The sequence below is a fragment of the Emys orbicularis genome, chromosome 2, assembly GCF_028017835.1.
Source record: "Emys orbicularis isolate rEmyOrb1 chromosome 2, rEmyOrb1.hap1, whole genome shotgun sequence".
In the NCBI taxonomy this organism is placed as follows: Eukaryota; Metazoa; Chordata; order Testudines; family Emydidae; genus Emys; species Emys orbicularis.
The window spans coordinates 35829252-36982684 of record NC_088684.1 but is presented as its reverse complement, the minus strand read 5'-3'; the positions used below and the strand labels follow the sequence as shown (position 1 = coordinate 36982684).

Sequence of the window (1153433 nt, the reverse complement as noted above, 5' to 3'; positions counted from 1 at the left end):
ATAGAATTCATCAGGTTCTCAATATCAAGACGGCGACTGCCTACCTACCACTTGATAGGTTTCGTATGAAACGAGACCTATGTTCCTGCCTACTGTCCCCCCCCCCCCACCCGTGAGTGAGAATTTAGAATCATAGAAGATTAGGATTGGAAGAGACCTGAGGAGGTCCTCTAGTCCAACCCCCTGCTCAAAGCAGGACCAACCCCAACTAAATCATCCCAGCCAGGGCTTGGTCAAGCCGAGCCTTAAAATCCTTTAAGGATGGAGATTCTACCACCTCCCTAGGTAACCCATTCCAGTGCTTCACCACCCCTCCTAGTGAAATAGTTTTTCCTAATATCCAACCTAGACTCCCCCACTGCAACTTGAGACCATTGTTCCTTGTTCTGTCATCTGCCACCACTGAGAACAGCCTAGCTCCATCCTCTTTGGAACCCCCCTTCAGGTAGTTGAAGGCTGCTATCAAATCCCCCTCTCACTCTTATCTTCTGCAGACTAAATAAACCCAGTTCCCTAAGCCTCTCCTCATAAGTCATGTGCCCCAGCCCTCTAATAATTTTCGTTGCCCTCTGCTGGACTCTCTCCAATTTGTCCACATTCTTTTTGTAGTGGGGGCCCCAAAACTGGACACAATATTCCAGATGTGGCCTCACCAGTGCCTAATAGAGAGAAATAATCACTTCCCTCAATCTGCTGGCAATGCTCCTACTAATGCAGCCCAATAGGTTGTTAGCCTTCTTGGCAACAAGGGCACACTGTTGACTCATATCCAGCTTCTCATCCACTGTAATCCCCAGGTCCTTTTCTGCAGAACTGCTGCTTAGCCAGTTGGTCCCCAGCCTGTAGCAGTGCATGGGATTCTTCTCTCCTAAGTGCAGGATTCTGCACTTGTCCTTGTTGAACCTCATCAGATTTCTTTTGGCCCAATCCTCTAATTTGTCTAGGTCACTCTGGACCCTATCCCTACCCTCCAGCATATCTACCTCTCCCCCCAGCTTAGTGTCATCCGCGAATTTGCCCCACACCATAGGCGCCGACTTCCCCTTTGCCCAGTGGGTGCTTGACACCCGCCCCGCCCCGGCCCTGCCCTGCCCTCGCCCCACTCCTTCCCCAAAGTCCCCACCCCCATTCCACTCCAAGTCCCCGCCCCACCTCTTCTCCGCCTCCTCCCCTGAGTGTGCCGCGTCCCCACTCCTCCTCCTCCCTCCCGGAAAGTCCAAAGCGCCGCCAAACAGCTGTTAGGCAGCGGGAAGCGCTGGGAGGGAGGGGGAGGAATCTGGGATGCGGCGCACTCAGTGGAGGAGGAGGTGAGGAGGGGGTAGGGGGAGCTTGGCTGCTGGTGGCTAAGCACCCGCTAATTTTTCCCCATGGGTGCTCCAGTCCCGGAGCACCCACGGAGTCAGCACTTATGCCCCATACTGCTTGGTCTTATGGCAGCATGTACATTCGTTACCCCATTTGTGGGGTTGTTGGTCTAATTGCTACCAAAGATGAGGGGTTGGGCCATGAAATTTGCTTGCTGCCATATGTCCTAATAATTTCCTAGTTTATTCCAATAGAAAATGCAGGTTACTTAAACATTGCTTCCAAATAGTGTCCAAAAATACCTAGAAATTCTCTAGATCCTTGTATTGGCCTTATGTAAAAGGTGTCAGAGAAAGAGGGAATACACTTAGGGCAGAATTGTGCTCTGTCAGATCCACCTCTCATAGGGCTTCTGCTACTGAAAAATATTGGGAGCTTCAGCCCTTCCTCCTAAGCTCTGCAGTGAAAAAGAGGCACCAGGTGAGTAAAATAGAGAGAGAAATTTCAAAGCTATCAGGGATTCTTTCATGCATCTTGTACACTGTTTTTTTTTTTTTTTTAAGATGAGTATTAATAGTAGCTATCTCACCTTCCTATGGAAATCTAATTTTTGAATTGTTCCTTTAATGTCCATAGTTATATTGTCACTGGAATTGTTTACCTGTGATTATGCAGTCCTTACTCAGACAAAACCCTCGGAGGTCAGTGGAAATTTTGTTTGTCAGGACTGGAGGGTTCATAGATTAAGACCAGAAAGGTCTTTGAAATGTTCATATACATTTTCACTCACCTGGTGAAGAGTAAGAGTCCATAACTTCTAGTTAAGTTAATGCAGACTTTTAAAAATAGATATCCAGTCTTAGATTTCAAGTAAAACAGATCATACACCTCAGTAATTTTTCCATTGATTAATTACCCTCACTTTTAAAAATTTGCCCCTTATTTCTAGTCTGCATTTTTATAGTGTAAGCTTCCAGCCTCTGGCTAATGGATAGATCTCAAAATGCTACTATAAACAGGGAATCATCATCAAGCGAGTGTTTTCAATGGCATCCTGCAGGGATCAGATCTTGGCCCTATACTGTTTAACATTTTTATCAATGACCTGGAAGGAAATATCAAGTCATGACTGAAAAAGTTTGTAGGTGACACAAAAATTGGGGGAGTTGTAAATAATGAAGAGGACAGGTCACCCATTCAGAGCAATTTGGATTGCTTGGTAAACTAGGCACAAGCATAGGTGCTGGGGGTGCTGCCGCACCTCCTGGCTTGAAGTAGTAATAACAACCCGGTAGAGGGGTTTGGCTGGGGCTCATCCCTCTCCGGGGTGGCGGGGGACCACACCGCCTCAGTACTTCCTTCCAGTTGTTGACAGGGAATTAGCCTAGCCCCAGGAGTCTCTCGCCATGGCAGCAGTAGAGGCAAACACAGATAGTTATTCACACCCAGCCCACGGTCGGGGAGCAATAGTGAGTTCAGAGCTCAGGCCCTCAGGCAGGGCTGAGCAAACACAGGTAAACAACCAGCCCAAGCGCTCGGCTCAGAGGGGCCTGGGAGAGGGGGAGACTGCCACCTGCAAGTTGGGTGGCAGGGGGGATGCAGGCCCACCCACTCCACTGCATCACAGCCAGGGGCCCTAGCAGCGGCAGAAGGCCTGCTGCTGAGTCAGTGACCACAACACACTGACATAGGCTCTGGCAGTGCTACAGCCAGATTAGGGTTGGCTGCCCCCGGGCTACTTCCTAACTCCCCCTCTAGAGGTACCTGGGTCCGGACGGTGTCCTCTGGGGGAGTCAAGCCCGACGGGCTCCTCTGGGTAACTGGCAAAGGATAGGCTTGGCAGCTCCTCTGCATAACTGGCAAGGGGTAGGCTTGGCAGCTCCTCTGGGCTCTGGTCAGGGTCAGGCGGTGGGCGGGCCAATCTTTGGGTCCATTGCCAGGGTCTCCCAACCAGGAGCTAGGCCACAGGCATCTGTCCTCTCCGGCAGCTGCACCTCCAGTGAGCTCTGGGGTTGAGCTTTTATACTTCCTTTCCTGCGCCTTGACCTCTGTGGGGCGGGCACAGGACTCACTGGCTCCGCCCACTTTGGTGTTTGGAGGGGCTCGTCCCTCTCCAGGGTGGTGGGGGACCACACTGCCTCGATACAAACCCAAATACATGGTTTCCGCTTTCAGCACCCCCACTTTAGAAATTGTTCCAGCACCACTGGGCACAAGCAAACAAAATGTGTTTTAATATAGCTAAATGTAAACATCAGGGGGTAGCCGTGTTAGTCTGTATCTACAAAAACAACAAGGAGTCTGGTGGCACCTTAAAGACTAACAGATTTATTTGGGCATAAGCTTTCGTGGGTAAAAACCTCACTTCTTCAGATGTAAACATATACATCTAGGAACTAAGAATATAGGCCATTACTTACATAGTGGGGGACTATCCTGGGAAGCAGTGACTCTGAAAAAGATTTGGGGGTTGTGGCGAATAATCAGCTGAACATGACGCTGCAGCTAAAAAAAGCTGACGGATGCAATCCTGGAGAGCAGTGGAATTTTGAGTAGGAGTAGAAAGGGTATATTTACCTCTGTATTTGGCACCGGTGCGACTGCTGTTGGAATACTGCATCCAATTCTGGTGCCCACAATTCAAGAAGGATGTTAATAAATTGGAGAGGGTTCAGAGAAGAGCCATGGGAATGATTAAAGGATTAGAAAACATACCCTATAGTGATAGACTCAAGGAGCTCAATCTATTTAGTTTAATAAAGAGAAGGTTAAGGGTTGACTTGATTATAATCTATAAGTAACTGTATGGGGAACAAATACTTAATAATGGGCTCTTCAATCAAACAGCAAAAGATATAACACAATCCAATGGCTGCAAGTTCAGACTGGAAATATGGTGTACATTTTTAACAGTGAAGGTAATTAACCATTGGAACAATTTACCAAGGTTTGTGGTGAACTCTCCATGGCAGACAATTTTTATATCAAGATTGTGTTTTTCTGAAAGATCTGTTCTAGGAATTATTTTGGGGAAGTTCTATGGCCTGTGCTATACAGTAGGTCAGACTAGATGATCATAATGGTCCTTTCTGGCCTTGGAATTTATGAATCTATGAAACCTCCCATTGCATAGGCGCCGACTCTGTGGGTGCTCTGGGGAAAAATTGGTGGGTGCTCTGCTCTCGGACCCTCCCCCCCGCCCCAGCTCACCTCTGCCTCCGCTCCGCCTCCGCTTCCTCCCCTGAGTGTGCCACCGCGTCCTGCTTCTCCCCCCTCCCTCCCAGCGCTTGCGCCACGAAACAGCTGTTTCGCACAGCAAGCACTGGGAGGGAGGAGGGAGGACGAGGAGGAACATGACGCACTCGGGGAAGAGGCGGGGCCGGGATGGGATTTGGGGAGGGATCCAATAGGGGCGGGGGGGTGGAGTCGGGGCGGGGCGGGAGGCGGGGGGGGCGCAAGCACCCACCGGCGCCACGGAAAGTTGGCGCCTGTGTCCATTGAGGTTTGCTTGACTAAGGCTCTCACATTTGGGCTCTCAGTCAGTACAGACAAAAATGGCAGCATAAGGGCAAAAACTCCCTTCATAGGAAAAGGATTTAGTCAGACAATGAAGAGAAAGGAAATTATCTTTGCTGATACTGATGGGCCAGAAATACAATGATGTAACTGACACATACTTGGTTCTACTGAATGAAACCACATTCAGAAAGTTCAGAGCTCTCAGACTTACAGTACATCTGATATTAAAACATACACCCAGCATCATCAGACAGAGAAGAATTAGGAGGGAGGAATAAATAATTTGCTGGGACAGGAATGGATAACGGAGGTATATTTTGATACTGATGTAAATAAATCCTAGTCAGTGATACTCTGATGAGTCAGCACAGTGGGTGGAAGTGATTTTTATATAATAACAGTATCATCCTTTCTCTTCTACTGCAGTGTCACACAGCAGCAAACACAGGCACTGCGCAGCAACCCATGAGTCAGATCCTGTGTACCAAGCTGAAATGGATGAAACCAAAATATTTACAGTTACATTCCTTATATTTTGTGCAGTAAAGAATTAGTAGTTGGTCCCAAGGGACCACCACCTCCTGCTTCCCTAACAGCTGACCACATAGCAGCCAGAACTTTTGTGGAAATCTCACAGAAAAGATGCTGTGGATTCAGCCAGTGTTCAGATAGAGAAAGAGGGAGAAATTATTGAGGCTTTAGGGAAACAAAGGCTTTTCCTAAGTCAGGTTTTGTTTGTTTGTTTTTTAACAGCAGCCAGAATCACTACAGTATGGTAAATCCCCAATTCCATTTCTCCCTCCCTTCCCCCCCCCCCCCCACCCACATATATATTAAAAGAAACATTAGGTTGCAAAGTGAAGCACTAACACAGCAGGAAATGCCAAAGTGAAGGTTGTATCTGCAGCTTGTGCCTTATTACTTATGCACCTTCAACCAGGGGCCCTGAGGGTTAGCTCCCAATGGAGCTATGCTGACTACACTTGCAGAGGATCTGATGCATAGTATGGAATTAGGGCAGAGCTCCCTTGCCTCAAACCAAACCTTCTCTTCAGAAATAAAATTTTCACTCAGGCATGCACACTCATGCTGACTGTCAGTAGAACACTCATTGAAACCACAAATCCAAAATAATTTTTTGTTTAAAAAAAATGTACATCAGGAAAGTCCATTTTTAAAACTCATTTATAGATTTTAAGGTCTGACGGGATCCGTAGGCTAATCTAGTTTGTTTTCCTGCATATCCTTGGGCCATAGAATTTCACCAGGAGATTCCTGCATCAAGCCCGTAACTATTGGTGGAGCTAGAGCATGTCTTTTATAAAGACACCCTCTCTTGCTGCAGACCCCTAGGTAAACAAATCTGTCAAACCAGAACCGATCTTCACTAATCACAAAGACCCTAGGTCAGACGTGTGCCTATTTCAAATTTCTAGACCAAACCACTGAGGCACTAGAGCTGCTCAAAAAAAAGTTGCATATTTCTTTTTATAAGAGCTCTGTTTTGTTTTCCTTCTCTTGCACTCATAACTGGCTGAACAGTGTTTACTCAAACTTTCCAAAAAAGTTCACCTCCGAGTAGAGACTGGTCCTGGAAAATTTCAGTCAGAAAAGTGAAAGTTTGAGAAAAGACTTCAGAATGAAAATCCAAGAGCATCCTTAATTATAGCTGGTCAAGATTTTCAAAAGTAACTAGTGATTTTGGGTGACTCTGTTTTTTTGGTGCCCATTCTGAAATACCTTAAGGGGGGGGGGCTGATTTTCAGAAAGCATTGAGTATCTGAAAAATTAAGCCTCTTTAAGGAACTCAACATGGGAGCCCAAAGAATTGAATTGTCCAGTACCAGTACATGCTCAACCTATAATTAAGCCAGCATAGTTACGGGGAGTTGCATTGATACAGGCGATTGGTAGCTGTCTTGTGGTGTTTGTGTCACATACTGGACTGAAACCAGACACAAACCAGCATCCTTGTGTTTCACAAAGCTACCAAGCCAGAGATTCTCTGTTAGGCAGTTGCCTGAGGAACCTTCATTTAGGGGGCGTTATGATGTTTGTGAATTATTTTTAATTGCAAAAAAACCACTATGTTAATGCAAAAGTTAAGTTTGACAAATTAAAGCTGCCACAGACAGGAAATTCATTGAAGGGTCCAAAATCTGCCTTAACCCACTTGAACATATGCAGCATATTAGAATGTTTTCAATACATTATCACCTATGTGACATACTACTGATTAAATACCACTTGCAATGGATATAGAAATAGCTGAAGTGGCGGAGTCTGGATTCAAAGATATTTTAGGCTAGTATTTCTTTTCCAGATTAAACGAAAGCTGAGTTATTAGTTGTATTACTATAACCCCTAAGAGCCTTAGTCATGGATGAGGGCCCCATTGTCCTAGGTGCTTAGAAACAGAATGGAAAGTGCCTGACCCAAAGGGCTTACAATCTAATTATAAGACAAGAGACAACTGATGAATCCAGACAAACGGAGTACTACAAGGAAACAATGAGACAATATTCGTCAGCATGATAGGAGTGGTCTCAGCACCCTAGCAACCTAACAGTTGTAGTTTGTGGAGGTTGACAGGGACCTCCTTGCAAGGGTTACCAAGCTCTCATTGTATCATGGCTCGATTACTTCAACATTGTTTGAGTTGTATAGTGCAGAAACCCTTGGGGCTGTCCCTGTGAGATTTCAGTCCAAGGCGGTGTTGTCTTGTTAGAAGGAACTACTTCCATGAGGTGAGCATTCAAGCTGACAGTATTTGGTCATGTTGAATTATAGAAATCTTGTCAGATCAGCTATTTTAACAAGACATCTGCCATTTTGGGCTGTGTCTAAACCATTTTTGGAAAAGAAGCCTCAACCAGTCTGGGATCTGATCCTGGACCAAAACTCAAGGAACAGGGCAGGATCTAGGAAATCAAAGTCAAACCTCCTTATTAAAATTTGGGGAAGATGGCTCTGAAGTTCTGGTGTGAGCTCATTTCTAGACAGAAGACTAGCACATGGAAAGATGCAAGTCTGAAAAGGGTTATGACTGAAGTAGGATGTTGGTCAGTACTCATCAAATACAGAATGTCTAAGCTTTCCAGTGGCACTATAAGGGCCCGATCATGCAACCCCTAGCTCAGATGAAAAGTCCACAGTTCTTCTGACACATTTCTTCCATTCTCTTAAGCAGGAAGTATGGCAAAAAAATCAATGGACTTCTAGGGAGTAAAGAGAGCAATTAAGAAAAATAAGGACATTGCTGAGAAGCTAAATGATTTCTTTGCATCGTTCTTCATCACAGAGGATGTTGGGAAGAAACCTGCTCTTTTCTGGGAAAGAATCAAAAAGTTCACCATAAGGGTAATGTTTAGTGGACATTTTGAAATTCATGTTTGAACATTGTTGTTGTCAATGAAATTAATGAATTGACCATGCTCAGAATTGTCATTGTTTGATCTTTGTTGCGTTAAAAGTCTATTTTTATTCAAACTGGGCAAAGTGATTATTGATCAGGGCAGGGCCATATTTGTGGGCTAAATCACATATTTTAGTTACAGTATTTCACTACAAAATATGACAAACTGCGACATAAGCATTTTTATTCGCATTCTTCTATTTCAGAAATTGCTCAACCAAATTTAATCAAACCTTTCCCATTTCTCTGTTCATCTCTCCATCCTCTTCACTCCCACCCCCCCAGAAAAAAAAAGAAGACGAAGAAGCAGCTCTGAGACTGAAACAAAAGAATGGCAGGGTTATTTTTGCCAAGTTTATGTGTGGTTGACTAAATGGTGCTTGTATGAAATTAGGATACCCCCCTCTAGCCTCACTAATGTAGTGCTGTTATTACTGAGTGTACCTATGTGTGCATTACCCTCTTGCTAACTGGATTTATTTCACTGACTTATTGCTTTATGAAAGAAGCAAATAGATTACCAATAAATAATCAAGTGAAAACATGCCTGTTTATTTTTAAATATTAGTAAATCAGTGGATGTGTGTGAAGGTAAAAATCAAGGATATTTAATTAAATTTTACAAATTAGGACCATAACATTTCTGAGATACTTAGTCAAGAACATCCTAAATGATCAATGGATTTAACATAGTTGCTTATTTACTTCAAATGCTAATTTCATAATGATGTTTTATAATAATAATAATTAATAATTAATAATTAATAATATATGAAATTAATAATAAAACCCTAGTCCCTGTGAAGAGCTTGAGGTAAGCAGGCTCTTTGCAAGGGAGTTCTGCAGATGCAAGGGAAAATAAGAGAAAATGAATCCTCTTTCAGGCAGTGAAGCTATTCCACAGTTGATACTACAGCCTCAGCTCTCCAGTAAGCCTAAGGTTAGTTCCTTTACCCAGCCTCTACAGGCAGACTGGTGAGTACGTAACACCGACAGACCCCGGCCATCGGTGGCCGGGATCAAACCTGGGGCCTCTGGAGCTTTGTGTATAAGCTAAAAGCCATATGGCCCTTAGCTAAGGCTGTAGAGCAGACTCATTGATCTCTCTCTCTAAGTGGTCTCGGTCCCACTAGATGGGACAGAGCACCACACCCAGGAGTTGTGTGGGTTACATACTTCCCCTAGCTGAGGAAGTGCGTCCCGAGCTTCAGAGACTTCTCAGTTGAAATCCCAGATGAACCTCTACTTGTAACACTGACAGACCCTGGTCGTCAGCAGGCAGGATCGAACCTGGGGTGCCTGGAGATTAGTGCATGAGCCTCTACTGCATGAGCTAAAATCCATATGGCCCTTAACTAAGGGCAGACTCATTAATTACTCTCTAAGTGTCTCAGTGCCACTACGTGGGACAGAGCACCACACCCAGGAGGTGTGTGGGTTACAAGTAGGTCTGCATAGGGAAGGATTCACCATCCTTAGCCCCTGAGGTCTGCCTCCCCAAAGCTCTGTGCTTGAGCAGGAAGCCTGCAGCGAGCACATACCTGAGGTTTGAAGGAAGTACAGCTCCTATGTGTGAGATCCTGGCTCTGCTGGTAGGAATTGCATTGGCTGGGCAGCACTCAGGGCCCCCTTTGCACTCAGAGGCCACTTTCAACCAGTATATAAACTCTATCAGATACTTACAGCAAAGTATATGTCTTTGTTTGCAGAAAGGACTGCTTTCATCATCCATCAGTTTAAGTCTTTACTCCTGAGGGCATTCTCTGTCAAAAAATTAAAAATTCTGTGCACAATATTTCAAAATTCTACAAGCTTTATTCGTCAATAAATAAATAAATGGAGAGGCTCCAGCATGGCAGTGGGGAGCACAGGCCGCTGGTTGTACAAAGGTGGGAGATCACCCTGCAGCCCCCAACCCCTATCCCCAGGACACGGACTCAGTGGTGAGGCTGCACCCAACCCTGACTTAGCACAAGGCCTGGGCCTACCCCAGAAACACCCTGGATCCCTGCCACTCTGCACCAGGTGTGGGGCAGGCAGGCTCAACCAGGCAGGATCCAAGTGTGGAGGGGCTTGGTGTGGGGGCATCCAGGTATGGGGTGAGAGGATTCTGTGTGGGACAATCTGGGTGCAGGCAGATCACTGGGGGGTCTGGTGTGGGGGGATCTGGATGCACAGAGGCTCGTTGGGGGGTTCCAGGTGCAGGGGCAATGGGACTCTGTGGGGGTTTCCAGGTAAAAGTAGTTGGGTCTCAAGCAAAGGGGTGTGGGTGTATCAGCAGGTGGGTCTGGGTGCTGGGGGAGTGGGGCTTGGTGGAGTGGGGGTGTGGTGCAGCTAGTTGGGGGTCAGTGGCATGGAGGTCTGGATGTGGGGGTTTAAGGTGGTACAGGGGTTGGGGCTCAGGGTGGTACAGGGAGGTGGGGCTCAGGGTGGGAGTTTGAGTGCAGGGAGCTCAGTGGGGGATGGTCTGGGTGCAGGGGTGGGGGTCCAGAGACAGGGGACTGGGTGCAGGGGGGCTTCAGATAAGATGCAGGGGTTGAGGTTCAGTGGGATGGGGTTTGAATATGGAGGGCTGGAGGGTTCTGGGTGTATGGGGTGAGGCTTGGCAGCAGTGTCTGGGTATGGGAGGTCTGGATGCATGGGGTTGGGAGGATGGGGGAGCAGCTCCCCATACAGTGACCCCTGCCCCCACAGCTGAAGAGCAAACTGGGCAAGAAGCAGGAGAGGATGCTGAGCTTCCTGCAGCTGTGGGAGGTCTGACACAGCCCCAGCCACTCTTTTCAGGGGAAAAGCAAATTCCATCCTCCCCTACCTCCAGCCCAGCCGGGACTAGCAGCGATCCCAGCTCAGGGTAGGAGCCACTGGCTGGAGTGTCCCCAGCCCTGCGGTGATTTAACCTCTCTGCCAGCTGCTCTGGGTGCCTAAAGCGATGTACCTGAGCAGCTAGGGAGTGGTGCATAACTGCTCTTGCAGCTTCCCTTTGCTTCTCTGTCAGAAAGTCATTTTTCTGCAGGAAAGCAAAGAAAGCTGTGGGGGACATGAATTCTGCACACACGCAGTGGCGCAGAATTCCCCCGGGAGTGTTAAGTATAGCCCTAGACTCTGACAGTCTCTGTGCCATGGGTACACCAGAGGGAAGCGAAAGAGGGCTTGGAGTGCTTTGCTCCCCAGATTATTTGAGTAGGATGCAGCTAGAATGCCAGTCCTTGTGTACCTGCAATGTAATGGAAAAAGGGAATGGCTAGCTGGAACAACCAATGGCTCTTAATACTACAAATCTGTGCGGCCAAAGCTTTATCCTCGTTCTCTCCTTACCTCCCTTCTGGACCTGCTTGCACTCAGTGGCAGGTGCTGTGGGAATACATGCTGCACCTTTAAAAAGGAGGAGTAATTATCCCATCAGAGCACATTCCTTGGGCCTGCATCTGTCCTCCACTGGCAGAATGCCTCTGTCTACTGCCACTCCCTCCTCCTCACTACTGGGAAAGAGAGAGAGAGAGAGAGTGAGTGAGTGTTCTGGCTGTGAAGCCAAAATGCAGCCCATCATTTGCGAATCTCTTTTAGTGGTTGAAAGCAAATTGAATTACAGCTCTGAGTAAATATATTGTATTTGTAATGCAGAAAAAGTACATTGAATTTTGTTTCTACATAAAGCATTTCTTCTTGTTCTCTTTAAACCATTTAAACTCCCAACTTTATGCATAGAAGTTAGAGATGGAAAAACACCTTTTAGGTCTTATCCTTCCACCTGTCGATACTGGATATTTCCCTACAGATAGCACTGAAAAAAGTGATATGCAACTCCATGCAAAATATGTATTTCAAACCCAAGGGCAGACAAACATATTGATAAAAATCTTTGGCAAAATATCCCATAGTGAGGGAACTTTTAAGGCTCCTGCACATCAGTTTTATATTATTTGCACAGAAAGTTGTGGTGTTTATTTCCATATAATTCAACTGGGTATGCATTGTCTCTAGCAACTTCCATCACCTAAGGTCCTGATTCTGCACTCCTTGTGTATCCAAAACTTCCACTGCCATCAATATAATAATTATTTGTAATACTTAAGCAGAGATGGGCCAGAAAGGTGATATTCAGATCTAGGGATCAGAATTTAAATTCAAATCTGGTCCAGAGCTAAGTTTCAGAAATCTCCTGAGCTGTCCTTGTGAGAGATCAGCCCAAATTGGTGGGATTTCCATGTGATCAGCCATTCTCATGAGATTTCCACTATACTGGGCTAAACTTTAACTGGATGTGAAAAATAGTCCCTTTTTGGTTTTGGATTCAACTTGGAATCAAAAGCAGTGTGGCAGGCCCAGATCTGGAAATTCAGATTCCTTCTCCCTAAATATCTGGGTGTTGGGATCTGAAATTCTGTTTCAGGCTGATCTCTAAATAGGAAACTATGAATGAAAAGGGTGAATGAATTATTTGGTAACTTTAACTTTCTCTTCTGTTTATAAACTGTCTGCTGACAGATTACAAAATTCTCAGACTTATTCATTAGTCAAAATTTGCTAATTTCTTCTGCAACTAATTTTTGGCAATTTGCAAAGAGTTGGTTGCCAATATTCACAATTTGAAATTCACCGTCTGTTGATTAGCCCCATAAGTCACATGGTATTGGTGCTGTTTCCTGGTTTAAAAACATGCACATCTAACATAGCACAAATTGTAAATTGTAAATTACACAAATTTAAATTCATTTTAGGGAAATATTTGAGCAATCAAATTAAAAAAACACAAAACGCTTCCCAAGCATCCATGGCATGCTATAGTGCTTGAATTTCCAGCCAACGCAATTACATTTCTTGGTTCTTTTCATTCCCATCTTTCTTTTTTCCATGTTGCTTTCCACATGGAAAAAAGATTATTCACAACTATGAACAATAAAGCAAAATGCAGTAATGGCAACCTTCTCTGTGCTAACAGGTATTTGAGCCAAGAAACGATGCTCAGGTTAAGCTCATTTGCCTGTTAGATCAAGAAGAAGAAAGAAAATAAAGCAAACAATTGGTTGCCTATATAAATGCCACAAAATGCAAAGGCAACAGGATTTGAATTCAAGTCATTCAGCTCCAAAATCACAGTCCTGGTGTATGACACACTTCTAACCCATAGACTAGCTTAGAATTACAAAAGTAAGAGATGGAAAGATGCAGTCCATCACCCTGCAAATGCCATTCCATATACCTGTCTAAGTTCTTATGTGCCTCATCCCACATCACTGTACAGTAGTGAAGGGAAAGAAATATACTTTTAACAGTGTAGTGAAGAGAAGTAGGGTACTCAAATGACATCTGCTAAGAATGTACAGAAAAAAGTTGTAGGAAAAAAACACCTGGTTCTCAAGTGATCTAATATTGGGAATATGTTGGCACAGCTGTTACTGAGAAGTACAGAGTAATTGCAATAGTGGCTTTAAGATACCCCAATCCTGGGCTGTGTCTGGGGTCTGCTTTTAGTTATACCTAGCTGTTTATAGCTCCAACAGACCACTTCAGCAGCTGGGAACAGTTGGAAGTGTAGTGGTGCTTTGACCACACCCTCTATACCAGTGGACTAGAAGAAGGAAAGCTTCTATATTCCCCAAAGGAATCTTCAAGTAGCTGATTAACTGGCTTTCTGGCTGCTTTCTAGTACAAAGCAGACTGATCATAGGGGAGATCTTGGGCCTACATATAAAAAAAGATGTGCATGTTAAACACTATGTAACTGAATGAGGAAACATATAATCTAGAAATTCTAAAGAGAACATGCAGCATCTTGTACCTTATTTCAGTAACTACTGTTTCTTCAGAACGTAATTATCAAGGGAAATATAGAAGGTCAAATTCATCCATAGTGTAACTCATTTGACTTCAGTGGCGTTACAAAGTGATGAATCTGACCCAATAATTTGGGAGAAAATTATTATTAATGAAACCCATTGTTGTTGTGCATAGTGCTTTACAAAAATACCCACCATAAAATCCAATTAAGTCCATTTTGAAAAATTCCATATATGAAATGATTGAGGCTTTTTTTTTTGGTTGGTTGTTTCCCTCCCTCTACCCCGAGCCTTGTGGACTGTGTGGAGGCAAATGTCCCTTCCCCAAGGGACAATGATAATAAACAACATCTACAGAACAGCCTTTACTGACCATTTTTACTCAGGTGAAACATTTGCCCCATGTAACAGGGTGGCTTGCCCATGGACTGGACAGCCTGGGGCTAAGCCAGCACTGATTACACAATGTGACTCAACTGGTAGGAATCAAAGGATGCCAATATAAAAAGCAGCAGGAAGCTGCAGGGGTGGGTATGGACAGAGGAGGGGAGACTGAGTGCTAGGCATCTGCTGAATGGAATAAGGTCTCTGTGGATGACAGGGGTGTTGGAGATGAGTATGAACTATGGGGCTATTATGGTGAACTTTGTGTTTGGGGCATTGAGACTATTTTAAATTAGGGCTATTGACCCAGTGTCAGTGGAGTCCTGGTGATAGTCCTTAGAGAGACTATATATAACAAGGAGCAATGGTCTCAAGTTGCAGTGGGGGAGGTCTAGGTTGGATATTAGGAAACACTATTTCACTAGGAGGGTGGTGAAGCACTGGAATGCTTTACCTAGGGAGGTGGTGGAGTCTCCTTCCTTGGAGGTTTTTAAGGCCCGGCTTGACAAAGCCCTGGCTGGGATGATTTAGTTGGGAATTGGTCCTGCTTTGAGCAGGGGGTTGGACTAGATGACCTCCTGAGGTCCCTTCCAACCCTGATATTCTATGATTCTATGATTCTATATGCTGTTCCCAAGGGCCCCTGAAGAGAGGAAGGGCCCTGCCACGACACCTCTGGCCATAAGGTGGTGCCTGGGAAATTGCACCCATGCTACACCAGAGAACTGAACAGGATCATAAACACAAAATGGCTAAAAAGCTATGCAGATCATATTAGTGTGCAGTATATGAGATTGTACTTGTGTTAATGGCTCATAGAGAGAAATTGTAATTTACTTCCACAGTAGCTTCCTAGCATTGTGGTAACAGCATGACAAATGAAAGGTGACAATGAGAAAATTTTACATTCTCAATCTCACTTTCTGGTATGCTAAAACACCTGGGGCATTGAAGCAAGGAGAGAAAACAAGCTGTGAGCTTTCTCTACCACAATCTCTTCAGTTTGCTCTTCTATAGTCACATATAGCCCCCATTCTTTTCTTGCTTCCCACTGAATGCTGCCCACCTCTCTTCACAGTGGGTCAGTGGCTCGCTCCAGGGATGCTCTATATGAAAGCATAGACTTTCTTTTTATGATGACATTACATCTCCTTTCTCCATTAGTACAATTGTGATCAGTGCTCTTATTTCAGAAATGCTAGTTAAATGTACAATGTAATTCTAGAAGACTAACTCACTTGTCCCATTGATCACACTATAACCTTTCTCTTTCTTTCTGTAATACATAAGTTCTTTCCCTACACTTCTCAAGATACAGTTAGGTTTATTTTACTATTTTTTTCAGGTTGGAATAAAATAAATGCTATTGTGTTGTCTTATTAAGTATCGTTAAACTTTGCCTTTATGCTTGTCTCAACCAACTAAAAGACTGCATTTGCTTTTGACATGTTGTGCTTTCCAGCCATGGTTATGGACCACTCAGAAAGCTGTATTTGTCCCAGAAGTCCCTTTTTAGCTCAGGGACTAAATCAGAAGTGCACACATTGGAAGTTCTGTTTTAGTCCTACCCCACAGGCCAGAAGTCTGATTTTTGCCAGAAGACTTTTTCCTTACCAATAAGAAATGGGTTTTGATGTGGAGGTATCTTTGATTCCAATAGGCCAGTTTTATTAAAAGAAGGGTACTGCTGAAGGTACAAAACTTAACATGTTGTTTATATTATTTAGTAGAGTTAGTGAATGTAGGTTGTTAGCTAAGGTTGTCTAAGCTTTTCCATTCCAATTTTTTTAACTGTTTATGATCTTAGTCAAACTTTGAGTCTGAAAGTTAGCAGGTCTTGTCTGTCTTGTTTTCTTTCTCTTTTATTAAGTTGAGGTAAAACTACTTAGCCATTTGAGTCTGAAGGCAGTGAGGGGAAAATACACTTTTACATTATACAAGAAAAATTCAGAGGTTTTTAAAAATAGCTTCGGAGACTCAGTAACAGTTGGTAGAAATCTGGCACAGAGTAAGATATCACCTTTAAGTGGTCTGATCTGGTGAAAATTCATTTTGATATGAGCAAGTCATAATGGTTAAAAACCTATTTCACCTGTGCACACTAATTCTACCCTAACACAATTTTTTTGTTTTTAAATAACCTTCCCACTGTTCTGTCACTGCTTCTTTTGTGCTAGCAAACTGAATGGAAGCTCCAGTCTTTGAAAGAACATATGGAACAGCATTCTATATGATGACTGAAGACACCTATGGAATGAGCCAGGGCCACATAGGAAGCCTTTTATGTTTGAAGGTGACTATGGAATGAGGCAGGGCTTATAAAAGGTTTTACCTGAGTGTGCACCTTCTTCAGGACCCAGCACTCTACTGCTGTCTAGAAAGTATTTCCACTTGAGCACAATGTACTTAGATTTGAAACATGATTAAAATCCACAGTATTGCACAATTTTTCATCCAAAATCTTAAACATTTCCCTGAGGAGCCTTTCTCTAGAACCTCCTGGTTAGAGGCATATGGGGTGTCACCAGACTCCACTGTTCTGGATAGCTAATCTGGCCCACTGGGTAAGGCAAAGAGTTCTCTTTAATTGTACCCACTGGGAACAGAAATGTCTGCAATGACACCATGTGTCAGATCTCATGAGTTATGCAGGACTGTAGTGAGTCAGTACTTGGATGAGAGCTTGCTAAGTGGTTGGCTGCTCCTGGAACTGTTATGTGTGATTCAGCAATATGGGTGGCACTCTTCATTCTGAGTCACTTCTGAAGCAGAAGGCACTATTGGATGAGATGTAAAACTGATCCCTTTTGTTTATTAAAGATCTCATACCACAGTTTGAGGGCTGCTGACATAGGTGGCTTAGTGTGTCTAATTCCAACTGTTAATTATATTCTGGTGACCTAAATTTCCCCACGGTTCTTATTGGATATATTCCCTTGCCTACAATTCTGTAGCTTTGCTGTGTGCTGCCTCTGCATTTCAGTAGTGGATGAAGTGATCCCAGGGAATAATTTGTATTCCCTTTTATAAAGGGCTTTAGGAGGAAAGGTGATCTTTAAATATGAGTATCCTATACCTGGCTTGCAACCCTGTACTGATGAATGATTATACAAGAGATAAATTATCTGGGGAAAAGCCTTTCTCTCCTACAGCTCCCCACACAAGGGGGCCTCTGAGAGCTGTGGTAATATAAATACCAAATAATAATAATGAGTCAGAACCATATTAATTTCAGCGGTTCCCTCCTCTATCACTATTCACTATGGCAGATATGATTGCTGACTGCTGTCAGTGAAAGTCTTAGTGACCCTTACTCATGAATGTAGTGACTTGTTCTCTTTTGCTCTGAGAGAAAGGGGTTGAAGTGTTCATTCCAGCGCATGAAGGAGCTGTGGAGAGATGGCTGGCATTAAAGGGCTGATTACTGTGGACTGAATTACAAATGTTGCCTATTTAACAGCAGCAACAGAGTTAATGCAGCAATCGGGAGCCAGTCGCTGTTGCTCTCGCATGCTAGGAAAAGGAATGGTGGATTTATGAAATGGGCCGCCCGGGCGCCCAAGGTTTGTTATGGCTAGTGCCTGCCAGGTTTGCCCACCCCAAATACTAACACTGCATCACCCGTTAATGTAGGGAATCAGCATCTTTGGGCTGCTGCTTTCTCCCATCCCCGCCTCTTCATGGGCTGGAGGCTGAGGAGTTGCGGAGATCAGACAACTCGCTGAGGAGCCTCTTCCAGAGGCGTCCCCGCAGGCACTGCCGCGTGTGCCAGGGCTGCGCGGAGCCAGTCTACCGCCAGGAAATCCCGGGGAGAGAGGAGGCGCAGACGGCGGGGAGGGAGCAGCGGGGCTGGCGGGCGGAGGAAGCAGGGAGTGGGAGGCGGGAGACCGTAAGGCCGAGCAGCAAGAGGGGGAGAAGAGGAAGGGAGAGGGCAGGAGGAGGGAGTGGTAGCTGCCTGGCAGAGGGCACAGAGGGGAGGACGGGAGCGGCGCCCCGCGGGGTCTCGCCCGCCTGGCTGGCTGGCGGAGGCGGCGGGATGCGGTGCTGGCCGCGCCCGGGGCGCTGGCACTGAGCGGCGGGTGCTGGGCTGCAACCGGGCAGTCCCGGTGCCGGCAGGATGGGATGCGGGGGGAGCCGAGCCGATGCTATCGAGCCGCGCTACTACGAGAGCTGGACCCGCGAGACCGAGTCCACCTGGCTGACGAACACCGACACCGAGCCCCCGCCGCCGGCCTGCGGCCACGAGAGCGCCCGCGCCGAGGCCGGACTGCGAGACCAGGGCGCGCCGCACCCGGGTGAGTGCTGGGCTGGGCGGTCCCCGGGGCCGCAGCCAAAGCCCCTCAGCTCCTGCCCCGCTCCCCTCCCTCCGGCTTGGTCCCCGGGGCGAGCTGGGGTCCCCCGCCGGCTCTGAGCTGGGGCGGGTTGGCTGGCCAGCCATCGTCCCTCCTTCCCTCCGGAGCCTAGGAGCGGGCACAGCTCCGTAGCATCTGCCCCGGGGGAGCTTCGTGTCAGTGAGCCGCAGACCCCGGGCCGGCAGGACAAGCGTCTTTGAACCAGCGGCTCCGGCTGATCTGCTGCGAACCTGGCCGGCAAACAGCATCTGTACATCGCGATGAGACAAATGCGAGGGGTCGGGGAGATCTCTTGTTAAGGCTTCCTCCTAGCGATCTATGAAGTATTGGCCATTTCTGTCTCTCATGAGTATACCACGGTATTCCCCCAGTTAACCTAGCCCCAGTTATTGGAAATTCCCGCTGAAGCTTAACATCTGGCACATAGAAAATGTCCTCACGTATGTGAAACACCAGTTATTTGAATCCACCATCCCCAGGATGGACGGACAAACGGTCTGTCTGAATCTCTTTATTGTTCTGGTAAGAGTTTAATCAAATGCGTGGACACGGGTTTGCAACTAGCACCAAAGCGGTATTATATATAGTCTATTTCTCTTTTTTCCTCTTGGGAAAAGATGCTTTTTTACGCCTATTAGGAAATGCAGGTATCTACGTCTGCACTTTTAAAACTTCGGGTTTGTACAGCAGCACCGCACCGTGTATCAAAAAAACCCTTCACTGGTCTCATAACCAGTATAGTTTCTTGTAGTTTCCAGTGGACATGGAAAAGGAGGAACTTTCACATTCCTGCGCTTTTATTAGAAAAAGCTTGTTCCCTACCTACCACACGTTGATAATGATGCTTAATTTTTTGAGGGAGAACATATAAATGGCATTAGTTTTGTGATAATCCCACTGGAAGAGAATGTGGCTATATGGTCTCTTGGTGCAGAATAAATGACCATGCAAAACAAGGCACTGAGGAGTATATTTTAAAAGTGGCACAAATCAGCCAACCCTCCCTTCCTTAAAACCCCTCTGAAAATAAAACTCAATGGACCATGACATTGCAGAAAATGAAATTGACCTAACAGTGTGAAATAAGGCAATGGGCCTGCAATTTTGACTTTTTATTTTTAACATTTGTCACATTGTTAACCAGCAGTGGATCTATGAATTTGCAATGGGGAAAGAAAGGGGAGGTGAGATTCAATATGCAAGTCTTTGATAAATTAGATTCTCAGGGCATTTCAATCTGCCTATGGAATCAAAGACGAGAGAGAGAAAACACTCAAGTTATTCTTCTGTTTTTCTGGCAGTCTGGGATTGTTCTTACAATACATTTTTCTATATTGTTGGAGCTGTGTTGATCCTAGGATATTAAAGAGACAAGATAGGGGAGGTAATACCTCTTATTGGACCAACTTCTGTTGGTGGGAGAGACAGGCTTTCGAGCTACATGGAGCTCTTCTTCAGGTCAGCTATTACTTCACCCACCTTGTCTCTCTAATATATATATATATTCTAGCGTTTTGTCCACTCAAGTTTTAAATGCTCCAACTGATGGAACTACCACCACCTCCTTCGAGATGGTAAATTCTTGGGATGATGTGCTGCTCCTACTACATTTTAGGTATTATCACAGTACAAATACTGCAATAATAATAATAATAAGAGTTAACTTAATTCTATTGGGAGACTATTTCTTAGCTATATCTCACTGTCAGGAATTTGTCCTAATATTCAAACCTTGGTTTTCCCTTTCTTGGTTACCTTGTCATTCCTAGTAATACTCCCATGTACCACAATAAATAATCTATCTCCTTCCTTGGTTTTAATTAATATCTGTCAAAAATATTTTCAGAATGCTAGTACATCCTTCTTTCTCTCTGCCAGTATAATTTAGCTCTATTTATGTACTTGCACTATAGATAAATGTGTGTGTAGCCAAACCTATGATATTTCATAACATTTTGGCATAACTTTTTATTAAAATCGCAATTCATTATTGTATGTCTTTTTTTTAATCTTCTGTCCCCCTCCATATTTCACCTTTCCTTTCTTCCTGTTTTAGTTTATTTTCTTTAGATTATTTATCAGTCTTTTTACATCTTAACATGAATGTTTAAATAAACTAATAAATTTCAACATCTCTGTATTTTTCACAAGAGTAAATACAGAACAATATTAATTATTATAAACCAGTAAGTTAAATATTGAAAACTGTAAAAGAACAGATCCTTTGTGCTCTGACCAGGATCATAACAGAAGTAAAATATACTCAGTAGCAATTCATGAAAGTCCAAAGCTGAGCCTTTGATAGCACCAAACAGCCTCGCATATTGAAGAGGGAGAGAGATAAAAATACAGGTAACATTATGAAGCATTGCAGGTGATGAAATTGAAAGAAACCTTTTAAAGGACAAACTTGTCTAAACTTAGGGTGAGTGGTTTCCAGGAGTGAGAAATGAGATTTTCTAGCAGAACACTGATAAGAGCTTCCATTTCATTGTGTAAGCTAAGAACTTGTCCCAGAATCTTTGTTTCCCAAGCCTCCGCTCAGGCTATAGTTGGTCATAATAATAGTACTATTTTTCCATAGAAGCACAAGGGCTTCATCATGCAACTCCTTACACTTGGTTCTCCTCACTTTAGTTTCCTGATTGACTTCAGTGGAACTGCACGAGTAAGGGTTTACAGGATCAGACTCAGTCACCAATAGGCTAATCCCCCACAAGAAAACCACAGGATAATAATTTTCAAATAACCACCAAAACTGTAATGTCTCAGTTCATATTTATGAATAACTTGCTGCAAAAACTGTGATAAATATCTAGTGTAAATGTAAACAGTCTATTAACTGCAAAGCACAAACCCCCATCAAAAACCATTAAGAGGTCCATTAACTAAATTACAGCTGAAACCAAACTCAGTATTATTGCTCAGAGGTAGCTTCTTTTAAGTCATTCTATTCCCACTCTCTCCTAAACCAGCAGCCATGTTAAACTCAGTGTTTGCTTATTCCAGAAAATGACTTTGACTAATAAAACAAAATGTTGCCTCTTGCGCAAAAGGTCATATAGTCATGATCTGTCTCTTTTGATTGACAGCTCCTCAGGGCAGGTACTGGCTCTTACTATGTGTTTTTACAGCATCTAGCACCATAGGGCCCAAATCTTGTCCGAGGGTGCTGCTGCATTATAAATAATAATTCATCTTTAAATGATCAAGAAACTAAGTTAAGAGCACATCTATTGTAGCAGAGCTGAAAAGCTGCATATTGATTGACTCAGAACTCTTATTCTGTACCCCAAACACTAGTTCATTGATACAAGACAGACTTATTTTTAATTTCTTGAGTAATTTTGTTGTTTGACTTGAAAAAACAAAATAAACCTTTCTGTATTAGGTTTTGTATACTTTACAGTTGTAACATATCAAAGAACATTATCCACAGTATATTTTATGCAAATCAGCCTGACATACTGTAGAGCAGTGGTTCTCAAACTTTTTTTTCCATGGACCACTTGAAAATTGCTGAGGGTCTCAGTGGACCACATAATGATCTTTCCAAATGTTGTTTGTACTGTTAGCTAATTATTGTAAAGCGCTTTGGATAAAAGCACTATATAAATAAAATAAAAAAATAAATAAAAAATTTAAAAAATATATAAATATATAAAAGAAATCTTAATTAACGTTTTTTGTTCTACAAATAAAAATACACAACTCACATTAATATCAGTAGTCTTACCTTTCTAATGCGATGGATGTGCCCTCTCTCCTCCACCGCAGCAGCTCCTAAGCTGGGGCTGGGAAGGAGCGGGGGTCTCTCCCCCACCACAGCAGCCACAGAGCTAGGGCTGGGAAGGAGGGCCATCTTGCCCTGGCAGCTGCAGTCCTGGAGCTGGGGAAAGTCGCCTTTTTCTCTGGCCACCGCAGCCCTGCACATCCCAAATTCCCTCCAGCCCCTCTTCTGACCCCACTGCCCCCTCCCACCTACCTCTTATTCCCCCCAAGACCACCACCTCACCTTACATGTGCGTCTTCTCCAGGGTCCAGGCACCTAATTAGTGGAGCCATGCCTGCGCAGCTCCACTAATTAGGTGGGTGGCCCTTCATTCTCTTGTGTGCGGCTGCCCAGGCACGCACCTTAGAAGGAACTATCCACGGACCACCTGAATGGAGCTCATGGACCACTGGTGGTCCACGGACCACAGTTTGAGAACCTCTTCTGTAGAGGAAAACATTTTCATGACATTAGCAAAGGTGCCTACTGTCAGTTAATTAAGTGGGCAGTCACAAAAAATAGACTTATTAGCAGAAAAATGTATATACCATGGGCCGAATCCTTCTTCTGAAATCATTGGCAAAATGTCCATTAATTAAACAGGATCAGGATGGGGCCCTTCATGAACATGTTAGGGAAATTCCACCAGAATAATAGGAAGGAAAACTCAACAGTGACACAAAAAAATTAATAAATTAAGATCAGCTAACCAACAATATCAGGCTGATATTTGGCATAATTGTCTCTATTTAGATGCATTTCTGTGTGTTTATGAAAAAAATAGTTTTGTTCTGTTGCATTTACTTAAGTAAAATACTAACTGGAGAATGATGTAGTTGTTCTACAAATGTGTGATCACTCACAGCGCCAGGAAAGGCTGATAGATATCACCTTGGCAATTAGGCTGAGGATTCCTGTTCAAGAATCAGCATACTTGAAATAAAAAGGGGTTCAAAGCACTGGCCAAATTTTTTATGGAAGTTTCTGAAAGTTGCCCTTCCCTTGTGTGTTGCTTTACAGTAGGAGAAACTGAAAGGAGTTGTAGAAAACCAGGGCTGTTTGAACACTAGTTGCCATAACAACAGAGCACTATTGGTATAATCACAGCTGCAATCATCTGCTGTTCCGTTCACCAGGTAAACATGAAATTAAAAGTTTAATGTAAGTGAGGAAACAACCATGAGGTTGCAGATTAAATTCTCATTTTGTGAAAAAGAAAGATGCTTTATTAAATCATTATATCTTTAAATATACTTTACAATAAACAATTTCTGCTGGAGAGCCCATTAATGCAATGTCCAGGTTCGGTAATGCATAATAAGGACATATCAATACCCCACTCTACGTTCTTATACCTGTCTTTTCCTCCCCCCAGCCCTTATGTTCATTTAAATTCTGGAATATATAAGGAATATGTCATAATAATTACTCTGATGTTTAATCGCTTAATAAGAAGGGGTGACTTTATTACAGTCAAGTGTTGTAGTGACCAGTGGATAATTAGGATATCCTTACTGAGTGTAGATGTGTTCCAGAACTTTAGTATAAACATTACTGTTCTATTAAATTACTAGATAATGTGGCCTATTTTTTATTGTCAATGGATTTTATTCTACACACTCTTTCAACTTCCATTACCCATAACTTCTGCTGGGAATATATTGTATTGAACAGGCCCAGTTCTCAGCAATGAAGAAGAGAGTAAAAGGGAGGAGGAAGAAAGGAAGAAGAAATGGCAGGAAAATTGTGTCTAGTTTTCAGAAAGTGGCCACTTTATGTGTATGCAAAGTTGAGCAGACACTTTTCAAGCATTAATATCTATGCATGCAGGTGATATGCAAAACCTACGTACATTTTATTTGTACAGTGGGTTAGTACAGATGTTTGTGCATGCATAAAAGGATGGGTTGGGATAGTGCATGGGTTGAGACCCCTTTGCAAATCAGTTCCTTAAAATCATGATTTGATGGGGATGTTCTCCAGATAGGCTTTGAATGGCACCAGGGCTTACAGAATACTCAGCACCCAGGGAAGAACATATAAATAAACCTCTGTGCTGCCAGTACTGTAAGTACAAACACAGTATTAAATGTAAAAGCAAGCCAAAAGCAATCTGAAAGAGTGTAAGACCCTGCTGCTTCAGAGGAATTAATCTGAACATGTCATTCACATATATACCTCTTAGTTCAGTGACAGCTAATTCAATTTTTCACAGACTGTCCACCAAAGATTGATGGGAAGTACTGCAGGGACCAAAAAGAAATAACACTGATGCACAGCATAACCACCTTTCTCCCTCAGTTTTCCTGCCAAAAACAAACCACATCTTTAATTCAGCCCATGAATCAGGGAATAATAAGTAACCTTAAATGGCAGTAGATGAAAAGAATAGGTAACTGGATATAGTGTGTAATAAACGATGGGAGCAAACCCACTGGAATTGACACTGCATTGAATATTTGCATTCTTCATTCATATTATATATATATATATATATATATATATATATATATATATATATATATATATATATAGCATTCAATTTGGAATCTAGTTAAGGTTTGCACTTTGTAGCCTAAACTTATATTTACAACACATCAGTTTTAAATTAGACGTTGTCCTAGTAGATAAAGAGGAACTGATCACAGAAGTAAAAATTAATGGTAGCTTAGATACAAATTATCATGACTTGATTACATTTATAATGTGCAAACAGAATACAGTTCAGACCAATAATGTAATGTAACCCCCCCCCCACTCCACACACACACACACACACACACACACACACACACACACACACACACACACACTGCTTTAATAGGGCCAATTTCACAAAGCTGAAAACAATTATGAGCCAAATCATAATATTGGAAGAATTTAAGTAGAAAAAAATATGAAAGATAATTTGGGAATCACTTAAAAACACCTTACTAGATGCCCAAAGAGCCACAATTGAGGAAGAAGGCCATGCTAGTTAGAAAAACAACAACGACCTAGTTTAGAGGGAAATGAAGGTAGCTATATAACAAATGGAAGAAAGGGAAAGTTGATAGTAAGGAATATAAATCAGAAGTTAGGCATTGTAGAAAATGATAAGGGAAACAATGGGACAAAAGGAGAAATTTATGGCCAGCAGAGGTAAGGACAATTTTTAAAAGTTTTTAAAATATATTAGGAACAAACAGAATTCTGACAATGGTATTGGTCCATTAGCAGATGGAAATGGTAGAATTATCAATAATAATGCAGAAAAGGCAGAAATAGTCAATAAATATTTATATTCTCTATTTGGGGGGAAAAAACAGATGATGTAGTCTCATCATATGATAACACTCTTACCATTCCACCAGTATCTCTAGAGAATGTTAAACAGAAGCTACTAAAGTTAGATATTTTAAAATATGCAGGTCTAGATAACTTGCATCTCAAGAGTTTTAAAAATGAGGAGCTCATTTGATTGATAAGGTTAATTTTCAATAAGTCATGGTGCACTGGGGAAGTAAATGGGATAACCCAGGTAATTATAGGCCTGTCATTCTGATATCAATCCTGGGCATGATAATAGAGTGGCTGATATGGGAATAGATTAATAAAGAATTAAAGGGGATTAATGTAATTAAAACAAATCAACATGGGTTTATGGTAATCAATCCTGTCAAACTAACATGATATCTTTTTTTGACAAGACTACAAGATTGGTTGATAAAGATAATAGTGTTGCTGTAATGTACTTAGACTTCTGTAACGTGTTTGACTAGGTTCCGCATGACATTCTGATTAAAAAATTAGAATGATATAAAAGTAACATGGCACACATTAAATGGTTTAAAAACTGGCTAACTGATAGATCTCAAAATGTAACTGTGAATGGGGAATAGTCATTGAGAAGGTGTGTTTCCACTGGGGTTCTGCAGGGATCAGTTTTTGGCCCTATGCTATGTAACATTTTTATCAATGCCCTACAAGAAAACATAAAATGATCATTGATAAAGTTTGCAGATGACACAAAAATTTGGGAGGAGAAGGTCACTTATTCAGAATAATCAGGATCACTTGGAAACTGAGCACAAGCAAACAATATGTATTTTAGTACAACTAACTGAAATGTATACATCTAGGCACAATATTGTAGGCCATACTTATAGGATGGGGGACTCTATCCTGGGAAGCAGTGACTGAAGAAGATTTGGGGGCCGTGATGGATAATCATCTGAACATGAGCTCCCACTGTGATGCTCTGACCAAAAGAGCGAATGCAATCCTGGAACACATAATCGGGAATCTTGAGTAGGATTAAAGAAGTTATTTTATCTCTATATTTGGCACTGGTGCAACCAGAGCTTGAATACTGTATCCAGTTCTGGTGCCTGCAATTCAAGAATAATGTTGATAAATTGGAGATGGTTCATTGAATAGCCATGAGAATGATTAAAGGGTAGACTAAGAAAATAAGAATGGCCATACAGGGTCAGACTAATTCTCCATCTAGCAGAGTATCCTGTCTTCTGACAGTTGCCAGTGCCAGATGCTTCAGAGGCAATGAACAGAACAGGGCAATTTTGAGTGATCCATAGTCTGTCGTCCAGTCCCAGCTTTTGGCAGTTGGAGGTTAAGGACTCAAAGAACTCAGTCTATTTAACTTAACAAAAAGACAGTTAAGGGGTGACTTGATTCCAGTTATAACTATCTAAATGGGAAACCAATATTTAATAATGGGCTCTTCAGTCTAGCATAGAAAGGTATAACACAATCCAATGGTTGGAAATAAGCATGCCTTTTTAACAGTGAGGGTAATTAACCTTTGGAACAATTTACAAGGGTCATGGTGGATTCTCGATCACTGACAATTTTTCAATCAAGATAGAAAAATATCCAAAGAGATATGTTCCAGGAATTATTTTGGAGAAGTTCTATGGTCTGTGCTGTACAAGAGGTCAGACTAGACAATCACAATGGTTTCTTCTGGTCTTACAATATATTAAGCATGTGGCTAGTTCATAGATTCAGCGTTTTGCTGGATCAGGGCCATAAATGGAAAACATCCATCCCATTCTCCAGATATTGTATAGCAATTTTTCATGCCACTCTCAGTTGTATCCCTCCAGCGATCAGACTGACACCAGCACTTCTGTGAAATTAAGATGGCATTATGTTAATGACCTATATTAGAAGCTGGAAATTTGTAGATCAGGAGAAGTAACAGTAATGTCTGGGTTGGGGAGTAGGGACAGTATTTAAGCAATATTTACTTGGTAAATCCGATTTTTCTGAAAAGCTTTTCTATTGGTTTGATTTATTCATCGCTTCATAGATTCCAAGGCTAGAAGTGACCACTGTGATCATCTAATCCGACCTCCGGTATAATACAGGCCACAGAGCTTCCCCAAAATAATTCCTAGAGCAGATCTTTCAGAAAAACATCCAATCTTGATTTAAGAGTGAACAGTGATAGAGAATCCACCACAACCCTTGTAAATTGTTCCAATGGTTAATTACCCTTACTGTTAAAAAGTTATACTTTGTTTCCTGTTTGAATTTGTCTATCTTCAACTTCCAGCCTTTAACCTTCTCTTTGTTAAATAGATTGAGCTCCTTAAGTCTACCATTGTAAGGCATGTTTCTAATCCATTAATCATTCTCGTGGCTCTTCTCTGAACCCTCTCCAATTTACCAGTATGCAGTATTCCAGATCTGGTTGCACCAGTGCCAAGTTTAGAGGTAAAATAACTTCTCTAATCCTACTCAAGATTCCACTGTTTATGCATCCCAGGATTGCATTAGCTCTTTTGTTCAGAACATCACATTGGGAGCTCATGTTCAGCTGATTATTCATCAAGACCACCAAGTCTTTTTCAGAGTCACTGCTTCCCAGGATAGAGTCCTCTACCCTGTAAGTATGGCCTACATTTTTTATTCCTAGATGTATATGTTACATTTAGCTGCATTAAAATACATATTGTTTGCTTGCTCCCAGTTTACCAAGCCATCCAGATGACTCTTTATTAGTGAGCTGTCCTCTTCATTATTTATCACTTCTCCAATTTGTGTCATCTGCAAACTTTGTGATGATTTTGTTTTCTTGTAGGTCATTGATAAAAATGTTAACACACCCACTCAATGATGATTCCCCATTTACAGTTACATTGAGACCTATCAGTCTCTAGCCAGTTTCTAATCCATTTAATGTGTACCATGTGAATTTTATATCATTCTAATTTTTTTATTAAAATGTCATGTGATAAAGTCAAACGCTTTACAGAAGTCTATTACATTAGCACTATTATCTTTATCAACCAAAATTGTAATCTCATAAAAAAAATCAAGTTAGTTTGACAGGATCTATTTTCCATAAACCAGTGTTGGTTTTCATTAATTATATTACACTCCTTTAATTCTTTATCAGTCAAGTCCTATATCAACCTCTCCATTAACTTGCTTGTGATGGATGTCAGTCTACCAGACTATAATTACCCAGGTCATCCATTGAAGTCAATGAGACTACACACATGCTTAAAATTAAGCACACGTTTAAGTGCTTTGCTAGTCTGTGGCCTATATTGGAAAGGATGCTACAGAAGCAAATGTGGCTAAGGGTGATGAATAGGGAAAGTGGATAATTTTTTTTTGGGGGGGGGGGCGCGTGGGGGAAGGTTGTGCTGGATGGCCATTTAGTATTTTTACATGTTATGGGGTTGTTTCTTTTGACATATTGGTTCATTTAAATATATATTTGTCAGAAACACCTAGTGTATTCTGATGGGCTCCTCTAAATAAATAATATTCCTCTATCTTCTCCAAAATATTTTTATTTATTTTTGGTAAATAAGTACCAGAAACCCTGAATGAATAAATTTTAATTTAAATATTTGACACAATTGATGGAAGGGAAATTGTTTTTGCAGCTACACAACCTCGAGTTGTAATCTTATCAGGTCTTGCTCTGAGCAAGGCTGGATCTTTTCAGCACTCAGATGGGAGATTCTCAAGGAAACCCCATGTGCCGCACTACGTGAGGTTTACAGTTCAGTAGGTGGTACTCTTCCCTAAATCAGTGGTCTTGTATTGAGCTACTGTGCTGATAGAGGTGGGGACTTTAAAATGGGTTGTATAATCAGGATCCTCAATTTGTGGTTTATCAACAGACCATAACATTTTTCACAAAATCCCAGATGAATTCCAATTTGTATAATTACAATCTGTCTCCCTAAATTCCCCATGCATTTCACAGTAGATGGAGTGGGACTGATTCCACATGGCCTTCTACCTTGTGTAGTCATTTGCACATGGGTAAAACAAATTCACTGAATGTGCCTTGTGCTTAGGCCCTCAGTAGAGGGCCTCCCTAGCTATCTTGGTATCTCCAAGAGAGGCTAGTGGGTCCTGAGCCACTTGGGATATACAGATTAAAAAAAAACAAAACAAAACAAAAAACACACACCTAAAATTGAACTTGGAAATGTAATGGAAGTTAGTCCCAATCATAGAGTACAGGTGTAATGTGTTTCGTATGTAAACACTGCTAACGCAGGCTGCTGCATTCTGCATTACTGAAACTTCCTAATGGTGTTTAGGGATAGCCTCATGTTGAGCACATAATTGTAATCCAATCTCAAGTTGACAGAGGTTTGGATACCTGTAACAAGAACAGCATTATAGACACAAATAATAACAAAGTCATAATAACCATTCCAGTCCCACTTTCAGTGTAGTGCCCACCTTAAAGGCAAAGGAACTCAATTGCAGTGTAAGAAATTCTGAGGTTCAAAGTTGTTTTTTATTTTAAGCTCAGATTCAGTTAATGTCAGGACTGATAAGCTGTGCGGCAATGCTGCTAATTTTTTCTTTTACATCAGGCCTCCTGTTGGGTGGAGATGGAGCAGTGCTATTTTGTTGGATTATGCCAGTTCTTCTTATCAGATGCAGAGCTTGCCAAGCCACTTTGCAGCACCCTCATCAGCAAAGTGCAGAGCCCTCAGACCACCCTCAAATCTGGTCAGAGGGCAGTTTTTAGTGCTGTGTGACGTTGTCTGTCTTTGGCCACAGCCGTATGTGGGATCCTCTCATTGGTCTCAGGTGCGGGGTGCTGGAACAATTTGTATAGTGGGGATGCTGAGGGCCATTGAACCAAACTGTAAACCTGTATATGATGGAAACCACTTCAAGCCAGGGGGTGCAGCAGCACCCCAAGCACCCCTAGTTCCAGCACCTGTGCTCAGGTGTGAAGACTGGCTGCACATTGACCCTGGTCCATTCGATATCTGTTCAGAAGGACCCATGAGCAGCATGGCAAATTAAAGCTGGGTACATGCTCAGTCAGGTCAGTTATAGGAGACTGGTTTCTGACATCAGCTGCAAACTATTCTTCATGCCACATCAATGTTACAGAGAAATCTGGGCACGGCCAGTGGGCCCACAATGGGTGCTTTGAAGACAGGTGTGCTTTTGGGTAGTCAAAGATGACTGTATGGTGGTAGGTTTGGGTTTGCCCTGATCTTCTCAACCATTGAGGCTGTAGCATCCTCACAATGGATGTGTGGATGAGTGGCTACCTCAGGGAGCCACAGTGCTGGTGTGGATGGAATCCTCCCAGTTATGATGTGCACGGTTGAATGTATTTGTGTGTCAACCAACTTCTTGTGAGACGAATGGAGCCAGACCAGAGTACAGCTGCAGAGTAACAGAGAGCTAACTCAGATGATCAGAGAATTTGAGTGTTTGCCCCCCTTGAAGTCCTGGTCAATTTGCTTAGAAGATATGTTCTGAGTCCTCACGTTAGGTGCAGTTTTCCTCAGATGGTTAAGATATGTAAGAAATCTATCGAGGATTATGCTGAGGTAGTTTGGGTGGGATTCATATTTCAAGTGATGAGAAAGATGTTCAGCATTTTTTCGTGCAACCCATGAGTACCCGGTTCATACCAGGGAAACTGATGATCCAACCAGCAGACAGCATTTGAAGTCCTTTCCAGGACTGAATCTTGGTCACTTGCCAGCCAACATTCCTGATGTAATTCTGCCCACCCACCAACGTTTAAGCCTTTGAACTAGCCCTGAGAATACTACAGCTCAGCATTGAGGGATTGTAGACAGCTAAACACAGTATTCTCAGCGATTATGCCAGTGATGCTACATGCTGTGTGAGTATGTACATTTCCCACCAATGGACTTGCATGGAAACGATGGTTTGTCCCTTTTTTGTACAGTAATCAGTAATTTGCTCTTCAACAATTTTCTTGGCTGTTGGCCTAAGTACTTATAATTATTTCTTTAGCATCTAAAACCTATTTTGCCTTTTTTCTATTATGATCAGTAACAGTGTATGCTTTTGAAAAAGGAAATGGGTAAATGAAGGTGCAGTTTTGTACTGAGGGAGTTTGTAACTGTGAACTTCACTGCAGGAGGTAAAGTTGATTTTTTTGTTTTTGTTTTTTAAGTTGTTGAATTTATTTTTAAATCCCTCTAGTCAGTTGATTGAAGAGTCAAGTTTTCTGCTTTGCCCTCTGCTGGTTGAGTCTTAAAGTCTTATGTACCTCATCAAGCAAAAGTTATCTTGAGCCTTTCTGTCTTCCTGGAAGATCATGGATTCGGACTGTGTTGCAGGGCAACCCATCCAGGGGAAAGGCCATCTGCAGAAGAGCAAAATAATTTCCCCATCCCTCTAGTTTTGATTTTTGACCCTCCATTTTTTCCAGCAATACATTTTGTTGTGTTTCAGTTCCTGCAGCTTCCAACCTTCACACCCCATTCATGTCCTCCCATTCCCAACTTTGTGCCTCCCACCCTGCTGATCCTACGGAATGGACTTCTCACACCCAGCACCCCAAAGCCTACAATCTCTTCTCATTCAAATCCTTCCTAAAGTCTCACTTCTGAAATTCCCACAAACCTTAACCCACATCAGTTGCCTTCCTTTTACCAGTCCTTTCACACTGCCTCTATTGCACCAGTGGACTTCATATCAGGAAGATCTGACTTTCAGCATCAAAGTAAAATTAAAGCACTCTATATCTCGCAAACTTCCAGTACAATAAGGTGGTTGGGACTAGCCTAATGGTACAGGGGTAGCATAGTGTACTACTGTGCAATGAATCAGGATTCAAACAAGTTCTCTGGTACCTGAACAACACATTCAGCTGCTGGGAAGATGGACTACTATAGCCAATTACTTCATTTTATCATTCATTTATTGTGTGATGTTATGATTAACTAACATATCATGTAATATATAATAATTGTATGCAAAATAGATTTAAATTGTAGGATTATAGAAGTATAAAATTGATCAGTAGTCAGAAGGGATAAGAATGCATTAGGTATCTAAGTAAGTAGGGCTGAAACGCAAGGCCTACAGGCTGAGGCATGTAAAATGTCAGCTTGGCCATACTAGGCCTTAGGCCTAAGAAATGCTTGACATAAATAAGTGACCAAAGAATGACCCTATGCTACAAGATTACAGGAAAAGATGTGCCAATGGCTTAAAAATTAACCGCAAGAGTAATTTTGACTATAAGATACCTGGTAGTCACGTTATTCTAACACGAGCCCTAGCCGCAGGATATATGTTATGCATAAATGCTAAAGAGAATAAAAGGAACTACCCCGCTACCTCGATATAACGTGACCCGATATAATACAAATTCGGATATAATGCGGTAAAGCAGTGCTCCAGGGAGGTGGGGCGGGGGGGAAGAGAGCTGCGCACTCCGGTGGATCAAAGCAAGTGCAATGTAACGCGGTTTCACCTATAACACGGTAAGATTTTTTGGCTCCTGAGGACAGCATTATATCGAGGTAGAGGTGTATAACCAACCTATGAAAAATGGGGTACACCATTATTCTTGAGGAACAAATACAAATAACGAAAAAGAGGGTGGACACCTTCACACACTTGTGCAGAGTGTAGGTGTAGTCAGAATCACAAGATAAAAGAGGGCTCCCAGACTGGGTAAAATGAGTTCCCTACAGGAAAACTCCAACAGGAACTATCCTTCTACTGATGATCAATTGGCAAGGCATCCATCAGACCCTATGGTTAAGGATGCGAATAGGACTATATTTGTAACTTGTCCATAGGTCTTTATATAATTTCCATAAGCATGGGTAATCATGACCTTAATTGCAACTTTAATAAAACTTGTAAAACATACTAGACCTTGTACTTGTGAATGTATGCATGGTCACTATGTGTTCCTAGAGACTCTAAATCTGAAGCAAGTAGCAGAAGTGACTTTCACTCTGTTGAGCTTGAAACTAGCCACCAGAGCCAAACCTACAGTGGCATAATACCACATTACTAAATTCACTTTAAATAAAATAAAAGGCTACCAACACCCTGCAGAGATTTCTAGTGACTCCAGCACATTCATAAACCGTGTTTATGGGCTCCAGAAGAAGTGAGATCCAATCCTCGTCAGTCAGAAAAGAGTCCAACACATGGTTGAAGGTGAGGAGGAGAGTCAGAAAGGGGAAATGTTGTGAGGGGATGCTATGGTGACTCTTACAGGTCAGAGTAGGTCTTGTATAACCTCTCAGATAAAAAAAAAATCTCATTGTTTTGTAATTTAAGACATTAGAACTGAAAATAATTGTTTACCTCCCTCTCTAAAGAGGAATTAATTGCCTATTTGCTGTTCTTTATCAGAGTAAAATAATTGATTTGACATATGGATGTGCAGAACATAAATGCAACATTAACCCAGGATTATATGTATGTTACTGTTGGAAAACTTTGCTGTGGTAGCAAGTGGAGATCTGATATCTCTGATAATGTAAATACATTTTACAGTGGCTGAATAATGAAAATGGACCCTGTTTTGTTTGCCTATGGATTATTTCCAAGGTGCACAATAGGAAATCCTTGGTAAGAGTTGTTGATTGAAATGTTACAGCTAAAAGGATTTCAGCAAAATAACAAATGAAAATTACTGTTATATTCTAGTACTTTCATAACCAGAAACAAGAAAAACAATCATCCCCAAAGTTGCATTAATATTATTGTTTTAACCCTTGGATAATACAGAAGGAATACTGAATCCCTAGTATTTCTTTAACTGGTTTAAACAAATACATTTTCACCATAGCAACCAAGGAACATGTCAGCTGAGTGATTCAGAAGCACTTTCTCCCATTCAAAACAGTGTAATTTTTCATCACTAATTGACTTATTATTGCAGAACCATTTGTGGTGCTATATTTAAGGCTATGAGAACAACATTGCCCAAACCCTGTGGGAGTACTCAGAAAAGTTAATAAAACCTAACACTGTTTAATGTTTCTGCTCCCTCTCCCTGCACTGTGGAATCCATTTTCACTCTTAAGGTGCTTCCAGAGGACACTCTCCAGAGGAGAAAGCCACAGAGGACTGGGAGACAGCAAACGGCTGCCATGCAGGAGACCCTGGCTTTCTGAGTGTGGCTCTCAGAGGCTCCACAGAGGGTGGGAGATTGAACCCCTGCTCCTCCAGGAGGAAAAAGGGAAGGCAAATGCCACCCAAAAATAGGAGAATCAGGAGGGAACTGTTTGTTTCCTTCTTCCTTGCCCTCCTCCTGTGGGCACATCAGCAGAAGGAAGAGGTCTAGTGGTTAGATGACTACTGTATCCAGTAAATAAGAGCCAGAGTGCAGGACAAGGAGCCAGAAGGTCATGCTGGGATCTAGCCCTGTCTGGCACTGGATTCCTCTGTGGCTTTGGGAAAAATCAATGAAGGTAGTAATGTTTACCAACCTTCCAGAGGTATTATAAGTGTTTGCAGAGTTCTTTAATGACATAAACCTCTCTATGTACTAAGCATTTATTATTTAAGGCCTAATAAAAGAGCTATTGTCAAGGCTGACTGGCCCCAATTTAACTTTGATTTTTTTTTATTTTTTTTTTTAATTTTTACTGCTCTCCTGGACCTGGAAAGTCGTTCCACTCTTTAAAATGAAGACCACAACTTAAATTCAAATTTCTGTGCTAGATGATTAGACAAGTTTTAAGCCTGTTATTTTGTGTGTGGGGTTGTGATCACAGGCATGTTAAGTTTGGTACCATCTGTATTTTCCTTCCAGAACAAATATAGCCATGATATTTGTCTCTTTATTTTATGATGGTGTATCAGTGCATGGGGTGTGTAACAGGTTAGCACCCACCTCTCGTGAGTGTCCCCAGCCCAGGTGTGCATCTGCTCCACTCTCAGTCTGTGGTGACCCCTGTTAGTGTTTTTTCAGGCAGTTCTTTGGAGACTCAGCCCTCCGACTGAGTCATGCATAGTCGGCGTGCAAACAAAACAAATCCCTTCTGCAGCATACAGTCCAACTGGGCCTATTTCAGGGCCCTCCATAATGTCCTGCAGCCCTCCCTGGGCTCAGTCCTTTAATAGTATGACAGTCTTTACCTGGCCTGGGTATTGAGCCATACCCCAAGGCTTCCTCCATGGAGGCAATGGCTTTGCCCTCTCTGGATCCTTCTGGCCCCAGATCTCCAGCTGAGCCACTAAGCAGTTCAGTTCCCCTTCTGAGAGTGTGTCACATTTCAATATTCAGGCCACTTCCCCGTGGCTAATGTGGGGAGGGAACCCAGGCCCACCCACTACTCCCAGTCTCAGCCCAGGAACCCTCTGAATAGCAGTTATGTGCTACTGTATCCTCTTTAACTCTTCACTATGTGGCTACAATTCCCTGGGCCACTTCTCCACAGCCCCAGCACCTTCACAAATGCTTCACTCTTACTGTAGGGTGGAAGTCTTGTACTGAGTCCCAGCAGCCAGCCAAGAGCTACTTCTTGATCCCCTGGTCCCTGCCAGCAACTGTTCTGTCTGCAGTCCTGGAGCTCCCTCAGCCATCCAAGAATGCCATCCACACTCCTCCAGCTCCAGGCAGCAACTACGTGTCTTGAGCACTGCAGCTCTTTTTATACGGCCCTCCTGGGCCCTGATTGGCTGCTCCTTGCAGCCACTCTAGGCAGCCTGGAGGACTTCTCTACTGCTTCTTTCTGGGATGGTGTGTGGTAGTATCCTAAAGGCCTTCAGCAGGGGCCTCTGGGCCTGGTACACCTCATCACAGGGTGCAACATCAAGTCTATTTGCAACACAGTTACAACACCCAAACATATCAGTATCAAGGCATTATTCTGTATCCTGACATATCAATGGGGGAAAACCCCCCCGTCTCAAAAATCTGCAAAGAGCTCCATGTTAGGAGATGCCTGTACCTGCACAAGCACAGGGGTGAGTCCACATGGAGCTCACTGCAAGATCAGAGTCTATATGTGCTTGATCCTGCCCTCTGTCATTCATTAGGTATCACCTGTTGAATTATATTGAAAAATCACCGATTGCACTGTATGGAATGCATACCCTTCATATTACTCGTGCTGAAAATGCATGAGCTACTTTCCAAACAGAAAAGGTGGCCCTGTCCATGATCTGGAGACAAATTAATGTAAGTCTTGTACTGAGACTTTTCCTGCCTCTATGCCCCCTTCCCTTAGGTTTGTCTATGGTAAGAAGTGACCTGATGCTTTTAAATTTACCTCTCCCTGCATCTCACCTACACCCATTAAATTAAGGGTGGGAGTAGGATCCACAGTTAGTTTTACTTTGAACAGGAGAAGCATATAATATGTATGTACCAGTGCTCATTGCAGCAGCTCTGTAAAGTTTTCCCAAACACGAATAGCTTCTTAGAGAAGCAGAGAGGGGAAAATAGGAATTCCAACTTTGTAATACATAAACTCCGCTTATTGTCACTAAAAAGATATTTTAAGACTGGAAGCAAGAAATTTAGCTAAAGTCACAGATAAAGTGACTTAAGAAACTTAGCTAAAGTCCTCTCGTGGATGGCCCCCTTTCTCTCGGTTAAGTGTGAGCCTGCTTTTCTTTTCTGGTATTACATCAGGATGGCGCCTGCCTCTCGCAAGCACACCCCCCCACCCCCAGCCACTGGTTCTCTCAGCTGGTCTTCAGCAGCTCAGCCCTCAGGCCAAGCAGCACATGCTGTCCCCCTTTTGGAGTATACAGTCCTGAGTTCTTATCACGGCCCTGGTATAGGGCCATAGCTCTAAGGCTTCTTCCCTGAGGCACTGCCTTCTTCAACCACCTAGCTGGGGCCCATCTCAGTACCCTTGAGTCAGCTGGTGTCCTTTTCAGCAGCCCTTCCTGGGCTCAGTCTGCAACCAGACCAGCAGGGCCCATCTTGGGTCCCACGCCTGGTCTGGCCAGGTCCTTGGCTCAGTCCCCTGGGCTCAGCCTGCCCGCACTGACCTTTTCATTGTCCTGCTGCTATTCTATCCATCCAGCCAGGCACTTGGTCTTGGTAGCCTCCCCTGGGCTCAGTTCTGCCTGGTGAGCTCTCTGCAGTGAGCTGACCAAGGCCTGCTGCTTGTCTAGCCAGCCAGGCACCCAGTCCTCCCTCATCAAGCTCCCCACAGCAACTGAAGGCTCTGCTTTACTGCTGCTTGTCTTTTATCTGGCCCTTCTGGCCCCTTATTGGTCACTCCAGCAGCCCCTCTGATTGGCTGCTCTTCTGCAGCCACTCTAGGCTGCCTGGAGGACTTCTCGCTGCTCTATTCTGGGACAGGGCGATGCATGGCTGTGAGGCCTCCATAACACATTCAGATGGCATTGGATGAATGAGATACTCCTCATAGTTCTATGAGTGGGATTATTTGCTGCTTATAATTTTGTAAAAGAGAAGTCTTTTGTGCGCTTAGAAAATGGGATGTTCTACTTGTCTCTGACACATTTCTTTTTAGTCTGAAACACAAAGGATCTTGATGACAATGACTGTGGTTAATCAATAAAGACTTTTAAAGTAGAGGTACAACTAAGAATGCACTATGGTCTATGTATTAGGATTCCTCCCCTTAAAAGCTCTTTTTCTTCTTCTTTTTTTTGGATACCTTTCTAGGCAGGGCACAGAACAAACTCAATACAGCAGCTGGCTGATCAGGGCATTATACTGTGTACTCTAAATTTTGTGGACTGGGGTTGTATTTAGTGGTTCCTGCTAGGAAATGATAACAAAATGACCACATGCCTATAATAAGCCAAAGATACTAGGCATAATTTTGAGATTTATTTTTTTCATTCAACTTATAGCGCGGTTATGTGACTATCCCAGAAAACAGAAAAGTTTGAAGTCCTACTGGAAGTTTTCATAGATTCCAAGGCCAGAAGGGACCATTGTGATCATCTAGTCTGACCTCCTTTATAACACAGGCCAGAGAATTTCCCCAAAATAATTCCTAGACACATCTTTTAGAAAAATGTCCAATCTTGATTGACAAATGGACAGTGATGGAAAATCCGCCACGACCCTTTGTAAGTAGGTCCAATGGTTAATTACTCTCACTGTTAAAAATTTACACTTTATTTCCAACCTGAATTTGTCTAGCTGCAGCTTCCAGCCACGGGATTGTGAAACATCCAACATTATGATCAAGTATTGGTTATGAATGGCAGATGTTTTTGGAGAGACGATTACATTAAAAAACTTCCCCTTTCTATGCTATTCACACTATTTACATAAACTATTTGAATATGCTCTTGACACCTTTACAAATATATTGATAACTTGAGTTTCACATTTGTGTTTGCTTTAGGTTTTTGTTCTTATTAGTTTATACTATTTTAATGTATATATCATATGGAAAAAACAATAGACATGTTAGAAGGGCCAAAAACCTATTAGTTTCATTGGGTGACCCCTAGTTCTTGTGTTATGTGAAGGGGTAAATAACACTTCCTTATTCACTTTCTCCACACCGTTCATGGTTTTATAGACCTCTGTCATATCTCCCATAGTCATCTCTTTTCCAAGCTGACCAGTTTCAGTCTTTTTAATCTCTCCCTATACGGAAGCTGTTCCATACCCCTAATCATTTTTGTTGCCCTTCTCTGTACTTTTCTAATTCTAATATCTGTTTTGAGATGGGGTGCCCAGAACTGCACACAGTATCCAAGCCGTGGGTATACCATGGCTTTATATATTGCCATTATGTTATTTTTGTCTTGTTATCTCTCTCTTTCCTAACATTCTGTTCGCTTTTCTTGACTGCTGCTGCACATTGAGTAGATGTTTTCAGAGACACAATGACTCCAAGATCTCTTTCTAGAGTGGTAGCAGCTAATTTAGACACCATCATTTTGTATATACAGTTTGGATTATGTTTTCCAATGTGTATTACTTCGCATTTATCAACATTATGATCATGACATAAATGCCTAGGCAGTTTGGTTTAAATTATACTTAGGCAAGACTCAGATACAGGATGTTTCCTCCTTAACAGCTTGCAACTTCCAGATGGTGAGAGAGGGAAAAAATCTAACCAGTCATTCCTTTATTTTTGACATGGCAGTATTCTACTTCTCTTATAACACTGCCAAACGCTTGCCATCTGGAGAGCAAGAAGTTCTGTGCCTGGTCCTTTCTTTAAGACTTTGTCTGTTCTCTAATTAGGATTCAGATATGAATTAATGAAATAGCTAGCATCTAAATTATGTTTCATTTTCTGATTTGTCAACAGAATCTTGTGCTCTAGCTTCCATTGCTAATGGATTGTTGTTCTGATTCCTTCACACCAGTGCTATATGAAGAGGAAAGTGAATACAATAAGTTCCTAAACTTGCAGCCGATTGTGCTAGAATTTCCAAGAGTCAGTTTTTCTCTAGTCTTGTGAGTGTTTTATGCTTTGTTGTGTCTGGATTTTCTGCCAAATAAGGTCTCACTCAGGGTTTGTTGTGGCTGCTTACAACATGGCTTCTTCAGCCTCCTGAGTTCTCAGACAGTTCTCCATCAGCTGTTGCTTCCAAACAGTTCCTCCCAGGAAACAGCATGCTGCCTGAAAGTGTCTTTCATATTGTTACAGCCAGCTCAGTAAATCATTCCCTTGTTGATGAACAAGGGTTCTAAAACAGTTTCTTACTTTTAGAAAAGCAAACATAATAGCGTCAGACTAAAACAAAGATAACGCCTGCAGTACATCAATAGACCCTGATAATGGCAATGTAACTGATAACTGGGCTCAATGGAAAGAGAGAATGGAACTGATATTTGCAGTCCCAAATGCTGATAATTGGTTAGTTTCAGATAAGTATTGGACAAAATGTCTAATCTCAGCAGAGTGTGGCACTTAAGCAGCAAATTAGCAGAAGACACAAATGAACAAATCTACCATTTCCACTGTTTATGGTTTTCCACAATCCCAAGAAAGATACATCTATGCAAATAAATCTGTTCCATGAAAGACAGAAAGTGGCAGCATAATCAGCTGATGAATGGATAAAACAACTGTACCTAATAGTGCTACAGTAATACAAATCAATAAAACTGCTTTTCATAACAGTACTGACACAATAAAACAGTATTGTTATGGGCTCAAACTCCAAAGAGCTGCATGGTGAAAGTAGTGTAGGAGGATGAACCCACAGAAGAAGAAACTGATAACCTGTGGGTCATGGGACACTTCACTCATCACTGAAGCGCCTCCTTCTGGCTGTGTCTGGGAATTAGTTCTGCCAGTCTGATACCCCTCCTGCACTATAACTCCACTTCCATGGAGTGGAAAATACATGCATCTGATGAAGTGGGTTATAGCCCACGAAAGCTTATGCCCAAATAAATGTGTTAGTCTCTAAGGTGCCACAAGGACTCCTCGTTGTTTTTGCTGATACAGACTAACACAGCTACCCCTCTGAAACCCATCTTTTTACTCCCTGGCTCCTCCTCCAGGTGCAGGCTGGGCAGTTAACTGTGCCACCTAGCTACCTTAACTCCTTCAGGTCTCGTGTGGGGTGAACACCCCATCACACCATATGTTTGAAATGTCCAAATGTAGGTATTAATACTTAGCACTTATAGCACTGTGCATTTTCAAAGAACTGTAGTAAGTCATGCTTACAACACCTCTGTGAGATAAATAAGTGAGTATCCTTATCTCTGTTTTCAGATGGGGAAACTGAAGCAGGGAGTAGAACCAATTTACACAAGGCCACACTAAGTCAGTACCAGAGGGGGCATAGAACTTAGGAGTTCCTTGCTACCAAGCCTGCATTTGTTTCCATAGGCTATGCCATAAATACATAAACAGTTCTTGAGCCCTTGTTTCTAAATAACTGACTGGCTCCTCAGGTCTCTTCCTGCAAATCATCTGAGTGTGCAACAATAGTCTAGAATCCTTTGTAACCCTGACCCATGCCAGGTGACTGGGACCAAGAAAAAAGTATCATATGACTTTTAAAATCTAACTTTATATTTGTGGATAATCTAATATTAGATGTACAGACACTTTTTTCCCAACCTATGTATTATATAATTTTTTTAACATTAGCTTTAATAAAAAATTTTAAATCTGTTATTACTACTCTGCTGCACACCTTAGTCTGGAGAGTGGCAGGGAGGTGTGAGATTTAAAATGCAAGCTGCTTGAGTAGACTTCATGGAGGTGCAGGAGAGGAGATGTTTATTGCTGAATGTGGGGAGGTGTCAGTGCTGTGGAATAAGAATATAAGAGCTACCACACTGGGCCAGAACATGATTCATCTTGCCCAGTATCTTTACTCCGGCAGTGGCTCATACCAAAGGTTCACAGGGAGTGTACAGAACAGGGCAACTATGGAGCGATCCACCCCCATCTTCCGCTTCTAGGGGTCAGAAATTTAGGGTTGTTCTGAACATGGGGTTGTATCCTTGACCATCTTGGCTAATAGCCATTGATGGACTTATCCAGTTCTTTTATGAACCCAGTTATACTTCTGGCCATCACGGCATCCCATGACAATGAGTTCCCCAGGTTAGTTGTGTGTTGTATTACAAGTATTTCCTCTTGTTTAATAAACCTGCTGCTTGTTAATTTCATCAGTTTTTGTATTGTGTGAAAGGGTAAATAACACTTTTCTATTCACTTTTTCCACACCATTCATGATTTTATAGACTTCTATCACATCCCCCTTAGTCATCTCTTTTCTAAAACAAACCTCCCTAATCTTTTAAATCTCTCCTTGTACGGAAGCCCTTTATCATCTTTGTTGCCCTTCTCTGAACTTTTTCCAATTCCACTATATCCTTTTTGAGAGGAGGCAACCAGAACTGGTTCAAGGCATGGGTGTACCAGGGATTTATTAGTGGCATTGTGATATTTTCTGTCTTATTTTCTATCCCTTTCCTAATAGTTCCTAGCACACTGTTAGCCTTTTTGACCACTGCTGCACATTGAGTGGAAGTTTTCAGAGAACTATCCTAGTGATGACTCCAAGATCTCTTTGTTGGGTGGTAACAGCTAATTTAGAACCTATCATTGTAAATGTATATCAGATTATTTTTTCAAATGTGTATTACTTTGCCCTTATCTATGTTGAATTTCGTCTGCCATTTTGTTGCCCAGTCACCCCGTTTTGTGAGATCCCTCTGTAATTCCTCGCAATCTGCTTTGGTCTTAACTATCTTGAATAATTTTATGTCGCCTGCAAACTTTGCCACTTCATTGTTCATTTCCCCTTTTCAGAACAGCACAGGTCCCAATACAGATCCCTGGGGGGGCAGTCCACTGTTCACCTCTCTGAATGCTCAGTCTTAAAACTGACCATTTATTACTCCTGCCCTTTGTTTCCTGTCTTTCAACTAGTTCTGTTCCATGACAGGGCCTTCCCTCTCATCTCAATTGCTAGGTAGTTTCCTTAAGGGCCTTTGATGAGGACCTTGTCAAAGGCTTTCTCAAAATCTAAGTACACTATATCAAGTGGATCCCTCTTATCCACATGCTGGTTGACTCCCTCAAAGAATTCTAAGAGGCATGATTTCCCTTTACAAAATCTGTGTGTCCCCCGACAAATCATGTTTATCTATGTGTCTGATAATTCTGTTCTTTACTATAGTGTCTACCATTTTGCCCAGTCTGATGTCAGGCTCACCTGCCTGTAATTGCCAGGATCTCCTCTGAAGCTCTTTGTTAGAGGCAGATAAAGAGATGAGAGAAACACCAGTTTTTTCCTCTCACAGAAAATGACAACTTCCAAGCATTAAGGACTTTTAAACATATTTTTACATAAAATGCAACATTAATGTTAAAAAAAAAAGCCAATTCCATTTTTTTATTTGTACAAACCAAGATTATTTGGATTTCTTTTTTTTTTTTTTAATTTCTTTTCAGCTGACAGTCCTAGAGAGAAACTGGCACATGGAAGCTCTGTCACCATCTGCTGACAGTTTAGGAAAATGCAATAATATATTTTAATTCACATTTCTCACACATTAAGTCACCTTCATCACTTTCAGCATCAAGACTAGAAATTTGGGTGGACCTTGTCTTGCAGTTTGGACAGCTGTTTTGGTATGTCCCCTGTTACTATTTCAGTCAACTTTACTTCTCTCAGTCATTTTCTTTGGAAACCTGCTACTGAAAATTCTTTGTATTGATAAGGCAGCTTTTCCTGCCAGGTGTATTCCCTGCAGATTTCTGGGCGAGAATACAGAACTACATCCCTTTCATTTATAGTGTCCTTAATGCTATACTTGAATTCATATCTGATTTATGAGAACGGGTTTGGTGATGCAATGCACAGTTCAAACAGCAATAAATGTTTTCTGTATAGTTCCTCTTCACATTTATTTCCCCTTTATATCTATGTACACACCCTTACTTCTCCATCCAGTGATCACAACACTTGTACAGCCATAAAATAAGATTATACATTTTTTTCTGTTGGCATGTAAGCAAGCCTCTTTATAAACAGAATTTGTTAAGCATTTTTGAACAATGAAAGCTACAGTAGCCAAAGTGACACATCCAGCCTTGTTCTTTTTTTTCCCCATTGTTGTTATAACTTTGGCCAGATCCACAACTCAGATTTGAGACCCAGCATTACAACTAGAAGTTTAATGAAGTAGGCTTATTATAAATTATAGCTTAGTTCTGCTCATGCAATAAGATGAGGAAACTTTTTTAGGCTAACCCATATCATATTGCTCTATGTTTGCCTTGCAGTACATTCAACCAGAGCTGAAAAAAATATTAATAATTTGACTATTGATGGACACAATGTTTTGATAAAATATGTTTGTTTGTGACTATTATGCAATAAGTCCTCATAAAAATTAAGGGTACCCTTCTAAATAAAAATCATATTTTTATCTGAATATTTCTTACCTACCATTTTTATGAGTAACCCCTAAGATTACTAAGGTTAGCAGGGATTCAAGGGGAGAGGTGTCTCTAGTTTTTTTCCAATGTCTTCCTTTTTATGAATTCGATAGTACTTTCTATACAGTCAGTGTTATTGTTTCCTTGTATAGTGAGTTAGGCCCTGATCCTGCAAGCCGCTCTGCATGGGCAAACTCTTGTACCCATGAAGTCAACAGGGCTCTGAGGTAGAGAAAAGGTCTGCTCATGTTCAGTGGCTTGCAGGATATGGGCCCACGTTAACTCATATCCCATTTTGTTTGTGTGGGTCTTTCACGCAGTGACAATGACGGGAGAGGCATTTTTAAGACAGGGAAATGCGAAGGTAAAAAATCACAAAAATAGGGAGGAGACACAGAGGCAGCTTTACTATCTGAAACTTACTTTTAACTCTTTGTTTTATAGAAACTAGGTTTCAAGTTGACCGTGTTCTTTAGTTAAAAGTTACAAAATAGTGATACAATGCAAGGGAACAATGGCCGTTAGTGTCAACTAACAGTAAACAGTGAGGTGGCAAAGTTTGCAGATGATACTAAACTACTCAAGATAGTTAAGACCAAAGCAGATTGTGAAGAACTTCAAAAAGGTCTCACAAAACTAAGTGATTGGGCAGCAAAATGGCAAATGAAATTTAATGTGGATAAATGTAAAGTAATGCACATTGGAAAAAATAACCCCAACTATACATACAACATGATGGGGGCTAATTTAGCTACAACGAGTCAGGAAAAAGATCTTGGCGTCATCGTGGATAGTTCTCTAAAGATGTCCACGCAGTGTGCAGAGGCGGTCAAAAAAGCAAACAGGATGTTAGGAATCATTAAAAAGGGGATAGAGAATAAGACTGAGAATATATTATTGTCCTTATATAAATCCATGGTACGCCCACATCTCGAATACTGTGTACAGATGTGGTCTCCTCACCTCAAAAAAGATATACTGGCACTAGAAAAGGTTCAGAAAAGAGCAACTAAAATGATTAAGGGTTTAGAGAGGGTCCCATATGAGGAAAGATTAAAGAGGCTAGGACTCTTCAGTTTGGAAAAGAGAAGACTAAGGGGGGACATGATAGAGGTATATAAAATCATGAGTGATGTTGAGAAAGTGGATAAGGAAAAGTTATTTACTTATTCCCATAATACAAGAACTAGGGGTCAACAAATGAAATTAATAGGCAGCAGGTTTAAAACAAATAAAAGGAAGTTCTTCTTCACGCAGCGCACAGTCAACTTGTGGAACTCCTTACCTGAGGAGGTTGTGAAGGCTAGGACTATAACAATGTTTAAAAGGGGACTGGATAAATTCATGGTGGCTAAGTCCATAAATGGCTATTAGCCAGGATGGGTAAGAATGGTGTCCCTAGCCTCTGTTCGTCAGAGGATGGAGATGGATGGCAGGAGAGAGATCACTTGATCATTGCCTGTTAGGTTCACTCCCTCTGGGGCACCTGGCATTGGCCACTGTCGGTAGACAGATACTGGGCTAGATGGACCTTTGGTCTGACCCAGTACGGCCTTTCTTATGTTCTTATGTTCTTATGTTCTTAACTGTTGTTGGAATGTGATTTCATGTGTTCTTATTAGGTATGCTGGAGGATGAAAAATCAACTCAGACCTGTGTTACCATGTCCTCGACTGCAAGTGGAATAATTAACACTGAGAAGAAAACTAGCTGTGGTACTCAATGCACAAAACCCACGGTCCATGCCTCTGGAACTATGACACAGAAACACAATGGCTTCAGAACAGCAGAGGTAGGTTTATAATTATGTTCCGTGTCTCTCAGGGCTAGTTTCAATGGGACTACAATTATTTTTGTGATAATTACAATTCTCCATTTTACAGTCAAAACCCATTTAACATCTTGAAATACAATAAAATACTTACACTGAAGCCACAGCATATTGCATGAGAAGCTGCAGATCTGGGCAGAGGCAGACTCTGAATCTACGTCTTCTTACTGGTGATTAAGTGCTGACGGGACAGACCCAAAGGCCCCTACCCAACTGCACAGTAGGATCATCAGACAGGTTCTATCAAACATTTACCTTTGAGATGGGAGAACAAGCATGGGAAATTTGAGCCCAAAAGGAATTTGTCTGAGAAAATAGAGAGCAACTGGAAAAGGGAGTTTAGAATGGAAGCCACATCTCAACTTTACCTCTAATGTTCATTAATAGCAAATACAATAGTATGTGTGTGTTTATTTTAAACCTCCTTGTACTGTATTATTCATCCTTCATTGCTTCTGCAGCATGGAAATATTCCCCTGTGACCTACCGCTGTGTCTTTCCATTTAGGTATTGCAGTAGCAGGAGTACAGGGGCACATTCCACGTCAACATGACTTCAAGAGCCATAAGGGGATTGCTGAAAATGAAAAAGTGCAAATGCTTGTCATAATCATGAGTCCATGGAGAAATTTAATCAGTCAAATTGAATATGGTGTAACAGAATCAGTGTAATTATAAAATCCAATTTGTAAGAGATTTGGCACAATTTCAGAATTTGATTCTACAAATGATAGATCTAATCTATTATTCTTATTTTTTTAGCAACAAGAATACAAACATTTTAAGAGGAACTCTGTGTAAGTTCGAAAGCTTGTCTCTCTCGCCAACAGAAGTTGGTCCAGTAAAAGATATTATCCCACTCATCTTGTCTTTCATTTTATTTGGTGTTACTAGAGATGATGGACCAATTCCTGCAATCCTTAAATCATGTTACCATTGACTGCAATGGGGCTACTCACATGAGTATGGATTACTTAATTGGGCCCTCTATCATTGGCTTGAAATTCATTCTTCCAACTTTTTCTGGCATTCAAAGATGCATGCAATCAAATCTTGTTATTGTTATATCCATGTGCATAGAGAAGTTGGTTCACACTAAGTCAAATCTTGGTCATCTGTATTGATGTATCAGTGAGTATTCTCACTGACTTCACTTTGCCTTCTATCTCTATTGGGAGGCAGTGTTGCCTAGTGCACAGCACACAGGACTGGGGCTCAGGAGACCTGGGTTATATTGCTGGGTCTGCCATTGGCCTGGTAGGTGACCCTGGGCAAGTCACTTGGTCATGCTGTGCCTCAGTTTCCCCATCTGTAAATTGGGAATAAAGCTCTTTGAGATCTACTGATGACAAGTGCTATCTATCTATATAAGCTAGATATTATTATTTATTACAATATCTATTCCTCTGTTGTCTTGCTGAATCAAACTGTAGTGCCAGCAAAGGTGTATGTCAGTAAGGTGAAAAGGATATGGGCCTAAAAGAAATTGATAATAAAAACAATTAATAAAATAATGAAGGAAATACAACAGTAGGACACTCAAGGGGTTAATGTTGGGTCCAGGATTATTGACTATATTGTATGAAAGATCCGACAGAGGAGGTGCACTGGGAGTTGAAGTTTGCTGACTGACATTAGGTTATTTTGATTAACAAAATCTATGGAGAATTGTGAGAAACACCAGATGGATGTGAACACTTTGGATGATTAGGCAGCACAATAGCAGATGCAATTCAACTTGCATAAATATAATGTACGTTGGCAAATGTAGGGGCCCAATTTTGCCCTCAGTTGCATGGGTGTAACTCCCACTGACTTCAGCGGGAGTTACACTTGTGGAAGTGAAGGCAGCATTGGCTCTATAATCTAGATAATCTGCAGGAAAAAAAATATCAGATTCATTGTGAGTGGCTAATGAAATATTTGCCAGGTACATAGCAACATTTGAAAAGGCAAATAGGTGAATTAAAATAGAGAAATAATATTATAAGACCGTTTCAAACACTAGTGTGCACTCATTTATCTTGTCCAGATATGGTTAGCACACCTTAAGAAAGGTAGAGTGAGGACTGGAAAGGTCCAGAGAAGGCATGCATATATATATATATAAACTGTGCAATAATTATTTAGTCTGGAAAGGCAGAAAAAGACTTGAATGAATTATTCAAATTATGAAGGGCAGATTGAAGATTTCATAAAATACAAGGAGGCAATCATTGAAAATAAAGGGCAGTAAATTTTAGATAATTACAATAAATATTACTTTAGATAGTGTACGGTCAGCCTGTGGAATTGACTACTGAGGTAGGTCACTGAGGCAATTGCTATCACTAGATTTCTAAAAGGTAAATCTTTATTTTGCATGGGGACTATATATACTGTACATGTCCCCAATATGCACTGCATTTAAAGCTCAGCTTGAGGAAAAACACAGCTCCTCCTGTTAAAATAATCAGATTAATATGTATGAACAGAGGTTAATGGCAAAGGACAGTTCACATCTGTAATGGGACATATGCCTCACCTTTCCTTGTTCACCACAGAATCTGCTCAGACTCTCTTCTTTTAGTGTCCACTCCATATAATTTATTCAAGTCCCTTTAACCAACACCTGTCAGTACAACAATTCTACTTCCTGTAGCCCTATTACCATCAGACCCCCTGTTCATCAGGACCCTGGAAGGAAAAGAGATCTCCCTTCCTTGGGATCTTCTTCAGTTTGGGCACAGCTGCCCTGCCCCAATAACACTTCCTTTCTGCCTTTTATCAAGCTAGTCATCTGATGAGCCAATTAGTTCCTTAACTCACCCAGTGTTCCCATCTGATTAGCTAATTCCTCCCTATTTCCTCAATCAACTACTGCTGGGGAAACTAACTGAGACTACAGTGATCAGAGAGCTGACTCATCAATTAGGCCTCATCACTCTGTCACAACCTCATTTAAAAATGGACCATCTGAGCTATTATCTATATGATGGCACATACATTCTGGGACAAATCCTCCTGGCTCTACTTGCCCAGGCTGGCCCACAGGGTAACAAGGATTTGGCCCTCTGTTTCCTGTATTTCACAGTAGCCACAGGACAATATATTGCATCATGAATTTTGCTTCAGGGAGTAAATAGCCAGGGCTACATCACTACATCTGGTTTTAAACAGAAATGCCCATGGACTTCTTGATGATTACTAAGAATAGAGTAATTCAGAAGAAAGCGACACATCTCCTACATCACAGTGATGGAACACCCCAGATTCTCATGACATTTTTTATATATTTGCTTAAGTGGAGGTCAAGCAAAGTGTCAGAGAAATTGTGCTGGTTTTGAGTAACAAGTGTATGGGTTTTCTTCTTGTACAAAACTTTTGGAAGGGTCAAAGGAGTCCAAATTTATAGCATGGAAAGAAAAGCACCTCTTTGGTAAAGAAGCATTAAAAGGGGGCTACACCATGGCCTTGTCCTGCACATAATCCCATGTTGTACAGGATCCCCCACTGCATGCCTGCATCAGACCTACCTAGATCATGGCTCTAAGGGCAGGGCAGAGAGGACATTGTGCTAGGTGCTATAAAATCACAGAACAAAAAGACAGCATCTGTCCCAACGAGTTTACAAACTGTCTGTCTGTATCCATCTGTTGTCTCTTGTTTTAAACTGAGATTATAAACTCCTTGGGGCATGGATTGTCTTTTTGTTCTAGATTTGTATAGCACAATGGGTTCCATGACAAAGGCCCCTGGGTGCTTTGGAAATAGATATAATTACTAATCATCATCCATCATCAACAGCATCATCATCCAAGCATAAGACAAGAGACAGATAGACAGATGGGGGAGCATAAGGAAATAATGCAACAATATTGGTCATAAGAACATAAGAATGGCCATACGGGGTCAGATCAAAGGTTCATCTAGCCCAGTATTCTGTCTTCCGACAGTGGCCAATACCACGTGCTTCAGAGGGAATAAACATTCCCAGCTTCTAGCAAACAGAGGCTAAGGTATGCATGACAGGCAATGGTATCAGCGTACCAGCAAGGACTCTGCACCTCTTCAGGCTGGCCAGCAGAGCTGATTGGATGCAAGAGGGGAATGCTGCTGCATCTTGCAAAGGGCTGATGCAGCATTCTCCTGGAAAAGGGAGCTTTGGATGATGTGTGTTCATAGTGATGTCTTTAAGACACAACTGCTTCCTGGTACTGCCCCACATTCTGGGCTGATCCAAAAGGGTTAGGACACCAAGAGAAGTACCTATGTAAAACTTATTTGTAAGTGACTAGAACCTGAGGATTAGTGCCAGTCCAGCTCCCGTTGACATCAAAGAGATTTTGCCCATCAACTTTAAGGGGATCAAACTGTTTGTAATCGATTCTATTTTTAAGGAACAATTGGTATTACCAGGATTGGGTTTGCTGCTAGTGAATAAAATAAACTATTAATTTTTTATGTATTTTAACCTTTTTTTAAAAAAAATAGAGTGACTTTTCTTCCATGAGAGCTGTATTGTAAAGTTCTTTATTCTTTGGAAGTGATTTGATACAGAACTGTACCATGTATATAAGACTTAATTCTCTTTTATACAAACCTAAACTATAATTTTGAAAAACCTATTCTGGTTTAAGAGCAGGAGAAACCTAAAGAAAACTCAAGCCAAACTTTGTCCTGAACAATGTATGCTCAACTCCCATTGGCTTCAATGGGAGTCCCCCAATGCCATCCATGGACTAAAACTAGCCCCATTGTTGAAAGGGGCATTTTTCAGTCTGTGCACAGAGGTGCATGCGCAGCAGTGTTAATATCAGTCAATAGGATTTATTGGCCTGGTCCAATACCCACTGACATCTATGGGAGTCTTTCCCTTGATATCAACGGGCTTTGGATGAGGCCAGATAGATATCTATTGTGCTTAACTAAAAAATATACCCCAAATCACAAAAATGGGTGGAGAACACTTGGTCTTTCTGTGTATTTAACATATTTATTTTGACAAACCTCAGATAGCTGTTGTAAATGTCTCACAATTTGCTGCCAATGTTGAACTCATTATATTGTTTTAAACTTTTTAACAGGCTAAATGGGACACCAAGAAAATGCCCACAAAAGAAGTCACCATTAATGTTACAAAAAGCATCAGACAAATTGACAGCGACAGAAGAATCACAAAGAATTGTGTCAATTAAAGGAGTAAAGCAAAAGCGAAGATGGACCTAACAATACTTTGCTGCACTTTAACTGTGACTGATCACTTAAGATTTGAAGATCTCAAGATGTTCTGTGTTGAATGCAATGGGCAGCGGCTGCTGAGTGCCTTGAGAAACGTTGTTTTAACTAGCAGTAAATAGCTGCAAACACTGTTGGATGTTCAGATATGTATTTATCTATTGCAATGGCACTGTACAAAAATATAACAAAATATGTGCCATTTTTCTCTCCAAGTCCTGTGCTATCTAATTGTAGATTTTCTATGCTGCATTGCTGATAACGATTGGACAATTAGAGCTGCAGTTCATCTCACTTTAAAACAGAGAAAGAATAATTAATCTGTGTTATTAGTAAGTAGCCTGAAATGTGTTATCTTCTGTTTTATAAAGTTAAAGATCTGACTTTCATAAAAACTCAAACCCAGATATCTCAGAAGTAAAGAAACACAAATGGCTTCCAATTTTAAACTATATATGTGATCCATGAGTCATATTGTCTTCTGGTTAAATTACCTTGTTTCAAGTTAGTTTCTATATCAGAAGAGTTTAGGTTTTGAAAGCAATAATACTCATGTTGTTACCAGTCTAATGAATCCGAAGTACCCAGTTTTAGCTCACGGGTAGTGTTCAGTTTACATTCTGTCTTGGCTCTTTCTCAATTCTCCCTTCAGAAACACCAAACTGAGAACTGTTTTACAAGATTTTGTAAGACACCCTTCACTTTCCAACTTTATATATAAATAAGCAGATTTCCCCAAATAATTTCATAATGATGACAACTGCAAGAAGATGATCTTTATTTGATAATTAAATTTAATTGATTTGGCTATATATTCTTGTTCTTTCAATATATAGAAAATGGGCAGAACATACATTTTAATTGCATTATATCTTGTGTCACTGTACTGTACATTTAGCATAAGTATATTCGCAAGAAATCAATGTAAACTTTTGTACAGACCACTAATTAATACAAGACCCTCTTAACAACAAAGTAATGAGTTTGATATAAACCCACTGTGGTTTTGACTTTGGACTTTTATGGAGGTAAGAGCAGTAAAATCATGTTACTCACTCATTATACACCTATGAGCATCCTTGAGGTGTCATTTACAATAACTATTCAGCAACCATTAATGCTGATGACTTATAATAGGTGGAGGTGGGTAGTAACTGATCAATGTCTGAGCTGCATGAGGTACTTTTTTTTATAGCTAGGCAAACACAACCATAAATAGATTCCTGGAATGGCATCCTAATTTATTCCACATGAGAAGTCTTTTAAGAAGTCAACATCAGGTTTATGAGTATTTATTACTTTACTTGGAATACAGCAAGTATATGCAGTAAAGAATTGTTTAAATAAGTAATTGTTTTTATAATTCTTATAGAAAGTGAAGTCCAGACTTTGCCAGAAATATGTTGCATGCAGTACAGTTTGTATAGTTTTAAAACCATTTATAATATGTAGATTTTCAAAGGAGGGGGCCAAAGATCCCATTCTTAGCAACTCTTTTCAACTCATTTTTTTACCTGAGCTGTGCATTTATGTACAATGACTAAGCAGCATTGAAAGTTGAGTGGTGTAGGTGAAAACAGCTGCTACTCACATTTATCTCACCTACTTAATGAAACCTGCCATCTTGCTGCACCTCTTAGACTCACTCCTTAAAATAAGCAGTGGCTGTTGCAGCTCAATATTCTTTCTTAGCAATGGGTGGCCATTGTTGTCTTTGGCAGTATACAAATCTAACTGAAAGTACAAATGAATGATTCTGTGTTATTTATGTAGAGCATAACATATAGATGGTATTGCCCATGGGACAGCTGTGCCAAACCAATAACGTTCTTGACCCACAGGGCTTACAGTCAGAGACAGTATAGTACAATCCAATCCAGCAAAGGAGCAGTGAGTGACCCGTGTAGCCAGGATGCGTCAGGGAACAAATAGATTTTAAAGTGTCTTTTGAAGAAAAGAGAGGTTGCTTTACACACGTTTGCTGTTCCACTGGTAGCGTGGTATGGGAGAAGGTAAGGAGTGGGGCGTGAGCAAAGGAGACAATGGAAACACTGTTTTTATTATTTTGGGGTTTTTTTTTAAATTCTGTATAGCTTGTGTTAACCATACTCAGAAATTGAAGCTCTATTGTCCAATAATAGTAAACTGAGTTCAGAGGAACTTTTTGTATTAAATAACTGGAGATACTCATAGTACTACAATTTAAATGTGGAACTCACTAAACCCAGCATAACAGGAAATCAAGACATGGAAAAGAAAGGTTGCAATCTAGGTGTTGTGTGAAGATCCTATCACAAGCATTACTTGACTTTTGTGACCCTTGTATATATATTGGGAAAGTGCTATGTGTAAACTGTTCCACACATCTTTTTCTCTAGAGATGGGCCCAAACTAAAACATTTGATCCAAACACCCGTGAATTTTATGGCTTTTGAAATCCAGATTCAAATTCTGTGTCTTGTGCCAGTCGCTAAGTTATGACTGTTTGATAAAGGCCTATGGAAAAAAACCTATTTCTTTAAAGGCTGGATACCCTTTGGATCATACACTCTGATGGTTATTACTTAGAAAGACAACTACTATAAACGCTCAAACGGGGGGGTCTCAGAAATCTTCATTCAGTCCATGTGTGACTTTCAAAGGATATAAGGTAGTAGATTACAGCCCCTAACTGTCCATTCACTTTCTGACAACGTGAGATGAGCTGAACTCTGTGAGATACTTTGTTTTTAACTGCTTTATTTTACACCATCAACATAATATGATAGAATTTTTGTTGACAGGAGGAGAAGAAAAAGCATTCTACTAGATACACTGTTCCTGGTAGGGAAGTTTAAAGTTTCAGATGGAGGAGTTTTGCCTCTGTTCTGAATGCCCAGGATTGGATCCATCTGCCTATATTCTATCATGCAAAAGCAGGATGCATATTTTCTATAGATGAAAGAGTGTGAAAGTCAAACCATCTTACCAACGGTTCATTCAGCAGATTATTCAGCCTATCAAGAAACTGTGAAAGAAAATAATTTATATCTAGTCTATTAGTCCAGAAGCAGTTTATTTTTGTTTTGGGCATGTATGTAGAAAGCTTTGATAAATGTAAACTTTCTGCCAGGGAACCAGCACTGGGATGTGCTATTATTAATGTAGTTCTAGGTACTGGTAAACTCATGAAAATATTACACATTAGATATAAAATTATTCAGGGTGGGGAGTGCTAGGTTCTGGCCAAAGCTCATTGAAAATTATATCTAGCTTTTTTGTCTTTTTTTGTCAGAAGCACATTGGGTTAGTCTGTGTCTAAGGAATTGTGTCTATGTGGTTGTCCCCTTGAATTTTTCATTGCTGTTCTTTAGAAGAGGTACAAAAGCATATTCAGTCAAACGTGTGACAGCAACAGTGGCCAAACTCAGCATGATTCTGTCACAAGAGAATTGCAGTCCCAGAGCTCATAAAATATGTTTACATACATTACTGCTTAGAAACTGTATCGGGAAGAGAATCCAAATTTGCCCAATCTGTAATTAAAACAACCTTAATGGTTAAAGTGCAACTAGATGCAATGCAAAATTAGGTGTCATTCATAAAGTGCATGGTTCTATATCATTTGAAGGAATTTCAGCAGGTGCATATTGAGAAACCCACTTGAGATGAAGTTGATGAAAGGCATCAGAATCCTAGTCATTGGAAATAATTGGTTACTGATGACTTCTCAGGAAATGATGGATGCAATGAAGTTGTTGATCTTTGCAAACCTTTAACATTATGGTAAAATTACAGCCAGTCGTGTCAGTTTTGACCTCTGAGTGAGCAATTCTCTACATTGGGATAAAAGCTTCTCTTGATTTTGAAGAACTGGTGGTTATGAGTCTGCTCCAGAAGCTATTCATTTATGAATGGGTCTATTTCTCTGGACCGGGGAGTGACTGGCATATTGTCTATGCATGGGTATAGACCGGGGTAGTGAATAGGAGGACCATGGGCCAAATCCAGACCACCAGATGCTTTTGAATGGACCCTGAAATCTTTGTATTCAGTTATCATTATTTGTTTTTTTAAATTATTTTCTCTGGAGTCTGGATCTTGACTATACCTTGACCAAGAAATTTGGACCTTGACAAAAAATAATTGACTCTCTCTGGTATAGACAATGTAACATGTGACCTGAGTCTTGCTGTGACTAACACAAGCCATATTAGACTCTGGGTGCAGAGGGTGGATCCAAAGGAAGAGTTGCTATGCTGGCTTCAACAGTGAGGGTTGCAATCCCAGTAATTTCTCCAATGTTTCCCCCAGTGGCTCCTCATCAGCAAATTTTCACACAGACAAGATAATCATTTAGGGTTAGCAATGGCTATCCATGGGTGTAACATGGCTTCCTTCTAGTCACCAAGTTGGAATCCATTGCTCACAAATCACATCAAGGTTTTCACCAGCACAGAACCCAAGACACCTCTCTCCAAACAAGGATCATACCTCTAGACAATGAGCCACTTGTTTGCCACAAAGTAGGCTTTCCTTATTTAATATATGAAGAACCTTTGGTCTGAAAGGCTATAGCTGAGGCTTTGGAATTGCTGTGCAGTGTGTCATCGTGTCTATGGGGTATTTTGGAAGGAATTTCCCTTCTGAAGGTGAGACGATGTCTTTGACTGGTGGAGCTACCGTGGCACCAACCTTAGGCTCCCCCAATTCATGAAAGTTCTTTATTTTATATAAACATTTTAGATTAACTGATGTCTTTATTGTGATCTTACGATGCCCTCAAAGGAGGCACCTTTGTATCTAATCATGCTGGAAGGGAAAGATATTTTATTAATATTAATGAGTTCCTTGCAAGCCATTGACTGACATCCTGTCCTGAAAAAGTCCTGTAGGTTGCTTTTGTTTCTTGTGATGTATGTGTGGTACTTCTTCTCCTAGCTGTTTACAAGGGGGAGGTAGTACACTACTCACCTGGCCTGGGTACCACACAATAGAGGAAGGGTCCTGCTACACATAACTTGATTGTGGGAGTAGCTTGTTAAAAGCCCCTGAAAGGCTGACTGTCTGCTCCCCAAGGCTGGCTAGCACCCAAGTAAATAGGTAAATAGTAAACTAGTACCATCCAGGGTTTTACTCAATAAATCAGGATAATTTTGAATTTTGAACCTAGGAAGGGATTTCTCACTTACCTCTCTGTAATCCCATGACGGCGCACCTTCATGGGGAATGAAATCCTCATGTGCCTCTGTTCTTGTCACAGACTTCCTGAAGCGCTCCTAAGACTTTAACGTGGAGCCAGCCTGTGGAGTGGGGGGGGGGGGGGGTGGAGAGAGACCCATTTCCTGCCTTTCAGAGCCTGAGCCCCTTTCCCTGGCAGAGCAGTGGTTTATGGCTGATGATCAGAAAGCACATATCCTATGCTGCTGCTGCCTCAGATCTGGCTAAGCAAGGGTCCTTGGGCTGAAAGGTAGACAGGCTCAATTTCTAGTAGGCTGTAGCCTACGGTGACCCAATTTTATAGGGACAGTCTCGATATTTGGGTCTTTTTCTTATATAGGCTTCTATTACCCCCCACCCCGTCCTGATTTTTCACATTTGCTGTCTGGTCACCCTACTGTAGCCTGAGGCAGGGCTGCACAGGAGGAACAGGTGTCTAAGCAGGCCCAGACATGCTGCAGGGTCGGGGTGGGGCAGTAATCATGATACAGAGCAGAGAGAGAGAGAGACTGTGTAAGAGAAAAGCCTTGATTTTCACCCATGAGTAATGAATGAGGAGAAAATCTGTGCAACAGAAAAGCATATTCAGTCAAACCTGTGACAGCAACGGTGGTTAAACTCAGCTTAGTTCTGTCACATGAGAATTGCAGTCAAAATAACTTTACAAACATTACTGCTTAGAAACTGCTTCAGGAAGAGAATCCAGATTTGACCAGTCTGTAATTGGGACAACCTCAATGGCTAAATTGCAATTACAATTTGAAAAATGATCATGTGACGATGTCATTGGATTTCTGCATTGTGTTTCAATGATTCCACATCAAATTTAAACAGTTTACAGGTAAAAATCTGTTTTCCCTTATTTGTCAATCTGTCACACTCAGACCTGGGATTTGAAAGTCAGGCTGAATTTTTCCTAGCACATATATCACTATCAATTATAAAATTCTGCAACCAGAGCTTAGTTAACAATTTTGTTGATAATGTACGAGCTAGAATGTAACTCAGCTCACTCTTCTTGAACGATGTTGGTTCTGCAGTGTTAATATGAGTGTAAAATAATAAAAGCACATTTTTTTCAAAAAATAAGCAGATATGCCACTGAATTGGCATAGGAAACAGATATGTTGAGTGGAGAAGACAATGTAGCCATGTTGGTTGCTTCCCTCAAATGTAGGAGGGCTTCTACTCCAAACTTAAATCTAATAGTCTTCATCCCTTTAGTATGCAAGTCCTGGGACAGAGCTAAGATGGGACTTTTGTTAGTTTATTGCTATTCCTACAGCATCCTGGAGTCCCTGTTAAGCTGACCAAGTTCTTCACTGTGGTGGTGGTAGTGGAGGAGTCATCAAGGCTGATTGTTTTGAGTGACTTCAGCATCCCTACTGATGATGACTTGTTTGGGTTAGTTCAAGATCTCATGAACCAAATCCAACCCCGAATCTCAACTTTAGCAGGTTAGAAGATTGGATCCAGATTGTGTGGTCTGAATCCATGTCTAATTACAAGCAACTTGTAAAATCTCTTATGTAGCATATTACAATTCTCATGAATGTAATGGGCAACTTGAAAAGAACCTACAGTATGTGTTTGCTTTCCTAAGCTAGCCGCATTAATTTTAGTGAAATTTGATGCAAAAGTTTTGTTCTTTAATGACTTAGTCATACTCCTATTGACTTTAAAAGGAATAAGACTGGGCTCTTGAGGAGTATTACATGAGTTACTGCATTTGTGCTCACATAGGGCAAGATTCTGTTGGCTTTACTAATATGGAGTAATACCTTACTCTACGAGTGGCCCCACTGAGGACAATGGGGCTACTTGTGGAGTAAGGTACTACTCAAAGTGTGTAAAGATGGTAGCGTCCAGCCCATATTGATAGATACAATTGAAGTCCTAAAAGTAACATTTCCCTTATATTATTTCACTGGTATTTCAGAAAGGGCAGAGACAATTTCTCTTGTGTCTCTTATTATAGGTAACTTTAAACAGAAAGAGCATATTTAAATGAAACACGTAATATATTTTGATAGCCCGCTTAAATATTTATCAAATAACAATTCTGACTTTCAGAAATAGTTCATATAAATGAACATAAATGAAAGGTGCTTTATGTTTGTTGGTGATTTATTTTATTATTTGTTAGCTTACAGTGGCTATGCAAATGGTATAATTAAAGTATTTTAAAACATGCACTAAATAAAATCGAAATGAATTACCATAGCACTGACTACAGTAGCCAATAGTCAAATTAATTATTTGATATTGACTAGAAGAAAAATATACGCAATTTAATCAGAGCACATAGAAACTCCAGAAAGCTTAATAAATAAAGCTTAATTAATAAAAACCCATCCCAGAGACGGGAAAGTAATTTCTTCAGAAGGGATGTTTTTCGAGTGTGATTTGATTCTCCTGTATAGCTGCAGATTGGGGAACAAACTAAGTGGCATGATTCCTTGCACTTAGAGTGAAAGAGAGGTGTTGGGAGAATTAAATTTGAAGCTTCCTATCACAGGGTGGCAAGATAGGGGAAGTTCTTTTATCTTAGAGGATAATGCCCTGTACCGCAATCATTTTGTTTTATAAATTTGACCCAGTTAACATTTAAAAGACCCCCTTTGATTAACAGATTTGGTGAGAATGTTCATTCATCGAAATGATACCTCTGAGTAAGGATGTCAGGATGTTTTTCTGAGCATGCTCACTGCAATCACCTCTCATCATTGGCAGTTGATCTCAATGGCTGTAGAAATAGGAACTCCATAAGGACCCAGGTTTTATGGGCAGGTGGGGAGAAAATGGCACAGAAGACTGAAGCCATTATGGTGTGGCCACTAATAACTTGTTTATGCTAATGTCCCATTATTAGCCACTGTGGCATATCTGAAAGTAGTGAAGCAAAACCAACATGCAAAGGCATTCTCAGAGTCAGAGCAATTGGCAATGGTGGATAAAGTTTATTCTGTATCTGAATTACAATAAGATAAGCAATGCCTACCCTGAGGAACCTCCAGTGCATGGCTATGAAGTCACACACTGTTCAGCTCTCAGTTGCAGGGATATGAATCCCGAGGAACCCTTTTGAAGTTATTGGACCCAATAACTTCTCCCACTGGAGTCAGTAGGAGTTTTGTCATTGGATCCAGTGGGACCAGGATCAGACCCATGGAGTTTCACTGATTTATAGAGGTGCAATTGAGAGCAGAGTTTATCCCTAAAATTGAGATATAAGCCAAAAATCCATTGTGCTAAACCTTTCATGATTTACACCCCACGTAACCCTATTGACTTCATTGACAATGCCACCGAAGTCAATAAGGCTGCATAGAGTGTGTATCAGTGAAGCATATGGACTTCCACCCATTATTTCATGCTGATTGCACAGTAGGCTGAGTTAATGATGCAGTGTTGCCAGGAACTCTGAATTTCTTGTCACAGAATTTATATACAGTACAGCCTTTTTGTATTAAAAATTTAGAAGATAAATGGTGAAACTATGGTGTAGTGATATCCTAAAGTGTCTGTTGGGCAAAAGAGTGGGTGGGGGAAAGGATGAGAAAGTCAAAAGCGAGTTTATGGAGTAAAGGATGATATGTAGTTCTCAATAAAAAAGTGATAATTTGGAATTGCATGGAGAGCATTTAAATAGAAAGAGAATAACAATGCAGTTATAACAGGAACTGAATGGAGTGGGGAGAAGCAGATCATAAAGGTCTTGATTACGGTCTGTGAATGCTAACCATAATATTAATACTTACTCCCAATAATAATAATAATTGAAACACAATGTTCATTTTTTTTAGTTTAAAAAAGTACAGATCTGTTTTCTCATCTTTTAAAAAATGTACATGCTGCCTCTGATCATGTTGTTGACCATTGTGTACTATTGGTGGTTGCACTCTAAGTGCAAGGAATCATGCCACTTAGTTTGTTCCCCAATCTGCAGCTGTACAGGAGAATCAAATCACACTGGAAAAACATCCCTTCTGAAGAAATTACTTTCCCGTCTCTGGGATGGGTTTTTATTAATTAAGCTTTATTTATTAAGCTTTCTGGAGTTTCTATGTGCTCTGATTAAATTGCATATATTTTTCTTCTTGTCAATATCAAATGTGTGTTTATAGGGCAGCGGGAAGACAATAATTAATCTGACTATTGGCTACTGTAGTCAGTGCTATGGTAATTCATTTAAATAGGAGTTCCTATTTCTACAGCCATTGAGATCAACTGCCAATGATGAGAGGTGATTGCAGTGAGCATGCTCAGAAAGACATCCTGACATCCTTACTCAGAGGTATCATTTCGATGAATGAACATTCTCACCAAATCTGTTAATCAAAGGAGGTCTTTTAAATGTTAACTGGGTCAAATTTATAAAACAAAATGATTGCGGTACAGGGCATTATCCTCTAAGATAAAAGAACTTCCCCTATCTTGCCACAAATACTTCTGGTTTCTCCTGTGATAGGAAGCTTCAAATTTAATTCTCCCAACACCTCTCTTTCACTCTAAGTGCAAGGAATCATGCCACTTAGTTTATTCCCCAATCTGCAGCTATACAGGAGAATCAAATCACATTGGAAAAACATCCCTTCTGAAGAAATTACTTTCCCGTCTTTGGGGTGGGTTTTTATTATTTGCATTAATTCAGGTTTAATTTCCCCTGGAAATTAGCTCAAGTTGGTCTGTGAGTTATAGAACTGCATGATCCAGAGAAAACACGCAGATAGGATTTTCTTCTGCGATTTTACCCAAGATGCAGATTTACATTTTTCTGAACAGTGAAATAGAGTTGCTCAGAGAAAATTTCAAAACTATAATTTGCAGTAGAATTTGCATCCAGATAATGCAGAAAGAGAGATTTCACAGGTACCAGTATCAAAATTCAGCCCTGCTGTCAGTGGGGTTATGCTCAGTTACATCATTGCTCCATTTAGGCATATGCTTTCTCAACATACTTAGTAATTTCATCACCATTAACACTGCTGATTGGAAGGCACACACCCTTACAGTACTACAAAGCTGAACATTCATAGAAAAGGGAGGAAAGTATGATTGTTTTGTAAGCAATATACAGGTACTAGGGTTAACTTGCATTTTTTAAATTGTTTGACTAAGGTCTCAAAATAAGATATGTTGCTATTCCTAGTAACTTTATTTATATATATATGTTGTGTATGTAGATGTAATGACTTTAATGTGCAGCTATGTTCTGCAGAACATACATGTTTTTGTGAACCTTTTAGTTGTGAGTTCTTAAATCTGAGACACCAGTCTAATATATTTTAACTGAAATCTGTTTAACATGCCATATGAAAAGAATGAGATGTATAATTTGTGCACATAAATATTGTTTGAAGAAGAAGGCTTTGTTTTATTTGGAAATAATGAAAAATCTAGTTAAACAGCAATGTAAACTAGAATAAAAGGAGCATTTTTGTACTTGCATTTTATTTGCAAATGACTGAGGTTTGAAATTGAATTGGAAAACAAAAATAGATGTATCTTTATATATATATAAAGATTAGTCTATTTTTGTTTTCAAATTCAATATAAATATTTAATACACATTTGTATACAAATTATATATATAAATATATATATAATGTGTACAGTAATATTGTTTCTGGCAGATAGATACTCCAGAAGTAGAAGTAATGACTGGGGAGGTACAAATAGTCCCTCCCCTCTTATAAAATTGGAATACTCAGAGGTATTTCAGAGGTTCTCAAACTGTGATCCATGGACCACTCACATTAAAATCAGCTAAAATAAATTAAATGTTTTCCTAATAATACTTTTCCACATAGGCAGTTGCTGTAGTTGCCACAGAGATGCTATGCAGTTGCCAGTGAGAGGGGAAGTGGCTCACAGGATTGGTAGATGGAGGGTGGGGGTCCTTGCGATGGCAAGGAGACCCTTGAGAAAACTGTTATCCATGATATGGCAAAGCTTGAGAAACCCTGTGTGATGGGTTCCCCCCGGGGTGCCACCTGGAACTGAGGTACCACTGAGCCCCCTGACGCACCAGCCTGGGCTCTCTTTAACTTGTACTGCTGTGACAAGCTACAGAGCCTTCCAGCCTGCACTTTCACCAGCATACATACAGGTAGGGACACACCCAGCTGCAGTTACATGCAGGGGCTCTGACCAGCCCCTGCATGGGAAGGCTCCAGCTGGGGTACCTCCCAGCTCCTCAGGCATGCACCCCCTCTGGAGTATAAACCCAAAATTATACCATCTTGCACTGCACAGGGAACTGTACAACGTAAGCTCATAACATTCACCCCCTCCCTCAATGTGGAGAGGGATGGGCAACAGCCTTCTGACCCTGAGTTTTGATTCCCACACACTGGTTTAGATGAAGCAAAAACAAGTTTATTAACTATAAAAAATAGAATGTAAATGATTATAAATAACAGCAAATAGATCAAAGCAAATTACCTAGCATATAAACAAAAAATGCAAACTAAACTTAATACACTGAATATATTGGATATGAATTGCAGATTCTCACCCTAAGGGATAATACAAGCAGGCTGCAGATTCTTAAGGGGCAAGCTGCACTTGCTTACAGCTTAGAATCCCCAGATGTTCTATTCACAGGCTAAAATTCCTTTAGCCTGGCTCCAGCACTTCCCCCCATTCAGTCTTTGTTCCTCAGGTGTTTTCAGGAGTCTTTCTGTGTGGAGAGCGAAGAACACCAGATTATGTCCCTCCCCGCCTTATATAGCTTTAGCATATGGTGGGAAGACTTTGTTTCAGAGCTTGGTTTCTAGTTCCCAGACCATCTGTGGAAAATTACTGACATCCCAAGATGGAGTCTAGAGACATGTGGTCTCATCACGTCTTTGCAGAGTCCTAGTAGCCATTACTTAGAAGCTTTCTGTAGGCTCCCCAGGCGGGAGATAAGCTTCTTCTAAGGCCTATTGTATTCCTAATGGCCCATTCCCCACCCACTGTCTAGAATGAAAACTTCTCTAGTGGGCATTACCCAGATGTAACTACATTTGAAATACAGATACATAGTCAATATTCATAACTTGAGATAAAAAAGTGATACCTGCATACAAATAGGATAATCATATTCAGCAAATCATAACCTTTCCAATGACATCTCACATGACTTATCTTGCATAAAATACATCATAACTATGTCATAATCATATCATAATAATATCACTATGAAGAACATGGGGTGCAGTGTCACACCCTGTTCTATTTAATTTTCTAGGGAGTTGAAGAATTTTCTAATTACAGAAAAGGTTATTTTATTGCCATATTCTGAATGGCTCTTCCCTGAAATAACAAGTGAATGACTTCATTCCTTTGTGAATGAAAGACTATATTTGACAGATTTCCATAACTTTAGTTCTGTGCTATTGATATCTCTTTTGCAGTAGCCTCAATCAGGATCAGGGATCCATTATGCTAGGTGCTGAATAAACACACAGGAAGACACAGTCCTTGTCCCAAAGAGTATACAATTTACTTTGAAACAAGATACAACAAGTGAGTGTAGCAAACAGTAGCAGGAAAGTGAGGAAGGAAGAGGATGAGGATAAGATAACGTGGTTGCATAAATTAGCCATCTGTACAATATGATGGTTTCTTGTGCAAGTACCATCACTGAAATCTCAGAGAAAGCCTGTGCAAAAGTTGCTGTGAACAAAGGAACTATAGGCCTCATTAGAAAATGGAAAGAATGTGAGTTCCACTACAGAAAGACAAAATTTACCTTTGAGTATCAGGGGGTAGCCGTGTTAGTCTGTATCTACAAAAACAACAAGGAGTCTGGTGGCACCTTAAAGACTAACAGATTTATTTGGGCATAAGCTTTCGTGGGTAAAAACCTCACTTCTTCAGATGCATAGAGTGAAAGTTACAGATGCAGGCATTATATACTGACACATGGAGAGCAGGGAGTTACTTTGCAAGTGGAGAACCAGTGTTGACAGGGCCAATTCAATCAGGGTGGATGTAGTCCACTCCCAATAATAGATGAGGAGGTGTCAATTCCAGGAGAGGAAAAGCTGCTTCTGTAATGAGCCAGCCACCCCCAGTCCCTATTCAAGCCCAGATTTGTTTTTTGCCCAGATTACCTTTGTTTGCCGTGTTGGTGCCAAGATATTAGACAGACAAAATAAGGTAATATCTGTTATTGGACCAACTTCTGTTCATGGAAGGGACAAGATCTGAGCTACACAGAGCTCTTCCTCAAGTCTGGGGAAGGTAACCAGAGTGTGTGAGCTAAATACAAGGTGAAATAGATTGTTAAGCATAAGGGGTTACACATGCGATAGTCGATAGAAGACCACTTAAAATAAAGTGTGTTGTGGGCAATTAAGGTTTAGTAGGCAGCAGGGTGTGTCACAAATTGTTGTAATGAGCCATAAAACCAGCGTCTCTGTTAACTCCATGATTTTTAGTATCCAGCAAAGTTATGAATTTAAGTTCCTAGATTTGTCTTTTGAAGATGTTATGCAGGTTTCCTTTGAGGATGAGGACTGAAAGCTCAGATATGGAGTTATCACGTTGTGAAACGTATTTACCTATAGGTGATATGATATTTTTGTCTTTTACAATTTTTTGTGCACATTTCATCTGAAGGCATAGTGATTGTTTGGTTTCACCCACATAGTTATTATTGGGGCATTTGATGCACAAGGCAAGGTACACCACATGTTGTAATACGCATGGATCTTGAAAGGTGTGTTGTGGAGGGGTATTGATCATCACAGCAGCGGAGATAGGTTTTTCATCTGTTGTTCTGGCAGGGTCTGGGGCTGCCTTGAGTTGGTGTGTCCAGGTCTGTGGGGAACTTGCTTTTGATAATGAGCTTGGTGAGGTTGGGGGAAGGGGGGGGGAGGTTTGAAGGTCCAAAATAGGGAGTTCGGGAAAGATTTATTTCAGGATGTGGTCCTCATCAAGCATGGGTTGTAATTGTTTTATGATACCCAAAATGAGTTCCAGTGTGGGATGGTTGGTGACAATTAGGGGTATGCAGTCAGGGTTGGGGGGGGGGTGTTCTGTATTGAAGCAGGTTCTCCCAGTGGTTAGCCTGATCCATGATGTGATCTATTTCTCTGGTGAACTGTCCTTATTTAGTGATGGAGGTTTTAAGTATGTTTAGGTGTGTATCCTGGACTTTCTTTTTGGAGCAAATTCTGTGGTATCTAAGTGCCTGGGGTGTAGTTAACCAATTTCTTGTTGTGTCTGGGATGGTTGTTGGATCTGTGGATGTAAGTGTGGTGATCCAGGGGTTTCTTTTATATAGTGGTTTTAGAAGTTTGGGGTTGGGGTTGAAGCTGGTCATGGTATCCAGGAAGTTGATGCTGGTGTGAGAGTGTTTTAGAGAGAGTTTGATTGATGGTTGGTTGTTGAATCTGTGGTGAAAATCTCTGAGGGAGCTTTGGTCATCTCTCCAGAGGATGAAAATGTCATTAATGTATCTCAGGTATATCATTGGTTTTGTGGTGTATTTTTCCAAAAAAATTTCCTCAAGGTGGCCCATGAGGAGGTTGGCATACTGAGAAGCCATCCTAATACCCATGGCTGTTCTGATGGTTTGGACAACATGTTTGTTTTCTGATGTGACACTATTGTGAGTGAGAATGAAATGGATGAGTTTGGCAATGTGTTTGGGATGGATTTCTTAGCATTGCATATTATCTTATAGGTATTTGAGACAGGCAGCTATGCAGTCATTGTGAGGGATGTTGATGCATAGGGTGGTAACATCCATGGTGGCAAAGATGGTGTTCTAGGGGAGTGTTGCAGGGTGACGACTCACCGGCATGGCACCTCCTGCTGGTTGTCCAGGGAATTAGCTCTTTTCCAGCTCTGGAGCGCCCTCTGCCGGCTGATGTCTCGCCTGCTGCTGGCCCCATGTCCCTCCCGAACCCCGGTGCCCTTTTCCCAGGGGTTCTGCCCACCGCAGTACCCCCTCTGTCTGGGTCTCCCTTCCCAGGGGAACCCCCAGCCCCCTATCCCCACCTTGCCTCAGTGGCTACTGCCAGTCACCCTCTAGCCCCCGCTCCCTGGGGAAGACTGCAGTCTGTAACCCACTCATCATCAGCAAGGGGGGTTGCCAATGAAATACAGAATCAATTCTGCCAGAGGAAATAGTACTGCTGCCGTAGATTTGATGAGAACGTGGTATTGAATTGTTTAACCCTTGCTATAGAAATTACCCCAGAACTCTTGGTGGTGACTCCTACTTTTGTCTCCTTTTAATTAAACTGTGAGTTGTTGAGATTTTTTCCCCTACTGCCTGAAAGAGTTTCTGTGGCTAAAATATCATCCCCACCTAATTGTCTATGCCTAATGTGTACTTCGACAAGTAGCTTTTTCCTTTTTGATTCATAGCCAAGATGCTGACACAGCAACTGGTTTGTTTCCTGTTGAAAAGAAATAACAGTAGAAATAAATGGCTTTCAGATGTGCCAAAAAATAAAGAATTTGGGGGGCACAGTGAAACCAGCGTTCAGCAGTCGGACACATAGCAGCCCATGGGATTCTGAGAACAGAATGTTCTGAATATCTGGGGTTACACTGTGCCCTAAGAGCAGAGGCCTGTGGTGTGGTGGGGAGCGACAGAGGGGAGTCCCAGAGGAAGTCTGGTTGAACAGATTCTGTTTGGAATTCCTCCGATGTCTCCCGGGGAGAGCATGGAGCATTGGCAGCTCTGCGCACACTTTAAATGAGCGCAACGTAGAATCATAGAAATTTAGGGCCAGAAGGGAACCTGGTGCCCCTCCACCCCTCTTTGCCCCCTTTAGGGGAGGAAAGCACAGAACATAGGGTTGTCAATTTTGGTTGGACGTATTCCTGGAGATTTAATCACATGACATAATCTTTAATTAAAGATTAATCTTTAATTCCTGGAAACTCCAGGCCAATCCTGGAGAGTTGGCAACCCTAACGGAACAGTGTGTCCGCTCGTCAGATACATTGTAGCTAGCCGCTGCACAAAGGCATAAGAGGGAACATGCAGTGACGGGTTGGATCACAGAAACCCCCTGAGAGCTGCCACCCGATGTGCCAAGACTACCTCTGCTCCTGCTTTCCCTGCCAGCTCAGGACTCCAGCACTCTGTCTTGCTGAGCCAGACACACCCATCTGCTCCAGCAAAGACCCAGGGTCTGAATTACTTGCCCCAAAGCTGCAGGTTTACCTGAAGGCAGCTAACAGAAGTATTCCTGTCTTTAACACTCAGATGCCCAACTGCCAATGGGGTCTAAACCCAAATAAATCTGTTTTACCCTGTATAAAGCTTATGCAGGGTAAACTCATAAATTGTTTGCCCTCTATAAGACTGATAGAGAGATATGCACAGTTGTTTGCTCCCCCAGGTATTAATACATACTCTGAGTTAATTAATAAGTAAAAAGTGATTTTATTAAATACAGAAAGTAGAATTTAAGTGGTTCCAAGTAGTAACAGACAGAACAAAGTAAGTCACCAAGCAAAATAAAATAAAATGCGCAAATCTATGTCTAATCAAACTGAATACAGATAAGATCCTCACCAGTTCCAGAATGCTCCCTTTTACAGACTAATCTCCTTTTAGCCTGGGTCCAGCAATCACTCACACCCCTTGCACACTGTCCTTTGTTCCAGTTTCTTTCAAGTATCCTGGGGTGTGGAGAGGCTCTCTCTTTAGCCAGCTGGAGACAAAATGGAGGGGTCTCCCAGGGGTTTAAATAGACTTTCTCTTGTGGGTGGAGACCCCCCTCCTCACTCCTATGCAAAGTCCAGCTCCAAGATGGAGTTTAGGAGTCACCTGGGCAAGTCACATGTCCATGCATGACTCACAGTTTTTACAGGTAGCATCCATTGTTTACATGCTACCTTGAACGTCCTCAAGTAGACTTCTTATGTGGATTGGAGCATTCCAAGATCCATTGTCCTTTAAGTGTTTCTTGATTAAGATCAACATTCCTTTCTCCAGGAACTGACCAAATGCTCTACTAAGGTTATTTAGAAATCAAGCCAGTACACAGCCAACATTCATAACATTCATAACTTCGAATACAAAAATGATACATGCATACAAATAGGATTAATACATTCAGTAGATCATAACCTTTACAGAGATATGTTACATGGCATATGTAGCATAAAACACATTCTAAGCATATTTCCATAAAGCCTTATGGGAGGTACCGTCACACATGCCTTCTCCCACACCTTGTGCCCCCATGCAGGCCTATGTGCAGTCTGGCCCTTCCAAAACACTGGAACATAAAAGAACACACTGTCTTTGGAGACAGTGAATTTAATAATTCACATAATTCAAAATTCCAGTGAGAGGGACTGGCCACTGCAGAAAGGCATCTCTGAGGACCTCAGGAACTAGGGTTCACTGAATGTTACCTGCAAGACAAGGTTAAGACTGGCAGAGTCTCAAGGAATTTGCTGGTGAGGTGGATAGACTGGTGTGGCAGGGAGCTGACACATGGTTCAAACCCCAGCAAAACTCACTCTTGCTGAGGCAGAGGGGTAACACAGTGGCTTATGATTCTGGGTGCCCTAGGACTATGTCACAGAAGTCTGGCCACAGCTTTCTATTTGGTACCAATTTCACAGCTTTGTTCACCTCTAAACCTTTTTGTTCAGTGTCATTCTTCACTGTGTCTGTCCAACGCATCCTCAGTCTTCCTCTATTTCTAGTTTCGCGCACTCTGGTATATATTCCCACGTATGGTATTTCTGTTCAGCTGTTTGCTAGCAGTGTAAACAGTTTCTCTTAAGAGTGTTACTGACACTTTCTCCGGTTCAATAAAACCCCATACTACTGAATTCTTGGAAGCTCTTTCATAAATCTAGTGTTGTGTTCTTATCCACTGTGCTTCAAATAATATCATCAGTATGCTTGCATGCCTTCAAGAACATGCTCTGGAGTTCTATGAAATATTTAATCTGCAGAACTGATACCAAATGGTAATCTTTATAATCAAACCCTAAATCTCTGACTGCTAGAATCTGGGACTGGATGACAGGGGATGGATCACTCAATAAATTGCCCTGTTCTGTTCACTCTCTCTGAAGCACCTGAACTGCTGACCACTGTTGGAAGACAGGATAACTGGGCCAAGTGGGCCATTAGTCTGACCCAGTATAGCCATTCTTACATTCTTAAACCATGTAATAGGTATACATATCTTTGCATTTTCATATCAGACTTTAACTGCCAGAGCTTATAAAAGTAACAAGCACCTGCCACTATTTCTTCTATCTGATTATCCCTTTTAAATATGTTAAAGGTATTAATAATAATACTAATAATTAATAATAAATTAATTAATACCTAACTATTATATAGCGCTTTTCCTCCATAGATATCAAAGTGCTTTACAAAGGTCAGTATCAATTTGAACCTCATCTATAAAGTGATGAAGCAAATTAATCATTTACTTCATCACATCATAAATGACATTCAGGCTGGGTTAAGATACACTAGCAGAAATCAGTGTAAATTGAGAGCTGACACTAGGACTTTTCCTCAGGCAGCTAAAACAATAATAAAAATCCAGTGTGAATTAGATCTCAGAGCCATTTTTCTCCCTTCCCCCACCCTTTAGCAGCACCAAGCGAGAGCTGAGAATTCATCTCTGTGACCCTGATTCTCATTTACACTACACCACACTGGCAGTGTAAAATGACCTTGAAGTTTTCATAAATTACATTTACTCTAAGGGTCTATGTATTTATTCCTGGTTTTTAGGGCAGATTGGTTTATATAATTTTAGACCATTTAAAAATAAATTACTTTTCTGAGTATTGACAAGTGCAAATAGTCATTTTCTTTACAGGGGCAACATGAATAATTCTCCTGCTGTCTTTATGCAAGTCAATAATCCACAGTCAATCACGCTATTCTAGAATGAATGACGTTATGGTGATTGTCATCCCCACTAAAGCAGATTATTTTCTTCTGTCTTTTTGCTTTCAAGTTCAGTAACAAATTAAAAATGGCCCTTGGAGTGACACAGCCAGAATGAGGGTAGACGTAGATTCTTCTAAATTGGTTTAGATTTGAGAACTCTTTTATGGCACTTGACAATTTCACTCACATAATTCACGTGGAGCAGGAACAAAAGCTTAGCTGAATTATTTTCTGAGCTCCCAGGAGTGTAGAGACCTACTGGATCTGCAAGTGGCCAAAAAAAACAACGACAAAAAAACCAGAAAAAATGCAATTGGCAGAGATGCTCAAAGAGGTACTTCTTGCCAAAAGAGGCACAAAGGAGGAGAATGGAAACAGAAAAACAGATATGAATTATGGAAACATCAGTCCTTTGGGCCAAACTCTGTTGTCAGTTATACACAAGTAAATCAATGAAGTCAGTGACGTTACTCCAGATGTACATTATGCTGGTATAAATGAGAGAAGAACTTGGTCTTATTTTTTAATAAAAGCATTGACTGTCTTTTGAAGAATCAGTACAGTAGCATTGTATCAATACAAGCTGTTCAGTGGCTGCTGCACTATGGATAAATTAGTCTAGAACAAAGTAACTATAAAGACATGTAGTACATGTAACACGCCGAAGACAAATTGGTACCACTCTAGTTAAAACCATTCCCTGGTAATCCAGTGTATTATGCACCCGAACTGTTTTGTCTATCAGAATTTAAGCTTTGTGAGACAGGTAATGTTTCTTCCTCCTATGTTTATACAAGTCTGAGTAATCTGTCAGTGATCTTTATATACTAACAATCTATTTTCTAACAGTCTGATAAGATATGGCCTCTACCTTTCACAAAACAGCTCTGTATGGTCTATTCTTGCTATTGTGATCACTTCATTGGCTTGTTATTGTGGTGTTGGTTGTGGGTTTTTTTCTTAGGGGAATCCTTGTTGTAACCATTGTAACACTGAAAAAAAATCCTCCCTGAGGAGCCCATGCTTCCCCAACTAAACAAGGCAAACACTTTTTCAAAACCAGGCTCTGTGTAGCAAGAAAAGGGTTGCTGGGAGTGGCTTGCGCGTCTCAAAATCCAGCTGTCCTTCCATACAGTTGGCAGCAGTTCTGCAGCTTATTGAGATTTCCCCTAAAACTGTCTGAATAATAATTACAGTTCTGGAGTCAAGACTAGAGAACTTTTGCAAGAGGTCCTACCAGTGGTGTATTATCGCGTAGGCTGACAAGGCCTAGGCCTAGGGCGGCAAATTTGCAGGGGCGGCAAATTTATAATAGCAGCATTTTTGTAATCGCAGCATCAGTGACGCTGCGATTCTACCAATCATAGCGCGTACCGAAACCACCAATGACAGCGCGATGCCATTTAGCAAACATACTTGCAAGAATCCTAAACGTTAATAATATGACTGGAAGGAAGAAATTAAGTGGTTCTCAGTTAAAAAATACTATACAAAAGCAAGAAAGGGAAAATGAAATGATAGCAAAAATGCACAAAATAGATTCCTTTGTTGTATCAGTTAGTGCCGACAGTGAGACAGAAAAAATAGTTGAAAGTAGTAGTGAAGTAAAAAGTGAAAATATTGGTGTTGATATTGAAAATATTGATGTTTAATAAGTTCACATGGGGTCGGGGGTGGCAATTATTTCAGGGACTAGGGGGCGGCAAAATCATTAATCCGCCACTGGGGCCTACAAACTCTAAGTACTCAACAAACTTTTCAAGCTGTTAGCTGAATGAACTAGTGTGGTTATTCCCTTACTGGTTAAAGAAAAGGTTATTTGTTCAGAAAATTGGAGACTTTGGAAAATAATCCGGTGCTTGTGATAGTGTATACAAACCCCACACTGGGCCTGAAGGCGTTAAAAGGCAATACTAGGACCAGGTAGCCCCACCCCTCCAGACCTGCTGATTATGCTCCAACTGGAGGAGCAGGTTAAAAACAGCTCAGAAGCCCAGGCAAAGAGTATGGACTGGCTGCAGCAGAGTGGAATTCTTCTTCAGGAAGCCAGACAGAAGAGCGAGCCTGAGGGTGTGTTTACACTTAAACTGCTACAGTGATGGGGCTGCAGAACTTCAGTATAGACACTCACTACAGCGATGGGAGGGGTTCTCCTGCCACTGTAGTCAATCCAACTCCCCGAGAAGTGGTATCTAGGTTGACAGAAGAATTCTTCTGTCAAACTAGCACTGTCTACTTTGAGGGCTAGGTCGGCATAGCTCCATCTCATAGAGGTGTGGATTTTTCACACCCTTGAGAGACAGCTATGTCTATGTAAATTTTCTGTGTAGACCAGCTCTGAGAAGGGGCCCCAGAGTGGGTAAGGCCCTCAGGCAGAGCTTTCTCTAAACACCACCCCTTTGAGAACTTGCAAGTCCGGCAGAGCCCTGCTGTGATGGACACATTTGTTGTAAGGTGATTGACTGTTTGGACTATAGGGCCCATGCCCCAAACTGAAGGGATCTATAGGTAGAAAGTAGCCCAGGGAAGCAACTTAGACTCACTGCGGGGAGGAACCTGCTGGGGTCAATTCCCACAGGGTGCTGGGCTGGGACCTGGTGGAGAGGGAGGGCCCAGGTCTCCCTACCACACCATCTTAAAGATCTAAAGCCAGATATGGAAAGCCAAAGATCCCCATCTTAAGCTCAGGAACAGGTACTTCTACTGCTCTGAGAGGCACAGGGCTGGAAGTTGGATGTACTAACCACTAGACCACTGGGCTCTCCAAGCTCCCTATCACAGCAAACTAGATATGTTCACTTTTGGGTATGCAAGTCACAGAAGGTCCTGTATAGCTCTTTGTGGCATTAGTTGACCTACTCAAGCTCCCACTCCGATCAGGAAGCAGCCTCCAGGCCTTTATAGCTCAGGAGACAATGTACAGAATTTTCTTCTGCTTTGCACCTTGTGTAGTCATTTACTCTAGTGCAAAGTAGGTGTCAAACACTAATATTCTTATTTGGTATTTACACCTATTTTGCACTCACTTAGCACAGACATAAATAATTGCACAAGGTGCAAAGCAGTGGAGAATTAGACCTTAATCTATTTATTTTCGGCTCTTAGGCCTGGGCTACACTCAAAAGTTAGGTTAATATAAGCCCTCCCCTGCTCCCCCCTCCCTCTGTCTCCAGCCCTGTGTAACACACAAACCGACCCACCGGGCAGCGTGTTTTGCAAACACGTGGAGCCAGAATGGTAAGGGGAGTCCGGGGGGGGGGCAGTCAGGGAGCGGGGGAGTGTTGGAAGGGTCCCCGGCCTCCACCTGCCACCCCCCCTCCGCGCATCCCCCCCCGTGGGCCCTCCCTCCCTGCCTGCCTCTCCCTTGTCTGCTTGTACTGCCAGAGCCAGCAGCAACTGCTGTCTGCTGCCCCCGGGTCCTAGTGCCCCCATCCACTAATGGGAAGACAGGCTGCCCTTACCCTGCCCTTCCACCCTAGCCCTGAGCCTCTCCGATGCCCCAAACCCCTCAGCCCCAGCCCTCAGCCCCCCACACCCTAATCCTCTGCTACATCCCTGAGCCCCCTCCTGCATCATGAACCCCTCATCCTCAGACCCACAACCCTCACCCCTGCATCCCCTCCTTTCCCCAAACTCCCTCCCCCCTTCCCACACACCCCCTCCTGCCCTCAAACTCCCTCCCAAAGCCTGCACCCCCTCCCTTTGCACCGCCTCCCACCCCCAAACTCCATCCCAGAGCCTGCACCCCTCACCCCCTCCTGCACACCCACCTCCTGCCCCAGCCCGGAGCCTGCACCCAGCACCCAAACTCTATCCCAGAACCTGCACTCTACACCCCTCCTGCACCCTAATCCCCAGCCCAGGACCTGCATCCCAGACCTCCTCCCCCCACCCAACCCCCCTCCCAGAGCCTTAGGCAGGTGGGGGGGGGGGTTCTGGGCACCACAAAAATTTCTACAACCCTGCCACCCATGCGAGTGGATAAGGGTCGGGGTAGTCAGGGGACAGGTAGGGTCCTAGGGGGGGCAGTTAGGGTGGGGGGTTCTCAGCAGGGGGCAGTCAGGGGACAAGAAGCAGGGCGGGTTGGGGTTCTGAGGGGGGCAGTCAGGGGGTGGGAAGTGGGAGGGAGTGGATGGGGGTGGGGCGGGGCTAGGGCGGGGCTAGGGCGGGGCTCCCCCCCCCCAGTGTCCTCTTTTTTGATTGTGGAAATATGGTAACCCTACTCAACTACGACTTTTTATTTATCTCACTTGGTCAATAGAAGCACCCTGAGCCCATTACTTGATAACTTGTTGGGGATTCTGTGTAGGGTTGAATTATTTGATTAGATCAGTGATATGCTTCAGCTGGTTCAGGAAACATGAACCTTGAATGTACATGCTTTTAAGACCTTATCTAAAATATTTAAAATATTTGGCACTTCTTGCTTTGATGCAATTCCTTGCTAGTGAAATACCCTTTTTCTGTTCAAAAGCTTCAGAAAACACTCCTGACATAACCTACAGCCTTTTCTTTCACACTTCTTATTCATTCTCTTTCATTGGCTTCTGTCTAATAATGCTTCACTTTTTTTTCCTCTGACCCGATTTCTATTCTGAAACTGTTTTTCACCGCACAGATGATTTGGGCTCAACATTATGAACAACTTTTTCTAGAAATTCTTAATTGCAAGTGTTTCTTCTCTGGATATTGCTTTTTTCCCCATAGATTATAAAATAGGAAAACAGTGGAGCAATGGTTGATTCTAACCACCAAGGATGAAGAGAGAGAGGCTTAGAACTGTTAACAGTGATCTGCACTCTCTCCTAGGCAACAGCATACATGGTCAGTAAACACATTTTCCAGATTCTAGCCTAAAGCAGTAAAGTTGATATAAATCTTGGTAGTGCAGCAAAATGTCATCAGCCCAGCAGGTCAGCTGTTATGTGATTGCAGTTACCCTAGGGGTGTCTACTGTGTCTCATTTTTGTATTCTATAATGATCTCCAGAAGAACTGCACCGAAATCCCTACCCGAAAACATGGTTAGTATTCTGTATGCTGTTTCACGCTTGTCAAGGTCAGGGGTACCCTTCAAATGGTTCAGAAAAAGCAAATGCATTTTTTCAGTTTGTTGCTTGTTGGATATTAAAATTGTAAGAATCAGAGAACTTACATTGTCATCACCATAAACAGGAAACATAGCTGGAAAAACCACAATGGTAGAAAGTGACTTGCTGCTTGTACCCCCTAGGGTACATTTACACCCTGTTTTGGAGCCTGTAGGAGTGACCCTTCCAGCCCAGATTGACAGACTTGGCCTAGCATGCTCTAAAAGTAGCTGTGTAGACAGCGCTTTGAACTTGCGGCTTGGGCTGGGCCTCAAGCTCTGAAGCCTGGATAGGGGGTGGGCTTCAGCCAGGGATCAGGATCCAGCCCAAGCCGCAACTTCAAAGCACTGTCTATGCAGCTATTTTAGAGTGCTACTGTGAGCCATGCTAGTCCAAGTCTGTCTGCCCCCCATTTGGGAGACTCACTGCTGCAGGCTCCAAAACACTGTGTAGACATATCTTTAAGGGCTAAAGGCCCGGGGCCAGACAACCCTAGTTCCTAAGGATGCATATCGGAACAGGGATCACCTGATTCCCCTATAAAAGGCAGCAAGATGCTGTGGAGGGTGGGAAAGGTTGCATTGCTCAGGTCAACAAAGCAAGCTGTAGAGAGACTGCCGGGAGTAAGAAAGGCTCCTGCTTGAAGCCCTGAGACCAGGGGAGTTTGGGCCTGTGCCCAGCTTAAGGCTGGTGGGAAGCCTTTTGTGTTTATTATTGAACTTCAGGTTCATACACCAGACCCTAAGGAGGGCTGCTGGCACTGGACTCATGAAAGCCTGCGTGGAGTTTATTTTATAAGCATCTTGACGTGGGAGACTGAGGCAGGCCACTTGCAGAGTGACCTCAGGCCACAAGGGGGCATGCAAGTGATGGCCTGCTTGCTTATATTGATCTATAGGTCCAACCAGATGGATATCATGATCTTTTTTTGCTGAGTTCTGAGAGTCATTGTTAGCACAGCAAATATCTTAACTATGCATAACTTACGATTTCCCCCCCAACAAGATGAGACTATTATGCAATGCAAACCAAAAATCCTGTACTTCGATGTTGTATCCTTCCTTTTACTTCCCTGCTTGCAGTATAGTGAATTAATGTTATTCTATTGGGACAGAGAGAGTGGAGAGATACAAGATACTGAGAGAGCTGCCTTTTGTATGTCAGGTACTCTGCTTTGTTCTTTGTTAAGTTCCCTGAACTTGAGAGATCACTGCTGTATTGTTATATCTGATGTAACTTGAGAGATCACTGCAGGGCTGTATTGTTATATCTGATGTAAAAACAAATTATTATTATTTGTATTATCGTCGCACCTAGGAGCCCTGGTCATTGACCAAGACCCCATTGTGCACAGATGTTGTACAAACACAGAACAAAGAGATAGTCCCTATCCATTAACTCTGTCTGTGTTCAATGTTATCAATATCCTGGAGCTTTGCTGTGGATACTGATTTAGTCTGATTAGTTTAAAATGCTGATTAGTTACTTTAGAAATTCCTTAAGGTCTGCCAAGCTGCAAAACAGAACCAAGAAGCTCTGTCAGTTCCTGAGCTTTGAAATGTTGTATCCCTGGTATTTTGATGTTTTGACAAACATACTATTTAAGAAAAGTGTCAGCTTAAAAAAATGGTGAGTGAAATCTGCACAAAGACAGTCTTGCTCAGCAATAAGGGACTAAAAAATAAATATGGGAAAGTGGAATCACCTGTTCACACATAATGCTGGGAGATACAATTTATCCCAAAGTTAATGGATCAACATGGCGAAGAGAACTGTGTACAGATGTACTCCATTAACTCCAGATGTGTTCTCTCTTTTCTTGCCCTTCATCTGTATCCTGTACTGCTCATAATATAATGTTAATGATTGTTTGGTTTGTGTACCTTAGGCACTGTCCATTGGGAATGCACTCATCATACTATATGGGGTAGGTTGGGCTTTAGACTCCATGTTGCAGCCTGGGCTGCAACGTACACTCTGTTATTTGTAGCACACTAACTCAGGTCCCTCTAGTGCAGGGGTTGGCAACCTCTGGCACACGGCTCGCCAGGGTAAGCACCCTGGCGGGCCGGGCCAGTTTGTTTACCTGCCGCGTCTGCAGGTTCGGCCGATCGCGGCTCCCACTGGCCGCAGCTCGCCGCTCCAGGCCAATGGGGGCGGCGGGAAGCCGCGGCCAGCAAATCCCTCGGCCCGCGCCGCTTCCCGCAGTTAAGTGCTCTCCTCTCATCTGACTCTCATGCTCTTTCTTTCTTCATCCTACCTGATCTCTGTGCTGCTTTTGATACTGTCAACCATTACATTGTTCCCAATCATCTGGGACCATGTGCTGGAGTCTGAGAACTGGCCTTCTTGGTTTTGCTCCCATCCATTAGAGGCCTCTTTTTTGCAGCATGCAGCAGAGAGAAAGGCTAGCCCTCTGGATAGGGAGCTAGCCCTGAGAGACCTGGGTTCTACTCTTCCCCCACCCCCCATGGACTTCCTGTATGTCCCTGAGGTCAGAGTTTCAAAGGTTTTTAGGCACCCAAAGATGTAGCTAGGCATCTAGTGGGGTTTACAAAGCACTTAACCTTCTAGGCGCTTTTGAAAATCCCACTAGGTGCCTAAATGCCTTTGAAAGCCTTAGGCCTGGTCTACACTGGGGTGGGGGTGTCAATGTAAGATACGCAACTTCAGCTACGGGAATACCGTAGCTGAAGTCGACGTATCTTATTCCGACTTACCTCCCGTCCTCATGGCGCGGGATCGACGGCCACGGCTCCCCCGTCGACTCCGCTACCGCCGCTCACTCTGGTGGAGTTCCGGAGTCGACGGGGAGCGCGTTCGGGGATCGATATATCGCATCTCAATGAGACGCGATATATCGATCCCCGATAAATAGATCGCTACCCGCCGATACGGCGGGTAGTCTGGACGTACCCTTAGTTTCTCTGTGCCTCGGTGCCCCATCTGTACAGTGTGGATAACAGCACTGCTCTACCTCACCAAGGGGCTGTGATGTGAAGCACTCAAATACTACAGTGATGAGGCCACATAAGTACCAGAGGTAGAGTGGGAACTTCTCTATACCATGAAAACAACAAGGAGTCTGGTGGCACCTTAAAGACTAACAGATTTATTTGGGCATAAGCTTTCGTGGGTAAAAAACCTCACTTCTTCAGATGCATGGAGTGAAAATTACAGATGCAGGCTACCCCCTGATACTCTCTATATCATGCTATCCCTTCCCTGGGTTTTGGCCCCTTCTTTTCACTTATGCCCCTCACATCTTCCTCTTTTCTGAACGTTTCGTTGGCTCAGAAGGCTTAGCTGTATTTCTTCTGAGTCCCCTGTGTTCTCTCTTCAACCGCACCCCGGCAGAGGGATTCCTGTTTTAAAGGTTCATCTAAGGACTTCCAGATCCTTAATTTAATTACCAGCCTTTTCTTATCTTAATCACCCTGCCTCTGTTTGTAAACGAAACACTGACTCCCTGCCCCAGGGACATAAGCTGGGAGAAGCACTTCTCTGCAGAACTCACATTCCACATTAACGGTGAGCAGTTAAGAGCTCCGCTTGGGAGAACACCTCCTGTATGAAACTCAGGTGGGGGGTGGGTGGGGGTGTGTGCACCTTGCCTAATTCCCCTTATGATGGTTGGACTTGGCAAAGGTGCGGAGTGCCTCCCACCCGCGGCGGCACCCCCCTCATCAACTCCTCCTCCCTCCCAGTGCCTCCCGCCTGCTGCACATCAGCTGTTCAGCAGCGTGCAGGAGATGCTTGGAGGGGGAGGAGTGTGGGCGGGAAGAGGTGAGGCTATGGCGGGAAGAGGCAGGAGGTGGGGCCTTGGGAGAAGGGGTGGAATGGGGTGGGGCCTGGGGCAAAGCAGGGGTTGAGCACTCCTGGGGAAAGGAGGAAGCCGGTGCCTGTGCAGTAGGTAAATTGAGGTGCAGGGAAATGGGGGGCATAATAGAGATTATGTAATATTGCCTTAGCATCGCCCTAGTCAATTTCAGAAGCACAGGGATAAAAATCAGTCAAACCCTATATCCAATGATCAGTAACATATGTATGTATGTTAGATTTTCTCTCTTGCTAAATGCTGTGGCAGACATTACAGCTCTACTACTGCCCAGGAGAATCACACAATCCTGCAGCTATTAATCAACATATGAAATATTTGTTAATAGAACACAAAATACTAAGGCATTCTTTTAGGACTACATAACTGTCCTGGGTTTTGCTTTGCTTGTTTCAAATATGTTTCAAGATTTCTCTATGCAATTGACACAAATTCCCAGCAGCTGGATTAAAGTAGTAGAGCTTCTACTCACTATCAGGTCGTGGGAGAAAAATGTTTTATTTATAAACTGAAATGTTTTTGTGGACTATTTTTGTATCTTAGTTAAAGTAAATGGTCTTAACACTGTACTTTCTTCTTGTATTTTCAAAAATGTATTTGAAAAAAAAAAGACAAGCATGATTATATTTTTTTTTAGTTTGAAGTCTCACATCAGGATTTACTGGTGACACCTACTGGTTATTTTATAATGCTTGCTGTTTTTAAATGAATAAAATTATGAACAGTGTCTCAACAGTATAACAAAAACATTATGACACATAAATGAATTAGCCAACAATAAAATGTATTTAACTGGTAAATCTGTAATAGCCAAAGTAAATTATTCCAGGTTTTAGTACAGTACATCAGTGGAAAAATACAGTTATGCAATTTTTACTACTGCCCAGGATGAAATTTGATATTATGTAGAAGGCAAACACAAGGTCTATACACCCACTTAAAGCTCACTTAAGTCCTATCTTGAGAACTTTGTGCTGGTCCTTGGAACTAGTGTGACTATTACAGCTCCTCCCCAGTGCATAATAATATATGGAGCTATACCTATCTCAAAGAACTGGAATGGACCTCGAAAGGTTTTTGAGTCCAGTCCCCTGCCTTCACTAGCAGGACCAAGTACCAATTTTGCCCCAGATCCCTAAATGGCCCCCTCAATAATTGAACTCACAACCCTCGGTTTAGCAAGCCAATGCTCAAACCACTGAACTCTCTCTCCCTCCATGTAATGCACTCTGTTTCACTTAAACTCTCTGTAGCATAAATTGTTTTAGTATAAGTGTGTGAGGCAATGTACAGCAATATTACACTTGCTGAAACATTACACTAATTTAAAACAACAACGAGGAGTCCTTGTGGCACCTTAGAGACTAACAAATTTATTTGGACATAAGCTTTTGTGGGCTAGAATCCACTTCATCAGATGCACGAAGTAAAAAATACAGGAGCAGGTATGAATACATGAAAGGATGGGGGTTGCTTTACCAAGTATGAGGTCAGTCTAATGAGATAAATCAATTAACAGCAGGATACCAAAGGAGGAAAAATAACTTTTGAAATGGTAAGAGGGTGGCCCATTACAGACAGTTGACAAGAAGGTGTGAGTAACAGTAGGGAGAAATTAGTATTGGGGAAATTAAGTTTAGGTTTTGTAATGACCCAACCACTCCCAGTCTTTATTCAGGCCTAATCTGATGGTATCCAGTTTGCAAATTAATTCCAGTTCTGCAGTTTCACGTTGGAGTCTGTTTTTGAAGTTTTTTTGTTGAAGAATTGCCACTTTGAGGTCTGTTATTGAGTGACCAGAGAGATTGAAATGTTCTCCTACTGGTTTTTGAATGTTATGATTCCTGATGTCAGATTTGTGTCCATATATTCTTTTGCGTAGAGACTGTCTGGTTTGGCCAATGTACATGGCAGAGGGGCATTGCTGGCACATGATGGCATATATCACATTGGTAGATGTGCAGGTGAATGAGCCCCAGATGGTGTGGCTGATGTAGTTAGGTCCTATTCAGCAAAGCACTTAAGCACATTACATTTCAGTACATACTTAAGGTCATTACAGAAAGAAGATGAGATTACTCACATGCTTAGCTTAGCCTAAAATAGCTAGAACCCAAACCTCTTAGATCATGATTCTGAGAATCTTGACTCCTTTGTTAATAGTTTTCTAAATTATTAGGTTTTGGTGAAATTAAATATAATTACCTGACAGAACAATAGTTTATGGTCTGATCTTTCTGGTAGACGATTATGCTATATGAAACACAAGAATCCTGGTTAAAAAAAACTACATGTTCTTGCCTTAGACTATAAAAAGGGTTAATTATATATAAAAATTCACCTGAGAAGGAAATGAGGGAAGCCATTACAAGTATGTACAAGTACAGTATGTGTATAAGCAAAAACAACGAGGAGTACCTGTGGCACCTTAGAGACAAGTACTCCTCGTTGTTTTTGCTGATACAGACTAACACGGCTACCATTCTGATATGTATACAAGTACACTAAAAGAGGGGATTTTAAATTACTCCGACAATTGCCATTGAAAACATTACTAAGGACTAGATCCTGCAAATGGATCTTCACAAGTGAACCACTGTGTCCACCTGGAGCCCCATTGATTTCAGTGGGGCTCTGCATGGGTTTAATGAATTTCAGGATCAGGACCTAAACTGGCAGTCACTTACTGCCCATCCTCCTATTCCTGCTGCCTACTTTCCCTGGGCCACTTCCACTGTAGCTCTAGCACCTTCCCTGCCCTTGCTTCAGGGCCTCACTCTGGCCATGGTCAGCCAAGAGCTCCCCGATTGCTCCACTACCCTTCCTTCCCTCTTTCCTTCCAGGGAAAGGCTGCCTTTTGCTCTGCCGAGCAGTCCTTTATATATGGGCTGCTCCAGCAAGCCTTCTCCTGATTGACTCTCCCAGTGAGCCCTTTCCTGACTGGCAGGGTTCTGTGCAGCCTCTCCAAGGCTGCCTTACCCTTCTGCTTGTGTGGGGCAGCCGCCCCACCACACTAACTCATTCACACATTCCCAAGAAGCAACACTAGGACATCAGTCAGAATATAAAAAAGTACTATAAATATTAGTCTGAAATAATTTATTAAAAATTATATAGACATTTCAAGATAATATACTTGTGATATAGTGACGTGAAGAATACGCTTCCTTATTCATACTGACAATAGCAACTAAGTTATGTATCACTACTGTGACAAAGTTCCTCCTCTATCTTGGTGGGTCCTGCGCTTATTGGTGGATTTTCTTGCCTCAGAGATTCACCATGTGGGTTGGGGAACAGCTCAGAGACCTTCCCCTCTGGAAGAACCCACAGTCCAGGTCAATTGGGAGGTTTGGGGGGAACCCAGGCCCGCCCTCTACTCCGGGTTCCAGCCCAGGGCCCTGTGAACTGCAGCTGTCTATAGTGCCTCCTGTAACAGCTGCATGACAGCTACAACTCCCTGGGCTACTTCCCCATGGCCTCCTCCAAACACCTTCCTTATTCTCACCACAGGACCTTCCTTCTGGTGTCTGATAACGCTTGTGCTCCTCAGTCCTCCAGCAGCACACCCTCTCACTCTCAGCTCCTTGCAACTCTTGCACCCAGCTCCTCACACTCCCATGCTCCCCACACAAACTGGGGCTCCTTTTTAAAACCCAGGTGCCCTGATTAGCCTGCCTTAATTGATTCTAGAAGCTTCTTCTTAATTGGCTCCAAGTGTCCTAATTAGCCTGCCTGCCTTAACTGGTTCTAGCAGGTTTCTGATTACTCTAGTGCAGCCCCCGCTCGGGTCACTCAGGGAACAGAAAACTACTCATCCAGTGACCAGTATATTTGCCCTCTACCAGACTCCTGTACCCCACTGGTCTGGGTCTGTCACATATCCCTCCCCCCTGCTCAACGCCAAGGGGTTGGGCAGCTTGGGATGCCAGATAGTGCACACGTGACAAGCCATCGGTATTGCCATGACGGCTCCCTGCTCTGTGTTGCACACGGAACTGGAAAGGTTGGAGGGATAAGAACCATCTGGTCACCCTTGTGTTCTTCTCCTTGTTCCGCTGCATCCATTGAAGAGGATCACGAGGACAAATCTGCGCCCGAGCAGGTAGTAGCGCAATGTTTCCATGGCCCATTTTACAGCGAGGTATTCTATCTTCACCACTGCATATTTTTGTCCCCTTGGAAGGAGTTTCCGACTGAGGTATAGAATTGGATGTTCCTCCTCCCCGACCATCTGTGATGGAACGGCCCCCCAAGCCTACTTCCGATGCATCCGTCTGCAGGATAAACTCCTTGGTGAAATCAGGGGCTATCAGTATGGGGTTATTGCAGAGGGCAGTCCGTAGGTCTGTGAATGCTTCCTCTGCTGCGTCAGACCATCTCACCAGATCAGGTCCATGGGCTTTCACTAGGTCTGTCAGGGGGCTTGCCCTTGTGGCAAAGCGGGGGATAAATCGTCGGTAACGACACCTAGGAACGCCCGGACTTGTTTCTTGCAACTTGGTTGGGGCCAATTTTGGATGGCCTCTAACTTGTTCACTTGGGGTTTTACCAAACCATTTTCCACAACGTAGCCAAGATATTTGGCCTCTGTAAACCCTACAGCGCACTTGGCAGGGTTTGCTGTAAGGCCAGCTCGCCTGAAGGTATCGAGGACTGCCTCCACCTTCTCCAGGTGGGTTTCCCAGTCTGGGGTATGAATGACCACATCGTCCAAGTAGGCAGCAGCATAACTGTTATGCGGGCATAATAGCTTGTCCATGAGGCGCTGGAAGGTAGCTGGGGCCCCATGTAGTCCAAAAGGGAGGACAGTATATTGAAAAAGACCCTCTGGTGTAGAGAACGCAGTCTTTTCCTTTGCGTCTTCTGCAAGGGGAATCTGCTAGTACCCCTTTGTCAAGTCTAGGGTAGTCAAGTACCGGGCATTACCCAGACAGTCCACTAGCTCATCTATGCGAGGTATGGGGTACGCGTTGAACTGGGATACTTCGTTTAGTCGCCGGAAGTCATTGCAAAATCTTGTGGTGCCATCAGGTTTGGGCACCAGCACGATTGGGCTGGACCACTGACTGTGGGATTCTTCGATGATCCCCAACTCCAGCATTTTTTTTTACTTCTGCTTTTATTTCCTCCCTTTTTGCCGCTGGCACCCGATAGGGCCTCATTGTTACTCTGGCCCCAGGGTTCGTGACGATGTGGTGATATGTCTCGGTTGTTCGACCTGGTTTTGTCGAGAACACATCTTGGTTCCGGAAGATCATCTCAGACACGTCATTCTTCTGGTCTGGTGTTAAATCGGGAGACACTCTCACCTGTTTGGAAGGCTTGTTTTCCTGGGTTAGGTCTTTTTGGACTGTTGTGCATGCCTCTTGTGCATGCCAGGGTTTCAGAAGGTTAGCGTGATAAATCTGTTCTTGTTTTCTGCGTCCTGGCTGCCGCACCTTGTAGGTTACTTCCCCCCCAGGTTCCACCACCTCATAGTGCCCCTGCCATTGGGCCAGAAGCTTGCTTTCTGCCGTGGGTACCAACACCATAACCCGATCCCCTGGTTGGAACTGTCGCACTTTTGCCTGGCGATTGTAATGGGTTCGCTGGGCCTCCTGTGCCTTCTCCAAATGTTCCCGTACAATAGGGGTAACCCGGGCTATCCGGTCTCGCATCTGCATTACATGCTCTATTATATTTCTCCCCTCATTGGGTTCCTCTTCCCAGATCTCTTTGGTGATATCTAGTATGCCACGGGGGTGACGCCCATATAATAACTCGAAGGGGGAAAACCCAGTTGAGGCCTGTGGTACCTCCCGGATAGCGAACATAAGGTAGGGTAGTAGGGTGTCCCAATCCTTCCCATCCCGACTTACCACCTTCCTTATCATAGCCTTGAGGGTTCGGTTAAACCTTTCTACCAACCCATCAGTCTGTGGATGGTAGACCGAAGTTCTCAGGGTATGTATATGGAGCAGCATACAGAGGTCCTTCATTAGCTTCGACATAAATGGGGTTCCTCGGTCGGTTAATATCTCCTTCGGTAGCCCCATTCGGGCAAAGATCCCCACCAGCTCTTTGGCTATAATTTTAGAGGCCGTGTTCCGCAGGGGGACGGCTTCTGGGTAGCAAGTAGCATAGTCCAAAACAACAAGTATATATTGGTGGCCCCGAGCCGTCTTCTCCAGGGGTCCCACTAGGTCCATGGCTATTCGCTCGAAGGGGACCTCTATGATGGGAAGGGGTACTAAAGGTGCCCTCAAGTGGGGACGGGGACTGTGCAGCTGACACTCCGGGCAGGAGGCACAGTACCTCCGCACTTCTTCATGTACTCCGGGCCAGAAGAACCGTCGTAGGACTCGTGCCAGGGTCTTCTCTACCCCCAAATGCCCCCCAAAAAGATGACTATGAGCAAGACTTAATACAGCGTTCTGGTGTTTTTGAGGTACTAGGATCTGCTGTACCTTCTGCCCCTGTACTGGTGCAACCCGGTATAAGACATCCTTCTTCATTATGAAGTAGGGTTCTAGTCCCTGGGTTTTTCCTTCCACGGGGACCCCATCTATTTCAGTCACCTCCTTCCTAATGTTGTCATACCTTGGGTCTTCTGCCTGGTCCCGTCCAAAATTTCCTCTCCCGGGGCTAATCTGCCCAAGATCTAGGGGCCCAGTCTCTGTTGCCTCTACTGGTTCAGAAGCATTAGGGTGGGGGTCAGACTCTGGTGCTTCTCCCTCCTGCGTGGCCTCCTTTTCAGCTGCGCGGGTCCGCCTACCTACAAGAGCGACCCTCTGGTTTTGGATCAGTATTCGGGTTCCCAAGGCCTTAGCTGCCCTTCTTTCCCTTTTTGTCTTTCTACCCTGTCTGGGAGTGGAGAACAAATCTGGGGATATTTCAGAGAAGATTGGGGGTTGACAGTCTGCTGTGGATGCCTCATCAATTTTAGGGTCCCCATCTTTCTCCAATCCCCCTACTGGGACTAAGTTTCCAAACCCTGGGAAGTCCCTCCCTATGAGCACCGGGTATGGGAGTTTAGGGACTACACCTGCTGCTACCTCAGTAGTGTTCCCTTGGATCTCGATTTTTACTGGGATGGTGGGGTAGTAACTAACTGTCCCATGGACACACGTTATCCCTGTACGTTTAGCCTGCAGCAGCTGACTACGCTTCACGAGCTTCCCTGAGATAAGCGTGATAGCACTCCCCGAATCAACCAGTGCCGTGGTCCCTACCCCATTTAGTTTCACTGGTCTGGTATACATATGTGGGGTTAGCGAGACCCCCACAAGGTGGATTAGGGAGCATGGATCTGCCCAGTTCCCCAGGTTACACTGCATAGGCTCCTCAGCATTGGGACACTGTGCAGCTATGTGTCCCCACTCCCCGCAGGCATAACATCTGTATGGAGCCCTAGGCGTTCCCCGGTCTCTTGGTTTGGGCAGTCTAACATCACAATCCTCTTCTCCCTCAGTGCTCCAACTCTTTGTGGCCTCCGATGGGCCTTCAGCCTCTCTCTTTTTCCACCTGGGCCCTCCTGGTGGCCCAGTCACCGAACTTTAGGGCTTGGTGCTGCTAGTTTAACCCGGGGTGCCTCTTCCTTAACTGGTCGGGTCAGCTCCCTCGCTGTCCTTCGCCTCTCTACCCGGGCAACAACCTTGTCATAGGTGGCGGGTTCGTTCTGGCTTACCCAGGTACGAAGGTCTGGCGGTAGTCCCCTCATGTATTGGTCGATGACCAGAACCTCTAGTATCTCTTCCGGACTCCGGGACTCTGTTTGCAACCACTTTCGTGTGAGATGGATGAGGTTATACAATTGGGACCGCGGGGTTTTGTCTTCCTGGTACCTCCAACCGTGATACCGCTGGGCCCGCACTGCGGTCGTTACCCCAGATCTGGCCAGGATCTCTGCTTTCAGCTGGGGGTAGTCTGCTGCAGCCTCTTCAGGCAGATGATAGTAGGTCTTTTGGGCCTCCCCACACAGGAATGGGGCAAGGATGCCAGACCACGGATCTCGAGGCCAGGCCTCCCGTAGGGCTGTCCTCTCAAAGGCCAGAAGGTATGCCTCTACATCATCCTCCCGCGTCATTTTCTGCAGCCAATGGCTGGCCCGTATGAGCCGCGTCCCATCATGGCCACGGTTCAGCTCTGTAAGGGTCTTTACCTGGTTTACCAGCTCCCGCAACATAGCTCGGTCTTGGGCAGCCTGGTCCATCAGCAGGCGATTAGTCTCTTGCTGGAGACTCACTGTTTCCTGTTGGGCGGCTGCCTGGACACAGGTAGCCTCCTGCTGGGCCACTGTGGCTTGTATCAGTGCCCGCACTATGTCATCCATTGTGATGAAAAATAAAATAAAAAAAAAATTAAAAAAAAAGGAGAGGGTTTTTTTTTTTTTTTAAATCACCCTCCTTCTTCCGCCGCGCTGTGCGCCCCAAAATCCCACTTCTAACACCAGTGTGACGAAGTTCCTCCTCTATCTGGGTGGGTCCTGCACTTATTGGCGGATTTTCTTGCCTCAGAGATTCACCATGTGGGTTGGGGAACAGCCCAGAGACCTTCCCCTCTGGGAGAACCCACAGTCCAGGTCAATTGGGAGGTTTGGGGGAACCCGGGCCTGCCCTCTACTCCGGGTTCCAGCCCAGGGCCCTGTGGACTGCAGCTGTCTATAGTGCCTCCTGTAACAGCTGCATGACAGCTACAACTCCCTGGGCTACTTCCCCATGGCCTCCTCCAAACACCTTCCTTATTCTCACCACAGGACCTTCCTTCTGGTGTCTAATAACGCTTGTGCTCCTCCATCCTCCAGCAGCACACCCTCTCACTCTCAGCTCCTTGCAACTCTTGCACCCAGCTCCTCACACTCCCACCACAAACTGGGGTGAGCTCCTTTTTAAAACCCAGGTGCCCTGATTAGCCTGCCTTAATTGATTCTAGAAGCTTCTTCTTAATTGGCTCCAGGTGTCCTAATTAGCCTGCCTGCCTTAACTGGTTCTAGCAGGTTCCTGATTACTCTAGTGCAGCCCCTGCTCTGGTCACTCAGGGAACAGAAAACTACTCATCCAGTGACCAGTATATTTGCCCTCTACCAGACTCCTGTACCCCACTGGTCTGGGTCTGTCACACTACATATAAATACTATAGTATAGCCAGTGATGGCAGAGATGCTTAATGATGATGAACAACTTGCCTAACATTTTCCAATATAAGACCCTGTTTTCAGTTGTTTAGAACTTTACCAAACATTTTGGCTGAATTTTTCCATGCCTCAGGCTGATATTTTTTTTTTTTTTTAATTTTTAGCCAAAAAAAAAAGATCAGGTGTTTTAGAGAATGAAAGTATGGGAAAATGTCATTTTATCCATGTTAAAAAAATATGTACATCTGTTTCATTGGGAAGCTCTAGCACCTCCATTCTTTGGAGAAGATACTTGACATTTGGCAAGGGGACGCTGTAATGTCAGGGATGTGCCTGCATTGGTTCCCATGAAAATCTACCCACATTCAGTCAAGGTATAAGCATCTGAAAACTGGAGTTTACATATTCTCAGAAGAGGCCAGTTAGAGTTTTGCAACTAAATTCTCCTAAGATTCCAATGACACTGAGGGTATGTCTACACTACGGGAGTACTTCGATTTTAGTTAATTCGACTATGTGGAATCGATATTACAAAGTCGAACGTGTGTGTCCACACTAAGGACAGTAATTCGACTTTGTGAGACTTTGTGAGTCCACACTAACGGGGCAAGCATCGACATTGGAAGCGGTGCACTGTGGGCAGCTATCCCACAGTTCCCGCAGTCCCCGCTGCCCATTGGAATTCTGGGTCGAGCCCCAAATGCCTTCTGGGTAAAAAAATGTGTCGAGGGTGCTTTTGGGCGCCTGCCGTCATCCGTCCGTCACTCCCGCCCTCCCTCCCTCCCTCCCTGAAAGCGCCGGCGGGAAATCAGTTCGCGCGCTTTTCTGATTACTGACAGCGCGGACGCCACAGCAGTGCGAGCATGGATCCCGCTGCAGTTGTGGCAGTTCTCAACGCCTCGCAGCTTCTCATCCACCTGTACCAGAGGCAGCTGCACATAAATCAGGAGAGGAGGCTACGGCACCACCGTGACGGCATGAAGTCGGACACTAGCTCCGACCTCTCAGAGAACATGAGACCCAGCGCCCAGGACATCTCGCTGTCACTGGGTCTTGTGGATACTGTTGAACGGCGATTCTGGGCCCGTGAAACAAGCACGGACTGGTGGGACCGCATAGTGCTGCAGGTCTGGGATGAATCCCAGTGGCTGCGCAACTTTCGCATGCGGAAGGGGACTTTCCTCGAACTGTGTGAGTTGCTGTCCCCTGCCCTGAAGCAAAAGGACACCCGGATGCGAGCAGCCCTGACTGTCCAGAAGCGAGTGGCCATAGCCCTCTGGAAGCTTGCAACGCCAGACAGCTACTGGTCCGTCGCTAACCACTTTGGTGTGGGCAAGTCTACCGTGGGGGTTGCTGTCATGCAAGTAGCCAAGGCAATCGTCAAGCTACTGCTATCTAAGGTAGTGACCCTGGGAAACGTGGAGCTCATCATAGATGGCTTTGCCGAGATGGGATTCCCAAACTGCGGTGGGGCTATAGATGGGACTCACATCCCTATCCTGGGACCGGACCACCAGGCCAGCCAGTACATCAACAGAAAGGGATACTTTTCCATGGTGCTGCAAGCACTGGTGGACCATCGGGGACGTTTTACTAATATCAACGTTGGATGGCCTGGCAAGGTTCATGACGCTCGGGTTTTCAGGAACTCTGGTCTGTTTAGACGGCTGCAGGAAGGTCTTTACTTCCCAGACCACAAAGTAACTGTTGGGGATGTGGAGATGCCTACAGTCATCCTCGGGGACCCTGCATACCCGCTAATGCCCTGGCTCATGAAGCCCTACACTGGCGCACTGGACTCAGGGAAAGAACTATTCAACTACCGGCTCAGCAAGTGCAGAATGGTGGTGGAGTGTGCTTTTGGCCGTCTCAAGGGGAGATGGAGAAGCCTACTCACTCGCTGTGATCTCAGCGAGACCAATATCCCCATTGTGATAGCTGCTTGCTGTGTGCTCCACAATCTGTGTGAGAGCAAGGGGGAGACCTTTATGGCGGGGTGGGAGGTTGAGGCAAATAGCCTGGCTTCTGATTACGCCCAGCCAGACAGCCGGGCGATTAGAAGATCCCAGCGGGACGCGCTGTGCATCAGGGAGGCTTTGAAAGCCAGGTTCCTGACTGAGCAGGGTCTCCAGTGACTGTTTACTTTGTGGACACAGATGCTGAACCTGCCCCCGTTTCTTTACCCAGTTACTGTGGACTATCCTTCCAAGTTACATACCCCCTTCACCACCTTCCCAACAAATAAAATCTGTTCCGTTTTGTTAATGAACAAGGTTCTCTTTCTTACTGTTTTCGCGGGAATGTTTTAAACCGGGGACGCAGACTGTGGCGGGGGGCGGGTTTAGTGTTCTGATGCAAATGATGCTTCTAAACTCCGGGAATGACAGGCTCCGCAGTGCTGGATTGGTTGTTTCAACGCAGCCTGCCAGCAGTCCTGGGCGGGACTGCGTGTATGTGTCGGCCAAGTGACTTTCTGGCAGGGGGCGGAGGGTAACAGACCCCCTGCTGCGTGGCTCTGTGATCCAGGATAAGGACTGCGGCATAAGATCTCTAACTGCCCTCCCCCGCCACAAAGTCACAGATCAACCCCCTCGCACCCCAGAACATGAAAACCGCCTCCCAGACTGACCAGGGTAACTGGTGACTGCACTGTGTATGTGTCCTGATGCTGGACCTGCCCCCGCCTCTGTAGCCTGCTAAAGGTGACTGTCCTGTCCCAGTAACAAACCCCTTCCCCCCCTTCAGACAGAATCCCCTCTAAAAGACACTCTCGGAAACAGTACTTAACAGAAACAGATGTTTTATTATGAACCGCACATGAAAAGGGGGGGGAGGAAACTTGGACGTGGGCTAGTGTGAGATGGGTAGGAAAGGACTTTTCAAACTTTGTGGAACGAGAGCCTTCCATTGCTGCAGCAGTGTGCAGGGGCTGACTGAAAGTTTTAACGGCCCTTGCCGCCCCTCCTTCTTTGGACTTTTGGTGAGGGGGGTGTGGGACTTGGTGGCGGGGGAGGGCGGTTAGAGATAGACAGCAGCAGGGCTCTGTCCTCCTGCCTCCGGTCTTGCAGAACATCCACTAGGCGCCGGAGCGTCTCCGTTTGCTCCCTCATTAGTCCAAGCAGGGTTTGAGTAGCCTGCTGGTCCTCCTGGCGCCACCTCTCCTCCCGTTCCATGACTGCTCTGTGCATTTGTGACAAGTTCTCCCTCCACTGTGTCGTCTGGGCTGCCTGCTCTCGTGAGCAGTCCATAAGTTCATAAAACATGTCTTCACGCGTCTTCCTCTTCCTTCTCCTAATCTGCGCTAGCCTCTGGGAGTGTGATGCCAGGCTGGGTTGGGAGACAGTCGCAGATGTGTCTGTGGGAATGGGAAAAAGGGAGTGAATTTCTGAGACAGATAAATGAAGTTGCTAACAAAGACCATAGTCTTTCTCTGTGAACAACACCATGCACTGGACCTTTCACATGCGCACTCAGGACAAGGTCGAATTTTCGGCCCTCGCCTTCAGTGCCTGGGGTCTTGCATTTGCGATCAGAGAAGCGTGGCAGGACACCTCTACTTTTGTTGCAGGAAAACATGGTAAGCCGTAGACTTGTGGCAGCTTAAAAATGTAATAGTAGCACTGGGCTCCTTTCGCACTGAATGCAAGGCCACTCTCTGCTGGCAGCAATCAGGGAAGCATGAGCTCTGCCCCTGTCCCACCACCTCGCGGCTGTCCCCGGGAAAGCTCCCTGTATGCTGCCCCTCTGCCGCCTCCACCGCGTGGCTGCAAAGCAGTCCCAATACTAACATTCCCCTCCCTAATTTAAAGCAGGGTGTCATGTGCGATATAACTCTGATGAGGATCTCGGAGACCGAGAGGGGAAGGATGCTTCGGGAGACCATGCAGAGGCCAGGGCCGTATGCCGCCATGCTGTGCCGTGCCATGATCCCGGACTACTTAATGGACTCATGGCGTGGGAACATGTGTTACCACGGTGGACCGAACAAGATCGCCCTGCCACGGAACCTGATGCGCATGCTTGAGCGGTACCTCCAGGAGAGCTATGCCGAGCTATCCCAGGAGGACTCTCTGTCCATTCCCGGGCACATTGACCGTCTTTTCCTTTAAGTGCAGTATAAGGGACTACAGAGTGGAGCGTCCTGTAGTGGCCTAATCATGAATATCCGGACATTTTTTGATTTTTTATACATAGTTAGGACTCAATAGTTGACTAAGCCAAATAAATCATGAACACCAAATTGCTAATATAGTTAGTATTCCTGTTTTGTTATAAATAAAAGTTTCTATGTTTAAATGAGTGAATGAAAAGCCCATTCTTAACAATATAAATATTCCAGTTATGTTAAAATGAAATGTTTAGATGTTTAAAGCACTCACTGCTTGATCCTTCCCCTGATTCGGTGTCCGGGGTAACGGCTGTGGACGGTTGGTAGGGGATCTCGGTAAGGGTGATGAAGAGCTCCTGGCTGTCGGGGAAATCAGCGGTGCAAGCACTGTCGACTGCCTCGTCTTCCTCCTCTCCTTCCTCATCTTCCCCGTCCGCTAACATTTCCGACGAGGAACCGGCCGTGGACAATATCCCATCCTCAGAGTCCACGGTCAGTGGTGGGGTAGTGGTGGCGGCCGCACCTAGGATGGAATGCAGTGCCTCGTAGAAACGTGATGTGTGGGGCTGGGATCCGGAGCGTCGGTTTGCCTCTTTGGTTTTTTGGTAGCCTTGTCTCAGCTCCTTGATTTTCACGCGGCACTGCGTTGCATCCCGGCTGTATCCTCTCTCTGCCATGGCTTTAGAGATCTTCTCGTAGATCTTTGCATTCCTTCTTTTGGAGCGCAGCTCTGAAAGCACGGACTCATCGCCCCACACAGCGATGAGATCCAAGACTTCCCGATCAGTCCATGCTGGGGCCCTCTTTCTATTAGATTGCACGGCCATCTCTGCTGGAGAGCTCTGCATCGTTGCCAGTGCTGCTGAGCTCTCCACGCTGTCCAAACAGAAAATGAGATTCAAACTGGCCAGACAGGAAATGGAATTCAAATTTTCCCAGGGCTTTTCCTGTGTGGCTGGTCAGAGCATCCGAGCTCGAAGTGCTGTCCAGAGCGTCAACAGAGTGGTGCACTGTGGGATAGCTCCCGGAGCTATTACCGTCGATTTCCATCCACACCTAGCCTAATTCGATATTGCCATTTCGAATTTAGCGCTACTCCTCTCGTTTTCGAGGAGTACAGAAGTCGAATTTAAGAGAGCTCTATGTCGAACTAAATAGCTTCGTGGTGTGGACGGGTGCGGGGTTAATTCGATGTAACGGCGCTAAATTCGATATAAACTCCTAGTGTAGACCAGGCCTGAGTATGCTTCATCCCCACACAGCTCCTGTGTGCTGGCCAGACAGAGCATGTGCTATGCCCATAAAATGATTGAGCATGGGGTGACAGGGGCTGAGCAAGACCTGCAATTGTTTCTCCTGGCAGCCAGGCATCAGAAAAGAGAGCAGGGAGACTCTCTCTCACTGACCCCACTGCTGGAGCCCAGGCAGCAGGAGGCTGTTGGAATCCAGGAGGAGAAGGATGCACCCTTCCTGGAATGCAAAGGGGTAAGGATCTTGGGGGGGCAGGGAAGAGAAGATTGGGATAAGAGCTGGTAGGGGAGAAGAATTGGGACAGAGACAAGGCAAAGAGGACAGGAGTAGAAGAGCACAGAGGTGGATGGGTCCGCAAACATTAGGCACACTCCTTGCTAGAACCTGGAATTGAACGCAGGATTGTTCAGTCTTTACATTTGTGACCGGAGGCCCAGGGGGAGCCAGCTGACATCACTCAATTAGGGTGAACTGCAAAGAATAGGGCAGACAATCCCCAAAGCTGGTGGATATTTCAATACTTAGATTTACCAAGCCAGCACTAAACAGCTTCTGTTATACCTTACTGGTTATTCAGAAGTCCAAAACACAGTTCCCTTAAAGTAACCCAGCCTCAGCCTTCACCCAGATACCCAAGTCAAGAATGATGCAGATTACTGAAAATCTTTTTCATCATATAAAAGAAAAGGTTCTCCCAGGTTAATGAATATTTCAGATCTTACCCAAATATATGCTTACAGTCAGTCATTAACTAAACCAAAATGTATTAAAAAAAAAAGAGAGAGAGAGTATGGTTAAAAGATCAATATACATACAGACATGAGTCAGTCTTGGGATTCAGATTCATAGCAGAGATAGTAAGCTTTGTAGTTGCAAAGAGTTCTTTTAGAATTTAGTCCATAGGTTATAGTCCAGTGTTTATCTTCAGGGCGGTCTGGTCAGAACTGGGATCTCAGTCCTGATGCCTTAGGTTTCCCCTGCATGAAACCTCAAGCAGATCTGAGATGACAGGATCAGGACCCAAGGATCTTTTATACACTTTCAAGCCTTCTTTGACAAGTTGGAGTCCCTTGGCTTACAATAGGTTATCAAGTCGACTTTGAAGTAGGTCCATCACCGGTACTTAGCTACACGAATTAACATAAGGCAATTGTCTGTTTTTCCACCATTCATAGATATACATTTTGAAGAGAGATGAATACAGCCACATCCTTGTTTATAGTTCATTTAAATGTTATGATGTTCTTTTGATCTCTGAATTAACAGAATACAGCATAGACAGGGACTGTTGATTACATTGTAAACCACTACAAATATATATGTAAATATATAAAACCACAAACATTATCTCCCCATATGTCTTTAAGGGTTGAATTTGAGTCATTTATCCTGCAGGATGTTTAATCCTTTCTGGCCAGGCGTCACAACATTCCTCTGTTGTCATCTATAGAATCCACTATCAAACTTGAATCTCGGATGTCTCTAGTGGCTGGTCCACTGAGGATAACAAACTATTACTGCTGTCAGTTATTCTGTTAGCTCAAATGGCAAAGGTGTGTGCTGTTAAACCTAAATATTCCAACCCTGCTAATGGATATCAATATGGCTGCACATGATGGAATTTGTTCTAGTTTGATTTAAAAAAACAAACACCTTAGGATATGACACACAGAAAAGTTACATTAAAAGAATGTTACAGTTACAAAGCCAAGCACTAAAAGTTAGGCCAGGTCTACACTATCAACGTATATCGGTATAAATACGTCACTTAGGAGTGTGAAAAATCCAGATTCCTGAGTGACACAGTTATACCAACCTAACCCCACTGTAGACAGTGCTGTCTTCTCTCGTCGACATAGGTACTGCCTCTCATGGAGGTGGATTATCTATGTCAATGGGAGAAATGTCTTCCCTGAAGCGCTCCAGCAGTGCAGCTGCATCGCTCCAGCATTTTAAGTGTAGACCTGCCTTCAGGAAATGCCAAAATTAAGGTTGCCTGTACAACCTTAATTTGGTCCCTTTGTGCATATGCATTATGATAATCATTAATTTCATGATTACATACTCTTTTTTCTACAGGAGCCCTGCCTCTTTCAGTGTACAGAATGGACAGTGCTCAGGAAATGAGTGAGGGTTGTATAGGGAATGAGGCTGTTGTTTGTAGGGCCCTAGCCTCATTTGTTTCAGAACCTGAAAGGTGTGTAGTGGTGAAGCAGGAGACTGCAGGAAGGTAAGAAATGGTCTCATGCTTTAGACACTTGAAAGTAAATCTTGAGAACTGCACTCTGTCCCTGCCTTTGCCAGAGTTCCTCTGTGATACTGGGAAAATCACTTAACTCACTGAACTTTTCATGGGTGGCCACTAACTGTGTTACACATTTCTGTGTTCAACTTGGCACACCTGGGCTTGATTTGCAGAAGTGTTGTATGCTCACAGCTGCAACTTAATTCAACGGGATAAGAACATAAGAACAGCCATACTGGATCAGACCAAAGGTCTATCTAGCCCAGTATCCTGTCTTCTGAGAGTGGCCAATGCCAGGTGCCCCAGAGGGAATGAACAGAACAGGTAATCATCAGATTACAGAACAGAGGCTAGGGACAGCATCTCACAGGAAACCCACCTGGGACCTGCTGTGGCCAGGGGAGGGGCACCCGGCCCCAACCTAGCCCGGCCTCCAACCTGTAACGGCCAGGGCAGTCCACTGGCCCAAACTATGCTGCGGTATATGGGCAAATTATTCTTTTTTCCATTTTCATATAGGCATGAAAAACCTTCTGAGGGAGAGAACACTTTGCAGGTAGGAAATTTCCTGTACTCATGTGACACTTACAAATTATTTTACATGTGTTCAGTGCAGTATCCTGAACTGACTCACAAAAGACTGACATGACATGAGCACCTAGGGTGACCAGACAGCAAGTGTGAAAAATCAGGACGGGGATGGGGGGTAATAGGCACCTATATAAAACAAAACCCCAAATATCGGAACTGTCCCTATAAAATCGGGACATTTGGTCACCCTATGAGCACCTTTTTTTTTCTCTCAGTTATCAGCATCACACTTCACTTGGTAATGATCTTCTTTCAGGCCCCTCTATTTGATGTCTCACTGCACTTTCGGTATGCAAACGAAGCAAGCTTCACAAGTCACTTGTAAGGTATTTTTATCCCCATTTTACAAATGCAACAAGTGGTTATGTGATTTGCCCAAAGCCATGCAACAGATCAGTGCCACAAGAGGAAATGGAACCCAGGAGTCCTGATTTCCAATATTAGGGTTTATTGCCCCGAGAAAGTTGCACTGGTATAATTTAGTGGGCAATTAAACCAGTACAAAAGATTGTTGCCATTCTTAGTTCAGTTAAAGTGTGGCTCATTTCTGGGTAGCCTAGGGGCAGGTTTAACTGAACTACAGAGCAGTAAGCCATCCTCACACCCAATTGCAGTGTTCACATGGGAGCTTGCACCGGTTCAACTATTATAGGTTTAAACTCCGATTTAAACCATCCCTGTGCATCGCTGGTTCCCAGGTATCCAGGCCCAGTACGGGCCCCTCCTTCCCAATGCCCGGCCATGGGGATGAGGCTGGGCCTGCCTGGCGCTGACGGGCAGCGGCTCGCGACAGGCGGGCAGGCCGCCTCGCGGCTGGCTGTGCGTGCCGCGTGCAGGTGCGGGCACCGCCCCCTCACTCGCCTGCCCGCCGGCTTTCAAATATCGCGCGATTCGGCAGCTAGGTGTTGAGATGCCACGTCCTGTTGGTGCTTCGCAGGAATCGCAGCCGGAGCGGAGCGGCCATTGGAGGGGGGAGGAGGAGCCGCCGCCGCCGCCTTTCTCCCGCCCCGCGTGGCTGAGGTGAAGAACGGGCGTCTGCACCCTTAAGGGCTGAGCCGCCCAGCCGCGCCGGTTCTTTCCCGGGGCGGGGGCAGCAGGGAGGGTGTGAGGACGGGCATGTATCGGGGAGGGTGGCCCCGCCCCCGCAACGCTGCGTCACGCCTCCCGAGCGCGAGCGGTGGTGACGGCGTGGGGCCTGGGGGAGGCCGCCTGAGGGGCCTGGGATCCCCGAACCGCTTGGGGGGTTGTGCCGTGTCCCCGGGCGGAGCTGTGTCCATGCCGGCCGGGGCAGCCTGAAGCGGGGACATGGAGCAAGTTCCTTGGTCCCGCCCCAGGCGCCGCTTCCCAGGGAGGGGCTGGAAACCAAGCCCCGGCGCCGAGCGGAGGCCGCAGCTGTAGCTCCGGGGCAAGGCGGTAGCTGAGCTGTGCCGCAGCGAACCGACCTGGGGGAGGGTGGTGGGGGGTTACAGTCGGCTAGTCCCGGCGGCCAGGCACGGGAGAAGCGCGGAGCGGTGAGAGTGGAGAGCCCGCGCCGGGACGCCTGTCTGCTGAACGTATTCCCCGCTGTAACCTAAGCGGCTGCGTGGAGGTGGGGGAAGTTCATTCCTCGCCTGGGAAGCCCCCTTGCCTGCTTAGAGCCATTGGACAGGTACCGGGGGTGAGTGAAGCTTCATCTGCCGCCTGACCGCCCCACTCAGCTAACGTTGATGGCTGTCGACCTCAGATTTAGCAAACCTGACCCATCGTGAAAGATTAAAAAAAACTCAGTGTTGACAAAAGAAAGGGAGACAAACACTTTTTGTCAGGGATGATCTAGCAGCTTGATTTAGTCCTGCCACAGCGTAGGGGCTGGACTTGATGACTTCTTGAGGTCCCCCTTCCAGCCAGGGGTGGCAGGTTTGTAGAATTTTTGGTGGTGCCCAGAACCTGCCCCCCCCCCCCAAACTCTGCCCTCCACCTGCCTAAGGCTCTGGGAAGGAGTTTGGGTGGGAGGAGGAGGTCTCGGGTACAGGCCCTAGGCTGGGGAGGGGTGCAGGCTCTGGGAGGGAGTTTGGGGGCAGGAGAGGTGTGTGGGAAGGGGTGGGGGTGCAGGCTCTGAGACTGAGTTTGGGTGCAGACTCTGGGTGGGGGGTGGGAGTATAGGAGGGGGTGATGGGTGCAGGCTCTGGGAAGGAGTTTGGGGATGGGAGAGGATGCAGGGGTGAGGGCTGTGGGTGGGGCTGGGGATGAGGGGTTTGGGGTGTGGGAGGGGCTAGGGCAGAGGGTAAGGGTGCGGGGGGTTGAAGGCTCTGTCTGGGGCTGGGGATGAGGGGTTTGGGTCATTGGTGAGGCTCAGGGCTAGGGCAGAGGGTTGGGGTGCAGGGAGGTAAGGGCTCTGGCTGGGGGTGCAGGCTCTGGGGTGGGGCAGGGCTTGGGATGAGTTTGGGGTGCAGGCAGGCTGCCCCAGGGCTGGGGCAGGAGAGGACTCCCCCCCCCCCCCCCCCAGCCCTCTCCCTGCCGGCAGCAGCAAGCTCTGGGGGAGGGCTCCCTCTCTCCCCTGCGGGCAGCACACTCACCCTGCACCACTGTCCCTGCACGTGCTCCTAGGGCCCCTCTCAGGTCCAGGAAGCCCCCTCACCTCCCCTGTGGTGGGTGCGGGCGGGGGGGAGAGAGGGGCTTCCATCACATGTGCGCCTCCTCCCCTGCTGCTGCCCCTCACTGTAGCCTCACTGGGGATGGGGCTGCCCCTTGCCCAGCGTGGGGCAGGAGCGGTGACTGTGGGTGGGGGGACTCCCTGTGCTGGTGTAGGTACCCACCGGAAAAGGGAAGGGTCCAAGGCAGAAGGGCAGGGTAAGGGCAGTCTGCCCTGCCAGTAGTGGATGGGGGGCACTAGGACCCTGTGGGAACAGTTGATGCCTGGAGCCATCTGAGGCAGACCAGAGTCAGCTGGAGCTGCGGGGCCCCAGGGGAGGTGAGCGGGGGTAGCAAGTGGGGGCTGGGGGACACTCGGGGGAGGTTTGGGAAGGTGGCAGGCAGAGGAGACACCCGGCCCCAATATTGGTGGAGCTGGGCCCCCGGGCCCTGAATACTGCTGGATCCTGGGCACCACAGGCCCATACAACTCCGTCCCTGCTTCTAGCCCTACATTTCTGTGATTTGGTGGCGTTACTCTTCATTTACACCAGTATCAAATGAGAGGAGAGTGAGGCCTGGGAAAAGTTGTCTTTTCATTTTACAGATTTATAGAAACCTGTTTTCTCTGCTGGAAAGTCTACTGTTTAATGTCACTTACTGGTCTTTGTACAGATAATTACAGCTGAGGTGCTATGTCTTTTTATTTTTACAGTTCACAAATAAGGAGAGAGAGATTTTTTCAAGGAATCAAGATTGTACAGAATGGGAAAGTCCCATGAGAAGCAAGGAGCTTGATCAGTTTTTCAGTGCTCTTTGTCCATGTTCTTCTAGAAGAAGAAAAGATGAAGATTGATTTCCTTATGAAAAAATAATCTCTGTAACCACTGACCAAAACTATGTGCTAAAATCAGAAATCTTGACAAAAATGGGAATATTTGTGTTTTTTGTGATTTACAGTTTAATCTTAACCCTGATACAAGGGCACAGTCTGTTCACCTGTGAACCAATTACTGTTTCCAGGTGTACAGGAATGACATACAATATGACATTTTTTCCAAATATGATGGGACATTATGATCAGAACACTGCTGCTGGCCAAATGAAGGTAAGTTGCCCCTCCCTGTTTTGTAATATTTGTTGCATTCGAGTAATATAACTGGGAGCAATTGGAAAGGAATGTTTTGTAAACAGATAAATCTTTCTGCCATCCTGTAATACTTGGAAGGGAAGGTAATGTAAAACAACTAACTGCCCATTTGAACACCTAGGAAGTGCTTCTCCACCCTGTTGCAGCCTCCTGGATGTGCAGATAGGGTGTATGACAGCTGTAGGCTGTCTTATGCAGACCCTTGCAAGCCTCTGTGTAGAAGGTGTGCAAAGAGGGGCCTGAGGAAGGCATGGGCATGCCAATAGGAGACAATAGCACATACTACTGTGGCTATTCTGGGCCTCTCTGGGTTGCACAGCCAGGGTTGTCAGAACTTAGAGCAACTCCCTGAAATGCCTAAATCATGTCCAGTGGCAAGTAGAACCTTGATCAGTCCAGAATCCAAAGGGTATAAAAGTAGCTTAAAGTTGCCTTTCCCACCCCTCCCAAGAAGCTTTGTTGTGTGCTCTGCATCAAGGAAACTGAGCACATAGTCTCATCCTACTTCCCATTGTTTGTTTCCTGATGTATCCTGACTGAACTTGAAAAAACAAACAAACTTGCATCTGTTTTGAGAGTTGATGAAAAGAAGCACTTTGTACACCCAAATAAATTTTCTGAAAACTTATAACACACTTAGTTTTTCTGGGAGCTTGCCATCTGCAGAAAAGCAGTTGTGATAGTAGCAGGAAAGTTCTTGTTGAGAGACTTGTAAAACAAGTTTCAAACCTGTTTTAATAATGGCTTAACGGGAGGGAAAAACCCTCCTAATACAGGGCTTGAAATACTTACCAGACATGTACTTGCCAGAGGCTAATGCAAAAGATGGAGGTGGCAGAGGGGCACAAGGAAAAACTCAAGCACTTTTATCAGGGGCTGAGGACCCAATAATGGATGCTACCAGCAGGCAGGCTGAGGGATTGAGTAACTGAAGCAATAAGGTGGGAAGAAAAAGCTCCTTTGTTTTTTCCAGTAAATTTGAGACCATGACCATCCTCCAGCTTCTGGTCAGTTTCACTGCTATGCTGAACCCTTTGGGCAGCAGTGGACCTGACAATCATGTCAATTCCTTACTGGTGCTAGGCTCTGGAGCTTTTCTCCGATGAAGAGACAATAATGGATGCTGGAAGAAGGATAGAGCAGCAGAGTCCCAGTCCCTCAACAGCTGCCAGTAGTTCTGCATGGCAACAGTGAAACTGACCAGAGTTGTTTAAGGTTGATTCTGCTGCTGCTTGGGGACAGTTCTGTATAGTGGCAGAGGCCTTGGAGTTGTGCATAAGTTAATGCTTGAATGGTTATCTTTGCAACCATAAGAGGTAGAAACCAATTATTTTTAAATTAAAGCTTAAATTCTGCAGGAACTTGTCTTTGTCCCCACCACCACCACTTCCATGAAAACGATCCTTATGCATAGCTATTTGGATTTTTCAAGACCCAGAAAGCAGGAATGTTTAAGGCACTGGGCCTAAATTAAGGTGATTCAGGGTCTAATCCTGACTTTGCCATAGACTTGTGTGACCTTGGATAAGTTTGTGCATGGAGGGGACACTCTATATGCAGCTGTCCCCAGCTTTGTGTGCAGAAGGGGGGGGGGGGGGGTCTGGTCTCCCTTGTTGGCACCATTTTGTTTTCTCTCATTGCTTTTGGCCTTGTGGAGGCCTCCACACAGGGCCCCGCTTCGGAATAATGAATGGGGACTTGGCAGGCCAGTGGGGAGAAAATCTTTCTCTCTCTGGCTTTGTGAAAAATCTGTGGTACGGATGATAGAGCCACAGGCTATATTACCTTATCTATATAGCCCACCTTCACTTTTCCATGGCCATCTAGAGGGGGAGAGGAAGTTGCTTGTATAGCTTCACTGGAGCTGGGGAGGCAAAGCTAGTGCTGAGGCACAGGGCCTCTGCACAGGTGGCTCTACCTTTCCCCTTTGTCTTATCCACTCCTTTGACAGGGTGATGTGGGGTATATTCCACGGTGGTTTTCTTTCTTCAGACCTTTCTCCCAAAAGAGAAGATGTGAGGGTGCTCTGCCTTAGTTCACCATCTGTGAATGGGCATGCCACTTCCCTACTTTGCAACAGAGTTGTATGGCTAAGTTCATTAATATATGTGAGGAGTTTGTATACTGTGACGGGTGACATAGCAAAGCCTAGTAATAAACTGATATAGAATTGGGCCCTAAAGATTCCCCCCCCTTTCTTAAATCACTATGAAAAGAGACTAAACTGTTCTTTCAAAAGTTTACAACTGAACGTTGACTTAATACAGCTTTGAAACTTCACTATGCAGAAGAAAATGCTGCTTTCCCTTTATTTTTTTTAGTAGTTTGTTTAACACAGTACTGCACTGTATTTGTGGGTTTTTTGTTTTTTTTTTTGTGACTGTGCTGCTGCTTGATTGTGTACTTGGTTCCAAATGAGGTGTGTGATTGACTGGTCAGTTCATAACACTGGTGTTCGTAACTCTGAGGGGCTCCTGTAAAGCTCATAATCCAAAAACAAATGCACAGTATTCTGTGATTAGCGTCACAAGTGATACCACTGTTCCTATTGCTGGTGGCCACCTGAAAAATCTAGGAAAAAAGAATGAAGGCCGCACTTAGAGGATAGGGTACTCTATCCTGAGAAGCAGTGACTCTGAAAATAATGTAGTGGTCATGGTGGATAATCAGCTGAACGTGAGCTCCCAATGCAACTCTGTGGCAAAAATGCTAATGGAATTTTTGGGATGTATAAACAGGGTAAGATCAGGGCGGTTATTATCTCTGTCTGGTGCTTGTGCAACTGCTATTGGAATACTGTGATTACATCTGGTGCCCACTATTCAAGAGGGATGTTGAAAAATTGTAGAGGGTTTAGAGGAGAGCCTCAAGAATGGTTACAGGATTGGAAAACATGCCAGATAGAGTTCCTTGAATTTTTCACTGTGTGTTTATATTAACAAAGGGAAGGTTAAGGGGTGACTTGATCACAAGTTATAAATGCCTTTGTGAGGATCAGAAATTTTGATAATGGGTCTTCTATCTAGCAGACAAAGGTATAACAAGATCCAGTGGTTGAAGGCTGAAAGTTGAAGCTAGACAAATTCAGACTAGAAATAAGGTAAATTTTAAACAGTGCGAATAACCAGTGGAACAGCTTACCTAGGATTGTGGTGGATTCTCAATCACTGGTAATTTTAAAATCAAGATTGGGTGCTTTTCTGAAAGATATGCTCTAGTTCAAACACGAATTAATTCAGGGAAGTCCTCTGGCCTGTGTTATGCAGGAGGTCAGGCTAGCTCATAATAGCCTTACAGTCTAAGAATAGGAAGCCCAGAAATATCAATTGTAATTATTTTTCAAAAAACATTGATTTTATTTTTCATTTTTCCTTATGAATTTTCAGATTGTTGGACTTCTCTCAGGCTATTTTGGTCTTATTTCTTAATTTAGGTCTGTTGAAACAAATGAAGTTGTTTCAGCTCAGACTCAGTAGAGAAAACAAAAGTCACCATCTTACAAAAATAATGTTCTATGCTGTGTGGTATTATAGCTATGTTGTTCCCAGGATATTAGAGAAGCAAGGCAGGTGAGGTAATGGAGCAACTTCTGTTGGTGAAAGAGACAAGCTTTCTAGCTTACACAGAGCTCCTTTTCACGTCTGGGAATTGTATTTAGCTGTGACTCTGAGTACAACAAAAAAGGCTCCAGAGGCGATCCCAGCAATTATAGGCTAGTAAGGCTAATGTCAGTACTGAACAAACTAGTTGAAACTATAATAGAGAACAAAATTGTCAGACATAGATGAACGTGATTTTTGGGGAAGAGTCAATGTGGCTTTTGTAAAGGGAAATCATGCCCCACCCATCTAATAGAATTCTTTGAGGGGGGTCAACAAGAATGTCCACATGGATGATCCAGATTTTCAGAAAGCCTTTGACAAGGTCCCTCACCAAAGGCTCTTAAGTAAAGTAAGCAGTCATGGAATAAGAGGGAAGGGAAGGTCCTCTCCTGGATCAGTAACTGGTAAGACACAGGAAACAAAGGAGTAAATGGCCTCTTTCAGAATGGAGAGAGGTAAATAGTTGTGGCCTGCAGGGGTCTGTGCTGGGACCAGTACTGTTCAACGTACTCATAAATGATCTGGAGAAAGGGGTAAACAGGCGGCAAAATCTGCAGATGACACAAAACTACTCACGATAGTTACGTCCACTGCAGACCATGAAGAGTTAAAAAAAGGATCTCACAAAACCGGGTGAGTGGGCAACAAAGTGGCAGATGAAATTCAATGTTGATGAATGCAAAGTAATGCATATATAAAATTATGGGGTCTGAATTAGCTGTTACCACTCAAGAAAGATCTTGGAGTCAATGTGGATAGTTCTCTGAAAACATCCACTCAATGTGCAGTGGCAGTCAAAGAAGCTAACAGTGTTGGGAATCCTTAAGAAAAGGGGTAGATAATAAGTAAGGCTAGGATTTAGTCACTGGTATTTTTAGTAAGTCATGGACAGGTCATGGGCAATAAACAAAAATTCACATCCCATGGCCTGTCCATGACTTTTACTAAAAATATCTGTGATTAAATATTGGGGGGGGGGGTGCTGGAAGGCATGGGGGGCCTGCTGCTGGGGGGTTGGGAGGGGCAAAAGGGCATTGCTGTTGGGGGAGGAGGTGTGTGGAGGGGGAGGAGTTGTGCTGGGGGCCAGCAGCCGCCCAGGCTGGCCAGGGACTGGTGCCGGGGGCCAGCAGTACCAGCGGCTGGAGCAGCAGCTGGTGTGGCTGTCCTGGAGGCCATCGAGCAGCTGGCTCTGGGGCCATCTGCTAGGGCAGTCCTGGGGTCAGCCACACTGGCCCCTGCAGAAGTCACGGAGGTCGTGGAAAGTCACAGAATCCATGACTTCTGTGACCTCCGTGACAGAGTCTTAATATTAAGACAGAAATTATCATATTGCCTCTATAAATTCATGGTACACCCACATCTTGAATACTGCATGCAGATCTGGTCACCCCCTCTCAAAAAAGATATATTGGAATTATAAAAGGGCAACAAAAATGATTAGGGGTATGGAACAGCTTCCATATGAGGAAAGATGAATAAGACTGGGACTTTTCAGCTTGGAAAAGAGATGACTAAAGGGGGATATGATAGAGGTCTATAAAATCATGACTGGTGTGGAGAAAGTAAATAAGGAAGTGTTAGTTACTCCTCATAACACAAGAACCAGGGGTCACCCAATGAAATTAATAAGCAGCAGGTTTAAAACAAAAGGAAGGACTTCTTCACACAATACACAATCAACCTGTGGAACTCTTTGCCATAGGATGTTGTGAAGGCCAAGCCACTTACAGGGTTCAAAAAAGAACTAGATAAATGCTTGGAGGATAGGTTCATCAGTAGCTATTAGCCAGGATGGGCAGTGATGATGGCCCTAGTTTCTGTTTGTGAGAAGCCAGGAATGGGTGACAGGGGTTGGATCACTTGATTACTTGTTCTGTTCATTCCCTCTGATGTATCTGGCATTGGCTACTGTTGGAAGACAGGATACTGGGCTAGATGGATCTTTGGTCTGACTCAGTATGGCTGTTCTGATGACTTGTCAACAACAGGGAAAGTGTCCATAATAGCTATAGCAGAATACATTATACAGCCAGAATAAACTATTATGAAGATGGAATAAACTACTCTACTACAGCTATGATGGTCAATTTCCCTGGGTAGACAAGCCCTAAATCTTTAGTTTTCCCAGGTCACCTGATTACTGGCAATAGCCTGCACAATTTTTCAGCCTTCATAGTATGTGCATCCTTAAGATATCTATAAATTTTATTTCTAGTCTTTACTTGTTGGTAAGTTGAGATATATGTAAATCAATCCTTCCTGCTAATCCATCACTTTTGTGTTTCTTCTTTGAACTCCCTTCAGTTTGTCAGTGTCTATGTGCTGATGGTCTGAAATTGTGAGCATTACTTTTAGAGAGACAAGGTAGGTGAGATAATATCTTTTGTTGGACTAACTTCTGTTGGTGGGAGAGACAAGCTTTCCATCTTACACAGAGCTGTTGTTCAGGTGTGGGAAATGTACTCAGTGCCATAGCTAAATAAAAGATGGAACAGATTGTTTAGAACAAGTAAACACATTTCAAAGGACCATTCAGGGTGAAGTGGCCTGCTTCCCCCCTATGATTTGAAAGGATTAAGGGGGGGGGGAGCTGGGAAGGAGGGTTAAGTGGGTCATAGATTGTTGTAATAAGCAATAAATCCAGTGTCTCTATTCAGTCCATGATTTTTAGTATATATTGCAAAGTTATAAATTTAAGCTTATAGGCTCATCTTTCAAAAGTGTTGTGCAGGTTTTCTTTGAGGAGGAGAACAGAGGTCAGATATAGAGTGGTGGCTTTGTGAAAAATGTTCACCCACAGGTGATTTGGTGTGTTAACAAAAGACAAGCTTAAATTAATAACTGCTAGATACTGAAAATCATGGACAATAGATTCACTGGATTTATTGCTTACTATAGCAATCTGTATAACCCACTTACTTCTTCCCCCACCCCCCCAGCTTCCCCCGCCCCTTTCCCCTTCTCCTTGAATGGTCCATTGAAATGTGTTAACTACTTATGCTAAAACAGCAACTTAAGAACGGCCATACTGGGTCAGACAAGTCCATCCAGCCCAGTATCCTATCTTCCGACAGTGGCCAATGTCAGGTGCATCAGAGGGAATGAACAGAATAGGTAATCGTGATCCATCCCCTGTTGCCCATTCCCAGCTTCTGGAAAACAGAGGCTAGGAACACCATCATGTGTGTTGGCTAGTAGCCATTGATAGGTCTATCCTCCATGAATTCATCTAATTCTTTTTTTAACCCTGTTATAGTCTTCTCTGGCAAAGAGTTCCACAAGTTGACTGTGTGTTGTGTGAAGAAGTCCTTCCTTTTGTTGGTTTTAAACCTGCTGCTTATTAATTTCATTGGGTGACCCCTGGTTCTTGTGTTATGAGGAGTAACTAACACTTACTTACTTTCTCCACACCAGTCATGATTTTATAGACCTCTATCATATCCCCCCTTTAGTCATCTCTTTTCTAAGCTGAAAAGTCCCAATCTTATTAATCTCCTCATATGGAAGCTGTTCCATACCCTTAATCATTTTTGTTGCCCTTTTCTGTACCTTTTATCAATTCCAATATAGTCCTTAGGCTCAATATCAGGAAAACTTCCTGGCTGTAAGATTCATTAGATTTTAATAGTTTTATAGAAGGAAATGATGTAAGGCCATTTCCAAAGTATTTTAAAATTAGACTATAGGCTATTTTGTGCTGTTTTTGTATAGAGAACAATCCTGCCCTGCTCAGGAATGGAAAAAATGATCTAATCTTGTATTTTCCATTTCTAAATTCTGAGGCAGGTGTTCATGTGTCTGTTATCTATGCTTACAGTAGAGAACTAAATGAATCTAGCTACAGCAGCAGGAAAAAATAAATTGACAGGCACTTTAATTCTTCTAGGATGTACCAAAAATATCACTTAAATTATTGAAGCACGGGTAGAAAATAAAATAAGGACAACACTTCTGTACCAAAAAACACTTCTGTATTTTTCCCCTTCTGTAAACTGAATCAATTTAATTTCTCTATTGACATAATAGATTGTAAAATGAAGAAAACAGTGGAGTTGGGAGAAATAAATCTTTCATGATTAGTTCAACATTAAACAACAAACCCATGCAACTGGTAAACATTGACATCTGTTTTTAAGTTACCGTATATCTTCAGCACATGGAGAGGGTTGGTAGGAGAAAGGAAATGCAGTGGCTACAAATAGGGAGTGTCAGGAAATCTGTAAGATGACTGTTTCAGAATATTAACACACTGAAATGTGGATAAATATTCTTTAAAAGTTGAAGTGAAAATTATCTGGAAGAAGACAAAGGAGATCATGGACTAAAATAGAAAGATTTTGCAGATTGTCTTAAAGAACAATATAGCATAGTGCTCACAAATAATAGTGGCACACCACCGATGTAAGATGCTTATATAAATTATTTAATGTACTTGTAATTTAAGACATTAATGTAATAAGGTGAAGCTTCACCAGAAGGTGAGAAAAAAAATTGAATTATAAATATAAAACTGACAAATACTATCCAAATTACCCTACAGGTGTCTAATAAAGCTAGCTTCAAGACTGGACTGCTTGCTATTAGTATGGCAAAGTGGTTTACTTTCTCCAGGGAAAAGTTGTTGGCTGTATCTCCTTAGAATCACTCCTGAAAGTTCAGGAGATGAGCAAATATCTAAACAAGCACCAGCATGAAAGGTAGTTAATTTATTTTTCTCTTTAGTGTAGAGTTTTATAATGTTGTTGTATTTTTCATTTAACAGCAATGCAGGTAGAAGATGGGAAATTGTTGGGAAGCATTTATTTGCATGATGTGATGGGTATGCTGACTTTTGCTGGCCCTTTAGATGGTGGTTTCAGGTGTATTTGTTTTAACCATTATGCAGAAGTGCATAAGGGATAACTTCATCTGTGTACAGTACATAGTGAAGATTAATCCACCAGTTTTGGTGTTAGTAGTGGTAAGCATGTCAGTAGGAAAAGTACTATGTCTTTATTTAACCTCAGGTCAGTATGGCTATTCATGTACTTGAAGTTAAGCATGTATGGAGCAGAAGGAAACGATCCCAGAGTTGAGACCTTCCTTCCAGAAGATGTCATGGTATCCTTTTGCACTGAGGATACCTCTGTGAGGGAGGGATCTCCAGTTATTAGGAAGAGACAGGTAATAGTAGTGGGGGATTCAATTATTAGGAACTTAAATAGCTAGGTTTGCAATGAACGGGAGAACCGTGTGGTGTCTTGCCTGATGGGTGCAAAGGTTGCAGATCTCTTGAGATATCTAGACAGACTTATGTGTAGTACTGAGGAGGAGCTGGTGGTCGTGGTACATGAAGGTACCAATGGCATAGGGAAGGATAGGAGAGAGGTCCTGAAGGCCAAATTTAGGCTGCTAGGTAAGAGATTGAAGTCCAGGACCTCCATGGTAGCATTCTCTGAAATGCTTCCAGTTCCACGTACAGGGCCAGTTAGACAGGCAAAACTGCAGAGTCTGAATGCGTGGATGAGATATCATGGGGCTGCAGTACTACACAGGTTTGGCCTGGCCACCCCTCCATCACGATAAGCATGGGGCAGCTAGGCCAAATTTGAGTGAGTTGTGCTACAACCCTTTGCATCAGGTCGCAATGCCAGTCACTGAGATTTGGCCTGGTCAAACGTAAGTGGCGCTCTGACCTGGCGTGCCAGTGATTTTGTTTTATGTTATTTTATACATTGTTGTTTTATGTTGTTTTGTATTTGCAAAAAGCATAGAGCTCTACCAGCTATATCCATTTATTATAGTATGGATATAAATATATGAAGAAGAACATAGTACCTGAACCCTGAGTTAGTTTTATCATCAGCTAGTTGAGGTTTGCCCTCCCACTGGAACAATTTATAAGGTTGTGATGGGTCACTGGAAATTTTTGAATGGCGATTGGATGTTTTTCTAAAAGATGATGTGCTCTAATTCAACCATAGCCATTGGACTTTAAGCAGGAATTAATTCAGGGAAGTCCTATGGGCTGTGTTATGCAGGAGGTCAGATTAGATGATCATAGTGGTCCCTTCGAGCCTTAAAACGTGTGTATCTGGGGTATATAATAAAGTTATTTGAAGGTCTACAGTGTATTTTTATTTTTGTCTCACATTTATGCTCTGTATAATCTACATGGAGAGAGCTATATATAACTGAAAGTTTTGCACAAAGATTTCAGATCTGTAGTGCTTAGAATAGAAGCATTCTGTTATGATTTGTTTTGAATTGTAAATTACAGATAGTGACATCTATAATTTAGGTTCAGACCTCAAAATGCAGTGTGGTGTTTTTTTGTTGTTTGTAATCCATTTGGGAAAGCTGGGATTTTAAATCACTGTACTTCAGTTTTTCACAGCAGCTACTTTTATTAAGATTTAAATGATTTCATATTTATACTGTTTCTAAACTTCGTGACCGTTTATAAAAAAAATTATTTTTAACTTGGAAGAAGTATAATAGGGAGGGCATCTTTACAACAATTAAATTATTTTAAAGTTCCTACTCTTACTACTACGTGTAAAATAACTGCAACAGGCCAAAGCCTAGAGAAATATAAAGAAAAACTGTGTGTGTGTGTGTGTGTGTGTGTGTGTTCAGAGGCACAAGGCAGTTAAATGGCCAACTCCTGTTGGCCTTCAATAGGAGTTAAGCAGCTAACTGCCCTTTGTGGCTTTGAAAATCTTTTCCCAGGTGCTTTGCTCCCTTCTGGTTGGAATTCTGACTAATGAAAGATGGGGATTCGAATGGAATTGTTAACACTCATAGCTACAGTAATGATAGTCATAGGTAGGGTTGCCAGACTTCCGGTTTTCGACTGGAACGCCCGGTCGAAAAGGGACCGAGGCGGCAGCATGCAGCGTCTCCCTGGCCACCCATGTGCCATGGGGCTGCAGGAACCTAGGAGCCGCAGAAAGTACGGCTGGGACCTTGAACCCCATCCCGCACCCCAATCCCCTGCCCCAGCCGGAGTCCTCTCCCACACTCAAACTTCGTCCCAGAACCCATACCCCCTCAACACCCTGACCTAGCCCTGAGCCCCATCCTGCACCCCAATCCCTCATTCCTAGCCCTACCCCAGAGCCTGCACCCCCAGCCAGAGTCCTCACCCCCTGCACTCCAACCCCCAGCCCAGAACCCCTCATTTCTTGCCCCACCTGGAGCCCATACCTGCACCCCAAACCACTCATCCATGGCCCCACCCCAGAGCCTGCACCTCCAGCCGGAGCCCTCACCCCCCTCCTGCACCCCAACCCCCTGCCACAGCCCGGTGAAAGTGAGTGAGGGTGGGGGAGAGCGAGCAACGGAGGGAGGGGGGATGGAGTGAAAAGGGGCAGGACCTTGGGGAAGGGGCGGGAAAGGAGTGTTCGGTTTTGTGCAATTAGAAAGTTGGCAACCCTAGTCATAGGTTACAGGACCAAAAGGGACCGCTATAATAATGCTGTCTGACCTCCTATTTAACACAAGCCAGAGCACTTCCCTGAATTAACTCTTGTTTGAACTAGAGCATATATTTTACATTTTGAGACCTGTCAGACAGTTTTTAATCCATTTAATTTCATGATAATTTGTATCATTCTAATTTTTAATCAAAAATTTGTGCTGTACCAATTCAAATGCCTTAGCCCCATTGTGCTAGGCGCTGTACAGACAGCGAACAAAAAGATAGTCCCTGCCCCTAAAGAACTTACAATCTAAGTATAAGACCAGAGACAACAGAGGGATACAGCCAACTCAACAGGAAAATACAAGGAAACAATGGGTATGTCTACACTTTGATCTGGGGGTGTGATTCCCAGCTCAGCTGCTACCCAGGGTTTTTCAGAACCCACAGCACTGGTAACTTAACTGTTTTACTCCAGGCAGTGTCAGGAATAAATCAATGGGAACACAGCAATTCCGTCTGATAAAAGATTAATGCAAGTAAGCGTGCTCTATCTAATACTGCAGTTTATTAGATTTAAACACACACAGACATAAAAAAATTAGGTTTAGAACATCCCAAATATTTACCTAAAATCCGGAACAGTATTGAGTAATTAATAGCAGGTTCACAGGGACCAGTTGCTCACCTGCTAGGGAGAAAAGTCGTCAGGAAAAAATCTCTTAAGATGGCTTCAGAGGACTGCTCCAAAGTACACTGCATTAGCTAGTCTTGTATAACTAACTTCTACAAAATTCATAGGTCATAGTGACCCCTACTCAATCAGCACTTTTCCTAACTTTCAGTAAACTACTTATCAACAAACATTCCTAACATCATAAACTTCTATATCAAAGGTGCCCAAATCCAAGATTTTCGTCCACCGAGGTTTTCAGTCTCAGTTGTTGACTTTTCTTTCCCCTCCTCCCATTCTAATTAGCAGAAACTGCCAGTTAGTTTTGACCTTGCTTCTAAAAGCCTGCTTTCCATTTAACCCTTAACTATGTGGTGTTCTATTTATTAATTCATGGTGGCTGAATGCACATATTATGATTGCAGTTAGCTTGATCAAATCTTGGGGTACAAATACCCCTCAAATCCAGGGCAACACAAGTAAACAAACTCATGCTAGCTCTCATTGAGCGAGTGCATTAAAAATAGAATGTAGCCACAGCTGCATGAGCTGCAGGATGAGCTAGTCAACTCGAGTACATGCCCATTTGAGACCCTAGGCATGTACTCAGGATGGCTAGCCTGTACCACTGCTGATACTGCCACAGCTACACTCTATTTTTAGCATGCTAGCTTCTCCAGGCATGAGAGACATCATGGGAGGTGCTTGTTTGAAAATTTATGAAGCGGGCAAAGGAGGCTGACATGATGGACTGATCGAAGACAAGAGTCAACCTTTCTGTACTGAATGAGAGATGAAGGTAGGGTAGGAATAGGCTGTGAAGGGCTTTGAAGATTAACAAAAATAGTTTGATACGATAGAGAAGGGGGAGCCAGTGGACTGATGCAAAGAGAGGGTTCAAGACATGGTCAAAGCTATGCATAGGAAAATGATTTTTGCAACAGTATTCTGAATGGATCTCAGCGGGGCCAGATTGCATTTGTCAGGACCAGAGAAAATATTGTGGTAATCAAGATGTGAGATGATGGCTGGGCAAGAGCTTTAGCTGTGTGGGTGGATAGGGGAAATTTTATGTTAGAGATATTACATCAACACTGTTACCTTTATCAACCAAACTTGTAATCTCATGGAAAAAAAGATACTGGGTTAGTTTGACAGGATCTGTTTTCCATAAACCCATTTTCCATGACTTTCTGGGACCTCCATGACTTCTGCAGTTGCAACAGCGGTCCTGGGGGTGGCCCTGGAGCAGCTGCCCTGGAGCAGCTGTCCCAAAGCAGTGGTCCCCTAAGGCTCCCCCTCCCCCCCCCCACCCCCCACCCAAGCAGCTAAGACTTAGTCAAGGGTATTTATAGTAAAAGTCATGGACGGGTCACGGGCCATGAATTTTTGTTTATTGCCTGTGACCTGTCCATGACTTTTACTAAAAATATCCATGACTAAATCTTAGCCTTAGTAATTCTCAATAGATCAAAGAACTGGTTGAAATAAGAATACAAGGAGGGAATGAGGACTCATACAGAACCCCTGGCATGGCAGGGAAGAAATAATGGACCCTGAAATGGGGGCCCACACAGAACCCCTACTATGGGGGTGGGGGAATGAGGGGCCCAGGCATGGGTGGGAAGGGGGAGATACAGAGCCCTGGCATGGGAGGGGGCTATAGTGACAGATGAGCCCCCTGGCCTGCCTCCTCAGCAGAAAGTGCTCAAGTCTTAGGGTTCCAACAGAAGACAATTGCAAAGACAGGTGGTCAAGTGCACATACTTTCATAAAGCATTACTTTCTGTAATGGAATCTGCAGATGAAGCGCACAGCCAGACTGTTCCATGGCGTAGTGCCAACTTAACATTTTTTATTTTTAATGAGGGGCTTTTCTGTTATTCTTACTGTTTTATCTTCCCCATCCCAAGCACACCTCTAAATTTTATTACTTATGTATCATGAAGATTGTTGGACATGTAGTTTTGTGAGGAAAAAAATGTATGTATTTGTCAATTTATTTTCTCTTAAATAGCATGTCCACCAATCCCATTCTCCCTCAGGGGATCTTTACTGTTGAACGTTAAAGCATCTTGGTTTGAAAAACAGCTTGTTAATGTTAAAGTTTCCATTGCAGAGTCAAAAATTGACTTCTCCCTATCCCAATCACTGACTGACAGCTTTAGAATTGTTTCTAGCTGCCAGAAGGTATAATAAGGATTGGGAGGCATATCCATTAATTGGAAAGAAATAGATGGGTAACAATTTTTCCTTTCTGTCCCCATTTGCTTATACCATACATTCTGCTCCATTGTGAGAACTCCTCATATTCATCCGATTTATCTACAGATTTTCATATGGGTCATATATTATTTCAACTTTCCTGCTATACATATTTGACTACTAGTTGGAGACATAACTTAGTACAAATATTACCTGCATCTTGGAGGGTGGTTTTTGTTTTGTTTTGTTTTTTTTACAGTAACACAAAAAGAGACCTATTTAATCAAGTAGCTGTCCTAGTTTAGGTATATTACTTGGTATATATTGTCAATATAATGGCAAATAAACCCTCAAAATTAGCAGTAACTAGTGGATGGGACTGCAGTCTAAATTAAACCATGGTTTTACCTAGTAATCAATTTGGTATAACATAAATAACAAGTTATTTTTTCCTCTAGTAGGCCCGCCTGCCTGAAAACAGTGCATTAAGCTATTACTAAAGTTGTATTTAATTTTATGCTAGTAGTTGCTAGGTAAAAGTGGTTACCAGTAATTCAATGTCTTACTTTATGTAGTGAAGATATAAACTCGGAACACTTTGACAGAGGAATGCTGGCCTGTTTTTGAGTTTTGGAATATATTATATAGAAAATCAATAATGTTACTTAATTACATTAATCATAACAATTCTCAGACATTCAGATCCCATGGTGATGAATGTGATATATCTTGGCCAAGATTTTTAAGTAAATGGGAGCAGCTAGGTTGTCAGCAGTTCTTAAAACCAGGCCACTTATTTAGGTGCCTCACTATGAAATTAGGATCCTAACTTTAGGCACCCATTTTTGAAAATCTTAGTCTTAGAAAACACTTGTAGGTGTATAGTACTATCCTCATTTCACAGATAGGGAAATTGAATTAGAGAGGTTGCCACTGGGCTAAGATATCAGAGTAGAGTTACGGTTAGCGATGTTAACAGAACTCAGAAGTCCTTTATTCCAGTCATTCAGATCACTAGTTAAATCCTTTTTTATAACTGTCAAACAAGTAGTCTTTTTTCATAATATCTTTTCAAATCCACATGAAAGTAAAATGAGAACCATAGTGATTAAAATTATTTGAAGTATTGTTGTAGCCATGTTAGTTCCAGGATATGAGAGAGACCAAGTAGGTGAGGTAATATATTTTATTAGGCCAACTTCTGTTGGTGAAGGGATAAGCTTTCAAGCTACACACAGCTCTTCTTCAGGTCTGGAAAAGGTAACGAGAGTGTCTGAGCTAAAATACAAGGTGGGACAGATTGTTAAACACAAGGGGTTCACACATTCTGTAGGAGACCACTTAAAACGAAGTGGACAATTAAGGGTTAGCAGGCTGTAGGGCAGGAGTGGACTGTGGGCCAAATCCAGACTGCCAAAGGCTTTTAACTGGACTGTGCAACTCTGGGGGGGCCATGGACAGTTAGTGCAGGGGAGAGGGGTTAGTGTGGGTAGAGAAGTGACTGGCAGTGTTCTTGAGCTTGGGAGAGCTGGGGCTGCAGGGTAAGGTGGAGGAGCTTGCACCAACACTCACCCTGCTGCTGCCACCTCCACCACCCTTTGGCCACCACCGCCTGCGACTGAGGAGCTGGAGTGAAGGCGCTCGACTGCCTGTCCCACAGGGGCCACAGCGTGCTCAAGTGGCCAGAAGGCACAACTGCAGCTCAGTCCTGCCTGCAGTTTAGCTCAACTGTGGCAACCATGCTTTGTGTGCCCCTGGTCAAAGAGGGTGCCATTTAGGGAGGGCAGGGGGTGCACCTGCCCCCCCTGGTTTCGTGTCACCCCCTGGGTGGCCAGGGCTCCCACTGCCCCAGAAGGTACCCGGGACAGACATGTAACTCCCTAAATGGAGCCCCGGCCAGTGCCCAGGGCTGACAGTGGGAGCCCCGGCAGGCAGCCAGGGCTGACACATAACTCGGGGTGGGAGTGTGTGGGCCCCCCCCCCATCCACCTTCCCTAAATGGAGCACTGCCAGGCTGGAGCCCTTCCCACTGGAGTCCGGACCTTGACTATACCTTGACCAAGAAATTTCGACCTTCACAAAAAATATTTGACTACCCCTGCTGTAAGGTGTGTTACAAATCCATAAAATCAGTGTCTCTGTTAAGTCCATGGTTTTTAAATTTGCTGATCTGTTTCTTTTAAAAATTACTAATCAAAATCATTCTTTTTTTTTTTGTAAAGCCTTTTCTTCCTCTTGTGAATCTCCACTGTTCTCCAGATGTCCACACATTTCTGTGTAAAGCATTTGTGCCTGCCTGCGTGAAGCAAATTCATGTGATTCACCCTTGTCGAAGACTTTGTGAGAGAGTATACTCCGACTGTAAACAGTTGATAGACACTTTTGGGATCACCTGGCCGGAGGAACTGGAATGTAACAGGTGTAGTACCTTTTAATCTGACAGGCAATGAAGGTGACATTTTCAAACACTCCAGATTTGACCCACAGCTGAACTGAAAGTCTGAGACAGAGAATATGTTAATATCTGCTTCAGAGTAGTCCCCACATCAGTGGGGACCCTGAGAGGTTACCTGAGCAAGAGAGAAATTTCTCTTCAAGAAACTTTATTAAACTGATTTCCTGTTAGTGATTTTGTCTCGGTACAAAATGCTTAAAACATATATTTGTCTGCTTCCTTATCTGTAAAATGGGATAATAGTACTTACCTACTTCACAGAGGTTTTATGAAGAATTATAGAGTTTAAGGTCAGAAGGGACCACCATATCATCCAATGTGACCTCCTTACTCCTGAGGGAATTCTGCACCAAAAAAAAATTAAAAATTCTGCACAGAATATTCTAAAATCGATAAAATTCTGCAAATTGTATTTGTCAATAAATAAATGTGGAGGCTGCAACATGGCAGTGGGGAGCACAGGCCACTGGCTACATGGAGGTGGAAGATCACCCTGCAGCCCCTCCCCCAGGATACGGACTCAGCAGTGAGGCAGCACCTGACCCTGACACAACGCAAGGGCCAGTTCTGCTCCAGAAACACCACAGGGCCCTGCCTCTACACCCAGACTCACCAGGTGTGGGGCAGGCAGGTTCAGCCTGGCCGATCGAAATGTGGAGGGGCTTAGTGTGGGGGAATCCAGGTGTGGGTTGAGAGAGTTCTGTGTGGGGCAGTTTGTGTGCGGGCAGCTCTGGGGGAGTCCAGGTTTGGGGGGATTGGATGCACAGGGGCTTGTTGGGGGGGTTCCATGTTCAGAAGTGATGGAACTCTGCAGAGGGGTCCAGGTGAAGGTGGTTGAAGTTCAGCATGGGGGGGGTCTGGGTGTGGGGGGATGGGGCTCAGAAGGGGGGGTCAGGTGTAGAGGGCTCAGTGAGGGGGTCTGGGTGCTGGGGGAGTGGGGCTGTGTGGGGGGCTCTGTGAGGGGTGGTCCAGGTGCAGGAGGATGGTGGTGTTTGAGTGCAGAAGGCTCAGCGAGGGGTGGTCTGGGAGCAGGGGTGGGGATCTGTATGCAGGGGGTGAGGCTTGGAAGGGTGGGGATTCGGATGTGTGTGGGGGGGTGAGGCTCAACAGGGGTCTGTGTATGGGGGGGTCCAGATGCACAGGTTGTGGGCAGTGGGAGTAGCTCCCCATACAGTGACCTCTACTCACACAGCTGAGGAGCAATGTGGCAGGAAACAGGGTGTGTGTAAGGAGTTTCCTGCAGCCGGGGGAGGTTTTTGGAGGTGAGTTTGACCCAGCTGTGGCTGCTCCTTGCAGGGGAAGAAGTCCCATCCTCCCCCAGCCTAGCTGGGACTAGCAACTGGGCCCAGCACAGGGTAGGAGTCACCGGCTGGGGCATACCCAGCCCCACCCCCTGCAGTGATTTACCTTTTCGCCAGCTGCTGTGGGTGCCTGAAATGACGCACCCGCTCTGCTGGAGAGGGGCATGTGACCACTCTTGCAGCTTCCCTTTGCTTCCCTGTTATAAAGTAATTTTTCTGCAGGGAAGCAAAGAAATCTACGGGGGACATGAATTCTGCGCACACGCAGTGGTGCAGAATTCCCCAGGCTTAACCTCCTGTATATCCCAGGTCATCAACACCACCCAGCACACACACACACTAAACCCAACAACCGAAATTAGACCGAAGTATTACAGCCCCCAAAGAGTAACTGTACAGTACTATGAAATATAAATCACTCTGTCTATACATCACTAAGTACCAGAAGGCTTTTATTTTAATCTTAACCACTTAGCTGAACAAATTAAACTTCCCATTACTTTATCTATGCTGCATGCCAATATTCAGTATTTCACAAAAATCTTATCTTTGTCTGTTTCTTTTAACCCCCAGAGAGAGAATCATAGATTTTAGGCCCTGAAGGGATCATTATTATCATTTAGTCTGAACTCCTGCATGATAAAGGAAATTGAACCTCACCCAGTAATTTCTGTTGGCAACTATAGCATTTGTTTTTGAAAGGTATCCAGTTTTGATTTAAGACTTCAAGTGATTGAGAATGCACTACGTCCTTAGGGAAGATGTTCCAATGGTTAATTACTCTTACTTAAAATCAAATACTCAGTTTTTTCCAGGAACCATTGCATCTCTAAATTATTCTACTACTGACAATAGTAACTTAAAGTTAATACTTTCTACTGCTCATATGCAAAGTGAGGTGGTTCTTAACACAGAGTCCATAGCACAAAAAATACCTTTGGACTCAGCAGTAACTGCCACTGTTGTTGGCAGCCTCAGAAAGGCCAAAGACTGAATGAGCCTACAGAGTGTTAAGAGAGACAGGCACTAATGAGAACCCTAAGATAGACACTCCTTAGAGATGACTCCACCAGAACAAGGATAAAGCAAATTGGTATGTTGGTGAGATAAGCTTGTACTGGTGCAGTGCATGATGTTCCTGCTGTATGGTTAAAAAGGACTTCAGTCTCTAGAATTCTCAGGCCAATCTAATTTGTCCAAAAGAACCTTTATTAACGGTGGTGATGAAACAAAGAGCCCAAGCTGAGTTTGTCCATCTGGCATTTAGGGGGGAAAAACCTTTCTACTTTTAAACTGAGCACATTTCTTATGGAAATCACTGAGAAATCATGATCATGGAACTCCACCATGCCATTTTTACAGAGGCACTCTTAATCTAATCTCACTCTCATGGATTAATTGTGGAACTCAGACTCATTGGTGAATAGTTGCACACATGAGTAGACCCATTCTGAATAAGTGTGTTCCTACTCGAGTAAAGATTGCAAAATCTAGCCATAAGATAAGTCCATCACCTGCTAATGCAGAAATGGTCATTATAAAACAGATTGTTATTTTGTCCAATCAAATTCTAAATGTCACAAGCTATATTTAAATTAACTTTTTTTAAAGTTAGAGGAAAAAATAATTACAATTGTGTTCAACTTTTATACTAGCTCTCCTTTTATTTTTCCTGTTTCTTTCAGTTAGGTAATTTCCAGTAATGTATTATGAATATCAAAGTCCTTATCAGTTCTATGATAGACAGTCCTCACCATTTGACTGCCTCTGTAAATATTTTCCCCCTGAGGTAAAGTGTTATCGGCTGATATAAAACCAAGCAGATCCATTAGTGAAGGCAGAGTTAAGGTTAAAAAGGTCATCTCTCCATTTCTAATAATGAGTCTTTCCCTTTTTGAATGGATTTACACGGCTATTATTGTGAGACTTCTACAGAATGTTCTAAATTCCCACTAGCCTGAATTGTTTATCCCTTCTTTGATCTCATAGTCTTGATCTCTCGATTTCAAATTAATTAGCACAGGAAGGGGCCTTACAGAGCTGAGAACAAGAGCAGGAAGAAGTGTGGAGCCACTGGGTACCATGGGAAAAAAGCTTTCTGAGAGTAGGTGATTTGAAACACAATCAAACCACTATTGTCAGCCGTTAAACATTGGGCTGGTCCAATAAAAGCAATGATATTTCCATCGGTATATCCCAGATGTTCAACATTCCACTCCTATATTCGGATTGGAGCTTGTGAATCTCAAACAACAATTTGTCAACCAGATATAAAAATCTATGATGGGTGTTTTTCACGAGTTTACATATATATATTTTGATGTGGAATAAGACCAGTAAAGAAACAACTGCAAAATGTCTTTTTTTTTTTTAATTTAAGAATCTGAAGTGTTTCATAACCAGGACCGGCTCTAGGCACCAGCAAACCAAGCACGTGCTTGGGGCGGCACAATTCCAGGGGCAGCCCTGTTCATAACCAACTGAATACAAAACCAAGGTTTTGTAAAGAATAGTTAGCTTGTGTTCAACTGTTCTTCTAAACTTAACATTAAAGATTTTATTTAACTCTGCTAAAAGTTTTTTCTAAATGCCACCTGATTTTGTTCTCATAAGCTAAGTTTTGGATCATGTATAAAAATATATTACTCAGAAACAGTTTTTTTCACACTTAGGAAGAATAGCAGTAAAATAAGGGAATACTTGATAGTGGAAGAGTATTAATGTACATGCACTTTTCTTAATCTGTGTAGACTGGAGGATTGTGATGAAACTGCTCCTGTCACTGCTGCTGTAACCACAGAGGTCCATGGAACACAGAAGACCCCAGGGCAGGCTCGAAGGGACTATGGATTTTGGTGTCCACGGCATCTGCAGACTTCCAATGGACAAGGCTACAAGTTTTTGGGAATTGATCAGTGTGCACCCCCATGTCCCAATATGTACTTCAAAAATTATGAGCTGGATGTTGCCAAAAGCTTCATTGGAATAGTTTCAATTTTTTGCCTTTGTGCTACTCTGTTCACATTCTTGACTTTTCTGATTGATGTTAAAAGGTTCAGATACCCAGAGAGACCAATCATATATTATTCAGTCTGTTACAGTATAGTGTCTCTGATGTACTTCATTGGCTTTTTGCTGGGAAATAGAACTGCTTGTAACAAGGCAGATGAAAAGTTAGAAATTGGTGAAACAGTTGTTCTTGGCTCTCAAAACAAAGCCTGCACTGTCCTTTTTATGGTTTTGTATTTTTTCACTATGGCAGGAACGATATGGTGGGTGATTCTTACGATCACTTGGTTCCTAGCAGCAGGAAGAAAATGGAGCTGTGAAGCTATTGAACAAAAGGCAATGTGGTTCCATGCAGTTGCATGGGGCATACCTGGTTTTCTCACCATTATGCTTCTTGCAATGAACAAAGTTGAAGGGGACAATATCAGTGGAGTTTGCTTTGTTGGTCTCTATGACCTGGATGCATCTCGATACTTTGTCCTTTTGCCTTTGTGCTTTTGTGTTTTTGTTGGTCTCTCTCTCCTTTTAGCTGGAATTATTTCTTTAAATCATGTGCGGCAAGTCATACAGCATGATGGCAGAAACCAAGAGAAGCTAAAGAAATTTATGATTCGAATTGGAGTCTTTAGTGGCTTATACCTGGTACCACTGGTGGCACTTCTTGGATGTTATGTTTATGAGCAGATATATAGGAGAATCTGGGAGACCACTTGGGTCTTTGACCATTGTGATCAGTACCATATTCCCTGTCCTTACCAGGTAAGGAGTAATGTTTTGTTTCATTCATATTGTAATGTTAACATAAAAAAGGCACTGAAATGCATTATGATATTTGTAACAACATTTAGTGGGTAGACTGTAAGTTAAGAAAGCCAGTGAAATGCACACAATATAAAATTCATAGACCAGTTAAATATTTAAATAAATTGACTGAACCAATATTTATGTTGAAATCTCTAGCTAATCAGGTTGATGGCACTTAGCACTTAAAATCTTTTTAGAGTAATGAGTTTAAATTTTTAAGTTATTTGAACTTAATCATAAAAAATTGTTCATGGTGGAAACTTTCTACATAATAGGCAGCTATTCCTAAAACTACTGCCCCAAATTTTCTAATTTAGGTGCCTAAAGTTACTCAGCATTTCTGAAAATGAGGCTGCCTTGAAATATGTACCTAAATATGGATTTAAGCAACTAAGTTTAGCCATTCGAATTAGAACATTTTGGTCAGAGCCACATTTGATTAAAATCAGTTTTGTCTTTTCTTAAGTTGTACAAGTACAAAATACTGAGCTTTTCACTCTTTATTTCTCACAACTATGACTACATATGTCCAAGCTGATTTTTGGTAATGTGGACTTAAGTTTTAGAAATGTTAAAAATATATATCTTAAATTGCTGATATGTTCAAGTTTAAAATTTGACTTTTGATTTAAAAATTGTCTTCAGAAAGACTTTAATATGCATACCAACTGCACATGTGCAGTACTCTCTATGGATTACATTTTGTTTCTAATGCATAAAATTCTGTCATGTCAAGTAATTTTGGGTTTATGCCTCTCTATTTATGAGCTGGTGTTTAAGAAGGAAATATCAGTAAGAGAATTGTTAGTTTTTCATGTCAAGTTACAAACTTCAGTTGCCTTGCATCTCAACATTAATGTTTATACTTCAATGAGCTACAATAAAAACAAGGAAAATAAACACAAAATTCTTAGAACGTTAGGGCTTGGTCCTGCAAGTCTCTGAGTACCCTCTACTCATATTTAAGTCAATGAGAGTTGAGTACAGCCCCTCATAGGACTGGGTCCTTAATACTTATTCTTGCTCCCATTTAAAGTCAGTGACAAAATATCCACTGTCTTCAGTGGATAAAGCATTGAGCCCCTTGTCAACTTAAACCCTCCAAAGTAAGGAAGTTCAGAGCTGAGGTATCTATTCCTTCTTTAACAAATTTGCCTTGCAATGCTTAAATATAGCAGCACAGTAATAAGAAATTAATGACATAATTATCAAGGATTATTTAGCTTATTGGAGAGAGTAAATAGCAACAGAACAAACATATGCAATCAAATATTATACCAAGAAATATTACAATTGGATCTGTTCCTTTGTGTTGTACTTGTTGTTTTCCAGTGACAAAAACCTATTAACTACAGAATGGCTTCTCTTTTTACCCTGATTAGTTCAAAATAAAACCAAAAGCTTCAGCTTCAACAATTACGGGTACCTAACTAACAAAAAGAGTGACTAGTGCTTTGAAGGCCAGGATACAGAGACAAGTGGATTAATCAAGAAAACAAATTACATTTGGGGCATGGGAGAGGAAGTTAAATAACCACTTAATGAGTTAAATGTCTCAGCAACTGTGACCCTGTTCTGCACATAGGTGGATTAATGCTGCAATAAATAGCAGAAACCCTGGTATACTGTCAGGGGTAAAAGTAACTTAAGGGACTTACCAGTACGCACGGCCAGGGTCCTGAGCAAGGGTGGGGGGCCTCAACCGGGAAGGGCGGGGCCTCTGGCGGAAAGGGCGGGGCCTTTAAATCACTGGCCCCTTTAAATCGCCACCACTACCCCGGTGCTCTGGCAGCAATTTAAAGGGCCAGCAATTTTAAGGCTCCGGCTGTGGTAGCAGCGACCGGGAGTCCCGGGCCCTTTAAATCACCGCTGGAGCCCCATTGTAGTGGTAGCTGCGGCGGCAGCTGGGAGCCCCAGAGCTCCGGCGGTGATTTAAAGGGCCAGGGGTTCCAGCCGCTGCCAGGAGCCCCGGGCCCTTTTAGATTGCTGGCCTGGGGAAGCTGCCCCCTGCTGGTACAGTTGGCTGTGTACCGTCTCTTGCCGGTATGCCGTACTGAACTGGACTGGCTTACTTTCACCTCTGTATACGGTCCTGAGGCTCTCTGAAGATCCTGATTCATGTAATTAACTCTAACTCATCCACTCCATCATCTCTTCTGTATCCAGAGGAAGCTCCCAAATATGCAGTGTGTCGCTGGAGAAACTGCTTAATAATACTGTTCCCCCCTCCAAATAATCTTTTCTTCCAGTTTTTAAAAAATTCTCCCCTTATGCCTCACCTCCTGTCCACATCTTCAGCTACATCTCCATACGCAAAGATTAACCAGATCTGACTCGACTGTGCATGTTTTAGTTCAGTCCATAGTGTGTCTGAATGCAGTATAGCATAGCTGGTGTAAAATAGAAAGTACTTCAGTATGCTCTTGTACATGGTTTCTGTTCATTTTCTGCACTTTGTCAAGAGTCAAAGTGTGTGTGTGTCTGTGTGTGCATTTGTTTATTAAATTTTGTTATCTTCCAGGCAAAGGCATTAGCTAGACCAGAAATATTTTTGTTTCTGATGAAGTACCTGATGACGTTAATTGTTGGCATCTCTCCAGTATTCTGGGTGGGAAGTAAAAAGACCTGTTCTGAATGGGCCAGTTTCTTCAACAGAAATCGCAAGAGAGAGTAAGAGCAACTCTTTATATGTGGTACTGATCAGCTTTAACAAAATGTATTTGTAACATGTGTCCCTTTAAATATATGTCCGGTAATATAGAAAAAAATATTGTTGTTTACTCTCTCAGGGCCCAATCCTGCAGTTGGGCATAGGTAAAATTCCCACTGGAATCAATTCAAGTTTTATCTGTGCAATGACTACATGATTGGGCCCTAATAAGGTAGAAAATATACTTCCCTACTGATTTGGTCCTTTAAATTGAGCAAAAGGGATTTTGCTGCTTTTAACACTGACTAACATGGCTGTAACTTTCAGTTAAATCAGGGAAGACCGCATGGCCCATCAACTCTGACTCCTTTCATTTTCCAGGTCTGCTGCTTACATCATTTGCACTAATGCTTTAACTGTATCTTGCAGTCATAGTCCCTCCACCATTTTTCTTAGTAGCTTACTCTGTTGCCCTAATTCTCTTACTATTTCTAATGTCCTACCTTAATTTTTTCTTCTATTGTTTCAGACCACTGTGTCGTCTTCTACCCCCTTTTGCACAAGAGTAATTCCATTCCTTTATTTAAACTTACCTAGAGTTCTCTTTTGTAGGAGATGCATGGGCCATATCCTTTTCAATATAAGCAGACTATAAGTTTAGGTCTCATCCCTTGTAATTATTGTATCCTTTTCTTTTCCCCTGATTTATTTTTCTTTAGATTTCCTATATTCTTCCTAAACTGTGGATGTATTTTTATAACTCTTTATTTCCTTGGACTTGCCCAGCCCACATTACTTTGGTTTTCTTTAGCTCCTTTTATTTGAAGTCTGCATTCCTGGATGGTGAGCTTATAGCTTCCTTTCCATCTCCCTACTTTTCCATTTCCTGTATAAGTCTTTCTTATGTTTCAGCTGTAAACTACTTTCAGCTAAGTGATTAAAAAAATGTTGCCCATTTTATACTATTTACCTTTTTTTTTTTTTTTCACTTTTAACAAAGTTTGCTTAAGGAAAACTTAATTTGGTGACATAGCTACCTATGAGCTAATCCTGCTCTCCTTTTTCACATGGTTAATCTCATTCAAGTTATTGGAACTATTTGCAAGAGTGAGGCATGTAGGATTTTGCTCTATTTCTGTAAATTTAATTGCTCCACATATATAATTACTTAGTAGCCACAACCCCCAGATTTCCTCCCAATCATCAGAGGTTATCATTTCCTCGGTATTGGTTAACATTAGAGCCAGGTTTGTTACATTAGAGACACCCCCTTTGTTACTTCCTTCACATTTTGGAATAAGAAGCAATCTTCCGCTGAGTCTAAATGATCTTTGATGAACTAGTCATATGCTTTTGTTTTTCAGTCCAATCAGTGAGAGCCGAAGAGTGTTGCAAGAATCATGTGAATTTTTCTTGAAGCACAATTCTAAAGTTAAACATAAAAAGAAGCACTACAAATCCAGGTCACACAAACTGAAGGTTATTTCTAAGTCTATGGGGACTAGTACAGGTGCTACAACAAATCATGGAACTTCTGCAGTGGCTATTACTAACCCTGATTACTTAAGCCAAGAGAACTTCACAGAAATTAAAACCCCTCGAGAAACAGCTGAGAAAGAGATGGAGGCAGATGGAACATCAACCCAGAAAGTGGAGGAGGGGGAGAATGCTGGTGGTGAACATGTCCTACAAATATTATCTACTTCTAAACTGGCTATGGAACAGGTGGAAAAGAGCAGCAAGGCAGACAACACCGTTGATATGATTAGCTTATCTGAGAGTATGAAAAGAATGTGTGAAGGAAGGTAAGATTCTTATTTTTTATCTAATTTTGGACTTCAGTTTTCTGGTGTATGTTCATACTACCAATACTGTGGTATATTTTTGTGTCCTTTTCCTTTGAAGACAGATTGTCCAATAACTAACAATAGCTGCAAGGAAAAAGTAATTCTTATAAACTACTTTCCACATGACCATGCAGATGATGTGTTTCTATATGAGGATATATGATTTGGGGATTTTTTCTAGCAGAGGTTTGAAATACTAGAGCTATTATCTTGGGATAGGATGTGCCTTATATTTAGGGCCCCACCAATTTCACGGCCATGAAAAACATGTCACGGACCATGAACTAAGCCCTTCTCCTTGAAATTTGATCTCCCCCGTGCTGCTGGAAGAACCCCAGCCAGGGGCTCCGAGCTGCGAGTTCCAGCAGGGCTGGGGAGGAACAAGACTTGTCCTTCCCCTGCACAGTCGCTCTCGGGGGGTGATCAGACCCACCTCCGAGTGCCTCCCCCGCTGCAGGAAGCTCTGGGACTGGGTAGTAGCCCCGGAGGTTCCTGCAGCCAGAGGAGACTTGTGGAGGTTGGACTGATCCCCCATCGACAGCGACTGTGCAGGGGAAGGACAAGTCCTGTCCCTTTTCAGCCCGGCCGGGACACTCCCAGCAGCAAGGGGGAGATCGGAACCACCTTCACCTTTGGAAGACTCCTGTGGCTGCAGGAAGCTCTGTGGCTGCTGAAGGCAGCGCAGAAGTGAGGGTGGCAATCCTATGACCCCCCTACAACAGCTTTGTGACCTCCCACAACCCCCTTTTGGGTCGGGACCCCCATGGTTTCAACACTGCGAAATTTAAACATCTGAAAATGTGAAATTTACCAAATTTCAAATCCTATGGCCATGAAATTGACCAGAATGGACCATGAATTTGGTAGAGCCCTACTTATATTGCTGAATAGTGACCTCTAAGACAAATAAAGGAACAGCACTGAAAGGCTTTGAAAAGCATTCCCTATCCAGTGCTTGCCAAGATGTCTGTGGCTGCCATACAGCTTCTTTGGATGGGTGGCTGGTATAAAAAACATTAGTGATGACCATCTGGACTCAGGAACACAAAGGCCTATTAAATGGCTAAGGAAAGAGTATTCAGAACTATATTAATGTCTTTTAAAAGGAGTGTTGTAAGTTCAATGTATATTACCATTTTGTTGCTAAATGTGTTTGTGTTTCAGTCTAAAACATTATAAGCTTAAAATTGTTTCAGTGTGTTTTGTTTTTGTTTTTAATTACATACAGGGTATCTCCTAAAAGTGATTTTACTGAAACTCATCCACTACAAGTCAGTAATTCACAGCTACCCAGTGTTTCACAACCAGGCAGTACCAGCGGCTCCATATCAATGCTTGTCCACTCGGCTTCAGACACTAGAAAAGATCAGGATTCTGGAAACAGTTCAAATCCTTGAAAGATTAGAATTTCCATATGAATGATTTCAGTTTATGAAACTGTTATGGGTTTGTATTACACTGGAGATTACTGATGCTCTGTGCCTTGTAAAAATACCACATACATATCCCTTGTTTTGCACTTAAAAGTTACACTACATAGTGGGGAGGTCTAGCAATAACCACTGTATTTAACCTCATAAGAGAGTACTGGAAACTGAAGTTCTAATAGCACTCAACTGGGCAGGTCAGCAGTAATTTAAGAGAAAAAGAAATGAGAGAAATAAATCTTTTTCTCTTCCAATACATGAACATGCTGTTAAATGACAGTAAAAATAATTGATGGAAGACAGTTGCGTTATTTTGAAGCATAAACATTTAATTTGCTTCACTGGTGTCTTTCAGTCTTCCTATTAACATTTCTTTTTCTTTTTCAAGTAACTGCATCTTAAACAGCTGTGTCATTTAGAATAATTAGAAGTTACACAAATCTATGGATATCTTTAATGTGTAAATGTCTCATGATGTACTAATCTTAGCACTGTATTATGGTTGTTTCTACACTGAATCTGAAAAGGATTTTGGAATTATAGTGATTTATTTTGTAGTTAAAAATGAATCTTGTAAATAACTTATTTTTATAAACTTAACATTAAGAACTACTGTTTTGTTTATGTTGCACAACTCTGATAACTAAGGTGCTTCCTTCTAGTACCAATACGATCAACAACATTGTGCTGATAAGATGACCTCATTTCCTTCTGAGCAATAGTCACTACAGGATAATATAAGCATTATTATAACCTCCACATCTAGAGCAAGATTGTGTCTGATCCTTCCACAAATGAGAGAGGAGAGACACCTTTACTTTTGCACACCTACTGTTACCCCAAAAACAGACCCAGGGTACCCACAGAATAGCTCATCTATTCTCCCATTCCTGGGTTTACCAGAGGTTCCTTTCAAGGTAACCTACTAACCTATTAATCTATTTCTGCAAGGTAAAAAGTGGGCCTGCCCTAGAGGAACTACTTGGGTTCACCAGGTTCTCTTCAAGAGACTCCCCAGAATAGCTTAGACCTGTTATCTCTGGGAGGATATGGATACGGCCTTCCATTATAACTGATTGACACAGGCAATACTTTTTCTAAAACAAAGTATTTTTTATTTATCCTAAATTATATTCCCTGATACAATCATTACTCTTGGGGGAATTCTGCGCCACTCTGCATGTGCAGAATTTATGTCCTCCGCAGATTTCTTTGTTTCCCCACAGAAAAATGACTTTCTGACTGGTAAGCAAAGGGAAGCCACAAAAGCAGTCATGCAGCCCTCCCAGCAGTATGTTTCAGGTGCCCTGGGCAGCTGGCAGAGAGGTAAATCACTGTGGGGTGGGGGCAGGACTGGGGAAGACATGGTCATGGCTCCTACCCTGCTAGGCCTGGCTAGGCTGGGGAGGACAGGACTTCCTCTTCCCCTGCAAGGCATCCGGTGCTGGGTCAGACCCACCCCCAGATTTCAGTTTGCATGAGCACATTCCAATTGTCAGTTTATTAACCTCAATATTATGGTCTGCTGTTGCCACTCTATTTCCCTGCCAATTTAGTTAATCCTACCTAATCTCCCCCCGCCGCCGCCCTATTTTCAGCTAATCGTGGCAAAATGATGCCCACCCAGGGCTGTGCTGAGAAAACAGAATAGAGTAGTTCAAAAATCTCTGATATCACTACACAAGGGCTGAGCTAAGGGATAGTAGGAGTGGGAGAGATTTGTGTCAGTATCAGTGCAAAGATATGGGGCAGAGAAGCGGCAGAGATATAACCCTGCCTAACATTTTCACTGACTGTTCTCCTCAAAAAGATGCAGCCTTTGTGCATTCCATACAGGAATGGTGCATGAGGTGCAGCTCCACTTCAGAAAGGATGCTTCCCAGATCTTCTGCTGGAGTGGTGTTCCACTCACCCCCAGTGAGGAGGCACAACAAAGCTCTAAGTATACAAGGACAGCATGTTCTGAAGCTCATTTTTCTAAAAATCCAATGTTAAAGATTCTCTGTAGAGAAGTATGATCTTGCAGAAAAAGCAACTTTTGAATATTAACATGCAAATTCGTCAGATGAGGTTTTCACTTAAAACAGGACAATAATGCATTTTCCACGTGCCATAATTTCCCCCCCCCCCCCCATGCTTTAATGGTCTGTTTGTATACATAGAAATGCCACATTTTCTTTAGATTTTTTGGTATTAGGGCCCAATTCCCCCACTCAGAGTAGTCCTTACTACCGGAGGTAGTCCCGTTGTTTTCAATGGGACAATGCACATGAGTAAGATGACTGATGTGGATAAGGGTTGCAGGACAGGGCCCTTTGGGTGAAATTCTGTCTCCAGTGAAGTCAATGGGAGTTTTGCTGTTTCAGTGGAGCCAGGATTCCACTTTCTGTCTGTAACACTAATGTTGATACATTCTATAGGGCTCTGCTGCATTTTGCCTTATTGGTAACAGGAGGGCTCTTAGTGTGACATATCCACTTTGATAATGTACAGTGAGGCTGTTACATTCCACTTTGAACAGCTTTTTTGGGGGGTGGTTTGAACACTCAAGCAAAATCGCATAAGAGAAAGGTCATGTAAATACTCATTGAATAAGAAATTGTAGTTCTGATAAACCAAAGTTACTTGTTTTATCCAATGTATATTGAAATTTGAACGTGTTTATGTTGTCTTCTGCATTTTATAATTTGTAATTTATTGCCTTAAATAAGGGACGTTCTTTTTTAGTGTTCCCTTTTTATTTTTAGCACACAATATTCTTGCTGCTGAGATAGAGAATGAGAAAAATATGAAATATCCTCTGTGAAGAAACACACTAAATATTCTTTATTCTCTTGTTCTCCTGTTTGTAAACTGAAAACTTTATATATATTTTTAATAGTTTTGTTTTTACTATCTTTGTTAGTAATAAAATATTATATTGTTCAATAGGAGCTCCGGGGTTGATTTTATTGTTAATACTTAGTTCTCATTAATTGGCTTTATTTCCCCTATTGTCATAGTATCTGAGCACCTCACAGTCCCTAATGTGTTTGTCCTTACAACACTTCTGTGAGATAGAGAAGTACTATTATCCCCATTTTGTAGGTGGGGAAATGAGGCATAGAGAAACAAAGTGACTTACCCAAGTTAACTGTAAATGTGTGGCGGAGCAGAGTTTATCCTAACCACTGGTCCATTCTTCCTCTCTCTGGTCCTAATCAAAGGCCTCCTTTAGAGTACAGTAAATATGTCCTTACATAGGGTCATCTCGGTGTAGTGTTCTGTCACTGCACAAGTACATGTCAGTAGTTTGACTTGAGATGATTTTGTTTTCTTTTAATACTCATTTAAAAAATTAGAAAAAGGAGTACAAGAGCACTAAAAAGTTGAGTACAATAAATACTTTCGATTTATATTACACTGCATTTTCAAAGCACTGTACAAATGTTAACGAATTAATAGTCACACCCTTTTGAGGTATTGTATGTATTCTTACTTTCTGTGTCTGATTCTCCATCTGTAAAATAAGTGACTTGCTCAAGATAGAATCTCAGCAAGTCAATAGTAGAGCCATATTTTAGATTTCCCCCCCATGACACAACCAGTTGAACATGAGCTCCTAGTGCAATGCTGTAGTTAAGGTGACGAATATGATCCTTGGATATATAATCAGGAGAATATCAAACAGCGGTAGGGAGGTAGTATTACGGCATTAGTGAGACTATTACTGGAATACTGTGTCCATGTCTGGTGTCCACGCTTCAAAAAGGATGTTGAAAAATTGGAAAGGCTTCAGAAAAAAGCTACAAGAATGATTCAAGGTCTGGAAAACCTACCTCACTGTGAAAGGTTCCCTCCCAGCACACAGCCCCTAGCTATTCCCCTGACTGCACCCTGAGCTATCCCCTGTCTGCCCACAGCCCCTAGCTAAGCTAACTCACTGCACCCTGAGCTACCCACTGCCTGCACACAGCCCCAGCTACCCACTGCCTGTACCCTGAGCTCCTCCCCTGCCTGCACACAGCCCCAGCTACCCACTGCCTGCACCCTGAGCTACCCCCTGCCTGCACACAGCCCCAGCTACCCACTGCCTGCACCCTGAGCTACCCCCTGCCTGCACACAGCTCCTAGCTACCCCCTCCCTGCACCCTGAGCTACACCCCTCACTGTGCGCAGCCCCAGCTCCCCCTCCCTGCACCCTGAGCTACACCCCTCACTGTACATAGCCCCTAGCTACCTCCTCCCTGCACCCTGAGCTACACCCCTCACTGTGCATGCCCCTAGCTACCCCTTCCCTGCAGCCTGAGCTACATCCTTTACTGTGCACAGCCCCTAGCTACCCCCTCCCTGCACCCTGAGCTACATCCCTCACTGTGCATAGCCCCTAGCTACCCCTTCCCTGCACCCTGAGCAGTTTTCAAACTTGGAGCTGAGCACCCCCTACTTTGAGTTATAATTTTTGCTTGTGCCCCCCCCCCCCCCGCAACCCAGACAAGCTGGGTGGACTGCTGAGGTTAGTCGGGGTGGAGGTGGTGGTCCCTCGCCGGGGCCCACCATGCAGATTTGACCCCGCAAAATAGAAGTCAAACTACACCTATGGAGCCACGCTTCCCCATCCGGCACCCTCCAGGGCTAAAACCCCAAGCACCCCTGCCCCCCACACACACTGGGCCCTGGAGTTTTTCTAGCACATTGTGGGTGGGGTGGTGGGGCTCAGAAAGAAAAAGGTTGAGAACCCTTTGCCTATATTAGGTAGGTCACACTAGATTAGGGGTGGGCAAACTATGGCCCCTGGGACACATCTGGCCTGCCAGCCGATTTAATCTGGCCCTCGAGCTCCCACTGGGAGCGGGTCTGGGGCTTGCCCTGTTCCCGCACTCCAGCCGGGGAGCAGGGTTGGGGGTCGCTCCGCGTGAGCTGCAGCTACCAGAAGGAGGGACATGCCGCTGCTTGAGGTAAGCGCTGCCCGGAGCCTGCACCCCTGACCCCTCCCATGCCCCAACCCCCTACCCCAGCCCTGATTTCCCCTCTCATCCTCTGAACCCCTCAGTCCCTGCCCGAAGCACCCTCCTGCACCCGAAATCCCTCATCCCCAGCCCCACCCCAGAGACCACACCTCCAGCCAGAGCCCTCACCCCCTCTTGCACCCCAACCCCAATTTCAGGAGCATTCATGGCCCGCCATACAATTTCCAGACCCACATGTGGCCCTCGGGCCAAAAAGTTTGCCCACCCCTGGACTAGATGATGATAATAATCCCATCTGGTTTTATAATCTGCAAGCCCCCTGCAATACATCATGATGCCGCTCTCTATTTTTTTAAATTTACGCAAAGTGAATCTCCATGATAGAGCACTTTAAAAGTGCATTACAATTAGCTCCCAGGTCACATGTGAAATAAATTTCAAAGGCCAAGACTTAAAAAACAGAATAGTGTAATAAATCTTGTGTGATATAACCTGTCTGCTAAATTAGCAGTCCTTCAATTAGTTTTGCAACAATGTATTTTCCGTATAATCTATTTTACTTTCCTTTTTTATTTATCTTTTTAGAGAGTTTTGGGATGCAGTTTACCAAAAAGTTGCAATACAAAATAATGCTGTAGGACAGGCGTCGGCAACCTTTCAGAAGTGCTGTGCCGAGTCTTCATTTATTTATTTTATAAATTTAAGGTTTTGCGTGCCAGTAATACATTTTAACATTTTTAGAAGGTTTCTTTCTATAAGCCTATAATATATAACTAAACTATTGTTGTATGTAAAGTAAATAAGGTTTTTAAAATGTTTAAGAAGCTTCGTTTAAAGTTAAATTAAAATGCAGAGCCCCCCGGACCGGTGGCCAGGACCCGGGCAGTGTGAGTGCCACTGAAAATCAGCTCGCGTGCCGCCTTTGGCACACATGCCATAGGTTGCCTACCCCTGCTGTAGGATATATAAACTAACTGAAAATCATCTAGTTTTGGAGCTAACTTAGTGGTGAAATGTAAAAAGTAAACCAACAAATGGCAAAAAATAAATTAAATAGTTTTTTAATTCTCCGACTTGTAATACTTTTAAGGTGATGTTAGTAAATTTGGTAAGAAAAACAATTGCATATGATTTGTAGTTTTATACTATCCTTTTAAATTTACAAGGAGCCTGACCATTTGGAAAGCACTCCTGGGCTGAGTGGGAAGAGACAGTTGAGACATCATTGCGTGTTTTTAGTTTGAAATTTGGTCAGTTGCTTCACAAGGAAATGCAGGTCCTTCCTCTTTCATAGCCACCGAACTCACCAGTGCTTCATAGGCAGCCAGGCCACCTTTTAGTTGAGTAAGAAACTAAATCAGGAATTGTTTAAATGTTCCCAATTCAACTTCTTAAGTAAAACTAAAAAAGCAAACCTAGCTTTCTACAAAGCACTGAAGACTTCAGGAGCTGAATGGAATGAGGAATCATATTTCTCTTTGAAGTTTGACCACCCACTCTCACCAGACCATTTCATAAAGCCACACATCTGTTGACCGGCACTAGTTGCTGTGCTCAATAGTGCTTTGAAGGTGTCAAGCTGCTTTTTGTTTGGCTGTGTTTATTAGTAAAAATCTTTGCCAATATTAGCCTCCGGTATTAGCAAAAACTTAGAGGACTGGCACCAAAGGTGATTCATGGTTTAGAATCTCACAGGATAAAATGTTCCTTTCTGCTGTAGCTGTTTTTGCATTTATGCTTGCTTTCTTGTTTCCCCTTCATCACGTTCACCCTCTTTCTTATTTTTTCAGATAGAATAAAAGACTCATTATACAAGCCTTGAACTTTTTTAGTCTAAACATAACTGTATTTAAAAATCAAAGAAGTCCTGCTACCTACACCTCCCCTTAATGTGCTGCCTGCTTTGTACGTCTGGAAGCTGTATTAGGAGTTACTTTTTGATTCAAAACTATAGAAAAATGAAACCTAAATCACATTAGTAAATGTAGGAGCAATTTTCTGCACACCACAAATGCTTCAGTGTATTGACCGAGTTTATTCTCTATCACTAACTGGAGCATTAATCATATTTAAAATATTATAAATTGGAATATTGAATTTTTTGGCAATGACAATTAAATCAGAATACTTCACTACGTTTGCTCTCTGCAGTTCAACTTTGTTCAAGAAACAAACCTAAAAACCAGCATGCCTATAAAAAAGGAATGCATATAATAAGAGGGCAACAGTTTTTGTTTTACTTTACTCTTTTTTAGATCCTACATCTAACAAAGATTTGAATATGTTCTGAGCACTATTAATAGTAGTAATTGTTTATATTGCCTTAGTGCCCAGAAGCTCCAGTCAAGATTGGAGCCTTATGTTTGGTGCTGTACAAATCATAGGTACAGTCCCTGCTTTGTTTAATTTGAGACCAAATTTAACAAGTGACTGTGATAAATAAAAGGAAGGCATTGGAGGGGGGGAGATCAGAATAACAAAAATACGATCAATTGGTTACACATTGATCAGCTATTGTGTAATTTAATGGAACCTGATATATCCAAATCATCTTAATTAAAATAAATAAATGAATAACATGAACTATCCTCAACTGCCACACAACTAACCATCAATGACCAGCTGACACTTTATAGTTACATGCAGTGTTGTAGCCATGTTGATCCCTGGCATATTAAAGAGACAAGATGGGTAAGGTAATATCTTTTATTGAACAAACTTCTGTTGGTGAGAGAGGCAAGCTTTCGAGCTCACACAGAGCTCTTCTGCAGGTCTGGGAAATGTACTCAGGGTGTTACAGCTAAATAAACACAACAGGGAACAGATTGTTTAACAAGAATAATTAACAGATTTCAAGGGATCGTTCAAGGTGATGTGGCCCATTAACACCTCTCCAGTCAAAGAAAAAAAATTAAGCTGGGGTGGGAGGTTTAGTGTCTAATAGAGTGTTGTAATAAGCCATAAAGCAAGTGTATCTATCCAGTCCATGATTTTTAGTGTCTAGCAAAGTTATGAATTTAAGCTCCCAGGCTCATCTTTTGAAAGTGTTGTGCGGGTTTCCTTTGAGGATGAGGATTGAGAGGTCAGATGCAGCGTGATCGCTTTGTGAAAAGTGTTCACCCAGAGGTGCTATGGTATTTTTGTCTTTTATCATTTTCCTGTGTACATTCATTTGCGAGCATAGTGATTGTCTGGTATCACCCACGTAGTTGTTATCGGGCATTTACTGCATTGGATGAGGTACACCACATGTTGTGATAGGCATGTGTAGGCCCCAGGGATCTTGAAAGGTGTATTATGGGGGGTGTCAATCATTGTAGCAGTGGGGATATGTCTACAGGTTCTGCATCTGTTGCTCTAGCACGGTCTGGTGCCACTTTGAGTTGATGGGGGCCTGGACTGTGGAGAGCTTGCTTCTGATGATGAGTTTGGAGAGATTGGAGGGCGGTTTGAAGGCCAGAAAGGTGGGGGTCAAGAAAGATTTCTTTCAGGATGTGGTCCCCTTTGAGTATGGGTTGTAATTGTTTGATGATACCCCAGATGGGTTCCAGCATGGGGTGGTAGGTTACAACTAGGGGTGTGTCGTTGGAGGTGGGGTTTATTTCTGTATTGAAGCAGGTACTCTTGGGATATTTGGATGGCCTATTCCATGACGTGATCTACTTTTCCAGGGGAGTGTCTTTGTTTGGTGAAGGTGGTTTTAAGTGTATTAAAATGTATATCCCAGATTTTCTCCTTGGTGGATATTCTGTGGTATCTGAGTGCTTGGCTATAGATCAGTGGTTCTCAACTTTTCCAGACTACTGTACCCCTTTCAGGAGTCTGATTTGCCCTGTGTACCCCAAGTTTCACCTTACTTAAAAACTACTTGCTTACAAAATCAGACATAAAAATACGAAAGTGTCACAGCACACTATTGCTGAAAAAATGCTTACTTTCTCATTTTTACCATATAATTATAAAAAAATAAATTGGAATATAACTATTGTACTTACACTTCAGTGTGATACTTGAGCCGGTTGTTTACTTGTGAGCCTTGTCTGAAGCAAGAGTCCCAGGCGGCAGGGCTGAAGCCCCACTGCCCAGGGCTGAAGCATGTAACTTAGCTTCTCAGGGCTCCCTGTGGCATGGGGCCCCTGGCAGTTTCCCTGCTTGCCATCCCCTAATGCGGCCTTGCACTTGTGACCCCCTAAACCCGTCCTGTGACTCCCCTGGGGTCACAACACCCAGGTTGAGAAACACTGATCTAGATGAGTTGAGTACCCCCTGGAGGCCCTGTGTGTACTCCCAGGGGTACACGTGTCCCTGGTCGAGAACTATTGCTGTAGATAACCAATTTCTTGGTGTGTTTGGGGTGATTACTGGCTCTGAAGATAGGTGTGGAGTAAATCACCTTGCAAGGGCTATTTGTACTTGCAAAGCATTTGCGGAATATTCCTGGGAACCACTGAAGGGGAACCTGAGGTGAGCATGCCTGTTGCTGGGGAGCCACCCTGTCACAGCATCCTCTACTGGACCTCAGGTGACTAAACAAGTTCATTCATTGGTTCTGGTTCACAATGGGTACACTTGCTTCTATAATCCCCTCCCTGGGTCCCATGGATTGGTTTGCAACTCTTGATTTTCAGGGTGTGTACTTCCATATTTCCATCCTTCTGTCCAAGGAAGAACCTAAGATTCATAGTGAAAAGCACTCGTTAGCCATTCAGACTGTTACCCTTTGGCCTTTCTACAGTTCCAAGAGAATTCACCAAGTCATAGACAACTTGTGCCTCCCCGTACTGGGGGGCACAATCTAAAGGGGAGGACACGTGACTGCCCCATGTGTCTCCTCCCCCGTCCTGTGCTCAGCCCAGGGCCTCTGCACTCTCCCCGCTCCACATTACTTGCAAGGGGGGGGGCCCCTCTGTCCTCCTCCCACTGCGCTCCCCCCCCCCAGCTTGTTTGGCCGCTGCCCCTGGCAGCTGGGCCTGGGCGGGAAGCAGGATGGAGCTGAAGCTGGCCGCTCTCAGTCCTTACTTCCACTCAATCACTAGAGTTCTCTGGAGCACTTTGAGATGCGAGGTCAGCAAGTGCACACCTTCTTTGCAACAGATTTGACACCATGAGTTATATTGGCGCTATAGACTCATCCAATTACATCAGTGAAGGTCTGTCTCAGTGTGTTGGGTCATATGGGCTCTTGCACTTATGTGATGCCACGTGCCAGATTGCATCTTCTTCCTTCCCAAGGCTGGCTGAAGTCAGTCAATGAGCCAAACAAAGCATGGATTTGCCAGTAATTGTTCCCAGGAATGTCCTTTCATCACTACTCTGGGGGAATGATCCTCAGAATGTCTGTCGGGGGTGATGTTTGCCTCTCCAACTCCCACAAACATCCTGGTGACAGATGCCTACAGAGGGCTGGGGAGCACATCTGGCTCACCTGCAGACCCAGGTCCCTGATGGAATCCCAACTACATATAGACATACCAGAAGTCAGAAACATCCATCTAGCTTGCAGGGCATTTTAACCTCTGATTCAGGGCACCACTGTCCAAGTTTTGACAGACAAAACTTAGATATTTTTTTCACAGCTTCGCTCATAGAGCTGAGAAGCGATGCACTACATAAACAGACAAGGAGGAACAAGATCATCCCCTTTCAGAAGTGGGCCCCACCCCATCATAGACCTCTTTGCAACCAATGTAAACAACAAAAATAACAGGAGTACTTGTGGCACCTTAGAGACTAACAAATTTATTAGAGCATAAGCTTTCGTGGGCTACAACCCACTTCTTCGGATGCATATAGAGTGAAACATATATTGAGGAGATATATATACACACATACAGAGAGCATGAAAAGGTGGGAGTTGTCTTACCAAGTCTGAGAGGCCAATTAAGTAAGAGAGGAGAAAAAAAATAAAAATAAAAAAAAGCTTTTGAAGTGATAATCAAGATAGCCCAGTACAGACAGTTTGATAAGAAGCAAGTGTGAGAATACTTACAAGGGGAGATAGATTCAATGTTTGTAATGGCTCAGCCATTCCCAATCCCTATTTAGCCCTGAGTTGATTGTGTCTAGTTTGCATATCAATTCCAGCTCAGCAGTCTCTCGTTGGAGTCTGTTTTTGAAGTTTTTCTGTTTTAAGAAAACATCCGAAGAAGTGGGTTGTAGCCCACGAAAGCTTATGCTCTAATAAATTTGTTAGTCTCTAAGGTGCCACAAGTACTCCTGTTATTTTTGAGGATACAGACTAACACGGCTGCTACTCTGAAACCAATGTAAACAACAAATGTCACATTTTTTGCTCCATGGAAGGAATGAGTCTGAGTTTTTTTCAGATGCATTTCTGATTTGTTGAGACAGGAATCTGCTCTTCTTGTTTCTCCTAATCCCTAGAGTACTCAGGAAAATAAGACTGGCATGGTGTGACGGGGTGCGACTCACTACTCTGGCACCTCCTTCTGGTCATCCCGGGCATCAGCACTTCTAGCCAATGCACCCTCTTCAGTTGGTGCCTCACCCGCTGTCACTTCTGCTCCTGGACCGGTGTCACTCCAAGAGCCACGGCGTCCTCTTCAGGACACAGCTCTCCGGCTGTGCCACACACTGTGCTCCCGGCTTCCGGGGGACAGTACTGCAGTCCAACTGTCCAGTCACTTCCTCAGTGGTGACTGGGGGGGGACGATGACCCAGTCCTGCCCACTACTCCAAGTCCCGGCCCAGGGACCCTGTAGATGGCAGCCATGCACTGTGTCCCCTCCAACCTCTCAATCTACTTCTTTGGGCCACTTCCCCGCAACTCCAGCATCATCTCTGCCCTTATCTCAGGGCCTCAGCATGCCAGCAGTCAGCCAGCAGCTCGCTGTCACTCCCCTGATCCTGCCCAGCACTGCTCTGTCCAAGGTGCTAGCTTTCTTCCTCCTGCAAGGCAGCTAGTTCTTCCTCCTCAAGCTCCAGGGAGCAACCTGCTCTGCCCTGCAGCTCTTCTTATATGAGCTTGCCTGGCCCTGATTGGCTACTTCTCACAGCCCTTCTCCTATTGGCTGCTTTCCGTGCAGCCTCCCTAGGGCTCCAGTGTGGGGCGGACGCCCCATCACACATGGACACAACAACCTTGGTATTCAGACATGGTACAGCTATCAGGTCAATCACAATTCAAGCTACTGGTTACTTCGGACATCACATCACAGGACCAAGGTCTGATTCTACACCCTGGGCCCAGTGTTTCTACATCTCACAGCTTGGACACTAGCTGGTTGAGCCTGGAAGATAGCTGTTGCTCTGAAGAGGTGCAGAACATTCTCATTGAGAGCTGAAACAATCAACAAGGTTTATTTACAAAGGCACGTGGAAACAATTTTCAATACGGACTTCTGTGATCTTAACAATATTCCAGTGCTAGAGGGCAAGGGGCTCCCTGTTATCTAGCAGTGAAATTCAGCTGACCAAACCAGTCCGGTGTACCCCAACTCACGAATGTCATAATCTATATCCAATAGGTGTTATGTAAGGTATCACTGGAAAACTAATAACACATGGATCATTAATATTCTTGCACGATGTATGCACAGTAAACCACATAGGACTGTACAGTTGTGCTGGAAATATGGGACTAATGTCTACACTGCGCACTTTACAATGGCACAGTGTAGAGTCAGACAGTCTGTGCCGCCGCAGCTGCACCATTGTAAGGTGCACTGTGTAGCCGCTCTTTATCACTGGGAGAGAGCTCTCCTAGTGACAAACTAAAACCACCTCCAATGAGGGGTGGTAGCTTCATCACTAGAAGTGTTGTCCACACTGGCGTTTTTCATTGTTAAAACTTGTGTTGTTCAGGGTTGTTTTTTCACACCCCTGAGCAACAAAAGTTTTAATGAGGAAAGTGCCAGTGTAGACACGGCCTGAAATGTGTTAAACCAGACAAGTCTGGTAAACAGGTTTTTCCCAGACAAAGGAAAGACTGACACCTCCATCCAGGTGAAATCCAAGTCAATTTGTTATTCATTTGCATATCAGAGGTTGCAGGAACAGATCAAGTTGCACTGTAGCAGTCATCAGGGTGGAGGAAGCAGCACAGAGCCTTATTCTCCAGACCTCATGGCTCCTTCAGCATTTCAAAGGCTCACTGACTTATGAAAGAGGGGGGCAAAGAACCTCTGGATTATCCTTCATTTTAGGAGACAAAAGAGTCAGGCAATTTGATCACTGTGATGGATCCTGGCCAGTAAGAGCTGGAAAGGCAACTGTGGGTGAAAGAAATCCTCTTGAACAAAGACTCTTTTAGATGTGTGTTTTCACGTCTTGTAGCCATTTTTACTTTTTTCCCTTTTACTTGGTATCACTAGTTCCAAGTTCTTTTGTAATAAACTCATTTTGCTTTCATTATAAATCATCAGTGCTGTGTAAGCTTGGGCAGCTGGTGACCCAGCCATTGGGGGAGGCTAGCTCCTGGCCCCTCCTCTTGTGCCAGAGGCCCCACCCATCTGCCTCTGCGCCCCCCCCCCCCCCCCGCAGGAGCCCAGAGCACCCCTAGTGCAGCACCTGGCCCCAGCACAGCACTCCCAGCCCCAGTGTGCTGGGTGACCAGCCCCATAGCGCCGGGCGGCGCCGTCCCCAACCCCGGAGCACTGGGTGGCATGGCTGCAGTGCCTGCAGCCCCAGCACCAGCTGCCTTGAGTCCCTGTTGGAGGCAGGACAGCCAGCCTGGGCCAGGGCAGACTCAGCACAGGGAACTGCTGGGACGCTGTTGGGGTCAGAGCTCTGGCCTAAAACAGCACAGCCACAAGACACCCAGGGTTACAAAGCACATGGTGACCTAACCCCTTACTGGCCTAGGTGAACCCCAAAACATCACAGCTTCTCACCCTGTGGACACATCTATTTCTATCATCCCATCCTACAGTAACCAAAATGCCTTATTTTCTGCCAGATAAGAATTTTTACCCTTCTTGGGACTTAAGCATAGTCCTATCTCTGATGGAACCTCTGTTTGAATCCATGCCCTCATGTTCTGTGTATCATTTGTCTATTAAGACAGCATTTTTGATCTATTCAGCTACTACCTCTACTCTCAGAATGAGAAAAATCCAAGCACTGATGGCAGGACTATTTATGCAACCTTCCATAAGTAGTTACTTTTCACCCTCATCTTAAACTTCTGCCTGAAGTGGTCTCAGACTTTCACTTAAATCAATGTATTCACTTACTTGTGTTCTTTCCAAGACCTCACTCGTCCTCTGCAGAGGCTAAACTCCACACTTTGGATGATTGAATAGCAATCTTGTAGTGCCTCAATAGGACAAAAACATTTTATAAATCACCAAAACTACTTGTATCTTTTGCTAATAAATCCAACACAAAAACTCTCAAAATGGGTGTCAGACTGCCTTAGCATATCATCAGCCAGCATCTGGCCAACCTCTCCCCAGACATCTATTGATGAATTGGGGGGAAAGACCTCAGGACCAGACTGTATTTGTGTAACCCATGCCTGCTTGGTATGGCACTCTGTCCCTCTCTAGTGGCACCTAGCCCAGATAGGGATTGTTGAGTCTGCTACAGCATTGGCTAAATGCCATGTGACTTTTAGCTCATGCAGTAGAGGCTTATCCACTAAGCTTCAGAAGTCCCAGGTTCAATCCCGCCTGCTGACAACTGGGGTCTATTGGTATTAGATTTGCATGAACACACCTACTCTGCTTAGATGATCAGCAGACAGGCCTGCTTTTTGAAAGTGATCAATTTCAGCTGTTTTGGGTTAAAATCTACTTTAGGTTGAATGCAGGGGTAATGAAATGTTGTTATCCTTATTGTATAACTAACGGGTAGCAGAACTATACTTAATATGCCCTATTGTGGAGGGAGTCACTTGCTTGGGGGGAGTAGTGATGTCAACTCCAAAAGTGGGGACTGATTGAGATGTCTTGTTTCTGCTCAGTGAGCTGAAATCACTGATGAGCAGGTCTAAGGGGCTGAACCTTAGCCGTTGGTGTGGGGACAGTGCTGCAGTGAAGGAGAATGGAACAGCAGTGATGTTCCCCATTCCTTGGTAAAATCACTAAGAACTGAAATCATTGAAAACTAGGCTAAGTGGGGGAACCTCAGCATACAGCATTGCATCTAGAGGAAGAGACAACAGGGAGTAGCAGCAGTAAAAGCCACAGTGTCAGCAGCAAGCAGTGGCAGAGATAACAGCTAGGGCAGTAAACAGCAAAGATGGTAGCAAGAAACAGCAGCAGTGGTGAGCAGCAGCAACTGGCAGTAGAGACGGCTGTGGCAGTGGTGAGCAGCAGCAGCTGCATTGCACAAGTCCTTGTGCTGATTCTTAGGGTACCCAGGCCTGTGAGTCATCTTGTTACCTCCTGCCTCCAGCAAGTGGTAGCCAGGTATCAGCTCCCTCACACCACCAGCCTTTCGGCCATTCAAGCACTCTCCTCTGGGCTCTGCCAGCCCTAAATGTACCTTGCAGGTCCCTGAGTCCCTTAGAACCATTGCCCTGTGATATCCAGCCCCTGACACTGGTTATTCCCAGCAATTTTCTGCTCACAAAGGTACAGTGTACCCCAGTTTACCAGTTTTATCTTAAATCACTGCTCCTTTAAACCACACAGCACTTGTGAGCATTTATAATAAAACAAAAATAGGTTTATTTAAGAAAGAATAAAGATTTAATAAAAAATGAGAGAGGGGTGAAACAAATGGTTCCAATACAAAACAAAGTCATAAAATGTGAACATGGGTCTAGACGTATTAATACGTTTCCTTTCCTATCTAATAAAGTAGACACTCCCCCCCGCCCCCAGTCAGTGGCGGATTAATAATTTTGCCGCCCCTAGGCCGGGAAATAATTGCCGCCCTGGCCCCGCCCCGACTCCGCCCTTTCCCGGCCCCCATTCCAACCCCCTCCCAAAGTCCCCGCCCCAACTCTGCCCCCTCCCTTTCCCTATTGGATCCCTTCCCCAAATCCCCGCCTCTTCCCCCAGCGCGCGGCGTTCCCCCTCCCTCCCAGCTGTTTCGCGGGCAAGCGCTGGGAGGGAAGAGAAACCGGACGCGGCGGGGCGCTTGCAGGGGGGGCGGAGGTGAGCTGGAGCGGGGGGGGCGGGGCGCGGAGGGGAGCTTCCTTGTCGGCCTAGGCAATAATACGGCGCTGCCCCCAGTCCCAAATTCAGTCTATTGCAGAGCTTGCTGGTTTCACAAAAATCAGGATCCAAATGTTCATGAAAATATGTCACTCCACCAGGGGTTTCCTTATTAAAAGGGTGCAAAGTGCTTCTCCTTCCTCTTTGTTGTACTGAAAACAGCCTTTTGTGTCTACTCACACACAAGACAAACTTATGCCTTGTTGTAAAGTTCCTTTTTTACCTTTACAGAGGTTTCAATCATTTAACTGGGAAACCATCAGAGGCAACTGCAAAGTCTTACTACTTCGCAAGGCTAAACAATTGAGCCTTGCATTGCATCACTGGCCAAACAGGGCAGGCTGACAACGGGTCATCACCCAGACACATTGTCACCTGGCAACTAATTTCTACTCCCCATCCCTAAAGTGTATTTCAGTATAAATACATTATTTCATAAATATTACCTATACATACATCTTGCAATGATTATGAATCTTGACAAGCTATGAGCTTTCTGTAGATACCTTACATGTTACTCCTTATGGATAAATACCCTGCAAGACATGTGCTTGGATCAGTGAGTTTGTCAAGTCTGAAGCAAGAGATGTTCTCAAAAGCCAGGTGCCCCTTTGCCAGGAGCCCGCTGTGTCAGATCCTCCCTTCAGGGATTTGAGGTGAACCCACATAAACGCACCCTGAATTCTGTGACTTTGCTGTCTTTGAACAACCGAGTACAGTGCAGTGGAGGGCAACATGAACTGACACATTTTGTAAAACCATTACATCTGCCTTCAGAACTAGTTTTAGAGTCAAGTCTTAAAAGATTACATGTCTTACAAAGAACTACTATACCTACTACACCCCTAAATGGCGAGCTGTGCCAGGAATCAACCTCTTTCAGTCAACAAAGATCTAACACAGTTTATCCCTGCCAGTAGAAGTAACCAACAGAGAAACAGTTTTCTAGTGTCCTTTAAAATACTATTACATGTGTTTTATTCAAATCAAGTGCACACATGAAGTGTATTTAATTAAAATTTCAAATATAGCTATTGAAAAGAAAGTTTTCATCAATGAAGAGCACAGTCATTTTCTTATATTGTTCTGAGGCTCTTTGTAAGAAAATTAAATATATTTCCTAGCCTGTGGTAAGTTTTAGTTCCTAGAAAACTCATATTTTGGCTTTCTACTACTGAAGTACAGACTGTTCTTTCTTTCTTGAATCAGACACACAGGCTGCACAGTACTATTTGAAATACCCAACTGTCTTCTCTGATCGCAACCTTTAAAAAAAAACTAACTTTTAGGGTCGGAAGAGACCTCAGGGAGATCTAGTCCAACCCCCTGCTCAAAGCAGGACCACCCCCAACTAAACCATCCCAGCCAGGGCTTTGTCAAGCCAGGCCTTAAAAACCTCTAAGGATGGAGATTCCACCACCCGCCTAAGTAACTCATTCCAGTGCTTCACCACCCTCCTAGTGAAATAGATTTCCCTAATATTCAACCTAGACCTCCCTCACTGCAACTTGAGACCATTGCTCCTTGCTCTGTCATCTGCCACCACTGAGAACAGTCTAGCTCCATCCTCTTTGGAACCCCCCTTCAGGTAGTTGAAGGCTGCTATCAAATCCCCCCCACTCTTCTCTTCTGCATACTAAATAAGCCCAATTCCCTCAGCCTCTCCTCATAAGTCACGTGCACCAGCCTCCTAATCATTTTCGTTGCCCTCCACTGGACTGTCTCCAATTTGTGCACATCCTTTCTGTAGTGGGGGGCCCAAAACTGGACGCAATACTCCAGATATGGCCTCACCAATGCCGAATAGAGGGGAATAATCACTTCCTTCGATCTGCTGGCAATGCTCCTACTAATGCAGCCCAATATGTCATTAGCCTTCTTGGCAACCCAGGCACATTGTGACTCATATCCAGCTTCTCGTCCACTGTAATTGCCAGGTCCTTTTCTGCAGAACTGCCACTTAGCCAGTCAGTCCCCAGCCTGTAACAGTGAATGGGATTCTTCTGTCCTAAGTGCAGGACTCTGCACTTGTCCTTGTTGAACCTCATCAGATTTCTTTTGGCCCAATCCTCCAATTTGTCTAGGTCACTCTGGAGCCTATCCCTACCCTCCAGTGTATTTACTGCTCCCCCCAGCTTAGTGTCATCCGCAAACTTGCTGAGGGTGCAATCCATCCCATCATCCAGATCATTAATGAAGATGTTGAACAAAACCAGCCCCTATCTTCTGCCTCAACCAGAAATTATGGGCTTGATGCAGAAATCACTTGGTGAAATTCTGTGGGTTGTGATATGAAAGCGGTCATCCTAGAATGATGATAGAATCGTTCTCTTTGGCCTTAAAATCTATCTATATTACTTGATTGAATTTCATGCCATCTGACTATTACAGCTAAACCTGCATAATGATGACTGTCCTCAGATATGCAAATAGAGAGTATTTAAATAAGTCAAAAATCACATTCCATGCAGACTGTCAGAGAATAGGGTTCAGACTGGATTAGGTTTGGGACTATGTCTACCTTAATTTCTTCCAGCTGGCAACCCAGAATGGCAGACAAATGAGTACTGGGGATTTTACAACAGGCATACTTATTGGAACTTGCAGCATCTCCTACTCTATTCCTCGCTGACTCACTTTTCTCGCTCAATGCTCAAAAACATCCAATGTTCATTAAATAAATAGAGTGCATGCTACAACTAGTGGAAACAGCCAATTCTTTCACTATAAAAAAGTTCTCGGGGGTGTCCTCGTAGTAAGGAAAATTTTCTGTAAGAGTTAGTGGTTTTAGATCTCAAGGGTCTCAAAAATAGATGAGGATAACACAGTTCACAATGGAAACATTTACTTCAACCATGGATGCAAATATTATTAAGCATTATTTAATGCCATAAATGTACATAGCTGGTCCAAGTAAGTAGTAGTCCCAAGTCATTACTATCTGTTAGCTGTTGTTTGGCCATTGTGAAGTGAGTTGGAAGTTTCAGTCCACTTCCCAGTGGACCATACATCACAAAATCACCACCCCATTTGGCACTGATTGTACGTGGACTGCCATATGAGGTCTAGCTTTGTTTCTCCACCGGAGCCTCTGACAAGTTGATGCTTCCTGGAGACATTTCAGCCAGCAAGGAGCCTGGGAGAATGTCTGAGTGAGACACACACACACACACACTCTCTCTCTCATTCCCTCTCTCTCTCTCTCTCTCTCTTTGTGATGGTTGTTCTTGCATGAAAATAAAACACAGAGACTCCCAGGAGCAATGTCCAAACACAGCCGGCACTGAGTATCTAAATGAATTTCAACTGGTAGGATAAACCAGGTAGAGGGGAAATGCCATGAGGGGAAATGCCTACCCCCAACATACTAAATCCGTTTTGGCAGACTGGGTGGAGGAGACTTATTGATCCAATGGTTGGAAAGGCACTGCAACTACATATTGTTGAGTATGTAAGGCTTGACAAGGCACAAAACATGTCAATGGCTATCTACTGCAGCTAATGAAATTCCCAGTCTTTGCGACCTTTTGTGCCACTAGTCTTTGACTTCAGCAGCTGAGAGAGCGAGATGCAATGGTCTTCTCACTTAAAAAGCCTTGCACACAGGCATTCACACATATGAATACAAAATAGTAATGTGAAATATTCAAGAATATTTCATCCTTGTGGAAACCTTACCTCTATAATCCTACTCAGGCTGATGTCTGCATGGGTTATCTCTCAAGTAACTGTCTGACTCTTCCAGTCCTAATCAATGGCAACAAATAACATAATTTATTTTGGATTGATTTTATTTCTAATATGACTTCATAATAAACTATTATTTTAATTAATGCAGTGTGAGATGAATTATATTGGTTGTAGTTCTTAGTATTGTGGCATTTCCTTGAGTACAAGATCAAAAGTACTCAGTGAGAGGCAATATAATGTTATTTTATAAAGGTCTAATTTTCTTCTGCTGGGAAAAAAGATTTTGTCCTCTATGCTCCACACCTGTTAAAATGAAATAGATCCTGTCATCTAAACATTTATATTTAGATAGTATTTTCAAAAGTAGTGATACTCATGCCACATTATGCCTCTGCTGGGAATCTTTGCTGTAGCTAAAATAGCATCATTCTGCCTTCTGTAGAATTGTTCTGAGAGTTCCTGGATAAACAGCTCCTTAACCAGAAAGATACTAACTGTAAAACAGGGCCACAAAGGTTTAAAAGGAGGGTTATAATAGTGGGATCTCTAGGGTTGTCAGACAAATGATAGAACAATGAATGAGATATGAAACGTATAAAGCATCTTCCAAATATAGGCCTATGTGGCAATTTTCTGGATTAATCTATTTTCTGCATGGCAGCCATATTGATTCACAGGACAGTAACAACTCCATAAATCTATTTTTAAAATGGTGTCTAAATATGAATTTGCATAAGATTGTTGACAGTAGCTTTGGTAGATCATTCCTATTTTCAGAATTAGTTCATGAATACCATTGTATGTTTTAATTGAGTGGCACAGACAAGGGTGGCAGAGCCTGACCAAATATGGGAGGGCCAGGGGCCTCCACCCCCACCCCTCCTCTTCTGCCCCTGGGTTTTCAGAACCCCTAACAGTGGTAACTTAACTATTTCACTCCAGACGGTATCAGGAATAAATCAATAGGAACACAGCACTTCTGTCTGATTAAGGATTAAATGCAAGTAAGCGTGCTTTGTCTAAGGGTATGTCTACACTACGAAATTAGGTCGAATTTATAGAAGCCGGTTTTATAGAAATCGGTTGTATACAGCCGATTGTGTGTGTCCCCACATAAAATGCTCTAAGTCCATTAAGTCGGCGGACCGCGTCCACAGTACCGAGGCTAGCGTCGACTTCCGGAGCGTTGCACTGTGGGTAGCTATCCCACAGTTCCCGCAGTCTCCGCCGCCCATTGGAATTCTGGGTTGAGATCCCAATGCCTGATGCAAAACAGTGTCGCGGGGGGTTCTGGGTACATGTCGTCAGGCACCTCCCCCTCCGTCAGAGCAACGGCAGACAATCGATTCGCGCCTTTTTACCTGGGCACAAACAGTACAGTTATTTGACTCCGTGTGGGGTGTGTGTGTATGCCTGTGCATGGCACAGATGGTACAGTTGTGTGACTCCATGGAAGGGGCTGTAGGCTGCATGGTGCTGACGGTTCAGTTTTTTGACTCCAGGTGATGGTTCAATTGTTTGACTCCACATGAGGGGCAGTAGGCTGCGTGGTGTAGACAGTTCAGTTGTCCAACTCCATGGGAAGGGCTGTAGGCTACATGGCGCAGACAGTTCAGTTGTCCGACCCCACAGGAAGGGGCTGTAGTTTGCGTGGCACAGGCAGTTCAGTTGTCTGACCACAGGGATGGGGGTGGCGTGGCACAGGTGGTACAGATGTCTTACTCCAGGGACAGGGGCTCTGTGGCACAAGCAGAACAGTAGTCTGACCGCAGGGAAGGGGGCTGCATGGCACAGGTGGTACAGTTGTATGTTGTCAGTGCTAAGGGTCAGTGGCACAGGGGGTACAGTTGACTCCAGGGAAGGGGGCTGTGTAGCACAGGCAGTACAGTTGTCTGACTCCAGGGAAGGGGGCTGCATGGTATCGGCGGTATAGTTGTCTGATCCCAGGGAAGAGAGCTGCGTGGCACAGGCAGTACAGTTGACTCACCCCAGGGAAGGGGGCTGCATGGTACAGGCGGTACAGTTGACTGACCCCAGGGAAGGGGCTGTGTGGCACAGGCTGTACAGTGGTATGTTGTCAGTGCTAACCATCAGTGGCACAGGCAGTACAGTTGACACCAGGGAAGGGGGCTGCGTGGCACTGGTGGTACAGTTGTATGTTGTCAGTACTAAGGTCAGTGGCACAGGCGGTACAATTGAAGCCAGGGAGGAGGGCTGTGTGGCACAAGCGGTACAGTTGTATGTTGCCAGTGCTACGGGTCAATGGCACAGGCAGTACAGTTGTATGTTGCCAGTGCTACAGGTCAGTGGCACAGGCAGTACAGTTGACTCCAGGAAGTGGGGCTGCACGGCACAGTTGTATGTTGCCAGTGCTAAGGGTCAGGGGCACAGTCGGTACAGTTGTATGTTGCCAGTGCTAAGGGTCGGGGCAGAGGCGGTACAGTTGACTCCAGCGAGGGGGGGCTGCATGGCACAGGCGGCACAGTTGTATGTTGCCAGTGCTACGGGTCAGGGGCACACAGCCCCAGCACACTTACCCTGTGAGTGCCGGCTGCGGGGTGCCTGAGGCTGGCGTGGGAGTGGCGGGCAATGCGGGGGCGGGAAGCCCCGGCGGGCCTGTGGCTGTGGCCGGACGGCTCAGGCTGGGAGTTGCTGCCGTGTTACAGGATGGAAATTCCTGGCGTCCCCAGGGAGGGAGCTCAGGCTCGGGGCTGTGAAAGGCTCATTTATCCAGCGCGCTGCTGCGGGGCGCTGCAGACACTGACTCATCCCCCGCTCTCGCTAGCTCCGCTCCCAGCCAGCCCAGCCCCGCGCCCCCGGCTGCCCCGCACCATGCGCTCTCCGCCCGCTGCTGCCGCCTCGCTGCTCCTGGCCGCGCTGCTGCTGGTTGCCCCGCCGCTCGGGGAGTCCGAGAGCCCGAAGGGGAAGCACAAGGCGCTGCGCCAGAGGGAGGTGGTGGACGTGGTGAGTCTGCCCGCGCCGCACGCGGCTCGGAAATAGGGGATGGGAATGGAGGGGTCTGGAGCAGCGGGAGACTCTGGAGAGAGGGAGAGAGCAGAGGGGTCTGGGGAGGGGCTGTAGTGGGGCTAGGAGTAGATGATGGGGCAGAGGGGGCCTGGAGAGGGGTTAGGGGGGCTGGAGTGAGGGCCTGGGGGCAGAGGGGGCCTGGAGAGGGGTTAGGAGGGCTGGAGTGGGGGCCTGGGGTCAGAGGGGTCTGATGTGGGGGGAGCTGGTGGACAAGGTTGGGAGTAATGTTGTGGATTTGAGGTGACAGTAACAAGTGAGGAGCTGCTGGAGTATCTTCCCTGCTGCTTTTTCGTTCAAAGGGTTGGAACCACCCAATCCTCTCCTTTGCTTTATCCCAGGAAGAGGCTAGTGCAGCTCTAGGGGCCAGTCTCTGCAACGTGTCTATTGTTGGGAGAACAGCTCCTTTCTGCCAGCCAGGACAGTTCCCCTTTCCCAAACCCAGTTGTAACTTGAAGATCTGACCATAGTCTCAGTTATGCTGGGTCATTTTTGCAGGAAGGATGAGTAATTTGATTTAGCTTCTTTTCTACATTTTATTGCTCACTAATTGTGATGATTCAGGGAAATGTTTAGAATGGATTTGTCTTCATGGAAGCTATTTCTTTCCAGATGCAGATTGTGTTCCTCAGATTTTTACATAGCAGAGTCGGGAGTCTGTGGTTAAAGTAATACATACCCTTCTCTCCAGTCATGTCCGCATGAGGAAGCAAGGCCAAGTTAATGTGGCTGGATTGTTTCAATAAAAAAGAGTGGACTGTGAACTGCTATCCTTCCTTACTAAGACATCACCTATGCAAAACTGAAATTTTTAAGCCCTGATTAACTAAACTAGAATAGTAAATAAAGGACAAGATAAAGAAAAAAGGTTACTTTTAAACTAAAGAGCCACAAGCACTGAAAAGCTCTCATTTTATTAAATCCCACTTTCCCATGTGTAAACAAATTCACACTGGTGCTTATACATGGCACATTTCTGGATGCTGTTTCATTGCAACTACAGATGCACTGAAGGCTATATAGAGCCATAGAAAACAAATGGCATGGATTTGTCTTCCCTCCAGACAAAGGTAAGTCTTTGCAGGGATCCCACACTTGTATTCACTAACAACTATATTTTTTTAGGATGGAGAGGATGCTGCTGTTTTCGGTATGTAGATGGCATTGTCAGCAGATGTACCTAGATCATACCCTTCAAATGTACTTCAGTTTGAGGGCTATCACTAGTTTCTGTCCTAAACCCACCTGTGTTACACACAGCTTTGGTGCCATCTCACTTTCATTGTTGGACATTTTTTATATAAAAAATAAGGAATAATGAATCTGAGATTATGGGAAATTAAAGGAGTGAATCCCACATCTTAAGTTTTCTGGATGAACAAATATTTTTGTGTTCCTCATCTTGAGTATTTGCCTGGCACTGCATCCTGCTTTTCAGCCTTGGCTGGCTGAGATCTATAACTCAGATAAATTGGTGGAAGCTAAGGAAACATACTTAAGTAGATGTATACTAACTGTGTCAGCTAAAATAACTTTGACACAGACTCCTTCAAAAATAGAACCAAAAACATGACAAGGGGCCGCCTTGCTTCAACAGACACAACATTGTCATTTTACAACAATATACTCATTCCACTTCAAAAGCAGCATACAATATGTGAAAATAATTGATCTGGTGAGTACAGATCGGTTTGGCTGAAGAGGAGACCAAAGACCATGTAATTATTTTGCATATGTGAGTTTCTAGGTCTGCAAAAGTTTAAACCACCCTCTCTGGAAATATTCAAAATTTCTTTAATGTTAGATCAGTTTGGAGCACCCTCTTTTTGGCTAACTCTGCCCCCTGGTGGAATCTAAAACTAAAATGTCCAGGTCAGGCATGTGTCTGACAAAGTGGGGTATTCATCCACGAAAGCTTATGCTCCAATACATCTGTTAGTCTTAAAGGTGCCACAGGACTCTCTGTTGCTTTTTACAGGTCAGTTAAAGTGGTGGTTCTCAACCAGGGGTAGATATACCCCTGTGGATAAGCAGAGGTCTTCCAGGGGGTACATCAACTCATTTAGATATTTGCCTAGATTTACAACAGGCTACATAAAAAGCACTAGTGAAGTCAGCATAAACTAAAATTTCATACAGACAATGACTTTATACTGCTCTATATCATTGGTTTTCAAACTTTTTTTCTGGCGACCCAGGAGCGGGGGATGAGGGGTTTGAGGTGTGGGAGGGGCTCAGGGCTGGGGCAGAGAGTTGGGGTGCGGGGGTGAGGGCTGTGGGGTGAGGCCAGGAATGAGGGGTTCAGCGTGTAGGAGGGGGCTCAGGGCTGGGGCAGGGGGTTGGAGTGCGGGAGGGGGTCAGGGCTCTGGGCTGGGGATGCAGGCTCTGGGGTGGGGCCGGGGATGAGGGGTTTGAGGTTTGGGAGGGGGCTCTGGGTTGGGGCAGGGGATTGGGGCATGGGGTTGGGGCATGGGCTTACCTCCAGTGCCTCCCAGTTAGTGGCGCAGCCAGGGTGCAAAGGCAGGCTTCCCGCCTGTCCTGGCACCATGGACCGCGCTGCGCCCCGGAAGCGGCCAGCAGCACGTCTGGTTCCTAGGCAGAGGCAAAATGTATCAAATGAATTGGTACAAGCAGTACTGTAAGAAATTAAGATGTCTTCACATAACTGTGTCTTGCTTATTAGTTTTGTAGGGGCCTCTGAGACCAGACTAATATTCACTGGGCCTTTTAAAAGATCTGCTCCTTGATCAAATGTTTCACTGGCATGTTCTTATTACTGCATTTGCCAACAGTGCATCTTTCTTTTTGAATATTGTAGGAAATGTCAAAAGTTCATTATTCTGGATCTCAATTTACTTCCTTAGCAGGACTTTCCATTTTATGTATTTATTATTTGTATCACAGTGGGGCGGCCCTGTTATGCTAAGCACTATCTAAATATAGGTTAAGAGACAGTCCCTGCCCTGAAGAGTTTATAATCTAAATAGACAAGTCAGACAAAGGGAAGGGAAGAAGGAATATAACATACAAGCAGGAGCAATGTTATGATTTGAAGGTATCATGGTAGTTGCATAGTTCTCGTTCAATTTGGTTTTGATTAGGGTTTGGTGGGTGGGGATTAATTGAATAAAAGGACACAAGGGAGGGAGATAAGCATGAGACAGAAGGTGAGAAAAGAGCAGGGCAAGGGCAAAAGGAGGTGAAGAGACTCAGGGTATGTCTACACTATGAAATTAGGTCGATTTTATAGAAGTTGATTTTTAGAAACTGATTTTATACAGTCATTGCGTATGTCCCCACTAAGTGCATTAAGTCGGTGGAGTGCATCCTCACTACCGTGGCTAGCATCGACTTACGGAGAGGTGCACTGTGGGTAGCTATCCCACAGTTCCCACAGTCTCCACTGCCCATTGGAATTCTGGTTTAAGCTCCCAATGCCTGATGGGGCAAAAACATTGTCGCGGGTGGTTTTGGGTACATGTCGTCTGTTGCCCCTCCCTCTGTGAAAGCAACGGCAGACAATTGTTTCGCGCCTTTTTTCCTGGGTTACCCATGCAGATGCCATACCACGGCAAGCATGGAGCCCACTCAGCTCACCGCTGCTGTTAATTATTAATAAAAAAAAAAAAAAATGAGATAATGGACAAGGTAGCCTGGGTGGGGTGGGGGAGGAGGGAAGGACAAGGCCATATTGCTTATTGTAGCCACACTAAAAATCAAACTGTTTGAATGACAGCCTTCTGTTGCTTGGGCATCCTCTGGAGTGGAGTGGCTGGGTGCCCAGAGCCTTCCTGCCCCCCCCCCCCCGCATTCTTGGGCATCTGGGTGAGGAGGATATGGAACATGGGGAGGAGGGTATGCGGTTATACAGTGGATGCAGCAGGGGTTTGTGCTCTTGTTGGCTTTCCTGCAGCTCCAACAGATGCTTCATCATGTCTGTTTGCTCCCCCAGCAAACGCTTCATCATGTCTGTTTGCTCCCCCATTAGCCTCAGCATCGCGTCCTGCCTCCACTCTTCGCGCTCACTTAATTCTTTCCTGGCCTCTGCCACTGAATGCCTCCATGCATTAAGCTGTGCCCTATCAATGCAGGAGGACTGCATGAACTCTGAAAACATGTAATCGCAAATGCGTTTGTTTTGCCTTCTAATCTGTGATAACCTCAGGGACGGAGATGATAGGGAGAGCGTAGAAACGTTCTACGCTCTACGATTCTGGGGGAACTGCATGGTCACCTGTGCTGCTGAGTTCGCCACGCTGACCAAACAGGAAATGAAATTCAAAAGTTCCCGGGGCTTTTCCTGTGTACCTGGCTAGTGCATTCGAGTTCAAAGTGCTGTCCAGAGCAGTCACAATGGAGCACTCTGGGATAGCTCCTGGAGGCCAATACCGTCAATTTGCGTCCGCACTACCCCAAATTCGACCCAGCAAGGTCGATTTTAGCATTACTCCCCTCGTCGGGGAGGAGTAGAGAAGTCAATTTTAAGAGCCCTTTAGGTCGACGGAATGGGGCTGGTTGTGTGGACGCAGTCATTTTTAAATCAACCTAACGCGGCTAAATTCGACCCAACCCTGTAGCATAGACCAGGGCTCAGTGGAGGGATGAAGATTGGAATAAGCACCCAGTCAGCAGATGGGAAAGAATGTTCAAGATAAAAAATGTAGTGGACATCAGCAGTGTCTGAAGGTTCCTGTTGCAGCTTCTTCTATGTCTGCTTCTCCTGGCTTTGTCTGCACCCCCAAATTGTCTCCTCCCTGGAGTTATTCCCTGGAGCTTGCGTGGGTCGGGGACAGGTGGAACTGCATGGGGTCCACCCTGCACCGCTCTGGGTCCAAAGAATAGTTTGGGGATTGAAGGCAGAGAAGAGATAGCCCCATCTGAGTTTCATCTTCCTCTCTCCCAAATGTTATGTTTACACTATTAAATATCATAGTCTAGTTGTTTAAAATGTAGGGAGACCAGATGTCCCAATTTTATAGAGACAGTCCCGATTTTTGTGTCCTTTTTTTATATAGGCTCCTGTTACCCCCCCCCCCCCACCCCCGTCCCGATTTTTCACACTTGCTGTCTAGTCACCCTATTCAAATGTGAAAGCAAAATTTACCATCATAGTCTGAGGCCAACAATTGACCATATTAATATTGGAATCTGGGGAAACTTTTTTGGAAGGTAGGGGATATTGTACACTTTTCCATACAGTTTTGTAGTTAACATAAATGAATATTTTCTATTAATGAAACTACCACCCTGCATCTATCTTTGATACCCCAATAAAAGCAAACTCAGCTGCCAGTTTTAACATATTCATTTAATTTTCAGTATTTGAGAGGCAATGTGATTTCTTGCCATTCTTTCCTCACTAATAGAGGAATTTTCATGGCCTTCTATAACAGACTCCTATCTTGTACGAAGTAAGCAACACTATTTTTAAGCCTTAGAATCAATAAGCAAAGTGTGAAAAAAGTTTGTGTTTTTCAGTACAATGGAATGTGTTTACAAGGACCTGGTGGTGTTCCTGGACGAGATGGAAACCCTGGCATCAATGGAATTCCTGGGACACCTGGAATCCCTGGTCGGGACGGGTTGAAAGGAGAAAAAGGAGAATGTATGCGAGAAAGCATTGAGGAGTCTTGGACACCCAACTTTAAACAGTGTTCATGGAGTGCACTGAATTATGGCATAGATCTTGGGAAAATTGCAGTAAGTAAGCACCTGTGATGTTGCAGTCTGATGTTAAAGCAACACCACAGCAGACATTGATGGAAACTTTCTTCAACATTCAAGGTTGATCCCATCTAGAGTTTTAGTTCAGGCCCATTTCTAGTATGTGTAATAACTGATTGGACATTCCAGGTGGCTTATTTCAGTAATAAAGCTGCAGCTGAGAGAGCTGGGTTGTTCTGGGTACATACAGCAGACCTGTATTCAGTTTTCCCTTTTGAAGCAGTAGAACTGGAAGCCAAGGTAATTGCTGAATGGATTACAGAGGTAACTAGCTAACCTACTGGCGAGACTTGTGCAGCATTGACAAGTCCTAACCAGTTCAACAAAAATATTGTGATCCTTAGTGCAGGCCTCTGAGTATGAGATTTTAAAATAAGAAAAAAACAAGACATTAATAGGTATGGAAGATGACCAGAAAGAAGAAAAAAAATTCCCAACTCCCTAGTAACTATACATCAAGCCTGAGATTCGTAGGCCTACTTTGTTTTAGTAGTACAGTTGCAGTCACAGTGTGAGAACTAATTCAATAGATACAATAAATATCTAATTTCTATTTACTTTGGAACTGCCCCTCAGTGGGCCCAATCAGCAAGTTATTCAGCATTGGGTAGGTGAAGGGGCACACTTAAAAATTCAACTGAAAATGTTTTCTACTAAATTGTATAGACTGTCACTATTGAGTCTTTCAGTTTTCACAAAAACAGTGTCTTGTGACTGCTAAATCCAGGGAGCCTAAGTGATGAAGAGAGAAATCATAAAATTATATTATGTAGGGATTCAGGTTTCAAACACATCCCTTGTTTCCTTGCATCAGAGTATTGCAATAGGACGGACTGATTTTAAGTCACCAGTTTTAATCATGATTTTAACCAGCATGCAGAAAACCTTGATTTCAATAATTGAGTCTTGAGTTGCATTTATACTTTTGAGTTATTTTTCTAAAGAAAAGTTGTTTCTCATTAGTGGGTAACCGTTAAAACATGTTGATTGACAACTAAAGGTAGCATTTACATGAAATTTGACACTTCTTTATGCTAACCACATCTATATTTATTTAAGAAATTATACTGCACAATTTACATTTATTAAAATTTTTAAATTTTTTATGTCCAAAAATAATGAAGAGTGTATTTATTTACTAGGTGATTGTGGGGTTTTTTTACTTATGATTTATTTTAAGCTTGACTTGAGTGGAAATGGGACTTCAAGTAAAAATACATACACACAGCTTTTTAATTTTATTAGTTAAATAAAACTAAAATGTGGAGGATACATAAGGAAAAAAAATTATCAAAACATGATTTGCATTTAAAACTGAGTTATTAAACAAAAGAAATAGCTGTAGTTGTTGAAAGGAAAAGAAGCAGTGAGAGGCAAAAAGGCATCCTTTAAAAACTTTAAAAAGAGAAATCCTAATGAGGAAAATAGCATAAACTCTGGCAAATGAAGTATAAAAATATAATTAGAAAGACCAAAAAAGAATTTGAAGAACAGCTAGCCAAGGACTTCAAAAGTAATAGCAATTTTTTTTTTAAATAATCAGAAGCAGAAAGTCTGCTAAACCACCAGTGGGGCCACTGGACCATCAAGATGCTAAAGGAGCACTCAAAGACAATAAGGCCATTGCGGAGAAACTAAATGAATTCTTTGCATTGGTCTTCACTGTTGAGGATGTGAGGGAAATTCCCAAACCTGAGCCATTCTTTTTGGGTGACAGATCTGAGGAACTGTCCCAAATTGAGGTGTCATTAGAGAAGGTTTTGGAACAAATTGGTAAATTAAACAGCAATAAGTCTCCAGGACCTGATGGTATTCAACCAAGAGTTCTAAAGGAATTCAAATGTGAAATTGCAGGACTACTAACTATTATCTGTAACCTATCATTTAAATCAGCTTCTGTACCAAATGAGTGGAGAATAATTAACGTGACACCAATTTTTAAAAAGGGCTCCAGAGGTGACCCTGGCAACTATAGACCAGTAAGCCTCACTTCAGTACCGGGCAAATTGGTTGAAACTATTGTAAAGAACAAAATTGTCAGACACATAGATGAACATAATTTGTTGGGAAAATAGTCAACATGGTTTTTGTACAGGGAAACCATGCCTACCAATCTACTAGAATTCTTTGGGGGGGGGGGGGTCAACAAGCATGCGGACAAAGGAGAGCCAGTGGATATAGTGTATTTAGATTTTCAAAAAGATTTTGACAAGGTCCCTCACCAAAGGCTCTTAAGCAAAATAAGCAGTCATGGGATAAGACGGAAGGTTCTCTCATGGATTGGTAACTGGTTAAAAGATAGAAAACAAAGGGTAGGAATAAATGGTCAGTTTTCAGAATGGAGAGAGGTAAATAGTGGTGTCTCCCAGGGATCTGTACTGGGCCCAGTCCTATTTAACATACAGATGCTCCCCAACTTACGCAAGCGTTCCGTTCCGGAATGCCTTGCGTAATTCGAATTTTGCGTAAGTCGGGAACATATACCCAACCATTACGCAAAAAACCAACCCCCCCCCCCCCAAACTTTCTAGCGTATGGAACTTTTTCTGCAAGTGCAGATTTGCGTAAATCGGGTTTGCGTAACCCGCGGAGCATCTGTTTTCATAAACGATCTGGAAAAAGAGGTAAACAGTGAGGTGGCAAAATTTGCAGATGATACAAAACTACTCAAGATAGTTAAGTTCCAGGCAGACTGCAAAGAGCTACAAAAGGATCTCACAAAACTGGGTGACTGGGCAACAAAATGGCAGATGAAATTTAATGTTGATAAATGCAAAGTAATGCACATTGGAAAACATAATCCTAACTAAACATATACAGTGATGGGGTCTAAATTGGCTGTTACCACTCAAGAAAGATCTTGGGAGTAATTGTGGATAGTTCTCTGAAATCATCCACTCAATGTGCAGCGGCAGTCAAAAAAGTGAACAAAATGTTGGAATCATCAAGAAAGGGATAGATAATAAGACAGAAAATATCATATTGCCTCTATATAAATCCATGGTACGCCCACACCTAGAATACTGTGTACAGATGTGGTCGCCCCATCTCAAAAAAGATATATTGGAATTGGAAAAGGTTCAGAAAAGGGCAACAAAAATTATTAGGGGTATAGAACGGCTTCAGTATGAGGAGAGATTAATAAGACTGGGACTTTTCAGCTTGGAAAAGAGGCAACTAAGGGGGGATATGATAGAGGTCTATACAATCATGAGTGGTATAGAGAAAGTAAATAAGGAAGTGTTATTTACTCCTCATTATACAAGAACAAGGGGCCACCAAATGAAATTAATAGGTAGCAGGTTTAAAACAAGCACAAGAAAGTATTTTTTCACGCACCGCACTGTCAACCTCTGGAACTCCTTGCCAGAGGATGTTGTGAAGGCCAATACTATAACAGGGTTCAAAAGGGAGCTAGATAGATTCATGGAAGATAGGTCCATCAATAGCTATTAGCCAGGATGGGCAGCAATAGTGTCCCTAGCCTCTGTTTGCCACAAGCTGGGATTGGGTGACAGGGCATGGATCACTTGATGATAACCTGTTCATTCACTTTAGGGCACCTGGCATTGGCCACTGTCAGAGGACAGGATCCTGGGCTTGATGGACCTTTGGTCTGACCCAGTATGGCTGTTCTTATGTAAATGAAGTGATTGTTTCTGGTCACGTCCTTCAAGATTTTAGAACTAGGAGATCTCATCCTCTCACACCTAGTTTTTATTCATAGATCGGAAAAGGAAAACAGGTTCCTGCTTTTTCAACTTCCAATCAGTTTTTTAACTTTGAATGAACAAGTCATTGAACTAGTTGAATAAACTGTAATGAAGAAAAAATTCTCTCTGCACCTGCAGAAGAGGCTACTGTTGTCACAGGCTGGTTTAACACCTCAGCAAACTCTAATGTCCATGTGCTGAGCCAGTGGTTTGATGTTCTTTAAAACTTAGGTAACAAATATGTAAAACTTAATATTAAAATCACTTTAAAATGTTTAATAAATAGTTAATGAAGGCTTTAACATAACTTGTCATAATTTTAAATAATTATTTTAAAAAGCAAATATTTAAATTTTAGAAAATCTAGTTTAAATAAATAATCCCTATTAAAACTTTTTTTAAAAACTAATTTATCCGCCTTGTACAGCATCAAGATAATACTGTATGTTTTCATCAACCTCTTCTGGCTAACATTTTGTGTTGAGTATAGACTGGTTTGAGAGAGCTGGTAACACTATCCTTACCTGCAAGGAAGGAGAGTGTGGGGAAAGAAAGAAGAAAGAAAGGAAAACTCCAAAGATATTTAGATACCTAACTTGACTGCATACATGGTCTCATATTAAAATATAGGAGCTCAACATTCCCCTATCCTCTGGGGTGTTTGAAACACAGATCAGTGTTTTGGGGCATTGACGTACTTGTCAGGTGCTGTTTTTTAATAAAAGGAGCAGGGAAATGAAGGGGGAGAACAGAGAAGGTGATTAATGTATTCTCAAAAGAATTAGTGAAGTGCGTTCAAAAGCCACAGCCAACAATTCATTCTTATTTTCCTTAGGAATGTACATTCACAAAGATGCGCTCTAACAGTGCTCTAAGAGTTCTCTTCAGTGGATCACTTCGACTCAAATGCAAAAATGCATGCTGCCAGCGGTGGTATTTTACATTTAATGGAGCCGAATGCTCTGGGCCACTTCCTATTGAAGCCATAATTTATTTAGACCAAGGAAGCCCAGAGCTGAATTCAACTATTAATATACATCGCACTTCTTCAGGTATGTATGTCAAAGCCATGTGCTTAGGAATGGAGTTCAAGATAAGGATGCAGTTAACAAGTGACACGGGGAACCTCATAAGGACCTCCATTTAGAAGTCTAGGGTCCATAAAGGGGAGGCAAAGGAGGACAGTTGCTAGTTGATGATTTTTCCCACCTTTGTCAGAATTCAGTATCAGTATTAAAAATACAGTAACTGCAGTTTTTCTTGTGGATTTGGGTTTACTGCCACTCCATTTTTACGGTTTTACTAGCTTTAGTCATACTTTACGTAAATTCAAGAAGTTAGAGATGAAGAGACTTACCTTATCCAGTCCAATCCACTGAGCGTCAATAGGATTCTATTAAACAACTACTGCTGCTTCAAATTAGGATAAAAATGGCATGTGTGACACTATGCCCAACTGCAGTATAACTAAATAGCACTAGTGCTTTGGTGAAACTGGAATACCACCTTTTAAGTTGGCAGTGTATGTATTGGACCTGTATTGTCTTTTGTGCAGTTATGTGCATCAGGTATGGAATTGCATGCAATATTCTTGGGAAGACAGACTAATTTCTGCTGGAGTTTCCAACACAAACCCATCTTTACCAGTGAAGCCTATCACGTTAAAAGCTAAAACCAAATCATATTTAGGAATAGTTAGTTATCCACATCTTATATGATGTCCTCTTCTAAGAAAGGGGCAAATCACAACAGTTCTTGTTCAATATCAAAGATGATGATATGGGGAAAATGGGAGTAACAACTAAAATATACCTACGCCATATGTCCCCTTAATACCTTGAATTATAAACATATACTGAGAGAAATAGTATATAAAACCAAAGGCTTGCAACATCTAACTTACCAGATGTTGTAGCATAGAGAATATTCATCACAGCGCAGCAGAATAGGCTAGAAGGTTTCACAGGAGAACAACTGCTGCTTGTAAGAGGCCCAAGGTTATGGGAAGTTAGCAGCTCAGCTTTTTGTCTATGACAGAAGGTCTCTGACTCTCTCTCTCTCCTCCCCGAGGTAATATTTCGCTACAGTAACAAGAAAATCCATGTAAACTCACTGTGTGGCCATAGTAGGCCTTTCCATGAAGTATCAGAATGGGTTTGTTACCACTGTATTCATGTCTCCCATTAGCATTGCCACTACAATGGAGACTGTTGAAAAAGTGAACAGAAATAAGGAACTGTGTATGGTTAAAAACTAGCTCTATAGATCATAACATTACTTTAAAAACTTTGTATAATGGTTTAAAAAACATTTGGCTGCAGATTGTCTTCCAGAGTACCATGGCCTCGGTAGAAACTATGTCCCCCCAAGATTTAAACAGTAGCAACATAGTAACCCTAACTAATGGCGTTTCTATACAGAGTTGCACTGAACTGCTGTTCTTTGGCATGTTAACTATACAAGTCAGGATATGGGGGGGGGGGGGGGAAATCAGTGAAATAAGTGATACTGATTATTTGAAATAAGATACGTTTGTCTTTAAACAGTGGAAGGACTGTGTGAAGGAATCAGCGCTGGGTTGGTGGATGTTGCTATCTGGGTTGGTACTTGTGCAGATTACCCAAGAGGTGATGCTTCTACAGGATGGAATTCAGTCTCTCGGATCATCATTGAAGAGCTGCCGAAATAGAAGTTTTTTCTAAACCTCCTTATAACCCATCGTTCCCAAGCCCCCCTATCAATTTTTTATACACATTTTGTACAATTAACTTTGAAATTGAATATTTCTGTAGAGCTTTGTAAGCATTTGGCCAGAATACACAAACTTGCTTACAAGCACCCTAGTTGAATTTTTCCAGCTGAACTGTTTAACATGTAGGCACATCACTGTTGAGCACACCTGGCAAGTTCTTCTACAATATAATTTTAGAACAAATATTAGAAACAAGTTTGTCCAGTTGTTTTATTATAATTTGGACCGAATATTTATCACCTTTGTAAAAACTATACATTAAATCTTTTTATATTGGTTAAATAAATAAGACCTTTTACAAAAAGAGGCAAAAATCCAGGCTATTTTATTGTCAGCAAAATGCAAAGGGTTTTACTTTTTACATGACTATTATGAAACAGGTGTATTAGAGTAGCTTGACAGACATGAAAGTAATATCTGTGGAGAAAATACTATACTTTATTCTTCATTTTAGATTTCAAGAGCATTACTTAAAAGTATCAAATCATATTATACGAACCTGATTGTACTACTGTAGCACCGGATTATTCAATTTTACTATAGTTCTGATTCAATTCCCATTGATGTTCGTGAGAGTTGGATCCATGCCAATAAGAAACAGAAAATATCTCATTTTAAAAGATTAAGTTTTCAGCATACGATTTTGGCTTTTTCCCCACTAAGTTAAATAACTCATTAAGAGGTTCTCCACACCCAATTTATTTTTAGTATGAAAGTCAGTTAATACTGAAGACGACTAATAAGCGTGAATATATTGGACAATTTTACTACAACAAATGTTGATTTACTTTAATAATTAAGGTATTTCATTTCCCCAACAAACTAGTTTATTTCATAGTCTTCTTAGCCAGTCACCACTTATCACTTTGGTGCTAAGATAATTATAAATCAGCAACACAAAAGCATCAAGTATGTTACATTAATAGGAATGGAAAAAATAAATATTTAAGGGTAGGCTCAAATGCCTCACGATGTATGGCCTTCAGAATAGTTTGCAAGTGTTAGAAGCAATCACAGTATGAAGGTAATGTGTTCAGTCTCATAAGACTAGATAAAGAAAATGATCATGTTGATCATTCAGCATTTCTCATAGCTAACTGTAGCATTCTTAGGGTACGTCTATACTTACTTCCTGGTCCGGATGTAAGCGATCGATCTTCTGGGATCGATTTATCGCGTCTTGTCTAGACGCGATAAATCGATCCTGGATCGATCCCGGAAGTGCTTGCCGTCGATGCCGGTACTCCAGCTCAGCGAGAGGAGTACGCGGCATCGACGGGGGAGCCTGCCTGCAGCGTCTGGACCCACGGTAAGTTCGGACTAAGGTACTTCGAATTCAGCTACGTTATTAACGTAGCTGAATTTGCGTACCTTAGTCCGAAGTGGGGGGTTAGTGTGGACCAGGCCTAAGTATTCACTCCAAAATGCAGCTGTCAAGTGACAGTACCCACAAAAGTGGGGCCCTTTTAAATTTTTACACCTTAAAAAAAATGCTAAGTGGTTAGGAAGAATTCAAATTTTGCACTGAAGACACAATCCAAAGGAAAAGTCACAAAAGCATGTATAACATGTGAAAGTGTAATGACTAGTTTTCCCTAGAATTAAAAAGAAAAAAACCTGTACAGCTTAGATTCAGGTTTTAACTTTTTTTTTTATATTATTATTATTATTAAAGAAATACTTTGGCTCAGCCAGGTTCTGAAGAGAATATGCAATACATATTCTTTAAGATTGTCACTGCATTTCCCTCTCAAATTTCTACCTCCATTTTGCAGTGAGTTGGTACACCTCTACCTCGATAGAACGCTGTCCTTGGGAGCCAAAAAATCTTACCGCGTTATAGGTGAAACCGCGTTATATCAAACTTGCTTTGATCCACCGGAGTGTGCAGCCCCGCTCCCCCGGAGCACTGCTTTACCGCATTATATCCAAATTCGTGTTATATAGGGTAGAGGTGTACCATATAAACTAACCTGAAACTAGGAGGCTGTCAGGCTCTTCTACCTGGAAATAATATCAGATCAGTGTTGCGGCTGAGGTCCAGCAAACTATACAGCGGATATATCTCCCTAGAACTTTGTTCATTGCCACTGTTTTCATGGGGTTTCAGAGTATATTCTCCTCTTGGAGTGGTTAATAATGCAATGCCCTATTGAATTAGTCCTACATATTATGTACTTGATTTTTTTTTTGTTAAATAAAAACCTCATAAGGCACATGAAGTTAACTGCATTATACAGAGATGTTAAGCTTCGTAATTCACATGATGGCCTTTGAGTAAGTTCAGTTATCATTCAAGTACAAATGAAATGTAAATATAAAAAATGCCTATATAATAAAGAAGGCCAGCTAATGGAACCCTAACAGTATCCCATCTCTGCTGAATGCCAGCAATTTCATAATTTAGACATTTATGTTCTCAGGTCTGTGTGAGTGGGAGTAGGAATGGGTTATTTATTATTTGTATTACTGTAGCACATGGGAGCTCTAGTCACAGACCTGGACCGCACAATGCTGTAAAAACATAGAACAAAGATAGTCCCTGCCCCAAGAAGCTTAGTTAGTAAAGACTTAAACATGCAGGAAAGATTACCCAAGAAGGCAGTAAGATTAGTCAATTGAAACAAACATTCCTCTCAATATCAAGCTACTCTTCAGATGGTTGAATTAAGAATGCTCAACATTTTAACTTTTGCAATGTCCTAAATTCCAGAATCATAAAATTACTCACTCCAGGCTCACTCCAAATTACTTCTTATGTATAAAGAACTTGCCATAGGTTAGGTTAGCATGCTATGAAAGGATGAGCTTTTGGAATAATCAATTTCCTAAGCGATAAAGAAGGTAAACCAGTTGCCGGGCTCCAAGTTATTTAACTTACAGGCTGAATAATTCTTGTATTTACATTTATTAACTCCTGCCTCTCATTCGATACTTTATACAAAACAATTGAATGCTGTTACAAACATGGATATTTGCAAAGAACGCATTTTCCTGATGCAGAATTAAGAATAACTAAAGTCTGCTAACTCTGAAAAACATGTACCCTGGATCCTGACCCCTGGGATGCCACTGCTGTTTCAAATGTTCTTCTCCCATGCACAGTGCTTATGGTGGAAGACTACATATGGACTCATGCATTTCTGCTGTGGTGTCAAGTAGTACTCTGAATAAAAAGAACAAGGAGAACTTGTGGCACCTTAGAGACTAACAAATTTATTTAGGCATAAGTTTTGTAAGCAAAAACTCACTTCATCAGATGCATGGAGTGAAAAATACAATAGGTACACACACATACACACACACACACTAACCCAGGAACCTATCCTTGCAACAAAGCCCTTTGCCAACTCTGTCCATATATCTATTCAAGGGACACCATCATAGGACCTAATCACATCAGCCACACCATCAGGGGCTTGTTCACCTGCACATCTACCAATGTGATATATGCCATCATGTGCCAGCAATGCCCCTCTGCCATGAACATTGGCCAAACCGGACAGTCTCTACACAAAAGAATAAATGGACACAAATCAGATGTCAAGAATTATAACATTCAAAAACCAGTTGGAGAACACTTCAGCCTCCCTGGACACTCAATTACAGACCTAAAAGTCGCAATTCTTCAACAAAAAAAACTTAAAAACCAGACTCCAATGAGAAACTGCAGAACTGGAATTAATTTGCAAACTGGACATCATTAAATTAGGCTTGAATAAAGACTGGGAGTGGATGGGTCATTACACAAACTAAAAACTATTTCCCCATACTAATTTTTCTCCCCTACTGTTACTCACGCCTTTTTGTAAACTGTTTGAAATGGGCCATCCTGATTATCACTACAAAAGCTTTTTTTCCTCCTGCTGATAATAGCCCACCTTCATTGATTTGTCTCGTTAGAGTTGGTATGGCAACTCCCATCTTTTCATGTCCTCTATGTATGTATGTGTGTGTGTGTGTGTGTGTGTGTGTGTACACACACACACACACACTGTATTTTCCACTCCATGCATCTGATGAAGTGGGTTTTTACCCACGAAAGCTTATGCCCAAATAAATTTGTTAGTCTCTACGGTGCCACAAGTATTCCTCGTTCTTTTTGCTGATACAGACTAACACGGCTATCACTCTGAAACTCTGAATAAATAAGACCAACATTTTGAAATAGCCATCTTTAAAATAAGACTTTGAAAACTGCTGTTATTTACAAAAACTAGTGCAAAAGCACCAAGCTATTTGTTAAACATGTCTATGTGTCTGAACATGTCCTTTTACTTCAATGTAAACTCAACCTGGAGTTTACATGTAATCTCTGTAACTAAGTGAGAGAATTTGTCTTTCCCTCTAAGAGGAAAAAAGTGGAGAAGTGGCCAGTGACACATTAACTGCTGATTTAGGTCTGATGCTGCAAAAATTTTGCAAGATGCCTTGGACATTATACTAAAACTGGAGATTTATCAGATTTTAATATAATGGGCTGGGTGAAAGCCCTTCTCCTCACTGTCTCCAGCTACACTGTACCTTAAAGGTACTCTAAATGTTTGTGCTGTCCCCGCCCCCGCAGTCTCCTCCAGTGAGTCAGGGATTGCACTGCGCACACACTGCAATCAGGGCATTTGTAATTCTGAAACCTGACAAATTACACATGGATGGGATTTAGAAAACTCCAGACCACCATGAGGACAAACGTGTACACAGTTCTGTGGGGAGACCGCCAAACAGAGGCCCTGTGTTTGATAGATCTGGAACCTATCACAACTTTTGATGTCCTCACAACCCCACTCAATTAACCCTGGACATCATCAGGTTCTTGCTCTTGTATAGGAAAAGATGATTTAGAGAGATCAGTTAATCGAAGGACATAGCTGTTGCAAGTCTGCCTTTATCCAGTCACTGTGCTGTTTTAAGGTTGGGATGGGAACAGCTGTTTCAGGCAGAGGCTGCTGATTCACGGAAAAGAGGGGTCAGGAGAGCCCCAATAGAAGAGAAGGCAGTTTGGATTTTCTGATCCCCAAATTCTTGCATTGATTACTGGAGCAGTTCACAATCTCAAGCTAGACAGTTGTACAATATTTCTCTCGGATTACAAGTTTCAAAAAATAAAGGACAGTAAACTCCTTTGGATGCAAATTCCTAGCTTTAATTTAATGGTTCTCTTTTCTAAAATTAAGCAAAAAATTAGATACATTTTCATACACTACAAAGGTGATACAGCAGGCAGGAGTCACTCTGATCACATTGGGGATGATTCCTTTGTAAAATCCATGAACTCCTTCTTTCCTTTGGGGGGGAGAAAAAGGGCATTTTTAAGCACATTTGAATGAAAAAAAATCACTGAGACAAACAAACGTGGAAGCCCCCAATGTCTCTCCCCGCCCCCAATATACAGTCTTACACCTCTCCCGTGTCTTCAAATTCTAGCACCTGTGCAACCGCACAGAGACTACAAAGAGTTTGTACAGATTTAAGTAAGTTCAGGTCTACACTACAGATCTATAGCAGTATAACTACGTCACTCAGGGGTTCGCAAGTGCCACACCCCTGAGCAACGTAGTTATACTGATCTAACCCTCTGTGTAGAAACCGCTATGTCAATGGGAGACCGTCTCCCATCAACATAGGTACCGCCTCTCGGGGAGGTGGATTAACTACACTGAGAGGAGAAGCTCTCCCAATAGCGTGTTAGCGTCTTCACTCAAGTGCTGCAATGGCACACCAGTGCAGCTGTGCCAATGTAGTGCTGTACGTGAAGACAAGCCCTAAGTAAATAACTGTTGAGCAGGTGATGCACTAGGAGGAACAGAATCCAATTCACACTTGGCCCTGCAGAACCAACACAGCCAACAGAAAAAAACAGTAATAAAAATGTGTCACTGAAGTCAGCAGCCACAACACTGACTACACACCGGGAGCAGATCTGTTGATTAAGGTGATGTCATTTTCAGAATTGCATTTTTACTTCTCTATGCCTACCTCCACGTCCTGCGAATAACATCAACCATTCCAGAGTACCTATTGTGTTGATCCTGAAGACGAGCTCGCACTACTTGATATGGGTATGTTGCTGACACAGCAAATATTTTGGATAGTGCTGCCATGGTAATGTATTCTAAAGCAGTCTAAAATTATAAGAAAGTTACCAATGTTAGTTTAAGTCAAATTACAAATAACTAAATAAAATGCTGGGAACTATCAAACTGCTTTTTAAAGCATGAACAGAGCAGTACTCTAGATTTTTTTTCCTATAAGAAGGGCATACAAGTTCCAATAAGTGCTGATGTTTATTACACATTAATACTGGCATTAGAGGTACTTATTTTGGTGTAAAAACTGATTATACTGATGTTCTCATTTATACCACAAGTTCAATAGCATACTTAAGTAATATCCTAAAAAGTATATTATAAATTATTTTTTTGGTACAGTTACTTTTTTATTTGTTTATATTTGTGGAACTACAAACATTCTCCCAAAATATCAGAGGGGTAGCCGTGTTAGTCTGGATCTGTAAAAAGCGAGAAAGAGTCCTGTGGCACCTTATAGACTAACAGATGTATTGGAGCATAAGTTTTCGTGGGTGAATACCCACTTTGTCAGACGCAACAAAAGTTAATTTAAAAACAAAACAAACAAGATTTCCCAAGTTCTCAAATGAAAAGTGGATTTCCCCAACATGTAAAAACAGTGCTAATTGGCTGGTGATGAGGTAATTTGTACTAAAAGCTGAAAGTGAAAAAACTGAGTATTTTCCTTATTTTTCCTGTGTGATCTGTCAAAAGTTAATAGAACATTAATAGCTAATACAATTGGTAGTTTGTGGCAATTGCACAACAGTACAGTCTCATCTGATCTGTGTTCTAGACATTTCTGGTTTCCAAATACTCTCATACTATAAAAGATAAATGTTTCCATTTAAGGCAACTTACCAATTTTGTATCCAATAGTCTGTTTCTATGTTTATTGTATCTCAATTTCAGATCTTCATATGCCATGAACTGAAGTGCTCCATGTGAAGTTCCAAACAGACCAGGCACAAACCCCTAGAACATTTTTATTTAAAAAAAAAAAAAAAAAAAAAAAAAGGTTAATCTGTAATCCTTGAAAGCTAGACAACCTGCTTGCATCATTGTATTCCAACATACGCTCTGCGCTCCCCTCCTAATACACACAACTCAGACATTTATACTGTTGTAAAACCTAAAGGCTACAACCAGGTTCGACCCTGTTGTGCTACACACCATACAAACACATCTATCTAAACATCAGCCCCTGCCACAAAGAGTTTACAGCAGTAACACCCCCCCCCCCCCTCCTTGCCATAAGGGGATGAAACTTATCTGGGCCAGCCAGGGCCAAAGATTGCTTCCCAGAAGTGTTGCTGCCCTGTTGTCAGGCAACCCTCTCTTAAGCAGAGAGGAGGCTGGAGGGAGGGAACTAAACCAGCAGCCCCAGATGTCCTGACAGAGAGGACCTTTGATTGGTTCTCTACCCCAGGGATCTGGGAGAGAGAAAATGGTTCTGTATCCCTCTGGGGTGACAGTTTAGATAGACAAGGTGGGTGAGGCAATATCTTGTATTGCACCAACCTGTGTTGGTGGGGGAGAGACAAGCTTTCCAGCTATACAGAGTTCTTCTAAATAAAATTAAATTAAAAATATTACCTCACCCACCTTGTGTCTCTAATATCCTGGGACCAGCACGGCTAAAACCACTGCAAATAGCTGAGAAAGATACAAGGAGGAGGTAGCCCCTCCTTTGAGGTGACAGAGGAAAGGGTCGAGAGAGATGGTGGCAAAGAGCACCAGAGAGGAAGGGCGCATCCAGCTCCCCTCACAGATTGACTTTTTTTTCCAATTTTCCCAATCCTCAGTTGGGAAACTCCATCAAACTGGGTTCCCACAGGGCCTGCTATGCCACTGTGAGGGCAGTGACTGCCTGACGGACAGTTCAGCTGGCTGCCACAGCCAACAGCCTGATCACTAACACTTACCTCACCTGAGAGGAAAAGCAGAAAGCTCATATCTAAGATTGTTACCCCAGGAGAGAAGGATTCAGATCATCCCTTGGAGCTGAAAAGCTATTTCCGAGATTCAAATTGCTGTGTGGATCATTGGACCCCTCAGACAAGACACCAGGCCACAGTGCCTGCAATGTCTACAAGTGCACCACTGACAGGTACCTGGACATGGGACTTACACTTTAGAGCAGTGGTTCTCAAACTTCTGTACTGGTGATCCCTTTTACATAGCAAGCCTCTGAGTGCGACCCCCGCCCTTATAAATTAAAAACACTTTTTAATATATTTAACACCATTATAAATGCTGGAGGCAAAGTGAGGTTTGGGGTGGAGGCTGACAGCTCGCGACCCTCCATGTAATAACTTCGTGACCCCCTGAGGGGTCCTGACCCCCAGTTTGAGAACCCCTGTGTTAGAGGGCTGACATAACTAGAGTCAGGGAGACTTTGTGGGTGGTTGTGTTAAGTGACCAAAAGAGAAATAAAAAGAGGTTTATGGCATCCTCTACAGATGGCTGCGTATATATTTTAAAAATCTATCCATGTTCATATATATTTATTTAGTATATCTTGTTCTTGACATTTTTTTGTTATAATTTCTATTGTTTATATAAAGCTTATTGGAGCTGTTTGGTAATTTGAGAATTATGTATTTATTTATGAATGGAGTATGGTATCGAGTTAGGGTGGCTTACCCATTATTTCCCCAGGAGGCACCGCCGATGGAGTAGCAGTTTGAATAATCCAGATCTCCAGTGCAGGAGTCATGAGTTCAACACGGAGACCCACAATGGGAGAATGATCCTGGACCTCAGGAGGTCAAGCACACCCCACCCCTCCTGAGTGTGTAACCTCTGAGGTGCTTGGGGGGTGCAGAGCAGGGAGAAGTCAGGTCTTTTAAACTATGCTACAAGTGGACAAGACAAATAATTGGCCAGGGGAGACAAGGTAACAAATCCAACAGAATGGGTTCAGGTTCTTAGCCAGTTAGTAGCAGTGATCACTACTTGCCAGTCACCTACCTGCTATCAGGTTGCGTTCTTGTGAATACATCACAGAATGGCTGGCCCTTTAAGGGAAACTGGGTCCAGCAATTCTGCAAGTTTTATCAGTAGTAATTTTATATTATTTATTTGTTGCTGATGAAAATGCTGAATAGCGTCGGGCCTACCACCAATCCCTGTGGAACCCCACTAGAAATACCCCTATATTCAACAATTCCTCACGGACTACTTTTTGAGATCCATCAGTTATTCACTTCTTAATCCATTTAATGTGAATTCTATAGAGACTATATAATGCTAATTTTTTTTATGAGAATGTTGTGTGATACTACGTATATTATATCTATGCAGTTACCTTTATCAACCAAACTTGTAATCTCAAAGATGAAGAATATCAGGCTTGACAAGACCTATTTTCCCTAAAAACATGTTGACTAGCATTAATTATATTCCCATCTTTTACTACTTTGTCAGCTGAATCCAATATCAGCTTTTCCATTATTCTGCCAGATATTGATGTCAGGCTAACCAGTCTATCATTACCCAGGTTATCCTATTCGCCCTTTTTTGAATATTGGCACAATATTAGCACTCTTCCAGTCCTCTGGAATTTCCCTGATATTCAAGGTTTACTGAAAAAAGAACATCAGTGGGCCAGATTTCCTTAGCCAACTCTCTTAGGACTCTTAGAACAGGCCTGGATAACTTGCACTCAAACATATTTATCACTAGCAGATGTTGTTTAACATCCTTCTTCGTTACTAATGGACTGGAAAGTATTATCATTGTCATGTGATATGAGATCATCATCCTGCTTCTTTCTAAATACAGAACAGAAATATTTATTGAACACTTCTTCCTTTTCTCCATCATCATTAACAATTATACCATTTCAAGGGTCTACACCATTGCTAAGATTTTGTTCCTAATATAATTAAAAATGTCTTCTTATTGTCCTTAGCCCTGCCAACCATGGATTTTTTCTTTGTATTCTTTGGAATCAATGAATTATAAATTATGAAGTGCAGAAAATTGATAAGGGAAGCTATCTATTCCCTCCTTTTCCATTTATTACATTTTGCTTTTTTATTTCTAATTGCTGCTGTCACTTCATCACTGAACGGGGATGAACTTGAAGGATGCAGGTTTGGAGGCACTAAGGCCACAGGAGGAGACTGCAGTAGCCAAGGCATGAGACTTAATAAAAACCTCTGCTATAGTCACTTTCAAGATATCCTCTTGACAAAGGATTTATTGTTAATCAGCAGCTTTAATCTAAGGAAAAAAACAAAATGGGCTATACAGCTGACATGCTAACTCAAGTGATTTTATCGTGAGTTTCACAATATTTGGTGTTTTTCTTAAAACCCCAGCGCCTGGAGTCTTGTGATTATATGAGAATCTGTTTTTATTTTTTAAGTTAAGTTTTTAGCCCTAATGGTTATGGAGAAAAGCTAGAGAACATAAACCTTGAAGTCTCAAAGTCAAATAAAGAGAACCAAAAAATTAGTATATTTTAAATCTCATTATTTTTAAGCCAATCTCATGATAGTTTTTGGGCCTAAATTTGGCATGCTAAGACCTGGCAAGACCAGCCTACTGGTCAACCCTTTCAAACAAGGAAATTCTGGCAGATGAAGTCTCCAGGAGGCAATGATGGGCAGGGCATATTATGTGACAGCTAGGCTATAAACAGAGAGCTGTTCTTGCCTCAGTTTGGCAGAGCCTCTCTCTCTCTGGTCTCTTCACCAAAGAAACAACCTAGTGGATGGACTAGAGAAACAGGCAGGTGAACGGAACAGAACTCTAGAGTCAAGTATCTGAAGGAAAAGGCCTGAGGTAATACAGTAAGGGTGCAGGCTTGAGACCTGGCACTGGGCACTTGTGTTTATTTTGGGACAGCAAGCTGGGTTGAATTAAGCCTCCTTTACCCCGTATCAACAGAATGACGATGGATTGGGCCTGGGGAGGATCAAGAAAAAAACTGCTTAGTTCAGGGAAGGCAAGTTATTGAGGAACCCTGTATCAACAGGGCAAATGAATGACCAATCCCAGGCAGGTCTGAAAATTGTGGCTGCAAGGTCATCCGCACAACAGGCTAAAGAGAAAGCTGTTTCAGGGAGTGCAAAAGAAACTGTTCAGTTCAGGGAGGGCAATCCTGCGTCAGTGGGCTGTGAAAGAGATGCATTTTGCTTTTGGGATAACTAGAGTCCAGACAGGAGAACTCTTTACTGTGGTTTGGCTGGAGGGCTAGATTCCAAGTCACTCATCCACCATTCCCAAAGCTTCAAACATGGCACATAGAGGGGGAAGCAGCAGGGAAAGTCATTCTGTGCTTTTTTTTTTTTTTAAGAAATTAAAGCCTGAAGTACTCTATACTAGAATATAACAGGCTGAGACAGCCCTAATCTCAAGCAAAAGTTGCTTGATGTGGATAGTTATGTGGGTAACCTTCTTTAGATAACAGCTATTATAGGCTCTTTCAAAGGAAGAGCCTAGCTTGGATCCCTACTCTTGCAGGTAAGGTTAGCACTAGAGAGAAGCATCGAGGGCCAAAACACATACCAAACACATGGAAAATCTGAAAAGCACCCCAATGGAACAGAATTTAAGAAGTCTTAACAGATGCAAGAAATTAGAAATGATCTACATGGAACAGAACAAACATTTATCCAGGCACACCAAAAAATCCCAGAAACTTCAGGTTAAGGAGTAAGAGAAATATTTTGTTTCAGAGTTATCAGAACCTGGCATTCATTGGTACCTGCTGTAACAATCTCAGAGTACTGGGATCAGGTTTCCCTCAGCAAATAAGGGAGATGAACATTCAGTAACCTACCCATAATTGCTAAGAGACAGCAAGCCTGTTCCTCCACATTAGTTGGATCAGAAGAACCAGAGTTCTTCAGGTCTCCAAGGTATTGATGACTGTCCTAATGTCATGGCCTGAAGGAAGGGAGGCAGAATGAAGTTCAAATCAAGCTGTTATTTTGTTTCCCTAAATAAATTCTCACATAGAAAGAATAAAAGAGCCACATTTGCAGTTGTGTAGCTAGTTGTTGTAGCCAAATTTAAAATCCTACAAAATGTGTGGCTCCAGAGCTGAAGATGACACATTATAGGCCTAAATGCCTGGGAATGGGATGTGGGAGGTGACTGCAGTATTGTCCATAGTAATGGAGGGAAGATTAATAACTCTGTTTCAGTCATACTGCATTTAAGACGATGGTTGGACATCATGAGATGTCAGAAAGACAGGCAGAGAGATGGGACTGGATGAAGGAACAGTTTGATCAATATCAGCATCAATCTGCCCTAGAAATTATGCCCTGTTGCTGCCACCTCTCTCCTCCAACGACTAGAAGAGAATATTACCGAGGACAAATTCATGATTATTAAACAAAAGCAGTTCTTGATTCAACTTTTCTATTTTAGCCATAGTATTCCTCTCATCTGAGTTTCAGCCCACAACGCTTTTGTCCATGTACCTCATAGTCTCCCCTCTTCCAGTTTCACTACTGCTTATCCTTCTGCAACCTTTACTTACCATTATAAGCCTTTTTTGCTGCAATCCTCTAGTGTGGTAGAAATAGGCTTATGAGACGATGAAAGGTAGCTTTTATAGTAACATGTAACAACTTTCCAATTCCACAAGAGCCACAGTGCTATTACACCCACGATAAATTCCAGAATTCTTATTCATTATGTCAAATTATATTACCTTGTATAAGCCACGTATACCCTCCAGCTTGTATATCTTTATAAGAGCATCAAACATTCCTTTGTACTGGCGCTTTGATGAATCAATGCCAGCATCATACTGTAACACAAGCCGCGTCTTCGTTACCCATATTGGGTTTGTGATACAGAGGGTCATGACTCCTAAGAACAGATGGAAGTTAGGGTAATATTATGAATGCCACGCTGAAAGTTTGTACCATTTTGTTCAATTCAGTACAACAAACACACACCCATCCTACAAGAATACTAAACAAGAAAAATGTAGGCATTCCATTCTTTTCCTCTTAACTTTGAGACCCAATCCTACTGCAACAGTTCTGCTGAACAGAGGGTGGGAGGGGAAACTGGTATAATTTGGGGAGTCTGTGCAGAACTGCATGCTGCAGACCACAGGACTCCCTGTGTATCCTTATCCACTGGCCCCAATGTAATCTCCTCCTTTACTCCACCATGGTCCAAATGGTGGAATCGGGACATAAGAAGCTAGTTTTATTTTATATGTGCTTTAATAATCTCAATTTAGCCTTATGGTATACAAAATTTCAAAATTAAACAAGGGTGCACAGAAATAAAGTGTCCATGTAATGAACCACCTAACTCTGTCAGAATGATTAACCTGATGTAGCTTTACAGATTACTTTAAGTCATAGGATTGTGAAGTAATGACAAACTAATGATACAATTTAATGTGTAGTATTGCAACAAGAAATCCTCCAAAACTCCAAGATTACCATCTATATCAGAGAAATGTATACAAGAACATTAGAAATGATTTAGATTAAAAATTGCAGAGATCAGATATTTGTATTTTGTAGGTAAGATATTTTGAGCATTGGATTGGACCTGTAGTGTCAATCAGATCTGGAATTCAGATCCATTTAATTCTTTAAGTATTAAATATATCTGAATTCCAGATCTGATTGACACTACAGGTCCAATCCAATTCTCATTAAAGCCAATCAAGTTATTGCACTGACTTCAATGGGTGCTTGATTGGGTCCTATATCTGCTTTTGTGTGTCTTGTAAGTATTCAAAATTAACATTAATACATTATATTACAAGGATGTGTTTAATAAATTTTGGCCTTTTATTGCCCAGCTGCATATAGGTAGGTTATGCACTAGAATTTGTATAAAATATTAAGAAAAGAGGGCTATGCAGCCATAAAACATTTTAGTGGCTGCTATTTGTGAATAAAAATGTAAAACACACAGCTGTCCAACCAAACAATATTAATTATTACTTTGTAAGTGAATGCAGCTGGACTGAAACACTTGCACTTGCCATCTGGAAGAAAACGAAACATTGACAGACAAAGGCAAAAACAGCATATGGACAGGCTGAAGGTAAACATTAATCTCGTTAGCATTTTCCTCACCGGCCTCAGCAGCTGACACTAGGTGCTCCGTTGCACCAAGACTTTCTAGCTTTCTTTCCTCCTTATAGGCTTTGATGGCATTATAGCTGGAAGAGGTAAAACATATTTAGATAGAAGAAATACAGATCATTTAGGAAAAGGTTTTTAAAGATTATATATTACTTTATGCACCATTGCCCTTAGAGAGCACACAGAGTCAGAGATTAACCTGTCTCAGTCAGATGCAATACAAGTTGCTGAATTGTAGCTTTAGGCTATTTAAATATATTTTACAACAGAACCCTTTAAAATGCCAGAATATTCCTAGATGACAACAATGGGACTGCACCCTGTAACTTTTATCTGAACTGAAAAATTAGTTTGTGTGAGATGTTTGTAAGACAAAAGACTGCCTCTTCATAAAACCTAGGCAGTAGGTATTTATTTTCTAGCACTACATTATATCAATCTTTATCTACTGGATTGAGCTCATGCACTCTGGTCTGCATTCTGGATTTTGAATGAACTTTCACTGGGAGGTGAACAAGTGGAAGTCAGAAGAGAATAAGTTCTAGATAATCAGTAGAATAGTTTTGCACAAATAACTGTCCTCTACTTTGTTTGAATCAACAGGAAATCAGTTTGCCATTTTATAGTTAATGAACAAATTTAAGATACTTTACATTGAAGAAAAGGCCCCAAAGAGCAAAAAACCATCAGCTCACAAAAAATTCTGAGAAGCTGACTTGCACACATTGATTTCTTTATGCATGTCTTAAATGCTTTCAGCTTCAGCAGACTAAATAATTTAAAATGCCTATTTAATTCCTAATATCTGTCCAAGTTTAGGTTCTTATTTTCTATTTAGCATAAATTATTTCAGGTTCTAGAAAAAAAGATTCATGATACTTGACAATAAGAACTGCCATTCTGGGTCAGACCATGGTCCATCTTTCCTAGTATCCTGTCCCCAGTGGTGGCCTGTACCAGAGCTTCAGGGGGAAAAGTACAGAATAGGGCAATTACAGAGTGATCCACTCCATCCTCAAAAAGAACAGGAGTACTTGTGGCACCTTAGAGACTAACAAATTTATTTGAGCATAAGCTTTCGTGGGCTACAACCCACTTCTTCGGATGCATAGAATGGAACATATATTGAGGAGATATATATACACATACAGAGAGCATGAAAAGGTGGGAGTTGTCTTACCAACTCTGAGAGGCCAATTAAGAGGAAAAAAATCTTTTGAAGTGATAATCAAGATAGCCCAGTACAGACAGTTTGATAAGAAGTGTGAGAATACTTACGTGGGGAGATAGATTCAATGTTTGTAATGGCTCAGCCATTCCCAGTCTCTATTCAAGCCTAAGTTGATTGTATCTAGTTTGCATATCAATTCAAGCTCAGCAGATTCCTGATGTCAGATACATTGGCCAAACCGGACAGTCTCTACGCAAAAGAATTAATGGACACAAATCTGACATCAGGAATCATAACATTCAAAAACCAGTAGGAGAACACTTTAACCTGTCTGGTCATTCAATGACAGACCTGCGGGTGGCAATTTTGCAACAGAAAAGCTTCAAAAACAGTCTCCAACGAGAAACTGCTGAGCTTGAATTGATATGCAAACTAGATACAATCAACTTAGGCTTGAATAGAGACTGGGAATGGCTGAGCCATTACAAACATTGAACCTATCTCCCCACGTAAGTATTCTCACACTTCTTATCAGACTGTACTGGGCTATCTTGATTATTACTTCAAAAGTTTTTTTTCCCTCTTACTTAATTGGCCTCTCAGAGTTGGTAAGACAACTCCCACCTTTTCATGCTCTCTGTATGTGTATATATATCTCCTCAATATATGTTCCATTCTATGCATCCGAAGAAGTGAGTTGTAGCCCACGAAAGCTTATACTCAAATAAATTTGTTAGTCTCTAAGGTGCCACAAGTACTCCTGTTCTTTTTGTGGATACAGACTAACACGGCTGCTACTCTGAAACCACTCCATCCTGTTCTCCACTCTTGGTTTCTGATGGTCACAGGTTAAGGGTTACCCCGAGCATGGGGTTTCATCCCTGACCATCTTGGTTAACAGTCATTGATGGACCAATTCTCCATGAACCAATCCAGTTCTTTTTTGAACCCAGTTATACTTTTGGCCATCACAACATCCCATGGCAATAAATTCCACAGATTAATTGCACGTTGTGTGAAAAGTACTTCCTCATTTGTATTAAACCTGTTGTTTATCAATTTCATAGGTGACCCCTGGTTTTTGGATAGTGTGAAAGGGTTTCATTTTTCTATTCACTTTCTCCACACTATTCATGATTTTATAGACCTCTCTCATATCCCTCCTTAGAAGTCTCCTTTCCAAGCTGAACAGCCCCAATCTGTTTAGTCTCTCCTCATATGGAAGCCATTCCATACCCTTGATTATCTTTGTTGTTCTTCTCTGAACCTTTTCCAGTTCCACTATATCCTTTTTGAGAGGAGGCAAACAGAACTGGACACAGTATCCCAGGTGTGGACACATCATGGATTTATAAAGTGGTATTATATCTTCTGCCTTATTTTCTATCCCCTTCCTAATAGTTCCTAACATACGGAGAGACTTTTAGATTGCTACTGCGCATGGAGTGGAAGTTTTCAGAGAACTATCCATGGTTACTCCAAGATCTTACTTAATTTGCCATTTTGTTACCCAGTTTTGTGAGATTCCTCTGTAACTCCTCAAAGTCTGCTTTAGACTGAACTATCTTGAATAATTTTGTATCATCAGCAAACTTTGCCGCTTCACAGTTCACTCCTGTAGCGGGGTGGTCACCCGGCTCCCGCCTTAAAGGGCATGATACAGTAACAGTTTTCAAATAATGTTAAGCGCCATTATAAAGAGAACAGTGATCAATTGTTCTCCACATTCACTGATGGTAGGACAAGTAGTAATCAGCTTAACCTATAGCAAGGGAGATTTAGGTTAGATGTTAGGAATTAAGAAAAACTTTCTAACTATAAGGAAATTAAATATTAGAATAGGTTACTACGGGAATTTATGGAATCCCTGTCATGGAAAGATTTTAAGAACAGGTTAGACAAACAACTATTAGGCATAGTCTAGATATACTTGCTCCTGCCTCAGTGTGGAGGGATGGACTACATGATCTTGAGGACCTTTCTAGACCTACACTGCTATGTTTTCTATGTTTGCTGACAAAATTTTAAAGAAAGTCGAACCAATGATCTGGTCAAAGTCACTGGCTAAGCACCTGGAACCAGAGTTTGCTGAAGTGATAAACCAGCTATTGACAGCAGTACCCTCTTCTGCAGGTGCAGAGACAATATTTTTCATTTTAGTCTATTCAAATAGTTCAATGACTAGTTCAGTCAAAGTTAAGAATCTGATTGGAAGTTGGAAAAACAAAACAAAACAAAACAAAAAAAAAAACCAGGAAAACTTGTTTCCCCTCTTCCAATCCATGAATAAAAATGGGGTGTGAGGATAAGATCTACTAGTTCTAAAATCTTGAAGGACATGGTGACCAGAAATAATCGTGTCAATTCACTAATTACAGACAGTATTTCCTTAATAAAGCAATACGTTTTAAATATAAAACATGTTTTGATAATCTTTTTCTTGTGTATCCAGTACATTTAAGGTAGTTTTATTTAACTAATAAAAACTATTTTAAAATGCTGTTTTTGTGTACTTTTACTTGAATTTCAATTTCCATTCAAATACTTAGAAAATATGCATATAAAAATTAATAATCTAATAAAGAAAATGCATAATTCACAATTTTCTAATAAAAAATCTAAGAAACCCAAGACTCTGAATGTGTTTTACACTAAATAATTGCTTAAGTAAGTGTATAGACATAGTGCATTCTCCTGGTTAGCAAAAACTACCCCATTTCATGTCAAGGTTTATCTAGTCGTAAATCAACATTTTTGAATGGTTATACCAACCAATGAGAATGAACCTTTCTTTAGGAAAATAACTAAAGTACAAACGCAAGACAACATTAAAAATGCTTACATTAAATCCGAGTCTCCTGCTTGTAAAATAAATCATGAATACAGTTGGTTAAAGGATGATTAAAACTGATTTAAATCAATCCACCCTGGTTCCAATCCAGTACTCTATTTACTAGGCCACGCTACCCTCCTAGGTATGCACTATATTTTACAAAAGTTACAGGTCCCTGTCCTAAACTGCTTACAGTCTAAATAAGACTTAAAATAGCAAGTGATGACAAAGGGAAACATTTATATTTATGCACCCTCACCATCTCCCCAAAATCAAAGTGCAACCTACATTCAAGGATCACTTTGCATAGAACATTAATATTCTACAGATCCACTTACAAGAAAAAGTAGAGTCCCCAGGAGGCACCTGCACCCCAAATGTTTGGAGTTACCCCTTTGTACAGGCCACGTAGTCCTTCATGCTTCCAGACAGTGGTCAAACAGTGTAGAATCCCATTGTATTTTGGTCTCAATTCCAACCCGTCACTCACTATTTAAAAAAGAGATTACATTGAAAAAAAAAAAATCATTCCATAAAGAGTGAAAGCGAGCTGTATAAAAACTACAAAGCAAATAACTTTTTCTCTAGGCTGAACAGGGAAATGTGCAGTATTAAAGAAAGTTGTAGTGAACCCGCTGGCATAGCTATTTACACTAGAACGTCAGAGTTACAAAAAGTTTATGAATGGAGGTTTTGTTCGTAACTCTGAAATGTTCATAACTGTGAACAAAACATTATGGTGGTTCTTTCAAAGGTTTACAACTGAACATTGACTTAATACAGCTTTGCAACTTAGTATGCAGGAGAAAAATGCTGCTTTTAACTATCTGAATTTAAATGAAACAAGCACAGAAACAGTTTCCTTACCTTGTCAAATCTTTTTTTAAACTTTCCCTTTATATTTTTTAGCATGTAATAAACTACTGCACTTGTATTTACTTTCTCTCTTCCCCGCCCCGCCCGCTGCTGCCTGATTGCATACCTCTGGTTCCAAATGAGGTGTGTGGTTGACTGATCAGTTCGTAACTCTGGTGTTTGTAACTCTGAGGTTCTACTGTAGCTGTATTCCAAAGGTGAATGTGAGTTAGGGTTAGGGGAACTTTACAACGGATTGATGCAGTTGTCCTGCAGACCTCCTATGGTCAACAGGATGGAAGCGCCTCTCACTTAGAAGGTAACTCTGCTGCTGCGTACCTTAGATGAGTAGCATCCTTGACTTAAAGCATTTTGTCAGTTTTGCAGAGGATGGCGTTTGTCTTCTTTTCTTAATGGCCCTAAGAGTTTTATGCTACATCTAACCTATAATCTGAGATTTTTGTGGTCCTCTACGAATACTACTTTTTCCCCCCAGAAGATTTTGGTCCCTTGGAATTTTTATTATGACTTTAGCAAGAAATCCCCCATTTAAAATGTATCATCCATGTTGGAAGTATGATTTTCAAAGGTCATGATCTGGTGAATTCAAAATCAGTTTTTACCAGAACAATCAAAGGCTATTTCCATGCTAAATTCTAATTTTTTCTCTACCACTCCTCACTAGCTGGGCTGCATTGCATTTTTTTTTTTTAATTGGAAAGTGTATCCTTGGCCCTTTTCTATTCATCAGCTGAACTGTTTTTGCCCAAACTTTCAAAGACATTCACCTTAAGAAAAGATGGAAGTATGGAGAGTTTTAGCCTGATAGATTTCAGATGGAACAGAAATGTTTGTGTAGCCTTGACTATAGCCACTATAGCAGTTGCTACTGCTCTAACTATAATGTAAGACTATAAAATTGATGGCTACAGTATTTGCGACACCAGGAATTTACCTCGAAAGTAGGAACCAGAGGTGGGGTTTAGAGTGACCTAAACTTCAAACTAAAGCAAACTTTCCCAAGACTGTGTCACAACTAGAAAATCATCTCAAAGTTTTGCAACCAGAGTGGCTTCCTGGCCTGCTTATGCAGAGGAATTATGCCCCCATCAGAAATGGTAGTTTGGCAACTAAAACACAGACAGCATTTTCTGTTTCCATCCTCTGACTCGCCTCATGTACATAATACGTTCTGACAAAGACCAAGTTTGAAAAAAGAAATGGCTCAGCAGGACCTCAAAACAACAGGGAAGTCATAGCCTGGAACATACGTCAGGATGGTCAGTGAAGTTGTTGTTTACCCATATAATCTTAATCTCAGGTTATCAGTTTAATTTCACTTTAATGTCTTCTTAACCACCCTAATTAAACCTAATTAGATCTTTGGGGTGTAGGAGCTCCTACCCTAAACCTGTTTTTAAACTTTCACTTTAATAGTTTAGGTTTTTTTAATCACTATCCTAATTTCTCAGTCCCTAATTCCACTTCCTGGTTGAAGGCAGAGGCTGGAGACTCTTCTGGGTTCAACCCTGGCTCAGGGAGAGGGAAGGGATAGCTCAGTGGTTTGAGCATTGGCCTGCTAAACCCAGGGTTGTGAGTTCAATCCTTGAGGGGGCGGGGGGGGGGGGGATCTGTCAGGGACAGTACTTGGTCCTGCTAGTGAAGGCAGGGGACTGGACTCAATGATCTTTCAAGGTCCCTTTTATTAGGTAAATGAAAATTTACTTCCATTCCATCTACACTGTTTCAGTGAGAATCCAGCTTGGTGGGGAGGACACATATTTGGCATCAGAGTTCCAACCAATAATTCAGGGGGACAGCTCAAACCCACTGGTTGACTGGTGATGTTGTGGGGCTTACACCCACCACCTGTGGCCACAAGCAGCAGGAATCACATGGAGCACTGGAGTTTTTATCATTGGATGAGGCCTTGGTGCAGAAAAAAACCCTGAGACATCAGCATGCTCCCTCCACCTATTATTTCTGGGAATCAGAAAAGAGCATGTGAAGGGCCCATTCCGGTGAGGGAAGGAGTCCAAGTCTCAGTGGTTTGGGATACAGACTTTTGTCCAGTCACACCATAAAGCTCTTGAGAAACAGACAGCATCCAAAACTTGGGAAATCACAAATACAATCTAAAATGGAACGATCAAAGCCCAAGAACAAAGATGGAATGCAAAACTTACAGGCAGTTAGGAATAACAGCTGGGCTGAGGTATAGAGAAGTTTTAGCTAACTATCACTGCCAAACTAAGGCAAAAATGTGATAGTAGATGTCAGGGAAAGTAAGACTTAGAAGGGTGGAAGGAGACAAGATTTAGAGGAAGGGACACTGTCCTGTTAAAAAAAATATCTTGTGTTACCAGCCCTTTAAGGCTACCGAAACTAGTTTATTTTTCACCACCTATGCTATCTAGTTCTAATGTATCAATGAGATATTCATAATAAAAAGAAATCTAGTCAATTTTGCTTCTACTTAGTCAGCTGCATTTTCCAGTGTCCATATGCTAGGCACAATGCTCCTTCTGTAACTGTAAGAAAAAGTGTTTAAATCCACACCAAAAAAGTACAATTCCACTTGAATCTTTAAATGTTACAGAAAACATATTTTGTAAAACTCTTCAAAAATTCACATTTACTTTTGGAGGCTAAATTATCCACAAATCCATTTAAAATAAATGTAAAGAAATGAGTCAGTTATTTAACCTATATATAAACTGATGTGATAAAATAGAGGCTTCAAAGGAACAACTCATCAGCAACATCAACAGTAGCTCATCTGGAAGAGGATGACACCCTTCTCTGCAGAAAATCTGCAATTCCAACTTCATTCTTTGCTGACCAGCACCACAGCCTATAACAATGGGGCTAAATTAAATACTCTTTTGCCTCGACTATTTAATTGATTGGATATAAAGACAGTAAAACTGCCCAGTTATGTACCATGGGAAAGTCAATGTAACGCATATGGAATTTAATATTGGATATAAAATCCAAACAAGATAACCGAATACTTGTTATAATGGTGTATTAAGGTTAAGTGTATTTTGATGGGTGCTTAGATCCAGTCAGTGTAACAAGATAGCAGTGGTTCTTAAACTTTTGTACTGGTGAACCATTTCACATAGCAAGCCTCTGACTGCAACCCCTTTTATAAATTAAAAACACTTTTTAATATATTTAACACCATTATAAATACTAGAAGCAAAGCAAGGTTTGGGGTGGGGGCTGACAGCTCGCGATCCTCCATGTAATAACGCAGTGACCCCCAGACAATCCCTGAGTTAAAGTTTAGTGTCATTTAGTATTGTGCTGAATCGTGCTTATAGTAGATTCTCAATCCCAGGCTTTGCTGTCATTGCAGCCCTCTCCCCCGTCCCCTCAATATTGTCTTGAGATGTGGCTGGTTTCCGACACCCGCAGGCGCCGGTGAAGGAGAGCGGGCACGCACTATGCCCCTTCGCAGCTAGCTAAAACACTCCAGCAGTATGGCCAATCTATGCTCTGAAGCGAAGGTGGGAAGAAGCAGATCGGAAGCCAGGCTGCGCTACAAATTGTGCCTCAGTTTCCCCAGTGGGAGTGGCTCCCGCAGCGTGGGGGCCACCCAGGGAGGGTGCCCCCTCTACAGGGAACGGGGGGAGCAGGGGGTCCGCCTCACCTGCGAAGCGGATCTTCACCAGGTCCAGCGGATGCAGCACCAGGGTGGAGACGACGCCGCCACTCAGACCCGCCACGAGGTTCTCGTACCGCACGTGTCTGAACAGGGGCCGCAAGGGCGGGGCCGGCGGGGACTCCACCGCGCACACCGGCCCCCGCGTGCCCGGAGCCGCACTCATCAGCACTCGGCCACCAGGCCGGCAGCCCCGCGACAGAAACACAGGACGTGGGCGGGCGAGCCCGCGGCGCCGGCCAAGCTCCCTTGCTGGTGGGTGGAGCCGGGCCACACACGTGAGCAGGGGCGAGACACGAAGACCTTTGCCCCAGGTCCTACGTAGGGATTAGGGAGGGTGTCACATGAGCCCCACGTTAGCTCTTCCGGTCGTTGGTGTGGCTAATGACCGCTGACTTGACCCGGAAGTGTGCTGGGCTGGTTCCGGTCTGTGCAGCCGTGAGGAGCGGAGCGCGGCGGCAGCAGCGGCAGGATGAGGGTGAAGGTGCTGAGCCGGAACCCGGATGATTACATCCGCGAGACCAAGCAGGATCTCCAGCGCGGTGAGCGCGCGGGCAGGCGGTTGGTTGGTTGGGGGGAAATCTTCGGTCCGCGCGATGGACCGGTGCTTGAGGTGATCCTGGCGCAATGGCTGCTTGTGCCAGTCGGGTGCTGAGCCCCGTTCCCTGGGGCCTGCCTTGTGCTGGGCCACCCGCCAGAGAAGGGGGAGCATGGGTCTGGCAGGCTGGGCTAGGAGAGGGTCTGACCTGCGAGCCCCTTGGACTGGGCCGCGTGTGTGTACAGCGCCTAGCATAGCAGCGTCCGGGTCCCGGACGTGGCGCCGTCCCAGGCTGCAAGTAAGTAACGATAACACTGTCGGGGGGGGGGGTGCAGCGCCAAACCGATCTCCCTTCCCCCCTCATGCGCCACGACCCCCTGCTGGTTTCGGCAGCATCCCGGCCTCCATTCAGTGCCAGGCTGGACTGTGCTTTGGCATCGGGGGTCATGTTCTAGTGCAGGGGTCGGCAACCTTTCAGAAGTGGTGTGCCGAGTCCTTATTTATTCACTCTAATTTAAGGTTTCGCGTGCCAGTAATACATTTTAACGTTTTTAGAAGGTTTCTGTCTATAAGTCTATAATATATAACTAAACTATTGTTGTATGTAAAGTAAATAAGGTTTTAAAAATGTTTAAGTAGCCTCATTTAAAATTAAATTAAAATGCAGAGCTCCCCGGACCGGTGGCCAGGACCTGGGCAGTGTGAGTGCCACTGCAAATCAGCTCGCGTGCCGCCTTTGGCATGCGTGCCATAGGTTGCCTACCCCTGGTCTAGTGCAAGTGATGGTGCCATGTTCATTGCGCACTTCCAAGCGCCGCAATGCCTGAGCATGTTTGTGCTCTTCTGTGGTTCTCCTTGTTGTCCTGTGTGAGCATTTCACACACTAATGAATTTACCATCTCAACACCTGAGTGAGACAGGGAGATATTATTATGCAGGCTTTACAGATTAGTAAATGACACTCAGGCTTTGGCTACACTGGCGCTGTACAGCACTGCAACTTGCTGTGCTCAGGGGTGTGAAAAAACACCCCTCTGAGCGCAGCGAGTACAGCGCTGTAAAGCGCCAGTGTAATCAGTGCCTGCAGCACTGCACACTCGCTCGCAGCGCTGCAAGCTACTTCCCTCGGAGAGGTGGAGTACATACAGCGCTGCGAGAGCTCTCTTGCAGCGCTGGCAGCGCGACTACACTCGCGCTTCACAGCGCTGATGCGGCAGCGCTGTGAAGTCCCGAGTGTAGCCAAGCCCCCAGGGAGATTAAAGCCAACACCTACAGAAGTGTCTGCTGATTTTGGATATCTCAGTAACTTGATGCCTGAGGCACCTATGGCCTGATATACAGAAATGCTTAGCACCTGCAGTTCCTATTGACTTCAGTCGGAGTTGAGAATGAAAATCAGATTCTTGATGTTTCAGATTGGATACTTAGAAATTGAGGAACATAAAATTAGTGTTCTCCTCTGCAAAGTGTGGTTTAAGTAATTTCCTTACCATGGCATAGAAAGTCTGTGTCAAAGCCTGGATTAGAAACTAGTTCTACTGGGTCCTGCCCAAGTGCTTTCACCAGAACTTTCTGCAGTCTGTGCCACTATCCATCATTCAACTTACTCCCAACAAGAACTCATTCACCACTGAAACAGTGTTCTGAATGAGTCAGGGGTCTTATGGAAAAAATAGTTGTGATCATGGTATCATAATGCTAGTGAATAAGGTATCAGAATTAAGAATATGTATGCTAGCTTAATTTTGACATTTCTGAACAGTTGAATGCTTCACTTTGCAACCTCAGTATTCTTTTAGTGTAGGGATATATTTTTCTATGAAATTTCCCAGGCTGAGTTTCCATCTTGTGCATTTATTTTTTTAGACAGGTGTATAATGGTCTGCATTACACAGTAAGAAAAGGACTGCCTCTTTCTACATAAGGACATGCCCCAATAATGTATTGGGAATGCAGGGTTCTGTTTCTGACTCTGGATATGGATCATGATCTAGATGAGGTATTCAATAGGCGGACCACAGGCCGAATCTGGACCACCAGATGTTTTGAATGGACCCTGAAATCTTTTCATTTACTTATTATTATTTATTATTATTTTTCTCTGGAGTCTGGACCTTGACTATACCTTGACCAAGAAATTTGGACCTTGACAAAAAATAATTGGCTACCCTGAGGTTAGAGGAAGGGTCTGGGAGTTATGACTCCAGCATGCTACTTATTTTTCAGTGATGTTTTGCCCTTATGTAGCGCTTGTTCATCTGTGGATCCAATGGCATCTAGTAAAGATGGGTGTGTCAGAATATTACCATATTACAGACAGTCTTGTCCTGGTCAGATTTGACACATTCTTTTTGAGAGACGCTGTGAACGTGGTCTAATGTAGGGGTTCTAAACCTTTTTATTTCTGAGGCCCTGCCAACATGCTATAAAAACTCCATGGCCCACCTGTGCCCCCACAACTGGTTTTCTGCATGTAATACTCCTGGGGGAATTCTTCACCACTGTGCATGCGCAGAATTTGTCCCCCACTGGTTTCTTTGCTTCCCTGCAGAAAAATGACTTTCTGATGGGGAAGCAAAGGCAAGCTACAAGAGCGGTCATGCAACCCTCCCCAGCAGTATTATTTCGGGTGCCCAGGGCAGCCGACAGAGAGGTAAATCACTGTGGGGGCAGGAGGCAGGACTGGGGAAGAACCAGCTGGTGGCTCCTACCCAGCACCAGGCTCAGTTGCTAGTCCCGGCTGGGCTGAGGAGGATCGGACTTCCTTTTCCCCTGCATGGCACACGGGGCTGTGTCAGACCTACCCCTGATTTCTCCCCCGGCTGTAGGAAGCTCTGCAAACTCCCCCCCGCGCTTCCTGCACCCATCGCTCCTCAGCTGCAGGGGGAGGGATCACTGTACAAGGAGCTGCTCCCCTATCCGCCCAACCCCCATGCATCCAGACCCTCCTGCCAAGCCTAACCCCCCACACACACCCAGAGCCCCCCTGATGAGCCCCACTTCCACTGCACCTGGACCACCCTGACAAGCCACCTGTACCTGGATCCACACCCTACCGAGCCCTGACCAGCTGCACCTGGACCCCCCTGCAGAGTCCCATTATTGTTGCACCCAGAAGCCCCCAACAAGCCCCTGTGCATTCAGATCCCCCCCCGGACCTGGCTCCCCCACTGAGCTGCCCACACACAGATTGCCCCACACAGAACCCTCTCAACCCATACCTAGATTTCCCCCCACACTAAGCCCTTTCACACTTGGATCCTGCCTTGCTGAGCCTGCCTGCCTGCCCACACCTGGCACAGAGGGGCAGGACCCTGAGGTGTTTCTGGGGCAGGTCCGGTTCTTACGCTGTGTCAGGGTTAGGTGTAGCCTCATTGCTGATTCAGTGTCCCAGGGGGAGCTGCACAGTGATCTCCCACCTCTGTGCAGCCAGTGGCCTGTGCTTCCTAATTCCATGCTGGAGCCTCTGCATTTATTTGACAAAATTTGCAGAATTTTGCAGAATTTTAAAATATTGTGTGCAGAATTTTTAATTTTTTGGCACAGAATGCCCTCAGGAGTAATATAAAAGCCAGGGCTCACATTAAGGGCTAGCAAGGAGGGCAGTTGCCCAGAACCCCACACCACAGGATGCCATGTGAAGCTAAGTTGTTCAGGCTTCTGCTTCAGCCCCGGGTGGCGGGGCTCAGGGCCCCAGGGCTTTCTGCCTTGGGCCCCAGCGAGTCTAACACTGGTCCTGCTTGGCAGCCCCCCGAAACCTGCTCGTGGACCCCCCAAGGGTCCCTGGACCCCTGGTTGAAAACCACTGGTCTAGTGGATGAGATTTGGGTCTTCCACTTTATATTCTATTTGTATGCTTTTCCCAGCTTTGTCAGATATGAATGTATGCAAATTCTTTGCCCTCAGTTATCTCATTTGTATAATAGGGTAAAGAAGAAACGGTAAGTCTCATAATGTAGGGATATGGTACCTTGCTTAGTAATAAGTGTTACGAAATGCAGGGAAATATTGTTGTTCATTGGAAGAGGTGGGGGTAGAACTCATGATCTCCTACCTCCACTAGACCAGAGGCTATTTTGGTTGTGCTGAAGAAGAGGTCTCATAGGCTATGTCTACACTACCGCGGTAAGTCGACCTATGCTACGCACCTCCAGCTATGTGAATAACATAGCTGGAGTTGACATACGTTAGGTCAAGTTACCACGGGGTCTACACTGCGGGGAGTCGATGGGAGAAACTCTCCCATCGACTTACCTTACTCTTCTTTTTGGGGGTAGAGTACAGGGGTCGACTGGAAAGCGATCTGCTGTTGATCTGGCGGGTCTTCACTAGACCCACTAAATTGACCGCCCATGGATCGATCTCAAAGCGTCGATCCCGGCTGTAGTGTAGCCATAGCCATAGATATTTAGAACCACAACTAGCCTTTAGATGGCTAGAGTTATGGTTATATGGTGGTGTGTGTGTGTGTATATAGATATATCTACACATTATATGTGTGTATATTAACAACACATAACATTTAGTTCTTGCTGCAGATAGCATGAAAATTATTAATCCCTTATTCTTGTGGTTTTCAGTCCTTCCCTTCCCACCCACAACAGCGTGGAAGAAACAAAATAATTACAAAATATCCTTGTCCATTGACACTCTCAATACTGGCTTTGTTTTTGGTTCTTTGAGCAGGTAATGGCTCTTGACAGGCAAGAGCCTTTTAACTTTCAGTTCCTAGCCTGCTCACATGACTAGCATAAATCCAATGTTTAGTTAAATTATGGGCATTTTAATTTCAGCTCTTTTTGAAATATAAGACAAATGTTGATAGCTAGAAGTCTAATCTAAAAGTAAAATCTTTTAAAAATTACTTGACACTGTCCTTTTAACTTCTTAATTTAAAAAAAGCTAGAAGGACTAACTCTAAACTTAAACATTTCAGTAGCAGGTGATCCCACAGATCACTTCGCAGTTATCAACGTGACAGAAATTCCAGTGTTGCAGGAAAATGTATTGTTTCCAGAATGGTAGGGAAAATCAAAGGAGAATTTATCTTAGGTTGAATTAACTTGCACCACAGAGGATGTCATGGGTTCTTACGATTATTCATCTTATTCCAGTTCCAAGAAACTATGATCCTGCATTGCATCCGTTTGAGGTTCCACGAGAGTATATGCGAGCCCTGAATGCAACAAAATTAGAACGCGTGTTTGCAAAACCGTTTCTTGCTTCGCTGGATGGTCACAGGGATGGAGTTAATTGTATGGCTAAGCATCCACAGAGTTTATCTACAGTACTTTCTGGGGCCTGTGATGGAGAGGTAAGTGAATTTGCAAAAAAAAAAAAAAGAATAAAAACTTTTTTTTTATATTTTGTACGTAACATACTGGGTCAGACCAGTGGTCCATCTAGCCCAGTATCCTGTCTTCCAACCGTGGCCAGTGCCAGATGCTTCAGAGGAATGTACAGAACAGGGCATTAAAGAACGATCCATCCCCTGTTGTTTAGTCCCAGCTTCGGTCAGTCAGAAGTTTAGGGATACCCAGAGCATGGGGTTTCCTCCCTGACCATTCTGGCTAATACCCATTGATGGACCTGGCATGAACTTATCTAATTCTTTTTTGAACCTAGTTATATCTTTGGCCCTCACAACATCCTCTGGCAACAAGTCCCACAGGTTGACTGTGTGTTGTTTGAAGAAGTACTTTTGTTTGTTTTAAACCTGTTTAATTGAGTGACCCCTGGTTCTTGTGTTATGTGAAAGAGTGAATAACACTTCCTTCCTTACTTACTCCACACCAGACATGCTTTTGTAGACTTCTACCATATCCTGCCTAAGTCGTCTCTTTTCTAAACTGAACAGTCCCAGTCTTTTTAATCTCTCCTCATTTGGAAGCTGTTCCATACCCCTAATCGTTTTTGTGCCCCTTTCTGTACCTTTTCTATTTCTAATATATCTCTTTTGAGATGGGGCAACCAGAACTGCACATCGTGTTCCAGGTGTGGGCGTACCATGAATTTATATAATGGCATTATGATATTTACTCTCTTATCTGTCCCTTTCCTACTGGTTCCTAACATTCTGTTAGCTTTTTTCACTGTCTCTGCACATTGAGTGGATGTTTAGAGAACAGTCAACAATGACTGCAAGATCTCTTTTTGAGCGGTAACTGCTAATTTAGACCCCATCATTTTGTATGAATAGCTGGAATTATATTTTCCAATGTGTATTACTTTGCATTTATCAACACTGAATTTCATCTGCCATTTTGTTGCCCAGTCACCCAGTTTTGTGAGATCCTTTTATAGCTCTTCGCAGTCTACTTGGTACTTAACTATCTTGAGTAGTTTTGTATCATCTGCAAATTTTGCCACCTCACAGTTTACCCCTTTTTCCAGATCATTTATGAATATATTGAACAATACTGGTCCCAGTCCAGATCCTTGGGGGACCCTGATATTTACCTCTCTCCACTGTGAAAACTGACCATTTATTCCCACCCTTTGTTCCCTATCTTTTAAACAATTATTGATCCATGAGAGGATCTTCCCGCATATCTCATGACTGCTTTCTTTGCTTAAGAGCCTTTGGTGAGGGACCTTGTCAAAATCTTTTTGAAAGTCCAAGTACACTGTATCGATTGGATCATCCTTGTCCACATGTTAGTTGACATGTGGACAATTGGAACTCCTTGGAAAATTCTAATTGATTGAGACATGATTTCCCTTTACAAAAGCTGTTGACTCTTCCCCAACATATTGTGTTTATCTGTGAGTCTGATTATTCTGTTCTTTACTATAGATTCAATCACTTTGCCTGGTAATGAAGTTAGGTCTACTGGCCTGTAATTGCCAGGGTCACCTCTGGAGCCTTGTTTAAAAAATTGACATTACATTAGCTATCCTCCCGTCATCTGGTACAGAGGCTGATTTAAGTGATAGGTTATATGCCACAGTTAGCTCTGCAATTTCATATTTGAGTTCCTTCGGAACTCTTGGGTGAATTCAAAAAGGCCTCTATTTTCAAATCTGTGGAATTGTCCCACACCTGAGCCATTCTTTTTAGGGGAGTCCTCTGCAGTGAGGAACAATACAAATAATTCATTTTGCTTCTCCATAATGCCCTTGTCTTCCTTGAGTGCTCCTTTAGCACCTTGTTTGTCCAGCTGCCCCCACTGATTGTGCGGCAGACTTCCTGCTGCTGATCTACTTAACGTTTTTTTGCTGTTAGTGTTTGTGTCATTTGCTAGTTGCTCTTCAAATTCTTTTTTTGGTCTGCCTAATTATACTTTTACACTTGACTTGCCAGAGTTTCTTTCAGTTTTCCCTGGTAGAATTTGACTTCTGTATTTTTGTCCTTTTGCCTTTGTTCACAGCTGTCATTTTTAAGCTTCTGCATAGAGCAGGCAATCTATCCATTACTGTTAGTGTAGCACAAATCTTAAATATGACTGTCTATTTTTGTATTGTTATAGGTAGCAAATAAGAGTATTGTGATAATTAGAAACAATTATAGAATAAACACCTCATTTTCTCCCCCACTCTGTGCACAGTGTTGTAATTGTTTCCTTTGACCGGTCATTCATTTCCCACTATTTGTGGGTATTACATACACAATTATCAGGGGACAAATTTTAGAAAAAGGGGAGGGAAATGAATTGGAACCATGGGAATAAATGTATAGGAAACATTTCGGGACTCAACATTGTAGAATGGAAGTGGTCTTGGGCATTAACACAAAATAAAATATATAAAACCTAAGTACATTTTTATTATTCATTTCAGTTGGATTCTGAAAAAGCCTGAAACAGAAATATTTATTAGAGATAAACAGATATTGGAGATGTAATCAGAAAATGCTGACTTAATATGTTCACTATGAAACTGTACAAGTGCAAAAGTATTGTTTCCCAATAAGTCGTGAAAGAACATTGAAATGAAATGAAATTTTTGCATTGGATCCAAAGATTATTCTCTTGGATTTCTCCTTTTATAAGATGTCTCTACTTTTTCTCAGAAACAGAAATTTTCTGCATATTCTCTTCTTTTGTATAATTTTATGTATCTGAAGGCAGTGGAAAAGTCCCAACAGTACCTGAATTCCAGAAGTTACAATTACTATGCTGAAGTGTGGCTATATAAGGAGCTAGGTCATGGGTGGCTCACAGTGAAACTTCTAAAAACTTGTTTGTGGACTGTGAGATATAATTACAACTTTTTAAAAATATCATGAACTCTTGGATAGGAACAATGGTATACAATAATTCCTTTCACTGCACTTTCTATGGTCCCTATCTTGCAAGCAGGTCTACTCATGTGGAGCAGCTTCCAGTATTGGGTTTGTAAAATCGAATTCGTGCTAGTGGTAGTGGTGACACTCACTTCAATAAATAATTTTTTAAAAAATATTAAGGAAATGTGATTGTAAGCCCACAAAAAATAGACACGGATATTCAGGGGAAGGTTTGTTTCAAACTCATTGGAACGCATTTTCTAAAACTAGCTAGATTTCAGACTGCTGGTGTCCATTTGACATGACTTTTCATGACATCTTACAGCTAGAAAACTACTAAATGGAAAAATGTTTTGGTATGCTTTTAACAGGTTAAAATTTGGAACTTGACCAAGCGAGAATGCATCCGTACATTACAAGCGCATGAGGGCTTTGTACGAGGGATATGTACCCGCTTTTGTGGTACCTCTTTCTTCACCGTAAGTAAAAGTGTTGGTATGAAGTATAGAGTGTACTTCCACCATTGGTTTTCCAATTGGAAACTTATTGTAATCATTTGGTGAGCTTCTCTATGGTAGAACGTTTAAAATGTCAGTAGTATTTAGGAATAATGTCCAGTAAACTCCATTTATATTGCAAACCTAGCCTTTTCTGTTTCTGAACAAAAATGTTTGGCGCTACAATGCATTTGTTAACCAAGACTAGCAATTTTCTGGTGTTCTCCATTTAATAAGGGCAACTCAGTTAATATGAGTGTGTTATTTTACCTACTGGTTTTGATGGTAAACTGTAACTGAAAGACGCCAATAGTTACTATGATTCAAGATGGTTTCAATTGAGTAACTAAAGTCAGAGTTCTGTCAGTAAAACATCCTTTTGTTGTCCCTTTATATCAAGTATAATGGGTTCAAGTGCACATAAACTGTGATAAAATATCAGTGTTTGGTGTTCAAATGAAACAGGACTAACATCTAACAGTGAAAAGAATGAAGTATGGAGAACAGAATGAGTTGATGGGTCCTCTTGTTAACAAAAATCTTGCACGTCCATCTACCGAAAATGGAACGTGTATCCACTGCTTTGAAGTAGACACTAGATAAGTGTCATGAGGAGGGGAAAAAATGGTTCGGGTAGTTGCATAACATAGGAGCTTGAATCGTGTAAATAGAATAAATGTGTGTTTAAATACTGAAAGAGCTAGCTGTATACATTTTCTCCAATACTTCTAGGTTGGTGATGATAAAACTGTGAAGCACTGGAAAATGGATGGCCCGGGATACGGGGGAGAAGAAGAACCACTGCATACAATTCTTGGAAAGGTATAAAAACTTAGTGTTGGTTTCACACTTCTATTTTCTTGTTACTACTTAGGTTACTTAAGCATCGACTAGTAGGGTGGAAGCTGATTGATTGTGGGTCTGGGATTTACATTTCTGCATTTTCTCCTGGGAATGTTTTGTGTTTTTCAAAGACTCAAAAAGGAATAGCACAAAGACTCAAAAAGGAATAGCAAATTTTTTTTAAAGTACATCAGAAGCAGGAAGCCTGCTAAACAACCAGTGGGGCAACTGGATAATCGAGGTGCTAAAGTAGCACTCAAGGACGATAAGGCCATTGTGGAGAAACTAAGGGTATGTCTACACTACGGGATTAATCCGAATTTATATAATTCGAATTTAGGAAACCGATTTTATAAATTCGAATGTATTCGGCCACACTAGGCACATTAATTCGGTGGTGTGCGTCCAAGCTACCGTACTAGCATCGATTTCCAGAGCGTTGCATTGTGGGTAGCTTTCCCATAGCTATCCCATAGTTCCCGCAGTCTCCACCCCCCTTGGAATTCTGGGTTGAAACCCCAGTGCATGATGGGGCAAAAAACATTGTCGCAGGTGGTTCTGGGTACAGCCTCCCCCTCCCTCCCTGAAAGCAACGGCAGACAACCATTTTGCGCCTTTTTTTCCTGAGTGAACTCTGCAGACTCCATACCGCAGCAAGCATGGATCCCGCTCAGCTCCAGAACGCAGTCATGAACATTGTAAACACCTCGCGCGTTCTCGTGGAGTTTATGCTTACCCAGGACCAGAAAAAAGAGGCGAGGAGGAGGAGGCGGCGACTGCAGCGCAGCGACAAGCGTGATGAGGACATGGACATGGACCGTGAATTCTCTCAGACCGCGGGCCCCGGTGCTTTGGAGATTATGATGTTAATGGGCCAGGTTATAGGCTTGGAACGCCGATTCTGGGCCCGGGAAACAAGCACAGACTGGTGGGACCGCATAGTGTTGCAGGTGTGGGACGATTCCCAGTGGCTGAGAAACTTTCGCATGCGTAAGGGCACTTTCATGGAACTTTGACTTGCTTTCCCCTGCCCTGAAGCGCCAGAATACCAAGATGAGAGCAGCCCTCACAGTTGAGAAGCGAGTGGCGATAGCCCTGTGGAAGCTTGCAATGCCAGACAGCTACCGGTCAGTCGGTAATCAATTTGGAGTGGGCAAATCTACTGTGGGGGCTGCTGTGATGCAAGTAGCCAAAGCAATCACGGAGGTGCTGCTACGAAAGGTAGTGACTCTGGGAAATGTGCAGGTCATAGTGGATGGCTTTGCTGCAATGGGATTCCCTAACTGTGGTGGGGCGATAGATGGAACCCATATTCCTATCTTGGCACCGGAGCACCAGGGTACCCACTACATAAACCGCAAGGGGTACTTTTCAATGGTGCTGCAAGCACTTGTGGATCACAAGGGACGTTTCACCAACATCCATGTGGGCTGGCAGGGAAGGGTTCATGACGCTCGCGTCTTCAGGAACACCAATCTGTTTAAACGGCTGCAGCAAGGGACTTACTTTCCGGACCAGAAAATAACTGTTGGGGATGTTGAAATGCCAATTGTTATTCTTGGGGACCCAGCCTACCCCTTAATGCCATGGCTCATGAAGCCATACACAGGCAGCCTGGACAGGAGTCAGGAGTTGTTCAACTACAGGCTGAGCAAGTGCAGAATGGTGGTAGAATGTGCATTTGGCCGTTTAAAAGGTCGCTGGGGATCCTTACTGACTTGCTCAGACCTCAGCCAAACCAATATCCCCATTGTTATTACTGCTTGCTGTGTGCTCCACAATCTCTGTGAGAGCAAGGGGGAGACCTTTATGGCAGGGTGGGAGGCTGAGGCAAATCTCCTGGCTGCTGATTCCGCGCAGCCAGACACCAGGGCGATTAGAAGAGCACACCAGGAAGCGCTGCTCATTAGGGAAGCTTTGAAAACCAGTTTCATGACTGGCCAGGCTACAGTGTGAAATTTCTCTTTGTTTATCCTTCATGAAAACCCACCCCCTTTATTGACTCATTCTCTGTAAGGAACCCACCCTCCCCCTTCCCCCAGCTTGCTTTCAAAGGAAATAAAGTCACTATTGTTTAAAAATCATTTATTCTTTATTAATTGATTATAAAAAGAGGGAGAGAACCTGAGTGGGGTTTGGGAGGAGGATCAGCGGGAAGGAAAAGCCCACTAAAAAAAGGTTAAAAAAATGGCAGCTTTTTGCTTGGGCTGTCCACTGGGGTGGAATGGGAGGGTGTACGGAGCCTTCCCCCCCCGTGTTCTTACACGTCTGGGTGAGGAGGCTATGGAACATGGTGAGGAGGTAGGGGGGTTATACAGGGGCTGTAGCGGCACTCTGTTCTCCAGCAGCCATTCCTGAAGCTCCACCAGACGCCGGAGCATGTCTGTTTGCTCACACAGCAGCCCCAGCGTTGCATCCTGCCTCCTCTGATCTTCCTGACGCCACCTCTCATCTCGAGCGTCTCTCCTCTCCTCACGTTGGTCCCTCCTGTCCTCACGTTCACTGGCTTCTTTCCTATACTTGCAAACCGTGTCCTTCCACTCATTCAGATGAGCTCTTTCACTCCTGGTGGATTGCATGATTTCTGCAAACATCTCGTCTCGCGTCTTCTTTTTCCGACGCCTTATCTGGGATAGCCTTCGGGAAGGAGGAGGGAGGCTTGAAACATTTGCAGCTGCTGGAGGGAGTGAAAAAAGGAGAGAATTTTTTTAAAAGATACATTTTTCAGAACAATGCTTATACTCTTTCACGGTGACAAATACTATTCACATTACATAGCACATGTGATTTCTGTGCAAGGTCGCATTTTGCCTCTTAATATTGAGTGCCTGTGGCTTTGCTGCTAGAGATCACAGACGCAGGTCCGGGCAACAGAATTCAGCTTGCATGCTGCCATGGTAAGCCACTGTCTTTAGGCTTCTGCGCCCTGCTTTCCCACATACCAAGCAAAGCCCGTTGTGCTGCAGTTTTCCTGTTAACCTTCAGCAGCAGAAAACAAGCTAACACCCCCCCACCATCCAATTCTCTGGGATGAGTGCTTTATCCCTCCCCCCACCGCGTGGCTGGTATCAGGGAAGATCCCTGCAGGAACCAAACTAACACCCCCCCCCAACCCGCCATGAATTCTCTGGGATGAGTGCTTTATCCCTCCCCCCACCGCGTGGCTGGTATCAGGGAAGATCCCTGCTAGCAAAACGCGAAAAGCTCTGGGCCAATCCTCTCGCCCCCCCCCCCCCCCTTTGCACTTGGCTAAATGCAGGGAAGGATTTCTTTTCAGCCACAGGCAAACAGCCCAGTAGGAACGGCCACCTCTGTCCCCTTAATTAAATTCCCGTATTTCAACCAGGTTACCCTAAGCGATATCACTCTCCTGAGGATTACACAGCAAGATAAAGAACGGATGTTGCTTGAATGCCAGCAAACACTGGGACCATACGCTGCCAGGCTTTGTCATGCAATGATACCAGATTACTTGCTACTAGCATGGCGTGGTCAAGTGTCCTACCATGGAGGACGGAATAAGGCTGCACTGCCCAGAAACCTTGTGGCAAGGCTTTTGGAGTACCTCCAGGAGAGCTTCATGGAGATGTCCCTGGAGGATTTCCGCTCCATCCCCAGACATGTTAACAGACTTTTCCAGTAGCTGTACTGGCTGCGAATGCATCCCAAGTGCTCAGGGCAAATTAATCATTAAAAATGCTTGCTTTTAAACCATGTTTTATATTTTAAAAGGTAAACTCACCTGAGGTCCCTTCCATGGGGTCATGGTCTTGGGTACTGGCTTGGGAGGCTTGGGAGGGTACTTCAGTCAGGGTGAGAAACAGATCCTGGCTGTTGGGGAGAACGGAGAGCTGGGTGCTCTCTGCCAGCTCCTCCTCCTCCTCCTCCTCTTCCCCTTCCGCGGAATCATCAGGTGTACCTGATGAGATTATCCCCATCTCGGAATCCACAGTCAGAGGTGGGGTAGTGGTGGCGGCCCCCCCTAGAAATGCATTTAGCTCGGCGTAGAAGCGGCATGTCCGCGGCTCTGACCCGGAGCGACCGTTTGCCTCCTTTGCTTTTTGATAGGCTTGTCTGAGCTCCTTGACTTTCACGCGGCACTGATCTGAGTCCCTATTGTGGCCTCTCTCCATCATGCCCTTGGAAATTTTTTCAAAAGTTTTGGCATTTCGTCTTTTCGAACGAAGTTCTGCTAGCACTGAATCCTCTCCCCATATAGCGATCAAATCCAGTACCTCCTGTACGGTCCATGCTGGTGCTCTTTTTCGATTATCAGCCTGCATGGTTACCTGTGCTGATGAGCTCTCTGTGGTCACCTGTGCTCTCCACGCTGTGCAAACAGGAAATGAAATTCAAATGTTCCCGGGGCTTTTCCTGTCCACCTGGCCAGCGCATCTGAGTTCAGATTGCTGTCCAGAGCGGTCACAATGGTGCACTGTGGGATAGCTCCTGGAGGCCAATAACATCGAATTGCGGCCACACTAACCTTAATTCGGATTGACAATACCGATTTTGACGCTACTCCGCTCGTCGAGGAGGAGTACAGAAATCGAATTAAAGGGCTCTTTAATTCGAATTAAATGGCTTCGTTGTGTGGACGGATCCAGCGTTAATTCGATTTAAAGCAGCTAAATCCGAATTAAAGTCGTAGTGTAGACCAGGCCTAAATGAATTCTTTGTATCGGTCTTCATGGCTGAAGATGTGAGGGAGATTCCCAAACCTGAGCCATTCTTTTTAGGTGACAGATCTGAGGAACTGTCCCAGATTGAGGTATCATTTGAGGAGGTTTTGGAACAAATTAATAAATTAAACAGCAATTAGGGGTATGGAACGGCTTCCGTATGAGGAGAGATTAATAAAACTGGGACTTTTCAGCTTGGAAAAGAGACGGCTAAGGGGAGACATGATTGAGGTCTATAAAGTCATGACTGGTGTAGAGAAAGTAGGTAAGGAAGTGTTATTTACTACTTCTCATAACACAAGAACTAGGGGTCACCAAATGAAATTAATAGGCAACAGGTTTAAAACAAATAAAAGGAGTATTTCTTCACCCAACGCACAGTCAACCTGTGGAACTCCTTGCCAGAGGATGTTATGAAGGCCAAGACCATAACAGAGTTCAAAAAAGAACTAGATAAACTCATGGAGGATAGGTCCATTCTGTTTGCCAGAAGCTGGGAATGAGCGATGGGATGGATCACTTGATGATTACACTGGTCTACAATTTTTGAGAAGTCGTCTGCTTCAGAGATAAAATGTGCTATTTATTATGTATTTTGATGTGCTGAATTCAAATAGGACAATTAGAAACAGTAGCCAATCAGTTGTTTTAAGATATTTAAGTTTTTACATTTTATGTCTATGTATATTGTGTAGATAGTAGAGTTTTAATCATAAATTGTAAACCTAGGTCTTTTCATGTGTTTATGGTTGCTTTACATGATAATATTTCACCTGTCCTGTTCATGTAACACTTTAAAAATCAGCAAAAGGGTTATATAAATAAAATGTATTATGAAACAAAAGGCAAAAAACTATTATGTACATAGTTTAGTCCTATTCAGTGTCTACATGGCGCTTCTTGGCTTGTCTCTTGTATTCATTAAATGGAGCATCTCTTGTCACTGTCCAGCAATAGTCTGCAAGCATTGATGGGCTCCATTTGCCCTGATAGCGTTTCTCCATTGTTACAATGTCCTGGTGAAATCGCTCGCCGTGCTCGTCGCTCACTGCTCCGCAGTTCGGTGGAAAAAAATCTAGATGAGAGTGCAAAAAATGTATCTTTAGTGACATGTTGCAACCAAGGCTTTTGTATGCCTTGAGGAGGTTTTCCACCAACAACCTGTAGTTGTCTGCCTTGTTGTTTCTGAGAAAATTTATTGCCACTAACTGGAAGGCTTTCCATGCCGTCTTTTCCTTGCCACGCAGCGCATGGTCAAATGCATCATCTCGAAGAAGTTCACGAATCTGAGGACCAACAAAGACACCTTCCTTTATCTTAGCTTCACTTAACCTTGGAAATTTTCCACGGAGGTACTTGAAAGCTGCTTGTGTTTTGTCAATGGCCTTGACAAAGTTCTTCATCAGACTCAGCTTGATGTGTAAGGGTGGTAACAAAATCTTCCTTCATTCAACAAGTGGTGGATGCTGAACACTTTTCCTCCCAGGCTCCAATGACTGTCGGAGTGGCCAATCTTTCTTGATGGAGTGGGAATCTCTTGCACGACTATCCCATTCGCAGAGAAAACAGCAGTACTTTATGTATCCAGTCTGCAGACCAAGCAAGAGAGCAACAACCTTCAAATCGCCACAAAGCTGCCACTGATGTTGGTCATAGTTTATGCACCTCAAAAGTTGTTTCATGTTGTCATAGGTTTCCTTCATATGGACTGCATGACCAACTGGAATTGATGGCAAAACATTGCCATTATGCAGTAAAACAGCTTTAAGACTCGTCTTTGATGAATCAATGAACAGTCTCCACTCATCTGGATCGTGAACGATGTTGAGGGCTGCCATCACACCATGGATGTTGTTGCAGGCTACAAGATCACCTTCCATGAAGAAGAATGGGACGAGATCCTTTTGACGGTCACGGAACATGGAAACCCTAACATCACCTGCCAGGAGATTCCACTGCTGTAGTCTGGAGCCCAACAGCTCTGCCTTACTCTTGGGTAGTTCCAAATCCCTGACAAGGTCATTCAGTTCACCTTGTGTTATGAGGTGTGGTTCAGAGGAGGAGGATGGGAGAAAATGTGGGTCCTGTGACATTGATGGTTCAGGACCAGAAGTTTCATCCTCTTCCTCTTCCTCGTCTGACTCAAGTGAGACTGATTCTGGTGCATCAGGAACCGGCAGTCCTCCTCCGTGGGGTACTGGGCGTATAGCTGATGGAATGTTTGGATAATGCACAGTCCACTTTTTCTTCTTTGACACACCTTTCCCAACTGGAGGCACCATGCAGAAGTAACAATTGCTGGTATGATCTGTTGTCTCTCTCCAAATCATTGGCACTGCAAAAGGCATAGATTTCCTTTTCCTGTTCAACCACTGGCGAAGATTTGTTGCACAAGTGTTGCAGCATATGTGTGGGGCCCACCTCTTGTCCTGATCTCCAATTTTGCAGCCAAAATAAAGGTGATAGGCTTTCTTAACCATAGTGGTTATACTGCGCTTTTGTGATGCAAAAGTCACTTCACCACAAACCTAGCAGAAGTTATCTGCACTGTTCACACAAGTACGAGGCATCTCTGCTCACTTTGGCGAAACAGAAATGTGTCCCTTTGCAAAATCAAACACTGACAAATAAGAGAGCACGACACTGTATGATTTCTAGAGCTGATATAGGGCAATTTGTTCAGCAGAGTGATGTAAGCTTCGTTATGATTGCATCATCCATGACTTCCAGGAATAACATGATGCAATTCATATCATGTATGACGCAATACCAGCTTCAGATTGCATCATTCATTGTTTTGCCTAAAAAGCAAGTATTGTCCAAACCCAGTCATAGATTTATTCATAGATCCAGTCAAAGATGTATTTTAGTCATTTCTGGTTTAAATTGAGATCCCTTCCCTTTATAACTCACTTATCCTCCGCCATTCCCAAGTCAAGGGTCGTATATACTGACCCAATAGCATATCTTGAAAACTAGAGCCAATCAACAATTTTAAGCATCATTTTCGTTCTCAGTGACCCAGAATTAGTAAAGTTTGACTACATTTATTTCAGAAGCATTTTGGCTGTAGAGCAGTGTTACATGTTCTCTTCATTCCCTATGGGGCACCTGGCATTGGCCACTGTCGGAAGACAGGATACTGGGCTAGATGGACCTTTGGTCTGACCAAGTAGGGCCGTTCTTATGTATGTGTGAACGGGAGTTAGGTTGGAGGCGACTCTTGAGTTATACCTTTAGTTAATATTGCTGTGAAGACAAGCCCTTAAAGTGCTCCATCTGTTTGGCTTATCAAAAAGATTGAGAGATTACTTGAATACAGTATACCTTCATGGGAAGAAAATACCGGTACTAAAGGGCTCTTTATTCTAACAGAGAAAGGCATAGCAAGAACCAGTGGGTGTAAACTGAAGCCAGAGAAATTCGAATTAGGACAGATTTTTAACTGTGAAGGTGGTTAACCATTAGAACAAACTACCTATGCAAGTGGTGGATTCTCCATCTCTTGATGTCATCTTATTGACTGGATGCCTTTCTGGAAGATAGTCTTAGTCAAATACAAGTTATTCTTTAGTTAGATGGAAGTTAGTGGGCTCAATATTGGGTTAACTGGGTGAAATACAAGAGATCAGACTACATGATGACGGTTCCTTCTGGCCTGCATCTATGAGATGTGATAGTGGTTTTGTTTTAAGCAACTTTGCCATAAAAACCAGCTTTTTTTTTTTTCTCCACCACAGTGCACATGTTTTGGTGGGTTTTCTTTGTATGTGAGCTAGAGAGAGATTTTAAAATGAATTATGGGTACAGCCATAAGGAAAATTGCTAACAAGATTCAGCTATACACTTTTGTGTAACGTATGGGACCTATTTGACTGCCTCTGGAAATACATTAAACATTTTTAAATTGTTTTGTGTGTGTGTGTGTGTGGGGGGGGGTTTATATTACCACACTTTTTAATATGTTGTTCTTCAAATTAAAATGTTCAGTCAGACTGGTTTCAAACTGTCTGAGTGACCACTTAATACAGGTTTCACTATAAATATAATCAATGAAAGTTTACAAAGAAGAACTTGCAAATAGAAAATGAAAGGCTACAATATTCTTAAAATAGCTAAATGTGAAAGACTACAACATGTTAACTGTTCAGCAGGGGGTGACGATTTGGTCATCAGTAATTTAAATAATAAATGTAACAACTTGAAAAACTTGTTATACAAAGTTGAGTTGATCATTCCTGTAACTAATTTTTTTGCCTTTAAAGACAGTGTACACAGGAATTGATCACCACTGGAAGGAAGCTGTATTTGCAACTTGTGGGCATCAAGTAGACATCTGGGATGAACAAAGGACCAGTCCCATATGCTCTTTGACATGGGGTGTTGATAGCATCAGCAGTGTTAAATTTAATCCAATTGAGGTAATGTTTTCTTTATACATACTACATATCAATATTTTATTTGGTCAGTACGAGGACTAAATCATATTAACATTCAGAGATTCATATTCAACTGTTTGTTGCAACTATAAATTTCCAAAACAGTACTTTTAACACCTGTTATATAGCCGCTTTTTAATTTTTTTTATTTTAAGTGGTGATGTTGCTTCAGTAGGTAATACTAAAGATAGTCTTTTGTATACATACTAAATCAATGACCAACATCGTGTTGAGGGGAATTTTGGATGTACTGTCCTTTAGATTAGCTGGTGAATATGTGAGAGAATTACCACTTCACAAGTGGGGAAAAATGGATTAGTTCTGATTTCTGTTGGGCGAAAACAAAGCTATTTCTGAGAAAAGCCCTCGGATTGACTGTTCAGCTGTACATAAAGAACAGTGAACCCATTTACTAATGGTTAAAGCAAACGGAACACATTTAACACCAAAATTTTGTTTTGTCAAAGGAGATTCAAGATCCTGTTCCTGTTCTGTGATTGCTTTTCTTCAAACGGTTTTCTTAAAATTTTAAGAGTCATATATTAGAAAAAAGTGGCTCTGTCTGTACTTAAATTAGCAAAATAGCAGTTGCTTAAATATTTAGTGTAAAATATATACTCAGTGTCCTATTTTTTTTGTTTTCATAACTTTAGAAGGTGGTACCTGATATAATGGCATGATTATTTTTTAGACGTATCTTTTAGGAAGCTGTGCTTCAGACAGAAATATTGTGCTGTATGACATGAGGCAATCAACTCCATTAAAGAAGGTAACTTTTTGTTTTCTTGCTGTTTTAATGATTTGTTCATAAAATGTTGATCGCAGTTTTGGTAATACAGCAACACTTAAGTAGCATGTTAGCATGGAGAGGCCCCAGACAGTTTAAAGTTAGTCCCTGACATAGTAAGCGTTGGGGATTTTGGACCAAGTGGGAGTTCTGTGAGTGTCACCTCTTTAATTTAACCTAATCTGGGGTGTAAATTTTTGTGATTTAAGCCATGCAAAGGGATTAAAAAGGGCCCTCTTTTCATTTCAAATTGGCTGTCATACTCTCTCTGTCAGACTGGACATCAGAGTCTTAAAGCTTGTCTACAATACCCGCCGGATTGGCAGGCAGCGATCAATCCAGCGGGGGTCAATTTATTGCGTCTAGTATAGACGCAATAAATCGACCACTGAACGCTCTCCCGTCAACTCCAGTACTCCACTAGAATGAGAAGAGCAAGCGGAGTCAACGGGAGAGCGTCAGCTGCCGACTTACTGCAGTGAAGACACCGCAGTAAGTAGATCTAAGTACGTCGACTTCAGCTATGCTATTGCATAGCTGAAGTTCTGTATCTTAGATTGACCCCGCCCGGTATGGTAAACAAGCCCTTAGTTGTGTTCATTTAATGTAGTGCTCCTACACATGTGATGTTTTTTTCTTGCCAGAGGGGGAGACAAAGTGATTTTTTTTAACTCTTAAAAGATTTTCACTCAAAGATCTGTGCTGAAAAATTGAGCTTACACACATTTACAAATGGAAATGACAAGTTTTTTTCTTGAGCTTGCTTGAGTTAAATGGTGTGATCGATACATTTCTAGTTAAAACTGAATAAATACTTTGTCAAATAACATTTATATTTATATAAATTATTTTATACACAACATGTGAGTTGTCACTTGCCTTTACAAAAACATTTTAGGCCAGGGGTCGGCAACCTTTCAGAAGTGGTGTGCCGAGTCTTCATTTATTCACTCTAATTTAAGGTTTTGCGTGCCAGTAATACATTTTAACGTTTTTTAGAGGGTCTCTTTCTATAAGTCTGTAATATATAACTAAACTCTTGTTGTATGTAAAATAAATAAGGTTTTTAAAATGTTTAAGAAGTTTCATTTAAAATTAAATTAAAATGCAGAGCCCCCCGGATTGGTGGCCAGGACCCCGGCAGTGTCAGTGCCACTGAAAATCAGCTCGCGTGCCATAGGTTGCCTACCCCTGTTTTAGGCAAACCATTAAATGTAAGATAATTCACAGTTGAGTATTTATGAACAGATAATGTTGTTATTGGGTTCAAGGACTGACTCAGCTTGATGACATTTTTGCTTCTATGGGAGCACAGTGTTCTGGCTCTTTGTTATGCACTGAGAGTCCCTATGGTATATTATGCAGTCTGTCCTCACAAAAAAAAAAAAATTGTCGTTGATGTGAGTGGGAGCCTTGTGTGGGGAAACAAGCACAGAATGGTCAGTAGATCCTCAGTGATGATCCAAAATAATGTGCCTAGAAAGTCCTAACAGAACAGTATATCTGCTCTTTGATTTAAAATAAATTAATCAATTTTAAAAAATCCTGACAGCAACATAGGTCTCTTGTAAGAGAATGGAACTACTTCAAGATTTTTAGTATGTAAGAAAGTGCTTTCAGTGGGAGGCAATTATAGCTCTACATTCACTCTATTCCAAGCCATCATTATTGTTTATTTTTCATACTTAAAATAAGTTCTTAGTCCTGGTAGTATTACTAATGTAACTGAGTGAGTGAGCTGGATTCTCCTCTGTTTCGTGTATCAACAGAACTGTTGTTAAAGCTCCAGTTCCAGAACCAAATTCTGGCCTCCTCTTTTTCTGAAGACAATGGAGTTGCACTTCTATCTAGTTGAGGGCAGACTTTGGCCCACAAAATCTCTCATTGGTGATGATGTGCTAGCCATAACACACAGATAAACATGATAATTGACAGGCTCCCTTTAAACTGCATGGAAGGCTAAGTTAGGAATGTAGGCTGTGTGGAGATGTAGAAATCCCCATTCGATAACTTTCTTGCTGTTCTATGCACTTCTCCTATACTGGTGATCTGTTGTTCGTTGGGTTACTGCCGTGCAGTCTTGTGAAGAGGCCCAAGGGGACCTATGTTTAATTAAACATTAATAGATAGATAGTCTAACCTCCAGTGGAAACAGAGAGCTATGCTATGAATTGCCACAGTCCATCTTGGGGGGGGAGAGGAGAGACAGATAGCTCAGTGGTTTGAGCTTTGGCCTGCTAAACCCAGGGTTGTGAGTTCAATCCTTGAGGGGGCCATTTAGGGATCTGGGGCAAAAATCTGTCTGGGGATTGGTCCTGCTTTGAGCAGGGGGTTGGACTAGATGACCTCCTGAGGTCCCTTCCAACCCTGATATTCTATGATTCTATGATAAGAGCTCTGTGTGGCTTAACTATTTTAGCAATAGTAAGTGTAAAACTATGATCGGAGGTAAAATTAAAAAAAACTCCACCACAAAACCCTGACTTGCAGATGAGAAGCTTTTAAAGCAATTATGATGAGGTGCTGTTTTCTTATAGAAAAGCAGTTTTTAAAAAAAAAGGAATTCAAAACTAGAAGCACTGCTGCTGAAGAAAGATAAATGGTACACTGATGATGCAATGCAAGAATATCTGGAAGTCTTTGAAAATGATTTATTTTTAAGAGAAATAATCAGTAGAAAAATCTGTGCTATGTTTAAAACAAAGTGGCTGTGAATGGGTGAACTCCTGGCCTGATTATCAGACAAAGATGCCAGATTTATCACTTAATTAGAACTGATAACTGTCAATCACACCGTTATTAAATAACGTTTCTGCGATATTTATAAAAGCCTATGTGCAATCACCCTAATCTCAGACCTTCACGTAGCTAATGACTTCCTAAAAAAGAGCAGAGATCTCTTTCCTTACAGATGTACTAGCTTTAATTTAGGGGATGAGATACCATGGCAGTGTTCAGGAGGGAACGGCAGCTGTACAAAATAAAGCCCTTTGTTTTTCTTCTATCTAGTGCAAAATGTCCTATTTAAGTGTGTACATTAATTTTGACAATTCTTGATATATACATTACCATTACTTTCTCCACTTGCATTCCATTCCACAACTGTTATCTGTGGTACATATTTTAATGCAAACCCTATAAATATAAAAAAATAATTCTATAATCTCTATAGATTCTGTACCAAAGATAAACATAACAATATTAGCCAACAGAATTGAAAAGATATTTATTATGGGCAAACCGTTAGATGGCAAAACTTGCAGATGACCCCATTATTTAGGATAGTCAAGGCCCTTAAAGACTGAAAAACTTCATAGGGATTTAACAAATTTGGATAAATGGGCAGCATTATGGCAGATGCAATTCCAAGTTGACTAATGCAAGGTAATGTATACTGGACGGTATTACTTGAACTACACATGAATATTGCTGGGCTCTAAATGAACTGTGACCACTTGCGGGGGAATAGCCCTAAGGGTCATTACAGACAGCTTGAGGAAAACATTTGCTCAATATGTGATCGTTAATTTAATGAAAAAAAATGCAAACAGTGTTATGGGATAGAAAACAACACTGAAAGTATTAATGCTATTATATAAATCAGTGGAACACCTAATTGGAATACTCTGATCAGTTCTGGTCCCCCGCGTCTGAAAACATATATGGCACAAGCAGAACGTATTCAAAGATGGTGATGAAAAGGACTACAGGCATGGAAACTTCCATGTGAAAAGATTGGAACCATTTTAAATGTGTAAAAAATGAGTGGGGTAGAAAGGGTAAATGGGAGCACCCATAATTCAAGAACAGGAAGACATTCAGTGAAATTAAAAAGTAACCAACTTAAAACTGTAAAAAGGCAATCATTCTTCTAGAATCTGTGGGATTCACTGCCATAAGAAATCATTGACGTAAAGAGTTTAGGATTAAAAATTCCCCTATATTTGAACTGCCCAGAGGAGCAAAATGGTGTTGCCCACTGTTTGCTATACTAATAAAAGCCTTAGCTGATCATATAGGCCAAAATCTCCATACATACTAAAGTGGGAGAGATTAGTAAAATCTCACTATATATGGACAATGTGTGTTTGTGTTGCATTTAATCTACAGGTCTCCTTATTGACTCTTCACACAGGAAACCTCTAGCAAGTGTTCATGGCTTAAAAATAAACAAACAAAACCAGTGTTAAACTTGTCCCAGTAAAGAGTTTTCCTCATTAAATGTCTGGACATTTCTATAATTAAAAATAGAGATCATGAGATGGTCTCTGTTAAAAAATTAAAAGTTGCTGTAGTGGCTGTGTAAAAAATCACATCCACAGTAACTCAAATCTCTTCAAGCCCCAGACTGATTTTTACAACTGCTGTCAGGCATAATATTAGATATGGTAACATTATTTGTTCAGTTGGTGTTTTTACTGAAAAATGTAGAATGATGCCATGTATGAAACAGTGGACTCAAGATATACTACACATTCAGTTGGAAAAGAAGTATTATGAAACAAGAGGCAAAGGCATAGACTTTGAGCAAATCTGGCTTCTTTTGAGAGGGAGTTATCCATATTAAGACCCAAATCAAAACCAACAAATGCTTAGCCACTTCTGATTCACCAGTAATACCAAATAGTTACTTTTTTACCAACATTTAAATTTAGAATATTGATCATATATGTAATAAAACGTTGGCTATAAATTTATTTTTGTGGCTTTGGTGTAAGCCATGCAGTATTCACTTACTGTTAACTAGTTTAAAAAGACCCTGAAATTTTCATACACCTATAATAAGCTGAGAGAGAGAGAGTTGAGTAGAATAAAGATTAAATACAAAACTTTGGCTAGGATTAGAGTTGACCCACTGAGTTGTGGACATTCTGTTTGAATTGCTCACTTATTAATAACTTCTGTGTAGTTATCCATCTAATGTGGCAGGAAGAATCACTGTGTGCAAATAACTCTCTTGATATGGTGGTTGGAAGCTCCTCCAAGCCTCAGCAGAGACCAGAGCTAACTCTGTTACTAGATGACTTTTTTTCTCCTCCCCCAACAATTACCCAGCTGTCTTTACACTTGCAGGACTCCACTTCAGGGTGGGAGAATAGAACATATGGCTTCCTAATACTTTTCATCTAATTGGCTATCAGCAAAATGTGTGGGTTGTCTTACGAGGGTAGTTGTCAGCTCCATCTCTACTACTTTAAGATGAAGCTGGTCTCTTCTGTGGTCATCTGGTTTTCACAAGCTCAGGATGCAAAATTTCTGACTCATGAATCAACTTACTGCCAGTGGTACAGGTCCCATTTCTACTTAGTATATCTATGGTATTATACTAACTGCACCCACCCAAAAACTGCTAGGCACTTCTCAAAGCAGACAAGATATCATCTTGGCCTGAGGAATTAGTGAACAATAATTTCTGACATAGTAAGAAGATAACAGCTCGGGTGGGGAGTAGTTGCAGAAAGGACAGGCAGTATTAATTTTATGTGATTACTTAGCAAAGACTAATCCATTTCATCATCCATCAAAGATGTCTTTTAAAGAAATAAATATATTGAATAGATAATAGATTTGAAAGGTTCCTGTTGGTATTATGGAAGAAGTGGGCCTACAGGGGAGATTTAAAAGTAGCTTGGTGGACCAGCTCAGGAATGGTATTGACATAAAGCCCCTGTTACATGACATGTCTCTACAGAGAACTTAATTGCAGCATAATCTGAAGGAAAGACCTCATAATTTGGGACAGGAAGTCCTGAGTCCTAATCCTTACACTGCTACTGAAATGCTCTGTGGCCTTGGGTATGTCACTTCACCCTTCTGCCTCAGTTTCTGCATCTGTAGAATGGAGTTGTTTACCTGCTTCCCAGAGGTGTTGGGAGATTTAGTGTGTGTGGAGAATGGCCACTATTTATTACTTATAACAGTGTAGTAACATGTAACTTTCTTCAGGTTATCTTGGACATGAGGACAAATACACTCTGTTGGAACCCCATGGAAGCTTTTATTTTCACTTCAGCAAATGAGGACCACAAGTAAGCATGATCTCACTTTTTGGTGATCCCTGTTGGTTTATTTACCTAAATCTTATTTTTATAAAATCTCTTCGCATTTTATGTTTGAGTCACTTAAGTAAATGACTAATTAGAGAATCATAGGTTTGTTGGATATAAAACTTGTATTAAGTAGCATACCACTCTTTCCACATGAATCAATAGCTGGAATTAATACATTGTCTTTTATTAAAAATTAGCCACCATTTTATTCTCTAAGGGCCTAGTGAAGCAATCCTTATTTGGCTTTAAAGTCAATGAGAGTGTTGAAAGACTGCATGATTTGTCCCCTACCTTTGCAAGACCAAAAGATAGTGCTACTAAGGAGGGCTGTAGTACTATGTACCCACCAGCTACTGTTGTACTCCCAACTTGCTTTCTCAAACTAAATCCGCTGTTCATATATTTACAAGGTCTGTCTGTCCTTGATATGCCTGTGTAACTTATCTGCACTGAAAGTTATGCATGATCATCAAAATCAGAGTAACTATTTCTGTAGGAGGAGGAAATGGGAATATAAGATGACAGCTCTTTGGTCACCATTTTAGCTCACAATAAGAAAAAGTGAATTGATATAAGTGTAACCTACAGTGGCACTTGGAAATTAAACACCATTGATCCAGCCACCAGCGCAATGAAAGTGCTTATTTACTTGCCAGCTATCATGAGTCCTGGCATAGTGTGCTAATCAGCTATTTTGGCATGAACATTTCTAAAAAAAAAAAAAAGCCTCTTGATTTTTTTTTTCCCCCCACAAAAGGTTTTAGTACTTATCCTTTGCTAGCTCTTCCTGTCTCCTAAAGCACCTTTTTTTTTTTTTTTTTTTTTTTGGATGGCATTGGCCACTTGAACAATCAACCTAATGTTGGAAAAAAGCCTTCTCTCTCTCTAATGGTGTTTAAACCCAGAAGCACTCAAGATGCACTTCATACCTTTCTTTCCAAGGAGCCAGTGGTCCAAACACAGAGATCACCGCTTTCTTCTAGAATACATTAATATAGTGACTCTTCTTGAGGATACTCTTCCAAAGAACTGGTAACTGGCTATGTTCTTGAAAAGGGGCATACATTGGATGCTCTGTTTAATCCTTATTGGCGTGATGGGAAAAGTAAGGCCTCCTAAGCAGTTTAGTACAACTCATAGCTTGTAGCACCACTGAAGTGATCAAAACTTTATGAAGTTGGCAACCACTATTAATTCCTCTAATTTGTGTTTAAAAAAATACAGTGGGTAACAGTACTTGCGTACTGTTGTATATCTTCAACACATTGTACAAGCATTAGTTAATTAAATGGTGGAGTAGCAGGTGCAAGTGGGAGAATTCAGAAGGAAAAAGTATGTAGGAAAAAAGACTATGCATCAAATTAATTCCAGCTATCTATCCATCTATGGTGAAGAGGGGGAAGATCATAGCTTAATATTAGCCACAATAAAGGTTCTGTCTCAGTGTGTATAAAGCACCCTTGAATGCTGGCACTATGCACATTAATAATCCAGTTAGTTGTTACAGATTGATATGTGTCAGTGTCAGATTCTCTCTCAGTGAAGAGTTCGGTCTTTTTTATATTTGAAAGAGCATTTTTAGGGCGTGGGTACAAAGTTAATTTAGATTAAGGTAGGGTGTGAACTTAAAGTACAGTAGCTATTCCAGAATAACTGTATGTGTAGACAAGCCCTTACTAATTTCTCAAAACCCATTTAGACAGGACTTGAAAAAAATCTACTTGCCCACTCTTTTGGGGAGCTTTCCCTGGTGACTGGGGAGGCATAAGCCAACTTCTGTATAAGTGAAGATGCCTTTTTTTAAAGTTCCACTCCTGCTATCTTTTTCAAGCAGCAACAGGATGAAATTAACAAAACTTCATTTTTAGTGATACTATTCAGAACCTTGCAGTGCAGCAATTTACTGCTGTTTCTGTTTGTATTAAAGTAGTATTCGGAGTGAGCAAAATGGTGGACATAAATTTAGGAAGACAGTCCCTGCTGCACACTACTTACAATCAAGAAAAGCTCTGTATAAACGTTATGTGTGGGGAGGAGAGGCCAGGTGGTGTGGTGTTCCAGGATCCATCTTTTTTTATTTTTTAAACCACATACTAATTATCCTTTCCTCAGCTCTAGCAAGTCATTACTGTCTGATGTCTTGTAGATGACATGGTTGAAAGTGGTCTTGAGTAGGTATTTGAATTGGGAGTCTGGGCCTTGTGAGCCCACTCAAGGGCATTCCATATGTAAAGGGTGAAGTGGAAGAAACCAGAAGACAGTTGTGGTGAGGCACATAAATGAGGGATGATTATGGAGGCATCATTGGCAGAGCAAAAGATGTGTGTAGCAGGAGGAAGTGATGAAAGAAGGGGAAGGCTTTAAAGATGGATTTGAACTTGATGCAGTTACAAAGGGGGAGCCAGTGAATGGATTAAAAGGGAAGAGTGGCAACATTGACAGAGTAATGGGTAAGGCGGGTGACCTCAGTAGCAGCTGCATTTTGTGTGGACTGGAGGAGGTGTCATGTGGGTATTGAGTCGGCTAGAATAGTCAAGATGGGAAGTGTTGCAGGCTTAGATGAGAAGTTTAGCTATGTGGACAGAAAGGAAAAACTGGATCTAAAAAAGGTTAGGTAGGAAGAAACATCAAGATGTGGCCACAACCTGTATACATGAGGCAAGGACAAGGGAAGGGCCTGGTGGCCCTAGAGTCTTTCCCCTCTAGTATGTCACTGCGTGATTGGGAATGGAAGTAAAGATAACCTAACATGGACGCAAGTGAATTTAACATCTAGACATCCAGGAGGGATGCTGGAGAGGCAGACTGAGGTGAGGCACTGGCTGGAGGAAGATTAGTGAATCCTTGGCAAAAAGAAGATATTTGAAACTGTGAGTTTGATGAGGAACTTGAAGAAAGAGTGTAGAGAGAAAAGGAGCTAAGGACAGAGCCCCAAGATCCCTTCACAGAGCTGGGGAGCAGGATGCACCAAAGGAGATGCTGAAGGAAATGTATAGAGGTAGGAGAAGACTCTGGAGAAGATACTACTGTGGAAGCCAGTGCAGGACTAGATTTTTGAGGAGGAGAACATATGATTGACTGTATCAAAAGTAGAGGTGAGGGGGAGAACAGGCACAGAGGTTTGTGGTGAAAAGGTCATTTGAGTCTTTGTTTGCAGTGATGATGTAGCTGTGTTGGTCCCAAGATACAAGAGAGACAAAGTGGATGAGATAATCTGTTATTGAACCAACTTCTGTTGGTGAAAGAGCCAAGCTTTCAAGCTACACAGAGCTCTTCAGATCTGGGAAAGGTACTTACAATGTCACAGCCAATACAAGGTGGAACAGATTGTTTAGTATAAGTATCAGAGGGGTAGCCATGTTAGTCTGGATCTGTAAAAAGCAACAGAGTCCTGTGGCACCTTATAGACTAACAGACGTATTGGAGCGTATTCACCCTCGAAAGCTTATGCGCCAATTGTCTGTTAGTCTATAAGGTGCCACAGGACTCTCTGTCGCTTTTTAGTATAAGTAGTTAACAGGTATTCTAAGGGACCATTCAAGGTGAAGTGGCCCATTAACACTCCTGCAGTAATAGGACAAAGAAGGGTGGTTATTGGGTTACAGATTTTAGTAATAAGCCATAATTCCAGTGTCTTTATTAATGGGCCACTTCACTTTGAATTGTCCCTTAGAATATGTGGTAACTACTTCAGCTAAACAGTCTGTTCCACCTTGTATTTATCTGTGACACTCTGAGGCCTCGTTTACACTACAGAGTTAGACTGACACAAGGCAACATATGCTGACCTAACTATGAAAGTGTCTACACTAACATTTTTCTCCTGCCGATGTAACTCAACGCCGACTTAATAACTTCACCTCCACAAGAGCAGCAGAGTCAATACCGATGCAGTTAAGTTGATGCAGTGTCAGTGCAGACACTGCATTGCTTACGTCGACTGTTACTGGCTTTCAGAAAACATCCCATAGTGCTACACGCTGACAGTACAATTGGTACAAGTGCTCCTGGGGAGGACTGTCACCACTGATGCAAGGAACGTAGTGTGGATACGCAAAAGCAACTTAATTACTGTGGTGGTTGTATGCCTACGTAACTTACGTCAACGTAATTTTGTAGTGTAGACATAGCCTGAGTATCTTTCCCAGACCTGAAGAAGAGCTCTATGGAAGCTGGAAAGCTTGTCTCTCTCACCAGTGGAAGTTGGTCCAATAAAAGATATTGCCTCGGCCGCTTTGTCTGACTAATTAGAGACCTTGTCATACCTGCCAGCGTTGCAAAAACAAAAATAATACGAGGCAGATTTATGTAAATCTGCATGTTCATACGTTTGCATAGATATACTTTAGATCAGGGGTCTCAAACTCAAATGACCACAATGGCCACATGAGGACTAGTGCATCGGCCCGAGGGCCGCATCACTGACACCCCCCCTCGCTGGCCCCGGCCCCGCCCCCACTCCACCCCTTCCATGAGGTCCCGCCCCTGCCCCATCTCTTCTCCCCCTCCCCCAAGCGTGCTCCTCCCCCCTCCCTCCTGGAAAGTGCTAAGCATTATACAGAGCATACAGATCACTGCTGCTCCTACAACAAGTCATTTCCAAGCGGTTTTAATAAAATATATACACTCAGTAATGCACCTCACTCAAAGGACAAAACATGCACTTAGTTAGATTTACTTCTGTTAAAGCCCCCCCACTGCACTGGGCTGCACCACCACTCCACCACGGCTCTGCCTCTTCCAGGGGTGGCAGGTTTGTAGAAATTTTGGTGGTGCCCAGAACCTGCCCCCCCAAACTCCACCCCCACCTGCCTAAGGCTCTGGGAGGGAGTTTGGGTGGGGGTGGGTGGGGGTCTGGGGTGCAGGCTCTGGGATGGAGTTTGGGTGCTGGGTGCAGGCTCCGGGCTGGGGCAGGGGGTGGGGGTGCAGACTCTGGGATGGAGTTTGGGTGCTGGGTGAAGGCTCCGGGCTGGGGCAGGGGGTGGGGGTGCAGGCTCTGGGATGGAGTTTGGGGTTAGGAGGGGGTGCAGAGGTGAGGCCGGGGGACACTCGGGGGAGGTGCGTGGGGGCGGCAGGCGGGGCCGGGGGAGAGACCCAGCCCCAAACATTGGGGAGCAGGGAGCTTAGCTGCCACATAAAATAACTCGGGGGGGGGGGGGTGAGGGGAGTTTGGCTGTGACCGGAAGTAACTGGCGGGGGGGCCCACGGGGAGCTTGGCGGGCCGCAGGGAAGATCTCCGCGGGCCGCGTGTTTGAGATCCCTGCTTTAGATACAGGGAAGGAAAGAGACAGGTCACCCCAGGGAGAAACCCCAATGCTTTTTCTTTTTCTCTTTGCCAAAGCACATCATTCTTCTTTTCCCTCAAAGACCATTTCATTCTTCAAATACACTCCTCACTGTCACTAATAATCAACTTATGTTTGAAAAATTCTTCTCCCATAATCAATTTTATTCATTACGAAAAGATAATCTCAATCCAATTTTATTTTTAACTAGCAGGCCCAAAAGCCAGGGATTTTATTTTAAAAAACAAACCACACTCCCCCTCCGTTAAATTTTTATTATATATATATATATATATTTTTTAAAGACACTTTACGACATACACATCCCCAATCAAGTTCAATACTAAATGGCTTTCCCTCATATTTTTATAAGCCTAGGGTGGCTGCACAGAAATTTTTTCCCCACCACCCTGCTTTGAGGGCAGGGGGACCAGCACTAGGAACCAGAATAGAAGCTGCAAAGTCAGTATCTGCTCCACATGCTGGGGTCCCAGGCTGTCCCTTAGCATCTGCAGCCATTCTAATCGTCCTGCATTCTGCAGGAGATTGGTTCCTTTCCCCATTCTCCAAGCAGGCAAGGATTTCCCTGTAGGCTCCTACTGGGAAAACCTGTGGAGTTGGCTGCCCTGCCTTCAGTGAAGATGCTACTACGCTGATGGGAGAACTTCTCCTGTTGGCGTAGTTAATCCACCTCTGCTAGAGGCGGTAACTATGTTGATGGGAGAAGCCCTCCTATTGACACAGCGCTGTCTACACCAGGAGTTAGGTTCAGGGGTTTGGATTTTTCACACCCCTGAGTGACTTAGTTATACTGATGTAAGTTTATAGTGTAGACCTGACTTTAATGAGGGCAGTGTAGCAGAGAAGAAAGGGTGGCAGGCAGGGCACAGGGTGTGCCAAATGGAGTCTGAGAAACACTCAACAGTTGTAGATGGTATGTTTGAGTCTGGAGGTGGGCGGAGTGAAGGAGGATGATGTGGTAGCTTATGAAGCAGGTTGAGCCAGAGATCCAAAAACAGGCTGAGGGAGAAGTAGAGTAATGGAGACCCACTTTTCCTGTAGGAACAGGAAGGAGTCCTAACTCCAGCAATACAGCTAAACCTACCAGCTAGTATGTGTTCTGTGCCTTTTTTCAAGTCCTACGTTTCTTTTCATGCTTTATTAGCAGTTGTCTGACTTGAAATAAACAGTTTTAGGGCCTAGGATCTAAAAGCTGAGCTTTGTGGGTGCATATAATCACGTACTTCAAAGAAATGTATGGCGATATGACATGCGTTTGATAATTCAGTTCATTTGGAAATTGGTATCTGAAAAGCTCTAATCTTTTTCACATAAGTGTTTATATGAGATGGTATTTAAAGCATGGTGCCTTCTTTTAAATAGCACATTTCTTTTACAGCTTGTATACGTTTGACATGCGCTTTCTTGAGTCGCCTGTAATGATTCACATAGATCATGTGTCTGCGGTTCTTGATGTGGATTACTCCCCCACTGGGAAAGAATTTGTATCTGCCAGCTTTGATAAATCTATTCGCATTTTTCCTGTAGACAAAGGTCGCAGCAGGTCAGTGATTTTTTTCATTAACCTATATAATCAATAGATTCCTATTGCATGCCTATAGGGTCTCATCATATGAATGAATGTAAATACTAAATCACTGTCTACATTTTTATTAAATATATTAGAGTGAAACTCCTATTTAATTAGCAATGAATTTTGTGTTTTAGTTTTGAGTGAAAATTATAAGTGGAATCCATGGATGAATTTCTCTAGCCTGTTAAATCATTTGTTTTTCTCCTCTTACTGATATTTCTGGTACTCAGATGCCAAGGACAGAAGTAGTCTAAGTGAAACGTTGACCGTTTCATATAGAACAGGGGATAGATACACTTTGTTTCATGATGTGATGTCCTTTGGGAAGGCAGGCGAATGTTACTTCCCTGTCAAGCAATATATCCTGTTGCAAACACACCTTTGATTTCTGCTGTCACCTCAGACCTCTCTTGACACTTTCCAAATATGTCTTACATTGAATATCAGTTCTGAATGATTATTCCTAGATGTATTAGTTTGCATTTGTCCAGGCAGAATCTCATTTTATTTTCTGCCTTTATTTCTGATCTGTGTAGGTCCCTTTGTATATCTTGTTACCACTGATGTGTGCAACACCTACAGTTTTGTAGCATTTGCCTTTTTATGGGCTGCTTTTTTCTCCTCCTTTGAATGATTACATACAACAGAATGGAAAAGGTTCCTGTGGAAGCATTCTGGACACTCCCATCTAATTAATTTCCACTGATTATCTTTTTGTTCATGCTTCTCTAACCGGGTTTTTATCCATGTGACAGTGTTTATATCCAACATAGTTTGAATTATTTTTTTTCATGCAAGATTTCATAAGCATATTAACTACTACACTAAAGTTTAGATTTCATTGCCTGTGCACTCCCTTAATTATTTTTTCAATTTGATCAAAATCAAAAAAAGTTATCAGGTTTGTCTGACATTATTTGTTCTCCATAAACCTGTACTGTTTGTGTCTGGTTCCATTATTCTCTACTGTTTTATGTTCTTCCAGTTTTTTATTCTTGCTGCTTTATTTTACTAGAGAAGACTTGCCAAATAGCATTTGCAAGACTTGCTCTTTCCTTTTCTCAAAAATAGTTGCCAGCGGTTTAAGTTTATTAATAATTTCCTCTAGGATGTTGGAATGCATATTAACCAGACCGGCTGATTCTGTGGGGTCAATTTTACTCTCCAGACTGTTCATGTGCTCCTTTGTCTTATTAAAGGCCAACTTTTTTTTCCTCAGAGTCCTTGATAATTGATCTATAAAACTTTAGTTTTCCTTCTGTCCTGGAATTGTGTTGCAGATACCCACTATAGTTCCTTGACTATTTATTTTTTATTTTTGTATTGCTAAGCAAAGTGGTAGCTGTTTCTCTTATGTCGATCAGATAACTATTTTAATTGTTTTTTTGTAAATATTTTTGATCCATAGAAGGGGAAAAGAGGTAGAACTGTGTAGCACTGAAGGGGGGAGAGAGAAAGTATAAGTGCAAACTACCAAGAAGCTTGCCAAAAGAAGTCTGAGCTGATGGTATCCACTTGTGTATCCAAATGTATTTGTGTTGTGTGTCTCCCTGGTGCACTAGTAGCTCTGAGAACTGAACAACTTGACTTAAGTACATCTTTAAACCAGGACCACAAGCTTGTCACAGTTAATTCAGAAGACTTTATTCACAGAGTTAGGAACTTTTTCTTTGTTTTTAAGGAAAGCTTAAATTTGAAAGTTGAAACTGTAGGGAAGACCTAGACCTGATTATTCCTACTTGGGGTATGAAGGGAACTTGCCTTTTTGGGTATGTCTATAGTGCAAGTGAAGGTGTGGTTGTAGCATGAGCAGGCATACCTGTGCTGGCTTTAATTTAGCGAGCACAGGTAACAGTGACAGGGTAGATGTGGTGGTACGGGCTTCAGCACAGCTAGATGCCTCAGTACAAGCCCGCCAGGGCGCCTGTGTACATACTCTCGTTGCTAGCCCATGCTGAAGCCTGTGCCGCCACATCTACGCTATAGTTACCTGTGCTAGCTAAATTAAAACTAGCAATAGATTGTCTACCCATCACACTTTCACTTGTAGTGTAGACATATCTTAAGTGGGGAGGGGAGCCTTTGTGGAAGACCTTACATGTTATGAGGAAGCAGTAAACACTCTTGTTGGTATTCCAAAGTTCAGCCTTGAAAACATATGCCTTCAAAGGTACATACAACTCCCATTGTACACAGATATGAAAAGGCAGAATTTATGGCCAGATTCTAAGGACATGGTTAGACTTGCAGATGTAGAGCGCTGTGAGTTAAACTAGCCCTCGGGGACCGCAGCAGGGAAAGCGCTGCCGTGTGTTCACACTGTCAGCTGCAAGCGCAGTGGTGTGGCCACATTTGCGGCACTTGCAGTGGCATTGGGAGCGGTGCATTATGGGCAGCTATACCACAGAGCACCTTTTCCCATTCTGGCGCTATGACTTGTGGGAAGGGGGTGGGGGGTGCAGGGCATTCTGTGTCCTGTCCCAATGTCCCATGATGCATCACTTCGCATCCCAGCAATCCCTGTGCTTCCGTCCACATTTGGTGCCATCTTTCAACGTTTTTTGTACTGCGCGCGCTGTTAAGGGTTTTAGTGACTTGGATTATAGTGCCCAGCACACCCTGAAAGATCATGCCCTAAATAATGATCCCCCAATCATCAAGCTCAGAATTTTCAAATGAGCTGATCATATTGGATGTTCAGCTCTTATGAAATTCTGGCCAGTTGTAGGTTCTGTGTAGTTGAAAATCTGGCCTTACTCTAGACCTCGGTGGGAAATGGTCTTCCTGTCCCATGAGAATTTTTTTCCATACATGGTTGGAACAAAAAGTCAAAATCTTCAATATTTTCACGAATTGGCAAATAGCAAAAATGGTTTGACAAAACATTTTGTGTGATCATTTCAAAACACCGTTTCAGTTTCAACTTCTTCGTTAACCTTTTAAATCTAAAATTTCTAATTAGAGTTGTTTCAGTGCAAAAAACTATAATTTTCCTGTTCCAAAATGGCAAAAAGGGATGCTGAAACAACTTTGAAAATTTTTCCTCTAAAAATGGTTGAGTTGGGAGATGTATATTGACACCAATTCTGTTTTGCAAATAGTTTAGGTTTTGACATATTGGCATTTTTAGCAACCTCCCCCGCCCCCAAATGGTTCATTGAAAAATTCCCAAACTGCTCTACTGTGACTCTTTAAAAATTTGTCCCAGAGAGGCCAAAATTCAGGGAGATAAAAATAAAGCTCACATGAAAATTGTCATCTTTGATAGCAGGTTTCCTAGTTAAAGCTTGTATTTTTACTCTCTACTTAAGACACAAAAACAAACGAATGGTACAACAATTATGCCTTTTTTGTACAATCTTCTTGTTTTATTTTGTACAGTAAACCGAAATCATGGCGATACAAAGCATTGTTCTGTAAGGAAATCATCTTCTCACTCATTCACAGTATTGGTGCCAGACAGACTAAGTTTAGCTCTACAATTCCCATATCTGTAATGCTTACTCAGGACATTATACTAATAAATATTGTGAGTGAAATTTATAAAGAAATAGCTGTCTAGGATTTGTAGTTAGTGTATGTCTGTATGACTGACTTTGGTAATCTGAGAGCAATTCTTCTGCTAGTTAGATGCTATGGAAAAGATGAGAGTTTTTTTGTTTGTTTGTTTTTGTTTTAAGTCTTATCTAGACAACGTTTTGTAAGTATTTTCTAGGCAGAATTTAATTGGAGAACGTGCCATGTATCAGTTTGGAGACTATTCCCCTGTAAACAAAACCATTTTAATCAGTTATGGTTATTGTAGAACAAATATTCAGACCTTGAAGTGAGAACGTCATGATATTTGAAAGGCAGCAATGATCAGGAAGGTAACTATAACACATTTTCTAATTTTTCTTTTGGCTTCTTTTAGAGAGGTATATCATACAAAGCGAATGCAGCATGTCATCACTGTCAAGTGGACCTATGACAACAAGTATATTCTGTGTGGCTCAGATGAGATGAACATTCGTCTGTGGAAAGCTAATGCTTCTGAAAAACTGGGCGTGGTAAGATTTTGTGCTAGCTTCACCAGTTATCTCAAGACAGATTAAGAAATGAAACCGTATTTTTTCAAAATTAAAAATAAACTTCTAAAAATTCAGAACTTTCTAAAAGGAAAGCTTAATTGAAAATTTCTTTTGAAAAATGAGATAATATGCAAATCAGCATACTCAGTTTGGGCACATATTTCACTCATTGCAATCTTTACTGCTACCTCCATTGTTTATAATATTAGAATCATGCATTTTTGCCCTGTAAAGTATTTTTGTCATATTTTATTAAAGTATACTATTCAGCTTGTACCTGTCTGAATAGGATTTGAGCCTTTCACATCTATGATGCAGGTATGAATTCAGCCCTGAGCAGTAGTGACAAAAGACCAAATTCTGTGTGTCTCTCTCCAACAGAAGTTGGTCCAATAAAAGATATTACCTGACCTACCTTGTCTCGCTAATATCATGGGGCCAGCATGGCTACAACAACACTGCATACACATTCTAACATGATCTATGTCCATTAGAGTGCAGTGTCATTATTTGCCAAAAACTGTTCTGTGATCTGTGTGAAATAAGTTGGTGCTCTTTGTATAGTTCCTAGTGGGATAGATGCTTATATACTGAACAACTTGCTCTGGTGTAACTGACTATCTGTCTAGTTAGTCTATGCGAAACCCTAATATAGATGTGTGTAATTCTGTTCAGTGTAATAAACTAATCTGTTTTAAGTGTGACTTAAAACTGATTTAAGCATGTCTGTTAGGGGTTTATACCAGCATAACTAGACAGACTTTTTATTTACCTCAGTGCAAGTTGTATAATACAGTAAAGGGCAAAATCTGATATCACGGTCGATGCTAATTTGTACACTCCTGAGCAGACTTAGTAAGAAGATCAAGGTTTGAATGGGCATGGAGAGTGAAATTGCCCTCTCCCTCTCTTGGGACTGGTCTACACTGGGGGGGGATCGATCTAAGATACGCAACTTCAGCTACATGAATAGCGTAGCTGAAGTCGAAGTATCTTAGATCGATTTACCTCGGGTCCTCACGGCGTGGGATTGACGGCCGCGGCTCCCCCGTTGACTCCGCTACCGCCTCTCGCTCTGGTGGAGTTCCGGAGTCAATGGGGAGCGCGTTCGGGGAATTGATTTATCGCGTCTAGACGAGACGCGATAAATCGATCCCCGATAGATCGATTACTATCCGCCGATCCGGCGGGTAGTGAAGACGTACCCTTGGAATAGTCCCTTCAGGTCCTGGTGGAGGCATATTAGTAGGGTAGTTGGGAGATTCTTGCACTGCTACTGCTTATTCTATATCAGTCTGCAGAGCTGTCAGTCTGATATTTTTCACAGTAATGCATTTTTCATTTGTAAAAGCCAGGAAGGGAGGAATCTTAAACTATAATCTGACTGGCAAAATATATGTAGCCTATAAACATTTATATAGTAACAAATTATCGTTGAAATTAAATTTCTATAAAATGTTGATTGGCCACTTTCTTTATTCAGGCTGCTGCAGTAGTCACTTTGGTCTACGTTTTGGCTGTATTTATAGGGAGTTTTATATGTAGAGGTCCACATAAGCGTCTTTTGTAAGTATCAGACAAAAACACCTCTAGTTGTAGAGACTATGTGACATCCACCGTGTACTTCTCTGTTGCTGCTGATTTAGTGTGGAAGGGGCTCAGCTACTGCAGTGATGGGCAGCAGTATAACACGCTAAAAATAATTTGTTTATCCCACTGGTTGCTCATCATATACAATACAGATGCACCCTCTCACATCTGGCATCACAGTATGAGCCAGAACTCCATCTGCTTCATTCATCGTCTGTATACTGACTGAGAAAAGCACTATATCTACCTTCTCCATTCCCCCATATGGCTCTAAAACAGGTGCTGTCCAGAAACAGGTTTGATGTGCACCTTTACTCTGCACACTCTCACACAGTGGACACAGATGAGTAGCTAACGCAGTGATTCTCAACCCTTCCAGACTACTGTACCTCTTTCAGGAGTCTGCTTTGTCTTGCATACCCCAAGTTTCACCTAACTTAAAAATTTGGGCTTTGGCTTCAGCCCCGTGTCACTGGGCTTGGGCTTTCTGCCCTGGGCCCCAGGGGGTCTAACGCTGGTCCTAGCGACCCCATTAAAACGAACTTGCCCACAGTTTGAGAACAGTTTCTAGAACAGTATAGACAAATCATAGTCTGTATGAAATATTAGTTTGTACTGAATTCACTAATGCTTTTTATGTAGCCTGTAGTAAAACCAGGCAAATATCTAGATGGGTTGCTGTACCCCCGGAACACCTCTGCGTAGCCCTGGGGGTACACGTACCCCTGGTTGAGAACCACTGATCTAGAACATACTGATACACATATAGAATGACTAACATTTGATAGGAATGATGATGTAGTATTTTTGTTGCAGAATGTAGAATATTCCATTATCCCTGTTAGGTGGACAGAGGCAGAATACATGATCTGGAGTTAGGTTGTTTTGCAGAATCTTTAGGTTCAGCTTCCTGGAGTTTCATTTTATTAACTACTGGTGGGAATGGATTACAGTCTAAGAACTGCTGCTTTGAGTTTAATAGGATGGGTACTTGGTTTTTGGAAATTATGGACAAAGGCAGCATACCTTTTGCATGTAATGAACACTGCTACTTAACACTAAGTACAGTAAAAGCTGTGTTATCCAGCACTTTACCAACTGGAAAGCTCTATAAACCGGCATTTCTAATTTTCATTGGAAGTCCGGTTGGTGCGGGGCCAGCAGGCTCCCTACTTGGCTCCATGTGGCTCCCCGGAAGCAGAGACATGTCCCTGCTGCTTCTAGGGGGAAGAACGGCCACGAGGGGTTCGGAGTGTGGGAGGGGGTGCAGGGCATGGGCTCTGAGGGAGTTTGGGTGTGGGAGGGGGCAGGGGGTTGGGGCATGGGGGGGGGCTCGGTGTGCCAGATCCGGGCAGTGCTCACCTCGGGCGGCTCCCCGCAAGTGGCGACGTGTCTCTGCTGTCTCCTAGGCGGAGGTGCTGCCCCTGCCCCAAGCGCTGGCTCCACAGCTCTTATTGGCCGGGAACCGGAACGCCGCACTCCCTCCCATGCCCCAGCCCCCTCCCAGAGCCCGTGCCCCACACCCTCTCCCACATCCCAGCCCTGGGCCCCCTCCCGCACCCAAACTCCCTCCCTCTTAGTTAACCGAAAAATTTGACTTACCGGCACCCTCCATTCCCCCAACATGCCGGTTAGCAAAGCTTTTACTGTATTCTGAACTATTTGAAAATAGTTAAGTTGTAAGCTTGGTATACAGTCTGCCATTTGCTATACCATTTGTATTATTTAATTTGAGGATGCTACATTGATTATTATTTTATAATTTGTATCACTCTAGTGTTCAACAGATCTAATTATGGTCTAGCTACTTTGTGCTGGGTGCTGTACAAACATGTAGTACGAATGCCTTGTTGAATTAATATATCCCAATAACAGGATATGTGGGGTTTGAAACCCCTGCTAGAAGCTGATATGTCTGAATAATTCAAAAGTGAATGACAGAATATAAAGGTATGTATATCTTTATATAATAACTAGGGCCCTACCAAATTCACGGCCATGAAAAACACATCGCGGACTGTGAAATCTGGTGTTTTGTGTGCTTTTACCCTATACTATACAGATTTCACAGGGGAGACCAGTGTTTCTCAAATTGGGGTCCTGACCCAAAAGGGAGTTGCAGGGGGTCACAAGGTTATTTTAGAGGTCTTGTAGTATTGCCACCCTTACTTCTGCACTGCCTTCAGAGCTCAGTAGCCAGAGAGCAGCTGCTGTTGGCCGAGCGCCCAGCTCTGAAGGCAGTGCTCTGCCAGCAGCAGCACAGAAGTAAGGGTGGCAATACCATACCATGTCATCCCTACTTCTGTCCTGCTGCCTTCAGAGCTGGGCGGCCGGAGAGTGTCAGCTGCTGATGGGGTGCCCAGTCCTGCAGGCAGCAGTGCAGAAGGGTGGCAATACCATACCATACCATCCTTACTTTTGCAGTGCTGCTGGCAGCGGCACTGCCTTCAGAGCTGAATTAAGGTTAGCTGTACCACAACCTCCCCTACAATAACCTTGTGACCCCCAACTCCTTTTTGGGTCAGGACCCCTACAATTACAACACTGTGAAATTTCAGATTTAAATAGCTGAAATCATGAAATTTATTATTTTAAAAATCCTATGACCCTGAAATTGACCAAAATGGAGCATGAATTTGGTAGGGCCCTAATAATACCATAAAGTGGACACATAACTAATTGGAAACACCGTACTCAAAGAGCAGTTATCAATGGTTCACTGTCAAACTGGGAGGATGTATCTCGTGCCGCGCCCCACCCCCAAGGGTCTGTCCTGGGTGTAGTATGCTTCAACATTTGCATTCATGACTTCTATAATGGAATGGAGAGTATGCTTATAAAATTTGTAAATGACACCAAGTTGGGAAGGTTTGCAAGCACTTTGGAAGATGGGATTAGAATTTCAAAACAACCTTGAAAAATTGGAGAATTAGCCTGAAATCAACAAGATGACATTAATTAAAGACAAGCTAAAGTACTACACTTAGGAGGGGAAATCAAATGCCCGTGTACAAAATGAGGAATAACTGGCTAAGCAGTAGTATTGCAGAAAAGGATCTAGCAGTTATAGTGGATCACAAATTGAATGAATCATCAGTGTTATGCAGTAGCAAAAAGGGCTAGTATTCTGTGGTATATTAACATTCATATGTAAGACACAGGAGATAATTGTTCCGCCCTACTTGGCAGTGGTGAGACCTCAGCTGGAGTAGTGTGTCCAGTTCTGGGCACCATACTTTAAGAAAGATGTGGACAAACTGGAGTCCAGAGGAAAGCAACAAAAATGATAAAAGGTTTTAAAAACCCTCACCTGTGAGGAAAAATTTAAAAAGGGGCATATTTAATCTTGAGGTAAAAAGATTGAGGGGGGACCTGCTAACCCTTTTCAGATATGTTAAGGGCTTTTATAAAGAGGTCACTGATTGTTCTCCATTGTCCACTGAAAATAGGACAAGAAGTAATGGGCTTAATCTGGAGTCAGAGAGAGAGAGGTTAGATATTAGGGAAAAACTTTCTAACTATAAAGATAATTAAGTACTGGAATAGGCTTCCAAGGAGCCTGTGGAATCCCCATCATTGGAGGTTAGACACCTGCCAGGGATGGTCTAGGTTTACTTGGTCCTGCCTCAGTGCAGGGGGCTGGACTGGATGACCTGTCAAAGTCTCTTCCAGCTCTATGTTTCTCTGATTGTATAAGAGCATACTTCTGGGGGAAATTTTCAAAAGTGCCTAAATGTCTTAAAAAGTATAAATCCCATTGACTTTCAGTGGGACTTTAGGAATCTGAGTCACTTAGACACTTTTGAAAATGTTTCCCTCTTTATCTTAGTGTATTATGTGTATACAAGTCAGAGAGATGAAGTTAAATTCTGAAATGGAATACAATGCTAAATTCTAGCCAGTGTGATGCATAGATACATGTCAAAGAACACAAGGCTAGTTAGCAGAAGTATACGTGGAAGCTGGCTTCCCCAATTTTGGCTTCCCAAACACTGTAGAGAAGCTGCTTTTACAAAAGGGTCATCTCCAAGCCTGGCTAAGGGGTTTTGGGCTGTGGTCTGCATACTTAGTGCAGTTACGCTCCTGACCCAGCAACAACTTGTGTGGAAAACACCCTGCACAGATTTTTTTCCTATTTAGATTAGATGTTTAGTACCTAATGTGCCTCTCTGCATGATATCTAAGCGTTGTAGTACGTTGAAATTGGAGGCTGTTTGAGAGTCTCCAATCCACCATGTGTTCTTATTCATACAGCTTTTGTAGCATGTATGCATGACTGTTTGTGGGGATGTATGCTAACCAGAATTTGGCCCATCAGCTGTTATATAACTGAGTTTAAGGTTCTTTGTCACTTCAGTGCATAGATGTATCTGTTAAAATGCATGAGGAACAGAACCAAGAACAATAAGGAAAATATAATGCTGTTGTATATCAATCAGAAAATCAGTGGTGTGCCCGCATCTGGACTATTGCGTGCAGCACTGGTCTCCCTATCTCAAAAAAGGATATTGCAAAATGTAGAGGGGGTTCAGAGAAGGACAATGAGAATGACTAGAGGCATGAAAAAACTCTCATCTAAAGAAAAATTGGAAAGGTTGGGATGGTTTACCTTAGAAAGGAGAAAAATAAGAGGGGATATAAGGAATGGTACAGAGAAGTTAGATTGGGAGCTCCTCTTCTTGTCTCGTAACACAAGCACAATGGGATCCTCAGTGAAACTGAAAGGAGGTCAGTTCATAACCAGTAAAAGGAAATAGTCTTTCACACAACATGCAGTTAGGCTGTGGAACTCAATTCTGTAAAAAATGTCAGAGTATTTGTAATAAATACTGGGGGTGTTTGGGCTGCACTATTTTCTTAGGTGGGAGGGTTTGATTGAATGATGCATACAAATAGCATTGCATTTCTAATATATCAGCACCTTGTAAAATGAGGTAATTTGTTGAATTAAGATTTACTTATGCTGGGGAGGCCTGGGTCATCGTGATGTTTTGTTATTGTTAATAGCAATTTAATTTTTTTTTTCTAATTAGAGAATTCTTCTTTGGCTTGTGCATAGTCTTTTACTTCCCATTCAGGCGCAGTAGAAATCAGACTAAAAGTGCGCTGCTTATTTTGTGTCTTGTGGCTGATGAATGTTTGTCTGACTGGAAAGTTGTACTTGCAGCACTGTGGCTGCCAAGTATTCATCAGTTCTGACATGCATGTTTCCTTTGTTTTGTTAGTGCATTTGGCATTGCTCTCATTTACGCAAAATCAGTGAAACGTTCAAGAATCAAAGTCTCTGCAGGAGCCAGAGGCATACCATGTCTACACTCCACTGACAATTAAATCTACATGATTCTGTGTAAAGATTGGAGTTAAACAAAAACTAGTTGTTGAGCCACAGGAGAGATTGGCCTTTTAAATACAATTTTAGCACTTTGACACATCAAAATAGAAGTTAAACTCTTTTCAGTAGCTACATAAAAATACATTTTAAAATAGGACTTTGTAGCGTAAAAAACATTCACCATGGGCATCATAAAAACTACAACTTACACTTCAGGTACTTTAGAGCCCTATTAACGTATAATCTGGAGTACCTCAAGTGACTTTTAATGCACACATACCTTAGTCTTGTAGAGGTCTAGGAATTTAAAAGGGGACTGCCTTTAGTTTGATTTGGAGGAAACGAGCATTTAAAGTGAAAAGTGGGAAAGGCAGCATTGATGGAATAAAACAAGTAAGTCTCCTCTAAATATATCTTGGAAAAGGTCTGTTTTTTTGAATTGTAGAAAACAGGATACACTGAGGCTTTGAAGAACTTTACTAAACTTGGAATTGTTAAGACATTTGGTAACTTCTGATTCAGCAACCCATACATGATGAATCCTTAATAGGATTACTCACCGAAGTAAAAGCTGCAGAACTCTCCGATAGCTGGTTCTGTTCCCTTTCCTATAAAAGTAAGGAATAGACTGAAAACGGAGCAGGAGACTGACCAATTAAAATGTTTTTTTAGTAAGGAGTGGTTTGTATTCCTGTAAGTGTAAAAGTAAAACATTAGTGTGAGGAGAAACTCGAAGCCTGATGGCACTTAGGGTTGCTGTTTACCGTTGCTATCCTGTAGGAGATATGGAAAGAGCAAAAGCTTTTGATTTAAGGATTGAGTGAGAGTTAAAGGAAAGTGCATTTACAGCCCCTTGTATCTTGATATAGCAAACCATATTAGCAAGAGAAGATGAGATTGTCTAAATAGATGTGTGCTCTCAATCTACAGTATCATAAATTTCCATTCTGTGACATAAGGCGAACACATAGGCAGTTCTGGGTAGTATGTGTGACATGGCATTGGTTTAGGAGTGATTTCTAGAGCTTGTGATGAAATGCGAATGTGACTTATCCTCTTAGGAGCTAAAACTTTGTACTGCTGTTTAACAACTCTGTGTGAATTTACTCTGTTACTGAATTGTCCTCTGACAGAAGGAAAACATGTTGCTAAATTGTAAATAAGCTTTACATAGAAGCATTATCCATACATATGCATGTTTACTCCCTTAGACCCCCCTCCCTGCAGGGCAGAAATCCCTAGTCCCACCACCCCACCGCAGGGCAAAAGTCCCGAGCTTCAGTCTTGTAGGCGAAGAATGGGGTGGTGTATGGGGGGGCTCCAGGAGCGGCACTTAACCATAAAAGAGCCACATGCGGCCTAGGAGCCACAGTTTGGCCACGCCTGCTCTATAGTAACTAAAGAACTAGTGAAATGAGTCAAATTGAAAGCTGAGCAACAGAAGCTATCTTACACTATCCTTATTTTTCTAAAATTTCCCACTGGTGTAGCAGCAGTTGAAATATTTAGGGAGGAAAAGGCTAATGTAGGTACTTCCTAAAAACGAGAAGGGTTTTTAGTCAAACTGTTTTTTGGAGGGAGGGCAGAGAACACGGAAGGCACAACATGTGGGAGAACAGAGGACATATAACTTTTATTTACTTCCAGCAAAACCAGAGAAGACCAAATGTTTGAGTTCTAAATGAGCTGTATGTTTAAAAGCACACACACAGAACAACCACTTACCAACCTTCCTTATACAACATAGGCAATAAAAGGGCACAAACCCCATTTAACAAGCACCCTTTTTGCAGGTCATCTGTAAGGTGATGGGATAGTCCATTTCTAATAATAAGTGCCAAAAAAAAAAAAAAGCTGTTAACAGCATTTTGGTTATACTTTTAAAATAGACATAATGCAAAAAATTAAAGTGCTTATAATAATTTTAATGCACTTGTATTGCCTGTACTCTCTATGCTAAGGTATCAATTCAACTGCTTAATGAGAAATAAAAATTACTCCATATGTGCAATATGGGCAAGTTAAAACTTACAGTTCTCATGTGCACATTGCAGTTCCCAATGGACTAATTCCATTAAAGTGGATGAAGATGCTGGGTAAGGTTGGAGCATGCCCCCAACCCAGTGAAGATAACATTCCTGCTGTAAGGAGAGGCTATAGCTAGACACTTAGCAGCATCTCTAGTTACAGTAGATAAGTACTGAAAAGGCTCTGAATTTTTTGTTTCATAGGAAAAGCTCATCACTAGCTGGGAGTTAGGAATATTTTTTCCCTGTTTGCTGTTATATGCTCCACATTCTCCCCTACATTGAGGGCAAATCCTTTGCAAGATACTGGCAGGTCACCAGTTTCCATTCCCTCTCCCTCCTCTGTGGCATAATAAAGTCTGCACTTAGAAAAATGAACTTATGTTGTAACTTTTGTGAAACGTAAAATTATGGTACTATATTCTGCATTTGAGCAGTGGGGTGACAAAATGTAATACTTTAAAAAATATTTACTAGTCTTAAAGTCTCTGCTTTTAGGTTTATAACGCATAGAGAGAAATGGCCAGAAGAAACCACTGAAGCTATCTAAACTTGTTTGCTTTTAGAGAAGTTCATGACGTTGCAACCGATGCTGTTTATAACATGCTTGTGTCTTCTGTAGCTTGTACCACGAGAGAGAGCAGCTATGAATTACAACCAAAAGTTGAAGGAGAAGTTCCAACACCACCCTCAGATCAAACGCATAGCTCGTCACCGTCACCTGCCCAAAGCCATCTACAGCCAGGCCAAGGAACTGCGCATCATGCGAGAAACTCGTCGGCGGAAGTACGACTCTTTATTTGTTTTCATTTTGTCCTAGTAAAACATATTCTGTCCCATTGCTGTGGCACCAATGCATGAGGCCTCTAACAAGGGAACAGCTCTTATCAATGACTGGTATCAGTTTGGTCAAGTGAATAAATCAATTATTAGACTGGTTGTTTTGGACTCTGTGGAGTGGTAAGTGCAGACCAAGCTGCCAGGAGTAGCAAGAACTAGTTTCCTTCCCAGGCTCTCTGAAAGGGTGGGAAAGGACATAAGGTTATAAGGAGAGGCAACACCTCCTCTCAGCCTTATGTGTAGTCATATCAGAGGGATAAGTCTTGGTGTGGGAGGATTAAAGTCTTCTGGCTCCTTGTTGGTGCTAGGCCTCAAGATCAGTGTGAGAGTTTTTCAGTTCCCTGGGACATCTCTACAGGTCCCTGGGAGCAGAAAGGGATGGGGAGCAGAAAGGGATGGGGAGTTGGTGCCATGGTATTGAAAGAGGAGAAGTTGGCTGGCACATGCATGGAGAGGAAATGGGAAGTGGTGGGGCTGAATGTGTTTGTTACACTCTGGCTTGGCCACGCTTCTCAGCTGACAGACCTCTATAAATATCTGCTCCCTGCAGATAATCCTATTTACAATTAAAAATAAATAAATAAAGCTGTGCATGCTCTAGAAAGAAGATTCTTAAAAATGTGAACTCTTCTAAATTTGCAGTTTAAAGGATTTTCAGATGGCCAGTATTCCTTTTTAAAGGGAAAAATTTAATAAATTTCAGCCACCTAAATTGATTTGGACTCTGAAGACATTAATTTTTAGGAGCAGTGGAACACTTGCTGTAGTACCCTAAGCAAGAATCTAGTATTTCTGAACTTTAACACACCTACTGCTGACATTCTCAATCTCACTTTTCTCTTTCTCCTGTCTGTTTCCAGGGAACTGAATCGCCGTAAACACAGCAAGCCAGGATCCTCACCATTTGTGTCAGAAAAGAAGAAGCACATTGTGGCTGTAGTGAAATAATTTTTTGCTGGCTTATAGCATTGTTTGTAATTTTTTATTTAAATAATTAGCTACACTGTACAAAAGTTAGAGGATCTGCTGCAGACCCTGCCACAAGTGGTGCGGCTCACTTTTCTTCTTTGTATATCCCCCTTCATTTCTCAGGTCATCATCCAGTTTGGGAGGTCAGAAGAATTGGCCCCTTTAAAGTCCTATAATCAAACTTGCAGCTGGTGTAAACTGATCCACCCCTATATATCCCAGTGGAACTTCATTTGTAATACAAGCAGAACATTTGACTGTGGGGGTGGTACATCAGTGTATCAGCCCTTTCCCCTGCCACCTTCCCTACCAGAAAAAGGGTGAACTTGCTTCAGCATTGCCTGTGGCAAATAGACTTCCCCTGGTGTTAGAAATTACAAACTACATTGTTTTTTACAGTGGTAATTATGAAAGGAAAAACATTTTTGGTAGAAGTGAAGAAAATGAATATCGCATACAATTAGGTAAATCAGGATTGTGCTCAATAACTATACATTGCACTATACTTGTTACCGTGCAACACACTCTTGTTTCTCTTTGATTAGAAGGGATTCAACAGTACTCTTTGACCAACGTAAATAACAGGACTTTATTGGTTTTTCCTGTGTACCCAGTCAAAACCTTCCAGGCCTGTTGTATCCTGATAATATTAATAGAGTTGTTGAATAAATGTCTTTACTTCTCAACTTAATTAAAACCTCTTAAAATTATTCAGTGTATCTCTCTCATTTAGGTCTTAGAAAACCTTGAAATTTCCCTTCATGTGAGATATGTTGTAAACCTTTTGTTTAAGATTGCATAAAATCCCCCCACTCTGATAACATACCTTTCATCCCAAAGTTATTTAATTTGTATGCGGGTATCACTTCACCCCCAGCAGTGAAATGGAAGTGGCTTCCTATTGAAATGACAGAGTAATTTAGTTGGGCAGATTGTAATTATCCACGCTGGAATTCAACAAGGCTACTTGGTCTAATACCTCTGTCCTTGCAGAAATTTTGAGATATTTAATGACCATAAATATTCAGAGCTTTAGTCTGGTGTCTTCGTTAAAAACATGGTGTTAAGGAGCACTGTGCTGCTGGAGATACTTCCTTTTGGGTGAGTATTAACTGAGGCCCTAATCACTTTTGATTATTAAAAATCCTGGGTAAAACTTTCAAAAGCACACAAGTCCCATTTTCAGCCGTGACTTAAACTCTTAAAAATCATTGACTTTCAATGAGGCTTAGGCGCCTGAATGCCTCATGGTCAGATTTTTACAGATAGTGAGGTGTCTAAAGATACAGAAAGGTGTCTAGAGCAGTGGTGCCCAAACTTCTCCTCTTGCATCCCCCCCTTACCAGTAATTGAATCTGTCTGCGGCCCCCTCCCCCCCATTACTGCCTCCTTGGCTCAGCAGAGGAACTTGGGCTGAAGGCAGAAATGGGGGCTGAACTGGGGTGGGGGCGGAGCTAGGGATAGAGGAGGGGCTGGCCTGGGGACGGAGAGGGAATGGGGGCAGAGTGGGGGCTGGGAGCGGAACGTGGAGTGGGGCTGGGGGCGGAACAGGGGGTGGAGTGTGGCTGGGGCCAGAGCTGGGTTGGGGGAAGAGTAGGGGGGAAAGTGAAGCTGTGGCTGGGGCCGAAGCTAGACTGGGGGCTGGGTGGCATTCCCTCCCCACCCCACATGGGGGCTGGGTGGCATTCCCTCCCCATCTCCTCATGGGGACTGGCCTGGGTTCTGCCATGCACCCCCCTGTGTGTTCCTCTATGCCCCCCAGTTTGGGGACCACTGGTCCAGAGGGATTTTCAAAAGCAGATAGCTACCAAATGCCCATTAATTTCAATAGGACTTAGGCGCTAAGCGCTTTTGAAAATTCCACAAAATGCCTGTCGCTTTTTAAAATGGGACTGTAGGCACTTTTGAAAACTCTATGCCTTCATGACACTTTTTACTGAAAGTCAGAGGAGTTAGCCTTCAGATCCTGCTCAAACCCTAATTTGCATGGTAATATTTTGTTCTCCTTATACTTCCTCTTTACTTACTTTACTACTGCTTTGCCCATATAGTTATTTGTCATATGAAGATAAAAAGCAGTTGCTGATAAGAAATGTCTGACTGGATGATACAGAGATTACTGTTTTTATTCTCAGGACAAAGTAAAGAGAGTCTTTAAAAGCAAGGCTGCAATCTCTATAGAGTAACTTCGACATCATGACTTCTACAAACATCAAATTAAGGGGGAGCTGGTAGCAACCCCCATATTGGGCTGCCGAACACTTTCCATTATAAAAGTTTTTGCAGTCTTTTCTGAGAAGGTCTAACCTGCCTGTTCATTATGACAGTCTTTAATTACACGATCACATACTGTTTTTCCCCTTGCAGAACTCCTACCTTATTTGTTGCACAGGTTGGATACTGAAGGTAACAGAATCAAGGTTGTATGGGCAACTTAAAAGCTAGGAAATGCCAGATTTGGAGGGCTGTACTTTGAAACTTAAATAGCATTGTTAAAATTTTTAAATGTACTATATGTACAGTCACTGCACTACCAGTATCTCAGTCATTAGTTTGTAAAGTGATTTTGGTGGCTACTTCTGGGGATAAAAATGCTATGTGAATGTGTTGTTACATGAACATTGTATATGGGACTTCTAGTCTTGAGTCCATTCAGAAGAATGTCACAGAATTAGTCTATTAATCGATTTGAGTTAAATTGCAGACGTTAGCCTTTTGGAAACAACCAGGACAAATTCTTTTTGTTTCTGTAAGATTTGGGGAAATATCAATCAGGGCATTTATATTACTGTAGTTCATGCTAGCTGTCTAATACATCTGATAAAACTAATATCCACGTACATATCTAGTAGCCTTGTCAATTTGCACTTTGTAATAGTCTCAAGCTGCAGTTGTTGGTTGTGTACGCCAGACCATGAGTCCACTGGCTTGCTCTTTTTCCCTTTGGGGAAAGTATGCGTTACCTTATCCTGGGCAGGGGTCCCTAATTCTCACTAAGGGCCAAATTGCGGATCAGCAAACATGGCAGTGTGGGGGGTATAAGAGGTCACATGCTCTGCTGGCTACCCACATCACAGGGCTCAGGGCAGCAAGGAAGCAGGCTCTGCAGAGTGATGCACAGGTGGGTGGGAGTGACAGGATAGGGTTTGGGCTATTCTGGCCTGTGCGCCTGGGAGTATACTCTGGTGTAAACCCAATGCAATTTACTCCTTCTCCAGAGCCATGGGGGAACTGTAAGGGAGGTTGTGACTCAGTAACAATAGGCTGGCATTGCATAAGGCAAAGCCATGGTTGATCCAAGAGCAACTTGTCTACACAGCCAGTATATATAAACCTGTTTTTGCAAAAGGTATCAACCGTCTTGATTTCTGTTTCACTTGTAACTTCAAAGCATCCCATGGCCCTTTGATGCAAGGGCAATTTAGGGTATTTCTGAATCTACACAGCCCATGAGCCTGTGTAGAGGCAGTGAGCCTCCCAATCCAGGTCATCAGACTTGGGATTGTTCAGCTTGCACTAGTGCTCTAAAAATAGCTGTATAGACGGCGCTTTGAAGTTGCAGCTCAGGTTGGAGCTCGGCCTCTGAAGCCTAGGCAGGAGGGGCGGTTTCAGAGCCCGAGCTCTAACCTGAGTCAAAGCACCATCTATCAAGCTATTTTTAGAGTGCTAGTGCAAGCCCCGCAACCCCAAATCTGACGACTGGGGCTGGGAGGCTCGCTGCAACAGGTTGTAAAGACATATCCATAGACTTATGGTATGATGGGGGAGTTGTATTTTGGCTGGTTGTAACTTAGGCTATTTAGAGGTCCTCTTACAGCTACTAACTATAACAGGTTTTTATTCAGCTCAGTGGTGGAGGCTTGTGTGTTTAGCTCTCTGTCCAGGCTTCTAGACCAACCGTTCAGTTGTGTGGCTCATTATGGAGCTATCACTAACCATTTTTATATCAGGTGTGGTAATACAGGTCCTCTTCTAGATTAAAAGTTAAAATAACTCCTCTGAAATTCCTGCAAAGTTAATATAGACCCCATTGTGCTAGGCACTGTACAAACAGAACAAAAAGGCAGTTCCTGCCCAAAGAGTTTATAACAGAAGTGTCGAATAGTTTCTCTCCACCAAAACCACAACTTACAACAGAGGTAGATTTTGTCATTGGCTCATGCATGATGTCGTTTTTAAAAGACGAGAAAAAAAATATTTATGAAACTGTTTGAAAACAACATGCGATTCTCTATCATGGAAGCTGATAGAAGAAAAAAGCCAGTATATTCTATTGCTGCCTGTCAACTAATTATTTCAGAGTTTGATCCTATGCTCATTGAAGTCAGTGGCAAAGCTTTCATTGATTTTAATGGGGCAGGATCAGGGTCTCAATGACTAAAGCAGAGGGACTGGGATGGTGTGTTGTTCAGTGCATTTTTACTTAGTTGGATTCTTCCTACACAATTTTCAAACTAGAGGAATAAGGATGTTGGGTTTTGGCCATTATAAACTTGGCCAGTTCCCCTCACTCCTTTAACAATCTGGTGACCCTTTCTTCCTACATATCAAAACTTTAAAAACTATATCTACCCCCAAGAGCAAAGGCTTAAAAAAATTGTACTTCTAAGAAGTGTTCTTAAAATCCAGTTTGTCACCAGACACCTGAAATGTGGTCTGTTCTTACAGGTGGAAAAATTGTGGCAAAGATTGTGTTTTGGGGTCTTGAACTCAAGTTTCATTCAATTAAATCCAGGATGCATATCTAGTATTTTATCTTGAGCACCACTGACATCATCCTTTTTAGAAAGCTCCAGGGCTGCAACTTTTTATATCATCACAGCTATTCTGATAGAATGTTATCTGGCAGCTTATTTTCAGTACCTTGCTCAGTGGTACAAAGGTCATCTTACGCTAATGTTCCGATAGAAATGGAGAATATTAAACTAGTGGCTGTTTATTCTGAGAAGGACTTGGCTTTGTTCACCAATTATTCTTTTATGCATAATTCCTTTAAAAGATATTCCAGAAATTAAAAAATGACTTTTTTCCAGTCATGGCCACTTATATGAAAATCTACACTAGCTAAAGGAGATATGTAAGAATTTATAGAATTTACAACTTAAGAAAATAGAAACTGTGTGCATGCATATAAACTCTATAGTATGTATACATATGAGCTTAAATATTTTTGTATTTTATTTGAACTAAAAGAAAATGCTGATATCCTGTTTCCAGGATTTTGCTTACATGATATTATAATGCTTATAAATAGGCAGAATGGCAGAAGATGTGGTGAAGGGGAAGTAGACAAATATTGGCTACGCCAAACATAGGTCTTGGCTGAATCCTACTTAGAAAGGGCAATCTTCCCTACACTGTTTCAACAGGGAAATGAATGTAAAAAGTTCTTTATTAAAGGAACTGTGATGGGGGCTTTGCAAGCAAGTTAGATCCACATCATCATGCACACACTTCCAGCTGTCTTCAAATTTTATACCTATCTTATCCTAGTCAGATTAAATAAACCTTACACATTTAAAATATGCTGATTTTTAAAATATTTTTTTAAATTTAAACCAAATAAGAGATTTTTTTCACTGGATGCATGTGTTATGATGATCTGCATTTCCGGAACCAAATAAATTGCTACAGAAGACTCTGAAAATATCATAAATCAGTGGAAGTCAAGATAAAGTAAACTACTTTCCTAGAGTTTTTGCCAGTGTCCCTATGTGAATGGTTATTTATTTATTGTATGTGAAGATATTTCTTTTGCACACTTAAAACAATATTAAATCAGAGAGGCAAATCCACTGGATCAGAGCTCAGGAACTAATATTCAAATACTCAATTTTAAAATTATTTTTGTAGAGCTATTATTGCTTAATATGATGATGGTTTGGATGTGAGTTTCTGTGTCGAGTTGGCTTATGATGAAAGTCTGTTTAATTTAGATTGCTGAATAATTAGTATCAGCTATGCTGCTTAGAAGTGGGTCGAGCTTGAATTGGATGATGTTACAGTAATTACGTAAGAAAGATAGGTGGAGTTGTTATCTAAACTAGATGTATTTTGTTTTGTGTGGTGAAATGATCTCTAGATTTTGTACAATACACATACATCATGCATGTATATGCATCCCTTTTGATAGTGTGTGTAGTATGTGTAATAAAAGGGAAGGGATGAAAGAACTGATTGATGGAAGTGGTTTCCATCCAATTCAATTGTTCTTTAGCAAATGCCCACACTGGGATTACAGAGCTTCTTCACAACCTGATTACTTTGTCATTTCACATATTTGATTAATTTACAAAACATTAATATGTATGAACACAATGTAAAATTAATGATCGTGTATTTATATTTTTAATTGAAAGCATTAGCCAGAAAGACTAAGCATATTCTACCCATATAATGCATCCTATTTAGGTTGTATAGGAACTTAATAACACAAGAATATTGATTGACTTCATACAGACCAACGTAGCCTGGATCCAGTGGTAGAATTAATCCTTGACATGGAGGAAGTAATTCACAGGGTAAATTTAAAATATTTTATCCTAAACATAGATCTGGGTTTGGAAATAACATATCTGTTTAGAGAAGCCTTTAAATATATTTGTAGCCTCATGTGGGGACACAATTTTAAAGGCTTTTTCATTACATAACTATCTAGAGATATCTATTATTTAATTTGGCTGTACAGCCAAACACAGTTGTTTTGGGAAGTAGTAATAATAATAATATCAAGGGAATAAAAGTCGAGTGAGAAGGAATGTAAAGATTTGATGAGTGGCTAATACTGTGATAGGGAGTCTCAAAAGACAGTAAATGCCATTCTATATCTAATAAGATTAATGAAACCCCACCTGAAGTTTGACATATTTTAAAAGGCTGTTTCCAGGCACATTGTGTAGACTGAGATTTAGAAACTCCTCTCTACTCCCCTTCTGTATTCCTGGAGGAAGCTTCTAGAGGAAAAAGGACTCAGCGTCTTTTGTGAGAAGGGCATGAGTGAGACCGGGCATATAGAATAATAGGGCAAAAAGCAGAGGCCATGATGGTGATGGGGAAAGGAAAAGAAAGGCATAGATGAAGTGACCCAGGTTAGAATGGCCCAATGGAGCGGGTAAATTGCCTGAGACAATTCAAAGCCTGTACTAGCTACAAAGTCAGAGTGTGTGTTTGACATCTTTGTAAATAATTATTGGGGTCACCACAACCAACAACTTATATTAGAGGTTCTGAAATTGTGCTCCGTGGACTAATTGCTGAGAAGGTGCAGAAAGCTGGTTACATGATGTTGGCATCTCCACTTGTTTCCAGCTGCTAAATTGTATTAAAAGTACATTTTCCTAGAATTATTTTTCCATGTAAGCAGTTGTTAGCTGTGTTTGCCCCAGTTATCTTATGTAATTGTGAATGGAAAGAGGATGGTCAGTGTAATTGTGAGTGGGAGAGGAATTGATTCTATAAAGATGTGATCTACACTTTTTTTATTATTTATTATTTAAAGTGTAGGAAACCCTGAGCATAGTGGATTCTGATAAATTTCACTCTGCCCTGACAGTGTCAAGCCAGCAACTTTTATAATTCCATTTGGAAGCTATTGCTTTTGTCCATCATTACAAACTCCCCAAAAATCTTCCAAAAGGAAATAAATTAGTTTCTGTAAGGAGGGAGTGGAAGTTTTCAGTGATGACAGTTTGTGGGAAGTTTGAAGACAAGCACAATATAAGGTTAAAACAAGTTGTGAAGACAATTGAGGCTGCTGGACTGAAATTAAATAGACATGTATGCAAGAACAAACTCAGCTATGGATCTTGGCCATAAGGCTGTACAGAGGAAATACACAGAAATCTAGAAAAAGTCAAAGCCATAGTTCAAGTGCTACGCACTAAAAATATATCTGAACTGATCAGCAGTATGATAAAAATTTTGGTGGAAATTCATACTTACCCTGTCTTCACCATGCCAGCTCTTTATGAACAATTTAAAACAGACCCTGGGTTTTACGTTCAAAGATGTTGAGCACTCACACAAGCTCTCGTTGACTTAACAAAAGCTACAGGTTCTCAGCACCTTAGAAATTCAGGCTGCCTGTGTGGATCTGGGATAGGGCACAGAAATAGGTTTTATAGCTATAAACAATCTGTTGTTATAGATCCACATCAGACTCTGGTTTAAATGCCAGAGATTGTTCACAGCGCATAGGGGCAGTACAGAACTTGCGGCCCAAGGGGAAGGAGGGTTAAAGTGGCTTCATGATAACTTATGTTCCCCCAACCCTGGGTTGCTCTGAGGGCTGGAGAAACCCCCCTCCAGCATAACTATACATCAAAATAGCTTTACCTATATAGAGATACTAACAAACCCTCCTAGTGTAGACAAAGTTTATACCAACAAAAGCACTTTTTTGGTGGTATCCCTCAATCTACACTAGGGCTTTTCCCAATATAAAAATGTTGGTTAAAAACAAAAATCATACCCCTAACTGACACCAGCAAACGTTTTAAGTGTTGACCTGGCCAGGACAGCCTTGGGCAGCCCTATAGGCTGTACAGAGTCCCCTCAGCACTGTATACTGTGCTCTGCCCATGGCACACCCTTCAAACCCCCAGCTCTGTCCCTGGCATGCACCCTACTCCAGGGCTTGTGAGGGGGTCTTTGGCATGTAATCATACAGCTGTCTTCCACATTGCCTGCTCCTTTTAAGGAACCTAAAGAGACCAGTGAAGATCTCATCTTAGATCTAGGAATCCTGTTGGTTACCCAGATTCTCCAGAAGTTTGAGATGATATCAAAACACAGATGGGTGCCATTTGAAACGGCCTCCCAGCCTCATTAAGAAAACTGATTTTGAAAAGTCATTATTGCTGATGGACAACTACGGACTCTGTCAGGGTTTATATGACATGGTTGACCCATATATTTATTAGGGGTGTCTCATCCTTCCGACCTGTGATTTCTTTTGAAGGAGCAGGGGACTCTGAAGGTGAAAGTCTCATTACATATGGCAATCATACTGTAGTTAATACTACAGTTCTTGTACGGTGACATATTGAAAGGACACGTAAGATGTCAGGAACTTACAAAATCCTGGTGGTGAGCATAAATGTTGATGTGGTGTCACGGTGTGAGGCAGAATGACAAGAAGAACATAACTGAAAGAAAAAAGTATGTACTAGCTCTGCTGAGGGTAACCACCTCAGTAGTCACTAGAGTAAGACCAGTTCACCTTCTTATGGGTTGACAGAGCAAAATGTCAATGTTAGTGGTAAATATTCATCCTAAGTAGTTCTGCTTAAAGAATGTGAAGTTTAAAGATGCCAGATCTAAGAGCTTTCTTATTCAATTGTCGTAATGCTGCCTAAAGCTTACACCAGGAGATCCAATCTGGTAAAAACTGGTATATTTTGACATGTGATGTTGATAGTTTGTGTTTTAATGGTTATAAAGCTTTAACTTTTTGAATTTCAACATCTACTGTTATTAAATAATTATTGGCTGTCCCCATAATTTCCTGCAGCTCTGAAAATTTAGATTAAAATATATAAAAAATAAAATCCATTTTATTTCGCAACTCTGAAAATTTATATAGATAAAAATAAAAAATGCTTAAAAATAACCAGGGATATTATCGATGGAAATTATAACAAAAATAAAACCCAGATTCTGCCAAGCCCTATTTATACAGATGGAAGGGTGGGAGAAAATGTATGGTTTGGGGTACTTTTTAGTTAAATCTTTAGCAAGAAGTCAGGCAACAGGAGGGATTTGGGTAGGTTCTAGACAGCTCTGTAGTAAAACACACAGAGACAGAGGGAGAGAATAGTTTAAGGGATAATATAGTTTGTTTTTTTTATTCTGGCAAAGTTCCTTGTTTAGTATTAGAAGAAAGTTGACTCTGGTTCTTTACCATTATTACATGGTAAGTGAAAAGTTGTGGTTTTTTTGTTTTTTTTTGTTTGTTTTTTAAGGTGCCAAGAATGGGGCCTGAATCTTCTACCGGCATCATATGTATTTCTGAATTCCTCAGTGGAGTCCTTATAAGTGCACTGAAGAGCCATGTCTTGGCTTTGGGGGCATTAGACTTTATGGGGGAGACAGTTCTATGGCTGTCCATCCACATGTTTCCCATTCCCAAAAACATTTCCAATATCAAAGCTCTTCTCTCTACCTGAAACCTCCATTTGGTTCTGCAGACCTAAAGAAATTCCCTTTCAAGCGTCTCTGCCTTTCTAGTGGTAATTAGTGCTGCTTATTCTCTACAACCTGTGTGACTGAAAAGTTCTACTTGTATTCTTTTGTACTCTTTCTGGACAAAATTGGGCCTAGGCCTCTGCTCCCCAATTCATCTTCAAGTTTAATTCTCATTTCACTGTTATGAAGACCTATCCCTACTCTCCCTATATCCCAAGACTAAAAATCCAAGAGAAAACCTCCCTCATTCTCTGCCCGTCAGATCCCATCTGTAAATCTAATAATCTTTTGGTCTTGTTCTCTATTTTCCACTGGGTTAACATGGCTAAGGCCTACACAAAGATTTATAGGCCCACTCTTATTTGAGTCCACTCTTTCCGTTATGTTGTATTCACCAAGCAGTTCAAAACACAGAATCATACTCAGAACTTGGCACATGGCTTCAGCCTGATCATCAGTTCACCCCTTTACAACACACTATAAATAGCCCTTGACGAAATAGCTAGCAGGTTTCTCCTCATTGATTTCACTTTCTTTTTCCCAGCCTTCCTTTCTTGAGGAGCTATGATTTTGTTGCCTTCCAGCAGTGTGGGATCAGGACTGAAGGATGCAATCCATCTGAAGCCAGGGCAGTTTTGTCCTACCTGTAAATTGGTCTGCTCAAAGAAGTGCAGATCCCTCATCTGTTGGGTTTTTCCTCCATTTGTCTTTTGGTTACTTTAGATCTCTCCTTCTTCAAGCTCTTCCTAAGATCATGTGCTGAGCCTATAATCAGTCCTCCAAACACAGGTGCACAAAATCTCTTAAACTGTCTTTAAACTATTAGCAGTGGACAGGCCTGCAGAGGAGACTGGAATCCAAAGTGGCAGATACACTTCTTTGAAATGCATAAGAAGAAGTGGGGTTTTTTTACCCACAAAAGCTTATGCCCAAATAAATCTGTTAGTCTTTAAGGTGCCACCGGACTCCTTGTTGTTTTTGTGGATACAGACTAACACGGCTACTCCTCTGATTCTTTGAAATGATGTATTGTCAGGTAGGCCAAAATTGTTACCAAGCGATCCAATGACCTGCCCTCTTCGTTATTTACCGCTCCCACAATTTTTATCATCTGCAAACTTTAACAGTGATGACTTTGTTTTCTTCCAAGTCATTGATAAAAATGTAAAATAGCATAGGACTAAGAACTGACCTCTGCAGGACCACACTTGAAACACACCTGTTTAATGATGATTTACAATTACATTTTGAGACATCTTAGCCAGTTTTTAATCCATGTAATGTGTGGAATATTGATTTTGTATCTTTCCAGTTTCTTAATCAAAATGTCATGTGGTACCAAGTCAAAGGCTTTACAGAAATCTAAATATATTACATCAGTGCTATTAACTTTATCAACCAAACAGCTCATCTCATTTTTTAAAAAAAGTTGAGTTATGTTGATGAGGCCTGTTTTCCATTAAATCCATGTTGACTGGCATTAATTATGTTTCTTTCTTTTAATTCATTATTTAACTGAGTCCTGTATCAGCCATTCCATTTGGCCAGGATTAATGTTAGGTTGATTAATGTTAGGGGGAGGGATAGCTCAGTGGTTTGAGCATTGGCCTGCTAAACCCAGGGTTGTGAATTCTATCCTTAAGGGGGCCATTTAGGGATCTGGGGCAAAAATCTGTCTAGGGATTGGTCTTGCTTTGAGCAGGGGGTTGGACTAGATGACCTCCTGAGGTTCCTTCCAACCCTGCCATTCTATGATAGGCCTATGATTACCTGGGTAATCCTATTTACCTTTTAATTTAAATATTGGCAAAACATTAGCTTTCTTCCAGTCTTCTGTGTTCCAAGACTTATTGAAAATCAACATTATTGCTCCTCGGCCAGCTCTTAAAACTCCTGGATGAAAGTTATCTGGACCTGCTGATTTAAAAATGTCTAACTTTAGCAACTGCTGTTTAACGTCCTCTTGACTGTTGGAAAGGAAGGTGTTTTGTCATCATCATCATATGATATGACTACATTATCTGGCTTTTTCCCAATATAGGACAGAAATATTTATAGAACATTTCTGCTTTTTCAGCATTATTACTGACAAGTCTGCCATAAAATATTCTCTGGTGGAACATTCCCCTAAGAAATGATGATCTTTGAGCTCTGAAATAAATGATTCCTGCATATTCCACCATGTGTTTGGTTTGTCTATACACTTTCAGCTCCTTCTGGGTAATTATTTCTAATTGAGAGTGGGGTTACTGGTCTGCAAGTCTACACCAAAGGGAGTCTGGTATCTGTAGTGCCTGGGGAAGACATCATGGGAGATGATATCTGGCATCTAAAATGCTGGAGGATCAGAGGAGAGGAGAGCCTTATAGGTGGAGGGGTGATTACCAGAGTGCAGCAGGGGTTTTGTAGGCGGGCACTGAGGTGGCCAAAAGGCAGAGGTTTGGTATTGTAGGGAGATGGGAGTATCCAGTCACAGAGGAGGAGGGAAGGAGCATACCAGCAGTTTTCCTCCCTAAGTTTGAGCAGTGATGACAGGAAAAATCAGTACAAATTTTCCTATTACCATCTAAGGTAAAATAATTGGGGGGGGGGGAATCTGTTTGTTTATTTCAAAAGGGGTATGATCCAGCATTTAAGGCTGATGGTGAAAAGATTCAGTGGTTCAGCTGGATAACTAAAGGTGTCGTATTTATAGACCAGCTATTTCAGGAATAGAGCCTGTGTTCTTTTGCATCACTTAAGGCAAAATGTAACCTTGGCAAAGAAAACCACTGACAATATTTGCAGTTGCGTCATTCTCAATAGAGAATTTAAAATTGGGAAATATGAGAACATTCCTGATAAGCCAGTGCTTTTAAATAATCCTAGTTGTTATGGCTGTCCATAAGAATCCAGCTGCTTCAATACAAATATCCTGAGCAGTAAATGTTCACTATCCAAAATTAAAGAAGCATGGAGTAGGTAATTGGATTAGGATATTTATGTCAAATTGTGGAATAAATTTAATACAATTGTTGGGAAAGTCTAAGTGTGACTTCAAACTAAGGTTTAGTCAAGATTGTTTTTCTTTCAGGAATGAAAAGAGTAAAAAGCAGAACTCTGGCCCAATGACAATTTTTAGAATTATGAAGCAGCATATGCTAATTTGCTGCATCAAGCATATGACTTTTTTGTTTTTGCAGCTTTATTTTATCCCCTTTATGCAAACTGTATGTTAGACATGTAATTTTACTGAGCTCCATGTGCAGCAGACATATCCTCATAATGAAGATGGGGCTGGGTCAAAATGTAATGGGATAGAGATACCAAGAAGCTCAGATATCCTGGTAATAGGCATGGCATAAAACCCAGACCCAGAATAGATTAGAAATAGTCTTCACTAAATGCAGTATAAGAAAGTTTTTGAAAAAAGGTTTCTGCTAAAATTTTGCTTAATAACCAAGAAATTGATACCCAGTTTGGAAAGCGTTAACGTCCTACTAGAATGCTAAAATAACTAGTTAAATCTTTTATTGAGAGAGCACTACTAGAAAGAAATTGCAAATCATTCAAGCTCTCATTTTTTACTATATACAAAACCCCAGAACTAAGTTGGTTATTTTAGCTCCTCCTATTATTTGCTCAGATATCTAATATAAAAAGGGGTTCTAAACTCCTAGTCTGTCTTCATTTGGTTTAATTCATATAGGAAGCAACTTTTGTGGCTTGCCGTGTAGACTTTTTAAATGTTGTTTTACTTTGCAAACTTTTTTCTTTTCTTTTTTTATACATTCTCTGTACTCTACTGAAGTAAAAGAAAATTCTGACTATGAAATAAATCTCTACAATTCTTACAGCTGCAGGATGTGTGATTACTAATTTTGTAAATTGGAACGTTTTGGTATCCCAACTGGTCCTTCAAGAGGTTCCTAAAGATTTTCAGTTACAATAAAGTCAACCACAAACACATGAAACAGAATAAATATCAGGCTATTATGCATAATGTGGCTATAACAAGAAGTTGCAGTGATGTCAAAAACCACAGGAGTAAAATTCAAATGGTTTATTTGTACAGTTACTAGAAACTCTCAATGGAAGTCTAGGCCCATAAACCAAATTTGCCTGTTTGCTTATTTTCTATATATGGATTTAAGTCACGGATTTATGCCCTGTACAGTTTTCCATTCCTTCTCCAGTCATGTTGCTTTCTCCAGCCTCTCCATGTTCTTCTTCACTGTCTAACACCCTTCCCTCCTGTACACCATACCCTTTCCCTTCTATTGTTACTCTTGTCCTCCACTGCCTTCCTTTTGTATTGCTGCCCTGGCCAGGCCATTGCCTTCCCCTTTCTGCTTTTTGCTGGTGTTGTAACTGTCTACTTACTACTGGTCCAAAAGCAAACTCAATGTCTTGGGTGCAGCCCTTTCAATCAGGAGATTTATTCCAACATGGGAGAGGGCCAGATAGGGAATGGCAATTGTGGGACGGGCTAAGTTAGGAGAGAGTAGCTAGGGAGAGAGGTTGATGTGAATATTATTTATTATTATTCATTATTACTGAAGAAAGCGTAGTAACAACTGCTGAACCCCCTTGAGGAGGCAACAAACACAGAAAATTAAGGCAGAAATGTAATAGGAAGCCTAAATAAATGCTTGAAAGAGCAGTATGAGTGCAGTGGAAAAAAAGAAAGGGGTAGGGAGAACAAAAGAGGAAACCAACCCAAAGAGGGAGAAACTGAAAGCAAACAAAGAAGCCATGTGAAAATGTGAGTCCTTGGTTATTCTCTCTCACTGCATAGGAGTTTGACTCTCTCATTGATCTGCGTTTAATTTAAACACAAAAATATAAACGATTTCTTTTTCTCCAGTGGATGGTTTATCTTTAAGTAATCTGTTCTCATGAAGAGTAAACTGATTCTGGGGATGACAATACATTTACTAAGGAATTTAAGATTATGGTTTGGGACTTTGGGGTCACAGCCATGATTAACATATGGCACTCCAGGGCATCCAGTCTTAGTTTTAAGTGGCTTAACATTTTGTTTGAGACATTACAGATTCTGCAGGAAAAAGCTAATGGAATGTAGATTCTTCTTTGAGTGATTGTCCACCCTTGGGGGCTCAGCACATGAGATTGGATTATTTTTGAATAGCAGTATCCATTGTGGTTGCAGCTGCACCCCTCAAGTCCTCCAAGCCACCGAAGCTGAGGGCATAAAGGGCAAAATGGCCTCAGCTGCCACTTAATTTCTTCTTACCACCCATGGGAAAAGATGGAACACCAGCAGTATTCGTGTTCTTGTGTGACACAGCTGCTACTTCTAGTTCATTTTGTTTTGGGATCTTTGGTCCTAGTTTATTTTTATTTTTAGTATTAGTTATTGTTTTTCTGCCCGTTGGCTTAAAATAAATTGTAATGTTGCTGCCTCGGGTGGGACACAACTGAGAGTATCAATTCAGGACAAATTGCTTAGAGCAGGGCAGTTACAGCCCAAGACTGGTTTTCCTTTACCATTAAGGCACACCAAACCAGCCAAACAGAGAGGACTTTGGTTTCACCCCACTGGCTAACCATAAGTCATACAAGCAATTCCCGTAGACACTCCAGTTTCCCAGTATCACCACCAGTGCTACTCATTATGGGGACGAATGGTTATGAAAACCAATACCCCAGTAAAAGAAAAAAGGATCTCTCGATTCCAAAGGACCAAGCCCCAGACTCAGGTCAATATACAACTCAGATCTTACCCACAAATCATGCTGTTGCCAATCCTTTAGAATCTAAAATTTAAAGGTTTATTCATAAAAGAAAGAAATATAGATGTGAGCTAAAATTGGTTAAATGGAATCAATTACATACAGTAATGGCAAAGTTCTTGGTTCAGGCTTGTAGCAGTGATGGAATAAACTACAGGTTCAAATGTACTCCAGAGACTTGGAGTACATCCACAGCTGGGATGGGTCATTCAGTCCTTTATTCAGAGCTTCAGTTTGTAGTAAAGTTCCTCCAGAGGTCAGAAGCAAGATTGAAGACAAGATGGAGGAGATGCAGCAGTCTTTTATAGTCTCTTGCCATGTGGCCTCTGCTTTCTTTGTTCCAAAGACAAGCTATCTAGCACATGGCATGGAAAAACCTTAGTTTTGTCCATAGGCATGTCCCTGCATGCTTTGTTGAGTCACAAGATATATCTGCCTTCTCTCAATGGGTCAGTTGTATAGCTAATGGTCCTTAATGGGCCATCAAGCAAGCTAGGCAGTGCTGATGCCAAATTGTCTGGGGTGTCACCCAGAAACATAGCACAAGTTTGAAATACAGATAGTATAGAGCCAATACTTATAACTTTAAATACAAAAATGATACATGCATACAGATAGTATAATCATAATCAGCAAACCATAACCTTGTCATAGACACCTCACTTGACCTCCCCTGTACAAGATTTGGTGCCACTATATGACCTTGGTTGCAACAATGGTCTATACGGTCACAGTTCGTGTCAATAATGTCACATAAACACAAACCTTTTAAGGGGTATGTGTAGTGAGACACTCCTTCACCCCCCTCCAGGGGGTACTCCTCCATCATGGTGCACTCTATCCGGCTTTAAGAACTGCTCATTTGATTGTGCCATGCCCGTTAATGCTGGCCCCTCCCAATGTCTCATCTGCCTAGGAGTAGGACACATAGCAGAGTGTTGCTTTCCATGTTGCTCATTCTGCAGGAGAACCATCAAGAACAGACAGCTAAAATTATTCCTGCTGGAAAGAACCATAAAGCTCCAGTTCCCACCCCCTAGAAACCTGGAAAGGATCAGCCTCATCTCACCTCAAAACCAGCCAGCTGCGTTTCCTCCTCTACCTCTCAATCGATCTCTTCCTATAGACCACATTCCTCAACGGTTTCTGTGCCTTCAGAAAGGGGGAGAAAAGAGTGGTGTTCCAGTCAAGAATCCAGGTGCAGAGCACTTACTGTTACCCAAACCCTGAGTAAAAAACTCAAGACTTCTCCTCACGCTACAACAACTAAGACCTCTGGCTCTGAATCACTTCCCGGTACCTTGGCACTGAAGAGCAAATTGACTGACTCTTTCTTTGTCCCACAGGGGTCATTCTGCCCTTGGGTACTACACTGTTGCAAAGCACTCCAGCACCATCTGTGGCTCCAAGGCCCTTGGTTCCCAATGTTATGCTCACAGCATACTCACAGAGAAGTTAAATTAAAAACCTTAATACTCTTTCTGGAAGGTGACACTGGGCTAAATAGCAGTGGCCATCAATGAGGGTCTCCTCCAGCCTGCTAAGGTGTTCTGCCACACTCCTGTTTCTATTTCAACCACTACAAAGAGAGGGGATAGAAAGTACCAGGTCCCAAGGAGGGGCTTGAATATTTCTATCAGCACCTGACTTTGTGAGAAGATTCCAAAGAGGCTAGTTCTTTTCAGCCATAACCATAAGGTCTATGCCAACTACCAAGCCTTGCCCCTGGAGTATGATTTTTTTTATTTTGGCATAGAATATCCAGCATGATGGATAAATGACTGAAAAAAACACTGAGGAATAAAAGAAATTTATGGCAGAGAGCCCTTGACAGCTCTGATGTGGCGGCACAGACTATGGCATGTACTATTGCCATAAGGTGTTTTTCCTGGTACCAGGCATCTGGGAGCCCACATGAGGTCAAAACAATCATAGAAAACCAGTTTGGAGAAAACCAAGCTATTCAACACCACCGCTATTTCACGGTCTCCAGGACATTAAAGCCACTCTTCTATCCCTGGATCTGTACATCCCCACAATGCAGAGAAACTAACAGTCATACTATAAGCACAAGCTTCAGCCTCAGTACTACCCCCAAACAGTGCTCTTCTAAGCCTCCAAGGAAAAAAAAAGCTGAGGTACCACAGACATTGACCATCTGCTCCCTCCTTGCCTGCCCCATAGTATGGACCGTCTTCCAAGAACCAGTTTTGACATGCGTTTCAAGAGCCTGGGAGAACCTCCTATGGATCCTCTTTCTTTTACACCCCCTCCTTTGGAATCACCTTTGGGAATCACCTTTGGATAATCTCAGACTAGTGGATCTTTGAGATAGTAAGCAAGGGGTGTATCCCCTGTGGTTTCAGTCTTCACCTACTGCCTCCCTCCTTTTCCTGTCCCTTTCCATGGAACCCTTTCATGAGAGACCTTTTTGGAACAAATGAACTCCCTAATACAACATGGAGCTGTGGTAAAAGTACCCTTGAAGTTTAGAGGAAGGGGCTTCTCTTTTCCTGCTACTTTCTAGTTCCAATGAATAAAGGGGCTGGAGACCCATCCTTGATCTCTGACATCTCGATGTGTCCCTCTGTCTTTTCAAATTTGGTTTGCTCAGCCTAGCCTCCTTCTGCTTCCCAGGATCTTTTATACTGGTTCACAGCTCCCAACCTTCAAGATGTGTACTTGCATATTTCCATTCACAGGGTATGTCTACACAGTGACTAGACACCTGCGGCTGGCCAGTGCTAGTCAACTTGGGCTTGTGCAGCTCAGGCTGTGGGGATGTTTCATTGCTGTGTAGACTTACGGGCTCAGCCTAGAGCCTGGGCTCTAGGACCCTGCGGGGTATCAAGGTCCCAGAACTTGGGATTCAGCCTGAGCCCAGAAGTCTACACAGCAACGAAACAGCCCCACAGCCTGAGTAGGCTGGCATGGCCAGCTGCAGATTTTACTTTGCTGTGTATATGAACCCACAAAGAGTCCTCAGAGTCATACCTTTCAGCCTTTTGACGGTTCCTTGAGTCTTCCAAAGATTCTAGCCTTAGTGGATGCCCATCCATGCAGGATGGGAATACAAGTATACCCTGTCCAGATGATTGACTCGTTTGGAGGAAACCCCACAGAAAGCCACTGACTCAATTCACACAGTTCTTAATCTCTTCACTTTCCTGGGACTCAGGGTCAACAGCGACATTATTGCTTTAGATCATTAATGTTTCCTTAGCAAGAGGTTGCCAGTTTCACTGAAACAAGGTGGTGTTAGGAGAAACCATTTTTTGTTGGTGTGATCTTGCTAATTTTCAACCTGTCCCAACCTTTCATTGTTGGGCACAGTGATTGTAAAACTTGTAGCAAAGCAGCACTGTTATCTATAATCTTCAAATTTCCTTTATCTTTTTAGTCAATTTTTAGTCCTGGCTGTTGTGCAGAGACGATGTTGGTCTGTGTGGACGAATATCTAAAGATAGACAAAAATCAGATGTTCTTTTATATCTGTCATGGGCCTGTAATACCATTGACAATAGAAGTCTGTGAAGGATGGGTCCTGGTGAAATCCACAACAGTCACTGTTAAAATGCCAACAATTATAATTGCTAGTTTATTAGTTGTTAACCAACAACAACATGCTGATCACTGTATGAAACAGTAAAAAAGACAGTCCCTCCTTAAAAGAGCGTACAGTCTAAAAGACAAAGAGAAGATAATGCACACTGGCAGAACCAGAGAAAGGAGGTAGAGAGAAATTTCTTTCTTTCTTCCTCTCTAATGTAATATTAGGTCAGAAAGAGTGATTGATGTGGGTGAGTATTAAGGCATCTGAGATACTACAGTAATTTTGCAGACACTGAGGGTCAGGGGAATCTTATCCCCAATGTACCTGTGAGCATCTGAATCACATCACTACAGCAGCCTATGGGGGCCTAGAGTTTACAAATGGATGGAACCAACTACACACACAACATGTTTTGTGGGCCAGTAGGTTTTGGCCCACAACAGGTTTTGTGGGCCAGAATAGATCTGCTGGCCATGCCCCAGGCTTCAAAGCCTATCTACATTCCACTTTTTTCTTGTGGTAAACCATGAAACTTGCAATGAATATCTTCTCTGTCGTACACAGGGAGCTGTAGATTCTGACTGCAGTGGGTCCTATTTAGGCCCCCTACCACATCAGACTTTTAACCTCCTTTGTAAGATTCTGCTTAAAGAATTGTGGGCCTTATAGCTATTCCAATATACTTATGTAGGCTTTATAAGTATTAGTACAGTTACTCATTTTCTTTCCATCTCAAGGAAAACTGATTTTGAAAGCATGACCCCTATTTTATGTAAGATGCAAAAAGTACAAGGCAGGCTTTGAAAGTACAAGGCAGGCTGGCATTCTGTCTAATGTAATCTCTCAATGATAGATACTTCAGTCTCATTAAGAATGAAGGAACTCTCTTCACCTCTAATGAAACAAAGTTCACTTAAACTTTTTTTTAAGGTGCAAGTTGCAATCACAAAGATGGAAACTGATATTTTATCATCCCTTTTCCCAACTTCCGAAAACATCCATGTATACAGGACTTCACCTCTTGCACAGATATAAATAATGTATTCAAGTTACTTTTTATTCAACCCCTGTACAATCAGGAAAAGCTGGAAGAAAAGGCAAACTCTTAAACCTTTCAACTATCAAAATGAATAATTAGATATTAATTTTTTAACAATCCACAAATCCTAAAGTATATTTCTCCCATTATCTTTTATGAGATTCTAATGAACAGCATACAGTAAAAATGTTTTGACATCTCATCTGTACTTATTAACTTTCTTATAATGAATGCAAATGTTTCAATGGAAATAGTATTAAAATATAACCATACAGTGAGATCTTGTGTGAGTCTTTCCATTACTATCTGGCAGGACACTCTTCTGGAGAGAAGTGACTGTAGTATTACCATGCATTTGCTGACTCTAATTTTATCTAATGCAATTTTCCCCTTAGCATAGTAAAATGCCAGATTTGATTAATGCTGGTCTTTATAAACTTTCACGCTGCACTTGTATATTTGATTTTAATCTGAGGTATGTCAGTGAGCACCACAGGGACCATCTTCAGTAAAAGGTACCAGAAAGTGTCAGATGAGTGCTAATGATCTCAGTGCACAAGGAAAAAAATGTTGTCCAATTAGATATTAGCCTTTATAATTCTAGTGGCTCTGCATTTGGAATATAAAATGAACTTGTATAAGTTACTGGCTCCTTTCCTCATGGTACACCATGGTAAAATTGTAATGCAGGATTTTATTTGTTTAAATACAATGGAGTTGATTGTTCTCTTCACAGATCTGCTTCTGGTAGCAGTTTAGCAGTGTTTCCATCTCTCACTCTACCTATCGTCTGAATTAAATGAGGTTCATGAAAGATTTTTGTGGCTCCTTGGCAGATGTGGAGCCCAGGCAGAAATGAAATTTTCTATCTAGAAATTTACTTACAAAAAGCTTTTATGACTATCTCTCTCAGGCATATTCTCATTCCAAAGGAAACCATATGCCAGTTCCAAGAGAGCAAACCTTACTTGAAAACCTTAGATGCTTTAATCAGAATTGGTTGTGGGGTTTGAAAAATGTCTACTCTCACTCACCCACAGGCCAATACTTTAACACTTGGATACATAAATTAGCCACCAACACAACCCCCATATTAGGTGCCTAAATAACTGATTTTCACAGTGACTGATTTTCACAGATGCTGAGGTTCCATAGTTCCCACTGACTTCATTGGTAGCTGTGAATACTTAACACCTTACCAACTCTGCCCTGGAGTGATACCAGGATAAAGGAAAACATCTAATATTTCTTTCAAAATCAGTTAAATCTAATCTGGGACTACAAACATTAAAATGCCTTAATCATAATCCACAAATATAATATGGCTATTACATGCTGCCACTACAGGGCAGAGATAAGGTTGTTTGGGTGCCCTAACTGTGCATTGATTGATTTGGGTACAATTATAACATGCATTTGATGTATATTATCCTAGTTTACTGATGTGTATTCTCATCCTTAATGTCATTTTTGTCTAGAAATTCACTAATGATCTGGAAATGGGGTTGAGCAGTTAAATAGCAAAAATTTTTGATGATGCAAAATTACTTAGGTTAGTAAAGTCTAGGGATGACTGCAGGAAACTTTAGAAAGACCTACCAAAGCTTGATAAGTGGGCAATGCAATGGAAGATGAAATATAGGGCTTGTCCACATGGTGAATTAGTGTGTGGCAAGCCAGCGTGTGAATCTACAGCACACCAGCTTGCTGCATGCTATCTCACTATGTGTACCCTGCTAAAGCACAGTGAAAGTCCCAGATTGCAGCTTAGCCCACTGCACTTTTCAAGCAGGTGCACTGTAGACTTATACCCTTGTTGCCAAGCACTAATTTGCCATGTAAAATACAAAAGATTTTGTGGTTTATGTAAAAGAGAAATTTAGTTTCCATACCTGTAATTTTTGTCTTGTAATGGATGGCACTCGATACCAACTTTTGCCCACTAAACTTGATATTGGTAAGACTTTCTCATTCTATTACAACAAAGGCTGTTTTAAATTATTATTTTTTAATTCTCCATTGAGTTCAGACTGACTCTGCTGACGTACTGCAGCAACACACTCTGACTCAAGGAAATGAGTTCCATAAGCTAAAGGTAGAAAATATGAGTAAGTCCCTGATTCTGCAAAAACTTACACACTTTCTTAACTTTAAGCATATGAGCAGTCACATTGAGTTCAAGGGGACTACTTGTACTTAAAATTAAGCATGTGCATAAATCTTGCAGGATTGGGGCATGATACTGTTGATAGAGTTAACAACCTTTAAAGTACAACATACATACATTTAATTATTCCAGACCTCTATTAAAGGAGGTTTGTGAGCGTTTTCAAAATTAAGTGCTGCTATTTCACTGGGAGCTCCTCTTGTGCAGCAATCTTGAAGAAACTGGAGAAAGCAGCATGACATTGTAGGAGAAAGATGAGACCAGAAAACTTGGATTAATAACCCCAAGAGTATATAAGAGTATACCTTTAGGCAACTGGGATTTATGGAGGCCACCCAAAAGAAACTGGAGGATGTATCTGACAACAGTCAATTGGAGTGAAATTAGGCTGAGGGCTGTGCAGCAGGAGAACAAGTCGAACAGAACATTGGAAGAGAAGGATTAAAAACTGGGAATCTGATTTTCAGAAGTGCTGAGCACCCACAAATCCATCTGAAGTAAATAGGAGCTGCAGGTGCTCCGGACCTCTGGAAATCATGCTCAGCATTTTTAGAAATGTCACTAGTGAGAGAATTGCTCATTAATGTTTCTTGAAAATGAGTTCCATAGCTGATAATACCCAGTATTGATATTTTGTTTGTTTGTTTAATTATGGATTGCTATTGCTGGAGTTATTCTGGACTATGTGGTAAGAAGTTTGCTTCAAGTACATTTTCAACAGTAAGTCATCCATCTAATGTAGATATCAATAACAGCATTAGAGAAAATTATATGCAAGATGACATGGACATAAATAGGTAATGTTTCCCTTTAATTGCAGGAAAATTAGCATAACGATGGCTAGATCTGTTGAGAGAAAGAGAAGGTAGATTTTTTGAGATCTATGGAGCATAGAAAAGTCAAGTGGGACCATTTCTTCAATGAGTCATAGAATATTTTCTACTCTGGATCTTGCTTCACTTACAAATTAAATACCTGGATAAGGCTCTGAAGGTGTGTGTGATTTTGGCTCCTATTCTCAGATTTATTTATTTATAATTATAATTTTATTGACAGAGGATATGGAAGGAAGAGGGGAAATCTGATATTTTAAACTAAGGTTGAGAATACATATTAGTAATTTAAGAGTAAAAAAACCCATAGGCATATTGACATTTTCAAAACCAATCATTATAAATTTAGAAAATTCAGAGTTAAGATTACACTTAAAATAAATTTAAACATGTTAATGTATGTAATGCACACAAAGAACCTTAACTCTGCCCTATAGTGATGTCATCCTTTAACAACAGCTATGATTAAGGCAATTTTAGTGTTTGTGGTCCCAGATTAGATTAAATTGATTTTTATAAACTTTTTTTTTCATATCCCTTCCACCTTGTGACATTAGCAGTTACTGACACAGCTTCATGACCTGGCAGAGTGGAGAGAGTTGTCATAGAGGTTCTGCTAATTTTTCTGATTGTTCTTAGAGAATGATGATGAGTGATTACTTCTCCTTCCCGAATGCTAACTTGGGGAATCCCACAGGGACCAGTCCTGTTGACCCTTCTGTTCAACATCTGTTATCCCATAAGTAGAGATCAAGACATGATATGGGCTATAACATATTCCCTATGCTCATGACACCTAGCTCTACATTTTCTCTCTTCTGACCCAGAAACTTACCCAGTGTCTGGCAAAAACTGGACACTGCATGAAAGCCATTTGGTTGGAGTCCAATCTGGCAAGACAAAGGTAATGTTCATTGGCAGATGAAAGTGCTTTGAGGACCTGGTGAAAGCTATAGTTGTTCTATCATTTGACTGCATCTGCTCAACTGGTGTCAAAATGGTTCACAGTCAAGCGGGTTCTTACCAGACTCCTCACTATTCCTATATGTACAAGTCACATCAGGTAACAGAATATCCTTCTTTCACCTACGGCTGACAAATAGACTTACTAGGTGAAATTCAAGGCACTGGTTATCTTTTATACAGTTATACTTGAATGGTTTAGGCATAGGGTACTAAAAGGACTGCTTGACCATATCTAACCTACCATTGGTCTGTGTTCCTCCAGCACACTAGAACTTATTGTCCCAAAGACTTAACACTTGCGAGTGCTAGTGGCAGAGTGGTTTTGATATTGAGGCTGTTCCTTAGAATTCATGTCTCGTGGAAACACAATTAAGGATAAATCTGGCCACTTTTAGAAAGAGGCATCACTTTGCTCAGGCTTTTCAATATGGTTAAATCTTTGTTTCCTAGCCCAGTTGAAAGGCAGCAGCAGAGTATGCTATTTGGTCTCTTACTGGGAATTTGAATCTCTCAGTTTAAGTTTCGTAATATGTTGATGGACACCAAATAAAGTGTGTAGTAATAATAAAGCTGACTAGAAATATCTTCTATTACACATCATGTAAAAGAATGTCAGGTGACTATGTTAATGTATTTTTAATAAATATATTGAAAACCAATAGATTTGGTCTAAATGTGGTTCTCTAAATCTGCATCCAGATATGTTGTTTGTCGTTTATTTTTGCTAAATGGCATTTTTTTGGCACCCATTGGTTCTTTTCCCAGGTGTGATTGCTTCCTATAGAAATTGGGGGCGGAGGGGGGGGGGATGAGTATGTGAGCTTTGAGAGGCTTTCTCAAGTGCAACCTGGTCCCTATTGTAGAAGAAAGATTCAGTTGTGCATGAAAACTTCCTCCTCCTTTCCCTTTCTTTTCCATTGTAATGCGCCATTGAGTTTCTGCTTTGGAGGCTCAAAAGAACCCCAATCCCAACACATACACTTCCGGGCAAATCTTACCCTTTGCAGCTGGGGAATGATGCTCCAGTTAAGAGTCTGTGACAGGTAATAGAAGTTTAGGTAAACGGATAAAGAGCCGCTGATGGAGAAAGCAAAGTAATTAAAAGGAACAAGGGAAAGAAATAAACTGAAAAGTAGTAAGAATAAAAGTACTATATTAAAGAAAGTGAAGCAAGAAAGACAGGAAATTCATTAGAGTAAATTAGGTAAGAGACAGAAAATAGACGTTAGATATATTAATTGAAGGAGAGTATTAAGATAGTAGTTAGAGCAGAAAAGAAAACTCAGAGGAATTACATTATTCAAAGAGTATATGTTTATTGTTTCGTTTCTTTAGGACTCACCATTGCTGTTATCTTTTCAGTAGGTTAATCCGCTTCCAGACAAACATCGGTAAGGTACGTGGCTATGTACAAATTTGACTTTTCTTTCTCTGTAACCCGAGTTTGCATTGTGGTTGGGTGCTATTTTATTCGCTGTCTCCTACACTTTGTGTTGGATCTAAGTGGTGGGGCACTGTACTGTCATCAGCTTCCAAAGGAGAAAAGTTAAGTCAAGAAGAACCTGAGCCCTCTCCCCAAGGACTGAGCTCTCCAGCCGTTAGCAGCCGGGATGCTGCCGGCCGTTCCAGAACCCCTCTCTCAGGTCAGGGCAGAGCTCAGCTCAGATGCTTTTAATAATTGTACTGCTGTGACTCTTCTCCGGTTATTGGTTATGTGCCTGGGTGTGAATAAAGATATGGGTGTGCACCGCTTTCCCCTCTTACATCCAGCGGTGCACTGTACCCGCTTAGCTCCCACCCCCTTTGTACCTTTTCTCCATCGCGCTTTCTGCTCCAGTTCGCCTCCACGCACATCCCCATCTCCTCCTTCCCCAGGGGCTGCTGTATCTCACGCCACCTCCTTTCCCAGCCACTTCGCCCTCTCGTAACCCCCTTCTCCCTAATCCGATTTCTCTGGCCGCCTTTTCCACTCTCACTCTCTGCTCTCCTCTCCCCCTGCCCCTAGCTCCTCTCCACCCCCGCCTCTTGGGAGAGCCCCGGCAGCGGCTGCTGGGCACAGTCTCTCTCCGCCCCCCTCCCTCGGTGCGTCCGCCCCTTGAGCAGCTGGGCTCGGTTCTCCCAGCGCATCCGCGGCGCTTGGCTCCTCCTTGTCCTTCCTCGCGTGATTTTTATCGCATCCATTTTTGTGCATTTATAAATAAATAACAATAATAATAATAAACCTTCTCCCCACCCCCTAGCTGGGCGTCGATCGCCCGCGGGAAGCGGAGCCCCGTAACCCCCGCGGCAGGAAGAAGCGTCGCTCCGGGCCAGGCGGGGGGCCGGCAGGAGGACGCGGAGCCCCCTCCTGTGACTCCGGCTCTCAGCGCGGCGATGGGTTAGGCGGATTGTATCCAGCAGCCGAGCGCGGCGGCGGCCGTCAGCGGCGCACCCCACACAGCCCCCGCCATGGACCTCGGCGTGGAGTTATGAGCCGGCTACAGCTGCCGGCGGCTGGGGCTCGCGTGCACCCTAAGGGGTTTGCCCCCGCTCTGCGCTCTTGGGCGGCAGGGCTCCTGTCACACACACCCCGCTTCTTCCCCTTCAACCGGCCTCCTGCCCCTGGCGTCCCTGCGGCCCCTGGTTTCCGGGCTCGGACTCTTCCTCTGGCGCCGGGGTTAGCGTAATCTGGCCTCGCTCCTTCTCCTGGAGAATCCCGTCCCCCCGCTCTCTGTCTGGCCACCCCCTCGCTGCCCATCCCCTCAGGTCTCCGCCCGTTCCGCTGCCCCCCTCCCAAAGTCCCTGGTCCCTGTTCATTCTGCTTCGGCCCCCTTCCCGCGCGTCACTCTCCCCCCCCCCCGCGGCTCCGCTCACGAGTGGGCAGAGTGTGTGTGTGTGTGAGGCCGGGCTTCCCCGGTCAGCCCCCTCCCCGGAGCGCTGTTGATTCATCAGGCTGCCCATTGATCCGCGTGCATTGACTTGTATGTATCGCTCCCCGCGCCGGCGGCTGCTGCTCCTGCCGCTGCCGCCCGAGCGAGCCCCGTGTCTCCCGTCGCGTGGCTGAGCTCCACCAAACATGTCGGCTCCTGTCGGGCCGCGGGGCGGCCCTGCTCCTCCTCAGCCTCCTCCACCTCAGGCCCCGCAGTCGGAGATGCCCGACCTCAGCCACCTCACGGAGGAAGAGAGGAAGATCATCCTGGCCGTCATGGAGCGGCAGAAGAAGGAGGAAGAGAAGGAGCAGTCCGTGCTCAAGTAAGGGCAGCCCCCTCCTTTCCTACCCGCTCAGGGCCGCAGAGAGGGCCGGGGTGGCGGTCTCGACCCCAGCCCCGGAGGTGTTACGGGGATTGGGGGCTTGATTCTGTCGGGGCCCTAGCTGCTGTGGGGAGGGGGGATGCTGGTGGGGGTGTGGAGGTGAGGCCGCTGGGCTGTGGTATTTGCTCCATGTCCCCGGTGCTTTGCCCTCCCCCCCCCCCGCTCTCTGGGGACAGGGGGAGGCGGCTGGCATCGGGCAGAGACTGGGGCTAGGCGCCCAACATGGCCGCACAGGTGCTGCTGTTCTAACCCGGCGTGTGCAAGGAAAAGGGTCTAGGCAGCGGGGGAGCTGCCGGAGGGCGGGTGGGAGGCCGCGGGCTCGTTCCTGGCTGCGACCCGGGCTGTGAGCGTGTGGCGGGGCCCTGGTGCCGCTCGTCCCCACACCCCGGGCCGGAGATGTGTGGCCGGGGCCTAGGCTCTAACTGTCTCCAAGTGGGTTTGCAAGAGCCGCCATCTTCCTCCACCAGCGTCGCCCGCCCCTGCTCCGCGCCTCTTTCCTAGCTGAGAAAACGTCTCCGTGGGGTGGGGACTAAGCCCCTGGCACCTGTGGTTCCCTAGCACCCTGTCCCGCTAACCACACGCCGGGCGGGGCCTGCCGGCTGCCAGCGGCCGGGACGCTGAGGAGGGTAGCACGTTTCCACAGCGGCTCTGTAACTTCAGCACCAGGGAGCTGTCCAGACAGGGTGGGCGTTTATGGCCCTGCTGTCGTCCTTCCTTGTCTCTCCATCGCCTCCCTTCCGCCTGCAGACGGGTCCAGCTCTCAGCAGTTGTCGGGGGGGGGGGGGGGGGGGCACTTGTCTCGGAAGGCTCTACATTTTAATGCATTTTTGTTTCTTAGAAGTGCAGCGGGAAGTGAAGGGTGCTAAGGAAATGCAAACTTTTTCTTGTGATCTTCGGTTATTTTTACCTATTTAAAGCACTTGGGGAGGCATTCAGATCTATTGCTTGCAGGTTAATGTGAAGATACTGGGTTTGTAATCTGAATCCGTACGGTTGTCCCATATGTCTACTTACCAAACACATGTAAACACTCATGAAAACTGCTTCCCTATCTGGTGAAAACACTAAATTCACCTCTAATGATTTAGAAGTATAAAATCACACTACTCTATACAATATTATGTGTGGAAATATGAAAAAGCCAGAAAATAGGTGACATAATATTTTTCACAGTATCAGTGGTTAATGCAAAAAAGAGAGAACTCGATGATTTAGCACTGTCTCTTGATCATTGTGGTTTTCAACTGTTCCTTCAAAATCTAGCTAAAAGCTATCTCTGGGCCTTGATGCTTGGTTGGAAGTGTGTGTGTTCCAGTCATTGTTTCATTAGGAATATGCTAGTGGAAATTTAAACTATGGTTATTCTTTAAATAACAGTTATTGAAGGCAAAAGATTGCTCCACTTCTTAAATCCTTTTCAATGTGCCTCTGCTTTAAAAAATGCTTTAATATGTCAACATTTTGAAGAACACCAGTGTGAATTATACACTGAAAATCAAATTACATATCTAATTTGTCATTCTAATTCTAAATAATCAAAAGTAATTCAGAGTATTAAATAGCTGACATTTTAATATTATAAATTATTTTAATACTATTGTGGCACCCACATTTTAAAGTATTTAAACGATTTGTTACATTTCTGAATAATATGGAGAATCAAAATAAAAAGTGTACATTTTTAACTCAAAAGTTTTGTGTGTTTAAAAATATTAACAAGAGATGAAATTACAAGTTATCAGAGGTATAGCTTCAATATATGAGAGTAGCATTAAAGATTAACAAATATTGCTGGCAACTTTGTTTTGGATTCTATAATATTTGTGATTTTAAAAATTACATTTACTGTAAGAAAGTAAGAATATCACTGATTTTTATAGTGAAAAATCATGTATAATTCTAAAATCTAAACATATGCTATGTGTGTTTTAAATGTGATTGTGACCTATATGCATGAGGAGTCATATAATTTTTTATATTATAGGCAGGGTAATTTCCCAGTAATTTAAGAAAGGGAGAGGCTCCAACTAACATCATTTTTTTTAAGTGTAAGGATTATAAGTGTAAACAGATTTTCTAATTTTTTTTAAATTTAAGTTTGCTCTGTTATTAACTGAGAACACATTCAGAACAGAAGGAAGTTTGTGGGGGAAAGGAATGCATGCAGTTGCAAAATAAAGTAAGGTGATACCACACCCTCCATTAGAACATTGAGAAAAGCTATATGCATTCTATGAGGCTTAGTTTATCATTGGTTTCACACTCAAACCTCCTATTGATGGAGCTATGTCAATTTATAACAGCTTAAGAGCTGACCCACTGTCTTCCCATTAAGGAGTGTCATTGCTGTAATTTCAGCTTTTCACTTGACACAGTGTGTGGATGGTGTGGTGGAGGCTGAGAATTGTGTGTAAGGTGTTGGAAAGACTATATGCCAAAATATGTATGTACAGGATGGACTGAAACAACTATCTTATAGAAGTATTGTTGTCAATGGGAGTTAATAATAATTTACAAGACCTTGAGAAGTGATATGGTTTCAGGTAAACAACTTATCAATGTTATTTTCTAAAGACATTTTATTTACTTTATTTAATGTGAAATATGCACTTGATAGTTTCAAAGCACTGTTTATTCTAAAAATGTTCTCTTTCTCTATATTTACTAGAAAAAATACCATACAAAAACTTGTTCTGCTCTCTTAGGTAAATATTTTGCAGTTTAACCTTCTTGACAGGTATGTTCCCCAATTTCTAAAAGAAAACAAGAACATTAATACAACATATACATTTAATTATTCTTATTGTAATGATGCAGATAGAGCCAAATTCTGCACTCCTTATTCAAGCAAAATTTCCATTGAAGGCAAACTTCTTTTGAAGTGAAATGGACTTTTGTCTGAATAAGAATTACAGGCTGTATCATTCCATTTCATGAAAATAAAACATGGGTGGGTAAAATTATGCTGGAAAGTCTGAGCTGACACTTGGAGAGGTCTTGTGATAACATTCTTATTAGAGAATCAGGGGGTAAGGATGGATTTCCTGTAAACTTTGGGGAAACTTATGATAACTGAATGTCAGTATGAGGGGCTAGCCCCTCCCTCCACACTCCTGCTTTCTTCTGTTCCATTTTAAGTTATTGCACGGTGCCCATCACTGTGATATTTTACAACTTTCCAGACATTCATTAAATAATGTGACTAGTATCTGTCATGTGGACTATTTATTTTTATTCCTCCCTTTTCTATCTCCAGGGGGAAATGTGTATATCTATTAAAATATATCTATATCTATATAAATTCCCTCTCTCTACATGCGCTAATCTTTTTTGGGGAGTGGAGGTAGATGCTATAGAGTTTGAATCTGCAGGAGTTAATTTTGATAAGGTCAGCATGAACTCCTGCTGAGATTTGTTGGGAGAAGATGACATGTAAAGTGGCTGTTTACCAGATCTGCTCCCTTCTCTGTCTCCTAAATGCACACAGCTGTAGCCATGCAGTGTTTCCCATGGAGGAGGAGGGGTCAGGATACTGTGCTGATTCTACTCTGAGCCTCTCCTCTGGAAGTTTTGGTACTACTGGAATGGGGTTTCTGTTTCTTTCATCCCTGCTTTGTTGAATGTTGATTTGGTTCAGTGTAAGAGTTGCAGCAGCTGGTCCTTAGTTAAGGCTATCATTCTATAGTTGTGTTTGTTTTTTCCTAAATCAATTATAGGCCTAAATTTGAGATTCCTTGCTTTTGCTGATTTGTGTTTCAACCTAAAGCTATTTAAACATATATTATTGTAATTTATTTGTGAGGCAATTTATCTTTACTAGAAACTAGAGTAATGTTTTGATATTGGACTGTTATTTTTAATCTGGAAAACTGCACTTTTTAAAAATGTTCCTTCCATCGAAATTTTTCCCCCTGAGATTTAACAAAAGTATTTGAATTAACAGGCAAAGTAAATGTAGTGTGGTAAAAAGATACAGTTATTTAATTTATGTAACAGGGCAGAAAAAGAGTTTTGAGCAATATTTAATATACATGATATATGTACTCCAGATGCAGTAAATCTTACCTCTACAATTTATACAAGTTCATCCCAATTAAACTACAAAAATGCAAATGTTTTGAACCTCTGTTGTTGTAGGGACTTTGTGTAGAATTTGCATGATGAGTTTTCGTTTACAATATGTATGTTCTGCATCTTTTTTCTAGTTTTATCCGTGTAAGCTTCCTAACAGTTTTTCAGGTCATGTTGTCTCTATATAAATGAATTTATGATCCCAGTCTTGTGAGGTCCTGAGTGCCCTCCAACTTCCACTGATTTGATTGGCATTGAGGGCACTTTGCAGGATTGGGCCCTATGTTAGAAAAAATGCAAATTAACTTAAGTCTCTGTATGAATCTGACTTTTGTGTGGGAGGGCTGGCTTGAGGGGAGTGCTTACTGGGAGGTCTCTACTACTACAAAGGGTAGTAAGGTGGCAACATTATTGCATAACAGACTTGGGAGTGGTCTTTGAGGTGCATATGTGCTTGTCCAGTTTACCTTCAATGTCACCAGAGGTTGGCAGCTATTTCAGGTGACCAGTCTGTTATGGTCTATAAAAACTAAGATAAAATGTTGTTCTCTGTAAAACCGACAGGAACAGGCTCTGAAAACATGTACATTTCATTGTTTCAGAGACATATTGTAATCCTATTTTATAAATAAACTGAAATTAGGTGTTCATTCACATGGTGCTGAGGGGTGTGGGCATGATTAAGGGATTAGAGGAGGAAGTAGGTATGGATAGCACAGTGGACAAAGAAGATGATTTTCACAGCTGTGTTTTTTTGATGCAGTGAAGTGACAGCTAGGGAGTTCAGAGAAGAGGAGTTCTCAGTAGTCATGAGGAAAGATGATCAAGTGTTTAATGGCAGGAATGAAGTGACTTTGGAGAAGTAAAGGAAAAAATACTTAGGATTTAGCAGTAGTGCTGATGTGGGAGGAGATTGTTGCCTGAGAGTTCTAATCCTGATCTGTCAGTTTGTGGTCTTCAAAGTTACATGAACTATTTGTATGTGTTACTGCTATATAAAATATGATTAAAGCTTCTCTACCTCACAGGGATGTTATGCAAATTGATTAGTTAGGATTTATACTATTTTTTAAAGATAGAAAACATGAAATGCTCAGTGTTTTGATTTTTGTTGGGGTGTATGCGTATAAAGTGATCATTCTTTGTATGTTTTTTCTGAAGTGCAAATATGGCTATGAGGGATTCAAAATTTGTAAGATTTTGTAAATCTTGAGGGCCCACTGGTCTGAGTAATGCCAGCCCAAGATTCTTGAAAATAAAACAGCTGGTTGCCAAAGGGGCGGAGTGGGGAGAAGGATAGAACAAAGATCCTTTGGTCCAAGCATGCATCAAACTTCCTGCCTATTCAAAACCTCAGACTGTGGGGCAGCCAAGGAGGAGGCAGAGGGTTGCCTCTGGCGGAATCTCTGCCTCTTTCTCAGTGGCTCTAAAGATCTTGAGTTGAATGTAACTGAGCACTGCCTAAAATATGGGTGCTGGGATACAGAGTCCTGGAAGGACAGAGTTGCTTTTTCATCCTTTCATCCTTTGTCTGTCCCACTGCTGAAGAGGCTTTCCCTCAAATGGGAGGTCCTCAATTATTGCCTGAACCTCCGTTGAAGTTCCAGAGGACTGAAACCAGGACAACCTCGTCCTGCTTATTTCAGTAGCCATGGTGTGCCCTGCTGTATCATGTGTCCAGTGCAGTCTGACGAGATGTTTGAGCAACCAGTTGGCCATAAGCTATTTCAGCAGCTCTTGGTGTTCCTTGAGTAACTGATCAACAAAATTAGACAGTTTGTCCCAAATTAAAAACATGTGTTGAGCAGCATTTGATAATTTGCTGCTTTCATTTGAAAGCTTGCTGAAAAGATCCAGTTTTTTGGGACCTTTTTTCCTTGGGGTGACTTTAGTGGACTTTGCTATTTTGTTCTCTCCTGTACTACTTGCACAGCAAGAGAGCCAGATGCAGGATGAGAGTAAGTGTTCAAATCCTTTGCAGGGACTTGACCTTCTGTCTGCTGTCTTAGAGGTAGTTGAGATGGAAGCAGGCTCATGCCAGATGGATTTGGCAGGTTCCAGCGTGCCATTGTTTATTGGCATGGCTAATTTCCTGGGTGTTAGTTAATGCAATATGTTTAAGAGCTTGTGGTGATTTTCTTGAATAGTCTCCAGGGGAATGTCTAAGATTTCTACATGCACTTTAAGTACTTGAAAACGTTATTCATCTGCAAAGATGGATGTAGGTGGATTTGCTGCCTCACCAAAAAAAGATGAGGATATTGCAGATGGGACTGGATACTCTTTCTCTGGAATATTCTTGTCTACTTTTTTTCTAAAAGATATGCTCTAGAAATTATTTTGGAGAAGTTCTATGGCCTGTCTTATATAGGAGATCAGACTAGATGATCAGAAAGGTCCCTTCTGGCCTTGGAATCTATTAGGTATTTTTTTGAGGTAGATAATAACCTAGGACTGTAGTCAACATTTCTTATTCAAGCAGTATTCCCATGATTTCATTATGTGTTTTGCTGAATACAGAGTGAAGGATGGAGCGTACAGTTTTGTTTTGTTTTTGTTTACTTATGCTGTACAACATATGTATATGGTGAAGATGAATTTAAATGTAGTCTTGAAATAGTGGAAAATAGAAAGTATAGGAAGATATAGGAAGAAGAAACTTGAGTGATGAAGGACATGACACTCTTTTTCTCCTGTCTTTGTTTCTTTTCCTCTCCCCTTGTTTTCTGTTTGATTATTCCACTTGCCTGTGCCACCTCTTCCTCCTTTCTGTAAAGTTTCTAGCACCTTTTTGGATGCCGGATAAATAATAATAGTGGTAGGGTTACTTCTTGTCAGTGACTAAGCAGAATGTGTTTGTAGATGAGGGCAGACTCCAAATGGGTAGTAGTGAATAGGAATAGGGAGTTGATTTGATCTCTCTATACAATGTTGGTGAGACCAGTACTGGAATAATGTGTTCTAATGTCCACATTTTTAAGCTGAAAAATTGGAGAGGGTACAGAAAAGAACCACAACAATTATTTGGGGGCTGTAGAAAATGCCTTACAATGAGAGACTTTGAGTTAAATCTGTTCAGTTTATCAAAGAGAAGATTGAGAGGTGCTTGATTAGTGAGTATGTACCTTCACAGGGAGAAAATACCAGGTAGTAAAGGGCTCTTTATTCCAACAGAGAAAGGCATAACAAGAACAAGTGGCTTGAAGCTGGAGCCAGACAAATTCAAATGAGAAATAAGGTACAAATTTGTAATAGTGAGGATGATTAACCATGGAAACAAACTACCAAGGGAAGTGATGGATTCTCCATCCTGTGATGTCTTCAGATTAAGACCAGATGTCTTTCTGCAAGTTATGCTTTAGTCAAACACAAGTTATTGGGTTCAATACAGGGAGAACTGGGTGAAATTTAATGGCCTGTGGTATACAGGAGGTCAGACTACTTGATCTCATGGCCCCTTCTGGCCTTAAACTCTATGAATCTACGAGTAAGATAATTTAAAACCTATGAAAACATTGAAAGCTTAATTTTTACATTGAAATTAAAGCTTAGTTACAGTATATATTGTAAATTCTAAATTGTACAGAACAAAATTATCAGTCTAACCTGATTTAAAAAGTGTATTTTCCCCCAAACCACTTTTAAAATATTTGCAGTGAGCATATCCATTTTCTCTTTCCATAATGAGAAGAAAAAAGTAATAAAAGGGTTCTAACTTTGAATTTAAGACAGTGGGATTACTTACGTGTAAAGTTATTCATGTGCATAAACCTTCATTCTGCACTTAAAAGGTAGGCACAAGAGCTCAGTGGGAGGTTTTTTTTTTTTTCAAGCTGGGTGCCAGCACCTTCTTCTGGCATGCTTGAAGTATTACAAAATATTGAGAGCCAAGTCACATAAAGATGGATGTTCCTTGGTGCACTCTTTGTTAGCTCTCCTTTTCTGGAAGGCTGTTTGCCTTTGTCTGTTTTTAGTGTTTTCTTTTGCTTCCAGCTGTTGAAGTGGGGCCCAGGGTTCAAATAAAATGAGCCTTTGCACTAGCTCTGCTCAACATGTGTGCAGCCACTCCCTCATTCATCAGTAGTACTGGTAAAGGCTATTTGAGGAGATTAGGGGTTGGTTTTTAAAGCAGAAGCTAGCTTTACACATATGGAGAGGTGAGGGAAAATGTGCTTCTATGCCATATTTTCACTTCCCTGATTCTAGGGCCAGCTGGAGGCTGAAACAGATCTGATGTAATTTAGAGCAGCTTCAGGGCTCAGTGGCTTCAGTGACAAAGCATCTGGGAAGGAAAGAAAAAAAAATAAAGACAAAACAAACAATACAAGCAGTAAACAGTGGTTACTTCAGATACAATACCTTCTGTATGTCTTTCTGTGGAGAGCTTTCAACAGAGATTACAGTTTAAGAGCGGATCCTCTTCTGGTGGGGACACTCTTCTCTAGGTAAGATAAGACAAAAATCAGTAGTGAGTCCAGTCTCAGTGTATCATAGATAATAAAAGCAGTTTATTTGTAGGCAAAGGAATTTCATTTAAAGGTTATTGAATCCTGTTTGATTTATCATGGGTAATATAAACAGTTTATAAATGGGCAAAGGTGAGTGATCTTAAATAAGTCCCATAAAACCAAAAAAAGAATTTAAAATGGTTACTTAAAAGAAACCATTAAAAGAGCAGTCTTCAGATGGGCAAATTAATGAATATTAAATTAAATTAATGAATACTCAAGATAGTCCCAGGCGGACAGCAAAGAGCTACAAAAGGATCTCTCAAAACTGGGTGACTGGGAAACCAAATGGCAGATGAAATTCAGTGTTGATAAATACAAAGTAATGCATATTGGAAAACATAATCCCAACTATACATATAAAATGATGGGGTCTAAATTAGCTGTTACCACTCAAGAAACAGATCTTGGAGTCATTGTGGCTAGTTCTCTGAAAATACCTACTCAATATGCAGCAGCAGTCAAAAAAATGAAAAGAATTTTGGGACTCATTAAGAAAGGGTTAGATAATAAGACAGAAAATATCATCTTGCCTCTATATAAATCAATGTATGCCCACATCTCAAAAAAGATATATTGGAATTGGAAAAGGTTCAGAAAAGGGCAACAAAATGATTAGGGGTATGGAACAGCTTCCTTATGAGGAGAGATTAATAAGACTGGGACTTTTCAGCTTGGAAAAGAGATGACTAAGGGGGGATATGATAGAGGTCTTTAAAATCATGACTGGTGTGGAGAAAGTAGATAAGGAAGTGTTATTTACTCCTTCTCATAACAAAAGATCTAGGGGTCACCAAATTAAATTAATAGGCAGCAGGTTTAAAACAAACAAAAGGAAGAATTTCTTCACACAACACACAGTCAACCTGTGAAACTTTTTTCCAGAGGATGTTGTGAAGGCCAAGACTACAACAGGGTTTAAAAAAGAACTAGATAAATTCATGGAGGATAGGTCCATCAATGGCTATTAGCCAGGATGGGCAGGGATGGTGTCCCTAGCCTCTGTTTGCCAGAAGCTGGGCGTGAGTGACAGGGAATGGATCACTTGATGATTAGCTGTTCATTCCCTCTGGGGCACCTGGCATTGGCCACTGTCGGAAGACAGGATACTGGGCTAGATGGACTTTTGGTCTGACCCAGTATAGCCATTCTGATGTTCTTAATATTAAAAATCTTAACTTCAAATTAAATCTCACTATTTATCTCTGTTTACCAAGGTTAGCTTATGTCTCCTTTCCAGCAGTACACCATTTAAACAATCTCATGTTTAACAAGAAAACCTGTTAGCATCTTACATTACAATAGCATTTCAATATTCCATTAAAACTATTACAACAATTTAAATCTAATCTATTGGCAGTGCTTTTGCAAACTCCATCTCTTCTCACCAATGATACTGAAGTCTTGGTGATGTCATCCTGTTGCAGCAACTGTGCTATACTGGAAGGTTGCTTCTTCTTGATGTTGTGTTGTGGCTTCTTTGTTTGTCTTAGTTGTACTTCTTGCTGCCCTTGCTGTTTGTTTGCTTGGAGAGGCGCTGTCTTGAAGATGTGATTAGATGAACAGGCTGAGATGTGAGGGTAAGAGTTAGTGTAAAAGCATAAGATAGCATATAAGCATGATAGTACGTAAGGTTTAGTAATATGAGAGTATAAGAGTTCAGAGCAATTTATACTATTCTCTTTCCATAGTTTCATTGAAGGTGGAAGACACTTCTCTCAGGGGCTTGGTTGGATTTAAATATCAGCTGCTGTCACCTTCCATTGGCTCAACACATTATCTTGGTGGCATCTTCAGCTCATGAACATGCAAACTGCTAATGTCTATGCAACAGGGTTGCAATTATTCTTGAACTTCATGGTTATGTATTGCTTTTGTCTTTGTGGTTGGAAACTCTCAAAACATCATTGTTAGAGTTTTAACTGTTTCTTCTATTCAATCTGTTTGCTGAGATATCCCTTTAATTCCATTAGGGATATCATAGGAGTTGAAATTTTGTTTCAGATGAGTCCAGATACTTACATTTTTATATATACGTCTTTCAGCTCTTACATGAGTTTTTTAGTCTTTAAACTTAAATCGTCATCAAAGAAGTTATTGTCCTTTCTTCTTACCGTCCTCGGAGAGTTTGCTATTGAATTGTTCAAGCGTTGCCTGATAACTAATTCCCTAATTAACATGAATATTTTTATACTCAGATGATTCTTATCTTAGTAATCAGTTACATCATCAAATAATCTTGCTATATTTGTACATACAACGTTACATGAATAGTGAGATGTTTTATCAGGGTGGTTATTATATGAAGGCTTGCTTTTAGATACAAAATATTTGCAAATATACATCTCAAAAGAAGCTTATATCATTTTAAGCATTTGAGGGACAACAAAGATTTTCACCTTTAAGTGGAAACATGAGTTAGAAGTAACTAGTATCTTTTGTAAAACATTTTTCTACCATAAATGTTGTCCTTAACATTTGAAGAATTAAGACTTTAGAGTCTTTATAAAAATAAATCAGTCTCAATTAGAATATTTGTAGAATTCTTTGTGTGGGTGTAAAATTTAAGGTTTTTCTTTGCAAAGAGGAGGGGTGAAGAGGCCCACTTTTATGACTTAGTTTAAAGCTCTGATAACACAGCCTAAGCATCACTTCTTTTTGGAATGTCCTGAATAAAGAGCATCCTCACATTGTTTTACACAACCAGATGTCTTTCTAAATCATCAATATCTTTAGAAGTTTGCGTTCTTGAGATAAAAGATAATGTCTATATCAAACTGGTGTCTTGTATGAGGGGAAGGTGACCTCTTCTTTGAGAAGACAATCTTGTTTGTTGTTGGCCTTTTGATCAAATGGTTCCTAAACTTGCAACCTACCATTTGTAGTACATTTATAGTTAAAGAATCCTATCAAATATTCTATACAAGGAACAAATCACAATAGCTAACATTTATTTGCATCTTCCAAACATACTTTATTTTATACTAATATAGACTGATAAAGCAAAATAGAAGTTATAAAGTTGCATCCCAGAGTCTCTGTAAATACATACAGAGGTAATAAATATGCTTTTATGGTTAAGGAAGTGTAATCTCTGACACTTTTGGAGCCTGTCACTGGTTGACGGGAAGCAGAGATTGTCTAGAAATTCCTTTAATTAACTTCAACATTTTGGGAGGGAGGGCTAGCTCAGTGGTTTGAGCATTGGCCTGCTAAATCCAGGGTTGTGAGTTCAATCCTTAAGGGGGCCATTTAGGGGTCGGGGCAAAAATCTATCTGGGGATTGGTCCTGCTTTGAGCAGCAGGTTAGACTAGATGACCTCCTGAGGTCCCTTCTAACCCTGATATTCTATGATTTAATTAAATAAGCAACCAAAAATATAAGCATGTGAACTACCATATTCTCCAAGCATCATGTATATGAAAATTATTTTATATCTTAAAATTCAGTAAAGACAAAGTCAAACTTATAATGACCTAAAATTATAAGAATACAGTAACTCCTCATTTAATGTTGTAGTTATGTTCCTGAAAAATGCAACTTTAAGTGAAACGATGTTAAACGAATCCAATTTTCCCATAAGATTTAATGTGAATGCGGGGGGGTTAGGTTCCAAGGAAATTTTTTTGGGGCAGACAAAAGGCATTATATACTGTACAGTACTGTACTGTAGTGTGGTTGGGAAGTGCCCCTGGCTTACCCCACACAGGCACAGCCTGCTGCAGGCAAGGACACTAGGAAGCACCTTCACAGTGGCAGCTTCCCCGGAGAAGAACAGGCACCGACTTTGCCGGGAATGCTCCAGGCCCGCCTCTTCCTGTCACCGCTCCACTCCAGGCCCACCTCTTCCCACCCCCACTCCACCTTCTCTCCGGAGCACGCCACATCCCCGCTCCTCCCCGCCCCGAAAGTCCTAGGCGCCGCCAAACAGCAGTGGGGGAAGCGCTGGGAGGGAGGGGGAGGAGGCGGAGAAGAGGAACTTGTGCAATCCTCCCTTGTAAAGTCACTGCTCTTCCACAGAATCTTACAAGCAGTGGACAGCCAAATGACGTTATAAGGAAGCATTGCACAACTTTAAATGAGCATGTTCCCTAATTGAGCAGTGACGTAACTTTGAAACAATGTTAAGTGGGAGGATGTTAAGTGAGGAGTTACTGTAAATAATAATTTTAATAACAATTGTGCATCAATACTGATGTTTACCCCCTACATTACTCCTTGGTAGCAGCTGCAGTCAGGGCCCAGGGTTGAGCTCAAAGAGTTTTTGAAAAGTTACAGATTTTCTGTTGCAAGTGGACCTGTTCACTACTTGATACAATATGAAAATAACAAAGTTTTGTTTACAACAATGGAATCCTCAGGCCTAGAGAGCAAACACATTGTCATCACCCTGGGTTGGTCTTTTGCTTTTATACATTCCCATTGATAATCAGGGTGACAAGGAAGATATACCAGGACTGAGCAAAAGTAATAATGGTCTCCCTCCATACTGGCCCTGATTCCCATGGTTCCCCAGATTTCTTCTGATTCCTGTTCACCAACCCTGGTTCCTGCCAATCTTTCAAGACTTGATTCATCAGGGTACTTTCACCCAGACCTCCAGCATCTGAGACACACTGCCTAGAACCTGAATGTTCTCCCTTTCTAGACCAGGTCTGTTCCTAATACTAGTATATTTCTTGCTCAAATTCTAAAAACCTTCAATGAATCATGCTTGTAAGGAGATTTGGAGAGTGTGATCCTTCTGATGTGTATAACTATGTCTCTCTACCAGAGAGAACTTGAAATTTCTCCTAGATGACTTCAGTTTGGGTTTGAGTGTGAAGCTTGAGTCGTAAGATCTGAGATCTCCAGTCCCATCTGGATCACCCTGAATATGGACGTTGGACTATAACTAATTCTGAAAGAACTCTTTGCAACTACAAAGCTCACTATCTCTACTATGAATCTGATCTCATAACTGTACTCATGTCTGTATGTATACTGATCTTTTAACTAATACTCTCTCTCTTTTCTTTTTTAATAAATATTAGTTTAATTAATAAGGACTGACTGGAATCGTGTATTTGGGTAAGATCTGGAATATTCATTAACCTGGGAGGTAATGTGTCCAATCCTTTGGGATTGGTAGAACTTTCTTATATGATGAATAAGATTTTCAGTAATCCTCATCATATTTGACTTGGGTGTCTGGGTGGATGCCTAAGGCTGGATTGATTTAAGGGAACTGTGTTGTTGGCTTCTGGATAACCAGTAAGGTATTATAAAAGCTGTTTTGTGTTGGCTTGGTGAATCTAAGTATTGGAATATCCACCAGCTTTGGGGATTGTCTACCCCATTCTTTGCAGTTTGCCCTAATTGAGTAACCTCAGAGTGGCTTCCTGGGACCCCGGTCACAGTTCTGTCTTGCTAAGGAAAGCCTTCTACTCACCATTAGAGAGTGGTGAGTGAATATTTCAAGCCATAGGCTAAAATAATATGGATGAAGCTAGTTCCATCTCTAGGTTAAATGTTATAAATACAGGAGATAATTTTTCATTTAGATTCCTCCTCCAATAACATTAAGGAAACAGTTTATTGTTAAGATTGTGACACAAGTTTACAATAACCAGCAGTTCAATTAAGACTGTAATTTCTCTCTCTAGCTCACATATTGTCATTCTCTCACCCTCCCCCCCCATACAATGTGTTAAAGAGATTTCAACTTTGGATGTGAATTTCTTGCTTTTTGTAAGTTGGTCATTGCCTTCACACTACCTTAACATTATTTATGTAGCTATTCTATATCTATATCACCTATACACAAGCTTTTGACAGTAGTCTGTTTCTGTAAATTTAACATGAATATTGCTGAATTGATTCTAATATCTGCAACATCTAAAGGCTGAATTCAGCACTATGAACATTTAGAAAAACTGGTATCTGCAGTCTTGTATGGCACGGAAATCAAATGAATTGTTGCCAAATCAGGCCCTCAGACAGCTTTTTTTTTTTTTTTTTAATTCAGTGTGCTTTCATTAATTTGGTTAGTCATTGTGATTATGATTCACTTCATTCTGTGTAACCAACTGCTGCACAGTAAGTGACAGTTGAACTATACATTACCTAACAGAAAAATAGCATCCTGTCATATTAAGAAGGATGAGAATTACATTCTACTGAACGGTTTCAGAGTAGCAGCCGTGTTAGTCTGTATCCACAAAAAGAACAGGAGTACTTGTGGCACCTTAGAGACTAACAAATTTATTTGAGCATAAGCTTTCGTGGGCTACAGCCCACTTCATTGGATGCATTTTCCAATGAAGTGGGCTGTAGTCCATGAAAGCTTATGCTCAAATAAATTTGTTAGTCTCTAAGGTGCCACAAGTACTCCTGTTCATTCTACTGAATACTGATATCTTGAACCAACATAAAAATAGTTAATGAACATCCTTATTTTTCTCACGAGTGATGATATAATAGATGTGAAAGATAGCTACAAGGAGTCTAAGCTATTCAAGAGTAAATATTCCCTTTTATTTTTGTGCAGAGAATGATATTTCTTGATTTTGCTTTTGAATATTTTTGTTGCTTTTTTTCAATCTTTCATTAGTTGACTTGTAAAATTATATCGATATCTGCAGGGGCATTGCTAATAATTTGTTTCACATATAATACAAACTGCAGATTCACAGATCTAAATATACCAGAATAGGAGACATTCTCTCAGCAGTCATATTTTCTAAAGTCTGTCTATCTGGCATTGGAAGAGCATTGTCAGAGAGTAATTCTGTTACTTATCACCTTAAATAGATGTGTCTGAAAATATGAATTGTAAATACATATTAAGGAATGTATGGGGAATCAATGGTTAAGAAGCTTTAAAATAAACCAACCCCTCCTCCAGTGTATTTGAAAAAAGCTATATTTTCTGCTAGTATCTATGTATTGCAGATCCCTGTGGAAAGGGATCTGGGGTCATAGTTGATCACAAGCTAAATATGAGTCAGCAGTGCAAAAGAAGCAAACATTATGCTGGGATGTATTAGCAGGAGTATTGTAAGCAAGACACAAAAAGTAATTCTTCGGCTCTACTCCAAACTGATTAGGCCTCATATGGAATATTGTGTCCGGTTCTGGGTGCCACATTTCAGGAAAGATGAGGACAAATTGGAGAAAGTCCAGAGAAGAGCGACAAAAATGATTAAAAGTCTAGAAAACATCTCTGATGAGGGAAGATTGAAAAAATTGGGTTTGTTTAGCCTGGAGAAGAGAAGACTGACAGGGGACATGATAACAATTTTCAAGTACATAAAAGGTTGTTACAAGGAGGAGGAAAAAATATCCCCTCTGAGGATGGGACAAGAAGCAATGGGCTTAAATTGCAGCAAGGGCGGTGTAGGTTGTCCATTAGGAAGAACTTCCTAACTGACAGGGTAGTTAAGCACTGGAATAAATTGCCCAGGGAGGTCATAGATATCCGTCACTGGAGATTTTTAAGAGCCGGTTAGACAAACACCTGTCAGGAATGGTCTAGATTATATTTAGTCCTGCCTTGAGTGCAGGGGACCAGACTAGAAGACCTGTTGACGTCCCTTCCAGGTCTATGATTCTGTGATTCTATGATTTTGGCAAAATTATGTCTTCCAGAGTCAAAGAAGTGCATGACAGAAAACCTGAGAGGAAAGGGCTGGAAGTTTTATGCCCTGGTACTGGCTTTTCCAACACAAATTTATAGAGAGTGTGCTCTGCAGGCATTCAGCCAAGAAGGGGTATTTCAGGGTAGAGTTCAGAAACAATGATCTAATATGCAGGGTACTACATCCTCTGACACAGCAGTGGCAGTGAGGCATCTCCTCTGTGCTGATTATTCATGTTACAGACAAAAATAATCAGTATTTATAGATGGGCCTGCACAGGTGATCATAGCTGAATGGATTATAGAGGAACAATGATAGTTCTTTGGCAGCATATATTTGTGCCTATTCAGATCTATTTAGACAGGGTGGTGGAATTTGGCTCTTAACTCCATATTGTACTTCTGCATTTATGTTATCCACATAGTTTACTGTAATATGTCTAGGGGTTCTTGTCTAAAACATGCTGTTACTTATATATCTGAAAAATATTCACAAACACAAATATTCCCTTGTATGAAACAGATCCTAAATTCATACGCATGTTTGCCCAGGAAAAAAATAAAATAAACCCTTTGTCAGATAATTCAATTAATGATTAATAACATTAGGTAAGGGCACTTTCTGTTTAAGAGCTTACATTTGTTCTATATAAACTGGACTTATTGTAATTATCACAATTGGAAATGCATTATTGATTGGTCAGATAAAAATAAATTAATTTAAATACTTAGGCCCTGACCCTGCAAACACTTATGTACATGCTTAACTTTGTGCATATGAGTAGTCCTATTGAGTTAAATGGAATCACATGTGCGAAGTTAAGTGCACAAGTGTTTACAGTATCATGGTTGTAGTAATTTATAAACTTCTGTTTATTATTTATATGTAGTCTAAAAGTGTGGTACGCATTTTACAGCTCAAAATTGAAGAAAAGAAATGCCATCACTCGTGTCCCAAAGAGCTTTCAATCTTATTATGGAAGCAACAGTCACAGTTTGATAGTTAATGATGAGTAGAGGTTTGCATTTAAAACAGGATTTCAACCTCTTAGTTACAAATGAAGAATACAGTGTATCCTCCCCAAAATTCTTTGCATACAGAATGCATTTAATTAATACAGAATACAGGTTAATTAGTTTGAGTTAAAATTAATTAAACAATGTCTCTTTTAATAAATTGAGTATTGTTAGAACTTAAAAACAGAACACAGACTTGCACACTTCCCATAAAATTACAACACATTGAAAACTTATGCATTAGCTACATTAGAAGAAGTTTTCATAGGATTGTTCATTTTTTTGCCATTCTTTATAACTGAGAGTTTCTCTTTGAACAGAGACTGAAGAATAATATTCTGTTATAGAGAAATCCATGAAGAACTCCTCTTTCAAAATGGCTGTCTTCTCATATTGCTCTGAATTGGGAGTGAGGCTAGTAGATCCTTGGTAAAGATGCCTGCTTTTAATACGGTGACCACCTCCGATTGTTCCCATTGGGAGGGCAGCCAAGATTCCCTCAGGGAAGGTGGTGACACCTGACATTATGAGGGAGAAAAAATTGAAAATATCAAAGTGCCTTTAAAAATCAGTTTAAACTAAACTGGGATATTTATGCAGTAGTCATAATTGTAAGGTTATTGCATAGTGTCATTATTGTGTGGAATTAAGTTTAAGTGGGTGCTTTACTTGTGCATTTCTATACTTTAACATGTTTGGACCTCCTTAAGTTTAAACTTAATTCTGAACTTCCTGGGTTTGTAATGCTCATTTTGGTGATAATTACAACATCCATTCAGTGTTTTTACCCTTAAGTTATTGATATATATTTCAACCTTAGCTCCAGTCTAATATAGTTTTTATCTGGGAATCTGAGGTGATAATGTAACAAACAAGACAGGGGAAGGCGTTTCAACACTTTGATTCTTTGGATAAAAAAACCTGTATCGGTTAGCATTTATTATTGAACTCTTGCCTATCAGCCTGAGTGTACTTTGCCTTTTAATTCATAATTAACATATTAAGACAATGAAAAGTTAAAAATAAAACAAAAATATCCAAGAGAGAACTTCTATTAAATGTATAATACATGAGATTCATTTTTAAAATTTGCATTGCTTTCTTTTGTTATGGAATAATATTACTTTGCACTTCTAGTGCCTTTATTAGAAAATCTTAAAATGCATCACACACATTAACTAATCTGATAATTTTTTGTGCTAATAAGTATTACATTCATTTCACAGATGAGGAAACTGAAATACAGAGAGGTAAAGTAATTTGTATTAAAATCGTCTCAGAAGTACAATATGGATAATATAATTTTAGGCTCACTTTTTCAAAACTGGCCTCTAATTTTGAAGGAAGTTAACACAGACAGAGTAGCAGAACCACCAGATTACTTTAATTACATTATTTTGGATAGACTATATCTATATGGGTAGAGTAAGATGTATGGCATGAGAGAAACCTTTTCATTTCCATTTTCATTTCCTCGTTCTTTTGGCTGATACAGACTAACACAGCTACCACTCTGAAACTTTTCATTTCCCTATCAGGTGTCTGTGTCCTATCTTGCCAGCAAGTTAAAGAAGTATGGATTGGATGAATGGACTATAAGGTGGATAGAAAGCTGGCTAGATTGTTGGGCTCAACTGGTAGTGATCAACGGCTCGATGTCTAGTTGGCAGCCAGTATCAAGCAGAGTGCCCCAGGGGTTGGTCCTGGGGCCGGTTTTGTTCAACATCTTTATTAATGATCTGGATGATGGGATTAATTGCACCCTCAGCAAGTTTACAGATGACACTAAACTGGGGGGAGAGGTAGATATGCTGGAGGGTAGGGATAGGGTCCAGAGTGACCTAGGCAACTTGGAGAATTGGGCCAAAAGAAATCTGATGAGGTTCAACAAGGACAAGTGCAGAGTCCTGCACTTAGGAAGGAAGAATCCCATGCACCACTACAGTTTGGGGACTAACTGGCTAAGCAGCAGTTCTGCAGAAAAGGACCTGGGGATTACAGTGGATGAGAAGCTGGATATGAGTCAGCAGTGTGCCCTTGTTGCTAAGAAGGCCAACGGCGTATTGGGCTGTATTAGTAGGAGCATTGCCAGCAGCTCGAGGGAAGTGATTATTGCCCTCTATTCGGCACTGGTGAGGCCACACCTGGAGTATTGCGTCCAGTTTTGGCCCCCCCACTTCAAAAGGGTTTTGGACAAATTGGAGAGAGTCCAGCGGAGGGCAATGAAAATGATTAGGGGGCAGGGGCACATGACTTACGAGGAGAGGCTGAGGGAACTGGGGTTATTTATTCTGCAGAAGAGAAGACTGAGGTGGAATTTGATAGCAGCCTTCAGCTACCTGAAGGGGGGTTCCAAAGAGGATGGAGCTCGGCTGTTCTCAGTGGTGGCAGATGACAGAACAAGAAGCAATGGACTCAAGTTGCAGTGAGAGGTGTCTAGGTTGGATATTAGGAAACACTGTTTCACTAGGAGGATGGTGAAGTACTGGAATGGGTTACCTAGGGAGGTGGTGGAATCTCCATCCTTAGAGGTTTTTAAGGCCTGGCTTGACAAAGCCCTGGCTGGGATGATTTAGTTGGTGTTGGTCCTGCTTTGAGCAGGGGATTGCACTAGATGACCTTCTGAGATCCCTTCCAAACCTAATATTCTATGATCAACTGCACAGATGCTGTATCCATGCTGCAGATTATCTAGCACAGTGGTTTTGAAACTTTTAGAAGCCATGACCCCTATTGGGCCACTAATATTTTCATGATTCCCCCTCCCCCAAGATACAATCACTGATAATAATTAGTCACGCTAGCCTGACTGAGAAAAGCTGAGGCCAGCATTTTCATAGTTGCTTCTAATTTTCAGTGCTCAATTTGAGACACTTGTGGCCTGATTTACAGAGATGCTAAGTAAAGTTGGTAAAAAATTTCATTCAAAATTTGTACAAAATAGCTATTTTAAAACCAAACTTTCACAATTCTTTTTTCAAAATTTCCTGGGTTTTCATCAAAATTTTGAAATTTCTGTTCCTTTCCCCAGCCCCTCTCTCTCATGTCCCCCCCCCCACTACAATAGAATGAACTATGTCTAGGGCTTCCCCTACCCCCACATACTTTTTCTTTATAGTTTTTCCTTTTCCTCTTTTTCTTTTTGCCACTCTATAACTTTTCAAAAGTTTCTCAATTTTGGAAAAGTTACAGAATGACAAAAAGGAAAAAGGAAGCTCTGTTACTTTTCAAAAGTTGGAGTAGTTTTGAAAAGTTAGAATGGCAAAAGTAAAAATGGAAACTCCCCCCCAAATAAACAAACCAAACAACGCCAACAAAACCACAAACCCGGGGAAAACGTGTGAGAGGGAAAAAGCCTTGGGCATAATTAATTTTATTGCACTCAATGGCAAAATGGGAAAGATAGGGGGAAAATGAAAAGTCTAAAATTTAAAACTTTTCATAGAAATGATGTGAAAAATGAAAAGAAAATTGTTTTGTTTTGAGTCCTGCGAAACAGAAACAACTTATTTTTTCCATATTTTGACCATATCTAGAGCTGAGGACTTGCATCTCCCATTGACTTAAGTCTGGACGTGTGGGTGCTTAGCACCTCTGAAAAATCAAACCCAGGACATTTAAACTTGGGCACCCCAAATTAGAAGCAACTTCAAAAATTTTGGTCTGGATGCAGCATGGTGTAGGGTTCTGTGTAGCTTTTAGGGCAATTGAATGGTCTCTTTCATGCCGTGCCTCCTATGTAATGTCATGTATTTTCACCTTTTTCCTTACTCATAGTTTATCCAACATGCTGCTGCTAAAGTTGTTGTCATTCCTAAAGTTCAAGTTGTGTTGCCATCCTCTCCACCTTTGAATCTGACTTTTTTTCTTCTTACTTCAAAAATTCAGGCTTCTCTAATATCTGTCTGTAGGATTCTCATTCCTGGGTATTGGCTTCCACGTTGGGGTAGGTGGAACTTCCCAAGGTTTTTTGTTCCATAGGGCAGTGATACCAGATTAGAATATGTTGACATGCCACCCTCTAAGCTTAACCATTGCTCTTGGAATCTTTCAATCAGTTTCTTCTTGACTATGGTCCGTAAAGGAGGTGTCTTCAGGAGCTGCACTTCCCCAGTTGGTGTTCTGGTTCTTCTCATCCGTCTAGCCATATAGTCCAAAAGTATGGAGTTTAACCCCTCCCCCCCTCCAGTCAACTTCCCCTCCAAAGCAATAAACTTTTTCGACAAACAAATTACATTTATGCTACCATCCTGATTTGGCAATCACTGCCCTTTCAAAAAGATCATCATGAGATTTTGTTTTTTAGAGGCATTGATAATTTAGCATCTTCTTTTCTGTAAACTCATTTTAATTTAAAATATCTCATTCTTTTTCATAATGTCAAAATAGGAATATTAACTTCCAGTTCATCACCTAATTCCTTTAACTGAGGTAAAAACAAACAAACCCAAAACAAACAAAAACACACATACAATGACTTTTTTAGAAATATAAAATCCAAATCCTTATTGAAGCATTGACTGTTTTTGAAAATTGTAGTATAACAGGTATGTTTCTATAATTAACTATAACAGTCATTTCTTGGGGAACAGCATCTCTCCGCTTTATACATGTGACACCCTGTTCTCATTCTATGTTACATGTTAATAATTAGTGTGGTGTATATATGCACCTAAGTGTTATGTTTATAGTAATGTTACATTTTCTTAGGGTTGACATAAAACTCCTAGATTTGTGTGCCTAAATTCTGTAGAAGTCAACAAAATGTAGGGGTTAATTTCTCCCATTTAAAATATGTAGAGGTATTGATGTTTAAATCCCTATGTGTATTTCAGTTGTTAGGAAGAGAAAAAAGTAAGTGTCTTGCTTTGACATGCATCTAGAATGGTGTTTCCTCCTTATCTGTCCTCATGTATGAGTACTGTAATCACCTTTGCTTTTGTTTGGCCTTCATACTGACTTCCTTTCCACCACCTGCCTGTCTCAAGTCTTTCCAAACTTGTGCTACTGAAACCTTCTTCTACCTCTTTCCCCATTCTTTGAATTCCTCGGTAGACTTGCTGTGCCTTATAACATCTGATTCAATCAACTTGTCTTCACCTACAAATCCAATAATCTTGCCCCAAACCCTGTCTCTGCTCTCACTTCCCTCTACTCCCATCTTGTTCCTCAGCATTCATCTGTATCTGTTCACCTTACTGTTTCCTCTGCATTCTTTTCCCACACTGCTTTGTGCCTTCTATTGTGGTGTTTCCCTGTTGTCTTCCGTCAGGTCTCCTATTCCTTCAAATCTCCCCTTAAAACCAACCTATTAAAACAATCCTTTCATCCTTCCTTTTCAAAAATCCCCACAACCTTCCTATCTTGGACTGTTGTTTTATGTTTTGTTTCAATTAGATTGTAATTGTTTGAGCCCATGAAATGTCTTGCTAAAGTTCATAAACACATATTGCACTTTACAGTACTATAATAATACTTTATAATTATCTCCTACAAAATGAATGGTTCTTTACTGAACAGGTTTTCCTCATGGCAGTATGAGTAAAATTTTCAAGAATGGCTGACTGTCTTAAGCATTTCTGAAAATTTGATCTTACATGGCATAATAAAATGAGGGTGGGATCTAAACTCCTATTCTATAAGAAAACAGGTTTGCTCAGATGACAGAATATGTGGAGAGGGGAGAGTTGCCTGTGAAGCAGATTAAATGCACTGCACTGGAGATTTCCATCTCATTTGCTATGGATTCAAGTACCTGTGATGAGATCTGAGGCATCGGGAATAAAATACATATATCTACAAAAGGTCCAATGTACAATAGCAATGCATAGAAGTTCTAGTATTTTTTCACAGGCTATGTAAGGATTGAGGGATATGTTTATTGATTGAAATAATGAGGGATCTGGTTTTCTCATAGTAATTCAATTGCTGGTGGATGAAATGACCTTCCAGTTGTTCCTAACTATGTAATGATTTTTATATTAATATTTTGTAGTGTCCCTTTAATATATACCTATATATTTTAAATAATAGTACATATGAACTTTTTGTTGTAATTTAACCTGCTCTGAATAAAATATTTTAAATGGCTAATTCTGTAAATTACAAACCTTACAGATGGAATTAAAATACCATTTAAAGGTCTTGGGCTGCAAAAATTTAGTATGAATTAATTAAAAAGTATTTTATTATTTAGTATTTGCCTAAGAATCCCAGGCAAGAACCAGGACCTCACTGTAATAGGCACTGTGCAAACATACAATAAAAGGATGTTCCTGCTCCAAAAAAATTACAAAGAAATTGCAATAAATATAATTGGTTTGCTAAAATTATGGACCGTTTTCTTAAGATTCCAATTTTGCAAAGTGATCTGCAGGAGGTGAGGTGGGCACCAAGTATATTTAACAGAAATATTAAAAAAAAAAAAACTATTTACAAAGTATAAGCAATTTAAAAAATATTACCATAAAGCACTAATACATGATGTGTAACAGCATATCATATCATATAACAGCTATATACCTTTTTATTTTTAAACATTTCTCTAATTAAGTGTGACTTTTCCTTTTCCATTGAGAAACTAGCAGTTGTTTAGCAGCTACTTACAGATGTGAGATTAGTTCTTCAGTTCCTTAAGTGAACATTTTCACTAGGAAGCCTCAATAAGATTACTAAAGATCCAATAATTTTAAATAAATATTCAACAATTTGTAATATTTGGTTAAAAATAGTACCCCAATATTCTTTTATAACTGGATATAACCTCTATATATTTATAAAATGATTTTCCCCTACAATTTCTCTAATATCTATCCCCATATAATGTCTAGCTTAAAGATACTGGTACCATGGGAGAATGGCCAATTAAACTTTGGTTTTGATTTTATTTTTTAAGTTAGAAAAGTTCTTTTAGTAAACAATTTATCAATCCTATGTATTCCATGGCTCTTTAGTCTTCAGAACTCTCTGGGTTAAAGTCTGAATTGTTTGCAGTTGGTTTAATTGATGATAGAAAATACAGTAGAACCCTGTTTTTCTGTGCCTCCATTATCTAGCTCTCTGTATTAACTGAACTGAGTGGGCCTGTGCCCGATGCACAAGAACTAGGGGTTTGTGTATTCTGTTAAGTAGATAAGAAGGGGGGTATGTTTTCATGCTTTTCCAGGGGGTAGGTGGGGCGTCAGCTAGTTTAAAAGCAACTCTGCATCTTAAAATAAGGGATAGAAAGCTCTTTGCCCATTCTCCTGAGTATCAAAATTTTCTTAGTCCTTATACATTTTAACATCATTCTCTGTATTCCTACTGGAGTTTTATCTGAAATGAATAATTTGCCATTTAAATTGTACAGATATTCTAGGTTATTTGAGATGTGAATTCCCAGTTTCCTTTACAGAATTTGCTATCCATTTATATCCAAAGGTTTTCTGGACAGGTGATTTCTCTAAATCTAGCAGATTTATAGGTAGCATTTTAGATTTAACATAACTTATTTTAAAGCCAGACATTTTGTCAAAATCCTGAATTTCTTTAGATAATACTTGTAGGGAAATCTTTGGGTTAGATAAAAAATTAAATGATATCATTGGCAAATAAAGCTATTTGATTATGTGTTCCTGCAAGTTTTATTCGCATAATAAATTTCTTGAGCCTGATTCTGATCTAGCTTACATTGCTTTTTTATTGTTTTAACTTCATTGACTTCAGTAACTTTTGATTACATTAGTTTTATTGCCATCTGAATGCTCTATGCGAAAGTCTCCATGGTCAATGCAAAAAGAAGAGGAGCAGCAGATACCCTATCTAGTTCTGCTGTATAATTCTAACAACGGAAACGTAACCCCTTAACTTGCATTGCTGCTTCTGGACTGGTGTAAAGAACAGTACAGTAGAATCCCTATTTTATGAACTAACTGGGGATTGAGGAGTTCATAAAATCAAACATTTCATAAAATTGAACATCTCAAAATTACAGAAGGTACGGTGGATAAATTAATTCGTTTAACGATAATGTGCATAACAAATAGTAACAGATGTATACGTGTGTCTAATTTTCCTTTGTTTGAGAAAATTGCATCTCAAGTTTGCCATCAAATATCTCCGTCTTTTTAAACCTGTTCAGCTACTTGAACATTGGCTGAAGGATTTAAGTCACTTTCTGTGGCAGAAAGATACTTCATATAACCCATCATTCATGAGATTGATATTAATACAACTGCATTCTACTGTAATCCAATGTGAGCACTGGCCCTCATTTCCTTAAATGAACAGAACTTTAAACAAAAATTCCACTCTGTCCTATCAGAAGTGTACTTGGTGCTCTCAGGAGCCTTCTCTGCATCATGTGATAACAAAAGAAATGGATTTTCTCTTAATCCATTGATACGAATGAGTCTAAGTATTCTTAGACTTATCTTATTGCAATTAACTCAGTCTGATCTGGATGTATGTAAACTGACAGCATAGATTGAATCTAGTATCTTTGCTAAGATCTTCATCATGATTTAGTAATGATATGGGTCTATAAGGTGCCCATGAGATAAGGCCTTTTCCAGTTTTAGGGTGGAATACAACAGTAGTTTTTTAGGGCAGGTATACACTACCACTTAAGTCAATCTAACTTATGTTGCTCAGGGTTGTGAAAAAGACACCCCCTGAGTGACGCAAGTTACAGTGACCTAAGTGTTGTCCACACCGGCACTATATCAGTGGGAGACGCTCTCCCACCAACATAGCTTATGCCTCTCACAGAGGTGGAATAATTATGCTGATGGGAGAGCACTCTCCCGTTGGCACAGAGCATCTTCATCAGAAGTGCTACAGCGACGCAGCTGCATAGTGCTTCTAGTGTAGACCTGCCTTTAGATTGAGGTATTACCTTCCCTATTAGAACAGTGTAATAATAATAAACACCTATTTGTTATATAGCCCTTTCCATAAGTAGACCTCAAAACTCTTTACAAAGGAGGTAAGTATAATCTCCATTTTATAGATGGGGAAACTGAGGCACTTTTGTCATTAAAACTTTTGTCACTCAGGGTGTGAAAAACACCCCCCTGAACGACAAAAGTTTTAATGACGAAAAGCGCTGGTGTGGATAGCGCTTCATCGGTGGGAGACGCTCTCCCACTGACAAAGCTACTGCCCCTCTTTGGGGGTGGTTTTATTTTGTCGTCAGGACAACTCTCTCCTGGTGCCAAAGAGCGGCTACACTGCATGTCTTACAATGGCTACTCCTGGGGGGAATTCTGCACCAAAAATATTAAAAATACTGTGCACAATATTGTAAAAGTCTCCGAATTTTATTTGTGAAAATAGCAGCATATAATCATGCCAGTTTCAATTATTTTGAAAATAATTATTATTTCAAAATACCTGTCAGCAAGCACGTCTGTAACAATACAGACACACACAAAAATTCTCCCAGGAGTAGTGAGTTAAAGAAACCCCTACAACAACCCAGTTCCTGCTTCTCTGCCATCCGTCGCCCTCCAGAGCCCAGCTGAGGCTCCCCCACCAGCCCAGACACTCACACCCTCTCCCCCACAGAGGGCATCCACAGGGTCCCCCCTGGCCTATACACGCGCGCGCGCACACACACACACACACACACACACACACACACACACACACACACACACACACACACACACACACACACACACACACACACCACAGAGCCCAGCTGGGGCCCTCCCTCCCCCAGCCCAGACACTTTCAGACCCTACCCTCCTAGAGCCCAGGAATCCAGAGGGAGAAACAGCTTGATGTTGGGTCCAAAGCTTGCATGGAGTTTCCAGTGCACGCCTCTGCCTCCTTCCTTCAGGGTGTGCTAGGAACTGCAGTTGCTGGGAACCCTGCAGTTCCCTCTCCCTCCCCCCACCCCCAGCCTTGTCTTCTTTTATTTGTGAACGGGTCTCTGCTGGGTCCAGCAGCCCCAAGTGGTGGCCATCATCTGCAGCCCATTTCTCGGGGAGGGGGGGAGAAGGGGGAAGGAAATTCTGCATGCCCAACCTTAATTTCTGCAAAATTCTGCATTGCACAGTGGCGCAGAATTCCCCCAAGAGCAAGCGGCACAGCTGTAGCGGCACAGTTGTGCCATTGTAAGGTGCGCCGTGTAGATGTAGCCTCTGCCTCCTTCCTTCAGGGTGTGCTAGGAACTGCAGTTGCTGGGAACCCTCCAGTTCCCTCTCCCTCCCCCCGCCCCCAGCCTTGTCCTCCTTTATTTGTGAACTGGTCTCTGCTGGTTCCAACAGCCCCAAGTGGTGGCCATCATCTGCAGCCCATTTCTCGGGGGGGGGGGGGAGGGGGCAAACTAAGCAGGATTTGAATCAAGCAGTGTCTTACACTGACAGATGGTACAAGCAGGTTACAGTTCCTCAATATACAGACTGGACACCCTTCCAGTCTGGGACTATTCTTCCCCAGTTCAAAGTCTTTTTCCTCCAGATGTTCTTCTAGGTGTTGAGATGGGGTGGGGGTGGGGAGAGGTCAAGTGATGATGTCACTGTCCCACTTTTATACTTTCTTCCATCTGCTAAAAAGATCCTTGCTATGATGTGGATTAATCTGCCCCCATGGTGTACGTGCCTTCTCTGAGAAGTCACCAGAATAGTTGATTCTTCTTGATGGGCCATTAACGCTGTTTGGGCCCTCCTTTATTGCAACCGAAGGGTGGTTGTGGGTGTTCCCAACCTTACAACATATTTCAGTAACTGCAATACTTCATAACTTCACATACAATGATAGTACACATAGTACAACAGGATATTAATGTTCAGCAGGTCAAGACTTTTAAAATGATACCTCACAAGGCATGCATTGTACAAAACATATCATAATGATATCACAGTGGTGAATGTGGGGGTTCCAGGGTGCTACTTTGAGGTACAGAGTGTCACATTGTGCATTTGATATATACAACTACACATGAAAAGAAATAATTAATTTATGAAGACCTGAAATCTGTCCAAGTCCATGTAATTTCCTCAGAATACAAGAAGTGGAGAATTCTGGGAACTGTAGTTCTATGCTATACATAGAATCATAGCAATGTATAGCTGAAAGGGACCTTGAGAGATCATCTCATCCATCCACTCTTGGGGCAGGACCAAGTATTCCTAGACCAACCCTGACAGGTGTTTAACCTGTTCTTAAAAACTTCCCCTGTCAGGGATTCCACAACTTCCCTTGGTGACCTATTCCAGTAATAATAGGAAAAAAACTTTCTAAGTCTCTCTTGCTATAGATTAAGCCAATTACTTCTTGTCCTACCCTTGATGGACATGGAAAACAATTGATCACCATCCCCTTTATAACAGTCTTTCACATATTTGAAGACTGTTATGAGGTCCTCGCTCAGTCTCAAGACTAAACATGCCCAGGTTTTATTTTTATTTTTTTATTTTTTTAAACCTTTCCTCATAGGTCATGTTGTCTAAATCCTTTATCATTTTTGTTGCTCTCCTCTGGACTCTTTCCAGTTTTTCTACATCTTTCTTAAAGTGTCGCCCCCACAACTGGATACAGTACCAGTGCTGAGTAGAGCAGAACAATTTCCTCCCGTGTCTTGCATACAATGCTCATATTAATACACCACAGAATATTAGCCTTTTTTTGCAACTGCATCACATTGGTGACTTGTATTCAATTTGTGATCTACTATAACATCCAGATCCTTTTCCACCGAACTATTGCCCAACTAGTTATTCCCTATTTTGTATTCATGCATTTGATTTCTCCTTTCCAAGTGTAGTACTCTGCACTTTATTGAATTTCATCTTCTTGATTTCAGATCAGTTCTCAAATTTATAAGGGTCCTTTTGAATTCTAATCCTGTCCTCCAAGGTGCTTGCAAATTCTTGTAGCTTGCCATCTTCTGTAAATTTTATAAGCATACTCTTCATTCCAATATCCAAGTCTTTAATGACAATATTGAATAGTACTGGATCCAGGACAGATCCCTGTGGCACTCTACTAGATACATCCTCCCAGTTTGACAGTGAGCCATTGATAACTACTCTTTGAATACGGTTCAGTACTGTGTACACAGAAGGAAAAAGAAAAGAAACAGTTCCCAACAACTCTCTCATCCTGGTTCTCAACATGGATTGTGCCTAGAATGCCAAAGGAAAAAAGGGAAGAAATAGAATGTTGATATTATTTATTATTATCATCTATTAGTATTATTGTAGCACCTAGATATCCTCGTTATGGACCAGGACCCCATTGTGCAAGGTGCTGTACAAACACAGTACAAAAAGATGGTCCTTGCCCCAAAGAGCTTACAAAATAAATATAAGACAAGAGATGGAGACAGGTGGCGATAGACAGACAGGAGGAAATACAAGGAAAAAATTAGGCAATGTTGGTCAGCATGATAGGTGGTGGTGTCAGCATACCGTCTGTTGTCAAGCAACCTACTGTTGTCAAGTTTTCTGTAGGCATAATGGAAAAGGAGGGTTTGAAGGAGAAAAATGTATTAGTTTTGCGAATGTTCATGGGGAGCTCTTCTCAAGTATGAGGGGAAGCATGGCAGAAAGCATGAAGGTACTTGTCTGAAAGTTTGACAGGTGGACTGTTCGGAGATAGAAGCCAACTTCTTGATAATGAATGAGAGATGACAGGTAGGATGGGGATAGCCCATGAAGGGTGTTGAAAATGAAGAAAAATAGCTTATAGTATCTTAGGACTAGAAGGGATCTCAATAGGTTTTCTAGTCCAGTCCCCTGTACTCAAAGTATGTAACTATTATCTAGACCATCCCTGACAGGTGATTGTTTAACCTACTCTTAAAAATCTTCAGTGCTGGACATTCCACAACCTCCCTAGACAGTTTATTCCAGTGCTTAACTACCCTGACAATCCAACCTAAACCTCCCCTTGCTGCAATTTAAGCCCATTGTTCTTGCCTAGTTAACAAGAACAATTTTCCTCCCTCCTCCTTGTAACAACCTTTTATGTACTTGAAAACAGTTAAGTCCCCCTCCTTAGTCTTCTCTTCTCCAGGATAAACAAACCCATTTTTTTTCAATCTTCCCTCATACATCATGTTTTCTAAACCTTTAATCATCTTTGTTGTGCTCCTCTGGACTTTCTCAAATTTGTCCACCTCTTTCCTGAAATATGGCACCCAGAACTTGACACAATACTCCAGTTGAGGCCATATTAGTGTGGAGTAAAGCGGAAGAATTACTTCTCATGTCTTGCTTACAACACTCCTGCTACTACACCCCAGAATGATGTTTGCTTTTTTTGCAACAGTGTTACACTATTGACTCATGTTTAGCTTGTGATCCACTATGACCCCCAGATCTCTTTCTGCAGTACTCCTTTTTTGGCAGACATTTCCCATTTTGTATGTGTGCAATTGAATGTGCCTTCCTAAGTGGAGTACTTTGCATTTTTCCTTATTGAATTTCATCCCATTTACTTCAGACTATTTCTCCAGTTTGTCCAGATCATTTTGAATTTTAACCCTATCCTCCAAAGTACTTTCAACCCCTCCCAGCTTGGTATTGTGTGCAAATTGTATAAGTGTACTTTCTGCCATTATCCAAATAATGGATGAAGATAGTGAACAGAACCGGACACAAGACTGATCCCCGTGGGATCCTACTCAATATACCCTTCCAGCTTGACTGTGAACCACTAATAATTACTCTCTGAGGATGGTTTTCCAACCAGTTATGCACCCACCTTATAGTAGCTCCATCTAGGTTGTATTTCTCTAGTTTGTTTGTGAGAAGGTCATGTAAGACAGTATCAAAAGCCTTACTAAAGTCAAGATATACCACATCTATTGCTTCCTCTCTATCCACAAGACTTATTACCCTGTCAAAGAAAGCTATTAGGTTGATTTGACAAATTTTGTTCTTGACAAATCCAGGCTGTTACTTATCACCTTATTATCTTCTAGGTATTTGCAAATTGATTGCTTAATTATTTGCTCCATTATCTTTCCGGGTACTGAAGTTAAGCTGACTTGTCTGTAATTCCCCAGTTTGTCCTTATTTCCATTTTTATAGATGGGCACTATATTTGCCCTTTTCTAGTCCTCTGGAATCTCTTCTGTCTTCTATGACTTTTTGAAGATAATCACTTATGTTTCAGATATCTCCTCATTTCTTGAGTATTCTAGAATGTATTTCATCAGGCCTTGGTAACCTGAAGACATCTAACTTGTCTAAGTAATTTTATGTTTGATGCTAGAGAAGGAGGAGTCAATGGAGGGATGCAAGGAGAGTGATGACATGGTCAATGCAAAATGATCTTTGGAGCAGCAATCTGAATGAACATGAGAGGGCAAGGTTGCATTTGTTCAGGCCAGAGAGAAGAATATTGCATAACTGAAACATATGATGAGAGCCTGGACAGGAGTTTTTGCTGTGTGGATGGATAGGAACTGTCATATCTTTTGAATCATCCAGATTTAGACGTAGCTTGGATATGAGTACCTAGAAGAGGTCCACATCAAAGATGAAGTCCAGTTTATGGGCCTGAGTTACAGGCAGGTTGCTGGTGTTGCACACAATGACTGAGAAAGGAAGTAGTAGGGAAAGCTTGAGGATAAGATTAAGAACTCTGCTTTACCCATGTTGAGCTTGAACTAATGGCTAGAAATCCATGAGGAGATGGCAGAGAGGCAGGCTGAGATTTTAATTTGGATAGAAGGAAACAGGTCTGGAATAGAGAAAAACAAAACTGCCAAAAGGCTTAAGTAATATAAAATGTAGTATTACAAAATATTTTTAAATTGTAATCCCCCCAGATTGCACTGCAATAACTGTACGCACACTGCAAAATAAATAAAAATGAAACATCAGTTTCAACAATATCTGCAGTCAAATATATTGTAGGCACAATCTTTTGTGTATTACCTACACTTTTCAGGGGTGGATTTGAATACTTACTTTTACTTTTCTGCACTTGTATTTCATTGCAAAACATTTCAGTTATTTTAAAAGTTTCTGAAAAGTTAATGCCAGTAATTGGGCTCATCCTTTCCAACAAGAAATTCCTCAGAAATCTGCACTTTCCACTCCGATTTATATATTGACTTAGAAACCTAATTCTTCCCCCACAGTTACATTTCTGATGTGAAAATTACTTAACTGAATTTTCTCATCTCAAAGCAGTTTCAAAAGGAAACATATTCTTCCTTTGGTGTTGCAGGCACATGCCTTCTCCAAACAATTAAGTGTATGTGCCCAAAGAACAAAAAATGGAGACTTCTGGGAACTGTAGTTATAGTTCACGTTTACATAAAAACAAAAGAAACACAAAAATCCCCCAAAACAATTCAGTGTGGTAAAGTGTACGTAACAGAGTACAATTTGTCCCACTGTATGTATAATCTGACACGTCCATTGGTTTAGTAAAACAATTAAATCCAATCAGTCTATCCAGCGACAGATTATTATTCATTCTGTCCCAGGTGTATTGTCTGACAATGGGGTTAGAAAACCTCCAGCCATCTACTAAATCATACATGTGTAAAAGAGATAAAAGCTTCCATCCAGACTGAACATATGGTTTCAAATGATTTCTGTCCATTCTATCTAGCTAGCTATCATCTCCGCAGCTAAAATCACTTGCTGAAATCAACACTTTGTCAGCATGTGAAAATGACAAGTGATTGGACCAGATCCTCAGGTACAGAATCTGATTCATTATCTAAAACCTACAATATTTAAATATTCTTTTCCATTTCTAGTCACACAAGCATTTAATAATGTAGAAATTTCTAGCGGTTGTTTGTACCCGTAACAAATAACCCCCAAGCATCTCATTTGGAATAAGAATCCTATTTTAAACCCTCAGAAAACTAATTAGTTATTCCCAGGCTCACACAAGAATGAAGAGATCAAATTAAACAGGCACCCCCTTCTGCCATTCCACCTGATTTAATTTAGATTGTGAGCTCTTTGGGGCAAGGACAGAATCTTTTTATGTCTTCTGTGGGTACTATTCTAGTAGTTGTTTACCTTTCTGATGGTTTAAAATGTAACACTAACTTCCTTTTGTGATTAAAAACTCAGAGGGAACTGCTCTTGTGTGTGTCTGCTCCCATTAATTTTTAAACCACTCAGAGTGAACCGATTCATTCAGAACATAAGAAAAAGCATCAGTAAATGTTACAATTGAATAAAGGAACAGTAAATAAATGTATTCTTAGTACTAACAGCCATTTAAGACTAATATTCTTTCATAGAACAGCAAGCTTTGTAAATCAATGTCTTTAAATAGAATTAGTGCTGATTACCAAGCCAAGACTCATTTGTTTTTTCATGTATCACTGACTAGAATTCAAACAGATTAAGATGAGGAAATATTTTTTCTTTGTTTTTATTTTCAAATGAAAATACTTTTGTCACTGTAGCATAGTTACCAATATTTGAAAATTTTAACCTGGGACAGTTTTCCAAACAAAATTGGTCAGCGGGCCATTTCCTTCTGTCCCCTCTCTTACAGCTTCCTCTGCCCCTCTGGACTGACCTTGATGGCTATTCCTCTCTCCTATTAATAGCAGCTGCTCAGTGGCCCATCCCACAGTCCCTACTGGATGTCCCCTCACTATCAGTAGCATCAGTTCTAGTTCTGCCTCTTCTCTTCTGTTATGAACACCGAGAAGTGGCTGCAGGGGGAGGGAATGGAGTTGGCAGGTGTGTGTGTGTGTGTGTGTGTGTGTGTGTGTGTGAGAGAGAGAGAGAGAGAGAGAGAGAGAGAGAGAGGGAAAGAGAGAAGTAACCAGGGGCATGAAGGAGATGGCTGCTTAGCTACTGGGAGATAGATAACTTGGCAAAGAAGAAACTTTCTACTATACAGTCCTGGGACATTGGCTGAAACAGCATTACCCTGGGTTAGATATTGAAAACTTGAGCCTGTCCTGGCCAAAAAGGGTCTGTTGGAAGATACTGACTTACTACACCTGCTGAAGATCTGGTCCTGTGCCCTTATGAGGAAACTGTTCAAGCTCTGGGAAAAGCCTACACTCTGTTTCCCCTTTCCATACTGGTACTGAGGAGATTGTCAAGGTGTCCTGAGAAAAGCCAAATGCTTGTCTTTTCTGTAGGCTGTTTTTAAAACAGTTACCTAAGAGATGCTGCAAGATCTAAGGGATGCATCCTACATATAATGAAGCAGTCACTTTGTTGAAAAGATCAGCTGGTTTCACTGAAAGTTCCTTCTGGTAGAAGCTCAGGAGGAATTGTGTGCTGTTTTAGAAAGCATTTTTGTGGGTGGGGGTTGGGTTTGAGTCATCGCCTTATACTCTATGGTATTAACCATTTGAGTCTAGCCTCTGTATCTGGTCTCTCTGGCAAATCACAAATAGATGAAAGCCGTCAGGGCTAACCTTTGTTTGATTTCCAACTTCTTGTTTGATGCCTATCTGTCACCCTGGCCTCCCTCTACTAATGAGTAAATTCACAAAGAGATGGACCCTCTGGTCAAGGCCCTAGTGCCAAATGTTCCTGACCAAGAAGAAATCATCATCGCTCCTTTTAAAGATGGGAAGCTTATCAAGGAGATCTTAGATCAAACTTTTTAGGGCTTCTGTATGTAGAAGAATATCATGCTAGAACCCAGGAAGTTTTCTTTGCTGTTCTTTTTTCTCCTGGTTTGTTCAAGTCCACAGAGATACATCTTTAATTTTTTCTACAAGACAGGGTTGCAGAGGGTCTATTATGCAAGTCTGAAGGAATGGACCCAAGCTGGAATAGTCTATTAGACTGGCTCAGGAGATTTGATGCTAGGGAAGGAAGCTATATCCAGCCCCCTCACTTTGAAGAGCAGACTTTGTTTCTTCTAGCAGCAATGGAAAAGATCACAAGGGACAATTGGGTGCTCTCTGATTTCTCCAGGATACTTTGTGTTCTAGTTTCTTTCTAGTTCCTGCAGATTTGTTCCAATTCTTATTTTCTGTTAGACAGATAAGCAGGACTTAATGGAGTGTCATCTCCTGGACCTCAACTTTGTCTCAAGTGCCAGAACTGGAGAACTTTTTTGGGGTGTATTTTGTGGTGTCAGAGATGAGGAATTCTCCATCTGTCCTTAGTCTTGGTGTGGCTCATTCATAGATTCCAAGGCCAGAAGGGTCCACTGTGATCATGTAGTCTGACCTTCTCTATTGCATAGGCCGTAGAACTTATCCTAAATAATTCCTAGAATTTATCTTTAGAAAAAACATCCAATCTTCATTTAAAAATTGCTAATAATGGAGAATCTACCACAACCATTGGTAAATTGCTACAATGGCTAGGTACCCTCACTTAAAAAGTTGTGCCTTATTTCCAGTCTGAATTCGTCTAGCTTTAACTTTCAGCTATTGGATTGTATTATGTTTTTGTTTGCTAGATTGAAGAGCCCATTTTTAAATATTTGTTCCCCTTGTAAGTACTTATAGACTGTAATCAAGTGACCCATTAACTGTCTCTTTGTTAAACTAACAAGATTGACCTCTTTGAGTCTATTGCTATAAGGAATTTTTCCTAATTCTGTAATCATTCTTGTGGCTCTTCTCTGAACCTCTCCAATTTTTCAACATCCTTCTTGAATTGCAGGCACCAGAACTGGACACAGTAATCCAGCAGTGGTTGCACTAGTACCAAATATAGAGAGGTTGTTTTACCTCTATTTCTACTTGAGATTCCCCTATTTATGTATCCCAAATTTGCATTAATTCTTTTGGCCACAGCGGTAGAGTGGGAGATCATGGTCAGCTTGTTACCCGTGGTTCTTTCAACCCAAAGCTCTTGGTAACTTTACTCTGTGCGAAGTGGTTTCAGGAAATAAATCAATGGAGACACGGGTGTCCGACTGATAGATGGCTGGCACAAACAGTACAACACAAGGTTGCTCTCACTTAAAGCAATACTTTTCTTAGGGTATGTCTACACTACGAGGGTATTTCGATTTCACTTAAATCGAATATGTGGAATCGATATTGCAAAGTCGAACTTGTGTGTCCACACTAAGGACAGTAATTCGACTTTGTGAGTCGACACTAATGGGGAAAGCGTCGACATTGGAAGCGGTGCACTGTGGGCAGCTATCCCACAGTTCCCGCAGTCCCCGCTGCCCATTGGAATTCTGGGTCGAGCCGCCAATGCCTTCTGGGTAAAAAAAAAGGGTCGAGGGTGCTTTTGGGTAATTGTCGTCATCCGTCTGTCACTACCGCCCTCCCTCCCTCCCTGAAAGCGCCGGCGGGAAATCAGTTAGCGCACTTTTCGGGTCAGTGACAGCGCGGACGCCACAGCACTGCGAGCATGGATCCCGCTGCGACCATCGCTGCAGTTGTGGCACTTGTCAACGCCTCGCAGGTTATCATCCACCTTTCCCAGAGGCAGATGCAGATAAACCAGGCGAGGAGGCTACGGCACCGCGGTGAGGGCCTGAACTCTGAGAGGGGCACAGACCTCTCAGAAAGCACGGGACCCAGCTCCGAGGACATCACGGTGACAATGGGTCATGTGGATGTTGTCGAACGGCGATTCTGGGCACGGGAAACAAGCACGGACTGGTGGGACCGCATAGTGCTGCAGGTCTGGGACGAATCCCAGTGGCTGCGAAACTTTCGCATGCGGAAGGGGACTTTCATGGAACTTTGTGAGTTGCTGTCCCCTGCCCTGAAGCGCAATGACACCCGGATGCGAGCAGCCCTGACTGTCCAGAAGCGAGTGGCCATAGCCCTCTGGAAGCTTGCAACGCCGGACAGCTGTCGCGAACCAGTTTGGCGTGGGCAAATCTACCGTGGGGGTTGTTGTGATGCAAGTAGCCAACGCAATCGTCAAGGTACTGCTCTCAAAGGTAGTGACCCTGGGAAACGTGGAGGTCATCATAGATGGCTTCGCCGCGATGGGATTACCAAACTGCGGTGGGGCTATAGATGGAACTCACATCCCTATCCTGGGACCGGACCACCAGGCCAGCCAGTACATCAACCGAAAGGGCTACTTTTCAATGGTGCTGCAAGCACTGGTGGACCACAGGGGACGTTTTACCAACATCAACGTTGGATGGCCGGGCAAGGTTCATGACGCTCGCGTCTTCAGGAACTCTGGTCTGTTTAGACGGCTGCAGGAAGGTATTTACTTCCCGGACCACAAAATAACTCTTGGGGATGTGGAGATGCCTACAGTGATCCTTGGGGACCCAGCCTACCCGCTAATGCCCTGGCTCATGAAGCCCTACACTGGCGCCCTGGACACTGAAAAAGAACTCTTCAACTACCGGCTGAGCAAGTGCAGAATGGTGGTGGAGTGTGCTTTTGGACGTCTCAAGGGGAGATGGAGAAGCTTACTCACTCGCTGTGATCTCAGCGAAACCAATATCCCCATTGTTATAGCTGCTTGCTGTGTGCTCCACAATCTGTGTGAGAGCAAGGAGGAGACCTTTATGGCGGGGTGGGAGGTTGAGGCAAATAGCCTGGCATCTGATTACGCCCAGCCAGACAGCCGGGCGATTAGAAGAGCCCAGCGGGACGCGCTGTGCATCCGGGAGGCTTTGAAAGCCAGGTTCCACAGTGAGCAGGGTAACCAGTGACTCTTAAGTTTCTGTACAGAGAAGCTGAACCTGCACCCGTTTCTTTACCAAGTTAAGGATGACTATTCTCTCCAGTTACAGACCCCCTCCACCCCCTTCCAAAAAAATAAAATCAGTTTTACTTTTGTTATTGAACACCGTTGTCTTTAGTACTGTTTTTGCGGGAATCTTTGAAACCGGGGACGCAGACTGTGGTGGGGAGCGGGTGTAGTGTACTGATGCAAATGATCCTTCTAAACTCCAGGAATGACAGGATTCACAGTGGCGGACTGGTTGTTTCAACGGAGCCTGCCAGCCCTCCTGAGTGGGACTGCGTGTATGTGGGGGCTATGTGACTTTATGGCAGGGGGAGGAGGGTTACAGATCCCCTGCTGCGTGCCTCTGTGATCCAGGACAAGGACCGCTGCATACGATCTGTAACTGCCCTCCCCCGCCACAAAGTCACAGAGCAACTAACTCCCCCCCGCCCCCCACAGAACATGAAAACCACCTCCCAGACTGACCAGGGTAACTAGTCACTGCACTGTGTATGTGCCCTGCTGCTGGACCTGCCCCCGCCTCTGTACCCTGCTAAAGGTGACTGTCCTGTCCAATTACCGAGCCCCTTCCCCCTCTTCAGTCAGACTCTCCCTCAAAAGAGCCAGACTGAAACAGTAATGAACAGAAACGTATTTTTTATTAACAACCAGACAGGAAACTGGGGGGTGAAAGTTGGACGGGGGCTTGGGTGAGGCGGGCAGGAAAGGACTTTTCAAATTTTGTGGAATGACAGCCTTCTGGTGCTTGAGCAGTCTGCAGGGGTGGAGTGAGAGTTTTCACGGACTCTGCCGCCCCTCCTTCTTTGGACTTTGGGCGAGGGGGGTATGGGACTTGGTGGCGGGGGAGGGCGGTTACAGATAGACTGCAGCGGGGCTCTGTCCTCCTGCCTCCGTTCCTGCAGAACATCAGCAAGGCGCCGGAGCGTGTCCGTTTGCTCCCTCAGAAGTCCAAGCAGCGTTTGAGTCGCCTGCTGGTCTTCCTGCCGCCACCTCTCCTCACGTTCCATGTGTGTCCGGTGCATTTGGGACAAATTCTCCCTCCACTGGTTCTGCTGTGCTGCCTGGGCTCGGGAGCAGCCCATTAGTTCTGAGAACATGTCCTCTCGCGTCTTCTTCTTCCTCCGCCTAATGTGCGCTAGCCTCTGGGAGTGTGATGCCAGGCTCGGTTGGGAGACAGTCGCAGATGTGGCTGTGGGAATGAGGAAAAGGCAGTGAATTCCTCCGAAACATAAATGTAGTTGTGAATCAAGAACATAGTCTTTCTCTGTGAACAAGACCATGAACCACACCTATCACATGCGCACTCAGGACAAGGTCGAATTTTCGAACCTCGCCTTCAGTGCCTGGGCTTTTGCACTGCCGATCTGGGAAGCGGGGCAGGACACGGTACTCTCTGTAGCAGGCAAACATGGTAAGCCGTAGACTTGTGGCTGCTTAAAACTTTAGGAGTACCACTGGCCTCCTTTCACATTGAAAGCACTGCCAGTCTGTGCTGCCAGCAATCGGCCAAGCAGGAACTCTGGCCCTGTCCCACCCCCTCGCGGATGTGCCAGGGAAAGATCCCTGGATGCTGGCCCTCTCCCGCCCCCACCGCGTGGCTGTAAACCAGCGGTCACAGTTCTGTAAAGGAACTTGTTGCAAGCAGTCCCAATACTAACAGTCCCCTACCTAATTCAAAGCAGGTTGTCATGAGCGACATTACTCTCATGAGGATCCCGGACACCGAGATCCAACGGATGCTTCGAGAAAGCTTGCAGAGACCGGGGCCCTATGCCGCCATGCTATGCAAGGCACTGATACCAGAGTACCTGCTTGTCTCCTGGCGCGGGAACGTCTCGTACTTCGGTGGACCAAGTAAAGCTGCTCTCCCCAGGAACTTGATGAACAGGCTATCCCTTTACCTGCAGGAGAGCTTTGTGGAGATGTCCGTGGAGGATTACTGCTCTATCCCAGGACATATAGACAGTATTCTAATATAGCTGCAGTAGCAGGGACTAAAGAGTGGAGCAGCTTGGGCAGCACAATCATGCACAACCGGACACTGTTTGATTTTTTTTAAATAGTTGTTACTGATTACTTAAGCGCTCAGGGGGAAGAAATCATGATTCACAGATTGTTCTTAGTCTTAATATTCAAGTTTTGTAAAAAATAAAGGTTTATATGTTTAAAGCACTTACCGCTTGATCCTTCCCCTGAATCTGTGTCCGGGTTAGATGCTGGGGACGGTTGGTAGGGGATCTCTGTAAGGGTGATGAAGAGCTCCTGGCTGTTGGGGAAATCAGCTTGGTAAGCGCTGTCGACTGCCTCGTCCTCCTCATCTCCTTCCTCATCTTCCCCGTCCGCTAACAGGTCCGAGGAACCGGCCGTGGACAATATCCCATCCTCAGAGTCCACGGTCAGTGGTGGGGTAGTGGTGGCGGCCGCACCAAGGATGGAATGCAGTGCCTCGTAGAAACGGGATGTGTGGGGCTGGGATCCGGAGCGTCCGTTTGCCTCTTTGGTCTTCTGGTAGCCTTGTCTCAGCTCCTTGATTTTCACGCGGCACTGCGTTGCATCCCGGCTGTATCCTCTCTCTGCCATGGCTTTCGAGATCTTCTCATAGATCTTTGCGTTCCGTCTTTTGGAGCGCAGCTCGGAAAGCACGGACTCATCGCCCCACACAGCGATGAGATCCAAGACTTCCCGATCAGTCCATGCTGGGGCCCTCTTTCTATTCTGGGATTGCACGGCCATCTCTGCTGGAGAGCTCTGCATCGTTGCCAGTGCTGCTGAGCTCGCCACGCTGTCCAAACAGGAAATGAGATTCAAACTGCCCAGACAGGAAAAGGAATTCAAATTTTCCCGGGGCTTTTCCTGTGTGGCTGGTCAGAGCATCCGAGCTCGGACTGCTGTCCAGAGCGTCAACAGAGTGGTGCACTGTGGGATAGCTCCCAGAGCTATTACCGTCGATTTCCATCCACACCAAGCCTAATTCGATATGGCCATGTCGAATTTAGCGCTACTCCCCTCGTTGGGGAGGAGTACAGAAGTCTAATTTAAGAGCCCTCTATGTCGAACTAAATAGCCTCGTGGTGTGGACGGGTGCAGGGTTAATTCGATTTAACGGCGCTAAATTCGACATAAACGCCTAGTGTAGACCAGGCCTTAGTCTCAAGCACTTACACATATCTGCAACTGGTTAGTAAAACACCCCAACCCTCAATAATTACTGAAGTTTGGTGTGGCTCTCAAGTGGTACAGTGGCAGCCTTCCGATTGGCCCATCTTTCAGCTGCCATTGGGGAACCCAAACTGCGTCTATGGAAAAAAATCCCAAAGAGTCCAAACCTCTCCCCTGCTTATTTATCCCTGTTAGTAGACAATGACATGTCAGTCAAAAAAAATTTGTTAGGCAAGCAATGCCTTGAGGCCCTGAGAGACGCATCTCAGAAGGTAAATATAGATAAGCTTGCTTTTCTTTTCTCCTAAAACACAGACCCCAGCACATCCAACAGAGACTTCATCAGGGAGGGACGCAGGGGCCAGCAAAGGTTAAACAAGAGGCTGCCTTCCTGTGGTCACCCAAATCCCCTCCCCTCCTGGCTTAGTCATGCTAAGCTGCACAGGCCTGCTAGTTTCGGCTGCTGTTAGCAACAAGTATGATAATCAATATTAGACTATTGGTAGTGATCCCTGGCCTTTTACTGGTCTGTCAAAATCTCCCCATACAAGCTGATTGTCCACCACGACTCCTAAATCTTTTTCAGAGTCACTGCTTCCCAGGATAAAGCCTCCCTTCCTGTTAGTATGGCCTACGTTCTTTGTTCGTAGATGTATACTGTGATGGGTTCGGTCACAGAGACCCCATTGGGACTGCCACCTGATGTGCTGGAATTACCTCTGAGCCCGTTTTCCCTGATGGCTTGGGACTTCAGAACCCTGCCTTGTTGAGCCAGACATGTTAGCCTGCTGCAACACAGACCAAGGTCTGGTCCATGCCCCCAAAGCTGCAGACTTTAACCAAAAACTGCTCAGCAAGTCACCTATCTCCAGCACCCAGACTCCCAGCTCCCAGTGGGATCCAAACCCCAAATAAATCCGTTTTACTCTGTATAAAGCTTATACAGGGTAAACTCATAAATTGTCCACCCTCTATAACACTGATAGCGAGATATGCACAGCTGTTTGCTCCCCCAGGTATTAATCACTTATTCTGGGTTTACTAATAAACAAAAGTGATTTTATTAAGTATAAAAAGTAGGATTTAAGTGGTTTCAAGTAATATCAGGCAGTAAGTTACCAAGCAAAATAAAACAAAACATGCAAGTCTAAGCCTAAATCATTAAGAAACTGAATACAGCTAAATCTCATCCTCAGAGATGTTCCAATAAGCTTCTTTCACAGACTAGACTCCTTCTTAGTCTGGGCCCATTCCTTTCCCCTGGTACAGTTCTTGTTAGTTCCAGCTTCTCATGATTGGCCGCCCCTTTGTTCTGTTCCACCCCCTTTTATAGCTTTGGCACAAGGCGTGAATCCTTTGTCTCTCTCTGGGTTCCCACCCCTCCTTATAAATGGAAAAGCACCAGGTTTAAGATGGATTCCAGTATCATGTGACATGTTCACATGTCCTGTGAGACTTCATTACCCACTGGCTGGCACCCACATATACAGGAAGGCTTACAAGTAAACAGCCGTTTACCACCAATTGTCCTAGTTAATGGAAGCCATCAAGATTCCAAGCCACCATTAACGGCCCACGCTTTGCATAATTACAATAGGACTTCAGAGTAATACTTCATATTTCTAGCTTCAAATACAAGAATGATACATTCATACAAATAAGATGACCACACTCAGAAGATTATAAGCTTTGTAATGGTACCTTACAAGAGACCTTTTGCATAAAGCATATTCCAGTTACATTATATTTACACTCATAAGCATATTTCCATAAACATATGGAGTGCAATGTCACAGATACATTTACATTTAGCCATATTAAAATGTATATTGTTTACTTGTGCCCAGTTTACCAAGCAATCTAGATCGCTTTAAATCAGCAACCTGTTATCTTCATTATTTACCATTCTCCAATTTTTGTGTTGTCTGCAAATTTTATCAGTAATGATTTTAAGTTTTCTTCCAGGCCCTTGATAAAGATGTTAAATAGTGTAGGGCCAAGAACCGATCCCTGTGGGGCCCCAATGGAAACAGACCCACTCAATGACAATTCCCCACTTAGTTACATTTTGAGACCTATCAGTGAGTCAGTTTTTAATCCATTTAATGTATGCCATGTTAATTTTATATCATTGTAGTTTTTAAATCAAAATATGCGGTACCAAATCAGACACCTACATAAATCTAAGTATATTACATCAACTCTATTACCTTTATCAGTCAAACTTGTAATCTCATCAAAAAAGAAGATATCAAGTTAGTTTGACAGGATCTATTTTCATTCTCTCCATGGTCTACTGAAAAATCAAGATAAAGGCACCCTGAATTATTATAGAACCTGGAGCTTGCATATACCCAACAGGAATACTTGTATTATACATCAAATCAAGCACATTTTCAGTCATTTGGCTTGCATTGGATACCTGAGATGCACAGCCTTCCTTGTCTCAACAACTGGCTTGTGAAGGCCCATTAGCTCTAGAGCATGGTTTAGTCGTATGTGAAACTGCTTAATCTCCTAGCTTTTGCTATTGTGAGGAGAGAACAAGCTCTCTAAAGAAACTGTCCCCTTTTGGAGCAGCTTTCAACACTTCCCAGAGGCTTGCCTACCCTCTCCAGGAGAAGATTAACAAAGCAGTGTTTTTAGTAGCTTAGTTTGGGAAAACTGATGTCCATGTGGCCAGTGAATCCTCCAGATACATGGCATCACATTATCTTTCATAGATCTGGTCCTATGGTTTGGGCAGTATGTTTTGTTCTTGCTCCACTACCTTCTGGTTCAGTGAACTCTGTATATGAGAGACCTACAGACCAAGATAATCCTAACTCTGGCAGTCCATGCCCTGCTATGGTGGAAAGACCTTCATAAATCTCTCCAGAAAGATGACACTTTTCTGGGATCCTCAGAAACCAATAATTACCATAGTCTCTAGTCTTTATGGGTTGGGAATTCCATGGGACCTCTCTCAGACCAAGGATCCTGATTTATAAGGGAATCATCCCTCTACATTCAACTTCTCAAACTGTGAGAAGTGAGATTGTTAATTCATAACACTAACTCGGTGTTTTCAGCTGAAATTGCCACCTGCAATTTGAAACCTTGGAGGGGACAATCAGGTCAGCACCAAGAACAAGAGGCTAGTGTACAAAAATCTGTGTTCCTGAGGGACTGAACACAATGCAGTCTGGTTCAGTACTGGTTTGGTATGCTCAATGTTCTATCTCCTCCACTTGGTTCAATTCCCATTTGGGGGTTTCTGCAAATGTTGGGGAAACTATCACTTGATCTGTTTTTGACAACCAAGAGGGCCAAGCTTCCTCCGTTTTGCAGTTGCTACAAAAAGGAAGTGGCCTGGGTGACCTATGCATTTCCTGGCACTTAGCATTTGCCAGATATATGCCTTTATTTCCCTTTCCTCCTGAGGAAAATGCAGGATAGACAAAGTAGTTCTGATTCCTCAAGATTGGCCCTACTGGTAGTGATTTTTCAGACAGCTGACCCTAGTGGTGAGAGATTTCTGTCCCTATCCCAGTATCCTAGGTGAAGGTCCAGTGTGTCTTAGGTCCTCAGAAAAGTTATATTTAAAAGCCTGCCTCCTTAAAGATAATCCCCAGCTTTCTAGGTGCTGTTAAACAGGATACTCTACTTGCTGAAATCCAGAAAGACTTCTGCAAATGGAATCTAACCTTAACAAAAATTTAACTGCTGGTGTGCCAGTAAAGGGTTGAGAGTGCTTTCTGGCTCTCTTCCCCATTACTGATGTGTATAAACCAGGAATGTTTGCAGAGCACATGGTACTGGTCTGCAGAGCGCTAGCCTGCCACATGGTGTTAGCCCTCCTCTTGGTTTCTACCTTCTAAATAGCATTCCAAGATAGTTAAGATTCTGAAATATGTTGCCAGTTTATTTTTTCCCATTTATGCAATTGCTGTATTTGTGTCAGGGATGTTATTTAATTGTGAATGAGAGGGGAAGTGATCCATAAAACACTCTTTCTGTTAAGATGTAATCTACACTATCAAAAGCTTTGAAAACTCCTGTTGTAAAGTGTGAGAAAAACAGACTAGATATAGAATTAAACACTTCTTGGTTAAGTATAGGGCTGTCAAACGATTAAAAAGATTAATCGCGATTAATCACACGATTAAAAAAAATTAATCGCACGATTAATCGCACTGTTAAACAATAATAGAATACCATGTATTTAAATAGTTTGGGATATTTTCTACATTTTCAAATATATTGATTTCAATTTCAACCCATAATACAAAATGTACAGTGCTCTATTTATATTTATTTTTATTACAAATATTTGCACTGTCAAAAACAAAAGAAATAATATTTTTCAATTCACCCAATACAAGTACTGTAGTGAAATATCTTCATCATGAAAGTTGAACTCACAAATGTAGAATTATGTTCAAAAATAACTGCATTCAAAAATAAAACAATGTAAAACTTAAGAGCCTACAAGTCCACTCAGTCCTACTTCTTGTTCAGCCAATCGCTCAGACAAACAAGTTTGTTTACATTTGCAGGAGATAATGCTGCCTGCTTGTTTACAACATCACCTGAAAGTGAGAACAGGCGTTCTCATGGCACTGTTGTAGCCGGCATTGCAAGATATTTATGTGCCAGATGCAGTAAAGATTCATATGTCCTTTCATGCTTCAACCACCATTCCAGAGGACATGTGTCCATGCTGATAACGGGTTCTGCTCGATAACCATCCAGAGCAGTGCGGACCAACACATGTTCATGTTCATTGTCTGAGTCAGATGCCATGAGCAGAAGGTTCGGGTTCTGTAGTTTTCTCATGGGAGTGTTGCTCTTTTAAGACTTCTGAAAGCATGCTCTACACCTCGTCCCTCTCAGATTTTGGAAGGCACTTCAGATTCTTAAACCTTGGGTCGAGTGCCGTAGCTATCTTTAGAAATCTCACATTGGTACCTTCTTTGCATTTTGTCAAATCTGCACTGAAAGCGTTCTTAAAAGGAACATGTGCTGGGTCATCATCCGAGATTGCTCTAACATGAAATATATGATAGAATGTGGGTAAAACAGAGTAGGAGACATATAATTCTCCCTCAAGGAGTTCAGCCACAAATTTAATTAATGCATTTTTTTTTTTAACAAGCATCCTCAGCATTGAAGCATGTCCTCTGGAATGGTGGCCGAAGCATGAAGGGGCATACGAATGTAAATACCTTGCAATGCCAGCTACAAAAGTGCCATGCGAACACTTATTCTCACTTTCAGATGACATTGTAAATAAGAAGAGGGCAGCATTATGGGGGGAGGGATAGCTCAGTGGTTTGAGCATTGGCCTGCTAAACCCAGGGTTGTGAGTTCAATCTTTGAGGGGGCCACTTAGGGATATGGGGCAAAATCAGTACTTGGTCCTGCTAGTGAAGGCAGGGGGCTGGACTCAATGACCTGCAAGGTCCCTTCCACTTCTAGGAGATAGGATATCTCCATTAATTTATTTTATTTATTTATTTATTATCTCCCATAAATGTAAACAAACTTTTTTGTCATAGTGATTAGCTGAACAACAAGTAGGACTGAGTGGACTTGTAGGCTCTTACGTTTTACATGGTTTTGTTTTTGAGTGCAGTTATGTAACAGAAAAAAATCTACATTTGTAAGTTGCACTTTCATGACAAAGAGATTGCACTACAGTACTTGTATGAGGTGAATTGAAAAATACTATTTCTTTTGTTTGCCATTTTTACAGTGTGGAAATATTTGTAATAAAAAATAACAATATAAAGTGAGCACTGTCTACTTTGTATACTGTGTTGTAATTGAAATCAATATATTTGAAAATGTAGAAAACATCCAAATATATTTAATACATTTAGATTAGTTTTCTATTGGTTAACAGTGTGATTAAAACTGCGATTAATCACGTTTAATTTTTTAAATTGCGATTACTTTTTTTGAGTTATTGCGTGAGTTAACTGCGATTAATTGACAGCCCTAGTTAAGTAATTTTAATTAACCAATTAAATTACCCTTATTATAGTTCTCCGAGTTCTGTAGATATAGGGTTTAGCTAAAATTCAGATTAAGAATCGTATACACTTTTATTAAACAAAATATTATAATTTCAGAATGGAAAATAAACACATCTCTTTGAAATAATAATTGTTACTCATAATACTCTAGTATTTGAATACTTTATTTAGAATCAAATACAGTAACTCCTCACTTAACATTGTAGTTATATTCGTGAAAAATGCGACTTTAAGCGAAACAATGTTAAGCGAATCCAATTTCCCCATAAGAATTAATGTAAATGAGGGGGTTTGGTTCCAGGGAAATTTTTTTCACCAGACAAAAGACTATGTTTTACACACACACACACACACACACACACACACACACACACACACACACACACACACACACACACACACACACACACACACACACACAGTATAAGTTTTAAACAAACAATTTAATACTGGTACACAGTGATGATGATTGTGAAGCTTGGTTGAGGTGGAGGAGTCAGAGGGTGGGATATTTCCCAGGGAATGCCTTACTGCTAAATGATGAACTAGCAATTGGCTGAGCCCTCAAGGGTTAACTCTCACACTCTACAAGGCAGCAGGAATGGAGGGAGGGGAGACAGCATCGCAGACAGAGACAGAGACACACACCGTGTGTGTGTGTGTGAGAGAGAGATGCGCATTTCCCCTTTAAGTATGCTGACCCTACTCTTAAGTACACTGCCTTGTTAATTAGATCAGTTTGCTGAGACCGCAGCTGCTGCCAGCAAGCTCCCTTCGTCCTGAGCCCCTCCTCTATGGAAGATTGGGTAAGCGGGGTGCAGGAGCAGGGGGGAGGGGGAAACCCTGACATTAGCCGCCCTCTTTCTCCTCTCCCCCCCCGCACAGCAAGCAGGAGTCTCAAGGAGCAACTCCAAGGCAGAGGAGGTATGAAACAGCTTCCATATGAGGAGAGATTAAAAGACTGGAACTCTTCAGCTTGGAAAAGAGATGACTTAAGGGAGGGCATTGTAGCATTTCAAAATATTTTATTTACCATGAGCATTTGTAAAAATGCCATGGCCAGACATGACCCCATGTTCAGACAATGATCTTAGCGTATTTATATTCTGATATATATTTGGGGCTTATTCCAATAAATATTTAGTTAATGTATAGCCATGATCAGGGCCGGCTCTGGCTTTTTTGCCGCCCCAGGCAAAAAAGCCTCCCGCCGCCCCCCCCGCCCCCGGCGGGGAGCGCGGCAGGGGAGGGGGCGAGGCCGCCGCGGCTCCGCTGGTGGCCGGAGCGCCAGGAGGAGGGCGGAGAGCCCGGCCGGGGCTCCGCTCTCCCCGGCGGCCAGAGCGCTGGGAGGAGGGCGGAGAACCCGGCCGGGGCTCCGCTCTCCCCGGTGGCCAGAGCGCCGGGGGGAGGGCGGCGAGCCCGCCGCAGCTCCGCTCTCCCCGGCGGCCAGAGCGCCAGGGGGAGGGCGGAGAGCCCGGCCGGGGCTCCGCTCTCCCCGGCGGCCAGAGCGCCGGGGGGAGGGCGGAGAGCCCGGCCGGCCGGGGCTCCGCTCTCCCCGGTGGCCAGAGTGCCGGGAGGAGGGCGGCGAGCCCAGTTGCGGCCTCGCTCTCTGGCCGGAGCGCCGCGCCGCCCCCTCCAGGTGCCGCCCCAAGCACATGCTTGGTGGGCTGGTGCCTGGAGCCGGCCCTGGCCATGATAACTCTACCAAAATAGTTTTAGAAGGGAAACAGCAGTTTCACTTCCTATTGCAAATGACAGCTTGTTCTTCCCTAATCTGCATCTTCACTGCCCAAAATTGAGTAGAAAGTTATACATTTAAACTTGATAGTACATAGAGACTTTAAACCTTCAATACATAAACATATTTAAACACATATTTGATTAGTGTCATAAATAGTCAAAATATTTGGTGATTCTCACAAAAGTATGCAAATTGTCCTCACAAAATATGTGCAATATAAGATCACTCAGTTCTGTTAAACATCTTGTTTGTGATTTTGACTGACAGAAACAAAGTATTGTTGTTTAGCCTCCAAACCAAGAATGAGGGCAGGTCTTCAGTACTGGGGGGGGGTCGATTTAAGATATGCAAATTCAGCTACGCGAATAGCGTAGCTGAATTCGACGTATCGCAGCCGACTTACCCCGCTGTAAGGACGGTGGCAAAATCGACCTCCGCGGCTTCCCGTCGACGGCGCTTACTCCCACCTCCGCTGGTGGAGTAAGAGCGTCTATTCGGGGATCGATTGTCGCGTCCCGATGAGACGCGATAATTCGATCCCCGAGAGGTCGATTTCTACCCGCCGATTCAGGCGGGTAGTGTAGACCTAGCCTAAGTGTTTTCATATTACTTTTTGGATATATCTACCTATGGTGAATCTGGTCTAATTTGGAAGATTTAGCTTTGTTATAAAACTCTCCACCTTTTTGGTTAGGATTTTGGTAAAGATTTTACTGTCTGCATTAAAAGGAGTAATATGGATGACCATTAGAATACAGAGTGTTTATATACAATTACAGCTTACTTCACTGCGAATCTTGTTAAAATGGTGTATGTGCCTGTAATTCAGATAACAGAACAGAAGGAGTGCTGTTTTTGCCATGTGTTTGATGTTTTGTTTTAATTTTTAATAACCATTTCCATTTTTTTAATTGTAAATTTGGGGAAATTTGGCATTGTTATATTTTCTGTTACCATAGAGAAGCTTATAAATCTTTAAAAAGGCTGATACATACTGTACTAATTTGCAGGGAATTCTAATTATAAATAAGGGCAGAGCTTGAAGATACCTGCTAGCCAGATGATTCAATCTATTAGTCAGACGTCAATGTGAAAGACTAGGGTGTTGTCCTAAGAGTGAGTTCCAGGATCAACCACCTTTTCAAAAGCTGAGGATCCCCACTGTTAACTCTTTGCTGCTGGAAAGGTGTGTGTGTATGCGCACATGCATGCATGTACAGTGCTGGATTTCTACCAAAGGAATGCTCCTTGGACCTGCTTTGGCGGGGGGGGGGGGGGGAGGTACATATATTTTACCGGCCGTAGGCTAATAATTATAAATGGAAGCTTTATATGAGAATGAACTTTGAGTCTTCTTTCCCTTCCAAATTCTCTGGATGCTAGTGGATGGAGTGTGTATCCCTAGTACTCTGTTCTCCCCCAACCTGTTAATGGCATCCTCTTCTGAATGAAGCATACCACTACTTGTCTCTGCTCATAACTTTCCCAATCAGCAGTATTATAAAATTGATCGTTTCACTGCTGTCCACAGCTTGCCATATATAGCTGTGAAACTGACCAGAGTCTTGTTAATTTTACACTGTAGCAGCTAGGCAAAGTTCTGAGTAGCAACAGCAGAGGCACTGAACCTGTCTGCCTTCATACTCCTGAAAACAAAATTTATTTAGTTAGCTTTGTAACATGAAGACAGGGGGTAACATTTTCAAAAGTGCCCAAGTCACTTTCAAAATGGGATTCAGGTTCCTAAATCACTCAGGCACTTTTGAAAATTTTACCCTTCATCTTTGTTACTTCTTGTGTGAGTCACCTAGAATATTGCATTCATTCTTAAGCACTGCATTACCAGAAATATATTAACAAATTGGAAGCAGTTAAGAGAGGTACAGATTAGGAAAAGACTGAGGAAGAGAACTACAGATATTAGGGAAAGACTGAGGAAGGATTAAGGATAAGGATTAGGGATGACTGTGGAAAGAATGAAATGTGCTGTTGCTTGGCTAAACTATGAAGGGGAATGTAGCTGTCTACACACTTTTAGAAGTAATGGAATGAAAATAAGAAAGATTAGGATAGCTATTAGACCTCTTTGCCAGGAAATTTTTCCTCTTAGGGTACATCTATCTATCGGGGATCGATTTATCGCGTCTAGTGTAGACACGAAAAAATCGATCCCCGATCGCTCTGCCGTCGACTCTGGAACTCCACCGTGGCAAGAGGCGGAAGCAGAGTCAACAGGGGAGCGGCAGCGGTCGACTCGCCGCTGTCCTCACGGCCAGGTAAATCGACCTAAAATATGCCGATTTCAGCTACGCTATTTGCTGAAATACTAGCTACTGATCCATGCAAAATTTGTGGATTCTTCTGACCATAACCTCTCTGTGCCTGAGTTCCCCACCTGTAAAATGGAGATATTAAGACCCCATATCTCATAGAGATGTGAAAATAATTTTATTAATATTTGTGAAGGACTCAGATATGATAGTGATAAGTGTCATAGAAAAGACTCTGAGGAAATTAATTCATTTTTCAGAGAAGGGTTTGAATAGTGTGCAGTAAATAAGGATTGGGCCACACATTGAACAATGAGAACAAAACATTGAGTAGCTGCTCATAAATTGAGCATCAGCCATGCAGCGTGCTGAATGAGGCAAGGCCCTGTGGAAAAATATGTGATCATGTAATTAAAGACTGAATTAAGGTTGCACAGGCAATATTAATTTTGGTGTTTCCTGACTTGAGTGCTAACTCTGCAACCTTAATGTTCTTTTAACAGTTTGTGTGTAATTTCCTACATTTTTAAAAAAAAAGCAAAGTGAAAAACAAATTTCATCATGTGGCATCATATTGATACTCACATGGGCAGGGTTGGAACCTTTAGATCCACCACACACACACCTCTGTCACTTAGCTAAGTGAGAGCAATATCAGATTTTCATCATTTATGTGGACCAGCACTAGAGGGTGATAGGACACTTTGCCAGTGGGTTTCATAGATATTTGCTGACAGAAGAGAAATGGTCAGACTCAGTGATCTTGGATGCCATTCCAGGCTTTGGAGGGAAATATGCTGTAGTGAGCACAGACTCCTTTGTCCGTTCCTCACAAGTGTGGACTGTTCAGTCTCATCCCCTCCAACCTATCCCTGTCTTAGTCCTGTCTTTCCTCCACCTTAGATTTCTCTTCCCAATCCCATTATCTTCACCCAGCCAATCCCAGTCTCCCAGCCCAGTCCCAGCCACCTTGCCAAGCAAGTCTTAATCTCACCCTTTCCGAGTCCCTTGCCCAGTCCTAGTCTCTCACTTACTCCATCTCCTTGCCTAGCCATTACCAGTGCCATGTGCCCCCAAACTTTGTCCAACCAATCCCAAACTCCCACGACACTTCCAGATCTCTCTCCCCTTCCCACTCACCTCCTTCTCCCTACCCCATTTGTTCAGGACCAATCTGTTTGCCCAGCAGGTCACAGTCTCATCTCCCCAGCTCCCAGTCCTAGTCTCCTGGCTCAGCCAGTTCCAATATCCTACCCCACCTCAACTCCCAGTTTACCCCCTTCCTCCTCTCCCCCCATGGCTGTCTCTTTCCCTTGTGTACTGAAATCAGGGGGCTGCTCCTCCACATTGCCTGGGCACTGTGGTGGAACCATTATGTCTCCTGTGCTCTCAGTCTCCCTACATTCAAGTCAGGTGCCAAGACTTTGACCTGGCACAGCCCACAGCAGCCCAGAGCTGCAATTGCATGGAAAGTCTACTCTGCTCCAGGCTGGAGCATGCCTAGTGCAGATGGAATCCTTGAAGAATTTAGCTATTATAATCTAAGTCTCTGCAGAGCAGGCGCAAACTGCATTTTTTCCAGAGGCTTATAACTTGGCTAAATTTGGGCAGATTTTCACAGGGAGAGAAAAAGATACATCGCTGACACAAAGCATGCCGCCACCCTTTCACATTTTAAGTCACCAGAATTTTTTAATGTGGGCAGAACAACAAACCAAACAATTTCCCCCTAGTCTTGTTCTTGGAAATGGCTGAATCATTTTGGCTGAAATATATAAATAAAAAAAGCCAGTCTAAGGCAGACATCCAGCATGGAAAATATCTGCCCAAATGGATGAAGTTTAGCAAAGATATAAGCAACTGAAAACTGTCTTGTAACCTTAATAATATGCTGCTACTGATCTCTCCTATAATTATATATACACAAAAAAGATGTGTGTTTTACTGGTATGCAGTTTGGAGTTCGAAATCTGTTATTTTTCTAAAATTTTCTGTGATAGATCTCAAAGGTGCTCATCCTATAATACTGGAATTATTCTATGGAATCAGGTAGTATTTTTACATGAAGCTGATATGAAGTATTTAAATGAGAATCTCTTTAAAATCTGCTATATAGATGTAATTGGATTGTAGAGACTAAGCATGTATATAATGTTTACTGCAATGAACTATATATATCTACATTTGGTAAAAAATCGCTTTAAAAGAATATTAACTGGTGATTTTAAGTAAACCGAGTTTTTACTTATGTTACAAATGGCTTTATTTCAAAGCTATTTATGATTTTGAAGAAACTGATGGTGGTAACTGACCCAAACTAAATACGCAACTTTTAGACAAGCACACGTTTCAGTACAGATCAAGAAATGTAATTAGATTACAGCACTTGAGAGCTTAGACCCTTGATTTTGTTTTCCCTTCCAGCACCAGTATTATAGTGGTCCTGCTTACAGATGTCTTATGTTTGGTTGGTATTTGGCTATTGTAGTTGTGTAGTATTATAGTCTCCTCTCATAAAAACAATCAGTACCAAGAATACTGTTTCAGTAAAGTTATTAAATCCTTACTGATTCATTTGGTTTGCCATGAAAAGCAGATCATTTTGGGGAAATATAGCAAGCACAAATATTAAGTTTGTGTGTGATATACTGCCACAAAGAAGATTTGGAGTCACAAAAATAAGCTGGTTCATTTGATATTTGTCAAAATCACATACAGTCTAGCTCTCTGCAATCTGAAATAGCATGCCTCTAGTACAGTATGTGAGATCAAAAGATGGAAAAGACCATGTAGATTGTGATTATACTATGAAAAGTGAGTATGTGAAAATGGCAACATGGGGTTCCATGTTTGTTGCATCTCATTGATTCCATATAAAATTTGCTTAGTTTACAAGTAAACTACTAGAGCGTTAATATCGAACTGCAAAAAATAAAAATAAAATTTTATTCTTCCTGGCTTACCCATCACCACTAATAATAATGATATTGCAAATAGGAACTTAGCTAACAATTCTGTTGAAAGTGCACAAACCAGGGTAGAATTCAGTTCATTCTCACACAGCTCTGTTGGCTTTTCAGCAAAAATATAGTCACTAAAGTAACAAATATGACTTGGAATACACAAAAGGAGCAGATTGTGTTAAATAAGAATGTATCTATTTTAGATAGTTCTTTTTCTGATCATAATCACTCTTTAAACTAAGTTGTTCTATCATATTTCATGGATTACAATAGTACAGAACACCAGAATGTTTGAAGACAGGCATGGAGGAGTCTTTTTTTTTAAATGTTATAAAATATGTTTGCAGTTAAATCATACATAGAACAATATCTAGTAGTCTGTATAGGTGCATTAATAGGATATTACGTAACACATATACACTAAATATTTCTCTTCATATGTAGATGGTTTCATTTTCCTTTTAATTTTGCTTTGGTATTATCTTTTTCCCACATACTGAAGGGATTTTTCTCTGAGAGTGAGTAGTTTGCTATTACTTCTGTATCTAAAACATTATTTGTACATCTAAAACTGATGTTTGGTGTAACAGATGGTGCAGTACATAGTTTCATATTATTTAGGAATATAAAGGAATGAAGGATTTTTGGACCTGGCTAATAGAACTGGGCAGTATTTAATTTTACAAAAACACTAGACAAGTTAGGAGTAAATCTACTGATCTCACATTGAAGATCTGCTAGCTGTGTTGAAATAACGTAATGGGATAAAGTAATTCAGTTGTTAATGACCTATCTGTTGTAAATTGATTGCATAAAAACAAATGGATCTCATACACACTTTTCCAACATGTATCAATGTCATTCTCATCACACATTCTATGTGACTATACAATTTCTGTGTTACTTAGAAATTCTACAAATAATGTGCAATAGAATAAGTGTTCAGTATAACCATTTACTAGGTTGTATGCTGTTGGGATGGTACAGTATTTATCTGCATTTTAGCTTATGAAATGACAAAGTATCAATGCTACTAACACATTTTAACAGTGTGCATTTGATGCAGATAAAGTTGTGGTGTTCTGAAATGCTGAAAGTCTTATGTTTGAGAACAAAAGTGTTTGTATAGCATAGTTTAAATTTGTTTAAAGCAAGTTGTGTAAATTGTGATCAACTGGCTTCTATGAATGCACTGAGAAAGTAACTGCAGTTTGAAAAACCACATACTTTGGTGGTTTGTGGAACCAGAGTTTCCCACTCCTTCATTTTTATTGAAATTAAAAAAAAAAAAAGACACTTCACATGATCACTTCAGTTTTCTTAAATATCTGTGCACTAAATATTCCTATGGGAATTCTGTGCTAAAAATTAAATTCTGCAAAATTCTGCATATTATTTTTATCAAATATATAATACAATATACAATTATACAATATAATCATACCAGTATCAATTATTTTGGTAATTTATTTAAAAATACCAGTCAGCAAGTATGTCTGTAACAATACATACAACATAAAATTTCCCCCCAGGAGTAGTGAATTAAAGAAACCCCTATGACAACCCAGTTCCTGTTTCTCTGTTATGTTTTTGTTGTGTGCCTCAGTCTGGGTGTGTCACACCCAGCTGGGCACATCTTGGGGAAAAACTCGATCCCTCTGGTCTCAGACACCCACACCATCTACCCCCCAGAGCCCAGCTGCAGAACGCCACCCAGCCTAGACACCCACACCCTGTACCCCACAGAGCCCAGCCACCCACACCCCACCTCCCCTCAGAGTCCAGCTGTGGGACACCTCCCAGCCCAGACACCCCACCCTCCAGAGCCCAGCTGCAGGGTACCCCCCAACTCAGACACCCACTCCCATCCCCCAGAGCCTAGCCACTGGGCACCCCCCTGCCCAGACACCTGCACCTCCTACCTCCCCAGGTCCAAGGGATCCAGAGAGAAACAGCCTGATGTTGTCCCAGGTGTTCACTGCATGCTATCTCCTTCCTTCAGCACGTGCTGGGAACAGCTGTTGCCCAGAACTGTCCAGCTCCCTCTACCCCTTAGCAGTGGCCTGTATTTGCAAGCTGGAGAGCTAGGTTCTGGAGGGTCCAGCATCCTATAATGGTGGCCAGCCTCTCTGCAGCACCAATTCTGTGGGGAAAAATGAAATTCTGCACAGAACATTAATTGTGCACAAATTATCTGAATTGCGCAGTGGTGCAAAATTCCCCCAGCAGTAACTAAATAAAAACAGTCACCATCTCAGATTACTTTAATGGGACTGAAGCCACAGACTGCTTCTCAGACAAGATAGCTGCTGTTTTCCTACAGTCATTGCATGTTGAAGTGAGGCAGCCCTTATTATAGATGGCCACTATCTCCCATCATTTTCAGTACATCTGAAACCAGAATGCTGTCAGAACAGGTTGTTACCTCCTGGACTCTATAGTTAGGAAAACAAATAGTTTTCCTCTATGGGTGCTGGAAAAGTGAAAAAGGGGCTATACAAAGGAATGTAGGATGCATGTAAGAAACCAAGGGACGTGGGCATAGGAGGTGCACGAGAGAGAAAGAGAGTGCAAGGGAATAGGGATACAAAGGGAGAATGTTGAAGGTAGAAGACTGACTAGAAAAGGAGGGAAGTATGGGGTTAGGTGAATATAGGTGGCTGATATGGGTAGGAGACTTTAGTAGTGCTTGGAGGGAGCATATGAGTGGAGCAAGAGATTTGGTAAGGCTGGGAGGGAGACTGAATACTAAAGAAGAGATTCCTGGATGCACCAGAGACTTGAAGGTGGTACTTGTAATAGCTCTTCCAAAAGCTTCCTGTATTGCAAAAAGGATCTTGGGCATCTTCTAGTTTAAGAAATGCCATACCAATGGTGTCTCCTTTGAAGTGTTGCAGTGCCCTGTAAAAAGGATATAGGGGCATTTTAGAGCCTTGGAGATGCTGGTTGCTGTGGCTTAGCAGGAAATTTGGTTAACTTACACGTAAGGACAATTTTTGCAAAAACAAAACAAAACAAACAAAAACAACAGCAACCCCAAACCAAAGCAAAACAAAAAACCCCACAAACCTGCACCGTTTTCAACTCAAGGAGCAGTAGTTTTCTTTAGCCCTCTATACCTTATATGTATAAGCATAATCAAACACTTTATATCTAGCACCAAATGCCTTTTACTCTGTGACTTTAGATCTGTTTTAAAGGTGATTTTTTGAAATGTAGTTTCAGCATTATAGTAGCTGGTAAAATGAGAAATTAAATAATTTGTTAATGTTTTTTTTTTCTTTTGAGATGGATCCAGATCAAAAACGTATCCTACTTAAGATATATGATTTTGGGTTTTTTTTTTTAATTTTTATCTATTGAAATAGATGCATTTCCCCCACACTAGTACTGTGAAAATAAGAACCTTAGAAGAACCTGAAGCTAACAAATTGTGTGCTGAACCTCACTTTGATTATCTAGCTAGCATATTGTATTTCTTACCCCTGCCCTTCAATCTGTTTTGTGGCTTTGCAGATTCTGAACTCTGGGGTAGAGACTGTCTTATGTTTTGCACAGCACGTAATACGTTGGAGGCTCTATTACAATACAAATAACTAAAAATAATCATAAAATAACCAAAGTGTGACCAGAAGGTTGTCTATACACTATAGTGCTGTTACTGTTGTCAGAGTACTGACTCAGTTCTCGTGACCAGGAAGGGTATTGAAATCAAATATACAAGAATGTTGTTCCTGTAGAAGGGCAGGGTTCCTGAACATTTCAATATCCTGCACATGCTGATATGAATGAATCAGATGGGCAAAGCTAAGGGACACTGTAAAATGCACACTTTCTAAAAGAAAAACAGAAGGTACTGTAGGTCTATTTTAGGCCATTTAACCATAAGAATGTCTGTCTATTGTACACTATAGCAGTGGTACTCATACTTTCCGGACTACTGTACCCCTTTCAGGAGTCTGATTTGTCTTGTGTACCCCAAGTTTCACCTCATTTAAAAACGATTTACTTACAAAATCAGACATAAAATTACAAAAGTGTCACAGCACACTTACTGAAAAATTGCTTACCTTTTCATTTTACCATACAATTATAAAATAATTTTCCAGGGCTGGAGCACCCATGGAAAAAAATGGTGGATGTTTAGTACCCACCCGCAGCCCCCCTATCAGCGCCTCCCCTTCCCCCCAGCACCTCCCACCTGCCATGATCAGCTGTTCAGCGGGGTGCAGGAGGTGCTGGGGGGGGAGGAGGGAGGGTGGTGTATGATCAGGGGAGGAGGCGGGATGGGGTGGGATCTTGGGGGAAGGGGTGGAGTGGGGGTGCGGGCTGGGATGGAGCCAGGGCAAGCACCCCTGGCACATCAGAAATTTGGCTCCTATGCTTAAAATTCAATGTATAGTATATAGAGCAGTATAAACAAGTCATTGTCTGTATGACATTTTAGTTTGTACTGACTTCACTAGTGCTTTTTATGTAGCCTGTTGTAAAACTAGGCAAATATCTAGATGAGTGGATGTTCCCCCTGGAAGACCTCTGCGTATCCGCACTGGTACACATACCCCTGGTTAAGAACCCCTGAACTATAGTGTTCAGCATTGAAGAGCCATCTTTTTACCCATAGTTATCACACTGGCATATAAGACACCATAGTAACCTACTATTCTGGGCACAGAGAAAATCCATGGTATCTTGAATAGTGCTTCTAATTGGCAATCATTAACATTTTACAACAATTTCTCCTCCACCCACCTCTCTTTTGTATATGTATTCTTAGATCCTAAGGCCAGGAAGGGCAGGACTATTTAAATTTTGGGCTTGATTCTGATCTCGCACTAGTATAAATTGGGAGTAACTTTGCTGAAGTCAGTGGGGCTAATAAAGGGTAAATGAGATCAGTTAGGCCCTGTATGCTTTTAATAATTAATAATTAAGGAAAGAGTGTAGGTGCTCCTAGAGACAGTATTGTATATGATTGTTAACTATGAGGTAAACAATTACAGTCAATAAAGCAAAAACATGGTCCTTCACAGTTACATCTATCATGTTACAAAGACATTTTTCATAATTTTTACTGACACATTTGATGATTAAAGATACTGTACCTTGGTTTAAAGAAAGATTTGCTCCTTCCCAGTCCATTTTGACTTTGTACTCAATACTGTACTGAAATCAGTCAAGGTAATTGGAAAAGACTGATGCAACAACTACAGAATTATGGTTTCACTTTTGGTTAAGCAGAAGAAGCTGAATTATGACGAAATAAATGCATCTCTCAAATAAAATGAAGTAAATACAGGAACTGAATTAGCCATTTATTGTTAAAAGTGTCATTGAAAACGCAGCAAAGGTATGCATGTACATATTCTCCACCTCACTCCCCAAACTTCCCCACCTAGCAAATTTAAGTTCATCAGGGTAGCACAGTAGCTGTATAATAATATCGAATACAAAGCCATACAGGTTTTTTTTAAAGTGATTGTTCTTTCCCATTTATTTTAAAAATGGTCTGAATTTGCTCTTGGTAAGATTTGCTCCATAATGATGTTTACAGCTTGAGCTATAGGTCTTGAGGTGTGGTCCCGCTGGATTCCTCCAGAACATCAGGATTGCTTTCTTTGGCCAGCATTAACACTAGTAAAAGAGCCTTTATATATGATTAATGATTTTTTAGCATGTCAATGGCAAGAAAATGCAATTGTAGTATTTTGGGAACAACAATTTCCAACATGACCTTTATTGTTTATATTACTTCTACCCAAAGGATTTGTGTTAGTTGACATGATCAGTTTACATGAAAGGAGGAGTCTTCTTGAAATTTTCATTCACTGCAAATGTTGTTGGTATTTTTTGCATATTATCTCATTTAATTCTGGAGAAATAAAGCTCTATAAAGATCTATGTTTGTATAAATGTTATTTCTGGAAATGTGAAGCTATAAAGCAGGAGTCGGCAACCTTTCAGAAGTGCTGTGCCGAATCTTCACTTATTCACTCTAATTTAAGGTTTCGCGTGCCAGTAATACATTTTAACATTTTTAGGTCTCTTTCTATAAGTCTATAATATATAATTAAACTATTGTTGTATGTAAAGTAAATAAGGTTTTTAAAATGTTTAAGAAACTAGATTTAAAATTAAATTAAAATGCAGAGCCTCCCGGACCAGCAGCCAGGACCCGGGCAGTGTGAGTGCCACTGAAAATCAGCTCGTGTGCCGCTTTCGGCACGCATGCCATAGGTTGCCTACCCCTGCTATAAAGTATTACACCATCACTTTCTACTAATATCTTTTGTTTAAAATATTTAAATTCTAAAGTCTGAGATTGCGTACAAAGTTCCTGTGTGTAAGGTTTGTTTGTACCTCTTAGCCTTAGTAGATCTTCATCAACTTTTCAGTGGGATGTAGTTCCCACAGACCTTTGATGGTACTGAAGTGTTTAAAAATTTAGTTTCTGAGCTGGAGGAAGTGCTGCCTGTATTTGTCTGAAACTCTTTTTTGCTGACTTCAGCAAAGTTACTCCCTGTTTATACTAGTGCAAGATCAGAATCAAGCCCAAAATTTAAATAGTTCTGCCCTTCATTAAAACCTGTTATTTGTTTGGGGGTTTCTTTTGTATATTGAAATTTTAGGCTCAAGCATGGTATGACTGGAATATGGGATCTACTCCTTGGGAAATACTCAGATCTCCTGTTACTGACTACACATGAAGTTTTGTGTTTTATTGTGTTTTCCAATTTTCTGCCAGGTCTTTGTTGTACCTTTTTATAAGGAGATGGCCCATAGGTGGACCATGGAAATAATCACTTATTCTTAAGAAATACATTGCCTTTGTCACTGAAACAAAAAAATTGTTTTAATAATTTCCAGCCAAATGCTATCCATCGACTCCTGGGCCCAGTGTGAAATGTATTTTAGTTTGATGGCCCAAAGTACATTTTTGAAGACAGACAGCCCAGTATCTCCCTCCTTTTTGGAAAGGGTTATAGTGGCTGGTCATGTGTTGTGAATGGGGTTATCTGCAGAAGGGATGATATTAATTCCATTATTTAATAAAAATGCTTGGGAGGAATGATACAGAGTTTGAGAGTCTTCTACATTAAATTTCTACAGTACAGTCATCATAAAAGTCCATTCCTCTATGTCAAAACCCTTTTCAGCATCCATAGGTATAATTAGAAATTGCTTAGCATAGCATTTCACATGGTGAGATATATTCAATAACCCTTTTAATTTACTAGCAGGCTCTCCCCTTGTGACAAATCCTGCTTGATCAATATCTACAAGAGATGTTAAAAACCTTCCCAGGTAATGTCATTTCTTTAACTAGAATCTTTGCAGCCACATGTATTAATGATACAGGCCTATGTGATGCACATTGATTAGGATCTCTGCCTGGCTTTGGTATTAGTGTTATACATGCTTATATGGAAGCTTAAAGTTATTAACAGAGCTGATTGAAATGTTTTCAGCAGAGCAGTTTTTCATTGTAAAAGGCAGTTTAGTCAAAATCTAAACATTTCACAGGAACATGTTGAATTTGACAGATTTTAGATGGAATAAACTCGATAACAAATTATTAAAATTTCCAGATTGTGACTGCGGTTCCTATAACCAGTTAAAATTGGTCAGATAATGCCACTTTTCCCAATTTTGATATTAAAGTTTTTGTCTATTAAAGTTTTGGTGACAAAAAAAAAAATAGACTATTTAGGTGTTAGTGTTTTGCATTGTGAAAAACCATCACTTGGGTTTGTCCCCTTATACAGCCCCTTGCAACACACATCACTGAGAAATGACACCTTTTTTTGGGACCCTTTTGATTGAGCACAATGTCAGATTCAGCTCCAGAAACTCCATTTGTCTTCTTTATTGCCTCTTACCAGTTGAAGAACTTTGCTGTCTGTAGAGGCAATATGTGTGAAACACCCACACAACAATATTCTTAGAAAATAAGACTTCTTAAAATAGAAAAATCAGATCAGAATAAAATAAATGGTTTGTGTAACATTCCTCATTAGAATATTCACTTATCTGATACATTGGGAAGTTTCTTGAAGAAGCTCAATGTTCCTGCCAACATGGCAAAGGTGTGTGTGTGTGTAGCATGTTTTTAAATAAAAACTTCATCGTAGCTGAATAAATCAATGCAACTTGAATCTATTTGGCATGGAGTTGTTGCTTCCCCAGGTTATGTTTCTCCGTATGACTCTATATTGTAGCTGAAAAATACTGGAATACTTGGCTCCCAGATTTCATGATCTCTCCTACATGTTTGGAAGCTAGGAGGACCCTCTGATCTTGGTGTTTGGAATCTGACAATAATAGTTTTGAGTCTGATGTTGCTTATCACCCCTGTAGTTCTGTGTGCTCTTTCAGTTAGCAGAATACTAATTTTTAATGTATTGGAGAACCATTTTTCAAAATACTCCACAGAATCATGACCATCCTGGGCTTCCAGGAAACTTATTGTACATTTATTTTTACATCTATCTGTTATCAAGGTCTTTTATTTTATGTTCCAGAATTTGATAGTTCTTTCATAATGATCACACTTTGTTGTACAACCCCCCGGGTTATTTTCTGTAGCTGAGAGTTATTTTTTATATTCCTCTTCCATGACTTTAGGTCTGTAGTAATTTTTCTATCCAGTGTTTCCATTTTACTTTCCATTACCCTCCAGGACAAAAGTTAAGTTTGCAGTATAATTTGTTGTTTCCTCACTGGGTATGTCTGTCCTGGTGCTGCAGCAGCTTTAGTATTAGCTGGTGCTTGGCCCACTGCTTGCTTGCTTTCTTTACTTTGAAGCAGTTTTCTGTAAGGAATATTTATTCCACCTCCTCCCCATAAATCAGATAGGACTATCTTCTCCTGACTTTTAGATTTTTTTTTTCTGGGGGCAGGAGTGAGGAGGTGGTACATCAGCAGAATTTTTAGCAGGATTTTTATTATAAAAACTAGAAGGAAAGAGGGTATTCACAGGACCCTCTGCTACTGAAATCAGCACATCACATGATCCCTTCCCCCCTACCGAGCCCTCACAAAAATACTGTGTTGCATAAATTTAGTTGTTGAAATTTTTGATCCAGTGGAAAAATCCCTCCTTATAAAACCTGTTCTGGGCTAAGAATAGCACAGGTATCTTGCTGTCTACTGTGCAGAATGTTAATTAATCTGGAATCATTATTATTCTGTATCAAGAAACTAAGTACTGAAGTCCATTTGAGTTATTTTATTTGAATCCTATGAAATAGCTCTAGTGATGTAGCACTGAATGCGTTGCTGTTCATAATACTAGGCCTTTTCATAAATAGGGAAATTATTGATTAAGCTGCAGTGATCTAGAACACACTTATGAAATTTTAACTGATTGGCCACCAGCCAAACACCCCCAAAGGGCCATAGGTCATTCTTTCCCTTCTCCCCTTTAAGGCCCTTTAAGAACTTATAGGTCAAAGCTGTTTCAAACAATCCTCACAAGGAGCCCCATTTATTTAGTCCTCTGGTACATACTGGCCCTCTAGGCCTCAAGCTAAATTCAGTGTCTCTCTCCTGATTAATCCAAAATTACACAAAACAATAACTCACACAGTCTTCATCCCAGCTGACCTTTTAAGTCCCTCTACTGCTTGTACAGGGTCTCTTACAGGTCTCCCTGCCTGGAGAACTTTCTCCACTCTCTCCTGCTTCTTAAGCTTTTCCCTTGCTGATTCAGAGCCCTGTGGGAGCCTTCTTGCTCTCTACAGTGTCCTCAGATATAACTGAAGCCTCCCCAGCTTCCACCCTTTCATGGGACTTCCTGCCCTTTTTATTCTGGGATCACCTGATTCAACCCAGGTGTGGCTCATCCTGTAATCAGGGCTGGTTTAGCCCTCGGCTCTCCAGCCCATGGAGCAAGCCACTGTTACATTAAGAAATTTGCCAATATTTCTTCCAAGAAGAGTCTAGAAATATATTTAATTATTTGGCTCTTTGAGGATCATCACATTTATATTTTTTTCAAGATGGACCTCTCTAAAAACTATTACTTTGTATACAAACAAGTAAAATAGTTAGAGTTCTGTAATATAGCCTTGTTGGAAGAATCATTGAGCAGCTCAGATATCCAAGGCAATAGATTAAAAGTTTCAAACAAAATTAAAGAGATGGTGAGTCTGAAATAGTCATGCTTACGTCTTAGATCATGGAGAAGCTAGCAGTTCTTCTTCGAGTGATTGTTCATGTCCATTCCAAGCAGGTGTGTGCGCGCCGCGTGCACGCCAGCTGGAAGATTTTACTATAGCAGCGTCCGTAGGGTCGGCTCCGGCGCCCCCTGGAGTGGCGCCCTCATGGCGCTGTATATAGGGGCCAGCCGGCCCCCCACCCCCTCAGTTCCTTCTTACCGCCAGTGACGGCTAGCTGGAACTTCGCTTGCTCTTCAGCAATCGTGGCAGTGTTCTGTAGTTGTTGCAAATAGTTAGTTTGTTGTTTAGTGTTAGCTAGTTAGATTAGTTGGGGGTTTTTTCCCCCAATTTTTCGTCGCCCCACTGGGGCATGCCCAGGTCCCCAGGGTTCAAACTCTGCCGGGACTGTGGGAAATTTATGCCGAAATGTGACCCGCACTCTTCGTGCTTAAGGTGCCTTGGAGAGGCCCATCAAAGGGATAGGTGCACTATCTGCAGGGCTTTTCGCCCCAGGACTCTCAAAGATAGAGAGCAGAGACTTAAAGTCCTCCTAATGGAGGCGGCACTGCGGCCGCAATCGGATCCCGGGCCTTCCGAGCCGGCACCCAGCACTTCATCCTCGGTGCGCAGTGCCCCGGCACCGGAGATAAGTCGTGAGGCCAAGGCCCCGAAACCCCGGCACCGGAGAGAGTCGGCGCATAAGAAACCATCTTCTACAAGACGCCGCTCTCCATCGCCAGTGCCGGTTAAAAAGAGCAGGCCACTGAGGGAACAATCTCCCCACTGGGACTATAAAGGTCCGGCGCCGTCCACGAGTGTTACAGGACAACTCACGCCGCAGACCCATCCGGCCATCCCGTTGACTCCCGCCCCGGAGAGGGCAAGGTCGAGTCCGGAAAGGCATAGATCCCCGGACACGATGGAGGAGGTGCGCCTCCCATCGACGCCGGAGGCATTTGAGGCCGCATCAGACCTCTTGAGCCTCCCGGTGCCGGAGTTGCCGCACCGGTGCAGAGAACCTCCGGCTACCGCTCGGCCCCATTACCACTCTAGGGGCAAACCGGCGATGCGCTCACCGCGCTCTCCACGCTGCGCCACGTTAGCGGCACCGGTGCAAGCACCCCCTCCGGCGACAGTGGGTACCGCGCCCCCTACGTCCTCATATTCAGAGACTTCTGACTCAGATGCGGACTCGTACCGCTCTAACAGATCGAGGAGCAGGCGATTGTCCTCGCGTACGAGTACCCACCCGTACCCACCGCAGTGGCATCAGCATCAGCAGTGGCAACCGCCCCCACAGTGGCCGTTCTGGACGCCGTGGGCCTACCATCAGTCAGTGGGTCAGGCATACGGGCCCCGCTCACGAACCACTTCTGTTTCCTCAACGTCTGCGACCCCGCCGCTAATGCCACCACCACCGGCACCGCCGTCTGACAGGAGTATGCCACAAGGGGACACGGCAGCCCCTGGTCAAACAACGGCACCGACGGGGACTTTGCTCCCAACAGCACAGGCACCGTCCAGCACTCCTCGTCGTTCGGTGGCGACCTCGGTACCGGCCGCGGTGCCGCATCTTGAGCCCGCACCGACCGCGCAGCCTGAGTACCGTGTGCCGCAGGCCCTCACAGAGGGAGATGTGGTAGATGAAGGGCCCCTGCATGGGACATCTTCCTCTTCATCTCCGGACGAGGCAGTAGCAGGAACTTCAGCGGCACCGGCCCTAGAGGACAATAGGATCCTCCAACAGCTCCTTACTCGAGCGGCCCAGAGCCTCTCGATACAGACTGAGCAGATCGAGGTGGACACAGATCCCGTGATTGACATCCTGGCCCCATCAGGTCCGTCTAGGCTAGCCCTACCTCTCATAAAGACCATTACGGACACAACCCGCACCTTGTGGCAAACTCCAGCCTCATTGGCCCCTACGGCCAAAAGGACTGAGAGGCGATATTTTGTTCCAACCAAGGGGTATGAACATCTTTATACACACCCCCCACCGGACTCCCTAGTTGTAGATGCGGCCAACCAGAGGGAACGCCAGGGTTTCCAGGGGGCTACTCCTAAAAATAGAGAGGCTAAGAAGTTGGACCTGTTCGGGTGCAAGGTATATTCAATGAGGGGCCTGCAGTTGCGCATTGCCAATCAGCAAGCCATAGTGAGCCGGTATGGACACAACACGTGCTCGGCTTTGTCTAGGTTCACAGACCTCCTCCCACAGGACTCACGAACCGAGTTTTCAGCCCTGGTTGAAGAGGGAAGATTGATTACCCGTGCTTCCCTTCAGGCGGCCTTGGACGCGGCCGATTCAGCCTCACGCACGTTGGCGACTGGTGTGGTCATGAGGCGCGGGGCCTGGCTTCAAGTTTCCGGCCTCCCTCATGAGGTCCAACAAACAATCCAGGACCTGCCCTTTGAAGGGCCCACGCTCTTCTCAGAAAAGACTGATAAGAGGCTACATAGCCTAAAGGATTCGCGGACCACCCTTCGCTCCTTAGGCCTACACACCCCTGTTACCCAGCGTAGGCAGTTCAGGCCACCGCAGGCCCCTCGACCGTACCAGCCTCAAAATCAAGGGGATGCCTCGCACAGAAGGCCGAGAACGGGCAGGAGGAGGCAACAACAGCAGCCCTTCAGACAGTCATCTGCCCAACCAAGGCCTACACAGGGGCCTAGACCACTATTTTGATGGCTTGGTCGAGGACGACCTCCCAGTCAGAACCCTGGATCCGTCCAACCTTACCTTTTCGTCACGCCTGTCCCCTTTCTATCGTGCGTGGGCCCAGATCACATCGGATGCTTGGGTGCTGCGCACGGTAGAGGAGGGATATTCTATCCAGTTCTCCTCCCTCCCGCCCCACCAGCCCCCCTCCCCGTCCCTCTTCAGGGACCCCTCTCACGAGCAACTTCTACTTCAAGTTCAGCCCCTCCTCGCTTCAGGGGCAGTGGAGGAGGTTCCGCAGGAGCTACGGGGCAAGGGCTTCTACTCTCGATATTTCCTAATTCCGAAAGCAAAAGGGGGCCTCAGACCTATTCTGGACTTGCGGCGTCTCAACAAGTTTGTGAGGAAACTCAAGTTCCGCATGGTCTCCCTGTCCTCCATCATTCCTTCCATGGATCCAGGAGACTGGTATGCCGCCCTCGACTTAAAGGACGCATACTTTCATATCGCGATAATCCCTCAGCACAGGCGTTACCTCAGGTTTCTCGTGGGCAACGTTCATCTTCAGTTTACGGTTCTGCCCTTTGGTCTTTCAGCAGCCCCAAAGGGCTTCACGAAGTGCATGGCAGTCGTGGCAGCCTTCCTGCACAGACACGGGATCCAGGTATTTCCCTACCTGGACGATTGGCTCATCAAGGGCAGGACCAAGGCACTAGTGGAGGCTCAGGTGGTCTTCATCAGGCAGACCTTCCGCTCACTCGGCCTCTTACTCAACGAGGCCAAGTCCACACTGTCTCCAACTCAAAAAATTGAATTCATAGGAGCAGTTCTGGACTCGACACAAGCCAGGGCATATCTCCCAGAGGCCAGATTCCGAACTATATCCAACATCATTCTCGGCCTCCAAAGTTACCCTACCACCACAGTAAGAAGCTGCCTCAAATTACTAGGACAAGTGGCAGCATGTACCTACGTGGTGAGACACGCCAGGCTCAGACTGCGCCCACTCCAATCTTGGTTGGCACGGGTTTATCGGCCAGTCTGGGACTCCCTAGAATCAGTGGTGACGTTACCTCCGCCGGTGTTGGACTCCCTTCAATGGTGGCTAGACCCGCGGGTGGTCTGCGTGGGAGTTCCTTTCCTGGACCCCGAACCCTCCCTGTCCCTGGTAACGGACGCATCGGATTGGGGATGGGGTGCACATCTGGGTCACCTCAGAACACAAGGTCTTTGGTCACGGGAGGATCTGTCACTGCACATCAATGTCAGGGAATTGCGAGCGGTACGCCTCGCATGCATAGCATTCAAGTCCCAGCTGGCAGACAGGTGCGTTTCTGTCCTCACAGACAATACTCCAACGATGCTTTATATCAACAAACAGGGTGGTGCTCGCTCCTCTCCCCTTTGCCAGGAGGCCCTCGCATTATGGGACTTTTGCGTACAGAACGTAATTCACCTGACAGCATCCTACCTCCCGGGCACGCACAACGCGCTCGCGGACGCCCTCAGCCGCTCATTCCAGGGTCACGAGTGGTCTATCCGCTGGGATATAATTGTCTCAATTTTCCGGCTCTGGGGTCATCCCCAGGTGGACCTGTTTGCCTCCAGCGAGAACAGGAAGTGTCGTCAATTCTGCTCCCTCATGGGACGCAGTCAGGGGTCCCTATCAGACGCTTTTCTCCTCTCTTGGGCAGACGGGCTTTTTTACGCCTTTCCCCCGATTCCCTTGATTCACAGGGTAATCCTCAAGGCCCGCAGGGATCACGCTCGACTCATCCTGATAGCGCCTGCGTGGCTGCACCAGCACTGGTACACGTCTCTCCTACACATGTCTACGAGGGTTCCACTCAGGTTGCCCCTACTACCGGACTTGATCATGCAGGATCGCGGTTGCCTCCTTCACCCGAACCTGGAGTCGCTCCACCTTACAGCTTGGATGCTCCATGGCTAAACCCAGTGGAGTTACGATGCTCTCATCAGGTCAGACAGGTCCTTTTGGGCAGCAGGAAGCCCTCAACAAGGACCACGTACTTGGCCAAGTGGAAGCGCTTCTCCCTCTGGGCTACACAACGGGGTCAGGCCCCCTTGCTCGCCCCGGTCCCTCTCATATTGGACTATTTGCTACATCTGAGACATCTGGGACTAACTCTCTCATCGGTTCGAGTACACCTTGCTGCAATCTCCGCGTTCCACCCTGGAGGGGGGGGGGGAACCTCAGTGTTTGCGAACCCACTCGTTGGACGATTCCTTAAGGGCCTTGACAGATTGTTCCCGCACATCCGTCAACCTGTCCCTGCTTGGGACCTCAATTTGGTCCTGTCTGTCTTCACGGGGCCCCCATTCGAGCCGCTGGCTTCATGCTCGCTGTTATACCTCTCATATAAGGTCGCGTTCTTGGTGGCTATCACATCAGCCCAGAGAGTATCGGAACTCAGAGCTCTAACATCTGAACCTCCATACACCGTCTTCCACAAGGACAAGGTCCAACTCAGGCCGCACCCAGCGTTCCTGCCTAAGGTGGTTTCCACATTTCACATGGGTCAAGACATTTTTCTCCCTGTGTTTTATCCCAAACCGCACTCCTCGGCTAAGGAGCGCAGGCTGCATTCTCTGGACGTTCACAGGGCTCTCGCGTTCTATATCGAAAGGACGAGATCCTTCAGGAAGTCGACCCAACTTTTCGTCGCCGTGGCCGACAGTAGGAAAGGGCTCCCGGTCACGTCACAGCGGATCTCGGCTTGGATCAGAACCTGCATCCAGGAGTGCTACAGTCGGGCCAATATACCAGCCCCGCCTATCACGGCCCACTCCACAAGAGCGCAGGCCTCTTCAGCCGCATTCCTGGCCCACGTCCCGACGCAGGAAATTTGTAGAGCGGCCACCTGGTCCTCAATCCACACCTTTACGGCGCACTACGCCATCACGCACCAAGCCAGAGAGGATGCTGCATTTGGCCGCGCAGTCCTCCAGTCTGCAGTGACCTCCGACCCCACCACCTAGACTCGGGCTTGTGAGTCACCTGCTTGGAATGGACATGAACAATCACTCGAAGAAGAAGAAACGGTTACTCACCTTCTTGTAACGGTTGTTCTTCGAGATGTGTTGTTCATGTCCATTCCGATACCCACCCTCCTACCCCTCTGTCGGAGTATCGGCAAGAAGGAACTGAGGGGGTGGGAGGTCGGCTGGCCCCTATATACAGCGCCATGAGGGCGCCACTCCAGGGGGCGCCGGAGCCGACCCTACGGACGCTGCTATAGTAAAATCTTCCGGCTGGCGTGCACGTGGCGCGCACACACCTGCTTGGAATGGACATGAACAACACATCTCGAAGAACAACCGTTACAAGAAGGTGAGTAACCGTTTCTTTTTAACAATATGCATGATGATACAAATTTTGTTAAATAATCAATAAACTGTGGTTTTCTTAGTGCCACCTTTTGAGTTTACCTTTTTTGTGTCTGAATTGTTGCCGACCAATTAGTGGACTCTGCAAAATCTGGATTTCTGTGTGGAGCTGGGATCGAGGAGTTCTTCATGATATTAAGCATGATACTTACAGCAATTTTTTAAACACATACAAAATATGTAGAATTGTAGATTTTTAGTTTTTGCTATAATTTTTCCTACTGTGACAAACACATTTTACAATCTACTTTTTATGAGTTGTTCTATTGGATGTTGGATGAAAAGTGTGATTAGTTGTTCAGATGTAAAACTTATCAAATAACTTTATGTAAAGTTACATTTCTCATTTCTTGTGTAAAAGTTTTAGAAGCAAGAACTATTTAACTTTAGTTAAAAATAAGCACACTTGTTTGACACCTTTTTGCTTTTTGTGCTACATTTTTCACATACAACTCACTGTTTGAGTTCCCAAACAGTACGATAAAGATTAGTTTATAAAATACTGATATTTCTCACCTGAGCTCTTTTTTTTCTATAGTAAGAGAATGCTGCTGTTTCATAAGGCTAAATTTGAATGTGTATTTATTGTGACAGTATGAAAATCTCAGATCAAATCTTTATATTACTTAAGAAAGTGTTAGTTAAACAGACTTGTTATAATAAACCATTGCTCATGTGACTATTGTTCAAATACACAAGAGTTACACCAGGAATGTATGTACACTGTAGGGAAAGAAGTAGACTCCTCTCCTTGCCTCCAAACTGGTAGCCAGAGAATAGATGAAACTTTCCCTCTCCTGCTTTAACCCCAGTAAATTCTAGTGTTGCATAATGATCTTACTGCTTAACTCCTGGTGCTGCTGATGGTGGTAGTAGTAGTCTTAGAGTAATGCCTGGGGACCAACTAAGAATGGGCTTCCAGGAGCATTGGCATCAACTTGGGCTAATTACCCGAATATGTATCCATGGGGTCCTGACAGGTTTGTACTAAAGGCATCTAGTCCCTCCCGCTGCTCACCGCCGCCTATGCTACTGTGACTATACTACCATTTTTAGCATGCTAGCTTGATAAAAGGTGGTGTGAGTATGTCTCCTCTATTTGGGAATCATACCCTCCACTCTATGTGTAGACATACCCATAAATTAATAGACTGTCCCTGTCCCAAAGATCTTATAAGACAAGACAAAATAAGGACAGGGTATACTGATACAATATACAAGCAATGTGATCCATGTTATGGCCTGCAAATGTCATATTAGTGCCATAATTTTTTTCCTGCCCCTTTTAGGAGTAGTGGTGGTGGTTTTTGTTTTTATTCTATGTGGGTTTTGTTAGAAGGGGAATCACTAGACTAAAAACAAAGGAAGTCAGAGGGAACATAGAAGGGATAGAAGAAAGAAGAAGGGTATGAAGAGCAGGTGGAGTGAGGCTGAGGTGAAAAGAAAGTGAGAGAGAAGGCAGAAGGAGTTTGGCAGAAATAGCCAATCAGTACAGGCAGAGAATATCTGGAGTTAAAAAGTGTACAAGTAGGATCAGGCCTATGGAGATGAACTATCCCTCTGTGTTGTGATGGCTCTACTTATGCGACCCAAAATCACATCGGTGTGTTTGCTGCCATATTGCACCATAAATTGATATCTAATTTACTGTTTGCAGTGTTGGTCTCAGGGTATGAGAGAGACAAGGTAAGATGAGGTAATATCTTTTATTGGACCAACTTCTTTTGGTAGAAGCTACAAGCTTTCAAGTGTCACAAAGCTCTTCTTCAGGTCTGGGTAAGGAAACCAGAGTGTCTGAGCTAAATACAATCTGGGATAGATTGTTAAGCATAAGTGGGTTAACATATGCTATAGGAGACCACTTAAAATGAAGTAGGCAATTAAGGATTAGCAGGCAGTGGGGTGTGTTACAAATTGTTGTAATGAGCCATAAAACCAGTGTCTCTGTGGAGTCCATGATTTTTAGTGTCTAGCAGAGTTATGAATTTAAGTTCCCAGGCTCACCTTTTGAAAGTGTGCAGGTTTCCTTTCATTACTAGTATTTAATTTGCTCTCCATTATCAACTCCCAGTTTCTTTTAGAAACACTGTTTTCCAGGTGCCTTCCTCCTTGTATGTGTGTATGTGATGGTCACTGTAGGTTTTCTTTTATTTTTCATTCATAGTGTAATTACTCAAAGTACTTTGCGTTCATCTGATTCATTGCCATATTTTATCTCAAAGACTTTGAAAATACTTTGGACACGTACTGCCAGACTTCCACCTCTTCTTTTTTTTCTATTTCTTCTGTATAAATTGTACCATATTTATATTCCACTTATAATTACGTCATCAGAATTGTTATGCCTCCTAAATTATAATCTCTGCCTTTAACACTTCACATTTTTTAGATATTTCTTATATAATTTGTATAGAAATGTTTCAGTTTGTTGGTTTTCCTTTTTTTAATTTTCTATTGAAGACCAAAGAAGTGCCATATTATTTGAGTTAAACAAAAGTTCTTCTTCGAGTGCTTGTTCATGTCCATTCCAATCAGGTGTGTGTGCGCGTGTGTGCATGGCAGCTGGAAGATTTTCCCCTAGCAGTATCTGTCGGGTCGGTCCGGGCGCCCCTTGGAGTAGCGCCCAACATAGGGCCCCACCGACCCGCCACGGTCTCAGTTCCTTCTTACTGCCGGTGACAGCTAGCTGGAACTACCCATCGCTCTTGCCTTTGAAAGCGTGTGCTTCACAGTGTCCTGTTTTTGTGTGTATATAGTTAGTTGTATATAGTAGTAGAGTACTTAGTGTAGATAGTTTTGTAAGTTTTCTTTGGCACCAGGGATGTTGATACTGACGTTGACAATCCCAGCACCAATCGAGGCATTGATGATGGTGGCACCGGCCCCGACTGTGGCACTGGCTCCATTGGCGGCACCAGTACCTACTGTGCCACCAACACTGACTGTGCCACCGACACCGGTGCGGCACCAACTGTGACACTGGAGATCCTCGCTCCTCAGGACCCCAAGGGAGCTGAGGGCAGAGAGCAGGCTCCGGTACCAGCCACCCTATCGTCCTCCTCGTCTCCGGACGAGGTGGTGGCCGGCTCAGCAACTGCTCCAGTGTTTGAAGACAGCAGGGTCTTACAGCAGCTGCTGAGACGGGTGGCCCAGAACCTGAACATAAAACCAGAGCAGGTGGTGGAGGAGGCTGACCCAATGGTCGATATCCTTTCCCCTCCTGGGCCATCCCGTATCGCGCTGCCACTGATTAAAACAATCAGCGACACCACTAAGACCCTGTGGCAGACCCCATCCTCACTGCCTCCTACTGCCAAAAGATATGAGTGGTGGTATTTCGTGCCCTCAAAGGGGTATGAACATGTGTACATGCACCCCCCGCTGGACTCACTGGTAGTGGACGTGGCTAACCATCATGAGTGTCGGCTACCAGGGGCCCTCCCCGAAGAATTGAGAGGCCAAAAAATTGGACCTGTTCGGGAGGAAGATATTTTTGATGGACTGTGTGTGCGGGGGGGCTTCAACTCTGTATCACTAACCATCAGGCAGTGGTTGTCAGGTATAATTTTAACACCTGTGGGGCCATGACAAAGTTTGCCGAACTCCTGCCCCTGGACTCTCGAGCGGAGTTTTCCGCTCCAGTAGAGGAGGGCAAACTGATTTCTCGGGCATCCCTGCAGGCAGCCTTGGACGCAGCAGACACTGTGTCCCACACCATGGTGACTGGAATGGCCATGAGAAGGAGTTCCTGTCTGCAGGTCTCTGGCCTTCCATACAAGGTCCAGCAGACAATCCAGGACCTCCCCTTCGAGGTCCAGACTTTATTCTCAGAGAAGACTGACTCTCGCTTACACAGCCTCAAGGACTCTAGGGCCACCCTGAGATCCCTTGGCTTCCATGCCCCAGCCAACCAACGGAGGGATTTTAGACCTCAGCCTCCACCAAGGAATTATCAGCCTCAGAGTATGCAGGAGGGGTCTCATAGGAGGAACAGGAACTCTAGAAAGAGACCTCATCCCTCCTCTGGCCAAGCCTCTTCCAATGGTGGGGCTTTCCCCAAATAGACTCCTTCACCACACGACACAACAGGAAGTGCCTGCAGTTTTGCTCCCCAAATCACAGTCCAGGCTCCATCGCGGACACGTTCCTCCTCCCATGGGGAGACCATCTCCTGTACACGTTTCCGCCCTTCCCTCTCGTTCACAAGGTGCTCTTTAAGATACAGAGGGAAGAAACTTCGGTGATATTGATAGCTCCAGCCTAGCCCCGCCAGCAGTGATACACATCCCTCCTCGAGATGTCCGTGTAAGCTCCAGTCACCTTGCCGCTCTTCCCAGACTTAACAACTCAGGATCACGGCTGTCTCCAACACCCGAACCTCGAGTTGCTGCACCTGACAACGTGGAAGCTCCATGGCTGAACCTGATGGAACTCTCCTGCTCGGACCTGGTTAAACAAGTCCCCGTTGGCAGTAGGAAACCCTCCACCAGGGCCAAATGGAAGAGATTTTCAATCTGGTCAGCGCAACACTATCCCTCTCCGATGCTTGCCTCCATACCACTTATATTGGACTACTTTTTCCATCTTAAGCAGCAGGGGCTGTCCATGTCGTCAGTAAAGGTTCACTTGGCCGCCATTTTGGCCTTACATCCAGGCGCAGAGGGCCAGTCGATCTTTGCCAGCCCTATGGTTGTCCGTTTCCTGAAAAGTCTCGACAGGCTATACCCAAATGTCCAACAACCGGTCCCGACCTGGGACCTCAATCTGGTCCTTTCCAAATTGATTGGTCTGCCCTTCGAACTGCTGGTGACTTGCTCCCTGCTCTTCCTGTCGTACAAGTTGGCGTTTCTGGAAGTGATAACCTCAGCCAGGAGGGTGACTGAGCTCAAGGCCCTAACAGCAAAGTGTCCTTGCACAGTGTTCTATAAGGACAAGGATCAGCTCAGGCCACATCCTGCATTCCTCCCAAAGGTTGTCTCCCAATTTCATATAAACCAGGACATCTTCCTCCCAGTGTTCTATCCTAAGCTGCACACAAGTGGCAGAGAGCAGAGGCTTCACTCATTGGATATCCACAGAGCGTTAGCTTTTTACATAGAAAGAATGAAACCATTCCGAAAGTCCATGCAGCTGTTTGTGGCCATGGCAGACAGGATGAAAGGTCTCCTCGTAAAAATTTCATCGTGGATCACTTCCTGCATCCATGAGTGCTATAACCTGATGGAGGTGCCAAACCCACCGCTCACAGCGCACTCCACCAGGGCACGGGCTTCTTCAACAGCCTTCCTGGTGCATGTTCCCACACAGGAAATATGCAGAGCGGCGACGTGGTCCTCAATACATACCTTCACATCACATTATGCTATCACCCAGCAGGCCAGAGATGACATGGCCTTTGGTAGAGCAGTGCTCCAGTCAGTAGACATCTGAACTCTGACCCCTCCTCTGGAACTTAGGCTTGGGAATCACCTGAATTGACATGAACAAGCACTCAAAGAAGAAAAAACGGTTATGCATCTTCTAGTAACTATTGTTCTTCGAGATGTGTTGTTCATGTCCATTCCAATACCCACCCATTGATCGGAGTAGCCGGCAAGAAGGAACTGAGGGGGTGGTGGGTTGATAGGGCCCTATATTGGGCACCATGAAGGCGCCACTCCAGGGGGTGGCTGGACCAACCCGACGGATACTGCTAGGGGAAAATCTTCTGGCTGCTGTGCACACGTATGCGCACACACCTAATTGGAATGGACATGAACAACACATTTCGAAGAACAACAGTTACGAGAAGTTGAGTAACCGTTTCCCCCCCATGCTACCCTTCATGTCTAGCCATATTTACCCTGCCATTTTTGAAGCCATGAGGTCAGTGTCCCTCAAATTGAGGAGCAATAGTCCTTTCTCCTACGCTTTGGGGGAAGGGTTAATCTCTTGCTGTGTGTATGTACAGTGCCATGCACAATGGGGCCCCAATCTTGCCTGGGATCTCCAGGTGTTACTCTAATACTAATAATCAGCAAGTGAAAGTGTTGAAATAGATATTTTACTGGGAAAGGTCACACATAATATTTAAACTTGAAACTAATAAAAATCTAACACTATGAGATACTAACACTTAAAAAACTAACAGCAATTTTAACGAGCGCTCTAACTAAATAATTTACTAAATAAAAATAACTGCTATGACAGCTATAAGAACTTGCTAAGGCATAACCATTACTTAGAGGGGTTTTTTTAGAGTTAGCTCCTAGCAGAGTGAATTAGATCATTGTTAGTTTACTGAAGCTCTAGCAGGATCTGTTTTTCTGTAGACTTTGAGCCAGATCCAATGCAGCATCAGAAGGGAGATGAATTATCCCTCCCCTGTTAAGGGGCTGCTGGGAAGTGGTGCAGGCTAACCTGCTTCAGATGCCTCAGTGGACTAATTCTGAGATGCAGGTTCATCCCAGCCATGCTGTCGTCTGGTCCCAATCTATCGTCACATGACATCTCTTCCTACTTGTTAATGATCAGGTGAAAGAGAGAATATTTTACAACTGTGTTATATAACTGCTATTGGAAGAAATAATTTCAGAATTAGGTCAGCCTGCACACTAGTTGCCATTTTCAGTAAATTTTGTGAACAGCAAATGTTGGGAATGTTTTGTTCACTGTGTTACTCAGTAACAGCTTGTTCCATATTAAACAAAGAAAGATCAATGGCATCTGTCACAGACCACCTGTCAGGTTGCTTGGTATTGCTGATTGTTTAGATGTGTTTTGCTGTAGGTAAGAACACACTTACCAGCAGTATGTTGCAAGTTTTAGTACAAATATTTATTGTCCTCTTTGAATAAATTTCCACAGCCAGTACATTTATGATGTGTTCAATCACAAAAAATGATGACATTAACTTTTCAAATATAATTTTAATGTTTTCCACATTTACAATTCCAAAAGTAACTTCATACTACAACTCCTTTTTGAAAGCAAGAATTGTTAATTTGCAAATCCCTTTAATTCTCACAGAAAACTGCCTAGCATCTTAATTTAATTTCTCAGAAAAGATCCATTAACAGAGTGTTAAAATGCTAACATTTGATTATCTGTACAAAATATACTACAGTATATTTACTGCTACTATATACTGTGTGAAGCATTGTAATTGCACAGAGAATATAATTAATGTGACATGAACAAAATGGAATATTAAAAAGAAATGAGTACTAGTCTGGGAGAAGCAGCTATTTCCCATTGAAATATGCTTGGAGGAGCACTAGTGATGGTTCTTCAAAGGGAAACCACTGCTTCCTAGTTGAGTCTTAGTGCACAGAAGTACTTCAAAGGGAGATTTTAAGTTAAAGTTCACTGTAAGAAGTGGAATTGGGGGATAGTTTAAGGGTCCAGTTTAATTTGGTCTTGTTGAATTCAGCCTTATTCTTTCTGCATATACAGTGGTGGTGCTTAGAACTTTTTAGTTATCTTAGATGACAAAATATTATTTCAGTATTTGCATATTCCTACAGGAAGAATAGAATAGTATAGGAAGCATTGAGGTAAAGTTATTAAAGGCAAAACTGAAAGCATCAAGCACTATAATGCTTCTATGATTTACAATACGGTGTGTAGGTAAAGCATAAAACAAAATGGACACTTGGAAAAAAACCCAAGTGTATCTTTTTTAGTCAGTAAAACTGCTCAATATTGAATATCTATTGACTATTTACTGTCTCAAAATATAGTGTAGCCTTGAAGTAACTCTTCAGACTGGAGGGAAAAGTAATTAAACTTGTGGAGGAGTAGCATATTAATTGTTGCTTTAGAATATACATTGTGAGAGTGTCGATGTTAATAGAATATTTAGTTTTTTAATGTCTATTCAAATATTTGATTCTGATTTAACATGTTTATATAACTACAAAGATGTCCTAATAAACTGATTATATGTCAAAATATCTAATATTTAAGCTAGATACTTGTCAGATGATTGATAATTTCTGAGATCTAATTTTATGAATTAATTACATTTTGCATAAACTCAATTTTAAGAGGGGGAAAAAAGAAAAATTGCATTAAGCTCTTGTTCATTCACAAAAAGAAAATGTAGGAAAGTACGGTGAATCCCATGAAATAATTTCCTAACAAAGGAGGAAACTGCGTCATGAGCTGGTTTACTTTTGGTCAAAACACATCAAGAATTCACAGACATCCAGCTTGTAAGTGAACTAACTTTAGTGTGCATAGCTTAATGGTTGCCATTAAAAAGCCAGCATTTTCCAGTATTTTCATTGTGCATGAAGTAACATGATTGAAGTCACATATATGAAATTCCTTGAGAGAAGATTTGCAGAGAACTATGGACCATTATCAATGATTAAGGTGATAACCAAATCTTGGAAAGATATTTTTCAACTTCATTATAATAGCACCACTGAGGTAGGAACTCCAGTTGGAGAAAGCTGAAGAATTTCAATTCAATATTAATAATAATCATCACTGTTTTCATATGTCTTGCACAAATATGCTGCTGGTCTTTATCAAGGCAGAGCTGGTAGCTTGTGTGTCATGAGATTCTCTCCACTGTCTTGGTTTGTTCACAGCTTAAAACTGACACTGTAAAATGTTTTACTGATGTTAGTTCATCATTTGTTTCTAGTGTCTTTGGTGAACTGTCTACTTGTTCTTCTCTGAAGATTTTGGGGAATTATTTTCCTGCTTCTGTGAGTTAGGAAACCTTATATTTTCTAGCCATAATCTTTACCTGGAGCAGAGGTAGAAGGGATCATGTGCAGGGGGTTCCATACCTGCTTCTAATGGGCCTAATCTGAATTAGGCTCTTAGAGGCATGTGTTGTGCTAGTTCCCTCAATTGCCTGTAGCCCAACTTCTGCAGAAAGTCTTCTGGCCCCACTAGGAGATCCCCAAGCCACTTGAGTCTCCATTACTATAAAGAATGGGAAACTCTTTCAGAAGACTATCCTTGCAGTGGTAGAGTGAGAAAAGGGAATGCATTTAAAGTGGGGTAGAGTATAGGAGAAAAATAGTGATGTGAACTAATTCTGATCTCTGAATAAAAAAGAAAACATAGCCAGATAACAGTATCAATAATAAGTTACAATCAATCTTGTTCATGTTTCATTTCAACATCACATAAATGAAGCTGATATTAATCTTTTACTTTGCCAGGGGCATATTTACTAGTGTATTGAAATACTGCATTAAATGCAGTAATGGATTTCTTCATAGATTTTAAGGCTAGAGGGAACCATTATTATCATCTAAGCTGACTTCCTGAATAACTCAGGCCTTGTAACTTCACCCATTAACTCCTGCATTAAGCCCTATCATTTGTGGCTGAACTAGAGCATATTTTTTAGAAAGACATCCAATCATGATTAAAAGATTTCAAGTGGTGGAGAATCCACCACAGCCCTGGAAAATTATTGCAGTGGTTAATTACACTCTCTGTTAAAATTTTGCATCTTATTTCTAGTCTGAATTTGTTTTCCAGCTCCAACTTTGAGTAATTGGATCTTATGACACTGTTTGCTAGGTTATCTTCTTTTCAATAGGCTAAATAGATTGAGCTCCTTAAGTCTCACTGTGACAAAGTGACGCATCAGCCAGTGTACTGCTTTATGACTGGGTGGGGAATTGTTAGGTTTTCCTTCTTTGTAACCTCACTGACTAGCCATTCAGGTCCACTGGTGGTTCCTGTTGGCTTGTGACTTCGCCTTTCAGCCAGGTCACTTTTAAGCTCACCCCTTTCAGAGTAAGTCAAAGACCAGTCCATTAACAGTCTGGAAGTCTTTTGCCAGGGCACCAGCCTGACTCTAGGCTCACTAGGTCTTATTGTTATCCAGGGTCCTAAACCCAAAACAATGGTAACTTAACTGTTTCACTCCAGGCAGTGTCAGGAATAAATCAATGGGAACGCAGCTCTTCCAACTGATGAAAGATTGATACAAATAAGCGTGCTGTTATCTAAAACTACTATTTATTAAATTTGATCACACACAGATAAGCAATAGGTTTAGGACATCCCAAATAATTACCTAAAATATGAGCTATTGACTAATTAGCAGTTTCCCTGCCAGGGAGTAGAGTGTCAGGGAAAAAAGTCTCTCAGGATAGCTTCAGAGAACTGCTCCAAGTACCTCTATTATCTAGTCTTTTATAACTAACTTTTACAAAACACATAGCTCAAAATGACCCCTACTGGGTCATCACTTCACCTAACTTCAATAAACTATTTAACAATAATACATTCCTAACAATCTTAGCTATAATAAGCTTCTATACCACAAGCACCCAAACTCAAGGTCCGATCCACTTATTTTCTTTCAGTCTCATAATTTGTTGACTCTTTTCCCCCCTCCTCCCATTCTGACTAGCAGAAACTGCAGCTAGTGTTTGACCTTGCCCCCAAAAGCCCTGCTTGTTCAAATTAACCCTTAACTATGTGGTGTTCTATTTTATTAATTAAGGGTGGCTGAATGCACACAATATGTCTGCGATTAGCTTGCTCAAGTTCTGGGGTAACACTCCCCTCCTTAAAGGTCGTATATCTTTACTATTAAGACCTTTATATATGTATAATAAGTTCAGTGGGTTACTCGTGAAGGCCCGGCATTAGGCTCAAGGCTCTCAACTGAGAGCAAGCAAGAATCTTCTTGCTGGCACTCTCAGGTTTCACCCCTGATTTTGCCTTGTTAAAGCCCAGACCTCATGTACTTATATTCAGGGAGTACCCATGGTTTATAGAACCACTGGCTTTTCAGCCTATCAATCTTCCTCTTTATCCAGCATGTCAGTGCTAGGAATACAACCTGTAGTAAAACATAATGTTGCACACAAAAACACAGAAACATTTGCTACAAAATTCATAGAAATGTAGTGATAAAAATATGTTTGCTAAACTGAATGTAACTGTAAAATAGAGGGAGAAAACTAGTTGCCAAAAATTGAATGTAAATATACCAGGAAGAGGTGGATCTCAGATAAAACAATCTACACATACTACAAGGCTCAGTTCCACTAGCATTACTTTAGTTTTGCCTGGGTTTAGATTTAGTCAGTTGCTCATTGTGCTGCTGATTTTAGCTAGGATTTGAGGAAGCTGGGAGATGGTACTGTTTGACCTAAGGGAGATGAAGAGTTGAGCAACATCAGTGCCACTTCATCCTGTATTGTATCAGCTGAATAATGTGGAAGAGAAGATTGAGGTTTGTGAGATGCCAGAGGTTAGAGTTTTAGACAGGAAGGAGCAGTTGCCAATTGAGTTCAGTTTCATGAGAAGAACCTGAGCCATTTAAGAGTGTTACCATCCACCTCTTCAGCCTCTTGGCTGCAGGAGTATTTTGTTCTGATAATTTCATGGGTAGTTTGTTTATAAAAGGGACGTTAGACTATTAGGGATAGTCTGCAAGGTCTTTAGTAGTGTCAGATTATTGCATATTTTCAGGTGTATGAGTGGCAGACTTGTATAGTCAAGGATGTACTGAGAATCTATTATCAGGGATCCCAGCTATTCTCTATCTCCGTCTATTCAGGAAGGACATGGTCAGACTTGCGGATGGCGGCCACCACTGCCATCAGTACTTCCCTGACCACCGCTTGTGTGAATGGACCAAATTCTTCGAAGGAGTTTCTGGTTCTGGTTCTGAGCTTGACTTGTTCTTGAAACTTAAAACTTTCATCTAGCTTGTGAGATTAGGATTTGGCCCTAAAGTTGTAAATGTAAACATATGCATGACTAAGGAAATAAAAATGTTAAGCTTCTTATTGCAGCAGTAACTTGAGCATATGACATATTTGAAGTATTTTAATGACAAGGTAAGCTGCTTGATATACTGTATGTCCAACATGAGCAAGTTAAGGATGTAATGGAAATTATAACTTTCTCATTTACCTGATTATGTGGTTGTATGTGTGTTTAATTTATAATCTTAGGGTGGCGTTACATTCAAAAGCATGTAAATGACTTAAGAGCACAAGTAGTACTGAAAGGAAATGAAACTTGTCCTTATAAATCATTTAGATACTTTTGAAAACTCCACCTTTAATGTTGAATTAATGTAGGTTTTTACATGTACTTAATATTTCTATTTCTCAAAGCAGAAATGCATTTTTCCTTGCTGGTAGGAAAGAACACAACAAATGGTGTTATTCATTAAATGCCAACAGCATGCGCAGCAGTTTGCAGAACAAAGAGGAGCTCTTTTCTCCAGGAATTTACAATCCGCACTATCTCTGTTTGAATGTGGAGTTGGCATTTTTAATAGAGTCAATCCAGACAAGTTTCTTACATTTGTTTTTTTAAAAAGGTGATTTTTAAGATTATAAAAAAGTAAGTTCTCATCCAATCTCTTATATTTTTCATTTATACTAGTGGTGCGTGTTAAAGAAAACACTGAAGTGTAAACTTTAATTTTCTCCTGATGTGCATTTATTTGAAATGAGCATTGGAAGTAATTATAATCATGTTTGTGACTCTGTAAAATAGTGTTTATTACCAGTGATTTTAGTAAGACACTGCTGATGTCCACATTCTTACAGCTGCATTGAACTATTTGTCTAGCCTGCTGTTGATGTCATTTTGTATTTACTGCCTTTCATTTGCATATTGTTTCTTCATGAATGATAGTCCGATTCATTTTAAATGCACACCAACTGCAAATAGACATGAATGAATGCTTCTAATTAGCTAGTAACAAGAACAGTGAGTCCCTGCTTTACAATAATGATTTATGGATTAAATTGTCTGAAGCTGTGACTCAGGACTCAGTTATTAAACATTCAGCATTTCTCTTTAAAGAACAGTTTGAATAACAAACCCATCTTTATACAGAGTGACACACACAAAGGTAAATATTGCATAGATGGCATTACATTTATATTCTGATTGTGGAATGGAGGTAAACACTAGAGGTAAAGCTGATTTATTAGACAAGGAACATGCAGTAGATCTAATTTATCTGGACTTTACTAAAGCATTTGACACCGTATCATATGGGAAATTATTAGTTAAATTAGAGAAGATGGGGGATTAGTACAGAAATTGTAGGGTGATTAAGGAACTGGCTAATAAGACAACAATGGGTTATGTTGAAAGGAGAACTGTCGGGCTGGAGGGAGGGTACTAGTGGAGTTCCTCAAGGATCGGTCTTGGGAATTTAATATTTTCATTAATGACCTTGGCATAAAAAGTAGGAATGTGCTAATAAAATTTGCTGATGGCACAAAGTTGAGAGATATTGGTTGTCAGTATAGAGGATGGAATATTAAGCAGGAAGAAATGGATGACCTACAGGACTGTAGTAGTAGAAACGGGGCAACGTTCAAGGTCCATGAATTTAGGAACTAATATCAAGAATTTCTGCTATAAACTGGGAGCTTATCAGTTGGAAACAACATAGAAGGAGAGAGACCTGGGTGTATTAATCAATCACAGAATGTCTACGATACAGCAGTATAGTGTGTCCATAAAAAAGGCAAAAGCAATTGTAGGCTGTATCAAGTGTGGTATTTCCAGTAGATATAGGGAGGTATTAATGCTAATGTACAAGGCACTAATAAGACCTCATCTGGAATAATGTGTATAGTTCTGGTCATCCATCTTCAGCAAAGATTAATTCCAACTTGGAGGTGGCTAAAGGAGCTTTGCTTGTTTAGTCTAGCAAAATGAAGGCTGAGAGGGGATACGATTGCTCTCTATAAATACATCAGGAGGGCAAACACCAGGGAGGGAGAAGAGCTATGTAAGCTAAAGGACAATGTTGGCACAAGATCAGATGGATATAAACTGGCCATGAATAAATGTAGGGTAGAAATTAGAAGAGGATTCTTAACCCATCAGAGGAGTGAGCAGCAGAGGGGCAAACAACTTAACTAGTTTTATGATAAAATCTGATATATGTATGGATGGGTTTACATGATGATGTTCCCTATGAAAGCAAGGGATGAGACTTGATGATCAAGGACGTACCTTACAGTCCTATGTTCCTATTAGTAGAGGCCACAGAGGGCTACAAATTATTCCAGAAAAGGATGATGCTGATTGGGGCAAGCCTCTGGCACTACCTCCTCCTCCTCCTCTGCAGCAGGATTTACTGGGGAAGCAACCCTGCAGCCCAAATAGGTATAATAGAGTTAGCCATTAACAGGCTGATTTTTATAATTATATTCTTTAGCCGTTTTTTGCAGTTAGATAGTAAACAATCAAAAGAGTATTCATTTTTATTTAAATTTTGTGGCTGAGTTTAGTGTTTGAAGAAAAAAGTGATAGATTAATAGTACAAGGCAGGTGTTGTACAAGTTTCTAAACACAGCTCCAGAAATGAACCTGAGTTCTGAGTGATAACAGCCTCTGCTATTTTAATTTTTGGCCTTATCATATGGATAATGATCTAGATGATGCTATCTTGGAGACAACCAACATTAAAAAAAAGGCACATCCATAAATTTTCAGTGCAATCCTGTGGAGAGTTTATCTATCACTTTTGTAAGAAAAAGTGATAGTAAATATAAAAAATTTTCAAAGCTCCACAGAAAGTAAGAGAATAAAACAAAATAAAAACTAAAAATATAATTAGTTTTTAAAGCTATATTTCCCCCTCTAAATGATGTATTGATTTTCATGTCTCACAGAATCCCTCCTTTTCCCATTTTTTCCTAAACTTGGAATGGATTCTTATAGGAGGACAGCTGTATTTACAGAAGACAACCTCCACTATTTTCAAGGGCCTGGCCTCCTGATTATGTCTTTCTCAAGTAGAGATGTTTGAAAACCTTTTCCTTTCTTTGAGACTAATTTACATACATACAGGAGGTCTTAGAGGAAGCAGGAAAATACATCTATGAGGTCAAAAACTGTGATGGTATATGCCCAGGCAAATCCATTGGATAGGGTGTAAATTAACACAGAATTTGGTGCATGGTTGTTAAGTCTCTGCTTTACAGCAGTCAGTGCTGTCCAATTTGGTCATTTGACCCTTTGCCTGAAACCTATCTATGGATTATGTGTTTTATCCTGGTGTTAGGTCATAGGAGCTAGTAATCCAGGTCAACTCCTTTTTCTGTATTGTGTGTCCATGGTGTAGATTCAAATTAGTTAATTTGCTTCTGTGACTACTTCATCAACTTATCTCTAAGTATCCATAGATGTTGAAGAAAATGAAAATTCAAACAGGAGAGAAATGCATGAATGGCAGTCCACCCTTTGAAACTCAGCAGTGCTTAATTCAGGCAAATGAAACATGTTCCAGAACATCAGATCAATTAGAACCAAAATACTCTTCTTTGCCAGCTTTGGTACTACAAGGTTATAGCAGAATGAACAAGAAACATGGCTCACTGGAGCTGCAAATACATCTCAATTAGATACAACCATTGACATTACAGAGACTCATATTCCAGTAGAACTAGTGAGAATATTATATGTAGGTTTTACACTTAAAATTATGACTTCCCTTGCCAAAAACCTTTGTAACAATTATATAGAGGCCAAAGAATTATGTTTATGGACACAAGGTTGTTCAACAGATCAAAAGGATAATTTTAAATGTAGGTATTTTACAATGTGCACACCATTACGGTATTTAAGTGCATTTTATTTCAGTCTTATGTAACATTATTCACAATCTTTTTTTTTAAGAGCTCACTACAGAAATAGTAAACCTTCCTTAAAGAGCAGTTTAACTTCGATAAGCTCACTTTGTCTATTGCAAGAACGTATCTTGCATAGTTTATTCTGAATAATGAGCTATCAATGTTGGGTTTTTTGCCTTTGGATTGGATTTAGATGTTAAAGGTGACTTGAAAATGTTTTGTAAAAAAGCAACGGGCACTTATAAGATTCCAAAAGTTAAAAGTGTTTTAACATGCATTTGGCATGGTATTTTAACTATCTAAGAACAACTGGAAAGGAAGAGATTGTGAAATTAGGCAGACGGGCACATCCCGACAGAGAAGGACACATAAGAAATGTCAGCAAAAGTCCCAATAACATACAGTGAGAGGCCTGGCTGAAGAGAGAGGAAATCTAGCAGAAAGAGCAGAAATGCCATTGGATAGTAAATTGTTATTTTCTTATCAAGTAGTGGAGATTCTGCTTTAGTTTAACTGGCATGTGCCATTGTTTTTGGGGAACCAGGATTTAAGTTCTTTCCTCATTGTCATGAAGTCATGAGGCCAGTGCTAAGTACTTAGGTGGCTGTGGATTTATTACAATATTTTAAAACTAAAATCAAGTCAAAAGTAATCTGAATGGCAAATAAACAAATAAAATACAAATATAGAAGATTAATATTTTTACTGAAGATTTAGTATGAAAAATAACAGCTGCTGACTCAGCTCTCTCTGTTTCACTGAGACAGCAATGTTTGGAATGGCAGTGAAGACCATTGCGATTTCTCCATGCCTGAAGAGCAGCAGAGATGAAAAGCAGAGGAACTAAAATGATAGCAGAAGTGAAAAAATGGAAGGGGTGGTGGTGATAGGGGAATCTGAAACAAAATGATGAGATTTTAATCATTTAAGTAATCATTTAATTAAGTAGTCTTATAATTGTTTTGTTTTATTTTTGATCCAAAATGTATCTTTTTGTTCAGCTTTTGGGTGGTTTTCACCTTTTTTTAGCATAGTTAATATTAGCAATAAAATGCTTTGACATGAAATGTCAAAACATTTCATTCTGAAATTTTTGAAAAAAAAAGTCATTTTTTTCTGGCCAAAACTATAAAAATTGGACCCAAATTTGTGAACAACTTTGATGTCCCCCAAAATGAATTTTTCAGTGCTTGTACCATTCTTCTTCGAGTAGTGTCCCTGTGGGGGCTCCAGTTCAGGTGTGACTGTGCCTCTCAAGCCCTTGATCTGTGATTTCTAGCTAGCAGTTTGGCCCACACATGTGCCCTGTGCCTTCTTGTGGCAGACACTGAGGTTATATAGGGGTACACTGGTGAACCACTCCCAGTGCCTGCCCTCCGCCTCTGCTCCTCTTTTTGGGAATCTAAGAAGTCGAAAACTTCCCTCTAAGAAGCCGGCTCCAAAAAAGACCAGGTCCCTATTGAGGTACTCAGTCTCTGAGGATACCGTTGAGAGCAAGGACTATTCCTCCAGTACTGGTAGGCCTGCAATGCCCCCGAGCTGCAAGGAGAAGAAGCACAGCTCTGATAGGGTACCTGTACTCTCTGCTAATAAGGAGAGATAGCACAGGATATCATCGAGTTGGCCCCATCATTGGCACTGAAGCATCCTGCTCAGCCACTGGTGCTGTCACACGCATTAACCCAGCCATTGGTACAGATGCAAGTAGTTCAGCCGTGGGTGCCTGTACAAGTGGTACCCTCGGTACTGAGCAAGCATTGACATCCGACAAAGTGTACAGTATGATCATTGTTACTGGTACTGTCGGCCCCAGCCACGGTGACTTTGGCTATGGTGTTGGTACTGGTGTCCTTTCCAATACTGCAGGAGTTCCAATAATTGAGGGATCACTCCGTTTCACGTACATGAGAGTTCCCATTGCTGTCTGGTATCGAGAGTCTCGTGGTATCAAGACCTTGATCTTTGAGTGGCCACTTCGTGGCACTGGACTGTCCTCTGTCCTCACTAGCTGCCCCCATGGGAGCACATGGCGGAAGAAGAAGAGGAATCCCAGTGGGTCTCCTTGATTTCTGTTAGGGGTTTTCTTACATACCCCTTTGGGAATCTACCCGTGCACAGGGAGGACTTTGTGGTGTTTCAAGGATGGGTGGAACCAGCCTGTATGCCACCCTGCTCCCTTATGGACCTCTGCACTGGGGCCTATGGGCTGCCTATTGGCAACAATTCAATAAACCACTGGTACCATCCCTTAGGGAAACTGGGATTTCACATCCTCCCCCTACCCTTCCAAGGCAGGAGGAGACTTTTTAAATAGCACATATATACATCCACATCATTGTAATTTATTGATGTAGAGGTTTTTTTTTTGCAGACTCAATAGTAAAAATATTACTGTGAAAAGTGATATTTGTACATTTGTTAATATCAATCACTTTTCACAGTACGCTTAGTAGCTATCTGGAAGGCTGTGAACAGTGATACTTACATGTTTGTTAATATCACTTTTCTCAGCAAGTCCCAGGACAAATTAAGCTCTGGGAGGGTAGGGGAGATGGAGGTGGAAGTAGTGGGGGACATGGTGGGATAGATGTGGGCTGGGGGAGGCAGTGGGGCCCTGGGGCAATCGAGGGGTGGATACGGGGCCAGGAAGGCAGTGGGGTCCAGGGGTGATGGGGAGGGGGACATGGATGCGGGGCCAAGAGAGAGGAGGGTGGGTGGTGAGCCCTGCAGCTGTGTGACTGGAGCCGGGGGTTAGCTGCTGTGCGGCTGGGGATCAGTTCCTGTGGCCAGAGCAGGAGCTGCATGGCCAGGGCAGGGAGTTGGAGCCCAGGGCCAGTGCCCCCGGTCATGCAGCCAGAGCCTGGAGCTGGGTGCTGGAACCCACATGGTCAGATCCGGGGGTCAGTGCCCGCTGCCATGAGGCCAAAGCCAGCACCTGCTGCTGCGCACCTGGGGCTGGGGATCGGTGCCTGGGGCCAGCATTTGCTGCCATGCACCCAGGGCCGGGGATCAGTGCCCGGTGCTGGTGCCCGCTGCCGCGCAGCTGGGACTACATGTTGGTGCCGGGGTCAGAGGCCAGGACTGGAGGTCGGAGCATGTGGCTGGGAGTGGTGCCCAGGGTCAGCAGCTGCCACCAGGGTAGGGGCCTGGGGCGGGTTCCATATGGCCAGAGACGGGGATTGGAGCCTGCTGCCGCGTGGCCAGGGGTTGGAGCCTGAACTGAAGCCCCATGGCTGAAGTCTGGGGCCGTGTGGCCAGTGCTAGGGTCAGCACCCAAAACCTTGCAGCTTGAGGTGGGTGTTGGTGCATGAAGCCCCATGACTAGAGCTCTGTTCTGCGCAGACAGGCTCCCTAAGTCCCACCGCTGGAGCCCACCTCCCAACCACCCCAGGGCTGAAGCCCGAGCCTCATTGCCCCCCCTTTACCCAGGTAGAGAACTCACCATGCTCCTGCAGCGTTGTGCCCCACCTGTTTCCAGGAGTCATGCCCCCCTCCCCCCATTTCTAGCTAGTATCCATGAAGGGTCCCTGCCAAGGATATTTTCTGTCTTGGAATATATAGTTAGTCTCGTGTACATGAGTTTGCTATGCTAATCACTGCTGCTGTTAGAATCTTTCATTTTATAACAAAACATAGTGTTTTCCATAAAAATCCTACAATATTTTAGATGTGATTAACTTTTGGATTCTTCCTCAGCATTTAGCATCCATTTGGATTTATTTTTGATTTATTTCAGCAATTTCTATTCTTTTTTTCTGCCCAGCACTTCATCCATACCTATGGTGACTAAAGCATCAGAACAATCTGCATCTCAATCTCCTCATGATGCTATATTGGAACTGATTATCATTTCAAATTTGTTTAAAGTCCAGTGCTGAATACATTTTAAATAACTAGATATATAACACTTTCTTTTCCTGGAATTTACAAACATATGTATTTCCATTTAAAAACCTTTGTAGCTCACCTCTTAATTGTCCAAACCAAATATTTATGGACTATCTAAAACACAATTTTTCCAGGTTAAATGACTCTGAGATAAATAATTACCGTACCCAGAAATTGATCTTTCACTTGAAATATTTAGCTATTCAAGGCAATTAAGCATGTTTATAAGCTGTCAAAAGAAAAGTTAGAAAAAAATTGTATTAGTTCTGTAAATGTCATTTCTGATAAAGAGAAGGCCTTTATGATGAAAGGATTGCCTTTTTTCTTGTGGAACCAGTAGATTAAAAAATAATCTGGTTGTGAAAAGTTTCTAACTATTTGTATATGCTACATGAGTCAAATCTTGTTTACCTTACTTGCAAGTAGTCCCACTGATGTAATTTGAGATTTCACTTTACATGGGTACAGGATTTTATTTCTATCACGCTAGAAGATCTGGGTCCTTAAATTATTTATTATTTGTGTTAATATCCAAAATATGGTAGGCCGTTTCCAAAAACAGCCCATGTCCTAAAGAGCATTACAGCCTTAAATGACAAAGATGAAGAGAGGGAATGGGATTGTAATGTACAAGAAATTTTTTTACTAAAGTGCACATCTTACTAACTACACCTTTGTTGTCACTGATTTTTTTAAAAAGGAAAGAACATTAATTTCTCCTCCTCTCCCCCCCCAAAAATTCCCAGCTTCACTTCTAGTGTCCTTCAACTCATCTCTCCATAGAGATGAGTGGTTTTTCTCATGAAAAAAATAAATGAAATAGATAAGTAGATGACTTTAGTCGCCTACTTTTTTGTAGGCTTGCTTCATGGAAGAAATGGATCTTCTGTAGGCCCTGATCCTGCAAGTGAATCCATATGCACATCTGCATGGAGTTCCATTGAAATCAATGAGGCACTCTGCCTGGGCAGGTTTGGACATAAATAGGACAGGAAAATGGTTATATAGACCAGTTCAGGAGTGGCTTTCCATGTTTAGTGGCCAGAGGAGAAGAAAGCATGCATACAGTTTTGGAGTAAATGGGCAAATCAGTGACAAATCTGTCTTCTTTGGGCTGTTGCAATGAGAAAGAAGGGTGGATAACTATGAAGGGACAGTTATAAAGGGCCTTGAAGATGATCACAAAAGACCTAAGTTTGATGGGGAGGAGAATGGGGAAACAGTGGAGAGAATCAAAGAGGTGTGTGTGGTGTGATCAGATTGTCAGGCAAAGATGATGGTCTTGGTGTATTTTTCATGGCCTGGAAAGTGAGGGGGCATGATGTAGGTGTAGGAGAGGCCAAGGAGGAGGATACAATAAGTAGGATTGGAGATGAGGGCCTGAACAGGTCAACCAGCTTCTAATCGCTTTACAGCTAGCCGAAACCTTTGTAATCTGATATGTCACTCTATTACTTCAATGTCCTCACAAAGCTTGATACTGAAACTACTTGCAAAGAATTTGTTGGGACCATGGAATCAGTTGAGCTTAAAAGGTAGTCTCACAAATGTTTTTATAAAAAAAACTTTTGGTTAAATTGAATTCTCTTGAAGAATTAGACAGGATGAGTCAGTATTGTCTTAGAATGCTTTGAGCAAAGACCAAAATAGCATTTTCAACACTTCCTTTCCTAGTTATAAAGAAGGAAACTTTTCAGGCAAGAGTAATTTAGGCCCCTCAAAATCCACTAATTACAAAAGCCTCCAGCTTTACAGGTAAGGAGAACTTTGCTCCTAGAGTATTTTACACAAAGCACATGGGCTTATAAAGTAATCAAAAGCTCAGAAATATCCTGTAGAGTTCAGAGTCTTGTATATCCCTAATTCACTTTAAAAAGAGCTAAGTGATGATCAAATAAGATAAGTGGACAGCAAAAGCAAATCAATCAACAAAAAGACACTGATTTATCTTCTCTAAATTGAACATCAAACCAGACTTGTATAACCAAGGGAAATAGGTCCTTCAGCACAATATTTTTTATGTGTTAATATAATTATGTAATTATATAAATTATATATATATATTTGTATAATTATATATAAAGTGTTATATATTAAATATAACGACATGCCTATTTTTCATCTGTAGGTTGCAATACTATTCTCACTGATTTTAACTCCTTCAGGCATCAGATTATATTTATCTTTAGAATTAATAGGCCAAAGAAGGCTGCTTTTAAAAGGGCAATCAGCCCAAAGGCAGGATGATCTGACCTAATAATTTGTGCCATCTTTCTACAGTCTGAATAGACATCAGAGCTACTCCAAGTATCTCCTGTTTCAGTTAGTGTTGTTCTGCAAATGAGATCAGACCATACTTCAATGACCTACTAGATAACTACATTTTATTTAGTCATAAACTAATAACTATCAAAGAAGGTTTAAAATAGAGAACTTGAGATGCTGAAGCCAAAATATTTTCCCATTTATGCTTTTATTGTTTCCTTATATATACAGAAGATTTCTCTGAAATTATACATTTTTACATGTGCTATTTTCTTAACTAGTATTTTGGAGTCTCCAAGTTATTCCTTGCAAAAGTCTTTTAAAATAGACCTACCAATAATATAATATTTTTTACACTTGTCCACACACAAGTGGACAGCTGTAGTAAATCAGTCATCAAAAAGAGACTGGTATTTAATTTAAAGAGATATCAAACTCTATCTAATTATGCACAAAAAACAAAAGGACATGGACTTTGATTTCAGGCATCTGAACCAGCCCCAGAGACCATCTGTTTAGTCCAGTTCTCTTCACAATGATAATTGTACTTAACTTGCACTAAAATGTACATTAAGTAAAATATACATATGATCAGTTAACATACAACTATATTTTAATGTTCTTTAAGAAATGAAAAATTAGCATTATCCTCCTCTCAACCAAGTGGGTCATTTAAAGGTGAGTTAGTATTGATCCTCCACAGGGGAGGTACTTGATAGTGCAGCTGTTGAAGAGATTATGCTGCCAGCAAGATCCAGGAGTCAATGGGAGGAGAACAAGACCTCTGTATCATTGGTCATGGGCTTCTATGAGTTTCCAAAGATCTATTGGTTTAAGGTGCTCCATTTTCTTTTCATGACAAAGTGCAAACCCCACTCTAAGGATTATGTTTACACTATAAATGAAGGTGTGATTGCTGGCATGGATTATAGTGGTAGTGAAGAGATAGTGGCACGGGTTTCAGCACAGTCTAACCATCCCCGTGCAAGCCTTTCAAGGCCTTTTGGCACATAGTTGGGTTGCTGGCCCACTTGAGGGCCCATGCTATTGGGTCTTAACTGCCACTGTTACCTGTGCTAGCTAAATTAAAGCTAGCACAGTATAACTACCTGTGCTGCAATCACACCTTCATTTGCGGTGTAGACACACCATTAGGAAAAGATACCATGGAAACTTCCAAAGAGGAATTGTCATGGAGCTTCTATTTCCATACACAGGTAAATTCCATAGGAATTTAGAAATAGGCCCATAGATTTCACTCTCTGAAGTGACAGAGTCCTTTTTAGTGCCTTGCATATTGAGTTAAAGTGGAGTGGGGAGAAGAGAATATAGGAATTTAATAATGTTGTATCTATACTAGAGAAACAACCATTTTAAAAACCATTTCAGCTAACATATTACCATCAGCGAGGAAGGTGCATAACTTTGTTAAATTTTGTTTTTTTAAAAACCTTAAGACTAAAATCAATTGTGACAAAGTCATACTTTGCTTGAACTGAGGGAAAAACTGTTCTAGCGGAAATAGTTTTTAAGCATGACATTTTCTGTAGCATAGACAGATTCTAATGCCATGAACCAGCAAAGCACTTAAGCATGTGCTTTAACTTTTTGTCCCCAGTGGGACTACTCACTTGCTTAAAGTGCTTTGCTGGATTGGGACCTGCAAGAGCACGAATCATACCTAGCTGTTATACAGCACTTTTCAGCTACTGATATCAAAGTATTTTACAAAGGAGGTAAGTATTATTCTTATTTTACAGATGGGGAAACTGAGTCACAGAGGTGAAGTGACTTGCCCAAGGCATCCAGCAGGCCAATGGCAGTGATGAGGATAGAACCCAGATCCTCTAAATTACAGTCCAGTACTTTTCCATTGGCCCACACTAACATCTATATTCTAATATCAGTCCTGTATTCTCTGAGCAGAGTTCAAATAAACTACATAAGAATGGACATACTGGGTCAGACCAAAGTTTCATCTAGCCCAGTATCCGGTGTTCCAACAGTGGCCAATGCCAGGTGCCCCAGAGGGAATGAACAGAACAGGTAATCATCAAGTGATCCGTTCCTGTTCGCCCATTCCCAGATTCTGGCAAACAGGCTTGGGACACCATCCCTGCCCATCCTGGCTAATAACCATTGATTGACCTATCCTCCATGAATTTATCTAGTTATTTTTTGAACCCTGTTATGGTCTTGGCCTTCACAACATCCTCTGGCAAGGAGTTCCACAGGTTGACTGTGCATTGTGTGAAAAAATACTTCCTTTTGTTTGTCCTGCTGCCTGTTAATTTCATTTGGTGACCCCTAGTTCTTGTGTTATGAGAAGGAGTAAATAACACTTCCTTATCTACTTTCTCCACACCAGTCATGACTTTATAGACCTTTATCATATCCCCCTTTAGTTGTCTCTTTTCCAAGCTGAAAAGTCCCAATCTTATTAATCTCTCCTCATATGGCAGCCGTTCCATACCCCTAATAATTTTTGTTGCCCTTTTCTGAACCTTTTCCAATTCCAATATATCTTTTTTGAGATGGGGTGACCACATCTGCATGCAGTATTCCAGATGTGGGCGTACCATGGATTTATATAGAGGCAATATGATATTTTCTGTCTTATTATCTATCCCTTTCTTAATGATTCCCAACATTCCGTTCGCTTTTTTGATTGCTGCTGCACATTCAGTGGATGTTTTCAGAGAACTATCCACAATGACTCCAAGATCTCTTTCTTGAGTGGTAACAGCTAATTTAGACCCCCATCATTTTATATGTATAGTTGGGATTATGTTTTCCAGTGTGCATTACTTTGCATTTATCAACACTGTAAATATGTAAAAAGAAACTTTCACAGTTATATGCTAAATAACATAGCTTTTGCTGCAGTATCTTCATCCTTGGTTATATGCACAAGTGCAGAAATTACATCACTTTGAGTGGCAGGAAAAGATACTTTACTAATCAGAGCCACCGTTAGAAAGACATATGACATTCTCTCTATTCTATCACTCTTCCTGGCATGTTTGCTCTTTTTGTCCCTGTGATGCATAGTTTTCAAACTCATTACGCTGTTGCTTTATGCCTGTCTGTATCCAGAATACCTTTACAATAGTCAGGGATCAAGAAACAGTGGAACTAGTATCAAACTTGTGGATGTTTGCTGTTCATGAGAGAGTCAGCCTTGAATGTGGTGGTTAAACTGTGGCTTAACCAAAGACTTGATTAACCAGTTTAGTTCAAAATGCAAGCTTTTTTATTTTTTTTAAAGTAATAGACAGAAGTTATAAAAAAGAAAGTAGCATCATCATCACTGGAGTTGAGCTTAACAATATTCAGTTAACACAGAGTTAAGAGGAAACATTCCTAAATTAGTATTATCTGACATTCTAAATTAAATCTTTAAATGTTAAATAAAAAATAATTTAAAAGAAACAAATTGGCCTCTCTCCTGCCCTTGCCTAATATTTCTTCTTTTCTTCTTTCTTTTCTTGTCTCCTTTTCTTACCCTACAAGTTTATATATCAATTCAAGACTGAATTTGGAGGAATAGGCTTGAGTTATTCTAATATAAACAATGTAAACACAAGTATTTGAAAGTGTCTGGGGGGACAAGCCCTGATGATATGTAGGAAGGGAAAATGGGCATTGTGGAGCACTGACAAAACTCCTTCTGGAGTTAAATGGGAGTAGGATTGAGCCTGATGAATGCAGTTGATGGACTTTTAAATATTTTTTAAAAGTTAATTTTATGTCACGTTAGGATTTTTCAAATTCAGACGGAAATGATGCAACATCTTTGTTGCTGGCAAAAAAATTGAAAATGCTGAGTAGCACAAAAGACTAGAAGGAGTTTTGTATTCAGAATACAATTACTGAAAAAATAGCTATACAGTGAGTATGTAAAGTCATGCAGTTATTAGCTAGAGCTGGTTTAAAATACCGCCCCCCAATGTTCGAACAGTTTGTTTGTTTTTTAATAAAAATCAATTTTTGATTACAATATTTACTCAAATTTTAAATTTAGAAAAATTTTGAAGAGCTTTATTATTGGCTAAATCAACACAGGGATTTGCATATTATATGGACATAGAAATAACCACATACTTAGATATTAACAATAAGAGTTGAGAAAAGTACATAATTGGGAAAAACTGAAAATGTTGTTTCAGTAACTGTATAGTATCCCTGAACCATGACTTAAAAAGCAAAAGTCCAAAAATGTATTTAAACTTATTTCACAAATTATATATAGATCAGCTGAGTCACTTCTTGATCTTATTTTTGTAACACAATGCAGCCACATCCCGTTTCTCCCTTCTCATCTGTTTTCCCCCTCACTTTATCATTTCATGTCTAAATTCTAGATTGTAATCTTATTTTCAGGGCAAAGACTGTCTATTTGTTCTCAATGCAGTATAATTATTGGGCTTTCCTTAATTATTGTGTAACAATATTGGCAATACTACCATTTCTTGTAACGCATTCTCAGTGGAGAAAATTATCAAACAGCGGTGTCATTGCTCCTATAACCCTGAGGCAGCAGAAACAGAGCTGTGGTTGGGACATATGACAACATGCTCACTGCAACTTATGTGGTGGGCCTTTCTCTGGCTGGCCAGAAGAAAAGGGGTTGTTACCCCATTAAGGGCTCCCTCTGCAGCTGGTAGCAGAGGAGGAAGAAGGGGAAACTACCCAGACAGAGCTGGGAGGCCTCAGATGGAAGATGGTTAGACCATGCTCAGGGGGTTCAGCCTTGCTGTTTGAGAAATATTGACTTAATGTCTATTTATAACTGTTGTAATATTACAATTAGCATGTATAATTCCAAACTGCTGAATACTATGATTTAGCAAGTAACTTATGGTAAATTGATCTATTTTCAAACTTATTTTAATAGGATACTGCAAAAAAATCCTATAATATTAACAGAATACCTAGCATATGAAGACTTATAAAAATTACAAAGTTTAAATCAATTATGTAGTTTGACAATTAATGTTAAGAATTGAATTCAGGGTTAACTTGATGCCCTGAAGCAACCAGTGACATTACCAAGCTCATAGGAAAGTATTTCCCACAGTATATGGTTGGGATGCCATCTGCTGTTGAAGGAGAGGCACAGAACACTGAACTCAGATCATGACAGCTACATAGCACGAATTGCTTTTTAAATATTTTGTTAAGAAATGACTTGTGATGTCTAAGCCTAAACAGATAGTCCTTGAGAGATCATTTAAAAAATCTACTTTGTAGTACATTTTTAATAGTTATTGTACATTTTATATTTCACTACAGGTAATACTCTGAGGTTTTAACTATTAATTTCAATATATTAGTTTTGGTATGATTTAAAAAAATGATTGTTTTAATTTTTTTTATACAGAGTTTATTAAGAATTTCAGCCAGTCTAAAAAAGACCTAGACAGAAACAGGAAAAAAATTTTAAAAAACTGAAATACCTTCCATGTATTTTTCATGTTGAAAGTTACATTTGGAAAAAGTAGTCTAGACACTACAATAAATATTCAGACATATCTCTTAAAGCAGTACTTGTAAACTGAAATATAGATCAACTCAAATAAATGCTATTTATTTACAATGTTTGTGCCTCAGTGTGTATGCCTATGTAACTCACTGGTCCCCACAGACACACACCGAAAGGGAAGCCCCCTGAGTTGAACTGCACTGTGTATACTCTATAATGTTTCATTTAAATGTAATAATTTTTTTGCAAAACAATTCTGTCTTGTGATAAACTAATTTAAAATTGCACACTTTTTGATGTATGACAACCACACTGGTATTTTGTTGTGAAATTATCATCATCAGTGAAATTTGTTTTGGTGAAAGTGCTCATGGAGGCCTTTTGTAGACTTACAGGGGTAAATCTGTGTTACGATTCGTAGGGATTGAGCCGTTCATGACTGACTAACATTAATGGTTCTGGTAAATCTGTACATGTTGTGCTGAAAAAGCTTAAATCAGCCCCTTTGATGTCTGTGCATGCAGAATTTCATGTTTATTGCCTTGTTTAAAACTTCATTTTTATTGACTAACTCTTTAAGCCTACTACTCCAAAGGAAATTGAGGGATCAGTATGTTTCACCACCACAATACTACAGCAATCCTAATTTCCAACAATAAAGTAGGATTCATCCTACTGCAGGCAGTTTTATACGCCGCAAACACTCTAGAAATGATATCAAAACGTTTTCTTCTATTGTACAAATTCCAAGAGATAATAACTGCAGAACTAAATAAATTTAACATACCGTACTCTCTAGTACTTTTATGATGCATCTTAGTTTCTTGAAATAACACATTACAATTGTAAGAGTGATTGTCTGAAGGATCACTTCTCTAGGACATCTTCTTTTTAAATTGCCATGTCCTATCAGGCATAAGAATGAAATCTTAAAAAACAAAAAAGAACCAAATCCCACCTTCTGGAATAAATTCCATTTTTATCCACTTTGGTTTGTTTAAACAGAAGATTCATCTATTTGAAGCAAAAATAAAGGTTTTAGAGGCAATAACTGTTAAATATAAATTGGATGCTTAGAATTCTGTTTTGAAAAATTAATCCTTTCAGGTGTGGTGAAAAATGTAGTAATGCAAATGTAACCCCAACACGCTTTGACCCAAATGTCCTCCATGGTCTTTTTGGGGTCTTTGCAGATGTTTGCCCCCTGGAATATTCTGCAACACTCCTCACTGGGAGAGGAAAATTCTGTCCATGCCCTTCGTCTGAAACTAAGTGGGTAGTTGATGTTCTATATGTTCTTACCCTTTAGCACCTCTCCAGAGAGGTTGCATGGTTCTTTTCTCCTTGGAATACCTAGGCATCATTAGGATTTCTTAAAACAAAATTTATTAAAAACAGAGAGAAAATTAATTTAAACCAACAAAACTGTTTGCTTAACTTATCTAGATATATGCTTTCTCAAATTTTGAGCCTTTGGAATTGTAACATAAAACTCTGAAACTTTGTAAAAGAGTGCTAGTCTCCAAAGGAAGAGGTGTGGACTGACTAGAAGACCTCAAATACAGTAAATTAAACAGATCAGGAAAATCCCAACCCGCCCTTTCAATTTTCTATGCCGTCTTGAGGCTTGGAACTTCCCAAAACAAAGCAGTACCGTGCAGTCAGAAAGGATTAATGCCTCACACTCATCTACCTCATTCTCTCACTAAATGATGCATTATCTAATAAATGCATATTAACCTATAGTGTTTAGAGAATGTAAGCAGGGAAGAATGTAACCTAGGAGTCAAGTATCAGATGGGATACTTGAAATACAGATGGGTATTTGAAAATAACGTGAACTGTTTTTGAAGATTCAGCTGAGTTCTGGGAGCTAGCAAGCCCTTATTACTACCCTCCAAAGTCTATCAGGCTATGTCTACTACAATGGCAATTGAACGACAAAACTTTTCTCTTTCCGAGGTGTTAAATCCTCCTCTCCCCGAAAGTCAAAAGTTTTGCCGATGACAAGCGCCAGTGTGAACAGCACTTTGTTGGCAGGAGCACTCCTGCTGACAATGCAAAAGCCACTCATTGGGGCTGGAAGTTTTTTGTCGGCAGGAGAGCTGACAAACAGCGGCTACATGGTGTGACTTTTAGCAGCATGGCTGTTGCGACACGGCCATGTAGTGTAGACAGAGCCTCAGTGTCTCCATCTTCTGTCGGGAGGAACAATAGTTAAGTGTGTGGACTGACGTGAACAATTTCAAAGAAAGAAAGGTAATTAACATGAAGAAAAATGTCTCATAGTGCTTTCTCCCTTTCCCCACCTCCAGAAAAAGAAAAGGGAATCAGTCAATAAATATTGAGCCCGAGTTTTTTTCCTTAATGGGGGATGCAAATATGTATGCTACTAGTATAGTCCAGGTCTGAGGAAGAACTCTCTGAAGCTCGAAAGCTTGTTCCTTCCACCAACAGAAGTTTGTCCAATAAAAGATATTACCTCACCTACCTTATCTCTCTATTAGTAAAAACAGAAAGTTGCCACCGAAGACACACCAACAAATCAGTGACTGACAAAAAATAAAAGGGACATCTGTATGTATTGCTTTCTGTCATTTAAAGGGATAAGACACTGACATTGCAGAGTAGAGCTAAATTCTGTTAATCAAAATAAAATTATATTAGCTGAGATTTTTCAATTCATGTTGGAGAAGCAATAGTACAGTATAACACCACGCACAACAGGAGAGAAAGGAGTATTAAGCCATACAGAATCTCTATTTTAATTTCTCTCACATGGCTTCTTAAGGAGAAGAAAATTGATATTTACTGAAACATTTTAGTGTATTTAAAAGTTTGTATCCCTTCTGCCTAGAAAAGATTCCACTAAAACAACATACTGATTGAAATGGAAGAGGTTTTGATTGGCTCTCCTGCTCTCAAAATTGGACTAGTTCTAGTAAGGTTTCCCTAATAGCAACAGTATTTAAATGAACTAGTAGGAGCTAAATTTGTACAACCTTTTTAAAAATGATATTGAATATGGTTCAAGGACTGTTAGGAGCTTGCTTGTACTTTTCTAAATACCCACCTGACTCCCATCAAATGTTTCTGATTAGATCTCTCCTTTGTTCCTAGCGGGCATTCCACTGGCATTCTACAACAAGCTAATTCCTGCTTTTGCCTTTTAAAACATAACTGATGCTGATTATTGTTTCTTTTTGTTTCATGATTCCCTCAGCAGACACAAGATGCCCAAGTGTGAAGCAGCTGGCATATTCCACATGGTGACCACTTACGATACTGTAATTGTGGCATCTGAAATACCATTGTTATTTGCTAAATATAGGGAAAAGCTGCAGTATCTCATATTGAATAATGTGGTAAAAAATTTTTTGGCAAAAGATAGATTTTTTTTTAATGGTGACCTCGGTGTCTCACTTCCCTGAATGAGTCTTCTTACTCTCAGTTTTGGATCATCATCAAAACAGAGGATTGATGTTAGTCCTCAATTTAAATGTACATATTGCTTTATAAACATAGAATAAAAAGCATTTCTTGTCCCAAAGAATTTACATTCTAAGATAGACAAATTTTGAGTTGATATCTTTTAATGGACTAATTCACCAACCTTTTCTTTGCTGTATTCTGGGACCAACATGGCTACAAAAGCACTGCAAACAAATTTTGAATTGTTAATCTGGTATGGAAATAATGAAGGCTCCTGGTCAGTCTCCATAGTCTTAGAATTTTAAAAAGTATATATGGGGCTGCTTACTTTCTGGCAATATCTTTATTTTATTATGTCTTAAGATAAAATGACCCCCCCCCTTTTTGTATATACTTGCTAAAAATATTGGTGTGAAAATTTCACCTTGTGAATTAATTGGCCTAAATTGAATTTTGTCTGAAGAACATTAAGTCTTTGTAAGGTTATCCAATTTTTATCACCTACATATCAGAACAGCCTTGATCTCAGAGATTTTGTTGAAATAGTTGTCTTTCTACATTTCTTATAGTTATTATCATGAGATGATTGTTCTTTGAGGGTCCATTTGGAACTCATTCAACCAGCTGTACTGTACAGCATCAATGATGAGAACCATCCTTAGGTCAACTGTCTCTTGAATGCTGTGTGGTGTTCACTTGGTGTTCTTTATGTGTTTCATAAATATTCCTGCCTTAGTTTATGCTCAGAAGCATTTTAAATTCATTATGAATATGTTATGGATACTGTTCCAAGCCTGAGAACTTAACTTTATCCTCCTTGTTTACTAGCATCATAGATCTAAGGCCAGAAAGGACCATTGTGATCTAGTCTGACCTCCTGTATAACACAGGCCATAGAACTTCACTAAAATAATTCCTAGAGCATATCTTTTAGAAAAACATCCAATCTAGAGTTAAACATTTTCAATGATGGAGAATCCACCCCAACCCTTGGTAAATGGTTCCAATGGTTACTTATTCTCATCATTCAAAATTTATGCCTTATTTTCTGTCTGAATTTGTCTAGATTCAACTTCCAGACATTGGATTGTATTATACCTTTCTCTGTTAGATTGAAGAGTCCATTATTAAATATTTGTTTCCGATGTAGGTACTTGTAGACTGTAATCAAGTCACCCTTAACCTTCTCTTTATTAAGCGAACAAGATTGAGCTCCTTGAGTTTATCACCATAAAGCATGTTTTCTAATCCTTTAATCATTCCTGTGCCTTTTCCATAAACCCATGTTGATTGGCATTAAGTATACTACCGTCCTTTAATTCTTAATAAATCAAGTCCCATATCAACCACTCCATTATCTTACCTGGGATCGATGTCAGACTGACAATCCTATAATTAGGTCTTCCCGTTTACCCATTTAAATATTGGCACAACATTAGATTTCTTCCAGTCTTCTGGAATTTCCCCAAATATCCATGGATATCTTTTTTCCTTATCTAAGATGTGGTTTTACTGTGGTTCCTTTTTTTGTATTTATATTGGTTTTTGTGAAAATCTCTCCACTCTGAAGAAGCTTTTTGTGAACAAGACCTTCTCTTTAAAGTAGTCACTAACAGGGTGTCCAAATATAAGATTCTTGGCCTGTATTCCAACTTCTCGTGCCCACTTATCTATCAAACAATAGAAGCAACAATTGTGTAATATAAAGATTCTGACTTGATTAAAATATAATTTAGAGTTGAGCATAATCATAAAAAATGAACAAAAATCAATTAGCAAATTAATTAAAGTTATATGATGACCTCAATTGTTCTCTCTAACATAATTAGGATAATCAGTTCAGTTTGCCTTTAAGATTTAAATATCCAATTAATGTGCCAATTACACTTAATCTACTTCACTCTATAGTTTAGGAATCAAACATAGTTTATTAAATACTTTTAATTACAACTTCTTACCCAGGGCAATACTCAAGTGCTCCTTTGATATTTTGTATCTTTTCCTGGCTATCTTTCAGCTGAAGAAGTCTCTTCTGTCCAGCATCATTTACACAGGTTTGACTGTTGTTTTCTGTTACTTAAGTAAAAATAGTCATGCCAGTCTGTCAGATTCTAGTACAAACTGTGCAGTGTCTGCATTTTGCTTGTTAATTTCTGAAGAGAACTTTTGGACATAAAAAACAAATAAGCAAAGTTACCTAGAGGAGGTACTAACTGCCATTTGAAAAACTTCTATGTTGTTCAAGCCCTGTGTGTGTGAAAAGTTATATACAGTATGCACAACATACGTTTAATCTTCAGACCTCTAAGCAGCTAGTCGCTATGGCTTAATCCTCAGACAAAACTGTAATCCACTGTTTCCCAGTCATTGAGTGAATGTCAGTAGAGTGATATTATGCAAATATGGAAGAAAGAAAAAAAGTTCAGGAGTGAACAGGTGGGAAAAGGACATAATATTCCTACTTGGGCTGGCAAATTCCTTGATTTAGTACACACTCTGCTATGAGGAATGCTGTGTTTTCATAATCTTCTTGTAGAGACCATAGAGGAAAGGAGACTTAGAAGGGGCCATAATCAGTGGAGTACCATTAACTATTCCCATAGACCTTTCCAGATGTCTTGAATAATTGATTTGTAGTGGTTATAGCCCCTTTTGGAATAATACATTTATAATTTCTCCCCACAAAGGTAAAGTATGATTGAGTGGTTGGGATGTAAGCCTGTGATTCAGAAGACCTGGATTCAAGTCCTTGTTTACCAGAGACTTCCTGTGTGACCTTGGGCATATCATTTTCTCTGTGCTTCAATATCCCATATGTTAAATGGGAATAAGTACTTCCCTACTTCACAAGTGTGTTGTGAAGGTAAATACTTCTAAAAGATTGTAAGGTGCCCAGATACTATGGTGCTGGGGGCCCTATAAGTACCCAAATAAGAGTATTAAAAAAAAAACTTTTAAAAAAATGCCAGATTATTTGTAAAATGATTTCTTTGCTCTGATGTTCTTTGTTTATCTCCATCCGGTGCAATCTTCAATCTTTCTTTCCATGACTAAATAGACACCAGAGGAAATCCATTTCTTTGGTTGCTGATCTGCCTGACTGACAAGATGAGAGAGAGATTACCCATCACTATGCACTAATGGCATAGTTCCACTCATCTCTTTTCTGCAATTTGATAGTCCTGCATTGATAAAGTCAGGCTAATAGAGGTGTCCTCCTTTAAGGTTTTCATCGTTTTAAAAAAATCTACATGATCTTTCCAAGAAGAAAAAAAATGCAATGAGTATGACATTTAAATTACTACAACAATCATTCTTTTTCCAAGTAGTGTCCCTGTGGGTGCTCCACTTTAGATGTGTATGCCCCCCTGCGCCTTTGATTGGAGATTTTTGGTAGCAGTGCCCGTTCTGCCCACACAGGCTTCCCACATATCCCCATGCCCTGTACCGAGGCTCTATAGGGCTGTACAGTCTAACTGTCCTCAGTTCCTTTTTGACCACCTTCCTCCAGAGATGGAGTCTAGTGTGTGCCTGTTTCCTGCATACCTGTTTTCCCCTTTTATTAGTGTTTTAGCTTTATAGTTAGTTCTTAGTAGTAGTAGTAGTAGGTTTAGTACCATATAGTTGGAATGTTTGTTCCCCTTTTTTTCCCTACACACACATATGTGTTTCCCCCCCTCCTCCTATTGAGGGTCTTGAACAACTTTTTCTTCTGTTGGGGATGCGGGGCTCTCTATAATTTAAAGGGTGTATCTTTTGTCAAGCAGCAATCCCTGTTAGTGACGGGCACTCCCACTGCATTCGTTGCTTAAGATGTTTGTACACCAATGTGAGGAGCCTAGGTAACAAAATGGAGGAACTAGAGCTATTGGTGCAGGAAGTGAAACCAGATATTATAGGGATAACAGAAACATGGTGGATTAGTAGTCATGACTGGAGTACAGGTACTGAAGGGTATGTGCTGTTTAGGAAAGATAGAAACAAAGGCAAAAGTGGTGGAGTAGCATTGTATATCAATGATGAGGTAGACTGTAAAGAAATAAAAAGTGACGGAATGGATAAGACAGAGGCTGTTTGGGCAAAAATTAAATTGGGGAAGAAAGCTACTAGAGCCTCCACTGGGATATTACTTGGGGTGTGCTATAGACCACTGGGATCTGATTTGGATATGGATAGACCTCTTTAATGTTTTTAATGAAGTAAATACTAATGGGAATTGTGTGATCATGGGAGACTTTAACTTCTCAGATATAGACTAGAGGACAAGTGCTAGTAATAATAATAGGGCTCAGATTTTCATGGATGCGATAGCTGATGGATTCCTTCACCAAGTAGTTGCTGAACCAACAAGAGGGGATGCCATTTTAGATTTGGTTTCGGTGAGGACCTCATAGAAGAAATGGTTGTAGGGGACAACCTTGGTTCGAGCGATCATGAGTTAATTCAGTTCAAACTAAATGGAAGGATAAACAAAAATAGATCTGTGACTAGGGTTTTTGATTTCAAAAGGGCTAACTTAAAAAAATTAAGGAAATTAGTTAGGGAAGTGGTTTTGACTGAAGAACATGTGGATCTAAACGCGGAGGAGGCCTGGATTTTTTCCAAGTCAAGATTGCAGAAACTATCAGAAGCCAGCATCCAGAGGGTATGTCTACACTATGGGATTACTCGATTTTACAGAATTCGATTTTTGGCAACAGATTGTTTAAAGTCGAGTGCATGCGGCCACACTAAGCACATTAATTCGGCGGTGTGCATCCATAGTACCGAGGCTAGCGTCGACTTCTGGAGTGTTGCACTGTGGGTAGCTATCCCATAGCTATCCCATAGTTCCTGCAGTCTCCCCTGCCCATTGGAATTCTGGTTGAGATCCCAATGCCTGATGGGGCAAAAAACATTGTCGCTGGTGGTTCTGGATACAGCCTCCCCCCTCCCTCCGTGAAAACAACGGCAGACAACCGTTTTGCGCCTTTTTTCCTGGGTGAACTGTGCAGACACTAAACCACGGCAAGCATGGAGCCCGCTCAGCTCCAGACAGCCGTCATGAACATTGTAAACACCTCGCGCATTATCGTGCAGTTTATGCTGAACCAGAACCTGAAAAACCAGGCCAGGAGGAGGCGACGACGGCAGCGGGGGGACGACGAGAGTGATGAGGACATGGACACAGAATTCTCTCAAACCGCGGGCCCCGGCGCTTTGGAGATCATGGTGTTAATGGGGCAGGCTCTAGCCGTGGAACGCAGATTCTGGGCCAGGGAAACAAGCACAGACTGGTGGGACTGCATAGTGTTGCAGGTCTGGGATGATTCCCAGTGGCTGCGTAACTTTTGCATACGTAAGGGCACTTTCATGGAACTTTGTGACTTGCTTTCCCCTGCCCTGAAGCACCAGAATACCAAGATGAGAGCAGCCCTCACAGTTGAGAAGCGAGTGGCGATAGCCCTGTGGAAGCTTGCAACGCCAGACAGCTACTGGTCAGTCGGGAATCAATTTGGAGTGGGCAAATCTACTGTGGGGGCTGCTGTGATGCAAGTAGCCAAAGCAATCACTGAGCTGCTGCTACCAAAGTTAGTGACTCTGGGAAATGTGCAGGTCATAATGGATGGCTTTGCTGCAATGGGATTCCCTAACTGTGGTGGGGCGATAGATGGAACCCATATCCCTATCTTGGCACCGGAGCACCAGGGCAGCCAGTACATAAACCGCAAGGGGTACTTTTCAATGGTGCTGCAAGCCCTGGTGGATCACAAGGGATGTTTCACCAACATCAATGTGGGATGGCCGGGAAGGGTTCATGACGCTTGCGTCTTCACAAACACTAATCTTTTTAAATGGCTGCAGCAAGGGATTTACTTCCCAGACCAGAAAATAACCGTTGGGGATGTTGACATGCCTATAGTTATCCTTGGGAACCCAGCCTACCCCTTAATGCCATGGCTCATGAAGCCATACACAGGCAGCCTGGACAGTAGTCAGGAGCTGTTCAACTATAGGCTGAGCAAGTGCAGAATGCTGGTAGAATGTGCATTTGGACGTTTAAAGGGTCGCTGGCACACGTTACTGACTCGCTCAGACCTCAGCCAAACCAATATTCCCATTGTTATTGCTGCTTGCTGTGTGCTCCACAATCTCTGTGAGAGTAAGGGTGAGACGTTTATGGCGGGGTGGGAGGTTGAGGCAAATCGCCTGTCCACTGCTTACGCGCAGCCAGACACCAGGGCGATTAGAAGAGCACACCAGGAAGCGCTGCACATCAGAGAAGCTTTGAAAACCAGTTTCATGACTGGCCAGGCTATGGTGTGATAGTTCTCTTTGTTTCTCCTTGATGAAAACCCGCCCCCTTGATTGACTCATTCCCTGTAAGCAACCCACCCTCCCCCCTTTGATCACAGCTTGCTTTCAAAGGAAATAAAGTCACTATTGTTTAAAAATAATGTATTCTTTATTAATTGATTATAAACATAGGGAGAGAACTGACAAGGTAGCCCGGGAGGGGTTTGGGAGGAGGGAAGGAAAAGGCCACTTCAAAAGTTCAAAATAATGACAGCCTTTTGCATGGGCTGTCCACTGGGGTGGAGTGGCAGGATGCACGGAGCTTCCCCCCCGCGTTCTTGGGCATCTGGGTGAGGAGGCTATGGAACTTGGGGAGGGGGGAGGGCGGTTATACAGGGGCTGCAGCGGCACTCTGTGATCCTGCTGCCATTCGTGAAGAGCGTGTCTGTTTGATCACACAGCAGCCCCAGCGTTGCATCCTGCCTCCTCTGATCTTCCTGCCGCCACCTCTCATCTCGAGCGTCCTCTCCTCCCCTCCTCTGCTCTTCTTTTAAGGGATGATCCTATAAAAAGTGGGAAATTAAGTATAGGCTATTAATGATGGAGCAAACCTTAAAACTGGGTTTGGACCTGGATACAGAGAACCTCCCTGTACAGAGATGCTCCATGTTTGTCAGTGGTCTGTCATCATTGAGACCATGGTCACTGGGGAAGGGGATGGGAAGATGGCACTGAAACCCTGATGTCCAATGCTCTCCTGGACTGAGGTACCAGTAACCACATTACCAGTACCAAGAATTTCCCACTCCAAGTATAAGGAAGGGGACAAAGGGAAAAAAACAACAGAGTTCGTCACTGGAGACCTCAGGCCCCAAGAGGAGTGGTAGAGAGTCTCCGAGTACCTTGAAGCATGTTAAGACTTCAACAAAGTCCCATACCTCAGTAGTAAAAGGCCTGATACTAAAGATTACTACTACCAAGAGATCGGCTTCAATGGAATGCTTGAGCCCTTTGGTACCGACCTCAGTGCCTCATACAACGCCATCGGTGCCAGTACTGAGTTCTATTGTGTTTCCAATACTGCAGGAATGCCAGTACCCAAAAAACATTATGGTACCATATAAGCCTCAGTCTCTGCTCCTTGCAACCTCTGGACACCACTCCGTACCAAGATTGGGTGGGTCATGACTGCTCATGTTTCTGGGAGACCTACCTCTTCTCCATCTTCGACAATCCATGAGTGCAGGTTGTCCCTCCGATACAATATGTGGAGGAGCATTCTGACTCAGACTCTGAACTTTCTGTACAAGGAGCTCGAATTTATTGCAGGAGAAGTTATTTCCCGTCAGAGCTGCAACAGACACCAGATTGCTGCCTTCCAACACTTGGAATGACCAGTGTTGGATTCATCCCCCTTTGCCTTATGGTCTCCCTCACTGGCCTTTCTGGGATCCATGGGCAAAGTACCACCAGCAATTCCAAGGGTCCACAACTCCGTCCCACAGGGAACACAGAAGACCTTGTTCCCTGGTACCGTCCATCCCGCCTCCCCATTCTAAGCCTGAGAAGACCTTGAGGTATAAGAGGCAAGGGATGACAAGAAGTTTAACATCCCCTCACAAACATCTTGCTGTTGTCACTGGATGAAGCAATTATGACATCACTGACATTATTAGCTGATGAGTTTAGACAGTTCCATGACCTGAGGAAGCGAGTTGCTGACACCCTGCAAATTCCCTTGGAAGAAGTCCAGGATTCCCACCATAAGCCCTGGACATATTGCATACCTCTACCTCAGCATGGGGTCACTGCCAATTAATGAAGACCTCTTGGATCCAGCCAAGTCCATTTGGCAAACTCCAGCAATGGCTACCCTTACATGCAAGAGAGCTGATAAATAATATGTCCCCCCCCAGTGATTCTGAGGTTTTTATTTTTTCATTCAGCACAAACTCTCTGGTCCTGGACGCAGTCAAGGAAAGGTGCAGGCAACCTATCACCCATTATAATAAGGACCAGAAACATATGGACCTGTTTGGTTGTAAGAGCTATTCATCAGCAACACTTCAGTTCAGGATAGCTAACCACCAGGCGCTGATGTCAAAATACGACTACCTTAACTTTGAAAAGTTGAATGCTTTTGTTGACCATTTACCTCAAGAACATTGAGAACAGTTCAGTGCCATAATAAATGAGGGCCAACTTTTGGCAAAAACTACACTGCAGGCTTCACTCAGTGTGCTGGACACTGCAACCAGGTCTATTTCCACCACAGTAGTGATGAGACGAGCTTCATGGCTTCAGTTGTCTGGGTTTCTATGGGAAGTACAATCAACTGTTGTAGCCTGATTCTTTAATGTTTTATAATTGTATTGTTTGCCAATTGATACTAATTTAATGAGCTGGGTGTAATAGAGTTCTAGTCTAGGGTGACCAGATAGCAAGTGTAAAAAATCAGGACAGGGGGTGGGGATAATAGATGCCTATATAAGAAAAAGCCCCCAAAATCGGGACTGTCCCTATAAAATTGGGACATCTGGTCACCCTATTCTAGTCCCAGAATCAGACACAACAGAATTAACTAATAAATTCAGTATCTTGTAGGGAACCTGAGGGTATATGGCAAAGACAGTCACACTGAGGGCAAAGCCAAGCCTAAGCCACTTTTCTTAATACAATCAGTAAAGACAAGAAAACTCCAAACCACATAAACAAATAGCAGTAATATTGTATTGGGGATATCTTCAGTAGCATCCCTTGCATAGGGGGGAGGGATAGCTCAGTGATTTGAGCATTGGCCTGCTAAACCCAGGTTTGTGAGTTCAGTCCTTGAGGGGGCCACTTAGGGATCTGGGGCAAAATCAGTACTTGGTCATGCTAGTGAAGGCAGGGGGCTGGACTCGATGACCTTTCGGGGTCCCTTCTAGTTCTATGAGATAGGTATATCTCCATAGGCTCATATACTTACATACTCACAACCTTCCTTGGGGATCTGATGGTACAAGACAAAGAACCAGCCCAGGCCCTGACTTGCCAAATGAGTCTGATGGTCCAGACACCAATGCCTGAAGATTGGTGGTAGATAATAACAATGAAGAGTCAGTGATGGAAAGCTCGCCCCTGCTACATGGTGGTCTGGTGTATTATAGAGATTAGGACTATCATGAACCCAGTCAGATCCTATAGTCACTCACCTGGTGGATGAATCCATCCAAAGTTTGTGCAGAAATCCTGTTCAACCAGAATACCCCTAGAGTCATATTAACATCAGACGCTTCCCTTTTGGGATGAGGAGCACATTTGGGTGCTCACACAGTCCGAGGCAAATGGTCACAACAGGAACAGCACTTGCACATCAGTCTGTTGTCATAAATGCTTGCCTCCACATTCTTCCCCTATTCAAAAACAAGTCCATCAAGATCATGACTGATAACATAGTTTGGATGTGTTACATCAATTGTCAGGATGGACCATGTTCCCCTTCATTCTGCAAGGAAGTGATAAAGTGTTGGAACTGGTGCATAGCCAATCAGATAGTCATATCAGCTTCTTACTTCCCAGATACACAAAACACTGTGGTGGATGACCTGAGCAGACATTTCTCCCTAAATTACGAATCAGAGTTGGACTCTTGAATCGTCAACAAAATATTCCTAGGTTGGGGATTTCCAGAAGTTGACTTTTTTGCCATGGCAGCCAACACAAAGTGTAGGAAATTCTGCTCTTGAGGGGGGAGGGGGAACTTGATCCCCAATCTCTAGGAGACACTTTCCTCATTACATGTACAAAGGGTCTTTTCAATGCATATCCGCCAACTCCATTGCTCCTAAAGGTCTTTATCAAGATCAGACAGGACCAAGCCAGAGTCATAGTCATTGCACCAACTTGGCCAAGACAAGTTTGGTTTCCTTACCTCATCAATCTCACCTCTTACCCTCCGGAGTGGCTCCCGATTTGCACCTCAACTGTTGTCTCAGGATATGGGTCAGACTCTTCACCCTGATCTGACTGTCCTGCAACTACAAGCTTGGTTCTTCAATGGTTCTTCGGATTAGAGACCACATGTTCATCAGAAGTACAAAAGATACTGTTAAATAGGAGAAAGGAATCTACTAGAGATACTTACCTTCAGAAATAGAGAAGATATAACCTTTGGTGCAACTGGTGCCATCTTTCTCTTCTCCAGTCATCTCTTTTCTCAGTCTTGGATTACTTATAGGAATTGAAAAATTTAGGCTTTTTTATTAGTTCCATTAAGGTTCATTTAATGGTAATAACAGCTTTCCATGTGTCGGTAGAAGGTTTCTTGGTATTCTCTCATCCAATGACCGTGAGATTCCTATAATCTTTTTCCACAGATTATAGCCGCTACACCGCTTTTGGATCTCAGCCTAGTTCTTAACTGTCTCATAAAACAACCCTTTGAGCCATTAGCTACGTGCTCTCAGCTACATCTGTGTATGAAGATGGCTTCTTGGTGGCCATCACTTCTGCTCGAAAGGTTGGGGATATGGGGGACCCTCCTTTTACTAATAGCAGATCCTCCTTTTACTTTGATCTCCAAGGAGAAGTTATCTTTACAACTTCATTCAAAGTTCTTACCTAAAGTGTCCCCTGAATTTCATATCAACCAAACTAGTCACCTTCTGTTTTTTCCCTAATCCAGATCAGTCTACACAAGAGTTTTTCATACACTAGATGTTAACAGGGTGTTAGTCTTTTAATTTGACTTTCCAAAACTCCCACCTCCTTCAAGGGTTATTGCTAGGGAGTCATCTAAAGTGGAGCACCCACAGGGGCACTACTTGAAGAAGAGGAGAGGTTACTCACCCTGTGCAATAACTGGAGTTCTTTGAGATGTGTGTCCTGTGGCTGTGTAATTCAACAGATACTGACTCTCTGGCTAATTATCACCCCATATTTAATCTTCCCTAGTTGGTTAAGTTTATTAAAAAGGCTGTGGTGTAAGCACTCTTGAATGTTTTGTTGCCACAGATCTCCTTGAACCTTGTCAATCTTGCTTTTACACAGACTATTCTAGTTGCATTGGCAGTAGATATCCTGTTGGTGATAAAGACTATTTGTCCATGTTGTTGTTAAGCTACCAGCTGGTCCTGAGGTCATGTTGACTTGCTTGCAAGCCTCAGCATGTGTGAACAAGACTGCTCTTGGGTGTCACCCTTCTTTTCTTGAACAGTAGTGTATTATAAAATAATATTTACAAAGTTCTCTTGCTATGAGCATTTTACAAATACATTCTCCAGTCTGCACTGACTACCTCTTGGTTTCAGTGTAGATCTTAAAGAATTGGTTTTGACCTAGATGGGTAAGATAATCTGGGATCCAACTATCTGAAAGACAGTCTCTCTCCCCATGCCATGTTGATATGGTTATAGTAAAGGTGCTTGAGCTGGAGTCCCCTGGATAAAAGAAGAATCTGTTGGCAAGGCATTCTCTGTGTGGCCCTCTCCACTTTATTTAGTTTTCTCTGCACTGAAGTAGCTTGAAACTGATTACCTTGAGGCCCATCTCTCTTTCCTGGCTTTGGGAGAGTTGGGAGACTTGTGAGGTCAGGGAGAGGTAATGTCAGAATGTGGCAGGAGGGGTAGTCTTAAAAATATTTCTAACTGCCAGGCCATTTGTTAGGTGTAGAGCTACTATAGGAGTTGTCTATTTTATGATGTTTTTTTTTAAGAAAAAAAAATTGAGCAAGGGGATGTGCTCTTTTTCACTGTTTATAAATCTAAATAAATAGTAATACTTAGCCCTTGTGTAGCTCTTTATTTTCAAAGTCTCCTAGAAATGCCTGATAGTGTTCCTGTGAATTAGTTAAGTATTACCCCCATTTTATAGATGGAAACCAGAGGCAGAGAGTAAGTGACACTCAAGGTTATTTAGGAGATAGCAGCAGCAAGTTTAAAACTCCAGAGTTGTACTTAGACCATGCTTCTCATTATCTTTATATAGACATTACAACCCTGATTTTCAAAAGGTCTTGGAATAGTTGAAAATGCCTGATAATTATGGACTTGGTTAATTAGGAGAGCCAGAAAGACGTTTTCCCTCAGAGCTTTCTTGCTGGCATCCCTCCTCTTCAGCTACCTGCTGGTTCTTCATTACCATCTGGGTTTGGGGAACCTGGAGTGCGATGCAGTGCAAATTACAAATCCTGAGGAATGTGCTGAGTTTAATCAGCTTTGTAATGCATATGTATGTCAAATAATTGGAATCCATGCAGTTATGTTTATTACAAGGGAAGCACTTCTGCAGACACACTTTTACAAGTTTTTTAAATGGAAATCAACATTTGGGACAAAATTCTTCTTTCAGATCTGCATTATTTGGCTCTCATCAAAAAAAATCTCCAGTCCTTTTTTGTGAATACTGTTTGTGGTCAGAGTTGGTATTGTGCCTGTAGAGAAAGCAGAATATCAAGATTCTTCTTATATTGATCTAAGAATTTTCCCTCATTGTTCTATGCTTCTTTCTGTAGAGGCAATAAACAGTACTACTCATGCACTGTATGCAATATGTAATCTCTTTATTTCTCAACCAAATTATTTAAACTTTAGCAAAACATTCATTTCTCGTTGAGGACTACTATATATAAATGCCACATTAAAGTTTTTGGGCCATGAGGCTAACAAACTCCCCAAACTTGCAGTTTCATCCAAATTTTTCCACAAGGGCAGGGGAGGCAGAGTTTCCCACTTTTTTCTAATTCATAGGGGTTTATTCCCTTAGAAAGATGGGTGTTCAGAGGTTCTTGAGACATTTTTGAGGGCAGTAGCAACTGAATACAGATCAAGGTTCTTTTCTTATATCTTGACACCACTGTTCCATAGCAGTGGCACTCAACCTCTGCTCCACACAATGGGTGAAAGGGTTGTAGTTGTGTTTGTGATGTTTTTCAATTAGAAACACAGCAAGATTTGAAGGGAGCATGCTGTCAAGTCTGGACTTTTTATCACATGGGGAAGGACCTCCAAAGTATTTGGGAATTATTTTTTTAAGGTGAAAAAAGTTCTACTTTGTAAAATACTCAGTTTTATTTTATCAAATTTCAAAATAAAATTACTTTTCAAGAAAATCTGTCAAATAATTTTAGTTTTCAGATGCATTGATATTTGGGCAGAGCATAAGCATGAAAAACTTCAGCCTCAAAGTTAATTTTCTGAGTGTTGTATTAATGACTCCCTAAACTAGTGTTGCTACTGTGGTGATGTAACAAGCTAACATTGCATTTTCATCAAATAATTTAAGATTTGCATTGTGGCATGCTGAAACTTACTGTACAGTTTTTTATTTTCAGTATATTACTAGTTCTTCTGGCACTCTGAACTTCAACTCATTTGCCTCAGTGGCCATATTACATTATGCTCTTAAGGGCAGTTTTATTGTTTCGGGAATACTTGCAGCATTGCAGGCTGATTGTAACCAATGATTAAATGTGTGTCTTCATTTATTGACAACTCTAGAATCATCAAATCATAGAACCATAAGGTTACAAGGGACTGCAAAGGTCATTTAGTCTAACCCTCTGTCAAGATGTAGGATTTGTTGTGTCTAAACCATCCAGGACAGATGGCTATCCAGCCTCCTTTTGAACATCTCTAGTGAAGGAGCTTCTACAACCTCCCTAGGCAGTCTGCTCCATTGTCTTACAGTTCTTACAGTTAGGAAGTTTTTCCTGAGATTTAATCTAAATCTGCTATTCCGTAGTTTGAATCCACTGCCTTTTGTCCTGCTCTCTGTGGCAAGAGAGAACATATTTTCTCCATCTTTTTTATGGCAGCCTTTCAGCTATTTGAAGACCACTATCATGTCCCCCCTTAATCTCCTCTTTTCCAAACTAAACATACCCAGTTCTTTCAGCCTTTGCTTATATGGCTTGCATTCCATCCCTTTGATCATCTTTGTCATGTGCCTCTGGATCCTTTCCAGTTTCTCTACATCCTTTCTATACATTGGTGACCAAAATTGGACACAGTACTCCAGCGGAGGCCTAACCAGCGCTGAATAGAGTGGTACTATCACCTCTTGTGACTTGCATGCTATGCCTCAGTTAATGCAACCTAAAATTGCATTTGTTTTTTTTTGCAACACCTTCACATTATTGATTCATGTTGAGGTTGTGATCCACCACAACTCCCAGATCCTTCTCAGCAGTGCTGTTGCCAAGCCAGTTATCCCCCATTCTATATTTGTGCATTTGGGTTTTCTTTCCTAAGTGTAGCACCTTACATTTGTCTTGGTTGAATTTCATTTTGTTGTCTATAGCCCAGTTCTCCAATTTATCAAGATCCCTTTGAATTTTAACTCTATCCTCCGAAGTGTTCACAACTCTCATCCCCCACACGTTGTGTCATCTGCAGATTTGATCAGTATGCTCTCTATTCCAACATCCAGGTCATTAATAAAGGTGTTAAATAACACCAGATCCAGAACGGATCCCTGTGGAACCCCACTTGAGACCTCCTTTCAATCTGACATCATTCCATTAATAGCTACTTTTTGTTTGTGGTTATTTAACCAATTATGTATCCACTTAATGGTAGTTCCACCAAGCCTGAATTTCTCCACCTTACTTATCAGAATGTCATGTGGGACTGTGTCAAAAGCCTTGCTAAAGTCCAGGTATATTATGTCCATCACATTCCCCGTATCCACCAAACCAATTACCCTGTCAAAGAAGGAAATCAAACTGGTTTGGCATGATTTGTTCTTAGTAAATCCATGTTGGCTGCTAGTGATTACAGCTTCATCCTCCAGGTATTGGTATCCCAAACAAAAATATGACTTAGTATTCCCTAGTCCTGTTAGGCAACTAACTGGTGCCCCACCCCTTCTTACAGAATGTGTCTGTTTCTGCTCCTTCATGAGAAGTGAACATGTTTAAGTTCCTCAAAATGTCTCTGAATCATATGTATTGATCTTTGAAATAAGTGCTGTAGTAGCCAGTATAGAGGATTCTGAGGAGCATTTGGGAAATGAAAGATATTTTCTGACAAAAGTTGAACAGAAAAAGAGACTCCATGTAGGGAGGGGCAGGGACCAAGACACACAGGAACCTTCCAGAAAGAGAAGAACAATTCAGGCCTGACCTTTAAGATTGTGATTCCAGTCCAGTTCCAGGGACCCTTAGAGGGGATGCCCTAGGAAGCTGACAATTAGTCTCTGCCTAAGGCTATTTCTGAACTGACTGGTGTGAATGTGGCTAATTCACTTTTTATCCTCATCCCCTACAAAGTACAGGTGCTTCAAAGGGATACAATTGAATCTGTACTTTGAGGGGTGGGGGGAGGGAGAAGGGGAAGGTCTAATTTTGTATGCTGACACCAAATTGAGGAAAAACAATCACTTCTCCCCACAGAGATTTGTTGCGTGGTTGAGGTTGGGATTGTGAAGCCAATCAAAAAAAGGAAAAAATGTCAGTTATAGTTGATAAATCATTTGCTATTAGTTCACCTAATTGAACAATAAAACAAACCATGACATGAATAATAAAGCATATTAATAACAGCATCTTTCACCATGAAGGAGTTCAGAAAGTTTACAGGTTTTATATACAGTGATCAGGTAACTACTAAAATGCAAACTTTAGTGTGTAGCGTTATAACCTTTCTGCACTAATACTTAACATTTAATTTCTAACAAACACTGTAATTTTTTATGAGACTAGGTAGTGGCATGGCTGGAGTAGCGCCCCCCCCTTGTGGACCTACCAGGTGCTCTAAGTTGCCCAGAGATCTCCCCAGGGGGAAGAAGTCTCTATCTCGGATGTCCACAAAGGCAGACTCCGGCCTACCAGCTAATTGTCCCTTTGTGTCCTCTCCCCTTTGGGGATAGGGTGTTGGAGAGGCGTACCCCTGAAATGTTCTAAACAAAAAGCAAGCACAATTCAATACTGGGCCACCCACTAGTATTCCCAGGTGGTGTCTCTGCCTATTTCTTTGGGCCTGGTTCCCAAACAGTTTCTTACTCATACAACTTGCTGCCCACTGGTTAGGAGACCCATCTCTCTGCAACTCTGCAGACAAAGCTCCTTTCAGGCAGAGCTCCATCCTCCTTCCTGGCCAGTCAGCCCTGAATGGAGCCAGACTCTTTTGTTTTATTTCCCCTGCAGGTTTGGTATTGGCTACAGGTATAGTGGGGCAAGGCTAGCTGGGCCCATAGGCTTGCCTGAACCCCTTCTCATGGTGTGGGGCCTCTCTGCACTGTCACAGATTACAAGTATGGTTCATCAAGGTAACTGCTGATAAAATATTCTGAGACTTCTGTAAGGCATTTAACTTAGGACCACATGATATTTTATTAAAAATAGCATATATAAATGAATTAAAACCAGACTAAATGATAGATTTCAATAAGTAACTGTAAATGGGTGTTCATCAACCAGCAGAGGCATTTCTAATAGGGTCCCCATCGGGATATGTTCTTGGCCCAGTGCTATTCAATATCCTTGTTAATGATCTGGAAGAAAATATAAAATCAATGCTGGTAATGTCTGCAGATGACACAAAAATTGGTGGTAGAATGGTAAGTAATAATAAGGACAAGTCAGTTACATAGAGTGATCTAGATTGCATGGTAAACTGGGCTCACTTGAATAACATGCATCTTTATTAGAGTTGGATAGAGAAAAGTAATTCTGTTTCATGCAGGATTTTGAAATTAGATTTCAGTATGATTTGGAACAAAACCCAAATATTTCAAAATGTTCCACAAAAGGGAATGGGGGCAGTGTACCAGTGTACCCCGAGCCTCAGATCCTGGGATCTCTGGGGTCCCCAGCTCAGCAGCAATCCATCTGGTAGGCTGCCCTGAAGTCATGGACCATGGAAGCCCTGGGGTCCTTGATTCCAAGACAGTCCATTTGGTGGACTGCCTTGGAATCACAGAGCCTGGAAGCCCTGGGGTTCCTCACTCTAGGTTGATCTGCCTGGTGGGCTGTCCCAGTGCAGGGGACCCTTGGCGTGTGGCTGCTGAGAAACTAGAAGCCTGGAAGCTTGGGCTCCCCAGCAGGCTGCTGCAGAGCTAAGAGGGTGAGCTGACAGGAAACCAGGCAGGGTATGTCTGAACTTTTTGGAAATGGTTCTGTTTCCACTAAAAGGCAAAATATGTTTCATTGACTTTTTTTTTCTGGTGAACTCTAGCTGTAATACAGCTGGATGCAAGGTCACACATCTAGAAACCAAGGACATGGGTCACACTTACATGTAGGGACCTGTATATGGAAAGCAGTGACTCCAAAAAGAACTTAAGGATTGTGGTGGACAACTGGTTGAACATGATCTTGCAGTGCAGTGGCTAAGAGAGCAAACGTAATCCATGGATGTGTAAGCAGGAGAATATTCAGTGGAAGCAGGGAGGTGGTTTTATTACTGTATATGGCATTAGTGAGACCACTACTGGAATATTGGGTCTAGTACTGTGCTCACTTTCACAAGGCTGTTGATAAATCAGAAAGAGTCAGAAGAGCTACAAGTGTGACTTAAAGACGCTCAACCTATGTAGTTTCTTCAAGATAAGTACTTGCATGGGGAGATTTCTTATGGTAGTCAAGTGCTCTTTAATCTAGCAGACAAAAGCTTTAAAAGATCCAATAGTTGGAAACTGAAAAACCTACCTAGGGTTAAGAGCAACAGAGGGTCCTGTGGCACCTTTAAGACTAACAGAAGTATTGGGAGCATAAGTTTTGTGGGTAAGAACCTCACTTCTTCATCTTGCATCTGAAGAAGTGAGGTTCTTACCCACAAAAGCTTATGCTCCCAATACTTCTGTTAGTCTTAAAGGTGCCCCAGGACCCTCTGTTGCTCTTAACCCTAGGTAGGTTTTTCAGTTTCCAACTATTGGATCTTTTAAATTGGGTCTAGTACTGTGCCCACTTTCACAAGGCTGTTGATAAATCAGAAATTCTTAGATCAACTTGTGTAAACTACGATACCCACACAAGGAAATAAAGAAACAAATCAACAGAGCCAGATGTGTACCCAGAAGCCTCCTGCTACAAGACAGGCCCAAAAAAGAAACCAACAGAACTCCACTGGCCATCACCTACAGTCCTCAGCTTAAACCTCTCCAACGCATCATCAGTGATCTACAACCCATCCTGGACAATGATCCCTCACTTTCACAGACCTTGGGAGGCAGGCCAGTCCTCGCCCACAGACAACCCGCCAACCTTAAACATATTCTCACCAGCAACCACGCACCGCACCATAACAACTCTAACTCAGAAACCAACCCATGCAACAAACCTCGATGCCAACTCTGCCCACATATCTACACCAGCAACACCATCACAGGACCTAACCAGATCAGCTACAACATCACCAGCTCATTCACCTGCACGTCCACCAATGTTATATATGCCACCATGTGCCAGCAATGCCCCTCTGCTATGTACATTGGCCAAACTGGACAGTCACTACGCAAGAGGATAAATGGACACAAGTCAGATATCAGGAATGGCAATATACAAAAACCTGTAGGAGAACACTTCAACCTCCCTGGCCACACAATAGCAGATGTAAAGGTAGCCATCTTACAGCAAAAAAACTTCAGGACCAGACTCCAAAGAGAAACTGCTGAGCTCCAGTTCATTTGCAAATTTGACACCATCAGATCAGGATTAAACAGACTGTGAATGGCTATCCAACTACAGAAGCAGTTTCTCCTCCCTTGGTGTTCACACCTCAACTGCTAGCAGAGCACCTCACTCTCCCTGATTGAACTAACCTCGTTATCTCCATACTGATTTATACCTGTCTCTGGAGATTTCCATTACTTGCATCTGAAGAAGTGAGGTTCTTACCCACGAAAGCTTATGCTCCCAATACTTCTGTTAGTCTTAAAGGTGCCACAGGACCCTCTGTTGCTTTTTTGATTTTTTATGAGATTACAAGTTTGGTTGATAAAGTAGTAGCATTGATATAATATACTAGGGCTTCTGTAAAGCATTTGACTTGGTACTGCCCAATAATTGGACTAAAAAACTAGACTGATACAAAATTAACATGGCACATATTAAAAACTGGCCAACTGATATGTCTCACAAAATGTAATTGTAATTGAGAAATCATTATCAAGTGGGTGTGTTTCTACTGGGGTCCCACAGGGATTGGTTCTTGCCCCTACACTATTTAACCCTTTTATCAATTACCTGGAAGAAAACATAAAATCAATACTGATAAAATTTACGGTTGACACAAAAATTGGGGGAGTTGTAAATAATGAAGAGAATAGGTCACTTATACAAACCATTTGGATTGCTTCATAGGTGAGTGCAAGCAAACAATATGCGTTTTAATACGGCTAAATGTAAATGTATTCATCTAGGAACAAAGAATGCAGGTCAGACTTACAGGATGGGGGAGGGGGCTCTATCCTGGGAAGCAGTGACACTTGGGGATTGTGGTGGATAAATCAGCTGAAGATGAGTTCTCAGTGTGATGCTGTGGCCAAAAGGGACAATGGAATCCTTGGATGCATAAACTGAGGAATCTCAACTAGGAGTAATGAGGTTATTTTACCTCTGTATTTGGCACTGGTGTTACCACTGCTGGAATATTGTATCCAGTTCTGGTGTCCACAATTCAAGAAGGATGTTGATAAATTAGAGAGGGTTCAGAGAAGAAGCATGAGAATGATTAAAAGATTAGATAACATGCTTTATAATGATAGATATAAGGAGTTCAATCTAGTCGGTTAACAAAGAGAAAATTAAGGGGCGACTTGATGACAGTCTGTAAATACCTACATGGGAAACAAATATTTAATAGTGGGCTCTTCAGCCTCGCAGAGAAAGGTATACATGATCCAATGTCTGGAAGTTGAAGCTAGACAAATTGAGATGTAAAATAAACTGTAAATTTTTAACAGTGAGAGCAATTAACCATTGGAACAATTTACCCAGGGTTGTGGTGGATTCTTCATTATTGGCAATTTTTAACTCTATGCTCTAGTTCAAAGAGGGATTATTTTGGGAAGTTCTATGTCCTGTGTTATACAGGAGGTCAGATTAGATGATCACAATGGTCCCTTCTGGCCTTGTGTGACAGGATGCTATCAGCAGCACCTTGGTCACTGACATTGCTGCAGCCTGGAGGAGGCTGCAGGCCCAACTGAAGGCAATGACACACCTTCTGGTGGGGGTTGTGAGCACCTGGGTGATAATGACTGGGTTAACAAGATAATTGGGGAGAATATAAGAACAGGAAACAGAGGCAGTCAAACAGGAGCTTAGGAGGAGCTCTTGGGAGGTAACTCTGAGAGTGAGCTTGGGCTGGGGAGTGAGGGCTGCAGGGAAGTTTGTCCTTGCTATAAGCCTGTGTTTCGTGTTATGGGGAGATAAGAGGGAAATAAATGCACACCTTTGTGAAGGATAAACAGCCTGGCATGTGTTTATGACTATGGAATCACCTGAACTAATCTAGATAACATGCTTTATAATGATAGATATAAGGAGTTCAATCTAGTCGGTTAACAAAGAGAAAATTAAGGGGCGACTTGATGACAGTCTGTAAATACCTACATGGGAAACAAATATTCCCATGTTGTGAAGTTCAGTTGGGTAGTGACGGAGGTGCCTTGTGACACTTTGGAATCTATCAGTTACTGTGTTGATTATTCCACTGACTTGATTCTGGCCTTTGTGTATCAGATATCAAGTGTATCTTACTTCACTACAGTATCTCAAAGGGTGCAATGAAGATTAATAGTCTATGTTTGTCCAAAGCTTGGAGAAGTTAAGTCTTTAGAAGTGCTAAGTAGTAGTATTTTCTGTGTTATTAATGCCCATGCCAAATGCACCACAGTTTTGTTTCTGGCAAGTTCCAGCCTTGGGAGAATCATCGATGTAATCAATAATCTTAATGTACAGTTTTATATGAATAGAAGAATAGTGTAACATTTAGATTTCATAAGGATACTATGATTTCTAAATACAGAGATATTCAGATTTCCTAATCTGACTGTTACATTGTTTTCTCTCCTCTTTCCTTCACACATACTTTTCTCAAAGACAAATCCCTCCCCACTTTACCTCAGGTGTTTTCATGGAGTAGGGGGAGGAATTGGTGTCCTGCAACTGTTTGCCAGTCCAGAGCCTCCTTCTCCTGGATTGTCCGAGATCTACTCCCCTTGAAGAAATTGCTAATGGATCTGGTTAGTCAGCACATGCTGAAGATTAAAGGAGAAGGAACCCCAAAAGACAGTGGACAAAATTGGTGGCCTAGAAAATCTATTTTAGAAAGCTAAAAACAACAGACCCTGTGTTGAGGATAATAGAGTATTGTATTCATTTACATGTTCCTGCAAGTGGAGTAGCACTAGCCATTTTTTATCTCTGCTGTCTGAGCCCCCTCCATTTGTAAATAATCTCTCAGTAGTGGGTAATCATTGTTACTGTAGGTTATAGGCAGGTTCACTATTCTTAAGGCTGCCTAATACTTTCCATTATAAAAACCTGTTTTCAGCTGATTATAATTTTGCCATTTCTCAGAATGGGGTTAGGGAAAAATACTTTGTTTTGCCTATGTTAAATTTTTACAATAATTAAATAAAATATGGAATATGGGCTTCAAATTTGGCAGGTGGACCATGAAAATCTGCCCAAATTTCAACAAGTACTTGGCATCTGAAAAATCACAATTCACACATACTCAACTGAGCCTTGATGGAATTTGGCAGCTAAATTCTCAGATTACAGCTGCACTGAGAATGTCTCTTGGTTGGGGGGCAGAAACAGGCTGCAAGGTGAGGAAAGAGAAGGGGGAACAGAGGCAATGTGTGAATATTGGTTTGTAACCACAAAAGCACGTTCTCTTCAAGAATATGAGTTGAACCCAGGAACCTTGAATCTCTTGTCTTAATTTAGATGGAATACATGGGTCCAAAGAGTTAAGTATTAACATGAGTCTGTCACTGTTCAACATTGAACAGTGTTAAACAAGCTTTAGAGAGTTTGATATAGAGACCTCAGCCTGCTTAGTACCATGGAAAACACACCATTAACATCTTTCTTCTATTTAAGATACAGAAAAGCAGGAAAAACAGTTAAGGCATTTCAAATGTAAAATTTTAAGAAAGGCTTTCATTTTAACGACATTCGTTGTTCCCTGTCCTTTTCCCCGTCAAGAGTCTTCAGAAGGAATCCACCTGCACCCCTGTTTGACAGTCTCTTAGATGGTAATAAGTGTCTTTTGGGGGGAAAAGATAAGTTAGCTGAGATGGGCTGGAGCTATCATTGTTGCTGTTATTGTTAAAGTCTGTCCTATTTCCTAGAAGACAAAACAAAACAAAAATACATAGAAAGGTAAAGAAAAGATAGTAAAGATGGAAAATATTGCTTCTGTCTCTGATGTCGACTCTTACTACATTTTTACTGCTGGAAAAATGTAGGCACAGCAAATGGTCTTATCAGCCACTCAGAGTCTGGCAAATTTGTACCAACATTGGGCTGTTCTAGGGCATTACTTTTAGTTGTCTCTCTTACAGCAGTGTTGCAAAATATGCAGTGTTGCCTGGCTAAGTCAGACTTTTATTGAACAGAAGTCAAAAGAGAGGGATAGTAAAGAGAAGAAGTATGGTGGGACAGAAAAAACCCATGTGGGAGAGGAGTGTGACAAAGTCTCACATTCTAGGTGGTCTTTGGGATTTTGCTGGAGCAAGTGAAGAGGGCGATATCATATAGGTCCCTCTCTCTCTGGCCCAGTCTGGTTGGGACATATCTTTGGCTAAACAACCAGTGGGGCCTCTGGACGATCGAGATACAAAAGGAGCACTTAAAGATGATAAAGTCATTGTGGAGAAACTAAATGAATTCTTTGCTTCAGTCTTCACAGATGAGGATTTTAGGGAGATTCCCAAACCTGAGCTGTCCTTTGTAGGTGACAAATCTGAGGAATTGTCACAGATTGAAGTGTCACTAGAGGAGGTTTTGGAATTAATTGATAAACTTAACAGTAACAAGTCACCGGGACCAGATGGCATTTACCCAAGAGTTCTGAAAGAACTCAAATGTGAAATTGCAAAACTATTAACTATGGTTTGTAACCTGTCCTTTAAACCAGCTTCTGTACCCAATGACTGGAAGATAGCTAATGTAACGCCAATATTTAAAAAGGGCTGTAGAGGTGATCCCGGCAATTACAGACTGGTAAGACTAACGTCAGTACCGGGCAAATTAATTGAAACAATAGTAAAGAATAAAATTGTCAGACACATAGAAGAACATAAATTGTTGGGCAAAAGTCAACATGGTTTCTATAAAGGGAAATCATGTCTTACTAATCTATTAGAGTTCTTTGAAGAGGTCAACAAACATGTGAACAAGGGGGATCCAGGGGACATAAAGTACTTAGATTTCCAGAAATCCTTTGACAAGGTCCCTCACCGAAGGCTCTTACGTAAATTAAATTGTCATGGGATAAGGGGAAAGATCCTTTCATGGATTGAGAACTGGTTAAAAGACAGGGAACAAAAGGTAGGAATAAATGGTCAATTCTCAGAATGGAGAGAGGTAAATAGTGGTTTCCCCCAAGGGTCTCTTCTGGGACCAGTCCTATTCATCATATTCATAAATGATCTGGAGAAAGGGGTAAACAGTGAGGTGGCAAAGTTTGCAGATGGTACTAAACTGCTCAAGATAGTTAAGACCAAAGCAGACTGTGAAGAACTTCAAAAAGAAATCACAAAACTAAGTGATTGGGCAACAAAATGGCAAATGAAATTTAATGTGGATAAATGTAAAGTAAAGCACACTGGAAAAAATAACCCCAACTATACATACAATATGATGGGGGCTAATTTAGATACAACTAATCAGGAAAGAGATCTTGGAGTCATCGTGGATAGTTCTCTGAAGACGTCCACGCAGTGTGCAGTGGCAGTCAAAAAAGCAAACAGGATATTAGGAATAATTAAAAAAGGGATAGAGAATAAGACGGAGAATATCTTATTGCCCTTATATAAATCCATGGTACGCCCACATCTTGAATACTGCATACAGGTGTGGTCTCCTCATCTCAAAAAAGATATACTGGCATTAGAAAAGGTTCAGAGAAGGAAAACTAAAATGATTAGGGGTTTGGAACGGGTCCCATATGAGGAGAAATTAAAGAGGCTAGGCTTTTCAGCTTGGAAAAGAGGAGACTAAGGGGGGATATGATAGAGGTATATAAAATCATGAGTGGTGTGGAGAAAGTGAATAAGGAAAAGTTATTTACTTGTTCCCATAATATAAGAACTAGGGGCCACCAAATGAAATTAATGGGCAGCAGGTTTAAAACCAATAAAAGGAAGTTCTTCTTCACACAGCGCACAGTCATATATATTAAAATTTGGGGGGAGGGATAGCTCAGTGGTTTGACCATTGGCCTGCTAAACCCAGGGTGGTGAGCTCAATCCTTGAGGGAGCCATTTAGGGATTTGGGGCAAAAATCTGTCTAGGGATTGGTCCTGCTTTGAGCAGGGGGTTGGACTAGATGACCTCCTGAGGTCCCTTCCAACCCTAATATTCTATGATTCTAACCTGTGGAACTCCTTGCCTGAGGAGGTTGTGAAGGCTAGGACTATAACAGGGTTTAAAAGAGAACTAGATAAATTCATGGCGGTTAAGTCCATTAATGGCTATTAGCCAGGATGGGTAAGGAATGGTGTCCCTAGCCTCTGTTTGTCAGAGGGTGAAGATGGATGGCAGGAGAGAGATCACTTGATCATTACCTGTTAGGTTCACTCCCCCTGGGACACCTGGCATTGGTCACTGTTGGTAGACAGGATACTAGGCTGGATGGACCTTTGGTCTGACCCAATATAGCCATTCTTATGTTCTTATTCAGTGCAGAGATGGCAAGTGGTAAATAAGGCTTGGACCTTACATTGAATGAGAAGGATACAAAGAACTACAGTAACTCCCCACTTAACGTCCTCTCGCTTAATGTTGTTTCGATTTTACGTCCCTGCTCAATTACAGAACATGCTCCATTTAAAGGTGTGCAATGCTTCACTATAACGTTGTTTGGCTGCCTGCTTTATCCACAGCTGGCAGCCCCCCTATCAGCTCCCCTACGCCCTCCCCACAGCTACTCCCGCCCGCCGGCAGACCCTGCGGATCAGCGCCTTCCCCTCCACCCCCTGCCTCCTGCCTGCGGCAATCAGCTGGCTTGCGGCATTCAGGAGGGAGGGGGGAGGAGCGAGGATTCGGCGTGCAGACTCCTCCTCCCTCCTGTCTCCCAAACACCACAAACCAGCTGATTGCTGTGGACAGGAGGCAAGGGGAGGGAAGGGGGAGGCTGCGCGCCAAGTCCTTACTTCTCCCCCCTCCCTCCTGCCCCCTGAATGTCGCAAGCCAGCTGATTGCCATGGGCAGGAGGGAGGGGGAGGAGTGAGGATGCGGCGCGCCTCCCCCCTCCCTCCCCTGCCTCCTGCCTGTGGCAATCAGCTGGCTTGCGGTGTTCAGGAGGCAGGAGAGGGAGGGGGAGCCTGCATGCCATGTCCTCGCTCCTCCCTCCTCCCTCCTGAATGCCGCAAGCCAGCTGATTGCCGCAGGCAGGAGGCGGGGGAAGAGGGGAAGGAGCGAGGACGTGGCGTGCGGAGTAAAGGGGGAGGGGGGAAGAAGAGGCAGGTTAAGGGTGGGGGCTCGGGGGAAGGGGTGGAATGGGTGGGCTGAGGCTTGAGCCCCCTGCCCCTGGTGTTTGCAGAGTAGGGGAAGCTGCCGCTGCTGCTGAGCAACATGCTTCTCCTAGCCTATAGCACCTTCAGCCTCCTTGCCTGCCTCATTGTCTCCAGTGCCAGTGGGCTGTGCCTGTGTGGGGTAAGGTAGGGGCACCTCCCAACTATAGTACTGTACTGTATGGCAAATTTTTTTTTCCCTGGAACCTAACCCCCCTATTTACATTCATTCTTATGGGGAAATTGGATTCGCTTAACATCGTTTCACTTAAAGTCGCATTTTTCAGGAACATAACTACAACGTTAAGTGAGGAATTACTGTATTGAATAGCTACCCATTCAGTGGGCACTGTCCATTATGGGCACTGAATGAGGCAGAGGTCCTATGGAAAAAATAGTATTTGATCATGTGATTAAAGACTTAATTATAATGCATTGGTACAATTCACTACAAATATATGGGCTGAATTAAGGTTGCACAGGGAAACTTAATTCAGACATTTCCTAACTTTTGCATCTGTGTGCTTGATTTTTCAATTGTAACATTCTTTTAACATAGTAGTGTGTGTGTGTGTGTGTGTGTGTGTGTGTGTGTGTGTGTGTGTGTGATATTGTAATATACTAAAGAGGCAAAGCTGTGATAGGAAGTTATTGAGTCTGTGCTGTATGTTTTGTCTCTGATGTAGTAAATTATGAAATATTTTCAGGATATGTTCTACTCTTATGTGTCACTGACTCTTTTCACAGACCACTCTCCTAGTTTCCTTTGTGTGGATGTTCATTGAACCTTTTCACAGTAGTAATTCACTATGGCATCATAAAAAGCAGGAAACTGTTGGCTACTGCTTGAATTTTTGGCACAGATTATAGTAAACTTCTATGACTTTCTGTACTTCACAGCATGGGACCCTATGTGTATATGTGGCCCTTGCTGTGTGAGATGGGAGCGTAATTAGGTGTTGGTAGAGCACTGGATAGCATGCTCAAAGCTAAGCATGTACTTCAGCTGAAATGTTTTCTTAAAGACATTTGACCTTACTAGAATTGTTCAATAGCTATTGTGGGCAATAAATAGCTGTCAGCCTTTTTCAAGTCTTAGTAAGGTTTATTCAAACAAAACTGACTTGTTTAATTTTCATAGCTGTACTGTACACCGATGCTCGTGAAATAGAAATGTAATTTAGCAAGTGAAATCAAGGTTTATCTTCTAAGTTAATCTACTGGTTCAGGAAACTAGATTTTAAATAATTGGTTAAGAGTTTAAATTCACTTTGAATTACAATCGGTGAGAATTTAACTATACATGTAGAGCCTGAATATTTTTCTCCATCAGAAATATAAAAGCATAAAATATGAATATATTAACTTATGATTAAAACACCACCTTTTTCCATTTTGTAGGTTAATATATTTCTAAAAATATTCTAATATGCTAAACTATTCTGTCTAAAGATTAGGAATCAATCACAGTACATCACTCTACTCATTTCAACAGAATTTTAGATATTAATGTTACATTACCTCATTTTTTAGTCTTAGTGGAAGTTAAAGAATACAGTTCACTACAAATATATGGACAAGTAAATCTAGTTTAATACAAAATTAAACTATTTTTGCCCATTGGATGTAGATTATAGAACTGCAGATAGAAACTGTTTTCCAGTACATTGCACTCAGTTGTGCAAACTTATTTTTTTAGGGTCAAAGAAGAACAAAAACCACAACCGACACAGTAAGTAAAATATCTTAAAAGTGCAGTAGGCTTGACTTTTCTACCTTTGCCATGTTCTGCTTTCTGCACCTTTGATGGTATTAGCTTTCACTAATACCTGATAGGCTGCAGCTAGTTTGTCATCTGCTTCCTGATTGGCTTGTAAGAGAGCTGCCTGCAGCTTCTTACTTCATCCACATGTTAGCTGGATGTAGTTTCTTGCTGACTGCTTGTGGCCTGGTTAAGTGTAAAACTTTATTTCCCTTACATCCTTAGTGGCTGACTTATTATTGCAGCTAACATTCCCATTGGCTGTAGCTTTTCCACCTGTATATTTCTATTATTATTGGGTAAGAAAACATTTAAACTAGTATGATTTATTTGGTTATTCAGTCACATTATTTGCTTATTTAAACAGGTGGTTTCCCTTTAGTGGGATCACTGAGCTGGTAAATAACGTTCTTCAGCCACAGCAAAAACAACAAAATGAAAAGGAGCCCCAGACGTAAGTAAGCTGCTCTCTGTAGACTGATTAATGTCTCTATAGCATTAAAACATACTGGAGAGTATGTGTAAAATACTTTCCCATTCATAACATCCTTATAAGAGCATTTTACAAGCTGACACTGCCTTTGCTTTCAGAGTTTTGATTGGCAAAGAGAAAGATGCAAATTAAGTGAGGGCCCACTTTTACCAGACAGTTGAGTTGATTAGATCAGAAAAAAAAATCTTAGGAACTCTCACTGCTCCATTTAATGCCTTTCCCTGCAAGTACTCTTTTTGAAAAACTTTCAGTGAAGTTAACATGAGTTCTATGCATGGGAAGCTTGAATTATCAGACATGTAGTATTATATGTAGCATGTCTATGTAGATGCACAGTATTTATGATATGGGTCATACACAGAATGCTATAAAATATACATAATACATTTGAAGAGCTGGGAATTTTCCATTTCATTTTTTTCATGACGTTGATATATCTGTAAAGTTTCTGAGCTTTGACAGATATGAGGTGAAATCCTGGTCCTATTGTAGTCAATGGGAGTCTTGCCGTTGACATCACTGTGGCCAGGATTTCACTGATGGTCTTTTTACAGTGCCATGCCACGATGGATTTCCTTTAAGGAGAACTATATGAGAAATTAACAGTTCTTGCCACTTGAAAATGTTAAGGTTGAACAGAACCTGGCAAAGCTAGGAGATTCAGACTTACGGTTGAACTTAAATCATGAAGCTGAAAATAAAAAGAGAAGAAAGTTAAGAATAACTTTAATTTCAAATTTCCTAGATAAGTGTTACAGCCTTAATGTTAACCAAGTATCGCTTTTTAATTTATGAAGTTTTATTTTATTTATTTACTTATTTTATGGGAAAAAGTCTTGTTGGTTTATATAATGAATTTTTAAAATCTTTTTGGGCACATGCTTAGGTGGTTTTAAAATATGCATTTTTATTATTTCTTTTTATATATTTTTCAAAGACATGTCCGGTCGCTTTGTTAAATATATATTTAACTGAGTTTCTTTTCATTATTATAGGCAATGGCAGTTTTAGTTTATTGTGAAAATATATACACCTCTACCCCGATATAACGCGACCCGATATAACACGAATTTGGATATAAAGCAGCGCTCCAGGGGGGCGGGGCTGCGCGCTCCGGCGGATCAAAGCAAATTCGATATAACGCAGTTTCACCTATAACGCTGTAAGATTTTTTGGCTCCCGAGGACAGCGTTATATCGGGGTAGAGGTGTATTGAGAAACATAAGAATCTTCAAAAAATTGCACAGGAGAACAATTTGTGGGATTGGGTATACTAAGCCCTGAATTTTGCAATCCTTGCAAACGTTCTTTAGAAAGGGCTGCATGATTTGGCTCATACATATATATATATATATATATATATATACACACACACACATAGAGAGAGAGAGAGACACACACACACACACAAAAAATTACAGTATAGATTTTATCAAATTTTTCTTTTAGCCTGTAAGTGTATAAAAAAACTACTTGAATGCAAAATTTCATGTGAAACTTTTAAACCTTTCAGCTAGAATTTTTTTTAAAGGAAAGCAATAACCTCCTGAAAAGAGTTAATAATGGAAATGTTGACAACCTAACCTACAGCAGCAGAAATGTTTAACTATAAAGTTATATATTTGTTTTACTTATATTTTTCCATACACACACATTATTTCAGTTTTATTCATACTTTTTTATGATACCTGAAGTATCTAATTTCACTCAATTATACCGTAGGCTGTATTACTTTCCAGTGATCTACTATGAGGAATATTCACTTTTAACATTATAATAGCTGTCTAATAATTAGCATGGTTTATTATGTGGCAATTAGAATCAGAAAAGGAAGGGGAAAAATAGAAGAGTAGTCATCATCATCCAACTATGATTTCATCCTTTAAAAAATTTCTACAGGATAGTGTATAATTTGTAATCCGAAAATCATAGATTTCTGGTAAAATTATAGAAGATGCATTTTCTTTTCCTCATGGAATATAACTGTGTTAGTTACTGCTTACGTTCAGCTCACTATGCTATGAGATTACTTAAAACACCAAGATATTTGTCATAGTGAACATTGAGCCAAATTCTGCTCTGGTGTATGTGCAATTCCCACTGAAGTCATGACAGCAGGGCTCCTAGAACTGGGGATAGAGCTGGTCAAAAGCTGGGAAAACAATTTCCGCAAAAATTTCAAAGTTGTTTCTTGCAGGGTTCAAAATTTTTTCCTTTTAAAATTGCTTTTTGGCCAAAATATATTTTGAAAAATTTCAAAAATTTTATTTTTTTCTCCTTTCTCCTCTATTTTTCTTTTTTTGTCAATGAGTACAATAAAATGATGTCCAGGTTGTGTGTGTGTTTTCTCCACTCTGCAACTTTTCAAAGGTGAGGAAATTTTGAAAAGTTACAAAATGGCTAATGGAGGAGGAGAAGAATGAAAAAGTGTGTGTGAAAACAAAACATCATTCATTCTGTTGTATTCAGTAATGAAAAGGAAGGAGGATAAATGTGTGAAAAACAAATGCAAAATTTTGCAATTTTCAATTTCAATGAAAAAGTACAAACTTTTAAAAACAAACATGCATAACTTTTCATGAAAGTTTTATGTTTTGGAAAAAAGGCCATTTTTCAGCAAAAAAAGTTTTAGTGAAAAACTTTAACCACCTTTAATTGAGAGTAAAATTTGGTGACAATCTGTGAACAAAGTGGTAAAATATTTAATATTAATTTTTTTTCATTATTTAAAAAATGTTCTTTTGATATTGACAAGTATCTTCAGACAAAAATAAGCTTACAAAATCTAATAGAGAATAAACTTCTATAAAATTCAGTTACTGGAAGAAAACTAATTTATGTGGTTTCTTCAGACATTCAGTTACAAGTATTTAGAAGTCATCGAAGGGTCTGATCCTTCAACCTTTATTCATCTGAGGTTAATGGGACTACTTGGATGAATTAGGGTTACCAGTTTGACTATTAACAGGCAATATGAAAAAAACGTCACACAAAAAGTCTAGTGTGATATTTTTCAAGACATAAAATATTGTGTACTGTATTATTTCAGATACATCACCTCAGTACCTATAATGTCTAAAACCTGTATATAAAGATACTACAATTGATCTGTTGTCTTTGGCAAATAGGGGTATATGCAGATGAGAAGAGGGAGAGTAAGGTGGCTAGATTTGTTTCTAAAGTTCCCAAGATGAAATCAGTGGGGGAAGGGAGGAAGGTGTGGCGGGGTGCTGAAGGAATTGAGGGTGGGAATTTTGTTATTGATTTCAGTAGGGTCGGAATTCCACCTGCATGTAAACATACAGAGGGGACTCTGTGTGTTGGAGAAAGAAGAAGGCAGTAAGGCATTCCCTATTGGTCCATAACCATAATGTTAGGTGTCTATTACAAGCAACAATAAAAACAAGAAATCTACACACTTGTAAAATACTCTTTAACTGACCATTAATTTAGCAGTGCTATACATTCACATCTCTAGTATACAGATTTGAAGAGCTGCTGCATACTGTTCTTCTACAGCATATGGGAAATAACATACAAGAACTTGTAGATAGACCAGTACATGAACATGATATTTTGTTATGCTGCTGTATATGAACGAGAAGTACCATGGCCTACAAACAAACTTTCTAATTTGAATAAGAATTAGTGGATAAACTTGGAGAAGGACAATCCAGTTGAAATTTTACTTTTCTCATTCGTTATTGGTAACATAAGTAAGTTAAAGTGTTTGTTTTTTGTTTTTAAACTGATTTTTGAGTTGACAGAGGTTTCTTGGGGCAATATGTCTTCTCTGTGAGGGCTGGCTCAAGAAAAAACTCAGACCCCCCCTTCAAAACAATTGACTTGGTCCATCCAGTATGCTATCTTCTCCCTAAGACATGTCTGAAAGTGCACTGTCATGCCAGCAGGGAGAGGCGGAGGAGAAGAAATAGGTGATGTGTTCAGAATTGGTACATTTGTGAAAAAGTTAATGTAATCCTGTATAGAAATGTCTTGTTAAACAGGAGGAGACAGAAACCTGCAGTTAGGACTTTGATAAAAGGGGAGACATCCTGATTCCTGAGGGGACTCTAATTATTAACACTACAGAATTCTCATCATGAAGCAGCTTTCATTCCACTTTCAGTTCTGAAGCCTAAGTAGTAATGCTAGCATTTCAATTCATTTTGGTTCTGCCACTGGTATAATTTTATCTGGGTTCCCTAACTTTTTTCTGCTTATTTATGCTCTGTAGATGGCTGTTGCAGCTGGGGATTGCTGGGGGAGACTGGGAAATAGCATGGAGCTGGCTACACTCACTCAGTCTGTCTAGAGTTTTATACTAATGCTTGCCACTATAGTATCCAAGCATCTTCCACATAAAATCAATAGCAGTAATGGAGTCTGTAGTGGGCTACATGTCTCTTGCTCTCTTCCCTTTCAGGGGTAAAAAAACAGCGTGTGGTACTATTTTTTGGGGGGAATATATAGTGGTGTTAATCCTGTGAATGTCATACTTGTTATGTTGGAAAGGCTTTTTCTAGGAGGAAGGTTTCATAGCATTTTCCAAACATAGACTATGAATTTGCCTGCTTTCCCCTCAGAGTTTATTGCATAACCTCTTGACTTAGAATGTTTTGTTCCCCAGCTCTCACATGCTTCATCTTCATCTTCATCACTGTCCCGGATGTTTGTATGTCAGCCAGGGATTCCTCACACTGAAGACATCTTCAGCTGCCCAGCTTATGCAACTTTATGGCCCCTTTTCACCATCAGCCTCTGGCCCATCATTTTTGATTAATGCAAATAGGTTTAGTATATTTTCTGTAAAAAGTAGATTCATATTATTTGACTTCACTGGGAGTTGCAGGTGCTCAGTATGCCTCAGGATTTGGGCCTGAGTTTATAATATTTTGTCTTGTAAGCAAGTTGAAAAGTTGTGCAATTGTATTCAATAGTAAGCTCCCTTCAAAAGAACAAGGTTTATAAAATGTGCTTCTTAAAGAAATGTCCAGAATATAAATATTTTATTTCTGCATGTGGACATGGTGGTTTATTTTTTGAAGTGTTGCATAATATATTCATTATTACTATAGTAATGCAACTTGATCTGTTAAAGATAATTTAAGAATATAGTAATACCATATTTTAAACATATCAAGGTGCCCTAAATAACATCTAAAGTTAAAGAAATACATAAAAATTATTCTAGCCAGTTGCAAAATTATTTTTTGAAATATATAAACATATTTTTCTTTTGGTGCACATGTGTAACACCCACTATTACTAAAGACAGTTATGTGTTTACAGCAGAGAGAATATACATAATGCACTTCATCAATGGCTGGCAGAGTTTTTAAAGTCACCTTAGAACTGCTCCTGATGATGATCCTAGTAGAACTCTCATTGCCTACAATGAGAACAGGAGCAAACCTTCTGTCCTGGCTTTTGATAATTTATCAGGAGGATGGCACTCTTAATATAATAAGATTCCAAAGTGTGTCACTCTGTAGCCTAGAAAGTCTGTTGTGTCAGTGTGAAGCGATGGAAATTGCTACAAGCATAGTTGGGAGGTCTTTTTGTTCAGAATATTACCAGGTTCTGTCATCCCTGGGATTTGTGGTCCCCCCCGTGCGACAGCAAGGCATGTATCTATGCCAGGCCATAAATCCTAGACCACTGAGGTATATATTACAAGTAACTCAACCAATCGCCACCCTTACTTTACAGCTAATTTTCATACTACTATTTTATTGGTTCTGTTAGGGAGACTGCACAGACGGTGGTTTATTTGGCCCAACTGCCTCAGTTCTTCAGAACTACCTATACAATAGCACACACAATAATCCCAAGCGCACCTCACTACAGCATACACCCCTGATTCACCAGCTGCACAAATACGCACAACTCTCCCAGCACTTCACAACCCCCACACAAATCAACACAACCACCCACACAACAGCACAACCAGCACAAATAGTAACCCCAAATATCACTCTGAATCCTAGAATGCATGATGAGTCAGTGTGAAGTGATGAAAAGAGCTATAAGCAAAGTTGAGAGTTCTTTTTGCTTAGAATATCACTGGGATTCATGGTGTGTTGCTGTCCAATTTTTAAAGTTCTCAGCCATTTTTGGCTTTTTACACACATGATTTCATGAATTATATCTGTGACAGCACAGACTTTCAGCTACTAGTTACAAATGCATCCTGTGTCAGAGGGCATTATTGATTATTTGTTTATTATCTAAATAATTTGAATGAAGAAAGTATTTTCTTGTATTTGTAAGATTAGTTTTGAGCGGGGGAGGGGAGCCAGATATAATAAAAGTACACTACTTATCACAACTTAGTGACCACACATGGAAAAAGATTTCTCAAATCAAGCATGTTAAATTCAGTGCTTTCTCTCTGCTTATAACAATAGTATGTTAATAGACAGATATCTTGTGTTTTTTATGAGGCTATTGTTACTTTTGTAGGGGAGATGATGGATGAAATTTGTTACAAAATGAGATGTTACAGAATCTTAATTTTTCTACAAGATAAATCTCCACAAACCAAGGTAACTTTTCTATTATTAGCCAAACCTGATATATTATAAAACAAACATTTTCAGAAAAATGCTCATTTATTAAGCATCTGTTTTCATTCTGGCCAAGAACCTCAAATAAACCGCTAGCAGATTGTTTATTAATTTTAGTTTATTTCTAGAGGCAAATCTTGAAATAAACTGATGTTCAATCACTCAAGAATGTTATAAATTTTTTGCTATGCAAATTTTTGAGTAATATTTGATTTCTACCATATATACTCATTCACTGTAATCTCCTGCTCACATTCCTACATTTTTGTCATATGTGTCCTACCCCATTGGAATAGAGTGGCCTCTGGTTACAGTGGGCAAAATTTGGAATTATAAAAGTTTCTGTCATAACAATCATGCACTGTATCTATACAGCAAACAATGTCATTGTTCAGCTCATCTCCCTCAAGGCACTTGTCAGGGTTCCCTCACCACTCTGAACTCTGGGGTACAGACGTGGGAACCCGCATGAAAGACCCCAGCTTAGGTTAAAAACTTCTCCAAGGCACAAATCCTTCCTTGTCCTTGGATGGGTACTGCTGCCACCACCAAGTGAGTTAGACAAAGATTCAGGAAAAGGACCACTTGGAGTTCCTGTTTCCCTAAAATATTCCCCCAAGCCCCTTCACCCCCCTTCCTGGGGAGGCTTGAGAATAATATACCAACCAAATAGGTTAACAAGGTGAGCACAGACCAGACCCTTGGGTTTTTAGGACACTAAAAACAATCAGATTCTTAAAAAAACAGAATTTCATTATAAAGAAAAAAGTAAAAGAAGCACCTCTGTAAAATCAGGATGGAAAGTAATTTTACAGGGTAATAAGATTCAAAACACAGAGGATTCCCCTCTAGGCAAAACTTTAAAGTTACAAAAAACCAGGAATAAACCTCCCTCTTAACATAGGGACAATTCATAAGCTAAAACAAAAGATAATCTAACGCATTTCCTTCCTATTACTTACAATTTGTAATCTTGGATGCTTAGTTCAGGTATGGCTTTGGGAGATGTATTTTCCCTGCCCTGATTCCTCGCTGACTCGGAGAGAACACACAGAGAGAGACAAAACAAAAACCTTCCCCCACAGATTTGAAAGTATCTTCTCCCCTTATTGGTCCTTTTGGTCAGGTGCCAACCAGGTTATTTGAGATTCTTAACCCTTTACAGGTAAAGGGGGATTTTATGCTACCCTTAGCTGTAGGTTCATGACAGCACTGTTGCGTAAAATAGAACAAAGGAGTCAAATCAACTGTAAAACAGTGTCAGGATATAAAATTGCTTCAGTTTATGACTGCCATGCCATCTCATTAACCCCGTAGGAGAACACTTGACAGGTAGAGGTTTTTGATATGATACACATTATTTTCTACATAAAATTACAAAATGGTCATTAAAGGAAATGATAGTGGATATGTTTATCAGTGCCTGAATAAAAATTCTTTAAAATAGATTGCCACATTGATAGGTAAAATAAAATATATTAAGAAAAATAAATTGAAATGTCTCAAACAATTATTAATAGACATAAATGGTTGATTATTGTTTGAATTTTGGACATGATGCATAAACATTGTCATGACTTTCAGATAATTGGGAAGTCCACCAGTAGATTATTTACTTCAAGCACAGAAATAAATGAACACAGATAAATGATTAATAAGTTATTTCAGTCTTTTATTTACAATATGTTTAGTTCCTGGAAAAAATGGTTCTTCTTCGAGGAGTGTCCCTGTGGGTGCTCCACTTTAGGTGCTTTAGCGCCCCGCGCTTGTAATCGGAGATTTGTAGTAGCAGTGCCCCAGTTCGCCGTGCACATGCAGCAACCGTCTCGCACCACTCCAAGCGGCTACCTAGCATGCACAGTCAACCGACCCTCAGTTCCTTCTCTACCACCCTTGGCTTGAGTCAGAGCGCCAGCAGCGCCTCTTCAACTTCGTAGAAAGTTCATATTCCTTCCTTTTTCTTTTATCCCTTCTATTCTAGTTAACTTTGGTTAACATTACTTTTAATTTCTTCCATATTTAAAAAAAAAAATTTTTAGGGTAGTTTTTTCCCCCTCCTGCCCCTGGCGGGCCTTCTCCAACAATGACTGCTTAAACATGGGCTACCCCATTTTTCTCCAGAGCTGGACCTTCCTCAGGCATGCCTGGTTCCCCTGGATTTAAATGCTGCCTGACCTGCAGGCTATCAATACCTGTTTCAGATGGCCATGCTCAGTGCGTCCTCTGTCTCGGAGAGACCCATATTCCTCAAAAGTGTCCTCACTGTAAAAAACTGACTGTCAGGCACTACAAGCCAGGGACCTCCAACTTAAATTACTCACAATGGAGAAATCCCTCAAGCCAACCTCCGACCCAGAGTCCAGGATGCCTCCTGGCCAATGGTTGCCAGCAGCAGCCTCAGACAAGGGCTCCACTACCAAGACTGCTTCCAAGGACCCTGCCCCTAAAAAGCAACAGAGGGTCCTGTGGCACCTTTAAGACTAACAGAAGTATTGGGAGCATAAGCTTTCGTGGGTAAGAACCTCACTTCTTCAGATGCAAGATCCCAATACTTCTGTTAGTCTTAAAGGTGCCACAGGACCCTCTGTTGCTTTTTACAGATTCAGACTAACACGGCTACCCCTCTGATACTTGCCCCTAAAAAGGCAACCAAACTCCAGTGTCAGTCATTTCCACAGCGAGATCCACCAAAAAAGAAATGGTCTCCTGGCGAAAAATCTGCCCCAGTACTGACGGTACCGAGAGTCTCAGACGAAGAGGCACCAGGAATGTTCAGTACCAAGACTTCCCAAGGAGCCAAGGACCCGGTACGGGCAGGCTCTCAGTCAGGTGCATGATCTAAAGCCAAGCTCCCTAGCTCGGCACAGACCATGCCGAAGAACGTCCCAGCACTGACCACTGTAATGGCGCCACCTGCTGCACAGACACAGCTCAGCAAGACCTTGGCACCGACAGTTCTGACTCTCTCCTCTCAGACTGTGCTGCCATCCCCAGCACTGAGCTTGGTAGTGCAACTTTTCACTAGACAGGCAGACCTGGCAGTTTCTTCTACGCCAGGGACCCCCGCTATTCAGTACCGATGATACCCCAGCGAGGCCCAGACCAAGCCAGATCATTACCCTAGGGGCTTCAGCACGACCTCTCTCCAGTGATGATGATGAGGAGGACAACCCAGGACTGTACAACCTCACCACTCCTCTCCTAAAGCTGGTCCCTCACATCACCATCCACTAGTAGACACGCAAGCTTGGAAGCCGCAATCCTGGCTGCCACCTACTATGGCCCTCCCACCCAACTGGCCATATTGGGACCCATGGGCCATTAATAGGGTCCAGAACATTAGATTGTCTAACCCATTGGTCTCCAGAGCACCCTGCTCTCCCTCACCAATGGACCCGGCACCTTCAGAGGCCCAAGATGAGGAGACTGAAGAACAGAAGGACACACCTGAAGGAGACCCCTTGCTACCTATGCATATCTCATCTTCATCTTCAGATGAAACGATCATGCCACCCCCCCACCACCACCACATCGGGGGATGACTTCAATTTATTTCAGGATCTTTTCAAGAGGGTGGCAGACTCCCTCGACATCACCTTGTCTGAGCTCCCTGAGACCCAACATAAGCTCACTGACATCCTCCAGGCATCCCCATCTGCAAAAATAGCACTGCTGATTAACGCAGCCATAATGGACCCTGCCAAAATCATCAGGCAGACATCAGCCAAGGCCCCTCCTTCCTGTAAAAGATCAGACAAAAAATACTACGTGCCGGCAAAAGGGGCTGAATTTCTCTTTACCCACCCCACTCCTAATTCACTGGTTGTGGAGGCAGTAAATCAGAGGGGCAAACAGCAACAGTCTAGATCCACCCCTTACGACAAGGACTGGAAGAGGCTAGACCTTTTTGGGCACAAAGCCTATTCTTCCGCCACCTTCCAATTCCGCATCGCAAATTACTCTGCACTACTCACAAAATACACACACAACCTATTTCCTACAATGTAATCTTTTATTGAACATCTCCTAGAGGACAAGAGAGAAGTATAAGCCCAACATCTCTGAAGCTCTCTCATCGCAAGGATGGCCCTCCAAGCCTCTCTCGACTCCATGGACACAGCAGCACGCTTCATTGTGACCCTCATAGTCATGCATCAGGCATCTTGGCTCCACCTATCAGGATTTCCAAGGAAGGTACAGGCTACAGTTGAGGACCTGCCTTTTGAGGGTCAGAAACTGTTTTCAGAATCCACCAATGTGTCCTTGCATACTCCAAAGGACTCCTGTGCCACCTTAAAGACTCTGGGCATCGATGTTCTTGTAAACAAGAAAAGGCAGGGCAGGTTTTATAACCAAAAATTCTGGGTTGCACCATACTCCCTGCCTCAGAGACACTATACCCAGCACTGCAAACAGAGGCAGACAGGATGAAGGCAGAATCAAAACCAGCCTTCCACGTCCCAGCCTTCCACTTTTAGGCAATCATTTTGAAGGTCTGGTCGAGGGCCTGATACCTCTACACTCTCTAATTCTGGATCTCAACCCCACTTTAACACCTTTTTGGGCACTGCCTGTCACCATATTACCCAGTCTGGAACAATATCACCACAGACAGATGGGTCCTGAAAATTATCCAGCAGGGTTACTCCATCCCATTTATTTCTATCCCACCTACCCTTCCCCGTCCCTCTTCAGGGACCCCTCTCATGAGCCCCTATTACAACAGGAAATAAACCACCTCCTGTAGTTAGGGGCCGTGGAACCAGTACCACCTCAACACAGAGGAAGAGGATTTTATTCCCATTATTTCCTCTCTCAGAAAAAGAATGGCGGATGGAGACCCATTCTGGATTTACGCAAACTCAAAAATTCAAAATGGTGACATTATCGACAATAAGTCCGGCATTAGAGAAAGGAGATTGGCTCTCGTCCCTCGACCTACAAGACGCTTATTTTCATGTCACCATTCACCCAGCACACAGAAGATTCTTGCGCTTCACCCTAGGACAGGGGTCGGCAACGTTTCAGAAGCGGTGTGCCGAGTCTTCATTTATTCACTCTGATTTAAGGTTTCGCGTGCCAGTAATACATTTTAACGTTTTTAGATGGTCTCTTTCTATAAGTCTATAATATATAACTAAACTATTGTTGTATGTAAAGTAAATAAGGTTTTTAAAATGTTTAAGAAGCTTCATTTAAAATTAAATTATAATGTAGAGCCCCCCGGACCAGTGGCCAGGACCCGGGCAGTGTGAGTGCCACTGAAAGTCAGCTCGCGTGCCGCCTTCGGCACACGTGCCATAGGTTGCCTACCCCTGCCCTAGGACATCAACATTACCAATACAAAGTGCTACCCTTCGGACTCCCCCAAGAGTCTTTTCCAAAGTCCTCACTGTTGCTGCAGCTCACCTTCGCAGATTAGGGGTCATGATTTTTCCATACCTAGACGACAGCCTGTTAAGAGCACCAACACAGCGGGTAGCATTAGAGGTCACACAGACCATAGGCGCCGACTTCTAATGGCGCTGGTGGGTGCTCGACCTCCCTCTGCCCCCGGCTCCACCCCAACACCACCCTTGCCCTGCGCCCATTCCAACCCCTTCCCCAAAGTCCCCGCCCCAACTCTGCCCCCTCCCTGCTCCTATTCGACTCCTTCCCCAAATCCGAGCCCTGACCCCGCCTCTGACCCACCTCCTCCCCCAAGCATGCCACATTCCCACTCCTCCCCCCTCCCTCCTGGAGCTTGCTACAGCTGTTTGGCAGCGGCAAGCGCTGGGAGGTAGGCGGAGGAGCTGGGACATATATATATACACCACACAAGCACTCCCTCAACAGGCAGCTCACCATGCCCCACAAGGTAAAGGATTCCCTCGAGTGGTGGACACAACCACAAAAGTCTGCTCAGGTATCCCTTTTCAACAAAAAGCTCCTACAATAACGATCACCACGGATGCCTTCCCCATGGGATGGGGAGCTCAGCTGGGTGACAACACGATCCAGGGTCGATGGTCTGCAACGGAAACCACCTTGCATATAAACATACTAGAACTAAGAGCAGTCAGAAATGCAAGCGAGCATTTCCTACCTCTAATCCACAACACAACTATCAAAGTCCTTATGGACAACACAGCATACATGTTCTACATAAACTGCCAAGGGGGAGCCCGATCATACCCTCTATGCATAGAGGCTATACACCTCTGGAATTGGTGCATCTCCCACAATGTAGACATCTCAGCATCCTACCTTCCAGGTCACAAGAACACCACGGTGGACCAATTGAGCAGAGACTTCTTACAAACCCACGAGTGGGAGACGGACTATGCAACCCACACCACCATATTCAACCTATGGGGGTTCCCAGCTATAGATGTATTTGCCACAGCTCACAACGCAAAGTGCCCTCAATACTGCTCCCGAGCAGGGCTGGGACACCACTCCCTGGGCGACGCCCTCCTCATGAAATGGGATGTGCCACTAATGTATGCGTTCCCTCCGATTCCACTTCTGAGTCGGGTTATACACAAGATCAGGCAAGACAAGGCCAGGGTCCCTTGTGTGGCCCTGAAAAACACGGTTCCCATTTCTGAGACAGATGGCAGTGAAATCACCTCAAACCCTTCTTTTAATACCTAACCTCCTGACACAGGATACGTCAATCACCCCAATCTAGCTCTTCTCCATCTCAAGGCCTGGCTTCTCCATGGCTGACAGGTATTGACAAAGACTATTCTGACGAAGGTAAAGACATACTCTTGAACAGCTGCAGACTAAGCACACGGAAAACATATACACAGAAGTATACTCACCTATTACCCAGGGTGAGTAACCTTCTCTTTTCAATAGCAATGAATTTTAAATAGTACTTAATAAAAGCAGCACTTCATAATCCTATGTACTCACACTGCAGCGACACTTTTCTTAAGACAAAAATATGTACTTTCAACTGACACATGGTACTACAAACATGAGCTCTTGTTCAAATCCAATGTTTGTACTTGCAAACAAAAACTATATTAATATTAAGGTAAAGTCGAGAGTAAATATGAGTAATTCATAGTAAAGCAAACATTGCTGGGATGTTGTAATTATCCCCAAAATAAAAATTATATGTGTGGAATTGGAGAAAGGGATAAAGGGAATTTGAACATAGAGATCTTAGTCTCTAGGAATAGAGCAAGAGTCAGGCTAACAAGTCAGGCTGACACTGACTCTAATAACGTGAGATTTGAAGGCCTAGGCAGGTAGAAAGAGAGAAAGCGAATGGGAACAGACAGTAAGAGATACTGTTTTGGCCTTGTGTTAGATAAGAATGGAATGTAGATTGTAGCAGAAATTAATGAGAAAAGTGAGATATCAGGAAGAAATATGTATAACAAAATGCAGCTGTTACTCATTATTGTACATGATAAAAGGTTTAAAAGCTTGCCTTAATTGTTTATCTAACGGAGACCTGCCCCTGTGTACTCTCCCGTGCATTTGCAATTGCTCGAAAATAAAGCTGCCTCTAGCTTGTTGCTTCAAACTCAGAGTGAGGACTCGTTTTTCTCCCACAATTGACATACAGAATTAATCTTAACTTTAAAAGAAATCTAAACATAAAGTATGGAAGTGCACAGATAAAGTACCCAGACAATGACCGCACCACACCTTTAAGCGGGGGTGGCATTGTCCCGCTTGCCGTGGTGATGCTGACACATCCCCAGTTGAAAAGGGGCAAGCCTGGCAGGAGAAGCCCCTTTTTCCCAGACCAGGTGGAGCAGCATCCACCCTCCTTTCCCGTAGAGATGGCAAAAATTCCAAGTTTAGTCAGGACCTGCTGTGGGCATCATGCTAGTCGCTCCTTTCTAGGGAGGCTGGGAAGGAGTTTTTCCATCACCACCAGATTGGCCAAGGTGGAGTGGGGTTTTTTCACCTTCCCACAGCGGGTTCGGAGGGGTTTTGTTATGGTGAGTAAGAAAGGGAGTTAAGCTATGCTGTTGCAGCTGGGGTTGTTAAGCAATTAAATAAAACTAATTGCAATTAATTGCGGGATTAAAATGGTTAATTGTGATTAATCACAGTGTGATTAATAGCATGCTGTTAAAAATAGAATACCATTTATTTAAATATTTTTGGATGTTTTCTACATTTTCAAATATATTGATTTTAATTACAACACAAATACACAGTGTATAGTGCTCACTTTATATTTATTTTTGATTACAAATATTTGCACTGTTAAAAACAAAATAAATAGTATTTTTCAATTAATCTAATACAAGGACTGTAGTGCAATCTATTTATCATGAAAGTTGAACTTACCAATGTAGAATTATGTACAAAAAATACTGCATTCAAAAATAAAACAATGTAAAACTTCAGAGCCTACAAGTCCACTCAGTCCTACTTCTTGTTCAGCCAATTGCTCAGACAAACAAGTTTGGTTAGAATTTTCAGGAGATAATACTGCCCACTTCTTGTTTACAATGTCACCTGAAAGTGAGAACAGGCATTCTCATGGCATTGTCGTACCAGGAGTCGCACAATATTTACATGCCAGATGCGCTAAAGATTCATATGTCCGTTCATGCGTCAACCACCATGTCAGAGGACATGTGTCCATGCTGATGACGGGTTCTGCTCAAAATGATCCAAAGCAGCGTGGACTGATTCATATTCATTTTCATCATCTGAGTCAGATGCCACCAGCAGAAGTTTATTTTCTTTTTTGGTGGTTCAGGTTGTGTAGTTTCTGCATTGGAGTGTTGCTCTTTTAAGACTTCTGAAAGCATGCTCTATACCTCGTCCCTCTCAGATTTAGGAAGGCACTTCAGATTCTTAAACCTTGGGTCGAATGCTATAGCTATCTTTAGAAATTTCACATTGGTTCCTTCTTTGCATTTAGTCAAATCTGCAATGAAAGTGTTCTTAAAACGAACATGTGCTAGGTCATCATCCAAGACTGCTATAACATGAAATATATGGCAGAATGCATGTAAAACAGAGCAGGAGACATACAATTCTCCCCCAAGGAATTCAGTCACAAATTTAATTAACACATTATTTTTTTAACGAGTGTCATCAACATGGAAGCATGTCCTTCGGAATGGTGTCTGAAGCATGAAGGGAAATATGAATGTTTAGCATATCTGGCACATAAATACCTTGCAATGACAGGTACAAAAGTACCATGCAAACGCCTGTTCTCATTTTCAGGTAACATTGTAAATAAGAAGCAGGCAGCAGCATCTCCTGTAAATGTAAACAAGATTGTTTCTCTTAGTGATTGGCTGAACAAGAAGTAGGACTGAGTGGGCTTGTAGGCTTTAAAGTTTTACACTGTTTTGTTTTTGAGAGCAGTTGTGTAACAAAAAAAATCTATATTTGTAAGTTGCACTTTCACGATAAAGAGATCGCACTACAGTACTTGTATGAGATTAATTGAAAAATACTATTCCTTTTGTTTATCATTTTTACAGTGCAAGTATTTGTAATAATAATAATATAAAGTGAACTCTGTACACTTTGTATTCTGTGTTGTAGTTGAAATCAATATATTTGAAACAGTAGAAAAACATCTAAAATATTTAATAAATTTCAATTGGTAAACATCATGGTTTATGGACAATTACTTAGACGCCATTACTTAATGTACCCCTTGGCTAATGCTAAATGCAGGATTCCTTTCATGGATTAAATCTTAATTTTCCAATAGTCACACACAATGTAAATCTATTTTATTAATTTAAGCATGCAGAAAAACTTGCAAGCTATAAAACCTGTTCTTATGATTTACTCTTTTTTTTATTGTGGAAATATTACAACCAAAATGTCCTAACAAATTGTTAGTTTTTTAAATTAAATTTCTCCAATCACAAGGAGACAAACTCAGATTAATGAAAACTGGGGAATGGGAAAGGATTCTTTGTATGGGTTGGTGGTATGTGGTGATTGTTGTCAGCTTCAAGCTATCTTGGCTTTTTCCTCAGGCTGGGAGAGCTCCATATCTATCTGAGGTCTAGTTGGAAAGCTGGATCCAGAGGTGCAAGGTTCAGTTGTCTGTAGGAACCAATAAAGGTGGTATCAGACACAGGCAAAGACCAAATTCAGGACTGTCTAGGGTACATTGTATGACCTAAGAAACACCACGGCCTGAATTCCAGTAGGCTTTACATTGACTAGAGATGTAAATTAGAGAAGATTTAAAAAAGAGACAGACATAAAGGAATAAAAAGTGAAGAGTAAGTTCCTCATTCAGGGTTATTCACTCTGATTCACACACTTTATACTTCACTAGTCTACGAAAAGTACACGGGCTGTGCATAGCAGCTCTTTTCAGAGTTCTTCTGTATTTTTTAACCCAATTTGTATACACAATGTCCTTGATCACAGTCTCAAAGTATAGTTTTAACAAGTTCAGTTTTCAAAACAAAGTTCCCAACATTCATAGGATTTTCCTTAGTCTGAATAGGGTAAATGACTTTAGTGATATGTATTTTGTATTATATGTTGTGCATACTTATTTTTCCAGTTCTGAGAAAACTACACTTATTTACTTAATTCTTACTCTTAACTCCTTTTCCATTTTGAGACAATAAGGTCAGGTTGGAGAGCATGAACAGATGACAAGGAGTTGATATTAAAGTGGGAAATAAATGCAGATATTTCAAGAGTTTAAACAAAAGTACGTTCCTTTTTCTACATATATTTAGACACTGGATACCATATTGTGAAGTATGTTTTCTAGTCATTCCTCAGAGTTTACCTATTACTTCTAGAATAAAACAGTGTGAATTTTTTTCATGGCTGATCCTGTTGTGGCCTTTCAGTATGATGGTATATTAAAATGTTCCCAGTGATTAGTTTCACATTTATTGGCACAATCTTCTATATGCTGTGTGAAGTAGTTATGGATATGTGATTGAGGGATAAATTTGGAAATATTGATAAAAATTGTGTGCAATGTAAGTTAAATTGTGGTTTTTACATAGTCAAAGGGATTAACTTTAGTCACATCTAGCAACTGTTAATAGTATTTTATACCTCTTCATCTCATTCTTTGATTTCTCTTATCTCTGAATATATTTTCTGGAAGATTTTTATTTTAACAGTATTTAAAAAGGTTTTGCCATGTGCATGATAGGACTTATTAGCACACCATTCTAGAAAATATGAGGCTGAAATTCCTATATAATTGTACAAGAAAATTCCCAACTAAGGTAATGAAGCAATTCTGTTATTTTAGAATAACAGTTCCAATTTGGCAGTTGGAAGCTATGTGGAAATTCCAGGCAAAATCCTAGTGTATTCAGATGGTTGCACGAAGCCATCTTCTGTGGTTATAGTACAGATGCAGTAAACTTTTTCTTTTAAACTGGTTGTTAAAAGGTGTTTCCAGTCTAATATAAATATACTATTACCAGGATAGTCACTGCTTTGTATCCATTCCATTTATTTATTCTTGGTTTCACAATCTAAGAGATTAATCTGGACTGCACCATTCCCTGCTACCTGACTTCAGGTTTATCCAATGCTGTCAACAGGGCCGGCTCCAGGCACCAGGCAACCAAGCACGTGCTTGGGGCGGCACCTGGTAAGGGGCGGCCAATCTTGGGGTGGCGGGGGGCAGCGCGGCGTGGTGGGGGTTCTGGCAGCGCGGCGCTCGGCGGGGGGTGTTTGGCGGCGCGGTGCTCCGCGGGGGGGCGGGGGGTGTTTGGCGGTGCTGCGCGCGCGGGGGGGGGGGGCTTCAGCAGTGCAGCGCCGCGGGGGGCGGAGGTGTTCGGCGGCGCGGCGCTCGGCAGGGGTTTCGGCGGCGCGGCGCTCCACGGGGGGCGTGGGTGTTTGGCAGCGGGGCAGGGGGTGTTCAGCAGTGCAGCGGGAGGGTGGGGGCTGTTTGGCGGCGTGGCGCTCGGCGGGGGTTTCGGCGGCGCAGCGCTCTGTGGGGGGCGGGGGGTGTTCGGCAGCGCGGCGCTCGGCGGGGGGCGAGGGGTGTTCAGCAGCGCTCGGCGGGGGGCGAGGGGTGTTCAGCAGCGCGGCGCGGGGGGTGTTCGGCAGCGTGGCAGGGGGCGGGGGCTGTTCGGCGGCGCTCGGCGGGGGGGTTTCGGCCACGCGGCACTCGGTGTGGGGGGGGGGGTGTTATGGCGGGGCGGCGCTTTTTTTTGCTGCTTGGGGCGGCAAAAAAGTTAGAGCCGGCCCTGGCTGTCAAGCTCCACAGGTGTTTTGATAAGATGATAAGTTTTTTGTTTTTGTTTTGTTTTATTTTATGTAATGAACCCTGTCTGTATTTTGAGAGTTAACGGCTAGTGTGAGAACATGACTTTCTACTTCTTGTGAGCTGGATTCAAATCCTGTATGCAATTGCAAGTGCAAATGACTTTGAATGGTTCCCAGCCTAATCGCTGTTAACTTATTATTATTATAATGTATTATTTGTATTAGTGGTGCTTTGGAGCCCCAATCATGGACCAGGGCCCGGTTGTGCTAGGTGCAGTACCCAAACAACAAAGAGATGGTCCTTGCCGTGAAGAGCTTACAGTCTAATATTGATCTACATTACAAAATTGCAAAGGAGTTTATTACAGTTTAACTTAACCAAGTCTAGTTTCAGATATGGTAGAAGACCCTGTCAGCAAGGATTGTGTAAGTCATTGAGGTCTATTGGCTGAGCTGTCTGGGTGTAACCCACACACCTCCTGGGTGTGGTGTTCTGTCCCCTATAGTGGCACCAAGACCACTTAGAGATGAATGATTCTGCTACAGCCTTAGCTAAGTGCATGTGGCTTTTAGATCATGCAGTAGAGGCTCATGCATTAAGCTTCAGGGGTCCTAGGTTTGATCCTTCCCACTGATGACCGGGGTCTGTCAGTGTTACAAGTGGGGGCTCGTCCGGGATTTCAACTGGGAAGTCTCTGACGCTCAGGACGTGCTTCCTCAGCTAGGTGAAGTATGTAACCCATACGCCTCCTGGGTGTGGTGTTCTGTCCCCTCTAGTGGCACCGAGACCACTTAGAGTTTAATGAGTCTGCTACAGGCTGAGCTAAGCACCACGTTGTTTTTAGCTCATGCAATAGAGCAGCATTTCTCAAATTGAGGTCTGCGGACCCCTGGGGTCCCTGGGGGACTCCAGGGGGTCCGTGAGCCCCGCTGAGAAACTCCTCCCCCTCCCTCCCTCCCTCAGCTCCTCCCTCTCCCTCCCAGGTGTACCTCCAACATACTGGGGAACAGGCTTACTTGTCCTGGCTCCCCACCGCCTCTGGAAGCAGCAGGCATGTACACTGGGGTGGGGAGGCCAGGGAGTCTTCACGCACTGCCCCAGGCCCAAGTGCCGACTCCACAGTTCCCATTGTCCAGGAATTGCGGCCAATGAGAGCTGCGGGGGCAGTACCTGAGGGCAGGAGCAGTGCAGCCAGAGGGATGTGCCGGATGCTTTCGGGAGCGTCCCATGGTAAGCGCTGCCCCACTCACCCCCACACACACCCTAACCCCCTGCCCCAGCCTAGAGCCCGCACCCCCCCCACACCCAAACTCCCTCCCAGAGCCCGCACCCCTTCCTGCACCCAAACTCTCTCCCCGAGCCTGCACCCCGCACCCCCTGCCGCACCCCAACCCCCTGCCCCAGCCTGTGAAAATGAAAGTGAGTGAGGGTGGGGGGGGGAGCAAGCGATGGAGGGAGGGGGGAATGGAGTGAAGGGAAGGGGCAGGAAAGGGGGCAGGGCAAGGGCTGAGTGGGTGTCTTGGGGGTCCCCCAAATTTTTTAAATAAAAATGGGGGTCCTCGGGTTGCTAAAGTTTGAGAACCACTGCAGTAGAGGCTCATGCACCAAGCTTTAGAGGTCCTAGGTTCGATCCCACCCGCCGATGACCAAAGTTTGTCGGTGTTATTTGGGGAGTGCAGAACAGGACAAAAAATGAGTGTTGAGTGAGAAATGTTCTTCCAGTCCCTACTGAACTATGAGTGACTCTAGCTAGTTCTCCCTCTCTAATCATCTCAATTTCTTGAAATTAACCAACATGAACAGAATGAGTGTGGGGGCAGGTGTACTGGTATCTTCGTGCTAGACCTGGATTTGATGTCTGATTCTGGTCTTTTGCTCTTTGAGCCAGGAACACTGCAGAAACAGCAAAAACTGGGGGAAGTGGTAAAAAAAGGATCAGGATAGGTCACTGATACAGAACAATCTGGATTGCTTGATAAGCTGGGAACAAGGAAACAATATACATTTTAATATGGCTAGATGTAAATGTATACATCTAGGAACAAAGAATAAAGGCCATACTTACAGGATGGGGGGACAATATCCTGGGAAGCAGTGATGGGGGGGGGGGGAGTTTGCTCAAGAGTAGAGGCTGCTAGGGACTGCTAGGGAGCCCTGCCTGAGGCAGTGTCTAGCCTTCCCTCCCCACACCTCTTGTTTAGGGAAGACAGACACTGCAGCCCTGCGAGGGACTCTGGGTGTCTGCTCTCCATAAGTGTTCTGTAGCTGGACTAGAGGAAAGAACTGGAGGTAATTACACTGAGAAAGAACCCCGGGAGTGAGATCAACCCCTGCAGGAACAGTGAGCTTGCCCAGAAGTGGGAGCTCCTGTAGGAGATCATGGGGAAGAGACTGGAAGAGACTATGGCCAAACCCAGACCTGAGGGTCAGCCAATTACATGGATAATCAGTGGAACATGAGCTGTCAGTGTGATGCTGTAGCCAAAAGGGCTAATTGCAATCTTTGGATGCATGAACAGAGGAATATCAAGTAGGAGTAGAGAGGTAATTTTGTGTCTTTATTTGGCACTTTCTTGTCTTTATTTGGCACTGCTATATTGTGTTTGCTTCTAGAGTCCACTATTTAAGAAAGATGTTGATAAATTGGAGATGGGTCAGAGAAGAGTCATGAGAATGATTAAAGGATTAGAAAGGACTTGCCTTATTGTGATAGACTCAAGGAGCTCAATTTATGTATGTTAACAAAGAGAAGATTAAAGAATGACTTGATTACAGTCTATAAGTACCTGCATGGGGAACAAATATTTAATAATGAACTCTTCAGTCTAACAGAGAAAGATATAATGAAATCCACTGGCTAGAAATTGACGCTAGACACATTCAGATGGGAAATAAGGTGTAAAGGGTCATCGTGGATTTTCCATCACTGGCCTTTTCTAAATCAAGATTGGATGTTCTCTAGGAATTATTTTGGGGGAGTTCTATGGCCTGTGTTACACAGGAGGTCAGATGAGATGATAACAATGGTCCCTTCTGGCCCTTAAACCTATGAACCTAGAATCCCTGAAGACAAATAAGTGGATCTGAAATTGTGAGTAAATAATATTTTACCAGGAAAAATGTTGATTATCATGTACTGTGCATTGTTGCTATTCCTTTGTGCTAATTACTTCAAGAGTTTTGTGTTTTGAGAAAGAATTGTTGGTGTGCAAAGAAAGATTTAGAATAAATATAGAATTACCATCTCTTAAGGCATGGGAAAGTCTTAAAAGCTGCTTGGTTCTAACGTGTTATAAAACTTAAAATAAAAATCCTCGATCCAGCAAAACTGTGCTTGATGCAGACTGGAAGGGTGGACAAAAGTTGCCGTTTTCATAATGTAATAAAAATACTATAATGATAAATAATAATTAATAATAAACAGTGTGTAATAAGTATGTCATAAAAACAAATTTTATATTTCCAAGATCACTGCTTTTATAATTTATACTCAGGTAAAGGAAAAAATCCCTGGAAATATTCATTTTTAGGAGGGGGTTCACGAGACTTGACATTTTAGTGAAAGGGTTTCATAGGTTGTTAAAGTTTGGGAACCACTGGATTAGACAAACGCCTGTTGGGAATGGCTTATGTGTACTTGGTCCTGGCTCAGTATAGGGGGCTGGAGTAGATGACCTCTCAAAGTTCATTCGATTCCTTTGGTTCTATGAAATGAAGGGAGCTTTTAATAATAATAATAATATATATATAGTAATTACCTCTCTGTGTGTGTGTGTGAGAGAGAGAGAGAGAGAGAGAGAGCACGCATGCACAGAACATGAACCAACTGTTTATTGTGTTTATTTTATGGAGCTCTGTCAACTTAATCTACAGTGAAGAGACTTATGTATTGTACAGAAAATATGTAAATCAAACCCTCTCAGCTATGCAGGAAGCAGGGATTGGTAGCCATATAGTTGCAGGTCAGTAACAGTACAGCATCACTGTGCTCTGATTAGTTGAGGCAATTCATTCAGTGTAGTACAAAAATATTCTCATAAGCCACATTTTTCTGGCTTAGCTTTCTCTCTTTCTAGTTCAGACTCCTATGGCCATTTCACTCTGCCAAGAGGTCTCTCCTACAGTGGCTCTTTTTTGGCTCGTAGGCCTGAGATACCCATTTTCTGTTTTAAACCCCGAGGACACCATTGCTCACCATATTTTTCCCTGATGTTGTCCATAGTGCCTGTGGCATATTCATGTAGAGATGCCATTCACAGGGGGGAATACTATCTGTAGCACTCAATTCAAAAAAAGTTATATCTTTCCGCAGTGCCAGTGGCTTATTTACATGTTGGAACATGGACCCTGACTGAAATGTAAATGGAATTGTACTGAAATAACATACAGTCTTTCAAAAAAATTGGTTTCCTGAGGAAAATATTAAATCCACAAAGATTAGGCTAGAACTCTAAGATGCTCAGTGATTCCTATTATGTGCTAAGCATCTTCAACTCCCATTAATGTCAGCAGGAGTTGAGGACATTCAGCATATTTTAGGCACGACAAGCACTTTACAAGTTCAGACCCTGTAGATTGAGTTTAAAAATAAATCTAAACATGATCTCTTTAAAATAATCTTTTTGGTTGGGGTTTGGAGGAGGGACTAATAAACAAGTGTCTAACAGACCCACAAATTTAAGGATGTTTGACCTAGTAATTTTTGTAGAATTGATTAATAGAATTCCTCCTTCAAGTCCCTCTTCAAAACATGCTTTTCTGTGACCTCTATAAACCCTAATCCTACTTTGCAAACATAAAAGGTGTGTGTAGCAATTACTCACTCAAGAAAATAGAGACACTGTATAATGAATGTAGTGGTGTTTTCAACCTTGGCTACCTGGCTCATTTGGGGCTATAGCTAAAGCCTGTGAGCTGCTTTCATTCAAGCTGGTACCCATTCCACTTTGCAATGAGGATGCAGGCTAAAGCACTCAAGTGCTGATAGTCCTCTATTGCCTTCCCACAATTCCCCCGAGGTGCCCAGAAAGACAGACAATTTCTTTTCCAATTCATTGGGAAATAATTAGACTGACTCAGTTTACTGCAGCACAAAGTACCATGGGATATGCCCCCAGAAGTCCTAGAGACATTCATAGGTGAGTGCAGCGCCAGTGAGGACACAGTAACTTGAGCATGGCTTTGCGTTGTGGCAGTTCACACCTGGCTGAAACTCATAGCTTTGTTCCGTCCTGTTTTTCTTATCCACATGTTTATAATATAACAAGAAAAACACACCAAAAATGTAGGTGTATTCCTTTGTTGTGTTAGTTAATGATGCAGTGAAATTTGATTGTCATATCTTGTATCTTTTTAAAACAATATAGTCTCTGAAAATTTGTAGATTAATAGGAATTATGTTTTAAATGAAATCAGATTATTTTGGAAGGACACTGACAAAGGGTTTGAGTAGCTGAACATAAGGAAGATTTTATGTTCACGAAATGGGAAGAGTTATAAATATTAATAGTTAAAAATTGCAGTCACCTTTCCTGAAATAATCTGTATTGTTTTAAGAAAAAACAGTGATAGGGAAACAATTTTTAGATTGAAAATTAAAGATTTGGGATCAGGTTTATATAATCTATGTATATGTAATATATTAATCCTCTGAAAACCAACAGATATTTTTTACACATAATAAAGGGTCTTTTAAACATCAGTTTTATTGAAGCGTAATTTTTGGTAACAAGTATTCTAAATTATCATCTTTTAAAAAAAAAGTTGTTCAGTTTTAAAGTGAAGAGTCACTCAGAACTTTCAATATTGTGTGTGATTTGTCTTTTCCTGAGAATAATTTTTAAAAACTGAAAAGAGCATAATCAGCATCTCAAAATAAAAGTTTTGGGGGAAGGCTTTAGCTATCATTGTCAGATAGCTATAGCTAAGGCTGCGAGTTTGTCATGGAGGTCATGGAAGTCTCGGATTCTGTGACTTTCCGGGACCTCCATGACTTCCGCAGTAGCCGGTGCAGCTGGCCCGGGGGCCGCCTGAGGAGCTCGTGCAGCCTCCGAGCCAGCTGCACCGGCCGCTGCTGGGGCAGTCTTGGGCCACTGCAGCAGGAGTTTGGGTGCGTGTGGGGAGGGGTCAGGGCTTGGGCTTCCCGGCGAGTGAGAGCTGTGGAGCCAGCACTTGGGGCAGGGGCAGCACGCAGAGCTAGGAGTTGAGGGAGGGATATGTCGTCGCTTCCAGGGAGCCGCGAGGAGCCAGAGAGAGAGGCGGCCAGCCCTGCCAACCCCTGCCCCCAGCACCACACACCGCCGCCTGCTCCCCCCAGCACCAGCAGGGTCCTGGCCTGCTCCCTCCCTCCCGAGCACCTGTGGTGCCCCCCCGGGCCATCCCCCCAAGATTTAGTCTGGGGTATATAGCACAGGTCATGGGCTGTGAATTTTTGTTTAGTAGCCGTAACCTGTCCATGACTTTTACTAAAAATACCCGTGACTAAAACATAGCTTTAGCTATAGACAATTCAAACTTCACAAGTCTCCTAGGCCTAGATTTTTAAAGGTATCAATGTAACAATGCATATCTCATTTAAGAGACAAAATCTCATTTTCAAAAGCACAACAACACCTAAATACCTTTAAAAATCTGGTGCTGCTAACTATCTATTCATAAATTTGGTAAATTTGATGAAATCCTATAAATAAAATTCTGGTGTTTAAACTAGCAAACACTTTTACAACTTGTAGGCCATAACTTTAGAGTATTTAAAAGTGATACCTACTAAGGGATAAATCCTGTGAGGTGCTGAATGTCCTTCAACTGCAACTGATTTCTTCAGGAGTTGAAGGATCAACAGCACCTCACAAGGACTGGACCTAAGATCTAAGCCCTACATGTTGATGACTGCTTTTGAAAGAAATGGTCATAACCAAAGTGCTAAGGCTCAGCACCTACGAGGAACAGCTTCTGCTTAGGACCCAATTTTGTGAGGTGCTTTGTGCTCCTGTGATGAGTTAAGCATCCTCAACTGTTAATTACTCCAGTGGAAATAGAAGGCATCAGTCTTTGTTCTAAGGTCCACAGTCCTGTTACAGTGGGTACTGTGGCCTACTTGCAGGTTGGGGGCAGAACAGACCTGTCACTCACTGCCCCTCCCCCCCCACTTCCTCACCATTTTCTCTGCTTCCCATTAGCCAGCTGCTCAGCCAGCCCTCCCTGCTGCAGAGTTTCCAGAGGGAAATTCCAAACTTTAGTTAAAATTTCTGACTTACAGTTCAGCTCAACAACATGTCTGTCCAATTCCCAGCTGTGTCCCAGAGCTTCGTTTGCCCTTTGGGGAGAATGCCTCCTTAGCTTCACTTCCCTTCGGAGGAGTTTGCAGTGGCTGGTGTCCTACGGGCTTCAGGGATTTAACTGGGATGAGAAAAAACAGAGGCAAAAAGAAAGGGCTATATCTCCTGCTCCCCCGCCTTATCAAGTGTCTTGCTGGAGAGCTCAATCAGCTCTGTGGGCCGGATATAGCTTCCCTCACAGCCCAGCTGGCTGGGGTCACCTCAGGTTCCTCTTCCACCAGCTGGAAAGGAGCCAGGCAGGAGTGGAATTGCCTGCTCTGGGAAAGGCATCCCCCATTCCCCATCTCCATGAAGTCACTGAACCCAGGAGGGCATCGCACCAGATGAATGCCTGAGCTTCCATAGCCTGCACCAGCAGTCACTCCTGACTGCAGAGCTCAGCCATCTCCTCCTTCCTCCTTCACGTCCCCAGGGATAGTGGATGGAGGACACAGCACAGACACTGCCAGTGCCAAAGTGTATGGTAAGGGCCTAGCTCTCTCTCCCTACTCCATCTCCGTAACAGGTACCCCCATCTCAGGGGATCCCTACTGATAGGAGACCCCTAGGAGAAACACACATCCATCTGGCCCATGTAGCTCCCACACAGTGAAGAGGGGTAGAGCTTCTGGGTAGCCCATCTTGAACCTCAGGCCAGTATTTTCCCTGAGAGACCCAGAAGGGGTCCATGAGGGGGAAGAGAGACAATAAGTCCAGCCTCTTTGAGTGGAGGGGGAGTGCTAGCCACTTGAAATATTTTTGGAGTAATCTCTGAACCCAGTTTTGCTCCCCCCTCTGAAGCAGAATTACGGGGACAAACTCCCAAACGGGAAGTAAATGAATAATTAACCAGTGGTGTTTTCTCTTTCTCGCCTTCACAAAGTGCACCAGGGCAGATAATCCCCAGTGTCTGTTTCCCATGCTTTACCTCAGATGTGCTGCATGGCAGATCAGTGCAAAAATGCGACAAGGCCATAGACACATGCTAATTCCTCTAGGTGTGCACACCCTTCCTCCCCAACATCCATACACATACAGAGGGAATTTTTCCTCCTTAGGGAAGGAAGGCATCCTCATCAGGCATCTCTTGGGGGCATATACCTGAATGATCATTATATCTTTTTGATGTGCTTTTATCACTATTATCATTACACATGCAGATGATAGATTCACTTGTTTAATCCTTCCAGCTAGTTCAGTCTACTATAGTTACCACTACTTTCCTACTTTGACATCCACTTACACTGATAACTCTGTATTCTTTGCTGCTCTAAAGGCTTGACAAAGTCATCTTGACCTGCCTATGTCTCACTCAGTCCCACCATTGTAATATCTAGTCTCTCCATTTCTCTGCATATATTGGCTAGCTTCCTGGGTTGATTCAGTCCCCTTACATTCCATGTGACAATCCTTGTAGTTGCCAGTTTCAATCTTCCAGCCATGCAGGGCACTGGTTCGCGCAGAAGCCCAGTCAGATTTCACAGCAGTTGAGGAATACTAGGTTGGGTTATCATGGTATAACTTTGGGGCTAATGCCATACCAGGGCCCCAAGAATCAAGTGCAGCAAGTATTTTGGGTTGGAAACCCTAGCCTTTAGCCAGAAGGCTTAAACCACAAGGCAGCAGGGATTTTGGCAGCCCGCTTACTGAATGGTGGCCTACATTTGCCATATCACAGTACCAACTTTGGACATTTGTGGCATTTTATAGGTGCAACAGCACCATCTGCTGTTGCACCACATCCTGTTAGTACTCTCATCAAATTGTCCACAACTGCTTATTCAGACAGATTTCCTTGCTTATATTGTGGCTAACCTCCATATTTAAAAACTGTTCCACTATCCATAACCTACGGACGCACTCAGTGGCAGAAGCCAGGGATTATTCAAATATATGCCACAACAACTTCAGATTCTGATGAGGATGTCAAAAAATTCTATGAAAACATTGAAGTACTGGAAATCAGTGTTGGAAAAAAAGACAGAGGTAATTCTTTTGGGAGATTGGAACACAAAAGTAGGAAGAGAACATCTATGGCAGTGGGCCCATTTGGCAGTGGGGAAAGAAACAGCAGAGGAGAAAGATTAATAGAATTTTGCAAGAAACATGACCTCATTATCTGCAATACTTATTTTGAATGAAAAGGAAGCTCAAGGCATACATGGGAATCACCAGTTTATATGTATAAAAACCAAATAAATTTTATACCAGTCAGCTGTGGGTACAGAAACAGTGTTAGCAAGGTTAAGGTTATGCCAAGTGGAGATTATGGATCAGATCACAGACTGGTGTTGATGAGATTGAATTTCAAATTGAAAAAGTTACAGAAAACCAAACACTATCTAGGACTGAACCTTGAAGAAGAAGTGTTATCAAAGAAGCTGCAGATAAACATGTAAGGAAGAAGTTACTAGCTAATAAAAACTCATTGAAATCATTGTTCTGATGGACAAAAGAAGGAAAGTAAAAGCACAAAGATTGACAAGAGAAAAAGAGTATTACTGAAGTAAAAATAAAATGATAGAGAATAAATGCAGATTAATAAAGACTAAATGGCTGAATGAGAAATGCAAAGGAATTGAACAACTGGATAAAGAGAACAAACCAAGTGAGATTATCAAAATATAAGAGCCTTCAATTACAGAAGGAAGGTGATCAACATGACCCTTAAACACAAAAATGGAAAATATATGTCAGATCCTAAAGACAAAAATAAGAGATGGTGAGAATATATCAATGAACCATATGATGATGATAGGCGTGAAAAATCTTAACTAGAGATTAATCAAGTAAGCCTGCCAATAACTGATGAAGAAATCATGGCAGCAGTAAGAAGTGTTCAGAATGGAAAAGCTGTAGGCTGTGATAGAATACGAGCAGAATTGTTAAAAAATATAGAGGATGAAGGCTTAAAAGCCCTGTCAGAGGTAATGAAGAATATGTTTGAGACAGGAGAATTGCCAGAAGACTTTATAACTTCACTGTGTAGCCAATCCTGCAAAAGAATAATGCTGTGGATTGTTAAGACTACAGAACAATCAGCCCGGTATCACATGCCTCTAAGATACTTTTGCACAGGGCCGCCCAGAGGGGGAGGGCAAGTGGGGCAATTTGCCCCAGGCCCCTGACCTCGGAGGGCCCCAATGAGAATATAGTATTCTATAGTATTGCAACTTTTTTTTATGGAAGGGGCCCCCAAAATTGCTTTGCCCCAGGCCCCCTGAATCCTCTGGGCGGCCCTGCTTTTGCAATTTGTTCAAGACCAAATACAAGGAAAGATTGTTAAGGAAATAAGCAAATGACAATAGGCCTTCAAACATGATTAGGGCATGATAAATGCTATTAGGAACTTGTAGCTCATATTAGAAAGATCCGTTGAAATGGGGAAACAGTATACTTGTGTTTCACCGACTTTCAAAAAGCATTTGACAAAACCTGCCACTAAAAAGTTGCTCAACATATTAAGATCAGTAGGGATTGATGGATACAAATACGGAGTAATGAAACATTTGTACTGGAATCAGAAGGCAATTATAATGGGAGATGAAAATGAAAATTTAATAGAGATCAAGAGAGGAGTGAGACAAGGTAATGTAATGTCACCTACTTTATTCAACATTTATAGTGAGTGTTTGATTAAATTAAAGAAAGAGAAGAAGGTATTAAGAAAAATGGGAAAAGGATGAAACCACTGATAGATCCAAAGAGCTACCAACCAGTTTCTTTGCTGAGTGTCATCTACAAGCTGATGGAGAGATTAATCTTGATGAGCTAGTCGATCCTCAGCTGCCTCACATTCAGGCTGGATTCAGGAGGGGATGATGCACCCAAAATCAGGCATTCTTCTCCGAGACAAGATATAGAAAACTCATTTGAATCAGGAAAGAAAGTTGGTGCAGTTCCTATTGATCTGATGACAACCTACAACAACTGTGTGGCCTGTCAGGCTGACTGCCAACTGCTGCAAGTTATTCCTTGTAGGTCGATGGTGCATTTCACTCAAGACATGATTAGCAGCTGAGGCTATATCCTGCAAGTTGGGGAGAAAAATCAGTCACCTAAAATGTCTCCTTATGGCCTTGCACAAGGGTCAGTTTTCGCTCCTCTTTTGTTCGATATATAGAGTACATATACAATCTTCCTGAAATGCAGGCTGACAAGTAGGTGTATGCTGAAGGCATCTGTATTGCTGATACTGGAAACTACTTCCACAGGATTGAAGGGAATCTTAGACAAGACATGGATACCATCACCACTTACTTCCAGCAGCGGAGACTAATGCTCACTGACACCAAGACCATGGTAACTACTTTCCATCTAAACAATTGCTTGTCAATCAACCCATCTTGATCCATGTCCAAGGATGGCTACTGACATTTCATCCAGTTGTCACATACTTCGTATTAATATGCAACCATAGCCTGACACATCAGTTTTACTTGGAGCACCTGAAAATGAAGATTTCTTCCTATACTACTTTGGTTTGAAAACTGGGGAGAATAAGGAGCAGACCCTTTCCCCCTTTGTACATTTGTATTTGCCCTGGTGTTTGCTCCAGCTGAATATTGCTTTGACATCTGGGATTGCAATCACCACACTCAGCTTGTCAACACAGTGTTGAATTTGGCTACTCAGATTATTAGTGACTGCTTGAATTATACACCAAGTTCCAGTCTGTATGTGCTAGCACACAGAGCTCCACCAGACCTTTAATGAGAGGCCATTACTGTTGTCTGTCTGGAGAGCTGTGACAAATGAAACAAACCCATTATATCTCTGGTTGACTGATTCCCCAGTCTCAGACAGGAAACACAGTGCCAAGTCAAAAGTCTGCTCATACTCAGGGGAGGAATCTCACTCCTGTGGACTAGCGTGTGACACAACAGCTGATCTTGACATCTCTGCTATAGGCTCTTTACTATGCATGGATGATCAGCACCACCAAGGAGCTGAAAACTATTACCTTACAGAGTGGAGGGATTAGTGGGAAAGAGAAAGAGAGTCTAACCCACTAAGTAATCAGGATTCCATCACTGCACCTGACTCCTTGTCCACTTGATTGCAGATATTGGAACAGGCACTACAGGTATGCACTAGCTTGGCCTGGTTTCCTCCCTACTCTGTGACTATGGGGCAGGATTGAAGACAATAACTTCCATCTTGGAAGAGTGCCCAACTCAACATCTGGAGGACAGTTTACAATGTTTAGCCTCCCTGTGTACAGAGGCTCTCCTCTGGTTATGGAACCTGAACATCAACCTCTGACATCTGCATGCGAGAGAAGAACTTTTGGGCTGTCATTACCAGCTAATGTAATGTCCAAATTATTGCCTCAAGCTTCTGTCACAGGTTGCATGCCTCCACGTCCTCCTCCTCCCCCCACAAGATGGCTATGGAGTTATGGTAAGGACAGCAGACCAGATATTGAAGAACTAGCATGTATTAAGTGTCCTCTGACCCAACATTTCTTTATTTCTGTCTCACCATCTGCCTGACCTCCATTGCAGGTTTAAAGACTTTCTGGGCTAGAAGGTTCCTCAGTGTGTAGCAGTCAAAATTTAATCTAGTATCTCTATCAAAGATACATGTGGCTACTTTCCCTGGTGGTCATGGACTCAGTGTTTCTTGCTAGAGGAAATTTGTACCTGAAAGAGTGGTATCCTCAATATATGGACCCGTCATAGGCAGTCAAGTCAGGGCAGGCATCATCTCAGTCCCTTTCTTTGGGCACGAAAACTCATGTAGAGTCAGGCCAACAAAAATAAATAAATAAAAATCAACTGTCATCTGACACCCAAAGTTCCCCCACATGCTTTCATAATCAAGGCTAACATGGGTGGACAATATTGCAAGAATGGTTCCTCTCAATGTAACAAATTGTTTGGCCTAACAGTTCCTTCTTGGGGAGGTAGGATTCAAATCTGTTTCATGACGCTACAAGGGGCTTTGGTCCTTGGGATCAGATGCTCAGACAAGTCAGTTACCAGCTATCTTACTGATACAATGGGAAATATCAGGGAGAGCTGATGCTGTTCAGGGTCATCAGAAAAGTTGGGTCCTGCCAGATAATATAGAAAGTAATACAGGTCATATGGCAAGATAAAGTAGCCTGTGAAGTACAACAGGAGAAAATACCTCTTTTCAAGTGGCAGCTAGAACAAGTGCAGAATCAGTAACTACCGTCTATTGCAGGGGTGGGCAAACTTTTTGACCTGAGGGCCACATCGGGGAATAGAAATTGTATGGTGGGCCATGAATGCTCACAAAATTGGGGTTGGGGTGCAGGAGGGGGTGAGGGCTCTGGTTTGGGGTGCGGGTTCTGGGGTGGGGCTGGGGATTAGGAGTTTGGGGTGTAGGAGGGTGCTCTGGGCTGGGACTGAGGGGTTCGGAGAGGGATTAGGGCTGGGGCAGGGGTGCGGGAAGGGATGCAAGTTCCGGCTGGGGGTGTGGGCTCTGGGGTGGGGCTAGGGATGAGGGTTTGGGGTGCAGGAGGGTGATCCGTGCTGAGATTGAGGGGTTTGGAGAGCAGGAGGGGGATCAGGACTGGGGCAGGGAGTTGGGGCATGGGGAGAGGCTCAGGGGTGCAGGCTTCGAGCGGTGCTTACCTCAAGCGGCTCCCAGAAGCAGTGGCATGTCCCTTCTCCGGCTCCTATGCATGGAGCAGCCCCCGACCCTTGGGGCGCTGGAGTGGGGCTGAGCTGCGTGGTGCGGCCCCCGACCTGTGTCCCCAGCGGGAGCTCACGGGCTGGCTCACGGGCCGTAGTTTGCCCACCTCTGGTCTATTGCCTCAGAGCTACCTGCAGATTTCCCAGGAGCCATATCTGGCATTAGAACTCTGAGTGGGGCCAGGTTCTTTCAATTTGAGAGCAAAAGAGATGCCTATAGCTTTGATTAAATGTGGTCACTGGACATTGTCCAGAGTTAAGCAAGAATTTCAGGAATAGCTTTGTTCTATTCCCAATCTCAGCAACCTATCGAAAGGCCGTAAAATCATCCATTATCTGTTTCAGATTAGAGCATCACAGTCCCCTCCCCATCCTATTTCTCGTCTCAGAGAACTGGGGACAAGCAGAGAAGGGTCCTGTCTGAGTCACCTGAATAATTCCCTAAAGGAGGCTTGTCTTCAAAGTATTCACATTTTACCATCCTCAGACAATTCTTACATTTTGCAGATGAATGGAGAGCTATTTCTTTTCCCAGCTTTGAGCATTACCATTTGATCTTGCAGGGTCATGTTTTAGGATCATAGTAGCAATTATATTGGCTTTAGGGAAGAATGAAATCTCTTCCTAGACAATTTTTCTGATCAGGGTTCTGTGCAGAGAGAAAGCTGATGTAAACACATGGTGGCATGGTTCCTGGAATATTTTGGATTCAGGACAAATACAGACACACTGTGTCAGGGAAGCCAATCATAGACCTTGGCTGAGAATAAATACCATCAGATACAAGGTAATATCTCAGAAAAATAGTAACAGAAAATAAAGATGGCCATAATGGAGAACAAATGGCATCACAAAAATAAAAGTCCAAGTCTTTTTTGGAACCTATTGGCAATTCTCATCTCATACACAGCTATATTTCAGTGACCCAGATTTCATATGATACCTATCCTATAATTCTGGATATCCCCTTCATACCTCTTCCATCTCATCCTTTGGCAGAGATCTAGCTCCAAATGTATATTCTCCATTCCAACAACTGGTGAACACAGTTTTCTTTTTAACTTTTAACTTTTAAAAGCATCTTCCTAATTCAGTTCAGGGAAAGGGGTACCAGAAAAAGATCACAGCATCCACCCATGATTCATTGAGGTCTCAGTGCACTGCTCCTTTAATGGATAACAGGCCTGTTCTGGTTATGACCGCCTACATGTCTGACAGGATTTTCATAATAACTGGGAAGACCACAATCAGCCCTAGTCCAGAGAGAAATGTTCCTGTTCTGGGTGGAATATGGTGTCCCATCTCTATGTGCACTAGCCATCAAGAGGGAGATGAATAGCAAGACTTATGTAGCAGATGTTGGATTCAAAGAGTGGCTCCTATACCCAGAAATATCTCACTCGCAGTAAGTCAATATGGTAGGCTAGTGGTCAACCTCTTGGCATCTCGAGACACTGAATAAAGTGCCCTGTAGCCTCTCTATATGTCAGGACCCAGGATATGAAGTGATGAATGACATCTTACAAAGCTGGTCAAGGTCCTTGATATATGTCTTCCCACCTTTTCCAGGACAATACAAAAGATAGGGCTATGAAAGTGGCAGTGATAATGTTTAAACCTTTCTGGATGCAGAGGTTATGACTTTCAGGCCTGATTTACCTAGCACTAGATCTTCAGATGTAGTTATATTGCAGAAGAGGACTGCTATTGTAAAGCCAATCCTCCATTTGGGATCAGAGAGGTATAAAATTAATACTTGGATGAAGTGATTATCATTGTCCTGGGTCGCACCACCAAAGAAATCAACAAATAGAACTTATTTTATTGGCTGAGACAAAGTCCACAGTTTAACAACCATGTTTAAACCAATGAAACATAGGCTTGAGTTCCTCTAGGAGGATTTTATTGTGGGTGTATACTAGTGTTCAAACAAAAAAGTCAAGTCTCTGTACTATAATGTGCTCAGCCTGTTCAAGAAAAGGAATTTTTGTACAATTCCTAACAATAAATGTTTCCTTAGGGCATCAACCTTATTCCAACTCTGCAAGGTCATAGTACACTACCTTGGAACTTCATTCTGTTCCTTACAGTGCTACCCAGATTGAACCTCTATTGCAGATGTCATAATTCTTCCTATCCATTACAGTAGGCCTCCTGATGGCCACTATCCCCACTCAGGTGAGCTCTTTTTTGAAGATGGGAGCTTTCTGTAATGAGATCCTGTCATCCTGAGGAGCACTGACAATCCTGTGTTGATATCAGTAGAGAGCCACATGGCAATCAATTCCTAAATTCATCATGTTCTACATATTGGGCATCCAGCCTTAGCCAATGCCAGTTCCTTTCTTTTGGCAGAATTCTTCACCATACATTAGTGCTCAGAGGAAGATGGAAGATTATATTTATATATAATCTACTTCATTTTTGGATGTCCACATTTAAAGGATGATCCTGCTTCCTATTCTAGAGTCATACTTTTATGAATAGCTCATTGTAATGGATCTGTGGAGCTTAGCATGAAGAAGAATAGCAAAATATATCTGTGCTTATCTGAAAATTTGCTTTATTTGAGGAATAATATCCATAGATCTTGCCAGTGGTGCTGGAACAATTTGTATAGTGGGGGTTATGAGAGCCATTGAATCAAACTGTAAACCCTATATATGATGGAAACCACTTCAAGCCAGGGGGTGCAGTAGCATCCCCCGCACTCCTACTTCCAGCACCTGTGGATCTGGCCCACCCTGGAGACAAATGGATCATCCAAAACAGATGGAAATTGACATCCGAGGATTTGTTGTCAGGTGTAATTTACAATGCTCTGTGGCAGGAGAAATTGCTATGCTTTTTCCTCATAGTATATTTAACACAATCTGTAATTTAGGAGCATAGATTTGAATTATCCTGGGTATAGAAGTTAATTTAACTGGAGGGAACTTTAGAAGGGGAGGGGGACATTTTCCTGCTGCCAGTGACTGACAGGTCTAGTTCTGACCCCCAAGCTGCAAGCAGGTGGAAGTACCCATTGTTATGGGTCTGTGGGGCTTATTACTTGAAGGAATTAATTTTTCAGGTAAGCACAGGTACATTTTCCTATTCAGCATGTTGCAGGATTGTGCATATAGTACAGAGAAATATGAAAGCTGCTTGACTATGTGAGCAAACTTCTATACCATACTGAAATGAGAACTGTAAAGCAAGAAGGAAAATGGTTATGATATCAGGTAAAGATAGGGTAGGGTCTTACTGATAGTGTTTAAATGCAGTCGATCCAATACAAGCTTTTATGAGTAGCTTCTCTTTTTAGAATGTTCAGTTATCTGATTCCAAATAAAAGTAGCTCACTAGAGGGTTCTTTAAGAGAGGCATTTAGAATAAACTGATATTGAGACCAGCTCTTAACATAGAAAAATGTCCAAGGGTTGTGGGAAAACAGAATTTCTCACAGTCATCTATTCAGTGTCTCATAGCATATACTCGGCACAGTGTTCTTGATTCCTGTATTTGAAAAACGGAGATGATACTTCTCAGAAATATTGTGAGATTAGTTAGTGTTTATATGGTGCTATGAAGATTTAAAGCAGTAACTACTATTTGTATCTATTCAATTATTACATATTTTGATTTAGATAAAATAGGGAAACTGTCACATATCTTCAATTTATATTAATGCGTTCATTGTACTGAGTAAAGTTGTGAGTGAGGGATCATATTTTGGGTAAAAGGAAGGTGTAAAAAGGACCAGCCTTAGAAATTAATAACATAGGACCAATTGTTCCTAAACTTAGTCATGCAAATAGTCCCAGTGAATTTGAATAATGAGAGTAGGATTTTCCCCATAGTCAGTAGTGAATCCCTTGCTAATACAATAATGTAATTACTTTAATTGTAATGGCAAAATAAATGGTTTGAATTGCATTTTCACTTTATTTCTAAAGGTCTATTCCTTTTGATTTTCTGGAAGATCTTATGTTATAAAAACAAACGTTGTGTTTATGTGCATACTTCCTATTTTAAAAGTATGAAAACTGACAATCCACCTGGGTACTTTAAAACCTTCTGTTTCAGGAGATCTCCCACTATTTCACTACCACCAGCTCCACTGGTGATAGTGCAACAGTAGGAGTTCTGGTGTAGACAAAGCTCAGACCTTTTTTAATTTGGAGTCATCACGACCTGCTCTGGGCAGGGTTAAACAACAAAGTGGTAAATACTCCTGAGCCCTGTCTACACTAGGACTCCTAACATTGCCCACCCTTATCTCCTGTTCATTAAAAGGAAAACCATCGAGATAAGAACAATGCTGTCACAGTAGTAAAAGGATAGGGGTTACTTAATAATTGAAAACTCTCATGAATGTTGTAAATGAAATGGAATGAACTCATTCTAATCATGATACTGTAATGTCAACGAGTGTTAAGTTTCAGAGCTAAAAGAGAGTGACCTAGTATTTTGTACACATTTATTTTAGTCGTGGCAAATAAAGTGTTACAGAAAGTTAATTTTGCATCCAATAATAAAGGCAAAATATCTTTAACGCAGCAACTCTGTAGTATTTTTGTTCTTCTAATAACATGGTCATAAAGGTTATAACTAGCTAATGTACAGCTACTGATGATGCAAATAAAGTAACTTGAGCGACTTGTCAGAAATATTATCGCTGGTAGAGAGACTCTTCATAAATGTAATAATGTTTCAATGTACTTAACAGCCAGTGACTGAGTTAGTTATTCTTAAAAGTACATTTTGTAAATATTGTATGCCTCTTAAAAGTAACTGTTACTTTAACCATTGTGCAAAGTAAATCAAAAATATAACTTAGTAAAACAACTAAAACATAAAACTGTGGCCCTTTTATATGGGGAAGCTTACAGATCTCTGATAATAAAGCAGTAAACCGTATAGTTATAAGTAGTGAGGCTAAAGTTTTAAAAAGGAAGGTCTAGTATCACTTAAACTGCCAAGAGAGAAATTGTTGCATTTATCTGAAATAAAGTTTGATTGTTTAAAGATGAGGTCAGTGTGAAATTCACCAACACAGGCTAAGACCTTCTAAAGCCTGTCTAGTTAAGGCCCTGCTTTCTTGATTGCCAATATTCATGTGATTACTGAATTCAATACGGTGAATAAAATATAAAAGGATCAAAAAGATGTAAAATTATACATTTACAGCTTTTACTACTGCATAATGTTTTTATTATAAAACACTTAAATTTGACCAGTAAAGTGTGTGTGTGTGCAGGGGACAGGGAGGACATACAGTAGTGGTCATAGAAGTAATCAAAGTTAGGATTTATAAAAATAGGTAGGAAGCAATACTGAAAATATATTGATGCCATAAGTATGTCCTCATCTGTGTTCAGTTCTGGAGACCCCATCTCAAAAAAGACAGAGAAAATAGAAAGCACCTAAGGAAGGGCCTTTTACCTTGTTATTCCAGAAGGATCCATTCACCACATGAGAGGTGGTGAGATGTTGCACACACCAATGGTCACACTACATGGATGATACCCAGCTGTATGTCTCATTTTGCACAGACAAACCAATAACATCATAAAGCTGTAAGAATGACTACAAGGCATCAGCTCTTGGATTAAGAATAGCTGGCTTAAATAAATCCATGCAAAACTGAGGTGAGGCTGTTTAGAAGGAGAAAATGCTTTGAATAGTTGGATAGGATTTTGTACTGCACTTCCATTGAAGGCATCAGCCCTCCCTTCCCAAGTAATCAAAGTGGTGTTAAGCCTTGGGATTCGATCCAATTTTATCCCTAAATCTAGATTATTAGGGTGACAGACTGACAATATCCTGGACAAACCTTATGGAATTAAGATAAACTTTATTGAATTTAGTTAAACCTTACAGAATTAGGTTTAATACATTTAGGGTACGTTGTGCTAAAAATGCAATTATGTACCTATTATTGTGGAATCGTCTGTAACTCCTCCAGGAGGATGGGGGTGCGCATGTAATTTCTCGAATTATCAGCCCTTTGAGAGGTTGGTATATACTAGTTCAAACTCCAGGGACCAACAGACAAAGAAATGATTTTTAAATAGCCTGGTTTTAATCAGTCTCAGGACCTTGTTCCTGATCCAGCAAATGGACAGGACCTCTTGTCCATAGAGGGCCCCAGCCCTTAGGGATGGGTTGGAACAACTTGGTCTACAGAAGCCCCATAAGGCTCTGTGCTTGCTCTGAGCTAAAGCCATGATGAACTTGATATCACAAAGAAACCCCTTGGGTGATGTGTTGAAGGACTGCTCCTGTCAGAGCCAATGTTAGGGTTGGGGTGATCTCTGGTAAGCGTAATAGCTTCCATGTGGGTTCTTTTATTGTTTTTAATACATTTTCTCTGTAGTGCATTTACCTTAACAATAAAATAGGCTTTTTAAAAAAGAGCTGTGTGGTAACTGTAACTATGGGCAGTCACACTGTTAACAATCTCTGAAGAGAAAGCAAGCAAGCCTTCTTGGGCAGCCTATCTCTGCTGGGAATAACACAGTGAAGGCAGGGAACTGTTCAGCCCGGAGATACCCTCATCTGGAGGGAGTGAGATGTTTGTCTCCACCTAAGAGAGGTGATGGCCAGGGGAGCCAGAAGCCTGAGCGTGGGTGCCCTTACTGTACCATAGAGGGTGAGTACAGATGCAGTTGACCTGAATTGTGACAATCAGTTAGCTTTCAGTTGTATATAAGCCATTAAGACTTTTTCCACTTGCAGTTTGCTAGGAAACTCTAATCCTTCCTAGAGAAGGATCTGGCCAAAGCGATCCATGTGCTTTGTCACCTCAAGTCTGCACTACTGTAGCTCAGGGCTTGTCTCCACAAACACTGCATTCAAAACAAACTAGAGTGTGAATCTACCATGCACTGACTGACCATGTGGAACCTGCTGATTCACACTAACAGTTCCTTAGTGTGCTTTGATGTACCCCGCTTTCAGTAGTGTAGTAGTAACAAAAGGAAATGGGTAAACAAATTTATACTAATCTTCATATTCCCCAAATGAGAAGTGGATAAACTTTGTTTACCTACATTTACCCTCTACTACATTACTGCCCACTTTGAAACAGGAGTAGATCAAAGGTCACTAAGGAACTGTTAGTGTGAGTCAGCAGGGTTCACACAGAGAGTGTGCGGCAGGCTAATGTGGGGTAGATTCACACCCTAGCTTGCCGTGATCTAAATGTTTATGTAGACAAGTCCTCACTGTATCTGGAACTGAATGTAAATGTAATGAAAATACAGCTGCCCACCTCTTCAGTGAAACAGATTGCCGTGAGCACATTGCCTCTGAGCTGTGATTACTCCACTTTCCTCCAATCTACTTTCATTGCATTTTTAAAGTTTTGGTCCTGATTGTCTTCAAAGGCAAGAATGGTTCAGTACTGTTACATCAGCAACCCACCAAGACAATTCCTTTGGGACAATGCAGCTTACAAACATCAGGATGAAGCATATGAATCTGGAAATAATGGATTTTCAGTCAAGAGAATTGGGCTATGAAACGAGCTTGCAGAGTGTTCTGAAACTGGCCAGATACTGGAAGATTTTCTATTTAGATGAAGCATTTTAATCATAACTAGTATGATGATTATTATCTAAAGAGAACAAAAATTCTCCAGGAAGAGCCTGTCTTATCTAGGGAGAGAAGAGCAGAAAACTTCTTGAAGTCTATTAGGGACCACATATTACATTTGCATGGTCAATGCTTAGATAATAAAGTAAGAAGTGCTATTGAGATCTCTAATACAGATACTAAAGGTCTAGAGGTGGATGGCAAAATACCTATTTTCTTGAAAACGCATCACACTTAAATGCTGCCGGGGAGGGGGCAGGGATTTCCATTAGCTCTGCCACTGCTTCAACCCAGTCCCTAAGCTTTTCAATATTGCTCCTCCATTTAAAATTAGATTTCAGTGTTGCTCAACTCCCATAGTTCAGGAATCTAAAAAATATCCCCGTGTAATTACAAAAATTTTCTTCAGTGAGAGAAAGCCATTACTTCCATGTTTCCCACTCAGTGCCCTACTAAGCTCTGCTCATGAAACAACTCATTCAGAAGAAGAGAAGATTTCATCATTATATCTTAAGCTGAAGAATTCAGAGCCTAATTCCTACAGCCAACTTGTTAGGGAAGACTTATTCTATTTTCAGGCAAAATCCTGTGTAGTATTTGTCTTAACTTCCAAAGTGCAGTAGTCCAACCAATAATACAGAGACCATCACTTGACACTTCTAACCTTGCCAGTTATTGTCTGGTGTATAACCTCCCTGTTCTAAACAATTAACTCCAAAAGCTAGTAAAAATAGTCCTAAAACCACCAGTTAACTCTCAGCATCTTGGATGTCTCCCAGTCAGACTTCCTGCCAAGGCCTGGGATTGATATAGCACTTACTGGTCTTCATCAAATAAATCTGTATTCATTCCACTGGATCTCTTTATGGCATTTGATACTGCTGATCACTGAATTCTCCTCTCTCCAAGAGGCTACAGAGTCTCTGAAAACATGCAGAAATGGCTCAAGTCCTTCTCTCAGACCAAACTGAGGGTCTCAATAGGTAACTGTTCCTCTGCCTTCAGAGCCTTCACCTTCTGGAATCCCGAAATAATCAGTCCGTCCTGTCTTCCATCTTTCAAGGTCTCTCTCCAGATATTCAAAAGCCCGCTGTGGGCATGGAACAACCTACCTAAGATAGCATCTCCTTTCACAGCCACAACCCTGACCTTTTGTAGTTACATTCCACTGAAGCCAAAAAACTGTTGACCAGTCAGATGGAGCTCATGAACTTTACAGGAGCTGGATCTAAACAATGAAACACAAGAGAGAAGAATGGCCCCAACTTAATGCAAATCTCACCTCTTGAACTTAGCTTTCACACAATTGATTCTTCACACAGATACATGACAATCCCTCTTCTCCCTTACAAAAATTCTATTATTTATTCACATTTACTCTTCTGTATGTTGAAAACATGGGGGGTGGGAGAGTGAGAAAGATTTTGTTACTACTCAACACTTGGGAAGTGGTCAGACACTAGGTACTTATACAGTCCCATCATCATAGATGGGTAATGATCTGTTTTGGGGAAGACTTCTATTCATTTTTATTGGGCCCTTTCTGGGAATATGCTTCTACTCTACACTTCTCCCATTTTTTTTACTCAAAGCTTACCTAAAAATGGTACATAAGCACTTTCAGATTCAGAATTCAATAAACATCTCCTTGAACTGATAAAAGCACTAAAGTCAGTTGCTGATGAAATTTTAGATACTACAGTGATGTGATCATATAATTCAAGACTATCATAATACATATGCACAAAGAGGCCAAATTAAGTTTGCCTGTGCAACCTTAATTCTGACATCTACTAACTTTTGAACATTTGACTTGCAATTGTAATGTTCTTGTAACGTGATCTTTTTGGATGTAATGCAGGTCTGTCGCATCTTACGCACATTTAACATGTGCGAATTCAGCTTTACGCGGTTGGCAAAAACAAAAAAAAGAGAAAAATAACAATTTAAATACTGTACCTGTAGTGCGGGCAATTCCGCCCGCCATTACACTCTATGTAATTTTGAATATACGCGGTTTTCGCTTTACGCGCTGACTGCGGAACGTAACCCCAGCGTAAGATGAGACAGACCTGTATTCTATTTTTATAAAAAACTGAAAAATACCAACAGCAATTCTATCATTGAACCACATTTCCCCCCACATGAGTCATCAGGAGGATCTGGACCTTTTATGCACAGCACAGACTTCTTCCATTTGAATTATCAGAGTAACTGATAGCAGGAGTAGGCTGGCATCCTCTATGTGTACCAGCCACTACATAATGATGAAACACCACTTTGTCAGCTCCTGCCTCCATCCCCCATTCTGCCTATCCACTACTCCCACCTCCAGCTCCTGCCTCCTTCTCCCTCTACATCTATGCAGTGACCCAACCCTCAGCTAGGTTATGCCTACTGTGAGGAGATGCAGAGGCAAGCAAACATAATGGATATAGCCTTACATTTTAAATTGTAAAAAGGAAAAGGCCAGAAAATTGACAGGAACAAGAATATAAATAATAGAATAATCATATAATATAAATAATATAAGGTAACATTAAATACTTACAAACATCATAAACTATAAATTACCATCACAATAAAAGTAGGTTTTTCAACAATACGTTGCGTCATCCCAAGAAGTGCTGCAAAGTTTCCCTGGCTGCAAAGTCCAGTTTCGTACCAGCTGTCCAGCCTTTGCCTCTCTCTGGCTTGCAATGTTTCTTTGCTTCAAGGCAATAATGACTGCACCTCTTTCCAACAGCTCCACCTGCAAACGAGGGCCATACATGTTCACCAGGAACCCATTCTGTATTTCCTATGATTTCCTATTTCCAGTGGTCAACCTCACTGATCATACACTCTATGCCCCTTGCGGCCCAGCTCCCTGCACACTGCCCTTCAAGGTCAAGCTTCCTCTCCCCAGCTTCATCAGCAAATCCTTTTTTTACCCCAGCACTGCCTCTTTCACCTCCTTTTGCTCTAGCCGCCTTCTTGCTGTCCACTTTGGGTGGATTCTGAGTCCCCTCCCCAGCTTGAGCTGCCGTCTCATTGGCTGTCTCTCTCCCCAGGACAGCATTCTATGCTGCTGCATCACATCAGTAGGCCCTAACATTACCCCTCTTGGTCAAAACTGCAGCAGGTGCTAGTGCCAGGGCAAGGGTTACTACACCTATACCACCCTTTTCCCTTTCACCTTCTTGATCTTGCAACTCCCTTTCTTCTCCCCTTCCCCATGTCATATCTCATCCCTCTGCATTCAAATCAGGCAGTTTCTGCCTTTGTCTCTTCCGTGCTCTCTTGGTGCCTTCAGGAGGAGTATCAAGAGCACAAGAGAGACAGTTTCCCTGCTCTCAATTCCTGTGCCTGACACTACCATGGCCCGTGGCCACCTGGAGGAACAATTACAGGGAAAGTCCTGCTCAGCCCCTACAGTCCTGGAATGGAGCATGTTCAGTGCAGAGGGAGTCTTCAGAGAATTTAGCTGCCAAACTCTTAACACGTGCCTGCTGAATATGTGTGCACTGAGATTTTTCAAAGTCTCATATCTTGGACAAATGTGGTTAGATTTTTCCAGGGATGGCAAAAGGCTAATCTCTGACACCAGGATGACCCTCTGCTAAATTTGAAGTCCATGCTCCAAAGTGTGGAGATGCTAGAGCTTTCAGCAAAACAAATTATACATTTTTAAAAACATGGGTATAATAAAGCATTTCCCCCAATCTCATTCTTGGAAATAGCAGAACTATTTTAGCTGAATCCTCCCCCAAAAAATTCAGTCTGAGCATGGAAAATTTCTTTCCAAATATTAAACATAGGCAAAGTTTTAAGCAACTAAAAACAGAGTATTATATGGGAGGTGTTGAGCAACCTTAAGTATAGGTGGTGCTATCACCTCCTCTTCTAATTGGCACACAACTAAGACAAAATAATATGAATTAAATTCTGTGTTTCAGGAACAGGCTATACAAGCTACATGGTTGTACCCTGCAAAAGTTAGTCCTTTGTGCAAAAGAAATAAAATTTCTGAATATGATCAAGCTGTGATTTGACTCTTCTGGCCTTCAAACAGCCCTCACCCCCAGTCTCACCAAGCTCATCATCAGAAGGAAGCTCCTCACAGATCAGACCAACTTAAAGCGGCACAATGGATACAAAACTTGAAGATGTCTCTCCACTACTATAATGATCAAATATACACCACAACACCTTTCAAGATCCAATAACCAAGATCCATGCCTATAACAATGTATTGTACCTCATCTAGTGCACTAAATGCCTGAATAACAACTACGTGGGTGAAACCAGACAATCACTATACTCTCAAATGAATTCAAAGAGAAAAATGATAAAAAACAAAAGCACCATATCACCCATGAGCAAACACTTTTCACAAAATGATGGCTCCATATCAGACCTCTCAGCCCTCGTCCTCAGAAGAAACCTACACAATACTTTAAAAAGAAGAGCCAGGGAGGGGGATAGCTCAGTGGTTTGAGCATTGGCCTGCTAAACCCAGGCTTGTGAGTTCAATCCTTGAGGGGGCCATTTAGGGATCTGGGGCAAAATCAGTACTTGGTCCTGCTAGTGAAGGCAGGGGGCTAGACTCAATGACCTTTCAGGGTCCTTTCCAGTTCTATGAGATAGGTATATCTCCATATATTATTTAAATTTATAACTTTGCTAGACACTAAAAATCATGGTCTTAACAAAGACACTAGATTTATGGCTTATTACAACAACCCATAGCCCATTAACTGCCCTTTTTTGTCCTATGACTGTAGTGGTGTTAATGATGCACTTCACCTTGAATAGTCCCTTAGAATATGTGTTAACTACTTATACTAGAAAGTCTGTTTCATCTTATATTTAGCTGTGACATTGGAAGTACCTTTCCCAGACCTGAAGAACTCTGTGTAGCTCCAAAGCTTGTCTCTTTCACCAACAGAAGTTGGTCCAATAAAAAATATTATCTCACACACCTTGTCTCTCTATGACCAAGCTAAACATTCTTAGGTGAACATATGAAGATGTGGACTCAGTGAACTGATATAACCCTTGGATAACAGCCTGAAGTGTTGATTGAGGTTATTTGTGCTGTACAGCCTGATATTGAGACTACATTGATGCCAAATTATAAAGTGATTACTTCTAGTGTGCTGGCACCAAGCTCCTGAGAACTTTCAGACAGAAATATTGTGTGTAGAGACCTGAATACAGATAATATGAACAAGCTATAATTTTATTTGCACAATATTTTATGAAAATTCAGTTACAAAATTCTTATTATAAAAAAAGTGGAACAGTGAAAGCAGCTGCTAGAGTTGGATCTGAAGGTCGCTTGTCCAGCCCAGAGCAGAGTGCATAGCCAAGTGTATGGCTGAGACACCTTCAGGAATATTTTTTAACTGAAGTTGTATGATTAAAAAAAACCTACTTATTTTGGAAAGGGATTGGAACATTTTGGATCAAAGTAGTTTGTATCTCAGTATTCAAAAATAGTAAAGAAAATTGGTCTCCCAGATTTAATTTCCTTTGGGAGACTGGTTGTATTGCACTGTATTATGCTTCATGTGTATTTTTTTAATAATCCAATCTGCAAAATGTCTGGGAAAGATAAAGAATCAAACAAATGTGAAGCCCTCATACACATTTTTCATTTTGCTTTAAGTGTACCATGTTTGTACTATTTCAGATTATCAACTGTGTGGGACAGGAACTGTCTTCTTGTGCATGTGAAGAGTGCCTGACACAATGTGGGCCCTACAGGAATACATATAATAAATATTAATATTACCTACATCTTTAGAGGCTAGAGACAAAACTCATTCCACTAAAGTTCAGTTTGCCTCAGCAGCATCACTATTAGGCCTGGTCTACACTAGGGGGCGGGGGGGAGAGAAGGGGGTCAATGTAAGATACGCAACTTCAGCTACGAGAATAGCGTAGCTGAAGTCGATGTATCTTATTTCGACTTACCTCCCATCCTCACGGCGCGCGATCTGATTTATTTCCCTTCTCCTTGGTTTAACAGAGCCAGAGTCTATCTATTCTTGCTTTTTATGATCAGTGGCTTGTGCACAGGAAGGCTTTTGGCTTCAAGGGGATTACTTGTGTGCTGGAAGTTAGGCAAATGCTTTAGTACCTTGCTGAGTTGGGGCCTATATGAAAGTGATCATTTTAAATATGTTCATTTTGAGATTTGCTAGTAAGTTTGATGTATAAATCAAAATGGTAAAAGTAAAAACTGCACATTTCTTATTGTTAATATCTTGTTTTATTTGTTATTATTTCCCTCATTGGAAAGGTCCCTGCTTGCCAGCAGTTGTTGTTGTTTACATAGTGCAATAAGTAGGCATTGTTTGGGACTTTATAAACCCAGAGTAGACAAGGGCCAAAGTTTCCAAACCTGAGTGCCAAAAGTTAGGCTCCTGAATCACTTTTAGAATCACTGAAAACCTGCTGTTCCCATTTTCTTCAATGTGAGTTGCACTTGTGTAAGTGAGCACAGATTTATCCCTTAGGATTTAGTTTAGTTAGAATACAGATAACTAAGGAACAGGCTACATTGGGACATTAGTGTTTAGCCAAAAGAAGTGAATTTATAGGAAGAAAGAACCAGTGTGAAACGAGACATGAAGATGAAAGTGTGAGGATACTGCACTAAGGAGAGAGGGTTGGCAGAGAAAATGATTGCTGAAAGGTTGGTAGGAGTGGAGCTGTGTAGAGCCTTAATGGTGAGGACAAGGAGTTTGAGCCTAATATGGAAAAAGAGTCAGAGCATGAAAGTGATTCCAGGAGGAGGGAGAGTGAATGGAGAGAAAGATTAATCATAGTTCAGTAGACCCACAATATTCCGTAATAATGGCTCAAAACATCTTAGTAATAATACCATTGTAACTGCATTTGTATTGTGATTGTAGTGTTGTGTGTTGTGTGTTGGAGCAGTACTGTAGAACAATGGTTAATTACTTTTTCTGGGTTTGCAACTCTCAGAATGCAAAAAAAACCCATCCTGTAACGCACCATGTTCCACAAGTCTGTGGTACATAGGTCATGGGAATAAGCAATGGGAGGCTTTTGGGTGCCTGGAGTGGGACAGCTTATTCTGCTGTCAGGTGATAGTGTTGCTGAGTGGGTGGAAAAGCTGCAGGGGGTTCTTTTGGGGGGTGGATAGGCGTCTGGTAAACATGGTTTTCCTTTGTATAGCTGGGAAGGCTGAGAAGCAGTAGAGAGCTACTCCTGTAGAATTCCAGAGGATTATTTTTTCTTCTTTTAATAAGCATCTGACCTCTTAACTAGAATCCCTTGTAGCTGTTGGATATCAATTGAGATATATACAAGTTCCAGTCTACAATATGCAGCCTCAGCAGGTATGTCAGATACCTAGTCATAAAGTCACTAGCCAATCAAATCAAAATCTTGTTTCATAATGGCCATTTGTATGAGACTGTGTACAATACATTATATATACTATAATATTATGTAGTAAAACTATCCAGTATTTATGCATTGGGTATGACACTCACACAGTTGCCCCTCCCCTTACACTGCCCATATATAAAATGTACATAAATGTGTAGCAATGTCATTGCAGTGTTGTGAGTTACAGGAGGGGAGCAGATCTGAATAAGCTGGCACCTCCTCGGGGGTGCTTCCACTATCCATGTCTTTTAAATCCCATTTAAAAAAAAATTAAAATATTCATTTTAACAGTTTTTGGTAGGGTATTGATTTACTTGCTGACTCAGCAAGATTGTGTATCAATCATCATCGTCACCTCCTTTTTTCCCACATCAGGGTTGGGTAAGGCTGAGGTAATGAGCAAATTCCATCCATTGAGCTGCCATTTGAGCCTGTTGGAGGGTTGCCTAGATGGTTTTATATACTGTGTTATACCACTGTGTTATACCTCTTTGGACATCCACAGCCTCTCTCGCTGTGGACTCTTCCATAGAGAACCATTTTAGGTAGTCAATATGGGGTCATACTAGCAACATGGCCAAACTATTATAGTTGGCACCTTTTTAAAGATTGAAGTCACACTCTGCACATTCGGTCTTTAACAGGTGTCATCGTTTCTTAGTCTGGTTAGCCTTGTCAAGCCTAGGATATGATGGAGGCACCCCACATTTCAAATGTTTGTGGCTTTTGCTTCAGATGCTAGCAAATCTGCCATGTTTTCATTGGAAATTCCAGTGGGAGTTGTTGATGACGGCCTAAGCATTATCTCCTGCTATGTGCTTCCTATGCCTACATCAGAGAGTTCTTGAGCAAACGTATTGCCAGGGAGCAGGAAGCAGTGAAGTGGAGCAGGTCATTCTTACTCATGCCTAGAGAGCCACGGGATTTCTGTGGGATTTCTCAGTGTATCTTGTGATATATACTTTTTATAGTGGTATGCTCCCTTTTACCTTCTCAGAAGCATGATCAACATGACCCCAAAGAGGATGTTCTGGGAATTCCATGTCATTGACTCCATAGCATTTTCATAATAACTTTTCCACTGCTGCAGATTTTCCAAAGGAGGGGATGATATAAGCTATTGTCTGATATTTGCTCCTCCCAGCCAGGTTCAGAGAATGAATAAGAATTTTCCTGTAATTACTGCTTGTATCTGTTGGAGGTGGTTGTGGTGCTGGGTACCAGTGCACTCTTCTGCAGTCTTTCCTGTACTCTCAGTGCAGTTTTTGCTGGTCCCCAGGGAGTGAAGGCGCAATGAAGGAAACAGCCTGACACGAATGCAGAGGGATGAGGAGCAGAGTGGGGACAGCAACCTGACTCTCTTTAGCTTCTAGTAACGTCTCCATAGTCCCCAGTCACCCCTGTCTATTTCCAAGCTCCATTTCTGCAAGGTATAAGGGATAGTCTCATGTCTCTCTCTGTGCCCTTCCCACTGTTACAGGGCACCCTGAAGGGGAAATAAGTGACAATTTTGCTAACATTCAAAAATTATGAGTCAGGCCCCTTAAAATGATGAGATTTAATAATAAGAAAATGTGCAATTATTTTTATTTGCCATCTAATTTCTGAGCCCATAGGTACGCGCAGGTCAGGTTTTCAGCTTTCTTCAGGAACTCTGAGGGCTAGAGACTTAATTTTTTTTAACATTAAAGCTGAGAATCTCCTGTAATCATTTGACTCCAGGAGCTGAGGCTTTAAGAAAAAACAACCATCACAAAACTCAAAATAAAATAGTGAGAGTTGGCAACACTGAGATAATGATAACTCCTCACTGGTAAGAAATGTTATGTATGGAGCTGCACAATACTTGGATGCTATGTTTGCAAGGCATGTGTTTGTTAAAACATTTGAGAATAATTCATCTGTACAGCAGTAGTGGGAAAAGCAAGGTAAATAATGTAGGCATATTAAGTTATGAATGGTGAAAATAGGGAAAAGGGCACCTCGAAGAATCAAACCAGACTTTATTTTACATAGTAATTACTGGTTTGTTAACAGCTAGCCCTGTCTTTCTGATTTCACTGTGAGGATGTTCCACTGCAGTTATGTCTGCCAATGGTTGGTCACACACTAGAGGAGCATTAACTAATCAGTGAAGTCCCCTTTACAGTAGCTGGACTTACTGTGTATGTGCTTTGCACATGATCACAGCTGAGACTCAACATAAGCCCCTTATGTTTAGTCCTGTTAAAATGGATGATAAAAGGTAGAACTTCATGTAGCATATGAAGTAAGTGCATTATGTATGCAATCAATTAATTTTTTTCAGCTTTCTCTTTACTGTGGTGGTACTTATTTAAATTTGTTTTGAAAATTGATGACCAAATTTATGCATGAACCTGTCTATATAAAACAACTTTTCATTGATCTGTTTTCTTCTGCAGGAAATTGCATCAACAATTTGAAATGTATAAGGAGCAGGTGAAGAAGATGGGTGAAGAATCACAGCAGCAGCAGGAGCAGAAGAGTGATGCCCCCACGTGTGGTATCTGCCACAAAACAAAATTTGCTGATGGCTGTGGCCATAACTGTTCATATTGCCAAACTAAATTCTGTGCTCGTTGCGGAGGAAGAGTGTCTTTACGCTCAAATAAGGTATGGAATTTGTTTAAAATAAGTATCACTGAATTTTCATATTGATGTTGCTTAATGTGAAGTGTGATGTAATTTGGGAGAGAAGTTCTTTGAAGATTATTATTGTAATTTGTCCACAGTTAGTTACTTTAGTTATTGGAAATATATCTGCTGAAAAAATGGCTCCCGAGGGCATACCTGTGCCTGTCCACAAGTTCGGTATCTGTTGTTCAGAATCACTAGTAATGCCTTATGGTTATTGCTCAAACAATTTTTCCTTCAAGGAGGAAACTGTTTTAGGATTTATTTAGGCCGTTGTCCCTTTGACAAAGAATCTTCATTAGAACTCTGGTCCACCTGTGGACCAGTGAATATTGCTTTTAATTTAACACATACCACAGTTCTGCTGCAGGATCCGTGTACGTGGATCCTTGTGCCTGTGTGGATCCAATTACAAGATCAGCACCTATATATGGAAGGAAAGGAATTTATTTAGTGACAATTGTGTTGGGGTATTTAGAGTTAGAGGTTAGAGCAAGGAATTGTTCCTGGCTTTGCCTGTCCCAGACTCACTTGGACACTTAGCTTTATTTTACCTCAGTTTAGTAATGGGTATTATAATGTTTACCTACCTCCATAGTGTCATTTGAGGGGGCTAATTAAACAATGTTTGTAAACTGCTTTTTTCTCGTACAAAGCACCATAAAATGCAAAGTATGTACAGGGAAAAGTTATCACATTTTTTTTTGCTTTTGAGAAAGTATGTTTCATTTTAAAAAGATCAGTGTGCTAAGAAATAATACTCAGAGCTATCATAATGATTTAATGATAGTCCACTTGAGAAATCAAGTGGACTACCAGGTTGAATTAAAAAATACTTAATTAAAACCAGTACAGCAGAACTCAAGTAATTACCAAAGTATTTTAGTTTAGTAGAGAAATTAGTTTACTAAACATTTTAAATAACGGTACTAACACCTCCTTATCTCTACTGGAAATACCTCGCCTGATGCATTCCAAAACCACATTAGCTTTTTTCATGGTGTAGCGGGGTGGTTACCTGCTCCTGCCCTGAGGGGTTTAAAACAGCCCTGGAGGAGGGCTGTGGAAGGGCAAGAGGCTTGGGCTGATTCAGAGGAAGCAGGCTCAGCTGGGGCCACACCCCAATAAGGGCCCAGCTGGCCCTCTAAAAGCTTGAGCCAGGAGCTCAAGTAGACAGTCTCTCTCTGCATTCAGGGAGAGAAGGGCCTGGCTGCAGGGAGCTTAGCCAAGGGCCTAGAGTGGAGCAGGGCTGGGGAAAGGCCAAGGGAGCCGGGGAGCTCCGGCCTAGGAAAGCCCCAGGCTGCAGGCCTGGTAAGGCCTATTAGGTACTGGGTTGTAGGAGGCAGCCCATGGGTAGGCAGAGGCAGCAGGTCTGAACCCCTTTGCCTGTGATGAGTGGCTGATACTGCAGTCTGCCCCAGTGAACAGGGGCTAGATGGAGACTGGGCAGTAGCCAAGACTGAGGTGAAGTGGGGATAGTGGATGGGGGTTCCCCTGGGAGGGGGAGACCCAGAGCTGTGAGGGGTTACTGCCAGGGAGCAGCACCCCAGACAACAGGGCACCGGGTCCGGGAGGGACATGGGGGCCAAGCAGCAGCGGGACACCAGCCTGCAGAGGGTGCTCCAAGGCTGGAAACAAGCTAATTCCTGAGATGACCAGCAGGAGGCGCTGCACGGGTGAGTCTGCGCACTGCTACACATGGCCATATCACATTGGCGGCTCATAGTCATCCTGTGATCAACCAATACTCCGAGGTCCTTCTCCTCCTTCAGCATAGAAGTCTGTCTCAGATTCAGACAGATTCAAATATTCAGGGCACTGTTCTGAACTCTTCTTTTTTTATGTGAGTCTTTATGGGAACATGCATGATTACTTTGAGTAGAGTAATTGGCACAACATGCACATAGTATGCAGAGTAAGAGAAATTGGTATGTATTTTACAGGAAGTTGCTTTCTTTATCATATCTTAGGCTGAAAAACAAAACAAAACGAGGAGTCCTTGTGGCACCTAACAAATGTATTTGGGCATAAGCTTTCATGGGCTAGAACCCATTTCATCAGATGTATGAAGTAAAAAATACAGGAGCAGGTATAAATACATGAGGTTTAATATAAATACATAAGGTTTAATATGAATGTCAGTAATGCAAGTTATAAATCAGAGTGCACAGAAATCTTCTGCTCACTGATGGCTAAAAGTAGCTGAGGGTGTATACATCTCTCAGGCTATGTTGAACATAATGAAAGTTAGTTTAAAATATATTTTTAAAGTTTTTGTAGAGCCTTTTATCCTGAAGGATCTGACATACAATTATTACTTTTGATAACTAAATAAGGTTACAACAATATTTTGGTATAGGGAATACAATCAATACTGTGATAATTTTATCTCGTTATCAAAGGCAAAATTGGATAGTCTTTATTGCTGTACACTCAGACATCATGAGAAGACACCTCTGTGTTGGGAAGGTGTCACCAATTGGCACCCAGAAAAAGGCTCTGAAATGTGGGGATGCTATGTGCACATTTTGTCAATTACTCTGTCGAAAGAAATCAATTTTACTGGCAGAAAGTGAAATTGACGAGCCTGCCAGGCGATTGGGAAAGTCAAAATTGTACAGAAGAACTGAAATTTCCCCACTGAAAATTTCAGTTGTGCAAAAAGAGTTTTTTATCAGAAAAAAATTCTGATTAAAATTTTTTGATCAACTCTAATAGTTGCCTCTTTTTTACCTGTATCCTCAAAGTCCATCAGATTGATCATTTAAGACAGAAGAAGAGGGAAGCTGTAGTTACAACCATGGAGTAAATGACAAATGATTGGAACACAGCCATGTGATAGTTCATTCTAAGACTGGGTTATTTTTATTTCCTGTGTCTAAATTAAGATCATTGATGGACCTGTCTGATCTCTTTCCATAATTCCAAATTCATCCGGGTTTATGCCAGCTTTTGCTGCTATACACATCAGTGCAGGTCATGTAGAGGCAGCAAACATCGGAAAAGGAAGTTGCTGAAGTGCAAAGCAGCCACAATTGTCTTTCTCTTAGGCTATGTTTACACTACAGCCTATTTTGGTATAACTTATGTCACTCAGGCGTGTGAAAAAACCACCCCCCTGAGCAACACAAGTTACAACGACATAAGCACTCACGTGCACACCACTATGTTGGCGGGAAAGCTTCACCCGCCGACATACTTACCGCCTCTCTCCGAGGTGATTTTATTACGCCAACGAGAGAGCTCTCTCCCTACCGCATAGAGTATCTTCACCAGACATGCTGCAGTGGCACAGCTGTATCCGCAGGCCTGGGAAAGGTACTCAGAGTGTCACAGCTAAATACAAGATCAAACATATAGTTCAGCATAAGTAGTTAACACACATTCTAAGGGACCATTAAGGGTGATGTGGCGCTTTAATACAATGGTAGTCAGAGGACAAAAAAGGGGGTTAGTGGGTTACAAATTGTTTTAATAAGCCATAAATTCAGTGTCTTTATTAAGACCATGATTTTTAGTGTCTAGCAAAGTTATGAATTTAATCTCCCAGGCTCCTCTTTTGAAGGTGTTGGGCAGATTTCCTTTGAGGATGAGGACTGAAAGGTCAGATACGGTGTGGTCGTTTTGTGAAAAGTGTTCACCCACAGGTCTCTGGTGATATGGTGTTTTTGTCTTTAATCATTTTCCTGTGTATGTTCATTCTAGAGTATAGTGATTGTCTGGTTTCACCCACATAGTTGCTATGGGACACTTAGTGCACTGGATGAGGTATAACACATGTGATATCAATGGGTCCTATACATGCCTCTTGAAAGGTGTGTTGTGGGGGGGTATTGATCACTGAAGCATTAATAACCACATTTTTTAAAATGAGTATCCGAGATTGGTATAAACTTATTTAGGCCACTGGATATAATTTATGTTGGCTGTAACTTCTGAAATAAACTCAGGTAAGAGTGGGGAAATAATCCAGATTGGTCATAAAAGCAGAATTCATAAATGGATGTAGGTGACCAGACTCAGAATGATTTAAAAAAACCTGATAATCTAAAGGGCATATTTTCTTAAAAACTAAGGGCATGATACCAGGTTAGATCAATGAATTGTGTGCACGAATCAAAGTCCTTCTCTTAAAGAGAAAATACTTGCAAAACTAGGGTGACCAGATGTCCCGATTTTATAGGGACAGTCTGATATTTGGGGCTTTTTTTTTTATATGGGCTCCTATTACCCCTCCACCTCCTGTCCTGATTTTTCACACTTGCTATCTGGTCACCCTATGCAAAACTGTTAAACAGCATAATTTCCAGTCAGTTTCTGGAAATATTATTATTATTTATAGCAGCACATTCTCCTGAATCTCAGGAATAGAGTTCATATACTGGAGGAGAGAAGAGTTCTTTGTAGTAGCGAATATGGAAAGATAAATGTACAAAACCAGATATTAAAAATGATTTATTTTTAAGTAGCAATAATAATTTACTAGGAATAAACAGTTCTACCTCAGTGTTAACCGTCAGAACAGACAGTAGTAGATGGAAAACAAGCAGGTATATGTGAGTAAACATGACCTTAAGCATCTTGTTTCTTAACCTTAAGCCTCTTTATTAATTTTACTTAATTTTAAATCTTGTCTATTTATTTTTTTTATTGCCTAGCCCGTCTTTATTTTATGTTAAGTTTTAAAACCATTGTCTGTCTTCTTTTTTTAAACATTACTAATATATATTTTACATTTTTGTATATTATCTTTTGTCCTTCCTTTTTTCTGTTTTTGTACATAATTTATCTTTAACCCTTCCTTATGTTCTGTATTTTTAAAATTAACCTTTTAGGTAATTATTTAGTCTTGTCAGGTTTCTATTTTAAAATTAAACCCACCTCCCTCACTCCTGTCTATTTGCAACCATTTGGGGGATTTGATCTATTCCCACCCTATTATCCTTCACTGTCACTTGTCTACCCAGAACATATCACTTGTGGCTGAGAGGCAGTCACAGAGAAAGCAGCCAAACAGGTAGGCACTTCAAGGTTCAATGTGTCCGAAGGTATGCATGGTCTCTCCTACCCACTCTGAATCTCTCTGCTAGAAGCTCTTGGCATTGCTCATGCTACTATAAGGTGGGGATTCAGGGTCATAGGACATCCACATGGCTCCTCCATTCCCAATCTAAATCTCTCCACTCTTGCTCCTGTGGGCCAGGGAGCCTTGCTATGAGTACAGGTCAAGGGGCAAAGATGGCCTGGTATAGTACGGTTAAAAATGATACTTGCATGTACAGTGGTCAAACTTCAAAAATTCTGTGATTTAAAAGACTTTATGATTTTCAGCGATACTCCCTATCTATATAATGGGGGAATACCACTAGAAATGGTAACATCTTTCAAAATGCTTAAAACTTAACCCACTGTACATTGATATTTTCAATAGTGTGTAAGAGCACAAAACTGTTTGTATACAGATACCTGAATGAGAGCAGTAAAACAAATGGAAAGTGCTCACCTACTTAAGTGTGCAATTAAGTGCTTAATAGCATACCTAAGTTTAGTCAGTGTATTGGCAAGTGTAAGTAACTGAGTTATCAAAAAACTTTTCATTTGTAAAGCTTTGTTCTCCATTGATATCAAATTGATTGACTGAGGGATAGTTTTGATTGAAATAATTTTGAATATTTTTTGTTTTCTAAAATGTGCTTCCTGTTACTTTTTAGGCAGCTAAAAAGACAACCTTCTCACCAAGAAAAATAATATAGCAATATTAATACAACCATATATTTTCATAAATATGCAAAGGAAAAAAGCACAAGACAAATACAGAATAACATATATCCTACATAACATATAATAAACAGTTGGGACAAATTTGTCTTAATTTACATCTATGATTCAAACTCTGATATTTTGTATGAGCTATTGAGTAATTGGTATGCAGTTATGTCACTATCAGTCTCTTATTTCCAATTGCATTAGTCTATAATCCTTCAAAGAGATTTGCCCACCCAGAATCCCATTGACATCAAGCCAGTGGGCTTCTATGCAAGTGTGCAAGGGTTCCATCCATGCTGATCATTTGCAGGATTAGGACCTATCACATTTGGGCCAAATCCTGTATTCTTTATTCACGTGAGCTCCACTATTTGTTTTAATAAGGTAGGTGGGATTTGACTGTTAAATTGTTTTTATTAAAATAATTTTCTTTGTGCATGTATTTGTACTTTGACTTCCTTTGAAAATTTAATCCATAAACAACTAGAAGAAAACCAATAAAATAACATCCCTTTCACCATATACTTTTCATAATTAGAAGAAACAAAAAGCTGTATGTGAATCAATTTCCTTGAAATTTGTTTATTTTTACTAACAAATACTAGTGCTTGGTTTCAGTATGGAAATAACTGTCTTTCCTTTGTCTTTTTCTGTCCTTTCTTGCTTTCGTGGATATGAACTCCAGGAGGACAAAGTGGTTAGAGCCTTTTTCTGTCTAACATTATTTATTTTTATGAGTAGTCTTAATACTAAAGGCTAGATTTTGCCCTCACTTATACAGATACAATTCCCACTGAAAGAAAAAGGAATTGCTCTTGTTTAAGTGAGAGCAGGAATGGGCCTTATGTGTTTAATAATTATTCATCTTAAAAACCATAAAATTTAAAGTGTTGTAGATATTATGCATGAAAATTCTTTTGTTGAAAAACAAGTGCATGCTCACAAGTTTCTTCTTCTTTAATTTTGCAATATTCTATATGTGCAGTTTAAAAAAGAAAAGAAAATGGATAATTGATGCAATACTACTGATTTTTTTTCTTCCAAAAGAATTTAACAATAATTTTACAACTTAAGTGGCACAAATTTGGTAATATCAGCTTTGTTCAGTGATAGCTCTGATTGTATTATGAACACCCACATGGTTAAAATTAGTTTTTTTTATTATATTTTATCCTTCTGATTTTGATGGAATGACAGCTCAGTAGTTTGAGTTTTTTCACAGTAATTCAAAACATTAATACTCAAATATCATCAAGAAAACATGTCTATCCTAAACTTTTAATTTACTAGATACTATTTAATCCCTATAATATTGTGGAGTTAAGAATTAGTGTTCAACTTATTTTTGTTCTTTAAACTAAATTATAAGCATAACTTTGTCATCCACAAGTCCTACTGCACATATTATATTGAGCATAATGTTGAAAGAATGTTAAGTTATGCATGCCACTAATATTTTGCTAGTTTGTTTTGTGAATACTAAACCTAAAGTATTCTCTTAAAATACTGATTTTATTCTAGCTATGTTTAGGAGAGGATGTGTAAGAGAATATGAATATGCCTGGACAGCTTTAAACATTTATTGAAAGGAATTAAATTTCATTTAAAAAAAAATACAAACAACAAAATATCCTGGTTAAACTAAATCTACTTTACTATGAAAGTGACTGTAAACATTCTAAAATCAACTGCAAATATAAAAGCTCTTGTCCTCTAGTGCTTAGCAATTAAATCTGTCACTTGCAGACTAAAAAGTTTTTTACAGTTTGCATATGTCCAAATAGGTACACATAGAACAAACTCTCCTATTTAAATAAATGGGAGCTTGTTACCACTTTTCATTGGGAGCTGTTTCAGGCCTCACAGGTTGTCTACACTGCAATGAAAAATCCCTCACTGTCCCATGTCCACTCACTCAGGATGATGGGGCTTGGGCTACGGGGCAGTTTAATTGCGGTGTAGATGTTCGGGCTCAGGCTGGAGCCCAGGTTCTGGGAACTTCTCCCCTCGCAAGGTCCCAGATTTTGGGCTCCAGCCTGGGCCCAAACATCCACACAGCAATTTTACAGCCAGTCACTCACTGCCTCTGTCTGTGGGTCACAGCTGAGAATACCAGATTTAGGACAAACTGCTAATAAATGAGGTAGATCCACCCCAAAACAGGTGTTTATTCTTTCATAAGATATACCAAGCCAGTAACAGAAGTAAACTTCTGTCTCACCACACTGGTTAACAAGAAGTCCAAACTGTAGTCTCCTTTGGCATCCCAGCCCTCGTTTCACCACCCAGACATTAGACTTGATGAGTGGTTATTTAATACCAATTTAATCAAGCAAAGGTTATTCTAATTCCAAGAGATCAGGCAAGCCAATATATAACTCAGATCTTACCTAATAATAACACTGTTGCCAATCCTTTAGTACCTAATATCTAAAGGTTTATTTATATGTAACCCTTCTGCCAGGTGGAGCTGGCAGCAACCAGGGTCAGATTCAATATCTAGGGGTTCCTTTTCAACAATATAACACAAAACTGTCGCAAGCCCCCACCCAGTAACCTGGGGAAATTACACACCACCCCTGGGTGCCTCTGAGAGCCAATTCTTCCCCATTCCAAGCACAGAGTCTGAGTGTAGAAAAGAAACTTTTTTAATGAAAGGAGAAAAGTCACCTGACATTAATTAGGGAAAATGCCACAAGCAGGATTCATAAACATAAAACTGTGAGCAGAATGCGTGGAGCACAGTCTTCTGCCTCATGTTCTTGAATTCTACAACCAAAATTTTCTTTTCTGTGTCCCCCTCTGCCCCCTCACCATACCCCATTCACAGTGGTTGTCTTTGGTCAGTGAGGACCCAGGGTTCAGAAGTGCATGTGCGTGAGTTCACCTCCCACCCAGGGAAGAAGGCTCCTGGCTTGCTCCGCCATCTGAGCAGTTTTTCTGGCTGGCCACCCCACCAGCCCTGTTCCACTTAAAATAACAAAAGGCTCCTAATGAAGTCTATTTAGCTCTATGTTTGAACAGTGGGGAGGAACAGGTTAAACCAGACTGGGGACCCTTAGGGAGAGTCCACACCACCTTCTGGAACACCTGTCCCCACCCCTCTCTGCTTTCACAGGCGTCTGGCATTCGAGTCCTTGGCTTAACTAGGTCCTTTCAGCTGAGGGGGACCTCCTCATTTGGGGCAGGTTAAGCACAGTTTTGCCCCCCCCCTTAGTCAGACAATAAAGACAACATTGAAAACATTTCACGACCCGTGCATTCAGTACTAAAGTGATTTGTAACCCAACACCAGCCAAAGTTGATCACTTGGGGCTACACAGCTCCTGTCTGCTAGATACCTGTGCAGAGTAGGTGTGTTCATGTAAATACAGTTTGCTCCTAAAGTCTCTCCTCCTCTCCAACTAGCTGTCGGGGAGAGTTCATTCAGACTCTGCTTACATCTAAGAGAAAAGAAAGAGGAGAATGTTATGATGGTCAAGGAAAACAAATACATACTCATTGCAAAGTTCTTGGATCAGACTTGTAGTCCTGATGGAATAAACTGCTGGTTTGTAAAGTCTCTCATAACTTCCAAAAGATTGGAAGGTCCTCAGTCTATTGGTTGGAATGCTCCTTTTAGTGTAAGTCCAGAGATCAGATCAGGAAAGAGGCACAATGGAGATGCTTCCAGGGCTTTTTATACTTTCTCCCATGTGTAGGGAATTCTCTGTCTTAGTTTGTGGAAAATTACAGGCACAAGGTGGAGTCCAGGCTCACATGAGCAAGTCGCATGTCCTTGCATGCTTTTATGAGTCATAGGAACTGCATATTTTGGCTAATACTTCCATTGGGCAGGGACAGGTTCTTCTATGGTCTATTGTGTGAGCTAAGTGTCCTTTAATGGGCCATCAATTTGAATAGTCCATTCACAATGTGCTGGCCAGACTGGATGTAAATTACCTTGTGGGCGTTACCCCAGAAGCAAACACAGTCAATATTCATAACTTTAGATACAAAGATGATACATGCATACAAACAGGATAATCATATTTGATAGATTGTAACTTTTCCATTGACACCGTATATGATATACTTTGTACAAGATTTGTTACAATTTACTAACAGTGGCAATATTGATATAATGGCTCATGTTTCAATCATACAGCATCACACAGCCCAAGCCCCGTGAGCCCGTCAGCTGATTCAGGCCAGCCACAGGTTTTTAATTGCTGTGACAGACTGTATTTTAGTGTGGTTGAGAAATACATTTCTTCAAACATAATCCATGTGGCACATGATCACTTATTATTTATGTAGCACCCAAGGTGTGCTAGGTATGTAACAGATCAATAAAAGAAACTCTCCCCCACCCCAAAAAGCTTAGAATCTAAGAGTGGTCTTGAACACAAGTAGTATCATTGTGGTCAACACAACCACTTTTATTTATAAAGGTATTTTTGTCTATATGTTTAGAGTATCAAGCTCTAAATTTAGTAAGATAGTGAGCCCTCAGTTAAACAATGCAGTGAAGAGGATACACAAATACCTGGATTTATGGTGTATGTATCATGATGGTTACATTTTGGGGGCGGGGGGAGGAGGGGTATGCGAATCTTGGGAGCTGTTAGTATTTAGATTACCTTTTAATGGTTAATGATTGCATCTCCGATTGCTTTAGGTAGTGCCCAGTTCTACTGATTTAGAATTGTATGTTTAGAAATAATGAAGATAGAGAGCCGAATGCATATTTTGAGCCAGATTCTCTCTTCCCCAGTGCAGTGTGAGTGTAAGAGAAGGGTAAAAGAAGCTCTCCTATGTGCATCTGTGAAGGGAACAGCAGAAATCCTGGTTTTGCACCCTATAGTGTCAAGAGAGCTTCTATATTCCTTAGCACCTTGCACTCAGACATTCGCAGAATGGATATCCTCTACAATGTTTGGCTTTTATGTGATATAAGATATGGATTATGGTAGTGTTTTACCAACATAGAAAAGTCATAATTGTTTGTTGTCCCTCATTTTCCAGTACTAACACAAATGTGGCATAACAATTTTATGTCCAGTATCTTAAGGGTCATGTTCTATTTTTGGTAACTGTAATACGTTCTTAAATATAGCTATAGATACTGGGGGTGGCTAATGGTTGAACACTGACCATATGGCTGAGCAATGTGGATCAGGAAACTCCTCCCATAGCTTAATCTGCAGCACTCAGATCCATGCAGAGATGAGAAACAGTCTACCATGCCTTATGCCATAGGGATCCTGTCCGCAAGGACAGGATTTCAAGAGAAGGGCTGGGGCACTGCTCAGCATGCAATGGGTGTAGAAGTTAGCTGCCAGTCAATGTATGCTGTTGATGGGAGCATATGCAGCAGTTTAGATGGGAGCTGCACATAGCCTCTGACTATCAGAATATGGTGCCCATTCTGTTGTTGAACATGTATGGCTGGGATTTAGTTACATTAAAGAGGATTCCTGCTTTGCTGTTCATGTGGCGGGAAGAGGCTTTCTATGCACGCCTATTTCCTTTTCTTACAGCACTCCTCCTGCTTTAAATCATTGTTTCCACATATTGTACTTCATGTGCACATTTCTGCTGCTGCTGCTGGTATAGTGAGAACAAGTTAAAAAACAAAAACAAATCCCAGCCATGCCTCAGTCTTGCATAATTGGATATAGCAAAAATGTTTGCCAAATGGAGGACCAAATCTGTAAGGAAAGAAATGATCTAATCTTTGAGTGATGGCCCTATATGGATTCCAACATAGGTGCACATGCACAGGAGCTGGAAGGTTTTAGTAGCTCTGTCTGTTGACCCACATGTGAGCCATGTGTCCCCTCATGTTTGCAGCTCAGGTTATAAAAGGTTGTGTGGGTCAACGCCTCTCCAGTTCCTTCTTACCACTGCATGGCTTGAGTTGGAACCCATGTTCCTTCACGCTGTTAGCTTAACTAAGTGACTGTCCGTTCTTCCTTTCTTGTATATAGTTATAGTATTTTCTTGTTTTGCAGCCTGTTTTTAGAGTTGTAGTTAGTTAGGTTCTTCTTCAAGTAGTGTCCCTATGGGTGCCCCATTGTAGGTACGGTAGTGCCCCTGCACCTGGGATTGGGGATCTTTGGTAGAAGTGCCTGTTGGGCTGCACATGTGCTCCTCCCTGTCTCGCGATGTGAGCGCTATATAGCGCTGTGTAGTCCAATTATCCTCAGTTCCTTCTCAAGCACCCTTGGTCGGGGACAGAATCCCTAGCAGAGGCCTTAATACATCTGTAATGATATTAGTGTTTCTGTTGCAAGTTCTTAGTAAGTATGTGTTTCCTTTATTTTTTTTCTTCCCTTTATCCCTTCTCTCTCAATTTTTTTTTCTTTTGCTGTTTTCTCCCTGTTACTCTTTAGATTAGCATAGGTTTCCTTTTCTATGCCCTTTCCTACTGAGAAGTTCTGTCTACTTGGGGTTATGCCTGGATCCGCCAGGATTAAAAGGTGCCTCTCCTGTTATGAGGCCATCCGAATGAGCGACGGCTACTCATGGTGCATCCACTATTTGGGTGAGGGGCACGTATCTCAGAAATGCACCCACTGCCTCAAATTGAAGGCATGGTCCAGGAAGGACCATGAATTGAAAATAAAACTTTTACTGCTGGAGGGCTCATTGCGACCAGCCTCAGAATCTGGCCCCGATACCTTTCCTCCACCATCAGCACTGTCATCTGCTGACCCCCACTACAAAAAGAAAATTTACACTCTCTTGCTACCTCAAAGAAAGGCATCCCCTGTGAGTTCGGTAGCCTTGACATCTTCTGGGATGAGACCTAGTTCCTTTGACTGTCTAGGTATCTCTGGTATTGTTGAGAGGCTCAAGGACCCTAAGAGGGCAGGACCACAAACAGGACACAGTCATTCGGGACCAATAAGGACAAATCAAAGATCTCAAAATTGGTACCAACTGCCTCATCGAAACACATGACGGATGCATCCTCCAACACCAACGCAGTCCGTGGTGCAATCTACTGGTCATTCGACAGAATACACTCTAACTTCGGCACTGTCAACATCCAAAACATCTGCACCATTAACTAGACACAACCACCAGTACCTATGATGCTCATGCCAGTACTGCAAGAGTTCCACTTCTCAATAGACTTGATCGTTTCTGACAACCCAGAGTCTCCGCTCCTCTGTACTGAGCTCCCAATGGTTCATGCCTCTCTCCCCTGGAACTGCAACTTATACCACGCCACTCTTCTTCACTATCCAGGACCGCATTGCCCTTCCCCAGCGAGGAGGAGTACTCAATTGTGCCTCTCACCCTCCACATCATATCAAGGGGCTCCACACAGAGAACCATACTCACACCGTTGATATCGAGAGACCAGAAGTGAACCAGGTCTTTGGTACAGGAACCCATGGATGCAACCCCATGTGCTTATTCCCCCACATTGGCCCTATTGGGACCCTTGGGCCACACTTTCCCAAACCGCCACCGATCGCAGACAGACACATATACTCTTCATCCTCACTGGTATTTAGGCCTCCTGAACCAGAGCCAAAATTGTTAGAAGAGCAGGAGGAAAACATGGAGGAAGAGGTTACACTACCAGCCAACATCTCCTCATCCTCCCCTGAAAAGCCATATCCCACTATCTCCAGCATCAGCTGATGATTTTAAACAGTTTCAAGAACTGTTCCAAAGGATTGCTGACTCTCTCCAGATCCCAGTGCAGGAAGGTAGAGAGCAACATCACAAGTCACTTGGCATATTGCAGGCCTCCACATTGGCAAAGATGGCACTTCCAATCAGTGATGCCTTGTTGGATCCACGCAAGCTGATCTGGCAGACACCAGCATCAATACTAGCTACCTGCAAGCAAGCAGACAAGAAGTATTGTGTCCCTGCCAAGGACATAATGGAATTCTTATTCTCACATCTTGCTCCAAATTCCCTCATGCTCAATGCAGTGCATGAGAAAGTGTTTGCTGCTGTTGTCCTAAAACAACCCCATATGACAAGGACTGGAAGAGACTAGACCACTTTAGTCACAAGTCATATTCTTCAGCCATGCTCCAGTTTCAAATTGCTAATTATGAGGCACTTCTAGCCAAGTATAATCATGTGAACTATTCGAAATTCCATGAGCTTTGTCCTCTTGGAGATGTTGACTAAAAAGCAGTTCCAGGCACCAGTGACAGAAGGACAACTTCTGGCATGTATCGCACTACAAGCCTGGTCCATTGTGACATCTGTTGTAGTGAGATGGGCTTCATGGCTTCACCTCTCGGGGTTCCCCAGGGAGATCTCCTCTTTGAAGGATCCAAACTCTTTGCCGAGCACACTGATGAGTCCCTTCATTCACTAATGAATTCCAGAGCAACACTGTGCTCACTTGGCATCTATACACCAGCACCAAAGAGAAGACAGGGTAGATATCAACCTACCCCGAGATCTCGACCTTCCCCATCCTCCCCTCAAAGGCATTATGATCCACAATGCAGGTGATGGAGACCTCCTCTCAAACCTCCCCATCCCACTTCACAGATCCTTCTTATGAGCAAATTTTACGAGAAGAAATAAATCACCTTCTGCATCTGGGAGCTGTAGAACTGGTCCCATTCTAACACAGAGGGAAAGGCTTTTATTCCCACTATTTTGTAATCCAAAAAAAAAAATCTGGCAGGTGGAGACCTATCCTAGACTTGAGGAACTGCTGGGGATTCCTGAACATAGATCTATTCGCCACACCCAAAAACGCCAAATACCCACCAATATCTGGGGGACTCTTTCCTTGTTACATGGGATGCACCCCTCTTCTACACCTTTCCGCCCTTTCCCTTACTATTCAAAATGATTCACAAGATGCAAGTGGAACAAGCCAGAGTAATTCTCATAGCCTCAACATGGCCATGACAGATATGGCATCCTTACCTCTTGTGCATGACAGTCTGTCCACTGATCACCCTGCAGTTGACTCCACACCTCATCTTGCTGGATGCAGGCCAAGTTCTCCATCCTTTACCCTGAAGTATTAGATCCAATCCCACCTTGGGATCTCAGCCTAATTTTACACTGTCTCACCAGCCCCCTGTTTGAACCTATGGCAACCTCCTGCTAACACATCTATAATTGAAAATGGCCTCTTGTAGCAATCACATCTGCTCAGAGGGTAGGAGAAATAGGTGTCCTCATGGTGTATCCCCCATTCACAATTTTCTACAAAGATAAGGTTGTGTTACAACTAGGGCTGTCAAATGATTAACAAAATAATTGCAATTAATTTCAGTTTTAATCGCACTGTTAAACAATAAAATACAGTATATTTAAATATTTTTGGATGTTTTCTATATTTTCAAATATATTGATTTCAATTACAACACAATACAAAGTATACAGTGCTCACTTTATATTTTTGATGACAAATATTTACAGTGTAAAAAGATAATCTCTTTATCATGAAAGTGCATCCTACAAATGTAGAATTTTTTTTACATATTTGCACTCAAAAATAGGACATGCTGATGACGCTTGTTTAAAAAAAAATGAGTTAATTAAATTTGTGACTGAACTCTTGGGAGAATCGTATGTCTCCTCCTTTATGGTTTTACCTGCATTCTGCCATATATTTTGTGTGATGGCAGTCTCAGATGACGACCCAGCACATGTTATTCATTTTAAACACCCTTTCACTACAGATTTGACAAAACACAGAAGGTACCAATGTGAGATTTCTAAAGATAGCTACAGCACTCAACTCAAAGTTTAAGAATCTGAAGTGCTTTCCAGAATCTAAGAATGAGGTGTGGAATATTCTGTCAGAAGTCTTAAAATAGCAACACTCTCTGATGCAGAAAATACAGAACCCAAACCACCAAAAAAGAAAATCAACTTTCTGTTAGTGGCATCTGACTCCACACTGCTTTGGATTGTTATTGAGCAGAACCCGTCATCAGCATGGAAGCATGTCCTCTGGAATGGTGGCCGAAGCATGAAGGGGCATATGAATGTTTAGCATATCCGGCACACAAATACCTTGCAATGTTGGATGCAAAAGTGTCATGTGAATGCCTGTTCCCACTTTCAGGTAACATGTAAATAAGAAGCAGGCAGCATTATCTCCCATAAATGTAAACAAACTTGTTTGTCTTAGCGATTGGCTGAAGAAGAAGTAGAACTGAGTGGACTTGTAGGCTCTAAAGCAGGGGTCTCAAAAACGCGGCCCGTGGAGTTGTTTTCCTGCAGCCCGCCATAGGCGCCGACTCCACCGGCAGTCAAGCTCCTCTGCCCCCCCAAGCGTGCTGCATCCCCGCTCCTCCGCCTACCTCCTAATGCTTCCCACTGCCAAACAGTGGTTTGACAGCGCTTAGGACTTTCCAGGAGGGAGGGGGGATGCAGCACACTCAGGGGAGGAGGTGGAGAAGAGGTGGGGCTGGGATTTGGGGAAGGGGTTGGAATAGGGGCGGGGAAGGGGTGGGAAGAGGCAGGGCAGGGGCAGGGCCTCATGGACTAGATAAGCAGTCTGAGGTATGAAGTTCAGCATGTATGATTCTTTGCTGTGAGTAGTTGGGAAGAATGTTCGTTAAAAGTGGTAACGTATTTTGTATGAATAGTTACTTTAAAAAGTTCCTGCCATTACAGCTATGTTGATAGACTGTTAGTGTAGATCATCATCAGTGTTACTGACCACATAAGAAATAGTTACAGGTGTTTATATTTTATTAAAACCCTTCTCATTACAGTTTTTAAAAAGTTAATACATTGACTTTAAATAGCATACTATATTACTCTTCATTTTTTTCATTTTTGATTATACTTTTGTATCGTTGTATGAAAAGGTTTCAGTAATGTGGCCCTTGGGCCAATGTACTAGTCCTCATGTGGCCCTCATGGTGATTTGAGTTTGAGATCTCTGCTCTAAAGTTTTACATTGTTTTGTTTTTGAATGCAGTTATGTTAAAAATTCTATATTTGTAAGTTGCACTTTCACAATGGAGATTGTACTCCAATGTTTGTATGAGGTGAGTTGAAAAATACTATTTCTTTTGTTTATCTTTTTTTAGTGCAAATATTTGTAATAAAAAATAATATAAAGTGAGCAATGTACCCTTTGTATTCCATGTTGTAACTGAAATCAATATATTTGAAAATGTACAAAAACGTCCAAAAATATTTATACATTTAAATTGGTATTCTTCTATTGTTTAACAGTGCAATTAAAACTGCAAGTAATCATGATTTATTTTTTTAATCGAGTTAATTTGTTTTGAGTTACCGTATATACTCGTTCATAAGCCGAATATAAGTGGCACCACTTCCCGCAGCTCCCACTGGCTGGGAACAGCGAACTGCGGCCACAGGGAGCCAAGGGGCTCCATGCCTGCAGATGCTCCAAGTAAACAAAACGTCTCGACCCGCCAGCGGCCGGGAGCCAAAGTTTTCCAACCCCTGAAATATAGGGTTGGCTTTTGAAAGGGTCATACAGTTTTTGCTATTTTTACCTATCCATTTTGGGGGGTCAGCTTATAAACCAACGGGCTAATGAACAAGTATATACGGTAATCGCTTGAGTTAACTGTGATTGACAGCCCTAGTTACGATCACACCGGAATTTCTTACTCACAGTACTGTCCTCTTTCCATCTAAAGCAACATATTCACAATGCATATTCCTCTCTGTTGCCAAAAGATCAAAGGGATCAACCGTATCCAAACAACATCTTTCTAAATGAATCTCAGAGTGCATCCACCTTTGCTACTGATGACACAAACTTCAGCCCCCACCTGGAATTCAGAGGCATTCCACTTGAGCACTGTCCACCTTGATAGCTTTTCCGAATAACGTACTTATTATTATTATTATTATTATTATTATTTTATTATGGACATATGTAAGGCAGCTACCTAGACATCCATGGACACCTTCAGCCAAGATTACACAATCACCCATGACAGGGCCTCAGACATTCTACGAGGATACAGTGTCTTATCCTCCTTAGTAGATGTCACTCCGAAGCCCCAGCCTTCCAAGTAGGGGCACTGCTCTAGAGTCACCTACAGTGGAGCACTCATAGGTACACTACTCGAAGAAGAAGAAGAGAAGGTTACTCACCCTGTGCAGTAACTGAGGTTCTTTGAGATGTGTGTCCCTATGTGTGCTTTACTACCCGCCCTCCTCACCTCTACTTTGTTGTTCAAATATAAACTCTGCAGTACAGAAGAAACTCAGGGCAGTTGGACCACACAGTGCTATATAGCTGTGGGTCACAGCATGAGACTGGGAGTACAGCATGTGCGACCCAGCAGGCACTGCTACTGAAGATCTCAGAACTCAGGTGCAGGGACACTACCGCACCTACAGGGGAGCACCCATAGGGGGACACATCTTGAAGAGCCTCAGTTACTGCACAGAGTGAGTAACCCTCTCTTAGCTCAGTCTGAGTTCTTCCCCCATTGGGGACACCTGCCCTCCTGGGAAGTATGCCTCAGAAGCCAGATTTAAAAACAAAACTGCTTTGTGCCTGCACTCCTTCTCTGTGTGTGATGAGCTTGTACTGCCTCGGTGAAACTCACATTGCCCCCTGCTGTTCCATCTGCCTCTCGTTCCCACCCCAGATGCGGAAGGCCAGGGAACTTAGTCTCAAAGTTCCTCATGGAGCAAACTATGTGTCCATGTCTGCAGTTGGATCCAGGACTGGCAGAATAACTGGTGTGGCAACCTTTGCTAGCAGCGAGTGCCACTCTGGCTACCTTCCAGGTGGCAGATCCATCAGTGCTGATGAAATCCCGCCCTGAGCACAAGAAGCATGACTATGGGTATAAGGGCAGATCCCCATCCAGGACTCAGCACAAATGCAGCGTTGTCTCCCTGAGCCATGGCCAGTCAAGAGTGAAGTTTTGTGTTGACCTTGCTGCTCCAGCTCCTAAGGTGCCCCAGACAGAGCATAAAGATACTGCTGCAGTAACTTATAGCAACAAACAGGGCGGCACCAGGTCCCCCCACTTCTGTGTGGAGTCCATCTGCCTCTGTAACTGGTGCATCAAACATCAGATTACGCTTCAGCCCATATACCTCCTGGGCACCCGGAACTCACTGGCAGATGTGCTCAGCAAGACACTCTGCCTGAGCCATGAGCAGGACCTGCATGACACCACACTCTGGTGCCTCTTCCGCAAGTGAGGCATGCTGCGATGGGACCTCTTTGCCACTCACAAGAACCACAGACATTCACTGTACTGCTCCTGCAGGGCAGTAGGGTGGGACTTGCTGGGTGATGCCCCTCTTCTCCCCTGGTCAGACTTTCTCCATGACACCTTTCCTCCCATCCTCTTTCTGCTGAAAATTCTCTGCAAGATTTGCCAGGATCATCCAACAGTAATCCTCATAGTCCCATTTTGGTCCTGCCAGTTTTGGTTTAGAGACCTTCTGACCCTCTCTGTCCTTGTACCACTCTGCCTCTGCACCCTACTGTATCTCCGCACGCAAGACCAAGGCCACCTCTGTCATCCCAACCTCACAATGTAGTTTTTGGTTGGAGCTCGGAGATGGGGTGTGCTCCACCCCTGTACGACGTATCCTTAACCAAAGCAGACAGGCCTCCACCAGGGCGTGCTACCAAGCGAAATGTAAGTGCTTCACCTCCTGGACTCTCAGCCACCAATACCTGCTATCTATGATATCCATACTTACTGTCCTCACCTGTCTGCTCAAACTCAAAATGTTTGACTTAGCCCTTAGCTCCATTCAAGTCCACCTTGCAGCACTCAGTGCCTTTCTTCCCCTGGTGGATGGCATTTCTGTCTTCACACACCTTCCTAAAATGGTTAATATCTTCCCACCTATACTCAAACCAACGCCATCCTGAGACCTCAATCTTGAAACCTCCATTCATGCCCCTGGTAACATCCTCCCTTTCACATCTCATTTCTCCATGAAAGTGATCTTCTTAGTAGCCATCACCTCGGCTAGACAAGTCAGCGAACTGATGACCATGATGGCTGACCCCCACTACCTGATCTTCAACAGAGATGAAAGTTTCCCTGCATCTCCACCCTAAATTCCCCCCTAAGGTGGTGTTAGAGTTCCACTTGAATCAGTGTATTCTCCTCCCAGTCTTCTACCCCAAACATTACAGCTCCAACCATGGACAGAGTCCTTGACATCCGCCATTTCCTGGTGTTCTATCTCCTTCCATGACTTGCTATGACTCTTCGTCTCCATTGCTGACTGTTGTAAGGGGCACACCCTATCCTCCCAGTGCATTTCCGAATGAGTCTCTGGGTGCATTTGTGAATGCTACACCCTCTGCAGCCTCATGCCAACTGACATCATCACGTCGCACTCCACCCAGGCTCAAGGGGCCACGTTGTCATCCCTAGCTGCACTCCCAAGCACATGCTCACACCCACCTCCACTCGCAGATCAGTGCTCGCTACTCACCCACATTGGAATCCATATAGGGACCAACCCTCAAAGAAGAGGAGGTTACTTACCTGTAACTGGAGGATCTTAGATATGTGTGGTCCCTATATGGATTCCAATATCCATCCTCCATCCCCCTTTGCTGCGGCTTCCACTGCTTAGCAGTAAGAGGGATCTGGAGGGGCGTCGACCTGCAAGGCCTATTATACCCTCAGCTGCAAGCACGAGGGGACACATGGACAAACCTTCTGGCTCTGGCACATGGCATGCATGCACACCCACGCTGGAATCCAGTTAGGGACCACACATCTCAAAGAACCTCCAGTTACAGTCTCTTCCAGGTTCTAAAAGTGCAAGACAACCATTGACAACCAATTAAAAGTAGTTGTCAAAGTTATTTAATTAAGTTTATTTAGTTAAAGGTTTTCAAACTGCTTAGGTTTTTTTAAATGATAAAAGTACTTTACCAAATTTTTGAATTTTCTGGTTTTCTGTTAGTATTATCATACTTCGATCATTAGAATGATAACTAAGTGAATTGAGAAACCAAAGTCTAACTTTTAAGTGTAAATTGAACTGAAATTATTTAAATAGATTAAGATTCAAGACATCGCTTTCTCTTGCTTGGATTTTCAGTGTTATCGCTCTGCTTAAATTACTCTGCTAAAAACAGCCCACGTACAAATAATATTGAAAATATATGCTTAACTGTTTGAAAATACATGAAACCTAATTAAGATTAGGGCTTAAGCAAAAATATTTGCAGTTAAATTTGTGGAAGATGTAATTTTATTGCAAATACTAGTAAAATCTGCTTTAATTGTGGACCCCCCAGTCTTTTGACTGAAAATCAACTTAATTTGAATTGATATGCATATTTCTTAATATCAATGGCTTCAAAGTAGCCATCAACACTTCAGGTAAAAGGCAAGTGAGCAAGCAGCCTCACAAAATCTGTGAAAACAAATGGAGGGATGTGAAGAATGTGGTCACGCTGGGCAGAAATGAGATTTTTCTGTTTACGATATGACATTTAGCTACCGTAATAATGGCCACAATAAAATACATAGTTTTGGATATTCCAGGTCTGGCTATGTCAGTCCATGCCTTTCAAGGGTTGGTTTTCCTTTTTTCTTTCATAGATAGATCTCTTAAGAGCAACCATTGGAGAACTTAGAGCCTGATCAAAACTCCATCAAAGTAAATGGAAAGACTCTCATTGACTTCAACCAGGTTTAGGGTCAGTCCCTTAGATTCTAACTTACAGCTGTAATTAAAGGAAGAATTATTTTTCTTTTGCTACCTGGATCTCTTCCTAATCAGTTAATTAAAAAGTGTGACAAAAATGGGCACTTCAGTTGCTGCCATAAGAGAGGCTGCTATTTTCTTTGCTCTTTAATCTCTTTTAGTAGGGTTCAGGAAGTTGCTTTTTCTGAATTGTTTTTAAACTGCTCCAGGTAAATCAAAGCTTTCAATAGAACAATTTAGAATTCTATACAGAATAAACCCATGCAGAGCCAAGTCAGGAAACTTCCTCCCCTTTCTTCCTTTATCTCCTATGAAACGTTGATAAAACATTCAACACTTTCTTTGAAGTAGATCCTCTGTCTCAGTAATGTTATGCATTCTGAAATATTTAAGAAAAAGGCAAATAACATGTCTGCCAAAGTTCAGTCTTTAACCTTTGCTATGTTCAGGAATCCTAGGATTCTTTACTAGAAAACTCCTTTCAAACATTCCTCTAAACAAATTATGAACAGAAGGTACTGCTTGGGTAGTTTCTCAGGTTAATCCTCATAACTTGGTTGACTCCTGAGTTCTGTATGAACACTGAATTCTTTTTGATTCCAAGACATAGACTGCTAAAAAATATCTTTCATTATATAAGCAAATTCTTCTAATAAAAGTAGTCTAGAAACTACAAATAAAAATGAAAGAGCACACGAAGACAGCCTAATCTTCTTTCCCTCCCTCCCATACTATTTGGGAACATTCACAGGAGGTACTAGGAAGGAGGAAATGTTCACAAGGTTTTTCTGGTGGAGATTTTGCCTGAATTGTTAAAGGGGTAGGGTTTACCCTACCTTTTCCATTATCAAAACAATTCATGGAGCCTGCTCGCAGATCCTGCAAACGCTAAACCATCTGGGTGGCGTCTTTCTGATTCTGTATTGGCTCTGTATCCCCAGAGTGCTGTACTGGAGCTACCTGCCATGGCTTCCTCAGCCTGTGGCTGCCTATAGAACCCCTCTTCAATCGGGATCACCATCATGAAGTGGGGATTAGTCAGTCATTACAGCTTGAATCTGTATTGATTTCTGTGGGGTTGCCAGAAGGGAGATTTGAGAATAGTCTAGTTTTCTAGTAAAGAATATTCTTCCCCACATTCAATACTTTTTTGGCACATCCCCTCTCCACTCATGGATTGCTGGACTCATGGAGTGCACTCCCACATATGATGCTAATTTTTGGTTGAAAACTGACACGTGGTTAAGTAGTATGCAGATGTGAATATCCTTTCACATCCAGACACAGATACTGGCATTATGCATTTGTGATAGCAAAGAAATCAGTAATGCTTTGCCTGATCATGTAGGAAACTGAAACAAACACGTAAATAAGGGATTAATGCAAAGCCTCCTATAAACAAAATTATAGCTTAGTTATTAATATTAAAGGCAATTATACTGATGGAAAAAGAAATTCTAGGCACTGAGATTTTTTTCTTTAATTACCAAGTAACAAAAAATAAATATGCTTGTCTCTTCCATAGTTCTTCAAGTTGTTTTAAAATGTTGCCTTGTTAATTAAAAATAATGTTGTATCAGAAGAACATATACAGTAAAGTTGCACTTCATTTTTTCAATATAGAGATCTTTGCAATTACAGAGCTAGAAGACTAAACAGTTCTTGAGCATTAAGTTATATTTGCAACCTGTTACAGTATTCAGAAACCATATCAAGTGCTATTAAGTTCCAGGCGTAGACCTTTATCAAAGTTAGTTCAGCAAATCCCTTGTTTCAGTCACAGGTGTGTAACTGCACACCTAGGATTCTTTGAGCACCATTGGGCATTATGGCACAGCAGGAGACTCTATGAATATTTAATCAGCTAAATTTGGCTTCAGCGGCTGGAAACCAGCACCTATATATATAAATAATGAAGTCATTACTAGTAATAGAGTAAAGTAGAAAACATAGTCAGGTTTTCTCTTTTTCCTGAGTTGTTTGCTTAGAGCTTTATTTGGATAATGTCTACAAGGAGTACTTTAATGATAGCCTGAGGAATTAAGTGAAAAAGGCCTGACTTACACCTGCAATAAGGTTCCTAATTTAATACTGAGTTAATGTGTTTGCCTACTGTTTCTATCTGCTGTGTGAAAATAGGAATTTATGTGTCATGCACATCGTATAATGGAGATGCAAGCCTGACAGTTGTTACCAAGCTAATACAAGTGGCTTTATGAAGACAGCTTTTGCAGACCTTGGACTTTAATGAGTTTATGGTGAGAGATTATGTAAACTGGGAAAATACTGTGTTTTAACAAGGTTTCACCAAAGTTTAAAAAATAAGGATTTGAAACCTACAAATTCTTTGGCTTTCATAATTATGAAGATGCCTTCATTCAGGATAAAGGAGCTCAACGGAGAAGCCTGGATTTCAGGTAGTTAATTGAATTTCGCTCAATTGATATGTTCTGATGTTTGTGGATTCTTGTAAACATAGTTTCCGCATAGTTAAGATATTTTTGTCACCGTAGGTCTTTAATAAATTAATTACATAATTTTTTAAAACAGTATGTATAAGATTAATACAAATCTTGAATCAGGCTGGGAGTAATACAAAGCATCTTAACTATAAAAATTGCTGAACATTTTGTAATTATGAGAGTCATAAATGTAATCTTGTTAACTGAAGTTAAAATACTAACTATGAATGTGATGAATTTGCCATCAATATGTAGACATATCTACCACATATCTTTACATGTTTTGAACATCTTGGGCACCATTCATCAACATCCTTCTTTTATCTGCTCATCTTTCAACTTCACCTCAATAGACACATACCTTTAGAGTCGTGACTGGTTAATTAAGGCATTCCTGATCCCAAACATTTCCATCATGTGAGTATCAAAGACTATACTGAGTGTTATTACCAAATTTTTGCATAGCTTTCATATAGTTTTTAGATGGGGAAAGTATAAATTATCCATAGTGTCTTTCCCAAAGATCATATCCGCTCCTACAGTGTTTCTGAGGCTTGGATTTAAATAACTTTTTCAAGGCTTGTACAATAGTTTATTGATGAGTTTTAGTTCATCTTTATAACTGTAAACCATATGGGGAAACCTATGCATTCATTAATAACTTGTTTTTATATTCTTATATGAATAGGAAAATTGTATTCCATCCAAAGTGGTTTTTTTTTTTTTCAGTTGTTTTTTTTCTTTTTTCTCACACACATTTTTTTTTTTTTTTTTTTTTGGTAATATGTAATCCTACATTACTTGGCAGACAGAACTGGGAAAGGTAGAAAGAACATTTGCATATCAGATATCCTTAATTGTTTCAATAAAGGAACATTGCTACTGAATGGGTATTGCAAATATACATGCTTTTAAGGGAACAAATAAAATCAGCTTGCCATTTATCATATAGGTCCATCAACCACACCATTCTATAGTACATTTTAAAGAGAACTGCAAAGCAGAGTTAGTTTACTTTTCCTCCACAGGACAGAGTTGTACTGTTGTTATTGAACAAAAGGCACACAAGATTTATTTTTTGCGATAATCCGATCTTGCAGTTTTTTTTCTAAATTAACGTGATGGTTACCATTGTCTTCTAGTTTCTTAACTTATTTACCTTAATTGCATGTGTAGTTGTTTAATCATAGGAGACTCTATCATAACCCCCACCCACCTATGACCCAGGATCTTTAGACTTATTTTAATTTAATTATGCCAACGGTTAATTTTGGACAGTACACTTGATCACTTTACGAAGAACAATATTGAGGTGAGTATACTGTGGTTGCATTATGAATTTTAAATTGCCTTAAACTATAACTATTTAAAAACTTGTTGTAATGTCCTTTTTTATTATTACTTTTGATTATTTATGGTAATGTATTAATTTTTTTTAGTATGCCCTTCCACTGTGGTATCTGGGTACCTCACAAATTTAACAAGAAAACTGGATTTTTTTAAATGGCCACATCATCTCTGCTTCCCATTTTAGTGCAGCACTGTCAGGATCAATTATCAAGAGGTTATTTAGGAAATGTCATGTAAGAAGGTGCATTTTAACCTGTGTAGTAAAGGTGAGGAGACTTGGATTCAGTCATGTGTCTCATGATATCTAATCTATACTTGTTTGCCTTCCTCCAGAAATGTCCTGTGCCTGATTTCCAGGAAGCTAAACTTGGATTCTATCACCTGGAACATCCCTGTTGAGCACAGTTGACATATTGATGAGCAAATCTTGAAATAGTCACCGAGAACTGGGTCCTAACCCATTTAGGGCTTTAATGATAAGGGAAAAGACCTTGCAATAGACACTGTGGTGTATTAGAACCCAACATAGAATCTGGAACACTGGTGTACAGTGCTCTCCTTGATGTGTTTAATGCAGGAGATGGTCTTCTTCAGGTTACACCAACTGTAGTTTTCAGAGTTTTTCAAGGTCATTCACTGGTAGAGATCATTACAGTAGCTTTGTCTGCTGATGACCAGCACGCGAATAACTCAGGCAAAGTACACATCTGATTTGAAAGTATTTGGTGTTTGGACCAGTTGAAGATGGAAAATAGATTAATCATTACAATGGCAGCCAGAAATACTAACAGGACTCAGACATTCTGCTTCACTTCCACTATATGAGCACTGATATCCTTAACAGAGAGTGTGATTAGAGTCCCAGCCAATCTCCCAAAGTGCCTTCTTCTACCAGTCAATATAACATCCTCTCTCTGTAGTTATCTTTTATCAAGCATTCAGATAGCTTGGGACAGTGTTCCCTCCATGTTTGTAGATATAGTAAGGAAGAGAAGACTGTCCCACAAAATTACAAAATGCTGTGTATGTTTCTAAGATTGTAGGAAAAAGTTCTGATATTTTATTATTAGAGAAATAGTATATAATTATAGACTGTGTCATAATACATATATAGAAAGGGTTAAAGTTTGAGGTTACAAACTTTGGAATTTGCTGATTTGTTTGGGGTGATCTGAATGACTTCTAACATGTCTGTCCTCGTAAGTAACACCCCCCAAAACTGATGCACTAAGCCCTTTATGATACATTCCATAGTCATGTTCTCTCTTCCTCCCTCAAAACGTGGTATACCATACCTTGAATACTGCATGCAGTTCTGGAAAGATATATTACAATTGGAGAAGGGGCAGAGAAGGCCTGAGAAAATGATTGGGGTATGGAACACCTTCAATACAAGGAGAGAATAAAAAGACTGGGACTATTCAGCTTAGAAAACAAACAAATAAGGGGAGATATGATGGAAGTCTATCAAATCTTGAATGATATGGAGAAAGTGAATAGGGAAGTGTTATTTATCCCTTCACATAACACAAGAACTAGGGTCACCCAATGAAATTAATGGGAAGCAGGTTTAAAACAAACAAAAGGAAGTACCTCTTCACACAGTGCACAATTGACCTGTGGAACTCATTGCTATGGGATGTTGTGAAGGCCAAAAGTATAACTGGGTTAAAAAAAAGTATTAGATAAGTTCACGGAGGGTAGGTCCATCAATAGCTATTAGCCAAAATGGTCAGGGATGCAATCCCATGCTCCAGGTGTCCCTAAACCTCCAACTGCCACAAACGGACTGGATGATAGTGAATGGATCACTTGAAATTTCTCTGTTCTGTTCATTCCCTCTGAAGCATCTGGCACTGGCCAATATCAGAGACAGGATACTGGGCTAGATGGATCATTGGTGTGACTCAGTAAGGCCATCCATATGTTCTTATGTACATTAATACACACACACTTTTAAATACATATTATTAAGACATTAACCTCCTTCTCATGTAATGACCTTTTTCATCTTTTGTTTAACAACAGCAATTGGAATCCCTGTGGTTACTTAAGAGTTGTTTTCTTTTTAGTTTTTGGGAGCAAGCATAAACAGCCAAATGCATCAATGTGGATGTAGGACCAGTAAGCACTGAAACAGTTATGATGTTTGGCCAAACTGATTGCATCTTCATTTCTACATGAAAGAAAATATTGCAGCACAGATTAGTGGCATAGCAAAATCATTAAACAATCATTTTTATTAGCTATTTTACAACAAATAATTACAATTTTAAGAGATGGCTTTGTTCCTGTAATTGATTTAATGGGCAAAATTCATCCCTGGTATAACTTAACTGAAGTAAGTGGTATTACACCAGTGATGAGTTTGGCCTGGGTGTGTTAAGGGATGGCTGAATGGATACATAATAAAATATAACGTCTATTTGATATTGTACAAGAGCAGGAAAATCCATCTTGCAGTAAGTGTTGAGGTAATTTTTTTAATAAAGAATATTAAATCATGTACATTTATTCTGTTTTAAAACAGAAGCAATAAAATCATTTGATATTGAATGTAAACTAAATTATTTTTAAAGTAAAACTAAAAATTTAAGTATAATACTCACTGTGGGGAAATTCTGTACTCAGTTACAATAGTGTAAATCCAAAATAATTCTATTGACTTCAAAATCAACAGAACAATTAGCTGGGATTCATACCAGTGTAACAGAGCTGCATCTAGTTGTCGGCAATTCTTATTTGAACGTTGTGTGTTTGTGCACACTTTAGAAGAAAATATGTTCTCTACCACATAGAGTTTACCTTTTAACAGGCAGTACAGTTCAGACACACACAGAGCATTGGATGAGAATCCAATCTCCAGCTGGTGCAGAACATATTTTCTGTGTTTTTCCTTATCTTACGAGGGAGGGATAGCTCAGTGGTTTGAGCATTAGCCTGCTAAACCCAGGCTTATGAGTTCAATCCTTGAGGGGGCCACTTAAGGATCTAGGGCAAAATCAGTACTTGGTCCTGCTAGTGAAGGCAGGGGGCTGGACTCAAGGTCACTTCCAGTTCTAGGAGATAGGATATCTCCATTAATTTATTTACTTTGGTGGCTCACCATTGAAGAGCTTGACAGAATACATTTTTTTAAGAAGAAATTTGACAGATAGTGGAAACTCTATGGACTTCTCAGGCCCAGGTTACCATCTTGCAGGCACTGAATGTGGTCAAGCTGCACCACCTTCAGCTCTGACCCCTGTTCCCTGCCAGCCCCTTCTTCTACTAGACCAGGACAATGGTGATTATGACAAATTTTGTGGGGTCATAAATCAGTGTTGGCTCCTATTTCTGCTATACCCACAGCTGTACCCCATCGACCAAGCTGTGACCAACTGCACCCAGGCCTTTTGAGGTATCATTTGAAAACTAATAACTTGCTGATTGATAATATCATGGTAAAATGTGTGTAGAAACATTAAATGTAAAGTTATGAACATAAGCAGAAATTATGACTGAAATGTGTTTACCAGAGAAGTCTGGAGAGTGGGGTAAACCTTTTACTCAAAGACAAAAGACAAGCTGATGCATCTAGCCAGGTGTCCTCAAAGCTAATTGGCAGTCACCAGTCAAGTGGCCATTCTTTGGCAGCAAAGTGGGGCAGGAACAGATTGATTTGGATTTTAACAAACAACAACATGGATCCTCTTTCACCATGAGACTCCATGTCTCCATCCTCACAGCTGGAAGGAACTTTATCTCGGGTAACTCTCAGGAAAATGCATCTCAAAGGGTGACTGGACTAAAACAGTGAGGGGCAAAAACACCCCAGGTATTCTCTTTCTTTCTCTTTCACTCTTGTTCTTTCAACTAAGCAGACAAAGGAACCAGCCCTCTGTACTTTGAGGGCAGATCCTGACTTGAGAATTTGGTCAGCAATGTTGTTGGGAATCTGGGGTAAGAGATTTTACCTTGAACTAAGTCTAGTTTAATTTTTAGCACTAGAAAGCATTTTATCTTTATTTCTCTTATAACCATTTCTGACTTTAATGCCTTATACTTGTACTCACTGAAAATCTTTGTAGTTAAATAAACTTATTTTATCCTTTTAATCAAAACTAATCCAGTGTTCTGTTTAAACTGAATTGTTTGGCAACGCCAATTAAAGTAACAAACACTTGTACATTGATCCCTTACAGAGGCAACAGATCTCTGATATTCAAACTGTCCAGGGGAGGGCTGGACAGTTCAGAACACATGTTTTGGGGGAAATTCAGGGTTGGGGTCATGCTGCAAGCAGTAACCAAGGCTGCTGGAAGCCAGAGTGTAGCTAATGTACAGCTGGCAGGTGACAGCTACTCAGGGTCTGACCTGCATGGTGTTTGGTTGTTCATGAGGGGCCAAGGTTGGGAGCTAGAGCAGTAAAGCATTGTGAGGCACCCAAGGTTGCAGGGCAGGTGGTGGCACAACCCCTCACTAGTCTGGATTGCATCCCAGAATGAGATGCAAACCTAAGTGGGATTGATTATTAACCTGTTTACTCGGGTGGTCTTGTCTTGGGTGTCTTTGCTCCTGGAACAACTTGAGGTGGAATCCCCATCTGGATTGTATGCCTTAATCAACCTGTGCATCAAGATCAACTGCCTGACCAAATGGCCCCAAGAAAAATGGTGGCCTTCCCGGATCCTGCCAGCTCTGACCCAGTTCTCCCTCCATTGCCCAAACCGATGCAAGCTGATCAGGTCCAGCTCCACCTCTGTAATGTGGAAAAAAATGATGCTGGGCATTGGGCCTATGCATATACTGCATGGAGCCAGAACACTTTGCATAAAGCTGCCCTGCCAAGGTCCAATCTGTGCCCTGGTCAGGAAATACCATACCTGAGCCCTGATTGGGGGCTGGGGCAGGAGGGATCGGGTTGAGTGGTGCTCTTCCTTTCTCCCCAGCAACCCACACCAACTCTTGTCTGCGGGTACCTTGGTGATGGCCAATCAGCATCCTACATATCTCCAACTTCCTCTCTCTAGCTCTGGCAACCTGTGATGCCTGACATCAGCATAGAGCTGCTGGTGGACTCAGGTGCCTCAAGTAGTTTCATGGACCTGGAGTTTGCCTGAGTACACTATCTCCACCAAGCACAAGGACTCTCTGAGTTAGTAGAGTCCATATATGGGTCACTCCTTTCATCAGGACTGGCCATCCACCAGGAAGCTCTCCTAGAGGCAACTATCCTTTGAGACTACCGAGAAGTTCTCCAGGTTGGACTAATTTGTGCACACATTCATCAGTTGCCCTTGGCATCCCCTGGCACGTCACCCGAGATCTCTGCAGACAATCCTATTTCCCAAAAGCTGACCTGAGACCAGAAACCATTTGCAGTGTATAGTAGAACTGCAGAGTGATGAACTGACTAGCAACCACACACTCCATTTGGAACTGGAAGTACACAATCAGGCAGCACCAGAGACCAAAAATAAAATAAAATAAAAAGCAAATACAGTACAGTGCTGTGTTAAATGTAAACTATTAAAAACAAACGGAAAGATTTTAAAAATAGATTTGACAAGGTAAGGAAACTTTCTGTGCTTGTTTCGCTTAAATTAAGATGTTTAAAATCAGCTTTTTTTCTTCTGCATAGTAAAGTTTCAAAGCTGTATTAAGCTAGTGTTCAGCTATAAGCTTTTGAAAGAACAGACAATATTTATTCAGAGTTATGAACAACCTCCATTCCCAAGGTGTTCATAACTCTGAGGTTCTACAGTAGTTGATCTTCTAAAGAATTCAGAGACATGAATGGAGCATCCAAAAGTAAACCCAGCAACCCCTGGGACATTCCAATGGTTCCAGGGATTCCTGTTAAATATCAACGCTATGTCAATGTGTTCAACAAAAAGAAAGCCAACACCCTACCAACCCATTGCAGCTATGACTGTCCCATCAACATCCAGCAAGGAGCAGAGGTTCCCTTTGGGCTCACTTACTCCATCTCTTAACCTGAACGACAGGCACTCCAAAGCTATCTCAGGGAAAACCTGAGATACAGAAGGGGTTCATTTCCCCTCCGCATCCCAGCTGTTTGAAAGACTCCGCTCTGCCAAAGTCTTCACAAAGTTGGACCTCCACCAAGTTTATAACCTGGTGAGGATCTGGGAAGGAAACAAATGGGAGACCACCTTCCATACCAGGTATAGCCATTTAGAATATATGGTCATACCAATTGGGTTGTGCAATATCCCTGCGAACTTCCAGCATTCCATAAATGACCTCTTTAGGTACATGCCGGATCAGTGAGGACATCCTCATTTTCTCTGAAAGTCAGGACTGCCACAATCATCCACGTGTCTTGGAGAGACTCTGCCAAACCCACCTTTATGTGAAGTTTGAGAAATGAGTTCTATAAGACCACAGTGAAATTCTTGGGATATATCATCTTGCCCCAGGGCCTCTCAGTGTACCCGCGAAAGGTGGTGGCAATATCTGACCAGGCCACGTAAGCTGGCAGCAATATCTGACAATGACATACATGGGGGTGCAATGATTCCTGGGATTAACCAATTTCTAAAGGCAATTTATTAAAGGGTTCTCTAGCTTACTAGCATCTGTAACAATATTCTTGCAAAAGGCAGCCTGGTTCGCCTGGTCCACGGAGGCTCAGTCAGCCTTCAATCAACTGAAGAGAGCATTCACCTTAGCATCCATCCTGATTCATTCAGATACCGTAAAACCATTAACAATTGAGGCCAATGCCTAAAAATTTGCCATTGGTGTAGTATTATCTCAACATGTGGGCTCCCAAAACCTACTCCACCACTGTGCCTTTTACTCTTTGGAAGATAACTCCAGCAGAAAAATATTATGATATTTGGGACAAGGAGATACTGGCTATCAACATGGTTTTCAAGGATTGGAATCACCTCCTAGAATGAGCCCGGTTTCCCAATCCAAGTCCTGACAGATGACAAGAACCTGGAGTACCTATGAACTGCTAGATGCCTTAAACAACAGGTCCCTTTTCTTGACTTGATTCGACTTCATTGCCCAGGGGTGAGAAACAGGAAGGTGAATGTCCTATTCCACAAGGAGGAATATTTCGAGCCTGGCGAAGAACCCTCTGCCACAGTACTCAGTGTATCCACCTTTTGTCAACAGCATGATTGACAGCAGTCTGATGTGCTCCATCTGATATCTGCTCCCCTTCACAAGCTAGATCCACCAGACCCTGAATGATGATGGTATCCAGTCCAACTTTGTGTTCTGACTACAGAATGGCCTCCTTTATTCCAAGAGTTATGTTTATATTCTGAAGGGACAGCTTAGGCTTCAGGTATTGAAATTATGCCACAATTTGCCACTTGTGGGCCATTTGGCCAATTCAAGACTGGAATCTGGTCTCAAGAAGCTTCTGGTGGCCAGACCTTAGAGTTTACATCAAGGATTATATAATGTCCTTCAACCTCTGCACCCATACCAAGAACCCATGAACAAAATCCCTAGGTCTCCTCCAATCTCTGCCCATGCCTCCACATCCTTGGTCTACTATATCAATAGACTTCATCATAGAACTGCCATGCTTCTAGGGACATTTGGTAATCCTGGTTGTCATTGATCTCCTAACAAAGATGGTGCACTTCATTCCATTTTGTACTGTTCCTACTGCATGGGAGACATCTCGGCTTTTCCTGGAAAATGTCTTCCGGTACTACAGGTTACCAATGGGCATTGTGTTGGTCCAGGATCTCTAATTCATCTCCTGATTCTGGTAGGAATTTCTCAGATTCCTTGGTATTGAGCCCCACACCTCATCTGCCTATCACCTGCTGATTAAGGGAAAACAGAGAAGGTCAATGAAATCTTGGAGCAGTATCTTCGCTTCTTTTTGAGTTACCACCAGGACAATTGGCTTCCCTGCTGTGCTATGCTGAATTCACATATAACAATACAATCCACACCACAAACCAATGTAGCCTGTTCATTGCAAGCTATGACTTTCGCCCCTGCTTCCACCCAGACTTACCTGTGAGTTCCACAGTACTGGCTGAGGCAGATGTAGCTCCCACCTACACCAGGTGCACTGGGAGCTCAAGGAACTCTTGCACTTTGCCAAAGAAGCCTATAAACTCCACGCCGACCAAGATTGTCAGGCTGCCCCCAATCTGGCCAAAGGGGACAAGATGTGGCTCTCTTCCCAGAACCTGAAATTGAGCTGCGCATCCGCCACAGTAGACTACCAATACCTGGGCCCCTTCAAGATTATAGAATGGGTAAACCCTTTCAGCTTTAAAGTTACAGCTGTCTGAGTCCTTGAAGATCCACCCCGCCTTTCAAATCTCACTTTTAAAGCCCTGCATTGAGAACCCATACCCAAACTGCTCCAACCTGCTACTGCCACCTGTCATGCAGACAGGAGGAGTACTTGGTTCCCTACATCTTCAACTCTTAGCAAGTAAGGGAAGGCTCCAGTATCTGGTCAACTGGAAAAGCTACAGTCCGGATGAGTGGTCTCGGGAACCAGTAGAGAACATCTATTCCCTGGGCATGTTTTGAGAGTTCCATCAGAAGTAACCCAAGATACCAGGCTCCAAAGCCTCTAGGAGGTGCTCTCAAGGGTGTGGGTACTGTCTGGAAGCAGGGCCTGCAGCAGAGTCAGTCTCTGGGCAACCTAATGGGCACAGCTGGCCCTGTAGTAGGCTGCCTGGTTGCCTGTACCACCTGATTGATTGGAAGAGTCAGCATACTGGATCTTAAGCCCAGCAGCAGCAACGGGTTAGTGGCTGTTCAAAGTATTGGCCCATGGATGTGATCACTCATGTGCTTGCTTCTTCCCATCTTTGTTTCAGCCCTGCTCCTGCCTTGGTCTCAGTCCTGCCCCTGCATTGCCTCACTTTAGGTAACCCGGTCCTGACCCTTGGCTCTGATTCCTGACTTCAGCTCTGACACTTAGCTTTGGCATCTGGCCTCTGATTCTGGCTCTGACCCTGAGGTCCTATTCCTGACTATTGATTCCTGCTCTAATCACAAGGCCTGGCTCCCGTTCTAATCACTGGGCACGACCACCCATATCACGGTCACTGACCATACCTTTCCCAGTGAGCTCTCTCACTAGCTCCTCTGAGAAGTCCCTCTCTTCAGAAGCTATCTGTCTTCTGTAGGCCTCCTGACTGAGCACTCCTAAACCTTTATTATGCCCAATTGTTCCTTAGTTAATTAACTGCTGCCCAGACTCCTAGGTAATTCTTCTTCTTTCATATGGTGTTTGAAAAGTAACAGGCTGGGATTATAATTGAATCTTAATTTTTGAAAGCCATTCTAATGCTTCTGGGGTAGCTAGGTGCCCCCGTGCCACCGCTGTAAGCATGAATGGGACAGTTGTCCATGATGTCACATAGAGTTTGTACCTCACTACAGTTGCAATTTGATGATTCCTTGATTTTCCATTTGTGGAGGAGATAACCACACCTTTCGTGCATTGTCCAAATGTGGTTGAGTGCAGTCCACTGCTTATGTGGAAGGCAGAATCCTGGAATTTCTTGTTGTTGGATCTTCAATCAGGTCTTTGTTTAGGATTTCACAAGAAGCCCATGATTCAAGCCAGCAAGTGCTGGTGTCCTTTCTGTTGGCCTGCAGCGCTGACACATGGATTCAGAAAGGCTTCCTTGATTGGAGATGGGGGAGTGGCAGTGAATTGAGTCTCGGTGTATTGGCAGGTCTGGAGCAGCCAGAATCTTGCACTCCCGGAACATCTTGTTTGATGTTGGTTGGTGCGATGGAAGCCATAGTATTGGGATTGATTTGAGAGAGCCACTAGTAATACTGAGCATGGTATTGATTTCAGTATCAACAAGACTGGTGTGGGAGCTGTTGCACCAAAGCGGCATGCAATACGCCGCTGTTGGCAAGACCAAGGCTTGTACTGGTGTTTGAAGCATGCATGTATCACATCCCCAGGATATTCGAGCAAGCTTCTGGATGATGTTAACTCTTGTCTTTATCTTCTTTTTTGTGTTGTCAAGGTGTTGGCAATAGTTCAGCGTCTGACCGAGGGTAACTCCAAAGTACTGGGGACTGTGGTCATGTGAAAGAGGCAGACCACAAAAGTTCACTTTCAGCTGCACTTTGGCCTCACAATTTTTCAAGTGGAAGGCAGAGACGAGTGTTTTGAAAGCACTGGGTTTCAGTCACCAAACTTTGAAATACGTCTAACGTGTCCAGAGGTGGTTGTTCATGAACTTTTCTGTGTCCTCCAGAGAGAATGCTTAGGGTTAGCACAATGTCAATTGCTAGCACAATGTCATCTGTGTAGATGAATTTACAGGATGATGTGACCGGAATATCGCTGGTATAGTGCAGCCACTAAAACGGATCCCTCTGAGAGGCCATGTTCAATCTCCGTAATTTGCACATAGGTGTATGGTGAATTTTCTATTACTCAGCATCTTGAATCTGATGGTTGATTGGCATGGGAAAGCTAATGCTAACTTCAGCTGTAGACCTTTACACCATACGTATAATATGCAGAAGAAAGATCAATGAATGCCGCTGCTGTTTTTAATTCTTGCTGGTAGCCAGATTCTATGTATTTGGCTAAGGCCAACACCTGGTCACAGCAGTTGTGACCAGTTCTAAATCTGGCCTGCTCTTTAGGAACTGGTTGCTCCAGGATTGGCTGTAACCTTAGAAATAGGAGCTGTTCCAACAATTTATAGCAACTGCTAAGGAGGGAGATGGGCCAGGTAGCTTTTTGGGTCAGTGGGTTCTTTTCCAGGCTTCAAAATGGCTATGTTCTTGGCTACCTTCCACTCTTTTGGTATTATGCCTGAAGAGTTGATGTTGCTGAAGAAGTCTGGCAGCCACCTTCTTGCCTTCAGACCAAAGTTCTTCAGGAATTTGGGATACTTTCAATCCATTCCTGCTGCTTTCCTAGACTTAGTGTTGGAGCGAACCTTGTCCACTTCATAAGAACATAAGAATGGCCCTACTGGGTCAGACCAAAGGTCCATCTAGCCCAGTATCCTGTCTTCCAACAGTGGTCAGTGCCAGGTGCCCCAGAGGGACTGAACAGAACAGGTAATCATCAAGTGATCTATCCCCTGTCACTCACTCCCAGCTTCTGGCAAACAGAGGCTAGGGACACCATTCCTGCCCATCCTGGCTAATAGCCATTGATGGACCTATTCTCCATTAATTTATCAAGTTCTTTTTTGAACCCTGTTATGGTCTTGGCCTTTACAACATCCTCTGGCAAGGAGTTCCACAGGTTGACTGTGCATTGTGTGAAGAAATACTTCCTTTTATTTGTTTTAAACCTGCTGCCTATTAATTTCATTTGGTGACCCATAGTTCTTGTGTTATGAGAAGTAGTAAAAAACACTTCCTTATCTACTTTCTCTACACGAGGGGTTAGCAACCTATGGCACGCGTGCAAAAAGCGGCATGTGAGATGATTTTGAGTGGACTCACACTGCTCGGCTCCCAGCCACTTGGGTTCCTGGGGGCTCAGCTGCTGGCCTGGGGTCCTACTGCTGGCCTCCTGCCCCCCGGGGTCCTGTCCGCTGGCCCCGCTCAGCCCACTACCGGCCCCAGGTTCTGGCCACCGGTCCTGGGGGCTCTGCTGCCTGCCTGGGGTCCTACTGCCGGCCCCCTGCCACCCAGCCAGGGTCCCATCCACTGGCCCCACTCAGCCTGCTGCTGGCCTCGGGTCCCGGCCACCGGTTCCGAGGGCTCTGCTGCCATCCTGGGGTCCCAGCCTCAGCCCAGGGGTCTGCAGCTGCCCCCAGCTGTGGCCCACTGGCCCCAGCCTGGGGCAGTGAGGGGTGCAGATAGGGGCAAGAGGGGGCGCAGCTCAGCATCCCCACCTTAAAAATTGTTCCAGCACCATTGTACTGGGATATTTTTAAGTCCTCATTTGCTGCTTACATCACTATCACGTCACGTGGAACAGCGCATTGCGTTTGACGTTGTGCGTGCCGTCTGTCGCGATTTTTTTTCCCCACTGTAAGTTGAGGGGTACATTTGACAAAATGTCAGCTCCTAAGAAAGCAAAGTTAGATATCCGTTCATTTCAGCCTTCTTGGACAGACACATTTGGATTTATTCAGAAGAACGACCGTGTTGTTTGTGCTTTCTGTTGTGAAAGTGTTGTTTGTTGCACATCGAGTGTTTGACGTTTTCAAACGAAGCACGAGAAAACCTTTCTTGACAAAGCAGACTGAATCAATCAAAAAGGCAGTAGCAGGATATGAGAAGCAAAGCAGTGTTTTTAAATGCTTAAGTGTAAGTAAAAATCAAGCCACAGAAGGAAGTTACAGGACTGCACAGTGCACTGCAAAAAACGGAAAGCCGTTTACAGATGTGGAATATATAAAAGAAGTTTTTCTCAGCAGTTCGGAGGTTTTGTTCAATGATTTGTCAAATAAAGATGCGTATCTAGAATAAAAGAACTGCCTGTCTCTGCCAGAACAGTTGAGAGACGTGTAAGCGAAATGGCAGAAAACATTAATGAAAAGCAGGACGACTGCATTAAAAGACACCGCAGTGTTTAGCAGTTGAGGAGAGCGTGGATATAAATGACATTCCACATTTGCCAGTTGTTGCAAGATATTGTGCTTCTGATGAAATCCAAGAGGAACTTTGTTGCCTAAAATCCCTGCATGGCACAACAAAGGGGGAAGATATAGCGGAAACTTTTGTAAACCATTTTGAAGAACAAGCAGTTGACGTCGGAAAAATATTTTGTGTGACAACAGATGGTGCTCCTGCCATGGTCAGAAAACAGAAGGGATTTGTAAAGTTAGTTGAAGATCAAACTGGCTGCCCGACAGTCATATTTCACTATATCATCCATCAAGAAAACCTGTGTGCTAAAATTTCTAATTCAGAGCTTAATAATGTGATGAATACAGTGGGGCAAATTGTGAATGTCCTTATTGCTTGATCTGCTTTGACTCATAGACAGTTTCAAGCCCTGCTAGAAGAGATGGATAGTGCTTATGATGACATTCCACTTCACAGCAACATTTGGTGGCTAAGTCGTGGCAAGGTTTTGGTGCGCTTTGTAAACTGTTTTGAAGCAATCAAGGCCTTTTTATCGGAAAAAGGACAAAACTACCCTGAACTGGATGATGACAAATGGTTGTGTAAGCTCGTGTTTCTAACTGACATCACTGCTCACCTAAACGAATTCAACCTCTGTCTCCAGGGTGCAGGGCAAATGGTTCTGGATCTTTATGAAACCTGGGAAGGCATTTGTTGTAAAACTAGCAGTTTTTCCTCTGGATATTGGAACTTCGACTTTCCACTACTTCCAACACATAAAAGAGCTATCGACACATTGCATTGTCAGTGTCAATGAGATTGGAATGTACATGCAAGAACTGGAATCAGAATTTTCTGACAGATTTCAAGATTTCCAGCGGTTTGGCCCAATGCTTTCTTTTCTAATTAAACCTGAAAAGTTCAACGAAAGCAACTTGGATTTGTCTGTATTTCCGTGGATGGGTGTTGAAGATTTCAAAATGCAGCTCATTCAGTTAAAAAGCTCAGAATTGTGGGCATCAAAGTTTGAAGATCTGCGGAGTGCACTTAAAGCTACCGAGAGAGATCATGGGGCCTCTAGTCTGACCTGCTGGACATCTCTGCCAGTGAAATGCATCTGTTTGAAGAAAATTGCATTTGCAATGCTTTCAGCATTTGGATCCACATATCTGTGTGAACATGTATTTTCACACATGAAATCTGTCCTCTGTCCCTCTCGGAGCCAGTTAACAGCTGATCACTCAGAAGCCCGTGTGCAGCTTAAAGTATCCAAATATGTGCCAGACATTGGAAAACTCAGCAAGGAAAAGCAAGGGCAAGGATTACACTAAATTGATAAGATCTGCATTTGAATTTAATTTTAAATGAAGCTTCTTAAACATTTTAAAAACCTTATTTACTTTACATACAACAATAGTTTAATTATATATTATAGAGCGAGACCTTCTAAAAACGTTAAAATGTATTACTGGCACGCGAAACCTTAAATTAGAGTGAATAACTTGCCACACCACTTCTGAAAGGTTGCCGACCCCTGCTCTACACCAATCATGATTCATCTACTGTGCGAGGGGCAGAAAGGGATGAAGACAACTGGCACTGATTCGGTGTGTGGTAAAGTCAGTTGTGGACTTGCCGCCTGATGTTTTTATCCATTAGCACATGGGAATTGGTAATTAACTGCAGAGATGGCACCTGCACTTACTGATGTGGTTTGTAGGCTGCTGGAGCTGCACTGCCTAAAAGACTGAGGAACTTCTAGGCTTTGCGGCTTGAAGTCAAGCACCATCATGGTTTTGCACAAAGTTTTTCTTCTAGCTGAGTTCAAAAACTCAGGCAATGCCATTGTGGTTTTGGGGCTTTTGTGGCTTGATATTGTGAGAAGAGTACCTCACTCTCTTCTGTCGAGCAAGGAGTGAATGCTTTTCTAAAGCTCCTTGCAATGTTTGATTTCACAGCTGATACTAGTAGGCCTACAAAGTGGTGGTAACTGAGCTGTATATAGTGAGATCCGGTTTATTGAACCCTCACTATTATCACCACATAGAAGGACCCATCAACAGATTGTAGATTCCAGCACAGTTTCAGGAAGGATTGAATGAGTGGAACTTGTAGGCCTATACAAATCACAATAGGTAGTGTTGGCTGTTGGTAAAGTCATTGAGAACTGACATTTTGGATGGCATGGGGTGACTGCTGATGTCACATGACACAAAACAAGGGTCAGAAGTGTAGCATTACCTCCATTGGGCCGACTTGAATGTGCCACAGTCTTTGGTATCGTAGAGGAGGTGCCGGTCTTCAGTGAAAGCTCAGGATGTCAGCTGTTCTCCAACACAGTTGTTCTTGTTATAGCCCCATAGGCTGTTGTGGCTATTGAAATCGCTGACATGGATGGTAGGATGGCTTGGCATTGGTAACGCTAGACATGGCCATTCCATTGACAGTGTCTTGTACACATTTATAACTGTCAGATTGCTGATCTTGATGGCAACTGAGCAGGGGTTTGTGATAGGCATGACCTGGATGGAATCTTTAAGGTCATGTTTTATGTACATCATGAGACCATATTTGGGGTGATGCCTTGCAGATATAAGGACATATCTGTTGATCTTTGATTGGTGGCCTTCACTCTCCAGGTGTGTTGTCAGGGACGGCCCACAACATTTTGGCACAAATGACGCCCCCATGTCCCCTCGCTTGGGCCAAAACTTTGAAAGGTCTCAATTCTGCCTTCTTCCTTTTCTACTCCTCTCATGGTACTGCTCTGCTACCTACCTCAATAAAGTAGAACTAACAACTTAAAATGCCTTGTTCAAAAATTTTAAATAATACTTAACTTTTAAACGCCTGAACAGCAAATGTAACTTTCCTTGATTGCATAGTAAACACTGGCATTTTTATCTGTTTGAATAATCAAAGCGGTGCTTTCCGTGCCTTCTTGGTTGCAAAGATTTGAACTGCTTCCTGAAGGTCCACGGTCTGGGCCTGCTCATGCTCTATTGAGATGTTTGCAAGGCTGACCAGCCTCTCCTGTGTCATTGTGGAGCGTAGATGTGTTTTTATTAACTTCAGCTTGGAGAAGCGTTTTCCACTGGCAACTGTTACAGGAAGTGTTAGAAGTACGCGCAGAGCAACAAAAGCATTTGGAAAGAGGGTGGTCATCTTATTTGTGCTCATGTTCCAGAACAGCCTTTGGAATTGATCCTACTGAAATGTATCTTGAAAGGACTTTCAGTTCATCACCTAAATCACTTGCATCAATATCACGCATGTCATCATGTGTCAACACTGTCTCTAGTGCCCTGCATTGCTCGTGTAGGTCTTCTTCAGGTATAGTAAGGAGTTTTGGAATATCATACAACATCCCAAATATACTGCTGTGTTCCTTGAGCTGCATGAAACGTTCTTCAACTGACTGTATTGCACAATCTAGTCCCTGGTTAAAGAATTCAACTTTGAATTGTTGTTTGGGGTCTCTTATGGGATTATCCCGTGCCTCGTAATCAAAATGTCTTCTTCGGTGACTCTTTGTATTCTTGAATGGGTGGGAAAATAGCTTCACTGTGAACTTCCTCTGCCAACTTCTGTGCACTCTTCAGAACATTTTGAAATCCCTCATCTGACTGGTAAGACTGTAGGTACATTGCTCTAGATATATCAGTGACTCTCAAACTTTTTTACTGGTGACCCCTTTCACATAGCTAGCCGCTGACTGCGACCCTCCTTATAAATTAAAAACACTTTTAATATATTTAACACCATTATAAATGCTGGAGGCAAAGCGGGGTTTGGGGTGGAGGTTGACAGCTTGCCATTCCCCATGTATTAACCTCGTGACCCCCTGATTGTCCTGACCCCCAGCTTGAGAACCCCTGAGATATAGCAAGGTCAACACCTTAGAGTCTCTTGCTTACAACATTTATTTCAAACAGTATGTCATGCCACAACACTAAGCCACACAGAAATTTGAAGTAATATATGTTTCTGGTGATTCCATTTCCCTTTGCCACTGTTCTCCCACAAACAGTTCCTGTCATAGCATTATCCTTCATAATGGCAACTATGGCATCATCTATCTTCCCAATTTGGTGTTTGATAGGCTTTATCACCTCCACTCGACTTTCCCATCATATGGCACTCAGTGATTTCAGTGTCAGAGAGGATGTTCCCAGATGTTGCTTCAAAATTTGCCATCGATGAGTTGATGCAAAGAAAAATACATAGATGCTTTGAATTACATTAAAAAAATTCAGCAGCCTCACTCGAAGCTGAAAGCTGCATCACTGACCACCAAGTTCAATGAATGAGAACTGCATGGGACAAAAAAAGCTCGAGGGTTTAACTCTCGGATCCATGTCTGCACTCCTCTGTTCTTTCCTCTCATATTGGCACCATTATCGTAGCCATGACCTCTCATGTCAGCTATTGCAATTCCTGTATCTTCCAGCTTTAAGAAGTACATTTGTCATACCAGCCCCTGTAGTATCATCAATGTCAATAAATTCTAGAAAATGCTCTCTGTCACCATTGCAGGGACATTTTAACTAGGTTCTGTTGTTACAAAACGCACCATTAAAGTCATTTGTTCCATATGGCTGATATCAGGTGTGCAGTCCAGAATAACAGCGTAATATCTTGCTGACTTCAGATCTGCCACAATCTTCTGTTTGACTTTTGTTGCCAGTAACTGTACGATCTCATTTTGAATTGTTTTTCCAAGGTAGTGGTGTGTGTACTGTGACAAAGTTCCTCCTCTATCTTGGTGGGTCCTGCGCTTATTGGCGGATTTTCTTGCCTCAGAGATTCACCATGTGGGTTGGGGAACAGCCCAGAGACCTTCCCCTCTGGAAGAACCCACAGTCCAGGTCAATTGGGAGGTTTGGGGGGAACCCGGGCCCGCCCTCTACTCCGGGTTCCAGCCCAGGGCCCTGTGGACTGCAGCTGTCTATAGTGCCTCCTGTAACAGCTGCATAACAGCTACAACTCCCTAGGCTACTTCCCCATGGCCTCCTCCAAACACCTTCCTTATTCTCACCACAGGACCTTCCTCCTGGTGTCTGAGAACGCTTGTGTTCCTCAGTCCTCCAGCAGCACATCCTCTCACTCTCAGCTCCTTGCGCCTCTTGCTCCCAGCTCCTCACACTCGCACCACAAACTGAAGTGAGCTCCTTTTAAAACCCAGGTGCTCTGATTAGCCTGCCTTAATTGATTCTAGCAGCTTCTTCTTAATTGGCTCCAGGTGTCCTAATTAGCCTGCCTGCCTTAACTGGTTCTAGCAGGTTCCTGATTACTCTAGTGCAGCCCCTTCTCTGGTCACTCAGGGAACAGAAAACTACTCATCCAGTGACCAGTATATTTGCCCTCTACCAGACTCCTGTACCCCACTGGTCTGGGTCTGTCACAGTACATTTCTTGGGTGGTGACTCTTCTTAGATGCTCCTGGAGTACAGCGTCAAACTCAGCCATGAGATCCACAATTTTAAGGAAGTTTCCATTGTTTGGCACATACAGCTGATCTGAAGTGCCATGCAGTGCTAGGTTTTGGGTAGCAAGCATTCTCACAATGGCAATGAGCCTTTTCAGAACATTTTTCCAGTAAAGAGACTCTGATGCAATCTTCTCTTGATGCTGATCATCTATGGTGGCCTTTAACCTTAGTCTCACCTCAAGCTCTTTCCACCTATGGAAGGCTCTCTGGTGATTTGCTGCCTTCTCAGGGCATGCCAGATTTCTAGCCAGATTTTTCCAGTCCTTTGTTCCTGTCGAACCCAATGTGGCTAGAACATTAGACTGGAAGAGTTTGCAACAAAAACAGTATGCAGCGTTCTGGGTTTTTGAGTACATAAGCAATGGCCTCTCTACTTTGTCACCATTGGGGTTTTCACGCCAGTAATGTGTTGGATGGAAACTTCTATTTTCATTGTCTTTGGGGAACATGAAGTTTTTCACTTGCTGTGGCCCATGCAGTACAAGGAAGTCCCGCAGGCTACTACTCAAGTGGGTCCACGATCCTGGATCATCTAGACTTAAGGAGCTAAACTCAGCAGCAGCTGTTTCTTGCACCTCCACCACACTCTTCTCTGATCTACACTTTTCTTCAGGAATGTGCATGGTTACATCCATTTGAGATGGAGATATGGATGCTGCAGTAGCTGCCAGGTCACCTGCACTTTGACTAACTGGAAGATCAGGCATCTCCTCACCACTCACATCCTCACTGGGGCCGGAAGGCTCACCGTGAACATTTGTGTCTATGTATCTCAGGAGAGCTCCTTCTTGCTTAGATAGAAAAGCTTCCTTTGCTTTTTCTTTTTCTGAATGCTGCCCCAGAGGGACGTTTTCTTCTTTCACTCATGACTGCTGTTCTGTGCCAGCTATAGTGGCTCTCAACACTCAGTTGAAGGGGACAAATAAGCAGGCTGGTATCAGGGCCTGAGTGAGGGAAGATATTAGCATCTTAAGGGCCTAACTGGCTCCTACTAGTTCAGTTGACTGCCTGTTCTTCTCAAGTGGGTTCAGGGAAGCAGCAGGAAACAGGAAGCTGCCTGAGAAGCTGGTGTTAATCAGTCCAGGCTCCTGGGGGTGCTAGAGAGGTACATATGAGGCTCCTCCTCTCTCTCCCTGCAGCTCCTGCTGCTTTCTGTTATTCCCTCTCACCTTTTCTCTTGCCTGCCTGTTATGTCTCTTGTGCCCTCCTTCCTCCAGCACAGCACTCCACCATCTCTGTGCATCTAGAGCAGAGAGAATACATATGCACCAGCAGCAGACACAATTTTCTACACTAGTGGTGCCCCCACACAGTCTGGCACCTGAGGCGGCCGCCTCAGTTCGCCTCATGGTAAGGTCAGCCCTGTGTGTTGTAGCACAAGGACACTGATATTTTGAGTCTGCAGGATCATTGTGATAACCACTTTGCATTGGATGGCCCTCGAGGCTGAACTCCATAATGTGCAGTGATGAGCCGATTTGAAGGAAGGTTTGGCCCTGACATGGGCCATTATTGCCATTGCTTTTCTGACCAGGAGGTTCTCTAAGGATATTTGGTTGCACATAACGGGGAAGATGTTGTGAAGGTTGTTGTCTCCTCCTAAGTAAATTAACTACTCAGAGGTGGATCTGGGTTGGGTTTTTCTCTTTATCAGCTGCCTTGTGAAACATGGATAGCGACCTTTGACATGGTTCAGTAAGATGCTTTAGCAATCATAAGCCATTGGTTGGCATTAATCAGAGTGTGCCCAATAAAAAGTAATGTTTGTTTCCCCAATAATCCAAGCTTTTAATTTTTTTTCCAGCACGCTGTGTACAGTAAATTCTGGAATTAGTTGCCTCAACCACTAGAGTATCCAAACTTGATGGCAAGAAAAATATGAAAATTCTTGTTTAGAAATATGATGAAAGCCTGTATTTTAACCTTTTATGCAACCAAGTAGGATGGAAATAAATACCTTTGGCTAGTCCCAAAGAATATTCTTTTGATTCGAAGGGCTTCTTAAGGTATACGCTTGTGTGAAACAGGAAGAATACTGAATAGTTTATGACCTCTGTCTTGCACCACTAATATTAGAATGTCCAGAGCTACTGGTATGCTGCTGAAAAGCTCTTGGGAGCTTCAGTGGCTTAGAAAGAAACCGATGACTAGGCAAAATAACCTTCTCAAGAAAGGTAGACCAGTCTCTCATTTTCTGAGTTAGAATGTGTCCAGAAGTGACTCCTGCCAAGAGAAACAGAGGTTAAACTAATAGCTCACTGAAATCCCTTATTGCAATTTTGCAAAATGAGAAAGGCCCAGCACAGTTTGGAGCCAGAGAGAAGGATGATAAAGTTGACCCCAGTTTTCACTAGGAAAAAGCAAATATGGCCAAATTGTCCAACGTCACAGATTTGACCATATGCATAATCCTAATTTATTAAGAGACTTTTCTTATGTCCTCTAAGGACTGTCCTGAAGCAGCTGTTTCACCAGTTTATATTACAAATCTTCAGCAGTGACCAAAACAGAGATTGAAGAACTTCTCAAAGAAGCCTATTTTGCACAGGATGGCTTCAGTTATTGTGCTATTCCAAGATGGCACTGACTCCTTTAGCATCAATAAATGGTAAAAATGACTGACATTACTAAACATGATTAGTGGAGTTGATGATTGACCAGCTACAATCTCATCGCATTGAAACTAACATTCCAGACCTGGCACAATCTGGATTCAGGCCAGGATTTACTGTTTAAAGCATTTTATTTGTCTGGAATATGAGGAGAAAATAAAATGTTTAAAGAAACTCTGCCACATTCTGGGAAACTCCAGGGTGCATAAGCAATAAACATCACACTAATGTTTCAACCTGCTCCTGGCACCTGGGATCGCCAGAGGATTGACAACATTGTAATAATTGGCACTGACTTCGCTCCAAGAGCCTCAGTGCCATTTCAGCATAGTTTTGTGGCCTAAAATCCACTTTTAGCATACTTTTTATTATTACAGCTAAATAGCCTAGTTACTACAACAATGTTATAACAAAGAATCATACCAAATAAAAGGTACAAAGTGATGCTGGTTAAATAGATCCAAAATAGTTTTTGTTAACTTTTGTTTAGTTTTATTTAGGTACTTATTTTCTGCTACAAATGTACAAGGCAAATGACAAATTGAACATGTGTTGGGCCTTTTTAAAAATAAACTTTTGTCTTTTAGTTAAACATAAGCAGGTGATCTGGTCTTATTGTTCTTGGAATATAGGGCACCTGTGATCACAGTCAAACTTGTAACTAGTACACAATCAAATACATGATCTGTGGTTTTGATAATCTCAAGTATTTTGAAATTATTATAAGATCTGTATTTTTCATATAATGTAATGTGATACATCCTGTATTTTTAATATTATCTAAAAGTATAGCAAATGGTAATTTTTTGCAAGATATAACAGTCTTACTTTTCATATAATTTATTGTAAAGGTTTAAAATAAAAATGACTTGGAATTTCAATCCATTTGATTACATTTAAGATGTATTTTTACTTTACAAGAAATCTGCAGGCAAAGATTATTTATAAATAAGCAATACTTTATACATTGCGATTACAAATGGATTTAAAATAGTGGATAAGTTTTGTTCTATTGTTAAGAAGAATTACTATTACATACTGTCAAGTAGTAAATTGGCATGTAAGAAAGTATACAGATCATACTTCTTAGTCTAGCTATGACTGCTACAGATGTGTCGCTCTTATCCTCTATGTAAATGTTCATTGCCCTTCTCCAGACATTGGTTGATTAGACTGACATTTCTGTCTTTGAGGAGTCTGCTTATCTTTCCAACTATATTAAGATAGTAGATGTGAAAGTAGGGGATATGATTATTTATTCAAAAAGCTTGCTTCAAATGTAGAGGTACTAGCCACCAGTGCTCTTCGGAGGTGATGGTAGTAGTCAGAAGCTTATCATATTATGTCCATTAAGAGCTGATGGAGTAAAGGAAAGCCCATGCTAAAACATTTGGAACTTCTCTGTTTCTTGTACAGATTAGGATTGTGTAGAGTCAAAATAAAGTGGAGATTTGAGGTAAATCTCTATATTAATTTCAATTTGGGTCAGTACTTGGCTAAAAACAGAGAGCTATGTAAAAAAAGAAGAAAATGTGTTTTGAAAAATAAACTAAATTCAGAGTTAATACTGAAATGTCATCTTTGATATATCTTGTGTAGTTATTGTGACATATTAGTAAAGAACGTTTAATTTTTTTCAGAGTAGCAGCTGTGTTAATCTGTATCCGCAAAAAGAACTGTCTAAAATGGGCCATCTTGATTATCACTACAAAAGTTTTTTTTCTCCTGCTGATAATACCTCATCTTAGTTAATTAGCGTCTTACAGTTGGTATGGCTACTTCCACCTTTTCATGTTCTCTGTATGTATATATATTTCTTACTATATGTTCCATTCTATGCATCTGATGAAGTGGGCTGTAGACCACGAAAGCTTATGCTCAAATAAATTTGTTAGTCTCTAAGGGTATGTCTACACTACGAGAGTAGTTCGATTTTACTTAAATCAAATATGTGGAATCGATATTACAAAGTCGAACGTGTGTGTCCACACTAAGGACAGTAATTCGACTTTGTGAGTCCACACTAACGGGGGAAGCGTCGACATTGGAAGCGGTGCACTGTGGGCAGCTATCCCACAGTTCCCGCAGTCCCCGCTGCCCATTGGAATTCTGGGTCGAGCCCCCAATGCCTTCTGGGGGAAAAAATGTGTCGAGGGTGGTTTTGGGTAACTGTCGTCATCCAACCGTCACTCACGCCCTCCCTCCCTGAAAGCGCCGGCGGGAAATCAGTTCGCGCACTTTTCTAGTCAGTGACAGCCCGAACGCCACAGCACTGCGAGCATGGAGCCCGCTGCGACCATCGCTGCAGTTATGGCCGTTGTCAACACCTCGCACCTTATCGTCCACCTTTCCCAGAGGCAGATGCTGAGAAATCGGGCGAGGAGGCTATGGCAGCGCGGTGAGGACCTGAAGTCTGAGGGTGGCACAGACCTGTCATAAAGCACGGGACCCCGCGCTGAGGACATCATGGTGGCAATGGGTCATGTTGATGTTGTGGAACGGCGATTCTGGGCCCGGGAAACAAGCACGGACTGGTGGGACCGCATAGTGCTGCAGGTCTGGGATGAATCACAGTGGCTGCTAAACTTTCGCATGCAGAAGGGGACTTTCCTGGAACTTTGTGAGTTGCTGTCCCCTGCCCTGAAGCGCAAGGACACCTGGATGCGAGCAGCCCTGAGTGTCCAGAAGTGAGTGGCCATAGCCCTCTGGAAGCTTGCAACGCCGGACAGCTACCGGTCAGTCGCGAACCACTTTGGCGTGGGCAAATCTACCGTGGGGGTTGTTGTGATGCAAGTAGCCAAGGCAATCGTTGAGCTACTGCTCTCAAAGGTAGTGACCCTGGGAAACGTGGATGTCGTCATAGATGGCTTCGCTGCGATGGGATTCCCAAACTGCGGTGGGGCTATAGATGGAACTCACATCCCTATCCTGGGACCGGACCACCAGGCCAGCCAGTACATTAACCGAAAGGGCTATTTTTCAATGGTGCTGCAAGCACTGGTGGACCATAGGGGACGTTTTACAAACATCAATGTTGGATGGCCGGGCAAGGTTCATGACGCTCGTGTTTTCAGGAACTCTGGTCTGTTTAGACGGCTGCAGGAAGGTATTTACTTCCCGGACCACAAAATAACTCTTGGGGATGTGGAGATGCCTATAGTCATCCTCGGGGACCCAGCCTACCCGCTAATGCCCTGACTCATGAAGCCCTATACAGGCGCCCTGGACACTGAAAAAGAACTCTTCAACTACCGGCTGAGCAAGTGCAGAATGGTGGTGGAGTGTGCTTTTGGACGTCTCAAGGGGAGATGGAGAACCTTACTGACTCGCTCTGATCTCAGCGAAACCAATATCCCTATTGTTATTGCAGCTTGCTGTGTGCTCCACAATCTGTGTGAGAGCAAGGGGGAGACCTTTATGGCGGGGTGGGAGGTTGAGGCAAATAGCCTGGCTGCTGATTACGCCCAGCCGGGCGATTAGAAGAGCCCAGCGGGACGCGCTGTGCATCCGGGAGGCTTTGAAAGCTAGGTTCCTGAGTGAGCAGGGTAACCTGTGACTATTAAGTTTGTTTACAGAGAAGCTGAACCTGCCCCCGTTTCTTTACCCAGTAAATGTTCACTATCTGGCTACATGTCGTCAGGCCCCTCCCCCTCTGTCAGAGCAACGACAGACAATCGATTCGCGCCTTTTTACCTGGGTTACCTGTGCAGACAACATACCACAGCAAACATGGAGCCCGCTCAGCTCAGCTCATCATCACCATATGTCATCTGGGTGCCGGCAGACGTGGTACTACATTGCTACACAGCAGCAGCTAATTGCCTTTTGGCAGTAGACGGTGCAGTATGACTGGTAGCCGTCATCGGCTATCTGGGTGCTGGCAGACGTGGGGCTGCATTGCTATACAGCAGCAGCTCCTTGCCTTTTGACTGGTATCCATCGTCGTCGTATTCCTCAGTGAGTTCGGTCAGAGGCACCTGGGCAGACATGTTTTGTATCCTGGAGACTCAGTCCTACCGGCAGTCCTATTGAACCGTCTTGACGATGATGGCTAGCAATCGTAATACAGCATCTTCTACCAAGCACCCAGAAGATGCCGATGGCTATTAGTCATGCTGCACCATCTGCTGCCAGCCTAAGATGTAAAAGATAGATGGACCAGATTTGTTCTGTATTCATTTGCTTCCCCCTCCCTCCGTGAAATCAACGGCTTGCTAAACCCAGGGTTTTGAGCCCAATCTTTGGGGGGGCCATTCTGTGTGACAGTTTGTGTTTCTCCCTGATGCACAGCCACCTTTGTTGATTTTAATTCCCTGTAAGCCATGTCGTCACTCGCCCCTCCCTCCCTCCGTCAGACAATAGTTTCGTGCCTTTTTTCAGCCCAGACGCCGTAGTACTGGGATCATGGAGCCCGCTCCGATCACTGCGGCAATTATGAGCACTATGAACACCACGCGCATTGTCCTGGAGTATATGCAGAGCCAGAACATGCCAAAGCAAAACCAGGCAAGGAGGTGATTGCAGCGCGGCGACGAGAGTGATGAGGAAATTGACATGGACATAGACCTCTCACAAAGTACAGGCCCCAGCAATGTGCAAATCATGGTGTTACTGGGGGAGGTTCATGGCGTGGAACGCCGATTCTGGGCCCGGGAAACAAGCACAGACTGGTGGGACCGCATCGTGTTGCAGGTGTGGGACGATTCCCAGTGGCTGCGAAACTTTCGCATGCGTAAGGGCACTTTCATGGAACTTTGTGACTTGCTTTCCCCTGCCCTGAAGCGCCAGAATACCAGGATGAGAGCAGGCCTCACAGTTGAGAAGCGAGTGGCGATAGCCCTGTGGAAGCTTGCAACGCCAGACAGCTACTGGTCAGTCGGGAATCAATTTGGAGTGGGCAAATCTACTGTGGGGGCTGCTGTGATCAAAGTAGCCAACGCAATCAAAGACCTGCTGATATCAAGGGTACTGACTCTGGGAAACGTGCAGGTCATAGTGGATGGCTTTGCTGCAATGGGATTCCCAAACTGTGGTGGGGCGATAGACGGAACCCATATCCCTATCTTGTCACTGGAGCACCAAGCCACCGAGTACATAAACCGCAAGGGGTACTTTTCAATGCTGCTGCAAGCCCTGGTGGATCACAAGGGACATTTCACTAACATCAACGTGGGATGGCCGGGAAAGGTACATGATGCTCGCATCTTCAGGAACTCTGGTCTGTTTCAAAAGTTGGAGGAAGGGACTTTCTTCCTGGACCAGAAAATAACTGTTGGGGAGGTTGAAATGCCTATAGTTATTCTTGGGGACCCAGCCTACCCCTTCATGCCATGGCTCATGAAGCCGTACACAGGCAGCCTGGACAGTAGTCAGGACCTGTTCAACTATAGGTTGAGCAAGTGCCTAATGGTGGTAGAATGTGCATTTGGACGTTTAAAAGCACGCTGGCAGTTTACTGACTCGGATAGACCTCAGCGAAACCAATATTCCAATTGTTATTGCTGCTTGCTGTGCGCTCCACAATATCTGTGAGAGTAAGGGGGAGACATTTATGGCGGGGTGGGAGGTTGAGGCAAATCGCCTGGCCGCTGATTACGTGCAGCCAGACACCAGGGTGGTTAGAAGAGTACAGCAGGGTGCGGTGCGCATCAGAGAAGCTTTGAAAACCAGTTTTGTGACTGGCCAGGCTACGGTGTGACAGTTCTGTTTGTTTCTCCTTGATGAACCCTCCCCCTCCCCCCAGTTCACTCTGCTTCCCTGTAAACTAACCACCCTCCCCTCCCGCCTTTGAGCACCGCTTGCAGAGGCAATAAAGTCATTGTTACTTCACATTCGTGCATTCTTTATTAATTCATCACACAACTAGGGGGATAACTGCCAAGGTAGCCTGGGAGGGGTGGGGGAGGAGGGAAGGAAAAGGACACGCTGCAGTTTAAAACGTTAAAACTTTAACACTTATTGAAGGCCAGCCTTCTGATGCTTGGGCAATCATCTGGGGTGGAGTGGCTGGGTGGCCGGAGGCCCCCCCACCGCATTCTTGGGCGTCTGGGTGAGAAGGCTATGGAACTTGGGGAGGAGGGCTGTTGGTTACACAGGGGCTGTAGAGGCGGTCTCTGCTCCTGCTGCCTTTCCTGCAGCTCAACCATACGCTGGAGCATATCAGTTTGATGCTCCAGCAGCCGGAGTATCGACTCTTGCCTTCTGTCAGCAAGCTGACGCCACCTATCCTCTTCAGCCCGCCACTTGCTCTCTTCAGCCCGCGATTCAGCCCGCCACCTCTCCTCTCGTTCATATTGTGCTTTTTTGCACTGTGACGTTGACTGCCTCCACGCATTCTGCTGTGCTGTCAGCGTGGGAGGATATCTGGAGCTTCGAGAACATATCATCCCGAGTCTGCCGTTTTCTCCTTCTAATCTTCACTAGCCTCTGCGAAGGAGAAACATTTGCAGCTGGTGGAGGAGACGGGAGAGGTGGTTAAAAAAGACACATTTTAGAGCACAATGGGTACACTCTTTCACTTTAAATTTTGCTGTTCACATTACACAGCACATGTGCTTTCGTTACAAGGTCGCATTTTTCCTCTTATATTGAGGGCCTGCCGGTTTGGTGTGAGAGAGCACTCACACAGTGCCAGGCAACAGAATTCGGCTTGCAGGCAGCCATGGTAAGCCACAGTCTTTTGGCTTTTTTAACCTTCTTAACATGTGGGAATGGTTTCAAACAGCAGCACCCTCATTTCCCATACCAAGCACCTGTTGGGTTGGCCATTTAAAATGGGTTTGCAATGTAAAAGGAGGGGCTGCGGTTTTCGGGTTAACATGCAGCACAAACCCAACTACCCCCCCACATACCCAATTCTCTGGGATGATCACTTCACCCCTCCCCCCCACCACATGGCTAACAGCGGGGAACATTTCTGTTCAGCCGAGCAGGAACGGGCACCTCTGAATGTCCCCTTAATAAAATCACCCCATTTCAACCAGGTGACCGTGAATGATATCACTCTCCTGAGGATAACAAAGAGAGATAAGGAATGGATGTTGTCTGCATGCCAGCAAACACCGGGACCATACGCTGCCATGCTTTATTATGCAATGATTCCAGACTACGTGCTACTGGCCTGGCATGGTAAAGTGTCCTACCATGGCGGACGGGATAAGGCAGCCCTCCCCAGAAACCTTTTGCAAAGGCTTTGGGAGTACATGAAGGAGAGCTTTCTGGAGATGTCCCTGGAGGATTTCCGCTCCATCCCCATACACGTTAACAGACTTTTCCAGTAGCTGTACTGGCCGCAATTGCCAGGGCAAATTAATCATTAATCATTAAACACGCTTGCTTTTAAACCATGTGTAATATTTACAAAGGTACACTCACCAGAGGTCCCTTGTGTGCCCTCAGGGTCTGGGAGCATGCCTTGGGTGAGTTCGGGGGTTACTGGTTCCAGGTCCAGGGTGATAAACATATCCTGGCTGTTGGGGAAACCGGTTTCTCCGCTTCTTTGCTGTGAGCTATCTTCATTGTCTTCATCATCATCTTCCTCGTACCCCGAACCTGCTTCCCTGTTGCGTGATTCTCCATTGATGGAGTCAAAGCACACGGCTGGGTTAGTGGTGGCTGCACCCCCTAGCATGGCATGCAGCTCCGCGTAGAAGCGGCATGTTTGCGGCTCTGCCCTGGACCTTCCGTTTGCCTCTCTGGCTTTGTGGTAGGCTTGCTTTAGCTCCTTAATTTTCACACGGCACTGCTGTGCGTCCCTGTTATGGCCTCTGTCCTTCATGGCCTTTGAGACTTTTTCTAGTATTTTGCCATTTCGTTTACTGCTACGGAGTTCAGCTAGCACTGATTCGTCTCCCCATATAGTGAGCAGATCCCGTACCTCCCGTTCGGTCCATGCTGGAGCTCTTTTGCGATCCTGGGACTCCATCATGGTTACCTGTGCTGATGAGCTCTGCGTGGTCACCTGTGCTCTCCATGCTGGGCAAACAGGAAATGAAATTCAAAAGTTCGCGGGGCTTTTCCTGTCTACCTGGCCAGTGCATCTGAGTTGAGAGCGCTGTCCAGAGCGGTCACAATGAAGCACTGTGGGATAGCTCCCGGAGGCCAATAACGTCGAATTCCGTCCACACTACCCCAAATCCGACCCGCAAAGGCCGATTTCAGCGCTAATTCCCTCGTCGGAGGTGGAGTAAAGAAACCGGTTTAAAGGGCCCTTTAAGTCGAAAAAAAGGGCTTTGTCGTGTGGACGTGTCCAGGCTTAATTCGATTTAATGCTGCTAAATTCAACCTAAACTCGTAGTGTAGACCAGGCCTAAGGTATCACAAGTACTCCTGTTTAATTTTTTTTGAACATCAGCAATACCTACTATAGGCACTAGATGGTGTTTCAGCCTTTACTGTGAATTAATGTACACTTGTGTGTTTCAAAAGATACTGGCAACCTTTTAGGATGCAAGTTTTTTAGTAACTTCAGAAAATGAAAATTATTAGAGGTCTTAGAGAGCAGAATTTTGTGGGTTTTTTTCTCCATTTAAGATGGACACTGTACTAGTTTTTAAAATAATTCACACCCAGAGTCTTCCATGTTGGTATAGGCACTCATTATTTTCTTATATATTTTTTTCCAGGTTGCTGTTAAACAATGGATAGAGGAGTTAAAATGCAAATGCAGTTTGCAAATTGTCTTTAGATTATGATTTTGTCAGAGCATGAATCAGTCCTTCTCAGTTTTAAAACAAAATATAACCTTAGCATATTGTGTGCGCTACTGGAAATAAATATTTTTTATAACAAAAATGCTACTAGAGACTGAGGAATAAGATGTAGAAATCTACTCTGACCTCTAATAAATCAGAGCCTGAATATATTTGTGTACATTAATTAATTTGCCTACATATGTGACAGTGGCATTTTGTTAGTTCTTTAATGTTACTTTAAAAGAAAACCGTAACTGCTTATCTCAACAATCTGAACATCTAAATGTAAGAAGCAGTTTTCCTCATGAATAAATTATGCAATGTATTTGAAAATAAGTGTTAGTTATAGCTGGTATTAGCAAACAGGTAAAATGATGAAAAATATATGAAAAGCAAAGGGCTATATATTTTTGGCATGCTATATTTAAAAGCTTACTCTAGCATAGAACACTTTAATATAGCTTTTTGTTTTCAATTTCCTTTATTTTCATGTTTTGTAGGGTTGTTTTTTTTAACATTTATAGTATAATTTCATTCAGATCTGATCCATTTTGCTGTGAAAGTCTATAAGAAACATAATGAAATATCTTTGGAGCCAATCTGATTTTGCTGGGAGTCGGTTGGATACGCTATGATTACTTCTCTGGAGTGTGATCAGAAACAAAGGAGTTGATCCAATCTCAGTGGCAGTCTATGAGAAACAAATTCCAAACTTTAGAGTGGAAATGAAATGACAAACCAGGATACCACAGATTCCTATCACTTTAAGATTGGGTAGTGCCTTTAAACAAAGGGACAGATGTTGATCCAACTTTTTTCATAAAAATTTCTGTTTCCTCAGCTGTCTAGTAGCATTGGCAACTGTGCTGCCATGTGCTGAGCTAGGTTTTCAGCTACACAGCCCAGCAGAGGCTGGTATTACTGCAGAAGTAGCTCATTAAATCACACACATGGCTATAAGGGAAGGAAATGGTATATTTCTCTCTGACAGCCCACTGTGGCTAACCCAGCAGCAAGTTCATGACCCCTGGAGAGGGAAACCTCCAACCATCTTCTGTTGGAAGGACTGATCACTGTACCACATTGCTTTGTGGCAAGGGTAAAAATGCTAGGCATCCTGAAGTGCCCCTCTTCAAGGGAAAAATGTAGCTGGGGACTAAGGAGTTATATACTGAGTGGTTCAGCTTGTGCTGTTTGGTTTCAGTGAGTCATTTTAAATCTCTAACAATACCAGGAAAATACTGTAAGAAGACTTTTAAGGATCTGATACTGCAGTGGGTTACTCGTTCAAAATTGCCACTGATTTCTGTGCCTGAGTAATGACTGCAGGATTGGGTCTTTAATTACAGTGTCATGTACACCTCTACCCCTATATAACGCTGTCCTCGGGAGCCAAAAACTCTTACCTTATTATAGGTGAAACCGCGTTATATCGAACTTGCTTTGCTCCGCCGGAGTGCGCAGCCCCACCTCCCTGGAGCGCTGCTTTACCGCGTTATATCCGAATTCGAGTTATATCGGGTCGCGTTATATTGGGGTAGAGGTGTATGTGAAAAGTTTAGTACTTTATTCAGTGGAAACTCTGTCTGTGGAGAAGGCAGCTAGAGACATTACATCTATTGCTGGGTGGAAAATGGTTTCCCATCCCAGGAAAATTTTCAATTCCCCCCTCCCACTTCCCCGTTTCACATTGGAACAAAATGGAGAACTTTCTAAGTTTTTCATGAAAAAAACATAGCGAGAACAAGAAAGATCCCCAAAATAACCAAATAGTTAGTGTACTCAACTGGGTTGTGTAAGACCTAGCTTCAAGTCTCTGCTCTTCCTTATTCTGTAACTATTTAGCTATTCTAGGGCAGTGACTCTCAATCTTTCCACACAATTGTACCCTTTTCAGGCGTCTCATTTGTCTAAAACCTACTTGCTTACAAAATCAGACATACAAATAAAAGTGTCACAGCATGCTATTACTGAAAGATTGCTTACTTTCTCATTTTACCATATAATTATAAAACCAATTGGAATATAAATATTGCACTTACATTTCAGTGTACAGTATATAGAGCAGTATAAACAACTCATTGTATGAAATTTTAGTTTGTACTGACTTTGTTAGTGCTTTTTATGTAGCCTGTTGTAAAACTAGGCAAATATCTAGATGAGTTGATGTACCCCCTCAAAGACCTCTGAGTATCCCCAGGGGTACATATACCCCTGGCTGAGAATCACTGTTCTAGGGGGTCTCTTGCTATCTCACTTATTTTGACTAGAAATTCTATCTTGGACTTGAGAAGCCTTCTGAACAAAAGTTTCATCAAAAATTTCCCACAAAAAGTTTTGTTTTTTGATTAATTGGTTTTTTTTCTGATTTTTTTTTTTTAAAAATTCCTGACCAACTCTAATTACAAGTTTCAGTGGTCACCCATTACAAAACCTAATTCTGTTTCAGAAGGCAAACCAGTCTCCCTGCTTTGGTTCTAAAATTTCATCTTGGAGCTTTGGTTTATACTCTGACTTATCTGTGGGATGCATAGGAGACCTGTCTTCAGGATATTTATATATAGAAGATAGCAAGTCTGACACGTCAAGTGGTTCATTGATGTTCATTGTGGGGAGATCATGCTACCTCATACAGATACCTGAGGGGGTCCGTCTCTTTTTGACACTTTGATGAGCTTTATATAGTTTATGTCAATAAAATCTCACTGAATTGAACTGAAATGAGTTCTGAAAGCTTGAATATTAATGATAGGGATAGTGTCACAGTCAAAATGAAAAGGACACCCCCTCATAACATCAGAGAAACAGGCATCATTCTGGCAGTTTTCAAAAGAGAAAGCCACTCAGTCCAGCTTTAGCAGGACCTCTCTCTTTTAAGTCGCCTTCCAAATGAAGCTTCCATAGAAATATTTTTGGTCAGGATTGATTAGGCAGCATGGCCCAAGTTTTCAACTGGGTAACTCATTGGAGATTAAAAGAACCGTACAGTTTGTAGCTTCTTCATACCGGATATTTTCTGGTGGTTTGAGCTGTTGTGTTAAGAGGCAGGTACTACATTTTCAGTGTGATGTCTTTCTCTGTTCTGGAACTCTCTTCTTGACTAAGACATTGAGTGTTATTGACCTCCATAGCCTGATCATCTAGTTAGTTACATTTACTAAAAACCTGGTCTGGAGCATTATGCAATTTCTGGTTGAATATTTTATTGTGCAAAATAAAAAATGAATGGCTGATCAAGCTGTGGTTAGTGGGGATGATTAGCCATACCTACGGCTGGGTGTGGTTCTCCTAAAAATATGTACATAAGATGTATAAAAATGTCAGCACACAGACCACAAAATAGTAGAAGGAAGAATACAAAAGGAGACAAGCTGAGATTTGTGAAAAGAGGAAGGAATTAAAAGACTAGATTAGTGAATGAGTACTATATAAATTAATTGTTTTAAAACAAACTGAAACAGATGTATTGTTTTATTATAATGAGTTTATAAAGTTAATACTTTTGTTTTTACTCTTTGGACATGTTCTGGCATATAGACTTATATATTTGCTTTGTACTACATAATCAAGTTCCAAATTACCTAGTGCTGGAAATGACCTGCACTAATGTAATCAATTACAATCTCAAGACCCTGTAGGCAAGCACATTTTATTATAATATAAATAACTAAGTACAACATATGCAATAGTTACATAATTGGGAAGTTTCAATAAATTTTTGAATAATCAGTTATTAACACAACAAGAGTTAAATAATTTCTCCACTTCATTGTTAAAAATCATTCCCATAAATAATCTCCACTTCATTGTTAAAAATCATTCTCATAAATATTGAATTTTTACCTTTGTATTTATTAAATCAATGTAATTTAATTTACAGCAGTTTAATTTAATTTACAGCAGTTTAAAAAATCAAGTCATATGCTCCCATTTAGCCCTACAATTAAATATAGAGGTCCAGATACTAAGCTGGTGAAATTGGCATATCAAAGTTGAAGTCAGTAGAATTATGTTATCTGCACCAGCTGAAGATCTGATCCAAAGTTCCTAACCCTGATTTTTCTTTAATTTAATCCATTTTCTTATATTTTTACCCCCTCTTATTGCTTCTATCACGTTACCCTTATCTCTTAATAATAATCTTTTCCCCTCTATTTCCACATCTTGCAAATCCATCTACCATTAATGATCTATCTGATCATTAAAAGCTCCGATTTACATTGAGTCTACTGTAGAATAAAAATCTATGGTCTTGAATTTCATGTTGGGACCTTTTAAAATATATTAGCTTTAACTGCGTTTTGGATTTGAACTTGACAAAAGCCATATTTATAACCTGAACCCCAGTAATTGCCTTATTAAAAACATTTAAAACACCTACCCTATTACATTCTGACGTACTTTGATACCATTAGCTTATTAAATTCAAAGAAATAAAATTTAACACTTTAAAAAATACAAACATAGCTTCCAACTTGATGATAAAATCTATGAAAATGGAACGTCCTAGCACTCTGAAATCTGTATTTGATTAATTGGGCTTAGTGACTGATTAATTTTGCATTACAGGGTTTGTTAGAACGTATTGTTGGCCAGGATCCTTTTAACAATAAATGTTGTTGTGTGGAATGTTTGTTTGGGCTGTATGCATGATAGGGAGTGGGGGAGCATTCACAAATGAAAGACTTATAATACTGCTCTGTATTTTTCAAGGCTGTTGTTAAATGGTGATGTGATGTAACAGGTATTAAGTAGAGTCCATTAATGATTTAGCAACCAATTCATTTAAAAAGCCAATGGTTATTTTAAAAAGATCCTAAAACAAAAGTCAAAGAGGACCAAAATTAGGGAGTGTATTAGTGTTTTAGTTGAAGGGAAAATATTTAGAAAGAACCCTCGTATCTATCATTTAAAATACTTTCAATTTAAAAACAGTTGAAAAGTGTTAATCTTTATTAATCCTATTTCAAAACTGAATCTCTTTTGAAAATTAGTATGTCCAACATTGCCAGAAGCTGGGAATGGGCAACACGGGATGGATGACTTGATGATTACCTGTTCTGTTCATTTCCTCTGAAGCACCTGGCATTGGCTACTGTTGGGAGACAGGTTACTGGGCTAGATAGACCTTTGGTCTGACCCAGTATGGCCGTTTTTATGATTTACCATCTTTCCAATTACTGTAAATGCAAAAGCAAGAATGGAATCAAAAATACTTTCTTGCATTATATTTTACTAAAGAAACTTTTCTTTCCATGTTTGTCTAGACATATTTTGTTATGCTTATTAATACCTGTCTCTAACTTTATTTTAAAGAAGCGAAGTTATACTCTTGTTTGTACCTCCAGAACTAGCAGCCCAACTGACACATGCGTAACTAAAACTTTTTTATTTTTGAATTCTTTGACAAGACTAATTTGTTTTTCATTTAAATCAATGCACAGGTAATGTGGGTATGTAACTTGTGCCGAAAACAACAAGAAATCCTCACAAAATCAGGAGCCTGGTTCTACAACAGTGGATCAAATACACCACAGCAGCCTGATCAAGAACGTATTAGAGGGTTGCGGAACGAGGAAGCACCTCAGGAGAAAAAAGCAAAGCTGCAGGAACAGTCCCAGTACCAAGGACCCTCAGGTGACATATCCACACCAGCTTTGGACAAAAATAGACCTCAAGTGCTCACAAGACAAGACTCAATTAAAAATGGTTCAGGGGTGAAGCACCAGGTTGCAAGTGACACAACTTCAGACAGGTAAGGAACTGTTTCATCTTCATACTGATAAGAGAGTTTGTTGAAGTTGACTTTATTCTACAAATCCTATGTGACACTCTTGCATCTCCTAATTATATATATTTTAGGTTGTTTTTTTAAACAGTTCTAATTGGTAAGCAGGTGAGGAGCCTTTCATTGTGTTCAGAAAGTTGCAGATAGCATGCTCTCTTCTTCATCCTCTCCTTCTCAAAAAAGGTATTAGCCAGCCAAAAAATGATAATGTTATGACACACCTGAAAATGTGATGCTGAAAGTCTACGTTGCGCTTAGGTCATTTCCCTCTTACAAAACGCTCTTTGTATACTCTTTATAAAATATGTAGTCCGCAGTTTTGTGTGATCACTAACTTTCTGGAATAATTATTGTGATTACTGCCAATACTTAAAAAACAAGGCATGACGAGGTGTGTTGTTGGAAGTTAGTAGTCACTCAGATTGTCAGAATGTTACTTTGCATAATACCTGCTGTATTTTGAATGCAAGATTGTAATATCTTTGAGTGATGACATCAGCACTGCATCTTCCTCAGAGTTTCCAACCTCAGGTTTAAACCTCAGTCCCCTCCATCAATAAAAAAAATAAAATAACTCGTAACCCTTTCATCTTAGTGTCACCTATCACAGGCTGAAACTACAACTATTTTTTAAATTAATATAATTATAACTTTCCTTCCACCCGCCTCACCAAATTCTAATCCCCATTTCCTGCCCTGGTTGGAAAAAAGTTGAATGTAATTAACCAGACCTTTTTGCTTCACCTATTCTGCCTGCTGCCCTTTGCTCTGATTTCAGTTGACAGGTTCAGTGCTGAGTGGATCCAAGTGCTTCTTAATTATATTCACTGTCTCTGAGCTGCACAATACCGAAGTTGGCAGTTGAACTCATTGCTAAAGAGCAGCAGGCACAATGGGAGAAAAAAAGACTTATTCTATTTCTCATTTTTTCTTAATTATGCCTAGAAAATGGAATCATGCATCCCCTATAGTATTATAATGATAATGCCCCATCTCCTCAGCAGTATTTCAATTCCTGTATAAAGGCTAGATAGATTTTTAAAATGCTATTGTCTAAAACTCTAACTACAGGTATAATATACATATACACAGTTCAAAATAAAATAGACCAACAGGAAAAAATACTCTATCCTTGAATTCCATCCATTCCCGTTAAGATCATCAATATCCAACTTGTTGATAAACTGTATGATCAATTGCTTGACTACACTTGGTTCATTATGAAATATATTCAAGAGACCAAATAATCAATCAGTCATGTTTATTGCTAAAAGCCATTAATAATATAGTGTAGGGAAAAGGTTCAATACTATAGTGTCTCCGGGAAGCTGTCTCACACAGGGTTGTTATATTCCTCTTATACAGGAGATGTGCTTCCAAAGTCACCCATTTCAGTTAGGAGTGTTTATGAAATCCAGCTCATCCGTTTCTCCTAATCCCTTAACTTTTATGTACCTTTCTTTATCTTGTTTTGGATACTAGCATTCCAGGTCCTGATCCATGAAGGTACTTCCTCAGCTTGTACCAAGATCTAGAACAAATGTTCTTATCTGTAGCTTGATTTTTGAGTTTCCTCTCTCTTATGCCAAATACTGAGCTACACTAGTGCAGGGTATTGTGGGATGTAGCTTAGCATAAATGAACAGAACTCTCGGAAAAACCTAGGCCTATTCAGCTCTTATTACTGGCAGGCATTCACATAATGTGGTATATACTAACCTAATGTATGTGTCTTGGGTAACAAACAAACACTGGCTCCTTCAGACCCAGTCTCCTCTTTCAGTTTTATTTGTATACTTACTCATCCTATTGTCTCTTAACTAACATAAATACAATCTTGTGTAACAACCACACCTAAAATTGTATCTATAGTAAGTGCTGCACATCTTTGAGATTTAGAGGGGCCTCTAGTACTGAGAAAATCTCTCTTAATTTTTCTATGGTTATAATACCCTGTCTTAATTTTCATGGAGCCAATCTTCCTTCCATTGAAGGAGAGCTTGAAATAGGATACCTCCTGATGCATGGCCATCTCTTTCCTAAGCTGGCCAGAGTGTCTATTAGAGAAGGATGCAAGACTCTCCCTATATCAGGGTCTCTAAGAGGTGCTGGGCTAAAATCCAGGGACTGAGCTAAGTCTCAAATATGAATCATTATATGACAGTGTGTTGCATTACTAATGGGGTAGTCTTAACAGTATCAATATTTTTAAAAGGAATTATCATTTTATTTAAAACAACATTTTAAAAGTGAAGGCTTTCATTTTATTACCCTTTTATTAAAATAGCACATAGTATTTTATTAATAATAAAATGTTTTCTTTTTTAAATTATAATGTATTTTGCGGTATTCTCTTAGGCTAATGGAGCAGTACCGATTAGCCTAAAATATTATTTTTTCTTTTTGATTGCTGATCGTACTCTAAGAACCTCTTTCCATCTTCTAATACCTCCAGCTTTGGTCAAGCTAGCATATCCAAAGTATCTTAAAGAGTGTGAGCCTTGATTTTGTATCTTCTATTTAAAAATAGAAATTAGAATGTCTAATAATATAGATGTATCTCTTTAAGTGCAACTGAAGGATTAAAATGACTAGCCACTAGATAAGCATGTTGGATGTGATATCACCTTGATAGAATTTTATTATAAAAGAGCTCAGTCAAGGGAGGGAGTTTTTCCTGACTAGTATGGGAGGCCATTTTTGTTCCTCTCACTTTTCTGTATAAGATAAATCCAAAAGAGAAAGAAGACAAATCAAAATGACCCTACTGACAGTGAAGTAGCAATAGTGGGGCCAATGTTTTGAGAAGGGGACTTATATCCAGAGCACAGTAAGTAGTCAGAAAGTGAATAAGAATATAAAAAATAACATGATATAATAACATTTCCAGACTTTTTCAGTGTCCCCAAGTTTATTAATGTGTTTACACCAGACTTAATTTTGGAAAATTAAAACAGTAAAATAAAATAATTTATTGTCATGTGTGAGAGAGCTCATTCATTATCTCAAAGAATCTCCAAGACTGTGGTGTATGTCCAGGAATATGTCCCCAGGACATAGTGTGCTGAACTATTTTCAAAATACTGCATGAGAGTTATAGGTCCCTTTCAAAATTTACCTGACAATATATATCCAAAAGGCTATATAAATAAGACTACCTGTATATTGTTTTTATTTTCTTAAAATATATTAATTTACTTACATTAGCATATATATAGTGTATAATACTGATGTATTGAATGTAATTTTGCTATAATTTTGAAGTCTCAAGTACTGATTTGAGTTTGTGTGGGTTATTTGGTTCATTATTTTTGTTGTATCTACAGTAAGTGGCTTGTACAGTATGGCTGAGGATATGAATTGCAGACTGTCTGCTTTTTTCATAGTATATAAGAAAGAATAAGTATGCTTACCGATGAATATATTTTTCCAGTTAAATTTGAAAATTGGTGTCTTTAATTTGTTTTGAGCTTTTGCTTTCTGAGCACCCACAGCATCCATTAACCTTAATTGCAGTAGTCAGCACTTAGCACTTCGGCATATCCGGCTCCAGATGTCTCAATTTGGGCACCCAGAAAATGAGGAACACACAGTTAGTGTCCACCAGAGAAAATATTGGTGTAAGTCACTTGCCCAGCATCATACGGGAAATCTGTAGCTGAGTTAAGAATAGAACTGAGCTCTTGTGGGTAGCATTCACCTCCTTAACCATGAAACCATACTTGCTGTCCCTGCCTTATTCTCCATCGCTGCCCTGTTTATCCCTTTTCTCCCACCTTTCATCTCTTTGTCTGTTCCTTTGATTGTAAGTTCTTTGGAGCAGGCACCATATCTTCTTGAATATCTGTGTATCATCTAACATGTTTTGGGTGCTACTGCAATAGTAATAATCTTGATTAACAGAATATTCAATATTAACAGTGTCTTGACTAATATTCTGTTCCTGCTACATGTACAGAACTCCCGTTTGATATCAGTGTGAACACTGTGGCTGTAGGAAGAGCAAGGTATTGGAGTGGAGATCCTATTTTATTGACCTAAGAGCAGAAGTTTGCCTTAAAACTCTTGAGATGGATTTGAACTGGAAAATTTAGATCTGACCTTCCTCAAGGCTGTTTGGAAAAGAGGTTTCAGTTTGGGCCCATGTCTACTAAAAACAGAAGTCAAAATCAACTTAACAGAAAGTTGCACTTGTCACCACCAGATCAGTCTTCCATTACTAAATATGTTTCTAGTATATATATATATATGGTAGTTATACTATGCCTTAAAGTATTTTTATATTGCTGTTTGTGAAATAAATCTATGGAGAAGTCAGAGCCAGAAGGTTTATGATTGGACCCAGTGTGACATTGGTTTGAGTTAGTGACCTACCTATATCTGACATTGATAGATGCTACACTGGCATTGTTTGTATCATGCAGAGATTTTATCCTACAGCTGGACAGGAAATATATAGTCTTGTTGAAAGATTTAATCAGTTTTTGAACAAAGTATAGGTGTTGATGGGGACACAGGGCCAGGGCCTCTGAAAACTGGTGAGCAATGTGAATCCAAGAAAAGTAATCTAAAACATTTAATACAATCTAAACAGTAGATGCAGAAGGTCCATTTTTAGATCTGCTGTGCACAGATGGGTTATTTATGCTGCTGCACATTGCAGTTCTTTGATTTGTACAATCCAATCTATTTTTTTCCTGGATTACTCAAAAGGGTCCTTTTTATTTTACTGTTATTAACAGCACCATACAGTCTGTCATTGTCTTCAAAACCATCTCTGTAGATGTTTTCTAATACTTTACATTTCCATCCCAGCAACAACTGTGTCTTAATATCATCTGGATAGAAATATTGTCTTTTCTGAAGCCACCTGTAATATCCCTTCATTAATCATTATGTAGAGGACTCTCATTCTTCCCTCTCCGCATCCAAATCCAAGACAAATCAAGATAATACTCTGCAATTAAAGAGGAGGGAAGGGGATCCTTATGATTGCTCCCAAACTCAAGCTGTTTGCATGGCACCACACTGTTTGTCTGGAGTGCAGCCATGGAGTTATTCACGTGGAGTGAATAACAGATGTTACCATGTTTGAATACTGCCATGAGCATGGAATAAGAAGTCATTCCTCCCTCTATGCCAATATAGAAAGTATGACGCTTAGTGATGACATAACAGGGACTCAGCTAGGCAGTAGGAATGGGTTATTCAATTCAGACAAATAAGAGTTGGGTACATTCTTGTTCATCCATTGTTCATCCCATACAAACCCCAAACCCTTTCAGAGATTTGAATAAGTTTGGTTAACTTTTTAAATAAATATTTTTCATACATCTGTACTTTCTGTATTTGGCCAATATACTATAGGGAAGGCTATTCTCAGAGTATATCCTACCAGGTCCAGTGCAGGAAGTAGTGAAAATCTTGCAAGAAATCTTGTTTTCATGAAATTGCCAGTGCTGAGTTTAGTTTGCTTTTACTGCATCTGTTTAACAGTCTGCCATGTTAGAGAGAGGGGGAGGGGTACTTATTCTCTGGATGAAGTGGGGAGTTGTCAGCATCATGGTGAATTGGTTTGGACCAAGACTAGTAGATTGGGCTCTCTGTCGCTTTTCAAACTAACAGAAGGGAAACAAAATTAAATCAGTAAGCCAAAACTAAAAAGTTTTCTTGAGTGATCAAGCAGCATCATAACAGTAGTATCTGCTTTCCAGGCAGCAGACATAGCATAAAACCTGTACTCTTTCCCCTCCACATACAAAAGATACAGATGTATTCTCAGGGTATTCTCTCCTCCTTTTGTTTTTCTGCAATAAAAATGGATTGCTCATAGTGGCTTCCTTTATTAGGAGCCAAAGGACAAAAATCTGAAGGCAGTGCAGCTGTGGAGCTTCCTGGAGCTGGGGGTATCCAGAGGTGGGTCTGATCTGCCCCCCAAGAGTGGCCGTGCAGGGGAAGAGGAAGTCCTATCCCTCCCCAGCCCGGCGGACTAGCATCTGGAGCTCGGTGAATGGTAGAAGCCCCCAGCTGTGTACCTCCCTCTTCTCTCCAATAGCTAGATTTCACGGGGGATGGTCCATGATGTGTTTTTCACGGTTGTGAATTTGGTAGGGCCCTAGAGATGATCCTTTTTCACCTCATAAGGTATCCTAGAAAAAAATTTGTGGAAGAGAATTTGTGCTTCTGTGTTTCTCAAATGTCACCAAGAGGATCAGAAGAAACTGACAAGGACAGCACAATTCTCATAGTTATGCTGTTCCTGCTGGTGCCGTAGGGAAGTGCTGTACTATATCTAGGATACAGGAACAATCCTCTGCTGCTGCATGAGTGCTCTGTGAGGATGATATGAAAACAGGAGGGAATAGAGATTGTCTCTTCCCCCCCACTCTATTCCTCTCCACAGTCCAAGGAGCATATTGGCAATAATGCAGATGTTTTTTCCATGAAAAAATCTCCAAAGAGATGGGTTCTGAGGAAGAAATGGAAAATGTCCTCCTTCTTTACTCACTGCAGGGGCTGAGGTGTGCAGTCAGTCAGCTGAGGTCTGTTAGACTGCTCTCTGTTGCCTATCTAGCTGGTCCAATGCTCCAGCAGAGAGTAGAGTAGCTGAGTCATGGAGAGGGGAAATGGAGACAGATAAGAACTCCTGCTAGCTCTCCATAATCCAACATTTGTTTCCTTCCATACAAGTGGCCTGGGACTTTGACAGGATATGTGTTTAAAACATCTAATACTGGATTGATAAACCTGGGGATTTTCTAGCCAAAATGGGATATTTGGTCAGTATATACATGTGCTTCCTATACATTTCCCCCCCCATAACACCAGCACAGACAGCAGAGTGAAACTGATACTTGTCACTTTCATTCAGTGCTTCTGAAGGAGCAGCAGTAATGTGCAGGCAATTTAGGTACAGTCTTTTGGGATTGCAACTGGAGTTGTCGGGGAGGGAGTAAAGAAACAGAAAAGCCAGGAAGGAGGAAAAGAGGCCAGAAATAAGGAGGGAGAGAAAGGGTGCAAGAGGAGGCTGAGAGACAGCAGGGAGCAGCATGAATTAAATTGATGAGAATGGCACTGTCCTCATCTCTTTTGTTCTGTATCATTCTCAAGTGACCTTCCCCTAGCCACTAAATGATGAGCAACGATAGACTCTAAGAGAACACCATTGGTAGATGAGAGATGGCTTCTCAGTCTCATGAAAAGCCTTAGTCAGAAGCAGACGTAAGAACAACTCCATGAGTAATTTGAATTTAAAGACAAATATAGATATTTCTTCTCCTAAATGAAATTTTTGGACTCTGATTCATAGTGGTCACAATGTGCTGTGTCAGTCTGCTTCTGTGGCTGAAAGTCAGCTGACCTACCTTTCTTGTATGCCCATAACTTTTAATATATCCAAAATGCTTAGGGGTGACTCTTCTAGGACTTGGCAAACCAGTTCAGGAAAAACAACAACTGATTAAACTGTAAACTGATACAAACCTTTAAAGAGGTTTTCTGTCTATATTTTAAATGCAGTATTGTTTGAATACGTAGGGTATATCTACCCTGCACACTAAATCCGGGTCTGTGGGACTTGGGCTTGTGGACTTGGTGTTTCCAAGCCCCTGCTTGAGTGTCCACACTGCATCGTAAACCTGGGTTTGTAATTGCAGGACTTGGGTCTCACAACTGTGCTAATGCATCCATACTGCATTATGTAGCCCTTCTGACTCGGATCTGCAGTTTGACCTGCATCCACATTGCAAAAGGACAGGACTTGGACTCTGACCCATGATCCTGAGTATTTGCGGACCTAAGTCATATTGATTTTGTGTGGATGTAAATTGGGCTCAGGTTCAAACCTGACTTAAAGCCCAGGCTTCATGTGCAGTGTAAACATACCCTTTGGGTGCTCTGATAAGCACATTCTGTAACTTAAACAAGACAAAACATACAAACCCCTCCTCCTCCCAAAAACAAACCTCCACCCAAAATCCAAGTTTTTTCTTTTTCCATTCCTGGGTGTCAGCAGGTATGTCAGACTCTGCTGAGCTAACTGCTGTTTTAAAATCTTGTTCCCTGTGATTTCTCTAGAGGCAGATAGATACAATACATTTTAGCTCACCTTTGACCTAGGAAAGATATGAAGAATGCAAGATTTGAAGACTGCAGACTCCCATAGCCCAACAGTTACTATGTGATCTGATGAACTTAAACAGTGGTCATATTGGCAGAGAGAGAGCGATAAGGGGAGAGAAAAGGGAATGTGGAAGAAGAAAGGGATCATGGGAGCAACAGAATAGAGAGTGACAGTAAATCGGTTTGTGGTGAAAGAGAGTGTACGTGTGTGTATGGGGGAGGGTTAAGAATCAGAATGCAAAATGTATTTTGAAGAACTGATAAGGGTACTGGATCGGGTCAGGGAACTTGGGTGAAGGATCTGGCTGATCTGAAAGAAGAAAGGGAAAAATAAGAGTAATTATAGAGAATGCTGGAGGAGGAAGCTCTAGAATAATAATTAGCATCCTAAATTTGGGGCAATCTGATCTTAATTTTCACATGTCAGTATTATAATATTTGCAGACTTTTGTTGCCTGTTCTCAAAAAGGATCTAATCAGTCACAAGTATTCATGAGTTCAATGTTTTTCCTTCTTTCACTGTTCAGGTATTCTATTTTAGGCACATACTGTATATATGAACAGATGTTAGCAAGTGTAAGCAAATGTGCTGCCAATTTTTCAGTGTTGGCACAGAGGAAGGACTTCCTGCTGACGAGATGCCATTTTCAGTGTTATGCAGGATGCTCATGCAAAGTAATTGTTGCCTGGCACTTATGCCTTTAAGCAAGGTCTCATAATGATTAAGCAGGCAAAGGTCCATCATAACAGATGGACATGAACACTGGGAGCCCAGAGTCCATGTATGTGCAAGGAATATGGTCTTGTGGGCAGAATCTCCACATGAGCATGTTGAAATGGTTGTTTGTTCTTAGAATTAGTTGACTATAAGGTGATATGCCATTGATAATTCAGTTTTGATCTGTATTGACCTGAACAACCAACTAAACAAAAACCCAGCCTCTCCCCCCCCAAATAATCCTAATTTATAAATAGCTCCAGTGAAAGAAAAGTCAGTGGGACCGAAAGAGGAATTCCAATGTAGTTCTGTTTCTAGTTTGTCACTCAGTGGGAATTGTCTTTGAGTGGGCCAAAACAAATGTCTTCACCTAGGTGACTTCAGATTCAAAATTGACAAGGTCAAAAATGTGTTCCATAGGTGTAAGGAATGTGTAACATCAAGTCTAAGTAAAGCTATTGATATGAAAAGCAATCCAGTAAGAAAGAGCATCTGCTGCAGAAAAATCAGGAACAGTAGTTAAGGTTAAAAAATACAGATGAACTGAAATGTACCTGTACAGGATAATGAGTTGTGTGAAAAGAAAACCTGCCAAAATCAAGCTGCCAAAACAAACTACATGAAAATACAAACTGTCAAATGCAAGCTGCTGAGTTTTTTACAGTGAATTAATGAAGATTTTGGAGTAATATTATTCAGGGTGGCTTCCAAGCAGTAGTTGAGTTAAGGGAGTATCAAAATTTCATCAGTATGTATGCTGCAATAAACCACCCTTCTATTATTTATTATGCACTATCGGTGTGCTTAATGCTATACAAACATTTGTATACACAAATACATACAACATGACATTGCATCACTATTTATTTTTATGCCTTTGAGTTTACATAACGTAATTTGGCATGGCAGGCAATGAGGTGATTCTCCAAATACTCCAGACAGTTATTATAGTATAAGATTTAAGGAAATTCACTAAATATTATTATTTCAATTTATTGTACCTTAAACCATGAAATCCTAACAAGAGTTGATCAGTTAAATTTCTTTTTTTTTGTAATGAAAGCTGTTTACCTACCAAAATTATCCATATTTTCATATTTCACCTAAACATTTGGGCCAAAATACTGAAACGTGGCCTTTGATTTTGGTTACCTGACATGAGAGATCTTTGGCCTGAATTTCCAACATACTGAACCAAAGCCCTCATTTATTTCATTTGGAGTTGTGGTTCTAAGCACATTTGACAATGAGGACCAAGGGGTCTCAAGTTGAGCAAAACAGAGGCACTCAATCTCAGAGGCTACAATTTAACATTTTTGCCTTAACTTTTCTTGAAGTAGCAGTGAAATATTTTCAGTTTTTTGGTTCAGATGACTATAGAAATATTATTCAAGAATCTAACTGACAATGCATCATGTACATTTCTCATATTTATAGTTCATGACATTGGCTATCATGTAAAGAAAGTGGTACTCAAATACAGTTTCTGCAATCTGTAGATCTGTTAGTTTGCATATGTAAGAGTGTCTTCTTGTTATGGACATTGTTGACCATAATAAATAAGAAATCAATTGTCAGGTAAACAGAAAAAATGTATTCTGAATGCTGAATTTTCATGAAATTAGCACAAGTATTTAGGCAATTTGTATAGGTAAGTTTGAAATTAAGTCTTAGGGCTGAATTCTGTCATTGGATGGGGGCACAGAGCTCCCATTAATAATAATAAAGCCTATTTTTATAGCACTTTTCATCAGTAGATTTCAAAAAGCTTCACAATCTTTTAATATATTTATCCTCACAACACCCTGGTGAGGCGGGAAAGCATTATTGTCCCCATTTTACAGATGGGGGACTTGAGGCACAGAGAGGCTAAATAACTGGTTACACAGGAAGTCTAGGGCAGAGCAGGAGGTTGAACCCAGACCTTCCACATCCTAGGCCCATGCCGAGCCACTGGACAGTCCTTCCCCTCCCATTGACTTAAGTGCTAGAACAAGAGGAAAAAATACACAATATCAGAGGAACACTACCAATGGTCTCAGCATCGAGTTTAAGACTGAATTTGGTGCGACTCTCAAACCTGTTTCTGAGGATTACCTGTCTCCCTGCTTCTACTCCATCAATTTACATCCCTTGCTATCTACCTCACTGCTTTAGCCCTACAATTAGCTCAAAAGGAATCCACTTTTAAGAATTCTGAAATAAAATCTATATCTATATGCAGATTGCTGTTTCAGTACTTCTCTGTCTGCATCTTGTGCTGTCGGTGTCTCAACTCTAGGGTGCCATATGTCTCTAGAGATAATGATGTCAGAACAGCTCTAATAGAATCTCAACCCCACTTTTAGACATTTCAAGTATATAATAGTGTGGATCTGTTTCCCTATCATCCTTATAGCTACTCCCACAGTTTTTTAATACTGTCAGTGCTCTTCTTCCCTCATGCAAGCTGGGTTTATTAGCTGTCTGAAGCTGGGAGTGGAATGAAAGTAAGTTCAGTTCTAGTCTTGGCTACAGGAAGCAGCAGCAACATGAAGGAAGGAGGAAGACAGAGAAAATCCAGTACTTAGAGGCAGTGGGAGAAACAGTAGCTGGATATTGGTAAAAAAAAGAAAAATCTTTCACCATGTCATGGCAACACAGAGAAAATTTTAAAAAACTGACCAGACACCTACTAGTCAATGAACTAAATCTATTAGCAAGAGGTAGATATGAAAGATGTCGAGGGAGATGGGGTCTGTCTGCAAGCTCTAAGTGCAGAGCCCTTGTGAGAAATCCAGCCACCCTTGCTGCTGGTGAGGAATTGTCATTGCTACCACCAATCCTGTCCTTTGACCTTGCTCTGATGGCCTAATTTTTTATATCTCTGGCTAGTTTCTTCCTAGTAGTTTATAAATTGCACGGCCACCTCAGTCTAACTTCTGGAATGGAGAGGGAGCTCTCCATCTCTTCTACCCACTGTAGAGCGTGTGTGCTGTGGGGCCTTGATGCTCTCTGCTACTCTATCCATCTCCTAGCCTCAGTTTTAAGGATCTCCTCCTCAGTGAATAACTGTAGTACCCATTTCTGCTGCTACTCATAGTATTCAAGATAGGATCATCAGTAACTGTGACTTTGACATAATTCTGGACAATTTCATTGCTGCCCACCTGTTCTATATATCTGCAGTGAAACTAACCAGTCTTGTTAATTTCATGCTGCTGCTGCTGCTTGGCAAAGGTATGAGCAGCAGCAGATACCTTGAGCAGTCAGGAAGACAACTTGCATCAGTTTACATTAGATTAACATATTGTTATCTTCTCAGCAAAAGGGGGGGAGATTTTTTTTAAATTAAAGCTTAAATTCTGCAGAAATTGATACCATAGGCCCCAGACTGTAAGCAGGGAAAGCTTTCTGTGTGCCACTGACTAGTAGGTACGTGGAATTTTTTAAGCTCTTTCATCAGTAAACTAATTTTTCCCCCCCAAAATAGAAACCCACTATTGTCGCAATATGAAAAAGTAGGCCTAAGAATATTGTTGGGTTTTAAAAAAATTTAAAAAGTGTTTTGAAATGAATTTCAGTAACAAAGAAGTTGAATCTCTACATTAAATGCAAATCTAAACTCAGCCTTAACTATGGAGCCATGACCATCACCTCCATAGTGAGCAGATCTGTGTTTATGGTTATATTATTTAAGGGAATTTAATTTTTTTATTATTTAGTGTGATGGTAATTTTTTCTGATTATTTAACTGTAACTTAATATCTGGCTTATACTGATTGCCTGAACTTTTTTTTTTGCTTTATATCTTTTTGGATGGAATTTTTTTTTCTAATTATGCATATTGGTTAAACTAAAAATAGACTAACAACTAGTGTCTGTCTACTATCTCTCAGTGGCTGAAGAATAAAACAGATGTAAATATAATATAAGATCTCTATTCTTGTGCTGTGTAGTTATCAGGAAGACCACAAATATTCCTGCAAAAAGGCTTTCACTTATAACATGAATGTCTAGAGTAAACACGGTGTTTTTATTCTTAGCATTGAGCAGAATAAACATCATTTGTAGGATTATTATTGTCCTATGGGAGCACAACTCTAGGAGATTTATGCTGAATCATGGCTTTGACTGTGCTATGACAGAGCTAGTTTTGAGTATTATCTTGATGGCAGGCTTTATGCTGAGTCAACTTCTTGAATCAAAGTGCACATTGTTATCAGTGGGAAAAATGTGGCATGGTAATTTATTCTGTATTCTAAGTGGGAAAAAAAAACCATGGGGATAGAGCAAGACATTAATTTGCAGGTACCAATGCAAAGTAATATAGTTGAGGCAAAATTTGCAGGTGATACAAAATTATGGTCAGGATCCTGACAAGGGCAATCAGGACCACCGGTCAAAGCAGGGTCAAACCTGAGGCTAAGAGTAGCAGACGAGTTTGTAGTCAAGTTCCAGGCTGGAGTCAATACCAAGGATCAGAGTCAGCTTTTAGAGCCCAAGTCAGGAGGCAAGGTCCAAATCAAGTTGAGGTTGAAGCCAGGAGTTCGGGAGCAGGAATGGTCATGGCAGCTATAGGAGATCCACACTGATGCCCAGACACTTCCTGGAATGCCCTTTGTGTTTATATAGGACGGGGAGCCAATCAGGAGCTATGAGTCTGCTGTCTATCAGACCCCTTGAGGTGTGAATGCCTCTGGTCTGTGTCCACAACAGGTCATGGGCAGTGAAGCATGAACTAGTTATAGCTGCTTCTGGGTGGCAGAATGGAGGCATCCACTACCTGGTAGCTCTGTAGGTTCAAGTCTGAGACCTGCTAGGCCTTGCATTTACACAAGTTAGTGAAAGCCAAAGCTGACTGCAAAGAGTTACAAAGGGATATCATTAAGGGTGACTGGGCAGCAAAATGGCAGAAATTAAACAATGATAAATGCAAGGTAAAGCACATTGGAAAACATAGTCCCAACTATGCATACAAAATGATGGGGTCTAAATGAGCTGTTATCACTCAAGAAACAGATCTTGGAGTCATTGTGGATAGTTCTCTGAAAACATACTGAGGATGTTTCTCAGTGTGCAGTGGCAGTCAAAAAAGCTACCAGAATATTAGAAACTACTGTATTAGGAAAGAGATAGATAATAAGACAGAAAATATCATAATGCTACTATATAATCCATGGTACTCCCACACGTTGAATGCTGCATACAGTTCTGGTTGCCCCATTTCAGAAGTATATGTTAGAACTGGAAAAGGTACAGAGAAGGGCAACAAAAATTATTAGGGGTATGGAACAGCTTCCAGATGAGGAGAGATTAAAAAGACTGCGACTGTTCAGCTTGGTAAAGAGCTTGGTAAAGGGGTATGATAGAGAGATATAAAATCATGAATGGTGTGGAGAAAATGAATAGGGAAGTGTTATTTACCCCTTCACATAACACAAGAACCAGGGATCACCCACTGAAATTCATAAGCAGCAGATTTAAAAGAAACATGGAAGTACTTCTTCACACAATGCACAATCAACCTGTGAAATTTGGTGCCAGGAGACGTTGTGAAGGCCAAAAGTATAAATGGGTTCAAAAAAGAATTAGATAAATTAACGGAGAATAGGTCCATTAATGGCTATTAGCCAAGATGGTAAGGGACACAACACCATGCTCTGACTGCTAGAAGTTGGGACTGGATGATAGGGGATAGATTACTGAACAATTGCTCTGTTTTGTTAATTCCTTCTGAAGCATCTGGGACTGGCTACTGTTGGAAAATGGATACTGGGCTAGATGGACCCATTATGGCCATTATAATGTTCTCACAGGCTCCTTTCCACTGCCTCTTCACTTGCATCAGGAGTGCAGTCTCTACCTCTTTCTGCCCACAGCAGTTCACTCAGGTACCTCCCATTTGCCTCTAACCACCATCACCAAAGCTGTGACAGCACTTCTCCTTGGTCTCTTTGTGAAACTGTGCATTTTTTGCTAATTAACTGAGAAAAACTTAATTGGATGCTGAAGGCAAATCTGCTGAGATATCCGTTGAACAGTGAGTTTTACCTGCCAAACTTTTTGTTTTGGAATAATTTTGAGGAAACCATTAATTGTATTTTGAAGTGTGGGGCTCCTTGATGTCCAATAAAAATTTAAAATTGGCCACTAAGGCATAAGAGCCTAAGCAAAAAAAAATAATAAATCCAATTTTCTTTGTAGTTTCAAAGAAACTGGGGGACCAGAGAGAGGCCTTGGATCTGAAAGTACTAACCAAGAGCATAAAGCACCTTTCTTTGCAGACACATTAAATTCCCTCAACCCTGTCAGCCATGCCATCAGGTGATTTTCTGACCTTAATTAACTTTGCTGAATCATACCTTTATACTCCAATCAGCCAGAATCATAGGAACTATTTTAGATTACTATAGGAATAATTACTAATTCAACACCTTTCCATTTAGCCTTTCCACAGCATTGAGGAATTTGCTCTTCAACAAATTTCTGATAATCTTATCTGTCTGAAAAAGAACCCAGGGTATATAACAGTTTCTGTTCTTAGATAATATCCTCATCAGGGAATAGTCCAAACAGAACCATTACAGCTAACTGTACAGACAACCTGTAACCTACGTCAGCATGGTTCGTGATACATTTCTAGAGAGACAGCCTTAGCCTTTCCTGGTGCCTTCCACATATAGGAGTCCAAATATATTCCACATTTGGGAGTATATTTGTGTTGGTTTGTTTGTCTTGGAAGAGATTTACCAAGATCCAAACCACAATTCATCAAGTAAAGGGAACATAAGCCCAATCTATTTGATTTAACTGCTAGGGAGGATGGTCCCTTGCACAGAGATTTTTCACTTGGAAAGTATTCTACATGTGAAAACTCGAGAGATTGAACAATCTGACTCTTCTTATGGGGAAAATGTATCATACCAGGAGAAGAATGGAGGGGAGAGAAATATAGAATCCCTTGGCTCATTTAATTAACTTGTACAATGCTCAGAGTACATGTTGAAGATGGTGTAAATACAGAAAAGGAAAAGAAAACTGAAAGAGAGAACCTGGACAGAACATTATTCCCCCCTCTTCCTAACTCAAGTGCTTTCATCCATGTTGTTTCAGAGACTGTATTAATGCAGGAGATTGTACTCTAGAGTCAATCACAAGATCATCATGATAGATGCTATTCGTCAAAGGGTAGAGAATTAGTTTAAACATCAGAACCCTTGGTTAGCATGTGAGAAGTAGCAGGATCTATGGCCACATTATCTCAGGTGCTTACATTTGGTGATGGACAGGCTACAAGAAACTATACAGAATAAAAAAAACTATAAGAGAAACATTTGGCCCAAGGAGTATTCTCTAGACAATAATCTTCCAAAGCATAAATGGTGTGGCGTTCAGCATATTGAAACTAGCACTAGCAGCATTTCAACCCTATTCAACAAAGATGCTCTGGACAATATAGAACCACAATGTTGTAGTGATTGATGCACTGTCACAGAATCAGCCTTACTAACTCTCTCATGCTTATCTTCTGACTTGTATAGTCCCTCAAATAATTTAAAAATATCAGAAGAAAAGAGGCCTCAGTTTTATTAGTAGTTGTTCAGTGGTCCAGGAGGCCATGATTCTCAGAAAGAATCATGCTGAAAGTGACAAAACTTCTGAAATTTCCCTCAAGTGCAAGCTTGTAGAAATAAGGCTCTATGTGGCATGTGCATACACTTTCCCTGAGCATTTTTCCCTGAAAGGAAGATTATTTATTTGGAAATTAATATTGTTGAGCATCACCAAGCAACTTGGTGCCTTACATTTATAAAAAATCAATTATAAAATAACACAATCTGCACCTTTCAGCTTAATAGCCAGCAATGAAACTACCACCACTTCTACTCCACTGAAATAAAAATCCCCAGTATTAGAGGAAAAAAATCTTGCAAAAAGAGAACACTTGCACTATGCTTTAATGCGTGTTAAACTCAGGCTCTGGGGGATCTCCATAGGGAGTGAGTTCCAGAGAGTGTGCTTTTCAGGAAAGTGCCTGCTCCTATCTGTGAATTGTTTTAACCCCTGCAACTGAAGGCAAGAGCAACCCTTTCCTATCTCTACTGGAAATACCACGCCTGATGCATTCTAGGATTGTATTACGTTTGTTCATGGCCACACCCTATTGGAAGCTTATAGTCATCCAGTGATCAACCAGTGCACCCAGGTCTTTCTCCTCCTCCTCTGTCTCTTCCAACTAAGTCCCCGTCTTATAGCAAACATTCTTGTTGTTAGTCCCTAAGCATGACTTTGCACTATAAAATTTCATCACATTCCTATTACTCCAGTTTTCAAGGTCGTACAAGATCTTCTTGTATGATATTCTGGGCCTCCTCCATATTGGCAATACCTCCCAACTTCGTGTCATCCGCAAATTTTATTAGTACACTCCCACTTTTTGTGCCAAGGTTATCAATAAAAATGTTAAATAAGATTGGTCCCAAGACTCATCCCTGAGGAATTCCACTAGTAACCTCCGTCCAGCCTGACAGTTCACCTTTCAGTATGACCCATTGTAGTCTCCCCTTTAATCAGTTCCTTATTCACCTTTCATTCTTATATTATTCCCCATCTTCTCCAATTTAACTAATAATTTCCCATGTATCAAATGCTTTACTGAAATCCAGGTAGATTAGATCTACTGCATTTCCTTTGCCTAAAAAATCAGTTTCCTTCTTAAAGAAGGAGATCAGATTGGTCAGGCATGAGCTGCCTTTTGTAAAACCATGTTGTATTTTATCTCAATTACCATTTACCTCTATGTCCTTAACTGCTTTCTCTTTCAAAATTTGTTCCAAGACCTTGCATACAATTGAGGTCAAACTAACAGCCTGTAGTTTCCTGGTTCACTTTTCCCCCCCCCCTTTCTTAAAAATAGGAACTATATTAACAATTCTCCAGTCATAGGGTATGACTCCCGAGTTTACAGATTCATTAAAAATCCTAGCTATTGGGCTTGCAATTTCACGTGCCAGTTCCTTTAATATTCTTGGTCAGAGATTATTCAGGCCCCAGATTTAGTCCCGTTAAGATGTTTGAGTTTGACTTCCACCTTGGATGTGGTAATTTCTACTTCTTCGAGTGACATCCCTGTGGGTGCTCCACTCTACTCTAGGTGTTCGTGCGCCCCTGTGTTCATAATTGGAGATTTATGGTAGCAGTGCCTGGTTGAGTCTCTCATCCGTGGTCCCCATCTCGCACCATTTCAGCTGGCTAACTAACGCTGGGTGACCAACCCCCCTGTCAGTTCCTTCTCTACTGTCTTTGGCTATGAGTCAGAGCATTCAGCAGCACTTCAGAGCTTAGTTAGCATAGTATACCCCAGTTAGTTCTAATTTAGTTATAGATAGTTAACTCTTTTTCGTTTTTGTCCCCGTTTATTTTTAAAAAAATCTCTGTTTTTCTGACTAGAAATAGGTTTTCGTTGAACCGTTACACCTGGTTCTTCCTTCGGGGGAGGACGAAACTCTCCCCTCAGGGGTATGTCCAGTTCTCCAGGCTTTAAACGTTGCCTCACCTGTAGGCTATCGATCCCAGTGTCCGATGGGCACACTCAGTGTGTCTGCTGCCTTGGCGAGACACACGTTCCTCAAAAATGTCCGCACTGCCATAAGCTAACAGCCAGGACCAGGAAAGCCAGAGACTTGCAGCAAAGCTGCTCCTAATGGAGAAGTCCCTCAGGCCAGCATCTGAGCCAGGACTCCCCCTGGACAGAAGTCCCCTATGGCAGCCTCTGACAGAGGCTCTGCTTCTAAGGCTCAGACAGCAGACCACCCTACCATGAAGGTTGCTAAAAAGTTGCCTGCAGCTTCACCAATTCGAGAAATGGCCAAGAAAAGGCATTCCCTACACCAGCACGCTCAGTTAGTACTGACCATACTGTCAGTCTCTCCAACTGAGGTAGCGGCTCTCTTCAGTACTGTGGGTACCATGAAAGCTGAGGACTCTAAACGAGCCAGCTCTGACACAGGCAGTAAGGGGAAAGTGAAATCTCATGCCTCAGCACCACCGGAGCCAACCAGATGGACTGCACCCAGCAGCTCAGTGCAATTGAAAGCCATGCTGTCTTCTATAGGTGGTATGCTGCAACCGCATGCATGTCCGTACCAACACAACCTGCGGCTCCAACTGCTATGACCTCAACGGCACCGCCACTGTCAGTATCAAGTCAATTCTTACTACAAAAGGATTTGGCAGTCCCCTCAATGCCTGATTCGCCTATCCTCAGCACTGATGTTATCCTAACTTGCTCGATACCGAGTCACCTTCCACTCCACCTAGTTCAGCCTCCCCTCTTTCAAGCGACGAGGAAGATGTCAATGATGGAGAGATTTATTCCCGCCACTCTTCTCCCACCTGCAGTATGGCAGCACATGCTTCATCACACAGAGGCCATTATACTGCACACAAAGAACCCCAATGGTATGGGTACCCATTGACGACATGGATGGCACATCCTGCTTACCATCACAAACCTCCCAGCCCTCCCATGAGAGCCCACATCCATCACCTGCGCCATCGGTAGTGGGACTGTCTCAGCCCCCTGAGGATGTGCCAGCAGAACAGGATGAATACTCTGACCAGGACCAGGACATTGAACATACCCTTCACTTTTCTTCATCTTCTCCTGACGACACCATCATGCCCCTTGACTCCACAGACATGGCAACACAGTCTATAGCTACTGCGATTGCCATGAGGAGAGCTGCTTGGTTGCATCTCTCTGGCTTTTCCAGAGAGGTTCAATCGACGGTTGAAGATCTTCTGTTCGACAGTCCCAAACTCTTCATGGCCAAGACTGATGAGTCTTTACACACACTGAAAGACTGAAGAGCAACTCTGAAATCCCTGGGTATTTATACCCTTAGGAATAAGAGAAGACAGAGTAAATATTATATCCCACAATGGTTCCGATCCACCCAGCCCAACAGACAATACGAACCTCAGGGTCGTAAACAGAAGCCCTCAAGGAGACGACAGCCTCCACCACAAGCTGCCACATCCCACCATCTATTTTGATGTGTTGGTCGAGAGCCCGAGAACGCCATGTCTTTCAATGCTGGAACCAACTCCAATCTCTCTGATCTTCTCTGACCGTCTTATCCCCTACTATCTAGTCTGGCAGTCCATTACAACAGACAGATGGGTATTGGAGATAATCAAGGTTGATACTCCATCCCATTTACTTCTACCCCTCCTAATCCCCCTCCCTCTCTCTCCCTTTTCAGGGACCCGTCTCACGAACATCTACTGCAAGAGGTAGACCACCTTATACATCTAGGTGTAACAGAACTGGTACCACCAAAATACAGAGGGAAGGGCATCTACTCACATTATTTTCTCACACAGAAAACAACGGGGATGAAGACCCATTCTCGATCTCCAACTTCTCAACAAGTTCGTGAAAACCAAACACTTCAAGATGGTCATGCTAGCCACCATAATGCCAGCGTTAGAAAGAGGGGACTGCTTCTCTGCCCTTGATCTTCAGGATGTGTATTTTCATATAACCATCAATCCCTCACACCGGCCTTTTCTCCGATTTGTAATAGGCCCACATAATTTCCAATACAAGGTCCTTCCTTTTGGCCTATCCACTGTCCCTCAAGTTTTTTTTTTAAGACGCATCTACGCAGAAAATGAATTATGATATTCCTGTATTTGGAAGATTGCCTGCTCAAAGTACCAACGCAGCAAGCGGCGATAGATGCCACAGAACAGACACTCGCTCTATTTATGGGATTAGGCCTCCAAGTAAATGCACAAAAGTTCACACTAGCACATGTGCAAGAAATAGAGTTCATTGGAGCCTCCCTCAACTCTCTCGAGGCGACGGCCTCTCTACCACAACAGCAATTCCTCATATTGACCAACCTGATTGCTACAGTACAAATCAGCCCACAGTTCACTGCCAGAACATGCCTACAACTACTAGGCCACATGGCTTCTACGACATACATTGTCAGACATGCACGACTCCATATGAGGTGCCTTTAAGCCTGAGGCTGCTCAGTTATGTCCCACACAGGCACAATATAAACAAGCACATCACGGTACCAAACAAGGTAAAAGAGTCCCCCTTCTCTGGGGGACTCAACCAGACAACATCTGCGTAGAAGTGCCTTTCGCGCAAACTCCCCCAATGATGACCATCACGACAGATGCATCACTTCTGGGTTGGGGAGCACATCTACACCCACACTCTATCCAGGGATGCTGGTTCCCAGTGGAAACTCTTCTGCACATAAATCTCTTAGAACTAAGAGCCGTTCGCAGCGCTTGCTCCCACTTCCTACCGATCTTCAAAGGCAAGACCATACAGATCCTCCCGGAAAATGTGGCTTGCATATTTTATATAAACAGACAAGGGGGAGCATGATCACACTCTCTCTGTGTAGAAGCCATGAGACTCTGGCAATAGTGCATCAGACACAATATCCACATTACAACACAATACCTACCTGGTTGCCAGAACACTATGGCAGATAAATTAAGCAGGAATTTTTCCCCGGACCACGAGTGGGAATTCGACACATACATGCTCTGGAACATTTTCAAACATTGGGCATTCCCGACAATAGACCTGTTCACAACCACACAAAACACCAAATGCCAACAGTTCTGCTCCAGGGTGGGGCTTGGTCGCCACTCTCTGGGTGATGCCTTCCTTGCGAAGTGGAACGCTCCTCTCCTTTATGCATTTCCCGAGTCCTCACTGGCCCTCCATTTGAACCCATGGCGACATGCTCTTTGTTATATCTTTCTATGACAATAGCATTCCTTGGGGCGAATACATCTGCCAGATGGGTGGGAGAACTGGGTGCTCTCATTCCCCCTTTCGCAGTTCTCCACCAAAATGTTATACCAATAGAATAAAAACCAGCAGGATCTTATTAAGAGGGATAAGGCAAAGATGCCACATTTATTGTGATAACAATTTGATTTATGACCAATAATTAATATCTTAATCCTTATACACACCCATTATACCTAATACCTATACACACACACACACACATTCACACACATCTATCAGATGTTTTGCAGCTGCTGCATAGTTACCAGTCCTGCTTGAGTCTGTGGCTTGAGTTTGCAGCTTGGGTTCGTAGCTTGTGGCGGCTAACTGGCCAGGAAAGCCGGGCACAAGGACGAGCTGGGTCTCTGTTGGGCATGCACCGATGCCCTTCCATGTTGGCAGCAGAACCAGAGACTTCAAGTCCTCAGTCTTGAGAGTCCATTATTATAGGATTTAATTCCTATGTTAGTCTATGGGAGCTGTTTCATCCTGCTGTTGCTGACTCAATCTGCAGATGGCACACATTCCTGTCCAAAGTGGCACATTCCTGGTGGCTCCACACTGTCCAAAGTTTGTGTTTTTCATCCTTCCAGGTGATGGGGTGGATCCCAGTTTACCCTCCGGGGGTTTTCTGGTTATCCACTTGACACATTCTTTGGCCGATGGATACTTCCTTTCTAGGCTGGCACCTCCCTAACCATCCATGTATATCAAGCATTCATCAGCATACATTCCATACCTTAACCATATTTTAATTTACTGTCTCCACCACTTTCGGGGTGTGTGCTAATTCATTTGAGACTCCCGGCCCTTTAATCACAGAGGGTGGGGGGTCTGTCCTAGGAGCCGTTGAATGAAGTGAAAGTCACTTAACAGCTTATAGTGTTTGTTTACATTGTATCAATTACTTCAAGAACAAAGTCAGTTAACTTGTTTGTAAGTTTTACATAGTAGTAAAGTATCTTTCACAGGATAGATATAATCAATGGTTTCTACAGACAGTAGCTTACAAGTTTTAACAGAAGACCCAAGAGATTTTTGTACTTGGTGAAACTGTTGGATTTTAAAGTGTGGGGGCCAAATTATGAGGGGGTCACTGTCTCTTGGGGGAATCACTGTTAGTACCTTCCTTAATATCCCTACACATACACAATCTTTTTCAAAGATAGTTTCTTTGAGACCACATCCTAAGTTTTTGCCCGGGATCGTCTCATCATTTCACCTCAATCAACCTATCTACCTTCTGACATTCTACCCTAAGCCCCACCAGGATAGACAACAATCCAGACTACATACCCTGGATGTACGCAGGACAATCATCTTTTACGTAGAACAAAAGCATTCCATAAGTCTCCGAATCACTGAACGATCCAAAGGGAACGCCATATCTACACAGAGGCTCTCCAAATAGATTTCAGATTGCATAAAACTATGTTACTCCCAACATGGTCAACATCCCCCTACGGGGATTCACACGCATTCCACCAGGGCTTTATCGACCTCTATAGTGTTCCTTAACAATGTCCCCATTGCGGAAATCTGTAAGACTGCAACTTGGGCTTCAGTTCATACATTTACTCAACATTACGCTTTAGAACATCAGGCAACCTCCGATGCCCTGTTTGGACTCATCGTACACTCATCTGCTATGACTTCAACTCTGAAGCTCCCTCCTCCTACCGGAGGGCACTGCTCTGAAGTCACCTAGAGTGGAGCACCCACAGGGACATCATTCAAAGAAGAAGAGAAAGCTACTTACCTTGTGCAGTAACATAGGTTCTTCGAGATGTGTCCCCCCGTGGGTGCTCCACTACCCTCTCTCCTCTCCTCTACTTCAGAGTTATTGCTAGGCTCTCAGTAGAGAAGGAACTGAGGGGGGTTGGTCGCACAGCGCTAGTTAACTGCCTGAAGTGGACTGTGCATGTGTGACCCAACCGGGCACTGCTACCATAAATCTCCGATTATGAGCACAGGGGCGCACAAACACCTAGAGTGGAGTGGAGCACCCACAGAGAACCTACATCTCAAAGAACCTACATTACTGGACAAGGTGAGTAACCTTTTCTTCCATATTCTCTTTCCCATTAGCCATCCTGCCACTACCCCTAAACTCTTCATTAGCCATATTAAAAACTGAGGCAAAGTATTTGTTTAGGTGTTGGGCCATGTCTAGATTATCTTTAATCTCCATCCCATCCTCAGTGTTTAGCAGTCCCACTTCTTTCCTTCTTTTCTTTTTATTTAAATATCTATAGAACCTTTTCACGGTTGGTTTTAATTCCTCGCAAGGTCCAACTCTGCTTGGCTTTTGGCAGTTTTTACTTTATTCCTAATTAAGGATGCATATGATACAGCATAAGTGTAGGCCCTCTGGAGTACATATTATGTCATTAATATTAATATTAATCTATAATCACTCATGGAGTCTTTATGGTGTATTAGGTTACATGATTTTAAAATACATATCTACTGTGCATGATAAACCATAGCAGCAACTATAACAATAACATTAAAGAAGAAAGAAAAAATAATGATTTTTAAAACTCTCTGTTATTCACTTCCACAAGAGATTTGTTCTTCCTTTTTATTATCTGTCTACCATTCCTGAGCCATATACTCCTTTGGGAAGGGAAAGTGAATTCTGGTCCAATTAGAGTTCTGAGTGAAATTCTGCTGATTTGGGGGTTTATGGGGAGCATGCAACAAAGACCTGCTGATTTCCAACCCTAACCTCTGCCTGTAGATCTCTAACTGTGAGCCATCGATAATCTCTCAGGTGCAGGGAATTACTACAGAGCTACCATGCCTTCACTATGACTTTAGCCCTCCTTTTCATGTTTCTGCTCTGTTCCACCAATGTAAATCAGAAGTAACTTTATTTAACACAGTGGAGTTACATCAGTGTATGACTAGTGTAAGTAAGAGCAGAATCTGGCCCTTTATGGTTCTTTGCTCTCTTTTGAATTGTGTACCTCAACCACTAAATACAGCAGCAGTTTTCTGCTCCAGTTCTGCAAGTTAGAAGCCAGGAATCATGTAATTCTTATGAGGGTTAGAGAGAGATGAAAAATAAAGGAGGGGAAAATTATCCATTGTTTTTAATCATAAGTGTTGCGTGATGGTTTGCATTGCTTTTTATTTTATTTGAAAAAGTTTGCCCATGTCTTCCTTCAATTTATATATTAAAGTACTTGAAAATTCCATTGAAACATTGATCTAAGGAAGTTTATCTATACCTAAAGTTTTTTGTTAAGATATCTTTGAAATAATTATAGTTGCAGGCCTGTTTGGTCTAAGGCAACTCATATATTTCAAAATGAAACACCAGCAGATAAAAATTAATACATACCCCATTTGTATAATTGACATTAATATTGAAATATTTTTTAAAGTATATGTTAAATTTGTGGTGTTTTTTTATTTGTTTCTTGTATCTCACTCATCTTGGAAAGTGAAACTAGACTGGTAAGGTCAGTTTCTGTTTCTCATGCAGGGCCAGATTAATATCAATAAGAGGACTTCCCATTTGAGTTGAGGCATATTTCCCATTGACTTCTAGTGGGAGCAACATCAGACCCACAATTCTGTTGTTTGGGTTTCCAGCAGTGCAGAGAAATGTTAAATAAAATCGGAATTAATTCACATTAAAACAAAACTAATTTAAACATTTCTATTCAAATTAAGTTTTGTAATTCGCTCCTTTTTTTCCCCTTAAAGAAAACCTAAATTTGGCCATAAACAATGGGTCAGTGAACCTTTGAAATTTGGTGACAGCAAAGTCATGAAGATAATCTCATCTCATAATTATGTCCAATTTAGAGGGTATTCCCTTCCAAATTGTAACAATTAGGTAAAATCTTGTGCTTAAATTGCTTGTTGTCACCTCTATCAACTTAAAAAAGCCAGAATAGTCAGTAGTTAGTAGTTAAGCCCCTACTCTTTACCTCTGAGACTGGGACTAGTCATTTGGAAATGAATTATTCAATCTCATCACAAAACTGCAGCACGTAATTAGGTATGGTTGGCATTCTCTGCTAAGGAAAACTCCAAGATTGAACTGGAATCTGTTATCCAAAGCTGGCCTCTGGGACTTGTGAAGTCTACATTCATCGACTTTTTGGGGGAAATGTCAAGGTTAATTTCAGCTTTCATTTAAAAAAAAAAAAAGACATTTGCTTTTCCTTTTTTGCTGTGAAGATTACATTCCTTGGGCTCAAATACCTCAATGATGGGCATGTTAAAAAGATATAGATTAATTTAAACGTACAAAATGTAAACTGATCACTAGGTTAAAAGTTTATCCTTGTATTTTTTCCTAAATATAAATGGAATGTTCCTGGTTTCCCTATAGTCATCCAGAACTAGTTTTGCAGCCTGTGAAACTCAAGACCTTGAGTTCTTTTGGTGTAACCACCAGGCCAGTTCATGGATGGGGAGTGCTGCCCAAGCTGCCTTCATTGGCACTAGGCCCTAGTGACTAGGGGAATCACAATACTCTCCCTGAAGCCTGCTGACAGCCTTCAGGTGAGCTGTGTTATAGGGCCTGATCCAAAGAATTAAATTAATCAGAGCAATCCTAGATTCAACCTAGTCCATAGCCTGCTGCAGGACAGATTCCAAAACTTATCTACTCTGATCTTACAACTAGCGCCAAATCCAGACACCGTGGTGAGAATGTACCTTGCCTTTCTCAGACACGTAGTCTTCATGATGTCTGATGCATGCAAGGCTGGCTGAGATCACTGTATGCCCCAGTTAGACATCATGTAGATATGGCCCTCTGTGTGCCTCCACTAGTTCTATTATCCCTGAAGTAATAGAAGAACCCCACAAATGCCTGTAGAGGAGTTCCCTTCACATGTCCCTTCCCATCCAAAACTATAGGGAGGGAAGTCTTGTTCCTGGGATGGGAAGCACATATGGATGATCTACATATGCAGAGAAGTGTGAATGTATATCAACCTCTTGGAACTCAGAGCAATCTGCAAATCTTCTACTTCAGAGATCAGTATGTCCAGATAATGACAAACAATACAATGACCAAGTTCTACATCCACAAGCAGGTAGGGGGCGACATTCTCTCCACTATACCAAGAAGCAATTTGGCCAAGGGTTCTCACAACAAATTTTTTGGTGGCCTCAGAGTGTGGCCACCAATTCGCTGGTGGCTCCAACAAACCCATCTCTCTGTCCCTGCCTCCCGCGTCCCTTCAGTGAGAGCCTATCTTGGGGAAAGTGGGTCAGGAACTCACCGTCTGCCTGCAGAGACCCTAGCTCCATGTGCCCCAGCCTGGTGGGAGTGGGGGAGCTGCCCAGGGGAGCACCCTGGTGACCAAGCACCACAGCTGCCTCCACTGACAATAGCCGTCTCTGGCAGCACACACTCCAACCCCATGCATCTCCAGAGGCACTGCCCAGAGCTCCTGAGGAGGCTGCATGGTGCAGGGTGCTGATCCCTGCTGGCGGCACGAACACAAACATCAGGGCGGCATATCTCACTGCTCTTGGTAACAACTATTCAGGAGCAACAGCTTAGTGCTGCAGGGAGGGGTTGCTGCTTTGTCCCTCCCCCAATCTCCGCCCAGGCTTTGGAGACTGTCGTGCCATAAAAAAATCCACTGGTGGCCGCATATGAGAAATGCTGAATTAGGCTGTGGAACTGGTGCATCAGGCACCAGCTCTCCCTCTCTCGCTCTCTACGCTTACCTGGTCTGCAGAACAGGGTAGCAGATAATTTGAGCAGGCACTTCTCTTCAAACCATGAGTGGAAAATCAAAGACTCAGTCCTCTAAAACATATTTTTGGATGGGGTTATCCTCAAGTGGACCTGTTTGTGACACAAAACAGCAAGTGCTAGGGGGAACTTGAGCCCAGCCTTCCTGTATATTGCTTTTCTAATTTCATGGACAGGGTGTATACTGTACACCTACCTGATAGTCCCATTATTTCCCAGAATTCTGCACAAGATCAGAGCTCTAAAGAAGAGCTCTGTGTAAGCTTGAAAGCTTGTCTCTTTCACCAACAGAAGTTGTTCCAATAAAAGATATCACCTCACCCACCTTGTCTCTTTAATATCAGACAAGATTCAAACAAGCTGATTTTGATAGCTCCAGAGTGGTCAAGGCAGTTTTGGTTCCTAGATATCCTGAGCCTCTTGACCTCCCAGCCCAAGACTTTACTTCTACTTCCAGACCTGCTATCACAGAGCAAATGGAAGATCCCACATCCAGATCTGAAGTCCCTCTATCTCACAGTATAGCTGTTGGGTGGATGTCAACTATAGAGCAAGTCTGCTATTCTCCAGTCTGGGACATTCTGGTCAACAGCAGGAAATACTTTACAAGCAAAACCTGCCTAGTGAAATAGACACAATTTGCCTGTTGTTGCAGACAGAAGTCTATACCAGTAATTCTAGACTATTTGCTGGAAAACTTATCACTGAGCTCAGTCAAAGTATATCTGGTGGCTATGTCAGCACATCACCCATCGGCAGAAGGTGAAATCGTTTTTTCTCACCAGACTGTGATAATATTCTTGAAAGATCTGATCAAGGTATTCCCACCTGTTAAGGAATCAGTCACACCATGGGACCTTAACTTGGTACTCTCAGCTCTTATGGGACCTCCATTCAAACTAATGGCAATATGTTTCTTATTGCATTTGGGATGGGATGTAAGGTTCACACTGGCACTAAAAGGGTTAACTGGAACTAGTGAGCTCCATTAAGGCACCAGGTTGCCCCTGAAGGGTTAATAAGGCCCAACTGAAGATGAAGCCCAGCTGGGGAAGGAACTGTATGGTAAACATAAAGAGGAGGAACCTGGGTGAGAAGGGGACTGCAGGAAGAGGGAGGAAGAAAGCTGGATGAAAAGGGCACTGCAGGGAGAGAGAGGAAGAACTCTGCAGTCCCTTTCTGTTTGCTAGAAACTGAAGGAAGGGCCTATAGAGAGGAATATGTAAAGTAAGCCCAGGGAGGAGTTGTGGGAAAGGACCTGAAAGAAGGCCAAGTTAGGAAGAAATCTAGGCAGGCAGTGAGGATTCTAAGGGAACTGTAGCTGCTCGCCACACGGTCTCAGGACCAGAACTCAAAGGGAGGGCCTGGTTTCCCCTACCGGGCACTGGGAAAGGTGGTATGGAAACACCTTGATTCTAGGGCTGTCTATTAATCGCAGTTAACTCACATGATTAACTAAAAATAATTAATTAAGATTAAAAAAATTAATCGCGATTAATCGCAGTTTTAGTCACACTGTTAAACAATAGAATCCCAATTGAAATTTATTAAATATTTTTGGATGTTTTTCTACATTTTCAAATATATTGACTTCAATTACAACACAGAATACAAAGTGTACAGCTTTATATTATTACAAATATTTGCACTGTAAAAATGATAAACAAAACAAATAGTATTTTTCAATTCACCTCATAGAAGTACCGTAGTGCAATCTCTTTGTCGTGAAAGTGTCGATTTCAAATGTAGATTTTTTTGTTACATAACTGCACTCAAAAACAAAACTGTATAAAACTTTAGAGCCTACAAGTCCGCTCAGTCCTTATTCCTGTTCAGCCAACCGCTAAGACAAACGCGTTTGTTTACATTTACGGGAGATAATGCTGCTCGCTTCTTTTTACAGTGTCACCTTAAAGTGAGAACAGGTGTTCACATGGCACTTTTGTAGCCGGCATTGCAAGATATTTACGTGCCAGATATGCTAACCATTCAAATGCCCCTTCATGCTTCAGCCATCAGAGGACATGCTTCCATGCTGATGACGCTCGTTAAAAAAAATTCATTAATTAAATTTGTGACTGAACTCCTTGGGGGAGAATTGTATACCTCCTGCTCTATTTTACCCACATTCTGCCATATATTTCATGTTATAGCAGTCTCGGATGATGACCCAGCACACGTTGTTCATTTTAAGAACACTTTCACTGCAGATCTGACAAAACACAAAGAAGGTACCAATGTGAGATTTGTAAGGATAGATACTGCACTCGACCCAAGGGTTTAAGAATCTGAAATGCCTTCCAAAATCTGAGAGGGACAAGGTGTGGAGCATGCTTTCAGAAGTCTTAAAAGAGCAACACTCCAATGTGGAAACTACAGAACCCGAAACACCAAAAAAGAAAATCAGTCTTCTGCTGGTGGCATCTGACTCAGATAATGAAAATGAACATGCGTCGGTCCGCACCGCTTTGGATCGTTATCGAGCAGAACCAGTCATCAGCATGGACACATATATTCTGGAATGGTGGTTGACGCATGAAGGGACATATGAATCTTTAGCGCATCTGGCACGTAAATACCTTGCGATGCCGGCTAAACAGTGCCATGCGAACGCCTGTTCTCACTTTCAGGTGACACTGAAAAAAGATGTGGGCAGCATTAACTCCTGAAAATTGTAACCGAACTTGTTTGTCTGAGCAATTTGCTGAACAAGAAGTAGGACTGAGTGGACTTGTAGGCTCTAAAGTTTTACACTGTTTTATTTTTGAATGCAGTTATTATTTGTACATAATTCTACATTTTTAAATTCAACTTTCATGATAAAGACTTTGCACTACAATACTTGTAATGGGGTAATTGAAAAATACCATTTCTTTTGTTTTTTTACAGTGCAAATATTTGTAATAAAAATAAATATTAAGTGAGCACTGTACATTTTGTATTCTGTGTTGTAATTAAAATCAATATATTTGAAAATGTAGAACATCTAAAAATATTTAAATAAATGGTATTCTATTACTGTGTAACAGCATGATTAATCGCACGATTAATCGCGATTAATTTTTTTAATCGCTTGACAGCCCTACTTGATGCAAATGGAAGAAGGACTATTGAATTTGGAGCCAGGCCTCTAGGGAGAAAGCCCTGAGAAGTGTTGCTCTTCAAAAGAGTGGGAGGCTAACCCTGCAGAGCCCAGGAAAGAGTGAAGCGTCTGCAGATGAGTAAGCCTTGGTGAACAGTTATGTTTATTTGAGTTTAATTTATTGGGCTCTTTGTTTACCCCAGAAGGGATGGGATTAAAATGTGACCTGGATGGAGGGCTGAGTCATGACAAGAGGTGACTAACCACAAAAGGACACCCCAGCAGGGAGTCAAGCCTTCCAACACATTGAAGACATCATTCTTGGTGCCTATCACTTCAGCCAGAGAGACGAGAGATTCAAGCCCTAATGGATGACCCTCCTAATATGGTCTATCCTGACAAGGTGTCTCTAAGAACTCATCCATAGTTTCTACATGAGGTGGTCACAGAATTCCATCTGAATCAACAAATTCACCTGTGCATTTTCTTTCCCATGGCACATACTTCCAAGATAGAAGTAACGGCCCACATCTTAGACATCAGACATGCTCTGGCATTCCATCTTCAAATACAAAGCAGTTCATGTCTTCATCAAGACTCTTTGTTGCTATAATGGAAAGACTGAAAAACAAGGCAATCTCAGTTCAGAGACTATCAAAATGGATTTCTGGCAGTGTAAGAACTTTCTGAGTTAGCGAAACTAGAACCACCTTCTACTCTGAGGGCTAACTCTACCAGAGCTCAAGCAGCTTCAGTGGTGTCATTGAAGAATGAGTCTATCTCGGACATTTGTGTGCCAGACATCTTGGAAGGTCTATTCATACACTTACCAAGCATTACTCTGTTATTGAAGTCTCCAGGTCCAAGGCTGTGTTGCAATCCTTATTCTCCTAAGACTCCAAGCGGCTACCTCCATTGCACTGGTCTTCTGCTTGGGCATGACGAGAATGATTACCTGATTATAAAACATGCCTTTATAGACTCAAGAAGCTCAATTTATTTAGTTTAACAAAGAGAAGGTTAAAAGGGTGACTTGTTTACAGTCTATAAGTAAATACATGGGAAACAAATATTTAATAGTAGGCTCTTCAGTATAGTGGTGGAAGGTGTATAACACAATCCAATGGCTGAAAGTTGATGCTAGACAAATTCAGACTGGAAATAACATTATTAATAGTGAGGGTAATTAACCATTGGAACAGTTTACAGAGGGGTTCTGATGGATTCTCTATCACTGACAATTTTTATATCCAGTTCGGACATTTTTCTAATGATATGCTCTAGGAATTATTGTGGGGAAGTTGTATGGCCTGTGTTATACAGGAGGTCAGACTAGATGATCACCATGGTCCCTTGTGGCCTTGAACTCTATGAATCAGCAGTGTTGGAGTCTTTAGATCCACCACACAGACCTTTACTACTTGAGCTAATGAAATAACTGATAGCAGTTCTAGGCTCATGCTTTATGTGGACCAACATTAGAGAAGAATGAAACACATTTTACCAGGGGGTTTCATAGATATTTATAGACTCATATTTTGCTGACAACAGAGGAACTGTGAGATTCAAGAATCTTGGGATCCATTTCAGGCTGTGAAGGGGAGTGTTATCTAGCAGGCACAGACATTTCTGCGCATTCGTTACAAGTTTTGATCCCTTATGCCCCATCCTCTCCAACTTGTCCCTTTTCCAGTACTGTGTCTTCCCCATCTCTGGCTCCTTGTCCCAGTCCTATTCCCCTCACCTTCTCAGCCCCAGTCTCAGCCCCTTAGACTTCTAATTCCAGTCCCAGTCTCCTTGCACAGCCAAGTCCTAGCCACCCTTTCTGGGCTTGGTGTCTGAGCCCCAATCTCCCCACCCACTCCAAGTCTTTCATTCTTCCCACACTTAGTCTCCTTGCCCAGCCAGTCCCAGTTCCTCCCTCATAGCTCTTCTTCTGATCTGTCTCTCCCTGTCTTTTGTCAGATCTGTTCCCCTTTCCCCTGCCTTCATTTCCCCCATACTGATTCTTAGTCACAGTCTCCTTGTCCAACCAGTCACAATCTCCCCCATTGTCCCAGCTCCTCATCCAATCTCAGTGTTCACCCCCATCCAGCTGGCTCCCAGTATCCTCATGTATCCCTCACTGGCTCCCAGCCTTCCTGCCCAATTAGTCTCATCCTCCCCTCTGCTACCAGTCCCAGTCTCCTTGCCCCACCTGTCTCAGCCCCATTTTCTCTTCTCTCCCATCTCAGTCTCACCTGCCTCTTTGTCCCAATATACTTCCCCACCCCACAATAGTGTGTGTGCTGGTTGTGGTGTTGTGTGGGTGGCTGGGTTGATTTATGTGTGGGTTGTGTTCTATTGGGGGAATTGTGTGGATTTGTGTGGGCAGAGAATGAGGGATGTGTGCTGTGCTGAGGGCCTGTGTGCACTTGGGGTTATTGTGTATGCTGGTTGTGGTATTATGTGGGTGGGGGTTGAGCTGGGAGATGTGTGTTGATTTCTGTAGGTGGCAGTTGTGTGCCTGAGTGTAGCAGTTGGGCCAAGTAATCTACCATCTGTGCAGTCTCCCTCATACAACCAATGAACTTGTTGCATGCAAATTCACTGTCGAGTAAGGGTGGTGATGGGTTGAGTTACCTCTGATCTCACAATGTTCTCTTGGCATGGTATAGTACAGGGGCCGGCAACCTTTCAGAAGTGGTGTGCCGAGTCTTCATTTATTCACTCTGATTTAAGGTTTCGTGTGCCAGTAATACATTTTAACGTTTTTAGAAGGTCTCTTTCTATAAGTCTATAATGTAGAACTAAACTCTTGTTGTATGTAAAGTAAATAAGGTTTTTAAAATGTTGAAGAAACTTCATTTAAAATTAAATTAAAATGCAGAGCCCCCCGGACCAGTGGCCAGGACCTGGGCAATGCGAGTGCCACTGAAAATCAGCTCGCGTGCCGCCTTTGGCACCCGTGCCATAGGTTGCCTACCCCTGGTATGGTACATGCCTTACTATGTCTGTACACCTCACAAGTGTAATTTGTAAGTCAAAATGGCTGAGAACTTAAAAATTGGATGGTAACAGACCACAAAACCCAGTGATGATTCGACCTGGTGATATTCTGAAGAAAAAGAGCTCTAAACCGTGCTTGTAGCTGCTTCCATGGCTTCACACTCATCCAACAGGCATTTTAGGCTTCAGAGTGACACACAGAGTGACATTCCTAGAATCTTATTATGTAGATTAGGGACAAAGGAATAAGAGTAAGAAAAAGTATATTTATGTGTGTTTGCACAAATACAACCAATTACCTACCTCTCTTCTAGTAGCAGTTACAGTAGGTGGGTGATTTTAATAGGTTTCCTTTTACTTTTTTACCGTTAGGAATGGTATTACTTGAATGAGAAAGTATTCTCTACACTTTGAGAAGATTACTGTTAAATCCTTATCCAAGAGTAAAAATAGAACAGGAAAATTTTAAAGTATGTACTACATTTTAATCAGTAGTTCTCAACCTGTTTTACAAAGGAGGGTTTGTATCATTACCTTTACAGATATGAAAACAAAAGCACCAAGAGGCTAATGCCAAAATGTTCATATTTGGGTGCCAACTGTGAGTATTTTGGCTTTGGTGATGTGAGCAAGGTCACCCAGCAGTGTAGTTATGTAGCTGGAATTAGGAATAAAACAGAGGTCTCCAGACTACCAGTCTTGTACCTTATCACTGGACCACATTGCCTCAGTACTATTAACAGACTGTCACAAACCTAGTAATTGCATGAGGCTTGGGACCACATTTAGCAGGAAGCAGTTATACATCTTGACTGATGCAATGGAATCTTTAGCTGTATATCTTTGTGATGGAATGTAGACAGACTAATTTCAATGCATTATATAAAAATGTCATTTTCCCCCCTCATCCGGATTAGCTAGTTTCAGGAGTCAAGTTCTCATTCTTTCTCTTACAGTAAAATATCCATAAAGAATGTGCTCTGTAGGAATGAGTTACTACAGTTGCCCTACATAGTTGTGCTTCAAGCTTGCTTCCTCTATATGTTTCTCAGATATAAACATATTTCAATGATGCATGGTATCTTGCTATTACCTGAATTAAAGAAGCTAAAGACTCCTTCTCCCAGTATTCTCTAATATAGACTGTGATAATATTTGTCTTGATTTAATTCATAATTTTTCTCCATTATGTTTTTAGAAAGATTATTTAACACAGGTGTCAGTGGGGAATCCTCTGTATCCCTTTCACAAACTTGGAAATGTTTCCCACTTCCCATCCCCCCTATCCACCTTCTCCTGTGAAAGCTCTGTGTTGTGGCTGCCATCTTTCTGGCCTGGGAAGACTGGATAGGGACTCCCTTCTGAGCCCATCGATGCAGCTTTTTAATTAGTTGGAAGGTTGCTTATTTCCTTTTCCTTGAGGGTTAAAATCGCTTTTCGTGCTCAGGCTTTAATAATAGCCCTCATTTTATGATCGTTTATTTGGGGATTTTGTAATTAGTTGGTGAGATGTTTAAAGCAGTACATAGACAATAAGAGATTCTAAGGAAAATCTTATTAATTGATATTCTTCAATTTGACAGTAATTGGATATATTGTAATGTTATGCTATAATTTGGCCTAACTGAGTATTGAAAGAAAAAGGAAAAAAATAATTTGCATTCATGGACAGTTATTTGTCAGATTTTTAAACAGTGTTCACTGAGCACATTACACTGCAAAATCTAACTGTATTCCATCAAATGAACAGTTCTGTCTCCTGCTCATTGACTTACTGTACTGCACATGCACCAAAGCAATAGGTTTCCAAGACTATAGCTTTCCTTGGGGTTAGACAGGTATGGAATACTTGATGCAATGATTGTCTTGATCACTACTAACATGGTTGATTATGTGCAATAAACTTTGAAAAGGTGCTGAAGGCTTCTTATTTTGGAGTATATTGTATAGATGAGTGACAATTCATTTTGGATTATTTTTTAAATATCTGTGACAAATCAGTGCCTCAATGTTATATGTATAGTATGTAACTGAACAGTATTACAGAATAGAACTCAGAATAAATTAAAATAGTTAAGAGATGAATATCCTATTATCTCATGCAAGGTACAGCATAGCTTTTCAAATACAAGAGACAAAAGGCCTATTGTTACAGTCTCATCACTACATATTATCGTATGAAGAATACAATAGCTATTTTTAGCATGGTCTGTCTGTCCTGTACAGCTGCCTCCACATTAAAAAAAAGACCTACATACTTGGTCACAGGGGTTGGTCATTTTTACAGGAGAGGGAAAGAGGAGGGGAAGATGCAGAAATCTTCCTCCTCTTAGACAGTAGTAATACTGTGAGGATGCCTTGTCCTCATTTTTATTACTTCTGAGATTTTATTGCTGGCAGCCAGATGTGCTGAAACTCCTGACGACAGCATCTATTCACTGCGTGTTTTTAATAGGCTTAGAGAAATATGAGTAGAGTACATGAAAGCAGCTCAGCTTCACACTTCAGCTGGGAATGCCCAAAAAGCTTACTGCTGTTTAGAATTCTTGCTACAGTCAGGAGAAAGCGGCACGGGTACTAAATCTTCTACGACTGAATTAGAAGAATAATGACTGTACAATTAACTATCAACCCCTGCTCATTTAGACACAGTTTTTACAGAGATCAGGAGAAATATGGAACTTGACTGGCATGTTTGTGTTTGATGGTGTCTGCAAAATAGATGACTTTTAAGATAGGTGGGGAGGAAAAATAAAAGGGAAGGAAAGAAAGAAAATGCAATTTGAGACATTGCGCCAGGTCTGCAATTCTGTTTTATCTCATTTTCATGGGGTTTTCTCATCCCCTCCAAATGTTTTACAAAATGATCTTTTTGGACAAACATTGAACAACATTAGGTAAGTAGAAATAAAGCATTTTTCCTTTAGCATTTCTATGCTCGTGACAACAGTATATCTATGTATGTTTTCTGGTATCTCTATAATTAGACTTTGAAATATTAATATTTTATTGTAGCAGAGAGTTCCCTCCATTCATAATTTCATGCTTTATATCAGGATTTAAATGAAACTTGTTCTTCAGGAATAAAAACAGCATAACTAAAATAAAATATTTAAGATGTATATGTCTCTTTCAAACCTATTAGCTACCAATACCAGGCAGCATTATTAGGTGAAATCCTAAAAACATAGTCAATATTCACAGACAAATATGCCTGAGAAAACAATTTTATGTGGATATGGCAGTGAAAAAATTAAAGCTACAAGGATGTGGCTATTTAATCATAAATAATTTGTTGGAAGATGTAAATTAGCAGTCCTGCATACGATTTGCAAAATATGCAGAAAACACTTTGTTTTCAGACGACACATATATGTGTATAGCGCTTTTCAATAATCTTTTAACTAGCCATATTACAGAAGATCAGTAGATGCTTTGCAGTAGGTCAGTCAGTTCTGAAGGCTATTTTGTTATGAACAGCTATTGTTTTGTGGGAAGTGGAGATGGCAAAGAGTGGTGTTGCTTATAGTTGTGATGGGGTAGTTGAATTCTAAAGAGGTATTTTAGCTTCATTTTTTCGTGGTGAACTCTATTAAATATTACTTATTACTTTTATTCAGTAAACACATGCTGTATAAGTGATGTCTAGAACTTTTTTCATATGATTATTAAATATTAAAGGTGAAAGAAATACAGAGTTTTATCTAAAAGAATGAGTGAAGGCAGAGGAAGGAGAGAGAATTCTGTAGTTTTGTATAATGATAATGCATTAATGGAAACATTCTGGAAAACGGGGGAAGTAATAGTGTACAGAACATATAAATAACATTTTAATCTTCCCCTCTCTATCTGTAAGAAAGGCCATTGTTAAAGGGGATTTTCCTTTCTCTTAAATACCACCACATTTCCACTTTAAAATATCAGAAAACTAGTATCTGTTTATTTCACAGATTATTATTCTAAGGATTTCCATTACTGCTGCTATTTCTTTTACATACAATCATTATATTTATTTAATGTAGTTCTTCACAAGTTTTACTATCTTAAAGATAATTTTCTAATTAGTCATGCAAATTTATGAAGCTGCTGTTTGTAACCATGTTTAATTTAGGGACAATAGCAAAGTAAAGTTAATCCATTTAAGGAATTTAGCTATCCTTTCAAACATAAATGAAAATCTGTAGTCAAAGGTAAGATTTTCTCCTAACATGGCTTTTTTTCCATGCTTTAACATCTTTGAAGATCTACAAAATGGAGCAATAATTTGTATATTATGAACTGTGCTTGTAAAACAGTGCACATCTCCAAGTGCATAGTCTTAGGCCTGCAGCTATCAACATTGCCTAAGCAACTGTTCTCAGCATTCATGATGAACCTATTCCTGATTTGCTCATTTCTGCTTTTGCAGTAATCAGACTGCATGCTCCTTTTAAAAAGGAAAATTTAACGCTTTTAGGGGGGTGGGGGTGTGTGTGTCTGTCTGTAAGAGAGAAGCTGCAAATGATAACAGTTTCAAATCATAAAGACATTCAGAGAAATATTTTATCGCATTTAATATGGTTGAGGTTTTAAATTGTTTATTCCAGGGGACTGGTTAATGAAAGAGGATTACCAGGAAACGCAATCTCAAACTCAATATTGTTTATAATTTTAGGCTGAGGATATTTCTACCTCTTTAGACACTAATTTGGTGTTTTTTCAAGCTAGTGATTTTGTGCTTCAGAAAGCCTTGCTGTTGTGCTGTTTTTAACAGCACAGAGAGACTAAGTCATGTTTGCTGTGGTAATTAAATTTAAACTATCTATCTGATTAATTGAAAGTTATTTAAGGCTATTGTGTAAGTAGTTTTTTTTTCTGTCTTCTGGATAGGTATCAGTATTTTAAATTTGAACCTTGATGGTAGGGCTCTATAGAAGTCATTTATTTAATGGTCACCGAAAGCAATAGGTCTTCCCTAAATTTGTTTTGGAGGTTACTTACCTGTGTTATTTATTTTATGGTTTTTAAAAAGCAATTTATATTTTCTAATTAAACAATTATAATGGGCATCTTTCTCTTCTTTATGTAGATTTTTCACTGAAAACTTTGATTAGTAGTGTAAAACTATTGCTCTAAACTAATTGCTCAAACATAGAGTTAATTTTTCAGAATTATGGATAGGCAAGCACATAAATATCTTTAAAAATAACAACTTGTGCTTTTGTGATGTACAAATGTGATCTGTGTCCCAAGACCTGAAGTTAATTGTCAATTCAGAAATAGTTCTCGTGCTTTTTCAATTATTTTTTTAATTCAGTTTTCGGTTTTCATGTTTGAAAAAATCAGACTATAGAAAGATAACTACTGACATATTAAGTATAAAATTAATGTGTTAATACATAAACTAGCACAGTGCAGCAAGCATACTAATATAGTATAAAATACAATATAAAATGCAAACTAAGGATCAGAGGGTGAGAAAGTAGGTACATATAACCATAGTAAGAGACACATCACTATTAATATGTTAACATGATCTAGGTTCTTAATCTAGGGGACGTTCGGCTTTTTTGGAGGGCATAAGGAGAGCTGGTGTTTTGTTCCGAGACACACTGAGTATCCTAGCATTGGCTTCCCAAACCCACCAACACCTACTAGCAAGGGTGTATATCAAGCTGGCTTTTTTCTCCCCAAGTTAGGAACTCTACTTGGACTGTCTGTCTTTTTAGTAGTTATTTATATTATAGTAGCACCTAGAAGTCTCAACTGAAATTGGACTCCTGTTGTGGTAGAATGATGCTATCATTTAGATAGGAGTTTAGTTAGCCTCTGCTAAATAAACGGAAACACTGTTCCATAAGCTGCTGTGGTGGTGTGCAAACATGCAATGTTCTGTATGCTGTGCCCTCCCCCAGACGCTAAGTGTCACTTCCCTGACATTTCCAACTCCATCTAGCTGAAGCAGCAAGAGCCATGAGTTTACTTCAGAAACTCTGGTCTTCTGAATTGTGGATCATGGTGATACGTACTTGTGCATTGGGTTAAATAGGATCTTTCTATCTAACTGTGATTATTATTGTGAAAGCAGAATTTTTCTGCACGGAGTATGTGTTTGCTCTCCACCTGGTGACTAGCTAGTGTATGGAATAAACTCCCCTTGTTTATGATTTTTATCTTGCAGTTGAAATAAAAGGTGCAGAAACAGAAATCAGTACATCTTTTATCTTTTTTTTTTTTTAATCATTTGATGTCTTTATAATTAAATGCTTGTATTTGCCCCAGTCCAATTTTAAAGGCCCTTTGATTTTTGGCTGCTACATATTTTTGATGACTAAACTCCTTTATTTTTAAATTTAAAGTACGAAGAACACCAAATTAAAGTGGTATTTATGTCTACTAAAAGCCCTTAATTATTGGATATATTTACTGGATTTTCAGGTTGTGATTCTGCATTTAGAGCTGAATGCACAAATATTGTACTGTCAGATGCTCTATTTGTAGCAGCATACTTTATACTGCATTGGAGTTCACAGTTGCTTTGGGCAATATTCAAATTAACACACCACCGCATAATGATGAGTATCTTTTCTGACCAAAATTGATATAAACTGCACAACACAATATCAGTCCAATTTACCATTTGCAGTGTATATTAATAGCTTTTTTTGAGGAATGGAAATGGAGAACTAATACTCCCCTTGCTATTTTATTGCTTCTTTGTTACTAGCAATGTGAAGGCAAATTTGTTGTGCAGGTTGGCCACACAGGGGCATAAGACATCTAACAATTTCCCAGAATAGATAGTAGAAAGGTTTCTCTTATCACATAGGCACAGTAGTGGTCTGTATTTTGATTCCATAAAATTAGAAGGACTTTACCAAAAAGTAAAATATATTTTTTATTTAACTAAAAACAAACTGGCTTGGAGATTCTTAGGATCATGTGCTTTTTGAAAGAGGAACTGGACGATAAGCATGTTTGGATATATTAATTATTATTTACATATTTTTGTCAGAAGTGGATTACTATCACCTCTAAAATATTAGCCAGCAAATGAAATCAGATTTTACACTGAAAATACAGTAATTCTGGCAGTAAAGTGTTTTTTTTTTTTTTTTTTACAAAAGAGTATTTTGGCCCATACCTTATGTCTTCTAACTATAATTTACTATCACTTTGTGTTATAATGAAGCCATCATGTGATGTCCAGGATTATTGGCACAGACATTTGTTATTCATCATGGTGCACTAACGATTACTTTGACATTGAAGGAACCAGAGTGCTTGCTTTCTTTTCTTTTATTTATTTGGAAACAGTTTTGTAGTTCTATGTGCACAATATACACAATTTGTGTGATTTGGACTCTCTGTATCATTGCAACATAGCTATGTGTGTGATATAACTTGTGTGATATAACTCTAAGCATATATTGTCTTGATATAATCTATGATTCCAAGAGACAAAGACAAAAATCTGCTGCTAGCATTAGAACTCAGAGAATTGCCTATTCTGACTATACTGATATATAGTAATGAGCAGCAAGTAGATCTGCCTCTCCTTACTTTAGAAATCTAGCATGCCTAACCTCCTTAAAGATTTTATTGCTGAGATTTTCATATCTTCCTCGTTTTTTTTTTTTTTTTACTGGATCAACCATTTCCTGACTGTTGTGAATGATCAGCTTAATCATATACAAAAACCTTCAGTGTTGGACAAAACATTTATTTGAATTGTCTCTGTCTTAAAATGTAGATAATTTTTAATGATTGACAGCATTGGTGCGTATAAAATTTTATTATGTTTTTCATTCTTTTGTCAGGTTGTGTCTTACATGGTAAACAGGGCTCTAAGTTAAGACCAGTAACATCTTCTCTGTTTTGCTTCAGTACAACATTTGCAAAGCAGCAGCCTGGGCGCATGTTATGCACCAGATTATTGGTTATTCTTATTGTTGTGACTGGTTCTGGAGCAGCACGCAGCTGCATACTTTGCGTATGGGTAGGGACGGCCCTGGCTGCAAGCAGCAGCCATCTACAGGGTCCCTGTGCTGGGACCCGGAGTAGTGGGTGGGCCCGGGTCCCCCCCACTCTCACTCTCCACTGAAGAAGTGACTGTACTAAAGGATTGTGACATTCTCCCACAAGAGGGGAGCATAGAGTGCGGCACAGCTGGAGGGGATAAAGTGACATGGAGCAGAAGTGTGACATGGAGCTCATAAAGAGTGACATGGATCCCTGGAGCAGAAGTGACAGCGGCAAGACACCACCAGAGGAAGGTGCACTGGCATACAGAGCTAATCCCCAGGACAGCCAGCAGGAGGTGCCACAGTGTTGAGTCGAACCCCATTACAGGCCCCTTTAAGGTGTTTCAAGTTGGGCTTCCAGAAACTGAGGCATTCAAAATTACTAATCACTTCTGAAAATCTTGGTCAGAGAGCTTAAAGGATACTTGCTGTGTCCAGGGTCACACAAAAAGTCAGTGGCAGAGTTGGTATTCAAACTCATGTTGTCTTTCACCATTTCATTCTTACCCCTTCTTTATCCTTTCATCTCCTTTTCAGGATCATGACTGATTCTATGTCAGCAGAGCTCTGTTAAAATTTATGGTACTATATAGATGATAATAATTATTTCCCCCCTCAGTAATAATAGTTGTAATGCATCATAGGAACATGATCTTTCAAGAAGTAAAATTTTCATTAGCTAAACTGTAAAATAGGGGAAAACTTAGTGTTTTGTGGCTGTTCCTTTCTGTCCTAACAGATCTAAAACTGCTTCTTTTCTCTTTTTTTCCGGTTATGTCATCCCAAACAGGTAAAAATGTGTCCTTAAAATAGTTCGGTACTATTTTCTGTTAAGCACTGAAACAATTTGCATAGTGGGGGTGCTGAGAGCCATTGAATCAAACTCCCAGCACCCCTAATTCCAGCACCTATGGTAGTTCCCAAAAGCAGGCACTGGATCATTAAACATGCTCATACTGACAGTGTTTTAAAAGAACAAGATGTTCAATGCACACAAGTAAGCATACATACATCTTATTAATATAAAAGTGTTACAAAACAAGTGCTACCTGTTTTTTCAAACAGAAGCTAAACAAAATATTGTCCTCAAAACTATTCTAGGGTATGCAACCTGGGTGGAGAAAGCTGCACAATTGATCCTGCTTCCATTACTGGCTTGTTGAAGCAGTTAGTGTGATGCAGAAGGGATACTTCCTACAGTGTGGGCTCTCCTGGTATTGATTTCTTGATTTACAGGCTTTTTTCACTTTTGATCTACTTGGGCAGTGATGATACTGCATAAGAAGATAAAACTGCACAGGAAACACTGCAAAAGCAAAAAGCAAAACAGAGCAAAAGCTCCTCAGCCACTACTTGAGCTCAGAAAGAGGCTATACAAATAAATAAGGCGATTTGGATGCCCTTGCTTTGAAAAATTTGAAAATTCAGAAGCTTTCCTAAACAAAATACAAATGATGAGCAAAGATCAAAGAAATTGACGTCACTTACTTCCTCACGTTAAAGCCTTAATGTGACTTCCAGGGCTTTAATAAAAGGAATAAAAAGAAAGGTGTAAATATTGCAGAATAAGTTCAGGGTCCAAAAATCTATAGATATTTGGTTAACCAGAGTAATCAGAGAATGGTGACACTATTAACAGTGTCTTGATACCCTTTGAAGAAATATTAGATCTGAAGTTTGATGCAGAAGTCACAACAGTGTTTCAATTTTTTGGCCTCCCCTGAGGGTGTGCTTTGTAACTGGTGCAAAAGATCACTTTCTGACCTCTGCTATAGGCTCTTTGTTTCCTTTCTTTAGCTGAGAAGTGAAGAGACATATTTTGAGAATGATAAGGAAATAAATATTCTCTGGTTTTAGAGTACTGTGTTCATATGTCCTGGATATGTGACTCAGCTCACGGATTTTACTTGTTGAAACCAGAATTTTCAAGTTTTGGGGTGAGGGCTCTGTGGAGTTTTGTCTTGCAGAATTCAAAGTTATTTTGGATGTGAACAGGTATGGTATCCTCATTTGTGAGAACACTAAAAGATATCTTGATGTAAACACTTTATCTTCCTGGCAACAGGAGGCCAAAGAAAAACTTTTGACTGATCTTTCTGAGGAGGATGTAACCCAACCTCCTCTCTTCTGGAATTCCAAACAGGTTTGTTCCTGTGTAGCTCAATCAGTATTTTCAGTAAAACATTTTTAGTTTGTGTCTTTTGGATATTAATAGTTATTAATAATGTATGAGAATAAATGACTTTACTAGTTAAAATGGTTACAAATGGAAATGGATCAGCAACTAAATGGAAAAATAGTTATTGAATTAAAAATTGGTTTAAAAAATGGTTTAAAATACTCTTGTAACCAAAACAATAAAAAAATTAACAAAATAATCTAAAATAAAGAAGTTGAAGTTATGAATATACACCAAAGTCAAGGTCTTTTGACATGTACCTTTATTTGAAAGGAAAATAATCTCTTGAATACTCTGTAATGGACAAAAAAATGAAGTAAAAAACATATACAAATCAGAACATTTTTCCCCATTAAAATATATTGAAATTATTAGCATAAAGGGATTGTAAAAAGATGAAGAAAATCACAATCCCAAAAATATGGAACTCCAGAACTTCATGGTAACTATGTAATTGCTTGATGATGTTGAAGACATTGCAGGGGAGTCCTCCAAAAAAGGATGTAAATTTGCTCTTCAAATTGTGAACTTCTTAGAGTACAATTAATTATAATTAATATAATTATATCCAATTAACATTTCAGCTAGCATAACAGGGTCAGAACCTCTACTCTTACAAGAAGTACCACAGGATCTTTAATGATGAGCAAGTGTGTATCCACAGGAGAGGTTTTTCCTTTCAATTTCTAACTGTTGCTATTATTGATGAGAATGCTTGAGTAGACCTGCCATGGGTGTTTTTACTTCCATGTTTTCAAAATCCTTCTCAGAGCAGTTGTAGGTGGTTAAAAAGATGATGGCCAACAATACTTTATCTACACAATAGCCTCCACTGTTACTGCTAGTGGTGTAAAATTTTAAGAAATGTATGTTGTGTTGACAAGGCCCAAGTAATCAGGACCAGTGTTTCATAAGTCCTCTGAAAGAAAGTATCTCCAACAGCATTGTGCCCCTGACACTATGCTGGATCATAGGTTTCAGTTCTGACTTACAGTATATGGCTCTAATTACTCTGTCACCAAAACTACTTCCTATAGAACCTGGATTTCCCTGAACATTTTTCTTTTTAGGTATTGGCCTGGCCTAGCCCTTCATACTTTGTGAGATCTGTGATAATGTCAAGAAGAACAGAGAGGGTTTCGAACATAACTGGAGAGAGGAGTTTATTTTAAAATCTAATTATTTGTTCACACACAAACTGATGTTTTCAACATATGTTTTGATTGGAAAGTAAGTCCATTCATAGAGTAAGGCAAAACAATTGTATACATGGATTATCTGTAGTTGGTAACCCAAATCTACATTTTTAAATAATTCAACGGAGGAAAGAGTATGTTGTTGTTGTTGAGGCACAGGGCTGGGGGCCAGGAGTTCCTGCCTCTGCCAGTACTTCTTGTATAATGTTGGACAAGTGACTTTCCTTCAGTTTACCCATTGCTTCTTGTCCTATCCTCCAAGGTTAAGGAGAACAGTTTTTCACCCTCCTCCTTGTAACAACCTTTTATGTACTTGAAAATTGTTATCATGTCCCTCCCCCTGCCAGTCTTCTCTTCTCCAGACTAAATAAATCCAATTTTTTCAATCTTTCCTCACAGGTCATGTTTTCTAGACCTTTACTAATTTTTGTTACTCTCCTCTGGACTTTCTCCAATTTGTCCACATCTTTCCTGAAATGTGGCACCCAGGACTGGTCACAATATTCCCCCTGAGGCCTTATCAGCACAGAGTAGAGCAGAAGAATTAATTCTTGTCTTGCTTACAACACTCCTGCTAATACATCCCAGAATGATGTTTGCGTTTTGTGCAACAATGTTACACTGTTGACTCAGTGGGTGATCATAAGGCAGATCTAGGCCAATCGAGGATGATCAAGGGGACAAAGGGAACAAACATATAATCCCAATTGACACTGTAACATTAGGGAAGCTGAAAGATAAAGAAAAAACACAAACAGCCAAAAACCAAACAGCCAAACAAGCTCACTCACCTCAAGATTAGTACTCAGAGCCTCACTGCTAAATGCAATGTGGAACAGATTTGTTTAACATAAGTTTCAGAGTAGCAGCCGTGTTAGTCTGTATCCGCAAAAATAACAGGAGTACTTGTGGCACCTTAGAGACTAACAAATTTATTAGAGCATAAGCTTTCGTGGGCTACAACCCACTTCTTCTCATAGATATGCATCCGAAGAAGTGGGTTGTAGCCCACGAAAGCTTATGCTCTAATAAATTTGTTAGTCTCTAAGGTGCCACAAGTACTCCTGTTATTTTAACATAAGTAGCTATCACATATGCTAAGGAACCATTCAAGGTACAGTGGCCCGTTGACACTCTGCAGTCATAGGACAGATTGTTGTAACCCACTAACTCCCTCTTTTTTGTTCTATGACTGAGAAAATGTTAACAGGCCACTCTATTTTGAATGGACCCTTGAATGAGCTAACTATTTATGCTTGCATTTAGTTGTGACAGTAGGAGTGCCTTTCCCAGACTTGAAGAAGAGTTCTGTATGGCTCAAAAGCTTGTATTTCTTGCTAACAGAAGTTGGTCCAATAAAAGATATTACCTCACCCACTTTCTCTCTCTAATATCCTGGGACAGCTACAACTACACTGCTGCATATTAGTGCTTGACATCTATGTGTAGATTAGCTAGTACAATGTAACAAACAAAAAATAGTATCGGGGGTAGCCATGTTAGTCTGTATCCACAAAAACAACAAGGAGTCTGGTGGCACCTTAAAGACTAACAGATTTATTTGGGCATAAGCTTTTGTGGGTTTTTGTAGAGAGGTTAGCCGGGGCTCATCTCTCTCTCTGGGGTGGCGGGGAACCACACCGCCTCACCAAATTGGGGAATAGGTCATGGGGGGAATTAGTCCAGCCACAGGAGTCGTCCTCGGCAGCGTTTGTGAAGGTAGAAATAACACAGTAAGCCCAGGCCCTAGGTCAGGGCGGGCCAATGGTGTGTCAGGCCCTCAGGCAGGGGCTGAGCAGTAACAGAATATAATGGCAAGCCCAGGCTATCAGTCAGAGCGGGGCAACGGTGAGTCAGGCGCTCAGGCCCTCAGGCAGGGGCTGAGCAACAACGGTATATAATGGCAAGCCCAGGCCCTAGGTTCTAACGTGTCTGGGAGAGGGGGAGACTGCCACCCGTGAGTTGGGTGGCAGGGGGGACGCAGGCCCTCCCACTCCACTGTGTCCCAGCCCGGGGCCCTAGCAGCAGCAGAAGACCCACTGCTGCGTCAGTGGGGATCCTGGTGGCAACACGCTGACATGGGAACCAAAGGGGCTTTGGGCACCCATGGGGGAGCTGCTAACTGGCACTCCGGGCAGGAGCTACAATAGTTCCTCACCCCCTGGTGGGCCAGAAGAACTGCATCAAAATCCGGGCGAGGGTCTTTTCATGGCCCAAGTACCTGGCAGAAGGGATGTCGTGTGCGAGCTTCATTACTGCTCGTCAGTGGCACCGAGGCACCAGCAGCTGCGTCTGTGGTTCTTCCGTGCGTGGATCCCATTCCACCTGGTAAAGACGGTCACAGCGTAGCTCGAAACGGGGCCACTGGTTTGCGCGATGCGGCTAGTTGTTCATAGGCCCAACTAACAGTGAGGTCTGCTCTTTGATTGCGGCAAAAGTCAGTGTTAAGTCAGGGTTCGACAGTCGGCCCAGGTGGGGGGTCCTTGGTTTCCTCGGTCCCTCCCTCCAATCTCCTTCCAGTGCAGGGGTCGAGTGGAGGATCTCCTCGAACGCTGGCCAGTCCCGCCCCAGAATCACCAGGTAGGCTAGTCGAGGAGCCAGGCTGACGACAATCCGTCATGTGACCCCAGCCACCGTTAGCAGATCCAGGCACCGGGGTAGGGCCGCACGTCGCCGTGGATGCATTGCAGCCGAATCGTCCCCAGGTGGGGTCGGCCGGGGCCCCAAGGTCTGACGGATTAGAGTCTGGCCACAGCCAGAATTGATCAGGGCCATGGTTGGGGGGTCCCCAACAACTACCAGAACTGTGTAGACTACCGGAACCGTGTAGACAACTACCGGAACAGACGTGGCCGAAGCTGCAGTCCATCTCAGTGCAGTCACGCTGCAAGTGTCCATATTTCCTGCATAAAAAAGAGGGCCCGAGTTCCGGGTGACCACCCCGGGTGGGGGCTCCTGTCGGGCCCCTGGGTAGACACCGATTGGTCCTCGGGACACTCAATATGGGGGGTGCGGATCCTTGGCGAGGTGGGAGTTTGGGGCGTCTGGCCCAAAGTCCCGAGTGAGTCTCTTGCCCGGGGGGGAGACTCCGCACTTCGGTCTGAATGCCCCCTTTCTTTTCGGGGTTAGGGCACTCTGGCACAGGGGGGTAGGCTCTGGTAGATGGCCCCACCGGCGCTTTGGCCGCAAGAAGTCTTCCATCAATGCGACGGCGGCGGCTAGCGTCGCCAGCCGATGGCAAAGCACTCAGGCCCTTCCTTGCACCGGGAGGATGTGTACGAACTGTTCTAAAATTATTTGTTCCGTGACCTCATCTGCAGTCCTCCTCTTTGGCTGTAGCCACTGCTTGCATGCTTCCTTCAGCATTTGGGCTAGCAGCCGGGGTCTGGTGCCCGTGGGGTAGGTCTGGCTCCTGAACCGCTGCTGAAAGGTTTCCAGACTAACGTCCAAGACGTCCAGGATCGCTGCCTTTACCTGGCTATAGTCCCTTGCATCATCCGTAGACAGCCCTCGGTATGCTGTTTGGGCTGTCCCGGTCAAGTACGGGGCCAAGAGAGTGGCCCATTGGTCAGGGGCCCACCCTGCGACCAGCGCCACTCTTTCAAAAGTTACCAAAAAGGATTCGGGGTCATCATCAGGTCCCATCTTGGTTAGCTGCACCGGCATGGTGGTGCGGGGTGACCCAGCCACGTCTCCCGGCTGGGGCTCTGCAGTACCGTCACCAGCTGCTGTATGCATTGCCGCTGGTGTTCCTGGTTCTGAACCCCCAGGTCCTGAATCAGCTGCTGCTGCGCTCCCAGATGCTGGATGAGCTGCTGCTGGAGCTGGGTGGCCTGCTGCTGCTGCTGGAGCTGGGCCACCTGCTGCCGCTCCTGGCTCTCAGTCAGGAGCTTGATAAGTTTGTCCATTTCCATGGTTCTTTCTGGGGTACGTTCCCCCCCAAATCTCTTCTCACAGGGGTTGAGGGATCGTGCCCATATTCTCCACCACATGTAGAGAGGTTAACCGGAGCTTGTCTCTCTCTGGGGTGGCGGGAACCACACCGCCTCACTAAATTGGGGAATAGGTCTTAGAGGTAATTAGTCTGGCCACAGGAGTCGTCCTCCGTGGCGTTTGTGAAGGTAGAAATAACACAGTAAGACCAGGCCCTAGGTCAGGACGGGGCACTGGTGAGTCAGGCCCTCAGGCAGGGGCTGAGCAACAACAGTATATAATGGTAAGCCCAGGCCTTAGGTTCCAAAGGGCCTGGGAGAAGGGGAGACTGCCACCCACCAGTTGGGTGGCAGGTGGGATACAGGCCCTCCCACTCCACTGCGTCCCAGCCAGGGGCCCTAGTAGCGGCAGAAGACCTGCTGCTGCGTCAGTGGGGATCCTGGCCACAACACACTGACATGGGTTCTGGCAGTGCTGCAGCCAGACTAGGGTTACTTCCAGACGCCCCCTCTTGAGATACCTGGGTCGGGGTGGTGTCCTCAGGGGGGTCCAGCAGCCTGGGTTCCTTGGGATAGCTGGTGAGGGGTAGACTCGGCAACTTCTCCTGGTAGCTAGCGAGGGGCAGGCTTAGCAACTCCTTCTGGTAGCTGGCACGGGGCAGGTCGGGCCAGTCCTGGGGTTTACCGCAGGCCACTGGGGTTTCCCAATCGCTGGCTAGGCCAGAGGCGTCTGACCTCCCCGGTGGCTGCTCTCCCAGTGAGCTCTGAGGTCAGGCCTTTATACTTCCGGGGAAATACTTGACCCTCTGGGGGGTAGGCTCAGAGCTCCCTGGCTCCACCCACTCTGGTGTCCTGAGGGACTCGTCTCTCTCCAGGGTGGTGGGGAACCACACCGCCTCACTACACCAGTTCATAGAATTTCTGATATAAAAGAGATTATGCTCCTCCATTTTCACTTTTAGGAACTTAATCTGCAACCTTTCAATTAGCTTGGAATTATTATTGTCAGTTCTCAGAAAGGAGAGAGGTAAATAGTGGTGTCCCCCAGGGGTCTGTACTGCGACTAGTACTGTTCAACACATTCATAAATGATCTGGAAAAAGAGGTAAAAAGTGAGGTGGCAAAATTTGCAGTTGATACAAAACTACTCAAGGTAGTTAAGTCCAAAGCAGACTGTGAAGAGTTAACAAAGGGATCTCAAAAAACTGGGTGACTGGGCAACAAAATGGCAGATGAAATTCAATGTTGATAAATGCAAAGTAATGCACATTGTGGGTAGTTCTCTGAAAACATCCACTCAATGTGCAGCAGCAGTCAAAAAAGCTAACAATGTTGGGAATCATTAAGAAAGGGATAGATAATAAGACAGAAAATATCATATTGCCTCTATATAAACTCATGGTATGCCCACATCTTGAATTCTGCATGCAAATCTGGTCACCCCATCTCAAAAAAGATATATTGGAATTGGAAAAGGTTCAGAAAAAGGCAACAGAAATGATTAGGGTTATGTAACAGCTTTCCTATGAGGAGAGATTAATAAGACTGGGACTTTTCAGCTTGGAAAAGAGATGACTAAGGGGGAATATGATAGAGGTCTATAAAATCATGACTGGTGTGGAGAAAGTAGATAAGACGTGTTATTTACTCCTCCTCATAACACAAGAACTAGGGGTCACCCAATGAAATTAATAGGCAGCACGTTTAAAACAAACAAAAGGAAGTATTTTTTCATACAATGCACAGTCAACCTGTGGAACTCTTTGCCAGAGGATGTTGTGAAGGTGAAGAATACAACAGGGTTAAAAAAAGAACTAGATAAATTCATGGAGTATAAGTCTATCAATGGCTATTAGCCAGGATGGGCAGGGATGGTGTCCCTAGTCTCTGTTTGCCAGAAGCTGGGAATGGGCAACAGGGGATGGATCACTTGATGATTACCTGTTCAGTTCATTCCCCCTGAAGCACCTTGCATATGGCCACTGTCAGAAGACAGGATACTGGGCTAGATGGACCTTTGGTCCAACCCCATATGGCCATTCTTATGTTCTTATATCTAAGCCCCCCAGTGCATTAGAGCTGAATACAAGCAAAGTGAGAATTTTATATGAAAATATGATTTTAAAAATTAATTAGTGCTGTATGTATCCCAAGTAAAAGTTAATTTTAATGTTACTTTTTTAAAGAACTAGATTGTTATTTTATTAAGCATTTAGAGCACAATTATGCCATGACTTACATCCTGTTCAGTCCTACTAATGTGAATGTAGTTGCACGGGTTTATACATAGACCAGAATCCAATTATTATAAGGCATTAAAAATACACACATCATTCTGAAAACATAGTGGAGATAGGCAGCCCTATCTTAAAACTTATTGCATACAAAATAAAACCTTGCCCCAACAATTCAGGTAAAGAGATGCTGAAAAAGTAATCCAGGGGTCATATTGGATTAGTTCACAGTGAGTTGGCAAATCAGTACTTTTTTTTCTTCTTCGAGTGCTTGTCCATGTCAATTCCAATCAGGTGTGCGTGTGCCAAGTGCATAGTTGTCGGAAAGTTTTTCCCTGAGCAGCTCCCATCAGGTTGGCTGTGGAGCCCCCTGGAGTGGCGCCTTCATAGTGCTCAATATATGACCCTGCCAACCCGACCCCCCTTCAGTTCCTTCTTACCACCCACAATGGCTGGTGGAACTGCGTTCGCTTGCCTAGCAGGTGCTTCCCTTAGCTTTCTTCTCTAGTTTGTAGTTTTACTCTAGGTTTCAGTTAGTATAGTTTTAGTGTACATAGTGGTTAAGGTTAGGGAGGGGGTCTTCCCCTATCACTTACCTTCCCCTCGGCTCCAGGGCATGCCTCGGGGCCAAGGGTTTAAACCTTGCGGGACCTGCAGTAAGCCCATGCCAACTGGCGACCCCCACGATGTGTGTCTGAAGTATCTGGGGGAAGAGCACCAAACAGACAGGTGCAAAATCTGCAGGTCTTTCCGCCCTAGGATGAAGAAAGAGCGGGATTTCCATCTGAAACAACTTCTGATGGAGTCCGCTCTCCATCCCCAGTCCACCATGGAACACCAGGATCAGGCACTGAGCGCGTCGGTGCAGAGTGCTCCAGCCTCTGTGCGCGACACGGTGCCGAGGAAAGACTCTGCTCCAAGAGAGCCTCGGCACCGACGCTCCTGGCACCATAAGCGGTGCACATGCGGCACTGCTGTTATTCACCAGTGCCACACAAGCGGCACAAGAAAACTGATAGGGGTCGTTCCCCGGTGTTGAAGGCAGCCAGCCACCAGGCACAACAGCAGTGCGTCCCTCGAAGGAGCACTCAGCGCCCAAGGAGCAGGAGTTGGCGCCGTTGACTTCAGTTCTCCGAAGGGGGCCGTTGAGTCCAGAGCCCAGCGACTCCCTGGACAGGCAGTGCCAGGTGGAGGAGTTGGAGTTCCCCTCCAGCCTGGACACTTTTGAAGCTGCCAGGGATTTAATAAAGATGATGGCCCCTCAACCTCTGGCTATCAGAGACAAGCCTTCGGTGTCGCTGCGTCTGGCACCATCTAGAGGCAAGCCGGTTATGATGCGGTGATCATCTTCTCTGGTCCAGCACCTCAGCACCGTTCAGGTTCGACATCACCAAGGCACCGATCTCCGGCTCCGGACCCCATGTGCAGTTCCCCAGCACCAATGGGACAACAATCTCGATCTCCAGCACCGGCGGAGTGGCACCAGTCTCTGGCATTGGCGGAGCGGCACCAGTCTCCGGTATCGGTTCCCAACATCGGAGTCCCAGCACTGATCCCTGGCGTGGGCACATCAGCACTGGTCCGCAGCACAGCACCGGTCAACGCCGCCATGGTCGTCACGTTCCAGATCAGTGTCATCTGATTTGGACGGGGACTTATTTTATTCCCACCGTAGATTCCCACGAAGATCAGATATGCGCAGAAGTGAGGCACCGGCAGCATGGCCTCCACATTGGCAACCTCAATGTCCCTTTTGGACTCCCTGGGTTTATCACCAGCCCAGGGCTCATTTTGTAGGAGCTCTCGTTCAGTGGTCTCTGAAACCCAAGCACCCCAGCCACCTAAATATTGCCTGGTGCCTCAGGGATAGAAAATGACGACAGCACAGGGTTCACAGCCCATCCAGGTCACCGCTAAAACAACTGCGGTGACAACTCCAACAGCTGGCCAGACCACTGCTGTCGCAACAACAATCAGCGCTGAGGCCCCAGGCACAGACCAGGAGGACACTGGAGAGCTGGAAGGTCAGGAGGACCCTGTACCGCCTCTAGCCTCCTCATCCTTGTCCCCAGACAAGGTGTTGCAGGGACTTCGGCCTCGGGTCCTCCTCCGATAGATCACCGTGCACACAAGGACCCCCTGCATAGAATCTCCCATAACATGGGATTAAAGGTGGAAGAGGTAATCGAGCCAGAGGACCCTATCCTGGTCGATATCCTAATGCCGGAGGGTCCCTCCAGAGTAGCTCTGCTCCTGATAAAAACTATACAGAGCAACATCAAAACGCTGTGGCAGACCCCGGCATCGATCCCGCCTACAGCAAGGGGCGTAGAGCACAAGTACTTTGTCCCATCTAAAGAGTATGAGTACTTGTTCTCGCACCCGCAGCCCTGCTCCCTCGTAGTGACAGTGGTCAATGAGAAGGAGAGACAGGGACAGCAGGGACCGGCTCCAAAGTCCAAGGAGTCTAAAAGATTAGACCTTTTCGGTAGAAAGGGCTACTCAATGGGGAGGCCTACAGCTGAGGATAGCTCACTAACAAGCTATCCTCAGTAGATACAACTTCAACTCATGGACCTCCACGTTGAAGTTTAAGGAGCTAATCCCATCAGACTTCAGGGCTGAACTCATGGCCTTTATTGATGAAGGGAAGGCAGTGGTGGGAACCTCCCTCCAAGCCTCCCTAGATGCGATGGACTCTGCTGCCCACATCCTCTCATCGGGGTTAGCCATGAGAAGGGGTTCATGGCTCCAGGCATCCGGGATGCCCCCTAAAGTGCAGCAAACCCTGAAGGACCTGCCATTTGAAGGCGCAGGGTTATTCTTGGAGCAGACAGACTCCAAGCTGCACAGCCTGAAGGACTCCCGGGGGACCATAAAGTCATTGGGTATGCACACCCCAGCAACCCAACGTAAACATTTTAAACTGCAGCCTCAACAGCAGCGCTCCTGCCCTCCTTGATCCAGACAGGACTTACACAGATGGAGGGGTAGGAATGGCAGGCACAAGCCTTCCCATTCCCCGTCAGGTCAAGGGCCCGACCAAACCATCGCTGGGTTCAAAGCAGGCCTTTTGAAGGTGCGCCTGAGGACGGCGTACCCGCCATGACACCAGATCCTTCCCTTTACTTCATGGATTGCCTCTTCCACTTCTACCGTGCATGGTCCCAAATAACATCCAACCGCTGGGTTCTTCGCACGGTAGAAGTGGGATATTCTCTCCAATTCTGCTCCGCCCTACCCTCTCACCCCTCTTCCCCATCCCTCTTCAGGGATCCTTCTCACAAGCAGCTCCTTATCCAGGAGGTGCAGTTGCTCCTCGACATAGGAGCAGTGGAGGAGGTTCTTCAAGAGCTAAGGGGCAAGAGATTCTACTCCTGTTATTTCCTAATTCCCAAGTCAAAGGGGGGTCTCAGACCTATTTTAGACCTGTGAGGGCTCAACCAATTCATGCTGAAGTTCAAGTTCCACAAGATCTCCCTGAGCATGATCATCCCTCTCCTGGATCCAGGAGACTGGTACGCTGCCCTCGACATGAAAGACGTGTACTTTCACATAGCCATTTGGCCTGCACACAGACGATTTCTATGGTTTGTGGTCAACCACAAACATTATCAATTCATGGTCCTCCCGTTCGGGCTATCAACGGCCCCCCAAGTGTTCACCAAGTGCCTGTTGGTGGTAGCAGCCTTCCTCCGGAGGAGGCAGGTGCAAGTATGTCCCTACTTCAGTGACTGGCTACAACAGGGGCGCTCCAGGGAGCAGGTAGAGTCTCAAGTCCGATTAGTCAGATCCCCTTTCGAGAGACTGGGACTCCTCCTCAACGTGAACAAGTCAACCTTGTCACCGACCCAAAGAATAGAATTAAACAGGGCGGTGCTGGACTCGGTACAGGGAAGGACGTTCCTGCCAGAGACCCGATTCCAAGCCATAACAGACATTATTCAAAACCTCAGGCGGTACCTGACCACTACAGCAAGGGGATGCCTGAGTCTCCTCAGCCACATGGCAGCCTGCACTTACATGGTCCGGTATGCCAGACTGAGGCTCAGACCACTCCGAGCGTGGCTTGCTTCAGCCTATCACCCGGGGTGTGACAGCCTGGACTCAGTGGTGACAGTGCCAAAGCAAGTATTCGAGTTCCTCCATTGGTGGCTCCACCCTCGGGTAGTGTGCGTAGGAGTCCCCTTCAACAGCCCACAGCCTGCCTTGTCCCTGGTAACGGCTGCATCAGCGCTAGGTTTGGGGGCACATATGGGAGATCTCCGAATACAGGACCTATGGTCACAATATGAGCTCTCACTTCATATCAATATCTGGGAGCTCAGAGCGGTGCGACTGGCATGCCAAACTTACCAGTCCCTACTGCAAGGCCAGTGCTTGGCAGTGATGATGGACAACACCACTGCCATGTTTTACATCAAGCAGGGTGGAGCCCGTTCCTCCCCTCCTATGTTGGGAAGCCATCCAGCTATGGGAGTTCTGCATAGGACGCCTCCAAGTGAATGGAGTGGGCTATCTCCCAGGCGTGCAGAACGAACTAGCGGACCATCTCAGCAGATCATTCCACAATCATGAGTGGTTCATCCATCTGGATGTCATACATTTCATCTTCCAAAGGTGGGGGTTTCCCCAGGTCGATCTGTTTGCCACCTGGAGCTACAGAAAGTGCCCAACATTCTGCTCCTTCCAGAAACACAGCCTGGGTTCAATCTCAGACACATTCCTTCTACCACGGGGAGACTCCACTTGTGCACAAGCTGCTGCTCAAGATCCACAGAGACAAGGTGAATGTAATCCTGCTGGCCCCAGCGTGGCCCCGCAAACATTGGTATACCACACTTCTGGAGCTGTCAGTGGACACCCTGATCATGTTACCACTCTACCCCAATCTGATCACACAGGACCATGGTTGCCTTCACCACCCAGACCTCCAGTCCCTCCATCTCACAGCCTGGAGGCTTAATGGTTAAACCCAATGGATCTCTTGTGCTCGGGACTGGTAAGGGAGGTCCAACTCAGCAGCAGGAAACCATCCACCAGGGCCACTTATCTAGCTAAGTGGAAGAGGTTCACTTGCTGGTGCACCCAGCATCATACACCTTCACCCCAGGCATCCATACCACTCATCCTAGAGTACCTCCTGTACCTGAAACAACAAGGCCTCGCAGCATCCATTAAGGTACACCTCGCTGCTATCTTGGCCTTCCATCCGGGAGCATCTGGACGTTGCGTATTTGCCAACCGCATGGTAGGGCGTTTCCTCAAGGGCCTGGAAAGGTTATATCCACAGATTTGACAACCTGTGCCGGCATGGGACCTCAACCTGGTCCTCTCCAGACTCATAGGGCCCCCTTTCGAACCTTTGGCGACTTGCTCCCTTCTCTATTTGTGGCTTTCCTGGTTGCCATCACATCAGCTAGGAGGGTGTCCGAGTTAAAGGCACTAACCTCAGACCCACCCTACATGGTCTTCCACAAGGACAAGGTGCAACTCAGACCTCACCCAGCCTTCTTTCCCAAAGTAGTGTCTCAATTCCACTCTAGCCAAGACATTTTTCTGCCTGTCTTCTATCCTAAGTTTTGTACCAGTACCCAAGAACAGAAGCTGAAGTCCCAAGCCCCGGCAGGTGTGCCCCACAGGGCTGAAGCCCCGAAACCTCCTTCCCCAATGGACAGAAGCCCCTATCCCATCATCCTGCTGCAAGACAGAGGTCTCAAGTTCCCCTGCCCAAGTCTGGTAGGTGGAGAATGGGAGGGCGTGGTGGGGCTTTGCGAGCTGCACTTTAACTGTAAAAGAGCCACCTTCGGCTCACGAGCCACAGACTGGTCATTCCTTGTATATAGCATTAGTAGGACAATTACCAGTATACTGCATCCAGTTGTGGTGCATCCACATTCCAAAGGATACTGACAAATTGGAGAGGCTTCAGATAAGGCTTACCAGAATTATTCAAGGTCTGGAAAACTTGCCTTATTATGACAGCTTAAAGAAGCCTGTTCTATTTAGAGGTGACTTGATTACCATCTATAAATAACTATATATGGAGCAGATGTCTGATAGTAGAGGGTTCTTTAAGTTAGTAAGCAAAGGCATAAAATAATCCAGTGGTTGGAAACTAAAGCTAGACAAATTCATACTAGAAAGATGGCACACACTTTTAATAGTCCTGATAACCAACCATTGAAACAACTTATGTAGAGATGTGGTGAATTCTCCATCACTTGAAGTCTTTATATCAAAATTGGATGTTTTTCTGAAATATATGTTTTAGCTCAACTAGAAATTATGGCCGTGGTGTAGCAACCCTTGGTGAAATTCTACAGTCTGTGTTATGCAGGAGGTCAGACTAGATTATCAAAATGGTCCCTTTTGGTCTTAAAATCTATGTATTTATGAAGTGGACATAAACCAGAGTGGAAGAGTCAGAAATGGAAAATCAATGTGGGAGGAATAGACAGAACCTGCAAAGATTTGAGAGAAAGGGCAGACAGGATTGTAATTAGAGAAGCAGGGATAGTTGGTGAAGAATTTTTTCAGAATAGTAGATACAAGAGTGTGCTTATAGTCAAATGGAAAGGACCCAGAGGGAAAAAGAACTGCAAAAGATAACAGATGAGAGAAGTGAGGGAAGATTGGATGCGAGAGAGGATGAGAAAGAAGGGATTAGTTAGAAGTTAGCCAATTTACAATGTAGCAATAAGATTTGTCATATTTAGGAACAGAAGAGTATGACACAGGATTTGTCATGCTGGATATATGGCATAGGATTGGGATACATGACATGTGTGACAAAGTTCCTCCTCTATCTTGGTGGGTCCTGCGCTTACTGGCAGATTTTCTTGCCTCAGAGATTCACCATGTGGGTTGGGGAACAGCCCAGAGACCTTCCCCTCTGGGAGAACCCACAGTCCAGGTCAATTGGGAGGTTTGGGGGGAACCCGGGCCCGCCCTCTACTCCGGGTTCCAGCCCAGGGCCCTGTGGACTGCAGCTGTCTATAGTGCCTCCTGTAACAGCTGCATGACAGCTACAACTCCCTAGGCTACTTCCCCATGGCCTCCTCCAAACACCTTCCTTATTCTCACCACAGGACCTTCCTCCTGGTGTCTGATAACGCTTGTGGCTCCTCAGTCCTCCAGCAGCACACCCTCTCTCACTCAGCTCCTTGTGCCTCTTGCTCCCAGCTCCTCACACTCCCCCCACAAACTGAAGTGAGCTCCTTCTTAAAACCCAGGTGCCCTGATTAGCCTGCCTTAATTGATTCTAGAAGCTTCTTCTTAATTGGCTCCAGGTGTCATAATTAGCCTGCCTGCCTTAACTGGTTCTAGCAAGTTCCTGATTACTCTAGTGCAGCCCCTGCTCTGGTCACTCAGGGAACAGAAAACTACTCATCCAGTGACCAGTATATTTGCCCTCTACCAGACTCCTGTACCCCACTGGTCTGGGTCTGTCACACATGACATAGGATTTTTCTATTCTAGAAAGACTACTGGTGAATCAGGTCCAATATCCTCTCTCCAGCCATGGCCAACATTTGGAGTTTCAGTGTAAGACAACTGTCCCCTCCCAAAATGCAGCTTGCCAATTGTACCATAATATTGTGAGGAAAGAAAAGGAAGGGACTTTCATAGGAAATAATTTCCATCGCAGCAAGTCACATTACAGGTAACTTTTCTTAATGCAGTGGCTGATATTAGTAATCTTCAAGTATTGAGATTCTATGTTATGGTAGGATCCAGAAGATCCAACTGATCACACACAGAGTTTCCTGCCTGAAAGATCTTCCTATCTAAACAGACAAAACAAATAAAGAGTAGGAATGGAAACAGAAGTACACAGCAGTGAAGTGAATTGCTTACAGTCACACAGCCAGTCAGCAGCAAAGCTGACAATTGAATTACATGATCTTTGAGCTTTTTGTGATGATATCTTTGATATTCTTTGGCATACTCTATTGTGAAAGAATCTTTCTGATTAGCTGTTGTGAACTTGGTCATCCAGCAAAAAAAAATATATATATATACTTCAAGTAATATTAATTCCAGTTAGACTAATACATATTTAAATTGTCAATCAGGTGAAAAATAATATATTTTAAGACAGATAACTTAATCAGTATTACTAATAACACACTAAGTTAATAAACTTGGAAGAGTTTTACAAATTGTAATCATTTATGAGGTTTGTTTCCTTTTTGCACCACTTTCAGTTTTTACAATAAAAATAAACTAGTCAGTTTCAGACACTTTCATATTCTGTTTGTCATGCTCTTAAACAATAATGTGATGTTTGGGGACGCAGATATTTGCATTTGACCATTTCCCCTTCAAACTGTTTTCACTGTAATTATTAAAAATAACAAAAACATTTTTAGTAGGTTTAGCTTAAAAAACAAATCTCAAATGCCTACCTTTTTAATCTACCTCAATATCTGGGATTGTGTGATGCGGTTTACAGACTCCAGACAGAGACTAAGGGAATGAAGAAGCAGTACTGGCAAAGAAAGCACCTTTCCTCAGCAGCCATTGAGCATGCTCCAAATGGAGAATCTGCTCAAAAGGATTCTGACAGTCAAGCAAGGGAAGAGAGTGAAGGAGAGGCAGTCTGAAGGGAGGAAGCCAGTTTGCAGCTTCTGGGGAAAAAGCAATCCACAGAAGGTTCTGGACTGTTGGTAAGACTCCAACCAGGAGGGCAAGGGCCTGACCCTTTTCCCTTCCCCACTCCCTGCTCAGGGGAGTATAACTGAACATTGGGAAGAGAGCTGGGGAATACTTATTTGACAAATGGAGCTGCAGAAGCTGATTGGGAGCTCCTCGGTGGAGGGGAAATGGTGACTGCAACCACACCCCAAGCTGAAGAGAGGGGGGGGGACATAAGAAGTGACCCACAGAAGGCTGGTCAGATGCACCTGGAAAAGGCAAATGAGACACTCCTTGCCTCCCTCGCTTAGGCCCTGGGCAGCGACCTGGTGGAGTGGGACAGCCTGGGTCCTCCCACCTCCCCATCTTCCCCCATCTGTCTGGGGAACGACAGATTGCAGTCTGACTACTGGGTCTGCTGATTCCAGGCACGCCCATCCCAGGACTTTGGGGGTGGAAAAAGTGTTGAGCCATGGCCTGCCCATTATGCCTGTTGGCCTTGAGTGGAATCCGCTACAACCTGGTGGGAAGGACTGCTGAGCCACTGCCAGCCCCTAGGCCTGATAGCCTACGAGTGAAACCGGCTACAGACTGGTTATGACCTAAAAATGAACTAGTGTATGTTTTTTGGAATAATACAGATTTAAAAACCCTTTGCACAGTGATATTTCTGCTGCATCTTACATGGGAATTACGGGGAATTCATATGCAGATATTAATACACGGAGACAATTAAGAAATGTTAATCTCCTTGACAACAGAATTTTGCTTTAAAAAATATTCATGATCAAACCGAAAGCTAGCAAAGCCAGTGCTGCACTGGAGGGGACTTTTCGAAACCTGTAATTAAAGTTATGCAACCAAAGTGAAGGGAGGCTGGGAGTGATTTCTTCGCTTTTGAAGAAGCTCATCCTATCTCTGTATACTGCTAAATCATCTCAGCCAGAGATATCTTTTATATATGGGGCTCATCATATTACTTCTGAAAAGCAACTACCATTGTGATCATCTAGTCTGACCTCTTGCATAACACATGCATAGGTGTTGCCTGAATTAATTCCTGCTTCAAGTCCAATAGCTGTTGTTGAACAAAGAGCATATCTTTTAGAAAAACATTCAGTCTTGATTTAAAAATTGCAAATGATGGAGAATCTACCACTTCTCTGTATCAGCGAGCTGTACCCTTTTGTTATTTACCACTTCCCCAATCTTTAGTCACCTTAGTAAGTTGTTTCAATGGCTAATTTCTCTTGCTGTTAAAACAAATTGCCTCTTCTTTCTAGTCAGAATTTGTCTAGTGTAAATTTCTAGCTATTGGATCTTGTTATACCTTTGTCTACTAGACCAGGCCTGCACAACTCGTAAAGCGGCGAGGGCCATATTACTCCAAAGAAAATAGCCGAGGGCCGAAACCCCCCGGCCGTACTGAAACGCCCCCCCCCCCCCCGCGCCACCCAGCCCCGCCGAACCCCATCTCCCCCCCCCAGCGCCGCCCAGCCCCCGTGTAAGCAAGCAGGACTCACCCCGGCGGCGCCTCCTGCTGGTCTTCTCGGGAATTAGCTCATCCAGCCGTTGGAGGGTCCGGGGGCATTAGCTGCCTTCCCCGTGGAGCCTCTGGCCCCCCGGCCCGCTGGAGCGCAGCCGAGCGGGAGAGGTGCGGGGCTCCCCGGCAGCGGCGGGGAAGTTTATCGGTTTGGGGGACCCTGACCGGCTCCTCGCCCCTGTACGCCAGCCGCCCCGCTTGGGACAAGTCTCGCCCCGGCAGCCCCTCTCCGCCGCGTGTCTCTGATGGGTGGCCCACACCCCCGGGCCGCGCCGCCCACCCGGGCCCTGCCCGCTCCGCGCTGCCCCCGGACGCACCGTGCTGCCCCGTGGGCTGCAGGGCTGGAGCAGCCGCCGCGCTGCACTGCAGCGCTCCCGGCCCCGGCCGGCCATGGCCCGTGTGCCCAGGCTGCTGCACAGGGGCATCTCCTCCCCAGGCCCGGCTCGGGATCCAATGGGGCAGTGGGGGGGCGGGGCGGGGCTGGGGGCAGGGATTTGGGGAGAGATCCAATGGGGGAAGGAGGAGGCGGAGTGGGGCGGGGGGGGTGAGAGCCCCTCCGGGCTCCGCCTGTGCGCCGGAGCAGAGGGCAAAATTGTTTGTTTGTCCAGTGTCCCGACCGAACATCGTTCAGGACGCGGGACAAACAAGCAAATATCAGGACAGTCCCGATAAAATCGGGACGTCTGGTCATCCTAGCGCTGCGTCCAGGAGCAGCCCTGGACAGAGCTGCAGCGGCGCTGCTCCAGAGAGGCCTGAGCTCCTCCCGCTCAGAGCCGTGTGGTAAGAGGGCGGGGCTGCGAGCTGCAGCCGAGCAGCGGGAGCTCACGTCCCGCTGGAGCCAGGCCGCTGCAGCGCTGTCCAGGGCCGCTCCTGGACGCGGCGCGCTGAGGCTCTGGGAGACGGGGGAGGCGGGGGTTAGCAGCATGGTAAGGCTCTCTGAGCTGGGCATCCCCCCCCAGCCCTGACCCCCAGCTCCGAGCACAGCCCCTGTGAGCTGAGCAGCCCCCGACCCCATCCCCCAGCAGCCCTGACCCCCAGCTCCGAGCACAGCCCCTCTGAGCCGGACACCCCCTGAACCCAGCCCCCCCCGGCCCTGACCCCTAGCTCCGAGCCCAGCCCCTCTGAGCTAAGCACCCCCCAACCCCATCCCCCAGCAGCCCTGACCCCCAGCTCCGAGCACAGCCCCTCTGAGCCAGACACCCCCCCCCGACCCCATCCCCCCGCAGCCCTGACCCCTAGCTCTGAGCCCAGCCCCTCTGACCCGGACATCCCCCTGACCCGGACATCCCCCTGACCCCAGCCCCCGTGAGCTGCAGCTAGAGCCCAGGCCGGATGCCTCCCCCCTCGCTCGGACTTACCAGGTCTGCCTCGTGCCCAGCCAGCGCTTCCCGCCTCAGCAGCCCTGGAAGTGACGCTGGACGCCAGGCAGGAGGCGCGGGAGATGGCGACGCGTGTGCGGGGGGGGGGCCGACCTCCCAGCCGGCGGTGGGGGGCAGTTTCCGAGTTCACCCCCTGCCCGGGGGGCCCGACCTCACAGCCCCGCGCGCCGCGCTCTGACTGCCCTGACAGTCAGAAGCGCGGGGCAGGGGGCGAACCCGGCAGCCGCGCTTCTGACTGTCACGGCAGTCAGAGCGCGGCGCGCGGGGCTGAGGTCGCCCCCCCCCCCGCGCGCCGCGCTCTGACTGCCCTGACAGTCAGAAGCGCGGCTGCTGGGTTCGCCCCCTGCCGGCGGGGGGGGGGGGGGGGGGGGGCGACCTCAGCCCCGCGCGCCGCGCTCTGACTGCCCTGACAGTCAGAAGCGCGGCTGCCGGATTCGCCCCCTGCCCCGCGCTTCTGACTGTCAGGGCAGTCAGAGTGCGGCGCGCGGGGCTGTGAGGTCGGGCCCCCTGGGCAGTGGGTGAACCCGGAAACCGCCCCCCACCGCTTGCCCGCGGGCCGCACAATGGGCCCACGCGGGCCGCATGCGGCCCGCGGGCCGCGTGTTGTGCAGGCCTGTACTAGACTGAAGATCCCTCATCAATTTTATGTTCCCCATGTAAGTATTTATAGATTGTGATAAAGTCACCCTTTAACCGTCTCTTTGGTAAGCTAAATAGACTGAGCTCTTTGATTGTATGGTGTATTTTCCAATCCTTTAATCATTCTTATTGCTCTTCTCTGAATTCTCTCCAAGTTCTCAAAATCCTTCTTGAAGCATGGTCACCAGAAGTGGATACATTATTCATCAAGGGTCACATAAGTGCCACATACAGAGGTAATGTAACTTCTCTCTTCCTACTCACTGTTCCCCTGTTTATGTATACACGGATCCCATCAGCCCTTTTGTCTACTGGGAGCTCATGTTCAGCTTATTGTTCACCATGACCAGGGACGGCTCTATGATTTTTGCCGCCCCAAGCACGGCAGTCAGGCAGCCTTCGGCGGGTCCGCTGGTCACGCAGATTCGGCGGCGTTTCTGCGGGTGATCTGCTGGTCCCACGCCTTTGGCGTACCCGCCGCCAAATTGCCGCCGAAGCCACGGGATCAGCAGACCTCCCGCAGGCATGCCGCTGAAGACTGCCTGTCTGCCGCCCTCACAGCGACCGTCAGGCCGCCCCCCGCGGCTTCCTGCCCCAGGCACGCGCTTGCTGCGCTGGTGCCTGGAGCCACCCCTGACCAGGACCCCCAGATCTTTTCAGTGTCACTGCTTCCCAGGACAGAGTCCATTATCTTGTCCTCTTTATCTGTCAACATGAAGTCTAATATAGAATCCCCCTGTACTGGATGCAATACTTTTTGAGTTAAGAAATTAACATTTATACGATTGAAAAATTCCAAGTGATGTGTTAGTATTGGCCCCCTGAGCCCTTCAGCATATTTTAGTAAGATTGAAATCTCTTGTGATAATGCAGCCATTTCCCTATATAATGTAGATAGGTGCTTAAGGGGTTGGTGGTCCTGTTCTCTCATGTGACTTACTGGTCTTTAGCATACACCAACTAGTAATCCATCTTCTGCTTTATCTATTAGAATTTTCATCCATAAGCATTCAATATCATTTGCTTCTGAGTTGTCAGTGACTTGGAATAGATAATGCCATTTTTGACAGTGATGCTTCCCTTTACCCTTTTACCCACTCGATCCTTCCTTAATTGGTTATAACTAGTGATTTTAGCATTCCAGTCATGTATATCTTCCCACAAGGTATTAGTGAATCCAACTAGGTCAAATTCATGCTCATAAATGAGAAATTCTAACTTCTCTTGTTTATTACCCAGGCTCCTAGCATTGGTACATAGGCAATTAAGGAATTTATTCTCCTAACATTCCTTGGTGCCTTGGTTAATTTCATTCTCAACATCTTGATATTTGTGTTAAATGAATGTTCATTGATTCCCCCTTTTCACTCTCCCCCTTTGTTATTAGCTGGATGCCTTCCTAAATAATTTAGCTAGCCTGTCTTCTAGATGATTGATTCCCCTTCTACTGAGATAGAGGCCACACAAAATCAAACCTTTCTACATTACACCACGTACCTAGCCAGTGGTTCACTTCCAAAATCTTAAGCTTTCTCTCTTCCTTCACATGCAAGACAGGAAGGATCTCAGAGAATATCACTTGGACATTCTTTTCCTTCAACGCCCTTCTGATTTCCTCGAAGTCATATATAATCTGTGAGGTGTCATGTGAAGCAGTGTCATTAGTGCTAATATGCACCATCAATAGTGGGTCCTTGTTCACTGACTTCAGAAGCCTCTCCAGTGTTAGTTACATCTCATATCTTGGCTCTGAAAAGACAGCATCCTGTTATCCCTCTGCCTATTGCACAATGTTCTTTTAATTCTGCTTAGCATAGAATGCTCAACAAGGATCCTCTGTCTTCCTTGGACAGTTGAAGATATTTGTGGGCATGCTTGATTGTCTTTAGGATTGGGCTGAGCAGTCACCCACACGTATGTCCTGTAGAGCTGACCAGCTGTATCTTCAGAGATATTTTCTGGAGTTTCCATTATCAGCATGCTCAAGGAACAACAGTGTTCACTCAAACTGCAGTTTCCAGATTTCTAAAAGGCCTTTCCTATGCCTTTCCACTTGTGAGAGAAGCAGTCTCCTCTTAGGATTTAATTTTGATGCTGAAAAAGCAGATGGAACCAGCATTTGGATCCCCAGACATTTGGTTCCATTGCACATTTATCATGTATAACTACCTTTCTCAGAGCATTTGGTGACCTCTCACAGCTGGATTACCGAATTGCAAGCATTGATGACTAGTCTACCATACACCAGTGCACACAAAGACAAAGTAGCTCTTGGGTCACATCCTAACTTAATTCCCAAATATTTACACACTTCTACATGAACCAGTGTATTTTTCCCCTTGTCTCTTTCCCTAATGCCCAGGCCCACACAGAAGAAGCTCATTTGCATATCCTTGACTTGAAAAGGACTCTCTGTTTCTACATTGGACACTTGTAGAGCCCTCAAATTCTACATCCATTGCATGCCCTGAGAGACTGCACCTGGGAGATCTTATGCACCATATGATGCGATCTGCAGGGCAGCAACTGGTCACCCATTTATATCTTCTTAAAATGGATAAGATCGACATTCAGGAATCAGTCAGATTATGGGTATGACAAAGTGTTTTTGTTTAAATAGGAAGACACAGTAATGGATTCCCAATTCTGTATCCCCCCACCCAATGTAAGCACATGCACTACTAATAAGTGGGGTTTATCATAAGCTTAAGGAAGACATTTTTGTAAGGGTTCTTTGTTTAAAATATTGGCAGCACATCACTGTGTCATACTTTTTGCTAAGCAGGCACCTAAGAGCTACATGCCATCTACCTCCAAAAGTTGGGGGGAGAGAATGGGAGAAGTAAAAGAAGGGGGAGAGAGAGATTAGAATAAAGAGAACACTGGAAAACACAAACTGTGTTGAACTGTGATGATTCAAAAGTGTTTATTCTTTCTTTGGGAACAAATGTGTGTATCCCACAAAATATATGTACCTGATGTAAATGGATGCAGCTCCATTTATTTCAGTGGAGTTCCCCCCACAGACACGGAATCTCAATTTGGCCCAGCTTGTTCTATCTGTATGCTATTTTCTTTACAATCTTTTTTTCCTTTCTGTGCTTTTCACTTTTCTTTCTCCTTGTTCTTCCTTTATATGCTCAATGCATTGTCTTCTAACTACATAAGACGGCAGAACATGACTATATGACTCAAAGGCACTAGTGTATCTTTTCCAGTGCTTGCAATTTTCTCCTTTTATATTTATCTGGAGCCCATCACCATAGTAACTGAGTGCCTCCCAAATCAAACAAAACCAAGGAAGATGTCAACTAGAGAAGTAGGTGGACTAAAGCACTTTCTAATATGTTTTTGTTGTACTGTAGCTGTTAGTATCCATTGGCTCAAAGTGCATAAGGTGAGTTTGATCCATCGTAATTTAGCTAGCCATCATCTAAATTCTACACAAAATAGAATTGAGTGATAACAATCTGAACCCAGTAGGTTTTTCCTGGTCCTGTTGTCTTGTGGGTAACATCTTTAAAATAGAGACTAATTTATTTTTTCAGAGTATTTGATTCTGTGAGTGTCTGTTGCCTTTGAAAGCCCCTTTCTTTCCTTCAGATTTTCCATCATTTTTTTGTGCTAAAATAAATCCCTTCTGACACTGGGGATCACATGAACCAAGTAATTTCAATTTTTAATTGGGAAGAAAAGCAAATATATTTTCTTGCTCTTTAAGTTCTTCCCTAACCCAATTCCTTAAATATAAACACTCTGTTTGAGGTCCATTACCTTTGCTATTCAACTTAATTACCTCCGCTGACTTGAATAACAAGATTCAGTTTCCATTGAAATCAATAGGAAGACTCTAATTGACTTCACTGGAAGCTGGGTCAGGCCCCATAATCCTATCCTCCATCTTCATAGTTACTCTAATGTATTTCTGACAATTTCAGATCTCCAAAAAGAGTTCCAGTGAAACAACCTCTCAATTTTACTCAGCCAGTTGCTTATATGTGAGTCTTTATAATTTTAAAAAGTCACAGAGAACTTGTGGTGAAGTGGGAAAGGACATGTGATATGAATCTTCAAACTAAAAGGTGTCAACCTGTCACTTGCTGTCTGTTAAATCCAATTTCAGTTCCTAGCAAAATAATAGAACAAATATTGAGAGAATATTGTAAGCATCTAGAGGTTAATGGAACAAAGACAAATAACCAGCCTGAATTTATAGAGACTAAATCTCCCCAGATAAGCTCTATTGCTATTTTGATAAAATTACATTAATGAATGAAGAGAATGCAGTAGTGCTCTAAAAATTGTTTGGTACTTTAAAAATTACCGTAATTCAAATTCATTTGGATATGAGCTCTATTACATATATTGAAAAGTGACTGAAGGACTGTTAACTATCGGTAAGGATATATGGCAGTGTGTGGAATGGGAATGACACAGAGATTAACATACGGCTTGATCTAAATCAACATCAACATCTTTATCAACGAACAACAAAGAGGGGTAAATATATTAATTAAATTCATAGATTATACTAACTTGTTGCCAACAGCAGAGAGAAAAGAAATAATTAATAGAATGAAACCTAGAAAAGTTAGATGTATAGCTAGATATAACCTGGAAAAATGGAGGTTAAGATCCCAGTTCAGCAAGGTACTTGAGCATGTGCCTTGCTTTAAACATGGGAGTAGTCCCATTGAAGTCAGTGAAACTACTACAATGGAGATGGAGCATTTGATGATTGCCTGTTCTGTTCATTCCCTCTGAAGCACCTGGCATTGTCACTGGCCACAGTCAGAAGACAGGGTTCTGGGCTAGATGGACCACTGGTCTGACCCACTATGACTGTTCTTATGTTCTAATGGGTCTAGTCATGTATAAAATAGACAGGTGATGAAATAGCTTGTTGAATCAGAGCCTAAGGCCTGTGGGGGGAAAAACTGGGAACACAGCAATTCAGTGGTAGAGTCAGATTTGGTGCTAGATGGTGCCCGGCTCCTATGCGAGTATGCAAATGAGGGACTGAAGCTTTTCTTCCCTCCCCCTCCACGCACACACCTGTGGCTGGGCATGGGGGGTTTATTGTTTTCAACAAGTCCAAGGATTTGGCTAAGCAATACTAGTTTCTGGAAAGGTCTCTAGGAAGAGGTAGGCCAATGACTTCACTCCTTTCAGCGCCCCCGTCTGTACTGCATGGGGGAGTATATGCTCTGCTCTTTAAGGGTGGTAGAGTAGTTTTAGTCCCCAGGTTCTTTAGGAGGCATGACTCTTTGAGCTTATATTGAGTTCATGAATCTCTGCAGGGCTATGGCTCTAGTCCATAATTTATCCTTTGTAAAGCAGTAATACCAAAAGAGAGCTAGGGTATGGATGATGACCTTGTAATGTTACATGGCAGCAAAACAGGCAATCCAGTATTGGGTTGCATATGAAGATGGTTGAAGGATGGGTTGTCCTATATATGTCAATGTTTCTCCAGAAATGCTGGATACAGCTCCACTGAGTACTAGAAAAAATGTCATATTTGAAGGGATTTTAGATAATACCAACAAAAATGAGTATGGGACTAAAGGATTGACTTTTATGAGGAGAAATTAAAAATGCTAAGCCTACTTTTTCATTCAGTGGTATACTTTCAACAAGTATTTGTTCAAGGTTGTCCAACAGATTAAAACTAAGGGAAATGGGATGAAATTAAGCAACGGAAAATATTTGGCTGAATAGCCAACCCCCCCCCCAAAAAAACAAACAAAAAAACCCACAACAACAAATAGCGCCCCTCCTCCTGAAAAATCCTAAATAGGCTGAGATTTGGCTATCTGAAATCATCTCTTCCTCTACATCTGCTTGGGACAGTTAGAATTGGTTGGGGCATGCTTGTTGTCTGTTGTGGTTAGAAATGTTTAGTACCAAAAGGAAAACACAATTAACAATAGATATTGAAGTCTTAACTTACAAAATTTATTTCCTCTGATACCCTGTTGGAACCCATGACCTTCAGAGCCTGGTGTATGGATTATCTGTTAAATCAGGCTTTAAAGTGACAACCACCATGTCAGGGTAAGTGTATAGGGTATTTTACATGGCCGATACATGATAGTAATTTTATTGACCCATGTGTAGGCTGATTTTTGTGGCAGGAGAGTGAGTGTGTGTGTGGGGAGGTTGTTTAGTTTATTGGATACTATGGTGATGGATGTTGAAGGATGCATGAGTAAGTATGTGCAATACATACTTCAATTTAAAACTAGACTACATAAAAGAATGGCAAATATTGTAAATGACAATCCTGCTTTGGCAGGGAAATACACCAGATGACTAGCTAGATCTTTCCCACCTCTTACATGTGTTATTTTTTTTATGCTCTGTGATGGAGCATGCTTTCAGAGTCAACGGGTGATCTTTTCTAAGAGAGGGACATGCTACTTTTTATATTTAAAACAAGATTTTTAAAAATAGCTAGTGATTTGGGGAGTGTCAGTTTTTGGTTGCCCAACTTGAGATAACGGGTCTGATTTTCAAAAGTTCTCAGCACCTGTTCTCTGAAAATCAGGCAACTTAAAGATGTCTCAAGTTGGGCATTCAAGAGCTGGGGCACACAAAATCACTAGCCAGTTTTGAAAATCTTGTCCTTTCATGCTAGACAAAGTTTCCATTGTTAGTGTGTAAGGTGCTGGAATACACAATGGCATCCAATGATGGTATGACTGGTACTGGGAACTTGGAGAGTGCTTCCAAACCCTCATAATCCTATCCAGATTTTGCAGATAGCTATCTTGGATGTAGTTGCAGAAAGACAGCTCAGCCTTGTTAAAAAATCTGCAAGGCAATGCTTATTAAAAAGAGGTGTTTGAAAGACAGCTATGCTGGAAAGTAGAAAGGAGACAAAGCAGCAAGCCTAGTGGTAGGAGCTGTAACATAAGTAACACAATTACAAAGGTTCAGTAGTACCATATACTACAATAAGGCTACTACATGTAGACTGTTATAATATTGGGTATTGTGATTTGTCTGTTCTGCTGTTCTTTACCGACCCTGGTTCTTCCACATACTGCTGATCAGGAGTATACCTGGCCACTTTAGCTCCTAGTTAATTGCCTTTTCTACATCTGAAATCATCTGTCCATGAACAGGAAGCACTCCAAACAAGATCACTTTTTTCCTCACCAACTTTAACTGTTTCTCATAAGGTACTCCTCAACTCCAAAAGTGACTGACCTCCCAAATGCCCACACACTGAACTACATGTACCTACGATTTTTGTATCCTCAAAATAGAAGTGGAAAAAGACTGCTCACAGAAAAGAGATTTCTGCTGTGTCTGGACACTAGTTCTTACTCTAGTTCTGTGTCGGGTTCGGTCACAGAGACCCCCTTGGGACTGTCACCTGATGTGCTGAGACTACCTCTGAGCCCATTTTCCCTGCCAGTTTGGGCCTCCAGAACCCTGCCTTGTTGATCCAGACACGCAAGTCTGCCGCAACACAGACCCAGGGTCTGAACCCCCACCCCAAAAACTGCAGACTTAACTGAAAACAGCTTAGCAAGTGCTCCTGTCTCCAGCACCCAGACACCCAGCTCCCAATGGGATCCAAACACCAAATAAATCTGTTTTAATCTGTATAAAGCTTATACAGGGTAAACTCATAAATTGTTCGCCCTCTATAACACTGATAGAGAGATATGCACAACTGTTTGCGCCCCCAGGTATTAGTCACTTACTCTGGGTTAATTAATAAACAAAAGTGATTTTATTAAGTATAAAAAGTAGGATTTAAGTGGTTCCAAGTAATAACAGACAGAACAAGGTAAGTTACCAAGCAAAATAAAATAAAATACGCAAGGCTAACTTAATACACTAAGGATCTAGTTACAAATACTAACTTCTCACCCTAGATGTTATCTCAGGTACAGTCCTTTTCAGACCAAGGTTGTAGTTTATGGCCTGGGTCCAGCAATCACTCAGACCCCGTAGTTCCAGAAACTTGTTCCAGTTTCTTTGAGGCATTTCTTTGGGGTGGAGAGGCCATCTCTTGAGCCAGCTGAAGACAAAATGGAGAGGCTTCCAGGGCCTTTTATATTCTCTCTCTTGTGAGTGGAATCACAGCAACAAGATGGAGTTTGTAGCCATCTGGGCAAGTCACATGTCCATGAATGATTCAGCTTTTTGCAGGCCGACGCCATTGTTTACATATTAGTTTGAACGTTCCCAGGAAAGCTCAGATGTGGATTGGCGTCTCCCAAAGTCCATTGTTAGTTTATTACTCCCCATTACTTGAATAGTTCTTTCACAATATGTTGGCCAAACCTTCCTTATGTGTTTCCTACAGCAAACACTTCAAATACAAGCATAGAGCCAACGCTCTTAACTTCAGATATAAAAATGATACGTGCATACAAATAGGATGAATATATTTAGTAGATCATAACCTTTGCAAAGATATGTTCCATGGCATATCTAGCATAAATCATATTCCAGTTATGTTATATTTATACTTATAAGCATATTTTCATAAACGTATAGAGTGCAACGTCACAAGTACTAACTGGGCCTTTAAAATGGAAACCTAAAAGAGATTTTGTTAGTAAAAGGCTAACAGAGTAGTACAGAAAATAACTTTTATCTTACATTCAAGTTATTATTTCTTTATGCAGTATTTGTGTGTGTGTGTGTGTGTGTGTGTAGATGACACATAAATTTATTTAGAAATATAAATTGGCTAAGAGGAAGTGTCTCCTGGCTGGCTGCACGAGCTGCAAGGGCCAAGGCAGGTAGTTGCTGTCAGGGACTGGGGGAGCAAGAAAGGTGCTCCTGGCTGGCTGCTAGGACTCGACAAAGATAAGGGCTGCAGGAAGTGGCCCAGGGAAATGCAGTTAGTTAAAGGGACATGGCACACGGCTGCTACTGGGAGAGTCCCTGGGTTGGGACCTGGAGTTGTGGGAGAGCTCGGGTCCCTCCCAACAGCCACTGGTGAAATGGCTATGCCCTGAGAGAAGGGAATTTAGGCCCAGGGAAGGAACTGTTACTGCTCCCCCTTCTCCCCAGAAGAGGGCTGAACTGAGACTGACTGAGCTTGAGAGCTGGGGTCAGAAGACTAAATGTCAGATGAAGAGTCTTCAGGGAGGAAGCCCTGGGGGCGTTGCTCCACCCCAGAGCAAGAACCTTTGCACGTAAGCTGGCCATACTGAGATAGGCCCTGTTGGTCAGATTAAGGACTGAGCCCAGGGAGGGCTGCAGGGACACACCAACTGAAGGTATCGTGATGGGCCCTGTTGGACTCTGAAGGGACTGAGCCCAGTAAGAGCTGCAGGACATTACTGAGGCCTTTGAGATAGGCTTGGTTGGACAATATACCTTGGAAAGGGTTTGTTTCGCACATGGACAGAGTGTGATTCAGGCAGAGGGCTGAGTCACTGAAGGCCTGCCTGATGAGTACAGCAGCCGACAGGAGGCACCGTGAGCAGAGGAAATCAAGAAAAACTGCAGGCATGCACATACTCAACCAGGGGGGCACATGCGATAGGGTGCATGCCACCCCATTACAAGGAGCTGCTGTACTGAGCACATTCAAAAATCTGTCCAGTTCAATGTGGTCCACTTGTGGGTGCTGAGCTCTTGAAATGTTGGGCCATCATGTGAAGATGCCAGTACATCAATAAGATAAATTAGAGCAATTTTCTCAGAGCTACAGAGTTGGGGATTATCACCCTTCAGCCCTGCCTTAAAGTCAAATAATATTGAAAATGAGGGGCAAGTGGTGTGAATGAATGTAAGATATACCTACTCTAATGCTCCTTGCCAGGGCCGGCTCTAGGTTTTTTGCTGCCCCAAGCAAAAAAAATGTTGGCTGCCCCCCGTCCCAGCCCTGGGCTCCTCACCGGACCCCTCTGCTGCCCCAGCCCTGGGCTCTTCCCCCCCACCCACACCCCCTGCCGCCCCAGCTCTGGGCTCCCTCATTCCCCCCCACCATTGCCCCACACACACACCTCCTGCCGCCCCAGCCCTGGGCTCTCTCCCCCCCACCTGCACCCTCCTTCCGCCGCAGCCCTGGGTCACTGGTAACTCGCTCCCACGGCAGGTCATTCAGCAGGAATTTTAGATGTGCACAGAACACAGACAGGATTGGTTCCCATATGGTTACAGAACTGCAGTAAAGTGGAACAATTTTCAGCTTGTGTGACTGGAGGATATCTGGATGCATATTATAAGACTGTCCTACATAAATGAAGAAAAGTTGAGGTGCCTTTATTAATCTTTTGTTCCTCTCTTTCTTCTATTGCCAATGCAATATCACTGTCTTCCTTTTAAACAAACAAACAAAAAAGGCAATGGCTGTTGAAAATAACAATTCCAGTCCTAATAACCACTGGGAAGCATTTCTTGCTCAATTTTATCCTACTTTTTCTACAGCAAGTTACAGTGGATCAGTATATTTGATTTGGGAGAAATGAAGTAACAGCTGCCCAAACTGAGCTTGAGCACTCCTGAATTTTGAGGTGTTCAAATCTGGAAGGCAGGTGCTGGGGGGGGGGGGGGGGGGCGTGGTGGCTCTGCGGGGGAGCACGGCAGCATGTATGCAGCAGTGTGTCTGGCGCTGCGTGGAGCCAGACACGCTGGTCTGAGTGGCACGGTAAGGGGGCTGGGGGGTTGGATGGGGCGGAGGTTCGGGGGCGGGGCAGTCAGGGGCAGGGAGAAGGGGGGGTTAGATGGGTCAGGGGTTGGGGGGGGCAGTCAGGGGACAGGCAGCGGTTGGATAGGCATGGGAGTCCCGGGGGTTTGTCAGGGGACAGGTAGGGGGTGAAGTCCGAGGGGGGAAGTTGGGGACAAGGAGAAGGGAGGCTTTGATAGGGGGTGGGATCCTGGGGGGCAGTTAGGGGCAGGGGTCCCGGGAGGGGGTGATCAGGGGACAGGGAGCAGGAGGGGTTGGATGGGTTGGGGTTTCTGTGGGGGGCAGTCGGAGGGAGTGGATGGGGGTAGGGTGGGGCTACCCTCCCTCCCCATGGAGTGTCCTATTTTTTGAATGTTAAAATATGGTATCCCTACCTTCCCAGTGCAGCTCTCCATTCACTGCAGCATGAGGTCTCAGCTACCTCACTCCCTCCCCCTCTTTCCTGTTGGTAGTGGCCAAGGGAATGCTGGGAAATGTAGTTCTTTCCCTGCTCCAGGGCTGGCTCTATAGGCAGGGAGCTAACCAAGGAACTACAGCTCCCAGGGCCCCCTGTTGGTTCTCAGCTCCCATGCTGGATCCGTGCTGCCCTGCAAATGGGCTGCCCCAAGCACGTGCTTGCTTTGCTGGTACCTAGAGCTGCCCCTGCTCCTTGCCATATGGTTCTTAGCTACTTGATAGTTCTATAAATGTGGTATCTAGAAAAGTAAAGCTGATAGAACCTTCTTACTGGATGTTAAGATGATATAGCCAGCATTTGAAATGACTGTGCTAAGTGAATACAGTAGCCCAGTCTTCATTGAAATGTGCTTGGTGTTTGAATGTTCAGAACACAATCACTGTTAATGAAATTCAAAAGTTAAAAAGCCTCATTTTCCACTATGCTACTTCACTTTTATATCACTGCAAGTTCATTGGCTCCAATGAAGTTTCCTTAGTGGAAAAGAGTAGAGAATCAGGCCTAGTATTGTTACTTCTGGTGCACGTGACCTACTATATATTTACTTAAAAACTGAGTACTAATTATGGACGTTAACAATTTTCTTTTTTAAAAGAAACTGTAGTCATTTTCTTACAGGTAGATAATGCTTTTGTCCTATAAGAAAAGAAGTTCAATTAGAGCTGCAACCAGCTTATAAACTGGATTTTTGTGACTTGTTCAGAAATGTATTTTTATTCTAAATGCCCTTAAACATGTACATGAACTGTCTTTGTAGGCCACATAATTAGCTCCGATAGGCAGCTTGAGCTCTGGCGTGTTCATTTTTGAAAGAAATTCACTGTTGTGGCATTGTACACTTTACTTCAAGTACTGGGCTGAGTTGTGACATGTCATGCATATATGATGTCATACGCAGGTATAGGATGTACATAATATCTTCCACTGTCTTTTTGTTGTTGTTGTTTGTTTGTGAAATTACTCAAAGGCACGTGGTTCTAATAGATGGATCTAATGGATCAATTTCTGTGGATTAATTTTATAAATGAGATCACACTGTACATTAATTAGTTCATCATGTTTTCTGCTTGGTAAGGTATTCATTTAGCCTCTGGTTTTAACATGAGTATTTCTATACATGAAAACGCTGTTTACAGAGACAAAAATCAGTTAAGTATAATTTTAATTTTATCTTTTAGCATTTACATTTGTATATCACAAAGGAAAATTGTTCACTTGACAAACCATGGTATGAAGGACAAAAAAGATTAAATGTCTTCATGCAGTACATTTAACCTTAAACTCTTACACTATTCTTGAATGGTTGAGTAGAATTTTCAACCAGCAGCAGAGGTATGCTAAACTAAAACGGTTATATAGTACTCAGTTTAAGTCTGCTAAAGAACAAAGTGCCTTTTTCTAATTAGAGAACAAGGACGTTATTCAGGTTTGACTGTGTTTTAAGTGCTCTATTAGTTATTTATAAGCTGCTACAAGAAGCATTATTCTCCTGCTAATTTCAAAAGATATTTTGAAGACTCCATAAAAATGTCAGCCGAAACTGATGGTGTTTTGAGGTGGGAAAGCTGATCTTAAAATTAAGAGTGTACTAAGTAGTCATAGTATGATAAGATGAGAAAGCACAATGATATTCAGGTAATGAGAATAATCAGAACTTGAAATATTTCATCTCTATTTATATTTCAGTTAACAGTCTCCAAATCATTCAACCAGCCCTAATTAGATCAACTAATCTGGATTATCACATTTAAATAGGTTTGTATTTTCTTAATAGACGCATTCTTTCCACATGGACTTTGTTCAATTGTGATCACCAAAATAGTCACTTAACCATTTGGAAGTCTAACTATCATTGAATCAGATGATCATTTCTAGAAAATGATTTATTGATATAGTGTACATACACTACATTGTTGATTATATTAACATTGCAGTGTTGAGCCTTGGTTTGTCTTTAAATAAATAAATTAATAACAAAGCATTTATTTGAATCAGTCAGTCATTTTGTAAAATCATTTCCTTAATATTTTTTTACCATTTTTCTGTAAATAGCTGCAGTTTCCATAGATTTACATGAGAAATTATTTAAAATGTCATTCTGTATTCTATTTTCCTTCTAATATATTACACACTAAAATGAAATGAAATTATGTATGCATATTCTTTGCAGCTTTTCAATGTATATGTGCCAATGGCCTTCACAGCATCAGATTCTTTGTTCACTGTAATAATCCAAATGAAATAATAAGATTTTGATAGGGGGAAAAGGAAAGGTTAAGAAGGGCATTGCCCAAATATCTGAGAGGGCGCTTCCAACACTGCCTTTGGAAGTTCAGTAAAGGTAGGGTCCTTTTAATATCTCCTGCACCTCATATTCTGAGCCCAAATATTTCAATCTGGAGTTCAAGAGATCTATAAAAGAAAGCAGGAACCAAGTTCCAATATCATTATTCTTAGGAAACTGAGTATTTCCATACTTCCCTAATATCAGTCTTTTCATTTCATAGGATCTATTAATATTAGTGAAGAGAGGGCTGGAGTCCAGATGTGCAGATGCACAAAATCCTTTTGTGACATTGGTCTGTTGCTGCCAGTGGAGAAAAGGGAAAAATATAGTAAGCTTATTAGTATTCTGTTCTTGCTGCAATCCCAGGAATGTCTCTTGTGATTCATTTAAGGTGTATTGCCTTGCTCCAAATAATATTTCAGATAGAAAAAACAGACAAATATGGAAAAGCTGCAGTGAAACTAGAAAACTTCAACCCATTGTGAAGCGATTAAAGTTATTTTATAACACAACTACTGATAATACTTCTACCTTATTTACTATGCTCCTTTTTAAGAGAAGACCAAAACACACTTTATAGTGAGCAAGTGTTGTTATTCCCATGTTGCATCTGAGTTAACTGAGTTACAAAGAGCTTATGGTCAAGACATTCAAAAGTGACTTAATTTTTGAGTGCTTCAGATTTTTGTTTCTCAGCTTTGGGACACCTAGGGCCTGACTCTCATAAGTGCTGACCATCCACAGCTCTAACTGGGGATTGGCCTGCTTTGAGCAGGGGGTTGGACTAGATGACCTCCTGAGGTCCCTTCCAACCCTGATATTCTATGCTTAAACTGAAGTGAATGGTTAATGAAGAAGACCTCTTAACAAGAGTTCATCCTTTCTATTTAGGGAATGTGGGGGACCAGGGATTTGAAACATCCCTCTTGAATCATGAGCTGTGACACTGAGTTGGCAGGCTAAGAGTTTCACAGTGCAATTCAATTCTCAGTTATAGACTCTCAGAACAATTCTATGGCAATTAAAAAGCTACACAAGAAAAACCATTGGAGTTAAACCATGACTAGCTGACACAATCCTAACATGTCTGTCTCGTACTTGCTTACACCCACCAGCCAGTCACTTAGCTAACTCAATCCCTTCCAATCATGCTTAAACACAATAAGATTTCCTAGTGAAGTCACATGACAGCTAGACTGCCTGACCCGGTTAGAGGATGGGACCTTCAAGATTGGTTGACTGCAAAAGATAATCTTTTAAGTAAGTTGATGACAGCTGTTATCTGGCTGTCTTTTGGAGGATGAAGTAGTTCATATTTCACAAGTAGTTTCTTAGTCAAATAAAATTGTTACACTCCATACCATTTAATATTATTCCAGTGGATTGATTGAAATATCTCTCAGGTTCTGGAGAGGCTGCCATTACTTGAAACTACAATATAGTACAATATCTGTACAATACAAGATTTGAAAATGCATATCAAGGGAAAAATAAACTCTGCCATTATCTAAAAACTTAACTTTTTATATAGTTTTGCTGGTTTATGCCTTGAGAAACCAGTGGTATCAGGTGTAACAATAACACACTGGGTACAGTGGACTGTGCATAAACTCTTAATAGCATGGATTCCTTTCTATTTAACACTTTAAAATTTACCTTCACCAGAATAATTGGGTAACAGGAAATTTCCAGGGTCTGCTGGGCTATTTCACAGACCAAAGAGCCTTCCTGGAAATCTCTGTTTTGTTAGTATCCATTCTGTAATAGTCATGGTAAGACTCTAACACATGTGTAAGGTTCTTAAAACAAATTTCTGAGCAATTTAAATAGAATTATTCTAATACCTTTTTATCAAAACTCTTTCAGTGTTCCTGTTTCAGCGGTATTGAAACAAAGTTAATATATATCCAAAGCATTTTATTAATAAAAAGTTACAAACAGAAAAAACAAAATAGACCAGGGACATTTACCAATGCCCTCTTCTCTCTCTTGTTCTTTTTTTTTTCTTTTTTCTTTCTAGTTTACTGAATATTCATGTATAGGCAAACTTTATGAATACTGGCTAAAAAAATAAAAGGGGAACAATTTACTTGGGTACTATGAAGTCTTAAAGCTTGACTTATATGGAATGTGAAGCCATTGTCAAGTTTTGAAAACCATAAATTAATCCTACAATGACTTTTTGTCAAGATCTATGGTTCAGTTTCACAGTTAAATTATTCTGCAGATGACAGTGATTCTAAAACCATAAGAGAATTTATAAAATATCTTCTGTTGAGGAATCTATCCAGTTACCAGTAGAGGAGACTCTTCAATAATGTGGTGTATCACAAACTGCAATGTCTGAGCCAGTCATCTTTCTTTTTGGAAGTTCAAGGTAGGCATTTGGAAGGCAGTGAAATCTTCCTATTTGTCACTCGCCATAGACTGAGCAAAGACATTCATGCTACATGGCTTCATTCTCTTCATCCGATATGTACCGGTGATAGGCAGTATCTGAATTAGCAGGCAAGCAGGGGAGTGTGATGAAGGAGGAAAGAAACTAAGATAGATGTCAAACAGCTACGATAGTCAGCTTTTCTGCAGAATAGTGGATTAGGTGCCAATGTAGTGAGAAAGGATCTCTCATTCCTTAGAGGAAGCAGTTTACATGTGTAAAATCTTCCAGTGCAAAAAGGCCTACTACCAGGTTAATAGTTAATCAGAAATGTAATCTATTCTATCAAATCAGGTTTCTTTTCTACAATAGAGTCTTATACATTCTCCTAAAATTATATAATATATCAGGTCATACAGGAAAGGGCATCTTTTAGTTCCAGGGCTTCTTAAAAGAAATCAGTTCTGTGGGAAGAAGTACAGACTTCACATAAACATGAACCACATAGTGCTTTCATGTTACCAGGATGCTCATCCTAAACTAGTTTTCATATGACAGCCTACAGATGTCATTGTTTTGGAACATCAGTTACTATGGATAAAATATTATGAATGTGATTTAGATTACAAAATGCACTGCCCTCAAAATGGTTTAAAAATAATTGGTTGCTTTAACAAAATAATTTGTTCTTTGATCCTTTGCTGTGTTGCCATATAACTCTTCATTCTTTTATCTCAATTATCAAAGATGGCTATCCCAACATTTACATGGGAGTTGGTGAGATTGGGAAAATTTGCTAGACTTTTTGAAAGCCACTTTTATTGTCCTCTCCTGGAGCATGGTCAGACTGTTAAATACTCATGTGTGGACTACTCTGATCTGATGACTCCACTTGCCTTGCTTCAGTGACAAGCACACAGTCTATGAAATCGTTCACTGTCAAGGCCAAATAAGAGACAACTGATCTTGTTGGTGGCAGAAATGATTTCACCAGATTGAGGAAAGCAAGTTGGGGTTATCAACCTTCTTGTATAATGGAAAGGATGCCAAAGCAGCGGGGAAACTGCATATGTCTTCGGTTGACACTCTCGGGCTGGGAGTCAGTGGCTCCATTTAACAGATTGTATTGGTGTCAGTTCAAACTAATAAAAGAAGAGAAGAGTGAGGGGGGATTTGATAGAAGCCTTCAACTACCTGAAGGGGGATTCCAAAGAGGATGGAGCTCGGCTGTTCTCAATGGTGGCAGATGACAGAACAAGGAGCAATGGTCTCAAGTTGCAGTGGGGGAGGTCTAGGTTGGCTATTAGGAAACACTGTTTCACTAGGATGGTGGTGAAGCACTGGAATGGGTTACCTAGGGAGGTGGTGGAATCTTCATCCTTAGAGGTTTTTAAGGCCCAGCTTGACAAAGCCCTGGCTGGGATAATCTTCTATGATTCTAAAACCATTATGCCATGAGAACCCATACAAGTGTTGCCAAACTGTAAGCAAGAGACAGATCCCAAAGTATAGGGGCTACCCAGGATAGGCTACACAGTGTCTGTGAAGGTCAACCCCCTGTGTCCATTTATTATTACTGTCCAGTGGCAAACTGTTACACAGTGCATAGTCCACTTAGTCATCTCAGTCCCAGGATTAAGCACAGTTTTTTCTCATCACCTTTTCCTTAGGAGTGTTTTATGATTCTCTCACATTTCACAAATTGCAGAAGAAAGTGACACTCAAACTCAATCTGCCCTCTGTCACGTTGGTTGTAGTTGCGCTTCTTTGCATTTGGAATATATTTTCTTTGTGTCTCCCAGTTTTCACCTCTATTTTCTGTTCCCTGAATCTATCTTTGGTGAGTTTGTCTTAGTTTTGCATATTAAGTGAATAAGATTGTTAGCATATTTTGCACCATTGGTGTCAATGAAGGCAGTCTTTCCTTAAAAAACTGAGATGATGATGTCTTCATACTAATATTGTTTTCAAGGCTGTCAGTTGAAGCTCAAAGGATCATTTGATTTGACTGGTTGTAATAATGGTAGCTAGTCTGAGTGTTTTGCCATGTAAAATTTCAAGGTTAGATACATGAAGTTTGGAATCCTTAGAGGTTGGCTGGGACCCTGTTTTCATGAATGAAAACACACTGTCCATTTACTTCCTAGGTGCAGGGTACCAGGATGTCATCTTTGCCTCCTAGAAATATCCCCAAGTTCATTGTCTTTATGTATAGACAGAATAGCCCCCCTGTGGCTTGCTTTTCTGGTGTGCTCCTTTCCTGTTGCCTTCATTAACATTTGACTTCATAGTGATAGAAAAAGCTGCTGATGCTGGCAGGGGCGGCTCTATGTATTTTGCTGCCCCAAGCACGGCAGTCAGGCGGCTTTCGGCGGCGCGCCTGCGGGAGGTCTGCCGGTCCCGCAGCTTCGGCGTACCCGCCGCCGAATTGCCGCCAAAACCGTGGGACTGGTGGACCTCCCGCAGGCATGCCGCCGAAGGCAGCCGGACTGCCGCCCCCTCAGCGACCGGCAGGCCCCCCCCACGGCTTGCCGCCCCAGGCACGAGCTTGGTGCGCTGGTGCCTGGAGCCGCCCCGGCTGCTGGATAGGAGGCTGGTAGCAAGGATGGCCTGCATGGCTGGCTTAGCTCCTATACTGCTTCTCTCCATGCTCTCAGATTTTCCAAGCCTGGAGGAGTATAGCTTAGGGAGGGAGCTGAGTCAGTGGCAGACAGTCACACTGCACCCTCTTGCCTGCCCAGCGGGAGGACAGAGCTACTTTTGGTGGTGGGAAGCTGCAGTAAGTAAGAGTGCTGCTGAGCCAAGCAACAGGAAAGGCCAGGTGAGGGAGGGGGAGACTCGGGTAAGTTGCTGTTCAAAATAGCAGCCTCATCCTGCTCTCTGCCTCTGTCTGCTGCCTTAGGCAGCTAAAACATCGGAGTCAAAAATGGATTGTCTTCCCCAAGCTGAAATTTGGAGTGGAGCTGTCAGCTATAATAATGCTGATGTACAGAGTCTGTGCAGAGGGATCTGGCCTCCCAGAAACTGCCAGGGGATTCTGGTCTGGTCCCCTCTTGTTGTTCTGCAGTGGGTGAAATGGTGGAACTTTGCAATGTAGTGGAATGAAAGAGGAGAAACTCTAGGAAGGAATCCTAACAAATATTTCATCCCCCTAAGCTGCTTCCCTGGGGTGATCTAGGCCCCAATTAGTGGAATTCTGGTTTATTTTGTACACTAAAGTGGGCACAGTTAAAAAACTGTCAATTACTTTTTTTATTACAGTACTTTCAATACTACCAGTAATCTCCATTCTGCATATAGGGAATACTGTAAATACCTCCCCTAACTGTAAAAAATGTAAACGGCAATTTTTACCATGCCTAGTGGGAGCTGATGAGCACAGCACACATCATCAGAGCCAGGGCAAATGTGCATTCAAGTGGTTGCAATTAACAAAAGTAGCTGTCATTAAAGGCTATTCTAGCACTCCTGCTGCCAACCAGGAACAGTGGTTCCGCTGATGGCATTTAGGAGCTGTGTTTGTAAGAAATTGTTTTCAGTGGTCCTGATTTAAAACTATTGACACAATGTGTCCAAGGAGTCAATAACCACTCCCCACACTCTTTATTTCAGTTCTCTGTTGTGCCCACCAAACTTCAGGACCCATTCCTGTTATGGAAGCCATAAGCTTAACCTTGAAATAATTTGTAAACATTTGAAAGTCAACTCCCATAGTGAAATTCAGCTCTCCCTGATATATCCTAATAATAATCTATTCTTCATTCCCTTTAGTAATCTCAATAATCTTTTGTAAAAAAAAAAGGAATCATTTGTGGAAAATAGAATGCATCAGAAATACTCTCTAAGGTGATATACCAAACAGGTGGGTGTTAAGCCCCTGTGAAAAAAGTGTGAGTGCTTCTGTCGGTAGCATTTTGCCCTCTGAATGAGTACTGAATAAATACACCAAAATGGTGTTAGGGGGCATTATGTGCTGCTAGCACTGCTCTCTTTTGGATGACGTGTAAAATTAAGGACCTGACCACTTGTCGTTATTAAAAACACTGACACTTTTCATAAGAGTCAGGTTATTAATCTGCATGTCCTGTCCAAATTCCATCTCTGTAATTACATCTGACTCTTTAAATATCCCTAATAGTTTCAATTATTAACCTAAATTGTGGGGCAGTCATATGTACTAGTAAACATCTGTTCTATATTTTCTGGTGACTGCCCTTCCTTCCACTGCATTTTAGGTGGTAGGTAAATTAATTCCTATAAATCCTTTAAAGTCTTCAATGGGTGTTGTGAGGCTTAATTAATGATTGTAAAGCACTTTTTAGATGTCCTTTTTGGAGGGAACAATAGACATGCAAATATTTATTATTCTCTTTCATTTCTTTGTACTGTTCTCTCTCTCCCGACACAATTCCTTGTTCCCTGAACAGGCCTTCGCTCCCTTTTCTGGATGTTGAGGTGTTTCTTGAGGTAGGGATCCCTTCTTGAGTTTGCCCAGTGTTGTTGTTTGCAGTGTCGTTGTAGCCATGTTGGTCCCAGGATATTAGAGAGACAAGGTGGGTGAGTTAATATCTTTTATTGGACCAACTTTCTGTTCGTGAGAAAGACAAGGTTTTGAGCTACACAGAGCTCTTTTTTCAGTTCTGTGTAGCTCGAAAGCTCGTCTCCTCTACTCTGTATGACAGTCTGATAGAGCAGCCTGGTATCTTCCTGGGGCAGTTTTGGGGTGGCCTGGCAAGCTCCCTCTCTGACTTTGCTTCTTCACCATTTGATTGGCAGGAGGAGAAGCAGGAAAAAACCCTGCATTCTAATTCAGTGCATCTGAACTTTGAAGCCCAGTTCACAGACAAAAGAAAACATCGCCATTGTGTGTGTTTATACAAATACATTAATATAATGAATTTTATTTAATTGAGTGGGGAAAAAGAAATTAAAGAAGAGCCTGAGTTCAATAGAAAAATATTATTCTTGTAAAGAATGTCCTGGAGGAAGGACACGTTTAATATGTATGTGAATACTGTATTTTTGACCGTCTTCCTGAAAATATGAAAACACAATTTTTTGTGTGTGGCGGGTTGGTGGTGGATGGAAGGAAAAATCTTTTAAAATAATACAGGGGCACCGTCAACTTGAAATCTAGCCAGTTTTTAAAAAGAGCTTGTTATATAGACCTGGCTGAATCACCCTAGTGGACACTCACCGGTCTAACTGGACACTAGCTTTGGATCCTGCATGTTTCCAAGCCAGCTGGGTGTGGGCAGTGTCCAGTTATTGTTTCTAACTCTGGGTCCCTAAAACACACTTTGAGTCGGACTTCCTCTCTGGACCCTTCCTTGGGATGTGGGGCTTTGCAGGCCAATTCCTCTAGGCTCTGAAACCAATGCTGAGACCTCCCAATCCTCCCCAGTGGCTTATGCTTGCTCCTCCAGAGTCCCACCTCCATGAGCACTCTGGCTTACAGTTTAACTCCTGGGGGACTATGTGGCAGGGAAAGTAAGGAATTCAGGATTTGCCCAGGAGCTTGCAAAATCACAGTAACTTTTACTCTCAAAGCATACAAGAGTTACATATCTTACAGAACAAGAGTTAGAAGAGTGTCATAGAAGAATTACAGAACAACACAAGCCTGTACCCACTCTCCCCCTGAGTCTATGCTCACACCACCTTGTGAATCCTTAGGCCCAGTCTGCATGTTAGGCAGGTAGTCCCTCCTGCAGTCCTTCTCTTGTCTGGAGATGTTTGGTGGGTGAGAGAGAAGGAGAGCTTGGACAGCTTCTACTATTAAATCAAGTTTGTCCCCTCTGTCATTTGCCTGACCAGCTTCAGTGTCTCAGGCAGATAGCTAGCCAGGAAGAGATGGCACCTCCCGCAAGTCAAACTGGGAAAGTCAGTTTACTTTAACTTGGCTACTCTGTCTATACCAAAACCATTGTTAAGGCAAACGGTGATGGCTCTTGTGTTAATCACTTGAGAGAGGAGTCAGGCATTAGAACGAGATCCTTAGTCTGTCCTTGACCTCTTTAGGCAGGTATAGTTTCATACTCAAAATGTAAACCACATCTTATTCAAAATGATGGCTATAATGTCAAGTGAAGGTCACAGTTTGATACAGAGCTACCAGTCACTCACAGAGCTAATAATAGTTTCAGGCATTTATTGATAATAAATTATGTATTATTCATACCAGTCACATTAGGGCTCATTGTACTAAAAGCTGTAAAAATACATAGTAAGAGGCAGCCTGTGTCCTGAAGAGTTTAAGACCACAATCCTTCAAACTCCTCCATGAAGGCACACCTTTGTACCCATGCAGAACCAGTGGAGTAAGTGGGATCTGTGGAGGCAGAAAAATCTGCCCTTCCAGATCCAATTGCAGAATCGGGGCCTAAATTAAGATGATGCAACAATTTGGTGTAAGAAACAAGCAAGGGTTGGAAGAGAGGGAAAATGAGGGTAACAGTGTCCGTAGTCATAGTTACATAGACTATGCACAATTTGCAGGCTTAATGTTGTTGTTTTTAAATAAAAGATATAAATAAATAATGACATTATTAGCCCTTGTCCAGTCATTGTCTTCCAACAGCAAATTCAGCTGCCAATGTTGATGGCTTTACTATCTGATTTTCTTCTTTGAGTGACTGTGTGTATATATTTTACTCTTGTCATACATGTACCCCATGTGCTTGAGATCAGAATATTTTTGGCCAGTTGTGGCCATGCCTGTGCCTGGAGTGCCTTCCCAAGGGCATAAAGGGCAGAGTAGGGCCAACTCTCTCTCAGTTCCTCCTTACCATCCATAGCTGTGAGATAGAAATGTGAGTAGGGCCAACTCTTACACTTGGCTAGTTGTATTGGTATATAGTTTTTATATCTTAATGTACATAGTAGTTAGAGTTTTTTTCAATAGATTTTTGTTCAGATGTTTCTTTTATGCCCAGTACCAGACTTCAGCCCCTATGGCTGAACACAGATCCCCCAGTTTAAATATATGAGGCAGCTGTGCCCCTCAATAATGGGCATACCAGATGTTTGTTTTGTCTGTGAGTGGGGCATATTACTGAAAAGTGTTTGATCTGCAGGACATTTTCAAAAAAACATGAAAAAGGTGAGAGAAGCTTACCTGAAACTTTTCTTATCAGGCAGCTCAATGAAATCTGCTTCAGACCCAGGGAAAACAAGATCCTCCCGGAAAAGAGCAGTCTTCACCAAAGAGATCTGTTAAGATCTGAGTCTACTGTTAACTCCTGAGTACCTTCTTCTAAAAACACGTTTTCTGCTGTTCCTGCCCTCAAGTCTTCCTCACTGACTACTGAGAGGGGATATAACAGAGCATCTCTTTACAAAAAAGCACAAGCATAGTCACCTTCCAAAGGACTGAGTAAAAAGAAGAGGCAAAAATCAGCTCATTTCATGCCCTCAAAGGGTAGCATATGTCGTGAGATAGGTCCTTCTGGCACCCTGAAGGACTCCAGTCACCCAACTATGATACCCGCTAAGATCTGTGATTAGGGTTTTTGATTTCAAAAGGGCTAACTTAAAAAAATTAGTTAGGGAAGTGGATTGGACTGAAGAACTTGGGGATCTAAAGGTGGAGGAGGCCTGGAATTACTTCAAGTCAAAGTTGCAGAAACTGTCAGAAGCCTGCATCCCAAGAAATGGGAAAAAATTCATAGGCAGGAGTTGTAGACCAAGCTGGATGAGCAAGCATCTCAGAGAGGTGATAAAGAAAAAGCAGAAAGCCTATAAGGAGTGGAAGATGGGAGTGATCAGCAAGGAAAGCTACCTTATTGAAATCAGAACATATAGGGATAAAGTGAGAAAGGCCAAAAGCTATGTAGAGTTAGGGTGACCAGACGTCCCGATTTTATCGGGACTGTCCCGATATTTGCTTCTTTGTCCCGCGTCCCGACCAATGTTTGGTCGGGACACTGGACAAAAAAGAAATTTTGCCCTCCGCTCTGGTGCTCGCGCCCCCCCCCCGCCCCGGCTCCACCCCCCCTTCCCCCATTGGCTCCCTCCCCAAATCCCTGCCCTGGCCCTGCCTCTTCCCCAACCACGCAGCATTCCTCCTCCCTCCCAGACTTGCAGCATGGCGGCGCAAGCCTGGGAGGGAGGGGGTGGCGGCGGTGCCTGGATCCTGGAGCTGGTGAGTCAGCTCCGGCAGCCGGGCACCGGGCGGGCAAAGGGGGGCTGGCAAGGGAGGGAGACGGGGGGCTCAGCTGTGAACCCCCCCGCTGCGCCAGAGGGCTTCTGCCCAGGCTGCTGCACCCGGGGCCGGGAGCGCAGCCTGGAGGCTGCTCCAGCCCTGCAGCCCGCGGGGCAGCACGGTGGGTCCGGTCAGGGGCAGCGCGGAGCGGGCAGGGGCCAGGTGGGCGGCGTGGGGGCGTGGGCCGAATCCCCGCTGCTGCCAGGGAGCCCCGCGCCTCTCCCTCCCGCTCGCGGCTGCGGCTCCTTCCCGGCAGGACGCGCCCCCCGGCCTGCCCCGCGCACATGCGGCGCGTGTCCAGCTGCTCCTTCCCGGCGGGAGGGAGACTAGGCGCGGGGGACACGTGCCGCATGTGGCCGGGGCAGCGGGAGGCGCGTCCCGCCGGGAAGGAGCCACAGCCGCGAGCGGGAGGGAGAGGCGCGGAGCTCCCTGGCAGCAGCGGGGATTCGGCCCCTGCCGCCCACCTGGCTTCTGCCCGCTCCGCGCTGCCCCCGCCCGGACCCACCGTGCCCCGCATATGCCCATGGCGGGCCAGGGGGCGGGAGGCTCCGCTGGGAGGGCAGCACGCGGGGCCGGGGCCTACTAAGGCCCCAGGCCCCTTTAAAACTCTTTTTTTTGGCTCCGCCCCCCTTTTTTGCTCCGCCCCCCCCTTTTTTTGCTCCGCCCCCGTCCCGATATTTTATACTACTTATCTGGTCACCCTATGTAGAGTTGGACCTTGCAAAGGGAATTAAAACCAATAGTTAAAGGTTCTATAGGCATATACATAAGAAGAAAACAAAGAAAGAAGAAGTGGGATCGCTAAACACTGAGGATGGAGTGGAGGTTAAGGATAATCTAGGCATGGCCCATCTAAACAAATACTTTGCCTCAGTCTTTAATGAGGCTAATGAGGAGCTTAGGGATAATGGCAGGATGACAAATGGGAATGAGGATATGGAGGTAGATATTACCACATCCGAGGTAGTAGCCAAACTCAAGCACCTTAATGGGACTAAATCGGGGGGCCCAGATAATCTTCATCCAAGAATATTAAAGGAACTGGAACATGAAATTGCAAGCCCATTAGCAAGAATTTTTAATGAATCTGTAAACTCAGGGGTTGTACCGTATGACTGGAGAATTGCTAACATAGTTCCTATCTTTAAGAAAGGGAAAAAAAGTGATCCAGGCAATTACAGGCCTGTTAGTTTGACATCTGTAGTATGCAAGGTCTTGGAAAAATTTTGAAAGAGAAAGTAGTTAAGGACATTGAGGTCAATGGTAATTGGGACAAAATACAACATGGTTTTACAAAAGGTAACCTGATCTCCTTCTTTGAGAAGGTAACAGATCTTTTAGACAAAGGAAATGCAGTGGATCTAATTTACCTCGATTTCAGTAAGGCATTTGATATGGTTCCACATGGGGAATTATTAGCTAAATTGGAAAAGATGGGGCTCAATATGAAAATTGAAAGGTGGAGAAGGAACTGGTTAAAGGGGAGACTACAACGGGTCGTACTGAAAGGTGAACTGTCAGGCTGGAGGGAGGTTACTCGTGGAGTTCCTCAGGGATCGGTTTTGGGACCAATCTTATTTAATCTTTTTATTACTGACCTTGGCACAAAAAGTGGGAATGTGCTAATAAAGTTTGCCGATGACACAAAGCTGGGAGGTATTGCCAATACAGAGAAGGACCGGGATATCATACAGGAAGATCTGGATGACCTTGTAAACTGGAATAATAGTAATAGGATGAAATTTAATAGTGAAAAGTGCAAGGTCATGCATTTAGGAATTAATAACAAGAATTATTGTTATAAGCTGGGGACGCATCAGTTGGAAGAACAGAGGGGGAGAAGGACCTCGGAGTATTGGTTGATCACAGGATGACTATGAGCTGCCAATGTGATATGGCCATGAAAAAAGCTAATGCGGTCTTGGGATGCATCAGACGAGGTATTTCCAGTAGAGATAAGGAGGTGTTAGTACCATTATACAAGGCACTGGTGAGACCTCATCTGGAATACTGTGTGCAGTTCTGGGCTCCCATGTTTAAGAAGGATGAATTCAAACTGGAACAGGTACAGAGAAGGACTACTAGGATGATCTGAGGAATGGAAAACCTGTCTTATGAAAGGAGACTCAAAGAGCTTGGCTTGTTTAGCCTAACCAAAAGAAGGCTGAGGGCAGATATGATTGCTCTCTATAAATATATCAGAGGGATAAATACCAGGGAGGGAGAGGAATTATTTAAGCTCAGTACCAATGTGAACACAAGAACAAATGGATATAAACTGGCCATCAGATGGGGCTACTATAAGGTGGGTGCATAACTGGCTGGATAACCGTACTCATAGAGTTGTTATTAATGGTTCCCAATCCTGCTGGAAAGGCATAACAAGTGGGGTTCCGCAGGGGTCTGTTTTGGGACCAGCTCTGTTCAGTATCTTCATTAACGACTTAGATATTGGCATAGAAAGTACGCTTATTAAGTTTGCGGATGATACCAAACTGGGAGGGATTGCAACTGCTTTGGAGGACAGGGTCATAATTCAAAATGATCTGGACAAATTGAATAAATGGTCTGACGTAAACAGGATGAAGTTTAACAAAGACAAATGCAAAGTGCTCCACTTAGGAAGGAAAAATCAGTTTCACACATACAGAATGGGAAGAGACTGTCTAGGAAGGAGTACAGCAGAAAGGGATCTAGGGTTATAGTGGACCACAAGCTAAATATGAGTCAACAGTGTGATGCTGTTGCAAAAAAAGCAAACGTGATTCTGGGATGTATTAACAGGTGTGTTGTGAGCAAGACACGAGAAGTCATTCTTCCGCTCTACTCTGCTCTGGTTAGGCCTCAGCTGGAGTATTGTGTCCAGTTCTGGGCACCGCATTTCAAGAAAGATGTGGAGAAATTGGAGAGGGTCCAGAGAAGAGCAACAAGAATGATTAAAGGTCTTGAGAACATGACCTATGAAGGAAGGCTGAAAGAATTGGGTTTGTTTAGTTTGGAAAAGAGAAGACTGAGAGGGGGACATGATAGCAGTTTTCAGGTATCTAAAAGGGTGTCATAAGGAGGAGGGAGAAAACTTGTTCACCTTAGCCTCTAAGGATAGAACAAGAAGCAATGGGCTTAAACTGCAGCAAGGGAGGTTTAGGTTGGACATTAGGAAAAAGTTCCTAACTGTCAGGGTGGTTAAACACTGGAATAAATTGCCTAGGGAGGTTGTGGAATCTCCATCTCTGGAGATATCTAAGAGTAGGTTAGATAAATGTCTATCAGGGATGGTCTAGACAGTATTTGGTCCTGCCATGCGGGCAGGGGACTAGACTCGATGACCTCTCGAGGTCCCTTCCAGTCCTTGAATCTATGAATCAGGAAGTTTAGACTTGAAATTAGACAAAGGTTTCTAACCATCAGAGGAGTGAAGTTCTGGAACAACCTTCCAAGGGGAGTAGTGGGGGCAAAAGACATATCTGGCTTCAAGACTAAGCCTGATAAGTTTATGGAGGGGATGGCATAATGGGATAGCCTAATTTTGGCAATTAATTGGTCTTTGACTAGCGGTAAATATGCTCAAGGGCTTGTGATGGGATGTTGGATGGGGTGGGATCTGAGTTACTACAGAGAATTCTTTCCTGGGTGTCAGGCTGGTGAGTCTTGCCCACATGCTCACGGTTTAGCTGATCACCATATTTAGGGTCGGGAAGGAATTTTCCTCCAGGGCAGATTGGCAGAGGCCCTGGGGGTTTTTCACCTTCCTCTGTAGCGTGGGGCATGGGTCACTTGCTGGAAGATTCTCTGCACCTTGAAGTCTTTAAACCATGATTTGAGGACTTCAATGGCTCAGACACAGGTTTGATACAGGAGTGGGTGGGTGAGATTCCGTGGCCTGCGTTGTGCAGGAGGTCAGACTAGATGATCATAATGGTCCCTTCTGACTTTAAAGTCTATGATTCTATGATTAAGAGTGGAATACATATGGACAACCACTTGAAGAAAAAACGTTACATACCTTACAGGAACTGTGATTCTACCAGATGTGTTGTACTTATGTATTTATGATCCGCCCTCCTTCCCTGCTCCTATGGATTGTAACATGTGGATTCCATATCGGTGAAGGAGCTGAGAGATCCTTTGCCATACTCCCCCATTGTCTGTGTTTGTGTGAGTGAGAGAACGAGAGAGAGGTGATGGTGTGGAGCATTCAGCCCAGGGACACTGTTGGCCAAGAGATTCGGATCTCAAGTGCATGGGGTGCATGTGCACAAGAATGGAATACATGTGGACAACATATCTTGACAAACCACTGTTACTGTAAAGTAAGTAACCGTTCTTTCCTATTTCTTACATTTCCCACCGCCTTGTCCCTCTTGCAGTGTGAAAGACCCCAATAAACAAGGAAACTCACTAATTGTCCATACAGGGGAACTGTGAAAGTGACTGTACATGAAATACTGACAAATGTAAAAATTAACTAAATGAAGGAAGAGAAAATAATTCTCTCTTTAATCCCTTTCATTTATAGTAATTTTAGGCATTACTTGTAACTGTAACAGGTAAAAATGTCAAACAGAAGTGTGATTAAGATGTGTCCCTTTTAAAGCTTTTGTCCTGCTGTAATAGGCTACATGGAAGACTATCAGTGTTGATCGCTCTGCTAAGAAATACAATCCTGTCTATTTATTAAAATATCAAAATAGAACCAGTTTGTGATGGCTCCATGTTCAGGTCAACTGATATGTTCTGAAGTGCATTACCTATGGCATGACAGTAAGTTCTTCTGTGTTGTGTATCGCACACAGCACATTTCAACTCAGTAATAACTTTTTAAAAAAGCTTTTAAGTTGTAGCAAAAATCAGATTCTTTTGGTTTAAAATAAACACTCATTTTCTCATTAGAGTATTTTCTTTTTCTTAAAAACAAACCAAAAAAATCTGTTTGGCTTTCTCTTAGATTTTTCTACATCTCCCATATCTGTAGTATCTAAGTATTGAATAAGTATATTATTAATTATTATTATTTTATTTTATTATTTATTAGACACAGGTAGAAGAGTCCCCAGTGCTGTTGTAAATATTTGGAGGCTTACAGAAATGGTAAAAAGCAACAACTGTCAAAAGCTCTCAAACTTATTTTTAAGCTTTTAAATCCAGGATACCATTAATCATATTTTGGAATATAGTGCTCCACTATCACTATCACATATTATACCTTAATTTCAAATTAAACACATGAAGAAAATTTTCCTTGATTCCTGTAGCCAATACTTCTGTTTCGCTGCCTGCAATTTGGAAAATAAGACCAAAACAGACTGCTTATATTCTACAATATTTTTCTCTCTGATGTTTTTATTTTCATTGGATCACTGTGAGGCCTCCACTAAAACATTGTTTTGTTCTACAATACATAGAACACTCCCAAACAATCTAGCCATGACTGGATTGATCTTTTTCTTGGCCAATTGCTTACATTAAAAAAAAAGATAGACACAAATATGGACTGAGGCATATCATTTTATGTTCTTGGATTGAAGTAGCATATCCAGTACAATGCATTGCATATTTTCATCTGGTTAGCTGCTTCCTATTTTTAAAAAAATTGCTAAAAAAGCACGTCTTTGTAACAGTACACATGCCATTACATTTTGTGTATTCAGTGACCCAATATTTTGTTATATTTATATGTGTGGTAAGAGAAAATCAACAAAGACTAAATGCATGGGTTATTTGCTGGAAGGATATTTATGTTCACATTTTTATTGTATCCCTTAGAGTGAACCTTTTTAAATACATGGGTTTTTTCATAGGTTTTTAAGGTGGTTTTTTAAAAGTGAAAATCAGAGTAAATCTGCAGTTCTTTTTGTTGTTGTTCTTTGAACTGTTAAAGTACAATGCAGTCCCAGCATGTACTCTGTAGTTTTGATAATGACATGAAAAGTATGGAGAATCAGAGACAACTGACTAAATGCAGTCTTATTTGAAAAACTTTATCATTCCCCAATAAAAAAAGTCTTTGAACTTTTCCAAAAATATGTGCAATAATAGACTATACAAATACTCTGATACTGAAACTACCACATGTGGTTTTCTTTGAGGGGGTGCTGATATTTAAGAAAAATTAGTTTAGGTAAAATGGGTTAAATAATCTATGCCAAGGATATTAAGATCATAATAATATTGCTACAGCTATTTTAACAAACAACCTCCAGAAACTATTTGTTTCTAAATATTAGAAAACTTTATTTTTTTTTAAACTAGATTGTTCCTTCAACAATGTGTTATTTGTTCTTACCTGATAATAGGAGAAAGGTTGCCTCATATCACTTCCCTTGATGAGATGGATGCAATGGGTAGATAGCTCCTAGATAACTACCATGGCCCCAACAACTCCCCTTTTGAACATATTTAAACATTATTTTCAACTGGAATTTAAAATGAGGGGCATATTGAGTTATGGTAATTAATAGATTTTCATATGGATTAAATTAAAAGTGCTACTCAAGCAATTCTATCTGATTCTTGTGTTTCACCACTGTACAGAGAGTAACCTCCACAGAGACACAGAAGATTTGATTTGCTACACTAGAAAAAAATTAACCTGAAATGCAATAGAAGACATTTGGGATCTAAAGGTCATTTGAATTCATATGTCCTGCCTTATATACCCATTTAAAGCACATAACAGAAGTCTCTACTTTGCAGATGTTAGTCGTCTTCTTCTTCTTCTTCTTCACATGCCCTTGTCACAAAAACTAGTTTTTCCAGAACCGTGCACAAGTGATGGCTCTTTCTGTCACTGCAGCGAGGTCCTCCTTAGTACAGGTCTCCCCAAGGAGTCAGCAAACGAGCAGGTGCTCCATGGTCTGCACTTCACTGCACTCACGTGCATATGTGTCTTTATAATAGACCCATTTGATCATGTTAGTCTTTCATCTGCCAGTTTGCATGCACAGACGGTTCAGGCATCACCAGGTTGACCAGTCTGTATCGGCCCCACTGGGAAGGTCCTCCTGGGGTTCCAGATTTATTTCAGTGTGTCCAACTGTGTGTGGTTTTTCATTCCATAACCTCAGTCATGCCTTGCCAGCTGTTATAACCAGTGTTGTGCCTTTGGATACAAAACTCTTTTGCGATTTAAGGCATTTGGTTACTCCTGTGACTATATAGTGGATGCCTTGGGTTTTCCATTTGCCATGTTCTTTCCCTTTGGCCTGCTACCTTCCTCCTGATATCAGGTGGTGCAATGCTAGCCAGTAAGTACAGGCTATCCTTTGGTGTTGGCTTTAAACATCCCGTTATTCCATAACAGCTGTCATTTAGAAAAGAGTCTAGTTTCTTGGCCTGGATGAATTGTTCCCAAAGTGGATATGCATATTCTGCTATGAAGTAGCACAAGGCAGTAGCAGTGGTTTGCAGAGTAGCTGAGTTGGCTCTCCAGTTTGAGGTGACTAACTTTAGGAGGATGTTGTTGCGGGCGCTAACTTTCCCATTCATCTTCTGTATATGTGCTTTGAAGGAAAGTATTCCGTCCAATGTCATCCCCGGATAGACAGGGTTCGGGTGATTAGCCAGCGGGATTCCATCCCAGGTGATGTTTAGTTTCTGCGTAGCTTCTGGATGGCGTTGTTGAAAGACCGTCACCTGCGGGTTGGGTTAGAGTTAAGGTAGTTCTTATTGTAATAAGCTGAGAGGTTGCTCAATGTACATGGCAGTCTAGTCTCGACAGTGGTGAAGTCCTTCTCTTGTGACATGATGCATAGGTTATCAGCGTATATGAAGCTCTTTGGATTGCTCTGTATGGGCTGGTCGTTGGTATATATGTTGAAGAGGAGTGGTGCTAGCACACTGCCCTGTGGGAGGCCATTTCATTGTTGTCTCTAGTGGCTCTGATGCATTTGAAGAAGTGAGGTTTTTTATCCACAAAAGCTTATGCCCAAATAAATCTGTTAGTCTTTAAGGTGCCACCGGACTCCTTGTTGTTTTTGTGGCTACAGATTAACACGGCTATCCCCTGATACTCTAGTGGCTCTGTTTCTTGCACAGTTCTACATAAAAAGGTTTGTTCTCCAGAAGAGATCGGATGAGTTGAACTAGGTGGAAGGTGTGCAGGTAGCTGACTGTGTCGTATGCCACTGATAGGTCTACAAACACAGCGCCTGTTATCATCCGTCTCTCGAATCCATCTTCTGTGTGCTGGGTGATAGTTGGTATTTGGCCAGTACAAGACTTTCCTGGTCTAAATCCATCTTTTTCCTGTATTATATGCTGTTAGATATATGGTGAGAGGTGATTGAGAATGAGGCATTCATAAAATTTATAGCGGTGGCATAGGAGTGATATTGGCCTAAAATTCTTTGGGTCAGAGCATCCTTCCCTGGCTTCAATAGGGCTATTACACAGGCTTGTTGACATAATTTAGGTATTCTAAGGGTTGATGAGCAATTGTTAAAAAGATATCATATCCATAACTTGGTTGCAGGACCAAAGTGCCTAATGTGCTCTGTTCATATGTGTTTGAGTCCAGCTGCTTTACTGTTCTTCAAGTGACTTATTCTGACATTGAGTTCATTTGATATATGGTGTGCTGAAATGATTTTCTTCCAGGTCAGTTTGCTGTCTGATTAGTATTTTAGGCTTCTTATTCAGAGCTTTTCCATTGAGCAGAAGCTGGTGTGCCAATTGATTGGCTGTGATGTTGTGGTGTTGCTCTCCTGTCTTCAGGTCGTTATTCAGCTTACAAATTGTCAACCATGCTTTCCTACTAGTATGACTCATGTCTATTCCTTCGATCAACTCTTCCCATCTCTGTTGCCATTCTTCTTGGAGCTTGTTAGTTAGGACTGTCCCTGCTGCAATAGTGTCTTCTGAGAAAGGAAGTGGTTAGTAGTAGAATGGTAAGAACATAAGACCACCATACTGGGTCAGACTAAAGGTCTATCTACAGTATCCTGTCTTCTGACAGTGGCCAATGCCATGTGCTCTAGAGGGAATAAACAGAACAGGTAATCATCAAGTGATCCATCCCCCATCGCTCATTCCCAGCATCTGGCAAACAGAGGCTAAGGATCCCTGTCCATCCTGGCTAATAGCCATTGATGGACCTATCCTCCATGAACTTATATGGTTCTTTTTTGAACCCTGTTATAGTCTTGGCCTTCACAACATCCTCTGGCAAGGAGTTCCACAGGTTGACTGTACATTGTATGAAAAAATACTTCCTTTTGTTGGTTTTAAACCTGCTGCCTATTAATTTCATTTGGTGACCCCTAGTTCTTGTGTTATGAGAAGGAGTAAATAACACTTCCTTATTTACTTTCTCCTCACCAGTCATGATTTTATAGACCTCTATCATATCTCTCTTAGTCGTCTCTTTTCCAAGATGAAAAGTCCCAGTATTATTAATTTCTCCTTACATGGCAGCTGTTCCATACCCCTAATCATTTTTGTTGCCCTTTTGTGAACCTTTTCCAATTCCAATATATCTTCAAGATGTGGGCATACCATGGATTTATATAGCGGCAATATGATATTTTCTGTCTTCTTATCCATCCCTTTCTTAATGATTCCCAAGATATCCAATGGTATATCTTTTACTGTATCTAAAAATTTAGGTCTCAATCATTCAACAAGATCTATTCTTGTGAATCCTTATATTGACATGGAGTTCCACTAATTACGATGGGAACTTTTGTGGGCATAAGGTTCCACCCATACTGATGGCATTGCCAGTTTGGGATCTTAGATATTTAACAACTGAAAACTATCTTAAAATTCTACTACCTAGCTGAATTGCCAACAGTCTACCAGTTAAAAGGTTTGTAATTTTCATTTCATTTACAGTAGAACCTCAAAGTTATGAACACCTGGGGAATGGAGGTTGTTTGATTGTAACTCTGAAATGATCATAACTCAGAACAAAACATTGGTTGTTCTTTCAAAAGTTTACAGCTGAATATTGACTGTTAAGCTTTGAAACTTTACTATGCAGAAGAAAAATGCTGCTTTTAACCATCTGAATTTAAATGAAACAAGCACAGAAATAGTTTCCTTTCCTTGTCAATTTTTTTTTATTGTTTTAGTAGTTAATTTTTAACACAGTATCATAGAATCATAGAAGATTGGGGTTGGAAGATCCCTCAGGAGTTCATCTAGTCTAACCTCTTGCTCAAAGCAGGACCAACACCAACTAAATCCTCCCAGCCAAGGCTTTGTCAAGCCGGGCCATAAAAAACCTCTAAGGATGGAGATTCCACCACCTCCCTAGGTAACCCATTCCAGTGCTTCACCACCCTCCTAGTGAAATAGTTTTTCCTAATATCCAAACTAGACCTCCCCCACTGCAACTTGAGACCATTGCTCCTTGTTCTGTGGTCTGCCACCACTGATAACAGCCTAGCTCCATCCTTCTTGGAACCCCCCTTCAGGTAGTTGAAGGCTGCTATCAAATCCCCCCTCACTCTTCTCTTCTGCAGACTAAATAAGCCCAGTTCCCTCAGCCTCTTTGCATAAGTCATGTGCCCCAACCCCCTAATAATTTTCGTTACCCTCTGCTGGACTATCTCCAATTTGTCCACATCCTTTCTGTAGTGGAGGGACCAAAACTGGATGCAATACTCCAGATGTGGCCTCACCAGTTCCAAATAAAGGGGAATAATCACTTCCTTTGATCTGCTGGCAATGCTCCTACTAATGCAGCCTGTAGTGGGGCAGTTGCCCCACTTTGGCAGACAAAGGGTTAATAGCAGCCCTTGGAGCGGCTGCGCAGAACCCAGACAATCAGAGAAGGCTTAAAGGCAGCCATTCAGGGCCAGGCTGGGCCCTATATAAAGGCTGCAAAGCAGAAAAGACAGGAGTCTCTCCCTGACCAGCAAGGGAGGAGGACTGGCTCCCAGGGATAGCACCTTAGATAGAGCAGCACTGGGGAGGCTCAGGGGAGCAGAGGGAAAGCTCCAGCCTGATACCTGCCAGGCTGAGGCCCCTGAAAGAAAGGGACGAGAAGGTGCAAGGGCCAAAGGGAAGTGGCCCAGAGAGCGTGAGCAGTAGAGGGGAGAGAAGGATGGTAGGACATAGCTGCTGCCAGAGGGTCCCTGGGCCGGGACCCAGAGTAGTGGGTGGGCCTGGGTCCCCTCCTCCCCCCTTACACTGCATCTGGCCATGGAGGAGCGTGGCCCAATATAGACTGTGGCTTGCCCCTGAGGCCAGGGGCTAGACTTTGGGGCTACACTTGGCCACGAGGGCAGGTGCAGACTGAGGACTGCGGATACCCCTGGAAGGGGAGAGAACCGAGGGGCACAGCCGGAGGGCTGTGTCCAGAAGACGACATCACAAGCCAGGGAGCAACGCGGGTCCCAGACAAACAGCAGAGCAGACAACGGGGGTGAGACACCACCTGCAGAGGGTGCTCCACAGCTGGACAGAGCTAATTCCCGGAGCAGCCAACAGGAGGCACCGCGGTAGTGAGTCTGCAACCTGTTACGCAGCCCAATATGCCGTTAGCCTTCTTGGCAACAAGGGCATGCTGTTGACTCATATCCAGCTTCTCGTCCACTGTAATCCCCAGGTTCTTTTCTGCAGAACTGCCACTTAGCCAGTTGGTCCCCAGTCTGTAGCAGTGCGTGGGATTCTTCCATCCTAAGTGCAGGACTCTGAACTTGTCCTTGTTGAACCTCATCAGATTTCTTTTGGCCCAATCCTCCAATTTGTCTAGGTCACTCTGGACCCTATCCTACCCTCCAGCGTATCTACCTCTTCCCCCAGCTTAGTGTCATCCGTGAACTTGCTGAGGGTGCAATCCATCCCATCATCCAGATCATTAATGAAAATGTTGAACAAAACCGGCTCTGGGACCGACCCCTGGGGCACTCTGCTTGATACTGGCTGCCAACTAGACATCGAGCCATTGATCACTAACCGTTGAGCCTGATGATCTAGCAAGCTTTCTATCCACCTTATAGTCCATTCATCCAATCCATATTTTTTTAACTTGCTGACAAGAATACTGTGGGAGACCATATCAGAAGCTTTGCTAAAGTCAAGGTATATCATGTCCACCGCTTTCTGCATATCACAGAGCCAATTATCTCATCACAGAAGGCAATCAGATTGGTCAGGCATGACTTGCCCTTGGTGAATCCATGTTGACTGGTCCTGATCCCCTTCCTCTCCTCCAAGTGCTTCAAAAAGGATTCCTTGAGGACCTGCTCCATGATTTTTCCAGGGACTGAGGTGAGGCTGTAGTTCCCCGGACTCTCCTTCTTCCCTTTTTTAAAGATGGGCACTATATTTGCCCTTTTCCAGTCATCTGGGACCTCCCCTGATTGCCACAAATTTTCAAAGATAATGGCCAGTGGCTTTGCAATCACATCAACCAACTCTCTCAGCACCCTCGGATGCATGAGGTCCGGCCCCATGGACTTGTGCATGTCCAGCTTTTCTAAATAGTCCTTAACCTGTTATTTCACCACTAAGGGCTGCTCACCTCCTCCCCATACTGTGCTGTCCAGTGCAGCAGTCTGGGAGCTGACGTTGTCTGTGAAGACCGAGGCAAAAAAAGCATTGAGTACTTCAGCTTTTTCCACATCATCTGTCACTAGGTTGCCTCCCGCATTCAGTAAGGGTCCCACGCTTTCCCTGACCACCTTCTTATTGCTGACATACCTGTAGAAACACTTGTTGATACCCTTCACATCCCTTGCTAGCTGCAACTCAAATTGTGCTTTGGTCTTCCTGATTACACCCCTGCATGCTCGAGTAATTTTTTTTCCTCTAGTCATCTGTCCGAGTTTCCACTTCTTGTAAACTTCCTTTTTGTGTTTAAGCTCACCAAAGATTTCTCTGTTAAGCTAAGCTGGTTGCCTGCCATATTTGCTATTTTTTCTGCACGCGGTTTGTTCCTGCGCCCTCAATAAGGCTTCTTTAAAATACAGCCAGCTCTCCTGGACTCCTTTCCCCCTCATATTGGCCTCCCAAAGGATCCTGCCCATCAGTTTCCTGAGGGAGTCAAAGTCTGCTTTTCTGAAGTCCAGGGTCCGTATTCTGCTGCTCTCCTTTCTTCCTTTTGTCAGGATCCTGAACTCGACCATCTCATGTCACTGTTGCCCAGGTTGCCACCCACTTCTACTTCCCCTACCAATTCTTCCCTGTTTGTGAGCAGCAGATCAAGAGGAACATGGCCCCTAGTTGGTTCCTCCAGCAATCCAGGAAGTTGTCCCCAACACTCTCCAAAAACTTCCTGTCTGTGCACTGCTGTATTGCTCTCCGAGCAGTCCGTGTGATTGAAGTCCCCCATGAGAACCAGGGCCTGTGATCTGGAAACTTCTGTTAGTTGTCCAAAGAAAGCCTTGTTTACCTCATCCTCCTGGTCTGGTGGTCTATGGCAGATGCCTACCATGACATCACCCTTGTTGCTCTCGCCTCTAAACTGAACCCAAAGACTCTCAACAGGCTTTTCTCCAGTTTTATACTGGAGTTCTGAGCAATCATACTGCTCTCTTACATACAATGCAATTCCTCCACCTTTTCTCCCCCGCCTGTCCTTCCTGAACAGTTTATACCCATCCATGACAGTTCTCCAGTCATGTGAGTTACCCCACCAAGTCTCTGTTATTCCAATCACATCACACTTCCTTGACTGTGCCAGGACTTCCAATTCTTCCTGCTTGTTTCCCAGGCTTCTTGTGTTCATGTACAGGCACTTCAGATAACTAGCCAATTGCCCCACTTTCTCAGTATGAATCAGGAGGCCTCCCCTGTTGCACCCAACTCCTTGTGTTTCCTCCCGGTATCCCACTTCCCCACTTATCTCAGGGCTTAGGTCTCCATCCTGTACTGTACTGTATGTGGTTTTTTTGTGTGTGTCTCTGCTGCTCCCTGATTGTGTACTTCCCATTCCAAATGAGATGCGTGGTTGACCAGTCAGTTTGTAACTCTGGTGTTCGTAACTCTGAGGTTCTGCTGTATAGGGATAATTACCCATTGCTCTCAGCCTGTTTTCATCTCCCTGTCATACCTCTTGTGATATACTGAAAATTTGGCAGTATCTTTGATTGTTTCTGGAGTTACAAAAAGGGTTATGCCTACTTGGACATCTAAACACTTCTAAAAATCTGGCTCCCCACATAAGCTAAATTTAAGCCTTGTTGAAAAAAGGGACAAAGGAGAGGCAGGGCCTTTACACATGGATATTTTTCTTGGCTCTGTGATTCTCTGCAGGAAACTTAGTATAGCAAAGGATTCAGCAAAAGATTAGCCTTACTCATTTTTAAAAAAAATATCATGATAATTGCATAGAAAAGCATTAGATATCTAGGAAGCTGAATATCTTTAACAATTGTCACTGTAGCAGTGATCCTAGAGAAGGTGTTCAGAAATAAAGTGGGTCAAATTAAGCTGTGGTGTAACTCCACTATATTGTTTTGAATTGAATTATACCTATGGTGACCAGATGTCCCGATTTTATAGGGACAGTCCCAATATTTAGGCTCCCCATCTCTTGTCCCGATTTTTCACACTGGCTATTTGGTCATTCTAATTATACCAGAGTTATATTTGCCCCAGTATCTTTAATTTTCAGTCTGCTTTTACTTCCAGCAACAAAATCAACTAAATTGGAAGCTCTAGTAAGGAGGGCAAAGAATCCAGTGATCCATGGAATAATTATTTCCAATTCACTCAGTTTTTGCTGTTGAAAAAATAATCCCAGTTTCTTTAAAATGTAAAGAGATTATGTCTCCTGGATGTTTTCTGTTTGGTTCTATGAACAAGTCTTAATAGGTCCCTTGAAGGTATTTGGTTAGCTCTTGTGTCAGCATGTTTTGCATTACCAAATACCGGAATGTGGGATATTTTCTCTCAAGAGAACTGTGTGACACCTTCAAGGTTGTGTTCAGGGTAGTAGCTATTTTGTAATCCAGGCACGTGATACAAGAACAGATATCACTCTCTATATTAATAAAGGAGAAAATCTTTAACAATATATTGAGACATTAATCATATTAACCATATACTTAGCAGTGTAAGATCAACTGTATTACATTTCCCCCCTGCCCCCTAGTTTTTATATTACCTAACATTGAGTGTTTCACCAGAGAATGATAATTCAGGCAATTTTAATAGTATTTGACCACGTGAGGATTTTTGCAGGAAGAAAATTAATTATACCATAGCTAATTTTTTTTAAGAGACGTTTTATTAAAAGCAATAATTTCAGTTAGATTTCAGAGCTCCTGACAGTGATTTGCCTTGGTTTGCTAGGCAGGATCTCAATTGGTTTTTGAAAGGCCCCAACAAGAACAGCATCCTGCCCCCAGAGATTCAAATAATGAATTTAAAATACCTTACCTGTTGAAAGTAATCTTTTAAAAATAATAGCTTTTCCAGACCTGTAGGAGGAAATGGTTGTTAAATATATATTTTTCTTTTTCGAACGTTTTCTACATTTTTTTATATGAATGTTGTGAATACACTATATTTGCTTCTTCAGAGGGTTTTCCTAGTAGAATATCAATAATTCTTATTATTTAATAAATAATCATAATTTTTATCATAATTTGCTAAACGACACACCTAAAAATGGTCACAAACAATAACAAAAGAAAACAAATGAAAAAACACCTACTTCTTAGCGAAGTTTTAAGCAGAATGTTGTAGTTAAATTTTATATTAACAGGGCAATATTGGTAGGCTCAAGAAATCTAGAAAAGTAATTTGAACAGTCTAAAAATATATAAAAGTGCCTTCCTGTATGGAGTCCTATACAGGAAGGCACTGTATAGAAACTATTTTCTTCCCTTTGTTTCTAATGATGAAGATAAGAACTGTTTCATGGGAGAATCATCTTTAAAACACCTATCCTCATGTATTAATCTTTAAACAAATGTGGTAGAATGAATCAGTAGAAAAAATGTCTTGTCATTTTCTTAAGGAATAATTTTCGTAGTTAGAAATAAGTTGACACATTGTAAGCAAAACAGAGAAAACAAACTCTCCAGTCTGAGGTTCAGCTCTGGGGGTGGAGCCCCACCTGCTCAGACGTACTCCTTTCCTTCGGTCTCCGATGCAGCAACTGGAAAAGTTCTTTAGCTGAGTGCCAGTACAAGATGAAGGGGAAATCGAGTTGGAGTTAACCACTTGCTCACTAAGATCCATGTAGTGCCCCTGCTCCCTGTCATACCAACTTTCTGACACCCTTAAAGGAAAACACCAGTGTTTTCAAAATGATCTAAACTTTTGTATAAAGAATAACAGAATTTATTTGAAAAAAATATAATAATGAACAAAAGAAAAATAATCAAACTTACTTTGTGGAGGCTGCCACTTCCAGTTTAAATGGCAGGAAATATCTGAAGTTAGGACAGCAAGAGACTCATTCTACAATGGGAAAAGCCATGAAATTTGGACACAGATTTTAGGCAGCTTTTGAAGTGCTCACCTTGATCACCAGGATGCAGCTTTGATGGGGCCAGGAGCAGTGGAGATATTTTCAGGGCCAGAGGTGGGGGAGAGACCTCAACTGGGAGCAAGTGAGTAGTGCTCCTTTCTTTTCTCTCCCCCACGCTTTGGCTTCAGTGTCTGGGGGCTGCTTTTCTCTTTTCCCAACCCCCCATTTTAGTCATGCTCAGGGTGCAGGAAGGAGTGTATGGGTGGTGCCATATGATGCACATAGGGCCCAGGCTCTGGGACTTGTGCTGCCCACTGCTGCCACCATTGGGTGGTGAGGTAATGATGGTGGGTGTTCTGCTCCTATTTTGGGGAGTGGAGCAGGAGGTGGGTTGATACAGTTTGCCACCTAGCTAGCCATTGTGGGTTCCCTGTTTCAGCCCTTTATCACCCTTAATCTAGTTCCTGGGTCTCTGCTGTTGCTGGGGCTAGGCTGATCACCAGTTTTGGGGTTTGGAAAGGATTTCTCATGTGGCAGAACTTGGAACCTTCTGGTCTGGCCTGGGGGTTAATGATTAAGGTGGGTTAACATTTTACATCCCTAGTTCCTGTGTGGTTGGTGGGTTGGAAAGTGTCCAACTGAGATCCCTGTAACTCAATGGGCTGCCTGGGGGTTGGTCCTGAGCACAGCATTGTATGGTGAGGGGGTGTGCTTCTGTGTTGTGTACCTTGTCGTTCCCCTCATTTTATCACTTCTATCTCTGGTGTGGAAGAGGGGAGATGGTTGGAGCACTGGGTTTAAGTCAAGGTCTGGCAGCAGACCTGGGGATGGGAAGGAGGCATGATCTTCATGCTCACCATCAGCTTATAGTCCACCCAGGGGACTTTATGCCCATTGAGAACCACAATAGAACAACCCTGCCAAATAATTTGGGGGTGATTATCCCTGTTAGGTAATAGTTTTAAACAAAGTTTTGGCCTTTGCATTTAACCATGTTACTGTGTCTTTGTCTCATTGTTTCTGGGTCCACATCTAATTTCAGCTTGAATGCTTAAAATGGACTGCCCAAGGGAAAACTACTGCTTTTATTAATTGTATTCTCTTCTCAGAGAAATATGTAGAATATCAGTTATGGTTGAATGACATGACTTACTTGGGGAAGTTTTCTTTTCCCCAGGGTAAACAGGTGTCAGCTTTTCGACCGGAACACCTGGTTGAAAAGGGATCCTGGTGGCTCCGGTCAGCACCGCTGACTGGGCCGTTGACTGTTCAGTTGGCAGCGCCGCACAGCGGGATTGGCAGGCTCCCTGCTAGCCTCCACGCGGCCCCCAGGAAGCAGCCGGCATGTCCCCCCTCCAGCTCCTATGCGTGGGAGTAGCCAGGGGGCTCCACACACTGCCGCCAGCCCAAGTGCCACCCCTGCAGCTCCTATTGGCCGGGAACCATGGCCAATGGGAGCTGTGGGGGAGGAGCCTGCGGACAGGGCAGCGCACAGAGCTGTGTGGCCGTGCCTCTGCGTAGGAGCCAGAGGGAGGATATGCCGCTGCTTCCAGGAGCTGCCTGAGGTAAGTGCCGCCCAGAGCCCGCACCCTGACCCCCTTCCGGACCCCAGCCCTGATCCCCTTCCCACCCTCTGAACCCCTCGATCCCAGCCCGGAGCCCTCTCCTGCACTCCAAATCCCTCATGCCCGGCCCCACATCAAAGCCTGCACCCCCAGCTGGAGCCCGCACCCCAACCCCCTGCCCCAGGCTCTGGAGCCCCCTACCACACCCTGAACCCTTCATTTCTGGCCTCACCCTGGAACCCGAACCCCCAGCCCAGAGCCCATGCCCCCTTCCACACCTCAACCCCCTGCCTTAGCCCAGAGCCCCCTCCCATACTCCAAACCCCTTGACTCTACCCCCCAGCCTGGAGCCCCCTGCTGCACCCCAAACCCCGAGGAGGGGTAGGACAGGGGCGGGCAAGGTGTTTGGTTTTGTGCGAGTGGAAAGTTGGCAACCCTACTTTTCCCTGCAATTAAATCTAAAATAAAGATTTTATCCTTCACCAAGGAGCCACTCCCTCTTTCTCCATTCCAATACTCAAGGGAAATTAAAGGTGACACAAATGGCATTGTAAATTACATTGGTGAGTCAGTAGAAGTGTAAATTGGTATAACTTACATACCAAGGCCTTGTCTAATTTACAGAATGTAGGCATTCTGTAGGCATAATTGAAACGTCCTCATATGTCTCTAATACACTATGCTTCTACATGCTAAGTTAATACCAGTGGTACATAAGTGTTCACATAACTGTTGGGATTTCACTTGTGGTACAAGGCTAACTACCCTGTCATTCAACACTGTCAATTTGCACTAGTGTAATGATAGCGTGTATAGCAAACTGACATAGTAGCTGTTTCTGTTTAATGGGTCTCTCAGTGCACCAGTCTCTCCTGCAGTGGCCTCACCGGTTGATTTTCTGTACTCTACTGACCATCATCTGCAATCAAGTATTCTGGGAGCCTCCACCTGTACAAACTGTGCCTCTTAAATCTCACTGTGTGCATTGTCTCCGCTTCTGAGCGATCCCTGTGTTTCAGTGCTAGCCTCCCATGCTGGTTTTGGATCATAACTCAGGAGAAGCCTCCATACGCCTGGCTTGGTGAAGAGATACAATCCCATATATACCGCTTCATAACTGACTATCGTAGAAGCTGGCCCCTCCCAGGGTATCATGGCCACTGTGAAAGAGTCCCAGGAGAAGATAAAGGCTTTCAAGCTGTGTTTTACTGCAAAGATGCTCTGATGAAAGGAGGAAAGCTTTCTCCTTTTCTGAAAATTTAAAGCTGATTCATGGCACACAGGAGCTGGATTTAATTGTGGACAGCACTACAGCACCCTACACTATGTTGTTGAGAGATCAGGAGGGAGGAAGATGTCACAGCTGGGTACTAGGAGCAAAATTGAGTATGTGGCTGAGATTATGCCATGATCACAAGACACCTTCTCAGGTAGATGGCACAGAAAGGGGATGTGAGAAGTTCAGAAAGAGGAGGACTAAGGAGACGTGCTGTCCCTCTACATAAGGTATGTTGCTTTTTATTGTTTTTGCAGATTTCGGCTTTTTCTGCATATATGCTACAGTGGTGAAGTCAGTAGAGTATATGTATATATTGCTCTGTATTGTCACCACTTTTGTTGTTTTGTTAAATAGGCAGGTGCATCCTTACAAGAAGGTGGAGATGCTATCCACTTCCTCTACTGACTTCACCACTGTAGCATATATGGCAGCATTTCCCCCCACGTATTCACAGCTTGCTTTGTAAGATTGATTGATGAGTTGTGCTACGTGACCAGCCTCAATATAGTGACAAAAAGGGTAAATGTAAGTGTTTGTAAAAGTGAGAACAACACAGAAGCATTTAAAATGGCAAGATATATATTTATTTCAATAAGGTTGGTTTGTAGATTATGTTGTTTGAGACAGTCCATAGGCTGCTGTCAGCAACCAGACCAGGACACCTGTCTAGTGCAATCACCTTTCATTCTGCTTTCTGTTAATCTCATGAAACATGTGTAATAGCCACCTATTTAGCAACAAGCAGAGGAAACAGGGACAGAGGCGGTGGGAACCATGGATCTATCCAAGCTCCCTTCTGTCAGCCTGCAAGCCTAGGACAGCAATGTCATGGACTAATGTGCCCTCAGTGTTTGGAGGTAATCTCTGGTTAAATTAGAGCTCCCGTTTGGCAATTAAATTGGGTGATCAAATTTACTTTCCCCATGTCCCCATTGAAATTCACTTGTGACTCTTCACCTCCTGAGGCTGTTTCATGTTAAAAGCAGCTATAGAGCAAACGTGTTGGTCTTTCCCCCATTCAGTCTAAGGCCTGTTCTACATTGCGGGGGAGGGGGGGGCGGGGGGGAAGGGAGGAGAGGGAATCGATCTAAGTTACGGAACTTAAGCTATGTGAATAACGTAGCTGAAGTCGACGTACTTAGATCTACTTACCGCGGTGTCTTCACTGCGGTAAGTCGACAGCTGACTCTCTCCTGTTGACTCCGCCTATGCCTCTCACCCTGGTGGAGTACCGGAGTCGACAGGAGAGCACTCGGCGGTCGATTTATCGCGTCCAGACTAGACTAGACGCGATAAATCGACCCCCGCTGGATCGATCGCTGCCTGTCGATCCAGCGGGTAATGTAGACAAGCCCTAAGAGGATCATTCCTTCCTTACTCATCTGAGAAAAGCTGTTTTGGCGTGCAGTAAGTAAACATGGTACTACCACATTTCCAAACTCTTAACACTTCACATCTTCCCAATCACCAAACTCCATAAGGGGAATTAATGACAATGAAATAGAGAAAGTAGGTGATAATGCCCTTATCATCTTGAATCCTCCATCACACCACCTTCCTAAAAGTAGTTGGAATTCAAAAGTGAACATAAAATAAGTTTTACTATATTATTTGCTATTCCAAGTGTGGGTAGTGCATTTATGCCTCTTGCTAACCCTGTTCTTCTTTCTCAGTTCACAGCCCATTGCTCCACCAATGCCAGAGTCAAGAAATGTCAGCCTATCTCAGACCAGGCAATTAAATGGGTATTCAGGAGCTCAAGTGGCAGAATGTTTGACCAATATCCATGCCAAGAAGAGGAGAACAAGGGCAAAATCATTCTTGAGTTTAAGAAGAATACAAAAGGGGTTAGTGACAGCCTATCAGAAGGGGAGCAAGATACATAAGTTTGAGGAGAAACAAAAGGCTTCATTTGAACACCAGAAGAAATTCAGGTCTGAGGACAGCAATGGATGCCATGATGGAGCAAGTCGTCATGAGAGGGAAATGTGTTTTTTGTAGCAGAAGTTCTACAGTGAGCTCTTCAGAGAATATATACAGACATCAAGACAAACTAGAGGACCCCAGCCTGTCCCTGCACAAGTCCATTCACATATGCAGCATGTATCAGCTTCTGAATTCAGTACCATGGCACAGGCCAATAGCAGTGCATACTACACCCTCTGATTTTCACCTGTTTCCTCCCAAAGGGCATAATCATGGAACTCCACCCCAGAGTTACAGAGAATGGAAATCAGGAATCCATACAGCATTTCTTTCCCATGGTGCCTAGCCCTAGTGGCAGACCATGTTTTGTTTTTGTGTGTGATTTTCTTGCATTGTTTTGTTCTGATCACTTTATTATTTATTGAAGATGTTCTGCATACTTTATATTAAAGAAAGTTGATTCTCAGCCTTTGTCTTTATCAAGATGTCAATAAGCAGATTTTATTAACCCCCAAGCATCTCCTCATTAAATTATATTCAGCACCTGATTACTTTACTCTTCACTACTCATAAGCTTCCTTATGCAATTGTTATATAATCAAATTATTACTGAATATCCATGTTTAATCCTGCCACCTGCACATAAAACAATCCTAAATAACAATAACCAATGAATATATTATAGTCTGGTACATTTATAGGTGCTCCTCTTTGTCCCCTCACATTCCCCTGCATTTACAAATATAAACTGCATAGTATTTCTGAATAGGTCTACACACCTGGTGCTAGCGGCATTTAAAGTATCAGGCTCCTCTGCTTGTCTCTCTGGCTGTGCATAATTTGTATCAAGTTCCGTGGCTTCCACAGTCTTTTAAACACCTTACCCTTGCTTTCATTAATGTTGTGTCGACTATAACCAGGAGATATTATGATAACCTTATGTGGATTGCACTGTCGTGTGTCAGCAGGTGCCGCCACATTTCTACAATTGTCTTGCCACTTCCTTTTCCCTTTCCTAGCTCACATCCCTGCTAGTCTGGCACTGAAACTTCAGGCCCAGCTCCCTATATAGATAAAGGTTTCCTTCCTCATCCAGAACTTCTGCAGCCACTGCTACTTTTCCAAGGCCTTGAGAACTATAAAGGCCCACGAGTGTGGGGTTGAAGTCTTGACTAAAAATGGCATTGCACCAAGCAAATGTCCTTTTCAGGTAATTCATGGAGGAAACAGAGCTCCTCACTGGAGTTGCAGCACAAATTCCATTTACTGATGATCCTTGGCTCTGGCTTTCCAGCTGCATACCTGAAGCAGCCTCTATTGCCCATGATCCTGGGCTTTTAATGGCACTAGGTAAAGAATTTTCAGCAGCTGCAGCAAAAAATTGGGTCTCTGAGCTATGAGCAACCTGATTGTTTTGGTTGGTTGCCATTATGTTACAAAACTGTGTGTATATCCTAGTGACTTATGGGAGTTTGACCTCTTTTCTCACATTTCCCTAGAATTGCTTTCAAAATTCCCACAAGTCACTTCTGCAAGGAAGTGTACTTTGAGCTGGATGATAAGTATACAGAAAGTAGTACAACTCTGATGCTTGACAAGAGTGCTATGCGTGGACATGAGACAGTACTGCACCCAAAACAGGATGGTTAGTCTGGAGGCACTGTACTGCTGTTATTTATACTGGTGCAGTCTGACTAATTCACTTACTAATGGTACCATCTCTAGCATAGATGCTCCCTGACAGGGCAGAAGGGTAAGATTGTACTAGAAAAAGCAACCAGCAAGAAAATATAAGATAAAGCAGAGGCCCATTCAATTACTTCAATGTAACAGTCTAAATGAGTGAGAAAGAAGGGAAGGTAACTATTCTCCAACAGAGAGTCTGTATTGTCTTCTTATATTTCCTATCACAGAAGCCTTGTTACAAAGAGATAATTACTGGTTCTCTTTGCTGGCAAACACATCTGTTTCCTATTCTCCCCATACCTCTACCAGTTTCTGGAAAATATCTAGATTCAGACCTATGGTTTTGCACATATAGCTATTGTTAACATAATTGTTAACACAATCTGCCACCACATTCTTTCTCCCTTGGACATGCTCTGCTTGCAAATACAGATTCTTGATCATAATTCTTTAGATATTTGCACTGATAGTTTCTCATCCGTGCAGACCTGGATTTTTCTTTCTTGTTCAGATAAGGTCTTTACACTGTATTAGAGCCTTTCAGAAGCCACATATGAATCATCTGTAGAATGTTGAAAGCTGCTAATGGCTTCCAAATTATTAATGCTGATTAGTTTATACTCTATTTCTCTCCTCTGCAGACCAATAACCTTACTTGAATTGTCCATTTAGAGATGCTCTCCAACACATCCTTGGAAAGCTGTGTCCAAAACAATGGGTGGTGAAAGTGGCAGAAAAGAATGAAGCTGAAGAAGTATCATTAATGACCTCCAGCACAGTAGATATTCTCCAGTTCACTTCTGTTAGATTAACCTTGTGATCCCAATTTTTCTGTTTATTCCTCTCCTGGAGCAGACACGCTTGCAGTCCAAGTAATAAAAGTTGTCATCCAAAATATAGGTAGTTATGATAGCCCCTTTCCTAAGATTTTATCTAACTTTCATTACGTGTCTGTTTCTGTGGTCATGATTTTTTGACAAAGCTATAGTTTTTCCTCTCTTTCCTGAGGGAAATTCTGTTCCTGTGTAAACCAAATTGATAGTCAATCTTCAAAATTCCAACTCTCTAAGCAGCATTGATTTTTCTTGATTTACCACAAGCCCTAATGCTGTAAGGAAGTAGCCGACTACTTTGTAATGGAAAGATAAGCGTTCTTGAGACTATGCTATTAATAGCATATCAGCTAAATAAACCAGTAATCTAATTCCATTGCTTGGGGAGACATCACCCTCATGATTAAGGTAAACAACCTCGGTGCCACTGATAGGCCACATATAATTAATTTAATTTGATACTTCTTCCCCTCCCAGCAAAGTCTCAGCTATAAATTGTACCTGTCATGCATTGGTACACTTGGCTATGCATTTAAAAAAAATTGTGTAGCCATTAATTATTCTTTGCAGGCTACAACCTTCAAATCTTTCAAGCTATCCATTCTGAATGTTTTGATTCTTTACAATGCATTTAAATTATTAAAAATCAACATGGCTTTCTTTACTGTAAAGAGGATGTTTCAACAGATTCCTGTTCCCCACTTTCTGCTTCTTCTGTCAACTCAAACATCCCAGACTTCACATGGTCTTTTATCTCCTGTCTCAAAGTTGACCTGGACTCCTTGTCTAATGAAACACCCAGAGGCTCTCATACTTGAAAAGTGCTTCCATGAAATATACATTTAGCCCTTCTTGCTGCCTAGGGTAACAATGTATATAGTGACTCTAACTTCTTCTAAATGATCACACCTTCCAGAAATACGCCAGTAGTTGTGCTGATGTAGTACTGCTAGTATTTTAAAAGCTGTTATCAGCATCTTCACAAAGTGTTTTAACACGTCTCTTTCCTTATCAGAATGCATCATTTTCTGTTAACTGATGGCTCACTTTCTACTGGGAGACTGAATCATGGCCAATGGTTCTACTCATTCTACTCCACTTTCATTTGGTAATTTGGTGTTGTGTAAAGCACCCAGCTGTCACACCACTGAACAATTGCAACCCATGTTTTTCCATCAGCTGGCATTTGGGCTTCTGGATGGCCTCGGTTGTCTTTGATTAGTTCTGAGAACATTTCTAGAGGTTAAATAAATACTCAAGTGTCCCACTCTTTGTCCCCTAACAGTTCCTACACAATCACCAGCTGAATGGGCCAACTCACATCCTTCAGATAGGCACAAATCATGCAGTGGTGATGCCTCAAATTCCCCCAGTATTTTTCATCCAAAACATGACATTAGAATATCAAATTCAAATAGCTAGGAATCTGGATTGAAAATGTACTGTCTCCTTCCTTCTCCTCTTACTGTGCATCTCTCAATATCCACAGTTCAACTTGTCTTCTACTTTCCTTCTTTAGTATTGTTCATCCTGCTAGTACTCCTGTCAATTTACTGAATAACAGATGTAAATCTTGCACCATAACAAATTATAATAATAAAAACTACTTTTTATTTCCATAATGCCTTTCATCCAAGACTCTGAAAGCCCCTACAAATATTAATAAATTATGCCTAAGAACAGTTCTGAGAGAGGTAGATCAAGCATTAGCTCTACTTTACAGATGGAGAAATTGAGACACAGAGGGCTTTCAATAATTTGTCTTAGTTCATAGAAGAAATGGCTGAGAACAAAGAATAGATCCCAGATATTTTAATACCCATTCTTGGGCTTTTAGCCACAAGCTCATCCTACATATCCTGACTTTGGTTGATTCTGAAAAATCCAGTCTGTCAGATAATATATGTTTGTGACAGGGTTGTGAAGATGGAATTAATTTTTATGTATTGTGCATGCTATTTATAATTACTCGTATGTACAAACAAGTTTACAAAATGTGTATTCTATACTCCCGCTGTATGAGAAGATCCAGGTCACTCCTTTTTTCTTTAGGCTGGGTTGAGGAATGTTGAACCTCCTCTCCACCCCAGCGGAACACCAAAACATCATATTACACATTCTCCTCCGCTCATGGTTTTATACATGCAATAATTCAGCTCCCTTTATGCTCTGAATAGCGTGCTTGTGGCTTTACTCATTCTTTCATTCTTAACTGCCGTCTGTTCCTATTATAAATACCTACCCACTTCAACTTTTCTTAGTTGTGTTCACATCATACTGTCATATGTAGCTGCACCTTTTGGTTACGTGTGTTATCTTGTGAAAAGTCTGGGTTTAGAGTACTGTGAAGCAAAGTTGATCAGTTCTTGCGACGATGGTTCAAGAGAGAGGAGAATCATATCCTAATAAGAGGTATCTTAGCTTATTATACATCATTTGATTTATGATTGTGGAAATAGTTCTTTGCATTTTTGCTTGTCAGTTTTTTAACTGTGAAAACTTCCTTGCAACAATGGATTATTTCTTTAGAGGGACAGTTATCCTCTTCACCAAAATACAAATGCTTCAAAATGTTGAGAAAAATCTACATGCTAAATGGTTCTGATGGTAAGCTAACTAAACACTTTTTACCTTTCAGGTTGAAAATTAGCTGCAATATGTATGATGATATACTTCCCCTTATATCTGAGAACCGAACTGAGCCATGAGAATGTCATCTCTTCATGCTCCTTGTCCTCACCACTCTCCCATCCAAGGTGGGGAGAGTCTAAGTCGTTTCTGAATCTGAGTTTTCCCATGAGATACCACATTGTCATGGCTAGTATATTTTCTAAATCACGTTTAAACTTAGAGGTGGTGCTTTCAATCCACAAATTCTGTTAAAGATTGAGTCTGTTTTTAGTAGACAGAGGGAGCCTTAATTATGAAATAATAAGAAGAAATTGGTATGGGTCAGAGTTCTTGTTCAGAAAGTACAGCAGAACTCTTTATTATAATGCAAATGAGGGTAGCCATGTGTTTGCTTTGTATTCTTGTCACATTCTCATCCGCTTCTGAAGGTATGTTCTGATGCTTGCCAGTTGCTAGAAATAAATACTATACATTCATTTTCACTGATTTTTCAAATGGCTGAATATAGCAAAAATAATTTAAAGTGAATATTTTCAGTTCTATAATATGTTCTATAATATGAAACTGAAGTAGATCCTGTAGCTGGTTTTAACCTAAGTTTTCAAAAAGTATATCAAAATTTGTCCAACAAATATTTTAAAATAATAAATATTATCTATTTATTATCTGAGAAATATCATAACACAATAAGAGAGGTTGAACAGATGTACCATTAAATACAAATACTAGAATTAGGCACTTGTAAGAATAGTTTTTTAAAAATGCCTGGGCCCGGAGTGTACATTTTGCAGGCAGTTCTACTGTAGCAAGGCACTAATCAGCTAAGTACCATAATCCTCCTTATAGGGTAAATTCTTACTTGACCTCCAGCTATATACAGCACATGGTAACGGTATTAAACTATAGCCCTCCTCTCATACTCTCAACAGCTTCCCCATTGTGTCAACTCTCTGTCTTGAATTATTAGTATTAGTTTTGTTTTATGCATTGTACCTTTTTCTAGATGACTTATGTCTTGTAATTGTATTTTGGAGGGAAAAGGATTGTAAAGAAATATCCAGCAAGTTGTATCTACTAATTAAGAGACTGTTCATATGATTACACTGAAGCTAGAAGGATTAAATGAAAGTGCTAGTCAGCACAGAAATTGATGTATTCTCATGATCATGATGCTTCCTACTTCCCAGATGTGCAGTGGCTGATCAGAAGGTAATGCCAGGAAGAAAGGTGCTGAATGTGCTTTGTGAAAACAATGTATTATGCTCAGTATTTGTTGTCCTTTTGGGGGGAATTAGGAAAATATTTCTTATTTTAAACAAAAGATTTATTTCAGGGATTGGAAGATAATGTACTGAGCATTAGGCACAGGAGTGTAGCTGTTATGTCTTTAGCAAGGTCTCATACCCTTGCTGATTTTTTAATTCAGTATTTTAACTTGAACGACATTATCTGCAGCTTATAGAATTTCCTTGCAATACTGCATTTGTTTTAATTGTAGTTTATGCAAACTTTTTAAATTCTACTATTAATATTATTGTTTTTCTGTATCTCGAATGCCATTTCTTAATAGTTCAGACATCCTTGTGGACATCCTTCCTTTTTATTCATGATATCTCCTTTACATTGTGCACTCAATTATTATTTAGCTTACTCTCCATCTTTTATTTTACTACTGTATTATAATTGGTAGAGGGCCTCATTCTTCTCCCACTGATTGCAATCAGAATCTAATAATTTCAATGTGCATGGTGACTAGTAAATTTAGTAAAGGAATTTAAAGGAATATAATGTATTATATTCAATACATTAAATAAATTGTTTTCTGGAAAAAGTAGGTCAACTACAGTTCATATAGCTATAAAACATAGAAATCAGTAACTTTGAAAATGTTCACAAATAACTAAAAACCAAAGAAAAGTTCTGGAATATTTTACCTATTTTATGAGGGGTAAGTGTTCATCTGTGAAGCTGACTAAAAAGACTACGAGATCGAAGTATCTAAACTATTAATTTGTCTATTATTTTCATAGTTATTTGCTACAGTGAATTCTCAAGTGTGTGTGTGTGTGTGTGTGTGTGTGTGTGTGTGTTGTTTCCAGTTACTTTCTAAATCATGATAAATTAGTGAACTTTCAAATAAAACTAAGTATATACTTTGGGGCTACAGTTCAAAATTATTACATGATCTTCAAAGAGGACATTTTATAAACTTCATGTTTCATAACTATAGTAATTTTGCTCATTTGTTGAGGCTAATTCTGTTTATATTTTTCTAAGTTAAATAGTTAAACATTAATCATATTTGTTGTAAATATCAGTCATAATAAAATGATTAGAGCAATTTTCATTATCAGTATCATTTTCCCACATGCAATGCTCTTGATGCAATAAAGAAAAAATATTATTTTTGTACTTGAAAATTGTGATTTTTAAACAAAGGAATCATAGATTAGAAGCGTTGCAGACAAACAAAGGAGTGTCTAAAATCATTTTGGTTCTTTAACTTAAAATGGCAGAATATTTTATTATTTTGGTTGCAGGAAGCAGCTTCTCTTTCTCAGTTTAGCCAGTTTCCTACACAAGTTAAATTATCCTAGAATCAGTGGTATTGTGGAATAAACATGTATTGGATGCTGCATTTTTTATAAGGTGTATATGATTTCACAATGAAAGTCCAGGTTGTTTTGTATATCTCTGCAATCCCATCCTGTTCAAAATGAGGTTATCAGTGATAAATGTCATTATGTTAATGATTTTGTTACCACATATGTCCTTTCACTCTGTTGATACCAGATTGAGCCCATAGTGAGTGTTTTTCTCTATTCCAGTTAAAGCTATCACAGATCAGCAACTGCAGTGTGATTTTTTTCATGCTTTAGTAAATTTTATAACCTTCATTGCAGACTTAACTCAGTCTCGCCTCGAAATTCTTAGATAGAAAGCATTACATCGGTGCAAGGTATTGTTATAAAATGTGATTTTTAAGGAGATTGTTGAATTGAGAAATTAAGGGATATTTCAGATAAATTTTATTTAATGATATGCTTACACAATTCAATGCTGGACCAACTGCAGCACTGTCTGTTGAAAGGACTATTAGTTAAAGTAGCCTGTAAAATGAATATATTTGTTGTGTATCACACTGTAGGCTGCTGAATTGACTCAGCACAAAAACACAGGGTCAGCTGTATGTGTCCCATTTCCCAGTGGAGTGAGAAACCAAATAAAAAGCACAGATATAGGAAAGATTCCATGCAATATAGCATTGTACAGTATGTGAGAATTGGAAAAAGGGAGGTCTGGGGTGAAAGTACCGGTAGTTTAAAGCATTTTTACAGGAAGAGGTTAATATTCTCAATAAGCTGGAGCAATATCTGTTTTTGAAATGTTTGCAAATGGTTGCTTATGTAGAATATGATTCAGCAATACTGCGTCAGGAACATTATATACACAGAATGAGAAAATGACTGAAATTCATACAGATACAGCATCTGTAACACTTACAAAACAGCTAAAATTTGGCTGGATTCATTACTGTTGAAAAGAAAATATAAGGAAATATTTTAATAAAAGAATCTCATTGTAGAAGCACAGAAAAGACCCTGGATATTTCAGCCTGATCTCCTGCACTCTGCAGGATTCTCTCTCTTTAGGTCCCAAATCTGGTGTTTTGAGCATTCAGCTTCTACTCTCATTTGCACTTGAGGATTCCATACCCTACCCAAGAATAGATCATCAATTTCTGTGGAGTCATTCCTGCTGCAGCCAGTGGCCCCAGTGCCTCACCTGCAAAGTCCATGCAATGCTCAGCCCCTACCTTCCAGCTCACCCTCCTCATCTCTGATAGGACTGCTGGAAGTGGGGCAAGTTTGGCCAGATGCCCTGGGGGTAGCCCTGGTGCAAGAGCTGTCCTACAGTTAACCCACTGACCACTCAGGTTAGGCCCCACCAGCTCTCCATCAAGATGGTTGGGGCACTGTGGGGCCAAAACTTAGTGGCATTGCAACCTGGTTCACAGGGGTTGCAGCACTGCTCAGGTTTGGCCCCACGGCCACTCTGACATGATGCAAAGCCAAATCTGAGCAGTGCTGCAACCCCATGTGTACCACGTTGCAATACCACTCACTCAGTTTTGATCCTGCCACCCCCCATGTTGACAGAGGGCCAGCCAGGCTAAACATGAGTGGGCAGTAGGATGGCCTACCCTGCTTCTCTTTCCTGATATGGATATACTGCACATACAGGTGCAAGTGCCACTGATTAGCACTTCATCACTTGGGCCCAAATGTCTTATGCATCCTTTTAGGATCCAAACATGCAAGGTCCTGAATCTCTCCAGCTCAGGTCCAGGCACTTTTTTTTGCACATCTCTAAAGGATGGTTTCTCAACTATTTCCTTACAACTTACTGGAGGTTAGGAACCTAAGCATTTTTGAAAATCCCACTAGGTGCCTGTCTTTATCTTTAAGCACCTAGATACCTTTAAAATATGTCCTTAAAACCTATATGCATTGGAACCATTCTTAAGCAATCTCTCAAAGGAACCAAAATATTGGTAACCAAATAAAAGTGATCATCTCATAAAGGAGGAGCAAAATTTGCTCCATATATTTGTAGATTTTCTGGGGTGGTCTCTTACAAGTAATTGCATAATACCCTGTGTCTTGTACAGCTTTCCTTGTAGATTTCCAGGGGAAACTGGAGAGAACTAGATGCATGCATTGCTTCTTAAGTGTCTAGTTTGTCACTCTGAGGATTACAGTAGTGCCAACTTTTGTGATTTTTGTCACGATTCTAGTGAAAAAATGTCCCTTATTCATGGCCACCATCTCCTATGATGTCCATGGGGCTGAAGCCTGCAAGATGGCCACCATTTCCCTACAGCCTACAATAAAACCTGCCAAGAGTGACCACTCATGGGAGTTAGCAAAAGCAGTCACTTGTAAGAGGTTGTCTCTCTTCAAAGGTATAGTATTGTCACCCTTACTTCCGAGCTGCTGCTGCTGGTGGTGCTGCCTTCAGAGCTGGGTGGCTGGAGAGCGGCAGCTGCTGGCTCTGCCCAGCTCTGAAGAGAGTAAGAAAATGTGGTCTCTGGTCGCAGATGACAGGTGGTCACTCTTCACAATTTCTTCACAGTTAAATTATAGGGGGAAAAGTTCTATGGCCTCTGCAAGTAGTCATTTGGGACAGGTAGTTTCTCTTCAGAGGTTGTTGCTAAGGCAGGTTTTACTGTATCTGCATGTGGAAGTGAGGCTGCCCTTAATAAAGTTGGCTGCTGCCTCCTGTTTTCAGTGAGATTGAAGCATGTCCATAAGCAAAATGGTGCCATTCTATGGTTCAGGAGGCTGAAGAGGACACAGGGACTGTGTTAGGGTTGCCAACCCTCCAGGACTGTCCTGGAATCTCCAGGAATTAAAGATTAATCTTTAATTAAAGATTGTCATGTGATGAAACTTCCAGGAATACATCCAACCAAAACTGGCAACCCTAGCGGGGAGCAGCAGGTAGTGGGACATTGTGAAAGGCAGATGAGGATTTTGGGGAGGAGCAGGGCACTGGGGGGAGCAGGAGGAAGATTAAGGGGTTGCAGGGGAATGGGGTGCAGAGGAATGTGGGGGCAGGAGGGAAGCTGAGAGGGTGCAATGATGGGGGTGGGAGATGGAGGGCACAGAATGGCAGTTCCCTCAGCCTGATGGTAGTGGTGGGTAAGGAGAGTCCCTCTGAGCAGCCAGCGGAAGGCAGTGTTGCCAGTTCTCACAAACTGATTGTGAGTCATGGGATTTTATTGCCTGTAGAAGAAACTTTTGCAATCCCACAGTTTCCAGGGCTGAGCACAAGGCCAGAAATCTGTATGAGCCTCGTGACTAAGGACACAGACCTGCTCTGCCTCTGAGCCCTGCCTTCATGTATGGTCTTATAACACAGAGAGGCAGTAGAAGGCATGAGAAGGGGTGACCAGAGAAGTGGTATTCCTTGGTCCCAGCTAGAGAAGTCCTTGGACAGCAGGAAGCAGAGAAGATTGCTGCTGGGTCAAAACAGTAATAGGGAAACTGTCATCCATTTCCTATCTCAGGGATGAGGATAAGGTAAATGACATCACCATCTGGGCAGCCAAGGAGAGGTGTACATTTTTGTGTGCATTAAAGGCTGACTTTTCAACCTGAAATTATCACACATGTTGGTAGAGGAATAGAGGGGAGTTAAAAAGTAAAAAACACCAACTAAAACCACAATTTAAAAAAAATCTTACAGTTTTTGAGGAGCTGACGTAATTTTTGATCTCTTGAGGTTGGCAATGCTGATGTTAAAATAGTACTGAGCAAGTACCGTTTTCATATCACTTCAAAGTAACTCATTTGTGTATGGAAAATATATTTTGAAAACATTTAAGTAAATGGTTTTTTGTACATATTGCATATTCGTCAGTGCTCATTATTATAAATGTCCTCCCCTTGTTGCACGCTCATTTATGACAGTGTTGAAATGGCTTTTTCTCTTTACCAAAACAATGGCACCTGCGATTAAAAAGTGAACCTAGTTTTTCTAATGCTGGGAACAGAAATAATCTTTCCCAAGAAATTCCTTTTAATTCTTTATAGATACTAAGGATAATTTGTCAGATCTATAACACTGAAATATTTATATCTTTGAAAATCCAGAAAAATTAATCTTTTTCACAACAATAAACATACACAGAAAACCCCTAACAAGGTAAATCCATCATCTTTCTAATTCTGTTACATTATGTATGATGCAAAATTTTTAAACTGATTATTAAAATTTGTTTCTCAGTAATTTGGTTTGTAGGAAATGAAGAGCAAACTTTTTGGTAAATCATAACTAGACTATGCAACTAGGCAACTAATTATTGTATTTGTAAATAGATGGCTATGGTCCAGGTTAAACCAAGTATTTCTTTTTATGTTTAGCTATGCAATACCATCTCACCTGTGTGAAAACTGTAAGCCTGTGTAGATAAATGTAGTGCCCACACTGTTATTTTTACATGGGGTACAAGCATAACTTTTTCAACACTTCCTGTAGTGTATGTAGTACAAAATAAGATGATAACCAATTAATTGAGCTGTATGATAGTGGTCTGAACACAGAACTGGGAGCTAGGGAGTGCTGAGAACAATTTCTGAATGTGATATAGATACCCTTTATACTGCAGCATTGGTGAATTGCATGGGATTTTTGAGTGTAGTCACTTTTTTAAATTTAATGGAAACTTACCTCAGCCTATTTTGTTTCTTCACAAAACTCTTGAACTGATTTAAAAACAAAATACAACTGTGGATTTTCCTTTCAGCGAAAAGTCCAAGTGAATGAGAGTCTCATCAGGCTTAGGCTCCACCCACTGAAATCATTGCCATCAAAGAAGGCCGGGGGGGGGGGGGGGATTATTCCTTCTCTACTTTGCTTTAAGTACTTATCCTCCAACTTTTCCAGCATGGTGTGGGGAAGGGAATCAAGTAAATTGACTGTTTGAGCAGAAGGAGGTCAGATTACAGCTGAGCTATTTGAATTTCTATGGTACTAGTGATGTCACTACCACACTGTAAACAAGATTTCCCCCGATTTGAAGATAAGGATGAGACACACAGCTAAATGTCATAGATCTGGGGGGTCGGGGGCGGGGAAAGGAAAGCTTTAAAAAACATGTTAGTGTGAATTAATAGCAAACATATGTAAAGGTTGTTAGGATTTTTTTCTTTACAGTTCATCTTTAATCTGTTTCAGCTTTCACATCTGAAAAATTGGGATAATATTTATGTAATGTGCCTCACATATATGTTTAAATATAATATTTATGAAGTACTTGGAAGTTGAAAAATACTATATATATTTTTATTAATTAAAAGGAGCAGAAATCAAGCTGCCTGTGCTCACTTTACAATCAAATGGTGACCTTTTCAAAAAATGTGTTAATTTTCAGAAAAATTACCACAAAGATTGCCTTTTTGACCTGATAGTTGGATGTTGCACATCAGAATTATTGACACATTGTCAAGGCCATATTAGCTTTGAATGTGCCAGTGTACTTCTGTAAACACAGCAGTATGATTTCCCTTAGTTCATCTAGTTGGGGGAGCAAAATGAAGGGTTTTTATAAGACACCTTAAAAGTAGTTAACGGCAAAGAATGGATTAGATGGAAGCTCATAATGATCAGTGGGAATTAGCTTGTAATCTAAAAATAACAACAGATATATAAGGTGGTGTTGTAGCCGTATTGGTCCCAGGATATTAGAGAGATAAGGTGAGATTCCACCCTGAGAGAGGTGAAGTCGCAAGGCTAGGCACCTGTGTGGGTTCACTGTGAGACCAGGAAGGGGTCAAAGTTTATGAATGGTAGGAGGGAAAACAGCTAAGTAAAGACTTCAAGAACGCTGGCTTTAGCAAATTCAAAGACTTGGTAGGAAAGATCCTCTGGGAAGCAAGTCTAAGGGAAAAAAGAGTTCAGGAGAGTTGACAATTTTTTTAGAGCGACATTATTAAGGGCATGAGAGCAAACTATGCCTATGAATAGGAAAGATAGGAAGTATGGTAAGAGGCCACCCTGGCTTAACCAAGAGATCCTCAATGACCTGAAACTCAGAAAAAAATCATACAAGAAATGGAAACTAGTTCAAATTACAAAGGATGAATATAAAAAAATAACACCATGCATGTAGGGATAAAATTTAAAAGGCCAAAGAACAAAATGAGATTAAACTAGTTAGGGATATAAAGGATAACAAGACAGCATTTTACAAATACATCGGAAGCAAGAGGAAGACCAGGGACAGGGTAGGCCCATTACTAATGAGGACGGAAAGACAGTAACAGAAAACACAGTGATGACCGAAGTTTTAAATGCCTTTTTTGTTTCATTTTCACCTAAAAAATTAGCATTGATCGGATGACTAACATAGAGAACATCAGTGTAAACGGGGTAGGATCTGAAGCTAAAATAGGGAAGGAACAAGTTAAGAATTTCTAAGACAAGTTAAATGTCTTCAAGTTGGCAGGGCTTGATGAAATACATCCCAGAATACTTAAGGAACTTGCTGAAGAGATCCCTAAGCATTAGCAGGTATCTTTGAGAACTCATGGAGGATGGGAGACATAACTGAGGACTGGAAAAGGACAAATATAGTACCTATCTTTAAAAGGTGGAATAAGGACAACCAAGGGAATTATGGACCAGTCAGCTTAATTTCAGTACCCGGAAAGATAATGGAGCAAATAATCAAACAATCAATTTGTAAGACCCTAGAAGAAAATAAGGTAATAAGTAAGAGTCAACATGGATTTGTCAAGAACAAATCATGTCAAGCCAACCTAATATCCTTCTTTGACAGTGTAACAAGCCTTGTGGATAGGGGAGAAGTGGTAGATATGGTATATCTTGACTTTAGTAAGGCTTTTGATACTGCCTCTCATAACCTTCTCATAAACTAGATAAATATAGCCTAGATGAACCTACTATAAAGTGGGTGCACAACTGGCTGGAAAACAACACTCAGAGAGTAGTTATCAATTGATCATAATCAAGCTGGAAGGGCATATTGAGTGGATCCCACAGGGATCAGTTCTGGGTCTGATTCTATTCAATATCTTCATAAATGATTTGGATAATGGCCTAGAGAGTATACTTGTAAAGTTTTCAGACTATATCAAGCTAGGAGGGATTGCAAGCGCTTTGAAAGACAGAATTAAAATTCAAAATGATCCTGACAAACTGGAGAAATGGTCTGAAATAAATAGGATGAAGTTCAATAAGGAAAAATAAAAAATACTGTAGTAGGAAAGGAATAATTATGAAACAGGAAATAACTGTGTAGGAAGGACTATTGCAGAAAAGGATGTGGGGATTAGAGTGGATCACAAACTAAGTATGGGTCAACAACATAATACTGTTGCAAAAAAAGCAAACATAATTCTGGGATGTATTAGCAGGAGTGGCATAAGTAATTCTTCCATGCTACTCAGCATTAATAAGGCCTCAGCTGGAGTATTGTGTCCAGTTATGGGTACCTCTCTTCAGTAAAGTTGTGGATAAATTGGAGAAACTCCAGAAGAGAGCAACAAAAATGATTAAAGGTCTAGAAAACATGGCCTACAAGGAAAGATTGGAAAAAAATGAATTTCTTTAGACTGGAGAAGAGAAGACTGAGTGGGGACAAAACAGTCTTCAGGTACGTAAAAGGTTGCTATACAGAGGAGGGTGATAAATTGTTCTTCTTTACCCCTGAGGACAGAACAAGAAGTAATGAGCTTAAATTTCAGAAAGGGAGATTTAGGTAAACTATTAGAAGAAACTTCCTAACTGTAAGAGTAGTTGAACACTAGAACAAATTACTGAGGCAGGTGTGAAATCTCATTGGCTTGAAATTTACACCAGGAAATATAGAAGCTCGTAAGATGGTTGTCATGCTGTAGAAGTGGTGTAAGTACTTACATTCTATTTTTAAAATGTTTAATTATTATGACATTAACATTTTTCTTTGTAACGTTTTTGGCTTCAGTGAATTATGAATCATCAATAAATACACAACATGGCATACTCTCATTAAGTTTCTTCAAAAAAATAAAAATAAGTAAACGAGGTTCAAGCATACTTGCAATCAGAAAAGAAGTCAGTGGAATGATTGTGTTTGAATCTGCAGACCACAGTACCTTCTTAATCCATTTAAAGTAACAGATATATTTATGCTATTGGAAGTATCAACAGAATTTTCTTACCTGTTGTTTGTCTTTGTTTACTTAGGAAAAGAAGCCCATCAGTATCAAGAGATCAGAACAGAAGATACGACCAAAGGGACGAGAGAGACGAATATTCACAGTATGCTACATCAGACAGTGCAATGCCAAGGTCACCATCAGATTATACAGATAGGCGATCACAGCGTGGGTCTCAGCTGTACGAAGAACCTGAACTTGGTGACTACAGAGATTCTAACAGAAGAAGTCGCAGACATTCCAAAGAGTATTCTGTAGAGGAAGATGAGGTGCAGAACAGAGAGGAATATGAGAGGCAGAGGCGAGAAGAGGAGTACCAGGCACGATACAGAAGTGATCCTAATTTGGCTCGTTATCCTGTCAAACCACAACCATATGAGGAACAAATGCGTATCCATGCTGAAGTATCCCGAGCACGCCATGAACGAAGACACAGTGATGTCTCGTTGGCAAACACTGAACTGGAGGAGTCCCGGATATCTATGCTGAGGATGGAACGACCGTCAAGGCAAAGATCTATATCTGAGCGCAGAGCTGCCATGGAAAACCAACGTTCATATTCTGTGGAAAGAACTCGAGAGGCTCAGGGACCAAGTCCCAATCGTCAGAGGACAACAAATCATAGCCCTCCAACACCTAGGAGGAGTCCAATTCCTCTCGATAGGCCAGACATGAGGCGCACTGATTCATTAAGGAAACAGCACCATTTGGATCCCAGTTCTGCTGTACGGAAAACTAAACGTGAAAAAATGGAAACCATGTTAAGGAATGATTCACTCAGCTCAGATCAATCTGAGTCAGTCAGGCCTCCACCACCAAAGCCACACAAAACAAAAAAGGGAGGTAAAATGCGTCAGGTTTCATTGAGCAGCTCAGAAGAAGAATTGGCTTCTACTCCAGAATATACGAGCTGTGATGATGTAGAGATTGAAAGTGAAAGTGTTAGTGAAAAAGGTAAGACTTATTTTTTTTTACTATTTCAATGTTCAATATGGGTCATTGTTTATTTCATTGTATTTTATCTTATTTAATATACTTGATTGAATCATGTGATCTATAGCTGTTCCCATGTGGTTTTCAGTTTCACATGGTGGGTTTTTTTTTTTTTTTGCTTTGTTTTTTATTTTGAAATATGTTTAATGATAAATTGCAGTAAGGGTAACATGGAGAAGAACATTAGAGTTAATAAATTCATTTGGATATGCTACTCATTTTTGACAGGGACTACTGTGCCTGTTGAAAACTTTCAATTAACTCTTTCAAGTATCTGGGTTGTGTTGTCACATAAGATTTTCTTGGTCAAATGACTGGATGAAATCACAAACCTATCAAAAGGCTACATTTTTAATGATGGTGGCTGAAACAGTAAAACATTTAGGACCAAATTCTTCCTTCAGTTACGCTTGTGAAAGCTGAGTGATATCAGTGTGGTTGCGTAGATGAAAGAAAGGGAAGAATATGACTCCTGTTTGTTAAATAAGTGAATCTATCTAGCTGAGAGGCGAGGAGGTGAAGGTTAGTGGTTGGTATGGATTGTGCTTCAGAGAAGACATACACACAAATTTTATGTTCCTGTAGCAGAAATGCTTATCCTACCTGTGTATCAGGAAGTCAATTTGTCTGTTTGTTAGGCACATGCAAAAATGACTCTATTTATCTAATGTTACAAAAATAACATTTCTTCCCCATTACAGACTAGAATGGTTTGAATATGCTGATGTAAAAAGCAGATGAAAAATCAGAATAGCAAAACTGGACTGGGAGTCTCAGTAGTGCTTACGTTTGCCAACTTTCTGATTGCAGAAAACTGCACACCCCTGCCCCATCCCTTTCCCAAGGCTCCATCCCTGCCCCTTCTCAAAGGCCCTGCCACATGCTCACTCCATCCCCCCTCCCTCCATCGCTCGCTCTCCCCCACCCTTGCTCACTCGCTCATTTTCACTGGGCTGGGGTAGGGGGTTGGGGTGCAGGAGAGGGTGAGGGCTCCGGCTGGGAGTGCAGGCTCCTGAATGGGGCTGGGGATGAAGGGTTAGGGGTTCAGAAGGGGGCTCCATGCTGGGGGATGGGGCCAATGGTTTTGGAGTGTGGGAGGGGGCTCCGGGCTGGGGCCGGGGGTTGGGGTGTGGGAGAGGTGAGGGCTCCAGATGGGGGTGTGGGCTCAGGGCTGGGGCTGAGGGGGATGGGGTACAGGAGGGGGATCTGGGCTGGGGCAGGGGGTTGAGGTACAGAGGGGTGAGGGCTCCAGCTGGGGGTGTGGGCTCAGGGCTGGGGCTGGGGATGAGGGGTTTGGAGTGCAGGAGGGGGCTCTGGGCTGGGGCCGAGGGGCTCAGAGTGTGGGAGGGGGCTCAGGGCTAGGGCAGGGGGTTGGGGTGTGGGAGAAGGTGTGGGGTGTGGGCTCTGGGAGGGATTTTGGGTGTGGGAGGGGGCTCAGGGCTGGGACAGGGGGTTGGGGTGTGTGAGTGGGTGCGGGCCCCGGGCGGCGCTTATCTCAGGAAGAGGAGTGATTTGTGTTGTTCAGGAGCAACATTTATGGAAAATTAAGGAGCAGTTTTGATATTTTAAAGGATCCAGCCCTCCGTCAGAAGTATGATGACCATAATGTGGAGTCTTGAGAATAGAGTTTATGAAGGAGTTTATGAAGGAAGAAAAAGGGAACCTGCAGGGCTCTTGGAGGAAAGACCTCAAAATAGACAAGTATTTTTAATTAAATATTTAGCTGGCTGTATGAAGAATTATATATACAGACCTACATTTTCAAAATTGTGTGAATATTTTTTCATGCACCCAACAGACACTTCATCCATACTGGATGCATGTGCAAAAGTTGTTAGGATACTAATGGTTGCAAAAATCTCTAGAGAGACGGTTAGATACATTGCACAAGATTTACACATGAACATCAGATGTTCCACACGCACGTCACACAGGCACTTTTGAATACTTAGGCCAGAATTCCTGTTATTAAGTTGCATATCCAACTTTTGGATCATAGTGCTAAATATTGTCCAGCATAAAATATTACCATTTTTCTTTCCACAGATTGTTATTTCTATCCCCACCAAAACTAACAGATGTTTTGTCTTTGGTAGAAAGAGGGTCTGATGATCCTCTCACTTACATTGGTGTAAACAGGAGGCACTGCACAGAAACCAATATAATACACAAATATAAAACTAGTGTAAGAGAAGAATCAAGCTAATATTTATATCACTTAACTTCATACATTTTCTGTGTTGGTATAAAGTATAATGGTTGTATTAACTTTGTAACTTACTTTTTATGAATATTATTTCAAAGAGTTGTAATTTTATCTTCACCTAACTGCTCATAAATATTTTGGGTTCTTTAATAGTAGTGTACAAAATATTAACTGCTAGGAATAGGAAACCACAACATTCATTCCGGTTTGCCTTTTATAGAGTAGCAACACCTAGCCAGTTTTGTGAGTTGAGATCAGGAAACTTATTGCTATTATTATTATTATCCAGAAGCTGAAAGCCCAATCGCACAGGTGTGGCAATTGGGCCAAGTAATCCCCCATCTGTGCAGTCTCCTTCATACAACCAATGCAATTGTTGCCTGCAAATTAGTTGTAGAGTAAGCAGGGCCGGCTCCAGGCACCAGCTTGTCAAGCAGGTGCTTGGGGGCGGCCGCTCCGGAGAGGGGCGGCAAATCCAGGTATTCGGCGGCAATTCGGCGGACGGTCCCTCACTCCGCCTCGGAGCGAAGGACCTCCTGCCGAATTGCCGCCGCAGATCGCGATCACGTCTTTTTTTTTTTTTTTTTTTTGGCTGCTTGGGGCAGCCAAAACCCTGGAGCCGGCCCTGAGAGTAAGGGTGGTGGTTGGTTGAGTTACCTTTGATGTCACAATAGTCTAGGACTCGGCATGATAGATGCATGCTTACTGAAGCTGTACACTGCACGGGTGTAATTTGTGAAGCCAAAAGGGCTGAGAACTTAAAAACTGGACAGTAACAGACCACAGAGCCCAGTGATGACTGAACTCGGTGATATTTTGAACAAAAAGATCTCTAAACCATGCTTGCAGCTTCACTCTGACTCAATAGACATTCTAGGCTTCAGAGTTGACACACAGAGTGACAATCATACAATCTTATGATACAAATAGCATTACAGATATTGAGACCTAAATCTTATCTCAGTTATGACAGTAAAGATCTGAATAACTCAGCTGAACTTACCCAATGAAGTCAATGACATTTATACATGTAGCCCCTCTGACAGATGTTGATGGCGGCAACCAGGGCTAGGTTACAGCGGGAAACAGAGAGTTCCATCCCTCTAAGTCTAGCTCTGGGGCTTACACAAATTCTGGTTCCAAGAATCAAATTATTCAGTTAGGTACAGTAGGATTTACATTTAAATTCCTAGAGTGAACGCATGACCCCCTTTAAATCAATAGCAACACTCCCATTGACTTCAGTGGAGTCAAGATTTCATCCCTAATGTTTATGACTTAATCTAGCAGGGAGATGACCAAATCTAGTGTCTAGAATGAAAATATTAATGAAATGTGCACTTAGTGTATCTTGGGAAATATGATATAATACTAGATAATACTAGAATTCTCTGGAATCAAAAGGTCTTGGCTATCAAAGAAACTTAATTCCTACAAAAATGCCATGAGAAAAAAAAATGTTTTATGAGTTGACCTTGAGTGAGTTAATTCACATACTGTATAGCACATACTACTTGAGTAATTATTTTCATGAACAGCAAGCATTCTCGTTGGACTTAAAGCCTTCACTCAGAATCCTATGCAAGCATCTGTCTCAGAGAATTCTCCATAAAAACCTAGCTAAAACCCAAGCACATGTATACATATCCCTTCTATTGCAATATTTTTAAAATAGCAAGTTTTCCAAATGTCTTGGCTGCTCAAACAAAATACGCTTGCTTTATGCTCTCTGAGGATCCCTCACACCAGGGGAATCCTCAACCATTCCATTAGGACGGATTTTACATCCCTTTGTTCAAGGATCATCAGACCTTAAGACAGAACATGTAAATGACTTGATTGAGGCCACAGAGGCAGGTGGTGTCAGAACTAGGATTAGAATGCAGTAGTACTTTCGTCTCAGAGTTGTATGGTTGGTCCACTGCACAAGGCCATCACTTGGGTTGCTGAGCTTTCCTGTCTTTTCACCCCAGGCACTATTTTGCAACTAAACAGAAGAACCTGCTCAGATGTCAGAATCTTGCTATGACAGAGCTGGCTGTAGCAGCCTCTTACATCTATGAATTGTTCCAGTGTCCTCTCAGAATTGAGTGATCTGTGGTTGAGAGTTTTTGCAGGCCCCAAACACCTGCCAGTGAATTCCATGAATAACTCGCAAACCTTAGGAAAAGTTGCACTGACAAACTTTCAGCTCTTTCAGTCATTTTACATTTTCAGGGCAGTCCTTGTATGGGAAGGGGCTAGAAACTGACTTTTTTATTTTTTTTTAGAAAATTAGCATTGCCATTTTAGGCCCAAAAGCAGTTATGACCTGCAGCCATAGGCCTGAAAGGCTGGCTCTGTGTGCATGTAACGGCTGCAGGATGAGTGCTTAAAGGAGTATTGAATGTCTTCGGTTTTCAGTATTGGGTTTAATCTCAGTCAATGGAGGGAAAGGAATATACAAATACAAAACATATTTTATGGAGCTTAATCTATGTTAATATTCTGGCAATAAAGTAAGTATAGTGTCTATGTATACTACTAGAGTATGTGTTAGATTTATCAATGTGCTTCACTTTCTAACTAGATGTCAAATTATATAAATAATGGTAAATTGTATGACTTAAACCAGGCATTGCATATGTGTGTCATCCCCCCCCCCCCCCCCGAGCTTTTAAACTTAAAGCTGATCAAACTTCATGGTATAAATTAAGGCGAGGACATCAGCCTTTCCTTTAGAATTCCATTCTACTTCCTTTTTCATAAAAGTAATTACAAAAATGGTAAAATAAGAACATTTAAAATCTTTCATGAACCAAGGTCTCTGCTGCGTTGTCTGGTATCTGTCTCTATAGTTACTATGATGGTCAAGGCTCCCCTGCTGGGTCTGGGCCACTCTCCCAACCTGGCTGCGGCCGTGCCTCAGCCTGCTCCCTAGATCAGTCCCCAGCCCCAGGTCTGGGGTGCCTTTGGGCTTGCTTCTCCCAGAAGATGCAGCACCACATATGCACTGTCTCTCTAAGCCTGCTCCTGCACAGCTGTTTGGTCCAGAGCAGGTAGGCTGAAACCAATCCTGGACCAGGGCTGAGGGTTTGGGGTATAGGAGGGGGCTCCGGGCTGGTACGGAGGAGTTCAGAGTGTGGAAGGGGGCTCAGGGCTGGGGCGAGGGGTTGGAGTGCGGGATGGGGGTGTGGGCTCCAGGAGGGAGTTTGGGTGCGGGAGAGAGTTCTGTCCTGGGGCAAGGGGTAGGAGTGGCGATGGGGTTGGGGTGTGGGGTCTGGGAGGGAGTTAGGGTGTGGTAGGCAGTTCCAAACTGGGGCAGGGGGTCATAACTGTAACCTAATTGTATAGAGGAAGGTTAGAGAATATGTGCAGGAAAAAGGTGGTAGTATTCTTCACCAGTGCGCCACTGCCTCTAGCCCCTATCTATCCATTACTGCCAGGTGGGATATGGCTAATTCAATTAGAGTAGGGTAGATTTGTGGGGAACACAAAGTTGCTGAATACAGTAACTTCTCTGTCAGGGCATTAGAGCTTTCAGTGCAATTTGCCTTTTAAGTTACTGTCAGCACAAGAAGCTGCAACTTCCACACTGTGGCTTTAACAAATCATAGAGTGAATATGGGAACTGGTCAGGTGCTGCCATTAATTGGGAGGACAGGTCAGGAGCAGTGGGATCCAACTGAGGACAGGGTCGGAGATTCATGAAGCCTTCACTCTCATTTTCTGCACATCTCAGGTCCGTGAAATTGCTAGGTCATGCCTGCCTTTTCAACACTGCTGTCAGTCCTGAGGGGATGATGTAGCAGACTGTCTGCTGTCAAAAGGCCATATCTGGAGGGCAGACTTCCCTTCTGTGCAGTTCTAAATGGGAACTTTAAATAGGAAATACATATGCCATTTCAGATAAAAAAGATTTAGAATATGTACAGCAGCAATATGTATTTGGAACCTAAATATTACACACATTTATATTTTCCCTAAATTACAGGAGCAAAAGCTATTAGCTAGTTAGATAAAAACAATTCCTCAGATGTCAGTGTTCTTATCAAATCATATGTGAGTTGTAAAAAAAAAAAAATCCTAAACCATTCAACTATTTTTTTAATTGCATGGTTTTACAACAAGGTGAATGCAGGGTAGCTGTAGCCATGTTAGACCCAGGATATAAGAGAGACAAGGTGGATGTCAGAGAGTTATAGATAGTAAGACCTCAGGGGATGATATTTTGTTCCTTGAATTTGTTCAGAAAGTAGATGTTGCTTTTAAGTTTTGCTTCCTTTTTTCACAACATGAAGAAATGAAGAACTCTGTGTGGCTAGAAAGCTTGTCTCTCTCACCAACAGAAGTTGGTCCAGTAAAAGATATTACCTCATCCACTTTCTCTCTCTCTAACAAGGTGAATGTTTAGGTGTGCTTTACGTTGGTTTTAAAAAGCAAGAAACCCAAAGAAAGCTCTCAAGATTACACCAATTTTTAGAGCCTAGTTACAAGCCCCTGAGAGACAATGTTCATAAAATTAAAAGTTGTCACAGTATTAACTGTGGCAAAGTGAACAATGAGACTCTCACTACTTCCCCAGTGTTCAGTCCTAGAAAGAATATACCAGTAGTACTATTTATTTGTAACATTTGTAAAAAAATAATATAGGACCTAATAGTAGCTTTTGGGACAAATTGACCATTCTGCTTGCATTCAGTGGAATGGGAACTTGCCACTATTGCTGCAGATATGATTCCCATAATCGTCCAAAGTGAGGAGCTCAGCATCTGTGCCTGGAAGGAGTTAGAGCTGGGCCAAGATATGGACAGTCTCTGCGACAGTCTCCATTCCAGCCTCGCTCGAAGTGATTCCCAGGCTAAGTTATGTTGACTATCTATGTCAGCATTAACTAAGTGGATTCCATCTTGCAATGTTAAAACCCTCAGGGGGTGGGGAGACACGTTCTTAGGGCAGTGACCACTCTCGGAAATTGGGCCATGCTGTTAAAGAGGCTTGAGGGGCTGGGAGTCATTGCAGTGGTACAGGGCTTCTGTGTATTTGGTGCTAACCTCTGTTAGATCCCCCGAGATTCACAGGGATCTAGGAAGATCTGTGGGTTCCATATGCCAAATACTTTGCCATTTGTTCAAGGAGGCATAGGGGTGGCTAACTTTCTAATCGCACAAAACCGAACACCCTAGCCCCACCCCCCACTCACTACATTCCCCCTCCCTTGGTGGCTCACTCTCCCCCACCCTCATTCACTTTCACTGGGCTGGGGCAGGGGATTGGGGTGTGGAGGGGGTGAGAGCTCTGGCTGGGAGTGTGGGCTGTGGGGTGGGGCTGGGGATGAGGAGTTTGAGGTGTAGGAGAGCGCTCCAGGCTGGGGGGTGAGGCCAATGGATTTGGAATGTGGGAGGGGGCTGCGGGTTGAGGCAGGGGATTGGGGTGTGGGAGGGGGTACAGGCTCTGGGTTGGGGATACAGGCTCTGGGATGGGTCTGGGGATGTGGGGGTTTTGGGGTATGGGGAGGGGCTCAGGGCTGGGGCAGGGGATTGGGGCATGGGCTTACCTTGCGTGGCTCCCAGTCAGCAGCGCAGCAGGCCTAAGGCAGGCTCCCTGCCAGTCCTGGCACCACGCTGCACCCCGGAAGTGGCCAGCAGGTCCAGCTCCTAGGCAGGCAGCCAGGAGGCTCTGCGCGGTGCTCTCGCCTGCAGGCACTGTCCCCCCTCCCCCCAGCTCCCTTTGGCTGCGGTTCCTGGCCAATGGGAGTGCGGAGCCAGTGCTCGGGGAGGGAGCTGCGTGCGGAGCCCTGTGGCTCCCCACCGTCTAGGAGCCGGACCTGCTGGACGCTTCCGGGGTGCAGCGCGGTGCCAGGACAGGTAGGGACTAGCCTGCCTTGGACCCGCAGCACCGCCAACCGCATAGGCGCCGACTTCCACTGTTCCTGGTTGGTGCTCGACCCCACGCCCCACCCCTGCCCCTAACCCCGCCCCTGCATCGCCCTCGCCCCACCCACATTCCACCCCTTCCCCAAAGTCCCAATCCCCGCCCCTTCCCACCCCCATTCCACCCCCTTTCCCCCAAGTCCCCCGCCCCTGCCCTGCCTCTTCTCCACCTCCTCACCTGAGCGCGCTGCATCCCCGCTCCCTCCCTTCCCTCCTGGAAAGTCCTAAGTGCCGCCAAACAGCTGTTTGGTGGAGGGAAGAGCTGGGAGGTAGGCGGAGGAGCGGGAATGCGGCACGCTCAAGGGGAGGGAGGAGGTGGGGTGGGGGGTGAGGGGAGCTTGGCTGACAGTGGGTGTAGAGCACCCACTAATTTCCCCCCATGGGTGCTCCAGCCCCGGAGCACCCACGGAGTCGGGGCCTATGGCCAATCAGACTTTTAACGGCCCGATCGGCAGTGCTGACTGGAGCCGCCAGGGTCCCTTATCACTACATAACCCCCTCTAGTGAAATAATGTAATGGGAACTCCATATATGAGAACTCACTCAGTTTCCTATCCCATACACATAGTGATCCCACAGAAGAGCAAGGTGGTCGTTAAGAAAGTGAGTATTCATCTGCTTCTTGCACTCTGTGATATGAATAGTTATCTTGTTAAAATGAGCAAGATAACACATTATTTTAATAAAATCATTTTATTAATTTTGATGTGCATAATAATTGTAAAAGAACACACAAACAGCCACATAATAGCAAAGCATGTACAAATACATCGTTAGTTATGTTTTGATGCATGAAAGCAAATAAAGGGTGTATTGTAGTTCCAAATATTCTATTTTGAATTAAAAAAATTCAGATAGTGAAATCTAACGAACATTTAAATGCTATAGTAACATTGCATATAAGCTCTAGTGTCGTAGTGTGTGAGGTGTTTTACAGCTGCCAGATGATGGGGATATAGAGAGTTGGAGTGGCAGTGGGGATAAGGGTCCTTCTATCCCTGTGGTAGTGGATCAGGGAAGACAGGTGGAAAGGAAGGGTGCCATTGGCAGAAGCCAGAATCAAGATTTTTAATCTCAATACCACCCATTTCACCTGCAGTCAGCTCCCGTAAAGTCAGGGAATTGGTTAACCAACAACCCAGTCTTAGGGTCATGCTGTTTAATGTAAGATTGTTGGCCAATAAAGTATCCACTATCCATAGTATACCGTAATTCAGAACAAGGGACCAGACCTTTCATAGGCTGGTCTGATTGTTGGTGCATCTGTTGCCAGTTATGACTCTGCTGTTTGCATCCAGCTGAAATGCAGGAGGTGCCCAATCCAATTTTGGATGGGATACAGTGTGTTTGTCATGTGTGCGTGTGTGTTCCAGGATGGGATTGAAATTTTGGCATACTAATCACTCTGCTCCACTAAATCCTAAGTGAGCTGATTGAGTTCATTACCATGGTGTCATTGAAGGGACAGAGCTAGGGTTGCCAACTTTCTAATTGCAGAACACTGAACACCTTGCCCCGCCTCTGCCCTGCCTTTCCCCGAGGCCCCACCCCATCCCTTTTCCGAAGCCCCGCTCCCACTCACTGTGTCCCCGTCCCTCTGTCACTCACTCTTCCCCACCCTCGCTGACTTGCTCATTTTCACTGGGCTGGGGCAGGTGGTTGGGGTGCGGGAGGGTGTGAGGGCTCTGGCTGGGGTTATGGGCTCTGGCGTGGGGCCGGGGATGAGGGGTTTGAAGTGCAGGAGGAGGCTCTGGGCTGGGGCAGGAGGTTGGGGTGTGAGAGGGGATACAGGTTCTGGGTTGGGGGTGCGAGCTCTGAGGTGGGGCCAGAAATGAGGGGTTTAGGGTGTGGGAGGGGGCTCAGAGCTGGGGCAAGGGGTGAGGGCTCTGGCTGGGGGTGGGGCTAGGGATGTGGGGTTTGGGTGTAGGAGGGGGCTCCAGGCTGGGGCCGAAGGGTTTGGAATGTGGGAGGGGTCTCAGGGCTGGGACAGGGGGTTGGGGTGCTGGAGGAGGTTCGGGGTGCGGTTCCTGGCCAATGGGAGCTGTGGAGCCAGCGCTGCAGATGGTGTCTGCAGGCGGGGGCAGCACACTGAGCTCCCATGGCTGCCCCTCCACCTAGGAGCTGGAAGGACATGCTGGCTGCTTCCCAGGAGCCACGCAGAGCTGGGCATGGAGCCAGGCCTGTCCCACTGCTGAGAACCGGATTTTTAGTAGCATGGTCAGCTGTGCTGACCGGAACTGCCAGGGTCCCTTTTCGACCAGGGGTTCTGGTCGAAAACTGTACGCCTGGCAACCCTAGATTGAGGCTGATAGTGCTTAATGACTTCAACAGCCACATGGATGAGGAATCCTTAGAATTGGCTAAGGATTTCATGGCCACCATCATGATGACCATGAGCTATCTTACTTCGGTACTGGCTCAACTCACGTAGCTGGCTATGCTTTGGATCTAGTGTTTGGGATGTGATAGGACTGGAAGTGAGACAATTAAAAACGAGGACTTTGACATGGACTGACTATTATCTCTTGCATCTTTAGGTTGGGGTACACTTCTTAGGTTGGGGTGAGGTACCTGTTGCAATGGTCCATGTCTTTTTTTGTTTGAAATTGTTACCTCAGGGCATAATGGAGGCTGCATCTATTTGCATAGGTTGCTGTGGGGGTGTCACAGAGGTGAGGTTTGTGTTTTATAGTTTGTAGGGGGTTGACTGCTGTTTAATTTAATTTTTGTTTTTAAACTGTATGGAGGTCTCATAGAGCTCTGGATACGTGCCCTTTTTATTATTGTAGAAATCCAAATAAAAAAAATGCAGACAAGTATACTTCTGTGCTATGAAGTCTCTATATTGTTACATCATACTATTTTGAAAACATTTTAATTATTAAAAGAAAATTGGTTGAAGTCTACAGAACACAGGTGGTTGTGTGTATGTTTGGGGGGGGGGGGGGTGCATGCACATGGGGAAAAACCCAGGACTCAGTTCTTTTCCTAGCTTTGCCAGTGAATTGCACTGTGACCTTGGACAAGTCACTTAACCTACTAGTGCCTCACTGTGCCCATTTCCAAAATTTGACTAACAGTACTTACCTCACTAAAGGTTATGAGGTGAATTGCATTACATTGGTGTCAATGGGGTTCTGTGGATATGCAAAGGTGCACAAATGCACAGAACTGACTGCAGAATTAGGGCCAGGGCCAGCTCCAGGTACCAGTGAAGGAAGCAGGTGCTTGGGGCGGCCAACGGAAAGGGGCAGCACATCCGCGTCTTCGGCAGCAATTCGGCGGCGGGTCCCTCAGTCCCTCTCGGAGCGAAGGACCCGCCGCCGACTTGCCGCCGAAGAATGAAGCAGCGCAGTAGAGCTGCTGCCGAAGTGCCACCGATCGCAGCTTTATCTTTTTTTTTTTCCCCCCACTTCGCCGCTTGGGACGGCAAAAAAGCTGGAGCTGGCCCTGATTAGGGCCTAATTTTCTATTGCAGTTATCTACATTTGCAAAATTAAAACAAATCAACTTGTGAAGTGCAGGCAATATTTAGTTTTCAGTAGACTAATATCCACTTGGAAACAATTTATTTTTGTAATTTTAAAACTGATAGTTTTGCTCATTGCTTGAGGAGAAAAAAGATGACTTTATATTGCTGAGTGCTACTACAAGAGCAGGGAATGTTTTCCTTGTTTGAACAGTGGGAAGCAAAAATGGAATATTATTTCTCGGTGGCAATATACTTGCCAATGATCTCACTTCAAAATTTTAAGTGACAATGGGCCTGATTTTGATAGCACTTATGCCAGATAAATCTTATGCTGTGTAGCACCAGCTTCAAAGGAGTTATTCTTTATTTACACTGATTTAAATTAGATTCAGAATCAGGCCTACTGTTTCAGTTCTTTGCGACAAGGTTAACATCCATGTAACAGCTATGAATTGCAACAGAAGGGAAAATTGCAAGACAGTGTCTTGAGCACCTGTAGTTTTGAAAATTTTATAGCGTCCCAAGTGCCTCAGTAGGGGGACATTTAAGTGCTAAAGATATTAATTATGAAGGAATGTGAGGCAGTATAATTGTTTTACCCATCCAAAGCCCTCAGAAATCTTGCAGGTATATTTTCATTTTAATTAACTAATTTAAAAGAGGCTGACTAACAATTAATTTCAATTTTTGCTTAATCTTGCAATGATCCAAAATGCAGAGTGCTTTGCATCTGCGAAGGGACGCTCCTTTGCATGCTGTGTACCCTGACACTGCAGTACATGAAAATATGGTGTAGTGGTTAAAATCTAGGACTGGAAGTGTGGAGATCTGGATTCTATTTCTGTCTTTGCCACAGATTATTTGTATGACCTTGGGGAAATCTCTTAACCATGACTCAGTTTCAACTACTGTAAAGTAATAAAATAATATTTTCCCAGAGTGTTGAGTATCCAGCAGTCAATGGGAGCTGCAAGATGTTCAGTAATTTTGAAAATCAGGCCATGCATTTTAGGTGTCTTAATATGGCACCTATTTATGAAAATCTTGTCCTATATTGTAATCAGCAGTAGTATTTTCTTCAGAAGAAAACAAAATGTACATGTTTTGAAGTTTTGTTTTTCTTTTACAAATTTGTTTTCAACTGAGAGAAATACTCAGTAATTTCTTGTGCTTCTTGATTTCAGTTTTATGTTTTTTTTGGGGGGGGGGGGTTGGTGGGTTTTTTGTGGGAGGATAATATATTTCATATGATCAATACACTTTTTTTCTCCACTCTGGTTCAGTATTTTCATTTGATAGAAAAACTCCAATTTTGGAGGGTAAAGTACAAGAGTCTTGCAGTAATTGCAATGTTTTTTTCAATAAAAGGGAAAAAATATTACATAAAGGAATTACCAAATCTGTGTGGATAAAATTGAGATGTTGCAGTTTGTCAAACTGGTAGTTAGCAGTTATGTTGTAAACTTCCATGGAGAAATATATTTTGACATGTATTAGACACCAACTACATCAGAACAGACGTTTCCCCTGAGTGTGAAATTTTAAATGTGATATGCTAACATTTTCCTGATATACTACTGAACTAATCCTATTTGTCACGGAAAGGTTAAGGGTAGGGTAGTGTACTGTTGCAGAGAGCAAATGAAGACACCTTCAAGAATGAGAGGAATCTGTTTGGTATTACATTGTCTTTTTGTTTAACTTCTTTTGTGTTTTTGTTTGCTTAAATGGTGTCTTCATATGAGATTTTATGATGGAATAAGATATAAATCCAGTCATCATCTCAGTTGCAGCGCTCTTCTCAAATCGATTTGAAATTGAAAAGGTGAATGCACTTGACAGCTATAATTTGTTTTATTTCTGGAAGTGTTTGTGATAGAATTTATCAGCTTCTGATGTAAAATGGTCATATTACAGTAAATCCAGAAGTATGGAGTATAAAGTGCAGGTGCTGTGTTTGTCATAAAAATTAGGTGATTATGTTTGGCCATTGTATTTGAAGCTATCACAAGATTAAAGAGAGAGGATAAAAGAAATTGTTTGAGGTCCCTAAAGAGAGATTTGCATTACTTGCATAGCAGTGTGCTTCCACTTAGTATTACTTATTCAGATCTTGGCACTGTTCCGTATTTCATTTTCCTCTACAGAATTTGTGTTTGCTCTCTCTTGTTGCTCTCCTTCTTAGTCCCATTATAAAGACATTTAGTTCAGGCAATAATGTGACTGGTGCAACTTCAAGGATTGTACATTTTAAGAGAATATTAAGAAAATACTTTACACACTTCAGATTAACCTGATGAATTGTCATGTGTGCTGGAATCTGCTGTTATATTGGTAATCAGTTATTCTATCAAATGTATCTGACTCCATCGCTTTACATTTTGTATTTAATAGTTCATTGCCAAGTACATGGTGAGCACCACTTGCCAGCACAGAGATTTACAGGTTATTCTAGAGCACATTGTGGCGCAGTTCCTGGATTACCTTTTTAATCTGGTGTCAATGGAAAACTTCATCCAACAACCTGTATTAATGCAGTGTTCTGTGTGTGAAGATGCAGTGACTGACTGTTGTAGATTTATAAAGATATATGAAATTAGTGGGTATGTGGGTATGAAAATAACTTGAATTCCACATTGAAACTTTGTCCAGACTGGAGTTGCATAGTGATTCTTAATGAACATTTATAGTTCAATAATATTTATAAGGAAAAAGTCATTAAAAATAGCTCCACTGGCACATTAAATGCCGTAATGAACATTTAGATTATGATTCTCTTTGAGGGTTTTAGTTATATAATCTGTTTACTTGGAAACGAGACTATGTGGACATCAGTTATATAATATGAATTAGAGTCAAACTGCAGTTTCATCACAATGCTCCATGACTATTTTCTACTGCATGTTCCTTGACCATATTTATGTACATCAGGGTGTTTCTATAACAACAAGGAAGGCCCCTTTACATCCAACTCTCTAAAAGTAATTGTGTGGCATTGGGCCATCTATGTGTGTTGACCAGATGATAGATGATACACTAGCAATAACAGAAATGCTTTGATGCTACAGATTCCAGGAGTTCTAGAATTACTTGGGATTTTAGCATTTCAGTACATTTAGGGGCAAATTTTCAAATGTTCTCAACATGTTGAATGCTAAACCTTTTTGAAAATCTGGACCTTGGGGCTTTACCCTGCCAGTCTGACATACTTGAAAAAAGCAAACTACAGCAAGATGTATAATTTAATTTTTCAAACAAATATATTGTTGAATTGTGAGAGTTGAAATTTGTTTCTTGAATGTTTATGACTTAAGATATACAACTAAATCTCAGACTGATGAACTAAATCTATATTAATAGGATATAAAACCACACTCCTTACAGTATGGAAAGCATATTTCGAGATTCTGAAAAGTGCTTATTTTTGGATAATTATCTAATCAGTTGCCTCAGATCAAATATGCCTATTTGCATAGAACCAAAGTTGGTCAATAATAAAGATCCTCACAAATTTATTCACAATAACTAATGCTGAATAAAACAGATCTTCTGTGGAGGCTTCTCTTTTGCTATTGCAGCAGATACAATAATCCTTCTCTCTAATTTCTGCTACCTTTCCTTAAGGGCTACACAGCATTTTACTGACGTGGTGGTCCTGCTTTGCAGTTATAAACAGCCTTCAAAACTTTTTTGTAAAAGTTTTTATGATGTAGGTAAATGTTATCAATTTTACAGAGGAACAAAGTGAGGCATAGAGAAGCTAAAGGGAGACCATCAGCATAAAAATAAAACTTCTGTCTGAAAATATTTTACAACCTATTGTTGCAAGAATAATCTAAGATTACTATACCTAAATGCGATTAGAGAAAAAGAATATTTTTCTCTGTTTTTCCATTTGTTTACTTTGTGCACTTTATAGATAGTCAGTTTCAGTTTCCCTTTATAATTAGCCAGGTTTTTTTCCTGTTATTTGTGTGGGTCTTTAACACAGCAACAGAGAAGTGAAACACATTTTATAAACAAGAATTTTGCTTGTAAATCCACCAAAATTGTCGGGAAATCAAGCCAGGTGGAGTGCCTGAAACGGCTTTTTAACTCCTTTTTTTTTTCTTTTCTTTTTTAAATGACTAGATGTCAATTTGATGGTGTCCTTTTTAAATGACTTGCCAGAGGAGGCAGAGCAAGTAATAGAACCCATCAGGATCTATTCAGAGTTCTCTGCGCTAACTAGTAGATAATGCTACTGTAGTCCACACACCTCCTGGGTGTGGTGCTCTGTCCCAGAGTGTGGCACTGAGCCCACTTAGAGAGAGATTAATGAGTCTGCTCTACAACATTAGCTAAAAGCTCATGCAGTAGAGGCTCATGAATTTAGCTTCAGAGGTCCCAGGTTCAAGCCCGCCCGCCAACGACCAGTGTCTGTTGGTGTTACGCTACCACTTACAAGCAGTATGGGCAAAAATATAAATTTACAAAGACAATGGAGCCACAGGTCTCGGAGTGGATGTGTGGAAGATTATTGCCACTCTGAAACAATGTTTTTGTAAAATCAAAATAAATAACAACTGAAAGAAGCATCTTTTGGCCCATGGCATAAGGAGAATGATGAGCCTTCCATAAGCTGTGTGTTTGAGCAAATCTGAACACATTAGGACAAACTGCAACTTTCAGTAACCTCACTGGTGGTGAAATTGGAAACACTGGATATAGAATTAATAAAGCAAAATGGTTGGCATGGAGTGAATCAAACTAATTCTGAGGATTTTTTCACTCCTAACCTCGGTAACTCTCATAAAACAAAATTTTTGTTAAGAACTGTACGACTGTTCCTTGAGAACTAGGTCTGCTACTGAAATGAAACTACCAGGAAATAATCTTTTGATATAATTGCTTTTACAGAATACTTCTTTCCTAATTTATTGGATATAAATGTTAGGGGCGGTCTACTCGGGATAAATGGCTCATGGAAGCCCAGTTACATTTTTGTTCAAATATCTTGAAGAAGTTAAAGCAAACTTTACACTGTAGAAGCAAACTGTGGAAACTGCAGAAAAGGACCTAGGGGTTACAGTGGACGAGAAGCTGGATATGAGTCAACAGTGTGCCCTTGTTGCCAAGAAGGCTAACGGCATTTTGGGCTGTATAAGTAGGGGCATTGCCAGCAGATCGAGGGACGTGATCATTCCCCTCTATTCGACATTGGTGAGGCCTCATCTGGAGTACTGTGTCCAGTTTTGGGCCCCACACTACAAGAAGGATGTGGAAAAATTGGAAAGAGTCCAGCAGAGGGCTACAAAAATGATTAGGGGGCTGGAGCACATGACTTATGAGGAGAGGCTGAGGGAACTGGGATTGTTTAGTCTGCAGAAGAGAAGAATGAGGGGGGATTTGATAGCTGCTTTCAACTACCTGAAAGGAGGTTCCAAAGAGGATGGATCTAGACTGTTCTCAGTGGTACCAGATGACAGAACAAGGAGTAAAGGTCTCATGTTGCAGTGGGGGAGGTTTAGATTGGATATTAGGAAAAACGTTTTCACTAGGAGGGTGGTGAAGCACTGGAATGGGTTACCTAGGGAGGTGGTGGAATCTCCTTCCTTAGAGGTTTTTAAGGTCAGGCTTGACAAAGCCCTGGCTGGGATGATTTAGTTGGGCAGGAGGTTGGACTAGATGACCTCCTGAGGTCCCTTCCAACCCTGATATTCTATGATTCTATGACCCAATTCTCCATCCTCTTGCCTTCTGCATAGTCCTTCACACTTGTGCAATGTGAGTGTGAAATGCCACCGGCCTGATATGGTAGTGTTTTACATTCACTTTGCACAGGTATAAATCACTGAATTAGCTGCATGGCTGTGGTGAATCAAGCGTGATTGCTTCTGTTTATTCACAGTTATAAAAATAAAAGTACTTTGAAATAATATGTTAGTTACTACTTATAGGTAAACACAATTGTCAACAGTATTTTTTGCTCATGTTAAAAAATTGTTTGGAACCATTTCTTTGAAATGCTCTAGCACCCTCATGCTTTGGAGCAGGGACTTGAAATTTAGCAGGGGGTGGCCTTTGGGTCAGTTTTTCTTTCCTGGTGAAAATCCACCCAAATTTTGCCAAAATATAAACTTTCTTCCATTTTAGAGACTTCTTCAATTTTAGCTGCTAAAATCTCTGAAGATTGCATCCTCACTGATCATTCCCCAGCCTCTCACAACTCCGATGTGTGACTGCACTGCACATTTGCCATCACCACAGAGCAACTGAGCATGCTCTAGCACAACGCTACAGGGGCTCCCAAGGACTTCCTTTGTAATTGATGCTCCCAGCTTCTCTGGGCCATTATAGATCTGAGCACTGAAATTGAGATCAGGGAGCCTATCTGTCTTGTGCTCTCTATGGCCTTCTCTACACTTGCAGTGGCATGTAGGGTATATCTAGCTACAAACCACATTGAAAAGCAGGCGTGTGCCAGCATTGTAATGTGTAGCTACATGCACAGTGAAGTATATCACTGTATTGTCCCACTGCCTCACTGGTGTCAGAGCCTTTCCCAATCACAGGGAAAGGCTCCAGTAGTGGGGAAAGGCTCTGGCAGGAGGGAGGCAGCAACTGGCAGAGAGAGGCTCTGGCAGCCCCTTGTGGTGGAGAATGACTCCTGCAGCAAGGAGGCAGTGGGACACTACACTTCTAAAAATAGCAGTGCAGACATGGGAGGCACTGCTTGGGGGTTAGAGAGCCTTGTAGAGTATATACCCTATGGATCTGGTGTGTCTTTACTCACCTATGCAGTGCCTCACCATCTACACTTTGTTTATCCATGCTAGGGGTACGTGCAGTGTCTGTACTCTACATGCCTCCATAAGTGTAGACATAGCCTGTGACACCTCTGCTGGCACCCCTGCACCATAGAGGAGGAAGCCATCTGATTTGAATGCAGAGGGGACAAAAGCCAGACCAGGTGAGGAAAGGGAGTAGATTGAGACAAGGAGTCTGGTGAGATTGGGACTGGAGAGTGGGGGAGAGAAACTGGAACTGGGAGATGAAGATAGGGAACCTGGGACTGGCTGGACAAGGAGACTGGGACTCAGAGCTGGGGCAAAGTGGCTAGGACTGATTGGGCAGGGAGGCTGGACCTGGTTGAGTGGGTGAGAGGGACTGGGAAATGGGGGAAAGGAGAGACTGGGCCTGGGAAGCTTTGGGAGGAGACTGGGAATGGGAGCTGGTGAGGGAAATGGGGGAACTGGGAACTGGTTGACTGGGTAGAACACTGAAATGAGATTAGGAGATTGGACTGGCTGGACAAGGAGGTTGGAAAAAGGAACCAGTGGAGGGAATGGGGATAAGGGTGGAGGGACAGAACTGGCAAGGAGCTGGGGGGAAAGTAGGAAACTGGGAGTGGCTAGGCAAACAGACTGAGATGAGGAGCCAGGGATGGTACTGGGGGGAGACTAAAGAGCCTGGGGAGGGTGACTGAGACTGGGAGCCAGTGGAGGCAGGGAGGAGAGAGAGAGAGGGTGAGCAGATAGGTGGAGGGAAACTGAGATTGGCTGGGCAAGGAGATCGGGGACTGGGTTCAGGGAGGGGTCAACTGGGACTTGGACAGCAAGGCCTGATAAGAAGACTGAGGAAGGAGATGGGGACTGGGATGAGAAGTCTGAGGAATGGAAACTGGGACTGGGCAGACAAAGAAAATGGGACTGGGACAAGAAGCCAGGAGTGGGGAAGAGTCAGAACTGGGACAGAGACAGATTGCAGGGGACAGAACAGAAGGGTCAAGCTTGGGGGAAATGGGGAAAAGAGTCTGTGCCCACTAGAGCACAATCCTCTTCAGAGCATGGAATGGAACCCAAGATTCTGATGTCTTACCATTCCTCTGCTGTTAGCAAATATCTGTGAAATCCACTGGCAAAGTGTGTGTCTTATCCTCCTCTCCTGTTGTTCCACAGAGGATGACAACATAATATTACTTAGTGCTTTAGCTCCAGTGGCAGTGGTCTGTGTGGTAGATCTAAATGTTCCACCTTTGCTGCTTGAGCCATGTAGGTATCAGTATGATGCCCCATGATGGAATATCTGTTGTTTGTCTGCTTTTTTAAAAATATAAGAAATTACACACCAGATTTTTGTTTTGTTAAAAGAATGGTATTAAGGTTGCAAAGTCAAGCATGTAAAAGTAGGGAAATGCCAGAATTAAGGTAGCCTATGAATCCTTAAATCAGTGTCCTTCTATGTATGAATTATGATTTAGTTTTTAATTACATGATCACATAAACATTTTTTCCACAGGACCCCTGCTTCATCCAGTGCACTATATGGAAATACTCTGGGGATAAATCAGGGTTGTGTAGTGAAGGAGGCTATTGTCTGTAGGACCCAGGCCTCATTTAACTGATGTCCTGGAGAATTGGATTTTATCTCTGCCTCTGCCACAGAGTTCCTGTATGATGCTAAGTAAGTCATTCAAACCAAACTTTTCACAGGTAGTCACTAATTGTGTGTTCCTCATTTTCTGGGTATCCAGTGTCACACCCTGGGTTCTGATTTGCAGAAGTGCTGAGTACTCACAGCTGGAACGGAAGTCTGTGGTAGCTGTGATTGAATATTTAAAGTGCTATATAATGCTAAGTACTTTGAAAGATGAGGTCATAAGTATTTCAAATTGGGAACCCACCAAAAATCAGTGGATACTTCTTGTGCCTCAGTTTCCCATCTGTTACATGGGGGTACTATCATGCCCTCATATCATTGGGTGTTATGAAAATAAATTAACTAATGTTTGTGAAGCACTCAGTGATGAGTGCCATAGAAAAAGCCATGAAAAAATTAATAATTCTTTCTTTGTAGCAGGGTTTGAATAGTTTGTAGTAAATAAAGCCTAGGGCCATACATTGATAAATAAGGAGTAAACAAAATATTGACTAGCTTCTAATTAATAAAGCACTCTCCATCCTGTGCACTGAATGAGGCAGAGATCCCTAGGAAAAAATACCATGTAATTAAAGACTATCATAATGCACATGCACCAAAGAGCTGAGTTTAGGTTGCACAAGCAACATGAATTCTGGCATTTCCTAACTTTTCATTGTGTGAGTTTTCAACCTTACTAATGTTCTTTTAATGTAGTTTTTGTGTGTGTAATTTTTATAAGCAGTAGTAAAGAACGTATCAGTATATAAACCAGTCATTTTTAAATGAATCACTATATAATCAGTCATTTGTTTTATTCTCAGTTCATGTCACTTTGCTTCATTTTTTTCTCAGATAGTTCAGTTGTTAACTAGTACTAGGGTTGCCAAGTGTCTGGTTTTTGATCGGAACACCTGGTCGAAAATGGACCCTGGTGGCTCTGGTCAGCACCGCTGACCGGGCCGTTAAAAGTCCAGTTGGTGGCGCTGCTGGTACAGCGGGGCTGGCAGGCTCCCTACCTGGCTCCACGCAGCTCCTGGGGATGTCCGGCTTGTGGGTGGAGGGACAGCCAGGGGGGCTCTGCGTGTTGCCCCCACCCCGAGTGCCGGCTCTGCAGCTCCCATTGGCCGAGAACTGCGGGGACTCAGGGAAGGAGCTGGGGCAAGGGTGTTTGGTTTTCTGCAATTAGAAAGTTGGCAACCCTAACTAGTACAGACAATCATTCTTTCTGTTTCTCTTAAATCTTTCATTCTGATGAGGAAGATGCAAAATCTTCATTTTATTTAAATCTTTCAATGGAGCTATGCTGGCTTAAACTACCTGAGGATCTGGGCCAACATTTCTATAGTGAGCATTTGTTTTGCACCCACTATTCCCTATTCCCCTTATTTTAAACCCTGATTTCAGTTCCCATTGTATGTTTGTTCATATAATAAATCATTACAAAATTCAGTGTGATTTTACCCATTTTTGCTCAAGAGAAGCCCAAGGTTGAGGAAAATAGAATGCTGCAGAACCAAATGGATATTCATTCACCAACAAAATTTAAAAAAAAATTCTGCCTGTGCAGGTAGTTTGTCCTTTCTAACAAACAGAAATATGCCCATACTAACATGATTTAAACGGTTAAATTAAACAATTAAAGTTTGTTGAACAAGAGATCTGAATTAAATATTCATTTCTGATCTAGAAAATTAACATTCATTAATTTTCAAATTAGCATCCTTTTCCAATGAAGTTAAGTGTGCCTGCTTAGTTCCTTATGACACAGATGACTACATGTCATGTTTAAAGTGTACTATTCTCCATTTTGGCCAGCAAAAATTGTAATGTGTTAAAAAAAACACTTTCCAAAAAAGCATTTAACTGCCTAAATTATTATTATTATTTATTATCCCTTTTGATCCACATTAATCCTGTTACCTGAGGGGTTGGAATTTCTCCTACCAGTGATTTCAGGCTCCTGGTGCTAATGCACTAGCAATTAGTGTTAGGAAATAGTCATTCCAGCACCAAGGGGAAAAGATGGAACATGGATGGAGGAGACAATCTTTCTTACCCTTTGTACACAATCCTCATCAAACTATTGCAGTGGGATCAGCAAGCTAACAAACTGCTACAAATGCTGACTACAATGAAACAGGTTTCTAAACATTTTGTTCTCTTCTGCAGACATATAGGGTTTTCTAGTAGTTCCCAGACCTTTAAATACTTCTGGATGTGGGATCTTTCTTTCCTCCAACTTCCCTTAGAAAAATCTTTTGCTGGGAGAATGCAAGTTGATTAAGGTGTATCCTTATAATGAGAACATCTAGTGCTGTTGGCAAAAAACTTTTCTCTTTGTGTCTGTCAAGTCAGTTTGCAAAGAATTTGAAATGAGATGTCTAATAATGAGTGAGACAGGAGAATTAAGCTCAGTTGCAGAAGTTAAAGAGAGAAGTTGACACTACTGCCTCTATTTGCAGGCGTTGACTCCATGATCAGCTACAGTTGATATCGTCTTTCTTAATATGTTTATATAATATGTAACCGCTGCGGAGGGGAGGGAAGACCCGGGGGGCAGCGGCTGCTCCGGCCACAACCGGGTGGGGGGAAAGTCCTGGGTCCAACTGCTGCTCAAGCCACCCTGAGATCTCTGCTGGGAGCCACTGAACTGTGGCTGCTCCTGCCGCCCCTGGGACTGCTGCTCAGGCGGTCCCTGGGGCAGCACATCAGCCGCTGCTCAGGTGTTCTTGAGGGCCATCTGCCGGGGGGCCGCCAGAGCAGCGGCTGGTGTAGCTGACTGCAACAGAGCCACTCCAGCAGTGGCCAGTGAGACTGTCCCCAGGGTCACCTGAGCAGCTGGCCCCAGGACAGCTGTTCGGGCTGCCTTGGGGTCAGTCACACCGGCTGCTGCAGAAGGCACGGAGGTCGCAGGAAGTCACGGAATCCGGGACAAACATGGAGCCTTAATTATTAATAGTCCCAGCCCATTGAAGTCAATGAGAGTACTCAGAGTGCCTCAAGTTAAGCAAGTACTAAAGTCTTTGGAGGATCAAGGCTTAGGGAACAGGATTCATGCTTCCATGCCATTAGTGCTAATCAGAGAAATTATCCAGAAGAAGGCCATTCTTATAGTACAGGTACCGTACCATATACTTTTAATATATTCCCAGACCTTGGCTAGATCTAGTCCATGATTATGCACCTGTCTTTCTTATATGTTCAGTAAAGTAATTAAAAAAAAAATCTTGCGGAAAAGGAGAGCCAATGCAATGTTGAGTTTTAGCTCAATTATTTTTGTTAAGGTTATTCCAGCTCTTAGTCAATCATGACACAACAGTCAAACACAACAGAGGAAGATAGAGGAAAAAAGGAAACTTCTCTCTTGCTGGTGCTTGCTTTGGCATATGCTGTAGACTCGATACATACATAGACAGGTCATTCATGTATAAGTGTATGTTAGCCGCTGGACTTCAGCCTTCTTCCTAGTCTGGGATAACACCTGGCTGGCATTCTCTTTTCTCCCCCCCCCCAATCTGTTCCCCTACATGCTGGGACAAGACTGCTTTTTATGTTTTAACTTGTCCTGGTGGTTATGGTAGTTGTATCATAAAATTAAGTTCATTCCAAAGCTGGTCAACCTTGGAACTAGTTAGACAGAAAGGAAAAAAGACAGAAAATAGAATCTGATAAAGAGGCACATAGAGAAATGGGTAATGGTTATCATCAAGCTAACATCCTAAAGATTGTTTAGGATTCAATCAAGTTGACATCCTCACTGGTTTCTTTTCTGGTCTTTGTAGTTGTACAGCAATGCATTTGTGGCCTGAACATATGGGAGGTGAAAACTGCTGGATGATGAGATTAGATCTCAACATCTCTGAGGACCTGGCAATACTTCTGCTTTTCTCTATGGGCGCACTCCTGTTTCCTTTGAAGTCAGTGGGAGTTTTGCCATTGACTACAATGGAGACAGATTTAATTCTAAATGTCTAGAGGGGGCCTGGTCGGCCCTCATTTCCCCCATCAAAATGTCCAGTGTAGAATGCTTTTGTATCCCAAATATTGGCATATCTTTTTGTTTCCAATCATTTGAAGTTTATTGCTATTCCTTGTAGCCTCCACTCCTTTGAGGTCATCTTGCTACCACATTTTAGTGTAAAGAAGCTAATTTCACACAATTTGTTTGAGTCAATTTTATGCTTTCTTTCATTAAATTTATTTATATAACATGTTTACAGGGTAAGAAGCCCTTCTTCCAAAGATTACCCACTTTGCGTAAAATTTTGTCTCCATTGAAGTCAGTAGGAAAAAACTCCTATTGACTTTAAAACACCCATTGACTCCCTTTGTCTCAAAAAAGAATTTTTAAAAGCTAACAAAATGTTTACCTCCCTCCAAATCAATCATCTTTAACAAAGTAAAGCTGGCTCAGCCTCCAGACCTGGCACAGCTGGATGTCCACAGTCTGGCTTCTTCTGGCAGAAGCCAGTAGAACCTGAGCAATGAAAGCAACATTCGTTGTGAAACCATTAGTGGATGCTTTACTCAGATTTTAGAACAGATCTTTTTTACTAACAGAAACTACAGGGCTGAAGGGAAGCTGGCAAAAATTTAATGAAGTCAGTTACACTGAAAAAGTATGGTAGAGAGAAAGCTGAATACATTTGAAAGTTTAGAATGTGATCCAAATAAGAACCTAGTTAGATAGCAGCTGTTAATTTTACATACAGGGTCCATGTGATGCCTAGAAGTTGTTGAAACTAATCTTTTTTCTCCTGCACAAAATTTTGAAAAAATAAGACTTTGTTTTACTGCATTTTTTGTGAAAATTTTCATTTTTCCCAAAATTTTGTTTTGAAAATTTTTTCAAAAAAATTGTTTTCAACTAACCCCCAATTTTCAGTGAAAACAATTATCAACATTTTTTGGACAAAAGCTAATAATTTCTGTTGGGAGGGAAAAAAGCAGACAAGCTGACAGTTTTGTACTTCTCTGCTCACTATAATGGAAGAAATTTGACAGTACTAGATTGTCTTTTCATAAAGATGTGCAGATGTGCCTAAGTGAGGCACTTGCAGCTCTCTACGTGTAAAACATCTCCGTATCATTGTTAATTGCTTCTATAGCTAAACTGAAACTTTTCTTGTGTGTAAAGTCAGAGTTCTCCTTTCTGGCTTCAACATGGAATGATATCCATAATCATTGTTATATGAAAGTACATTGATATTCTTCAGAACTGATAATCCCTGAAGCACATTTATGTTTGTGCTGCAAGATTAGGGTTCTAATGGGTATTCCTAATGATTGTTAGAGTATTACTGGCAGAATTTAGCAAAAATGACATCACAAAAATCAGCTAAAAACATGTAATTGGAAGTCTGTCTATAACAGTGTAATATGAAGGACAGGAAAATCCACATTGAATGATGGAGGCCAGCAGTACAATATATGGTACCTGTCTGATAAGAAGTTGTAAGATTTGCAAAGTTTTGTGGCATATCCTGTATGTCTGTGAAGTTAGAGGTCTGTCACACATAGTCTTTTAGCTATAGTAGGCTATGGCATAACACTGCTGGTTTATGGCATGATCCAACTTAGGTGTCATTTATACTATAGTTAAAAGGGTATGTGGACAACATGCCTCTGACTTCCTTGACATGCATTCCACATAGGACAAAATGTTCCTGTACCACCTCAGAATTTGGATAAGTGTTAGAGGGGAAGAAAGGTAAACGATCTGTTTTACTTTTTATATAACTAGCTAGAAGTCATTGAATAAAAATAATTGTTTTACATCAACAAATTGAGTAAGATAAATAAAACCAGCATAAAATGTTTTTTTAGACTTTAAATGTCATGCTCAATCAAAAATATAATGAAAACATTGCATTGTAGTAGAAATCTGTTTCATTTCATTTTCTGCCCTAAAATAGATTGCAATTTTAGATACTTATGTCTATGAGGGAACTTTATTTCCCTTAACCAGTATTTTAATTCATCTAATTAATACACTTACTATGTATTATTATCCTTTGCTTGATATTATTCATTTTCACATTAGCAGATTTTTTTGAATAGGTTGTCAAGTTAAGTCACTGAGGCAAATAGCATGAGACAGTTAGACCTTTTAGGGAGAGCAATGAGGATTGAAGGATATACAATGAAAAGCAGGGAGCAGACATCAAGATGAACTTAGAGGACAGGCTTGTTAGGTCTGATGACCTTTTTTCTGTCCTATTCTTCTTTGGTTCCTTATGTTTCTTGTTATCAATTCAAACCACAAAGAATTGCTGTAGACCACAATTACACTAAAATACTTATATAATATAAATGTACTTTGGGTAGATAAACAAAGTTGATAAATAAATAGGGCCCCCGTTGTACTCTCAACCTTACATTTACTAAGCACCCTGCAATTTTGAAGTACAGGATCTTCATTTTTTACTAGCAATTGGGAGATTTCTGATTTGTAGTCCCTACAGAGCTATGCACTTTCCTCTCTGTTTGCTTTGCATGCTGTGTGGCATGAATAACAAACTACCTGTCCTACGCAATCCCCATGATGCTATATAGCCTACTGTTTGGAATTAACCACATTTCATCTGAACAACTTCCTGAATCTAATTTTTAGTCATTACTATGCTTTCCTCTCTCTCTTTCTCCTTCTATTTTTAGTGTCAATATTGCCATAAAGATCTGCAAGAAGACAGTCTTTTTAATATAAACAGCCATCTTGCAGGATTTATGTATTAATGTCAAAAAGATTCTATTCTGACCTTCTTCAAATATTTAAATTGCAAAGGGAGATGGAGAAACTGGAGTTTGCTGTCCCTGTAAAATAAGTGATGTGATTGTAACCTGATTGAACTTTTAAAGTTGATAAAAGTATTGCATAAGATTGACTGAAGCAAACTCTTCCCATTTGCAAAGAAGGTAAATTACCAGCATACAATCTGCAACCTATAGGAGTTGAAAACAAGGAGCCATAGCTGTGGCAGTTATCCTAGGCCATGGCTTGAAGTGTGTGTGTGTGTGTGTGTGGGGGGGGGTTATGGCTGTCAGCGTTCCCATCAGCTGATCTGGGTTGCTGTTCTGAACAGCACAATGGATGTCAGTTCAGTAGCAGCAGTAGTAAGAGGTCTGACAGATGCTTTCTTTGAAAAGGAGCCAGTGTGGGCCAATCCTGTCCACAGCTCTGGCTAATGAAATCATCATACAGTGCAGGGCCGGCTCTAGGATTTTTGCCGCCCAAAGCAAAAACAATTTTGGCCGCCCCCCCCCCTGTTTTTTAATTACCCCACCCCCGGCCCCGCCTCAACTCCGCCCCTTCCCCAAATCCCCAGCCCTGCCTCCTCCCCGCAGGCTCTCAAGCCTGGGAGGGAGGAGGAGCAGCGGCGCGCGAAACGGCCGCTCGGGATCTCCCCCTCCCTCCCAGGTTTGAGAGCCTGGGAAGGAGGGGGAGACTCTGAGTGGCCGCGGCGCGGCCAGGTTTGAGAGCCTGGGAGGGAGGGGGAGACCCCGAGCGGCCACGGCGCGCAAAACAGCTGATTCGCGCGCCGCTGCTCCCCCTCCCTCCCAGGCTTGAGAGCCTGGGAGGGAGGGCAGTAGCCGCGCGCGAATCAGCTGTTTCACGCGCCGTGGCGCGCGAGCGGCAGCAGAGGTGAGCTAGGGTGGCCGGGCACATTTTTAGGGGCAGCATGGCCGGCGCCAGAATGCCGCCCCTAAAAATGTGCCGCCCCAAGCACCAGCTTGTTTTGCTGGTGCCTAGAGCCGGCCCTGATACAGTGCCTCTGCCAGCATGAGTAGACATGATTGATGCGTCGAGGAGGCCTTTAGCCACCCTGACATCCTATTAGAAGAAAAGGGCAAAAACAGGTGAAATGGAGAGCAGAGGGGAAAAAAGAGGCACCAGGGGTCCGGGAGAACAACATGTGTGTGGAGCAAGGGGAAAGAGCAGATGGGGGGGGGGGGGGAAATGGTATAATGACAAGGCCAGAGGGGTAATATGAGTGGGGCTTCTGCATATTAAGAAAGAAGGCCAGTAAATCCTGTGTGTAACCCAGGTTTTGCCATAAAGGTTATAGAATTAACATGAGGTGAATGGATAGGTGATGCTGAGGCATTGCCACTGACCTTAGTGGGAGCAGGCTTGGGCCCTTAAACTGAACAAAACCAGTCCTAACGCTAATCTTCCCACACTCACAACTGCTGACTTCATAGACATTTTTCTCTGTGAGAATGTATTAATTTTTTAACATCCAGTAAATTTTATGCACAAATTCCTTTTTACTTCTCCAAAAAAGTTTATGATCACCACACCGACTGTAAACATTGTCCAAATATAAATCTTCAAACAGTTTCCATATTCTCCTTCTCACCATTGCTTTATCCTAATACATTTCTGCTAATGTCCTGAATTATTTTAAAAAATTGTGCTATAATTCATCATCTTTATTTTTCCCTCATGGTATCACTTAATGGGATTATGTCAAGTTGAATTTTGAAATTATATATTGATTTTTTTGAACTTTGCTCTATCCCAATATATATCAGAGCTTGCTTGAACTTGTTGAATTCTAGGCTATTTTCCTGGACATTTGGTGAGGGTTAGATTAAGGTATGTGATGCTGGATGGGACAAATTGTGATTTATAGGGCGATTTAGTGGAAGGGGCTTGATATAAAAAGGCATGTCTGTCTATTCTGAACTTTTATCCTCTTGTTTGTATACATTTTAATTATATAAAAACCAAAACAATCTCTCTCTAAAAATAACAAGAAGATATATAATGATGCACAGATGCACAAGGAGAAATAAATACGTTCTTTACCGCTTTACCTCTCCCCACTTTTCTTCTTGTTCAAAGGGTTAAAAAGATTTAAAGAAATTTGTGAGGAAAACAGATGATGCTTTTTTAACAAGCTGAATGTGGAGTTTCTGCACAGAGCAGCTTGTCCTATGCTGTGATTTTAAAAGAATTTTCCTATGATATAAATAGGCTTTTATAGTTTTGATTTTTTTATTGGTAAATGTCGATTTCACCATACTCATACAAACCAATGAAAATATATTTCCATTAGGATTGCCAGATGTCTGGTTTTTGACCGGAATGCCCGATCAAAAAGGGACCCTGACAGCTCTAGTCAGCACTGCTGACCGGGCCGCTAAAGGACCAGTCGGCAATGCAGCGTGGCTAAGGCAGACTCCTTGCCTGACCTGACTGCATGTGGTTCCTGGAAGCGGCTGGCATGTCCAGCTCCTAGGTGCAGGGGCGGCCATGGGGGTTCCGCGTGCCACTCCTGCCCCAAACACCAGCTCCACAGCTCCCATTGGCTGGGAACCGCGGCAATGGGAGCTGCGGAGGCAGTGCCTGTGGGCGTGGGCAGTGTGCAGAGCCCCCTGGCCCCTCTGCCTAGGAGCCGGCCATTTCTTCGAGCCATCTGAGATAAGTGCCACCTGGCCGGAGCCCACACCCCTCACCCCCTCCCACACCCAAACTCCCAGCCCTGAGCTCCCTCCCGCACACAAACTCCCTCCCATAGCCCGCACCCCACACTCCCTCCTGCACGCCGAACCTCTCAGCCCCATCCCAGAGCCTCCTCCTGCACTCCAAACTCCCCTGCCCCAGCCCTGAGTCCCCTCCCACACCCCAAACCTCATCCTCAGCCCCACCCCAGAGTCTGCACTCCCAGCCCAAGCCCGCACCCCCTCCTGCACCCCAACAGCCTGCCCCAGCCCCGAGCCTCCTCCCACACTCTGAACCCCTCAACCCCAGCCCAGAGTCCCCTGTTGCACCCCAAACCCCTCATCCTCGGCCCCACCCCAGAGCCTGCACTCCCAGTTGGAGTCCTCACACCCTCCCGCACCCCAAGCCCATGCCCCAGCCTGGAGCCCTGTCCCATACCCTGAACCCCTCATTTCTGGCCCCACCCCAGAGCCCTCACCCCCTCCTGCACCCCAACCCCCAGCCCGGTGAAAGTGAGCAAAGGTGGCGAAGAGCAAGCGATGGAGGGGGGGGATGGAATGAGCGGGGGAGCGAGACCTTAGAGAAGGGGCAGGGCAAGGGTATTTGGTTTTGTGTAATTAGAAAGTTGGCAACTCTAATTTCCATTGATGATACTCAAAATTTACAGATACGCAGCATTTTCTTACTTTGCCTAAGAACTTCTTAGTTTGATTTAAGGGTATTTATTTTGTATATTTTGGCATGTAATGTTGATACTTTGTGTTTTAACGGTTATAAAGCTTTAACTTTTTTAATCTCAATCTTTACTATCATTCTGGCCTCCTCTATTGTCTAATCCTGTTTAATTTCCTCCACTGTGAACATTTAAATCTGCAAAAATAAAGAAAAATGCTTAAAATGCATAATTTCATGCAACTATGAAAATTTAAATAAATAAAAATAAAAATAAAATAATTCTTAAAAATAAGCATTGATATTATCCATTAAATTATAAAAAAAAAAAAAGACCAAAAAAATCAAATTCTGTGAAGCCTAGATATAAACCACTTGAACGTATGGCTTTAAAATAGAAGGAAGGAAAAACAAACAGATATTCACTATACAAATCTGTCATCATGTGCTTCTATAACATACCCATGGTTCAGAAAAGTACACTGCAAAACAAACTGGGGGGAAATCAAAATGAATGTATGTATATATTTATATGTGAGGTTTTTATTATTGTTACTGTGGTGTACAATTTTGCAACCAATTTTTGGCTGATCTGAAAAGTATGAGGTTTCTTTGAATTTTTTTATTTTTATTTATTTATTTTTTTTAAATCTAGCTTTAATATTACATCTAGGTTCAGAAACCAAGTCTTACAAAGTCAGGAAATAAAGAAATACGATTGGATGGTCCTGATTTATATACATTTATAATCTTTGGTAAGATAAGATGAAGAAAATTGTCAGACAGATAGTAACAGTACTGATGAATCCATAACTATTTATTAAATATAAAAACTACAATTTAACTATATTTTCCACTATGCAAACTAAAATAATGAAGTTGACTTGAAAAGAAAATAAAGGAAATCAGCAGCCATTTGAAATAAAGAAAAGAAAATAAAGGAAATCAGCAGCCATTTGAAATAAAGAAAGATAAATGTGACAAATGACTTTAATGCTTCACAAAATTTGAGTACTTAAAAGGAGTATAATTTGAAAGCAAATGTTGCAAAAATGCACATCTGAACAGTGTTTTAGTGCTTTCCATTCAACATTTCAGACTGTGTATTGTACTTTGAGAAATAATGAAAAAAGGTAACGTGTTATTCCCCATTGATTTTGGGGAATGAACACGGTATATTTAGTGATGGAAATACTGTGCTAATCATTTCTAAGCTCTGTGTTTTTATGTATTGTGAAAATGGGGAGATGAAAGCACTGTCAGTTAACGGTATCTAATGTATGATGTGAACAGTGAAGTTTTAATATATGTAATTATTCTATTAGATAAGGTATTTGAAATGTTGGGCCCTCAATAAAAATACAGTTCTCTGTTTCAAAAGAGAAGGTGATGAAACACTGAAAGTCATAACACAATACTAGGACCAAGTTTACACTTTACTAGCAGATCAGAAATACAATTTCTGTAAACTATCAGGCAAGATTCAATCCCCCCTCTACCCCAGTAGGAAAGTAGTGTTCAGTACTGTTGTGTAAAATTCACTGTTTGCACTACATAGTCTGTTATTTGACGATACACATGGAGTGCATATTTTAAGGAATATGCACAAAGAGGGTGAGATTGAGCATTCAACACTATATTTCCTGGTTTTTGATTAATTGGTTTCTCAATCTTAATGGTGCCTTAGTGCTATTTTTTCAAATAATTAATATGTCTACAGGCCTTTGATTATTTAATATGTTACAGTAAGCCATTTATTTTTAGAATTATTATGGTATGTTGGGTTGACAAATGTGAACTCCTCAAGCACGGTAACAGCCTAACCTGGAGTCACAGACAGTCCCCTTATGTACTCGGGCTATCTTGCCACCCAGGCAAACTTGCCTTTGTGATAGATGGTCCCTTACACAAAAAAAGCCCAGCTCCAGCGCCACCAGCACTCCAGGCAGCGCAGTAAGGGGGGGGGGGGGAAGAAGAGTTGGATAGAGGGCAGGGGAGTTCAGGGGGCAGGGGTGTGGATAGGAGTCAGGGAGGGAACAGGGGGTTGAATGGGGGCAGGGGTCCCAGGGGGGCAGTCAGGAAGGAGCAAGGGTTGGATGGGGCAGTAGGGGGCACTCAGGGGCAGGGATTCCAGGGGCAGTCAAGGGACAGGGAGAAGGGGTGGTTGGATGGGGCAGGGATTCCAGGGGAGCCATCAGGAATAAGAAGAGGCATTGGATGGGGCAGCAGTGGTCCAGTGGCAGTCAGGGGACAGGGAGCAGGGGTGTGTGGATGGGGCAGTGGTCCTGGGGGGAGGGTCCATCAGGGAGAGTTGGATGGGGCAGGAGTCCCCAGGGAGGGCAGATAGGAGGTGGGGGGCCAGGCCACAACCCCCTCCCCTAGCCAGCCCTCCATACAATTTACAAAACCCAATGCAGCTCTCAGGCCAAAAAGTTTGCCCACCCCTGGTAGGGTGGGTCCTGCACTTTTCTTGGTGGTGGGGGGAGGGTAAGACACTACCTCTTGCCCCACTCTTGAGGCACTAAGGTCCCCGCTAGTGGCCCAGGAAGGCGGTAGAGGAAGGAAGCAGGGGAGGGGTATGGGTTTGCTCCTCACTCTGAGCCCCAGCTCCTCTCAACCCCTGCAGGTTCTTACCCTCTTCCCCCTTGGGTGGGATACCTTTGGTCTTTAGACACTGAGGGAGGGCCTCCCTTTCTTCAGTTCTCTGGTTTTTCAAATCTCCCAGTCATCCTCATCCTTCTTCTTTTTCTTCTCCTCTCCCCTCCTGACTGCTTGTGAGGTGGGGGTGGGGGGGAGTGTTATCAGGTTCCTGACAGGGCCTTAATTGACTACAGGTGCTTCAATTAACCTGTAGCAACCCTCCCTAGTCTACAGGGAACCACACCTTAATTAGCCTAGGGCTTATATATTTTCTCTCCCACTGCTCCCTGGTCCTCCCGTATCACAGTATGCATAAACTTCAGAGCGCTCAACTGTAAATACTTCTAGATACCACATATGTTTGTATATAAATAATAATACATGGCTAATTTTTGTAGCAAATTTGAAAGACATGGTGGCAATAGTTGAGCTGGGATATTATTTGCAAGTTGTGCCTTTCATCACTGCTATAAGTTATCTGGTTGGAATGTGGTTTGATTCAGAAATCAGACCCTGAATGTGAATTTAATTTTGTGAAAAGAGCTGCTGTGACAAACCTGCCTACTAGTCTTCTCTTTTTTGCACTTACCAGATTAAGCACTGGTAATGGCAAAGTAAGCTTCACCAAGCTGCCCCAATGTGTCTCAACCGTAAGCATCTGCCTCTAGGAGTGAGACTGTAGTTCTGTTTCCCATTCCCATTCAATCTTTGCTCTCTACTCAGATCATTAGTGAGAGTGCTTATTGCAATAGTCTTCTAGAAACTAAACTGAGGCCACTGACTAATTTTACACAGGTCACAAAACAGCCATCAGAGGATAAAAGTTTTCAGGAACCTATAATGGTTATGAGCTGGTGACTTAGAAGCGAAAAGCTCAGTGTCCTAATTCCTGGAGTTATCCAGTCCCATAATTACAGTACCTGTGATATTGATCAGATATAGTATCTCAAATCACAGTATATTATAATACACAAAAAACAACATTAAAAGGATATTATTTAGGTTTCAGGATCAAGCATTCTAAAGTTAGGAAATGTCAGAATTTTGGTTGCACATGCAATCTTAATTCTGCCTCGTTGTGCATATGTGTTATGATACTCTCTTTAATTACATGATCATATAGTACTTTTTTAGCAGGGCTCCTGCCTGAGTCAGTGCATAGGATAGGTAGTGCTCATAAAATGAGGTAGCTATTCAATTTTTTCATTCTCATCATTCAATTATTGCCTTATTTACTGCAGACATCCAAACCCTACACTGAATACAGAACTATTAATTTCCTCAAGTTCTTTTCTAGGATGTGCTTCACTGTAGTCCGAGTGCCTCACAAACATCAATTAATCTCCATGGTGAGATGAGAGCATTATCTCAATTTTACAGTTAGGAAAACGTAGACATTTGCCTGGGGTCACACAGTGAATCAGTGGTAGAGTTAAACTTAGCGCTCAGGTGTTCCTGACTTCCAACCCTTCTGCTCATTCCTCCAGGCCACGGTGCCCAAGGAGCTGAGCAACCACAGCTTCTTCAATTTCAGTTGCAGATGTTAATGCTCAGCACTTCTCCATATCAAGGCCTGGATGACTCAAGTTGGGCATGCAGAAAATGAGCAACACACAATTTGTGGCCACCTGCTAAATTTTTGTCTTGTTTCTTTCTCAGCATCACACTGGAAGACTGTGAAAAGAGGCAGTAACAAAACTGAGTTCTGCTGTGTGACTTTCACTTGCTTTCTCTAGAAGACAATCCAACCAACTTTTCTCTTCCTGCAGGACCTGCGCTCTATGTACCTTTCAATTGCTAGAGCAAATGAGACAATGATCCTAGAAACTCATTCACTACACAGCCCTGATTCATTCCCTGAGCACCATTGATCCTGTGCACAGAATGAGACAGGGGTCCTGTGAAAAAAATCTAGTATGTGATCGTGTAATTAAACACTGTGTCATAATATATATGCACAGGGGGACCAATTAAGGTTGCACATGCAACCTTAATTCTAGCATTCTCTAATTTTTGAGTACTTGACTTTGCAACTTAAATAATGTTCTTTTAAAGTACTGCCTAAGTTGTTGTTTTTTAAGTAAAATCAAATTCTATTATGTGCTACTGTGATAACTTTAGTATCATGCATCATTGGCAGAGTTTGAATGCTGAACCTTCAGTGCTGCAGTGCTGCTTGAATTACAGGACTTGCTACATTTAGCTGGCAGCAAGACAAGACTGTTATTTCTGGTGCGAATAGGCCATTGGGATCCTGTGCTGCATCCAGGGGTGAGGGTTGTCAGAGTGAGACTGGCGCAACCTGTCTCTGTCTCTCCAGAAGGGGTGGATGGGCAACTGGGACCTTGTTCTAGTGTTGAGGGAGGGTAGGTTTTTGGGGAAACCCAGCTCAGCTCTCTCTCCCCAATCCTAAATAGTCTGTCTGCTCCTAGGGACTCCAGTGCAGTGTGTTTGCTGCTGCTGTTTTGGTAGTGGTGTTACCCTGGCTCATTAGAATACTTGTCTTCAGTTAATGTAGTAGCATGCTGCCAAGTTTTGATGACAATGCAAGTTTATCTCTTAGTCAGATCTGAATGGAATATCATACATCAAAAAAAAAAAGTCATTTTGCTTGTCCCAAAGCTTTCACTGTACCAAATTTCAAAGATCTGCTGCAAACAATGAAAGTGTTAGAGTTTCTCACAAAGAAGTTGCAAGAATAATTTGTAACTGAAAGTGTCTAGCAATCTAAAGATAGGGTGTGCTACATAGTACCCCCTCTTAGAAGTCATACACACAGTCTATAGTGTACAGTGTTGTCAATACAATTTTTGTCCCTGCTCCAGGCAGTCTTGTGATAATGTGAAGAGCTCCAGCCCTCATGTTCAACCCTGAGAACAGGTAAATGCTGTCTGATTGTCTGCCTTCTCTGCTTCCTGGAGACAAATTGTAAATCACAGCTGCTCCAGGAGACAGGCAAAGTCCCTCAGAGACCATCAGACATTTTTGGAGAGGGGGCAGCTAATGCCATTTTTGCAAGAGGGGGAGTGGCAGGAGGAAACAGAAAGAGCTCTGAAACTCAGTGTGGCCCTGTGCTTGCTCCCTCCTTTCCCCCTTTCCTCTTATGGAAATTAGGTTCTTCGAGTGCTTGGACAAGTTCATTCCACTTCAGCTGTGTGCATCCCAGTACACCATCAGAGTACTTCTCCCATAGTAGTAGTACTCATCAGGGTGGTGCATGTGTCCTCTGTATGGTTGTGCTGCTAGCCGAGAGCATAAAGGGGCGGAGCTGCACTGACCCCTCCCTCTCAGTTCCTTCTCACCACCTAGAGTCGGTAGTCAGAACGTGTGTGTGCTTGTCACACTCTGTCCCTTTCTTCTCTTTAGAGAAAGTTGTTCTACTCTTTTAGTGGGATTGGTTAGTTGATTATGGTGTTAGTTAGATATACTTGTTTTAGTAATTTGTTTTATATATATATGTTGAACTTTAAACTAAGGTACTGTGGCCTGCATAAAACCCTGGGAATTAGGCACTACTCCATCTTGGAATGCACACCAGAATTGGCAGTTCCCCTCATCAGAGGAAACCCAAGAAAAGATGCCATTCTCCTTCTTCCAGTATCACATAAACACCAGAAGAAATCAGGCACTTTAAATTCCTCTAGCCAGAAGAGGCCCTTTTCCTCCTTGAAAGATAGGTCCCTGACAGAGACTCACAAAAATAAGTCTGGTGCTGATGTCAGAGCTAAGCTAGGCCCAGTTAAGAGCTCCCTAGTACTGCATTCATCATCTAGCGATGTAGAGTCATGGACTTCAGCTCCACTTGTGATACCATTGAGACCAATTCCATTGCGGTGACTTTTTATAGCTTAGTTTTGGTTTGTGATGTACCCTATGCTCTTGGTACCAACAATGCCTGTGACCGGGGACCGCCTTTATCTCTCAGTTCCAGATTCACCATTGATGCAGGATGAGTTTCAGGCAACTGTTCCTGCCACACAACCTCTGGTACCATCATCTTCAGCACCCCCACTTTCAGGGCCTTTGGGGTCTGGGCACTTGCTGGTACATCAGAATCCAGAGGCCATGCAACAAGACAGGCATACAATACCTTCAGTAGGATAGCAGCCAATCCTTCCTTCATGTGTTTTTTCATGTTAAGGACACTCTTCCACTTCTTATGAGCCCACTGAATAACTTGTCTTTATATAAATCCCTCATAAAACACAAATAATCATTGAACTGATAAACTATCAAATAAATACGGTTTACATTTTTAAAAAAATTCTAAATATTAAAATGTAACTAAAAAGAAGTAGGTGGGGGGGCGGGGGGAGAGGAGAGGGAAGCACATAGGCCCATATCCTCAATGGTACTTAAACACCTAACTCCCATTTATTTAAATGGGAGTTAAGTGCCTAAATACCTTTGAGGATCTGGGCCATAGTGTATAATCTACTTTATAGTAAACTCTGCTCTTGAAAGAGCAGTATCCCTTCTTATTTACTTTTGTTTCTCTACTTGGCATGGCCTGTTATTCTTTCTCTTGTTTTCCATCTAATTTAGCTTGTAAACTCCATGGAGCAGGGATCTTGAAGTTTTATTAACCTGTAAAGCACCATGAACACTGCTGGTGGTATTTAAATTTAACCTTGAGGTTGTGTTGCTTATAGTTCCTTTCTAGCAAGATAAAACTATTTTTAAAATAGTTTGAACACAGACAGACTGGCAAGGTCCAAGCCAGGATGCTATGCTACAAGCACAGATCACCATTGGATGTGTTGCCTCCGAGGAAAACTGACAACTACCAGATCTGCCAAGTGTGACACAGCACATATGAGGTGCATTTGTCAGGTCTGTCTCACTTTCCTGCATCTCAGGTAAAAATGTCACACAATTTCAGAGTGACTCCCACACAAAATCCTCTATAGTTTAGGGAAAGGTATTGAGCTGCAAGCTAGGAGACTATAAGTTTTAGTCCCTGCTATTCCCCTGATTGATATTAATATTTCCATGCATTTCACAACCCTTATTATTAAGCACGGACTAATATCCCTGTCCTAGAAGAGGCAACTATTCACCACGTATTTTACAGATAAGATAACTGAGAAGTTGCACAAGGTCTCTTCAGTCAGAGCTGGAAATCAAACCCAGTCTCCAGTATGACAGAGCTAAGTCACTCCACCCTGCCTTTTAGAAGAAATGCACCAAATTAGGTACTGGGGTGTGCTGTCTCTAACCATTCGATACACTGGTCTCATAACCAGGATTAGAACTCAGGAATCCTGATACCCAACATTTCAGTGTTGTCTTACAAATAGTTATCTAATGCACTGGCAAAGTGTGTCTCCTTTTATGGGCTGATCTGTGTAGAGGCTTCTCTCTTCTCCAGTTACTTATAGCTACTGTGTTTTTGTGCCCTGGCAAGTCTGATAATATTGGACCAAAAGTGTGTCTGCCACTTACTTTATTTTTTTTCAGTATGTATGTTTACATTTCTGACAATTATGTAAGACTTTGGCGATGTCTACACTTAAAGTGCTGTACTGGTATAGGACTATAGGAATGCCAGAATATTGTACTGACCTTCTGCACAACGCAGGCCGCAGAATCTCACCACCCACTCCCGCAACAAACCTCTAACCTATGTCAGAGTCATTGAAGTCCTCAAATCATGGTTTAAAGACTTTAAGGTGCAGAGAATCCTCCAGCACGTTACCCGTGCCGCACACTGCAGAGGAAGGCGAACCCACCCCCCGAGGCCTCTGCCAATCTGCCCTGGAGGAAAATTCCTTCCCAATCCCAAATATGGCGATCAGCTAAACCCTGAGCATGTGGTCAAGACTCACCAGCCAGACACCCAGGAAAGGATTCTCTGTAGTAACTCATCCCATCACAGGTCATTGGGCATATTTACCCCAATAGTCAAAGATCAATTACTTGCCAAAATTAGGCTATCCCATCATACCATCCCCTCCATAAACATATCAAGCTTAGTCTTGAAGCCAGATATGTCTTTTGCCCCCACTGCTCCCCTTGGAAGGCTGTTCCAGAACTTCACTCCTCTGATAGTTAGAAACCTTCGTCTAATTTCAAGTATAAACTTCCTGATGGCCAGTTTATATCCATTTGTTCTTGTGTCCACATTGGTACTGAGCTTAAATAATTCCTCTCCCTCCCTGGTATTTATCCCTCTGATATATTTATAGAGAGCAATCATATCTCCCCTCAGCCTTCTTTTGGTTAGGCTAAACAAGCTGAGCAATTTGAGTCTGCTTTCATAAGACAGGTTTTCCATTCCTCGGATCATCCTAGTAGCCCTTCTCTGTACCTGTTCCAGTTTGAATTCATCCTTCTTAAACGTAGGAGACCAGAACTGCACACAGTATTCCAGATGTGGTCTCACCAGTGCCTTGTATAACGATACTAACACCTCCTTATCTCTACTGGAAATACTTCGCCTAATGCATCCCAAGACCCATTAGATTTTTTCATGGCCATATCACACTGATGGCTCATAGTCATCCTGTGATCAACCAATACTCTGAGGTCCTTCTCCTCCTCTGTTACTTCCAACTGATGAGTCCCCAGCTTATAACAAAAATTCTTGTTATTAATCCCTAAATGCATGACCTTGCACGTTTCATTATTAAATTTAATCCTATTGCTATTACTCCAGTTTACAAGGTCATCCAGATCTTCCTGTACGATATCCCGGTCCTTCTCTGTATTGGCAATACCTCCCAGCTTTGGGTCATCCGCAAACTTTACTAGCACACTCCTACTTTTTGTGCCAAGGTCAGTAATAAAAAGATTAAATAAAATTGGTCCCAAAACCGATCCCCGAGGAACTCCACGAGTAACCTCCCTCCAGCCTGACAGTTCACCTTTCAGTATAACCCGTTGTAGTCTCCCCTTTAACCAGTTCCTTCTCCACCTTTCAATTTTCATATTGATCCCCATCTTTTCCAATTTAACTAATAATTCCCCATGTGGAACCATATCAAATGCCTTACTGAAATCGAGGTAAATTAGATCCACTGTGTTTCCTTTATCTAAAAAATCGGTTACCTTCTCAAAGAAGGAGATCAGGTTGGTTTGGCATGATCTACCTTTTGTAAAACCATGTTGTATTTTGTCCCAATTACCATTGACCTCAATGTCCTTAACTACTTTCTCCTTCAAATTTTTTCCCAAGATCTTGCATACTACAGATGTCAAACTAACAGGCCTGTAGTTAGTCCTGCTTTGAGCAGGGGGTTGGACTAGATGACTTCCTGAGGTCCCTTCCAACCCTGATATTCTATGATTCTATGATACCCGGATCACTTTTTTCCCCCTTTCTTAAAAATAGGAACTATGTTAGCAATTCTCCAGTCATACGGTACAACCCCTGAGTTTACAGATTCATTAAAAATTCTTGCTAATGGGCTTACAATTTCATGTGCCAGTTCCTTTAATATTCTTGGATGAAGATTATCTGGGCCCCCCGATTTAGTCCCATTAAGCTGTTTGAGTTTGGCTTCTACCTCGGATGTGGTAATATCTACCTCCATATCCTCATTCCCTTTTGTCATCCTGCCATTATCCCTAAGCTCCTCATAAGCCTCATTAAAGACTGAGGCAAAGTATTTGTTTAGATATCGGGCCATGCCTAGATTATCCTTAACCTCCACTCCATCCTCAGTGTTTAGCGGTCCCACTTCTTCTTTCTTTGTTTTCTTCTTATTTATATGGATATAGAACCTTTTACTATTGGTTTTAATTCCCTTTGCAGGTCCAACTCTACATGGCTTTTGGCCTTTCTCACTTTATCCCTACATGTTCTGACCTCAATAAGGTAGCTTTCCTTGCTGATCACTCCCATCTTCCACTCCTTGTAGGCTTTCTTTTGCCAGCACAGTGATGCTGGGATCATATCTCTTCACTCTGACCAACACCGGTATGCTGGCAGAGAAATCTGTAGTGTAGACATAACCTTCAATAGTTTTAATATTTGTCCTTTCTATTTTCCATCTGTCTGAAAGTCATGTTGCAGCTGGTGTCATAAGCATTCCTGTTTCCACATTCCAAAATCACTGTTATTATCCCATCTAATTAAGTGGAGAAATTTTTAGACTTTGGAGGAAAAAATTTAAAGTTTGATATTTTCTTAATTTCATTTAATTGCCATTGTAGTTCCCATTAATGTGGAAACAGGAACTGCCTGTGACAGCAACAGTGAGCTAGCATTCAAATGGATTCTCAGAGTTTACTGGGAGAAAATCACAGCCCAAGTACAAATATTTACTTTTTGTCAAGTTTAGTAAAGATACAGAGACATGTTAAATAGTTAATATTTAGTAAGTACAACGATATTGAAAATAATTTAATAAACTAGACAACATCCACTCTTTGGGCCAGATCTTCACCTTGCATAAATCATCGTAGCTCTGTTGAAGTCAATGTACTTATCCCATATATTAGATGATGCTCTGACCCTTTAAACTCATAGTTTGGATATATCCTCTTGCTTTCTCAACACCAATAGAAGTATGTCTTTAACAGTATTTTCATAAACTTCTAGGCTTACAGATTAACATTTTATACCACTTGAAAGGTGGGATACTAAGGCTTTTCAGATGATATTCTGTTCCTCATTAATTTCAGCTCAAACAGTTTTCAGTATGGAAACAGTTAAAATGAGGTCAAAACTGAAGTGGGGGAAAACCAAGATGGTTATTTTAAAGTCTGACACCTTGTAAACCATGAGGCTAGGAAAAATACTATACCTTTTTGGAAAGTATGACAGGCCCAGGGGCTGCAGCTGGGACAATTTGAAGGAGAGAAATTGTAATTTTCTAATTGAAACATGCAAAGAACAATCCACCAAAAGATACACACATTAAGGCCTCATCTTTATTACAAATATAACAATAATGGGGACCAAAGATAAAATTTCCCAAAGCGTCCAATCAACACAGGAACCTAAGTGCCATTTTCAAAAGTGGCAAGCACTTAATAGCCTAAGCTTTCTAACCCTATGATCTCAACTGTTTTTTAATAAAACTTCCAGGAAAAAAAATTATCCTTAATTGAGCGTACCAAATTTCAGCTGAGAAGGAAAAACGTTGAGAAAGTTATAGTCAAGTGCAAGTGACTACTACTGTTGGAAATGCTTAGGAAACCTTAACTATGTATTGCTATCCATGCATGGCTATGGATGCTGCCTTTTGATTATATTTTTAACAACTTGAGATATAAATAGGCGGTGCAGCTATTGAAACACACCTTCCAATGGTGCATTAAACAACATGACTAAAATATGTCATATGTTGTTTGTTCTCTTCTCCTTTCCCAGGAGAAACATGTGCAATAGGGTGTTTCAGTTCAGTAGCATTTGGGGTTATTTTGGTTGTTTGCTTGTTTTTTGTTTTTTAAATATACATGTTGCTAAATACTTATGTTAGAGAAGGCAATGTCAAAGAAGGCAAGGTCAGTTATTTATAAAATTTAACCAGTCAGGCTAAAATTTCTCATATTAGGTATCTGTCTCAGGCTGAATTGTTTTGGGAAGTTTAAGCTAAAATGGTTCAACAGTTTTCAAGAATGAGATTAGGGAAAACATATCTTTTTTACCCATGTTAAAAAATTTCATACTACCATTTTGCTGAAGTTCTAGTGCTTCTGTGCTTTAGAAAAGAGAATTGAAATTTGTCGGGGATGGGGAGGGGATGTCCTCCTTAGTTCACCCTTTTGCTTTCCCTATGAAAATTCACCTGAATTTGTCCAAGTTACAAGCTTCTGAAAAATTGCAGTTCACACATGCTCAGAAGAGACTTGTTTAGTGTTTGGCACCTAACTTATCAAAAAATCCTATCTGTGAGTCTGCTCCTTCCCCTTTCAATTGCTGGTGCTGACCAGATTGTGTGTGCATCATGCACACAGAGTGATTGAACATGCTCCATCCTAAGGTTGCAGAGCCTGATGGGCAATTTCCCTTCAATTGCTTTTCCCAATAGACAGAGGCCACTCTGGTACCAAGCGCAGGGATTGAATAATTTAAGAACATCTTACTATATGCCCCAAAAGCCACAATCTCATAATTGAGGAAGAAGGCTGTGCTGGTTTAAAAAAAACTGACCATGGTTTAAAGAAGTGAAGGTAGATATATATAAAACAAACGGAAGAAAGGGGAAGTTAATAGTAATGAATATAAATCAGAAGGTAGGAATTTTGGACACAAAGAGAAATCTATGGCCAGCAGTTAAGGACCATAAGAAGGAGTTTTTTTTAAATATATTGGAATAAAAAGAATCTTCAAAATGCTATTGTTCCATTACAAGATAGAAATGGTAGAATTATCAATAATAATGCAGAAAAGGCAGAAGTTCAATAAATATTTATGTTCTGTATATGGGGGGAAAACAGATGATATAGTCTCATTATATGGTGATGATAACACTCTTTTCATTCCACTAGTATCTGTTGGGGATGTTAAACAGAAGCTACTAAAGGTAGACATTTTAAAATCAGCGGGTCCAGATAATTTGCATCTGAGAGTTTTAAAAGAGCTGGCCGAGGAGCTCACTATGTTGATTTTAAATAAGTCTTGGAGCACTGGGAAGTTCCAGAAAACTGGAAGAAAATGAATGTTATACCATTTTTTAAAAACGGTAACTGGGATGGTCTGGCTAATTATAGGCCTCTCAGCCTGACATAGTGCCTAGGCAAGATAATGGAACAGCTGATACAGGGCTCAATTAATAAAAAAATTAAAGGAGGATAATGTAATTAATGCAAATCAACATGGATTTGTGGAAAATAGATCCTTTGGCTTTAACCTCTGCTTGTCAGTTCCCAATATATAAAATGGAGATAATTATATCACCTCGCAAGAGTGTTGGGTAGATAAATTCATTAGTGTTTATAAAGAATTGAGATACTACACTGAGAGCACCACAGAAAAGCGCATGAGGAAATAAATTCCATATTCAGTGTGGGTTTTAGACAGTGTGCAGTAAATAATGTGTGGGTTCACATTGATATGGAAAAAGAAGCATACTTAATTTAATGTAAGAACATAAGAACGGCCATACTGGGTCAGACCAAAGGGCCATCTAGCCTAGTATCCTGTCTTCCCACAGTGGCCAATGCCAAGTGCCCCAGAGAGAATGAACAGAACAGGTAATCATCAAATGATCCATCCCCTGTCGTCCATTCCCAGCTTCTGGCAAACAGAGGCTAGGGACTCCATCCCTGCCCATCCTGGCTAATAGCCATTGATGGGCTTATCCTCCATGTAGCAATTAAATACCAATTTAATGAGCACTGTCTATCCTGTGCATTGAGTGAGTCAGCAGTCCTTTGAAAAAATAGTATGTGAACATGTAATTAAAGACTGTATCAAAATGCAGGGGCCAAATTAGGATTGTAAATCTCATATTTTTCATAGCTTCTGAGTGCTTAAGTTTGCATCCTTAACATTTTTATAATGTGTGTGTATGCACACATACACGCATGCACACATGCACATACTTTTCATATATAAAATAAGCTTGAGCTCTTAAAAAAATCCCTGAAATGTTGCTACTTTCCAGTTTTTGGTTAAATTGTAAACAAGACATCACAAATCATGGTTAGGGCTCCGTGTTTGTCATGGAGATTGCTGAAGTCATGGATTCCGTGACTTCCTGTGACCACCGTGACTTCTGCAGCGGTCAGTATGGCTGATCCCAGGAATGCCAAAGCAGCTGGCTCCAGGGCCAGCTGCTCAGGTGGTCCCGGGCCAGCCACAGTGGTTGCTGCTGGAGCAGCCCCGCAGCGCAGCCAGCAGCTCAGCAGCCAGCCGCACTGGCCTCTGCTAGAAGCAGCCCTGGGGCCAGCCGCACCAGCCGCTGCTTCGGCGGCCCTGGGCAGCTGGCATCCTGCATCTCCAAGCAGCGGCCCTCTGCTCCCCTCCCTCGCCCCACAGCAGTGGCTCCCACGGGTGCCTCCCCCCCAGCAGATTTAGTCAGGGCTATTTATAGCGTAAGTCGTGAATAAGTCACTGGCCATGAATTTTTGTTTATTGTTCGTGACCTGTCCATGACTTTTACTAAAAATACCCATGACTAAATCGTAGCCTTAATCATGGCCCATGTTAATTAATTTGTTTGGTAGTAATATTTTTTTCCTAAGATGATCAGAAACAACAAGGGTAAAGCTAAATTTGAAAACTTACAATGATTATTATTGGAATTCGTGGTAACTTCATTTTCAATGTTGCTGCTTCTGCCATTAGTCTCCAAGGAAATAATTACCTTCAGATGAACTGGTTAGACAAAAATAACATGTGACCAAAGTCAAAAGAAGAACTGTTGTTTAAATATATCAGATTGCTCCTGTTACTGCAACTAGCAAAAGGGACATCAATAATTAATGATCCAATTACTAGGTTACAGAAGTTTATATTGAGGTGTCAAAGTGATGAACTTTGGCACTGAACCTTTCTGTTGCCACTCCAGTTTACTGAAACAGCAGATGCATTGCAGAGTGTGTGGTATGTGTGCTGCCAGGGATTAATATTGCTTTGGAGTTACTGCTGTGATGTGTTTTCTGCCTCTCAAACCACGCCATTTCAACAGTGAGCCTAGTTTGTGGAAACTGCCATTATAACCACATTTTGATATTCTGGCAACTCATGTTAATTAAACATTATATTTGTGTAGGCCGTTTGGAAGGCTATTGTTAATATTCTGTATGTGTAATGTTAAACAGCCTTACAGAGAAAAGAATAGTTGTGATTTATAGTTGAATGCTGTATTTTTCCTGTAATTAATCACTTCCCCTTAAACAGATGATTATACCATTGTGTCTGTATTTCCATCCTACTTCTTAGGTAGAACTTTAAACTTGCCCCTGGCTTTCTGTATAATGCAGATCACAAATTATAGACAGGAAAATAATAAGTCAACTTGGATCCTAGGCAGCACATTGCTATTCAGTATACTTAGTAGTTAAAACATGCACAATGTTTTATTTCTAAGTTTATTTTATATTTCTATAATAATAAAATTTGTGTTTTCTAATCAATAATCAAGACATTCGGAGCAAATTTAGGGTCCTATTATGCGGCCACTCTCAGCACGAGGAACTCTCACTGAGTTCATTGGGAATACTATGCCCAAAGCTGTAGAACTGGGCCCTTTGCCAGTTTGTTGAGATCTCCATCCAGTAACTGGCCTCACACCATTATCACTACATCCAAGGCTAAAAGTATAGGACCTTTCTAATCCCTAAGCAGCAAACAACTGAGCCAGCAATGGCGGAGATGAGCTGGTAGCCACATGTTGGTTCTAGTATTTTATATGAGAAATTGTGCAAAGAGATTGTTTCACTTTTGAAATTTATTAACATTCATATTGATTATTTGTAAAAGTATATTTTACCATAGTTCTTTATTGCATTAATCTGCTAGAAATGCGAATACCTTTTAATTTGTTAGTTGGTTACCTCATGCTGGCAACCAAGCCAGGAGATCAATGTTATGTTCTCAGTTCCAGTTTTGGGGTGCAAAATATCACTGAGCTTGACTAGAACAAGGGTAGAGGGGGAAACCAGGTTTGATCAATAAAACAACTAGCTGATCTTCTATCACATTGTATAGGCAGGCTGTTATGTTCAGATGGGAATTGATTCTAGATGACGGTGTTCTTACAGTAGCAGACATCTTCATGTTAGCAGTGTCACCTTTCATGAGAATTGTTTCTATAGGACTTCAGGGATAAATATATACAATGCCCTTATGAATTAATACTTTTTAAAGTAGGTCAACATTTTATTTTCACTGCTGATAGTAAGTCTGATCTTTACCATTTCACCTCTGTTCATGATTGATTCATTCTGTGGGTTGAAAGGGAATATTTGAACATCAAGTAATTTTATCTAAAAATTATGTAAGGAAAACAAATCAAATTATCAGAATTGATAACCGGGATAAACAACAGCTAAATAAATGGAATTGTTAACTAACTGTTTCTCATATGACTAGTTCAGGGGAAACCAAAATAAAAAGATGGAATGATTGATACAGGCTGGTCATGAGACTATATCAATGGATGTGACTCCCACTATTTTAGTCATAGTGGTTCTTTTAATGCACGACATGATGCCTCAAAATCAACAATTGAATTCGACTTTGAAATAAAGAAAATGTTTATTCAAGTAACTACAATAACGAGAAAAAACGAATACACAAAATAATCAATAATGAGTATGCAAATGAATACAATGAAAGGTAAATAAATAAGTAATTCCCTAGGGAAACTTAGCAGTAAATACTGACTTTTAAAACTTCCTATGCTTTAAAGCAAAGTGGGATTTATCTCACCCTTCCTTTCCTTGTTCAGGGAGTTTTCTGGTGTTGTGATGGTATCTGCTTGGTATCTATGATCTTCAGAAAGGCACTTTCTTTCCTAAGGCAGCTTACATTTTCTACTTTGGACCTTTAAATTTCCAATACCTAGATTCTTCTCTGTAAATGAGATTTAGATAAAAGAATCTGTGTCTTGGAAGAACAAAGTCACTGAAAACGGCTTATATGAATAGAACAGCTTTTCTTGGGTCAGGACTGGGACGCCTCAGAGTTTGGAACTTTAGGACCTGAAATGAAGTTTTGATTTTTTAGGTGTAGGAAATCAGATATCTTATTGGAGAGAGAATAATGAGTTGTGATTTTGCAACACTTTTATGGGTTGTCTCTTCATTCAGTTGTATTGAGGGACTAGACTGATTCCAAAAAAGGAAGTTTTGATGCCTCTAACATCTTCCTGTTGGGCAGTCCAAGTTTTTGGTATGTATGCAGATGTTGTTGCAGGATGTAAATTTACCAACTGCACAGGTCAAAGTGTCATTGCACATTTCCTATCCATCCAATAGGTGGCATCCAAGCTTTAAAAAGTTCACCATTCCAAGGGTTTTCAAACTTCTTGGAATTCCTTAATTTCTTCTTAGTTTTGGTAATTAAAATATACACTAACAGAGTTGTTTAAAAGTCTTTTAGCTCAATTTTCTGTTGCTAGTTCCTGAGCTATTTAACAACAGGATAAAAGTTTTCACGTGCTTTGTTATAAGTAGGTAATTATCTTCTGAAAGTTTTACTTAATTTCAAGGTTTAAAACTTTATTCTTCTTTCTTCTTACACTTAATTTGTGGAGAGTTCCTCTCTTCTTTCTCTTAAGAGTAGGGAGAGTTTTCCCTTATTTGATTCAAATTTTAAACAACTTCCAGTTTAATTATAAAATCAATCTCTTAATTCCAAATAGTTGGAATATTCTATTTTATGTTAAGCAAGAGTGCTAATTCTTACTAATACCATATCCTAATATAACTTCACACTTGCTACTCTTGATCTTTATACAACATTTCTAGATTTACTAATATATGAGCATACACAATAATTTTATACACCAACATCTTTAAGTGTTTTTAGTAAAAACATCTTCTCATATGTAAATGAATTTATCAAGCTATATATTCCCATGAATACCTACTGTATTACCAAAAGCCTTTGTTTGAACACCTTGATTTTTAACAGAAATGTTATAAAATGTGTTTTGGCTTTAAGGTTTTATTTGTTCTCTGGATGACTAAAACGTCGATTGTGCAATTTTCTGAATGTTATGAATTAGGGACTGTTGTGAGATTACTTCTTAAATTAATGCATTCCTCTGCATGTTGCGAAGATGTGCATTAATGGTTGTGATGAAACCATAGTGCCTAATTTGTTCAAAGATAAGAAATTTTCCACAAACAATTTTGAAGATGTTTATTTTGGATACACTCAGGTTTATGGTCTCACTTTCCTGACTAAGCTTTAATTGTACAGCTTCTTTATGTGGGACCTTGATCCTTTTAGCAAGGATGTATTGCTTGCAATGACACAGAGAAAACAAATTGCAGCATCATTTGTGTAGGCTTCTGTGTCACTACTAGGAAATGAATTGAAACATCTGTTTTGATATTAACTATATTTTGAGACCTTTTGGTGTATTATGTCTTATTTCCGACTTTATTAAGATTTTAGCAAATGTGGGCTTATTCGAAGTGTTAAATAGAAATCTAAATGAAGAAAAGGAGGAAGAAGGGATAGAAGGAATGTGTGGGGAAGTTGAGAGGCCTTTGTTTATTTCTTCCCTTATAGCCATATATTTCCTCTTGAAGGTAACAAGATAACATTCATATAGTTAGAAAGGACTGTTAGCTCAGAATGCACGAAAAAGAAAATGAAACCGTTTAAAGCATCTCAGGGTTCAATTGAAGGTATCGTGGTCTGCAATCAGGCCTTTGTGAGAGTTTAATACAAGCATATATGATTCGAGTGTGAATTATTTCATTGTATCATTACCTTATAACTTCTAAGTAAAAATATCAAAATTTCATATTCAGGGGCCAAAAATCAGACCTGTTAGGCACCACAGCTCCAGTAGTAGAATTAGTCCAACTATGTTATTAGTATAATTCACAACCTGGCCTTAAAATGTTCTTCGTTTTGCATCTGATGTCATATGTTATAAAGGAGACACAGTCCATTCCCTCACTCATTTTGCTGATCCTCTACTATATGAGGCTTTTTACTTTAAGTTTCATTTACTTTTGGGGTGCACTGGTTCAGTGTGGTTTAGGATTTTTTTAACTAATTAGCATTCATTTTAACACAGTAAAAACTTGGAACTAGACAAATAGCCAATAGGAGGCTACTGTACATTCAATGTGTATACTCAAGCCCTATTAATATTAATATGAGATGTCTGTGTGTGTGTGTGTGTGTGTGTGTGTGTGTGTGTGTGTGTGTGTTATAGGAAAGTAGGTCCCATGTTTATTTGCATTGGCTCTGACTATTGTAATAGCTTATAATTCATTAATAGGAGAAAAGATTGGTATAGTTTAGCTACAAATGTGCAAGTCAGTTTCAAACTAGGTGAATTTCACTTGCATCCGACTTCAATAGGCACAAATGACAAAAAGAACAACAGAAGCATAGTAGTACTAAGTATTGAGAGCTGGAAAAGGTAGTCTCAAGGTTTCCATTAGCTTCTCCAGTTACACTGAGCATCTCAGAGCAAACAGTACAAATGGCTAGCTCAACTGTTGCTATCCAGAATTTTCCTAAAGCTAATTGTTTCTTCCTCAGTTTAATCAGGACTCCACTGTGGGCACAGAAAATTGCTAATAAATATGAGAAGTCAAAGAGGAAAATAAGTGATATGCAACACACACGATCCATTCTCAGCCTCTCAGACCAAATCTAACAGCTCTACATCCCTGCCTCACCCTCTACCATAATTAATGATGAATATATCTCTGTAGTCAAAGAGTCTATGATGCAAGTATGCCCTTAGGGTCCAAAACAGCACTCTTCAATGGGTGCATTATTCTCCATCCTTTCCTGATGCCTGTATCTTTACTGGTAGCCAAGGAGTTCATGCTGGCTAGAGTACAGCTGGTGAATCCCTTCTTTGTCAATTCCAAGTCTATAAAGACCCATCATTAAAATTTTATTTTTCGATTTTCAGATATGCCCATCACAATTTTCTGGGTGCATATAGGGATCCAAATGACGCAAAAATTAAAACTGCACAAAACATTCACTACATTACCTAACATATAAACTTACCCTTCTCAGTCTTTCAGACAAATGTCTGAACAAACAGATTAACTTTGCATCATGTCTTGTTTGTTAATATACTTCCTTACCTTAGATCTTAGTTCCTCTAGTGCTACTAACACATCTGGCTATCCACTTCTTCCACTGATTACAGTCATTCGCTAATTGTGGTACTTCTTTCCAGGTGTTGCCAACGCATTCAGTGTCCTCTGTCACTATCTTCTGCTGGTTCTTCCTTGGCCTTCCTTGCTTCCTCTTTCCTCCTTTTGGTACTCAATGTAATGCTTGCTTAGCATGTTTCCAATCTTCCGTACAGTGTACATGTCCCAAACACCTAAGGCTTCTTTCTTTTATGACATTTTCCAACATGTCCCGCTCTGTCTGTTCCTTTCCTCTCACATTTACTGTTTTCTTTCCATGAAATGTGTAATATCTTCCTCAGCCATTTTTGATGGGCAGCCTCTAATCTTTTTTTGTTAGCCACTATCATCAGCCACTGTCATAGTTCAGTATTATCAAGTAGGGGTGATAATCCCAAAGCAGAGAACCTCTCACTGAAAATGCTAGTGGCCATCATCTGTGCAAGAGCAGATCAACCAGTCCCAGTTGTCATGACTGTGACTAGGGAGAACCCAAACACACATGTAGAATTGCATATGAAAGCAAACAGGAAGCCAGTGCAATTCATTGAACATTGGTGTAATGGGCTTCCTTTACCAACCCCAATAATTTGGGCTTCCACATTCTGCACCAACTGAAACCTCCAGGTGTCTGGGGTAGCCTCATGAAGAACACTCTATGCATATAAAACTGCAGGAAAGTTTGCATCTGATGGAAATGGTTAATAGCTTTTGGCTGCCAAACCCACCAGGGAGTCAGAACAATCCATCTGAATTTCTCTGTGGACTTTATAAAGATTAGTTAGTTAATTTAGCCTTGCATCACCCCAGGGAGATAGGTAGGTGGGGTATACATAGTAATTTAACATTAATCATATATTCCCATTTCTCAAACATTTCACATGTTTCTCACAAATTTATATGAAAATCCAGTTATGAAGTTTCTTTTCAGCCCTCAAGAAACTAGCTAATTCCAAGTAGGTGACATCAGAGAGTTATTAATTTTTTTTGGGGGGGGGGGCACTGTGATGTGTAGAAAGTAGTTGCTGAGATAAAGGCTGGATATGGGACTGGGTCTTTGGTGGTCTTCCTTTCTACCAGAAATATCGTTTGACTGCACTCCCAATATTACGTATTTCCCACAGCTTGCAATTCCTGGTCCTTTCCTAGGCCAGGCAGTATTAAGAGGAGGCTGGAATTGCATTAGGTGAAGCCAAGGGCTTGGAAGAACTAGCATGGAAGCCAACCATGAGGAAACTGGGATGGTAGTATAGGTGGCAGGAAAGATGTGTGAGGCTGTGAGCCCAAATATGTGTGTGAGTTCCAAGTGCTAGATGGGGGCAGAAGAGAAAAAGAGTGTGCTCAAGAGAGGAAGAAAAAAAGGAGAAGGAGAAGGCTGGGCCTCCTACATGGGTTGGAGAAGAGAGAAAGAAAGGAAGTACTAAAGACAAATTGTCTTCCATAACTTAGTACTGAACACTAAATGTGTAGTTCCTGAGGAGCTAGCGAACAGGAGCAGCAAACAGAGGACTTTTGTGAGGAAGTTCTCCATGTGAAGAAGGAGTGACTATGTGACTCCTTGAGGTGGGTTTATTGTTTGTTACTTTGTTTGTTTGTTGTGTGCTTGCTGCTTGCTGTATGCCAGCTTTACTGAAGATTATAGTGTGGTCTGTTTGGGGGGGCTGTGCGCTGAAAACATCTGCTCAATGTGCAGCGGCGGTCAAAAAAGCTAACAGAATGTTAGGAACCATTAGGAAAGGGATAGATAATAGGACGGAAAATATCATAATGCCACTATATAAATTCATGGTATGCCCACACCTTGAACACTGTGTGCAGTTCTGGTCGCTCCATGTTAAAAAGATATATTAGAATTGGAAAAGATACAGAGAAGGACAACAAAAATGTTAGGGGTATGAAACAGCTTCTGTAGGAGAGATTAAAAAGACTGGGATTGTTCAGCTTGGAAAAGAGACGACTAAGGGGAGATATGATAGAGGTCTATAAAATCATGAGTGGAGAAAGTGAATAATGAATTGTTATTTACCCCTTCACAAAACAAGAACCAATGAAGTTCATAGACAGCAGGTTTAAAACAAACAAAAGGACATACTTCTTCACACCATGCACAGTCAACCTGTGGAACTTATTGCCAGGGGATGTTGTGAAGGGCAAAAGTATAACTGGGTTAAAAATAATTAGATAAGTTCATGGAGGATAGGTTCATCAATGCGTTTTAGCCCAGATGTTCAGGGATACACCCCATGCTGTACTGTGGGTGTCCCTAAGCCTCTGATTGCCAGATGCTGGGACTGGACTGGAGGGGATGGATCACTTGATAATTGCTCTGTTCTGTTCATTTCCTCTGAAGCATCTGGCATTGACAACTGTCAGAAGACAGGATACTAGGCTAGGTGGACCATTGGCCTGATCGAGTATAGCCATTTTTATGTTCTCCTACTGTGTCTAAAGTTTCAGCAGATTTCCATTTAATCTTTTAGTCTAGACAAGTCATTTGAAAATATGTATAAATCAATCACAAAAAACTTGCAGTTGAACCAAATATAAAGTGGACAAGGTAACTTGGTTACCTCATACAAAATGCCTGATTGCCTCCTGTGCCTTCCTGACAATAACTGCTTTTTCTCTCAAAATGAAAAACAAACAGACATAAAACCATACACAATTGTTATTTCTTTCTGTAAAGATACGCCCTTATTGTCCTTACTTTGAAGAAGCCCTCCTCTTTTGAACTCCAGCCCATTGGCTCAAATAACTGTCAACATTCAATTGTGAGTGGACATCCAGTCACACAAAATGTGGTTGCCATATTGATGTGCTTTCCCTCCTTCCCTTTCTCTAATAAAGGCTTTTATCAAAATGTACAAGATTGATGGCTTGAGCTTGGTTGTGGGAATGTGTATGTAAATGTAATTTTTACAAATGTATTTCCTACTGTTTTAACCCTCCTGGGGAAGCACACTTAAGAAAGCAGTTTTACTAGGTCATGTTTGAACTCTGAACAATGATGCTGAGAATCCCTAATTGAAAGAGAGAGTATGTCTAATGTGAACATTCAGGTTAAAACCCTAAAACTGTACTGGAGGGTCATCCTTTAAGGTTGAGCTGAATTAGTAGAGTAGTGTGTGGAAACATTTGGCTTGAGGATAAACTAAGGATCTAATTTACTTATATTTTTCTTCCTCAAGCAACCACCTATTCTTTTTAAATTCATAAAGATTATCAAATGTAAATCAAGATTTTTTTAAATTCTTACCGTGACATGAAAAATCCATCAGAAAACAAAACTCGGAAGTCATAGGTACTGTTGGGTAACCTTTTCATAAACATTTAAACCATCAGTTAACTTCTCTACCCTAGCTCAGAGTTTGCCTGTGTTTTCATTATAAACCTTGTTTTCCAGGGGCTTCTAACAACCATAAAATATTCTTCTTGACAGAAACTTGGCAGTAAATTTTGAGCTTGAGAGAAAATCCATAATTTGTTTGTCTTTTGCTATATTTGATTTAACTTGGTTTGATCATTTTTGATTTGTAGAAGGCCAAACGAGAAAAAGAAGAAGAAGAAAAAGGCTTTGCCAGGTCAAATAGACCTCAATCCTATTTCCCGGAAGTCACTGGAAGTTTTGTCACTGGCTTCAGTGAAAGCAGCTATTGACCCTATTTTTATTTGCACTCCTATAGTTTAAAAACAGCCTCATGTGAAAAGGTAATAATAGGTAAAGTATTTTTTCATTATGGCTGAGATTTTCATAGGAGCCTACTTAGAAGGGAGTTGAGTGCCTAACTTCCTCAGGCTCCTTTGAACATCCCAGCCTGTGTAGACTATTTGATTTTGGGCGCTTAACTGCTGTTCCTTAAGATTTTAGCAGGAATGTACTCTATACTATGCTTGTAGTATAGTATTCGTGCATTTTGGTTAAGCATAGTACATGGTGTGTGTAGACATTAAAGCTTATAGCTTTTCACCATTGTGGAGGAATGGATACTCTGCAGCCTTTCAACTTTAATTGCTTGAGGATTTTGGGGTATCTTCAGGATTTGGAGATCATACCCCACTACTCTTCATAGCCTACTTATGCTCCCTTAGGCTTGGTCTACACTTACCCCCCAATTCGAACTAAGGTACGCAACTTCAGCTACGTGAATAACGTAGCTGAAGTTCGAAGTACCTTAGTTCGAACTTACCTCGGTCCACACGCGGCAGGCAGGCTTCCCCGTCGACGCCGCGGTACTCCTCTCGTCTAGCTGGAGTACTGCAGTCGACGGTGATCACTTCCTGGTTCGACTTATCGCGTCCAGACAAGACGCGATAAGTCGAACCCAGAACTTCGATTCCCAGCCGCCGAACTAGCGGCTGGGTGTAGACATACCCTTAGAGAGAAGCACACATTGAAAATGTATGAGGTGAACTTGTAGAGAAACACTTGTGGAATGACAGTGAGAAAAATCAAGAGACAGTGCTTTTGGGTAGAGTGCTGATTGGAAAGAGACTTGGAACTCTGAGCAGAAAAACTGCCTCCTGCTGTTTGATCCCTACTCTGTTCAGGAAAGCAAGACTTCATGTACATTCTTTGTATGTAAATAGGATTGCTTCAAATAAATACCTGATTCCATTCTAATCAATTTCTTCTTCTAATGGAAACAACCCACAAGTACTCCAGAGTTGGCTAACCAGTCGGGCCAAAAGGGTAACAGTATATTAGTCATTACTTAATGCCTCACTTGAAGGTCTTCAGATACCACAGTCTGGGTGTGATATACACATCTCAATAGAATATAATATATTGTGGAAATAGCTAATAATTATAATACCTCACTGTTGAAATGTCATTTTGATACAAATCTGCTCTTATAAAAGACTATTAAAATGTATAGCATTCTGTATGAGGAAATTAAACAAGAGTTTTCACCCAGTGAAATATTTTTTTTTCTCAATGGTAGTTTGTTAATGGGCAAACCAAAAAAAGATTGGAGTGTGTTTTGGATAAGAATATTCTGAAAATGAGATGTATCTCCTAGGAGACTATTCCAATGGGCAAACATTGTAGAATCAAACTTTAAAATAAAAAAAATTGGAAGCTTATCTGAATCACATGTCTGAAAATCTTTCCAGAGGATGCTTTCTTTTGAGACTTTCACTACTTTTAGCTTCCTGTTGGGGCGGAATTTTTTCTTTCTTTCTTTTACTATTCTAGAAGCTCTAGTTCTGGCCAAACTCAGAGGGGAAAAATATAACATGGGGAATAATACACTGAAACAATTTATAACTTCCAAAACGATTTGGTTTGGTTTCCACTGAAAAGAATATTGGGTAAATCATAGATTTCCAAACTGATTTCTTCTACTCTTCATGTACATATGTAGCTCATACTGGCATTATTAGGAACTGAACTTGCATATCAATGAGATGATTAACCTCCTCCCCCATTCCCAATCCCGAACTTATTTATTTAAAGTTTGAGTATTACGATAATGATACTAACTAACATTGTATTGTACTTGATAATATACTAGTTGATTTGGGGAATTAGTGTGAAAGCTTGCTATACAGTTTTACATAACAAAAAGTTTGGTACAGAAGCATATAATTTATCTGATAGTCTGACATTTTTCCCTGACTCATTTCTGCTGGGTACTGTACTTAGCAATGAAATGCACTTAGTCTCAGTAATAAAGAGCCTGCTATTAGGGCAGAGAAGTTTCTGAGCAAAGACCAGTAATGGTGCTCTCCACTAGTCAGAATTGACAATTGAACATATTTTGTCTTAATATACAAAGATTTGTGATATACAAGTCTTTTCTGTAGGAAGCAAAGAATTATGTATTTTCATGCATTATTCTTAATTTCAAGATTTCACACATCATAAATGCACTCAAGATTTTAATGTTTAATATTCAAAATATATATGCTTAGTCATTTCATTGAAGTTATTCATTGCATCTCAAAATACTATGGGTGTACAAGGCAATAAATGTCTCCCATGACAACGGGCAATTATTCTCTTTGTAGGCAGGCCATTTGTCCACTTGTAAGCCAGACAGTCCTGTTTTGGTAAGATTTTTCCTTGTCCAGTACCAGACTTGGTTTTGTCTGGTATCAGAGCACTCTGCTTTGCCCCCACTGCCCTCATCTCACATACATGGTGTGTGTGCGAGGTCATGGCAGTGGGGGGAGGCACGCTCTGCAAAATGGTGTCATCTATGCGGCATGACCTCACATGTACTGTGTGTGCAAGGTCATGCCAGTGGGGCGGGATTGAGGTTGGGGTCGTGCTGTTCTGGCAGTACCTGCCATGTCTGGTATTCTCGGGATGCATTAACAACCACCCGATGGCTGTGTAGTCTCCCAGACACTACTAGTGGGGATATTATTAGTTTATTATTAGGACCATTCTGTGCAATGGCAGGACTAGGTAGACCTAAACCATCCCTGACAGGTGTTTGGCCATCCTATTTTTAAAAACCTCCAATGATGGGGATTACACAATCTTTCTTAGAAGCCTATTCCAGATCTTAACTACCTTTATAGTTGGAAAGTTTTTTCTAATATCTAACCTGGCTGCAGATTGAGCCCATTATTTCTTGTCCTACCATCACTGGACACGGAGAACAATTAATCACCGTCCTCTTTATAACAACTTTTTACATATTTGAAGACTGTTATCAGGTCACCTACTGAGTCTTCTTTTCTCATGACTTACTGTGTTCAGTTTACTTACCCTTTCCTCTTAAGTCAGATTTTCTAAACCTTTTTTCATTTTTATTGCTCTTCTCTGGACTCTCTCCAATTTGTCTATATCTTTCCTAAAATGTGGCACCCAGAATTGGATACAGTACTTCAGCTGAGATCTCACCAGTGCCAAATGAAGGAGGACTGATACCTCCTGCGTCTTATATACAAAACCCCTGTTAAGATACCCCAAAATGACATTAGCTTTTTTTTCAGCTGTGTCACATTGTTTCAGCAGTACTATCACCTCAGTAGTTTTCCCCCATTTTGTAGATGTGCATTTGATTTTTCCTTCCTAAGTGAAATGCTTTGCACTTATCTTTATTGAATTTTATCTTGTTGAATTCAGACCAATTCTCCACTTTGTCAAGGTCATTTTGAATTCTAATCCTGCCCTCCGAGGTGCTTGCAATTCCCCTCCTCCCCCAGCTTGGTGTCATTTGCAAATTTTATAAACATACTCTCCACTCCATTATCCAAGTCATTAATTAAAATATTGAACAGTACTGGACCCAGAGCTGACCCCTGTGGGACCTCACTAGATACATCCTCCCAGTTTGTCAGCGAACCATTGAAACTATTCTTTGAATATGGTCTTTCAACCAGTTGTGTACCCATTTTATAGTAATTTAATCTAGACCACATTTCCCTAGTTTGTTTATAAGAATGTCACTGGGGACTGTGTCAAAAATCTTACTAAAATCAAGGTATATCACGGCTACTGCTTCCCTCCATCCACTAGACTAGTAACCCTATCAAAGAAGGAAATTAGGTTCATTTGGCATGATTGTTCTTGACAAATCCATATTGGTTATTCCTTATAATCCTATTATCCTCCAGATTCTCTACAAATTGTTTAATAATTTGTTTCAGTATCTTTCCAGGTATCAAAGTCAGGCTAACTGGTCTATGATTCCCCAGGTTGTCTTTGTTCCCCCTTTTAAAGAGAGGTACTATGGTTGCTTTTCTCCAGTCTTTTGGGACATCACCCATCCTCCAGGAATTCTCAAAGATAGTTGATAAAGGTTGTGGGAATGCTTCAACTAGTTCCTCAAGTACCCTAGGATGAATTTAATTGGGTCCCACTGACTTGAATACATCTAACTTATCTAAATCTTCTTTAACTTGTTCTTTCACTATTTTGTCTTGCATTCCTTCCCTCTTGTTGTTAACAATAATTGTGTTGAGTATCTAATCACCATTGACCTTTTTAGTGAAGACTGAAGCAAAATAGGCATTAAACACCTCAGCTTTATTGATGTCATCAGCTATTAGCTCTCCTTCCTCACTAAGTAGAGGACCTACATCTACATCTTTCTCTGTTAAAAGAAACTCTTCTTATTGCCTTTTGTGTGCCTTGCTAAGTGTAACTCATTTTATGCCTTTGCCTCTCTGATTTTATTCCTATGTTCTTGAGCTGCTATTTTGTACTCCATAGCAATTTATCCATGTTTCCACTTTTTGGTGGCTTCTTTTTGATTTTCAGGTCATTAAAGAGCTCCTGCTGGAGCCATATTGGTCTTTTACTATTCTTCCTATGATCGATGACCATGGCTTTGAAGAAGTCCTTTCATAGTAGGGTCTAATCCTGTTTTCAGTGAAATCAAGCAAAACTCCTATTGATTTGAATGACAGCAGGCTCAGACCTTTAAATAATAATTATTTAGAATATGTAAACTTCTAGATACTTTCATGAGATTTGTTTTCAACATTAGTTAAGTTTTATGAAATCAAAGGAAACTTCACATGCTAAAATATGTCAACATAACATCAAGGGTCAAGCTTAATTTGCAACTCACCTCTGAATAGTGACTTTAAAAATAGCACCCACATATTCAGTAGTCCTGTTGCTTTAAGTGCAGTTTAACTCTGACCTTAGCCATGGGTCCATCATTAGTATCTCCATAATTTATGTGTTAAACGGAGCTTAGCTGGACTTTCAAATTCCAGGTTAAGTCTGTGAGGTTGGCAGTTATATCAGAACCCTCCCCCGCAATCTTTCTTATTTGTAATCTGAGCAGATATGATTGGGAATCATTGAGGATCTTAAACATGACCAGAAATACAAGTAGAACTGATTAAGACTTTTTGCCAGAGAACCTCAGAATAATGGGGGATCTTATACACTATATGGACTAATAATGTATAGACAGAGTTAAGGAGAGATTTTCATATTTTCCCCCTGAATTTTGTCCCATTGGGATCTTAAAACCAACCCTTAACATTATTTCAGTGCCATTTTTATGTATACATAAAGAGGGTTTTTTTTAATTTGAAGAAGTTTGCAGGGCTAAGGTATTGATGCTGAAGAGTGTAGATACATGTCAAGTTTCTGTTTTTCCTGCAGTGTTTATTGTATATTAGGGAGCTGCACATTTCATTGCTTGTGCAGGCTGAGCTTGTTGCACATGCCAGATGCTCCTTGCATTCCTCCATTCCACTATATGAGCTCCCTGTGTGCCAGCTTCCCATCCCCTCCTTTTCAGGGTCTCCCTGCCAGGCTCCCCAATCTTTTATCTGCCAGATTGTCTGTGTACTCCCCAACTCCCATAACAGGTTCCCCCATTCTTTCCCTAAACCAGCTGCATTTTATGCACCTCCTTTCCCATTTCTTCCCATGTCCTCTATTCCCCTCCATGACAAGAACTCTGTCTTCCCCATTCCTTCCTCTTGTCAAACCATGAATAAGCTTTGTGTAGGGTAGTTAGTTCTGTAGGGTCTATATCTGTTCATCCCATATGCAAGATGTGTTGGTCAGCGGATCAGAGTGATATCAGACTCACTACTCATACTCTTCCCTGTCACCTAATGTGAACTATCCCAAACTTCTCTGAGCTGTTTCAATAGCACATATTGAGCCCCCACAGAGCAATGGTCTGAGGTACAAGGCAGATACAGGTGAGGTGTCTTAGGGACCTGTACCATGGATTCCAGAACCACATGGGTTCTGTTGCCTATTGGACCCTACACTTGCAGTTAGATGCAGGAGGCAGGAGTTAGCCTTGAATAAGAAAATAAAAATAAAATAAAAATTCTCACATATAGTAACATGATATTTATGGTTCTAAAGTATAAGGAAAATGTTATAAGGCCAAAAGACTTAGGCATATTCTACAATTTACAAAACCTAGATAAATGGGAAAATATTTATATAGCACATAGTCATGTATTATCACTCATTTTTATTGACATTAGCATTAATCCTTTGGAACAACTGTTCAAAAGTATGAGTATCGCTCAGTTTATCTAAGAAATCAACTTTCTGGGGCGAGGGATATCTCAGTGGTTTGAGCATTGGCCTGCTAAACACAGGGTTGTGAGTTCAATCCTTAAGGGGGCCACTTAGGGATCTGGGGCAAAATCAGTAGTTGGTCCTGCTAGTGAAGACAGGGGGCTGGACTCAATGACCTTTCAAAGTTCCTTCCAGCTCTAGGAGATAGGATATTTCCATTTATTAAAAAAAAAATTAATTACATTTATATTGTATGAAAATATTTTAAGTTTGTTATGTATCAAAATACAGTCCATTGAGTCCATGTTTTGAGATAACAATACAATAGCAATAATTTTGCCCGCATTAATTCATGAATGTTAAATTTTTCTATAAATTTTATGCAAAGTTAATATCAATCAATTCTGAGTATTTCGTACCTTTTATTTTTCTTAATGATCTATCATCTCTTGACAGGTGTTTCAACATTCTGAAGCTTATTACAATAAAGTGAGATATAGAATTTCACTGTTTTGATGTTTTGTTATAGCTGTGTAGAGATAAATCATTATTTTGGTCTGAAAAAGGCAAGAAGGCCCTTCCAACAAGACAAACCCATTATTAGGTCAATACTGACAAAGATGATGCAAGTTACACTTAGTGTTGTCAATGTCCAGAAAGTTTTGAATGTGTACACAATAAGTTGTCGAATCTTTTTGTGATATTTATAGGTATTTTCATAAGAATTTCAAAGAACTGTTAATGGTATAGTCTTTATATGTTACATATATTGAATATGTACACACACACACACACACATATACACATGCACAGTTTTCCACATTCTGTGTATTCCATTGTTTTAGAGTCTCAACTTTCTCTTGAAAACATGATAGCAAGTGTTACAGACAAAGGTTATGAATCAGGCAGGATAACCACAATTTTTTTAAAGTTTATTATATCTGTGTCTGTCCTTTCTTTCGCTTTTCCTTTACTTGCACTATCTTGTCTGTCTGATTCTCACAGGAGACATGGATTACAACTGGGTGGACCATACGTCTTGGCATAGCAGTGAGGCATCCCCAATGTCTTTGGTGAGACATGTGGAGCCTTACCATTCAGTTTACTTTATCATTTCACTTTTCCTTTGTTTTATTTATACCTTTGCACGTTTTCTTTTTTGTATCCCTTTTTTTTATCCCACACTTGTAGGGGACAGTCAAAGGGGAAAAAGAAAAACTAGTGAGCAGGCAGTTTTGTCGGATTCTAACACCTTATCTGAGAGACAAAAGAAAATGGTGTGCTTTGGCTGCCACTCTTTGGAAGAGGACTTGGAATGGTCTGAGCCTCAAGTTAAAGACTCTGGGGTAGATACGTGTAGTAGCACAACTCTAAATGAGGAGCATAGCCATAGCGAGAAGGTACTGAGATTGTGGAGCCTGCATTTTAAACTTCTCATTTGGTCTTCGTTTGCTCTGTGTCGCTCATTAAAACAGTGCATTTAATAAAAAGACAGGGGAGGGGGGGTTAGAGACAATGTAGCATTTCTTAAGGTGCAGAAAAGAAAAACAAAACCAAAAATTCCTGCTTGCTTTGTCACTTTTACTATTTGGTAGCATAAGAAAAAAATGTTCAGGCACAAAGGAATGTTTGGTCTTATGGTCGCATGATAGTACTTGGTGATGTTACCTTCAACTATAAAGTAATTAACAATGAGGATTCTGTTGGATTGGCTTAATATGATTTCCTGCCTATGTGCTCCTGGGGCTAAAATTAAATTAATAGTTTAAATCCCAGGTAAAAAAAAAGGGAGAAAAATTGGTCCATTTGCACAGAAAAGTTGTTTTTCTTTTTTCCCTTTCACTGTCATGTTTGTTCTTTTGTTTTGTTGTCATGCCATTTTTGTGTAGTATTGTGTAGTATTAGAGTCTTTGCCATCTGCTTTGATATTTGTTAGTATTGCCTTTCATTTGGTGGGGATTGTGATAAATCTTTTTAGAGTTATTAGGTTTAATGGGAGGGGAAATGTCCTGTGCCAGTTAATTTTGCATGGAGAGGAGCATGAAACCAGTGGATAGTTGTGAAAAAGTGCTATGATTACACCAAATAAATGATAAGTTTATTTAGAGTTTTACTCAGTATGTTATAATAATATACAGTAATAATATGTATGTGTGTGTGTATATACACATATATGTGTGTGTGTGTGTGTGTATACACACACAGATACACACACACTGTAGTGGGATGATGGAATATTCAAATGTAGCTGTGCTGAATATGTTTAATATGTATGAACCATTAGAAATGATAATGTTATTTCAATAAATACTACATCAGAAAGGGGAGTTACTACTTGATACCTTTACATTCAATTTGTCCTTTTGATAATTTTGGAGCACTGAGAATGTAAAGGTGTCTGAAAGGCCTTACATACTCAGAGAGAGGAAAACTGAGATGGTTAGAATGGTGGAAAAGAGAATAAGTCTGAGTCTCAATATATCAGGTTTCAGTTTTGAGTTCTACAGTAGAAACTCAGAGTTACAAACACCAGAGTTAGGAACTGTGGTCAACCACACACCTAATTTGGAACCGGAAGTATGCAATCAAGCAGAAGCAGACACAAAAAAAAATCATCAAATACAGTACAGTACTGTTAAACATAAATTACTAAAAAAATAAAGGGAAAGTTTAAAAATAAATTGACAAGGCAAGGAAACTGTTTCTGTGCTTGTTTCATTTAAATTAAGATGGTTAAAAGCAGAATTTTCTTCTTCATTGTAAAGTTTCAAAGCTGTATTAAATTAAATCAGCTGTAAACTTTTGAAAGAACAACTACAACGTTTCATTCAGAGTTACGAAAATTTCAGAGTTATGAACAACCTCCATTCCCAAGGAGTTTGTAACTCTGAGGTTCTACTGTACTTCCTATCCAGCATCAGGGTTATTGTGTTAGACTTCAACATCCATTTTTGTTACAACTCAAATGTAATGATCACATATATCATATAATCTAAACATCTATACCTTTCAATCTAGTGTATACAAAAGAGACAAGATGGGTCAGGTAATATCTTTCACTTCTGTTGGTGGAAGGGACAAACTTCACACAACTCTTCTTCAGGTCTGGAGAATGAAACTAGAGTTTCCAAGCTAAATACAAGGTGGGACAGATTGTTAAGCATAAGGGTTCAGACAAGTTGTAGGAGACCACTTAAAATGAAATGGGCAATTAGCATCTCTGCACTTGTAGGACAAGGGAAGGTTAGTAGGCATCGGGGTGTGTTGCAAGTTGTTGTAATGGGCCATAAAACCAGTGTCTTTGTTAAGGCCATGGTTTTTAGTGTCCAGCAGAGTTATGAATTTAAGTTTCCAGGCTTGCCTTTTGAAGGTGTTACGCAGGTTTACATGGAGGATGAGGACTGACAGGTCATATATGGAATGATTGCTTTGTGAAAAGTGTTGACCCACTGGTGATAGGGTGTTTTTCTCTTGTATCATTTTCCTGTTTGAGTTCGTTTGATAGTGTAGTAATTGTCTGGTTTTGTTACCCAGGGTTTTCAGAACCCAAAACAGTGGTAACTTTACTGTTTCTCTCCAGAGGATGTGCAATGGGTGCACAGCTCATCCATCTGATAAATAATTGGCACGACAGAGTGCTTCCACCTAATCTTTTATAGTTAAATTCAAACAAAGCACATAACCTACAGTAACTCCTAGTGGGTCACCTATTTTCCTAATTTCAGCAAAACTATTCATTATCTCTTATCATCAAAACATTTCACATAACAACAATGTGTCGAGACACTTAAAACCGATGTTGCTATTCACTCACTCTCTTCCATACTTATAATCTGTTAACTTTCTGTCCCATCCTTCCATTGTGATAGCAAAACTGCAAACATGCAGCTGCATGGCCTTGCCTCTCAGGGCCTAAGATTTTCCTAGCTATGTGATGTTTGGTTTTCAGCTTGCAGTAGATGAACATACAGAATTGCTCATTACACTACTGTCCCATCTGGGGAACATGCAGGAATGACAAATTCTTGGGTAACACTCCCCTCCTTGCAGATTGTATATCTTTAATATTAAGATCTGCACACACATACACAATGAGTTCAATGGGTTACTATAGACGCCTAGCATAGGCTCAAAGCCCTCAACTGAGACCGAGCAATAATCTTCTTGCTGGCACTCTCAGTTTTCATCCCTGATTCTGCCTCATTATAGACCAGACCTCATGTAGGTTCCCTTGGGGAGTACCCAGGGTTTGCAAAAGCACGGGCTTTGTAACCGATTTATCTTCCTTTGAATCCAGCATATCAGCACCAGGAACAAAACAACCAACACTATTTGAAACACCAAAATCACCACAATTGGTTGTAAAGCCAGATTAAAAATTCCTTTTGCCATGGGGGACCATCCCAACAATGTCTCCCACCATTTGTGTTCTGAATTTTTGCTAACCCTCTCAATTACATGTTTAATTTCACTGGTAGAACGATGGACTGTTACCATAATCCTACATGCCTCTTGTTTAGCAGCATGTAAGTAATTCCTCAAAAGGGGATGCTGAAGCAATATCTGTAAAAGAAGTTCATTCCAATGGGTGCAGTTATTACATTTGAATACAATGTGTATTTCACTTTTAATTGGCTATATTTCAACTCAGACACATGAAATTTAAAATCATATCCTTCAATAACTACAATATGGCAAAATCATCTATTTTCATGGGGATCATGAGATACATGATACACATAATTAATTACAAGAACTGGGCACTAACTTCTAAGACATATGGAATAATCACCCATATACACAAGCACAGATTCATTTACAAATGGATTAACAGCATAATGACATTTTCCCTCTATTATTTCTAAACATAATTTCTGTGGCTGTATGTATTTGTGGTGAATTCAAATCCAATCCCAGATTCTTCTAAGCAGACTCCCAATTGTACTTTCTTCCACCCAGGGCCTCTTTTGTACCCATACCCTATGATCCATGGGCTCTATCACTCTCTGATTAGCATTAAGGCCGGAGACTACAGTGGGGGAAACCCACCTTATCTCTGCTTCTGACACTAGTAAAACAAAATCAGTAATCTCTCAAGATCTTTTATCATATGCAAAATTTACCATTTTCCACCAGGGTTATAAATCCCTCTCAGTCTGGATGGAATTTTTCCAAAGAATGCTCCTAATTTCCAATGGGAGTATCCTCACATACCATCTCAAATCATGTCCTTTACCACATCACTAATTCACATCTGCATTTGCATGCATGCCAGGGCTAAAGAAACATTACTCTGGAGGGCACCAGCAGGCCGCAAGAGACGGAGATGATCTTTTTCTTGGGATTGCTCCCATTCTTCTAATAACTGTGCCACCCCATCCTGTGTGGAGCTTAACTGATCTAGGGATTCCCTCAGGGATGTTGCTAAATCCTTTAGGTGTTGCCCCACTGAATTCATTTTATTCAGAGCCATTTCCTCCTTTATACTATTAAGAAGCCCTACCATTGTGCCAAATGCTTCCAGTATGTCCCTTTTTACTCAGTCTTTGCATGGTCTGGGGACATCATGAAGATTCATCCAATTTTTCCAGCCCTCATATAATGGCTGGAAAAACTTTCCAAAATGGGGTTCTATTACCAAGATATTTGCTAAGATGAGGTCCATAATAACCTTATTCAGCGTGTGGGTTGGATTAATCACCAATTGTTTCTTTACATTGGTTTGAACCACATATGTGCTGATCAAATTAATTACAGGTGGTTCCAGAATTCACACTTCTATACCTTTTACTCCATGGGGTCCCTGAAGGAGCCATTTTCCTGTCATATTGGGCTTCAAATTAATAACCATTTTATCAAGGCATGATTTAACTTTATTATCCAAACATCCTTTCTTCTTCGAGTGATTGCTCATGTCAGTTCCAATTAGGCGTGAGCGCGCCACATGCATGACAGCTGGAAAGATTTTCCCTTAGCAGCACCCGTTGGGTCGATCCAGGTACCCCCAGAGTCATGTCTTCATGGCACGGAATATAGGGCCCTGCCAACCCGCCGACACCTCAGTTCCTTCTTGTTATCTCTAGCTTCAGCAAGCCTTCTCTGTCTCTTAGCAGATTTTTCCTGTAAATAGTTTGATATATTTAGTTTTAGTAGGTGTTAGTTAGTTAGCTCTCTCTAGAAGTTCGTCTGGGGGTACTCCCCATCCCCTCCCCTTCTCCGTTACTGGGTCATGCTTTGGTCCCCGGGGTTTAAACCCTGCACAGCCTGTGGCAAGTCTATGCCCAGAAGTGACCTCCACACTTCCTGCTTAAAGTGTTTGGGGGAAGCCCAACAAAAGCAAAGCTGCAAATCTGCAGTGGATTTCGCCCTAGGACTCAGAAGGAGATTGACCAGCGCCTCAAGATTCTTCTGATGGAAGCTGCCCTCCATCCGCACTTGGACCCGGGTGCAGCTGAGCCGATGCCGAGCACCTTGAGGAAGGCATGAGTCGGCACCGAGGAAGGAGTCGGCACCGGCAAAATTTCCCACATAGGGGCCCTATGCAGGGCAGTGAATGGCACTGTTCACAATCCCTGGTGCCCCACAAGAAGAGGAGACCCGAAAGGGGCCGCTTACCCATGCCCAGACTGGTGCAGAAGGAGTCCACTGTTGTGAGGACCATGTCGGGCCACGTAAGCTTGTCACCGCTGCCTAGGGTTCCGTCAACTCCTGCCCCACCATGGGACCAGTCAAGTCTGAGCCCCCAGCACTCCCCTCACCGGGAAAGTTGCGACCACCTGCAGTTGCCTTCCATGCCAGAGACGTTCGAGGCTGCCAGGGACCTCATTGCCTTCATGGCGCCGCCTTCCCCTCCTAGGTGCAACAGGACACCGAGCTCCGTCTCATAGGCACCTGTGAGACCCTCGGTGCCGTCTAGAGGCAAGCCGGCAATGGTACCATGCTGATCACCATCCCCTCGGCACTGGTCACCAGTACCTTCCACCAGCGGATGGATAGGGGAGCCACACCGGTCCCCAAGTTCCCGGCACTGCTCCCTGGCACCAGTGGGCACTGCCCCTCTGTGGTCATCCTACAGTGAGTCCTCCCAGTTGGAGATGGAATCCTATAGGTTGAGGCGAAGCAGGCTTTCCAGGTCCAGTAGACACAGGCAACAGTTCCATCCAGCACCGTGGCCTCGACAATGGCAGGCTCCAGCCCAGTGACCTTTCTGGATCCCCTGGGTGTTCCACCAGGGTCAGGGCCAAAGACAAGGGTCCCATTCGCGGAGATCGGCATCGGTGGCCTCGGCATCATATGTGCCTCTGGCACCTCACCTGGGTCAAGACCAACCACACCACACAACCCTGACACTGACCACACCGGTACCGACTGCACCGGCACCAACTGCACTGGCCACATTGGCACTGGCCACGTCAGAAGACCAGGCACTGGTGCCAAGGGCAGAGAGCAGGACCAGCTCCCCACTAGGGCCTTGTCCTCATCTTCGCCTGATGAGGTAGTGGCAGGAACTTCGAATGCCTTGCCCTGGAGGTCAGCAGGGTGCTCTAACAGCTGCTGAGAAGAGTGGCACAGAACCTGGGGGATCCATGTTGAGGAGGTCACTGAAACATCGGATCTAATGGTGGACATCCTTGCCCTCGCTGGACCCTCCTGTATTGCCCTGCCACTTATAAAAACTATTCAGGACACCACTAAGACAATGTGGCAGACCCCTGCCTCCTTACCACCGATGGCAAAGAGGATTGAATGAAAGTACTTTGTTCCCTCTAAGAGGTTTGAGCATTTTTATACTCATCTCCTTAGTGGTAGCAGCGGCAAATGAGCAGGAGCGCCAAGGGTACCAGGGCCCATCCCCTAAAAACCGGGAGGATTTTCCTCTTTGGGAGGAAAATTTATTACACCGGGGGGGCTCCAGCTCCGAATTTCTAACCATAAGGCTGTCCTCAGCAAGTACAACTACAACTCATGCGGAGATATGGCAAAGTTCATGGAGCTTCTGCCAGAGGACTCCAGGGCAGAGTTCTCCTCCTTGGTAGAGGAGGGTAAGCTAATTGCCAGGGCTTCACTCCAGGAAGCCCTTGATGTGGCTGATTCGGCCACCCACACCATGGCCTCTGGGGTAGCCATGAGGAGGAGCTCCTGGCTGCAAGTATCAGGGCTCCCATATGAGTTCCAGCAGACCATACAGGACCTCCCCTTTAAGGACTCGGCCCTCTTTTCAGAGTAAACTGTCTCACAGCTTCATAGCCTCAAGGATTCGAGGGCCTCCCTCAAGTCCCTTGGCCTGCACACTCCGGCTATGCAATGGAGGCACTTTAAGCCTCAACCCCCCCCCCCCCATTGTTTCTACCACCCACAAAACAGGCAGGATTTTTCTAAGAGGTGTAACAGGAACAATAGAAAGAGGCCTCCCCCCTGGTCAACCCAGGTCTCTGGGCAGGCGAAACAGTCCTCAGGCCAGAAACAGAACTTTTGAAGGTGTGCCCAGGGGCGACGCACCAGTCCAGACTCTGGATCCATCCCCCCTTACCTTCTCGTGCTGACTGTCCCGTTTCTACCCTGCATGGGCCTGAATTACATCAGATCGCTGGGCACTCCACATGGTAGAAAGGGGATACTCTCTCCAGTTATCCTCCCTCCCCCCCATCCACCCTCTTTCCCAGTCCCTCTTCAGGGACTCTTCTCACGCAGGAGGTCACATGCTCCTAATGGTGGGGGCAGTGGAAGAGGTTCCTCGGGAGCTGAAGGGCAAGGGTTCTATTCACGGTATTTCCTAATACCGAAAGCCAAAGGTGGCCTCAGGCCCATCCTAGATCTGTGAGACCTCAACAAGTTCATAAAGAAACTGAAGTTCCGCATGGTCTCTTTGGCATCCATTATCCCTTCCTTTGGATCTGGTATGCCACCCTCAACTTGGAGGAAGCTTACTTTCATATTTCACTAATACCATCCCACAGAAGGTACCTCAGGTTCCTGGTGAACCACAATCATTATCAGTTCACAGTCCTTCTGTTTGGCCTGTCAGTGGCTCCTCGGTGTTTACCAAGTGCATAGCAGTTGTGGCTGCATTGTTGCGTAAGCGTCAGGTGCAGGTGTTTCTGTACCTTGACAACTAACTAATCAAGGGCCGCTCCAGGGCACAAGTGGAGGTGCAAGTGAGCTTCATCAGGGCTACTTTCAATTACCTAGGCCTTCTATTGAACATACAGAAGTCAACCCTATCCCCTGTTCAGTGGATAGAGTTCATAGGGGCAGTACTGGACTCTACAGAGGCAAGAGGGTACCTCCTGGAGTCACGTTTCCGGTCCCTGTGCGACATCATACAAAGTCTCAGGCAGTTCCCTACCACCACAGCAAGGAATTGCCTAAAGCTTCTGGCCCACATGGCCGCTTGTACCTATGTAGTACAGCACGCCAGACTGAGACTCCAACCTCTTCAGGGCGTGGCTGGTGTATCGGCCTACTTGGGACAGTCTAGACAAAATTGTCACTCTACCTGCTCGACCCTCAAGTGGTGTGTGCAGGTGTCTCCTTCGCCAGGCCACACCCATCCCTTTTGCTGGTGATGGACGAGTCAGCGATGGGTTGGAATGCGCATCTAGGAGACCTCAGGACTCAGGGCCTCTGGTCCCAAGCGGAGCTCTCACTTCACATCAATGTCAGAGAGCTGAGAGCAGTCCATCTAGCATGCCAGACATTCCAAGCCCATTTGGAAGAGAAATGTGTATTGGTCATGATGGACAGTACAACAGTGATGTTTTATATAAACAGACAGGGGTGTGCATGCTCCTCTCCCCTGTGCCAGGAAGCCCTCAAACTGTGGGATTTTTGCATAGCTCACTCAATACACCTGGAGGCGTTGTACCTTCCCAGAATCCAGAACGAGTTGGCGGAATATCTCAACAGGTCCTTTCACAACCACGAGTGGTCCATCTGTCTGGATATCGCAAATACCATTTTCCAAGATTGGGGATTTCCCCAGCTAGACTTTTCACCACGCGACACAACAGGAAGTACCTGCAGTTCTGCTCCTTTCTGAATCACAGCCCAGGCTCCATCATGGATGTGTTCCTTCTTCCCTGGAAGGGACACCTCTTGTATGCATTTCCACCCATACCCCTCGTTCACAAGGTGCTGCTCAAGGTTTGAAGGGACAAGGCCTCGGTGATAATGATAGCTCCGCCAGCACTGGTACACGTCTCTCCTGGAAATGCCCATGGAAAACCCAATCACCTTACTGCTGCTCCTGGATCTGATAACCCAGGACATCTAATGGAGCCACCTTTTGAACCGCTTGCAGCATGTTCTCTGCTGTACCTCTCATATAAGGTGGCATTCCTGGTAGCCAGGAAGGTGTCTGAGATCAAGGTTCTAACATCTGAGCCTCCTTACACTGTGTTCTATAAGGACAAGGTTCAGCTTAGACCGCATCTGGCCTTTCTCCCTAAAGTTGTCCCCCAGTTTCATGTTAACCAGGATATCTTTCTTCCAGTTTTCTACTCCAAGCCACACACAAGCAGTAGGGAGCAAAAACTTCATTCGTTGGATGTTCGCTGGGCATTAGTCTTCTATATTGAGTGGATGAAACTGTTTCGGAAGTCTATTCAGCTGTTTGTCGCAGTAACAGACAGTCTCCTCCCAAAGAATTTCATCATGGATCACGTCTGTGTCCGTGCATGCTACGATCTGGCATAGATACCTGCCCCTCCACTTACAGCACACTCTACTAGAGCACAGGCATCATCAGCGGCGTTCCTGGCCCAGGTTTCGACCCAAGAAATCTGCAGAGCTGCGACGTGGTCCTCAATCACACTTTTACCTCGCATTATGCCATTATTCAGCAGGCTAGAGATGATGCAGCCTTTGCCAGAGTGGTGCTACAGTCAGTAAACTTTTGAGCTCTGACCCCTCCTCCAAAATTTAGGCGTGGTAATCACATAATTGGAATTGACATGAGCAATCACTCAAAGAAGAAAAAACCATTACCTACCTTTCGTAACAGTTCTTCGAGATGTGTTGCTCATGTCCATTCCAATACCCACCCACCTACCCCTCTGTCAGAGCAATCTGGCAAGAAGGAACTGAGGTGGCAGTGGGTCGACAGTGCCCTATATTCTGCGCCATGAAGGTGTGACTCCAGGGGGCACCTGGATTGACCCAACGGCTACTAATAAGGGAAAATCCAAAGTAGTGGTAATTTGACTGTTTCTCTCCAAGCAGCATCAGAAGTAAATCAATGGGGGCATAGTTCATCTGGCACAATAATTGGCACAAGCAGAGTGTTTTCACCTAATTTTTTATAACTAACCTCAAACAAAGCACATAACCTATAGTAACTCCTAGCGGTCATCGTAGTAACACCTAATGGGTCACCAGTTTTTCTAATTTCAGCAAAACTACTCATTATCTCTTATCATCAAAACATTTCTAATCATAACAACGTGTTGGGGCACTTAAAATCAAGGTCACTATTCACTCACTCTCTTCCATATTTATAATCTGTTAACTTTCTGTTCCATCCTCCCATTCTGAAAGCAAAGCTGCAGACATGCAGCTGCGTGGCCTTGCTGCTCAGGGCCTAAGATTTTCCTACCTATGTGATGTTTGGTTTTCAGCTGGCAGTGGCTGAACATACAAAATTACTGACTGCAGTACTGTCCCATCTGGGCTACATGCAGGAATGTCAAATTCTGGGGTACCATTTCATTCACATAGGTGTTGGTGGGGCATTTGATGCACAGAATGAGGTACACCACATATGATAGGCATGTGTAGGACCCATGGATCTTGAAAAGTATTTTGTGGGGGAGGTGTTGATCATTGTAGGGGTGGAGATACGTCTATGGGTTTTTATATTTTGTTTTGGCAGGGTCTGGTGCCCTTGATTTGGTGTGTCCTGGTCTGTGGGGAGCTTGCTTCTTCTGATGAGGTTGGTGAGGTTAGGATTTTGTTTGAAGGATAGAAGAAGAGGTTTGGAAAAGATTTCATTCAGAATGGGTCCTCATCAAGTCTGACACTGATTGTATCATCCATTATGACAACTTTGTGACACACCCTGCTACATACTAACCCCCCATTGTCTGTGATTGAAGAGGTGTTAATTGCCCACTTCATTTAATGTATTTTCCAATAACATCTGTGAACTCTTATGCTTAACAATCTGTCCCACCTTCTGTTTAGCTTAAACATTTTAGTTTCCTTCTCCAGACCTGAAGAAGAGCTGTGTGAAGCTGAAAATCTTGTCACTTTCAACAACAGAAGTTAGTCCAGTAAAAGATATTACCTCACCCTCCTTGCATCTCTCATGTCCTTGGGCTAATACAGCTAAAACAACACTGTAAACAAACATGTTATGCATAAAGATAGTTATAGATATTCCACAAATTGGGTGTAGGAATACATTTGTGAGGTAGAGATTTTATTCATTCTTTAAATGACTTAGGGATAGAATGAATGACTTAATATGTCTTTTCCAGGGCTTATTTCTATGTTTCTATTAAACTAATAATGGTGTAATCATACTGCTTTTAAAAATTGTAAACTTATCTGGAAATGAAAAATAATATTGAGATTTTTTCTGAGAAAGTATGTTCACTATGTTTTCCATTAACACTTTATCATAGCATCCTGTGACCTGGCAACCTTCCAAAGATGGAGACCGTCTAATTGGACGGATTTTATTAAATAAACGACTAAAAGATGGAAGCGTGCCTAGAGACTCGGGAGCACTGCTTGGACTGAAGGTTAGTAATGGACAATTTTGAAAATATGTATTACTTTGTTAGCTAAATGTTAAGTAATTACATTTAAAGTTCAGTAAACTAGGTTAACATGTAAGAAAGACATTATTTTAAATGTTGCCATTACACTCAGAAATACAGTATAATGACATTTTATCTTCAATTATCAAAATGATTACTTTTTTAAGGTCTTAGATGTGCTTAATAAAATGTATACTAGAAGGGTGTTGGAACGTTGTTCATATTAATGCTGTATTGTTTTTAATTGCATTTATGGACTTTTATGTTTTAAATAAACCAAGTTGTGATTTAGTTTGTATTTATTTATTCTATATGATTGTTAAGCAATACGTTTTCAGATTTATTATGATTTGTTGTCTAGTACATATCTGCCAGCTTATAACTTACATATGTGTATCTCATGTTTTAACTCATTTCATGTGCATCTTGTGGACTTTGGGATAATAGTTTGTAATCCTAACAGAATACTAGCACAAGAATAAGAATGAATTACATTTTGTAAAAAAGAATGCAAAGAAACCTGTAAATGTGGTTTGAACTTCTTTATTTATGGCAAATTGTCAACAAGTTTGATTAATCTAATATTCTTCATTTAACATAGTACTGGCTTCAGTTCAAGTGCACAGTTTAGTCTGTAGTATGGGATACTATAAATAGGGATTATGTCAACATAATTCATTATGAGCTATTCATAGATTCTAGGACTGGAAGGGACCTCGAGAGGTCATCGAGTCCAGTCCCCTGCCCGCATATTAATCTGCTTTAGAATTTTTTTTGAATTTTTATCTAATTGAAAAATGTTTACATTGTGAGAGGACAAGGTCAGTGAAAATGCAAGCTTGAATCATTGCTTTGGTATGTATTGCACTGTTTAAGGATCAGAAAACTTAAGACAAGGGGATAATAGTATCACTCTGTCAATAATTATTAAATACTTTGCATTCTGTTATATTGATGTACTTTTTGTTTTGTGGAATACGTCAGCACTTTGAGCTCAAGAATTACTATTGTGTTAACCACAATAAATTGCTCTGAAAAATTATTTTAAATAATTGTGCCTGTCGCGGATTTTAATTTTATCAGGTTGTTTCTTTAAGCTGTAAAACTAACCATAAAACAGATTTGATATTATTATTTTATTGCTGCATAAAGACTGCTAAGGAATCTAAGGTATAGAATTAGAAGATTATACTGTATAATACATTCTTCCCTGATTCTCAGAGATACATAGTAAATTCAGTGTGCCTCATCTCCATACAGAGAGCTATCCTTAATGCAACAAGTATTTTTAATAAACGTAATGAACCAAATTAGATTTGATTGAGTAATTAATTCATTAATTTACCCCTTTGAATAAACTCCTCTGCTTAGTAATATCATTTTGCAAATTACTTGTACCTTAAAGGTAGAAGTTTATATTAAAGGTAAATGATACAAGCAGAAAATAGTTATAAGCACAAATTCTGTTGTTATGCAATTAAAAGTTCACGTCACTTTCAAATAGATTGAACAAACATTTTTCTTCATCAAGAAAATGCTCCACCTTAGAGCCAAAGAAAATCAAACAAAGAAAAAGAGTCAACATTACAGAATATTATATTTTTCACAAAATGAGGCACTAAAAGATTGGTGGGTGGTTTTTTTTTGTAAAACTGTGTGAGGTAAAAACAGTCATTTACAGATTAAATATATTTGTACTGAGTGCGGGGGAGAGAGAAGAAGCAGAAAAAGTGGGGAAGAGGGTGTATGTGTGAAAAACGACTAAGGAAGAAAGGAAAGTTTCATACAAATATTAAATATTTGGAGACTTATTTACTTTTAGTGATAGTCAACATTTATGATATTTCCCCTGGAAGAGAAACATAATGTAAAATAGAGCTTACAAAAATGCTTCTTTTTGTAACTAAATGATTTCAAATGAAGATTACATCGTCAGTTAATAGCCATGAATTTTGTGCCTTCCAGTTACAAATTAAGAAGTATAGTCTCTCTGAATACCTGCATCCAAAACCCTGTAATACCAATCTGAGCTCTATGCATTCAGTTAGAACAGCATACACTAGGATTTACCCCCCTAAAACTTACAGTTGTGAGGGTATATTTTTTATTGATGTAAACAGTTTAGCCACTGGTACATTAAATGTTGGGGTTTTTTTTTAGCAGTTTCCAGTGCTGTGAGACTGTAAGCTTATTCTGTTTACATGAACCATACAGTTTATAAACTTTAAAATTTTATATTTGCATTGCATTATCTTTAAACCACTTAAATATCCAGAGTAGATGTCAACTGAGCCAGTCAGCCAATATTCTGAGGGGTTTGGTTTTTCTTACATGTATACCAGAATCTACCTCACCTAGGCAGCATTTAAAAAAAATAAATCAACTACCGGTAATTATTTTGTTTATATTGCCATAAATCTGAATCATTACAAATAATTCTATTTATGTGAAAACCCTTCTCTTCCAACCAGGTCGTAGGAGGAAAGATGACTGAAACTGGTCGGCTGTGTGCATTTATCACCAAAGTAAAAAAAGGAAGTTTAGCTGATACAGTGGGACATCTTAGACCAGGTATGTGTCTGTTTTAGAAATGAGCTACTGTACAGGAGACAATAAGCAAGAGAATAAGTGCTTATAATTTGACGTAATCATGCATACTAAATGTGATGAGCGACAGTAGTGCAGCTGATAAATTTGAAAGTTCAAACCCAGCCCTACGTTCAGTCACTAGATTATCCATTTTGCCACTTTTACAGGCTCTATCAACTCTCACATTTTTTCAAAAAAGCAACTTTTAAAAAACAACCCAGAACAACAATGCCATATTAACTCTGTCAGTTTTACTAGGCAGTAGTTGTCTTAGTTGTAATGTTAATATTTTGCTGTTATTTATCCAAAGATGTCGTATGGGAAGCTTTTAGTTCTCCTGACCTCTCCTATATTTAAGACACTAGACTTGTTCTACAGTACAGATTGCACAATTTAGAAAGCTTGTAGTAGAATAGGGAGGTTGTCACTACCAGTGCAGTTCATAGAATTAGCTTTTTTTCCTAAGAAGATAATTATTACTGCAATTGCAGGCGATGAAGTGTTGGAATGGAATGGAAGGCTATTGCAAGGAGCCACCTTTGAGGAGGTATATAACATCATTTTAGAATCCAAGCCTGAGCCACAAGTGGAGCTTGTTGTTTCAAGGCCGATTGGGTGAGTTGTTTTCTAAATTTTCTTACTGATTAAAATAAAGTGCTGTTACATTTCACTTTAGACCCAACATATATTGTGCAGATTTTATACAGATTATAAAATAGTACCCAATATTCTATAATCAAAAAGCATGAGTATAGGGCCAAATTGTCCCTGTTAGGCATGAGTTCAAATGGGTGGTGGTGGAGAGAGCTCCAGGAGGCATTCTGGAGCTTCTTGATGCACAGATTGGACATGCCTGCTACATCACCTCTTGAGAGGATCCAGAATATGCTCTTCTCAATGGATGGCAAATCCCTGCTCAGGGCAGTAAAGGCACTGCAATTATTGTTGGCTCCTGCTTAGGGGAAGCAACTTGTTCCTTGTCTCTGCTCCACACTTTTGTATCCACACATGGATCGGTCAAAGTATGACCCATAATGAATCCGGACACATTTCCTGATATGCTGCAATGTAGAGTTTTTGCCAGAATGTGTACAATGATAATATAATTTATAGGGAGTATTCTCTCATATAGTGAAACCAGATTTTCTTCTTGCTCAGCTGTGAATAGACAGTCTAATAAATGATTGGTTAGCATCTAGCACGAGATATACCTCAGTGAAGCATTAGCACAACTCAGTACATAATTAACACTAATGTCTTATCTAAACTGTTCTCCCACCTCCTATTTAGTGTATTGCATTGCCCAATTGCTCTTACCTTTGAGACTTATTTCCTAATATCTAGCCCAGGGGTAGGCAACCTTTCAGAAGTGGTGTGCCGAGTCTTCATTTATTCACTTTAATTTAAGGTTTCGCATGCCGGTAATACATGTTAACGTTTTTTAGAAGGTGTCTCTCTCTAAGTCTATATTATATAACTAAACTATTGTTGTATGTAAAGTAAACAAGGTTTTCAAAATGTTTAAGAAGCTTAATTTAAAATTAAATTAAAATGCTGATCTTACGCCACCAGCCTGCTCAGCCCGCTTCCAGCCTGGGGTTCTGTTCGCCTAGGCCTGCAGCGGGCTGAGCAGGGCTTGTGGCCGGGATGCCGGCTAGCAAGGGGCTGGCAGCCGGGACCCCAGACCTGGGGGTGCGGTTCAGGGGTCAGGGCAGAGAGTGCAGGGCAGAAGGCTGGGGGTGTGTGCGGGGTTCAGAGGTCAGGGCAGAGGGCAGTGGGGATGTGGGGGGTTCAGGGCAGAAGGCCGGGGGTGTGGGGGGATTCAGGGGTAAGGGCAGAGGGCTGGGGGTGTGGGGGGGTACAGGGCAGAAGGCTGGGTGTTGGGGGGACTCGAGGTCAGGGCAGAGGGCTGGGGGTGTGTGGAGGTGCAGGGCAGAAGGCTGGGTGTGGGGGGGTTCAGGGCAGAGGGCTGGGGTGTGTGTGGAGGTGCAGGGCAGAAGGCTGGGTGTTGGGGGTGACTCGAGGTCAGGGCAGAGGGCTGGGGTGTGTGTGGGGGGTGCAGGGCAGAAAGCTGGGTGTTGGGGGGGACTCGAGGTCAGGGCAGAGGTCTGGGGGGGGGTGGAGGTGCAGGGCAGAAGCCTGGGTGTGTGTGGACGTGCAGGGCAGAAGGCTGGGTGTGTGGGGGGGTTCAGGGCAGAGGGCTGGGTGTTGGGGGCGACTCGAGGTCAGGGCAGAGGGCTGGGTGTGTGTGGAGGTGCAGGGCAGAAGGCTGGGGTGCTCGACTCGTGGGGATGCTCCAAGCCTCAGGGCAGGGGGCTGGGAGGGATATGCCCGGTTCCACCCCTTTCCCCCAGGCCCGTCCCTACCTCTCTCTGCCTCCTCTACGGAGCAGCGAGCACGCTGCCGCTCGGCTCTGCTCTGCTCCGCTCCCCCTCGCAAGGGCCATCGCCGGCAGGGAGGGGGAGGGGGAGGAGGAGGAGGAGGAGGAGGAGGAGGGGCTGGAACGCACCAAGCTGTGGGAAGAAGCAGGGAAGGGGGGAAGCTTGGTTGCCGCAGGACCAAGCTTCTGCCTCCTGCCCCCGCAGGGGAGAGCAGTGGGCGGGAGGGCTGAGTGGGGTGGGGGCCAGGACCTCCCCCCCACCGCTCTCCCCAGCCAGAGCAGGAGGCAGAAGCTTGGTCCTGCAGCAGCCAAGCTTCCCCCCTCCCCCACTTCTTCCCCCAGCGTGGCGCTTTCCGGCCCCTCCGCCCCTCCTCCTCCTCTCACCGGGCAGGCAGCGTGCCACTCAAAATCGGCTCGCGTGCCATGTTTGGCGCGCGTGCCGTAGGTTGCCGACCCCTGATCTAGCCTAAACATTTTCTTCCTTAGCTTCAGGCCATTTCTCTTTTCTTTATTGTCTTTAGAGACTGTGAATAAATCCCTTCCTTCATTTATACAATTCCTTAAAAGTATTTACAGATGGTGGCCATGTCCTCCTTTTCCTAGCTCCCTCATTTTCTCCTTATATGTTTTCTTCTCCGATGCTTATATCATTTTCTTTGCCCTTTTTATTTTCTCTATTATGTTTATATTTTTCCTAGCCTGTGGGTCCCAGTAGTATATGAATTATTCCACATGGCTATGAAGAGGAGCATTATTACCTCCCTAATTTATTTCCTCTCCCAAGGTGTATGACCTTGCGTAATTTGTATTGAATTTAATATTGTTGCATATAGCCCTGTGTATCTGATGATATCTCTTTGGTTTTGAATTTATAATTACAAAATTCCTCTAGCTTCAAACTACAGATTAGTGATCTCTGAATGTCATGGTGATGAATAACCATAATTCCAAAGAAAAAAATTAATATGGTTTGATATTTCAGTTGGGATATTTCCATGTGGGTTCAGTTTCATGTTACAGTATTTGTATGGGTTTAATTTAGGATATTTTGTGTTAAAGCTTCATTTAATAATGATACAAAATTTTAATGTCTGTCTTGTCTGTAGGGTGGGAGAATGTCTCTTACATATATGTTAGATTGCAAAAGGCAAGGACTAGATCTTTCTGTTTGTTCCGTAAAAAAACTAACACTTTGGGAAGCTGTAAAAATGATCATTAATAATAAGGCACACACTAACATGCACACTTTTTCAAATGGGGAGGATTCACATTTTTTTCAGATAGGAGTAAGTTTTATATATCAGTTTCTTTCAGCTAGCATTATAGTTCATGGTGGCAACCTAAAGAAGCTAAAATACAATCCCCATCCCAAACTTAAGTCATTCATTTCATTCTTTTCTTTTTGTGCTCTCCCATCATTGTGTGTCCTCTTTCTCCCCTCTTCCCAGTGCTCCATCTCCTCTCTGCTGTTGTTCCCCCTCCCCATGATGTCCCCTTATTGACCCTGACACCACATATGCTGTCACCAGAACAGTTTTTCTGTAATTGCATTAGGAAGATGATGTAGGTTCTCAAGACACTCTCATTCCCCATGTCAACAACAGTGTGCTGCATTGGCTGAAGAACTGAGCAGGGGCAGAGCTGAGGTGCCTGTTCTGCATGCGAAACTTCTATTTGCTTTCCCCTGGCAGGGTATGTTGCTGCAAGCCTGTCGGAGGAGATGGGGTATTTCATCCCCAGTACTCCAGTGGCTAATCTGAGTGGGTTTATAGGTGAGGTCCTAATTCAGAATGATTTCCCTTTTCAGGTACTTACTTGGACCTCATATGATTAATTCTCTGTCTCATCTACAGGTAGTCCAAGGAGGCTGTGTTGAGTTCTAGATCCAGATTAGATTTAGGTACTGTTTGGAATTTGAGACTAAAACTGTATTATAGTTCAGTTTTGGTTGTACTTAAATCTGACAAACTTTTCTTACTAGATTCCAGCTATTGTGTTGAAAATATCATACTGTCAGATGGTATTGGAAGATTTCCAGTCACAGCTAGACTGTGACTGGACAACATACGTCTTACTGGGTTGGATCCAAGCAGACACAAATCTATAAGGCTAGGTTCTGCTGATGGGAGTCAAATCATAATCAATGCAGAATTAGAAAGGATTCAGAGTTGAGGTTCCAGACTTGACCAAGTCTTTTAAAAGGCCATTAATTCAGTTAAAATCACCAATATCTCACATTGCACCTGCCAGACCTTTCTAACTACACTGACACCAAGGTCCATCTCTCAGTTTGTTTATTACGATAGCCTGTGGGGCTTCTTTTGGCATTCTCATGGAAGTGCATTGTGCAGCCATGTGATAAATTCAAGTTCAGACCTTGCTTTTTGCCAGAGCTGTCCAGACTGGCAGAGCCTGGGAATTAGCTTGTGTAAGAAAGAGAGCGTTTTGTGGAATTCTTAAGTGGCCCACTCTGACATCTGAAGTGTATTGACATATTCCAGTGAGAGCTATATTCAGTTCTCCTTCACTGCACAATGGGTTGCCTAATATGGAGGCTGAAGATAATAGGTTAGGGTAGTAAAGGAGCGGGAAATGGTAGATACTGGAAGATCTCCCACAAATGAATTAATAATTTCTGCATTTGGCTTGTCCCTCTCACTCTCTCAAAGTGAATACTAATGGGTGAGCTGCTATTGAGTGATAATTGGTTATTGCTCAAGTACAGTAGCCTTTTCAGTTTTTTAAAATGTTAATATATATATATCTGGTATTAACGCGGGTGAAAGCTCTAAACCAAGGGTTCTCAAACTGTGGGTTGGGACCCCTCAGGGGGTTGCGAGGTTATTACATGGGGGGTCGCGTGCTGTCAGTCTCCACCTGAAACCACGCTTTACCTCCAGCATTTATAATGGTGTTAAATATATAAAAAGTGTTTTTAATTAATAAGGGGGGTCGCACTCAGAGGCTTGTTATGTGAAAGGAGTCACCAGTACAAAAGTTTGAGAACTACTGTCTAAACCAGGGGTTGGCAACGTTTGGCACGCGGCTCGCCAGGGTAAGCACCCTGGCAGGCCGGGCCAGTTTATTTACCTGCTGACGTGGCATGTTTGGCCGATCGTGGCCCCGACTGGCTGCGGTTCGCTGTCCCGGGCCAGTGGGGGTGGCAGGAAGTGGCGCGGGCGAGGGATGTGCTGGCCGTGGCTTCCCGCCGCCCCCATTGGCCTGGGACGGCGAACTGCGGCCAGTGGGGGCCACGATCGGCCGAACCTGCTGCGTCAGCAGGTAAATAAACTGGCCCGGCCCGCCAGGGTGCTTACCCTGGCGAGCCACATGCCAAACGTTGCCAACCCCTGGTCTAAACCAAGGCCTAACATGATATATTTTATTAAGTATCCCATCAAATGTGCATACAGTGAAACACACCTTAAATGGAAAATCAAGAGCTGAATAAAAAAGGAAAATTGATTGCCTACTAAAGATAGTGTACTAATAAAGATAGAGCTGAATTATACTGGAGCTGAATTGTAATGGAGATACTCTAGGGTGGTCTCCTAGAATGGAGGTTTCTACTTAGGTTCCTAGAGTTTGTGGCATCCTGGTACAGTAGAGTAGTAATTATACACCAGCTTCATTTAAATTAACAGAAGACTGTTTAGCTCAATATGAAACTGAAAGAACAATCAGTACAGTACCGTGTTGTTTTTATATTAAATTCAATTTATTTTAAACTGGTCCTTCATTTTCAATTTGCAATATGCCACAAACTTTTGAATTCACAACACATAACTGTATTATAGAAGTTGTCAGACGAAGGTTTTGGAAAGTTGGTAGGGGAGAGTTGAAGCTTTTTGAATCTGAGGAGGCATAGGAGACAGTATGGGATAAGCACATTGGCTTCATGTTTCTACTGAAATTGTGAGCAATGCAGCAGTTAATAATGTTCATAATTTAAATTGGCCACTTTTGGTTCCTAGGGCTGCCAGGTGTCACATAACTTACACGTTACATCAGGCAGCCCTGTGATGCATTCTTGCAGCCTAGCTGGATTCTCATATAGCCAGCTGGGCTTCCGGGATATCTCCACAGTTGCTTTTTCCAGCTGTAGGGGGCTGTTGTGCTGCCTGCTCTACATTACGCAGCAAATTATCCTTTTAGCTTCTCCACTCACTGCTGTCCCTGCTGGATCCAAATAGGAAAGGAATGGCTGGTGGGGACAAATGTTTAAGGGCCCATTATTGACCTCAGCTAACCTCTTCTCAACTTCCCTAATCCTCAACAGACTCCTAACATCTCAGATATCCCCCAACACTTGCTAACCGCATTGCCCTCATTACCCCCACCCCAGGTATACCCTTCCAGACAATACCTACTTACCCCAACAACTTTCAGACCCACCCTCTCACAAACCCCAGAAATACACAAACAACCATACACCTACATTGTGATACCTAGACATTCTTCAACAATATATACCTACCCCAGTCACAGCTGCCAACTTTTTTGCAGCTCTGTGTCCTAACCACACCACTGGTGGGCAGGATGGGTGAGGAACCTCAGTGACTCTCATCCATAAGGAATGTCACATATGTAGCTGGGCAGAACTTGGAAGCTATAGGTTTCGGGGGGCTGAATGGAAGACTCATATTTTTCAGATTTCTTGTTTCAGCTATCTGCAGACTCAGGAAGACACTACTTAATCTGTTCACGCTGGTTCATATTTTCAAGGTTTTATTCACAACCCAGTGTGCTAAAAATACATTTTTTGAATGACAGGTTAGATTTTGTACCACAAATCAGAGCCCGTGGGCAAGGAGCAGATTACGCTGTAAATTTTTTGGCTGTGGAATATGTGAAAGCCTGAATATGTTTTTATACAATAGCCTTAATAAGTACCTTACATGCATTTACTTACTAACATGATAGACTGCAACATTTCCTTAGACATGATTTATTGTGCCAGCTGCATCTCTTGTGATGCGTTTGGATTATAGGATACTGCAACACCACTGAACTTAGAAAGATCCCTGCATCATTAAATAAGGGTATCTTTCTAATTATCTGTAATACTTCAAGAAGCATTTGGTAAGGCTGTACAATTTTTTTTACTAGATTAGGTATTTGATAATCATACTATAGACTTGTTTCACTGTGTCAGATACCAGATGTTTCCAGAAAGATTTGTTTAATGCTGCACTTTCCCTTTTATATACACAAAACCAAACACATTTAAACACAAATAATTACTTTTAATGTTGTTTTTAGTCTGACTCACAGCTGAAGCTCTTTATTTGACCCTGTTTTGTCCAAATAGCCATACAGTGCTTTTGAAAGTATTTGTTCTTACCAGCATATAATGCAAGTTATATATGCACATCTTGGGGAAAACAGACATCTGTGTGCTGTAGGCATAATGAGGTACTTAATCATTGGAACATCAGTGCTTCAAAGTGACATGGTTGGTACATGGAGCTGCATCTGACATGACATTTTGCCTCATATAGTAGTAGGTACATGCGACAGTAGTATGTCTGCTGTGTTAGCCTGCACAATGAAGTTCCTGGTTTGGGGATTCAAGTCAAATACTTACCCTTACTTGGGCATACATTTATTTGTGATCTGTATGTTTTTTTATCACCTGTGTTCACACCCAGACTGATTGCCAATAGTTATCACATATTAGAAGATAATATATTCAGGCTATTCCTGTCTATTTGTCCTGTTGTCAAACAAAATTACGGACTTTTACAGAAAGAGTAAGATTTTATCAATGCCATTACCATTGCTAATAATGGACACACTGAGACAACCAGTGTTAAGGATCCAACTTGTTTAAGGTGGTTTATATCATCACAACAAACTCACCGTTCTAGTTTGTGCTTAACTTTGGAATGATTGTATTTTTTCTTTCATTTTATTTACTCAGCCTCGGTATCTGTGACTTTATGGGTTCTCAGCTACATTCATTAAACAGCCATTACATAGACCTTTACTTGTTTTTGAACTATATAGATAGATATAGACATAGCTATGTAAAAATGCGGGGAGGTAAATATTCCCTGTGGCTGACGATAGTCAGTAGATGTATGGTTTTCTCAAAGTACTATGTGGTGATTTGAAATGTGTTATAGTTGACAGAAGTTTTAATACTATTGTTAGATAAAGGATCCAACTGTCTTGCTTTTCATACTTACAGGGATATTCCCAGAATACCTGACAGTACACATGCACAACTGGAGTCCAGTAAGTTTCATATACTGAGTAGGAAAAACTTAAATCTCCCTTATGTGAGCACAAATTGAAAAGATGTCATCTATTTTCAGTGTAACTCTTGTCTCTGTGTCTGTCTACATATCTGTCTCATCTACCTTTTTTATCTATCTATCTATATCTCTTTGTTTAATAATGAACTGTCAAAAGTCAGGAAATTTAAAGTTAAGGTTGACATTCTCTTATAAACTCATGCTGCTCTTTAATAAAAAGAAAAGAAAAACATAGTGGTAAATAGTGTGCATAAAGGGTTGAATGTCAATTCTAATGTTTAATTTCCTGTACTTTGTTGTTTTGCATTTCAACTGTAACCTTATTAAACAAAACAATTTTGATGAAATTTTTGTTACCTCGGGCCTAGGAGATGGATATTTTGAAATCAGCACACTTCTGTTTTATTTAGACCATTCAGTATAACTGATCAAAGCAGTATTTCGGGAAAAAAGAAATTGTGGCTTGGCTTAGACCTTGTGTGTCAGATTTCAGCTGGAGTTATTTTTTTATGGCTGTTTTACTGTGCTGTTATAATAAACACCACCAATTAAAGTGGTGGCACAAATTTAATTGTAGTAATGTGAACAAGCTTCTACAATAACTCTTCACTGGTGAGCTAAGCCTTACAATAAAATCCATTATGTTTTTTTGCAAGATGTGGGATATTAATATCCAGTGTTCTGTATTGTATAATAACTTGATATCTTCCTTTTACTCTACTTGTAACATCACAAACATGTCATCTCCCACTTTGCAGAAGTCGTTGCAGCCTCCAGATTAAAATCCCCAAATTCTAGCATCTTCATTCTGCTATTTTTATAAAATTTGCAACAACATTTAGAGTCTGATTCTACTAGGAGCCAAGCATTTGTGCAATGTGCTGAGTACCCTGTGAAGTCAATGGGATTTAAGGATGCTCAGTAGATAAGCATAATACACAGTCTTAAGTAGTAGAATTTTCTATTTATGCTATGTGCTTGACATGAATGTTGACAGCTTAGTTTTTATTAAATTTTGCTCTTTTCCTTGCAAGCTATTTGGTCATCCTGAACACATTAAAATAAGGTTCCAGTTTTCACCAATATATACTCCATGTTTATTATATGTGTGGCTATAATTGTGTTCTGTAATATGTCAGAAATAATGTTTTTACAGACCACTGAAAATATAAAGCACAATACAAGTGCTAATTGTTATTATTTTTTATAAATTATATTTATTTGTAATTTCAGGTTCTAGTTCATTTGAATCTCAAAAAATGGACCGACCATCTATTTCAGTGACTTCTCCCATGAGTCCTGGCATGTTGAGGGATGTTCCACAGTTCTTGTCTGGACAACTTTCAGTATGTAACCATTTGTTTAATCCTCTCAAATTGCTTTTTATAACATACACAATTTTTATGCAAAATGACAGCTAGCTGTAAAATAAAGTTCTTGTAAGAACCTAATTCTCTTATTTAGTGCCATGGGACATACCTTTTAAAGTGCAGCCTTTTCATCATCTATTGGGAATTTATATGTATCCATTAAGCTATTAGAGTGATATTCTGAGACGTATAGGGCCAAATTTTCAAATGTGCCTGAATCTTGCCTCCAGTTGTATTTGTGCAATTGAGTGCACACACTTTTTGAGCAATAATGCCTACCCATGCATTTGACAATTATTTTCACCGCATGCATGGATGTTAATACTTGAAAAATCCACACATAGGTGCTTATGCATATAAAGTTGCAGATACTCAGCTATCCACTCTGTGAAAAAACTGGCCGATGTTTTCAACAATTTAAAGAGTACTGTTCTTTCCACTGATTCCTCATGGTGCTCACTTTCATTCTTCCCATCCTCACTGTGACCAAAGCTCATCCAAAGAATCCTCAAATACATCATCTGAAATGATGATTTTTGGACTAAGCTAAAGGTTTGGGGGCTTTTTATGCTCTCAAATGATATTTAGAACTCTAGGAAGGGATTTTCAAAAGTGCTCAGCGTTGACCTAACTCTATACCCATTGAAGTCAATGGTGAAGCTACTGGTGATTTCAGTGGGAGCAGAGTTAGGCAGCTGTTGAAGATATTTGAAAAATCTCACCTTTATATTTTAAAAAAAATATAAAGGTAGATGATCAGTGTGATATAAAAATACATACAGAATCTAGAGAAAGTGTTCATAAAATTCTCACATCTGATGCAATGGTATGTAGAGATGAGGGGAGCGAATATTTTTTTTCAGTGTAGTCAGTAGTCTTTTCTGCTACTTTTTAGCTGTGGATGAGACATTATTTGTTTTGCTTATCAGCACAGCCACCTGTAACTATTTTTCTTTAATTTCCTGTACTGTTCTGCTGTTGAACTACTTTGCAAGGCTGTATTATTTGGAAAAGTGAGATTTAGATATCCTCAATATAGAGAGACCAGTAGGTGTGGAGACTGCAAAAATCTTTGCGCTAGTTTAAAATACAAGAACAAGGGGACACAAACTTGGGCTATCAAAGATACAAACATTAAAGTTTCTTTATTTAAGGATTAATATATAGAATAACTTTTCAAGTACAGCAAAACGTAATGAAAACATAAATAAAAAAGGACTTAGTCAATCATATGTAGAAAAGAAAAAATATTATGGGCATGGCTACAGCCTCAAAGCAGGGGACAAGACAAGAGTGACTTCCTGGCTTTCCTGACTCCAGAAACACCCCCCTCTGTATCTAAATACAAAATTTGCATAGGCTTAAGGTGATATTTTTGAGATGAGGGAGAGTAATACTGTTTATTCTCCAAATTGTTGTGATGTCACACTTCGAGATAATGAAAACCCAGGATGCTTATGAGCTAATATTAGGGGATCTGGAGGAATGGTCTGATTTAGTCACTGCAATTGCAGAAATCACCAAAAGAAAAATAAATGTCAAAAAGACGTATTACTCAGGGTTGTTGGTTACCTATTTTTTAATTAATTTTATTTTCAGTCTCTACATTTAAATGTCTTTTAAATATTTTCTTTTTAAAATGCCTTCCCCTCAAAGAAAACCAAATGGCATTAGGAGGAATTCAGAGAAATCTTCACCATCTTTGCCCTCTTGGGACTGACTTATGTACTATCATACATCAAGCAAAAACGAGTTCTCTTTCACAAATATTTTTCACAGAACCTTTTCTGGAACCACTTAATTCTTCCTTTTTTGGGATAGACAAACCCCCTGAGTCATACAAAGTCTTCTTTCCTGTCTTTTGTTTTCATCCATAAGTTTAGTTCACTTTTTCTTTGTCTACTAATGAGCTGTTTCCCTGTTTTAATCAATAAAGCAGCTGATTTTCAGAGTATTGACCATCCAGAGCTCCAGTTGACTGAAATGGAAGCTGCAGGTGTTCAGTATCTCTACAAATCAAGCTCTAGCTCTCTTAAGCTGGGCACCTAAAATTAGTGGACACTTCTGAAAAGCAGATATCTTTTACTACCAGCAGAAAGAAAGTTAAGGTAGGGAGATGATTAGTATGAAATTTATTATTTCTTCAAATTCCCTTGATCACTCTCTATCTGAAAATACTTACAGCCCTCAGTTTACTTTCCTTCAAAAAGATGTAGGTAGAGTATGTCTATCCATAAAGTATTCTGGGGTTGTATTAGGCAGCCACAACTCCTATCGTCATGGATTGGCAGAGCATACTTCCTGCTACCTCCACAGCCCACTTTTTGCTGCAGCTGCCACAGGGGCCCTATAGTTCAGTGATGGATGTCGTGGGGTCTGGGTTGTGCTAGTCCCTGCTTCCTGGAACATAGGGATATCTGCTGTCACCACAGAAGATTCAATGGATGGGAAGAGGTGTGGCACTTACCAGGCAGCTGTCCTATTCTGAAATAGACCTGGTCAAAATTTTCCAATTGAAAAATGTTCCCAGAAAAAAAAGGGTTTAATTAGAAATGAAATATTTTATGGGCAATTTTCATTTTTGAGAGTAAAAAACGTTATGGAAATATGGTTAATTTTATTTTGAATTGAAATTGTAATTTAGTTTTGTTTTTTTGACAACTAAAATTATTGAAATGTCTACATTTTGGATTTTTTTCCCCCTTTCAGCCTCCTTTGTCCCTTTTTTCCCTTTTGACACTGAAAGCAGTGCTATCAATTGGATTCCCCTTTACATACACTTTTTCTTTTCTTTTTTCATCTTTCCCACTGTAGCTTTCCAAAACTTACTCAATTTTGGAAATGTGACAGAGTGGCAAAAGAGAAATGAGACACTCTAACTTGGCTTGTCAGAAGTTGAGGAAATTTTGATCAGTTACAGAGTTGGTGTCTGTCTTTCATTCGTTCTTTCTTTCTCTGTTGTAAGCAGTGTTGTTTTAGCTGTGTTGGTCCCAAGATACTAGAGAAATAAGGTGCGTGAAGTAATATCTTTTATTGGACCAACTTCTCTCACCAGCGTAAGTTGATCCAATAAAAGATATTACCTCACTCACCTTGTCTTTCTTTATTTTTTTCTGTACTTTTCCCAAAGTTGGAGCAAATGGCAACAAAATTCAAATTTTTGAAATTTTGAAAATTCTGATAAAATATTTACCATTTTTTGACAAAAAATGAAAAATTGTTCCATTTTGAATTCTGAGAAATGGAAGCAACTTCAACATTTTTTGTGAAATTAATGTTTCCATTTTTTTGATCAGCTGTGCTCTGAAGATCTAGAGGTTGGTGAGCAGCTATCTGACTCCTCTCAGGAGAGACTGAGATGTTTGAGAGGGAGGGAAAGACTAATATTTCAGAACCACTTGGAATGAGTTTGGCATGGTGTCTGGTTGGGAGGGAAAATACTGCAGAATCCTGGGTCTAGATGGGAAGGAGGATACATGAAGATGCTGTTGGAGGTGTGATCATTGTGAGAGGAGTGTGGGTGTGGATAAGTGCAAGGGATAGTGCTGGTCTGGGTAGGAGAGAAGGTCAAAGGAAAAGGGGTGATGGCCTCCTGTCTGCTCTCGGAAAATTCTTGGAGGATATAGAAGGCTGCCTGGCCTCTCATACCAGTAGACACTATCAGATATTGTCAGGGTAGTGAGTATGTTGTAGGATGTGCTGTAACAGAGGGCTGCTGGGATTGATCGAGGCCTCCATAGTTCTGTTAGAGGTGTGCATAGTTTGGATACATGTCTGCATTTGTGTGTGCTTATCCAAACTCTACTATCCATTTTTTAAAGTTTTTATTGGTAGTATTTTGGGACTACAGCATATATTTTTGCTATCTTTTGTTTACTGCTTGCTCTTCCAGCAAAAAATGTTCATAATACCACACATTAAACCAGCCCCAACACAGCAAAAGTAATGATATGGGGTTGATTTCCTGCATGGTATTAGTTGTTTTTTGGCAGTGCTATGGCCAGGATTTCATCTTCCTCATACATACTTTGGCTATACCTGATGCTGGCTTCCTGCATGCTTCTATGTGTACAATGTTTTTAAAATGCTGAGGGTGAAATCTTGTGTGCTCTCACATGTATTTTGGCATCAGTGTGGATGGGATTTTGTGTATATGTTTGTGTAGCAGGGCAGTGTCAAGAGTCTGGAGGTTTATTTTGGCCTTAGAAACATAAAACCAAAGAAGGTTGCCCGAGCCCATAACTTGCTATATTCCTTGGCCAAAATGTTCAGACTTAGGTATCTAAAAGAGTAGGTACCCAAGATTTTCAAAAAGGCTGAGCATCCACAACTCCCATTAAAGTTAATAAAAGCCCTGACTACTTGGCACCTTAGAAAAAGGGGCCAATTATTTAGGTGTCTAAATGTGGAGTTAGGTTCCTAATGTTATGCATTTCAGTTTGTCCCAATGCCCCAAACAAAAGTAAGAAAATCTTTAGTGTGTGTTTTTGGAGGGCGGTGTTTACTGAGTTGATTCTCATCTCTCAAAGGCTGTGATATAAGTGTTATTTAGACACTTTGAGTGTGATGCAGTCACCCTATATTTTGCATTCCCTTTCCCTGTTTATTCTTTCTCGTCACTCATTTTCTCTTCATTGCAGTTAATGTCTCTGTACTTATTCTGTAACGGGAAAGACAGGCTATGTCCTCTGAGGATATACTTGGGTTCCAGAATTGACCATTAGGGAGTAATGGAATTTGTTACCAGCCTCACTTTTCCACCAAGAGGCTGAGAGAATCAGCAGGAGATCATCTTGTCTAATAAAAAACTTCCATCTCCATAAATATTTACCATGTTCAAATGCATATTTCATTTAAGTTAATTCTGTGTAGTTACACAAAAATTGTGTATGTTATCATTTGCTAATTTATTTGAATAATTTATTGTCCATGTTTTGCAGAGGTTTGGCCTCTTTGCAGGGAGTAACATGTGTTGTAGTTATTTTTTTCATTATTATTTGCTTTACTTGCTGCCTTTCTCTTTACATTTCACTTACTTATTTTTCTTTAAATTTATTTGCTTTCATTTGCTCCAAAAAAGCAGCATTTGAGCCTTGGTGCTGTTTGTTTCATTACTACATTCTGGCTATTTCTTCGGTGCTGCATGAAAAGAATAACTTGGAGATAGTGCTGCAGTGGTTAGAATTAAAGATTGAAAAAATGCTCTTTAGAACTAAAAAATGAGTAGATATGTAAAATCACTTTTGCACCAGATGGAGAAGCCCTGCAGAGAAGAGAGATCTGTCATGTATAAAATATATGACTATTTGCCTATACAATTGAACCCCATTATATCTCTATGCACCTCATTATATCTACCATGTATATTCAGCAGTTAAAAACATTATAACAAAGGTATATTTCATCACAAATTAATTTCTGTGGAAAGGGGATTGATAGATGCACTAGTCATAATGATGTGCAAAGATTGTATGTTTGTTGAGGGAGATGAGATTTAATTCGTTCAGTAAAAGAAGGGGAAAAAATGGAACAAATTGGTATTTATTATTGGTTGGTTTATTTTTGGAGGCTGCATTACTTTAAAAAACAAAACCTGTTTTAACAAAGGCTGTCTCTGTGTTTTAGAATTGTTCTTTAATGGCATATGGTAATGTCTAAGATTGTTTTAGGAAAATCAGTGATGTATTACCATTGTTAACCTAGGGCCCAACCAAACCTGTGATAAGCACCCCTGCTCTCAGTTCCCACTGCAGTGAGTGAGAGTTGAGGATGTTCAGTTCATTGTAGGGGCAATTCAATCTCTTACGATTGTGACCTGTCTGTGAGGCTAAAGACATTGGAGCAGACCTGTAATAGAGGAACTCTGTATTTTTTTTAAGTTGTTACAGAATAGGACTATCATGTAGACCTTGAAATCCTATTTTTTCCTTTGGAGCCAGGTTCTGACACATTCACTCACATTGGGCTAGATAGTAACTTTACAGTCTATCCTGGGTGAGGGACAGTATGCTGCTCTGCCACTGCAGGAGCAGACCATGGGACAAACTGTGACAGAGGGTATGTCTACACTGGAGCTGGCGGTGTAATTTCCAGCTCAGATAGATGTATGTGCACTAGCTTTGATTGAACTAGTGTGCTAAAAATACAAGTGGCATGGGTGGCAGTATGGGCTAGCCTCCCGAGTAAATACCCAGTGTCCCGGCTGGGTTTGTACATGCGGAGTAAAAACCTAGTATCCCACCACTCATGTTGCCACTTCTATTTTTAGCACGGCAGCTCAACCAAAGCTAGTGTGTGTGCGTCTATCCACGCTGGAAATTACACCTCCAGCTCCAGTGTAGATGTACCCTGAGAGAGTCACAAACTCCTCTTAGACTCCCCCTTGCTTTGGTGTGAGTTTCTTCTCCCCTTTTCATGGAGCAGCGTATTCCAGCAAGAAAAGCCACCTCCCACTCCCTGCCCCTCTCCACACCTTCTCTGCCCTTACAGGAGGGAGTGCTGGGCAAGTAGTCCCTTCTTTCTTCACCCTGTGGTAGAGCAACAGTCTTAGCTGGGCCAGCCGATGAACCGTGGTGCTGAAACAATTTTTATAGAGGGGATGCTGAGAGCCATTGAACCAAACTGTAAACCCTGTATATGATGGAAACCACTTCAAGCCAGAGGGTGCAGCAGCACCCCTACTTCCAGCACCTATGCCGGTGGAGTGAATGGGACTTTCTTACTTCCCTGCACAGCTGTATCTAGCCCATTGGATAATACCTTACTCTGTGAATAGTCACACTGAAATCCTTGGGATTACCTGTAGAGGAAGGTGTGAATAAGGTGACAGAATGGTCAAATTGTACAGTGTGTGATTTCTAACTATTGCTAAATTTTTCAGGACTCATTTCATGCAAAAGTTTTCTGAATACACCATATGTCATTCCTGTCATGACTGGTAGGGAATGGAAATACATTATCACACCTTTTCCCCACTGCTAATCTCCAACTGCTCCACCTTCTGTTTAAGGGTTGCTACAGCGTGTATGAGGGCTGCCGGTACAAATGCTACTTTAAACTGTGGAAAAGGGGACTGAAACCTGGTATTGCTGTATTAGTTTCTAGCCTCTCAGTGCACACTTTAAGCTTTCTGACAGAGATATTCAGGCTGAATTAATATTTTCTATTCCACTTTTAATTCCCACTGTACTCATTTTTTGCTTTTAGTTAAGATTATTTCTTAATCTGTTGAAAGTGTAATCAGTAGACAGACATACAGGGTGAAATCCTGGCTTTGTTGAAGTCAGTGTCAAAATTTCCATTGACTTCAATGGGGCTAGAATTTCACCACAGAGTTTTGACATGCTTCAGTAACAGATGTGCAGATTTAATTTATGCACTGCATTAAAATAGTTTGTTCTGGATAACTATGTCTTTGGTGTAAAGCTGTGTTTAAAGTAATAGTTGTGTGTCTCTGTTTTTACTTTTGGTCTTTTAGTTTCCAGCGTGTTGTCTTTTTTGGTTTTGTTTTATTGCTTTTTCTTTAATTTTGCTTACCAGAGCCAAAGCCTTAGTAGAAGAACAACGCCTTTTGTTCCTAGGGTTCAGGTAAAGGCCTCGTCTGCCTGACAGAAACTAAAGTTGTGTTTTTTTCTTTTGTTTATTTTGGAAAATGCATAGCAGGAAAACGTTACGTTTTGGTCCGTTTTCCCATTGTTTTAATATGTTGCTTCAAACCATATTAACAAGTTTCATATCATCTTGTGAGCAGCTTGTAAAATTCTGCATGGGGGTTAAATATTAAATTAAAATTTAAAGAGACAATTAGCTTTAGTTTTGCTACTTTTGTGATATATATTTAAACTCACACAGGTTTCAGCAGTGATAATAGCTATGTGTTCTGCTTACATACATACATACATACATACATATGTATATTGTACAAGTAGTAAATAATTTTGTGCTGTGGATATTTGATCTCATTATACCAAGGTTGATGTCTCTTTAAATCATTCATTATCATTACTTAACACATCCTTTTTTGCATTTTCCAATTAATAGTAGTTCCTTCAGTGGAAGATCGGCAAATAAATTTGTACCTTGTCTAAAGAAATGAATTTTGTGTATATTATACTCAGTGCTTGCATTTTGAAAAGTAGGTTGATTTAATCAAAACCTGATTTAATTAAAAATATTTTCTGTCTGCCTCTTATCATTGAGTTTATTGAGTTTTATGGTCCTATTTGGGTACAAGTTGTTTGCCTTTTTTCATTAGGAAACCCTTAAAGTACTGTAGATTAACTCAAATGTAGGTTGTATTAATATGTTAAAACGCTTCTGTTGTTTTGCTGCATGGTTTTTTCAGTTTTTTGTATGTAGAATATTACCTGCTTTTGTTACAAAATATTTTTATGGAAATGTTCATATTTTTTTTGAGAATTGTATATTTTTTTCTTATATTGCTCAATCTCTGCCCAAGGAAAGGTGAAAATGAAAGGTTCCAAATGATGAGAGTGAGCTTTTTAATTTTCATAGTGAAATGGAGAAGTGATCATAGTATTAACTTGAAGGGAAATGTTAGATGAGATAGGTTAGACAGCAGAAAATGGTTTGGCTGGGATTAAGGTTTAATAAGCAAAGCATACTGACTAATTTTTTCCCAACACTTTATGATTTCCCTAAAGTGGTATATACAAATGCATAATTATAAGTTCAGAATAAAAACGTGAGAAAAATTCTGAGCAAAAGGTTAAAAGCTTGGTAATATTGTTTAAAATAATTATTTTTACTATGTGCTACTGATATGTACTGGGTATCTAGTAAGAACTTCAGTGCAGATCCTTTAATATGTGACTGATAATGCTGGTTTATGAAGGTGGTAATCAAAATGGAAAACAAACATTATATACAAATTCAGACACAAATTGTTAAAAGCCCAGGAAGGCCAAGTACTGGCCACGACCTTATGTATAATTTAAATAATTCATTTATGTTTCTCTTCTGCTTAGATATTTTCAAAAGAAACTATGAATTAGCAATTTCATCTGACAAGCAAGTGCTCCACTGAAAAGCAAACATCATCCTAAATTCCATGATTTTATGAAGTATTATAATTTAGAAGGGACATGTGGTAGCCTATCATTTTTAATTACATTAAATATGACAAAAATCCTGATATAAATCCCATTTAAAATAATTTATTTCATTGAAGAATGAAAGGTATCTTCATTTGATCAAATGATCGTGTTACTCATGATTAAGAGAGTAAAAATAACAATAATTCTGTATACAGCATACACAGCAAATGACATGTGTGTGTAAGGAATAAGCATCTCCAACACTGATTATTTATTACAGTTCTACTAATTAAGGACTCTATTCAGGTGAAATTTTATTTTTGCACATTGTCCATGGGGTCTTTACAGACCTCTTTGTGTAGTCTTCTACAGAGTATAATTCTGGTCAAAGAGTCAAATGTTGCTTGGCATGGTTCTCAGGAAGCTCATACTCATGGCTTTGACAACATTATCCTAACTAGCATGAGAGACAAAGTCATCCCTCCCAATACGTCCATATTCAGTAGGAAGGTAGATGGATTAATCTGGATTAGTGTACAGACCTCAGGGATGTTCACACTTCACTGTCAGTAGCTATTCATTTAATCACTCTGAAAGATGGTGTGTGCCCCTGATTCCACTGTCAACTTCCCCACTGTTCACCCATACCCTCCCACCTCTCACCATCACCACCACACTCCCTCTCTGTCCCCTGAATCCCTGGGTATTTTTTTGAGCTTCACTACTAATTCGATGTATTCCACACATGGGTATGTATGTATGCACACCATGCACCTGGGTCTGGAAATTTTTGGTAAGCAGTTTCCATTGGTCTGCACATGCACAGTTATTTTCCAAAATAAGAGTATAAAGGGCAGTGTGGCTAGACACCTCTCCAGTTCCTTCTTATCGCCGCATGGCCTGAGTTGGAACCCTCCATGTCTACTTCAATCTTCCTTTACTGTGAACCTATGAATACGATTTGTAAATAGTTTTTGACAGTTAGGTATTTTCTTGTGTTTAGCACACTAGCATAGTTAGTTTTATTCTTCCTGCTCCAGGGAGCTTCTCCCTTCGAAGAGGGACTTTGCCAAGAGTTCAAGAACTGTGTCTCCTCCTCCTATTCCTTCTCTGTCAATGACAATCTCCAGCACTGCCTCTATTGCCTTACGCAGGCTAATATCACCTCCAGTTTGCAGTATCTGCAGCTCCTTCCCTCCTCGAACTCGTGAGGGACCAGAGTTTGGTCTGCAGAAGTACTCATGGAGCAGCCCATGAGACCCCATTCAGATTCAGGCTGGGAAGACCTGCCTGAACAACAGTAAGAAACCATGATGGGGATGATCATGCCTAGTGGTCAGAGCCATGGCAGTTGGGTCTAGTGGTCAGAGCCAGGGTCAGAACTAGAATTATGAATCCATAGTAGGGTTGGAGTGAGGCTGGAGTGAGAGCAGAGCTGGAGCAGGACTAGGAATAGGGCTGGAACGAGAGCAAAGCTGGAACAACTCAGGCTTTGGGAGTCTGTTGCCACCAACAGGAAGGAGTGAGTTCCAAGACCTGGAGTGATGTTGAGCAGACTGAGCTGCTGTTACTCCTGTGGGGCTCAGATATCTACCTTGGGAGTTACCAGATCAGTCTCTGTCTTGTGGATTGGCTGGAGCCCAGCACAGAAGTGACTTATCACCTTACACCAACAGCCTCAGCTAGTGAGCAGAGCCCCTCTAAGCATGAGCTCCAGAATTGAGGTAAAACTCTTAAGCCTAAGAAACCCTCTCCTAAGAATAGGGACATGAACATAAGCATAAGGTCATATCTTTACCTAGATATACCTCTAGTAGAAAGGATCCCTCCCTGTCTTGGTCAAAATTGGGCGAGTCCTCACATGCAGGTCCTAAAGAATTAGGTCCTCAGAAAACTTCTGTCCAAGAAGTAAAGATCAGAGGAAGAAGATCTGATGGTATTGGCTCTGTTGCCACCCCACAAACCTAAAGAGCAGTACCCAGCGGTTCTGTCTGGGAGTTCAATGCTGGAACCCTATCCAACAGCACCAACTGTGTGGGATCCCCTGAACACTAGATCTTCAAATGACTTAGATCCGCTGGTACCCTCCTCGGGAGCCCTTCAAACCCACAAAGGACCAAAGCCTTTGTGAGGTTCATGTCTATTTAAGAGCTAATCTGCTACTCAGCTCAGTCTCTGGTTTCATTTTTGACTTTTAGCAGCTCCCCTTCCTAGTTAGACATGCTGGACCAGCATGGGTGTTTACTTCAATAAAAAATCATCTCTCTCATGCATGGGCTTCTGACTCCTTCATGAGAATGCTAAACAACACGGTAGCAGAAGTGATTGGACATACATGTTGGATCATGTGGTGTGAACACTGATGAAAAGAATATGGAGCAACTAAGGGTTCCAGTGAAGCAGAAACTCTCCAGGCATGCAGTGGGCAACTGAAGGAGTTTTGAGCAGCAGCTCAGCCTTTACATGAAGGTGAGTGGAGTCACTGAGAAACCATGTAAGCAAAAGGTACTGTTTCTAAATATAGTGGGGCCTGAGGAGTTAGATATCTATAATAGTCTGCACTTGAGCCAAGCAGAGCAGGCTGATTATTATCCTCTGGAAGTTTGAGGAGTGCTGCATTCTAAGAAAAATGAGACTTTTGAGAGATATCAATTTCATATGTGGTCACAAAAAGAGGGAGAATCGTTTGAGGAATTTGTAAAGGATCTCAGACTGTTGAGTCAATTGTGTAATTTCAGAGGACTCACAGATTCCCTAATTAGAGCCCAGATAATGATGGGGATCAGAGACCTGCAGCTCAGAAAAAGATTGCTGGAGGATCCTGATCTCAAGATAGAAAAAGCAATCAGCATCTGCCAAGCAACAGACCAGGCTGAAGCTTTTGGAGGGAAAGCAAGGCACTGAAATATCCTCAGAGAAAGGAGCAGAGACAGAACAGAAATTCCAGGGAGACAGCTGTGAAACACAATCAGAAAAAGTGTGCAGAAGACAGCATAAAGAGCTGTACATGCTGTGGTCACAGACATAGTCCGCAGCAGTGTCCCACCTTTGGACAAAGTTGCAACAGATGTAAGAGGTTAAAAGTGTTATGCAAGAATTTGCAAACAAGAGGAGTGTGGGTCCAGAAAGAAACATAGTGTACATTTGTTGCACAGAAAGGAGGATCACTACAGTGCAAGCAACAATGAAGAAGAAGTTTTCATAGGAATTTTGCAAGAACTAACGGCATCAAATGATTGGACTATTATGCTGGAAACAAATGGAACCTCTGTGACTTTTGAATTGGACACTGGTGCACAAGCCAATGTTGTAGCAGACTCTATTATAAAAGATCTGGAGAAAAAAACAAATGTTCACAGCAAGCAGATAATGCTTACAGTGGAGTAATGATTCCTACTGTTGGTGAATGTGATCTTGAGGTAAAGGTAAAAAATAAAAATGAAAAGATTAAGTTTGTGATAGTTCCAGGGAAATGTGTACCTATATTAGGGTTAAAGATGTGTACGGCGTAGGATAGGTATTGAAAAATGCAAAAGAAGGGCTAGAAATATTCTATACTGGCCACAAATGAATACAGATAGAGTAAAATCCATTAAGGCTTGTGAAACATGCCAACAATACAGAGATAACCAAATAAAATGGCCTATGACAGTAAATGAAGAAATTTTGTCACCCTGGTCCAAAGTAGGCATGGGTCTGTTTACTTATGCTGACAAGAATTATATATTATATATTGGTTCTGGATTATTATTCTCATTTTCCAGAAATAAGAGGATTTGAGAACACTAGAGCAAAACATATTATTGTGAGTATCAAATCTATCTTTTCTAGACATGGCATACCAGAAGTGGTCATGTCAGCCAATGGACCACAATTTGATGGTTATGAGTTCTCATATTTTGCAAGAAAATCCAAGTTTAAGCAAATTACATCTAATCCAAGATGTCCACAGTCTAATGGATTTATGGAAAATGGTATTAAGATAATAAAAAGACTATTAAAGACAGCAGAGGAGTAAATACAGACCCTTAAATACAGACCCTTATCTGGCATTACTAAATTATAGGGCAGCTCCTTTGAAACATCGATTTTCACCAGCAGAGCTTTTATTGATCTCTCCCATCAATTCTTACTGGGATCCATGGGATCATATAGAGGCACCCTGGATCCATGCGAGAATCACACTGGCCCTCCTCTCCCTTCCTTCTGACTCTTCATGTCAGAATCTGTGGAGGAGGAGTTTGAGCCAGATCCAATGTTTCCAATGGGTATGCCACGCTCCTCACTGTTGAGGCAGTTGTTCCATCATCTCCCTCTCCACCCAATGACCATAAGCAGCACCAGGAGTTGTTGCAGAGGATGACTACTGAAGTCCAGATACCTCTTGAAGAGGTCCAGGACACACAGCAGAGATTACTAAACACCCTCCAGTCTTCTAGCCCTTCAAGGGTGGCCTTTCCAGTTAAACAAGCCACTGACATTTCGGTGTGGCACACCCTTGCCTCTTGTGCCCCAAACCTGAAGAAAGCTGAGAATCAATATTTCATGCCAGCTAAAGGGGGCGGCATTTTTATTCACTCATCCGGCGCTCAATTCCATAGCGGTGCGAGTGGCTACAGAAAGGTCCAGAAGCAGTTCTCCAAGACTACCCCTACTGAGATAATGGTGTTAAATGCTTTTTTGGAAAAGTATAAGCTTGTATTTTGAACTCTGATGTATTCACATCTTTGAGTATCAGTTTAACTCCTAGTAAAGTTTTTTAATGCATACCGAGTGCTGTTAGGCAATATTTTCCTGGGAAATTATATAGTCTTAAACATATTTCCCATTCACCATCTTTAATTAGCCTGACAGAGTTCTTTGAAGGGGTCAACAAACATGTGGACAAGGGGGATCCGGTGGACATAGTGTACTTAGATTTCCAGAAAGCCTTTGACAAGGTCCCTCACCAAAGGCTCTTACGTAAATTAAGCTGTCATGGGATAAAAGGGAAGGTCCTTTCATGGATTGAGAACTGGTTAAAGGACAGGGAACAAAGGGTAGGAATTAATGGTAAATTCTCAGAATGGAGAGGGGTAACTAGTGGTGTTCCCCAAGGGTCAGTCCTAGGACCTATCCTATTCAATTTATTCATAAATGATCTGGAGAAAGGGGTAAACAGTGAGGTGGCAAAGTTTGCAGACGATACTAAACTACTCAAGATAGTTAAGACCAAAGCAGATTGTGAAGAACTTCAAAAAGATCTCACAAAACTAAGTGATTGGGCAACAAAATGGCAAATGAAATTTAATGTGGATAAATGTAAAGTAATGCACATTGGAAAAAATAACCCCACCTATACATACAACATGATGGGGGCTAATTTAGCTACAACTAATCAGGAAAAAGATCTTGGCGTCATCGTGGATAGTTCTCTAAAGATGTCCACGCAGTGTGCAGAGGCGGTCAAAAAAGCAAACAGGATGTTAGGAATCATTAAAAAGGGGATAGAGAATAAGACTGAGAATATATTATTGCCCTTATATAAATCCATGGTTCGTCCACATCTCGAATACTGTGTACAGATGTGGTCTCCTCACCTCAAAAAAGATATTCTAGCACTAGAAAAGGTTCAGAAAAGAGCAACTAAAATGATTAAGGGTTTAGAGAGGGTCCCATATGAGGAAAGATTAAAGAGGCTAGGACTCTTCAGTTTGGAAAAGAGAAGACTAAGGGGGGACATGATAGAGGTATATAAAATCATGAGTGATGTTGAGAAAGTGGATAAGGAAAAGTTATTTACTTATTCCCATAATAAAAGAACTAGGGGTCACCAAAAGAAATTAATAGGCAGCAGGTTTAAAACAAATAAAAGGAAGTTCTTCTTCACGCAGCGCACAGTCAACTTGTGGAACTCCTTACCTGAGGAGGTTGTGAAGGCTAGGACTATAACAATGTTTAAAAGGGGACTGGATAAATTCATGGTGGCTAAGTCCATAAATGGCTATTAGCCAGGATGAGTAAGAATGGTGTCCCTAGCCTCTGTTCGTCAGAGGATGGAGATGGATGGCAGGAGAGAGATCACTTGATCATTGCCTGTTAGGTTCACTCCCTCTGGGGCACCTGGCATTGGCCACTGTCGGTAGACAGATACTGGGCTAGATGGACCTTTGGTCTGACCCAGTACGGCCTTTCTTATGTTCTTATGTTCTTATGACAGCCAGAATTGGCTGTAAACTCCTGTTCTTCCTTACTTTGCAGTTTCAATTTGCCACACAAATATCAACAAGTTTAATCAAGTATAACAATGTATGCACTGCCAATATATCAGTGCTGGCAAACAGGATGAGCCTGCTAGAGAAAACATTTATGTGTAGGTAGGCACCTTGAATAGCTATGATTTCCTGGCAGTTATGCCTTTAAACTAGGATCAATGTAAGGGCTTGTCTACACTACTGGCTGGATCAATGGGCAGCGATCAATCCAGTGGGGGTCGATTTATCGTGTCTAGTATAGATGCGATAAATCAACCACCGATCGCTCTAGCAGTACTCCACCTCAATGAGAAGCGCAAGGGGAATCGATGGGAGAGCGTCTCCCGTCAACGCACTGCAGTGAAAGACACCGCAGTAAATAGATCTAAGTATGTCGACTTCAGCTACGTTATTCATGTAGCTGAAGTTGCGTAACTTAGATCAATCCCCCTGTAGTGTAGACCAGCCCTAATTTATGAGTGCTTGGGCATTATCTTAAGTTATTCATGTGTGTAGTTTGCCAGAAATCTCCATAGAGAGCTTTGGTTTTTCTTGTTCACAAGTGTTAGTAGGAACAGTAACATTTCCAAATAAATACATTTCCATAGCAGATCAATCCATGACATTCCATTGTGCATGTAGACAGGAAATATAGGTGAAGTTGGTTCTCCTAGCTCAGCCCTACAATACTCTTTCCCACCCTCAGTAACAGTTGCACCCACTGTTACCTGTTAGCACTCCTCCCGTACTTGTTCCCAGCAGGCCAGAGAGCAGCCAAGACAGTGTTAATCTGGTTTTGGCTATGCTCAGGAGCCACTCTTTAGTTTGGGAAGGTACTCAGAAGCTCATGTCAGCTACACCACAAACTTTCCCACCTGAGGAGTAACATCTGCATTTATAGACGCTTAATCTAAATAAAAATTTAAACAAAATCATCCCCTGAGGTATCATTTGCTCGAAAATGACACAAACTAGAAAAGAACTTACTATTTCAGCTACAAAACATTATAATTATTTTTATAATTATAATGCATAAAATAATTATGCACATTATATATAAAAGGAGAAAAAAGCAAAGCTCAATACCAGCTAAGGTTGGTGGTGCTAACCATAGTCATCTCAGAGCCAGAGTTTGTATGGCAGAGGATGCCAGTAAAGCTTGTGGTCACCTTCAACTGTGACCTTTGCATGCAGTTATGTGAGAGTGCATCTCCCCACCTCAAGACATGTGCAGCAATGATTGGAACAAATCAGTAAAGAAGTCAAAGATACCATAATGTTAACAAGTGTAAATACAGTCTGTTTTTACATCTGTAAGATACAACTGTCTATGTAAAGTATATCATATATTATACACACAACATGTGCCCCTACCCAACATTAAAAGAACATTATTAAGATTGCAAAGTCAAGCACTCAAAAATTTCAAAATGCGAGAATTAAGGTTGTCTGTGCAATCTTAATCCAGTCCCTTTATGCCTATGCATTATACTACAGTCTTCATTACATTATCACATACTATATTTTCAATTGGACCCCGGCCTCATTCAGTGCATAGGATAGACAGTGCTTTATCAATGATCAGTCAATAGTTATTTTCACTCCATTGTTCAATGTGTGGCTCTAGGCCTTAATTACTGCACACTATTCAAATCCTGCTCTGAAGACCGAATTATCATGGGAATTTCTGTGGTGCTCATCACAATAATATCTGAGTGCTTCACAAACAATAATGAATTTATTTTCACACCAGCCCTATGAGATGGAGGTGTGTGGGGGGGGTGGCATTATCCCCATTTCACAGATGAGGAACTGAGGCACAAAGAGATTAAGGTCAAAATAATCCACTAGTTTGGGTGTCCATTTTGAGATGCCTAGTATGCCTGATTTTTCATACTACTTAGCATTATATAACAATTAATATGTTCAAAGCACAGCTCACATTGACTTCAATTCCAGCTGTGAGTGCTCAGCCTTTCTACAAATAAGACGACGGGGTCTCAAGTTGAGCACCCGTAGAACACAGAATTAGTGACCACCTATAAGAAGTTTGGTTTAAGTGACTTGCCCAGCATTGCATAGAATCTCATTGACAAGGCAGGGATAGAATCCAGTTCCTGAGGGGAGTATTCAACTGCCTTAAAAATGAGACCCTCCTTTTTCTTCCTGTAATTCCCTGCCTCATTCACTATAGACCTTCCAACTTCTGCAACAACAGAAGCAGGGATCATGCATACAATAGCTACCTTTATTACGCTCATGGCTACTCGTAAAATCTGTCTCCCCTTTCCCCCCACCTCTCCCAACTACCCCAGTGGTTACCAGTCTCCTTCTCTTCCAGACCCTGCCTCCCTCTCTGCTCCTCATATAATCACAGTCTTCTTTCCCTCATCACCTACTGGACCCTGTCTCGTTGTGTTTCTCTCCTGGGCTCCCACTGCCAGTCTCCTTTCCCAGCCAGTCCCACTCTCCCCACCTCAACCTCAACTCCTAGTCCCACTTTCCCTCTTCCCCATTCCAGCCTCCTTGTCCCAATCTGTTCCTGTAACCTGCCCCTCTCAGTCCTTCTCTTCTCCCTCAGCATTCCAATCAGGCAGCTTCATGCTGCCTGGGCCCAGCAGAGGGGGCTTTGAGAACACATGCGAAACCAGCTCCTTGCTCTCAGTTCTGGTGCCTGGTCTGGCCTGCAGCAACCCAGAGCAGGGAAAATCCTGCTCAGGTGTGTTGGTGGTAGCAGCAGGGGCAACTCATATAGTACTCTTTGGTTAGGCAGCGGTGATATTGACAGTGCCCGCACCCACAGAGCTCTCTGCTTGGGAGTGATGTGGTAAGGCAGAACTTCCCTAGTGACCTGTCTGTGAGTGGGTGGGGGTTTCCAGGACATCTTTTCAGTCAGGGACAGCCCCTCTCATTGCCCTTTGCTGAAGGAGACACAGTGATTCCTCTAGTTGGATGATGAGAAGTGGGCACTTCCCAACAGAGCCTACTGCATGTAAGATAGAGTAACACCTTTCCCAGGACTGTCTGTTGAAAGATGGGTGGTAAAGGTGGCACCCCACAGACTAAGGCCGCCTTTGCTGTGGTGTGGTCAGTGCAGCCCTCCCCACCCAACTGTCCAACTTGAATGAACATCAATCCTCAGTTTGGGGGAAGGTTGCTAGAGCCCTCTGAATTGAGTGGTTGGGGGAACAGCCTTCCAAAGCTCTCTGTGTGAGTTGAAGATGTTGAGGGTAGCACTGCGCCCTCCATCTTCTGTTTGGAGTAGTCATAGAGCCACCTAACTGGGAGTACAGAGGTGTCTCCACGAAGCTTGTTAGTGAGCTGGAGGCCCCCCCTTCCCCTGAAGAGAAATTTTAGAGAAAGTGGTAGTGGGGAACAGAGGCCTCCTCCTTCCTTTGAATATCACTGGATGATGTTAGGCACCATAGTGATGGACTGGGGAGGAATGAGGCCCTGGCCTACCAGAAAATAAGTTGAGTGTTTGTGGTCATGTTCTACCAAACTCACTGAAGTACTGGGAACTACAGAAACCTGAGCCAGCCTTTTGTGTTTTTGTCATATGACCTGAGAAGTGTGCCAGCTGCCAAGGCCTATCTCTGGTTGACTGAAGACTAGGAGCTGTGGTGCCAGCTGAGGTGCCCCTTCACCTGGCCTAACCAAAGAGTGTGAGTTGGGATCAGGAGAGGTAGTGTCAGCCCCCAATTTCCTGCCCATCAAGAGTTGTGGTGGTGGCAGCTCCCATCACAAGATTTACCTCCGCTGGGATGTGTCTGTTCCTGGAGATGGGCTGCTATGGTGGGTGTGGTGTGACAGGACTGAGCACTCCCCTCCCTGGCTTTAGTAGGTGCCACTAGGAGCTGCTGCTTCCTCTAAAACCTCTAGATCTTTTTCAGTCTGGAGCAGACTTTCTTGTACAGATAATCTGCTCTGTCAGCCTGTCTGTAATGATGTCACAGTGATGGTATCACACTATCATGTGATACCCTGATTATTTTTAATCCTTAATCCTGCTATGGCGACACCATTTACCCCTGAAAGAGAGCAATGGTCTAATGTAGATATGCCCTGTATGTTAGCAATATACATCTGGAAGCATAATGTTTAGGCTGGAATGTGTAAATAGCAGTTTGTTATGAAATACCTGAAGTTAAAAGGATACTCCATGGTTAATCTAATCTAGCTCTGAGATTAATTAATTAATTATAAAAACAACTTGTACAGCTAAATAAAATAATTTTTTGGCCTGTTGGTTTGGTTATTATGCTGAGTTGGATTGAGGAGGGAATCATCATAATGAAACATTCACCCACCCTTTCATCTGTTTGTGGAAGCTCCTGAGAATTGAACATAAACATGCCTCCAAAATTATTCTGAATATCATTTGAACAGATCCATAATGCCTATGGCTTCATTCCATAGTCTTTCCTTCCCAACAGGATATGAAACATTCATTCATTGTGAATAGAGCCCTTAGAAATGGCAAAATATTTAAAGACCCCATGTAGCTAAATACTATACAGTAGAACCCAAAACTACAAAAGGAACATAATTTTAAACAGTTCACTACTTGGAAATCAATGAGAAAGATATAAGATGCATATATGTGTGGTTTTTTAATGAAATAACTTTTGATACACATTGAAGTTATTACAGTGTATCCTTTCATTTTTCTGCCTCACTACAATTTACAAAATGGAATACAAATTATCTGTGTTGTAATAATCAATAAAACCATCACAGTTGAGGGGTTGAAGAGTAAAATGCATCTTGGGAGGAGGAATAGTGTACTAGATTGTTAAAGAAATGAGCTGACTAATGCATATTTTCTCATTACAGATAAAGCTGTGGTATGACAAGGTTGGTCATCAGTTGATAGTCACAATATTGGGAGCAAAGGATCTTCCTTCAAGGGAAGATGGGAGGCCAAGGAATCCTTATGTTAAAATTTACTTTCTTCCAGACAGAAGGTAGGGTGAAGGGAAAAGTAAGGGATATTTTAGTAGAAGTTAAAATAGATATTCAGATGACATGCAGAGTTGAAAAGAGATTGCTAGCTAATACTGGTCATACATGAGATTTTATAGAATAGTCTTAAAGAATGGAATTTAGTGATTGAACATGTTATATAACAGTGTAGAACAGGTTTTACATTTCTTTGAATACTATTTTCTGTTAATCAAATTAACTTTAGTTAGATTATTTTATCAACTATTGGATGGCAAACTAAAGATAAACCTGTCTGCATTGCATGAGGAGCTGTTGTTTGCAAATACTGTTGTTAATATTTTAAGGCCATATTATCTGCTAGGTTATTCTTGTGTACGGGACAGGAAATTCCACAGATATAGATTAATTGAGTTTCTGACTGATAATTTCTTCAAGGCATTCATTGTCCCCCCCATCCCCGTCCCCACAGCAAAAGAGGAAGAGGGCTTGGCATCCAAAAACCATGAGTCTCAAATTGTGGTACTGACAAGTTAATGCTGATGAGGACCCAAACCTGTGACATGCTGAGAACCCTCAGCTCTAACTGTAGGCCCTTCTCACTACACAGTATTGATATTAATTTACACCAGTAATTCCCATGGCATTTAGGAGAAGATGATGGTGTGATGGGGCCTTTATCTCCCCTACCCCCTTTTATCTCAGTACTTGATTCTGTGAATGTAGTTGTTTCCATTAGGTCAGAGGGAAGGGGAACAGTTAGAGGAGTCCTTCTAACTGGAACTGCTCGTCTGTGTTTCCTCTCTCTTGTTGGCAGAGGGGAACATTTGGCTTTATTTTGTGGTATGTTGTGAAATGTAGCAGAGGTTTGCTGTAAATTGTGGAATCAGAATATGAAAAACTGATTGATGGAGTGATAGAATAATATGCATCTTTAAAATAAGTATTTTTACTGCATGTGTTTGTTATACTGTACATAAATGTTTCCCAGCCTGGAGATTCTGCCTTCCTATCCATCTCTCCTCAGCCCTGTCTGGGGCAGAGCCAGTTAACCTTAAATATTTAATTAGAAAGAATTGTATAATCATGAAAGGTGCTAAGTACCGTCAGTTTCCATTGATTTCACTAGGAATTGAGGGTGCTCAACTCCTTGCAAGATTGTCCTTTTCATCTTCACCATATTCAGTATGGTAAAGTAACCTGAAATAGGATAAAATGGTGAAGTTAGCCAAACAAGAATGGTTTATCCATTTTATGTCAACTTGGATACTGTGATATCTTTTATGCCATCATCATATGCATTGCTGTATTTCAAAAGCTTTTTTACAAAAAGGTTCTGGTTAGGCCTCTTTGCCTTAAAAGTTTTTAAACCATTGGCCTAATAAAATATAGTGGTCTAGATCCTCAGCTCATGCAAATTGGCATATTATCATTGAAGACAATGGAGTAGGCGAAGATCTGCACTAACTGGGGTTCAGATTCATTGTTTTATTATATTTATCTTGTCCACTTTTTTGAAGATCAATATTCCCACCAATAATTTCTGTTTTCATATTGTTAGATAATTAGAGCTTTTATCATGCAATGGGATATGGGCAGAAAGACCCCTATACCTAGGTTGGAAATGGATGGTCAGGTGATGAAAAGAAGAAAAAATCCCCAAATATAATATAAAATAAATAGAAATATATTATTAAAATAAAATAATGTATAAAATACATTTACAAATACAAATACAAATAATGATATATTTTGGAATTTTACTATGATGTGGTAATGTTTTACAATAAATACTTTGTGTTATTCTTTTTATTTTCTTTTATGTGAGGAGTGTAGAATTTTTCCTTTAATTATTCCTGGTATTTCCTCCTCATATATAAAAGAAACAGCAGTTTGTCTTATTGAATTAGTTTTCTTCTGACAGCCAAACTGCTTTTTCTCTTCTCTGAAGAATAAACCTAGTAGTCTAAAATAAATCTCTTATGCATGGAAAAGTAACCTGCTAGAGGAAAAGTGCAGTTAAACAACTCAAGCATTTAATTAGGTGAGCATGTGAAGCTCTGACTAAACAAATTTCACTGGAAAAACATGTCCAATGTAACTTAGTTCTCTATGGTGAACAAATCTTGAGTGTTGAAATACGCAATTAAAGTTCTTTATTTTAACAATCTGGATAAAATGCAACTACATAGTTAACATGTTGTTCCAACATCTAGCTACCAGGAGTTTACAAATAACGCAATTGTTATTCATATAATTAGTATGTTATATACTTAGAGTATTTGCAAATGTGCCAGTATCTTCATTATATTGTTAAAAATATATAAATTAGTACAGCAGTTGAATGACGCAAAAAAACCAGCAAGTTTTAAACTAATGAATTTTGTAAACACACTTCATGAATACAAAACTGTAAATTATAACCAGTCCCAGGTCCTAATCTTTTTTCCATCAGAAACTCCTAATTCTGATGTCCTTCTGGTTTATTGTTAGTCTTTCAAACTACACACAAATTACCACTGTTCTAAGAGATCATGCATTTAACAAAATGCTTAGTACAATGTAGTAGTTTTTTGGAAGTCTTTAATGTTTAAATTGCTCTTTGCAGTGATAAAAACAAAAGAAGAACAAAAACAGTAAAGAAAACATTGGAACCCAAATGGAACCAAACATTCATTTATTCTCCAGTTCATCGGAGAGAATTTCGAGAACGAATGTTGGAGATTACGCTTTGGGACCAAGCACGAGTTCGTGAGGAAGAAAGTGAATTTTTAGGAGAGGTATTTGGAACTGTTTTGACTCTTCATAATCAATCAGTAGTTTGGGGACTTTGTCAATAGTACATGGATGAGTGATGATTTCTTTGGCTCTTGTGAATAAAATATTTTTATCTGATGTAAAAAAAAAAAAGCTGACACTTTTGCACGTATTTGACTGCTTAATAGTAACTCTTCCTAAGAGTTACCAGAAATTTATGATGTAATGTTAGTATCAGATACATTCTTTAGTTGTTCTGTCTTAATAACAGCATGCACATAGTTTCAAAAAGTCATATTCTTTGAGGATTGTTGATAATGGTCCAAATTTGTCCCTGGCGTAACTTTACTGAAGATGTTGAAATATGACTGTTTATTAATTTATCCCAAGATGTTTAGATGCTGTTCAGATTGTCATTAAGTTGCTAAGGTTGCTATTAAAACTAGAAGTGTTTGTCTTATTCGGTGTCAAAATTTGTTACAAGTACTATATCCGTAAGTGTCTTGATGGCTCATTTTTGAGTGAATGCAAGAACTCTTTTTAATTTCAAATGTGTATGTTAACATTAAAAGAATGAATAGAATAAAATGTATAGAAATACCTATTTTAAAATAGTGTTCCACTGTAGCACCTGTGCTTGTTTCTTTTGTAGATTCTTATTGAGCTAGAGACAGCACTATTAGACGATGAACCTCACTGGTACAAACTTCAGACACATGATGTTTCCTCATTGCCACTTCCCCATCCCTCACCATATTTGCCACGCAGACAGCTACATGGTGAAAGCCCTACACGGAGGTTACAAAGTAGGTTATTAATATTACTAATGCTGTGTATATCTCATCTAAATTAGTGTGTACAGTATGTTACATTCTAAGCGAAAGATTTGTAAAAGCAGAAGTTGACATTGTGTGTTTGTTTTTCATTGCCATTAATCAGTGCCTTTTGATTGCCAATGAGCGTCTGAAGTACTCAAAATGCTAATGCCGAATAGTGCATGACAGTGCATTCTTTCTTAAAATATATGGGCCAGATCCTCAGCTGAAGGAAATTAATTTAGTCAATGAAATTATGCCAGTTTTCACCAGCTGAGGACCTTCTAATCTGATTGTACACCCAAAGTGAAAGCACAGTAACTGTCTTCTAAACTTTTTTTTTAAAATGAAGTACAATGACTTGTATGTAACTTTGCATGTATTGAATTTAATACAATTGTTTGTTACTGCCTTTTGATACTATCACTACAGTAAAAAGAGCATGTTCAACATTTTGTTAAATTCTGACAATTCTGAATTGTCAGACCATTTGCCATGCAAAAGCTTTCGTTTGATTTTGCAAGTAAAAGTGTGCTTCATAACTCTATTTTGTATGGTACAATATTAGAGGTCAATGGTAGGTTGCAGTAAATAGTAAAAGTGTTAACAAAAGAACTTACGCTGAGTTGGTAGAGGAAAATGTAATTGGGTACTTAAGGCAGAAAATAAGTGGTATGACCAAATCTTGTTTAATCGCCTTCTTTCTTTTTACCATTTAAATTACTTTATTGAGTCAGTGTTTCAAAGTTGTGCTTTGTGATTTATCATTACAAAATTTCTGTAGGCATTGTAAAGTATCCTTTGTAAATCCTACAGATATTTTTGTAAAAAAAATTGTAATTTACAAGATTTATAAGATTTTTTTTGTTCACGCTCTCTCTCTCTCTCTCCCTCCCTCCATGCACATATATGCATACCTTGAAAAGATATTTATTTTTTAAATTTTGTTTTTGACAGTGGAGCCCAAACAATGTTCAGTATATTATAAACTCCACATGGATTCTCCAGTAATTAAGCTCATAAACATAAGTATTTGTAATAGTTGTCTACTTTGAGGTCGTGCAGCTGATTATGAGAGGGATTGGAATGCTCCATATCATAATATTCTGAAATTGATAAACTGTTGCATCAAGTTGCGATGCATAACTTTCTACCAGTGAGATTATCATTATACTTAGTCAGATTTTCTTTTTCTGACTGACAGGTGAGGATCTCCTTTTCAATCCAGTATCCTTCTCAGTAGCTATGTTGTTGTTTTTGACAAATTCTTATGGTTTTTAACTATTTTGTTCCTTCTTCATTTCCTGCAGTTAATTTTTCTGTACATTTAAAAAAAAAATTAAATTCAACTTTTCTGGTGTGCTAGAGTAGTTTTCTATTTGGCATTTAGTTAATTTTTTCCCTAGCTTTCAAAAAATATTTAAACCCTGAGTAGCAAGTCCCTTTATTTTTAGCATTTGACATATGTACATTCAAATGTTGGCCATTGTGGATAACCATAACAGCTAATTGCTTTGTTTTGGAGGTGTAACCAGGCCTCCGTGGGTCACAACTGAGAATACAAAATTCAGAACAAACTGCTGAGAAATAGGGCAGAGACACTCCAAAACTGGCTGTTATTCTCCCTTAAGATATACCAAACCAGCAACAAAAGTAAACTTCTGTTTCACCACACTGGTTAACAAGAAGTCAGAACAGCAGTTTCCTTAGACATTCCAGTCCTTGTATCACCACCAAAAACACTAGACTTTAAGATGAGTGGTTCTTTACAATCAATTTCATCAAATGAAAGGTTCTTCTTATCCCAAAGGATCAGCCACACACCCAGGTCAATATATAACTCAGATCTTACCTAATAATCACGCTGTTGCCAATCCTTTAGTATCTAAAATCTAAAGGTTTATTTATAAAAAGAAAGAAAGAAAGGTGAGAGTTAAAATTGGTTAAAGGAATCACATACATACAATAATTGCAAAATTTTGGTTCAGGCTTGTAGCAGTGATGGAGTAAACTGCTGGCTTAAATCAAGTCTCTGTTTGCTTCCAAATCATTGGAAGGACCTCAGTCCCTTGGTTAGAATGCTCCCATTAGTATAAGTCCATAGTCCAGAGTTTTGAGCAGGAAAGAGGCAAAATGGAGATGTTTCCAGGACCTTTTATAGCTTCTGCCATGTTGAGGGAAATCCATTGTTTCTAACAAAGCCTTCAGCACAGCTAGTGGAAAATTACAGGTAAAAGGTGGAATTTGGAGTCACACGGGCAACTCACATGTCCATGCATGATTTCGCTTAGTCATAGCAGGAAAGTCCATTAAGTGTAGATAGGTGTCTCCCATGGTCCATTGTGAGTTAAGTGTTCCTTGATGGGCCACTTAGTTTGAATATTTCCTTCAAGATGTGCAGGCTAAATACCTTGTGGGCATTACCCGAGGAGCAAACATTTGAAATCCAGGCATAGAGCCAATATTTATAACTTCAAATACAAAAATGATACATGCATACAAATAGCATAATCATATGCAGCAAATCATAGCCTTTCCATAGACACCTTACTTGACAACCTTTGTAGAAGATTTGTTGCAATTATGTAACAGTGGTAGCAACAATGATCTACATGGTCATATTTTAATCAGATAACGTCACAGGGGAAAGCTCATAATGATACTAGATTCAAGATCTGATCAAATATATTGCCTCATACCTTCAGATCTAAGGAGTATATTCTGTCTTCCTGGCCTCACCTGAACAATCTTGTAAGCCTGTATGAAAGCAAGTATGGAAAGCCTTATCAAAGGTTTCATGGTGTCAAATATATGCTCTGGTTGGAGGTCAGGACTTAGTGCAGAAATCCTTCTCCATTTCAATGTAGCTTTGACTCAAAAAAGAAGTTTAAAGCCAAAGAAGAAGTTAAAAGTGCTCATTATAATTGTTGGAACCTTCATACATTTCTCTATATGACACAAGGCTGTCTAAATTTCAGTAATAATATGTGTGTCCAAATTGAGATGAGAAGCCCACTCAGAAAGATTTCAGAATCATGATCCTTCTCGTAGCCCAAACTTCTCCTCACTTTCCTAGACTGTAGGTACTGCAAGATTTTGAAACCTAGTGTCCCATAAATTATTCTTAATTCAAATTGACATCGTTTTTCAAGCACAGAAATACAGAACAATGACTTTTGGAACTGAAATTCTCCAGATTTGGGACTGGGAAAATGTCCACACTGAAATTTAGTATTCACTAGGAATTCTTATTGGAAAAGGACTATGTGATAACTAAGCGATTCCATTGAGCAGTAGTAAATCTCATGAGTTATCCCTGCATCAGGAATTGCAAAATTATATATTTCTTGAACTGGAGTATGCCTGAATTAAACTTATTTGCCGCAGCTCCGAGTTTAAAATTATCAGCATCAGTTTCTTGCAGAAGAAAGTGGGAGAGCCATAAGAGTGCTTGGGGAACAGACTTGCATATCCCTCTGACTTCACCAAGAAGAGAGTGTTTATATTCTACTAATAGCACCATAATGGTGAAGAAATAAGTGGTTCCTGTTCTTTTTGTTGGAGGTTTCAAGAGAAGATTCAGCTAAACTGAAGGCCTTACCACGTCTTTTGACTTATGAAGGTCTTACTGAATGCTGTGATAAAAAGTCTTCTGTATAATGGAATATGAATGTGGTTCTCAGATTATAAAACTTAATTTTGTGCAAAGAGATACTTGTAAAATCAAGTTTCTTAGACAGAAAATGTTATGTCTGGTGTCAGTTAATTAAACCTATAGGGCAACTGAGTTCCAAACTTTAGTGACTATGATTTTATGAAGAGACAATGATGCTGTGTTAGATATGCAGATACCTTCCAAGCTGGTCTCAGAGTTCCACCACAATCAGTCATCCTGTTTATATTTTTTCTGTTTCCTAAGCTCTGTCCTGGTGTACTTCTACATGTGCAGACTTTTAAAAGTCTCCAGTGTTTGTTTTGGAGCAGACAAAATCCCTTAGAAAGTCAGTCCAGCTATTTTCTTTCATTTGGCACTTATTGCTTCAACTGTGTATTGCATAGTGAATCTTGCTTTCAGCTACTGGGGTTACAAAAGCTGTCTCCAGGTCGAGACAAAAGTAGTTCAACCCTCCCACTTTCTATTTGTATTTTGGAATAAGTATATTATTGTTAGTTTGTAAAATAAGAGCTGCCTTAGTTCATGTATACAAAAGTTGTTGCTGTTAGAAATATCTCATTCCTCGTTTTAAAAATATAGGTATTTTCACTGTATTAGAGGTACTGTATCTCTCTCAAAAAAGAGATTTTGAATTACAAGGATATTTGTTTTTCTTTTCATATGTAGTCATATCTGGGCTTTATAGTCTCCAAATTAGTGTAGCTCTACCTTTAAAGGAGATAAAATTATTTAATTTTTTTCTCTGAAGGTAGTATAAAAGAATCACCTACACTCACCCACTTTCTTTTCTTGCTAGAGTCGGGGATATGGTGTTGTACTTGTAGCACTTTCAATTCTCTTTTTAGCTTCAGTGAATTTTAGTGATCATGAAAACTGCCAGATTGACAGCCCTGAAGAATGCATTTCTGTACTTATGCACAGCCAGTGATGTAGAGCAAACTTTCCACAGTACCCCATATGCTGGTTTGCAGTGGCCAACTCTAGCAGAGAGTAGTTCAGTTTCCATACCCATTTATTTCTCAATTATCTCTGAATAGACAGATTTTGTGATACAGACATGTCCACTAAGAATTAGTCTATCATTGATTTTCACTTATGTCACTGAACCTACAACAGATGGTAACAAGTTTCAGTCATCTCCAGCCTGTGCTGGATTTGAATTGGTGCAGATGAAGGGCTTTGTATCCTTAACCAATCCTCCCAAACTATCCAATTCCTGGACTTTCTATTGAGAAGTGCAGTGCATTGTATCTGGGGGTATCTCATATATACACGTAAAGATTACAGCTACTGCAGAACACTCAAATATACAACATTTAAAACATAAAAATATATCTTCTTACGGCCTTTCAGCCAAGGGATTTCATGGTGCCATACTACACAAATGACACTGTTTGGCTCTTATACAATGACTATGTTTTAAGCTTTTTCATATAGCATGTAAGGTCTATGTTAACATAAAATGTAAATAGTCCCATAGGTGGTGAGTTATATGGGCCCGGGGTGCCCTTGCTCCACCAATATTTAAGAACATGGGCCCAGCTCCACCAATGTTTGGGCTTATCGCTTCAGGGGGATGCGGGGTCCAGGGCAGCTTGGGGGGCTAGCAGGAGGCCTGGTGCAAGCAGCAGCGAGCGACCTGGCTCCAGCCCGCCCCGGTCCGCCTCGCCGGCTCCCAGCATCACTCGGGGGAGGGGCGGAAGCCAGAAAGAGGTGGGGTGGGGATGGAGGCTTGGGGGAGGGGATGGAGCAGGGGCGGGCTCAGTTGTTTGCTGCTGCCGGCGCCAAGCCTCCCACTAACTTCCCAGGCTGCCCTGGATACTGCCTCCCCCTGAAGCACGGGGCCCCCTGAAGTGTGGTTGCCCCATTCCGACCTATGGATGGGATGGCTCTGGGTCCGGGGCGTCTTAGAGGGTTAGCAGGGCGCCTGGCACTGGCAGCAGTGAGCGACCCCGCCCCTGCTCCACCCCCTCCCATCCCCCATTCCACCCCTTCCCCCGAGTGACGCCGGGAGCCGGCGGGGCAGAGTGGGGCAGGCTGGAGCCGGGTCACTCACTGCTGCCGGCACCAGGCCCTCCGCTACCCCCCCAGGCCACCCTGGACCCCGCATCCCCCTGAAGCGCGAGGCCCGGGGTGGTTACCCCGGTCCGTCCTATGGACGGGACAGCTCCCTTTTGGGCACCACCAAAAATTATATAAACCTGCCGCCCATGAATAGTCCATTTCACTGATCATAACTGGACTTTTGGGCTACATTTTTACTACAGCCTCAACCCAGCTTCCAATTATGCACCCAAAATCAGCTGTGCATAAAAAAAATCCAGGCAATTCTATAGTGTAACTGGGGAGTTATTTGCATTATTTTCCTTCTGACAACTGATTGTAGACACAACATTATAGGTAATTTAAAAAATATTGGCATTTACCCCCTGTAGTTGATCATTATACTGTGGTATTCGTGACATTTCTCATACAATATGTAGAAAATACCACAAATTCCATGGAAAAGTTAATAAGTAAAGTAAGGTAAAGTAAATATTGTGGTATGGTATCACATTTATGCATTACAGCAGTTCAGATCAATGGGACTGAGGCAACCAGTAGTTCTACAATTTAAACTCAAGAGGTTGGGAGGCAAATCTTCTGTATTGTGGGCCTGCAAATCTGGAAGGTTTTTCCTCTCTGTGTTTCCCAGGGTACATATGTAGTATTCTTCACATTGAAAAGCAAGATATATTTGTTTCACATTTTACAATTATTTGCAGTTGTAGGTATGAGGAGTGGACAGTGTTTTATATTTGAGTCATGTGGGCTGATATTGAGTGGTGGGTGAAGGTGTAAGACTATTGAATATTTTGAGGCACTAATTCTGTACTAATTCTGCTTTGTTTATAGAGACATATGCCCTTTGTTTATTAAAACTTGTTTTAGATATTTTTAAAATAATTGAATTATTGTTGTTTATTTTTACTTAGTGTTAAAAAACCAACAGATTCATGTTTTCAAAGTCAATCCTTACAGCTTTAGAACCACACTCTTCCCTGAATTATTGATCCGTTAACCACAGAGTGTGGGTTGACAGCATTGATAATGGTGAGATGCCAAAAAAGAAAAATATGTACAAAACAGAATTTTTCAGTCCCTCTGGAACACAGCTTCTCTAGCACTTTCACAGGATTGGAAACCTGCAGACATAAGGATACATAATATGGCTGAGATCCTGAAGGAGAAAAGTTTTAGATTCTGAGCAGGGGGGAAAATGAATTAATGTCAAACTGTGACCTTCAAAGAAAAACTTAGCAGTTTTCAGAAATAACAGCATTTGGAATTAACTGTGAGAACCAACAAATAATGGACAAACTGCATTATCCTGAAAAGATGAAAGTGAATGTAACTGCCAAAAAAATTAAAAAGCAGTATCTAGAAAATCAAATTAGAGTCCTCAAAATATCTGAAAATAAGAAAATTCCTAACTGGTTTTATTACATGAAGAAGCTTATATTGTTTGTTCTTAGAATTAATGTCAATGAGGACCTCATTTACCAACCTACATAATTCCAAAGTGAGATACTGAAAAGAACTCTGGTAAGGGAGAAATTCTGGTCGTCAGCATTTCAGGACAAAGATTGAATGTAGCATATGCAACAAAAGAAATCTGCGTATAGTATAGGAAAACAAAACAGTCCTTTTCCAAATTTAGCCTGATTAATTTGGATGAGAAGAAAAAATTTGATATCCCTAAAAAAGGTCTAGATGAGGGTATACACTCTGCAGTCCTCTTCATGGCTAAGTGTTGGGCAATTTACCAGGAGACAGGCTATCTTTTCTGGAGCTAAGCTTCAAATTTTAAATTACTAGAAACCTTCAGGTCCAACAGAAACATGGGCAATTTAACAAACTAGAAGACTCAGTTCACAGGTAACTAACCCAAAGATGTTTCCTCTGTTAGTTAATTTCACTGACTGGATTTGAGATCCTGGATTCAGTTCCTTGGAGTGTAGAGGCAATGCTTTCCCTCTATCTTCAGCAAAGTGTGGGGATGAATGGAATTTTATAGTGAAGATTCAAGCCATCCCTCCTATTGCCCTGTAATGTTAAAGTTTGCAAATCTGTAGTGTTGCAACTTGTGAAAATCAGGAGACTTTTTATTGGTATTGCTGAAATTTGAAAAGTTTAATAATAACTGAGATAAGTATTGAAATATGTTTGCGATTTTATCCTGTGAGAACAGGGCTATTATACACGTAGGCCCTGATCCTGCAATGAGATCCATGCTGGCAGAAACCCCATTGACTTCACTGGGATTCTGCACAGGCAGAGGTCTGCTCACGTACATCTTACTGCTGGATCAGGATCTTATATATCATGTTTTCTTTCACTGTACTGTGAATATGGAAAGCCAATAAAATAATTTTAAGTCAATGCCACCACCATCAAATTTAAGTTGAGGTAATTATAGCTATTCTATCTCACCAGTCAATAGGCATGGGGCACTTAATGGAGAGGCATATGGTTTTTTAATATTATAATATGGAGCATTTTACGTGCATTTTACATGCAGTAGCACAGACCCACAAGTGGAGAATATATTACAGATATTTAACTCTAGTGAGCAAGAATAACTTTTTTCTTTCATGCTTTTTACATAATTTCCCCCTTTCTTTTGTGGAACACAGGCCTTGGGCATGTTATCTTGGTTTGCATGTATGAGTGTTTTGTTCATAGGATATGAATATCAATACCAGTATTATATTCTTATTATACATGGATGAGTTATTAAATCCTTTAACAAAAAGGTATTTAACATGATACAGGGGTGTCTGAAAGCCTTTAAACTACCAATATTTTTCCTTCTGAAAGGACAACTGTTTAGGCTATGAATTTTCTGCTGTTTTGGATAATTAAAAAGAGGCTACAGTAAAGTGTGATTGAACCACAAAAACATTTGAAGGCCCAGCAAAAATTTCCAAAAGCAGTGAAAGGGAATTGGGGTATTTTTATAGTTCTCTAGGTCTGGCTACTTTATATAATCAAGTTAGTAAACTATTCTCCTCCCATAGTAATTCCATTCTGATTCAAGAGGGCCAAAAATGGAAATCACAAGAGAAAAAAAAATGTTTTCATAGCACATTAAACCATTTGGAGGCAAACTTTACTTTGCTAAACACCATATAAATAGCAGATTAGGTTGTCTTTAAAAAAGGTTTAAAAGTTTCTGGTTCCAGAAGGGGGCATACTGTTCTGACTGAGGGTAACAGACTCTTGATATAATGATTATGCATAATAAACTATCATATATAATTTTATAATAATTTCTGGAAAAATGTTTAAAATTATTCGAAAGTTACAGTTTCTATCTTGTAATTATGTAAAGGCAAAGGTGGCTGCTCAATAGTCATAGGCTGCAATATTGCAATGATCTCCACATGGGCATAGGCCTGTGCCTTCCAGTACATCTTCCTCTGTACAGCTCTTTGCAGAACTAAAGCCTTAGAAAGTCCATTCCTCTGTAATTACATCAAGGAACTTTGGTCCAGATTCAAAAAAGTATTTAGGTGCCTAATTCCCTGCTGAAGGAATCAGCGAATACAGTGATTATGGGTCCCTGGAAACGATATTGTCTAGTGGAAAAAGAAGAGAGCTCTTTTAATTTTAATTATATTAACCAACAAAAACAATTCGATAATATACAGAATTGCCATTTGTAGGTAGGTTAGTAGCATCATATACACTTTACACAGTGGGAAACTGAAGCTCACAGAGATTAAGTGACTTGCCTTCTGGGGCACACTGATCTAGCAGATTACTGCTAAAACTAGTTGTCTGGAGACTAGGGTTCCAATTCTAGATTCTGACACTGACATGCTGTGTGACCTTGGACAGATCACAGCCTTACTGAATTTCAGTTTCCTCATCTTTAAAAGGGGGGCAATTATATTTAACATTATAAAGTTGTTGCAAAGTCTAAACAATATTAGTAAGCTGTTACTCATGCAAAATATTATTAGAGCCTCTTAATGGCCTAATAGAACTCGGGACTTCCTGGCTTCCAACCATGTTCTCATTGCGTTGTGGAGACAGTAGCATCAGCTCCTTCGGTGGTAGTTTTACAAATTTGCAAATGCAAAAGTGACTTTTCACTTTTTCACAAATGATCAAATAATGAATTTAGTCCCAAAAAATTGAAGTTTTGGAAAATGTGTCCAATTGCATAAGTTAGAGACCTGTAAAAGAGACAAACTTTATTTTAAAAAGTCCACCAAACAAAATAAATGTTTTGGTCTGCTGAGCTGTTAGGTGAGGAAGCATAGGAGGAATACAAATACTAAACTAAATCCTGCAAGCTGGTACCCACATGAATAACTTTGTTCATGTCAGTAATCTCAAACTCAGTAGGGCTATTGGGAGGAATGGAGTTATTCATATATGTAAATGCTTGCAGAATTGGGGGCAGTGAGTTGGTGGAAGGAGGGGAAGATTGACAGAGACTTTATTTTTTGGTGTGGTAAATTAGGAACAGGACTTTTAGGTACCAGCCCATAATAGCATGCAGAATTGCCACAAGTGAATGCTGCTGATAATATTCTGCTGGAGACTCCTTCAATTCGAAAGCATTGCACAATCACTTAAGGATAGTAATTTATTGTTTTATTATATTAAAATTCACATAACTGAATATTATTTGAACAGACTGGTTGCCATTAAAAAGTAAACATTTATTCACAGTTATAGTTCAGAATAGGCAACAACTGGAGTATCTTTGGCAACATTGTTCAGTTACTGGGAATAAAAGTTGACTTTCTATTGGTGACCAAAGTGTCATTGTTGTGGTTTAATTTCTGCTAATTACTGTGGTTTTCCTCTTTTATATTTAATTTGCTTTGAATTAAATACCTTTATGGAAATCTTTAAGCATTAATATGGCCAGCCATAACTCCTCCACTTCTAAACAGAAAAGTGATTGCAAATTCACAGGTTCTAAGCATCCCTGTTACATGTATAGATTTCATGTATTTTTTCTTGACATCACTTCATTTTAATATTTGTTTTGCAGATAAAGGCTTATATTCATATAATTCAGGTAAATTTTCAGCATGCCTGAAGTGTTTATTGCTTGCATATATATGCACAGTTTAAGTTGACATTTTATTGATGTGCTTATGCTACATACTGTGCATATTTTAAATTGCTAAAGAGTTCCTTGGCTTTCCTGTGTGCTTTTCAGTCATGTCCTTTGTACTGGCTTTATTTTTTCAACATCTTAGTATTGGGAACACCTTGCTGAAATTCCAGTGACTTTGAAAGTATAATATTTGTTTTGCCTGTCTCTATTTGAAGGTAGATAGAGATTTGATAGATAAGTTGTAGTATGCTTTACTAATTATACTGGGGAAATATTAAGTTATTTTGGTCAGAGATTTATTAAAATTGAAAACTTGTACTGAAGCTGCTTTGTGAACTGTTTTAAATAGTTAAATAATGCAGAAATGTGGTAAGTAAGATACTGTTAATATCAGCAGAAGTGTCTTTGTATATAGCTATATTATACCGTCCCAGTTGCAAATCATTTTGCTATATCTGAGAAAGAAAAGTGATGCTCTTAGCTTTCCTTAATTAAATATAAATAACCCAATAATGTAAAGCCTTCCTAATACAAACTTTAATTCTATCACACATTTCATGTGGGACTTTTCCAGGTCAAACAGTTTTAATTACATGAACTTCACTGAGATTTGGTTCACCTAATTATATTTTAATTATGTTTAATAAATGTAATACTAAGAAATTAAAGCTAATACTATGCCCACAAAAATCTCTTCAGCCACGGATACTCAGGGCCTGAATGAAACTGAGAGAGCGAGCTGCATGGTAGTCAGTTGTGGCTTCCTAAGTCCAAAGCTGTTTCTGTTTCAAGCCTGGCATAAATTCGAATAATTTAGGGGCTGCACTAAACTAGACCAAGGGGCTTGTAGCGCGGCGAGGACTCCCCGCTGTGGCGCCTCCTGCTGGTCGTCCAGGGAATTAGCTCACCAACCTCCGAAGCACCCTCTGCAGGCTGGTGTCTCGCCTTCCCGCTGGCCCCCGTGTCCCTCCCAGACCCCAGTGCCCCTCTACGTCAGGGTTTCTGCCCCTTCAGTACCCTGCAGTCTCTCGGGGTCTCCCCTCCCCAGGGAACCCCCAACCCCCTATCCCCAACTCGCCTCAGTCTTTGGCTACTGCCAGTCACCGTCTAGCCCCCGCTCACTGGGGCAGACTGCAGTATAATTGCCACTCATCATCGGCAAGGAGGATTTGAACCGGCTGCCTCCGCCTACCCTTGGGATGCCCCTCTGCAACCCCAGTACCCTTCTTGGCCTTTAGCAAGGCCTGCAGGCTGGGGGTTTTCCAGGCCGGAGCTCCCCAGCTCTTCTGGCCTTTCTCCAGCCCTGCTCCACTTTAGGTCCCCTGCTCAGCTCCCAGCATCCAGGCCCATCCCTCTCAACATCCAGAGAGAGACTCTCTGGCTCCAGCCTAGCAGCCCCTTTATAGGGCCATCTGCGGCCTGATTGGGGTGTGGCCCAGCTGCGGCTGCTTCCCAAATCAGCCCAGGCTTACTGGTTCCCCACTACAGCCCTCTCACAGGGCTGTTTTAAGTGCTTCAGGGCAGGAGTGGGGTTACGGCCCCGCTACAGGGCTACATTCACTTCTCCTCATCATCATCATGTGTAAGATTGCCTATAGGGGCCCAATCTGGTAGGCGAGCTCTGAGTCCACTTACCAGATCATGCTCTGCAGGCAAGTTAGGCAGAGGAACACATATCTTCCCCTGGTTCTTGCATTGTTCTGGGGCTTACATGTTGGGACACCTGGTGTGTAGCTGCTCTGCACATGATCAGAGACAGAAACATAGATGCCTTGGGAACTTTATTGCAAAAATTTAGGTGCCAAGTGAGCTTATGCACCTCCAGGGTTTTGTGGAAGCCAAGGGGGCGGGGGAGGTCTGGTGATTCCCAGTGGGGCCTGATTCTTGGATTTAGGTGCCTAAAGTGGCAGTTAGCCACCTAAGTCCTTTTGTGAATCCAGCCCCAACTGACTAAGCCACCGAAAGGCCATCTACCATCTTGAGATAGCTTTAACCACTGGACAATATGTTATTCTGATGTCTGTCTTAGACTGTCCTGTTGAATTTGTTCCACTTTGTATATGTAATTAAATAAACATTGGGCCTGAGACAGAGTAAGAAATGAGTCCATAGTCCAGTGGTTAAGGCACTCACCTGAGAGGTGGTAAACCTGGGAGATGTCTGTGCTACCTTGCATGTAAAAGCAATATCTCCCTGGGATATTGATGACAGAACTATGCACAGGTCTCTACATCACTGTCTAATATCTGGTCCAATGTGGAAAGTAGTTTCAGGAGGTCTTCCAGAATTCTCTGCCTGCTAAAGCTGTCTGTCTTCAAAACATTTATAAATACAGAGTGTTTCATTCATGATTTGGAAGAGGCTGGATAGCCATCTGTCTTGGATGGTTTAGTCACAACAAACCCTGCATCTTGGCATGGGGGGGTTAGACTAGATGACCCTTGTGATCCCTTCTAACCCTATGATTCTATGTAAAATGGCATGCACTATGCGCCAAGGGGACACATCCTCTTCATTGGATCCCCAATCTGGCTATACACCCCTGATTCTATTACAATAGGGTTCTTCCCTACTATGGAGGAAGGGGCTAGGATCCACCCTAAGAGATATGCAAATAATCTCCATTCCCCTGAGTAGTGATTCTTTTTAGTCTCTGTGTCCCTTTCCTACCCATCAGAAACCTTGCACACATGTCAAAGACTGGTGGCAAATAGGTTAAGTCTCATAGCTAGTGACCTATTGGATGATTGCAAACAGCCTGAGCTGACACACACTTGTGAGCATGTAATCATTTGTTAATATGTATTACTACAGAATGCTAAAAAATACAGATTGCCTTGTCCTCATTTCAAAAAGTACATTCTCTTTTATGAATGGGTGAGTATCAGCCACATGTTAGTATACAGATTTTAACATTCCAATATCAGCAGTAAAACAGGTTGGGCAGAGCATGCACCCCTCCTGTACTTACAAGATGCCAAAGAAGAAAGAGATACGTGTGTGTAAGTAAAATTAAGCCAAACAGAGGCTAACACATTTATTTGTCATACATGACCTACATTTTAGGTCTAATTATGGATTTAGAATCTGCTTTTGCCAACTAAGCTCTAGCTATTTTAACAAGTGTTGTGCTTGCTGTGGTAGCATTAAAATACCTCTTTTCCTCTGAATTTTCACAGCTATAATTTGTCTTGCAGGATGCAAACTATGCATATGAAGCTGCTAAGCCCTAATAATGATTATCATTACCTTTTAGAAAATGTAGCATTCATTTAACATAATAGCTATAATTCCTCTTCCAAGTGTTTATATACAAGTTTAGCCATATTGCAAACAAGCACAAACAAATGCAAACATAGCATAACTTCAGTATTTTGCAGCTGGATTTCATTCTTTCACTTTTGAACTATTATTTATCGATTTAGAGGAAAATAGTTAATGTGCCACTAATTAATAACCATTACAATAATGTACATATCTTTCTGTTCCAAGGATCCTGTATTGATTCTCCTTGTATTTATCTATATATTTTTGCCAAGTTGTGTAGTCTGAAATACATTTCATTTGGTTATTATTATTGCCTGAGCAGTTCTGACTTACAGTAATAACACTGATATGTTTGTGACGATTCTTTTTCTGCAGGGTCCAAAAGAATCAGTGATAGTGAAGTCTCTGACTATGACTGTGATGATGGAATTGGTGTAGTTTCAGGTATGAATTTCTAAATGCATTCTTCTAGTTTCAGTAAAGAGCTTTTTTATTTTTCATGTACTAATTTATTGTTGCTTTTCTCCTGGTAAAAAATAAATCAGCACTCAATACACATTTTTCTAACAAACACCCAGGATGCTGTGAGCTAGCTTTTCTTAACGCATTAACTACAAAGATGACTTGTAAAGGGGAAACGCAATGATCCCTTTTCCTTTTTGGCTTCTTTATAATGTATTTTGTCCAAAAAAACCCCAAAAACAGAGTTTTATTTTGTTGTGCTTTCTTTTTAACTCGGAATTCAGGTCTTATGTTATCTGGAAGACTCTATGGTGAAATCATAGTGAAATAGTGAGAACACTGGAGTCAAGGACTCAGAAAGCTGAGCATTTGAGGGGGGAAGGGAATTTTAGCCACATGTTTTTAAAAGTCTATTTGTTTTGTTAACAGATATTTAATTTCAGTGCTTCATGAGTATTTAAGACCAAAAATGTTATTGGCAAAGATCCAACACCCCACCTCTTCTAATAAGATGCAAAGAGCTCACAATAAACAACTCTGAGTTCTCCAAGACATCCATCAGTAAAACCAGAAGAGACTACATTTTGCATTTCTGGATATTTCTAAGTTAATAAATAGAAAAAAACAACAATTGTTTTTATAAAGAAAAAATAACAGTAATAAAACCCATACACTATCCTTTTGGGTCTTTAAACTTTCCACAGAGAAAAAAAAAAGGGACATCCTGTGACAGGAAAAAGTCCTTATGCCAGTCATGTTTAATTCTTTCTTTTACAAGAGGCACCATTCTGGACTGGGGTGTGCTTCATAGCTCAGTCCCCAACATTTCTAGTTTTTTCACACCTAGTTCTCCCTTTTTGTTGCAGCCCACCTTTGGCCTCATATCTATCACTACCTTATGGTCGTAGGCCTTGTCTACAGTGGAGAAAGGAATTATGTTAGAAACCATTATTAACTAACACATCTAACTAACAGAAGGTAAAACACAACTTAGTACCTAGTGTACTAATGTGCTGTGTTCACTAATTATGAGTAACTTGAGGGTCCTCACTACCATAACCAGAGAATACATTTTAAAACTTGTCCTTGTCAACACTAGTTGCTACACATCATATTAGTTAACACAAGATGCATCTTCCTGGTCTAGACAAGCCCAAAGAGGGAATTCTGCTGCATAGTAGACACAACCAGCTGGCAGTTGTGCCTTTGAAAAAGCAGGTTTGATTGTTTGATGGATTGCAGCTGAGATATGGTTCCATATGGCTGGCCGCTTTTGTATCTTTTGTCTCCTGGATCCAATTCTGTCTCCTCAGAGGAGATTTCATTCTAGTTCCTTTGCCTCCATGGGCAGGCATCAAACAGACAGCCCAACCTCCAAAGTGAGCACCAGGCCTGAGCCAAGGTTCCCTTGACAAGGTTCCCAAAACTGTATACAAGGAGGGTGATCTAAAAACCCTTGGTGTCATCCCAGTTTAACTATGCCATAATTAATTTAAATTCAGCTTTCCAGGATGCAGCCAGTAATTGTTTCCCACTCCCCATAAGCTTCTGTATGCTTGAGAGTACAGGAATGATAGTTGTAGGGTACTCCTCACCCTGCAAGGTGTTCTTTAGGAGTTCCTTCACCCTTCTCCTTGCCTGGCACCATTTTCAGTGGCCAAAGAGGGCATAGGTTTCCCCTGCCCTAAGCACGTTTCCCGGACCACAAGGAAACTGTGGAGCAATCCTGGGAGAAACATGACTTGAAGCTAGCTTTTCTTGATGCCTCCTTGGACCTGGTAACTTTTCCCTCTCTTCTGCTTACCAATAATCTTATGGGCAGAAGAATTTTATGAAAAGCAAAATTCCAAGCTGAACAGTGCCTTATAGCCAGCTCCTTATAGGAGAGAAGCTATTTAGGGAAGAGCAAACCCTGTAGACTGTCCAGGATGAGAAAAATTCTGTTCCAGAATGACCAAAATATCATACTCCTCCTTCTAGCATAAAGAACACTCAGGTTGTTGTTAGTTTCCCTTCAAGTCTCACTAAAGACCAAGGTTCCAAATATCTCACCATGAAATAGTTCTCAGTGTAAGCAGAGTCAGAATGATCTCTACCCTGACATCTGGTGGTGAGTTGTGGAAAAGGACTTCAGGGGCTGATCTTGTTTGCATGATGGGACTGCTTGCCCAAATAGTCACTTTGTCAGCTGTGGGATCCCCAGTCTCTTTGTTATTGGGGCAGCAGTAATAAGGTGTTGTTATCCTGGTTATGTGAATCAAGGACAGTAGAACTGTACTTGGCATTTTATGATGGAGGGACTCGCCCTCAACTAAGTAGCACTCACTGGGCAAGGGACATAGGTTCCAAAGCCCAGTGAACTGAGAGAGGCTGGTGGCAGGTATGTGTACCCGGTAGTGTGGGCCCCTTCTGAGGGCCCTAAACACCACTTTGGCCCCTCCTCTCTCCACTGTGTAATAACAGAGCTCATTTTGAATCTGTTAGGAGTCTTATTACATGCTGCAGCGCTGATACCTAGGTCTAAGCATTAGACCTACTTTGGGCTAGTGGTTCTGAGTGTGCCAGCACTGGGGCTCCCCTACTAACTGAGAGCTGAAATCACTAAAGAGCTGAAGTTACTAAGAGCTGAAATCACTGAGAGCTGTGTTAAGTGTGTGTGTGTGTGCGGGGGCTGGGCAGTGTTAAGCGGGGCGGGACTGGGAGGTAAACTCTGCAAATGAACTTCTGAACTCTGAGGGCTGCACTGACCAAGGACAGAAACTGTGGGTGGGGTGACTGTTGGGTTGCTGGACTTAAGACCCTGAGGGGAAAAGGACACTGCCAAACTAACTTGGGGGTGGGTCTTTTGCTCATGGTTTGTGTTATGAATCCTGTTTGTGGTGTTTCCCCAACATAATGCCACATTGTTTCCCTCCTTTATTAAAAGGCTTTTGCTACACTCAAACTCTGTGCTTGCGAGAGGGGAAGTATTGCCTCTTAAAGGTACCCAGGGGAGCGGTATGTAATTGTCCCAGGTCACTGGGTGGGGGCTCGAGCCGGTTTTGCATTGTGTTATTGAAACGGAACCCCTAGATACTGAACCCAGGCCTTGTTGCTGCCAACTCTGACGGGCAGAAGGGTTACATCAGGAACAAATCAAAACTGCAAGAGTTTGCAAACGAAGCCATGGAGAGCTTTGGATCCCAGGGCTCTGAAACTTCCTCCTTTCCTTTCAAGAGAAGTTTTCCACTTCACTTCTTCAGACAGCACTTGGTACGGATCTCAGAAGACAATTAGGTTCATTTGGTGAGTTCTTTAGATTAGTTTGTGGATTTAGTGAATATCCAGGTCTCTGTCTGCCCCCCTCATCTCTCTATCTAGAAAACAGTGAAGAGAGGATGCTTCTGGCATATTCAAGCCATAACAGAGAGACAGTGTTTCTTAGAGATCTGATTGCTCCTAACTGCTGTGCCAAAGATTTCAATAGGAGTTTATCTTAATTTAGATCTGAAGTGGCTCAGCTTCTAGTGTATGCTCAGTCATCATCATAGTAAGGCCTGGGGCATTGCTCTTGCCTCTGTAGACTCTAAAGATGAATGCTTTCATATTCCCATTGCTCAGTTGCTTCAGAAAGACCCCATTTAACTTTTGGGGAAAAACAGTCCACCTGGCCTAATGTCAGCACCCGGGAATGTTTATTGTAGCAATAATGACTGTGCTTTGCCAATGGCTCTTTCATATCCTCATCTATGGATCTGGATGACTGGTGAAAGCCCCAGTGCTCACAGAGTCTCTCACTACTGTTTGACAATTGACGGACTTGCTGTGAAACACTTGGGGTTTATAATACAATGACAGAACCTAGACAATTCTTTATTAGCTGCTAAAGCATGTGTTGGCATGGCTTTAGGGGTAAGTTAATGCTTTCAGAAAAGAATCTTCAAAGCTGATAGCCCATGCCAGGAGATGACTGAATAATTCATCCAAATACATACTAGAAATGTCATCCATAGATCTAGTTTCAGAGTAGCAGCCATGTTAGTCTGTATCCGCAAAAAGAACAGGAGTACTTGTGGCACCTTAGAGAGTAACAAATTTATTTGAGCATAAGCTTTCGTGGGCTACTCTAAGGTGCCATAAGTACTCCTGTTCTTTTATCCATAGATCTAGTAATTTGGGACACAAAAATCTGCTAATATGCCTCATGGTACCCTGTTGGAGCAATGGAACCCAAAGAATGATCTGCCAGCCACAACCTTACTCTCACCAGTGGTCAGGCAGTCCTTGTGATTGGAAAGTCATATTGCTGCAGGATTTTCAGGCAGTCCTAACAACATCTGATGCAAGCCTGCAGAGATATGTAGCTGTCCAGTCCTAGTTATGTGAAGACACTTGGTCCCATCAGGAGAAGTGTCTCCAAATCAGCTTGCTGGAACACAAGGCAGTGGCGTTTACCCTTCAAACCTTCAGAAATGAAATCCTGAATCTCTTAGCCCTGTTGTGTATGGACAACACCCACTCTAGTTACTTATATTAATAAGCAAGGAGGCATCCGGAGTAGAAGACTGATACAGGAAGCATTGACCCTAGTTCAGTGTGCAGAGGATTACCTGGTGTTCAACATGGCAATGCAATGGGCAGGCTTTCTCGAGTTGCAGGTTGACTGGCTGAGCCAACAGGTACTGGGCATTGAATCTGCAGGACTTCCAATCAGTAAGCAATCAATGGGTCACCCCAGCAGTGGACCTCTTGTGACCACAGACACCAAGATCCCTAGATTCTTTGATCGGTACATGAAATCTCAAGCCTGGGCAAAGCAAACCTTCTCTCTCAACTAAAGAGGCCTGCTGATGTATGCTGTTTCTCCTTTCCCCATGAAGGAAAGGGAGTCCTGCGAAGGACAAGATGGACAAAGGAGTACTCATTCTAATAAACCCCAAACGGCCCTTACTGATCAAAGGATTCAAGGCTGCTTATGCTCTCACCCACAGATCTGATTTTTCTCCAGAAAAGTAGAAACTCAGGTCTACTTTTGCATGAACTAAAGTCATACAGTGCACTGGGTAAACTGCATGTAAATGTCTGGCTTATGAAAGGAAAGACTTGAAACTATAGGGGCTTCAGACAGGTTACTATAGTCCAGATAAATATCCCCCTCTAGAATTTACTACAAAAGTTGGGATAAGTTTTATTGGTGTGTAGGAAAGGATTGTAGAATGAATCTGAAATCCTGCTCCATTTCCTGTGCCGTTTACATTTACCAGAGGTTTATACTCTTTAGTGAACAGACGTCTGAGGACAGTGAAATTATTTCAGCAAAGCCTCATTCCATAGAACCGGTGCTTAACTTTGTTTTTCATCAGCTGTTTTCCTCTCCTCAAGCCATTAGTAGTGTCAGTTCCCCTCTTTTGGTTTTCTGTTAAGATGGCTGTTACTTCTATTCTTGGTGGCCATTACTTCAATTATGAATATATAGGAGCTAGGTGCTTTCCTGGTCATGCATAATAACAAGGTATGCCTCAGATAGTTACAAGTTTTACTCCTGAAATTAGGTCTAGATTCCTCTGAAATCAAGCCATTAATCTCCCTTCCTTTTGCTTTCAGCCAGCATCCCCAAAGGAGCCCTTATGGTATACACTAAGCCAGAGGTTCTCAAACTGTGGTCCGCGAGCTCCATTCAGGTGGTCTGCAGATAGTTCCCTCTAAGGTGCACCTGGGTGGCCACCCACCTAATTAGTGGAGCTGCGCAGACATGGCTCCACTAATTAGGTGCCTGGACCCTGGAGAAGATGCACATGTAAGGTGAGGTGTTGGCCTTGGGGCAATATGGGGTAGGTGGGAGAGGGCAGTGGCGTGAGAAGAGGGGGTAGGGGAAATTTGGGACTTGCAGGGCTGTGGTAGCCAGACCTTCCCCAGCTCCAGGGCTGCAGCTGCTGGGGAGAGAGGGAGAGACCCCCCCTCCTTCCCAGCCCCAGCTCAGGGGCTGCTGCGGCAGGGGAGACCCCCCTTCTTCCCAGCTCGGGCTGCTGCAGTGGGAGAGACCCCCCTCCTTCCCAGCCCCAGCTCGGAGGCTGCCGCAGCAGGGGAGAATCATAGAATAGAATACCAGGGTTGGAAGGGATCTCAGGAGGTCATCTAGTCCAACCTCCTGCTCAAAGCAGGACCAATCCCCAGACAGATTTTTGCCCCAGATCCCTAAATGGCCCCCTCAAGGATTGAACTCACAACCCTGGGTTTAGCAGGCTAATGCTCAAACCACTGAGCCATCCCTCCCCCAAGAGGGCACATCCATCGCATTAGAAAGGTAAGACTACTGATATTAAAATATGAGTTGTGTGCTTTTATTTGTAGAACAAATAAAGTTAATTATTAAGGTTTTTTTTATATAATGCTTTTATCCAAAGTGCTTTACAATAGTTAGCTAATGGTACAAACAACATTTGGACAGATCATTAAGTGGTCCGCTGACACCCTCAGCAATTTTCGTGGAAAAAAAAGTTTGAGAACCACTGCACTAGGCATAGTTATAGCTGTTACATTCTGTTCAAACAGAACTCCAAACCTTTGGAAATATTTGTACTCTTCAAGGGCCAAAGGTGGGAAATGCTATATTTCAGTCATAACTAGAATGGTTAGTCTGTTGTATCAAGTAATTAGACATAAGTTTGTCCTTATGGAGTCAAAAGTCAGTCAGAGGGATGAGTGCGTCCTGGCCAGAAAAAATCTGCTTTTGTGGATGAGATTTGCCAGGCAGCACTTTCATGCTTCATTGAGAGGAGATGTTTGTGTGCCTACAGACATAGCTGCTAGACTAAAGACTAGATTTTCAAAGGTATGTAAGTGGCTAAAAATGGGAGTTAGACCCTAAACTGCTTAGATATTTTTGAATATCACACAAGATGCCCGTCTCCATCTTAAGGCACCTAAATACATTTGAAAATTTGGCCCTGAGAATTTTAGAACCTATAGTGCAGAGCAGCATAGCCTCGGTAATCTCTTTAGTTAGTCCCTCCTGATGTAGGTTAGATGTATTGCTATGCATACACCTGTCCAAATTAGTGGGACTTCATCACAGAAAAGGACATTTTGGACCTGGTTTTCAACTGTCTAAGCTCTGTTTGCATACAGTTGTTGTGTCAGGGGCAGGGGGAGCCAGCTGTAACACCCTGAGCCCCAGTTACCTGGCTCCAGTGCAAGTTAGAGCTTCAAGGAAACAGTCTGCCCCATTCAGGCCATGACCGTCTCCTCCCTCTCTGTTCACCAAGAGCCGGAGGGGAAGCTGGTGCAGGAAGCAGAGGAGCCACCTCTGTGATCTTTCATCTACAAAAGGAGGGATTTTCCACTGGATATCTCTGACCAGTTTAAATCCATTATGTGGCACATAACAACCCTTTATTATTACTTTGTAATTTATGTTTTGAGCACACCAGTTAATTTTATCCAAGCTGTGATTTTTTCAGAGTTCATTCAGTTCAATTACAGTAGTAGTGGAAGGTGCTAAAAAAATTATCGATATGGGCTGAAAGATGGAGCAAAGAAGGATAGCTGGGTGTGAAAAATCTAGCTAAATAGGGGATAGAATTACTTATATTTAAATAGTCCAGTCCTAAATGGTGACCCCTCCCCACACTACAAGAATTTCAGTTTGCAAGAAAGACCAAAGTCTCCTTTATTTAGCTTGTTTTCTTAATCCTTTTGTGTTAGTTAAGAAGAGTACCATGACCGCATACTGTATGTGATGGAAAGAGCATAATTTAATTTTGAAATCCTTCAACATAGTAGCAGTCCATTTTGTAGTATTTAGAGTTTGGGTGGCAAAGTTGGGACCATACTTTTTTCTCACATAAATGAGTGCAACTCCCTTTTTTCTAGGTGAATGGATAACATTTGTGATTTCCCCCCTTCTTTTGTACATTATTTGAAAACAAGTTAACTCTTTCAAAATGCTAAACCATCCCATTGTTCATTTTGAGTGTTGATTCTTAAGTAAAGCTGATAATGACCATACATCACTTCATCTGAACTTGTTCTGATCAGCCACTTATCATATGCACCTTTTCCTGACACAGAGTAGCAGACAGTATGTTGAGCAATCATGTTCCCTACAAGATTAATGAGATTTTTTTTAAAATTTCTTTCAATTGTATGAGTTTCCTATTTAAGATACTGGGTTAAGAATTGATTGGCATTTTGTGTCCATTCTCGAAGACCTAAATGTCTTCATAGATTGTATGAAGTTTACTTATACAGTCACAAGAATCTCCCCTAAATTAAACATCCTTACACAGTAAATAGATTCCTTTATTTGACTTCTGTTTTGATATATGCCTGTACAATTGGAGAGTCTGCACAATTCTGTGGATGAGTTTCCTGCTCTTAACAGAGTTTGCAGTATGCCTCAGCACATTTCTTTTGGGGCTTTTTAGCTTTGATTTTTCTACTGCCTGGGTTGCATTGTAATTGGGGCTGGTTGTGTGGGTGGGAAAGGTATAATGTTCCTGTGGTCTTGAAAAAATCTATTTAATTGCCTCTCTTTTTCAGTGCTGCTGTCACTCTGTGTGCTTTTTTTAAAATGTATTCCTTGTTGTCATGTCTCATCATCCACATACATCTCTCATTTAAGGTTCTTATACTCAGTTTGCAAACTCATCACAATGTCATCTTGATTTAAATATTTGCCTTCATTTCATCAAGTGTTACCTCTCAATTTTTTCTTCTTTTCCTCCTTATCCCAATGTTTTCATTTTGTGTTCTTGGTTTTTATTTAACAGCAGGTTTTATTTAACATGACAGCTCACTTTGCTCTTTGTTCCTTCTGTCATATAAATACTATATTACCTCAAATAAGTTTGCTAATATCTGTCAAGTATTTGTCTTGACCCTTTCCATGGCAATTCTTGCTTATTTAAAGTATTGCACATGCAACCTAAGCCCCCCGGAAACCTTTAGGCTTTGACTCATCATGTTTCCATACTTATGCTTAAGAAACAGTTATACTTGTCTGTCCTCCACATAGATGATTTTCTTGGCCTACTATACAATCCAATTTCCATTTGGCAAGACCTGTTAAGGACAAGAGCCTCCCATGGGTTGCTCTATATTTCATTTTTATTCAGATACCATATGTGAACATGAGAAAATGCATGAGGCACCTTGTTGAGTCCATTATGCATCTACTTATTTTCTACCAAATGACAGTTGGTCTTTCATCTACTGTTGTTACTCCTTATATCATTTTAGATGCACTTCTTTAGCCATACTCACCTTTTAATATTTGTGTACCCTGTTACTGGTCTCATAAAATCATGGGACCTTGTGAGTTACTTCTATCAGTCTGGCTAAACTGCTTGTGACTAGAAATCAGATATTGGCATGGGAGGATCTTAGAGCAATTTTTAGTGCACATATGTAAGCAAAATTATATCCATTCATATCTGCTTGAAAATGAAATGGCAGGAACCTTGCAAATGATAATTCCTTGAAGTGCCTTTTTAACTCCTTTTTCAATATGTTCACAAATGCTGATTTTGCCGCTGCCTATGGTAATTTGATCCACATATTTAATTACACACTCTGTAAAGAAATGACTCTTAAAGTCCCTTTATATCTGATCCTTTCTTAGTTTCCTGCCCTCTCTAGCTTTTGAGCATTACGAAGTTCAAAGATATCTGGTGACAGCTGTTTACAAAGCTGTCTCTTTTGATGGTTTGCACCTGTAGTCATATTTAGACAAATATGTATTCTTCAGTTTATTAAGGAAAGTGTTGCTTTATCCTGTACCTCAACAAGACAAGCATATCTTTCATAACAATCAAAGAAAATAATTATAAATCAGACTAGGAAAAATTACTGCACTTCAGAAATCTTTTTCAAATTACCTTTTCTGCCAATTTATCTATTCTGGGCTACCTACCCCAGAGAGGGCTACAGCAATTAAAATAACAAATGTTATAGTGCTTTTCGATAAATTTTTCCCTTCATATGCAATACATACAATATAGAGTTCATGCTTGGGAAAATAGAAACACTGGGCCAGATTCTCTGCTGGGAGTAGCTACCGAGAAGCCACTTGCAGCTCCCTGATTTTCAGATTAGCTGTACATTGGCCCCGGTGTAGTTCAGAGCAGTCCTAAACTACACCAATTCATATTGGCCCTCAAGGAGCTGACTGGCATCAGACAATAGCTAGCGCATATGAGCATCTTGCCAGGCCCCTCCTGTCTCTAGAAAAATTCCTATGCAAGGCAGAGATGGCAGAGAGGGTGGTAAAGAAGCCCTCTGTGCCTAGTGTACATCAGCCAGAGTCCTTCCAACAAGGAGCAGGAAATTCTTGAGTTCAGGAGATTTGTCTAGTTTCTGGATCTTTTGTGACATCAGAGTGCGGCAAAGAAGCCAGATTGCAAAAGGGAATCTGGACCATTTATGTGTGTTTCTCTCTCCACATCTGTATAATGTTTTTATTGGCTAATATCAATACAATGCCTTACATTGTGTTCTTCCTAAAAGAATCCGAGAGTGCTTTATAATAAGATACTATTTAAATTATCCTAATATGAAAAGTGATTGAATGAAAAGCTCATACATTTTTCTTTAGCCCTATTTTAAATGCCAAATCTGACTGGCATTGCAATTAGAAATATTAAGTAAGTTCAAAAAAATGTGGCACATGGTTGCTAAAGACCATCCCCCCCACGGTATTTTACAGTAGGTTATATTTTGGATTAGATAAGTAACCTGTTTATGGAGGTCAGAATCAAGAAACAGGGACAAAAGACGAGTTACGTATAATGGCTCTCAGCTATTAAGTGGCTTATAAATGTTTTAAACTCTGTAATCAATACTACAGAATTTTATGGGGTGCAAGTGAAAGACAAGATACATTTTGAACATCTGTGTTCTGGACACTTTATATTCAGGAATTCCTGCAAGTAAAGGATTGTGTTAGTCCAGTCCTGAGAAGACAGCAGCATTTATCAGTGACTGCACTAAGTATTTCTCACTGTGTAAAAGGTAATGAGATGCTTGAGGAGCAAAATGAGAATACACATGAGGTATTACTCAGCAGGTGTTCAGAACCATCTAGATTAGAAAACGTAAGAACAAGTAAAACTCTTCTCTAGCTCACAAAACTACTCTGTTTCCAAAAGAAAATGAAAACCACTGTTTTCTCTTTTCCTCACCTATGTTGTCCTTTTGTTCAAAAAATTGGCTTTCTTTCTTTTTGACATTGCAACTGTTGGGATTTTGTGGTTCCCAGTAATAACCAAATGAATCAGATGCTGGGCAGAATCAAGGGTCTTCAATACTTCTTTCAATTCAATTCAATTCAATTCAATTCAACAAGACTTTATTCAATGTGCACAAAGGGAGAGCCCCTGGTACAAAAATCAGCCAGAGTCCCTCCAACAAGGAGCCCCTCCCGTTGCTATTTTATAGCACATGGCAGTTACATAACAAGTTTCATAACACAAACCTCTAGCCAATCATACTTAACCTTTCCATATATGGATTTGTTCATCAAATGCTTATACTTCTCCACTCCACATGTTGAGCTCACCCTCCTCCCCTTGGCCTTTTCTAGAATGTTCCTAGGGTGGTGAGCCACAACATGCTTCTTTATGCATAGGTACCTTCTAAATCACATTTCGTTTAAAATGAACCCAAGCATACCTTTCACATCCTTCTCTGTAATTGAGAAGGCTTGTTTTCTAGTAGCGTCTGATTTTCAGTAGTTATATTAGACATTTTAAATTGCTAACAATGAGGTCTGAGTTTTCATATGTGGGTTCTATAGGGAAATTACTTTGCAGCTATAAAACACTAGAGTACTTTGGTCACTGCTTGAAACCAAGTGCAGTTTGAAAGTTATTTTAAAGCAAAATATAAATGTACAGAATGGGTGCACTCAGAAAGCCCAATAATTACCAATACAAACATTCTCCTAATTCCTAAAGTCCATGTCCATAATCTAATACTGTTCTATGTGAATTCTTGGGCTGGTCTCGATGGAGGTAACTCACCTATGTGTAAAGGGCCAGTCCAAGGCCTATATCCTACTTAAACCACCCAAAATACTTCTGAAGTGAAACGTAAATGGTGCAGAGGTCATATGCTGGCCTTTCATACTGGGGTGAGTTTCATTTTATATTCTTCATATGAAACAAGAGTGACTTTTAAATGTCTTTAATTCACAACTCTGAAAATGCAGTTATTAACACAGTATATGTTGGTGTAATGATTAATATTTATTTAATTATTTCTCAACAGTTATTGGATACACAGTTAATATTTATTGCTTAGAAATACTTGTTTAGTACTTATCAGTTACTGAATAAATCTTATCAGCATATTTAAACATCACATAATTCATGGGTATATAATTATGCTAAGCTTTTGATTCAAAATGAGCTTTATGTTTTCCATAAGAGGACCACCTTTTTTATGTGTTTGCCTCTGTGAAGCAAAAGGCTTAGAGAGTCCAGAAAGGGAAATTACTTAAGTATCAATACACTAAAGTCTTTATAACTTACAAGTCTCATAAAAATTGTCTTAGAAATCGGTCTATGGCCAGAGTAACTTATCAACTATAATCAATACCTTTTCTTGTCTCTAAGTCAGAATAACTGGTTTTCCAGATTCATGTGTCTAACTATTATTAAGAGAGGCAGAAACAATTTAACTAACTTTCTTTGTGATGTTTCAGCAAGCTTAAATTTCATCCACAAACTGTCAGCTAATCTTCTTGGCTAATGAAGCTGCAATGCTTCTTCAAGAGAGTTCTTGCTTCTTTCTTGAATAGTTTGTCCTTGATGGGTTCTCCCTGGAGACTGTTTACCTCAACAAGCAGTTTCCCAGAAAAATTTAATTTCAGGTTGTCTTGGCTGCAGATTCTGCAGCCAGAGTTCTTTCTATCCCTGCTCCTCTTGTGATTGTCATTTTCATGCCAAACCACTAACATTTTGGGGCCTTCTTTTTTAATGCTTTTTTTTGTTTTGTTTTTAATTGATTTTACCTGCTTTAGATGGTATTATCTTGAAGGCATTAGCTCAATAATCTTATTTACATTATTTCTTATGGATGTATGTTGATAAGGCTTGAACACCAACGATACTTCTCTTCTTCATGTTAAAACAATCCAAAGGTGCTTTACAGTCCTATCATCAGCCATAGATATCACTGCTGTAGCTTTTTAGTATTCTTTATTGTAAAATTTACATAATTTCAATTTTATAAACATTCACACTTTTTTCATCAGTGTTTAGGGTATGTGTTCTAAGATCTCTGCCAGCTGTATTCATCTCTTTATTCAAGGGAGCTTTAATTGTGTTTGCTTGTTTTCAAGTCTGCACAGCAGTTTTTTTCAAAAAAGAATTTCTCTTACTTCAAACCTCAAGTAATATCTTTAACTTGAATATATTAAGTTATTATATATCTTAAAACAACCTTTAATTTGATAAATATAAAATGTACAAAACCAAAACACAAATAAAATTTCACTTTAATTTATACTCTCAAAAACTTACTTCATTAAACTTGTTACTTTCCAAAATTATCAAGAGCATTCTCTTCTTTTTTCTATAAAGCATAAGAAAAGTAAAAGGGAAAATTAGACTCTCTCTTTCTGTTAGTGGCAATTGTTCAATTGACCTTTCAACAAAACATAGTGAATTACATACAATTTATCTTTAAAAGAGAAATTCATATTGTATGCAAAACATTTACGATCAGTAGTTCCTCACCACTAAAAATCATTTCTGCTTTTTTCCTTATTTATTCTTTTTTTCTATGTATACTATATTTAAGCACAATAAATAAAACATATAATGTACCTACATTTAAAGTTCAGTTATGCTTGATTAGTATCTGTGTGTTGTTGTAGCTGTGTTGGTCCTAGGATATTAGAATGACAAGATGGGTGAAGTAATACCTGAAGAAGAGTTCTGTGTAAGCTTGTGAGCTTGTGTCTCTCTCACCAACAGAAGTGGTCAAATAAAAGATATTACCTCACCCATCTTGTCTGTCTGATTAGTGTCTATCACAGTTCTTTAATAGGACATCCAAAGCCTGCATTTGGATGCACAAGTCAGTATGTAAGCAGGGGCATGCATGTGGATGCAAGTACCTACATGGATGTCCAAATATGGGATTTGATTTTCCATGACATGCTCACGTATGAAATTTTGGTATGTTAAATATTTTTGGCAACTTGATTATATTATTGATTTTAATTAATACTTGCTCTACTAATTTTAACAGTGAAGTGTTAAAAATTAAATAGCATATAAAGATAATACTGGAAGCTTCAGACAGTACAGATGTTAAAGAAGGAAATGACATTTAGCATCACAATCTGAAACAAATCAATTATGGTATTTTTGATATGCAGAAGTATAGTACAGTTAATGAGGTTTTTACATGGTAGAAAGCTATTTTTTTCCTATAGACAAGCAAGCAACAAGACATTTTGTAACTCACTTTAAAGGTTCATAAAGGCTCTGCCACTGGTGTTTGCTGGTTTATTCTAGAGATATTGATGTGTACTTCACACATTTTAAGGTTTGCGAATTACAGTTGTATGCTGGCTCAAACATAAAATATATGAAACAGTTAATAATAATACTAATGGGTGAACACTGACACTGTATTTGGTGCTGTACAAGAACAAGTATGAGAAAAAACCCTCCTGTGTTCCTGTGTGAATTAATTTCCCTTCATTAAGCCACTTAGTAATCTAAAAGAGAAAGAGAGACAGAGAGAGAGAGCAGGAGAGAGTATTATTTAAAACACCAGGGAGCTGTTTCCATGGCTAGAAATACAAATTTCAATATTCTGTGCAAAGGTTAAAGAAAAAGGTAATAAAACTTTTAAGTTCAAAGATAGGGAACTCACTTCTTAACATATGGCCAAAGACAGCAGTGCTCTTTTTTCTGCATGTGCAACAATATCCCGTGGGGCATGTAGGCTTTTGATTTATTTTCTTCATTTCAAGGTGATTGCTGTTATTATTTAATATTGTGTATTATTGATATGAATTGTGATAATGCCCAAACACCCCAAGTATGACTGGGCTTCATTATGCTAGGCATTCTGTAAATACATCAGAAGTCATGTTCCCTGCCCCAAAGAGTTTACAATGTAATTTAAGGCAAAGTGTAACCAGTGAGAGTAACAAACATTGCTCAGGAAACAGAGGATTTTTAAAAGGAACTCTGCAATGTTATTAACTTCTAACATCAATGAGGAAAGGGGCTAACATCCCCTTCCCCCCTCCCCCCAAAATACCAACTATTTACTTACGTCCAGTACATATTAAATTACCTTCATGCCAAATAACCAGTATTTGGGGCTGTCCCTCTTCAGCCTAACCCATAGGTTCCAGGCTACCTCTGAATCCTCTCATCCTCCTCCTGTTTACTTCTAGGAGCTGGCCCCTTTGAGCCTTTCACCCTCACTGGACACTGACTGCAAGTTGTAACAAACTTTCAAACTCCCTCATAAATTAAGAACTTTAAAATCCTGTCAAGCTCTCTTTACCTAAAACCAGGTGTTGTCAGATGCTACCGGTGTGGTGCTCTGCTTTCTCCTGTGTTGATATCACTCAGCTGCGTGCGTGTGTTCCCTCTGTGTGCGGTCCCAGCTCTGCAGATAGCTGACACAGCAAACCCGACGAGAACCCCCAATAACCACAAAGTCTAGTAAGGTACAAAGGCACCTCGGCCAGGTTTATTGCGACCCTGACACAATTTCAGTTCCCCGTAGATTACTTAGTCTACCGGGCATACTGCTAGAAAGTGCCGCTCGGCAATGGACTCAGCTCAGTGGCAGGACTTTCCACTGCCCCCTCGGCCGGACCCAGACACCACCCCAGGGATACATTTTTATACACAGGTATACACAAGTTACACATCACTCCTGACGTATTGAGGTGCAACCCCTCTACGCAGCAAGGTACAACCCCTCTACGTAGTAAGGTGCCGCCTCTCACCTTGTACATGTTGGTTCGATCAAAACAACTCTATCCATCATTTTACCCTTTTGCCCCTGTCATTGGGATGGGTCGGCCTGTTCCATGTTATCTGTGGAATGTTCCAGTATAGTATGTGTTCTGCTATCTGGTGTTCAGTACCTTTTAGGTATGTCTCTTTTTGCAGCATCAGCCCTTTCCCTGCCAGCTTCTGTGAGCAGGGCCTGCCTCTGGCTCACAACTTAACTTTGCTTTATGTTAGCAAAGCCCTGACCATTACTTTAGTTCAGGCCTTAGGCCTCACACCGGGCCTCTGATACCAAGGTTTATATCTCAGGGCCTCCTCTTACTACACCAGGAAGCTTCAAAGAAGAAGAAAGACCCACCAGATAGTTTGTCAGTGTTGCTCTAATGGAAAACTTTCTTCTTTATCCAAAAAACTGGTGATTGGTCAGACCTATAGCATCTTGGAAACAGTTCAAACTATACTTCCATTTTAGGGCAGAGTGGGTGGGGCAACAACCTCAGCAGAACGACTGCTGCATGGCCCAGGGTTTCACATGCAGGAAGGGGAGGGGAGAGAGCACAAAAGACAATCAAGTCTCCCTCTCCCGCCCCCAACACATGCAGCCTAGCCAATGGAAGCAGAGAGAGATGGAGCATTCTTTCCTCCCTCAGGACCCTCTCCCTGCCCATGTTCCAATCTTTACCTGCATTCTGGGTGGGGGAGAAGGAGAAAGGCTCCAGAGCAGCAAAGACAAATCTGCCTCTTCCTTCCTCATCCTCTTAGAACCCCAGATGTTGTCTTTCTTGTGCTGGTCAACCAAGCATCTCTTCCCTTTAATGATTCCCACCAGGTAATATTTTTACTTTGTTTTAATAATTATCTAGGTCTCCAGTCCAATCATGGTTAAGTATCCTGACATGACATTCCTCTTAGCTTTACCCAAACCTTTAAGTAATGGAACTTATTTGTGGTTTAGACAATACCAGGAACTGGAATATAGAATATCTGTGGGGAAATGAATTCTGGCCTGCGGGAATGGTAAAATAAAATGCCCTTTTCACAAACTTTGGGTTAGATATGATGGATATCTTCTAAATCCCCAAATCTTTCTCCCCAGTCATGTTTTTCACTTGCTCCCCTTCACATAGACTAATGAGAAAAAAGAAGATACTGGTAATTGTCAAAACTATGCAATTGGATGTTATTGATTTCTCCCTTTTTTGTCTAGTAAGTCTGCACTCACATATGTTATGAATACTACTCCTGGGGGAATTCTGCACCAAAATTTAAAAATTCTGCACCAAAAAAATGAAAATTCTGCACACGATATTTTACAATTCTGCAAAATTCTGCATACTTTCTTTGTCAAAATAACACAGTATAATCACATTAGTTTAATTATTTTGGTAATTTATTTAAACTACAATACAATGGATGGAGAATGGGAGTGGGGAGCATATGAGGAAATCCCCAAACCCCCTCTGTCTAATAGTAATGTAGCTAGTTTTGACCCTTTACTTCTAGTTATCAGTTAACAAATATATGCAGTCATATGCTCAGTGTTACATCATAGGCAACTGAAGAGCAAGTGAGGGCTGGGGACTCAAACTCACAATTTATATTCGCTACTGACCATCTCCAGAAAGGTCAGTTGCAAACAATTCATGGAGCACATTTTGATAGAAAATTTTTCAGTCCAAAAATTTAGACCAGTTCTAATCCCTAAAGTACCATAAGCATTTATAAGGTCACATGGTCCTTTACAATAAAGCTCCTTTTCACCACTCTGGCAATGTAAAGGAGCCTTAAAATTTTTACACCTGTTTTATACTTCTGGGGGAATTCACTAAGAACAATGGGAACAATTTACTAAGCAGGCTGGCTGCTACATTCTTCTCTGCCTGAGGGGACAGAGCCTGCTCCATGCCTACCTCCTCAGAAACACTGGAAAGCCCTGCCCCTCCACAACAAGCATGCTACAATAGTTGAGCGAGAGGGACAGAGTGTCTCTCTCTATCACTTGCACAATTGCCCAGCCCCACCCACGACAGTGATTTACGTCTCTACCAGCTGCTCCGGGTGCCCAAATCGACCTGCCTGAACTGCCAGAGAGGGGCGCGTGATTGCTCTTGCACCTTCCCTTTGCTTCCCCGTCAGAAGTCATTTTTCCGTGGGGAAGTAAAAAAATCTATGGGGGCCATGAATTCTGCAGTGATGCAGAATTCCCCCAGGAGAAGAATATGAAATCCAGAACACATATTTAAAATACTTTTATTTTATTGTAATCATCAAGAAGACTCCCGTACCTATACACACACACACACACACACACACACACATATTTCTGTTATAAACAAACATTTATATAAGAGTTGATATAGTACTCTTGTGCCTGTATTGAATTTGGAGTTCCACCAGGGATAATTAAATATTAATGAAGTCATTTCCATGAAATTATGTAGCTAGGAAAGTCATTTTTGCATGTGCTTCTGAAAGACAAATTAAAAAGGTGACTCACTTTTAATTGCATTACGGTTCCTGGGGAGTACAAATTAGATTATAAAGCACTTCAGGACAAATAATTACAGGAGTCATGGCAAATATGATCATACTGTACAATGGCAGTATGCATATGTGAAGGAAAATTAAACTGTACATTACTTTCTAATGCAATATAAAATATTGGTAGCTAGTAATATTTTCTGATTTTAAAACAAGTTTCTTGGGAAAATGTTACTGATTCTGTTAGTAATTTAGTGATTTTCAGGAATCCTGCAAGGTGCTGATTACCCTCAACTACCATTGAAGTTTGTTTCAATGAGAGTTGAGGACATTCAGCACCTTACAGGAACTATTCACCACCTCATGCATTTGGACCCTAAGTATATTTTTGAAACTATGCTTTAATTTGATCCCCGCTGTATTTTAAAATTAATGTTAGTTAATGAAACCAAACAGTGAAGAAAAGTTGCAGACAGCCTTTTCCTGTGTCCCTTCTAAGGACTGGCCTACACTTGAAAGTTAATGCAGATTATCCTGGAACAAGAGTGCCTTTCAAAGGGTATGTCTACACTGCAATTAGACATCCACGGCTGGCCCGTGCCAGCTGACTTCTGCTGCGGGGCTTGAGCTGCAGGGCTATGTAATTGCTGTGTAGACATTTGGGCTCGGGCAACAGCTGGAGCTCTGGGATCCTCCCACATCTCAGGTTCCTAGAGCCTGGGCTCCAGCTTGAGCCCAAATGTCTACACAATAACTGAAGAGCCCGTGAGCCCAAGCCCTGCGAGCCTAAGTCAGCTGTCACAGGCCAGCCACCAGTTTTTAATTGAAGTGTAGACTTACCCAAAGTGGCTTAACCTAAATGGGAACTAGGAACCTTTGTTTCAGAATGAGAGCATCCACACATACAGTTGATCAGGAAAAATTATGTGTGTAGGCAAGCAGTGAGTGCCCTCAATAGCTATTTGTTTATCTAGGCTTTATTTAATAACAAGTGTATGTTAAAAAGGATCAAACATTGTCACAGCTAGTTTGGCTCTTTGAGAATAATATGTAAATAGGATACCAGAAATGTATAGGGAATTTAAAAATAGGTAGGAATGAAAAATGAAAAGAGTAAAGCCCTCATCCAGCAAAGCACTTAAACATGTGCATGACTTCAAGCATGCCAATATTCCCATTGACTTCCAAGAGTTCAAAGATTTTTCAATTGATTTAATTGGAAATGCTCATATGTGTAAAGTTATGCAAGTTATTGTTACCCTTTTTCACCTGAGCAGCAAGTCAAAGAAGCTGAGATGGAGTCAGGCATCTTTGATGCAATCATATTTACAATGTACAAAGACCTGTTTCCTTGGACACAGGAAAAATCAAACAACAACAGGAGATAGTTTCTTTGCTTACAGCTCCAAGCCCCTTTCAGTCAGCACTCAGTCCAAAAGTTCTCCCTAGGCTTTTCTCAGGGCCATGCTTATTCACTCTGTGTCTGGAGCTTCCTTGTTGCCTTCTGTCTTCTTGTCTGGTGTTTCTCCCCTTCTCTCTCACACACAGACATCCACCCACATATCAAACAATATTCAGCAAAAACCCTCTTCCCCACAAAGTGCTAATTCTTGAGCAGACTCACATGTGCTTTTGTTCTGGGCAGAGACATAGTCCAGTGTTTTTGTTTGAGGCCAGGGCCGGCTCTGGCTTTTTTGCCGCCCCAGGCAAAAAAGCCTCCGGCCGCCCCCCCCGCCCCCCCGCGGGGGGGGGCGGAGCCCGGGGGGGGGCGGCTGGAGCCCCGGGGCGAGGGTGGCGAGCCCCGGCGGGGGCTCCGCTCTCCCCCCGGCGGCCGGGGGCAGGGCACGGGGGGGGGGGGGCGGAGCCCGGGGGGGGCGGCTGGAGCCCCGGGGCGAGGGTGGCGAGCCCCGGCGGGGGCAGGGCGGCGAGCCCCCCCGCGGCCAGAGCGCCGGGGGCAGGGCGGCGAGCCCCGGCTGGGGCTCGGCTCTCCCCCCGGCGGCCAGAGCGCAGGGCGGCGAGCCCCAGGAGGGGCTCGCCGCTCTCCCCCCGGCAGCCGGGGGGAGGGCGCGGGGGGAGGGCGGCCAGAGCGCCGGGGGGAGGGCGGCGAGCCCGACTGTGGGCCCGCTCTCCCCGGCGGCCCGAGCGCCGCGCCGCGCCGCCCCCCTCCAGGTGCCGCCCCAAGCACCAGCTTGGTTGCCTGGTGCCTGGAGCCGGCCCTGTTTGAGGCCCCTATTTTTTTTTACATTCACCCTGAATGATAGGTACACTCACCAACTTAAAACCATGTTTTCACCCAGCCCACAACACTGAGGCCCCACTCCTGCAAGCACTTATGCATACACTTTACTTTAAGCATGTGAGCAATCCCACTGAAATCAGTTACTTTGCTCAGGTTGTTCAGGTGGTTAATATTAAACATGTGTAAATGTATGCAGGATTTGAGACTTGGTGCTTTCCTGGGTCAGGACCTATGTTCTCTCTGTTGTTTTGGGGTGCTTACATTTTAAGCCTTATTTTCAGTGCCCTTATAATTTTGGATCTCCTGTTTCTCCTCCCCCCCCCTTTATTTTCAGTGTACGCTACAATATTTTTTTTTATCTTTGAAGACAATTAGCATATTTTTAAATTGACAGGCTTAAAATAACACATTTTAGAAATGTCACTTCTGTTGGCATAGAGGTTTGACTGTTGTGCCTCCTGGACAATGCTGGAATGCAGCTGCATTCTGAAGGGGATTCATTCCCCCAGAGAAGGTAGGCAGGCAGTGTTTGCACCTCCTTCCTCCATGAACACTTCTGTCAGGGAGGGATTCTTTGAAGTACAATTCATAGATCATAGAATCATAGAATCATAGAATATCAGGGTTGGAAGGGACCTCAGGAGGTCATCTAGTCCAACCCCCTGCTCAAAGCAGGACCAATTCCCAACCAGGGCTTTGTCAAGCCGGGCCTTAAAAACCTCCAAGGAAGGAGACTCCACCACCTCCCTAGGTAATGCATTCCAGTGCTTCACCACCCTCCTAGTGAAATAGTGTTTCCTAATATCCAACCTAGACCTCTCCCACTGCAACTTGAGACCATTGCTCCTTGTTCTGTCATCTGCCACCACTGAGAACAGCTGAGCTCCATCCTCTCTGGAACCCCCCCTCAGGTAGTTGAAAGCAGCTATCAAATCCCCCCTCATTCTTCTCTTCTGGAGACTAAACAATCCCAGTTCCCTCAGCCTCTCCTCATAAGTCATGTGCTCCAGACCCCTAATCATTTTTGTTGCCCTCCGCTGGACTCTTTCCAATTTTTCCACATCCTTCTTGTAGTGTGGGGCCCAAAACTGGACACAGTACTCCAGATGAGGCCTCACCAATGTCGAATAAAGGGGAACGATCACATTCCTCGATCTGCTGGCAATGCCCCTACTTATACAGCCCAAAATGCCGTTAGCCTTCTTGGCAACAAGAGCACACTGTTGACTCATATCCAGCTTCTCATCCACTGTGACCCCTAGGTCCTTTTCTGCAGAACTGCTACCTAGCCATTCGGTCCCTAGTCTGTAGCAGTGCATGGGATTCTTCCGTCCTAAGTGCAGGACTCTGCACTTGTCCTTGTTGAACCTCATCAGGTTTTTTTTGGCCCAATCCTCTAATTTGTCTAGGTCCCTCTGTATCCGATCCCTACCCTCTAGTGTATCTACCACGCCTCCCAGTTTAGTGTCATCTGCAAACTTGCTGAGAGTGCAGTCGACACCATCCTCCAGATCATTAATAAAGATATTAAACAAAACCGGCCCCAGGACCGGCCCTTGGGGCACTCCGCTTGAAACCGGCTGCCAACTAGACATGGAGCCATTGATCACTACCCGTTGAGCCCGACAATCTAGCCAGCTTTCTATCCACCTTACAGTCCATTCATCCAGCCCATACTTCTTTAACTTGCCGGCAAGAATACTGTGGGAGACCGTATCAAAAGCTTTCCTAAAGTCAAGGAATAACACATCCACTGCTTTCCCCTCATCCACAGAGCCAGTTATCTCCTCATAGAAGGCAATTAGGTTAGTCAGGCACGACTTCCCCTTGGTGAATCCATGCTGACTATTCCTGATCACTTTCCTCTCCTCTAAGTGTTTCATAATTGATTCCTTGAGGACCTGCTCCATGATTTTTCCAGGGACTGAGGTGAGGCTGACTGGCCTGTAGTTCCCCGGATCTTCCTTCTTCTCTTTTTTAAAGATGGGCACTATATTAGCCTTTTTCCAGTCATCTGGGACCCGATCGCCATGAGTTTTCAAAAATAATGGCTAATGGCTCTGCAATCTCATCCGCCAACTCCTTTAGCACCCTCGGATGCAGCGCATCCGGCCCCATGGACTTGTGCACGTCCAGTTTTTCTAAATAGTCCCGAACCATTTCTTTCTCCACAGAGGGCTGGTCACCTTCTCCCCATACTGTGCTGCCCAGTGCAGCAATCTGGGAGCTGACCTTGTTCGTGAAGACAGAGGCAAAAAAAGCATTGAGTACATTAGCTTTTTCCACATCCTCTGTCACTAGGTTGCCTCCCTCATTCAGTAAGGGGCCCACACTTTCCTTGACTTTCTTCTTGTTGCTAACATACCTGAAGAAACCCTTCTTGTTACTCTTAACATCTCTTGCTAGCTGCAACTCCAAGTGTGATTTGGCCTTCCTGATTTCACTCCTGCATGCCTGAGCAATATTTTTATACTCCTCCCTGGTCATTTGTCCAATCTTCCACTTCTTTAAGCTTCTTTTTTGCGTTTAAGATCAGCAAGGATTTCACTGTTTAGCCAAGCTGGTCGCCTGCCATATTTACTGTTCTTTCTACACATCGGGATGGTTTGTTCCTGCAACCGCAATAAGGATTCTTTAAAATACAGCCAGCTCTCCTGGACCCCTTTGCCCTTCATGTTATTCTCCCAGGGGATCTTGCCCATCTGTTCCCTGAGGGAGTCAAAGTCTGCTTTTCTGAAGTCCAGGGTCCGTATTCTGCTGCTCTCCTTTCTTCCTTGTGTCAGGATCCTGAACTCTACCATCTCATGGTCACTGCCTCCCAGGTTCCCATCCACTTTTGCTTCCCCTACTAATTCCTCCCTGTTTGTGAGCAGCAGGTCAAGAAAAGCTCTGCCCCTAGTTGGTTCCTCCAGCACTTGCACCAGGAAATTGTCCCCTACACTTTCCAAAAACTTCCTGGATTGTCTGTGCACCGCTGTATTGCTCTCCCAGCAGATATCAGGGTGATTAAAGTCTCCCATGAGAACCAGGGCCTGCGATCTAGCAACTTCTGCTAGTTGCCGGAAGAAAGCCTCATCCACCTCATCCCCCTGGTCTGGTGGTCTATAGCAGACTCCGACCACGACATCCCCCTTGTTGCTCACACCTCTCAACTTTATCCAGAGACTCTCAGGTTTTTCTGTAGTTTCATACCGGAGCTCTGAGCAGTCATACTCCTCTCTTACATACAATGCAACTCCCCCACCTTTTCTTCCCTGCCTGTCCTTCCTGAACAGTTTATATCCGTCCATGACAGTACTCCAGTCATGTGAGTTATCCCACCAAGTCTCTGTTATTCCAATCGCATCATAGTTCCCTGACTGTGCCAGGACTTCCAATTCTCCCTGCTTGTTTCCCAGGCTTCTTGCATTTGTGTATAGGCACTTAAGATAACTCATCAATCGTCCCTCTTTCTCAGTATGAGACAGGAGTCCTCCCCTCTTGCTCTCTCCTGCTTGTGCTTCCTCCAAGGATCCCATTTCCCCACTTACCTCAGGGCTTTGGTCTCCTTCCCCCGGTGAACCTAGTTTAAAGCCCTCCTCACTAGGTTAGCCAGCCTGCTAACATTGTAGGAGTCCCCGATGGCTGCGGCTCCCAAACTGTGCTGAATCTAATTATTTCTTGGGCACCCGGGCCAGCACTGCCCACTTTTGAAGCTACTCTGGTTAACTCCAAGCCCCCTACCAAACTTCCCAGCAAATCAGGGGGATGGGATGCCTTTTGCTATTGTAACTGCCCCCAGACTTGAAGTCCACAGGGGAGCCAGAGACATCCTAACTTCTCCCTCTGCAGTTTCAAGGGAATCAGTGAAAGATGAACATTTCCTACATGTAAAAGTATTTTACCTGTTAGATATTAATTGTAGCAAATGTCAATGGAACCAACTAATAGTGGATTGAAACTATAAGCAGAATGAAAGATGATTGAATAAATTAAAAACGTTCATACTATTCCATTACTACATTATCAGCAGAATTTTGCTACATTGGAGTTCACTCTAAGTGGGTTCCATTGCAGTTTGTAAACAGTTTACTTGGTAATATTTATAGTGCTGCCACTTACAGTGCTTCAAATGCCGCTGCCTCTATATCTTCCAATGCTATAATTTTGGGATGAAAGCCTGGCCCCATTGAAGTTAATGGCAGTTTCACTATTGACTTCAATGACGCCAAGCTTTCACCCTAAGATAACAAGACAAATGGCACATGCTGAATTTTCATATGCTAAAGTGGGTGGACTTAATTTAAATCACACTTCTCCCTTGCCTGGACCTAGAACTCTAAATGCAGAAGATGCATTGAGCATTACTATTGTAATGAGATCTGAAAGAAGATGTGTACATAAAACAAATGCTGAATAACAATACTGTTATTTCAAATTTTAAAATGAATGTTTTATTTTTTTACATATCTTTACTATCTCAAATAAGACCTGTGTTAAAATGTAGTGTAAAGGAATAGTCTTTATATAAACTTTTGTGCAAACACTTTACTTAAGGGAAGCCAGTATTGTTAAGTCTTTATTAGCTATTTCTGGATCTCTTGTTTTTTGTATACATTTTTTGAGAGATTTAAGAAACATCTTTGAGTCATAAAATACATGCGCATGAAACATGGTCTTTCATACCGTTAACATGTTGTGATAGTCTAATAATCATAAGAAAATTCATCCAAGAATGTAGAGTAGGAATTGCCTTACAATTACCATAAAAACTCTATAAAATTATTTAAGAAAAGAAAGGAAGGGGCTGTAATGAGGAAACAGAGAGAACCAGAAAAACTTGTGTCAGATATTTGATGTTGGGCACCAGTGTTTCTGTGCTTGATACAGTAAATGTATTTGTAAGGACTAATTCATTCTCTCAGAAGGATTATCCATGTAATGCTATGTAAAAGAGAGGGATCTTGAGTTATATGATAGACAAGTGCCAATCACACGTACTAAGGATGTGGGGAGCCAGTTTAAATTGTTAAGCAGTAAATGTTTATTTAAGAATCAGTGTTCTGTATTATTTTGAAATAGATTATTATTTCGTTCCTCATCCTTAACCCCCTTTTAGACTCTTGCACCTTATTATACAATGTGAGACTGCACTAATATACAATGAAGAATCCATGTGAAAATACAGATTTTTTAAAATAAATTTGAGTTGACTTCTCTCACTTTAAAACCAAAAGTTACATGGAAATCAGATTTCAGTGATGTCCTAAATGCCCACAAAATAGATGATATTTTAAAAAATAAATGTTTTCCCAACAAATACAACATTTAGCTAAATGATAGCTATGTACAGTCATCCCTCTCCAACTATATCATAAATCCAGTTATTAGCTAATCTCTGAGCCCTGTATCTCCACATTAAAATTCAACTACATTTTAATGTGCTGTGTTTTTGCAACATACAGAATACCCGTTTTAATGGAATAATAAAAATTTTACCTGCTAGAAATGCTGGCAGAAAAATAACTGTACATACAGTTGAAGCCAACCACATGTTTTTTTCCAGTATGACATGGCATACAATTTTGCATGCCATGTTGTAGGCACAGGACTTGTAGGCACAGGTATTTTTTATAGGAAATAACGGCAGATAGATGCATTAACTCCTACATAATTGAGGGACTACTTTGGTACTAGCTTATGTTAATATAAAATGTAACAGGTATTGCTACTGTGTAAAATGTCACAATTTTGCTAATTATTAAATTATTAGGGGTTTACACATACAGTCATTATTCCTTTGAGTGAATTAATTACAAATTTGCTAAGATTATTTTCTGGCAACAAGGCATAGAGCATATTAATCCAGCTCTAGAACACTATCCGATATCTGTTAGTTATTTGTATTGATACTAAATTGAATGAAGTGATGTGCTTGAAGTGGTTGCTTTTTAAATTATTATATAGGAATTTTATTAAGAAGCATTACAAAGTCTACTTATATTTGAATGTACAACATTCCAGATCCATCTTTTCTTCTTTAGGGGGTTGCAAATGTATATTCCACTCAGGTGTGCATGGGCCCAGAGCACTGAAGCCAGAGAATTTTGCTTAGTGGTATCTGTAGGGGTGACACTTGTACCCTCTGGCCCTCATAACCCATCCCATGGCTATATAAGGATGGCATCACCCTCAGTTCCTTCTCACCACACATGGCCTGAGTCAAAGCGTTCCATGCAGATTTTACCTCACAGTTTTTGAGAACACAGAGATCTTTGTTGGCTTTTGTACATAGTTATTCCCTGACCAGATTTCAAACACTGACCATTGTGTGGGGTAATTATGCTGAGTAATGAAGCCCACACCCAGTGTTTATTGTGTTTAGGCAAGGGGCACATTAGGGAAAAGTGCTCCATTTGTTGCTCCTTTAAGAAAAGGACACAGCCTCCTGACATGCCACTGGTTTCAGACTCTTCTCCCTGGAAAGAAAGAGACCATTCTCCTTCCTTTGGTCGTCCTAAGAAAAGACCTCAGAAGACTAATTGGAGCCATTCCAGGGCTCAGAGAGACTCGTCCTCCTGTTGTAGGAAGAGTTGGGGACATCACCATGGCTCTCCAAGTGCCCAAGATAGAGCAGGGATGCTCTTTATTACCAAAGCAGGATCAGAGTGGCATTGTACTGTTTACTCCAGCAATGTCCATCAGGTGAGTCTAGTAGCAACCTTGGTTTCAGCACTGACAGTCTCAGCCCTGCTTGTTTATCAGACAGCAACTGATTTACTCTGCCTTTTTGTTCCCAACTGCGGCAGCGTGTACTAGGGCCGAAAACCCCCCTGCTGGAGGTCTCATGATTCTACCACACCCCGGCCCAGGAAAAGAGCAGAAGAATGGAGTCCTCCAAGCTTCCTAGAGAGGCTGTGTGGGAAGCAGCCAATCAGAGAGAGAGCAGGGAGCAGCCAATCAGAGCCCAGCAGGCTCCTATAAAAAGGATCTGCTGGACAGAGAAGTTCGGCCTGCTGGCCTGGACCAGGAGAGCAAGGAAGGTGCTCCTGGCTGGCTGCCGGGACTCAAATATGGGAGAAGGTGCAGGGTCCGCGGGGAAGTGGCCCAGAGGAACGTAGTGAGTAGTTAAAGGGATGCAGACAGCAGCTGATTCTCATAGGGTTCCTGCGTCAGGACCCGGAATAGTGGGTGGGCCTGGGTACCCCCCAACAGCCACTGGGGAAGTGGCTTAAAAGCCCAGAGCACAGGGAGTTTAATCAGGCCGCATTTGGGAACTTTGATATACTCTACAAGGAAATCAAATTGAAAGACAAATTCTGCTGGAGTGCTGGGCCAGGTGGCAAAGAGTCTCCAGGTAGGAAGACCTGGGGGCGCTGCTCCATAACAGAGTAGGGACCCTTGCAAGCCAGCTCAGGGAGGGCTGCAGATCAACCAACTGAGAGTACCATGATGGGGCCTGTTGTACAGTTTAAGGACTGAGTCCAGGGAGGGCCACAGATCAACCAACCGAGGGTACCGTCGTGATGGGCCCTGTTGGATTGATTAAGGACTTGAGCCGAGGAATGGGGCTGCAGGCTGATTCCAACTGAGGATCCTGATATAGGCCCTGTTGGATGGACCAAGGACAGAGTCCATGGAGGGCTACAGATGAAAAGGCTAACCAGGATACTGTGATAGCCTTGGTTGGTCAGATTGAGAACTGAGCCTGGGGAAGGCTACAGGGAGTTCCAACTGAGGGTACTGCTATAGCTCCTGTTGGACTGTTTACCCCAGAAGGGATCTATTTATTTATGTTCACATGGACTGAGTGTCACTTGGCCAGAGGACTGAGTCTCCAAAGATCCACCTAAAGACAGCAGTAGTGGACATGAACTTAGCCGAGGGATGGGGCTGCAGGCTGATTCCAACTGAGGGTCCTGATCTAGGCCCTGTTGGATGAACTTAGGAAAAAGTGCAGGCACGCACCTGACCATGAAGAAGCGCTCACAAGAGACAAGTTGGCCCCTGTCACACCAACTCTGCACTGTTTCAGGAGTCCTCTTCTATAGGATACTCTCACTGGTACCGGCGCAATCTGGATTTGTTGCTTTGCCATATGGCCTTGTGCCTTCTTCTGTGCCAGTTAGTAGGCCTGCTAGAGACGTGATACACATCTTGTCATTGGTACCAAGACGTTCTTCCTATGAACCAACCCCAGTTTTGGGAAGCAGCGTGGGCCGAGGGATGTGCTGGCTGCCGCTTCCCGCAGCCCCCATTGGCCTGGAACGACGAACCATGGCCAGTGGGAGCTGCGATTGGCCAAACCTGCGGACACTGCAGGTAAACAAACTGTCCTGGCCCGTCAGCGGATTTCCCTGATGGGCCGCATTCCAAAGGTTGCCGATCCCTGCTCTAGACTGACAGTTCACCTTCTGCACGACCCATTGAAGTCTCCACTTTAACCAGTTCCTTACCCACCTTTTGATTCTCATATTAATCACCATCTTCTCTAATTTAATAATTTCCCATGTAGAACTGTGTCAAATACTTTATTGAAAGCCAGGTAGATTAAATCTACTGCCTTTCCTTTGTCTAGAAAATCAGTTATCTTCTCAAAGAAAGAGATCAGGTTGATATAAAATGATTGCTTTAGTAATATTTCTGGCCAGCCTTCAAATATTCAGCTTTTTAAATCTTTCATTGTAAATAAATATGTTGTGCTTTTACTCATTTTTATTGCCCTTCTTTGTATTCCCCAAATTTTAAATACTGACCATAGGTGTAGGCAGTGTCTTAACTGCCATCTCTTCAATGCTGTATAAAAGGGAATTGTCATATTTATGATACATAACACTCTACCTGTGCATATGCAGAGAAAAGCTTATTGATATTTTTGATACCACATTGCATTGTAAGCTTGTATCTAATTTGCTGTTCACAATCATTGCTAGGCCTCTCTCGGAGTTAAGACTTCCTAGCTTTCTGCCGTCCACTGAATATGTCTCTGACATTATTCTTTCCCATATGTATTAACTTGTGTTTTTCCAGGTTGAACCTAATGCTGTCCATATTTGTAGCCTCTCCTCGGACAAACTATATTATTTTTCTGTCCTCCCTAGTGCCTGCAACAACTCCCAATTTAATATAATCAGCAAATTGAATTAGCATACTGTTTACTTCTTCTTAAGATTTTTAATGAAGATGTTAAATATTACTAGAGCTAACAGGATCCCCTGTGGAACTAAAGAAAGTGCATTGTGAGCATACTGGCTATAATGCACAAATTAATATTTTTAAGATACAGTGCATTTCTAATTATTTCTATTGCTGTAGATCAGTCTTGCATTTCTATTATAAACCTGATTTACAGGTATCATTTTATTTCAAATGTGGCATGATGACATTAAGCACTTTTAAAAATTCCTAGACCTTTAAAACATATTTTGAGTTATGTTCACCATGCCATTTTATCGATTTGTTGAGCAACATAGCTTAATTTCCTAATTTTATATAACAATTTAAAATATAAAAAAAAATTTATGAGAGCATCTGCCATAACGTCTAAACTATCCAAGATACAATCTGCATGGAATTCTTAATCTTGTATCTTATGTTCCCAACATGGTCATAGTTTTTTTGGCCCTCTGAGGTAGCAGATGGTAGCCTGCAAAACCTCTTACTGGTCAGTCATATGCCACGAGTTGGCCCTATATCACCTATAGAACTTTCCACTCTTCTTTATCCCAGTCATATGAAGACCTTTGCTCAATACCTGACCATTTGTCTGGCTAGTTTATCTTATCTGCCTATCAATGCTCAGTTGTATGCTTTCTGGTTTTGCTGACTTCCAGAAAGCCCCAATAAAAGCCTCACGTACATGGCATCTCTCATATATCAACCTTCCCTTTTTCCTTCATTCTGTACAAATACCAATTTCATCAATAAGAAATTAGTCTCTGAACATTATTTCTTTGTACAGAAGAATCTTTCCTTGTTTTGTAAAGCAGCATGTATTTCTATGGTAATAAATTATAGTTTGTTTTTGTTGATGCTTTGAGTTATGTGGTCACACAATATAACTTCCTTGAGGTCTGTGCCACAAACTGCCTTAAGCTACCTTTTCCACTAATCTTTTAATCTGAGCATTAGTGTGTCTTCTATTTTGACTTCAGATTGTTTCTGAATGTAGGACATATAGGCCTATAGGAATGAAGACATTAAGCAGAAACTTGATAGAGTGAAATAACCTATCACACAGTTCTGCAATTTCTTATTGGGCTCATGAAGCCTCATAGACCTAGAGAAAGTATATGCATGAAACATATGAATGGGTAAGGAAGAATTTTTCTAAGTCAAAGGATAGTGGGTCATAAATTAGGACCAAGAAAGTGGCCAGGACCTAATGGTCAGGAAGCTGTTTAGGAGCTCTGACTGTTGACCCAGATAAAGGGAGCTGAGATCATTTTGGTGGAGTCATCACCTCCTATTGTTCCCCTAACAATGCTTGCTTGGGAAAAACACCAAGATTTGTGCATGTGACAAAGAACCAGTACCCTAGGAAGTAGGGCCCCAAAAGGGGACCAAAGGTCAGACTGACCTCACTTGACCAGGATTGGACAATGCAGTTGGAGTCCAAAGTCTGTGATCCTCTGATCAGAAGATTGCTGAGGAGATCATTTGGAACAACACAAGGCTGGGTTTCTCCCTTAAAAGACCTGGTAAATGAGAAAGAGAGTGTGTCATCCTGAGGTCACCACGATGACAACCAGATGGCTGATACTCCTACTTTCCCTCCAAAGGAAAGTAGAAACCAAGACATTGTAGAACGGCCAGTTGACCGGAGGATGATGCCTGCTAGCTTGACAATACCTGAGCTACAAGACATCTCCTAATTCCCCAAACTGCTGTTTCTGACTGACTGTAAAACTCCACAGACCAAGCAAGGTGAAGAGCAGATCCTTTATCTTTTTCTAAGTAACTTGCTTTTTTTTTTGTTTCCTTAACAGGATACTTGAATACCTGTGCAGAGACGCCTGCCAGGAAAAGACTTCTTATCCTAGCCTTTTTAGGTGTGCATGCATACGTGTGTATAGCCAGTAATAGTGCATGCATATAAGCCCATAATGCAAATTACCATTGGGCATTGATTAACCTAGGTTGAAAGAAAACCTTACCACAGATCACTAGAGATCACCTATGGTATTTAACACATTAAAACTTAACCCATTGTTTCAACAAGGGAAAGTATAAGCTGCTAAGTAAACTGCATAGAGAAAGAAAGACCACATAATCCATTTAATCTTTGGTATTTTGTTAATTATGTGATTTGATTAATGATTGTGCTCATGCAATGATTTGACCAGTTGCTGATCTCAAGTTGTTCTCTCCAATTCTGATTTGTATTATTGTTAATTCCTTGATTTAGCTATCTTGATTTACACTGTAAGATCAATGAAATTTTCATATTTTTTTTAGTATTTTATGGAAGTATAATAAATTGGTTAACCTTCTAATTGTTTATGCTCTTGAATAAAAAAGCCATAAAAACACACCAGATTGGTTTTCTCTAATTAAATGGTGATGAGGAAAACACAACCTTAATCAAAGGGATGTGAATTAAACATTTGACGCAAACCCTATTGTTGTTACAAGGAGTTGTATCAGCATATTGGTATTAAGGCTTTGACGTGTCAAGACTTTGCTCCAGTAGTCTTCCACACATAGATATGTCTGTCAATTCTCAACATTTTAAAGCTTGTATATCTTGACCCATTCAGTGAGCATTCTGTTGGACATCTGCTACACTGAGTGTTTTTGTGTTTTTTGTGTTGATACATCTTCGTCGATAAATGCAGCTAGTATTTATACTGTTATCTTTTACAGGATGGCATCTCTCTCCCTTGATCCACACAAAGGAGGAAAGAAGGAATTTTAAGAATTGAAGATGTGTGTATGTTGCAGGAAGAAGTTGCTTGCAGATTAACATGATTGCTGCATCCTTTATCTTGGAGCATGATATATATGGGTACTAGATTTGCTTGATGAGGTCATGCTTCATGGGAACCATGACTCTAAGTCAGTTGGGTTTGGTTTAGTTTGTTACCAATGGCCAAGACTGAGAAGTACCTTGGAGCACATTGGAATAATATGGCAGTGTCCTATTTCTGATGAGTTAATGAAGACATGACAGAGACCTGCTGTGGCTAAGAGAAAACCACCTGAATCCGTGAAACTGGACCCCAGGACAGAGTTTCAATGCTGCAGTCCTTTTGGAAGTGGATTTACTGTTTTGTGGTTGCTATCTTATGGACTGCAGTCCAGAGAGCAAATTGGGGTGTGGATGAATGCTCATGCTTTAGTTGAATTTATTCTCCAGGCAGGGAATGCTAGGATAGATTATCAATTTTGTGCATGAGGTTATGGACCTGCCCAGTATGAGGTGTGGGCAGCCTTTGATGTATATAATATATTGCCAAGAATTATTGGCTGAAGAGTGGATACCTGAAGGTCTGCTTGCTGTAGGCATCTGAATTCCACATGGGATTCCACAAAGCTTCAAGATCTTCCATTTACCAGAAAGGGTAACTTCAGAATTAGGTGGAACATCTCTACAGAATGCAAAGGAATGTGAGGACACCCTGCTGTCTCTGGGATCACCCCGTTTTCCTCCCCATGAGAGGTGAAGGCAGAAGCAAAAGGCAGTACCTTGCATGCCACTGTACACACTGACTGGATTCAAGTGTCCCTAAAGACATGCAGCAAGGCATTCAGGGACAACAGCTGTGAATCTCTTTCCCTTTTACCTAAACAAGAAACTACGACTCTTCTGCTCGTGACACCAGGAAGAGACCAGTCTATTAAAGGACATCACTGATGATGGTGGTGCCTGCATGCCTCTCTATTGGTACCATTCTGTTAGCAAAGGTTCTGACAAGCTTAGATGTAAGGGTTTAATTATCCTAGTAGTCCAATATAGGCTCAAACTTGTATGATTCTCAGCTTTGTTGCAGATAGCAGTGACTGTTCCCACAGATAATTGCTCAGAACCAGACTGTCTTGCTCTCTCCCATGCTGAGAACCCTAACTTTGAAAAGTTTGGTTCTTGTCAGGGTAGAGTTCCATAGGTGTTCTATCACAAGTTCTCCTGTTATCTCAGATGTCTGCCAGAAGGATTTATAACTTTAAGTGGCAACATTTTTCAGTGTGGTGCAATCAGGCCATTGTGGATCCCTTTAAGTACCCCTCGCCAAACTGCTTGACTGCCTTCTTCTGGATGAAAAACCAATTCCATCCATGTTTATTGGGTAACTACTAAGAGTTGTCATAAGCTCTTTGAAGACCAGTGTCTCTGCAGCCCCTTGTCATCAGGATTAGTTTTAAAATTCTTCTATCTCTTGTGACACAGCTCCCTGTATCATTGGATATTAGTGTGGTCCTGACAAATGTCATGAAAGGTCCTTTAGAGCTGCTCAGTATCTGTGATCCCATATTTATTACCTAGAAGATAATGTTCGTAGGGCAGTGACTTCAGTTTCAGGAACTGGCAGATTTAAGTAGGACAATATGATGGTATTTACTTATCTGCAATTCCTTCCAAGGCTGGAGATACATTTCCACCTTAATGAGTCTATCATCCTGCCAACATTTATCTCATATTCACATGCTCATCCTGCTGAGTCTCTTCTCCATAAACTTGATATTAAATGAGTTTCTTCTTTGTGTATATGAAATACCTTAGAAAGTCTGTCCATCGCTTTTTTCCCCCTTTGATTCCATTTCTTTCTGTTGATGTCTATAGAATGGGTACTGCTGACATAAAAAGGACCATTTGTTTGCATTTTGCCATCTGATTGCATTTTGTACTTGGTAGGTTTTCTGTTAGGACTTCTCATGACTCATACTATCTAAACACCAAGGATGTTAACTTCAGGACATCCACATTTTCCTTCTTACATACATTTACAAAGCAATCACTATTGCTTAAATTTGATCCCAAGAGTCATGCATCCGACGAAGTGGGCTTTCACCCACGAAAGCTTATGCTCCAATACATCTGTTAGTCTTAAAGATGCCACAGGACTCTCTGTTGCTTATCCCAAGAGTGGAATCCCATTTCAGTATGTCAGTGCTGCTCAACCTATTTCTGAAGTAGGAGTTCCCAAACCTTCCCCCCGCACCCTCACCTGCCCCCTAGAGTTTTACTTTTCTTTTAGGATCACCAATTTTTGAAGGATTTTGAATGATGAAAAGTGATGGATCATGACATTACACCATTTGTTAGAAATTGCAGTAACTAATTTTGTAATATTTGTTCTAATAAAAAATTCTATTTTAAATTAATGTAATTAATGTATCATACTCTTCACTGATCTTTTTACTCTAAATTACTGTTTGGATATATGGCAATTTAAGTGCTAGTCATTTAAAGAGAAATTCCATCATAAATGTAGGAAACATATCTATACACATATTTTATGTTACATGCATTTTAAAACAGACATATGTCTGTCAACAGTCAAAACAACATTGCCCTTTTCTTCATGCTTTATGGCATCTTTAACAAGTGCTACATATTTAATAAAATAGAAAATAAACAAACCCAAATGTGATTTTAGTTTTGCTCATCTTTTGTATTTTCTTTAGATTACCGACATAATGGAAGAGATCTTCAGAGTTCAACGTTATCAGTGCCAGAACAAGTGATGTCATCCAATCACTGCTCTCGGTCAGGGTCCCCTCACCGTACAGATAGTATAGGACGGACTAGATCTTGGTCTCCCAGTGTCCCTCCTCCACAAAGGTAAATCACTATATAGATTCAGTGCCTGTGAGGGTATGAAATTAAGTGCTGTTGAAATCCATGAGGATGTCTGAAATAACTGTGACCCCCAAGAAAAATAGTGAATGACAGAAACACAGAGTAATTGGTTTGCTCTTTATGAAATAATGAAAACTGAGTTTTTAATAATATAGCCATGTGTAAATTATTCCTTCACTTTTTTTACATCAGTCTGACACAAAATACATTCCAATCTAAAGCAATAGAAATTTTTATCCCCATTCCTTTAAAGAGAGATTTACAAGGTTAAAGGTTTTATGATATGAGGTGTTCTTGTTTTTGTTTTTAATCAGTCAATGGCTATTTTCTACCACTATGGTAAATGACCAAGCCTTGGGAAATCCAAAGATTCTGTATCTCAGTATTTTTTTACACATTTTGAAAGCAACAAAAATAGATTAACACTTCTACAACCACTTTTTATATAGAAAAGAATATACATCTTTTTTTCTCAAACAGCCTCTGATCCTGTGAAACAAAGTTCAGGACATTTTTCTTATACCCCAACTACATAAGGTAATGACTACTACAGGACTGAAAATACTATTTAAAAACAGTCTTGTTAAACATGGACAGACATTGCCCTCGTGGAAATGGTTTCCTTCAAGAGGATGCAAAAATAGAGATATAGCGTAGAATGGGTTTCCTCTTGGTGTTTAGTGTCACTTTCGAGGGCCAGGTCCTCAGCTACTGTAATTCAGTATAGCTACACTGAAATCAGTGGAGTTGCACTGATTTAATACCAGCTGATGATCTGGCCATAATGTTAATATTGCCTATTAAACATTGATTGCACAGTGTCAAATATTCTGAATCAAGTACATGTTGGCATGATCTTCCATAGCAATTCTACTTCTCTCTCTCTTTTTTGTTTTCCCTTTTCTCCTTTTCTCCTTTGTTCTTTTTTTAGATTAAACTGTTAACGTACTGGTCCTTTTATTTATTTATTTATTTATTTATTTACTTACTTACTTACAAAGTATTTTCTCACTAACAACATATTATTATTAATTTTTATTACTTATGCACAGGTAAAATCACACACATTATCATAATTAATCACATACAGGTAACTGATGATAGGTTCCTACCTAAAAATCCAGTAAAATAAATAAATACCACCCTACTATAAATAAAAACCTAATTAGGAAGTAGCTAAATAGAACACACAGAGCATCTTATTCTGATCTCATTTACTTAAATCAAGATTGGATATTTTTCTAAAAGATATGCTCTAGCATAGCTATTGAACTTGAAGCAGGGATTAATACAGGGAAGTCATATGGCCTGTGTTATGTCAGAAGTCAGATAAGATGACCACAATGGTACCTTCTGGCCTTAACATCTATGAACATATGACATGATTAGAAAATAATTTAGCAAGTGTTCTGGGTATGGATCTAACGTACTTGGGTTCCAACACTGCTGATGACCTTTGGGGAGGATCAATATGATTCCACTAGATAGGATTTTCTTTTTCAGTTTGCCTTTAGTATACCTAGGAAATACCATTTTTTAAACATTAAAATAACATTAAGGCGACAGTCTCAAGTACTCAAAACTTAGGAAATGCCAGAATTAAGTTTACCTATACAACCTTCTTCAGTCCCCTTGCATGGCATTAGTATTCTGTCTTTAATTATGTGCTCACATACTATTTATGCCTCATTCAGTGCACAGGATGAACAGTTAATGAGAAAGAAGACTGCAAGAAGAGAAAGGATGTTTTCTTGTGTTTGCGGCCCTGGACTGAGACACAGGAGAGAACTGGGTTCTATTCCTGGCTCTGCCACAGACTTTGTATATGATGCTGAATTAGGTTATCATAATTTATACATACCATACCCCCGGGGGAATTCTGCACCTGTGTGTGCGCAGAATTCATGGCCCCACAGATTTCTTTGCTTCCCCACAGAAAAATTACTTCTGATGGGGAAGCAAAGAGAAGCTGCAAGAGCAGTCAGGTGCCCCTCCCCGGCAGTGCAGGCAGGTCAATTTGGGTGCCCGGAGCAGCTGATAGATATGTAAATCACCGTCATGGGTGGGGCTGGGTAGTTGTGCAAGTGAGAGAGAGACACTCTGTCCCTCTCACTCGCTATTGCAGCACGCTCAGCATGGAGGGGAAGGGCTTTGGGGTGTTTCTGAGGAGGTAGCCGTGGAGCAGGCTCTGTCCCCTCAGGCAGAGCAGAATCTAGCAGCCTACCTGCTTAGTAAATTGTTCCCATTGTGCTTAGTGAATTCCCCCAGGAATATAAAACAGGTGTAAAAATTTTAAGGCTCCTTTACATTGCCAGAGTGGTGAAAAGGAGCTTCATTGTAAAGGACAGTGTGACGTTATAAATGCTTATGGTGCTTTACAGATTAGAACTGGTCTACATTTTTGGACTGAAAAATTTCCTATCAAAATGTGCTCCATGAACTGTTTGCGACTGACCTTTCTGGAGATGGTCAGTAGCGAATATAAATTGTGAGTTTGAGTCCCCAGCCCTCACTTGCTCTTCAGTTGCCTATAATGTAACACTGAGCATATGACTTCATATATTTGTTAACTAATAACTAGAAGTAAAGGGCCAATACTAGCTACATTACTATTAGACAAAGAGGGTTTGGGGATCTCCTCCAATGCTCCCCACTCCCATTCTCCATCCTTTGTATTGTAGTTTAAATAAATTACCAAAATAATTGAAACTAACGTGATTATATTGTGTTATTTTGACAAAGAAAATATGCAGAATTCTGCAGAATTATAAAATATTGTGTGCAGAATTTTTTTTTGTTTGGTGCAAAATTTTTAATTTTTTGGCACAGAATTTCCCCAGGGGTAATACAAGGAAGCCTTAATTCTGGCACTTCCTATCATTTGAGTGTTTCACTTTACAACCTTATCATTTTGTTAACATAACTTTGTATGCACATATGTATTTATGTGTGCATGAATGCACACATGTGTATGTAACAAAAATATACTTGAATAAATGTTTAAGGTATATACAACTTCTATGAAGATTTCTGTCACTGCATACTTCATGATTTCATACTACGGACCAAAAATGCCAAGAATACGGAAATACCTTATTATTCTGATTAATCTTGTTTGCATCATTAACATTATAATACAATTGTAATAAATATATGCATTTCTTGCATTGCATGATAGCCTTTAAACATCTTTCCTAATAAACTCTGTGAACATACAAATGAAAATATCCTATTGCATTTACCTGATAAACTTTGCAGTTGATAGTACTATCTTCCTTTCTTCCTACTACTGGTTGATTTGTTCTGCGGTGCTGCAGGAGGAGAGGGGTCATTGGATACCACTGGTTGTCAGAGTTTATGTTGAATAAAATATGGGTGAAAGTTTGGCCCCACTGAAGTCAGTGGTAAAACTTCAGTGTAGCCAGGATTTCACCCACTATAATAATTACTTGTTGCTACTAGAATATAGAAAATGTTTAATTTAAATACATCTTCCTTTAAACTCCTAGATTATGCAAATTAAATTACTGTGCTACTTCTTCATTGCAAAACTAATATCTAGTGATTTGTACAGGTGATAATTTGCTTGGCAGGCTGAATTTTCCCTTAGTAGTCCTCATTTCACTCCATAGTAGATTGCCTCTGCCTAATATGGCAAAACACCAGCCCTGTATTGGATGGACCCTGGAACATTCTAGTTCTCTACAATAAATCTCTCAGTTAGAAAGCAGACTTCTGCTACAATGCATCACTCTATAAGTACAATGGCTCAAATCCTCTCCTGTGCTAAAGTCACAGTATCTGTGGCACGAAGGTAGTGCCTTTTTTCTTTGAAATAATGATAGCCATTACATCAAAACAATTCACCATGAGACTTATAATTATGTAACAGTACAAGTATGTGAAAGATAGACCTTTTAAAGCTCTTTTATAGCTGGCATTTTCATTAACAGAACTAATTTTACAAATCAGTATAAGGACATGGTGCACTACTCACCCTAAGACTTTGATGGCTTTTATGTCCTCAGTAGGAATGTGGAACAGGGACCTCGAGGGACTCGATCTACTGCTGCACATTATAATACCATGAACCGAATGGATAGACATCGTGCAATAGATGACCACTACTCCCCAGACAGAGAGAGGTAAAAATCATATAGGAATTAGAAACATCTTTAGTCTATAGTCATCACAAGTGAATTATATCAGTGTGATGTATTAACCCTAAATTCAGGTAACTAAAGTAAACAAAAACCCCACAGAAACCTACATAGCCTCAGAGTTCCGTAAATGATGATATAGCTGCTGTTCTTTTTAGTGGTTTAATATTTAAAATTCACAGTGTGTACAGGGCTGCCTGAACTGCCATCTTGTATCCTCTTCGAAAGAAAGAATACAGAAAAATCTTTGAGGTGTATCTGTTACACAAGCAGCAAGACTGATTCTCTGTGAATTTGATTTTATTTTGACTATTTTCAATTCTTTAAACAATGTTTGTTGTTTACTGTGTTTGTAAGGTTTCCAGACTGGTGAATATGTTGAAAAATATATAGCAGAATTCTTAGTTGATAATTTTCACTGCTGTATAAAAATTACATAAAAGTCCATATTTTGTACTCAGTGTTTGTGAAAAACTCCCATTGGGTATAGTGGAAGTAGCATACATATAGCAAAAGTAGAATATGGCACCGTTCTTATCTGTTCTTAACTTTATGAGCCATTTACCCTTAAAATAAGCTGCTTTGCCATTCTCTGAGATCAGAATTGGGCCTTGTGTATTTAGAGTGCACATCTCACCATGACAGAAAGATTTCTGCTGAACAGGGCTTCATAAATCGTGAGCAGAGACATATCAACCTATCTGAATATTAATGAATTAGAAGTAAGATACAGTTAATAGTCAGATAGCGTAGCTCATTTTGCTATATTACCTGAGGTATCTTCTGCCTTTACTTAAAAAAAAAAGGCCTGTGTGCTTGCCACCACGACTTTGGGTCATAAAACAAAAAGAGAAAGCATTTGTCTCCCTTAGTTTTAAAATATTTCTGCACTTGAGTACGTTTTGTGCATCAAGATGGCAATATACCCATCACAGTTATGCAGGCAAGATTGCTAAATAATGTAGCATTTGTTTTTTACAGATACCAATGAGCAATAAAGATATATTTTCACTTATCATACGTTGTGGGAACTTATGTAGTTGTTGTATGCCAAATTAATATTTTTGCAGATTATTAGTAAAGACGGATTATCTAATAAGTGACATCAAAATTACATAACTGAAGTTGTTAACTATAATCCAATTAAGAATTTAGGAAACCGAGTTAAGTATATTGAACAGAAAAGACCATTGTGTTTTAAAAGGGCATTAATGCTAAGGTCCATAAATGTGAGGCACACAATCCCCAGGCAAATCTCAAATCGTAGTTATTTTATATATAATCAGAGGTGAAAGTAAGCCGATCTGGTTCCGGTACAGTATACCAGCAAGAGCCGGTACACAGTCGAACATACCGGCAGGAGGCAGCTTCCCCAGGCGGGCAGTTTAAAAGGGCCCTGGCCTCCCGGCAGCGGCCGGAGCCCCTGGCCCTTTAAATCGCTGCCAGAGTCCCGCTGCCAGAGCCCCAGGGAGCAGCAGTGGCCGGGAGCCCCGGGGCTCCAGCGGTGATTTAAAGGTCCCGGGGCTCCCAGATGCTGCTACTGCAGCCGGAGCCCCAGACCCTTTAAATCACCGCCAGAGCCCCGCTGCCAGAGCCCTAGGGTAGCGGCAGCGGCTGGAGCCCCTGGCCCTTTAAATCGCCACCAGAGCCCCATGGCCCCCGGCCACCGCCACAGCTACCGCTACCATGAGGCTCCGGCAGTGATTTAAAGGGCCTGGAGCTCCCAGCCTCCGCTACTGAAGCCGGAGCCCCGGGTCCTTTAAATCACCGCCAGAGCCCCGGGGTAGTGGCAGCGGTTTAAAGGCCCCGGGGATTTAAAGGCCCTGCCCCTTCTGCCCAAGGCCCCACCCCTTCCACCCGAGGGGACCCCCACACACACCTGGTCAGGACCCCGGCCCTGTGTAGCGGTAAGTCCCTTAAGTTACTTTCACCCCTGTACATAATCCATGTAAAAATATTAGGAAAAAATCAGTATCCGAACATTTTTGACAAAACAGAGCAAATGCATAAAAGTGAAATACTGAAAAGCAAACAGTTTTTTTTGTTTTAGATTTCTAACTGTATTTGTTAGAAATATACATAGATTGTGTATTTATCTTTACAGATTTCTTGTATTAGAATCTTTGCCCGGGTTTTGTAATTATGCCATCACTAGGAGAAACATTACTTAGCTGGGTGTTGAGGCCAGTTTATTTAATTTTGATGTCCTAAAGCAATTAACTCAGGATTGTAACTGATGAATATCTTTTTTTGAAATGGGGGAAAAAACCCAGAGTGCTCTTGGGTATTATTATATAGTCAAAAGTCATGAAGCTCTGGCTCTTTGAAGCACCACATATAGGTCTTGTAGAAACTGTTTTCATGCTTGAGTTTGGTCTCAGGCAGACTGTTCTCCTTGTTACCGTACAAACACACACACACAACAGTGCAGGGAGTGCTGAACAGAACCACTAGAATCCCTCCTCCTCACTTCAAGCAGATACATCCTGCTCCAGTCAACTTTGGGTGGGGGAGCATTAATTAGATAATGGACATTTTGTTAACAGGTGTGTCAGAAAAAATATACAAGAGTTGTGACACTATGTTTTGGCATTGCACTGGGATGTTTGCAGCAGTAGCATAGTGTTGTACTCTGTACTGTGATCATGCAATATCATGATGCAAACAAGGCAGTAGATACTCAGGATGATGTTTCTTCGTTTATGGCACTCTGGAACTTCATTTGCTGACAGAGGGGCTCACCAGATCTGTAAGGTTGAAGATTAATGATTTTTTGGTTTTATGCTTATTTTTATGATTTTCTTGAACTTCCATATGTGGCAACACTTGAAGAATTATTTTTCTTGTTTTTTCCCTCTCCAAACAAATACTTTATATACTGTTCTGTATTTAAAAACCAACCAACCAACCATACATGTGTTATTAGCAGTATAACCCAAACTTTCAACCATTGAAGCTTCTGTTGTGAAATACATTCTCTAAAGTATTATTGGCTGTGAGCTATTATATAGAGGAAGAAAAAGAATATATATTTCACAATGTATATTATTTTGCATACCTAGCAGCAGGAATGTGAATGGGAAGGCAATTAAAGAATCAAAACAATAGTATTGAACATATTTCAGATGTTCTCCTTGTCTTTTATAGTCTTTATCTGTTCACACTAAATTCCTGGGTGAAATCTTGGTTCCACTGAAGTCAATGGCAAAACTCCCACTGACTTCAGTGGAGCCAGGATTTCATTCCTGGATCTGATTTCTTACTTTGTTGGTATTGCACTATTCCTGCTGGAAATGCTTAATTACTGTTGAATAATATACAACTTTGCCAGATATAGCAGGGAAATGTCTGTTTCAAAGTCCCTTGTAGAACTCGTGAGTGTGATCAGCTCCTGACCCTGCTGAGTAGCAGGGTAAATTTCAGAGGAAGGAAAATTGCTATATTTTTGTACAGTGATAACCTTTCTTCTTGCTGCCAAAATTATCCTGAGTTTGTCTCACACATAACTGTAAATAGCTAAACGCATACTTTGCACTACTATTGTTTTGAAAAATATGAATCCACAGGGCTGCATTTACCTGCACAGCTCTGTGGGGATTATGGTCTGTTTAGGACTGCTTGGGAAACGGGACTCATCTGCATAAATTTGTCACCCCACATCAGACTACTCTTCATTACCTTGCTAAACTGCAGGTGTGAACACTCTTTCCTCCATGTGGCTTGCTCATTTTCTGGTTCAGCTTAGAATTCAGCTAGCCTATCTGACATTAATGGGCTACCCTACTACTGTCATAGAATCATAGAATATCAGGGTTGGAAGAGACCTCAGGAGGTCATCTAGTCCAACCCCCTGCTCAACGCAGGAGCAACCCCAGTAAACCATCCCAGCCAGGGCTTTGTCAAGCTGGGCCTTAAAAACCTCTAAGGATGAAGATTCCACCACCTCCCTAGGTAACCCATTCCAGTGCTTCACCATCCTCCTAGTGAAATAGTTTTTCCTAATATCCAACCTAGACTGCCCCCACTGCAACTTGAGACCACTGCTCCTTGTTCTGTCATCTGCCACCACTGAGAACAGCCTAGCTCCATCCTCTTTAGAACCCCCCTTCAGGTAGTTGAAGGCTGCTATCAAATCCCCCCTCACTCTTCTTTTCTGCAAACTAAATAAGCCCAGTTTCCTCAGCCTCTCCGCATAAGTCATGTGCCCCTAATCATTTTCATTGCCCTCTGCTGGACTCTCTCCAGTTTGTCCACATCCTTTCTGTCGCTGTATAAGACAAGCTGACTTACTGTTTGGAAGGATAACATGAATTGGAATGCTATTTAGCCCAGGCTAGGTAGTTAACAAAAATCATATGAAAAACAATGTATTAAAAACATAAGAACGTCCATACTGTGTCAGACCAATGGTCCATATAGCCCAGTATGCTCTCATCCAACAGTGGCTGGTACCAGATGCTTCAGAGGGAGTGAAAAGAACAGGATCAAGTGATCCATCCCCTGTCATGCAGTCCAGCTTCTAGCAGTCAGAGGTTTAAAGACACCCAGAGCATGAGGTTGCGTCCCTGACCATCTTTGCTAATAGCCATTGATGGAACTATCCTCTATGAACTTATCTAATTCTTTTTTGAGCTCAGTTACACTTTTGGCCTTCACAACATCTCCTGGCAATGAGTTCCACAGGTTGACTGTGTGTTGTGTGAAGAAGTACTTCCTTATATTTGTTTTGAACTTGCTACCTATTAAGTCCATTGGGTGACCCTTTGTTCGTGTACTACATGAAGGGGTAAATAACATTTCCTTATTCACTTTCTCCACATCATTCATGATTTTATTTTATACCTCTATAATATCCCCCCTCAGTCATCTTCTTTCCTAACTGAAAAGTCACATTCTTTTTAATATCTCCTCATATGGAAGCTGTTACATACCCCTAATCTTTTTTTTTTTTTGCCCTTCTGTATACTTTTTCCAATTCCAATATATCTTTTTTGAGATGGGGTGACCAGATCTGCATGCAGTATTCAAGATGTGGGCATACCATGGATTTATATAGTGGCATTATGATATTTTTTGTCTTATTATCTATCCGTTTCCTAATTTTCCTAGCTTTTTTGAGTGCTGCTGCATATTGTGGAGATGTTTTCAGAGAACTATCCATGATAATGCCACGATCTTCCTTGAGTGGAACAGCTAATTTAGACTCCATCATTTTGTATGTATAGTTGGAATTATGTTTTCAAATGTGCATTATTTGCAATTATCTACATTTTAATTTCATCTGTCATTTTCTTGCCCAGCCCCCAGTTTTGTGAGATCCCTTCTCAGTCAGCTTTGGACTTAACTATCTGGAGTAATTTTTTATCATGTGAAAACTTTGCCACCTCACCACTTACCCCTTTTTCCAAATCAGGTATGAATATGTTGAACGGCACTGGGCGAACTCATGGTGCCCTGGGTCAGGCAGGAAATGTTTGAGTGGATTTATCAAAACTCAGAATGGGGGAAAATCAAAACAAACAAACAACACACACCCTGAAATATCCCAGAAACCCCACTATTTATATCACAAGAGCTGCTAAATGATGTTCCTGAGGGTGGGGATGAGCTGCTCAGCAGTACACAAGGGCATACAGACACTAACGATATTATTTACTTTTAGCAAATTCCACATTTCTGTATTGAAGCCACCTCACAGTGCAGATATTGCTATCCAGAACCCTGTAGCATATGCTCTCACCTTTCCATTGAGAATCCTATTGCAACTGGCAGGACCAGTGCACTCTTGTCCCCTATCTCCTCAGGGATCCTGCAAGCAATCAGGGATGGTAACAAAGAAATAAAAGAAGAAATCTAAGTAAAAATGGATGACATTGAGACTAAACTAACCTCAGTAAAGACAGACCCAGGCAGTTAGAATAATCCAACAAAAAGAAGTGTTTGTTGTTTTATTTTTTTAAAGAGAGAATTGAGAGGATCTGAAAAACAGATCCAGAATGAGAAATGGAAGAGTTGTTTTCTTCTTAGAAGAAGCAAAACACACCAATGTAAGAAACTTTGTGGGAAACCTGCTAAAATATGTCTTTTCTGTAGATTCCAAGGCCAGTAGGGACCATTCTGATCATCTAGTCTGACCTCCTGTATAACAAAGGCCATAGAACTTCACCAAAATAATGTCTAGAGCAGTGGTTTTCAAACTTATTTCATTGGGTCCCCCTTCTTTGTGTCTGTAGTTGATGTCCTCCTCCCCTAAGTACATATACTGCCACCCAGCTCTGAAGGCAGAACAGAGAGCAGTGGCTCCTGGATGGGCGCTCAGCTCTGAAGGCAGTGAAGGCCAGCTCTGAAGACCATCAGCAGCACAGAAGTAAGCGTGGCAATGTGAAAAGTGATATTTGTCAATATCACTTTTCACAGCAGGCTTAGTGTCCCATTGCCACCCTTACTTCTGTGCTGCTGCTGCCACCCTGGAGCTGAGAGACAGAGCCCTGCTGCCTCCAGGTGAGGGATTTGGCCCTGGCTGTCTCCCAGTGAGGGATTGAGGGGCAGGGAAGGAGCGCTTGAGCCTGGGCGGCAGGGCTTGAGCTGTCAGCCCCAGGGATGGGATTGGGATTTTGGCAGTCAGCCCCAGGATGGCAGGGCTCAGGTTGCTCCCTTTATCTCCTCTCCCCCAGCCACCCAGGTATGCACCGGGCTGACTGGGAGACCTATTAATGATAAAAAAAAAAGCACACAGCTCATGCCTCCCTTGACACATTTCCACGCCTCTTTTGGGAGGCCTGCCCCATAGTTTGAGAACTGATGTTCTAGAGCATATCTTTTAGAAAAACATCCAAATTTAAAATGGTCAGTGATGGAGAATCTCCCTCAACCTTTGGTAAATTGTTCCAGTCGTTAATTACTCTCACCATTAATAACTTAAGCCTTATTTCCAGTCTGAATTTTCTAGTTTCCACCTCCAGCCATTGGGTCATGTTGTACCTGTCTCTGCCAGACTGAAGAGCTGATTATTGGTTTCCCATATAGATTCTTATAAGACTGTAATCAAGTCACCTCTTTACCTTCTCTTTGTTAAGCTAAATTGATTGAGCTCTTTGAGTCTACTCGAGATTCCTCTGTTTATATATCCCAAGATTGCATTAGCTCTTTTGGCTACAGCATCACACTGGGATCACATGTTCAGCTGATTATCCAGCATGACCCCCAAATCTTATTCAGAGTAACTGCTTTCCAGGATAGAGTCCCCAATCCTGTAAGTATGGCCTACATTCTTTGTTCCTAGATATATAGTTTTACATTTAGCCTTATTAAAATACATATTTAAAGAATTCACCCAAAATCTACAAAACACTTCTCAAGACCACTTCCCCAGAACTGTCATCTTTCACTTCCTGAATCAGAGATAAAGAAAATATACTTAAGTATACTTAAGTATGCCTGAGTAGAATCTATCACCTTCTAAAACACTTCCCACATCTCCTTCAACCCAGATTGTAAGTGATGTAGATGAGAGTTCTGAGGACAGAAGACTTCCTAAGAGAATGTAAAATAATATACTCTTTGCTATATTCCATGAAGCTGAGACAAGAACATCATAGTACTGTGGTTTTCTCCCTGGACCTACTGGCAGTCCTAAGAAATATAAGAATGCTTGTGTCATGGATTCACACTGAGAGCTTACCTATGGCTTTTATACAGACTCTCAGAGTAGTAAACGATCTATCGGGGATCGATTTATTGCGTCTCGTCTAGACACGATAAATCGATCCCCGAACGCGCTCCCCGTTGACTCCGGAACTCCACCAGAGTGAGAGGCGGAAGCGGAGTCGAGGGGGGAGCCACGGCCGTCGATCCCGCGCCGTGAGGACCCGAGGTAAATCGATCTAAGATACGTCGACTTCAGCTACGCTATTCTCGTAGCTGAAGTTGCGTATCTTAGATCGATTCCCCCCCCCCCCCCAGTGTAGACCAGCCCTCAGAGAGTATACCTCTTTAGAGCAAGGCCTAAGGCCTCCACTTTTTGTAGTGGCCGCACTACACCCATAGTGGCAGAACTACCTGCCACTCTGGCCCAAAATGTCCAGGATGCCATCTCTCTCTCTGCACTGGGAAGCACAGTTCTTACAACAGTTTTCTGACACCTTAGTTATTTGTTTCAAGTTCTAGTTGTACTATTTTCACATATTCTGCCTCCCTCAGCTGCCAGGTGCTACAAGTTAATGTCTGGTCCCTGATCTTCCATTGTATGTCTGAGGGTAACTCCATTCATATGTTGACAGTTCTTGGTAGTTCATTCATACCTACCCAGACATGCCTACGTGACCAACATCCATCTCTTATTCCCCTGCCCCAAAGAAGAAATTAACCCCATCAGTCCTAGTAGAACACAATACAAAAGTGAGCAGGGAACCAAGTCATATATATTTTTCATAAAATGTAGTAATTTTGACATTCTTCACTGTTAGTGGTGCAGAAGGAACATCTTCCTAGCTGATACCACAGACAAGACTCTCTTACTACTTTCAAGTCTAATGGCAGTGTAAATGTTCCCTGAAAAATTAATACTCAGAACTGAAAAACAAAATACCAACAAAGCAGCAAAGAAGACATAAACTTTTTTCTGCCTGGATGTAGTCTGAATCCTTAGCACTCAACCACTGAAATGTGATTTATTTTATTATTTATTTTATTACAAACTGAACATGAGTCAACAATGTGATGCTGGTGCAAAAAAAATCAAATGCCATTTTGGGTTGCACTAACAGAGGAATAGCATGCAAGTCACGGGAGGTAATAGTACCGCTTTACTTGGAGCTGGTTAGGCCTTAGCTGGAGTACTGTGTCCAGTTTTGGTCACCGCTATATAGGAAAGATGTAAAGAAACTGGAAAGGATCCAGAGGTAATCAACGAAAATGATCAAAGGGATGGAATGGAAGCCATATGAGCATAGGCTGAAGAAACTGAGTATGTTTAGTTTGGAAAAGAGGAAATTAAGGGGGAACATGATAATGATCTTCAAATACTTGAAAGGCTGCCATAAGAAAGATGGAGAAAAATTGTTCTCTCTTGCCACAGAAGGCAAGATGAGGCAATGGGTTCAAACTACAGCATAGCAGATTTAAATTAAATCTCAGGAAAAACTTCCTAACTGTAAGAACGGTAGGACAATGAAACAGACTGCATAGGGAGGTTGTGGAAGCTCTTTCACTGGAGGTTTTCAAAAGGAGGAAGGATAGCCATCTGACACAACAAATCCTGTATCTTGGCAGAGGAATAGACTAGATGATGCTTGTGATCCCTTCTAACCCTATGGTTCTATGATTCTATGATTAATCCTTTAAAACATTAATTATTGTAAAAGGCATGTTTATATATCTTAATTAAAGGCCAATATTCCTTCTTTGATTTACTGAATTTTAATAGACACACAGGCATGTAGTCTTGATGACAGAGTTAAACTATAATTAAAATTGATGACCACCCAGTCTGATCATTTGAAATTTAGTGAGTTTATTCATAGCTCCAAAACTTAATTGTTTAAATTATTTTGTTAACTATGGAATTTATATATGTGTATTGTTTCATTTTGGTCAAACGTCTATGGAGTTTTTTTAAAGCACTTTTAAAATTGCTATAATTATATAATTTGAATTTGAATTAAACAAGCAATCTTGTTAAGAAATATAAAATCTTGCTTTATTATTATATTCTAAATCACTATTTTAATGTTTTAAATAAATATATCAAAATGGGCAATTATGTTAGTTGCATCTCATGGAGTGTCCATACCTTAAACACTTTAGTCAAAAAGCAAAGTCCTTTTGCAATCCAATTTTGCACCAATCTTACCTCCTGCAAACTAATATCAGTAATATGAAAAAGATGTGGTTGGGAAAGGTATATAAACTGCTGTCACACCACCAGCTTTGATGGTATTACTTTATCTAGCCATAAAAATTTCTCCTTACAATTAGCTTTTGTTAAAAAGCACTCTGCAGGTAGAGTCTGAGCAATTGAAGGGCAGTCTAAGCAGGGAGGAAAGACAAACCCTATCTAGATCATATGTTCTGAGCCAGATGACTTTTTTGTTTGTTTTTTAATATATGCTGGTGCTCAAGTGATTGTACTACTGAGCTCCCCAGTAAGGAACTTCAACCTCTCAATAAATGAAAGCTCAAGTCGTTTCTCTTCAGCACCATCTTAATGGAGAAGATTCGGGATCTGCTTGGTTTAGTTCCTGGGTGTCTCAGATATAAGGCAAACCCTGAAACCACAAACTTGGTAGTACTGTTGTTATTCATGTGTTCCTGAGTCTCATTCTTGCGATGACTGTTTGTTTTTTAAGCCCCAGTACACAACTACTTCTGTTGAATAAGTAACATGGAGTTGCTCTGATCACTTTCTGACCGGAATGAAAATTGCTTCTAACATGGCCTTTCTTTATCAGATTGTATCTGATTCTTCAACCCATGTATCCTTAAGAATCTCTATTGCAATAATTGCCTATTTTTATAAATGAAACTATTTTGATGTTTTAAAAAATATAATCAGTAGCAAAGATATACTTTCAAAAATACGGACTGGAAACTTTCCCTGATACTAGATGGGAAGCCTTTAAGGCAGCCTCCTGTGTTTCCTTCATTTCCTACATGTTATTTCTTAATAAACACTTGAATATAGACCAAAAATCTCAGAAGGATCTAGCTTTAGAAAAGGAACGAAACTACTCCGTTTCTCAAACCACAGGAAAATGCTAGAAACAGTCTGGAATCCAGTCTTCCTGAAATAAATCTCAGGAACACTTCATATGAAAGGCACAAAGATACGGATATGACTGGGGAGACAAGAATGGGAGACTCTTAGTCTGGTTCCAAAGACAAAAAGAAACTGCTAAAACTATAGCCACTTTCGTACTTTGTGCCTGATAAAAACGGAGGTTACTAATGTAATTCCTGCACCAACTGAAGGAAAAATGATTGGGCAAGACATTGGAAAAGATAGATAAACTACCTGAGTAAACAATATGCAGATTGTACTGACAGACGCTGCTTGGTGAAAGCTCAAAGGGGGCAGACAAAATTGGCTTTACGCCACAATTAAGCCCCGCACCCGTTCCTGGGCCTGTTTATTGTGGTTTCTAGTGGTTGAGGATCCTCAGAATGCAGCAGTGCTCCAGCCATGCTCCCTTTCCCACAGCCATGCCCCTGAATCACCACCTCTGCCAGGATGGGGGCAGAACATTAGGCAATGGCAAAAGGCCTGGTCAGAGGGGAATGGAAACTGAAAAGAGGATAATTATTTTATAAGGGCTCAGTTCTGTTGTTAAAACAACAACAACACAGAAGTCAAAAACATTTAACTCTTTGTACTATAAGAAGAGCAGAAAGAGGGACAAGACAGTGTACATACAACCTTTTAATGTTAATGTGTATGTGTTTACTGTGTGTGTTTTCAGACCTGGACTTTGGTGTGTTGTGTGATTGGTCACCTGAAGCACATAGTATGGTTTCTGTTCCTTTATTGGCTACCTGAACCTTTATAAAGAAGTGGAGTGCCTAAAGAACTATTTGGACCATTTAAAGATGTAGGGAGCATTGTAAGGAGCTTATGCACAGCAGGAGATAAGTGAGACCAGGAAATTTTAAAGAGACAAGGTGGGTGAGGTAATATCTCTTATTGGCCCAACTTCTGTTGGTGAGAGAGAAAAGTTTTCAAGCCAATCAAGACAATGTAGAGCAGCTCCAGGATTATTATAAAATTTTATATTGGCTTCCAACATCTCCTTTGAAGCAGCTAAGTCAATGGGGATAACCAGAGCTTGGTGTTTTTCGGCCATGGCCCCTCCTTTCTTATAGCAGTTCTGAGTCCCCTTCTCACTACCAGCACAGAGCAAAGAGGACTTAACTAGGTCTAGTCCTGTTTATTCTCCAATTCTCTATAAACTAAAACATAGAAATACAAATATGTAAATGCATTAGAGCAGGGACAACATATTATTCTGTGTTTTATACATCAACATGTGAATTTGCAGGACTTTATGCCAACAAAAGAATAACAAGAACAATAATAATCAGCACCCTCTGGGTGTCCAGTATGATATCTCTACTATTTGTTTGTATTTTAGCTTAAGAACATTTCTTTACATATAAAATTATAAATTAAGTATTTAAACAGGAATGTCTGTCATCTCTCTTTATAATACATTTATACAAGGGAATGTAGTAAATTTTTGAAAACTATTTTAATGGCAAAATCTGACCTGTGATCTAATCCAGGTTAATAGCCGTTTTATTTGCTTTTCCACAAACGTTTTAATGACTAATCATTGTCTAAACTATAATTATGGGGATGGAGTTTTATTCATGCAAATATGAGTCTATGTGTATGAACAAGTGGAATCACATTTAATTATGCATCTTTGCACCTGAAATATAAGGATTTAATGCTGCTTTAAATCCTAATGTACAATGCCGCCATAGCTGTAAACACACACACATGCACAAACATACCAGTATTACATTTTTGTTTGAGAAAAACAATGATTTTTTATGCACACCCAGGTTTTGTGGGTTTGTTAGTAAAGATGGTGGAGGAACATAAAGACTAGGAACATGTTTTACGATCAGATACAGAAACTGCCTCTGAGTAGAACTACATACCCTTTTCACCACACCAGTCTCACATGTGTTCTGTATATACTACATAACAATGATTGTGGTCAATAACTGGTGAAAGTAGGTCAAATTGACAGGCTAGTTTGACAAAAATAGAGACTAGCAGATTCAGTCCATACTCTTATCAGATATATGGAAGAATATGCATTGTGACTAATTAATGTCAACATTATGGGACAGATAGTACAGAGTCCTATATGAGTGCTGAAGAGGGGGAGAAGGCACGAAAAGCCAATAATGCTGCTAAAAATGTCCTGGGACAGGATAAGGGTGAGCTATAGCCGTGTCGTCTCTCCACATGGGCAAGCACTGGGGGGGGGGGGGGACGTATACTACTCCTGTAAAAGAATGTAGCAAATACCATTGCTTCAAGCATTCCCCCAGGGTTTTTGAAGTCTACGTGCTCCCCGTGAACAACCCCTCCTTACTCTCCATCACCAAGGCAGGCTGTATCTGAAAGACATTTAAGTAGTACAGGCGAGTCGCATCATACGCGCATTTAACTAAAGCAAATTCAGCTATACGCGCTCGGCAAAAAAAAGAAAAACAACAAGATACCTGTAAATAGTGCGGGCGATTCCACCCAATAAGCGTATGCCCCGGAGTGAGCATGAGATGGGAGATGTGAATCTGCTGTTCCCTCAGTTGGTCTCAGTTCCCGCATGTCTCTCATAGTGTGAGCATCTCGCTGCGCTGAGTGTGATTCTAGTGTTTAAAGATACGTATTTTTCGTACAACATGGCCCCTAAACGCAAGCCAACTACTTCATCTGGTGCTCAACCAAAGAAAAAGCGATCTGTTCCAATGCTGGAGGAAAAACTGGCTGTGTTGGACTTATTGAGAGACGGTATGTTGGTCTCCAACGTGGCGCATAAATATGGCCGCAATGAATCTAGCATCCGTGCCATCCATCAAGATTCGAGAGAGAGAAATTTGTCAAGCCGTGGCATCAAGTGCTCCAATAACTGCTAAGGTGACGAGCCAGGTGCGTGATAAGACTTTAGTGAAGACTGAAAAGGCATTAAACTTATGGCTGGAAGACATGAACTGTAAACGTGTGCCTATGGAGAAAAGGCTCTTAGCCTCTACGCGCTGTTCAGACCTCCCGCCGAAGAGGGACAGCCTTCTGATGAGAAGGAATTCAAAGCCAGCCAAGGTTGGCTTAACAGTTTTAGGAACCGCTTCAACCTCAAAAACGTGCAGACTACTTGTGAAGCTGTATCTGCCGATGAAGAGGCAGCAAAAGCCTACCCCGAACAATTAAAGAAAATCATAGAAGAAAAGGGCTATCTTCTGGAACAAGTTTTAAATTCTGACGAGACTGGGCTCTTCTGGAAAAAAATGCCCAACCGCACTTACATTTCGAAATCAGAAAGACAAGCCCCTGGCTTCAGAGCAGCTAAAGACTGTGTGACTGTGTTGTTTTGTGGCAATGCAGTTGGGCATTTAATAAATCAGGGCTTGCTCTGCAGGGCTGCAAATCCCCGCGCCCTAAAAGGCAAGAACAAAAATCTCCTGCCTGTGTTCTGGCAATCAAATAAAAAGGCTTGGGTGATGGCAGCATTATTTCTGGATTGGTTCCACAAGTGTTTCATTCCGGAGGTCAAGCGGTACCTCGAAGAGAAAGGACTTGACTTTAAAGTGTTGCTGATCATAGACAATGCTCCTGGCCACCCTGCGGCACTCCGGTTTGCACATAACGACGTTGAAGTCATCTTTCTCCCCCCCCAATACCACCTCCATCCTCCAACCTCTTGACCAAGGCATGATTCGCTGTTTCAAGGCCACGTACACGAGGCTTATGTTCTCATGGATACGTAGCGCTATGGATGCTGATCCCAATCTTAATGTGATGGAGTGTTGGAAGTCTTTCAACATTGCCGATTGCATCACTTATATTAAACAGGCAATGGATGCAATCAAGCCTGAAACAGTCAATGCATGTTGGCGAAACCTATGGAAAGAATGTGTGAATGATTTTAAGGGTTTCCCGACCATTGACAAAGAAGTGAAACATATTGTTCAGGTGGCTGGGCAAGTGGGTGGTGATGGCTTCGTCGACATCCTTGAGGAAGAAATTGAAGAATTAATTGAGAGCCATAGAGAAACATTGACTAACGAAGAGTTAGAGGAACTGATAAAATCATCTGCAGAAGACGAAGATGATGACGACGAACAGGAAGAGCCAGCAAGTTGGAATCTTCATAATTTTGCTGAAGTGTTCCAAGCAGCGAAACACTTGAATGATTTCATTTATGAATATGATCCCTCTATGGAACGAAGCCTCAAAAATCACACGTAGTATTACGGACGATTTGAGACCGTATCGAGAAATGTTTGAGCAGCTCAAGAGACAACAGCGACAGTTGCCGATCACCATGTTTTTCAAGGAAAAACAACCAGCAGCAGATGAGCCTACACGATCAACTTCTCAAACTGAACCAGAGCCAACCACTTCGTCTATGACTCGCTCTCCATCACCCAAGTTTTCCGTCACCTCCGTCTCCTGGATCGACATCAAGCCCTGACGAACCCCTGTAATTACCCCCTGTAATTAAAAATACAGTACTGTAAAATTATATTTTGCATATGTACTCTTTATTATATACTGTACATTACTGTATACATTATACATTTATACATATTACTGTACAGGGTTGTATACACAAAACTATTTAAGGGATTTTCAAGGGTAATTTTGACTATACGCGATTTTCGCCTTACACGCTGACTTTAGAACCTAACCCCCGCGTAAGATGCAACTCCACTTAGGTACTACTTAGGTATCATGGTATGGGAGCAGTATAAGAAAATAGATCGGTAGATAGACAGATACTTTAAAATAAAAATAATTTATATAATACCTTGAGTCTAAAACCATAATAGAAAATGAAATAACCTGTTACAGGGTCTTAAATATCATTTTATGTTTAAATATTCCAAAAGATATTTTAGGTACATTATGGATAATTAATTTTTCATGTCCTGGTCTTTTTCAGCATCTTGCCATTTTCTGACTTAGCTAATTCTAGCATCACCAGGGCTGGTTGTGTACGCTGAATTAAGCTTGCACTCCTATGGGAGAAATGTCCTCAGTTAGGAAAAGGGTTTTTTGTTTTTTGGTGGTGAAAAAGCTTTTGAATGAGACATTCTTAATAAGAACTTGGTTAAGACATAATTTTTCATATTTAAAATTCTGTAAAGAGGTGGAGATTGGTTCTTTCTTTCTGGCTGCTGCAAAAATTGTAGGGCTAGGGAGTGAGCATTTCAAAACCCTCTCTGAAGAGCAGATTCTCTATGAGTACTAGTCCTCACTTCAGGTTCCCAAGGGGTAATAGGTACATCATCTGGACTTCAGATTATGAAAACAATCACTTTAAAGGAACAGTGTAAATAACTAGTACTTATGTATTTACAAAATACTTTAAATATTGTATTCTCCTATTTATTGTATTTAATATCATATTTTAATAGTATAAAGCACAACCATCTAATAAATGAACAATGCACAGAGAATTTCATTATCCTTCCAAGTTACTATGTATCGGTATATTTTATTGATAATATTTTAACAGCAGTTTATTATATGGGTTGGAGAAAGCCAGTAATCTGCTTGACTTCCTCAGAAGGAGGACTGTCAAGATGATGACTGTGATGTAGCATATTGTATCCCTGTACTTTATCAGAATGGGAACCTGGCAAATAGTTGTGTAAAATGTGCTATGGTACTGCAATGGCCTCCTTCAATGGATGTGTCTGTCTGATTAATGCCCAATCACTTATTAGAAACATAACAAGTGAGAAACACACAAATTTAGACAAAAAACCCAGTTCCAAAGGTATTTCTTTTTCTGTATTTCTGATCAAATTGGCCTGCATGTCTAGGGTAGGCTTTTACAATGTCAGTGTGCACTGTGTTTTTACTGATATGGGAACATGATTTTGAAAATCTGCAAAATCTATTTCATGTCACTTTCTAATGGAACAGTAGCCTGCAGTATACTCCATCTTGATAAAATTAAGATATAATGATGTGGCATTCTCCTGGCAGACAAACAAAGCCTTGTGAGGTGAAAGACAGTTTAGTTTTTAGGCAGGCTTTAGTCATGAGTCTCTCCTGAGACTTGCAAATCATGCTGCATTGCACTATATTATATGTAGTTAGTTTCTGATGAGGGGCTGTTACAGAGTAAGGTGAAACTGCCAAAATGAGATTCCTGAGATGAAAGACTAGTGCCTGATCTATGACTTTGTCCATGCTTCCGAACAGTGTTGCTGGAAAAAAAAAAAGTCACCTTGATAAGACTGGTACTGAACTGGAAAAATCTAGTTTTATCCACTCTGGCCTTCAGAAATTGAAATAGACATCTGAACAGTTAGTGCTCTGATCTGAGTGAAAACACAGTCACTCACTAGAAAGATCGTGTAGCAAGAAAGCATATTGTCTCATATTTGTATTTTTGTTTCTGCCATGCTTTCAGTCATTGTCTCACACTACCTCGCTCTCGATATACTCAGTCCTTTGACCACCACCACAGAGATGCCAGGTATATATTTTCCTCTGTGTGAATAAATGCATGTACCTGTGTGTACCTACATTGTATAGTGGTAGAAGATAAAATTCCGAAGAACTGTGCTTAGTACCCAAATAAATAACGTATTTTTAGAAAAAATTGATGTCTGGATGATTAGTTGGCAGACAATTGGCTAGGATAATGTTTTTATAAGATGTATTTTTTTACATTTTCAGCCCCCAAAGTCTATAATTGGTACCACATAAAAATGAAACTACATTTTTACAGTTGCAGTGGTCTCTCTTCAATAAAGTTATTAAAGACAACTATTTAAAATCAATCAACATAAACACTCAATGGATATATATCTGCCACATACAGTATTTGAACTGTATAACCCTTTTCACTCTAGGGTTACAACAGACAAATCCTACGTGTGATAATTATACTTTTATATTCTCACTTGCATGTTAATTTATCTTACATATTTTTATTTCCAGTAATTTTTCTAAGTTGACCAATGCTTTGTTTCTCATTTCAATTTGTATAAGCTGAGTTCTATTTCCGATGATTACCTCATTGGCTGAAAGTTCCTGCTTTTCATGTTTGTTTGTCATTCATCTTTGTGTTGCTTTTCATTGTGTCACCCTTTGTTTTGGCAGCAAGGATCACAAAATGTATCCTCTCTTTTGTGAAGATGCAATCAGATTACTCCGTTCCCATAAGATGTGTCGTACTTATTCTGAGGGTGCTTACTATGATCTTGAGAGGTATAATTGTTGTGGAGTATATTATTTATTCTCCCATTTATACTTAGGTAGACAGTAATCCATTCAGGTTCAGAACTAAACAATGTATGTTTTTCAGCAGTACATGTATACAATAAAGATACTGTACAATATACTGTTATTATTTGGCAAATATGTTAATCTAAGATTTATTACATAGAAGTATATTTATATCTTTAAATACTAAGAAAAACTGAATGGTTTGCTAAAAGAAACAGCCATATTTAGAAAACAGCGTGTATTAATAAATATAAGGGGTTTTTAATAGCTCGTAATTTTTGGTTGGGATTTTTAAAAGTGCTCGTTGCTGTCCTAACTCTGCTCCCTTTTCAGACAAAGGTTAAATTCTTGAAAATCCTTTGTTTGTTTGAAAAATTCTGGCAGAGATTCTTTTTAATATTTGTAAAGTATGTATTTATTATCCATTCATTTTAATTATAGGTATTTGTAAAGTTCTCATTCAATAGTTTCTGAGTACCTCACATGCATTAATTAATTTAGTTTCATAACACCCATCTGTAGCAGGGAACATTATTCACTCTGTTTTATGGATGGCAAAGATGAGGCAGAAAGAAGTTTAGCCCATAGTAGCTAATTTATTATTTAGCCAATATCAGTGAATATAAAATATTACATGTGGAATATAGTTGCCTCTAAGGCTTGTCAACATGGGGAAATAGCCCGACATAGCTAGTGCATTTGGAAGTGGATTAAGCTAAATTGAAAAAAAAAAAAAAAAAAAAGGCACTCTTTGTGCAGAATAAGAGTTGACACGGGGATTTTACGCAGAATAGCTATTACACTTTAAATTCACATAGCATATTTTGCACTACCTTGTAGTAAGTAACAAGAAGTGCTAGTATGGTGCTGCATTTGGAACGGATTATTAGTGTACAGTTCTTTCTACAAAACACTAAATGTAAGAAAAATGTCTGAATGGTTTTGTGGGAATGCTACAATATGAAGATATCACTCCAACATGCTATGAAATTATTAAGGCCAGATTCTAATCTCATTTAGTATACTTAATGGTAGATATTGCCATTTCTTTAAAGGAGGAGCTGAGATGTAGCTCTTCTGCACTTGTTCATTGCAGGAACTGAAAAATTTCTCCTACACTCGCTCATGGTTGCCATCTTGGTCTCACTCAATCAGAAGGACAAATCCTCATAGCATTTTTAAAGCTTTGTTTTGTATTAAAACGGCATAAAATCCCTTTAGTAGCTGTAGAACTGGCTTCAGAGATAAAAACAAAAATAAAATGGTAGCCAGAATTTTTACAGTCCCACAGAACTCTTCAAATCCCAAAGGTACCTTGTTCAAATATTCCTTCTCATACATTTCCTTGGCATGACAATTCCTCTCAGGACTCTTCCATGTCAGGACAGCTTGACAAGCTCTGCCTGCCTGCCTGATGATGTAAAGTTTAATTGGCCGGTGATGGGACAATAGGTGGGGAGGACTCTGAGTTACTGCAGAGAATTCTTTCCAAGGTATCTGGCTGGTGGGTCTTGCCCACATGCTCAGGATCTAACTGATCACTATATTTGGGGTTGGGAAGGAATTTCCCCCAGATCAGATTGCAGAGACCCTGTGGGGGTTTCGCCTTCCTCTGCAGCATGGGGCACGGGTCACTTGCAGGTTTAAACTAGTGGAAAAGGTGGATTATCTGTAACTTTATGTCTTTAAATCATGATTTGAGGAGTTCAGTAACTCATCCAGAGATTATGGCTCTATTACAGGAGTGGGTGGGAGAGGTTCTGTGGCCTAAAATGTGCAGGAGATGAGACTAGATGAGACTAGATGATGGTCCCTTCTGGCTTTAAAGTCTATGAGTTATAAGACTGAACACCCTGAAATGCTGTTACCTAGGAAGCTACCTACAGTAGAGTTTGGCTATTCTAAACTGAATGATTAATAAATCATCACCATAGATTTTGTTGTTTTTGTGGCTTGTGCCACCTTCCCCAAGTGAATTAACAGTAGGTTAATTCTGCCATAACTGCGCAGACAGACTTCTTAAGGCAGTGCTGCATACGTTCACGTCACACTCCCCGTCGGTGCCCGGCCCTGACTGGGGAAGCTAATGATCCAACCAGTGAACCAAATTCAGTGATGAATCCTGGTCACCTGCCATCTGAGGCACGTTGCACACATGCTAAGAAGAAACTTTCCTAACACTTTCTATTACAAGATTCTGTTTTCAGGTGGTTATAACTTTGCCAAACCTCAGTCATTTGGGCTAAAACTTTCCATGATGATTGTTAGCCTCAGGCAGATTATATTATTAATATATATGATACAATGGTTCATTTGTCTCCAAAAACACTGCATCAAGTATGGTCCTGCCAGGGCTGCAAGCCTACTCCTCCTGGCTACCACCAGCCACTGTGGCATGGACAACTGGAACTCAAAGCAGAGGAGACTGTCCCTCTCTGTCATCACAACAATGCACCACAGTATGAACTCTGTCCCCACTTTAACTGGATCACTTTACCATTTTACCAACCTATGGTCTCCAAACCAAACCAATTACTACACCAGGCATTTACAACTCCTTGTGTAAGTGCAGGGTGGGGGAGGTAATCTGGTAAAGGGGTGTGTGCAGAAGCATGAAAGGGGGACAGAGTTTAAGTTATGGTGTCTTGTCTGTGGTGTACAGTACTTGTGATAATGATAAGACTTGCACTTGTAGGTGCAAGAGCAAAAGATATATATTGTTAAGTTGCTTAAATTTTCAGTTAGGTTTGTATATTAGCTGTTATTGGTGGGTCTACGAGTCAAAGCAAGTAGAGCAGGTCATTCTTCGCATAGAAATGTTCTTGGGGATCATTGTCCTGACAGAAAAAAGTCCTGTATTCTGTTTCTAGGGAGCATGACACTAATAAAGCAATTTCACTGTGCAACTAAATATCTGCTCTTGCTCAGGAACAAAACAGAATATGTATTAATATAAATGGCAATATGCCCTGTACATCTGAGATTAGAATCTGACTCCTCCATGAAAATTTTGAACGATCATGAATTTTTAATATAGCTACTTTATTTCCTTTATAATGTTTTCTTCCTTTAATAGTGTTTGTGTGTGTGTGTATAAAAATAGCTATTACTTACAGATTATTTTGCCTAATATGAGGACTATGGTTCCTTTTTAAAAAAAGATTTTGGATTTATATGCATATTTTTATCGGGGAATTTTGGTAAAGCTCCTAGAGAACATAAAGTGGGTTAATCAGAGTTTAGAGAGATTTATACAGCAGAGTATATAAGCTGTTACAAGTAGGGTTTTTTTAACCTCAGAGCATTGAGCAGTACTTCTTGAAACTAAATTAGTCACATTTTGTACTTTGGATTCTTCATAGGAATTGTGGGTTATTGTGCCCTGTTGTATCTTGATAAAGTCGTTTAGTATTCTTCCCCATTGTTGCATTTTACGTCCTCCCATTGCAATTTACTCACTAGATTTCTTAATTTCTCAAATCTGCTGTGCTGATTATCTAATTAGGTGTTGTACTTCTGTAGCCTTTGAACTCATTGATTATTATGGTGTATGCACGTAATTAACGGCCAGTGGTACTAAGCTTCCTCATTATTCCCACATTCTCTATTAGTTCCCCCTTAATCATAAACAGATGATCCAGCTGCATTCTTCTCTGCTTGAATCTTCTATTTTATTTGTTAGCCTAAAGCAATCTTGTTCATTAAATCCTCCACAGCTATATTTTAAAGGGCTCCCTTACAGCCTTTCAGACTCAGGTGAAACTTTTACATTGAAGTTATGTTGCTTTATAGGTATGATTCTGGCATTTAATATGAAGAAATAGTGCTTTTTGTAGTTTAGATCAACATGTAAACAAGTTAAGCAACAGCCACGTTAGTATTATCTCCAAATTACACAGAATATTCAAAAGGTACCTCAGTCACCACTGTGTAACCAAAAAGAGAAAAATAACAATCAAATTACAACTTCCAAAGTACCTTCAATTTGAACCCCTCAAGATTGCTTACAAATATAATTCAAGCCTCACAACATTTCTGTGTGTGTGATTATTCCCAGTTTACAAATGGGGAAACAAAGGCACAGAGAGAAAGAGGGTATGCAGTTTGCCAGAGATCACATAATAATTTCACAACAGAGCAGGAAATATATTCCTGGGGCCAGATCCTCCACTGGTATAATTCTGCATAGCTCCATTAAAGTCACTGGAGCTATGCTGATGTATAACAGATGAGGATCTGGCTCCAGATCTTCTGAATCACAGACTTGTGATTCAAGAAGACAGAGACAATTCAACCAAATTGTTGCATATGTAAAGCATTTCTTGAAATCATGAAAAGAAATTAGCCAATTAAAATAGCTATCTTAATTCATTAGTTGATTTTTACATAATAAAAAAGCAGTTACCCTGGTTCGTCTGAGTCTGGTTTCAGACTGTGGGCCAGATCTTCAGATGGTATAAATCACATAACTGAAGAATGGAGCTATACCAATTTATACTAGCTCAGGATCTCACTCTGAGAGTTCTCATTTTAGCACCTGTGCTAGTCACCTAAAAGAGAAAAATTTTGAACAGTAATGCCAGAACATGAAAGTGTGTATATGTATAACTGAAAACCCATATGTGAATTGTGAGATAGTTTGAAACTTTGCTCAAAGCCCTGAGTAGTTGTAACAAACGTCAGCTGGAGTCAGAAAAGAAATCTAGTAAAGCAAAAATAGCCCTGTGCAGGCTTAATTCAACTATCAAAATGGCCTATTGAGGTTCAGAGTGCCTTCAGATTTAAGGAATGTTTTGATCTCTTCAATCCAAGTGGCATGTATCTATCTATGTTGACATTCCAGTTATGAGAATCATCTCACCAAGTTTTAGTTAAATCTAATAGATTATAGTCTCCATCATTCTCCTATTTTTTCTTGTTTTTCTTCCGTATTCTGACAGTTCATAGACACTTGAGTGCTAATTAATGCAGAGTACGTAACTTATTCTTCAGTATCTGTTAAAAAAAATCAAAATAGTTTAAATCTTCTTTCTTGTTTTGAGTTTGTGTTTTGGGAGTACATGAAAAATTTATTCAGTTATGCAAAATCTTCCCTGCTCTTCTCATATTACCTAGTTTAACACCTGTCTAACAAGCACTACCACGTCTGAATCCAATTTACAACCCATGTTCTCTCCTCAAGAACTGTTCCTTAAATCCAAACACCACTTTTTTATATACTGTTAGTCTTTACTATTAGTCTCATACCTCTTTCACTTTTACTTAACACCGAATGTCTGAGAAGATAAGCTACATCAATTCCAAATTCAGTTCCTGAAGTCATTCTTCATTATACTAAATATTCCTTCACAGGTGTCATTTATTCTCACATGGATTACAATCACAATCACTGGGAATTCTCCACAGTTCATAAGGATATCAAGCATTATTTTATAACATATTTTGTACTGACATCCAGAAAAAGGCAGGGAATCCTGTTTTTTTCTGGCCCAAAGATATCTTGTAGCATATTTCTCACTATGGACTCATTAATCAGGATTACTTGCTGCTTCTGTCTGTTTGACGGTTGCCGTGCAGTGCTTGCTGTTAATCATTCAGGGCCAGCTACTTACCTCCTGTGGGCTCTCCTCATTGGACTCTTCTTCTTTCTTGTCAATTAGACTAGCCGTTGTTGATATCAGTTTGAGATGGCTGCCTGTGTGTTCCTCTTTTGCTCTTCCTTTAGCTTCTAGTCTTTCTAGATGTTGTATTCTTCAGCCTTTCTTTATATCATGTCTCCATTCCATTACAGGTTTTCAGCTTTTCATAACTCTCCTGATAATCATTTCATTTGATCTCTAACCATTTCAGCTTTCTTTATGTCTTTCAGTGACTTAGCTGCCATTTGAGTCCACCTGTGTCTCCAGAGTAAAAATCTACTTGTACTTCACGTATAGCTCTCATGATCTTTGTTCATAAACAAAAAAGGAACCTATGCCACATCAAACTGTCTTAGATCTTTCAATAGCCATTCTTTATGGCAGTTTGCTATTACTGCAGGAACCCATTAATACCAGGATACTCTGTTAATTCAAGCAACAATGCCGAAGTGGGCATTCACCCACGAAAGCTTATGCTTCAATACATCTGTTAGTCTTTAAGGTGCCACAGGACTCTTTGTTGCTTTTACAGATCCAGACTAACACGGCTACCCCTCTGATGTTTGTTAATTCATGAACTCCTGGTTTCCAACTTGTAGTTGACCTCTTTTAATGTAATAGCCCAGATGGTTGCACTAGTTGGTACCCAGCCCAGTTTACCACACAGCACCTAATTTCTACTCAGATCAAAGTCAGCTGGCCTTTCAGAGTTTTACTTGCCCTTTTATAAACACTCGGGAAATCATTCAGCTGCTTTCCTCCTACATTTCTTTCCTTATTCACAAACTCAATACAATGATTTTGGTTCAGATCACAGTTCACACTTCCACAGTCACTCCGTTTAAATAGACTCAGAAGAACTCAAAAGTATAGCATAATGGTCTCAACATTTTTATTACAAATTCATTTTAAAAGGAAAATATTTTGTGTATCTAGTCTAGCTGTGCCAATATTCACTAGTCACACTCATATCAAACTTGAGTTTTGGGTGGACTCTTTTGAATGCTTCCCTTCTCATCTGGCATCTCAAAGCCCAGCTTCATCACTTAAGAGACCATACTGGTTTTTATTCTTTTAATATGCCTTCATGACCCTTTTATTTTCATCCTTTTTGTTTACATTGAAGGGATTATGCTTGGAGAACAATGGAAGCTGATTTATGCATGTAGGTGCAGGAGACGTATTTCTCATCCATTCAGCTATTTTATTGCCCCACTTTACAGTAAGGAAATGAATTTTTGATTTCTGTTAGCAATCATGGAATTTCACAACATCCATATCTTATTTTTGCTGAAATACTCACCTGCTTAAACACCACTTACATGCTGACATGACTGAGCTGGTAGGAAAAATCTTTGTATAGCTCACAAAGCCTGAAAACATTATTAATCATGGCTGAATACTAATTGAATATGAAAAAAATTAAATTAATTTGGCTTGAATATTTATGTTTTTAGTAGCTATTGCTGTACAGGAAGTGGACTAGCATACTGTATGTACATCATCTCTATGATACAACAAGGAAAAACACTCAATTATAAGGCACTATTAAAATGTCTAAAATATCTGTGCTATTTATTTCATATTCAGGAGGACTAGGCAGGAGAGAAGAGTGCCTAATACATATTATGACGACACTACCCATACTCCTGAAAGGTATTTTCATTTATATAGTAGAAATAGATAAGTTTTAGTAATATAACATTTTGTGAGCAGTGTACTGTAGAATTATGAATTGGCCAAGAATCATGATACTGAGATTTACAATGCATTTCATGGAGTATTTGTTTACATTTGGAGCAATCAGGCTTCATGGTTTGAAAAGTTAAATGTTATTTTAGTACTACATGAACTACTTTCTGTATTTTAAGTACAAATGTTACCTGGAAACATGTTTATTGGTAGGGAGGAGTGGGGGAAAATACCAACAATGTAGGTGAGTTAGGTGTTTTCCCCCTTAATTTCAATATGCCTCACATAGCTAGGATTTTCAAGTAATTTTATTGTTAAAAGGGCAGTGTAGTTTTCTCAGTTGTATTATTTTAAGGCTCTGATCCAGCAAAGTGCTTAAGCATATGCTTAACTTTAAGCATGCAAGTAGTTGCATTGATTTCAGTGTGATTAAGCACATGCTTGAGTTCTTTGCTGAACTGAAGACTAAGTCACTATTGTCCCTCCAAAATTTAGGAGGGACATCTGAAAATTTGCACAATTCTGAGACTACATCTAGTCAGCTCAAAAGTGTGAGAAGAGTTGAGAGAATTGGTAACTCATTAACAACAAGCTATTTATTTAGTCTACATTCAAACATCATACACAAATACAATCATATTTATATCCCTTTTGTAAAATTTAGATTCGTATTTATAGATTACAATTGTCTATAGTAAAAGACCTCTATAATATTTTTAAATAGAGGTTTGATGTTTTACTGATATAGTTATTACAATATAATTAATCCAAACAATTAATTTTCTAAAATCAAGATGGTCTTGATCATTTCATAAACAGCCACTATGACAACTTTATAATTAATACAGCACTGATTTAGTTTTAAATGCTGTTATTAATAAAAATAAAGACACAAAAAGACACTTCTCTTCCTAAAATTATTATATTATAAATAATTAAAAATAAATGTAAGCATAATCATCATAATAATGTAAATTACCTATTAGGCAAGGTCATTGAGTTAGAATGGAATATGAGCCATTCCAAGGCCATGGAGTCATAATGCAGAAAACAGGAGTTGACTGTATTTTACATATGTACTGCAATTTTTAACAAATGGTCTTATCCACTGCTCTGGATGCATCTACATCTAGTCCAAAATGCCCGAGATAGAAAAAATAAAACAACCAAAAATCAAACCAACTCAGTTGCACCAAATCCCTGAGATCAAGCCACAATTAGAACTTTACCACACTCTAACCCATCAGCTTACTCCTATCCCTAAGGAAAAGGCTGAGGGAACAAATGGGCATTTCAGTATGACCCGGAAGTAAACAAATTCTCAGTTTAGCAATCTGATATGAGAATCAGATTTCACAGTTGAGGACCCCTAACTGAAAATGCATCTCTCCCCCACCCCTAGCATTCTCCCAATTTAACTAAGATATTGAGTGCCTAAGATGATCTCAACTGTCATGTTAAAATATGAAAAGAGATGGAATCTCAAAGGTAACCAAAGATCCAACCCAGTTAAGGCTTTACAGATTAAAACCAGAAATGGATTGAAAAATCAGTGAAGATCACCAAGGATAACACACCTCCTCTAAGAAACACCCTTTAATGAACGGACCATCATGTTCTATGGTTTCAGTAATCCAAACCTGAGTTGACAAAATGGCAGATCACTGATACAAATTTTGAACCTGAAACAAAAGTTTGCAACATGTTGGTCAAGCACAATGATCAGGAGCACTCTTGCTTTCTGCTATTGTCTGATAATCCAGAACAGGGATCGGCAACCTTTGGCACGCGGCATATCAGGGAAATCCGCTGGCGGGCCAGGACGGTTTGTTTATCTGCAGCGTCCGCAGGTTCAGCCAATCGCAGCTCCCACTCGCCGCGGTTCGCCGTTCCAGGCCAACGGGGACTGCGGGAAGTGGCGGCCAGCACATCCCTCGGCCCACGCCACTTCCTGCAGCCCCCATTGTCCTGGACCGGCAAACCGCCACTGGATTTCCTTGATGGGCTGCGTGCCAAAGGTTGCCGATCCCTGATCCAGAAGCTGGTGGGTCCTGTGTAAGTTGCCTCATCCAAGCCTTGGTCCTGGCCAGATATTACATAACCCCATCAACTGCTCCAGCCAAGTTTGATATGAAATGGAGATGAACTGCTGAGTGACATCCACATAGTAAAGACGCAAGTAAAGCCCATACCACTTCATTGTCTTCCCTCAACTACCTAATATACACATTGATCAGGAAGGGTGACAGCAGAATTGTGTGATACTCCACATGAGATTGCTCCAATTCTACACCCTGAGACCTCAGAGGAAAGAACTGTGTTACTCAAGGACTACTCCATCCATTCTTGCCATGTTTTGCAATAGTTTCAGCAAATACCTTGTGTTCAGCAGTATCAAAATCACTAAGAAGTTCAGCATAGACACCTGGTCTGGGATTTTCAATGGAGCCCAGAGAAATTAGGCATCCAACTCCCTTTGATTTTCAAGGATCCCATAGACTTCTTTGAAAATCCTGGTCCTGGTTCTTGTTCACCATCTTCAGAAGATCATTGATCCATGAAACCACTGTAGTCTCAATGCTACATACCCAGGCCACTTGCAGGAGATCTGAGGATTCCATGTAGTACCAAAGTTGATTTGCATCACCATCTCTCTAACCCAGAGTTATATGAATTGCACGTTTCCAGAGTTTTAGGGTAATGAATGGTAAGAAGATTATCATGTGGTTTCTGGAAGAAGGACAGGTATTTAACTTAGAGGTTGAGACTCCATCTGCCCAGAGTCTCTTTTTCCAATTCTGCTTCCATTCAAACATAACTGTAGCGATGCGCGGCTCACCCCTATGGCGCTTCCTGTTGGTCCGGTATGGAAATTAGCTTTCCAGCCTTGGAGCACCCTCTGCAGGCCAATGTCCCACTGTCGCTGGCCCCATCTCCCTCCTAGACCCCGGTGCCCCTCTCCCTTGGGTGCTGCCCCCTGGCAGTACCCCACTCTCTGGGCTCCTCTCCCAGGGGAATCCCCACCCTCTGTCCCCACCTTGCCTCAGTGTTCACTGCCAGTCCTCATCTAGCCCCCGCACTCTGGGGTAGACTGCAGTCCATATTGCTCATTATTGGCAAGGGGGGGGGGTTGAACCTGCTGCCTCCACCTACCCCCGGGCTGCACCCCTGCAACCGCAGTACCTTTTCAGGCCTCTGGCTAGGTCTGCAGCCTGGGGTTTTAAAGGCAGGAGCTCCCCGGCTCCCTTGCACCATTCCCCACTCCGGTACCTTACTCAGGTACCAAGCAGCCAGGCCCTTCTCTCTCTGCGCCTAGAGAGAGACTGCCTGTGCTCCCGGCCCACAACCTCTTTATAGGGCCACCTGTGGCTACTTCCCCAATCAGCCCAGGTTTTCCCTACAACAGCCCTCTCCCAGGGCTGTTTTAAGCCCTTCAGGGCAGGAGCAGGTGGACACCCCGCTACAATAACCTTTCTACAAACCACTTGATGTTGTTTTGACTGATGTTGCTGATGTCATGTTACACATGTTTAAATCATTTAGCTCATCTAGAGCAATGCAGAGTAATGATTGTCATTTCATTGATTTTTCATTGTGGGGCCTGAATGAAATGCAACACCCCCCTCCGCCTCCCTCCAAAACAAATAAAAAATCCCACCAAAAAAAATCTTCAATAGATAACAGTAAACAGAATTTTAAAAAATGCTTTACTATTTAGAGGTGTTTTTAGGACATAGGTAAAGAAAATGGTTTGGCTTACAGTATATGGCTTTTAAGTTTGACACTATCCCTCTATGGTCTAATCTTAAAAGTATTCCACACAGACTCAAAGGCAATGGAAATATTGCATGAGAAAGCTTTGAAGGATCAAACCTTAAAGAAAGAAGTTAATAGGCAAACTTGCTGAAAATGATAGAATTCACTTACTGAAATATGTTGGGAATTAGATCTGGAAAAAATATACATAACTGTTGCCAGAAAGCACCTGTTTTTCCTGATACCTCTTAGCAAAGAAGAGGAAATGCAGAAAACGTATTGGAAGCAATTGAAAAAAATCTCCAGATTAGTGAGAAGCAAATATGACACGTGAATTATAGTGTTTTTAATATTACCTATATTTATTTATAACACCTCTTTATTTTAACTGCATTGTAAAGGTGGTACAATGGTGCAAGTTCATGGGCAGATCATGTAGTCAATGGTTCAGCTGAAAACTATGGGTAAGTAAAGAGTGTAGTGTTACCAAATATGTGTTCCTAATCTGCTTGTAGAGTTGACTAATTGTAGTAACAAATTTTATTTCTGACATCATGTAAATCATCCTCCATTTCTTTCTCCACTGATCCCAGAAAAGGCATATTTGTTGGCTTGTCTCTTTCCAAGGTTTCTATTATGAGGATAGAAAGAACAGTGATGATGCTTGAACTACTTTATGTGAATCTTTTTAATATGTTGGGCTGTTCTTGAGAAAAAGGATTATGGTGGACAAAGGACACATACAATTTGGAACAAGATAAGTTGAAGTCCAGTACTGAATTTAGCTTAAAGAAATTGGACCTGATCCTACCAGCCCTTAGGCAGTGAGCAGCCCTATTGGGTACTTGTTGAGTGGGATCTTGGGGGATCAAGCACATAGTGCGATGCATATAGTGGTCAGTTCTGAAGTCCTTACTCCCATTGATTTACTGGGAATTTTTCTGTAGTGAGGGCTGGTTAAGGTCTTCATCAGTGGACCTGCAGTGTTCTGTTCTTTTCTTTTCTTTTCTTTTCTTTAACAATCATTTTATGTAAAAACGCCTTATATTTATTTTAGGATAAATATGAATTCATTGTATAAAAATAATAACCACTTATCTGTCTCTGTCCTATAATATTTTAAATCTCAAAAATATGTTTTAAATTACACAAAATGAAGCCTGTAAATATAAATGGATATTTGAAATGCTACATGTATTGTGCTAATTTTTCAAATATAAAGTAGTGTAGAAAAAATTCCATAACCATTGAAAGAGTACAAAGTTATATTTTCATTTTGTTTTGTTAGTAACATTATTTGTGTCTCTAGTATGGAAATGGTGTATTTATTCATTTTTCTATAGCAGCACAAAGTAGACATTTAACTTTGCAGAAATATTTAGTCAAATGTATGTTTGCCTGTATAAAACAGATGAACAAGTCTCAAGCTGTGCTGATCTGAATATTATAGACTGTACAAGTGTGAACGATTGACCATGTATATTGAAAGAAATTGTAGATACGTGACCACTTATTTTAATATCTTTAGGACTAAAGATTTAACTAAAATAGTAATTTGTATTTGCTCTGTGTGTTCCAGTGTTAATGAGAATTTTTTTGTTAGCCATCTAGTCTGGCATCCTTGTATATCAGAGGCCACCAACACCACCCATCCAGAGAATTATGACCAAAGTAAAAAAAATTAATCAGTGTTCCTGCTCCGCAGCTATGTTTGTAACAGACTTTTGGATGGGCCCCAGAGCAACATCACCATCCTGCCCCTTTTCTTTCTGTGCACTCACCTGCCTGCTGACTTTTTAGTTTCAGTTTAACTGGTAATGGGGAACATCCTCTTGCAGAGCCTGGGGTAGAGCATGTATGTGAGCTCCCCCTGAAACAGTGCATGAGCAGCATGCAAATGAGAGAAAAAAATGAATGCTTTTTATTATCTTTTTCTGTTCTAGATATATAAGATATTCCTTGTGACAGTATTAGGTACAAAATGTTCCACTTATTATTTGTTTTCCAATTTGACAGTTTCCCTTCAATACAAGATTCCATCAGCACATCTGCAATTAAATGATCTATCAGCAGTTGTATATAAAAATATATTTGTATTGAAAATTGACATACCAGGTCCTAGCTCCGTCTTGTTGTTTTTCTTAACTCCAAATTAGAAAAAATATTAATTTGGTCCATTTAAACTAATGCTATGGAGTGCAAAAAAAAGTTGTAAGTCTAAGCCATTTTGTTGCACTAGAAACTTAGAATACATTTATTATTTATCGATATTTCTTAGGCTCAACTCATAATAGAGGTTAATATGGTAAGGTATCAGAGGAAAAAATAACCAAAGTTTGTAATTCAAGAAACAATTTGTGTTGGTACTCTGTGTACCAATTTTAATTAAGATCAGCACGGCTGTTACAAAAAAAGCAAAAGTTGGTTTGGGGAAGCTATGGTTCAATTTGTCATTTAACCAGACCATTAAGAATATTTTGAATATTTTAAAAATCCTTAATAATTATGCAAACTTTTCAAATAATGAAATTAATTACATTATTATGAGAGGAATTAAACAAGGGATTAATTCCATGGACTTTGGGCCAAATCCTGACCTTTTTTAAAGTCAATGGCAAAACTCCCATTGACTTCAGTGGGGCCAGATTTACACCCTGCAAGTGGTCCCATTGACATATGGCACTATGGCCTGGTGCACAAAGTTAAGCAGATACATAAATCTTTCCAGAATCAAAGCCTTTCTGTGGACTCTTATAATTATAATTAAAGATCTGCCAGGGTATCAGTATTTTAAAGCAAATTACTAGTGAAAAATAAAGGAAAATTAAATCATAAATTGTGTTATTAGTAGCATCTAAGATTTGGAACAAAACCCCAGAAGCAAGGAAATTCAGAGCAGAGGATGAACCTTTGTGTCTAACTATTGTAGGCTGAATTATATGTCATGTATTTCATTCAAATGTAGTGTTCAACCCTGAAAGGTTCTGTGAACTCAAACCCAGTCCAGCAAAACACTCAAGTTTAATTCTGAGCCTGAGAACAGTCCCGTTGACATCAGTGGGAATACTCATGTAGTTAAGTGTTTTGCTGGATTGGACTAGAGTGTTCAGCACCTTAAAAGAATTGAGCCCTTATTGGGCATTGTTTCTGTTTGTATTGCCTGATATATCCCTTACTTCTCATTCATTAAATTACATGTTCAGTTGGGAATTTTGAAAATTGCGACCTTGCATATACATCTTTCCATTTTAAGGTACCATTTTAATTAAATATTTCAGAGCTTTCCAGTGAGTGGGTGAATTTATGTATACACTGAATTACCTAGGGGAAAATAGCATTTTAAACATATAATGTAAGACTTAATTCTGGATTTTCATGTTTGAATAATTTTAGTATTTCTATTAACATTGATATGATTATTTTTAAGAGGTTTAGTATACTCAGTTGTAGGGAATGGGCTGTGGGAGAGGAGAAGGCAGCAGAAGAGAAGCGAGATTAGAGGGAGAGAGTCAAAAGTGGTTGTTGAGATACAAAGCACCGCTAAAAGGCAGTTGTGTTCCTGTAGGTGGTGGGAGGAGGGAGAAGAGGCCCCATGAGTACAAGAAACCTGGGGTGATTTTTTTTTAAATTAATATATTCAAAATGATAGCAAAAGGGTGTTTACATTTGTTCACATTCACATAGTAAAAGGATACTTTGAATAAATGTCCAACCACTCAAACTGGTTTTTCAAAGATTTTTTGTATTAAAATTTAAAATTAAGGAGCCATACTGAAATAAAAATAAGTCAAGCCATGCCATTGTATGCATGCAGAGGTCCCTGTACCATGTGGGATTGGTATGCTTATTTTTTGAGAAATAATCTTAGGGCTTGTCCACACATAGACATAGTGCATGTAGTGCACTCTGACCTTCTGCTGTTTGAAACAGCAGTAAGTCAAAGTGCACTACAGAACTGTTAGAGCTTGTCTTCACTGCAACAGTTAGCTTGAGTTAGTACACTCAGGTTACTGCACTCAAGATATGGTAGCTTGAATGAGATGGACCACACTTTAAAACAGCACTGGAGTTACACATTGATTTGATTAGCGGCACAGTGATTGGATTAGCAGAGTGATTGGATTGGCTGCTGCTGAGTTGTTGTAACTTGAGCTGTTGCATCCTCGCTGCATTAATAGCTGGAGCATCAGCATCACTCAGGCTTCAACCTACCCACTCCTGACAGGTCAGCTAGCTCAAGGCCAAAGCACCACTTAACTCAAGCTAGAGATTTTTGTGTGGACAGGAGTCAAATTAGGGGTAAAACTCCAGTTATAACTCAAGCTAACTGTGCTGTGAAGACATACCCTTAGTGCACTGGGTATCAGGGTCCACATGGCCAGTTAGTTCACAGCAGGCTAGTGTACGCAGATTTATACCCAGCTTGCTGTGCATCAAGACCCTTGTTGTGGACAAGCCCTTAAAATCTAAGGCCTGGTCTACACTGGGGGAGGGGAGGAGGAAATTGATCTAAGTTACGCAACTTCAGCTACATGAATAACGTAGCTGAAGTCAACGTACTTAGATCTACTCACTGCGGTGTCTTCACTGCGGTGAGTCGACTGCTGCCACTCCCCCATCGACTCTGCCTGCACCTCTTGCGGCAGTGGAGTACAGGAGTCGACGGGAGAGCGCTCGGGGATCGATTTATTGCGTCTAGACTAGACGCAATAAATTGACCCCTGCTGGATTGATGGCTGTCCGCCAATCCGGTGGGTAGTGTAGACATACCCTAAAAGTGGAAAGTGGGATCCTTTAAATTAAGCTAACAATGTCATCACCTCATGGTGCTGTGTCTGCTTTCATTTGAAGTAGTATTAAATATGATCTGTGACAACTGAAGATTTATTAGAAAGATTTATTAATAATTAGAAAGTCCTGAATCCCCTTTCTGAACAGTACACACTCTACTTGTACCAAGTCTTGGATGTTAGTGAGATTTTTTTTTTTAATATTTAAACTGAAATATAATGTAAAGAAAAGCTATTCAGGTAACTTTTAGAAGTATTTAAAAAACGTATTAGTTATTTTTTCTCTTTTCTTCCAAGGCCTATATTGTTGAACTCATGGTATTATTATGAGCTGGGTAAAATCTTGCAATGGATTAAAACTTCATTCAAACTGATGTGTGAATGCGCCTTTCATTTAAGATAGTTGTAAGAGATATTTAAGGGGCCACACCTAAAACAAGGCTAAATAGAGTGTGCCTGGAAACTAGCACCAGGTGGGCGGGAGATTCCACTTGGTATTATGATCAAGTAGGTGGATGTGGATGTGTGTGAGGGAAAGTAGAACACACACACACTGAGAACAGATGAGAACAGAGAAAGAGAAGGAGTCAAGCAAGTCGAGCAGGAGCCTGTGAGCACAGGGTGACCATGGGAAAAGTTAGAGAGCGAGATTCTTGGCATGTTGGCTAAAGAGGCTTCGGGCTGTAAACTAAGAAACTGCTTCTCTTTCTTTTGGTTCCTCATTCATTTGTTGAAGCAGGACTTTGTATAGTTCTTGTAAATAAACAAGATTGCATCAAAGAATACTAGGGTGACCAGATGTCCTGATTTTATAGGGACAGTCTCGATTTTGGGGTCTTTTTCTTATATAGGTTCCTATTACCCCCACCCCCGTCCCAATTTTTCAAACTTGCTGTATGGTCACTCTAAAGAATACCAGTCTCCATCAATTTCTGCTTCCAAGTAGAATGTCCCCAGGGCCCTGAAATTTGACTATCCTCTCAGGTCAAAGATAGGCAACAGAATTAAGCGAATTGGCTTTGTAGGAAGAAAAGATAGGGGAAAAATGGACCAAATCAGTTTTTAAAAACTTCCTAAAATATTTCTGTAATAGTAGTTCTAACATTAACAGATGACGTGAGACCATGGTGTGGCATAAAGGTTTTATTGGCACTTGCTTGGAATGACTAGTGTAATTCACTCATGGCATTGTTCATATGTAATGCAACCATCCCAAACTGATGTCAATGAAGAGTCAGATAATGAGTGTAGTTCCACTGAAAATCTTTATACTATATCATCACTTATTCTCTATATAGTTATAACACACACACAATAGTATATGCCATATAATATATGATTGACTATTCACATACATTACTTTATTTATATTTTATTTACTAGAGTAGATGCAAGCATTGAACTCTTTTCTGCACTAAATACTATACCAGAACAAACTTTTTATATTATGTTAAGCTTCTTTATATGTATTTGATTATGATCCTCATAAAAATGAAATTAACCTGCTGCTGCTAACTAGTTACAGTATTTCTCTATCTCTGTGCTGTTACAATGAACTACTTCTTCACATCTTTGCACACTTCCTGTTACAATATTCATGACTCAATGGTTATTACTAGAAATCTCACTTTTTGCAGACATGCTTATTTATGTTATGCTAACAGAGGATCTTGTGTCTGTGACTAAACAGCAAAGTTCCTATAGCTAGTAGACGAACAGCATGTCCAAGGATTGAAATCCAGCAACCTTCCACGGACACTGACAGGTATCCCATTGGATAATAGCTGGCCTATTCTTGAAATAATGACTATTAGATATTGTACCTTTTGTATTTCTCTTGTTATTTGCTAAGTGTTTCTAGAAGTAGTGAAAGCCTGATATGATCACAAAAGTTGCATTAAAAACCCTTCCATAGTGTATATTTACTTCTAGTGTACTTCTGTTTCTTCAGTTCTTTGTTACAAGGACATATTAACTACTTTTGAAATTTTAACAAACTGTGATTCTAACTGGCCTGCTGCTATAACCTACTTTTTATGTATTGTGCACAGTAAAATGAATATTGCACATGGGATGGCAGCTAAAATATGTAAAGAACGTCCAATTGTTTTGGGAAATAGTGAGATGTCTGTGTGCATGCACTGGCAGCTTTTATGATTATTCACTGTTGTTTGCCTCCTAAAAGTCTTTCTGTACAAATGCACTTGGATAAATTACTATTTATTCATTTGATGAAGATTCTCCTTTTTACTTGTTAAGAAAAGTAACATTCATTTTTGAATAATTAAAAATTAGAAATGCTAACTTTGTGTATCGAAAAAACTATTAACTTTGGACATTCCCAGAATATGAGCATGAACCAATGCACATAAATTAGTAGTTAACTCAAGGCATTGTAACCCTTCAAGTTAGATGCTAGTGAACAGAATTTACAATTATTACTATATACTAGGGGTGACTTTCCTTATAACATCTTGGTAATTCTAAATTTTGTCCTTTTAAAGTGTTTATTTTAAACTTAGAATAGCCAGAGTGCTGTTCTACATGGTGGCTTACAGAAAGCTGAAACTTTGTCAATGTGATAGATATACTTGGTTAAGATGTAAACACCTACTGATCCATTCTTCCGTCAGTGCGTGGGAGAATTATATGCACAAATCTCCCACACGCTGATAAGAGAATAGACCACCTAAAGTGAATGTTCTTTGCCAGTAGAGATAGAAGGATGGTGAAGTAGGTAGTACTAAAGGAGAAGTGGGAGGCCATACTGACATTTCATTCGATTTAAAAATGAAAACCTTTGCACAAAGTCTATTGTTAATGCAAAGGAGTTTCAAAACACTTTAAGTAATGCTGTGGGTGTTGGATAGCTTTAACTTTGACTATCTATTTTTCCCCTTTAAAATGGCTTTCAGTAGTTCATATGAATAAATTATATTCATATTGGATAGGATTTTCAAAAGCACCTTAGTTACTCAGGCACTCATGTCCCACTGAAAGTCATTTGACAGTAGGACTTATGCCCCTAAGTCGCTTAGGGGTTTTAAAAAATTTCATCCATCCACTGTTATGGCCAGATTGTGACCAGTACAGCCATACAGGTGATGTGGACCTGTATTTCTGCAGCTGGTTCTTTGGTTGGCATTGTATCTCTTCTGCAGATTACAGCATGTGCATCCCTTCTGAAGAGGATGCAAGGACCAGGCACTGCTTGACCCCAGACAGCAAACCCAACTCCTACAATGGGCAGAGACTGCCTCTTTTACAGAGATGAGCATGGAAGCAGCACTAGTTCTACAAGGGTTTTCTCACTCCCTTAGTATAAGAACTCCTGTTGTGCTTGGCCCCTCTATGGAAGGCAGAAGGAAGAGAGAGAGATGTTCCTTGTGCCAACTCCTTCTCTTTCCCACCTGCACAAGGACTAGGCACAGTCTGGCTTCAGTCATGCACTGTTTTTATAATTCAGGTCTAGGGGGTAATTGCTTTCTTCAGAATTTATTTCTGTAACCAGAGAAAGCTTATTTTTTCACCACCATGTGGATGCTTGACTCCCTTACTCATCATTTGTAGCACTGAAATCCTTCTTTAAATGGTTATCTAAGCTAAGCAACATCTATTACAAAGCTAAGGTTACACTTCTTTGTTTATCCACAATGTTAAAGAAGCGAGGCAGTGGATGTTTTGGCTGATCAAGCTTCCCATTCAGAAACAGAATTGATAGAGCCAGAAGAAGACTTGAGGTAATCTTTGTGCTTTTGTGCCAGGCTAGTTTTACTTCTCCCCTGATTGTCAGTGCCTTCAGTTTATAATTACCATGATGTGTCTCATTGTGGTGTGTTTTGTTTGTTGGGAGCTTTAGAAGTAGGGTAATGGTGGCTGGCATTATTCTGGACCTGCCTGGGAGAATTTCATTTTGTTTTCTATTATACCTCATGGAAGGCGCGAACAGACATTCATTTTAATGACTCTTTTATCAAAGCACTCGGCAAAGTTAGCAGCCCTAGAGAAAACTTTGCTCTGCTTCAGTACAGTCTTTTATAAAAATAATGCTGTTAATAACGTAAGACTCTTCATAATGAGGCTGCCTACAGTCTCTCTCTCTATTTAAAATACTAATTAAAACTTGACTTTTTGTTACATTTAATCACCATCCAGTCACTCTTATTATTAACCAACTTCATTGTAAAATACAGGACTTAGCTGTAGGAAGACCCTTAAAAGGTACTATTAGGTTAAGAATTTGTAATTCTGTCGAGATTCCATCAACTCCATTGGAGGTGTGTGAGGTACAAATGATAACAGATTCAGCCCAACTAATATGTACAACTTAGTTTTAAAATAGATGTGTATATTTAAGGAAGTTGCTAGCCAACTTTTTCCCCTTTGTATTTCTCTTTGCAAGCAAAAGGATCAGACTATAACCTGAGATAGAAAAGTACTACAGAAATCCAATAATTATTTCAGTACAAATGAAGATGAACCCCACAAATTATTTTGTATTATATCTTAATTTAGTCAGGTGTTTTGGAACCTCTTATTTTCTTTTGCCCGTCTTTTCCTTTCACGTCTCAATTTTTTCCTCTTTCTGTCATTACATTGGCACCATAGATTAGATCAAGAAAACAGGAAGATAACTTTTACCAGAGACAAATCTTATGTTACCCTGTGGAACATCTGAATGTGTACTGTGATAGTGGTACTAGAGGTCTCTATTAACCAGAACATTGAGTACTCTAACTTTATGAAGCCATCCTTAATGCATGGCGTATATATTAACAGATGTCCTTTGTTTCTGAAATTAAATCTTACAGCTGACAGCAACATACTGTAATTAGATCATATATAGCTTGTAAATATTTACTGTGGGCCTTATCCTGCAAACCCTTGTTCATATGAGTAGTGCTAATGAAGTTAATGTAATCGGTAAGAACTACTTATATGAGCGAGAATGCAGAACCAGGCAACTTATTAACATCAACTAGGTTTAATATTCTCTAATCAAATCGATTTTTCCTTCAATGTTTGGTGTACTGGTGTAGTTGGTTAACAAAATAATAGTGTTTTACTGAGAAATTGCCTGGAAACAGATTATAGCATGGAAAGTCATTATTGAGACACAGAAAACATTTTAGCCCATTTATCCAGAGTTTTGGATAAGAGACCGCATACGTCTATAAATACTGTATGTTATCAAGAAGCGAACTCAGAAAAGTTACCAAAATGTATTTAACAATGATTTTTCTCCAAATCAATACCAAGCAGCATGTTTTATAACTAACAGAACAGTTAAAGGTCAACTGAGCTGCTTTTTGACTAACATTACAGGAATTGTGAAGCACCAGATAGACAGCCATATCAAAGATCCAGATCAACAGAACAACGTCCTGTGCTAGAGCGGACCAACTCCCGCTCCCGATCCACAGAGCGTCCTGACTCAAACCTCATGAGGTCGATGCCTTCATTAATGACTGGAAGATCTGCCCCTCCTTCACCTGCCTTATCGAGGTGAAACAGACAAATCAAATCAATCAGACTAATTCCCTTTGCCCCACCAACTCACATTTTATTTTCCCAGTAGTTAATTGGTATCGCCTTCCATCTTTGGCTGATCACTAGTAGCTGTAGATACTAACCCTGTCAGTGCCAACACACTATTTATATTCTATTGTGGATATAATGGTGTGGCTGCCATTGTAATTTGTTTACTAATGTATTTAACTACATTTGTTTTGTGATTTCTCATTTATCAGGAATCCCGGGTGATTTCCCACATAAAGCACCTCATAACTATCATGTTCTTCTCTTACAGAATGAGAAATTGTTTGTGTTCATCAGACATCGCTTATGGAACAACCATCATAACAACATCAAATGAAACTATTTTTTTTTTAAAAAAAGTTTCTTTAAATGGATTGTACTAACGTTGTGTATTAACTACTGTTTTCTCTGAGTACATTTTGCTGTGCCATAGTCTGTTTTGTTCCTGTTTAAGTACATTATGTGACTACTGATGAAGAATTTTGCCAATTTATGTAAACTCTCTTTAGTGCAACTACAGTAAAGAAAGTACGACTATATGTGGAGCCAATTTGGTCGAGTAGGAAGTTGAATGAAACAGCACCTCAGTTTAGGATTGTAAAATATATTTCTTGGCTTTCTGATAGTGAAAGCTAATTATATCAAGAATCAATTCCTGATGTCATTTCTCACTATTTTACTTCATTTTTACTTAGTCCAACCCAAAGCTTAACTGAATATAATGGAATAAGGATCTTAGCATGTGGCCCCTAGATGGTTTTGTATGTATGCGTGTATATAATAAAAGCACACATGAACATACATGAATACATACACACAGAAAATATGCAGTCATCTACACAAACATATTACATTCAATATTTAGCCTTATTTGGCTTTTTTCTTCAGCTAGAGTTTTCTCTGTTTAATTGTCAGCTAGCCCTTCTATGAAAAAAGACAGCAGTACCATTACAGTACCTCAAAGGTCCTAAGTTCACCAAAATTTTCTTAGTCATTGTATTAGCTCTGTAGGTATCTAAGGATGAATGTGACTTTTAAAGGGCATGTTTTGTTTGATGTGTGTTCTGTAGGTCACATCCTCGAACTGGGTCTGTCCAAACAAGCCCATCAAGTACTCCAGTAGCAGGACGAAGGGGCAGGCAGTTACCGCAGCTCCCACCAAAGGGGACATTGGAAAGAAGTAAGTGATATTTTTTTGTGACTTCAGAATTGTTTGTGGATTGCTAAAATGAAGCGGGGATTGGTTATTATTTACTACCTTTCTTTCGGAATTAGAACCTAAAGGTCTTGAGTTTTTCCTGTGTAGAACCAGTATTTGCCAATAGTTTTGTGTTTTGTATCATCCGCCATTTCTTTCAAAGTCAGTCTAACATCTACTGCTACTTGAATTAAACTAATCTATATCATCAAAACAATTCAGTAAACAGAGACCAAAGTGGACTATGCATTGACTCAATTCTGTTCCCATTGAAGTCGATGGACATTTTGTACTGACTTCAACAGGAGCAGAAGGTCCTATATCAGTTGCTTTGCATTTTGTTGATAAAACTCTGCTGTAATGAATGTGTTTCATAAAATGTCTAATCCTGAAAGGTTCTGAGTGCCCATTGTCTTCCCTGGTTTTGAGAATGTAGCATCCTTTCTAGGATCAGGATCAGTGTGTGGTAGAATAGTAGTACAAAGCTCCTATGCTAACAACAGTCAAGGAAAAATCTCACAAGTACAAAGGATGATTAGCTCATGCATAAATATAGATATCACTCTTGACACAGAAGGAACAGGAAAAAGGTCATCATCTTTAACAACAAAAATAAATACCAGCAAGATGCTTGGTGATGCATATTTTATGGATACTGTCAATACTGTTCCTTTGAATGCCTCATGAAAGCATTGTTCAGTAGACAAAACATTTTCAGGAATCTTCAAAATCATAGGAATAAAACTACATTTTTGGCATCAAATATATTTTCAGCTTTTCTATTGATAGTATATAGATGTGCTTTGCAAAATCAGTCTAAATGCCCATGCACTCTTTTTTTTTCTCCTTATGAAGATGTATGTTATACCTTTTGTAAAAGTGCTGTTGTTTTTAACCCCTATTCTTTGGTTCCCTTTTTTCTTTTATTTTTATTCTCCCTAGACAATGGAGACAAGGAGATAGAACCTTATGAAGGTCTGTACATAAAGGAGGGTTTGTTTTCTGCTTGCAAGTCTTTTTGGGAGGCTGTATAAGCAAAAATAAACCCAACTGCAATTGATGTTGCTTGATTGCATAGACTTTTATTAGGTCAGTGGAAGAATTTGTGTGATAATTATTCACTCATGTATTTTTCCCCATTTGTAGTTCATAAATTGTACAGTGGTCAGCCCTAAAAATGTAGAATTTTGCTTTAGATAACTACCTAAATATGGCCGCAATTGAGCAAAGTAATTAAGCATGTGCTTAACTTTAAGCACAGAAGTAGTCATATTGCATTAAATGAGACCACTTCATGTGCTTAAAGTTAGACACATGCTAAAGTACCTTGCAGAATCAGACTGTATGTGATTCCTTAGATAGTATAGGAAATATTTAGGCCCTGATCCTGCACAAACTTACATGAGTTGTCCTACTGAAGTCAGTTAGACTACTCATGTGCATGAAGTTAAATACATGTATTACTGTTTGTAGTGTCAAGATCTTAGGCGTGTATTTAAATTTAAGGACTACAGTAGTCCTATTAATTTCAATTGGGCTTCTCAGTGTGCTTAATGTTAAGCCTGTACATACATCTTTATGGGATTGGGGCATTAGTGTTCACTCCAAGTACACATGTAACATTATTTTGTTGTCTAAAGCAATTGCTGAATTTTAAGTCACACCCATTGGACCGAGAAATAAAAATTCCCTGAATCAAGGTAGTCTTAAAACAAAAAGCAATAAGAATGTTGCTAAAAATTAATCTCCCCATTGAAGTGAAAAATATTTCATAGAATTAATGCCAGTTTTGATACTCAATTTTCTTCATGACAAACCAGAAGATATCAATTGCAGTCCTTTTTTATGTCACTGAGGGTCTATACATATCTGTCTCAACCGATTTTTTATTTAGTGTTTATGGTGTTTATTTCAATTTTGGAATCAGACTCTCCAGATCATTACCCTACTGTGTACTTTTCTGCAGTGTCTTTTGTGTTGTGAAAATGCTTATATCACAGTTAAATGTAGTCTAGCTATGCCAGGAGATAATATACTAACATGACATCTGTGCCATTGTTCACTATGTTTGTATGTTCTATCCTTTCCCCAATCCTTTGTCTGTGTTATCTATTTAGATTGTAAGCTTTTGCAGCTGAGACTGGCTATTACTCTGAGTTTGTACAGGGCTTACTACAATGGGGCCCTGTACTCAGTCAGCTCCTAGGCACTACCATGATAAATATATTTTTAAAGATTATAATATTTGTTTATGAGAAATCTAGAGTTGTTGGCTGTACTGATATATGAGACACTACACTGATGGTTTCAAAGGATGAAGTGTTATTTTGTTATTACTGAATATCAATCTAAAAAGTAGATTTTTCTGAAGATTTGGGTTACAGAGAACTGTAAAGTACATAGATATTGGAGTTTAATATACAATCGAAGTATGATCATACGTTCAGGCCATAATGGCTAGACCTATGGCATTTTAAATTTTGTATATATATATATATATATATATATTTTCTATAATATGTGAAGAAAAAGTATAAATGTAATTAAAGGGAATATGTAGAATAAATATAAATATTTTACTTTTATATACCCTAGCTTATCTGCCATAACCTTCAGCTATGCAATCTTTGTCTCAATATTCTACATAGTTTTTTTCATGTGGTAATTCAGGAACCAGGTAACTCCATTTTGTGACTCGTTTTATGCAGTTACTGTAAGTAACCTCTGACTGCGATTCAATGAAATTATGATTACTATGCTGTCATTCTGGGTGGCTTGATTGCAAAGGAAGATTGCATTTTGCAAAAAAAAAATGGATACAATTTTAAGTATGTGGATTATGTCCCAAAATATTGCTGTTGTTACCACAACAACAAAAGCATGCAAGATTCTGATGATGCTCAGACTGAAAACCAGTGGAACCCAGAACATTGACCACAATGGAAGAGTTATTTAATTAATAAATAATTAACAAAACTGAGTAGAACATTGAGGCAAAAAGAACAGCATTAAAGGCAATAGCAAGTAAAACTGAAAGTTGTCAGGAATTCTGCAGATTATTATTTATCATTATAAGTAGCGCGATAGTACGCAGAGAAGGCAGTCAGGCTCAGATGCTCGTGCTAGGCATTGTACTAACACATGCTAAGAATTGGTCTGTAAAAGTTATGTAAATGTGGCTAGAAAGAGGGCAAACTTTCCCATGATTTAAAGAAAATGACTGTAAAATATAGGATTGAGTACTGTATGTGGAATATGCTGTATTATATAACTTCCTTGCATTTTAAAATCCAACATTTTAGCTTTGACCAGTTGAAGTTTAGATGTTAATGTAACAAAAGAGATAATTAAAAATGTATCAAAGGGTAACAAACAGGAGTTAGTCCATGTCATCTCTGTATTGTACTAGAAGGAAAAAGGTTTTAAAAAGAGCATGATCTATACTCATTTCAGGGTCAGACACTTATTACACATGTCTGAAGAAAAATAGTAAAAGTGCTGTGATTCTAGCTGGGAACAAATGAGCTATTCACAGCTCCCCAATATAGGTCCCCTTTTGTTATAGCTGAGAACTCAGCTTTTAGTGTGGAACAGCCTGAAAGCTTGCTTTAAACTATGGTGACTGTGTGTGGCAGCCAGGGGCCGGTCCATTCTCAAGAGCATAGTAGGGAATCCACAGTTGGCTAGATCTGCCACATTTATGACCTCTTTGTGTTGATGAACCAGTACAAAAGTGTTGTACTGCAGTGAACTGTCTGGATCTAGAAGGTGGTTTGTTTGTTTGTGTGCTTTTTAAGTATATAATATTTCAAGGGTATTTTCAGACTAGAAAACACTTATTTTTTATGTTGGATCTTTTCTTTCTAATTTTTAGGAATATTCTCAATATTTTGTTCTGGGCTTTAGCTACACAACTCCTTTTAGTATTAAGTGGAGCTACACAGCTAAAACTGTGTGTACTGAGCTGAAAATACACCTCCTACAATTTTATAATGGTGTTGGAGACATCAAAAGCTTATTAACAGTGAATGTTTACAACTATTGCTAATCTAAAAGGAGGAAACTAAGAGGTTTTACTTTATACGTTGCTGAAATGCAAGTCTTGGTTCTACTTGGCTTTGAAACAAGGCTAAATTCAGTAACTGCCTGCAGTCTATATTTTAAATATAAACCCCATGAAATTACTTTTAAAACTATTTCAAATATCGGACTTCTTGACTTCCCATATTTTAGCCCTATCTACTACATTCAATTATAGCAATAAGACTTTCCACTTCAAAAGATTTTGAAACGCTTTGAAGTGATCGATGCTTCACTCATTATTCTCCAAAAAAGTCATAAATTATTGATAATCTTCTGTGTTTTAATTTGTAAATAATTGTTTATTAAGATCTACACTACATTGAAATTATAATAGAACCGGTAGCAACATCTATAGTTTCTGTTGTAAGTTCCCATTTTCAATTGCTAATAACTTCACCAAACTTTAAGTGTTGGGGCTGAAATTTTCCATGTTTGCTCTCCGTCTCAGGCTGATTTGCAAAAACTACTGTCCAACTGTTTCTTTGAAGAGCTCTAATACCTCCATGCTATAGAGCAGGGACTTGAAATTTAACAGAGGGATAGTGTGAGTGCCAATTCCTTTTTCTGTCCTTATGAAAACCCACTCAGATTTATCCAAGTTCTAAGTCTGTGAGCATCGTCCTTTACATATGTTCAGTATAGCCTTTAGAGCAGGGGTACTAAAATGTCTGAACGTTCCATGTGCCTTAAACCTTTTCCAGCCCAACATGAGCTCATTACATGCCCTGAATATACGCCCATCCTCTGCTGAACCTGCTATGGGAGATGCAATAGCTTTAGGCCAGGGATCAGCAACTTTGGCACGCGGACCATCAGGGAAATCTGCTGGCGGGCTGGGACAGTTTGTTTACCTGCAGTGTCCGCACGTTCAGCTGATCGCAGCTCCCAATGGCCATGTTTCGCCATTCCAGGCCAATGAGGGCTGCGGGAAGTGGTGGCCAGCACATTCCTTGGCCTGCGCCGCTTCCTGCAGCCCCCATTGGCCTGGAACAGCAAACTGCTGAAATCTGATGAGGTTCAACAAGGACAAGTGCAGAGTCCTGCACTTAGGACGGAAGAATCCCATGTACCGCTACAGGCTGGGGTAAGCAGCAGTTCTGCAGAAAATGACCTGGGGATTACAGTGAACAAGAAGCTGGATATAAGTTAGCAGTGTGCCCTTGTTGCCAAGAAAGCTAATGGCATATTGGATTGTATTAGTAGGAGCATTGCCAGCAGATCGAGGGAAGTGATTATTCCCCTCTATTGGGCACTGGTGAGGTCACACCTGGAGTATTGCATCCAGTTTTGGTCCCCTCACTACAGAAAGGATGTGGACAAATTGGAGAGAGTCCAGAGGAGGGCAACAAAAATGATGAGGGGGTTGGGACACATGACTTACAAGGAGAGGCTGAGGGAACTGGGATTGTTTAGTCTGCAGAAGAGAAGAGTTAGGGGGGATTTGATAGCAGCCTTCAACTACCTGAAAGGGGGTTCCAAAGAGGATGGAGCTAGGCTGTTCTCAGTGGTAGCAGATGACACAACAAGGAGCAATGGACTCAAGTTGTAATGGGGGAGGTCTAGGTTGGATATTAGGAAACACTATTTCACTAGGAGGGTGGTGAAGCACTGGAATGGGTTACCTAGGGAGGTGGTGGAATCTCCATCCTTAGAGGTTTTTAAGGCCCGGCTTGACAAAGCTCTGGCTGGGATGATTTAGTTGGTGTTGGTTCTGCTTTGAGCAGGGGATTGGACTAGATCTCCTCCTGAGGTCTCTTCTAACCCTAATCTTCTGTGATTCTATGATCCTCTAGAGTAGAGGTCTGCTTGGGCCTAAGTTTTAGGTCTGACCTGGACCCAACTTAGACCCAAGCCCACCCAACCTAAGAGTCAGGTTGTTTTCTGACCCAATCCTGAGCCTTCCTTCTGAACCTGAGTCAGCTCTACTGCTGCCATCTCCTGCCTATGGGATTAGCTCTCCTCCTCCTGCCCATGAGGTGGGCGAGACAGTGGCTGTGTGCCCTGCTTCTGATGTCTGCCACATCCTGCTGCGCTGTGCCTGCTGCAGAGTGAGAGGTGCTCTGACTCACCAGCACACTGTCTCCAGAGCACACACAAGATAGCAAGGTGGTGATGGCCTGCAGGGACGGGGCATACAGCTGATATGGTGACAACCCCAAAGGCAGAAGGAGGGAAGCCAACCCAAGCCTGAGACAGTCCATTTGTTTTCCCACCTAACCCAACCCAACCACTTGTTCTTTTGGGTTCAGGGTGGGTTACAGGTTCTACTCCAGGCTGGGAATTAAACTCTGAATTCCTGATTCCCAGTATTTCACTGCTATCAATTAGTTGTATAAACTACTGACAAAGAGTGTGTTGCATTCCCCTGTAGTGTTGGTTACTACTTTAATTCAGTCTATATAGGTCTGTGCTATGAACCTAAAGGTGCTGTGTACCCTACTGATGACCAATGATAATCAATATGGGTCCATATGATGGAATTTCTGGTTTTTCAGTTGCTTTTAAAAATAAGGGTGGGGAAAAGAGGGAAATTACCTATGAGGTTGAAAAATAATTTTAAAAGAACATTATGGTTGCAAAGTCAAGTACTCAGAAGTTAGGAAAAAGACATGTTAAGGTTGTTCATGTAACTTTAATTTGTCTTCCTTGCATATATGAACTGTGATACAGCCTTTAATTACATACCATTCTGCCACCCTTCTCTCCTTGGACAAGTCACTTAGGGCTTGTCTACATATGTAGTTATTTCTGATTAACCATTCTTAATTAACTCCATGTGTGGACATTCTCATTCCACGTAGAGTTAATCTGGGATAATGTGCACATAACTGTGGCCCAGTTTACACCGCCTTATTTCCTTGCACTGGCTACCTTGATTATTGCCAGAAGCTCAGAGAGGAGAGTTATAATATGCTTCCAGTCTGCTCCTGTGGTAGTGCAACAATGCACTGCCCCTTGCTTGGAGCTTGTGACAGCCCATAGTTGAGTCCTGTATTAGTATCCCTGGGTACCAATAACATTCTAGCTCAGTTTTGCAAACTTTTAGTGGAACCGATCTTGTATTTCCATTAACACAGCCATAGCAGACCTAATCTTGCTCCCATTTAAATCAGTTTTTCTGCTGACTACAATGTGCTATTAATAATCTGAAATATCATAACTTTATTGTAGAATTCTAGAGAAAAATCTAAGCACCCATCTATTTCCATTATACTGACACTACTTATTGTCTAAATATTAATATTAATGCCTTGGTATCAGTAATTTTAAGTTGTGAGTACAAACTAGAAAATCCCAATATCTAGGGATTCAGTATACTGGTTAGTTGCACAATATGTTTACAAGTAAAATTATAATAAACCTATGTAGTAGTGGAATCATTAACAAAGAATTAGAAACAGAACATCACACTCAGTGAGGAAGCAAAATACAAATATTTCTTTTAAAATTTTGTGAGAAACTGTCAATAAATAACAGAAAAAATGTAATGTTAAAATTAAGTTAAAACAAACCAAATAAATTAATTGCATTCAAAAATTTGGGTTTATGAAAGAATAAGTGTCCAACTCAACATGCTTTTTCTCTGTCTACTGTAGTTACTATGGTCACAGATAATTTGTATAGGAAGAGTTCTGGTTCTTTTTTTATATGTACTCACTGGTACATTAAATAGATCAAATAAGATTTATATTTTATGTTGTTTATCTTATAATAATATACTATCTGATGTTGTCTTTACTGACTGTTTTGCACTTTTTCAGATGGCAGTAAAATCTACATATATTTATACTAGCACTTTCATTTTAATTGTAGTTCCTAAAGAAAAATCAATTGAGTTAATGTTTTTGTTGAATTCTAGGTTTTCTGAAATTCAGCTAACTTGCTGTTTAGTTACAAATTGATCATCATCTTCCTTTTTTTTTTCTTTGCAAGTGACTGAACTTGGGGGAGGGGGGAATTATTTTCACATTGCTCTTTGGGGGCATATGCAGGTAACTCTCAAATTCTTACTAATGATTTGCCCACATATTTAAATCAGCTGTTCACTGATTGGAGGATTGTTGCAAGAAAAAACAAAACCAAACTAGAGTGGATGCTTTTACTTTAGATCTTTAAAGCTTATGCTGTGTCTGCTTTTCTCTGCTTCAATAATTATTGTCTGCTTTTCTATGCATCACTAATTAATTCAGAAACCACCAGGTCAGGAATATTAAGGGCCACATCCTACCTTCTTTCCTTGCACAAAAAATTCATTGAACTAAATGAAAGTCATGCATAAAAAAGCAAAACAGGATTTGGTGCTACTAGAATTAGGTGCGTCCACATATACAGGATTTATTTCACCCTTGATTCACTCAAAAAAAAAAATTGTGCCAAATAGTGAGGAATTGTATATTATTTATTTGACATTTATTGTTTATTTGATCAGCTTGTAACAACGTATACATGTTTTTGTCTCACTTTTTTTTCTGTTTTGCTTATATGAATGCAGAAGGAGATGAAGAAAACAAGCATATTGGAGAGCAGGGGTCAGAGGTTGAGGCAGGTCTGTCTGACCACATCTGCATATCCCCTTTAGATATGTTTCCCTATGAGCACATATGCAAACTTCTCTAGCTAGCTTGGAAATATATTAAGATGCAAAAGCCAGACAGTAATAATTTCATTTTATTTAAGACCAAAGCAAACAAAAACAGTGCATCATGGATTATATTAAATGCTTACAGGAACACTGTCAAGCATTTCCCAACCAAATGTTCAACCTACAAAATTGTTATAATCTTGTCATCTGGATTCTAGAGATCCATTTTCATAAAAATCCTCTGTTCTGTCACCAAGAACAAATCTCACCATTTATTAAATGAGTAGTCTTGCAATATTTTTCTTGTGTTGCTGCAGAGATAGCCATCCAATCATCAGAATAAGCCCAGGTTAATTAATAAGCCCTGTCACAGAACCGTGCTAACATTAGTCATAGTGCTTTTGACAAGCAAAGAAGTAAAGACGTTGTCATATTGCTCTGTTGTCCATAAAAAATACAGATCAGTAGAGAAGTGATTGCGAAGTACAAAATTAGCAGAGAAGATTATGTTATTTTAAAGCTCCTAAGTATGTATTTCAAGCAATGGCCCTGATCCTGCTTGCAAGAAATTTCAGTTGATACAAATGGGAGGTCAAGTATGAGGAGGGCTAGGGGAAATCAGGCCCGCTTGGAGGCTAAAAAAAACAAAATTTGAAACGTTTATAATTGATACTGTCCCTTGTAAATCAAATAGACATGCAAATGGTAAAGAATTTTTTTTTTAAATTGTCCCAAATACTAGTGTGCTCAAAATGTTTAGGATAGCTTATTCTAATAACAGAAAACATGCTTCCTACAGTTATAATAACACAGAGAGCTCAAAAGGATTTATTCAGCCGTCTACACTTTTGCAGCCTGGCTCTCAAAATTCTGCCTTAAAGGAAGAATGTTAAAAAGATGTAAATGTATAATTACACACATTACAATTTAAGTAGGTCAAAGACAGTTTATCTGTTACAATTTTCAGGTTAAAGCTCATCTCACAAATAATTTGTTCTGTGGGTGTAGTCTTTGACCTATAGCATTTATTTATTTTCAGAGTGGAATTATTAGATCAATGTAGTTGTGCCTTTGTGATCATAAACACCTGCTATTTTTATTAAGTTGCACATTTTACATTATTGTTTTTTGTTGTTGTGTCTCTGTATATGTATTGTGCAGTCATGTGATAGTTCAAACATAGTGCATGGATTTGTGTTTTCATAGTTTGCACTTTCCCCTTGTGTGCTATGCTTAAGTTGTTCATGTTATCATTAGTCTTAATTATTAATCAGCATTGTCTGTTTTTAATGTCATAAAGATTATGAGGAAAAACATCAAAATCCACCGATTAATGGGAGAAAAGGCAAGTTTATAACATAGTGGATTTTTGGGTATCTGGAGATTTATCAGTTGTATTTTGTATTGCATGTGTCTGTGTTTCTTAGTTATATTAGTTTAAAATAAGTAACTCCATTCATGTTTAGCTTTTATGTTCTGTCTTACTTTCTTGAACCTCTTTTAAAATTATTTTTATCTGTGTGATTTTTAATCTTTCTTGGAACTAGTAGTTCCAAAATTTTTGACCCTTATTTATGACATGATACTGAAGTTAGAATTTACACCTTCTTAATGTGTAGTTAACTATTTACTGCAGGGGGTCAAGTTTTTCCATCTTGATGCTTTCCATTAGTCCAGATGCAGAAGCTCCCAATCTGCTGAGTCCAAAGGGACTGAGTAAACTTTATAATAATTTACAGAGTAGACTGCATTGTCATCCAGTTTTTACCAGTCATTTACCTAATCAGGCTATATATTTTGCAAGTGTGGCACATTTTTACTAATCACATTACAGTAGAATCCCCTTAATTGGTACATCCTGGTGGAAATAGGCTCATGCCATTAGACAATCTTCCCAATTATCTGGGCCTTATAGGAATACATTTTTCTTGTAAATATTCACTTCTGTTTCGTGAAAATAAGCATAGTATAAAGCACTCAGACCCTCAAACATATAGGTTGACTTATCAGTCATAACTGGAACAGGAAAGCAGCATGAAGCACCCACAGGGTTTAACAACAAATATTTTTATATTAGAAAATACCAGTTCATGTTTGTAAATTACTATGATAGCTTTGAAGACATCCTGTGTGCCATTTATCCAGCTTTTAGAGATGCTGAAAAATGCATTACACTAACCCTATTCCGTCAATTAAGAAGGCTTTCTTTTATCAGCGGGCTGATTACGGACTAGATAGTGCCCTATCTTTATGCAGCGGCACAGAAACAAGAGTAAATATTCCCCTTACCCTCCCTCTCTCCCTACAGCCCAAGAAAGGGCTAGCCACAATGTCAAGCCCACCACTTTGGGGAGCCCACAGGCTCCTCCCAAGAACAAGTTGGCAGGGAGGACTAAAGTAGGCATTAGGGAAAGCCATGGCTCTACCTTCCCCTAGGCTGGCTCATCGTGTGCCTGTTGTGTGGAGTCTTTTTAGAGGTGTGTAATCAATTATTTCTCTCTCCCCACACCCAGTGCAGCCAGGTTGTCATATTACACACAATGGGGCAGTGTACCTTGCACTAATCTGTTACTGTATACTCCATGCTAAAGCATAATCTAGCCCTGACTGAACTCTGCTGTGTAAACATTATTGATCAGATTCTGTGCTTCAGTGGTAATTACCAGATAGTTCACGGATTATATTGCATTGTAGGGCCAAATCCTGGTCCTATTGAAGTCCTGGGGGTTTTGCCATTGGCTTCAGTAGGACTAGAAATTGGTTCTCATTGATTAAGTTTATAATGTATACAGTTTGCTTTCAAGCACAATTTGTCTTCATTAATTGAACTACAAACCTGTCCTTTGCATACTTATATAGATCAAATGGCTTACTCTATACAATGAACTGTATATTACTAAACTGTATTCAGAATAGTTCACTTTCATGTATTTAGTTATCTGTCTAATGGGACCAGTTTACATTTTGTTTCTTTCAAAAGCTTCTGTTGCACCTCAGAGCTCCTTGCCTCCAAAGCAGCAGAGTTTGTGTCCGATTCTTGGGCCCAAACAGCCTATTTCCAAAAACATTAAGTCCCCCTTGACTCTGCTCCATTCCTGTGTAATTGTTCCCTTTTCATTTCTGTTATGTGACACTGTTGGATAATGGTTTGGGCTTCTGAGAGAAAGCTGCTGGTATTGTTCTCCTTCTTTTGTATGTGTTAATTAGGGCTCATAATAGATGACATTCTTAGAGCTGAAAACCTTTCTGTTTTCTCTTCCCTTGTTCTTTATAAAGATTTACTTAATTTGGATTTGAATATTTGTGTCAACTTCTACTGTGATACTTGAGCCTTGGGATGGAGTAATATGGTATCAATTGGGAAGTATGGTGAGATCTGATATAAATTAAGAGGAATTCACAGAGTAGATTTTGCAAAAGATTCTGTATTGCATCAGGAAGAGTATCATGAAGTAAACCTCAAAAAAAATCACATGATATCTCATATAGCCATTAAAACTTTAAAGGTATGAGAGTGCAGATACCCACTAGGAAGAGGCTCAACATAGAGGTCTGAAATGTTGCTCGCTGCCTCTATGAAATATCTAATACTAGTGGAAATCTTTTTATGCCTGTATATGTTTCTTTGGAGCAAGAACAAATTTCAGCTCACAGAGTTCCCTACTAATCAATTTATAAGGAAAAAGGGTTTGCTCTATCCCAGAGTGGTCATAGAATTTGTCCACTCAAACCAGCAAATGTCCCAAGGTCCATGTGGATGTTAGGATATGTGTAGATACCAGAGGAGGGATTCACAAGGGGGACATAGGTGCTGGCTGCCACTTTAGATCCTCAGTCCAAAATTTAGGTGTCACTGGCATTCACAAAACTACCACTCAGCTGCTTCCTAACCCTATAGTTGACTGAAGTCCCATGGCACCTGAGCTTCTATTTTTAAAGTCCCCCAGGAACCTACATTTCAGTATCTGGGCATGCACACAGCTATCTCAGTTCTGATAGTACCCCAACAGCTTGGTGCCCAAGCCACAGTGGGGTTCATAAACTAGGCATTCCCGCACCTATCTTGTCTTTGGGACCCAAACCGGTAGGTGTACTCAGAGCATACCTAAACCCCCACAGAAGACACTAGGGAAAGGCAGGTGCTTGCCTGATTATCTTCACCATAGTGGTTAAAGCAGCCACGCAGGATGTAGGAGACCTGGGTTCAAATCCTCCTTTGTCTGATGTAGGGCAGGGAATTGAGTCTTTCACCTTTCAGGAGAGTGCTTAGCCACTGGGCTATGGTTTATGCCTCTCTCAGTGTTTTCTATTAAAGCCGTTCCACTGTCTATAAATAATTAAATGTTCAGTGGAGCAGGAGAACTGGAACTAAAGTCTTCCCCTTTCCCAGGTGAGTTACTGAATTGCTGGGCTATAGAGTCATTCTCTCTCTCTCGCTCTCTTACCCAATGGATATTTAATTTGGCAGAGGAGAAAATAAATCCCAAGTCCCTCACAACCCACATTAGGCAACCTGAGCACTAAGCATTGTGGCTCCCAAGTCCACCTTTTGAATCCCACCCTGACTGCCTCTATAAAGCTACACAGGCCACACCATAGTGTGCCATTGGCTGCCTCTTCCTCTGGCTGAATACTAGTAGTCAAAGAGGGGACCCAGCAGGAGTTAATGATGTGTGGGGTCTGGAATGGAGCATGTTGTAGAGTGCAGCTGCTTCCCAGCTCCATCCCCTTTGCTGGCTCTGCTCCCAATTACCCACAGAGCCCCAACCCCACAGAATTTTGCAGGGTTTCAGGATTAGAGAGTAAGAATGCTACAAAGGCAGCATTTTTATGCCTCCTGTTCTACTTTTTGTTTTCTCTCCACTGGCATAATCATAATCTGGCCCTGTGTGTTATGCTTTTTATAATGCATGCCTCTCTGTACATGCCCTGTCCTTATCAGTCTATAAGTGATATGTTTATGTAAAGTTTTTACTGTATTCCTATCTGGTACATTTGTCATGTTGTAACTGTGCTTCATTTATTTTTCAAAATATAAGATGAATGTAATACTGATCTATTTGTAAGGACTAGAGCTTTTTCTGGAAATAAAGTTAAGCCCAATGTGACCTAGTCTGCCCACTAACCCACCCAAATGTAACCTCCAGTTGACTGACTTATCTGAAAAAAGAACAGGAGTACTTGTGGCACCTTAGAGACTAACAAATTTATTAGAGAGCTCTCTGTATGTGTGTATATATATCTCCTCAATATATGTTTCACTCTATATGCATCCGAAGAAGTGGGTTGTAGCCCACGAAAGCTTATGCTCTAATAAATTTGTTAGTCTCTAAGGTGCCACAAGTACTCCTGTTCTTTTTGCGGATACAGACTAACACGGCTGCTACTCTGAAACCTGACTTATCTGAAGTATATCAGATATCTGAGTCAGTGTTACATGAGAGTGGCCATACTGGGTCATGGTCACAGTGGCTCATCTAGCCCTGTATCCTGTCTTCTGACAGTGGCCAGTGCCAAGTGCTTTAGGGGGAATGAATACATCCCTTGTCATCCACTTCCAGTTTCTGGCAAACAGAGGCTAGGGACTCTCAAAGCATGGTTTTCCATCCCTGCCTATATTGGCTAATAACCATTGATGGACCTAAACTCCATGAACTTATCTAGTTCTTTTTTGAACTCTGTTATAGTATTGGTTTTCACCAAAGAGTTACACAGGTTGACTGTGCGTTGTGTTAAGAAGTCCTTCCTTTTGTTTGTTTTAAACCTGCAGCCTATTAATTTCATTGGGTGACCCCTACTTGTGTTATGTGAAGGAGTAAATAACATTTCCTTATTCACTTTCTCCACTCAGTCATGATTTTATAGACCTCTATCATCGGGGCGACTCTAGGCACCAGCAAAGCAAGCAGGTCCTTGGGGCAGCCCATTTACAGGGGCGGCAGCCGGCAGGGAGCCAGCATGGGAGCTGAGAACCAACAGGGGGCCCTGGGAGCTGTAGTTCCTTGGTTAGCTCCCTGCCTATGGAGCCAGTGCTGGAGCAGGGAAAGAACTACATTTCCCAGCATTCCCTTGGCCGCTATCAACAGGAAAGGGAGGGGGAGGGAGTATGGTAGCTGAAACCTCATGCTGCAGCTTGCTGTGAATGGAGAGCTCACTGCTAGAGTGGGGTAGCAGTGTGAACAGGGAACAAGTATGCCCAAGGAGTAGAAGGCTTTGCCCCAGAGATCCCCTTCCGAAGACATCCCCAGCCTGGATTAGGGATACTGGTGTGACCTCACCTTGCAGCCCCCAAAGAAAGAATTGGGTGGACTAAATGGACAGTGCCCCTCTCTATCTGAAGCCTAGCAAGGGAGGTACGTGGATCCCACTAGAATTTAAAATGAAAAGTAAGGGAGGCTCACTAGACCTGGGCAGCTTTAGATACAGTACCAGGCACGTAGGAGGATTTCCACTTCTGAGCCATGGAAGCAGAAATTGACTTTTCCTTTCCAGATGTAGATAATATTCAGAAAGGGAATCTAGCATCTGCCTTCCAGATTTGAACACCTCAAAATTCAGGAGTGCTCAAGCTCAATTTGGGCAGCTGTTACTTCATTTATCCCAAATCAAATATACTGATCCACTGTAACTTGCTGTAGAAAAAGTAGGATAAAATTGAGCAAGAAATGCTTCCCAGTGGTTATTAGGACTGGAATTGTTATTTTCAACAGCCATTGCCTTTTTTTTTTTTTTTTTTAGTTTTATTTGTTTAAAAGGAAGACAGTGATATTGCATTGGCAAATTCCCCATAGAAACAAAGAGTGGAACAAAAGAATATTAAAGGCACCTCAACTTTTCCTCATTTATGGAGGACAGTCTTATAATATGCATCCAGATATCCTCCAATCACACAAGCTGAAAATTGTTCCACTTTACTGTAGTTCTGTAACCATATGGGAACCAATCCTGCCTGTGTTCTGTGCACATCCAAAATTCCTGCTGAATGACCCGCCCTGGGAGCAAGTTACCAGTGACCCAGGGCTGGGGCAGAAGGAGGGTGCAGGTGTGGGGGGGGGGAGCCCAGGGCTGGGGTGGCAGGCGGTGCGGGTGGGGGGAGGCCCAGAGCTGGGGCGGCAGGAGGTGCAGGTAGGGGGGGGAGAGCCCAGGGCTGGGGCAGCAAGGAGGTGCGGGGGGGAGCCCAGGGCTGGGATGGGGGCAGCCAAAATTTTTTTTGCTTGGGGCGGCAAAAAACCTAGAGCCGGCCCTGTCTATCATATCTCCCTAAAGAGTTCCAGTCTTTTTAATCTCTCCTCATATGGAAGCTGTTCCATCCCCCTAATTATTTTTGTTGCCTTCTCTGTACCTTTTCCATTTCCAATATGTCTTTTTTGAGGTGGGCCATCCACATCTGCATGCAGTATTCAAGATGCGGGTGTACCATGGATTTATATAGAGGCAATATAATATTTTCTGTCTTATTATCGATCACTTTCCTACTGGTTCCTAACATTCTGTTAACTTTTTAGAGTACATGTTTTCAGAAAACTATCCACAGTGACTCCAAGATCTCTTTCTTGAGTTGTAACAGCTAATTTAGACCCTATCATTTTGTATGTATAGTTGGGATTATGTTTTCCAATGTGCATTACTTTGCATTTATCACCACTGAATTTCATCTGCCATTTTGTTGCTCAGTCACCCAGTTTTGTGAGAACCCTTTGTGACTCTTCACAGTCTGCTTTGGATTTAACTATCTTGAGTAATTTTGTATCATCTGCAAATTTTGCCACCTCACTGTTTAGCCCTTCTCCAAATCATTTATGAATATGTTGAACAGTACTGCTTCCAATAAGGATCCCGGGGGGACACCACTATTTACCTCTCTCCATTCTGAAAACTGACCATTTATTCCTATCTTGTGTTTCCTATCTTTTAACCAGTTACTGATCCATAAGAGGACCTTCCCTCTTATCCCATGACTGCTTACTTTGCTTAAGAGCCTTTGGTGAGGACCTTGTCAAAGGCTTTCTGAAAGTCTAAGTGCACTATATCCTCTGGATCCCCTCCCCCCCATCCACGTGTTTGTTGACACACTCAAAGAATTCTAATAGATTGGTGAGACATGATTTCCCTTTACAAAAGCCATGTTTACTCTTCCCCAACAAATGATGTTCACCTATGTGTTTGATAATTCTGTTCTTTACTATAGTTTCAACCAGTTTGCCTGGTACTGAAGTTAGGTTTACAGGCCTGTAATTGCTGGGATTGCCTCTGGAGCCTTTTTTAAAAATTGGCATTACATTAGCTATCTTCCCGTCATCTGGTACAGAGGCTGATTTAAGTGATAGGTTACATGCCACAGTTAGTAGCTCTGCAATGTCATATTTGAGTTCCTTGGGTGAATACCATCTGGTCCTGGTGACTTATTACTGTTCAATTTATCCACTTATTCCAAAACCTCCTCTAATGACACCTCAATAGGGGACATTTCCTCTGATTTGTCACTTAAAAAGAATGGCTCAGGTGTGGGAATCTCCCTCCAATCCAGGTTTTTCCAGGTTGTGTCACAGTTGGTAGTGGCACCTTTAGCTTGGATTTGTCTCTCCCAAAAGTATGATTTAGAAAGCAATGGCTTGGGGTTTTTTTTGCTGTAGGCAGGGATTGGATGAAATCTGAATAATAAAACTATCCTTTGTCTCAGTTCGTAGATATGTAGGTACCATGATATTGAGAAGTACACAAGGCTTTCTGCATAACAAATCTATACATTTATCATCTTTGTATAAGCAATTTGAGTTTTTTCTATTAATTGGTATCTGTTCTTCAAACCAGTTGCTGGTTTTCGTGAGCATTCATGCTGCATTGTCATGTAATGATTAATTTTAATTGTCCTTCTGCTTAAGAAATTCTTAAGTGATTTGCTAAACTTGACTGCTTTATTAAGAACACACCTTTTTCGGTAAAGCAGGAACAGCTTACTGTATGAAAGTATTATTCGGCTAGGAAAGTATGCACTATAGATGACAAGATTTGTCTTGCTTAATGTAGCTTTAAATGAGATCTTGTAATCATTACCATATACTATATGATAGCTATATAAAGTCTTAATAACCTTGTAAATATAATAACATGTATAAACCATTGTATTTTAAATAGTTTGAACAAAATCTATAGTTTTCTGGTTGTAGATGAGCCTATGCAAAAACTTCATGAAGAAACGGATTAATCATAAACACTAAAGATGCAGAATTGTGTTGTGTAGCAGAAATAGTCCCTCAAATGTGCCAAGAAATATAGATAGATGAATAACAATGTTATATTTTCAGAATTTGTAAGAGAAGGTCTTTTATACAGATTCCACTTAAGTATTACATTGTTTAACAACTATCCGCACCAAGTAGAAACTTAACCTCTGCATTCTGCAGTGTGGGTCTTTATTGCATATTCTGATTTCAGTCCATGCATGGAACTTTCACTGACATTTGTGAGACTGCTGAATGCAAAATGAATATAGCAACAGAGATCTGAAGTAGTGCAGAGCAGAAGGGAGAATTTTGTTCCACATTTGTGTTGTCCATAATCCTCTAAATTTCTTTATTACAATGTTTGCAAAATTCCTTGACTACTAACTGTCAGATGTTTTATTAAAGTCCACTCTGAGGAGACTGTTGGCCCAGTCCTTCTGTCGAGATTCAGGCAATCCTCTCTGTGAATTCAGTAGGAGTTAGGGCTGCAGTGTTGGACTCTGAAGATGTTTGTTTTTTTCCCTCCCTCTTCCTCTATTCCCCCCGCCCTCCAACCCCCCGCCCCCCCCCACACACAAAAAAACAAAACAAAACCGAAAGCCATTAAACAGTAATTTTGATTTGGGGCCCGATCCTGCAGCACTCACCTACCAAAATGACTCATGTTACCTTAACGGGACTACTCATTTAAGTAAGGCCTACAGGATCAGGCCATTAGGCCTGCTACATCATACTTGCTTCTAATGTGTTATGTGCATGTAACCAGAAGAGGGAGCAAAACTTCTATCTTTTAAAAACAGAGTCATAATATTTAAAAACCTACCCAGCTGTAAGGAAAAATCTCAGTGTTGGCTTAAAAACCACACATTTGCTCATTTGCAGTGTCTCTTTGACCAACAGAACTTGGTTGAATAAAATATATTACCTCATCCAACTTGTCTCTCTAATATTTGCTCATTGTTATTTAAATATATTCATATAATTTGAAAGTTCCATTTACCTGTTAAATTACTACTTCAAATCTATTGATTTTATACTTTTATGAAATGTATCTAGTGTTTCTTAATATTTGGCAAAATCAATAATATTTATACTAACAATAGCAATGCACTTTGGTTTTGGGAAGAGTTGATGTCAATTAAGCAGTGATGCAAGTAGTGTTCAGCTAAGTATTTTGTTTGAGTAATGGTACATAAGTAATTTCTTTTAAATTCTCGAGGAATGAGAGTCTATATCAGGGGTAGGCAACCTATGGCACGCGTGCCAAAGGCGGCACGCGAGCTGATTTTCAGTGGCACTCATACTGCCCGGGTCCTGGCCACCAGTCCGGGGGGCTCTGCATTTTAATTTAATTTTAAATGAAGCTTCTTAAACATTTTAAAAACCTTATTTACTTTACATACAACAATAGTTTAGTTATATATTATAGACTTATAGAAAGAGACCTTCTAAAACATTAAAATGTAGTACTGGCACACGAAACCTTAAGACTCGGCACACCACTTCTGAAAGGTTGCCGACCCCTGGTCTATATACACTTTCCCCCCCTCAAAAATGGAAGAAACCACCAGTACAGTACTTTTTTTTTTTTTTTAAATAACCAGACATGGATGGTATTTGCATTAAGAGAGTATTGCGATAAGGATTCCCATTCCATTCCCAAAGTTACCAAGTGATTTGCTACTACAAATAATTGAATTATACAAAGTCTGTCAAAGAAAATACAACTGGAGGAAAAAAATAAACTAAACTGTATTAGAATACTAGCTATAGTAATAATATAAAATATAGACAGGTTGCTCTATTTTTATTAGTGCCCAAAGGATTTACACTAAAACTCTTCATGAGCCTTAGTAAGTGTTGTTCATATACATTTCCACTGCAGTCACAGGGAGGTACAAAGTACAAGTTGTTTTCAGAACATATAGACTCAACAAGGAAGTTCAAGCCAGAACAATAAACAATTGGGAGAGCATGTATTGTATATGTTTTTCTAGAACATTAAAGATAGTTAAAACTAAAATGCCAGAAAAGATTTAAAAATGAACACAGAATTATTTACACACATAAAGAGAGTAGGAAGAAGGGCTCTTAATATCTGAACCTTATGGATTGATTTCTTTTAATGAAAAATTATTTGACACTCAAAGTCACATTTTGTCAAAACAATGAACTCCTGCAGAAGGCACTAGTTGATAACACACAATCTATGATGAGTCTTTAATAAGAAAGAAAAACGGTTCCTTGAGGTGGTATCAAATTGCAGCTTTACACAGGCTATGCCATTCTGGAATTAATTCTAGGAATCTGGCTTACTAAGATAAAAATAGTTACATAAATGAGTTATGATAAGTTTTGTAATATCAGATTTGTAATCATCTCTAAACAAAGAACACGGTAATAAATTGATAGAAAAATGAAACGTATAGCAAATGAATGTATACAGTATGTGTGTATTATATTACCTAGGATAGACATTGAAGAGTTATTGAATAATCCATAAAAACTTGTAGCCAAATTATCAACTGTTGATGGGCACTGTAAGACATAAAAATATTTGAGTATTGCTCGGTGAATGTATTGCATGGGTGAAATGCTCTGGTTAAAAGTGTGATAGGATTTCCATTATAAAATCCTATTTTCAGAGTTTATAACATGACTGAATACAAGCTGGTGTGTGACACGACCCAGAGAAATTGTGTTATCTTCACTAAATTTTGATATAATTAGATTTTAATAAGACACAGTGTAGAAATATTATTTATATAACATATTGAGTACAAAGGGTCTGGAAAGCTGTTCTGATGGGGCAGCTGCAGATTCTTCTGGTGTGAGGGAGTCCTAAACTGGCATAAAGCCAACACAGCTGGGTCTACGCCATGCCTTCCTGACCTTCTTGGCATGAGCAGCATGTTAAGATGGAAGGTGGGATTGGAGTTGTTCCAGATAGTATAATAGGTTCTTGCTGGCTCAGATATGAGGGAAGCACAAAGGTGTCTTAAAGCCACCTTTGCCCTCCTCCCACTCTTATGCCAAGTGGTGCTCTGGCACAGCTGAGAATCTGGCCTAAAGTGTGCATATGTACTGACAACACTGGCTTTTTTTCATTCTCGTAACGTAACGTCCTCGTAAAAGAGGACTTTTCATCATAAAGTAAAAATTTGTATAATGTGGACCAGGTCTTTTTGATGGCCTAATAAATCTATCTCTACTTCACATCATTCATCTTTCTTACTCTGTTAGTGCATTTGACGTTACATGTAATTTCTCTGCCTTTGACAATTTATGTAATAGAGTTAACAGTATTTCAGTGTGCTGCTTTGTATTTCATAAGTCACTAGTCAGAGTCACCCTTGATTAATTCTTACAGTAGTCGTCTCCATACATTAGTAAGACTGTAATTCCTTTTTGGGGGATTCATCTTATAGTGTGAGGAACAGAAAGAAGTTCTCAGGGTTTTCATTTGTAAGGAAAGGTCACTACATTAAGTTTGTTCTGATTAGAAAATCGAAGACTTTCTGGTGATCTAATTGAAATTTTAGAAATTTGGAACTGAATTCATAAAAACAGATTCAGAGAGAGTGGATTTAATCTAAAATATTGGAAATTTGGATAAAATGGAAAGTGCATGAAAAATAGCGTATGCACAGGGTAAATAACGTATAATTTTAGCTTACCGAGGGACATTTTCTCCCCTACTGCTGAAAAACACGTGGAAAGGGGAGAACTTACATAGGAAAGATCCAGAGCTTCAGTAACCCTGCAATTTTGCTCCATCATCACTAGCACTGCAGTCTTGCATCATCCCAACTCATGTGCAAGACTGGTGGGTGCTAAGAAGTAGCCAAGGACATGGACAAGGGCAGTCACAAAGTCCAAGGATCTACATGTTATTATCATTTATTATTTTGATATGGCCAAGAGAGTGTTATACACTGCATATTGAGTAAAGACATGGGAAACCCAGTGAATACTAAGGGTCAATGATTGCATCCCCCATGGCTAATAGTAAGCATCCTGGATCTCTCCAGCTGTCAAATCATCCTAGCCCCAGAGTTGCTTTTGAAGGCTATAGAACTCTGAATGAAGATTTTATCTTCTACTTGATGCAGGACCCCACAAAATCTAAGTTGGCTCTGTTGTGTGTTTTTTCATTGATTTTAGATCTTCTGTAAACATAAATCAAACACTTGATACAGGAGAGACTAAATGGTCAAATTGTTATATACTGTCTGTACTTCATGTGCACTCACTGGAGAAAAGAGGAGGAGAACAGTTAAGGAACCATTGCCTAGTTAGCTGAATAAAATAGTTCAGTTTATCATTAGTTGTGGCATGACTAATGATAGTATTAAACAGAAGAAAGAGCACTAGAAGCTTTTAGAATTTCATTGACATGTTTTGTAGAGCTTCACAGGAGTCCAGGAAATGGTTCAGTGAGAACCTACTTATACCTTTTTTTCAAACAAGAAATGGCTAAAATGGACTCTTTCTTAGTAGTAGTAGTAATGCCACTACCAACCAACATTTTACTCACCTGAGGCAAAAATTCTGCTACTGTGTGCATAGAGGATCATATGGTAGCTGAACTGGCATTACTCTGTTCCATAAGAGGTGGGTATAATTCTGGAGAAATGTGCAGGGGTTCCTCACTGTTTATATAGCACATAGCTCAGCTCCACAGGAAGAAGAGGACAGGTGATCTGCTGCTATGTGCATCCTTCAGAGCCTATGTTTGCAGGGGGGGACATGTTGGGTGCATCACTACATTATTGTTTTGAAATAGCTGAATAGAGTGACTGAATAGTAGCTCTGTAGCCATTCCAGACTTAGGGGAAGATGCCTCCCATATTTTCCTTAGCCCTCTGCCCAATGCTAAGTTCAATTAGCTGGTGTGGAAACTTGATTCTGGATTTGGTCCTAAATGGAGAGACCTCCATAATGCAGTGTTAAGGGCCAGATGCTGGGGTGCATCTGAGCTGCATTTGGTGCAGGTCAAGGTGGGATCAAAGGTCGCTGTATGCCATCTTTATGCCAACTGACTATCTACCAGTCCTGTCCTTAGCATGAACAAGAGAAGCCTCTAGGTTGGTCTACTTTACATGAGCTGCCATCAGGCCCCCAAAACCATTCAGGTCAGGGATATCTTACCCATGCCCCCTTAATGACAACATCCTCTAGCCCAGTGGCATGGGAGTTGCTATGAATTCCACTAAGCAAAGAAAATCCTTCATTGGCTGGATCCATCATTGTTACACCCCCTTTAGCATGGTGGATTGCAGTGCCTCAGAAGATTTGGGTTGAACTTAACAAAGTTACAAATTTAAAATGAAAGAAAATGGAAACACTAAAGTTCTCCCATCCAAGTTAACTTGGCCATGTGGTACTTTCTTCTTTTTTATTTTGTCTGGTTAAATATTCAACATTAATGCACTTCATATACACAGTAGCGTGGGATTTTAGTGGTCCCCTGTGGGAACTGAAATGTGCTAGCCAAGTCCACAGGAACTGTAGGCTTCTGGTAACATTTTCAGTTAGGTACTTTGATAAATGACCTGATGTTCATAGATGCTGAGTGCCTACAGCTCCTAATGAGGGCGATGAGTCCAACTGGTGCTGCTGTAGATGCTCAGCACTATTGGAAAAAAAATCTATTTTAATGCCTCTGAGAACGTCTGCATATCTGATCTTCGAGAATCATTTCAGACTTACTTGGCCTTGAAACAATTGATCATAAATGCAATGCAATAGCTTTAAAATTGAAATGCCAGTCGTTATGGAACATGGAATTTTACATTTTGCATCATCTTCTATATAAGCGATATCTACACTAAGAAAGTAGGCTCCCTCCTGAGGTTGACCATGACCAGCTAATACATATTTAAACATGACTTGTCTTGTTTATAGTAGGTACAGAGTACTGTTTAAAATCTTGTTAATTAAAGCATGTTGGCTAATACATTTTAGAAAGCAACCTGCTTTGCTAGTCTAGGTATGGCCTTAGTGTCAATTTGTAAGTTGTTACCTATACTGATTTTTTTCTACACCAAAATAGCATAAATTAAGAATATAAGAACGGCCATACTGGGTCAGACCAATGGTCCATCTAGCCCAATATCCTATGTTCTGACAGTGGCCAATGCCAGGTGCTTCAGAGGGAATGAACAGAACAGGTAATCATCAAGTGATCCATCCCGTTGCCCATTCCTAGCTTCTAGCAAACAGAGGCTAGGACACTTCAGAGCATGCTTTTGCATCCCTGCCCATCCTGGCTAATAGCCATTGATGGATCTATCCTCAATGAGCTTATCTAGTTCTTTCTTTGAACCCTGTTATAGTCTTGGCCTTCAAAACATCCTCAGTGTTATGTGTATAACATCAAAATATGTGTTGTGATGTGACTTCCATAGTGACCACTCTTTTTGATAATGTCAGATTACATGACACTTTATTCTTCATTCCATGATGTGTCCAACGATCAGCATAGATGCCAGCGGTATTAGTTTTTATCAGCATTGCATTGATAGTTCAAATGGCACTACAGATGTTGTACATATACTCTGGTGAGATTAAGTCACTGTTTGTTTATAGGAGAGAAATAGATAGAACTGGGGAAGATCATTTCATTAAATGAATACGTCCAGAATTTTCAGAAGTTAAATTTAGATATTATATCACCAGAGAATTACAGAATCTGTTTAGTAATATAGTCATCATAATAGGCTTGGGTTGCTTTTCTGATATTGAAAAGTGAAATGGAGCAGCATCAGATCAGAAGGCTTGAAGGATGTGTACAGGTGCTTTTCTACATTTTGACAGAAAGGTGTATTCATAGATTCATAGATTCTAGGACTGGAAGGCTTCAGTCCTATACAGTAAGGCTTCGGCTTTCTGCCCTGGGCCCCATTAAGTCTAATACCACCCCGCATGGCAGGACCAAATACTGTCTAGACCATCCCTGATAGACATTTATCTAACCTACTCTTAAATATCTCCAGAGATGGAGATTCCACAACCTCCCTAGGCAATTTATTCCAGTGTTTAACCACCCTGACAGTTAGGAACTTTTTCCTAATGTCCAACCTAGACCTCCCTTGCTGCAGTTTAAGCCCATTGCTTCTTGTTCTATCCTCAGAGGCTAAGGTGAACAAGTTTTCTCCCTCCTCCTTATGACACCCTTTTAGATACCTGAAAACTGCTATCATGTCCCCTCTCAGTCTTCTCTTTTCCAAACTAAACAAACCCAATTCTTTCAGCCTTCCTTCATAGGTCAAGTTCTCAAGACCTTTAATCATTCTTGTTGCTCTTCTTTGGACCCTTTCCAATTTCTCCACATCTTTCTTGAAATGCGGTGCCCAGAACTGGACACAATACTCCAGCTGAGGCCTAACCAGAGCAGAGTAGAGCGGAAGAATGACTTCTCGTGTCTTGCTCACAACACACCTGTTAATACATCCCAGAATCATGTTTGCTTTTTTTGCAACAGCATCACACTGTTGACTCATATTTAGCTTGTGGTCCACTATAACCCCTAGATCCCTTTCTGCCGTACTCCTTCCTAGACAGTCTCCTTTATAATAACAATGGAATTCGTCCTCCTTTATAATAACAATGGAAGTGTGGAACAATACCCCTTTATGGCAAATTGATTACACAGTGGGAAATGTGCTTCACTACTCTCATGAGTTTTCCCCATTGGTGATTGTGGGTGTGATCCTGTAAACATGCCCATGAATAACATCTGTGAGTAGTCCAAATGATTTGCTGGGTCAGCAAAGCAAATGCCCAAATAGTCCAAAATTAAGACAAAGATTTATCAGAGGCATAATGCTATCCAACTCTTTAGGCCGATACTAAAGGAACTAGCACATGAAATTACAAGTCAAATAACAAGGATTTTTAATGAATCTGTAAATTTGGGGGTTGTACCTGTTTAAGAAAGGGGGGGAAAGTGATCCAGGAAATGAGAGGTCCATTAGTTTGACTTCAATTGTATGCAAGGCCTTGGAACAAATTTTGAAACAGAAAGTAGTTAAGGATATAGAGATAAACGGTAATTGAGATAAAATAAACATGATTTTACAAAAGGTAAATTGTGCCAGAGCAACCTGATCTCTTTCTTTGCAAAGATAACTGATTTTTTAGACAAAGGAAATGAAATAGAGCTAATCTACATGGATTCTAGTAAGGCATTTGATACAGTTCCACATGGGAAATTATTATTTAAATTGGAGAAGATGGGTATTAATATTAGAATTGAAAGGTGGGTAAGGAACTTGTTAGAGGGGAGATTACAACAGGTCATACAACAGGTGGACTATCAGGTTGGAGGGAAGTTACTAGTGGAGTTCCTCTACCATGCAAGAAGAAGCGCCAGTGCTGACACAAAAACAAATGGATATAAATGGCTATCTGTTTAGGCTTGAAATTAGACAAAGATATCTAATCATCAGAGGAGTGAAGTTCTGCAACAGCATTCCAAGGGGAGTAGTGGGGGCAGAAAAACGAACTGGTTTCAAGACTGAGCTTTATGGAGGGGATGGTGTGGTGAGATTGCTTACAATAGTTGGTGGCTGATCTGCGACTGCTAGTAGCAAATATCCCCAACGGCTGGTGATGGGACACTAGATGGGCAGGGCTCTGAGTTACTACAGTTAATTCCTTCTCAGGTGTCTAGGTGGTGGATCTTGCCAATGTGCTCAGGGTTTAACTGATTGTCATATTTGGAGTTGGGAGGGAAATTTCCCCCATGTCAGATTCGCAGAGACCCTGGGGGTTTTTCATGTTACTCTGTGGCATGAGTCACTTGCTGGTTTAAACTAGAGTGGATTCTCTGTAACTTGAGACTTAAAACAAGATTTGTGGACTTTAGTAACTCAGCCAGAAGTTATGGGTCTATTACAGAAGTGAGTGGGTGAGGTTCTGTGGCCTTGATGTGCAGGAGATGAGACTAGATGATCAGGATGGTCCCTTCTGGCCTTAAAGTCTATGAGTCTAAATTCCCCTTTAGTAAGAGATTAGGTTAAAAAATCGTTAAAACCTAAAAAGGAGATTGCTGAGGCTAGTTTAACCCTAGCAAAAGATGGAGAGTAAACTTTTAGTCCCAGAATATTATAACAGCCAAAGAAAGAAATTTCAGAATCCTTCTAAATCAAGAGAATGGTGTCCTGGATGGCGGAGGGTACATAAGCGTCTGTTGACAACTTACCTTGGTGTTGAGGTCAGATATGCTCATTTACACAGTCTGGAGGCTATTTACACATTATGAGAGTGCTAATTGAGTGATATATTACCCTTAATATACCAAATGAAAAAAAACCAAACCCAAAGCTTTATCATGAACTGTAAGTTAAAACACTAAATATTTATGATTTTGTTAAAATGGCAACCTCAACTATAGTTGGCATAAATATTTTAATGGATACTGCAGGTAACTCAAATAATGTATTTGTTAAAAATACGCTGTTGATTTGAAACATACATAGTTGATGGTTTCATTTTTTCTTTATTTGTTTGAATTATAGATTTGCAAAGCCTTTTTTACCAAAATATTTTTGGTAAAGGTCTTTTTAACTTACAGAAATATAAAAATATCCTAAAACTCTGTAGATTATAAACACACTAATCTTTAAAAACTGAACAATCACTGTGCACTATAACAGGGGTTCTCAACCTTTTTCTTTCTGAGGCCCGCCCAACATGCTATAAAAACTCTACGGACCACCTGTGCCACAACAACTGTTTTTCTGCATATAAAAGCCAGGCTTGGTGTTAGGGGGTAACAAGTAGGGCAATTGCTCACGGCCCCACAACACAGGGGACCCCGGGCTTCAGTCCTATACAGTAAGGCTTCGGCTTTCTGCCCTGGGCCCCATTAAGTCTAATACCACCCTGCTTGGCGGACCCCCTGAATCCTGATTGCAGATCCCTGACCCCTGGTTGAGAACCACTGCACGATAATATACATTTTTTCCTATTCAAAATGTTAAATATAGCAGATAGAGCAACCAAAATAGTTGGTAGACTGTATGGGGATTAATATACATTGTATGTCCTATTCTGTATTTTAAGACATTTGATAAAGAAAAGTAATTAAAGAACTAAAGAATTAAAGTTTTGGCCTGCCAATTACAGTTTACCTGTTTAGATTAAGCTGTTCCAAATGATGTTAGGTGTCTTATAATGGAAGTTACATAATGTTTCTGACAAGCTCTGATTTCTTTTGGTTTATGCTAGAAGTTACATGGGAGGACCAGCAGAAAAAGGTGAATGGTACAATAACTGATGACAAACCATTGCCGAAAAAGAAACACCATTCTGAGCCAGGTTTGTCAGGGTTTGGAAAACCACATGAAAGCATGAGACTATAGAAGCATTGCATTACATTTCATGCTTTTGTAATGAGTGTGTGCTTGATGTACCTTATTTTTTCACTTTGGTGTGAAATTTTTAGTATGTAGAGACCATTTAGTTTAGTGTTGTACACAGTTCTGTTTTAGATTAGCAAAAGTAGATCCACTTGTGTAAGCAATTGTGTTAGACTGCACATGCATTAGAAAAAGAAATAATTTGGCTTAATATTAGCATTAGCTTGCTTTTCAGTTTCAATTCTATTTTGATTTATATATGTGTGTGAGTCCCAGGAATCCAAGTCTGAGTTCTGCCAATCCTTATCTTGGTTAATCCAAACCAAGGTATACACTGCATATAAGGAGGTGGGACACTCACCTCCCCAAGATCTGAAACAGAATCCTTCCTGCTATGTCAGATGTTGCTTAAAGCATAAACAAGGCTCAACCATCCCTGTCTTTCCAGTGCCACTCTTTGCATGTATCCAAGATAGGAACTCTTAAATCTGGGTTTGGAAATGTAGCCCCTATCCTACAGAGATGTGCATAGCATTGAGCTCAATGGGTCTACTCACATACTCAGAGTTTAGAATGTACTTAGGTCTGTGTACCATAACCTGCAATATGGATAAAGCTCCTCTGTGCAAAAGACAGAACTTTTTCAGGAGCTAGTCTAAGACTGTGGAATGAATTACCCCAGGAACTAATGACTATTGCAAACCTCACTGGCACATTTCTAAACACAAACACCGTACCCAAACAAGACACTACACACTGGCAGGTGTCAGTCACATCACTACTCACGCAAGTAAAGGTTTGTAGGATAAGCCTTTGTGGAACAGAGTTGTTAGTGTCTGTTGGGTGGGACTGCTATGAGCCACCTGGGAGAGTTTTACTCCATTTTTATTTAGTCCTTACTTTTCAGTGGGGGATTTGTCGTTGTAAGGTCTTACTAAGACCCTCAAAATGAGTCCTATGCATTTTCTAACTGAGTTCTGTTCCCAAATATAAAATATACATTCTAAAATAAATTAGCTGGGTAAAAACAAACACATTTTTGGGAAAATAATCCTAATTTTTTTTAACAATTTTGAATATATGAGCCTGCTAAATATTCTGAACATGATATACACTTTATATATCTTCTGGTAAAGGTTTTAAATTAATAAATGAAATGGATGTTTAAGCATTTAGTTCTGCAATCAAGAGAGCATTTTGAGATACAGTATGTTAAAAAAGATGCTATATGAGAAAATACTGGGTTACCTTATTAATATAATCCAATATATGACATCACATACCATCTTTTGAACATACTGTAGCTCAAAATTCTCTGCACTTGCAAAATTAAATTTTAATTAATAGCATCAGATGTTAGACATGAAGAGAAATCAATAGCAGGGAGAAAATATAGATGTCCATATTTGAAACAAGCCAAGAAAGTGAAAGGTGAAGAAATAGTGGAGGATGTTCCAAATGGTAGGAGCTGCAGAGGAGAAGGGTCTCACATCAGTGAGAGTGAGACTGTATGGAAGGACAGATAAAAAATAAATGCTAGACAAGTGTAAAGAATGGTTAGGAGTGAAATACAGACCAAGGTTTGTGAAGCTGCATGTAGGAAGCCCGTCAATGGTTTTAAAAATGTAAGACCAGACTCTGGGCTGCATTTGAGCAGCTTTGCACTACTCTGTTATTGCAACACTGCTCTAAAGCTGGCTTAGCCAATCACTGGGGGATTCCCCCTGTGAATAACAAAGCAGTCACATTAGACACTGTTACTCAACCAAACACTCAGCAGATTGTTTCAGTCCTCTAACTTGGGTGGTCACGTGACCAAGGTGGAGGACTACAATAATCTGCGGAATGTTTGGTTGAATTAAATAGTATTGCAAGTAACTGTGTTGCTATTGACTGATGACTGAGATTGACTCTGAGATTTTGGTGATAAAAAAATAGTTGAGAGAGGGTCCCAGTCTTCTGATTTCTTGAGGAGGAATGCAACAAATTTTAGATATGGAGGGGAGATGTTGAGTGAGAAACTCATGATGTAAGAGAATTTGTATTCAGGGAGTTTGCTGAAGGGGAAGCCAGTTAGCCATGCATATTCCTTGCTCATATAATCTTTTCATCATAGATCAACTCCCAGTAAATTGAAAACCAGGGAGATTTAGTTAAATATAAAAATTAATAATTCAGTCAGTATGTTATTCCTTGTATGATTTGGTTGATATGAAAATCAGTACAATTATGGAATTACTGAATGTTTTCCAGTTTTTAATTGCCTCCAATTTTCATTTCAGTATGACACAGAATTTTTATTGATTACACATAATTGCATTGTAGTATTTGTCAGGGGGAAGCAGGAGGATTTTGCAGCTGTATAAAGAGTAGTTTCATTAAGGGACATAGATTAAGAATGGTGGAATGCAGTTTGGGTTTTTGAATCCATGAAATGATTGAGGCTTTTGGTACTGGGGAAGAGATACTTTTTCTCTCCTTCCCCTTGTGGATCAGGGAACTTCTTCACTTGGATTTTTGGGGAGGCTTGAATTGTTAATTCCCCATCTTAGTAATTAACAATAATAACTTTCCCTGATCCCCCATTCAACACCCATTTCTGCATCCAGAAATTTTGGATAAGCACATGAGCTGAATGTTTTTGTTGATCAGCACTGAAAAATTACTACATTGCCAAAAATTAGATTTCAGAATCAACAATTTGTTCTGATGAATGAGACACTTCCCTGAAAGATATTTTTTCAAGTTGTCTTTTTGTAGACTCATTAACACTGCACTGCATCAGTTTATACTTGGTTCACATTCCGATTATTTTCTGCACAAATAAATAAATGCTAGAAACTTTTTTTAAATAAAAGATTTGATATAGTAGCAAAAAGTAATCAGAAAATAAGATAAAACCTACAGAAATAACCAGGACAAGAATATGATCTCTAATGTGTTTTAAGTAGAAATATTTTTAATTAAATTTAAAAATGATAGCATCTGCATGTTGTTCACAGAATATATCTGCATGTGTATATAAAAATGTTTGAAAAAATAGATAACTATTTCTGGTAATTGGAATGAATAACAATCCGGATGATCTGCACCTTATATAGCACATCACATTTGAGAAATAGAGATTTCGGCAGAAAATCAGTCAGAAATCTAAACAAACTTTACCAAAGATGATAAAATAAAGTAATGGAGATGGAAATGATGTAGAGCAGCCTGTGCTGTACCACTGAAATGGCCTTATTTCTAGGATAATGAAAGAAAATATAACTTGTGGAACATAACCATTAAATGACACAAACTCATTTCCTGATCTCAGCCAGGTCTTTGTCATAGTTAAGATGTAAGTATCAATTCTGAAAGTATCATTAATGAAAAGGGACTAATTTTGTAATGACCTAAACTTAAACGGTTTCATTATTTTCCATAGATTTTTATAAGATGGGCTGATAGAATTAAACTGAATGATATTGTTCTGTATGAAGAGATTAAACAACACTCACTAAATTAATCTGGATAAGATCCCCTATGTATTATTTCCCAAGCAGTGGCTATCTATTTTATCTTATATATTCTATCTAATCTATTTAGGATCTGATTCTACACATATCACCGTGATATTACAGAATCTTTAAACCCCTGATTTAAATTAATTATTATACAAAATCTTATATTGTGTCAGAACCTTAAAGAGGTGTCTACAGGAATATGACTTAAAAATAACAGTCTGGAAAGATAGTTCAAGCCAAGGCTTAAAAGGTGGTTTTGTTCTGAAAAGTGGCTTTTAAAAAGACACATTGTGGGGTTTTATATTTATTGTGTGTCAGTGATTTCCATTTCAGTTCTGCTCTTTTACAGATAAAAATGATATTTTTTTTCTAACTGTTAGTCTGGTAAACTTAACCTGAGCTGTGAGAATCAAGCTAGATTCATTCCTTCTCAGGCATCATTACCAGTGACAAAGTTTGGTAAGTCAAATTCTGCTGTCAGTGACACATTTTACTCTTACCTTCAAAGGGTTTGCACAGTATTGGCCTTTAATGGGGTGAAACCCCCATCACAGGCAAGAAAGGGTTAAGAGCCCACTTAGTCACTTTCATTTCACCTGGTTAGAAATTAGATAGTTACTTGTCAGCTGGAGCGGGTGGGACTAAGAACTAAAGAAGGGTCACATGATTACTCAACAGGCATGTGGGGCTTATAAATAGACTGAGAGAGTTCATGCAAGCTCCTGTGAAGCTCCTATCCCACTGCCTTTCCCCAGTGCCAAAGATATTTGGAGGTTAGAGGCCTCAGGAAGACGTAGGCTGGGCAGGAAAGTGATCAATACAGATTCTGGGGAAAGGCAGTGGGACCCCAGGAAAGAGTTTAGCTTAGCCCAGGGACCAGAGGACAGATTGATTCTTTAGGACTTTGTTACCCCAGAAGGGGTCTGCACTAGACACTTCTCAGCTGGAGGGCTGAGTACCACTCAAAGGCAGATGGCCTACTGGAGGCGCTAGTGAGGAAAGACCCCTGCAATGCTGTGCCCAGGCACGAGGGGGCACCCTCAAGGTGAGGGCACACTATAACGTGGCCCTGTACTTGGAGCTTAGTAAGTATTTCTGTTAATACATGAATAGAATAGAATGTAGCTCACATTCCCTATTGTCTGTATTGTCTCTTTACTATTAGTAGGAGTAAAAACTAGGAAAATCTTACTTTTGTCATGAAAGGAAACAGGCAACACTCAGAATACACCCAGGGAGCAGATCTGAGGAGTAAGAAGATGTCATTTTTACATAGCATTTTTTTGAAGTAGAGTCATATTTTCCAAAATCTGTCAGTTGGTCTCAGGAATATTTTTACCTGATCTGAAGAATGTCCCAGAGAGTGCACATGGTCTGTTCAGACATCCAGGGTCACAACTGCCAAAGATCTAGCTAAACTGCATAGGAACAAAGGTGGCATAAAATTCATGTTTTGCACACCCGCAATCCTTTGGCCTCTGTGTGCAAGGCCAATGCCTGACAAGATAAAATAACCTAAAGATTGTTCTAATTTACATTACTGCTAATGGCTACAATGGACCAAAGCTATAGCCCAGTATCGGCACAGGGACAGCATAGGAGCACTGTGACTATCCCCCTTTTTCAGCCCACCCTCTGTGCACTACAGCTGAGAGGAGAGGTGGTGTAGAAGCCCCTGTGGAGGCTGTATGCCATTAGAAAATCACCAACCCTGCCATATATACATACAGTGGAGTAAACTTGCCAGGAACCCCTGTTCTCCAGAAGGGATGCAGATTTCCTGAAACTTTCCAAGATGGGATTCAGCCTCTAGGTAGGAGTGGCTTTAATTTTTACCAAGAACACTTTAGGAACTGAGGCTGCACAGGCTGCAACAGGGAGCCACTAATTCAGCACAGTCCCTGGCCAGGCCATCCGCTTTTGAGGCTACATTGGACTATCTGCAGAACTGCTGGCATTGGGGAGATTGTGGGCACCTTGCACTGCTGCAGCCCCCTCCTGATGGACTTTCCACTGCTAAGGACCCTGTGCCATAGCCAGCGCTGGCATAATGAATCTAGTCCAATTTGTGCAGGATGCAGTTGACAATATAACCGACATGGAACATAGTATTGTTGTTTATAAAGCATCTTTTTTAAAACTAGAAATCCCAGTTGAATTATATATATATAGTGAATCATGAATTGGGCCAGGTGAGGGCAAATTGTAAGTAAAAAGGTAAAGAGATGAAAATAAAAAGAAATAGCTCAGAATCACAAGAAATAGAATTTTAGAAAGCCTATAAAAGCATTAGAAGCCAGATGCATGTTTGACTAGAAATGCTTTAGAGTCTAGCAAGGGTATTTGTGGACAAGTGAAGATTATAATAAAAATGTGGAGAAATGAAAGGAATTAAATGGATCAGTCTCTACCATAGAAGAAGATGGGGAAATTCCTATACCTAAGGTATTCCTAATGGTAAATCAGTGGCGTTTTTAACATAAATTGAAATCTCTAAGTTATGGGGTAATTTGGTGGCTATTGTTCAGTAAATCACCAAGAGTAGATAGTATTTACCTAGGAGTTTTGAAAGAAATTAAGTGCAGAATGACAGAAATATTGATATAGGTAAGCAATATATCCTTAAGAACCATAACAACTCAAGGCTAATGTGGTGCCTTATTTTAAATGGTTTCATGGCTCTGTGAGAGAATGTTCCACAGTCAGTGCACCACTGAGTCAACAACCTGATGCAATACAGTAGTTACCTTTTGTCCTTAACTATTGATATAGTGGCTTCTGCTGTAAACCCTGCTTCCTTCTGAGCTATGATGGATGAAGCATCAAGGCAGGTGGGCTAGAGTTTCAGTGTCAGGAATCACATTCTTAGGCCTTGAATCCTCTATTTTCTTATGCAGTGCAAGGAAAGGGACAGAGCCTCAGTCTTTTGCTCTCTACATTAAGTATGAGTGGAGGTCATGTTTGGGAGCAATGTTAACCACTGGGCATAGTCCTCTGCATTGAGAGGTAGTAACTTATTCCTGGTTTATTACTCTCAAGAGTGTGAGGTAAAAGTTAGTGGTATGTGGGCAGAGAATAGGTATACCCTATGTTGATGGAAATAAAGTAGGGCAAGATGCCCAGATTGGTCTATCTTGATGCTGGTAATCTTGCCAGTATCGCCCTATCTCTACTGTTCCATTTTTCGAGAAGGTAATTGGTAAAGTTGTGCTGAAGAAGCTCTTGGTTCTCAGATTTCCTGGATCCCCTGGTTTTAGAACTAATAATGATACAGACACAGAACTGATCTATCGATGATCATCTGTTAATGCTCTCTTGACAATGAACAAAAACTAAGTGGCCAGTGTGTTTACTTTAGATCTGTCAGTTGCCTTTAATACTATATCTCATGATGTATTGTTGATATTGTTGTACTCTCTGGCAAGGATAGATGAAGAGTTGTGAAAGGGTGATGGGGGTCTATACTCTGCGAAAGAGACTAAAGGATAGTATCATCTGATCCCAACAGCTCTCTTGGGCTGATACTGTAGGTCCCCATTATTTTATCTTTTTTGTTCAATGTGTATGTGAAGCAACTGGAGGAGAGATTGAAGTGTTTAGATTACTAAACCAGTAATATGTCAGTGATATGAGTAACATGTGACACAGAAATGATTATATGGATTGTCCAGTCTTTCAGATTTCACAGTGTCCAGACAAAATTGGGGATTTAATGAGGTCTAGCTAGTTAAAGCTCAATCCAGACACGATAAAAGTAATTCAGAAAATATCCAGGTGAGATGACAAAGCTGATATTTGGGTTTCTCCCTGTTTTTATTAGTAAGTTGGGCAATCAGGGTCCTGTTGTATCTCTACCTGCTGTTATATGGTAAAGTACAGCAATAACCAGGACTGGTTTCCTTCATCTTTCTCTGTCAAGGAAATTGCAGCATTTAATCAAAGATGTAGACCTTGCCACAAGCACTCATCGTTTACAAGCCACAATTAAGGAACATGAATAATCCCCGGGTGGGAGGGAAAGTCTTAGCATTTATTAAAAAGCAATTAAGCATTTGAAGACAACGAGTAATTGAAGTGGATTTCTGCCTTTCAGCGCACAAAGAAGTTAAAAGTTGGGAGTCCCAATTGTCATTTTTGGGGAGCAATATTGTTTAATGTATCTTTAATGATTTAGAAGAGGTAGCACAATGGTAGACTGAATTTAGCTAGAATAAGAGAAAGATAATGAACATTCACAAAAATAGTCTAAATTTGTATATGTTGAATGTCTGAACTTAGAGGATCATGAGGGACAGAAATCTTAGGAGTCATGGATAGCTCAAAAAGAAGAGGAGTACGTGTGGCACCTTAGAGACTAACAAATTTATTTGAGCATAAGTTTCTGTGGGCTACAGCTACAGCTGTGGCCCACAAAAGCTTATGCTCAAATAAATTTGTTAGTCTCTAAGGTGCCACACGTACTCCTCTTCTTTTTGCGGATACAGACTAACACGGCTGCTACTCTGAAACCTGTCATTATGGATAGCTCAGTACATTTAGTGATTGCATTTAAATGGTTTCTTCTGGTCTGGATGTATTTCCCAATTGTGTATAGAAAATATCGCGCACAAGGATTTTAAAATGAGACTACCGTTTATCTGTCCATTGTGTAGCAACAATTAAAATGGAAAATAGGATGCTTGCATTTGCAAAAACAAGATAGAAAATAATACAATAGGTATCATCCTAACATTTTATCAGATATCTGAAATATAGTGTCCAAATTTTAATTCTTTGAATTAAGAAAGTTTATTATTTTTATTTGACTAAATCCTGATGTCCTTAGTCATCCCCATGATCCAGGCATGTGGAAGTTCTTCACATATAGAAGGAGAAGGTCTGTGCCTCTGTGGCACCATCTCCCCTTCTTGGGCTCTCACAGAAAGCCCTCTGTGGAGTACCAGAGCCATATGTGGGGAGTAGGCCCTGATCCAGAGGGGGACATACATATTTCCCCACAGACTGCACAGAGAATCCATGTAAGAATACAACTCTAAGTGGAGATTGGTGTCATGGAAGTCCATCAGAGAGATGACATCAATTTGTTTAGAATGGAGGAAATTGAAATTGAGAGAAGAGAGAAGGAAGTCAGTGTAGTCAGGCAAAGAGAGCTCAGAAACATGTGGAGGTAATGAATGATGGGGAAAAGTCAAGGTTAGGGATTAAAACAATTGGAAGATTGCTGTCAGAGGAGAGTGAAGAGCACAGAGTTGAAAGTAGAAACAGTGGCATCAGTAGCAGTGAGTGGGACAAGGACACAGCAGCAGAAAAGTTGGAAAGTTTGATAGACCGAAGAATACAAATGGTGGATGTGATTGGAAGTGAGAAGTGAGCAATATTGAAAAAGAGCAAATGGTGATCAGAAGAAATTTATACATAGAGAGAGCAGTGTTTGGGGGGAAAATCCCATCCAAAATTGGTGATTAAACATGGAGGTTAGTGGAAGAAAGTGGAGAGGCAGGAGAATCAAAAGGGTAACCGATACTGAAACTGAAATTACCTAGTACTAAAATAGCAGCTTAGAGTAATGAGAAGAAAGGGCACCAGCCATTAAAGCTTGACGGGAAAGAAGGTGGGGAGCAGATAATGTCCACTTAGAGAGGATAAAGGAAAACACAATGGATTGGGATTCAAAGGAAATGGGTGGGAAAGAGAAGAGGTAGGGATCAGAAATTGTAAGGGAAAAAGAGTTCATTGCTAACACCATGCCCATTGGATCATGACAGGGGAAAGAGAGGAGAAGTTATGGATAGAGGAAGCTATGAAGGTACAGCAAAGATTGAAAAGGTCATTAGAGAAAGTGAAGGTGATTAAAATTTATAGCAGGATTTACATGTTAGGAGCAATTTTAAAAACTTGGATTATTTAACATGGGAAGAGTAAGAGCTGGCTCGACTAAAGTACTCAGAATTACAGCAGGCGACTTTTTTTGGCAAATAGTAAATTCACCAAAAATGCATTTTTCCAGACACCAAACCTATTCCCAAATTTGACATGCTGAATAATTTTGGCCTATATATATTTCAGGACTGAGGCACCATTCACAAAACAGCCAGAGGAGGTGGTGGCAGCAGCCCCCTGATTAGTGTCAGCCCATTAATTAGGGCATCCACCTAGAATGTAGGAGTCAGATTCAGTTCCCCTGTCTGTCTGATGTGGAGAAGGATTTTGACTATGGGTCTGCCATATTACAGGAAAGTGCCCTAGCCACTGGGATATGGGATATTCTGATATGGGTCTCTCTTAATCTTTCCCATTGAACTGTTCCACTTTGTATAAATAATTAGTCACTGGGCCAGAGAGAGAAAGAGTCTGAGAATGCTCTATAGCCTGCTGGTTAAGGCACCTGACTTGGGAAGTGAGAGACCTAACTTCATGTCCCTGTTCCAATCAGGGCCGGTTCCAGGCACCAGCCCAGCAAGCAGGTGCTTGGGGCGGCCAACAGAGAGGGGCTGCACGTCTGGCTCTTCGGCGGCGGGTCCCTCGCTCCCTCTCAGAGCGAAGGACCAGCCGCGGAATTGCCACCGAAGACTGAAGCGGCGGTGGTAGAGATCGTGATCATGGCTTTTTTTTTTTTTTTTTTTTTTTTTTCCCTGCTTGGGGCGGCAAAAACCCTGGAGCCGGCCCTGGTTCCAATGGCTATTTAAGTTTATTTATAAATACTGGAACAGCTTCCACAGGAGAGATTGAGTACTTTCCTGCAACATGGGAGATCCCTGTTCAAATCCTTTTCCACATTAGGCAGAGTGGGGGAATTGAACCTGGATCTCCCCCATCCCTGGTGAGGGCTAAAGCTCATAAGGGCAGTAGCAATGCCACCTACTACTCCAGTCAGTTTGTGAATCAAGTCCTTTAAAAATGCTTAGAAATTAAATGTTTTGTGTCAACCTGAAATTTACTTATTATTTTCACCAACACTTATTTTTTCAATGTTTCAGAACTGCCAATAAACTAAAAAAATCTAAACTAAAAAAAACAATTATTTGTCCCGTTCTGCTCAGAATGAGAAAGGACATTATCAAAAACCACTCAGTGGTTCCTTGCTGCTCCAGGGCAGCAAACTTAAAACAAATACTCCATTAATTTATTGGTTTTTATATTTATTTAGGTTTCTTAATAACCCACAGCTCTAAGTTATAGTACTTCAAATAAGCAGCAGCAACAATCAAATATGAAATGCAAATGAACTGCCCAGCCCAAATCATTCAGAGTAGAATAACAATTGAGTAAAATCAATGTAAGACCCCCTCCTATATCTAACCACCTGCAGCCCTTAAAACACATCCTTGTCAAAAGTCCACATGAAAAGATTTACTTTTTGTGGCCTCTATGAATGGAAACACATCCAGGCTCTAGTAGACTTGACAGGGAAGTGTGTTTCAGAGTATAAGGACTTCTCATAGGAAAAAGTCCTGCCATCTACGTGTCTCCTTTTAAATCAGGGGTCTGTATGCTGATTGCTGCTGTGGTGCTATTGCATAGGAGACAGTTATAATGAAATCTTGGGCTTCTGAGTTTAAATGGAACTTATACAGAGGTCAGGAAGGAATTTTACAGCATACCACACATATGGCTTGTTGGACTCTGTATGCATGACAGACCAACTGTCTGATGTCGCATTCTTTTTCATACTACTTTTTGTAATAACTACTATAGTTATTCCTAACTCCATTTCTGGCTGCTGCTTTGGACAGAATTCTTGTGAACTCTCTTATCATAGGCCTATGGAAGGCCTGATTCTATCCCAAGTTGAGTCCACTGACATCTCTGGGAGTAGGATTAGACCAGAAAGATCAACTTTCTGACATCAATTACTTCTATTCAAAATAGCTAATATACCCTATACTGCAAGTAGATTGTATATAAATGTGGTAACATACCCTGAAAAATGTATTTTCTGAGGCAGAATTAGAATTTTAATAACTTAAATTAGATGACCTGTTGGTGGGAGTTATCTACCATCTTCTCAGCCCAGTTCAATGACATACTTTTTATTAACTGGATTTCAAAAAGCCCCTCAGTGTGTAATGGCAATAGACTGTTTGAAAAAATTTTCTGTTTTTTTATATAAACATATAATCTGAACTTGGTTTAAAGGAAAAAAATCATAACTGCAGTCTTTGTGCATTTCTCATTTGTATTTCTTATATTCTGTGATCAGTTATATCTCTTGAGATTTGTAAAGCAGTAAGATTGATGCACACTGGATATTTTTCATGCAATACAGAGACAATGCTACCCAAATTATTTAAAGGTTGTTCTTTTATGTGTTTCTCAACCTCCTTTCTATCTATTGCCCTTATCTATGTGAAGGAGTGTCTGTAGGTTCTCCATATTCCTATTCTGTTTTTATCTAGTCATATATTTACTTTGAAAGGTCAAACTACAAAATACAGTATTCCAATTCTTTGTTCTCTGTGGGGATTTTTACATCATAGTACTTTGATGATTGTTTTGTGCAAAAAATCTCTGTCGCTGTCCAGTCTGCTGTAATGATTGTCGGTGGATGATCCTGAAATTTAAAGAACTAGCCTTTAGTAGTAAGGATCTTATATAATTGGGGAAAGAACTGGAAGTCTGAGTCTTGGATTTAGTATACCTACAAGGAGGGGCTAAAATAATTATTATTTGGTTTTGTCTCTGTTTGACAGGGAGATTATACTGAAACCTGATTTTTATTCCCACTTCATTATAATTGACTGCTATTCTCCAAACTCCTCCTCTAATAATTATCTCCCTGCTCTTACCTACTCCCAGATCACCTACACTATCCCCACCTTTTCACAGTTCACATGGCCCCAGGGACCAGCTGCCTTTCTTGAGTCCTGGAGGTGGGGTACCACTTGCCTCTATTCTCCTCATCCAGTTATATGTGTGCTAGTCAAATGCATTTATGAGACATACAAAATCCTGAATCAGACCTTTCCTAGAATTTTCTCCATGTTCTAGGATTTTGAACAGGACACTGTGCTTCTACACACAATTAATTATATTATGAGGACAGCATCAGGCAATGAAGCACTGCAGAGCTGGGATCCATAGGGGCTGCTGAGCCTCAAGATACAATGGAAGATCAGTGAATGTGAGGAGCAAAGAATATTGGAATCAAAATCTGCCCAGAGGGGAAGATATTTGCCCTTTACTTCTGTGCCCTGTACTACCATTTAATATGGGCATATCTGATTAGTGTAATTATCCTGCCTTGTGGCAGGTTAAAGCAAAGTACGACCTCAGTAATATGCAAAGTTTCAGATAGAGTTGTTTGTGAACTGAGATTGATACCTTTAATTAAATACTTTTCTATAGTAATTCACATTTTATTTGTCATGAAAAACATTACAGAATTTTGTGTCAGAACAAGATAAAAGAATAATCAATTAACTTTTTTGTTTTATTCAAATTTATGGTATAATAATGGGCATTACTTTTCTTTATAAATGTATTCAGTAGAAGACACTCACTTGTTTCCTAATTTCTGTGCAATAAGCATTTATACTTAGCATTGTTCCACATCAGAACGAACAATAGATCCAAATAAATGCTAGTTCCTTACCAAAGCAATGACTACGTAAATGAACCAACTGCTATTACTACCATGCAAATTTAACAGCCTTTCACCCCATAATTTTGCTCTCAGATGCTAATAAATTGTATCAACAAAGATTTAATTCATTAGATTAAAAGAAATAGAGAGAGAGAGAGTTTTAAAACTCTACTTTTTGGGATGTATGGCATAGCTTCTTAAAAGGAAACTGCTATAAATATTCATATATTACTCACTAAAAGTTATGGCATGGCAACACACCAACCCCTTTCAGTTAACCATCAGTAGAAGGAAGTCCTAATAGCACTATTAATTTATCTGCTACAGAACTTTTACGAATCAGCCATTATCAAAAAGTAAAATATTACCAATGGCAAAATCTTCTGAGTTCTTGAGACACCAGCTGACAGATGTCCTCAAGTAAACAAGTAACTTTTTTTTTATTTTCCTGCCTGGCTTGTGTTAATATTGGGCTTCTAATACATTCTGTCTTGTAACAGAAGCAGAAGAATAACAATACATTTGTACTGTTAAAAATTGTTTCACTTAATTGATGATGACACTGTTGGATTGTTAAAATTTACCGTATATACTCGTTCATAAGCCGAATATTTTTGGTAAAAAAGTGACGCATCAAAGAGCAGGGGTCGGCTTAGAAACAGGTCTACACCAAAATTTGATGATTTTAAACTCTTTGGAATCATTGAATTGAATATCTAATATATTGTCATTTTGTTTACTTGGAGCATCTGCAGTCATGGAGCCCCTCAGCTCCCTGTGGCCGCGGTTCACCGTTCCCAGCCAATGGGAACTGCGGGAAGTGGCCCCACTTCCCACAGCTCCCATTGGCTGGGAACGGCGAACCGCGGCCACAGGGAGCTGAGGGGCTCCATGCCTGCCGATGCTCCAAGTAAACAAAATGTCCAAACCCGCCAGCAGCTTACCCTGATAGCCAGGAGCCAAACTTTGCCAACCCCTGAAATATAGTGTCATACAGTTTTTGCTATTTTTACCTAACCATCTTGGGGGGGTCGGCTTATAAACGAATGGGCTAATGAACGAGTATATATGGTAAATAAAATACACACAAATTTTGATGACAAGTGTTGCCCGAGAATTGGCAGCAAATATTGTGACATGTTATTAATATTATTGAAGCTAGATATTGATCATTTGGGCCTAAATCATATACCTGATCCTGCAGACGAGCCTCCCTTATGGACTCTTACGCCCACACAGAGTCCTGTTTGCTGGAAGTTCTCATAGGTAGATCCCATCGCAAAACTGGGGCTTTATTCCTTACTCAGGCCAAACTCCCCTTCACTACCTCTTAAAGAGAGATTTGGCCAACTGCAAGTTTCTTTTTCTAAGATAAGCAAACGGCTGGATATTAAAAATAACCAATGAAAAATATGGGGTCGAGAGAGATATATTATATTTTTCCATATTCATTTTAACACTTTCTAATAATACTTTTAGTTGAGTTAATAGTGTGGGTTTCAGGGACATGTGAATACAACATAAAACATGTTCAAAGAGCTTAACAAAGTTGGACTTTTTTATATGGTTGTGGCAATTATGTTTGCATATTGCCAATACAGGATATCTAGTACCTAGGAAAAGCTGAGCTTTTGTATTCATTTGTTCATATCTTGGTTTATGACATATATGACTTGCCTATCTAGAAAGATACATACTCATCCTAACATTTTATCTTTTCAAAATGTAGGTACATAACAGTCCTTATCAAAGCTTTCAGCTGCTCTGGTGTTTTTTTGTTTAACTTTTTACTGCTTTCATATATGCTCATTGATTAGCACCCAATTGTAAACAAATTCCTATTCAATTAGCACAAATAAATATCAGATGTGTCTTTTACAAGTTGATTTATTACAGAAGATTTGCAGAATCTTGGCTTTGTCAGTATGTAATAGGTTACAGTATGCCAGCTCTAGTTTAACATGGAATAAAGTTAGAAATGTCATTCAAAGCACTTAGAACACACAACATTAAATTGGTAACAGGTAACATTAAGTTTTGTCTTTAGCATCATTTTCAATTTATTGACTTATGCAGATGTGTTCCAATTTATATAATTTCTTTTGGAATGACAACACTGATTGCAAAACAACTGCCCAAGCTTTTCTGGGCTTCTTTTTATAGTGCCTGAAGATGAATTCTGATTGGGGGATGAATATATGAGGAAAGTTTCAGGATCAGTATGGATTGCAAGTTAAAGCTAGGCCAGGATATTTTGGCTCTGCTTACGTTTTGGAAGACAAGAATGCATTAATGTTGCTGATGTTGGCAGGTCACCAACATTTGTGTAATTTCCACTACCTTTGAAGATTACTTCCCTCCACCCTCTAACTGGAAATAGACATATAGAACACTGAGTGAAACTCTCCCCAAAATATACTCATGTCTTAGATGGCAGTGAATGGTTTTGAATGCTACATTTTAATGTAAGGTATAGGAGGACACAGTTGCTTCATGCACTTGACTTATATAAATATCCTGTACTGTGTAAGTCATATATAATTGGTTTACAAGTGAGGGGACTAGAATGTTATCTACTCATTTGAATGTGAGAGAAAATAATTATATATTCTGTTTTTACTGTCCTTGTTCTACAGTTTGGGCTGGATAATATTGCAGTAGCACAATGTTATGATAACACAGATTATTTGCAGGGTGTGTTATGTGAATTATGGAAAATATTGGGCTTTTTTATACTTTTCCAGTTATTAATCTGTAATTTTGGATAAACTGAAGTTTGGTTCAGCATAAATAAGAAAGGAAAAGAAATAATTAAAATACTTTAATAATACAGTTCCCAATGTTGGCAATTTAAGAATGAAATCAGGGTTTGTTATCTTTAAGGTTCATTTAAAGAAAGAAAAAAGTTACTTGCTTTTAAATAGATATTGTTTCAAGAAGCTTAATCCATGTCATGAACAAAGTGGTAACTGCTAATTAGCCTGCCTTTTGCTAACCAAGTCTTTCCTCAGCTTCGCTGCCAGGACTGGCATTGCAGTCAACTGTAACATTTGTTATTTCCTCATCTCTTATACTAACTCTGTCTTTCTGGTTCTTTTTCTCCAATAGTAGTTTAATCAGCTGTTTCTCAGCTTTCTTTTTCCTTTTGGTGTCTGTTGTGTTATTTTACCCCCATATACTAACTCTGCACGACAAGCTTCTCTTTAAAACAATTTTCAACCCTTTCCCTCAGTGTCAGTTTTTACCTTCTGAGTACATCCACTCACGCCCATCTCCTTTGTCTATGTCTGTCCATTATATGATGTGATCACAGAAGAAGCGGAATCATCAAGAAGAAGAAACTCAGGTCTGTCTCTTCTACTGCTTTTCTCTCTGTTATTTTTTCATTTTACGTGTCCTGTATATTTCATCATATCCCAGCTCACATATTTTCCCCCCTTTTGTCCCCTCAATATATTTAAACACTTCATGACTGTAAAAATTTAATTTTAGATGTTTACCATTTGTATATAGATAATTATTTTAGCAGTGCATGTAAACTATGTACTGCACACAAAATACTAAGTGTTAAAGTAAATGGAATGGTGCCATACACATAAAAAAATACCTTATCTTACTCATTTCAAACTACCTATTATAGTTTTCCCAAATTACTGTTTATTCCCCATATCCATTTTCTTTCCATGATAGCTTCTAAGAACCCTGTCAACTCACATTGCCTACTGGTGAGGTGTGGTTTATCACTACATTCAAAAACTGTTCCAGAAGTTACAGAAACTCAAATATTTTAGCATTCTTTTTTTTTTCCTTGGGGAAAAGGTAGTTTCAAAATTGAAGATTTTCATTAGCTTGCATTCGATGCTCTGAGATCCTGATCTTAACTTAATCAAATGCAGCATTGATTTTAGAAGATAAACTTGTTAGAGTTCAAGCACTGTTCTCCCATACCAAAAAGGGTGTGATAAGAATATAAGGATGTAATGACTAAACATTGGAAAGCTGTTTATGTAGTGATTAATATCTATGTTGTTCAGTACTTTTCTCAAGGCTGTGTACCTCTTATTTCTTCTTGAGATTTCATCTTTCATATCATTGCTGCTGTTTTTAGTAGTAGGTGATGAGGGAGGATAACTGTTGAGCAGCACTTCACTCACCCCATTTTTCAGGAGGGGAATGTAGGGCAGGAAGCAGAGTTCTTTTACAGGACCTATAACAGCTGAATTGCTACTTATCCTTTAAAAGGAGTGGGGAAGGAGTGACTAGAGCCATTGCTGCTCTCCTTAATGAGGACGGAGAATGGACAGCAGAGGAGTTAGGTGGAGAGGAAGACCTAGGAAAGTGAGAGCCCACTATAAGCAGCAGTATTGTCAACTCTGAGGATTCAAAAATCATGAGTCAGGCTCTGAAATCACAACACTGAATAAAAATTGTGATACTTTAAAGATAATAGATGTTCCATTCTAGCTTTTTGAGCCTTTAGGGTTCAAATTTTCAAGTTTTTCTTTGCAGCGATGATGGCTAAAACCAGAGGTTTTTATGTAATAAGATCATAGAATCATAGAATATCAGGGTTGGAAGGGACCTCAGGAGGTCATCTAGTCCAACCCCCTGCTCAGAGCAGGACCAATCCCCAACTAAATCATCCCAGCCAGGGCTTTGTCAGGCCTGACCTTAAAAATCTCTAAGGAAGGAGATTCTACCACCTCCCTAGGTAACCCATTCCAGTGCTTCACCACCCTTCTAGTGAAAAGGTTTTTCCTACTATCCAACCTAAACCTCCCCAACTGCAACTCGAGACCATTACTCCTTGTTCTGTCATCTGCTACCACTGAGAACAGTCTAGAACCATCCTCTTTGGAACCCCCTTTCAGGTAGTTGAAAGCAGCTATCAAATCCCCACTCATTCTCCCTTGTGCAGACTAACCAATCCCAGTTCCCACAGCCTCTCCTCATAAGTCATGTGCTCCAGCCCCCTAATCATTTTTGTAGCCCTCTGCTGGACTCTTTCCAATTTTTCCACATCCTTCTTGTAGTGTGGGCCCCCAAACTGGACACAGTACTCCAGATGAGGCCTCACCAATGTTGAATACAGGGGAATGATCACGTCCCTCGATCTGCTGGCAATGCCCCTACTTATACAGCCCAAAATGCCATTAGCCTTCTTGGCAACAAGGGCACACTGTTGACTCATATCCAGCTTCTCGTCCACTGTAACCCCTAGGTCCTTTTCTGCAGAATTGCTGCCTAGCCACTTGGTCCCTAGTCTGTAGCAGTACATGGGATTCTTCCATCCTAAGTGCAGGACTCTGCACTTGTCCTTGTTGAACCTCATCAGATTTCTTTTGGCCCAATCCTCTAATTTGTATAGGTCCCTCTGTATGCTATCCCTACCCTCCAGCGTATCTACCATTCCTCCCAGTTTAGTGTCATCTGCAAACTTGCTGAGGGTGCAGTCCACGGCATGCTCCAGATCATTAATGAAGATATTGAACAAAACCGGCCCCAGGACCAACCCTTGGGGCACTCCACTTGATACCGTCTGCCAACTAGACATGGAGCCATTGATCACTATTCGTTGATCCTGATGATCTAGCCAGCTTTCTATCCACCTTATAGTCCATTCATCCAGCCCATACTTCTTTATCTTGCCGGAAAGAATACTGTGGGAGACGATATCAAAAGCTTTGCTAAAGTCAAGAAATAACATGTCCACTGCTTTCCCCTCATCCACAGAGCCAGTTATCTTGTCATAGAAGGCAATTAGGTTAGTCAGGCATGACTTGCCCTTGGTGAATCCATGCTGACTGTTCCTGATCACTTTCCTCTCCTCTAAGTACTTCAGAATTGATTCGTTGAGGACCTGCTCCAAGATTTTTCCAGGGACTGAGGTGAGGCTGACTGGCCTGTAGTTCCCCAGATCCTCCTCCTTCCCTTTTTTAAAGATGGGCACTACATTAGCCTTTTTCCAGTCATCTGGGACCTCCCCCGTGAGTTTTCAAAGATAATGGCCAATGGCTCTGCAATCACATCCGCCAGCTCCTTTAGCACCCTCGGATGCAGTGCATCCGACCCCATGGACTTGTGCTCGTCCCGCTTTTCTAAATAGTCCTGAACCACTTCTTTCTACACAGAAGGCTGGTCACCTCCTCCCCATGCTGTGCTGCCCAGTGCAGTAGTCTGGGAGCTGACCTTGTTCGTGAAGACAGAGGCAAAAAAAGCATTGAGTTCATTAGCTTTTTTCACATCCTCTGTCACTAGGTTGCCTCCCTCATTCAGTAAGGGGCCCACACTTTCCTTGACTTTCTTCTTGTTGCTAACATACCTGAAGAAATTCTTCTTGTTATTCTTAACATCTCTTGCTAGCTGCAACTCCAAGTGTGATTTGGCCTTCCTGATTTCACTCCTGCATGCCTGAGCAATATTTTTATACTCCTCCCTGGTCATTTGTGCAATCTTCCACTTCTTGTAAGCTTCTTTTTTGTGTTTAAGATCAGCAAGGATTTCACTGTTAAGCCAAGCTGGTCGCCTGCCATATTTACTATTCTTTCTACACATCGGGATGATTTGTTCCTGCAACCTCAATAAGGATTCTTTAAAATACAGCCAACTCTCCTGGACTCCTTTCCCCCTCATGTTATTCTCCCAGGGGATCCTGCCCATCAGTTCCCTGAGGGAGTCAAAGTCTGATTTTCTGAAGTCCAGGGTCTGTATTCTGCTGCTCTCCTTTCTTCCTTGTGTCAGGATCCTGAACTCGACCATCTCATGGTCACTGCCTCCCAGGTTCCCATCCACTTTTGCTTCCCCTGCTAATTCTTCTCTGTTTGTGAGCAGCAGGTCAAGAAGAGCTCTGCCCCTCGTTGGTTCCTCTAATACTTGCACCAGTAAATTGTCCCCTACACTTTCCAAAAACTTCCTGGATTGTCTGTGCACCACTATATTGCTCTCCCAGCAGATATCAGGGTGATTGAAGTCTCCCATGAGAACCAGAGCCTGTGATCTAGTAACTGCTCTTAGTTGCCGGAAGAAAGCCCCATCCACCTCATCCCCCTGGTCTGGTGGTCTATAGCAGACTCCCACCACGACATCCCCCGTGTTGCTCACACTTCTAAACTTAATCCAGAGACTCTCAGGTTTTTCTGCAGTTTCATACCGGAGCTCTGAGCAGTCATACTGCTCTCTTACATACAATGCAACTCCTCCACCTTTTCTGCCCTGCCTGTCCTTCCTGAACAGTTTGTATCCACCCATGACAGTACTCCAGTCATGTGAGTTATCCCTCCAAGTCTCTGTTATTCCAATGACACCATAATTCCTTGACTGTGCCAGGACTTCCAGTTCTCCCTGCTTGTTTCCCAGGCTTCTTGCATTTGTGTATAGGCACTGAAGATAACTCTCTGATCATCCTGCTTTCTCAGTATGAGGCAGGAGACCTCCCCTCTTGTGCTCTCCTGCTCGTGCTTCCTCCTGGTATCCCACTTCCCCACTTACCTCAGGGCTTTGGTCTCCTTCCCCCCGTTAACCTAGTTTAAAGCCCTCCTCACTAGGTTAGCCAGCCTGCTTGCGTAGCTGCTCTTCCCTCTCTTTGTTAGGTGGAACCCGTCTCTGCCTAGCACTCCTCCTTCTTGGAACACCATCCCATGGTCGAAGAATCCAAAGCCTTCTCTCCGACACAACCTGCGTAGCCATTTGTTGACTTCCACAATTTGACGGTCTCTACGCGGGCCTTTTCCTTCCACAGGGAGGATGGATGAGAACACCACTCGCACCTCAAACTCCTTTATCCTTCTTCCCAGAGCCACGTAGTCTGCAGTGATCCGCTCAAGGTCATTCTTGGCAGTATCATTGGTGCCCACGTGGAGAAGCAGGAAGGGGTAGCAATCCGAGGGCTTGATGAGTCTCGACAGTCTCTCCATCACATTGTGAATCCTAGCTCCTGGCAAGCAGCAGACTTCTCGGTTTTCCCGGTCAGGACGGCCGATAGATGACTCAGTCCCCCTGAGGAGGGAGTCCCTGACCACCACCACCTGCCTCCTTCTCTTGCGAACAGTGGTTGTGGAACCCCCATCCCTAGGACAGTGCATCTCATGCCTTCCTATCGGTGGAGTCTCCTTCTGCTCCCTTCCCTCAGATGTATCATCTAGTACACTCTCCACATTAGTACCTGTGGAGAGAACATGAAAACGGTTGCTCACCTGTATCTGCATTGCTGGTACATGGACGCTCCTCTTTCTTCTTCTGGAGGTCACATGCTGCCAAATTACTTCACCATCCTTCTGTCCCCGCTGTGCAGCCTGCTCTGATTCTTCAGAATGTTGTGCCCGTAGAAGCATATCCTGACGTCTGTCCAGGAAATCTTCATTTTCTCTTATGCAACACAGGGTTAATACTAGTTTCTCCAGACCTTGAACCTTCTCTTCCAATATGGAGACCAGCTTGCACTCTGTACAGACAGAGTCGCTTCTGTCCTGTGGAAGAAAGACAAACATGGCACATCCTGTGCAGGTCACAACAGCCGATTGCTCACCATCCATATTACCTTCCTTCTAAGAGCTTCCTCAGCTGTTGCTGGAACTACTCAGAGAAGCCTGCAAGATGAAAGCCTCAGTGGGCTCTCCCCAGGCGAACTCCCAGTTAAACTCCCTCTGTTAGCCTCTCCGCTGTTTGCCGCTCAGCTGGTTCGCAGCTGACTCACCACTGGGGTTGGGGCTTAAAAAAACCAAAACAAATATTGAGACTTGTGATCAAATTTGGAAGTGTCGGTAACACTGACTGCAATAGAGGAGCCTGCAAAGAAATGTGGGGAGGAGGGAAGTGCACAGAATTAATTTAATAGTGGGGAGAAATAGAAGAGCCCATAGTTCATTAGTTGGGAGAGAGGGTAACAGGAGAACCAAGGACTCAATCATTCGGAGTAAAAAGAGGGAAGCCCAAATTATACTTGTCAAAGAAGGGGAGCAGAGAGACCTGGATTTATTTAAGATGTTCTCTTCTGTTTCTGTAATAACACATTGGGTCCACTATATATAATGCTACATATAATGCTAACTTATTTTAATATTAATATGAACATATCTAATTGAGCCTAGAGTTCAAACCAGGGAATGTTTAAATATGCTAATAATGTCTGCGTAAGGAATGAATGAATAAAACATTTAGGAATGTGCAACCAAAAAACAGCATCTCATATTTTTTGTACAATAGAGCCACAATGCCTGCTGCAGTGTATGTGCCCAGAGAGGTCACAAACCTACAAACAAGCCCATTTAAGCAATGGGCTTGTAATGCATCAAGGGATGTTTAGGTTGGACATTAGGAAAAACTTCCTAACTGTCAGGGTAGTTAAGCACTGGAATAAATTGCCTAGAGAGGTTGTGGAATTTCCATCATTGGATGTTTTTAGGAGCAGGTTAGATAAACACCTTAGATAATACTTAGTTCTGCCTTGAGTGCAGGGGACTGGACTAGAAGACCTCTCGAGGTCCCTTCCAGTCCTATGATTCTGTGAAACATGCATGATTGTCGTTTTCCTCAATTACTCATTTATACCAAGGTGAACACATTAATTTTTGCAGGAACAAGGTCAGATACAGTACATGGGCATATATTGTAATTCTGTGGTATCTTCTTAATTGACAACACTATTTTCACATACTCAGATGTGGATGTACCACCCATAATGTATGAGTAAATGACTTAGCGCCTCCCTATCTCAGCATTCATCTAAGTCAGAGACAAGGCCTGGAAAATTTTATTTTTCAGAAAAGTATGAATGGAAATGATCTAGGATAGAAATTCTTAGCTAGTTTTAACTATATCTAGCACTCCAGCTGTGCAGTATATTGCTGACAATAAAGCTATATTTAAATACTTTTATGAAGGTTGCAAAATTAAGCTCTCAAAACTTAGGAAAAGACAGAATTGAGGTAGGTCATGCAACCTTCATTCTGCCCCATGGTGTGTATGCATTATGATACAGTCTTTATTTACATGATCACATACTACTTTTTCCAAAGGACCCAGCATTATTCAGTGCACAGAATGCACTGAGCTCACTAAATGAATTAGGGCTGTGTGGTGAATGAGGCAGAAATATGTAGCAATGTGTCATATTTACTGTAGAAGGTGTAGGAGGAGTGTAAAGACTAAGGCGAGAAAGGATGATTTTGTGGTTAAAGCAGGTGAATGCCACCTAGGAGAGCTTGATTCTCTCCCCGGCTCTGCCACATATTTTCTAGGTGAGTTACTGAAATCAGATTTTTGCTGTGTGTTCCTCATGTTTTAAATTTAATTTTTTTTAAAAATTGGAGATATCCTATCTCCTAGAACTGGAAAGGACCTTGAGTCCAGCCCCCTGCCTTCACTAGCAGGACCAAGTACTGATTTTTGCCCCAGATCCCTAAGTGGCCCCCTCAAGGATTGAACTCATAACCCTGGGTTTAGCAGGCCAATGCTCGAACCACTGAGCTAGCCCTCCCCCCTGGGAACCCAACATGAGAAGGGCCCAATTTTCACAAGTGCTGAGCGCTCACAATTGCAGCAAAAGTAAGTGGCAGCTGTGGAACCTCTGGCCAGAGTTGGGAGTCAGGAGGCCCCTCTGTCTAATGCTAACTCTGATGGTGACTCCCAGTGTAGCTTTAAGCAGTTCACTGTGCCGCTCTATCTCAGTTCCCCATCTGCAATAGTTACCCAGCTACCTCTCAGGCAGGAGTGTTGTGAAGATTCATTTATTATTCATTTAAAACTATAAAATGCTAAGTATTTGAAAAATTATGCACCATAATTGGTCAACACATGCAAATTTTGTTCTTATGCTCTTTGTACTCATCTGTGAAATAGTGACGATAATAGTTTTGTATCTCAAAGGAGAGTTGTGGATATAAATTAACATTTGTGAGGCACTCAGATACTTCAGTGATGAGTACCATAGAAAACCCTATGAGGAAATTAATAATTCCATATTCAGTGCAGAGTTTGGATGATGAGTACTACATAAGGTGTGAGGCCACAACTGAATGATGAGAATAAAGAAGAAATACTGAACAGTTGCCTGAGCACTGTGGACTGAATGAGGCAGGGGTCCTGTGGGCAAAATAGTATGTAATCATGTAATTAAAGACTGTACCATAATGAATATGCACAAAGAGACAGAACTTAGGTTGCATGGGCAACCTTACTTCTGGCATGTCATAACTTTTGAGAGCTTGATTTTGAAACGTTAATAACATTCTACAAAATTAGATTCTGCATGTAATTTCCTAGTGTTGTTTGGCTTGTTGGATTGTTTAAAAAAACAAATTAAGTAATGTGCAGTTGTATTACTTCCTTCAGAGTCATCAGAAAGAAGTGAACCCTAGCCCTTCAGCAATACAGCTTAAACCTCTACCACTTGAACTAAAGGAGTAATTGCAATGGCTAGCAGCCAGAGTAGGCTGTTACCCTCTTTGCACAAGCCACTACAGGAGGAAGTATAACATTTTGAAATAGTTACATAAACAGAAGTTGCTCCATTTTCCAGACATCATGGCCAACCACAGGGATTTTACAGGTCCTTTCGAAGAGGCAGTCCATCCAAGTGGATGAGAATTGGATCTGCTGTATTAAGGGATGTAGATTCTATTCCCAACTCTGCCAAAAATGATTTTATGTAACATCTCAAAGGGTGGCTGACACAGGGGCGAACAGGAATAGGAGGAAGGAAGACCTGAGTTGGTTCTCTGCCTCTACAAAGTACTCAGAGCTGCCCAAGCCTGTGCATTAGGCTGCACTGCTTCCTGCCATCCCTGAAATGGGAAGCAGTATGATCTGCCACTACTGGCACTTGCCCTGATGCAAGGATGAACCTTCCAGAGTGTCTGCTACCACTCATCCCCTACCACATCCTAATCTCTCTCACACACAATGACTATTTGTTTTGTTTAAGAACATAACATTTAAATAATTCTGAATCATCCAGTCTTGCATATTACAAGCCTCTATAACGGCACACTCCTAGTAGTTACCTTTGTCTTTCCTCTCCTACTTCACCCTCATGTTTGTTACACTCCTTTGGGTCTTGTATTAAATTAGTTTGTAAGCTCTTCTGAACAAGGATTGTGCCTTCCTACTGTACTTAGCTCAGTCAGGACCTCATTTTTAAGGCCTCCTCCAAAAGACATATGCAATTTACCACCTCAGTGTATCTAGCTCAGAAGAATATAGAACTGAGTTGACCCTATCATTTTTTGAACCTGTGGTTCTAGTGAGTCTTGGTCTTTCTGTCCTAAGGCTTAGATCACCAAGTCATTTCCTTCAGTGGTTTTACTAAGCAGTGTTATTTATTTAGCAAATTACAGTCAATTTAAAGTAACATCATTAATATGTTTTAGGCACTGTGATAGAAATTGGTGTAATTGATGAGAAATATCCTCGGAGTCTCTTTTTTTAATGTATCAGTCTGAGGCCAAGAATAGACATGATGGCTAGTTCTCAAATAGAAAACAGTAAAGACACACTCCTTCTTGAGGGACTCCATTGACTTAAGAGTTTTCATCCCACCCTTCCCTTGTGAGTACTGTGGTTGACTCTTCAATCTCCTTTAAATTTCCTTTCAAAATAATAAAGATCTTTTCTGAAAAAAAAAAAATTTTGTTTCTTGTACAGAAACATTTAACTTCTTTCCACATCAGCTATTCAAGTTCTCTGCACTCAGGCTGTGTGTGGGTCATAGCTAGATGATAATAATATAACCCCCCTGGAAAGAATTGCTGCATACAGTGTCTTTCCAGAGGTCAGGGGTCAGATATCTGTAGGTCTTGCAGGTGGCACTGAAGGTGGCTTTTACGCACTTGCATACTTTGGCTGTACAGCTCCGGACTGTAGTACAACACTCATGAAAAACAGCCACCACCAGCAGTTTCTTTGGAACTGTGGACAGCAAGAATAAAGAGCATCAGGATAGACTCATAATGCAAGGTAGAGTATGAATGAGGCTTGCCAGTGTTCTTACCCCAGCATCCTCCTCATTCAGGGAGAATGGACAGTTTAGCCAATATGCTTGTTCCAGGAATAGCAGTGCTGGTTTCCTTGGAGGCTGTCCTTAAAGGCCTCAAATGCAACCTGTATTAGCTGATCCTGTGGAAACAGGTGGTAAACATAGGCATTTTCCTCCGTTACACCACAGCTTGGCCTACTCTTAGGAAGAGTTTTACTGTTGTTAAATATATGCTATTCATGGGATATGAATAAAAGTAGTGGCAAATACCCAGCCAGTCTCTTTCTTGAATCAGGAGGTAAGGCATACAGTAAAATATTTTTTTCGGAACACAGAGGAAGTGATAGGGGTTTTGGGGGGGCGGGGGAAGGGGTAGAAATAGAAGTGGAAATTGAATTAGTTAGAATGCTTTGAAGAATTCAAGGAATCCTAACTCTTTGTTATTGCATGTAAGAGGAGTACAGAGCTGTTGATATGTCCTAGTTTTGCTATTTGAAACCAAACATTTTTAAAAAATGAGACCAAAAACACTCTTGTAAAATGTTTGTCTGTTTTGAGAAGATTATTATTTTAGTGAGTTTTAACACAAAGTTGCTATTATACTCTTTGTAAAGCAAATTACAAAAAGGTTACCTCCTTTTCTACCTTGTATGGAAATAAGTGTGGTAACTTACAGTAGTTTTGGCTAATATTTTATAAAGTGGGTACCTAAAGTTAGGTCGCTAAACCCATATTGAGGCATCTCAATGAAATGGAAGTTGTGGGTACTCAGCACCTCAGAAAATCAGCCTCCTACCCTTTTATAAAAAAAAATAGGCATCTAAATATGGATTTAGGGTCTAAGTTGACCACTGTTACTATAGTTATACCATTTATTTTAGCCTAAGGGTTTAGAAAAAATATGTTATATGATGTAAACAATATATATTTTTTATCTTTTGGGGTTGGAAAATGACCTAAGTGTTTCTTATCACAAAGAATGTTGGGGCATCTGTTGAGGAGGTTGCTGCTATTGGTTGGCCATAATTCATGATGCTGAAGTGCTTCTAATTTATTTTTATGTTTTAATCATTTTTTACATTTTAATCAATGTCATTTCCTTTAGAATTAAAAGTTCATATTTTCTGCTTATCAGCATGATATTTATTAAAATGATTCAACAACATTCATAAAGAAAAGTTGCACTCACCTATCTAATGTTGTATGTTAGTATAAGTTTGAGGGGGGAAAACATTTATATTGCAGAAGCTAGTGATGGGAGAATGATTGATTCCAAGGCCAGAAAGGACCATTGTGATCTTCTAGTCCTCCTGTATAACACAGGCCAGAGAATTTCCCCCAAAATGATCCCTAGGGCATATCTTTTAGAAAACGTCCAATCTTGATTTAACAATTGCCAGTGATTGAGAATCCACCACAACCCTTGGAAAACATGGAGTACTGTGTACTGGCATAGGGTGACCAGACGTCCCGATAAAATCCCCGATTTCGGGGTGTGCCCCGCGTAATTGTCCCGATATCCGCTGGCAGCGGTTTTTTGTTTCTTTGTTTGCTCCGCCGACAGGGACTGACTCGGCTTTTTTTTTGCTCCCCCCTATGTGTCCCGATTTTTTCTGTCCCTCATCTGGTCACCCTAGTACTGGCATGAGTTTGGGATAATCATAGTCAGTGTTTTAGTAATATGTGTTTTATTTGCTATTGGTAAATGATCTGACTTTCACAGAGTGTTTTTAATTGATATATTAATATAAAATCAAACTAAAAAATGAATAAAACACAGCATTTCAGAGATTCATTCATATTCACTAAGTACAATATATACACACACAGCTCTGACATTTTAACCAGCTTCTCATTCTTTTCTTTGACAGTTGCACTCATTGCTAAATCTACCCATTTATAAGAAAACCAAAACTTCATTAATATCAAAGAATGCAATTTTCCAAATACTAGTTTTCTATAGCAATATATATTCATTATCTCATCAAAATTTAAAAAGCAACAAAATAGTTAAAAATTTGAGTGCCATTTGTTTTTTACTAAATGAAAATAAATGTATTAGTTTTTTTATTATTTGAGCCCATTATGTCTGATACTATCCCTTTAAACAAAAATCTCACATAAAACTCTTTCCATAAAATATAATACTAATTTTGACAGAATTTTTCTCTCCTTCTATTTTTATTTTTATTTTTATTTTGTTACAGAAAACATAGAATGCAAGTGAGGAGCTCTGGGATTCTAGCCCTGTGCACATTTCTTTAAATCATGTTGCCCCTGAATTGAGCACTGCTGCCATAATGTTTTATATTAATAGCTCTCAACAATTCGTATTATTTTTGTTGCAATTTTTGCTGCACTGTGCACATTCATACTAATAAATTTTGTCAAAAACACTTGAGATGAATATTTCATTGAGCTTTAAAATCAGCTAGGAATTTAATTAGCATTCTGTACTCTTCATTCCATCTCCTAAATAGACATATAGAATCAAAAAGGGCCCTACAAGATCTGTGAATCATAGAATCATAGACTTTAAGTCAGAAGGGACCACTATGATCGTCCAGTCCGACCTTCTGCACAACGCAGGCCACAGAATCCCACCCACCCACTCCTATATCAAACCCCTAATCTATGTCTGAGCTATTGAAGTCCTCAAGTCGTTTAAAGACTTCAAGGTTCAGAGAATCCTCCAACAAGTGACCCTTGCCCCACGCTGCAGAGGAAGGCAATAAACCACCAGGGCCTCTGCCAATCTGCCCTGGAGGAAAATTCCTTCCCGACCCCAAATATGGTGATCAGCTAAACCCTGAGCACGTGGGCAAGACTCACCAGCCAGACACCCAGGAAAGAATTCTCTGTAGTAACTCAGATCCCACCCCATCTAACATCCCATCACAGGCCATTGGGCATATTTACCGCTAATAGTCAAAGATCAATTAATTGCCAAAATTAGGCTATCCCTTCATACCATCCCTTCCATAAACTTATCAAGCTTAGTCTTGAAGCCAGATCTGTCTTTTGCCCCCACTGCTCCCCTTGCAAGGCTGTTCCAGAATTTCACTCCTCTGATGGTTAGAAACCTTCATCTAATTTCAAGTATAAACTTCCTGATGGCCAGTTTACATCCATTTGTTCTTGTGTCCACATTGGTACTGAGCTTAAATAATTCCTCTCCCTCCCTGGTGTTTATCCCTCTGATATATTTATAGAGCAATCATATATCCCCTCAGCCTTCTTTTGGTTAGGCTAAACAAGCCAAGCTCTTTGAGTCTCCTTTCATAAGACAGGTTTTCCATTCCTCGGATCATCCTAGTAGCCCTTCTCTGTACCTGTTCCAGTTTGAATTCATCCTTCTTAAACATGGGAGCCCAGAACTGCACACAGTATTCCAGATGAGGTCTCACCAGTGCCTTGTATAACGGTACTAACACCTCCTTATCTCTACTGGAAATACCTCGCCTGACGCATCCCAAGACCGCATTAGCTTTTTTCACGGCCATATCACATTGGCGGCTCATAGTCATCCTGTGATCAACCTTCTCCTCCTCTGTTACTTCCAACTGATGCATCCCCAGTTTATAACAAAAATTCTTGTTATTAATCCCTAAATGCATGACCTTGCACTTTTCGCTATTAAATTTCATCCTATTACTATTATTCCAGTTTACAAGGTCATCCAGATCTTCCTGTATGATATCCAGGTCCTTCTCTGTATTGGCAATACCTCCCAGCTTTGTGTCATCCGTAAACTTTATTAGCACATTCCCACTTTTTGTGCCAAGGTCAGTAATAAAAAGATTAAATAAGATTGGTCCCAAACCCGATCCCTGAGGAACTCCACCAGTAACCTCCCTCCAGCCAGACAGTTCACCTTTCAGTATGACCCATTGTAGTCTCCCCTTTAACCAGTTCCTTATCCACCTTCCAATTTTCATATTGATCCCCATCTTTTCCAATTTAGCTAATAATTCCCCATGTGGAACCGTATCAAATGCCTTACTGAAATCGAGGTCAATTAGATCCACTTCGTTTCCTTTGTCTCTTACCTTCTCAAAGAAGGAGATCAGGTTGGTTTGGCATGATCTACCTTTTGTAAAACCATGTTGTATTTTGTCCCAATTACCATTGACCTCAATGTCCTTAACTACTTTCTCCTTCAAAAATTTTTCCAAGACCTTGCATACTACAGATGTCAAACTAACAGGCCTGTAGTTACCCGGATCACGTTTTTCCCCCCTTTCTTAAAAATAGGAACTATGTTAGCAATTTTCCAGTCACACGGTACAACTCCTGAGTTTACAGATTCATTAAAAATTCTTGCTAATGGGCTTGCAATTTCATGTGCCAGTTCCTTTAATATTCTTGGATGAAGATTATCTGGGCCCCCAGATTTAGTCCCATTAAGCTGTTCAAGTTTGGCTTCTACCATGGATGTGGTAATATCTACCTCCATATCCTCATTCCCACTTGTCATCCTACCATTATCCCTACGCTCCTCATTAAAGACTGAGGCAAAGTATTTGTTTAGATATTGGGCCATGCCTAGATTATCCTTAACCTCCACTCCATCCTCAGTGTTTAGCAGTCCCACTTCTTCTTTCTTTGTTTTCTTCTTATTTATATGGCTATAGAACCTTTTACTATTGGTTTTAATTCCCTTTGCAAGGTCCAACTCTACATGGCGTTTGGCCTTTCTCACTTTATCCCTACGTGTTCTGACCTCAATAAGGTAGCTGATCCCTCCCATCTTCCACTCCTTGTGGGCTTTCTGCTTTTTCTTAATCACCTCTCTGAGATGCTTGCTCATCCAGCTTGGTCTACACTCCTGCCTATGAATTTTTCCCCCTTTCTTGGGATGCAGGCTTCTGATAGTTTCTGCAACTTTGACTTGAAGTAATTCCAGCCCTCCTCCGCCTTTAGATCCACAAGTTCTTAAGTCCAATCCACTTCCCTAACTAATTTCCTTAATTTTTTTAAGTTAGCCCTTTTGAAATCAAAAACCCTAGTCACAGATCTATTTTTGTTTATCCTTCGATTTAGTTTGAACTGAATTAGCTCATGATCGCTCAAACCAAGGTTGTCCCCTACAACCATTTCTTCTATGAGGTCCTCACTACTCACCAAAACCAAATCTAAAATGGCATCCCCTCTTGTTGGTTCAGCAACTACGTGGTGAAGGAATCCATCAGCTATCACATCCAGGAAAATCTGAGCCCTATTATTATTACTAGCATTTGTCCTCCAGTCTATATTTGGGAAGTTAAAGTCTCCCATGATCACACAATTCCCATTAGTATTTACTTCATTAAAAACATTAAAGAGGTCTCTATCCATATCCAAATCGGATCCCGGTGATCTATAGCACACCGCAAGTAATATCCCAAAGGAGGCTCTAGTAGCTTTCTTCCCCAATGTGATTTTTGCCCAGACAGATTCTGTCTTATCCATTCCATCACTTCTTATTTCTTTACAGTCTACCTCATAATTGATATACAATGCTACTCTACCACCTTTGCCTTTATTTCTGTCTTTCCTAAACAGCACATACCCTTCAATACCTGTATTCCAGTCATGACTACTATTCCACCATGTTTCTGTTATCCCTATAATATCTGGTTTCACTTCCAGCACCAGTAACTCTAGTTCCTCCATTTTGTTACCTAGGCTCCTCGCATTGGTGTACAAACATCTTAATTTTTGCTGTTTGGCTTTGCTCACATTCTTTACCCGATTAGGCCCAGACATTCTACCGCCAGTATCACCTATTAGACTGGTATCTACACTACCCTTCCTCCTTATGTCCATTCTCTTACTCACGGCTGTATCCTTTCCTCCTTCGTTTTCTTCTCTCTCAATGTTAAAATCCGGCGTGGAGATTACCTGGACATCTCCCAACTATCTCCCCCAAATTGCTAGTTTAAAGCTCTCTTAATCAGTTGTGCCAGCCTCCATCCTAGAAGTCTATTTCCCTCCCTACTCAGGTGAAGTCCATCCCGAGAGAACAGTCCTCTGTCCATGAATGCCTCCCAATGGCCATACATCCCAAAGCCTTCCTTATAGCACCACTGCCTGAGCCATCTGTTGATCGTCATAATCTTGTCACACCTTTGTTGCCCTTCTCTAGGAACAGGCCGAATCCCACTGAAGATCACCTGAGCCTTGATTTCCTTAAGCGTCTTCCCCAGCCTGGCATAGTCTCCCTTGATACGTTCCAGCGAGAATCTAGCCGTATCATTTGTTCCCACATGAAGGACAATCAGTGGATTCTTTCCTGCTCCCATTAGGATCCTCTTCAGCCTCAGGTTCACATCCCATATCTTAGCACCCGGCAGACAGTACACCCTTCTGTTCTCTGGATCAGCTCTGGTTACAGGCCTGTCTATTCTTCTCAGTAAGGAGTCCCCAATCACGTAGACCTGCCTTTTCCTGGTGATGGTGCGATTCTCGGGTCTATCCCCTGTTCCCTCTGGCTGCAAGTCCTCTCAATTCCTATTCTCCCTTGCAATCCTCTGCAGCCCATCCCGTATCCTCCTGGGGCTCATATTTGATGTTGTTATCTCCATTGACTCTTCCCCTCTTCCTATAGGACTAGTTGTGGGGAACATATGCAGTGGTTAACTATTGTATGCAGGCTTAGGGATCATTGTTAAACAAGGGTCAAATACAGGGGCTATTCTGTTTTGTAGCAAAGTGAGGAATATGTGAATCTTGAAAGAAACACAGATATACACACCTATAGTCTAATCTAGCTGCGGCCCAACACAGATCATTTCTGCAATGTACAGAAATCCACTTACGTGAAGTGTATTGTTTCTTTCCCAGACAAATTGGATAACTTTGATACAGTTAGAGTTCAATACTTTATTCAGTTCAGCTGGTCATACACAGGATACAATATCAGGATTTCAGTCTATATATCAAGGTTAATTCAAGACACAGAAAAGTAAAAAAGGAAAAATATTGGTTAATATGAAGGATATAGAAAGGAAAGAAAAGCCTAATTAAGTAATCATAAAGACTGAAATACGCAAGCTTATTTAATTGCTTCTCTTGCAGCATTCCTGTAAATATGTAAGCTGTGCTTATAGGCTCAGCTAGTCTTATTTTCTTACCAAATATACACATAGAATAAGTCACTCAATTTTCAAAACACTTAATTGATCTTCAAGGAATTTTCTTGAGCTTATTAAGAATGGGGGTCAGATTCCCAGCTAAAATAAACTGGTGTAGTTTATTGAAGTAATTGAGACCAGCCCCTGACCAGCCTCACACACTGAAGGGCAGAAAGATAATGCAACCAGAAGAGATGTGAGCCAGAATTTTCAGAAGTGACCAATGATTTGGGGTTCCTCAAATGTAAGGTGTCCAATTTGATACCATTTAAAATGGCTGATTGTCACTGGACTGGTGTTGAACACTTTTTAAATATCAGGCCCCTTTCAAGCTCCCTTCTTTTTAGCAACCACATACTCATATAAAGATGTACTGCAGAAAAATCTTGTAATTCAGGCAGTTGGAAAAATATGTCCTTCGAAGCATCTCAGCATATGAGGAAAATAAGAAGTTTATCCTACATCATAGCAGAAATAGATTTCCACATTTTTAGATGCCGTTGCAGACTGAACAGAGATTTCTTCTCAATATTTATATGAAAATAATTTAGAACATCTTTAATCATAATCTGTGTCCCAAATCAAGGGTATTATCATGATAGATGCCACTTAACTCTCACAAACTTTAGATTGAACCAATTACAATAATTCCTTGTATATAATTATTTTTAGACAGCAAAAAGGATAGCTATACTTTTGAGAAAGTAATGAGAGAAAGTATTGTATTCCTAGCCATCATATTGGTGAGTCCAAGCGGCGTAAAAGAAAACATAGATGTATGAAAACTCAAAAGGTTTAGCAATTTGTTTAATTAAGAAGATGAAATGAGTTTGTCAGGGCCAACATACCATAACAGAAGGCAAGAGAATACAAATAAATGTAACTGCAAAATAATAAAATACTTGAAAGAGCAAAAATAATCTGTTTCTAAATATCTAATTACCATTACTTACTACCAAATGATATTGCATGCAGTGTTGTTGTAGCTGTGTAAGACCCAGGATATTAGAGAGATAAGGTGAGTGAGGTAATATCTTTTATTGGACGTACTTCTAAAAAGAACACTGTTTAGCTTGAAAGCTTGTCTCTCCCACAAACAGAAGTTGGTCCAATAAAAAATATTACCTCACCTACCTTGTCTCTCTAATACTATTCATGTTGTAGGTTATATGAAGACCTACTGTATATGAGAGCACAAGGCTGGATAGGAGGTGTATAGGATAAGGTATAGGATAGGAGGTGTATAGCACAAGGCTGGATAGGAGGCCTGAACCTATACACAGGGACCAAGCATATTAATATACCTTACAGAATAGTGACTTCCCCAGGTGAGCAGAGAGGGGGTAGAATGATGGCTTGCCATGTTCCCCTCCACATTGACCAGGAGAGCTGGTTCCCCACATGAAGGTGAATGAAAGCTGTGCTGCATCAAAGGATGATGTACTATCCATGGCTTCCCTGCATTCCAAGAGCCTATATTTGTATGATGCACATATACCCTGACACTGCTTTGAGTTGTTCCTTAGGCACGATTTGGCCCTTTCCTTTGGTAGCTAACTACAAATTGTAGATTAAGTCAGATTTGTGATATTTATTTAAGATTTATCTTTTGTATTATTCCACTAGGACAGAGGTGTCTGTGCACTATAAATAATAATAATGTGGAAACGCTCCCCTAATAAGTGGCAATTCTGAAATAAAAGGTTTAATAATTTGAATGATACCATGAATTTTGGATTTGTGACCTGCTGGAGTTTTTTGTTCCATCAACATTTCAGTGATTTTTGTTTGGTTGGTTTTGGTTTAGTTTTGTTTTGAATTAATCTTATTTTGGCTTATGATGAGAAAGAGAGAAACTGAGTTGAAAAATAAATATACTTCTAATTCTAATTAAAAGTAAATTTCCTTTTGACATTGAATGCTTATACATTAATTGCCAAACTTAGATTTCAAAGTATAGTGTATGTGCTGGCAAACTTTTTGGATAGGGATTCAGTTCATTTTCATTTCCTGTTTCCAGAGAAACACTTAGGTCCATATACAGCCCTTGATCTACATTCAAAATGTCTCTTGACATAAGTCAGTAGGAATTATGTGCAAAAACTGAGGGCTGTGTACTGCCTTTATTATCTTCTTTTTTATTTTTCATCATATCCCAGCTTGAAGACAAAACTACAGTAGCATTGTCATTAAATCTGGTGACTTGTGGGAGCTACAAGAATTGGTTATCTAAAGAAAGGTTTAAAGTAGTTACTGGGGGGAAAATGAGACATTTAATATTCCTGCTTGAACCACTTGACTGAATGCTGTATATGCTTCATAAAACATATAGCACAAGTATGTTTTGGGTTTTTCTTTATATGACACCGTATTCATGAGAACCATAGGCTAACTGTGTTTGACACCTGCCTTGCTGTCTTTTGTATGGACTGTTTTAATGAGACTGGAAGTGCATACATACCCATGGGTTCCCTCCAGTAACTCTCTAATAAGGGTGCAAAAATGTACATGCTAATACGCAGTGAATAATCTTCTGAGTGTAGCACACTTTACTTGTTTGGTTGACAAATTCAGGAATTCAAATGAATTTGATGGATTTTACTCCTTTAATGCATGATTTCTTTTACTTTTATTATTATTTTCTGCATTCTTTCTCTCCTTTTGTTTTTGGTTTACACATTGCTTTCATTTGTTTATAGAAGAAAAGAAAGCAGATCCAGAGAATGGGAATGCAGGTAGGGCAGCTTATTAAAAATCTCTTAGTGTGTTTGCCTTAGACGATGTACAACTACAATATTTAGCCAGAATGTGCATTATACAGCTGGTATACAGTATTGTATTTCCTTTGATGCAAAATTAGGAGTAGAAAACATAACCTAGGAAATACATTTTGGGCTTTCCCTAGAGAATGAAACCTCTATTTGAGCTTAATAGGCAATCACATTCACACTGTCTCACTCCAAATATAGTTGAATGAGCTTTTATCTCCTTGCATGCAAAAATCTGACGCTATAACAGTTGGGCTTGGAATAAATTAGGTATTAATCACATCACTAGTTAGAGCCTCTTTTTTAAAACTGTTAACATAAGGCCAACATTTAATGTCCCCAAGTCATGATAAAAATAAATCAGGAACCCAATATTGAAATAGTTAAATCTTTAATTCAAGATAAAAACAGAAATGTGGATTGTAAACTGTGCTGGAGCAGTGCATCGGTGCCCACTCTGAGCCAGTTCACCCCTCCCACCCCACCCCCAGCATGTTCTCTGGGCTGCTCTAAATTGTGGCCATGTTCAAGCACCTCCAAGCAGCCATTCTGCAGCCTGGCATGCTGAATTTTAGCAGCACTACAGCCATGCCTGCTTCCCCTGGACACACATTCTCTGCCAGGGTTCGGAAGGAGGTACACAGTGCCAGCTATTTTGGCTCTTCACCAACCATTTTTGATCTGTTACTTATAGAATATTATCTATTAGTAAAATTCTGAGACGAGGTTCAAAGCATAAGCAAATTATTGGAGCTATCAACTCCACCTGTTTGGGACCTTAGCCTATATAATAGCTTACATGGAGACAACATTGAGCCAACTTTGGCTTTTTTTTTTTTTTTTTTTTTTTGACACGAGGGCAATTCAGCCATCCTGCATTCCCTTCCTGTTCCCAACCAGGATATGTATCAAAATGGCTGTCAATTCTCACCATCTTCCCTCCAGCTGTGATTTGGAAATAGGGGGCAGTGTAAATAGGAGTTGTAGAGTTTTCATTGATTTACTAGTAGGGTTGAAGATTTCTTGGAGGAAGGAATTCAAATATTCAATAAAAATGCTAAAACTTAAGGGAGGATCTATAAACAATGTAGGTCTGCAAAGTTCTCTCTGCAATAAACAGAAAGTATCCCAGCATAATTAAATCAACTGTGAGTCTATAAATTGGGCTAAATATGAATATAAAATAAAACAAAAACCTTTTACATATGTTTATATTGATAATCTTATTTGGGTAATTTAGGAATGACATTCACCCCAGAGATTCTGTAGAAGGTACTATATATGGACATGTCTACACTAGAAACACTATAGCAATGGAGTTGCAGCTGCATTACTGCAGTATAGATATGTACTGCAGCAACAGAAGAGGTTCTTCCATCACTGTAGTAAAGGGCTTAAATAGTGTACTGGGCCTTGAGAAAGGCCTCTGCACATGGCTGATATTTGCTGTAGGTTCAAGACCTGTATCACAGTAGAGAGGGGTGGAACTGGAGCTGTGCAAAGTAGCTTTCACTTTGCCATGTGTTCATATATAAAAACAGACATTCTGTTTTGTGAGATATTTCTCAATATTTGTGAGATTTTCTATATACAAGAGGTAATATTTCTCCATTTCTTACAATTTCCTCAGCTTTTCATGGCAAGAATGACAGAATGTGGACTCTTCCAAGTTTAACAAAAATGATGGTTTCATAATAGGGCAAAACCAAAATGCTAATATTTTACCCTTAACCCCTTTCTCTTTTCATTAAAAACACCAAAAAAGTATGGATTAATCTGCAAAATATTCTGTTTTCATGGAAATCTATTTTTTTAAACTAGGGGTTGGAGTATTTTCATTCATCTTTAGTGACATTGGTGTGTTATTTCTGTCATTGAAAAGAAGAAAAATATTCCAAGTGAGGATGCATTTAGCTGTGCTTTTTAGAAGCTATCAAGAAATTCAACTGTCTTTCAATCTATTAATCAAAGCGCTGCATCTCCCTTTTCAAAGTAGGAAATAAAATAATTATTGAAAAATAAAGTTAATCACTATCAAAATCACTTTAATTAAATAGAAAATTACCGAAGAGTCAGTGTGGTCCCTTGATGCTTGCCAACTATTGGTTCAGGTTTATATAGTAGCTGATTTAAACGTTGTGGGATACATTAGATTTATCTTCTTTTAGGGTTTTTCACTGTATGCTTTATTATTAGCTGCCTCTATCCCTGCATTTTCTTCTTGTTCATTCATTTCCCCCATTGATTTTCATTCCAAGAATTAGTATTTGGGATGGGCTATTTTTGTTTAGGTCATTTTAGATTTTTTTAAGGAAAAGCAGAGACCATAAGGACATGCTGCTGATAGGACATTAAATTTATTTTTTATTTTCCACACCCTTCCTCACCCACAATTTCCTGTTAAGAGTTGCAGGTTTTGTAGTCAACAGGCCTCTCTTGTACCAAGTAGTGGCATCAGTAGAACTATCGCTAGAGGATATTCAAAGTATAGTTCAGAGGGCCTACACATGGACCTGTTTTGCCACTTAGATTTCTCCTTAAGACCCATGTTTAGGGTTTGTGTGTGACTTCAGTGGGACGGGGGAAATAAAGTTAGGTTCCCCCCAATCCTATATTTAGGTGCCTAAATAAATGGGCAGAGTTTCAACAATGCTGAATACACAGCAGCTTCCATTCAGAAATGAAATTTTCCTTTGCAAATCTTCATCTTCCTCGGAAAAATGTATAGTATGTGAAGTTTGTCAGTCAAAACTAATGTGACTTAGTCACAATAATGTATGAAAAGTAATGCTATTAGTTACATTGCTTCAGCTAGAAACTTTGGGCCAGATTCTCCATTCCCTTCTTTTTGTTTACATTGGTGTAACTCCATTGACTGCAATGGAGTTACTCCTGGTTTACATCAGAATAAATGGGAGGAGAATCAGACCATTTATGTACACAGTACATATCTATATTTTGCTTGATTGGAGAGATGCCCTTTTTGTTTGGACATTTGCCTACCATTTTGTTTGAGGGTTGCTACCTTCCACCTCCAGTGTTCTCTCTCACGCATTTGTTTTGGTACTTTCTTTTGGCACTATTAGTACTTTCAGCCACTGCAGATTGGCTGAAAAGGGCTGCTGCCTGAGCGACATAGCAAGCATCCTTTTCCCAGACTGAGGCTAACTATGTGCTTAGTCTCCTGTAGTCCTGTAGAATGAAATCCTGAAATCACTCTTGAAGCTGGATGTCATTATAGAGTGATACAGCAACACCACTGGGCAGCTTGTTAGCATTTCTTTCCAAAATTATTTTTAAAAAATTGTTACAAACGTATTAAATTATGGTAAATCAAAGCAATGCAATCAGATTATTTCCAGTGATCCTTATTTACTGATAGAAACTAAAATCAGTCATTTCATATAAAAGAGCTAAAATCACCATAATAGAACATATCACAAGATCAATATCTCCTTTGGAAATAAACATGTTGCCTTTGCATTACTGTTTATTTTCTTTAAATAAAAGTCTTGATTTCTCCTATAGCAGCAATAAATTCTTCAGTGAGACATTTTATTCCATTTACATTCTCTCCTAATTTGAAAGTTTTCTTAATATTAACTGTGGAGAATAAAATATTTGCCAAGGTACTGTTAAAATACTTTATTCTTTACTACTATTTCTTGCAATTATGGCTTTTCTCCCAGGTTTTCCACAAAAGGATAATTTTGAAATGTTTTTAATTTACCTGGAAATACAGATACAGTAATTTAAGCAAAAGTCAGATTGTATCCCTTCTGTTAGAAATTGTATGAGCACCACTTTAAACTCAGGATCGAAAATTAATTGATTATTTATTTATTTATTTTTATTTGACAGGTGGTATGGATGTAGAAGAAAGAAATCGTCAAATGAAAATAAGCAAGTACAAACAGGCAGCAGGATCAGACTCCAGGCTGGAGCAAGATTATCATTCTAAGGCAAGGGAGTTTTGTTTTGAAAAGCAGCAAAATATGCTAATCTAAAACATTTGATATCCTTTTAGGGTGATGTAGACAAATGAACCTTGCATAGGGTGGGATTTTTGGTTTCACTAAGGGGTTCTTGCATGTCTGTTGCAAAGTAATTGAAATAAGTGCAGCAACCATTCAAACCTCTCTAATATAGAACATTCTTGATTACTAAAATTTAAGATATAGAAGTTAATAGATCAAACGTAGTGTTCATCTGCTTCAAAAAGTGAGAAATGATCATTTAGTTGTCCAGTGGAATGAGCAATTAAGATCCAAGTTTAGAAAAGATAAAGAGGAAGCAATAGACTCAGTGCTTGTCTACACTTACCAGGGGATCAACGAGCGGCGATCGATGCATCAGAGGTCGATTTAGCGGGTCTTCTCGCTAAATCGACCGCAGATCACTCTCCTGTCGACTCCTGTACTCCCCCGGATCGAGAAGAGTAGGGGGAGTCGACAGGAGAGCGTCTCCTGTCGACATCGCGTAGTGTGGACCCCGTGGTAAGTAGATCCATGCTATTCATGTAACTCAAATTGCGTAGCTCAGATCGAATTTCCCCTGTAGTGTAGACAAGGCATCAGGAAGTACCTAGAGTCCTAATTCAGAATGAGATCCACTAAAACGTGTGCCAGGATTCCATGCTGTGGAGCGAATCGTCATATAACCATCCAAACTGGTTTTTTTTTAAATTGTTTTCTTGGCCTTCTAAAGACTTCTACAGCACAGACATAATAGTTTTTATTTATTCTGGTAGTGAAAGTTTAGCCATTGGATAGATAACCTTCCCAGTCAAATCAGTACACAAGATTCCAACTTAATTATGGCAATTTGCAAGTAATCAGGTTGGCCATGTAGCAATGCAGTTCTAAATTTATGATCCAAATTTCCTATTATCTGGAACTGGGTCATGTCATCTATTATATGTTAATTGAATTGAAAATATCTTGATTATTTTAAAATTCCATTATATAATTCCACAAAATAATTAAGTGACCTCTCTGAGACCTGAAAAATCGAATTGAGACTGTAAATGGTAAACATAAGACTTCTTAGCCATAAAATCTTGCTGAGGAGAAGAACTCTGTTGCAGACGTTGTATGTTAATTGTGTAGTTCATTGCTCAATGGGGAAGATAAGGTAAAACTACATTATTTAATATATGAAAATAAAGAAGCCATTAATTGTATTAAGTGCTATTAGTTTTGTAGAGAATTCAGGTTAATTTATTGAATTGCTTTCTAATAACGTAATTCCTCATAGTAAAAAATGTACATGATATTGTGGGAGTATTACATGAAGGCCTCATGAGAAGTCCTAGATAAAATGGAAGAGTCTATTACTGAAAAGATTTAGAATTCATTGGAACAAAGGGCACACTATATTGTTATGCTCTGAACATTTAGACCAGTAGATGTATTGTATGACTTAAAGGATGTGTTCACTCATAGTACTTAATATGTAATGTAATAACATTTATAAGGGGGGTTGGGTCAGGAAATGTTTTCATGTTTATTTTATATGGAACCATCACTCTTACATTTATCAGTTATATCCTTTCTTGAAGGGCATTATCTTTTCTTGTACAGGAATGGACTTGGTGCTGTAACCAGATTTCCCCATAAATAACTGCTATGATTCTATGTACCATATAAAGATTGTGAATATATAAATAGATCTTCAGTTATTCAGCCAATTTAGTTGCTCCCTCCCTGTTTGATTCTGTCCCCTTTAGTCACACTGAGTAGTTCCTGGCTCCATAAGACAGCATTGGGACTACATGTGCAGAAATGTGCATCATTAGGTCCTCAACAGTGTTTTTCAAAGGAAACCATACAGTAGTTCCAAAGAAACACTTCCTCCCCTTGACCCCGCTATCTCTCTGTGCCTTATCATTTCTGCTGTCTCCCCCTGTATATGAGTTTTATCTTCACCATTATCCTCCTGCATTGAGGATGGGAATTCTGATATAGGATTGATTTTTGAAAATAATCACTTCTTAATTATGCAAACTGTCTCTAGAAGTATATTATCAGATTTATCTCCCTGCCAGGCTCCACTTTTTACCATTGGAAAGGGAATGATTTGCCTTACCAGTTAGCCCAGGAAGATAGGCAGTAGCACATTCACAGACTTCACTGAGTGTGCATCAATAGAATCCCTAAGATCTCATAAAGTCATACCAAAAGAGTTCAGTCTTCACTTTCTCACCATTTCCCTGTTGGTTCAGTTTTTCTTAATTAAATATTAATATGACATAGAGAGAGGAAAATTAATAAATACATATAATATACCTGGGTTTTACCAAGTATCTTTTATATTAATGAACTGATCTGGGTATGTCAGATACTAACTGAAAACTCCTGGTCTATAGCTATTGCAAGTGGCTTTGATTTTCTAAATTTGTCAGCTAGCATAAGGTCAAGTGTGCCATTTTCTGGGAAGACAATTTGTTTACTGCAGCCCCTCACCTGAGAACAAGTTTCTTTAACTAAGCTGGAGACGGCATGCAAGTGGAGTTTAGCAGGTGGAATATTCTATTGTATCTCCATTCTATTTTTTTCTTTTGGTGGAAATAAACATAATTACTATTTGCTGGGGGGGAAATAACCCTCCAATTATCATTGCTAAGGAAGTGGAAAGGTGTACCGACAACAACAGGACTAGCCATATTGGATTAGACCAATGGTCTATCTAGTATTGTTCCATCTCTGGCAGCTGCCAGTACCAGATGCTTCAGAGGAAGCTACAACCCCTCCCCCCCAAATAGATAATTATGCAATATTAAGTCTGTGGAAGAAGATTTTTCCTAACCCCGGGTTCTTAGCTGTTGGCTTAAGTATGAAGTTGACTTTTTGACTTTTCTTTATAAAATTTTCTTTTAGCTGGTGTTAGTGCAGACTCTATCTATCTATCTATCTATCTATCTATCTATCTATCTATCTATCTATCTATCTATCTATCTATCTATCTATCTATCTATCTATCTATCTATCTATCTATCTTCACTGTTGTTGCAGCCTTATGTTAGAGTAAAGGGTGACCTTTGGCATGCTTTTTAGCAGGCATGCAGGGTCTTTTATTATTTTAAAAGCTTTCTCTCTAACGCTTTTTCCTTAAGAATAAATGTGCTTGCTCAGAAGGAGCTCCTGTGGTAACTTGTAACTGCTGGCAATATATTGGTCATAGCCCTGAGAAAGAAACCAAAGCACAGGAGCTGACTTTCTAGGCAGACCAGCTGGCTGGGGATGTGACAATGTAAAAGGGAGTGAAACGTGGGGCTCTGCCCAGGAGAAGTGATGGCTGGGAGCTGGAAACCTTTAAGTGGTTGCCCTTGAGGGACCACGGAGGAGGAAATACAAGTGTAGTTACCCTGAAATTGTGAAACTTACTACCACAAGATAGTATTGAAGTAAAATGCTTAGTAGGATTCCAAAAAGGATTAGACATATGAGTAACCATGCTCTGTACTGCCTCTGGTCCCCTGTTCAGGGTAGGCAGAGAGCTTATTTCCCTGGCCTGTGCTACAGGACTCAGAGAATTTCCCTTCAAGTCATTAGGTTTCCTCACTCCCCTGGAGTAGGATGCTGTCTGTCATACACACACCACATACACACCCTCCTCAGATACTGGTTTGCATATACTGGGAAGGTAACTTGATTTCTCTTGGATACTGGCAGGGGGGATACACCTCCCACTGCTTCCTGTGAGCTACTCTATTTGAATTTTGGCTAACACAGTCTCTTGTAGATCTGGAGCTAACTGAGAAGGTCTGATTCACCCCTTCTGCCTTTAAAGCCATAAAATCATTCCTCAAATGCAAAGACTATGGAATATCTGACAATACACCTACAACCAGCAGCCCTGACTGTTCTTGGGTCTAATGAAATCTGTGCTGTAGGTAGAGCAAATGGTTTTACACTAGTAACTTTAACCTGGATTTCACATGCTGGGAGTATTTGATGGGATTTAATGGCATGGAGCTTAACTATAGTCTTAGCAGTCCCAGTATTTCTCCATCAAATGGATGTCTCCCCACTAACTACCACCTTCTACTCCCACTGGCAATCTGATGGATCTGCACCAAGGTGGTTGATGGTGGTTTGGGATCTGAGTGGCTCAATAAGAACGTTGGTATTGTGGAACAGCACCACAGTTCCACACAAGTATTCCAACAATTATCTTCCAAGATAACAGCCAGTGGCTATACCAGATCTCTGCAGTGCATATGTGGTTTACGGTATTTTCCCTTAGAGTATTCCTAGGTCCAGTATACTCTATCACAAGGACTTGTTACCTAGAAAGAGGACTATAGTGTTTTGAAGCAGTAAAAGAGAAGGTAAATGGAGAAGAGGGAAAGGTCAAGATGAGGCCATTGAGGCATTCTATAACAAAAGAGAATAAACCTTTGTTATTATTGAGAAAGAAGAGGCTGGATTCAAAATAGGAGGAAAGAAAGGAGGAAAAATTCTTCGTGTTCATGGAACTCAAATTCATAGTATAGAGAACAATCTTTTATTAAATTGATGATATAACTGATGTATATATTTTAATAAAAACCCTCTATATATTCAATTTTGTATGATACTTTAATTCCATTTAATCCGTAATGACAATCCAAGTATCACAGTTGCCAAATATTGGGTGCAAAATACATGTATAACCAGGAATTTGCTGTATTTGATTTGGGAGAAAGGTAGTAAAAAAGCTAAGGCCATATTTACTTTGTGATCCCATTAGAACTTATAAGGTAACTGGGTCAAGCCAAGGTAAATTGTGGACAAAATACTTCCTTGGAATGCCTAAGTGTTCAAGAGGTGGAGTTAGTCCTTCGGCAGGAGACACTTTCCTTTGAGTGAACATTCAATGAGGGACAGAGTTACGTGTGTGTGTGTGTGTGTGTGTGTGTGTGTGTGTATGTGTGTGTGTGTGTGTGTGCGTGTGCGTGTGCGCGCATGCACATTACTGGTTCTCTTTATCTGCCACTCTGGCCACAATTTATTCTTTCATCCCACTCCCTGGAAATGTTGTTCTTATCTATTTTTGTGCACTGCTTGAGATATTTGCTTCAGTGATGCTTTTGTCTGTGCTGCCCTTCTGATTTGTACCCTTTACAATCTATTAAAACATTTGATTAACTGCTGTACTAGAGAAGAGTTTGTCACCTCTTTTTGTTGTTCAGTATTTTGCATATCTTACAAACGGCAGCCATAAGAACCACAGAAACTACCATTAGAGTATTGAAAACATTCTTTGCCTTTAAGCCCTCAGAACTGGAGGGGAGAGGGAGTACTTGTGGCACCTTAGAGACTAACAAATTTATTTGGACATAAGCTTTCGTGGGCTAAGACCCACTTCATCATCTTAGACCCCGAAAGCTTATGCCCAAATAAATGTGTTAGTCTCTAAGGTGCCACAATTACTCCTCGTTGTTTTTGCTGATACAGACTAACACGGCTACTACTCTGAAACCTGTCAATCAAAGGAGTAGTTTAAGACCCTTGCTCCCATCACCACATACCAAAAGTTGGTGATTTGTGGCCTGTGTTCCAGGGATTGGTAGTACCTTCTGCAGATGTGTGGGCTCAGTCCTCCAGGCTGTCAGGAATTCTGGGGCAGATCCTCAGCTGGTCTTCCATGAAGCAATGAAAATTTACACGAGCTGAGGTTCTGCCTCTTTGCATCTATAATTGTCTCTCACAGCTCCTGACTAACTGTTAGATCCAGTTAGAAATATCCAAAACAGAACCTAAAACCTAGGCTGGGATTTTCAAGGGCACCTAGGGTGATCAGATAGCAAGTGTGAAAAATCGGGATGGGGTGGGGGGTAATAGGAGCCCATATTAAAAAAAAGCCCCAAATATTGGGACTGTCCCTATAAAATCGGGACAGCTGGTCACCCTAAGGGCTCCTAAGGGAGTTAGGCACCAAATTCCAATGAATTCAATGCAATTTGGAAATGTATCTTCCTTAGGGGCTTGTCTACACAGTGTGCTAGACCACACCAGTGAGGTTTAAATATTTAGTCTGCACCAGCATGTCGTACACTAATTTGCCCTTATGGACCCTGCTGACATGCACTAATGTTCCCTAGTGCCTATTAATGTATTCCCATTTCGAACACACACTAGAGAACTTTTAATATACTCCAGCAGGATAATAAGGGCCAGTTAATGCCCCGGATGTTAATGCAGACTACGGCACCATGTAAACATGTAAGTCCTTAGACTCCTTTTAAAATTCCAGACTTAAGGAGTAAACTTCTAAGTATACGGCCTGAGATTGAAAGGGCTAAATGATTAAAATGGAGCCACACAGTGGTACATTGAAGAATAATTGACAGGGGAAAAAACTGACACGGATAACACAACACTTAATTATCCTGTGGAACTCATAGCTACAGGAAAGCTACATTTCTAGTAGGATTCATAATAAGATTAGACATTTAGATGAATGAGAACATCCACAGTTACATTGTATGGAGTATGTTTAGAAGGGATATAATAAACCCCTATGCTTCAGAACATAAGCCAACCACTAATTAGGATTAGGAAGGAACTTTCCCCAAGAGTAGGCTATTTGGAAACTGTCCATTACAAGGTTTCTTGTAACTTCCTGTGAAGTATCTGGTGCTACCCACTGTCAGGCATGGTACTGGACTAGTGTGGCACCATGGCTCTGATCCAGTGTGGCAATTCCTATGTCCCCATCAAGTCTGTGAGCACTAAAGGTACCCAACACAACTGTTTTGATTCTTGATATATATTAGGACTTTTAATTGGTTAATGATAAATGGCATGTGATAACATCAATAAAGCAAAAAATTATACTTCTAGAAATGAATTCATCCCTTTTCTGGTGTCATTTATGGCATGCAAACTTCCAGTCAAGAATACTTATTATAAACAGTAAAGTTTGTGGACCAGGGCGCTGATATTGCAGATCTGTTTCCTGCTAAATCTCGTTTAATGTAGAAGGACCCAAACATGTAATTTTCAAGATTTACATGAGGTGAAGCATTTTTCAGAATTCTAGATTTGAGTTTCAAGGGCAAGATGATGATGATGAAGATGGTTTGGGAAATTTCTCTCCTTCCATTGATGTATTATATCCAAGGCCATCATCAGTTTTTACAATATTAATCGAATGTGTTTGGATAAAAATGCAATCTAATATGATTGTTTATTTTTCCATCAATAACTTTAGTTTTTCTTCTGGGATTGTTGAAATCCAAATTATGAGATAAGCATTTATGTTGTATCTGTGGCACTAATCTGATTAGCTGTAGTTTCTTCTTCACTGCTGAAGTTCAAATTCTGGTATTGTTCTGTTTATTTATTTTGCTTCCACTCCTTTTTATTTTGTGTTTCCTGTTTTATAGGCTTAGTGAGGATACTGTTAAATATTATGCAGATGTTTTCCATGGAAAATGTTGTTTAGTCAAAAACCCAATTTCCCATCGAAAAACAGTTTTAGTTGAAAATTTCAATCAGCCCTACTAATGATCAGAAAAGATAAGGGTGTTAATGCTATTGTCCTAGCCAAGTTCCAACAAGGGCAATCATACTCTGCCTACCTGATTTCTTCTCACAATTTTCATTAAATATAATACCTTCATTTTGTGTCCAAAGCTATTCTGTTTTTATGAACTGATTAACTATTAGTGTATTTTAGATCAGAGATGGCTATATTTTCATGGTGAAGTAAATGATCTCTCTATAGTTTATATGTTAGTTTAATCTGTAAAATTCTTTGCGATATCAAGTGTTATATACAAATAATTTGCTATCATTACATAAAACAGCACTGTCGAAGTAACTTGTTTCACTTGTCTAAGGCACACAAAAACCACAGTTATGTTTCTTATTGTTAATAAAATGGTGCCCTATATGTATTAATAAAACCTGGGAAAAGCCAGGAATAGAATTAGCTGGGTATAATTTAGATAAATATCTGAGTGCTGAAGTGAAACACTCATAAAACAGTTAGTAAATTAACAGTTTAATGAGTTAATTTAATTGATGGAGGGGTGAACATGTCAAGAAAGGGAACATGAATGTTGTGTATCCAGTCCAGAGACTTTTAGTACTAATTAGTTTCTGTGACAGCCAGAACAGACGGAGAAAGAAAATTATGGACATCTGATGAAGGTCAGCAATGGCAAAGCTATTGCTGAGTGTATTCCCAAACTACTAGATAAACCAGAAACATATTTGCCTGAATCCAGTAGGTTTTTTCCATTTGAAAATGTCAAATCAGGCATTAATCCATGTGAGCAAAAGTATAAAATGTAGGGTGTGAAGTCATTGTTCAGTGATTACATGGAATATGCCAAAGTGGGTGGGATTGAAAGTGAAGGACCAGGATGTTTGGCCCATGCCAGGTGGTTCAAAAAGGACCCTACAGCTGCCCAAATTAGGTAGCAGAGGATGTGGGGGGAATCCTCATCTGGTGCAAAGCTGGTATAGCTGGTTCTGTGCCAGCTTCTTACTCCCTTCCCCTTGCCCTGGGATGTCAGAGCCAGAGTGCACAGTACTCTGCAGTGCTTACTGGCATAATAGCCACTCGGGAGCTTGGGGCAAGCTGGGGCAAGTTAGAGCAGCTCTTAGGTGCAGCTGAGATTTTAGCCCCAAATCTAGATATGTTATGCCAAGAAAGTGTTGTGAGACATATTTTACTTATACATGTGTATAGAATTATGCATACAGTTACATTAACAACAAGTAATACCGTGGTCTTTTTCTTCTCATATACATCAGTTTTACCGCTGTGTAACTACACTGACTTCAGTAGAGTTACTCCTGATTTAAGAAAGGGCGGAATTGGGCCACCAGCATGCTGGTTCACAAAAGACAGTTTGACTACAATAGTGGATCATATGTAATAGTTTTATCATGGGTGATTGATTAATTTTATAAAAACCAGTCCTCATTTAAGGTAAAAATAACATAAAATACAATGAAGTTGATTTTCTGTGCAGAAATTCTGCTTCCATTGAAATCAGTGGGAGTCTGGCCATTTCTAGGCTCTTTCCAAAGAGCAGATTTTATAGTTTTCTACAAATCGTTGCCATCTGTTATACAAGAATTTAAGCTGTGGAATTGCATCAGATTTTCCAAAGCACTCCATGTTTTATCTCACATGTTGGACTATCCTATATATGTATATTTATTACAGCTAATCCTAGTGACTATTATCCTGACTTTTAGCATGTTTATTGAAACCAATGCATGTGTAGAATTAACTTGAACATGTAACAGAGCTAACCAATAATGAAAATAGTAATATATTGCTTTTGTTCCATTGGATCCAGATGCTGCGTTATTGAAGTCAATGGAAGCAGGATCAGGCCTAGGAGCCCTGTTCCACATAGCTCTTTCCTTCAAAAAAAAAAAACTTTTCTCCCCCTAACAGCACTTGTATTGAGAACACTATTAAAACATGAGATGTGAAATACAGCACTTCTTGCCTGCCTGCATTATCGGCCTGGGGGAAAGAAAGTTTCACTTTTTAAAAAGCTGTATTAATTTATTGCTAGATAATAGTACATCAGAAAGAGCACCATCCTGCTCCTATTGAAGTGAAACATAGTTTTTCCATTGACTTTAGTGGGAGCAGATTTGGCCCAATGAGGAGAACCAGAAGAATAAGAATACTTCACAAGTCATGCTGAAAGTCCCCAGTTGTAGAGGGAGGTAATAATTATCACACACAAAAATTTCCCAGAGAGATCTTCTTCTTCTCATCCCCAAGCATATTTACAGATGTAGGGAGCTGTTACAGTATCATCATTAATGCCTATTCATGAGATATAAATCTTTTTATAAATTAGATTTTGAAATGGTTAGATTATTGAAACAAATTTAATTCCACTAGTAGAATTCCAAGTGTGTAAAGTGAAGTTTACTTTGGAGTCAATCTTCCCTCATAATTAAGTAATAATCAATCAATATAGATTATAAGTAATACTCAAAATTAAAATTAAAACTCTGGCAAAAAAGAAATTTCCCACATCTTAGTAAGAAGAATCTTCTCCCTTTTTTTCCTTATCTTGGAGTATATATGATTTTTCATCTAAAACCTTTTTGCAACATACATTGAAAACAAATGATTTTCAAAGAATTTGTCCCCATGTAAACCATGTTAGGAAAAACCATCTATCAAATAGTCATATCTACATTACCTTTGTTCTGTAGTTCAACACAGATTCACTCATAAGCAAAAAATTAAAATTATATTTTTCTACTTAAAAACTCTGTTAAATGTTGAAAACAAATTATATTAACATTCTTTGTGTTCAGTATTTTAGACCAATTACATTTTTTGGAATTAGGAGTTTGGTTTGTCATCCTGAAATCTTTTTTGTTTGGAATGGTAAATCACATTTATTATTTAAAGACCAAATCTATCAATTTTTGGATTCCCACAACAGAACCCTCTTATTAATGTTTAATTTCTACATATTTTTACTCTGAACAGATTTTCCAAAAACAAACAAACAAACAAACAAACAGAAAACTCCCACATTTTCTTGATTTACAGTTACCTAAAGCTCAGGAGAGACAACTTTAATTGATTACTTAAAAATCTGCAGAATCAAAGTTTTTTCAAGAATAGTAAAAAGCTGGTAAATGTATAGGAAGTGGTGTTGGTGGCATTCTTCTTTCTTTCTCTGTACTAAACCAATACCCTAGAATGGTGTACCCTAGAATGTAATGTTGTGCTAAGGGAGATGCTATATTTTAAATGAGATGTAAAACAAGGTTCTCTCCCCTTTTAGTCTCAAAACATTTTCACAAGTGTAAAGGCATCAACCCCAATACCTAGTCAAATTCTAATGTGGGTAAACTATTTTCTGAAATGGCCTAAATTCCTTCTGTAATTTCAACTGGTTGGGTAGTCTTCATTTCTTGTCCTAAAATGTTACATATTTTTGGTCTGTATTGTCATATTGGTTTGTGTAATCTGGAGGAGAGGTTGTAAGTAATACTCATTCCTCTAGCTGAGAGACAAGGTGGGTGAGGTAATGTCTTTTATTGGATCTCCTTCTGTTCATGAGAGAGAAAGCTTTTGAGGCACACACAGCTCTTCTTTCCCAGAATTGGGTCCAATAAAAGATATTACCTTATCCATCTTGTCTCTCTAATATCCTGGGACTGACATGGCTACAACTACACTGCATTCCTCCAGTTGGTTAGTTACAACATGTGCTGCTTGTTTAGGTTAATTAAAAAGTGACTACAGTTTCAGCTTGAGAGTGAGTAAAACAATCAAATTAGAATATTTAGAAAGTGCTAGGTGGCTTTCACCAGCTTAAGAGTAAACAATCTATCTCTCTCTAGTTTCTCTCTCCTCCAGAGGTGGAGTTCAAGGTATGGAGAGAGTGATGTGTTTTTTCCAATCCCTAGATAAGAAAGATTGCAGTCAGAAGATCTATCCCTGTAGACCCTCCCCCCCCCCCAAGTTCTCAAGGTAAATGGGGTAATGATGCTAAGAAAATCTACCTGCAGGGAGCAACATTTATTTTAGGAAACTACATTTTACGCATTGAGGGGTCCCAAATTAGCAGATTTCCTCCTGCTGATTTCATTTCCTTGCTTAGACATATGAGTCATCAGAAAACTTGTAGCCAAAGAGCAATCTTGACCTGGTACATACTATTTTGTTCAGGACTTTTTCAAGGTTTGTCCTGAGTGTCAATAAAAACAAGCACTCAGGAAAAAAAATCTGTAATCCTACCCATTTTGGAAGCCCTGCTTGATAGAATATCTGTGGTGTGGCCATTTGAGGACCCTTGGGGTGGAGTCATGTAAACATGAATGTATATCTTGTTCTTGAGCAATTATGCCACACATTTCACAGAGGTATTTTTGCTTAGGGGAGTAAAAACTCACCAGATGGTGTCTGTGTTGGTCCAGCTGTTCTCTTAGGCAGGAATGCCATTGGAGTTGCTGAAAAGTCCAGGTACACATTTTACGAAAAGCATGATTAAACTTTTATATAAAGAATTGAGGATTAAGGTGATTAAAACCTTACCCTGCTGTCTCAACCAACTGAAAACTTGTAGCCAAAGTTGGAAGTTTTACTGGGCCTCAAGGGAAATGTGTTTTTTTTAAAAGGAAAGTGTTGATGTGACAAGGAAAGATGACTTTCCTGCCTTCCTTTTGCTTCACTGACAGGCCTTGAAAGGTTTTTCACATTTTGTGACAGGTGAAAGGGCCAACAGATGTAATCATGGAAACCACTGGTCAAAAACAAGCCTCTGGAGAGTGTGGCTTCATACATCCTGAAGATGTTCAACTTGTGTGACTGTTTGACTCTGATAAGGGAACTTACCTAGAAACATCTGGAAGAAATCCAGTCCATCCAGAAAATCATAGCCAGAAGAGGGACTTTAAAGCAGAGCAGAAGATAATAGAGTGAACTGCTAGCAAAGTGGCAAGCTTTATAAAGTCCAGAAGAAGGTGAGAACCATCATCTATTAAAGGTTTATGCCAGACAGATTTAAGGGGCAACAAATATGGCATGTGAACTTTCGGAGCGATGGAAAGGAGAGAATGCAAGAGCTGCATTTGAAGATATTTATCCCAAACCTACTTGTGGGAGGTGAAAGGCCAAAAGGAACCAGAAATGGAACTGCTGACCATCAACAAGAATTAACCCAGTTAACTAGTGGGTTTACTACAGATTGTGCCCAGAAAATATCTGAGAGGTGGGCTTGACAGTAAACCCTAATGTGTATGCTTGGGTTCACCAGGAGGTGAATTACTTGGGATACATAATGGGAAAGTTAAACCACAAATGTAAAATCTTAACCCATCCATTGAACAACAGACCAAAGGATGCTAATGAAGGTCAGAGATTTCCAGGGATTTTTAAGTTGAATTAGACAATTTAGCCTGCATTTTCCACCTGTGCAATTCCCCTAAGAGACCAGTTCTGGAAGCAAAATCTAATAAAGTGAAGTAGATTGTGGACTGTGAAGTGACTTTCAAGCCTAGGAGAACAGCTTGTGTGAGATTGTCCTGGCTTGACCAACTGAGATTTTCAACAGCTAATACTGTGTTCAGGATGATACATTTCCAGTAGAATTTGGGACAGTGTTGTTCCAGAAGAATAAAAAACTGCTTATCTCCTCCTTTAAACAAAAGCAATTTCCTCCAGAGACCAGTTATGTTTGAGTCAAAAAGTTAATATGTGTCAAAAGGATGCTGGACGGGTTGAAGAATTATCTTCTAGGGGGAGAGTTCATCAGGCAATCTGATAGCTTCACTTGATGAATAAACAGAATGCCATACTTACTTGGTGGTATATTTACCTGTTATTTTTAATCAATCTTGTCAGTGAAATTAGATGGCAGACTAGCCAATCTCTCTTAAATGGCAGTTGACAAGCCAGGAAATGAGTCTGTAGTGTGAAGGGGGGAAATTGATGTGCCACCTGTTCCAAATAGCTCCAAGAAAGAGTTTTGTTTCTTTTCCTTTTCTCCTGCCTTTCCTCATTGATTTTTAATTTGGGAAAGGGTGGGTTGGACAGAGAGGGTGCACAGTCTTCTACCTAATGCTACTCCATAAAGGATTCTTCTTCTGAAGCTCCTGTCCATTCCTGTCTTGGCAACCATGTTCTAACTTCTCAAATCTCAAGATGAAATTCTCAGTGACCTCTTCCTCTCGAAATTCATAAGATCTGGGTTTATCTAAGTCATAGTGATGTCAAAAGGAGTAATTCCACTGAGGTCTGTGAAATTACACTGGTGAAAAACTGGTGTGAATGAGATCTATATTAGGTCCTCGGAGTTTAGATTTCTTCTGAGCAACTACAGGTGCTTGTACAGCTGGAATTAGGGATTGTCTATTGTTTTTGTTCATCTCTTTTGGAAATGAACAGTAGAGCAGGGGAAAAAATTTTGATCAAATTGTTTATTCTCCGAAAAATGCATTGTAAAGTCCACCAGAACTATTTGCAAATTTATGTCGAGTTCACTGAATACTTTTGGCCAAACTGAAAAAGTAGAAACATTTCACTGATGTTGAAACAAAATGTTTTTTGTTTTGCTTTGTTTTGACCCCAAAAAATTAGTTTTGACTTTCAGGCTTCACAAAATGGCAAGAGAAGGAGGCGGCAATGGTGCCATCATCCCTTCCCATGTAAGCTTTAGCCCAGTGGTTTTGGAACTCCCTGGGCTGTGGGAGTCCCCTTTCTGCCTGTTGTTGAGAAGGAATTTAAACTCAGTCATTCCCCATTGTAGAAGAGTGTCCTGATTGTTAGATGTCCTTGTACAGGGCTTTCTCAATCTCTCCGCTTGAGTCTGTTCCACTTTTTATCAACAATTAAATAGTTATTGGAGCACAGACATGAATTTGGATCTCACTCATTCTAGATGAGCACCTAACTACCAGTCTATAGAGTCATTCTCCCTCTCTTTCCCTGGTCCACTAACTATTCATGCACATTGGAAAATGCACATTGGAAAACAGAATCCCAACTATACATATGAAATGATGGGGTCTAAATTAGCTGTTACCACTCAAGAAAGAGATCTTCGAGTTATTGTTGATAGTTCTCTGAAAACATCCACTCAATGTGCAGTGGCAGTCAAAAAAGCTAACAGAATGTTGGGAATCATTAAGAAAGGGATAGATAATAAGACAGAAGATATCATATTGCCTCTATATAAATCCATGGTATGCGCACATCTTGAATACTGCATGCAGATGTGGTAGCCCCATTTCAAAAAAGATATCTTGGACTTGGAAAAGGTTCAGAGAAGGGCAACAAAAATTATTAGGGGAATGGAATGGCTTCCATATGAGGAGAGATTAATAAAACTGGGACTTTTCACCTTGGAAAAGAGATGACTGGGGGGGATATGATAGAGGTCTATAATGTGGATAAAGTGAATAAGGAAGTGTTATTTACTCCTTCTCATAACACAAGAACTAGGGGTCACCAAATGAAATTAATAGTAGCAGGTTTAAAACAAACAAAAGGAAGTATTTCTTCACACAATGCACAGTCAACCAGTGGAACTCTTTTCCAGAGGATGTTGTGAAGGCCAAGGCTATAATGGAGTTCAAAGAAGAACTAGATAAATTCATGGAGGGTAGGTCCATCAATGGCTATAAGCCAGGATGGGCAGGGATGGTGTCCCTAGCCTCTGTTTGCCAGAAGCTGGGAATGAGTGACAGGGAATGTATCACTTGATAATTACACCTTCTGTTCATTCTCTCTGGGGCACCTGGCATTGGCCACTGTCAGAAGACAAGATACTGGGCTAGATGGATCTTTGGTCTGACCCAATGTGACCGTTCTTATGTTCATTGTTATCACAAATGACTATGAACTGCCACTATGAATGACTGACCTAAAGTCTGTAGAGGGAGGCGGTAGTGGCAGTGCCATCACCTCCTCCTGCTCCAGATGTATGTGAATACTTTATTTGCTTTTATCAAAATGCTTGAAAGTCAAAAAAATTTAACTCAAAAGTTTTCATGTCAGTTATGTAGAAACATGTCAATTAGTTTTGACTTGACTTTTTTTTCAACTTTTTTATTTGCTGATAGATTTTTTAAAATGTCATTTTTGGTTTGACCCAAAATGAATTTTTGTTTTCAAGTTTTTTGAAACTGCCAGTGAACTGAAAAATCCATTATTTGCCTCCCTCTAATGAACAGCTAGGGCAAGAGACTACTCAGTGTCCTGAAACTGAATGTGAGCAGCCAGATTTGGGTGTTGACAAGTTAATTCTCAAACTCACTGAATACCCTCTTGAGTCTTCCTACTCCTCTCCCATTTTAGGATCTATCTTCAGGCTCTGGATCTTCTGCTTAGTGTAATCTGAGAGTCCTTTATAGTGCGGTATTATCTTTGTTTCAGATTGCCATTTGTATCCAGGAAGTCCTTAAAGAACTGCACCATCTGCTTGCATATCGGAAGCAGATGGTGCTTTTCTGGCTCATCTCCAGACTATTTCCCTCTAGGTTTTTTCTTCCCAGACAATGAACCGGGGTGGCTTCAATATCAGCTGCTGAGCTTGTAGTTTCTCCTTCAGCTTCCAGAATTTCCTGACTCACTTGCTATTTTTCAGTGCTCAGCTTTCAGTTCCTCCCAAACCTGGTACTAGGATGCTCTCCACAAGATAGCCTAGATCACATAATGGAGGCATGTTCCTTAGACCTCCCCCTTGATTTAGGACCTCTCATACAAGGCAATCCTACACATAATACTTATTTGCCTCTCTGATTCGTGAGAGGGAGCAGAACTGATAAGTCTTAGGCTCCAAACCCCAAGTGAGAATGAACAAGGGCCCTTGAAAATGAATAGTATTTTTTCCAAGTGGTTGGGTGTTATATACACACAGGATTTGTTCAGTTGGGAAGCTTCTTTTGGCATCTAAATTAGTGGCCTTATTTTCAGAGTGGCTTTGCACGTGGTGTTACCATTAGTGTTAATGGTACCTGGGGGCACTCAAAACCTCTGAAAATCAGATCACTTATTTAGATGTCTAAATATGGATTTAGGTGCTTATTTAGGTATCCCCATTTGAAATTTTTAGCCTAAGGTTCCAATTAAAATTATAAGTAAGCCACATTAAACATCTTTATTATTTTTATTTCCATATCCCTTCTTAAATGTGTAGCTGAAAATATTTTATATTAAAATAGATAACATAATATAAGATATACCTGCAGTGTGCAACCTTATCACATCATTTATGTAGCTTTTTGCATGTATTTTGTGAGTATATAGTATACATACGAACGTGTATCTTATATGTGTATCCCTTATCTGTATATGTTAGTAAAGTGGTTTGGAATCTTTTGTTGTCAATAGTGCAATATAAAAGTAATATTATTAGTAGTATTGCTATTTATCATTATTGTCATTTGTATTTATTTTATTGGCTTGGTGTGTGGTGCAGCCATTATCAAGGTATTAAATAAAACACGACAATCTGATGAGAATAAGTACAGTGCGGTATGGCAGCTGAAAGTGGCACAACCCTTTGAGGCTGTGAACTGCTCCAGAAGTTTCCCTTCACATCAAGAAGCAGCCTTTGCAATTGTTGAGCCCTGGGTGCTCATGGAGATTCGGTAGATTCTGCAGTCACAGACAGATTTAGCAAGCATAAAGCCTAAAAAGATTGAGACAGTTCCTTAATCTTGGTATGGTGGAGCAAAGTACTATAGTTTGCAACAACCCCACAACAATCTGATCCATTAGTAAGAAAGTAGAAGAATTGACCAGATCAATATGTTCCAATATAAATGCTAACAAATGAAAACTGATGACAAAAACATGAGAAAGAAACCATACTAATCAAATAGGAAGGGAGTTGGAAATCACTGCAAATTTCAATTGTCTGGGAGTTGAGTGATTATCTGGGTGCCGAATTATCTAGTTCAACCTGGAAGGTCAGTAACACTATATTAAAACTGAGCAATAGCAATTTCTTTAACTGTGTATAGGGTGCTCCAGGGTAGTTAACTTCAAGAAATGAGTGTAAGAAGGTTTCAGAGGCACACACAATCAATTGCTCATGTAATGGCAATTTGCAGATCAATCAGAAATTGTGCTTGCATTTAAAAGCCCATTGTAATAGAAAACAGAATAACTATTCCTTTTTCAGATTTAATACTCTTGTAAGATTTGTCACCACAGAAAAATATTCCCTTGCCAATGCAAGAAATCAGAAATCACAAAAGTACTTCAATATCAGTTTGTTAGAACCTCTTATGAATACTTTCTCTACCACAGAGGATAGGATTTTAAGAGTCCACAAAAGCTTGTTGTTAGATACAGTACTTGTTACTAGTATAACCATGAAGTGTTAACCTGGTGGCTGATAGGCATATCAGGAGTGATTCTTGTCAGCCCTCCTATTTGTAATAATGTTGCAGTAGCTGAAACTGAAATGACAGCAGATCTTGGTTCCTTTCAGCAGCCTGCGTGTATCTGACGCAGGGTAAAATTTTCAAATGCACCCAAGTGTCTGAGCAGCCTAAGTCTCATTGAAAGTCAGTGGGACTTAGACTCCTAATTCACCTAAGTAGTTTTGAAAATTTTACCCTAAATAATAATTTTTTTAAAAGATATCTACTTCCAAATGAAGGAAAGTAAAGCACTGCTTCTTTCAGTACAGTGGTTGTGATTAAAAAGGCAATATTTGATTATCATTTTGTCTCTGATATTTACATGGCACTGATTTGTAAACCTGTTAAAATGTCCTAAATAAATAAAGAGATAAGTCAGTACTTAACAGCAGTTCCTACAACATGTCTGAGATACCACAATCCCTCCCTCTGATTGAGATGAGAAATAACTTACATCTCTCAGATATCAAGACATGATAGCTGCTGGTAAATCATAGAAATGTGGGGCTGGAGGTCATCTAGTTCAGCCCCCCTGCACTGACATTAGCTCAAGTAAACCATCCCTGACAGGTGTTTGTGGAAGCCCCATGACTGGAAGATTTTCATCCTCCCTTGGAAGCCTATTTCAGTGCTTACCTATCCTTATAGTTGGAATTTTTTTCCAAATATCTAGCTTAATTCTCCCTTGATGAAGATTAAGCCCATTGCTTCTTGTCCTACCTCAGCGAACATGGATAACAATTGATCACTGTCCTCTTTAATATATTTGAAGACTACTACCAGGTCCCCTCTCAGCCTTCTTTACTCAAGAATAAACATGGCCAGGTTTTCTAAAACCTTTTGCCATTTTTGCTGCTTTCCTCTAGACTCTGTCCAATTTGTCCACAACTTTCATAAAGCATGTCACCCAAAACTGGACACTGCTCCTTCTAAAGGCCACTACAGTACTTGTAATCCATAAAGTAAAAACAATTTTTTAAAAAAATTGAGAAGATTCTGAACAAGTTGAAATGGGAAGGGAATGCTTTCATTTGGCATCTTCAGGCTAAAACTTCACAAAAATTGAATTATGCAAATATATACATTTAAAATAAGGCTTCACCACAAGAGGAAAAATGTTGCCTATCTCCTTTTTAACCATTACTCATAAAACTGAAGGACTAATTTAATGTCTAAGTATAATACAGAGGGGCACTTTGGAAGCTTCCCTGTATTGGAATCATAGTGCACTTAGGGCCCAATGCTGCTCCTTTCAAGTCAATGGCAAGACTCCTATTGACTTCAGTAGTGCAAATCAACCCTTTAAACCCTGACATGCAACACTTAGTACTGTGATACTTGCCCTAGTCAAGGGGTCAGATACAAGAGCAGAAATAGATTTCTGAAGGATGGAAGTTATCAGGAGAGCATAATTTTTGAGAGCTGTACTATGAGAAAACAAAGTCTGAACAGTAATTCAGAACAGAGTTGTGCATGCCTTGATTGAGGCATTTGAACGTAGTCCATGGAGGCAGCAAAGTTGCAGAGTCTAGATATTACTATGGAACGCAATTTTGAGATGCTGATATCATAGAGTCAAGAGGACATGTGTGACTATGTAGTGGAACCTGTTACTGATACTTTGCCTTTTTTAATGAAAGAGGTATTGTATATTAAAACTTTCATAGAGAGTACAAAATGTTATTTCTGCTAAAAACACCCTTCATCCCCAACTCACATTATCCTAAAATGATAAAGAGTTATCCTCTTTACATCTATGTGTGTTCTAACTCAATCGTAAAATATTTTATTGGGGTTAACACATAAAGTGCAAGATCAGAGAGTTATTTTAACATAATTTGAACAAAAATATGATTAAGAGAAGAAAGATCAGGTGATGGTTTCCTTCAATGCTCTTATATTTAAAGTATGGCTGTTTAAAATTGAAATTATTGCTGTTCTTGATCCACATTGTGCATGAGTGATTTAGATATTTTGGAAAGATAGAAACTGAATTAGGCAAAAAACAAAAAAAACAAAAAACAATTGGGAAATTATAAATTCACTGGAAAATGTACTTTTGAGGTACCAAAACAATTCACAAATTCAGTGAATAGTTTCAGCAGAAAAATAAAAAAAACTGGAAAAAATATTTAGGAAATCTCAAAATGTTTCATTTTGTTTAACAATTTAGCTATGGATGGTAAGGGATGGAAAACACCTCAAAACCAACACAAAATGAAACAAAAACTTGGAAAAACATTTCATTCAACCCAAAACCGTTTCCCCCCCAGTTTTTAATTTTATCAAGAAAAACCATTTTAGCCAAACTGAAATATTTTTTGATTTTTCAGTTCAGCCCCCAAATCGAAAAATCCGTGATTTGCTCAGCTCTAGATAGAAGCACTAAAGTTTAGGAAAATGTCTAATTAGGTATATGCAGTAGATTCCTCCCAAAACATTTCTAAGGCCTTCTCAGACAAAACCTTAGTTTACATAACCAGCAGTGGCAGAAAAAATAAAAGCTATGGGATATATTCTCCTTTCAGTAGGTAAGCCCCATTTTGTAAGGTAAGCATGTAGGTAAGCCCCATTTTGTCCCGTGTTTGTATGTACCTAGCACAGGGGTGTCCTGACCCATGACTAGGGTTCCAAGGTGCTGCAATACAAATAATTAATAATAGTAATAATAATAACAATGGGTATTCCTTGTCACCAATGCTGGTCATGATAGCAATGCTGCTGCTGACATGGATGCTCCATGAGAAGAATTGTGGTGATTGTATCGGCAAAGAGCAACAACCAGTTAGCTATTTTTTTTTTATATGTGGATGATTTGAAACTATATGGATGGTCACACAGGAGACAGAAATTGATGACGACTGTAGACAAGTTTGGTAAGATATAAAACTGTGAGGTGGCTTGGCTAAATGTGTGTCAGCATCTGTAAAGAGGAGCAAACTGGTACAATGAGATGGCATACAATTAACAAAGGTACTAGCAAAGATATTTCTCAACATGGCACCCACAAATACCTGGTAATCAGGAATTGTCAGAGTTACAATATAAGGAAGTCAAAGAAGAAGTGAGGAAGAATATTACAACTGAATAAGAACTTCTGTAAGTACAGAACTCAAAGAATTTGATCCCAGCCATTAATATGTGAACAATTTGTGATAGTATGGTAGACTGCTGGAGTGATCAAGTGGAATCAAGAAAAGAAGAACAAAATTTGACATCCAAACAAAAAAGCTCCTGGCAATGCAAAGAGTAATGAATATCAATCAAGATGTCAACAGGATATACATCCGACTATGTGATGGAGGAAAAGGTCTGCTATCTGTGGAGAAAGCAATTGACAAAGAAGTCTATAATATCAAACTATATGAGGAGTCAGACAGAATAAAAGATCATCTGGTTATGATAACAAGTGATGACCAAACATGCATCCCAGAAGCATAAAAGAAAGGAAAAAGCAAACTGCTAAAGAAAGACTTGAAAGATTTACACAGAAATCAGTGCACAGACACTGTTGGAGAGAGATCAAACCCATTATATCGAAGATTAACAATCTCATGGCTTGTAGAAGGATTCCTCAACAGAGTGACAGAAAGCTTCATTATGAGTACACAAGAGCAGTCCTTAAGGCTTCATTACATTTAAAACAAAACTGACCGATAGAACTGCTTCCCAAACTGCAGAATGTGTTCCAGAAAGAGAGAGAGGGGGGAGAATGTATTGAGCACCTGCAGGAGCCTGGCTGGGAGGGAACATATGAACAGACACAATGAGGTTGCCAAGTATCTGCATTGAAGCCTCTGTGGTAAGTACAGATTTAAACGAACCATGCAGTATTACAACCACCAAATTGAAAATGCTCTAGAGAACAAAAAGTGTAAAAGTTTATTTGATCTGGCAATTGTCAAGACTGAACGGTGCAGGCAAAAAGGCTGGCCGTTGTTGTTGCAGAAAAGAGGAGAAACAATACTGTGTTAATTGATATTGAAATACCAGCAGACAGAAACATAAAAAAGAAACAAGAGAAGTATGAAGAACTCTGTCATGAAGTGGAAAGATTATGGAAAACTAAAACAAAGATGATCTCAATGATTACTGGAGAACTTGGCGCAATCGCTAAGGGTATGATTGAGCAATGCAAGAACGTGTTAGGAATGCAAGACATCTCAATCAGTGACCTCCAGAAGTCAGCACTCTTAGGCACTGCAAGAATTTTAATGAAAGTCAGAGAAGAACAAATGCATTTGAGCACCTAAAATACAGAAATTCTGCGGAGAGTTTAATGAAATTCCTGACTCCCTAAACCTGTGGAGTCAGTTCGTGGTCAGGATTTATTGGTGACTCATGCAGATAAATTTTAAACAGTAGCTCTCTCCTTTCTATGCTTAAAGATCTTTTATGCTGTGAAGGCTGTTTTTAAAAAATAATTTCCATGATGTAATACTGACGGATAATAATAATATTTTTGCAAAGATGCCTAAAGTATCTTTTAGTATATATTATTATAAATCAAAATAAAATAAACACTAGTGGGACTTACATGCTTGCATCAATTATAAATTTATACCTAAATGTATTATAGGAGCAGTTATTAGCTGTCGGAATAACAAATGATAAAAGATAATCGAGGATTTAGAATCATTTTGAAAAAGGGAGGTGAACATTTGGGGCATATTTAATATCTGTCCACCCGTTTCTCCTTCTGTGCGCGCGCATTGTCTGTGCGTATATATACGTGCACTACAGAACTGGGTATCTCGTAAACTTTGTAAGGGATTTTATAAAAAACAATAAGAACAAACAGTAAAAAATACTAGGGCTGAATTGTGGCATTTAGGCACAGCTCTGTGCTGGGTGCACTGCAGAGCCTCACCACCAGGGTAGAGTATCAGAGAACATTCTGCTTCAGAAAAGTACAGTACTTCCCAGAGCAGATATCTAGGAGGCATGGGGGCTGCAGTTCAGGGCAGCCCTTATATTGGCTGCACAAGGTTGGGGTGAATGTCCTCACTCCTTTCTCTCCCATTGCCAGATGCTTAGGGCCTGCCATGGTTTATACCTTCATAAGCACCCTGATCAATTGGGCTGATAGCCAGGGAACAGAACCAGGGCAACTCTTTTTGATGCCTCTGAGCAGTGGAATGAAGGCACCAAATTATATAAATGCATTTTGAATGGTTTGCTGGATGTTGTCTTCAACCCTGTTAACTGAGAGTCCCATTGTTCACTTTATGCTTCTTTCTGGCTTGATTATGGCTGCCACAAAAAATCACATGACCTTAATACAGTTTTTTAAAAACATTTTTGAAGTGCAGTTATACTCTGTAAAGTGACTCTCTCCGAATTCTGGCACTGCTTTACACTTAGTGCTATTCTCATTTGTTCATTTTATACTTTTTTTTTTTCCTGCTGGTGGTGCAAGCTTGATATGGAACCTGCTAGTCAAGTTGTGTCAATGCATTCATTACCACAAGTAATTAAATATCCTGTCATTGGAATTTAGTTAACAACTGTTGATGATTTAAATTCCAAAATATAATCCAATTTACTTCACCATAGTATAGCTGCATTGGGTCTGGAATGCTACGATAAATCAAATGGAGTAGACATATGTAGATATGACTAAGTATACACAGAGAGTAGATCTTCTTAGTAAGAATGTAAAGATGAATTTATTTTATTCTATCAATCAAAAAAGTTTGACTGTGTGGCTACAACACAAGTCAATAAATGCTGTGACATTCAAATGTATGGTGTCCTCCCAAACTTATGGCTAAATACATATAACCTCCCCCTATAAGGTCTGAGGGGACAGAGCTGTCAAAGCCTGGAATCTATGTGGGTAGAAATTACACTGTTCCTATTTTTGGTTCTGCATCCTAAATTTCACAAAACATCTTAACTGTTATCTGAACTAGTTTGGTTATATTTAAGAATCATACCGATTATACCTAATGTAGATTTGGGGCTTGCCATGGCCTTTATGCCACAGCCTAGCATAGCTAGCTGTGTGGGAAGGCTGATTTAGCAGATTGTGCACTGGCCTGGAACTCAGGAAACCCAGGTTCAATTTCTGGGTCTGTCACAAACTTTCTGCATGACCTTGAATGTCACTGTGAGCTAAATGCTTAGGCCCAGATTTTTAAAGGTGTGATGTTTATCTACATCTTTATGTGCTTACTGACTTTAAAAGAATCTGGCTACTAGCTCCCTTAAGACCTTTTAAAATTCCCAATCTAAATCATTTTGCAGGTTAAATTTGCGGTTACAACATTAAAATATTGTTCCCAGTTTTAGTTTAATAATCTCATTTTTCCATTTCTTTTAAGTAAACAAGAGTTAATATTTGTTAGAAATTATTTTGAAGGTAAACAGTATAGTTCCCTAGAATACCAATGTTATTTAACAGTTAGAATGTGAGTTCTATCCCTAGCTGTGCTTTTTGCTGAACAAGCTTGGGCAAGTCACTTATCTTCTCTATGACTCTATTTACCCATCTGTAAAATAGGTATAATAATTAAATCCTTCACAGTGATGTTGGGAGTCTTCACTAAAATTTGCAGAGCCCTTGAAAATGATCAGAAGAAAGGTATTGTACAAGTTACTGAACATATGGCCCATGGTAAGGACCTTAATGTAATATCTTGAGTTGGGTAGTGCAGTAAGGTTATAATTGAGATATACAAAAACAAGATTTGTATTCCAGACAGTATGACCAATTAAGAACTTCATTGTAAGAATGCAGGCAGAATTTGGTGATGGAGTCAATTAACATACTGTTATGGGAAAGCCCCAACAGCTGATTTATGATGGTTTCACTGACTACGTCTGTGACTTTTTCATTCTGTTTTTATAGTATCGGTCAGGACGGGATCCTCAGCGAGGCTCAGACAATATTTCCAATAAGTCTTCAGACAGTGATGTCAGTGATGTGTCAGCTGTATCAAGGACAAGCAGCGCTTCTCGTTTCAGCAGCACAAGCTACATGTCTGTCCAATCAGAACGACTGAGAGGGAACAAGAAAATAAGGTGAGTAACAGAACTAGGAAGTTGGTCACTTATATCCTTATAGAATACTTTTCAGGTGAGTGCATGTGAAAATTTTGCTAAACTTTAACAGATATAATATTAATAAAACTTACAGGGCTTTCCAAAATACAGGTTTTAGTTTATTGTTGTGTTTCTACTGCTCTTTTGATTCCTTATGCTAGGTATTTTTTGTAAGTCAATAAAGGGATTTTCTTGCATGCAAACTTTAGCATCTTGAGATGAGGCCTGCTATCAGAAGGCATTTGTTACACTTAGACTTGCATCTTTTGAAAAAAGACTCTCGAAAAATATTAAACAGTTTAAAGGATCATTTTATTTGCAAAATACTTGCCAGCAGTCTCAGAGTCATTACAACATACTTTACAAACTGGAGCAGAGACTATCCTGCTGCATCTCCACAATTTCTATGCTTGAATTTAGGGCTGTCAATTAATCGCAGTTAACTCATGCTACTGACTCAAAAAAATTAATTGTGATAAAAAAAATTAATCGCGATTATTCACAGCTTTAATTGCACTGTTAAACAATAATAGAATACCAATTGAAATTTATTAAATATTTTGGATGTTTTTCTATATTTTCTAATATATTGATTTCAGTTACAACAGAGAATACAAAGTGTACATCGCTCACTTTATATTATTATTTTTATTACAAATGTTTGCACTGTAAAATGATAAAAGAAATAGTATTTTTCAATTCACCTCATACAAGTGCTATAGTGCAATCTCTTTATCATGAAAGTGCAATTTACAAATGTAGCTTTTTTTATTACATAACTGCACTGAAAAACAAAACAAGGTAAAATTTTAAAGCCTACAAGTCCACTCATTCCTACTTCTTGTTCAGCCAATCTCTAAAACAAACACATTTATTTACATTTACGGGAGATAATGCTGCCCGCTTCTTATTTACAATGTCACCTGAAAGTGAGAACAGGTGTTCACGTGGCATTTTTATAGCCGGCATTGCAAGGTATTTATGTGCCAGATATGGTAAACATTTGTATGCCCCTTCATGCTTCGGCCACCATTCCAGAAGAAATGCTTCATTTTTTTTAATGATGTGTTAATTAAATTTGTGACTGAACTCCTTGGAGGAGAATTATATGTCTCTTGGTCCGTTTTACCCGCATGCTGCCATATATTTCGTGTTATAGCGGTCTTGGATGATGACCCAGCACATGTTGTTCGTTTTAAGAACACGTTCACGCAGATTTGACAAAATGGAAAGAAGGTACCGATGTGAGATTTCTAAAGATCTATACAGCACTCATCCCAAGGATTAAGAATGTGAAGAGCCTTCCAAAATCTGAGAGAGACGAGGTGTGGAACATGCTTTCAGAAGTCTTAAAAGAGCAACACTCTGATGTGGAAACTACAGAACCTGAACCACCAAAAAAAGAAAATCAACCGTCTGCTGGTGGTATATGACTCAGATGATGAAAATGAACATGCGTCCATCCGTACTGCTTTGGATTGGTATCAAACAGAACACATCAGCAGCATGGACACATGTCCTCTGGAATGATGGCTGAAGCATGAAGGGACATATGAATCTTTAGCGCATCTGCCACTAAATACCTTGCGATGCCGGCTTCAACAGTGCTATGCGAATGCCTTTTCTGACTTTCATGTGACATTGTAAACAAGAAGTGGGCAGCACTATCTCCTGTAAATTCAACTTTCATGATAAAGCGATTGGACTACAGTACTTGTGATGGGGGAATTGAAAAATACTATTTCTTTTGTTTTTTACAGTGCAAATATTTGTAATCAAATAAATATAAAGTGAGCACTGTACACTTTGGATTCTATGTTGTAAATGAAATCAATATATTTGAAAATGTAGAAAACATCCAAAAATATTTAAATAAATGGTAATCTAATATTGTTTAACAATGCAATTAATCGTGTGATTAATTGCGATTAATTTTTTTAATCGCTTGACAGCCCTACTTGAATTGCCAGACTTTTAAAACCTCTTGTAAAGTGCTTCTATAGATACTGGACCCAGTAATAATAATAAATATATTGCTGTGCAACTCTCATTGTCTAGTCTTTAATAAGAGTTGCACAGTGTATTTAAAAGCAGAAATGGGCTCACCTTCCATTCCTTGAACACTCAAAACATCAATCAAACTCAGTGGGAGTTTGGGCACAAAAGGAATGTAAGATTGGGCCTTAAATATTTTGGCACTAATAGTCCTAATTCTGGACTATTGTGCATTACAGACTGTCCTAAAAAAATGGTTGCATCTTAACCTTTGTCTAGCCTGTGCTGGAAGTTGGCCAGCATGCTTTTACCTATCACTACATTTTCCCTTCTAATTTATTTCTTTCCTTTTAAATTTCTTTTTGTGTACTGCATGCATGCTTCTTCTCTACAACCTAACTTTACTTTATCTTCTTTTTTGTTTGCATGCCTTCCTCAATTTGTGTTGACTTCAGAAGGTCAAGGGATATAGAGGGGGGAAAAGAGGGAGGACAGGAAGGGGATGAGCATGAGGAGATATTTCCTGAGGAGGAGGAGCAGGAGCTTGAGGAAAAAGTGAAGCAAGAACAAGTTAATGAAAAGGGGGAAGAGCAAGAGGTGACAGAAAACTGGGATAAGGAGGAAAGCAAAGAATCAGGAGATGATGAAAAGATCCATGATGATCAAACCGAGGAAGGTAAAGAGAAAAAACAGAGAAAAAAAGAGGATTTACAAAGGCGATTCTCACAAGATGATGTCAGGTAAAATATATTTCTGTTTGTAGATACAGTAGTTCCCTGTGGTCCCGTAGCTCTTTTTCAAATGCCTGGATCCTATTTGTTTTCCCATTTGTATTTTATTTGCCATAGTTTGTTGTTTATGTTCCCTGCAGCCCCCTTCACCTTCAACCATAATTCTTTAATAGTGAACAAATTTATCTCTTGATTTTAATGGAATGGTTCTGCAAACTGAATAATTAAACACCTTAACTTCACCCTTTAGGATGCAGGCAGCCACAGCCTTTTGTTCCTTTTGAACTGGTTTATAGTTTGCATTTGACTGTATGACATAGTGGTGGGGAGCTAGCAGGTGAGCACTACAGTAGAACCACAGAGTTACGAACACCAAAGTTATGAACCGACCAGTCAACCACACACCTCATTTGGAATTGGAAGTACACAATCAGATAGCAGCAGAGACAAAAAAGTACAGTGCAGTACTGAGTTAAATGTAAACTACTAAACAAATAAAGGGAAAGTTTAAATTTTTTTTTTGACAAGGTAAGGAAACTGTTTCTGTGCTTGTTTCATTTAAATTAAGATGGTTAAAAGCAGCATTTTTCTTCTGCATAGTAAAGTTTCAAAGCTCTATTAAATCAATGTTCAGTTGTAACTTCTGAAAAACCAATCATAACGCTTTGTTCAGAGTTATGAACATTTCAGAGTTACGAGCAACCTCCATTCCCGAGGTGTTCATAACTCGGAGGTTCTACTGTATTTAAGTCCCCTAGAGATGTCTGATTGGATATTGGGATGTAATTTTATCTAACCAGGCTGGCAGTCTGGGGGTGTTAGAGGGCTAATTAACCCATTAGCTGAGGACTGAAACAAAGGCACAAGAAGGCAGTGCTGGTTGGGAGGAATAGGACTAGCTAAGCCCAAATTCAGAGAGAACGTCAAGACTTATCTGTACTGAAATTACTTTTGTGTAGGTTGATAAATGTGTGTGTGGATCAGTTGTGGACATGGATAATGAAAAATGGTTCTTTCACCCATTTGCATTAATGGTTTGATGTGCTGTGAGGTGGTAGCATGTTGTGTAGGTCTGCAGCTGTAGTAAGCCTAAAATATGTTTAGGTGCCTGTGACTGGGTGTCCTATGCATTTGCTGCCCCCTACTGGAGACCCTGCTATCTTGGTGTGCCATGCCCTAGGGAACAGCCTTTTAAGAAAAGAAGGGCAGAAGATTTTGGACTTTCACGAGTTGTCTAGAAAGGCCTCCCAGGGTCAGCTGCTGGTGGAACCAGTGAGACTTTGTACTCCAGCATGCTAGAAGGACTGGGAGCAGGCAGAAGCCACTGATGCCTCTGCAGGCCAGATAAAAAGGACTGGCTGCTTCTATCTTGTGGCAGTTCTGGGTGAAACCAGGAGAGGAGAGGGAGGAAGGATCCTCCCTCTGCCTTAGCCCAAGAAGCCAGTCCTGGTCAGCACCTAATTCTGAGTGCACTTTGCATTTAGGTCAGTGAGAGACTGAGGGCTGGTCTACACTGCGGGGAGGTCGATGTAAGATACGCAACTTCAGCTATGGGAATAGCGTAGCTGAAGTCGACGTATCTTATTTCGACCTACCTCCTGTCCTCACGGCGCAGGACTGACGGCCGCGGCTCCCCCGTCGACTCCGCTACCGCCGCTCGCCCTGGTGGAGATCCGGAGTCGATGGGAGTGCATTCGGAGATCGATCTATCGATCCCCGATAGATCGATCGCTACCCGCCAATCCAGCGGGTAGTCTGGACGTACCCTACGTTAGACATTTATTACACTACTGAAGTTCGATGAGCTCATTTCATGCAATACCCATAGGCTTAGTCAGGTCTGTGACATTTCTATGAGATATGCTTTTACCAATGCAGTTTCTATGTCAGCACACTCAGAGTTACACTATGGCTACAATGAAATAGTCTGGAATTGTGATATTAATATACATTTATTACATTTGCTGTGTTTTCCACTTAGTTTATAATGGGAAAATGCAATATTCCTTATCTGACTTACTCATTGATAAAACATTTGGATTTCTTGATTGGCTGAATGCTTCTGCCCCTCTTTTTGACATCTGACAATAGTGAAAAAAATCAGTCACTTTCTTTTAACACTGAACAAGGAACTCTTTTAGAATAAGAAAAGCAGTTTTATCATTACGGCTACTCTCTCACACTGTCTCTCTGCTTCACTGCAGAGCTTCTGCCTAGGACCAACATTAGACCTCTCCTGCCTTGCTTCCTGCTATTGATTTAAAGAAACAGTATCAATGTCAGTTTTTTGTTGTTGTTTTTTGCAATAGAAAAGTGTCCTCATGCAATAGGAACTGCAGCCATCTGTAAACTGCTCTGTTGTACATGATAGAGGGGATTTTTTTCTTTCTTATAACAGTATTGCCAACTCTTGCTATTTTATCATGAGTAGTGGAATTTTAGAGGGTGTTGAAGCCCATCTCACAATGACATGGGAAGCTCCAGCCCCCAGTTCAGCCACAAGCCGTGTTAGTCTGTAACAGCAAAAACTCTGAGGAGCCCTTGTGGCACCTTAGAGACTAACAAATGTATTTGGGCATAAGCTTTCGTGGGCTAAAACCCACTTCATCAGATGCATGGAGTGGAAAATACAGAGGCAGGTATATCTTTTCATGTGCTGTGTATTTATACCTGCCTCTGTATTTTCCACTCCATGCATCTGATGAAGTGGGTTTTAGCCCACAAAAGCTTATGCCCAAATAAATTTGTTAGTCTCTAAGGCGTGGTCTACACTAACCCCCAAATTCGAACTAAGGTACGCAACTTCAGCTACGTGAATAACGTAGCTGAAGTCGACATACCTTAGTTCGAACTTACCGCGGTTCAGACGCGGTCCACACGCGGCAGGCAGGCTCCCCGTCAACTCCGCGGTACTCCTCTCGCCGAGCTGGAGTACCGCAGTCGACGGCAAGCGCTTCTGGGATCGATATATCGCGTCCAGACCAGACGCGATAAATCGAACCCGGAAGTTCGATTGCCAGCTGTCGAACTACCGCGGTAGTGTAGACCTGGCCTAAGATGCCACAAGGACTCCTCGGTGTTTTTGCACATACAGGATGTTGCCTCTGCTTCTGAAACTGCCACCCCCAGCCAGGGAAAGGGGGAGAGGGGACCCTGTTGCAGTCCCCAGGGCTGGGAAAGGGGAATGAAGAACTCTAGCAGGAGCAGAGGTGGGGACTGATGAGCAGATGTTCATGGATTCAGGAAAAGGGAGAACCCCTGGAGGCTCTGGGAGGGAAGAATAATTAAAACAAAAATGAATTATTTGCATCTATTTGGACAACTAATTATATATTTATGTAGTTATCAAAATTATAGACAGAAGAGTGAGTTACATTTTTTTCAAATAATTTGAATGTGACTGAATTGATTATTTTACAAAATAATATTTAGGGATTATCAAAATATAATTACTGCACTGAAATATAGAAAGCTCTAACAGGTGGTTGATATAAAGATGTTCTTGCATGTAAAGATCTTTGCAGCTCACCAAAGTCTTCATTGAAAAATAGAATTGGAAAGCTTGATACATAAAGTGCTTTGTGATCCTTGGCTGTTCATAGTTCATTTTCCAGCTCCATTTTATAGGCTTTGTACAGTATTTCTAAATATGCACAAATTCGGTTTTTCTCTCATATTTTATCACACTTTTGTATACTTATCTATCCTAACATTGAGATACCATTTACAGAAGCATTACAATTACATTGAAATTTGAGTCTCTTGCTACTTAGGACTAGCCCAAATAAAGCAATGACTTAACTATTTTACATCTTTCCCATTCTAATTCTCTTAAATATGTCTGCGTACTTCCACCATACACCGACTCTCCATTTCAGAAGCCAGGGAGAGGCATGTGTATGTTAAAGATCGACTTTTCAACCTGAAATTTATTACAGACACATTGCCAGAGAGAGTAAAGGGGAGTTAAAAAGTCAAGAGACAGACTACAAAACATAGTTTGATTATGTTTTTTTTAAATCTCATGGTTTGTGGGGCCAGTCTTGTGATTTTTTTTGGATCTCTTGAGGTTCACTATACTGTTATAACCTCTGTGGCAGCCAGCTGATCCAGCATTCTTCCTTTTGTTCTTGATTTTATCTCGGTAGAGATTACAGAGATCCAGCACAGCATGGTTGGGGTGAATGCAAGACTGATGTATTCCCTGTTTATACAGGCGCTTACTTCCTACCTCTGTGCCCCTTAGTGACTGCTCTAAACATTCACAAGTAGCACCACATTCCTTTCTGAAAAGTGAAGGGTGATACAACTTTTATCCAAACTTTACATTAAACAACAGTTAACAGGAATAAAATATCAAAGCAAAACAAGAATAAACTTCCCTATAACGGACAGAGTAGGCTGTCTGAACTTGTGTCAGGGATTTATTCTTCCCTTTTAAGACATTCTGTACAAGTCCTCTGACTTTTTTGAATTCTCAAGGTCCTGTGTAATCCTCCATGTTACAGGAGGCTGTCTTTTTCTTGCTGGCTATCTCCTTGCAGGTAGAGGAGCTGGAGGAACCACTAGCAGTTCTATGTAGGCAGGTGGGGTCTTCACAGGTTCAGTCTCGGGTTTGTGATCAGTGTGTATCGGAAGTCTACCTGGTGAGGCGACAAGATGACACTGGTTCTGAAAGATGATTCCTACTAGCACTCTAAAAAGTAGAATCAAAGTGTCCTGGTACATCCCTGCATTGTCCCCTTTTCTTGAAAATCTTTCACCCAAACCTGATCTCCTGGATTCAGTACTATCAAGAATTTGACTCCATAGAGCCTGCCAAAGTCTCTGATGGATTTTATACTGATCTTCCTTCTTCTATAGTCTTGTGAAGTCAGGCCAGCAAGAGTCTAGTTGGTTTGGGACGGTTGGGATAGTGGACCTCAACTTTTTTCATATCAACAGTTCCATAGGGCATAGTCAATTTGCTAGAGGAGTTTTATTATCTTTACTGCACATTCTGTTTCACCATTATTTTGAGGGAACTGTGGTCTGGATGTGACATGAATGAAACAATAGGTATCTTCAAACCTCTTAAATCTCTCAAAGAAAACTGAGGACCAGGATCAGAGATGACTTGCCCTGGAATCCTAAAATGAGCAAAGAAGTGTTCTATCCTCTCCATGGCACTTGATGTCATTTTGAGAAACCTGGCAGCTTCAGTTAATCTTCAGAAATAATCAGTCATCAAAAAAATAGAAAAGATCACTCCTGACTTTCTGTCATGGCCTGTCTGGAAGAGCAGATAGTAACAAGGGTTCTGATGGGTTGGTTCTCATGCAAGCACAAATATTGTATTTCTCAAAACTCTGATGTAGTTGTTTGCTGAGCTCAGGCTAGCAAGTAGACTTTTAAGCTCTCTCCCTGACTTTGGTAATGCCTTGGTGCCACTCATGCAGTCTGTCAAGGATTTCCTGTTGCATTGATGTAGGTGTAACCTACTTGGATTCCTTCAACAACAGATTTTCGTTTATGGTAAAATTCCCAGAAACCACCCAATATGGTTTCATAGAGGTTTCTAACCTGGTCTTTTTTGTCACAGAATCAAAGGGTTAGAAGGGACTGCAAGGGTCATCTAGTGTAACCCCTGGCCAAGATGCAGTATTTTTTGTATCTAAACCATCCAAGATAGATGGCCATCCAGCCTGCTTTTAAAAACTCCAGTGAAGGAGCTTCCACAACCTCCCTAGGCTGTCTGTTCCATTTCCCTACTGTTCTTACAGTTAGGAAGTTTTTTTCCCTGAGATTTAGTCTAAATCTGCTATTCTGTAATTTGAACCCATTGCCTCTTATCCTGCCCTGTGTGGCAAGAGAGAAGAACATTTCTCAATTTTTTTATGGAAGCCTTTCAAGAATTTAAAAACTGCTATCATGTCTCCCCTTAATCTCCTCTTTTCGAAACTAAACATACCCAGTTCCTTCAGCCTTTGATCACCTTTGTCGCTCACCTCTGGATCCTTTCCAGTTTCTCTACATCCTTTCTATACATTGGTGACCAAAATTGAACACAGGACTCCAGCTGAGGCCTAGCCAGCGCCAAGTAAAGCAATACTATCACCTCCCATGACTTGCATGCTATGCCTCTGTTAACGCAACCTAAAATTGCATTTGCTTTTTTTGCAACAGCATTGCATTATTGACTCACGTTGACATTGTGATCCGCCACAACTCCCAGTTCCTTCTCAGCAGTGCTGCTGCCAAGCCAGTTATCCCCCATTCCGTATTTGTGCATTTGGTTTTCCTTCTGTAAGTGTAACACCTTACATTTATCTTTGTTGAATTTCATTTTATTGTCTAAAGCCCAGTTCTCCAATTTATCAAGATCCCTTTGAATTTTAGCTGTATTGGCAAGCACCTCCCCCAGCTTTGTGTCATCTGCATTTATCCAGACTTCTTTGAAGTGAGTCATGATTTGAGTCAGTAATTCATCTTCCTCTTGCATTTTTTTTTCAGTTCCTCTAGATTTTCTGTGATTGGTAGGTAGTAAGTACTGCATCTACACAACTTCTGTGAGACGCTCCTCCTGTTTACACTCTGACTATGGTATGCTTGGTAATGGGGCCCTGGAGAGAGTATCAGCTGTGGCGAGATTCTTCCCAGGTACATGAGGTACAATCGAAAACTGAAACCTCATGAGTCTCATTCAAAAACATAGGTGGTAATTCATCTAGGTTTTTAGAACCTAGAAGTGTGACTAGCAGTTTGTGATCAGTTCCGTATGACATTTTATTCCACTGAAAAATCTCTAAAATGTTCACAAATCTATGCAGTGGCTAGAACTTCTTTTTCTATTTGTTTGTAACACTGCTCTGTGCTGGTGAGTGCTTGTGAGACATATGCTACTGGGCACTACAGTGAAGGTGATTATTCCTGAAGATGGACTTCCTTTATTTCATAGGATGAGGCATCAGCTGAAACGGTGGTGGTTTATTAGGCTTATATATGGCCAAAACTGGTGGAGTGCTCATATCTTGATATATTTCTCTGAATGACTGGCTATGTGTAGTTATCCAATACCAGGAATTTTGTGGACAAAAGAGATCTCATTATGGCTTTGACTTTGACTCTGCCAGGTGAGGTAGGAATTTTCCCTCATGAGTCACAGTGCCCATGAACTGATGTATTTCACTGCCACTCTGTGGCTCCTTCATCTAGGTAATCACTTGTACTTTCTTTGGATCTGGTCTGCCTCTTGGTCCATCAATGATTTGGCCTAGAAACTTGATTCTGTCTTTCAGAATTCACACTTGTTAAATTTAGGCTTGCTTTCTCCAGTTTTTCCAGGACTGCAATGAGATGTTGGTCGTGTTGGGTTTGTGTTGATCCATAGCTGAGGATACCATTCATTTGGCTGAGAACCCCTTCCAGACTCTTTGGGAGCTGTGACATTTTCCTCTTGAAGTGTTCAGGGGCAGATGGCATGCCAAATGGTAGCCTATTGAAAAAAACCTTTCCAGAATTGAGCAAAATGGAAGTCAGGATAGATCCTTGAGAGACACTACAAATCAAATCCCTCATTGTAGATATTTTCTGGTGACATGTTGAGGTGCTTCTATTTCTCAGATAGGAACCTTTTTTATTTTTATAAATTTAAATCCCTCAATAAATAAGGCCGCAATTCTATAAACACTTGCATATGTGCTTACCTTTGTGCACAAAAGTAGTCTCACTGAAGTGTTTGCAGGACTGGGGTTTTAATATCAACACTTTATCATCATTGCATGGTAACTTGAACCACCCAAGAGATGTTTCTGACACACCAGCAATATTTGCTAGTCCCAAAGCAACACTCCATGTTAAGTCATATCAAAAGCTGCTTGAGAGGTCTAACATAACCAAACTAGCCAATTGGCTCTAATTCAAAAACAGCAGGAAATCATTTGAGACTCTGGCTATTATCGTCTCAGCCCTTAAGAAAGGTTGGAATGTAGACTGGAGTCTACCAAGGATGTTTTTGGTACACAAGTGCACCTTTGATTCAATAGCCACCACCTTCTCAATCACCTTTCCAAAAAAAGGGAATTTGGAGACCAAGTGACTGTTAGCAAACATGTCATCATTAAGGCTATGATTTAGTCATGGGTAATTTTAGTAAAAATCATGAACAGGTCACGGGCAATAAAAATTCACGGCGTGACCTGTCCATGACTTATACTATAAATACCGCTGACTAAATCGGGGGCGAGGCGCTGCTGCAGGGGGACGTTGCTGGGGGGGCACCCCTGGGGTGCATTTCTTGGGGGAGGTGATGCTGAGGGAAACCAGGGGCCGCTGCTCAGGAGGAAGGGGACCACCTGAGCAGCGGCCAGTATGGCTGTCCCCAGGGCCACCTGAGCGCTGGCCCCGGAGCCAGCTACTTGGGTGGCCCTGGAGTCACCCACACTGGCTGCTGCAGAAGTCACAATGGTTACGGAAAGTCACGGAGCCCTAGTCATCATCAAAAATTGGTTTCTTGAGAAGCTGTCACACCTCCAGATTTTAGAATGTTAGAGACCCCTCCCCCCACACCTAAGCAAAGCGCTCATAATACTCATGAATAATGGCAACACAGACTACTTGCTATAAGCAACTAAGACGTACAAAATTGAGAACTGCAGGAGGTGGGCCTCAGAAGTCAAAATCTTATGGGGACCCTGATCGGACACAAACTCAGACTGCTGTGGAGAAAGGTGGGAGTATAGGATGGCTAATCATGGTCCATGCCTGCTGAAAAGAGCAGGTTTCTCCCAGAGAACTGCAGTTAGCCCCCGCAGCTTTAGAGAAGTGAAAGTCAATTAATCTTCCTGGGAGAAATAGTTCTGGAGTCAATTTTTGCCTGGATTAAGCCTTATGAAACTAAAAATTTGCATCTGCTTGATGTATAGCAAAATCACAGCATATATCAAACTTTTAAAATAATTTTTCTAGGATTCCCTTATTTGATGGTATTCTGTATCCATGCTGCTGTGTCCTTTTGTTTGTATCAAAAACATATTGTTTCTAATTCTAACTCATTTTAAAGTCCCTTATAAATAATACTCAGAGAATAAAGTAACTGGAAGAATCCTTGTGTAAGGCCAACAGACCCCGGTCATTGGCGGGTGGGATCAAACCTGGGATCTCTGGAGCTTAGCGCATGAGTCTCTACTGCATGAGCTAAAAGCCAACTGCCTGTTAGCTAAAGCTGTAGAGTAGACTCACTAATTGCACGCGCTCTCTCTCTCTCTCTCTAAGTGGTCTCAGTGCCACTAGCTGGGACAGAACACCACACCCAGGAGGTGTGTGGGTGACATTTAGACAATGATTAACTACTTGTGAGAGTTCATGGCCACCACTGCAGTAAATCTGCATCAAACTGTCCTTAACCTAAGTCCTTTATTGGAACCACATTAAACATCAGTCTAAAATGTTTTTAAGGTTTGTATTGATTCAGATAATCACCCACCCCTTTTGTGTCTTCCCTTTGCCCGCTGTGGCCTCTCCTTTATAGGGAACTCCAAGTATGTTCCTCTCCCTCCTAATTTTGCTCCCACTTACACCAGTCCAACCACAAATTCACTGGATTGCCCAGCAGTAATTGAGAATAGAATCTGACCAGAATTTCAGAATAGTACACAGATTTCCTTTAGATTTCCTTTGCATAATAACTTTAGCATTTCAGTTTTTCTAGTGAGGCTTTCACCTTGGCTGCAGCTATTGTTTGAGACAGTGTTTGTAGGGCTGTATGAACAGGTGTATGTTAGCTTTCAGTTATTTTGGCATTCTGCTTTCACTCCTGGCCAGAACTATAAACCATAGTTACCCAAGAATAACAGTAATAAAAATATATTCCTTAGGTTTAAAAAGTTATCTATTTTTAAAAAAACTTCAAGAGACTTCATTGTGAGTTCAAAGTGAAGCTGTGAATTGGTCCTTACTACGTGTTTGCCTGAGGTTAGTTTTAATTCTAATTCTGAAGTGAACTCTTGAAACGTTTACCTTCAAACATTTCTTTATTCAATAGCTTCTAGTTTAAAACTTTATTTGGACTTCATAGTTAATTAAACAATTCAGTCCTCATGTTATGAAAGGATAATACTTTTTGTGTCTGATTAGAAGTTTAGTGTATTGTTTGTTGAACTGTTTGTAGTGTTGCTCCAGTGAATCATAGTTCAGTTTGTCATGCCAGCTTTGTCATGCATAACACTAGCTCTAGTAGAGAATGCTCCCTCCTACACTAATTATTTTTGTCTCAAAGCAATGACATTTCTCTGAAAAATGAGCAACTTAGATCCACCGTCATCTCTTGTAGAACCACATTCTTCAGTTCCTTTACTGAACTGCTGTATGTTCTTTGAAGGTTTGTGCATTTGATTCAAATTCTGCAAATATATCCTGCCTGGCAATGTACAATATGACTGTGAAAGAACTTGGCAAGATTTCATAGGCCCAAATCCAAAGAAAGTAAGAAACTATATTAATAAAATTGTTGTTAGTGTGAAGGGTGCGCATAATTATTTATGGTTTGTATTATGGTAGATCCTATCAGGGTCAATACTTCCTGCTAGGTGCTGTCCAGATACACAGTAAAATGTCAGGGTCTGTTGTATACTTTAAGACTCTCTTCCTAATGGGCTGTTTTGGTGCTTCATAGCATGCTATCCACCAGTGATCAGCTACAAATTGCTAAACTATTGACCATGGGAATTTTGGCTGTGAGACCTCTTGCACATGTCCATTTGTGTCCCCACCCCATCCATCTCCTAATCTGCCACAACATTGTCTACCAGAACCGCAGAGAGATATTACATCCAGACCTGCAGTCGTGACATCTTACAGTGTGGATGTTGGCTCGTTGAGCACCATTGGCATACTGTTTTTGGAAGGCTCAAGAAATTCTCATCCAATACAGGAAGTTGTCTAATAGGAAAACTACTCCTCCAAATAAAAACAGTTCTCTATACGGATAGCTCAGCATAATCTGGGCCCAGTTCAGGCTCCAATACCATAGATCCTCAACTTCATGCTGCACTTAAAACAGGCTGGATTGATTGTTTATTTTGCTCAAAGTCCATCTTACAGCAATAACGGTATGTCATGCTCTGATATGGTCATACTCATTCTTTCAACGTCTAATGGTATCAAGATTCCTCAAGGACTTCCTGCATACTTACACACCTGTTAGAGACCTGACTTCTGTATGGGATCGCAACATCCTCCTCCTCAAAACTCATGGAGCCTCTGTTCAAGATGCTATTGGATTGTTTGATACATCACTCTACCCTTAATACAGTCTGTCTGGTGGCTATCAGCTTGGTGCAAATTTCCAAGCCCTCGTGGCCAGACCTCCATATTCATGCTTTCACAAGGACAAGGTGGTTCTGAAACTGCACCTTAAGTTCATCGCTAAGTTAGTCCAGTGTTTCACCTGAATCAGTTGATTAATCTTTCAGTATTCTTTCCAAAACCACATTCAACACTAGTAGGGGAGAGGTTGGATGTTTCCAGAGCCTAGCTCTATTACCTGGATAGGACCAAATCCTTCAAATTGTCTCCTCGTTTCTTTGTGGCTGTATCCAGCTCATTGAAAAGCCAACTTGTCTGATCATAGAGACTTTCTAAGTGGATCAAGTAATGTATTAGTTCAGCTGGTGAGCCACTCCCTCCAAACATCACAGCACACTCCCCCAAAGTACGTACAGCAAGTTTAGTCTGCTTCAGAAATGTGCCAGTATCTGAGCTCTCTAAAGCAGCAATGTGGAACAACCCTCTGTACTATGCCCCTCAAGTATTACGCCCTTGACGTGGTGGCTAGATCTGATGCCAAGTTTGAGAGAGTAGTATTCCAATCATTATTGGACTGATGTAGCTGGTACTGCTCATTCCCTCTGTCCAGAGGAAATACTGTTTGTCAGTCACCTACAATGGGCTCCACACAGAGGCATGAAGAAAAGAGAATGGCTACCCTAGAGTAGCTGTGTATTTCTTCAGATGTTGCCGTCAATGTGGATCCCATGACCTGCCCTCCATCCCCACTTTTCAGAGTTCTCAGCAACTCAGGCTGTGTCTACACTGCCACTTTCAGTGCTAAAATTTTAGTCGTTCAGGGGTGTGAAAAAACACACACCCTGACCGACAAGTTTTAGCGCTGAAAAGCGCCACTATAGACAGCGCTTTATCGCCAGGAGCCGCACTCCCAGCGATAAAGCTACCACCACTCGTTCGGGGTGGTTATTTTTTATTGCCAGGAGAGCCCTCCCCCGGCGATAAAGCGTGTCTACTCAACCCACGTCACAGCGCTGCCACATGGACAGTGTAGACATACCCTCACACTTTGAATTGCGAAGCAATTGAAGTAGGGAGGTGACCACCCCACCTTTTATGCCCTCGTATGGGTGCACAGAAAGGCATGAAGCACCTGTGTAGCCTTGATGGACATAGCTATTCAAAGGACTCCAATCTTGCATCTATGATTCAAATGCAAACCTATAGTGGGATCCACACTGACTACAACATCTTGAAGAACCACAGTTACTGTAGGGCAAGTATCTGTTCTTTAGAGTGTATATCAGATATTAAATAATCTAATTCCAGTAGCCATTGCCATCTGATTCTTGCATAATTTAATTAACAAATTGTTTAGCTTCTGGTGTGTTTGCTAATTAGGAGACCGTTTCCTTATAGCTAATGTGTTTACTCAAGTAAAGATGATAAATTGTGGCTTCTCTTACCCTGAGGCTGTACATGATTTTTCTGATAGACTCATAAAAGTGTAGGACTGGAAGGGGCCTCAGATAGGTCATCTAGTTCAGTCCCCTGCACTGAGACAGGACTAAATATTATCTAGACCATCTCTGACAGGTGTTTGTCTAAACTTTTCTTAAAAACCTCCAGTGATGGAGATTCCACGACCTCCCTAGGTAATTTGTTCCAGTGCTTAATTACCCCGACAGAAAGTTTTTCCTAATGGCTTCCCATTACTTCCTGTCCTGTCCTCAATAGCTAAGGAGAACAATTTATCACCCTCATCTTTATAACCACCTTTTACATACTTGAAGACTGTTGTCATATCCCCCCCTCACTCTTCTCTTCTCCGGATTAAACAAACCCATTTTTTTCAATCTTTCCTCATAGGTCATGTTTTCTAGAACTTTGATCAATTTTGTTGCTCTCCTCTGGACTTTCTCCAATTTGTCCACATCTTTTCCAAAGTCTGATGCCCAAAAGTGCTACAGTAGATGCCTTATCAGTGCTGAGTAGAGTGGAAGAATTACTTCTTGTGTCTTGTGTACAACACTCCTGCTAATACATCACGGAATGATGTTCACATTTTGTGCAACATTATTACATTTTTGACTCATATTTAGTGTGATCCACTATAACCCCCAGATTCTTTTCTGCAGAACTCCTTCCTAGGCAGTCATTTCCCATTTTGTATTTGTGCAATTGGTTATTCCCAAGTGAGGTACTTTGCATTTGTTCTTACTGAATTTCATCCTATTCATTACCAGCCATATCTCCAGTTTGTCAAGGTAAATTTGAATTCTAATCCTGTCCTCCAAAGCGCTTTCAACCCGTCCCAGCTTGGTATCATCCTCAGACTTTACAAGTGTACTCTCTATGCCATTATCCAAATTATTTATGAAGATATTGAAGAGAAGCATACCCAGGACAGGTCCCTGCAGCACCCTACTCGGTATGCCCTGCCAGCTTGATTGTGAACCATTGATACAGTTTTCCAACCAGTTGTGCACCCACCTTATAGTAGGTTCGTCTAGGCTATTTTTCTGCAGTTTGTTTATGAGAAGGTCATGGGAGACAGTATCTTTTTTTCTATAAGATTTCTCTCACTTTTCTGGCTTGATTTAAAGTTCTGTCTCTGGCAGTTTTAGCTCTGGGACACAAGGTAGATTCAGGATGTGATTGATCAGCTCACTACATTCTCTGCATTTCAAAATTAACTTTCCAATTCTTCCACAAATAAACCTATCAAGTCCTAAGCAACCTTGCAGCTTAGTTGTGTTCTGTGATTTAATAAGCATTGTAAGAATTGAAAACAAAAAGCATTCCGCTCTGACTTTCCATTGTCAATAAAGTAGACTCCAATTCACCCTGGATATTCTTACTAGTCTACGACGACAATATTGGGGGGTCGTCAGGGCTTGATGTCGATCCAGGAGGCGATGGGCCAGCCTTCTGATGAGAAGGAATTGGAAGCCAGCCAAGGTTGGCTTAACAGTTTTAGGAACCGCTTCAACCTCAAAAACATGCAGACTACTGGTGAAGCTGCATCTGCCGATGAAGAGGCAGCAAAAGCCTACCCCGAACAATTAAAGAAAATCATAGAAGAAAAGGGCTATCTTCTGGAACAAGTTTTTAATGCTGACGAGACTGGGCTCTTCTGGAAAAAAATGCCCAACCGCACTTACATTTTGAAATCAGAAAGACAAGCCCCTGGCTTCAAAGCAGCTAAAGACTGTGTGACTGTGTTGTTTTGTGGCAATGCGGCTGGGCATTTAATAAAGCTGGGCTAGCTCTACAGGGCTGCAAATCCCCGTACCCCAAAAGGCATTTAAACATGTGCTTAACTTTCACTTCAAATTTAAACCTGTGCCTAAGTGCATTTTTAATAGGGATGCTTTCAGGGCCTTAATGTGCAGGCTTGTAGAAGGCCCATTGTCCTTTTTAGAGGTGGAAACTTGATTGTTAACACACTACAGTAGAGTTGTGGGGATTAGGTTCTAAAGTCAGCGTGTAAGGCGAAAATCGCATATAGTCAAAAATCTCCTGCCTGTGTTCTGGCAATCAAATAAAAAGGTTTGGGTGACGGCAGTATTATTTCTGGATTGGTTCCACAAGTGTTGCATTCCGGAGGTCAAGCGGTTCCTCGAAGAGAAAGGACTTGACTTTAAAGTGTTGCTGATCGTAGACAATGCTCCTGGCCACCCTGAGGCACTCCGGTTTGCACATAACGACGATGAAGTCGTCTTTCTCCCCCCCAATACCACCTCCATCCTCCACCCTCTTGACCAAGGCATGATTCGCTGTTTCAAGGCCATGTACATGAGGTTTACATTCTCACAGATACGTAGCGCTATGGATGCTGATCCCAATCTTAATGTGATGAAGTGTTGGAAGTCCTTCAACATTGCCGATTGCATCACTTATATTCAACAGGCAATGGATGCAATCAAGTGATGCAATTGGCAATGTTGAAGGACTTCCAATAGTCCATCACATTAAGATTGGGATCAGCACAGATACATATGTGATAACACTGTAATGAGGGATCTCATGGGGCCTGACTACATGGAACTTTACTGCCCAGCAAGCCAGGGTATGAATCTACAGCGCAGTAGCTTGCCATGCAGTAACATCACTGCACACCCAGCTAGCACGGGTATAAATAGTAGTGAGGCATTGGCTAGGCGAGTTGGGTAAAGAGCCCTACACCCCTGAACCCTAGGGTATATACATAGACAGCTCTTTAAATGCTCAAGCAGTGCCTCTGGCAGCAGAGAGCTGCTATAGACTTTCCTTGCCGCCTCCCCCGTGCCAGAGCCTTTCCTCGCTGCAGTGAGAGGCTCTGGCAGTAGGGAGCTGCTGGAGCATATCGTTGCTGCCTGTCCCCCACTGGAGCCTTTCACTGTCACATGGAGCTACCCACCACAGTGAGGTTGGATCCAGTCTGCCTTTCACTGTGGCATGTAGATACATGTACCTTACAGGCCACCGCAGGTGTAGGCAAGTATAGATGAAGTCTAAAAGTCCCAGAGTGCACTTTGTGTGTTGCCTATTGTTTCTATTTTTATACACACATGCTTTGCTTGAATAATACTAAGAGAATAAATTGAAGTCACCTATTTATTCACTGATGAATTTCTCTTTAAAGAAAGAGAAAAATATTGCGTGTTGAGAGCATTCTTTTAAACAATCATACTAATTAAGTGCTCAGTTGTTTTCAATCAACCTACTAATTATAAGTTCAATTAAATAAATCTAATAATTATGGTTTCAAGGGTAGCTGTTAGAAGTTTACATCCATTGTATAAATAGTTAAGAATGAGTCAATACAACATTTTTTGGCCAAATGAGGACTCTAGGGACCAAGTCATTATACTTTCACATTGTAATGTCTCTCTCTGATGTGAATTGACAGATGAATACATGTATTAGCCTGAAGCATAGTTTCCATGGAAATGTTACTTTCTACCTCATAGTTGTCCCAAAAATGCTGTTATTGTTCAATTTCTTCAGCAAATCAATGTAATGAAAGCATCTTTGAATATAAAATATCTATTAAGATTTAAATTCCATTCTCAGTTGTAAAAAGCTGTGTAAGAAAATCTTGAGGGGTCTGCTGACCTCATAAGAGACAACTATGATGAAATATCTTTCTGCATCAATTCAGAAATCATTTCCCCCCTAAAACATCATAGTATATTAGTTCATTACAATATCCATTCTATGGCAAAGTGAAATGTTAGAGTTATAAATAAGGCTACGTTTTAGTCATGGGTATTTTTAGTAAAAGTCATGGATAGGTCACAGGGCTGCCCAGGGGCCCCGCGGGTGCTGAGGGAGGGCAGCCCAGGTGATTGAGGGGGGCCGGGCAGCGGCGCGCGGCCTGGGACCCCCCCTGGTGCTGGTGGGGGTCTGGATGGCGGTGCGTGGCCTGGGACCCCAGCTGGTGCTGGGGGCAGGAGGTTGGCGGAGCCAGTAGGCTCCTCCCCAGCAGCCGAGTTTGGATGTGGGAGGGGGCAGGAGACTGGGGCATGGAACGGGGTGAGGGCTCTGGGTGGTGCTTACTGGGGGGGCTCCCCAGAAGTGGCAACGTCCCCCTCGCTCAGCTGCTACACGGAGCCGTGGCCAGACAGCTCTTCGTGCTGCCTCTGCCTCCAGGCACTGCCCCTGCAGTTCCCGTTGGCCTCCTCCCAGTCAATGGGAGTTGCGGGGGTGGTGCCCTGGGCGGAAGCAGCGTGCAGAGCTGCCTGGCCTCACCTCTACCTATCAGCTGAGTGAGGGGGAGGTCACCACTTCCGGAGAGTACCCCAGGTAAGCACCACCCAGAGCCCTCACCCCATCCCGTGCTCCAACCCCCTGCCGCCTCCCACACCCAAACTCTTCTGCTGGGTGGGGGAGACTGCCCCAGCAGCGGCCGGTGCGCCTGGCACAGGGGCTACCTGAGCTGCCCCTGAGCCAGGCCCACCAGCTGCTGCAAAAGTCACGGAGGTCACAGAAAGTGACGGAATCTATGACTTCCGTGACCTCCATGACAAACTCACAGCCTTAGTTATAAATGCTTCATTTCAATAAAGAATCATTCATTAAGGAAGTGAGAAAAAACACAAGGAGGTATTAATATTGGCATTTTTACTGGAGAAAAGCAAATGACTTCAATGTAAATCAGATTCTAATATTTACATCTTTAGTATAAAGACAAGAAAATATTGGTGGCCCAAATTTATTTTGCAAATTAATCGCAATTCAGGCTTTAAAAAATAAAAATAAACAGTAACAAAATTCTACAAGATATCCAATAAGTGAGATACAATTATTTAGATTATATCACTAGATAAAGAATTATAATCTAGATCTAACTTTTGATTCTCTAAAAACTATTTATATTAACAATATTGTAAATATAAAAAAGAGGCAATGTTTGGTCATAAAGTTTTTATTAAAGCGTATTTCACAAGTAAGTTATAAACAGTGAAATATTTGATTTACACACATCAATTGTTGGCTTTCAGTTATACTGTGGAACACAAGTGATAACATTTTTTTACTTTTACTTAGTAAAAGAAAATTAAATTAGATACTTATGTAAGTAACTTGCCACTGATTATGCAGTTACTGAACTTCAAAATTCCATTTTCTCAGTTATGGCTCTGTAACCTATGTGGAGTCCACTATGTTGTTTCCTGCAACAGATATTCTTGATTCAGGACCAGATTCCGATAAATACTTTTAGTCACCTTTAGTAGCACTGTACTCAAAAAGTAGTCACAATGACCTCAGAGGAACTACCCAAGGGGCAAGGTACTATTTCACGTGAGTCAGGTGTCCACAATCTGTCTCCAACCATTAAGTCGGCAATATTCAGAATCTGGACTTTAGCAACGTCATCATGAATTACACAGAGAAAGAAATCGCATAACTAACACATACCCTTATATGTAGATTTGGCAGAATTAAATTTTTATTTTTTATAATTTTGACAGACAATATCAATATTTATTTGTAAGCATTTTTATTATTTTTATTTTAAATGTTCACAGTTGCTCAAAATTATGGGGTTTAAGCATTTTTATTGTACTTGATTTACATTTTCATAGTTGTTATTGGGGGGTCTGACAATGGGGAAGAGTCAGACAATTATTTACTGACAGCAGACATTGAGATTCAAAAAGTTAAAGCTTTATAACCATTAAAACAGAAATTGTCAACCTCACATGTCAAAATATACAAAGTAAATATCCTTAAATTAAATTTTAATAAATCCTCACACAGCATTTTTCTCACTTTGCCTATCTGTAAATTTCTGTTATCATCAATGGAAATATTTTTTCATTGGTTTATCTGTGCATGGTGAAATTGATGCTTACCAATAAATCTCTAATCCTTCCAACCTTACTTATATGGGAGGTGGCTTGTGACATAAGACTGACCCATACTGTTAGGGAATGCATATTCTAACACATGAGAAGGGACATGCAGGTAGTGATTAACTAAAACCAGTATTTCAGCAGATTAAAAGGACATATATATATATTGGGTTTATTTCAAAAAGAGTTTAGCAAAAAGGCATTTGTAGGCTTTGGAATATGATATTTGCAAATCATTGTATTGATCTGTCACAGGATGGGTTACCCATTTAAGGGAATTGGGCTCAGCTTCATGTGTGCCTTTTTAGCTGCTTCCACCAATTGATGGGCTTTGAAGAGGTTCGCTCGGCTCATTTTCGGGGTAAGAGAGACCTCTGAGGAGGGAGAGCATGGTGTCATGATTGCAGGAGCTGGAGAATCAGAGAGGACTGGGGAAGGGGCTCTCTATACCAGCTAGACACAAAGGCCTGACTTGAGCTACCAACAGCGATGAGCCTTATGATGAAGAGGCTTGAAGAAAGGCCAGGCAGCAGGACCTGGGTTACAGGAAATAATTGTTCAGTCTAGCAAGTGTATGAATGAACTGTAGAGCTGGAGAAAGACTTGTGTTGATTTAAGTTGATATTGGAAATGTAATGTTATTTGAATAAACCAGATGTGGAAGAAGGGGTATTGTTCGACTAGCAAGAATCTGGGTGCAGTTTTTGAGAACCCTGAGAAGGGAAGGAGAGTGGCAGGGTATGATGCTGGATCAGGTACAATCCTAATACAATCTGTATTTATGGAAGGATTGTGGTACAGCAAGTGATGATTTCTTTAACAAGATGTACACATGCCCTACGCAGTCAGAGACATTTGTCTGGAAAATAAATACATAGAATGTTTCTCATTTGTTTTTGTCCCACATCAAAAGGCATCACTCACTTTGATGTTCAGTTGTATTTATGCATTTTTGTCTTGTTCATTCCTTCCCAATTAAGCTTGTTGTTTTGGAAGCTTGTATGATTTAGTGCTTTTTCTTAGTTTGCCCTTTAGTCCACTGGCTACTGGATTGTGTGCATACAGAGTGAGTGGGCAGTACTTCCCTGTTCTACAACGTATGATGCCCACGGAAATCTCAATGAGCTTGTCATGTAGTTGGGACTATATAACTAATTTGTATAGCAGCAAAATGTTTCTGTGGACTTAACACATTCCATTCCTTCAATACAATTCTGATTGGTTTGCCACATATTGAAAGTTTCAAGTGGCATTATCAAGCATAAGGAGACACATAATCTCAATGTTTCACTGGCATAAAGGAAAGGTTTTTGACATAAATTTGGCATTTGCAGTACTATCCAGCCTGCATATGTACAACAATTTCTGCCTGGAACCTATTTCCTAAGGCAAGAATCTGGCTAGCTAGTGAGGACACCATCTGATCTTAAGAAATGGGCAGAAAAGTAGCAGTCAAAAGGCAAAGTACGTTCTTCAAATATGGGTGAAGAGGAAATATTTCCCAGTTGAGAACATTGAAACAGATGAGGATTCTGAGCTTTGGTGACTGTGCTAAAGGACAGTGTGCCATCAGCCTTCAGTGAGTTTGAATAACTCTAAAATAAGTAACTTCTGCAGGCACGCAAGGTGCCTGTGAGGCACTAATGAATCAGTCAGAGACAGGGAGAGTCGGAATGATGAAGTTTCTGCCTGATTTCTCTGTTTAAGGTACAAAAAAAATGAGCTAAAATAAAATTTCCGCAAGGAACCCACCAGCAGTTCCCCATTGCTACATTTCTGTGGTAGCTCCAACTCTCCACAGGCCCCAGAAATTGCTATGCTTTTGACTCCCAATGGAGCCCCTCTTACATGGTACAATAGCTCCTAGGACCACTGCAGCACACTAAGGTGCTTCTGCAACTATGTAGCAGGCATGATGTCCTCTGTAGCTGGTCCCTTTTGCCCTATGAAACCTTCACTGTCCCCCGAGGAGGAGAGACCAGATTGATTGATTGATTGTATTAGATGCTTTTGTGCTTTCTGATACGAGACAACCCAGTCTTTCCACCTCCGTCTGGCTACTGCCAAGTTTCTTGCTATGACATAGCCTGTTACCATGACAGCAGCATCTTTCTCAGAGGTTTTCTTATATGTCATCTGTTATCCTCCTCTCTTCTGTCTTCAACCCCTGGTAGTATCCAATCAAAGGATTGTCTAGGAATACAGTTTTTTGACATCATACCACTTTTGATATCCAAACCACTTCAGCCTTCTTTCTCCAATAATTGTCTCTACAGTCTGCTTGACAGTCCTTTGTAACATATCAGCATTGGTTACTTTATCCTATCACCAAGTATTCTTCACAAGCATCTCTGCTAGAATGCATTAAATTTTGTATGTGGGTTTCTAGCACTTGCCAAGTTTCAGAACAATGTAACAATGTGGGGATCACAATGGCATTGTATAACTATATCCTGCTTCTTGGGTGAATCTCCTTATTTTTCCAGATATTTGCCAGTTTTGAAAAGGAACTATTTGTCTTCCCAATTTTTGCTTCCATCTCCTTATGGAGTTAGCCATCAGCACTAAATTCTGCTTCCACAATATACAAACTAGTTAACCATGCTGTATTCTTCATTATCGATCACATATACATTATCATTGCTGACTCCTCTTTCAGTGTTTGTGATTTTTGCTGTCTTTCGGCTGATTCTTAATCTTACTTTGGCGGCCTCACATTTGACATTGATTAATGGCCTTTTTCCTAACATCATCATCTGTGTCCAACAGAACAATGTCATCTGCAAAGTAGAGATCTTGAAGTTTTCATCTACTCCACGTAATTCCTGTATCTTCCTTTGATGTTGATTTTTGCATTATGTAATCTATCACAATGCAGAAGAGGAGAGGTGATAAGATGCATCACTGTCTTATTCCAGAGACAATATCAAGCCAGTTGGTCTCTGCACTTTCTGTCTTTATACAGCATTTTGAACCTTCATATAGCATCTTAGCCACTGCCACTATCTTTCTAAGAAGTCCATATTGTCACAAGATCTTCCCTAGCAATTCTCTATTAATACAGTTGAAAGCTTTGGTGAAATCTAGATGGTTCAAGACTGATCTTCTTTGGTAAGCAAACCCTTTCTCAATCAGTCATCCCAGGTGTTGTGATTCCCTCTGAGACCATTTCCACTCAGCTTATCCAGAACATCTTGTCCAGTTCCGGAGAACACTTTATCCAGTTTTATGAGATAAAAAAATTCAGTTCAACTCCTGCTCATAAGCAAGTTATTTTATTATACAGCTCTATGCCCATGTTATACAGGCTTAGACGCAGGGGGGTTAAGTACAAAGTAAAACCATAATTCCAAATCATGTCACACAATACACAGTTTATATATATTTTTCCTAGCTACTAACATGTATACATCTTATATCTAATTGGTTTGAATATCGTATGGATCATGTAAGGCCCAGTCGCTTATGTCTTCACCTTACCTACATTTCAAGCTTATCAGTTCAGGGTGTTCCTACCAGGGGCGGCTCTTCCGGCCGAATTGCCGCCGAAGAATGAAGCGGCGGCGGTAGAAGTGCCGATCGCAGCTTTTTTTTTTTTTTCCACCGCTTGGGGCGGCAAAAACGCTGGAGCCAGCCCTGGTTCCTACTTATCTCAACTAGCTCAAAAACACTGTCTCCATCACACAATCTGTCACACCCTTGTTTACAGTTTAATTTAGCACTCAAATCAAGTCATATGCAAGTTTACTCATGCCCAGCAAAATCTATGCCTACATCAGGGTAAAGATGTGATCTATACACAGTCTTTTTTAATCTAAAGCCTGCTTGCTCAGTACACAGTTTTTCATCTATGAACAGTTTGATTGTGTTCAATAGTACACTACAGAACACTGAATTTCCTTCTTGGGCAGATACGAGGCAGTGACCTGTCTAAAATGGAAGACACCATGACTGAAGCAGAAAAATGAAGCAGAGCTTAGTCCTGCCTTCTGGCCCTCATGGGCATCTACTTGTCTTCCACCTCCCTAAGAGGATCTCCTTTAGGCAGGTGAGAACTCTTAGGGTCAGTCAAAGCAGGAAGGGACCACCCTAGACATTATGTTCTGGGAGTGTTCCTCTGTTTCATTTCCCCAGTCCTTCCTATATTCAACCCAAATCAGAGAGTGGTGGGGAAGGCAGTTTCTTGCCATTTGATGTCTCAAATTTCTGGGCAGCTCTGAAGAGGTAGGAAATCTCTTCCCAGAGTTGGATAACACTCCCTGCTTTGAGATCAAGTTAGATCTTGGACAAAGAGAACTTTGAGCCCCATGCATTTAAAGGTGATGCATTCAGAAACATAATTTCATCTCTCCACAAATAAGGACTCAAAGTACAAGCTTACCGACTCTGAATTTTGTACCTTCCACATTTTAGGAAATGCGTCAATACTAGATTTTGCCTGACCATGCATGGAGAGAGTGCACAAGGAGCTTAGAGAGAGCAAGGATTCCAGAGCCTAAAGTAGCGGCCAAGGACAGCACAAGATTTGTCTAAGTAGCTATGGCCATGCTTCCTACCTTCTATAACTGGCCAGCAAAGCCTGTTCTACCTACGGGTGATGTATATTTTGCATACATTTGGAGTATGGACTTGATGCTATGCTCCTGCATGCTGGTGCTGTACAGCTACACTCCACCTCCTACATGGTCCATGTCTTTAAAAGCCATGGTCTAGTACTAATTATATAAGTACAGTCCAAGTGCAATAATTCCTTTTTAAATTCATGGCCTTCTCTCATTTGTTTTGTTGAAAAAATATATTCTGCTTCGGCTTTGGGAATTTGTTCCTTCAAAGTTTCTCTGTGTTGTATGTAATTACCATATTAATTTTATGCAAGTTAGGAAAAAACATTGTAAGGTGACATGTTCAAAGGAAAACTTGGCTATGACACATGATTATTCCATGAGAAAATATGAATGTTCCAATTATCTATTTTTTAGGTTTTTTGGAACAAGTTGTTATACTCAACTGCATATATGTAAAGTTGTAGTCATATATATATTATAGATCTATGCATTTCTTTTTAATTTACCTGGTATTAGTCATTTCACTTGTCCTTTGTACAGTAAGTACCACCAAACAATAGTTGTATTTCATGCTGCACTTTGGGAAAAGTACATAAGACTCACAATTGAGTGAGTAGAGCTAGAAAATAAATTTAGCAATGTTGAAGACCAGCTGGAGAAATCATTCGCTTCTGCCATTCAGTTGTATTCACTACAATATTAAGGACCTGATTCAACAGAGCACTTAAGCATATTTCTACAATTAAACACATACTTAAATCCCGTTTATTTACACATATGCCTACAGTTCATATTCAAGTACTTTGCTAATTTGGGGCCTAAGTTAGGAGGCAATTTTTGAGCCTGCTGGGTTGGACTTGTTGGTCTGTCAATGAACCCAGGCTTTGTAAGTGCAAGTTAGTCACTTGTCTATGTAATAAGTACATTTCACCTTCTGGACCACTTTGTTGTTATTGTGGGCTGCCAGACAATTATCATTTGCCTAATGATTTAGTTCTCCCTGGGTTTTTAAGAGTATTTATTACACATAACATTGCTCTGACTTGATTGGAAATGGCATACTTTAATTCTTCTTTAATATTTTATTTATTGTGTATTTTTCTCAGCTGCCCACAAATTCGTGGTAATGTATTTATTATGAACGCGCATGTGGGGAAAGCTGTATTTTTGGCTCCCTTCTATCATTCTGTGAATCATATTTCCTCAATAATTACATCTGTACAGTGACTATCTAAAATACTGTATTATCTTTTACACTGGATATTCTAAGTATGCACAGTGTACCTGACATGCAAGTATTATGAAAATGCCAGTTAAAATGAAAGAAGCAAGGTGGATGAGATAATATCTTTTATTGGACCAACTTCTCTTGGTGGAAGGTACAAGCTTTTGAGCTACACAAAGCTCTTCTTCAGCCCAATCGCTTGTAGCCCAAACGCTTGTACATTCCACAAACAGAAGTTAGTCCAGTAAAAGATATTCCCTCACCTACTTTAACAGGAGTACTTGTGGCACCTTAGAGACTAACAAATTTATCATGCTCTCTGTATGTGTGTATATATATCTCCTCAATATATGTTTCACTCTATATGCATCCGAAGAAGTGGGTTGTAGCCCACGAAAGCTTATGCTCTAATAAATTTGTTGGTCTCTAAGGTGCCACAAGTACTCCTGTTATTTTTGCGGATACAGACTAACACGGCTGCTACTCTGAAACCTCACCTACTTTGTCTCACTCATATCTTCGGACCAACACAGCTACAACAACACAGTTAAAATGAAGTATAACAAGCCTGGGTTTGTATTTGCATTCCAAGGCTCAGACATGTGGCATATTGGTGTATCTAGACTACTTGTGATTCAAGTACTATATATGAGAATTTCTTAAACTTAAAACTAAATGTATTTTTATTACCATGTACCTACCAGATATTTACATAATCAGACCCATTTAGATCTGTGAATCAGAGAAAAATAATAGTTTTGTAGTCTTTAGAAAAAAAATCTATAGAGAAGTCCCATTTTTTTTCTATAAAAGAAAAGATTGTGGGGCTGTCTCTCTTCTACCCTAAGGTCTCTTTACATTTCTCTGACAGTAAATGCCCCCTTAGAATACCAGGTAGTTATTTAGGTTTAGACAGGGATCATCTTTTTGTTCTGTGTTTGTACAGCGCCTAGCAAAATGGGGTCCTTGTCCAGAACTAGGGTTCCTAGGCACTGTGGTAATACAAATCAATAATAGTGCTGTAAAACTATCCAATTTAACCAAGAGTGAGAGGAAATGACAACACAGCCTAACCCTCAATACTTTTCCCCTTGTGTGAGGGATGAGGGTGCCCATGAGAAAGACTTGGTCTGTGCAAGACTTAAAACATCCTTTGTCCCAAGCCAATCCAGGCTGAGGACAGTAGCCCAGGTGAACCCAATCCAACATGGTCCAATCTGATCCATTGGGGATAATCCCTTCCTGATATCCTAAAAGGTAATCTGGCTAGGCCCACAGCATACCTGGAAATCCAGCCAAGCAACTACAGGCACCAAGGATGGGATGGGTGACTACAACTCTGTGAGGGCTGAATGGCCATGCAGTCCTGAAAGAGACCTTTTATCCCTAGAGGGAGCTGATGCAGGAGCCAAACTACTCCTGCGACCTCCACTCAGACTGGCCAGTCACGGCCTTACTTGGAGGCATAGTTCCCCTGCTCCCAGTGCCCCCTCAAGCCCACAATGTACACACTTCTCATGCCTATGAGGATGGGAGCAGAAGTGGGGGGCTGAACACACTGCTAACTGGGGGACAGTAAAAGGCACAGGTGCCTTCCATTCTTCCTGCCCATCAGGACTCAAAGGGCTGTTTGCTCCCTGCCATTCTGACAAAATAAAATCTCTCCCTGTGGGGGGTAGGCAGGCATTTTATGCAGATTTGAAAGCATGTACTGATTCTCAGATAAAACCATGTTAACATGGATTTAAAATGTGTACATATCAATAACTTAAGGGTAAAAACATTACACTGGTGTTGCAATTATCCCCAAACAAGTATTACCAATCCAGGAAAATCAGAGATAAGGTTAAATTCAAAAGAAATCCAAACATGTTAAGGTATGGAAATGTATTTACAAAGCACCAAAACAATCTTAACCCTGACCTAAACAATGCCATGCAATAACCACACATTTATGATTAGTGCACAACAGTATTTGTAGTTCCAGATAGATTAAACTGATATTTAAAGACACTATATTTTTCCATTTCCTACCCCGCCCCCACCCCCACACAGATAGACACAGTTGGGTTCTCATAACAGTTGACAGGACAGTTTTTAAGAGAATATGCTGCCATAGGTGAAAGACCCTGGTAATAGACAACCACTTCTTTCCCTCCCTATCCCATCCCATTCCAACTCCTGTTAGGTTTCTGTTCAGTTCTTGGAGAACACTTTACACATGTGCTGAACCTGGAATGGCCTTTTGAGACCACAGCCCTGTTTCCTCTCAGGGCAAGTCACACTTGGCACCAACAATAGAATTCTGAGTAGGATACTGCAAGTTAACACTCAGAGTTTCTTAAGCCTACCATGGGATTTTCCTGTGTAGGATATGGCTTGGCCCTGAGCTTTTAGCTCAGGGGTGGGCAAACTTTTGGCCCTAGGGCTGCATTGGATACAGAAATTGTATGGCGGGCCGGGTAGCAAAGGCTGGGGGAGGCTATGCCTCCCCAAACAGCGAGGCGTGGCCTGGCTCCCGCCCCCATCCAGCCCCCCAGAACCCATACCCCCATCACACCCTGTATCCCTTCACTTCCCCCAAAAGAAAAAGGAAGTATCTTCTTCATCTTCTATCATCTTGCTCCTCAAAAGAGCCCGACCTTGTTGGATTCTTCAGTTCTGATTTGTGTTCATTAATCAAATCATATTGATTCTCCAATAAGCTTCCCAGTCCTTGAAAAGGACTGAAGGGTTCACAGAAGCATGAGAAGTAGCATTTCCTTGATACTGAAGGGGAATATGTTTACTCTTCCCCCAAAACTTGGCCAAGATGATCACAGAGATTTGCAGTGATCCAGATTCCCCACCTCTTAATCATCATATATTTCCTATGTTCCTTTTGCTAATAAACCCACTTAATTACATGATCCTGGGCCACTCATGACTTATCCTTGGAATCTTTGGGATGGAGATGTCTGATGTTCATTCTCCCTTCCCCTGTAGTTATCATGTTGCAGTGAGTGGCTAGCCCACCTCCTTATTCAAGGATCAATGAAGGGGGCACTCTCTAAAACTGTCAAGAGACTGGTTATTGTCCTTCCTCTGCCCAGTCCGGCTGCCACCCTGGGATAGATGAAATCTGATTCTCTTTTTATAGGCATCATCACTGAGGGAAGAGTTTTCCTAAAATGGGGAACCCTGCCCATTAGGGGATTGGGTTTCCCTGACCTCAGGCCCACTAACAGCCCCCACTATCTCTGTGGTATCTCTAGGCATAGAAGAGGCAGATCTGCTCTGAAAGTCAGCATAATTGGGTTTTTTTTTTTCACAATTAAACATATTCAAGTATGCAGTATTTTTCCAGATGTTTGCACTTTACTATTTATAGGTAGTGCCCAGGGATGCTTAGTCAGGCCACTACTGCAGATTAGCTTGTAAAGTAGGTACCCAAACATAATAGCAGACTTCCAGTAATGTGAACTGACGTACCAATTGCTTTGTTCATGCTGGATTTTTTCCTTCTCCAGGGAAGAAACTATATTTGTGTGAGTGTATAATAATGGAAGAATGTGTGTGCTCTGGAGGGCACCACATAGACTCAATGAATATGTTTATAACAGCGTAACATCTACTGTGGAAACTGCAAGAAGCAAAGATACCATCCCTGCTTTTTCAAATGGATGTGGAACAAAATAACTATGGGCCAGAGGGCTGCTGTTGCCTGTGCAGAGGCACAAGTGAGAGAGTCACAGCATTACCCTGTGTAGGGGTGAGGACATTTGCAGCCCCAGTGTTCACCCCAAAGGCAGTAAGAGGGAGGGTTATGGCCCCAGTCTTCCTCTGCACTAACCAACAGAGCTGGCTGGCTCTATAGGGAGCACATGCTGGATCCCCCCGAAGTGGATCCACTCTCCTTGAGTAGCGGGAGCTCCAGGAGGATTGACTACATAGGACTATGGCTAAAAGCCACACAGGAGCCCTCTGCTGGCGGAAATCACTCACTCTCTATCTTAGTTCTGTGTTCAAAACAAACAAACAAAAAGCCTTTGTTAATCTTCGTGGCGTCACTACTTGTAAGCAAAACTGTGTTAATTATTTTCCTTGCCTCACTAAAATATTCCACTTTGTTCTATTTTTACTACCCAGCACTGTGTCTAAAACACAGGGCCGGCTCCAGGCACCAGGCAACCAAGCTGGTGCTTGGGGCGGCACCTGGAGGGGGGCGGCGCGGCGCTCGGGCCACCGGGGAGAGCGGGGCCACAGCCGGGCTCGCTGCCCTCCCCCTGGCGCTCTGGCCGGCCTCCCCCCCGCGCCCTCCCCCCGGCTGCCGGGGGGAGAGCGGCGAGCCCCTCCCGGGGCTCGCCGCCCTGCGCTCTGGCCGCCGGGGGGAGAGCCGAGCCCCAGGCGGGGCTCGCCGCCCTCTCGCCGCCCTGCCCCCGGCGCTCTGGCCTCTGGGGGGGGGAGAGCCGAGCCCCCGCCGGGCCTCTCCGCCCTCCTCCCAGGGCTCCGGCCGCCCTCCCCCCCGGTGCCCTGCGCTCTGGCCGCCGGGGGGAGAGCCGAGCCCCAGGCGGGGCTCGCCGCCCTCTCGCCGCCCTGCCCCCGGCGCTCTGGCCTCTGGGGGGGGGAGAGCCGAGCCCCCGCCGGGCCTCTCCGCCCTCCTCCCAGGGCTCCGGCCGCCCTCCCCCCCGGTGCCCTGCCCCTGGCCGCCGGGGGGAGAGCGGAGCCCCAGGCGGGGCTCGCCGCCCTCTCGCCGCCCTGCCCCCGGCGCTCTGGCCGCCGGGGGGAGAGCTGAGCCCCCGCCGGGGCTCGCCGCCCAGCCCCCGCTGGGGCTCGCCGCCCTGCCCCTGGCGCTCTGGCCGCCGGGGGGGAGAGCCGAGCCCCCGCCGGGACTCGCCGCCCTCCTCCCAGGGCTCCGGCCGCCCTGCCCCCGCTGGGGCTCGCCGCCCTGCCCCCGGCGCTCTGGCCGCCGGGGGAGGGAGAGCCGAGCCCCCGCCGGTACTCACCGCCCTCCTCCCAGGGCTCCGGCCGCCCTCCCCCCCGGCGCCCTGCCCCCGGCCGCCGGGGGGAGAGCGGAGCCCCCGCCGGGGCTCGCCACCCTCGCCCCGGGGCTCCAGCCGCCCTCCCCCCGGCGGGAGAGCGGAGCCTCCGCCGGGGCTCCGCCCCCCCCCGTGGGGGGGTGGGGGGTGGGCGGCCGGAGGCTTTTTTGCCTGGGGCGGCAAAAAAGCCAGAGCCGGCCCTGCTAAAACAGAGTTACCAAGAGTAGGTGCCATACCAAATCGAACTGATAAAGGGCCGAATCCTGTGCAAGGAGTTCCCATGGAAGTCAACATGGAGACCTTGTAGCAGCAGGCTCAAAGTAACACAAAAGTGCAGTACTGTAAAGTGTTGCATATATTTCTGTCTTTCTGAAGTGAGGACTTTAACTTTTCCCCAAACCGTCCACATCATACGTCTCAGACAGTCCTTTTTCACCAAATGGTATAACACTGATCTATGTAGCGCTCACATCATGATTCATGGAACACTTATAGGTGAGCCTGGAGCTGCTTCTGTCACACTGCTTTGTCATTTACCAATTTTCAAGTTGTGATACTTCATGTTAGTTGTCCCCCAGTCACAGATTATTAGGGTTTCCAGAGGATTTTTTGACCAAGTAAACTAAACAAACAAAAATAAACACCCACCTGTGACTCCAGCAAAAAGAAGTGCCCATCTGCACCCTGCTGTGCAGCCACTTTGTGTCTTTCTGGGCGTTTCTTTAGCGTAAATAATAAATTTGTGGATGACAACTATGTTGTAGTGGCACACTACATAAGGAGATAATCAAATTGCAGTGTCACCTAAGCAGTATAGTGGGAGATGCAGACAGCAATAGGAAGGTGGTACTAATAAATGTATGGCACAGCACAGATACAAAATGCAGGGGAGGAAAATAAGCAATTAGCCCTGCCCACCATGTTGAAACAAGCTTATTTTTATTTAGTCTCTCTAATCCTGCCCTCATATTGCTTTTTCATGTAATCGTGCACCATAGTTCCTGCAGGGAAGGTGAGGGATCAGGACTGGGAGGCTGGGAAATAACTTGTTCATGATCATTGGAAAGTGACTATGAGCAAGTCTTTCTTACCAAGGTGTCTGAGCTGTGAAATGGTTTGGGAATCACTGATCTATATGAGAGGCTGATCACTTGCAATTATAAGATAATATAAACAAATGTCAATATAGTGCAAATAAGTTTTAGAATCAAGAAAGAGCCTACTCAGGAAAGAGAATCTAGTGCAAAAAAACCTACTCATCTACTCAGGGATTCTGCAGCACTAGATTCTGAAAAATGACATTACAGATGACTCTTTTGATGCTTTATTTGCTTTGCCTCTTTTGCCTGGCCTAGGCAATCTTTGCTTAACTGATTTGCAGAATCTGCCTAGTGGCAGACCGGAGGAACAGATGTGTGTATTTTGATGTTTTCCCTACATTTACAAATGGTATACAAGTGTATTTATCATTATGCTATATATAGATAATGTACTTTTAAGAACTTTCATAAATAGAAGGAAAGTCTTTTAATTAAAAAAAAAGTTTAACAAGTGAAGTATATGGTTAAAGAGAGAAAACCAATAAAGAGCTAGTAGGAATTTGACAATTAAAGTTGTTCCTCTCTACCTCTAACAAAAGCAAAACCCCACCTGTGTGAATTAGCTGCTTTGCCCCTACAATCTCCCAAAAATTTTCATCTGAAACCTCTCCTTTTCTGTCTTCCCCTTTTTACTCTTCTGTTGTCTACATTGTTTGTCCATCCATCGGCTGACAGTGTCTTTACATCCAAAATGCAAAGCAGACAGATGGGCACCTCAGGAAAGAACATGACTAAGAGCACCAGCATCGGCGGGGACATGTACACGCTAGAGAAGAATGATGGCAGCCAGTCTGACACAGCAGTGGGCACTGTGGGCACCAGTGGCAAAAAACGACGCTCCAGCATCGGCGCAAAGATGGTAGCGATTGTGGGTCTGTCACGAAAAAGCCGCAGCACTTCTCAACTCAGCCAAACTGGTAGGAATCAGATTTTTTTCCTTCAATACTTTGTGATTTAAATATGCATAATATGTATATATTACAATTTAGTCATTTGAATGTACTGCTGAAGTTGCCTAATTAACAATATTCTAGGGGGAAAGAGGAGAGTGGGAACTTTTTACCTGGCTGAACATTTACCAAACTGATTTGTTTCTTTAGCAAATATCCTCCTACAGATTGGACTGTGGCTTGTGTTTTTATGCTTGCTAGAGCACACCTAATGCAATAATCCTTTCCTTCCAGGAACCAATGTGAGCTGTTATGCTTATGTTTGGGGGATTGTTATTAATGATTTGTGAAGGACCACTGAAATGCAGTTGCAGAATTGTTTGTCATTTGTTATAAACATTCTTTGTATATTTCAGTCCTCTTTTTCTCACATTTGAACATGCAAAATTTATTTGATGTGAAGCAGTTTTAATTACCAAGATGGTATCTTATATTTTATTGGATTAGTATAACCATTGTATTGCTCAGTACTTCCCTTCTTTTCAATTTGCAAACATATTTGTCATTGGTAGAAATCTTCCTCATTGCTTTTTACATTTACTAGTTAAAATTCAATACCGAAATGTTCTACATAAACAGGGATAGAGTTATTTTCTGACTTAATACCAGGACATCCAGAATCAGTGTTAGGTACTTTGTTTATTTCACGCCTTACATCTGGAAACAAATCACTTATGTATAATTCACTCTGAAAAGCTGTCATTAGCAATTAAGGAAATTGAGTAAAACTAATGTTTCTTACAAAGGAAATTGGATATTTTATATTTAAACGTGTGTCTGTATGTAGTATGCAGTGTATATTGTATGCTCATTAATATTCATACAAAAGTAGCATGTTATGTTGGTATGTGGTTTATACTAAATACAGCAAAAAAGAGCTCACTCTCTTCTGTTCATACATGCCTGGAGAAATTATTATTTATTATTTGTATTATGGTAGCACCTAGGATTCCCAACTGAGATCAGGCCCCCATTGTACTAAGCACTGTTTAGACATGGAATTAGAGACAGTCCCTGCCCTGAAGAGTTCATAATCTAAACAGAAATTACAGACAAAGGGAAGGAGAGGAGAAATATAACATACAAACAGAGTGAACAATGGAATGATTTCCAGGCGTCACAATTTTTTATTGTTTTGTTTGTAAACTTTTTTGCGTGGTGTTTTGTTAGGAGGGGATTAGCTGAACTGAGAAAGGGAGAACAAAGGAATTGACAGGGGATAATGAAGGGAGGGGATAGGAAAAAAACAGAATGGGGGGAGGAGAGGAGCATGGAGTGAGGTTTAATGAAGAGACTGTTTGGGTTGGGAGGCTGTTGTACCAAACAGCCCAATCATCAGAGGGAAAAAATATTCAGAGTGAAAGCTGTAAAAACAGTCAGACACTGGTGACATCATCAGCATCCTAAGGTCCCTGCTGCAGTTAGTTGTCTCAGCTCCTGCCAGCTCAGTTTCTGGCTGCAGAAACTGCAGAGCTTTCTGCTTTCTCTCTTCCCCAAGCTCACATGCCTGAGTGGGAAAGGATGGGGTTACAAAGGGCTTGATGCCACCTTATGGAAGCTCTCCCTTGCACAATTCTGGGAAACCTCTAACTGGGTGTGCAGTTTGCCCATGGCTAGATTCATGTCCACCTAGACATGGTGTGCAAGCAAATCAAGGATTTGCACATGCAATAATGTTCTTGTAATGTAAATGTGCAGATGTGTGTGGATTTCAGAGCTGAAAATAAGGTGCTATATGATTAGGGATAGTCTGTCAGGACACCCTTACTAGGAGAGGCATCAAATGATTTCAGGGTGGACATTCAGTTCATAATACATTGTTCTCTTAGAAGAGTCAGAAGATTGCCATAGCCTGGATCCAAAGTAAGACGGGCTCAGACTAAATATCATGTTGAGATATTTATGTGGCATAATATTTTAATATGCAGTTTGCCCATGGCTAGATGCATGTCCACCTAGACATGGTGTGCAAGCAAATCAAGGATTTGCACATGCAATAATGTTCTTGTAATGTAAATGTGCAGATGTGTGTGGATTTCAGAGCTGAAAATAAGGTGCTATATGATTAGGGATAGTCTGTCAGGACACCCTTACTAGGAGAGGCATCAAATGCTTTCAGGGTGGACATTCAGTTCATAATACATTGTTCTCTTAGAAGAGTCAGAAGATTACCATAGCCTGGATCCAAAGTAAGACAGGATCAGACTAAATATCATGTTGAGATATTTATGTGGCATAATATTTTAATATGCAGTATCTCCATCACTACTTTTTAAAATCAGTTTGTCGCTATTTTGTATCCTGTAGTTCTAAACAAAAACTAGGGGTACAATTTTCAGAGTTGCCTCATTGAAGTAGGAGCCTAACTGCCATTGATTTTCCTGGACTGAGAAGCAGGTGGTATTTTAAATAATTCACAAATATAAACAAATTCATTTCACTATTAGAGTTGTGAGAAAAACCAATTAAAGTCAGTACAGTAATGGCAGACAGGCAGACCTTTCCTCAGCTCTTCCCCTTATGGAGTGAGGGCCTAAGTTAAGAACAGAGTGTTAAGCTTTTCAAGTTTAATTTACGTACAGGTACTTGTAAGTTCCGTCTATTTTATCCACTGGGTCATTTTCCAGTCTTTAGACTATACGCGCCTTGAGACTGGGGCCATGTCATTTAGTGTAGTTGTACAATGGCTATAAGACCTAATGACAAAACACTGAACGTGCTGTAAAGTACCTGTAAGTAGATTTTAGTATAACAAATAGCAAAGCACTATCATGATATAGAAAACTGCCTGAAATAAAGGGAGTAGGAAATTAATTTCCAGCAATACCAACATAGTTCAACGGGTATCATGCTTACGCTGTCAGCTAAGTGTCTCTTAAATTGGTATGCCAAGGCTGAAACAACAATTATGAAATAACAACACAGCATTTGTTGAAATTACCATCACACTTACAAGTACTTAACTTTTACTGTCCGAAACATGTTGGCAAATTTAAGTCGTTACATAGCGGTATGTTAGTGTCACTATAAAATTGCCTTCTGATGCCTCCCAGTTATATGTTGTAGTTGTCTTTGTTTATATTTAATGGCTAAAAACTGTGACAGAACGTGGCTTTGTTTAAAAAGCTGAGTTAATCTCTTGACTGTTTTTGTGGCTATGAGTCAAACAGCCTGTATATTCATCATAAAATTCCATAAAAGAGCTAATTTCTATTGTCATTTGAATTTAACTTCATGTTACAGGCAAATTGAATGCATTCTTTGTTTTTAGTAGATGTGGAATTGGGAAATTTCGACTCTAGGGATAAATAATTTAATGTACTCTGTATTCTAATCTTTAACATTTGTTTAATGTATTCAAATGTTTTTGTTATTGTTTATTTTTGAGCCTCAAAATTGTGTTAGATACACATGAAAACAGTCCCTGCCCTGAAAAGATTAATTCACCAAGACATAACAAGTGAGTGAACAGATCAACAGGGGAGAAAAGGGGGCAAGGAGACAATAACAATATCATATTGCTACTCGATAAAGCATGTACACATCATAATCTTTATGGTTCTGGGGTGTGTGTGTGTGTGTGTGTGTGCGCGCGTGCTAATAAGCATTGTAGCAGATGTGAGTATTCAGGAAGGATTTGAATGTGGCAAGACAGGTGGCTTCATGAATAGGTTGGAGAAGGGCATTCCAAGCATGGAAGAAGGCACAGAGATGTCTGAGGTTGTCAAAACTACATCGTAGGTTGAGTGGAGAGGGCAGGGGGCAACATTAAAATAGATCAGGTCTAGGATGTACAGGCATGAAGGCAAAGCAAGCAGAGAGGACTGAATTTGATTTTAAACATTTTGTTATTTTTAGTTTTAAAGTGATTTTTCAGTACTCTGAAGGGTGCTATCTTGATAGTTTGACAGCACTGGAAACCAAGATCCTATCTCCACAGAACAAATACAACACAGGGACTATGCTTCTTCATACTCCCCTACTTCAGACATATTCTAAAAATCCACCTTCAGTCATGAAAGGACATATTTGTCAACAGGCAGCTATGTTCCTTGACCTTTTTGCTGAGATTGTCAACCAAAGTGCCAGATGTGAATTGTACTAAATACATCAGAGGACACCACAAAGTGTAGTGATCCTGTAGTAGATTTACAATGATTTTGTAATAGCGATGTTGCAGTAAGTTTACAATAGGACGATTCAGTTTTTTCTTGGTCTCCAATTTATCTATTTTGAATAAATGAATTGTTTCTATCTAATCAAATTGTGATGTCATCTACGTCTTTATACCACATCCATCCCCATAATATCTGAGTGCTTCATAACAATGAAATTAATTCCCTCATGTGGAGTACCACTTCCCAAAGTCTGAAGTTGGATTTAGCCCACATTTTAACCACTGATTGGCATGGCTACATTGGTGCTCGATGCCATCCCAAAGTGTAGACAAAGCAAGCTGAAATGTACATTAGTGGAATTCACACTGGTGTCAAGCCACGGTAAGTTGTCTACATTAGGCATTTGCATTAATGTAGCTCCTCCATTAGCTGATAACAGGGCCAATTCTCCATGTGGACAAGGTTTATGAGTTTTTCAGGAAATATCTAATCTTTCTTTTTCACTGGCATTTTTCGGTGGGAAATGCCTATAACAGACAACTAAATTTTCCACATAGTGAAAAGGCCTAATTCACTTATGCACCATTTTCAGGCCCTCCCATTCAACAGAAGGGGCATTGGTTAGTGTTGCCAGACGTCCGGTTTTCAACTGGAACGCCTGGTTGAAAGGGCACCTAGCTGCTTCGGTCGGCACCACTGACTGGGCCGTTAAAAGTCCAGTCGGCAGCGCAGCAGGCTCCCTGCCTTCCCTAACTCCGCATGGATCCTGGAATTAGCTGTCAGGTGCCTGCGGCCCCTACGCGCTGCGGTGGGCAGGAACCGGGAGGCTCCACGCACTGCCCCCGTCCCAGTGCCGGTTCCGCAGCTCCCATTGGCCACGAACTGCAACCAAAGGGAGCTGCAGCAGGCGGGACCTGCGGGCACGAAGGCAGCGCGCTCCGTGCAGAGCAGCCTGGCACCCATGTGCCTAGAGGCCGCAGGGACCTGGCGGTTGCTTCCTCGGAGCCGCAGTAAGCGCCGCCAGGACCCCGCACCTCCTTCCGCACCCTGCCCCAGCCCAGAGTCCCCTTCTGCTCCCCAAACCCTTTATCCCTGGCCCCACCCCCAGCCAGAGCCCTCACTCCCCCCGCACCCCAACCCCTAACCCAGCCCACAGCCCCCTCCTATACCCCAAACCCCTCATTCCTGGCCCTACCTCAAGCCGGAGCCCTCACCCCCCTGCTCCCCAATTCCCTGCCCCAGTCCGGAGCTCCCTCCTGCACCCCAAACCTCTCATCCCCAGCCCCAGCCCAGAGCCCATACCCCCTCCCTCATCCCAACCCCCTGTCCCAGCCTAATGAAAGTGAGTGAGGGTAGGGAAGAGTGAGCAATGGAGGGAGGGGGGATGGAGTGAGTGGGGGCGGGGCCTTGGAGAAGGGGCAGGGCATGGGCAGGGCCTCACAGAAGGGGCGGGGCAGGGGGCTGGGCAAAGGTGTTTGGTTTTGTGTGATTAGAAAGTTGGCAACCCTAGCGTTGGTCATGATGATAACAAAAACTTTCCCACCCCTTATTTTTATGTCCTCATTTGTACTTGCAGTACCTCCCAGTTCATATATTCTGAGTGTTCAATGTGCTAGTTACCTCTTTTGCAATATCATCAATACATATTTTAAATAAAACAAAGCCAAAAACGTATCCCAGTGGATATCTCCTCTTCACCCAACTTGACACGATACCTTTTATTATCACCTTTTGTGTATGGTCTTTTGACCAGTTTGTCCTTTATCATCTAATGCTGTTTGTTTACAGTTTTGTTATTCTCTAAGTGCTTGCTCCGACAGAAGCTGAATGCCTTCAGATAGGTGCTGAGAGTACTCAGTTGCCAATAAGGGCTTTCAGACTGGTCTTCTAGCTACCTTCATCACTACTGATCATTGCTGATATTTTATGACCTACCTGGTATGGACAGATTGTTACAGAATGATTCTGCACATTTCTTTCAGATTGTTCCTTGAAAGTGATGATGGGTAACTGCTAGTTCCTCCACACAAGGGTTTTCATCTGTGAGGTCCTGCACAGAGCAGTCCTATCACCTCTACAACATCCATCAAAGGAGACTGAGAAAATATGGGTTGCAGCGTCATCTGTATGCTGATAACACCCAATTCTGTTTCTTCTATTCTGACCTAGGCACTGTTATTTCTAGGCTTTCTCAATGCCTGGCAGAAGTTAGAAGTTGAAAGAAAGCCAGCTGGCTATAGCTTGGCATGGGAAAGTTGGAGGTGTTGCCGATGGGCAGGGAAAATTGCTTTGAGGGCCTGGCAAAATCTATAGCTTCTCCATCAGTTGCAAGTATCTGCTTGTCCTTTCTCCATGTGGTCCACAATCTTGGGCCTTACAAGAATCCTATCTACTCTAGGCTGTGTTACTTTCAGTCATATGAGGCTCTTTCGTTGATCATCCACTCTTTGTAACTACTTGGCTGGACTCATGCTCTCTACTCAGAAGTTGTGGGTAGGTGAGAATGCAGTGCTCACCTAGATGCTAGAAACAGGACATTTTTGTTATTAGGCCTGGTCCTCTAAAACTTGCATCATCCATAAATACAATTAAGCATGAACCCTGGTCATATTTAGAAAGAGCTGTCATCTTTTTCCATAGGCCTTCCCACTGATCAAACAATGACATCTTGGGTTCATAGATTCTAAAGGCAGAAAGGACCATTAGATCATTTAGTCTGAGCTCCTGTATATCACAGGCCACTTTTTTTCACCAAATTAGCCCAGTATTGAGCCCAATATCATCTGTTTGACTAAAGTAAATCTAGTTCCTACTTGACTGGTTAGATTAAAAGATGTGGGATGTTGGCATCAGGCAACATGGAACCTAATTTTCCAGGATGGTAGCGCACACAACTCTCATTGAAGCACCCCTTAAAATCAGGACCATGGTGTTTTGTTGCTCCTATTTGGATTTTTGATGATTTAGTTGAAGTATTGTAAAAACACACAGATACCGTGGTGATATACACTCGTTACATGCTGGCAATAAACTTATCAGCTATTGGGGTTCGATAGTAAGTGAGTCAAGATGTCAGATAACCAGGCTCAGTGGATTTATTTAGCAAAAGTAAAATCAGCATAATACAGAAAGGTCAATACGTTACCAATCTGGAGAAAAGTCTTTTAGTGGTTACATCTTCACTCGGTTCCAAATTATGAGCTCAGTTTTGCTCATATTTACACTCCCCTTGTTTGTGATAGGTAGAACATTCCACAGATTCAATAGACCTTACACACCTTTTCTTCTCTGGGTTTTGTATACAACATTCCAGAGGTCAGTAAACCATAGAGCAGAGGTCCCCAAACTATCGGGCGCACCCCACTAGAGGGGCACAGAGGAACATTTGGAGGGCGCGGTGTGGGTCTGGGCAGCAAGGGAGCACTACCTAGCCTCGCTCAGCTTCCAGCTGTGCTGTGGCCCCAGCCGTGGCCCCAGGGTCTGGCCCCGCCCCCAGCCTTGGCCCCTGGCCATGGCTCTGTTCCTGGCCCCAGCCCTGCTCCCGGCCCCTTACCCGCCCCCAGCTGCAGCCACAGCTTCTGCCCCCTTACCTTTGTCTGTGTCCCCCCCCACCAGAGCTGTGGCCCCACTCCCAGCCCCATCTCGGGGAGTGGGTGGTGGTGTGGACATGGTTAAGGAGGGGACACGACCCTGAAAAGTTTGGAGACCACGGCCATAGAGACATCTACACTAACTGTACCAAGCATTCAATTCATATTTGGCAAACCTCAACAGAATGTACTTCTTGCTTAAGACAAATTCTGCATATACAAAGAACAAAGGTTACAACAATTTATCTTGTAGTAAGTTTCGACAAACTTAGCATAAGTACAAAGTATTATGGGAGATTTTAACAAGCTCAGTACACTGACAAACTTCAGAGTTGAGGCTCTCAGAATTAAACCTGGTTGCAAACTGAACTTTCCTATGGAAAATTCCTACCTTTTGTCCAAAAAAAACCCCACACAAAACCAGATTTTTTTTTCTGAAAACTGCCAAAAAATGAAGAAAACAAATAATCAAATATTTTCAAAGAAAGCAAACCCTTTACATGCAAATTTTCATTTAGTGAAAAACCCAATTTTATGTCAAAAATATTGATGGATAATTTTCAACCAGCCATACTCAGAATCCAACAGTCCCTTTGTCCTTGAAGATTACTTCTCTGAATATTTGTAATTGTTTAACTAGAGATTCAAGTAAGACTTATCAGTTAGTATCTTTTTAAAGATTGGTCCAACATTTTTTTTTCCAGTCCTCTATTATCACCTTAACTCTGTGTAAGTTTTCAAAGACATTTGCCAATGGTTTAGTAAGTTCATTAGCGAATATCTTAAAACTCTGGATTCATAATGTCTGGGCCTGCTGCTTTGTGAGTGTGTGTGTGTGTATTTGGTTTTTTCCAAGTATTACTCTACCTACTTTTCATTACCAACTCCTGTCTACAGGCAATATTTTCATTCATTCCTAATTTCAATACCCCCTTTTTAAATTTTCTTGTTAAAGACAGATTTAACAGTGTTGCCTTTTAACATTATTGCTATTGTTCCTTCATGTGCACTGCTTCTCCGTTATAGTAGTGTTCTCACAGGGTCTTCCTTATCCCACCTTGTGATCTCGTCAAGAGGACCAGAGTTAGCTGTGCTAGGGTAGTACAGTTGTGCACATTATAGAGAAGTGGAGAATTATATCTCCATTTCAGATAACTTGTAGGTCTTGTTTTTAGGAAAACTGATAATTGATTTACTTTCTCTCTCTAAAAAACACTTTAAAATAAAATTAATGTTTAAAGTCCACACCTCATTCACCTATTTATTCACCTGGCTTTTCCTTTGTTGAACTCATGTAGTCCAGCTCACTCTATATCCTCTATTCAGCAACTGCTAGCCACACTTCTTCTCTCAACCCTCTTACACCCTGTTCACTCACAGATGCTGTCATCCCTTCTGATTGCTGCTCACCAACTTTGATTGTCACTTAGCGGGTTTAGAAGTGCACCTCATGCTTCTGCTGTGATAGAATGGCCCTGAGATTATGGATACAGGCTGTATATGTTACTCTTTAGAACACTGCTCTTTTCAAGGCTGCCACACAGAGTATTCTGTATATAGAACATGTAGTATATGTTTGCATTCTCCAGAGACTTGCATTTTAATGTGATATTGCCTTGTGCTAATATGGTGTTTTTGAGACTCTAAAAGGTGTAAGTTTCCTTCTTGAAAAATGAATAAACAGATGTTGTAACAGGAAAAAGACCATGCTCCCTATGGGACTAAACTCATACTTGGAAGGACAATCCTCTTTTGCTTTCTTGCAAGTTTAGAAAGATTTCTTACACGACATGCCATATCCTGAAGCATATCTATCTATTTTAGATACTTATATGCTGCCTGGGCCTTCACTGTAGGAAATGAGCACCTCACAATCTTTAATATATTAATCCTCACAGCACTCCAGTTTGATAGAGAAGTACTGTTATCCCCATTTTACTGATGGGAAACTGAAGCAAAGAGAGGTCCAAGGTCACACAGGAAACCTGTGGTGGAGCAGGGAATTGAACTCAGGTATCCCAAGACCAATAGGCCAGGACCAATCGTATTCAGTTGTTACTCAGACAGAATCCCCACTGAAGTAAGTTAGTAATGTGGCCCTGTGACAGACTGTACAGTCTTTCAAATTAGAATATTAGCAGTACTAGTCTAGGTATGTTTTTGTGAATACAGCATTGTGCGCATGCTATACTGATCCACCATGAAAAGGAGATCCATTTATTGCCCCAATATCAACAGTCCTCATCACTGGGGTCGTGACCTCAGAGTAGATCAAGAGGGGAAGGTAATGAGTACAAAATCAACATACCCGTTTTTATTTTTTTTAAATTATCCTACTAGTTAGAAGTGGTTGCTAGGGCCTAGGATGAGAGAACTGGAGGGAAGGAGAAGAACCCTCTTTCAGCTACTGCTGCCCTCCACTGCAGATCTTCACTTCTCCCCTAGCCCCTGTATCATATTCAAATCCTGAGTTTAAAGATGGTGTGGAATTTTCTCAAGGGCAGCTGCCTGGGCCTCATGGCCCACACTGCTCAAAAGCACTCAGCCCCACAGTTGATCAAATGCCATCCTTAAATGGTACCTCCCCCAAGAGATTAGGATAGTTTGGGATGGAGGGAGAAGAAAGAAGGGTCTAGGTTATTACTCCCCATCCAGCTCACAAGCACACATCCTAGCAACATCCAGTTCTAAGCACCCCCACCCAACAGTAATCCTCCCACTCTCTGCATCTAGCATTCTTCCGAGTCCCCAACCAGCAATATCTATCATCATCACCAAGCACACCCCACCCACCACCAGTCTCATCTGGCATGCCTCAACTAACACTCCACCACCACCCAGTACACCTCCCCTGACCAATGTCAAGCAGCACACATCCTATGTGCATGTTTATTTTTTAAATGGCACATGGTATAACAATTCATATATTTAACATGCACCTTATATGTTCTCTGCATACATTTACTATAGTTAAAACCAATTTCAAAGACTTGTAAGATGCATCTTCAAATGATTGTGGCAGTCTAGTATTGTCATTATTGTCATTCTATTCTAGAGGCACAGAGAGATTAAGTGATTTACTCAAGCTCACACAGCAAGTCTGAAAATGGTACCCAAACCTCTTGACTCCCAGTCCTACGCTTCAGCCACCTTTTCACAAAGTATTTCCTTTGGCTGCTTAGATGGAACATAATATCATAATCGGTATTTGGACACTCAGGCAGTTCTGAGCGATCTGGGAGCTAACCTGACTGAAACAACTAGTAAGCACTGACCTTCTTTTCACTTGATCATAGGACACAGCACTGTATGTGCAGGAAATATGAGTGACATTTGAGCACATATACATAAGACCTGAAACCATGCTAGACTGTCCCGTGTGTAAAAGGAAATAGAACAATAGCCAAAGGGAAGTTAATGACAGTACAGAAAATACAAAGACAAACAGAGGAGGATACTTCTTTGTATACTTACTGGTTTCAATATGTGCTTAAAGAATAACTGCCATTTATTTTTAGAAAGTTTGTTACTTTGTTTACTTGTACAGATGTGCAAATTTGCAGTGTGTTATTTCATGACTGTTAATAGATTTAACAAAAATTTAATATTACTGAATATACAGGGAACATCCAGTTTCCTGATGTGATTTGTGACAAAGCAATGCAAAAAAGAGACTGCAAAGTTTTGCAGTTCCTTTAACCGTTAGGAACTGAGCTAATGGTTGGATGACACTTGGGAACTAGCTAATTTTGATGGGTTGTGAGAAGGCTGCTAATGTGTGCAGGCCAAGGTATGAAACAGGATATCTTACAGTGGAGAAACAAGGTGAGTGGGGACTGGCTTTAACCCTGAGTCCCATACTACCTCACTGCTACAAGAAACAGCCCACCCTGTGTGTCTGATGCATCTCACTTTCCCTGGAAGTGACCTTAGAATCTGTCCATAGGGTAGAAACAGATTATTTTGGGAATTTGAGGCAATGAGCCAGAGAGAAACAATATGGAGGCCAGCAACCTAGAAGTGGGGCTGGTGACAGTGAATTGGCCCCCAAGTGTAGCAAGTAGGTCGGAGGTCAGAGGTAGAAGGTGTGCCATGTTGTGGCTGAGATGCAACTGAAAAGGGGCAGCAGCTGTAGAAGGTGGTGAGAGTCCAGTTGGAGAAAGAGGATCTGTTTTTCTGATGCCATCTACCCTGTGTAATCATTTACACCAGTGAAAGATGTGTGTAAAGTACTACCGTTCTGACCTGATAACATTTCAAAACAGGTGTTACTTTTTATAAATATTCTTGTTAAATTATGAAAGTCATAATGATACTTATGAAATTATACCAATGAAATACTGGTTTGTATAAAGGAAAATAAGATCAATCCATTGCAAATGAAAAAGGCTGACTTACTTTTGTGTCCTACGTAGTGCATGCAAAGAAGCACTTCAGTTACAGTCGGTTACATTTACAGAGCATTTTTGGAGACCCAGCATGCAAACTTAGCAAAACTAGACAGAAGCCTTTTGCAATTTTAATTTGTCAAACATGTAAATGTATTTTATCTTCTTTACAGCACTTGGGCATGAGGGAAGTGGGAATGGTTATTTAGATGAAGAGGATGTAGAGTGTGGGATGAGGGACCCAGAGGGAGGAACCCTAGGAACAATGAAGCATTGGGAGAAGGTTTGAGCTGAATTTTATCTTACTGTAACTTTCCGTGCTAATAATGCCAAACTACAGGAAACTGGAGAGTTTGGACTCTGCATAGTAGTTGTTGCTCTGATATTTTTAGTTATGATGATATCTGTCCTGAATAAAATGTACAGTATATCTGGATCCTGTTTCACAATCATTGAAATAATTGAAGGGAATCCGTCAAGTACTGGCCACAGTCATGTCTGGGATCTTAAATTTCTCATCTCAAATTTATATCAAACTTTAGATTTTGTAAAATCAAGCTTTAACCAAATGCACATCAGAAATGTTTCTTTGTTCTTTCCTTCCCCCTCCCCTCCTTCCCAATTCCAGCTGACATGGTTGTTTTTAAACAAATGTTTGCTTACTGGCCTGCAAGGTTAGCAATCCTAACATTGAAACTGACAGTGAGTCTGATTTCAATTGACTGTTATTGTCCAAAATGAGGGAAATTAAAAAAACAAAAAAACAAAAAAAACCAACCCAGAGTTTAGATAGGGAAAAGCAAATTGGATTTTATAATCTAAACTGTTGTTGGTAACATAGGTACAATAATATAAGGCTGAGGATTTACCCGTGATTTTTTAACTGTGTACCTTTTACATTCTTAAAGAAATCTTTAAAGGAATTTGTACAAAGTTATTTTTTCCCAAAGAAAGGTAGGTAAGATTAGTAAATTATTTTTGCTTATAATATTGCACTTTCATAAGTATTTCTAAAGTTTATTCTGAGTTAATTTCAAAATAAACCACACATGTTGAGAATAAGAAATATCAGTTTAACTACGGATAAGAGATTAGGGCCTAAATTTCCAATTTTTACTTGTGAAATGTGACCTGGATCCTTTATCAGGTAGAAAGTATTATTATAATAAATAATGTTACCAAAAAGAGTAATCAGCTTTTACTAAACAACATGGAGGGAGTGCCATAATAAAAGCATACACTTGTTTAATAGCAAAGTTCAAAGGCAAGTAAGACAGGATTTTTGCCTGTATATTTTCAGATATGTGATTGTAGGAACTGTGCCAGCCTCTTTCCAGTGGGGAGCTGAGGTGAGCTAGACAGAAAATTGGGGGCGGTCTGTACTATACATATAACACACACACACTCACACACACACACACACACATACCATACCATGCCACCCTTACTTCTGAGCTGCTGCTGGCAGCGGCACTGCCTTCAGAGCTGGGTGCCTGGCCAGAGACTGGCAGCTGCTGGCCGGGTGCCCAGCTCTGAAGGTAGCGCTGCCACCAGCAGCAGAGCAGAAGTAAGGGTGGCAATACCATACCACACCACCCTCACTTCTACGTAACATTTGACCTTTTTGCTGAGAGGGATGACTATAGAGCGATTAAGGCAAATTTTGGGGCAGCTATAGCCCCCAGCGCTGCCGTGTGTGGTTGATTTTTATTTCATTTAATTTTTTTAACCCGTAAGTAGAAAAGTTACAAGTAAGATGTGCCTCTCTGGAGTAGAAAAAGAGGAAATAAAGTAGGAAATTAATGGATTCATGCCTAACAGTAATTTTGAACAGGACATAGGTGCATATTTGTCTCTCAATGGTTGCACTTCCTATAAGGGATGCCTACATTGAAAGGAAATACATGGCTCAGAGCTCAATGCTTAACTCTATACTTATACAAAACTCATGTTGACTTTAAAAAAGACCAACTATTGTTGTACAACAGTGGTTTTGAGGCCAATCAGCCATAGGAGGCCCTTCCCTCATATAAAATATAGGACATTCCATATGCCATACATGGGTTGAAGATGCAGGTATATCAGAAGAATGTTTTCTGAAGGGAGTGGGAAGAAAATAAAAGGATTTATCTTTGAACAAGGTGTGTATATATATATATCATATATCAAACTAAGCATTTACATAATTGGCAATCTGGAAAATATTGGTATTCTTAGAGTTCATTTTGTGTTCTGTGTAGCTTGATGCTTTCTTCCAAACAGAGGTGCCAAATCAAAGAGTTCCATGGACATAGTTCAACTTGGTACCTGCTGGACCAATACATTTTTTTCTTAAAAGTGCCATAGTTTTTATTATTTATTTATTTTCTATTATTATAAAAGTTAGCTATAGAAAAGATTTGTTCTATTAGCTAACTTCTAATCCTGCATCTTGACTGGGGGTTAGACTAGATGACCCTTGCAGTCCCTTCTAGACCTATGATTCTAGTCTCACTAAAGGCCAGTTCCAAAGTACACTGATGTCAGTAGGAGTGTTTCCAATGACTTCAGGCAGCTTTGGATCAGGCCCTAATTCATTTTAAAATGTGCCCTGTAATAGTTAGGGCCCAATCCACTTAGGCACATGCTTAATGTATGCATATGAATCTTCTCTTTGACTTCAATGTTAGTAAAGTTAACCCAGGCATAAGTGTTTGCAGGATCAGGATGGTATCGACTAATAAACCTGAGCAATATTTTCTGCAAATGATTTTCAATGTTGTCAGCCTCTTCCTCAAAAAAACAAATACAATCTATATTCTTGCACCAGGTCATCTATTTTATTATCAAGACAAAACTGAAACATGGAAAAAGCTGTGAGTAAAATATAAACTCTAGCTTGACCTTCTTCTATCAGTCTTCTTTTTGTTTTGTAATTAGCAGTATGAACAGTGACATAAATGTAGTGTGATATTTGTTGGTAAGAGTATTGCTAAATTAGTTTGTTTTTATTCAGTGCATCTGAATTCTCAAGAGATCTGTGCTTAAAAAATATACACACCTCATCATAATAAGTCTTCAGATTTTTTGATATCTGTTTTCACAATAAAACAGGTTTTTTTTAAATGTGTTACATAAGAAAAGTCTGTGACAATTCCTTATAATCTAATTCAGCTGGGACCACAGCCTAGATCCTCAGATGTTGATTTATATCAACTGAGGATATGGCCCCATTTTTTTGTTTTGTTTATGTCAGCTGAGCTCTAGTCTATAAAAACAGTTTTGGCTTCCTGTACAGAAGCTGCATTTTGAACTGAAAGGGACCAGGCAGGCCACCCCACTGCTGATTTTCTAAGCCTCTTGCTAACTTGATTTAGTACATATGAATTTCTTGACGGATGTTCTGCAGAAGGGAACTCTAAAAAAGCTTGAGAGCATAATAAATGTTTATAAGCTACTTTCATATTTTTCTTCCAGTAATTATTCACTTCTGCAATCTGCTAATATTCCCAAGATACTTGAATTCCAGATCACTACACTGTGTATATATTCAATACATAGTTTATACTTTAGTGCAGTGGTCGGCAAAAATGGTAGAGCCGGCACGGCAGGGGGTGCGTGCTCAAAATTTTTTTACTGATAGGGGTGCGCGATCAAAAAAGTTTGGAGACCACTGCACTACAGAATCACAGTAAATGTAAGGGTTAAGGGGTGATTGTTTTAAAAGAATGATATTAAAGTAACTAAATTTTAATGTTTCTTGGATAATGCAAAGCCATTGCCAAACTAAATCTGTTGAATTCTGTACTTAAATCGTTACAATCAAGCCCCCAACTAATGTGATAATACTGATATTTGAATACACTGTGTGATGTCACCCTGACATGTCATCTGTTTTTTCCCCACACACTGTGTTATATGTTCTTGAATGACCTTTTCCTGCTGTCTGATAGGCACAGGGCTTAGAAACAGCTGAAACACACCCATGTGCCATACTGGCATGTTTCTGAAGCTATCATCTTATTCTCCAGAAGAAAACCTAAAAAATGTGAAGCAAGTGTATGCAGATATGAGTCTGTAGACACCCTAGAACGACAGCTCTGAGAAGAGAGGTGCAAACTGACCCATTCATCTCAGGGAGGTGATAACTCAGGGGCCGAGTGATGATAATTTAAATGTCAAAATTGTTAACTATTTCATTCCTCCTGTAAGAGAGGAAAGGAACAATCACCAATCTGTACAATTTACTGGGAGCGAGTCTCATTTTGGTGCCCCAAGTGGGTGGCATTTGGGAGATACCACCATTGTTCTTTCCCCAATTAAGAGAGAGCCAAGGCCAAGGAATCTAGCAGCACCTATGAGTATATTCAAGCCACACTGAGGGTTTGTCTATACTTCAATAACACACCTGTGGCTGGCTCATGTCAGCTGACTCAGGCTCATCGGGCTCGGGCTGCTATACAATTGCAGTGTAGACATCCAGGCTTGGCCTAGAACCTGGGCTCTGGGGCCACACAAGTAGGGAGGGTCCCACATCCTGGGTTGCATCCCGAGCCTGGACATCTACACTGCAATTTTATAGCCCCACAGGTCGAGCCTTGCAAGCCCAAGTGAGCTGACATGGGCCAGTCATGGGTGTTTTATTGCAGTGTAAGCATACCTTGAGAGGGAGTCAGGCTCAAGGATCTCAGTGGAGTCAGTGAGCACACACAATCATATTTTGAATATCTGCGCAAACTACAGTGAGCAGTGTGTCATGGATACAGCTTTGGAAGGTGGAGCTTGGAAGAGTAATATTAATACTTTTTGCCCTCAAATCTGGATGAGGGGGGCCTCAATGTAAAATCCCATTTATTACAGTGCTTTATTATAAGCAGACAGAAGGCCTGCTCAAAGCTGCAATATTTTACTTGCTACGCTAGCAAAAAGGTAACAGAAACGTTTTTATTCTACAACCATTGTATAGTGTACAAGGTTGAGTCTGCAGCATTGTCTTGAATTATTCTGCAAAGGATGTTTGTTAACATGAGCTTTACTTTTTTGGATTACCCTTATTATTGTCTGTTGAGACCAATTAGTTTACAAATTACTTTTTGTACTTAGACACAAATCCCCATTTACCATAAGAGCATTATTGTATTGCTGATTGCATGGAGGATGGTTAAATGTAATGTCACTAGTAAGATTTCACTTGCTAAAGAGCACTGCACATCTCCTTCTTTGAAAGTACAACAACTTCTACGGTAATAGAAAATTTACTGAATTAAAAATATACAGCCCTATAAAACTCTAGTGTTTCAATTATCACAATAACTCCATAAAATAGTATCACACAGAATGTAATATATAGAATGTAACTCAAATTTTGAGCACCGTTCAAAATATGAATTGAATCAAAGTTCAAATGCTGTAAATTTTTTGTAGTTAGAACAAGTTTCTGATTATTCACACACACAAATAGACCCAGTAGCCTTCCTTTTGGCCAATCCTAATAGCCCTCTCCTCATCAGCCTATTTGGAGCTAGAGCAGTGTCTCCCTCCACAACACACAGCCAGCTGGTGTCCCTCCAACCCCCTCTGGTGTCCTATACCAGCATTTCTGCGGTGCAGAAGACTTTGTGCAGGCACTCTGTGGATGAATAAACGTCACCCTTTATGGATAACTGAGGTTATTTTATACAAGCCTTGACTTTTGGGAATGGCCATGTAAACCATGGCAATACCAGAAATATTGCTCCATCTGGAAACAAGAAAAACTAAAAGCTCATTCATTAAAGCAGTGGTCTCCAAACTTTTTTGATCACGCACCCCTATCAGTAAAATTTTTTTGAGCATGCACCCTCTGCCGCGCCGGCTCTACCATTTTTGCCAAAGCAAAAAAAAAAAAGTCGCTCGGACTCCCTGAACTGATGAAGCAAAAAAAAAGCACTATTCCTGCCGCACACCCCCAAGGATCCGCTTGCGCACCCCTTGGGGTGCACGCACCCCACTTTGGAGACCACTGCTGTAGTGTAAGAGCACTGGATTGAGCTTCCATAAACCAAGGTTCTGTTCCCATCTCTGTCATCCTTGCTGAGTGACCTGGGGAAAGCCACTTAACCTTTCTATCCCTCATTTCCCTGTCTGTAAAATGTAAACAATGTTACTTCATAAAGTAGATTTAAATCTACTGAGGAAGAATGGAATATAAGTAGCATTCCTGCTGAAATTGGAATGTCATATTACAGCTGAAACATAGGTCAGACCTTAGCAGGATTTATTTCCTTTGTAGCTACACCAAGCCTGGTTTCCCAGCCTGATTTTGCTGTCCTGGCCCTACCTGTCCACTGGCTGTTCAAGGCCATGGATATCCCCTGTTCTTTACTCTCAGATCTTGCAACGGTGTTTTTTTAATGGCCTTTTGCCAATTTTTAATGATGTATAAAGGAATCCTGAAAGCTTTTTAAAACTTTTTTTCTGCCTTTTTTTTTTATCTTAGTAATATCAGGAATATAGGCCTTCTCTACACTACACAGTTTTGTCGGCAAAAGACAGCTTTTGTTGACAAAACCGTGGATGTGTACACCCTACAATGCTCCTCCCACCAACAAAACTCTCCTGGTTTGCCAACAAAATAAATGACCTCAACGAGAGGTGTAGAGATTTTGAGGCAAAGTTAGATCAACAAAGCATCAGTATAGACACTGCATTTGTTATGTCACCGTAACTGGCCTCCAGAAGGTATCTTGCAATGTCCACTCTATCCGCTCTGCTCACCATTTTAAACTCCGCTGTCCTGCATCCAGCTATACAGGCATGTGCCTCTCCTCTTTCAAAACCCCAGGAAGTTTTTGAAATTGCTCAGCATGGAGAGCTTACATAGCTACTGCCCAGTTGAGCATGCCGGCTCCTAGCAGCAAACACACTCCTGCCTGGACTACAAGGGAAGGGGTGGATCTCCTTGGTTTGTGTGGAGAGGAAGCTGTGGGAGAACTCTGAGGGAATCATGGAATCAAAACATTAATGCAGAATTCGGCTCTCCCTGGTACTAGGATCACAGTGGCAGGCAGGCAGGTTGGACTGCTGCCAGAGGGTGGGGGGTAGGAGAGACTCGTGCTCTGCAGAGCCAGGGAGGGAGGTGGGGCTGATGTCAGGGTGTCCCCTCCCCCTGCTGGTGAACTGGTGTGGGGAGACCAAGGGACACCAGCTATCTGTGCACTACCTTCTGCCTCATGATTGGTTGCTTCCAGCTGCTGTCCGAACTTAGAGACTGCATGCTGACACACTCACTCTCCCCCAACTCACACACTCTCCCAACACTCTCTCTCTCTCTCTCTCTCTCTCTCTCTCACACACACACACACACACACACACACACACACACACACACACACACACACACACACACACACACACACACACACACTCAGTCTCTCCCCTCCCACCCTCCACCCTTCTATGGGCTTCTTATGTTAGTGTTCACCAATGTCAGTCTGGTCATATTACTGAGTGCGACTTTAAATAGTGATTTAAAATATGTTACTTTTCGGGCACATACCACAACCATTACAAGCCTCATAGCATGGTGCAAACAAGCAATGCCAGGCTCAGCACACTACAGCATCATCACATTACTGTGGCTCAGTGTTAATATGCTCCTTCAAGGCATCCCCCAGCCATATAGCCCTCCATTGGGCTCCTATGATAGCCTTGTGTTCATAACACACAGCACAGTACTGAAGAGCAGATCCTATCCATGCTTTCTGACAGAGATGGCTGGGTTGCAGGTAACCAGGGCAGTTGAAAAGCAGCTGACACTCTAGTAAGTTGCCCATGGAATGATGAGACTGAGAAATCATCATGTGATGCTGTATCTGGCCCCATGAGGCATTGCAAACCCTTCCCTACCCTGTGGCCAGTTGCACAGTGGGATAGCTACCCACAGTGCACTGCTCTCTCTGTTGATGCAAGAGCTGCTATTGTGGATGCGCTCCACCAACACAAGGAAAATTGTGTGGACATGCAACAGCGGTTTAATTACAGCAGTGGCTGTACATTGGCGTAATTTGTATCGACAAAACTCTGTAGTGTAGATACGGCCTTAGTCTAGTCTTTTCTGGTTTTGCTGAAGGATCTAATTGAAGACTCAGAACATGTTTATAGTGAGCTCTAACACTGTAATTGTTAAACCGGAGGTTTTGTGGCATCTTTAATCAAGATGTTTTATCCAGAATGTTAATTGGTTATTAAAGTTCAATAGCTGATAACAAAAATAAACAAAACCAGAGTTTTAAACAATCTAACTGACCCCCCCTCTTGCCTCTTAATTGCTCAATTTTCATGACTATCTTGAATATATTACTAAATTTAAAACTCATGCAGTATTTTTGTGAAACCTAATATTGTTTAGAAAATGACATCTGCACATCATTATTAGAGTTATGATTTTTTTCAGATACTCTTTATTGTATAGATTTTTAAGTAGCGTTAAAATATTTTTTGTTTTAACAAGCTGATTGTCTCTCTGTGTTCTTATGTAGCATCAATCTGTGCTATGGTACATAAGGATTAGAATTACTTTCTGTAGATTTGTTTTATATTGCATGTATTTATCCATTGATATATTCAGTATATTAGTCATGATAATAAGCTCTCTTGTAATAAGCATACTTACAATACAGTACCCTCTTGATTTAAATGTCAACATTTTATCATTTGAAATCAATTAATAGTCTTTTAATTTTTTTAGTAACGTCAAGAGTGAGCAAAATTAGTTAGTATTTTTCAAGCTCCATATACAGTAATTGGAATAATTTATCTTGTTAAAATTTATATGCTCCGAAAAGGTCTTTAAAGCTAAAGTAAAACCACTATTGAAGTTCTAGTTAATAGCATTGCCTGTAATTTAACAAAAAATATATGTGGCTTCTACACTGAGACAAGGAAACTGATTTTGTAGAGACTCTGCTTTCCTGATGCCAGTTGCATATCTTTGTTGCATCAGACTCCTCCAGGCTGCATCCACTCAGACACAGTCAGGTATTTCTCAGCATTAGGAAATTTCTGTCTGTTTCTCATATAAGATAGATCTGATCAAGACTGAGTTTTCACTGTTCTGGGTGCAAATCTGCAGTAGTATCTTTGAAGGAATTTCAGCATTTTGCTTGTTGAGGTTTGAGATGCTTGAGGCACTGTGATCTGCATACTGGATTATTGTACTTTACCTGACCTAGAATGGATCCACTACCCTTTCTCCCAGTCTAATAGCTTTTATGAATAAGTAGCATTGTTGAAAATGAAGGAAGTTTAGGGGATTTAGAACTGAACTATGTTATTATGGAGGTGTGACAGAAGCACTCTGATATTATTTATGAGCTGCTCAGTCCTGAAAGGTGCTGAACACTCTGGCCCTGATCCAGCAAAGCATTTGAGCACATGCTTAGCTTCAGGCACCTGCACAGTTGCATTGAAGTCAATGGTACTTGCTGCACAGCAGGGAGATGCAGAGATACTCCAGAAGTGGGGAACTAATGTAAATTCATGCCCTACTCAAAAGCAGCCCTAGTCCCTATTTTCAACTCCCTTTCTCTCTCTGCTAGGGCCACATAGGGATCGAGAGTGACTACAGCCCTTGAGCTTCACTACCACTTTGTGCAGCCTCAAAATACTCCATTACAGCAATTACTGTGACTTGTAGTTTAACTCTTCCCATCATATTTTATATGATAGATAAGTTCTTTATTGGTGAAGAGATTCAGCTACCCAAGCATAAGAGGTATAGAAAATACTCCTGTGTTCAGTTACTGGCAGTATCCAGACTGGATCATATCTCATCAGTTACTTACACAAACAGTAATGCACATCACTTTGAAACACACAGAAAACAATAGAAATACAAAGAAAAAGGACAGGAACAGAGATACTCCTTTTCTTCTAACTTCTGATTCTTATCTCACTGTCTGGCTGCTTGGCTACATGCAGGTCTCTTTTTCTCCTAGGGAAATGACCATAGAAAATCTGTTTCTTAAGGTTGTTTTGCACCTGTTATTTTAGGGATGTTTGGCTGTTTCTGGCTAGGTTCCCACAAGATCATACCAAGTACACCCAGACTCAACAGGCATAAGCAGATGTTCATGCTTGATCTGGTTCATTGCTGATTATGAGAAATAGAAACAAAGTGGTTTAGGAAAAATAACTGAGGCAACGGTAATAATTGCCCTACCCATGCTAGACCTTTTACACAAGGGCTTTTCTGAGGTGAAATGTCCCATATTTCAAATGTCAGATGTCTGAAGATGCCTCTGTACATTTCCAGTAACTCAGGCAAGTCAAGATTATTCAGGTTTGGTTGATACCTCTTTCCATTATCATTGGCTTTTTCTCCCCTTAGCAAGAGATGCACAAAAATGTAGCTGCTTATAAAAGTCCATACGTAATATAGTCTGGTGTATTTATTCCAATATTGTACATTGAAACCCAAGAGTAAAAATGGTGGCATTAGTTGCTCAGTGCCTTGGTTTCCCCATCTGTAAAGTGCGTGTTGCCAGACTTAATTCATTAATGTTTATAAAGCGACCAGTCATCCTTGATAGAAGGCACTATAGAAGTGCAAAGTAGTATTAAAGTATTATAAAGTAAATATTAACTCAGTCCTACTAACAATTACCATTAGTGGAACAAAAAAATCTTAAGTTTTTTTTTTTTTTAAATAGGAGTCTTCTATTTCTAAGCATCTTCCAAAAATGATTGAAGTAAAAAGAGATGTTCTGTGGAGAAAAGGGATCAATTCTCATTAATCTACAAGGACAGAACAAAAAGTAATGGATTTAAGATGTAGCAAAGAGACTTCAGGTTTAATATTAGAAAACACGAATAATTATAACACCACCTGGGCAGTAGGAGACTTCCAGTGGAGACTGCTGAAGCATTTTCAAGGCTATTCAAAGTTAGGCAACCATCTATTAAAAGTGACATAAATAATTAAAGCAATCATTCCATAACATGGGGTGATTGACTAGTTATTGATAAACCTTTAGAAATTCCTACCCAACTGAATTATTCTATGAGTGATTTTTTAATAAAATATTAGTTTATATTTATAATTTTTATAAAATATTAGTTATTATTTTGAATAAGGCTATTCTGTACACTTGTCAAAATAATAAGAAATATGTTTTTCCATAAAATGGTCTTCCATAGTCTTTATAAGTAAACTTTGTATCTTAAAGTGTGATCTACTGAACCTGTTATTATTACAAACATACATTACAGTCTGCATGCTTGTCAGTAATCAGACAGAAACTTCTCGGTAAATGCTGCATGTAGTTCCATAACCTTTTTTAAATGCCAGATAACAGTTGATCATTTGGAAGGGAGGGAATTCCAGACGTGATGAGGAAAATCTAGACTCTGACGATCTTGAGGATATGCTGCAAAATCTCTCTTTGGAAAAGCCTTTCCGTCATAGCAGGAATGCCACTCACAACACTGACAACCCCTTCTTCCCAAGTGCTCTTGCCTCCCCAAAAAACCTGAAATAAACATATCAGCTAACCAAAAAACAAGGTTAAACTCCAGCACGTATGCCAAGCAGATTTGTTGTCCCCAAAAGGGAGAAGAGCCAGAAAGTCTGTGAAGTCTACTAGGGATTTCGTTATTGCTATTGATTTTACATGAAAGGCATTCAGATACTAAGGTGATGGGTGGCAGTAGAAAGGGATGGGATTTTCTTTACATCAGTGGGAGTTCTGGAGATCTCTTAGTGTACACAACACACTGGTAATAGGTGATAGGCGTGATTTATCTTAGAGGATTGCAATTTTAGCCAATTATAATTGTCTTTATAATTACTGTAGCATACTCACCCATGTTTAGTTTCAGCAACTTGAAAATAAAACAAATATATGTTTCACAAATATACCATACATTTCAGTGGGTTGTACTCACCTCCACGTGGGTTCTCAACCTGAGAGTCATTTACCTCATGGTGGACATTAGCAGGTCTAAAGCCACAACCACCCTCTTTTTCTCTATAGTCAGGTGGGAGGGGGTTGGTCCTAAAACTATGGGAGAGGGATTCTGAAGCCTTTTACTTGTATAATATGGGGTCACAACATGGAAAAAACACTGATCTAATGCACATCACAAAAGTACCAAAGGATTTCTGAGTTGTGGTTCATTTCACACAAATTTTGCTGTAAGCTACATACAGTAATACTTTATGGGAATCTGTCTGTTTACTTCTCCTCACTAGCTCCTTTACTACAACTGAGTAATGTTTTCTTGGCTATTCAGAGGAAAAGGCCTCTCCTGGTAATGTGACCTCAAAAGTAAAAATGTGAGAACGGTTTCCCAGTCATTCGTCTTATTTCTCGAAGAAATCAGATGGGAATTTTGGCTCCTTCTATTATCAGATCTCTCGTCTACAATTTCCTTCTTCAATTTAATTAAAAATTAATTTAATGGAAAAAATCTGTGGTGACACTGTCTAGTTTTTCTTCACGTAATTAAAATATATTAAATAATGTTCTGCACAGTGTAAAGTTATACATCTTTAATTAAATACATTATGTCATCTGACAGAGATTCCTCATGTCTACCCAGCTGAGGATCACCTCATTTTTTTAATCTGTATAAGCACTCAGGTACTCTGGTGTTGAGCACCATAAAAACATCTATTAAATTAATAAATAGAATAAAACACAAAGTTAGGGCTAAGATACATTTTGTTTCAGACTATAAAGTGTCTAATTCTTTACCTAAGACTTATGTCATTACAACCAGTGTATTTGCATCTTCCACCCTCCCTACATAAGGAAGAAACTAGATTTTCAACCATTCACTGAAGACCATAGTCTGCAAGGCCCTGATTAGGGAAAGCACTTAAGCATGTGCTTAACCTAACACTTCAAAGCCACTTAAGCAGGTACTTAAATGCTTTCATGAAGAGGGAGGCTTTCCTGAACTGGGACCTAACTTTGATTTTAAAATGATCCTTTCTTTTCTGTTCAGGGAAGCTTTACTGTTTGAATCAGAATATTTTTTTAATATTCCATCCTATCCTTGCAGGAAGAGAGGGGCAAAGCTAGTGCTAGCAGCGAGGGTGTTAAAATTCAGTGGTTTTAGTTAGAGGAGTTGGTTTTCATTCAGCTGAACAACAATCTTTGATGGTTCTTTTTCTGCTTGCAAACTGAGCGTGTATATTGGCATCATACTCAGCATTTAGATCAGAGGTCCCCAATCTGTGGGGCATGCCTCGCTCGGGGGGCATGGGGGAACATTTGGGGAGGCATGTCTGGGGCCCAAGCTAGCCGCCACAGGGCACGTGGCAGGAGTGCCACCCAGCTCCACTCCTGGTCCCGGCTCCCACTGCCAGCCGTAGCTGCTGGCCCCACACCTGGGGATCCGGCTGTGAGCTGTGGCTGCCTGCCCCACACCCGGGGGTCGACTTTTGGCTGCAGCTGCCAGCCCTGTGCCCAGGGCACTGGCTGCCAGCCTTGGCCTCCAGCCGAGACTCTGTTCCCACCCTCACCCCCAGCTATGGCCCCAGCCTCGGGCCCTCTTACCCCGTCCGCATTCCCCCCTCCCAGAGCCATGGTGTCGCTTCTGAATTTGAGTTTGCAATGTGACATGACATCAAAAAGGTCCAGTGCAATTTGGAGCTGCATAGTTAGAGGTGTCATGAAGATGGAAACCAATATTTTCCCTTTCCATTCATCTCTGTTGTGACCATACTTGGAAAATAGTTTTTGATTCTGGATACTATGTTAAGAGAAACATTTTAACAAATTGAAAAGTTAGAGAAGAGTAAAAAACAATTAGGGGCTGAAGATTCTGACTTATGGGGAAAGATGAAAAAAGCTAAAATAACTGATGTTGACTTGGAATAGGTTGACTGTGTTTAGCAAATGTTTATACAGTTCATCTGGTATGTATAACATGTCTAAGAGACCACTAAGGGGGACATACCAGTTACAAATATTTGAAAGATGTAAACACTAAGGAATCATGTTTGCCAGTCTTGCTTCAGCTGATCTTGAATTCTGAAAAAAGTATGGTAGGGCTGACTGAAATAGGATTTTTTCTGAAGATCTGCTGACAAAGCAATTATGAATATTATATATACAATGCAGTTTTCCCAGGCCTAGGACCTACGTAAAGCAGTGGTTGTTTATTTTTGTTTTGTTGCTGTTGTTGTTTTGTTTGGTTGGTTGGTTGGCTGGGTTTTTTTGTTTGTTTGTTTTTGCTACTAGCGCTTTTAGAAACAGATTGATATCAAAATGATAGTGGCTAAAGAGCAAGACCTCACTGAAAACCAGACACTGTGATTAAGCTCTGGTTTTCTGAATAAATAAATTAGTTATAAAAACAGTCATGCTGCAGCTCTCATTGCTTCAGGAGCAGTTTCAGTCAGCTTTGTAAATTAATATGCCATGTCTCAATCTCATCTTTAGAATAAAATATTTTTAACATCCAGGAGGAACTAAGTAAGCAGTGAGGGGAAGTTAAGGGAACAAAGTTAGGCCAACGGGAAATAAAGCAGTACAGGAATGGTTAGGAACTGAAGTAAGTGCCAGTCACTGATCTTGTGTAATCAACAGGTTAAGCACAATACTGGTTGGCTATTTGGTTAGTAGGTTTACTACAAATACTCGCTCAAGAATTACTCTGTTTTGAACTTTCCATTTTTATGGAAAGTAATTGAGAAAGTCAGTTCTGACTGCACCTGAATTCCTCTGTTTTATTTCTTCCCTATACATCCGAGTTAAATATGGAACTGAGACTATTGATAGTGTCCATGATGTTTCTTCAAAATATTTTGGCAACTTTTGATATAATTTCCCACAAAGGTGGTTTAATACTTTATAAATGATAGCTTGAAGCAGCAACTGAGGATGTACCATCCTTCATGAAAAGACAGAGTTTTCATCAAGCAGAGAACTTCACACCAATACATGTTTCTCCACAAGAATTAAAAGAGATGGTGAAATTAAGAGGGAGATGATGTAGCTGAATCTATTCCATATCTGGACCAAGGGCAGAGGGAGAGTCCAAGAAACATGAATAACATATTGGTAGTATTCCCCCTCCCCCCATGAATACAGAAAGGAAAACTTTTTCATAACCAAGGTGATATATGCCCCCCACCCTGAAATTATGGAACCCCCAAAATGGTGTAAATGTTGAGAAGATTGTATCTTTCAGAGCAGCTATTCAATGAGCATCTTCCTGTGTTAGATAAGTATTCATAGAGTGTCATTGTACAGTTCTTAAGGCATGCAAAACCAACAGTTGTAAATTCCTCTTAAAAAAACTGGGAAGTTACAGGCAAAGTTACTCAATCCTCAATTATTCTAATAAGGGGGAAACCATGGACCAAACTTCCATTCACTTCATGTAAGCAGTAATTAGTAAGGAGTTCAAGGCTGGGCCTGTGTTGGTTAATAATAACATTTGCTCTTGAGTTATGTAGGATGGAAGATGTTCTCTTGTATTTGATAGTGGGCAATAATGTATAAGTTGATGGTGAATGGCAGACCCACCATTGGGTACCAATGGTGGAGGATATCTATTCTCTTGCTAGTCCTTTAAATGATCAGCCAAGGCTCACTGTTGGAAGGACCAAACTGTGAAGTCTTTAATTTTTTATTCAATCTTCACTTAGGCTGTTTACTTCGTTAGGAGTTTTGCCTGAACCCATGAATCTGGACTTGGCCCATAAAGAATAATTAAGAGAGAGTTTAAACTGAAGTTTTGCACATTGGGTAAACGTTGTCCAAGGAACTAATAAAACTCTCATGGGCAAAACTAGTTAGACAAATTCAGATTGTCAAAGGAGACCATCCTGCCTAGGTAACAGCAACAGTTCACCATGTCATCACTGTACGTACCTGCTGGCTGAATGCAAACATCAGCTCAGGAGTCACTCTTGAAGACAATACTGCTTAGGTAGTATTCAAGCCAAGATATTTTGCTGCTTCAGTGAACACACTCAGAACAGCCAGATGACAGCAAAAGCAGCAAAACAAAGGTCAGTTTGAGTAATGATTATGATGAGCAATGAACAGTCTGCAGAACGCAATTCAAACAAGTAGGTAACTGCCTTTCTTAGGGAAAACATCTGTATACAGTGGAGTACACTGTGCAAGTCATTAGTTTTCATGCTTTCTACTATTCCATTTACTAGCTGCTTGGATGCTGTGTATTGTGAGATTCTGCAACACGTTGGACATTACCATATCAGGAAGTTGCTTCTTAGCAGCTATTTAAAATAAGGGTTTGCTGTCTCTGTTCAATGGGGAGATAAGCATAAACATCTACCAACAGGTTCATCAGTGTAATCTAAAGAATGTTAAATTCAGGAGAACAAGTCTCTGATGAGTGACATGTAAAAGCTGCATTGTGCCTGGGCTCTGGTTACACTCCCTACAAAGCACCCCAGAGTCCTTCTTAGAGAGACTGCTGGCAAACTGCTCCCAAACTCACTTAGCTCATGTGGGTATGTACCTGGGAAACCAAACCTCTCTAAAAGCAGTTAAGCTGCAGCAACATGGTCTTCAGCATGGGCTGCTTAAGCTTACTCCTGGGGGAAATCTGCATCATTGTATGTGCGCAGAATTCATGGCCTCCACAGATTTCTTTGCTTCCCTGCAGAAAAATGACTTCTCACAGGGAAGCAAAGGGAAGCCACAAGAGCAGTCATGCACCCTAATTAAATAAATTACCAAAATAATTGAAACCAGCTTGATTATATTGCGTTATTTTGACAAAAAATATGCAGAATTTTGCAGAATTTTAAAATATTATGTGCAGAATTTTTAATTTTTTGGTGTAGAATTTTTAATTTTTTGGCACAGAATTCCCCCAGGAGTATTAAGCTGTGCTGTCCTCCGGGGATGTACTCATGTTGCTAGCCCACTCTCACTCATTGTACAGGGTTCCAGAAAAAGAAAAGTTTGGTTGTCCATGTACTGAATGTTGAGTCCACTCAGAGCCTGTGAACTAGCTAATTAAATAACAAAGAAAATACAGCTTAGGGTACACTACACTACTCTGGAATCAGAGGTGTGATTGGATAGGCATTATCTGCCCTGTCTTTTTAATCTAGCTAGCACAGTTTCAAAAAGCAGTAAAGTTGCGGCAGCATGGGCTTCAGCATGGGCTAGCAGCACGAGTGCATACCCAAATGGATAGATCTCTCTCATTCATAAGCCCTTTGGAAAGGAATCAATTGCAGCTGTCTTAAGTAACTCAAGCTGTGATGGGATTTTGTTGCCCTCTTTCTGCTTTCCCGGGTTGAGGAAAAAACTTTCTTTGCTCTGACCCTCTGCTGGTGCCCTCCTGTACCCATGTTTGGTTTTCATGATGCTTCTTCTAAATGCAAAAATGAACTAAAAAGTGTCATGACTGTGGAAGTCCCATTTTGATGGCCCTAAAGATCTCAACTAGCCACCACATGCCAGTATTCTGTGGTAATATAGATCATGTCACAACTGGAGCAGTCTGAATTTGGTTTAAGGGCTATTCTAAAATCAGATGTCTGTAACATATATGCAGCCAAGTGCAGCACTGAAACAAACACTATAGTCATCAACCAGATGCTCCTCTGACAAAAGGATGATCCTTCTTCGTACTCTACTCTTTGAATACTATATAAATCAATGCTGGGCAGGGAGAGTTCTGCATGAAGCTAAGTATTCTATAAAAAAAAACTAAGGTGGCATTTGATAAAGGTGTATATGTCTCTCCCCAAGGTTCCCAAAATATTTTGGAAACTTTGATGGGCCTTGTCATTTGTACCACTGAAGCTTAAAATATGAGAGCATATAGGTGTCCATGGACCACCTGGTGCCTCAGTAGTGTTTTATTGTGGCTTCCACATTGAAGAAGTATCTCATATGCAGGACCCCATGTATTCTGTAGAACACACTGAACTTAAATTCTGCAGTAACCCCTTTCCTTCCCCACTCCCCATTTTTTCTGTGGTGCTTCCTACATAAATATAGTTTATTGTGAACATGATTTCACAGGGTTTTTTTTTTCTTTTAATTTCAATATGTATAAAAGAGGAGAAGTGATAGCACTGACTGAAGACTGGGATAATGCAGGTAAAACTCATGCAGCACTCCACATTAATTCTGAGTTACATCTTTGGCACATCACCACGAGTCCTGTGGTAAACTGAAAGTACTTCATCTAGCAGTTAAGTGTTCAGCATTTTTAATTTTGACATTAAAAATAAATTTAAGGCATTCCATGATGATTCTAAGCTTGGCTACATAGGATGGGATGGGGCCACTGGGGCAAGTGGTAGTGTTAAAAGATGGGAGCTAATGAGAAACTGCTGTGTTTATGACAAGGGAGGAGAAGAAGAGAGTTATAGCAGGGGAAGGAAAGGTGTGGCAAGGGGAAGGGGAAAGTCATGCCATATTTTGTCAGTTTTCTCTTGGAACAAACTAGCAAGATCCTATGTGGTGAGAGAAGTGGAGGCAGAAATGGGGGCGGGGGTTCAGGAGTGAGTCAAATGTAGCAAAAAGGCAGCTAGGCTTAAGGACATGGGGTTCAGTTGAGTTGGAGTAGAGTTGTTTAGCTAGAACAAATTTGTAGTGGAGGAAGTCAGCCTGGTCATGGGATTTCCATAGAGAGGCACTGCAGTGCAAGGGCAGGAGCAAAGGAAACAGATGTTGGGTGTGAGGCAGGAGTTGGCAGGGTAGTAGGTCCATGTTTCTTTCTGACGTATCACATTAATGTACATTAACTTTCCTTAATTTCATAGTGACACTAATATTTGGCATTTAGTGTCACTGCATCATTTGTGCGATGACTATGGGTTTTTAATATGCAATACTTACAAGAGTGTCTATTAGTAATTAATTGGAATAGCAGCTAAGGCATCACTACTTGTTGGCATAAGAATCATAGTATATTACGACAGGCTCATCCTCCAAACTGCAGTAAATAAAAAGGAAGCAACTATGTTAAATATTCTTCTTATTTATACATAAAAGATTTCTCTCCATTTTTATATACAATATTTAGACAGTAATGCATAGCATTTGTATTTAAACAAGCCCACGCATCTGGGGTGGAATAATCCCATTTAAATCAACATCAAACAGTAACTCATCTGCTCTGCTGGATGGTCCAAACCCCAGTTCTGTAATACCAGCTGAGTGATGACAGTGTTGTTTTAAGGTACTTCAGAGCAGAGAATCAGCCCTCATTTTATATCTTTTACTGTATATTTTAACAACCCTTTTCATTTAACTTTGTTCCCTCTTAAAGCATTCCTTGTAGTAGATAGATCTTAGGGTTTTACACTGCTGTCCATCACCCTATTATCTGAGCACTTGAGATGTCAAGATGAAAGGTACTTTACAGAGTAAATACCTAAGATAGAGTTCAATGTTTATAAAAATGGGGACTGATAGCACTAATTAAAGACCTCATGCAAGCTTCTTCACGTACTTAGTTAAACTGTGTGCTTTTTGGAGGAAAAACCATCGTTTTGTTATATGTTTGCACAGTGCCTAGCACAATAGGGCTGGAGCATCTGGGCACTACTGCAATACAAGTAATGAATAATATATTCATGCTGTTATTATGCTCTTTGATATATTTCTGTCCTGACTTGGGAGTCTCCTGTTGTTCCACTTCTGAGCCTTTGCTGAGCAGCGAATGCCAACTGGGGATTTGCTGGTCATTGTGTTTATTATTTTTTCTTAGGGATTAAATTGAGAACACTGAATTCACTTCACTTGTGCCCTAAACCATATTTAAACCCAGCTCTCCAGAGGGGGAAAACCTAGTCTATTAACCACTTTACTTCCTAGCCCCCTTTTAACAATTACTGCTGCATTGTAGTCAAGTTGAATTATTTAAGAAAATACAATTCATGTGATGTATAGCAGCATCTGCAGCACTATGCCCTGGGACTGTCACTGCACTGTGAGTATTCTCTGTTCTGTACTGCAAAGACGTTACGTCCTGTAGTAAACAATCTTGCATCAGCAGTGGGATAGACTAACTAACCTAATAGGCTTTTTTCTATTCCTAATTTTTATAATTCTGCCTTCTGAAATATTGTATTATACATATTTATGGGTACATACTATTCTGCTTTAATTTTCCACCCTCATCTATTTTCTCTGAACTGAATAGTTCACAACAGGAAAGACACCACTTTGTCAAATCTGAGTGTCTAGGCTAATAGATTCTGCCATCCAAGAGCCAGGCAGCAGTGCGATTTGTATAATAATTTTGGCTGATATTTTCTTACATACTGTGTTGATTATGCAGTCTGGTTTGTAATACATTTTCACTAAGCAGGAAATAGGGTTGTGCTTCTTTGGCCTGTTTACAGGGGACTTCAGCTGATCCCTCTCCCACACGCAGATCACTGAATCCGCATGCAAACCTCCATAGGTCCAGGGACATAGGTGCTGTGGATGCTGCTGACTCATTCCACGCAGGAAGGATGAGATCCATGTGCAGACATGATCCGGTGAGAATACATTCTCAGGGAATGACCTCCCACCTACTTATTATAGGGTTGGAAATACACAGTGGTCCCCATTTGTTAAGCTGTGAGCCCTAGGAATAAGGAAGGAAAAAGTGAGAGCGTGAGGAAGTCATTATTAATTATTATCTGAGCTGTATTTGCTTGCACTCTATTTGGATCTTTATAATTGAATGTTTTGAGGCAAAGGTTTCTACTAATGATTCGTATCTGGGATATATTTTTGGTATATGGATGGGGGTCCAGTTGTTAGGATAGAAGCCAGGCAGTCAGGAGACCTCCTTTTCTCCAATTCTTAATCTGTAAATTAGGGGATTGATAGGTTTAATCAATTAGAACCAAATTATAGCTTGCTCTCATGGGTGCAACACAGTAGATAGAGGGTGCAGTGAGCCCCTTCCTCACATACACATACAACCTGTTCAGAAGGCAGCCATAATTTGACTGACTATGCTCGGGAGCACAGAGGGTAGAGGCTGGATAGCGCTGCTGGCAGAGTGTATCAACCTAGTAGGTGTGGAGCCATAGACCCACCTGAGAACAGACAATGCTGGCAGTGGAATTCAGGGAGAAATTCAGGCTACAGCTTTTTAAATATCTAAAAAGACCTGCCCATTATTGTATTAGCCCTAGCGTCCCAGAATGCCCCTTTGCTACTGCTAGAGCTGCTGCCCACACCAGAGTGCTCTAGATGCTCAGCAAATCATACTTTGGTCCTCGCTGTTCGTAAAACTCTTTGAGCCCCTTTCAAAAGAGGTACTGTATACTGACGAAGGAGAAGGAGGAATGGTATTAAAAATGTTTTAAAGTCAATATGAGTAATGGTGCTGAGCACCCACAATTCCCCTCCTTTGTTAAGTGCTTTGAGATCTGAGGAAAAGCACTATATAAGAGCTAGGTATTATTACCATAGTAATAATACAAGTGAAATATATCAGGGTAGGAGCGAGTGAAGCAAAGGCAGTGATGTGGTTAAAAATTTACTTGTTTTGTCAAATGACTTAATTCATCCATGAAAATCACTTCAGCCCTTTAATTCCAGTCACCATTTAATAGGTATAGGAAAGAAACATCATGTGTAAAGCAGGTGCAATTGCTGTGGACACCGGTTCAGATTCTTCTTAGTTACATCAGTTCAGATGTAACTCCAAAGAAGTCAATGATGCTACTTAGATAAATGTAACTGAGAGCAGACTGAGAGAGGGGTTTTTGAGCACAAAATAATAATTCTAAGGGAAAAACAGGAAAAAAGGCAAAAATAAGAGTCTTTCTTACTGTATAATTCTACATGGCACACTTCAGTTTCCCATTTTGTTTCGTTCACTCCACTACTTTATTTTGCTGTATAATGTGACTGCTAAAATCACCTTCCTGAACTACTGATCTGACTATATTACCTTTCTGGCTCCGTGTTTCGTAGTGCATCAAATTCAAGCTGCTTGTCCTCATCTTCAATGCTCTTCAGCATCCAACTCCATGGATGCTGGAAATCAGAAGTTTATATATGGTTTATTCATTAAAGATTATTCTAGTTTCTAAAGAACCTTTTCTGTTTTCTTATTCTAAACTTTGCATTGGCACATGCTGGGTTTTATTTGATTCTTTATAGAAGTTTAACCACCTTATCTTAAGCTGATTTTTCATCACTCCCGTTAGACAGGCTTAAGGTTTCATTCAATTATTTCTCTTCTTAAAAATTCTTATCCCCACAAGCTGTATTCTGACCTTGGTTATACCAATGTAAGGTTGATTTTCAAAGCAGCCTGAGGGCATTAGGCACCCAACTCCTACTGAAATTCAATGTAATTGGGCAACTAATTACATTAGGCTCCTTTGAAAATTATCATCCTAGTATGGAGAGACAAGGTGGGTGAGGTAATATCTTTTATTGGACGAACTTCTGTTGGTGAGAGAGACAAGCTTTCGAGCTTACACAGAGCTCTTCTGCAGTCCACTGAAGTCCATGGAGTGACTCCAGGCTTAAATATATGTAACCCTGTCACAACCCTCACCTCTGCAGCATTTCCCTAGCTTGGGCCGAGTGGCTGGGTAGCTTTTGTATAAAACTGAATTTCTCCCTTTCATTCAGCTGAGTTTCAAGCTAAATCATTTGATTAGTTTTTGTCTATATTATTGGGGGATTGTATATTGGGGGGGGAAACTACATATCTTGTTGCCCCAAGATTCATAGATTCTTATAGATTCATAGATTCATAGATTCTAGGACTGGAAGGGACCTCGAGAGGTCATCAAGTCCAGTCCCCTGCCCGCATGGCAGGACCAAATACTGTCTAGACCATCCCTGATAGACATTTATCTAACCTACTCTTAAATATCTCCAGAGATGGAGATTCCACAACCTCCCTAGGCAATTTATTCCAGTGTTTAACCACCCTGACAGTTAGGAACTTTTTCCTAATGCCCAACCTAGACCTCCCTTGCTGCAGTTTAAGCCCATTGCTTCTTGTTCTATCCTCAGAGGCTAAGGTGAACAAGTTTTCTCCCTCCTCCTTATGACACCCTTTTAGATACCTGAAAACTGCTATCATGTCCCCTCTCAGTCTTCTCTTTTCCAAACTAAACAAACCCAATTCTTTCAGCCTTCCTTCATAGGTCATGTTCTCAAGACCTTTAATCATTCTTGTTGCTCTTCTCTGGACCCTCTCCAATTTCTCCACATCTTTCTTGAAATGTGGTGCCCAGAACTGGACACAATACTCCAGCTGAGGCCTAACCAGCGCAGAGTAGAGCGGAAGAATGACTTCTCGTGTCTTGCTCACAACACACCTGTTAATACATCCCAGAATCATGTTTGCTTTTTTCGCAACAGCATCACACTGTTGGCTCATATTTAGCTTGTGGTCCACTATAACCCCTAGATCCCTTTCTGCCGTACTCCTTCCTAGACAGTCTCTTCCCATTCTGTATGTGTGAAACTGATTTTTTCTTCCTAAGTGGAGCACTTTGCATTTGTCTTTGTTAAACTTCATCCTGTTTAACTCAGACCATTTCTCCAATTTGTCCAGATCATTTTGAATTATGACCCTGTCCTCCAAAGCAGTTGCAATCCCTCCCAGTTTGGTATCATCCGCAAACTTAATAAGCGTACTTTCTATGCCAATATCTAAGTCGTTAATGAAGATATTGAACAGAGCCGGTCCCAAAACAGACCCCTGCGGAACCCCACTCGTTATGCCTTTCCAGCAGGATTGGGAACCATTAATAACAACTCTCTGAGTACGGTTATCCAGCCAGTTATGCACCCACCTTATAGTAGCCCCATCTAAATTGTATTTGCCTAGTTTGTCGATAAGAATATCATGCGAGATCGTATCAAATGCCTTACTAAAGTCTAGGTATACCACATCCACAGCTTCTCCCTTATCCACAAGACTCGTTATCCTATCAAAGAAAGCTATCAGATTGGTTTGACATGATTTGTTCTTTACAAATCCATGCTGGCTGTTCCCTATCACCTTACCACCTTCCAAGTGTTTGCAGATGATTTCCTTAATTACTTGCTCCATTATCTTCCCTGGCACAGAAGTTAAACTAACTGGTCTGTAGTTTCCTGGGTTGTTTTTATTTCCCTTTTTATAGATGGGCACTATATTTGCCCTTTTCCAGTCTTCTGGAATCTCTCCCGTCTCCCAAGATCTGGAACTGGAGCTTTGAAAACTATCATAAGAGTACGTTTACTTCAGTATACTATGCATTATTGTCACATTGCAGGGACTAAAATAATGTTAAAGTTCATTTGTCACATTCAGAGGTAGAGAACATCTTTCCTCTATTTTCATACATACAATATGAAATTAATCCATGTGTTATATGACCCAAAGACTGGCGGCATATCCCAAGTTGTTCAATAGCACATGGCACTTAATAATTATGGTCAGACTGGGTTTGAACCATATGTAGTGAAAGTTAAGTGATTTTTTTTGTAATTCACTAAGCTATAGTAGAAACATTAGCTTAGAATCCAGATTTGTAAATTTAAGGCAATGAGACGAGAGTTGAGAACTCTCTTTGATGCACTTCATAACCGGCAGATGCAGGAAAGTTATATTCAAATAATCAATTTGCATTAGTGAGCTGTATCTATTCTAATTGGATTTTGTAGAGGTTTCTCAGCATTATTAGAAGGCTATACACGAATGCTGGCTCAGAATGCTGATAAGTATCTGGCATTTGTTAAATCTGCAAAATACTTTTTTAGAAAGTAACAATTGCCAGAGAGTTCATTCAGCAAAAAAGCCATTTTAATTTACAAAATGCTTGTCTTCTTTTGTTCCCAAAATGGATGTATTTTGAGAATTTAACAGTAATATAGTTTTATTAAAATATTATTTTCATTTATGATTTTAATTTTTTTAACATATTGTTTTGCTTGCTGGTGTTGGAAGGTACCTACAAAAATATACATCACCACGAGATATCACAAAGATAAGAGCTATAATCGTAAATGCTGTTTTCAGTCTGTTCTATCTACTATCGGTATAGTCTTGGGTCCTCTTTCATTGTCTGGGTTTGGTTCTTATTTATGTGACTGCATGTAGTCCCATAATGGGGTCTAGGTAAAATTATGGCTTTCCATTTTCCAGTTTTCAGAGTGGTAGTTAGTCTGTATCAGCAAAAACAATGAGGAGTCCTTGTGGGACCTTAGAGACTAACAAATTTATTTGGGCATAAGCTTTTGTGGGCTAAAACCCACTTCATCAGATGTATGGAGTGGAAAATACAGTAGCAGGTATATATACACAGTACATGAAAAGATGGGAGTTGCTTTACCAAGTGGGGGGTCAGTGCTAACGAGACAATTCAATTAAAGTGGAAGTAGGCTATTCTCAACAGTAGAATACCAAGGGAGGAAAAATCACTTTTGTAGTTGTAATGAGGGTGGCCCATTTCAAACAGTTGATAAGAAGGTGTGAGTAACAGTAGGGGGAAATTAGTATGGGGAAATTAGTTTTTGTAATGACCCATCCACTCCCAGTCTTTATTCAGGCCTAATTTGATGGTGTCCAGTTTGCAAATTAATTCCAGTTGATACCAGCGGTTAACTGAAATTTCTTTCATTTACCTTAACCAATGCTCCAACACTAGAGTTGATTTCCAGCACAATGATATTGTGCAGGGCCGGCTCCAGGCACCAGCGAAGGAAGTAGGTGCCTGGGGCGGCCAATAGAAAGGGGCGGCAGTCTGTCCATTGTTGCGGTGGCACGTCCAGGTCTGTGGCGGCAATTCAGTGGCGGGTCCTTCAGTCCCTAGCTTCCTCTTCAGCGGCACTTCGGCGCAGCTCAATCAGGTTTCTCTTTTTTTTTCTTTTTCTTTTTTCTTCGCCACTTGGGGCAGCAAAAAAACTGGAGCCGGCCCTGATTGTGGGTAACGATTTCAAAAACATTACTTGATTCAGGAGCCCAAGTCCCATGGAAATCAGTGGGACTTTGGCTCCTAAGTCACTTAGGCACTTAAAAAAAAAGTTTCCATGTGTGCCGTACAGGATATACCACTTACGAAATAAGACCTTTTTTCTGCTTTGATCTCTAACCCGGGGACAGTACTGTAGTAGTTAGTCTGATCCTTTTACCAGTGACCATATGTGTCGCTATGACCACATTCTTCCAAAATTCTTGAATTAATGGCTGTCCGCAGCAGGTGTTGCTATAAATCCTAGCCCCCTCAGTAACACTTGGCAGGGTGCTATTCTTTATTTTTAATTTAAAAAAAAAGAAGCAAATTTTGATTTCCATTTTACTCGGGGAAATCTGAAGTAATTCTACTGACTTCAGTGGCGCTATTCCAGATTGACACTGGTGACATTTAGATCAATATACTCTGGCTCATAAAATATTAAATATTAAAAAATGACAAGAATTTTGCTACACCAATGTTACTGCTAATGCACACAGAAAATTGCAACCTGATAGTGGCTAGGCAGATGGCAGGTAGTGATCACTGCTAACTAGCAAATGGCTTGTCTGTACGGAGAGTTAGTGCTCAGCAAGCTAGGGTGTAACTCTCCAGCACTCTAACCTGCCACGCACTAACCTGTCTCCTTGGTACAGCAAACTTCTAGTTCCACAGTATGTTTTGACTTGCAGCTGTTTGGAACAGCAGTAGGTCATAGAGCATTACGGAACTTCTAGTGCGTGGTAGAAAGGTCCACATGGAAACTAAGGCTACGTCCTCACTGTGGGGGGGGTGGGTCGATTTAAGATACGCAAATTCAGCTACGCGAATAGTGTAGCTGAATTTGACATATCCGAGCCGACTTACCCCGCTGTGAGGACGGCGGCAAATCGACCTCCGCGGCTCCCCCGTCGACGGCACTTACTTCTACCTGCGCTGGTGGAGTACAAGCGTCGATTCGGGGATCGATTGTCGCGTCCCAACGAGACGCGATAATTCGATCCCCGAGAGATCGATTTCTACCCGCCGATTCAGGTGGGTAGTGTAAACGTAGCCTTAGTGCATGGCAGACTGGTGTCCTGTAGATTTACACTCCAGCTTGCCGAGAACTAACCCTCTATATAGATGAGCCCTAAGAATTGAGCGCATCCTATTAAATTTGTTACCCTGTCTCTGTGACCCACTTGTTTGTCTTGTCCACCTGTTATGTCTTGTCATTTAGACTGTATGCTATTGGGGCAGAACTGGACTTTATTATGTCTTTGTAGAGTGTCTAGCACAATGGGGCCTTGCCTTGTTGTGGCCTTTAGGCTTTATCACAATATAAATATTGAATAATGACAATAAATGCATTCCTAACCCAGCTGAAGCTCATGGGGCATTGTGCAACCCTTTAAAATACAATCAATTTACAATATAATACAATAATATGAAAACTAATTAAAATGCAAATAACATGGCAAATAATGCATTTGTGCAAGTGTTAAAATTGTTCAGCTGCATACACAGATGCACATGTACAAGTGGAGGCTGGAGGTTGAAAATGTATCTATACCTGAAGTGCATCAGCGACACGTCTCTCTTTTTTTCCTGTCACCTCCTTTTGGTTGCACTGCAGGGAACAACCTAAATTATATTTGAAAGATTTTGTACAAACTATCAGTGCTTTTGAAATTCAGCTTGCATGTCAATTTGGGGTTTAGACACTTAATATAAACTATGTGTTGGTGCATTGTATGAGGGCTTGGGAGCGAGGAGACAAGCAAATAAACCCAATTAAAGAATATCTTCTAACATTAAGTATGTAGGTAGCTAAAATAGGGCAATTTATAGACATTCTCTTCCATTCTGACAGTCTCTTTTAGAAAAAACACAGATTTGGAGCTAGGTAGCGGTGGGTTTTTCTTTAGTGATGTCAGCAGATAGCACAGTGCAGTTCTCAAAAACACTTTATAAGTATTTTACCATTTTGTAGTTTAGCCTAATATCAAATGTATTACGGTAGCATTTTTAAAAAGGATAAATATCTGTGGGGGGATAATTTAGTGCCAGAAGCATGAAGTTTGAACACCTCAGCTCTTTTGAACCAAAGGATCAATCCTCAGCAAGGTCGATTCAGCGCATTATCCTTTTGAATCAGCTAAAAGGAGTGCCATGCAATTTACTGTATGGAGGTCTTTGAAAGAAACCTTAATAAACTGAGTACCTGTCTGCTGTGTAGAGATATTTGCAATTCCATGGCACTTTTCACAAGAGTAGAGGTTTTCCCAACTGTACATGGCCAAATTTCCCCCTGTCCTCATTGTTGTGTTGTAGAACAGTTGGTTCCATTATTTCTTTGATATCTATAACTGAGCTGTCAAAAACAACGAGGAGTCCTTGTGGCACCTTAGAAACTAACAAATTTATTTGGGCATAAGCTTTTGTGGGCTAGAACCCACTTCATTAGATGCATGGAGTGGAAGATACAGGAGCAGGTATAAATACATGAAAAGATGTTATTTGCCTTACCAAGTGTGAGGTCAGTCTAACGAGACAATTCAATTGACAGCAGGATAGCAAGGGAGGAAAAATAATTTTTGAAGTGATTGGGTCATTACAAAACCTAAACCTAATTTCCCCAGTACTAATTTCCCCCTACTGTTACGCACACCTTCTTGTCAACTGTCTGAAATGGGCCACTCTCATTACCACTTCAAAAGTTATTTTTCCTCCCTTGGTATCCTGGACTCCGCGTTGTTTTTGCTCATACAGACTAACATGGCTACCACTCTGAAACCTGAGCTGTCAAAGTTCACTGCATTGGCTGAATATCATGGAAATATAGTCAGTCTATTTTTATTCTCTGTGTGATAATCAGATCCCTACATTTAGTTCAAAATGACAGTCAAAAATGTCTGATTTCTGCTTGAGGAGTTATATTAATTGTTGCCTGGCTTGATTTTATTTCTACATGAATGACCTCAGAAAGAGTAAATGCAGCTGTCATATGTGTTATGTGCTGAGTTTTTAGACCTGAAATTGACCTCTTTGAGAAGAGCACCTATACCTTATACAAGAATTTATGTATAACAAGATATAGAACATTATAATTTATACATGGTTTATATAGTATAGAACATTTAATAAACCATTCAGTACATTATATAAAAACTCTAAGGCACTTACCTCAACATTTCAATCGTAAATGCTTAAAGCATTTTGTATGATGTTTCCTGCTACAAATTCCACTTCTATTCAATTATTCTAAACTATTAATGCATTTTTCAGGCACTTTGTGTCTGAGATCTTTTCAGACCAGTCTGTCATATACGGCATGCTATACTGAAAGACATTATTAGAGACAAGGTAGGTGAGGTAACATCTTTTATTGGACCAACTACCTCACCCACAAGGCTACAACGACACTATATACATTATTAGATATAGACATACATTTCCTTAGCTATAGGCCTGATTCTGTAGGGTGCCTTCAGTGGGAGCTGAGAGTGCTCAGCATATTGCACAGGATTGAGCCCAGATATGTGAACACAAAGGGCCAGATACACACCAGCTGGTCTATCACTAGGGCTCCTAGATGCTATGGTAATACAAATAATAATAACTGTTAGTGTTTACACGTATCAATTTTTCTCATCCCAGAATTCTGAAATGTCAAAATTAGGCATCTTACATATTCCGGAGATTATTTATGCAGCAAAGTGCATTGTATCTTTATAAACTGTAGTGCTGATCTAAGAAAAAGGGGTAGTTTCCCTTTAACTTACATGAAATCTAGGGTGGCAAATTTAATCTTAAAACTGCCAGGGTTTGTTTAAATGAAACTGAAATTCTTTGGGGAGCATTTTAAATCTACATAATGTTTGTGCGATAATGATTGTGTGGTGTAACCTTTAAATTAACAGATATATGTGTGAAGATATGTACCTGCCATCTGCTTAGTGGCTTCACATTTGAAGATGCGACAGTGTATTAATTATTCCACCTAAAGGCTATAATGTTTGGATGGAACAACTTATTTTCATGATGTCTGATGATTCTGAAAATGCCCCCTTTTGCCCAAACCATATACCCTGTGGTGACCACTCAGTTCCAACCAGTAGCCGTGTGGATTTGATGCACAATTCTATTTAGAGTGGGAAGGGTTTCTATAGATTCCAAGTTATACATTTCAGTAAAAAAAATACTTCATTTTGGTGGGAATCTAATGGTAGAATTTGGTTGCAAACTATTATACCTTTAAACACAGAGCTCTTTAGCCATATTGTGCTCCTATTAATCTTGGTGTAAATGCAGAGTAACTCCATTGACTTCAATAGGGCTACTCTGGATTACACCAGAGTAACTGAGAGCATACCTTTGTCCTTGACTATATTAAATATACAGAAATACTTTAAAAATAATTGTCAGTGATCTTACAGCAGCAACCGAATCAACAAACGTCAGAGTTAAACTTTCAAATCACCTTTAAGTTCAGGAACACAATGAGATATGATACTACACCTAGACTTCATAATGCTTAACTCTGTTCAGAAGTTATTTGTGGTGTACTGCATATGGGAGGTTTGAAACAAAAAATAATGGTGCTTGCCATATGCTACTTTTACATTTCAGTACCCATAATCCTTTTCTAGCTCAGTAGTTTCAAACCTGTGGTAGTGTCTGACTTCTGAGAGCAAATTGATTGCCAGAATAGTGTAAGACTTTCCCCACATGCCATATAGCCTCATTCTTTACACTTCTGTTTTGTTAATGCTGTTTAAAAGCAGATTTTTAATGGAAATGGACCTTTAATTTTAGAGGATCTGATCCAAAGTCCATTCAAGTTAATGAGATTCCTCCCACTGACTTCAGTGGTCATTGGACCTTCGATAGATACCCTGCCTTAGGATACTATACTGCTGCACATTACTATCGTATCTGAGACTTTCCATGTAAAATCTGTGCAATAGTGAAGTCCGTAATGGACTTAATGGAGTTTCTGGCACTTCAACCTTTTCAGGGTTAAAACTCTGCTTAGGGGAGGGCTTGTGATTTTTTATTTGATTAATTAACATTTACTGGGGGTTTATTTAGGTTGATTTGTATCAGGATTTTTTTGTTTGTTTTGGGTGGGAAGGGTTGTTCGTGTATTGGTTGGTTGGAGATCTTGAGCAGAAGAAGGGGGTGTCAGTATTGTGAGTGCCACTCTTAAGGTGAAAAGTCCTTTTGGGAACCAGGCTGCAAGATGCTTCCAGGACTCAGCTCCTATAGTGATGAGTGCAGTATAAGTACCTAAATAGAACAGAACAACAATTGTAAAATCTATAAAATAAAACTAAAATTTGGGATTCTGTCAGTTAAAAATTAAGTTGGTAGGAAAAACTGATGAATATTGGATGGGTCCTGATCTACACTGGCAGCTTTATAAACTCCAGTTCTTGTAGTCAGTGAGTTAATGGATGCCTTTTTATATTAAGGTGACACTTTAGAGAACTGAACTCTGGAGGTGAAATCCACCCCCCATGTGCAGACAGTCCTATGTGCCATACAAGGCCCTTCGTGCTTTCAGCCCCACATTAACGCCCCAGTCCTGCATCTGATTCCACACTATGGATTTCTGCACCCACATGGAGTCCCAATGAAGTCAGTGGGTAAAAAGTTAAGGGCTAATAGTGTGAAACACTCCTATGAGGTCCTGAATGCCCTCACTACCCACTGAAGTCAATGCAGACACTTTACAAGATTGAGCCCTAAGTGAAATTTGCAGTAGCACTGAAGGGCTGTGCAAAGTCCTATACACCAAAAGAAATCTCAGGGCCATTTGATGGCTAGTCAGTAAAGCAATGCACTCTATAGTACAACGTATCCAACACACATTATTTGTCATATAAAGAAAAACAGACCATTTCATTATGCATAAAGGTGCCTGAAATAGAGTTGCTTCCATGATTAGCATTTAGAGGACTTTTAAGTTTCTAAAGGTGATGTCAAAATTAGGGCATAGACTTTCACATTCAAATGTCTCATTTAAGTGCTGACAACCAGATTCTCCAAAAGCTTTCAATGCTTTATGACAGTGCATTTTTCTTAACTTGGAAAATGGCTGCGATGGCTGACTGAACATGAACTCCAGCAAAAAAATTATCAGCAAACCTTGTATGTTTTTTCTTGATAGACATTACAGTACTTATCTTAGTCGGAAGCAGGGTGTGGTACCTACATTATTTTGTTTTCTGTGTCTTCTTTTTCTTGCCATATTGTTTCTATTTGTTATTTTCTTATGCAACTTGTAACAGCATTATACTGGGATCTGTTTCTGTGGCCAACTACTGTCAGAAATACCAGCATATAGATCAGAAAGAGCTTTTCCACAGTATAATTAAATAATGCCAGCAGACTGCTGCATTAACACAGCTACAATAACTCTATGCAGCATGCATCACAGGCTACTATCAAGTCAACATTTTTAGACAGCTTCTGCCATTTATGAAGTGAAGTCTGAATTATGGGTGGAGACAAGTCATGTCTCATAAAGACATGGTTTCAGGAACCAAATTCAATTATACTGTAGTAATCTAATATGTGTTGGATCCCTACAGTGTGGAATACATGCAGTTATAAAGAAATAAATAGGAATTTTTATTTTGTGAATTCCGTCAGTTTATTTTTTATTTGAGGGCTCTGAGAGGTTATAGAATACTTTAGACTATCTGGATTCATGTGCTAAGTAAGAAGGGTGGACAAGGATAGAATGAAGTGAATGGATAGGCTGTGTGAATTTTCAGTTCTTTAAAATCACTAAATATTATCTATATATTTATTTATATTGTTTAGTGTACGTTTTTTCTCAAATATATTTCTTTTTAAAAAGGTATGTGCTTTGATTTCTATGCACCTTCTTTTCTCATCCTTACTGAAAACATTATGAATTAACATATTTTGTTGATCTCCTCCCCAGTTTTCAAATTGTCCTGTGATCTTCAAGGTGCAATATTATTTTAATCAAAACAGCATTACTTTAACTGACTTAAATTAAGTATTCTGATCTGGTTCATAAGCCTTAATTAATTACTGTTGAACTATATAGAGTGTGCTAATGCATGGATAGACCATTCACATGGTCTAATTATACAGAGTGTGACTTACCCTACTTCGTAGTTTCATTATAAACACCAGAAGGAAATGGTGAGGATATTTTATTTAAATAAGACAAAAAGCCTTCAAGTTTTGCAAATGTTAAAATAATCCATAGGGATTTTTTTTCAAAGCTCCTTGATGGTCATTAAGGTATAATAAAGGAGGGAGGGTCATGTGCAGAGCTAGTAATTCTGCTGTGTTGTTTTTTTAAAATCTGAACATCTAGCACGTACTTGGATCTTAAAATGTCTAATTTAGAGATTTCTTTTTGTTGTTGCCCTTTGTTTTTTTTTTCATAAAGAAAGATCAACTATTTTAATTATTTTTCCATCTTAGGTTTTTGAGATTTTTGTTTTGTTTACATCTCTCAAAAGTTCACCTTTAGAGGTTGAGACTTATGTGTTCAAAAGAGAAGCAGGGAAGATCATTTTGAGATCTTCAAATAATTGCTGGTTCAATCATTCATTAATCAGGATTTTCAGATTATAATTATCAGGGCTAAAGTAATCCATTAACTGCAGTAGACTTAGGCTTGGTCTACACTTACCCCCCAAGTCGAAGTAAGGTACGCAAATTCAGCTACGTGAATAACATAGCTGAATTCGACATACCTTACTTCGAACTTACCGTGGTTCAGACGCGGTCCACACGCGGCAGGCAGGCTCCCCCGTCGACTTCGCGGTACTCCTCTCGTCTAGCTGGAGTACCGCAGTCGACGGGGATCACTTCCTGGTTCGATTTATCGCGTCCACACCAGACGCGATAAATCAAACTCGGAACTTCGATCCGCAGCCGTCGAACTACCCGGTAAGTGTAGACTAGCCCTAACACTTGCGATGAAGTTGATCCTCAAAGTAGGAAATGCATGAGAATCAAGAGAATGGAAATCAACTATTGTCAGTTGTATAACAGCAAAAATATTTAAGGGTTGATATCAAATTACTAAACACTGGATGCTCAGAAAATATCAAAAAATACTGAAAAAAGAATGGTGCTAGAAAAATGACATCAAACTAATTGCTATGCAATTACTCAAGGAATACTAAGGGAGAAGTCCTTGTATTGGGAAAGTATATGGAGACAGGAGGACCGTAGCTAACCACTGAAGGCTAATCCTGTACCTAATGTACCTTTAATTTGTCATTTTAAAATTTATTTATTTACTAATTCAAGATTAGTCTATTAAATGTATATAATTTTCTAAACAGCATTTTTAAGTCAATAGACATTTTATATCTCAGTAAAAACAAAACTTTGTAGCTTACTGTGACATACTTTAAAACATCAAACATGTATGGATCCATACAGAAAAAAAGTCAAAACTAAATGTGTTTGAGGGATAAAAATCACAGTTGTTTAAAGTAGGAATCATCTTAGGTTCACAGCGAACAGAGAGCTATATCCATTACTCTTTCTACTACATACATAAACCAGTATATAATTATTGCACTTTAGGTCTCAGAGGTGCCAGGCATCTCCAATTCCCACTGGTCATCTCTGAAAATCAGATCATCAATGCATAGTAGTGACAGCTGTGGGTGCTCAGAACTTCTAAAAATTAGACCATATATATCTCATATTCGGCATTTCCTTTACTGAATGTAAATTTGAGGACTAAAATAAGTGCACAATATAGTCCATATGATATGGCATGTGGAATGCCTTTTATAAAGTTTTTGCAATTCCAGGTTTTTGAGATCCTGGTCTGGAAAATGTTGTAATGGCTTCAGCACAACATTCTCCTCTGGGATATGAAAAACTCCTTTTCTGGAGCTCTTTGAGATTCAGAATAGTCCTTTGACAGTGTTTCCAAAATACATTTATTCCATGCAAATTCCAATGGCAGTGTAGTGCAGGGTCTTAAGGAATCTAGTTTTGGGTGGTCCACTGTTTTATTCTCTTGGTCTAGCTGAGCTTAAAAGTCACATTTAGGAAGATAACAATTTTATTCTGAAATTATCAATTGATTTGATATGATATTATGAAAAGAAATGTGAGTCATAGGATATTCAGAACCACACAATCTTTCATTTGACCAGTTAGAAAAAAACACTTAGTCTGTCACTCCAAATACAAATGAAACACACTATCAAATAGCACACACTGGAACTCTGACTTCACAAAATCCTTTGCGGAGTTCCAACGTAAAGTTATCAAAGAAAGCTTTTACATTTTGTCCAGTGATAATCAGTATTCATATATTGGAAGAATTTGGTCAGTGTTTTTGACTTCTATTATGAATGTTCTGCCATTCATTGCTTTCAGTGGTATGACCGGCACTATTTTCCTCAGACTAAAATCTAAAGGAAAGTCTTCAGTGGTGTGAGTCACTGTGGATGCTGTTAGATTCAGTTCACATCAAACACTATTCCACACAATGTGGGCAACATTTTATGGACTCTTTGTGTGAGAGACTGTTTTTTCTCTTTCTAATGTAAGAATTTGTTTACATCTCAGTAAACATGATATTGAATGTAAATAGGCTACAGGCAAAATCTAGCTGTTCCTACATTTAGCTGTGTTTATAATTAAAACAATAATACCACAGATAATGTTTTTTTCCAGTGAATATTTTTTAGTCCTTTGTTCTAACATTCAAGAATAAGGCTTCCCATATTCTCTTTTTGTTTTCCTATTAGCTTATTATATCAGTCTGTGAACCCCCTTCCAGACCTTTATCAAATGGTTTCTTTATGGTAAGAAACAAATGCTTTTCTCCTTCTGTAACTGCATTGGCAGTCTGAAGACACTCAAGATAATCTGCCGAGGTCTGGGCCTACTGCAGCAGATTTGGCCTTGCTGCCCCTCTGTCCCAAATTTTAGTGAATGGCACTGTGACCTGGCACATAAATCCACTCAAATTTGGCCTAGCTGCCTCTCTGTCTTGGAGGGAACTGGGCCAACTCTGCTGCTCTGAGCGGCTTCCCAGAAATCTGATGCCCTAGGCAATTGTCTAGTTTGCCTATAGTCAGACCAGCCCCTGCTGCTTAGTGAAGGCTGAGGCTGGAATGACAAACAGGTTACAGGGCAAAACTCAGTTAAAACATATATATAATGAGGCCTCGACTGTGTCTATAAGATCCATGCATAGATGGGACCCTCCTGCATGTGGAAAGAGGCTCTTTACATATGGAAGGGGACTTGGCCTCCTCTATAATACTACAACATCTCCTCCTGACAAACCCCGTAGAGGATGTTCCATGAGTGTTGGGTCCTATGCCATGGAAAATGTGTGGAGGTGGGGCAGGCCAGGGGTGGAGTTACATTGAACTTTCTCAAGTCCCAGAGGGCTTAGGCATAATTTTCTTTCTCATATAACAGTATTATCTAGGCAGCTATATCTTCTATGTAGATGAAACTGGAGGCAACCATAGTCAAGAGAAATCTTTCATATTGTAGCTCCAATGGAACCCCACTGCCAGGGAGACAGGTAGGGAAATGTTGAGGGGTATAGACAGTGTGGGGGAAGCACAGATGGTTTCCTAAAATCTGCAAAGTGTGTGGAGTAGGCTCCCACAGAAGACGAAAGGTTTTGCGATGGCTTCCCTAATGGGATAATTTGGAAGGATTTTAGAAGCGGGTGGAGGGAAGCTTCCTTGCAGAGATTTCCTCTCCCAGACCTCCTCCCAGTGGTTTTAAGCATGGGAAGGGTGGATGTGGTCCAAAGTAAGGAAGCTTAATAGTTTGTCCCAGAACTACATGGGATCTGTCCTGGGTCTGGTTCTATTCAATATCTTCATAAATGATTTGGGTAATGGCATAGAGAGTACTCTTATAAAGCTTACAGACAATACCAAGTTGGGAGCAGGTTGCAAGCACTTTGGAGGACAGGATTAAAATTCAAAAGGATCTTGAGAAACTGGAGAAATGGTCTGAAATAAATAGGATGAAATTAAATATGGACAATACAAAGTACTACAGGAATAATCAATAGCAGGGGATGGATCATTTGATGATTGCCTATTCTGTTCATTCCCTCTGAAGCACCTGGCCTTGGATGCTGTCGGAAGACAGGATACTGGGCTAGATGGACCTTTGGTCTGACCCAGTATGGCCATTCTTATGTTCCTGAGCACAAATACAAAACGGGAAATTACTGCCTAGGAAGGAGATCTGGGGTTATAGTGAATCACAAACTAAATATGAGTCAACAACGTAATACTGTTGCAAAAAAACCCAATCATTCCGGGATGTATTAACAGGAATGTTGTAGGCAAGACACTAGAAGTAATTCTTCTACTCTGTTGAGCACTCGTAGGGCCTCAACTGGAGTATTGTGTCCAGTTCTGGGCATCACATTTTGGGAAAGATGTGGACAAATTGCCAAAAGTCCAGCAGAGAGCAGCAAAAATTATTAAAGGTGTAGAAAACTTGACCTACAAGGAAAGCTTGAAAAAATTGTGTTAAATATTTTCAGTTCAGTACAAGCACTAGTTATAATCTTTCCAACTCCATCTCTTCTGTGAGATGGAGATAATAATTACTGGTAAATATTAATAATATACCCATTTCACAGAAGAGGAAATTTGTTCATAGAGAAGACACAAAATTTGTCCATGGCACACAGTAAGGGCTTGGCTACACTTGCGAGTTAGAGCACAATAAAAGAACCCCATGTGCACTAGCTCACTCCCCGTCCACACTGGCAAGACACGTAGAGCACTCTGACTCCGCGGCTACAGCGCTACTGGTACTCCACCTCGGCAAGAGGAATAACGTTTGCTGTGCCTTGGCTACAATGCCCAGGCATCAGTGTGAACGAGGTGTTGCGTTATTGCTCTCTGATCGACCTCCGGAAACGTCCTATAATGCCATTAAGTCAAGTGGCCACTCTTGTCATTGTTTTGAACTCCTGTAGGAATGCGGAAATGCCCTTTCAAAGTTCCGTTTCTGACAGCCGGTATGCAAGCCGTTACTGTGGAATGCTGTGTGTGAGCGAGAGAGGCGGGCGGGGAGGGCAAGGTCTGCTGCTGTCTGAACTTACAAGACAGCATGCTGACATGCTCTCAGCCCCCCAAAAACCCACTCTTTCTCCCCCAACATACACACAACACACTCCCTGCCACACTCCACCCTCCCTCCCCCCATTTGAAAAGCACGTTGCAGCCACTTGCATGCTGGGATAGCTGCCCATAATGCACCACTCCCAATGCCGCTGCAAGTGCCGCAATGTGGCCACGCCAGTGTGCTTGAAGCTGTCAATGTAGACAGATTGCAGTGCTTTCCCTACTGCGCTCTACAAAGGCTGGTTTAACTCAAAGCGCTCTACATCTGCAAGTGTAGCCATGCCCTACGTCAGGGCTAGAACCCGTATTAGAACTCTGGAATTCTTATCTCACAACTCCATACTCTGTCCAGTAGCTTATATTGTCTTTTTTTTTGTGTGTGTGTGTGTGTGTGTAATACAAAAGGTGTGCTACAAATTTCCTGAAAATGCTTTAGGGAAAATGGCAGAAATTGATTAAAAAATGGTGTAAATCTTGTGGCATGCTTGAAAGCAGCTTCTATTGTTTGTCCTGGCTTCTGTACAAGTCACAGTTGTGGTTGCTCAACCAGTGTTTTATTTTTCCTCTGTGTCCCTGTCATATTTCTTTTCATTTTTATGCAACAGTTTTTATGGAAATCAGTGATAGTTCAACTGAAGTGTAACTAAGATTTACTGTTTTTACATTCTATATCCCAAAAGGACTATTTAGTGAAAACTAAAATAAATCAAACCATGGGCAATTCTGTTCAGAATTTTGCAGTACTTGCACATATCAAATATTTTATTTTTAGTGCACTTTAGTTTATATTAATAGGCAGAATGAACTGCAAACACAAAGGCCATTTTACATCTCTGCTTCAACCATTTATTTGAAGACCGGTGTAAAGGTGTAGAAAACTTGACCCACAAGCCTTTTAGCCATTGATTTCAATACTGTATTTTAGAGTTTATTTTTTTATTTTAGGACAGATTTAAATTTTAGAGTGAGCTGCAAACAAAAAATGTTGACTTGCATTCCATCCTTAGCTTGAAACAAAGTTTATCTGCAGTTTGCAAATAACTGAATATAATGCAGAATAGTCCAAGGTGGAGAGGATTAACTAGAGAGAATTCTGTCGCTGTTAGCTCTGACGAATCCATTATTTGGGTAAATTAGACCTGTTATCCCAATTATATAGAAAGAACCAATAATGTGCTCAATCTGTTACTTTGCTATTCCCCCTCCCATCCCCCTCCCCCCCCCCCCCGTGGAATTTAGCCCTTAAATGTTATTGATGATTTTATAATAGAAACTAATATATATGGCTTCATTACACAGCTCTGGAAGTGAAAAGGGGCTTTGAAGTGGCATAAATTACATTTACACCCACTTTAAAGCCCCTTTATGCTGCCCCAGTGGGAGGGGGGTGGGAGAAGGAGGTGTCTAAGCATAAATGACAAACAGGCTCAAGTAGGTTTATCATTGACAAGGAATATGCATAATTTAAAATGTACTGCATGGAATATCTGGGGTGGTTTTTTTTGTTCTAATAAAAATATAGTGATACACAGCCTTGTGAAATATAAGGAAAATGATATAATATGAGTGGCTGAATATCAATGCAGCATGTGATATTACAGACAAAATTTGCCACAGGTTATGTCTTCACTGCAATGTAAGCACAGGGTTAGTAAAATTCAAGTTAGCAGACCCTGGGTTTGTTAACTTAGGGCTTGAGGATCTACACTCATCTGTAACCCCAGGTTAGGAATTGCTGAACCCTGGGTCCCAGCCTGGGGCTCCAACATTGCATTATGCAGGCCTGAGTCCAACCACTCATACAGGCAAGTCGCATCTTAGGCACATTTAACATGCACAAATTCAGCTTTGCGCGGTCGGCAAAAACGGGGGGGGAAAAAGAAAAACAGCAATATAAAAACTGCATCTGTAGTGCGGGCGATTCTGCCCGCCATTGAACTCAATGAGTGTTTCACTATACGTGGTTTTCCCTTTACGCGCTAACCGCGGAACGGAACCCCCGCGTAAGATGAGACTTGCCTGTATTCCAGGCTTCCTAGTGCTCTCCCAAAATGCGGCTGCTCTAGCCCTTTGTTCATGGCACAGTGTGGAAAAACTTGACTGTCCAGAGGACAAAGAAAGTCAGCCTGTGGAATACTTTTGGCAGACTTCCAAAGCGTGAGTGCAGTGGGGCTGCGTCTACATTGCAAAGCAACAGGGCTTGAACCCTGGGCTTCAGCTTGAGTCAGGTGCAGATCCTCCACCTCTGTGGGATCCTGGGACCAAGCCCTGGGTTAGTGCGATTTGTGTGTAGACAGAAGTTAGGCTTGAGCCTGATTTCGAACCCTGGGCTTACATTGCAGGGTAGGCATACCCATAGCCTCATTTTAACATTCAATTGTGTACACTCTTGTGGACATTTTAATGTCGGTTTTTTCTTGTTTAGTTGCTCACGGAAGAAGAGCAAGGTTTTCTCCATTTATTTGGCTCTTTCTCTTTTTTTATTTGGTCATATCTAACATATAGCTTAATAGGAATACTAGATTATAATGATTTGGAAATAAAAAAATGTGATGCACACTGTAAAAATAGCTAGTGGCACATGATTACAAATACACAAGAATCACTTTTTATGAGTAAAGAGGGATCACATGTTCCATCTAAAAGTGATTCTTTACCATAGTGGAAGAATAATAATATTGACCGTTTATAACTTCTTATTATCTAGGCATGAATATTCCTTTCAAGAGACCAACTCAATAAAAATTTGCTCCAATGACCTGATCCTATAAGCATCTTGCATGAACATCAGTTAGGCATTTTGCATTCAGACCCTACTTAATAATAATTTATTATTGAGGAGTTAATACATAACATTAAAAACAGTTAATGTTTCATTTACTGGGCATTATATATATGGATATAAAATAGCCAGTCAGAAAGCTCCACTTGCATGAGTTCTAAAGCAGTTTTGTTGACTTGATGCCTCTTTTGCATTGTCGCAGATTGTTGTAGAATAATTCATTAAATACAGTGAAAGTTTTACAATACTGTAGTAAATAGCCCTTTTTTACCATAGCCAGTGCTTTGGGTTGTTTTGTGCTTAATATCCAAGTACTACATATTCTATTAATAAAACTAACAGATTGCACCACCAAGGAGACATTCTATATGTTCTGATACCATTTAACAAAGTTGGGGTGATTGAAAAGTGTAGACTACAACCAACTATGAAGTCCACGCCATGAGTGCTGACAAGACACACGAGCAGAGGCAGTAGTGCTGCTCCTTAGGAGCCCCCTATCGAAAAAGTAAAGTAGACGGACAAATGTGATAAAAGAAAACCTTGACACCAGCTGCTCTCTCTAGCACTGTCTCCTCTCTGAGCCTGCGGCCCTTTTCCCGCTGCTTCAACTTCTGGATTTGGGGGACTCACTCGCTAGCTCACCTATTAACAGAGAGAGGAGTCGACAGAGAGTTTGCTGAGCGCTTTGCGCGCGCCAGCAAAGCCGGGGCTGGCTGTTCTCCTGCCTTCACACCGACCGAGCAGTCAGTATTGACTCCCAGCTGCGAGCTGCACATGACATGGCTTTGGCTCCGACCCTCAGCAGCAGTCCCGGAGGCAGGGCTCGCTGACGGCTAGTTCCCGGGCTCGGCTGGACGCCGCCGCTCGCTCTCCCCTGAGCCAGCAGCAGAGCCGCTGAGGGCAGAGAAGAGCTGGGTCTAGCGCCAAGCCCGGGAGCGCGGTCGCCTGCTGACTGGCGGGGCCGGCCGCTCCCTGTGCGCCCGCTGAGCCCCGTAGCCCGGGGAAAGGGGCCGCCTGCCCCCTCCCCGCTGCCGAGGCTCCGGCGGCACCTGCTGCCAGGCTGCGCAAGCCGCCAAGACGCCTCGCTTCTTGTACCGCGCCAAAGGCAGGATGGGCCGGCAGGGGCCGCGCGCGGGGCGCAGCGTGCAGAGGTCCCCGAGCCGGAGCAGCCTCTCCGCCTCCTTCGAGGCGCTCGCCGTCTACTTCCCCTGCATGAGCTCCCTGGAGGAGGAGGAGGACGATGGCGGTGAGGAGCCGGGCGCGGGGGAGGCTGGCGGCGGGGATGCCCCGGGCGGTTTAGCCAACTCCCAGGAGCTGAACGGGGGACTCGCCGGGGCGGGGGATGCCTTGAACCCTGGGGTGACAGCGAGAGCTGCGGGGGCCACGGGGCAGGAGCGAGCTCAGACAGCGCGCAGCCCCCCGGGTGCCGGGAGCTCTGCTCTGGGCTGCCGGGTGGGGAGCGCGGTGCCATGCCCCGTGCTGGCCGGGGAGCGCTGCGCCGATGGTTTGGCTTGTCCCTGTAACCCTCAAGCAAAGCAAGTGGGGGAAAGTGTCACGTTTGCTGTTTAAAGCGGTGGTTGGATTCTTATAGGATGATGTGGCGACTAACGTGCAAAACCAGCTCAGTGCTTAACTGTCGAGCTTCGTTTTCCCCCATTTAGATGAGGATAGTGCTGAGGTCCTCGACGGTAGATTGTGTCCCGTTTTTAAATGGCTTCCTGTTTACATTTTGAACGCCTCAAGTATATATAATTGAATCTGTTGTGTGTTATTACAAATAATAATACGCTCGGAATTCTTTGTGTTAAGAGTGTAATTAGTGACACGCTGCTTTGTAAATCAGAACTGAGCTATAATTTAGAAGAAGCCTTTTACATGGTCAATGAAACCAATAAGAGTAATTTTGACATTAGATCATTTGCTAAGTATTATTTATACAGGAAAGTGTTCCTGGGTTTTTCGGTTTTATTTTCTTTAGTAAACTGTCTGGAGAGCAGTAAATACAGTCTTCTAAGACTTTGTTGGCAAGATTGAGCTTGCCAACAGTTCTTACTCTGTAGTTAACACACCAATTCCAAAACAGTTACAGTCCGTTTTGAATAATTAAATACTGTCCCTATTTAACACTTCCTTAGTCATTCATTTGATGGATGTAGGCAAAAGACCTAGTTTTAGAGCCAGATCCTGTAAATCCTGGCTCATGTAAATAATCTCCGTTCATGAAAGTAGCCCCACTCAATTCAGTAGGGCTATTAGTATAAATATGATTTACCTATGTGAGTTACAGGATCAGACCCTTATGTGAAAAATACTGGAAATATATTTTCCCAAATAACAGTAGTAAATTAATTCAACTCAGATTTGACTGTAGTTAAAATAGATAATTCTAATGGAAAATTAGGAAAACTGAGCTACCTAATTAACACAGAACCTGAAAAACCAAATTTTCTCTTTTTATCATTTACCGTTTGGAGTGTACGCATAGAAAATATATGTACTTACGCATAATACCAAATTCTTGCTAGGCTACAAATGATTTTTCTTGAGCTCATGTTTTGAAAATTGACTTCAGAAAAAAAATAAATGGGCATTTTCATAATTTTACAGGTAGAACTGTTTTAAATTTAATTGGCATTTATCACAAGGAATTTAAGGTTTATGTCTTCAGAAATAGTAATTAAAATATGCTCCAAAAATTTCTTGTTAAATACATGCTGTTTTTAAAGCAATTAAATTACCATAAATTATGCTGAATGTATTTAGATTTTCTTTTAAAAGAACATCTTTGTACATTTCAGAACAGTTGTTCTTCCATTTTCTAGCATGGGTTACAATTATTATATGTATCCTGTCTCATCAACATTGTATTGGTGCACCTAGTTATTTTATTTTGGCCTACTTACTTTGTTTCTCTAGATAAATAATTACTATTCAGTAGGTGCCTTTGTATGTTAAAAACTGATGATTGGTATTTTAATGAAATTTCAACCACCTTAAAGAACTTTTCCAGTGAATGGATAGTAAGTCAGTAGAGGAACAACTAGAATATCTAATTAAAAATTAATTGGCATATATACAATCCTTCCTTTACTTACTTTGTAATATCAGTTTGTATATTTTCCCATCCTGGTTGTTTTTGACTCTCTATCAGAACAACAACAACAAAAAAGATGTATGTACACTTTTCAGTGTTTTGTTAACCTCTAAAACTGACCATATTCTGAGTTCAACCATATATGACAATGATTCTCATGTAATTTAAATGAAAACATTGAAATATGTTTCCCACATAATTTGTGTGAATTTGGGTTTCTGCTGCCTGATATTTTGGATACACATGAGGTTATAAAGGGAATGAAAAGGCATGGAAGTCAAATTCATCTCTCAAACACACTCAGTGAATCTGTGAAAATAACCATTAGATGTATTTGATGGGCTCCAAGTAGCCTCTGCACACAGATCAGGATCTGCCATATTCTGAAACATTTTATATCATTACTTTCATGTGTTGTCAGATCCCATAAGTGGGTGTGGTTTGATCCAAAGTGAGCAGTATACACAAACAACCTCTCCCCTCCGTGATCTTTGTATGCAGTCATCTGAAAAGGCAGATCCCAAACTCATTTCATGAGTAAACTGTTCCAGCCCTGAGGTGGAATAACTGCTGCATGTGGTGCGTAGGCAAAAGATAGATGTCTCACCATATGAGCTTTTAGAAAAAATTTCAGCTAAATCAGACATACTAGTACAAATAGAAAATCTGTCTTTCGGGATATTTGTGTGGATTTGTGAAACTGACTTGAGGACCTTTGGTCCATAAACCATTGAATTGAATACACATATATGTATTTTTACATCTGGAAAGATACAATGTGGATAATAATCTTCATTTTAGAAGTGATCAAAGTGTAAGTCAATCAAATTTATTAATAAGAGTTAAGCTACAATTTTTAATACCATGTTTGAGAGAACATAGCCCAATGGAAATTGATTTAGGTCCTGACTCCCCACTACATCCAAGTTATGCTCAAATATAGTGGAAAAGGATGGACACAGGGAGCTCCCTGATTCAGAATCACCTGACCCTCAGTGCAAGTTAGGTCCTGCCCATAGGCAGTGGACAGTTGGGTGTAACAAAGCTTGCTCTACTTCACCACATCTCCCCCTCAGCCTGTCTGCAAGAATGCCCCCAGGGGGTGGCAGTTGGGCATAGTAGGCAGAGGTAACTCAGAGTTCCCCTGCACAGGAAGAATTCTCCACTTGCAATCTTCAGCCACTTTAAGACTACTGTGCGCCACTTAGCAGACTGGAAAAGCTAGCCCTTAGTCAATTTATGACATAAATTGTATTGCTGAGATATAATGATTGTAACAATCATGAATAAGAGATAAGAAATTGAGCAACTTTTCCAGTATACAGAGTGCTTTATGTTTCCTAGTTGCCTCTATGTTGAAGAATCTGTGTGGGCATTGAAGTTTCAGCCAGTTATTTATTCTGAATAACATTTTATTTCATTATTATTTTTATCTATGGTATGTATAGTAAAAAACATTATTAAGAAGCTAATTCTAAATTAGACAGCCAGAGAGAAGTGTATGGTGGACACACACACATCAGTAGACATCCATATGGTATTACAGCAAAGCCTGAGTCACATATAGATGCTATCAAAGGAATTTTTTTTAGCATTACTGTGTCACATTAACTGACAGTTAAAGTTTAGCCCCTACTGAAAGAAGTGTTTGATATTTGGAACAAAATTAAATCAAATTTAGCATGGGGAAAGGTTTGGATGACAATCTCCACCTGTCTAATCCAGCCACTTTTAAATATGAAATCCTGGCCCCATTGAAATGAATGGGAATTTTGACACTGGGTACGTCTATACTTACTTCCTGGTCCGGATGTAAGTGATCGATCTTCTGGGATCGATTTATCGCGTCTTGTCTAGACGCGATAAATCGATCCCGGATCAATCCCGGAAGTGCTTGCCGTCGACGCCGGTACTCCAGCTCAGCGAGAGGAGTACGCGGCATCGACGGGGGAGCCTGCCTGCAGCGTCTGGACCCGCGGTAAGTTCGGACTAAGGTACTTCGAATTCAGCTACGTTATTAACGTAGCTGAATTTGCATACCTTAGTCCGAAGTGGGGGGTTAGTGTGGACCAGGCCACTGACTTCATAGAACTCAGGAATTCACCCTGTGACTTGAGTTTGTGACTTTTTAGATGGCCACAGTGTAAGATTGTTCCATGATGTAAAAATGGTGAGTTTGAGTTTGCTAAGCTTTTTCTGGGCTCTGGCAGAAGGAAGGCCTGATTTTCACTACCACAAGTAGCTACACACCACAGTGTGGACACAGCCTAATTTTCACTGCAGTGTGTAACTTCACATATCTTACATGCCAGCCATGCCGCCATCAGTCTAAACAAGGCCTAAGTCAGGCACTGATGGTATGTGTGCTTCCATATCATAGAAATGTTACCTGACCTAGATAGAAAGCCAGCCCTCACCAACAACTGAAACATCTTCTAAATACCACTGAGATACACACAATGTTTGGGTAGGATTTGATCCTTCCCCATATAGGGACATGTTCGTTGGTATACTCCAGCTACTTTTTGCTATGTCATTAACCCAGGCCTGGTCTACTCCGAACACTTAGATTGATCTAATTACGTTGCTTAGGGCTGTGAACTAGTTAAGCCGACCTAAGCCCCGGTAGAGACACTGCTAGCTCAAAGGAAGAATTCATTCATGGGGTGGATTAACTACAGCAACAGAAAAACACCTTCTGCCACTGTAGCATGTCTATGCTATTGCGCTCCAGCAGAACAGCTGCAGCACCATAAATGTGCTGCAGTAGTGTCTGTAGTGTAGACAAGCCCCCACTTTAACTGGCTGATCAGACCAGGTTTCGATTGTCAAAATGTGGCATAGGAGCTGGAGTGCACCAGTGAATCTAGCCTGGTTAGGAAAAAAGCATTCTAACATAGTGAAAAGAGATTATTCTGATTAGGGGCTGCTCCCCATTTGCCGCCCAGAAGCCCTCCCCTGGCCTTCTCATCCTACACCCCTTTGGACTGGGGACCTCCTCCCTTGCAACCTTTCCCAGAGGACCCAGGCATCTCCCTGCCTCCCCCAGCCCCCGCATGCCAGACTCCCAGTCACAGTATAAGGGATTCAGCTTGGGGTTTGTTTTTTCCATAAAAACACCCCACCCAGTCCCTTGCACTTGTTCATAAAAACACCCCACCCAGCCCCTTCCACTCTGAACTCCCAGCTTTTTGCAGTTTGGCTTTTTTCATAAAAACACCTTTACTTCCTCTTCTAAATGGTATTGTGATATTGATGTATGATGTTAAACAGCAGCTTGGCAAAGCTGCCTAGAAGATGCATGGAATCAGCAAAGCTCTCAGTTGCCCTGGAATTAGCCCCTCCATGGTCAGCGTCACCTGCTTTTACAGCTGTTCTGGCAGAGCTGGAGGTGATTTCAGGCAGCTTGTACGTCTGTCCTCACCCCCAAGAGGACTTAACAAACTACACTCAGATACCGTGGTGATGAGTGCGACATAGATGTCTAGATCTTCTTTAAAAAAAATGCTGAAACAACTTGAGCAAAATTAAAAATGTGACTGAAACATAACTTGCATATTCTGGGACCCAAGTCTACCAGGAAAACCAAGGGAGAAAATTAGAAAAGATCTGCTGGCAGGCTGACATTTATTAGACCTATTAGAGTCAGAGCCTAACGCAACCTGAATATTTGACTGAAGTGACTGGATAGAGCTTTAAAACTGTATTCCTCTTTTGACTTCGTTGGATGTTTCCCATATAGTCAGAATAGTAAAACTCCATGGCACCATTGCTTCAGCTGGAGTTACAAATGTGTAGCCGGAACTGTTTGAAAACACCTGCAGTCCCCACTATATTATGAAACTTGCACTATATCTAGGAGAGTGTTTGGGACTAAACCTTGGCAGCAGGGGTCTGTTTAAATAATGTTCTTTATGCTGGCTGGGGTCGTATAGATATTCATCTGTTATATCTCACCTGCAAAAATAGGCTTTAGGCCTGTGTCTAATTTGTGTAATGTCATCCAACTATTTGGCAAGATTTCTCTCATTAAGTCCTAACAGAGGGTGGTGAGTTATTTAAACACTCTCTACATTGCTCAAAAATGTTACACAGATCCTGGTGATAATGTGTATAATGGTCCTTTGCAACTCTAACAATAAACAAAAGTTGAGTAGAGATTGGTTTTACTATGATTATTGCATGTTTCAAATGTATACTTTTCTAATATATGTAATAGTAATAAAACTGCAATAAAAACAATTTTTAAAAAGGCAGGATTTCTCCTAAATATGTACAACATTTACAATTTACAGAAGTGTATTCTACCCAGGACACTACAGAATTCCTGTTAACATTAATGAGCACATGAAGAGAGTATACCACCTTAGTAGTTTTAACATAGACTATCTCTGAAGATGATCAGCTTTTGACCTCTCTAACTAGCAAAATTAAAGTCTGGGAGTTGAATGGTTTGAGTGATGGGGATATATATCTACTTCTCTAATCCTCATATAGACTATATAAAATAAGAGTTTTATTCAACAAAATTACTTGCTCTATTTTTTTTAGGGATTTTAATAGTTTGGGGTGGGCTTGATTCACCACTGCTTTGTACTTTGTGTAGTCTGTGCAGACACAGTTCAAGGTGGGTGTAAAATGGTACCATTCTAATATGGCAGCATTTTATACTCACTCTGCACAGGTGTAGATGACTATGCAAAGTACAAGGCAGTTGTGAATCAGGCCCATGGTGCATGAGGTTTGAAAACATTACTCTGATTCTGGAAAATAGCCAGGGAGAGTTGCTGTGAGGAGTTGTGCTGTCTGTTCATATCCTATTATCAGGAATTGTACATTTGTAAAGAAAAGTAGATTAGGATAATTTAATAAGCCTACATTTGCCATCTACTTATTTTTCTGTCCTAACAGAAATAACCCACTTCTTGGGTTCCAGTGCATGAACCACTCAGTGCTGTAACAATATCAATAAAGTTAGCCATAGCTAGGTTAAAGTGTTTAGGAGTTAGTTAAAGACAAAAGATCAGAAGTTGTGATTATATTTAGTGTGTTTTGTATATTCCCAAATCAGCAGCTGTACTGGAATTTACTTTGCAGAGTGATGAATTAAGGTTTACTCCTTGTAGCTTTGGGCAAAAATTTCAGAAAGTGTTCCATCATAAGTATTGTGGGTCTATCCTTGTTACATTTTGGCCAAATAAGCAACTAAAGATTTAACACAAATTACTTTTTTTGGGTAGTAGTATATATTTGTTCCTTAATGTCAAATACTTTTTCTGTACAACTATAAAACTTCATTCTTGGTTTATTCACTGTTCCACTTAGATTTTCTTAGATAAATGATGATCACGTGAAATATGAATTGCAACTATTATGGGTTTTATATTTGTTGTATCTTACAATGAGTCACTTAACAACAATAACAGTTTAATGGTGAAAATAGTAAGGTTTGAATTATCAAAGTAACAAGGGGCAAAACAGAGGGATATATTCTCCTTATGGGTGCACAGACATAACTGTCACTAATATCAATGCAAATACAAGTGAGTACAGAGAGGAAAAGAGAAAAGGAAGCTGCTCAGAAATACCCAGAAAAAATAAAGGTGTGGTGTTGTGCAGTTAAGAAGACAGACAGTCTCTTTTGAGACCATAAGACAACTCTAAATTGACTTCTGTTGAGCGCTTACCAATGATTCCTCATACAACTTTATTTCAACCCCAATCAAGGGCTGGGGATGATGAGGGTGTTTAAAGTTATTCCAGATTAGGAACCTATACACACACATAAAGGTTTAGGTTAGTTTTGAACTGGTAACTTCCATGCAACAGCAATGTTCCTTCTTCCACTCAGCCATCCCTCTGGCCTCTCATCTGAACTGAGTCACTTGTTTCAGATAAAATGGATATGGGAAAAGAAGAATATTTTAAAATGAGAAACCACAATAGCCACACTCAGAACAGCTGGTGAAATAGGTGCACATGTGCTGAGCCTTGAGCAGCTGTTGCTCTGATGATTCTTTTGCCTCTTCCATAATTTCACAGTAAATCAAGTTGCAACATATGTGTTCATTCTTAACGTAAGTTTTGTTGAAGAGTGAAGGCAAATAGATTTAGAATTGTCACTCTTCCTTACATGATTAACAACAGTTAATGACAAGACCAAAAGACCATTCTGAAGGTGTATTATAGTGACCTTGTAGAATCATGCACAGTGGAAGTGTTCTGTCATGTTTGCATTAGAGAGTATAACAACACTGAATTGGGAATTATCAGTACTTGAATATAAACTGAACAAAAACTAACACTGAATGGGGCTAAGAACATTTTTTAAAGAGTGTAATATCGCATGTCTCTTCATGTGAAGAGTATGGGGTTTCCGATATTGTGAACCTTTTATGTGGCCTCCACTGTAATGCAGTGTACAATAGATAGATGCCTGTTTGGCCATGTAGCTGTGTAAGAATATTCTTTTGTTCCTGACATAGTAACTGGATTTTAGATCAATTCTGGACCAATGTTGGAAGTTGGCTGTCAACTTCCATTAGTTTAATCTAAATAATAAAACCAGTAGACACTTGGAACAGTACAAGCAGATATAAATGAAATTGTCACCCTTTGCCCTTCATTTTTCAGATCTAATACAAAGCTCTTAGTTCTTGTATTTATGTTTATTGATATTGATGGATGTAATTAGTTTTGATGTAGCAAAAACTGATTTTGCTTTATTGGATGCTAAATTCATGAGTGGCCAAAATTTTGCAGCAAAGTTAATCGTCCTATTATTCATCATATCACTGTAGTGATTAAAAGTAAAAGCCTTGGGCAGTATACAGGCTGAAGTCAGCTATTTATCCATAGAACAGGGCCAAGCAACTGGAATTCAAGCTTCCCTACACCATTCGCTGGAATTAGAGATTAGCAACTCAGACATGACTTGGAATGACCACCTCTAGTCATGAAAGAGGGAAGTTTAGTCTCTATGCCGCTTCAGTACTTAGCTTTTTTGTCAAGGCTATCAACAAGTGTGGTACCTGGAGAATAGATCATAATCCCTAATGTCAAATCACTACACCCAAATTCTACTTTATTCATTTTTTCTTCTTTATCTGTCTATCTCAGTATCTAAAATTAAAATAGAACATATGTAAGCACTGATGTCTACATTTAGGTATAGAGATAGAATTTCCATATTATTGTGCATAAAACTAAGCACAAGCTGAATTTCTTCTGCAATACATAGATAAAGCTAACTAACTAAAAATAACAGGAAAGGAAAAGGAAAGATCTGAAATAGGGATCGTATTTTGTTGTTCACCTTCCTCAATAATAGATATCTATAACTTCATTTAGCAAATGATGACCAAATGCTTTTTAACCTGAATCAGACCATTTCTGAAATAGTGTAGGTTTTAGTTTAATAGTGACATTTCAACAGAATCGCTGGAGAAGAGTGCATTTATCAAAGGACAAAATATTTTTAACTACCCTCAATTGTGTATGTAATAAATCTAATTACCTTTGTGAGTTGAATATATTTCAAGGGTTTTTATGTTCTCGTTCTCTCAATGCTGTCATAAAAAAACAGCAACTCATAGAACCAATATATTTTAAAAGATCTACAATATCACAGTCTGCTGATTGTTGTGTCAAAGTGTCTGTTGCTCAAATATATGTGCACAGTATTTTTAATACATATTTGTATATTCCTACTTTGGCATCCTTCTATAATGTGTATTGTCTATATTATTGCCCTCGAAGTAAATCTATTTATTATAGTGAGATACCACTAAGTGTTCTGGTCTGTTTTTACAGAAGCCGGTGGTAAGAAGCTGCGGAGCACTGTCCAAAGAAGCACAGAGACTGGGCTGGCTGTGGAAATGAGAAACTGGATGACACGTCAGGCCAGCCGGGAATCTACAGATGGCAGCATGAACAGCTACAGTTCTGAGGGAAAGTGAGTAAGATTGACTGGTTATTATGTTCTTGTCTTATGTTTCTCCACTAAACTAGTCCTATAAAAAACCAGGAGCTGAATCCTAAAGTCCATACTCAGGGCAGAACTCCCATTTAAATCAATTTGCTTGAGGGAAGTTTTCCGAGTAAAAACAATGTCTAAAATGTTCTTCTATGATCTGTATATGGAGGGATCGCCTACTGCCTATGTTGTAGTTGTTAGTGTCACTTTGCAGCACCATCACTAAGACCTGCAGAGAGTTCTCAGTGGGTCTAGGATCTGAGTGTATAGGTTGGGAGGAATACAGATGGGTGTACTAAGTGCATCGTACCTCTTGTAACCTGGTGGAGAATCTGCCATCAGGAGTCTTTCTACTCTGTGAAACCTACTTCAGGCAGAGGACCTCTAGCACATCTTCCATGATCCACAAATTCTATAATCAGAACCTACTTCTTTTTCCAAATACCCCTGCCTATACTGACACAACCTGTTAGAAAGTCGTCAAGGTGACCCTTTGTGTGTTTTTGCATGGGCAAGAGTAAAGATTTGGCCCTATGTTTTTAACTTCCTACACTTGGCTTTTTCAAGAGGGTCCAAGTTAAATAATTTTTTAAATAAAATCTGCACAAATAGTTTACACAAATGTCTCACAAAGTATGGTTTATACGCATGTGGTGTACTCTACCAGGCAATAGACTCTACAGAGCTTGGTGTATCAAAGTACATAATTTTTATATGGCTAGAGCCGTGAAAATAATTTGTAATGAATAATTAATTTGACCCGTTTTTCCTCTTTTTTCTGTTCATAAATCATCCACAGAAAGTTTGTGTCAAAAGTATTAGTTATTAACCAGATAATTTCTGTGACTAATTTTTGGTCTGTAGTTGTTCACAGGCAAATTTTAGTATATGAAATTTGAGTTCTTTTGTTTAATTATATAAGCCTTATGGTGCATTTCTCTTCCCTGATTAGATAAGAAGAGTTTTCAGGTGCAAATACACATGCATGTGATTCTGAAAATTGTTTCCATGAATATTTGCACACTCAATTAAAGTTCACTATTTCACCAAACATTTCTGCCATTACTGGCATTCATTTGCTTGAGTATTTGTAGAAAGCAAACACAGTCAAAGTGAGTTCACTTAAAAATGTAAACAAATATTTGCCAAAAACTTTACTTCAATGCGACTGCTCGTGTGCTTCAGGTTAAATATGTGCTTAAGTACCTTGTGGAATCCAGGCCCTTATTAATAGCGCAGGAATTAACAATATCTTTGATGTAACAAAAAAGGAGCAAGATGGAGAAATGTCATAATGGAGGAGAGAACATGAGAATTAGATCATCCTAATCAACTGTGTACTGGAGCCTGAGTTGCCATTGGTTGAGGTTGTTAAAAAGAGCTTGCAAATGGTAATTTAAACTGTTCTGTTTCCTTTAGTCTGATTTTCCCAGGTGTGCGGTTGGCCTCTGACAGCCAGTTCAGTGATTTTCTAGATGGACTTGGCCCTGCCCAGCTAGTAGGACGCCAAACGCTGGCAACACCATCTATGGGTAAGAATTCATATCTTGCAGTTTCAGCATAATCTTTGTGATCTAATAATTAAAGAACCATAATAGGAATCAAGAGAGCTGAGTTCTAGTTCTGGCCATGCCATGGACTTGTTGTGTGATCTTGAACAAGTCACCAAGGGCCAAATTTTCAAAAGTGTCTTCTAACTATCGCGACCTCATCTTCAGATGAAATTGGTTATTGTTGTTGATGCTCAACAGCTCTGAAATCAGGACCTAGGTGACTCAAGTTGCTTATTGAAATATTCAGACACTCAAAACTAGAGGTTCGGTTTTGAAAATTTGGTCCTTAATCTCTCTGTACCTAAGTTTCCCATCTGTAAAATGGGGATAATATTACTTACCCACTGGTATGAGCAGCTGGAGATTGTCAAGTGAAAAGTGCTGTTTAAATGCAAAAATTTGTAGTTATTGTTCATATAATCTTTAAATGTACAAACATCTTTTGATGCATATTTTTTTAAACTAGAAGCATGATGGAAATAGTTTGCAACAGCTTTACAAATGTATTTTAATGGCTCTTTTAGTGACTCTTAGCTCACTGAAGTGTATGTAAAGGGGAAAAGAAATTTAATTTAGATTAGGGGAGAGAAACCAAGATGAGAATATTATCTGTAGTGGGTTTTGTACTGTACAGGACCTCAAATAGCAGTGGGAAAAAATCTTTAAAAAGTATCTATTATAGTTAATTCCTTATTGACTTTGTTGGTGTTATGTGAAAGAAAGAAGATGTCATACATTAATTCCATAACATGTCACTAGTTTATATATGATTGGATGTTCTTGAATCGCAATGTCTCAAAATTTTCCTCTCACAGGTGATATCCAGGTTGGAATGATGGACAAAAAAGGACAGTTGGAGGTAGAAATAATACGAGCCCGTGGCCTTGTTGTAAAACCAGGTTCAAAGACACTGCCAGGTAAGAAAAGAAGAACCTATTTATGTGAATAGGAATACCTTGCTAACACACTAAGTTCTGTCTGCAGAAAAATTTCTGAGGCTTCACTGTTCAAGTTGAGTGAAATCTATTAACAAATAGCTAATAGCAGTGGGTTATAGCATTCATTGTACATTGCAAAGTAAAAATGTACTGACCTGGTATGAAAACATACATGTACATATAGAGATTTCATTTCAACCCCAACGTCAGGAGAAAATGTTAACAGCAAATGTCTTTGGTGATGCTGTGCTCTGGGCTCCCATTAAAGGACTACAGCTATTTTAATAACAGCAAATGCCTCCTTGGCTATAGGGAAGGGAAAGGAAGCATGTGTTGAAGATGTGACATAAGTAATTTAAGGGAGAGGAGGAAGTTAACAAAATGCTTGGAATAGATACATAACTTAGAAAGCAGACAGATACCTGATATTTCTTTTCTTTTCTTTTCACAATATATTGTCCTACTATGTTAGTATACAGTGTTGAATAAGGGGACAATACAGTGACATGTTTAGCATGTTTTCTTCTGTCAAAATAGAAATCAGTTTAGAATCTTTCTCTCCACAGCTTTTTGTCTTGCAGATTATTTGAAAGCATAAACTACTTGAGGCTTGATCCAAAGCCCATTGAAGTCTGTGTCCTTTATTTACTTAATGGGCTTTGGATCAGTTTTGTGGCACATACTGTTCATTGAAGAAATGTTTGATTTTTTTTCAGTTAAAAAACTGAATTGATTCATAAAGTAGACAGTACCAAAAGAGAGAGAAATATAGAGAAGGTTTGAATTCTGATAGACATGAATATGTTACATAAAAATAAAGGTTCATAGTTACTGAATACTGTATTCAAGCACTTGTTTAATTAAGGTATTTATCTACTAAATGACAGGACTCAGCGAATGGCGATAGAACATTGCAGCTAGCTTGCAAAATCTGGATTAGCCTTTCACTTACTCTTCTTCATTTCTTCCCCTCTAAGCACCATATGTAAAGGTGTATCTATTAGAAAATGGAGCCTGCATAGCCAAAAAGAAAACAAAGGTAGCAAGAAAAACGCTTGAACCTCTTTATCAGCAACTTTTGTCATTTGAAGACAGTCCCCAAGGAAAAGTTTTACAGGTAATTTACATCAATATTCTTGTCTATCTGAAAATGTTTCACTTGTACAATTCTCACTGAATGAGCCCAAGACTTCCTTCCACGCCTCGTTCTACGAGTCCTGTTATTTCAAAGCCTTGCTGAGCAGATGGCTACCATAGCAATGACTTATGCTCTATTGATGATTAGCCAGTAAGAGGTGCTGCATGAACATTGATCAGGACACACAGGCAAATGAGAACAGGCACAGGGATGGATTTAATTGTAAGGCCACAACTTTATTAAACTTTAATACCCAGGTGGGGTGTTATCTGTCCCATCTCCCTGTACTAGGCCTTTAACTGGGTCCAGGGTGGGGTTTACAGGGCTCCTATCAGATATTCCTTAACACAGGGTAGACTTTCCACTGCTTACCCCTATGAGTCAGCTCACTTTGCTGAATCATCTCACCCTCCCCTCTTGTAAAGGGGACAGAAGGTACCAAAAAGGGACCTTGGTCTGTAAAGTCTTCAGGTCTCCCCTTTTCCCGTAGGTCTGAGATCCACCAACGAAATCCTCGTTCTCTGATTTCTGGTCATTGGCCCTTTTGGCCTTTTATCTGCACTGTACAGTGGTTGCAAGTTGTGATGAACTAAACATTCATACAAATTTCTAACTCCTGTTCCTGTGTAACCTGTGTCTCCATGATGCTACGAGGAAAGTGAAAAAACCTAATAAGCCTCAGCCAGTTTGACACAGACAGGAAAAAAAATCCTTCCTGACCTCTAAAACAGTTCCATGGCATCCTAGAAACACAGTTCCTATATTATATAACTACTGGGAGGGCAGGTAGGCTCAGCTAAAATGGAGCAAGAGGCTCAAGAAACCCTGGACCCTTGTTGAGATTAATGATTGTGGGGAGCAAGGAGCCAGTCTACTCCCATCTCCCTCTGGCTGGGCAGTAGGTGGTGGAGTGCTCAGGGAGAGGAGGGGTCTAGCTCTCGGTATATTCCCCCTTCCATTCCAAAGCTGTCCAGCACTTTGTGGATTCAGCCACCCATTAAACTGTGTGTGTGGCATTAGTACAAGCATATTTTGGATGTATTTGGATGATAAACGGTCTCCATTTCACACTGGGTCTCAATCTTTTAGTTCTTATTTAACATGATTAAATAAGTTTACAGCCCAGAGGACTTCTATGGCTGCACCACTGTAGCAGAACCAGGGCTAGACCATGCCAAAAGTCCAACAGACCATCTTTCTTTAGGGTTGTTGTTTGTGAATAGGTAACTGGTTACATCTGAAGAATTGGTTGCATCAGATCACAGCTTTCATATTTGTTGCTGAAACATCTCTATCTTTTGTTTCCTTTACCAACAGATAATTGTTTGGGGAGACTATGGACGTATGGATCACAAATCTTTTATGGGAGTGGCACAAATACTTTTAGATGAACTGGACTTGTCAAATATGGTGATTGGATGGTTCAAACTTTTCCCCCCTTCCTCCTTAGTAGATCCAACTTTGGCTCCTCTGACTAGAAGAGCTTCCCAGTCATCTCTTGAAAGTTCAACAGGACCTTCTTATGCTCGCTCATAGCAGCTGTGAAACTGTTGTCATAGCAACCAGCGTTACAAAAAAAAAAATTACAGGTCGCAAACCCTGGTAACACTGCATGCTTAATGTTGTGTCTTCTGAGCCTGTTTCTAGGGCTACCAAGCGATCCTGTGTTCTCAGAGAAAGTTGCACACATTGTGCACTAAGGAAGGCCCTCAGGTGAAAGACTGGAGCTGTAAAGAACTAACAGGTTTGGAGTTCAGTGACACTTAAATTTTGGTCCAATCTGAAGCCATGGATTAAACTAAAAGAATCAATGTGTTTCATGCAACAAAAGTCCTTTTCAATGGCATATCTATTTTGTTGCTCCCTTTTAACTGCCCCCCCCCCAAGCCTGGTTATGCCACAGAAATGGAGCTACACCCCTCCCCCATGAAGCCATGTTACAAGTCAGTGGAATAGTAGATGTCAGAAGAACAACAGAAGAATGTAAGACCATTGAAAAAGAAAAGTCAGCTGTCATATGGAACAAAGACCAGAGAAAACTCTTCGTACTAGAATGCTTTAAAAGTTATAGTGGCAGGCTTCATAACTCCAGCTATTGCTACAGTGAAACCCCAGATATGATGGACTCTCTGAAAAATAAAATTCTTTGGATATACTGTACTGTATGAAATTAAAGAAACTTTTTTGCATGGACACAGATTTAGCTGAACACTTAAATTATTTTCTTGGGGCTGCAACTTGCAAAAAAAGAATAAATCAGCCATTTTCAACAATTTATATTATTTTTAAAAGTAAATTTCACTAGTGCATGGTTTTAAAGGGGAGAGAATGCAACAGGGTGATACAAAGACACCATGTTTATCATTCTTTAAACCAATCATGATCTGTGTTTTTGCAGACATATATTAAAAATAAAAGATGATAATTTCTAGCTAATATTTAAAATTCTGTTTATGTGACAAGAAATAAGTGTAATATATTAAATTTATTTAAATGTAAAAGGTACAAGCCTTGTAAAGTTCAACATTATGTGTAAATTGTACACTTCTTCCTCCTTTCTCTCTCTTCTGAATCTTCCTTTGACTCTTTTTCCCCCTCTTATTTTCCAGGATGATCCATTATATCCTAAAACTGCTACCTTTTGACTTATTACTTTCTTATGCCCCATATTTGGTTCAGGGTTGCAGATTGTTTTGCATTTCTGAATTCTTGGACAAAAATATTGTTTAAGAGCTTACTTTTTTCAAGCATGTTGAAAAGGATTTTGCAACATGGCTTGGGAGTTCATTAAAGTAATTCAGCATGTATTTGATAAAGAAGATATTTGAACTTTTTGCAATTAATTGTACAGTGCATGGTAATTTATTTTCATTTTTTTCTCACCTTCAAATTGAATTCTGCAGCAAAATACTGGAATCATGTGGCCATTGTAAGATGTCTTCAATAAATTTGTTTTCAGCACCAGCATCATTCATTCAAGGGTTGAACTATAATTTCTTGAAGGTTTTGGAGAGAGAAAAAAAATGAACCAAATGTTTGATTTTTAGGAACTAAATTTCAGCGGTTTCATTTGCACTGAGCCAAACAAATTGCTACATATTTGGAGTCATGATAACCAACAAAGGTTATTAATTCTTCATAATTCTTCTGCTGTAAAGTTCAGTTTTTCATGTTCTATATTTGTGATGGCAACAATGTAATTAGTGAACATCGGTCCGCCATAAAAATGTCACTTTGATTTGTAATTGCCTTAAAGAAAGTAGAACATGTACCATCGAACAGTTATTTGACACCATCACCACAAGCCTAATGCAAAGTCAACTGATTATAAAATACCTGTCTCCATGTAGTAGGCATTTACTACCATTGGGTGGTGCTGCAAGTCTAGATTGCTCATTCATTTCTCATATTTAAAGGGAAGGTAACTGGCTAATATTTAATGATAAACTTTCTCTCTTTTTCTGGGTCTTTATATGCCTTTAATACATAATTATTGTTTAATGGTGAAAACTTGCAATAATTTTAGAAATACACATTGCATTTAACTTTAAATTAAGGCCATGCACACAGAATTATTCTGATTTTGTTTGAAAAGCTATTAATGGTGCCCATCAGAAAACTGTCCATGTTTCATAAAAGTAACAACAGTATCACTTTATATGCCTTTTCCTTTATGTGGTGCAATATGATACACATCAAGACTGTGTCTTGTCATTCTGAGATTATATGATGGATGAATGTTAAGTTAATGAACAGACCGGTAAAACTATGTTTATTGAAATAATTTAGACACCTGTGTATCAGCAACAAATAAATGCTAAAGACATAGAGTCTACAATATCCCCCAGAATTAAAAAAAAGTACAAAACTGTTTTCCTAATACTATCAGATGCAGTCACACATTCTTTTATGCATATTCCTCTATAAATTATTTCTAATTTCGAAAAGGAGGACATGACCATATGGAAGGATTGTACATACTTGCATTATGCAGTATTTATTTTAAAATTTAATGTAATTTTTTTTAATTTTCACACATCTGCAACTCTACTTATGATTTAGTCATGTAAATAGCACTATTCCAGTGATCACTGCTGTCTTGTACATAGTACGTTTTAAAAGTTAAAGGGAATTACAGTTGGGGAAAAAAGGGCAGATTAGGCCTGTAATGAACACCAACTAATGTAAATCAAATTCATTCTGGTGATGGTATTTAACACTTTAAATAAAACATTTTCTTTACAGAATTGGTACGTGATGCTTTGTTTCTTTCCTAAGTGGAATGACTTGCACCATTCTTTAAAATAACTTGTGATCTTCATAGAGCATCACACAGGAAAACAAAAGAATAATGTAGCTTTTATTTTCAGAACAACAATGATGTAAATGAAATACTATTCTTAATACTGCAGCAATACGGCAGCGCTCTTATTGCCAGAAATAGAGGTTTTCTTCAGTCATTGTACTGTAATATTACACTGTCAAAAATTAAACTTCTAAGGACAACATTCTGCTTCACCCCTAAATGCAGGAGAAAACCAGCCCAGTTTTGCATCATGGGATGAGGCAACACAGCCCCCACACACCCTCTGTGCCACATCACAGGCTCTGAGGGCATGGCTACCCTTGCAGATGTAGAGCGCTGTGAGTTAAACCAGCCCTCGGAGAGCGCAGTAGGGAAAGCGTTGCCGTGTGTCCACACTGTCAGATTCAAGCGCACTGGGGTGGCCACATTAGCAGCTCTTGCAACGCTACAGAGAGCAGTGCATTGTGGTAGCTATCCCAGCATGCAAGTGGCTGCAATGTGCTTTTCAAATGGGGTGGGGTGGAGTGTGACAGGGACTGTGTTGTGTGTATGTGGGGGGAGAGAGAGTGGGTTTTGGGAGGCTGAGAGCATGTCAGCATGCTGTCTTGTAAGTTTAGACAGCAGCAGACCCCTCTCCCCCTCCCCGCCTCTCTCTCATATACACTCACAGCAGCAACATTCCACACTAATGGTTGCTTTGTCCCCGAGCAGATAAGCATGCCAGCTGTCAGAAACGGAGCTTTGAAAGGGGATATCCGCATTCCTACAGCCGAGTTCAAAACAATGACAAGAGTGGCCACTTCACTTAAGGGGATTATGGGACATTTCTGGAGGCCAATCAAAGCGCAGTAATGCAACACCTCGTTCACACTGACGCTGGGGCGTTTCAGCCGAGGCGCAGCAAGCGCTATGTTTCTCGTGGAGGTGTTACCAGGAGCGCTCCAGCTGCAGAGTCCAGGCACGCTAAGTGCCTTGCCAGTGTGGACGGGTCATGAGTTAGGGCGCCTGGAGCTGCTTTAATGCACTCTAGCTTGCAAGTGTAGCCCAACCCTGAGTGGCAGTGTGCAGCAGTTTGAGAAATGGAAGGAGAGTGTTGCCAGTGCTTCCTTAGCTATTTAGAGCTATTGGCCAAAATCCTCTGAAAAGGGGAAGCATAGAGTTGAGCTGGACAGAAGCAACACTGGAGCAGCACTGAGTGTGGTCTGGCTGGGGGAGGGGAAGTCTCTTCCTGGATCCCTTTACAGAACCACAGTACAAAGGCTGTTTGTTCAGGCTTTGGCCAAAATTCAAGTGTTTTGCTCTAACAAGTTCTATACTGTATCTGCTACTTTTCACTAATGAATGACTAAAGGGAGTCATTTTAGACTCAACGTAGCAGTAAAGTATCTATCCAGCTTTCAGGTCATGAATGCCTAGCAAAGATTATTTAGTAGGAACTGAATGATGTTGCACTTTACTGGGCACTACACTATGTAGGTATAAATACCAATGAAAGCTTTATGAATTTACACATTAGTTTCCAGGCTACATCTCTTGAAGTGTGAGCATTACATTCAGAATATATGTTGTTATGCCGGAGGGTGCTGGAAGCTGCCAGCATGTGTGTGTGATTTATGGGCAATCACAGACCTTGCTGAAGCTGATGCATGTGCTTGCCGCCCTTCATTCTGGCTAAAGGGAAAAAAAAGCAATTAAGCTCCTTTATTAAGTAAGATGGCTGAAATAATAGAAGCCCAAATCAGAGGCTACATGGAAGGCCTGAGCAAGGACTAACTCACGCATAAGAGGGGTTTCCCTGGGGACTGATTGCAATGCAGGGGGTTACGGCATTCCTTGGCTCGCAGCTGTGTGTGTCTGTATCAGAAGCAGAATGCTAGGGGAAAGCAAGAGAAACACTGGTGAACGTGGCCTGGAGAGGAAGCCAGGAGAGAGCTGCTTTTGGGCAGAGTGCTGGTGGGGAAGTCAGGCTTGGATTTGTGAGCAAATAAACTGCCTCCTGTTGTTTGTGCCTACGCTTTCAGGGAAACAGGAACTTATATGCATTCTTTTTAAATAAGCAGGACTGCACCATGGAACCACTTGACTGGCTTCAATTTCTCCACCTAACAGAAACAATTGCAAGGCCCTGAATATCGCCTAACCATTCAGACCAAAAGAGGCAACAATATGGAGCCACTTGTCTACATGCTGCATGGTCACAGGATTTGATTTTTTGGGGGGTGTCTATTGGCTTGCTCTTTTCCTCAGTGGCCTTTCCCCTTCCCCTCCTCCATCTTACCATTAATTTCAAACAAAACAAAACCATATATCACCATCCTAATCCTAATAATCTAGCTAATGGGGTTGGCATGTGACACTCTCTTACAAATACTGGGCCACCTGCCATGTGCTCTGCATAGTTAGGTTGTATGCAAAGCACTTTGCAGATGGACAGTGCAGTGTAAATGCTATGTCACATTAGTTATTCTATTACAAGTATGTGTACTACAGGTTTTCAAAGAATTTAAAAATTAAATCAGAGAAGCATGCTTTAAATGCATTCTTATAACAATCAGGACAATTAAGTAGCATGAAAATGCTAAAGAATAGTACATCCCCCTCTGGACCAATGGAGCCCTACCATCGTCACCAAATCAGTCACAGTGTTGTTCACAATTGTATACTTTAAAATTAAGTTAAAATGCATTTTACAGAAGATAAATCATGTAACAGTGAAAGAGAATGAAGTTTAAATTGGCATAAAAGTAAGGAAAGCTTTAGATTTCCTAGCTTCCTTGGGAATTTCTGCAAATTCAGTTAACCAAATAACTAAATACCAAGCACACACAAAAATCTCAGCGCGCTCATCCAATTGTGACCATCTTCCATGGCGTTTCCTTAGTGAGGGTTTATAAACAGGCCTTCTTTAGGGGGAGATGGCTAAGGAAGGAAGAAGGTGCATATATTTTGCAATGCAAGAGATATCCCAGATTTAGTAACTATTAATAGGGTAAAGGAGCCATGATCCTGTCAGCAATTGCCTACATAGTTTAAACATCCTTCAGCGCCTCCACCCCTCAGTTGGTGGAATTTTATCCTGGATGTTACAAGCCACCCAGAGAATGGCGTTTGCTGGAACGTCTTGTGGCATCCTTGCGACATGTCTGAAAAGTGTAAGGCACCGCCTGTGGACAATGGCCCCAGTAGTCTGCAAACCCGAATGACCATAAACATCTGCATTACAGATGAAGTCATTCCACTTTATGCCCAATATATGACATTGCCATTTTGTGTGGAAAGCCTTCCAGCTTTGTCCAGTCTGCGCAGCATAGTGTCCCTGTTTTGCAGCCGTACAAAAGTATGGGAAGGACACAGCTTGAATAAATCCTGAACTTGGTTGTCATACTAAGATGATGTTGATGCCATATCCATTGTAAATGGCCCATGGCAGATGCTGCGATGCCAATCTGATGGAGATCCTCCGTGTGAGAATTGGAGGAGCTGCTAAGTATAGAACCCAGATAGCTAAAGCTGTAAACTGATTTGGCGGTTTCATTGTTAAAAGAGATTGGAGTCGCAGGTGGGCCTAGTCCTAGATTTTCCATTTTTGTCTTTGACCATGAAACATGGAGACCAAGCTTAGCTGACGCCTTCTCCATATGCTGGAGTGCCTCAAGATACCTGTCGGGGCTCTGTACTAAAAGAACAACATCATCAGCGTAGTCAAGGTCTGTGCATGAGAGATCACCAGTCTCAATGCCTATAGACCTGATGGAATGCTGCATTATGAAACCCATTGCCCGATAAAAGAGTTCAGGGGCCAAAACACAACTCTGTCTAATACCAGATAATGATTTAAAAGGCACTGCCATCCGTTTCCCCAGATGAACATGGGCAGTGTCACCTTAGTAATTGCTGTCTGCCTGGGCAATTATCAGTAGTAGTATTATTTATACTAAGGTCACACCCAAATGGGCCACATACTGTACAAACACAGCCCCTGCCCCACCCTGAAGAGTGTATAATCTAACAGGCAGATTAAACTGTGGTGAGAAAATGCAAAATCATCAGGTTGACCACAGAGACACTCTTATTCATCCCTTATTTTGTTTCCAGATAATTAGGAATTTAGCTGCAAGATTCCTGTCTCGAGGAAGAAAGGAGTCTTGCTGGTGAGTAAGGGTAGTTGCCATGAGAGAGTGCTTGCTCTTGCATGGCCCAGGCCACTAAGGGTACGTCTACACTGCAAAAAAAACTGCCACAGCGAGTCTCAAAGCCCAGGTCAACTGACTTGGGCTCGCAGAGCTTGCAAAATAACAGCAAAAACAGACCCACTCAGGCTGGAACTTGGGCTCTGAAACCCTGAGAGGTGGGGTGGAGCTCAGAGCCCAATCTTCAGCCTGAGCTGTTTTATACTGCTATTTTTAGTGCCATGGCACGAACCTGAGGCCTTGTCTACACTACTGGGGTAAGTCGACCTAAGTTACACTATTCCAGCTACGTGATTAATGTAGCTGGAGTCAATGTAGCTTAGGTCGACTTATTGCGGTGTCTGCACCATGCTGCGTCGACAGGAGACGCTCTCCCATTGACTTACCTTACTCCTCTCGTTCCAGTGGAGTACCGGAGTTGACAGGAGAGCGCTCTGCGGTCGATTTAGCGGGTCTTCACTAGACTCGCTAAATTGACCCCCACTGCATCAATTGCAACAGCGTCGATCCCTGGTAAGTGTAGACATACACTGAGTGTGTAGGTTAAGCCTTGCTGCTGATGGGTTTTTTTTGTTTGTTTTTTACAGAGCAAACATACCCCAAGGGTGCATGTTTGGAAGCAGATAGATTAAGAATCCTGGTGTTATTTTCAAGCAGGCTCTTTGTATGGCCAGCTATATGTTGGAAATCATTTTCTCTGCTGTACAGTTTGTGCAGGCTGTGCTCTTATTTCATATTGCCTTTACAATCACATTGTGAGCCCCCGTGACCTCAAGGCTTGATCACTGTAACTTATTCTTGCTAGAACAAAGGCAAACTAAAAGAAAAGGTGGACAGAAAAGTTTCAGGCTGTTTTAAATAGACCAAGCCCAAGCAAATTACATAAAGAAGACTTACCACTAGAGCTTGACATTGAATTAGGAGATATTACAATAGAAGAGGTTGTCAAAGCCATTAGTAACCTCAAAAATGGGGAACTGGCTAGAGTGGAGAATATTGCTGGAGAGAGGCTTAAAGCAAGTGACACAATAGCCCTCCAGACTTTCCTTGTGTTTTTTAATAGAATATGTAATGAAGAATAGAACCCAATCCAGTGGAAGAAAGGCCTTATAGTAAAATTGCTGAAGAAGGCTGACCTTACCAACTGCAATAACTGGAGGGGAATCACATTACCCTCAGCATCTGGGACAATCATGTGTAAGTTTATCCTGGAACATAACAAGAAACAACTATAGCTCCCACTTAGAGAGGAACAAGCAAGTTTTAAAAACCACCAGGCTCATATGTAGACCAAAGCTGAGTTCAGCACATTGCCTAATGAAAGAAAAGACCCTTGTTCAATAACAAAGGAAAGACAAAATATTATCAGTGTTCCAAAAGCAACCATCAAAGTAGACTAAGAAACACTAGACGACATAAGTCATTTTACTTAGCTGGGGAATGAGCAGTGCAGTGACGGTGACTCCATGCTAGGTGTCAAGGAACGAATATCAAAAGCAGCGAACAATGTTCATAAACTTGAGAAAAGCATAATCAGCACTGCTACAAAAATGCAACACTGGTATCATGTCTGTCCTATGGAGCAGAGTCAGGGAAATCCAAAGCAGCAAGTGATAAGAAGACCAACTCTTTCCAAGGTAAATTCCTGTAAAAGATTTTCACAGTCCATTGGAAAGAGTTTGACAACATCAGAGATTCTAAGTACGGCCCACCAACTTATAGCATCAAAAATAGTAAGAAAGCGACAATGGACATATTTAGAACATGCTTTGAGGATGCCACCAACACAACTTCCATGTTAAGTGATATCGCGGACACCAAAAAGAGGGTGACCTACAGAAACACTATGTAGCACCATAGAGCAAGCAGCTAAATCCATCAACATGACACACCAAAGCATGAATAGACCTGCATAAGACCAAAATAAATGGTGGGAACTGATGGACCCCCTATGTACCTGAGGGTGTGGGAGAATAAAGAGCAAAGAGAAGACTTTAAGCGGACTTCTTCATTGTTTGCATCATGTGCAGAAAGCAGCAACACTGGAATGAGCAGTTGTGATCATGTTCTGCCCACGCTGTGGGCTAGTCACAAAGGGTTTTAGGTGTCTAACGCCCACTGTAGGTGCCCAAATCAAAAATTTAAATTCTCACCCCCCCCCCCCCACTCAGCTGCTGCCTAACCCTGTAAGCACTTCAGTTTTTGCTAAAGTCCTAAAGTCCCACAGGTGCCTACATTTCTGCTAGTGGTCATGCGCAAAGCTGCCTAAGTCCTGACCGTGCCAAGAAGCTTGTTGCCTAGCCCCCGATGGGATCCTCAAATTAGTGCCGCCCCCACCCCACCCCCGACCTATCACGCCTGCAGGGCCCAATCTGGTAGGCAGTCTCAGAGGCCACCTACTGGATCAAGCTGCACACAAAACACAGGAGGAGCTGGTCAGGGCCGGATTAACTCTCCTGTGGGGCCCGGGGCTATTAGATTGTGTGGAGCCCCTGTATAAAAGTCTTTTTCCTAATTTAAAACAAAATTATCACAATTATGGCATCGAGGCTATTAACGCTATACTAAACTTTCCTTTTAATTAACATAAAGCCTTTCTGTGGTTACATTTCAGTCTTAAAACATGTAGAATATAGTTAAGTTAATTCAAAACAGCCTACTTCTTATCTTAGAGCAGCTGTTATATTAGTTTCTTTCTGGGAGGGCGTTTGGGTTCAGGAGGGGCCCCAAACCCCTCATCCCTGAGCCCGCACCCCAGCCGGAGCCCTCACGCCCCTCCCACAACCCAATCCCCTGCCCCAGCCTGGTGAAAGTGAGTAAGGGTGTGGGAAAGCGAGGGATGGGGGAAGGAAGCGAACAGGGGGTGGGGCCTCAGAGAAGGGGCACGGCAGGGGCAGGGCTTCAAGGCAGGAGCGGGGCAGGTTTTGTGCGATTAGAAAGTTGGCAACCCTAGGTGCAATGGACAAACTCTTGGTCAGCAAGATGGAGGGGAGGAAAGGCCTTGGGAAGAAAGGCAGCTGTAAATCTTAGCGGGCTTAAGACGGGAACTAAGGGTCAACTGTCTCAAATTGGTTTGTGGCTGAAGGCAGTAATTGGCAACAACATCACTTGTTTGTTAAAGGGACTAAAACATGAGTTATGTATTTGAAGGGGTTGTCAAACCTATCTGGTGCACACCAGAATGAGACTGTTTACCGTAAGTATACTCATCACATGCTTATGAATACTTTGTTAGTGTATTGGGTGCAGTAGCTGCTTATTTTTAGGCTGTTTAGAACAATTTTATAAACTAGTCATTTGGCCTTTGGGTTTAATAAAGAAATGTATGTTTAAATTGGTGTCTGGTGGTTTCCCATATTAATAATTGCCAATATTAATAACAATTCCAACAAGCCTCTATCAAAATGGGCCATTTATTTGTCTAACTTTGGCCACCCAGCTTTGATGATCAAAAGAACTAGTAAGTCTGGGTCCCATGATTCTTGTGCCTATAATGTGCATGGTTGACTAACTATTTTGAAGCTTTTTAAAAAAAAATGTGCTGTCCTTGTCTAACTCTCACATTCCATCCCCAGCAGTGAGGTGATAGTTACTATTCAGGTTGTTCGTTCACACAGTGGCATAATTAAGGACTGAGTTTTGTTTATGATATTTAAAAAAAAAAAAACTGTGTAGGCAGCAATGTCCCTCACATTATTTTGTCCAGTGGTGATTCCCCAGGCTGGCAGAAGTAGTGAGCTGCCTGCCACAAGATCCTGCAACATCTACTCTGTGTCTTATTAACAAAACTTCATACTGATACTGGTGTGTCAGTGCAGTTGACTGTGACTCTTCTGTAGTTTATACATTGACCACCCCACCCCACCCCACCATCCCATCCCATCCCATCCCCATCCCAAAGAGCTCCTGTGACATTCTCAGGGTACTCAGGTCTGTGAATCATCTTATTATCCCCCCCACCTCCAACACAAGGGAGTCTTGCTTGAGCTTAACTGATATCCGCTCCCTGCCACCTGGAGCCTGTTAGCCTCCAAAAAGCTTAAACATAAAACAAAATCATAACACACTTTCTAGCACCTAAACTTAATTAACAGGCTAATCTCCTGTCTAAAGTAGTTTATCTCACCCAATGTCTTCTACGGCTTTTCAACCAAGGTTAGCTGATATCCCATTTTCATGAAAGTAAACATACTGCCCATTTACTTCCTAGGTGCAGGATTAGGTGTCTTCTTTGCCTTCTACTTATATCTGCAAAATTCATTTTCTGTACTCAGAGACAGCATAAACCACCCCCAGCTTCTTTTTCCTGTCTGCTTCTTCCCTATTGACTTCACATCTCTTCAATAACCTCATTTTTAAATGTGCATCCATTGTGTTAGCTTACAATGCTGTATTTACATCAGATAACGAGAAAAAGAGAAGTGACTAAACAGCTCTTGTCTGACAGAAAATCTGTTTCTTCACCTCTGCTTTTGACTCATGCCTGGAAACAGAATCTAGGAACATATTCTCAGTGTATATACACATAACTCCTTACATAGTATCTCCACATACATTTCACAACAATACTAATGACCGGTATGACCCCAGCTTTCATTTAGGACTTCAAATGACATTCCTTGGTGAACCAGCATGTACATACCAGATTCAGGACATTCCTGTAACCCCTTTGCCACATGGCGTTAGGGGTTCTTGGGTCATATATCCATTGTGTTGATTCCCTCTTGACACCATAACATTGGTATTGTACTTGGAATATCAGCTTTCTCATACAGTTATGTCCTGAGCCTGCATTTAGGATGCCAGCAGTGGGATACCTATTTCATGGGTCTTTTAGCTCTAAGCACTGTCTCAGTGAATCCCAATGTGACATGTTGATTTATTTTACTTTTATAAGTGGCCTGCTCTGTAAAGCTTACATAGATAATCCAATAAACACACATGCATCTGACGAAGTGGATATTCACCCATGAAAGCTTATGCTCCAATACATTTGTTAGTCTTTAACGTGCCACAGGACTCTTTGTTGCCAATAAACACAACGTAATTCCAACTCAACATCTCGGAGGGCAGCCAAAAATCTCCTTGGCCATGCACTTCCTCCCCTCATGCCTGGAAAAAAAATGATGATCTGTGTACTGAACCCTAAAGGATAGCAAATTTGAGTTTTGTCAGCGCAAGATGGGGGAGCACATTCAAGTGTCAAAGCCCCTCACATTGTAATATCAGCACTGTCAGCTCCAGTGCCTCAGCTCTGTCCAACCTCTGTGACAACTCATGGGGTGCGAGCTGGCGCTCAAATACCCAGGGCATATAGACCAAAACCAACACCTTGAATTTCACTGGGGCACAAAAGAGAAGCTGGTACAATTGCAGAAGAATTGCTGTAGTATGTTCCCTGGTGGCTAACTGTAGTCCAGCTGTAGTGTCTGAGTGGTCTTTCAGTCTAGCCAGCATTTAAAGTTTATGACAATAATCCAGTTTCAAGGTGACAAAGGTATGGTTAACTGTGATAGAGTCTCGAGATGAAAGGAGAATCAAAAGCACCTAGGCAGGTGTAAATTTAAAAAGGCACTCTTGGATGCAGTGCTAGCCCAAAAGAAATGTGGTCAAAGGAACGACAACCCTCACCCCCAAAGAAAAGGGAGTAGGAAGCATCTATACTGTCAAGATCAGTCTGCCACCCCTCCTCCATCTAATATAAACTCCTTTATTCCCAGCATTGAACTAGTAAGGGAGAAGGTCAGCATTCAAAGAAATGTGAGGACTGGGAAGTACTGTAATAGGGATTGTTTGTAAAAGGAGCAGAGGGTTCCTGCCCTATTAATCTCTGTTAATTAGGATGACTCCTACATGCAACTCTAAATAACAGACAGTAAAAATGAGAGAGAAAAAAAACATGATTTAGACTCGGTGTTCCCTTCAGCATGTTCTTCACTGTGTTGTCCAGTCTAGTTTATAGGCATTTGAAAAATAGATCTAACACAGGCCCTAATTGTTTAAACAAATGAGAAACCAATAAACAAATAAATGCCTATATACAACATGTAATTAAACTGTGGAACTTATTGCCACAGAGAGTCACTGAGGTTAAGAACTTCAAAAGGATTGACTATTTATATGGCTATCAAGAATACCCAGAGGTATCAAATTACCTGGTAATTACAACAAATTTTGGAAGGAATATTAAACCTTGTGATTCAGGGTTTAAGCCAATCTCTAACTCTGAGACCAGGCTGAGATGTTCATAGCAGGAGCCTGGGGGCTGATGAGTCCTCATCTGCCTGCTGCTGGGTTTTTACACCTTCCCCTGAAGCATCTGATTCATGCCACTGCTGGACTGCTGGAGATGGACACTGGCCAAGATGGGTCTGACCCAGTCTGGCAATCAGGAGCAGCGGAAGCACCCTCTACCCCCCGCCCCCGTTCTGGCACCCCTGCTTGCAATTCCTATGTTCTTACAAGTTTTCCTTTATCCTAACACTGCAGCTCTCCATAATCTTGCCTCTGGTCTGAACTCTAAGGATGCAAGACAATAAATACCATTCTGTTGAAAAGGCTGAACTCTGAGTATCCAGCTGCCTACAGACCACTTCCCTCTGAAAAACTTGCAATACATTTTTCTGTTTAGTAGCATATGATTTATTGATGACATCTATCTGGCTTATCACTATTAACAGCTTGAGCCCTTTACAGATGAATGCTACTGTTCTAGAAATATATACAATAGGTTTTGGTAGTGAGAGGAATAAAATGGTAAAGGAACAGTGAACTGCCCAGGCTGAACTGCCTTGCTGAAGAGTACTCAGTAGTAAAATTAAAAGCACAGTGTCAGCCTGGATAGCTTGTACAATAATCAAATGAAGGTAAATTTCACTCACTGTCACTCGAGGATAGGCGCTTTTTTTTTTTCCTTTTGAAGAAAAAGCATGGCCCAAAATTTCTCTCTATGCTGGAAATAACCGTTACCCATCCCTCAGTGAATTCTCATGGGCACATTCCTCCGGGGGTAAAGGAGCTGATGTTTGCCCTGGGGAATGACAAGCGGATTGCTTTGACCCTCAAAAAATCCACAAATTCCCAGAGATTTGCAGGAATCAGTGGGTAGTTCTGCAGAGACCCTGGGCCTTATTGTGTAATCTTGGTATCTCCCATGCCTCTGATGTTTCCTTCTCTTCCCATGTCATTGCTTAAGGCACACGGCACGCCAGGGTAAGCCCCCGGCAGGCTGGGCCGGTTTGTTTACCTGCCACGTCCTCAGGTTCGGCCGATCGCAGCTCCCACTGGCCACGGTTCGCCGTTCCAGGCCAATGGGGGCTGCGGGAAGCGGTGGCTAGCACATCCCTCGGCCTGCACCACTTCCCGCAGCCCCCATTGGCCTGGAATGGCTAACCGCGGCCAGTGGGAGCCGCAATCGGCCGAACCTGCGGATGCGGCAGGTAAACAAACCAGCCCGGCCTGTCAGTGGCTTTCCCTGACGGGCCGTGTGCCAAAGGTTGCCGATTCCTGGCTTAAGGGCTGATCCGTTAAGCCAGTAGGAGTCTTTCCATTGATTTCAATGGGTTTTGGATTAAGCTATTCTAACTGGTGCTATAGAGCAACCTACTATAGCCAGACACACATCTTTGTCTGACGATCTGAACATCACCTCCACCACAACGCTTACAGTACAGCACTGTCTCCAGCCTGACTTGTCACACCTACAAAGAACAAACACATTACCATTCTATATGGATGAAGAACTCTTGTCAAATCAAAAAAAAAAGTTTTACGTGCAAACAAGAGGCTCAGTACAACCCATCTGAACAGAAAGATTTATAACACATGAGCTTATCCATCTGGTTAATATGGGTTTTGGGAGGAGTAGCTGGAGTTTAGAGTGGCTTATTACATTTCCTTAAAGGGTGTGTCCTGTGCATGTGCATTTTTAATACTTTGGTAATAGATCAACTCTAACAAATACAGCAGGCTTTTGCATCCTCAAAAATGCCTCCTACAGCTAAAACACAATTGGAATCACCTTTTCTCTGATCCTCACTTGGTTTAAAAAAAAAAACAATTTTGGCAGGCGTCAGGATTTTGATCTCCTCTTGCCCACAACCAGTGAAACGTCCACCAGATGACAACTAGGGCTCCTTCATGGCATCAGCTGTCAAACAAAAATGTTTTTAAGCAGCCGTAGGATAGAGGGAAGAGGACTTGGGGGCCCCTGTAGGAAGGATGGTTATGGGGGGTGGAGAAGTCAAGCACCTCTGGTCTAAAAGTGCAAATGTCATAATAGAGGCGGGGCTTATTTCTAAATAGAGGTTGGAGGCTCTGCTCCTGTGCTCACAGATTTACATATATTTAAAAGATATCCATAGTGGTCTGCTATTGGCCTTGACCCTTAACTTGAATCTAAAGATTCCAGACTGGCCTGGCAAATAAGGCTTGAGACTAAGCCATGTCTTACATCAAACATAACCAAAAAAAGCACCCCCTGAGTGACATAAGTTTCGCTGGCATAAGTGGTAGTGTGCACAGTGCTACGTCAGTGGGAGAGCTTCTCCTGCCGACATAGTACTGCTGCTTATTGAGGTGGTTTTATTATGAGCGGCTACACGAGCGATCTTACAGTGGCGCAGCTGCATCGGTACAGCCATGGCCTAAAATACCATCACTTCCCCCACACCCAGCTGCCTCAAAAACTGCAAGAGAGCTAGTTTAATTTCTAAAGACTAGCAAGCAGACCCTGTCAAAACATCCACACACAAATATACGGGGGCTAGTAACAAGCGTAACGTTGCTATTTAACATACAGTACATATGCCTGGTTTTACTCCTCATGCTCAACTCGAGGAGTGCTCAAGCTCTAACATGAGTGATGCTGGCAGAATCATCTTCCTCCATGCCTGTGTACAAACCCAGTGCTGGACTCACTGATGCCCAGGAAAGTTCTGCTAGAGTAAGGAATGCAGGATGAGCCCCATTGTGTCCCTGAGGCACAGAGCTTCCTGAGTTACAGTAGGTGCTGCAGTTTACACACCATCCCCTGCTCAGGATTGTGCCTGAAGGCACAGTCTAGAAACCATCGTTATTTACAGACAATGGTCAGCACTAAAATGTCAACATTTCCCAACAGCTTCTGCAGTTTCCTTCTATACCTTACCAGGGCTTAAATTCTCAAAGATTATTTCCCAGATTCCTGCCCCCGATGAGGGCTCAGGGCTTTAGCCCTGAGGGGGAAGGGTGAAGAGGGGACGGGGGAGGGAAAGGAGCACCGAGGCTTAGGGCTTTAGCCCCACAGGGATGGGGGGGACTCCAGGGCTTGGAGCTTTAGCCAGGCTTCCACAGCTTTGAAAATATTTACCAGAGCTCCACTCTGGTGGGGTCTGGTTGAATTTAAGCCCTGTACATTACCAATAGTTCCACAGGTTCCCTCCCAAGTTTTAAGAGGTGATGAACACAGTCTATAAATACTTACACTGGGGAGGAAATTTCTGATAGCACATGGCTCTTTAACCTAGCAGGAAAAAAAGGCATCACAAGATCCAATGTCTGGAAGCTGAAGCTAGACAAATTCAGACTTGAAATGAGGCACACATTTTTAACAGTGAGGGTAATTAGCCACTGGAACACTTTACCTAGGGACATGTTGGATTTTCCATTGCCTGAAGTCTTTAAATCAGGATGAGCTGTCTATCTAAAGACATACTATAGTTCAAACAGAAGCCATGAGCTTGGTGCAGGAGGGGGGTTTATGGCCTGTGTTATACTTGAGGTAAGACTAGATGATTTTAGTGGTCCCTTCTCACCTTTGAATCTATTAATCCATACTGAAAAGTGAAAAAGTACAGGAAATAACCACAGTATTCCAAACACCTTTGTGCATAGATATTGGTAAACAATGACTTTTTAATAGTAATTGCTGTGTGTGTGTGTAAATATACACTATCGATAAAGTGGATTAGGTTGAAATGTCAGTTCCCATATCTCTTCCTATATTTTCTGTCTCACCACCTTCCAAAATCAGCTCAAAACACCTCTCTCTTTTGCTCTTCCTCTGCTGTTAGCTTTCTTTTGAGCTGGTGAAATGTATTATTTAAACTCTGCCCCTTATTTTGAGTTACAGCTTGTTTGAAAGACACTGTGTATAAGAAGGGGGTGAATCCTACAAACAGTCCCTTTGATTTCAATACAAGCTATGAATACAGAGAGCTAGCATATGCAGGCGCCGAAGTTGTGTTGTATTATTGAAATCAATTTAACATATGTACCTGAGGAGTCAAGTTTGAAAATATCTGGGTGAAACCCTGGCCCCACTGACGTCAATGGCAAAACTCCTATTGATTACAGGACTTCACTCTCTGGGTTTTGTACACTGAATTTTAAGGGTTATTAGGCCAGAGTAATCATGTATACATTTGGAAAGGGCAAAAATAAACAAGGATTTTTGTCATTTTATTAATTGTTTATTATTATTTATTATTATTGTGATCCACAAAAGAGGGCTTGCCTGCTCACCTTTCACGTGCAACCCCCCCTCCCCCCAACTTCAGGGGAGTTTTGTGAACGGAAGAATTGCAGCAGTGGGCCCCAAACCATACACGTGGATGTCAAACATAATGGGCACAAAGCCACCCATGGTGTCACATCAGCGAGTGGGATTTGGCCCAGTGCACTGTAAGCAGCATTTAAATCATTTCGGTTGGCTTAAGGCAGCGCAGTGTAAAGCGTTTCCATAAAAGTTTTATACTCTGCTTTTAAATCACTCTTGACAACCACTGCTGAATGCAATGTATTTTCTATACTAAAGCCTATTGGACTATTTCAGAATTTAGGAAAGGTAAATAAAAACATTTCCCTTGGTGATACCAGTGATTCCCAGACTGGATGAGCAGTATCAGCAGAGTAGTAGGCCTCCTGGAGAAGCTTTTACCCTGCAGCAGGCTGACAGTGATTGAAATGGTGGGATATTTGCACTGAGTGTGTGAACTGTGCTGCCTGAGTTTGCAGGGGCCCAACAGAGCTTAAGAGAAAGGGAGAGTTATTACAGGCTTAAAGTGTGTCTGGGTTATGCACTATACAGTGGCAGGAAATCAAAACATGGTTTTATCTCCAGGAGATAGCCTCCCACTTCCTATTGACTCCTCACAATAAATTCTTATTTTAATGGTGCTCTGGGTCTTCTTCCTTTTCACTCGCCCAAGAAAGGGAAAATTACAACTTATCTCTATTTTTTGTTTCTTGCGAATTAGTTCTGAGTGCACTGCACTGCTTGTGGAAAAGGAGCTTAAGCTCTCCGCTTGTCCTTGCAGAGGACAGAGTTTTGCACAAGAGGATTAGTTCATACCACTGCAGATCTCTGCATGATTAAAAGAAAAAAACAAAACCCCACTCCAATAGATGCTTATACTAAAGGTCATTAACTCACAATAGTACCTACAAAGACCACAGCCAGCCTGCAGCCTCTCTCCTAACATGTGTACCCTCGTAGCCTCCTTTCCCTGTCCCTATGTGGCAATACACAGCAGTCACAATCCCAGGCACATGATGAGCAGCCCAGCATTGAGCTTCAGGTTTGATTATTGCTTTCTTCAAGTGCAACACTCCATAAGAAGTGGTGGACAGTCCACATGCTCAGCCATTACAGTGCTTCACTGCAAAGACTTCCATTGAGTTGTGTTTCAACCACTGTCTTTCACCGCTAACTGAAAGCATTTTACTGTACAATAGGGTTACCATACATCCGGATTTTCCCGGACATGTCCGGATTTTGGTTCTCAAATCCCCGTCCGGGAGGAAATTCCAAAAATAGGGAGGGGTCGTGGGGCTTGGGTCCGGGCTGGAGCCGCTGGGGCTGGAGCCGGAGCCGCTGGGGCCGGCGGTGCTCGGCCGCCGGCCGGCGGTGCTCGACCAGGGCTGGGGCCGGGGCCGGGCCGGAGCCGGGCCAGAGCTGCTGGGACCAGGGCTGGCGCCACTCGGCCGGGGCCGGGGCCGGGCCAGAGCCGCTCGGCCGGAGCCGCTGGGACCGGGGCTGGAGCTGGCCGGCGCCGCTCAGTCAGGGCCGGGGCCGGAGCCACTCGGCTGGTGCCCCGGGGCCCGAGCCGAGCTGGAGTCGCTAGGGCCGGGACCAGAGCCGCCGGGGCCAGGGCGGGCCGGAGCCACTCGGCCAGGGCCGGCGCACGAGCCGAGCCGGGCTGGACACGCCGGGGCCAGAGCCTCTTGGCCGGGGCCAGCCGCCGGAGGGAGCCGCTCGGCCGGGGGGGGCGGACTGGGCCGCCCCTCCTTGCCCCTCCCTCCCCCCCGCAGCCCCAGCCCCAGCCCCAGCTTACCTGCTGCCTGCCTGCCTGCCTGTTTCAGGCTTCCTGCGAACATTTGATTCGCGGGAAGCAGGGGAGGGGGAGGAGCAGGGGGCCGGAGCGTTCAGGGGAGGGGGCGGAGTTGGGGCAGGGACTTTGGGGAAGGGGCGGAGTTGGGCCGGGGCCGGGGCCCCGTGGAGTGTCCTCTTTTTGTTGTTTTAAAATATGGTAAGAATAACTACAAACCATTCATGGTATTGCTAAGTAATCCGACAAAGATTTGCAAAACCCAAACCATCCCAACTTTTTTTTCTTCCCCTTATTGTGTCTTTCAGATTGAAACAGGAGACTGCACTGTACATCTGGAACCTGATCCTGTTCCCACTGAAATCACTTGGGTCTTCCTCTGAATCACTGAGTGGGAAGTGGATTAGGCCCCTAGAGAGGTAGTGTATCTCCTTCCCAGGATGAGGCTCAAATGAACAAGATACATATTCTCTTCTGCAAATTATGGGATGGAAGGGAAGCTCTGAGCAATGGTACAGGAAAGCGGCACTGGTGATGTAGTACGTGGCATGCTCTCCACCACATCAGTATTGAACCACTGCCCCAGCATGGAGATAGGCATACTATTCAGCTGAAGGAGCTGGGTTTTTTTGTTGTGGCTGTTCTTGTTTGTTTCTAGACATGACACCATACTGAAGTCCTGGCCATTTTTGGTCATTAAACAGTCTACATCGGTCTGTACGAGTGCTAGTGTTAACCCTGGTGGTGTCCTGGACAAATTTCAACTTACATAACTACATACTCCCTTCTGAGAGTCCCCATGAAGTTTTAGTTGGGAATGTAATTATTCATTATCTATCCTGAACTGGTGTTTAATGTTGCAAGGTGCTATTGAACCATCACCCTGATTCATTTACTACACTGTGCCTCTGTGCCTGCCATTTTCTAGCAGACATTTGTAAGAGTTAAGCACGTCCATAGGCACTATTAAAAAAAAAAATCAGTGTGTCATGTGACTTGCCAAATTACTGCCATTATTCCCTATACTTAGGCCTGGGCCAAAGCCCACTGACTTCAATGGGCTTTGGGTCAGGCTCTTAGAACATGAAATCCGGCAGTATTTAACAACACTGCAGGAGTGAAATATTGCCTTTTAGTGGAATCCACCTTAATACAATGCAATATGGCCTTTCACTAGTGATCAAAAAAAGAATCCCCATGGCTATTTGTGGTCCCTGAAATAGACATTTTAGAACTATGTTCACATTGTTGGTATTTAGTAATAATTTCAATATTTGTTTATCATTGTATATATTTTTGTTAATGGGGATATAAATTATATAATAAGAGAACTGGGAGATGCCCCTTAAGAATAGAGTGGGGGCAGGCTGACTGAGTTACTGCAGAGGCTGGAGTGCTCAGACAAGAGGCGGCTGACCTGTCGCTGGGAAGGTCTCTGTCTGCAAGAAGCATCTAAAGCAAAAGGCTTCAATTCCCAGAATAAGCAATGTTCTCTCTGAAAAAACTGAATCCTGTCATTAAGGGTGTAACAAATTTGAACATCCTACTAAGGTTATTTGTTCTGGGCCCTTTTGAAGGAGTGCTATTGAGCAGGCCACAAAATGGCAGTGACTGAAAACTTGTTTCTTGAGTCTGTAAGCTGCCTGTGTCTCCTGGCTAAGTAGGAGCTCCTTACTGCAAATAGCAGGGGATGATCAAACAAATGTAAGGGGCAAAAGCCACAGAGGTTTGTTCCAGTGTAATCTGCAGCCTTTAGAGGGTGAATCTGTTAGCTCAATGGACGATGAAGGAATGTCTATATTACTTCATCAGAATGATCACAGGATCTGATTCAGAAAGAGAAGGACAGACCAGATCCAGAAAAGGCTAAACAGGAAAACCCCACTCAGGAGTGGAAACCAGAACTTGAAACAGGCAGAGCTGCAGCATCAAAAAACAATAGAGAAATTTGGAGCTAAACTGATGAAAACTGAATCAGTGCAACCTATTGAAAATGGAGGTAATATGGGAACCCAGCCTCGGATCCAGCAAAATCTGCAATCAGTATTTAGGAAAGATTTCAGAATTACAGGACAGATTGGTGATTCCACACAAAAGGACAGGTTCAGTTTTAGTAAGTCTGGAATACCAAATTGAAAATGTATTAAAGAAGGGTTATTGAGAGCCAGACATTATAGAAGATGTACAGTCATCCCAGGATTAAAACTCCCAAGTCATCTGGAGGGCAAGTGTGATCTCACATTGCCCAAGCACAAGCAGATTCTATGAGCATATTATTGTAAAAAAAAAGCCACCAATCTCTATCTAAAATCAATTAAGGCTGTTCAAGAACCCAAAAAGGCTCTATTGGATTTCCTGGCACATGCAATGGATCTTCATCACAAAATTATCTTAACATCAAGAAGATGAACTCTAACTAAAATAACCCAAATTGGTCCAAAGTCAGTTTCTACCGTCTATTGGGACTGGTATGCACAATGAGAATATGACAGCAAAAGAATAAGTGCATCAGAGCAACTGAGGCCATTATAGGTAAATGCTATGCAATCTCTTTTGAGGAAAGGAGAAACGGAAAATGTCACCACTGTCAAAGAACATAAATTGCCAAAGCCAAAGTCATTAGTTACTCAAGTGGAACAGAACAATGAAGCAATCCAACATATAGCAATTGAAATAGTTGTGTTCACAAAGACCATGATCTCAGGAAAGACCTATAGTAATTCCAAGAATTATGCTAACCAGAGAGGACAAATGCAAAAGAATTTTCAGAAATACTGTCAAAATTACCAGTTGGGGAAACTCAACTGAAAGATGCAATTGCTGCTACAAGTGTTATAGCAGTGCACACTGGCCAAGAAGATGGCAAGGGTAAGGTCAATAGTAGCAATCAGGAAATGAAAGAGGGTCACAACCTGTGGGAGAGGGAGTGATCAACCCAAAATGGAAGCTCCAGTATACTTGCTCCTTTAGCCAACATAAAGGGAATGAAAGACAGTTCAAAGTGTCTTCAGGAAATGTATTGTTCAAGAGACTGTCAAATGCAGCACTGGAGAAAACATAAAATAACCTGCCAAACCCAGCAAGGTTCCACAGAGAACAGTAATAAGTTACCCAACCCTGAGGCTCATCAAAGCTTTAATGTAGGTGCTCCTAGAGAGCCAGGAAAACTTGCCAAGTTAGTTTGAAAAAAGTATTTAGTGTGGTGTTATCTCAATGACAAGAAAGTAACAGCATTATGGGACACAGGTGCCCAGGTATCAGTGACTGATTAAAAAAATGGAAAGAGGACCATCTCCCAGGACTAGACATAAGACCCATTGAAGAATTGTTAGATACTGAAGGGAGACTAAATATAAAAGCAGTGAATGACACCAAAGTTCCTTTTGAAGAATGATTTGAAATAGAATTCTGCTTATCACGATCTACTACCAATCATACAACTAAGAAAAATATCCCTATGCTGGTGACGTGGGAAGATGGAGCAACCTGCAATAGGTTTCCATGTCACTGAAGAGATTATAAAGGCTAATGTCCCTTTCTCACCTTGTGTGCAACTCTTAACCTCAGCACTTCAGACAGAGTTAAATCAAGCAAAAACTATAGTTAATGTCATATAGCAGAAAGACAAAAGGACAGCGGATATTTGCACGTGAAGAAAGGAATAGGAGATACTACTATTCCGAGAGGACAAGATGCTGAAGTGAAGTGTATAGCAAGAACCAACTGCACAAAGGGAGACTATTTATTCCAAAGGAAACAGCACCCTGGCCTAAAGGACTAGATATTACAGAACACTTAATATGTCTCCCAAAAGGAAACTCTCATCAGATTGGAGTGAATGTCACTAAATGTGGTATCAATTTAAACAGGAGAACCATAATAGGACGATTACAGATGGTCATTGCTATCTGTCCTATGTAATTACCACAGGAGCCAGGAAGTGGGCCCCCATTGAAAGAAAATGAATATTGGAATAACCAATCAACAATGCTGGCCAAGCATAAAGATACATCACAAACCTCTAGTGAAGTATGGGACCCTCGTGTCAACTTGCAACACCTCACAGAGGAAGATCAGGAAGTGATCAGAGAAATGCTGCTTGAAGAATGCACACCTTTGCAAAGGAAAATTCAGATGTAGGGTGTACTGAAACTTTAACAATGGATATTAAACTGGCTAACAAGACTCCTGTCTAGAAAACATGCTAATGCCATTCCCCGACCATTGTATAATGAAGGGAAGAGCTACATAAAATATCTTCTTGCGAGAGAGTGGATAAAAAGGTCTAAGTCAACATATTATTATCTGTGATTTGTGTCAGAAAAAAGGATGGCATATTACAACTATGTCTAGACTATACAAAGTTAAACAAGACATCCTATACCCAGAATTCAAGAGATCCTCGATTGCTTAGGTGGAAAACTCATGGGTCTCTGTCCTTGATAAAAATAAAACTTATTCTCAGGTGAACAAAGTGCACACATTCATCACACCCTGGGGATTATAGGAACGGGTTTTCATTCCTTCTGGATTTACTAATGTCCCTGCAGCATCCCAGCACTGCATTAAAGAATGCCTGGGAGACTTGAGGGTGAAATGTACATACCCTACCTTGATAATATACTCATCAACAGCAAAGATTTCAGGGACCATGTGGAGGATGTTAGGAAAATTCTCAAAAGTCAGCAGAAACGTGGTATCAAATTGCAATCAAGTAAATGTGATTATTTCAAGAAGACAGTGTGCTATTGTGGATAGATGGTGTCAGCTCAGGGGTATAAAATGGACCAAAAGACATTGCTGATGTACAGGCTTTGAAAGAAAGTACTCCTTCCATGGGGAGGGCAGTTAATAAATTGGCTGGGATCCTTTGCTATTACAAGGGATTTATAAAGGAATTTTGGAGGATGTCAAAAGCACTGTACGGTCTTCTTTCCAATCCCAAATACCATGGCTTCAAAAAGAAAGACAAGAACTCTCAAGGGAACAGGACAATTACCTGCCAACTAAGTGACATGGACAGAACTACATCAATATAATAGTTGATTGATGTTCTGTCCAATCCTCCAATCATGGTCTACCCAGATATCCAGAAACCATTCACCTAGCATGCTGTTGCCTCAAATGAGGCCCTGGGGGTCAGTCATGTATCAGCATCAAGAGGGAACATTTTGAGTGATTGCCTGTGGATCCAGAGCCCTAACACCTGCAGAGAAGAACTACTACTTACATTCTGGGAAGCTAGAGTTTCTAGTTCTGAAGTGGGTTATAACAAAAAGTTTGAGAGATTACCTCTTCTATGCACCTTCATTTATAGTCTAGAGTGATAATAATCCACTAATGTACATCATGACATTGGCTAACTGCTTCTAGTCATATATGGGTCCTAAAACAAGACACGCATACACTGTAGATTTCATGTTCTCAAGTATTTGTTTTTGCTTTAGCAGCTACTGAAGATGCTCACTTAAAGGTCCATTTGGATCAGTCTACAGTGGGTGCTCTTCCAAACTGGACACCTCATTAAATTTACCTCAGTATGTGTGGAACGTCCATTCTAATTATAGGGAATACCAGTATAAAGTGTACAGGGGAAAACTACTAAATCTTAATTCCAAAAACAGGAAGTTTTCTTTAACTCTTGTCCTCCGTTCAGTAAGCTTTTAATCACCCATATTTCCAGTCTTAGTAAGCAAACATTTTATTACCACAAACAGTCAGGATATTTTGAAAACAATTAATGATTACAGAAATCAAATATCTATTAGGATGGCATATCTTTATTCAGAAAAAAACCCTCTATGTTTGTAGTACACTTGTTTATGGATATACTCAACAAAAATCGGAAGTGACATTTATACTTACTGAATTTTTCCAGACATAAAACTACATTTAATATTAAGGAAGTTAAGGAAGAGTGTGCATCAATAATTCAAAGGTACAAAACATTACAGACAATTACCAAAAAATGTGTTATTCACACATTTGCTCAATCTCCCTCATGCCACAAGCAATGGAATTGTTGCAGGCAAATTAGCTGTAGGGGAAGTTTGGTGATGGGTTGAGCTAACTGTGGTGTCACAATGGCCACATTTAAGATTTACCTCAACTATTGACCTGACCTTGTCTGTACTCTTTGTAGTCATAACAATTAGATACAATCAATAATAACTTGGCTTAATTATAAACTAATGCCTTCAAATATAGCCAATGCATAAGATTTTGATGATTTTTAACTATATCTAACATTTGAAGAGTCTGGATCATTCCAGACAAAGAAAAGACTGACACACATGCTACATTTCTTAAAGTTAATTAGAAGCTGAGTCCTTTAACTCATAAACTAATTAATAGATTTACTTGTTAATTCTTAAAATTCTTTAAAAAAATCATTCTGTACTCAAAGAATAAGTATTATAATTTACGCTCAGATATGCTGTACTTTCATATACAATATAGAGTTTGAATCCTTGCTATAAGTCGAGAACAAGACTCAGCCTTAACTAGGAAGACACAACTGGGGTGCCCATAATATATTTACCTCTGGTACACTTGTTGCCGGTGGTCAGGACCTTGCAGAAATGTGTGTATATGGCTATGTATATGTGTGTGTTTATGTTATATGGTTAGTGGGAGGCATGGTGGAGTAGTTCTATCTCCTATGTTTTCTTTTGGGCATTCTTAGGAAATCCCTCACACCATTAGGGAGAATCATGAGGGGGAGCATAACCGATGCTGAATTCTTAATACATAAGAAGAATGAGACTGGTACAAGGATGTTGGGGTGAATGCATTCCTTCCATCTCGCCTCCACCCCCACCACTGATGACAGAAGTATTTAGAGACTGAGCTTCTGAAAAGCTGTTTGTATGTCTCTGCTTTGAACAAATTCTGGTGTTGTATATTGTAATTTTTATACCCTATAGTGGGCTGGGTTTAACGTCATGGTGTTTGCAGTGGTATTTTTTCCCCTGAAGCTGAGAAGCTTTCAGAGAAGCTGTTTTGGAGGAAACATGTCTCCATGTACAGAATTCCCTTTCTCTGAATTCTAATAGTATGCAGGTCCAAAGTAGCAACATTAACTCTGAAATAGATGACTTTTTATACAACCTTATTTTAGTAGTTCATTAAGTCTTCCACCCTGCTCCCATTGAAGTCAATGATAATTGTGATTTCACTGATTTCAAGGGCAACAGGATTGAAAGCTCTGTAAACTTTGAAGCTTCTGATCTTGGCTGTCAGTGATTCATAAACCCATCCCCATTTGTACTGACTACTTCCACATAATAGTAAAAAAGACACTTCAGACAAAACATTTCTATGCAATTATTACTTCCTCAGCAGGTTACATTATAATCACCAAGAAATACTATGTCTGTTTTATTGCTTAATTCTGCACTGTCTGGGTTAACAAATGATTACAGCTGTCACCAGTGACTAAACCAATGCAGGGCTGGTGAAATACATTTCCTGACTTAGTAGCAGGACAAAAGAGTGAATTAATGTGAATTTTCTACATTAAGAAGCAACTTCTTTGCAATACAAAATTGGGAAGTATTATCACAAACCCAAAAGATGCTGCAAAAGAGATTTATTTTTTAAAATAATTGTGAGGTGGGAAACAGCAATAAATATCATTTTATTATATGCTCCCCAGGCTAATAAGTGGCATTAACATGATGGCTGTGTTTCTCTAGGCTCTTCCAAAACCTTTAGTAGAAGCTACAGTCAAATCTTCTGCCATTGAATATGGGGGGGGGGACACCAGTTTCTAGCCACACAATTGCACTACAAAGCACATCTTGCATCAAATACAGTCATTAGCAGGTTAGTCAGTGGTTCCTATTATGTAAGAGTGAAGTGAAGAGGTGCTTTGCTCTCTGTATTCTCACACCACTTTAACAACTGGCAATATGAGCTTTTAGTCAGACCTTGAAGCTGTTTCACACACACAGCTTGTCAAGCTGACAAATGTTAATAGTTAAACTCTAGTATGCCTTTGCAGCAGATGGGTGTGGGGGGCATCTTCACAGGAGGTGCCCAAAGGTTATTACATATTTCATTGCCATCACATATACGCTAACACAAAGCCCAGTAGAATTCAAATTTGCATACATTCATATATAACTGGCAGACCTCCCGCAGGCATGCCGAAGGCCGCCTGACTGCTGCCCTCACAGCGACCAGCAGGCCGCCCCCCACAGCTTGCTGCCCCAGGCACGTGCTTGCTACCTGGAGCTGCCCCTGTATATAACCAAATTAAAGACTTTGCTAATGATTGACGAATCCAGCTCTCCTCCTTTAATGTGGGTGGAGCTCTCAATGGTATTGGGTGTATGTCTCTTCCTTTCCCAGGGGGTTGAGGGCAGGAAGTGGATATGGTTGGTCCTGGTGCCACAGCAGCTCTTCCCACCCTGGATGAGAGTAGGGTATGTGCTTTCCCTCTAGACCCCTTGCACCATGTCAATCTTTTTCTCCTTATGTTATAAGAAGAGGGATAAAAAGTAGGGAACTGTAGCCTGGGAAAGAGGAGAGGGAGTGGATGTGGGGGAGATTAGTGATTGTAGTTTACAGGGGCAAGTGGGGGGAAGGATAGCTCAGTGGTTTGAGCATTGGCCTGCTAAACCCAGGGTTATGAGTTCAATCCTTGAGGGGGTCACCTAGGGATCTAGGGCAAAATCAGTACTTGGTCCTGCTAGGGAAGGCAGGGGGCTGGACTCAATGACTTTTCAGGGTCCCTTCCAGTTATGAGATAGGTATATCTCCATATATTATATTATTAAGTGGGAGGGCGGAGGGAAGAAGGGAGATTTTTCTTCATTCTAAATGTTTCCTTCTTTCCTCCCCACCCACCACTATCTCATTCTTCCCTGTCCCAAACTGTCTAATCTGCCCCCGACAACACAGGCCATTTAATTTCGCCTCCTTACAACTCTCCCACCAACATTTATTCTGCCAACAATACAGACAAATTGATTCTGGCACTCCTTCCCCTGCAACCACACATTTTGATAGTGGGGACTTCCCATGAACTTGATACTGGCATTCTCCAAGTCCCCAGTTAATTCTGGGGCCCTCCACACTGTTAATTTTGATTCTCAAACACTTCCATATGCCCTATAATTGATTCTGCCCCTCGGACATTCTTCATACTCACAGCAGCCTGAAGGGAGGAGACCAGCCGGGGGGCAGGAGTTGCTGCAGAGATGACAGGGAGCAGCTGCTCCTTAGCCAGCTACACGCACACAGGGCTCAGTGCTGCAGGTATGCAGTAGCCAATCACCGAGATGCTGGGGCTTTCCCTGCAGGCCCAAACTCCCTGCAGACCACACTGTACAGAGAAACCTTGCAGAGTTGACAGGTCTGCATCATCTTCCACACTGGAAACTGCAACCAGGTCCATTGTCAACAGGCTATTTAGTATTTCCATATCTGGGCTGTACTGTGCAGCTGCATGATATGTACGGTCTGCAGCCATAGCACGTCAGGCTGTGATCGCATCAGATCTCATGAACTAAGCGAAGTCAATATTTAGATGACAATACTTCAAAGAAAATCCAGGGTAATTCATTAATTGGCGCTCTTTCCTGTGAGTCACTAATATGCCAATGTCCCAGCCGGGGGTTAGGCTATCGTATGCTTTTAGAGGTGCATCTTTCAGATGGAATTGAGGGCCTGATCCAGCATTCTTGAAGTCCATAGGAGTCATTCCATTAAATCAATGAAGTTGGATTTGGTCCACCAAAAAAATGAGGATGTGATTCACCTTAACAGAATGCATGCTCAATGAGTTAAGGGAAGCAAAGAGTTAATACATAATGGAGCTGCTTATCTACAAAGTCCATTATATGAGAGGAAGATTAAACTCTCTGGGGCATAGGGTATGCTAAACAAACAGCAGAGAATCAATTTGACTGAAAGTATTGCAAGGGTCTTTTCTTCACTGATCTAAGTCTGTGCTCTCCGTCTATTAGTTAAGTGACTAAGATATAAATCTTCTTATGAAACTTCAGTGAAATAGGGCCTGGGGCTCTACTATCGCTGCTTCTAAAGGGATTGACTGATATTTCACCTTACAGATATGGCACCAATCAATGCTTATATAATCTCCACCCGACAGAAACAGAATGGTTGATCTTGTTGAAAGCTTTTAATATAATTATGATGAGGGGGGGGGGGGGAAACTCCATCAGGAATATTTAGACCACACGATGACAGGAACCAGATCACGAAAGGAAAAGTGATTGCAATGCCTTGAGTTTTTTCCCCTCCTGCTCACAGATATAAATATTTACAGCCCACCAGAAGCAAAAGAAAACAATAACCCTGCATTGCTGGTGAGACTTCTGAGAATTCTTTGAAATGTACACAAAAGCCCACACTGCAACTTGAATCAACATATGCATCAGGAATTAGTGGTTTAATTTGCTTTTGCTGGAGCCTTACTACCCAACCTATCCGGAACATTATGAGCCAGAGCCTTGGCTTTGCTAACTCCCGTTTGCACTGTTTCAATGCTGGAAAAGGATTCTATAGTGTCTTCCAGTGTGGGAGAATCCTCATCTTGTGAAGAACCAGTGTAACCAGTTCTATACCTCTTCCCTCCAGACGACCCACCTCCATCATATGGAGCATGCTGGAGATATAAAGGGGCATGGCCTCAAGCACGCTCCATTCAGGCAATCCCCACTGCTCTAATCAATATTAGGTTACTGTTTCCTACCAATGAAACTTAGAGCAGCCCTGAGGCCTCTAAGTTTCATCCAGGGCAAAACCAGTCAATTCCTGCCTACTGGATCAGTGCAGGGGAGGCGCATAAAGATGTCAAAACACCTTTGCTGTCCTCTTAGATGTACCAAGTGCTGCACCTGAGGTTTCAGCCTGTTTTACCATAATTTTAATTATCTCTGTAAGAATTTACCCATTACAAATATTCCTTGTGTATTTTAAAATGGCGAATAATAGACTTTTAAAAAATAACTGTGTATAAAAAAATTCAAAAAAAAAAAGTCTTTAACTTTAACTGCTAAGTTATTCCCTTTTACAAATGCAGCTGTGAAAGGCCATTCTCATTACAAATCTTAAAACACAGAAGTTTGGAAAATCTCATTTAAGTTTGTCAATGAATATTAGTGCTCATGAACTGGTAATTCATGTGTAAATGTAATTATAGCAAACTAACTTTAAAGAGGGAAATTAAGCTAGGTCTGTAAAAAGGCTACATATTTGAGAGATTATTTCACAATCTAGTCAGAAACAAATGAGACGCACTGTAACAGGGTGTCTTGGAGGGCTGGGCAGCCTAGTGTTTGGAGGCAGGGGCAGTCTTTAAGGCCTGGGACTAGGGGGACCTGGGATCTCCCACTCCATGAGATCCCAGCCCAGGGCCCTGGGTGAATCAACCCCCAAGTAGGGGACCTAGAGTGACCTTTTCAATGTGCAAAATACAGGACACATGCCATTTTAAAAAAATTGTGGAGTGTTGTGGTATTGTATGTGTACACATTTTATATTCTATATTTAATAATGGTAATTAAAAATTAAATATCAATTTACCAATGTGTCTTGTTTTTCCCTGGACTTTAATCCATCCGATTGTTTTTCAGAAGTTCATGTTTTTTGCAGTAAAAATGTTACAGTTGTCCGACCAATGTAAAAAATAAAATAAAATAAAAAAATAAAACTAGCAGTGTTCATTTCGATTTTAAATATGTATTTCCTATCTGAACTTGCAGAATTCAAGAGTTAGGTATTTGATCTGACAAATCAATCGAACTCAAAGCAAGTAAACCGGTAGTTTAGTTTTACTTGCAGTTCAGCTTTTACCAGATCCACAGAACATCTGTTTCTTTGATCCAGCCATATCATGTTCATCAAATTGAATACTCCCTCAATGTAGGCATTAGAGCAAGGTGTGCGGAGTACAAATGAAACAATTTTTAAAAGATGTTTCAAATTCTGTTCAAACTTGTCAAAGATATTCTTCCATTTTTGGTCACTGGTCATACTGGTCTCTGTAACACAGCTAAGGATTGGAGCAATACCTGAAATTTCTTCTTAAAGTTCATCCAAATCAATCTTTAAGGAATCTGTCAAATTCAGGGTCTTTGCAACTTTGCACAAGCCTCCCTAGGTCAACAGGCAGTCTTTTTCCAGTGACAGTACTTCAAAAAATTTTAAGAGAGTGGCATCTGAGAAGTCAAACCACTTTTCAAGATATCTTAGCACTCTGCCATAAAAACCAAGCAGATCATGTTTCATCTTTTTTGCATCGTCTGCCAATTTTTTCAGACCTGTATTCACCAAATAGCTGAAGAATTTGTCCTCTTTCCTTCTCTGTAGTTTGTTTCTTAATGACAGCATTGTACAGTACAAACTAGTGATTTTTCAAGTTTAAGAATGGTTTCTTGGAAAATTTGTAACACATTCTGCAGAAACAGCATGTAGAGCTCTGGAATGGATATAGCAATTTGCTCACCAATTTCGTCTGCTATGTACTTCCAGCTAGTGTTGGAGCACTCTTCCTTTCCCAGTGACTGGAAATAAGATCTGATCGCTGGCCAGGACTTTAAAATCTTGTCTACTGCTGGTATGAGGGAAGGCCATCGCATTGGCATGTGTCTTACTAACTCTACCCACTCTATCTCAAGAAATTCAAAGTCTCCCATAAGTAGTCTGCTCTCTTTGCTGAAACTGAAGAGTGGTTGAAAATTTTAATGATCACAGTCTCCACATCATATTCCAGATGATCAACAGCAAATTTTGCACAGTTACAGGTTATCTGTGCTGGGCAGTTGGCAGCTATGAGCCTGCTGTTTTCTTTTTTAAGCAACTGATATACTGAATGGTGTTTTCCATAATTCACGCTGGCATTGTCAGCACAATAGGCAGACATGAGGGATAAGTCAAGCCCGCTAGAATCTAGCGCGTGTTTTATTATCTATGAAATCAACTGCTGGTTCATTGTGGGCACTGTAAAAATCCTACAGATCTGTCTGAATACCCTGTGTTGGCAGAAAATACCTCAGAGCAATGGAGAAGAGCTTAGTGTTTCCTTTATTTGATGCATCAGTTGATACCCTGTAAAACATGTAGGGCTTCTTTAATTCGTTTGGCATAAGCTCTACTCTGTATGGCGCAAGTACATTTTCGGTTATGGCCACAGCTTTTGTGTCCACATAATGTTTTCGTTGCTACATCTGAATCACGAAACATATTGCAAACCAGCTTGTGCAGTTTAGAGCTCTGTAAGAATGGTGATGTTCGTTTGTGTGCTAAACCATGGTTATCTCCACTGCTGTATATTCCTTTATCTGATCTATATCATTTGTTTTCACAGCAAATGGAGTCATCAGCATCTGCCTGGTATCAGAAACACTATTCACTTTGTGTCCATCTGATTTTAAATGCTTTTTCATATCATTTTCACCTCCATGTTCAATTCCAGCATCTTTTCTACATGAAGCACAAAAATCTGTAGTTGAATCTTTTGGATTTTTCTGAATCCACGTGTATGACCTATCTCACTCCTCTCTGAATTTACACAGGCGCTTACCTTTTTTTTCTTTGGTGGAGTTGTAGAGGTCGAATGTCCTTCTTTCTCTGAGTCTGATGTATCACTCTATCAGTGCCTCTTCCACTTTTGGAGTCGGCCATTTCACAAAATAAAAAAGAAAACACTGACTGGTTTGAAATTTAAATAATGATACTTCTATGTATGAATTATATTTTGTTTTCCATCTGCGGCCTGGTCTACACTACAAGTTTAGGTCGAATTTAGCAGCGTTAAATCGAATTAACCCTGCACCCGTCCACACAACGAAGCCATTTACTTCGACATAAAGGGCTCTTAAAATCGATTTCTGTACTCCTCCCCGACGAGGGGAGTAGCACCGAAACCGACATTGCCGGTTCGAATTAGGGTTAGTGTGGGCGCAATTCAACGGTATTGGCCTCCGGGAGCTATCCCACCGTGCACCATTATGACCGCTCTGGACAGCAATCTGAACTTGGATGCACTGGCCAGGTAGATAGGAAAAGCCCCGCGAACTTTTGAATTTCATTTCCTGTTTGCCCAGCGTGGAGAGCAAAGGTGACCACACAGAGCTCATCAGCACAGGTAACCATGCAGTCCGAGAATCGAAAAAGAACCATTGCCGCCTCCTCCTCGCCTGGTTTTTCAGGTTCTGGTTCAGCATAGACTGCACGATTATGCGCGAGGTGTTTACAATGTTCATGACTGCTGTCTTGAGCTGAGCGGGCTCCATGCTTGCCGTGGTATGGCATCTGCACAGTTCACCCAGGAACAAAGGCGCGAAACGGTTGTCTGCTGTTGCTTTCACGGAGGGAGGGGGAGGATGCACCAGAACCACCAGCGACAATATTTTTTTCCCCATCAGGCATTGGGATCTCAACCCAGAATTCCAATGGGTGGGGGAGACTGCGGCAACTATGGGATAGCTACCCACAGTGCAACACTCCGGAAGTCGACGCTAGCCTCGGTACATGGACGCGCACTGCCGAATTAATGTGCTTAGTGTGGCCGCATGCACTTGACTTTATACAATCTGTTGCCAAAAATCGAATTCTGTAAAATCGGAGTAATCCCGTAGTGTAGACATACCCTGCATCTCCAAAGCAGATTAGTTTCATCCATTTGGGAACATGTGAGAAGTGTAACAAATCACGTGATACTGAGACAATAAGTTATGTCTTAGATTGGCTACACAATGTGTCAGTCATTTGGGGGCTGGGTAAGCACTGTGAATGTGGTAGTGGCAGGGCTTTGCACTGCACTGTTATTGCTATAGTTTGACCATTGCTAAGCAGTACATTCAAATTGTGTTAAGGGAAATCCAGGACAAATGCTGTCTCGGGGTCATTCAGCCCAGGGCCAGGACTTGAAATCTACATTTTGCAACTGTCCCACCTAGTTAGGGACAAGTGGTCACTCGAAGGGGACCTCCCACTGGGGAGTCTATGTCCACTGCCCTGGGCTACTTTCTACTGTTGCCCCTTCAGTTTGGGACATGGCCCCTATAATCCAAGTTGCTGTGGTGGCTTGTCTCTAGTAGTGCCCCCTCATGGACCTTTGGCAGTATTCTGCTGCAGTCCCAGGTTCCTCTGGGTGGGGCAGCTGTAAATTCGGTGGGGCTGGAACCCCACAAGATCTCAGTGTTTCGATCACCCGGTTACCTCTCAGGCCAGATGCTCCTAAGTCTCTTCCCAGCCTCCTTTAGTCAGGGGAGATGGTGCTTCCTTCCTGGTTGCTGCCTCAGCTGGCAGGCTAGTGACCCTTTCCCTCCCGTAGGGATGGAGCTAGCTCCTGCCTCTTCGCCAGTCAGTCAGACTGAGAGTTTCTTTCCTTCCCAAAAGCTCTCTCAAACTCCTGTCGTGTCAGCGGGCAGTTTCTCTGCTTCATCACACTCACATTTCAATATTATTTATAAATATGGCATTTATAGTCCCCGCTTCTGATTCATCAAGTTCCTTCTGATCAGAACTGTTCTGAAACGTAACTTCCCCTTAGAAAACAAACATGCTGCCACTTTCATTCTTTCTTTTTTTTTTTTTTTGCTTTCAGAAGTTAACTCCATTCAGGCCAGTCACATACACAACCAACCCTAGTTACAGATTCATAGCTAGCGTGACTAGGTGCCTGGTTTTCAACTGGAATACCTGGTCAAAAAGGGACCCAGGCGGGCCGTTGACTGTCTGGTTGGCGGCGCCATGAAGCGGGACTGGCAGGCTCCCTGCTAGCCTCTGCACCGTGCGGCTCCCGGGAAGCAGCCGGCATGTCCCCCCTCCGCCAGAGGCAGACGGGAGGCCCCACATGCTGCCCCCACCCCTAGCACCGCCCACGCAGCTCTGACTGGCTGGGAACCACAGCATGCAGAGCTGCCTGGCCACGCCTCCATGTAGGAGCTGGAGCGGGGACATGCCACTGCTTCCGGGAGCTGCTTGAGGTAAGCTGCTGGAGCCTGCACCCCTGACCTCCCCCCGTGCCCCAATCCCCTGACCCAGACCAAAGCCGCCTCCTGCATTCAGAACCCCTCAGCCCCATCCTGGACCCCCTCCTGCACCCCAGATCCCTCAGTCCGGTCACCACATCAGAGCTCGCACCCCCAGCCGGAGCCCTCATCCCCCCACACACCCTAACCCCCTGCCCCAGCCCGGAGCCCCCTCCTGCATCCTGAACCCCTCGGCTCCACCCCCCAGCCCGGAGCCCCCTCCTTCACCCCAAACTCCTCATCCCTGACCCCACCCCAGAGCCCGCACCTCCTGTCGGAGCCCTCACCCCCTCCCGCACCCCAGCCCCCTGAGCCAGCCTGGTGAAAATGAGTGAGTGAGTGAGGGTGGGGAGACCAAGCGACAGAGGGAGGGGGGGATGGAGTGTGGGGTGGGGCCTTGGAGAAGGGGTGGGGCATGGACGGGGCCTCGGATGACGGGTGGGCAAGGGTGTTAGGTTTTGTGCAAGTAGAAAGTTGGCAACCCTATTCATAGCAGACTGTTGCAGAGTTTCTCCATAAGGAATAAAGCTGACTGCCTCATTTTATTAGTTGTTTCCTCTAATAATCTGCTTTATACATGCTCCAAACCCTTATAGGTCTGCTCCTTCTTGTTTTCCCTCAGGGTTCTCTAGGGTCCGGTATGTCAGAGTCCTGACAGAAATACTAGTACTTTCTTAACAACTTTTACTATTTACTTTATCGTTATCTGCTAATGACTCTTGAAGTATCGTTACTGCAGGCTACACATCTGCTTCAAGAATAAAAGTATTTCACATCATGCTGTTCCCTTTTGGGAAAGCTGAAAGAATCTTGCGATAACCATATGGGTACAATATGCGGTATTGTTTACATACTCCTTCCTGCATTCTTTCTCTTCTTCCTGCACCTTATAAAGCTGGATTTCCTAAACCTTCCCACACCTATTCTGCATCAGCCATTTCTCTAACTGAGTAGAGACATAGTTGGCTAAAAACACATTTCATGTTAACACAGCACATGGTTAATAATTGTTTAATAGATAGAAAATCTTTACCATTTACCACTGCTGCTGGTTGATGCCTAGTCTGATACAAGGTGTGGTTGCTGTAAGAGTCTAGGCATAGTTATTTTACAGAACAGCCAAGTGTCATTGTAACTGGCAAATCAGACCCTACAGAATTCTATAACCCTGCGATATCAGACATTCCACAGTGACTTTTCCCATGTGTTGAGGGCACCACTCTCTGTGCCTGACTTCTTGCTTTACTGGAGCAATTCTGCCTATCTGTAGCAAATCCCAAGTATATACATAGCATCAAAAAGATGCTGTACACAAGCACTGTGTCATCTACTTGCCTTTTTTGAGGTCAGTCTCTACCTCTTCACCTGAGCACCTGGAGTCTAGTCTCTCTGCTAACATTACAGTCAGTTCACACTGCTGCATCCAATTCCCTTTTAACCATCTATAAATACAAGTTCTAACAGCGCTACACATCCAAAAGCCCAACAGTCCCGTGTGTGCAACGCTCCCACCCATTTTATGGCAAGCTCCATTCCCACAGCTGTTTCTGAGGCCTTTGATGAGAAACAAACTTCTACAACTGGAAAACAATATTTTAATTTAATAATGAATAGAATCAGCAAAGTTATAAAATTCTTAAAAAACAGATGAGAAATAATTATGGAAATGCTGACAGAAACAGAACTACTGTACAGCAGCATTGCCAGACACTGTGAAATATCCATTATACATTTTACTTATAATATTCTAAGCAAAAATTACTGACCACTTATTGGACATTGGATAATTTTTTCTTTCCTTATCTTATTGATCCTTTGAATAGCATACAGTAGGCAATTTATTAGTAATTTATCAGATCTCCTGGTACATCTCCAGACATGCTCCATCAAAAGCTATGATTACTTTTCTCTATTTATTTTTTAATAAAAAAAATTTCTGAATCGCTTTGGCATTCTGAACTGTATGTGCCTCTCCCCTGAGTTTAGTTATCCAAAATTGCATACATTGTGGGAGAATTAGATTGGAATCTTCTGATCAATCACTTAAGCTTAATTGCCTGGGGAAAAATCTTATTGCAGCTGCATTATATTTGATTTGCTTTTATTTTAGATCCATTCAGAATAATCACTTCCTTGGCCTACTGCCCATTGTATTGGTGGAAAAGATAATAAAAGAAAGAGAATGAGAAATGAGCAAGATCATACAAATATTAACAACTTATAACTGGTGGGGTGGGGGCATTTTTAGGCTGCTGATGAGAGTTTGGGTGTCCTGTGAGGTGTTGAGTTTCTTCTGGCACTCCTGATATATGCTAAGTGCCCCCAATTCTCATTGAACTCAATGGAAGTTGAAGGCACTCTACATATTGCAGTAGGTGCATAGCACCTTGCAGGAACAGTCTCTTTGCATGCAGGACAGGAAGGATATTCTTGTGATTAAGACAGTGGACTGAGACTCGCAATCCTGCATTTAAGCCACGATCCAGCAAAGCACTGAAGTATGTGCATGGGACCAGAATTTGGAGATTTCAGGGCTGTACAACATACCACCACCTTTTGAGCTGCCATTTTACACTGCAGACTCTCCACTTCAATTAAAACAAAAACGTGTCTAGCCCCTAAGGTTCTGGAGATCAAGGTAAACTATAACCAAGACAGATATCTTAGCACCACATACAAGTCAATGCAGTGCTAGACAACAGCTCAACTGTTATTTCACAGCATGACTGCTCTCACTTGAGCTCGGTTAACTCAAGAGGAGTAACTTGAGTGTAGATAACTTGAGTTAACTCTGCAGTGAAGACATACACTGCATCTGCAGGTACCCTGAAAGAATAGCTTTAGGGCATGTGAACTGCCCCATTTATCTAAGTGAGTTAAGTCCAATATGCAATTATAATAGTTAACAGTGTTGATACTTAACTTATTTCACTGCTGATTAAAGCATGGAAGAAAGGAGAGGGAGAATTATGTTATGACCAACTGCATAATCTACTGGGAGCGACCGCTCATTATGGCACCATGAATAGTGCTTGGCAGACAGGCCACATGCTTTCTTCCCTATTCAAGGAGCCACATCCAAGGAGAGCAGCTGATTCCCACTAAGGGGAAGCCAAACTCAGACAGTTCAGCAAAGCCCATTGGTGTATTAGAGCATAACTGGATAGAGTTATGGTCATTGTAAGCTAGTGGTCAGATACACCAGTTGGGGAACTAAAGCGAAGTCCAGATTCTGCTGCAGTTCTTAAACAAATTCCAAAATAGAATCAAAATAACACAAAAGACTTGATAAGCCAGGAGCAGCTTTTCCAGATTTCAGCAAGCAGGATCAGACACGTTCTTCCCCTTATGTAATAGTTCCTGGATATCATTTATGCTTCCTGCCAGGACTCCATGTATAGACTTCCCTCAGGGTCTTACCTCAATCCTCATTTTCCCATGACTGAGACAGGAACATTCCTTTATATATGTAAGTGGGGGAATGGTCCCGCTATTGTGGGGAACTTTCCAGGCTTATACATTACCTGGTGAAGTGGGCTAGCAAAGGATCTGAGTCCTTGCTCCCACTTCCTTTACCCAGAGGCCTGCCTGACCTTGACGGCTCCCCTTCCACTCTCCTGTGTGTCAAAGTCCTCGTAACCCCAACAAGGCTGGGCCCAGGATTCCTGGGGGGCTCAACCCCCCAACCTTGTCGTAGTCACTTAGGGCAGGGGCGAGGGTGTCCCCACTCCGGGGTGCTTTCTCTGCACTGGATGCTTCCCTGACCCACTGATCATTACATACAGTTCAAAGCAAATACAATTTATTAAACAGCAACCAATTTAAAAAAATAAGGAAAAAATGGGAAAGGTTAAAGGAAAACATGTCACCCCTCTCTGTGGCATGGGGACGTCACAACCAGCTGTCTCTGGAATGTAAGGGCAGTTCAGTCTGTTCCTCACAAGACACAGGCCCCTTCTCAGGCCCTGGCTGTGCTGCAGGGATACTGCAGGTCGAACACTTGCTCTGGCGGTGGCCACACGCTCTCAGGCTCCAGTGGCAGGACCCTTCTTCCCAGCATCACCCCTGCCCCATCGGGGTTACGATCCCCCTCCAAGTCTGGCCTGCAAGGCTGGGGGCGTCTCCCTGCACTGGGCCTTCAGCCCAGGGTCCCCCTCGCTCTCCCCAGCCGCTCACCGCACTCGGCTCTGGACTGCTCCAGCCCCAGCTCCAGCTTCACCACTCTGCCTCAGCTCCAGCTCCAGCTCCACTCTGCCTCAGCACAGCTGCTGCTGCTGCTCTGCCTTCAGCTCCCTGGGCTGCTTCTCTGGCCCCTCTGGCTCTGATTCTGTGACTCTGCTCCCAGCACTGACCTGCTTCCTGAGCTGCTTTTCTGGCCCCTCTGGCTGGCACGGCTCTGCTCCCCAGCTCAGCTTGCGCCCCTGCTTTCTCCTTAGCTCTGCCCCACTCTGTCTGACCCAGGCAAATCCAGCTCACATGGAGGACGGGAGCCCTCTGGCCTCCTAACTCCCGGATTAGCCTGCCCGCCCTGTCAATCAGGCTGACCTGGAGCATTGGCCTCTCCCCATTGTTCTTGGGGACTGTCAGTCTCAGGGTCCTGATTTCCCATCGACCCTTCCCCTTTCTTTGGTACTGGGAGCTAGCCAACCAAAACACCACCCTGAGTTTTAGTAAGGAGACAACAGTCCTCTTACATATAGTCCCCAGCAGGCAGTCATACGGATGTTTCATCAGATGACCACTTTGTTCCCTGTCTGGAGATTACAACACCCAGCAACTCCTGGTTCTAAAGGGACTATGTCCACATAACAGATGTGTTAGCCACATCTGCACCTAACTGCTCTGTTACAATCATATGTTATGTTCCTCAGGGCTTTGACCCTGAATGTCTCATCATGATGTTAGCCTTCACCTCATTCACAGCTCAAACAATATTTGCTTGGAAAGTACAAAGATCAGCTCTAGCCATAACTTCCTCAAATTTCAGCCATGCTTGGATTCAAAGGTATGTCTACACTACAGCTGCTGCACAGCTACATTGGCAGAACGGGTTTTTCCATCAATGTAGTTAATCCACCTCTCCTGGAGGCATTAGCTAACCTAACTATGGCTCACAGTGCACAAAATGTTTCACGTAGGTCAATCTAATTTTTAAATGTACACCAGGCCCAAGATTTTCATTTGGGTCCTGTCTGTAATATAATAGGCCAGATCCTGCAACTTCTACTCACACTGAGTAGCACTTATTCACTGGAGTAGTTTCATTGCTCCTGTAAGTTAACTCATGCAAGTAACTGCTGTTCAGTTTAAACCATTATTTAATTTCCTTTAATATTTTTAAACAACATTTAATTTTCTCCTTTTATTTTTAATTGAAATATATAATGTAACAGCAAAGCAGACCCATGTATGAAAACAATGACTCAGAGAACAAACATTTACAAAAGCTGATCTTCGCTTCTGCCTGCCCTGGAATTTAAATGCTGGAAAGGACAATATAAGCTGACCTTGCTTAGACAGATCCAGGTTGATCAGAAGAGTAAATGATCAAAATGTAATGCAGTGTTGACTGGTATTAACTGCTGTTTGTTCCTGCAGCACATTGTGTCACAAAATGAAATATTCTTCACCATCATGAGGACAAAATGAACACCAGTAAATGTATGAATACTGCATCTTATAACAGCTAAAATACTGCCTTCTGGCAGTTATATTAATTGCAGTACCGCATAAATCCAAAGAGACCAGCAGGAAATATGCCAGAACTATATTACCTACAGCTGGAGACAGTTTCTAAGATACTCTGTTCTATTTTGGAGAAGAACTTTGCTTACACTCTACAGGGATTAAATAGTTAAGAGGAAAAGAGGTCAAAATGAAGTGGCAACAGCATCTGTCCTCATTGAGTACCAATTCTGAGGAGCAGATAGATCTGCAGTGCTCAACCAGGCAGAGGTGAAAAGAAAAAGAACAGCAGTTATGAGCATTGTTAATCAAATCAGTAAGTTGGGAGTTCCTATCACTTTGCAAGGGTCACTCCTGAACAGGTTTTATACACCAGTTCAGGCATCAGGCAGCCTTAGTGGTTACTGTCCAGAAGAGGGGTGGCCAACCTGAGCCTGAGAAGGAGCCAGAATTTACCAATGAACATTGCCAAAGAGCCACAATAATATGTGAGCAGCCACCCATCCGCTACCCCCCTGCGCCTCCCTCCCACTGGCAGCCCCGCCAATCAGCGCCTTCTCCTCTCTCCCCACGCCTCCCACCCGCCGCAATCAGCTGTTTTGCAGTGCAGGAGGCTCTGGTGTGGAGGGGGGAGGAGCGAGGGCATGGCAGGCTCGGGGGAAGGGGCAGGGGCCTTGGGGGAAGGGGTGGAGTGGTGGCAAGTCCTGGGGCAGAGCAGGGGGTTGAGCAGTGAGCACCCCACAGCACATTGGAAAGTTAGCAAGGAGCCACATATTAACCTCTGAAGAGCCGCATGCGGCTCCGGAGCCACAGGTTGGCCACCCCTGGTCCAGAACCTAGTTATCCAAGGATAACAATCTGGCATTAGAAGGATAAAACACACATAGGTAACTGGACTCTTGACTCTCCAGTTGTTAAGAATTTTCTGGGCTACAGGTTTTGTTTTTGCCACATGGATTTTGCAGGTTTACTCAGATCTGAAGAAAGAATGAGCAGACAGTAGGATAATTTGTTCTTCATGACACTGCTTCTGCAAATCCCCACTATGTGATCACATGCCCTGACGATCAGTGATGGAACCCATTTCAACAGTCAGCCACTGGAGACAGAGCACACGCCTCTATGTTCCAGCAATCTGGAACTGAAAGTGTATAAAATCCCCCACCAGCCAACTGACACCCATCTCTCTTTCCAGTAGTCTGTCTGGATGCAGAACCTTCCTGCCCTTACAACCACACCCCCATTCATGCAGGAGTCAAGCACACTTACAAGCCCTGTGCTTTCCTTTGTGTAGAGCAGGGATCTCAAACTCAATTTACCTTAGGACCAGTGCCAGTCCTCAAATCCTCCCAGCGGGCCAATAATGTCACTCATGCCGCCCAGAACCTGCCCCCCAAAACTCTGCCTCCCAAAAAACTCCACCCCCCCCCCACCTGCCTAAGGCCCTGGGAGGGAGTTTGGATGGGGGAGGAGATCTGGGGGAGGGGATTGGGGTGCAGGCTCTGAGAGGGAGTTTGGGTGGGGGGGTCTGGGGTGCAGGCTCTGGGATGGAGTTTGGGTGCTGGGTGCAGGTTCTGGGCTGGGGCAGGGGATGGAGCTGCAGGAGGAGGGGGTGGGGTTGCAGGCTCTGGGAGGGAGTTTGGGGGCTGGAGGGGGTGTGTGGGAAAGGGGAGGGGGTGCAGGCTCTGGGAGGGAGTTTGGGGGCGGGAGGGGGAGGTGGGGAGGGGGTGCAGGCTCTGGGAGGGAGTCAGGGGTGCAGCGCTTACCTGGGGCTCCAAGGCAGGGCAGGATGGGGGGCCTCCACATGCTGCTGACCCCAGGCACCGCCCCTGCAGCTTCCCATTGGCTGCAGGGGTGCTCGGGGCAAGGGCAGCACGGAGGCACAGCCCTGCCCTGGGGCCGTAGGGAGGGGCCAGCAGACACATGGAGTAAACAGGCAGACACCGCTCACCTCTGCTGCGCCGCCGGGGCCCCGGGCCATTGTAAGTCGCCTGGGGAGGGGGAGCGCCTGGGGGCGGCAGGTGGGGCCAAGGGAGAGACCCGGCCCCAAAACTGCTGGAGCCTCATGGGCCACACTGGGGAGGTTCGCAAGCCGCAGATGGCTTGTGGGCCGGGAGTTTGAGACCCCTGGTATAGAGACTGCACTTTGCTAGCATCCCTAGGACACTAGGACCCCCAAAGGCAGCAGGGGGGAAACAGGTCTATGCCTGTGCTCTCCCACCATATCAGCTAGCACAGGTGGTTGGCCATGGAAGGGAATGCATGCTGCACCCTCCTAAGGGGTAGTACACTGAACACACTCTCTCTGCTTGCTAGGGAGCTGAGAGAGCCATTGTGTCTCCTGGGGATGTGCAGTTCTGTATCACCCCGAATGCAGGCCAGTGCCTACTTGGTAAATCCGGTTTCTATAATAGACATTGCTATATGATACTCATAGAATGACTCAGATGCAAACAGTATTACAATGGAGGCAAATATTACATTTTGCAGGTTTTATGCAATAGTTTGTATTCTATTCTGCACAGATCTACATAGAAAATTTAACATGTACCCGCACTTTAATGTTATGCAGAATATGCACTGTTGAAATATCTAATGATGAAGAGAGTCATCAAATATAAAGGATCCTTTTCTTGCATCATATTTAATTATACTCACATTTTGCATAATTTAGAGACCGTGCTTTCTAATCTTGCTGCCTGCCTTGTTCCATAGAGACCATTGAAACAGCAGGGGCATGGCCATACTGTGGATGTAAAGCCTGTTCCAGTGGTGAGCTAGTGTGACCTGCTGCTTCAATGTTATCAGCACCTGCTAGAGAACCAGCTGTCCAACTCAGATCCAGGTCCCTGAAGCAATCACAAACCAGTTAATTTTCATGTCAGCAGTTCTGTATTTGCTGACTGAATTGTTCTCTCAATAACTGGGTTTAACACAGATGGGCATGAACACAAACCCCGAGTCTTTGTGTGGTGAGTCCAAACCTAGACCTGAGTTTTGTAACTATGGCAGGTCATGTCAAAGCACCATAGGCCCAGATCTAAACACCTGGAATCTTTCTGGGGGAGAGGAATGGATATTTCTACCTCCAAATGTGGATCTGAATTTTGTGGCTAGTCCATATCTAATACATTCATTAAAACCGCAGTCTTAAATATGTTCTGAAGGGAACATTAATTATCAGTATATACTGGCTATCAGAAGGATGGTATACTGACCAAAGGACTTTGGGGGGTTGATGAGCCCCTTGTTAATAGAATTATTCTTTGGTGCTTGTAAAAAGACTCTCAGCTTTCATTTTTTTAAAGTAAATCTCTATTATTTTTCCTTATTAAGATGGCTCTAAAAATGTGCTTGGGACCTAAATGTCTCTCTCTCTCTCTCTCTCTCTCTCTCTCTCTCACACACACACACACACACACACACCACCACCACCCCAAGAGTGTCAAACCTAAATGTTCGAAAGTTTAAAGAATTGAACTCATTTGGTTAGCTCTGTTGATTTCCCAGCGAGATGTAAGATATGTGAAGCTATTTGTCAGCTACGGCATGAATTAATAAAGGGCTCTGCTGTGCATTCTGTCCCCTTCGCACTGCCAGATTTTAAACTCTCTTCTCATGTTTGGATACAAATTATCGCTGCTCACCTTTTTGTTTTTGGTGTCATGAACAAGGAATACATTCAATTAACACCTCAAATTAACTCATCATTCCTCTATGGTGGAGCTATTTTCTCTTTCAAAATAACAGCCTGTATCCCAATTTATTCACGTTACAAAGGATTTAGGGCATTTAAGACACCATGGCCAAGTCCCAAAGTCCCTGCTCATTATGAGGGCAAACTCCTGGAGGATGGACATATCTCAACTTGCCTTTAGAATGTTAAGCTACTGAAAATAACAGGGCTGAATATCTGTGCCAGGTTCTGCTTTTTTTAGATTTGGTTTGGGATGCTGCTTATGCAAATTGAACATGACACAAGAACATCACATACACGTGTGAAAGCATACATGAAATGAAGTAAATCACAAGAGGATTTTGAATGATTCGGTATCTGCTTAGTCAATCAGCCCTGAGGTATTTTGTTGTAAATCATTGCTCATGTTTATTATGCGACTAACATGATTTATGAGAATGCCTTTGACAGTGTCATTTCTGCTGCTTATAATTAGTATTTATTAAGTGCCTTCCATGTGCTTAATCCTGTACCAGGAGAAAATAAACATTCTGCTCCAAACTGTTGACATTCTACAATCAAATAACAAACACTATTTGTAAGGCTAGGGCCTGAGCAAAACTCTCACTTAGGTCACTGGAGGTTTGTGATGCACTATGAATAAAGGATCGGGCCCATATGTAACAAACAAATTGAGAAGTCAATTTCTTGAGGGCTGTGATCCAAACTTGGGAGTGGAAGCCAGGAACACCTGAGTTCTAAACCTACCATTGACACTGGGGTTAAGTAGGTTCTGCTGATTCCCTGAGGCAGGTGACTTGTCATTCCACTTTGATATAAGGGATGTGGGAGCAGCTTTCTAGTGAGGGAGGAGTTTTTTTGAGTAGCCAGGCTTAATGAGAATATTTGAGTGAACTTGTGTTGTACTCTTCATTGTAGGGCTACCTTAGCTGACATGAGTAGGCCCAAGTTAAGACAAGACAAGCCTGAACAAGTAACTGCTGAACAAGTAATTGCTGAAACAGTTAATTATTGTGAATGTTTATAGTAAACGAGGCAGAAATTAACTGAACTAACTATTGTGAATACGTTTATAGTAAACAAAGTAGACAGGTACACCCTGAATTGATTAACTTGCCTTATTCAATCTGCAAAGCGATTGGTCCTTATTAGGGTTGCCGACTTTCTACTCACACAAAACCGAACACCCTTGCCCCACCCTCTGCCCCACCCCTTGTCTGAGGTCCCGCCCCTTCTCCAAAGTCCTTCCCCCCGCTCACTCCATCCCCCTCTCTCTCTTTCGCTTGCTCTCTCCACCCTCACTCACTTGCTCATTTTCACAGGGCTGGCTCAGGGGGTTGGGGTTGGGGTGTGGGAGGGGATGAGGGCTCTGGCTGGGGGTGCGGGCTCTGGGTGGGGCCATAAAAAATGAGAAGTTCAGGGTGCGGAGGGGGCTCCGGGCTGAGGCAGGAGGTTGGAGTGTGGGAAGGAGTATGGGCTCTGGGCTGGGGGTGCGGGTTCCGGTGTGCAGAAATGAGGGGTTCAGGAGGGGGCTCTGGGCTGAGGCAGAGGGTTGGGGTGTGGGGGAGTGAGGACTCCAGCTGACGGTGTGGACTCTGGGGTGGGACTGGGGATGAGGGATTTGGGGTGCAGGAGGGGGCTCCAGGCTGGGACTGAGTGGTTCGGAGGGTGGGAGGGGGATCAGGGCTGGGGCAGGGGGTTGGGACACAGGTGGGGGTCAGGAGTGCAGGCTCCGGGCACCGCTTACCTCAAGCACCTCCCAGTAGCAACGGCATGTCCCCCCTACAGCTCCTACACGGAGGCATGGCCAGGCAGCTCTGTGTGCTTCTGTGTCCGCAGGCGCCGCACCCGCAGTTCCCATTGCCTGCAGTTCCCGGACAATGGGAGCTGCAAAACCTGCTTTTGGGGTGGGGACAGCGTGCGGCGCCTCCTGGCTGCCCCTACGTGTAGGAGCCAGAGGGGGGACATGTCGCTGCTTCCGGGAGCTGTGCAGAGCCACGGCAGGCAGAGAGCCTGCCTTAACCTTGCCGCACCGCCAACTGTACTTTTAACAGCCCAGTCAGCAGTGCTGACCAGAGCCGCCAGAGTCCCTTTTCGACCGGGCATTCCAGTCAAAAACCAGACACCTGGCAAACCTTGTCCTTATGTGCAAGAAGTATAGATGTTAGTAGCTAGGGAAGATGTATATAAACTGTGTAGTGTGTGACATGAATTGGAATTGTACCTAAACCCCTGCGTCTGGGCCTTGCCCGTGTGGGCAAGGAGATGTTACATGCATAATAAAGTAACCTGAGTGATAAGCTGGAGTCAAACTGAGTTTTATGGACCCCAGGGAACTAGAGGAAGTGCTCTTCCAGAACTGGATGAGGTGTTCTGGATAAGCCACGTGGAAAGGTCATGGAGGAATCCCAATATTAGTTAATAAACGTTTATAGATTCCAAAGCCAGAAGGGACCACTGTGATCATCGATTCTGACCTCCTGTATAACACAGGCCATAGAATTTACCCACAATAATTCCTAGAGCAGATCTTTTTGAAAAACATCCAATCTCAATTTAAAAATTGCCAGTGCTGAAGAACTGGTAAATTGTTCCAATGGTTAATTAACCTAATTTATGCCTTTTTTCCAGCCTGAATTTGTCTATCTTTAATTTCCAGCCATTAGATCTCGTTATACCTTTTTCTGCTGGATTGAAGAGCCCATTATCAAATATTAGTTTCCCATGTAGGTACTTACAGACTGTGATCAAGTCACCCCTTCAACTTCTCTTTCTTAAGCTACACAGCTTGTTCTCCTTGAGTCTATCACTCATGTATGTTTATTAGTCCTTTAATCATTCTTGTCGTGCTTCTCTGAACCCTCTCCAATTTATCAACATCCTTCTTGAATTGAGGACACCAGAAATAGACACAGTGTTACAGCAGCAGTCTCACCAGTGCCAAAAACAGAAATAAAATAACCTCTCTGTTCCTACTTAAGAGTCCCCTGTTTATGCATCCAAGGATTGCATTAGCTCTTTTGGCTACAGCACCGCATTGACAGTTCATATGCAGCTGATTATCCACCATAACCCTCATATCTTTTTCAGTGTCACTGCTTCTGAGGATTCAGTCCCCCATCCTGTAAGTATGGCCTACATTCACAGGCGCCGACTTTCCAATGTGCCAGGGGCTGCTCAACCCCTGGCTCTGCCCCAGGCCCAACCCCACTCCACCCCTTCCCCCAAGGCCCCCACCTCCACCCTGCCCCCACCCCACCCCACCCCATGCTCCACCCCCACCCCTCCTCTTCCTGCCCCATTCCAGCCTCTCTCCTGAGCACACCATATCTTCGCTCTCTCCCATCCCCCAGAGCCTCCTGCATGATGCAAAACAGCTGATCGCGGTGGGCAGGACGTGCGGGGAGGGAGGGGGAGGCGCTGATGGGCAGGATGCACTGGGGGGAGGGGAAGGTGCTGATAGAGGGGCTGCCAGTGGGTGCTCAGAACCCACCATTTTTTCCCCATGGGTGCTCCAGCCCCGGAGCACCCATGGAGTCAGCGCCTATGCCTACATTCTTTGTTCCTAGATATATACATTTACATTAAGCCATAGTAAATAAATATTGTTTGCTTTTGCCCAACTTACCAGGTGAACCAGATCACCAGATCAGTGACCTGTCCTCTTCATTATTTAACACCCCCCCACCCCCCCCCCCCACACACACACACAACTTTTGCATCGTCTGCAAACTTTATGTACTCTCCCAGGGCATTGATAAAAATGTTCCATAGCATAGGGCCAAAGAGTGAGTTGATTTATTTATTTAGATTTCAGTCTAAAAGAAACTCCACACCAAAAGACCCCCATCTAAAGTTTTGGGACATACGTAACATAGGTGATACAAAACATAAAACCATCCAAAACGGCAGCACTTCTTCTTCTCCCTCCCATGTATAACTGAATCATGTCACCATGTGACCCATATAGCTTACCTGCCCTTCCCCGGCACTTTCTCATTAGGCAGAGCACCAGGCAGTTTCCACTCTATCTAGTGTGTGGTCTGTAGGCCAGATTCCAGTCCTCACTCTGTCAGCTTTGTGCTGGTTTGGCAGTACAAAACTGTTAAGACCAGTAGATCTGGCCTCTGGTGAACTCCCATTGTTATAATCTGGTGCAAGGGCATGTCTGGGAGAAAGAGGTGTGTGACTGAGCATCCTTATGTCTTGGTTAACCCTTCTGCCAGCACAGCCCCTTGGGGCCATAAGCAACCCTGAGCAGCTCTAATTTGTACCAAGAATCAAGGTGTGTGTAAGGGTCAGAGGTGAAAGTAAGCCGGTACGCCCCGGGACAGCTTCCCCAGGCAGCAATTTAAAGGGCCGGGGCTCCCAGCAGCTGCTGGAGCCCCAGACCCTTTAAATTGCCATCAGAGCCCCACTGCTGGAGCCCTGGGGTAGTGCCAGTGGGGCTCCGGGGGTTATTTAAAGAGCTGGGGCTCCCACTGCCTCAACTGCCCTGGGCCCTTTAAATAGCTGCCAGAGCCCCGTCCCCGCTACCCCAGGGCTCCGTGGGCTATTTAAAGGGCCAGGGCAGTAGAAGCAGGGGAGTCCTGGGCCCTTTAAATAGCCCCCAGAGCCCTGGAGTAGCGGCGGGGCTCCGGGGGCTATTTAAAGGTCCCGGGGCTCCCGCTGCCTCTACTACCCCGGCCCTTTAAATAGCCACCGAAGCCCCTCCGGCAGGCTCCGGGGTGGTAGAGGCAGGGGAGCCCCGGGCCCTTTAAATAGCCCCCAGAGCCCTGATGCCGGAGACCTGGGGTAGCAGTGGCAGCCGGGGGCTCCGGCAGCAGTTTAAAGGGCCCAGGGCGGTAGCGGCGGCCGAGCCCTGGGCCCTTTAAACTGCTGCCAGAGTCCCTGGCTGCCACTGCTACCCCAGCGGGGGAGGGGAGGACACTTACCGGTACAAAGTGGGCCGGGGCTGGCTCTGACCCCCCCATCCCTGCCCCTTCCGCCTGAGACCCCGCCCCTTCCAGGGGCCAGACCCGGTCCCAACCCAGCCCGGTACCGGTAAGTCCCTATTTCTACTTTCACCCCTGGTAAGGGTTGGTTACGGCTACCATTGCTGATGAGTATTGTTTCCTTGTGCTACCCGTATCTGTTTGTTGTATCCACCTGTTGTCTCTGGTCATACTTAGATTGTGGCAGGGACCATCTCTTTGTTGTATGTTTGTACAGTGCCTACCACACTGGAGCCCTGATTCAAGACCAAGAGCCCCAGGTGCTACTTTAATACAAATAAGAAATGTTAATAAAGATAGCATGAGACCATGTATTTCTGCAGGCTGTGAAAAGTGCCTCTTCACATACTTAATTAGCTCAGAGGTGTCATGAGAATTAGTTAGTTCATTACAGAAGAGAACTTTGAAAATATAAAACACTTATGTAGTGTTGGGTATTATTCTGTCTCTTGTTAAGACATTTTTTACAGTTAAAAGTGCAGACAAAAGCCCTGTTTTAAGCTTAAGGACCACCCACTTCTACATTTTACATAATTTAAGAATTGTCTTAGGGTGTATGACCTTGGTAGAATTCCTTATATATTTCGTAAGGGCTACGTTCCAAAACCCTTACTCACGGTGAGCAGCACCTTATTCCACAAGTGCTTATATAGATTTCAGTGGGAGCACTTGTGGAGTAAAGCACTATTCAACCTAAGTTAAAGGTATCCAAGGGGGAGGGATAGCTCAGTGGTTTGAGCATTGGCCTGCTAAACCCAGGGTTATGAGTTAAATCTTTGAGGGGGCCATTTAGGGATCTGGGACAAAAATCTGTCTGGGGATTGGTCCTGCTTTGAGCAGGGGGTTGGACTAGATAACCTCCTGAGGTCCCTTCCAACCCTGATAGTCTATGATTCTAAGTCTGTCCCTAAATCTCATTTGCTGATCTCTGTTATTCTGACAGGAGGAAAGTTTTAGGAAAAAATGGCACTTGCAAATTATACATTATTTCAGTTTTGTGCATGAGTTACATCCTCATTTATCTTTGTCAAAACCAAAATAATTCCACAATTGTGGTGTGCCTGACTCAGCAGGGGAGTAGGGGAACAAGTGACTCATGTGAAACTTTTTATTAGCTCCAGTCCCTGCTTCTCACCACAATCAAGAAGTACAGCAACCCAAAGAATCTTCATGTGCTTTACGGAAGAACATGTAAGTAAATCTTTAGGGTTCTATTCTAAAAGGGCTTGAAGTGGAAAATCAGTTAACTGTTTGTAACTATTAAGTACTGATTTTACACTGTTAAAAAATTGAATTAATATTCCAGGACTAAGCATTCACTTTAAGGACCAGATCCTCAGCCAGTGTAAATCACGCTAGCTCCGGTAAAGTTAGTGAAGCTACAGCAAATCACAGCAGCTGAAGATCTGATCCTAAATGATGGCACCGCAATTCAGCTCTAGGCTCTTTCTAGAACATAGGTGGTTCGACTGTGCATTCATACAAACATTTGGGGAACTAATCTAAATGCAAGTTACATTTGGGATTTCCCAAACAATTAACTATGGCTGCTATTAAAACTTAAATACGTGTATTTGTTTTCTAATGTGTAGATTAAAGGTTTCCCTATTAGGTGAAACTATAATGATCCGTTTACAAAATCCTGCTACAATAATAATACATAAGTAATCTCTTACCTGTGCTAACTCCCAGGGGTTCTCAGGACAAAATTTTTGGTGGCCTCAGAATACGGCCACCAACTCTTGCTGGTGGCCACACTCACACTTTTTCATAAAATACTTAATTAGCTTTAGGAAAACCAAATAATTATGCACAAATTACAATGATTTGGACATGTATTTATTTATTGCTAGCAAGTAAGTCTGTTGTGAAAAGTGATATTAACAAACATACAAGTATCACTTTTCACAACAGTCTTACTCAGCCCTGGCAAGCCTGGGGACAAATTAAGCCCTGAATGGAGGGTCAGGGGAGGCAGTAGGAGCCTGGGGAGATGGGAGTTGGGGGCTGGGGGAGGTAGCAGGGGGCTGGAGCCTGAGGCCCTGCTACCAGAGACTGAAGCCTCGCAGCTGGAGGACGGGGCCCTGGAATGGAGCCTGAAGCTGTGTGGCTGGAGTCTGAGGCCTGCCGTCGCACAGCCAGAGCCCAGGGCTGGAGCCTGAAGCCCCATGTCCAGAGCCTGCCACCCTGCCACCCCAGGGCTGAAGCCCAAAGCCTGAGCCCCACCGCACCTGGGAAGGCAGGAAACCCACTGGCTGCCTGGTTCTCCGACGTTGTGGCCCAGGTGACTCCAAAGGGGGCAGGATCCAATCCCTGCTGGTAGCCCCAGCAACCAACATCAAGGCAGTGCATCCAGGTGCAAAAGGGAGGGGGAGGGAGCCCTCTCTCCCCATCACACTCCAGGGGGCTGTGGCCACAAGAAAAGCCGCTGGTGGCCGCATCTGAGAAATGCTGAACTAGACTACATACTGTAACAGAGTTACTGTGCTGGCTGGGTCTATGCATGAGCGTCACATCCATAGACAGCCCCTAAAGGCTGTGGCTCCTCCCATCTGGAAGGAACCCTGACTCATGGAGTAACATTGAGAGGAATTTTGCAGTAACAGGGTGTGATTCTGTCCCCTTTTCCAATAATAAATACATGTTCTGCTGTGGCTGAGCTCATGTCATCATTCCAGGGACTCTGTCCATGTGTACTAACCCACCAGAAAGGAGATCATGAGCTCACACAGCAATACAGACAATACGTAAGGAGATGAGAATGCTCACGATAGATTAGATAGATTAGATAGGAAGAAGCATATTTTCTAGTGGCTAGGGTAAGAATTTGGTTTCTCCCATGTTCCCTTCCCAGTTCTATCCCTGAGTCACTTATCTGAAGCCTGACATGACACCTTCCACCTGAAGGTCCCAGAATACTTTACAAACATTAATTATAACATTCCTCTGATGTGTCAAGCATTAGAACTACCAACTGCTACTGCACTCATTCTACAGGCAGTAAGATAGCTTAACCCAGGCAGTAAGATAGCTCAGTGGTTTGAGGATTGGCCTGCTAAACCCAGCGTTGTGAGCTCAATCCTTGAGGGGGCCAGTTAGGGATCTGGGGTAACAACAACAAACTGTCAGAGACAGTACTTGGTCCGGCTAGTAAAGGCAGGGGACTGGACTTGATGACTTTTCAAGGTCCCTTTCAGCTCTATGAGATAGGTATATCTCCAAAATATATATATATATTATATACATCTGAGTAAACTCAGGAACTGAGATTAAATGACTTCTCCAAACCTGATACTGGTAGGGGTTCCACATTTCCAAAGAGCTGTTGTGCACCCTAAATGCCCATTGAAAGTCAATGAGCACAGAGCAGCCATTAGGTTATGCTCCACACCTGGATGGCCAAGCTGCAATGACAGAGTGGAGAATAAAACAAAGATGTCTCAGAGTAGAACATAGCTGGAATCAGGCCCCTACTCTAACCACTACACAACTTGCTCCTCTCTTACTTTAAACTTGTATCATATGCAAACCTGGTACTGCTAAAACCAAATAAGTAACAACAAGGAGAGGTATCAAAGGGGTAGCCGTGTTAGTCTTCAGAGTAGCAGCCGTGTTAGTCTGGATCTGTAAAAGCAGCAAAGAGTCCTGTGGCACCTTATTATAGACTAACAGACGTATTGGAGCATGAGCTTTCGTGGGTGAATACCCACTTCTTAAGCTCATCCTCCAATACGTCTGTTAGTCTATAAGGTGCCACAGGACTCTTTGCTGCTTTAACAAGGAGAGGAAGAGACATGCAATACAATGAACACTTCAGTGAATTCATAAACTCAAGTGCAAGTAAAATACTGTATTTGTATGAACTACTAGCCTAATTACTGGTAACCTGCTGTGTTCAGGCGAAAGAAAACCCAGTGTAATATCTTCAAATGGTATTTGTAAAGACAACAGCTTCCTATTACAGGACAAAATTGCAATAGTTTATCTTATTTAATTGGTATCTGACATCATAATATGTTAAAACTTTAATATCCATATAAATTTGTCCTGCATCTTTGGAGAAATCTCACTATAAAGAACATATTGTAAAAAATGAAGGGAAAAAAAGATGTGGTTGCAGGAAATATATTAAGTTAGTCTTAAAGGTGCCACAGGACCCTCTGTTGCTTTTTAGGAAATATATTATTACCTAGCTAATGTTGAATTGTGATTTAATTTCACAAGAATGCTCTAATTTAAACACATACATACATACACACACAGTGGCACACAGAAAATAAGGTTATAGAGGGCAAGAGTGAGTCTTTAAGGTTATAGGGTTACCATATGTCCAGGTTTTCCTTGACACTCCCTCTTTTCCCTTTCTCTGTCTGGGAGGATTTCTCAAATAACATGCAATGTCTAGGTTTTTGCAGAGCAGGCAAGCTGCAGCTCAGAAAATGCTCCGATTGGTTTGCTTCCCAATTGATCTCTTCCCTGCATCCACAGCTGATTGGTTCATTCCTCTGCAAGCCACAACTGCCAGATCCCTCCCACACAGGCCCCAGTTTCCAGCCCTGGGGCAGGAGTCCCGCAGGGAAGTGTTGACTGACAGCTGTCGCTGCATCCTGGGCTTGCGCCAGCCATCCTGCCACCTCGACAGGAAGCAACACTGCCCCCACCTCCAGCGAGTACCCCCTCTACAGGTACCCCATCCAGCTCCCCCTCCCCTCTTTCTCCCCCCAATACCCCCACCCCTTTCCCCACAGCTCTTCCCCCTCCGTCAGTGTCCTCTTTTTGGGAACCTGAAATGTTAACCCTCGCTGTATATATTAAGGGCAATATGTAGTTGCGCTGCCCTGGGAGGAGGTATAGTTCTTCCTCCAGGACAGGGGGAAGGAGTATTTTGCTACATCCCATTTCAGAGCACAGCACACTCCCTCACCCCCACCCAGACAGCTCCATTGGCTGGTGCACTGGGGAAGGAGATGAACCCACTCAGTTGCTCACAATGCAGTGTTTTCCCCAGGAATTGAAATGGGTGGGGGGGATTTCGATTTACGGGGGGGGGGGTCAGGGCTGATGAGGGGTGAGACCGTGAGGGTGAAGGTGGGTTGTATGACACCATAGTAAAAACTGAAAAATGTTTCATGACCATTTTATTAGATTTAACTCATGTTTTAAAATCATCACACAAATTAAAGTTGGCTACTCAAGCTGTCTGTGAAGCACTACATCTACATCCTTCTTGGTTTCTTGTTATAATTTTGCATAACTCTGTTAATAACTTCTTGAATGCAATACGTTCATCTTTGGTGGCTTCTCGTGTGTCCGGAACTTCCATTCCTTCAATTGATATGCTCATTAGTTCATTCACATGATCAGGCAGAAGGCGACTTCTTTCAGAACACAAAATTCTATTCAATGATGAAAAAGAACACTCAACTGTAGCTGTTGTGACTGGGAGTAGCAAGAGATGAATTCCTACTTCTTTCATCCCAGGAAACATAGCATAAAGATCCGGTTGAGCCACTAGTGATGATAAAATAGAAGTTGAAGTCAAATCTTCATTCATTCGTTGTATGATATTCCACTCTGTGTTCAAATTCTCTATTCTGTCCTGAGCACAGGGAAGCCCCATTGCTGGTAGTGCTGCACTCCATGCAACTGTCAGAGGTTGAGTAGAATCTAGAAGTCGTTGTTGTAGATTTTTAAGAATCAAGTCTGTGTACTTTTTCAGTTGTCTTAACAAACACTTCTTGTCCTCCTCACTTAAGGATTCAATATAAATGCCTTCATTAGTCAACTTCTGGACTGAAGTCTTTGCTTCTTCCAGTACTTTTTCAATGGATAGCTCTCTGATTGATCCAAATGTAGCTTCTATCGCTGGCCAAAGATCTACTACTGTTGTAGCAGATGCCTGGATAGCATTGTTTAATGACCCAAGTGGTTTCAACAGTAGACTTACAAGAGAGAGAATGGCAATAGTCTTCTCTGAACGTAGTAGCAAAAGTAATCCACCAGCCTCACTACTTAGAGCCATCCCATCTTGGTAGATACTTTCCAAAGCCAGTAATAACAGCTGGAGTAATTTTAAGACAACAGCCAAGGATCAATCAAAGAAAGCCAGAGGGTTTTCCCAGGTTGGACTAATTTGAACTTCAGTCCCAGTGTATCTTCTATATTTTCCAAGATATTCAGTCTTTTTGGACTCTTGCTGAAAAAAGAATATAATGAAGACATTAAATTTATAGATTTTTAATATCTTTTGAAGAGTCTGCAGCTCGTACTAGTGCTAGTTGGAGTAGATGGCCTCTGCAGTGTGTATAGGAGAGATTAGGGTTACACTTTTCTCTGAGCAAAGCTTGTACTCCACCATGTCTTCCAGAGAAGTTTGCAGCTCCATCAAATGCACAAGCAGCCATCTGTTTGGGGTCCAATTGACAAGCATTTAACTCTTCTAAGATGTGGGTTGTCACAGATGCAGCTGACGTGTCTTCTATAACTTGAACATCTAGAAATGCATCTACTGGCCTATCCCTGACATCAAGATAATGTACACAATGACTTAATACTTGATGCCCATTTATATCGGTGCATTCATCAGCCATGTATGCAAATTTTTTGAATGTAATGAGAGAGTTCACTTTTTCAACTGTTGAGTCTTTCACTGTTGCACCACATGCTTCTAGCCAGTCAGTTGAGTTTCTTGCAGAAAGATAGTGAGCATTTGCTGGTCTTGTTCGGAACCAGTGTTCAACTTCAGGATGAACAAGTGACAATGCACTTAACATTGGCCTCCAGTATGTAGTGTGTGGTATCTCTTGTTTAAATAGAAAGTATGATGCCACAGCCATGTTTGTTCATATGAACTATGTTGTTTCTCCAGCATTCTTAACTAGGGTGACCAGACAGCAAGTGTGAAAAATCAGGACAGGGGGTGGGGGGTAATAGGATCCTATATAAGAAAAAGACCCAAAAATCGGGACTGTCCCTATAAAATCAGGACATCTGGTCACCCTATTCTTAACAGCCTCATTAACACTCACTGGTGTTGTCTTTGGTCAGTGGAGGCTCAGAGGTCAGAGGTGCTTTCACATGAGTTCACCTTCCAGGGGGGGGGCAAGAAGGCACCTTGCTCGTTCCTCCAGCTGCTCACTGTTCGCTCTGGCCACTGTTGTTCATTGTGCCACTGTTCACTCCATTGCTCTGTTGTCAATGGCCCTGCACCATCACCTTCTGCTGAACCTGCCACTGTGACCTCTGCGAGTTGGTCTCTTGAGGTTCCACACATCTCTCAGTGATTTCAGCTGAGCTCTCAGTGGGAGAACCTCTCTGCTAGTGCAGACTGGGCCGTCTCTTCCACAGAAATACTGTCCCCACAGCAGGACTAAGCACTTAGACCTGATTATCAGTGATTTCAGCTGTAGTGGTCACTTAACAAAACAAGAGACTAACATGGAGCTTAATCAGCTCTGTCTTTAAACAGTGGAGAGGGGCAAGTCAAATAGTACTTTTGACTCAGGCAGACCATCAAGCAAAACACCTGTCCCCACCCTCTCTCGATGCCTTCAATCAGCACAGGCTAAGTACAGTTCTACTGCCCTTTACTCATACAATAAGAATAACAACATTTCATCCTCCCCCCACCCCGCATTCAAGTGATTTGTAACCCAACCCCAGCCAAAATCTATCACTTGGGCAACACAGATCTGTTTGCTGGATACCTAGGTAGATTAGGTGTGAATGTAAATACAATCTGGTCCTGAAACCTTTCCCCCCAGCCGCCACCTCATCACTAGATGTCAGGGAGAGCTCATTTAGACTTTGCTTACAGATCATAATTTGAAATTATTAGGTTGGCCAACATCACCGAAATGAATGCACTGACATTGTCATAAAAAACAACAGCTGTATAAGGAAGTTAGTCTATGTTCATACTTTTCAAATCTATTATACTTTTTCAGATACATGTATTTTATCATACACTGTATATGCTTTTAAAGTGTGTATTAATGTTTCAATTTCAATTCAAATGTCCAAACAATCATTAAATTGGCAACACTGCATGTAACTAGTTCACAAAACTTGTGGGGGGGTTGGGACAATTCAGGAGGAGGGATAGCTCAGTGGTTTGAGCATTGGCCTGCTAAACCCAGGGTTATGAGCTCAATCCATGAGGGGGCCATTTAGGGATCTGGGGCAAAAATTGGGGATTGGTCCTGCTTTGAGCAGGGGATTGGACTAGATGACCCCCTGAGGTCCCTTCCAACCCTGATATTTTAAAAAAAAACAAAAACAAAAAAAACAACCCTATCACAATGGGAAGTACTGGGTGTGCATCTTCTGCTCACAGCTTCTGGCAAAGCTAACATAACTGTGCAGGGGAGTAGGTGTGTGCTTGACGGGAAGGGTGGCTCTTACTCCCATGCACCACCCTGTAGCATGAGGACCCAGTCTATCCCAAAATGAATATATATAAAGTCAAACACTAAATCTATATATATACAATTTAAGAAAAAGGATGCAAATATTTTGAAAAATGCTAAAGTATCTTTTGCATCAGCCACTTTGCCAAAACAATTGGCGAGAGGTGAAGGACTGAATGGGCCTACAGATGGAGCTATCCTTTTGCACCATGGAGATGGTCCTTCTGGTTCAGAGTCCTCTCTGGCTGCCCCATTCTCTTCCCCATCCCCCTGCAGATTTTGTAATGCAAAGAGTTGTTTGTCAGTCAGTTGAAAGCATATTACTAATAGACTGCAGCTAACTGTGACTAATGACATGTTTTGTTTTCCTTTATTTCTAGTATGAGCCATCAGTGGATTACCAACCTTCAGAAGAAAATGAGAATTTTTGCCTCAATAACTCGACACATTTGGGGACTTTTTGTATCAGAGAGGAAGCCTGGCTGGAAGAATCGGTTGCAGCTTTTTGCAGTTTGCTCTACTGTTAGCTTCATCATAAGCAGCCTCTTATTTCTTGGCTTGCATTCCTTTCTAGCACACTATCCTTTGGTTTCCTTAGCAATTTCTGGGTCCACCTGGATTGGCCTGTCTACTGGGTTGTGTTCCTCCAAGCACATGCGCTGCTTTGGCACACTGTTTGTTCTTTCTTGCAGCTTGCGTGAAGGTAGAAATGCGCTTATTGCTGCTGGGACTGGTGTCGTGGTAGCTGGCAACATCCAAAATATTTTTCACAACCTAAAGATATTGGCAGACAGTATAGTTTGCAATCTAGAGATTGAGCAATTTTCCTTTATAAAAGACTATATTAAAATAATTCAGTGGATTTATAATGAGACTAAACGTTTAAGTAACCCAGTGGAAGAAGTAGTATCACTGAGTGATAAATTCAATGTCTCTTACTTAATTTCAGATGAAAATTTGAAAATGAAGTTAAACAACACAAAACAACAAATCCAGAGTGTTACTAACCATATATCTTCTATACTGGCTATACAGCCCTATATAAACCAGGGGTTGTTGCCTATAATAGGAATTCTTCTAGTTCCTCTTGGCACATACCTTTTCTTCAGAAAATTCTTGGGCACTCATAGTGTGAAGTTTAAGAATATTTACATTACAAAACAGTTCATTAAATTTGATGAGCACCAAAGGCAGCAACAAAAGCCCTGTGTTCTTCCACTCAGTAAAAAAGAAAGAAAAAAGTATGTGATCGTCCCATCCCTCTGCCTAACACACAAGGAAAGGAAAAGCATAGGACGTGTTCTAATCCCTGTATTTACTAATCTTTGCATCTGGGTTCTGTTTGCAGCAGTAGATTATTTGCTTTACTGGCTAATTTTTTCAGTGAGCAAGCATCTCCAAGCATTACCAGCGCTAGAGGTTAATTTGAAAGTCAGGTACCAAGTAAGTACCTTACCTATAATACAATATATTGCTCCTGATAAGTTTTAGTATAGAAAAATTCCTCTTGACTTCAGTGGATGCTCGATCAAGCCCATAGATACTTCCCTCGACTCTTTCATTCCAGAGAAGTCACCATTACCCATCTATTCATGTATTTCTAGTAGGGTCATTATCATGGTGTCTGTGCACCAAATACAATGCTTCAAGTAATTTTGCTGTATGGGACCAGACAATTCTCTGCTCTTTCTTTGGTTTCATATTTCTAGGGGAAGATATGTAGGAGAAGGGACAGTTTCACCAGCCAGTCTGTATGTTGATGTATTGTGGGGAAGGTCCACACAAAGAGAGAAGTTTTGCATTGCATTCTAACAAGATGCTCTCTGGTGGTATGGAGTTCCACAGAGAGGTCCTGCTTGAAACTCTCTGTCCTTTGCTCTCAAGAGCATAATCCTGGAAGCCTATTAGTGATAAGGTCTCTGTAGGTCACCACTTTTATAGTAAATGATACCACCATGAAAGTGACAGAAGAGATGTCTCTGGCTGCAGCTGAGTTGGTTAAAGATTTCATCATTTAACATAATATTGAATCATCCAGGAGCAAATGTTAAAACTATTTTACCAACCCCACTGTGTTCCTCAAGTATATTGCGCAGTGACACTTACGCATGTATTCCATGCAGTCTCCATCTTGGATCTGCTCCTGAGTGAGGAAGAAGATCTCTGTGGCCACATTTTATTTAAAGAATTCCCTTGAGCATTTATAACATAGAAATGGCTCCCATCTAAAAGAACCGCCCTGCAACTTGCAGTAGGCCAAAGTAGGGTGCCCCAAACAAAATCAGTCAGGTAAACGGGTGGGGTGGCAACTTTATTCTAGTTAGACCCTTACACAAAGGGTCATGTCTTCCATAAGGAACTTCCAGCCTCCCTGTGATTTCTGTTCACAACAGCTTCCCCTTGATAAATTTGTGCCACTTGAGCCCAATCACCATAAACTTTCTGGCAACAAGTTACCCTGAAGCTTCACATAGTGTTTAAATACGAACTCTTGGGAGTGTGACATTACTGAAAGATTTCTTAGGTGAGGATTGAAATCACAGAATATTTTAAACAGGAACCAGTACTCTGACACAAAATGGTAACGCCCTTGGTTTATTACAGAGGAAGGCAACAGATGGAAAATATGTCTCAGAAGAAAGCTCTAGTGTTTAATTCCTCTTTATGAATAGCTTCATTTCCTTTTAAGCACACAAGGATTCCTGCTTTCTATATACAGTACTTTTTGTACTGGAAGCCATTTTAACAATTTATACTCTTTATTCTGGGCTGTTTTACCCATAACAACAGCATCATCAGCCACCCAAACTGACTAACAGGCATTGAAAACTTGTGTGCTAGGAAGAGGATTCCACCTAAATGTTCTATGAATTCTCTAGTAATTTGCATTCTAAATACCTATAGTGGATCTCACAATGGAATGCCACAGGGAGGGAACAATCAACATTAATTAATTAATTAACATTTTACCCTCAAATTCTTATACTTGCAAACAAAGTTGGTGATCCTGCAAGCTGCTCCATGGGTGGAGCCACATAGACATCAGTAGGGCCTGCAAAGGCACAGGAGGTCTGCCCACCCAGGGTGGCTTGCAGGATTAGGGCCTAAACACCTTACATAAAGTACACAACTTCTTGATACCTTGGGGATCAAGAAGTTTCAAAGGGATTTCAAGATGTTTAACTATGTACATCTATGTACAGTGTAGCACATGTTCATTCCTCTACTGTTAATTTCTTGCTGCTCAGCAAGTACATTTCTTATTACTTCTTCTTGGGGTTAATTGTGCTAACACTAATCCCCCCCCCTTCCCCAAAAAGAGTTCATTTATACAAGAAGCAATTATAAAAATCTCAGGTGTTCTGAAGAGGAGGGTTCTTAAAATGAGGAAAATAATTAGGTATTTGCTTCAAGTTACAACCAAACAGAAAGGGATTTAAAATTATTTAATATTTGATCTGCCAAGACAATTTTTTTTCTTTCTCTCATGTGTGTCAGATATTTTACTCATTTCAATAAATAAAATTAAATTGATGGCCCATCTTCAAAAGGGAAGTATAGAAGACACTCACCTTAAAAACCAAGAGAATACTAAATTCAAATCCACTGCCTCTCATATTTCTGGGGGTGTTCTACAATGCTATGGAGAAAACCTGAGTTCAGGTTTCACTCCCAGTTACTGCTCTTTTATTCCCTAGCCAGTGAGCACTGCGAAGGATTCTCATATATAGTCCTTGAAATCAATTTGCAAAGCTTCTGAAAGTATGTTAGCATAAACAGTATAATGGAACGAACTATGGCAGCTCTACTGCACATCATGGCCACTCTGATCTTCACAGCAATCATGGGGTACAACCTCAGATCCCCCTTCTTCAAAGGGACAGACTTCCTGCCTCTACAAATTTTAAGCAATAAGCATGGTAGGCCTGGGGAAGAGGGCTCTGGTCTACACTTGCTGTTCTTTGGGACCCACAGCTGATCAGAAGGCCGCTCGTGGGAGAGACCCTGACAACCCCAACCAGATGACTGGGGATCTCCTCCCTCCATTCTGCATCAGAGCAGAGGGTTCTAATGCTCTGGCTTTCTCCCAAACCGCATAAATAAAGATCCATGTGGGGATTTTCATTGTGTCACTCAGACAAGAACAGTGGCGTCGCTGAGGGATGCTGTCGGCTCTGAGCAGAGGGCTTTACAGGGAAGTTCCCACACCCAGATCCCTTTGTAGGTGGCAGCCCCCACTCACACAGAGGACTGTTGGGAAACATCCCCCAGCACAGCAATAGGTTCTGTAGGAAGGGTGAGAGGAATTCCCAACGCAGTGGGTTCCATGAAGATGCTGGTCCACTGCCCTCCTGAGCAGTGGGCTTTCTGTGGATAATGGTCCCTCAGCCTTCCCAAACAGTGCGCTTTATGGCACTCACACACCATTCCTACTTTCCCAAGCAGTGGCATCTGTGAGTGTGCTTCTCTCCACCTCCACCCTACTATAAGCAGCAGGCTCTGTGCTTCTTTCTTTCCCCCCACCCTGCTACAGGAGTGGATGTGGATGGGGTTGCAAGAGAATGAGGCTACTAAGAGGCAATTGCCTTAACCAACCGTGGCTCTTTCCTCTCCAAAGACAGAGAGCTGTTTGCTTTATAAGCCTTGTAACTGCAGCTGGTCAAGAATTTTCAAACAAAATGTTTTTTCCTATGGAAAACGTGGTTTCTGCACAATCAAAGATTTCTGTGGGAAAATTGAAACAAAATGTTTTGGATTGGGTTTTTCCCCAATTGAAACATTTTAGTTTGTCTAATCAAATCTACTTGTACTACTGCAGTGTCTCATGGAATTTGTAGTTTGCGGGCTTCGTGCCCTCATTTTCCCCTATTGGGTGGACTCCCTGTCCAGATAACATACATGATACATTGCAGTTTCCCCTCTGGGTGAACCACTGTGGGATATAATGGGAATCCCATGATCACAGTGCATCATGGGGGATGTAATCTGGCTGCGGGGCCTGACCCAAAGATGAGAATGGGGATTTGAGGCACCAGAGTTGCAACTCCTTTGAGGCAGTAGGGCAGCTCAGGTGAAGGAATGCAGTTCACTGAGTGGAAGCAAAATGTTTCTACATTTCATTCAGGACTTTTCATTTCCCAAAAATACTCAGTATTTGAGCTTGGACATCAGCGATTGTCAAAATACCAGAATTTCATGGGATGGAGATTCTGACTTTTGATCAGTTCTACCTGCACTGGACAAATGAGCAGGACTGAGTCTCTGTAACAGAGGGCAGTAGTACACAAACAGGATAATCTATGGCTAATCCAAACTGTGTTCTGCAGAGAGCTGTCTGGTCACGTAGAGATGGATTTGACTGAACAATGTAGCCTTCTGATTACTGTTCAGTTTTCTGCTGTGTGAGAAATGAGTACAATTCCTAGTAGATTAGAGCCCAGGCTGCAAAGTTCAAACCTTTATTTCAACTTCCTTGAAGTCTATGGAATTTGGATCCTATGGAGCGGTTCTAATATCCTGTAGGCAGGTATCCACATTAAAAAAACCACCCTATCTTCGTCACAATTGGCCCCATAGTGGTCAGTCTCAGAGATAGAGGCCAAAGACTAGTCAAGCAGAATGAAGCCTGCAACCTCTTGAGCACTTTACTCCTGATAAAGACAGGCACAATCTGGCTCCATTTTTTGTATCTGTGTTTCATATTGAATGTCTACTGTGGTCTTTCTTCTCTTATCCACTGGCTCATTTACACAGTACCTTTGTGAATAAATTTCCCTCACCCCCTCTTTAGCTGTTAATCATCAGACATACCAAGAGATCAGAGAAAAGCAACAAAAGTTACTGGGTGGGGGATGGGAGCAGAGAGAGTAAATTATGAGGAAGGATTAAGCAGCAAAATAGCACTTTCATTTACACCCCTGTAAAGCTGGACTAAAGGAGAGTGTAATTAGCTCTTGCCTAATTGAAAAGTAAGCAGAGACGTGTCTACAAATATCTGAAGGGTGTAAACACCAGAGAGGAATAATTGACATGGTTTACAGTAGGAAAAGGATAAAATTAAGGAGAGGGACAATATCATCAAGAAAAAGATCCTGACAGTTTGACCCCTTAGACTGAGGGACAGACTCCAAAGAGACGTGGTGCAAATCCTATCATTTGGCACATTTCACACACAACTGGGGAGTTCACGAGTAAACATACTGTTATGAACAATCCTTCATTGACAGGAGATGGGTTAGATCATCATGTCTAATACAGATCACTCTGCATAGCTGAGTATGAAATGCAATAACTATTTTAAAAGAAAGTAATTAGTACTAACACCAGCTTTTTCCCCCATACAGAAAAATGAAAACACGTTTATTTTCAACAATGGAGAGCGCAAGACAACGAATGTTTCCTTTAACTCTTCTCTGTTTAAGCATGAATGCCTCCCTAAACCAGAGTTTTTGCTCTCCTCAACATGGCTCCTGCTTGGATGCATCATCTTTTGTCTAATAATATTTGCATTATTCTCCACCACCCTGACGCAACTTAAAATACTTGTGTCAACTTCATTTTATCCCAACATAGAGATGAAACGGATACATTATCTGCATGCAAAACTACTGAGAAAAAGATCAAAGATTCCACAGAAAAATGTAAAAAGGAAATTGAACTCATTTGCTACAAAGGTAAGCCATGAACACTATGGAAAAAACTCTCTCTCTCTCTCTCTCTCTCTCTCAGAATAACTGCACAGTTCAGATTCAGAGGCAGATCAGAACTTTTCCAAGTCCAGGTGTAGCTGAATCCAGGGTTTTGGTCTGCTTGATCATAAAGGCCCCAGTTCAGGAAAGTACTTAAACATTAACTTAACTTTAAGCACATGCTAATATACTTTCCTGAATAGAAATGGATTTTAGTACATGCTTAAGTGTTTTCCTGAATTGGGGCGAGAGGTAAATTGCAGTTCTATCAGCATGTTGTCCTATCCACACAACACATGAACTATATTAGAACACACAGGCACACCTAAACAGGCCAGATAATCATGCACTGGCCCTGTGTCTTCATTTATGTGTGGAAAGTGCCTACTTGATAAATGGGGTTCTCATGATCCAAACATATAATAATTGGTATTAATAATCAGCTTCTTACTGTTAACAATGTTCAGTTTCTAGCAAATCAAGATGCACTATGGTTAATGCAGTTCTGTTTGTAAAACACAATGAATGGATACTGCAAATAGCATATAGCGAGAAGAACTTTTTATTTTCACATGCAAAAAACAATGAACTACCCAAATATATATTTTAATGGATTTCTATGCAAAAAAAGCGCTTGGCATTTAAGATGCTGGATGGCAGGGTCTGTGAAGGACTGGTACTCAGTGGTAACATGTCACTAACACACCTTTTCTGTCTTCTCAGTTCCACTTCTGGTTCCCAATATTCAAGGCAATGGGAATGGTCAGGAAGAAAGAAAAAGACATGATAAACATCAACAATGTTTGAAAAAGGCCAATTAACCTTTTGGATAAGCTCACAGTTCTTTGGTTCAAAGGGTCCCTGTATATTGCTCCTGCTTTGTTAAAATATTTCCATAAAGTGCTGCCAGTTAATTTGCATATTATATATAAATTTTAAATAAGTAAAAATAAATGTCAAAAGATAGCAGTCTGCAGTATTTGGGTAAAATTTGGGAAACTGTAATAATATTTAATCCTATTATTTAATCCGTTTTCAATTCTGATTCTGCGCTGCCTTGCACCTGTGCAGACATTTAGGGCCTGACTCCCATTCCTGGTAAGGCCACCATACATTGTTGTGGCAGTATTACTCTGTAATTTACATTTGCTCCTACCTTGAATACCCTGTATTCTGCCACAGTGTGTAAAACGGCTCTACTGTAAAATAGGAATCAGGCTCTTAGTCTCCAATCCAACTTTAAGCATGAGCTGTCCCATTGAAATCACTGAGCCTAACATATTCTTAAGTATCCTGCTGAACTGGTGGCCTTACACATATGTGAAGTGAGAGCAAGATGCTGCTATTCTGAACTGGTAGCAGCTGACAACCACTCTGGACTTATTTTACACATACATAAATGCCACAAAGTGCAAGGCCTTTGTGTCCTTGTTTTCTCTTGGACTAACTTATTCTCCCCAAACAATTTCAGGGAACTACACTGGTCATATATAAGGTTACGGTAATATAAGGTTGCCTGAGCAACCTTGATTCTGGCATTTCCTAACTTTCTTCTTGCAATATTAAGAATGTTCTATGAACATAGGGTTTTTTGTTTGTTTGTTTGTTTGTTTGTTTTTTGTAATTTGTAATTTCCTAGATTTTTAGAAAAGCAAACTGTAAAAACATAAATTCCATCATGTGGCAGCTTGTCGATACCCACATTATTCATCTGCAAGATGAGAATCTTTAGATCTATCACACAGACCTCTGACACTTGAACTAATAGAGTAACTGACAGAAGAAGTAGGTTGCTATCCTCTATGTGGACCAGCACTGGAGGGGAATGAGATATACACTTTGCCAGATCTTTACTGACAGTAGAAGAGTGGTGAGACTCAAAGAATCTTGGGTTCCATTCCAGGTCCTGGAGTAGAATGTGCTCGAATGGGCACAGAGAATCTCTGCTCATTTGCCTCAAGATTGACCTCTCCTGTCCCATCCCCTCCAACCTGTCCTTTTTCCCAGTTCTGTCTCTGACCTACTCTTGGCTCCTTGTCCCAGTCCCATTCTCTTTGCCTACTCAGTGCCAATCTCCATTCCCAGGTTTCTCATCCCATGCCCAGTTTCCTTGTTCAGCCAGTCCCAGTGCCCCCTTACAAGTTCCTTGTCTGATCTGTCTCCCTCCACCCCATTGGCTCCCAATCCTAATCTCACTCCCTGGCCCCCTCATCCAATCTCAGTCTCCCTCCTACACCCTTTCTGGTGCCTTGCCCCAGTGTCTTTGCCCAGCCAATTGCATTTCTCCCCTGCACCTCAGTTCCTTCTGAGATCTGGCTCACCTCCATCTGCCCTCATTCCCCCTACCCACAGATTCATAGTCTCTTTTTCCAGCCAGTCCCAATCTCCCATCTCCCCCCAGCTCCTTGCCTGATCCGAGTGTCATACCCCAGCCAATTGGTTCCCAGCCCCTCCCCAATTTCCTTCACCAGCTCCAAATCCAGCCTCCCCTCCCTTCCTCCTGGCTCACAGTCCACAACCTCGATTCCCCCACAGTTCCCAGTCCCAGCCTCCCCAGTCCCAGTATCTTTTCCCAGCCTGTCCCAGTCACAGTTTCTCTCTTCCTCACTCCAGTTCCATTCTCACCAAATTTCTGGTTACAATTTACTCCTTTTCCTCCCCCCGGTCCAGCTTTTGTATCTTCTACATTCAAAACTCCTGTGGCTTCCTCCTCCATGCTGTCTGGGTCTCAGCAGGGATGTCATTAATCACATAGGAGAGTCAGGCCCCTTGCTCTCAGTTCCAGTGCCCAGCCCCACCCTGGCCCAGAGCAGCCATTATGAGCAAAGTCCAGCTTCACCCCTGTAGCCCTGGGCTAGAAGAAGCATGTTCAGTCACTCTGCGCTGTGACGGGATGGAGTACGCTCAGCTGCTCTGTGAGGATGGCACACTCCAGTTCCACATGGTAGCCGTAAGGGGATGGAGCATGCTCAGGTGCTCTGTAGGGATGGTGCTTGCACGGTCTAACGAGGCTATGTTTACGCTACAGAGCTTACAGTGGCACAGCTGTACCGCTCCAGCTGTGCCATGTAAGGTCTCCCGTGTAGCCGCTCTTTGCCAACAGAAGAGAGATCTCCTGCTGGCGTAATTATACCACCCCCCAATGAGTGGCATTAGCTATGTCAGCCAGAAAGCCTCTCCTGCCAACATAGAGCTGTCCACACCGGCACTTTTGTAAGTGAAACTTACGTTGGCCAGAGGTGTGGGGGTTTTTCACAACCCTAACCAACAAAAGTTTTACCAACAAAAGTGGTAATGTAGACAAAGCCTAAGTACTAGTTGCTGTGAGAAGCTCAAGCATGGTCAGTGAGGATGAAATCTTTGGAAATTTTAGCTGCTAAAGTAAAACAAGTCTCTATTGAGAATGTTCAAACTGTGATTTTTTTTAAAGGCTTATAACTTGGCCAAATGTGGGTGGGTTTTCATGGGGATGGCAAAAGGCCAATCCCTGACACAATATTACCTGCTTGCTAACTTTCGAGTCCCTGCTTCACAGCATGGGGGCTCTAGAGCTGCTCAAAGAAAAGGTTGCCAGAATTTTTAATAGGGGCCAAACAATATATTTCTCCTTTGCCTCCTTCTCACGAATGGCTAAACTATTTTGGCTGACATTTTTCCAAAAAAAGGTTCAGTCTGAGGAGGCCACTTGGCATGTAATATTTCAGCCTAAACAGTTAAAGTTTGGCAAAGTTATAAGCAACTGAAAAAAGTGTTTTATAATGTTAAGTGTCAGGCAACCTTAATATTAGCCCGTCCTATAATATAATATGTGAATTATACTTGGTGGATTTTCTCTTAATGGCCGTAGGGAAGAAGCATATTTTCAAGTGCAGTTATGGTAGGAAAAGTGACCATATTAAAATGGCTCCTTCCCACTCAATAGATCACTGTGTGTCTATAGAGAGAGCCAAATATGCTGACTTTGGAGACAAACACATTTACTACATTTGACTTCTGCAAAGATTATTTTCTGGTTCATGTCTCACCAACACAATTGTTGGTGAAGTTCCATTGACAGTATTTGTATTAGTGGGGATGAGGCATGGGCTGGAAGGAGGACAGTTTGACACTCAGATTCCAGGTTGAGTTTATAGTTCTTTAATTGTAAACTGAGCAAATTTGCTATGAACTCATTAGCAGGCATGATAAGCATGTTAATTTTACAGTCACTTTTCAGGGTAGAAATGCACTTTGAAGGTGATTGTGACAGACGGGCAGCTGCTATGTAATAATCTCAGAATTCTGAGTTGTAATAAAGTTATGAATACTATATCTAACCTAGCTATCAAGACAGCCTGTATGCTTACATTGGAGTAATGGACTGTTTATTCCATTCTTCCGATATTGCTTTAATTCAATGGGGATGGAGGGAAGAACAAATAGGAAGGTAACTCGATGATTCTCAAGATCAGAACTTCCCAGCACACACTTGAAAGTCTTAAGCTATTAGCCTTGAGCATCCTATATCCTGTCTGCAGCCCAAAGCAACACAGCTGTTTTGGCAATGCTGGGAACTATCAGACCAAAGGGCTATAAACATTTTAAAAGTGACTTAGTCTCTGGGAAGGAGAGTGATCAAAAAGACTAAACAGCTTTGAAAGTAGACTCTCCTTGCAGCCAGGGGGAAGAATAGGAGGGGGAGGGGGAGAGAGAAATGGTTTGGGAATGAAGGGAACGGACTATGCCAATCAGACCCTAGAGGTCTCAAGGGAGTGGGGCTACAGGAATCTTAGGCCTACCAGGTGCCCATGTGGAAGATGGATAGACACCTGGTAAACCAGACGTGTATAGGACTGGTGTATTATTTTAATACAGGTTTTCTCTGAAATACTTTGGTGCTAAATCATGAATACTCTGCTTTAAGAAGGCTGTTTCATTACTGGATACCACTGCCATAGCTCCCAGATGGAGATGAACTGCTGGTAGTGAACCAAAGTCAGGCCTGCTGAGGTAATCATGGTTGATCAAAGGGGACTTCAGCCCAGAGCCCGATCTGAGAGTGGGAGAGTTGCCTGATTCCACCCCAAGGCAGGTGATGGCTAGAAGCCTGATGCCTGAGAGGGGGCATGCTCAAAAAGACTAGGTGGGGTCAGAGTTGCAGCTAGCCCAGTAACTGTGACAACGGGGAGAGAGGGAACATGGCAAACAAAGAAAGGAGAGTGTTCCCAACGTGAGGGTAATGGAGGTGAGCACAGAGGGAGATGATTCTGTGAAGAAGGTTTAGGAGGAGTGTATGTAGCAAGGGTAGGGGAAGAATTGTGCAGTACTTTGAAATCTTCAATCTGAGGATCTCAAATGGATTTAGCAGATGGGATTTTCAAAAGTACTTAGCATTGGCCTAATTTTATTTCCATAGAAGTCAGTGATAAAGTGCCATTAACCTCAATGGGAACAGAGGTAGGCCACTTTTGAGTGCTTTTAAAAATCCACTTATTAACATTAATAAATTAAGCCTTAAAAGATCTATGTTACTGGAGGCGAAACTGAGGCACAGACCAATTATACATGACTTGACCAAGATCACACAGGAAGTCTATTGCAGAGCTAAGACTAGACCCCAAAACATCTGAAATCCAGCCTTGTGCTTTTAGCCATAAGACCATCTTCCCACTCTATGCAACCTCAAAATAGCAATTACACACCATTACTCTGTAATGTGCGCACAAACCCCAGTCAGTCATTAACACAAGGCTCTCCAACCTACAGTAATAAAGCCAGATTTAAAGTTTTCCAGCACTGACGTATGACTGTGTGGTTCCTCTCTGCAAATGGCTGTCTTATGAAGCTAATAAAACCCTATAGGCAAGTAACAACTGTTGCAGAGAGATATTGCTTTTCTACCCTGCTTCTGAATAGGTCAATCCCCCACAGACTGGTATTAATAAATGTATACCGGCTACCCCAAACCATTCAGTTCTCTCCCCCCACCCCGATGAAGGAATTTATGATGAGTCAGCATGAATGTGCATTGTGCAACACAAAGCAGTGTAGAGAAGTAAATCTGCACAGGATTAGTCATCATCAGTTACTTGGGAACACTCTGATGCTAAACTGAACTTCCTTTCCAAGGCAAGTCAAAAATAGAGAACTAGTTTTAATTTTGATGTCTACTTTAAGCAGGAGTTACTGACTGCTGTCACCTGTTAGATCTCACATCTTTACCAAAGGCTAGAGCTAAGCATCAAAGTCCATTTGGTCTATATATACTACTACTCATTCTAAAATGACACTTACTCCTGTGTGGATATTGGTGTTGCAGTGACCAGTGCATCAGCCTTTTGACTGTAGACACTTGAGCGCTAGAATATAAACATAGGCTTCCTAGGGGATGTGCTGAATCAGTGTGGTCCTGGTCATGACCCCGTCCTGGCTAACACTGCCTGATATTGGGCAGCTACAGAAGTCCATGTAGTCACCAAGTACTGCTGAGCTGCCTCTAGTTGGGCTAACAGCAAATTTCACTTTGAAGTGCAACTGGAGAGCAAGAAGAAAAATGAGTGGGAAGAGGCCAGAGGCAACAGAGAGGGAGGGAAACAGTCAGCAGAAGAGTTACTGCTGTTCTTCTCCCCTTCAATGACTTCTGTCATCGGTATTCCCCACTCTGCTTGACACACAAGCCACAATCATTGCAGGGGCTTTTTTTAAACATCTCTGCTTGGCTCCCACACTCTGACCATGTGTGCCAGGCAGATCATGGAGGGTGGCTAGTAATGGGGGGGTAAGAATGGACCAATGGTAAGAAGTACTGCCATAGTACTGGTGAGGATGGAGAGAATGGAGCAGAATTAGAAGGGGGAAAGTATAGGAGGAAAACTCCAAATTTCCCTCCAGTCCTGCAGCCTTGGGAGGTGTCCATCCTACCCTCCATATATGAATGACACAAAGCCAGCGGGCTACTCTGGCACCATTGATAGTCTTGACTAAAATAGAATAAAAAGGGGTGTGGAGGGGTCACATTCCTCTGCCCCAGTTATTACATGGAAAGTAATAGAGGATGGCAAAAAGGCATTAATTCTCAGGAAGAATTGATGAGCAAGTTGACTGAGTACTGACAAACTCATTGCTGGTGTGATTCTTTGTGATCCCTGAAAGAAGAGCTTTTAGAGCAGGTGGATGCAGGGGGCGGGGGGTCCGTCGTCCTCCTTGTATTTCCTTCCCTGGTGCTGATTAGGATACCAAAGAGAAGCAGTTATTTTGGCAGACATACTAGTGTGGATGTGAAGGATTGTGGTATACTTGGTAGCAGGAATACAAAACTACTTAGCTTGTATGACTAGTGTGTGTATGTGTCTCTCTCTGTGTTTTGTGAGTGGCTGTTCAGCTGGCTCTTCTTTCTAGTTTTTCTTTCTTCTCTGTAAGATGGCTAGGAAAGCCTCATGGTGCAATGGTAAAGTTGTCCCACAACAGCCAGAAGGGGGTTATACTTGGGATAGACACCTACAATGAGGGGTGTGGGGATTTTAAGATTATGAGTTTACTACTAGATTAATACTGCATTCATGTTAGTGTTTCTTTAATGAAACTAGGCCTGCTGGGATAGCTGGTTGAGAAATAACAGCTTGTTGGTCCTTACCAGCTCAGCTGGGCTAGAAATGTTTACAAAGTGTAGCATCAGCTGGAAATGCTGCTGTTGCTGCTAGCTGGAAGTGCTTTTCATTGGTTATTTGCTGTTTGGTTGGCCAATTATTATTTACTTAGCCTGACAATATGGTTGATGTTTTACAAGAGAGAAGGTAAAGACAAATCTCTGCCCTGAACAGCTAAGAATAAAATTGTAATAACTATTCAGATTAGCTATATACTCACTTTTATCCAGCTGCTTGACCCCTCTCACAAAGAGGTTTCCATAAATGTAAATGGCTAGAAATGTACTACCAAAGGTTGGGTTAGTTTGTGAATTTAATGCGCAAATTCTAGGGTGCTTTCTCCTAAACTCTATCATTGTTACACCCAGTTCTCTGAGGAATATTTTAATTAACTGACATGTCACTTGCTAGTCTGCCCTCTTGCCTACCTCAAATCACCGGTGATGAATGAACGAGTAGCCGCTAAAGAATGATGAGGAAAGCTATGCTGCTCTTCTAGGGCACTGCCAGATGCACAACTGTGTCTTCCATACTCATTTTCTGGTGAGCAGTCTGCCTGGTTACCAACATTTAAAGAAAAACAATTTCTAGGGAACATTCTAACAAAAGCTTGGCTATCCCAGGGGGAAAGGGAGAATTCTATGCTTCCTGGTGACTTCTGTGTTCTAAATATAACTATCTTCAGGGCCTCAAAGAGACAAGGGCTCAGAGCAGCACTGAGAAATTTGGACACAGAACTGAACCTATGAAGGCTCCTTGATCCTCTGTTCCTTAACTACCCCCTTTATCTCAGTTGCCTTCTGGGGGGAAGGGAAGCCCAGTGGCCTGAAACCCTTCCTCTAGAACCTTCGGAGAGGAACGACAGGTTTGTCTCCCCTCTGGAGTCTTCAGGGGACAGGTGGGTCTCTCGGCCTCCTGGTCTTTCTCCTGTTTGTCTCTGTCCTGTGAGTTGGGGAGGTTTGTGGTTTTCTTAATCTCCCAGTATCCCCTCAGTGTGTTGTCTGCATATCCCCCTTCAGTATTCCTCATCCCCGATGTACATGTCCAAGTGTGTTTGCTGCCCGTGTTCCTCTTATGTTCTCTTGTGAGTGTCCTACAAAACATTCTGTTCCTCTCCCATGTGCTCCACATCCTCCAATATCCACCACTGGGTCTTCTTTTCTACATCTCCATGAATTGGGAAGGGGTGGGAAAACTGAACTACCATCTCCCTCATCACTCACCACCAGGAAACTGTTGTATCTATTCCCAGCTCCCCACTGTGGCCCCTAGTCACCGGAATTCCACTTTTTGTTATCTAATGAGCTAAACCAGCTGTCCTGGGCTTCACCTGGGATTGAGACCACCCAAGTTAGTCCCAGGAAAACCAGCAGAGTTGGCAGGTGTAGGCCTGCCTCTTTTGTACATTAACAGTGGTATCATTCTGTGGTAAATGTTCCCATATGGGTTCTCGGGGAGGAATTTTCTTTTCTTTTTGGAGTTAGTTTGTTTTGCAAAAGGCTGTACAAATCAGGTAGTGGAGATATTGAGGGCTCATCAAAAAGGAATCAATTGCAATGCATGGCAATTACACACTGGGTAACACAGAAGAAAGGCTGACATGAAGAGTGAAGGTGAGAATAAATTATGAGGCCTGCATGTGAAAAATGAAGTCTGTGGCACTTCTGATTTTATCAGACTGCAAGCTCCTTGGGGAAGCACTCTTGTGTCATACCTGCAAACTGTCATACATACATATGGTGCTATCTGAATAATCTTCAATTTTGATACATGGCTGATATTTAATTACAAAAGGTCTGTGCTGTGAAACCTGTTACCAGCTGCCTCTGTAAACTCTGTTCAACCTCTCACAGCTGCAGACAAAGTTTAAGTTCTACTAGGAGGGTTCGTCTTCCATCCTGGTAATGCTTTTGTTGAGGAGGGTAACCCACTGTCTATATGAGCTGAGGTCAAGTTCCCAGGGTACAGTGCAAAGTGTGGTAGCTCAAACCCCAAACAGACTATACGGCCCTTCCATGGGGGAATCATATCTACTTCTGACAGATACTCAAGGGGTAGGTCTCCCTGATACTTTGCTGACACTTGCATAATTTGTCATGCCAATAAAGTTTCATTGAATTTAAATGAAAAATGTATGACTGGCCCCTGTGTCTGCAGGACCTGTAACACCTGAGCTCCTCTGACCATTTGTTTGATTCTGTGCTTAGGGCACTTGTGCACAGATTTGACTTGGAGGAGGTAGGAAACTAGAGAGCTCAAGATATAAGCTATCAGGGGGAAACATGATCGTGGTGGGCACATGAGATCTAGCTCTCCAAGAGTCAGATTTTGTTATCCATACTCACACTGGGTTGTACCTTACTTCATGGTTAGTCCCATTCATTTCCAATTGATTACCCAAGGAAGAAGGTCCTATTCCATGTGAGTAATGGTGACAGAATCTGGCCCTATGTTTTTATGCCACATTCCCCACCACAGTATTGTTCCGGGGCTGTCCTGCTTCCAGAGGCTGTTTCTCTCTCACCTCTTGCTCTTTCTCTCCCTTACATTTCCAAATAACACAGAATAGTATATGTTCCCCCCATCCCTTGGCTCCTCCCTGACTGTTTTCCTGTTTGTTTTGGTGGATTTTACCTCTCCTTTTACAGATTGCTCAAGTTGCATTGGTCCCCCCCAGCCACCAGCCTTTTTATTTTAGTTTTTCCAGATGCAAGAAATTATTTTTTTCTTTCAACTCAACACTGATTCACTCAGTGTAAATGTGAAATTAAGGGATTTATTTATTTGCAGCCAATTGTTAATGGATTTACTTCCTAGCGTTTCTCTCACTGCTACTTGTGACCACCCACTCCAACCTCTCTCTCAGAGTGAGTCCCAGAAGTACAGCTCACACAGCCAAGACTCAGACCGAAAGAATGAATCAGATGGCTGGATTTTCCCTTTGATTCATCTTTCCCTTCTCTTTCACCTGATGCTCCGAGCGCTCAGCTTCCCTTTTTAGACACTCTTTGTCAGTAAGGAAGGTGCTTAGTTTACTGTGAAAAATCCCCAAATCAAATCAATTACTGTTTGCAAAATTAATGAAAAGCTGACCTGATTGTTTATTGACTATTGAGACTGGCATGATCCAAGTGAGGGGAACAGGGATTCAGAAGGACATTAACCATCAATGGTCTGAGTCTGTGTACCTCTCCCCTCACTACTAAATATGCCACACCTCAGCTTTGACTTCCTTCAAGGCCAGGCTAAAGTCTTTGTTTCTCGGTTAGTGTTGTTGCTGAATTTTGTGTGGGTGGGTTAGGTCGTGTAGATGCAGGATGCAGGGCTTACAACAGGCTCTTACTCTGCTCCTGCCTTGCAAATATTGTGACATGCTGACTCACTTTGTTTTCAGTACAGTCTAAATTGCCCAGCGGCAGTTACATGCTAAGAAATTAAACATTATAAAAAGCCTCCAGTTTTGTTTTACATTATAAACATCCAATGGCTAGACATTGAAGGTAGACAGATTCAGACTGGAAATAAGGCATATTTTGTTAACGGTGAGAGTATTTGACCATTGGAATAATGTACCAAGGGTCATGGTGGATTCTCTATCATCACTGACAATTTTTACATCAAGTTTGGATGTTTTTTCTAAAAGATATGCTGCTCTAGGAATTATTTGGGGAAAGTTCTATAGCCTGTGTTATACAGGAGGTGAGATTAGATGATCACAACGGTCTCTTATGGCCTTGGAATCTATGAATTTTGCAAAGTTCTAAAAGTCAGGGTAAACAAATTAATTTGCGGTTATTAAAATAAGCCTGCGAGTCACGGTGTTACCTTACAGAGGGTGATCATAATGGGGTATAAAGCAGTAGAAAGTATGGAACGTACTCCCCAATGTCCTTGTGACCAACTTCCCTCCACTGGATATGTAATATCAGAACTGCCCTGGCCCAGAAAAGATATACACCATAATACGACAATTGCCAGTTGAGATTCTCCTTTAGTTCAAGTCACAGGGGGTATCTACTTTAGGAGCAGGAGGCCCGGAATTCTCTCACTGCTGATGCCTATGAAATCTATGCATCTGGAGTAGAGCCTGGTGAAAGTTTTCATCCAAAGCTTTTTCTTCATCCAAAAAATAAATAAATAAATAAATAAAAATGCAGATTTGGATTGACTGGCATTTGCAGATTCATGTAGAATTCACCAAATTCTTTAAAATTAAAAAAAAAAAATCTGAAAATTGTAATGTTTCATTTTGTCATTTTTAAAATGAAAACAGCTTGATTTTTTTATTCAAAACTACTTCAAACTTTACTTCAGTTTTATTAAAAAATAAAAATTGCAAATGTCAGACAAAACAAAAATTTTGGTTTGAACCAAATCTAAATTTGTTTTGATTTACCAAACATTTTGAAAAAATTTCATTTCAGGTTGACACAAAACAATTTTTTTTTATTATATGGCCAGGGAATCAATCAGTTATTCACACAGCTTTAATCTAGGATGGGTGGATCTCTAATGAACCTGAAGTCTGATTGGCTAGGAGAACTAGTATAAGAATTTGTGACTATAAATGTGCAGCTGAAGACTCCTCTTCATGGACAATACTGGAAAGGAGGGGTAGGACACAAAATCAGAGTTGTTTCTTTTCACGCTGATGAAGTGCTAACCATTGTTAATAGTGAAAGGGTGTGCTGTGCTGGTCTTTCCTCTCACCAATAATGTAACAAATCACTTCCATTTTAGGCTGCTGAAATCTGTTGTTTATAGCATAAGTCCACTGCTTGTCAGGGAAGGAGAGCTAAGAGAGGACAACACCAAGAAGGCTGAGCTTTTTAATGCCTATTTTGCTTCAGTCTTCATTAATTGGGACCAGATGTTTAATACAAGCTACAATAGGGAAAGGACTGGTTAAAGAATATTTTAACAAGGTAAATGTAGGCAAATCAGCAGAACCTGATGAAATTCACTCCTGGGGTATTTAAGAAACTAGCTGAAGCAATCTCAGAACCATTAGTGATTATCTTTGAGAACTCCTGGAGGATGGATGAGGTCCCAGATGACTGGAGACGGGCAAACATAGTACTGATCTTTAAAAAGGGTAACAAAGAGGACCTGGGAATTATAGACCAGTCAGCCTAACTTTGATTCCTGGAAAGATACTGGAACAAATTATTAAATGATCAATTTGTAAGCATCTAGAGGATAATAGGATTGGAAGGAATAGCCAGCATGGATTTGTCAAGAACAAATCATGTCAAACCACCCTATTTTCCTTCTTTAAAAGAGCTACTGGCCTCATGGATAGAAGGGAAGAAGTAGTGATGGATTTTAATAAGGCTTTTGACACAGCCCCACGTGACATTCTCATAAGCCAACTAGGGAAATGGAGTCTAGATAAAATTACTATAAAATGGGAGCCTAACTGGTTGAAAACTCACACTCAGAGAGTAGTTATCAATGGTTTGCTGTCAAAGGGCAAGGACGTATCTAGTGGGGTCCCACAGGAGATTGTCCTGGTTCCAATACCAGTCAATATTTTCATTAATGACTTGGATAATAGAGTGGAAAGTAAGCTTATAAAATTTGTGGATGACACCAAACTGGGAGAGGTTGCAAGCACTTTGGAGGACAGGATTAGAATTAACGATGACTTTGAAGAATTGATCTTAAATCATCAAGATTAAATTCAGTAAAGACATACAAAGTACTATACTTATGAAGGAAAAATCAAATGAACAACTACAAAATGGGGAAATAACTGACTAGGCTGTAATACCGCTGAAAAAGTTCAGGGAGTTATAGTGGATCACAAATTGAGTGTGAGCCAACAATGTGATGCAGCTGCGAAAAAGGCTAATATTCTAGGGTATATTAACCAGAGTGTTGTGTGTAAACATGGGGGGTAATTGTCCTGCTCTACTTGGCACTGGTGAGGCCTCAGCTGGAGTAATGTGTCCTTTAAGGAAGATGTGGACAAACTGGAAAAGAGAGTCCAAAGAAGAGCAACAGAAATGACCTATGAGGAAAGTAAAAAAAACTGGGCATGTTTAGTCTTGAAGAAAAAAAAAGACTGAAAAGTAACCTGATAAACAAATATGTTGTGGTCTGATATAAAGGAGACCGTTATTGATTGTTCTTCATGACCACTGAAGGTAGGACAAGTAGTAATGGGATTAATCTGCAGCAAGGGAGATTTAGGTTAGATAAAAAGTTTTTCCCAGTAGCTCTAAGGTTAGTTAAACACTGGAATAGGCTCCTAAGGGAGGTTGTGGCATCCCAGTCATTGGAGGTTTTCAAGAACAGGTTAGATAAACACCTGTCAGGGACGGTCTAGGTTTACTTGGTCATTCCTCAGTGCAGGGGGCTGGACTAGATGACCTCTCGAGGTCCCTTCCAGCCCTAATTTCTAAAATTCTATTATTAGAGCCCTAGTGTCTGTATTTGCAATGGGAAAATGACCATTTAGCATAGCAAATGAGATGACCTAACTATCTGTTGTAGTAAATCATAAATTTTCTTGTAGCTAAAATCATACATGGGGCAAAACCCAGTTACAGTCTGTGAATAAAAGCACAGTTTGGTATTCATGAAATCTATACATTAGTTAAAAAGCTAATTACATTTAAAACATATCAATTAATAGAAATAGCATCCCTTCATTAATGACCAATAACCCAAGGACTCCTCCTGTAAGGAGTACAAACTCTGGCATAAAGCTGAAGAAATCCAAATAGAAATGGCAAGTTTTGTGGTAAAGATATGAAATGTAGGTTCCTTATTTTTTCTGCCATAAAAATATGTGCAGGGAGCCTACAAAGAATATATATTTTTCACTGATAATATACTTTCATGGTCTAGAAAGCTCAGTTTACATACATTTTTTATATAACTCATAAAGCTACTGTCTGTATCACACTGTGAAAACATCTGTTTTTGGAAAAATCACTAACAATTCCTGTAATGATTTGCAGCCTTCTGAACTCAGCAGGGCCACCCTCAGACAACTCCTGAGCCCAAAAGACGTTTGAAAATTCTGGGCATAGTTATGCTATCCAGCTGACTGACAGTCTTGACTCCCAGGTTCTAGTTTTAATTTTCACAAAGTCACTGTTTGACTTGTCACCTTGGGCAAGTCACTGAGGCCAACACTTTCAAACTTGAGATCAACATCTTTATTTAATTAGCTAAGACAGTGGCCTGATGTGCAGAGGTGTTGAACATTCACAGATCCCAGAACCATACAATCAGTGTAATGAGATGTACCTGCCTCACAGGTATGTGGTGTGAGGCTTTTAGACCCTTGGATGAAAGGCAGCCTATCAATGCAAATTACTATTTTTACATGCAAACATTTATCTTCTGCTATCCCCGTCCCTCTTTCCACACTTCTGTTCCCCTCTCCCCCCTCCACAAATAGCAAAAAATGTTAAGAAAATGCAGTGGCTCTGTGACGGACAGCAGGAGCCACAGAGTGGGGCAGATTGCAAGAATCTGCAGGTTCCACGCATGCTTGAAGTTTCCACTCATCAGAGATGAGGAGAGTTATAACAAACATTTCAGCAATACTGTATGAATAAATTGCCCTGCTGCCTCTGCCATCTCAAAACTAATCTGAGTAGTGGGAATCCATCTTAGTTCCTCCTGAATGTCCCTATTGACCACCCTGCTGAGAGATCTCTACATTGCTATCCACAGGCATAGGACTTGATTGGCCTAGCAGGAGCTTATTTTCATACTAAGTGACTCTGGGACAGTTTTTATAGCAGAAGTCATGATTCTTAGCTGTCAGATCTAGCACCACAGCCCCTATCATGCCTCTTCTGTACCTCTATTAAAGCTGCAGTATTCATGTAGATGGGTGGCAAATCACCTCTGAGCTGACTTCCTCTCCTGCTTGGTCCATACATGGAAGCAGGGTGGGGAGAAAAATCTTCCCGCACCTCATGAAAGCTTCTATTAGTCCCACACATAGAACTGGGAGCTCCCTAACCCTTCAAAGTCGGGACCCAATGGCTCCATGCATGAGAGAAGGTTTGCTGGGTTCAGCACTCTCCCCAGCTTTCTGCAGCACATGCTTTCCCATCAACTGCTGTCAAATAAGGGACAATACAGGGGAACATTCTGTTAAAAAAAAAAAAATCACACAAAACAGGGTTGATGTGTAGCAAAGGCCCTGCTTTTGGCTGCTTACATAGGAACAGAATACACACACAGTGATAGAACCATGATATTAGCAGTAACATAGTCGTTCTGGGAATATAGTTACCTCCCAAAGAAAAAACAGGTTGAAATTTAACAAATGAGAAGTTTTTCATTTTTTTTTTTTTTTTTTAAATAAAGAAACAGACTCCAGGAAACACTGACTTTTATTAACATTTCCTTTGTCAAAAACCCAGTTTTTGGTCCATAAGAAAATTCAACAATGATTTTGAATAAAAAAACATTGAAAAATAGGTCTGTTTCAAACCTGCAAAATTGAAAGTATTGCAAAAAAATTAAATTTTGAAGCTTTTTAAAAAATCAGCTCTAGTTATTGCTAATATACTCTGGGCCAAGTTGCCCTGTTAAACTTTTATTGCATCCTGTATCCATGCTTCTCTATGCATAGTGTGTGTCATTGTGCAGAGCTAGTGCAGCTGGGTGATGCTGGCAGATTTGTAGAATCACCACCAGTTTTCTCACCGCCTAGATTAGCCTGGGAGAGGGGATAAAAGAAGCACCTGACCAGACTGGTTGGAATAGAGCTCCAGGAGGGCCACCATCCACTTTTGGCACAGTGATAGCACTACTAGGTCAGAATGATCTCTGACAGCATTTAATTTCTTCCAGGAAGGAGGAACCAAGTACAGCACTTGATAGCAAGATTGGGTGTCTTTCCAAAAGATATGCTGTAATTCAACCACAAGCTGTTGAACTAGATTCAGGAGCTACTGGGTGAAATTTGTGGCTTGTGTTGTGCAGAAGATCAGACCGGACAATTATAATGGTCCCTTGCTGGCCTTAATCTGTGAATTCGTGAACACAGAACTCCTCTCTACCATGTGAAGCAAGAGAATTAGACTTAATCTATGGTGGCTTTATAGGGCAAGAATAAAGAAAACTTGTGTTTAAGCCCTAGAAAGAAATGTATTGCCTTATTATTTTGCTAGACTACGTGATGTTTTAAAAAAGTAAAATGTGAAGAAATACCATCCCAGCAGTCAGAGTAAGACTTTGCAGAGTAGCTGTCGTGTTAACATAGCTTTGCTTTTTTGTGTTACTCTGCTGTTATAAATGTTTGGTTCAATTAACTAAAGTCCTTTAAAGCAATTACTAGAATGACAACATTCACTCATTAAAGCATATTAAGATCTGTAGTGCCTATTTTTGCAGCTGGTAAATTTTGGCTCTTCAAAAATTGATGCTGGACTTGCTCACGACGGGCACCAGAATGCATTGCTTAGATGGGGCAAGCAGGATAATTTTCATCTGGCTTTATCTACAGAGAAACAAGGAAGACAATATGATATAATCTTTCAAAAGACAGACTCGCTACTTTGCCATTTGTCTCCCAAAGTGGTAATAACAGAGGGAGAGCACTAAGAACTGGAAAGAATGATTACAGCTCCCTGTTGCAGCTTTAGCCTTTGTTGCTCTCTGTTACAAGAGTTCTCTCCCTTATGACAGAGGAAAACAAATAACATGCTGTTCATTGTTGCTCTGGATGAAGCTTCACACTGCTGGAGACGTTCACAGAACCATAGAAATTAAAGATAGAAAAGATAAGTCCATAATCCTGCCATTGCAGGTTTGTTCCCAGCAGTATATTTATTCATTAGTGCCTTCTATAGCTGCGTTTTACGTGAGGCAAGTAATGGAGCTTGTTCCCTGTCCCTTGGGATACTGTTCCACAGGCTAGCAGACCTCACTATTAGCAAATTTCTCCCCCAGTCTTCAGCCTAAGTTTTCCTTTGCTTACTTTCATCTGATGACTCCTACATGCCTGGCCCATCTTCAATTATTCCCCTGCCACGGGGCATACACCTTTCACATACTTGTTGTTTGCGGTCATTTTGCCCCCTCGTTACTGTTTAGTGAAACTATAACTTTTTAAAAATTTCTTTCTGAGTTGATCCCTTCTGCTTCTTAAACACTTAATGGCATTTTTCTGTAGGAAAGAAAATATGTGACCAATACCCTTCTAGTGGAGCCCATCTTCCTTGAGGCAAAGGTGCTGAAGTAGTGCTGTAGTAGTCACCACCAAAAAACTGACATTTACCAACAGTTGCCACAAGCGGTATCTGAAATAAACCTGCATTGCTCTGTTTAGAATAGGGAATAACAAAAAGAACTGTAACTTAGATACTAAGGTGTGGTAAATTGGTTAATGCAACTCACTTTACTAATGCACATTGTACAAGTGTGTCTACTTAGCATGCTTACTAAAGAGTATGAAATGTATATCATCATAATTAATACTGGGGAATTACAGTGTCTTCACTCACCAAAGCATTTTATACACAAACTTACCCATTAGGTAGGTAGGGCCTTCTTATGCCTTTTGAATATATGGGGAAACTGAGACAGACAAGTTAAATGACTTGCACTAAGTCACACCGTGAGTAAGAAGCAGAACTGGGGATAGAGAAGATTCCTGCTCTGTCACTGGGGCTGCACTGCCCTATTATCATAGTCAGTCAGCCGATATTAACTCCTTTCTTCCGTCTTGTATCTTCTGAGTCAACTAAAATGTCTCTGACATGGTGCTCATCTGTCTCTTCTGACAGAGGTTTATGTGCTTGCCAGAAACATTATAGCCCTTGGCGAGTGTATTGACTATGAAACAGGGGGGCTGGTAACATTCTTTTTTTTTTTTTTTTAAAGCTCATTTCACTAAAAAAACATCGGGTTATTTCAAAATTTTCTGTAAAATTCTGTGTTGGATTTTAAGCCATTCTGTGTTCAGATTTTGTTACTGCTCCTTTTGCTATCTCAGACCTTTTCTACACTACCGGGGTAAGTCGACCTAAGTTATGCTACTCCAGCTACGTGAATAACGTCACTGGAATTGACGTAACTTAGGTCAACTTACTGCAGTGCCTACACCGCGCTGCATCAATGGGAGATGCTCTCGTTCTGGTGGAATACCGGAGTCAACCGGAGAGCGCTCTGCGGAGATCCACTAAATTGACCCTGCTGCATCGATTGCAGCAGCGTCAATCCCCGTTAAGTGTAGACATGGCCTCCGACATAGCTCCTTAAAAAGGGGTGTGTTATCTCAGCAATGGACTCAGCTCAACTTTTTCATTGTTCCTCAGATTCAAGTTTCATTCAAGCACTTAATTCATCCAGGCTCCAGCTCAGTTATCCCATAGGATTTCCTCTGTTTGAAGCTTTCATCAGCAAAGGTCTCCCAAGCATGGGCTATAGAACCTGCCATATGTTTTCATCAAAATTAAACATACAGGGCACCCACTCTCCAGGAGTGTTCAGCCCACATGAACCTGTCACATACAAGAGGGGTTGCAATATTTGTTCTTCATATTTTCAGAAAGGTGCAGAAAGGAAAGTAGGAAAGAGTTACCTGGGAGAGCCACGCTTTAGGGATACATCTATTTTCCTCCCCTGCTGGACTGGACTGAGCCCACTTCTCCATATGGTGCTCGCTCAACAGGGACAGGCTGGCAAACCTATAAGAGAACAGTTCAGTTCTTTCTTATTTGTTTCCCTCTGCATTTGCAAATTGCCACACAACCGAAATAGAAGCCTGTTATTTCCTAGCTCCGTATTTTATGCCTCACAACATTTTCAACATCTCTCTTGACAATCCCAACCTTCAGTATTTCAAAGTGCCCAAGAGAGTCTGACACAACTCCTATCAACCTTTAATTGGGGTTGGTTGGCTAACTCCCTTAAATGCTGTTGAAGCCATTTTTAGGAACAACTGGCCTTCTCCCATCTCATTTTACTGTCACTCCCCTACCACTCCCAGCCCGTAATCTAAACAGAGCCTAGAGTGTTGGGGGATCTCTCAGTAATTAGTCAATGTTGCTCTGACTACAGGCAAGACAAGTGGGTGCATAACAGTGATACAAGATGTCCCCTCCCCTGCAGATCTGCACACCACCCCTCCAGCATTTCTATCTCTTGTCGAAAAGAGATCAAGTTTGGTTGAAGTCACTTGTAAAGACATTTGCTCTTCATGTTTTGTTTAGAGAAAATTCTCCCTAGTTCTCTCTGATGGGAAATGTAAACTGGCACAGTTACTGTAGTCTCAGAAATCCTGTGACTGCCAAGTCTGTCCTTAGTTCAATTGTGAATTTGCCTCTGAAAAGATACATACAGTCCAGTTTTGTTCTTTTGTTTTTCCAGTGCCACAACTAATCTCAATCCCATGTGCGGGTTGCTGCTTTAGCCATAATACCAGAATCTGGACGTAATGGTGTTCTGATACCAAGGCTCAGCACTGCTGTGGAGACCCAGTAAATGAGCCTCTCATTACGTATTAAATAAATCATGGACCTTTCCCAGACGTGTAGATGAACATCCTGTGTATTTGCTGGTGTAATACGGCTCCAGAAATGGTTTCAGTAGTAAACTAGCATTAGCATTAAATGTCATTTATTTTGCATTAGAAACCCACAGAGCCAAAGATAAACAATGAAGACAGAGTACTAGTAATAAAGTGCCCCGGCTTGCAAAGTGCTGAATATTTCTAGCTTCCAATGAAATCAGTGGAATTCAGGGCACACAGCACCTTGCAGGTGATGCTCAACACCTCGCAGGATTGGGCCAAAGGTGACAGTTGTTAAGCAGAGCTGTGGAAAAAACTTGACTACTTTAGGAATGTTTGAGAAAGTACAATATATAGATGCATTATGTAAAGCAGAGGTTCCCAAACACAAATTTCTTATAAACATTGAAAGGGGAACATAATGTATACAAGAACCTGGGGGGATGTTTAAATGAAGGGCCTGATTTCAAGGCAAATATCAGGCAAAGAATCAAGAATACTCTGGGTCAGATCCTCATTTGGTGTAGATCGAGATTGCTCCATTTTACCCAATTTACACCAATCTATACCATCTATATAAGAATGGTATAGGATCCAGGCCTTCTTTTTCATTTGTGAAGCTAAACAAACAGTAATCTCCTTTTAATTCTCAGCAAAAAGAATATATGTTTTTAGGAAGTTGGCAGAGAGAAAAAAGCATTTTGTAACCCTGTTTGTATTATGTATGTTAATTAGCAGGCAGGCTACCAATTCCTACAGGAAATGCGTTTACAGAGAGGAAGTCAGTTGGGGGAGAGAGAGAGAGAGAGACCCCCACTTAACCTTTGGCGCATATATTTCATCAGGCCAGCAAGGGGGAAGTACTGGAGCAAACAATATGCCCAATTAATTGGTTTGGAAACATTTCAAACAGCAAAAAGCTCACACGTATGTTGATCTGTTTCAGCTCTAAGAAAGTGTTATGAATATTATTGATTCAGGGCAGGATTTTCAAAAGCACCTAAGTGCTTTAGAAGTACAAGTCACTTGGGTGTTTTTGAAATCTCCCCCCACCCCCCAGAGTCAGCAGTGCTAAGACAGAAAAAATATTTCTCATGGCCAGTACATGACCAGTGAACAGGCATAAAATAGTCAATCTAAGTGTTTCACAGATTTCCTCCTTTAGTAATTTAGACACTGAGAACTTGATCATGGAAAATGCTGAGCATCAGTTTGATCCAGCAAAGCATTAAGCACATGCTTAACTTTAAGCATATGTGTAGTCCCACTGCTGGAACTGCATTACTGGATCATAGAATCATAGATATGTAGAACTGCTAAGGACCTCGATAGGTCATCTAGTACAGTCCCTTGCACCAAGGCAGGACTAAGGATTATCTAGACCTGACAAGCATTCATCTAACCTGTTCTTAAAAATCTCCAATGACTGAGAGTCCACAATGTCCCTAGGTAATTTGTCCCATTGCTTAATCTGGTCCTCCAACAAGCTTGCAACCCCTCCCAGCTTGGTATTGTCTGCAAACTTTATGAGTGTACTCTCTATGCCATTATCCAAATAATTTATGAAGATATGGAATACACCCAGACCCAGGACAGATCCCTGCGAGACCCCATTTGATATGCCCTTCCTGCTTGATTGTGAACCATTGATAACTGCTCTAAGTAAACTTTTCCAACCAGATGTGCACTCACCTTATAGTAAATTTAACTAGACTATATTTCCCTAATTTGTTTATGAGAAGGTCATGTGAGACAGAATCAAAAGCCTTACTAAAGTTGAGATATATCACATCTACTGCTTTCCCCTTATCCACAAGGTTGTTACCCTGTCAAAGAAGGATTTTAAGTTGGTTTGACATGATTTGTTCTTAATACATGCTGACTGTTTCTTATTTTCTTCTACATGCCTACAAATTGATTGTTTGCGCCATTATCTTTCCAGATACCGAAGTTAAGCTGACTGGTCTATAATTCCCTGGGTTGTCCTTATTCCCTTTTTTATAGATAGGTGCTATATTTGCCCCTTTCCAGTCCTCTAGGATCTCTCCTGTCCTTCATAAATTCTCAAAGATAATCACTAATGACTCAGAGATGTCTTCAGTCAGTTCCTTAAGTATTCTGGGAGGTATTTCATCCGACCCTGCCAACATGAAGACATCTCGCTTGTTTAAATTATTCTTAACTTGTTCTTTACCTATTTGAGCCTCAAATCCTACAGTCTTCAGCACCTTGCAGGATTGATCCCCAAATATCTAACTATGAAAGAGTTAGAAAATTGCTGATATTTTTTCACAATTTAGGATCTCATTCTGTGAGGTGCTGAACATCTATAACTTCTGTTAAGTCAATGGCGATTACAGGTGCTCAGAGCTTTTCATGATTAGATCAGTGTGACCACCTGTACAATAAATGGGACCAAGATTTCAAAGGCACATGATCCCAACCTCCAACTTACACTGATATACCTGAGAACTGGAGTTAGCCCTGGGTGTTTGTGTGTGAAAAGAGGAAGAGCAATAAAACTCCAACCTACAGGTTCACTTTCTCCAGTCTGGGCACATTTTGATCACAAAGGCAAGTGAAATAACCACAGAAACCCAGACCTCCCCCCCCCCCCCAAAAGCTAGTTTTCCTCATATTGCACAAAGATTGCAAGCACTACAGCAATGTATTGTTTTAATTAACCTCATCCCGCTGCTTGATTCTTTTGTAGACATATTCAGGGAATGGTTTACGTGTAATGTATTTTCCGTCTCCTGCTGTGACATTGAAAACTCCATCTTCATACACCACTTTGCCTCTTGAAATTGTCACAACTGGGAGTCCATGGCAGATCATTCCTTCAAATATATTGAAATTGTTGGCATGGTGATGTGTCTTTGCAGATATAGTCCTGTGTTTTCAAAACAAACAGAAACCCAAACAAGTGACTATTATCCTTACATTCTGCTCCAACAAAAAGCACCAAGAAATGGAGGGGGAGAGAATTTAGCAGCATTATTAAACTGCAGCTTTGCACTATACATCATGGAAGCAGCTGTAAAAATAGAATACAGCATTAACATTTCATTGAAAAGTAATTGCATTTCAAAAGAATAAAAAGGGGTTTCAAATGGAAGGGACTTTGCAGCCTTAAATGCAGAATTTTCCACTGCAAAGAGGTTAGTGTAAAAAAACAGATCAGATCCTTATTTTTGGACTGATCTCATAATTTAACAAATATGTCTACGTTCAAAATTACAGCCTGGAAAAAATGTGTCCTTTCAACCAAAGTGAGCTTGCAACCTCTGGTTTGAAAAGTTTGGCTCTGGCAAGTAAGAGATTGAGAAGTATTAACAAGACAAGACCTTAGAGAGTCAGAAGTTGGTAATGAATATTGGTCACTGCTAGACAGGCCTGGATTTGACCTGGTGACCTAGAGCTCAACACCATGTCCCTTTGCTATGTTACTTTACTATACTGGGGCTATGATAATACTACTTTGCACTTTTGTAGAACCATTCCTCCAAGGATATAAACCAATTTATGTTAATTAAACATCACAATACTTCTTTGAGGTAGATGAGCATTATTATCTTCAGTTTATAGATGGGTAGACTAAGAGACAGAACTAAGGGTACGTCTACCCAGTGAGCAGTTACAAGTCTCAGAGGCCAGACCAACAGACCTGCGCTCATGCTATGGCACTAAAAATAGCTGCGTAAATGTTTGGGCTGGACCTTGGGGTCTGAAGCTAAAGGAAGGGGAGGGGCTTCAAAGCCCGAACTCCAGCCCAAGCCACAATGCCTACACAACTATTTTTAGTGCCATAGCCCAAGCCCGAGTCTGTAAACCTGGCCTGTGAGACTCGCTGTATAGATGAACCCTAAGAGATGAAAGGATTGCCTAAATGAGGAAATGGACCAGAATAACTCTTCTGTAATAGCTCCCTGTGTGGACATTCTATTCTGGAATAAAAATCACCATCTTCTAGAATAATTAGCATGATTTATGTATAGCTTATTCTGCAATAGCTATTTCCGTACTGACAAGCCCTAAGTTGCTACAGAGTCAGCAGCAGAGCTGAGGTTAGAACTCAAATGTCCTGGCTCTTTTCCCCTGGGCCAGACACATGGCCTCCCATTAAGTGTATGATGGGGAGTATGATTTTTATTTAGCTATTTTTCATTTCCTCTCTGAGTTTTATTTTTACTTGGGCATTTTTTCTTTTTATTGTTTACCTTTACGTTTTCACTTACTGAACATCGTTTGGAAGTAGCCAGAGATCTTCAGCCTTGGCCACTCATGTTGTACAAAAAAGTATTATGCATGTGAAAACACAACCCTTAACATTATTTCAGAGGCCTTGTTTTGTGAAAGAGTTTTCAAAGAGAAAGCTAAGATGGTATTCCCTATGTTCATCAGTTTCCAGAAGAGCAATTATAAGCAATTATATTTTTAATAAGAGCAATACTAAAAATCTTAATACCTGACTGACTTTGAATAAATATTTTCTTGAGGGTTTACCATTTTCAATAGTGTTCATGCATCAAGTACTTTAAAGGATTAATTAGGCAAACAGATGCAGGAAAATCTTAGTGACTGCATTACCACACTTTTCCGATTTTTTTGGAAGAACATGTAGTTGTCCTTTCATATTGATCTGTAAATCATGAAGACTTAGTGGACGTGATTGCTTTTAAGTGTGATAGCGAATCTCAGTGGCAGCTGACTTTTCATTAGATACCTCACATGCGCTGTATTCTTAATGGCTGCTTTGCCCAAGGGAAAAGATGCTCTTTATTTAGCACGCTTTAAGTAGAAAACAGACAAATACACATGCTTCAGTGTCAAGATCATCTTCTTGGTTATACGCATCTCCAAGATTGAAGAGATGGAAGGAAAAGCTCAAGAACATTCTCTCAATATTGATCAATCCCACCAAAAACTTTGAACCAATACACCCACAGGCGTTAACAATAACTATAGAAAGAGTGCATCTCTGTGAGCAGCTTTCTGCTGTACCTTTATGGTTACAACTGCCACAGTGGTGAGTAACAGTGCCCATGATGGAATTATCTTTAGGGATCATATCCTATCATACATTAGCACTGAGCCACTAAACTTTGGAAAGGTGTCAAAAAGATGTGGAAGCTAGCTAAAATCCTTACACTCATCATGGAGGCTACTTCAGCATACTATAGCAGAGGCACACTAGGTGGGCATATCGCTAAACAAAAAGAGACACACGAAATTCATGGGAGATGGCACAAGTAAGAAAGAAATCCAATGGCAGTGATAAAATGTACTAGATGACATAATGGATTTTCTGGAGGCTGTCTTCCACAAAGCTCCTTTACAGCAGTGTAATACAAGTATTAATCTTCAGAAAGTACAGCATGATCTAAATACAGTCTCCTTAATAGCCCTTGATAAAATAAATTAATTGATTTTAAAAAACCCTTTGGGGGAGGGATAGCTCAGTGGTTTGAGCATTGGCCTGCTAAACCCAGGGTTGTGAGTTCAATCCTTGAGGGGGCCACTTAGGGATCTGGGGCAAAAATCAGTACTTGGTCCTGCTAGTGAAGGCAGGGGGCTGGACTTGATGACCTTTCAAGGTCCCTTCCAGTTCTAGGAGATAGGATATCTTCATTAATTTAACCCTCCACAGTTACGTGTGACCCTTTGGAATCCCTGGTAATAGCCACAACAGTTGAAGTGTCCCAGGACATGCAGAAGTAGAAAGAATGAATGAACACCTGATTAAACAGAAGCCAGAGAAGCACTGATTGACCCGGAGAGCATGACAATACAATTTTGCATCAAAGTGTTTTCTCTTATCATTGACAAGATCAGCACTAAGCAGCATTACCAGGAAGCTTCTGAAAGTTCCTGTATTTTCTTTGAATGATATTGACTGCTCAGCTAATGGAACTTAGATTGAAAATTGGCAGCAGCAGTTCAAATGCAAGTGTCCAAATCTGCCATCTTTATTGGGGCTGAAATTGGTCCCATTTTGACAATGGGATTTCTGGTGGATTAAGGAATTACTCAGTGTAAGGAAGGTATAATCTGACTGCAAGCATCAAAGACCTGAACAAGAGAGTACATTGATGAATTTAAGTACTCCAACTTTGGTTACTAATTACATAGGTTCTTGTTCCAGGCTAGACATTATCAAATGCAGACTGAGATCAACCATAGTGGGAAAGAATGAACACAGCCATTTGGTTTAGTAGGGTTATTAAAGTAATCAGGCCTGGTTCTTCTCTTGCTCACATCACTGGAACTATACTGACTTCAGTAAAGCTACTTTGGATTTTGAGTGAGTGAGTGTGCATATATAGAGAAGAATAAGATCTTCTGAAAATATCATTGCACATGTGTTACACACACACACACACACACACACACACACACAATTGTATGTTTCCTAGTTTTTTAATGACACCTTTCACCATGGTATCTAATTGCTGGTATTTAATGTATGAAGTGTTCAAAATTATGCTCACACTTCAAAGGGGTTAAGAGCAAGTTGCTCTGCTAATGTGTTGTGTTTCACTTTCTTATGAACAACAACAAGCAGTCTCTTGGCAAAAAGTCGTTACCTTGTGTGGCTTTCCCCCATGTGCAGCTGGGGCTGAAGATTGACAAAAAACATGACAGATATAGGCTGCAGATTTTTTTTTTTTTTTTTTTTAATGAGTGCAGATTTGTCCACCAACATTAGATAAATGCATAGGCATTTAGTGCCTGATCCTGAGCCTATTGAAGTCAACATAAAGACTCCAATTGATTTCAGTGAGCTTTAGATTAAGCCCGTTAAAGCCTGACCCTGCAAGCAGCTCTGCTTCCATTGCCTTTGCAGGGCCAGATCACTACTTGTCCATGTCTCTCAGGCATTAAAAGGTGTCAGCGAAACAACAGTGTGTGTGTTCGTATGCACACATTGCTGTGTGCTTCCCCACTGTCCCTCCCATTTGGAATGTAGCACTTAATTGCTTTTGTTTCACTGGGGTTTGAGTTGTCAAAATGCACACACACAATACAACAGCCAATGAGAGCAATTGGGAGTGAGGTGGGAGTTTCAATCAACATGTATTGCACGTTCATGGGCAAAGCCTGAATTAAAAATAATAAAGGTTAGTGAGTACAACACTGCACGTCTGGTACCCACACACATTTTCCCTAAGACTCTTCACTCAACACTTAAGTACAAGATGTACTGGGGTGCTGTGTGTGTTGGGGTCTGTAAGAAGATGCCATGTAGCATAAATACTATAACATTACAGTTCTTTTCCTATCCAAGTGCTGTTTAATGAATACTTAAGTATAGGAGCTTAAAATAATCCTAAATTGGTAGAAAATAAGTTACTGCTGCCTTGGGCTTCCAAGTAATTTTTATTACATCTTTTCTAGTATTTTTAATTAGTTTGTACATTTGACATGTCTCTGCTCAGACTGCTTGCTGCTATGCAGAAAGTATTACAACTAGGAGACTGAGGTTTTTAAATACATACATTGAGAATTATGCACCACACTTTTCCTGCAAAAATAACTAGTGAATCCTGCAGAAATAGGCCAAAGATTTCAATGTGAAATGGACCCTTAAAATGAAAGTATTGGCCAGACTGGTGGAGTGTTGGAAATGGAACCTGTGTCAACTGCAATAGCTACTGGCTCACTGAGCTGTCATTCTGAATCCACTAGATTCTTATAACCTGAGGAAGAAAAGCAAAGGAAAGCAAAACACTCAGCATGCACCAAAAACACCCAACTTGCTGTTACTGTGCAATGACACAGAAGGGCTAATGCAGCTGATTTTGTAGGTTTTTTTTAACTGCCTCACATCACCACTGGTAGTCTTTCAGAGAGATGTCAGAATCTCCCCTGCGGGCCTCCTCTGCCAGGCTCCACTCCCAATTCTCCATATAGTTATGAATCAGCACTTGTCCAGTTCTTTCTGCTGGTAACATCCAGTGCTTTAAAACTGCAGCCCCCTTGCATCCTACCAGGGGGACTGGACTGAGGCATGTTAGTGACGCTAATGATTTTGTTTCAAATGAGCCAGTATCTAACATTTATTAATAAATAAGAATGCAGCTATGATGAAATTTCAAATCATTGCCAAAATGCAACAAAGCTCACGAGGTTGGCTGTGCGTAATATTTCAAATGGTTGAAGGCTGTCAGCTAGCTTCATTTTTCCAGTAGGTTGTGTGTGCCCTCTTCAGGATTTTTGGTGAAACATATAAAGATGCTGCTAGTGAGAATTAGCATCACCTGTATACTTAGGCGATGCCTACACTACAGACCTTACAGCAGCACAGCTATACCGCTGCAGCTGCTCCACTATAAGGTCTCCTATGTAGCCGCTCTATACCAAGGGGAGAGCTCTCCCGTCGGCATAATTAAACCACCCATCAATGAGCAGCAGTAGCCATGTTGGTGGGAGAGCGTCTCCTGCTGACACAGCACTGTCCACATCGGCGTGTCTGTCGGTGAAACTTATGTCAGTCGGTGTGTGTGTGTGTGTTTATTTCACAGTCCTGACTGACAGAAGTTTTACCGACAAAAGTGCTAGTGTAGACATAGCTTTAGTAATGTACTCATCTCACAACCACTGTATGGGCTCAATCCTGCTCCTGTTACACTCAAAGGCAAAGCTCCCATCCCATGCAACAGGAACAGGATCAGATCCTAAACAAAATATGCATTTTCTGAACTTAAAATTCATCTGTCCAAATAAGGAAGCAGAGCCTTGCTGACTGAAGAGATACCCACAGGAAAACGGCACCTTTGTAGTTGGAGGTGAAACCTGTTGTGGCAAAGAACGTATAACATACACTCACCAGTGGGTGACACTAACTTAACTGGTTGGGGCAGGGGCAGAATGAGGCCTGGGCTCCACCCTCTTAGACTAGGCACTAGCCCAGAGCAGCCCTCGCACTTTCCTTGAGTTCAAGGACTAGGATTTGCTAGGGCCCTTCGCAGGGAAGCCAGGGATGCTTGTTTCCCATCCCGCCTTCTTGCACTGGTGGGAGGCTGAACTTAGCTAGCCTGGATCATAGTTACACAGAGGTCTCAGTGTGGTTAGTGTCATGTACTTCTTGTATAGAGTTGGTTGCCTGGCTGCTACTAGCAGGTCAGGCTTCTGTATCAGATACACATGGATTACAAAGCTTCCTTCTCAGAGATACACTCCAGATGTGTTCACTATGAGGTTTTTTAATGCTCTGCTGGGTATGGCTAAGGTTAGCTTAAATACGGCATTTGACACCCAGCGCCACCTTGTGACTGAACTGTATAATTGAGTTTAGCACTCCATTAGTTAGTTTATACTAAATACCCCTGTGTCTGAAGAGTAAATGTACAAACCTTGCTGTTTTTCTATAAGGTCAGCAGTCCAGAAAAACATTTACAGTCTGTCTAGACATCAAAGACGTCTGATTAGATACACTACTGTAAGTTCCAAATAACCTGTAAATAATTTATGTGCAGTGCTGTTAAAATAAGACCTGCCCTCACCCCACCCTGGGGACTTATTGCAATACAAAATGTTTTCATATTTCTTTTCCCACATAAAAGGCTGGATGAACAGGATTTAATTACTCAGACCATACCTTGTAGCTTTTGGGTCCCAAATAACGATGTCAGCATCAGAACCCACAGCAATTCTTCCCTTCCTCGGGTAAAGGTTAAAGATTCTAGCTGCATTTGTGCTGGTAACAGCTACAAATCTGTTTTCATCCATTTTACCACTGTGCTGCAAAACAGTACATGGAAGCAAAAACACTCATTTTGTCCGGAAGGAATTAAATAAATTCCTGTAATCAAAAACACATGGCTGAGTGGTGTAGAGGTCTCACCTAACACCACACCAATCTTTTCAATAACTATCTGTGCTGTATTGATGAGTTTAAATGAATCATGAATATCATAACACTGACACACACATTGTAATGTACATTAGCTCAGTTTGATACAATAATTTTCTTTTAACTTTCCAAAAGTGGCACTTCAAAGAGTAGCTGCCTATGGATCTGATCCCAAAGCCAACTGAAATCAATGGAAAGACCCCATTCATATCAGGTGACTTTAGATTAGGCTCTATAATCCTTCTAAATTTCACCAGTAGATGCCACATGTTCCAGATAGCTCTGGTAAGTATTAAGATGCAAGAGAAGAATCATAAGGTGGACATTAAGATGATCTGTGAATGGGTAACAAGGAGGCAAGGCAATACTGAATTGTACAACACAGAAAGGTGGTCTGCAAATCTCTTCCCTACCGGTATTACTCAGTAAACATTCTGGATTAAATGGTATAGAACAGGGGTGGGCAAACTACGGCCTGCGGGCCAGATCCGGCCCATCAGCCATTTTAATCTGGCCCTCGAGCTCCTGCTGGGGAGCGGGGTCTGGAGTTTGCCCCACTCCAGCCGGGGAGCAGGGTCAGGGGCCGCTCCTAGCAGCTCCTGGAAGCAGCTGCATGTCCCCTCTCTAGCTCATACACATGTTCCCCCTCTGGCTCCAGTCCACACACTGCCCCAGCCCCAAGCGCCACCCCCACAGCTCCCATTGGCCGGGAACCACAGGGTGGTTCAGGGGTGGCGCCTGCGGATGGGGCAGCGTGCAGCAGAGCTGCCTGGCCGCGCCTGCATGTAGGAGCCAGAGGGGGGACATGCTGCTGCTTCCAGGAGCTGCTTGAGGTAAGCGTCACCCAGAGCCTGCACCCCTGAACACCCCCCCCGTGTGCCCCAACCCCCAGCCCTGATCCCCCTTCCACCCTCCAAATCCCTCAGTCCCCGCCCGGAGCACCCTACTACACCCCAAACCCCTCATCCCCAGCCCCACCCTAGATCCTGCACCCCCAGCCGGAGCCCTCACCCACCACCGCCCCCCACCTTCCCTGCCCCAGCCCGGAGCCCCCTCCCACACCCTGAACTCCTCATTTATAGCCCCATCATGGAATCCGCAGCCCCCAGCCAGAGCCCTCACCCCCTCCCGCACCCCAACCCCAATTTTGTGAGCATTCATGGCCCGCCATACAATTTCTATACCCAGATATGGCCCTTGGGCCAAAATGTTTGCTCACCCCGGTCTATAATAAAGATTTATGGTGGGGAGAGAAATGAAAGGAAATAAATTGTGACAGCCTTAATTGCACTGGTGCTCTGAAAGGAGAAAGTTTTAGCTATAAAAAAATCACCATATAATTCTAAAAGTATGAAGAGAGAGAGATTTAATGACTAAGTCCCATTTGGTGATCTTTCCTGAAAAGTTACTTTGACCAAGGTGTTTCACTTTCAAAAGCAGCAAATGGTATGTGTGTTTAATGACTCACTTGCATATTCTGTCCTGATTTACATCCTTGGGAATCCCCCTGACATTACAGAGAGTGTAAATCAGGGCAGAATACCACTCAGAGTGTGTAACATGCAGATTTGCTTTGCATCCCAAGTACAGGTTTACAAAATAGATCACAATCAATAGAGAGAGATGGGTGGGCATTTCTTAAGTGATAAATTAATATATTTTGAATGTACATTACCAGCAAGAAATTCAGATTCACCAGGTAAAAGGAGTTCAATTCAAAATTCAATTAAACCAATGTTCTCTAGAGCTTTTAATAGTACTGAATTGGTCAGAGTGTTCTACATTCCAGTGCCAACTCACCCAGCATGTGATAGATAATCAACACCTCTGAAAGCCAGGTCAGTTATTTAGATTTCTAGCTTTAGTCATAAATGTTTGGAAAATGTGACTGCTAGCTTTCAGCTTTTGTTTATAGTCCAAAGGGCTTGATCCTGAGAGGTGCAGAGCACCTCCTTTGAGGGCACTGGATTCTGGAGTCAATGGGAATTGAAAATGTGTTACCAAAAATTGCATTTGGGTCCTTGCCGCTTCATCTAACCAGATGCCATAATAGCCAATCTAAGGGATCTGGGAAGCTAGTATTTTTAAGAAGTTACATTAGCTTTTGTTGGGGATATAGATGGATTTTTCTGCTCCAACATCAGCTTAATCATGAGAAAAAAATACTCACCACTCCTTTTTCCCATATGACAGACATCCTGTCCTCTACACCGTTCACCCCGTTAGGGATCTTGGTGAAATCATCCTTCCCCAGAGCTTTCTGGCAGATGTCGAAGGTGCAGTTGTCAGTCCCTGTCACAGTTAGGTCATCACTATAAAGAAATGAGATATGCCATGAAGTGGAGTATGCCATCACACTCCTATGGACATGAGAGTTTGTGGGAAGGCTGGCCATGCCCAGCTATCCCTCCTGAAAAGAGCAGCTAGCCCTGCCAATCTGAGTTCAGTTCCTTGCCCCCATGAAGAGTAACTGCTTCCAAGTAGAGACATCCACTCCTCCTCTGCCATGCAGTTCTCTCCTACCACACCCAAGGGGCGACATCCAACTTTTCTATGCTTTGTTTTAGCTATTTCAAAGGCCTTCTGTGTGCAGGTAGCATCCCCACTTTGCCTCAACCAAAGGGACTGGTTCTGGTCTCATGCTAATTTTACACCAGTATTATTGGAGTTCAACGGTGTTATTCCTAATATGCACCAGTGTCCATGAGAAGAGAATCAGGCCCCACATCTTGGACAGATGACAAGGAAGGAATATAAAAATATTGCTCGAGCATGCAGAAGCATAATCAGGAAGACCAAAGCACAATTGGAGTTGCAGCTAGCAAAGGATAGGAAGGGTAACAAGAAGGGTTTCTACAGGTATGTTAGCAACAAGAAGAAGGTCAGGGAAAGTGTGGGACCCCTTACTGAATGGGGGAGGAAACCAAGCAACAGATGATGTGGAAAAAGCTGAAGCACTCAATGCTTTTTTTGCCTTGGTCTTCACAGACAAGGTCAGCTCCCAGACTGGTGCATTGGGCAGCAGAGTATGGGGAGGAGGTGAGCAGCCCTCAGTGGTGAAAGAACAGGTTAAGGACTATTTAGAAAAGCTGGACATACACAAGTCCATGGGGCCGGATGCAATGCATCCGAGGGTGCTGAGGGAGTTGGCTGATGTGATTGCAGAGCCATTGGCCATTATCTTTGAAAACTCATGGCAATCAGGGGAGGTCCTGGATGATTAGGAAAAGGCAAATATAGTGCCCATATTTTAAAAAAAGGAAGGAGAATCCAGGAAACTACAGACCAGTCAGCCTCACCTCACTCCCTGGAAAAATCATGCAGCAGGTCCTCAAGGAATCCATTTTGAAGCACTTGTTGGAGAGGAAGGTGATCAGGAACAGTCAACATGGATTCACCAAGGGCAAGTCATGCCTGACCAACCTGATTGCCTTCTGAGATAACTGGCTCTGTGGATATGGGGAAAGCAGGGGAAGTGATATACCTTGACTTTAGCAAAGCTTTTGATATGGTCTCCCACAGTATTCTTGCCAGCAAGTTAAAGAAGTATGGATTGGATGAATGGACTATAAGGTGGATAGAAAACTGGCTAGATCATCAGGCTCAATGGGTAGTGATCAATGGCTCGATGTCTAGTTGGCAGCCAGTATCAAGCGGAGTGCCCCAAGAGTCGGCCCTGGGGCCGGTTTTGTTCAACGTCTTCATTAATTATCTGGATGATGGGATGGATTGCACCCTGAACAAGTTTGCAGATGACACTAAGCTGGGGGGAGAGGTAGATATGCTGGAGGATAGGGACCAGGTCCAGAGTGACCTAGACAAATTGGAAGATTGGGCCAGAAGAAATCTGGTGAGGTTCAACAAGGACAAGTACAGAGTCCTGCACTTAGGACGGAAGAATCCCATGCACTGCTACAGGCTGGGGACCGACTGGCTAAGCAGCAGTTCTGCAGAAAAGGACCAGGGGATTACAGTAGATGAAAAGCTGGATATGAGTCAATAGTGTGCCCTTGTTGCCAAGAAGGCTAATGGCATATTGGGCTGCATTAGCAGGAGCGTTGCCAGCAGATCAAGGAAAGTAATTATTCCCCTCTATTCGGCACTAGTGAGGCCACATCTGGAGTACTGTGTCCAGTTTTATGCCCCCCACTACAGAAATGATGTGGACAAATTGGAGAGAGGGCAATAAAAATGATTAGGGGGCTGGGACACATGACTTACGAGGAGAGGCTGTGGGAACTGGGGTTATTTAGTCTGCAGAAGAGAAGAATGAGGGTGAATTTGATAGCAGCCTTCAACTACCTGAAGGGGGGGTTCCAAAGAGGATGGAGCTCGGCTGTTCTCAGTGGTACCAGATGACAGAACAAGGAGTAATGGTCTCAAGGTGCAGTGGGGGAGGTCTAGGTTGGATATTAGGAAACACTATTTCACTAGGAGGGTAGTGAAGCACTGGAATGGGTTACCTAGGGAGGTGGTGGAATCTCCATCCTTAGAGGTTTTTAAGGCCTGGCTTGACAAAGTCCTGGCTAGGATGATTTAGTTGGGGTTGGTTCTGCTTTGAGCAGGGGGTTGGACTAGATGACCTCCTGAGGTCTCGTCCAATCCTAATCTTCTATGATCTGCAAATGCTGCAGAATGACAAATGTATCCCCTTCTTGAGGTTTGACTTACTTTGTTGTTTCAGGTTTCAGAGTGGTAGCTGTGTTAGTCTATATCAGCAAAAACAACAAGGAGTCCTTGTGACACCTTAGAGACTAACAAATTTATTTGGGCATAAACTTTCATGGGCTAAAATTTGTTAGTCTCTAAGGTGCCACAAGGACTCTCATTGTTTTTGTTGTTTCAGTCACCAATAAAGTCTCAACTTAAGCATTCTCCTCATGGCTGGTTTCCTAAGGGTTCCTGCGGGACCCCCCAGTCTCTGCCCCTCCTTCCTTCTGAGTAGAGGGTCATGCTGCTGGAGGGAACAAGCCCTAACTGGCACCATGAGTCAGCAGAATTTACTCAGCAGTTGAAGCAGGGTTCAAACTCCTGCTAACCAAAAGGGTCAGCCAAGGAGCCGGGCATCCCAAAGTGTGGTTACAGATCCTGCCATCTGATTACACCTTTTCTGCCAACGTGCAGCCTTGCTGCCCCATTACTCCTTTGCTAGCAACTTTATTTATTTGAATACAGAAAGTGCTGTAGCTGTGACCCATTAATAAATCATCTAATGGGTCTCATACACAATACAGCAGGACTTCTCACTGCTTTTTAGTCTGCTTACTTGGCCAATAAGTTCATGAGGAAATCAGGTGTTGAAGGGTCTGGCCTCAGTGGAGGTCCCATGACATGTCCTGCAGCGTGATGCCATTCTTTATGCCAGTAGTGAGTGCCATCTGTACCAAGACTAGCAGCAATAGGTTCCCCATATACTACCTTCCCTGGAAAACAAACATGAGGAGTTAATATAATCATTAAAAAGTATTGAAGGCAACAAATACTGTAAAATGCTGGTTTTGTAGTTTCTCTTCCCTGCTCTTCCTAAAGATGGTGGATTTAAGTTTGAAAAAACATGTATAGTCTCTGTCATCTTAAACTAGATACTAATGTACAGTAGAATACAACACGTAAACTGTAATACAGCATCTCCATTATGAATATGTTATTGATCATCCGCTGATATGTTTTCTTATGTTGCTTGGGAAAGCTTTTTCAATTATATTTCTGTCAGACATACTATTATTGATTTTTTTATATTGTTTGCTTAGTGTGTAGAAGACATTTCAAAAGGAACATAGTCCCAGGTTACATTAAATTATATTAGAGGTCTGGAAGTTTCTTCATAATGGGATAAATATATTTGGAATGATTGTTCTTCTTGGCATTATAAAATGTGTCAATTATGTGATGGTACAGAGAGAGAGACCTTCCAAGTTTACATTTTTAACTGTCTGAACTACAATTGTGTAACAGGTAATCAAGAGAACAAAACTCACTTGGAGTCATTTTGGAGAGATGTTGAGCTAAAAAAGCTAATAAAATTTCTGGTCAACCACAGGGACATTTTTAATCACTGTAACTTTAAAAGTCTTGGGGGAAAAAAAAAAACAACAACCCACAAGCCTCACAGGAAAATTCTACCCAGATGTATCATATGAAATTTCAGGGGGAATGTTTCTCTCTGGGGAAGGTGGTAGTGCTGGAGTTTGAAAATAAAATGATTACTAAAAGTACCAACCTTAATTACAGAATGGCTACTTCACCACACAATCAATGGAAAAATAAAATTTTAACAAGCATTATCAAAAACATCGATGATATCAGATAATTTTAAATGACTTTCACTGGTATTATCACTGCACATTCACTGAGAAGGCCCTAGTTCTGGTGAACCTCTATAACAGAATATTGAAATCAAAGATGCAATATATCTGGAGTCTGTAACATTACAGCTGGTTAACTGAAATCAGGCTGCCCAAAATATAACGGTTCCAGGTGTGACTGGCTATGTTCCCTGGTGGGTGAGAATTTTATTCTGCTCTGCAGCTGCCCTACAGCCTGTTTAAAGGAATAAACAGTAATACTTTTTATGTATCTATATACAGCACTTTACAAGCATAAACTAATTAATCCTTACCATACCCTTATGAAGGAGATAAATATATTTTACTATCCCTATTTTACAAATGAGGTAAATAAGGCAAAAATGGCTAAGCAACTCTCCCAAGATCACTGAAGGTTTCAGCGTCAGAGCCAGGATTGAACTCAGTAGTTGCTGGCACAATACTATACTTGCCCTTTTCGTGGGGTGACTGGTATCCCGCTACTGTGGAATTAATGAACCTTCATGGGTGCACCTACAAAGCTTGATGGAAACTTAATGAACTATAAATGTTTCTGTAGTGGAGAGCTATCTGCATGCTTTGATATGAGCCACAGTAAAACATGACTGCAAGGTTTGAACACGTGAGGTTCCTAAACACTGGTCTTCTGTTTGGTTCAATGTTTTATTTGTACATGGGAATGCCACAACACATCTACAGCCAGACTGAAGGATGTAGGATTTGTTTATTAGCAGGCTTGTGTGCAGTGACACATTGCAGGATTATCATGATTTTTAAACATCACACTTGGCATGACAAGTGCAGGGAAGGAAGGAAGGATGGTCCAGTGGTTAGGGCACTAGGCTTGGGCTCAGGGGACTCTAGTCTTGTTCTCTACTTTACAACAGATTTCCTGTGTCATCTCAGGAAAAGCACTCAATCGCTCTGTGCCTTGATTCCCATCTGCAAAATGGGGATAATAGCACTGTCCTGTCTCAGAGAGGGAGTGGGGGGAGAAATACAATAAAGGTTGTGAGGTGCTCAGATACTGCCTACCATAAGGAAAGCTGGTCAGGAATTTTTTTTTTTTTTTTTTAGTTAAGAATGATTACATCCAAAAATATCACCATGTGTCAAAACCAAAACTCTTGTGGGGAAAGGTTTTTCAGGTGCAGGATGGAAATTCTGTTCAAAGCCACAGAGATACAAAGCCCAGGGGTTTGGGCACAGACCTGGGATTTGGGGACTTGGGTTCAGAACAGGGAACTTGAACTCCAGACTCCCATGATGTGAGTGTCCTAACCACCAGCCTATGGCTTTCTTTTCTCTCTTCCCACCTCTCCTCCGGCCATGATGCAGAATGGGGGAAAATTGTGGGGCAGAAAAGCCCAGCTCTAATCATAAACATATGTACTATACAAGTATATGTACTATCATACAAGTATGATAGATACATATATTCATGCTGTGATGACTGTCAAAGAGCTTGGACCCATATTGGTGAAGCTACGCCACAGAGTAAATTGATACATTACTACAAACAGGTTACAGTATCCACACAGAGGATTGCATGGCTCAATTTCTATCATTTTTCTCTGGGCCACAAGATTGTTGGGAAAGTTCCCAACTCAAGGGGTGAGTTATTATCCAGTGCTAACAGCACTGTGCAGTATGAGGGAAGGATGTTGCACTGTGACAAGTGCTACCCCAATTTAAGGTCTCCTCTGAAGGGCAACTTCTGTTTGTGGCTCTCCCAGTGGAAATTAAATGTCCCCTCACACCTTCTGAAAGGGATAAGGCATAGCCTCACCAAAAAGCTAGATCTCAATAAACCAGATTCTGATGTCTGTGTGACTGTTTTATTTGCACACAGACAGCCACTGCATTACCGGTATGTAATTCATTTATTTGTGAATGTCTGTGAGATGACAAAAAAAAAAATCTCATTCATTCAGTGTCAAGATAATCTAGTGCCACCAGTTCACAGGGGCTGAAGTTTTCAGACATGCAAGCAGTGCCTTTCTTTGGTGATTGGCGTTCTTTTTAAGTTATATTCTCAGCAGGTGTTGTACCATTCCTCAATTGCATTGTGAAGATTAGGTATACAGAAATGCTGTAGGACCATTTTAAAGCTTCGATCAATCCTGATAAGCCTGCAGCTATTGGTGTAGGGCTTCTAGTACTGCTCTAATTTTGTTCTCCAGCTACATCAGTTACCAGATGGTTTCAGCATCTCTCAGGACACAGATATTAGTAATCTTCTCCCATTGGCTCAGTTTGCTTTGCTTTGTCACATACTGGTGAATGTTATTTTTCTCATTATTACTTGGTCTTTGGCTTGCAGAGTTTTAAGCTTCCAGTCCCATTTATCTAATTGTATTATGGAGTTAGGCAAAGAGAGGAGGAGAAAGATACAAAGAAAAGAAGATGGGAACCCCAGGACTCTCTTCCAAGACCTAAGCAGTAGATCCTTTGTATTATATCCATTTATTTTCAAACTTTAAAGGACGGGATTCTGCACTGCCTTCTAAGAGGCACAACACAAAATTCACAGCCACGGTTTGGGGTGCGGGGGATTTGAGTTTAGGCCACATGTGCTCTCCCAGTTCTGGGCTGCCACAGGGGCCTGAGAGACCTCCGACGGAACAGACATTTCTGAGGGTTTGCTGAGGTTACAGCAGCCTGTCTTCAGCTGCCTGTGGGGGGCAGCTCCACCTACACCTTCAGCCTGCAACACTCCTCTCCCACACTCACCATGCCTCCTACCCTGGGTCTTGTGGCGGCAGTGCTTACGCAAAGCCTGTGCAGGGGGGAATTCTCCCCTGCTGGGGCTGGCTCAGCAGCAGAGGAGAGAATTCCTCCCAAAGTGAACTTCACTGTGAACTACTGTGAAAAAAGCCTGCAAAAATGGCACTGTGGGGTTCCGTGATTGTCTGCCAATAGTTCCATATCTGAGTTTCAGCGTTTACAAGTGCATAGATGTTTTCAATTCTCAGCCCAGCACACTCTGGGATAAATGAGTCAAGCTGGTTCTTTCTGGCTCATGTATCATCACTCATGATGAAGTTTCTGCAATCAGAACATAACCCGGGGTGCTCCCATGAGTGGGAAGGAGCATAAACCTGCAGATTCATTTTCAGTAATGGCCTTGAGTCTAGCGTGCTGCAGCTTCACCAGGTTAAATTTGGACATTTTTGCTGATTTTACTATTTCTTGCATTTCATTCTGACCATGACTCACTGAATTTAGTGGTAAAATAATATTATAACCTACCTTAAACCAACAAGCAAGGACATTCTGAGGGAAGGCTCTATTAGCTCAACCTGCTTGTGCCTATAGACACTATACTGGGGTAAGGCAGTGACAGATCAGACCCATAATACCTTTGCATTTGTCACATTTTCTTGTATTTAATAAAAATACTAAGCAGGAAGCAAGCCCCTTCCAGTCATTTTGACTGCTTTTGCTGTACTTTAAAGTCGGTTCTGTTTGAAAATAGTTGTGGTTCTTAGTCTCTTCATTAAACATTTAGCTGGGCTGGCACTGGCTGCTTCCACATGAATTGGTCTATCACTAAGTGCACTGCCTGCTTCAGATTTATTGTCAAACCTCTCTGCAGTTCAAGGAGAGGTATAATCTTGAGACCCATCAACTGAAATCATGTCACACTTGAAGATTTGATCCTTGCATGTTATTTATTGGGATAAAATTTTCAGAAGCATGTAAGTGATTTAAGAGCCTAAATCCCATTTTCAGAAGTGAGATTTACACATCTGCAATTCAGAGCCTAATCTGACCTGTCAGCTGAACCTTAGCTAGAATGGTCTTCAAGGGCTTTGTTCTGTATGTTTAGTCCAGCAATCTTCTTACTCTACAGGGACATTCTGTTTATAATTTGGCCAATTTTGGTATGTTGTTTTTGGATCAATCTTTTAAAAATCCAGGGGGCTGGATTTTTTAATTGGTCAAAATCCACTCTCAGGCCCTATGTACATTAGAAAGTTTTGTGCTTTAACTATAGTGGTACTCCCCCCACCCCCATAAAACATGGACACAGTTATACCAGAAACAAAGTGCTTACTGTATATTGGTATAGCTATTCTGTAGGGGAAGCGGAATAAGCTATACAAGTAACCTTTATACCAGTACCCACACTGGGGCTTTTACAGGTATAAACTATTTCAGTCAAAAAACCCACACGCCCAACTGAAGTAAAAGCTTTTCCGGTAAAACTTTTAAGTGTAGGCCAGACCTCATTTCCCTCATGTAAACCTGGAGCAACTCAATGAAGTAATTCCAGATTTCTCCAGGGTAGCAGGAAGCAGAATGCAATTTGTTCTTTGTGCCTAGTCACCAGTAATCCTACATGGACTCCAGGACATACATATAACATGAAGGAGACCTTATAAGTGTTACAGGTTTTGCCAGCATTACAGAATTCTGTATTGACACAGCGTAGTGCAAAACACCTTTTCCTGTCATCTGGCCTTTACATTTGCTTGCCAAAATTTCTGCTTTCACCTGGATATTTTGACTGAGTTTGCAGTTTCTTATATTTGATTCTGACACCACTTCACTGAATGAATTTACAAAGGCATACAGCAAGTTGGATTCCACATTACTACCAAGAGTGTCACCTAGTGGACAAATCTAGTTTAGCACAGTATTGATAATCTGCTGCTAAATAGGATACAGGTAAAATATTCCTTTACATATTTGAATCAATAAGACAGAATCTTATTAGAATACATAATACATTGGCTATCTCCAGTATGTCTATACTTCAAAACAGGATGTGGGTAAACATTACTTTAATCTTATATGTAACAATATTACTGTGCACTTCTATGGAACCGTCCATCCATTATCTCAAAACACTTTAAAGAATTTAATCAAGCCTACAAGGTAGGCCGGTATCCAAAATGTATAGACAGGGAAACTGAGGCATACATGGATCAAGTTGGATCAAGAGGGAAGCCAAGTGGGATCTGAAAAGGCTAGTAATCCATAAGGATTTGGGCCCCTTCCATCATGGTTAGAGCTGTGTGAATAGCTGATTTTTCAGTTTGCTGGCAGGTCAGAAAATATGAAAAAATATTTTCATTCAGGTCAAACTAAAACCAAAATCCTTCAAAATTTTTGGTGAATCCAAAAGGTTGGAAAAGTTTCACATCCTGTTGACTGACATGTTTTGGTTTGAGGCATTTTTTGAACGTTGTTTAAATGTGAAGAAAATGACAGGGGAGACAGTGCCCCTCCCCCCCCCACTTTATCCCAGTGGGGAGAGCACTCACCTGGGATGTGGGGCCTCAAGTTGGGCACCCAAAATTAGTGAGCACTTTATCAAATACTGGCATTATCCAGCCTGTTTGTGACATCCCACGACTTGATTAAAAACCAAGTGCACTAATAATTCAGAACGTCAGTGCAAGGGCCAGACTAAAGCTTTTGTACACAAGGGCAGCATAAAGTTAATGTCCAGGCTACTCTCAAATGCTCCAGTTTCCTGCTATCGGAATTCCTCATATACCAAGTAGATAGTGAAAATTAGAGAGAGATTTTCCTCTTGCAATTAAGCAAACTGTTTTATTTTTATTAAAGCAGCAGCTAACTCAGAAATTCACTGTAGTTTTATATCTCTGTGCCATGACATAGTGAGCAACCGTGTATGTCTAACACACAGAGGACAAGTACACTCAACCTCTATATACTGCTCGGAGCTACTGTATTTCTCTCCCCTCCAGCAGCAGCTTAAAATGCCCCTACCCACCTCCCAAATATCATCCCCACCCTCAGCCCCCTGACAGGAACCCCAACTGAGGAGCCAGCTAAGACACCTTCCTGCAACCATCCTTCAACAAGCATGACCATTACTCTCATGCCCTGGACCAAGCATGAATGTGCAGTAGGGCAGTTACCTTCTCTTCGTGCATTAGCTATCACCTTCGCTGCAGATTTGCTCATTACATGAACTACATAAAGAGGGCAGTTCACTGAGTTTGCTATGGTGATTGCTCTCCATGTGGCTTCTGCTTCCACCTCTTCAGGACGACACAGTGCATGTCCCTCAGGGCCAGTTATCCCCAGTGCTAACATCTTCTTTGCACCCTACAGACCACACAAGAATACATATATGTTAGCATTGCTTTAATTAGCTGTGTCAATTATATAAGTGCAGCAGTGGTTTGGCCAACTGAGCTGTCAGCTGATCTGGGTTCTAATCCAGACACTGCAACCGACTTGCTGTGTGACACTGGGTAATTCACTTAGGATGGGATTTTCAAGAGCACTCAGCACTGGCCTACTTCTGCTCCCATTGAAGTCAAAGGTCAGACTCCAATATTTAGAGGGGTGATTTCAAAAATGCCTAAGTGACTTAGAAGCACAAGTGCCACTGGCTTTCAAAGATGCTTAGGTGCTTTTGAAAAGCCCACCCTGAACATCTGCATGCCCGAGTGGACCAATCAGTAGCACAGATACTTACCCACATTATAAAGATACTTAACCACCTGTGTAAAGTACTTTGGGGTCTAGGGATGAAAAGGGGCTAGATGAGCATGAAGTATTATAATTGTCATTGTGTTACAAGTGTTTAAACACTCACTGGTTTGTAGTTTAGTGACAAATGCATTCCTTATTGAGGGACTCTGGAGACTATTGACGTATCTTTGTCTAGAATAGTTGAAGAAACTCTGAAAACACCAGCCAGCATGGGCAGGACTCTAAGTCATAGCGTGGTGCTTAGGTGAAGACACAGAAGTTACACACCAGCACTAGAGTAAGCAGAAGCTACATATAGATACAGGGACCTTGAGACTTGTGCTCACCCAGTGGACTCTGGAGCCTCTGTGTGCCTGGCTCCATTACTCATAAATGCACTGGGTAAAACACGCACGGGGAATGGCCATGTCTGAGGAGACCTGGAGTTAAGTACTATCCTCATCATGCCACTGAGGCACTTAGCCAAGTGTTCCTCCCACTGACCTCACTCCTGCTCTTCTGTGCTCACTCTTCTTGGCAGCTGTGCGGTAATGCTCTCATCATAGAAGCATCATTTCCCACCCCACCACATACTCCTGGGCCTACTCAGTGCTTTTCACTTTATGCAGATAAGCACAACCCACTAATTACTTAAGGGAGCTAAACTATGTATACAATAAATAAACACAACATTAGTCTTCACGTTCATGCACAGTTGTTTATTTGACATGCCTAAAAGAAATTCAGAAACATTAAGGGCCTGGTTTAAAGCTCACCAAAGTCAACAGAAGGACTCCTGTTGATTTCAAAGGTGTCTGGGTCAGGCCCTAAAAAGAATTTGATGATTTACTTTGCACTAAGTAGGCTACTTGGCATCATCCAGCACCTATCCAAAATCAAATGGATCCAGTGGTTAGAACACTAGCGTAGCATTCAGGACACCTGGATTTAATTCCCTGCTCCAGCACAGAGACTTTGGGCAAGTCACTTAACCTCAATTCCCCATAAGTAAAATGGGGATAACAGCACTTCCCTACATTACAGTAAAGACAGTAAGGCAACCTGGTAGTGTGGGAATGGGAGACACATCAGTACCTTTGACTTCCAAATTTTAAATCATTGCATCCAACACCTACCTCTGCAATCAAATCCCCATTCTCTGCATGGACCTGAGCAATCGCTCCAATTTGCTTACACTGGGAAAAAGCTGCATATAGTTCACTATTTTCAACCATATACAGATCTTTATAGGCCATAAACATCTTGAAGGAGTTGACCCCTTTGTCTTCAGCAAGAATTCTCATTTCTTCCTTGACCTGAAAGAAAAACAATGTCAACAATTCCCACAATGCAGCTGTGAAAAATATAATGGTTATCTTTTCCACTTCTATCAGCCTTGCTAAACTGCCATGAGGAGATGAGGATAATGAACAACCCAATGATATTTTACTTGCCCATCAAGAAAAAATTTACTCAGTCCAAGCAAGTGTGGAAAGTAAAATGTTTCAGGGCAATTTATATAGCTCCTTTTATATCAAAGTGCTTCGCAAACTACATACACACACATATAGATGTCCAAGACACAAAGGATTTTCAAAGACTGGACATTTTTACCAAAGAAATTGGTGCAAAGAGCCTGGAATTTGTGGAAAGAGCCCTGCACTATATGCTGATTAATATTCAATTTCTCTCTCTCATAAGGTTAGAGAGTGGAGTAGGTCTGGGCAAGTTTTGATCCAGGAGTTTAGATCTTTCAGACCAGATGCTAAACCAACTGTGTCCCTTCTGGGAATTAACCTCTGGCATACTCAAAGAGTAAGGACAAATCTGGAATGACTGATAAGGGAAAAGGTTTCTGCTGTTTAGGGCTGTGACCTGGGGGCTACATAATATTCAGTCATTTGGGATATTTTGTTCCAGTTCTCAAAAGCAAATCTAATCATCATCTACATGGAAGCCTCCTTTGTCTCTTGCATGGATCCCAAGGCATGGGATCTCTGGGCTCGGTAGACTCAAAGGCCCAGATCACTAACAGTATATCCCGGAGCTGGAAGGGATTCATGTTTCATAGCCCTGTGTTTCCCACCCTGAGTACTAACTGGACCCAGAGGCATCTTTTAAACCCCCAAACCTCTCCGTGGTAACCAAAGGGTTCTCACAGGCTGGTGCCTTAAAACCTTCAGCTTGCTTTTTTAATTTGTATTTGTTTTGCGGGCAGGTTGAATTTTACTGTTGGGATTTAAAGGCAACTTCTTCCCAGGCATGTTGGGAAGTTAGCAGATTCTGGACTGACAAGATGGAAGCAAATAGGAAGAAAGACCCCCATGTAGTGTGCTCTGTTAAATGTATTGGTTTAAAGGCATAAGCCTGTAATAGCTGCTAGGCCACCAGGGAACTTGGGAGAGTGAGGGCAACCAGGTGAGGATTTCCAGGCCCAGCCCCTGTGTGTTTTGTGGATGGCCAAAATTTATATTTAGATTAAAAACAGCCAAATTACAGAATTTGGAAGAGACCCTGGAACTGGAGGGGAGGGAAGGACTGTAAATGCCCCATCTAGGGAGCCTCTCTCTCCAATATCGGAATATGTGCCCATCTGGGAAGCCCCTCTTGCCCCCCCCCCCATTATTCCAGCACATATGCCAATCTGAGAAGTCTTTCCTTTGCCATTCTAGGGCATACTCCTACTTGGGTCTGAATATGCCTGATAAATTGCAGTCTGTGTCATTAGTAGGAGACACATCACAGTATCACTTTGCTGGGTCTTGGTCACCCTCTAAAATTGTTTCTATATAGTGATGTAAGGCAGTGTCATGGATAAGGAACAGTGCTGAAAATTCAGAGACCTGGGTTTTATCATCAGAACTGACACAGACTTCCTGGGACCTTGGACAAGTCATTTAGACCCTGAGCCTGCAATTGACTCTGCTTGGGTGGAACCTTAGGGTTCTGCATAGGTGCAGGAATTTGCCCACATTTAGCCAGTTGCAGGTTTGGAGCGTTAACTGCTCAATAAAATGAAGATGATAATACAATACTTCTGATTGTTACTTTGAAATCCTCTGAGGATTATTATTAAATGATCATTAATTATGATCTCTAACATCTGGGTGGGTCTACTCCAGGGAACCTATGAGATCCATTAGACCCAAGAGAGACTTCTGAACTGGATATTAGAACATTTACTCTAGGATCAGAGATGTCAAACGTTTAACACACTTGCTATATTCATGTAGGTATGGCGGGATGGGGTGGTGGTGGAGATGACAAACTAATAGGTCTGTTTTGTCTTTAAACTCTAGGATCTGGTAAAGGAATTCTAAAGAATCTAAGTTTTCTGTTGCATTACATTAGAATTAGATGCAGTAGCTGCTAGAGCATGAGGAGCTGGTGGCATACCAAAAGGGCATGACATATGTACATGTCTTCATCTGGTTTGCCCAGCTTTCCCTTTGTCTGAAAAATGTAGGGACTTCCATTTTTCTTGATAAATTAAATGCATTTATGCAGCCCAAGACTACAGAACAAAATGAATGGAATTATAAATATAAAACCAGGGCATGTCACTAACTTACACTTAGCCAGCGTTAATGGTATTGTCTACTGTCCTAAGGCTCATGCATTAAGCTTTACTGGCTAATTTATTTGATACCTTTTATACCATTACAAAGTTGTGACCAATGCATGAAGTGCTCAGTGCACAGAATCCCATGCCCTGGGTGTTACAGGACTACTGTCTTAATGTGTAATTTTGGGAGTTAAAAATAGGAACTGGAAAGAACCATATATTAGTATCATACCATTATTAATAGAGCACCTCACATTCTATATGATCCCAAAGAATGGGTCTCGTTCCGAGAAATGCAAAATTCCTGAAAGTCCCATTGAAATCAATGGAAATTTTAGGTGATCATCAGGGTCTTAGTACTTCTCTTGGTCAGGCCCAGTATACACAAGAATGAATGGGGTTTTCCTGGAGATCTCTCAGTCAAGAAATTGACAGCCCCAATTGTGTTCAGTTTGTGAGATCTAACAAAATCACAGACTAAGGCAATACTACTGCAGGCCTTTGCAAATACAGGTAAGTATTAATACATTTTACTTATGTTAGCATGTTACACTTTACATCTGAAATCTAGTCATGAATAATTCAACTTAACATTAAGAAATCAATATAGATACTATTGTATCTACCTTGCTGCTCCACCATGTAACTGCCACATGCAGTGCATAATCACAGCAGACTTTAGGATCTGCCCAGCTCCTCCATGTGTCATAGGCTTCAACAAGGGAACAGCCTTTCTGAGGTATTGCAAAGTCGATGATCATAGTGGTGCCTCCTGCTAGAGCAGCCTGAAATCACAGGAGTTGCAGTTATTTAGCCATTGGTGATGAAAGGTTCCTCTCACTTTGGGTATGTCTACACTATGAAATTACTCCAATTTTACAGAAGTCGATTTTTGGGAACAGATTAGATTGTATAAAGTCAAGTGCACGCGTCCACACTAAGCACATTAATTCGGCGGTGTGCATCCATAGAACCGTGGCAAGCGTCGACTTTCGGAGCGGTGCACTGTGGTAGCTATCCCACAGTTCCCACAGTCTCCGCTGCCTATTGGAATTCTGGGTTGAGCTCCCAATGCTTGATGGGGCCAAAAATTTGTCACGGGTGGTTATGGGTAAATGTCGTCAGTCAAGCCCCCCTCCGTGAAAGCAACGGCAGACAATCATTTTGCGCCCTTTTCCCTGGATTGCCCGAGCAGACACCATAGCACAGCAAGCATGGAGCCTGTTCAGCCTTTTTTCCACTGTCACCGTATGTCTATTGGATGCTGCTGACAGACGCGGTACTACAGTGCTACGCAGCAGCAGCTGCAGCTCCTTGCCTTTGCAAGTTAGCAAAGATGGTTACCAGTCATACTGTACCATCTGCTGCTTTGCAAGTTGGCAAAGACGGTTACCGGTCATACTGTACCGTCTGCTGCTTTGCAAGTTGGCAAAGACGGTTACCAGTCATACTGTACCGTCTGCTGCTGTCATGGGTGCTCCTGGCCGGCCTCTGTGAGGTTGGTCGGGGGCGCCTAGACAAAAATGGGAATGACTCCCCAGGTCATTCTCTTCTTTAAATTTTGTCTAATAGAGATTCAGTGCTGCCTAGAATATCAGGCAAGCCTACTAAAGAACCACAGATGCAAGCGGCCGCTCCAGGTCAGAGCCCCAGACATCCCGCAGAAATGATGAGCTGCATGCCATTCTAGGGGGTGCCCATACAACAACCCCACCCATTGCTTCCCTCCTCCCCAACCCCTCCTGGACTACCTTAGCAGTTATCCCCCCATTTGTGTGATGAAGTAATAAAGAATGCATGAATTTGAAACAACACTGACTTTATTGCCTCTGCAAGCAGAGATCAAAGGGGGGAGGGGAGGGCGGTTGGCTTACAGGGAAGTAGAGTGAACCACCATTCTGCACTTGCTCAGCCTATAGTCTGTCCATCATGGCCTTGGAGATTTTTTTTTAATGTTTTGGGATTCCGTCTTTTGGAACGGAGTTCCGATAGCATGGATTCGTCTCCCCATACAGCGATTCTGGGACTGCATGGTCACCTGTGCTGATGAGCTCTGCATGGTTACCTGTGCTGATCAGCTCTCCATGCTGGGGAAACAGGAAATGAAATTCAAAAGTTCGCGGGGCTTTTCCTGTCTACCTGGCCAGTGCATCCGAGTTCAGATTGCTGTCCAGAGCGGTCACAATGGTGCACTGTGGGATAGCTCCCGGAGGCCAATACCATCGAATTGCGTCCACACTAACCCTAATTCAAACCGGCAATGTCGATTTCAGTGCTACTCCCCTCGTCGGGAAGGAGTACAGAAATTGATTTTAAGAGCCCTTTATGTCGACAAAAATGACTTTGTTGTGTGGACGGGTGCAGGGTTAATTCAATTTAATGCTGCTAAATTTGACCTAAACTCGTAATGTAGACCAGGCCTTCTCTTCCTTCTCCATGATGTTGCTACATCTTGTATATCTTCAAAATCAATATTTCCTCTCTATGCCCACCTTTGTCCGTGCATTGAAAATCTATATGCAATTTAAGACTCATCTTGTATGAAATCTGAGTATAGAGTGCGGTGGTGCAGAGACCTACCTGATTTCCATCAAGTAGGACTTTAACTTTCTGCTTAGGTGTCAGAGTAGCAGCCGTGTTAGTCTGTATCCGCAAAAATAACAGGAGTACTTGTGGCACCTTAGAGACTAACAAATTTATTAGAGCATAAGCTTTCGTGGGCTACAACCCACTTCCGAAGAAGTGCATCCGAAGAAGTGGGTTGTAGCCCACGAAAGCTTATGCTCTAATAAATTTGTTAGTCTCTAAGGTGCCACAAGTACTCCTGTTATTTTTGCTTAGGTGTGTCACAGATGTAAAGGGCCAAGTAATGAAGCAGGGCTGAGGACTGAGGTCCCAACCAGGCATTCAGAAGGAACACAGCAGGGCCGGCTCTGGCTTTTTTGCCGCCCCAGGCAAAAAAGCCTCCGGCCGCCCCCCCCCGCCCACGCCGGGGGGGGGGGGGGGAGGGCGGCCGGAGCCCCGGGGGGAGGGCGGTGAGCCCCAGCCGGGGCTCCGCTCTCCCCGGCGGCCGGGGGGAGGGCGCCGGGGGGGAGGGCGGCCGGAGCCCTGGGAGGAGGGCGGAGAGCCCGTCCGGGTCTCCGCTCTCCCCAGCGGCCAGAGCGCCGGGGGGAGGGCGGCGAGCCCAGCCGGGGCTCCGCTCTCCCCAGCGGCCGGGGGGGAGGGCGGCCGGAGCCCTGGGGGGAGGGCGGCCGGAGCCCCGGCCGTGGCCCCGCTCTCCCCCCGGCCGCCGGAGCCGGAGTGCCGCGCCGCCCCCCTCCAGGTGCCACCCCAAGCACAAGCTTGGTGGGCTGGTGCCTGGAGCCGGCCCTGAACACAGGAAACTAAGACTAAACAAATTAGATAGTTACACAGGCCCCAAACTGCACTAAAGATTTGAGAGTCTGCAGCATTCCTGCATCATTGAACGTCTCTAACCAGCTGGTACATGAAACAGGGAGAAGAGTGCCAGAACCACCGTAGGCACATAAATCAAAGTGGATATGCTTTTCCAGGGTCTGATGAGTTGGCAAAATAAATCCAAATATCAGCAGAATAACAATGGAGGCAGAAAGGATGCCTTTGAATTATGGTACCTCCAATATAGAACAGCATCAGTTTAAAAACCTGAGCCTTGTGGGACACCAAAATTACTTTAAAAGTATTTTTTTAAATGTATTTATCAATTGAAAAAGGGGATAACCCAGGGAAGTGGCAAAACTCACAGATGACGCAAAGTTAGCTAGGTAAGTCATTACTAGAGAGGACTGTGAGGGACCTCAGAAAGACCTAATAAAAGGTAGGTGATGGGCTTCACAATGGCAAATGAAATTCAATGTTGAGGAATGTAGAGTAATGCAGACTGGAAGAAACACATTGCTGGGTTCTTCCGTAACTGTAACCAGTCAGTAAAAGACTTCCATCTCAATGTGGGCAATTCAATGGAAACCTCTGTTCAAAACAGCAATTATAATGCTTTTTTTTATAAATCAGTGGTACAGCCCCACCTGGAAAACTAGGTTCAGTTTTGGTCACCCTATCTAAAAAAGGCAGCAGAAATAGAAGGGATTCAGAGAGAGGCAACAAAAATAATTAGGAAAGGCTCCTGTGTACAAAATGATTGAAAAGACTGGGACCATTTATTTTAGATAGGGAAAGACTAAGATGGACATGAGGTGCTGGGAAAACAAATCAGGTGCTCTTATTTATCCTCTCATACATAGTGCACAAATAAGGAAACATTCACTCAACAAATTTAGGATTGATACAGGAAACATATTTTTCAACAGTCCACATTTAACCTCTGGAACTCATTGCCACAAGATATCAAGTGCAAAAGCATGGCTGTATTCCAGAAAGGATTAGATAGTTACATGGAAATATCTTTTTACATGAAAAAATTTTTTTTTTGGTGGGGACACAAACACTCACACTTCAGACATAAATCAACCACTATCTGCATGGAGTTAGGAAGGAACTTGCCTTCTAAGGAGTATTATTCATTAATTGTCCACTGTGGGGTTTTCTTTGAAGCATCTTGTAGTAGGTCACTGTGAGAAATAGGATACTGGACTAAATAAAGCACCAATCTGCTCCAGCCTGTCAATGCTCTTATTATTTAGTTTGATCAGCCAGAAGCTCTCCTCCTCTGAATAGTATCCCTTTGCACAGCTGTTAAGCCGAGGTCAGATCAAAATTCACTGGGGTTCACATTAACATCGCAATACTCTTTTCCTATTTCCATCTCACTCAGCCTGTTACTGCGTCTTCTCCTTTCCTAAACCTGTTTGCTGAAGCCACCAGCATTTACCATGAGCTATTTCTTCTTTCAACCTCACAGTCCCTTCTTTGTTTCCCAAAACAATTTAATATTCTACCTACCACTATCTGGATGCCAGAATTGGAAATTTTTTTGACACAACAGCTTTTCTGTTTCTCTTTGTGGATTTCAAAGCAATGCTCTTAAAAGAGCAGTCAGGAGACTTTTGAACGTTCAATCGGTTTGGGTTTTGCAAATCACTGTTGTCAATGTCAGTGCAACTTTTCACAAACATTTGCATTCACTTTATAGTGCGATTTTATTTTGAAACAAAAACAGCCCATCTCTCATAACACAAAATACAATAAAACCTTGTTGGTAAGCATTTTTAAAAAATAGGTATTTCCACCTCCTTACCCTGTCTGCCTATCTTTTTTTCCTTGACATCTGCAACTACAGATATGCAATGCTTTTATGTATTAAACTAGAAGGACAAAATTCAATCCCCTAGCTAATCATTTACACTACATTTCACAATGATTCTGATATAAATGTGGCCCTGTGCTCCTTCTTGCTAAAGTATGTGCTTAATGATGCCTTAGGGCAGCAGTTTTTTATATTTTCCATACTGGAATCCCATGTTACAACAGAAGCAAAAAAAAAAAAAAAAAAGGTCCATCTTGCCAAGTATCCTGTCTCCAACAGTGGCCCGTACCAGAGCTTTGGGTGAGTGTACAAAACAGGGCAATTATGGAGTGATCCACCTGTCTTCCACTCCCAGGTTATGACAGTCAGAGGTTTAGGGTCACCCCAAGCATAGGGTTCCATCCCTGACCATCTTGGTGTAGCCCTGACAAATTAAGACACTGTATATTTCACACTGCTATACTGTTTACTGATGATCCCTCTTATATTTTATCCATTAAAACAGGATCTTCCCCAAATTGGGCTACACAGAAGTTTCTCTTACAAAGGTTTCTATGTCTCTTTCTCTATAGGACCTACATCACATATTTCTTAATTCCTATGTGTAAATATGATCTAACTGTCTGGTTACTAGGGGTCCATGGCGGGGAGCAGGAACTGTGGCCAATGGGAGCTGCGGGGGTGGTGCCTGCAGGCAGGGGCACCAGGCGGAGCCCCCCCCCGGGGACTGCAGGGACATGCTGGCCGTTTCTGGGAGCGGTCCACGGAGGGGGCACCATGCGGTGCCCCCTGGCCCTGCTTACCTTGGGCAGCAGCAGGATTACAGCAGGCTCCACTCTCACAGCTCCTATTGGCCGCAGTTCCCAGCCAATGGGAGCTCTGGAGTCAGTGCTTGGGGTGCGGGCAGCAAGTGGAGACCCCTGCCCCTCCCAGGGGCCACAGGGACATGCTGGCCACTTCCGGGAGTGGCGCAGGCAGGCAGGGAGCCTGCCTTAGCCCTGCTGCACTGCTGACTGGGAGCCGCCCAAAGTAAGCACCGCCCAGCAAGAGCCTGCACCCTTCACCTTCTCCCACATGCCAGCCTCTTGCCCCAGCCCTGAGCCCCCTCCTGCATCCAAACAGCCTCCCAGAGCCCACAACCGCTCCCTCACCCCAATCCACTGCCCTAGCTCTGAGCCCCCTCCTGGAGACTGCACCCTCCACCCCCTCCCACACCCCAACTCCCTCCTTCAGCCCTGAGCCCTCTCCAGCACCCAAACTGCTTCCCAGAGCTTGCACCCCAACCTCCTGCCCAGGCTCAGCCCTTAGCATAACTACTCTTACAAGTCCTCAAACTAATATAGCAGGTCCTTAAGCTTAGTAACCCAGTTGCTTACATTCACCTTATGCGTGTTCCAAACTAGCAAGCAATGCATACCTGTTAATATTATACCCTTATATCATCTTCTATTACAGCAAGCTTTGAAACAAGAAAAAAACAGGAAACAAGGTCAGAGGTCAACATTGGCTAACAGCTATTGAGGGACGTATCATCCATGAACTTATCCAGTTCTTTTTTGAACCCAGTTATACCTTTGGCCATCACATCATTCCATAGCACTGAGTCCCACAGGTTAATTGTGCACTGTGTAAAAAAGTACTTCCCCTTGTTTTTATTAAACCTGTTGCCTATTATTTTCATGATCTGGTTTTTGTATTGTGTAAAAGGGAAAATAATACTCCACTGTTTACTTTTACGACACCATTTGTGATTTGATAAACCTCTATCATACATGTGGGATCTTTCCGTTCCATCTAAACATAAAGAAAGGGAAGATGATCATGGACTAGAGCTGTGCAAGTAACAGATTTTTCAGTTTCCTAACAGTTCCAAAAAATCTAAAATAAATTTGGGTTGACCAGGACCAAAGTCACAATTGTTTGAAATTTTCAGTCTCAAAAAAGTTGGAAAAAATTCATTTTGGGTAAACAAAGAAAAACATTTTGTTTGACCTGAAATGTTTTGTTTAATTTTTGAGCAAAGGAAATGAATGGCTAGATTCCAAAAGAATCCCCTTATGACCTTTAGCAGTGGTGAGGGAACTCACCTGTGATGTGAAAGACATGAATTCAAATCCCTTCTCTGGAACAGGGACTTAAAGCGAAGTCTCCGCACTCCTAGGTGAGTGCCCTAACCACCAGTCAATAGCATATTCTAGGGTGTTTTGCTCAATCTCTCCTGTTGGAACTATTGCACTTTGAATAAAATACTTTGGGCCAGAGAGAAAGAAAATGACTCTATAGCCTGGGTGGTTACCGCTGGGCTAAAAATGTTATGTAGGGTGGCACCACCGCCGTCAATCTAACCACTCTGCCCCACAATTATTTAAAATGAACAATTGCAATTTAGCCTTATATAACGCTGAACAATGTACCACAATATTTAAATGTTGTTGTACAGTCAAACATTTATTCTTGCTGTATTTGATCCTGGAGTGAAGCAGTGGTTCAGGGTCAAGAAACTTGGTTCTATTTCCATCTCTGCTACATACTTACTGTGTGGGGAAGATTGGCAAGTCACTCTCTCTCTCTGTGACCCAATTTTCCTGTCTGTAAAATGAGGATAGTAATACTGCTCTTGCATGCAGAGAGGCTAGGAAAATTAATATTTAAGTGCTGTTGAGAGCCTCTTCTAAAAAGACATGCAAAATAAGATATGTAAAATGATATATTCTATTCAAAACCAATGTCAAAAGTATCACATGGTTGCAATGTAAGGCACTCAGGAAATGCCAAAATTGTTGCATGTGCATTCTCCACTCTGCCTGCTTGTACACATGCTTTAAACATGGCCTGCAATTCCATGATCACATGGGTACTTCTGCAGGACCCTGCCTTGTTCTAGGTTTTGAAGCCTAAGCATATTATCTTATCCTTGCAATTCAGTAACTTTTACACATTTCATTAAAAGAAAAGTCATGAATCCTTAAAAAACAGAAGTAAAGTAATAGTATATCTCACTATATAACGAAAGTACCACTGACAGCTAGTGAAAAAAATTGTATGTAAGTTGCATGGGGCAGGGACAATCTTTTTGTTATGTGTTTTTACAGCACCTACCATATTATTAATTATTGTTATTATTATGTGGCTTTCAGAGCATTACTGTATATTTCACAGCTGTTAGATTAGCCTTATGAAATACAACATATTACAGTAGGGGATAATTTTACAGCATTAGAACAAATAGAATGTGGCATGCAAATGACGTAAAGCCAGTTGGACGATGGCTGAGTTACTGCTGATGTCACAGTCTTATGTCCTGATCCGATAAACACTTACAATTAGGTGTAGAGGCTACTCAAAGAAGAGAGCGTTTTGTCCAGTAGTATGTGATTGTGCCCCTAGTACCTAACAAAGCTTTCCATATTGATTTTGAAATCAAGCCAAGTTTAAAAAAACCCTAAAACATAGTGTGCAATCAGAGTTAACTGTGTAGCACCTTTTATATGTCTATGTCCAGAGAAGTTGCTAGACTTTATGCATCTGGAGAGTTTTCATGTGTCTTAGCAACACAGGTTTGTTCTACTGAAATAATGTCTTGTGCCTATTGTAGTACATTTAAATAGACATTTAGAGCCAAGTTTTATTTTTCATTTTTTATGTGAAATAGTTATATTTACAAAATAAATAATTTGTTTGGTTTATTCCAGAGACAGCATCTTTTACTATTGATTATAATCTGAATAAATACCACTGCATGAATCAGTTATAGACATGAAGTAGGACTCATTCTTTCAACACTTGCTCACATGAATAATAGAGGAAAGTTCAGGCCCAAAGTAAACTTCCTAGAAAAATTAGGTAACATGCATTAACCTTTCCAAGTTACCTAGCACAAACAGTGCAATACCAATCCCACTGCCAAAGTTTCCATAATGATCAATTATAACAGTTTCATAACAGAGCTTCCCAAGTTAACTCACTCAGGAAATCATGATTTCTCTGATTTAAGATTTAGGTTTAAGATTAAGATTTAGGAATTCAAGGCTGCTCTGTCAGTTGATAAGATGGGGGAAACTACAGAGTGATATGTGCTAAATGGCTAGCACTGAACCTACACTGGATTAGATGGGTATAAAGTCTAATCCAGAATGGCAATTCTGATGTTCCTAATGCGATCAAGGCAGAAGTAAACAGGACCACCATTATAAAGATTTCTGTGTCCACTTTAAAAGGAGGGTCTCTTAAGAACTTGAGGGCTCTTTTAGACTACTCTCTGGTCACAGATAATCATGTCAAAAAGACAGACAAAGGTTCAACCCTTTTCTGGGTAGTCAACCAAGCAGTCCTGTCTCCTGCAGCTAATACAGATCCATGGGTTCCACCATCCCATTTCTAAGAGTAGCCTATTCAAGATGTTTAAAAGGAAGTAAAACCAAATGAAATGTATTATGCAGTTGGCAAACTGCGCATATTCTAGCATAGAGGGAAGTTTTTCTTGATCCAGCTGGTGATCAGATTATGCTAAGGCACAAGGACTGACCGTTCTTTTTATCTGATCTACTGTGTATGGGCATAAGCAACTAACACAAGAATTTTAATGCGCTTCCCAGCTGCTTCCAGGTCCTCTCAGAGCTCCTGATCTCTCTCTCTCAGCTGTCTGCTTGTCTGGCCTTTATAGCCTTAAATGTGCTTCAGCCCTCTTGGCTGCCTGAGCCTGTGCACTTCCTCTGTTCACATGCTGTCAGTATTTCATCACTATGTGACTATATGACTTGGATGTGTGACTGAACAGGTCATTTGTATCATCAGTGGAACATTTGTGTGGTGTATTCTTGTTATTATCACTATCCAATGTCAATAAATTGCATGTTAAATGGATTAAGAACCGTCTAACTGACAGATCTCAAAAAGTAATGGTCTACGGGGAATCATCATCGAATGGGGGTATTTCTAATGGGTTCTTCAGGGACTGACTTTAGGCACAATGCTATTCAATATTTTTGGCAATGATCTAGAGGTAAATATAAAATCAGGGCTGATAAAGCTTGGGAGAGTTGTGAATAATGATGAGGATAGGACAGTTATATAGAACGATCTGGTTCTCTTGATAAGCTGGGCTCATTAAAAAAAAAGTCACATCTAGCAACAAAGAATGCAGGCCATGACTGCAGAGTGGGGGACTAGCTCCTGGAAAGCACTTACTCTGGAAAGGATTTAGGAGACATATTGGACAAAAAACGGAACCAGGAGCTCTTACTGCGATATTGTGGCAAAAAGGGGCTAATGTGATGCTAGAATGTATAAAGAGGGGAATAGTTAGGAGGAGGAGAGAAGGGATTTTACCTCTGCATAGGGCAGAGACTGATACTAGAATGCTGCATAGAGTTCTGGTGTCCACATTTTAAAAAGGATGTTGAAAAATTGGAGGGTGTGCAGTGAGGAGCCAAAAAAAAAAAAAAAAAAAAAAAAAAGACTCTGAGGCTGGAGAGAATGTCTGACAGCGAGAGACTTAAGGGGCTCAATGTATTTAATTTATCAAAAGGATCAAGATATGATTTGATTACAGTGCATAAACACGGAAAAAATACCAGGTACTAAAGGGCTCTTTAATCTAACGGAGAAAGGCACAAGAAGATTCACTGACTTGGAAGTTAAACCTGGACGAATTTATATGAGAAATAAGGCACAAATTTATTTATTTTAACGGTGAGGGTGATTAACAATTGGAACAAACTTGCAAGACAAGTGGTGGATTCTCCATCCCTTGAAGTCTTAAAATAAAGATTTTTTGGAAGGGAGTCAAATGCAGGTTTATTGGGCTCAATAAAGGGATAATGGGATGAAGTTGTACGCTATTCAGGAGCTCAGACTAGATGATCTCATGGTCCCTTCTGGACTTAAAACCTAGAAATTTATGGCTTGCTTCATTAGCAAGTGAACAGCTGCATAACATAACCATTGAACTTCAATGGCAGCCTCAGGTATAGCCCTCTACTCTGGAGGGGAAGAAGAGCATAAATCCCCATAACCCGATCCTCATTTGATAGGAAAAGGCATAATCACTTAGCCATCCATAGATTGGTAAAGGTGTTTTTGGTTCTAGTTGTTATCCATCAGTTGAGCTGAATCTACCAGGTACCAAAGTTTGGGTGACTCATTGATTAATGAAAGACAGATGCCCTCAACTGGAACAAGGTCATAGTCTTTGCTAGCTCTTCAAAGTGTTTCCTTCTGCCAGCCAGCATGATCTAGGTTTCCCACAGATGAAGCCTGAACCACAACCCTGAGCTTTTTATTCACACCTAAAATTTCACCCATTCAGAGTATATTGTGGTGAACAAATTTATGGGCAGGAACATTTGTGGTAACAGCAAGCCATAAGTTTTGGAGAATATTCACAGAGAGCGAATGTTGTATATATTAACATGAATATTTAGAGCATAAACCTGATTTGAAGAGTTTTGCTTGTCCAATCAGTTAACAGAAACATGCCATGAGATTCATATGTTCCAGGAAAACTAACAACTTGAATTTTCAATTTCTAATACCCAGTACACCCAAAAAGCTGCTCATTGAACAATTTACAAACCAAGAGTTATTTTTGGAAATTATTTGTATAATGATGGTTTTGAGAAAAATGTAATCAGCTCCTAGACAGCTTACAAATATATAGTCTGAAATTCATACAATAGATTCACTGCTAATTATTCTCTCATACCTACCAGCTACCCATCACAGAGCTTGGATTTTGAAAAACGCCCATGATTAAGTTTAAAATGCTCTTTCAGTTGTCAACCTTAATAAATATTCATGAATATAGAGATCAAATATTTTAGTGTCTTTTAAAACTATGTTCTAAATCTACCTTAAAACAGGAAACATGACATGTTTGACATACAAGTTACTTTACTACGCTAGTAGTAAATTGCTTTGCAAAAATCATTCTTTATTGAGCGCTTTGCAATACATTTAAAATCCATCTATTTTAACAATTGGCAATGGCCTTGGTGCATGTTAAGAAAAAGCACTCTAATAATGATGAAAAATGCAATGTAAGGCTCCCTATACAATATGTTGTCCTCTCAATATTAACTTCAGTGTATATTGATAACTTAAGGGTAACACTCATTACAAGACTCTTGTAATTATCCCAAAAAACAAACATTACAAACTCTGAAATTCAGAGTTAAGGTTAAACATAAAAGAAATCCAAATAGGTTAAAGTACGGAAATGCATAGTTAAGACACCCAAAGAACTTTAACTCTGCTCTGTGGTGAAAACACGGGGTCGGCAGGAAATGAATATCTGATCTATGTTTAAAAATCAGGTAAATCTAATCTGTGATCACAGATACTAAAATGCCTTAAATCATAATTGTATGGTTATTGCATGACATCACTACATAACAGAACTAAAGTTTAATTTAACTTATTTCAGTTACTGGATATATTTTACAATGAATTTAACCTAGACTTAATTTAACCCAGTCCTCCTTATGAGGGTACACAAATGTGTTCTCTTTTCTACAAACAGCAATTCTGCCTTTAGAGGACTGGATGGTTCAGGGGACTGGTAATGGGATACAGACTCAGTTCTGGGACATCAGTTTGACTCCAGTGGAGGCTGGTGATGGGCCAAATTTACTGGCAGGGCAGAGTGAGGAATGGTGAGCAGCTTCAGTGCTGTAGCTGCTCTGGGGACAGAGAACTTCAGTTTCCAGGGCATGATAGCAGCAAGTTACATAAGGAATTAAATTGATTCACTAATTTCAATAAATTCTAACATGTACAAATACTTCACTACACTAGAGCTGCTCATGTAATTTACCTGGCTTGCAAAGGTGAAGCAAACCGAACCCAAGCACAGAACTAAGGAAAATGAGGACATCACTGGCAGCTATAAACTGGATCCAAACTGGACCGTCCTCGGTAGAGAGAGACAGAGGTAGTAAAACATGGAAGAGAAAACCCTCCTCCTTCCTGTGCTAACCCTCTAAAAAGGGAGACAAGGTGTTCAGGAGATGACTTCTCTCCTAGAGCAAGAGAGCTGAATAGGTGGTAATGAATTTTCCTCCTGGTAAAGACAAGGCAGATTGATTTACCTTTGTTCCCTGGTAGAAGTCATCTTTGGACTGGGTGCCCATGAAGGGGAACTGCATGTGTGTGTGGGGATCAATCCCCCCAGGCAGCACCAGTCTGTTGCAAGCATCTATAACTCGGAGCCCAGCAGGTGCCCCAAGCTGCAGGTGTGGTCCCACTGCCCGCACTATTCCATCCTCCACATACACATCAGCCAGATGCGAGTAGTCATCATTCACCACTCTCCCCCCTTTGATCAAAATCCTCTGCTGTAGGGGAGCCATGGCTTTTGCTGCAGGCTCCTCGCAAATCTGCCCAGCAGTGGAGCCTGAGTTCTGAGAACAGCAGGAGAAGCTGTGGCACTAATAGGCATCAGGCTCAGGCTTCTCTTCTGTAGGAATACAGCCCGAGCAGGAATACAGACTGGGAGAACGAGAACACTAGGCATACATTCCTTTGGAATGCAGCAGATTCCTGGTGGTTCCTCTAAAACTGATCCCAGCAGTTCCTCCTGAAAGGTGCTTTGCTGCCCACTCTCCCTCACCAGTCCGCTCCTCTCAGCATGTCAAGTTATTTACATGTGGCTCCCAAATATAAGTGACATACTGGTATTTATATCTCTATCAGAGGACTCTCCTCCTGCACCACTAACTCCTCCCACTGCCCCCAGTTCAGCATGTAACATCTGCTGATCACTACTCTGAACGGTCAGAGAAAGCTGGGGTTTCACCAATTTCTTTTAAAATATTTAAATAGTGACTGTGGGGCCACATTTTCAGAATAGCTCAGCTCCTGTTTAGGCAACTAATAAGGGGCACATTTTCAAGAGTGCTGAGCCTTGATGCTCCATCTATGATGCTTATAGCCAGATTTTCAGAAGTGAGCAGTGTACAACATGCTGAGCTATTTTGCAAACCTGGCCACTTACTTTGCTGTCTAAATGGGAGCTGAGCTCTTTAAAAAGCTAGTGTTTAGTGCTGGGGTGATGGCTCTGGAGTCTGTCTTTACTCAGATCAGGGACAGCACAAGCAGCAGCAGTGCAGGCTTCACTCCCACCCACATGGTATGCTTCGGCTGGATTAAGGCAAACCTGGGCCCCAGGCAAAGTAACAATTAGAGTCACCTCACCACTGCACAGGGCTCCCTTCCAAACCTAACTTGCTCTTGTTGCTCCTCTTTACGAAGGGACCTCCTAATTCCCTATAGGGTCACGGGGGACTGGCAGTCCCACAGAGCCCATTTCTTGGCGGGCGTGGGGGAAGGCCTTCAACCTCACAAATCCCTATGCTCTGGGAAAACTCTTTCACCCCCATGCAAGGACTACTGCTTGGATGGTGGAGTAGCTATCTAAAGGTTTTCTGCTTGACTGAGGAAAGCCCTCACAGAGCTGTCTGGATGGTGGAGGGCCCCTCTCCCAATATTGACTGAAGGAGGCCTGATTCCCCACCTCCCCACTCCAAACCCATCTTTCTTGTCCCGCAAAAAGATCAGGTAGTGGCAAAGTGGTACCAAGCTGCCCCCTTGCCATTCTTCCCCCAAGGTACTTGCCACGTGTGGGAGACTTTCACTGGGGGCAGGGCAGTCAGGAGTCCTCCTCTTCTCCCCTTTTGGAATGGCAGCTTCCAATGGAGGACGTCACTTAAACGGAAGGAGTTCCATTCTCCTGGATTCAAAATGTGAACAGCTTGTTAGGAAGGCATAAAAACTAGGGAGGAAAGGAGAAAGTTACAGCTTCATGCTGGAGGTGGAGGATGGTTAACACCTCACAGAATCAGGTCCTAAAAGAAGAAGGGGAATGAAATTAAAGACTGAAAAATGTCTGCGTTATTTGTAAATATCTGTCCAACAAGAAAAACAAAGGGAGTTTGGCCAGTGAGGAAGCAAAGACGACCTTGTAAAATAGCTGTTTACAAAGCACACATTAGAACACTTGGATCATTTTAACACATAACACAATTACCCTCTCCTGCTA

The 1153433-nt window shown here is 41.5% G+C and overlaps 8 protein-coding genes across 46 annotated transcripts; 6 read left to right on the top strand and 2 right to left on the bottom strand.

Moving 5' to 3' along the window:
* Positions 1-18517: 18517 nt before the first annotated feature.
* Positions 18518-51649, top strand: BAALC (BAALC binder of MAP3K1 and KLF4). Its single transcript, XM_065400216.1, has 3 exons — positions 18518-18695; positions 46265-46434; positions 51539-51649. The coding sequence occupies exons 1-3, from the start codon at positions 18518-18520 to the stop codon at positions 51647-51649; spliced, it is 459 nt and encodes a 152-aa protein (XP_065256288.1).
* Positions 51650-98547: 46898 nt separating this feature from the next.
* Positions 98548-128124, top strand: FZD6 (frizzled class receptor 6). The gene is made up of 7 exons (XM_065398916.1): positions 98548-98676; positions 100345-100737; positions 116884-117080; positions 121168-122185; positions 124752-124900; positions 126245-126685; positions 127956-128124. Exons 2-7 carry the CDS (start codon positions 100558-100560, stop codon positions 128122-128124), a joined length of 2154 nt encoding a protein of 717 aa, XP_065254988.1. The 5' UTR covers positions 98548-98676; positions 100345-100557.
* A 22627-nt stretch (positions 128125-150751) lies between these two features.
* CTHRC1 (collagen triple helix repeat containing 1) lies at positions 150752-163069 on the top strand. The gene is made up of 4 exons (XM_065399908.1): positions 150752-150883; positions 156422-156643; positions 161216-161432; positions 162927-163069. Exons 1-4 carry the CDS (start codon positions 150752-150754, stop codon positions 163067-163069), a joined length of 714 nt encoding a protein of 237 aa, XP_065255980.1.
* A 5184-nt stretch (positions 163070-168253) lies between these two features.
* On the bottom strand, positions 168254-185979 carry SLC25A32 (solute carrier family 25 member 32). Its single transcript, XM_065399430.1, has 7 exons — positions 185802-185979; positions 181627-181777; positions 177276-177361; positions 175877-176037; positions 170062-170175; positions 169109-169254; positions 168254-168415 (listed from the first exon to the last, which is right to left on the bottom strand). The coding sequence occupies exons 1-7, from the start codon at positions 185977-185979 to the stop codon at positions 168280-168282; spliced, it is 972 nt and encodes a 323-aa protein (XP_065255502.1). The 3' UTR covers positions 168254-168279.
* A 254-nt stretch (positions 185980-186233) lies between these two features.
* Positions 186234-234293, top strand: DCAF13 (DDB1 and CUL4 associated factor 13). Its single transcript, XM_065398582.1, has 11 exons — positions 186234-186355; positions 191466-191665; positions 194950-195057; positions 195808-195897; positions 204866-205021; positions 205731-205808; positions 211773-211855; positions 218561-218725; positions 222669-222804; positions 232397-232560; positions 233475-234293. The coding sequence occupies exons 1-11, from the start codon at positions 186286-186288 to the stop codon at positions 233560-233562; spliced, it is 1338 nt and encodes a 445-aa protein (XP_065254654.1). The 5' UTR covers positions 186234-186285; the 3' UTR covers positions 233563-234293.
* Positions 234294-261116: 26823 nt separating this feature from the next.
* Positions 261117-1027101, top strand: RIMS2 (regulating synaptic membrane exocytosis 2). Of its 39 annotated transcripts, XM_065398062.1 has the most exons (33): positions 261117-261292; positions 389833-389865; positions 390263-390349; positions 440546-440756; positions 500751-501061; positions 625334-626259; positions 687952-688160; positions 699384-699503; positions 701993-702092; positions 702602-702725; positions 710684-710730; positions 711984-712096; positions 719660-719707; positions 732246-732376; positions 734962-735133; positions 735763-735916; positions 746656-746682; positions 750367-750435; positions 785749-785905; positions 789955-790068; positions 815290-815355; positions 819549-819611; positions 829263-829442; positions 830546-830655; positions 839249-839302; positions 898733-898833; positions 923591-923763; positions 957699-957940; positions 1021774-1021915; positions 1023356-1023468; positions 1024305-1024406; positions 1025405-1025544; positions 1026883-1027101. In XM_065398062.1, the coding sequence occupies exons 1-33, from the start codon at positions 261117-261119 to the stop codon at positions 1027099-1027101; spliced, it is 5034 nt and encodes a 1677-aa protein (XP_065254134.1). The 39 variants fall into 39 exon arrangements, with proteins under 39 accessions (XP_065254134.1, XP_065254136.1, XP_065254139.1 ...); XM_065398064.1 differs by lacking the exons at positions 389833-389865; positions 390263-390349; positions 687952-688160; positions 839249-839302 and adding exons at positions 447229-447240; positions 687766-687833; positions 875332-875364 and having other exon boundaries at positions 789952-790068; XM_065398067.1 differs by lacking the exons at positions 389833-389865; positions 390263-390349; positions 687952-688160; ... (2 more) ...; positions 819549-819611; positions 839249-839302 and adding exons at positions 447229-447240; positions 687766-687833; positions 807240-807305; positions 875332-875364 and having other exon boundaries at positions 789952-790068.
* Positions 1027102-1085544: 58443 nt separating this feature from the next.
* On the top strand, positions 1085545-1092659 carry DCSTAMP (dendrocyte expressed seven transmembrane protein). Its single transcript, XM_065400151.1, has 3 exons — positions 1085545-1086606; positions 1091508-1091837; positions 1092576-1092659. The coding sequence occupies exons 1-3, from the start codon at positions 1085545-1085547 to the stop codon at positions 1092657-1092659; spliced, it is 1476 nt and encodes a 491-aa protein (XP_065256223.1).
* An 18406-nt stretch (positions 1092660-1111065) lies between these two features.
* Positions 1111066-1151745, bottom strand: DPYS (dihydropyrimidinase). The gene is made up of 9 exons (XM_065397826.1): positions 1151485-1151745; positions 1138800-1138958; positions 1135745-1135924; positions 1134047-1134236; positions 1127090-1127246; positions 1123994-1124135; positions 1121569-1121711; positions 1114653-1114860; positions 1111066-1111143 (listed from the first exon to the last, which is right to left on the bottom strand). Exons 1-9 carry the CDS (start codon positions 1151743-1151745, stop codon positions 1111066-1111068), a joined length of 1518 nt encoding a protein of 505 aa, XP_065253898.1.
* Between the last annotated feature and the right edge of the window lie 1688 nt (positions 1151746-1153433).

Coding starts and splice junctions, on each gene's coding strand:
- BAALC (XM_065400216.1), top strand. CDS start 18,518: ATGGGATGCGGGGGGAGCCGAGCCGATGCTATCGAGCCGCGCTACTAC. Junction 18,696..46,264: donor CCAGGGCGCGCCGCACCCGG/GTGAGTGCTGGG, acceptor TGTTCTTATTAG/GTATGCTGGAGGATGAAAAA. Junction 46,435..51,538: donor ATGGCTTCAGAACAGCAGAG/GTAGGTTTATAA, acceptor ACTTTTTAACAG/GCTAAATGGGACACCAAGAA.
- SLC25A32 (XM_065399430.1), bottom strand. CDS start 185,979: ATGAGTGCGGCTCCGGGCACGCGGGGGCCGGTGTGCGCGGTGGAGTCC. Junction 177,362..181,626: donor TGGGGACTCTACTTTTTCTT/GTAAGTGGATCT, acceptor TACCTCTTCCAG/CTATAATGCCATCAAAGCCT. Junction 176,038..177,275: donor AGTGTCAGCTGCTGAGGCCG/GTGAGGAAAATG, acceptor ATCTGTTCTTAG/GAGTCATGACCCTCTGTATC.
- CTHRC1 (XM_065399908.1), top strand. CDS start 150,752: ATGCGCTCTCCGCCCGCTGCTGCCGCCTCGCTGCTCCTGGCCGCGCTG. Junction 150,884..156,421: donor AGAGGGAGGTGGTGGACGTG/GTGAGTCTGCCC, acceptor TGTGTTTTTCAG/TACAATGGAATGTGTTTACA. Junction 156,644..161,215: donor TAGATCTTGGGAAAATTGCA/GTAAGTAAGCAC, acceptor TATTTTCCTTAG/GAATGTACATTCACAAAGAT.
- DCSTAMP (XM_065400151.1), top strand. CDS start 1,085,545: ATGAGCCATCAGTGGATTACCAACCTTCAGAAGAAAATGAGAATTTTT. Junction 1,086,607..1,091,507: donor ATTTGAAAGTCAGGTACCAA/GTAAGTACCTTA, acceptor TCCCCCATACAG/AAAAATGAAAACACGTTTAT. Junction 1,091,838..1,092,575: donor TGAACTCATTTGCTACAAAG/GTAAGCCATGAA, acceptor CTGTCTTCTCAG/TTCCACTTCTGGTTCCCAAT.
- RIMS2 (XM_065398062.1), top strand. CDS start 261,117: ATGTCGGCTCCTGTCGGGCCGCGGGGCGGCCCTGCTCCTCCTCAGCCT. Junction 735,134..735,762: donor AAAGTGAATTTTTAGGAGAG/GTATTTGGAACT, acceptor TTTCTTTTGTAG/ATTCTTATTGAGCTAGAGAC. Junction 790,069..815,289: donor TACTCCCCAGACAGAGAGAG/GTAAAAATCATA, acceptor TTTCATATTCAG/GAGGACTAGGCAGGAGAGAA.
- DCAF13 (XM_065398582.1), top strand. CDS start 186,286: ATGAGGGTGAAGGTGCTGAGCCGGAACCCGGATGATTACATCCGCGAG. Junction 186,356..191,465: donor CAAGCAGGATCTCCAGCGCG/GTGAGCGCGCGG, acceptor ATCTTATTCCAG/TTCCAAGAAACTATGATCCT. Junction 195,898..204,865: donor TGCATACAATTCTTGGAAAG/GTATAAAAACTT, acceptor TTGCCTTTAAAG/ACAGTGTACACAGGAATTGA.
- FZD6 (XM_065398916.1), top strand. CDS start 100,558: ATGGGAATATTTGTGTTTTTTGTGATTTACAGTTTAATCTTAACCCTG. Junction 100,738..116,883: donor CTGCTGCTGGCCAAATGAAG/GTAAGTTGCCCC, acceptor TTTTTTGTAAAG/CCTTTTCTTCCTCTTGTGAA. Junction 122,186..124,751: donor ATATTCCCTGTCCTTACCAG/GTAAGGAGTAAT, acceptor GTTATCTTCCAG/GCAAAGGCATTAGCTAGACC.
- DPYS (XM_065397826.1), bottom strand. CDS start 1,151,745: ATGGCTCCCCTACAGCAGAGGATTTTGATCAAAGGGGGGAGAGTGGTG. Junction 1,121,712..1,123,993: donor TCATATGGGAAAAAGGAGTG/GTGAGTATTTTT, acceptor ACTGTTTTGCAG/CACAGTGGTAAAATGGATGA. Junction 1,111,144..1,114,652: donor GAATCAAGCAGCGGGATGAG/GTTAATTAAAAC, acceptor GTTCTCTTATAG/GTTTGCCAGCCTGTCCCTGT.